The sequence below is a fragment of the Sturnira hondurensis genome, unplaced genomic scaffold (genome assembly GCF_014824575.4).
Source record: "Sturnira hondurensis isolate 20B ecotype Veracruz unplaced genomic scaffold, ASM1482457v3 Scaffold0009314, whole genome shotgun sequence".
Classification (NCBI taxonomy): Eukaryota; Metazoa; Chordata; class Mammalia; order Chiroptera; family Phyllostomidae; genus Sturnira; species Sturnira hondurensis.
The window spans coordinates 2445970-3322496 of NW_028081945.1; the positions used below are offsets into that span (position 1 = coordinate 2445970).

Genomic DNA, 876527 nt, shown 5'->3' on the forward strand with positions numbered 1-876527 from the left:
CATCTTATTAGCATGTTATATTAACTTATAATGATAATATAATTTACTAACTTATAATTATAATATAATGCCCAGTGGGTTGATAAGCTGTCATTTATAAAACTACTCAATAATCAAAAGCCTTCCTGGCATTATATTATGTATCATATGACTTCTATTTTTTACTTCTTGTCTGCCTTTCTTGTGAGAGAATATATGTTCCAGAAGGGCAAGGTATTGTCTCTTTTGCTGACCCCTATCCTAGAGCCTGGCACTGTGCATGGCATGTAGCACATCCAAACAAATTAGATAACCTCAATGAAATGGACACATTTCTAAAAAGACAAAAACTATTAGAACTGGCTTGAGAAGAAATAGAAAATCTGAAGAGACATATAAACAAGTAAAGAAATTGAATTAATCATTTTAAAACTTCCCATCTGGAAAATCACACACCCAGATGGCTTTGCTGACCAATTCTTTGAAATGTTTATAAAAGAATGAACACTAATTGTTCACAGCTTCCAACAAGTAGAAGAGGAAGCACACTTCCAGACTTATCCTATGAGTACAGTATTATCTTGATAGCTAAACCAGACAAACATCACAAGAAAGCTACAGACCAGCCTGTCTTATGAAAATAGAGATTTAAAAAATCCTCAACAAAATACTAGCAAACTGAATCTGTATGAAAAGATTACACATTAAATACAATTTTTAATGTGGAAAAAAGGGTTATACATGACCAAGTAGTATTTATCCCAGGAATGCAAACTGGTTCAACACACAAAACTCTATTAATATAATATACTATATTATAGAATGAAGGACAAAAACAACATAATCATTTCAGCAGATACAGTAAAATCATTTGAAAAAAATGTAACACTCTTTCACAGTACACACAACACATGAATAGAAAGGAACTTTCTCAACATGATAAAGGACATCTATGAAAAACCTACATCAGACTTAATGGTGCAAGATTGAAAGCTTTTCACAATCCACAGAGCGGGAGAAAATATTTGCAAATCGTATATTTGATTAGAGACTTGTACCCAGAATATATAAGACAAATAATCCAATTTAAAAATGGGCAAAGGATATAAGTAAACATCTCTCCTAAGAAAACATATAAATGTCCAACAAGTACATAAAATGATATTCAACATCATTAGACATGGTGTGCAGAGAAATGCACACCAAAACTACAATAAAATACCATGTAACACCTATTAGGATGTCTGTAGTCTAAATCAGGGGTGTCAAATTCATTCTCACCGGGGGCCACATCAGCCTCACCATTGCCTTCAAAGGGCCAAATGTAATTTCAACTCCTTAACAGTTAAGGAGTAGTTATATTTATGCAGTCCTAAAATTATTTTAGCCCTTTGAAGGCAATGTTGAGGCTGACGTGGCCCTCGGTAAAAATGAGTTTGACACCCCTGATTTGAATGATGTATCATAATAAGTTTTGGCAAAATGTGGTAAACTGGGGACCCTCACATATTGTTGATTAGAATGTAAAATAGTGTGAGAGTTTGGAAGTTTCTCAAAATATTAAACATAAAGTAAACATATGACCCAGAATATTTGCTCCTAGGTATAAGTCCAAGAGAATTAAAAACAGGTCATGTGCATGATGTTCATAGTAGTAGCATTCATATAGCTCAAATATAAAAACAAATGCCCATCACTGGATGAATGGATAAGCAAAAGGTGGTATATTAGTCAATGAATATTTATTCAGTCATAAAAAAGAATGAAGTATTGATCCATGCTATTTCATGGATGAACCTTGAAATTATTATGAGAAGGGGAAAAAGCCAGTAACAAAAAACTACTTATTATACAATGCCATTATATCAAATGTCAAGAATAGGCAAATCCATAAAAACAAAAAATATATTATGGTTGCAAGGGCTAGGAGAGGAAGAAATGGGTAGTATTAGTAGTTATAGGGTTTCTTTTGGGGTGATAAAGATATTTTAAAATTTAATAATAGCAAGGTTGCATGACTCTGAATATGCTCAGAGCCACTGAATTATACAATTTAAAATGGTGAAATGCATCACAAGTAAGTTATATTTCATAATGCTGTTTTTAAAATATTAATGATAGAGGGGGAGATGGCAGCCAAGTAGGTAAGAGCTGAGTCTGGTTGCTCTAGACCCCAACTTAGATTCTCAGCTGATCTTCTGAGAAATAACCTGAGAATCCATGGAATCTTAGATGATATGAAGTTTAGAGCCAAGAAGTATAGAAGATGCTTCACAATGGGTGGTAAGACAAGTTTATAAGTTGAAGGGGAAATACCTCATGTGTAGTGCCTGTAGATATGGAAAAATTAATCAGGAACTGCAGCTTTGTGGCTCCCTCCCCTCCCAGGGAAGGGGGCCCCAGTTCCAAGTGGGGAGCCCACAGACCCAGACCAGGAGTGACTTGGAAGAATGTGAAAGGTCAGGGAGATCCAGGCTACACACACAGCCAACAGCTCATCATCCATAGCTGCAGCACCAAACACCAACCAGGAGAGTGTAGAGAGAGGGGCTGGAGACTCTATGTGCATCTGGGTTGGGCAGAGGTAGGCTGAGGCCAGCCAGGCCCATGAGAGACTTCTGGCTTTTTGAAGAGGTGGTGTGGGCAGAAAGCTCAACAGTGATTTGGTGCTGTAGTGGGTGTGCCACAGAGAGACTTTTTCAAAGGGAGCTAAAGTGTGCTGGGCAGGGACCCCATGCACAGCTGCCTTGACAAAAAGGGACAATATTGAAAGTGTGGTTTTCTCCCACTGAATACAGCTAGGCAAAAAATCAGAAAATTGAACAGCAAAGTTATTTCTGTCCCCAGCCCAGTGTGGCTAACAAGCCTGGGGGCTATGCAAAATGGAGAGTCCAGACTGTGTCTACTACAAGGGCAGTGGGTTAGGAATTAGACAGGCAAGAGTTGAGTGCCTAGACTATTTACAGTCAGACAGAACCCCCTTCCCCAGCAGAAATCAAACCTATGCAAAGGGAAGAACTACCTAGCCCTCACTTCCTACAGGATCAGCAGAACAGGCAGGGCAGGTTCAAGAACCCCCCTGCAGAATGCATTTCCACAGGAGAAAGGCAGGAAGAGAATCTTTGAAAGCACCCATTTTGAACTTCTTTGAGGAAGGAAAAATACACTGGTTCCTAGGGCCTTATTTCACTAAGGTCAGCAGGACAGGGAGATCAGAAATCAGTGAGACAAGGGTAATCAAGACTTCACTCAGCCTGGGTTTTTACACAGAGCTGCCAACAGAACCAAGCAGGAAAGAGCTGACCCTCTTACACAGATTGGCCCCTCCCTTGAAACAGACATCTAGTTCACCAGAAACCATACATTATTGGAAACAAGCTGGGACAAACCAAGACTGATGGTATAGGAGCAGGAGAACTTGACCACAGTCTTCCCAGAAGACTGAACAGCACCTCCCAAAGTGGGCAGAGAATAGCCTGGAAGTTACAGGATATTTTTTGGTTGACTTGAGAAAGAAAATCTGTATATACTTCCACATAAACACTTCTAGTCATATGTGTTTGTATATGTAGAAATATGATATAACATCCATTTAATGTTGTAATAAGGTAAATTATTTTATAGTCAGTGATGCATGTTGTAGAGTTTTATAAAGTGATATAATATTGTGGGAAGGATTATCTCTTCATCCCATTCTCTCCCTGCATAGAATCCAGCTCTTCCCTGGAGAAGGAATAGAGGGTAACAGAAAGGAGCTTTTTCTAATGTCACTAAAAAGAAGGATCCATGCACTAATTTATCATGCTGAGATGCAGGGAACATCCTAAGGGAATTAATCTTTATAATGTGAAGCACCTGAACAGTTGCTAGGTTTTTTCATTCTCTATTGGCTCTTTTTGGTAGTGTCTGCCTTTTTATTCACTCATGCATGTGAAGCTCTCTTTTCCAGTGTATTAGAGGAACTGATGGTACATAGAGTGACCATAACCATCACTGAAACCAAGACACGAGATGAAGTCTACTACTTGAGTGTGGGTAGAGAAATTGTTATAGAGCCTGAGGTGCTTCGGAGGGAGACAAAAGAAGACACAGGAAGAGGGCCCTGTGTTGTTCTTTGGAAGAACAACAGGAAGACACAGGAAGGGGGCCCTGGGGAATGTTCTTTGATAATTGCAGTTACTGGGACTACCCAACTATCTATGAGTATGGCCTGTGACTAAAACTGGAAATCAGAGACAACCCAAATAAATGAAGAAAGTAGTTGCAAGTCATTGACACCTCAAGGCCCCTGGGTGGATTGGAAAACTATATCTCTTAACTCTGGTGTAATAACAGAAAACAGTCAATGGGGTTTTGTACGTGTATTTAATTGGTTGAAGAAGTGGATGAGTCACTCTTCCCATTACTCCCACAATACCAGGTAACTCTTTGATTTTTCATTTTGAGGGAGGGAGTTCAAGAGAGCCATGAGTAGGGCCAACCAGCCTCCCCTTCCTTGGTAAAAAATCTTCTTTCTTGTTTATAATAGTATAAATTCAATTAAGAGATAAAAGTTAAACATTTTTTTAAAAATGTATATGATCCATATCACAGTTACACACACACACACACACACACACACACACACACACACATTGTTTCCACAAATTTGGGGATCAGTTTTTCAGGCTTTTTTATGAGGTGGTCTTTGATTACATTACTAAACAAATATATTTTGATTTAACACATTGATTCTAGATTAGAAGAAATGAAAGGAATTGAATTAAGAGTTAATATTTTATCCAATAGAAAAATTAAAAATATTTAGGAATGTTATAAAATGACCAAATGCCAATTCTACTTGATAAATACCCCAGGGAGTCCTACAAAAGGTTGGGTCGGGGTCCATGAACTCAGCATGATCCACTCTTCCTAGTAGAATAAATCTCCAAAGATTCGCTGCAGCCATCTAGCGGGAATTGTTTGCTAGTAGGACCCACAATAGAAGAGATATAAATTCCTGTCCAGAGGATAGATGAATGGATGCATTAATAGACAAATAAAACCACTACTCTCACATCTTAGAATCTGCAAAACTTCTCATTCTCAAACTATTCAGGCATACCAATGACTTAAATGTATGTAAGAAACAAACAAACCTATTTTTATGAGGTAAAGCAAAATGACTCTTGTGCCAGAATAATTCAGCATTGGCAAGGGCTGGGTTTCTTTCATTGTTATTGTTTTAATGCCCTGAAAAATGCTTTGTTTGAAGAATATTCCAGGACAAATACATCTTTCAAGTGTCAGATTTCATATGCCTGCATCTTTTTTTAGTCCCTTACCTGTCATTATATGAAACTTTTATGACTACTGACAGACAAAGGCCAGAAAGACAAAGGCAAGGAAAAGAGAATAATTCAGTAAATAACAGATCAGCAATTTAAACTCATCTGAGGAATTCAGCTCCTAGGCACCAGACTGCTGAAGAGGCTAAATTCAGAGGTAGTTGATACTGGTAAGTCAGATATATGAGCCGTAAGTGCCGTCGGCTCCTAATATCAGCAGTACTAGCCCTGCTTCAACCATCAAACAGATCACAGAATCTTACATCAATTGCTTAATTTGCTTGCCTCTGTTTCTTCATTTGCAAAATGAATCTATAATATTGTATTCTCTTTTGATATGCAATATTGATAGAAAATATTGCTAATAAAAATAGAAAAGAAAATAACATCTATAAGTTAAATAAGTAAAAATGAAATAAATAAAAATAGTGCATTGCAGGCATAAAGACAACTTTGATTTCTCTGTAATAACAGCCTACATTTATGGAAGGCTTTACTATGTGCCAGGAGTTATTCTAAATACTTTACTTACTTACTCACTTATTTGATAATTTTAGAAACTCCATAAGTGCAATATTTCATGTATAACATGCAGATAATAATAATTCTGCATCACAAAATTGTTGGAACAATCTCAGACATAGAGGAAGAACTCAACAAATGTCAGCTGTTACTCAGTTTACAATCTACTCTTTTTCACTTCTTCAAAATTTAGGCATTTGATTTTCTCTGGTTTGGGGGCACTTTTTCTTCTCCATGACATCACAAAAGCCACAAACCAAATTATTTTCATGTTTTAGGGTAAAATTTTAAAATTTGATAGATTGAAGTCATTTAAAGTAACAAAGTTCACACTTATTTGCTATTTTCCCTCCTATTTCCTTTTTCTGAGGTTTAGGCTATGCTTGCTTGAAAATAGTCCTCATGTATGAATAGTGCATTTAAATTTACAAAGTAGCCTGGCTGGTGTGGCTTAGTGAATTGAGCGCTGGACTTCGAGGCAAAGGGTTGCCTGTTCAATTCTCAGTCTAGGGCACATGTTTGGGTTGCAGGCCAGGTCCCCAGTAATGGGTGCAAGAGGGACAACCAGACATTGATGTTTCTCTCTCTTTCTTTCTCTCTCCCTTCCTCTCTCTCTGAAAAATAAATTAAATATTTAAAAAATAAATATACAAAGTAATTTAAAATGTGTTCTCTCCATATAGCAAAGACGTTTTTAGAGGGATCTTTAGTCTTGTGTTTGGCTCAGCATCTACTGGGTGTGTAATTTGAAGTGATTCACCAACCTCAGTCTGTTTCCTCATATGTAACATGGAATTAATAAAAGTACATACCTTTTGAATTTATTTTAAATGATATAATATGTGTAAAGAGTTTAGCCGAGTCCCTAACACAATAGAAAGTACATATAGTAAGTGTTAGTGAAAATTATTATTTGTTGTGATGGTAGTGGTTGTCCTCCAAACATCTGTTGCAAAACATAGAGTTGATCTCAGCTGGTCATGGTCATACAATTACCCTTACTGTGACCAACTGTATCCTTACCAATAGAAAAAGGAAAATAGATTCAATAGCTTTATTAAAAGGCCTAAATGCCAGCTCTACTTGATAAACATTCTAGGGAAACCGAGAAAGCTAAAAAGTCCATGAATCTGGAAAGTTCCACTCCTCTTCAGGAGGAGACACCCTGGTCTTCCACTGCTTTCAAATGTTCTTATACACAGTTTTAGTTGTAGATTTTCAAATAACCAACACATTTTGAGGCAAAGAATCTGTATCTGTTCTGAGAACATTTTTTCAATGTGATCTGTGTTTGATCTTATGTTTAAGTTGATTTTTTATGATAACCCAATAGTCAACATTCCTTAGATTAGACAATCCTTTTACTCTTTGCAACCAGTGCTGAGAACTCAAACTTTAGGGTGAACAGAATCTCCAGCAAGGCTACTTAAAATAGATTACAACCAAACTTTAGGTCTGAAGTGGTGCCTGAGAAGGTGCATTTCTAGAGCTTTCTTGTCCAGAGACAACTGTTATAGCACCACCTTCTAATTTTTAACACATTGAATACTTAGAAGTGAATAATGCCTGCCACGGTAGGACATATTCTCAGATCTTTTTTCCTTTCAACTGATAAGTATGAAATTTATACTAATGTAGTGATTCATTGTTGGTTAGATGCCATTTTTAATCTACATCTAAGAAAAGACTACTTGGACTTTTAGTGTGGTTTTTCTTCAAGCTTCTTCTTTGGCCCTTTTCTTCTCTTACTTGATAATCTCAGCAATGTTCACTGTTTCAACAGTGGTTACTGCATAGTGGTCTCTGATATCCATATCTCCATCCTTGACTTTTCTCCCAAAATTTGGGCACTTTTCTCTATAAGCAAGCAAAGCAGGAAGTCTCAAACTTGGGATGTCAAAATACAATCTCTTCCTGTTAAGATGGAGGCATAGGTAAACATGGCTTACCTCATCACACAAATGTATCAAAATCACAATAAACAACCATCACTCTGATCTGTGAGAAATCAAGTTAAATGGAAGTCTGACAACTATGGAATTAAAGAAATCACATCAGTCCTGGCTGGTGTGGCTCAATAGATCGAGTGCTAGACTGTGAATGAAAGAGTTGCCAGTTCGATTCTTAGTCAGGGCACATGCCTGGGTTGCAGGCTGGGTCCCCAGTGGGGGGAAACTGAGAGGCAAATATACATTGATATTTCTTTCCCTTTCTTTCTCCCTCCCTCTCTCTAAAAATAAATAAATAAATAAATTTTTAAAGAAAGAAACCACATCCAACCACATCCATCCAGACTGGTAGGAGGGGTGGAGACACAGATGTGAGATGGTTCCACACCCACGTGTAGTGAATAAAAATTTGGAAGGGATATCTCAGAAATGAGGGGTCCCAGGCCCACACCAGGCCCCCCGTCCCAAGGTTCCAGTGCCAGAAAGATAAGTCCACACAATTTACAGCTGTAAAAACCAGTGGGGATTGTCAGTGGAAGAAACTGCTGGATTCCTAAGCATTCCTAATAAAGACCTGCACATGGACTTACTCAGACTCTCTCCCCCTGATCTCCATCACTAGCGTAGCAACTTGAAAGGCACCACTGGCATACAATGAGAAACTGAAATGTCTCGCATCAGGGTGAGAGCTGGAGGACAGTCAGTCAAAGGCCATTGTTCCTTTTCTGAACCCTCCCCCCACAGTGCCACAGAGCTGGCAGGCAAGAGCCATACCTGAGACTCCATCCACCTGGCTCTATTGTTTTCCCTGACCTGGCATTTCCATAAGGTTCTATTTCATCCAATTTACAGGTCCACCCAAGCTGTTAATAGTGGCTTTTCCATATGAACAGCTTGTCTTGGCTCATTCTTCACATCTTCCTAAATCATCTTAAACAAGAACAGCCAGCCTCAATGAGCCCCCAGCCCCCAAACCTCTTGCTAAGTGGCCCCAGGACTGGCTAGCAGCACCCAGCCTAGATTCACAGCTTGGCTTCACTTGGGAACTTCCAAGCCCAGTACAAGTAGCAGCCATCTCAGATTGCTTTGTAGATCATGCTGGGTGGCCTCAAACAAAACATGGGTGGTGGCTGACTTTGGTCAGCACCACATGGGGAGCCCCAGAGTCTGAACATCCAATGGGCAGCTACAAACCACAACAAAGCACCACCACTCTTCCTCTGCACAGTGTGTCCTCTATGGAGGGAGGATGTTGGTGGTCAGTGGACATAGCCTGTCTTTGCAACTCACTGGCCTAGGTAAATCCCTCTCATGATCTGCCAACAATAGTCAAGTGTCAGCCACAAGAGGAGGGCATACTCGGCACACATAAAGGACACACCTTGACTACCCAGCTTGGGTTCTGGGGGAGGTTGTACCATGTGACCATACAAGACACTTACAATGTTAGGTCACACTACGAAGATAGGGAGTCATGGCAGCTCTACCTAAAACATAGAACATAGAAACAAACACAGGGAGGCAAAATGAAAAGACAAAGAAATATGGCCCAAATGAAAGAACAGATCAAAACTCCAGAAAAAGAATTAAACAAAATGGAAAAAAGCAATCCATCAGATGCAGAGTTCAAAACACTGGTTATAAGGATGCTCAAGAAACTTAGAGAGAACCTCAACAGCATAAAAAGATCAAATCAGAAATGAAGAATACACTAATTGAAATAAAGAACAATTTACAGGGATCAACAGTAAAGTGGATAAAGCTGAGAATCAGATAAATGATTTGAAATATAAGGAAGCAAAACTCAATCAATCAGAACAATAAGAAAAAAATGATAACTAAAAAAAAGTGAGGATAGTGTAAGTATCCTCCAGGACAACATTAAGCATTCCAACTGTTGCAACATAGGGATGCCAGAGGAGAAGACAAAGAGCAAGTAACTGGAAATCTATTTGAAAAAAATAATGAAAGAAAAATTTCATAATTTGATGAAGAAAATAGACATTGAAGTGCAAAAAGCACAAAGAGTCTCAAACAAGATAGATGCAAAGAGGCCCACTCCAAGACACATCATAATTAAAATGCTAAAATAAAGAGAGAATCTCAAAAGCAGCAAGAGAAAAGCAGTTAGTTACTTACAGGGGAATTCCCATAAGACTGTCAGCTGATTTCTCAAAAGAAACTTTGCAGGCTAGAAGGGACTAGCAAGAAATATTAAAAGTCATGAAAAGTAGAGACCTATAGTCAAGCTCACTCTACCCAGAAGACATAATTTTTAGAGGCAGAGGGAAAATAAAGGGCTTCCCAGAGAGGAAAAAAACTAAAGGAGTTCATCATCACCAAACCATTATTATATAAAATATTAAAGGGACTTATTTAAGAAAAAAGATAAAAATATCAACAATAAAATGGCAATAAATACCTATCCACCAATAATTGAATCTATAAAACAAACTAAGCAAACAAGAAGAACACAAACATAATCACAGATATGGAGTGTTTTCATGGTTGCCAGATGCAAGGAGCATCTGGAGGAATGGAAGAAGAGATGAGGGCCTTAAGAAGTATATGTAGGTAGTTACAGAATAGCTGTGGGGATATAGAGTACAGTATAAGAAATGGAGTAACCAGATAACTTATATGCATGACCCATGGACATCGACAAAGGTGGAGATATTGCCTGAAGGAGTGTGGGGTGCTGGGTGAATGGGGATAAAAGGGGAAAATTAGGCAACTCTAATAGCATAATTAATAAAATATTTTGAAATATATAGTCTTTTTCTTTTTTAATGTATTTTATTGATTGTACCATTACAGTTGGTACAGTTGTTCTATTCCCTCTTCATTCCCCTCCACCCTGCACACCCCTCCCCCACCATTTCCCCATTTAGTTTATGACCATGTGTCTCAAGTTCTTTAGATTCTATATTTCCCCTACTATTCTTGCCCTCCCCCCATCTATTTTCTACCTACTGTCTATGCCATTTTCTGTACCTTCTCCCCCCTTCTCCTCCTCCCACTCCCCTGTTTCTAACCCTCCATGTGTTCTTCATTTCTATGGTTGCACTCCTGATCTAGCTGTCCATTTAGTTTGCTTTTGTTTTAGGTGTGGTTGTTAATAACTGTGAGTTTGCTGTCCTTTCACTGTTCATATTTTTAATCTTCCTTTTCTTAGATAAGTCCCTTTAACATTTCATATAATAACGGCTTGGTGATGATGAACTTCTTGAATTTGACCTTATCTGAGAAGCACTTTATCTGTCCTTCCATTCTAAATAAAGTCTTTGCTGGATAGAGCAATCTTGGATGTAGGTCTTTGGATTTCATGACTTGGAATACTTCTTTCCAACCCCTTCTTGCCTGTAAGGTCTCTTTTGAAAAATCAGCTGACAGTCTGATGGTAAGTCCTTTGTAGGTGACTGTCCCCTTATCTCTTGCTGCTTCTAGGATTCTCTCCTTCATTTTAATCTTGGCTAATGTAATTAAGATGTGCCTTGGTGTGTTCCTTCTTGGGTCCAACTTCTTTGGCACTCTCTGAGCTTCCTGGATTTCCTGGAAGTCTATTCCCTTTGCCAGACTGGGAAGTTCTCCTTTATTGTTTGTTCAAAGAAGTTTTCCAGTCATGGCTGTTTCTTTTCCCCTTCTGGTACCCCTATAATTCAGATGCTGGAACGTTTAAAGATGTCCTGGAGGTTCCTAAGCCTCTCCTCACTTTTTTGAATTCTTGTTTCTTCATTCTTTTCTGGTTGGAAGTTTCATTCTTCCTTCTGTTCCACTCCATTGATTTGAGTCCCAGTTTCCTTTCCATCACTATTGGTTTCCTGTGCATTTCTCTTCATTTCAATTAGTTTAATTTGTGACTATAATCAACCAGTTCTGTGAGCATCCTGATCACCAGTATTTTGAGCTGCGCATCTGAGAGACTCACTATTTCTTTTTCGCTTAGGATTATCAGCTCTGGGACTTTGAGTTCTTCTTGAGCCATATTTTGGAGTGTTTGTGCCTGTTATGTATGAGGAGCAGAGCCCTAGGTGTTCACCAGGGCGGGGCGACCCAGTTGCTGGATTGTGATGCTGTATGGGGGGGGGGCAGGGTCAAAGGGGAGCAATAGCAGTCCCCTCTGCTGCCTCCCACCACTGGGGCCCGCTTGGTTCATTCCACTATGCATGAAAGTGCGACGGTGGTCAGCCTGCCGCCTTGTGCACTCACTGGGTTTGCCTGCTGGGGCCTGCGCGGCCCATCTCACTGCTCACTCCTCTGCTGGTTTATCTGCATTCGAATGTGTGACCATGGTCAGCCTGACCCACACCCTCACTGGGTCTGCACTGCTACCCTGGCTGCCTGTGCCCCTGGGTCGGGTGATCTTCCTTGCCCCACCCTGCTTTGCTACTGGCTCTGCCCCTCTTACCAGTCCCTGTTGAACGGTTCATTGCTGTTGGACTTCCATATAGTTTAATTTTCTGTTCTTTGGCTTCGTCTTTGTTTAGTAAACCTTTGTTGTATTCAAACTTGGTTGTGGGAGAAGGCACTAAAAAATACAATCTTTTTCTATACGAATTGTTCTGGCCTGCTTTTTATTTCACAAATTCCTCTGCACCATCATAATTTTTGTCTTTCATTCAAATATACTCTGTCTGCTCTGTGAGCTCCTTGTCACAAGAGCTCACCTCACTTTGAGGGTCCAGATCAAGTGTCTCTTCCCAGAAACCTTTTCAATTCTCCTTGAAGGAAGGCATTTTTATCTTTAACCTTTCCTTTCTTTCTTAATGAGCTCACTGATGAGATCAGGGCACCTAGAGACTTTTGGCCAAGGTGGAGATATATGTATGTATATACACTTTTCCTCATTATACAACCAGAAGAAGAACAACAACAAATTTAAAAATGAAAAATAACCAGAACTGCCAGAAAACCAAACTGTATGGAAGTCAGACATCCAAGGAGTTAAAGACGAAACATTCATCCAGACTGGTAGGCAGGGTGGGAGATGGGCAGCCAGGGTGGAGAGGACTTGTCGCAAGGCAGTGTCTAGAAGACAGGAGCAGGTGAGGTAAGGCTGCTGGACTGGGCTAGGGGGTGGCTGGTGGAGCAGGTGGTCCCCCAATTGTGTGCAGATAAACCAGGAAGAACAACTGGGGATCAAGACACACAACACAGCCAAGGGTTCTAGCATGGGGAAAATAAAGCCACAAAACCTGACTGAAAAAAACTTGTGGGGATTGTGTCTGGGGGGAGAAACTTCCAGTAACCCAGGAGAGTTTGTTGGAAAGACCCACAGGGCCCTAGAATGTACACAAACCCGCCCACCTGGGAATCAGCACCAGAAGGGCCCAATTTGCTTGTGGGTAGTGCAGGAAGTGGTTGAAAGCTGGTGGAGAGCTGAGCAAGCAGCATTGTTCCCTCTCAGACCCCTCCCCCACATACAGTGCCACAATTCAGTAACATGGGTTGCCCTGCCCTGATGAATGCCTAAGACACTGCCCCTAACAGGCCCACCAAGACAAAAAATATATGGTCCAAATGAAAGAGCAGATCAAAACTCCAGGAAAAAAATACAATTAAACAATGAAGAGAGAGCCAACATATCACATGCAGGGTTCAAAACACTGGTAATCAACATGCTCACAGAAATGGTTGAGTATGATTGCCGAAGAAGAAAAAGTGAAAGCTATGAATACTGAAATGAAAAAAATGTACATGGAACCAACAGTGACAGGAAGGAAAATGGGACTCAAATCAATGGTTTGGACCAGAAGAAATAAATAAACATGCAACCAGAACAGAATGAAGAAACAGAATTCAAAAAAATGAGGAGAGGCTGAGGAACCTCTAGGACAACTTTGTACATTCCAACATCTGAATAATAGGGGTGCCAAAAGGAGAAGAGGAAGAGCAAGAGATTGAAGGCTTATTTGAAAAAATAATGAGGAACTTCCCCAATCTGGCAAAGGAGATAGACTTCCAGGAAGTCCAGGAAGCTCAGAGAGTCTCAAAGCAGTTGGTGCCAAGGAAGGACACACCAAGGCACATCACAATTACATTATCCAAGATGAAAGATAAGGAGAGAATTTTAAAACCAGAAAGAGAAAAGGAGAGACTTATCTATGAAGGATTTCCCATAAGACTCTCAGCTGATTTCTCAAAAGAAACCTTGCAAGCAAGAAGGGGCTGGAAAAAAATATTCAAAGTCTTGAAAGGCAAGGATCTATTATATTCAGCAAAGCTATCATTTAGAATAAAAGGGCAGATAAAGTGCTTCCCAGATAAGGTCAAGTTAAAGGAATTCATCATCACCAAGCCCTTATTATATGAAATGTTAAAGGGACTTATCTAAGAAAAGAAGATCAAAAATACAAACAGTGATATGACAACAAACTAAAACTATCAATAACTGAACCTAAAACAACAAACTAAGCAAACAACTAGAACAGGAACAGAATCACAGAAAGGGAGATCCGATGGAGGATTATCAGTGGGGAGGGGGAGGGAAGGATGGGGGAAAATGTACAGGGAAGCATAAATGCTTAAGAAGCATAAATGATAGGTATAAAATAGCATAAGAAGCATAAATGGTAGGCACAAAATAGACAGGGGGTAGTTAAGAATAGTTTAGGAAATGGAGAAGTCAAAGAACTTATGTGTATGACCCATGGACATGAACTAAGGGTGGGGGAATGCTGGAGAATAAAGGGGAGAGAAAATGGGACAACTGTAATAGCATAATCAATAAAATATATATTAAAAAAATAAAGACCAGGCCCACCTAAAGTAATATTACTTCTTATTAACTAAAAGTCAACTGATTAGGGACTTTAATAATATCTGTAAAATCCCTTTATTTTTGCCTTCTGACATAGCTTAATTACAAAAGTGAAATCCCATTATATACCAATCCCACCAATATTCATGGGGAGATCCTATAAGGTATGTACATAAGGGAGTGGGAATTCTCTGGAGCACCATAAAGATGTAGTGAATCTGAAACTGTGGCGATTCTGCAAGATGGCAGAGGAGTGAGTGGAAGCCACACTAACCTCCTTCCATGACCAATTAGGAATTCCAACTAAATTGTGGAGAAATTGCCTAGAACAAGTAACTGAACAATAATGAGACAGTAGCCTTATAACCTTGGACAGACAGAAGAATCACCGTCAGCACAACGTGTCTGCTAAGGAGTGTGATGGAGACTTGAAAGGGCTGGCTGGGCACCCACAGGTGGCAGTGCCAGAGGGATAATTAAGCAGCAGTGTGGATCCCCCTGAAAAGAATGGGGTCTAAACCCTAAGCTAGGATCCCCAGCCTAGAACACCAGGGCCCAAAAAGTACACAGATAACAGCTGGCAGTGAAATGTGGCAGGGCTGCTCTCTGCCAGACACAGATGGCTGGAGATGCAAAGAGCCACTTAAAGAATGAACAGACACGATTTTATTTGCAGTCACTTATGTGGGGTTCCAGCACAGGCAGGAGCAGAGTGGGATGGAGACAACTGAGGGGAGATTGGGGATGGAAGCTTTTGAGGGAGTGGGGAGAAAGTAGCCACAGGAATTCCATTGCTGAGTCTTCCCCTAACTGGCATCAGCCATCAGTGCTCAGGCAGACCACTCCCTCTGAGCAGCAGCAGCCGGTGGGGAGGTGGGGGTTGGGGGTTGGGAACAACAGCCCTTCCTCCAGGAGAAACTCTGCCTGGGCTCTGTGGTGCTTAAGCCTGACTGCTGAGTGCAGAGTGACCAGACTAACAAATGAAGGAGTCAGCCACAAACATAGATCCCTGGCAACTGGGGGCAGAGGGGATTAGTAGTACTTGAGGAGAGACTGAAGACAGAGGTTTGGGGTGGTAACTGAGAGAGTGGCTGCTGGGATCTGGTGCTGATTCATCACCTATACTGCAGCAGACATCCTGCTCAGACCACTACCCTCCAAGCATCAGCAGACTGAGTGGAAACAATAGCCCCAATTCCAGGAAGAATTCTGCCCCACCCTATGGGGCTTAAGCCTGACTGGTGAATGCAAAGTAACTACTACATTAACAACTGAAGGAGACAGCCATAAAAAGCAGATTTCTGGCAGTCTCAGAGCAGGCTGCCTAAGTTTAGAGCAGGTCAACATCTGATATCACCAGAGGAGAATCCAGAAAGAAAAAAACAGTAGTAAATACTGGAGGTTACTGAGATAAAATCCACTGTGGTTCTCTCCATGATTAGCGATATTTTCTTTCCTGTACAGCTTTTTAACATGCATTTCTTGTCCAGTAAGTTTGTGCATATTAAGTCACTAGAATGTATATTATAGTTTATTTTGTCTCTCCATTCTTTTTTTATTTAATTATTTTTCAAGTACAGTTTTCTGTCTATTACTCCCATCCCATCCCACCCCCCATGCTCCCCCCTCCCTCCCATTTGCACCCTTCTCAGTTGTTGTCCATGTATCCTTTATATAGGTTCCTCTAAATCCCTCCCTTATTTCCCCTGAAATTCCCTCCCCTCTCCCATCTGGTCACTGTCAGCCTGTTCTCTATTTCAGTGTCTTTGGTTATATTTTGCTTGCTTGTTTGTTTTGTTGTTTAGCTTCCTGTTAGAGGTGAGATCATATGGTATTTGTCCTTCAACACCTGGCTTATTTCACTCAGCATAATGCTTTCCAGTTCCATCCATGTTGTTGCAAAAGGTAGGAGCTCCTTCTTTCTTTCTGCAGCATAAAATTCCATTGTGTATATGTACCATAGTTTTTTGATCCATTCATTTACTGACGGGCACCTAGGTTGCTTCCAACTCTTGGCTATTGTAAATTGTGCTGCTATGAACATTGGGGTGCATAGGTTCTTTGGGATTGGTGTTTTAGGGTTCTTAGGATACAATCCCAGCAGTGGAATTGCTGGGTCAAAAGGCAAGTCCAATTTTAGTTTTCTGAGAAAATTCCATACTGTTTTCCATAATGGTTGTACCAGTCTGCAATCCCACCAACAGTGGACCAGAGTCCCCTTTTCCCCACACCCTCTCCAACATTTGTTGTTTATTGCTTTGTTTATGATAGCCATTCTCACCGGTGTAAAGTGGTATCTCATTGTAGTTTTAATTTGCATCTCTCTGATAGCTAGTGATATTGAGCATCTTTTCATGTGTCTCTGGATCCTCTGTATGTCCTCCTTGCAGAAGTGTCTGTTCAAGTCCTTTCCCCATTTTTTAATTGGGTTAGTTGTCTTCTTAGAGTGAAGTCGTGTGAGTTCTTTGTATATTTTGGAGATTAAACCTTTGTCTGAGGTATCATTGGCAAATATGTTTTCCCATACAGTTGGTTGTCTTTTTATTTTAATGCTGTTTTCTTTAGCTGCGCAGAAGCCTTTTATTTTGATGAGATCCCATTTGTTTATTCTTTCCTTTATAGTCCTTGCTCTAGGGGACATATCAGTAAAAATGTTGCTGAGTGAAATATCTGAGATTTTCCTGCCAATGTTCTCCTCTAGGACTTTAATGGTGCCATGGCTTATATTTAAGTCTTTTATCCACCTTGAATTTATAATAGTCTTAATGTTTCTAAACTCTTACTAATACTGTTCATTTGCTGTTGATACTGATTGTAGGGTGGGGGGAGATATTATTGTGGATATTGTTTGTTTCCTGGGCTTTCTGGTTTTCTTCTGGCAGCACCTGCACAACAGCATACAGGACATGGTGTGTGGAGTGACCCTCAGTCAACCAGTTGAAGAGAAGGATCCACCAAAGAATGACCCAACAATCAAAACCCAGTTACATCCAGAGAGCCAACATAAATGGCATCTCAAGAGCAGCAAGTTCAGGAGATCAAGAAGACTGCACCACTAAATCTCACAGGTCTCCTGTCATAGAATTTCACACCCCAAACTCAGGGAGTCAGGACAGATCAATTTAAGAAGCAGAGGCTAACAAGAACCTTCTCACAAACAATGGAACAACAAAGAAAGAAACCCCAAATGAAAGGAAAATAGAAATCCTCAGAAAGAATACTAAATGAAATAGAGGCAAGTCAATTATCAGATATTGAGTTCAAAAAATGGTTATAAGGAAGCTCAATGAGCTCACTATCAATTGCCAAAAAACTACAGGAAAACTATGAGGAGCTTATTGCAAACTATATCAACATGAAAACGGAAATAGAAACTATCAACAAGAGCCAAGAGGAAACGAAGAATACAATTTCTATATTGAAGAGCATGTAGAAGAAATCAAAATCAGGCTAGATGAAGGAGAAGATTCAATCAATGAGCAAGGTAGGAAACAACTCCCCAAAAGAGCAAGAAAAGGAAAAAAAGACTCAAAAAGAAAGGAGAGGTATTAAGGGACCTGCAGGACAATATGAAATGTAGTAATATCCATATAATAGAGATACCAGAAGGAGAAGAAGAGCAAGGGATAGAAAACCAGTTTGAATAAGTAATGATGGAAAACTTTCTTAATTTGATGAGAGAAGAAGTCACATAAATCCAGGAAGCACAGAGGGTCCCAATCAAGAGGAGCCCAAAGAGACCCATTCCAAGGCACATCATACTGAAAATGGCAAGATTACAAGACAAAGAGAGAATGTTAAAGGCAGCAATGGAGAAACAGGAAGTGACATACAAGGGAGTCCAGATAAGGCTAGTAGCTGATTTCTCAATGGAAACACTACAAGCTAGAAATTAATGGCAAGAAATATTCCAAGTAATGAAGATTGAAGGCCTGCAACTGAGACTACTCTATGCATCAGGCTCTCAATTAAAATAGAAGGTGGAATGTGGAGTTTCCAGACAGAAGAAGGCTGAAAAAAAATACACCTCCACCAAAACAGCACTGCAGAATATGCGAAAGGAACTGCTTTAAGAAAGGGAAGAAAAAGAGTGAGAGAGAGGAACACAGGTATTTTATTGAAGTAAAATAGCAATAAATAAGTACTTATAATTAATAATCATAAATGTGAGTGGACTAAATGCTCCAATCAGAAGACATAGAGTAGCTGAATGGGTAATGGGTCATCATCATGACCCACATATGTGATGCCTAAAAGAGACTCACCTAAGAACAAAAGACATACACAGACTAAAAGTGAAGGGTTGGAAAAAAATATCCCAAGCAAATGGGCAGGGGGAAAAAAGCTGGAGTAGTAATACTCACATCAGACAAAACAGACTTTGAAATAAGAGCCACAAAAAGAGACCCAGAAGGATACTTCATAATACTCAAGGGAAGAATCCATTAAGAAGACATAAACATTACAAACATATATGCACCCAATATAGGAGCACCCAGACATATAAGTAAATCTCGGATGACTTCAAGAAGGATATTGAAAGCAACACAATTATAGTAGAGGATTTTAGCACCCCACTATAAAAAATGAAGTCTTCCAAACAAAGTATCAACAAAGTTATTGCAGCATTGAACAATGTCCTAGATCAAATGTACTTAACTAATATATATAGAATCTTTCATCCCAAAGAAGCAAAATGCGCATGCTTTTCAAATGCAAGTGGAACATTTTCAAAGATAGACCACATGATAGGACACAAAATAAGCCTCAACAAACTCAAGAAAATTGAAATTACATTAAGCATTTTCTCAAACCACAAAAAATGAAACTAGAAACCAACCACAAAAAAGAAAAAACCCTCAGAAACACTCAAAGTCATGGAGATTGAATAGCAGGCTATTGAAAAATGAATGGGTTAAGAATGAGATCAAGGAAGACATCAAAAAGTTCCTGTAAACAAATGAAAGTGAACTCACTGCAACCCAAAACTTATGAGACACAACAAGGAAGTCCTGAGAAGGAAGTTCATAGCGATAGAGGCTTTCCTAAAAAAAATAGAAAGATTTCAAATAGATAACCTAACACTACATCTACAAGAACTGGAGGAAAAAACAACAAAAGAGCCCAGGACAATCAGAAGGAAGGAAATAACCAAGGTCAGAGCAGAATCAAACAACATAGGGATTAAAAGAAAAATTCTAAGGATCAATGAATCCAGGAGCTGGTTTGTTGAAAAGATAAACAAAATCGACAAGCCTTGAAGCAGACTCATCAAGATAAAAAGAGAGAGGACCTAAATAAGTACAATCAGAAATGAAAGAGCAGAGATTACAACCAATACCACAGAAATACAAAGGAGTGTAAGAAATTACTATGAAGAACTGTATGGCAAGAAATTTGAAAGCCTAGGTGAAATGGACAAATTTCTAGAAAAATATAATCTTCCAAAATAATGAAGAAGAAGCAGAGAGCCTGAACAGACCAATAACAGAAGATGAAATTGAAGAAGTAATCAAAAAACTCCTGTCACACAAAAGCCCTGGACCAGATGGTTTCACAGGAGAATTCTACAAAGCATTTAAGGAAGAGCTAACCCCTATTCTTCACAGACTATTTAAAAAAATCTAAGAAGATAGAAAGTTTCTTAGCTTTTTTTATGAGGCCAGTATCATCCTAATCCCCAAACAAAGATAAAGACACAACAAAGAAAGAAAACTTCAAGCCAATAGTATTGATGAACAGAGATGCTAAAATCCTCAGCAAAATATTGGCAAATCGCATCCAACAATACAATAAAAACATCATACAGCATGACCAAGTGGGATTCATCCCAGGGATGCAAGGATGTACAATATTCACAAATTAATAAATGTAATAAATCACATAAACAAAAGGAAAGACAAAAATTGTACAATCATATCAATAGATGTAGAAAGGGTATTTGATAAAGTACAGTAGCTATTTATGATAAAAACACTCAGCAAAGTGGGAATAGAGGGAGCACTCCACAATATAATAAAGGCCACATATAAGAGAGATACAGCCAACATCATATTAAATAGGCAAAAACTAAAAGCTTTTCCACTAAGATCAGGAACAAGACAAGGATGTCTGCTTTCACCACTTCTATCTAACATAGTACTGGAAGTCCTAGCCACATCAATCACACAAGAAAGAGAAATAAAAGGCATACAAATTGGAAAGGAAGCAAAACTGTCATTGTTTGCAGATGACATGATAGTCTACATAGAAAATTCTATATACTTCACCAAAAAACTACTCAACTCAATAAATGAATTTGGCAAAACAGCAGGATACAAAGTCAATATCCAGAAATCAGAGGCATTTTGGTTCACCAACAATAAAATATCAGAAACAAAAACCAGGAAAAATTGCATTTGACATAGCAACAAGAAAAATGAAGTATTTAAGAATAAATCTAACCAAGGAGGTAAAAGACCTATACTCAGAAAACTACACAATGCTGAAGAAAGAAGTTAAGAAAGACACAAACAAATGGAAGCATGCTCATGTATTGGAAGAATTAACCTCATCAAAATGTCCATACTACCTAAAGCAATTTATAGATTCAACACAATCCTTTTTAAAGTACCAATGGCATACTTCTCAGATCTAGGACAAACACTTAAAAATTTATATGGCACCATAAACAGTCCTGAATAGCTGCACCAATTTTGAGAAAGAAGAACAAAGTAGGAGGGATCACAATACCTGATATGAAACTGTATTACAATATAAAACAAAGAACTGTACTTGAATAAGAATTAAATTTAAAAACTGTATTACAAGGCCACACTAATCAAAACGGCCTGGTACTGGCATAAGAACAGACACATAGATTTATGGAACAGAATAGAGAGCCCAGAAATAAACCCAAACTTCCATGATGAATTTTTATTCTACAAAGGGGGCAGAAACATAAAATGGACTGAAAATAGCCTCTTCAGCAAATGGTGTTGGGAGATTTGGATACTTACATGCAAAAAAAAAAAGAGAGAGAGAAAGAAACTTGATCACCAACTTACACCATAAACAAATATAAACTCAAGGTGGATTAAAGACTTAAATACAAGTTGGGATGCCATAAAAGTCCTAGAAGAGAACCTAGGCAGGAAAATCTCAGACATTCCAGGTAGCAATATTTTCACTGATATGTCCCCTAGAGCAAGAGACATAAAAGAAAGAATAAACAAATGGACTGCAACCAAATAAAAAACTTTTTCACAGCTAAAGAAAACATCAGTAAAATGAAAGAGAACCAATCATATGGGAAAACATATTTGCCAATGATACCTCAGACAAGAGTTTTATCTCCAAAATATATAAACAACACACACAACTCTACAGCAGGAAGACAAACAACTCAATTAAGAAATAGGCAAAGGGCTTGAACAAACAATTCTCTGAGGAGGACATACAAAGGGACCAGAGACATATGAAAAGATGCTCAGCATCATTAGTCATAAGAGAGATGCAAGTTAAAATCATAACGAGATACATTTCACACCAGTGAGAATGGCCATTATAAGTAAATCAACAAACACCAAGTGTTGGATAGGATGTGGAGAAAAGGAAACGCTAGTGCACAGTTGGTGGGAATGCAGACTGGTGCAGCCACTGTGGAAAACAGTATGGAATTTCCTCAGAAATCTAAAAATGGAACTGCCTTTTGATCTGGCAATTTCACTGCTGGGATTATACACTGAGGACATTGAAACACCAATTCAAAAAAACTTATGCACCCCAGTGTGTATAGCAGCACAATTTACAATAGCCAAGTGCTGGAAGTAACCTAAGTACCCATTAGTAAATGAACAGATAAAAAAAAACGATGGTACATTTACACAATGGAATACTATGCAGCAGAAAGAAAGAAGAAGCTCCTACTCTTTGTGATAGCATGGATGGATATGGAGAACATTATGCTAAGTGAAATAAGGCAATCAATAAATGACAAATACTATATGATCTCAGCTATAAGTGGAACCTAGTCAACAAAATAAACAAGCAAGCAGAATACAATCAGAGACATTGAAGTTCAGAACAAACTGACAGTAACTAGAGGGGATAAGGGAGGGGTAATGGGGGGAAAAGGGGGAAGGGTTTTCAGGAACATGTATAAAGTACACATGGACAAAACCAAAGGGGGATAAAATAAAGGGTAGGAAGTGGGGACAGCCGTGGTGGGGGGCAGTGGTGTGGGGAAAATGGAGACAACTGTACTTAAAAAATAAAAAAATGTGGAAAAAAAGAAAACAACTGATAGCAAACATTCAGAATAAAGCTATATTCTGACCTTTGAGAATTATTCATGTGCTTTTTAAAAAATGAAACTCTGGAAATGGGGAGTAGTGACCTGTGGTTTAACGCATCCTTCAGGTGATTGTAATGGGAGTGAACATTTGAGAACTGCTGCTTTACACTATTAAGTGTAGTAGGAGTGTAAACACCACTGATCTAATCATCATACTGTGTAATCATGGGAAATCAAATAACCTCTTTCAGCTTCAGTGTATTAATCTGTACAGGGGAGCTGGGCTTCATGTCTTTGGTTTTACGGTTTGGCTATAACTGCAGCTGTGGGTGTACTGGTTGCGTGGAAGTCTGGCCCTGCTCCTAGTTTCTATTAACAATGGGAGTCAGGGAACTTCCAGGTTTTTGTCAACCTGCTTTTACTGGTTTGGAAGAGCTGAATACTAAATATCCAGGGCTTTTGCAAGCAGGTTATAAATCTTCGTAGCTTGAAATTGGCCATGGTGGGAGTATTTACCCTACAAATTTGGCAGATGCTACAAATTAGGGCTCTCCCCTACCCCTTCTCAGTATATTATTGCCCTTGTGCATTGAGGAATGCCCACCCTCTCCTTCAGCCATGCTAAGAAAATACTCTGTACTGATACAGAAAATACTTGCCTCCATATATTCTTTCAAAATGTTAAGAGGTACACCACAGTTTCTTACTCATGGGCTAAAGAAGAGTAATAATGGCTTGGAAGATGTATATGAGAATGTGAAACATGGACCTTAGCTTCCCAGGGTTTGTCTCTGAGTAGACTATTGGAGTAAATATATTCACTGTATGGAGGATGAATAGTGGTCAAAGTTATGCGATCTCTTGCTCTTTCTCTCTGAACCATATATCAACTGTCACCTTTTCCTTCCTCCCTCTCTTTCTTTCTTTTCTCTTTCTTTCTTTCTTTCTTTCTTTCTTTCTTTCTTTCTTTCTTTCTTTCTTTCTTTCTTTCTTTCTTTCTTTCTTTCTTTCTTTCTTTCTTTTCTTTCTGCCTTCCTGCCTTTTCTTGCCTTTTCCTTTCCTTTTCCCTTTCCTTTTCTTTTCTCTTTTTTCTCTTCTCTTCCCCTCCCCTCCCTCCCCTCCCCTCCCCTTCCCTTCCCTTCCCTTCCCTTCCCTTCCCTTCCCTTCCCTTCCCTTCCTTTCCCTTCCCTTCCTTTCCCTTCCCTTCCCTTCTCCTCTTCCTTTCCTGCTTTGAGATCTTACCTCTGAGAACCAAATTGCACTGGCTGTAGGGGCATTCATTTCCTCCCTGAACTGGGAGGGCACTGTGGCACCATGTGAGAGCATGGCCTCTGTTCAAGTACTGGTTTTACCTCTTTTTAACTGGCTAATCTTAAGCTATTTACTTACCTTTGTGCTCCTTTGATTTCTCATTCACAAGATGGAGATACAGTCAGTTCTGCTGTAAGGACTGTCAAGAACAGACCAATTTGTTCAAAGTAAGTAGTTAAGCACAACACCCTGGTTGGTATACAAGAAACACTAGATGCACACAGAAAACTACACCCAGCTTCAGTAGAATATACAAACTTGCACACACCTGGCTCAGACAAGAAGTCACGCCCATCCACATCTGGTGTTTGAGCTTTCCCTCCAATTTTTTATAGCTTTTCTCCCTCCAGTTCACTGAAAATGTTGTGGGACACACAATCAGACACTCTTCTCTCTCTTAATTTTCCACTTTCTTTTCAGCCTATTTTATAACTTTCTCTCCACTGTTTTCCCTCTCTTCTCTCTTGCTCTTTTCCTGTATTCCTTTTGTTATCTGCTTACCAGGTGGCAAATGGAGCAGGAGGGCAGGTCATGGCACTGCAGGTGCCTACCCCCACAATCAAGCTGCAAGTCTTTTTCAAGGTAAAGTACAGTATTTGTTGTCGTAGTTATGTATTAACTATTTTACATCTATAAAATGTGCTGAAAATTTTTAAAGTGTGAAAATTTCTTGAGTATTATACCCCAAACTCACTCTACTGTAAAACCTGTGTTTTATTGCGTGATTTTGCACAAAGTCGTGATTTTTAGGAACACAAAGATCATGGTTATGGTAGCACTGACTATAATACCTGCAACCATCTCCATCATAAGGTTAATTATTGAGTTAATATATACAGAACATTTAAAATTACTCTTGGCTATAGTAAGTGATAAATTAGCAATGGCTGTTTTCAATCCAAAAAAAGAGAGGATTGAAGTAGATAGTATTCTCCAAAGACCTTCCAACTCCAGGATTTTGTGCATTCTAGAGTCCAGGCTCTGTCATTATATGAACATATGAGATGGGAGACTTGAGGCTTGCACAAGGTCATACAACTAGTTAGTGAGGACATGAGAAAGCCCTGGCTCTTACCTTCTCTCCAAACCACTGACCCACAGGCTAAAGACAATTACTGAAAACTGACTATGAAATCATTAAACTTATTCTCAGTTTCTAAAATACACATTAAATGTTAGCAGTTGTAGTAAAATGTGTCAGATGGAAGGAACTCTAAAGTTGTTACCAGTTTTGGCTGTGTCAAAAATTATAGCTGTAACTGTATAGCTAGAAGGCAGATGTCTGGCCTATTTAAATTTCACTCTGAGTTGGAAGCACTTTTCCATATTTGTGCCTAAAGGGAAAAAGGCATACAAGGGTAACATCCAGTCATTGGCAGATAAATGCCTTAGGGGCAAAAAGAAATTTATTTTTATCTCTTCTTTCACACTATTATCTTTTCAATAGCAATTCCCTCAACCTCCAACATTCAGAACACTTATGGCCATGGATGAAGGTATTTTAGGTATTGCTTACAGTATACAATGCATGCCTAGCTAAGGAATATATTTTCTTTTGTGATGAAATAGTCTCAAGAGCCACTGTGATGTCACATATATATTAATTTCTTTATTTTTTATAATTTATTTTTCTTTATATTCTTTAATTTTTAAAATTATTGTTCAAGTACAGTTTTCTCCATTCCCTCCCACTCCCCTTGCCCCACCCACCTCCCACCATCAATCCTTCCCCTTTTTGACTTTGTCCAAGGGTCCTTTATACATGTTCCTTGATGACCCTTCCCCTTCTTTCTCTCCATATGTCCCTTCCCCTTCCACTCTGGTTGCTGTCATTTTTGTTTTATGTTTAGTTGTTGATAGGTGTGAGTTTGTTGTCATATTACTGTTCATAGTTTTGATCTTCTTATTTTTCTTAGGCAAGTCCCTTTAACATTTCATATAATAAGGGGTTGGTGATGATGAATTCCTTTAACTTGACCTTATCTGGGAAGCACTTTCAATGTCTCTGGTACATTTTGGAGATCAAACCCTTGCCTGACATATCATTGGCAAATATATTTTCCCATATGGTTGGTTCCTTTTTCATTTTACTAATATTTTCTTTAGCCATGCAGAAGCTTTTAATTTTGATGAAGTCCCGTTTGTTTATCCTTTTTTTAAATGTCCCTTGCTGTAGGTGAAAATGTAGCTGTGTGGAATATCTGAGATTTTCCTTTCCTTGTTTTCCTTTAGGACTTTATGGTGTCATGACTTACAGTTAAGTCTTTTATCCATCTTGAATTTTTGTGTATGGTGGAAGTTGGTGGTCAAAAATCTTTTTTTCTTTTGCATGTAGCTGTCTTGATCTCCCAACCATTACAGTATTACAGTCAGTATGCAATATTATATTACTTTCAGCTATACAACATAGTGATTAGACATTTATGTATCTTACAAAGTGATTATCCTGATGAATCTAGTACCTATATGACACCATACATAGTTATATTATTGACTATATTCCATATGCTGCACTTCACATTCTCTTTACTATTTTGTAACTGCAACTTTTTACTTCTTAGTTGGTTTCATCTTTTTCAACTATTTCTCCCAACTCCGCTCCCATCTAGTGACCATCAATGTCTTCTCTATATTTACTGTTCCTATTATGTTTTTTGATTTATTTTGTTTTAGATTCCACACATGAATAAAATCATATGCCATTTGTCTTCTATTTTTTGAGTTTTTTAAAGGATATTTTATTGATTATATTTTTACAGTTGTCCCATTCTTTCCTCTCCTTTATTCCTTCTTGCCCTGCACCTCCCCCGCTACCAGCATTCCACCCCCTTAGTTCATGTTCATGCATCATGTATATAGGTTCTTTGGCTTCTCCGTTTCCCATACTATTCTTAACCTCCTCCTGTCTATTTTGTATCTACCATTTATGTATCTTATTCCCTCTACCTTTTTCCTCATTTTCCCTGCTCCATCTCCCTGCTGATAACCCTCCATCTGATCTCCATTTCTGTCATTTTGTCCCCATTCTAGTTGTTTGCTTAGTTTGTTTTTGTTTTTGTTTTATGCTTAGTTGTTGATAGGTGTGAGTTTGTTGTCATATTACTGTTCATAGTTTTGATCTTCTTATTTTTCTTAGGCAAGTCCCTTTAACATTTCATATAATAAGGGGTTGGTGATGATGAATTCCTTTAACTTGACCTTATCTGGGAAGCACTTTATCTGCCCTTACATTCTAAATGGGTAGAATAGGTCCTTGCCTTTCATGACTTTGAATACTTCTTTCCAGCCCCTTCTTGTTTGCAAGGTTTCTTTTGAGAAATCAGCTGACAGTATTATGGGAACTCCTTCATAGATAAGTGTCTCCTTTACTCTTGCTGGTTTTAAGATTCTCTCCTTATCTTTTATCTTGGGTAATGTCATTGTGATGTGCCTTGGTGTGTGCTTCCTTGGGTCCAACTTTTTTGGGACTCTCTGCACTTCCTGGATTTCCTAGAAGACTATTTCTTTTGCCAGATTGTGGAACTTTTCCTTCATTAGTTTTTCAAATAAGTTTTCAATTTTGTTATCTTCCTCTTCTCCTTCTGGAACCCCTATGATTCAAATGTTGGAACGTATAAAGTTGTTCTAGAGGTTCCTCAACATCTCCTCATTTTTTTTGAGTTCTTGTTTCTTCATTCTGTTCTAGTTGAATGTTTAGTTCTCCTTCTCTCCAAATCCCAGTTTCCTTTGAGTCCCAGTTTCCTTCCCTTCACTGTTGGTTCTCTGTACATTCTTTTTAAAAAATTTCAGGTTGCACAGCCTTCACTTTTCATTCTATTTTGTGACCATAGTCAACCATTTCTGTTACACCTTGATTGCCAGTGTTTTGAACTGTGCATCTAGTAGGTTTGGCTATCTCCTCTTCACTTAGTCTTTTTTTCCTGGAGTTTTGATCTGTTCCTTCATTTGGGCCATATTTCTTTGTCTCAGCACACTTGTTATGTGGTAAAGAGTGGAGCCTTAGTTAGTCACCTGGGCAGGGCAACCAATGTTGCTGTGTTGTGGCACTTTATGTGGGGAAGAGTCTGCGAGGGGACAATGCTACTTGCTCATCTCTCAGCCAGCTTTTAGTCACTTCCCCTGCTACCCACAAGCAAATTGAGCCCTTCTGGTGCTGACTGTGTGGGTAAGTGGGTTTGTGTACATTGTAGGACCCTGTGGATCTCTCCAACAAACTCTGCTGTGAGGTTGGGAGTTTCTCCTGCCACAGTAGTCCTCACAGGTTTTTTTCAGTCAGAGGTTTTTGAGGCTCTCTTTTCCTATGCTGGAACCCTGGATTGTGTGGTCTGTTTCATCCCCGAGTTGCTTCTCCCATTTTATCCACACAAAAACGTGGACTGCCAGCTGCTGCCTTGCCCATGCGCATCTCCTGCTGCTTGTCCTCTGCCCTGGTTGCCTGTCTTTGCCTCTCCTACCAATCTGGATGAATGTTTCTTCTTTAAGTCCTTGGTTGTTGAACTTCCATACAGTTCTATTTTCTGGAAGTTCTGGTTGTTTTTTATTTTAAGTTTGTTGTTGTTCTTATTTTGATTGTGTGAGGAGGCAAAGTATACCTACCTACACCTCCATCTTTTATTTCTGACTTGTTTAACTTAGCATAATACCCTCTATGTTCATCCATGCTTTTAAAAGTGGCAAGATTTCATTATTTTTATGGCTGAAGATTCCATTGTTCATATATTCCACTTTTTTATCTGTCCATTGATCATGGACACTTAGGTTGTTTCATATCTTTACTATTGTGAATAATGCTACAATGAACATAGGGGTGCCTATTTACTTTTGAATTAGTGTTTTGGAAATACCCAGAGTGGCATTGGTAGGTCATATGGTAGGTTCTTTTTAAATTTTTGAGGACACCTCCATATAGTGGCTGTACCAAGTTGCAATCTCATTAAGAGTGCACGGGGGTTCCCTTTTCTCCACATTCTCTCCAATACTTTGTTAGTTGATTTATTGATGATGGTGATAGACAGGTGACAGGTGATAGATATCTCATTGTGATTTTAATTTGCATTTCTTTGATGATTGGTGATGTTGAGTGTCTTTTCATATACCTATTAGCAATCTTTATGCCCACTTTGGAGAAATGTCTGTTTAGGTCTTCTGCCCATTTTTTAATTGTGTGTTTGTACTTTTTGCCATTAAGTTGTATGAGTTCTCAATTTATTTTTGATATTAACCTATTCTCAAGTATATCTATGGCAAGTTCTTCTTCCATTTGCAAGTTGTCTTTTTAAAATTCTCATTGTATTAGAATTGTCTCAATTTTTTCTCCCTTTGCCCTCCTCCTCCCATCCCACCACCTGCTCCCACATTCAAACCCCACACTATTGTCCATGTCCATGGGTCACTCATACACATTCTTTGACTAATCACTTTCCTTCTTTCCACCATTATCCCCCACCCACTTCCCCTTTGGCTACCATCAGTCTGTTCCATGGTTTCATGCCTGTGGCTTTATTTTGTTCATTAGATTCCTTTTATTTATTTATTTACTTATTTATTTTTAAGATTTTATTTATTTATCTTTAGAGGGCAATCGAAGGAGAGAGGGAGAGAAACATCAATGTGTGGTTGCCTCTCATGTGTCCCCTGCTGGGAACTGGCCTGCAACCCAGGCATGTGCCCTGACTGGGAATTGAACCACTATCCTTTGGTTCACACGCCCACGCTCAATCCACTGAGCTACCCGGCCAGGGCTACATTCCTTTTGTAAGTGAGATTGTATAGTATTCATCTATTGCTGACTGTTTTTTTTATTTAGCAAAATATTCTCCAGTTCTATCCATGCTATTACAAAAGGTAGGAGTTCTCTCTTTCTGCTGCATAGTATTCCATTGTGTAAATGTACCACAGTTTTTAAATCCACTCATCTACTGATGGGTAGTTAGGCTCCTACCAGTACGTAGCTATTTTAAATAGTGCTGCTATGAATGTAGGGGAGCATAAATTCTCTTGAATTGGTGATTTGGAATTCTTAGGGCATATTCCCTGCAGTGAAATCACTGCGTCAAATGGCAGTTGTATTTTAGAATTTTTGAAATACTGTTTTCCACAGTGGCTGCACAAGTCTGCATTTCCACTGCAGGGCTCTCTTTCTCCCCTTCCTCACCAGCATTTGTTGTTTGTTGATTTCTTAGTGATTGCCATTCTGAAAGAGTGAAGTGATATCTCATTGTTGTTTTCATTTGCATTATCTCTAATGGCTACTGGTCTTTTCACATGTGTTTAGGCCATCTATACGTCCTCCTTAAAGAAGTGTCTAGTAAGATCCTTTGCCCAATTTTTAATTGAATTGTTTGTCTTCCCGGTGTTGAATCATATGAGTTCTTTATATATTTTGGAGATCAAACCCTTGTCTGATGTGTCATTGGCAAATATGTTCTCCCATACAGTTGGTTCCCTTTTCATTTTGATGATGGTTTCTTTAGCTGTCAGAGTTTTTAATTTAATGTAGTCCATCTGTTTATTTTTTCCTTTATTTCTCTTACCTTGGGTGATATATCATAAAAATATTACTATGTGGGATATATCAAATTTTATTTTCTGTGTTTTCTACTAGGACTTTTATGGTATCATGACTTACATTTAAGTATTTAATCCATTTTGAGTTTATTCTGGTGTATGGTGTAAGTTGGTGGTCTAGTCTTTTTTTTTCCAGTTCTCACAACAAAATTTATTTTTTATATTTATTTTTTATAATGTTGTTTCTTGAGCATGTTTTTGTAAAAGATTTTATTTATTTATTTTTAGAGAGAGGAGAAAGGAGGGAGAAAGAGAGGGAGAAGAGGATCGCAGTTCGATTCCCAGTCAGGGCACAAGCCTGGGTTGTAGTCCAGTTCCCTGCCGGCCAACTCCCAGCAGGGGACGCACAAAAGGCAACCATACATTGATGTTTCTCTCCCTCTCTCCTTCCCCTCTAAAGATAAATAAATAAATAAAATCTTAAAAAAAAAAAAAGAAAGAAAGAGAGGGAGAGAAACATCAATGTGTGGTTGCTTCTCACATGGCCCCCACTGGGGACTCGGCCTGCAACCCAGGCATGTGCCTTGACTAGGAATTGAACCAGCAAACCTTGGATTCCCAGCCCACATTCCAATCCACTGAGCTACCCCAGCCAGGGCCTTAGAACACAATTTATTAAAGAGACTATTTTTACTCCATTGTATGCTCATGCCCTTTAGTCAAATATTAATTGACTATAGAGACACAGGTTTATTTCTGGGCTGTATATTCTGTTCCATTGATTTATGTAACTGTCTTATGCCAGTACAAAGCTGTTTTGATTACAGTGGCCTTCAGTACAGTTTTATATCAGGTATTGTGATCTCTCCAACTTTATTTTGCTTTCTCAAGATTGGTGAGGCTATTCGGGTTTTTTCTTTTCAGTTCTATATCAATTTTTGAAGTATTTGTTCTAAATCAGTGAAATATGCCATTAGTATTTTAATAGGGATTATATTGAATCTATAGATTGCTTTGGGTTGTATGGACATTTTAATAGTGTTTATTCTTCCAATCCATGAACATGGTATATACTTCCATTTACTTGTATTTTTCTCAATTTCTTTCTTCAGTGTTTTATAGTTTTCTAAGTATAGGTCTTTTACCCCATTGGTTAAATTTATTCCTAGGTACTTTATTTTTCTTCTTACTATAATAAATTGATTTTTCCCCTAGTTTTCCTTTCTGATAGTTCATTGTTGGTATACAGAAATGCCAAATACTTCTGAATATTGACCTTGTATACTGCTACTTTGCCAAATTCTTGCATTCTTTTGTATGGTTCCTGACTTAAGGAAAAGATTTTATATTTTGCCCATTGAGTATGATGTTGGCATTTCTTGCATATGACTCATTTCTTGCATATGACCTTTTCTACCTCAATTCTCACTTTGATGAGTGTTGTTATTATAAATGGATGCTGGATTTTATCAAATACTTTTTCATCAGCTGTTGATATGATCTTATGTTTTTGTCCTTCATTTTGTTTATGTGGTGTATTACATTTATTGATTTGTGAATATTTTACTGTCCTTAGGTGACTGGGAAAATACCACTTGATGATGGTGTTTGCAATGTATTGCTGGATCTTATTTCCCAATGGTTTTTTTTTTTTTCAGGATTTTAGTATCTTTGTTCATTAGAGGTATTGGCCTGACATTTTCTTTTTTATGTTGTGTTTTTACCTGCTTTTGGAATTAGGCCTCACAAAAAAGGTTGGGAGTCTTGCATCTTCTTGAATCTTGGAACAGTTTGAGAAAAATAGGAGTTAGTTCTTCTTTGAATGTTTGGTAATATTCACCCGTGAAGCCATTTGGTTCAGGGCTTTTGTGTATTGGAAGTTTTTTATTACTGCTTCAATTTGATGGTTGTTATTGGTCTGCTCAGGATTTCTGCTTCTTCTTGACTCAATTTTGGAAGATTGTATGTGTCTAGAAATTGATCCATTTTGCACAAGTTGTCCAGTTTTTTTTGCATATTGTTGTTAATAGTAATTTCTTACAGTCTTTTGTATTTCTGTGGTATTGGTTGTATGTCTCCTCTTTTGTTTCCGATTTTAGTTATTTTGGTCCTCTCTCTTTTTATTTTGATAAGTCTGGTTAAAGGCTTGCCAACTTTGTTTACCTTTTCAAGGAATGAGCTCCTGGAATTATTGATCCTTTGAATTATTTTTTTAGTCTCTATGTCATTTAATTCAGCTTTACTTAATTATTTTCTTCCCTCTTCTCACTCTTGGCTTTGCTTGTTCTTGTTACTCTAGTTTTTTAGATGTAGGGTTGTTTATTTGAGATTTCTATATCCTTTAGGTCGGCCTGCATTGCTATGAACTTCCCTCTCAAGACTGTCTTCTCTTTGTTCCATAGGTTTAATGTTGTTTTGTTCATTTTCATTTGCTTCCAGGTATGTCTTGATTGTTTCCTTGATCTCACTTTTAACCCATTCATTATTTAATAATATGTTATTCAGTCTTGTATTTGAATGTTTTTAAGTTTCTTTGATGTTGGTTTCTAGTTTCAAGTCATTGTGATCCAAGAAGATGCTTGGTATGATTTCAATTTTCTTGAATTTGTTGAGGCTTGTTTTGTGTCCTCCCATGTGGTCTATCTTGGAAAATGTTCCTTGTGCATTTGAAAAAAATGTATTTTTTGCTTCTTTGCAGTGAAATATTCTGTATAGATTAGTTAAGTCCATTTGATCTAGTGTGTCATTCAGTGTCACAATATTCTTGTCGATTCTTTGGAAAAATCTATCCATTGTTGACTGTGGGCTGTTAAAATCCCCTATGATGACTGTATTGTTGTTGATCTCCTTCTTTAAGTCCTTCTTACATATTTAGGTGCTCTTATGATGGATGCACATATGTTTACAAGGGTTATATCCTATTGTTGGACAACTCCCTTAAATATTATGTTGTGACTATTTTTGTCTCTTGTTATGGCCTTTGTTTTGAAGTCTATTTTGTATAACAAGTATTGCTATGCCAGCTTTTTTTCATGCCTATGTGTGAAATATATTTTCCATTCATTCACTTTCAGTCTGTATAGATCTTTTGTTCTGAGGTGGAACTCTAGAGAGCTGCATACATGCAGATCATATGAAGATTATTTATCCATTCAGCTATCTAATGCCTTTTCATTGGAGCATTTAATTCACTTACATTTAAGGCCATTATTGATAGGTATTTATTCATTAATTTTTTCCCTTTGTGCCTGTGTTCCTCTTTCTCTCTCTCAGTTCATGTTTTTAAAGTATTGATCTCTTGCAATGATGGTTTGGTGGAGATGTACAATTTTAGACATTTTTTTTTTGGTCTGGGAAGCTCCTTATTTCACCTTCCATTCTAAATGAGCACCTTGCTGAGTAGAGTAACCTTGGTTGCAATCTGCGCTTTTCATTACTTGGAATATTTCATGCCATTTCCTTCTGGCTTGTAGTGTTTCTCTGGAAAAATCAGCTGATAGTTGTATCAGAGCTCCCTTGCATGTTACTAGATGTTTCTACCTTGTTACCTTTTAGATTATCTCATTGTCTTTAAATTTTGCCATTTTTAACTATGATGTGTCTTGGAGTGTGCTTCTTTGAGTTCATCTTGACTGAGGCCCTCTGTGCTTCTTGAATTTGCATGAGTTCTTCCCTCACCAAGTTAGGAAAGTTTTCTGTCATTATTTTTTCAAAAAGATTTTCTAACCCTCCCTCCTTTTCTTCTCCTTCTGGAATCCCTATGATGTGAATGTTGTTATGCTTCATGTTGTTCTTCAGTTTCCTTAAACTATGTTAATTAGCATTTTGTTGTTCTGACTGTGTGTTTTGCTCTACTTTGTGTGCCAACTCGCTGATTCAATCCTCTGCTTCATCTAGCCTGGTTTTAATTCCTTCATTTCATATATTGTATTCCTCATTTTCTCCTTGCTATCTTCATAGTTTCTATGTCCTTTTTCATGTGGATGTAGTTCCCACTAAGTTTCTTGTAGTTCTCACTCAGTTTCTTAGCATCCTTGTAACAACTACTTTGAACTGTATGTTTGATAAATTGCTTGCCTCAACTCCATTTAGCACTCTTTCTGAGGATTTCTCTTTTCATTTCAATTGGGAATCATTTCTTTACCTTGTCATTTTAGGTGTCTCATTTCTTTCTGTGTATTAAATTGATCTGCTTTGACCCCTTATCTTTATGTGTTGGCCTTCTGTGGTAGGAGTCTTTGGAACTCAGTGTGCAGTCTCCCTGCACTCCTGAGCTATTTAGCCTAATGATGCCCTTTAAAATTTTTATGTGGGCTCTCTCATAACTGGGTTCTATTGTTGTTGTCTTGTTCATTGGTGGGTTCTCCCCTCTGGCTGGCTGACTAAGATTCCTACCATGTCTTGTATTTGCTGTACAGAGCTTCCAGAACAAAACAAAACAACCCAGCAAACAACCTCACACCAGCAAATATACCCCCAACCACTACTGCAAATGAGCTACCATTTATAAAGGTGGAATGAGAACAAGACTATTATATGAAAGAAAAAAGAATGTGAAGTGATTAATGAAAAATGATTTTGAGAGGGTATGGGGAGAAGAAATAATAAGAGTAGGGAATTGAAACAAAGCAAAGAAAAGGAGAAGATAAAATTTACCATGTGAATCAAATAGGGAGGGAATAGAGCAAACTGTAGTAAGACAAGAGAAGAGTACAATATGAGGTTTTGGAGAAAAACATAGTGAAAAAACAGGAACCAAACTAAAGAAAAACAACCACCACCATGATATCCATGACAAAGGAGCAAAGATTGGTAAAGGTGGAAAGAGAATAGTAATATTAAAAGAAAGAAAAAAGAAAGAAAAGTAAAAAAGACTGTGAGGTGTCTAAAGGAAAGAAAACTGATTTTGAGAAGATAGAGTGTGGGACAATAATAAGTGGAAAGGCTAAAAACTAAGCTAAAATAAGGAGAAAATAATCTTTAAAATGAAAATAAGACACAGAAAGAGGAAGGAAAATGGAGTAAGATGGGAACAATAAAAGATGAGATTTAAAATAAAAAATAGTGAACACCTAGGAATAGAATTGAAGAAGTGCAAGAACCCCAATATTAGTGATACCCCAATATTAGTGATACCCATTAATAAAGGTGGGGTGCCATTATGGATATTATAAGGGAGAAAGAATGTGAGATGACTAATGGAAGGAAATATGATCTTGAGAAAATAGAAGAAGGAAAATAGTAAATATGAGGAACAGAAACAAGAAAGGGAAAAATAAGATTTAATACAAAAATAAGAAAGAGAAGGATGAAGGGGAAATGGAGTAAGAGAAGGGAAGAGTAAAATATGAGATTGGAATTAAAACTAAAATGACAATGTAAAGTGGTAAAAAAATAAGAAATATCTATAAAAGTGAAAGTAAAAATTAAATGGTGAAATAACAGGAACAAAATTGAAGACAAAGAAACAAATGTTAAAACACTTATGCAGGAGAAAAATCCAGATAATGAAAAATAATGAGATAATGAATTTCATCTCAGCAGAATCTAGTGTTTATTGGCCTACTGACTTCTTTGGGATCCATTCCTGACATGAGCTGGTACTCCAGTTTAGGCAGCCTGTTTGCCACTACAAATGATCCACAATTTGTGATTGTCTCCTTCACCCTTGGCTGTTCCCTGCTGTTCTCCCTGCTGTTTTTCTGTCAGTACAAGGGCCAGGACTGGTTCATCTAATGTCTTACAGCACTGCGTGTACCATCTCCACCTGCCTCTAGAGGGGGCCTCTGGTATGATCAGGGGTTGGGATCCCTGGATCACCCCCTAGGAGGTGCTGTTCAGCCTTCAGGGAAGATGGTGGGTAGGTTCCTTGCCCCTGCACCAAAAATCCTCACCTGCCCCGGATTGTTCACTAATGTATAGCTTCTGATGAATTAAGTGTCTATTTCATGTGAGGGACCAATCTGTGTAAAAGGGTCAGCTTTTTCCCTTTTGGTGCTGATGGCAGCTCTGTGTGAGAGATGAGGCTGGACAGGGTCACCTCTCCAGCCTTCTTAATACCTCTTGTTGAGCCCTCATTTCTAATCTCTCTACTCTGCTGTTCAGTGGAATAGGGTTGGAGGAGAAGCTAGCATAGCATCTGATAAAAGGTTCCTTTGGATATTCTCGTTCTTCCCCCTGTGTGCAGTTTGCAGTCCTGTAGGTGGGGGATGGGCATACCTTCCCCTTCCCAGAGGATTGTATTCCGTGGTTTCAGTGACCCTTTCTGGCTGCAGAGAATTGCAGGCACTCAGTTTTAGCCCATCCAGTTCCTGGCTAACTGCTGGCTCAGTTCCAAAACCTCTCTTCTGCATATAGCTCCTACATATGGCAGCCACATTGGGTGGGGCCCTGCAAACCATCCACCATGCAGCTTTATACACTTCCAGGCCAGCTGTGTTCAGTGGGCATGAACTGTACTTTGAATCTGGCCTCTTTGCTAGCAGGGCAGCTGCATGAGCACACAGGTTCCTTGCTCAGCCATGCCTTCACTCTCCTCTTTAAAAAGAACACTGTGTGGCACCCACACCGATGCTTTGAGCTACCGCCTGTCTCTCCATGCACTCCACTTTCCCAAAATACAAAAAGTTGTTCTCAGTAAGGACTGGCCACAGCCTGCGGGTAACTCCAACAGTCTTATGAGCCACAATTTCTTTCCTGGACTCTCCTCTCCCAGTTGGTATTGCAGCCATGGACATGCTGCTCTGTGAGTGTGTGCAGCCCAAGTCTCCCAGACTCCCAGTAGGTTGTCTTTTTATTTTGTGATAATTTTCTTTGCTGTGCAAAACCTTTTTTGCTTGATATGGTCCCATTTATTGATTTAATTCTTTTGTTTCCCTTGTCTGAGTAGACATATCCAAAATATTACTGCTAAAAAGAGATATCAAAGAGATACTTTTACATAATTATTTTAGATGGTTTAATGGGAAGGTGACACAGTTGTAATCATTGTGTCACTTCTTTGGGGGGAGATGAACCAATAAAAATAAAGACAGCTTTCTAAATTTCTGTTTTTATTTTTCAACCTGGATTATATTAAAATACTGGCAAACTGTTTTTTTATGGCATTGGTTCTCAAAGTGTAGTCCACAGAACCTGGGAGTCCTAGATACCTTCATCGAAGGTCTGCAAGGTCAAACTAGTTTCATAAAGACACTAAAATAGTATTTCCTTTTTTCTAGTGTTGATATTTGTCTTGTTATTGCAAAACCAGGCTGTAGCACCTTAGCCCAAACCAGTGCAATGATACTTTGGTAGGTATTGCACATTTGTAGTTCAACAAACAAACAAAATCTAACTTCAATTAATGTCCCTGAAGAAACAATAAAAATTATTAACTCAATCTTTGAGAACATTTCTTTTTAATCTAGTATGACCAAATGGGAAGTGCTCATAGTGCCCCCAAATCCAGTTATTGTCTCAAGGTAAAGTAATAGTACAATTGTTTAACTTATGAGCTGAGCTATCCACTTTTTTCATGAAAAACTATTTTAATGTGAATAAACAACTGACATAAAAAATACAGCATTGTGGGCTTTGTATAAATAGACCAAGTACTTCTTCATTCTAACTTTAGATATTTCTTGGCAGTGATGAAATTCAAGCTTTAAAGTGAATATTAGGATTTTGGAAAGTTCATGTTTGCCACCATAGGCTGGACAGCTTCTCAATACTTCTCTTTTATGACAATATTGGTGGTGATATTAATTAATGTGATTTTTAAATATTTCATAGTGAAATACATCAAAATGTGGAAGATATGTATAACTCAGTGAAATAATATTTTCCAAATGACTAACATGTGATTTTATAAAATCAGTAATGGGTAAAACAATATTCTAAATATAAGTGAAATCAATAAATTTTAACATGAAATGCGAAACCATGATATGGTTTCAGATTTCATATTGTAACCAACCTTTAAGAAGCATCTACCTGTTGGCTTCCAGGCAAGATGGCAGAGGAAGTAAATGGTACTTGCATCTTCCCACAACCACATCAAAATTACTATGAAAGTAAAGAACAAACATCATTGACATCTGCCTGTAGTCTAGTTGAACAGAAGTCTTATAACAAAAGATCTACAGAACAAGACAGGTGGAGACTAGTAGGAGGGGTGGAGATGAGAAATGGGCAGGTCTTACAGCCATGTGTAGTGCTTAAAAATCAGTAGGAATATTTTTGCTCCAGTAGTCCCCTCTGAAGACCAAGGGTGGTGGGTCCCAGCCCTACACCAGGCTCTCTTGTCCAGGTTTCCAGTGCCAGGAAGATAAGTCTCTATAACTTAGTCTGTGAAAACCAGTGGGGATAGTGACTGAATGAGACAGAGGGCCTCTAGAGTCCCAGGGTTTCTTTTTAAAGGGCCCATGTACACATCGACTCAGAGTCATTCACTCTAAGCTCCATTGCTGGGTTGGAAGCTTCAAAGTTGCCAGGTGTCATCTTTCAGTGTTCATCAACCTGGTTAACACCATTCTCCATGCCCTGTTGATTAAACTCAAAGAATAGAAAAGAAATTTCTACCTGTTGAGTTTTGCTGTAGTAGTAAAGAAGAATATCCACAATTACATAAAAAGATTACTAAAATAGTTCTTTTCCAATTATCTGTGTGAAGCTAGACTTTCTTCGTATACTTCAACCCAAAGCAACATGTTGCAACAGAGTGAATGTAGAAACAAATATGAGAATCCAGCTGTTTTCTAATTAAGCCAATCATTAAAGAGATTGCATAAATGTAAAACTATGCCACTCTTTTTGTTAAATATTTTTCATCTTGGAAAATATAGTAATTTTTATAACCAATGTTTGCTTATGTTAACATGTTAATAGATTTGTTATTTTTAAATAAATTTATATATAAATACTTTTAAATGTCTCCATTTAAATTTCTAGTATAATACATATTAATGGATATGACTTACAAAAACAAAAGCTTTTTGGGGTCCTTAATGTTTTTTAAAAGTTTAAACAAACCCTGAATACAAAAAGTTTGGATTCCGTTTAAATGGATTATGAATCCAAAAAGACTCTCACTGTCTTAGAGCCCTGAACTGGATTTAACGATATAGTTTTTGAAATGTGGTCCACAAATTACCAGCCCTCAGGATTATTGAAAATAATATATAGAAGGATATAATATATAATATATAAAATAATATATAGAACTATAAAAATGAATATTCCTGATCCTTCTTCCACATTCTTGAAATGGACTCTCAGCCCTGGCTGGTGTAGCTCAGTGGATTGAGCATGGTTCGATTCCCAGTCAGGGCACATGCATGTGTTGCAGGCCAGTTCCCAGCAGGGGACTCACGAGAGGCAACCATACATTGATGTTTCTCTCCTTCTCTCCTTCCCTTCCCCTCTAAAAATAAATAAATTAAAAAATATATAAAAACAAACAATTAAAAAAAAAAGAAACGGACTCTCCCAGCATGGGGAGGGGAAAGCCTTCATGTCAGAAAAGCTTGTTCTGTCATTCTAGTGAGCATGCAGGACCCACCCCTGGTCAAGGACCCTGGATAACATTTCCAGACCGACTACAATTTATTACACGGTCTTGAATAATACAATTTATTACACAGTCTTGAATAATTCTATTACCTTCTTGGAACCTCTGTTTTCAACATAATAAATTGAGCCCATGGACTTAATTCAATAAGAGCTTATTCAGAGGGCTTCAGATAAAAAGCTTTAAGAACACCCTACATGTTGCTATTTCTTAAATAAATATGTTAAAATAAATGACTAAAGTACATGTTGCAAATCTGTATCTTTAACTTTAAATTTTTTTCCATTTTATTGAATCTCTTGTTGTGACACTGATTAACAAAATTATACAGGTTTCAGGGGCACATTTCTACACTGTACATTGTATAGTGTGTTCATCGCCCCAAATCAGGCCTCTATCTATTGTCATTAATCCCTCTTATACCCTCCTTTACCTCCTCACTTGAATGAACACACTGTTGTCTGTGTCCATAGTTCTCTTTTTTAAAAAAACAGTTTTTAAAGTAGTGTTTAAAATTTTTTTTAAGTTGGCTGCTGATCTATTATGCATCAATTTAAAAAATTCACAGAAGTTGTTCTTGTCAATAGTGCATATTAGCTGGGTTCCAACCCAAAAAGCATTGCCAAAAAAACAATACCTGAAAAGAGAGAGCAAGAGGGAAGTATAAAAAAGATAAATGTGGACCTCTGCAAAACTAATAAATAACATCTATAAAACTTAAAAAAGATATAAAATGAATCTGTGGTGCCAAGGGGCCCTGAAAAATGAAAGCTTTTTAAAATGAGCAATGATCCTCTCTGCCTAGGGGCCCCATAAGGGAAGAAATGTATAATCCCTTCGATATCCTACTAGGTCCCAAAGTCCAGAGCTCGATCCCCTCAAACTTCCTGAAGGAAAGGCTGGTCAAAAGTTTGTAAAGCTTACATGAAGGCAGTCCTTCGAGAGCTTTAAAAATTAAAAGCAAAAACTTTAAACTTAATGTGCTGCTCACAGAAATGCACATTCAAGGAGGTGCAACTACGGGTGGAATGTGTCCTCTCTGCCTTTTTGGGGAATGGTGGACCTGTCACTTCCTAATTTCTTTTCCAGTGATTGATCCAACTGATCCAGTAATTCCTGATAGAGTCTCACCACATATCTTCCCTTTGTGCCCCACATGCTGGTGCACCATTTCAAGGAAAGACACGTTTTCCTAACTGAGCAGCCCCTTGATTTACTACTCTGTGAATAGGGAATATGTTTAATATTAAAGGGTCACATTTATTGAATCTTTTTCATGTCAGGTACTGAGTTCAGGAACACTCCCAACAATTCTGAGGCAGGTAGTATTTTATCTCTTTTTATATGAGGGAACTGAGGCATAGAGATGTTGAGTAACTGCCTAAACACTATCTTGTTATTAGGTAGTTGCATTGGATTTAGTCCTACAATTGTATAACTCTAGTACTTGAGCTCTGAACAGCTACCCTATTGTATTTTCTTACCCAAAGAACTGAGAGGCAGAATAACCACTCTCAGGATGATGGGAAGAGTGGGAATGGAGCCCCTCAGTAAAGCCTTTAAAGCCCAATAGTGTCTTTTTAAAAAGTCTCATTTGCATTAAACTTGATTATTTTAATGTCTAATTTAATTAGTTGCCCCCTTCATTTGTGAATGGTAGAAAACCTGCCAGTTTCAGCACCATGGCAGCCAAAGGTTTCTGACTCTTCCTCTTCCTTTTTTTGTTTTTTTGCCATGCCCATTGGTGCAGATTCAGGGCAAGGTAAGGAGTAAGGATTTTGTAGTATTGCTTAAACCTATATGCAAAAAATGTTGACCTTTGATCTAATTCTGTTTATTCTTTGTTTTCTAGCACCACAGTAGCTCCTATAGACAATGTCTAAACTATTTTCTTGCATTCTACCTGAGAACAATGGAGGTTTTAAGCAGCATTTGTATCTTACTGAATCACTTTTTAGAACTTATTGAAGGGACTATTACTGTACATTCTAGAATTATGGCCTTTTTAATTTTTTTTTCTGTTCCCCCTTACCCTCCAAACCTCCAAGTTGAGCCTGAAATCACAGATTTAGCTATCCCCATCATTATTTTTCTTTGTGACCTCTGGTTCTTCCCCCAGTAGAGTCCTTCTTTATATATTATACTCTTAACACTGACATTTGTTTTTAGTCCAAAACCTACTTCAGTCATTTGGGAGCTATATGATCACTGACTTGAGTTGTAGAGTGGATGCACTGCAAAAATCTAAAAAAATAGCTTCTTTGCTCAAGGGAATGTCAATAGACAAAGCAAAAAGCAGGAAAGGGAATCTCTAATATTCTAGAAGACATGTATCAGTTTTTCAGGTCTTTTTTTGTGTTTGTTTTTATATTATTTTTTCCCAATTTTTAAAATTTAATTATTTTTCAAGTACAGTTTTCTGTCTATTACTCCCATCCTATCCCACCCCCTGTGCTCCCCCTCCCTCCCATTTCCACCCTTCTCAGCTGTTGTCCATGTATCCTTTATACATGTTCCTCTAAATCCCTCCCCTATTCCCCCTGAAATTCCCTCCCCTCTCCCCTCTGGTCCCTGTCAGCCTGTTCTCTATTTCAGTGTCTGGTTATATTTTGCTTCCTTGTTTGTTTTGTTGTTTAGCTTCCTGTTAAAGGTGAGATCATATGGTATTTGTCCTTCAACACCTGGCTTATTTCACTCAGCATAATGCTTTCCAGTTCCATCCATGATGTTGCAAAAGGTAGGAGCTACTTCTTTCTTTCTGTTGCATAAAATTCCATTGTGTATATGTACCATAGTTTTTTGATCCATTCATTTACTGACGGGCACCTAGGTTGCTTCCAACTCTTGGCTATTGTAAATTGTGCTGCTATGGTCAAAATGTTTTTATATTATTATAAAACTTCATTTCAGTGGAGAGAAGGAATATTTTGACTGTTACCAGTCTGAATTTATAAGACAGATTATAGAACATGTTGGGAGAGAAAGCCTTGTACTTACTAACAGATCCTGAGAGTAAATTTATTTATTTCAAAAAACAAATAATATTTGTAAGGTGTTTTTGGGTATATTGCCATGTTTGTTTTCACAGCAGTGCAGTTCAGTAGGTATCATGGATAAAGCATAGCATGTTAAAGAACTTGTTTGAAGTCAAGCAGCAAAAAAGCAGAGGAGCCAGGAGCTCTTTCTTTTCCACCATTACTAAAACAAAATGTTAAATTTGTCCTAACCAAACATGGTATCATTCAACAAGCATTACCTCGTACTTCTTAAATTAAATCACTAAATAAGTTTTATTCAAAGGCGAGTAAAAATAGACTCTCTGCCCTAAAATTCCCTACTGAGAAAAACAGACCTGTAAACCAACCTCATCTGTAACATGAAATAAAAAAAAGATAGGACCTTCGCATGTGAGCTGAATATGAATTTAAAGTTGATCAGGAGAATGTTTTCATGGAGTGTTATCATAAATTATATTTTAATGTGAATATTCAGCCTCTAGTTAGTTTTGTCAATTAGCCTTGAACAATACACTGTTCTTTTAGATCCTAATCTTTACACAAAGATAATTTGGATTTTTAGATATTTTTCTTATATCATTAATCTGCAAAAGAGAAAGGGAAACTTAATTTAATCCTTTTCCAAATTACAACAAATTGCAAGTGTGCTGAGTACTAAGCTCACTTTAGGAAAATTTGAAATTTAACTCTGTTTCTACGCAAGTATTCCATGGAATACTGCCCAACAGGCTATATATAAAAACATCTTCCAAATGTTACTTGAGCCAATCAGTATTCTTGATAGCACTGACAATCAATACCTGACATTTTGTCTTTTGTATTTTGGTTGCAAACAGACTCATTAGACCAATTAACCAAGCATAGAACCTGGTGATACTTCAGAATCTTTTGCCTCATATATGTAACTGGTTGTGAGTAATCTAATCTAAATCTCTATAATCAGGCATTTCATATGAGCTCTGTCTGCTAACCACCTTGCCCCTTTTTAGATTATTGGGATACTCTTCCCAGGTCTATCTCCAATAGCCTGTGGTCAATTCTGAATGCTAAGATTATTGGTATATTATAATCCCCTCCAACAGGAGATGATATTACACAATGGGAGAAGCTTGGGATTAGGATTAAACAGGTTTGGATTAAAACTCTTACCAGCTGTGTGATCTTGGACAACTTACTTAACATCTTTGATCCCCAGTTTTCCTCACCCATGAAAAGACAGTAATCCTGATAAAACTTACCTTGCTAGGTTCTTGTGAATAATATACATCCAACACAGTGTCTGGTACATTTTAGACAAGCAACAAATGATGTTAGTTTTATTCCCATCCCTTTCATTAGGTTTCTTATTACCCAGTAATTCAGAATCCCACCCAAGTTATCAGTGAACTAGTCCCATAGTTCTTTCTTCCATCCCCACATCCTCTACTATCTTTTCAGATAGCATCCTGCTTAGCTTTTTTTTCTTTGTTCCCTGAAACCTGATTATCTTCTTTCTGTCTTGACCTTTTACTCATCTCCAGGTAAGAATCTAACTCATTCAAGGGGTCTTCCTGATTAAATCATATATTGGAAAGTTTATTAGCTTATATTTTTAACATTTTTAGCAGTTGAGTTTAATGTTAACCATGCTGCTGTGTATAGAATAAATACAGAGATGTATCTTTTGCCTGTTTAGCCATCTTATAGCATACAGCAAACAAATTGTTGGTAGGAAAAAAGATCAAAGGCATAAACTATTCTTGCTAACTCTAATCATTCTGTGAGTTAAGTCAAAGGTACAGAAACTAAGTCATTATTTCTATGAGTTCAACTCCAAGTAACTGTGATTTTAATTGGTGAAAATATCAGTTATGATTTGCTGAGAGCAAATGCTATATGACTCTTAAAGGAAAACACATCTCAAGAGGTGTCCTTCACTATAATGCAGAGCAAAATTCACTGAGTACTGAGCCACTTCTGCCTCTTATAATTCCTATAGTCCATACAGTGTATATATCAGGGAGCATACAAGTTATTTTGCCTCAACATTCTCAGGTTTTATTGCCATAAGGTCTGTTGATTATCTACCCAGCATTCTATCCCCACTGCCCCCTTCACAGTAAAATTCTGATCTTATGAAAGTATCCACAAAATGCAATCCATGTGGTTTAGGGAAAGGTGATCCCAGCACCTGGAGGGGCTTTAACTAACCTAAAGCAATCACGGTGTCTCTTAACTGGGTTGGTTTTAGCAACCTGGTTTAAGCAATCAGCACATGGCATTCTCTTAGTAATGGGACCTTTGTTGGGACAATCAGCCTGAAAGTAAGGAATCTTATTGCACAATTGGGTAGGAACTCTGCTTCCCTCTGCCAGACATAAATGAGGAATTATGTATCCTTTTACTTCTGGTTACCATTTCTCAATCAGTGGGGAAAACTCTTGTAGGAAGAAGTCCACAGTGTGGAAGGCAAATCACCCATATGAAAATAACATGGGGCCTGGACTTCTTTGAAATGTTAAATCAGCCAACCCTGACACGCTACCTACATTAGACTTCTTAGTATACAAGAAAACAGATTTTATAACTGTTTAAGTCAGTTTGAAAAAATCTGTTAATAGTACTGAAAATGGAAGCAAAGGAAGTTATAATGAATCTTTAAGGCCTCGTTGATTTCTAAGCTTATACAGGTATACCTTCTTGGATGGCACAGTTCCAAGGAATATTGCCTCAGCCCATTTGTGACTAGAAACAAAATGGATCTATTCAGGTTCAGTTTCTTTTTGGGCTTTTTAGCTTTCTAAACAAGAGCTTCTTGATGTTAAAGCCCATGGGGTCTGTCTGTATTCAAGCAACAACATGGGTCTGTCTGTATTCAAGCAGCTATAAAGTGATCTGCAGTCAGTAGTTGCCTGGACTGGGCTTGGAAATGCTTGGGAACTGTTGTGCTGTGAACCAAGGCTGGCTGCCACTACTGCGGGGCCACTTAGTAGAAGGTGCAGGTCATGCCAAAGTTAACTGCTGCTTGTTTGGGGTTGTGAGTTTAGGTATTTTGACATTGGGCTCATTGCCACAAACTTTTCCTGAAGCTTGGCTTACCTTTATTTAAAAATATATTTTCAAATCAGACCAGGTCATGATACTTATTTTTACTGAGTTGCCCATTTGTGTGATGTAATCACTGCATTTTCTTCTTTTTCATTTATCCAATGTTTGTTAAGTACCAGCTATAAGCCAGACATTATATAGAGCATAAATAAATGAAGAAAGCCTCTGCTCTTATTTTCTAGATTTTACAAGCAGTGTCATAAAGTTATTTGCAATATATAAAAACATTTTATCCATATGCTTGGTGTTTGCTTCTTTTTCCAAAGTGTGAAATAGTCATTGATTTACAAGTATAATAAATCCTTCTTTAAGCCAATATTTACCCATTTGCAAAGTGGATCTAATAACCTTGTTCTGTTTATCTTTTAAATTTTTTAAATTATACTTGACATTTGATATTATATTAATTTCAGGTATCATATTATTTACATCATAGTGGTTAGACATTTATGTAATTTATAAAGTGATCCCCCAATAAGTTTTGTACACACCTGACACTATATCTAACTATGACAATATCATTGATTATATTTCTTAAACTATACTTTACTGCCCCATGGCTATTTTGTAACTGCCAATTTATACTTCTTAATCTTTTCATACTTTTCACCAAGTCCACCCCCTCACCCAATGACAGACCCCTTCTGGCAACCACCAGTTTGTTCTGTCTCTATGAGTTTGTTTCTGTTTTGTTTGTTCATCTATTTATTTTGTTCTTTAGATTCCTCATATATGTGAAATTATATGCTATTTCCCTACATCTGACTTACTTCACCTAGCATAATACCCTCTAGGTCTATCCATGTTGTTGTAAATGGCAAGATTCCATGCTTTGTTTTATGTCTGAGTAACATTCCATTGTATATATGTATCACTTCTTTATCCATTTCTCTCCCGATTGGAGCATTTAATCAACTTACATTTAAAGTAATTATTGATACATATATACTTATTGCCATTTCATTAACTGTTTTGTGGTTGTTTTTGTAGTTTTTCTCTGTTCCTTTCTTATTCTCTTTCTTATCTTTTGATAAGAAATGACCAAACAGAAAAATGTGAAGTAACAAGAATTCAAAAAAATGAGGAGAGGCTTAGGAACCTCCAGGACATCTTTAAACGTTCCAACATCCAAATTATAGGGGTACCAGAAGGGGAAAAGAAACAGCCATGAGTGGAAAACTTCTTTGAACAAACAATAAAGGAGAACTTCCAAGTCTGGCAAAGGGAATAGACTTCCAGGAAATCCAGGAAGCTCAGAGAGTCCCGAAGAAGTTGGACCCAAGAAGGAACACACCAAGGCAAATCATAATTACATTAGCCAAGTTTAAAATGAAGGAGAGAATTCTAGAAGCAGCAAGAGATAAGGGGACAGTCGCCTACAAAAAGTTCCCATCAGACTGTCAGCAGATTTCTCAAAAGAGACCTTACAGGAAAGAAGGAGCTGGAAAGAAACATTCCAAGTCATGAAATTCAGAGACCTACAGCCAAGATTGCTCTATCCAGCAAAGCTTTCATTTAGAATGGAAGGGCAGATAAAGTGCTTCTCAGATAAGATTAAATTCAAGGAGTTCATCATCACCAAGCCCTTATTATGTGAAATGTGAAAGGGACTTATCTAAGAAAAAGAAGAGAAAAATATTAACAGTGAAAGGACAGCAAACTCACAGTTATTAACAACCACACCTAAAACAAAAGCAAACCTAGAGGACAGCTAGATCAGGAGTGGAACAATAGAAATGAAGAACACGTGGAGGGTTAGCAACAGGGGAGTGGGAGGAGGAGAAAGGGGGAGAAGTTACAGAAAATAAGTAGCATAGATGGTAGGTAGAAAATAGATAGGGGGAGGGCAAGAATAGTAGGGGAAATATAGAATCTAAAGAACTTGAGACACGTGGCCATAAACTAAAGAGGGGGGGAATTATGGGGGAGGGGGTGTGCAGGGTGGAGGGGAATGAAGGGGAGGGAATAGAACAACTGTAATGGTATAATCAATAAAATATATTAAAAAAGGAAATTGAAAACTTATTTGAAGAAATAATGAAGGCAAACTTCCCCAATCTGGCAAAGGAAATAGACTTCCAGGAAGGCCTGGAAGAGAGTCCCAAAGAAGTTAGACCCAAAGAGAAACACACCAAGGCACATCATTACGTTACCTAAGATTGATGACAAAGAGAATCTTAAAAGCAGCAAGAGGAAAGAAAAGAGTTACTTACAAAGGAGTGTCCATAAATCTATCAGCTGATTTCTCAAAAGAAACCTTATAGGCAAGAAGGGGCTAGAAAGAAGTATTTGAAGTCATGAAAGGCAAGGACCTACATCCAAGAATACTCTATCCAGCAAAGCTATCATTTAGAATGGAAGGGCAGATAAAGTGCTTCCCAGATACAGTCAAGTTAAAGGAATTCATCATCACCAAGCCCTTATTATCTGAAATGTTGAAAGGACTTATCTAAGAAAAGGAAGATCAAAACTCTAAACAGAAAAATGACAACAAACTCACAAATGAACCTAAAAAATAAAAGAAAGAAAAACAAAGAAAATAGAAATGAAGCAAATAACTAGAATAGGAACAGAATCAGAAAAATAGAGATCACATGGAGGGTTTTCAGTGAGGAGGGGGTTGGGAGGAATAGAAGAAAAAGGTACAGGGAAGAAGCATAATTGATAGGCATTAAACAGATGGGGAGAGGTAAAAAATGGTATAGAAAACAGAGAATTCAAAGAACTTATATGTATAGCCCAAGGACATGAATTAAGGAGCAGGGAATGTTGGAGGATTGAGGGTACAGGGTGGAGAGGGAATAAAGGGGGGAAATTGGGAAAACTGTAGCAGCATAACCAATAAAATATACTTAAAAATAAATTTATTACTATTTTTACTCTCCCTCTTCACATTTATGTTTTTGTGTTTATTGTTTTGTGTGTGTGTGTTTGTATGTAATTCTGTATTTACTGCTGAAATCACACATGATCTTTCTAATTTTGACCTTTGACCTTTGTACTAGCTTTAGTGTTGGTTGATTCACTGCTTTTATTATGTGTTTTGTCTTTGTCAGTGTGAATTCGTTTTCTTTGTAATATTTTCTGATTCATATTTTTAAATGTTTTTCTTATTCTTCTTAAATAAGTCCATTCAACATTTCTTGTAATACCGGTTTGGTGATGATGAACTCTTTTAGCTTTCTCTGGTTTTGGAAGCTCTTTATTTCTCCATCAACCTTAAATAATAGCCTTATTGGGTAAAGAAGTCTTGCTTGAAGGTCCTTACTTTTCATCATTTGGAATATATCATGTCTATCAATCCCCTGCCTGAAATGTTTCTGTTGAGAAATCAGCTAACACAGTGTTGTGGGACCTGCTTTATAGGTAATTAACTGTCTTTCTTTTGCTGCTTTTAAGATTTTCTCTTTGTCATTAATTATGCCATTTTAATTATGATGTGTCTTGGTGTGGGCTTCTTTGGGTTCATCTTATTTGAGACTATTTGTGCTTCCTGGACTTTTTGTCTTTTTCTTTAACCAGGTTGGGAAACTTTTCAATTATTATTTCTTCAAATATGTGTGTGATCCTTTGTTCTCTTTTCTCCTTCTAGTACCCTGTAATATGAATGTTGTTATGCTTTATGTTGTCCCAAAGGTCCCTTAAAGTATCCTCATTTTTTAAACTTTTTTTTCTGCTCTGAATGGGTGTTTTCTGTTGCCTGTGTCTGTCCTGGGCTACCCAGTAGGAGCTATAAAGTGATCTGCAGTCAGCAGTTGCCTGGACTGGGCTTGAAAATGCTTGGGAATTGTTGTGCTGTGAACCAAGGCTGGCTGCCAGTAGTGTGGGGCCACTTAGCAACAGGTACAGGGCATGTCAAAGTCAACTGCTGCTTGTTTTGGGTTGTGAGCCTTTGAGATATTTTAGGAATTTGGAAAGTGGGCCCAGGCCAGCCGTTCATGTGGATTAACCTCTGATTGAGATTCTGGCTGACCAGTGAATTGGGTGTGGCAGGGTCTCAGAGAATCTCTAGGGGGGGGATGAAAGTGTTATTAGCCAGGTTAATGGAAACTCAGATTAACACCCATTTGAGCCTGCCAGCTGTGTTCTGGGAGGGCTCAACAAAGGAACAATGGCAGCTGCCAGCACGTTAGTCCCAGAGAGAGCTGCCCCTCCAGCCCTTTTCCTGAAGCCACAAAATTCTGTTCCTCCCTGTATGTCCCTAACACTATTTTAGCTGCTGTTCTTTCTCTGGAGCTTATGATGAGTGTTTCTGAGTAGGTAAATCTATGCTCAGGCCCTTAAAGAGGACATGTGGGTCTACAGAAGCCTGTCTCACAGACACAATCCCTGCTGGTTTTCATAGCCAGATGTTGTGGGGACTCCTCGTCCTGACACTGGTGCTCTGGGCTGGAGAGACCAGTGTGGGACTTGGACCCTTTCTCCTCAGGGGTAATCTGAGCTAGATTTTTAACTGCCATTTAGAGGGTGTGGGACCAGCCTGTTCAGCATCTCCACCCCTCCTACCAGTCTCAACATATCTGCTTCTTCTATTTTAATTTATTGATTTTTGAAGAGAGAGAGAGGAAGGAAAAGAGAGAGAGAGAGAGAGATTTGCTGTTTCACTTATTTATGCATTCATTGGTTGACTCTTGTATGTGCCTTGACTGGGGATTAAACCTGCAACCTTGGAGTATCAGGACGATGCACTAACCAATTGAGCTATCTGGCAAAGGCATGGCTTCTTCTTTATGTCCTTATTCCGCCAGTATTCAGGTGTTTCTCAAGGATGGCTGTTCTATAATTGAGCTATAATTTTGATGTGGCTGTGGGAGGAAGTGAGCACAGTTTTTACTTACTTTGCCATCTTGACCAGAAGTGTTTATCAGCATATTTTCAAGGTCCTTATTTTTCTTGTAAAAGTGCCAAAATATTATTAATTTAATTTCATACTGTTTTCTCTTTATATTTCCCCTCCCATGAGAAATAACTGTCTTATAGTATGAAGATTAGTAATACATGAACAATTTATTTATTTTAAAATTAAAAACATTGTCAAGTATGTTTTTTTAAAAAAAGTGTTTCCCACAAAAGGGGCTTAAGAGTTAGTCATAAAAACACTTAAATTCATGTTTTTATTTAAATGAAATTCTAGTAAATTAATTTAACCATATTTTGCACCATTTGTATCTTATACTAAAAAACTGCTCAAAAGTTTCAGTATCTGAGTTCCTGTGTGTGCTTCCAATAGAGTTGATGCCAAGTGGTACTTCTTGAACTGTTGCCAACTAATGAGAAAAGAACATTGGTGTACTTGATACATTGAGGATGTCTTTTCACCAAAGGAAAGCTGGAGGGTATTACAACAAGCCATGTGAACTAGGTTTCTCAGTAGTCTAATTAGAGAAAAATGGAGGGAAATTGAGTCATCAAATTTTAGCATGCCAAACTTAAATGAACTTTCATCTGAGCACTCGATTCCATATTAATGATGCAAAGAGGACTTAGCTCAAACATCATTTATCATATAATATTACAGTTGGTAGTTGGCTTGTTGTTGCACAAGCCAAATTTGTTTCATAGTTAAATATATAGAAGTTGTAAGCACACAGAGTTTATACCTTGTTTATCTAAGTGCACATTTAGTAACATCTCAGCTTATCTCTCATTAGGTACATGATCTTGTATAAGATGCATGACCTCTTTGTTCCTGGGTTTCCTGGTCTATAGCCAGGAATAATAGTATTATTTAGTTCATTAGATTTTGTGAGGATTAAATGATTTAATATATGGAATATATTCAGAAGAGTACCTGAAATGATAGTAAACACTCTATGAGTTAGATCTACTTTTACTACCACTATATTTTTACTACTATTACAAATAAAATAATATAAGCCAAATTGAATGTTCATCGGGATTTTTTCCCTTTTATAAGAATATTCTAGGGTTTAATGTCCTCTCTTTCTCAGTCACTGCTGGAGAACTTGGCAACAAATCTGTGGCCTACAAATAAATAGAGTAAGGTTATTATAATATGTCTTCTTTGGCCTTATTTTTTGGCTCCATTAATGCTCCCATCCATATTTTCTTTCTTTTTGCTCATACTTTTAATTTATGAGGCCTTGTTGCACTTTATGTGTCTTTTAAAGCTACTTTAAGTGTACTTTGGGACAGGAGGTATGGTACATAAAAGTAAAATAAAATGCATATCCAATTCTAGAACGTGTGAAAGTAGCGCATTTAATAGACAATAAGGCTCAGTGGGATATATTACCACATATAGGGAGGATCTCAGAACTCATTTCCTGGCATGTAAGATATTTTCTCAGGAGTAGGAATATAATGTAATTGACCACAATTATCTTCTGTCCATTGTGTAAATATTGCAAGTCTTTATTCCATTTATGAAAAAAACCTTTAGTACATTTTTTTCATTTTCCTTTATATTTTTCACAATGAGTTCATTTAGGACATTCAGTGTTTGTGTGTATTTTATTTAAATTTCTAAATGTTGGTGATTTAAAACTTTTTTTTTTTTGTCTTGAGAAGAAAATATAAGCATTCACGGTGAAAATGCTATGACTCAGGTCCAGAAGAACAGAATATTATTTGTGATGACAGTTATATAGGTTCCCTTTCCTGATCTTTATGCTCCATTTTTCTGGGCCAAATTTCAATCTCAAACACTTTGTACTCAAATGAATGAATACCAGTAAGAGATTTTTAGCTGCCTACTAGAATTTGTCAAGGAAGATGAGAAATAACATGATTCAACAGGTGTTGAAATTTGCTACTTATAGTCCTTAGTAAAACAAAACTAAACAAAACAAAAACTATCAGTGTATTCAGAACTATTTTACTTTTAAAGCCATTATCACTCTGGGTTGGGGACTTAGATGGCAGAGAGAAAGGAAGCGATAACTTCACTTAGAAGTGTCACCCATTAAAGATCATAACTTTCCAAGTAAGTTTTCCTGTTCAACCTAACATTGAATTTTAATCTCATTTAATTTTTTCCTTCATTTGATGTGTGATTTAATTAGACAATGTAAAGAGGAAAAAATTGAACCAGAGGACTTTCAAGAAATAAATAAATTTTAAGTGTTTCTTTGTGCTTCCCCACATTTAACCAGTTCAATATTATGGCATGGTCTATGTGTGTTAATGATGTCTCATTTTATTAATTATTATAGTTTCTGCCTGCTGGACTTGCCTATAGAAATAACAGTAGAATATTTATTCTCAGTATTGAAAAATATTCTCAATGCTTAGAATATTTATTCTCAGTATTGCCATTTGTTCTTTTTATTATTTTTTAATTTAATTATTGTTCAAGAACAGTTTTCTCTCTTTTACTCTCATCCCAGCCCCTACCCCCACCCCTCAGTGCTCCTCACTTCCCTCCCATTTCCATCTCCCTTAGTTTTTGTCCATGTGTCCTTTATACTACTTCTTGTAAATTCCCTCCTCTCTCCCCTCTGGTCCCTGTCAGCCTGTTCTCTATTTCAGTGTCTTTGGTCATATTTTGCTTTGCTTGTTTGTTTTGTTATTTAGGTTCCTGTTAAAGGTGAGATCATATGGTATTTGTCTTTCACCGCCTGGCTTATTTCACTCAGCATAATGCTTTCCAGTTCCATCCATGCTGTTGCAAAGGGTAGTAGCTCCTTCTTTCTTTCTGCTGCATAGAATTCCATTGTGTAAATGTACAATAGTTTTTTGATCCATTTATTTACTGATGGGTACCTAGGTTGCTTCCAACTCTTGGCTATTGTAAATTGTGCTGCTATGAACATTGGTGTGCATAGGTTCTTTTGGATTGGTGTTTCAGGGTTCTTAGGATATACTCCTAACAGTGGAGTTGCTGGGTCAAAAGGCATGTTCATTTTTAGTTTTGTTAGAAAATTCCATACTGTTTTCCACAGTGGTTGTACTAGTCTGCAATCCCACCAACAATGGATTAGGGTCCCCTTTTCCCCATAACCTCTCCAACACTTGTTGTTTGTTGCTTTGCTTATGCCATTTGTTCTTTATGTGACCATCATCTACTTCTGTCGGTAACATAAAGCTAGAAAGCTGTAAATGGCTTTTCACAGTGTTCTTGTGAAATGCAATCATCAACTTCAGGTTTTCTTGAGACATGTACACAACAAATAATTTTGACACACAGAGGTTTCTGGTTCTTTCTGATCTGTGAATTATCCTACTACACACAAAACTGACATATGGTAGATTGATATGAATAGAATTAATAGATGTATATGATGTTTACCAATCTCTTCCCTCCAAAGTTCATGGATTATTATCCTAATACTAAATGTGTCTCTCCTACCTTCCTTGGGATCCTGACATCAAAGCTTTTAAGTTCAAAGAGTGATGGTCTACACAAAAGGAGGGAATAGTTGAAAAGAGTTGTGTATAGATATACCAAGTTAATGGGTCTATATGGTATGTTTTGGGGTTCTTCTCCTATTCACTTTGACAATCTCTTTGGAACAAAGTAGACTTATTCTTTTTATATAAAAAGTTCTGAGTTGTTCATTAAAATTTAAATACCCTTAAAGGGTGAAAGAAAGCTACTTTCAATCACTGAAATTATCAGATTTTTTAAAATGAACATAAGTTCCTTCTTGAAAAACAATTCAAAAAGTAGAAAAGGGTATAAAGAGAAAAAGTTTCTTTCCCTCATACATAGTCAAATTCTACCCTACTCTTAGGTGTCTTCCAGAAATTATCTTTGCATATGCAAGTATTAAGTCCAGATTTAATTTTTTCAAGTGGGCCAATNTTGTCAATCTGACTCCTGTTGATTTAATTGTTAGACCCAGCCTGGCTGGTGTGGCTCAGTGGATTGAGCATTGGCCTGCGAACCAGAGTTGCTGGTTCCTTTCCCAGTCAGGGCACATGCCTGGGTTGAGGGCCTGGTTCCCTGGTACGGGGCATGCAAGAAGCAGCCAGACATTCATGTTTTTCTCCCTCTCTTTTTCCCTCCCTTACCCTATCTCTAAAAATAAATTAATAAAATATTTAATTATTAGACTAGTGGAAAGAACCTAGGACAGTAGAGTTTCTTTCTCTACACTATTCATACATGGTTACTGATTCCATCTCTAGAAAGGGAGTTTTGGGCAACAAAAGTGCTTTATGGAAAGTAACCTCACAGGGTGACCTGATCATAAATTCTAAACTGAGCAGCTCATGACTGATAGTCACCTTCCACACATATTACTTCTCTAGTAAAAAGTTTATCTTTGCTTTAAGTAAGCCCTGTGCATTGTTTCTGTCTCTTTAGGTTAATAACACCTAGATATACAGGAACAGTAACACCTTTGCAATAAGATGTAACCACCCTCAGGAGAGCACAAGATCTTATTAACTACCTTGTAATCCAGTTCTCACCTTAGTTATTCTCTCACCTCCATGTAACCTTCCTTATTAATTTTAATGCAGAAAAGCTGCAAAAGTGTTCATCCTAGATGTATTTGAGATCTTGCTCCCTCACATGTAATCAGTTTGACTCAAAGGCTTTTTAAAAAAAATGTATTTTTCCATTACCACTTATCCCCCCCGATATCCTCTTTCACATCTACCTACCTCCCCACCCCACAATCACCACACTGTTGTCGGTGTCCATGACTCATTTTTGTTTTTTGCTCCACTCCTCCCCACTCACCCCCTCAGAACTGTCAGCCTACTCTCTGTGAGTCTGTCACTAGTTTGGTTTTTCAGTTCAGTTTGTGCATTAGTTTCCACATATAAATGAAATCATATGGTATTTGTCTTTCTCAGACTTGCTTAGTTCACTTGGAATAATGTTCTCCGGGTCCATCCATATTGTCGCAAAGGGTAAACTTTGCTCACCTTCTCTCTATTCTGAGTTAAAATCCCAGTGCCTGGTGTGCAGCTGTTCACCTGCAGTTAACAGATGCTCATCTGTTAGGACCGTTACCTTGGCCCACCACTTTAAGAAGATGAGGCAAACTCAGTATGGCACCTTGCAAGTAAACTACATTGATGTGGGAAATGAGTCTGGGATACTTACCCCAGATGCTTTCCTCATACTTACAGTCAGCCTTGCATGAAATCTCTATATTGCAGTTGTAATCTAAAAATCTTAATTTGTCTAGTTTTTTGTTAGTTACTTGAAATCTCCAAATTAAACTATGTATTAGAACTTGTACCATCTAAATCCAGTAAACCAATTTAATTCCATTATTCTAAAACTAGTTACATAATTTCTATTTATCCAGCTTGATTTATATTTTATTAAAAGTATATTCAAATGGATCAATTCTTTTCCATATAAATATTATACATGGTAAAAAGTAATTGACATATCAAATGTTGAACCTTACCTGTAAATGTTTTGATTTAGGAGGTTATCGTTTGTAGCCATTATTTCTGCAAAAGTGCAGTTTTCTCTGATTAACTTGTACAAATCTAAATGTTACTATATGCAGTTCTCTAAATATTTGGTTTTGATTTTACTGCCATTTATATTTATTTTAAAATTTAAATAAAGCAAGAAAAGTTTAGCTCATTGACCTTTGTCTTGGATTTGTTTGTTATATTGGTAACTTGGTTCTCCAACAAACTTTGAAAGCTGTATACTAACTGTGCAGGCTCTGAAAAGAGCATACAGAACAGGAGTAAATGTTCTCTGTTAATAAACTATCATGTCCCTTGTAAATAAAGATAGTTAAATTTCTAGGGTGAAGTTTTAATGTCTTATAGGACAAGAGCTCCAAACTGGGGAGCTGCTTAAATGTTCGTGATATTCAGAAAAAACCACCTGGTGAACAAGCAGAGGTGGACATGCCGTTCATTACTCACATTGCAGGGGAGTCCACCCATGGCAACATGTACGTGTGAGAGAGACTGCACCTCCTCCAGTCTGAGGCTCCTTATAAAAGATCCCAGACAAAGGCAGCACATGTCCAGGTTGTACAAACCTACGTGTGGTCTCGAGGTACATTATATCAATGTGCAAGTGCAGAAGGAAAAGGTCAAGAAGCAGTCAAAGGACAAGCCACTCCTAAAAGGAAATGAGAAGGGAGTTACATTCCCAAAACAATATTCATCCCCCTGGCCAGCCCTCGTTGTGGTGGTGGAAGGGGCCATATCTTGAGCTATCCCACATGGGTTTAACCTTTTTGTCATATTCTTAATTAATAAGATTGGGACCTTTACTACAGTGATGAATACAAACAGTGAGCATAGACATCCTTTCCTTCCTCCCAACCTTGCAAGAAAAGCAATGTCACCATTTAATTGGCATAAAGTTTTTTGTACTGGATCCATCTAATTTTTTTGATGATAGGATCTGTGATAATACATCTTCTTTTCTTAATCTATTAATTTTTTCTTTTTTGTGACCATTCTTGCAAAGTATCAATTTTATTGGTCTTTTCAAAACACAAACATCTGACTTTATTGATCTTCTGTATTTTCTGTTTCATCAATTTCTTCCTTATCTTTAGTACTATGTTGTATTTAAGTTAGGTTTACTTTGCACTTTTTGTTCCTTTTAAGGTGGAGGCTTAGATCTCTGAATTTAACATTCCCTTTTGATATTTGATGTAAACATTTGAACTCAGAGTTTTCTCTTTGCATCATTTTGAAATATCTGCCATAGTTTAATATGTGGCATTTTCATTATCATCGGATTCAAAATATTTTCTGATCTTTTGAGTCCGTCACTGTCCCAAGAGTTAATTTATTTAGAATTATGCTGTTTCTTTTTCAAATATTTGGATATTTTCTAGATGTCTTTTAATTAGTGATAACAAATGCAATTCTATTGTGATTAGAGGATATACTGAGTGATTCAAATCCTCTGATATTTATGGAGACATCTGTATGGCCCATCATATGATCTGTGATGATAAAAGTTTCATGTGTACTGGAAAAGAAACATACTCAAGATTTATAAGGTGTAATGTTCAATGAGTACATATTAGGTTATGTTGTTTATAGTGTTGTTGAAACATGTTATGTCCTTATTGATTTTTGTTAACTTATTCTATCAATTGATGAGAAAAGGTGTGTTAAAATCTCCAATCACGATTTTGATTTGTTTATTTCTCCCTTTGATTTTGCAGTATTTCCATTATGAATTTTGAAATTCTGTCACAGGTGTATTGAAAGGATTTTATGCCTTTTTTATTAACTGATCATTTTATCATTATGAAATATTCCTCTTATCTACCATTCCCAGATACCTTCAGTCCCTATTATATATCAGTTTTAGCTTGTATTATTTATCTTTATCCAAAACACATTGTGTAGCAATTCTTTTTTTTTAATTTTAATTATTGTTCAAGTACAGCTTTCTGTCTTATACCCCATCCCAGCCCACCCACCCACTGCTCCACACCCCCCTCCCATTTCCACCCCTCTTAGTTTTTGTCCATGTGTCCTTTATACTTGTTCCTGTAAACCTTTCTCCTTTTCCCCTGGAATTCCCTCCCACCTTCCCTCTGGTCCCTGTCAGCCTGTTCTCTTTTTCAGTGTCTTTGGTTATATTTTGACGCTTGTTTGTCTTGTTGTTTAGGTTCCTGTTAAAGGTGAGATCATATGATATTTGTCATTCAACGCGTGGCTTATTTCACTCAGCATAATGCTTCCCAGTTCCATCCATGCTGTTGCAAAGGGTAGGAGCTCCATCTTTCTTTCATCTGCATAGAATCCATTGTGTTAATGTACCATAGCTTTTGGATCCATTCATTTACTGAAGGGCACCTAGGTTGCTTCCAACATTTAGCTATTGTAAATTGTGCTGCCATGGACATTGGGGTGTATAGGTTCTTTTGGATTAGTGTTTCAAGGNTTTTGATCCATTTATTTACTGATGGGTACCTAGGTTGCTTCCAACTCTTGGCTATTGTAAATTGTGCTGCTATGAACATTGGTGTGCATAGGTTCTTTTGGATTGGTGTTTCAGGGTTCTTAGGATATACTCCTAACAGTGGAGTTGCTGGGTCAAAAGGCATGTTCATTTTTAGTTTTGTTAGAAAATTCCATACTGTTTTCCACAGTGGTTGTACTAGTCTGCAATCCCACCAACAATGGATTAGGGTCCCCTTTTCCCCATAACCTCTCCAACACTTGTTGTTTGTTGCTTTGCTTACGCCATTTGTTCTTTATGTGACCATCATCTACTTCTGTCGGTAACATAAAGCTAGAAAGCTGTAAATGGCTTTTCACAGTGTTCTTGTGAAATGCAATCATCAACTTCAGGTTTTCTTGAGACATGTACACAACAAATAATTTTGACACACAGAGGTTTCTGGTTCTTTCTGATCTGTGAATTATCCTACTACACACAAAACTGACATATGGTAGATTGATATGAATAGAATTAATAGATGTATATGATGTTTACCAATCTCTTCCCTCCAAAGTTCATGGATTATTATCCTAATACTAAATGTGTCTCTCCTACCTTCCTTGGGATCCTGACATCAAAGCTTTTAAGTTCAAAGAGTGATGGTCTACACAAAAGGAGGGAATAGTTGAAAAGAGTTGTGTATAGATATACCAAGTTAATGGGTCTATATGGTATGTTTTGGGGTTCTTCTCCTATTCACTTTGACAATCTCTTTGGAACAAAGTAGACTTATTCTTTTTATATAAAAAGTTCTGAGTTGTTCATTAAAATTTAAATACCCTTAAAGGGTGAAAGAAAGCTACTTTCAATCACTGAAATTATCAGATTTTTTAAAATGAACATAAGTTCCTTCTTGAAAAACAATTCAAAAAGTAGAAAAGGGTATAAAGAGAAAAAGTTTCTTTCCCTCATACATAGTCAAATTCTACCCTACTCTTAGGTGTCTTCCAGAAATTATCTTTGCATATGCAAGTATTAAGTCCAGATTTAATTTTTTCAAGTGGACAATCCATATATTTAAAGATAAGTCTTTTCCTTTATAACTGCTTCCTTTATTTACTTCAGAGAAACTAATATTAACAGCATTTGTTAATCCTCAGATAAAAGCAAATAATATAATGTCCGATTTTTTAATATGAGAAGATACTATACATATTATTTGCTAGTTGTTTTCTCACTCAATACATGGAAATCTATAGAGAGTAACAGATATAAATATTACTTTTTTTCTTTTTAATAGCTACACAATATTCCTTAAAATGAATATATCACAACCAATGACAACTACAACAATATGGTAACAAATATCCTCATAAGTGGTCTTACATTCTCACATTTTTTACTTAATAAGGTGGATTCTCAAAAGTGAAATTTGTAGGTAGAAGGATATGTATGTGTTACAGTTTCAGTGATAAGATTAGATTTCAAAAGTGTGGTAATTCATCCTCAAATCCCTACCAGCAACATCTGATTGTAACTTTATTTCCCCACCTCCTTGACATCCCTGAATGTTATCATTCTTCATAATTTGTTACTGCTTTTACTTATATTTGTCCACTTGGTTGAATGTTTTTTTATTATTAGACAATAAATTTAGTTTTTTGTGAATTAACCATTCATATCCTTTGTCAATTTTCTATTGAGTTGCTTGATTCTTCTTATTATTATTATTATTATTATACTAATTTTTAGAATTCATTATATATTGGTGGTATAATTGGTAGTAATATATATTGCACATATATATTCTTAATTGGTAATAGAAAAAGCAATTTAGTGTAGTGTCCAGTTTCTGGCCAGATTGAGTTCAAAATCTAGGTTTACTATTTATTGGCTATGTGATCTAGGACTATAGATTCATCATCTGAAATCTGAGGAAGTTAATAGTAACTAATTCATACAGTGGGATGAGGATTAAATTAGTTAAAAAATGTAAAATGTGGAATAGCATATAGTGCACAATAAGCTAGTATTTTTTGTTTGCTAACATTATTTTTATAATATATTTTACCCTAAAAGACTTTTAAATTTACAGGATCTATGTTTATTGATTTGCTTAATGGTTCACGAGTTTCCTGTCTTATAAAGATTTCCTCTGCCCCACAATTATGCAAACTAATAGCTTTATTTTTCATTTACACTTAAATTCATCTATAATTTATTTCTGTATATGCAATGAGGTAGGAAATAAATTTTGTTGTTTTCCTAGATAACTAGCATACTACATTTATACTACATACTAAATAAGTTCTACTGTCTCCTAGAAATACAATGCTACCTTTGAGCTAACCAATTGAGCTATTTGTCATTTATCTATACTTGGAAAATTTTCCTTTAGTCTTTATTTTATTGTTGATTTCTATTATTTTTATTGTAGTAAAATTATATTGCATTTAATATCTGACAAGGCGAGTCTCATCAAAATTCGCTCTTGTCAGAGGTTTCTCGGCTTTTCTCAGACGCTTTTTGTTGACATTTAAAAATGTTACTCACAACCCTGAAACACCAATCCAAAAGAACCTATGCACCCCAATGTTCATAGCAGCACAATTTACAATAGCCAAGTGCTGGAAGCAACCTTAGTGCCCATTAGTAAATTAATGAATCAAAAATCTGTGGTAAATTTATGCAATGGAATACTATTCAGCAGAAAGAAAGAAGGAACTCTTACCCTTTGCGACAGCATGGATGGATCTGAAGAGTATTATGCTAAGTGAAATAAGCCATGTGGTGAGGGACAAATACCATATGATCTCACCTTTAAGTGGAACCTAATCAATAAAACAAACAAGCAAGCAAAATATAACCAGAGACACCAAAATTAAGAACAAACCTAGTAACCAGAGGGGAGATGGGAAGGGATAATGGGGGGGAAAGAGTGAAGGGTTTTTAGGAACAACTATAAAGGACACATGGGCAAAACCAAGGGGCGTGGAATTAGGGGAGGGAGGTGGGGATGGCTGGGGTTGGGGGAGAGGAGGGAAAAGGCAGAAAACTGTATTTGAACAACAATAAAAATAAACAAAATTTTTTTAAAATGTTACTAAGCTCCAAAATATGTACATTGGAATTGAATTAAATTTGCATATTAATTTGAAAGGGTGACACTTTATGATGTTAAAGTTTTCCTTCAACATCAGGGTATATCTTTCAATATATTCAGGTCTTTATTCTCCTTAGTATAATTTTGTTTTTCTCCATGTATATTTTGTCATGAATGATGTATCTGTCTGTTATAAATATGCTATGCTATTCTGTTGGTTATGCTACAACAAAGAGAACAAAATATTTTTGCATATTACCTCAAATCTACTTTTAAAAATAGTATAAACTTATCAAACTAGTTTCTTGGAGTTTCTATGTCTATAATCTTGTATATATTTTTTAAATTTAGTAATTATGTGAAACAATATTTTGACCATAAAACCTTATGTTGACCTAATTTAACATACTCTGCTCTCACTTGACGTCTTAAAATAGTCTGCCTAGATTATTAGGAAAGTTATTCTGATTATAGAATATTTGAAATATGATATTTCCCTTCCCTAAATTCAGATTTCTGTGTCTGTATCTACTTTGACCAAAAAAAATCATTTTGACTTCGAACTCTGCAAAGAATACTAACAACTGAATGCCTAAAATAATTATAACAAAATAAATACCTCCAAGACAGGATCACACCAGTTTTACTAATAGTAAGTATTGGGAGGTGCAATTACTAAGCCAGGGACTTCAAAACCTTTATGGGTTTACCTATGATTTCCTGTCTAAAAGAATTACTCATAAGGCTGACTTTAAACTTCAGTGAACCAGGTGCTTTACATATAAGTCAGGACAATAGTTGTTCCAATCAGTTAGCTGTTTAAACTAATAATTAGCAAAACACAAAATGTGGTGGATAAAAGAAACTTAATCCTGCCCTGGCGGGGTAGCTCAGTTGGTTGGAATGTCATCCTGATATGCCAAGGTTGCGGGTTGAATCTCTGGTAAGGGCACTATTGGAACCAATCAATGAATGCATAAACAAGTAAAACAAATAGTAAATATTTCTCTTTCTCTTTCTTTCCCTCTGCCCTTTCCTCTCTTTCTCTCCCTTCCTCTTTCTCTCTAAATATCAATCAATAAAGAAAATTTAAAGCTTCATCCTCATTTTTTAGATATTAAATCTTTAGGCTCAGTTTATCCATAAGCAGGGAGCACTGTGGTAGTGAGGTCATTTTGAGGTCAACATTATTTTTCAACAATTAACACTTGTCATGGGGCCTCTCTTAGGTTGGCAGTTGTTGTCATTTTCCCCTCTTTTTACTTTTCCTTTGACCTGGAAATCCCAGGGCAAGTCATTGATGCTGGACCTTTATCAGGCTGTCTAGAGTTAAAGCCATGACTCATTCTCAAATTCAGAAAAAGAGAGTTCAATGATTAACAGAGGCAAGGAGAAGGGCTGTGGTGGAAGCCCATTACTGAGTTCCCAGAAAGTGCTGCTTATTGACATACGAAGTTTAGGTTTTTCATGTCAGCTAGCAAAGCTGCTTGAGCTTAATAACTCACCAGCCTCTGTCACACTGTGTATGGGTCAGCTTGACTGCTCAGGTCAGAGAGCATGGATACTTTAGAGAGGGGCAAGTCATCCTTACTATGGGGCATCTGGTCCCTGGGCCTTCTAACTGGGAAGAATGTCTGACTTCACCTAACGTGGAGCCTCTGAACTGCCCATTATTAGAGAAAATCCTCTCTCAGGCATGTTAAGTGACTTTTTGATGAACCATGGTTGGCTCACTGGAAGGGCTTCTGAAAAATAAAGCAGGGTGGCCAGATTGTTTTCTTGAAAGTAAAGGAGAATTAGGAAGTCAACCCTTTTATTACATGGGACACATTTGATGGCCTGTCTCAGACTTATAGATTTTTTAACTCTGGGAGCAGTTTGGTGCAATATCTGAGAGCTACACATTATAAAAGCATAAAATGTAGTTTTTTGCCAGCTTTCTCAGTCCATGATATCCCAAAGATATAAAACTAACCATATTTAACTGAGAAAACAATTAGAAAATGCTTAATACTTTTGACTTGAATTCTATCTTAACTGGAAAGGCAAGCAGCTAGTGGTTTTTATTGTTGTGTGTACATTAAATTTAGATTACCTGTTATAAAATAGAGGGAGATTTTTGTGATCATCAATATTTCAAAAACACTTTAAATGAAGGATACCTAGAGTAAACACTTGCAAGTAAATGTAAAAAGTTGTAAACCCACCTTGCAGGCCATACAATGAACTAAACTAGGAGTTTTACCAGAAAGAAGGAACAATGTCATAAATAATTCTGTGATTCTTATTAAAAAATTTAGTAAGAGAAAAGCCATTATCAATATTTATCTTATAGCTGAGAAATAAAACTTTGCTACAAAACTTATTGTTAAGACATGGTTGCACACATTTGCTGCTCATGCTTCACATACTAGTGCAAAATAATAATAGTTATAATTTTAAAGGCTCTGATTTGACCAAACTATCGCACACATATATTTTTCATATAGTACTCAAATAATATTTAAAAAATAAATACCATTTCTTAAAAATGAGTGTATAACTTACAGTTAGTAGACATTAAGTTGGGCCAGAACATTATTATTGGATTCTTATGTTTGCAGATTCTCATAAAACAAAACTCCCAAACTCTCTAGATAATCAGAACCACAGAGGGATAGGAGTGCGTGAAAAAGGAGGGGTTTTGTTAGAGATAGTTGGTTATAACCCCAAAATCTAATGCTATAGTGACATCATCCATACCACTTAATTATTTACAAAACCAACTGGATTTGAGCACTTTTGATCATGCGTTCAAATTCATTTACATGTATTAATACTGAAGCTACAGCATTTGTCTTGTTGTAAGTGTCTTGCCTCACATTTTAATGTAAAATGTGTGCTATTTAACACTTGCTGCTTGAATTATATAAATGATAGAGAATTTGGTTAAGACTTATAAAATAATTACTCTTTGCATTAGTACCTGCAGCTTTGGCAACAACTTTATGAAACCATGTGTTAACAGTGATCAGATTTATAACTATTAAAATGTTAGATGTTCAATTACAAGGCAAATTTTGTCAGTGACCTTTCTCTGATTAATTCTTGAATATTACTGAATAGTACAATGTCCATTAAACTATTAGGAAATAAGATACATTATACTGGATTGTGTAATGCTGAGAAGTTTATGTCTTCAAGAAAATTCTTAGACCTGTCCCTGACTTTGAGCAATATCCACATTGTAGTCATTAACTAAAGAATCAAGACAAAAATATACCATTGTGTCCACTATGTGAAAAATAAAATCTCGTAATATCATAGGCATGGAATTTGCTTATCATTTCACATTTAGTGCTTTGTTTAAACTGGCTCATGACCCATTTGAGATCAAAGTTCATGCCACTGGCAAGTACTGGTGGCATTATTTTATGTCTTTGACATGTGAAGTGCACAAAAAAGGAATTCATAGAGATAATTATTTGGCATGAATAACTCCCCTTTAAGCATCAAATATTTTCTCAAATTCAAATGAGCATAAAGAATGAGAGAAAGAAATTATTAAAGGTAGTCAGTTTTATTCTTATTTTCCCCTTTCAAAAGGCTTGGTATTCCTGGTTCTTATTTTTATGCCTTTCAGAGTGAGTTTCATGACCCAAGACTCACACATTTACTAAACATGACAGAACTTTTAGCAGTGAAATAATGCTATATTTTACCATGCAATGTGTTAAATAGGCTTTTTGAACTTTATTTTTATTGTTTACACTCTTGCATTCCCTCTTCATCTTCCTGTACCCACTCCCCCCCTGTTTCCCCCTCATGGCTCCCCACCATCACCACACTGTTGCCTGTCTACAGGTCATGCATACATGTTTTTTGTCCAATTCCTTAACCTTCTTTCATTCAGTCCCCCTTGCTCTCTGATAGCTGTCAGTCCTTATATCTATTCCTCTATTTCTGTTTCATTTGTCAGTTAATTTTGTTCATTATATTCCACATATAAGTGAGATCATATGGTATTTGTCTTTCAGCGACTGGGTGTGGGGGGAGAAAATAAATTCAAAATTGGACTACAACATTCTCTGTAACCTGCACACAGACAAAATTACTTCCATGTAATTACTTCCATTACACCTATGGTCATGCAGAGGCCAGACAGAAGAGGAGGAAAGGAAGTCTGATGCTTTACAATATAAACTTGAAATAAGAGAAGCCAATTAACTGTACAGGATTCCTATCTTCTGCCTCTCCCAGGCAGGGAATAAATCAAGAAAGAATGGATAGGGTTTCCTTTCTCTCTTCAGCATAATTTTTCAAATGAAAAAAACTTATACAACCTCTAAAGGAGTGGCTATTTAAGAGAAAAAATGAGGGGGTAAGGTTGCTTGTCCAGGAAGATACTCAAAGTCCAATGTTTGTTCTGAGGGTCAGTATGACTAAGAAGGAACACTACTTTTGGAATGCAAAGTCTATTTTTGGGAGAATCAAGGTCTCGCTTTTTTTTAAATCAAGTTCTTTTTGGGCACAGCTGAATCCACTTCCTCATGTATTGCCTGTGGCTGGTTTCATGACACAACTGCAGAGCTGAGTAGTTGCAACAGAAACTGGATGGCTTGAAAAGCCAAAAATATTTACCATTTGGCCCTTTATACAAAAGGTTTTCTGACCCTAGATCTAAACCAAACAGATTAAACTAATTGACAGTAAGATAAAAATGACTAATATTTCTCCTGTAACCATCCCTGAGAATATTAACTTATTAAAATGTTTATTAAAGAAAAAATTAATTGCAATTATATGAATAAAATTTCAGTGGACACTTGACAGATATTTTTTAGTAGGTACCCTTCTTCAGGTCTATCAGGAAATACCTACATTCTCAATTACATACATCCTTCACTTAAGCCTATTTTTAGTTAGGTGAACTCACTATGTTTACTAATTTCTCTGTTTACTTTGTTTTCCCATTCCCACCCTGTCCCTTGTATCTGGGTAATTCCTATTTGTCCTTAAGACTTAGCCCAAGCCTCTCCTAAGACATAGTCCCTACTGAAGCATTCCCAATACTTCTACCATCTTATTCCATCTATTTATTTATTTTTTGCCAATACTCAATTTTAAGTACCACAATGCATATTATTCATTTTATCAACGTATTTGTCACACTATGTTATAATTACTCATCTGTATGTTTTCTCCAATAAACTATAAATTCCTTAAGAGTTTAGACTGTCTCTCTTCACTCTTAAATCCTCAGGGCTTAGCATGGTACTTGGCATGTTGTAGGTGATTACTATTTAATGTATGAATATTTATTAATATATTTCAGTTTAATTCCTGATAAACAAAATCCTGGCTATCTATTTCAATGTGAGAAATGTTTATAAGTAGAGAACCTCCTCAGAAATTTCCTTGAATACTGTGAAAAGAAAGTGGGTAGATAACATCTACAGTTATATTCTTATCTTGTTTCAGAAAACATTTTTTGAGCACTACTAATAGTGCTATTGAATTCTGAGATAAATTTGTGTGTGTGTGTGTGTGATGAAATGTTGCCAACAAGGTCATGTACTCAGAAAGTATAGAGTACAGTTTTTTATAAGCCAAGTGTATCAAGACACTGATAATGTGAGCAGTATTTTCTTAAAAATGAAATGTTCCTGAATAATTTTCCCATCATGTCAGTACACAGCATTGAATCCAGTATTAAACAAATCCTTCTTTTTTATTTAACTTTGCTGGAAAGATTTACAGAATTATAAATTATTATTGTAGGTCTTTATCATGGAGGTAGGAAACTGAGCATTTGAATAGGAAGCACCATTAATGTTATTAAGTTTTATAGAACATAGGCTTTCAGACCTATATTTTACAATGGTCCAGACTTTTCTTGATTGAGTTAAAGTTTACCTTACTGTGAATACTTTTTCTGAAAACCATCCCTGACCAGCACTTATCATTAAACAAAAGAATCCATTTAGACATATTGTCAGAGCTGCAGTTATTGGAGAACTAAATGACATCAGAATGAACCTCCAGTGCTACACAATGGAAGAATATGTCATTCTTCACTTGTTGCAGTTTGTTCTGTTTACCATTCATTTTCTCTCGCTTTGGTACACTTTTTTTTGTGCATTCACCTCTATTTCCCTCACAGTCCCTTTGTTTTTGGTGGGCCTGATTACACTCACTCACTCTGGGCTGTAGGAGACATGCCCCACACTGGAACAATCTGCATTTCCATCACAGTGACTGGTTCAGGGATTGATACATGACTCTAAGCCAATCCAATGAGACTCAACTCTGTAATGATAAAGTATGCCTGGACTTGCTGAGGGCTGCCAGGTTGAGAGGGCCTGCCTGAGAGTGAGATCACTGTATGAAAGAGAAGAGCTATGAGATGAAGAGAGAATGAGTGAAGTCCAGGCAGAATTATTTAATCTATGCCTAAACCTAGAACTTCTTTTGGATATTTCAACCAATAAATAGCTTTTTAAAATTAAACTAAGTTGAGTAGGGTTTCCATTCCTCACAACCACAAGATTCTATCACCTCCAATGGTAATGTAATAAAACTAAAGCATTATCTGGAAGAGATGTCCAAAGAAAGTTCAGAGAGTTCAAATAATAGAAAAGTAAAAGAAAATATAAAGAGAATGAATGTCAAACATCTCTGAAATACCTTTAAAGTCCGTTAAAGACCTTTAAATTTTGGTTTCAAAACTAGACAAATTCTCAACTAGGAACAAAATGTGCAAAAGTATTATAATATTTTTACTTTTATTTTTTAGTTTCACAATTTTGAGTATAGCATACTATTTTGGTCCTATTTCAGGCATTGATACCTTGAATATTATAATTGATGTTTAAGTAGAGACTATTGTTTTTCTGGAATTATAACTAAAATATTTAGAAAGCAATCTGAATAACCAGCTGATGACCACCTGAAAAGAAGTCACATTGAAACTGGTAGGAAGGGTAGACACATGAAAAAGGCTGGCCCCACACCCATGGGCAGCAGCTGAGATTCCAGAGGGAAGTTTAAGCTGTGGGGGGTTCCCTGTGAGAAGTGTGGTATCTCAATTCCAAACTGGGCGAGGGCTCCAGAACTGGGAGGAGGCACTCACATAACATCTGGCCATGAAAATAAGCAGAGATTCTGCCCACCAAAAAGAGATAGGAATGCACTACAGACACAGACGCCCTCTTAAAGGGTCAACACACAAAATCTTGTTTGTAGTCACTCACCCTGGGCTACAGCAGAAAAGGGGTGGAGCAGACTAGAGTCTCATGAGGAAATAATGGGGTCTGAGGCACTGGGGAGAGAACTGAAGGGAATGCTGCCAGAATTCTTATGCTGAGTCACTCTCCCACACTGCAGATATCATAATTCTTTCGGTGGAGCACTCCCCTTCACATGGCATCGGCCTGGAAAAAAGCAATAGCCCTCAATCTCTGGAATCCCCATTCCCCCTCCTATGAAACTTGAGCACTGCTGAGGAGTCCCCTGCTTCATCCAGGATGTAGAGGTATGGGTAGATTCAGGAGGTTTTAGCGACTGACTTGTGTGGCTTTGGGGCAAGGATCCCTCCTTCTACTTTCTTGTAATCTGACTAGTGCCTCCCCTTCACAGGAGATCTGCTAGCCCTACTCTCTGTGCTCCCAGTGGCTCCACCTTATTGACATCTGGTAGCTTCACATTGCTGAGGTCTGGGAAGAATCTGGGACAGACTGAGTTGTTTGGCTCTGGGGTGAGGGCTACTCCTCCCGTATTCCCCCAAGCATGACAGACACCTCTCACCCATGGGTGATCCCCTCGCCCCACCCTGCCTAGGGTTCCCAGTCTAGGACACATGCCTGGGTTGTAGGTCAGGTCCCCGGTGGAAGGTGTGTGAGAGGCAACCACACATTGATGTTTCTCTGCCTCTCTTTCTTCCTCCCTTTCCCTCTCTAAAAATAAATAAATAAATATAGCAGAAAACAATCAGAGCTGCAAAAAGAAAAACTATTTTTTAAAAAATGAGGATAGTTTCAGAGGCTTTAAGATAACAGAGTTTAAAAACAACCACATCATAGGGATATCAAAAAGAGAAGAGAAAGAGCAAGTGATTGAGGACATATTTGAAGAAACGATTACCCAAAACTTCCTTAACCTGGTGAAAAAAAAGAACACACAAGTCTAAGAAGCACAGAGTTCCAAAATGCCCACACCAAGACACATCATAATTAAAATGGCATAGTTAAAGACAAAGAGAGAATGTTAAAAGCAGCAAAAGCAAGACAGTTCATTACCAATAGGAGAGCTTCTGTAAGATTAAATCAGCTGACTTCTCAACAGAAATATTTTAGGCCAGGAGGGATTGACATGAAGTATTCAAAATGATGAAAAGCAAGGACCTACAGCCAATACTACTTTACTCAGCAAGGCTATCATTTTAAATTGAAGCAGAAATAAAGAACTTCCCAGGTGAGAAAGCTAAAGGAGTTTGCTATGACCCAACGATCAGACTAGTATAACATGATATATTAAAGGGTCTTCTAGAGGAAGAGGAAGGAAAAAGGAGAAAGAGGAGGAGAAGAAGGAGGAGGAGGAGGAAGAAGAGGAAGAAGGAGAAGAAGAAACACAGTTGAAGTAAAATGTTAATAAATTCATACCTATCAATAATCACTTTAAGTGTAAATGGCTTAAATGCTTCAATAAAAGGCATAGGGTAGTTGAATGGATAAGGAAACAAGACCTATATATATGCTGTCTTCAAGAAACCTCAGAATGAAAGATACACACAGACTAAAAGTAAAAGGATGAAAAAAATATTTCACACAAAGGAAAAGAAAAAAGTTGGAGTAGCAATACTTATATGTAACAAAGTAGTCTTTAAAACAAAGCCTATAGTAAGAAGCAGAGGACACCACATACTGATAAAGGCAGCATTCCAACAACAGGATGCAAGCTTTGTAAATATTTATGTGCTCAATACAGGAACACCTGTATATAAAGCATCTCTTGATTAACATAAGAAGAGAGACTGACAGTAATATAGTCATAGTAAGGGAGTTTAACACCCCATTGAAATCAATGGACAGACCTTCCAGACAGAAAATCAGTAAGGAAACAGTGGCCTTAAATAACACATTAGATCACATGGATTTAATTGATGTCTTCAGAGCATTTCACCCCAAAGTAGAAGAACATATGTTCTGTTAAATGAACATGGAACATTTTCTGACCACATGTTAAGACACAAAATGGGTCTTAAGAAATTTAATAATATTGAAATCATATCAAGCATCTTCTCTAACCAAAATAGTACAAAATAAGAAATCAATCACAAGAGAATAAAATAAAAAACACATGACGACATGGAGATTAAATAACATGTTACTAAGAAATACATAGATTAACAATGAAATCTAGGGAGAAGTCAAAAGATGCCATGAAAATGAGAAAACAATATCCCCAAATCTATGGGAAACAATGAAAACAGTCCTAAGAGGGAAATTCATAGCATCACAGGCCTACCTCAAGAAGCAAGAAAATCTCAATTAAACGATCTAACCTTACATTTAAAGGAACTTGAAAAAGAACAATAAATAAAAATTAAAGTCAGCAGAAGGAAATAGTAAAGACTAGAGCAGAAATAAATGAAACTGAATCGTAAACAAAACACAAAGGAGTAATAAGACCAAAAGTTAGTTCTCTGAAAAGATAAACAAGATTGACAAACCTTTAACCAGACTCATCAAGAAATAAAGTCAGGGGACCCAAACAAATAAAATAAAAAAATAAAAGAGGAGATATAACGACTAACTCGACTGACTCCACAAGAAGAAAAAAGGTTGCAATAAAATATTACAAACAACTGTATACCCAAAAAACTGGACAACCTGGATGAAATGGATAAATTCCTAGAAACATACAAACTTCCAAAACTGAATCAGGAAGAAGCAGGTAATCTGAATAGACAGATTACCACTAGTGAAATTGAAACGATAATCCAAAAGCTCCCAACAAACAAAAGTTCTGGACCAGGTGGCTTTATAGATTAATTTTACCAAACATTCAATGGAAAATTAACACTTATCCTTCTCAAACTATTCCAGAATATAAGAGGAGGGAAGTCTCCTAAACTTCATTTGTGAGGCCAGAATTATCCTGCTTTCAAAACCAGTTAAAGATACAACAAAGAAAGAAAATTATAGGCCAACATCCATAATGACTGTAGACATTAAAATCCTCAACAAAATATCAGCAAACTGGATCCAACAATACATTAAAAAGATCATATACAATGATCAAGTGGGATTTACTCCAAGGATGCAAGGTTGGTATAATTTCACAAATCAATAAGTGTGATATACCACAGCAACAAAATGAAGGGTAAAAATCGAATTATATCAATAGATGTAGAAAAGCATTTGATAAAATCCAGCACACATTTATGATAAAAACTCTCAGCATAGTTGGAAGAGAGAAAACATACCTTAATGTAATAAAGCCATATATCACACATAATAAAGGCTTGCATACTTAGTAAATTGATTTCTGACAAGAGTGTCAAGACCATTAAATAGTGAAAGCTATGGAATGGAGCTGGGAAACTGGATATCCACATGTGAATGAATGTAGTTGGACCCTTACTTTACACCATATACTAAAATTAATTCAAAATGGATCAAACCTCTGCTACAAAGAGTGAATCTGTCTTTATCAGAGTGTATCAACATTTCTACAGAGTAAAAACCTATGCAAAATTTCTAAAACAAAGAATTTATTCATTTTAATTGATCTAAGAAATATGAAATTGCCACCCCCAAAACCCCTTATATTGTTATTCAATTGTTCAATTGTTTGCTTACTAACAGAGCTCAAGAGAACCTATATTTTTTCTCATCTTTGCCAGAGTTTTCTCTGCCTGACAGAGAAAACATGCCATCTGAAAAAAATTTATATCTCATTGTTGTTCTAACTTTTATTTTCTCTGATTCTCTCCGAGATAAAGCATTTTTCATTTTATTATCCACTTACATTTATTATTCTCTGAATGAATCATTGTCTAACATCTGACATCACACTCAATAGCAAAAACTAAAAGATTCCCTTAAGATTGGGAACAAGCCAGGGATATTCGTTTTTACCAGTATCATTCAACATAGTACTGGAAGTCCTAGCCAGTCAGAAAAGAAGAAAGAAAAGACATCCAAATTGGAAATAAAATAGTAAACCTATCATTATTCACAAATAACATGATACTGTAATGCAGAGAACCCTAAACATTTCAGAAAAAAAAACCTACTGGAACTGATTCATAAAATCAGTAAAATAGCAGGTTGCAATACAAATACTCAGAAATTAGTTGCATTTATACATGTATACACCAATAATGAACTATCAGAAAAGGAAAACAATCCCATTTACAATTGAAACAACAACAAAAAATACCTAGAAATAAATTTAGCCAGGGGTTTAAAAGACTTGCGTTTGAAGAATTATAAGACACTGAAGAACTTGAAGAAGATACAAATAAGTGGAAGCATATACCATGTTCATGAATATGAAAATGAGCATCATTGAAATGTCCATAGTACCCAAAGTAATTTATAGGTTCAATGTAATTCCTGTTTAAAAAGCCAATGGCATATCTTAGAGAAGTAGAACAAATATTCTACAAATTTATATGCAATTACAAAATACCTTGTATAGCCACAGCAATGATGAAAATATTAAGTTACTTGATATCAAACTATACTACAAACCCATAGTAATCAAAATAGCATGGTACTGGCATAAAAACAGACATAAAGACCAATGGAACAGAATAGAGAGCCCAGAAATAAACCCACACCTTTATGCTGTATGGTCAATTAATATTTGACAAAAGAAACAAGAACATAAAATTGGGTAAAGATGGTCTATCCAATAAATGGTGTTGGGAAAATTGTACAGATTCATGCAAAAAAAATGGTACTAAACCACTTTATTACACATACACAAGAACAAACTTAAAATGGATTAAATATTTAAGTGTTAAACTTGAAACCATAAAAATCCTAGAAGAAAACATAGGCTGTAAAATTTCAGACATTTCTTGTTGCAATATATTTCCTAATGTATCTCCTTAGACCATGGAAAAAAAAGAAAAAACAAACAAATGAGACTTCACTAAACTAAAAAGTTTTTGCACAGCAAATGAAACCATCAATAAAATGAAAAAAGTCCACTGGGTAAAAAACATATTTGTCATATTAACCTCTGATAAGAGGTTAATATCTAAATTTTATGAACTTATACAACTCAACACCAAAAAATTCCCCCAGAATAATTTGATTAATAAATGGGCAAGTGATCTGAATAAACACTTCTCCAAAGAGTACATACAAATGACCAATAGACATGTGCTCAATGTCACTAATCATAAAAGAGATGCAAATTAAAGCTATAATGAGATATCACCTCATACCTATCAGAATGGCTATCCTCAATAAATCAACAAACAATCAGTGCTGGCAAGGATGGGGAGAATAGGGAGTCCTCAGGCACTATTCGCGGAAATGCAGATTGGTGCAGTCACAATGAAAACAGTATGGAGTTGCCTCAAAAAATTGAAAGTGCAACTTTCTTATAATTCATCCATTCCACTTTTGGGAATATATTCAAAGAAACGCAAAACAATAATTGCAAAGAATAAATATACTCCTATGTTCATTGTAGGGTTATTTCCAATAGCCAAAATTTGGAAGCAGCCCCAGTGCCCATCAGTAGATGAGTGGATAAAAAAGCTGTTGTATATACATGATAGAATACTACTTGGCCATAGAAAAGAAGGAAATCTTGCCTTTCTTTTTTTTTTTAAATTTTTTAATTTAATCCTTCTTCAGGTACAGCTTTCTGTCTTATATTCCCAACCCTGCCTGCCCCCCACCCCATGCTCCCCACCTCCCTCCCCTTTCTGCCCCCAACCCTTAGTTATTGTCCATGTGTCCTTTATACTTGTTCATGTGAGTCCATCCCCTTTTCCCCTATGATCCTCTCCCCTCTCCCCTCTGGACCCTGTCAGCCTGTTCCATATTTGAGTGTCCTTGGTCATATTTTGCTTGCTTGTTTGTTTTGTTTAGATTCCTGTTAAAGGTGATATCATATGGTATTTGTCTTTTACCGCCTGGCTTATTTCGCTCGGCATAATGCTTTCCAGCTCCATCCATGATGTTGCAAAGGGTAATAGTTCCTTCTTCCTTTCTGCAGCATAGAATTCCATTGTACCATAGTTTTTTGATCCAGTCATTTACCGATGGGCATCTAGGTTGTTTCCAACTCTTGGCTATCGTGAATTGTGTTGTTATGAACATCGGGGTGCATAGGTTCTTTTGGATTCGTGTTTCAGGGTTCTTAGGATATACTCCTAATAGTGGAATTGCTGGGTCAAAGGGCACATTCATTTTTAGTTTTCTTAGAAAATTCCACACTGTTTTCCATAATGGTTGTACCAGTCTGCAATCCCACCAACAGTGAACTAGGGTCCCCTTTTCCCCACAACCTCTCCAGCACTCGTTGTTTGTTTCTTTGTTTATGATAGCCATTCTGACTAGTGTTAAGTGGTATCTAATTGTGGTTTTAATTTGCATCTCTCTGATAGCTAGCGATATCGAGCATCTTTTCAAGTGTCTCTGGATCCTCTGTATGTCCTCCTTGGAGAAATGTCTGTTCAAGTCCTTTGCTCGTTTTTTAATCGTGTTGCTTGTCTTCTTTGAGTGGAGTTGAGTGAGTTCTTTGTATATTTGCCTTTCTTGACAGCATGGATGAACCTGGAGAGTATTATGCTAAATGAAATGAGCCAGTCAGAAGAAGAAGTCAAGTACCATATGATCTCACTTACATCAGATTCTAATGAACAAAATAGAAACAGATTTATAGATACAGAGAACAGAGTGACAGTTCTCAGAAGGGGGGAGTTTTGGAGGGCTGGGTGAAAAAGTGAAAGGATTAAGCAAAAAATAAATAAATAAAATAAAACCTTTCTAGGCAACACCAGAGGGAGGAGGGTGGAGAAAGGAGGGAGAAGAGAGTGAAGGAGGATAAATGGTGATGAAAGGAGACATGACTTGGGGTGGTGAGCACACAGTATAATATACAAGTGTATTATAGAATTGCACACCTTAAACCTTAAACCTATATAATTGTATTAATCAATGCCACTCCAATAAACTCAATAAAAATTTATGAACAAAATATTATAAAATATTTCATACTAATGGAAATATATTGGAAACAAACTAAACATATAAAATAATATAACCAACACAACACCTGTACCTATCATTCTAAGAAATACATCATTACAAGTAAAGTTGAAGTCCTGAGACTCCCTCCTTGGAAAACTCTCTCTTCTTTCTTCCTACAGGTAATTACTAATCTGAATTTGTTGTTTTTCATTCCCATTTATTTCTTTATATTTTACCACAGAAGTATAAATTTCTAAATAACAGTGTTACTTAGCAGGTAACTAGGCTTTGCATAATAGTGTTTATTTTCCCCAGCAACTTGTTTTTTAAGTTAAACACTATATTTGTAAGATTTATTCATTTTGAAATGATTATGTCTCCTTCATTCATTTTCACTACAATATTTTATATTTTAGTTTCTTTATAGGTTGAGAACCCAGCAAAGGGTGGAAAATAATCTAGGAAATAGAATTTTCACTAAGCTAATGGAAATTTAACATTTCCTTCAAATACAAAGCAGACAACCTACCATAGTAATGTAACTTTATCACCAATAGAAATCAGAGATATTTCCATACCACATTATGGTTAATATATAATATTTTGAAATATAGACTAAGCTCACTAGTTACTTTGAAATTGTTAGCTGTTTATCTTGCTGCAATATCTAAATATTTACTGGGTTGACAAAAACACATGTGTTATCATAATTTTTTTAGTGTGCTGATGGCAATACTTTATCATAATTTATTAATTTGTTATCCTATACATTTTATTTAAAGGCATTATAGCTCTGGCTGGTGTAGCTCAGTGGATTGAGCACAGGCCTGTGAACAAAGTGTCGCTGGTTCAATTCCCAGTCAGAGCACATGCCTGGGTTTCAGACCAGGTTCCCAGTAGGAGGCACGCAAGAGGAAACCCCACATTGATGTTTCTCTTCCTTACTTTCTCCTCACCTTCCCCTCTCTCTAAAAATAAATAAATAAAATATGTTAAAGGCATTGTATTTTTTAAAATTATTATATTGAGAAGAGTTCCATAGGTTTCATCAGTCTGTCATAGAGGTCCTTGGCACAAATAAGATTAAGAATTTCTGCTCCCCCTGGGTGGCATAGCTCAGTGGATTGAGCATGGGCCTGCAAAACAAAGGGTCACAAGTTTGATTCCCATTCTAAAGCACATGCCTGGGTTGCAGGCCAAGTCCCTGGAGGAGGGCACGTGAGAGGCAACCACACATTGATGTCTCTCTCTCTTTCTCCTTCCTTCCCCCTCTCTCTAAAAATGTATAAATAAAATCTTTAAAAAAAGAACTTCTGCTCCCATGCAATGCCCCTCTATACATCCAAAGACTTTTATGTGAATGTTCATGACAGCATTATTCATAATAGCCAAAAAAGTGAATAATCTAGTCATGCATTAGAATGTTTCTTTAATAACAACAATGTAAAATGTTAACACCAATAAAAATTTCTGGTACATCCTATAACATGGGTGCACTTCAAAAACATTATACTAAGTAGAAGAAGTCAGATACAAAAGATCACAGGAGTTAAGATTTCATTTATATGAAACATTCAGAATAGAAAAATCTCTATGTACAGAAAGTAAATTAGTGGTTGCTTGGGGCCAGGTGTGAGGAAGATGGAATTAACTGCAAATGGGCAGGCAGGATCTATATCTGGATAATGAAAATCTTCAAAATTGTATTGTGATGAAGATACACAACTCTATCAATTGATTAAAAATCATTGAATTGTTCACTTAAAATGGATTAAAGTGATGGCATTTAAATTAAAACTCATTGAAGCTGTTTAAAAAGCAAGAGACTTTGTTCCACTGAATGGCTAGATGGTTTATTTATTCTTGAATTAATGGATATTTAGGTGCTTTGCATTTTTTTGCTTTTGCTAGTAATAGCAATATTACTATGAGCATTCTTGTATGTTTCTCCTTCTGTACCCACTTGGCATGTGTGCCTGATGAGTAGTTAAAGGCAAAATTACTTTATTGCTTCAACTTTTTATTTATTTATTTAATGCTTGTTCAAGTACAGCTTTCTGTCTTATATTCCCAACCCTGCCTGCCCCCCACCCCATGCTCCCCACCTCCCTCCCCTTTCTGCCCCCAACCCTTAGTTATTGTTCATGTGTCCTTTATACTTGTTCATGTGAGTCCATCCCCTTTTCCCCTATGATCCTCTCCCCTCTGGACCCTGTCAGCCTGTTCCATATTTGAGTGTCCTTGGTCATATTTTGCTTGCTTGTTTGTTTTGTTTAGATTCCTGTTAAAGGTGATATCATATGGTATTTGTCTTTCACTGCCTGGCTTATTTCGGTAGGCATAATGCTTTCCAGTTCCATCCATGATGTTGCAAAGGGTAGTAGTTCCTTCTTCCTTTCTGCAGCATAGAATTCCATTGTGTAAATGTACCATAGTTTTTTGATCCAGTCATTTACCGATGGGCATCTAGGTTGCTTCCAACTCTTGGCTATTGTGAATTGTGTTGTTATGAACATCGGGGTGCATAGGTTCTTTTGGATTCGTGTTTCAGGGTTCTTAGGATATACTCCTAATAGTGGAATTGCTGGGTCAAAGGGCACATTCATTTTTAGTTTTCTTAGAAAATTCCACACTGTTTTCCATAATGGTTGTACCAGTCTGCAATCCCACCAACAGTGAACTAGGGTCCTCTTTTCCCCACAACCTCTCCAGCACTTGTTGTTTGTTTCTTTGTTTATGATAGCCATTCTGACTAGTGTTAAGTGGTATCTCATTGTGGTTTTAATTTGCATCTCTCTGATAGCTAGCGATATCGAGCATCTTTTCAAGTGTCTCTGGATCCTCTGTATGTCCTCCTTGCAGAAGTGTCTGTTCAAGTCCTTTGCCCATTTTTTAATTGGGTTGCTCATCTTCTTTGAGTTGAGTCGAGTGAGTTCTTTCTATATTTTGGAGATTAAACCCTTATCTGAGGTATCATTGGCAAATATGTTTTCCCAAGCTGTTGCTTCTCTTTGTATCTTGATACTGTTTTCCTTAGCCATGCAGAAGCTTTTAATTTTGATGAGATCCCATTTGTTTATTCTTTCCTTTATGTTCCTTGCTCTAGGGGACGTATCAGTAAAAATATTGCTGCGTGGAATATCTGAGATTTTCTTGCCAAGGCTCTCCTCTAGGGTTTTAATGGTTTCACGGCTTATATTTAAGTCTTTTATCCACCTTGAATTTATTTTGGTGTATGGTGTAAGTTGGTGCTCAAGTTTCATTTTTTTGCATGTAGCTGTCCAGTTCTCCCAACACCATTTGTTGAAAAGGCTGTCTTTACTCCATTTTATGTTATTGCCCCCTTTGTCGAATATTAATTGACTGTAGAGAGTTGGGTTTATTTCTGGGCTCTCTGTTCTATTCCATTGGTCTATGTGCCTGTTTTTGTGCCAGTACCAGGCTGTTTTGATTACAGTGGCCTTGTAATACAGTTTGATATCAGGTATTGTGATCCCTCCTACTTTGTTCTTCTTTCTCAAAATTGCAGCAGCTATTCGGGGTCTTTTCTGGTTCCATATAAATTTTTGAAGTGTTTGTTCTATGTCTGTGAAATACGCCATTGGTACTTTAATAGGTATTGCATTGAATCTGTAAATTGCTTTGGGTAGTATGGACATTTTGATGATGTTAATTCTTCCAATCCATGAACACGGTATATGTTTCCATTTATTTGTGTCTTCCTTGATTTCTTTCTTCAGTGTTGTGTAGTTTTCTGCATACAGGTCTTTTACCTCCTTGGTTAGGTTTATTCCCAGATATTTTATTTTTCTTTTTGCTATATCGAATGGGATTTTTTTCCTGATTTCTGCTTCTGCTGCTTCATTGTTGGTATACAAAAATGCCTTTGATTTCTGGATATTAACTTTGTATCCCGCTGTTATGCCAAATTCATTTATTAGTTCCAGCAGTTTTTTGGTAGAGGCTATAGGGTTTTCCATGTACACTATCATGTCATCTGCAAACAATGCCAGTTTTGTTTCCTCCTTTCCGATTTGGATGCCTTTTATTTCCTTTTCTTGTCTGATCGCTGCAGCTAGAACTTCTAATACTATATTGAATAGAAGTGGTGAAAGTGGGCAACCTTGTCTTGTACCTGATCTTAGTGGAAAAGCTTTTAGTTTTTGCCCATTGAGTATGATGTTGGCTGTAGGTCTTTCATATATGGCCTTTATTATATTGAGGAATGTTCCCTCTATTCCCACCTTGCTGAGTACCTTTATCATAAATGGGTGTTGTACCTTATCAAAAGCTTTTTCCGCATCTATTGATATGACCATGTGGTTTTTGTCTTTGCTTTTGTTTATTTCGTGTATTACATTTATTGATTTGCGTATATTGAACCATCCTTGCATCCCCGGGATGAATCCCACTTGGTCATGGTGTATGATCTTTTTGATGTATTGTTGGATGCGATTTGCCAATATTTTGTTGAGGATTTTAGCATCTATGTTCATCAGTGATATTGGTCTGTAATTTTCTTTCTTTGTTGTGTCTCTATCTGGCTTTGGGATTAGGGTGATGCTGGCTTCATAGAAAGAGTTGGGGAGTTTTCCCTCCTTTTGGATTTTTTGGAATAGTCTGTGAAGAATAGGGGTTAGCTCTTCCTTAAAAGCTTTGTAGAATTCTCCTGTGAAACCATCTGGCCCAGGGCTTTTGTGTGATGGGAGTTTTTTGATTACTTCTTCAATTTCATTTGCTGTTATTGGCCTGTTCAGGTTTTCTGCTTCTTTTTCATTGAGTTTTGGAAGATTATATTTTTCTAGAAATTTGTCCATTTCACCCAGGTTTTCAAATTTCTTGGCATACAGTTCCGCATAGTAATTTCTTACAATCCTTTCTATTTCTGTGGTATCAGTTGTAATCTCTCCTCTTTCATTTCTGATTGTGTTTATTTGTGTCCTCTCTCTTCTTTTCTTAATGAGCCTACTTAAAGGTTTGTCTATTTTGTTTATCTTTTCAAAAAACCAACTCCTGGATTCATTGATCTTTAGAATTGTGCTTTTAGTCTCTATGTCATTTAATTCTGCTTTGATCTTGGTTATTTCCTTCCTTCTACTTGCTCTGGGCTGTCTTTGTTGTTGTTCCTCGAGTTCTTGCAGGCGTTGGGTTAGGTTGTTTGTTTGAAATGTTTCTATCCTCTTTAGGTGAGCCTGTATCGCTATGAACTTCCCTCTCAGGACTGCCTTCACTGTGTCCCATAAATTTTGGGTTGTGGTGAGTTCATTTTCATTTGTTTCAAGGAGTTTTTTGATTTCCTCCCTAATTTCAATCTTGACCCATTCATTGTTCAATAGCCTACCATTCAGTCTCCATGATTTTGGGTGTTTTGGGTTTTTTCCTGTGGGGTTGGTTTCCAATTTCAGTCCCTTGTGATCAGAGAAGATGCTTGGTATGATTTCTATTTTCCTGAAGTTGTTGAGACTGGTTTTGTGTCCTATCATGTGATCTATCTTTGAAAATGTTCCATGTGCGTTTGAAAAGAAAGTGTATTTAGTTTCTTTGGGATGGATGGCTCTATATATATCAATTAGGTCCATTTCTTCTAGAGTGTCGTTTAATGCTGCTATATCTTTGTTGATATTTTGTTTGGAAGATCTGTCCATTTTTGACAGTGGGGTGTTAAAATCCCCTACTATAATTGTGTTGCTGTCAATATCTTTCTTGAGGTCCTCTAGGATTTTCTTTATATATTTGGGTGCTCCTGTGTTGGGTGCATATATATTTATGATGTTAATGTCTTCTTGGTGGATTCTTCCCTTGAGTATTATGAAGTGACCTTCTGGGTCTCTCTTTATAGCCTTTTTTTTGAAGTCTATTTTGTCTGATATGAGGATTGCTACCCCGGCTTTTTTTTCATGTCCATTTGCTTGGAAAATTTGTTTCCATCCTTTCACTTTCAGTCTGTGGTGGTCTTTTGTCCTCAGGTGAGTCTCTTGTAGGCAGCATATGTGTGGGTCATGCTTTCTTATCCATTCAGCTATTCTATGTCTCTTAATTGGTGCATTTAATCCATTTACGTTTAAAGTTATTATCGAAAGGTACTTATTCATTGCCATTTATGTACCTGTGTTCCTCTCTGTCTCTCTCTTTTCCTTCCTTTCCTTAAAGCAGCCCTTTTAGTAATTCTTGTAGAGCTGGTTTTGTGGAGGCGTATTCTTTTAGACTTCTTTTGTCTTGGAAGCTCTTTATTTGGCCTTCTATCTTGATTGAGAGCCTTGCTGGATAAAGCAGCCTTGGTTGTAGGCCTCTGTTTCTCATTACTTGGAATATTTCCTGCCATTCTTTTCTTGCTTGGAATGCTTCCATTGAGAAGTCATCAGCCAGCCTTATTGGGACCCCCTTGTATGTCACTTCCTTTTTCTCCCTTGCTGCCTTTAGGATTCTCTCTTTGTCCTGGAGTTTTGCCATTTTAATGATGATGTGTCTTGCAGTAGGCCTCTTTGGGTTCCACCTGCCTGGGACTCTCTGCGATTCCTGGATTCGTGTGACTTTCTCTCTCTTCATCTGAGGAAAATTTTCTGTTATTACTCTTTCCAGTAGGTTTTCTATCCCTTGTTCTTCTTCTTCCCCTTCTGGTATTCCTATTATTCGGATATTCTTATGTTTCATATTGTCCTGCAGTTCTCTTAAGTTCTCCTCATTTTTTCTGATTCTCTTTTCCATTACCTCGTCCGTCTGGGAGATTCTTTCCACCCTGTCTTTGAGCTCGCTTATGCGGTCCTCCACCTCATCAATCCTACTCTTCATACCTTCTGCTGTGTTCTTCAGTTCAGAAGTTGTATTTTTCATTTCCTCTTGGCCTTTGCTGATGATTTCTATTTCCTTTTTCATGCTGGTATAGTTTGCAGAGAGTTCATTATAGCTCCCCTGTATTTTCTGGTAGCTCGTTGTAAGCTCTTTGAATTTCCTGATAACCAGTGCTTTGAATTCAATATCTGATAGTTGACTTGCCACTATTTCATCTAACATTCTTTCTGAGACTTCCTCCTTTTCTTTCATTTGGGGGTTGTTTCTTTGTCTTCCCATTGTTTGGGATGCTCTTCTTCTTGGCCTCAGCTTCTTAGATTGATCTGTTCTGGTACCCTGAGTTTATGGCATGAACTTCTGTGGTAAGATACCTGTGCAATTCAGTGGTGCCGTCTCCTGTAGGTATCTTAGTGTTCTCTGCTCCCACTACTCCTATTGCTGGTGTCCAGCGAGTCAAACGTTTTCTTCTGGTCGCACTAGCTGCAGGAGACTGAGGGGCTGTTATTGTGGCTCTTCTCGTGCCTCGGTACGCTCAACTCGTCTTGCCAGTACCCCCCAAGATCCAGACTGGTGCCGCTCTCCCGCGCCCTACTGAGAGCGGATTTTCTCCCAGGCTTCCCAGCCCTGGGCTGACATGAGGGCGCACGCTCCCAGCCAGGCTTTCCTGTTCTCTTAGGCTTGGGTTTGGACCTTTCCCTGTGCTGTGGCTGAACACACAGGACAACTCACAATTCTCCAAACCAACAGCAACAGCCTGACTCCTTGTGTTTCCCTGTCTGTGCCGGCTGAGTAGGGATATAGCTGGCAACTGGATCTCTTCCAGGGGCCCAGCCAGCAGCCCGAGACTCCCCGAGACTGTTCGCCAGCCAGTGCAGGTCCCGCGCCACAGGGATCACCCGGGTGACTCTCAATTCCCCAAGCCGAGGGTTGGCGAAGACCCCGCCCCGCCGGAAAAGCACGGGTGACTGGCGGTTCCCCAAGTAGAGGGCCTGCATGGGGTCCCTTGAGGGCCAGGCAGGCACGTGCCACCGGTGGTTGGCAGAGCTGGGGCCCGCGTGGGCCACTCGGGGGGCCGGGAAGGCGTGCGCAACCTGCAGCCAGTCAAGTCGAAAGCCAATGATTGACTCCCAGTGCCACCCAGTCTGCGCCAGCTGAGCAGGGATGGACTTGGTCTGCGCCGCTGGGCGAGCAGGGATGGAGCTGGTCTGTGCCAGCTGAGTAGGGATGGAGCTCACAACTGACCCACTTCTGGAGGCCCTGCCAGCAGCCCGAGACTCCCCGGGACTGCTCGCAGGCAGGCACGGGCCCCTCGAAGCAGGGAATGCTCTGGCAACTCTCAGTTCTCCCAAGCCAGCAACCTGACTCCACGGGTTATCCAAGCTTTCTGGTTTGCTTCCAAATGCTCACTCCTCTCTCTGCCACTACTGGCAGACCGATCTCTTATGGTGTCTTCCAATCTGCGCCCTGCCAGATGGGGGTGGTGCCAGTGACCAGTTCTCTCCCAGGGATGGTGTTGCCCACCCTTGGCTCTCAGAGACCGGGGCGGCTGGCCAGGACCCTGGCTCGGCGTGGCAGGGGGGCCCCTCCACTGCCTCTGCACTGCTCCCTGTACCTTGTTGATCTGTGGTCATCTCCTCTCCTCAACCTCTGGTCATTCAGTGTCCGCTACACTCTCTGGAGTCCTGCCTTCTTATATGCTGGGTCCCAGTTTGGCATCTGCCGTGCTCTTCCACAGATCAGCCAGGTCCTTCTCCGGTGCGTGGAGAGAAGCAAAATCCTTTGTCCTACTCAGCCGCCATCTTCCCAGGATCCTCTTTATTGCTTCAACTTTGCTATAGATCTTGAAATATTGCTTTCCAGATGGTTTCAAAAACTTATATTCCAACAGCAATGTGTAAGACTTTTTGTCAATTCATAGCAATATTTGCTATTGTTAGACTTTTAACTTTTGACAGTCTAGTAGGTATAAAATAGTGTCATGTTTTGATTTGCTATCCAACACTCTGTCATTTGATGTAAGACACTGGTATTTCCCCTCCTTTGACTCAAGGCAGAATAGTGTCATGGTTAGTGGCTATAGGACAGTCTATATCTGAATTATGGTCCTACTGTTATCTAGGAGTTAAATAACCTAGAAATTTTTTTATAATTTTATCCATATATTTGGGGTTGGCCAAAGGTTCATTTGGTTTTTAAGTAAAAATAAGAGACATTTTTCATTTTCATCAATAACTTTATTGAACAATGTATTCACTGTTTTGTTCTACTACATTTGCCATCTTTTAGGCAGCTTTATAATTCTGTCTTCCCAAAGCTTTTTAGCTTTTTTGAGCAAAGAGCTGTTCCAGGTGCCTTTTCCAGTCTTTCAGGGAATTAAAATTTTTTCCACAAAGAAAATTTTCTAAAGACCAAAATAAATGGAAATCCAAAGATGCAATGTCTGATGAATATGGGGGGATGAATCAGAACTCAGCCAAGCTGTAACAGTTTTGCCTGGTCATCAAAGAAACATGCAGTCTTAAGTTATCCTGATGGAAGATTATGCACTTTCTGTTGACTAATTCTGGATGTTTTTGTTCAGTGCTGCTTTCAGTTGGTCTAATCTAGAGCAGTTCTTGTTGGAATTAGTTGTTTGGTTTTCTTGAAGGAGCTCATAACAAAAGACTCCCTTCCAGTCCCACCATATGTATATACACATCACCGTCTTTGGATGAAGACCGGCCTGTGCTATAGATGGCGGTGGTTCATTTTGCTTGCCCCACAATCCGCTTTTCATGGCCTACTAAATTTGTTTTAAAAATGGAATATTTCATTATGTTTAAGTGGAAAATCACATGCCAAAATGTGGTCAAGAAGGTTTTTTTCCCCCTTAACTTATGTGGGACCCAAACATCAAAGCAATTAACATAACCAGCTGGTGCAAATGATTTTCAATGCTTGATTTGGATATTTTGAGTACGTTGGCTATCTCACATGTGGCATACGGTTGATTGTCCTCAATTAATGTCTTGATTTGATTGCTATCAACTTCAACTTGTCTACCTGACCATGGAGCATCATCTAGTGAGAAATCTCCAGCACAAAATTTCACAAAGCACTTTTGATACATTTGATCAGTCAGTCACAGCACCTTCTCCATATACTGCACAAATCCTTTTTTGCTTCAGTTATGTTTTTACCTTTCTTGAAACAAGGAAGCATAATATGCCAAAAATGTTGTTTCTTTTCTTCCATCTTCAGTATTACAATGGCTAGACAAAAATTCACCAATTTTACTGTTTTTTGTAAATGCATGCTGATATGACAACTGTCACAATAGAATCTAACAAAATTGTTTTGGATGAAGTTAAAGACAACTAAGCACTAATGAAGCCTTGTTATGAAGAAAACCAAATGAACCTTTTGGCCAACCCAATAATTTCACATTTTTGTTTTAACTTATTTTCAGAGGGCATGATTTGTTCTTGTGTTGTTGTGCTGCTCTGAGTAGTATTATTTTATATTTTTCCTGTTTTCCATGTAGGTAATCAAATCACTTGTGAAATATGAGTATACAAAGTAATATAATGATTATGTGAGTTACAAAGTTAGTTGGATTTTTGTGCAATAAATTGGTCAGATTAAATCTGTTTCAGACCTTCATATATGTTCTATTGATCATATAAATGATAATTTTCTTTATATTGTTTTCATCTTCTCATCTTTTTTCCATGTTTGGGAGGGCACAAATTTGCATAATAATCAAATAATTCTCATTCTCATTACCTCTTCTATTTTTATTTTTATCATTTCTATATCCTTGGCTATCTTAATTCGTTTCATTGCCTTAATGATATTGACTATCAGAGATTTTGGTTCTGTTGCTGTAAGATAGGTTTTGATATTGTAAAACTTTACACCATTTTTTAAAATTTTGTTTTATGTTCTTGACAGTCTTCAGAATAGTTCTTCCTCATCATATTTAAATTTGGTATGATCAATAATTTGAAAAACAAGACTAATTTTAAAGCATACCGAAAGCTGTCAAATGCAATTATAACCAAATTACTCATACTAAAACTACATACCTAATTATACTGATAAGCATGTTTAGATTTGTCACAGAACACTTAATTTTTCAGGCCACTTTACTGTACTGGTGATAAGTTTGTGTATTCCTTTTTCTGGAACCATGAGACTGTCAGAGCAAGGGTGTGAGTCACACTAAATATGTGATTTAATGGATTGGCAATTTTGAAACATGAGACTTCATTCATAGATGTATTTGCTGTTTGTAGTGGTACTATAGGTCTGTATCCTCCAGATGCAGAAATTCTAGTTAAGTTAAATTACATTTCAGATGGCCATATAAAAATATGTCATTATCATTATAAACACTGTATTATTTAGTATATTTCTGACAGAGGAGAACTTCTGAAACATCTTATGATTGGAAGAATTTTCCACAGACTAGCTTCTGGCTCCATACATTTCAGACCTTCTTACCCCTTCATTCTCCACATATTCTGATGCTGGAGGCCATAAGACACAGCCTATGATGTAACCTCTAACTGACACCTATGTACAGTGACTCCAGTTAGGCTCACATAGTGGATAGCAAAGCTATTTCTGGAAGTCACTCTTTACTGAAACAAAAGCTAGCAATAACTTAAGTGAATAAACACTGAATGTAAACCACATAAATACACCCGAGTAAACGCAAATGCAGTGAATCTCCAAATTCTCCTCCCTTTAGTCATAATCCCCACCTCCACCCCCAAAGGCTCACAGCTGCTGCAGTATCAGTTTACACACAGAGAAATGTGATGGAGAGGTAGTTAGAATATAAGGGGGCAGTGGACTTAACCAATGTGGTCAAAGTACCGTCTCCAATTTTACAAAAACATGACCTCTTGGACCCATTTCTACCCCAACCCCCACCCTGGGGCACTGAAGAGGCTCATACAAGTGAAAAACCCTATACTTAGCTTGTGGCTTTATTAGGAGATGGAGGTCCAATTTTACTATTTCCTGTATGGATAACCAATGGCCTCAACATACTTGTTGAAAAGTCCATTTTTTCCCTCTTTTTGGTCTGCAGTAGCACTTGCTGATACATTGATTTTTCTAATATTATTGGGAATCCACATTTACATGTGCTCACTGTACATGGTTCTGGTTTTCCCTCATGGCTGGTTCCTTTTTAAAATGTTTTGGTCTCTTAGCAATATCCTTTACTTCCACAAACCAAATAACGCAGGAAAAATATGTTTTACACTGGACCTAGTTGTTTTATAGGAGGAGGGCCTCCACGAATGTATACTACTCCATGCTATCAGAAACAAATGTCTCTGTACTCAAAGTTCTAGATTTTGGTTATTATGTATTTCACTTTAAGAGCGTTTGGCCATTCTTGATTGTCTTTTTCTTACTTACATTTTTGAAACATTATTTTATTTTTCTAAATTTATTAAATATATATATATATATCTTTTATTTTTTAGGTGGTAATTCCAATATGTGTCATCTCTGTGGGTCTGATCCTGGTTATCTGCTGTTTCTATTGACTCACTGGTCCCTGTTTTCTCACAGTACTAGTGATTTTTGATTACGAACATATGTTCAATGCATCTGTATCTGTCATAATTTTTGAAGCCTGATTCATAGGAGGGTTTTTTCCCCCTTCCTAGAGACAATCTGAATTTGTTTCTGCCAAGTGCCTGGGAGAAGTTTCAATCCAGGACCATTTTAAAATTAATTCTTGGCTGGAGGTTTTTCAAATCAAACAGAGGTATTATTTGGGCCACAAACTCTTAAGATTCAGATTTTGTTAAAAGAATTTCCCTGCCAATGGTCCCCTATGCCAATATTGAGACAATTAAGAAAATTCTTTTCTTGTTCACCATTACATTGGGAGTCTATCTTTTGAGGATGGGTCAATATTTACACATGACTTTCCTATCACAGTGCTTCAGTTTGTTTGTGAACTAGCATGGATAGATACATTTGTAAAATACAACTAAAATGAGTTACTAGAAAAGTGAAATACTGCTTGGATGTTACTGAACTAAAAAGTTATTATAAACATTTCTAAACACTCTCAATTTCTATTTAAATCTATGGACTGACAACAGATAATTTGTAGACAGACCTGCAAACCCCACTTAGAGTAGCACTATCCTACCATCCTTCCCACCTTGGGCAGGCCCTAAGTTTTATCACCTGTTTCCACACCCACATGGCCATTAAAATAGAAGTTCAAGGTCTATTGAAATGGGCAGATGTCACAGAGTCTTGGGTGGGTTGGGCACTCACCAACTTATCTCTGGATTTCTGTGCTGGTTTCATATTGACCTCTAAATATATCACTTATACCTCATAAGCTTGGTAATGCATTAAAAGACATTCTCCCGTGATCCAATGCTCACTCTCGTAACTGAAATGTATGCATATGTTCACCAAAAGGCATGCCTGAGAGTATTTTTACCATATATTTCATAGTTGCTTCAGACTGAAAATAGCTAGAATTTCCATCAACAATAAAAAGTTATCATCGTTCCATATATTGTATGATAATAAGAATGAAGAAACTATTGCTAATGGAATAACAGTGACGATTCTTACAAACATGATGTTGAGCCAAAGAAGCCAGAAATAAAATCATATATATTGTATAATTACATTTAAAGTTTAGAAACAGGCAAGATTAACCATCCTGAAGACATGTTTTTTCCTTGCTTAAAATCTTCTGCATGCCTTGGGAGGAGGGATGGCTCATAGGAATCACAAGCTTCTCTGCCTCATGTTCTCTAGATCAGGGGTCCCCCACCTCCAGGCCACAGATTGGTATTGATCCAGCACATCAGGAACTGGGTCACACAGCAGGAGGGGAGCTTGAATGTAATGGGCTTGAATCATCCTGAAACCACTCCCCCACTGAGGTCTGTGAAATAAGTGTCTTCCATGAAACTGGTCCCTGGTGCCAAAAAGGTTGGGGATTGCTGCTGCTGTAGATGCTGTTTGCATGGGGTGTTCGTTTGTGAACATGCATTGAGGTTGACATTTATGATATGTCTTTTTGTGCATGTTTATGCTTCATTAAAAAGTTCACTTAACAAAAAGTACTTTTCAAAAGCTTGTCCAAGAGCGATAGTCAACAAGCTACAAAAGCCTGAAAGTCATCTTCAATATGTCTCTATCCCCTTAGCCCTTGTCCAGTAAATGATCTGTTCTATCACACTGTCCTGTATAATTCTGTCTCTTAAATTTTCTCTGTTCCCTTCTCTTCTCTTCATCTCCTTTCCAGACCATCATCTCTCATCTGTGTTATTTGTATCAGATCCTAATCCTTTTCCTGACTCTACTTTCATTGCTCTCCAATCTGCTGTAATCAAGATGATCTTCTAAATGTACAAGTGTGACTGTGGTATATGTCCCTGCTTAAAATGCCTTCCACGCCTTACCATTGCTTTTAGGAAAAAGACCAAAATCCTTGTTGGGATGGCAGGGCCCTGCCCAGCCTGTCCACTGCCAATGCTAGGAGCTCATCAGGGCCAGTCTCATTGTTCTTCACTGTCAGCACTGACATTCTTTCAGGCCTCGAATCTGATACTTTCCTTTCCATGCAGGCACCTTCTTACACACAGGTGCTTTGGTTAGGATTGTTTTTCGTCCTTTCCTCAAAAATTTTTACCAAACTAACTACTCATAGATCTTAACCTCTTTCTCAGTTAAGCCTCCACTGTTCTTTTTTTCTTGTCATCCTTTATTTCCCTTTAGAGCACATATGGCTTTTATAACTCCATCATCAACTGTAGTAATCGATGGTGATATCTGTCTACCCCACTAAAATGTTAGCTTTATGGAGCAGGAGTTGTATCTATTTGGTTAACTACCATTTTCCCAGTGCTAAACGCAGTTTAATAGTTGTTCAATTAATATTTGCCAAGCAAATGAATGAATGGATATACTTTGCTATTCTGTAATAGAAACTGTGCTGGAGAAAATTACATTAAAATATTATACTGAACATTTATCTAAACCCTGCAGAAACTTACTAGAATTTTTTTTCCTCAGAAACTTTTGGGCACTCCTAGATATTCTATTCCTTAATTGGTTTCTTTGAATCATGTTATTCCCTGACCCAATCTCCCCATCATATTGATGTGATCTGCCCGCCTTGCCTCTCTGTCCTCCTCTCATACTGCTGTCCCTTCCTGTCCTGCCCTCCCTGAGCCTTGACCATCCCAAGCCTAGTACTGCTTTAGGGCCTTTATGCTGGCCATATGCTCTGGCAGGACTGCTGTTCCCCTACACGTTCGTGTGGTGGGCTACTCCTTGTTCATGAAGTTTCAGCTCCAATTTCACTCTTCCAGAGAAGTTCTTCCTGAATCCTTAGTCTAAAGAAACCTCCGTGCCCCAGACACGCTCTATCACATCATCCTGTTTTATTTCTTCATAACATTTACCAGTTGCAGAAATTATTTTGTTTATTGTAATGCTGCTTGTTCTATCCTCAGCACTGTAGATTGTAAAGCCCATAATGGCAGGCCCTGTATTAGCTTTATTCACTCCTGTGTCCAATGCATCTGGCAATTTAACTGGCACATAGAAGATGTTTGTAAATACTGATTAAGTATAGAACAATGGTTTCCAATAAAAATGTTTTGCAAAAATGGAAATAATCTATGTATTAACCAGCATTCTCTTGAGAAAAAGAACTAATGGAAATTTATTTGGTTTTTTGTTTATTTATTTGTTTTTTTGCTTATTTATTTGTTTATTTATTATAGGAACTGGCTCATGTGGTTATAGGGGCCAAGAAATCTTATGGCCTGCCATCTACAAGCTGGGGAACTTGGAAAGCCAGTGGTGTGATTCAGTTCGAGTTGAGGGCCTGATAGTATAAGTCCCAATCTGAGTCCAAAATCTTGAGAATCAAGGATGCAAATGTCTGAGGGCAGGCGAAGATAGATGTCTTCGCTCAGAGAGAGTGAATCCACCTTTCCTCAAGTTTTAAAAAATATTTTATTGATTATGCTATTACAGTTGTCCCACTTTTTCTCCTTTTGCTCCACTTTGCTCAGTGACCCCATTCCCTCCAGAAATCCCCTCCCTTAGTTCATGTCCAACGGTCATGCATATAAGTTATTTCGCTACTCCATTTCTTATATTGTTCTCAACAGCCCTCTGCCTATGCTGTACCTACCAATTTGTACTTCTTAATCCCTGTATCTTTTCCCCATTCTCTCCCTTACCCCTCCCAGGTGGGTGGGTGACCCCCCAGGGGGTGAACCTTCAAATGATCTCCATAACTATCACTTTGTTCTGGTTCTGCTTGTTTGCTTAGTTTGTTTTTTAGATTTAGTTGTTGATAGTTGTATATTTGTTGCCATTTTAATATTCATAGTTTTGATCTTCTTTTTCTTACATAGTTCCCTTTAACATTTCATATAAGAATAGCTTGGTGATGGTGAACTCCTTTAGTTTTACCTTGTCTGGGGAGCACTAACCCTACCCCTTCTTCAACCTTTTTGTTCTATTTTGGTTCTCAACAAATTGGATGATGGCCACCAACACTGGAGAGAGCCATCTTTTATTCAGTTCACCAACTGAAATGCTGACCTCTTCTATCAGACACACCCAGAAATGTTTTTCCGGTTATTTGAGCATCCCTTAGGTCAGACAAGCTGACACATAAAATTAACTATTAAGTCTAAAAGTGCTCTGACCAATACTTATCAAATATTTGAAATGTACCTAGTGTGACTAAGGAACTAAATTTTAAATATTATTCAATTTCAATTTGTAGGTTAGGGCCTACCAAAGTGGACCATGCAGCTCGAGAGAACCTAACTTAAGAAAGGGGTATTGCTGGTCAGGAAAGATCTCTCAGAGGTAAAAACATGTACATAGAGACTTGGAGGATGAGTCGATGGAATCCAAGTGAAGAGCAAGGCAGGGGAAGGAAAGAGTGAGGGTGTGCATTTAGCTCACAAGAAATGGGAAGGACATTCAGAGAGAGAAAACAGCATTTTCAAAACCCTGGAAACAGAGAGGCTTAAAAAAGTATCTTAGTGTTGAGGAATTGGGTTATTTTTCAGAAACTTTCTGATATAAATGACTTTTTATTGATCCAGGGTTTATCTCATCTCAATATTTTAATTTGGGATGCATTAAGTAATATGTCCTGGCAGGAGGTGCATATCAGAGCCAATTTTCAATATCCCAACTTTCCCAGTGAAGCTTCATTCCCTAAAGACTTAGCTAACATTTTTTAACTTAAAAGCTTCAATTTTTATATGCTTACTAACTGCTGTGTAAGTTAGACTTTCCTCTTATTTGGCCTTTTATTATCATTTTGGGGCCTAAAGAGTTGACTGATTTCAGTTTGTTCCCCCTCTCTATATTTACATTACATAATTTATGATGTAAAAGTAAAACAGAAAGTACATAAATTTTTTTAAAAGAGTAGAAATTCACTTTCCCATACATAACAAAATGTTTGGTTAAAAAAATCAATGAAAGGCAGACAGATAATATGTGAGTTCTTGCAACTTTTAAATGTAATTCAATATCTTTTTTTTGTATTTCATTTAGATTTATCATCTCCTAATGCTTTAAAAGTTGCAGATTTGATCTATATAGTCTGATATTACATATGATATTTAATTCCCATTGTGTTATGATTATTCACATTTAATATTGGGAGGCAATTTCATATCCTCAAGAAAAGATTTATAGTCTAAGAATGCGTAAGTGTAATTTTGGGGGGGTACATTAATTATCACTTCAAAGCTTTTAATTATAAAAAAATTTCATCCCGTTTCTCACCCTTGACATTATCTTTTAAAGATTTTTAAAAATATAAACTGACTTTTCTTGAAAAGCACTTCTCTCGTTTTCCACTTAGTTTGAAGGTTTGTAGACTTTTGTGGGCCAATTTCTTTTTTATGTAATAGGTAAAACCTGACTTCTCAAAAGCCCATGTTTTTCTTCATTAGACTATGTATATGTTTTATTTTGTTGTTATTGTTGTCAGGTAAATATTCTTGAAGATGTTTATTATGGTTCTCTAAATAGAAGTAAGATCTAAGGCTGAACACAAGAGCTGAGAAACTGAAAGTTTTGGATGTCATCTTATTGTGTGACAAAGTAACCTGCTCTAGTAGGGTGATGCTATTTCTAATGTTCAACGTTATTCTAATGCATTTTACACATTTTCCTGATTTACCTCTAAGATTATTAAAAAGTATTAATAATAACTAGTTGAATTAGATTCAACCAAGAAAGTCTCAGAGATGTGATACATAGTTCAGAGTAAAGAACTACTAAGTACATCTATCCTTTTCTTAAGTAGCTCAACACCACTAAAGTCATTATTTAAACAGTCTCTCTGCCTGTTAATGAACAACCACGGGGCTGTAGTCAGAGACTGAGTAGTTAAGAGTAGAAAAGTCACCTGAATGCACATAGCAAAGTCATGTAAAAGAGTTAAGAAAACACACAAAAAGGGGAAGACTGAAGAATAAACTTGGTCACATAAATTGAATGTTAAGAAAGTAATGGTAAGTGATGCCCAAGAGAGTACTTGTCACAGAGTGGAAACAGGGAGACCTCCTGGGGACTGGTGACCTTCGGGGAATTATGTGTTAGTCATGTCCTGCACCATGTATTAGTGCTTTATTAAAGATGATTTGAGCAGTGGTCTGGGATCAAGCATGACCAGAATTGATTCCAGACGTCTCTTCTGAGTGCCCTTGACAAATTACTCAATTTTTACAAATTTCAACTCTCTCTTCTAAAAACAATGAGGATAATTATACCTACTTCAGGCTAATGTAGGACTAAATGAGGTCATCTGACATTAGATAAAGAATGGTTCTCTCCCCATCCCTCTAATGACAACATGCATTCCTTAGAGGTATTTTCTGGGATCAAGTACTGCACTCGTATCAGACTGATCAAGGCATAGCTCTCTCTTTTGTGACCTTGGACAAATTACTTGACCTCTCTGTGCTTCTGTTTCATTTTATGTGAAATGAGGATATCTATAGTATAAGGACTGTTATGAGGATTAAGAATATAAAGTACTTAGGACAGTGCTTAGTACATAGTAAAAATTTTTAAAGTGTTAACTAAAAAACATTCACTAGAGGGGGAGGTTATAGAGGGTAAAATGGGGGTAAATTAAATGGTGGTGGAAGGAGATTTGAATATGGGTGGTGAATGCACAATGCAGTATACAGATGATGTTTTACAGAGTTGTACACTTGAAANTCTCTCTTCTAAAAACAATGAGGATAATTATACCTACTTCAGGCTAATGTAGGATTAAATGAGGTCATCTGACATTAGATAAAGAATGGTTCTCTCCCCATCCCTCTAATGACAACATGCATTCCTTAGAGGTATTTTCTGGGATCAAGTACTGCACTCGTATCAGACTGATCAAGGCATAGCTCTCTCTTTTGTGACCTTGGACAAATTACTTGACCTCTCTGTGCTTCTGTTTCATTTTATGTGAAATGAGGGTATCTATAGTATAAGGACTGTTATGAGGATTAAGAATATAAAGTACTTAGGACAGTGCTTAGTACATAGTAAAAATTTTTAAAGTGTTAACTAAAAACATTCACTAGAGGGGGGAGGTTATAGAGGGTAAAATGGGGGTAAATTAAATGGTGGTGGAAGGAGATTTGAATATGGGTGGTGAATGCACAATGCAATATACAGATGATGTTTTACAGAGTTGTACACTTGAAACTTGCGCAATTTAATTAACCAATGTCACCCCAATAAATAAAATAAAATTTTAAAAAGTAATAAAAATGTTCAATAGTTCTGGATTCTTCCTAGAAGTGATTTATTTTGTCTTAGGTTCTAGTCCCATAACTGGGCAGGAAGATGTGGTAATAGTCTTGCCAGCTGTGGCTGAGTTTCTTGTGATTCTGTCTGGGAGGACATTTCCTCCGGGGAACAAGCGGTGGTGGTAGCTTCCCTTCTACCCAGGGTTTGGTTGCAGGTGGTTGCAGCACAGTTCTGGGAGAGAGACCTTGGAGCCAGCAGCCAGGCTGCCTTGCATCCAGCCTTCCTTCCTGACATCGGGCGAATTAACATTTCTCACTGTCTTCTCCTTTGAGAAATGGGGATAATTTTTGCTTCTCTAGGTGGTTTGAGGATTAAATGAGATAATTTACTTACCGCTCAGGTAGCGTGCACCCATCACAGAGCTGCACTGGTGGTGATTATTTTTTATATATAAATAGATATTTATATATACTTACAATGAAATATATTTATAATAAAATAATCGTCACCATAGCAGTTGAGCCCTCTGGGGTTTTGAAGGCAGCTAGAAGTGGGCCCTTCCCACCTGCCTGACCTGAGGCTGGGTAAGAGGGAAAACCCAAGTCTCTTCCTTTCGTGACTACAGAGGTGCCCCTCCTGAACTCTGCCTTTCCTTCTCCCCACCCCTACGCCCGCCGCCTACAAAGGTAGGCAAAGACACCACTCCTTCCAATTTTATAATCTACTCATTTCTGTATGTGCGGGTTTATCCGGGCTTGGTGGCAAGCCAAGGGTGGGAGGGGAGAGGCATTAAATCCTGGCAACCCCACTCCCCATCTCCGAGTGCCGCAGGGCTCCCGCCAGCCGTCCTCAGTTAAAAACGTGCTTTTTATTTCACTTCCCCGCAGTCTCCTGTGCAGTAGCTCATTACCACCCGATTCAATCACCGCTGCCAGCATCTCCCCAGAACGTTTCCCCCTTCCCCCATTTCAGGGACACTGGCCGTAGCTGACATTTAAAGGAAATAAACACTGATTTAAAAAATTACAACCTTCTCGCCTGAAGAATCCAGTAGCAATGAATAACAGAACAGTCCAGCGAAGAGCGCCTGTCGGGGCTCAGCTCCACTGGCCCTTCCTGCCACACCATTCCCCACACGGAGCAGCACAAATCACCATTTCCAGGCGCTACTCTGGGCTGTCAATTCCACTTTCGCTTAATCTCATATTAAATCCGGCCACTGATGAGGCTCTGTCGATGCAGTGAGGAGCCGGGCGGGGGGTGGGCAGCTGGAAGGACTCGAGGCCTGGATAGGAAGGAAGCCCCTCGCGGTTGGGAGCCGCGGGAGATCCCCAGAACAAGTGCAGGGCGCCCCGGCTCCGGGGTGGGAGAACCCAGAGGGGCACGGAGGCAGCCGGCGCAGACAAAGAAGCCAGAGCCAGCTCCGGTCCCCATTGCCTTTCTCCTTCCCCTGCGCCTCCCCTCGGATAATGAAGGGAGTCTGAGGGCCAAAGGGGATGGTCGATGCTCTCCTGCACAGAGCTAGGCAGGAGGTTCTCTCCGAGTCGTTTCTGTCCCTCACTGTAGACTCGCAGGTCCAGTGACCCCCGACAGTGCCCGCCCCCCCAGCTCGCGCTCCTCAGCGGCCCTTCTGCGTGCAACCTGGGCTTAGGCGCCGGGGCCCCTGGAGGCTTCGTCCCGCACGAAGTGAGGCGCGGACAACCGAGCTCAGGAGGGCCGGGGCGGGACAGCGCACGGGGGGAGGAGGCGGTGCTCGGAGGCGGAGGAGAGGCCGGGACACGTGTGGCGGCGGCGTGGGGGTGGGGTGGGGAGGAACTCGGCGCCCGGGGCTTTAAGAAGGTGTGGAGGGGGGCGGGCGCTTTCCCAGGACTGGCCGAGGGGCGTCGCGCACGGGCGGCAGCGTCTGCGGCTCGCAGTGGCTCCAGCGACTCTCAGCGCCCGCAGCCGTGGCCCCGCTCTCGCGCGGACCAAAGAAACTTTGCGAGCCGCGGTCTCCCGCCGAACTTCCCCGCGGGGATCCGCTCCCAAGCCGCTCTGCTCCCGGTCGCCGCTTCTCGCCTTCCACCCGTGCGGCTCCTCGGTCCCTGGCGTCTCCAAAACTGAATGAGCGAGCAGCGCTCGGAGAGCGCGGCGGCATGGAGCGCAATTGCTGGGCCGCGCGGACTTTCCTCCTGGCGCTGTTGCTGGGGGCGACGCTGAGGGTGTGCGCAGCGGTGGGCTATTACCCCCGCTTCTCGCCCTTTTTTTTCCTGTGCACCCACCACGGGGAGCTGGAAGGGGATGGGGAGCAAGGCGAGGTGCTCATTTCCCTGCACATTTCGGGCAACCCTACCTACTACGTACCGGGACAAGAATATCATGGTAGGTACCACGGCATCTCCGCGCTCGCCGCTGTCCCGGTGCGCCCGCGGGCGCAGCGTTTTCTTCTTTTCCTTTTTCCCAGGGGCTATTTAAACAAGAACCATCCCATCCCTCAATACTGCGCCCTTTGGAGGGACACAGAACAAAGTTGGTGAGAATGGAATCGAGAGTTGGAATTTATTAATTACCCTTCACGAAAACCACACTCCCCCTCACGCATCTATCTCATCGTAATGAGCTGGTACTTGTAAGATATGCCTGAGAATTCTCGGGGGTCAGGTCTTTCCCCCTCCTCTGAGCAACTGACACTTTGAATGAACCCCCGCATCCTGTTTCCTTAACCCCAGTACTTGGATTCCAGACCTTTGTCTTGCTCCTAGTTACCCCCTGAAGGGTCCCCGGGTGACGTTGGAGCTGGCACCAGGCTTTTTGGATGGGTTGGTGACAGATTGACGCGCCCGGGTCCTTGGCCGCCCCGCGCGGTAGCTAGCCCGCTGCAAAGTTCCCACTGCTCACCAGCCAGGGGTCCCTCTCGTTTTATCCAGTGTTCAAAGCCTTCCTGAAAGATAGTGGCTGCTCCCAGCTCTCTGTTCTTTTAAGTGTTTAAATATCAGTTCTTGATACTTTCCTCGATTCCTCTGTTACATTTAACATGCTATTTAGATTTAGAATGATCTGTGTGATGTTTATTAATGACTGTCTTTTATTTACTCAGCTTTAATTTTCAGGTAGGGGCAGAAAGGCCCTTATAATTTAAAGGCACCTTTTTAAAAGAAGGATCATGTAGAGTCCTTTATTAAAATGAAATATTATTGAAGAAGTAAAATTTAGCTCCAAAAATACACTTTTATGTGGTGCATGTACTTTTAATATTTTAAACTAGTAAATCCAGTTTGTGGCAAAATAGAAAGCTATTCTCTGTCTTATGTGTTTCTGCTGGAACTTTTGAATATTTCACTTCCATGGAGCCTTTAAGCCATGACAGGTACTATTTAATAAGAATTTCAAAGCAAAAATACTATACCTAACTAGATTGAAACTGTTGTCTAATAATCTCATGTTATAGTTTCCATCTCTTGTAGGCTGAACATTATTTACATAATAGGAGATAATCCATGGAGCAGCTGGCATTTCAGATAACCATACATATAAAAATGATAAGCATCCTTAAGTTTTCATTTAAAAAAGAAAGCCTTTATACCTGTGTTAAAATGTTTAGCATAAATAAATCCTTTCTAAGTATTTAAATTAGTGTTTTTACAACTTTCTTGTGGCACGGTGGCAGCCTTGTCTGTAAAGCAGTTTAATTTGGTGAAATTTTAGACTTTGGAAAATTAATTTTCTGTAACTAGTCCCTCATGGTAAAAGGAACTTAACCACATTCTCCTCCCAAGAACAACAATTTGGTGTTTTTCTGGAGTCGTGGGAATCTTTTAAGTGGAAGGACCAGACAATGTAGCAACCCAGACCTAACCCCAAGACTGATTGGACCAGTCAGTGTAACCCCTAGCAAAGGTGCTTGTCTGCTTGTAGCTCCCAAGTGAGAGTGGTAGTTAAGTGAGCCTTAAGTGAGCCTTGGCTGGGCTAAAAGGCATGATTGTCAGGCTGTGATGGAAGATTATGTGATAATACAAATCCTTATTTATTTATTTATTTGGTTTTCCACATCCTTTATAAGATATCAGCATAGAAAACATAAAAATATCAAAATATGACATAGTATTGGCTGTTGCAATAAATCTCACAAATGTAAGTCACTGTAAGACTGGCCATAATCACATTCCTAAATCTGAAAAGGAATGAATGATATAGAGTAAGAATAAAGTGTAGTACTTCAAGTTGGACATTGGGAGGAATGTCTCAATTTATACTTCTTTTCCGCTGCCGGAAAAAAAGTAGAGAAATTTTATTATGTAAATTTAAGAAGATCAAATTATTATAAGGTTTAAAATAGTTAATGTCATATTTAAAATTCCTGTTACCTTTTTTATCATTATTTAGATTTTGAAACTGGCTGTAAGTACAGACCTTCAGTAAGAATTTTTCTCTGTAAAATATTCTACAGGTAGAAGAAATGTTTAAAAATGAATCGATGCTTACGTGTCTCTTTCTCTCTTCCACATTTAAAAGTGAATGTTAAAAATTAATTACATAGTATCTTTAAAGAGACTGCTGATAACTCCTGAAAATTTAACGTAATATGTTTTTGTGGTTGACTCCTTTTATACAAGAACAAAACAGATGGCCATTTGGTCCAAAAAATTTAAAGCTAAGAAATCTGTAAAATATTAGCTTGAGACTTTATTTCTAACCTTCTGCATCTTTAAAACAGCAATATGTCACCAAAAAATCCATCTCGCCTATGATTTACATTGAACTCAGCTTTTGAAGGAATGGAATTTGGATGCAGCTAATGGTTATCTTTTTTTTTTTTTACCTAAGACAATGCATTGAGGTAGAGATGGTATGTACAATGGCACCTAACACAGAACATTACTGTAAATGAGACCGTGCCAGCTGCCCTCTGAGATTTGAGCTATGTGACAGAGCTTGGCATGTGAAATGGAGAGGCAAATGTCAGTCTGATATGAAAGTGGTTCAAAATTATGGCTTGTGTATGTATCATATTTATTAGAAGCTTATATTGAAAATTTTTGAAAACGCTAAACTGAAAATATGCTAAAGAATTTGAAGCTTGTGTGTCTAATGGAATTGTTATATATTTCCAAATTTAAGTAGTATATCCATCTAGTTGCAGTTTTGGCAATTCTCTAAACAGTGCATGGTTTCTTGTGCTAGTTCTCATCTCTTAAGCAGGGAGTGTCATTCGGTACCCCTATTGTCATCTTCCTGCATTTTTTAAACTCTGTTTATGCCTCTCTTGAGATAGCATTATTAGTCTCAAAGAACTATGGTGCCTTTACATGCATCCACCACACCACCTCAATGCAGAAACTCAGCCAAAAGAAGCCTCATGTACATCCTGTTGAATTAAAAAGAAAGGTCTCAGGGTCAGAATTTTTTCTAGAATTTTCTTTGTTCACACAAATCTCAAAATACTGCTTGTTACCACAAAATGGTTTCCAAGACCTAACCTGAATTTTTTTTTTGGTAGAAAGTTGCAAATGATGGGAAAATAAGAAATGGAAATCTAGATGGTCCAGTCAGGTTGTTATTTCTCTTTTCCAGTGATGTCTGGATTCACTGATTCTTCTCCTAGGGGTTCAGGAACTATTCTGAGACAAGCAAAAGTTGAGTTGATGTCTACACCCTTTTTTCCGTGATAATTTCTCTCTCTCACCCCTGCACCTCAGGTTTTTGTTGTTTGCAACCCCCTTTCCCATTCAACGTATAGTGACTATGCCAATGGTTGTCAATGTTAAATTCTCCCACAGTCTCATTTACAACTCTGGAGAGAGATTTTGTCCTTTTTGTTTGAAATAATTTTGGCACCATCTTGGTGTAAAAAGACTAAATACCACTGAAATCATGTTAGTAAGGACCTGTTTACTCACAGGATTGGCTTTACTCAGTGACTATCAGAAGTAGAGGTCAGACATTAGAAAAAAATATATGAAAGCCAAGTGTAGGTATACAAGTCTGTCCAAAGTGCTTGAGCTGTAGTGAGACATTTTATCTGAAATTTTTTTTAAATTATTTTTTTAATTGCAGTAACCTTGGCCAAGACATATAAATTTCAGGTGATTAGAATCTCTGTTATTATGGTGCCATAATGTGGGGAAAATGTTTTGTTACAATGCAAAATATGCTTTAAAATATTGATTGAGAGAAAAACATTCTGCCTTAAGTAGAAATAAGTTGGTGATATGGCATGATGCTTTTAAAAGGGAATTTTTTCTTTTGTATTTTGTAAATCCCACCACTGGTAGTTCTTTCATGCTACATTTCCATTCCATTATTTAGTTAATCGTATTGTGGAGTGGGTGGGAAAATCAATTCCTACTGCTAAAACTGAACATTTACCTAAAAAAAATGAGACATATAATCAGGATTAAGTATCTAGGGCACTTTGTTGTAACAATTACTAGTATTACTATTATACATACACATGTTCTGGAATCAATTGGTTGTTATTTAAAAATCACTATTCAAAGGCAGTGCAGTGTAATGACCTTTCAGATACAGGAATGATATATATATGTCAGACATAATTTTTGGTCATATACTCCAGATTAAATTCTGTTCAAAGGACTGTTTTTAATATTGAGTTAAAGTAATCTGCAATGGCTAAGGTAACTCTTTATAAGATGTTTGGTTATTTACCCTTTATATGTTCAGATTCCAGAATCAGTGTATTTAAACTTTCAGAATCACTTGTCCAATGCAATTCATAAGTGAACTGCAGCTGTGTCCTTCTTGTATATGACTATGAAAATTAAACATTTTAAAGCATTTTTCTCTACTTGCCATGTATTTCATTTCACTTTCTACACTTTATTTCAATGCATTTTACTGATGTGATTTAGATTGTTTCTTAAATCATATACATGTTGCTTTAATTTATATTCCCTGAGTTCCGGGCTCAGCCATCAACTAAAAAAATATATATCAAGTCTTCAGAATTATTGAAAACAACTCATTTATGCAGATATTCTTACTTCATTCACCACACTTTATTACAATAAATAATTTATTAGAATATATCTCTCCGATTTTTATGAATCTTTTAAACTAATTCTATTTTTATTAAAATTGTTAAATACTAAAATAAGAAAGTTGTATCATTTAATCCTGTAAGTATATTTTTACAGAACTGCCAGTCAGATTTGTCTTTTCATCTTTAAAGAGTAGATGATAAGTATTTTAATAAGATTTTAAAGTCAATACTATTAACTTTCAATTTTTTTCTAAATTAGTTTTATTCAAAGGGAAATATCTAACATCTATCTGATTTATTTATTTTTCCTTTCCAGAACTGGTCAAGTTTATGAATGATCTAGGGACCTTACATTGTCAATCATATAGGATATATTGCATATTAAGCTGTAATTGTTCTTCTGATTATTTCAAATGGTGCTTTGACACTTATTTGTTGCCTTTAATGTTCACATATAGGTGCTGATGCATTGACTCCTTTATTTCAACTTATTTACATTTGAAAAAACATAAATGGAGTGACCAGTACTTTTTGAAAAATTGACATTTAAAATACGTGTATTTATTCTCACACAAAAATAAAAAGTCTTTTTTAATGTTAGATTCTTTATGTCTTACACAAAAAGAAAACATGTTTTGCTCTACACTCTGTCAGGAAAATAAGGAAGGCAGAGTGTGTTTGTTAGGAATGGGTGGGTTCACTACAGAAAGAAGCGGTTTAGGCTGTGTCTGAGTGATGCCATAACATCCATATCAAATGGGAAGTTCATTTACCTAAATATTTTGGCTTCAAGAAAGATTTGAGTGATTAGTCCATCCCCCAGTTTTAGAGTCATCTAGAAAAGAACCAAAGTGTATAATTTTAATCTCACCAACCTTAGGCAAAGAGGTATTAAAAACACATTTTCAGCAATTGGAATTGAATTTTCAAATGTGAAGATTGTATAATGACTGCTCAAACACAGGAAAGGTGTTTTTAAAAAAATTTTTTTTCTTCTCAGGAAATTCCCCACGACATGATCTCACTTTTGTGTCAGTTGTGCAGCTCAGAGAGTAATTTTCACCATGGTCACCTGCCATGCCCATCTCACTAAAGGCAGAACATCTGAAGGGTTGAATACTGTGCCTATGGGTTAACCAATTACTTCTAAAATGTGTGGTTCTCTAAAGCAATACATTTCTCTTCCTTCTTTATTTGATCCCCTGTAGGAACCAACTATAGCAACTGGATTTGGGGGTGGGCAGAAGGATCAGTACAAATTTTGATTTGTGGTTTAAGTTACCCTTAATCACACAAAAATCAAAACTAAAGTAATTAGATTGTTTTGAATGCCACAAAGATAGTTATGGGAACTCCAAAGTTCCACAGTAAATGTTGAAAACCCAGGTTATCTTTTAATGCTGAATTAGCTTTTCTGAGGTAAATAAAATGTTATTCTTAAAACAAAACAAATTTTATTGATTAGAAGATTCTTTGAAACTATAGGAGAGCTCATGAGTGTTTAAATAGGACTGGTTATTGGTGTACAGTGGTGCCTATGTACCAAGTGCTTTAGAGAAGGAGTGATGATAATTTACCAATAACTGCTACACTCATCTCAAAATCATTTCTCCCTGCCTTTCCTTCCATTTGTATCTCACCTGCTTTCTCCCTTGGTCCCTCTTTTCCTCCTCCTGATTTTTTTCATTGTCTTTCCTCTTTTGCTACCTTCCACCATGCACAGGTCCTTGCTTTTCCACTCCTTTTTTCTTTACACCTCTGTTTCTTTGCTTTCTGTTCTTTTTTTCCTTTAGATTTTCTATCACTACTTCTACTCATTTTCTCTCTTCTGAAAAAAAACCAGTACACTTATATCAATTATTGTACTAATTATATATTTAGAATAATAAATATGGATAAATAGGCTTTGTATTGCTCTTAATAATTAATGATATCTTTCTGTGACATGCACTTGCTCTTTTTGAAAATTATGGGTTAGTTATTACTAATAGAAAAGTGGGCCCTCCTTCCTACACTGTAAAATCTTGCAGAACTTTCAAGCATGTAGCTGTTTAATACTGAGTTAGCTACTTACCCCGCTGTCAGTTATGTGGTCAAACTGCAGAATCTGATGTTTGTGCACAGCAGCACATTTATACACCATGTGGGAGAGTTGTAGAAATTAGAATACTACACAATGAACTAGCTTGAATTTAAAGGCAGATCAACTTGAGATACCTTGAATGCATAAGTCTCTTCTAGTAAATTGATGACAGACTATCTCTATCAACACCTTAGTCACCTCGAGTCATCTCAGTTTCTTGCTGGTCTCATGGCCAAGGTTCATAATTGCAGTTGCATGGCTATAAAATAGTGATTGCTACCTTTTAAGTAGCAGGCACTTAACAGAGATCAAAAAAGGGCTGGAAGACCTTGGTATAAGGCAAACTCTGGATTGGGAGTCAGGAAGGGGGGTGTGTGGTTCTAGGGTAAGTCCTAGGGTCTTTCTTGAACAATATTGATTTTATTGTTTTGTACCATGTTAACTCTAATGTCTATTCCAGCTCAGAAATTCAAAGATTCCTTGGCTGAAAGCTTAGACTTACTATATGACAAAGAGAAATCCAGGGAGGCACAGTGAGGTAGAAGCGTTCAGACTTTGTCAGCGCAGAGACTGTTTCTCTTCCACTTTTAGTTGTGTGCCCTTTGCAGGTTACCTATTCTCTCCAAGCCTCAGCTTTCTCATTTCTAATCTGAAAATAATATTAGCTTTATTTCACGGTTACAATTATTATTAAATAAGGTAATAGGTATAAAGAACCTGGCATTTATCTAAAAAGTAGGTGCTTATTAGAAAGTTTTTATTAGCTGGTACAATCCCACAACATTAGATAAGGATATCTGAAGCAATGCATATGCCAGTAGAAGCTATTCAACCATGTCTGTTCACTTCATACCTCATTAATATGTGTCAGTTTTCAAGAAAAATTCCAAATTGAGTATATTGAGGAAAGTCACAAAAGTAAAAAGAAAAAATCAACCCACCACAACATACTTATGATCAGAAATTACTTCCAAGCCAAAATAAATAATACAGCTTGCCCAGAACTGAAAGAGTTGGTTATAGTTCTTGTCCCACCAAAACTTACATTAAACTAAGTCAAACAATTCCTAAGTCAAAGCTTCCTGTTCTAAATTGAGTATTCTTTCTAAGTTGATGGTCATGGTAACAACCAAATTTTGTATATTTAGGTGTTTGTCTAGGAAAAATGTCAAAATAAGTAAATGGCAACCTCAATTTAATATTTTGTCATGTCCTATAATTTATATGTCTACAACCCCATGTAAATAATTTAAAAGTACAAAACTATTCAGCCAAAGTAGAACTAAGGGAGGTTATTTTGATAGTGGATCCAGAGTTTACCATGTCCTCAGTAACTGAAGTGGAAGGCTACTTTGTTTAAAATAAATATATACTTGTTTGGATAAAGGCATTGGCTGGTCAGTGCATTCTGTCTGTCCACTGTCGCAAAGCTTCTGTGGGTGGGCAAATGATTATTAGGTTGCTTGGGAGCATGGATGACCTCAATGGCAGACTCCAGCATCGAGGAAAGCTTCTCTATCCAACTCATGTCAGCTGTTCTGGATGGCAATTTCTTTCCTAGAAGAGGAAGACTGTCCTGCTTCTCAACTCCATAGATGATGCCTTGTTATGTGGCATCGATTGCTTGTTGTCTATCCAGTCATTACCAAAATTCCCTTTCTCACTGATTTTGTTGAAAAGAACTATGAGTCCACTTTAAAATATTCACCTCCAAGGCTCCCTTGTGATGTAAGGTGGAAATCAACTGGGTGGCATCTTTAGAAAGATTATTGATAAAATTAATAAAGATGATTTTAAAAGACTCAGCAAATATTTGCTCTTTGCTCTCTCCTTCCCCATTCGTTCTAGCCAGGATGTGGTACAATTATCTTGTGACCTTGAGGATAGTGCTTACATGCTGAAGATGGTGGGCTAGGAGTTTGGAAGAAACCTGGGCCTCTGTTTATACCTTTGACCAGCTGTACCCTGAAATACCTCTCCTGGACTTCTCATATCACAAGAAAATGAGGCAGGTTCCTGTTACTGTATTTACGGCTGAATGCAATACTAATGATTTCTCAAAGGCTCACAGCAGCCCAGTTTACATTCTCTTTTAGGTCAGTCCCACTTCTTATATCAAGCTCTGAATTGCTCCAGTTCTCCCACAGAATTGCTTTTGGTCACCATGATAAAAGTAGAATGCTTCCTAAGACATTTTTAATAATATATTTTCAAACTATCTCTCAAGTTGTGCAACTACTATAGGTGGCAAGATGGTGCATTTTATGTTAAATTTTTAAGTAATGCTTTGATAAAGTAACCTGTGCCTGACCCCCAATTTCTGGAGTTTGTTATAACGGACAATTTATGCTAGTTAGTTTCCTTCACTGAACTTTGTTTCCTGACAGTCCTATCTTTCGAAAATGCAATGTCACCATATGTAAATCCTGTTGACATTTAAAATACTTAGATATGTGAGATAGTTGTAAATGTGAGCTCTGCCCCAACCTTAACCTTATTTGTAACGTGTGGCTCAGCCTCTAGGACCAAATCCAACATTGTCATTTCTCGTGCTTGCTACCTATCAACAGAGGAAACAGGCATCTCAGTGTTACTTTCAGGAACATGTAACCTTTTTATTTAGGCCACTTTTGTTATGAATGTTGAACTATCCTATGATCATAGTTCCAGTTCTTTTCTTACTTCCCTTTCTCTGTAAACACTTCCTGAATTCTCATCCTGCAGAAAGTTGTAATATGTGTAGTGTTTGTGATGAAGGACTGTAAGGAAATGAGTTGGTTTTAGGCTCTTTTAGAAAAAAATGTGTTCCCATTTCAAGCAGTGATACTATCAAACAATTTTTTAAAGGCAACTCAAAGGCTTAGAAATAAATTAGTAACAACTCTAATAACAGCAGATACTAAATAGCATATAGTATGTGCCAGGCGCTGATCTAAATGCTTTACATATATTAATAGATGTAATTCTCAGAACTATCTCATGAGGTAGGTACTATTATCTTCCTGTGATTAATGTAGAAACTGACTCATAGAGATGTAAATGTTTTGCGAAAGGTCACAAAGCTATGATGTAGTTCATGTTGCTCCAGAATCCATACTTTAAAAAAAAAATCTCCACCTGAGGATATTTTTTTCATTGCTGAGAGAGAGAGAAAGAGAGACAGAGAGAGGAAGGAATGAAGGAAGGAAGGGAGGGAAACATCAATATGCCCTTCTTGTACATGCTTCGACTGGGGATGGAACCCACACCTGTGTATGTTCCCCGATCAGAAATTGAACCTGCAGCCCTGGCTGGTATAGCTCAGTGGATTGAGCACAGGCCTGCGAACCAGAAGATCTCGGTTCGATTCCCAATCAGGGCACATGCCTGGGTTGCAGGCCAGTTCCTGGCAGGGGACACACAATACATTGTGTGCCCTTGGCAGAGGCAACCATACATTGATATTTCTCTCCCTCTCTCCTTCCCTTCCCCTCTAAAGATAAATAAATAAAATATTTAAAAAAAAAGAAATTGAACATGCAACCTTTTTGTCTATGAGGCGATGCTCCAACTGAACCATAGCAGCCAGGGCCAGAATCCATACTTATGCATTTATTAACTAGTAGGCATTTATTTTTAGAAATGACAATTTCAAGAAAAGGGATAATAAGAAATAGTAACATATTTTGTCTTTACTGTTTAAAAATTTTTAATTGAATTTATTGGGTGACATTGGTTAATAAAATTATATAGCTTTCAGGTGTATAGTTCTGTGATCTATCATCTGTATATTGTATTGTGTGCTCACCGCTGCAAGTCCAGTCTCCTTCCATCACAATTTATCCCTCCTTTACCATATCCCACCTCTCCCCACTCCCTATCCTTCCCCTAGTCACCATACTACTGTCTGTGTCTATTAGTTTGGGGAATATTTTGCTTAATCCCTTCACCCTTATCACCTAGCCCCTGACTCCACCCCTCTGACAGGTATCAGTCCGTTCTCTGCATCCATGAGTCTCTCTTCACTCTGTTAGTTCATTTTGTTCATTCAATTCCAAATATAAGTGAAATGACATGGCACTTGTCTTGCAGTAAGAGAAATTTTAAGGAAAAGACAAGGAAAAGTAAAATATAATTTTGTTACTTAAAATAGAGATTGAAAAATCAAAGCAGAAAGTTGATATCCATGCCTAACAAGGCCAAAATTTTGTAGTCTTAAATATGCCTTGACTAGACATTATATTCTAGATAAAACATAAAGCAAAAATATCACTTAGCATACTGTTGACTGCAAATGGCTAACATACCTTCAAAGGATGATGACAAATAAAAATATAGCAAAGTGATTTGGGAGTTTTATTCAACTTAATTTTTAACATTTGATGAATGTAGCTTATTAAAATTTTAAAGTAAATAGTAAATTTGTTCTTTGACTCACCAATGGAACTTAAGTAGGACTGAATATAAGAAGAGAATTATAAACTTACAGAAATGTTTTAACCAGCTCATTGATGTTCATCTATTTGTTATATATATATATATATATATATATATATATATATATGCAATTCCTTAAGTATGTTTTAAGTCTGGAGGTATAGCTTGCGAAATTGAGTGATGTGGTATGCAGTGAAAGTTCGGGTGACAACCCAGAGCTTTCTGTGGTGTCAGGCTTGCTCACCAGTCCGAGGCCTGCTCTCACAGTGATACGACAGCAATGGCGTAACGTTTGTTTTTGACTTGCTTTTATAGAGTTATTTTGTAATGGATCAGATCTTTAAAAATCACTTTATGTTGGACTTATTTGAATGAGAAAATAAGAGCAACGGCTAAGCACTCTTTCCTGCCTTTGCCTACATCACCTGGGGCAGAGGTCAGCCCTGGGCTTCGTGGCAACCAGGCGAGGGTGATACCGGAGAGAGTGCCAGGCTGTACATGTCCAGTGTTGAGAAACAGGGGTCTGCCCTTGTCTCATAGTTATATTAATAATGCCAATATTTACTCACTTAAGCTATGAACTACCATTATAGTTTATTCCAAAGTTTGCCATCAGATGTGAACTGAGGTCTACTGATGCCTAGTAGAAGCCAAATCAGAGGGCAGAGGACAAATTCATGGTGACAGCTTCCTGTTCGGAACCTACAGAGGTTCTCAGAGGGCCTGAGGAGAGACCCATGCTTTCAGTAGGAGAGAAAAATTTGCCTCATTAGACTCCATTAAACAAAACATAGTAGCCTTTATAAAGATACTACAAAAGACTGTAGAGGAGGTCCACCTATGCATGTTTCCTTTTCTCAGGTAGGACAAACCAGACCTTTTACATTTGCCAGTGAGCTGTGCCAAGGTGTAGCTCTAATGGGCAAATCTGTGAGCCTCAAGGGTGGCAGCAGGAAGCTATTGGACTGCTTACCTGGTAAGCTAACCTGATGCAGGTATTAAATCTTTTAGAATATTTCTCTCAAATACAAATAGTTTATGTCAGTCACTTAACAGAAACTGTGAGGCAAACAATTCAATTCCAAATAAATTATGAAATACGTTAAACATATGGAAAACTACAAGAAAGGAAAATTCAAAATTGGTATCACTAATGAGTACCCAAGGGATACCTGTCTATATTCATTGAAATAAAATGCAAATGCTCTAAGATCAAGCTCTTCACAGATGTTAAAATATTACTCATTGATTTGACCTGAATGATTTTTGCTATAAACAAGTTTGTCCTGTCCCACCTATACCAGTTGTTCCCAAGTGTTTTTACAACATAATGAAAAACATGAAAGTCCTGCAAAAATGGAAGAATAGGAATTCTTGGGTAAGGCACGTGCTTGGTTGCCATCCTGTAGAAGCAGCCATAGAAAAAGTCTATTACTTTAATTCATTACAAACCAATAAATATTTACAGTGAATACAAATAATTTTTCTTCTTAGAAATGTTTGTTAGTGAAAGAAATATTTACCATCAGAAATGAATGGTGGTTACTGGAATATTACTAAATAAAAGAATATCTTAAGCTTTTATTTTGCCAATATGATAACAGCTTCTAAACTTTTAATTTTTTTATGGTGGAAAACTAACATGACTTGAAGATTTATGAGTTTTATTAGCTATCACAGAACTGTGCAGTTTGGACACTAACTGTTATATCAGGGTACTCTGGCTGCCAGCCACAGAAACATACCTTCGCTAATTTGGGTGACAGGAATTGATTAATAGGAAGTAGGGTAACTTGCAGAATGTAAGGAAATTTCAAACATTAAACTTAGAAATGATGATAGTGTATCAAGGAGGAAGGAGTGATCAACTACTACTAAAGGAATAGTGGGGGTAGAAACCGTGTTTTTCCAGAATTCTAATTCCCGGCACCACAGGTCTCCTTGCCATCCCACTGGGATAGATGTTGGAGTGGGAAGGATATATCTTCAGTGGAAAAACTGAGGTGCTATTATGCCAAAAAAGTGGGAGTGAGTGTAGGGCAGGCAAAACCAACAGATGACTACCGCGGTATTCAGTATATATGTTTAAGAAATAAATGATGCAGAATGATCACTATCTGAGATGGCAAGGCACTGTTTACAACACAAGGCACATGGAGAAAGAAGCACTGGTCTCTGGGGTCCCATGGCATCCTTCATCAGATGTGAAAATTTTAGCAATTTTTTTGCGAGGAGGGACAGGGAACAAAACTGTCCTCTTATTACACATGAATATCTAGCCTAAAAGTGATTCATTGTGCTTCTGTAATTTTTGTGAATTGTCTAATTCTCTGAAATATGTACAGTGCAGTACAGACTACTTATCCTTGTACATAAAGCTCAGATTCTCTGGGATGTGAATGTCTGTCTTCACTTCAAATCCCAGGGAACTTACATTCAGTGACCTACAGGGAGACATCAAAGGTAAATTAGTGAATACAAGGCTCTGACTCCATGCATCACTAGAGATAAACCATCTGTACAGTTGCTGAGAAGATGTCAAAGTGCTTCTCTCAGTCTTCAGCTTACCAGGACCATAGCACCACTTGTTACACTTGACCACCCCTTCTTCTTAACTCACTTTTACCATTTGGCCTCTGGGATTTCACTCTTTCCTAGTTTCTTCCTACTTCCTTTCCCAACCTTCTTTGCTGTTTCTTCCTCTTCTCTCTGACCAGGGCTCTGATCTTGTTCCTTTTTCTCTTGTTCCTTTCTCTTATTTCCCTAGGTATGCCATCTACTCTGCTGCTTGAAGTGTCATCTACATGCTGATAACTCCCTGGACTCCTGTCTTACTCCCTACTCAATATCTCCACTTGGATGTCTACTGGCATCCCAAACTTAATATACCCACAAATAAGCTTCTTGTCTCCCCTTGACTTGAGGAGCACCTGCAAAGTTGCTCCTCAAGTCTCCTCAACTCCATTATTGCTGAGTTCTTACAGTAGTCCAGTCCCCAAACCTATTTTCTCTAATACCCCACACTGGATCCATCCGTAAGTCCTACTGGCTTTACATTTAAAAACATACCCAGAATCTGACATTGCCACCGCTGCCTTTCACCTGGGTTATTTCAACACTTGCTCACCTTCATTCTAGCCATAGAACAGCAGCCAGAGTGATCCTGTTAAAATGAAGATCATGCCACTCCTTTGCTCCTTACTTAGGGCAATTGTGCATTTCACCAAATTGCTCGGAACAGGCCCAGGAGACCTCTGTTTTCCCAGTGTCCCATCCAGTTTAGCATTTTTACTAGCAAAGATGCCTCAATTTGAATGACAAATTTTATTGTAATTCTATCCATCAAGTGGTAGTCCTTGACATGGCTTATAAGAAAGGCCCTGTATCGCCTGGCTCTTCTGTTGCTTTTCTGACCTCAAATGTTACTACTTTCCTCTTACTCTTCCACTGAAACCATGAGGGCCTCCTTTTTGTTCTTCAGTCACAGAAGGGGCTCAGTGTCATCTCAGGGCCTTTGTACTTGCTGTTCCCCAGCTAGTCCCATGCTTCCTCTCTTCCTGATTCAGGCTCATATTAAAATACCACCTTCTCAGTAAGGGTTTCCCTGACAACACTGTTTAAAACTGTGGTCCCTCTTCCTCCAACTACTCCATATGCCCATGGACTGCTTTATTTTTTTCATAGCTTTTAAAAATCATCTATATATTTTACTTTTTACCTTGTTTGCTTTCTATGTACCATCAGTATAATACCTTCATGCTCCACCAAAGTAGAGATTGTTGTCCGTATCGTTTGTCACTCACTCTACTGGCAGAGCCTAGAATAGTGTCTGGCACTTTCCAGGCACATTTGATTTAATGAATCAATGAGCAAAAATAGCACTAAAACCCTGCCAGATCTCAGTTACATTAAAATTGTGGTTGAAAGTGATAATTCCAAAATAAAGTAATTAAGAGAATAATGTATAAAGGGATTTGTAAGTATAATTTCTAAATTTTGGCTTTTTGATTCCGTGATAACAATGTTTTTTAAAAGAATCTGAAAATCATGTTTCTACTTTCCCACCCTCAAAACTTACAAAATTCTCATGACTTTTGTGAGACTGTGTAATGCTATTTATAGTAGTCTGTTGGTCTGGCTTTGCTTTAACTATATGTTAGCATATCCAGAAAAGTTCTCATAGCAATTAGTGACTATAATTATTAATAGAAACTATAATAGACTTTAAGCTTTTATTCCCAGAAGCTGCTCTATGCTGCACCATAAATAAACTTGAAGCAATTTTGATGAATGGGTAGCTAGTTTGTGTTTAAACTTTCATCTGAATGGGAATAAATAATGGGAAGAACAGAGATTTAAATAGCTTGGCTGCACACTCAAGAGGTATGTAATAACCTTATAGAAAACACACCAAAAAGCACACTCATAAAATTTCCTACAAGATTTAACCTTTTAAGAGAATTGTATCTGGTCAGAGATCAATCTACAAAGGGAACTACAGCTAAGAATTCTGAATCTTTATTGAATTTATTGATATTCTCTTAGTTGTGTGGATCCACGTTTCCAAACTTGTGAGTATGGGCGTGGATATTCCTAGGAGTTGTTTGCGAGAATTGTTCAAGTCTTATAGATAAGATTTAAACTTTTTCCCACTCTATGTCTAACATATTTGAATCCTTTAATTTATGAGCCTTTGGGATCAGAAGAGACTTAATTTTTAGAGGTCCATGGTGGTGTATAGCTCAGGGGACCGTCTGGGTTCATTGCCAACTTCGAGTGTTCAAGCGATGTAGCCTTGAGCAGGCGACCTCACCTCTCTGTGTCTGTTTTCTCTTCTGCCAAAGGGCACTGATGATTGTAGCTGTCTCATAGGTTTGTTATGGAATTTCAGCAGGATAGTGCATACCCAGGGCAACACAAGGCTTGCCACAGCACATAATGTTAAGTATTATCATTGTGGCATACTTTCTGATTTTCTTCCTGTGAGGATCTGTATTCACAATAATGGTGCTCATAATTTTTGTTCCCTTAACATTATGTGCCCATTGTATTGACATTTAAAAAACATAATTGCAGGGGTTACATAATATTCTGTTGTGTAGTTGTATGATTTATAAACATATACATTCGACATTTTTGGCATTTTCATTTTGTTTTCACTATAATGAATATCTTCATATATCTTTCAAGTTTTGGCAAAAAATTTCCCCTAAAGTTGAGGTCTTTTTTAATGCATTTGTATATGCACATAATGTTAATGTACGTGTGAGAACAGATGTATTTTTATTTCTTTTATTCTCTAATATTGCTTTGTCCTTGAAGAGTGTTTTCATACTCAGAGACTAGGTAAATATTCATATAAATATTTGCCTTAATTGCATGCACTATTAGTGCCTTGATCTCATTTGTTTACATTTCTTTTCTTGTGGAGCAAGTAGCTCCCCTAAAACTGTAGAGGCACACTCTGTTGTTACAGTCACCTTCTGCTGTTGCCTGCTTTGTCTTAGCTACTGTTAGCAATGTTCTTGAAAGAGCTGTCCCAGGCACCATGTGGACTGAATTATTGCTACTGACTGCGGTAGTTGAATGCCAACACCAAATACCATTACTTGGATCCTCAGGCATCTTTACTTCTTTTAACAGGGTATAGTTCACTCTCATGCACACAGTTCTTTTTGGGATTCTAATATTCTCATTTGTGAAACACCACTGGATAGAAAAACTGCTGGCATAAATGCAATTTTGCTGATGGTACTTTTTGAGGTGCCAATCATAAGAGCATTTCTTTTTTTAAAGATTTTATTTATTTATCTTTAGAGGGGAAGGGAAGGAGAGAGGAAGAGAAATATCAATGTATGGTTGCCTCTCATGCATCCTCTGCTGGGAACTGGCCTGCAACCCAGGCATGTGCCCTGACTGGGAATCAAACCACGATTCTTTGGCTCACAGGCTCACACTCAATCCACTGAGCTACACCAGCCAGGGCAAAAGCATTCTATCTAATCTTGTAGCACATATGTATGGTCTCATGCCTTATACATACATTAGCAGTGTGTGAATCATCTAGCTTTTTATCAAAGAAAACATTAATAAGCCAGAAACTAAACACATAGGAGATGCAAACTGTTCTTTCTAATTTAGCTTTCAAGTTATTCTTGCTCTCAACTCTCATCTTTTCTTGTAAGCCTTTCTGACAGTGATGAGCTGTATTCATCATGATCTTCTCTTTTCCTAAATCTAGTGATGTTGATCTTTAGGAATTCCCAAAGGATGACTGCCCCTTCTATTTCAAACAGAAGTAAAGTGACTGATGGCAGTAATTGTGATGTGGGATCTGCCTATACCACTTCTGCATTCCACCCTTCTCAGTGCTTCTCAGTGAGACAGTTTTACCTTTTTGTCCTCTAATTCTGTGGAATACTCAGTGGGAAAATTTAGAAAGTTTCATTACGAGAGCCAATGAAGTCCTCTTTGAAATTGTCTTCAGGACTGTGCCCTTCTAATGTGAGAGAGGAAGCTAATCTCTGAATTTAATGTCTTACTTGTAAGCAATTTGTGTTTTATACACACATACACATACAGACATGAATGAGATCAAGCTATACCCATCATAGTTGGCTTTTTCCCCACTCAGCTATGTCTTAAGTATCTTTCAACACCATTAAGTGAAGCATTTCATCTTTGTTTAGTGGCTAAGTATCAACAGTATTACATTGTATTGAAGTACACTGTATATTTAATCCCTCTACTCTTCAAGTAGGGAGGAGCATATGGGGGAATGGATGAAGAGATGAAGGGATTAAGAAGTACAAGTAGGTACTTACAGAATATCCATAGGGGTGTAAAGTACAGTATAAGAAATGGAATAGCCAAAGAACATATATGAGCAAGCCACGGACATGAACAATGGTGTGGGGGTTGCCTGAGGGAGTGAGGGGTGCTGGGTGGAGGGGGGAAAAGGGGGGAAACTGTGACCATTGTAATAGCATAATCGATCAATATAACTTGAGAAAGCTTTGTAAATTTTCAGATTATACAAATATTCTTATGTCATTTTTAAAAAATTTAAAATGTTTTTCCCATCACCATTTATCCTCCCTTACCTTCTTCCACCTCCCTCCCCACACATTTTCTTAGTACTTTTAAAATTTTTAGTGTTTGCATTCATCTCTCAAATTTATTTGTAAGTCATTTGTGTCTAAGTAAGATGGTACTGATTTAATTTTTTCCTATATGTTCTGCCAATTTTCCTATATGTTCCTTTACTTAATAGAAAAATTTTCCCACCAATTCTTAATTATTCTATTCTGTAGTACAAGTGATTTGTTAAATTATATATTTGTGTGTGTTTAGCACTTTATTTTGCCCTTTCAAAACCCACTCATCTAGAATAAGCCTGTTTTAAATGACTATCATCAGCCAAGTCTCACAAATTAGGAAGCAAGTCCACACCCTATAGAGGGCGACCCCTTGGAGCATCCTTATTTCAGCAAAGATTTTACAAGACAGCAAAAAGAAGTAAGTTCCCCGTCAAATGAATTGAAACACAGATGCTATTTTTAGGGTAGTCTGGCCCCAGATGAAGTTGGAGAAGGTCATGATTGAGGCAGCATGGTGTCCCAGAAAAGCACATGGAAGTAGAAGGCTGAAGTGGAGTCCCGGTTGTGCCACTGGAATCTGGGTGACATTGGACATTCATTTCCAGAGGCATAAGTCTCTGGAAGATGGAAGGATTGCTTAGATGAACTTTGAAACATTTCAGTTCTGTGACTTTCAGTTGTATGAATCTTAACTCCAAAATGACTGGTCAGTCACCCTGAATCCCCCTTGCCAACTCAGGATATCTTTTGGAAGAAATATCATCAGATGGGATTAATAGATGGCTTCTCTCCTCTGCAACATTTCTTCCTCTGGTTCTTGAGGGGTTGGTGGTGGCAATTATCACCTTTGCAGATGTATGCAGTTTTCTGTGGAAACCCACCCACCCTGATCCTAATGCACACTGGCCATTCTCAGGAGCTGGGTGTGGCACCAGGAGCCCACTGATACATCATCTTGTCTCAGACCTTGGCATTGACTCTTTTTTGGAAATGCCACATTCTCTTTTCTGGTAAAATTGAACCTGGGAGGAAGGAAGTAAAGCTCTTTATTTTACCACCTTCCAAAGTGAAGGCAGGATGTGAAAAGTAAAAACAAAAACAATAATAAAATAAAAATACCTTCTGTACTTAAACATTCCCTTTTCTAATCCTAGGGGACCTGGGTTTAAATTTGTCTATTTTGTTACAGATTCCAGGAGGCAAAACCATCTTTTCAGTGGTGCCCCTCCACTAGCCAGTGTCTGGCCCTTTGTTTATTATTTTATTTTTTAATTGCATTTATTGGGGTTACATTGGTTTGCAAAACCATGCAGTTTACAAGTACACTACTAGTAAACCATCACCTGCACACAGCATCATGCACCCATTGTCCCCAGCAGAGTCTCTCTCTGCACCCATTTTGTACTTCCTTTGCCCATCTCCACCAAGCCCCCAGCACCCCTTTCCCTCCAGCTGTCACCACACAATTGTTTGTGTCCATGTGTGATATATATATGGAAAATGGAAGGACTGCTTCCATATACATATGTTTTTTGTTTAATCCATTCATTTTCTTTCTTCTAGTCTCCCAACCCGCCTTCCCTCCCACAGGTGTCAGTCGGTTCCATGTGTCCATGACTCTGTGTCCGTTTTGTTCCTCAGTTTATTTTGTTCATTAGATTCCACATGTAAGTGAGATCATGTGGCATTTGTCTTTTCTCTGACTGGCTTATTTCACTTAGCATAATACTCTCCAGGTCCATCCATGCTGTCACAAAAAGTAAGATTTTCTCTATTTCTTTTTTTTTTTACAGCTCAGTAGTGTCCCATTGTGTATAATCAGCTATTTCCAGTATACAAGAATGTTATTGATTTTATATATTTTATATTAAGGTATCTTATTGAACCCTCTGAATTTTTTAAAAAACTTTTTTACAAAGTTTTTACAAATTTTCCTCCAGTTTTGGGAGGCATTTTTAAGGCACTAAAAATTGAACAGGGCAGGATGGAGGAAAAGGGAAGATTGTATACAAACCAGACAGAGAGTGCAACAACTTAATTTCATAAGTTGTTGAATGAAATTCATTTCCAAAAGGTGGGGGCAAAAATAGTACGCTGAAATTTTACCCTCAGAGTAAAACAGTGTACTCTGTTTTCCGTCTTAGTAAAATGTTCAGGTTGGAATTGGCCACATTAGGAATGAAAACATGAAGTGCAGAGACTTTATCTAAATCACTTTAGGGCAGTGATTCCATCTAATCTTGAAGGGACTGGGCAAATTGTACAAGGAAAGGGGTTTGGGGGGCCCTTCCACACTAGTTTTCCACTGGGACACCTGAGATTGGGGCCAACCACTCATTGCTGTCATACAATGGATCTCTCTATTCCTTCTTAGTTATTTCATATTGGACACCAACTAATACTCAGTAGCAACTACTGATGCCTGCAGACCAGGGTGTCAAACAGATTGATAAAAGAGCAGTCAGTGCTCTAGGCACCCTTTCTGGGATAATCCAATACACTCTTCTTCCACTCCTTTCATTTGTGGGTTCACAGTAAATAGAATTTCAGCCGTGTTTTACAGCCATTTGCTTGACAATTACATATAATCTGTCGTATAGTGATATTTAACCTCCCTTTTTGTTTGTTTGTTTGAGGGAAGAGATTTTATTTTCCTTTAAAAGCAATAGACATTTCTTGATGGCCTGCTTTGTAAAAGGCATTCTGGTTGGCCAATGAAAGAAATAAAAATGTTTGGGTTTTTTTGCCATTAAAGAGTTTGTAAACTAGCGCAAGAGGTAAATCCTCTAAAATAAAACCAGATGGCACATGCAAACATCAAACAACAAATGATGTGATAAGAATTCACACAGGCCACATGAGCTATCCAACTTCAGATATAGAAGTCCCTCTGACCCAGAGCAATCAGAGATGTTTTGGAATAGACCATGAAGCTTACAGAAGGGAAGGAAAGAGAAATTGTACCTTGGGCCTGGGGATAGGAATGAACAAATTAAGGCTATAGAGACTTCTAGGAAAGATTTAGTGAACAGTGAGTGAATAACCTGCTGGAGCTAAAAAATTCATTAAAAGGAAGGAAAGTGGTAGGGCTGATTTCAGCAGGTTTGGTTTGATGCTGCAGCCTTGCATCCCAGACTGAGGTATCCTTCTTCTATTCTGTGAGCAGTAGGGAACCACTGAAAGTTTATCAGCTGGGAAATTGCACCTTGAAAGCCTATTTGAGATTTCCTGGACTTGACTAGAGTAAAGGACTATTCCATCTTGAGGACAGCTGGTGGGTGCAGCTTTGGAATTCCCTGGGGAGGCATGAACAACTGCCTTAATCAGCTGGTGATCAGTGAGGGAAGGTAACAGGTTCCTCTTGTCCATAGGAAGTTTTTGATTACTTGTGGGACCGTGCAAAGTGAACTAGAGCTGTGGAAGGGAGGAAGGGAGACCAGGCACTAGTTAGCAGTAATAAGAGGAGAGGTCATGGATTCATTTGGCAGATTCCCCCAGTATGTGAGTTATTGTTGGACAACCAAATATTCTAAAACTGTCAATTCGTTTAGTTTGTTTGTTCAGTACTTACATTTGGAAAATAAAGGAGGTTGTGTAGCCTGACTTCTGGTACATTTAATTCTAATCTGAAATATTTATCTATACTTTGTAAAAAGAGTCATAATGGATGTTTTCATGTTTTATATTCTTATTGCTACATGCTATGTACAAAAATTAATTTAATTTTCTTAATAAATCCTAAATAAGATTTTGGCATGGTAAACATAGATATAGGTGACAATAATTCATATGTTAGGAATAGAAAAAGCACAAAGAATATTGGTTTAGATCAGGTAAATTCTTACTTTAGTTCATAAAATTAAGTAATTGTTTAAATAGTAGTAAATGGAAAAAATATGTAAAATAAAATCTTTTCCAAGTATTGAATGCTGTTCATATAAGTAACCTAGCTTTATATGAAAAGGACCCTGTTGTTCTAGAAAGAAAGAAAGAAAGAGAGAGAGAAAGAGAGGAAGAGAGAAAGAAAGAGAGAGAGAAAGAAAGAAAGAAAAAGAGAGGAAGAGAGAAAGAGAAAGAAAGAGAGAGAGAGAGAGAGAGAGAGAGAGAGAGAAAAGAAAAGAAAGAAAGCAAGAAAGAAAGCAAGAAAAAGAAAGAAAAGAAAAGAAAAGAAAAGAGGCCTAGGAATCACATTGATCCAGCCAGGTAAGTAGAGAAACATGTGAATAAAATATGTTCATTGCCATTAATGTCAAGATTAAGTTTTCTGTGTCCAAGTGGACTATTTAGAATAGACTCCTAGTCTCTACAATACTAAAAGACCAACAACCAAAATACAACATAGAGCTCTTAAATAATATAAAATGATGTGGTTTCATTATGTTGTTTCTATTCAAAGACATGATTTTAAGAGTACAATACTACAAAATTCAGTTTTATTTATTTAATTTGTCATTTAAAAAGGCTACCCTTTCATGTATTTTCCACCTTGTATGTTGAAGAAACTACTCAGGGAAATTATTTTTTCATGTAGACAAAGGTAATTTATTGATTTTGTTTATTTTAAATTCTGGTTTCTTTTAAGCATTTCTTGTGACATTAATTTTCTTGCATTTATTTAATGCACTTTGTGTTCAGTCACCTCTGAATATAGCTATAAGCACCATTGAAAAAAATCCTATCATTTTGATTGAAAAATAGATGTTATAAAACACCAAGTCTGAAAATCTTGACTCCAAGGTCTATAAAATAATTAAAGGTCCTCTGGTCATGAGTTTATAAAGTGCAGTGCATTGATATGAAAATATGTTTTAAATAACATTTATATATGTAAAACTTTACTTTTTTACAGTGCTTCGAAGTTTTTGATGTGTCTTAATATAAATTATTTTATCTGTTACTTATAATAAACCTTTGAGGTAGCATTATTATTCTTATGCTAGAGGTGACAAAATAGAAGTTCAGAAAGTGTGAGTGACTTATCAAGAGTCTCATGACTTGTAGCAGTGAAACTGGCGTACATGCCCAGGTCTCTAGCTTTAAATCCCTGGCTATGTCTTCTATCAGAGTGGCCCTATTCAACATGACTCTTCAAGTAGTCCCATTTTACAGAGGATCACAGGAACTAAAGTATTTGAGAATGTCTAGGTTACTGTAAAGTAGTGACTTTGCACAAATATGAAAAATGGCAGATGATAAGTGATTATGTCTGCAATTTTATTTTTTTAATTTTTATTTTTGGATAATACAAAGGAATAACTTGGAACTTTCTAATTCTTTACACAGCCCAAAATTAGGTATCAATGATTTAAATAATTTATTTTGTGGACTCACAGGAGTAACTATTGTGACAATTATGCATTTTTCTCTAAGTATTTTGAGTAGGTGAGATATTATTATTATTAATTTTTGACTTCAGAGAAAGAGGAAGGGCTGTGTGTGTATGTGTGTGTGTGAGAGAGAGAGAGAAAGAGAGAGAGAAATCAGTGTGAGACAAAAACATTGATTGGTTGCCTCCCATATGTGCCCTGACCAGGTATTGAACCTGCAGACTAGGTAAGTTCCCTGACCAGGAATCAAACTCACCTTTTGCTGTACGTAATGATGCTCCACTAGCTTAGCCACCCGGACAGGGTGAAGTAATATTTGGGGGGTAACATCAAGTGGTGATTGGTGCTAGATCCGTCTCTAACTCGCCTAAGAAAGCTGCACTTTTGTCAGCCTTACCCCACTGTCTTCATTAGTTTGTGGTACCATGTCCTTAGATAGTATAAGTGAAGTTTTATATTATTGCTGATTTTACCTTATTTTCATAGACACACTCAGAAGTTTTTTAAATCAGCTAAAGTAATTGTGATAGCTTCTTAATTCTAAAGATGAAGTAATAAACTTATACTTTAATTTACTTTATCCTTTCTGATTAGACTATCATTTCAAAATGTATTCTGTGACATTCAGACTAATTCTTAGTTGTCCTGCTATGTTTTGGTAATGGCAGATTGATGCCTTCATTAGTACACCTATCTAATATATATATATACAATATCTGCCCTTCCATTTATAAATATATAAAATGTACAATATATTATATATCACACAATATATTATATGTACAATATATGAATATATAGTATATGTGCAATGTGTGTTGTATATTTTATATATATAAACTATATAGTGTGTGTGTTATATACTATATATAGTGTATATATATATATACACACACACTCACACACAGGTGTATACACATGCATATGCACACTTACAATTACTTCTGAATGGAACATCCCAAGCTTTGATTGATCTTTTGAAAGGTGTCCTCCTTTGTCCTTTGTATTTTTTATTAAAATATATTTTAGGATTATGCTATTAGAGTAGTCCCAATTTTTCTCTCTTTGTCCCCCTCCACCCAGCACCACTATTCCTTCTGGCAGTCCTCTCCACCCTTAGGTTATGTCCATGGGTTATGCATATAAATTCTGTGGCTACTCCATTACCTATACTGCTGTTCTTAATATCCCCCTGCCTATTCTCTAACTACCAATTATGCTTTTTAATCCCTACATCTTTTCCCCCTTCCCCCTTCCGAGTGGTAACCATCCAAACTATCTTCATATCTATGATTTTATTTCTTTTTTAAAATATATTTTATTGATTATGCCATTACAATTGTCCTATTTTCCCCCTTCATTCCCTTCCACCCTCACACCCTTCCCCCACCATCCCCCCTTTAGTTTATGTCCATGTGTCACAAGTTCTTTAGATTCTATATTTCCCCTACTATTCTTGCCCTCCCCCCTGTCTATTTTCTACCTACCATCTATGCTACTTATTCTCTGTACCTTCTCCCCGCACTCTCCTCCTACCACTCCCCTATTGCTAACCTCCATATGTTATTCATTTCTATGGTTCTGCTCCTGATCTAGCTGTCCATTTAGTTTGATTTTGTTTTAGGTGTGTTTGTTAATAACTGTGAGTTTGCTGTCCTTTCACTGTTCATATTTTTTATCTTCTCTTTCTTAGATAAGTCTCTTTAACATTTTGTATAATAAGGGCTTGGTGATGATGAACTCCTTGAATTTGACTTTATCTGAGAAGCACTTTATCTGCCCTTTCATTCTAAATGAAAGCTTTGCTGGATAGAGCAATCTTGGATGTAGGTCTTTGGATTTCATGACTTGAAATACTTCTTTCCAGCCCCTTCTTGCCTGTAAGGTCTCTTTTGACAAATCCGCTGACAGTCTGATGGGAACTCCTTTGTAGGTAACTGTCCCCTTATCTCTTGCTGCTTCTAGGATTCTCTCCTTCATTTTAATCTTGGCTAATGTAATGATGTGCCTTGGTGTGTTCCTTGTTGGGTCCAATTTCTTTGGGACTCTCTGAGCTTCCTGGATTTCCTAGAAGTCTATTTCCTTTGCCATATTGGGGAAGTTTTGCTTCATTATTTGTTCAAATAAGTTTTCCACTTGTTCTTCCTCTTCCCTTTCTGGTACCCCTATAATTCAAATGTTGGAATGTTTAGAGATGTCCTGGAGGTTCCTAAGCCTCTCCTCATTTTTTTGAATTCTCATTTCTTCATTCTTTTCTGTTTGGTCATTTATTTTCTTCCTTCTGGTCCACTCAATTGATTTTAGTCCTAGTTTCCTTCCCATCACTATTTGTTTCCTGTGCATTTCCCTTCATTTCAATTAGTTTAGTCTTCATTTGTTCCTCTAATTTGTGACTAAAATCAACCAGTTCTGTGAGCATCCTGATCACCAGTGTTTTGAACTGTGCATCTGATAGGTTGGCTATTTCTTGGTCACTTAGAATTATTGGCTCTGGAGCTTTGAGCTGTTCTTGAGCCATATGTTTTGGTCTGTACCTGCCTGTTACGTATGAGGGGTAGAGCCTTAGGTGTTCACCAGGGTGGGGCAACCCAGTGGCTGGGTTGTGATGATGTATGTGGGGATGGCGTCAGAGAGGGGTAATGGCAGTCTCCTCTACTGCTTCCTGCAAACTGCTGGAGCCTGCGTGGTCTGTCTCACTGTTCGTTCCTTCACTTGGTTTATCTGAGTGTGAATGTGTGACCATGGTCAGCCAGCCACTCTGTGCCCTCACTGGGTCCTCCCATTGCCACCCCATGCCTGGGATCTGTCAACCGCCGCCTGCATGCCTGGGTTGGTCTGGCCAATTTTTTCTGCAAGACCCCACTCTGCCAGCCACTGGTTCTGGCTCCTCTTACCAGTCTGGCTGAACAGTTCACTGTTGTTGGACTTCCATACAGTTCAATTTTCTGTGCTTTGGTTGTGTCTTTGTTACTAAAACTTTTTTGTCTTTAAACTTGGTTGTGCAAGGAGGCACAGTGTTTCCACATACGCCTCCATCTTGGCTGGAAGTCCCCTGATTTTATTTCTTTCTGCTTATTTGCTTAGTTTGTTTTTTAGCTCCAGTTGTTGGTAGTTATGAATTTATTGCCATTTTAATGTTCATAGTTTTGTTCTTTTTCTTAAGTAAGTCCCTTTAACTTTTCATATTCATGTAGCTTAGTGATGAACTCCCTTCATTTTACCTTATTCGGGAAGCACTTTATCTGCCCTTCCATTCTAAATGATAGCTTTGCTGGATAGAGTAATCTAGGTTGTAAGTCCTTGCTTTTCATCATTTTAAATACTTCTTGTCAGTCATTTCTAGCCTGCAAAGTTTCTTTTGAGAAATCAGCTGACAATTTTATGGGAACTCCTCTGCAGGTAACTATCCTTTTTTCTCTTTCTGCTTTTAAGATTCTCTCTTTATGATAAACACACTCAGAAAAGTGGGAGTAGAGGGAACATATGTCAACATAATAAAGACCTTACATGAGAAACCTATAGCCAATATCACATTCAACAGGCAAAAACTAAAAGTTTTCCCACTAAGATCAGGAACAAGACATAGGTGTCTACTTTCACCACTTCTATTCAACATAGTATTGGAAGTCCTAGCCACAGTGATCAGACAAGACAAGCAAATAAAAGAAATCCAAATTAGAAAGGAGGAAAGAAAAAACTGTCATTGTTTGCAGATGACATGATAGTGTACATAGAAAGCCCTATAAACTCCACCAAAAATTTACTTGACCTAATAAGTGAATTTGCAAAAATGGTGGGATACAAAGTCAATATTCAGAAATCAAATGCATTTTGTACAACAATGTAATATCAGAAACAGAAATTAGTAAGAAATCCCATTTACCACAGCAACAAGAACAATGAGGTACCTAGGAATAAACTTAACTAAGGAAGTGAAAGACCTATACTCAGAAAACTACAGAATACTGAAGAAAGAAATTAAGGAAGACACAAATAAATGGAAGCATGTGCTGTGTTCATGAATTAGAAGAATTAACATCATGAAAATGCCCATACTACCCAAAGAAATTTATAGATTCAACACAATCCCTATTAAAATATTAATGACATATTTCACAGATATAAAACAAACATTTAAAAAATTATATGGAACCAAAAATACCCTGAATAGCCTCAGCAATTTTGAAAAAGAAAGAACAAAGTAGGAGGGATCACAATACCTCATATCAAACTATATTATAAGTCCACTGTAATCAAAACAGTCTGGTGTGGCATAAAAACAGACACATAGATCAGTGGAACATAATAGAGAACCCAGAAATAAACCCATGTCTTTATGATTAATTAATATTCAACAAGGGAGCAGGAGCATAAAATGGAGTAAAAATAGCCTCTTCTACAAATGGTGTTGGGAGATCTGGACAGGTACATGCAAAAAAAAATGAAACTTAAACACCAACTTATACCATACACAAAAATAAATTCAAGATAGATAAAAGACTTAAATGTAAGTCACAACACCATAAACATTTTAAAGTTGAACACAGGCAAAAAATGTCAGATATCCTACACAGCAATATTTTCACCATATGTCCCCTAGAGCAAGGGATATAAAAGAAAGAATAAACAAGTGGAACTACATCAAATTAAAAAGCTTCTGTATGGCTAAAGAAAATATCAGCAAAATGAAAAGGGAACGAACTGTATGGGAAAACATATTTCTCAATTATACATCAGACAATGGTTTGATTTCCAAAATATATAAAGAACACACATGACTCCACTCCAGGAAGACAAATAATCCAATTAAAAAATGGGCAAAGGACCTGAATACAGACTTCTCCAAGGAGGACATACAGAGGACCCATAGACATGTAAAAGGATGCTCAACATCACTAGCCATCACAGACATGCACATTAAAACCACAATGAGATACCACTTCACACCTGTCAGAATGGCCATCATAAATCAACAAACAAGTGCTGGTGAGGTTGTAGAGAAAAGGGAACCCTAGCACACTGTTGGTGGGAATGCCAACTGGTGCAGCCACTATGGAAAATGTAGGGGCAACTTTCCTCGCAAGTGCTCCCAGCCGCCATGGATGAGAGTAAATATGACCGAGATATGATGTGATCTGCTTGGGGAGGAGGGGTGGCCAGTTTCTCAGGGGAGACAAAGACCAGCAGTGGCCAGTTTCTCCAAGGAGAAAAAGGCCTCAAGCCCCCTCCTCCAGGGCCTTTTATTGGGTTTTAATGCACAGGAATACAGGGCAGCAAGGATCAAATAGTAGATAACAATTCAAAGAAATCTGAGGGCTTAGTATGAGTAACAGTCTGTCAGGAAAAGAGTTTTGGATTTCCTGCTTGAACCCTTAACATGTGAATGAAAGCACTCTTAGCAGAGCAGATTTCACAGTTTTATCAGGAGGTCTCTGTGGTACCAGATTTTTCCCCAGGACATGCTCTAGCAAGGCAAGGAGCTGCACCTCTCCCCATCAGGTATTCAGGCTTAAGGGGGCTAGAGCCAGGAAGCACTTCTCCCAGAGAACATGGGGACTCGGGCTATGTCAAAGCCAAGGGCGGGGGGGGGGGAACGAGAATCCATTGCTCTTTGTTGCAGCTCCCCAAGTTCTTCCATGAAGGCCTCCAAAGTGATTGAGTCTGGCTTAGGTTGCCCCCCATCTGTGAGGGGTCTTACCCATCATTGACTTCTGACCAAGCTTTGGGGGCAGGGAGAGGAAACTGAGGCAGCATTTGCTACCAGAGACAAGCTTTGTCTCCTGTGGCTCGCATTACAAATGTCGTCCCTCACCCTTAGCCACAAGGGGTAGAGATACAATTCCTAGAACCAGGCAGAGTGGTCTACAACAGGAAAACAGTATGGAATTTCCTCATAAAATATAAAAATGGAACTGCCTTTTAGCCTGGCAATTTCACTGCTAGGATTATATCCTAAGAACCCTGAAACACCAATCCAAAAGAACCTATGCACCTCAATGTTCATAGCAGTGTTATTTACAATAGCCAAGTGCTAGAAATAGCCTAATTGCCTGTCAGTAAATGAGTCAATCAAAAAATGGTGGTACATCTGCACAATGGAATACTATGCAGCAGAAAGAAAGAAGAAACTCCTATTCTTCACAACAGCATGGATAAAACTGGAAAGTATTATGCGAAATGAAATAACCCAGGCAGTGAAAGACAAATACCATATGATCTCACCTATTAGTGGAACCTAATCAAGAAAACAAGTGAGCAAAGTAGAACCAGAGACATGGAAATAAAGAACTGACAGTGACCAGAGAGGAGGGGATTATAACAAGGGGACAAAGGGGAAAGGTCAAGTCAAGGAACATGGACCCATGTTCCTAAAGGACCTATGGACTCATGTTCCTAAAGGACCCATGGACAAAGATGATGGGGGAGGGAAGATTGAATGTGGGAGAGGATGGGTGGGCAGGGCAGAGGAGAGTAATAGGGGAAAATTTGGACAACTAATTGAACAACAATGAAAATTTTTAAGTAATCTAAGAAAAAAGATTCTATTTTTATCTCTAACTTTTGGCATTTTAATTATGATGTGTTTATGTGGTCCTCTTTGCATTCATCTTGCTTAGGACTTTCTGTACTTCTTGGACTTATATGTCTATTTCCTTCACCAAATTAGGGAAGTTTTCTTTCATTATTGGTTCAAATAAGTTTTCAGTTTCTTGTTCTTTCTCTTTACCTTTCACCCCTATGATTGGAATGTTGGTATATTTGAACTTGTCCGAGAGGCTCCATACACTATCCTCATTTTTTTGGATTCTTTTTTCTTCTTGCTGTTCTGATTGAATGTTTTTTCTTCCTTATGTTCCAAATCATTGCTTTGATTCTTATCTTTATTTATTCCACTGTTGATTCCCTATAAATTTTTCTTTATTTCACTTAGTGTAACCTTTATTTCTGCCTGGGTCTTTTTTATGCTATTGACATATCCAATGAGTTCCTTAGGCATCTTTATAATCAGTGTTTTGAACTCTGCATCAGATAGATTGCTTATATCCATTTGTTAGTTCCTTTTATGGATTTTTGTTCTGTTTTTTCATTTGGGCCATATTTTTTTGTTTCCTGATTTTGGCAGGTTCCTGAGTTTGTTTGTATGTATTAGGTAGAGCTCCATTGATCCCCTGAGTGAGTAGCATGAGTTAGTTTTCTGCCTAATGCAGAAAAGTACATGGTAAGTTGGTTGGGCCTTATTTAATTTCAAGGGCGAGGCAACCCATGTGAACCTAGTTGATGGAATCTCAGATATAGTGCCACCTGCTGCTATAGTGTGGCTCTGGGATCAGGGATCCCAGGGATCAGGAAAGGAATGGTGGCTACTTCCTGGCCTCTGAAGTTTTGTATGGGAGGAAGCTGTCCCCCAGTACTCACCCTGATGCCAGACACTTCAGTTTCTCCCCATATGCCACTGATGCCATTCAAGCTGCTGCCTCAGTGTTGGAGCACAAAGGGAATGAGTCTACTAAGTAAGTCCTAAATCCATTGTGGGCCTTTTAAGAACAGATGCCTGGGAATTATGCAGTTTTTTCCACTGTACCAACCCCCACTGGTTTTTATAGCCAGAAGTTATGGAGACTTATCTTCCTGGCTCTGGAACCCTGGGCTGGGTGGTCTGGTGTGGGGTTGGGATCCCTTTCACATGAGATATCCCTCCCAATTTTTATTCATCACTCATGGATGTAGAACCAGACCATTTGGTGTCTCCATATCTCTTAGTGTCTCTCCCTTTGTGCTTTTTAATGTTTTATGTTTTCCACAGCTAAAATCTCCTATGGAGAGGTGCCTCAGGGCAATGGCTTTGTGGCAGACCACCTGCGTGTGGCAGAGAGCTATCAGTAGAGATGCTTCACACTTGGAGAACCAAATGAGCATAAGGAACAGAGAGAGGAACCAACAGGGAAAGATAAATGGTAATGTGACAAAAAGAAAGGCAGGAGGGAGAGAGTCTGGCAAGATGTAAAGGTGTGTGTGTGAGAGGTACATATGGGAAGGAGTTCCAGGGATAAGGCCAACTGTGAGGAGTGCAAGGAACAGTATATAGTTTAGTAGTGTAGGTGAAGGATAGTAGTGAGCAGCGAGGGAGATGAGAGTTTGGTAATGGGAGTAGGGAAGTATGTTTTGTTACGGGTGTCTTGTCTGTTATAGGATATTGCTTTTTATAAGTACCTGAGGTGTTAATTATAATAATGATAAAATAAAATAATTCAGAAGTGAAAAAGAAAGAAAGAAAAGAAGGAAGGAGGGAGGCAAAGAAGGATGAAGGGGAGGAAGGGAGGAAATAAGTTAGTTATTCAGAAAGAAGAATGAACTTTGGGAAGGTCTCCCCCTAAATGTGTTAAAATAAGAACTTTTATTTTCTGGTGGTAAAGAGAGGGATAAAAGGACTCCTTTCAACAGTGTTTGGGGAACTCAAAATTTAAATACTGTCATTACTAAAGAGTAGCTAATATTTACATAATGCTTCTTATTACAGATGCTTGTACTTTATATACATTATCTCATTTAATTTTCACAACTGTTTGAAATAACACTCCTTTTGCATATTTTACATGTGGAGAGACTGAGACATGAAGAGACTTAAGTATATTACCTAAGGTCATAGAACTAACAAGTGGCAGAGGAGAATTCAAACCCAGGAGAATGATTTCTAGAGCTTGGACTCACAATCCTGAATCACAATTGATGTGTTTCTCTCAAAGAAAAATAAACAAACAAAAACCACAGAAACTAGTTCAGCAGCACATTATATTTGCTTTGCTCGTGAGCTTACACCATTTCTCATTATGTGTGAGTGAATTAGCTGGCACCTGCCAAGTGCATTATCCAATCAGTTGTCTTCTCTTTATTTCTTTTTTGGCTTTATCTTGCCCATTTTATTGTTTATTAGTGATGACAAGAATATAAATAATTGAAAATGGGGATGGGGGTGGGGGAATCTAAATTCAGCAGTTTATGACTTCTAAGTCTCAGTTTAGTTGCTCTGTAGGTAAAGCAAAAGTAGATTGAATCTGTCTTGGATGGCAATTGCCAACCATAAATTTTAAAGATGAGTTTTGAATTCCTTAAAATTTAAAGATTACTAAAAAGGTACAGTCTGAGAAAAATTGGGTTGGTTTTTCATCAGGACTTGGAACAGTTGTAGAGTACCTTCTTAATTGTCTTCTCTCAAAATTGTCATCTGTTTACCTTAGGCAGGAGCACAGGAATCTATCACACATGTTTTCTATTTTCTATTTCTTGCGCAAGCAACATTTTAAATTCCCCTGTTCATTAGCACTTTGCTGACCAAACACATAGTCCATGTTTGTGTTTAAAGAAATTCATCTGCCCTAACAATTTACATATCCCTCTTGTGTATACCCACCTTCAAAACACCAGCTATCCATAAAGCTTGCCCAAGCTTGTTAGTGGTTTCTGGAGAATAAAATTAGCTTGTGTGTGAGGAAAGCACCTTAAAGCAGTCTTTAATAGTTTTATAGCTCTGCTATTTCTAATCTTTGGGAAAAGTTTTACAACACTGTTTCCTCCATATAAAGTAGGATTTTGAGGGGGCAGATTGCAATGTCAACTTTGCTTACTCATAGGAATCTTCACAGTAAACACATACACACAGGCATGGACATACACATACACAAATAGCAATAAAGATATATAGGCACATTTAATAGAAGCTTTAGGTTTTTCCTAATGGTTGGCCATGCTAATCCTGGTTTGGGAACCCATTTTATTTAGTGAGAATTCTACTATTTCATTTATTGATTTATTTATTCACTCATCAAATACAAAAGGAATTCTTTTCTTTGTAAATTTTTGTTATTATTGTTCAAGTACAGTTGCCTCCATTTCCCCCTCCCCACCACTCCCCCCACCACAGCCATCCCCACCTCCCTCCCCTGATTTTCTCCCCCACTTGGTTTTGTCCATGTGTCCTTTATAGTTGTTTCTGAAATCCCTTCCCCTCTTTCCCCCCATTATCTCTTCTCACCTCTCCTCTGGTTACTGTCAGTTTGTTCTTAATTTCAATGTCTCTGGTTATATTTTGCTTGCTTGTTTGTTTTGTTGATTTGGTTCCACTTAAAGGTGAGATCATAGACATATACATCAGGAAGTTTTGTTTTTATGGAGATTATAGCCAAGACGAGGGAGTCAGAAAATAATAAGAGAAGTAAATGAAAAATGCAGTATGTCAGATGAGAAAAATAAGGAGAAAAAAGACAGGGAAGGAGGTAGGAAATGTATAAGGGGAGGTGGTGAATATGTTTCCCTTGAGAAGATGACTTGAGTAAAGACAGAGGAGAAGAGGGAGTGAACTCTGCAACTGTATGGAGGAAGACTTTTCCATGTAGAAGCAGCAATAAATGCATAGAGGCCTCCCCCTGTATTTGAGTCACAGCAAGGGTGGATAGTGTGTCTGAATTTGGGGGGGGGGTACAATGGAGGGAGGTGAGGAGAATGCAGGGAAGACAGAACCAACAGAGTTTTCATTGGTCTCTGGAAGGGATTGAGTGAAAGGGAAACTTTTGAAGGGTTTTGAGCCAAGGAACAACTGCATCTAATTTCTTCCTTACAAAATGACCATCCTGTATTGCCGAATTGAGAATAAGCTCTAAGAGGGGCAAATATGGAAGCAGGGAGAAGTCAGGAGGCCATTGTAACTGATGAACTGGATGAGGGTGGTATCTGAGTTTAATTTTTTGAAGATAATGTGTGTGTGAGAGAGACATAAAGGGAGAGAGGAATAGACAGAGAGAAGGAAGATGAGGAAAACAGGCAGGGAAATGGGGAAGGGGAGAAGTCAGGAGGGCTTCAAGTGCCCTTCAAGCGCTCTTGAGGGACTTCAGGAATGTAGATGTCATTTATTGAGATGGGGAAGACTACAGGAAGAGTAGGTTTGGGCAGAATATCAGGAGCTCAGTTTAGGACATGTTAAGTGTGAGGGAACTGTTGGACACACGTGCACAATGCTAGTTGGGTGCAAATGTGGGATTCAGGGAAGAGTTTGGGGCTGGGAATATAAATAGGGCATCATCTGCATGTAAGTGGTATCATAAGGAGTAAGTGAGGTTAGAAGAGGAAGTTCATGGGAATTTACTCTAATGCAGGAAGGAAAGGAGCAACATACGACTATGAAAAATGTACTGGGTTGTATATTTTAAAGTTTGTGTGACCTTGAACAGAACTCTGGTTTTAGACACAATTTTCTTGTCTGTAAAATGGAAAAGTAAATAGCCTCAGACATCCCTTTTTTTGTACTACATCATCTGGTCATTTCTAAAAAAGTCTAATGTTTCTGAACTTTTTCAGTTTGGCAATGGATCAGTTCAGATACTTTAATTTTGGTTCAATAAGATTATTTCTGAGAGCCATTGAATAATGAGTCATCTCTGTTTGATTAATCACAGATATCACTTCTGACCCTAGTCTTTCATTTGTCCAAACATTAGCTCTAACACAAAGCATGTGCATACACAGGCATGTACACACATGCACACAGATGCAGATTCTGATTATCTCTTTCTACCAGTTTGGTCTCTCAGTCAGGTGGCTGAGAGAACAGTAAACGGTAGAAAACTTCCCATGAGGCTGCTTCGTGTTGGCCCAGAAGTACCTTGTGGTACACATGGATTTTCTTTAAACTTGCAGTCATAAATCAGACCTTCACTGTTATTTCAGGAATCTCAGCCCATGAATCTTACTATCTTTCCTTGAAATAGCATTCTGTATACCAAATCTGTAAAAGATTTAAGAAGTTTTGGGAACAGTGGTTGGCACTAGGTCTTGTTTTCTCCAGAAAAACTAATATACTCCATAAATTGCTAGTAAAAAGTGACTTATTCTTAGGGGATGAGAATGTTATTGAGTACTTAATAATCCCCGTGGACACTGCTGGATGCTTATTGTGCATTATCTTCATTTGCTTAATTTTTATATGGACATGGTAGGTAGATACTATTCTACCCATTATTTAGATGAGGACCTGAGGCACAAAAGGCTTAAATTCCTTGCCTTGAGTCGCATCAGTAGAGCTGTTGACTTTAGGCATTAGGAGTCAAACAGCGCTCTGGGGCCTCACAGCTCATGCTGTCCTATGACACACGTTGTATTTTTGAGGTGTGCAGGTCGGGAGAGCCAAATTTAGGAGAGATGGGTCTGCCTAGGGGAGTCTGAGCTGATACTTGACCAGTGTCTACTGTTCTACTGGTTCCAGTGCTCAGGTGACAACTGGGCCCCAAGTCACTATCCTTCAGACTATTACTGACCCTTTTTGAAACCCACATTAAGGTATGTATTCTACCTTCCAGCAGATTGTCTTCAGGTTTAGTGCATGTCCTCTCTGTCACACAAACACATATTACTCAGTTAACAATCCAGGAATGACTGAAATCTAAAAAGCCCCATCTGAAAATATTCAAATACATGTAAAACCAATACAGATGCATTTAGGAGAGGGGGCTACTGCAGGGGAGTACAGGGGCCTGGGATAAAAGACGGATGAATGGGCATCACACCAAGGCCCTGTTGTGTGTGTGTATATGTGTATGCACATGATACAAGGTCACTGTGGAGGTTAACGGAGATATATGGCAGTGTTCTGTGATGAGTTACACTACATGTAAAGGACTACTGTTATGGTTCAGTCAATTCTCTTAGAATTAGATAAGTTTTTATAGTTAAAAACTAGGGACTTATTATTCTATTTTCAATCCCTGATATAATTATTGTAACTTCATCCATTTTTATTCAGCAAACTACATGTAAAAATAATAATTTGTTTTCTTTTGTATATTAATTTTCTTTTTTCTTTTTTTAAAATTTATTTAATTATTTTTCAAGAACAGTTCTCTGTCTATTACTCCCATCCCATCCCACCCTCCATGCTCCTTCCTCCCTCCCATTTCCACCCTTGTATATTAGTTTTCTTCTGGAGTGATGAGAAAAGTTTGAAAAAACTCTTTTTCAGTTGAGACAGATTTCAGAGTTCTCTCTCTCTCTCTCTCTCTCTCTCTCTCTCTCTTTAAACTCAAGGGACAGAATTCCAGAGATATTTCCAATGAGAATGGCTTGAGAAAGCCAAGGCAAACAGCCCAGTGCCCCTCCAGTGATACCTCTGCAGTGTGAGTCATTTATCCTTTCCTCTACACTGCCAGGTTCCTTTCCTGCTTTATGGGAATTTTCTTAGTGTCCTGTTACCTGTGTTTATGCTCCCAGTTCTAAATTTGAAGTGTTGATCTTTCTGGCTTAGAGAATCCCAAGACACCAAAAACATTCACTCATTGCCCGCCCTCCTTTATTTCTTCTCACATTCCTCTTTGACTGTCATTTCTAAGCACGAGTTGTAGAGTTGCCAGTACATTTCTCTTTTACCACTCCAGTGATTCCATTCTTCTTTATTTTGGTCCAGGACAGCACTGCCTGCCATCTACAGCTTCATCCTTACCATCTTCCTCCTTTTTAAGTCTACACTGATATTTTAGTGCTTCTTAGCTTCTTAAATCCTTGCTAATAATCCATTTTGGGAAAAGATGTAAACATTTTTTTTTATTCTAACACAATTTATATCTCCTCCTTGGTAGGCAAACTTCTATTCAAAGATTACAATATATTAATATGATTTCTAATTTAAAAGTTTTGAAAACTACCCTAAAGGGGAGATTTTCACATAAGATTATTTTTATTATACCCCAAATTATTCTGTAAGGATATAGTTTAATCCCACACTGATTAAAATTCACTTTTTATCATGTTTCCTAAGTTACATTTGGCTTTGTCTTGGTCTTTTATTTAAAAGAGATTGATTCAGCAATATTGTTACTTTGTTTCCTTGTTGAACACTTCTAATGTTAAAATCAGTTTTTTGAGGCTCTCATGTCTTTCAGAGAATGTATTCATTTCAGATGGTGGCTCTTCTAGGACTCTGATGATTAACAGAAGTGTAGTAAGTAAAACTGATATTGCCCCTGAATTTTTCATGTACCTGAGAGACTCCCAGGGAGATAACACTTTATTGTCTATGTATAATTCAGATACAGCAGTAGGCGGAGGGTGAACTCACAAGGGAAAAACCCCGATGCCCTTCCAGACATGTTAAATACTGGATAAAATAATAGGACAGAAAAATGTTAAAGTATGTATTTGGGAATTCTAGTATTTCATGTGTATTTTGTTCTGTACCAGTTCGGACCTTACTTCAGGTAACCTACAGTTGGAACATGATTGTCAGTGGATTGCAGAAAGGATGTATGAAGAGCATCTTCTTTTCCCGGTCTTGGAAGCTGGGAGTAAATAACTCCTCCTACCCCCACTGCAACACACATGCACAGCATTATCTTCCAAAGTGTTTGGTTAGCTGCCTATCACCATAGTATACTTGGCCACTGTGCTTAGCAAGTAGAAGAGGTTAGAGTAGGATATGAATTAAATAAGGCTGGTGGGATTTTGATTTTCCTTTTACCAAAACAAATTCACTGTAGCTGCTACTTCAGATTACATTCCCATTTGATATGTAGATCAGTATATTTAATATTTTCATATAAAATTCTCTTCATATATATGTGTATTCCCCCCAACCAATGCCTTAAAAATACCAGTGTTATCAAAACATGATTTGTCAAGAGCACATTCAACTACTTTTAGACAACCAATGTGCTGCTGATAATTGAATTACATTGTCTAGGTTTCCCCGAGTCTTGATGTGTTATGGCAAACATTGCAGTAAGCTAAACATTATGTATTCCAAACCAAACAAAGAATGATAACCCTTTAAATCATTATTGCGAACTTTAGGTAGGGCAGTATTTTAACTGTTTGATTGAATAAACTGTTTGCAATAAATGTGAGTTTAGTACATTTTACGAGTTTGTCTTCATTTGGAAATGTTTTCTTTGCCCGATTTCTCCCCTGTTGTGCTGATCTTGGAGCAGATCTCCCTTGGGAGTCAGCAAGAATCTTGGAGCTTGGGTCAACACACAGGATGAGAAAGAGAAGGAGAGGAAGAAAGCCTTGGTAATTGGTCTCCACCAAAAACTCCGTTGGTTGTGACGACATAGAGGAGTGTGACCTCACATAATGAAGTGTTAGTAGAGGGAAACACCTTTTAATAAGGTCAGAGCTCATTTCCATGTTAAAATCCCATTTTCTTTAGTAAGATGAAATTTGATAGGGTTTTTTTAAAGCAAAACAGAATTTTATCAGAATATTTCTTTCATCTTTCTGGGACAGTGTCAGAGACACTATGGTGTTGCTTAGCACCTTACTGTTTAAACAGCATAATTTAAAAGTCTTTCCCTGAACTTTTGAATGTAAACAGCTACTGTGTGTGCTTTTTAGTGCACATTTCCCTAATGCTTCGTATAGAAAAGGCACTGGTTCTTCATGCCTCTTTCTAATTCATAGATTTATGCCTTTGGGGTTATTTCCAGTGACATATTTTTGGATCCCAGAGATTTTCTTGTAGTGTCAAATTTACATCAGAAGAGAGGGGGAAAGAGTACAGAAAATGTGTCTAAAGAAAGGTTTATGGAAATGGGAGGGAGGGGGGAGGATGGGGGGTGGGATGGGATGGGAGTAATAGACTGAAAACTGTACTTGAAAAATAATTAAATAAAAAAATTGAAAAAAAAAGAAAAAAAAGGAAAAAAAAAGAAAGGTTTATGTCAGGAGAAATATTCATTTCAGTTGAAACTTGGAAAGGACTGAGAGCAAGTTGTCAACTCATGATTGCTTAGGTACCAAAAATAAGATTTTAAGTAAATTTACTTAAACATTAGTATTATATAGTGTGTTAGCAAAGTCAAGAATTATAGGTGTACATAACTTAACATACTTAAAAATTATTATTTTATATTTTCTTACTTTGCAAATAAACTGTAGGATGGATCAGACCTAAGGTTCTCACTGATTCTTTTTTAATATATTTTATTGATTATGCTATTACAGTTGTCCCATTTCCCCCTCTTCACTTGCCTCCACCCTGCACTCCCCCTCCCACCCACATTCCCCACCTTTAGTTCATGTCCATGGGTCATACTTGTAAATTCTTTAGCTTCTACATTTCCCACACTCTTCTTGCCCTCCCCCTGTCTATTTTCTACCTACCATCTATGCTACTTATTCTCTGTACCTCTTCTCCCTCTCTCCTCCTCCCACTCCCCTGTTGCTAACCCTCCATGTGATCTCTATTTCTGTGATTCTGTTCCTGTTCTAGTTGTTAGGTTAGTTTGTTTCTGTTTTCATTTTAGGTGCAGTTGTTAATAATTGTGAGTTTGCTATCATTTAACTGTACACATCTTTCATCTTCTTTTTCTTAGATAAGTCCCTTTAACATTCCATGTAATAGGGGCTTGGTGATGTTGAACTTCTTGAACTTCACCTTATCTGAGAAGCATTTTATCTGTCCTTCGATTCTAAATGAAAGCTTTGCTGGATAGAGCAATCTTGGATGTAGGTCCTTGCATTTCATGACTTGGAATACTTCTTTTCAGTCCCTTTTTGCCTGTAAGGTCTCTTTTGAGAAATCATCTGACAGTCTTATGGGAACACCTTTGTAGGTAACTGTCTCCTTATCTCTTGCTGCTTCTAGGATTCTCTCCTTATCTTTAATCTTGGCTAAGGTAATTATGATGTGCCTAGGTGTGTTCCTCCTTGGGTCCAACTTTTTGGGGACTCTCTGAGCTTCCCAGATTTACTGAAAGTCTATTTCTTTTGCCAGATTGGAGAAGTTCTTTACTATTTGTTCAAATAAGTTTTCTGCCTTTTGCTCTTCCTCTTCTCCTTCTGGTACCCCTATAATTCGGATGTTGGAACATTTAAAGATGTCCTGGAGGTTCCTAAGCCTCTCCTCATTTTTTGAGTTCTTGTTTCTTCATTCTTTTCTGATTGGATGTTTCTTTCTTCCTTTTGGTCTTCTCCATTGATTTGAGTTCCAGTTTCCTTCCCATCACTATTGGTCCCTATACATTTTCCTTTATTTCACTTAGTGTAGCCTTCACTTTTTCATCTAATTTGGGACCAAATTAAACCAATTCTGTGAGCATCCTAATTACCAGTGTTTTGAACTGTGCATCTGATAGGTTGGCTGCCTCTTCATCACCTAGCTGTATTATTTCTGGGGCTTTGATCTGTTCTTTCATTTGGGCCATTTTTTCTTGTCTTGTGGCACCTGTTACATAGTGAAGGGTGGAGCCTTAGGTGTTCACCTGGGCAGGGAAACCCAGTGTCTGGGTTGTGATGCTATATGTGGGGGTGGGGTCTGAGAGGGAACAATGGCACTTGTTCCACTCTCTGCCAGAATTCAGTCACTTTCCCCTGCTTCCCCACAAGCAAATTGGGCTCTTCTGGTGCTGATTTCCATGTGGGTGGGTTGGTGTACATTCTAGGACACTGTTGGTCTCTCCAACAAACTCTCCTGTGAGGCTGGGAGTTTCTCACTGTACCTCAACCCCCACAGGTGTTTTCAATTGGTGTTTTGAGGCTTTATTTCCCAGTGCTGGGGCCCTGGGTTGCATGGTCTGTCTCGCTCCTCAGTTTCACCTGGTTTACCTGCACGCAAGTGTGAGACCAGATGTGTCTCACCCCTCTACCATCCACTGCCTCGCTGGGTCCGCAAGCTGCTGCTTTGTGTGCCCAGGGTACCTCGAGCCCTCTTGATCGGGCTGCCTGACTCCACCACTCCTACCTGTGTGGATGAATGTGTCTACTTTCACTCCTTGGTTGTTGGACTTCCATACTGTTCAATTTTCTGTCAGTACTGGTTGTTTTTGTTTCTAAATTGTCACTGTCCTTTTGGTTGTGCCAGGAGGCAAGTGTGTCTACCTATGCCTCCAACTTGGCCGGAATTGCCCTCACTGATTCTTATAGTCAACCCTCTACTACCTTGAAGTTCATCAAATAATTAACAAACAAAATAAAACACTGCAGCCACTGGTTTTAAATAAGCCTTAAAAAGTGATAAATAGTAATAGTACCAAATCTAAATGATTCACATTAGGATTAACTTGACAGTTAAAATGAAAAAAATGTTTGGCATCAAGTAGGAACTGGTGTTTGAATGTGAATATAAGTCCATTAGATTTTTTAATTTGGGGGCTCAAAAGTCTAAAAAGGCCTAGAACATAGATGCCTGTGAGACCTAAATCACATAAAAACACACAAAGATGTAAGTGAAAATGATTTCATGGTAAGGTGTGTTGGAAGATTTGGTAAAAGTTTAGGCTATGTACCATAGTAAAAAGAATGTCTCCTTAAAGCAGGTTGCTGTGGGAAAAAAAAATTGAGACAAGCATATAACTCCTAACCCCTTAAGTGTACCTTATTAGGACTGTGATTTAGAGATATGTTCAACATGCAAAGTAGTAATTATATAGTGATAAGGCAATTACAAGATTTAAATTTAAAAACATAGTATCTTATTCCCCTAAAAAGTACCATGTTCACTCTCTAGAATAATTATTTCTTCTTCTCTACTTCTTTTAAATATAATCCAAAGATAATATATTGAAATAGATGTTCTTTCCTTGCATTTAAAAGTACTTAACCCTTAACTGTTGGTAAACCGATAAGCAAGTTGGTGCAAGCTGTGTCAAATGGCCAATTGCTCTGATTGCTGGTAGATTGGAGAGATGACTGGGGAACACACTGGTTTAAAGAATCAGCCACAGTTATAATGACATAGCATTGGAGATTCTTTTTTGTGGAACTTTTCAATATTATTTATACAAATTACACCTTCAATAATGTTTTAGCAGTATAATATGGAAATGGGAATATATCGTTAGGTGGTATGCAATGTAGGAAGTTGTAACAATGATTGAAATAAACATAATAATCAGGAGGTAATTATAGAATAGGCTGCACTAACAAACTCACAGAAGATTCATATATTAAAAGTTTTCTTAGAAGCATTTTGTATACAACATAGAAAAGGAAATATTTTTATGACAACTGTTCTTTAAGTTGAAAAGCATTTATAAGGAATCCTTAAGTTAAAAAATATTAATTCAATTTTTTCCTCTTGTTAGTAAAAGACATTAGGAAATGCCTGTAAATTACTGAATAGGGCAGATGCTATAATCATTTAGTAATCTTTTATGTCAGAAGTGTTTGGTATTTATTTTTAAAATTTATATATTTTTCAAAAAATGAGCAAACTCTCAGTAGCTCCTTCAGAAAACATGTCTAGATTTAGCAATTTTTATGCCTTTTCTTGGATAACTAAATTCATGCTGCTAGTTCTTTTTCATGTCTTAGTTTATTGTGAATTCATTTGTTAATAGTTTTACTTTTCCATATACTTTCTGAAATTTTATTGTAGAATATGCTCTATTTTATAGAAGCTTAGTAGATTATTATGTTAATTATTTTAAATTTGGCCATGCCTGGAGAACATAATTTCCTTTAAAATATATATGTTGCCCTGACTGGTATTGCTCACTGGTTCGAGCAACAGACTGTGAAGCAGAGGGTCACTGGTTCAATTCCCAGTCAGGGCACATGCCTGGGTTGAAGGGTAGGTCCCCAGTAGGGGGTCACAGGTGAGAGGCAAGCATACACTGACATTTCTCTCCATCTCTTTCTCTGTCCCTGTTTCTCTAAAAATAAATAAATAAAGTCTGTATACATACATGCTGAAAACTTGCTGTAAGTTGCTTTATGTAGCATTTTGCTACAGAATTATAAATGCAGCTCACCAAACTTTGTGCATTAACCATACATCTTATAACTAAATGTTGGGTATAGAGCACATGAGAGGTGCGGAGTAGAAAACAAAATGTTCTTCTCAAATTTATATTCTCAGGATTCAATACTAGTTAATTTAATAGTGAAATAGTGAAAGAGTTGTGATGTAGAATATCATTGTCCCTCTTCCTTACATGTGAGCAGGCTAGTTCCAGATTTGGCATTTGAACTATAATCTTGGGGAAACTATTTTCCACTCAGTAGAAATTTCTGATGATAAATAATACTATCTTGTCTCAATTTTTCAAACAAAGGCATTTTTAGAATTAAATTTATTAAACTTATTTAAAAATGAATATACATTCCAATTTACACAAATTTGACATGAAATACTCAAATTATTTAAAAGAGGAATTACAGTAGGATGAAGAAAGTTGATAAAATATGCACACAGACACATACATATACTGATATGTGTATACTTACATAAAGAAGGAAGTATGTGTATGTGTGTATACCTTTATTCACCAAATGTGCCTTTACATAGAAAGATCCTTAGAGCATCCAGAATGTAATTTCAGTCACAAAATGTAGCTCTAGTGTAACACATCCAAGCAATATACATAGAGATATTAACTGTTTTAAAAAGTTTCACATGTATTATTTAATATTCTTAATACATTAATGATCATAATGATCCCGGCATTAGCAATGCTAGATATTAATATACATGTAGATAAACTTGCTTATGCAATTGTGTACCTGTTCTGAATTTGTTTTACTTGATAGAAAGTAGTGTTATTCTTCTGGTGAAAGTGATCATATTTTATAGTTAGTTTTATTATAGGTAGATATAGGTAGACATACAAAAATAAATACTTTATTTTGAAAAACAAAGAGGTGATGTCATGATAAAAATCTACATGAATTTGGAAAAAGTTAGAAATTTCAGAGGATCAAATGTCATAACAACTGTAATTGTCCTAAGTAACATCGACACTGCAAAAAAATAACATTTTATAGTATATAATGATTTCCCTTGTTACTATATTATGTGCATTAAAGTTAAATTTCAGCTTCACTGGGAAATTTAATTTCTGTATTTTCTGAATGGGATATTTGTGTTGTAATACATGATATTTTACTATGTAACCATATTTATTTTCTAGGACTGCTGTAAGAAAGTACCATAAACCAAGTGGCTCGAAACAGCAGAAATGTATTGTTGCACAGCTCTGGAGGCTAGAAGGCTGGCATCTTTGAGGCCGGGTTGGTTCCTTCTGAGGGCTGTGAAGGAGGATGTACCTATTCTAGACCTTTCTCCCTGTCCTTTTTCTCCATGTGTTATTTCACACAGTGCTTCCTCTATGCATGTCTGTCTCTGTGTCCAAATTTCCCCTTGTGTGAGGACACCAGTCGTATTTGATTAGGGCCCACATTAATGTCCTCACTTTAACCACACATTGATGTTTCTCTCCCTCCCTTTCTCCTTCCCTTCTCCTCTCTAAAAATAAATAAAATCGTTCAAAATAAATGTCCTCACTTTAACTTGATTACCTCTGTAAAGACCCTGTCTCCTATTAAGTTCACATTCTCAGGTACTGTAGGTTGGGATTTCAACATATGATTTGGAGGGGGCGGTTTGCACAATACGATGCATAACAGTAACCATTGTTTTGTATTTGATGCACTAAAGCACACCCCTTATAGGGTTAAAGGAACTGAATATTTTTAAAGCTATTATGAGTCAGTTAATTTCTGTGAGATTTCTAAGTGATAGAGTACATGTAAGAATAAAAGTTATGGCTATTATTGAATTTTTAAATGCAGCATTACTTTTAAGATGCCTGAGAAGACTTGAAATGAATGAATTCATTTTGGGGGGAGGTTATTATTCTATCTCCACAGCTAGTGTTCAGAAGATTTGCTAGACTAATATACAAGCATGAATACTTCGTATGCTCTAAAATGCCTTTAGCGTACTGTTTACATTTGTCTAGGGGAGTTCATTAAAGCCAGATTTTTAGTAAGCTTCTACAAATAATTCATCATTGATGAAAGGCAGTAGCATCCCACAAGCACTTACTTTTGCTTATTGTGAGTGTTTTTGTTATTATTATTATCTCTTTGCATCTGAGATAAATGTGTTGAGAATTTCATCAAAGCTTGATACACTGCAGTCACGTTTCCCTTTAATGTACACATCACTGTGGAACCAAAACTCTCAGATATTATGTATCAACTCAATTGTTATTCAATTGTAAGATAATAGTAAAATATAATAATTTCAAGATATTATAGAAGCACTAGCATTAAATATTAAACATTTAAATGAGGAAGCACTGATTAATTCATAATATTCTGAGCAGCTCATGAATGTTTAATATCCATATTTTGCCTTGACTGTATATTATTTAACTGGAATCATGGTCACTTTAGGACTACTGGTTACCATTTTTATTTGCAGGCCCAGTTTACAAAATGATTTATTTTACTTTAGATAAATATTGTTTTGAACTTCTTACCATTTTTTCACTGTTTCATAAGCTAGGACAGAATTAAAAATTAAGGATTTATAATATCTGTTAAATATTTTAAACCATAATTATCTTTATATTTTTCCTTTTATGAATTTATTAGGGTGACACTGGTTAACAAAATTATACAGGTTTCAGGTGCACAATTCTACAACACATCATCTGTATAGTATATTGTGTGTTTACCACCCCAAGTCAAATCTTCATCCATTGCCATTTATCCCCCATTTACCCTCTTCTAGCTCCCACTTCATCCCCTCTCCCTGGCAATCACCACGCTGTTGTCTAAGTTCATGAGTTTTTTTTCTCTTTTTTTCCTTTTTTGTTCAATCCTTCCGCCTCCCCACATCCAGTCCCACAGCCCCCACAGAACAACTGTCAGACTGTTGTCTATCTATTAGTCTGTCACTATTTTGCTTGTTAGTTCATTTTATTCATTCAGTTCCACATATGAGTGAAACCATGTGGTATTTTTCTTTCTCTGACTGGCTTATTTCACTTAGCATAATACCCTCCAGGTCCATCCATGCTGTCTCCAGGATGAGATTTCCTTCTGTTTTATGCCAAGTAGTATTCCATTGTATAAATGTACCCCAACTTTTTACCCACTCATCTACTTGTGGTCACTTGGGCTGCTTCCAAATTTTGGCTATTGAAAATAATGCTGCAATGAACGTAGGGGTGGGTGCACATATTCTTTCAAATTAGTGTCTCAGGTTTCTTTGAGTATATTCTCATAAGTGGAATTTCTGAGTCATAAGGCAGTTGCATTTCTAATTTTCTGAAGTAACTTCATACTACTTTACACAGTGGTTGCATAAGTCTGCATTCCCTCCAACTGTGCACCATGGTTTTCTTTTCTTCACATCCTTTCCAGCCACTTGTTTGTTGATTTATTCATGATAACAATTCCTACAGGTGTGAGGTGATCTCATTGTGGTGGTAATTTGCATTTCTCTGATGATTAGTGACATCAATATCTTTCTTTTTATATGCTATTGGCCATCTCAATGTCCTCTTCAGAAAACTAGTCAGGTCCTCTACCCATTTTGTAATTGGATTGGTTTTTTTGAGGGGAGTGTTGAGTTTTATAAGTTTCTCATAAATTTTGGATATTAACCACTTATCAGATGTATTATTGACAAATATATTCTCCCATTCAGTGGGCTGTCTTTTCATTTTGTTTATGGTTTCCTTTGCTGTGAAACACACTTTTTAATGTTTCCTTTTGTTGTTATTTCCCTTGTCTAAGGAGATACATCAGAAAAAATATTGCCACAAAATGAGATTTTATTGCCTATGTTTTCTTCTAGGATATTTATGGCTTTGAGTGTATCATGTAAATCCTTAATCCATTTTCAGTTTATACTTTCATTTGGTGTAAGAAGGTGGTATAGTTTCATTTCTTTGGACTTATATATCTGGTTTTTAAAACATCACCTATTGAATAGACTATCTTTGCCACACTGTATGTCTTTGCGTTCTTTGTCAAATATTAATTGATCATAAGGTCATGGGTTAGTTTCTGGGCCCTCTATTCTGTTCCAATTATCTTTATTTCTGCTTTTATGTCAACACCAAGCTGTTTTGATTACTATGGCTTTGTAGTATAGTTTGGTACCAGGTAGCATGATTCCTCCAAATTTGTTCTTCTTTCTTAAGATTGTTGTTGCTGTTCTGGTGTCTTTGGAAATGCATATAAATTTGTGGAATATTTGTTCTAGTTCTGTGAAATATACCATTGGTATCTTGATGGGAACTGTGTTGAATCAATAGATGGCTTTGGGTAGTATAGACATTTTAATGATTTAATTCTTCATATCCATGAACACTTATTTGTATCTTTCTTAATTTCTTTCTTTAGTGTCTTACAACTTTCTGAGTACAGGTGTTTACATCTTTGCTTAAATTTATTTCAAGGTATTTTATTTTTGAAGCAATTGTGAATAAGGTTGTTTTCTTAGTTTTCCTTTCTGATAGTTTATTATGTATGCATAACTTGCATTTGATTTTTAGATATTTATTTTTATCCTATTTTACTGAATTCATTTGTGGTTCTAGTAGTTTATGGTGGAATCTTTAGGGTTCTGTATACATGGTATCATTTCATCTGCAAATAATGACAGTTTTAATTCTTTCTTTTTAATTTGGATGTCTTTTATATCTTTTTCTGGTATGATTGCTATGTCTAAAATTTCCAGCAGTATGTTGAATAAGAGTAGTGAGTGAAAGCAGATAACCCTGTCTTGTTCCTAATGTTAAGGGTGATGATTTTAGTTTTTGCCCATTGAGTATGATGTTGGCTGTGGCTTTGACATATATGACCTTTATTATGTTTAGGTATGTTCCATCTATTCCCACTTTGCTGAGAGTTTTATCATAAATGGGTGCTGGATTTTATCAAATTATTTTTCTGCGTCTACTGATATGATCATGTGGTTTTTAATCTTCAGTTTTTATTGTGGTGTATCACATTATTGACTTGTGGATATTGGACCAATCTTGCACCCTAGGAGTACATCCCACTTGATGATGGTGTGTGATCTTTTTCATGTATTACTAGATCCAGTTTGCTGATATTTTGTTGAGGATTTTAGCATCTATGTTTATCAGGTATATGGGCCTATAATTTTCTTTGACTGTAGTATCTTTATCTGGTTTTGGAATTAGTATAACTCTGGCCTAGTAGAATCAGTGGGAATCTTCTCTCCTATGAAATTTTTGGAATAGTTTGAGAAGCAGAAGTGTTTTTCATTGACTGTTTGGTAAAATTCAGCTATGAAGCCATCTGGTCTGGACTTTTGTTTGTTGGGAGCTTTTGGTTTACCGCTTTAGTTTCATTAGTTGTAATCTGTTTATTCAGATTCCCTTATTCTTCCTGATTCAGTTTTGGAAGATGATATCTTGGTAGGAATTTATCCATTTCTTCTAGACAGTTTGTTTGCATATAGTTGTTCATAGTATTTTCATACAATCATTTGTATTTCTTTGGTGTTAGTTGTTTCCACTCTTGTTTCATTTTTTATTGTATTTATTTGGGTCCTTTCTCTTATTTTTGTGATGAAACTGGTTAAAGGTTTGCCAATCCTGTTTATCTTTTCAAAGAATAAACTCTTAGTTTCATTGACATTTTGGTGTTTTAGGCTCTGTTTCTTTTATTTCTTCTTTGACTTTTATTATTTCCTCCCTTCTACTCATTTTGGGCTTTTTTTTTCCAGTATTTTTTTAAGTCTAAGGTTAGATCATTTATTTGAGATTTTTCTTGTTTCTTGTGATAGACCCATAATGCTTTGAATTTTCCTCTTTGAACTGCTTTGGCTGTGTTCTATAGTTTTGGCTTATTTTGTTCTCATTTTCAGTTGTTTCGAGGTATCTTTTGATTTCTCCTTTGATCTTTTTGTTAACCCATTCGTTGTTTAGTAACATGTTATTGTAACCTCCACGTTTTTGTGTTTTTCACTTTTTTCTTGTGATGAATTTCTAGTTTCCTACCATTATGATTAGAGAAAATGTTTGATATGATTTCAGTCTTCTTTAATTTATTGAGACTTATTTTGTGTCATGATATGTTGTCTATCACAGAAAGTGTTAGATGTGCACTTGAAAAGAATGTATATTCTTCCACTTTGGAGTGAAATTCTCTGAAGGTATAAATTAGATCTACACAATCTAATGTGCTGTTTAAGGCCATCAGTCTCTTGTTTGTTTTTTGTCTGGAAGATCTACCCATTGATGTCAATGGGGTGTTAAAATCCTGTAAATGGAATCTAATGAACAAAACAAACAATCAAGCAAAATATAACCAGAGACATTGAAATTAAGAACAAACTGACAGTAACCAGAGGGGATGTGGGAGGGAATAATGGGGGGGGGAGGGTTTTCAGGAACATTTATAAAGGACACATGGCCAAAACTACAGGGGGGTAGGAGAAAAATGGAGATAACTGTATCTGAACAACAGTAAAAAATGTGGGGAAAAAGAGAAAAAAGAAAAAAATTCTCTACAATGACTGTATTACTGTTGATAACTCTCTTATGTTTTTGAAGATTTTCTTTATATATTTATGTTTTCCTGTACTGGGTGCATAAATATTCACAAAAGTTATATTATTTTGTTGTATTGTACTCTTTATCTGTATGCAGTGTCCTTCTTTGTTGCTTACTATAGCCCTTGTTTTAAAATTGATTTTGTCAGATCTAAGTATTGATACTTCAGCTTTTTTTCCTTTTCATTTGTGTGAAATATCTTTTAGTCTGTGTGTATCTTTTGTTCTGAGATGGGTCTCTTGTAGACAGCATATATATGAATCTTGTTTTATCCATTCAACTACTGTATTTCTTTTTATTGGACCATTTAAGCCACTTACATTTAAAGTTATTAGTGATCAGTATATATTTATTAAAAATTATGTTCTTCTGTTTTTTTTCTTTTCTTTTTCTTCTTCCTATTCTTCTGAAAGAATGCCTTTTAGCATTTCTTGTCATACTGGCTTGGTTTTGCCAACTCCTCTAGCTCTTTCTTCTCTGGGAATCTGTTTGCACTCCTTCAATTTTAAATGATAGCCACACTGAGTAATGTAAAGTAGCCTTTGTTGTATGCCCTTGCTTTTATCACCTTGAATATTTCATGCTAATCCTCTCTGGCCTGAGAAATTGACTAACAATCTAATGGGAACTCCTTTTTAGGTAACTGTCTTTCTCTTGTGGCTTTTAAGATTCTCTTTTTGTTTTAAATTTTGCCATTTTAATATGTCTTGGGGTGGGCCTCTTTGGGTCTGTCTTAATGGGATTTTCTGCACTTCCTGGACTTGTGTTTATTTTTCCTTCACCAAGTTAGGAAAGTTTTCAGTTATTATTTCTTCACATAGTTTTCTTGGTCCCTTGCTCTGTTCTGTCTTTTACCCCTATGATGCAAATGTTGATGTTGTTACACTTCATGTTGTCCCCAAAGCTCCCTTCAACTATCTTCATTTTTAAAAATTATTTTTTCTTCTTCACTGATTGAGTCTTTTTCCACCTTGTCTTTCAAATCACTGATTTGATCCTCTGCTTCATCCATCCTGCTGTATATTCCTTCATGAGTATTCTTTATTTCAAATGTTGTATTCTTTATTATTAAATGGTCCTTTTTATAGTTTTATGTCCTTTCTCATGGATCCTTATAACCACTGTAAGAATCCTTATAACCATTACTTTGAATTCCATATCTGATAAATTGCTTGCATCCATTTAATTTAGCTATTTTTCTGTGGATTTCTCCTGTTCTTTGGGGCCTGTTTTTTTGTCTCCCCATTTTGGCTGTCTCTTTGTGTTTGTCCTATGTATTAGATAGATCTACCAGGACTCCCAATCTTTGTGGAGTGGCTTTGTGTTGTAGGATCCATATGTGCAGTCTTCTTGACCACCTAAACTAGGTGTTCCTGGTAGGTCCATTGAGTGGGTTCTATGGGTCCACTTGTTAAAATTGAGTCTTGGTTGCTATGGTTCATCCATGTGCAAGATCAACCCTCAAGTTGGCTGAATGTGAAGCTCAACCCTGACTACAGCGTGTGAGTTGCTGTGTAGGTGCTGACTATATGGTGTGGATTTCACCTCAGTAGGTGTGCCTGCCAAGGTCTCCTTTTGGATTTCCTGCTTGTAAAACATATTGGATCCTGCCCTGATGTTATCTGGAGCTTGCCCTGGGTGTGTTGGATCTGGGTCTTTTGGGAGGCCAGTGTAAGATGTTGTGTGTGTCTGGTCCTGGGCAACCTAGAGCTACAAGCAATCAACTGTGTCTGCCTTTGCTGGACCTGGGTACATGCTGGAAGGACTAAGCTGCATACCTAGGCTGGCTTTTGCCAGCACCAAGTCTGGGGGCAGGTCATCAAAAGCCCCAAAGCACCGCACATTTGCCACTGCCACCCTTCACCTGCTAGCTGTCTGTTAGGCTCATTTACTGAAAGAGCCTCTGGCTGTACTCCTGAGCAGGTGTAAGCTTTACAGGGTGGACAAGTGGGTGACCATGGGTGTGGCTATTGCCTCCAGGCTGATGCCAGAAGGCAGTACTCCATTCCAGAAAGATGGCATCTGCAGTGTGGGAGAGGGACTCAGCAGAGGGATTCTGGTGTCTGTCCCTTCAGTTTCCTCTCCTGAGCCACAAACCCAAGCCTTTCCTCACACAACTCTAGTCCCACTCTGCCCTTTCTCTGCTAGAGCTGAGGATGAGTGAAATTTTGTGAGCTGGCCCATACAGGGGATGTTTGTGTCTATATTGGACTCTGTCTCTCCCTGGTGGACAGAAACCCCTCTGCTTTTCAAAGCAAGATGTTGTGTAGGCACCTATTCCTGGCTGTGGTGTTCCTGGCTGGGGACCCTGGCTTGTGATTTATACCCCATGCTCCTCAGAGGGAACTCCCTGCAGCTGAGGTATTCTTTTGGAACCTCAGCCACCACCAGTGGGAGTGGGCCAACCCTTTCTGCTCTGCCACTCTTCCTACCAGTCTTGATGTAGCTTCTTCTGTAAATCCTTGGTTATAGAACTTCCTTTCAGCTAGTATTCAGTTATTTATTCAGAATGATTTTTTTATACTTCAGTTATAGTTGCAGTTTGGTCCTTGGAGAAGGTGTTATAGTTCCACCTACTCTGACACCATCTTGGATCTTCCTATAATTATCTTTAACAATAGTAGTTTAGGTTAATTTTTCATGGTATTAATAAAGTCAAAGTACCTTAGTGGACCTTGATTTTAATTTTTAGTGTGTCCTTTTATTCTTTCAGTAGATATTCTTCAGCATCTCTTATGTGCTCAATGTGAGGGTAATAGTGAGCAATGAAAAAGACACTGTCATGCTTTCATGAAACTTATGATTTATTGAGGAATTTAGAGATTGAACAAGTAAGAACTCAAATAATGTTTACTTTTATTATTTACATTATGGTAAGTGATGAGCAGGAGTAGTATGAGATTTTGTGGGAATGTTTAATGGAGCTTGCAATCTGGTCAGAGGGTTATTAGGAAAGATTCCCTGAGGAAAAGCAATTATGATCTGACTTGCAGGCAGAGTAACATTTGGCCAGGGCAAGGGCTGGAAGTGGAGCATTCTGGGTGGGGAGACTGTACAAAAAATCTTTGAGGTCTGTGAGTTTTTTGGAAGAGGGATAAATGGAATCAGTTTTGAAGTCCAAAGTAATATTATAAGATGAGTACTCCTTTTTTCTAAGTAGAATCAGTCATGTAATTTCAGTTTTTATTAATGAATTATGAGTATTCATGATCAAGACTTAACCTAGGTGAAGGAATAACAGTACAAAATTTCTTTTGCAGGGTTGGAGATGGAAGAATAGCTCACATCAATTAGTTTTGTTCTGCTGTACTTTCCCTTGGTCAATGTTTTGAGGATATTCCCACCACCCTGGGAACTTCAATATTTGACAGTGTAGTTCAGAATTTTTTTCTATTTTCTGCTGTCTTCTCTTTCTGTGAGTGTCCCTAAGTGTTATATATCATAAATCTTATAATTCTGTTTTGGAGGTGAACTAGAGGCATTGCCAGCTAGAGCTATAAGCAGTTCATAGGTTTTTAAAAAGAAACATCTGGGGGCTGGAAACTTTGACTTCTGAATGCACAGCCACAGAGGTCTCTTCCTGCAATGGCTTTAGTAAAGAAGTTATAGGGACCCATTGTCCAAAATCACAACAAGCATAGGGTCATTTCCAATACTTAAAGCTCAGCCAGTGTTGGGGTCTTCAGTGTTTATTTGCTGACATTAGAGTCTTCAAACCCCATGGGTGAGCAGCTGAAGGTCCCCACTTAATGGAACTCCTTGCCACTTTGGAAGCCAACTCAGACCATTACCTGAGAACCTGCAAATCTACACACATCAGGGATTCATCTTCAAGAAATAGAGGCATAGTTATATCACATCTGGCTTCCTAAGTCCTCACTTGCAAGGTGGGCATGAAAGTGCCCTTCTTTTTCTTTTCATCCCTGTGTTACCGCAAGTGAGGATTCAGAGGCTCTTTAGTTGTCATGATATAATCAAGTAGTGTATCAAGTCTGGACTTAAACGACCCTAACTTGAACTAGCTTTGGCTGTTTCTGGGCCCCCAAGTCTTGTTCTGTCATGCCTTGGCAGGTGTGCAACTGCAGTATTTATCCCTGGGAAAACATGGTGTCAGAGCATGCATCCCCATCTGAGTTCAGTGAAGTTAGAGGAGTAGCCTAAGAATCCCAGTCACTGTCCACCCACTGCTGGCTACACTCTTGTAACTCTTAGTGAAAAATCAATGTTATTACTAAGTATTATTAACTATCATTAGTTAATTTACTAATAAGAATGACTCCCCCTATTAGTACTAAAACTGCAGGCTCACTGCTCTAACTTGCCACAGTATTATCTCCAATCTCTTACAGTAAAAGTTTCTCAAATTTCTGGAGGCAATTGGTCCATCCCAACTTCTAATGTCTACTTGATTGCGTGCTCCACAGCATCCATTGAATTCTCAGGGTCTGCTCTTGGTCAGTTTGCGGCACTGAAGCCTTAAACCAGCCTGACCAGCTCTAACATAATCTTGCCATCCAAAATAGTCTTCTAAATTTTAAGGAAAATGTTGTCTATGGAAATGGCAAGGAAATTAGCAATTGTGGTCAGGATAGAAGTGTGTATCTGGCTCAGGGCCTCTTTCACAATTTTAATCCAAGTTGTGCTTAGTGTCTCATCTTATCACCAGCTTGGGACCCACCCTTCTAACCACTATCATTACCAAGGTTAGACTTGCCTTCTCTCTAGTCAGAGAGAAGAAGCCTTACTCTTTTGAAAGGGGAAAATTAGGATTGCAATGGTATGATTCTTTTTAATTCATCACATATTATTTAATATATTCAATTTAGGAGAAAGTCATTATCATAAATAAATAATATTAAGTGTGCAGTTATCATTCGCCAAGTCTGTACAGTGATATTAAAAAATGTAAATGTGTTCCTTTGAGTTTCATTCTAAGAGCAACCATAGTTGCTGTTTCTATTAATTAAGAGACAAAGCAATGGTTTTCCTACTTTAGCACTTTTAAGAATTATTTGGAATGCCTATTAAACATGCAGATTTACCATGTCTTTTTCTCTGTCATTCTCACTTAGTGCCTAGAAATTCTATTTGCTTAGATCTTTGGTAAGTGTTAGAAATCTGCATTACTACCAAGTCCCATAGGTAATTCCTATATAAAATGTATTCTGTAGGCCACACTTTGAGAATCACTGGGTTAGGAAATGTGTTCCTTAATAAATCTAGTTTCTGCTTTTTAGAATAGAAATATTTGTAGACTTGTCAATGTTGGGGTGAGGGTCATCAACCTCAGTATACTTGAAAATTCACATACAACTTTTGACTTTCTCAAAAGTTAACTACACTTTCTCCTTGTTTTTTTGCAAGGGATTGATTCCAGGACCTCTGGATCCTGGAGGACACCAAAATCTTCAGATGCTCAAGTGCCTTATATAAAATGTCATAGAACAGTGCATACAGTTGGTTGTCCACATCTGAGGATTCCCAACCACAGATTGAAAATGTTTTTGATCTATGGTTGGCCAAAATTCTGGATGCAGAACCTGGGAATACAAAGGTATATCATCGAAAAAATTCCACATATAAGTAGGTCTATGCAGTTCAAACTCATGTTGTTCAAAGGTCAACTGTATTTTAAATTACAGTGTATACACATCAGCTCTACTTAAAGAGATACTCCTGCTGGGCAAGCCCTTTCTCTTTGCCCCAGTGGCCTAGTGTTCTCTATCTGTCCTCAAAACAATCTAGTAGCATCATCACTAGACTCATAGCTTCAGTTGTAACTTATTAGCTTATGAATAAAAACCTTACAAATTCTTTGTCCTGGTCAGTGTGGCTCCATTGGTTGGAACACCATCCCATAACCAAAAGGTTATTGGTTTGATTCCTTGTCAGAGCACATACCTAGGTTGCATGTTCGATCCCTGGTCCCAGTGCATGAAATCCCTGGTCCGGGCATGTACAGGAGGCAACCAGTCCATGCTTCTCTTTCTCGCATCAATGTTTTTCTCTCTCTCCCTTCCTTTTCCTTTTGTCCTTCTCTGAAAGCAGCAAAAAAGAATGTCCTTTGAAGAGGATAAAAAATTTTTTAAGAGTCATGAGCTCTTTGATTATCAGAGAAGTAGTGGACAATGGTCAATGGTCTTTGGTTAGATGCTGTAAATGTGTTGCCTGGAACAAAACATTGACAGTAGTGATTTCTGGATAATGGTATTTCAGGTGACTTTATCTTTTTCCAAAAACATTTTTTAAAAATTAAAAAATTTTAGAATGAGTAGGCATTTCATTTATAAATTTAAAAAGTGTAATTTAGTTTTAATAAGTGAAAAAAGGCTTTCATCTGGCTAGGTATGGTTGGAAATAGAAACTAAAAATAATCAATGGAATAAACTAAAAAAGAAATAGAAAGTGATTCAGATAAGAAAAAAAGATCCATTAGCTCTGGGTTTTGTTGTGAGTTTGACTGGAGGAGTAGAAAGCCAATCTCCTTTAAAAGGAAAGAAACAGCTTGAATTCTTCTATGCCCTTTGGACAATCTTGAAAACCTGTATATGTCTTAATAAGTTCCAGAGTGTCAAAAAGTGTTTTAAGCTACTTTAGAGGAAACACAGGAGGGCTTGGGATTTATGGTCTGAGTAAATTCAGTAGAAATTTCAGTACGTTTTACTCTTTTTCATCTGTATGAAAACTCTCCCAAGACGCCAGTTATGGGAGTCTGATCTCTTCTGAGGGGATAGTTTGGACTTGGTGGTACGGAGGCAGGAATGGAAAGGAAGGTGACCTAGGGAATAATGTCACCAGAGAGGAAGAACATGGGCCTTGAATGTTTATTGATTAGAAGCTCATTTTAATTTATTATTGACGTTTGGAAAAAGAGTTTGTTATTAATTTAGTAATGAAGTGTCCTGGCTAGGATTGAATCCAAGTGTCCATGAGGTGCTGATAATAAGCAAGAGATTCACAAAGGAAGGAAATGTTAGCCACAGCTGATATCCTGTAAGATTACTTCGTTATTAAAGTCCACTGCGGAAATTTTTGGTTTTAGATCTCTCTTTTCTGAATCCATTATCTAATCTATCACCTGGCTACCTACTACCAAATTAAATGATTTTATCAAATCGGGAGGCAAAGCAATTTGATTATTCTTTAGGTTTAAAATTTGTTTATTTTATCAGGGATCAGATGAGAGTTTATGCCTCAGGCTGCTTCCAGGTGGCCCCTAGAACTTTATGGGGTGCTGTACGGAGTGAGAGCTTGGGGCCACCAGGAGAAGAATGTGGAAATGATAGCAGCTCTGGTCACAGTGACAATTGTGGAGCAGCAGGTTGATAACAGCAGCCCAGTATTCTCTCCAAATTTGTGTTTTTAGTGATTTCTTTCCATATTCTTATCGGTAAGAGTTATTCAAGGCCTGTTCAAGTCCTATAGTTTTATAAATAAGATAGTGAATCTAACAGTTTTGAACACATACATGCACTAGAGAGTCTTCTAAAAAATTTATATATAGAATCTTATTTAGTTCCTATAGTTCTATTTCACTTTTTAGATTTTCCCTTTTTGCTTTCTAGATAGGCCTTCCTTCAACCCTAATAAGTTATCAAATCAAATACTTGGGGGAGATTGAATTCTCTTTTTTTTTGTATTTTCTTCCATTTTTTGTGGCCTGAGTATTTGTATAAAACACAATAAATCAAACTTTAACAGCTTTTTATTGATGTTTATTATGCCTACAGAAAAATAACAAATAGCATAAAAGTATAGCTGTTTGAACTACCACAAACTGAACTTAACCTGTGTTATCTTATCCAGAAAAACAAGCAGAGCCTTTGTAAGTATACTTTTAAGCAGAATTTGATCCTGCTGTTGTTATCTGGAGTTTGGCATCCTGCTTTTTCCACTTAACATTTTATTGGCAAATACTCCCCATGTTACTAATTATTTCTCAAAAAACAAGCTTTTTAATGACTGCATGACTGACCTTCAAGTGGGTGTACAATAATTTATATAACTATTCTTTGAATATTGGATATTTAGACTGTTTCAGTTTTTATAAATAGCATTATTATAAATAGCATTGTAGATTATGGTATTGAATATGAAGCTCTGACTGTATCTTATTTCCTTAAGATATGTTCCCAGAACTGTAATTGCTATATTAAAGAGCATGAATATTTTAAAGCTTTTGATGCATTTTGACAAATTACTCCACAGAATGGCTATGCCAATCTACCAGAATTCATGAGGGCCTACATTCCAATTCTGGGTGTTTTCTTCGTGTCTCTGTGTGTGTGTGTGTGTGTGTGTGTGTGTGTGTGTGTATCTTTGCCTACTGATAGAAATTGATGATCTGACCACTGTTTGAATGTTCTTTGATTATTAGTGAGGTTAATATGTTTTCACATGCTTATTGAACATGCTAATTTATTTTCTATTTCTTTTAAATAGAAATTAAAATAAAACTACAAAATTAGTCCTTAAATTTTCAACATTTCTTTAGGACATAAAAGCACATAAATCTTTTTTTAGTTCATAAAAATATGGGGAAGTAGGCAATAAGTTTTCCCTTTATGCTTGCTTTTTCAAAGCATCCATATAGTAACTATTTTTAGAAAAATCTGTGTCCATTTCTGAAATTTAAGGAGGATTGTAAATAAAATTGGGTTTAAAATGATACATATCAAAAGCTTACCTGACTTGGTTCTGGTAATGTTTTATTTCTTTCACTTTTTTACAAAAATGGAGATAATATTGGCTAATAACATTTTATAGGTTTCAGGTGTACAACATTGTACTTTGATATCTGTATACTCTATAGCATGCTAACCATCAAAGGTCTAGTTTTCACTCATCACCATATATTTGACCACATTTACCCATTTCACTCTCCTCTCTTTCCCTCTGGTAACCACCAACCTGTCTGTATCTGTGAGCTTGTTTTTTGTTCAAAGGCTTTATAGTTGGCTATTCAGTACATGAAAAAGTTATGATATAAAGGTTATCAGGCTTTAAAGATATATTTGATTTTTTATTATATCTGAGAGGCTTAAAGTATAGAAAGTTTTATGATTTCAGGAACTGGATATTTTCTAAAGTGGCTTTTACATGAAGAAAGTAAAATTTTAATAAAATAAGAATTCATTTACAAAAATGAGGATGAGGTGGGAGGTCAGTCTTTCCTTGTCAAATATATATTCTACTTGCCTCTGGCTCTGCCTTGAGCCTAGTTACTGAGCAGCATCTGTGAGGACTAGCAGATTCCATTGTGTTTTATGTAATATAACAAATAACTTGTAGTTCCAAGCCTATTAGGATGAGCCCTTTTTAACATGTGTGTATTAATCCCTACGTTAAAATTCTGATCTCCAGATGTTGCAAGCATTAAGCTATTCTTCCTCTTTTTGGAAATAAATAAATTTGCCAGAATAATCTCTATGAGTCAGAGTACCTCGATGTTAATTTTGAACTTTACATGTATATTTGCTGTACATTTTCATGTCAACCAAGTCCAATTGCGTCCTTGTTTCATAAATAACAATTTTATGTATAATAATGACATAGGTGATTTTTACAGTTGGAAGGGACCTTAGGAATCATGTAGTCTTTTGGATTTTCAAACCCATGGAAATAGTTCAAAAAGAAGAATATAGTTGTAAACCAAATGAACATATAGAAATTAGGAAGGTTTATCTGCTAAGTTGAAGAAGGAATAGATACTGTATTTACCAGGCAGAGGTGTGTGTATGTGTGTGTGTGTGTGTGCACATCTGTAAGTCTGTAAGAAGGCACCCAGTAAAGGAAACAGCAAGTACACAAGTTCTGTGTTGGGAAGAAGGGAAGTATGGGTAGAATAGACAGGGAGGGGTTATATTGTTCAAGATGAGACTGGACATTTTAAGCAAGGGTTTGTAGTCCATTGCTTGTCATTTTATCCCATATCCAAAGAATAAAGAGTTGTTTTAAATGGAGGTATGAGTGCAAAAGGAGGCTCCACAATCAGATTTGCCTTTGAGAAGACCATTCTGGCTACTGTGTGGAGAGGTGAACTAGAATTAATTATGAAGGACTAGTTATGAAGTAGTAGAGCCTTGGCCAGTGTGGCTCAGTTGTTTGTAGTGTCATCTATTACACCAAAAGTTTGCAGGTTCAATTCCCAGTCCGGGCACATACCTAGGTTGTGGGTTTGATCCCTGGTTAGGGCACGTATGGGAGGCAACCAGTCAATGTTTCTCTCTCTTTTTCCATAAAATCAGTAAAGATATATTTTTTAAAATTAAAAAATGAATCCTTTGTTGTTAAAAAAAGAAGTAACTGAAGCAATGCATGTATCAATAGAGGCTTGGAATAGGAAGATAATAGAAGAAATGATCAGACCTTAGATGTGGACAGACTTCAGATGTATTTAAGATAAAATTGGCAGTATTGGGAATGGGCATGTGGGGGGGCTGTAAGAGAGAAACATTAAACATGATTCCATCCCTGGCTAGAGTGGTTTGGTTGGTTGATGTGTTGTCCTGCAACCAAAAGGTTGCAGGTTCAATTCCTGGTCAGGGCTCATACCTAGGTTGCTGGTATAATCCTCAGTCGAGGCATTCATGGTAGGCAACTGATCAATGCTTCTCTCTTGCACCAATATTTCTCTCTCTCCTTTCCTCTTCCTCTCTCTAGAATCAAAGAAAAAAATGTCCTCAGATGAGGATAAAAAAACAAATAAGCAAACAAAACATTATTCCAGTCCTTGGATTTTGCACATGTTTGGATAGCTGTGCCATTCAGGGAAGTGGAGAACATTAAGAATGAATTAAATTGGAGATGGGGGAATGGAGAGTGTTTTTATACTTCATTAGATCAGAAGCATGGCCTCATTTATTCATGTCCCTTAGCTCCAGAACAGTTTCTGGTGCATAGTAGGTACTGACTAAATATTTGTTACATGAATGAATTATACATTCATTTTTGAACAGATTGAATTAAATATCTTTCAGACATTCAAGTAGTGATGTTAACCAGCTATCTAGACTTATGTAGATCTAAGCTAGAGCTCGAAGGAGGGAGACTTGGGATCCAGTGACACATAGATGATAGAATATGCTGAGGTTGCCTAGGCATAGGAAGTAGAATAAGAAGTGGAGAGGGCCTAGGAAAGAACCTTAAAGTATACTTCTTTGGCTATTAGGGTGAGACCAGCCAGAAAAGGATGAGAAAACATTTCTAGTTATGTAGGAAAAAAACAAAAAAAATAGGCTCAGAGCAGCTAAGGGAAGAGAGAGTTGAACAGTACAGAGGAATCGAGTAAGATGGGAACTCAAAATGGAGGTCACTTGTGACTAGTGAGGGCTGCTCCACTGGTGTGTTTGACTGGAATTGATGGGAGAGTGAATAGGAAGTCACAGAAGAGAAGCAGTAGTTTAGAGGCAAAGGATGAGGATATTTGATTACTTTTAAAATATGATTATAGACCAACACAGAAAAATGGGAATGAGGGAAACTGGAATGTACTTTAACATAAATACTTAGGATGCAAGAAATTTCACTTACTTATAACTAAACATTTACTGAGTACTTTTTTGTGCCACGTTCTTTGCTGGAGAAATAAATGAGTCACACTGAGGACTTTTGTCTCCTTGTGTAACCACTGTGATAGGAGATGTGTATAGCCTTGCATTTCAGCCACTAGCTATTGTATGTTAAAGGGTTAGTAAGTATATAGATTAAAATGCTGTTGTCTATGGAGCCCTTTTCAGGATGGTTGCTTCTTTGACGGGTTGTGGTTCTGTCCAGGAGCAGGTGAGGTGAATCAACTTCTCATTGACATCTTGAGATACATTTTATGTCTCTCTAGATTAATGGGAGTCTTGTCAGTGAAGTGCCCTCACTGGCTGCCACCAGCCATCCTCAACCCCAAGCCAGTGTATAAGTGCTGCCACCACTACTGGGTGTAATAACAGTACACCTGTGCCGCCAGTCAGCATGTTGCCTAGTAACAAGGGGAAAGGCTGATGTCTGTCAGCATGTGGGCACAATATATTCTAGCTCCAGGTGCTTAATGGAAAACAGTGATTACATGGCTCTTCCATGTCACCTTTGGAAGTTGTGGTTCTGAAGCTGGGAAGCTGGACTGTTTTGGGAAGCTAAATTTAGAAGAGGAAGGGGACTACAGGATATGATCACCTGGCTACATAGATAAGAATTGAAAAACGGAATTTGGTTTCTAGCAATGACCTAAGCTGTGAGACCAATGGGCTTCTGGCAAGGGGTAAAGTGGATCTCACGAAGACAAGGTGTGTAGAAGGCATATGATTCTCACTGAATTTGACAAAGTGTGAGACAAATGCCTACATAAATCTAAAACAAAGTTTAAGGAAGGTACCAGGTAAGAAGTAGGAAAAACCACAGTGGAAAAGATACAGAGTGAACATGAATTTTTTATTTTTCTTTTTTATTTATTTTATATTATTTTTATTCATTATGCTATTACAGTTGTCCTATTTCCCCTCTTTTATTCCCTTCCCTTGCCCCCTCTTTAGTTCATGTCCATGGATTGTACATATACTAAATTCTTTGAGTTCTCTGTTTTCTATACCATTTTTGAACTCTCCCAGTCTATTTAATGCCTACCAATTATGCTTCTTCTTCCCCCTACCTTTTCCCCCCATTCCTCCCTTCTCCATCTTTACCAACTCCCTCTATGTGATATCCATTTCTCTGATTCTGTTTCTCTTCTAGTTGTTTGCTTCATTTTGGTTTTCATTGTTTTTCTTTCTTATATTTTTTAGGTTAATTTGTTGATAGTTGTGAGTTTGCTATCATTTTACTGTTCATATTTTTATCTTTCTTTTCTTAGATACGTCTCTTTAACATTTCAGATAATAATGGTTTGGTGATGATGAACTCCTTCAGCTTGACCTTATATCCGAAGCACTTGATCTGCCCTTCCATTCTAAATGATAGCTTCGCTGGATAGAGTATTCTTGGATATAGATCCTTGTTTTTCATGACTTCAAATACTTTTTTCCAGCCCCTTCTTGCCTGTAAGCTTTCTTTTGAGAAATCAGCTGATAGCTTTATGGGCACTCCTTTGTAGGTAACTCTTTCATTTCTTCCTGGTACTTTTAAGATTCTCTCTTTATCTTCAGTCTTGGGTAACTTAATGATGATGTGCTTTGGTGTGTTCCTTTTTGGGTCCAACTTCTTTGGGACTCTCTGGGTTTCCTGGAATTCTATTTCCTTCACCAGATTGGGGAAGTTTTCTTTTATTAATTGTTCAAAAAAGTTTTCAATTTCTTGCTGCTGTTCTTCTCCTTCTGGCACCCCTATAATTCAGATATTGGAACATTACAGGTTGTCCCAGAGGTTTGTAAGCCTCTCTTCACTTTTTTGAATTTTTGTTTCTTCATTCTGTTATAGTTGGATGTTTGTTCCTTCCTTTTGTTTCAAAGCATTGCTTCAAGTCCTGGTTTCCTTCTTGTCACTGTTGGTTCCCTGAAAATTTTGCTTTATTTCATTTTGGGTATCTTTCACTTGTTCTTTCATTTTTTGACCAAGCTTAATCAGATCTGTGAGCATTTTGATTACCAGGGCTTTAAATTCTCCATCACATAGATTAGCTATATCCTCATTACTTAGCTCTCTTTCTGAGGTTATGCTCTGTTCTTTCATTTTGGCCCTGTTTCTTTTTGGGGGGCCCCTGTTCAGTTGCAAGAGGGCAGGACCTTAGGTATTCATCCAGGCAGGGCAACCCTCCTTGCTGCCAATGCGACACTGCCTGTGGGGGAAGGGCCAGAGAGGGAACAATGCAGCTCACTTGCTAGTCTCTAGTGCACTTTTCAGTGAACTCTTCTTGTGTGAGACTGGGAGTTTCTCCCACCATGGCAACCGCTGCAGTCCACAGCCTCCTCTGAGTCTCAGTTTTCCTTTAAGTCAGCCACTCCTACCTGCAGCCAGCCCTGTCCCCACTCTCCATTGCCTTACCGCTGTTTCTTTCCTGCCATCTAATGGGTCTGGTTGTTCTGTTTGACTATTTCTTTAATTCTATGGTTGTCGGAGTTCCATGAAGTTTGATTTTCTGGCAATTTTGGTTGTTTATTGATTTTAGATTTGTTGTTATCCTCCTTTTGGTTATGCGAGGAAGCGAAGGGTTTCTACCTACACCTCCATCTTGCTTCTCATGTGCCCATCACTGGGGACCTGGTCTACAACCCAGGCATGTGCCTTGACTGGAAATTGAACCAGCAACCTTTTCGTTCACAGGCCCATGCTCAATCCACTGAGCTACACGAGCCTTGGCTCAGATGTATTCTTTTGTTAAAAGCACAAATGACAACCCAGACTTGTGATTAGCATCTGAAATGGGAGGCAGTCTTGTGGGACAGAGCCCTTAACCTGTAGAATCTGATACTAACTCTGGGGAGATAGTGTTAGAATTGAATTTAGTTGTAGGACACCCAGTTGGTGTGGTTTTGGAGAATTGCTTAGTGGTGTCAGAAAATTATCCAACACACTGTAATTGATTATCACTGTCATAGGGAAAATCCTGAGGAGGTGACATTTAGATGAGGCCTTGAGCAATTGGAAGGTTTCAACAGGGAGATATGAAGAGGAATGGAATTCTGAGTGGAGGGAATGGTTAGAACAAAGGCCGCACATTGGTAAAACAACCTTTATAGTCATGTTCTTAGAAATAGAGGTGTACAAGAGCATGGAGTCATATAGAAAGACAGATAAAAGGCAGGTTGGGGAGGCCTGGATGGCATTCTGTGGAATCTTGGTATGTCTTCTAATATAACATAGTAGGTGCTCAAGAAGCAGAGAAACTATGTAAGTGGTCTGACCCTCTGGGAAGAGGCTCCAAAAGAGAATTTTATAAGACCCAAGAGGGACAGTCAGTTCTAATGATAATTTGTAACTTGTTATGAGGAATAAAGGAAAGAGAGCCCTATTCGGCTTGGATTTCAAATGGAATTTTTAAAAAGGCAAAAAGAGAGACACACATAACCAAGAAAGAAACCTCACCTAAAGAATGATTTGGGCAAGTTTAGGCCTGCAATGATCTGAGACTTGGAGAAAAGTGATGTGTGCTAGAAAAGCATTGATGGTGTTGTGGGCTGAATTGTGCACTCTTCCAAATTCATATGCCAAAACCCTAACTCTCAGTACCTCAGAATGAGATTGGATTTGGAGTTAAGCCCTTTAAAGGGGTAATTAACTTGAGCTACAAGGATGGGATCCCATTGTCCATGCTTTCCTTTCTCATTTGGATCTCTGAGACATGACCTTGGAAAAACTTTCCCAACACAAGGAAAAACAAAACTACAGCAGTCATAGACTTTGCACTCCTCCCTTTTTTACTGCATACAAATTATTTCTTAGGAGTGGACTAGTCCAAGCCTTAGGGTATTTTGCATTCTGGTGATGTCAGGTGCACCCTTTGTCCTCACAAAGGGAGGGTTGTCACAAGGCAAACAGCTAGGAAGCCTTGGTCCATGAGGACACATTCATACAAGAATTTTGTGATAGATAATCTTTCAGGGAATAATACTGTAGGGTTATTGTGAGTATTGAGTGTGGTAATGTGTGGGGCACTTTGTACAATCAAGCCCTGCATATGTGTGTATGCTTTATTACTGTCTGGACGCAAGGTGACTTCTAAAATCTTCCTTCCTCCTTTGAGATGAGTGTGGTCTATAACAAGAACACTTGGGGGTGTGGTGAGACGTCACATAATGAAAGATGATGGGCAGAGTTGGGGGGAGTGGAAGAGACCCGCCCTTCCTTTGGACATCATAGCTTCCCCTCACCAAACCCAGAGGAGAGAGTTGGTTTAGATGACAAGAATCTTGTTTTTATATCTCAAAATGCACCCCCCTTTCTGAGAACCCTGAGCAGGACAACTGCCGTAATGAGAAGGAACATCATCACAATGCAGTGTGAGTGGCCTCAGGTCCCGTCCCAGACTTGGATGAGTGCACAGCATGCAGGAAACCAGGCACATTCAGACACTTGCACCCACCGCACCACTGGTGCTGCATTGAGAATAATGCTAGAAACGACTTTCTAAACCACATGCCCTGTGCCGTTCTCTCTAACCTTTGGGTGCTCTCAACAACCCTAGGAGCTTACAGTCATCCCAAGGCAGACGGGGGTGGGAGATGGGGGAATGCCTTTCAGTGGAGCCAAATGAGAGTTTTTCATATTATAAGTATTCCAGATTAAGGTTTGGGAATCATATACTGACATAGCTCATCTTAAAATGTGCATGATAGAGTTACAAGGATGAAGGTTGTCTTTAAACAGAAATACACATATGGTTATGTCATAATGAGTTGATAAAAATGTGACCAGAGACTCAAAAGGGACCTAACCCAGTGTATCCCTTCAGAACAGGGTTTAGTATTAGCTAACTCAGTGTTCATGGTACTTTACGGAATATAACTCCACAAACAACAGGAATTGACAATATGATATTGGAGAGTGGTAGTCTATCCATCTAGATTCTGTTTTCACCTTCTCCGCCAAGAAGGTTTATTCCAAATGAAAAATGTAACACAAGTACCTTTGGAGAACAGCTGCAGCTCAAGGTAGATAAAGAGGTACTGACAGGGAAATTTGTTCAGTTTTCCAGCCATGATAATGAAAAATATATACATGGTTATTAAGTCACCATTTCTTTGTTTCGGGGATAACAGAAGTAGTACAACTATTTTTTTATATTTTATTTTTGAATTACAGTTGACATACAATATTTAGTCAGTTGCAGGTGTACAACATAGTGATTGGACATTTATATAACTTATGAAGTGATCGCTCCAATAAGTACAATTACTGATGATGAAGATTTTAGCAACCACAGACCATTTAACTTGATGTTGGCTCATTAGTAAATTCTAGAAATTCTAATGACCAACTAGCAATCAGAAAAGAGAGAGGTGCACCATAGCATTCAGAACATGCTAACTTAATCTTACCATCTCACTTCCACTTTTTTTTTTGAGGGAGAGAAAATGAATTCCTAACTGATATAATGTTGAGTGAACGTTCTTTAAAGATATATCTCCCAAATTCAGGAAACAGCTTCTTTTCTTTATTAATTAATAGTTGGGATATATAATGGCCTTCATTTGCCAAAAACGTGACCACAGGCTCTGATATTGCTCACTCCAAATCCACTGCAACCTTGGCTGCTCACCCTCGTTCTGGATTTATTTTAGTCTTCATCAATCACAGAAAATTCCCTGGCACATGTGAGGTCTCCTAAGAACAGGTATCCCATTATATCTTTGTCTTGTTAAACATCATTTGCACTAGGAGGAAACTGCAGTATAATAAAGTACAAAAGTCTCTTTTAACTGTAGTGGAATTCTTAATATGATTTTGATTCAATTCAATTATAATTTTTAGTCCCATGGATCACCTTCACTGGAAATTCTGTTTCCCATTAGATATCAATCTGAAGATTTTTATGATACCATAATTGGTGTATCCCAGGACCACCTACACAAATTTACCTGGGATGGACATTTATTAAACATGTTAATTCCTGGGCTTCCTCCAAGTTCCACAGCATCAGAATCCTGGAGGAAGTGGGCTTGGGGGAGGAGGAGTTCAGGAATATGAGTTTTAATCTTTGGAATGCTTAGTTTGGTTAATTGTTCTACCAAATAGTCATTATTTGACTAAAAAGTAATAATTTTATATACCAGGTTAGCATTTGTAACTGGTATTTTAAATTCTGTTTGACTTCTATCTTAGATAAGCATTTCTATGTACAAATACTTGCAAACAAGATGTGCAAGTTTATAAAAATCTATCAATGTGCAAATTTGCCTTTCATCTAGCTCTAGTTTTCTTATGGCAAGTCTTCAATTTAAAAATTTAGGTAAATATTCTCAAAAAAATTAACAAATTAAAAACAAGTATGTGCTAAGATTTGCTTAGAAATCCTGTACCAGAAAGTAAGGAATACCACAGCTGCAAAGCATGTTTAGTCCTTTACAAATTCCTTTCATTTAAGTGATTTTTACATAATTAGTTAACTTTTTCTGATATTCCTAAGCCTCAAGACAGTTCCTGATAATTATTCATACCTGGAGGGTTTTTTCTTTTTTATCTCTATCCTTGGAAAGATTGTCTTACAATTATATTGAAAATGCAAATTTTTACTAAACTACAAAAGATTTTGTTATTTTAAGAAGGATTTTAAGATTCCTACTAAATGTCATGTTGTAAAGCATAAAGTGTGACATTTTCCATTTTACACATAGGAGAAATAGCATGTGTAATTACAATTTGATGTTATTCAAATCAGCTGTGCATTTATTTCTTTTGTAACTTAATCAAATAACAGATGCTATTTATAGTGATATAAATGTCATTTAATTATATTCTTATATAGTGATTATTCTTATATAAAATTTTTAAAAAGCATTTACTTGTAGATTACTAGAAAAGCAGCTAGCTGTGCTCATACCTGAGAATTTCTCTGGTGCATTATTTGCTTGACATTATTTTGTGAATTTCAATGTTAGCACTTTTTAATTTTATGAATTGGATTTTAAAATATGAAATAAGGATTTTTCTGGAAAGACACAGGAACACTTATTCAAATGTTATTTTTATAAACATATAGATGGTTCAGATTATATTACCAGTATATCAAGTAGTAGCACTTTATAAATACTTGTTTATGAATGAATAAGTTGAGCATGATATACATGCACACAAACATTAGGTCTGATCATAAAGTAAATGAGAATTTTATATTTGTTCTATACAAGTTAGTGATAGAGTTTTATAGTTTAATCACATGTATGCCATATGCATAATTTTCTCAATGTGTATTTAAATGCATTCTTTGATTTTAGCACAGTAGCTTGTAATTAGTCAAGTGTATTAAAATGAACAGGCAGAAGTGCCAAACAAGAATACTGAGAAAAAATATTTTTAAAAAATAAAATACTTTTAAAGCTACATGCATTTTAACTGTGTCTGTTAGGAGCACTATCAATTATTAATGCTGATTTAGTCAGTTTACAAACATAATGGAGATATATCTCTATCACATAACATATAAAAATATGACATACACATAAATACCAGCAATGTCACACTTGGCCTGTTCTTGAACAAATACAATTTTTGCAAACATGAAAATATTTAATGGTCTATTATCAAACCAAACAACTACAAATAAAGGCAAATACTTATGTTTAAACAACTTGGGAGCACTATTTAGGAGTTTCCCTGTGATTGGTTGCATGGGTTCATATTGTCTTTAGTTACCCTCAGTCAGAACCACTTTTTGGAGGAATCAGGAGGCACTTCTTATTAGAAAGAAATAAATCCAAGAAAGTATAATAAAAACAAAATAACCACAGGTCTGTTTTATTTTATAATGGCTTTCAACACTTGATTATACTGGTAAAAAATTAAACAACTATTTTTTTCTCTAAGCATCTGTGCATTTCATTGTAACATATTTACCTGTACAAGTACTTAGGATAATTACTAGGCTTATTTTTCTCATCCTAGAAAAGCTTAATTAACATCCATCTGTTAAGAAAAAGAAAATTCTTCAAAATTCTTTGAGAAGGTTGGGGGTAATATATCTCCCCAGTTGTTTTTTTTAAGGCTAATCTTTGCTTAAATTTTAAAAAGTTATGATAAGTTATAGACAAGGTAGTTTTTTTTCTTTAAAAAGGCAGGAACAAAAAGATAAAAACTGCTGAAAACCTGAATACTGCATTCCTATTCACATCACTTTAATAATTTATTGAGTGCAGGGACAACAATATGAAATTTTCATGTATGAGTATCACCCAGCCTCATATAAAAGTAACACATGAAAAATAAGGTCAGAGATAAGTCACAAATGCCAGTGACTCTTGGCTACAGTTCTCTAAATTATAATCATAAAGTGTCATTCATCAAGAAAAGAAAATAAATATTTTTTATTCTAGAGACTAAAAAATTTATTATTTTAGAAATTTTTTCACAATTCAAAATTATATTATAAAAGCCAAAAAATAGATGAAAATTATTATTTTAAACTAAAAGTAGGGTACAGCATTGTATAATTGTATTTTCTTCTTTGTTTTCAAGATCACTTGCTAAGGGATTTGTGTTTTGCATAGACTGGACAATCAAAATAGTCTTCAGGATCTTATCTCAGGTGCTTATTCTTACACAGGTCTTCAAACTTCAGAAAGGGATTTAACTTGCATGAAATATGTGAGATTTTACCCCAAAGATTAGTGTATGCATAAGTGCTGAGTGTGTGTGCCTGTGTGTGAGAGAGAGAGCAAGAGAGAGAGAGACCTAGGGAATAAAGAAGAAAGGCAATGTCGAGAGATGAAGAAACAGGATGATTTGCTTTACACTCACCCTTGTCATTTAAACTTACTTCCAAAGGGCTTAATTTTAAAATAATAAATTCATGACCACATTTGACTGCACCTGTTTTATCTCCTAGGAAGACTTTAAGGGAGGAAAAAAATTCAGTGGCTTTCCTTTTATTATTGGTGTTGCCAGAAGATAAGACTGAGACTAGGTGTAGTTCATCTGAATCTCTGAATCTGTAATAAATATATCATAATAGTCTCCCACAGAGATGCTGGATCCCTATTCTAGCCAGCAAAGAGCATTTTTACAGACCCTAGAAAATGTTTTAATACATCATTAAATTTTGCATATATGAGTAGATTTTCTGTACTTGTCACAATTCCCAGATAATTCTGGGTCTTTCCTTTCAGGTGGAGACAAACTTAGGAGGATGTTTGCAGGTCGTGGTGCCCCCCTCCCTGCCCCACCCTGCTTTTAGAGGTGGACTGATCCAAGGCTCTTTTGACCTTATTATTTTGATCTTCAGCTTAGTGCTGCATCACATTGCATTTAGTCCTCCCTGGAGATCATTCTTTCTGCCTTCTTTGTCCTCTAAGCAACAGTACGAATCTGTATAAAATGAAAAAGAGGAGTAGTATTAACAATAATAAAGGGCTGTAATAATGATTCATGCAGCAGACACAAGGTTAGGTGCATTCTACAGAGCAGCCTGGTGGGTATACTGCCAGGAGCCTACACCCATGTACCTGGGACTTGGAAGTACCACTGTACCATTGCCTTCCAAGAGAAAAGCCAAGCCCCTGCTACTCTCTTAGGGCTTCCGGGAGATGGAGGCTGTTGTATTTAATTCAGTCTGTCTAGGATGAGGAGCTTGGCTTCCATTTCTTAGAGCCACCTTTTATGTGTGCTTTAAGGCAACGTACTTAAACCAACCCCCTTTGTTTCATCTTTCTCATGGGTAAAGGAGTATAATAATAGTACTTATTTCATAGGGATATTTGAAAGGCTTAAATAGATTAATTCTACAAAAGACACAACAGTATTGTTTAGTTATTACTATTACCATTATTATTATGAAGGTGTCTATTAAATCTGAGGGTAGAGAGCTCCTAGAGATGATCTGGGTCAGTAAAACTCAGGCCATCAGGAGAGGGCGAGTGTTGTTCATTTAGCAGTCCTCAGAGACCAAAGACTGGCAGGGGTCTATGCTAGAAGCAGCCCTCTCCTTCCTCATCATGCCCCTTTTGGATATTGTTAGAATAAATAGGTAAGGCATGGGTGATCTCTCTCTACTCCTCACAAAAGGCTACTGGAGTCCTTCTGTTCCTGGTCTAATTTTTAAAGATCTCTCTGATTCACTACTGTAGATTCATGCCCTCCCTCAGGGAATCTTGACATCCAGTCATTTCTTTTACATATTGACTTGTATTTTTTATGGGTTGTTGTTGGTTTGAGTATATTATTGAAATGCCTTGTTTAATATTTGAAAACTGCATAAAAGCCATGTGATAATGGAATAATGCATTTAATGAGATGCATAGTTCAGGAGTCAGGTTCTTATAGAGGTTTTGAATGTAAATAATAATGTATTTTAGATGGTCTATATTTGGTACACAGAACGAGTAGCACTTTAAAGAAGAATCAGTTGTTGAACACACCATGTTGATAAAATTTTGCAGCAAATAAACTAAGTTTATTTCATTTTCAGAGTAATAAGTTTGTTCCTCAGGCTATTTAATCTGTTTTGTATTCAAAAGGCAAATGAGTTTCTGTTCATAAGGCAAAATGTGGCATTTAAAAAATATTGATAATATTAGTTCTGCCGGTGTTTCTCATTTTCAAAATATATAAAACTAAGAAATGGAAGCTCTGCAATCGGTGCATCATTACTAATACTTAATTTCAACATTTTTGCAATTTGCTGTCCTCTGATGTTTGCCATCTTGCAAAAGATGGAAACATCATTTCATATTTTACATGTTTCTTTTCTGCACATATTAAAAGTCTTTTCTATAAAGTAGTAATGGAATATGCTTGAAGTGATCAAAATTTAATGGACCATAGAGCATTTGCAGGCCAGAAGCTTTAGGATGAAATGCAAACAGCTTTAAATGCCTAAATTTATTTTCTTTCATACTTTCATCTTACAGTGATTTTCTGCAAAAATGATATTAGGGTCTTATTGGGAACAGTTAATATAAGCTGTAATAGATAATAACTGACTCTGTAATTAGTCATTTCAGGACAGAGGTACTCTTTGAGCCACTGATAAGAATTGAATTGTGTCACTACATCATGTTTTCATTCTGCTGTCACAACCCAGCAATTCATATTCATAGACTCCTGGTGCTAAGCTCATTGCCAATTTAACACAGATGTGGGAGAGATATGTACAACCTCCTCAGCCTTTTGATCCCTTTTTATTTTTTATTTAAGGAAATGGCAGAGTAACTTCAGAATGAGGATAAGGGTATAAGTGTCTTAGTGACAAAATTATTGGAAGATTAATTTGGTATCTACATAAAATATGTATATATTCACCCACAGTATTCATATGCAAAAAACCACAATTATGATTCAATGTCAAATTTAACCAAATTTTTCTGATATTTCTGATTTTTTTAGTACTATCATTTTTATATTTTGAAATTATTATTATTCTTTTGTTTTGTTTTGTTTTAAGAGAAACCTCCATTTTCATATACCTCTGTGAATAATACTGGTCTTTTTTGTATATGTGGAAGAGATATTAAATTTGACAATCTCAGTTACATTTTGCTACACTGTATCCTCAGTTATTTTTTTTTACTTTATTTTAATGTTTTTTCATGTTGTAACAATGGAGCACCCCCTCTGAGACAGCTCTGAGGAAGGTGGGGTGTGATCAAATGTTTCAGGTTCCTGAAAGCTATGGATCACTGATGAAGCACCCCCCAGGAGGTCAGGAAAGACTACATTCAAGAGATTATTGAGCCTATAACTGAAGAGTGGGTAGGATTGTAACAAAGGAAAAAGAGGGTGCTTTTTAGAGAAAGGCAAGGAGAGAGGGAAGTAAAGAAGATGATGTAGTTTAACTGGATCAAAGAGTGTTTTCAGATGAATCGGGGAATGTTGACTGGAGGGATTAATCCTGGCCACAAGATGAAGATCTTTAAAACTGCATTGAAACAGGATTTTAATCTGTATGATAGGAAGCTAGAGATATTTGTTGAACAAGGGATTGTTGTAATCTGATGAGACATATTTGCTTTGTAATTACAGATAATAATGTAAATGTTTTATTTCTGTGTTGGTAAGTTCAAAATTCTACCTGCAATCCAAAAAGCAATTGATATTGCTTTTTTCTCTATAATTAGAGTAGCTAGGTTTTTTTGTATAACATTTTAATGTAACAAATATAAAAGATACAAAAAATTGACTCTATGACAAAAAAGTTCCCTGGGGAAGAATTTTATAAAGTTATCATGAAAATTTTTAAACCATGAAAAGAAGTAGATCACATGGCAGGCTGAATTGTTTAGGTGTTTACCTATTTAAAATCAGTAATCTATTACTTTATGATTTTACATAAACGTTTCAGGTCTAAATGGGTAACTAATTTTGTGGGTTCTGTCCCATGTGGTGATACATTTTAATTTGTATAAAATATCTAGAATTGCTAAAATGTCAGGTAGAGTTCATAAATATCTTACTAATAGGGAAGTAGTTCTGAATATCTTCTTTTAGCTTTCTAGTTAATAAAATCCAAATTACAGTGCTAATAGTTCTTGGTTCAGAGATGTTTTTATTTACAGCTTAGTTCTTAAAGTCTGAATATATTATGTACTTTCTAGAGCAGATCCTAAGTGTGCTTATAGTATGTGTTTATGGTAAACTTCTTTCTTTACCTCAACTGTTAACATGAAATTTTTCTGAAATGAAAGTTAAGAGTAGACAATGACTACCTGTATACCCACCACCTACATTCAGCAGTTATTCTTCTTTTATAGTAAATTTCTCTGAAGGGGAATTGGCACTTGTAAACATTATTTGTTCCCCAGCTGGATCTTAGTTAGAGCATTTGGCTGCTAATCTTGAAAAGAGAATGAAGTGTTTGCTTATTAACTGGGCTAGTTAGATATCAGACACAAATAGTCCTAACACCTGTTTATCTTAAAGGTAGTTCAAATATAAAAACTTTGTGCAATTTTTCCCTATCCTATTTTACCCAAATTTATATCTTTTAACTGCAACTTCTGTTCATACAAATGTACCTTCATAAAATATTTTTAAAGGAAGCATTTTTTAATCCTCACTTGAGGATATGTTTATTGATTTTAGAGAGAGAGAGAGAGAGGAAGGGAGACAGAGAGAAATATCAACATGAGAGAGGAACATCAATTAGTTGCCTGCTATAAGTGCCCCAGCTGGTGATCAAACCTGCAACTCAGTTATGTGACTTGATAGGAATTGAACCTGCATCCTTTTGGGACAATGCTCCAACCGACTGAGCCACCCAGCCAGGACTTAAAGGAAACATTTTAAAATGACATTAGCTTTGGCACATTTTAAATTCTCCAGTTTGGGACTATAACATTCTGAATCAGAATATCAAAAACTTACAAAAATAGCAGTAGTGGGAATTAGGACAGTGTATTTTTGCATTTGCAAGTGAGTATTCATATCTGTTCACACATACACACAAAATTCTGTGATTCATGTATAGTTTATTTAAAATACTAGATACAGATATCTGTGTCTTTATTTAGTTGGCTTCATTAATGGGCAAACAGTATGGTAACTATGAAAGTTGTAAGTTTTGTTTCTAGTTTGTGTACATATTTAAAATAATTGTACATTCAGAAATGTAAGCTTCAGGGTTTTTTTTTTTCTATCATGGACGATGTTAGTACTGTGTATAATAAACCACTTCTTTATCATAAGCCACTCTTCTGCTTTCAAGAAGATTATCCCAATTGCTTCGGTGGCACAAGTTTGGGGATGTAAGTGATGAGCTAAGACTAGAGACACTAAAATAGTGCTTGAAATGTGAGTCCCAGTGGAATTAGAGGGCAAAAAATCAAATCAGGGCACATAGGAACAGTAACAACCAGTGCATGTTAGGGGTCAGGCAGAGCCTGATAGAAAGGAATGATGAAGATGTGGTAGGGCAAGGGAAGAGGGTCCAAATGAAAACTGGAACTGGCAGGAGCTGATGATGCAGAATTACACAGTAAGGAGAGCTAGGAATCCTTGACTGAGCTCCTGACATCTGCCCCACCAGATGCCTGCACATATGCAATCACTGCACTGCCCCCATTTGAGTTCTGCTGCCGGCCGGGATTTTCCACCTACCGCCACCCCCCAACCCACAGAGGTTCATTCTGACCACAGTCTACATCCAAGCCTGAGCTGTGACCTCAACGGGCCCAAGACAAGTGGCAAAGTGGCATCCCCAGCTTGTTATTAATTTGTGCACCCATCTTCTTAGTGTCAATTTAAAACAGAGGCTAAAACACTCTTGGAGAAAAGGCTGAGAAAAAAGAGAAGCATGTGTGGCAGTTCTCAGTCTTTCCTGTTATTCAGTTCTTGTCTCAAACAGCTATTCTCCTCACAGAAAAACAAAACCCATGCCATTCTACCATAACAACTGGTAAATTCAAAATATTGATGGCTTACACATCTGGTGATATTTCACCTAGGAAGGGGTATGCACCTAGGAAGCTATCTGCATGGCCTGTAACTCACTTGGGTACTGAGAACATTTGGGTCTGCTGTGCCCCTGAATGTCCATCCAGGCTACTAATTCCTTGCCTGACCCCCCACCCCAACCCCATCTGCCACCATATACCTCCAGACTCAGAGGGTGAAGCAAACTCTGATCTTAACTCCTCCGCACTCTGCAATGCCTGCTTCAGATCAGTGCTCTTCTTTACGTAGGTGTTTGAGTGCTGAAGCACCAAGGTCTAGTGAAAATATCTCAGGAATAAAAAGATTGGATTTTGTTTCCAATATTATTATTTTCCAGGTCAATTTGGGTTTTTCTCTCTGCTTGGTTTTATTCCTAGCAGAAATAGTATTTGGTAACCTCATGACAAGTTGAACTTAAATATGTGAGAAATAATTTTTTAACATTGACTATCTTCAGAAAATGTAATTACTAAAAAAAAACCACATTAATTTTAGAGTCTCTTTGCTTTAAATACCATCCATAAACTGACTACTCCCAAATTTCAATCCCTGGTCCAGATCTCTTCATGTATCTCTTTACATATACTCCAGACATATGTCAAGCTGCTCTTCAGCATCTCCAGTTGGATATCTAAAAGGAGACATCTCAACCTCAGCATAACCAGAACTGAACACCCACCCCATTCCTCAAGGCTGCTTCTGCTGTGGCCTTCCCCAACTCAGTTGATGGTATCACCAGCTTTCCTGCTGCTCAGACTAAAAACCCGAGTCAACTTTGGAATCACCCTCTCCCATACCCTAAATCTAGTCCATCAGTAAATCCTGCTGGCTCTGCCTTTCAGTCATATCCAGAATCTTGCCACTTATACCATGTGCTGAGCTACCAATATCTCTCCATGGATTATTGCATTAGACATCAATTTGGTCTCCCTGGTTCTACCCTCCTCTCTCTACAGCCTCTTTTCAGTGTAAGTGTCAGAGAATGGGGGAAAAGGTACAGGGAATAAAAAGCATAAATGGTAGGTACAAAATAGGGGGAGGTTAAGAATAGTGTAGGAAATGAAGAAGCCAAAGAACTTATATGTGCAACCCATGGACATGAACTAAGGGTGTTGGGAGAGAACTTCGGAGGGCAGAGGAGTGCAGTATGGAGGGAAATAAAGGGGATGGGAAAAATGGGACAACGTAATAGTGTAACCAATAAAATTTATTTTAAAAAATAGTCAGAGGAATTCTTTTAAAATATGTGTCAGGTTATGTCACTCCTCTGCTTACAACTTTCTAATGTTCTAAGTCAAAGTCTTTACAATTGCCTACATGGTCCTATGTGATCAGTCTCCATTTCTCCTTTGTTCTCATCTCCTTTTGCCCTCCTCCTGGCACTCCACTCCAGCCACATTAGCCTCTGTGGTGTAGCTCAGATAAGCCAAGTCTTCACAGTAATCCTTTCCTCTGCCTTGGACTCTCATCCTTCACATACCTGAAGTGCTAATTCCCTCACCTCCTTCAAGTCTTAGCTTATTCCTTAACCACACTATTTAGAGTTACAAATAATGCCCTGTCTCCCTACCCCCACAATCCCCACATTCACAATATCCCATATTTAGTTCTACTTCACCCCTTTGTTTCTATAAGTAATTATTACCTTTAATACATTATACTGATTTACTTGCAGCAGTTTTTGTTTTTATCTTTACTGGCAGTCTCATTCTGCAAAATGGAAACACCACCAAGGCAGGTATCTTAAGTGTCTGGAACAATTCATGACAATTTTGGGTGTTCAAAAAATGTGTATTAAAATATTTATTAAGGAATAACTTATTCTTACAAAAGTGTACACGTTTGTCTCATATACAACTAATTTCTGGAGGAAAAATATGTTGTAAATCCTAGACTTCATATGTCACATGAATCCCACTTGGAAAAGCCACGTGGAAAGAAAAGAAGACAGAGAAATTGGTTATTTATATGTTTAAAATGTTTTCCAGAATGCAAGACAAATCAATGCAGAGACCTAGAGGCAGCCAAAGAAATCTGCCCAAACAGCAGAGCAACTTAAGTACTTGTGTACATATTCTCACGTGCTGTGTGTTTATACAAACCATCCAGAGAAAAGATTCCCTGTTAGAAACTGATTATAATCTATTTCTCGACCTGCTAGAGTTGAGAATTCAATGGATTTTGAAGGAAAAATTGTATTTGTATTTGGAAAATGGTTGCTCTCTTGACACTGTGCAACAGCATTCCTTTCTCCTCTTTATACAGAAGTGATGCATCATCTATATGTGAACTGCTAATGCGTATCTTTTTGTTAAGGAAGAGTAAGTGTTGCCCAGACTCATATAGGACACAAGACATTACTTTCTGACCACCATGTTTTCTTTTACTCAAAAAAGAGAATGAGTCCAGGAGGACCTGAGACACAGCATTGGAGTCCAGAGGTCTTGAACAGAAAGTGACTTGGTTCTAACACCCTTAGATGGGGCCCAGGAGCCGTTTAAACTCTTTTGACCTAAGTCAAGGTGAACTCACTGAACCAAAGGATGAAGGCATCAGTAGACCAGTTGTGCAAACTCTGGGGTAAACAAATCAGAGGACTGATGGTTAGGGTGTGATTCTGTAGATGAGATTTAGACTCTGAGAGATTCAGTGATTTTGCTCAAGAATGTGTAGCAGCAGATGAGTGCTCAGTGTGCAGATCCATCTCTTACCCAGCCCAGACCTTTGTGCACCATGACATGGGGTCACCTCCTGGCTATCCTTGGTCTTCTTTCTCTCTAATAACAGTGATATTAACTCCTATTGCTTTCACTTTCCTTTTCTTCAAATAATCCTCATGAATGTAAATTATCTGGGAAAGAGGTTATTAAATAAGGGTTTGGCCACAGCCACTTTGCCCCCTTGGGATATGGGGAACACAGAAAGGAAAGGGGAGAGAAGCCAGGTTAAACAGCATCAGAAATTTTTTAGATACCATTTTAGATGGTATCAGATGGCTCTGGACAGGTTCTGAACTGTTTTGTGCCATGAATTCCTTATTCATATCCTGGGGGTAACAATAGTATGCCCTTTATAAAGATGTTTCAATAATGAAATGAGATAATGCATGTTAACTACTCAGCTCCATGCCTAGCTGAGTGGTTTACTTGTAGTTTAATATGCCATTACTCAAAATATTAACTATTATTAAAGGACATGAAGGTGATTTACTCCAACACCCAATATCATTTTGGAGATAGCACGAGGTCGGGCTAGTCTAATGATATATGCATCTTGTTCTATTCTTCATAATATGGATGTTTCAGACCATTCAGCTGTACTCACTAGATATCTTGGAGTTTAATTTAAACATTCTCATCAAAGTTAATGTGACTTTTCTTATTGCCACCAAGCATTAATGATAGCCTTATACTATATACTACCAAAATAATATTACCTTCTTGCATCTGCTTCCTACAAATGACATCATCTTGATCTTAAAACCAATGCAGGAGAAAATATTATGTCAAGGAGGAAAATACAATCAATTTTTAGGATTGGTGAGCAAGATAAAATTGTAAAAAGCCAAACCTGAGTAGCATACAGATACATTTAATAAACCTTTTCTTCCCAGGAACACCCTGATTTTCTGGTTATGAATCCTCTTGTATTCATTTTGTAGACTTTGGCGTAAAACTTAAAAAACACAGGGGTCTTTCTCTCTTGTTTTGATAAGGAAAAGGGCTCACTGTCTTTATGCAAATTAGTCTGCTTTTGTCAAAAAGCTTCAGGAACTCATCTATGAAATGTAGACTCACAATAAGTGCAACTTACTGATCTTCTTTCAGCTGATGTAAGATTGTTTCCCACAGTATAGAATACTTAAAACAAAAAGTGTTTCATCACGATGCCAAAACTCCAGCAATGTCTCTGACTGCCTTCAGGGGTGTTCGTGGAGGTGGGGAAACTAGCTATTCAATACTTCATTATTTTTAGATGATTTTGCACATAGCTAGGGAAAGTGCAAATGAATGCGAATAAGACTGATGTACTAAATTTAGGACTAGCAATTATAGACATGGAGTTCTGAGCTTCATTTTGCTCTTCTGTAATTTGTAATATGTATAAAGAAAATACTAACTAGTGATAGCATAAAAATTAATATGAGTAAAAATTTTGACAATGTCTGACACTCAGAAATGTATCTCATTATCCTGACTGTATTAATTGAGGTTTCTTTTCTTTTCCCCCTGTATTTCAGTGACTATTTCAACAAGCACCTTTTTTGATGGCTTGCTGGTGACAGGACTCTACACATCTACAAGTGTGCAGGCTGCACAGAGCATTGGAGGTTCCAATGCTTTTGGATTTGGTAAGCTATCCTGGCATAAGAAATCAATAACTATCAATTTTTTACACAGACTTCTTATATTTTAAATAATCTCTTTTAAAATATTAAGCATTTATTATTTCAGAGAAAATAATCTGAAGTGATTTTTTTGTGTTTGCTTCTGAAGTTGGGTGACTTGAAATAAGCCACATAAATGTGCAGCCAACCATGCATGGTCTTGGTGTGACCATCTAGATCCCTCTCTCCATCCTCTGCCACTATTACATTTGGCCCTGTGGGTTCATGGAAGATTCTCTGTGCTGTCATTTAGGTTGCTAGAATTGGAATTCACTTTGGTGCCCATGCAGTTATTCAGTATCTGATTTTTATAAACAGTTACTAAAATCCTGGAGTAGGTGAAAACTGTCATGTTAAGTTTGGCAAATAAGCATTCAGTATTACACACAGAAGATAGTAACAATGTTTAAATGATTGGATTCCATGAGTATTCATAAAAGAATGTGATTTAATATTTAAGGCATTTATATGGAGTCATTGTCCTTAAATCAAAGGCACGTTATGTTACTTTTTAAAGTATTTTTATTGATTATGCTATTACAGTTTTCCCAATTTTCCCCCTTTATATCCCCCCTACACTCTGACCCCCTAACCATCCAGCATTCCCCCCACTTAGTTCATGTCCATGGGTTGTACATATAAGTTGTTTGAGTCCTCGGTTTTCTGTACCATTTTTATCTCTCCCCATCTATTTTGGGCCTACCAGTTATGCTTCTTCTTCCCTGTACCTTTCCCCCCAATTCCTCCCTTCCCACTCCCTATGAACTCCCTCTCTGTGATGTCCATTTCTCTGATCCTATTCCTATTCTGGTTGTTGGCTTTGTTTTGTTTTCATTGTTTTTCTTTTCTTTTAGGTTAATTTGTTGATAGTTGTGAGTTTGCTGTCATTTACTGTTCATATTTATATCTTCTTTTTCTTAGATAAGTCCTTTTATGTTTCATATAATAAGAGCTTGGTAATGATGAATTCCTTTAACTTGACCTTATCTGGGAAGCACTTTATCTGCCCTTCCATTCTAAATAAAAGCTTTGCTGGATAGAGTAATCTTGTATGTAGGTCCTTGCCTTTCATGACTTCAAATACTTCTTTCTAGCCCCTTCTTGCCTGTAAGGTGTCTTTGGAGAAATTAGCTGATAGACTTATGGGAACTCATTTGTAGGTAACTGTCTCCTTATCTCTTGCTGTGTTTAGGATTTTCTTTTTGTCTTTAATCTTGGGTAACTTAATGATGATGTGCTCGGTGTATTCCTCTTTGGGTCCAACTTCTTTGGGATTCTCTTGGCTTCCTGGACTTCCTGGAAGTCTATTTCCTTCATGAGATTGGGGAAGTTTTCCTTCATTATTTGTTCAAATAAGCTTCAATTTCTTGTTCTTCTTCTTCTGGCACCCCTGTAATTCATATACTGGAATGTTTCAGGTTGTCCCACAGATTCCTCAGCCTCTCTTCATTTTTTTGGATTCTTGTTTCTTCTTTCTGATCCAATTGGATGTTTATTTTTTTTCTTTTGTTCCAAAGCATTGCTTCAAGTCCTGGTTTCCTTCCTGTCACTGTTGATTCCCTAAATATTTTGCTTTATTTCATTTTTGGTCTTTCATTTGTTCTTTCATATTTTGACCAAGCTCAATCAGGTCTGTGAGCATTTTGATTACCAGAGCTTTAAATTCTCCATCAGATAGGTTTGGCAATCTCCTCATCACTTAGTTTTCTTTCTGAGGTTATGCTCTCTTCTTTCATTTGGGCCATATTTCTTTGTCTTGGGTACCTGTTAAGTTGTAAGGGGGTGGGGCCTTAGTATTCACCCAAGCAGGGCAACTCTCTTTGCTGCACTATAGTGCTGCCTGTGGGGGAGGGACCAGAGCCTGCTCATCTCTAGTGCACTTTTCAATGAACTCTCCAGTGAGACTGTGAGAAACTCCCACTGCAGCATCCCCAGCTATAACCCACAGTCAGCTGTGAGTCTCAGTTTTCCCCTTAAGTCAGCCCCTTCCATACAGCCCACTGAGCTCAGCAGCCAGCCTAAGGTATTTTGGAGTCTGCCCACTTAGTCTGGGCCCTACTGGTCTGGTTGTTCTGGTTGATTTTTTCTTTAATTCCTTGGTTGTGAGAGTTCCATGAAGTTTGATTTTCTTGCGCTTCTGGTTGTTTATTGATTTTAGATTGGTTGTTATCCTCCTTTTGGTTGTGTGAAGAAGCAAAGGGTTTCTACCTACACCTGCATCTTGGCTGGAACTTCCCCGGTAGGTTACTTAAGCGGAGAGACTGAAGGCTACACAATGGTCATTGATCCTTCAGTTTGGAAATCTCTACTTTACTCATAATCTGTAATATCTGTAAACTTGTCAAACTGAAATCAAGCAGACTCTATTAAGCACCAAAAATGCAAATTTGCTATATTACTCTATATAGGACATGAAATCCCTGGTCTTCCTCTAGTATTGGAAAGCTATAAAAGACTTCCTGTATTGATGTGAGAATTGCATTATCAAAGGCGGTCCTGAGTTCAAGATTTTATTTTTTCTGGGGAATTTATTAAATAAATAATTTATACTACTTTTGATATATGAAAGAGTACCTCTTCCGTGACAGCTCCAGTTATGCCCAAGTGACTTACTCATTGATGTCAGAATAATAATGTTGATGCTGCATTGTCAGACTGCTGGCCCAAGATGAGCTTCACAGCTTAGGGCTTAAAGGAATCTATAAGTCATTTATTCACTATGCTAAATCACTTGACATTGAGAATTTGCCTTATTTTTAAAAGATCCCAGCCCTGGCTGGTGTAGCTCAGTGGATTGAGCACAGGCCTGCAAACCACACAATCGAGGTTCCATTCCCAGTCAGGGCACATGCCTGGGTTGCAGGCCAGTTCCCGGTTCCCGGCAGGGGACGCATGAGAGGCAACCATACATTGATATTTCTCTCTCTCTCTCCTTCCCTTCCCCTCTAAGATAAAGAAATAAGATTTACAGTCTGTTGGTAACTACTTCTAAGGTCTAATCCTCAAGAAAAAAAGCTTCTCCAGCACACAGTTATGATAAAAACACTAAGCAAAGTGGGAATAGAGGAAGCATTACTCAACATAATGGAAACCATATATAAGAAACCTACAACCGCCCTGGCTGGTGTAGCTCAGTGGGTTGAGCACGGGCCTGTGAACCAGATGATCGCGGTTCCATTCCCAGTCAGGAAACATGCTTGGGCTGCAGGCCAGTTTCCGACAGGGGCCAGTTCCCTGCAGGGGATGCACGAGAGGCAACCATACATTGATGTTTCTTTCTTTCCCCTCTCCTTCCCTTCCCCTCTAAAAAGATAAATAAATAAAATATTTAAAAAAAGAATCATACAACCAATATTATACTCAATGGGCAAAAAATAAAAGCTTTCCCCCTAAGATCAGGAACAAGACAAGGGTGTTCACTTTCACCACTCCCATTCAACATAATATTGGAAATTTTAGCCACAGCAATGTGACAACAAAAAGAAATGGCGTCCAAATTGGAAAACAGGAAGTAAAAGTGTCATTATTTTTAGATGACATGATAGTGTACATACAAAACCCTATGGTCTGTACCAGAAAACTAGGCATAATAAGTGAATTTGGCAAAATAGTGGCATACAAAGTCAATATTCAGAAATTGATGGCATCTTTGTACAACAACAATGAAGTATCACAAAGAGAAACTAAGAAAAATATCCCATTTACTATAGCAACAAGGAAAATGAAGTAACTAGGAATAAATTTAACCAAGGAGGTAAAAGAGCTTTACTCAGGAAAATGGCAGAACATTGAAGAAAGAAGTGAAGGAAGACACAAATAAATGGAAGGATATACTGTTTTCATGGATTGGAAGAATTAACATCATTAAAATGTCCATATTACCCAAAGCAATCTATAAATTCAATGCAATTCCTGTAAAAATATCAATGGTGCATTTCACAGATCTAGAATAAATATTTCAAATTTGGTTCCAATTTATATGGAACCAAAAAAGACCCAAAATAGCCTCAGCAATCTTGAGAAAGAAGAACATGGTAGGAGGGATAACAATACCTGATATGAAACTGCACTATAAGACCACTGTAATCAAAACAGTCTGGTACTGGTGTAAGAGTGGACACAGATCAATGGAATGGAATAGAGAGCTCAGAAATAAAACCATGACTATATGGTCAATTAATATTTGATAAGTAGGGAAGGAACATACAATAGAGTAAAAATATCCTCTTTAATAAATAGTGTTGGGAGAACTAGACTGGTAGATGCAAAAATAAAACAAAGCAAAAAAATTATACCACCAACTTACACCATATACTAGAATAAACTCAAAATGGATAAAAATTAAATATAAATCATGACACTATAAAAGTCATAGAGGGGATGTGGGATGGTGGAGGAGAGCAAAGGGGAAAAATTTGGGACAATGCTGATAAAATGACAAAAAATAATTAAAAAATGAAAAATTCTTCTTAGGTTTAAAAATTCCATTTATTTAGCCCCACTCTTTTTGTGCTCTGCAGAGGTGAAAGGTCAGTTATAATTATATAGGTAAGTAATATACAAAGTGGGGAAATAGGTACATAATTTACAATTGTTTGTATGGAAAATAATATAGTAAATCATAAATAATAGACAGGAAATTTTCAGATGTTCCATGTAGCAATATATTTGCTGATATATCTCCTAGGGCAAGGGAGATAAAGGAAAAAATAAACAAATTGGACATCAAACTAAAAAGCTTCTGCATGGCTAAAGAAAGCATTATCAAAATAAAAAAGGAACTGACCATATGGAATAGCATACTTGTCAATGATACATTGGATAAAGGTTTAATGTCCAAAATATGTAAAGAACTCACATAACTCAATACCAGGGAGACAAACAACCCAATTCAAACATTGGCAAAGGACCTGAATACACACTTCTTCAAGAAGGCCATTCAAATGGTCCATAGACCTATGAAAAGATATTCAATATCACTAGACATCAGAGAGATGCAAATTAAAACCACAATGAGGAATCACCTCACACTGGTTAGAATGGCTATCATTAGCAAATCAAGAAACAACAAGAACTGGTGAGGGTGTGAAAAAAAGGGAACCCTAGAACACTGTTGGTCGGAATGCACACTTGTGTAGCCACTGTGGAAAACAGTATGGATTTCCTCAAAAAATTTGAAATGGAACTGCCATTTACCCCATGATTTTCCTGCTGGGAATATACCCTAAGAATCCCAAATCACTAGTTCAAAAGAACTTATGTATTCCTATATTCATAGCAGAATTATTTATAATATCCAAGTGCTGGAAATAGCCTAAGTGCCCATCAGTGAATGAATGGATCAAAAAACTGTGGTACATCTGCATAATGGAATATTACGGAGCAGAAAGAGAAAAGGAACTCCTACTTTTTGTGACAGCATGGATGGAAATGGAGAATATTATGCTAAGTGAAATAAGTCAGTTGGTGAAAGACAAATACCATATGATCTCACCTATAAGAGGAATCTAATCAACAAAATAAACTGATGAACAAAATAGAGCCACAGGCATGGAAATGTGGAACAGACTGACAGTGGCCAGAGGGGAGTGGGGAGGGGGATAATGGTGGAAAGAAGGGGAAGGGACGAGTCAAAGAACATGTATGAATGACCCACAGACATGAACAACAGTGTGGTGATTGACTGCAGGAGTAGGGATGTGGGATGGGTGGAGGAGAGAAAAGGGGGAAAAACTGGGACAACTGTAATAAAATAACAAAAAATAATTAAAAAATGGAAAATTCTTCTTAGGTTTAAAAATTCCATTTATTTAGCCCCACTCTTTTTGTGCTCTGCAGAGGTGAAAGGTCAGTTATAATTACATAGGTAATATACAAGGTGGGGAAATAGGTACATAATTTACAGTTGTTTGCATGGAAAATAATGTAGTAAATCATAAATAATAATACAAGAATAAACTTTGTTTCTTGTACTAACAACTGTAAACCTACTTTTGTCCCACCCTGTCTATAACATACTACTACCTCTTATGTTACAACAGTACCCACTAGTAGGATTGCCAGATTTAACAAAAATTTACTAGAGACCCAGTTAAATTTGAATGTGTGTATGTGATATATATATATGTGTGTGTGTGTGTGTGTGTGTATAGATATGTATATATATTAGTATAAGAATGCAATATTTGGGTTATGATATCCTGGCTTCTACCATAGCCCAGTTAAATCAAAACCTGTGGGACTGAGGCTTGGGCATTGGTAATTTTTAAAGTTCCCCAGGTGATTATAATGGTTTTCCAGGGCTAAGAACCACTGCACTGGATTAGCCCAGTATCCAGCAGCATCTGTATCAATGGCAACTTATAAGTAAAGAGTTCCGGGCCTTACTCTAGACTTAGTGATTTATATCCCATACAGGTGGGACTCAGTTATCAATTTTCAATAAGCACTCCAGGTGACTGGTACATACTAAAGTTTGAGAACCATTCATCTCAATTAATTAAATGAGAGAGACAGAGATTATTCCAATGACCATGTAAATATATAATAGGAAATCTTGCTAAAGGCTAGCTAGCTAGGAGAAGTACGCAGTGCTGGGAAAGCGTAGGAAAGAGAAACTGATCTAACCTGCGGTAAAATAGGATGTAGTTAGGAAAAGCTTCCCTGAGGAAATGGTATTGAGCTGAGATGTGGAGAATGAGTAGAAATTGGTTAGCTAAAGATCTGTGGAAGTTGGTGTACAGGTTACCTGAAGGAGGAAACAGTAGATCTGAAGGTCTCAGGGTGGGAAGAGACTAGCTATGTTCTTACTGGTTCAGGCATCAAGAGGGAAGTGATAAGGCTGCATAAGGAGGTCTGAGCCAGACCATTCAGAATCTTGAGAAGGGGAAGCTATTGAGGACTTTAGGCTGAGAAGTAACTTGAGCAGGTTTTCATCTTAAAAAGATCACTCTGCGGTCAGCATGGAGAACAAACTGTAGGGTCCAGGAGTGAATACAGAAAGACTGATATGCTGAAAGGTTCTGATGTGATAGGGCATGTGAGGAGTCCAAGTGGAGGCTGGCATTGTCAATGAGAAGGAATGGTATATGGAGGGGTAAAGTTTGGGCTGTGGAGTCACATAAACCTGCTTGCAGATTCAGTCCCCAATTATATTAGTCACGTACTTCAGCCAAATTGCTTAACTTTTCTAAGCTTAATTTCCTCATCTATGAAAAGGTGATGATAATGATACCTGCTCCATAAGATGTCCAGTAGTCATGAGGATTAAAGGAATTGGTTTACATAAAGCCCTAGCACATAGAAAATACTCAGTAAAACTCGGTATTCCAAAATTATAAATCTTGGTAACCAAAGCAGCTGATTTTCTCAGTCTGGAACTTTTATATACTTTCTTTGAGGAAAAAGAAATATTCTCAGGTGGAATTAATCTGGAGTTTACAGATCCATATGTTTTGAGAAGACTTTGCCAAATGAAGTAACTATCATTTGTCACAATGAACACTTTAAGTGAGGAAAATCATTAAATATCATTCATAAGTATGTTGTAACCACATTTGGAAGTACATATGAAATGAATGTATCATACTGCCTCAGACTTTAGCTAGTTAAGCTTGACAAAAACCTAAAAATGAAATTGTTAGAAATTATTTAGGACACCCAGGCTTTGAGATACTTTGTGTGTTTGTGACTCTAAAAGCTATAAACACAGTTTCACTTCAATTAGAATGTATTCTGATTAGCCCAAATTGTAAATAGTCTTCCCATCGTGGGTAATTGAGATGGTCTGAAGAGGGTTCTGAGCTTGAAGCTCTCTGATGGTGGTCTGATTTCCATAATAAAATGCTCAGGTGGCCATTTTCATATGGTCACTGGCCATTTTTATAGGACATGATTTTTATATGGATGGATAGATACATGAGACCTTTTTAAAGTTTCAGTAGTATCCAAAGAACTGTGTATTTATGTGATAGTGGTAAATTACCTTAATAATGAAATTAAACCACAATGAGATACCACTTTACACCGATCAGAATGGCCACCATAAACAAAGCAACAGACAACAAGTGTTGGAGAGGTTGTGGAGAAAAGGGGACCCTAGTGCACTGTTGGTGGGATTGCAGACTGATTCAGACACTGTGGAAAACAGTATGGAATTTCTTCAGGAAACTAAAAATGGAATTGCCTTTTGACCCAGCAATTTCACTGATGGGATTATACCCTAAGAACTCTGAAACGACAGTTCAAAAGAACCTATGCACCCCAATGTTCATAGCAGTACAATTTACAATAGCCAAGTGCTGGAAGCAACCTAAGTGCCTATCAGTACATGAATGCATCAAAAAACTATGGTGCATTTACACAATGGAGCAGAAAGAAAGAAGGAGTTCCTACCCTTTGCAACAGCATGGGTGGATCTGGAGAGGATTATGCTAAGTGAAATAAGTCAGGTGGTGAAAGACAAATACCGCATGATCTTACCTATAAATGCAACCTAATCAACAAGGCAAACAATCAAGCAACGTATAACCAGAAACATTGAAATTAAGAACAAATGGACAGTAACCAGAGGGGATGTGGGAGGGGATAATGGAGGGGAAAGATGGAAGGGTTTTCAGGAACATGTATAAAGGGCACATGGACAAAACCAAAATGGGGTAAAATCAAGGGTGGGAAATGGGGATGACTGGCATGAGGGGGAGTGGTGGGGGGGAAATGGAGACAATGGTACTTGAACAGCAATAAAAAAGTATGAAAATAATTTTTAAGAGATGAAAAGAAATAAAAAATAGAAAAATAAAAAATAAAGAAATTTAATAAATACCTGAATATTGTTAACAGAGTTAATCTTCATAAATAATGCTTTAAAATATATTTTATTGATTATGTTATTACAGTTGTCCCAATTTTTCCCCCTTTGCCCCCTACACCTGGTATTCCCCTTCCCTTCAGCAATTCACCCCCTTAGTTTATGTCCATGGATCACACATATAAATTATTTGGCTTCTCCATTTCCTATACTATTCTTAACTTCCACCTCCCTATTTTGTACCTACCAATTATATTTCTTAATCCCTGCTCCTTTTCCCCCATTCTCTCCCTTCCTCCTCCCATGATAACCCTCCAAGTGATCTCCATATCTATGATTCTGTTCCTATTCTCATTGTTTGCTTAGTTTGTTTGTTTTTTTTTAGAGTCAGTTGTTGATTGTTTTGAATTTGTTGCCCTTTTAATTTACATAGTTTTGATCTTCTTTTTCTTAAATAAGTTTCTTTAATATTTCATGTAAATGAAAGCCAATAATGGCTTGGTGATGATGAAGTCCTTTAGCTATACCCGGTCTGGGAAGTACTTTATGTGCCCTTCCATTCTAAATGATAGCTTTGCTGCATGGAGTAATCTAGGTGGTAGGTCCTTGCTTTTCATCACCTTGAATATTTCTTGCCAATCCCTTCTTGCCTACAAATTTTCTTTTGAGAAATCAATTGATAGTCTTTGTAGGTAACCCTCTTCTTTTCTCTTGCTGCTTTGAAGATTCTCTCTTTACCTTTTACTTTTGGTGTTTTAATTATGATGTGTCTTGTTGTGGTCCTCTTTGGGTCCAACTTGTTTGGGATTCTCTGTGCTTCCTGGACTTGTATGTCTATTTCCTTCACCAAATTAGGGAAGTTCTCCTTCATTATTTTTTCAGATATGTTTTCAATTTCTTGCTCTTCCTCTTCTCCTTCTGGTATCCTAATGATTCAGATGTTGGTATGTTTAAAGTCCCATAGGTTCCTAAGCCTATCCTCATTTTTTAAAAATTCTTTTCTTTTCCTGCTGTTCTGATTGAATGCTTTTTTCTTCCTTGTGTTCCTAAACTGTTAGTGTGATTCTATGGTACTATTAGTATCCTGTAGATTTTATTTCACTTAGGGTAACTTTCCTTTCTTCCCTATGTTTTTGCTGTACTCAATGAATTCTTTGAGCATCCTGATTACCAATGTTTTGAAATCTGCATCTGATAGGTTGGTTATCCCCATTTTATTTAGTTCTTTTTCTGGGATTTTGTTCTGTTCTTTCATTTGGGCCATATTTCTTTGTCTCCTCTACTCAGCAGCCTCCCTGTGTTTGTTTCAGTGTATTAGGTAGATCTGCTTTGACTCCATTGTAAAAGATACTTGCAAATTGAGGTGGTGCCTTAGGTAATTGCCATGGTGGAGTAACTCACTACCACTTTGTGGCTGTGTGTGGGGGAAGGGATCAAAAAGGGGACAATGCTGCCTCCTGGCTTCTGGAGATTTTTCCCAGAACTTGCTCCATTTCCGGTCACTTCACCCACTTCCCATATGTGAATCCCATATGTGAATCATGCCCTTCCAGATGTTGCCCTGGTGGTGAATCCCAGAGTGGATGGGTTTTCATACATTCTAACTCCATGTGGGCCCTTTAAAAGGACTCTCCTGAAAATCCAGCAGTTTCTTCCACCACTCCAATCCCCACTGATTTTTACAGCCAGAATGTATTGGGATTTATTTTCCTGGAACCCTGGACTCTGTGGTCTGGCCTAGGGCTGTGATTGCATTGCTCCCAAGGTGTCCCTCCTTATCCTTATCCACCACACATGAATGTGGGATTGCCCATTTTACCACTACTGTGGTTACCCCTCCACACCACACTGGGTCTCTGTGCCTTTCCATCTGTTTCTATGGACCCACCCCTTCTACCTGTGTGGATGAATGTGCCTTTTTAAATCCTGGTTGTCAGACTTTCATACAGCTCAATTTTCTGATGGTTCTGGCTGTTATTTGTTTCAAGGAATAGTTGCAACTCTCTCTGTGGTTGCATGAGGAGGTGAATTGTGTCTACCTATCCATAAATAATGTTTCTGATGAGTATATAGAACAACTATGCTACATTTACACAGTGAAATGCTATTCATCCATAAAAAAAAAACAAGAAAATTTTACCCTTTGCAATAGTATGGAAGGACCTGGAGAACATTATGCTAAGTGAAATAAGTGAGTCAGAGAAAGACAAGTACCATATGATTTCACTCATATGTGGAATCTAATGAACAAATTGAACTAACAAGCAACAGAAAAACAGACTGTGATAGAGAGACATAGATAGAGAGCAGGCTGACAGCTCTGGGTATGGGTTTGGGGGGGGGCCTGAGGTGTGGAGGGATTGTGCAAAAAAGAGAAAGGACTCATGGACATAAACAACAGTGTGGTGATTGAGGGAGAAAGAGGGTAGGCAGAGGTGGAAGAGGATATAAAGGGGTAGACGGTAATGGAAAAAATTATATTCCAAGATGAACTACATATTAAGTATTAAAGTAAAAATACAAGGCCTCAGTGCAAAAGTTCTCAAAAAATATACTCTTATGCATTCTTTCTTGAGGTTTCTGCACAAATGCATGTCAGCAAGCCTATTCTTGACCACCTTTTATAAAAGAAGAAAGAATACATCTCCCACCTAAAACATAGCAGGATGCAAAATGTCTTTTTAAATAAATGGTCACTTTTTGAAACAAGTGCACATTAATTTTTTGGTATTTGATTTAAGTTTAATATATTCTTTACACTTTAAGAACAAACTGAAAAGATATAATTTGGTTAGGTGCTGGTGAGAAAGTAGAGGAACCTCTTAAGAAGGTAAAATGTCAGAGTATGCTGTTCTTTGGTAGTTTTAATAGTTGTAGTAGGACCAGGCTGAAATAATGTGGCATTCTTTGATCTAGAACAAAAGAGTTATTGAGTACATAATCTATCATTAGGCTTTGACTTTAATGGAATGTAAAGCAAACATGATTTGTTTGGCATTTTCCCAACACATCATAGGATTAGTGTGTGATATCAATGTGTTTAAATAGCTGTGACAAATAAGACAAAGTAAAGCATAGAGATGAATCTTAAAAGGTACTTCTGAAAGTTTTTCCACTTAGAGTTAATTTTAATGTACTAGTTTCACTGAAGTTATAGCCACACTCCTTTCAATACAAAATATGTGTATGATGAGCCAAAATAAGACCAAAATTATTCTTAAGATACTGTTGTATAAATGTAATTCTACTAACATAACTACAACCTTTTATGAAAAATCAACAGTCTTTAAAATGCATGCCTCACTGACCAAATACAGACAAATGCCTAATAGCCAGAAATACATTAAAACAATAGTTATGCAAAAGATGACTATATGCCAGCAATGTGTGATTCGAAATACCTCATTTTGCTTGTCAATATAAGAAATCATGCTGCCCTAGGGAAGTGTGATGCTTAATTATGGATATCTCTTTGTGCATCCCAGAAAAAAAAAATGCTTCCCTCTTGTCTTTGGCATTGAATTCCAGTTCAATCATGTAAATCTTCAAGGCTCATTGTGGTTGCTCAATAAAGGGATATTTGAATATTCTTTCATACAAAATTGTTCATTTTTCAGAGGCTGAAATGCATTTTACTCAATATTTAGTATTCTGGCCCTAAAAGCATTTTACTACATTCTTGATATTCTGGCTCTAAAACCTGAGAATTGCATTTGCAGGTCTGATTAGTAGCAGTCACACTTCAAATTGTTAGAGCTTGCATAAATTAAACTTTTGTGCTTTGCAGTTCCTGGCTAATTTTGCTCAGCTAATATAGCAACCATTTTAGCAGTTTTTTGCTTAAACTTTTTGTAATTTCCTGTGTGTTTCATTTGTTTTTTTTCTATAATAATTAGGCATCCTCAATCCAATCATTTGTTAAATTATACAACTCTTAAGATGGTGAGATTTGATGAAATCCAGGTTTTAGGGGAAAGCATTATGAATAGATGTAAGTTTTTTTCTAGTCCTTTCTTTCTAATATCCAGTTAATCACATCATATTTTAAGTAGAGAATAAGTGACTAATGTAAAAATTTAATATTTTCAATATTACATTTAAAGCATATTATTATAATTTTTTAACTTAATGGTCAGCGTTTTTCTTCAGTGTGGTTTGATACTCTAACTTCAGATACAAAGAAATACATTTACTAAACAAATTATTTGAATGTTTTATAAAAGACCTCAAATCTTACTAAATCTTATATTAGTCACTAGTTAGTAGAAACATGTACTTTACTAGTAGATTTAGATAGCATGTTTATTATCTTTTATTGCCTGAATGCAAGATTTTTCTACTACTTTTTAAAATTGTCACTAAAAATAAAAAATATAGTGTGTATTTAAACTACTTTTGTAGAACCTTTTACAACTTTAAACTAAGTAGAACCTAAAACTAAGTAGAACCTTTTACATTAAAACTAAGTAGAACCTTTTACAACTTTACTAATTATCACCAAGACCCCTACATCCCTAAATATGAGCTGCAGTTCAATCTCAGGTGTCCTGTCTCTGTGACTAAGAGACATACACTGTGATAATAAATGCATGCACATATGTAAGGCTTAAGATTTGTAAAGAGGGGCCAGCCACTAACAATTTTATTGAAAGGTCCTGTATAGTAGTGGTATTTATTTACTAGCCTACATTAAGCTAAATTACTCAGAATGATCTTGTTGAATTATTTTGTCTGTCTCTTTACAAATAAATGCTTTGTAACATATTTGAGAAAACTTAAACATATTGAGAGATTCAAAGGCATGTCCTTTTATTGGGTGTGGTAAATGATCTATACTAAGAAGACTTTAGGTTAATTAAACAAATTATTCTAGTCAGTGGTACAAGGAACATAGCTGACAAGAGATGAAATTTACATTAATTTATCCTATTTACAAGGAATTAACCTGAATTTGGTGTTTATTCATTCCATTTGGATATACCAGAATTATCTTCATTAAGAAATAGTATTGTCTTGGTTGTGTCAGTCATTTGACAAAGACCTCAGGGATATTTTCCAATTCCTAAATAACCAGCTTGAAAAGAATAGTGGGCATGATGAATATAAAGCTGTTGAATTAATCAACAAATTGCTAAAGCAGATGTTGAGGGGCATGAGATTTGGGCCAAGTGGAAGAGTTTGTGGAGGAAGGCAGCTCAATGCAATGATTCATTACATGACCTCTGGAGTTAGCCAGCTCAGGTTTCATGTCTGGCTCTGTTGCTTGCTAACTTGGGCCACATATGTTCCTTCTCAGTGTCTGCTTTTGTAAGATGATGGTGTTAATAATGGTGCCTGGTTCACAAAGTTGTTGGTTAAAATAACATGATCTATTCAAGTGCCTAGTACATATGTTCCTAATAGGTATTATATATAGACTCAGAAATGAATTTTTCTTTGAAATATGAAACACAATGAGAAGATGGTCCAAGTGGCAGAGGTTTGAAAGAAGGAGGTTGACTCTAAATTGGAGGGGGGCAATGTGCCCATAGAATTTAGAGCTGAAATGGACCCTTGGTACAGCCTGGTTCAGTCCTGTCCCAGTGCATAGGTAAGGGAACAAGGCTTAGGATGAGCAGGTGGTGGCTCATCATAACACAAAGTAAACATGAGAACTAAAACAAGTTCTGATATCATATTCAGATACTTTAAAAACACATACAATTCACTACCACAAGGTTTATCATTTTAAAGTTTACATTTAGTGACTTTCAGTATATTTACAAGATTGTGCAACCAACAGTGCTAATTTCCAAAAGAAATTCTATATCCATTAGCAGTCACTCCCCAAACCCTCTTCTCACCCTCCCACCCCAGTCCCTGACAACCACCAATCTGCTCTCTATAGATTTGCCTATTTGAGACATTTCATGTAAATAGAATCAAGCAATATGTAGCCTTTTGTGGCTGGTTCCTTTTATTTACCATAATGTTTTCAAAGGTCATCCATCTTGTAGTATGTGTCAGTACTCTGTTCCTTTTTATAGCTAAATAATTTTTCATTATGGATATACGGGATTTTGTTTAGTGGAGGGATATTTGGCAGCTCCAAAATACTTAAAGAAGGTAGGCCTGAGCAAATTGGGGGAAAAGTTTAAGGGGGCTGTAAAGCAATGGGACCACTAAATTCCTGGAGTATTCATCAGTTACTCTAAAACCTCTGAAGATCCAAATTGCTTAGCCTATTCTATGGCTCAAACCTGAAAATGGTTAAACTTAGGAATCAAGATGAATTACCCCTCTGCCCTCCTTTTTGCCCTTTGAGGGGTGGGCCACTGTGGTATGTTTTTACTCCAACCTTTTGGCCTCAATTTAGACCATGAGATACACAAGCAAAGCTGAGTCAAGGTAATTTACTAGTACAGCAATTTGGAATCCAGACTTATCAGTCCCAGTCCAATATTCATGAGCTGGATAACAGCACATGTAAACATTTGGGAGCTCTGGGCAGCCATCCTCCACAATGGCTCCAGAGGAAGTCCTACATGAAGAAAAGGAGAGAGAGGCAGAATGGGGCCTGAGGTACTAGAGCTTACCCTACTGTTTAGGATTCATTTCCACCAGGCTCAGAGAGTCTTGAGTTCTAAGAAACAAAAATAAAAATAGCCAACATTTATCAAGCACTCTCTATGTGCTAAGTGTGTTGCAGGTATTCATTCTTTTGATCTTAATAAAAACCCTACTATAATTATCTTCATTTTGTAGATAAATAATCCGAGGCAGAGAGAGGCTAGGTAATTTATCCACAGTCACATGGAAGAAGTTGCAAAGCCATAATTCAATCCTGCCTCTGTAGCCTCTCATTAAGCTCCCCATTACAGCCCAAGACAGCTTGAGTCAGTTTCTATTACAACCAGAAGAACTTTGACGGAAAAAAAACCCTCTGTGTTTTCCCTGTCTGTCCTTCCCTTCATCTCTTCCAGCCTCCTTTTTTTTTTATTTATTATTTATTTATTTATTTATTTTTAATATAATTTTTATTTAATTCTTGTTCAAGTACAGATTTCTGTCTTATAATCCCAACCCTGCCCGCCCCCCACCCCATGCTCCCCGCCTCCCTCCCCTTTCCACCCCCCACCCTTAGTTATTGTCCATGTGTCTTTTATACTTGTTCATGTGAGTCCATTCCCTTTTCCCCTATGATTCTCTCCCCTCCTTATATTTTTTTTCAGTAACCTACTTGTACCACATACACACATCTATACCCATACACAAATCATAATAACTCATATTCAGTTCCAAAATCCTAGCTGCTTAAGACCTCTATGCTTTTGTATACAAGTGCTTGGAGTTCCTTCTGGCCCTGTCAATTAGGTAAACATCCAGCCATCTTTTAGTGGCTTGGTTCTGACTCACCTCCTCTACTAAGCCTTTATGACTTCTCCTCTTTGCTTCTCCCTGGCCTCCACCTCCATGGAACTCTCTACTCCCTTCTCCATGCTTCACTCTCTTCTCTGACCTCTACAAGTCATTTCTTTTTTTTTTCATTTCTAATAATCTATTGAATTTACTTGTTTAAAAACTTTTATACCTCTTTGAAGATAACAGGTGGTCTAGTTACCTTCACTCTCATGGCATATAACAAGTGCTCAATAAATATTTATTGAATAAAAAAATAATAAAAAATCTTTAAAGATTCATAGAGTGTTTACTACTAGAGTTGGCAGTAGTAAATTCATGTTTGTGCACAAGTGTGCAGGTATGGATAAGGGAGACAGTATTACTATCTAAGTTTGAGGATATTTATGAATCTATATGTATGCATATGTCTGCACATTGATACATACATTTAAAACTATACAAACATTTGTAAACTTTATCATCAGAGATCCTGGGGAAACTTATCTTGCCTACCATGTTGTCCCCTTTTCTCCTGGAGGTGGCAGGCACCAGTGCCTTCAGATAGGAGAGTGATTGGCTTAAGTGCCTTTCTTACAATCGAGAGTGTAGAAAGAACAAGCTTGTTCAGTACAGCCTCATATCTTAGGGCAGGCTGAGTTCTTAATGATACATGAGGTTAAGTTCTTGTTTTATTTCTTACATCTTTTAAAAAATGAGGATTGCCTAATTTCTTGGGAACATATTCTAAGATTACATCAAGTGAGGTCACTGAGGAAGATTTTTCTGGTACATATGTGTAATGCCTTGCTTTAACTACAACACTTTTCTCATATAATTTCTTACATAATTGAACATGGTAAAGGGTCATTAAAAAGTAATTACCACTATTTTTCTTTCCTTTATGCCTAAAATAAATCCAAAAATTAAAAAAACACTACATAAGATTCATCCATCTCATATCATCTTTTTTTATTGTTGTTCATGTATAGTTGTCTCCATTTTCCCGCCACCACTTTCCTTCTCATCCTAAGTCCTTCCCTATTTTGGTTTTGTCCATGGGTCTTATGTACATGTTCCTTGATGACCCTATCCCTTCTTTCTCCCATTATCCTTCTCTGCTCTCCCCTCTAGTTACGGTCAGTTTCTTCTTTATTTCAATGTCTCTAGTTACATTTTCCATGTTTGTTTGTTTTGTTGATTAGGTTCCCCTTACAGGTGGGATCATATGGTATTTGTCTTTCACATCCTGGCTCACTTCACTTAGCATACTGCTCTCCAGTTCCATCCATGCCATTGAGAGGGTAGAAGTTCTTTCTTTCTTTCTACATTTACACATATTCCATTGTGTAAATGTACCATAGGTTTTCAGTCCACTCATTTACTGATGGGCAGTAGGTTGCTTCCAACACTTGGCTATCATGCTGTTATGAACTTTAGGGTGCATAGGTTCTTTTTAATTAGTGTTCCAGGATTCTTAGGGTATAATCCCTGCAGTGGAATTGCCAGGTCAAAAGGCAGTTTCATTTTTAGTTTTCTGAGGAAATTCCATACTGTTTTCCACAGTGACTGCACCAGTCTGCATTCCCAAAACCAATGTACTAGAGTTCCCTTTTCTCTACAACCTCCCCAGCACTTGTTTGTTGATTTGTTTATGATGGCCATTCTGACTGGTGTGAAGTGGTATCTCATTGTGATTTTAATTGCACTGTGGCTAGTGATGGTGAGTATCCTTTCATATATCTCTGGGCCCTTTGTATGTCCTCCTTGGAGAAGTGTCTGTTCAGGTCTTTTGCCTATTTTTTTATTGGATTATTTGTCTTTTTGGAGTAGAGTCATATGAGTTCTGTATATATTTTGGAGATCAAACCCTTGTCTGAGGTATCATTGGCAAATATATTTTCCCATACAGTTGGTTCCCTCTTCATTGTACTCAGGTTTTCTTTAGTCATGCAGAAGCTTTTTAATTTGATGATGCCCCAATTCTTTATTCTTTCCTTTATGTTCCTTGCTCTAGGGGATATATCAGTGAAAATATTGCTGCATGGAATAGATAAGATTTTCCTGCCTATGTTCTCCTCAAGGATTTTTATTGTATCATGACTTATAGAATAGCATCTTAATAAATTACTTGTTAATGTTCCCTGGACTCTCTGTAGATTCTAGATAGAGGAATGTAGCCTTGATAAGATATGTGCTCAGAAACCACTGTCAGTACTTAAAAAATGTAAAAGAAACTAGACTTCTTCTAATTCTTTTATCTTCCTTATTCCTACTCAGTTCTATGTTCTCTGAATCACAGCACACTAGTTATTCATAAACAAGAACATCAGGAAATCCACATTTTTAGAGCAGATTCTAGTGGAGTTGCCATTATATTACCTAATTTATGGCTTTTGAAATTATTTTGTGAAAATTTTGCCTGTCCATGTTAAAAATTGTTTTTGAAGAATCTATTGTATCTTGGCAAATATAAATCTTACTTGTGTTATTTTAAAAAATATTTGCCCCCAAAACTGAGCTCTGAACAAACAAGGGTATAGCACTGGGTTATCTCATTTTGGGGTGCTTTTTCATATGCCAGAGATTTTAAGAATTCTGGAAACTACTTTTCTATAAATGAGGTCTTATCCCTCACTAGATAATAACAGAATTGAGAATACATTCTCTCTCTTTCTTAAATAATAATTTAAAAATCCAATTAGCACTTGTGGGCCTTTGCTGATAAGAAGTACTGTTTTGTAGAAGGCTGTCAGTTTTTAAGTATATTTAACTGATTATGCGATTACAGTTATCCCGATTGTCCCCCTCCACCCAGTACCCTGCTTAGTTCCAGAAATACCCCCTCTTAGTTCTTGTCCATGGGTCATGCATGGAAGTTCTTGGGCTTCTCCATTTCCTACAGTATTCTTTACACCCCCCAGTCTATTTTGTACCTACCAATTATGCTTCTCAATCCCTGTACCTTTTCCCCCTTACCTGTCCCTGATAACATGCCAAATTATCTCCATATCCATAATTCTGTTTCTGTTCTGGTTGATTGCTTAGTATCCAGCAAAGCTGTAATTTAGAGTGGAAGGGCAAGTAAAGTTCTCTCCAAACAATTAAAGCTAAAGGAGTTCATCACCACCAAGCCATTATTACATGAAATGTTAAAAGGACTTATTTAAGAAAAAGAAGATGAAAACCATGAACATTAAAATGACAACAAACTCACAACTATCAACATCTAAATCTAACAAAGAAGAAGTGTCACTTCATAGAGGATGCCAGACTATCCATTTTAACAGCAGACAGGATCGAAGTACGTGCTTAAAAGAATGAACTTCAAAGATTGACTCTGATCCAGCAGTCATTTTGCTTGTAATGTGGTGTACTTTTGAGTTTGCTAGTCCTCTTTATTGGATATCCAGATAATAATAAATGAGTTTATGTTCTATGTTCATAATAATTGATTTATAAATACTCTTGGATGAAGTTGACTTCTTTCCTGGCAGTTAAATCAGACAATAATTTAAAATAATTTTATAATGTCATTACTTTTTAAAAGTAATTCTGATAAATTTTCTTTGAAATATTCTTTAAAAAGAGTGAGAATAAATTATTTACATCTCCTAGAAAATAGCTCTGGATGCAACATAATGAATTTGAAAATGGATGTAGGAGTCAAAAAAAGGCACTTCACCACATGCCAGTTCTGTTTCCACTCTTGTCTTCTGTTCTTTTGTTTGTATTCAACCCTCTGATGCTGAGTTTTTTTGCATGTAGCCCAGTAGACGTGTAGGCTGCTCTCTGAGGCAAGCACACAACTAAATTACTGTTTTCAGAACTCTGAATGTCTGAATGGAAAGATACTTGATAGTGTGGGTGTTGCCATTTTAGAAAACAGAATAGCAAAAATTGTTAATATTTTGGTAAAAGTTCAGACTGAGCTCCCTCCTGCTTTTCCTCCTTTATGTTTTCATACATCAGAACCATGTGTTGTTATCACCTAATTAACTGTGTTGATTCTGGGTCTCTTTCACAAGTCATTTTGACTTGTGAAAGTCAAAGTCTCTTTCACAAGAGACCCAGAATGGGTCTTCCTTTCCACATGAACTCTGGCCAATAGCAAGTTAAATGTAAAGTAAATAGAGCTATAACAGATCATATTCTGGGGAGATGTTCAGTTTACCCTTAATTGTTTTCTTTTTAAAATAATTATTTGTATTATGAGACAATTTTTTAATCCTGACTTTAACCTATATGATCTGATAACATTTCTAACAATAAGAACAAAAAAGGAGAAAAGCTGTTATAAAATGAAGAACTCAGCAGGGGTTTGGCTTTCTGGTTCCAGAGAATAGGACAAGTGAGCAGCTCACTGAATAACTGTGAGGTTGATAAAGTTTATCTTTCAAGCCCCTAGCTCACCCCTTCTCTCTCTTCTTATCTCATCTTCAATAAGGAGCTGTTATTAGCCACATCTTAGAGTGACTTTTAAAATACTGTGTTAATAACAGCTTTTCCCACACTGCTTCTTGCAAACATTAGTGGCTCAAGAGTGTTAATAGGTCTTATATGGAAAAAGAGTATTACAGTAAGTAGTAAAAAGCTTGGAATATGCTAGTTAAACAAAGTTAAACAGTACTTCTTAGAGACTTTAATATGCTCTTTTGTTTTTCTTTTTGAGATGTAATTCCCACAACATGAAATTTAGGTTTTCTCTTTTATTGATTTTATTGGGGTGACATTGGTTAATAGAATGATATAGTTTTCAGGTGTACAATTCTATAATATACCATCTATATATTGTATTGCGTGTTCACCACCCCAAGTCAAGATGCTTTCCATGACCAATTATTCCCCTTTTAGTCTCTTCTACCTATCTCTAACCCCCTTTTCCCTTTGGTGATTACCATATTGTTGAGATTTTTTTGTGGGGGGCAAAGGTTGAGATTTTTTTTAATTTTTTGCTTAATCTCTTCACTCTTTCACCCAGCCTTGCAACCACCCTCCCAGCTAGCAGCTGTCTGTCTGTTCTCTGTATATAAGGGTCTGTTTCTATTTTGTTTTTTAGTTTATTTTGTTCACTAGATTCCACTGTGTGAAATCATATGGTACTTGTCTTTCTCTGACTGGCCTATTTAATTTAGCATAATGTGCTACAGGTCCATTTATGCTGACTCAAAGGATAAGATTTCCTTCTTTGGCCAAGTAATATTCCATTCTATATATGTACCACAACATTTTTATCCACTCATCTATTGATGGGCATGAGCTTCTTTCAAATCTTGGCTATTGAAAATAACGCTGCAGTGAACAGAGGGATATGTGTATTCTTTCAACTTAGTGTGTCTGGTTTCTGTAGATATATTACCAGAAGTGGAATTGCTGGGTCATAGGGAAGTTCCATTTTTAATTTTTTGAGGTAACTCCATACTGCTTTCCACAGTGACTGCACCCATCTACATTCTCACCAAAGTGAATAGCATTCACTTTTCTCTCCATTGTCACCAACACTTTTTCTTTTTCAAATTCTTTTTCTTTTTGGCTGTTGTTGGGTGTATTTTTTAACCTTGTTTTCCAATTTGCTGATTTGATCCCCTGCTTCCTTTAACCTACTGTTTATTCTTTCTAGTGTATTATTCATGCCAGCTACTGTATTCTTCATTTCTACTGGTCTTTCTTAATGGTTTCTATGTCCTTTTCATGCTGCTAAGGATCTTTATAACTTTGAATTCTGTGTTTGATAAATTGCTTGCATCCATTTTATTTAACTTTTTCTGGAGATTTCTTCTGTTCTTTCATTTGAGGCATGTTCATTTTGACTTCGTCTTTATTTTTGTTTCTGTGCATTAGATAGATCTGCTATGACTTCCAGTCTTTGTGAGGTTGCCTTATGTAGTAGATATCCCATGGGGTACAGTGGTGCAGTCTCCTTGAACACCTGGGCTGGGTGCTCCAGGAATGTTCCTTGTGTGGGTTGTATGGATCCTCCTGTTTTAATTGAGTCTTGACTGTTATCGGTTTGTCCTTGCATGGGATCAACCTTCAGCTGGCTGGTATTGAGGCTCAAACCCTGCCACAGCCTATGAGCTGCTGTGCAGGTGCTAACCAAACAAATTAGAATTTGCGGCATCAGGGTTTGGTGACTGTTGAGATCTCCCTCTGGATATGCCATTTGTGAAGCTTATTAGATCTTGCTCTGATGTTGCCTGAAGCTGGCTACAGTGTGTGCTGGACTGATTTCCTCTTGGGAAGGACTCTGGGGCAGACAAGTATCAGACACTGCCTGTGACTGACCCTGGGCAACCTCTTTGGAGCCACAAAGTGATCTACAGTTTGTGGCTGCCTCTGCTGGACCTGAGTACACACTGGAAGCTACACACCAATGACAGCTTTTACCAGTACTGGGCCCTTGGGCAGGTCAGAAAAAGTCTCAAGGCACCTTATCTGCCTCTTCCGGCCTCTACCTGACAGCTGCCTGTTAGACTCAGTACCTGAAAGAGCCTTTGGTGGTACTCAAGTTGCATGAGGTAGGTTCACAGTGAGTCACCAGGGAAATTCAAGTGGTATTCACCAGATTGGTACAAGTTTAATGTTGGTGCCAGTGCTGAGTCTGAAAGCCACTCAACAAAGGTCCCCACAATATGAAACCTGACTTCCACTTTCTGGGTGCTCTTATGCCTTTTTAGTGGGGTGGGGTCTTGGTGAGTCATCAGTTTGAGGTCAGCAGAGTTTATCAGGCCCAAGCAGACATAGATTTGGCCATGTGAAGGGCTCTTCCCTCTGGGCATGGGAGGAAAATATGGCCCCTGTTTGGAGCCATACAACTCAGTTTGTCCCAAATTCTCCTTCTGCCAAGAGGAGAGGGAGCTCAACATGGTGGAGCTGCTGAGAGTAAGTAGGTGGGGATAATGGATCTCCTGTGAGGGGAAGTTGTCATCCTGGCTTTAGGGAAGTTGTGGGGACAGCCCCTGTCCAAGAGCCACTCAACTCAGCCTGTCCCACATTTTGCTATGACCATGGCAGGATGAAGCCACTAGGACTCAGGTAGTTGGAGCTTCTGGATCCAGAGCTCAGAAGGTGTGTCTGCCAGAAGCCCGGAGGGTTGTTGTAGTGGATTTCCTGTGAAGGGGAAGCACCAAAAGGTTCATGGAAAAGTAGGGGAAATGACCCATACCCCAAAGCCACATAACTCGGTCACTGAGTTTCGCCAGACCTCTACACCCTGGCCCAGATAGCTTACTCCTCAGCAGGGCATAAGCTCCATAGGGTGGGGCAAGTGGGAGTCCACAGGGTGTCTCTATTCTATTCCTCCAGGATGATGCTGTGCAGAGGGGAGTGTACTACCCTACAAAGGTGATGTTTGTGGTATGGGACAGTGATTCAATATGGGGATCCTGGCAGCTATCTTTTCACCTCTTTCCTTTGAGAAACAAACCTCAAATTCTCCTCACATGACTCTAGTTCAGTCTGCTCTACCTTCACCAGAGCCCAAGGTAAGTGACTGAAAATAAGATTTTGTGTATTGGCCCTCTAAGAGAGTACCTGTGTCTGTAGTGGATTCCTGTCTCTCTGTTTTGAGCAGAATACCTGTTTGTTTTCCCAGCCAGAAGTTATATGGATGCCTCTTCCCAGCTCTGGTGCTCTGGCCTGAGAAGCCCAGCTTGGGGCTTAGACCCCACACTTCTCAGAGTGAACCTCTTACAGTTGAGATATCTCTCAAAAACTTGGCTGCTGCCCATGGGAGTCAAACCAGCCCTTTTTGCATCACTACCTTTCCTACCAGTCTCAATGTGGCTTCTTCTATAAATTATTGGTTATAAGATTTCTTTTCAGTTAGTATTCAGTTGGTAATTAAGGATGACTGTTCCATAATTTAGTTGCAATTTCAGTTTGTTTCTGGGAGAAGGTAGGTATAGTTTCCACCTATTCCACCACCATCTTGAAGCTTCTAAAATTTATTTTAAAGTGTAGAATTTAGTGATTCTTAGTATATTCACTGTGTTCTGCAGTTATCACCAGTAACTAATTTGAAAACATTCCCATCACCCAGAAAAAACCTCATGCCTCTTTGCAGTCAGTTTCAATTCTTCCTCCTTCCATCGGCTGAAAACCACTGGTCTAGTTTCTGTCTCTGAGGATTACCTATTCGGAACTGGATTTGTTTCATAAAAATGATCTCATATAATATGTGGCCTTTTGTGACTGGCTTCTTTTACTTAATGTGTTTTCAAGGTTCATCCACATTGAAGCATGTTGAAGAATGATGTGTGTCATTCTTATTTATGGCTTAATGATAGTCCATTCTATGGGTATTACATATTTTATTTATCCATTCATCTATTGATGGACATTTGGGTTGTTTCCATTTCTGGCTATTATGAATAACACTCCTATGAATATTCATGTACAAGTCTCTCATATGAACATGTATTTTGAATTCTTTAGGGTATATACATAGGAGTGGTATTGCTTGGTCACATGATAATTCTATGTTTGACTTTTTGAGGAACTGCCAAAGTTTTCTATAGCAGGTGCTCCATTTTTAGCCCCTGTAACAAATCCCCACATTTTTTAAATCCTTAGTTTATTAATCTTCTCATGAAAAATCTTCATAATCATCACAGATAAAGGAACTGAAGAATCTTTACTCCTTCTGTTCTCCAATCTCCAGGTCACTTTTTGCCTGTACCAACATTAGCCTTTGCAGTCCCCTTGACTTTCTTCATTCTGTTCTTGCCTTTCTTTCCCTGTTTTCTTGAGGTATTCTTCTTCTCATATTGGCCATATCTTGCGAGTCTGTGTTTGGGTTCATTTTTCTTTGCATAACCCAAGGAATCATAAATCAAGCCAAAGCCAGTTATCTCGCCACCACCAAAATGGGTTCTGAATTTAAACACAAAGATGACATCTGGTGCGGTCTTATACATTTTGACTAGTTTTTCCAGAACTTCTGTCTTGGGTACTGTTGCCTTGCCAGGGTGAAGGAAATCAATGGCCATTTGTTTCCACTGGAGTAGTCTGTTGCTCATGAACTTCCTGGTCCAGATAGTCACTGTGTCATTCATGATGGCTGCCAATCTTCAAGCAGCAAGGGAGGAAAAGGGCACAAGTCTCCACATTATTGATAGAACTTGTTAGTCTCTTCTTCTTTCCCCCTGCTCCTCTTCCTTCACCAGATAGGAAATGGTATCTCATTGTAGCTTGATTTTCATTTTCCTAATGATTAATGATTTTGAAAATTTTTTTATGTATTTATTGGTCACTTGTGTATCTTTGGAGAAATGTTTATTCAAGGCCTTTACCTATTTAAAAAATTGGATTATCAGTCTTTTAATTGTTGACTAGTAAGCCTAGTATACTTTTTTTATACCATGAATTTTTTTAAAACAGCCTTAATAAGCTTTTTCAAAAACTTATCTTAGTATGGAGTTTTATTTTTCCCCGAAGCACATTTGTTACATCTTTCAGAACTAGTTTTACATGGGGGAGTTTTAGAAGCAATATTTTAAGGGAAAGTGTATTATGACTGAGTGATTTAAAAAAAAATACCTGGAATGTAAGAATGGTCTAATCTTAGCACATCTAATATGTTTCTTCTTTGTTTTCCAATTTTCTGACGATGAAGAATTGCTTATGTAAGTTTTAAAAATGCTAATATTTAAAATTTTAAAAGATGAACAAACTTTTTGCCCTATGTATAAAATGACGTTTAGCCTTTATACAACCAAAAGAAAACAACCAATACTCTAAGAGAAAAGAAACAAAACCTCAGATCATTTGCAAAAGAAGAAAGACAAATGTCCAAATTTGAGCAAAATTTTCAACTTACTTTTAATAAAAATGCATAATTAAAACAATTATGAGATGCTGTATTTCAAATTTGGCCAAGATGTTTAAAATCATGAATAGTTAATTCTGACACCAGTGCTGAAAAATAAGCCTAGTTATCCAGAAAGCAATCTGACAATATGTAAACTGAGAGATTAAAATTTTCGTCTACTTTGATGTAATCTTTTACCTTTGAAAATCAATTATAAATTTAAAAAATTAAATGTAGACAAAGCTTGGTGTGTATAATTATTTACCAAAACACTAAAATCTGAAAATAATGTAAATGTCCAATAATAGGAGACTGATAAAATGTTAAAGTATTGATGGAAAGCAATATTATACTGCCATTCAAATTATATATTTTAAATATATTTTATTGATTATACAATTACAAGTGTCCCAATTTTTCTCCCCTTTCCCCCATACCCCAGATGCCACCTATTCCCTCTGGCAGTGCCCCACCCTTAGTTCATGTACATGGGTCATGCATATAAGTTCTTTGGCTACTTCACTTCCCTGGCTGTTCTTAATATTACATCTATTCTATATTTACTTGTAGTTCTTAGTCCCTGTACCTTTCCCCCCAATTCCTCCTTTACCCTTCAAACTGATTATCCTTCAAATGATCTCCATGTCTATGATTCTGTTTCTGTTCTGCTTGTTTGCTTAGTTTTTGTTTTTTAGATTCAATTGTTGATAGTTGTGAATTTATTGCCATTTTAATGTTCATAGTTTTGATCTTCTTTTTCTTAAATAAGTCCCTTTAGTATTCCATATAATATGGGCTTGGTGATGATGAACTCCTTTAACTTTATCTTGTCTGGGAAATACTTTATCTGCCCTTCAATTCTAAATGATAGCTTTGCTGGATAGAGCAAGCTAGGATGTAGGTCCTTGCTTTTCATCACTTTCAATACTTCTTGTCAATCCTTTCTAGCCTGCAAAGTTTCATTTGTGAAATCAGCTGACAGCCTTGTGGGAACTACTTTGTAGGTAACTGTCTCCTTTTCTCTTGCTGCTTTTAAGATTCTTTCTTTACCTTTAACCTTTTGCATTTTAATTATGATGTGTCTTGTTGGGACCTCTTTGTGTCTATTTTGTTGGGACTCTCTGTGTTTCCTGGATTTGTATGTCTATTTTCATCACCAACTTAGGGGAGTTCTTCTTCATTATTTTTTCAAATAAGTTTAAATTTCTTGCTCTTCTTCCAGCACCTATATAATTCAAATGTTGGTATATCTGAAATTGTCCCAGAGGCTCCTTACACTATCCTCATTTTTTGGATTCTTTTTCCTTCTTTCTGTTCTGATTGAATGTTTTTCTTCTTCATTGTGAAAAAGGGAAGAAAACCATTGATTTGATTCTCATCTTCATCCACTCCAGTGTTGATTCCCTATAAATTTTTTATTTTACTTAGTGTAACCTTCATTTTTGCCTGGGTCTTTTTTATGCTGTTGAAGTACCCAGTGCATTCCTTGAGCATCCTAATAACCAATATTTTAACCTCTGCATCTGACAGATTACTTATCTCTATTTTTTTTAGTTCTTTTTCTGGAGTTTTGGCAGCCTTCCTGTGTTGTTTCTGTTTATTAGGTGGAACTGCTTTGACTACCTGTCTTAGTAGTGTGGCCTATTGTAGGAAAGTGCACTGGGTAGTTGGATGGGACAGAGCCTTAGGTAATCACCTAGTGGGGCAATCTGTACAAACTAAGTTGAGGGAGTCTTAGATATGGTGTGGTTCTGTGGCTCTGTGTGAGGGGGAGCTCAGTAAAGGGACAAGAGTTCAGGAAATAGCCACTGTCTGGCTTCTGGAATTTTGTTCAGGAGGAAGCTGTGCCCTGGCACTTGCTCTAATGCCAGACACTTCAGTTTCTCCCTGTATGCCACTGGTGTCCTTCCAGCTGTTCCCTTGGTGCTAGAGCCCAGAGGGAGTGCGTCTGCATTAGTCCTAAGTATGCTCTGGGCCCTTTATGAAGAGACACCTGAGAGTCCTGCAGTTTCTTCCATTACCCCACACCCCACTGGTTTTCACAGCCATAAGTTATGGGGGTTTATCTCTTCAGTTCTAGAACCCTAGGCTGGGTGATCTGGTGTGGGGCTGGGGTCCCTCACTCCTGAGGTGTCTCTCCCGATCATTATCCACTACTCATGAGTAGGAAACTGCTTGTTCTGTGTCTTCACATCTTTGCATCTCTGCCCCTCCTACATGTCTGGATGAATGTGACATCTGTAATTCCCTTCTTGTTGGACTTCCATACAGCTTGACTTTCTAGTTATTGTGGGTAATAGTTGTTTTGTAGTGTACTTGTAATTTTTGCTGTGGTTATGTGAGAAGATGAGCTGTGTTTACATATGCCTCCATATTTACTGGGAGTCCTAAAATTGTATTTGTGAATAATATTTAACAGCATGTGAAAATGGTTACAGTATAACAGATATAACCATAGGAAAATATACACACACCTAGTTTAGAAATTCATCTTGCTTTCTCAAATACTTATACATTCATGCTCACCTAGTGAGAAAACTATAGAAACCCTAACATTTGAATTGGTTAGACATTTTTATTGTTTATTTTTTATGAATGACTAAATAACATAATTTGTTAAAAAAACAGTCAATCTAGGGAGAGGGTAACTGAGAGTACTTGTGTGAATTTCAATATTAAATGTAATGGTCAGGCAATAAATTTTTAAGTTTTTAGATGTCAGCCAAAGACTGTGTGTACATTTGGATCCACTGATTGAAGTTTTAGTTTTGGGGGTTTGTTTTATTATTTTTTTTAAAAAGCACATTTCCAGTTTACTTTCTTTAAAATGCAAAAAGAACATAACGAACTTGCGAATAAGTCTGAGTGCACGTTTGTAGATATTTATGATTTTGTTTTCTAATCTTTTACAGGTATCTTTTCTACTAATATCTAAAAACAGAATTGCTATAATACAGAAACCTGTACTTGAACAAGAATTAAATAAAAATTATATAAAAAAATAAAAACAGAATTGCTTTTACCTTTTAATCTCTTTTTATCAAGTCTGTATACAGAATTCAACTTAGTTTGTATATACATAACATATCTCTTTCTTAGGAGTATCCACTTCTCATTAGTTTATATAGCATTTAATGAAAGTCTGTTACGATAAGAACATATTCAAGTAGAATGAACAGATTTGGGGCACACACTGCATAAACACATGTATAAAGACACACCAAATAAGCATGCTTCGGAAGCACAATATCAAGCAGAAAAGCAGTGGCACCTCCTTCCCCATGTGTAAGGCAGATTTTATCAGATGAATTGGTGAAAGGCATGCAATCACAGTTACATTTACATGGTTTTATGTTATGTTACTCATCTAATGAATTGAAGTTATTATTTAAAGACTTTATTTATTTATTTTAGACAGAGGGGTAGGGAGGGAAAAAGAGGAGAGAAATGTCAATGTGTGGTTGCCTCTTGCACACCCTCTACTGGGGACCTGACCTGGCCCACAACCCAGGCTTGTGTCCTGACGAGGTATCAAACCAGTGACCGTTTGGTTTGCAAGTCAGTGTTCAATCCACTGACCCACAGCAGTCAGGCTTGAAGTTATTTTTTAAAGTAATTTAATAGGGAGTTGAAGTAATTTGATATGGATTGAATAATCTCAATCTACTTTTTAACATTTTGATATGAAAATTTTCAGTAGGGAGATATGCTTTGCCTCCTCACACAACAAAAAGAAGGACAACCAAAATAAGGACAAAATGACAAGGTTTAAATTTTGTTTTAAATGTTATCAAATTTAAAAACAAAACACACCCAGGATTGCCAGAAAATTGAACTGTATGGAAGTGCAACAATAAGGAGTTAAGGTAGAAACATTCCTCCAGTCCAGTAGGAGGGGCAGAGACAGGCAGCCAGGGTTCCTCCAGACCAGTAGGAAGGGCAGGAGATAGGCAGCCAGGGTGGAGAGGATGCACAGCAAGACAGTAGACAGGGCAGATGGGCTGGAGGACCAGGCAGGCAAAGTGGTAGCTGGAAGACCAACCAGGCCATCCCACATTTGCATGTGGATAAGCTGGGAGGAACAACTGGGGAACTTGACAGACTGCACAACCCTGGGTTCCAGCATAGGAAAAGAAAGCCTCAAAACCTGGCTGTAAAAAACTGGGGGGGGGGGGGAATGCAGTAGAAAGAGAAACTCCTAGCTTCACAGGAGAAATTGTTGGAGCTACCCATGGGGTTCTGGAACATACACAAACCCACCCACCCGAGAATCAGCACCAGAAGGGCCCAATTTGCTTGCGGGTAGCAGGAGAAGTGACTAAAAGTGGGATGTTAGCAGAGCAAGTAGCATTGTTCTGACCACTCCCCACAACAGCACCACAACACAGCCACCTGGGATCCCCTGCACTGGTACCTTAGGCTCTGCCCCTTACAACACAACAGGTGTGCCAAGACAAAGAAATATGGTACAAGTGAAAGAACAGATCAAAACTCCAGAAAAAGAACTAAGCAATGAAAAGATAGTGAACCTGTCAGATGCAGAGTTCAAAGCACTGGTAATCAGGATGCTCACAGAAATGAATGAGTATAGTCGCAAAACAGAGGAAGAAGTGAAAGCTATGCAAAGTGAAGTAAAGAAAAATATATGGGAAATCGACAATGAAAGAAAGGAAACCAGGTCTCAAATCGATGATTTGGATCAGAAGGAATAAATATTCAACCAGAACAGAATGAAGAAACAAGAATTCAAAAATAAAATAAAATAAAAAAAGAAAAGAAAAGAGGAGAGGCTTAGAAACCTTCAGGAAAACTTTAAACATTCCAGTATCTGAATTATAGAGATGCCAGAAGGAAAATAGGAAGAACAATAAATCGAAAAGTTATTTGAAAAAATAATGGAGAACTTCCCCAATGTGGTGAAGGAAATAGATTTCCAAGAAGTTCAGGAAGCCCAGAGAGTCCCAAAGAAATTGGACCCAAGAAGGAACACTCTGAGGCACATAATAATTAAATTATCCAAGATTAAAGATAAGGAGAGAATTAAAAGCATGAAGAGAAAAGGAGAGAGTTACCTAGAAAGGAGTTCCCATAAGACTACCAACTGATTGCTCAGAAGAAACTTTACAGGCCGGAAGAGGCTGAAAGGTATTCAAAGTCATGAAAGGCAAAGACCTACATTCAAGATTGCTTTGCCCAGAAAAGCTATCATGTAGAATGAAAAGGCAGATAAAGTGCTTCCCAGATAAAGTCAAACTAAAGAAGTTCATCATCACCAAGCCTTTATTATATAAAATGTTGAAGGGACTTACCTAAGAAATAGATCAAAACCAAGAACAGTAAAGTGACAACAAACCCACAACTCTCAACACCTGAACCTAGAAAACACAAACAAAACAAACTAAGCAAACAACTAGAACAGGAATGGAATCACAGAAATGGAGATCACATGGAGGGTTATTGATGGGGAGGGAGAGTGGAGATAATGGGGGAAAAGGTACAGGGAATAAGAAACATAACTGGTAGTTACAAAATAGACAGGGGGAGGTTAAGAATAGTATGGGAATACAGAACTTACATGTATAGCCCAGGGACATGAACTAAGTGGGGGGAGTGCTGGGGGGGCAGGGCAGAGGGGAATAAAGGGGAAGAAAAAATGGGACAACTCTAATAGCATAATCAATAAAACATACTTAGAATTTTGTAAAGAAAACTTTTAAGCATACATTAGAGTTGCAATAATTTTTGCTGGGGGGATCCACCATGTAGGTAAAATTTTTAATAATGAAATATACAAATCTTAAGGATATATAACATGATTTGATAAATGTACATATCTGTATAACCCAAACCCCTCTCAAAATATATCAAAATATAAAACCTTAATGCCAGAAATCTCCTTCATGCCCCTCCTCCACCAACTCTCACTTCCTCTTCTCAGAGGTGACCACCTTTTTTATTTTATTACACCATAGATCAGTTTTGCCTTCTCTAGAACTGTATAAATGCAGTCATTTATATGTACTCTTGTGCAAGATTTCTTCCACTCAGCATAATATATCTGAGAATTACCCATGTTATGTACATCAGTAGTTTGTTCTTTTTATTGCTTAGTAGCACTCCCTTGTTTTTCCTTTTTTTAAAATTGTTGTTCAGTTACAGTCGCCCCCCTTTTTCTTCCATTACTCTCCCTATCCTGTTCACCCTCCACCTTCCACAGTCAATCCTCCCTCGTGTTGTCTTTGTCCAAGGGTCCTTTATACAATTTCCTTGACTTGACATTTTCCCTTCTTCCCCCATTATTAGACACCTGTGTTATTTTTAGTTTTTATTTATTATGCATGAATAGCTGCTGTGAACATACTGTACAAGTCTTTTTTTGTGACTACAGTTGACCTTTGAGCAATGTGGGGCACTGACCCCTTGCACAGTTGAAAATCCTTGTGTAACTTTAACTCCTCCAAAACTTAATTGGTCTTTGGTATCTATAATGGATTGGTTCCAGGACCCCACAGATGCCAATCCACAGATACTCAATTTCCTGTTATAAATGGTACATAGATCAATGCATACTTCGACTCTTAGCCCTTTGCATCTTCGACTCTCAATCATGGATCAAAAACAGTATGGGTATTTATTGAAAAAAACCTGTGGATAAGTGGACCCATGCACTACAAACCCATGTTCTTCAAGGGTCAACTATATATGTTTTTATCTTTATTAGGTAATACTTAGTAGTGATTGCAGGGCATTGTTTTATATGAAGCTGCTGGACCTTTTCCCAAAACAGTTGTACTTTTATACCCTCTCAGCAACACTCTCTTGGAGTTGCAATTGCTCTGAATCCTCACCACAATTGGTGTTGTCAATGTTTTTAATTATTGTGGTTTTAATTTGCATTGTCTATATGACTAATGATGTTAGGCACCTTTTCATGTGCTTATTGGTCACTTTTGTCAAATATCTGTTCAAATGCTATGCCTATTTTAAAAAATTGAGTTGTCTTACTATTGAATCATAGGAGTTTTAGATACCACTACTTTGTCAGATACAGGCTTTATGAATCTATTTTCCTATTCATAGCTTGCCTCGTCTTTTTCTCAATGGATTCTTATAATGCATAGATGTTTTAAATTGTGGTGAACTCTAACTTACCATCTTTTTCTTTTTATGTTTATTGCTGTCTGAGTTCTATCTTGGAAGACATTGACTACTTTAATGCAAATATAATTTTTAAGTGTGTACAATAGGTGATGGAGCCTAGAAAGCAGCTATTTTCAATCTTCACAGCCATTGGATGAGGAGAAAGCAGATACTACATTCTAAACAATATTCTAAAAGTTTCCCATTAAGCATTGCCTACTTGTTTCTTTAAAAAGTCAGGGCATTTTCCATTATATGGCATCATTTTTGTGCTTAAAAGTTTTTTATTCCACATATGTAAGCTTCCGATTTTAATGTGCTACTTTATAAAGGACTGAAATTGCTTCAGACTCCTGGATTACACTGTGATAAGCCAAATGGGCTTCAGGACACTCCTTCCATACTAGAGACACATGCCAGAAGTCAAACAGATAGTGAACTAGGCAGAAAGGACCCTCGGCATTCTCATTAGAGCAGTTGAGGAAATTTTAATGGGCCTCCATTTGCCTCATTCTCTATCTAATACCCTTTGAACTGCCACTTTTTTCCCCTTGTTACAAGTCAACAACCACCATGTATATTTTAATAGGGATTATCAAATGCAATTTGCCCAGAAGATGTATAGTCCTCTAACGCTAATTAGCCAAGTTTAAATAATCACTGAGTTCTAGAATAATTGGAAAGAAACACTGTTTTTCTTGCCAGTGCATAATTACTAATTAACAACAAGATAAAATATCTGTATAGCAATCATAGCTAGAAGAATTTGTTAACAGTTAATTAACTGATGAGTCGGTGCCAAGTTAATGATGGTTTAAAAAGTTTACTGATGAAACTCTCTTGTAAAATAAATAAAGAAATATGTAAAATCACATCACTGAGCCAGAGCAGAGCATGGGTGGAGTAAATACTATGTGGCCTAGGCTTAGTATTACAGTGCTCAAAGCAGATGATCATTACAAGAAAGATTTAGTGTTTCTTTGGCTCTAAATAAATATCAACACTACCAATTGATGGTTGCTACTCTTCTGCTTACACCTAAGATTTTAGGCTTCATTAATTTGCTTTTCTCTTGATCCTAATAATTGCATGGGCTTTCTCAGCCTTAACATATACTCATGAAATTGGGCACATCCTCCTCTGTGTTTTTCTACTTATTAGAGTTAGACTTGAGTGCATGAAATGGGTAGCTGGAGTTCACAAAGAGAATAAAAACTTCACTTGACTGCCAATTTCCTTTGTTTTTGTTAATGTAGGAGTTACCAGTATATTATTCTTCAAAACTATTGGAAAACACATACACTAAACCATTTTTAATAAGTTAACATTTTCATTAAAAATAGCATGCTCTTAAATCTATTTTAATAGGTATTGATTGCATTGAATCTGTAAATACAATGTCCATCAGTAAATGAATGGATCAAAAAACTATGGTACATTTACACAATGGAATTCTATGCAGCAGAAAGAAAGAAGGAGCTACTACCCTTTGCAACAGCATGGATGGAACTGGAAAGCATTATGCTGAGTGAAATAAGCCAGGTGGTGAAAGACAAATACCATATGATATCACCTTTAACAGGAACCTAAACAACAAAACAAACAAGCAAGCAAAATATGACCAAAGACACTGAAATACAGAACAGGCTGACAGGGACCAGAGGAAAGAAGGGAGAGAATTTCAGGGGAAAAGGGGAAGGATTCACATGAACAAGTATAAAGGACACATGGACAAAAACTGAGGTGGGGGGTGGGGAAAGGGGAGGGAGGTGGGGAGCACTGGGGAAAGTGGGCTGAGATGGGAGTATAATACAGAAAACTGTACTTGAACAATAATTAAATAAATTTTTTTTAAATATTTTTCATTTTTTTTTATTTAGGCTAATGAGTGAGTGGTTAATGATAAGCACTTAATACACACTGTTCAAAGATTTAAATTATTTTAAAGTTTCATTTGATTGGGAGTCTTTTAATCACTGGGCCAAAAATAAAATTGAATTATTTCTTAATGAGTGTATACTTTTTATTACAACTTTTTGCAAAGTTCTTAATGCAATGAAGAATGAATTATAGGTTAAAAAACCTTGTAGAATTTTAAAGTTTTGTAAATAATAAAATATTGACTTATTCAAAAGATAAGAAGGTGACATAACACTTGATAGAACTATGGCTTCATGGATTATGGTGGAAATGAATATTTTTGTTAATTTGTTTCAAAATAAATGAACATGAGTACAGAAAACTTTGTGCTAGGAACATTTTAACCCTTGTACACACACTGCCACTTAACGTGTTGAAAGTTTGGGACTCATTATTGAAGTAGGAATTTTAATGTTATAATTTATTCCCATATGTTCAGACTTCAACCATACCCAAGAGTAGTCCATCTTTAAAAAATGTAGAAAGGAGAATCAGTACAGTGTGCTCATTTTACTTCATTTTCATTAGTCTGCTCTTTTAACTAATTTACTTTGTATTTATATACATCCCTATATTTCAATGATTCTCAGTATTGAGATATGTTATATTCTTTAGTTAATGTTTCAACATATCATGACAGAGATACATATTGATTCATTATTTTTTTATTTATGGGTGTTTGATTGTATATTTATGTGTCCTCAGTTATGAAGTTAAAAGTATATTCTCTGCTAGGTTGTGATATGACCAAACTTTTGAAAAGTTTGCTTTATGACCTCACTGCTTTATGAGGTCCCTCTAACACTGTGTGGTTTCTGAAGTGTGTGTGCATTAGATGTTTAGCACATAAAATTTAACATTTGTAGTGCCATTGACTAGTAATCCTCATCATAGAACAAGACCATGTAATAATCTGTTAAACTGAATGATACACATTTCAAGACTTGGTGAATAATCACTCAGTATCCATATTTCAATGCATTTTTAATGTTTCTCATTGTTCTTGTGCATATGGAAGTTATAATAACTTTTATTTCTTTGTACAAATTGACATAACTATTAGAGCTAGATATGAACATGAAGGGAAAGAGAAGAGTCTTGGCCCAATGCTCACATTCCTGGGGTTCTAACCTTATGGGCCCCAGTGGGTGTTTCTGCATCCTATAGGAATCTCTGGAGGTTTGTTCTTCTCTGGCTGAGTGCTAGCATCTCTGTATTCCATCCTCACATGGAGTCATCTGTGGACACAACTTTTGGGAGAAGAAGAGGGAAACCGTGATTTCTTTCCCCTCTGGCTCCTGTGTGGCATGTTTCCCTACTCTTCCCTTGCACTTGAGCTGTGCAGAGAGATTTTTCTGTCTTCCCTCCAAGGTCATTTCTACATGGCCAGGCAACAGAAATCAGTCCCAAATTCTATCTTCTCTTTGGAAACTCCAATGATGGGCTCAGAACCAAAGACCCCTATGGCTAAGCCATCAATTTTCCTGATATACATTTAACATATAAATTAATGATCGATTGCAGGTATGTTCTGAACTATGTCATTTTCTATGGACATATATGAATTTCCTAAAGCGATCCTACTTTCAGAATGATAATATGAAAAGTCATTATTATGCTGGCAAGACCTAGTGATTTTAGTTTTAAACTAGACACTAGCTTATATGCTAGGGCATAAAAAAATTAGCAAAGCGAATTACAGTCTTGAAGGCTGCAATGAATTGTTGAGCTGAACTCATTTTAAAAAAACTGAACATGTGCTTGAACTTAAATTTTTAAGAAATGGTTTGGTCCCAGAAATCTAAAAAATTTAAATTTTAAATTATCTTATGGATAATTGAAACACATAGTAAAACATTTTTTCCGTAGGGAAAAGTACTGTCTCAGAGCGATATATATTGGCATCCACCCCAGAGTTTCCATATGAGACAGATTCCTGGAGAAGAGACAGGGCACAGGGGCAGTGAGGAAGGACAGTGGAGGGAGAGGAGGATGTCTCACAACTGGTAAAAAGATTATGCCAGGCTTGTGAGAGGCATGATGACTTTACTGGTGCTCTTTATTCTTTTCTTCTCTTTCATTTCAAATTTCCGCCCTGATTACTGCTTTTGGTTTTTCTGTCTTCTTTTGTAAACTTCTTTTTATAGTCCCTCTCAGTGTTTTCACTTACTCTCTCTCCCTTTGCTTCTAGGTGGTTGCTCCTTTCTTTTTTCTTTTTTTCTTTAATTGAAATATTTTATTGAGGTATAACTGACATATGACATTTTGTTAATTTCAAGTCTATGACATGACAATTTGATATTTATATATGTTGTAAAATAATAACCACAATTAAGTCTAGTTAACAGTTTTCACCCAGTTTTTTTTCTTCTGATGAGGACTTTTAAGATGTACTGTGAGAAACTTTTAAATATACTTTTCAGTATTAGTAACTATAGTCAACATACTGTGCCATACATCCCTATGACATTTATTTTATAACTGGAAGCTTGTATCTTTTGACCCCCTTCACTCATTGTGTACCCTTCCAACCCCCACCTCTGGCAACCACCAGTGTATTTTCTGTATATATGATGTATTTTGGTTGTTTTTTAGGTTCTATATATAAGGGAGATTATACGGTATTTGTCTTTCTCTCTCTGGTTTATTTCACTTAGTATAATGCCCTCAAGGTCCATCCATGTTGTTGCAAATGACAAGATTTGATTTTTTTGTGACTAATATTTCATTGAATATACCTACCACATTTTCTTCATCCATTCATTCATTTAGGGATACTTAGGTTGTTTCCATATCTTAAGTATTGTAAATGATGTCACAGTGAAACAAAGGGGTACATATATTTTTTCAAGTAGTGTTTTCATTTCCTGGATAAATACCCAGAAGTTGAATTGCTGAATCATATTCTAGTTCTATTTTTAATTTTTCGAGGAGCCTCTATACTGGGGCTGTACCAATCTACATCCACAGTGGCTGTACCAATCTACATTCCTATCAACACTCCATGAGGGTCCATTTTTCCCCACATCCTTATGAAACTTGTGTTTCTTGATTTATTGATGATAGCCATTCTAACAGGCCTGAGGTGATATCTCATTGTGGATTGGATTTTCATTTCCCTGAAAATTAATGATATTAAGCATATTTCATGATGGTCATCTGTATGTCTTCTTTGCAAAAATGTCTATTCAGATTCTCTTCCAATTGCTTAAGTCAGATTGGGTTTTTTATTGTATGTGTGTTGGGTTGTGTGAGCTTTTTACATGTTTTGGATATAAAACCCTTAATCAGATAAATGATTTGCTGATATTTTCCTCCATTCAGTAGGTGGCCTTTTCATTTTGTTGATTTATATTTAGTCTTCCCTTCAGTGCTTTTACTTATATTCCCCCCCTCTCCTTCTAGGTGGTTACTCATTTATTTCAATTTCCTATTAGTTTTTTAAAGTATTTTTATTGATTATGCTATTACAATTTTCCCAATTTTCCCTGTTATCCCCCCTCCACCCTGACCCCTAACCATCCAGCATTCCCCCCACTTAGTTCATGTCCATGGATTGTACATACAAGTTCTTTGAGTCCTCTCTTTCCTATACCATTTTTATCTCTCCCCGTCTGTTTTATGCCTACTAATTATGCTTCTTCTTCCCTGTACCTTTTCCCCCTATTCCTACCTTCCCCTCCCCACTGAACTCCCTCTGTGTGATGTCCATTTCTCTGATTCTGTTCCTGTTCTGGTTGGTGGCTTAGTTCTGTTTTCATTGTTTTTCTTTTCTTTTATGTTAATTTGTTGATAGTTCTGTTTGTTGTCATTTTATTGTTCATATTTTTATCTTCTTTTTCTTAGATAAGTCCTTTTATGTTTCATATAATAAGGGCTTGGTGATGATGAACTTCTTTAACTTGACATTATCTGGGAAGCACTTTATCTGCCCTTCCATTCTAAATGATAGCTCTGCTGGATAGAGTAATCTTGGATGTAGGTCCTTGCCTTTCATGACTTCAAATACTTCTTTCTAGTCCCTTCTTGCCTGTAAGGTTTCTTTTGAGAAATCAGCTGATAGACTTATGGGAACTTCTTTGTAGGTAACTGTCTCCTTATTTCTTGCTGCTTTTAGGATTTTCTTTTTGTTTTTAATCTTGGGAAACTTAATGGTGATGTGCTTTGGTGTGTTCCTCTTTGGGTCCAACTTCTTTGGGACTCTCTGGGTTTCCTGGACTTCCTGGAAGTCTATTTCTTTTACTAGATTGGGGAATTTTCCCTTCATTATTTGTTTAAAAAGTTTTCAATTTCTTCCTGCTGTTATTCTCCTTCTGGCACCCTTATAAGTGGGATATTGGAACATTTCAGGTTGTCCCAGAGAATCCTCAGCCTCTCTTCATTTTTTTTGATTCTTGTGTATTTGTTCTGATCCAGTTGGATGTTTATTTCTTCCTTTTGTTCCAAAGCATTGCTTTGAATCTTGGTTTCCTTCTTGTCATTTTTGGTTCCCTGAATATTTTGCTTTATTACATTTTGGGTATCTTTCATTTGTTCTTTCATATTTTGACCAAGCTCAGTCAGTTCTGTGAGCATTTTGGTTATCAGAGCTTTAAATTCTTCATCAGATAGGTCAGCAATCTTATCACTTAGTTCTCTTTCTGCGGTTTTGCTGTGTTCCTTCATTTGGGCCATATTTCTTTGTCTTGGTGCAGCTGATAGGTTGTAAGGGGTCGGGCCTTAGGTATTCATCCAGGCAGGACAACCCTCTTTGCTGGGCTGCCTATGTGGCAGGAACCAGGGAGGGAACAGTGCAGCTTGCCTGTTTGTCTCTAGTGGACTTTCCAACAGACACTGATGTCAAACTGGAAGTATCTTTCACCACAGCATCCCCAGTCATAGCCAACAGTCAGCTCTGAGTCTCAGTTTTTCCCTTAAGTCAGTCCCTCTTGCGCAGCAATGCCAAGCTCCACAGTCAGCCCCACCCCTCAGTCTCCTCCCCTGGGTTTTTCTGAGTCCTGGGCATCACTGCCTTACTTGTTTGGTTGTTCTGGTTGATTTTTTTCTTTAATTCCTTGGTTGTCTGAGTTCAATGCAGTTTGATTTTCTGGCGATTTTTGGTTGTTTATTGATTTGACATTTGTTGTTATCCTCTTTTTGGTTGTGCGAGTAAGCAAAAGGTTTCTACCTGCTCCTCCATCTTGGCCAGAACACCAATTTCCTATTAGTTTTTATCTTTCCTTTTATTCTGTATTTCTCTTCTTAATTGTCCCTGCCCCCAATGTTACCCTCAGTGCACTTCTTCTGCTGGCCTAAGCTCACTTTCTACTCTGTCCCCTAATCTCTTTCCTCATTATGTAGCAGCATTTGCTCACTTGATGCAGAGTGATACTATTTAATTTCCTCTCATATTTTATATACTCAAGAAAGCATGGTCTGTATTTACATTATGCCAGGAGCAGAGCAGACTTATGAAAGTATACCAAGAAGTTTGCTGAGAAATGGTAGCCCTAGGTAAAAGGCTAAAATTGTGTGGCATTGCCGGGTGGAAAAAATGTTTATTTATATAAAACAAGTTTATAAATATACTTAGACTGAAATAACAAATATATTATAAAAGGTATGTTTTATTTATTAAATATTTTTAAAAGATTTTATTTATTTATTTTAGAGAGGAGAGGGAGATAAACATCATTGTGTGGTTGCCTCTAGCATGCCCCTCACCAAGGACCTGGCCTGCAACCCAGGCATGTGCCCTCACTGGGAATTGAAGTGGTGGCCCTGTGATTTACAGATCAGCACTCAATCCACAGAGCCACACCAGCTAGGGCTATAAAAGGTATATTTTAAAGTATTTTAAAGCATATTTAAAATTATTAAGGTTTTAGACTCCCTGTTCATAACTTTTATTTCAAACATTTGAGATATGTTATGAATTTCAAAGTACAAATATCACAAATATATTAGTCCTGTAAAATTCTTAAAGACTTCAAAACAAACTTGAGCAGGATTGTTTGTGATCTTATAAAAAGTTTCCCAAGTTTCCTAATACATGTCTGTAAAATAGACATAACTTTACATGGCTGTGGTGAGAATTGGATGTAATTATAGAGAAAAATTGCCTAGCATATAACATGTGCCCTCAGTTATTGTTTTCTTGTCTCTACTTTCACCCTTTAAATTTGCTAATGAATTGCTAGATGCTATTATACATACCTGCAAAATTTAAGTGGCTTAAAAATGTAGAATTTCTTTCTTCACTGTGTAACAGCCCCACTGTAGGTGTGTCTGGTTGGTATGGAGGCTTTGCTTAGTGCCATTCAGGAACTAAGTGACTGAAAGAGGCTCTGCTATAAGAGCAACAGTTCTGTTTTGTGTCAGGGATGGCATGGCATTTGGTGGACAGTGAGCTGCCTTTGATACATCCTTCCTCTCTCCCAGCATGCTATATTCTTCCCTTCTCTTGTTCATTCTATTTCCCTTGTCTGAAGCAAAGGAATCTAGGATGCTGGCAAAAGAGTGTCCAAGTGTATGTGACATTATGTACTCGCTGAACTCATTGAGAAAGGAACTAATGCCTGAAGAGTCCTAGAAACTAGAATTAATAAAAGAAGTAAAGGAATCAGAGGGCTTAGTGGGTTTCTAAAGGCAGTAGATACTAGTTGAATAAGTGAATAATGAATGAACAATGAGGTAGTAAGAACTGAAAGAATAGGAGCATTTGGTCAGAGTTGAGATGTAGGGAGCTAATACTTCACAAGCAGAATTATTCCAGGTGAGGAAAAGGTCCAGTGTGGCCTTTGAAGTGTTGCTGAAGTAGAGTGGAGAAGAAGGTAACTGACATTGAATTTGCCTTATAGCTGGAAAGAAAACCTGTAAGAGGAGCCATCTATGTAAGCATTAAACATACTCAATTATGTCAGGGGCCATGTTAGAGAGGAGACTACTGGTCTGATGCTGCTAAGTCATTGGGTCTCACCCTCAACATTAATTACCACATATAGGGCAATGAGATGAGAATCACCACCCTAATCAGGACATTTGTATGTTATGCTACAATTTACAAACCTTTGTTGTGCATATAACCCCACTAATGTAAGCCTGAAAGTGCCTCAACTGAAGACAGGATTGTTTTCAAGATGAAAAGGAATTTATTATTCTAGCTCAGGTAGAGTGGCTAAGGAAGACTTTTAGAGACAAATGAAGGATGACCAAGTTAGATTAGTTTCTAATTTCTTCACAAGAAGATAAAGACTTTGGTAGAATTCCACTTTCAATTGCTACTGCCCACTTCTTGATTCAGAGAATGAATGGAACTCAAATATCATACATTTTTGGTAGTGCTTTGTTTTTTATATAGGGAGCTTGATTGCTCAAATACCAAGAGGTTCTTCATCTCCCTTGTAATAAGAGTTTCATTCTGTGAATTTCAAAGACAGTCCTCTACAGTTTGATAAACACATTGCTCCAAAGCTGCAATGAGATAAAATGACAGTCTTGCTTAAGTAGAATAAAAACCTTTTTAAAAAAGTTTTGAGTGTTACCCATTATGTTTAAGCAGATATAAGGACATAGATACAGTTGCAATATGTAAAAGACACAGGAAGAGGGAAATTAGAGGCAGTGACCAACAGAGTACAAAAACTATTGCCAGAGGTGCCACGGGAAGAACTAGAGTGAAGTCAAGGAAACATAAGAGAATCAAGAAATGCATTAACAAAAAGGTCATTGAATTGAAAAAAAAAAAAAGAATTGAATTGGTGTTAACTAGTTGGCCACTGCTATGCAAAGTCCACACTACAAGTGCCAGCTAAATCAATGTTGGAAAGGTCACATTTTTAGCTGGCACAAGCTCTGTGTTGTGCTACCTACTTGGAGGAGGCTGGGAAAATATTTCTTGTGCCAGGCTGTTGACAAGGATTTTAGGTTGGTGCATCTATTAGTGCTGTATTCTTTTCTACCATGGAAGTATTTGAATCTTTGTAAATAACTGTAGAAAATTTACCCATTTGACAGAATCTTTACCAATATTTACAACGTCATCCCCATTTGTAATTTCAGTGTTTCTTCTGCCTGCCCTCTGTCTCTCTGCCTCTCTTTCTCAATCATTTTCTGTCATGTGGAAAGAATGAGGTAACCCTGGAAAGAAGTAGATCTTCTGGAGGAGATTCTGGCTCCACATCAGCCTGGTCCTATGGATAGTGACTGAAGAGTGGAAAAAGTGGAAGTTTCTCCTTCAAAAGCCTCCCTTCTGGCCTATGCTCATGAACCCTCTGACTCTAAGAAGAATGACATTTTATATGGCCTTTCACACTTTCTGTGAGTTGTGTACATTAGCTAACATGTTACACATTAAATTCTCAGTAGCATTCTCAAAAGAGAAATAAGGACAACAGACCCTCAGTCCTCTGAGGTTAGTGTTTTCAATGGGTAGAACTAGCTGCCTTCTTGCTACCAAAATGCCCATGTAGGCTCAGTAAAACTACCTCCTAAAGATGTGATATCAGAAAAGCAAGTGTGGTTTACTTACATTACATAAAGTATAGATTGTTTTCACCTTCTAAAGCAGCCTGGGGATTTTAGTTTTGGGGATAGTTAAAAGATGGTGTAAACTGTATTACTACACTCTTGACATTATTACCTACAGAATAGGCTGTTTCACTTCTTTATTTTCCTTTTTGTCATAATCAGGGTCAGGTGACAAGGGATTAGAACAAGGAGTTGCAACTCATAAGTTTTTGGCATATGGAGGTCATGGCTTGTGGGTCAATGGCCTACAGACAAAGTGAGACTGTCACAGTGTGTCTAGGATCTGAGAACCAGAAAACTAGAATAATAAGGGTGAGGCAGTAAGAGCCATCCAGAGATGCAGACAAGTGGCTGGAATCTGGGCAACAGAGCTGCTGTGAACAGCTGTTCAGTTTTTAGTTTACACAAAGTCCCTTGGCAAGAGGGGCTAAAACCTGGCTTATGTTATGCTCATTAAGTCTTGTACTTTGGTACAGCACCTTGTTTTCCAAAAGAAAGCACTCATGGATTACCAAGCTGTGGGACCACTAGGCTTCATCCACTCAGAGGATGTTTTCCACTTTCTGCAGAAGCCAAAGATAGGCTAGCAATGGCTCTGCCAGAGAATTTTCTTTCTTTAGAGTATAATTTGAAGCCATCTTTTTTACAGTAAATATCCATAATTAATTAGTTGATTTATGCATTTATTTTTTTAGCACAGTAAGGAATACTTTTTTCAGGGGGTAGAGGCATGTCCATAGATGTATGGGCCACTGCAATGGGATATTGCAATGGGATCTTGCAATGGGGGAGAGATATTAGCTTCAAAAATGAATTCAACAGCAAAAAGTGGGACTTTTATAGCCAAGGCTCAGGATGAAGGGTCAGTGGATGGAAAATTACTGAAAGGAAACATCAGGGTTAGGGGGGATTCTGGTCAAACCAACCTAATAGGATCCTTACTGAAGGCTGGCCAAGGCGATCAGACATCACCTGAGGGGATGGTGCACAATGAGAAACCTGATTAGATATCAAGGGTGATCAGATATAGAGGTGGGGCAGGGATTATGGCTTAACTGATTTAGGAAGATTCTTGTTAAAATTAGACATTCGAGAGAGAAACATGGAAATCCAAAAGTTGAGGTCTTGTTGAAAAGTTCAGGGGAGACTGGCTAGATTCTGCTCAAGGAGAGAATCTTTGTTATCATGTATCAAAGTTTACTTCAAATTTATCCCCAAAGAGTTTATATGAAAGACAGTTCAAGTATTTCTGTCTTGACAGGGTATATAAAAATTTATTAATAATCATTGTTAATTTGAATACCAAAAAGGTCCATATAAAGACAAGTAGATTTCTGTGAAAACAGATCAAAGTTATTTGGCTTCATCTAAAAATAATCAATTAGAGTTTCTAGAGAAAGCTCATTTTTTCTTTTTTATTGAATTTATTGGGGTGACACTGGTTAATACAATTATACAGGTTTAAGGTGTACAGATCTGCAACACATCTGTACACTGTATTGTATGTTTGCCACCCCAACTCAAGTCTCCCTCCATCATCATTTATACTTTTTATACCCTCCTCCACCCACCTCTACCTACTCCCCCAACCCCAGCAATCACTATGTTGTTGTTTGTATCCATGAGTTCTTTTTCTTTTATTTTCTTTTTTGTTCAATCCCCTCCCTCCCCAGGTCCCCTTCTTACCTCCCAGACAACTGTCAGCCTATTCTCTTTGTCTATGAATCTGTATTTTGCTTGTTAGTTCAGTTTGTTCATCAGATTCCACATGTGAGTGAAATCATGATACTTTTCTTTCTCCGAGTAGCTCATTTGACTTAGCATAATGCTCTATGGGTCCCTCCATACTGTTGCAAATGCTAAAATGTTCTTCTTTTTTACAACCAAGTTCCATAATTTATTTTGTAAAACTGAAACTTTGTACGCTGTGCCCACCACCTTATTTCCCTTCCCCCAGACTCTACTACCATTCTTTTCTCTGCTTCTGTGTGTATGATTATTTTAGATTCCACATATAGATGATATCGTAAAGTATTTGTCTCTGTGTCTTGCTTATTTCACTTAGCATAAGGTCTGCCCAGTTGCTCCCTATTGACACAAATGACATGATTTCCTTCTTTTTAGGGCTAAATAATATTACATTGTATGAAAAAGTTCTCAATATTACTAATCATCAGAGGACTGCTCATCACACCTATGATGAGATATCACTACATGCTTGTCAATATGCCTATTATTAAAAAAATAAAAGATAAGTGTTGGTGAAGATGTGGAGAAAAATGAACCCATGTAAAAATCCAACACAAATAATACTCTTTTTTATTATGAAATATCTTATTACAAAATCATAAGCATGTAATTCTGTAACAACAATATCACACTCAAGCATACCATATGACACTTTTAGATAGAATTTTCAAATGAAAACTCTAAATTACACCCATATTATTACCCTACCAACAATGCTTGAGTAGGTGATGCTTCTACCAGACCCTGTATATTGTTGATGGGAATGTAAATTTGTGCAGCCACAGTGGAAAACAATATGAGGTTTCTCAAAAAATTAAAATTATAATGATAATTTAATCCAACAATACTACTTCTGGGTAGATAGCCAAAGTAATTCAGGTCCAGATCTCAAAGAAATATCTATACTAGCATGTTCATTGCATTATTCACAATAGCCAAGACGTGGAAACAACCTAAGCTTCCATCAGCGAATGAATAGATAAAGAAAATGAGGCCATCTTTTTAGCATAATGTTAAATAACCGGTCATTAGAAAACTTAAATGTTTAGATAGGGTTAGGCAATGCCAAATATTATTAATGTACTAACATCAAGAAAATTTAAATCCTAAAGCAATTTTTGCTTCAGCTTTTGGGAGTCTCTATGTTTTTCCACAGCTGATCTCAGAGGTCCTGGTCCAAGTCTTATCTGGGCAGAAGCTATTAAGACAGATCCCTGGTGAGGTGGGGAGAGCAGCAGCAGTTCTATGTGATTCCTCTTTAGGTCTCTCTATACCTCCATGCCATAAATACTTATTTGATTCTACATTCTCAGGTTATTGTTTCTTTTTCTTAGATAAAGAAAGACAAGAGCTCAGATCCAGATGTCAGTTTGGCAGAGTAGGGTATTTTATTTAGGGGAAAGAAGATTTGTGTGAGATTTTTGGACAGACCAGAGGGTGAGCTTAGAACTCTCATGATGTCCTCAGATATCCAGAAGCAATAGAGGACACCAACGCAGCAGGATAAAGCATTGAAAATGCTGGAGATCTGAAACTAGTCACTGTTTTACTGCTAGCTTCTGGAACAAAAGGAGCACAGTTGATCCATGCCACTGAGAGTTTTCCCCAGAACCCTGTGAGCTAGTTCAACCCTAGTTATTTTGCCATTTTCTGTCTGTGTATGTGGTGAGAGATGACCATAGTCTTCCTAGAACTCTCTGAGAATGTGTAAGGCACAAGTAGGAAAATAATTTTTTTCTAATTCTGGTGCTTCTTCATTAAATACAACCATCTATCTCTTCCTACCCTGTACACACCCAAACACTTTAAATTAGAACAAAGACAGCACATCTTCTCCACATGACATTCCATGAGTGTCCATCTTGTCTAGATTGTGTTGATCTCATGTTTGGCCACAGAAACCTCTTAAGCATACAACATCCAACTCCATCCCTTCGTCCCATCCCGACCTCCACAGCCAGAGTAGACCACAAAGCTTGATCATGCTGTACCCTCCATTCATTTTTCTTTTGACTTATTTTTGCATAGGATACAGTCCTCTTTTAGCAATTTGGTTCTCCTTTACATAATTTTCCTTCTAGCTGTTAACATTTGAGTTAGTATCCTCCTGTCCACACAAGGTCACCTCTCTCCTGCAAGTGAGCTTTGGTTTGTTCTTGTTCACTGCATCAGGAGGAGATGCTTCTATTCTGCACATTTTGGGGTGTGATGGCTAAGCAACATTCTTCTTTTCACCTAGATCCACTTAAGACCCATCATAGGGTATTCTGCTAACTCTAACTTCTGTATAACTGTTAATCAGCCAATACCAGTATTGGTATTTAAACTGTAATGTTTTATAGGGTGCCAAATACTGTAGTAGGAAGAGGAAGCAGATTCTGAAGTCCCCCAACCTCCATTCAGCTCTCCAGCAGTTTACCTGTATCACAACTGACATGCTTTTTCTGTGACAATTAAATCATTGCCAGGATCCTGGGATGAGAACAAGCAGAGGTTTTGGAGGAAATGTTTATTAATTAATAAAGACCCCTCAGAAGTAATCTAGATATATACAACAATGGCGTGAAACATAGAAATCATCTTGTACTAGTCTTCATATTATTCTCTTCACTGTTTTGCCTTAATTTGTACATCGTTTTGTTACATATATTTATTTCTTCCTGTTCTTAATTCCTCATCCACTTCTACTAGACTATTAGCAAATGATTTCAAGGGTGGCAGCTGACTAGTATAAACTCCATAGTGCCTAATATGAAGATAGGTATGTTGTGGGTATAAATTATTATTGGTGACAAGATACATTCATTATGATGGTGGAAAAATATGACATTTCATTAGGTAGTGATAAGTTTAAGTGACCTTAATTGTTATCGCAATTGTTAGTTCATAAACAGTTATTCTTAGTACAGCTGTTTCTAGATAAGATTATAACATTATGGGATTTGCTTAATTAGAATTAATTTTTTTCATTCTGAATATCAAAATGACTTTCATGTTCCCTCAAAACAAATAATTCATCATAGCTTAAAATCAAGATGTGCATTAATTTGTACATGAAAGATAATCCCTTGATTGAAAAAGGCTAATTGGGGTTAGCTTCTGTTAGTACAGGCTCAGGAAATAGCTTTCATAGAGTTTAGCATATAGATAAATCCCTTCTTCAAACTTCCTATGATGAAAAATATCTTTCTGTTGGATATCTTTTAAAGCATTTGATGCATAAAGAAAAAAATCTTATCAGGCATAAAATGTTTGTCCATTTCCTCTTAATATGGATAATGAATTCCCTATCCTATTAACAGAGGTTGAACTCATGTATGCCAAACAAATGGAGTTCCAAGTTGTATTTTTTTCTTTTCTTTTGCCCATTTACTGCATTTTGGTTTTAAGATAAAAGCAAAAATAAATTGCTTTCTTGCTGCAAGCATCATCTATCATCTATTCTATGGCATTGCTCATGGATAAAATTCATTAAATAATAAGCTCTAATATTTAGTTACTTTACAGAAATTATATTTAAGATCTATTTACTTCCACCCTTAAAAATAACATAATTTCTTTTTGGAAGAGCATAATGGCTATTGAAATAATCACCGATTTTTCCTAAAAAAACAAAAGACCTAATTAGCTTGACATTAAATGTTCATTTTATTTTAAAAAAGCTTCAGGTTGGACACACCTATGACTTGGAAATGGAACTATAAGGTTCTCAATGCATTTTATTGTAAGACACTTAAAATTATAAACATTTAGAAAGCTATTGCAGTAATACAGGAGTAGGATGGTGAGCATCTGAAAAAGAATTTGAGGACAGAAGAATTTTAAAAGATGTGATGAATTAAAAAAAAAAAAGTAGCCAAACCAAATTAGTGGGAACTACAGACTAGATGTATTGATGGGGAGGTAAAGGGAGGAGTCAAAGATAACCGTGGGATTTAGATCACTAACAATATAGCCAGAATGATCAAATAAGGCCCTGGTTTGGAGGGTTTGTAAAAGTTCAGTTTGAGATGTTGACCATAAACAGACAGCTCAGCTCGGTATTTCCCATTTTCCCTAGCAAAATGGGTTTACTGGGGAGCAAGAATGAGTTGCAATTTGGGACATGCTATCTAATGATGAAGCACATCCAAAGAACAAAGGAAAGGAATGTTCTTTTATAGAGGAAAGGGGAAATTCAGAGGGCCTGTTGTAAACAAAGAGTCCATTGAAAGAATCTCGGAATTTGAAGTGTAGTGGCTTTTTATTGGCTGAGTGGTTGCTGGCAAGGAGAAAATCCTTTTCTCTGCTGGAGTAGTAGCATAGATAAATATCTTCCTGTTGGAGATGGAAAGTACACTCTTACTGTTTAGGGTAATTGATGATGAGTGGGAGGGCATGAGAGCTCCCCCTTTAGATCTTCCCAACTTCAATTTAAATGTGGTTTCTGTTTATTCATCTTCACAGAGGGAACAGAGTGCAACACACCTGATTGGACACATGCAGTAGGAACTAGAAGTGAGACTGCAGCTACAGAAGCAGATCAGAGCTTGAGCTTTAGATTGGAGGTCCCTCCAAGCGTGTGAATTTAACTAAGTAGCATTAGTTCTCTTCATCTGTCTTTCCCATTCCCCTATTTTGTTGGCTTTCATGGGCCAATAAAATTTTTTTTAATTAAACAAGGGAAAAATACTACATTTAGAGACCTTTTATTGATGGACTGGCTGATTGGCTTGTTGGTTGATTGATTCATTCATTCATTTATTCATTCATGGAAGCTTGGTGGACCAGGGAATATGTTGGTTTGAATATTGCATTCAATAAGACATGACTTTGCCTTTGAGGAACTTAAAATCTAGTGGGTTGTGAGTATTTTGCATATCTATTGTTGTCTAACAAACTACCCAAAACTTAGCTGCTTAAAACAAAAACAATCATTTATTTGTTCATGATTCTGTAATTTAGCTAGTTTCATAGGGGAAATTTATCTTTATTAACAAGGCACTACTGAGGAGAGAACATTCAAAATGACTTTTTCACTAAAAAATATGACATCTAAGCTGGGATGTCTGTAGAATAAGGTGATACTTGAGCTGAGTTTTAAAGGGGAAATATGCAGGACAAGAGGAGGAGAAGAAAGAACTTTTAAAAAAGGAAGAAATGATGTATGGAAGGCTGAGAAACATATTCAATATGATGCATTCAGAGAACTTTGAGTAGGCGAATGTGTAAAAAAGCTAGAAGAAGGGGATCAGAAAAAGGAATATGTAGTTAATTGTAGGAACTAAGGCTACAGGAATAAGCAGGGATTGATCACAAGGATCATACTTGTTGAACAAGAAAGAGCCTAAACAGAGAATGTTAATGATGCCAACAGTTAAGGGTCTACTGAGGAAGATGAGTTTACAGGAAATCGGAAGAATTTTGATAGTTATAAAGTTATAAAGGCAATACTGAGAATAGAATCTGGGTCAGTCTAACTGCAGAGGTAGAAAACAAAACCAAGAGAGAACATTATCACAGAAATCAAAATCAAAAAAGGAGAGAATGAAAAGAACATGATCAATAGATCAAATGCTATAGAGAGGTCAAGGAAGATGAGGACAAATGAGAAGTGTCTGTTAGATTTAGTAAAAAGAAATAGTGGTTGTTAGCCTCAGTAAAACCAGTTTCAGTAGAAGCAGAAGCCAAATTTCAATGAAATGAACACTTATTAGGAAGTAAGGAGATAGAAGGGCAGGTGATAGAGAACAGCAGCCAGAGGGAAATGGCAATAGAGAGAATTGTTTTGGTTGTTTAAGATGGGAAAGACCTTGGTATACTATGAAAAGTAACTGGCAAGTAACAAGAAATGCATTTATTGGTTGCTTTTTATGTCCCTGGATAAAGACATGCAAGCTCAGATCAATTAAGCAACTTGTTCTAGGTTGTATGGCTATGAAGGGGGTAAGGAACAGGGATTTGAACCTATTAGTCACTTTCCAGAACTCATATTCTTAACCATTGTGCTCTTAACCACTATATACAACCAATGATACATACAATGATAATGGTAATGACAATGATAATAATTACAGTAAAGGAGGGATATTTCCACTGACTTTTAACTAATGAAGTGGGCATTGTATATAGGTACTTATACAGCTATTGATGCCTTAATTTCCTTAAATCATTACCATCGTTTTCTTAAATCATGGTAATGATTCATAATCTACTTCACAGCTAAAAATAAGAGAATAGCTAAAAATAGCTTTAAAAGATTAAAGTACTTGTGTATATAAAATCTATTATGTGTTTTACTTTTTTAAAGTTCTAAATAAAAGTTACTTATAAATTACACCTACAAAAAATTACACCTAATCACAAGCAGACAGGTGCCACAGAGCATCTAAGAAGAAAATGTGTAAGATTTTCTTACACAATGTGTAAGATTTTCTTTTTAGATGTGCTGTGGCACCTGTCTGCTTGTGATTGTAGATGTTAAAATTGCCTGCTTCTTAAATCAGCCATCTGTTTGTAGTCTACAAGTAACATCAATGAAAAATGACTGGGCTTGGCCTTGGCTACTGTTGGGAAAAATAATTATATTTTTGTAGTTTTTCATTTCAGAAAAGGAGAAAAATTTTTAATTTAAATACACTAAAGTATTAAACTTCTGCTTGTGGAAAATGCTTACAAGCAGTTTTTGTGATATTTTGACAAACATTGCAATGATATATTGGTGAGTAAAGTGGCTCAAGGAAAGAAAATTAATGATGTTTGGGAAGGAGTCAGATATATGATTATATGTGTGGAAGATCAGTTTTTAGAAAACCATTTTTAGTTTTCGTATTGATGTCTTCAGTTGTCAATAAATACAAATTAGAAATATGCCCAGAACAAAATTGGCCAATGGAAAAGACAGCAGTAAAGGTTATCAAAACATTAGAAAACACTGAGTTGTATCACCCACTCCCAGCACCTGTGAGAAACTGCAAAATGATGAAAATGCCTATGTTGCCAACAGGGCCAGCTGTTCTATTAGTGTTGGCCTGATCAGTGTTTGGAATTGAGACAAGTATTAGAGAAATTTACGTGTTGCAGGAAGGATGGTTGTTGGCATTTTGGCAACTCATTCTCTTCCATCTGAATCAAAATGAAACAAAAGTTTTGGCATTAGAAGCCTGCATATGATACTCTATCCTTCCAATGGAATAAGGCACTATGGTTTGGTTCTGTCACTGGAGTGGGCAATCTTATAATAGTTAAAACAAACATTAGATCATGAAAAAACAAGGGATATTCTCCCTTTCCCCTTCCTTGCTAGCTCCCATGATCTCTGACTTGTAAAACAGAAGAGGAAGGAATGGCAGCAATATTATTAAAGATTGCTAATATTTATTTGTGTCAGACATTGTGTTAAGTTTTTTGCATGTATTACCTTAATTCTATTTAAAGTGCTTTGAAAAAGATGTAATCTGTGTGGAAATTAAAGGAGGAAAATTTCAGTGATTTGCTGAAAGTTATAAAGGCAATACTGAGAATAGAATCTGGGTCAGTCTAACTGCAGAACTCACCTCTTAACCATAAAATTATATTTCTCTTCACATCTTAAGAAGATGTGGCTAATGATATTTCACAGATGGCTTGAAATTCAAGATAGTTTAGACATGTCTATTATACCTTGACTTACTGAACATTAGGGTCTCAGCCTGAGGTACACTTTGAGTTGAGTTATGACTTGCCTCCAAGCCTCATGTTTGAAAATTTACCAAGAGTAGAGTTAAACCCCAATCATCTGCCCACTTGTGGGGAAAGACATAAATAATAAAAAAGCAATCTGGGTTTGGTGTGTAGTCAGAAGCATATATTCTATTGAGACAAACATTTGGACAGATACTTTAAAAAAGGGCTTTGTGAATCTATCCTACTTGAAGACAGGAATATAAATTCAGCATTATTTCTTTACTGACTTCTAGTATGTTAACATCCCACATTGATCCTGGACACAAATGTTTGTGCAGTTTTTATGATCACTTAGAGCTAAAACTTTCGAAGCAGGAAATTTTGTCATGCATTTCCATCATTGTGCCAGGCCCTGCAGTTGGGGGAGTCCCATTCACCACCTCTAGGCTTCCATTCAGGTTGAGTCTCTAGTGATCTCTGCCTACTCTTATTTTCAGAGTAGGCAGAGACATCTCTGTCACATTGGTGGAGGAGTTATTTCTCAGGAACAACCCTAAGATGTGTGTACCCAAAAGTTGGAAGAAGATGGGGGCAAACACCAATGACTGGATAAATATTTACTTAAGTAAACATTAGAGATGCAATATTGAATAAATCACAATCCTAGTCTGAGGGTAAACTGACTGTGCTGTAGGTACAAAGACTGGGCTAAGTACAACATTAAGGGAGCTTATAAGTGAAGCAAAATATCTTCTTCACTAAGGTATGATGATGCTTAATTATGTGTATGAAACTGAAGGATCCAGGATGAAGGGAGATATTCCAGAAAGGGGGCCCAGCATATGGTAAGGCCTGAAGGTAGGAGAGAATATGGCATTTTTGAATAACTGGAAGAAATTTAGTGTGACTAGAGAAATGAAAAATGAGAACATGGGAAGAAAGCTGGAGTCAGACCCCAAGGGTTGTATAGGCCATACTAGGGAGTCTGGAGTTGAGGATATTTCATCAGGGCAGTCGTATGACCAATTTACATTTTAGAAAGTCACTTTGGACACAGAATATGGAGAATCATTTCAAGAAGGTCAGGAATGGAGGAAGGACACACTTGACAATAATCTAGGGGTGAAATGATTCAAGCAAAGCAAAGGTGATGATGGAGAGAATGGAGAGCAGTGCATCTGTTTAGAAGATATTAGAGAAATAGAACTTACAGGTTTGGACGTTGGAATTGAAAGAGAGTGACGTCAATGATAACACAGGTTATTGACCTGGGTAGAAGGTAATGGGTCCCATTCTAACAGGGAACACATTGAAAATGATGAGCTAAGTCAGACATGTTGGGATATTCAAACAGAATTGTCCAATATGCAACAATAAGGAGCTAATGGGAAGTTTGGATTGAGACAAAAATTGTAAATTAGCTATTTTCTGTTTATGGTAGTTGAAGCTATAAGAGTAGTTGAGATCATTCTAGCAGAGGGAAGGGAAAAGGGAGGAACAGATTAAACTCTGAGGTATACTAATATTTATGAGAGGGGCAAAAAAGGAACATGCAAAACACCCTAAGGAGAGATGGGTAAGAGTTAGGAGATATCAGGTGGGTGAGTATCCCAGTGGTCAAAGGAAGAAAGCATTTCCAGAAGGGTTGAGCATGTAAGCAGGTCAAAGCTGTAGAGAAGTCAAGTGAAGTAAAACCTGAAAAGTGCCCATAAGGTTTATCGGTGCAGAAGTACTAATGATGTTGAGTTAGTCCTCCTATGTCTAGAAATTTCTCAAGTGCTAAAACAATAAGTAAACATAACTACTTTAAAACTGTTTTCTATTGGTTTTCAATCAAAAAGACTATTTTAATTGCTGAAATTTTAGCATGCAATTTTTAAAAATATTTTGAATCAGGAGTTTTTCAGATAACATTAAGTATCATATGGTATATTTTTGGAAAAAAGTATACATTGTTAAATTTTTTAGACAGATTAGTTTACACAGTGAAAACATAAGCATATGTCTGGCTATATTCTGTTAATACACAGTGTAATTATAAGATAAGGTATTACTAATGTCAATAGAGAGTACAAAAGCAATAACAACAATACTAATAAGTTATATTTGGTATAATTTTGTACATTAATATATTTACATATAAGCATGAAAAATCTTGTAATTTAATAAATACTTTTGGAAATATAGTAGATCATGGTGATTTAGGAAAACAGTACATTATTTGTAGTCAAAGCTTTCAACAATATAGTAAGTCCCAAATTTAATGCTCCACATCTTTATCTTGTGTTAGTTTACCCTTGCACACAACCTTTCACAGATATATGTATTCAGAGGATGAAGCAAACACATATTGGGGGGAATAAAAATATATATTCTGACATTTCATCTTAATTGAATCCCTAATGAAATGCTTTTCTTTCAGCCTTTCTATAACAAGTTAATCCTAAAAAGGTATCAATAACAGCAAATTGTTAAAGAAAGCAAGATACAGAAATCAAAATCAATAGTCCCTTAGGAGTACAAAATCAAAGAAATGGCTGTCCTGCAATAAGAACATCTCAGTTACTGTGGGAATTCATGTTGTTATGTTTTCTTTCGAATGCTTCTTCAGGAATGCTTGCTATAAAGTGGCTTTTATGTGCTGTTTCGTTGACTCTCAGGGGTTGCTTCTCATATGTACCTAAAATATGAATTATGCCTTAAGCCTTTTCAATCTCTTTAGAATCATCTACTGAAAGGAAATTTTATTTAGAAGGACCTGAGGTGATTTCCATCCACCAGTTACAAAGGAAATATTCAAGGTTTTGAATTAAAACTGGTTGTGATCTTTGACACTGCCATATTATGTTGGAAAAATTTCTAAGTCTTGTGTATTATTTTTTTCTTGTGGTCTTCAATAAGTAAGTCATAGGTTTATATTCACTTTATACTGTTTAAAAATTCTTTACCTGACGATGCATTTATTGATTTTAGAGAGAGAGAGAGAGTTGGGGGAGGGGGAGAGAGAGAGAGAAATGTTGATGTGAAAGAGCACCGATTGATTGCCTTCCATATGCAACCAATCAAACCTGCAACCTAGGTATCTGCCCTGACTGAGGATTGAACCTGCAACCTTTTGGTGTATGGGACAATGCTCCAACCAACTAAGCTGCCCTGCCAGGGCATATCTACTCTAAGTTTAACAAGACATTATAAGTTTGCTTAGTTAATACCTAGCATTTTTTTGGGGGGGAGGGCTGATTACACTTTAATTTCTATTAAATATTGTACCAACCTGTGTTTAATATTTTTACAATATTTCAAAATGTGGTCTTTTAAAACATTTAAATTTTTTATTCAAAAATATGTTTATATATTATTGGAAAATGTAAATAATAAATTATTGAGTTAACATTATATCATGTTGGCTTAATTTCTAATACTGGTATAAATGGATATAGTATGTCTGATATAGACTTTAACATTTAAAGCCTTTTGTCACTCCCCCCATCTTGCAGTATAGTAATGTTGAAATAAATGAGTAAGCCAGACTGTAAAGCTGGGATTGCCCTCTTGTCCACAGATGAGCTGATATTATCATAGTGACATAATGGTTGCTAAAATGTTTTGCTCTTCTTTCTCTCAATTCTAGTTTATCCTTACTTTATGCCTGATACCTAAAACAAAAATATTTCCTGCAAGATTTTTCTGTGCCCCATTGGTGTTGTCACCTTGAACAGCTCACTCACTGTTGCCCTCCTCTCCTTCACTGCATAGTCTATAGTAAGTAAATAAACAGAGCAAATAACTGAGACCATATAGCTAAAAATCTGACTGCTCTACATTAATATGGTATATATAGCCTTTCACTTTGGAAATAAGTTTCTGGTAGTTAGAGATTGTGTGGTGCATGTGTTCTGTATATTACTAAAAAGGAGTTGGTATGATAAGTAGTAAAAATATGTTTTGTTCTTTTTATTTATTTTTAATATACAACTCTGTGAAATAATTTTACATAACTTACAATATTAAAAGAAAAGGAATCTACAAAGTAAAAAATGATGAGAAACCACTTAGAATATAGATAACTCCCTGATTCTTGGGTTATTTACTTTAGTTGAGTACACGAGTTAACTCTAAGGCATTGCTACTTCAGCCATAATGGAAGTCTCACACTGGACTATCTGACCCACTACAGTTCATCTTAAAATTGGAAAAATGCTGTGCAGAGCCTGTTTTATTTAATGAACAATGAGAAGTGTAAGACAGAGATGAGCCTCATGATTGCCCCAGGTTTCTGCCTACAGTCAGTTTCCTAACTATGGGTTAGTAAACTGGAGTCCAAGCAGCAGGTGGTCTCAGGAGGTGGTCCTGTTGAGATGGGGAGGCAGAGATCAGAATTTCTGTCCAGTAAATGAGTATGTGTCTGTGGGCTAGGACACTGGGAGGGAACTATTCAGAGGGAGGGCCCTAAAGTCTTTTGAAGATTGCTCATGAGTTGGTGGCTAGGCTGCACAAGTACAGGATGAGCCCTTATGATGCTTACCTGACAGAGGTTCATACAGGAATGAGAATAAAACAGAAATAGTAGAGGGTGTGTAGTGCTGGAGGATTTTGAAGGTCCAGCTGAGCCAGAATGAAGAGGTCATGTTAACACCTTGAAAACACTCTTGGCATCCAGCTGAGATACCAAAAAATCCAGAGAGGCCGTTCCTTAGGAGTAAAGACAAGACCCAGAGCAAAAGGTTCTCTAGAATCCCCAGTCCTTGACAAAGATCCTCAAGGATAATAGAGTTAGGATGCTGAATCCTTTCAAGTTGCAGGGACTTGAGAAATTCATTTGGGCATTCTGTAGATCTGTCCTAACAAAGCTTTTTTAAAATTTGTATTTATTTATCTTTAGAGAGGGGGAGGGAGGGAGAAAGAGGATGAGAGAAACATCAGTCTGTTGTTGCCTCTCAGGTACCTCCATCTTGGGACCCTGGCCTGTAACCCAGGCATGTGCCTTTGGAAATCAAACCAGTGACCCTTTGGTTTGCAGGCTGGCACTCAATCCACTGAGCCACACCAGCCAGGGCATAATAAAGCTTTATAATATAAAACTTCCACAACTTAAGATGATCAGTCAGTAATGGGACTGCCTACAAGAACAATAATCAAAACTCTTCAGAGAAAAATAGCAGTTCAGAGCCTCTACATGGTTTCATCAACAATGAATATATATAAATAAATACATAGGAAAATGGGACTCACAGTTAAAAAAAATCAGTCAGTGGAAACCAATCCTGAGATGGCCCAGATATTGGATTCAACGTAGACTTTAAAGCAGCTATTGTGAAAATGTGCAAAGAACTAAAGGAGAATATATTCAAATCAAAGCATTAAATGAAAACACAGTCTTAGTGAGTTTAACATGGAGAGAACTTTAACAGAGAGAAGCTATAATAAAAGAGCCTATGAAAATTCTAGAACCAAAAAGTACAATTGAAATTTAAAGTTCATTGAATGAACTTAATAGCATATTAGAGAAGGCAGAAAAGTCAGTGAACATCAAGACAAATTAACAGAAATTGTTCAATTTGAAGATCAAATAGGACAAAGTTTGAAGGAAAACTTCAGGTGCCTATAGGCCAGTAGTCTAAAATAAGAATAACAGAATTTTAGAAGAAGAGAGGGTTGGGCATAAAAATATTTAAAGAAATAATGGCCTTCAATCTGATAAGTGAAAAACACATTAATTTACATATTCAGTAAACTCAACAAATTCAAAGCGGTATAAATAAAAAGAAAGTCATACCTAAGCACACTGTAGTCAAACAGCTAAAAACCAAAGGTAAAAAGAAAAACTTTAATGCAGCCAGAGAAAGAAAATGCCTATACATAAGTAAGTGACTTTTTGCTCCTTATTAAAAACTGTGGAAGCCGGGGCCTTGAAAAGCTGCACTGATGTGAAGAAAGAATAAAAAACACCACTTATCAGTCTAGTATTCTATATCAAGCATAGACAATCCTCCAAATAAATTTTAAAAGGATATTTTTGGTTAAGTGTCCGGTGAAATAATTCAATGTCATCAGATCTGCACTACAGGCAATTCTAAAAGACATTATTTCAGTTAAGGGGAAATAATGGCGGGTGGTAACTTGGGTCTACATACAGTAATGAAGGGGTAAAGAAGAGCACTGAAAATGGTATGAAAGTGAGTGAATATAAAACATGGTGGATTTTTTTAATCTTATAACCTCTTAAAAGCAATAAAAAACAATAATATTAAAATGTGCAGTTTAAAATGCCTATTTATTATACCACTTCACATATGACCCTTATATAGCCTTATTCACATTTTGAACTTATCTTGAAGCTTCACATTCCACACCTTACAAAATGTGTAAAGTTGTCACTTCCCTCTGAACCTTTGTGCACAGAAGGGACAGTTGAAAAAGTGATAGGCTTAAACCTAACAGTGTCACTAATCACATTGAATATAAATAAACACTTAATTACTGTATTTTGCTGTGTATAATGCACACCCACATTTTTGGCCTGAACTTTCAGGAAAAATATCTTTTGTTTTAATTTTTTAAATTCGATTATTTATTTATTTATATTTAGATTCTTGGTTTTTGTATTATAAATGGATTTTAGCATTTATTTTTAACATATTATTGTACAAGAAATTTTATATAACTAATTACAAAACACAAGAACAGATACGAGGTATTTCAGGTACTACCCATTTATAATGTGCACCCTTATTTTTCTCTCAAAAATTTTGGCAACAAAAATTGAACATCATACGGGGCAAAATATGGGGTAAAAGGCAGAGATTGTAACACTGGATGTTAAAATCAAGATCAACATATATTCTGTCACAACAGGGGCAGTTTAAATAGAAAAATATAAATGGATTAAAAGTAAATGAATGGAAAAAGATATAGCCATGCAAATAATACACATAAAAAGCTGGTGTGGCTATATTAATACGAGACAAAATAACAAGACAAAGATAAAAAGGGACATTTAATTAGGGTAAAAGGTGCAATTCATAAGAAGTCATAATAGTCTTAAGTGCATATAAAGTTGACCCTTGAACAAACCCTTGTTCAAGGATTAGGGACACTGCCTCCCTGTGTAGTCAAAAATCCACATACAAGTTTTCACTCCCCTAAAACTTAACTCATAATAGCCTACTGTTGGCCAGAAGACTTACTGTTAAAATAAATGGTTGATTAACGCAGTTTTTTATGTTACATGAATTATATACTTACAGTAAAGATAGAGAAAAGAAAATGTTATTAAAAGACATAGGGAAGAGAAAGTACATTTATAGTTGAACAAACCTGAATATAAGTGGACCTCATTGTTGAAACCCTTTGTTGTTCAAGGCTCGAGAGCCTCAAAATTCATTAGCAAACTAAAAAAACTAAGGAAGAAATAGACAAATTCAAAATCATAGAGATTTAAAATTTAACTCAGAGTTCTACAGCATGCCAATGAGAAAGGGAAACATAATTGTTATCTACTTCTGTCTGATTAGTGGAAAGTGATGTGGATGGATAGACTTTCTAGCACTAAGTTCTGGGGGATTTATGACATAGATATTAAACTAAGAATACCTTCTTAGTAGGTTAAAGTTCTGAAATAACATAAAGCAATATTCAAATGGAGTTTTTTGTTTTACATTTTCTATAAATGAAATTTAATAATAGATTTAATTGATTTCTCTGTGGAGATGTTATTGAATAGACCCAGTAGGGGTGGGGGTTAACAATATACTATTATTGAATGGACCCATCCTTGTTCTCTGGGAGGTCTCACACCGCCTACTAGGTTCACCTTGCCTGTTGCCAGGGAAAGACATCTCTCAATGCCAGAGATTGGTGAAAAGGAAAGGGATTATTTTATTTAAAGGGTTATACAAACTTAAGAGTAATAACTTAATGTCCTCATTGAGATCCCAAAGTACTTTAGAATACCCACAAAAAGCACAGTTCTTTCATCCCCCTCTACCCAGTCCAGGGTACCATATCTCAAAAAAAGAAATAGAAGTCCATGGTTCTTCTCTGCCCAGCCACTCGCCTGGGTTTAAATTCCAGCACCAATCTTTCTCTGCCACACCATTTCTGACTCCTCCCACAACTGACCACAGCTGCCAACATTCCCATGTTTTTCCAGCTTTACTGGGCTTCCATAGTGAGTCTGGGCAGGTGTGGCCCCATGGCATGGAGCCAATCATCCCCAAGCTCTTACAGGCTCTGTGACCAGGGGGAGTTGCCTCCAGTTACATCATGGGTTGAAGTCACTCCCATCCCCAGTGGCTCAAAGCATGCCCATGGCTGTTTAACATATCTATTAACCCAGGTAAAGATTATAGATATGTTAAATGACCATTCTAGAGATTATCTGCAAAACTGTTGCTATACAAAACAGCTCTCAAGGGCCCTGCTCCATACCTCCCATCCCCCAGCTCAGACTTGTGGGGCAAGGACATCCGATATATATTTTTCTAATATTTCCTGGATACGAAGTTCTGGACCCCATTACAAATTCCTCTTTGGGTTCCCTGCACCCCCCACTGCTTGGCTGCACCCTGTTACAGAGATAGGTTTTGATAACATTATTTTACCTTTTTAGGCTTATTTATTTCAATACAGAAATAGAATTTAGAAAAGCTAAAAATATTAACATGACCCTTAGAAACTTTCTTTGGATATCTGATGGTTTAACAAAGCATTTAGAGTCATTAGTCTGAGGCTGAGTTTCCAAACTAGTTACTGATATCCTATTTTACTCATTAAAAAGAGATCCATGGACCTTAGGTTATGGAGATGCTGGTGATATTTCATTGTGAAAATTCAGACGCTCTCTTTGTATTTGTGTCCATATGGAGCACCATCCCACTTATGCATGGAGGTGGCTTTAGGGGTACCTTTGGGTAGGGCCAATTTTAAAAAAATAGCACTTTGAATTTTGTCAAGCACTTGGACAGAGCAGGAGGGCACTTGGCGCCAGGAGGAGAAAAGGCATTGAAAAAGGAGGTGGGAAGACACAGTGGACGAATTTGGCTGACTTCACAGCATTGCCTGGGGTCTACTCTGGTTTGGAATATGAATTAGGCAGTTTGTGATTGGTACACACTGTTTTATCACACACAAAATATTGGTAAACCCTCCCCCACCAAGTTACTATTCTGTAAAATGAAATCAAGAGTATATCTGCTTGTATAGTTGCTAAACATTTGTAGCCTCCTGCAGTCAAGAGGAGAGTGAGTTTCAGGATGACAAAGAGGAAAAGATGCTAAATCAGGAGCAACACCAAAGATTTTTTTAAATAGCATGTTTAAAGGTAAGAATTCTGAGCAGAAAATTAACTTAGATATTTCAGTTCAAGAAATACTGATTTTTCTTCTAGGGAATGTTCTTGGATATTCTTAGTTTTTTTTTTATTTTCTTATTTAAATATAATAGTTGCATGGAACACTCAGCAACTTTGATCCAGCACATTTTAAGTGGTTTATAATATATATTCCAAAACAAAAAGTAGCGTGGAATTTTTAGTAACTTCATATTTTTGTGCCCAAAGGACAGATAACAAACCCTTCTGTGGGTATTTCTTTTTTCAGTAAGGCAATATAATGAACTAATCTTTCTTTTAATGGTTGACATTTTGGGGAACTATTATCAAACTGGGAAATATAAATGGTCTGGTTCACCGAGTTTCTCTTTTAAATGAAGGTACTGCCTCATGGTTTGAAGGCAGTATGCAACAATAAGAGTACAGAAATGATATATTTTAGAACAAGATGCACACAGAAATGTTTAAATTGCTTCAAGTAAATATTAACTGTCACTTATTTAGCTGTTGCAGAACTTATGTAAAGTCTATTCAGTTGTAGTTGTGTGTTTGAAGCAATCTAATTTCATGTTACCAGTTCTCATTTTTGGTTAGGATGTATTTAAACTATATGATTATATTTTATGTATCACCTGGTTTTGTTTAATAGGTGAAATATATTTACGTATTAAGGTGGTAATTAGGAATAGTAATAATTTCTTCTCTAATTAGTTAGTGAACAGAGAACCACCTAGTTTTATGTCTTTAAAGTGTGTGTCTGCCAAGGGATGAGGAGGTTATGCATATGTTGTGGAGGGTGGACAGGATGATCCGTTGGATGATGTGAAGAAAATATGAGAGCTTCTATTTTTATATTAGTTCTTTTATCTTTGTCCTGTCCTACAGTTTCTAATTTGGGGTATATTTTATATTGTGCATAATATAATAGTATAGTAAAAAGTGCATATGTTTTATAAAATAAAGATATACACACTGGGATACATGTTCCAAAAATATTTTGCTGATAGTGATGATTAATTTTTGATTCAATTACAACATCTTTCATTTTCATTTAAAATAAAGGACACATGGACAATAACTAAGGTGGGGGGTGGAAATGGGAGGGAGGTGGGGAGCACTGTAGGGGGCAGGGCTGGGAATATAAGACAGAAAACTGTACTTGAACAAGAATTAAATAAAAATAAAAATAAAATAAAATAAAGTATGAAAATAAGAGAAAAATAATGACTTTGTAAATGATCTATTTTGGTTACCTCAATGATTTACTGGGGTCTAAATGATTTTGGGAGTATAATCACAAATATGCAGTTTTTTAAAAATATAATCAAGTGTGCATTTAATAAGTTGGAGTTATCATTGCCACAGCCATCCCTATAAAGAAGCAAGCTCACATCTGCTGGCAAACATGTCCTAATGTGGATCTTTGAAATTCACCTTGACTCTATTTGGGAAAACCAGCGAGACAAAACAAATCTGTTTTGATTTCTTTCTCCCAACTTTAATCAGGGTTTTGGTTTTTGTTGTTTTTTTTTTTAAGCTATAGTGCTCTTTTATAGATGGTGAAATAGAACTCATTGCTTGGTTCTAGTAATAGATTGAGTTTATCACATTTCTAAGACCAATTCCAAAGATAGCAACTGATATTTTAAAATACCAATAATTCTTGCATTTGTTATGGCTTTCCAGTTTACAAAATATTTCTACTGGCATTGGTCTGTTTGATCTACATAGCATACTATAAAGAAAAGATTGGTAATATCAATCTCATGTTGCAAGTAAAGAAACTAAAATCAAGTGATTGGATAAATCGATCAAGATTCCATGGTTTTCAAACATCAGGTGTTGATGCTAGATCAGGTGCTTAACTCCAAGTTCAGGGATTTTCATGGTCTGCCTTTCAAAATAAACACATTTCATTAACTTTTCATGATACCATATATATAAGGGCCTGAAATGATAGCAACTAATCTTGTGACCTTGGCTAGTCACTTAGAGTTGTATCATATATGTCTTTAAGTTATGATAATTTGAGGGAGGCGGAAAGAATAAAAATAAATGGTGCGAGTGACTCTTTCTCTCTTCCCATCCCCAAAACACACACCTCTGAGGGAAGGTGAAATGCAGGATGTGAATCTGCTTTTGCTTCAGTTTGTTTGCATTCCTGTGTGACTCCAATAGTGTGAACTCTTCATCAAGAATAAAACTTCCTTGCCTGTGGAATGGGGCTAACAATGTCCATGTTATCAATGACAGAGGAAATGAAGACATGTACAGAAGAGCATCATGAAAAATCACTATACAGATATAGGACATAGAAGTATTGGATGTTTTATTTGGTCTAATCCTACAGGGCAAAGCCTGACACCCTTTGTATTCCATAATTCAACTTTGCTCCTAGAGATGCTCCCACTTTACGCCCCTTTCCATGGTGTTTTTTATAAAAATCTTCCTTGAAACTCTTCCAAGAGTTAAGTGTCCAATGAAGACGTGGTTAAGGAAAACACTAATGTGAAACCATTGAAAGGATTGCCCCCTCTACAGCAGGCAGCCTGCACCTCTGAGAGCTGTGTTCTCACCTCAACTCTCTCACTGATAACTTCTATTTTCTTGGACAAATCACTTTACCTGACCCCAGTTTCCTCATCTGTAAAAGGAGGAGATTAAGTCAGATGCTTCCAAGGGCCCTTTCGGCTCTGACATTCTATGATTATCTCATAGTGCACAGTGTCGCAGTTGTCTTTTGAGTAGAGACTATAATGATCATAATTATTTGTCTGCTTTTACACATTGTGTCTTTTCCTCTTAGATTCATAATTAACACTTTCATATAAAATGGCCCATCTCTTTCTTTATAGTTGCCAAGCTGCTCATTATTGGTTACCCACATTGCCACCTATTCTTCCAGTCTCTTTTGCTGGGCACTATTATTTGAGTAGTAGATGACTGAGTTCTGAAAGCTTTTCTTCCTTTTGCCCTCTTTGTGTTCAGGCTGTTTCAGGTTTCTAGCTGCTTAGCCTGTTGGACATTCTCACCCTCAGTAAGTATCGATATGAACTTGATTAGATATTTACTCTTGAATATGCAGCTCTCCCAAAGTAAATCCTTACATTCCTCAATTAAAGGGAAGACCCATGGCTGTTTTCTTATTTCCTACTTGTTTTGGATCAGATTAGAGGTTTTTACCATCCTTTAGACCTGCTCCTTGCCTCCTATCTGCTGGAAGATAGCATCATGGATTCCTGTGGCTGCTCAAGGCTTAGATTTCTGTTTCTTCTCAACTTTATATTTCAACTCCTGACCTTTCCATCTTTCAGACCTATCCCTTTATTTCAGGACCATTGTCTAGGAGTTATAACATGTTTGACTTTAGATAAAGAGTTCATAGAGTATAATTTAGTTCTTTATTTCAGCAGAAAGGTAGTGAGGACCCATCATGTATCATGCTTTAAAAATAGGAGCTGTAAGTTAGAAAGCCAGAAAGGTGGAAATGCTAAAAGAAAAAATGGGGAAAAATAGATAAAGAGGCATGGACGTGAAAGGGACAGAAAAACCAAGAGACAGGGTAGGAGTTGGCCATAGACAAGCTAGAGAGAAAGAGGTTAAGACATGACACAGATACACAGATAAATAGATGAATAGATAAAGGTATAAGCAGAGGAGACCAGTACCACAATAAGATGGCTAATACTATAATTAGAAATTAATTTTCAGTTAACATTGTCTTTTATCTTTCTGAACTATAATACTGCCTTTATCCTTCTGATCTATATATCAACCCAATCACATACAAATTCTCAGACAACACTGCGATATTTCAAATTCACTGACAGCCGAGCACTTTCAGATACTTATACCAAAGGATCAGCCATTCTGTACTGCCTGAAAAATCAGTGTTTCTTCTTTAGTGAGAAAATTTGTACTTGTTCTATTCCACTCTGCTTCCTGGATTCCATACATCTAGGCCTCGTCAAAGACAATTAAAATTGACCACAGTAAGCTGTACTTGATGGACAGCCACTGAATTAATTCATAAGTCTCTCACTGTCATCATATTTTATTTTTATATATGTGATATAGTGATATATAATAAGAGATATGTATTTGGTCTTTGACCTAGTTTTTGGCACAAAGCTCCTAAAATCATTGAGATTTCCTGTGGTAAGAACTATAAAGGTGTGTCTTGTTATATTAATGAATGACTTTAGAAAACTGTTAGGTAGTAAGGGTGGGGATTTGTTACCAGGGGAACCAACCGCATGATTAGAGGGATGGAACTGTGAGTATCCTCCTCCCCTACTAACCTTCTGGGAGGAAACAGGGGCTGGAGGTTGACTCAATCACCAAGTACAAATAATTCCATCGATTATGACTATGCAGTGAAGCTTCCATACAAACCCAAAAGTGTTCAGAGGGCTTTTGTGTTGGTGAACATGTCAGAGAGCATGGAAGCTGTGTGGCCTTCCCCCAAACCTTGCTCACTACATCTCTTCAATGTGGCTATTTCTGAGTATCATCCTTTTACAATGAATTGGTGATCTAGTAAGTAATATGTTTCTCTGAGTTCTGCGAGCTGCTCTACCAAATTAATCAAACCTGTGGAGTCGGTGATAGAAACCTCTGATTTATAATCAGTTGGTCAGAAGTACAGGTGACAACCTAGACTTGAAAGTAGTGTCTAGGAGTAAAGTCCAAGGATAGGGGCCCATTGTAACCTTCAATGTATAACTGGTCTCTCAGAAGCTTATAACCTGGTCTTGTGACTCATAGCTAAAGTGGGGGTAGGAGAGCAGTCTTATAGGAATGAACCCTTAATCTGTGGAAAATGAGTTAAATTACACTCATTTGGAGTTTGGGGAATTTCTTGGATGTTTGGGGAAATCCCTACTCACCCACCCACCCCCACCATTGGAATTAATACCACTGTTAGCATTGCCAACTAGGAATTAACAAAAGAGAAGGGAGCTAGACTGGCTGGCCCTGATTAATCTGGAAGTTACATTTAATCAGGCTTAAGTCTGGAATTTACAGCTTCGGACACCTCAGGAGAGGGCCAAATTCCTACCGAAGGGATTAACACCTCTCTGTCCCTCCTATGTAAGGAGAAAGGACCAACTTTCCAATCTCCCCAGTGTTCAACAGGTCCATTTGCCTGGACTACAGAGGGAGAATAAACAATAACGAGAAAATTCCTCTGCTGGGCACATTCACAGTAGAAGCCAAGATGGTGACCATAAAGGGGAGGTCTGTAGCCTGGGAAGAGCATCAGTTAGAAGAGGGAATAAAACCCAGAAGACCTAGGAAAGGGATTGGGTTGGGGGAGGACCAAACACAAGTCCTCGAAATGCCAGGAAAACAGATTGGTTAGTTTGGAAGAAAGGTTATCTCTTCCCAAGCCTGAGGTAACTTAATCAAGGATTGGCAAAGGCCCGTCTTAGTAGCACACATTCATTTGTCTGCATAATCTGTCTTTATTGCAGTTGTGAGGACCCAAGTTCAGGCAGGCTCCTAGTGCCGGTCTGGGTGCAACAGTGCAGCCCTGGCCTGGGCACAGCAGGGGACAGAGACTAAGCTAGCAGGACTGAGTGAGAGACTGGGCAGGACTAAGCTTTGGCATGCACTAAACTGAACCATGTTTCAGATTCCCTGTCAATGTCAGGTAATAGTACATCTTTAGACCTTAGCCCTTCTTCTGGGCTTGGTGAAGACAAGGTTGGACTTCTTCCATAGCAGTAGCTAAGCCATCAGGTTGTGGATGAGACACCGGGCACCTTTATTTTTGTTTCAATAAATCTTACCACTACACCTCATCTTCTCTTGTGTGGGTCCCCCAAATCCTTTTCTTGTGATTCTGTGTAAGAGCCCTAAGAGAATCTATTTAGCATAGTTCCATCTTTTTATTTTCAGTCTCTTTTTGCCTTTTTTTTACAGCTTACAAACATGCTCAAAAGACTAAAACCAAAACATAAACCCTGTATTTGATCTTAGTTCCCCCTCAAAATATTATCATACTTCCCAATTTTCCTTCCTTGCCAAACTTCATATAAAAGCACTATACTTACTAATTTCATTTCTTTTTTTTAAAGATTTTATTTATTTATTTTTAGAGGAGAAGGGAAGGAGAGAGGGAGAGAAATATCAATGTGTGGTTGCCTCTTGTGCGTCCCCTGCTGGGAACTGACCTGCAACCCAGGCATGTGCCCTGACTGGGAATGGAACCACAGTTGTTTGGTCCCCAGGCCCGTCCTCAGTCCACTGAGCTACACCAGCCAGGGCTAATTTCATTTCTTTNTCTTTTTTTTAAAGATTTTATTTATTTATTTTTAGAGGAGAAGGGAAGGAGAGAGGGAGAGAAATATCAATGTGTGGTTGCCTCTTGTGCGTCCCCTGCTGGGAACTGACCTGCAACCCAGGCATGTGCCCTGACTGGGAATGGAACCACAGTTGTTTGGTCCCCATACCTGTCCTCAGTCCACTGAGCTACACCAGCCAGGGCTAATTTCATTTCTTTACATCCTACTCACCACTTAATGCTTTCTTGTAGAGCTTTCTTTTGCCCATAATACTATTGATTTTACTTTCATAAAAGTCAACAGTGACATTCTCTTAGTCAAATCTAATGACCTATTTTTAATCTCATCTTCCCAGGTCTCTTGGCAGTATTTGACACTGTTGGTCACTCTCTATATCTAAAACTTTTTTTTTTTTTTGCTGTGGAGCATAAACAGGTTGTCTTATTAGTGAGCAGGAGTTTCTATAACTGTTTATGACCAATCTTACTACAGAAACCATATGTTATCTAAAATGCAATCAGGCAGAATGCCACTTACTAAAAAATATCTTTCACAAAGACAACTAAAATGTACCTATTTGCAAATATTGTAATTCATGGCCTGAGCTCTGCCAACCTCCAGGTTTAAGTCCCTTTCCTCTCCTGGGCTGGTAACAGTGTACTCATCTGTAATGCCCTGTATTCTCTCCTGAAATGAACCCCGAGTGTGTGCTAAGGATTTGGGACAATTGTTTTTTTTAACTTGGATAATATGTGTGGTTGCTTGCAATCAAGGAGTCTCCAGAAAACTGAAAGCATGTTCTAACACCAGTCTCCAGACATTTTAAAGCACCTTCAGTCAAAACTGTACATCAGGAAAAGGTATTTTTTAAGCAGTCCCTGCTTCCTTTATACCTCCTACTCTGACATCATTTGAGCATTTATAACTTAACCTTCTTCTTCTGTCTGGTGCTTTAATGTTTGTTCATCTCCTTGATTAAGGTATAAGATCTTTGTTATCCAGAGCTTTGCATTTTATCTCTATATTACCTGTCCACAATGCTAAACACGTGGTAGAATTAACCCGAGGGTGTTACAAAGTTTTCACATCAATGACATGCTTTTGGTTATTTTAAAGGTGTTGGTAAAGAGCCAGTAAATCATTTAGCATTTCAATAATAATTAAAATAATAACCACTACATTTTAGTGTTTTTACATGGGCATGTTATGATGTTTTTGTCTGTTTTAGAATTATGATTGGTGCATTTTCCAGGAAGTATTTAAGTATTCCCAAATTAAAATTTTTAGGAATTCCTAAGAATTTTAATTGCTATTGTGAGATACTGGGACTTATTTATAGCCCACAGTTCCTAAAATAGATCTTAACTATATTCTACAAATGAACCCATGGTTTGCTTTGAATAGAAAAATGTAGATATAAATAATAAAAGAAGGCCCAGTGTTGGTTCTTTCTGCATTTTCACCTTTGAAAGGAACTTGTATAGAAATCAGAAGAAAGATGAACATGAGAACTTTTGGGGTTGATGGATATGTTTTAAAATTGGGTTTTGGTGATGGTTGCACCACTCTATAAAATTATCAAGAATTACTGAATTTTGCATTTAACATAGGTGAATTTTATGGCATGTAAATTATATCTCAAAGTTCTTGAAAAAGAAGAAAAAAGAAATATGAGGAAGATTTTAGAATTCTTTGTATGCCTCCAATATAATTAGTGCTCTTAGGTTTTTCTTCCGTTTGCTGTGACTGCTAACTCAGAAACGTGTTAAATTTAACTCAGTACTTGTTCTTTAATGAATATAATAATATTTCTTTTTTCTTACATATCTTCATTAGTCCCATGCTGAAATACAGGTTTTTCTCTTTAAAAAATCTTTACTATAAAAAATATGGAGAATGCTCTGTGAACCACCATGTGCCCCTCTCTGTTCTGACCATGATCAAATTCTTGTCAACTCTTCTTTCATATACCTGCTCTCCCCCTTTGCCCTTGATTATCTTGAAGCAAATTCCAGACATCATAGCAAACCATTTGTAAATATTTCAGTGTGTATTTGTAATATTTTTGAAGCAGAATACAAATAAAATATATGCATTGTTAAAAATCAGTATCTCTTAAGTATCCCCTTTTTAGTATCTCATTGTTTTAATTTGAAAAACCCAAATGACAAATGATACTGAGTTGTCTGAATGCACTTATTTGTCCTCTATGTATCATTTTTGCAGCTATGTTTATTCAGCTCTCTTGTTTACTTTTTTATTGAATTTATTCAGGTGACATTGGTTAATAAAAATATATCAATTTCAGGTGTACAATTCTATAATAATCATCTGTATATTGAGTCAATAGGCATATGAAGAGATGTTCAGCACCACTAATCATCAGAGAAATGCAAAATAAAACTGCAATGAGATATTACCTCACACCTGTCAGAATGGTTATCATCAATAAATTAACAAACAAGTGTTGGTGAGGATGTGGACAAAAGGGAACACTTGTGCACCCTTGGTGGGAATGCAGACTGGTACAGCCACTGTGGAAAGTAGTATGGGGATACCTCAAAAAATTAGAACTGTAACTGCCTTACAAGACAGCAGTTCCACTTCTTGGAATGTATCTGAAGCAACCTGAAACACTAATTCAAAAGAATATATGCACCCCTGTGTTTCTAGCAGTATTACTTCCAATAGCCAAGATTTGGAAGCAGCCCATGTGTCCATCAGTAGATGAGTGGATAAAAAAACTATGGCACATTTACATAATGGACTACTACTCAGCCATAAAAAGGGGGAAATCTTACCCTTTGCACAGCACGGATGGACCTGGAGGGTATTATGCTAAGTGAAATCTTGGAGTTTGCTAACTATATCCTTGTGGTTTTCTTTCATTTGTTGTATTTCTCTAACCCCATGGAAGCTTGAATGGCATTGACGTTTGGCAAAGCATCTTCATAAGTGGTATTGGGAATTTCCATCAGAAAGTATGTAATATTTGCTTCTCTCTGTTTGTGATATTATCAGACATGATGATTATTGCCTAGATCCATTCATTCATTATGGGTTATAAATTGTTTTCTTTTTTCTTTTATTCCTTTATAATTTATTAATGAGAGTAATTTTCTAAACATTATTGACCCCTCATCAGCCATTTGGTTACTCTGAGGTAGAGCTGACAATATGAAAAGCAATATTATTTCCGGTTTTCAGGAATGAGTTAGTTTCCTGTAGTTTCCAGTAATGTCCAGTTTTTTGTATGTTTTTAACGTATTGTTTTAAACATGACTTAAATATACTTACTCTGTTTCAATCAACTGAGGTCATTATTTTAACTAGTGCTCATATTGTCTCAATTTTGGTGAGTGAAAGCCTATTCAAGTTGACCTGGGCATTTTTGTTAGTTTTTGTTAGCATTTTGGTAGTTTTTTTTTAGCATTTTGCTTGTTTTCTGGTATGACAGAATGTTCCAGGCTCATCTAGACCTTTGTTCTCTAGAAACTCTCTTTTCTTCTCATTGGAAATGCTGTTTGACAATACTGTTTGGGTGTTTCTTCAGGGCTGACTATTGTTTCTAGGCCTTTTTAGTAAACAGAGCTCAGGACTATATGCGTAGTACTTCTTCTTGGCCTTTTCGCTAAGATTAAGTGTAGGGGGTTGTGTGTGTGTGTGAGATAAAATATATCATAAGTTCTTACTGATACTTCCATTCCAATATTTAGGCTTACAACTTTTTTACTTATTTCAGTTCTGTGCTTTAATTCAGTATTTGTAGTAACTGTTCTCTGTAGTGGGAATGGGCAGGTATCCTGATTTGTAGTGTTTGCCAATTTTTGTGCTGTAAATGACTCCATTATTATTGATTTAAACCTTTTAAATCACTAAGGATGTAGAATCAAACTATCATATTTGGATTAATGTAGAAGAATTCTTCTTTGTAGTTGTAATACCACATAGACATACAATTGAGTTAACTTGTTTAATTTTACTTCCAATTATTAGGGAATGCTTTTCATTTAATTTTGTTTCAGAATTAGGTAAATAATTTAATGGTTGCAGAGTTTCTATAAAACTCACAAAACAATATTTATTCTAAGAGATCTGTTTTCTCTCCTTATATCTCTACCCTATTTCATACCACTCTCTCCACATAACAATTTTAAAATTTATGGTTTGGCCCTGGTAGGTGGCTCAGTTGGTTAAAGCATCATTCCTGTACACTAAAAGATTGCAGCTTCCATTCCCTGTCAGGGCATGTAGTACATAGTTGTGTGTTCAATCCCTGGTCGGAGTGCATATGGGAGGCAACCCATCGGTATTTCTTTCTCACATCAGCTTTACCCTTCTTGTCTCTCTAAAATTAATAAACATGTCATCAGGTGAAGATTTTTAAAAATATGTTTATTTTTCCATTGTTTTGTAATATAAGCAAATGTATTTATATTTGTATATATTTATATTTATACCTTTATATTTATATATCTTAATAATAAATATAAATAGCAGTAACCTTTTATGGAAGATATATAAGATGAATAGCACTAACCTGTATAGTTTATATATTTCTGTTGCTTTTTTGGAAAATTTTAACATTTCTAGGAAACCAATCAATAGCATGTAGACATATTTCTCATTATATTTTTACAGCTGCATAGTACTTTATTGTGTGTCCTATATTTATTTATCACTCTTTATTAATGACCACTTAGGTTGCTTTAGGGGTTTTTTTTTTGGTAGGTTTTTTTAACCTATAAAGAATAGTTGAATACAGCATTGGTTATCCTCTTTTACCATCAAAAAATTTTATTGATCTTTACATTTTCAACTCCTGATTCAGTGGGTCTTTATTATGTTGGAATGTCTTTTTTTATCCAAGTGTCAATGTTATGTGTGTGGGTACATATGTATGTGTGTTTAAGTCACTTATGGAATTTTAACCACATAAAATTAGACATGATAGCTCAATGAACTCCGTGCATCTATTACCCAGTTTCAACAATCCTCAACTCAGAGCCAATCTTTTTTTATCTGTATCCTTCTCCATTTTTCCTTTCTCCTTTGGATTGATTGAGACAAATCTCAGGCTTGTATTTTGTGACCTTGATGAAATCACTTATTCTTACTAAGTATCAATTGCCTCCTCCAATTATAGTGCCCAAATAATTGTACTTATTTTCAGTGGTATGCTGGTAAATGTTTAAGAAACAGCTCTCAGGTGGGGACAAACCCTGATTTGTAGTGTGTGCTAACTTATGTCATGCATGCCGTGGCCAATTTCAAGTTACTAATGCGATGTCACTGAATTGGGAAAAGTTAGGAAGAAATGTGTGCAATAAGCGTTCTCTAGCCAGTATAAGCTAGCCCTACCATACTACTTCTGCTATTTCATAGGTCTGTAGTATGGATTTATTGGGGAAAAAGAGTGCAGGTTATATAGTAAACATCAATAAATGGTAGCTCTTCCTGTTATTATGTCTAGGCTAATGAGACTTCATTCTCACTTGAGGGAGTCCTTCAACAAGTTCTTCCTCATTACATGTTTTTCTGAATGTTTTTCATCTAAACATTCAGTGCTCAGCACTACCAGAAGACCCATAAAGCAGTGTGATCCAATTCACTGACTTACTCCATGTAATTGGCTTGCTGTATATTATAATTAAAATAAAAACTTAAAATTTGATCCCTGAGGGAATATAGTCAAGAAGTGTTAATGTATTTGCCTCACAGATTTCATAATATGATGAATATTAAGTGTTTTGAGGGTTGATAATAAACTTATTCAGAGCTGGAGTTTTTAGCCTTTCATCATTAATTACTTTCTGCTATTGATAGAAACACCTGGGACAATATTAAAAATGTTGAATTATACTAATGATATAAGGAACAACATATGCCCCATTCCATTTATTGTGGTTTGGCTTGCATGTTCAAAGCCAATAAAACAAGTAATTGCACTAAAGTCTTTAAAGGATATAACTCACTAGTTTACTTACATTTCCTTGACATTTTGTTCTTGGGGATTTGAAGAATGTTAATCATTGCCATTGTGCACATTTGAAAAAAATTGGAAGTGGTTTCAGTGTCTTGCATTGGACATCCTCTCTTCCCTGTGTAATCCTGTCTCAGTGAGCTGAGGGCAAGTCAAACGAATTCTGAAACCCCTGTGCTCCATTTGTTCAGATTTTTGGAAACTTGCTAAGGATTTGTCACAAAAACAAAATCAAGCTTAGAACTCTAGGTTTTGTGAGAAAAAGTTCAAGAGCAATTGTTATTTCACCAGGGAATCACATGGATTACATACATTGTGTGTCATGTTGTTACTGGGTTGGCCAAGAAGTCTGTATGTTTTTTTCTGTAAAATAAAAGACACATTTTTTATTTTCACCAATAACTTTATTGATTTGAATATTTTGAGTATGTTGGCTATCTCCTGTGTGGTATAACATTGATTGTTCTCAATTGATGTCTCAATTTGATTGCTATCCATTTTCACTGGTCCACCTGACTTTGGAGTATCTTTTGGCAAGAAATCTCCAGCACGAAACTTCACAAACCACTTCTGACACATTTGATCATTCAGTCACAGCACCTTCTCCATACACTGCAGAAATACTTCTTTGTGTTTCAGTGGTGTGTTTATCTTTCTTGAAATAATAAAGTATAATATGCTGAAAACGTTGTGTATTTTCTTATACCTTCAGTATTAAAATGGTTACACAAAAATGCAGCAATTCAGTTAGGTTTTTAAAAAATTTACACTGATATGACAGCTGTCACAATACAGTCTAACAGTGTTGTTTTGAATGAAATTAAAAACAACTAAGCTCTCCTAGAGCCATCTTATGGAGAAAACTGAACAAACTTTTTGGCCAACTCAATAAAAATTCAATATTACACTTACTTTATATTTACTCTAGTACTTGTAAGATTAAATAAGGAATTTTTAAAGATAACAACTGTGCAGAGCACTATTATGGTGAAATTGAAGTGGGCATTTATTTTGAGTAGTATTAATGTCAGAGTTATCCACACATTCAAAAAATGCACAAAATAAACATTGGTTTTTTATTAAAGCCAATCTAATCATTTTTGTAATCTGCTTCTTTCAACCCATTCACCTGACCTTTTTTTCACCCCTCCAGTTTTAAAGCTAAAGGATCAAATAATTGCTACATTCCCCAGTGACTGGCCCTCAGTCATAAAGACTTGAAAATACAAATTAAGGTTTTTTTGTCACTGCTCTTGTTTTCTGTGTCCTCTAGGTGAGCCTCGGCTCACATCTTTATAATGGGTGACAAAATGCACAGGTACTCTTTTTCTGTAGAAGGCTACTATTTATTTCTTAGGACAGTTGGATCGATTAAGTAACAAGTAAAATTTGCATTACTTAATTAACATTTTGTATAACAAAGAATAAAAGCTGTTGGAGCACCATTGCTACATTGTTGGAGTACCTTTGTGTTTTGTTTATTTCATCCTGATGAAATAGGATGTATAGTAAGGGATACACTAATGACTGTATTGGTGCGGATCGGAAAAGAAAGTCTCTTGTAAATAAGCTAAGTGTAATCAAATACTTTTTTTCACGATGTTTAGGATTTGTAACTATATAGTTACAATGCAAAATTAAACCATCCCCCAAACAACCCTTTAACACCTCCCTGAAAAATATCGTATTTCTGAGTATTTCTAATTCCTAGCCCTCATTAAAAGCCATCAAAGTATTTGGTATGATTACTCAAATTTTAAAATGTTATATTTATTAAGATTGCAATTATGTGAAAGGTCAACGGAGAGTCTATTGAATTACAGTAGCTAACATTTCTTGAGCACTAACTATGAGCCAGGTACTAAGAGTTTTGCTTATATTAGCTCATTTAATTCTTCCAACAATTCAAAAAATTAGGTGGTGTTATAGTTCCATTTAAAAGGTGAGTAAATGGGGCCCTAGAGAATTTAAGTTGGCCGAGGTCACACAGCTATTTAACAGCAGCAGCGGGATTTGAATGTAGCTTGCCTACTACCGGCTCTGCTGTACGTAACTGCATCCTACAGAGAATATCTAAAAATAAAGTAGACATACTATATATATTTAAATGCTATAGTTAACTCAGAAGTTAGAAGGGAATTGAAGGTTTCAATTACTATGTTGTAAATTGAATAGGAATATTAGTGAAGTCATACAGGTAAACGTAGAGATTTAACCAAAAACCTCTGCAAAGCCTTAAAGATGCGGATTCTCCCGCCTCCTTCCCTGATGACTTGTTTTCCTGGAGTTAGAACAACTGATTAGCATATTTTATTTCTGTTGTTAGTGCCAAGTCTGTTAACCATGACTGGATTTGCGTGATTGGTGGTATTTAGTACAGTGCTTGGCGATTCTCTATGGAACTCTTAGACATCAGCTGTAAATCATCTGCTCAGCCTCCCTGACTGTGAGCTCCAGCACCTCCCACCTGGCTCACTGGGCGTAGGCTTCCAGGCACTCACCATATGTGGGCAGAATCCTCAGCATCTGGAGGCAACACTGCAAATTAGAAGGTGAATTCGTGGCAATTTGGGCAAGCTGTTACGTATGCAAATCCTGTTCCTTGTAATTGGAATTGTTTTTAGTTTCACCCAGGTGAGACTAAATTACAACCCTGCACATTGGGTGGAACAAAAAAAAAAACAATCTGCTAAAAATAGGCAAGATTGACTTCCTCTGAAAATTGGACATATGGGTGGGCTTTTTGCAATTATATATTCTTTCAGAAAATGCAATCAGTCTTTTATGGAATGCTCTTTATTTCTTAAAAAGAAATTGTACAATTTACATTTAATGATAGTTAATTAGCTGTATTTTCCAGCCACTCAATCTTTGGAAAGAGATCTTGATGCCACCTCTTGTGACATCTTTATAAGGAACATTATTGTAATGTAAGCCTAAACTCTGCCTGGCTCTTATTGATAACATATGTTGGACAGGGAGGGGGTGGTGAATTGACTTGGCAAATAAACTAGGATAGTTTTTACTAATAACTTTTGCTTGGTACATTGACTTTTTTCTATTTGAAGGTCTTTAATGAAAAATTTAATGACCATTACACTGTCACTGTTTATATCTTCTTTTAGAGTTTATATTAGCCAGTGACTTTCAATATTAAAAAAGTATGGGTAACAATGAGTTCCCTCTCTTTAAAGATTGATATTAATTTCAAAAAGTCATGTGAACTCCTGCATGCAATTTCCAGTTGAAAGCTAGGAATTTTTCTAGAGGTTTTTGTCAGTGTTTTTTTTTTTAATGTAAATTATCTCTCCCTCTCCTCCTGCTCACTCTTCTAACTACCCCATTATTTTATGTGGTGTTTTATTTTACTATATTTTGTATTTTAGGCAAGTTTGAATTGTAAAATCAACTGTAGAAAGTGCATTATTCTTATTGGATAGAATATTAACAAACCATAGCCTTTCTGCCTTTCCAAGTCACAGAACCCCATCCATGATTTCGTAATGGCCAATAGAAGGCTGCAGCTCCTCATGTTTCTCTTCATTCCCACCAGGCATATTATTGGTTGAATTGTGTCTCTCCAAAAGATATATTAAAGTTTTAACCCCCAATACTTGAGAAGGTGACCTTATTTGGAAATAAGGTCATTGCATATATAATTAATTAAGTTTAAGTGAGGTCATAGTAGAGTTTGCTCCTAATCCAGTATGACTGGTGGTCTTATAAGAAGACAGCCATATGAAGACAGACACAGGAGAGTGGCATATGAAGATGAAACATTGGAATGATGTACCTATAAGCTAAGGAATGCCTGGGGCCACCAGAACCTCAGAGAGAGGCAAGGAACTGATCTCCCTCCCTCACAGTCCTCAGTAGAAACCAACCTGCGGATGACACCTTGATTTTGGACTTCTAGTCTCCAGAACTTTGAGACAATAAATTGTTGTTTTAAGCCACCCAATTTATGATACATTGTTATCACAACCCTAGAAAACTAATATGAGTCATAAAGCAATGAATTCAAAGAAAAAAAAAAAACCCTGCTCCTAACACTAGAATTCCAACCCTTCTCATGTTTTGCCTGGTCTCTTGCAGCAATTTTCCAGCATCCTTGATGCTCTTTGGTCTGCACCCATTGATTTTGTAGACAACTACCACATTACTATTTCCTTCTATTTACACAAACTTCTAATAATCACTCACCATTGTGCCTGCAGCAGTACGAATTGAGTGAAGCATTCAAGGGCCTTCCATTCGAGCCTCAATTGCCTTTCCAGCCCTTTTCTCCCATGTGCCTGCTGTGTACACCATTATATTCTAGATGCTCACTTCTCGGTAATTCTCTTAGTGTGACAAGAACTTTTCCACTTAGAGCATGTTGTTCCTTATGCAACAACCCCTAAGAAAATTTTACTTCCCTTTTGAAACCAGTTTCAAATGCAGCTATAATTGTTTGGTTTTCTCTCCCAAGTAGATGCATTTGCCATCTCTATGGGCTCACAAAATAATGTATACTTCTTTTATGATACTTAGAGTAATTTGCTTTGCTTTATCAGTATCTGTGCAGGAATCTTCCAATGTCTTAAGCCCTTGAGACCTCTTTAGCCTTTGTCGGAATTCCTGCATCCTCTGGATAGATCATAATTCCATAGATGATCAACCTGAAACACATTTTAGTGACTTCGCGCTTCTGCTGTGCTCATCTTAGCATGCCCCCCTTCCTTCCCTTGAAGAATACAGTCATAGACTCCAATTAAAGCCTTTTCTGTTCTTATTCCCTTTGCTATAGGTACCTTCTTACTGACCATTGGAAGATAAGTTAAGAATTTGACAATTTTCTCATCTTAAAAAGTCACAAGGGAAATGATTTTTTATACCATATCTCTTGATCTGTAAATTTCCTCCTTGACCTAGTGAAAGTCTCTAAACCAAATGTAGCAAGATTTTTTTAATGGATTTCTCTATAATAAAAGTTTTTGTTTCTATGATATTAAGTATCAAAATAATATTGATGAATCTAAAGAATATAAAATTGAGCCCTGGCTGGTATAGCTCAGTAGATTGAGTGCAGGCCTGCAAACCAAAGGATCACAGTTCGATTCCCAGTCAGGGCACATGCCTGGGTTGCAGGCCAGTTCCCAGCAGGGGACACAGGAGAGGCAACCATACATTGATATTTCTCTCCCTCTTTTCTTCCCTTCCACGCTAAAGAAAAATGAATAAAATCTTTAAAATATATATAAAATTGAGTGAAAGGAGACTACTTATAGAATGACAATTTTTACATTAAATTCCATATCAAGTGAAATAATATATTCTAAACAATATATGTGTGTATATACATATGTGTATAGTAAAAGCATACATGCATAATTATATATTTATGGATTTTATTTTAATTTATAAATGTATACATACTCCTACACTTATGTACTTTGTTTTGCAATATATTGTAGAACATATAAATTTGACATTAAAGTATGAGAATTCTAATGTTTTCTTTCTAATGATAAATAGAGGTATATAAATGAGTTTTTAAAAAATGTTTTGGTGATTGCCTTTTCAGTTAGAAAGTGTAGGTAAACTTATTCTAAATCTAAAATTAAACTTGCTTTCCTGAAAGAATTTATACTGGAAATGATGTACATTTTACCAATAATATAAAAACTAGTATATACTTAGAAATGCACATTAAAGATAATGTATTATATATAAAGTCTAAGAAAGCTATAAAATAAGAATATACACATTCAAGTTTATGCTTGGAATGATAGAATTGAAAAAAGAATGAAAAAGAAGTATCAAAGGGTTCAAATAACCATGATTTATTATAAAGAAATTAAAACTACAGGGGAGAAACAAAATTAAGTTTGCCTTTAACAAATAACTTGCTTTATTAAGAACCTTTTTTGTGATCATTTAAGTGAGTGTGAATTCAAATAATTTCTGTATCACTTTTTAGTCAAATTAGTATGATCTGCTTAAAGTTAAAAGATTATAACAAGTTAAAAATAGCCATATTTTGTCTGTTTTTCTTGTCCTAATCTATTTTATTTAAGTCATTTTTTAATTTTTCAGTTAAAGTTGACATACAATATTATATTAGTTTCAAGTGTGCACCCCAGTGATTAAATATGTACAACTACTAAGTGATCATCTCAATAAATCTCATACCCATCTGACATGATACATAGTTATTAGGATATTATTGACTATATTTCCTATGCTGCACTTTACATGCTGGTGACTATAATGTAACTACCAACTTAATTCTTTGTGGGGGCGATTTTAATCACAAGTTCCCCTGGGTGCCATAGATGAGAGTAAATATGACCAAGACATGATGTGATCTGCTTGGGGAGGGGAAGTGAGCAATGGCCAGTTTCTCAGGGGAGACAAAGGCCAGCAGCAGCCAGTTTCTCCGAGGAGAAAAAGGCCTCGAGTCCCCTCCTCCAGAGCCTTGTATTAGGTTCTTATACACAGGAATACAGGGCAGCAAGGATCAAATAGTAGATAACATCTCAAAGAAATCTGAGGGCTTACTATGTGTCAGTCTGTCAGGAACAGAGTTTTAGGGTTTCCTGCTTGAACCCTTAACATATGAATGAAAGCACTCTTAGCAGAGCAGATTTCACAGGTTTATCAGGAAGTCTTTGTGATGCCACATTTTTCCCCAGGACACACTCTAGCAAGACAAGGAGCTTCACCTCTCCCAACTGGTATTCAGGCTTAAGGGGATTAGAGCCAGGAAGTGCTTCTCCCAGAGAACATGGGGACTCAGGTTTTGTCAAAGCCAGGGGGGCAAGAGTCCATTGCTCTTTATTGCAGCCCCCCCGAGTCCTTCCACGAAGGCCTCCTAGGTGATCAAGTCTGGCTTAGGTTGCCCCCCACTGTGAGGGGTCTTACCCGTTATTGACTTCCCACCAAGCTTTGGGGCCAGGAAGAGGAAACTGAGGCAGCGTTTGCTACCAGAGACAAGCTTTGTCTCCTACAGCTGGCACTCCAAAGGTTGTCCCTCGGCTTTAGCCACAAGGGGTTGAGATACAATTCCTAAAACTAGGCAGAGCAGTCTGCAACACTTCTTCATCGCTTCACCTATTTCACCCAACCCAACCTTCTTCCCACCTGACAATCATCAAAACATTCTCTGTATCTATAAGTCTGTTTCTGTTCTGCTTTATTTTTTTTGCATTTAGTTGTTGATAGATATGTATTTATTGCCATTCTCTTGTTCATGTTCTTGATTTTCTCCTTCTTCTTAAGACCATTTAACATTTCATGTTATGCTGGTTTGGTGGTGATGAACTCTTTAAAATTTTTCTTGTCTGGGAAGCACTTTATGTGTTCTTCAATTCTAAATGTTAGCTTCATTGGGCAAAGTAATCTTGGTTGTAGGTCCTTTTTTCCATCACTTTGAATATTTCTTGCCAGTTTCTTCTGGCCTGTAAAGTTTCTGTTAAGAAATCAGCTGACAGTCTTAAGGGAGCTCCCTTGTAAGTAACTAACTGCTTTTCTCTTGCTGCTTTTAAGGTTCTCTCTTTGTCTTTAACCTTTGGCGTTTTAAATATGATGTGTTCTAGTTTGGGCCTCTTTGAGTACATCTTGTTTGGAACTTTATGAACTTCTGGGCCGGTATGTCTAGTTCCTTTACCAGGTTATGTTTTCAAATTGGTTTTCAATTTGTTGTTCTCTCTCTTCTCCTTCCAGCATCCCCATGATGCAAATATTGGTACACTTGAAGTTGTCCCAGAGGGTCCTTAAGACTATCTTCATTTTTTTGGATTTTTTTCTTTCTGCTGTTCTGATTGAGTGTTTTTTCTTCCTTGTATTCCAAATTGCTGATTTGATTCTCAGCTTCATTTATTTCGCTGTTGATTCCCTGTAAATTATTCTTCATTTCATTTAGTGCATTTTGATACCTGCCTTGTTCTTTTTTATGGTTTCCATGTCCATTTTTATGCTTTTATAATTCTAAGTTCATCTACTCTTCCCTTAAGTTCATTGACCATTCTTATAGCCAGTGCTTTGAACTCTGCATCTAGTAGATTGCTTGTCTCCATTTTGTTTAGTTCTTTTTCTGGAATTTTGCTATGTTCTTTTATTTAGAACATGTTTCTTTGTATCTTCATTTTGGCAGCCTCCCTGTATTTTTTTCTACATATTGGGTAGAGCTGCTATATCTTTGGGGCCTGGTAGAGTGGCCTGATGTAGTAGATGTTCTGTGTGGTCCAGTGGCACAGCCTCCCTAATCACCCAAATGGAACACACCAAGTGCTCTCCAACATGTGGCTGTGTACATCCTCCTCTTGTAGTTGAGACTTGATTGCTGTTGGCACATCCATGGGAGGGATTTACACCCAGGCTGATAAGCTGTAAGAAATGGCTTCAACCACTGTGGAGTATCAGCTATGCAGAAGTGAACCTCACAGAGCAGGACTTAACTTCAGCTGGCCTCTGATGCCTGCCGAGTCTGCCCTTTGAGTGTGTTGCTAGTGAAGGTGGTTGGTGGTTCTTTGGTATGATCTGAAATAGTCCATTGGGTGCACTGGCTCTGGGGCCTCCCAGGAGTTATAGGCCAAGGTCAGCCACTACCTACGTTTCACCCAGGGCTGCCCAGTATGAGCTAAAAAGTGATATGCAAATGGATATTAGTTGTGTTGGCTTGGAGGAGCCCAGGAGAGGCCAAGCTGTCAACCAAGGCTGGCTGCTGGCTAGTGCCAGACCTGGGGCCACTTAGCAAGTGGTATAGATACACTGAGGCCAGATGCTGCTTATTTGACAAATTATAATAAAGTCTGAAGTGTGAGTCAAGATAGGCCATTCGTATGAAAAACCACTGCAAACAGCTTGAGTGGGCCTAAAAGCTGGGGAGGGTGTGGTCTCAGGGAATTTTCAGGATGAGGCAAACAGTGATAGCCATGTTGATGGAGACTGGAATGTGGTGCCTGCCTGCTGGCTCTGTGCGGGGAGACCTCATCAAAGGAACAATGGCCTCTGCAAGCACTTTTTTTCTGGGAAAAAGCTGACCCTTCAGCTCTTGCCCTGATGCCAGACAATTCAGTTGCTCCCATATGTCTCTGGTGCCTTACAAGCTGCTGCTCCAGTGCTGAAGCTCAACAGGAGTGAATCCAAGTAGATGAATTGCCTGGGACTATAGAAGCTGTCTGTCTCACTCAGCCACAATCTCCACTGATTTTTACAGCCAGGAAAAAGGGGGACTTCTGTTCCTGGCACTGGACTGAGTAGACTGGTATGGGACTGGGACCCTTCACTCCTCAGTGATAGGAGGGATCTCTGCAGCCAAAATAATTCTCCTGACTTTTATCAGCCACATGTGAGTGTGGGATTAGCTGGTTTCGCATCTCTGACCCTTTTACCAATCTTGATGAAGCTTCTTCATTTAGTTGTGGGGCTTCTGTTTAGCTGGAGATCAGGTGGGTCTGAACAATGGTTGTTCCAAAGCTTATTTGTAATTTTGATGTGGTTGTAGGATAGGCTTGCTGTGCTTACCTATACTGCCATCTTGACAGTATAGAATTCCTAACATGTTTTAAATATGAAAGGAATTTAAGAATTTCTAAGACTACTTTGAAATCATTTAGCCTCAAGGAAGCTATATGAAACATTCATTTTCTGATCTTATATTCAAATTTTTGCCTCAGTTAAGTGTGACTTTTAATAAAATTTAAATGAAAGTAGCATGCTTCATATTTGAAAACAATTTTCCCTGTGATTCGTCTTTAAAAATGTATTGGTATTTCTTTTTATCTGATTTGGAATCAGATAAACTGAAAACATGATGAAATCCATTTCATCATCAGAATTCATTCATTTCATTGGTTTCTTATAGTTTGTAAGCTGCTACCATTATGTAAATAGGTAAAGTACTTGAAATTATTGTCATATTATACATATTTAAACTATAATTTTTCCATACTAATTGTGATTAAATATTCTTTACTTTATTGATTATATAAGGAGACAAAGTCAGGAGTTATTGAATGAAGTACCTTTATCAGAAAACAATATTATTGATTTTGAAAGTCATTAGGAACATGGATAGAAATGTAGAATTCCTAAAAAGAAGTAGTGCTGTAGTAAGAGTCAACATTTATATAGTATTTATTATGTGCTAAGAATTGTTCTGAATACTCTATATGTAACCCAATGAAGAAGGTACTATTGTTTTCCACATTTCACATATAAGGAAACTGAGGCGCAGTGAGTTTATGTATAATTTGCCAAGGACATAGCTGGTATATGTATGTAAGAACTGGGATGTTCACCTAGACAAACAGTTTGACTCTTGAGTGTTTGCTATTAACTACTACTATACAGTCTATACTCATCACAATTTTTTGACTACTGTAAAATAAACACCATTGTTCCTTTTGAGAGTAGGAAACATAAAAAAGAGGAAAACAGACTTTGAAGTCTGTTCATTGGGTTGCAAAATTAACAAGATCAAATCACTTCTCTGCCTTTCAACCCAGCTATCCCACTTCTGGGAATATATCTGAAGGAACCCAAAACACTAATTTGAAAGAACATAAGCACCCCTATGTTCATTGCAGTGTTACTTACAATTGCCAAGATATGGAAGCAGCTCAAGTGTCCATAAATCCATGAGTGGATAAAACAACCATGGTTCACTTACACAACGGAATATGGCTCAGCTGTAAAAAAGAAGAAAACTTTATCCTTTGCAATAGTATGGGTGGACATGGAGAACATTATGCTAAATGAAATAAGCCGGTCAAAAAGAAAAATACCATATAATTTCATTCATATGTGAAATCTAATGAACAAACTGAGTTACCAAAGAAAATGGGGACAGACTCATAGATGGAGAGCAGGACGAGGGCTGGTGGGGAAAGTAGGGGGTGGAGGAACTGAGCATAAAAAGGAAAAGGACTAATGAACATGGAAAACAGTGTGTAAATGCTAGGGGTGAGGGTATCAGGACTAAATGGTAGTGGGAAAAATATATAATAAAGATTAAATCAAAAAATAAAAGTAAAAATACTATTTTTAAAAGAGACTAATAAAGAAAATAGAAGTAAACAAACTATGATAAAGTTTCTACTAAAAGGCCTTGGCTGATATAGCTCAGCGGATTGAGCTGGGGCTGTGAACCAAAAAGTCACTGGTTCAATTCCCAGGCAGGACATATGCCTGGGTTGTGGGCCAGATCCACAGTGGGGACCATGTGAGAGGCAGCCACATATTGATATTTCCCTCCCTCACTTCCTTCTTCCCTTCCCCTCTCTCTAAAAATAAATAAATAAATAAAGACATTTCCATATTATAGCTATGCTATCTTTGTGTGTGGCTTCCACTGCCATCAAGGCAAGGGCATAAAGAAACTTAAAGGATTCCTCTATTCTGTGCTCCAACTAGAATATAGTATACTTTATTTCTGCTCATATCCTCAAAATTATTCACATGGTCCCCTTGAACTGCAAAGAGGGTAGAAAGTGTGGGAGGCATATGTACAGTTAATTGAAGCATAACAGAGTTAAAAGAGTTAAGATTCTATGGGAAATTGACTACAAAGTGGCAGAAAAAGTCATGAAGTCATGTTAGAGGATGGTGAAGGTAAATGAGAAACAAAACATAAGGTACTGTGTATCCCATAAGAAGGAACAGTCTCTTTTAAGTACCAAGGAGAGCTCCTATAATTTAACTACTTTAATACCATTGTGTCAATTGTAATGCCTTAATTCAACAACGGTTTATTCCATAAACATTTATTATGTGCCTATCATCAGTTTTTATGGATGAAAAAATTCATTACACATAACTAACTGTTCAATGGGGAAGGCACATTAACTCTATAATGCAATGAGTAGGTTCAATATCAGAACTACTCTCCTAGTATAGAGAGCATGAAGATGTTCCTAACATAGCCTTGGACACAGGAAGGAGTTGGACAGAATATTTCATGAAGGGGATGATTTATAATCTTGTTTGTGTAGTAAGTAATGAGTAAGTGTTTAGCCAAGCCAGAGGAATAAAAGGATCAGCAAACTTTTTCTATAAATGGCCAGGTAAATATTTTAGGCTTTTCAGATTGTAAGAGTAAATTTCTATTGCATATTCTTTTTTTGTTTTATAACTTTTCAATGATTGTACAAAAACAGGCCATGGTCCAGATTTAATCCAAGGGCCATAGTTTGCTGACTCCTGGTCTAGGCAGAGAAGACATAAACCACAGATGTATACATGAAACTATATACAGTTTCGTCACAATGGAGTATAAATTTTGATTAAGGATCATGATAAATGAGCCCAGAGAGAGAGAGAGAGAGAGAGTGAGAGAAGAAATGCAGAATGTCATGTTGAATAACTCAGGACTACTTCTATAAGTATACATTGTCATCGAAAGATTTAAGTCAATAAAATGATAAAACCAGATTTACATTTTAGAAAGATAGAAATATTGAGAATTAATCTGAGAAGGCAAAACTTAACTCAAAGAGACCAATTAGGGAAGTGCTTGCACTGGTCAAAAAAGAGAAGATGAAAGCCTGAAATAAGGCCATAGTGGAAGGGGTAGGGAAGAGGGAGCACAGCTAAAAAATTTTAGGTAATATCAGAAGGACTTAATGATTGATTTGCCAGAATGGGGATAGTGGTCAATAATTACTACACGACTACATAGTGTTCTTTAATTGCAACAGTAAATATTATACTAACTCATTGATGTTTCTTCTTGAGCAGGAACACTGATTGTATAAAAGATCTCTGCCATTTGTTCCAGATTTATATCATCTGGAGTCAGAAAACAGAGGCCCATCTTCTACCCTGATGTAGCTTTTTGGGAAATCTGTTATGCTGTCCAGGAAGGGTGTGGGGAGCTTTTGCTGTTGTCCATCAAATAGACTGACTGCTATAAGCAAGAGCTTATCTGTGGCAGAATGCCCATTTAAGATACAGGGTAAGGAACTCAATATTAGGTTCATGAAAATAGTCCTAAAAGCCATGGCCTTTTAAGACTGTGGGTTATTTTAGCAATTCGTAGATCAAGAAATCCAAGACTTTGGATTTTGAATTTACCCCTCTATAATAGACATGTACCATCTATGATTGCCAAACATTTTTATATAGTTTCCCATATTGAGAGTGCCACCACCCCAAATAGAATTTTCATACTTCCTCTTTAGGGTGAGGGCGTGTAACTTAGTTTCCACCTATAAGACTCACCCTCATGAGAGACTTGGATAAAGGAGTGAAATATGAGGTGGGGACTGAGCATGGGGAAATCCATATTCAATCAAGTGAAGTAGTGGAAAGTATATTTATATTTATTTGGAATAGCTGAGGTGGAGTTTTTGTTATTTCACTCCAAAGGTGGTTGATGTCAAGGAGTGAGTGGGTAGTAGCAGCTGTTGTTTTTGTGTTGTACCAGTCAGTGGTATAGTGGACATCACTCCTTGTTGTGCAGTATGCAAGTTTATATCTCTGTATGCACCCTCTAGAGAAATTTTCTAATATCTCTAAAAATTATTTTGAGGAGCTGGATTGTATTCTATGGTTTGCAACTGAGAACATCAATAGACATACCCAGGGATTCAGTTATATAATATTACACTTTATATAAAATTTCAGGGGATGGGGAAAATGCCTAAAAAAGTTTCTTAGAGGAGTGATAAATTAAAAAGTTGAGAAATATTGTCATAGACTAAATGGGCAACAAGGTCAATTCACAGATATTACAGTGGCAGTGTGGGCTTTGATGGTCAAGATAAGAAGAAGTGGGGAGGATTCACTCTTACTTTAAGATGTTGGACATTTGAAGCTTGAAGACTGTGGGACTATTTATTTGAACATTGATAACATACTTGATAAATCAGTTTGACCTGGAACTATATATGTCAGCAGTCTCTAGTTACTCAGACATAGCTTTATTACAGATCAATTCTTTTAGGACAGCCAACCTGGGGGGTAGAGTTAATCACATCCTATTTTTATATGCAGACACTTTAATAGGGTTAGCCATGTATTACCATGCTCCTGTTGGTAGCTTCGGCCTGAGATTTATGCTAAGCCTTTGTGATATGCAGTTCACTTAATTATTTAAAGGGGAGTTTGTGTAGTGTAGTACAAACAGAAGGACTGTGATATATTCTTAAATATGTAAATAAAATTTCAATATTTACTGAACACTCTCATAGTCAGTTCACATGCAATTTAACATTTAATTCTCACAACATGAATTATTACTTAATCATTTCCATAGTCTATTAAGTATATCTTGTTATTACTTATATATTGCATAAGAATGATCATAACATTTTAAGTAACTTGTTCAAGATTGCACTACCACAAAGTGACAAGGCTGGATCTCAAGTGACTTGTGGTCTCTCCAGAGACTAATGACTTAGAAAACTTACTTAATTTTTTTAAGCTTCAGTTTTGTAATCTGTAAAATATGAATAAATATAATTCTTATTATTTTAATAAATGAGTTAAGCTTTGCAGGGCACTCAGAACTCTGCATCCTCAAATACTCAGAAAATATTAGCTGTTATTATTTTATCCAGGGTCTTCTCTTTTTCTTCTTTAGAAAAAAAACTAGGATAGGCAGAGGTCTGACCTAGGATACTGGATAGTAATTCTGACTAAACATCCTATGTAGGTCTACTGAGCAATTCTTTGTCAGTGAGGAAAGAAGATGAGAAATGGCCTGAAAAACACTGGAAGTGGCTTTTAGGTCCTGGAGTATTCCAACAAAGCAACGGTATTTAGTTTTTGTTTTTATTCATTTTTTAAATTCATTCACTTATTTATTATGTTAAGGATACTTAACATAGACCTACTCTCAACACATTTTTAAATGCACAATACAGTGTTAACTATAGCACATGGTTGTATAGCAGAACTCTTAGAACTTATTCATCTTGCACAACTGAAATTTTATATCTGTTGAATAACAACTCCTAAAATTCAATAGTATAGAAACAAATAACCTGATTAAAAATGGGCAAGGAGCTTGAATAGATAATTCTCCAAAGACAATGTATCAATGACCAAAAGGTATATTAAAAGATGCTGAATGTCATTAATCATCAAGAAAATGCAAATAAAAACCACAATGAAATACAATCTCATACCTGTTAGGGTGGGTATTATTATTTTTTAAGATAACTGGTGGCAAGAACATGGAGACATTGGAACCCTTATGCATTTGGGGTAGGAATGTGAAAAGGTGCAGCCACTATGGAAATTTAGAGTTTCCTCGAAGAATCAATAATAGAATGGGCATATCACCCAGCAAACCACACTTATGGCTATTTTTACAAAAAAAAATGAGATTAGAATTGCAAAAAGTTTATTGCAGCATTATTTACAATAGCCAAGACATAGAAACAACCTAAATATCCATCATTTGGACATTTAGGTTGCTTCTATGTCTTGGCTATTGTGGACGAGTGGATAAAAAAGGTGTGATATATACATACAATGGAATATTACTCAGCCTTTTTAAATAAGGTAACCCTGCCATATGTGACAATATGTGTGACCCTGAAAGACATTATGCCAAGTGCTATAAGCCAGTCACAGAAGGACATATGCTGCATGATTCTATCAGGTTGGCCAAAGAGTTTGTTTGTTTTTTTCCAAGAGAAGGCTCCCGTGGCACTTAGTTGTTTTTAACTTCATTAAAAAATTTTGTTAAATTGTATTGTGACAGTTGTTATATCAGCATGCATTTAAAAGACTTATCAAAATTGGTGAATTTTTGTGTAGCCATTATAATATTGAAGATGGAAGGAAATATGCAACATTTTTGGTATATTATGCTTTAGTATTTCAACAAAGGTAAAGCACAACTGAAATGCAAAAAACAAAAAGATTTGTGCAGTGTATGGAGAAGGTATGACTGATAAAATGTGTCAGAAGTGGTTTGTGAAGTTTCATGCCAGAGATTTCTCACTGGACAATGCTCCATGGTGGGTAGATCCATTGAAGTTGATAGCGATCAAATTGAGACATGAATTGAAAACAGTAAACATTATACCATGGAGAAGATAGCCAACATACTCAAAATATCCAAATCAGTAGTTATTGGTGAAAATGAAAAATGCATCTTTTATTTGTGGAAAACCCTGAATGAACTTTTTGCCAACCCAATATTTATATGAGGTGTCTAAAGAGTCAAACTCATGGAAGCAGAGAATAGAATGGTGATTGCCAGGACTGTAGGGGAGAGGGAAATGAAGAGTTGCTTTTAATGGATATAGTTTCATTTATGCAAGATATTCTATCTTATTTTTTACTACTGTTTAAGCTGTTACAGTTGTTCCCACTTTTCTCCCTTTTCCCTCCCTCACCTGTGACCATCCTCTCCCCATTTCAAGCCAATCCCCACAATGTTGTCCTTTTCCATAGATTATGCATGAATGTTCTTTGGTTAATCTCTTCACCATCTTTCATCCTTTCCCCCACCCCCTTTAATACAGCTGTCGGTCTGTTCTATGTGTCTGAGCTTCTGTTAATACCTTGTTCATTAGTTTAATGTGTTCATCAGATTCCACATATAAGTGAAATCATGTGATTTTTTTTCCACTGACTGGTTTAATTTTCTTAGCATAATTTTCTTTAGGTCCACCCATACCGTTGCAAAATGTAAGTTTCTTCTTTTTCCCTGCTGCATAGGATTTCATTAAATAAACGTAGCACAGGTTTTTTATCCATCCATCCACTGATGGCACTTAGGCTGTTTCCAAATCTTGGCTATTGTAAGTAGCACTGCTATAAACATAGGGGTGCATATTTTTTGAACTGATGTTTCAGGATCTTTGGGATATATTTCCAGAAGTGGAATTGCTTGGGCAGGGGAGAGCAACGGGCTGGGGGTAAGGAGCGGGGAATGAGGACAACTTTAACTGAACAACAATAAAAAAAGACAATTCCATCTTTAATTTTTAAATGAGACTCCATATTTTTTCCACAGTGGCTGCACCAATTTGTACTCCTACCAACCTCACCAATACTTGTTGTTTGTTGATTTATTGATGGTAGCAATTCTGACAGATATAAGGTAGTATCTCATTGAGGTTTTAATTCTCATTTCTCTGATGATTAATGATGTTGAGCATTTTTTCATATGTCTACAGACCCTCCAATATGTCCTCTTTAGAGAGGTGTCTATTTGGGTTTTTTGCCCATTTCTTAACTGTTTGTCTTCCTGGTGCTGAGTTGTATTAGTTCTTTGTATATTTTGGAGATTAAACTCTTGTCAGATATATCATTGGTGAAAATGTTCTCCCATACAGTAGCATAGTGAAAGCAGCAAACGATGTTTTATTTTTTAAATAAAGCTTTGCTGGAAATCTTTCCAGCCTCCTATGTTGGCTTGAGTTTATATCTCTAGAGCCTTCTCCTCTTCAGGTTTTTTTAGCCTATGTATGAGTAAAATCCAGCTTCTAAACAAGAAGTTGTGCTATGAATCTAACACACACCAGGACAAGTCAAAGCAGCAGGCACCTGGTACTGAGGCAGAATATAGTCCTGAACCTGGCATGGTGTGGCTAGTTTGGAAAGAATGGAGGCAGAGAATGTGTAGTGATTATCTACCATTAGGCAGCTATTAAGGGGGAGGGAGAGTGTTAAGAAGGAAAAAAAACAGTGTATCAGAGAGCTTCAGTTAAAGACAGTGCAGACTTAGCTCTGTGGAAAGGGTTCTGCTCTAAAACTCAGTGCCCACAAAGACCTAAGTGTAACTAGATGGCTTTGCCCCTTAGGGAAGCGTGTTTGACCTAAGGATATCTCACTAAATCTGTATCTTACACAAAGTTATGTGGACCAAGAGGACATAGTAATTGTATGATGAGAAATTAAGAAGTTTAGAGAGGAAGGGGGAAAGGAAGGAGAGGGAGAGGAAGAGAACCAGAGCTTGTGCCTAGAGGAAGGGTCCTCTTCCTGCCCACTCTCATCTACTCACTTTGTATTCTAAGACTGTATTTGGAGAGGATTTCTATTGTTTGTGACAATGATCTCTCTCATAATTGTGGTACTGTCCCTTAAGGACACAGGGAGGGAAGATGCCAGTAGATGGTCTAAGATGGAAGATGGACCTGTGTTTAAGTGCTATTCCCTAGGTCTGTTATCTTTGGCATGTCACTCAGACTCATTGGTTCCTGATAATTATGCTTTAACTCTATAATGGGAGTGACAATAATTACTAACACATATAGTGCTATATATGTCATATACTGGTTTATTCTTCACTCATTTATTTTATCCTATTATTATCATCTCTGTTTTGGGGGGAAGGAAATTGAGGAATAGAGTGTTTGAGTAGTTTGCCCAAGAGTTCACAACTTCTTGGCAGTCGCGCAAGGATGTGAACCCAGGCAGACTACCTCCAGGATCTGTTCTCAACCTTTTCCTTCTACTGCTTTTCCCACAATAGCAAGGTAGTAATATGGGAAAACACTTATCACAGAGAGCTATTTGGTGATTGGTAGTGCTGGTAGAGAAATGGAGAGGCAAGGGAACAGCAAGAATTCTCATCTTAGTAACTGTTTTGAGTGAGGAAAGAATCAGGTTGAATAAGCTTTTTTTAAAAAAACATGTCCAACAAAAGGTGAGGAAATAGTATGGATCCTTATACATTTTCTAACTTATGCCCATGTATGTACAATTCGAAATGATTTAAAAGGGGTTTTAATACTTTTTTGCTTCTAACTTAAATCTGAAACCAAATGCCTTCAAATAAGTGCTTTGAAATTTAAACATACCCAGTGAATACATGTGAATGTGTGCATATACAATTAATTATCTTGTAGCACTACTTGAGAGTCTTTTCATATCCATTTTCATCAGGCTTGTACTTCACAGATAAGCTGCAATAAGGATGTTTTCAGGAAGTTCTGCGATTACTTTTCAGCAAATAAAATCATGTCTAGCCTTGTTGAAACGTTTGAGTACACTGACCTTGCAAAGAAGGCAAATAATAGACAAATCAAATTCTGTAAGTAAACAGTTACTCATATTCGAATCAAATGAAAAGATTAAACATTGACAAAAAAAGGAATTCCGTAATTCATTTTCTCTCTTCACTTACAATATAACACTAACTTTCCAAACTAGCTTTTCAGAACAGTCCATTTTTAAACTAATAAAAGCCTTTAGATATCACTTTTAATGAAAGAGCAATTGATGAAAATAAAAGGAAATAGAAATTATTTTAAATATTTGTCTTATCTTACATTTCTTACATAGTTGTAAATGAATACATTTATTAAACTTCCTCACAAAACAGTCTATCAAACTTTCTGAAAGTGTTTGAAGTAATCAAATAGTATTGACTCTAAGGTGTCATCATTTTAAAATATGAAGGTTACATGTTTTACAAACAAAAATCTTCATGTACTTCCCCTTCGATGATGTCCATCCATAGATGTCTTAGTTATGGAAACCCATGAAAAATAAACCAGGACATCTTCTACCCACATTAACACTAACCGTGGCAAATTGCAAACTAAACAGATTTGAGGAATTCACATCTTTAATCTACAAAATATAGAATAAACCCAACATGAATGTGTAATTTTCCCACCATTTTGGTTATTTTCAGTAATAAAATCTTCACGGTGAGTCTTGGAAATGAATGATCTACGTTTTTATGAAGATATGTACATTTTATTTTAGAGATGGGAGATCAAAGAAATTCTAGTTACAGTTTGAAGACCCAAGGTGTGCACACTAAAAGCATAGAGAGTATTCCTGAGGGAAATTGGAGTTCATACAAGGTTTAATCACAAACCTAAAATAACTGAAGACTTGTCAAGGAAAATGACATCCCAGAAGGCACAGATACATGTATCACTGTCTTAAAAGGGATCATGGAAGCAACTATAGAACAATTAAAGACATTGTGAGCCTAATTTTGCAAAAGTATATGGTGGGTAAAAAAAACCTCTGGTATAGATCCCTGTTTTCTAACTACAACTTTAATTAAGAAAATAAATATTATGTATTTTTAACTATATATCCAGTGGATTGAATGACTTAATGAATCCCAAACACCCATAGTTTGCCAAAAGAATCATTGTTTTAAAGAGTTATATTGATTTTTTGATATAGAAATTATACAGAATATGAATGTTCTGATTCTCAAATGTGTGTACATAGTATTCAAAAGAAAATGCATTTGTAACATGGGTGCTTTAAAATCTTGCTAAAATCAAGACAGTTATCAGTCTTGTGAAACTTGAAAGTTTGGAGGGTTTACTTTATTTTCTCTGCCCGAAATTAGGTCAGAAGAGCTGTACTTCTTAAAGTGTTTACTTTCATAGTCAATTATGTTGGGAAAAGTATAGCTTCTTTCTCTGGAAATAAAATCCCACATGACAATTTTGTGTGGCAGTTTACACATAACCACAACAATGAGACTAAAATCTTTGGTTTTAAAAAAAATTAAGTTCATTGGGGTTACAATGGTAAGTAAGATTATAAAGGTTTTAAGTGTACAATTCTATGATACATTTTCTGTAAATTGCAATGCATGCCTACCACCCAAAATCAAATCTTCCTCTGTTCCTTTATTATACACACATATATTTTAAATGTTTCTCCATGAAATATGAAGTGTAATGCATTCTTTTATTATAGATCCTATTTTCCCTTTTTTAAAAGTTATATTAAAATTCAATATGTAGTATTATCCAGCATGCAGCAGGGAAAACACCATCATAAACTTAAATTCATTATCAAACTTAAATTTTAGTTATCTCAAAAAATAAGTTTCCGAATCATACATATTTATTGGATAGTATATATGTGTCTTTCCTGACACAAAAGCCACTAAGAAGATCACTGTGGCGGTGGTAGTAAATCGTTTTCATAGGACACTGGGAGCTGATTCTGCCTACTCTAATTTTCCTAGTTCCCATTTTATATGCGCACCTCTGCTCACTGTGTCTGCCTCTGTGTACTGTCCTCCCATCTTCCTCCTGTTCATTTACATTGTACTCAGCCATGAAGCTGAAGGGATCTCAGTGATTATGGACATGCAGCTTACAAATGTCAGAACTGAAGCTTGAAAGAGGGCACCCGGACAAAGTCATACAGCGGTCTGGGGTAGAGCAAGGGAACAGTCTCTGGGTTATGTCCTGCTTTCGTGTGTAAATAAAAAAAATACGGGGAATTTTAGCTTTTCTCTCAAGACTCAGTATCCGTCTCCTTTGTCAATAAAGCCATTTCTGACTTTGTAGCAAAGGCACTGGTTTGAAAGCAAGCTATATTGCCTACTTGCTCTGTGACCATGCACAAGTTCTTTTATCTCCATTATCTTGGTGTCCCATTTGGTAAAACAGAGAAAACAATAGTTCCTACCTTACAGGGTTGTTAAGAGCCTTCAAAATGTTAATATTCACAAGTCACTTAGAATAATGCAAGGTCATATAAGTAAGTGCTCAACAACCATTAGTTATTATAATTGTCCATATTAATCACTCTTTCCTATTTTGTAATTTCATGGATGCCACCAAGTTAGCATTATTTTCTAGCTGTTTTATTTAGAATGTTAGTTTACTCCAGTTTTCTCTTCCCAGCTCAAGTCCCAGGGTAGGGACTGTGTCTTGTATTTCTTCTATGTACCTGCATAGAGCCTAATACAATGTTGTTGCAAAATAAGGACTCTGTAGAATACTGGTTCTTTTTCCCCTGCTGGTTGATAAGATAAATAGATTTCTAATAATTGCAACTCTGGCAAGCTTTTAGAAGATCTAAAAAAATGCCAATTAAAATATGATAGCAGTATAATATGCCAGTGCTCTATTAAAAAAAAAGGAAAGAGCACTACACACTCAGAGTATTTGAGGGTACATAAAAAAAAATCCCCAGAACACATATTTAGGGTAGTTTTGGGAGTAGTGGATAAGGAGATAGGATATTTTGTGTTACTGTCAGAGTAATTATGTAAGACACTGCTAGATATTTTCAAATTGTATATTGATATCTTAGTGATATTATTCTAAGCCCTGAATTCTGGATAGCGTTTTAGTAAGACACTTTTCTAAAAAATAGAGTTTATTGATTACATTGTTGCAGTTGTCCTATTTTCCCCCCTTCACTCCCCTCCACCCTGCACACCCCCTTTCACCCATATTCCCCACCTTTAGTTCATGTCCATGTGTCATACTTATAAGTTCCTTGGCTTCTACATTTCCCATACTATTCTTACCCTCCCCCTGTCTATTTTCTACCTACCATCTATGCTACTTATTCTCTGTACCTTTTCCCCTTCTCTCCTCCTCCCGCTCTCCTGTTGCTAACCCTCCATGTGATCTCCATTTCTGTGGTTCTGTTCCTGTTCTAGTTGTGTGCTTTTGTTTTTGTTTTAGGTGTGGTTGTTAATAACTGAGTTTGCTGTCCTTTCACTGTTCATATTTTTTATCTTCTTTTTCTTAGATAAGTCCCTTTAACATTTCATATAATAAGGGCTTGGTGATGATGAACTCCTTTAACTTGACCTTGTCTGAGAAGCACTTTATCTGCCCTTCCATTCTAAATGAAAGCTTTGCTGGATAGAGCAATCTTGGATGTAGGTCCTCATCTTTCATGACTTTCATGACTTCTTTCCAGCCCCTTCTTGCCTATGAGGTCTCTTTTGAGAAATCAGCTGACAAACTCAGGGGAATTCCTTTGTAGGTAACTGTCTCCTTATCTCTTGCTGCTTCTAGGATTCTTTCCTTCTCTTTAATCTTGGGTAATGTAATTATGATGTGCCTTGGTGTGTTCTTCCTTGGATCCAACATCTTTGGGACTCTGAGTTTCCTGGACTTCCTGGAAGTCTATTTCCTTTGCCAGATTGGGGAAGTTCTCCTTTATTGTTTGTTCAAAGAACTTTTCCACTTGTCACTCTTCCTCTTCTCCTTCTGGTACCCCTACACTTCAGATGTTAAAATGTTTAAAGATGTCCTGGAGGTTCCTAAGCCTCTCCTCATTTTTTTAAATTCTTGTTTCTTTATTCTTTTGTTTGGTTGTTTTTTCTTCCTTCTGATCCACTCCATTGATTTGAGTCCCAGTTTCCTTCCCATCATTATTTTCCTTTATTTCACAGCATAGCCTTCATATTTTCATCTAATTTGTGACCAAATGCAACCAATTCTGTGAGCATCCTGATCACCAGTGCTTTGAACTGTGCATCTGATAGGCTGGCTGTCTCCTCATTGCTTAGTTATATTTGTTCTGGTGCTTTGATCTGTTCGTTTGGGCCATTTTTTTGTCTTGGTACACCTGTTAAGTGATAAGGGGCAGAGCCTTAGATATTCACCAGAGTTGGACAACCCACATCTCTGTGTTGTGTTGCTGTACGTAAGGGAGGGGTCCCAGAGGGAACAATGCTACTTGCTCAGCAGACTTTCAATCACTTTCTCTGCTACCCACAGGTAAATTGGGCCCTTCTGGTGCTGATTCCTGGGTGGGTGGGTTTGTGTACATTCTAGGACCCTGTGGGACTCTCCAACAAACTCTCCTGTGAAGCTGGGAGTCTCTCCGTGCACCGCAACCCCCACAGGTTTTTTCAATTGGTATTTTGAGGCTTTATTTCCCCATGCTAGAACCCTAGGTTGCATGGTCTGTCACTCCCCAGTTTCACCTGATTTATCTGCATGTGAGTGTGGGACCCCCCAGTCTGTCAGCCGCCTCTTGCACTGTGCCCTGCCACAGTTGCTGCCTCGCTGGGTCTGCCCACTGCCACCTTGCATGCCTCAGGTCTGCCAGCTGCTGCTTTCTGTGAGTCCTCTCCACCCTGCTGCCTGACTCTGCCCCTCCTACCAGTCTGGATGAATGTTTCTTCTTTAACTTCTTGGTTGTTGGACTTCCATACAGTTCCATTTTCTGTCAATGTGGTTGTTTTTTTTTGTTTCTAAATTTTTTGTTGTCCTTATTTTGGTTGTGTGAGGAGGCACAATATGTCTACCTATACCTCCATCTTGGCCGGAAGTCTCAGACACTTTTTTAATGCATGTTCTTGGCTACACATTAGAATCACTTGGTGTTTTGTTTTGTTTTAATTTTATATATTTATTTATTTTAAGCAGATGAAGAGAGGGAAAAAGAGAGGGAGAGAAACATCAGAGAGGGAGAAGCAAACATGTGCTTGCCTCTTGAGCACCCCGCACTAGGACCTGGCCGGCAACCCAGGCCTGTGCAATGACTGGGAATTGAATTGCAAGTGTTTGGTTCACAGGCTGGTGCTCAATCCACTGAGCCACACCAGCCAGGGTGCTTGATGAGCTTTTAAAAACAAAAACAAAGAACCCTCTTAATTCCCAGGCTTTACCCAAAACCAGTTAACTGAGAATCATTGGCACCATTATTTATTGTATACTCAGGTGTCTCTTCAGTATTTCCGTGTTGAAGAATCACTGTGCCAGCCTGTTAGGCTGCAAGACTGTTGTTTGGTGACACATTTATCCAGGGTAGGGCGTATAGTAATTATGACAATATAGCTGCTACCTTATAAAATTCTGTCATGTAATATGCAGCCTCAACATTGACTCATTTTCTAAGAGGAGTTTTAAGGAATGAAGAGATCCTCTTACCAAGGCTCTGAGACCCTGAAACCATATTTAGTTTGTTTCATTTCCCTTCCCACAGTGATTGTGGCTGGAACTTGTGTTTTTCTTTTCAGTCAGGCTGACTCCTGCAGATGTGTCATTTTCTACACACTAGTTCTCTGATTTACACCTGACCAGAGGGGAGTGGCAATTCCTGAGTCACCTTCATTACTCTGTAATTTCCCTGGAAATCTCTTATCCTTTCTAACCTTGCACTCTCTCTGGCTTGAAGAATTTTTTCTCAAGATGCAGCCTTAAAAAATAAATTCTTGAATGAGAAAAAGCATTTTTATGCTATATCAAAATAGAGCCTTAGTTTTCTTTTTTCCTTTTTTTTTGCCAATATGACCTACTATTCTGAATAACTTCCTATGGTAGAAGATCTGTTTCTCTAGTTACTGTAACATATGTGTTACAATTTCTATTGTCTTTTATTTTTATAGTTACATTATTCTTGTGGTTATTGAGAAAACATTTCTTGGCTATCTGTGATGTGTCAGGTATTGTGATAGTTGCTTGGAATATAAAGATAAAAGACCTAGTCCATCACAGACTTCTTGTGCGAAGATGGAAGAATGCATTGTATAAACTGCCATGATGACATGCAGGAAGGGCATCTGTCCAAACAGGGGGCTACTGAACTATAAACTGTCATATGCATTGAACCTTTTAATTTTCACTATAACTTTAGGATACAGGGGGCATGGTATTCCGTTTTACAGGTAAGAAAACAGTACCTCAGAGAGAATAAGTCATTTGCTCATTTCACAAAATAGTTAAATAAATGTTTTATTTAACTGCCCATTAATGGCAATGTTTTTGTTAATATTTTATTAATTAAATTTTATGTTTAGAGCAGTTTTGGTTCACAGCAAAATGGAGTGGAAAAAACAGAGATTTCCCATATACCCTCATCCCCACCCCCACATATGATCTCCCATACCATCACCATCCTATACCACAGCAACATACTCATCACAACAGATAACCTATACTGACACATTATTATCATGCAAAGTCCATAGTTTATATTAGGGTTCACTTGTACTGTGCATTCTGTAAGTTTTGAAAAATATGTAATGACATGTTTCACCAATTGTAGTATTATATAAATTCATTTAACTTCCCTAAAAATTCTCTGTGCTCCACTTGTTCATCTGTCTCTCACTCTTAACCCCTGGCAAACATGAATCTTTTATTGTCTCCATAGTTTTATCTTTTTTTCAGAATGTTATATAGTTGAAATTATACAGTATTCTGCCATTTTGGACTGGCTTCTTTCATTTAGTAATATCTATTTTTTTAGCCCTGTCTTTTCATGGCATGAGAGTTCATCCCCATTTAGCTCTGAGTCCATTTTTTGGTTCAACCACAGTTCACTTATCCATTAACTTACTGAAGGACATTTTGGGTGCTCCCAAGTTTTGATAATTATGAATAAAACTAGTATAGATATCCATAGGCAGGTTTGTTTTTTTTTTTTAAAGATTTTATTTATTTATTTACCTTTAAAGGGGAAGGAGAGAGAGAGAGAAACATCAATGTATGGTTGCCTTTTGTGTGTCCCCTGCTGGGAGTTGGCCTGCAGGAAACTGGCCTGCAACCGAGGCATGTGCCCTGACTGGGAATCGAACCGTGATCCGCTGGTTGGCAGGCCATAGGCAGGTTTTTATATGGACATAAATTTTCAATGTATTTGGACAAATAGTAAGGGGTGTGATTAGTGGATCATATGGTAAGAGTATATTTACCATAGTTTGCCATATTAATGTGCTGCCATGTATAATGCCCCCATTTTTGGCCCAACCTTTCAGGAAAAAAAGTCTTTCATTTTAATTTTTAATTCAATTTTTTTAATTTATATTTAGGAACAAAACTGATTATCATATTCCAGGGTATTATTTTGCATATAGATATCATTATTGCTTTCTAGAGTTATACTTTTAATGCATAAGCATAAATAAAAGAATTAAAAACATTTACATAGATGTATAATTAGTACTACATATAAGGATATGTATAATGCATATCCTTATTTTTCCTTCAAAAATTTGAACAAAAAAGTATACATTATACATGGCAAAATACAGTACTTTAGTAAGAGAATGTCAAACTGTCTTCCAAAGTGGTTATACCATTTTTCATTCTCACCAGCAACAGCTAAGTTTTCTTTGTGCTTCACATCCTAGCCAGCATTTGATGTTGTCAGTGTTTAGGCCTTTGGCCGTAGTAAGTGTGTAGTGGCATTTCATTGCTGTTTCAATTTGTAATTCTCTAACAATGTAAGATGTTGAACATCTATTTAAATGTTTATTTGCCATCTGTATCTCTTTTTTGCTGAGGTGTCTATTCAGATCTTCTGCCCATTTTAAGTGTTGAGTTATTTTCTTAGTATTGTCATTTATTAATATTTTATACCTGAGGTAAGCATAAGAGAATCACCTTACTGACAGGGGGGTAAAAGCAACTCTTGATAGCTTAGCTGGGAGCTGACCTGAACTCACAGCTAGACATCACGTTTTCAATGTTGGACACAGCAGTTTCACAGGGCATCAACACCAGACAAAACCACTCTAAAACTGTGATGATTTGATATAAAAATGAGACCACCTTGTAGTCATGCTTTAACATAGACAAAAGCAAGAACCTGGTGCAAACCACCAAAATGACCAACATTTTCCTCTTCATGCTAACATAACTGTTGCTGCTGTTTTTCAATCACAGCTTTAGCCCTACTTAATTCCTCATATGTCCTAGGTAAAAATTAAGGTACTTAGTGATAAAATTGCCCTCACTTTCTGATGGCACCACGACCAGAAGTGAAGCTATCTTTCCTTGTAACTTCCCCAGCAGGACTGAGCAAGAGATGGGTGGGGTGTTCCCAAGATTCAGGACTTTCAGGGCCAAAATTGGGAAATTCTGAGATCAACTTGGTCACCCTATTCTCTAAAATAACATAACACAAGCCCAGATATTTTAACTAGTCCCTCCTCACATTCTCTCTCTGAGCTACCTTCCAGTTTGCAATGAAATTTAGTCTCCCTTACTGTAAACACTTCCAGCAAATCCAACTGCAGGTGTGGTCCTTGGTGGTCTTTGGTGATGTCCAAAGGCCAATCAACAAAATCAAAGCAAAGCCAATACTGTAGCAGTGAATTTACTAGTTTATTTCTTAACAATAATGCTTTAAATGATTAATTTGCTTCTTACAGTAGGAAGTAGAAAGTAGAAAGTTGCACAACTTACAGAGAAGCCCAACAACATGATGAATCTTAATATAAAACAAAAATGTCCAGAAAATATTGTTATACCACAATAAGAAAGAATTCATTTTGTTGTTTTAATAACAAACTTCCCTTCCTTTCTGTCTCTCAGGGGTCATGTCTGACCACCAGTTTGGTAACCAGTTTATGTGCAGCGTGGTGGCCTCTCATGTGAGTCATCTTCCCACAACCAACCTCAGCTTCGTCTGGATTGCTCCACCTGCTGGCACAGGCTGTGTGAATTTCATGTAAGTACCCACAGTGTCTGTGACCAGCACAAAAGGCAAATATGCCTCTCATTGGGTTACATACTAGCTAACTATTTAAATGTATTATTTTAACAACCTTGACTCTAAAACAATTAATTTTGGTGTCAAAAAAGAGATGTAAACTTTTAAAAAGTAACTTTATTTTTTAATATTTATTAATACCTTAAGAGTTCTAAATTAAATTTTAGCTGACAAAAATACACAATAAGATAAAAATATGTGAAGAAAGAAATGCCATATAATTTTTTTCTTTAGAAAATAAGATGAAAACAGGTACAAAAAGGTGATGAAAACAAGTACAAAACAAGTACAAAGTCTCTATGCCATGAGACTCCATATACATTTTGGAAAAAGACCACAAAATTCGCTTTCTGTTTTCTGACAATTAGTGATAAGAGGGAAATGTGATCAGTTAAGAGACTTGTGGTGGTGAGAAGTCAGGGACTCTGTAGAAACTTAATAACCCTCTCATGTGCTTTCGTTGAGAGGAAATGGAAATGTAGTGAGTAATGCTTCAACAACATCCTTAGACAAACACTGCACTATGGCTCACAGGCTGTGACTTATGACCTGTCTCAACATAGACTCTACCCCTACCACTGCCTCAAAATCACCACTCCTTGTCTTCTTTATTCATCTTTTTTCATATCACTTTTTCACTTCTAACACATGAAATACTATATATTTAATTGTGCATATTCATTGTCTCTTTCTTCTGAAATGCAAGTTCCTTGAAGACAAGAAGTTTCTTTTCTGTTTTGTTCACAGATTTGTCCCAATTGTCTAAACAAGTCCCTGATACACATTAAGCATTTACTAAATATTACTGAATGAATAAGTAGGCTAATGGAACAAGGTCAAAGGCAATTCAGAAACAGTGTTCTGTGGGAAGTCAGGCAAAAGAGCTAGATGGCATATTGAAATGGTTGTCTATTCCAATCTTCTGTTAAGACAACAAAATCCCATAAAATATTCATACTCCAAAATTCACCACCAACTTTACTTCCCCTTTAAGAGCATACAGTTCAGAGTCAAGGGTTCCTATGGCTCCTACATCACTGATTATATACTCTCACTGCCTATCCTCTGGGCTTGGGAATACAAACATCAGATTCATCCCACCCAGCTGGTTGACATATAATCCCATTATTTTTTTCCTCAGAAAGTTTTGCATACTTGAACTCATTCCTTCCAGTACCTCTTGCTCAAATTGTTGATTGCAATAGCTTCCTAACTGGTCAGTTCACTTCTAGGCCATTCCTCCTCCAGTTCATCCTGAACATTGTTATCCAGTTAATCTTCATAAGGTAAAACCTTCACCACTCAAAACTTGTTTGCTCCCAAATTTCCATGTGAAGGCCATCCCTTGGATAGGCTCTTCCTAGTCTTGATGTTTATTGTTTTCTCTTATCTCCCATAGCATGTACCTCTTGATAGGGCACTAATTGATGAGATTTCCTAAAATTTTTAAAACATTTTGTGATATTTTTTCTTTTCCCATCCTTTTTCCTTAGCCCAGAATGCTTTTTTCTCTCTCAATTCCAATTGTTAAAATCCTACCCATTCTTTAAGAACTGTTTAAAATGCCAACTTTTCCATAATGATTTCCAAGACCTCAATAACAGAAGTGATGTGTATTGTCACATTTTCTTGTAACTCTACTATAATGCTGATTATATTTTACTGTATATTCATTTGAGTTAATTTCTTGCCTTTTCTGTTTGATTAGATTGGACAGGGACCACTGCTTATTTCTTCATGATTCCTCCACAGTTGGTACAAGACCTCAAACAGAGAAATCATGGAAAATGCACCTTGAATTATATGATGTTCAGTGCTGTCCTTTCCTTTAGTTTAATAGTAATCCCTGACTCTTTTCACATTCTTATTTTACTCATGTTGGCACTTGGAAGAATAATTTAAATTCTTCACATGTATAACTTTTTAATTCAAAACAAGAGTTATTTTTTGAAGAACACAGAGGAAATTTATGCCAACAATATAAAACTACCTACTTCCAAATAATATAGCTTTTCATTGACTCTGTTTAAAAATGGCATTTGATGGCATATGGCCTCACTCTTCCTGGGATATCAAACTCTATTTTCTGATGAGAAATAACTTAGGCATTTTAAGTTTTAACCTCAAGGAATATTTTCTTAGCAGTTGGTCAAAAAAGTGCAGTGTGGTCAGAGTAACTTTTAAAAACTGCAAAGAAGTTTATACACCCTCACTCACATTTTTCAATAAAATTTTGATGATGCAATTTGCATGTTTTAGCATTCTTAATAACATTAAGTCTCTGTTTAACATAAGCCATGACTATGTTGAACATTACTTAGAATGGCTGATTCTTATTTGGGCAAGATGCTTTGGCCAATTTCATTTGCTAATTAGTTTGTGACAAAAGAGAGAAAACTAAAGATTGAACACCAACCACTAAAGCAATTCATTTCAAATATTCAGAAATAAAGTATTGCAATTTCTTACTTTTGTTTCTTACTACACTATTTATTATGTGTTCAGTAGAGCTATATAGTTAGTATCTATAATTAATATGTGCTCAGCAATACTTGAAGAGTATTGCTAATGTTCAGCATTAATTTTATTTTTTAAATTTAATCCTTATTGTACTTTTCCCCACACCATTTAGTCCCCTCATACCCCTTTCTCCCAGCAATTACCACACTGTTGTCTTTGTCCATGAGTCCTTCTTCTATTTTGCTCAATCCTGCTCCCCATCTGAGTCCGTCCTCATTTTCCTTATTAGTTCAGTTTGTTCATTAAAATTCACATAAGAGTGAAACCATATGTGGACTTTCTCTGACTGGATTATTTTACTTAGCATAATGTTTTCCATGTTCATTCATACTGTTGCAAAGGGTAAATTTTTCTTCCTTTTTATGGCCAAGTAGTATTTTGCCATGTTAAGTGTCCCATAGTTGTTTTTTCTACTCATCCATTAATAGACACTTGGGCTGCTTCCATATCTTAGCAATTGTAAATAATGTTACAATGAACCTAGGGGTGCTTATGTTCTTTCAAATTAGTGTTTTGGATTCCTTTAGATATGTTCCCAGAAGTGCGAAGACTGGGTTGAAAGGTAGATCCATTTTTAATTTTTTGAGATATCTCCATTCTGCTTTCCACTATAGATATACCAATCTGCATTCCCACCAACAGTACAAAAGGGTTTCCATTGATCCACATCCTCATCAGCTCTTGTTGTTTGTTGATTTATTGATGATGACCATTTTGACAGGTATGAGATGATATCTCATTTTCATTTCACTGATGATTAGTGACATTGGACATCTTTTCATATGCATACTGGCCATCTGTATGTCCTGTTTGGAGAAGTGTCTATTCAGGTCTTTGCCCATTTTTTAATTGTGTTGTTTGTTTTCTTGGTTTTAAGTTTTGTGGTTGGAGAAGATGCTTAATATTATTGCATTCTTCTTAAATTTACTGAGACTTGTTTTGTGTCTTAACATGTGGTCTACCCTAGAAAACATTCCATGAGCACTTCAAAAGTATATATATTCTGCTGCTTTAGGCTGAAATGCTCTGGAGATATCAAATCCATTTGATCTACTGTGTTGTTTAAGGCTGCTGTCTCCTTGTTGATATTCTGCCTGGAAGAACTATCCACTGATGTTATTTCTGTTAATCTCTCCCTTTATATCCATCAAGATTTACTTCACATATTTAGATGCTCCATTTATGCTCCTTCATAAGTGTTTATTATGATTATATCCCCTTGTTGGATTGTTCCCCTTATCATTATGTAGTATCATTCTGTGTCTCTTACTCTAGTCTTGGTTTTAAAGTCTATTTTGTCAGATATAAGTAATCACCCCAGCTTTTGTTCTTTCCATTTGCGTGAACTATCTTTTTCCATCCCTTTACTTTTAGTCTGGTGTATCTTTCAATGTGAGATGGGTCCCTTGGAGGCAGCTAGAGATGTGTCCTGTTTTCTTATCTGTTCAGCTACCTGATGTCTTTTGGTTGGAGTATTTAAGACATTTATATTTAGGGTGATTATTGATAGATATGTAAATGGTGCCATTTTATTCACACTATTTTCCTCTGGCTTTTTCTGTTCTATTTTTTCTTCTTCTTAAAGCAAGTCCTTTAACATTTGTTGCAGTGCTGGTTTGGTGTTAACAAACTCCTTTGGCTTTTTCTTGTCTGGGAAGCACCTTATATTTCCCTTCAATTTTAAATAATAACCTTGTCAGTGAAATTAGCCTTGATTGTACAACCTTGCTTTTTATCACCTTGAATATTTCATGGCACCCCCTTCTGGACTGAAATGTTTCTGTTGAGAAATCAGATGACAGTCTAATTGATGCTCCCTTAGAGGTAACTACCTGCTTTTCTTTTGTGGCTTTTAGGATTCTCTCCTTGTCTTTAAGCCTTGTAATGTTAATTATGATGTGTCTCATCAAAATTAAAATAAGCTTCTTTGGTTCCAACTTTTGTGGGATTCTCTGAGCTTCCTGGACTTGTATGTCTTTTTCCATCACCATATTATGAAAGTTTTCAGTCATTATTGCTTCAATAGGTTCTCAATCCCTTGTTCACTCTCTTTTTCTTCTGGTATTCCCATGATGTAGATGTTATTTTGCTCCATGTTGTCCAATATGTTTCTTAATCTTGCCTCATTTTTCAGAATTCATTTTTCTTTTTGCTGCTCCACCTGAGTGTTTTTTCTACCCTCTCTTCCAAATCACTGATTCAGTCCCCTGTTTTGTCTAACCTGCTGTCTATTCCTTTCAATGTTATTATTTATTTCAGATATTATACCCTTTATTTCTGACTGGTCCTTTTTCATGGTTTTTATAGCTTTTTAAATGTTGTTGAGTATCCTTATAATCATGACTCTAATGTGTCTATCTGACAAATGGCTTGTCTCCATTTCATTGAATTCTTCTGGAGAATTCTCTTTTTCTTTCATCCCAGGTCTATTTCTTTGTCTTCCTATTTTGGCTGCTTCTTTGTATTTGTTTCTATGTATTAGGTAGATCTGCAGAGTCTGGTGTAGGCTTTTGTCAGACACTGCTTGTGACTGTCCTTGGGCAACCTATTTGGAGCTGTCAGCAACCCACAGCATATGTTTCCCTGTGCTGGGCCTGTTTGTGTGAAGAAAGAACCAGGCTGTGCACCAAGGCTGGCTTTTACCAACACAGGGCCTTGGAGAGAGTCAGCTGATGTCTCATAGAGCTTCCAGAGATCAGCCTTAGTTTTTAAACTAATCAATGATATAGCCCAACTCTGTAACCCCAACTTTATGGGCAATGATAGGTGACAGGTGATTTTCCCATAGGGTGATTTTCCCATATAGTGCTCAAGGCTTAGTGCTGCTCTTTGACTTCCCTCAGCTAAAGTACCTTTCCTACCCTTGGGTCACAGGCCCTGATCCCACCCTACTAATCCCCCTTCTACTCCCTGCCACAATGCTTTAAATTAAGGGCCTTTACAATTATGCTCTTGCCTCATGAAAATTTACCACCATGTGCCTAATATTTATAGTTAGCTGGCTAGAAAAGCTAATAATTATTACAAAAATTAGTGATAATAGAATTTGAAAAAACATTTGACAATGATGATGATAGTAGTAGTAAAACTTGCAAATCTTATTTATTGAGCACCTTAGTAGGTATATAAGCCACCTACTAATTCCTTTATGCTCCCAGAATCACTATTACTAAGGGAAGAGCTTAAAGAGCTCACAGAACTAGGTCTGGTTGGACCCAAAATGTGTCTTTTTAACTATCATCCTTATTACTATTTTATGTCACTTTTAAAATCATAATTGTGATGACAATATTACAACTTGGGAGATGTTTGCAATATTAAGTGAAAAAATTATAAACTCATTCCTGCAACTTCAAACACATCAAAATTAATTTTCTAGAGGACTTCTGGCATCATTGAAGACTGAGCTGGCATGGCAGAAATTCTTTCTAATAAAATCACATAGAACCTTTAACTAAAATGAGAAAAAAATATGTGTGTGTACATCTATGAAGTCTCACATATATGTGTGCATATATGCACACATATGTATATGTGTATATACATATATGTGCATGCGTGTGTGTGGTCTGTCCATAGAAGTCCAACCACTGTTAATATAATGAGAATGGTTTGTGCAATATTGATGTATGTAACGGGGAAGCCAAGGAAAGTGGACTGAAACTGCATCTTTGCTAGCTAAAAAAAGATAAATAAAATAAATTAGCACTGATATAGATCATAGTGAACCTTCAGAATATCAAAGACAGAAAATCTCAAACGCAACCAAAGAGAAAAGACAGATTGCCTGTAACTTAAATTTGGTGTGATCTTCTCATTAGGAACAAGATATGTCAGATGACAATTGAATAGATTTTCAAAATTGGAAAGGAATATAATTGTTATTTTAGAATCATATACATAGATAAGTTAACAGTTTAACAAAAAAAGACATTTTCAAAAAAATAGGGTTGCTTATTTTTATTATACATACATCCTTTTAAAGCAAGTTTTTAAAGAATGTACTTCAGTAAAAACCAAAACTCAGAAGAAATATGTAGGATAAATGAAATTATGGTGTGAAATTATGGTATAATAATTAATAATAATAATCAGTAAGCATATTAGAAACTGTAAGTAGGCACTGAACACACAAATAACTTATTTATAAACTATACACCAATATCTATTTTAGGATAGAATTTTGAGGCAAAGAACCACTATAATAATAAGAAACTTCAGTGGGTAAGTTGTAGGAAAATTGGTATTAAAGTTTTCTGTGGTCCTCCAATTGTTTTGGAAGAATATTGTTGGCTTAGTTAAAGATGATTGTTAAAAAGTTAAATGTATAGAACAGAAATAAAAGTATAACTTTCAAAAAAGAGGAGGGGATAGTAAAAAGATTAAACAAAAATTTATCAGGAGAAAAGGCAAATATAAAAGAAATAGGAATATAAAATGTCATGTAAGTACATACATATATTTACAATAAATGTAAACAGGTTACATTTACCAGTTAAAATACTGTGACTTTCATAATGCAAATGAAAAAAAACAGCAATATATTGCTTCCAAAAGACAAACTTAAACATAACAACATAAAAACATATAAAGTAAAGAGAGGAAAAAGACATACTGGGTAAATGCTAGCAGAAGAAAGTTTATATCACTATAATAATATCAGACAAAACAAAAATTAGTAATATTTGGAATAAAGTATAATTAGCTAAGAGCAAAATAATGTGGGTATAGACAGCTAAATGAAACAGGTAAAGTTCAAAACCACCTCTGTGGTGGCAGAATAATGAATATATATTTTCTAATATTTTAAATACATGTAGTATTTGGACAAAAATTCTCTATTGACTGAATGGATGAATATGTAAATGAAGACATGATTGAAAAAATGTGTGGATGCACAAATATGCCAGAAGACTGTGTGAGAGAGTTAGGGTTTGTACTGTGCTATTTAAACTTCCAGGCATATACTAGTGACACCTGACTTTATAATATTTTAGCTGCTCTATAAATACCAATATGGTCACTTTGCAAAATTTTATCAAAAATTTAAAACTTTGATTTGTTGATTGTTTTTATCTAATAATTAAAGTGATATTATGTAAATACCTCTTTTAACTAGTAATTCTGAGGGCTTACACAGCTGGAATACAAGCATTCCTAGTGTCAATTACATCAAGTAAGGTTTTTCTTATTTCGAATTTTATTTAGACTAATGTAAAATGTAAAGGTTAATATTACTAATGCTAATTTTTAAACAGAAATGCCCAAGTCTGTGTAAAACTTTGCCATTAAAATTCCAAAAAGAAAACATTTTGAGGAAATAAAATATTTAAATCACATACTTTCTGGAATTCCAAGATAGCCTCTCTAAAAATGAATCAGTTCATAGTCAGATCCTGTCCTATTTAGTCTGACAAATACATATTAAACAAAATCGTTTCCATCTCCGTTTTGGCAATTCACAAAATTGAGGTCAGGTAATGGTTATCACGTTGACAAATTCTAGGCTGCAAGCAGAAATGTGTTAGTAAATCTGCATTTGTTTCCACTACTAGCATTTATAGAAGGGATTATGAATAATATGGGCATATTAGTTATCTCAGCTGACATATTTCAAAGAGAAATGTTCTGAAATAGTATACAGAAGACAAACAGTAGAATTGCTTCAAATTAAAAGTGCACACTGAAGTTGCAAAGGAGCTAAGATGCTTGGTCCCTTAATCAACCCCTGGCTTTAACTTAAGCAAATATATTGAAAGTATGGCTCTAAGGCTAAGCTACATAAGCCTTTCTTCCAAATCTGCCTGCAGGCGTTAATGCTAAGATTTTAGATGGCATCCTTATTTGCTAAGTGCAAAAATGGTTACAAAAGAGCTTTTCTCACTTTGAGGATAAAAGCTAAAGTATTCTTTAATTTTGGTTACTGCCTAGCTCATCTCAGCACCATAATAGTTATTTGGCTCAAAACCAAAAAAGTGGCAATACAGTACTTACATGTCTATGGATCAAAATTAGATGAAAAATTGCTGTTTTTCATCTCCAAAGCTATTTGCTGCACATTTTATAACTCTCAAGATGCCTTTTGTAATATGTGATAACAGAGCCAACTGCAGCATCTGCCTGGAAAGAGATTACTTTAATTATGGACTCAATGTCCTATTTTCTGCAAGTGATCCCCAGAGACAGGCTTTATGCTGGAGGAGAGGTGCAAGGATGCACATTAAAGCCTCGATGTTAACCACGAAGAGATGGATAAAGTGACACAAGGACACCTATAACTGCCTTCATTTCCTAGTCTGTAATATGATGGAAGAATCTATAGTGATGGGTTTTTAATTATTCCAGCAACTGTTATGGACTTCTGATGGTAAGGGCAAAATGAGCTTACAAAAGAGCAAAACCTTTGACAAGTCTGTACAGGAAACAGACTATTAAATTTAAAAGGGTTGGTTTCCATTTCCTTTAAATCTTTTCTTCCAAATTGAAAAATACATGTGCTTCATCAGTTACTTGCTGTAATATTAGGCAGTGAAGCTGAGTGGTGTTCTTCTCAGCCCCAGTTCTGCATCAGGTGCCGAGTTGTTAAGAATTCATTTGCTTTTCCTATACTAGTGCTCATAATGAATTTCATCAGAAGCAACATGCATGTCTTGTGTATTTCCATGGAAGTTTTTAGAAATCTAACATTGATTTAACATTATGAATGGACACATAAAGAAACTGTTACCTTGTTCATATTAAATATAGAATTAGACTCCTTGATGAATAGCAGTTTTGAGAATGAATGTGGCTTTTATTTTTTTTATTTATTTTTCTGTTTTTATTTAATTCTTGTTCAAGTACAGTTTTCTGTCTTATATTCCCAGCCCTGCCCCGCCCCAGTGCTCCCCACCTCTCTCCCATTTCCGCCCCCCACCTTAGTTATTGTCCATGTGTCCTTTATACTTGTTCATGTGAGTCCTTCCCCTTTTCCCCTGTGATTCTCTCCCCTTGCCCCTCTGGTCCCTGTCAGCACATTCTGTATTTCAGTGTCTTTGGTCATATTTTGCTTGCTTGTTTGTTTTGTTGTTTAGAGTCCTGTTAAAGGTGATATCATATGGTATTTGTCTTTCACCACCTGGCTTATTTTTAAAAGCATAGCACATACTTATATAGAATATTTGGGGTTTCATCTGATTTCTCAAATAGTATAAGCATATTTTGCATATTTTAAAAGATGGAGGATTATAGAAGTGCCACTATGGGATTTAATTTTAAACTTCAAAGGAGGAATTTAAGGGATTTGGCACGGAATCATTTTGTCAGGGAGAGAAAGATGGAACAGAAAAATGTACCTACAACCATATTAGGTGAAAACATCATCTTTCAAATATTGTATCAACTATGACATTCATTATTTTCTAGTGTTGAAATGAAATACTGCTAGTATTTTTATACTTTGGTAAGAGAAATCTAAGTAAAAATACCTTAGGACATTTTGAATGGTTGCATTTGGCCCTAAAAAATTAAATAAAATATTTGATATCTCTTGGACTTTCTAATTTACAATAAATGCTACGCTGCAGATTTTTTAAAAAATAGGTTGAAATGGATAGTTTTGCAAAGATTATTGTGTTGTGTATATTGTAAATGAGCAATTGAATCTTTATTATCTATTTACCATCAGAACTTATAAATGAAAGAATTGGCTTGGTGTTTGTTTCTGTTTAAAGATCTTGGATATAAGAATTAAAGCAATATTTATGGACTTAAGGGAAAATGAAAACCTATTGGAAAAAACTGAGAGTATAAATAACTGTGCTAAGTCATCAGTGCAAGGAGAATAATTTCTGATTTTTCAATTTTATATTTTGCTACAAAAATATAGGCTTCTTTATTTCCTAAAATGGATCTTAATTATGTTGTACAGATATCCCATACAAATAAATAGCAAGGGGATATTTCTAAACAGCTCACTTGGAGAAAGACCATATGACCTCTTCTAAGTTCAAAGGAATCAGAGTTTTCTCTCAAGGAGTGTTTATTCTGTAATTCCATATTGCACTTAGGTAACTACAAGTAAGACTTTGAAAAAATACATGCTATATTTTTTAATTCAAAGTTTCTATTTGGAACATACACTTTTTTCCTGCTGTTTGTTTTAGACATTTTCTTTCTGGGTTTGTTTTTTGTAAAAATGTCATTATTTTTGGCTTTCTATGTTTCATGTTTGAGTAAGAATGTAAAATTCCTTAATTTGGATTTACAATTTAAAAGAATTATAGTAAACAAATATATGCCTCAAACAGGCATTGCTGTCTACATTTAAATTTAACAGTAAATACTACTTCTTTTTTAATGTTTTAAAATAATTTTATTTTATGATTGTGAAAGTATTCTCATTTATTAAAGAAAACAAGCATATACTCACACTTGCACCCTAATGCACCCTAACACACATGCATGTTCCTGCTATCCCAGAAATAAGAAACTAAGTATCTTGTGTCTACTTCTCTAGATGTGGGTATACAGGGTGGGACAAAAGTAGGTCGATAGTTCTTAGTATATAGAACACAAAGGTTTTTTCTGTATTATTATTTATTAAATATTGTATTTTTCATACAGACAATGGAATCCTACTTTGCACCACCCTATTTGTTCAGTTTTATTTTTTATAAAATTGGGGTTCTACCGTTCAGTCTGTTTTCTAATCTAGCATTTTTTAAACCTAACATTACATTCTCAATGTCATTATAATAAAATTCACCTACAATATCATCTGGATAGTAGTCTATTCTATGGTTGCACTATAATGCATTTAATCAGTCCCTTATTTATGGATATTTTGCTTGTTTCCAGTGTTCACTGTTGTAACAGCTTTATGATAAACAATCTGATAGCTAATGCTTTTTGCACACCCCTAATTATGAAAATATATTATTGTCATAGTAGAGTTAATTGTGAAGTCACCCTGATTGAAATGAAAAGCTAAGTTATGCAGTCAATCAAATTCAAATAAAATTACATTATAATTTTTGTGCTAAGGCCAGCATCAGAGAGACTAATAGCAGTTAACTTTTCAATAATAATAGTTCTGTAAAATAATGTTTGATAGTTATTCACAGGTTAAGATAAATGCCAGTTTCCTTGTCAGTGTTCTAATTATCCACTCACTGCTTTAAGAAAACATTATCTCTCACTTTATACAATTTTTTGTTCTGTTGTTAAATTGTTCTATTGTTAAATTTTAATAAATTTCTTTTAACTGTCAGTTTTACAAGGCAAACCAATTCAATGGAAAACAACATATTCTGTCCCGTTCCCAATGCTCCAGTAGTCGTCTTTCACCTGGGTAATTAGTAGTGAATAAGCCTCTTAATCTAATGTTTATGTTTTAAAAATAATAATTGCCATTTCAGATATAAAATTTGAATGTAACATTTTTATTCTATATTTTGTAAGGAAAAAAGAGAACGTAAATTTCACTAGTAAATGAAAGTTGGCTTTATTATATAAATATTCACTCTCTAAATTCATAATTATTTAAAGGTCATAGGTTTTGAAATTGTCAGAAGTGATAACATACATGTTTCAATTAATGCTGTTTTTTTATTATGGCATTGGCATTGTCTATCCATTCTTTCATATTCTAGTTAGTCTTTACTGGGAAAGTAAATTATTATATAAACATCCTTAAACTTTTTCCAAAGGGAATCCCACCAACTAATTCTTAGGTCACATGGTTTATTGTACAAACACAAGTGAATGTGGTTAATATTGACCACTTTAATCCTGTGGAGTCTTTAAGCTAATAAAGACTAATAAAGTCTAATAAATTAGACTTTAATTAATTAATCTAATTAATCTAATAAATTAGTCTTAATAAAGACTAATAAAGTCTTTAAGCTAAAAATACCCAGGTAAAAAGTATTTCTCACCTTTATCTCTATTTCTGCTACATTAAAAGAAGTGTATGACCTCAAATAGAGAGGGTTTGGCCACATATTTAGAACCTTGGCCTGCTGCTTTGAATATCTGTCTGGCCTTAGTCTCATATCATTGATTTATAGAACACCTAGAAGTGAGAATTCACAGTGAAATATTCAAGTTTATGAGTAACACTAGATTTTCTGGGAGGGAAATGCTAACTAGATGCAAATAGTAGTAGAATTATATTAGATACATGATTTAGAAGAAGAGTGGAAAAATGAGTATCAATATATAAATCAATTTAAAGAAATATAAGAAAAAATAACTTGAGCTGTCATTTTTTAGAAAATGATTATTAGAAAATAACAGTCTATGAGTTAGTTATCAGTTCTATATGAAGAGGGAGACTGAAAATGCAATTATAAATTATACCTTGAAGAAATCAGAAAGTGTTTTTGTGGCTTACATGATCCCCCCAAATTCTGAGAATGCTTTCAAGGGTCATTGGAAAGTGAAGAGACAATGATGGTCTCAAAGGCAAAAATCTCTAGAATAGTGGTAGCAACATTAGATAAAATTATTTTATTTTGGGAGTTATAAATGAGTATCAATATATAAATCAATTTAAAGAAATATAAGAAAAAATAACTTGAGCTGTCATTTTTTAGAAAATGATTATTAGAAAATAACAGTCTATGAGTTAGTTATCAGTTCTATATGAAGAGGGAGACTGAAAATGCAATTATAAATTATACCTTGAAGAAATCAGAAAGTGTTTTTGTGGCTTACATGATCCCCCCAAATTCTGAGAATGCTTTCAAGGGTCATTGGAAAGTGAAGAGACAATGATGGTCTCAAAGGCAAAAATCTCTAGAATAGCGGTAGCAACATTAGATAAAATTATTTTATTTTGGGAGTTCCAGCCAAGATGGAGGCATAGGTAGAAAAGCTTTGCTTCTTTTCACAACCAAAAGAAGGATAACAACCAATTTAAAAACAAAAAACAACCAAAACTGCCAGAAAATCAAACTGCATGGAACTCCAACAACTAAGGAGATTTAAAAAAAAAAAAACAACATTCATCCAGGCTGGTAGGAAATACCAAGATGGGCAGCTGGGTAGAGAGGACATGGGGCAGGGCAGTGGACCAAGCTTCCGAGATGGGGGCTGGTGGATCAGGCGCTCCCAAATTCATATGGATAAGCCTGGAGGAACAACAGGGGAGCAAGAGAGACTGCAAAACCCAGGAATTTAGTATGGGAAACTAAAGAATCTAAACCTCTGGCTGTAAAATGCTGTGGGAGTTGCAAAGGGGAGAGAAACTCCCAGTATCACAGAGTCCATTGGAGAGACCCACAGAGTCCTAGAACATATACAACTTAAAACCCACCCACCTGGAAATCACCACCTGAAACAGCACAATCCACTTGAAGGAAGAGAGGGAAGTGACAGAAAATAGGGCAAGAGCCAAAGCAGCATTGTTGTATCCCTGACCCCTCCCACACAGACAGCACCACAGCAGAACAAACAGGGTTGCCCACCCTGGTGATTACCTAAGGCTCTGCTTAAAATGTAACAGGCACACGAAGACAAAGAAGTATGGCCCAAATGAAAGAACAGATCAAAGCTCCAAAATACTACTAAGTGATAAAGAGATAGTCAGCTTATCAGAGGCACAGTTCAAAACACTGGTAATCAGAATGCTCACAGAAACGATTGAGTTCAGTCGCAAAATGAGGGAAGAAATGAACGCTATACAAAGTGAAATAAAGAAAAATACACAGGGAACCTACAGTGGAGAAAAGGAAACTGGGACTCCAATCAATGGTTTGGACCAGAAGGAAGAAATAAACATCCAACCGGAACAGAATGAAGAAATTATAATTCAAAAAAATGAGCAGAGGCCTAGGAACTTCTGGGACAACTTTAAATGCTCCAACATCTGAATCATAGGGGTGTCAGAAGGAGAACAGCAGCAATAAATTGAAAAGTTATTTGAACAAATAATAAAGGAGAACTTCCCCAGTCTGGCAAAGGAAATAGACTTCCAGGAAGCTCAGAATCGCAAAGAAATTGGATCGAAGAAGAAACACACCAAGGCACATCATCATTAAGTTAGCCAAGATTTTTTAAAAAATGGTAGCGGAGTAGGACAGAGCAACTCCAGTTCTCGTTCCCCTGGGAGAAAGTCCTGGCAGATTTACTGAAGAACAGCGCAATCAATTCCCCAACCAACAATTCCCCAGCATTTATGAAAATAAGAGACCAGAGATAGTGACGAACTAGACAGCTACAGGTCGTTGGGGTCTCAGGGACGCGAGTAAGGATGGAGGCGGCCAAGCTGGCGGCCACCATTGGCCAGCTCATAAAGACCTCGGAGCTGCGGATGCCACAGCGGTCAGAACCCAGAGGCTTCCTTCCGTCTGTGCCCAGTGACAGGGTCATCTGCCACGGAGAACTCATCAGGAGCCCGGCAACCCTGAGTAAAGTCAAGGGAAGTGGCGGCCGTGGCAGCGACAGCAGCGGCAGGGGGACAGCAGCCATTGGCCGATGCGTAAAGACCTTGGAGCCAAGGCTGCCACAGCGGTCGGGGCCCAGGGGCTTCTGCCTGTGCACAGCGACAGGGGTGTCTGCCACAGAGGATTCATCGGGACCCCCGCACCTTTGAGTAAAGACAAAAGCAGCAGTGGCAGAGCGGCAGCCCTCGGGAGCCAGGCACCCCAAAGTAAAGTCAAAAGCAACAGCAGCAGGACCAGCAGCCATTGGCTGGTGCATAAACACCTCGGAGCTGCTGCTGCCACAGCTTCCAGGGCCCAGAGGCTTCTATCTATGGCCAGTGTTGGGGCGTCTGCCACAGAGGACACATTGGGAGCCCAGCACCTGTGAGTAAAGACAAAAGCGGCAGCGGCAGGGCAGGCTGCCCTCGGGCAACCCAAAATGCCTTGGAGCCACTGCTGCAGCTACGTTATGGGTGTAGAGGCTTCTGTCTGTGGCCAGTGCCACGGAGGACTCGTAGGGAGCCCAGCACCCAGTGGAGCACTGGGCTGGCTGCGGGGTCCTTGGAAGGGCCGGCTCCCTCCCTCACCATCTAGGCGGGGCTGGGTAGCAGAGACCTGTCTGCCTAGGTGTGCAGGGAGGGTGGCAAGGACAGGGGGCCATGTTCAGTTTTGATCTCTGTGGTCGCCAGCCCACCAGCCAGCCAGCCCAGGAAATTTGAGAGGAACATTGTCCTAACCAGTAAGGTTGGGGATTGGGCAGGGCTGAGAGGCAGGCTTTCTGGAGAAGTTTTTACTGGAAAGTGGACTGAGGTGTTCTCCTGTGAAGGCAGCTTGACTTGCTTCTCACCGAGCCACAGGACTGGGAAGGACCAGTACCAGATCCCGAGGGACTCAGACAGCCTGTCGGGTGGGCGGGCGCCCGCACCCCAGTCTGGTAGCCTGGCTGGTGGGTGGGTGTGCGCCTGAGCCTACAACCCAGCCCACAGAGAGGTCCCACCGAAACCAGAAAAACTGGATTGGACAGTTTGAAACCAACAAGGAAGGAGGTTTTTTGGGTTTTTTTTTAAACTTTTTGTAAACTTTTAACTCTTTAAAAAAATTTTTTTTCAGTAATCGTATATTTCTCATATATTATTGTTGCTGTATCTCTCAGTACTCTCTTCCTCTCCTTTCTTTTTTCCTGTTTTAGTCCTTCTTCCTTTCACCCCAAACTTACTGCCTTTTCCTCACTTCTCTTGCTCTTTTTTTTGTGTGTGTGTTTGTTCATTGCTTTCTATACCACTGTAACTACTTCACAACACATCTCTCAGGTCTTAGCCCATTTTACAGGTTCCTGAATTCTATTACTGTAGTGATTAACTCTACTTGCTCACACGGTACGTCTATTTACTATTCTTTACTCTCACCTTACCTCAAAATCTGACCACCCGCAACCTCACTGCTTTCTAGATACAACTCACAGGCCTTCCCTCCCCAACAAGAGACTTATCTTTGGTCTATCCTTTCTTAAAAGTGGCAAATTGGGTTGAAGATTACAGTTAACATTGTATAGAGCCTAAAGATCTTCTATCTCTTCTCTACCGGCTGTGACTGTAAATATCATAAGTACTCTCCTGCTGTCATAAACCATTTTGCCTCCCCCTCCAACTGATCACACACACACAAAGAAAGGAGTAGGTGGAAGCGGAGAACATCAAGATACCTGCAGGAGACTGCACCACTGAATTTCACAGGTATTCTACCACAGAAGTTCACCCCATAAACCTAGGGAGTCAGAACAGATCAATTTAAGAAGCTGAAGCTAACAAGAAGAGTCTCATAAGCAATGGGAAGACAAAGAAACAATGCCCAAATGAAAGAAAAGGTGGAAGTCTCAGAAATAATGTTAGATGAAAGAGAGGCAAGTCAGCTATCAGATATTGAATTCAAAGCACTAGTTATCAGGAAATTCAAAGAGCTCACAATGAGCTACCAGAAACTAGAGGGGAGCTACCAGAAACTAGAGGGGAGCTACCATGAGCTCTCCGCAAACTATATCAACATGAAAAAGGAAATAGAAACTATCACCAAAGGACAAGAGGAAATGAAGAATACAATTTCGGAACTGAAGAACACAGTAGAAGGAATGAAAAGCAGGATCGATGAGGCAGAAGATCGGATCAGTGAGTTGGAGGACACAGTAGAAAGAATCTCCCAGAAAGAGCAAGAAAGGGAAAAGAGGCTCAAAAAGAATGAAGATGGACTAAGAGAAATGCAAGATAATATGAAACGTAATAATATCCGAATAATAGGAATACCAGAAGGAGAAGAAGAAGAACAAGGGATAGAAAACCTATTTGAAAGAGTAATGATGGAAAATTTTCCTAATTTGATGAGAGAAAAAGTTACACGAATCCAGGAATCACAGAGAGTCCCATTCAAGAGGAACCCAAAGAGGCCCACTTCAAGACACATCATCATTAAAATGGCAAAATTTCAAGACAAAGAGAGAATCCTAAAGGCAGCAAGGGAGAAAAAGGAAGTAACATACAAGGGAGCCCCAATAAGGTTAGCTACTGACTTCTCAATGGAAACACTCCAAGCAAGAAGAGAATGGCAAGAAATATTTCAAGTAATGAGAACCAGAGGCCTACAACCAAGGCTACTTTACCCAGCAAGGCTCTCAATCAAGATAGAAGGCCAAATAAAGAGCTTCCAAGACAAAAGAAGTCTAAAAGAATATGCCTCCACCAAACCAGCTCTACAAGAAATACTAAAAGGGCTGCTTTAAGGAAAGGAAGGAAAAGAGAGAGACAGAGAGGAACTGTGGTACAAAAATGGCAATGAATAAGTCCCTATCAATAATAACCTTGAATGTAAATGGATTAAATGCTCCAATCAAAAGACATAGAATAGCTGAATGGATAAGAAAGCATGACCCACACATATGCTGCCTACAGGAGACCCACCTCAGGACAAAAGACCATCACAGACTAAAAGTGAAAGGCTGGAAACAAATTTTCCAAGCAAATGGACAAGAAAAAAAAGCCGGGGTAGCAATTCTAATATCAGACAAAATAGACTTCAAAAAAAGGGCCATAAAGAGAGACCCAGAAGGTCACTTCATATTGCTCAAGGGAAGAATCCAGCACGAAGACATTAACATCATAAATATATATGCACCCAACATAGGAGCACCCAAATATATAAGAAAAATCCTAGAAGACTTCAAGAAAGATATTGACAGCAACACAATTATAGTAGGGGATTTTAACACCCCACTGTCAAAAATGGACAGATCTTCCAAACAAAATATCAACAAAGATATAGCAGCATTAAATGAAACTCTAGAAGAAATGGACTTGACTGATATATATAGAGCGCTTCATCCCAAAGAAGCTAAATACACATTCTTTTCAAATGCACATGGAACATTTTCAAAGATAGACCACATGGTAGGACACAAAATGAACCTCAACAAATTCAAGAAAATTGAAATCATACCAAGCATTTTCTCTGACCACAAGGGACTGAAATTAGAAACCAACCCCACAGGAAAAAACCCCAAACATCCAAAATCATGGAGACTGAATGGTATGCTATTAAACAACGAATGGGTCAAGATTGAAATTAGGGAAGAAATCAAAAAGTTTCTGGAAACAAATGAAAATGAACTCACAACAACCCAAAACTTATGGGACACGGCCAAGGCAGTCCTGAGAGGGAAGTTCATAGCAATACAGGCTTACCTAAAGAAAATAGAAACATTTCAAACAAACAACCTAACCCGACGCCTGCAAGAACTCGAAGAACAACAACAAAGACAGCCCAGAGCAAGTACAAGGAAGGAAATAACCAAGATCAGAGCAGAATTAAATGACATAGAGACCAAAAGCACAATTATAAGGATCAATGAATCCAAGAGTTGGTTTTTTGAAAAGATAAACAAAATAGACAAGCCTTTAAGTAGGCTCATTAAGAAAAGAAGAGAGAGGACACAAATAAACACAATCAGAAATGAAAGAGGAGAGATTACAACTGATACCACAGAAATAGAAGGGATTGTAAGGAATTACTATGAAGAACTGTATGCCAAGAAATTTGAAAACCTAGGTGAAATGGACAAATTTCTAGAAAAATATAATCTTCCAAAACTCAATGAAGAAGAAGTAGAAAGCCTGAACAGACCAATAACAGCAAATGAAATTGAAGCAGTAATCAAAAAACTCCCATCACACAAAAGCCCCGGACCAGATGGTTTCACAGGAGAATTCTACAAAGCGTTTAAGGAAGAGCTAACCCCTATTCTTCACAGACTATTCCAAAAAATCCAAAATGATGGGAAACTCCCAAACTCTTTTTATGAAGCGAGCATTATCCTAATTCCAAAACCAGATAGAGACACAACAAAGAAAGAAAATTTTAGGCCAATATCACTGATGAACATAGATGCTAAAATCCTCAACAAAATATTGGCAAATCGCATCCAACAATACATCAAAAAGATCATACACCATGACCAAGTGGGATTCATCCCAGGGATGCAAGGATGGTTCAATATCCGCAAATCAGTAAATGTAATACACCACATAAACAAAAGCAAGGACAAAAACCACATGGTCATATCAATAGATGCGGGAAAAGCTTTTGATAAGGTACAACACCCATTTATCATAAAGGTACTCAGCAAAGTGGGAATAGAGGGAGCATTCCTCAATATAATAAAGGCCACATACGAAAGACCTACAGCCAACATCATACTCTAGGGCAAAAACTACAAGCTTTTCCACTAAGATCAGGAACAAGACAAGGCTGTCAACACCCATTTATGATAAAGGTACTCAGCAAAGTGGGAATAGAGGGAGCATTCCTCAATATAATAAAGGCCATATACGAAAAACCTACAGCCAACATCATACTCTAGGGCAAAAACTAAAAGCTTTTCCACTAAGATCAGGAACAAGAGAAGGATGTCCACTTTTACCACTTCAATTTAATATAGTATTGGAAATTTTAGCCTCAGCGATTAGGCAAGAAAATGAAATAAAAGGCGTTCAAATTGGAAAGGAGGAAACAAAACTGGCATTGTTTGCAGATGACATGATAGTGTACATGGAAAATCCTATAGACTCTACCAAAAAACTGTTCAAACTAATAACTAAATTTGGCAAAACAGCGGGTTACAAATCAATATCCAGAAATCAAAAGCATTGTTGTATACTAACAATGAATCAGCAGAAACAGAAATAAAAAAAAATCCCATTTGATATAGCAAAAATGAAAGTAAAATACCCGGAAATAAATCTAACCAAGGTCGTAAAATACCTGTATGCAGAAAACTACACAACACTGAGGAAAGAAATCAAGGAAGACACAAACAAATAGAAACATATACCGTGTTCATGGATTGGAACAATTAACATCATCTAAATGTCCATACTACCAAAAGCAATTTACATATTCAATGCAATACCTATTAAAGTACCAATGGCATATTTCACAGACATAGAACAAACACTTCAAAAATTTATATGGAACCATAAAAGACCCTGAATAGCAGCTGCAATTTTGAGAAAGAAGAACAAAGTAGGAGAGATCACAATACCTGATATCAAAATGTATTACAAGGCCACTGTAATCAAAACAGCCTGGTATTGAAATAAAAACAGGCACATAAACCAATGGAACAGAATAGAGAACCCAGAAATAAACCCAATTCTCTTTAGTCAATTAATATTAGACAAAGTCGGCAGTAACATAAAATGGGGTAAAGATAGCCTCTTCAACAAATGGTGTTGGTAGAACTGGACAGCTACATGCAAAAAATGAAACTCGAACACCAACTTACATCATACAACAAAATAAATTCAAGGTGGATAAAAGACTTAAATATAAGCCATGACACCATTAAAGTCCTAGAGGAGAACATTGGCAGGAAAATATCAGATATTTCACGCAGCAACATTTTTACTGATACATCCCCTAGACCAAGGGACATAAAGGAAAGAATAAACAAATGGGATCTCATCAAAATAAAAAGCTTCTGCACAGCTAAAGAAAACAGCATTAAAATAAAAAGACAACCAACTGTATGGGAAAACACATTTGCCAATGATACCTCAGACAAAGGTTTAATCTCCAAAATATACAAAGAACTCACACGACTTCACTCTAAGAAGACACCTAACCCAATTAAAAAATGGGCAAAGGACTTGAACAGACACTTCTGTAAGGAGGACATACAGAGGATCCAGAGACACATGAAGAGATGCTCAATATTGCTTGCTATCAGAGAGATGCAAATTAAAACCACAATGAGATACCACTTTATACCAGTGAGAATGGCTATCATAGACAAAGCAATAAACAACAAATGTTGGAGAGGGTGTGGGGAAAAGGGGACTCTGGTCCACTCTTGGTGGGACTGCAGACTGGTACAACCATTATGGAAAACAGTACAGAATTTTCTCAGAAAACTGAAATTGGAGTTCCCTTTTGACCCAGCAATTCCACTGCTAGGATTGTATCCTAAGAACCCTAAAACACCAATCCCAAAGAACCTATGCACCCCAATGTTCATAGCAGCACAATTTACAATAGCCAAGAGTTGGAAGCAACCTAGGTGCCCCCCGTCAGTAAATGAATGGATCAAAAAACTATGGTACATATACACAATGGAATTCTATGCAACAGAGAGAAAGAAGGAGTTCCTGCCTTTTGCAACAGCATGGATGGAACTGGAAAGCATTATTCTGAGTGAAATAAGCCAGGTGTTGAAGGACAAATACCATATGATCTCACCTTTAACAGGAAGCTAAACAACAAAACAATGAAGCAAGCAAAATATAACCAAAGACACTGAAATAGAGAACAGGCTGACAGTGACCAGAGGGGAGAGGGGAGGGAATTTCAGGGGAAATAGGGGAGTGATTTAGAGGAACATATATAAAAAATGCATGGACAACAACTGAGAAGGGTGGAAATGGGAGAAAGGGGGGGAGCACTGCGGTGGGATGGGATTGAAGTAATAGACAGAAAAGTGTACTTGAAAAATAATTAAATAAAAAAATTGAAAAAAATACATTTTCCAAGATTAAGGATAAGGAAAGAATTTTAAAAGTAGCAAGAGGAAAAGAGACAGTTACCTACAAAGGAGTGCCCATAAGACTATCAGCTCATTTCTCAAAAGTAACCTTACAAGCAAGAAAGGGATGGAAAGAAATATTTCAAGTCATTAAAGGCAAGGACCTGCATCCAAGATTACTCTATCCAGCAAAGCTTTCATTTAGAATGGAAGGGCAGATAAAGTGCTTCCCAGATAAAATGAAGTTAAAAGAGTTCATCATCACCAAGCCCTTATTATATAAAATGTTAAGAAAAAGAACATAAAAATGTGAAGAATAAAATGAGAACAAAGTCACAACTATCAACAACTGAATCTAAAAAAAAACAAAACATACTGAGCAAACAACTATAATAGGAACACAATTACAGAAATGGAGATTACATGGGGTTTATCAGTGGTCAAGGGGAGGGGTAAAATGGGGGGATGAGATGTAGGAAATAAGAAACATAATTGGTAGGCATAAAATAGATAGGGGGAGCTTAAGAATAGTATAGGAAATGGAGAAGCAAAAGAACTTATGTGTACAACCCATGAACATGAACAAAGTGTAGGGGGAATACCAGAGCGTGGGGTGTGCAGAACAGAGGGGAATAAACAGGAGAAAAAATGGGAAACTGTAATAGCATAATCAATAAAATATACTTTAAAATTTTATTTTTGTGTTGACTCTATAGTGTATCAATGCTAAAGAAAGACCTGGAATGTGTGTGTGTCTGCATTTCCAGAGAAAGGAGTGCTGGGAAAGTACTGTAAATCATTTTGTTTTCTTTTGGAAATAACTTCCTGTATAGGATCTTTTTATACTTTTATGCAAATTAAAAGATTATTTATATTTTCTTGATTTTTTGTGTGATGATGCCTGTCTGAAAGCTATAGTTTCTTTTTGCTATTTCTACATTGAAAATATGAAGATGAAAATTTAGAGCACACAGAAGTGCCATTTTTTTCTTGTAAATATTTTATTCTTTATGTTGTCATAGTTGTCCCAATTTTTACCCCTTTGCCCCCATTCACCCATCCCACCCTCCATTCCTACAGTCATTCCCCCTAGCATTGTCCATGTCCATGGGCCATGCATATATTTTCTTCGACTAATCCCTTTACCTTCTTTCAACCAGTTCCCACCTTCCTCCTCCTCTCTTATAGCTGTCAGCCTCTTCCATGTTTCTATGTTTCTGATTCTACATTGGTCATTTTTTTAAGAGGACTTGACATATAACAGTTCAAGTTAAAGGACATTTACACATGGGAACTTAAAAACATAAATTTTGTGAAAGATTCAATGAGAATTTAAATAGAAAAATACCTTTGAAATATATTTTTAGTTGTTTCAAATCCATTTACATAGAGCTTTCCATCATAGCAACATCAGAGATGAGGACGGACATTAATAATTAGTAATCACACATTAGTAATCACACATTAGTAATCACACATTAGTATGTGTGAAAAGTGCTTTATTGTTGTGGAGATTTTCAAAGTAAGATACTTTGATGTGCCAATTTGAAAAAAAGTCTTTGGGTTTATACATTTGACTTACAAAGGAGCTACCAAAATTGTTATTATTATAGCACATTTGTTGCATTTCTGCCAGTTCATAGGTATGACTTCTTACAACCCATAATGCTAATCCAGAGTAGAAGTTTTATTTTTAAGTATAAAATTGTCACAATGTCCAATAACAGTATTTGATCAAGAAGTATGAATCACTGGCAAGTCAAATGTTTAAATTAATTAAATTATAGTTAATATAATAATCATATTCATAAGCTTAAACTTTCATAGATAACTTTTCAATTGATATCTCAAGTCAAACTCATGATTTTACTTTAAATCTGAAGAAAATTACATCTTAAGGGTGTCCACCCCCCTGCCAATTTTAGAAACTTTAACACATTCAGGAAAGATTTGCTTTGTTTCCCTGGAAAGAGTAAAAATTTTGTATGATATCATCAAATGTGTAAGGTTTACAGTGTGAAATACTTACCAAAATATGATTGTGTGGCTGAGAGTTAAATTTCTCAAATATATGAAAATGAGGAAAAATCCATAGGAAATGCAACTCATAAATAGTGCTAATATAATATTTGTGTTTCCACAAATTTAATTACTTTCATGAACAAATCTTTTCAGTATATTAAATTGTATAATGTATAACAACTAGACAACTGAAAACTGATCATGGAAAGATCCCAACATAAATTATGTATTTTATTGTAAATATTGCTTATGTTTTTTCTGTATTTCCATCCTTAAATGCCCTTTGCAATTAGCCATTCTTCTGGACAGTCAAAGACGTATAAATTAATTTGGTTAATGCTACCTTTTTGGAAACATTGTCACATAGGTGCATTAATAAAAGCAAAATTTTCTTAGCATCGTATAACTTTAAATTCTAAAGATAACTAGAAGGACCCAATATTTCTTTTTAAAGATGAGGAAACTGGGACCCAGAGATGTTAATTCAGGGGCACCGAGCTAAACGGTGAAAGCTAACAGCAGAATCCGAGTCTGCTATTTCCCTTTTCACCACACTAAGCAGACCCTTCAGCTCATTGGTTGTCTGAGGCCTCAGAGGGCATTGTCAGTTGAGTTCCACCCTTCTGCTTTCTATCTTTCCTTCACATGTTAATAACACAACAAAGACAGTTACACTTAAATACCGTAATACTGGCCCTCAATTGCTGATGAAAATGGGAATGTTTTATTTGCATTTATTGAGTTACGTAGACATATTCTGGATTTTCTGGAAAGGTAGTTCAGGTAACTGTATTCTTTCCAATAAGATCATTTGTTAAATGTGTAGAACTCACTAGTAAATATATAAAATTCAACCTTCATTTGTTTTAAGTCAATCAGGACAAACTTCCAAATCAGAAAAACAGCTTTTGCCCAATTATCTATTCTTACTTAAGAATATATGATTCCCCAAGAATTTTTCAGTGTTCCATCAACTATGCTAGATGCTTTACCTCATTCTTCTTATTTAATTTCAAGAAAGTGAAACTCTTATGAAGTAAGCAATTATCATCCCCATTTTACAGATAAAGATTCAGAGGCTGGAACACTTAAACAACTTGCTTATTACACAGCTACTTTATATTCCTAGTAGAGGCAGCACTGTAACTTAGGTTTAGCCTGGACCAATTTGGGTTTTTATTTATTTTATTTTGTAATTGTTGTTCTATTACAGTTGTCTCAATTTTCCCCCATTGCTCTCCCCTGCCCCACCCACCCCCACAACCAATTTGGGTTTTTAATCCATATTTTTCCAATAACCACACAAAGTTGATTACTACTATATGTAAAGGTAGAACAGGAACACAACAAAAGCAAGAAACTCTTATTTAAAAATAGTATATCCTGGAGTCTACTTATATAGAAATAGTGATTAATAAGCATTGTTTTGAGTGTTTAGAAAAACCAATATTGGGGAGAAAAGAGAAATTAAATATTTAAAAGAAAAGAGAAAAACTTGGTCTTCTGATCTGTCAAAGGAGTCAAAACTGGCCTGCTATAGTAGGAAAACAGACAAAGGAAAGATGAGAAAAATACAGAAAAGAGAGATCCTCAAGCCTTTTCTCTTTTCTTAAAGACCTTCTTCCTGATATACTACTTATATTCCAACTTTAGAATTTTCTTACTATGTTCATGGCCTAAGCTTCATGTTTTTGGACAAATCTGGAAAATTTGCTTATGTGGAAATCCAATTTCCCAACTATGTCCAAATTATGAAGCATTGTTGTGTCCGTATGTGTGTATACAGTGACTTTTTAAAAAATATATTTTATTGATTAGGCTATTACAGTTGTCCAATTTTCCCCCTTCACTCCCCTCCACCCTGTGTACCCTTTCCCTCCCACATTCCCCTCCCCCTTTAGTTCATGTCCATGGGTTGTACATGTAAGTTCCTTGGCTTCTACATTTCCTATACTATTCTTACCCTCCCCCTGTCTATTTTCCACCTACCATCTATGCTACTTATTCTCTGTACCTTTTCCCCCTCTCTCTTCCTCCCACTCCCCTGTTGCTAACCCTCCATATGATCTCTGTTTCTGTGGTTCTGTTCCTGTTCTAGTTGTATGCTTAGTTTTTGTTTTTGTTTTAGTTTTAGGTGTGGTTGTTAATAATTGTGAGTGTGTTGTCATTTTACTATATGTTTTTTCTGCCTTCTTTTTCTAAGTCCCTTTAATATTTCATATAATAAAGGCTTGGTGATGAAAACTCCTTTAACTTGACCTTATCTGAGAAGCTCTTTAACTGCCCTTCCATTCTAAATGAAAGCTCTGCTGGGTAGATTAATCTTGGGTGTAGGTCCTTGACTTTCATGACTTGGAATATTTCTTTCCAGCCCCTTCTTGCCTGTAAGGTCTCTTTTGAGAAATCAGCTGAGTCTGATGGGAACTCCTTTGTAGGTAACTGTTTCCTTATCTCTTGCTGCTTCTAGGATTCTGTCCTTCACTTTAATCTTGGGTAATATAATTATGATGTGCCTTGGTGTGTTCCTCCTTGGGTCCAACTTCCTTGGGACTCACTGAGCTTCCTGGACTTCCTGGAAGTCTATTTCCTTTGCCAGATTGGGGAAATTCTCCTTTATTATTTGTTTGAATAACTTTTCCAGTTGTTGCTTTTCCTTTTCCTCTTCCTCTTCTGATATTCCTATTATTCAGATGTTGGAGTGTTTAAAGATGTCCTGGAGGTTCCTAAGCCTCTCCTCATTTTTTCAAATTCTTGTTTCTTCAGTCTTATCTGTTTGGTTGTTTCTTTCTTCCTTCTGGTCCACTCCATTGATTTGAGTTCCAGTTTCTTTCCCATCACTATTGGTTCTCTGTGCATTTCCCTTTATTTCACTTAGTGTAGCCTTCATTTTTTCATCTAATTTGTGACCAAATTCAATCAATTCTGTGAGCATCCTGATCACCAGTGCTTTGAATTGTGCATCTGATAGCTTAGCTATCTCTTCATCACTTAGTTATATTTGTCCTGATGCTTTGGTCTGTTCTTTTGTTTGTGCCAGTATTTTTGGTCTTGACCCCCCAGTTAAGTAGTGAGGGGTGGAGTCTTAGGTGCTTGCCAGGGCAGGGCAACTCATGTCGCTGTGTTGTAATGCTGTTTGTGGGGAAGGGGTCATAGAGGGAACAATGGCACTAGCTCTGCTCTCTATTGGATTTCATTCCCTTCCTCCACTCCCCCCAAGTAAACTGGGCCCTTCTGGTGCTGATCTCCATTGGGTGGGCATATGTACATTGTAGTACCCCAGGGGACTCTCCAGTGAAGTTTCCTGTGAGACTGGGAGTTTCTCCTGGTGCCTCAACCCCACAGATGTTTTCAATTGGTGTTTTGAGGCTTTATTTCCCTGTGCTGCAGCCCTGGGTTGTGCAGTCTGTCTCACTTCCCAGTTTCACCTGGTTTATGTGCATGTGAATGTGGGACTGCCTGGTCCATCAGCCACCTTGTGCACCCTGCCCCTCTGCAATCTACCACCTTGCTGGGTTCACCCACTGCCAGCCGCCACCTGCATGTCCCAGGTCACCAGCTACCGTTGTTTTTGCCAAGATCCCTCTCCACCCAGCTGCCTGACTCTGCCCCTCCTACCAGTCTGGATGAATATATCTACTTTAACTTTTTGGCTGTCAGATTTCCATACAGTTCAATTTTCTGTCAGTACTAGTTGTTGTTTTTTGTTTGTTTGTTTCTAAATTTTTGCTCTCCTTATTTTGGTTGTGCAAGGAGGCACAGTATACCTACCTACACCTCCATCTTGGCCAGAAGTCCTGTATACAGTGAGTTTTTAAAATAATATATATCTTCCCCTTAAAAGAAAGGTTGGCTTTTTAAAGTTCTGGTGTTATTTTTTCTCTTCCTCAGTTTCCCATCTGACAATAAAGTTACTTTTGTGTAGAAGAAAATCATAAAGAATTGCCTCAGTGCCTGTGAGTCTTCTTGATATTCCTGGGTGTAACTGTAAAGAAACAAAGTATTGTTTCTTGTCTGTTATCTTTCTTAATCCCCATGCAGTTTTACTGAGAAACTTCAAATTGATAAGGATGTGGATGTTATCCATAAAAGGAAACAAAACAAAACAAAACAAAACAAAACACTAATCATATAGGATAACTGGCCAGGCATGTAGGGAGGGAAAAGGTTTCCAGTGACTTTCCAGGGAGATTAATGTCACATCTACTTTAACATGCTCATTATTGACCTTAAACAAGGGAAACCAGCTAATTAATTAAATTCTCAGATGATGTTTAAGGGAGAGGTGTTTGTTACTAAATACCAGTGACATGGTGAACAAGGCAAAATTCGGAAGGTCCCTAGAGAATGTTAGAGATAGGAAATAACAAAATTGAAGCTTAAAAATGCAAGTAAATTTATCTAGAGAGGAAGTAATTTCAAACACTGGTATTAGATAAGGTAGAATTAGAATTCAATAATGACAAAAGAAGCTTTGAGATGATATGAAGCAGAAAATGAGATATACGCTTGAAATATAATATAGTTAAAATACTACTGTATTTAGAACCCTTGTATGCAGACTCTACATAAAGAATCAGTTAAAGACTCTGCTAATGAGACCTCATTTTGAGGTCCTTGATTACAGATTACAAAGGAGTAAGAACGAGAAAAGATTCACCTTTGTCATAGGTATGCAATACTCTACACCCTGGGAAAATTCAGAGCTAGCCAGCTACAAGCGACAATAATAAAAAGCTCCCTTTTCTTAAAAATGTGTCCCTTACCATTGGAAGCACAGTGCATGAGGTTCTTTAGAATCACCACGTTCAGTTACATTGTATTCCAACTGTTCCCATTAAATTATCCACTGATTACCTATGAAGACTAAACATGGAAATGAATTTATCTGGAAGACTTTAGGAGCCCTGTGGCAGGGGCAGGACTGGGAGTGGAGGAGGCAGGACAGATGAATGCATGGCATGGGATCTACACAAGGGTCAGCAGGGCCAGGTGGGGCTGGACCATATCACCTTAGGCAGCTTGAGAGACTCATTTCTGAGAGCCTCTGGAGACAGGGTAGTTAGGGAACACCTAGTAGATGGTAGCTGCTTGGGAAGGAGGAGATTAGTGAAAGTCACTTTAACTCAAATGTTTTCTGATTAACATGAGAAAACAAAGTGGCTATGGCCACAACTACCTATTTTCCTACAGGTCTTATAGCTGCAACAAGAAAAAACCATTTGAATAACTAGCCTCATTCTCACCAGCTTCTTTGTAGGAATGCTGTTAGCTTATTTAAGGGCTTTTGGTAGGACCATTGTATCATTCACTAGATGGGTTCATAATTTGGACACTAAAAAAATTCCTTCTGATGAAGGAAGTTTTGGGGTCAATTTTCTAAAAAAAATTCTATGTTAATTTATGTCTGCCAAGGGAATTCCACAATGAATTAATTCTGCTCAATGAATTTTTGTTCTCATAAAATTGTTTTAATGCCAAACATTTCCTGTTCCAAATATTGTACCAGAGGTATTTATTTACAGTCTGGTACATATGTAGTTTGAGCTTCTTAGCATAACTTACTGTGAATTAATGACTTGTTATTTATTGCTGAACCACTCTGCAGAAGTGATTTATAGGTTCATGCTATGCACTGGCAGTTACTTTGCAGTCTCTGTGCTGGCTGTCTCATCAATATCATTAAATGAATTCACAGTGACACAGCTCGGCTACTGTAGTTTTTGATATGAGGGATAACCGAACATAAATCAGGACTTATGTTTAATTCATAAGATGTACCAATCTCTCATGTAGGCGTGAGTTAGGTTAGAGGATGTCACAGATGTGTTTTACAGTACCTCTTGTGATTAAACCCAGACCCTTCCATGCGACTCTGTGCACCAAGGAAAAATAATAGGTTGCTCTACACTATGCCATTTTTCAGATAAATGCAATTTATTTTTGTTTAAGTATGATTGGTTTTTTTGTTGCTCCACAAGCAGGATATATTTTAGAAAATAACACTGAAAGAGGTATAATGAAAAATCAGTTACTTTAAGTTCATAATTCTTGTATGTTCTTTAAGTAGTTAAATATTATTTAATAACTACATTTTTTGCATATGGTTTTAAAAATAGGGTAATTGAATTTTTATACTAAGTCAAAATAGTTTATTTATTTTCAGTAATAACTTTAAAAATAACTAACTTGGGAGAATGGGCCTGGTTATCTTTCCCTGTTAGTCCAGTCCAAGAAAAGTAAAATATGATAGTTTAATATATAGCAAGGAAAGTCAGTCCCTTGCCTGTTTGGAAATAAAAAATATACAGAAAACAGAAATAAAGATATTTATATGTCAGTTTCCTAAAAACAGGGGGAGGAAAAAAATTAACACTCAGTGTCATGAGAATTTCTCTAGCATTTTTGCTGCAATGCCCGATATTTATTCTCTGAACCAGACACTGTGAGTGCACTGTAATCCATGCAGAAGATGTGAGTTTGCTCCTGGAGAGAAGGGTCATCTGGCTCCAGCAGTGCGACCAGGGGCACTGGGATAATGGGGGGATTGCCAGGGTCTCGTGCTCATTCACTGGCTCCCTGTGTAGTCCTGTGATTGGCTCTGCTGACTGTCACAAAGAAAGAATGTGACATGTTTCTGCCAAAAAAAATAATTCCAACATATGCAAGGAACTGACAGAAATGTCTTCTCCTCCTTCCTCTGGTTCCAACTTATTAGACCTAGCTTGAGGTCATGATGATTTTAAGACCTAGTTATTTGTGCCTTGGTCTGAAAAGAAGATGGATGAGCTATTGCTTTCAAAGCCCAGGTGACAAAAGGATGAGAGGAAATGACATTACTTAGTAGTGTAATAAGTAATTGATTTCATAACACTTGGGGCAAAGGGCAGAGTAAAGGTACACATGAGAGCAGAAGCAGCCCCGGGCATGTCAGCAAAGGAGAAAGGAAGTAAGCACATGAGTGTTGGGGAACAGGGTGCCTCAGAGGGGAAAAATTACTAAAGAAGGGTGGTTGGTAATAGCAGGAAAAAGGAATAGTTCTTTCTGGTGTGAATTATGAGATTAAAAATTTATAAAAGTAGAGAATTTCTGTAAATAATATCAACGAGAAAATCTGCTTCCTGGAATTCATATCATTTAGGAATAGATTCTACTACACACAAGAGAAAACTTAAGTTTCAGTGGCTTAAAATATATAAATCTGTTTTTGCTTTCCTGAGAAGTCATTAATGTCACACATCACCCAGTCGTGTGGGTGTTTCTGCTGCTCATGGTCACAACAGGGATCTTGTTTTAGCTGATTTTTTCAGAGTGTTTCACGTCTTTACATAATATGCCAATTCTTGGCTTTCCTATTTTAGGCATTATATCTTGACTTTCCACAATGGAAAACTAAACTGCTCTTTTGTGATTTTGATTGGATCAGTATTAATGCTTTACAGTATTGATCATGTAAATACCATTCATAGCTGAGTCACATACTGTATGATAATTTCTCTTTTTTTCCAGACTAAGTTTTTCTTTTCCTTGGAATTAATAATTTCTTTGATTTTTCATTCGCTTTCTGTTCTAAGTTTGTATTTCTCCCCTAATCATCTAAACCTTCTTTCAACACATTCAGACCCATTAGGTTTTCCATCAGTTTAGACTTTATACAGAAATCTTTCCTGGAGCCTCTGGCCTGTTCTAATCTGGACTGGCTGCTCTGTAATCCCTGGGATCCCCCTTTTTCTGGTTCTTGCTTTGATTCCCAAGGCTTCTCTATTTTACATATTCTTCTTTCTTCATATCTCCCTGAAGCCCTCCTCAGCTTTTGTCATTGTTGTTGTTTGGAAGAAAGCATCCTTGAATGATTTCCTGAGTAGAAAAAAACCTTTGAGACTTTGTTAGTCTGAAAATGTCTTAATTCTACTTTCTTGATTGATAGGTTGATTGTATATAGAAACTTAAGTTCAATATAATTTTCCTCAGAATTAGAAGGCAATGTCCCAGTGCCCTCTAGCACTCAGCAGCATGGCAAGACTAAGGCCATTCTAATGCTTCACCCTTTCCAGGAAACTTTTGTTCTTTACAGATTTGTAGGATTTGTGGAATTTCATGATGATATACATTGTTTTGTGCTAGAACCTCATTGGGTTATTTCATTGGCAACTCGTATTCTTTTGGTTCAAGAAATTTTACTGAATAATGGCACTGAGGATACATTCCGTTTCCATGCCTATTTTCTCTAGCCTCTTTTGGGAATGCCTGTATCATGACATTAGACCTTCTGGACAGATCCTCTAGTTTGTTTCCTTCTCTTTTCCTTTCTTTCTTTCTTTCTTTCTTTCTTTCTTTCTTTCTCTCTTATTTTCTATCTCTTTGTCTTTGGTTCTACCTCCTGAGTGATTTCCTCAGCTTTATCTTCCAAATCTTTCACTGGTCTTTCAGCTTGCTATAATATTTCAGACTTCCAATACATTTTCCTTTTGAATATTTTTATAGAAATATTTTAACATCATCATTTTTCCTTTGTACCAATGTGTAAACTTGATTTCTGTCATATTTTTCTTTCCTGTTTGTTTTATTCTTTCTTTTATAATAGCCAGTTTCCTTAGACGTCTGGTGAACTTGGGCTATTGGATCCTATAAACTCACTCAGAAGTTCTGTGGATTTAGAGGGGGGTGGTGATGAGAGAGGTTGGTTGTGGTTGTCTTCACCTTAGGTTAATCTGGCTTGGCTAATTCCCTGAGGGTCTTAGATTTTGGTATCTTTAGATTTTTCCCTGAGGCAGATCAGAGTTTCCAAAAAGGATGTTCCAATCCCTTGAGAAAGGATATACACCTTGTTTCCAGCTGTATGCAAGCCAACAAAAGAAAGAAAGCTGGGGAGGAGTCTTACTAAGTGTGTAACTTTCATTTATCCCTGTTTTCAGCATAGTACCCTACCCACAAACGTGCCTGGTATCTTTGGAGAATAAAACCTTCAGTCTTTTGCTGGTCTGATAAGGGCCTGTGATGAGCTCCATAGAAGTAAAGGAAACTTCTTAAATACACTTCAATAAAGAATCTCTGTTTTCAGTCCCATCTCTATTCTAACTTCAGAAAGCGTCATGCACAACTAATTTCTGAGACTGTTCGGCTTACTCCACTCTGACTCAGGATTCAGTGTTTTGGTGTGTACTAGGTTAGTTGCAGTTCATCCCTCTGCTTTCCATTTTCCTAAATGTTGATGTTGTCGTATCTCTGTCTTCTTGGCTCTTTGGGTTTATGCCCTTTAAGAAGACCCTTTACTGTATTTTAGTGAGGTCTCAGGAAGGAGTAGAAATTGGTGCTTGTATTCAATCCACCATTTTTAAGTCCTGACAACTTCTCAGTTACCAATTTGAACTTGGCTTAGACACTACCTCTCAGTCTCCTCGTTCAGATTAGAAGTCCTTTATTTTTGCTCTCATTGCATTTATTTCATTCCATTTTCATTGTCATTTTATATGTCTCTTTTTGTGAGGTCATCCAATTGAAAGTTATGTATTATTTGTCCTAGTATCTCTAGCACTTGCAAGAAGTCCATAACATAGTAGGGATCAGAAAATAATGAATAAGCATTGATTTTAGGATACTGAGGAAGAGACACTTTTCTTGACTTAATCTATTCTAAAAAAAAGTTATACTGACTCTTAGTTGCAGTGCTACTTGATTTTTTTAAGCCAAGAAATTTGTTTTTGTTTTTTGTAAAGAGATATAATTCATTTTGCAGATTCTTTTGATGGTTATTCAATTCTTGGGGGTCTTTTTGTTCTTTTTTTAAACATGAAGGAGGTAAATTATATTTTGTGATTGTAAGAAAGCACTTACAGGGAACCCCATTCCCTCTTAATACTAAGGATTATTACTTTAATCATGGACTAAACTGAAGTTCTCTCTTTCTTCTCTCTTCTAATTACAGACACCCCAGTTTTCTAGCACTTATTTCAGATGTTAGTGAAATGTTTGGTTCTGTCTCTTGTAGTATTATGCCCTTCTCACCTGAAAAATTAAGCATGGTTTTATTTTTAAATGTTAAAAATAAAGGCACTTATTATCTTTATTTTTAGATACATACTCTATTTTCCTTAAAATAAAAGATACATACTTAGCAATAATGTATCTTTGTTAAAAGATACATACTATATTTTCCTTAGCAATAGGTACAGCATTTTTCTTCAATATGAATAAAAAACTCTTGAAGATGTAAACCCTGATTTCTCCTTACTTAGGATCTCAAAATACACATTTTGTCTTCCACATATTTTTTCTTTTGAGCTGAAAATTTTTTTTATAAAACATGGTGCATCAGTATTTATTCCCATAGACTAGCTCATGAGGAAGACCTTTGGGAAAGTATTCCAGTCTCTCTTCTGCCTCTCCTTACTGATCCAGCATTTTTCTAGATCCCACTGTGACCATATTTGCATTTCCCTTAAGTAAAAGCCAACTTATTCTTTGGCCTGTTCTTCATTTTAAAAGTGGCTACGGACCAATTAAAGTATACTTTGATAAATTGAAAGGGCACATGACCCAGGGAAATGTGAACAATGCTCACAACACGGAAGATTAAGCGATATCAATGGCTAATACAAGAATCCTTAGATTAAATTCCTATTAGCTAGAAGCTGACTGGAGTATTTAAGAGGACTTATAGTTGTACCCACTCCTTCCTCTAACACACACACTGGTACATTCTTTTAAATATTGAGACCCGAGGAAGAGAACATTGAAAATGAGTGCAGAGTTCAAATACTGATGAAAGACTTACAAATTTGAAAGCTGGAAACACATACAACTGCCTTTTGTGTGCTTTTACACATGTATATGCTTACACATATGTATTCACATGCCACGTACATTCATATATCTAAAATTTTTTTAGAAAACATTGATTCTTGGGAAATCAGATTTTCATTCTCTCCCTGTATTGAGCCTTCTATGGCTTACAAAACATAGACATAGTTTCATGTCTGTTGCCTTGTTTGATCCTCATGCCAATCTATGAGCTAGGCAGACCAGCATTGTTCCCATTTTACAGATTGAAAAATGTAGTTCTTAGGCAGGTTATAGTACTTGATCAGCTTCATTCACCCAGACTGTTAGTGGCAAAGCCAAGATTAGAGGCTAGTTGTCTTTCTTAGACTTTGAATGACTTATCGACTGGGAGAGGTTTGTGTTTTGTTTTTTCACTCAACCTGGAAGAAGATACATTAGATACATGGCTAGCACTTTTAAATTCTTTCATGAAAAGCAAGTTCCTGCCATGTTTGCTGACCAGCAACAGTTGCACACCATTCATCCAGGATCATTTATTTGTTCCCCAAATTAAAAATATGGTGGCTGGATGCCATATGTAGTAGAAAAAAGAGAGAACTACATTATGAAAAGACATCCTGCATTGAATAATTTGAGGAAGCTGTTTTCTAACTCATTTTTTTGCATCTAAGATTTAGGAGTTCCATTTGTTACCAAGAAATAACGTATTACTATGTTCTATGTTACTTCTTAGTGATATCATGTATTATTTCATTAACTCTATCTAAAAGATCTGTTTGTATTCCTTGTAAATAATTTGTAGATGCCCAGATATTGCAGAATCAAGCTTGGTATCACTACACATTATTTATAATCATATTCTTTAAACTTATTCTAACCTGGAAATCATGTGTAGAATTCACATTTACATAGCTAATATATGCATTGTCTCTGCCACACAGTAAGAAATGCTTACCTGACAGGCTGTGACCTGCATAGTGTAACAGGCATTATTCCTAATTTGTCAGAGATTCAGAGCATATATTATAGGTTTCTTTTCAGACTACTATTCAGTCCCATTCTATTTTATATAGAAAAGATGTCTAGCAGCTTGAGATAAAATTTGAGGTTTCTCCTTATTCATATTTTGGCTTTGTTGTCAATCAAGATGGTTTAGTTGGACATAATTTAGAAAAAGTCTTGTGTGTCCTTGAAATAATCTTTCTGTTAACCCCAACTGAATCAAATAATTTTTATGTCTTTGAAATAACCTTGTTCCAAGCCTCAAACTTTTGTAAAATTGTCAATAAACAAATACAAGCCTCAAAGATAAGATATGAACACTTTAAAACTAGACCAATGGTAGGAATTTTTTCCCCTACAAGAAGGGGAAATAAATGGATGTTATAGACTCCATCTCTGTCAGCAGGAGTGAAGGTGAAGCCAATTATGTGATGGAGGTCTCCTTTCTGATTACACATCATTTGAAGATCTTAAGCAGGGAACTCAGATTCTCAGTGGTTTTCATAGCCTTGAGATATTTTTGGGTACAATTTTCATCTTTTATAAAAATTTCCACCTTTTAAAAGAGCTAATGAACCCCAATTTCTAAAACATTTTCTGTAACTGCATCTGTTGCTAGGAGAGGAGCAGAGGAGAAAATGACAGCATCCTAGGATCTATAACCTTGACAGTTCCTGTTGTCCTGGAAATACAAGAGTCAAGGTTGTCATCAAGTCTCCTAATGATCTTCAGCCATTATAATTTGCAGAAGTGCCAGGAAAATTTTATGTGCCTCTAAGGTTCTTCTAGCCTTAGAAGCTAGATATCGAAGTGCAATCTCTAAGCAATTTGATAACAGGTTTAGGTATCTATCCCACACAGAACGTAGCACGAAGCTTTATACTTAGGGGGTGCTAAAGAGTTTCTCTTGAATCAATCATTGGAGTGCTAGTCAAAATTATGAAGTTAGTCATATAAAATTTCAATTATTATGACTTCATTCAAGTGTCTTTTATTATCTGATACTGTTAATTACCTGATCCCCAACCTCTCAGAGTTTATTACATAACGAAAGAACATTAAATATATTAAACACACCTAGCATATGAAGAAACATTAAGTGAAGATATAAATTAAATAAGAGTTAATATGTATTTGAAAGTGCTAGATATATTAAAGTGTTATTCTGAGTACACTAGTATGAACAAAAGATGAAATGCCTTTAGTGAAATGGCAGATATAAAACAACTCTTTGGGGTCTGTTCATGAAGTGTGAGTTTGAGTAAGAATAAGCATGGAGTATTTTAGTATTGCAACCATAAAGCAGGGAAGGGGGAAAGTAAGCTTATTCTTGACTCACTAAAGAGACTCAAAACGTTGGTTTTTCTTTACCTATGTGGGTAATTCCATTTTGACCCAAATTGAAATTTACTTAGAAATAAGGCCTGGGAATGTTCATCTTATGTAGTAATTGGAAATATGAAAGTAACACTTATAGGATGTATTACCTTTTGAGACAAATGCTGTTGGTTTACTTCACTTCAAAACAAACAAGCAAGCAAAATATGACCAAAGACACTGAAATAGGGAACAGGCTGACAGGGTCCAGAGGGAAGAGGGGAGAGAATCATAGGGGAAAAGGGGATGGACTCACATGAACAAGTATAAAGGCCACATGGACAATAACTAAGGGTGGGGGGTGGAAATTGGAGGGAGGTGGGGAGCATGGGGCGGGGGGGGGCGGGCAGGGTTGGGAATATAAGACAGAAAGCTGTACTTGAACAAGAATTAAATAAAAAAATTATTAAAAAAAAGAAAGTGCCAGCATTCTTAAAATAGTTTTATATTGTGACCATGATTACTTATCTTTGTTTTAGTCAGTAAAATAGGCATTGCAGGAATTCTTGTTTCTACACTTTATGTGAAAGGTACACTTTTTAAGTCCCTGCTTGGATATTTCAGATGTAGTTACATACTTTTTCCCTGGAGCCAATCCAAACCTTTAAATGGGGCTGGCACTCTGATTTCATAAGGAGACCGGCAATTATATTGGTACTTAGAAGCCTATTTCTTTTCCTAGGGATTTAATGCACGATGCTAATATTATCCTTTACTGCTAAACAAAATACTTCTCCAGATTTCACATTTGGATATTTTGAATTTATGTGACTTTCATAGCATGTCTATATTTAAATTAATTTAAATTCTGATGAACCTTGGTCTAACACTAAATCCAATATGTGAAGTTCCAAGTTTATAGAAAAAGACCAATTAGAGGTTTGTGGTTTCTTTCACAATAGTAGTTCTTTAACCAGCAACCTCCCTTTGTGCAGGTTAATATTTGAATGCCATCATATACCTTTTCCGGAATGTGTGAATAGCATACATTATAAGGCAATTATCAATTTTACTTTTCTTCTTTTGATCATGTCTTAATTATGTTTTGCTACTGGAAATGATTATTTCCAGTACATAGTTATTTTGGGGTTTTCCCCTATACAATGTTTTTCAAGAGTTAATGGCTAAAGTTTGAATTTGATAAGTTATTTATTTTTCCCCTCCTAAATTTGTGAAAGTTACTGATCCCTTATATTGCTCTTGCCTTTGAGTTTTTACTCAATGTCACATACAAACAAACTTTCCCTCTAAACTGTAAAATCTGATCAAAAGGAAACCTGATTTGTATTTACTTTGTTTCTTGCTCATTAAGTAATTCTGCACATATATTGACCATCTACTATGTGTGATGGCCAAGTCTTAGAAATATGCAATGGTGAAAAAATAGAAGTGGTCCCTGTCATAGAACTTATATCATTATTATTATTATTAATAATCATAATTATTGTGGCTGACATTTACTAAGAGATTACTGTATACCAGGCTTAGCATTTTATGTAGATAATTTCGTTAAATCCTCACCACAACTCTGTGATGTAGGTTCTATAATTGGTGAGGTACAGAGCAATTAAGCCATTTATTCATGTGATTTATCATAATAAGTAATGACATTTAAACTCAGGTATTCATATCCCAGAGCTCAGGATCTTGATGTCTCTACTATACTTTCCACAGATAAAATAATAATAGTTGTGACAAATGCCGTGAAGGAGAAGCAAAAGCTATAATGAACAAATATAACAAGGAATTTGATTTAGTCTAGAAGATAATGAAGGCCTCTCTGAGGAAGACATTTAAGAGGATGCCTCAGGGATTACTGGGAGTTGGTCTGTGGAAGAGAATCACCACAAAAGTAATTGCACAGCATATGCAGATGTCCTGAGGTAGGAAGTGGTTAGATTGTTAGAGGAATTGAAAGTAGGCCTTAGGCTGTAAGCATGATAGGCTGATGAAAGCAAAGTGATACAGCAGTGTGCACTATCGAGCACTGATCTCTCCCCACAGAGGCACAATTTGTTGAACAATAGAACTTTGCCATTGTTCTAAATGTAGTTGCTTCCTGTGTAACCAGATTTATTTATATAAAAATAAAAATTATTGATAGGCAATACATGATTTGAAACTAGGAATATCACTACCTGTGTGATTCCCTGTGTGTTTCCCACTCAAGCTTGAAGAGAGTCCTGGCCAAGTTGCTCAGTTGATTGAAGCATCTTCCCATACAGTGAAAGGTTGCTCATTCAATCCCCTACAGGAGGCAACCAATGAATGTTTCTCTCTCACATCCATGTTTCTCTCTCTTCTCTCTTTCCCTCCTTCTCCTTTTCTTTCCCCTCCTCTTCCTCCCTCTTTCCCTCCCTTGTCTCTCTCCAAATGCAGTAAATATATCCTCAGGTGAGGATTAAAAAAAAGACTAAAGAGACCTAGAAATACAAAGTATTTGAATCTGTAAACCAGTAACAGGTGGATAATTTTGACACAATTTCAGTTTATTACTACTATTAAGGCTGTAACTCATGGATGATTTTATTGCTCTTTTAAATTGCAACTGTTACTAGGTGTGGTGGTCATGGCAACCCATGATATGTGAAAGGCAAGTAGGGAGAGGAAATAGGTCTAACATTAATGCTCAGGAAACTGAAAATGGCAGAGAATGGCTAGAGGTTCTGGGCCTGACAGGGGACAGCATAGGCCAGAGGCACTGACATTGGAATTTTTCTTAATGGAGCCCAGTGACTAATCTGGGCAGCCAGCCAACACTGGAAACCAAAGAGGGGGTGGTTTGGTTTGGAACTCTAGTTGTGGATGACTATGGTATAAACTTCTTGAGGGTACAAAACATTTTGAATTTGCTGCTTTACCACAGTGCCTAGAGTAATGCCTGGCATTATAACCAGGAGTGCTGGGAGCAGGTACCTAAGTAGAAGTCTGAAATTCATCAAGATAATGTAGAAGGCAGAAAAAGGATGTCCATGTGGGGAAAAGGTCCCAGTCTGGCTAGCAGTAAAGGAGATAGAGAAAAACATAGGTTCTCAAAAATCATGGTTGGTCACTGAGATCCACAATTGACATAGCTATATTCTAAACTCCCTGGATGACAGGGATCACATAATGTCCTTTGTCCTTCCTGATTCTGGGATTGGTTTAATAACAGAGATAAAATTGACATTATGAGTGCCAGGGATGACTGTATGCCAAGCACATATTCATGAGAATCATCTCATTTTGTCCCCCCCCAAAAATAGCTAAGCCCTATTATTGCCTGTTTTACGGGTGAATAAGCTGAAGCTCAGAGTGGTTAATTTGCCCAAGGTCAAGACTATTAAGTGGCAGCTAAGATTCGAAGCCAGTTTTGCCTACAAAGCTCACACCCTTAATCACAATATGTTGTAGCTTCTTAAAATACACCTTTGCTTTCTTTTCTATTTTTTAATTTTTTGTGGTTCAAGTACAGGTGTCTCCACTTCCATCCCACCATTTCCCCCAACCCCAGCCATCCACAACTCCCACTCTCGATCCTACCCCTCCTTTGGTTTTGTGCCTGTGTCCTTTATACATATTCCTTGACATCCCTTCCCCCTTTCCCCTTCACTATCCCCTCCCACTTCCCCTCTGCTTATTGTCAGTTTGTTCTTAATTTCTATGTCTCTGGTTAAAAATGGAACTGCTTTTAAGTAGCTATCAGAACAAGACTATAAACAACTAAAGGCCCCACAAAGAGGTATATCTACTAGCAGAGCTGGTTCAGAACCGGTTCTGCAGAGGCAGTGAGTAGTGTTGCCCAGAACTGGGCCATCAGACATGTCTTCACACAAGACTCCCAGGAGTGAGGAGCTGGAAAGGCTGAGAAAGAAAAACGGTGGCTGACCAAGGGCACACATCGCAGTGCATGTAAAATCTACACACATAGATTTTAATCCATGTCTTATTAGCATAATTAATGATTTGCTGTTTTCTCTCAAATGAAAATTAGTTTGTCAGACTAGTAATTAAGGAAGCTAATTACACATAGCTGCACAGGGCCTGCTCCAGGCAAAATGGGATGTCTTGGCTTTGATTTGTTACCTCCTTTCTTGGCAGCATTTTCTTCCCTTCACAATTCTGTTATAGACCCTTCCATGCCCAGGCTTTTTCGGCTGCCCTTATCTTTTCCTCCCAGAAGAAAATTGATATAATAAATGAGTTCATAATAGGGTTGGTTGGTAATTTAATAAATTACACTGCCTGGAATTTTTTTGTATGTACAAAAGGGGTCTTGCTAAATGTGACATGGTATCCTGGTTGGATCTGATGGGTCAGGAGGCGAACAGTATCTGAAAAACTAGTAAAATCTGAATGTTCATTTCTTACTATTCACCAATGTCCCGTGATTATGTAAAGAGTAACCATTAAGGAAAGTTGAGTGGAGGATATATGAGAACTCTCTTGTACTGTCTTGGCAAATTTTTCATAAACCTAATAGCATCCCCAGGTAAAATGTTTAAAGTACCAAAAGAGTCTTAAAAACAGATCAGTTTCCGTTCAAAGGAATAAATCTCTAATTAAGAATTGTGGGCATGTGGGTCATATCATATAGGTATGTACGGATGACCCTCTGGCTATATACCCATTTACTTTCTACACACCCTTAGCATATTTAACCAGCAAATATTTCTTTTTGTAAATTTTGGATGGTGTGAATTGTACCCAGGGTAAAATGATTGTATCTATTCTTCTCATTGCAGTAAAGGAGGCTAAAAGGCAAAAAACAGGCTGAGAATTAAAGTTACAAATCAAGAAGCACACAGCCATTTTTCTTCCTCTTTAGGGAATGGTGGTTGTTTCCAGAAATCTGAATTAGGCATATATTAATTGATGTGCTGGGAGATGAGTAATTTAGAAAAAAAAATCACTAAATTGACATTTTAAAATATCAGAAGGAAAACAGATTCACTTACACTTTCAAATATTCAGTTTGTTGTTTAATGGTAACCTGGAAATCAGTAGTCTTTATATAAATAATTTAAAGGAATAAGTGCTTAAGTATATACACTCAGTTCAGTGTTCCAAAATAATTTACTGTGTATAACCCAGAAACATTAAAATTAGATAAAGAGTTTAAAAACATGATTTTCCTGTTGGAAAAGGTAGACCAACTAGTTGGCACTGTGTCAGATGAGAGACAATAGAAGCTTGTTCTATTATTTATACAAATTGACTGGTTTGGCAGTTGCTGCAGCAATGAGCCATAATGAACTACAGAAAAATGAAAATGTGATTTCTTTAGCCTTACACAAAATGGAATATTCGTGGGCAGAGAATGACATTTTGAAAGTCCAAGCTTGGTCAAATGGCATTCCTGTTCCTCATGTATCCAGAATGTAATTCAAACAGTGCGTTCTTACTGGGGCGAAATTGTAAAGACGGGCCATCATTCCGTGCTTTTAGTCATGGGGCTGTGCCTTGTCATTCCCAAGGAATTTTAAAATATTCATTTTCCATGACTGACTTTTTACTCTTTACTACACTGTCTCTCTGTCTTTGTTTGTGATAAAAGCTTCCTTTTAACTAAGTTCCTGAAATTGGATGATTTTTTTGTATCTTCCCAGCAAAAGGGATAAAAAAAATCATGAAGCATATAATTCAACTAAAATACTTAATTTTATGTAACAAAAAATTGTCCTTGGGTGAGGATTTTTTTAAAAATCTAATTTTATGATCAGTTGATGCAATCTTCTTTGCTCTGTTAGGGAATCCCTGATTTTTGTGGTAAATTCTTGACTTTGAACTTGGATGTTTATACCTTATACTTTCATCAACTGCCATTTATCCACAATGCCTTTTGTCTAATAATATTGTGTTGAATTCCAGGGAAGGCCTTTTAAATGAAAGCATTACATACTTCAAGTTCCCCAGCCCCAAGGGCTTGTTAGTCAAAGAGTAAACACATACAAAGAACATGTGAGTCAGACAAACAATTTTTCTAAAGCTGAGACTTAGCTTGAGTCAGCAGAGACTATTCATACAGATATCTACTGCAGAATGTGTGTGTTAGGATCTTTTCCCTTTTGCCCAAAGTGATGCAGGAAGCTGATTATGACCAATCCATAGAAATTTACTTCAATAGGAAATGTTGTTGGTATTGGAGGTATTATTTATAAACTTCTAGGTATGAACCAAATGTGAAGTATTTTTCATAGTATAAATGTGGTATTCAATGTGGGAAAAAGAAAGTTCAGTGCAAATATAATTTTGATATGCACTGAGTTCTTACAAAGCTATATACACCAGTAATTCTCAATAAGGGTCAATTTTGCCTATATTCCCAGGAGACATTTGACAATGTCTGGAGCCATTTTTTGTTGTCATACTTGACATCTACCGGTTAGAGACCAGGGATGCTGCTAAACATCCCATAATGCACAAGACAGCTCCCTACAGCAAAGAATTATCCAGCTCAAGTATCATTAGTGCTGAGGTTGAGAAATCCTGCCTACACACCAGCTTGTGAATGACTGTATCAGAGACAGCTCTGAAAATCCTTCTGTCATACAGCATCCCTTTAGGTTGAAAAATTACTGAAAAATTACCACCTCACTGAAAAATTACTTTTTCTGTTTTTTTATTGTAAGTTAAATATACATCTTGTTCTTATTTACTTAATACAGTGTCAAATCAAGGGCAAATGAGGGGTAATATTCTGCCAAGACAAATAGCATAAAGTTTTATTTTTACCAAAGACCCTTGATTGGAGAAAGAAGGAATAAAACAACTTGTGACCAGAATGGAAGGTGTCACCAAGAGGGAGGGTGGGACTTTCTGACTCATAGAGAAGTATAGTGTATCTGTTCAAACTAGTAGTTTTCAAGGCTGACTACAAATAGAATCTCATGTACCTGATCCCAGTGCCCAGAGATTCTGAATAAATTGACTGAGAATGTGGCCTGACACTCTGTATATTTTTAAAGCTTCCCATTTCTAGAATCACTAGTCTAGATGATTTAGAATCAGCATTTTAAACATGCTTAAAACAAAACGTATTATCTAACAACATATTTATTTGCCCTACCCTTGATGACCTTTGCCACTCTTCTTGCCTGTTTTCCTATCACGTTCTCGTCACTTTTTCTGAAAATGCACTTGCCTGAGTTTTATATTTCTCACTGGGACCACGTTCTGTTTTTTTTTTTTTTAGGCTAGTAAATGGTTCTTATTAGACTTATGCTGGAACTTGTGCTAATCCAAAATCAGACTCACTAGTGCCAGAATTAGTGATATCACCAGGAATCCTACCTGGAAACTTTACCTAGCAACACAGCAGCACTGGAAGCACTAAGGAGATCCAGTCCCTACAGTTCTGTGTTAACTTAAGGAGGTGTGTTTCTAGGTGAGGAGTGCACAGGAGAAAAAGATCAGCTTTCAATCTAGATAACATCCTAAGCATTCATCCTGGTCACTTCAACACTATAATTTATCAAAAACAAAGTGGCACACATGACTGCTTTTGAATGTACTTGTAATAGTTGAAGTTTTGCCTGCACAGGACCAAATGGTTATGCTGTAAGTATGCTAGATAATTTAAGGGGACTTTCAATTCATCATTACATCAATAATTTAATGTGTTTCCTTTCATCTAAATGTGCCCTTAGGCAGGTAAAAGAAGCATTACTTACACATCGCAGAAGAAAAATTACTCTCTCTCTGGGCTTCAACTTGCATGTAATATGAAGAAATTAAGCTTTGGTTTAATTGAAATTTGGTTGCAGTTTGAGGCTTTATAGTTTCCTTGGGCTACCTACTGCATTCTTTTTAATAAAGCATTGAAGGATGGCAGCATTAAAAAATACTAATTTAGTGCTGTTTTCTGGAGAGTACAAGTAACAGAACACTTCTTTTGTCTATTTCAACTTTAGCCTCAAGAAAAAAGATATACCCAAAACATACCTTAATAATGATTATGAGTCTATGTAATATTGGGTTATATATCATCTTCTAGAATATATTTCGATTTTATTTTTCACAGCTTCATTGAGATACTCACATACCACAAGTATACAATAAGTGATTTAGTATATTCACAGAATTGTATAATCATCACCAAAAATGTGAACATTTTCATCACCTTAAAAGGATACCCTGCACCCATTAGTAGTCACCTCCCATTTCCCTATCCCCTGGCAATGACTAAGCTACTTCTTGCCTCTATGGATTTGCCTATTCTGGAAATTTCATGTACATGGAATCACATAACATGTAGGCCTTTGTGGCTGTTTTTTTATACTTAGCATGTTTTTAAGGTTCATGTTATAGATTAACTTCACTTATAGTACTTCATTTAACTTTCAGATAAAGTTCAGGTTATAGTACTTCATTCCCATTTATGGTTGAATGATATTCCATTGTATGCACATGCCATATTTTATTTAGCCACCGGTTCATGATGGATATTTGGGATGTCTTCACTTTTGCCTGTTAGAAATAATGCTCCTAGAAACACAAGTATTTATATTTTGGGGGTGCATATATATTTTCAGTTCTCCACTTACAAGTGGAATTACTGGGTCACACAGTAAGTCAGTGTTTAACTTTGTGAGAAATTGCCAAACTGTTTCCAAAGCAGCCACAGCATATTCTTTCTTACCAGCAATATATGAGGTTTCAAAATCTCCACATCCTCACTAACACTTACTATTGTCTTTTTTTAATTTAGCATCCTACTGGGGACCTAGTGTTATCTCATTTTCATTTTTATTTGCATTTTCCTAGTATGATGTTGAACGTCTCTTTGAGCGCTCATTGGCCATTTGTTAGTCTTCTTCAGATAAATGTTTGTTCAAATCTCTTGCTCATTTTTAAACTGGGTTACTTACCAGTTATTGAGCTACATTAGTTTTTATATGTACACTGGATACAAGTGTCATTAGATATATGATTTGCAAATATTTTCACCCTTTTTCTGTGTTGTCTTTTTTCTTTATTGGTGATATCTTTTGCACATTTTTTTAATTTTGATGAAGTCTAGTTTATCTATATTTCTTCTTTTACTTATGATTTTTATATGTAAGAAAGTATTACTGAAGTCATAAAAATGTATCTCTATGTTTTTCTTTAAGAGTTTTACCTATTATGTTTAAGTATATTTTCATTTTGAGGTAATTTTTATATGTATGATATGAGGTAGTGGTCCAACTTTATTCTTTTACATAAGAATATACAGTTGACTGAACACCATTTATTGAAAAGGCCTCTTTCCTTATTGAATTGTGCTGGCTCCTTTGTCAAAAATGAATTGACCATAAGTTCATTTCTGAATAAAGTTTATTTCTGTGGGAGTTTATTTTTGAACTCTCAACTCTCTTCCATTGATCTATACTTCTGTTCTTATGGCAATATCACAGTGTCTTGATCATTGTAAGCCTACAGTAAGTTTTGAATTTGGGAAGTGCAAGTCCTTCAACTTTGTTCCTCATTATCAAGATTATTTTGACTCTCTGAGTCCCTTATATTTCCATTTGAATTTTAGGGTTAATTTAAAAGTTCCTGGAAAACATACAGTTAGGATTTTGATAGGTGTGGTATTGAGTATATAGATCTGTTTGGATATTATTGACATCTTAACAATATTAAGTCTTCTGATCCATGAGTATGGAAGCTTTCTCATGTATTCAGATCTTACTAAGTCATTTTCTACAATGTTTTCTAGTTTTTAATGTGTAAATTTTATATTTATTTTGCTAAATTTGTTCCTAAGTATATTATTCTTTTTTATTCTATTTGAATGCTGTTACTTTTAAAATTTGTATGGGTAGATTATTTATTAATTGTATATTGAAAAATAATTTATTGTTATATATGAGTCTTGTATTCTAGAATATTGCTGTACTTATCAGTTTCAATAACTTTTTCTGGATTCCTTAGTATTTTCTATGAATAAAATGTCATCTACTTCCAGCCAAGATGGAGGCATAGGTATATACTTTGCCTCCTCCCATAACCAAAAGAAAGACAACAACACATTTAAGAACAAAATACAACCAAAACTGCCAGAAAATCAAACTGTATGGAAGTCAGACAACCAAGGAGTTGAAGAACAAACATTTATCCAGACTGGTAGGAGGGGTGGAGATGGGCAGCTGGGGTAGACAGGATGTGCAGCAAGGTGGTAGCTGGAAGACCAGGCAGTCTCACATTTGCATGTGGATAAACAAGGAGGAACGACTGGGGAGTGAGATAGAGTGCACAACTCAGGCTTCCAGCATAGGGAAATAAAGCCTCAAAACCTCTGGCTGTAGGATGGCAAGATGGTGCAGGAATGAACAGAAGCCACACTAGCCTCCTCCTAGTACCAATCTAGAACTGCAACTAAATTGTGGAGAAATCACCCAAAACAAACAATTGAACAATAGCAAGAGAGAAGCCTTATAACCTTGGACAGACAGAAGAATCAGCTTCAGTACTAACTGACTGCACCCGAACAAAAGCATAGAAGATGTGGTGGGCATAGTGACCTTCAGTCAACCAGGTGGAGGGAAGGACCCACAAAAGAATGACATAACAACAATCAAAACCCAATTAAATCTAGACAGCCAATGTAAATAGCATCACAAGAGCATCAAGATCAGGAAATCAAGAAGACTACACCACTGAATATCACAGATAACCTACCATAGAAGTTCACACCACAAACTCAGGGAGTCAGAACAGATCAATTTAAAAAGCAGACACTAACAAGAAGAGTCTCACAAACAATAGGATGACAAAGAAACAAACTCAAATCAAAAGGGAAGGAGAAATCCTCAGAAAAAATGCTAAATGAAATAGAGGCAAGCCAGCTATCAGATATTGAGTTCAAAACAATGGTTATAAAGAAGTTCAATGAGCTCACTGGGAATTACCAAAAACTACAGGGAAACTATGAGGAACTTACTCTAAATTATATCAACATGAAAAAGGAAATAGAAACTGTCAAAAAGAGCCAAGGATATAAAGAATATAATTTCTGAATTGAAGAGCACAATAAAAGGAATTAAAAGCAGGCTAGATGAAGCAGAGAATCAAATCAGCAAGCTGGAGTACAATGTAGAAAAATAACTCAGAAAGAGCAAGAAAAGGAAAAAAGACTCAAAAAGAATGAACAGTAGTTAAGGGAACTGCAATACAACATGAAACATAATAACATCTGTATAATAGGGATACCAGAAGGAGAAGAAGAAGAGCAAGGGATAGAAAACCTGTTTGAAAAGTCATGATGACAAACTTCTCTAATATAATGAGAGAAAAAGTCACACAAATCCAGGAAGCACAGAGGGTCCCAATCAAGAGGAACCCAAAGAGGTCCACTTCAAGACACATCATAATTAAAATGGCAAAATTCCAAGGCAAATAAAGAATCTTAAAGGCAATAAGGGAGAAACAGGAAGTAACATACAAGGGAGCCCCAATAAGACTATAAGCTGACTTCTCAATGGAAACGCTCCAAACCAGAAGAGAATGGCAAGAAATATTCCAAGTAATGAAAGCCAGAGGCCTACAACCAAGATTGCTGTACCCAGCAAGGCTCTCAATTAAGATGGAAGACCAAATAAGGAGTTTCTCAGACAAAAGAAGCCTCAAAGAATACACCTTCTCCAAACCAGCTCTGCAATAGATGCTAAAGGGACTGCTTTAAGAAGAGGAAGAAAAAGAGTGAGAGAGAGAGGAACACAGGTACCAAGTGAGTAAAATGGCAATGAGTAAGTACCTATTAATAATAACCACAAACATAAATGGATTACATGCTCCAGTCAAAAATACAGAGTAGCTGAATTGATAATAAAACATGACCTACACATGTGCTGCCTAAAAGAGACCCACCTTAGGACAAAAGACCTACACAGTCTGAAAGTGAAGGGTTGGAAAAAATTATTCCAAGCAAATGAACAGGAAAAAAAGAAGCCGAGGTAGCAATACTTATATCAGACAAAATAGACTTCAAAACAAAGGCCATAAAAAGAGACTTAGAAGGACACTTCATAATACTCAAGGGAAGAATCCATCAAGAAGATATAAACAGACTTCTGCCAAGATGGAGGCATAGGTGGAAACACTGTGCCTTCTCCCACAACCAAGTTTGAATACAACAAAGGTTTGGAGAAACAAAGACACAACCAAAGGACAGAAAATTGAATTATACGGAAGTCCGACTACATCTAACCATTCAACTGGGACGGTAAGAGGGGCGGAGCCAGCAGCGAGCAGGGTCAGGCAGAACAGGTCCCCCGACCTAGGTGCCTAGGTGCGTAGGCAGCCCGGAACCAGTTGGGGTGCGGGGCAGACATTCGCGCACACTGAGACGGACCACGCAGGCCCCAGGGGGCAAGGGCTGACGGTGGTGGCACACTCGAGTGCAGTGGGACAAAACCCATGGGCCCAGTGATGGCAGCAGCTGCGGCACCGGTGAGGGCCATGGCGGCTGGCGGCAGACGGGACGCCATAGTCCCTCTTTGACCCCACCCCCACATACAATGTCACAACCCAGCAACTTAGTTGCCCTGCTCTAGTGAACACCTTAGGGCTCTGATCCTGCTATGGAACAGGCATGAACAGCCCAAAAGATGGCGCAAGAAGAACTCAAAGTCCCAGAACCAATAACTCTCAGCAACCGAGAAATTGCCAGCCTCTCAGAAGCATGATTCAAGACACTGTTTATCAGGATGCTAACAGAACTGGTTGATTATAGTCACAAATTAGAGGAACATATGAAGGATAAACTAATTGAAATGAAGGGAGATGTCCAGGAATCCAATAGCGATGGAAGGGAAACTGGGACTCAAATCAATGGAATGGACCAGAAGGAAGAACGAAACATCCAACCGGAAAGGAATGAAGAAATGAGAATTCAAAAAAATGAGGAGAGGCTTAGGAACCTTCAGGACATCTTTAAACGTTCCAACATCCGGATTATAGGGGTACCAGAAGGGGGAAAGAAACAGCCACGAGTGGAAAACGTATTTGAACAAATAATAAAGGAGAACTTCCCCAGTCTGGCAAAGGAAATAGACTTCCAGGAAATCCAGGAAGCTCAGAGAGTCCCAAAGAAGTTGGACCCAAGAAGGAACACACCAAGGCACATCATAATTACATTAGCCAAGACTAAAATGAAGGAGAGAATCCTAGAAGCAGCAAGGGATAAGGGGACAGTCACCTACAAAGGAGTACCCATCAGACTGTCAGCGGATTTCTCAAAAGAGACCTTACAGGCAAGAAGGGGCTGGAAAGAAGTATTCCAAGTCATGAAATCCAAAGACCTACAGCCAAGATTGCTTTATCCAGCAAAACTTTCATTTAGAATGGAAGGACAGATAAAGTGCTTCTCAGATAAGGTCAAGTTCAAGGAGTTCATCATCACCAAGCCCTTATTATATGAAATGCTAAGGGGACTTATATAAGAAAAAGAAGATGAAAAATATTAACAGTGAAAGGGCAGCAAACTCACAGTTATTAACCACACCTAAAACAAAAGCAAACCAAGAGGACAGCTAGATCAGGAGTGGAACCATAGAAATGAAGAACACATGGAGGGTTAGAAACAGGGGAGTGGGAGGAGGAGAAGGGGGAAGAAGGTACAGAAAATAGCATAGACAGTAGGTAGAAAATAGACAGGGGGGAGGGCAAGAATAGTGGGGGAAATATAGAATCTAAAGAACTTGAGACACGTGGTTATAAACTAAGGGGGGGAGAATGGTGGGGGAGGAAGTGTGGGGGTGGAGGGGAATGAAGGCAGGGAATAGAACTGTAATGGTATAATCAATAAAATATATTAAAAAAAGAAGATATAAACATTGTAAATATATATGTACCCAAATATATAAGAAAAATCTTGGAGGACTGCAAGATAGAGATAGCAACACACTTATACAAGGGGATTTTAACACCCTCCTGTCAAAAATGAATAGATATTCCAAACAAAATATCAACAAGGATATTGTGGCATTGGACATGCCCTAGATGAAGTGGACTTAACTGATGTATAAAGAGCCTTGCATCCCAAAGAAGCAAAATATGCATTCTTTTCAAACACACGTAGAACATTTTCAAACAGAGACCACATGGTAGGACACAAAACAAGCCTCAACAAATTCAAGAAAATTGAAATCATATCAAGCATTTTCTCTAACCAGAAGGGACTGAAATAGAAACCAATCTGAAGGAAAAAACTCAAAAGTACTCAAATTCATGGAGATTGAATAGCATGCTATCAAACAACAAATGGGTTAAGAATGAGATCAAGGAACAAATCAAAAAGTTTCTGGAAACAAATGAAAATGAACTCACAACAATCCAAAACTTATGGGATACTGTGAGGCAGTCCTGGGAGGGAAGTTCATAGCTATACAGGCCTACCTAAAAATATAGAAACATTTCAAATAAACAACCCAATCCTACATCTACAAGAATTGGAGTAAAAACAACAAACAAAGACCAGAGCAAGTAGAAGGAAGAAAATAACCAAGATCAGAGCAGAATTAAATGACATAGAGACTAAAAGAACAATTATGAGCATCAATAAATCCAGGAGCTGATTCTTTGAAAAAATAAACAAAATCAACAACCCTTAACATAGACTCATTAAGAAAAAAGAGAGAGGACCCAAATAAACACAGTCAGAAATGAAAGAGGAGAGAAACACAAAAGGTTGTAAGAAATTACTATGAAGAACTAACTATATGCCAAGAAATTTGAAAACCTAGATGAAATGGACAACTTTCTAGAAAAATATAATCTTCCAAAACTGAATGAAGAAAAAGCAAAAGCCTGAACAGACTAAGAGCAGCTGACAAAATAGCAGCAGTAATCAAAAAACTCCTGGCACACGAAAGCCCTTGACCAGAGGTTTCACAGGAGAATTTTATAAAATATTTAAGGAAGAGTTAACTCCTATTCTTTACAGCCTATTTCAAAAAATCCAAGATGATGGAAGATTCCCAACTCTTTTTATGAAGCAAGCATCATCCTAATTCTAAAATCAGATAAAAATGCAATGAAGAAAGAAAACTACAGGCCACTATCACTAATGAACATAGACAGTGAAATCCTCAACAAAATATTGACAAACTGCATGCAGCAATGCATTAAAAAGATCACACACCATGATCAAGTGGGTTTCATCCCAGGGATGCAGGGATGGTAAAATATTCACAAATCAATAAACATAATACATCACATAAACAAAAGGAAAAACAAAAATTGCATGATTATATCAGTAGATGCAGGAAAAGCATTTGGTAAGGTATAGCACCCATTTATGGTAAAAACACTCAGCAGAGTGGGAGTAAAGGGAGCACACTTAAACATAACAAAGGCCATATACGAGATACCTATAGCCAACATCATACTCAATGGGAAAAAACTAAAAGCTTTTCCACTGAGGAACAAGACAAGAATGTCTGCCTTCACCACTTCTATTCAACATAGTATAGAAAGTATTTAATCCAAATCCTCAGAATAAAAACTTCTGCATGGCTAAAGAAAATGTTAGTAAAATGAAAAGGGAACCAACCGTATACAAAAATATATTTGCAAATTATATCTTCAACAAGGATTTGACTCCAAAATACATAAAGAATTCGCACAACTCTACTGCAGCAAGACAAACAACCCAATTTAAAAAATGGGAAAAGGACTTGAACAGAAATGTCTCCAAGGAGGACCTACAGAGGGCCCAGAGACATACAAAAGCCTGCTCAGCATCACTAGCCATCAGAGAGATGCAAATTAAAACCACAATAAGATACTACTTTACAGCATTCAGAGTGGCCATGATAACCTAATCAATAAACAAGTGCTGGTGAGGTGTGGAGAAAAGGTAACCTTAGTACACTGTTGGTGGGTATGCAGACTGGTGCATCCACTGTGGAAAACAGTATGGAATTTTCTCAGAAAACTAAAAATGGAACTGCCTTATGACCTGGCAATTCTGCTACTGAGACTAATCTGTAAGAATCCTGGAACAGCAATTCAAAAGAACCTATGCACCCCAATGTTCATAGCAGTGTTATTTACAATAGCCAAGTTTTAGAAACAGCCTAAGTGCCCACCAGTAAATGAGTGGATCAAAAAAAATGTGGTTCATTTACACAAGGGAATACTATGCAGCAGAAAGAAAGAAGAAGCTCCTACCCTTTGCAACAGCATGAATGGAACTAGAGAGTATTATGCTAAGTGAAATAAGCCAGGTGGTAAAAGACAAATACCATATGGTCTCACATATATCAAGAAAACAAATAAGCAAGCAAAATATAACCGGAGACATTGAAATTAAGAACAAACTTACAGTAAGCAGAATGGTGCTGGGTGGGAATAATAGGTGGAAAAGAGGGAAGGGTTGTCAGGAATATGTTAAAGAATACATGGACAAAGCCAAGGCAGATAGAGTCAAGTGTGGGAGATGGGCATGGCTTGGGTGCAGGGGAGTAGTTAGAGGGAAATGGAAACAACTATATTTGAACAACAAATTTGAACAACATGGATAGCAACACCACCTCTGGCTGTAAAATTCTGTGGACATTGGGGATGTGGGAGAAACTTCTAGCTTCATGGGAGAATGTTGGAGTCGCCCACACAATCCTAGAATGTACCTAAATCCAGGAATCTGCACCAGAAGGGCCCAGTTTGCTTGGGGGAAATGGAGAAAATGACTGACTGGAGGAGAACCTAGGAAATGCCAATGTTCCCTTTTGGACCCCTCCTCCACATAAAGTGCCACAGAGTGGTGAGATAGGTTGCCCCACCCTGACAAATACCTAAAGCTCTGTCCCTTATAGTGTAGTAGGGACACTGAGACAACAACAACAAAAAAAGTGATCCAAATAAAAGCACAGATAAAAGCTCCAAAAATAGGACTTTTCCAAAGTGGAAGCGATAGCCATTCTATTTAGATGCACAGTTTAAAACACTGGTAATCAGGATGCTCACAGAAATGGCTGAGCATGGTGGCAAAATAGAGGAAAAAGTGAAGACTATGCAAAGTGAAAAAAGAAAAATATGCAGGGAACCTACAGTGAAGGGAAGGAAACCAGGACTGAAATCAATGATTTGACCAGAAGAAAGAAAGAAATATTCAACCAGAACAGAATGAAGAAAGAATAATTCAACAAAATGAGAAGAGGCTTAGGAACTTCTGGGTGAGCTTGAAACATTCCAACATCCAAATCATAGGGGTTCCAGAATGAGAACAAGAGCAAGAAATTGGAAACTTGCTTGAAAACTAATGAAAGAGAACTTCCCCAATCTAGCAAAGGAAATAGACTTCTAGGAAGTCCAGGAAGCTCAGACAATCCCAAAGAAGTTGGATTTAAGGAAGTTCACACCAGGGCACATCATAATTAAGTTACCCAAGATAAAAGATAAGGAGAGAACTTAAAAAGCAGCAAGAGAAAAGGAGACAGTTACCTACAAAGGAGTGCCCATAAGATTATCAGCTGATTTCTCAAAAGAAACCTTACAGGCAGAAATGGGCTGGAAATAAGTATCCCAAGTTGTGAAAGGTAAGGACCTACATCCAAAATTACTCTATCCAGCAAAGCTGTCATTTAGAATGAAAGGGCAGATAAAGTGTTTCCCAGATAAGGTCAAGCTAAAGGAGTTCATCATCACCAAGCCCTTATTATATGAAATGTTAAAGGAACTTATCTAAGAAAAAGAAGATGATCAAAACTATGAACAACAACATGGCAATCTCACAACTATCAACAACTGAACCTAAACAAAAGCAAACTGAGCAAACAACTAGAACAGGAACAGAATCACAGAAATGGAGATCACATGGAGAGTTATCAGCAGGGAGGGAAAGGGGGAGAATGTGGGGAAAGGTACAGGGAATAAGAACTACAAATGGGAGGCACAAAATAGGCAGGGGGAGTTTAAGAATAGTATAGGAAATGTAGAAACCAAAGAATTTATATATATGACCCATGGACATGAACTAAAAGGTGAGGGAAATGCTGGTGGGAGGGGGGTATGCAGGGTGGAGGGGTATAAAGGGAATAAAAAAATGGGACAACTGTAATACCATAATTAATAAAATATATTAAAAACATGTCATCTGTGAATAGAGACATTTTTATCTCATTTTTATTTTTATTTTTTAATTTTATTTTAAATTAATGTTTATATTCAATATTCCTTAGCATTATTTTTAGATGTACAGCATAGTAGTTAGACAGTTATATAATTTACAAAGTAACGCCTCAATAATTGAAGCATCCACCTAGAACATACATAGTTATTACAATATATTATTGGATATCACCTCACAATTTCATCTATATTCTGTCTGCTGTACTTCACATACCCATGGCTATTTTGTAAGTAGCAGTTTGTAATTCTTAACCCCTGCAACTTTTTCACCCAGCCCCACATGTCTCCTTCCCTGTGGCAACTATCAGTTTGTCCTCTGGCAACTATCAGTCTGTCCTCTGAAATTGCGAGTCTGTTTCTATTTTGCTTGTTTATTTATTTTATTATTTAGATTCTACATATGAGTGAAATCATATGGCATTTTTCTTTTTTAAATTAATTAATTAATTAATTATTCTTTTTTAAGTTTTGTTTTAGTTTATTTACTTTCCAAAATGAAGACTTGACTTCTGAGGTCAGGACAACGTAACTGTAGTTCTTTGAGTTACTTAAGTAAAAAAAAAAAACAGCAATTGTTTGGGGTGAAAGTTGAAGGATTTATTTTTTTTATTTTTTGTCTGATTTATTTTACTTAGCATAATATTTCCTAGGTCCATTTATGCTGTCAAAATGGTTAGATTTTATTGTTTTTATGGCTAGATAATATTCCATTGTATATATATGCCACATTTTCTTTATCTGGTTGTCTTTTGGTGGGCACTTGGGCTGCTTCCATATCTTGGCTATTGTAAATAACAATGCAGTGAACATAGTGAGGCATATATCCTACCAAATTAGGGTTTTGAGTTTCTTTAGATGTATACCCATAAGTGGAATCACTGGGTAATGAGGCAGTTCCATTTTTAATTTATTGAAGAAACTCCATATTGTTTTCCATAGTATAGCTACATCAACCTGCATTCCCACCACCAATTAACCAGAGTTCCCTTGTCTCCACATCCTCTCCAACAATTGTTGTTTGTTGATTTATTAGTGACAGCCATTCTGACAGTTGTGAGGTGATATCCCATTGTGTTTTTTAAAATTTATATTGAATTTATTTGGACAACATTGGTTAATAAAATTATATGTTTCAGGTGTACAATTCTATAGTACAACATCTTCTGTATATTGTATTATTTGTTCACAACACCAAGTCAAGTCTCCTTCTATCATGGTGGTTTTAATTTACATTTATCTGATTATTGACACTGAGCATCTCTTCATATGTTTATTGGCCACTTGTATGTCCTCTTTGGAGAATTATCTGTTCAGGGCTTTTAATTGGATTATTTGTTTTTGGGCATTGAGTTGTATGAATGATTTATACATTTTGGATATTAACTCCTAATCAGATGTATCATTAGTGAATATATTCTTTTATTCAGTAGGTTATTTTTTATTTTGTCTATGGTTCCTTTGCTGTACAGAACTTTATAGTTTCCTTTAGTCCCATGTGTTTATTTTTTATTTTATTTCTCTTTCCAGAGGAGATATATGAGAAAAAATACTGTTAAGAGAAATACCAGAGATTTTGCTGCCTATGTTTTCTTCTAGGGATATAATTTAAGTCTTTAATTTATTTTAGAAATTAAAAAGAAAGTGGTCTAGTTTAATTTTTTGTATGCATCTGCCAATTTTTTCAACACAAATTATTGAATAGATTGTCTTTACTCCATTGTATATTCCTGCCTCCTTTGTCATAAACAGGAAATAGTAAAAGTAGGTTTATAGTTGTTCTTATGGAAAGTGATACAATAATTAATTAAGAATAATACAAGAATAAATTGTTTTGTGTACCCACAGCTATAAATGCACTTTTGCCCCATCCTGTATTAATTGACTAAATTAATTAATCTAATTAATAGAGGCATGGGTTTATTTCTGGGCTCTCTCTTCTGTTCTGTTGATCTATGTGTCTGTTTCATGCTATTTTAGTTAGTATAGCCTTGTAGTATAGTTTGATATCAGGTAATGTTACACTTTCAACTTTGTTCTTCCTTCTCAAGATTGCTACTGCTTTTCAGGGGTTTTTTGGTTTCATATAAAATTTTGGAATATTTGTTCCTGTTCTGTGAATATGCCATTGAAATCTTGCAGGGATTGCATTGAGTCTATAGTTTGCTTTGGGTAGTATGCACATTTTAGTGATGTTAATCCTCCCTCTCTATGAACACAGTATTTGCTTCCACTTAATTTCTGTCTTCACTTTCTTCCTTCAGTGTCTTATAATTGTCCTACTATAGGTCTTTTACCCCCTTGGTTAAATTTAATCCTAGAGTCATTTTTTTAAGTCAATGTAAGTGGGATTGTTTTCTTAGTTTCTCTTGCTGATAGTTTATTATTGATGTATAAAATGCAACCAGTTTCCCAATATTTATTTTCTAGCCTGCACTTTACTGAATTCACTATTAGTTTAAGTAGTGTTTGGTAGAATCGCTAGGGTTTTTTTAATTTGTAGTATCTGAAAATAATGGCAGTTTTACTTCTTCCTCTCTAATTTGAATGCCTTTTATTTCTTCTTGTCCAATTCCTGAGGCTAGGACTACTAATACTATGTTGATTAAGAGTGGTGAAAATGGACGTCCCTGTCTTGTTCCTCCTAATCTTAAGAAAACTGCTTTTATTTTCCCCCTTTAAGTATGATATTAGCTGTGAATTTTTCTTATATGGACTGTACTATGTTGAGGTATGTTCCCTCTAGTCTCACTTTGCTGAGAGTTTTTATCATAAATGGGTACTGAATTTTGTTAAATGCCTCTTTGCAACTATTGATATGATTTTTATCCTTCATTTTGTTTATTTGATGTATCACATTAATTGATTGTTTATATTGAACCAACCTTGCATCCCAAGAATAATTCCCATTTGTTCATGATTTATGCCATTTTTAATGTATTTCTTCATTCAGTTTGTTAATATTTAGTTGAGAACTTTTGCATCTTGCAAGGATATTTTTAAATAAGTGGAAAAAATAAATATGAATCCCTATGAAATGATTTCACACTATATAAATTCCAGAGAAGCATAAAAACTTCTCCCCAAAATGCATGTAAGTATCTATTTAACTGAGTTTAGAATAGGAAAGAGTTTCTAAACATGAAAACCCCAGAAAATTTTAGAAGAAAATAAATGGAAAAATTTGATTACATAAAAATTTAAAACTTTTAAATAAAACTCTAACAACAGTAAATGACTAATTATAAATGGACTAAAAGTTGGCACTAAAATATGGAGTTAATAGTCTTAACATTTAAAGAGCTCTTGTAAATCAATTAGAAAAACAGTAAACCCACAGCAAAATTGGTGAGGACAAGTACAGATAATTACCAAAGCTGAAAAATGTAGCAAAAAAATCATGCAAAATATTCCCGCTAACAATGACATGGAAATTAAAAGTAACATGGCATCTTGGAATGTAAACTACTAAATCAATAATGCTTAATACTGCTAAAATTATTGTAAGATATATGCTCTCTAGGTCACTGGAAGGGAGATGTACCTTTTCTTATGAGCTATTTGGAATTATGGATCCAAGGTTTAAATGTTTGTATTTTTAATTTATTTATTCCAGCCCTAGAAATTTATCTTAAAACTCAAGGTATGCTAAAAATTTTGAACTCAGAAAAACAGAGAGTAGAATGGTAGTTATCAGGTTGGTTTGTTGTTGTTGTTGTTGTTGAGGAAATACTGGTCAAAGGGTAAGAATTCCCAGTTATAAGAGGAATAAATTCTGGGGATCTAATGTACAGCACAGTAATTATACCTAACAATACTGTGTCATGTTCTGTGGTGTTGCCAAGAGAATAAACTTCAAATGTCATCACCATAAAAAAGATATGGTAATTTTGTGACAGGATGGAGGTGTTAGTTAATTGTTATGGTGGTAAACATTTTGTAGTATATAAATGTATCAAACCAACATGTTGTCCACCTTAAACTCAGGCAATGTTATATGTCAATTATATCTCAATAAAGCTGAAGGAAAAAATTAAAGATATGGGGAAAGACTGAAATATTTCATTATTTAAGATACTAAAAATAGAAACAAATACAATTTCATCAGTTATATAATAAAGAAACTATGATGTACCTATATAGCAGAATATCATTTAGCCTCTAAAAATCTTGTTTTAAAAACCTAAAGATTTAATGCAACCCCTATTAAAATACTAATGACATCTTCTCAGAGTTAGAACAACAAATAAAATTTATGTGGAACCACAGAATGGAATGGAATGGAGAAAATGAAAAAATGGAACTACATCAAACTAAAAGGTATTTTGTATAGCAAGGGAAACCATCAAGAAACAAAAAGACAACTACTGAATGGGGGGAGATATTCCTAAATGATATCTCATAATGAATTAGTGTATAAAGAAACCTTTAAACTAAATACTTCCCCCAAATAAACAATATAATTTAAAAATGGGCAGAGGATCTAATAGACATTACTTCAGTGAGGAAATACAAATGGCCAACAGATATATGAAAAGGTGCTCACTAATCAACAGGGAGATGAAATTAAAATCATAATAAGATACCACTTCACACCTGTTGGAATTGCTACATCAATAAATGAACAAACAATAAGTATTGCTGAGAATGTACACTGTTGGTGAGATTGTAAATTAGTGTAGCAATTATGAAAGACAGTGTAAAGATTCCTCAAAAATTTAAAAATAAAATTACCATAGTGCCATAATTCTCAGCAATTCTACTTCTGGGTATTTATCTGAAGAAAACAAAAACATTAATTTACAATGATGTATGCACCCATATGTTCGTTGAAGAATTACTACCAAGAACCAAGATATGAAAACAACCTGGATGTTCATCAATAGATGAATGGATAAAGAAAATGGGAGAAGAAAATAGGTCTCTTCCAAAGAAAATGTCAAATTAAAATTCTATATTTCTGTTTGCTATACCACTATTAAAAGTGTATGTGAACTCAGAAGCTCTCAACATGCTTGAGACTTGAACAATTAACTGTGTTTGCATAAATCAAGTTAATATGTTCCCTGTGAACATAAAATCTATAATTGATTACTAAGTCTGTAAGCTGTGTTTGTGGCTTAGATGCCCCTATGTTTAGTCCTCCTCATTTTCAGCTTGCTAAGAGCAAAGGAAAACCTATAAACATATGTGAATGTAGACAGAGTGGTAGCATTTTTTTACCAGTAATTTTGATAATGATTAATATTTAAGAAGAAGGGCTCATTACCCCTATGTACTTCACATATGGTGTGGGTTGAATGTTGCTGCTGATTTCTCTCCAATTGTATCTCTCTTCCACCATTCAAAGTTCTCACTATTGTGTCACTGTGTGTATGTGCACTAAAGTATATTTTTTAGTTTCATTGCTGAAGTATGTTAGCTTGGAGCAACATCACCCATTAACTGTTTAACATGGCTTGGCTTACCAGATTACTTTCAAAGTTGGGTCCTGGGGGACTGATACTAGTGTCAGCAGTAACTCCATGGGGGATAGATATCAGAAAGGTCTTCAGCCTGAAGGAGGAAGGTACATCCACGTGGAGACCAGAGAGGGGACTGTTGGGGGCCACAAGCTCCTATTGGACCCCACAAAGGACAAGATATTGACCAATGGGTTTACATGTGGAGGAAAAATGCAGAGGCCAAGCTTTGCTTTCTTGTGACTAAGCACAGTGCATTACACATAATCCATCTTCAGTTAATGATGAATCAAATTACTTTTGTCTTAAGGTAGTTTTATCTAGGACTAAAGTTGAGATCTAATGTTAATATTTTTTAGTTATTAAAAAAGATTTTGTATAGCTTATTTCAAGAATAAGTTTGCTTAAAGAGACATAATTTTTTGTTTTGAATTTAATAATACATTTTGTGCCAGAAAAAAATCCTTTTTTAGGAAAAACTCTTCAAATATAAAGCACAAATAATTCTTTTGTTATTAAGACATTTTCTATTATAGACAAGGAATAACACACCTGCTGCGAGGATGTTATTTTTTTCATTATTCCATGTGCACAGCCCTGATTAGAGGAGGTAAAAGATACACATCTCCTCTAAATAGTGAATTAGACCCGGTGGGGAGGAAAGACATATTTTTATGACAGAATATATAATTATTAAAGCTTTCAATGGCCCTATTTTTAAAAAATAAATATTTTTAATGTAATTCTCTGTCTTACCCCTCTATGTGTAATGGTGAATATTGATTTCAGAAAAAAAGTATATGAGGAGCATCCTTCTCCAGTGCAAATTTCATTACTGCACCACAAAATATTTGTATCAAGACTTCCTGAAAGAAGAAATTTTTTAAAGCATCCTTTCCATGCTTTTTTCTTCTGTTCAGGATTTGCTCACATCTGCAGTTTTCAGAATAAGCCCACAAATATTAACAAATATTTTTTCAAAGTAAACCCAAAAGATAGTTCATAACCCAGGTGCCTTGGTTTAAGCCTTGGTGAATATTTTTCACTGTTCAGATGTACTCATGTTTAAAAGATTTTATTTATTTTGTTTTTTAGAGAAAGGGGAAGGGAAGGAGAGAGAGAGGGAGAGAAACATCAGTGTGTGATTGTCTCTCCCACACCCCCTACTGGGGACCTGGCCCACAACCCAGGCATGTGCCCTGATTGAGAGTTGAACTGGTTAGTTACCCTTTGGTTCACAGGCCAGCATTCAATCCACTGACCCACACCAGCCAGGGCCATTTTTTAAAAATCAAGTCCACACAATAATGTTTTATTTATTTATTTATCTTTAGAGGGGAAGGGAAGGAGAGAGAGAGAGAAATATCAATGTATGGTTGCCTCTCGTGTGTCCCTTACTGGGAACTGACCTGCAACCCAGGCATGTGCCCTGACTGGGAATCGAACCTTGATACTGTGGTTCGCAGGCCTGCGCTCAATCCACTGAGTTACACCAGCCAGGGCCTACACAATAATGTTTTAAAATGAAGTTTTTAAAAAGTTAAAAAATGTGTAAGTTATTATCACCCAACCTATTATAAGATTTGGATAACATTTTCCTATTCATTTCCAGGGCTACAGCAACACACAGGGGCCAGATTATTTTCAAAGATGCTTTAGCCCAGCAGTTGTGTGAACAAGGAGGTAAGAATTATCTTTGATTTCTGCATGTTGGTGTGTCAAAATTATGTATGGTAGGTCCTACATACTATGTGCTGAGTAAGCATTTCATCAATCTTACTTGACCATGATGCTTTAAAAATGGAGTTACTGTCCTGGCCAGGTGGTTCATTTGGTTGGAGTATCCCCCCAATACACCAACATTTGCCAATTTGGTTCTGAGTCAGGGCACATACCTAGGTTGCTAATTTTATCCCTGGTCATGGTGTGTCTGGGAGACAACCAACTGATATCTCTCTCTCTCTCTCTCTGTCTCTCTCTCTTTCTCATCAATAAACATATCCTCTGGTGTGGATTTTTTAAAAATTGAATTACTGACCCTTTCATATCCCTAATAATTACTTAGCAATTACTGATAAATATCTGTATACTTCTGAAAATACTAAGTATGAACAAAAAAATTATCTTCTTTTCACAATTTTTTCTCATAAATTACATTTAGTTGTACTGGAAATATACATATAGGTCTTGGTAATTTTAGAATTCTGCAAAAACACTTAATGCTGCAAAACCACATCTGCTTAATTTTCCACTTAAATTTCCTTATCAACTTGGTTTATTACTTTTAATGTTTGATCATTTTATATGTTATCTATATGCCTTTACAGCTGTATACACTATTAATTTTAGACTTGTGGTAGGTACTGTATTATTTTAGATAGATTAAGTGTACATTAAGTACTCCTGTTAAAGGACTTCGGCTTTGTGCTTGTCTCATGTATGTCCAAGCTCTCACCCACACCAAATTCTGACAAATGCACATACACATAGGGGTACACACACAAGTGTGCATACACACACATACACATTGAAAAAGTAAATACCAGGATCCATGTCTTCACACAAATCCAGTCCCTCTACCTCTTAAGCTTCCACCCAACTATGTGTTCATGCAGCATTTCCAACTTCACATAATTTTCTTCTGAAAAGTGATGGATGTCAGCTTTGAGAAACTGAGCTTCTCAAGAGCTCTTTGGTTTGCCAGAATCTGGCACAGTGCCTGGCATAGGACAGACACTCAAAAAAATGTTGATGGATTAAATATGAGTTTTGCTGAGCCATACAACTATTTCTTTTTTATTGAGTTTATTGTATTGACATTGGTCAATTAAATTATATAGGTTTCAGGTTTACAAGTCTATAATACATCATCTGTATATTGTATTGTGTTTTCACCACCCCAAGTCAAGCTTCTTTCCACCACCATTTATCCCCCTCTTTATCCTCTTCTACCTCCTCCATCCCCTTTTCCTCTGGTAATCACCATACTGTTGTCTGTCTAATACAGTTTTTCTGTTTGTTTGTTTTATTTTTCATAATCCTTTTACCTTTTCAACCCAGCCCTCCCATCCTCTTCCCTCTGACAGCTATCAGTCTGTCCTTTCTATCTATCTAGAAGTCTGTTTCTATTTTGTTTATTAGCTTATTTTGTCCATTAGATTTCACGTCTAAGAGAAATCATATGGTATTTGTCTTTCTCTGAGTGGCTTTTTAAGCATCTTGACAATGAACATATGTGATGCTAGTTTTTATAAATGTCATGCCCTTTACACCATCAGCATAGAATATTATCCTTTTTTGTTTACAGAGATAAGTTTTGGAGAGATTATTCATGTAGGAATTACAGTATTGAATTTAAAAGAAATTTATAAGTATCACACTGTCAAAGAGAATCTAATGGACTTGGGAGAAAATGAAGAAAAATTATGTTGGTTTTGAAAGGCCTAAGAAAATATCTTTTGTTATTTGTAGTAATATATACATCATCAATATGGCTTTATCTAAGTAATGTGATACTTGATGATTATTACTGGCAAACTGCTACTAGTTTATATGGATAACTCTTGAATGAGAAAACCCCATTCTAATTATAATTTCAACCTTATAATCATTCAGTGTTTGTACCTTAAGCAGATTTCATTCTGTGACTTCTGAGGACTAAAAAATGTCATTGCCTTTACAGCAAGCTCAAGAAATCTATCACAAGATAAATGAATTTTCAGATTATGAAAATGTTCATATTGCCCTGGCCGGTGTAGCTCAGTGGATTGAGCATGGGCCTGTGAACCACACAATTGTGGTTCGATTCCCAGTCAGAGCACATGCCTGGGTTGCAGGCCAGTTCCCGGCAGCGGACCCACGAGAGGCAACCATACATTGATATTTCTTTCTCTCTCTCCTTCCCTTTCCTTCTAAAGATAAATAAATAAAATCTTAAAAAAAAGAAAATGTTCATATTATTGAAAATATAGAACACCATATAGCAGTGAACATTAATATCCTGAAAACTACATCGTGTTAGAAACACATGTCTAATTTTAGTGACATCTGTTATTATCTAAAAGTTGATCTTTTAAGCTTGAGACTTTTTAATCATTTATATTATAAATGAATTGTTGAGATTGGTTTATTTAAAATGAAAAGAAAAAGCTCCCCCAAACTATGGTACATTTATGCAATGGACTACTATCCAGCAGAAAGCAAGATGTTCCTACCCTTTGCAACAGCATGGATGGAACTGAAGAGCATTAGGCTAAGTGAAATAAGCCAGGCAGTGAAAGACAAATACCATAGGATCTCACCTATAAGTGGAACCTAATCAACAGAACAAACAAGCAAGCAAAATGTAACCAGAGACACTGAAATAAAGAACAAACTGACAGTAACCAAAGTGGAGGAGGGAGACAGATAATGGGGGAAGATAGGGGAAGGTCCATCAAGGAACATGTATAAAGAACTCATGAACAGAGCCGAAGGGGGGTAGGAGCAAAGGTGGGAGGTGGGGATGGGTGGGGCGGGGGGTTGTGGTGGGGTGCAAATGAAGACAATTGTACTTGAACAACATTAAAACAAAATGTTTAAAAAATAAAAATAAAAGCCAAGAAAAATCACTGGGAAAAAGTTCTCAACCAGTGAGAAAAAAAAGTGTTGCATAAGAACATGACTTACATGATGATAGACACGGATGTTATTAAAAATGCTCTTCATCCCAGAATCAAAGGAAAACACTGAGCTTTTTAATAGGAACTACTCAGTTGAAATCATATCGATTGACCCAAGGTAGGATGGGGAAAGAATATTGACAAGAGTGATGGCTTCTTGCTGTCAGGAAAAACAAGGGAAGCAAATGGTGGTATAAACCATATATTTATTTTGGCCCTATCTACTTTTAATTAACACATTAATTATTACTTCAAAAAATAACATAAATTTAACATGTAATAATTTTTGCATTAGATGAGGATTATCCAATATACACATATATTAGAGAGAAAAACATGACCATCTCTATATACCACACACAATGCCTTTTAATTACAACATACTCAGTACATTTGTTGATTTTAATCAAATTAAGCAATATAAACAAAGCAAATTTTCCTTTGTGGAGCTGGAGGGCAGCTATTATTACAAGACTATGTTGTTAGCTAAGCATATTGGAAAAGTGAAAGGATCAGAACACATACTAGCAATGTCTTAGATAGTCTGTAATCTTGATCCCTTTCCTTAAGACATTCACTGAAGTATTTTATTCTGCAAACATGTACCATCACCCCAAAGACCCTGTCCTAACTCATAGTGCTAAATATTGATATAATAGTGACAAGTCCACTTCCTGTTCTTGAAGGCTAGGGTATAAATGCCAGGTTACTGGATCACAGAGATAGCTAAATTTGCCTGTGGTTCTAAGGAAAGGCATGTGTTGTCGAGGGGGCGGGGGAGGGGGGCGTGCAAGTCCTGAAGGGTCAGCAGCCATTTAAGGAGAAAGAATGGAAAATCCCATCTTCCTCCTCTTCACATTCCCACTGACCTGCCTTAGATCACGTGCCATCACTTCCTTTGGGAATTACTTACATGCATACTGCCTGTTTTCTTGCTCCTGCTTTCTCTACACCTCATAAAGCTCTGTGTAATGAGCTTTGTAAAATGGAAGTAGGATTCCATCATTTCCTGCTTAAAACCCTTCAGTGTCTCACTTGGAGGTAATAATTTATCTTCAGAGTAACCCCTATTGCTTATTACAGCATACAAGGGAAATTTTGTATCATCTGGCCTACTTTTCCTCCTCACCTCATTTCTGTCATCCTCTCATTCTCCTCAGATTTCCTGGAATGCACCTTACTTGATCACCCAAGTGTTATTTGCACTCCATACCCTCCCTGTTTTCTTTACCTGGATGGCCCTTTTAGGTCTTCTTCACTGGGCTAAGTCAGGCTTTCAGATACTGCTTGGGTATTAACTCCTTCTAAGAAAAATATCTCTGATCCCCCTCAAGCTGCTCAATCTGGTCTTGGCAACTCTCAAACATGGTGACATAACTCTCAAGTCACGGCAGTAACACAAATGGAAGCAATGTGAGCACTATTTTGTGCCAGACTCTAGTCTAAACACTACAAGCATGAACTCATTGAATCTTTGCAACATCCCTAGAAAGAAAGAACTATTATGATCTCCACTTTATAGATGAGGAAACAAAGGTACAGTGAGAATACTTTTTTAAGGTTACACAAATAGAAACTGGTAGAGGTGGGACTGGAGCCAAGGCAGTTTGTCCAGTGGCTCCAGGTATAGCCATCCAGTTACAACGCCTTTCAAAGTCTCTTATTTGATCATCTGTTTGTTTACTTGACAACTTTTAATGCATATTATAATAAGAATAGCATTCCATGTGCCTTATCTGCCATTAGATATCCATTTCTTAGGGTAGGTACTGTGCTTTTTATTACTGAATTTATAAAACCTCTTACAGTGTCTGTTGCATAGTATGCACTCAGTAAATGTGTACTGGATGAATGAAGGAAAATAGTTTGATAGATGTGGGAAAGAAAAAGCTACCAGCAATTTATTACAGCTAAGCCATGAGGCTGGGAGGATAAGTGGAGCCAGTATAAGGGCCCTGTGCTTGGGAGCTTGAACATTGTTCTGTAAGCAGTGAGAAGCAGGAGAGTGACATGAACAATTTGTGTTTTAGAAAGAAAACTGGGGATAGGGGTGGAACGGGTTACAGAGATTAGGAATCAGAGACAGCTAAACATAGTAGCAGGATAGTGTAGCCATCCTGATGAGAACTGAATTTTAAGGTAAATTAAAATTTGATCTTGGAGGCCAGAAAGAAGCAGGTATTTTAGAGAAACAAGAGAAATGTCATGTGAAGTGTGAGCTGGAGAGAGAATCCAGGGTGATTGTATGGTTTCTGGTCTCGATGACTGGATGGTTGAGGATGCCAAGAACTGAAAGAAGAAATGAAGAAAATGCTAGAGATGTTTGAAAGAAAAGATAATAAATTGGACTTTGACATGATTGGCTCTGGCAAAGCTGCTTTCAGTCTGAGAGCCCTCCAGCAGCCTTCTGAGAAGAGAGGCAGATTTGAGAGCCATCAGCATACTGATTCTGAAGAGAGAATGTGCTCATCCAGGGAGATCCCTGGAATGAGGGAGAAGGACTGAGTGTGGAATGCCAAACATTGTGCAGGAGCAGGAGGAAGAGGGGATTCTGGAGAAGGGGCAAGCTTCAGAGGTAGGGTGAACTCTGGGGAGACATTTCAGCATCAAAGAGTTGTTCAACAGAAACAAAGGCTTCTGAGAAAATGCAGAGGATGAAGTATGAAAACAGGCTTTAGGATTTTGTATTTGGAAGGTTATTGGCACTTTAACTATAAATTAGGATGGTTTTAGGTGAGGCCAACCATATGAGGCTGCCTTGTAGTATGGAAAATTCTTGCCCAGGCTTTGGAGTCAGTCAAAGAAAGGGAGATTATTGTAAGTTGAAAAGTAAAAAGTGAGGCAGTGTTTAAAGTTGAGGATTTGAAAAAAGTCTAGGGTTAAAGACAAGCACAGAGAGGGGCTGGCAACCAGAGGTGAAAGCAGCCTCAGAGGAAAATGAATGGGCGCTCTATCTCTCTAATTGCTTCTCTCCCTCCCTTCCGCCCTCCCTTTCTCAAAAATCAGAATGCCTTTATAGGCTTTCAATGCCTTGTAGCCAAAGACCACAAGGAGTACACCTGGAGTTGTCGGGTTAGGTTCAGAACTTGATCTAGTATGGGAGAGTGTACATCATGGAGAACCATGGAGCATCTCAATAAGTGGATATTACAAAAGGATTGTGAGATTTGGGCCTATACTTCATGATTTAAACTAGGGCTTGAGGAAGTGGGCCTTTGCTCTGCATTTGCTCTGCATGCTGTCAGAAAGTGGGAATGAAACTATGGTTAGGGATCTCAATAACTTATCTAGAAGGAAAGCAGACTAGAACTGTAATTGGTGATGGAGCAGCTACTCTTAGCAACCAGGAGAGGGGGACGCCTGGCCTTTTGTGGGCTGCGCAATGTTTGGGTTGTACCTATGTTCAGACATGATTACCAAGTGGTCCTCTCTTTATCCATGCCAAACACAGAGTGGCTTTGCCTGAAGTTGATGATCTGTGAAATCATTTATGTTCAGCAGAAGAACAAGAAAGCCCTGCTCTACATGCTAGGCCCGCTCATGAATTCCTCTCTTGAGGCTAAGGAAAGGATGCTAGTGCACAGTCATTGACTTTTGGATTTATGGGGACTTTGGAATCATAGAGAAAGTAGGTATCATGTTCCAGAGACAGTAGGTCTGGCTCAAGGCTCTGTGTGACATTATTCTCAAGCCACCAGCACAAAGTACAGGCTCAGTAAATGATAAAGGGAAGGGATCATTCTGGAGCAAAGTGTTAATAATCAAGGTCAAAGAGTGAAGTCAAAGGCCTAAGAAGATCAGAGTGGTGGTATTGTGGTTGTTTATTTTCTTTCAAATTTTCTGGGTTTTCTATTTTTTCCAGTGAACATCTATTCTTTTGGTTATTAAAATTCATGCAAGTTTCCCCTTGAAATAACAAATACAGGGTTATACTTGTGAAGAAGATGGGACAACTCTACTGAGGCAGGTGGAATAAATCACTTGTGAAAAATGAAAGAAAATTCTCGGTAATAGTTCCCTGCCTCCTCCTGTGAGGATTTCCCTGACTCTCTTAACATGATTGACCTTGGTTGCATCATAATTTTTTCAATTACTCATGTTCCCCAACTACAAGCTTCTTGAAGGCAGGAACTATGACTTAATGTTTTGTTCTTAACATCCACCAATGTTTGCCACAATGTAGACTCTTCATGTCACTCACACAACATTCTTATAAATGTTGTCTGAATATTTACCTTAAACATTTTACTATTGAAGAATCACTGCCCTTTCTAAAAAAATCTTCTTTAACCCTAAAATTTGCCATTCAACACTATCAGACAATGTGGCTATTACCAAACTAATGTTCTTAACATTGACCTCGTGTTGGAAATGTTTGAGCCATGATGCTAAGAAATCTGAAAATTGTTCATTATCTAAACACTAATGAATCCCCTCAGTGCTCCTAGAGTATAAACCAGGTTCAGGGATTTTAGCTCTTCACTTTGAATTCTGAGGTCCTAAGTAATTGTAAACACATCTCCAGCTGAGTCCTGCTGACATGTATGGAGGAGGAACCAAGGTATCCTCCTCTCAAGGCCGGGAAGTGGTGGGGAGGTGCTAGGTTGTATATACTCCTAGTTGTTTTGAAGTATGGAAGGTGCTAGGTTTATTCACCAGCAGTAGAAATAAAGAAGTTGATATATTTAACATTTGGTACTTTATAAGGATTATTGAATACCCAGCATGGGCCAGGCACTATTCTAGGCTCGATTTTGGGATACATGAACAGAGCAAAGATCCCTGCTCTACTGTAGCCTATATTCCAGTGGAAAGGAGACAATAAATGAGATACAACAAAAGATTAAATGTGATACCATGATGGAAGTTGGCAAATGCTGTAGGAAAAGATAAAAACTAAATAGGATGACTGTGTGGTTGGGTGGAGAGGGAAGACGCAGATTGCAATTTTAAATAAGGTAGCAGATAAAATAGACAGGCCAGGCCTCACTAAGCTGACACCAGAGCAAAGACTAAGAAAGACTAAGAGAGTTATTCACACCACTGTCTGTGGCACTGTCCAGAATGTCACGAAGTGATTTTAAAGGGAAATGTGGTAGTGTTTTTTGAACTACTGTTGGAGATGATCAAAGCACAGAATAGAGGAGATTTCAGAATAGAGTGAAAATCCAAATGGAACTAGAGGATATCAGTCTTTTTCAGGAATTATTATTGAACAATCTAAAGAAAACTATACACCCAATCTATATTCCTCAGAATCACATAAAAGGAGTTCTGTTGAAAATGTTAATATGAGTTTGTTATATATAAAGTAGGGCAAAAGTAGGTTTCAGTTTTATATGTTGAAAATAAAATAATTGTTAATAAATAATAATACAAGAAAAAACTTCAGGTTTTGTGTGACCTTTTGGAGCTCTTGTAAAACAAAAGTCACAAGTGTAAAGCTGATGTGAATATGAGCAAGCACCTCAAAAGAAAAAAAGAAATTATTTTCTGGAGTGTGGACCCCTTGTAGTACAGGCTTCCTCCTCTAGATGAGTGTTCTAGGAACCCATCAGTGTACCAGCTGGTATTGTTATGAGAGGCTGTGTTCAGCTTCAGTGAATTTTTCTGGAGACTCAAATTTGCCCATTTCATGATGGGTGATTTATGAGCCTACATCATGCTGAATGTTCAGCAGTTTTTGATCAAAACAGCATGACACCCATGCCCCACCCTCCCTATTTACCCAGTCTCTCCCTAAGTAACTGGTTTTTGTTACCCTGGATGAAAAAAAGCTTTAAGGGGAAACATTTTGCTGATGTAGAAGAACTGAAACAAAAAATAGCAAAAGGACTAAAAGGCATCAAAATTGATGAGTTCACAAACTTAGTAGTGGAAAAAAACACCTTGATAGGTGTATTGCATCAAATGGAGAGTACCTTGAAGGTGACTGAAGTTTAAACATGTAAAAATAAATACACAATATTTTATAAATAAATTCCAGGTCTCAGAGGGTCTCCCCTTGAACATCAGCATGGCTGCTGCTGGTCCACCAGTGTGCACACATCATGATGGAGGCTGGAGCAGGGAGAAAAATGGCTTGTATGTATATCTACTGGCCTCTGAGCTTCTTGGCATGTGCTCTTTGAACACACATTGATTATTTAGCACGGCCAGATGGCAGGCTTAGCAGTCAACAGCGGTCATGCCCTATAATTCCCCCAAAGAGGACATGCCATTTATAAACCATGCTGGAATTCTCTATTGTTGGGATGATGGAAGTGGGTATAACTAGAGATAAATGTTTTATGTCAGGAGGAAAGGGGTTAGGTTTATAGCTGGAGCAGGAAACCTTGGCTGCTTTCTGCCAGGCTTATTAGTTTTTCGGCTGGTCATCATCCTTGGAACAATGAGTGGTAGAAAGTGTGGCTATGCTCTCTAAGGGCCATTGAATCATAGTAGTAGGCAGTGTATTTCTGTCATTCAGTTCCCAAAGTCTGGAACATTTTAATCCTTTTATAATAAGAATTGGTGAACTTCTATTTAAACTGTGAGATGGAGGGAGATAAAAAATTCAGTAATAAACAAGTCCATAAAGTGAATGAGTTATTTAACCTACCTTGATATTTTTCAATACTTTAAGAATATCTTTTAATGTGAGATGATGGATGTGTTAATTAGCTTGGGAGTGGTGATTATTTCACAATGTAGACATATATCAAAACATCATCCTTCACGACAGTATGGATGGAACTAGAGAGCATTATGCTGAGTGAAGTCAGCCAGGCAGTGAAAGAGAAACACCATGTGATATCACCGATAGGTGGAACCTAATCAACAAAACAAACAAGCTAGCAAAATATAACCAGAAACATTGAAATAAAGAACAAACTGACAGTAACCCGAGGGGAGGAGGATAATGGGGGAAAGAAGGGAAAGAGTCATCAAGGAACATGTATAAAGGACCCATGGACAAAGACAAAGCAGGGAGGGATTGAGGGTAAGAGGTAGTGATGGGAGGGGCAGAGGAAAGTGGTGGTGGGAAAATGGAGACAACTGTATTTGAACAGTAATAAAAAAAAAAGACAAAGAAAAAAAACATCAAGTTGTATACCTTAACAATTTTTATTTTTCAGTTATACTTCAATAAAACTGGAGGGGGATAGCTTTTATACCCAAGTATTATATGAATTGTAGATTAGATCTCAGTAGCTTATCTAAGTGTCTTTCCAAATGAAATTTTTTACTAAAATGCATTTTTTAATTAATTCAGACTGAACATGTCAGAATTAACTAGTAAACCAGTCAGAATTGGGTTTTACTATTCTACTGTAATGGTTGAGTGAAAAATGATGAATGAAGCATTGCACTTAAATTTGCCCAATGTTCAAACTTTTGCTAGTCAAAGACATCTGTTTTCCCTATGGCTCTAGTTTGCAGTTTACATTCCAGTTTAGCAATTGCGTTACCCTTCCTGACATTCCTGCACTTTCTAATTCATAAACAAAGGGAGCTGAATTAGGAGGCTCAGGTAAAATCTTCCAGGAGCCCTCAATCTCGCTTCATGGTCTCACAAACTACTCTATAGGGGAAGGAACAGTAGCCCTCCTAGGGCAGTCGCTGGCAAAAAGTGTCCCTAAGTAATCCTTAGAACATACAAGATTAAGGGGAATGAAAAAGAGGTGACTCCCTGGAGCCACAGTAAAATGTCTTGCTACTGGTTCTAAGTGGGTCTGACTACTTTTTAAATTTTCTCAAGATCAGTGTTTTGGACTGGTGCTGTTTCCCCTGAGGTAATTGGACATAATAGATTTTAAAAACTTTTTTTTTCAGTTGTCAGGGCTATAGACATTTCTACTGGACAGTTTTATCTAGTTCAAAGTCAAAACATCAAGAATTATGCCTGCTTGAATTTGACATTTAGTTCTTTTGGGTGTCCATAGGAGTACACTCTCTACTCAAGCTGCTATGTAATCTGCTGGATTCTGCCATATTTTGAAGGACAAAGTCTAAAGTGGGATCTATATAATTACTTGGAGAAGGGCAACAAAGCTGTGGTTAAACACATTAAATTATTATTTTATTTTGGCTTGTAAAATATTATTTCATGCAACCTATGTTATGAATGATTCTCTAACTGTACAAGTATCCACACCATAGTCTTTTCTGTAAGCCAGCTTCCAGCCTTTGTCATGGACAGGAGGTGCTGGGCCACATATACAAACAACAGCCCTACAGACAACACTGGCACCAAAGAATGACAGTGAGTCAGCACAGGTGACTATGCTATTCATTCAGCTTTTATTAATGCAGGTTCAATCCAAATCTATAATAACCCAATAACAGTAATAATTACTCAGAAACAATCAGCAGTAATATCACACAAGAGAATTGGCGGATAATGAACCTGAGTCTCCAGAGTCCATATCACATCCAGTCTGGGAGGCAGCCAGTCAGCATCTTGCAAGGCAGAGTCTGTGGTGGCTTTAGAGTCAGGCTAGAGCAGGGGTTATTGGAGCAGTGGAACGTCTCTCAGCCATCTCAGCTCCTCTCAGTTGTCTCAGCTGTCTGTTTGAAGGCTTTTGCTTTCATATTCTAGTATGATGCAATGTCACATCAACCTTTGATTAACACATGTTGTTTTGTGCCACCTCAATAAGCACATATTGATTATATCACTCTACTGCCCATTCTCTGAGAGGGTGGAGTTACCCCTAAGGTAAGCACATGTTCCGTACCACAAGTACTGCTCATGCTCACAGGGTTGCATCATCCCTCTGGGTCATTGCTCTACTGCACATGCTCTAAACATGGCATCTTAGTTGACAGGATTGACACCATCTTAGTTCAGTCCTGCTCTCCACAAACCTATTAATACAACCTTATTTTTATACTTGAAGATTCAATTGCTTAATGTAATAATTAATACAGATTTTCACAATCATGTTTTTAAGAGTTGGAATTCATTAATATTAGTCAACACATAGTGTGCCATGTTCCCAGGAAAAATATATGGAGCACTGTACCAGACACACGATAGTTGTGTAGCAAATAAAGTTGTTTCACAACCTTTTCTTAAATAGCTTATAATATAGATATTCTAGTGCAGATCTCGAAGAGAAAGACCAAAAAACACATTTATAGAAAAATGTAAACTCATTGGACTGGCAGTCCTGCCATCTCCTCTGAGGACTTGCTCTACAGTCTCGTTCTCTCTTTTTTAAATCATTAGCTTCTTCCTCTTCACCATCCCCTGCTTTCAGAGAGTCAGGAATGCAAAGCAGTTAAGAACAAGGACTTTGGAGCCATCTACTTCTGGATTTGAACTTCTGTTCAGGAATTTTCTTTTTTTTTCCCTAGTAAAAAGTGGAAACTACATATATTTCCACTAAATTAAGGAAAATAATATTAGCTACCTTTTTGGTTGTCATGTACCATTTCCAAGAGCCAAGCACAATATTCTTTTTTTTTTATCATTGTTCAAGTACAGTCGTCTCCATTTTTACCCCACCCATCCTGCCTTTCACCCTCAAACCTATCCCCTTTGGCTTTGTCCATGCCAGCACAATATTCTGTGCCCAGAAGGAACATAGTAAAATTGTGAGAATTAAATGCAATATGACATTCTTGAGATATTGGCTTGTGCGTAACTACCCTATAAGTATTATCTATAATTATTATTATTGCACACTTACATTATGATATCATTTAGGTACCTTGAACACAATATATGCAAAACTGAATATAATTGACTTTTTCCCAAATCTGGACTCTTTTATTGCAATACTGATTAGTGACTTAATCAACCCAGTCACCAAATGGAAACAGATAAACATGACTTTCACCACATTTATACCCAATGTGTCTAAGACCAATTTATATTATCTTCTTAATATTTCTTAAACTATTACTGTTCTACACCTATAGCCATTTCTTTGTATCAGGCCTTCCACACATCTCAGTGTTCTTAAACACAAACCTCATTTTTTAACTGCCAGCCTCAAATGCCACAACTACAGTCATTTGCCCTGTTCAGCCTGGCTTTCAGTCCCCTCTGTGATCTAATGCTGCCTCTCTCTCCAACCTCCTTTCTGCACTTAGGCACTCTCTCACACTGTCCACCTTCACCTAATACCAGGCTCTCTACTTCAGCTGTAATAAGCACTGATTTCATCAAATATGTCATCCTGTCCCCTGTCTCTGTAGCTTATATATATTTCAATTTCATTCCCTGGAATACCTTTCTTATCACCCCCTCCTGTGTCTTACCCATGAAATTGTACTTATACTCAAGTCTCTCCTCCTCTATCATCTTTATTTTTTATATTGTTGTTCAAGTGTAGTTGTCTCCATTTTCCCCCACTGCTTTCCCCTGTCCCACTGACCCCCATCTCCCACCCTCAATCCTAACCCCCTTTGGTTTGTCCATGGGTTCTTTGTACATATTCCTTAATGACCCTTCCCGTTCTCATCTTTATTTTTATCATTATTCCACCTTATACTTACTAATTGAATTTAATTCACCATATTGCATTGTCATGTGTTAAATTCTACATGTATTTCCCACTGCAATTTGAACCCTCTGATCCAGTAGAGATTGGATCATCTTTATATTCCCAGTGCCAGACATAATGCCTGGCACTCAAATATTAGCTGAGGGAATGAATAAACCACATATAGCAGACATACCTTTCCAAAATTGTCTAATTACTATTGTTTCTTTAATGACCAGCTAATGTACACCTCCTGTACCCCAAGAACTGTTTTTATAATTGCATCTAATCATTATGTACTTTTTCTTCTGCATTGATGGACTTTATTAGGAATAGCCCTACAAAATTCACAGTTGGATAGATGTTATTTCAAATGATATTTATTGCATTGATCAGTGTCCCCTTTCTAAGAAATCACAGGAGAAACTTTTCTCAAGTCTCTGAATAAGAGCTGCCCTTCTCCTGAGCAGTGTGTGTTCTTTTGTCATGAACTCTTTGATTTCTGTAACTTTATAGCTTCAGACCAAACTTAAGATGTCATTGCATTCGTGTTGCATACTTATCTCAATGGGATACATTTTTTCTGTCCCTCATTTGTCATCGTCTTTGATTTTCTTCTTTATTGTCTTGTTCAATTGTTTGCCCTTTTTGTAAGCTTCCTTGTATCTATTTTAGAACAAGAGAACTTATACAATTTATTCTTAGGGATGTAAAGGAAAGTGAAAAAAATGAAAATAATAGCTTGTGTAGCAGTGGCTAAGAAAGGAGAGAATACAAGAGGACATAGGAACATTCAAATTTTGTAATTACAATGGTTTTAGCAATATGTCTTCCTGAAGTTATTGGACCCAATCATCTAACATTTTTGGAACAACTATGTGCTAGACATTGTCTTAGGCATAGGGATGCAGAACTATACATCTCCATTCACAGGGACTCACAGTCTAATCAGCTCTAATTTCCATTCTTGACTTTATGTTTGTTACTGAGATACATAGGGGATACCATTCCCCAATAGGAAACTCTTCCCCAGACAACAGGACATTAACTCTTTTATTTATTTTATTTTTAATTGAATTTATTGACGTGACACTTTTTAGCAAAATTATACAGGTTTGAAATGCACAATTCTACAATACATCATCTGTACATGCATTGTGTGTTCATCCTCTTTTAAAGTATAGACTGAGCTTTTGTAACCAATGGAAGTGTATTTCTCAGTCATAAACCAGTCTAGAGGTAGGTGGTCCAAGGCTTGTGGAATGACTCTACTATATACAACATGGCTTCCGTGTTCAGGGGCCAAGCTGGGTGCTCCAGCACTTACATGTTCTAGCAGCAGGAAGAGTAAAAGGCCAGAGCAGCATGCCCATTTTTTGCAGGGCACGACACAGTCCTGAAAGTTACTCAGGTCACTTCTCACTATTCTAAGAACAGGACTTAATTCCTTTGCCACACAGCAAGCTGCACAGGATACTGACAAATATTCTTCTAACTGGGAGCCCTAGCCCAGCTAAAATAAAGAAGGGGAGAATAGGTATCGATAGACCTCTAGCAAATTTCTGCTAACATTGGCAAAAAGGGTTTTTCTTGTTCTTCTTAGTAATAGTGGTATTAGTATTGTTTTTATTATTAATATTTAATGATAAGGATGATAATCCTGATTTTAATCCTGATGATAATCCTTCATACTTCTAAATGCTATTTAAAAGTTATGTATATATTCTCAGGCTATTGGTCAGTTTATAGTTGCACTTCCTCTCCTCTACTACGTCTATGAATTTCATCTCTTCAAGTTCTCAAAGGTCTAAGATTTTTTAAAAATTGCTCTACAGTCATATTTCAAAAAATAACAATTCATCAGCAATTCAGATAATATATCATTTTGTATTCTGATTTTTTACTTAAAACTTTTATTTATATCATAGGAAAAGTTTTGAAATATAGGTGGATATCACTCCAAAAAATGTGAGGGCATAAGCATGGCAAAAAAGCTAGTCATATGTTTTAGTGTTTAAGATATCATTATTTACAACTCATGGTAGAATAAATCTTACCTGAAAGAGTTCACTATTCCCAATTTGTAGATTATAAAAATATATTTTAGTTTTGTTCCTACTTCATTTATTTTATAATGTAAAAAATGGTAAGTTGTTATGAGGCACAAATCAAATTGGGATGGGAAATAGGGGAGGAAGGGAAGGGGAAAATACTTCCTAGTATTGCTGGTTTTGTGTATAATTTAGCTATCTTTAAATATTAAGTAATCTTTTATACTGACCATAAGTGTATTACTGAATGCAGGGAGAACTATTTTCTCTCTAAATTTATAACATTTTTAGAAGCTTAATTATCATACTTGAAGGTCAAATGGTGCTTTATTGCAATAAAATACAGAAAAGTAATAAAGAAATTATTCCTGGGGAGATGAAAATCTAGGTTCATAGCTCATTAAATGGTAACTTCACGGGCCATGTCTAATTTGTCATATTTAGCTTCAGAAGTTTTATACATTTGAATTTCAAATTAGGTGAAGGAATACCTGAGGCAAAACTACCTAGGGCTCTTGAATTTTAAAACAATTCAGGAACTATAGTTCCCATAACATAATACCTTTATTTGTAAGAAGTAGCTATCACTATATATATATATATATATATATATGGTGCTTGTCTGACTCAAAAAAAAATTTTTCATTTTAAGTAACTGATAATATTAACACAAAGTTCTTTAGCCACTCCCTCAATTTGTTTTTTAGGCATCCCCTTTTTTTCTGCCCAGCATAATGAAATTTCCATCATTTGGACTGACTAATTTGTTGAACAAGTTGGCTGAAATATATTTTAGAGTTACACGATTAAAGAAACTTGAAAGTTTCTTTCCAAAATAAGTCAGTTTAAACAAACATTTTTGTCAAAAAAACAACCTTTAGGGGAATGCAACATGACCTCATTCATTCTAATGTGTCCTTATGAGGTGCTGGTGAGCTCAACTTCTGAAAGAGCATAAACACAGAAGTGATTTTTAAAAAATGAAGCTTTTCTTTACTTTCAGCATGTAATTTGTATCTTGGACAAATTTGGTTGATGAATGAAGAATCTCTACTTCAATTTAACATTGAGAAACTATATAATGATCCATGTTTATGATATTTACTAAAAATCACACAAAGATTTATGCTATTAGAATGTAATTAAGAAAAGCATGATTGTGGACTTTAGGATCCAAATATCATAAAAGCTAATATGGAACTGGAGGTGTTTGCATCCTGTTTCAGTATACAGAAACTTTTTGACCTTTAATTTCTATCTGCAAAACTCAGTGTTCTGTTGCCAGTGTCATAAAAAGAAATTATTAATTAAATCCTGTGAGATGCTCTAGAAAATAGAGAAAATATAGTTAGTAAATGAAAAGTAATGTTCACAGAGTAACTCTGTCTAATATCAAATAGTAATAGGTATTTAACATTATTTGTGTACATGGAAATAAACCACAAATTGACAGTAACCAGAGGGGAGGAAGGAGGAAGGTAACAGGAGGGAAAGAAGGAGAAGGGTCAAGTCGAGGAACATGTATAAAGGACCCAAGTACAAGTATAAGAGATAGGGAGAAGGATTAAGTGTGGGAGGCAGGGTGGGTACTGTACGGGAGAGTAATGGGAGGAAAACAGGGACAACTGTAATTGAACAACAATAAAAAACATTAAAAAATGGAAAGAACATAAAAAGTAAAAGTTTGGAAAGGGGTTGGCAAGTAGTTATTTTCACATAATAGTGGTCAGATTAACTCACACTGAGTGGAAAATAGTAAGTTATTTAAAAAAATCTCACTCCCCAAAATAAGGGTATTCCTTAGAAAGGGACCTGCTACTCTGTGAATCCAGGCCCAGCACCAACACACATATGTTTACATATATGGGATAAATGTGTTTTTCACGTATTCAACAAAGTGTGAGTGCATGCTCTTCCTACTTTAATTTTTAAACAAATAAATACTAACTTTATTTAAAGAGACCAAGAAACATGTTTTTCTTAGAACACTTGCTACACAATTTACTTATTTTCACATACGCCTTAGTCTTTGTGATGTGAATTGCTTGTCTTGATATGAATTGGGTCTCTTTACAACTGTCAAATAATATTCATTCACCTTCAGTATTCCTGGCATAATTGTTTTTATCAAGTTTGCATTAGCATGGATTTCTTGTAGTCAATCAAGACAGTTGCAGATTTTTCCTTGTGGTAGCTAATGAAGATTAGTAAACCATTGCAAGAGTAGCACAGCTGGATAAAAAGGAAGCTCTACAAGGGGCATATTTTTTCAAACAAATTTCAAAATATCGTATAAAAGCAATGATTCCGGTTTCTTTTATTTTGAACTATATTAGCTTATTAACTTAAAAATTTTATTCCTCTACTCTTTACATATCAACGAAATATTAGTAAAATTATATACCTAATCTTCAGATCACTTAATTGTTCCATACTATCTAGCAAAATCTTTGGCTAAGCAAAGATCTAGAATATTACTGAAGCATTTCATTATTGAGCTGAAGCTTTGTATTTTGCCTCTGCTGCAGAATTTGGACAATAAATAACTTTGAAGTGGCACCATCAAAAGCATCAAGAGAAATCTGTAAAATAAACTAAAGGGCACATTTATGAGTGACTTTGACATTCCTTAAGAATAATTTATTACCTATCTAGTATGAAACAATTTTATTATGCTTAAAACTTTTAAAGTTTCCCATTTTTTTCTTGTTCACTTACTCTCAGGAAATATTTGACTAACAAAATTACTTAGATCTTCATTCATTAATACTTTTAAAAGTATTTAAAATTAAATATGTTTTAAAATGTTTTTAAAAACATTTTTAAATGGTTTTAAAAAAATGGTTTTAAAAAAACATGGAAGCTTTAGTGAGACTCTATCATGATTTTTACCTTCTGTTACCTTGCTTTTACCTTTTTAAGGTAGAATCTTGATTTTAACTTGCCTGTTTATCATTTCATATTTTATATGTGGTTTTGACTAAGTTGATTCCTATTGGTGATATTCAGCATACTGCTTAAATTATCAGGATATAATTAAGTTCAATTTCCAGTTCAGTAAAGTTACTTGAACCTGATCAAGCTTTACAAAGAACATAGTTTCTGTGGATCTCAGTGAATTACATTTGTGAGTGAAAATTACAGAATTGTGTGTTTATGCTGGGTGCAATCTAGAGTTCACTGAAATGCAAATTCATTTACCCTTCATGTTCTATTAACCGCCCCCCCACCCCCCCGAAAGCAGGGTTGTAATCTTGCCTAGGGCCAGTGACAAACTAATAGATCTTCAAAATTGTAAATTGGGTTTATTTATGTATTGCCAATGTTTATGGATCTCCTTGGAGTGATCCATAAAACTCAACTGCAGGATATAGTATATCATGATCACTATATTTTAATCGAAAAACACCACTGAAAGTTTGGCCTCTAACCATTGAACAGTTTATAAGAGTTTATAACTTATTGACAGAAACTTTATGTTAAGCTGAATCGCCTTTACGTTTACGGGAAAATAAATGATTTAATATAAAGTAAGCAAATGAATACTTTTCTATAAACCAAAGTAAATTCTTGGTATTCTCAGAATTAATTATTTCCATAGTATTGGATGTACATTTATCCATTTTTGTAATCTAGGAATATCCAAATTTGTTTACATTTCTATTTTAGGATACAAAGTGAGTTCCTCATAGTGTAAAGTTCTGTCCATCCCTTATGTGTAGTCTCATGGATCTCACCAATGAAGTTAAATAAAGACCATTTTATGCACCTTCTCCCACAGTAGTTTCTCTGGGTAGAGGTCACTCTAGGCTGTCTTACTGCCTCTCTCCAACCCAATCTGTGCTGACAGCTAGCAGGGCCACCACCCACAGTTTATCCTCCTGTGTGTACCCATAGTCAATGTCTGACCTGGTCTTTTTATTATGATGAAGAGACACTTGGAAGAGACACTTTACGTCTCTGTTAAAGATGTGTTCTATTCTGTTTTCTTCAAAGCCAAAGCCTACTTCTCTAGGAACATTTTTGTTTTCTCATTCTTAGAACCCAAACTTCCCAGTATAAGCCATTTAAGCAGTTTTATAGGGTAGCTAGAGTTGGTTTATGCAATTTCAGATTCAAAATACCTGGATCCACTTCAAAGGAAGTTACATCCAGGTGGGTGGGGCGGGGTGGAGAAGTCCTGAAAAGAGGCAGAAAATCAGCAACAGACCAACAAAAAGTTGAGATAAAAACATTAAAGTAATCTAGAAAGGTGAGTCACATCTAGTTTAATGGCAAAGGAGCAGGAAAGTTGTACTTGGAGGATGCCAGTATGTATTACATGACAAATGAGGACCTCTCTGAAGTATGCATTTTGTATTTAATAAAGGAAAAGAACTTTTTTCCAAATTTACATACTTCAGGAATTTAGTAATTCATCCATGTTAGTAGTATGAGGCAAAGCAGGCACTATCCAAGTGGGAGTGTAATAAATTATGTTGAACTATATTATACTTCTTCAGGCCATTTATTCTAACTTTTCTGTGGTATATTTACCCTGATAAATGTGAAAAAGATGCTGAACTTTGTATAAGCGTAGAAAATTTTGTTTTACTACATAAAACTAGATTGATGCAGCCACTTAGTGAGAAATGATAAAATAAGTTTCCTGGGGCCAATGCTTCACTAGATTTTTTGCTATCTTTACACTATACATGTGTAAATATTTTCAAGGAAATCTGCACTTTTCCTTTTATCAAATTTAAATGTATACAAAGTGCATTACCTTTTTTGAGGAAATAATGTTTAATTATCTCAGAAAATGGATATTTTTGTTAAAAATATTGAATTGAGTTCTCCTAACTAGTGATTTAAAATATGATTTAAATGTGTTAAGTTAAATCCAGGTAGACACTTACTAGTTGTTTACACTACCTAAACTATTTATTCTAAAGGACTTTTTGAGAAAGCTGTGAGTATATTTTGACATTTTTCGAGGGTTTGGATCTTCAGTTATTTCTTTTCCAAAATACCATAAAATATGTTACCACTAAGAATGAGCTTTCAATTCACTTCAGTATTTATTGAAAGTCTGTTACTAGCTTAGGCTAATGTTTTGTGTGGACATATTTTCTTCCTTTGAGGAACTTATTTTTTCTTCAGAGAAAAAACATATACTTAATACAGAGAACAGTTCTGAGTGTTACAGGGGTGTCCAACCTGTGGTCCACGGACTGCATGCATCCGAGGATGGCTGTGAATTCGGCCCAACACAAAACCACAAATTTACTTAAAATATTATGAAATTTTTTGTGATTATGTGTCACAATGTATTTAATGTGTGGCCCAAGACAATTCTTCTCTTCCAGTGTGTGCAGACACACCAAAAGTTTGGACATCCCTGCATAGGTTGGATTATATGACTAAGACTAGTACTTTTAAAATTGGGGTTTCTGTCAGGGGAGGTTGAGCCTCCCCTGGGGAGGCTAAAATTGCCTGGGGAGGTAATTACCTACGGAGGTTTTTGAAAATACAAATTCTGAGCCTGCATTCCCAGATATGTCAATTCCATGGGTCTTTTTTCAGTGGCCCTTCCCTGGTTATGTTGTAGGTGGTTTAGTGAAAGATGCTATGTGCCAAAATAATTTAGAAAAAGTAGATATCAATTTGGATAGACTCCTTCAAGTAGAGTAAAACATCTTATATCTTATTCTCTCTATTGGATCCAGGCCCTAATCAGAGTTATTTAAAATCAAGTAGGTAACCACTCTGTAAAGTACATGATTTTCTAACTACTTTGCTATATATCTGAAACTAATAAAGAATAATATTGAATATAAACTGTAATTTAAAAACAAAATACATAAATAAAATAGGTAATTTAATTGCTGTCTCTGCAGTTATTTTATTATACTTATCTAATCATTGTATTGACTAGTAAATATTTGTAATTGATATTTGCCATAAATTTTACATATAATTTAACTACCATTTTCCAGTTTTTTGAAATTATTATTCTATTTATTATATAAATATAAATATATATTACTTTCCTGCCTCTTAACAAATTTATGTCATAAATACTAAGAGCTACTTTTGTAAGGCAGCTAATGTTGGACATGGTAAACTATCATAATAGCTTAAGAACAAAGCAAACAAAAAAAAATCTCCTTGGTACTTTTTCTTTGTTAGGTGCTACAAAATCTCATATCTTGTCTTTGCAGTGAACTTTCTTGAAAGAGCAGTCTGCACAGTAGTTAAGACAGTGGCCTTGGAGGCCAAATTCCCTGGGTTCATTTACAGGGCCTGCTTAACACAGTGTCTTGTTAACAGATGTTCTCAATAGATACCAGCTGTATTAGGATTATTTTAATTTCTCCTTCAACCATCTTCTCTCTTAAAACTCTCTCCTTTCCTTATTTTCATAATGAAACACACTCTTTCTCAGTCTCCTTTGATAGCTCCTCTTCTTCTATCAGTTTCTCTAAGTGACTCAGTCTTCTTCCCTGACTCCACCACTTCCTGTGTGATAACGATTCCCTAACAGATATCCAGTACAGATCCCCCTCCTAGCTCTGGTTTAGCTCTGTCCAATAGAAGTATAACGAGACCCACAGGTACAATTTTAAATATTCTAGTACCCACATTTAAAAAGTAAAAATAAATAGATTAATTTAATAATGTATTTTACTTAACACAGAATGTATAAAACACCAAACATTTCAATATAGTGTAGTCAACATAAAATTATTGAGATATTTTACATTTTGTACTAAGTATCTGAAATTTGGTGTATATATTATACTTACAGCACATCTTAAGTATTGGAGTACTTAGTCTGTTTTAAGATTTCATAAAATTTACAGTTGAAAACTAGATCTATATATCCAAGTGTCTTATACCTATTTAATGGTCTTCCAATAATTGAATCAAATATCAAAAAATTTATTTTCCTTTAATATCTACGTGCACCTTGACAAAATCTGCTCCTCTCTTTTTTAGAAAAGCTGATTTCACTTAAGACAAAAGCTTATCAGTTTCAAAACTACAAATTTAACTCATTCATATTCAGTGTAATATTGAGAGAACATATTTTACATCATTGTGCCATGTTTTTATCCTTGATTATTGGATAATTGGCATTACTCTTTTTGTTTCCAGAAAATCTTAAATTAGAGGTAACAATTCAGTGAATCTTTGTAAAACAAAAGATTCCACAGCTTGACCAATAAGCTACTGGCACAAAGCACAAGATTATTACATTTTTCTTCTGTTTTCTTGAAGACTTCCATGAGCTGGAGATGCATTTGCACATATTTTCTAGATGTATACTAAAGTGTATTTATGACACTTTCCATAGAGTCTGTTTCAAACAACTGAGTACAGGCATTTTCAATGTGTATAATATGTCAGTATGAAGCAACACAAACATCAGTTCCTAGTCTTAAAATGCTGTTAAGTCTGGACTTGCCATCTAACATAGCTGAAACACTGACCATCGTGATAGAAACAAATGCTTTCATATCTAACTGGAATTCTTAACTTATATAAAAGATTTTAAAATTATGCCATGAGTTCTGATTTTTAGATAGTGAATTGAAAAAATGTTTTCATAAATTTGTTTTCAAAAAATGTTTTCATAAGTTTTTTGAGAAAAAATATAACCAATGTATTGATCAGGCAGTGTCCCTTATTTTCAAACTCTTGTAAGTGTCCTTTCTTGAAATATATATATTTGAACATTCATTGCATTGCTTATAAATGTTCAGATCATTAAGTTTTCATGGTAGAGTCCAAATTCAGTTTCATGATCTTTTCTTCTCAATCATCTCAACTTCCCTTTTCTATGCCCTCCTCTTAAACATTCGTCCAGTCATGCTGAACTTGGAATCTCCCAAATTGGCCATTTTCTCTTACTTCTTTGTGCCATTCCTTTTACTCCAGAAGAAGAGCATCTCTCCCCTTCCTCCCCAGACACCTTTTACTCCTGGTAGTCTTTCACACTCAGTGCAGAAATCATCTTCCCTGGAAGGCATCCGCTGGCACCCATTCTGCTGGTCAGCCTGGAATTAGTGTCACTCCTTTACCCCATATCTCAACCTAGCATCCTCTGAACACTCTACCATAGCATCTACTATACTGTATATTGTAGTTGTCTCCAGTAGATGAGAAACTGTTTGAGGGCAAGGATGGTGCTTTTTTCCTTTGTTTTCCTAACACCCAGAACAGCCCCTGGCAAGTAATAAGTGCTCAGAAGGGTTTTTGGCATATTCATGAACTACTATCATATCACATTTATATTGTGTCTTTTAAGAGATACCTGACTGAACTTGAATAATAAATGTGCCCTGTGTTCTACTCTTTACTTTAAGAGCAATGTGTTACTTTTAAATATAGCTAGAGAATTTGATGTCTAATTTTATGATGTTTATTGGCATTTTCTTCTTCTTTAAAAAGCCTCTCACCATTTTATTTTTGTATGACCTAAGTTTTGTAATTGCATTTGTGATAATTTATTACTGCTTTTTGCTTTTGTTGCTAATCATTCATCTGTCCCTTTTTCTCTTCCATTCAGCTCCCACTGAGGCCACTATGCGCCTACATCTAGGTAAGTGTTTTAAGACCCCAATGTCACTAACCTTAGCACTCAATCTATTAAATGCTCGTCTCACTCCTCTGACTATGTGGGCAGATGATACAGAGGTGAGGAAACTCTCTGCCTTCTCTGATTTTCTGATGATTCACTGTAATTAGAGTCAGGTCCAAATTATTCTTGAACAAAGCAACTCACGGAGGAGCTGATCATGCTACCCAGCCGAGGGCTAATGAGAGGACTTTCAAACCTGTTAGCATGTTCATCCTCAAGATCCTGTTGTGTGTGGCCATTTGACAGAGTATTCTTGTGCTGAGTTTTCCTAGTTCTCCTACCCATTGTAAACAGAACATAGAAGCAATGGTTAAGGGGCTATGAATATGGAGAAATTTATCTCATTTCAGATTTGAGATTTCTGCCCAGATTAGTCCTGCATTGTAAAAAGAGAAATAATTTGGTCATTTCTTCAAAAACTTGCACAAGACTGTTTAAATAATTATCTGCTTTGTTTAGTGTCACCATGTAACATTACCACCACTCATTTATCTCATGATCTTTCCCTTGTGCCAGGCACTTCATAGGCCACCGTTCTTGAGGCAGAATTATGTAGTGGTTAGGAGTACAGATTCCAGAGCCAAACTGCCTAGTCTCACATTTACCACTTTCTAGCCATGTGACATTGAGCAAGTTAACCTCTCTGTGCCTCAGTGTCCACATTTGTAAAATGGAAGTAATAATAGTACCTACCTCCTAGGGTTGTTAAGAGGATGAACTGAATTCATATTTGCACAGTATATAGTCAATGATATAGCGCTGTTGGAATAGAGACATGAGCACATAATGATTGAGGCTTACTCATGCCTTTGTAAAAAATTCTATATGAAAGAAAAAATCTTTAAGTTAAACTCTCATTCTTTTTCAGTGAAGGCTCTTTTCTGAAAGCAATTTCTTACCCTGCACTATTTAATAAGAATGAAAAGAAGTCATTCTAGCTGGCTCTATCCTTTTCAGATGTCTCTTACTGTAGTACTTGCAGATGGGTCAGTGGTTTGTCTCTTGGGCTTTTCCTTTCAACCTGTAAACCCAATTAATTTATTTTTCTCTTTGGAAAATCTGCCTTGAGAAACTCTACTTTTATGTAATGCTGCAGCTTGGGGCTGCTCTTCTTTGAAAGACAAACATAAGCACTTACAAGTGTGCCTTCTGGCAGCAGAGGCAGGCTGGTGACTCACAGTGGCCCAGCCGAGTCTTGAGTCTCAAGCACCTTGGGTATTTGAGAAAGCTGTACCCTGTAGGCATTTCAGGCACTGTGTCTAATTGCTCAGAGGAATCATTAAATCACTCCCATGCACAGAATACATCACAGTGTTCTCTCCAGTGTAAATCCATATTCTCCCTGTTATCTTCCTAAGGCTTTGAATCTAAAGCCATTCCTCTCAATACATGCTGATTCACTGGTTTCCCAGACTTTGTTATCTGCTTACCTGCTGACATATTTGATATGAAGAGGGTGAGGGTGGCTATAGGTGGTGATACCACCAAAGAGAATTTATAAGTATGCTTTCTGATATTGGGAGTTGAATTTACTTACTCAGTGAGTTTAGTGAGAACCCCCCCACCCAAAAAGGTAAAATATCATCTTTGGAAAAAAACTAGGGTGGTTATTTTTTGTTGATTAGATCAAATGATTTTAACTTTTCCAAAAGCATATGTAAATTAGTTCAGGCAAAATTGTATAAGCTTGGAGAATTTATATTAGCTGAGGCAAACTTTCCTAAGCAAATCACGGGAAGCATATGTGTGAGTTTATAAGCACAAAATTCATTGTTTATACCTTGAGTAGAAATAATTATTGTTTCTCACACAACCTTAAAAATCAGTCCACTTATATTTTACCTGGCCATGAAAATGTTTTTACTCACCTACCCTCTCTTCAGTGGAAATATCACATACTATATAGCTATGAAAATATTGTTTGCTCTTAGCCGGCCCAAAGTTCTAGAGCTTAAAAAATGTATGCTTGGTATAATCTCAAGTGTAATGATACTACAGTGAAAACTGTAGATGGTTCCCTGGTATTCCTTCTGACTTCTCACATGTCTTTATTTGGAAGTTTTACTTATTCAAGTTTTACTTATTCAATGATTTCTCCTATGCAGTTCTGAGTGAGGGGAGGGATGTTAATTTGAGACACATTAAATAAAAAATGAGCAAATATAGGGAATGAGAGAAAGAAAGCCAGGGTAACAGAGATAGCGTAGGAAAGAGAAAAATGGGTTAGTAAATACCAGTAATGCCAGCTGATAACAAATAGAATTTGTTCTATGCTCTGTCTATACTTTAAAGTCAGCTAGACACTGAATCTTTCGTGGGCATGTTGAGCTATGAAAGGCAAGTCTTGTATGACCTCTCCCTATAAGTTAGTGCTGACCTTGGCCCTCCTGCCTTTCCTGTCTGGTGACACTTTGGTTTCCCTTTGGGGGCTCTGGTTTCCAGATGTATCTGAAGAGCAGAGTCTTTACCTTTTCCTCTTAATAGTTTAGGGACAAAACAAACATAGTCAACTGCTCATTTAAAATTCAGTTTTAACCTAAAACACTATTATTCCTCATAAATGTAGCACACTGACCCTTTTTGTAGCTAAATTTATTGTTTAGTATAATTTTTTTCTAAATACTTTTTTTCTTTTAGCTGAAATACATAGCGACAGTATTATCCTACGAGATGACTTCGATTCCTACCACCAACTGGAATTGAATCCAAATATATGGTAAGTTACAGGAATATGTCCCACTTAGGTTTTTTTAATGCAAAAAAGAAATGGTGTTTATGCTCCCTTAAAGCAGTTATATAAAATTAAATTGTTCTTTAGCACTAAGGTATAAGTGAGAATTGTTTAACTGGGGACCTGGGCTTAATGTAGATTGTATATTGTCTATTTCATGCACTGAAACCTAGGTACTCCTCAAATTCATGGGTGTGGTTAGATGGGTTTTTTTCCCCCAGTTGTTTAAGTTTTTACACAGAAAACATTAATTTTTTAATGAGATAGAAAGAAACCTTAAATAATTATATGGAATCTTATACCTCTTTAGTCATATACAGGGTTGAAGTCCTCTGAAAATATCTGCATTATTGCAAAGAGAAAAACAAAGGAAACCAAGCTTACTAGTAACTGATCCCTTTTGTGTGTGAATGTCTAAACAACATTAAGTTTTAATATGTCTAATTATTGCACTTATGCCAAGTGAAAAAGGGAAATGATTTATCTGAAATGACAGATGATTTAAATCATACTTCCAAATAACTTCTAGGTCATTAGGTTACCTCATTATTATACTCCAATCACTTCTTAAAAGACTATATATGTGTGATTTCATGAGATTTTTGAGGGCAAAGAAATGATGTACCAAAACTCATTTGTTAAAAACTTGAATACATAAATGGATGTATGAATTTGTTGGCGATCGTATTTTTGCTGACTTTGGAGAAATAGGCCTGTTGACCCAGAGCTACAATCAGTCTGCACAATTTGAGAGAATATCTGAATGTGGATTTTCTATGATACTAAATGATTTTCTATACACAATTGACAGTTCACAATAAAATAGAAGAAACTCTAATGTAAACTTTCAAGTTGCAACCAAAATCACCCAATAGTCAAGACTAGAAAGAGAATAACCATTTTATACTCAAATGTCAGCATTTGATATCCATTTCTGTTTATTTTTACTGTTCAACAAATATCAAACAATACTTATTTTATTTACATAGTAAATTAAAAGCAGATATGGTTTCTTCTCACTAGTAGTTTGTAGTTTAGTAGAGGAAAACTAAAAACACTTTTTAAAACTTTATATTCCAGGATAGAAATCCTAGATTAGAGAGATATAAACATACGGTAGTTCCAAAAAAAGGAGCAATGACCCTTGTGAAAGTTCCTTGGAAAAAATGGCCATGTCATATAGAGAGCATTGGTGCTTAAATACTAGATGGGAACTTTTTATGTCTTTTCTAGAAAGAAGTGTAGATCTAGATATTACACGTGTAAATACACAAACAAAATCAGACTAGACAGAATCATAAAGTCTCATAATTTATGTCATTTAAAGAAGTACCTTATCAACGAAACCTCACTTTCCTATGAACATAAATATACATTTCTTAAAATAAATTGAAACTCTTTATTACAAACAGGCAAAACAAAACAAAACACCTTTCTAAGCATTGCTTTTACCCAGGAAAAATTCTCTACTTCTCCTGACACTTGGCATTTTTATATTCCATTAATGTAGGTGGTATTGTATGATTTGTTTCTTTCAAGGCAAGTTCATTTCTGTCAAGCTAATTCATTTTCTTTGGTGAGTTTTCTTGACATATACAAAATGTGACTTTTATGTGGTTCAAATTTTGTTGTTTTTAAAATCAATAAAATGTGATTGATTTTGCTTCACCTATTTTCATGACTGATCTATGCTTTCTTGACCAAAGTTATGGATTTTATGTCTCTTTTACTTAAGGTATGGTTTTTCCTGCTTAAAAAAAACCTTTAAACCCCATGTATTTCTGTCTTCTATCAAATATGCTTCAGAGTAAATTTATTTTATCCCTTATTACCAACCAGCTCTTTCATCTAGCCTCTTAAATATTTTTTTAAAGCCATGAAACTCTCAAAGTCATCTGACAGATGACTTTGCTGAACAAAAGATGACAGGGGTTCTAAGGTCCAGCCAGTCTGCTTTGACTCTTGAACTAGGCCCTTGCCAGCTGGGTACCTTGAAAACAGCAAAAAGTTTGCCTCACCTCTCTGAGCCCCATTATCTTGTCAGTAAAAGTGGGACTAATACTATCCTTACACATGTTTTAAAGTTTGGTAAGTCTGTCTTTCACTGCCTGGCTTATTTCGCTCAGCATAATGCTTTCTAGTTCCATCCATGATGTTGCAAAGGGTAGTAGTTCTGAAATAAGCCAGGCGGTGAAAGACAAATATCATATGACCTCACCGTTAACAGGAATCTAAACAAACCAAACAAGCAAGCAAAATACGACCAATGACACTCAAATATGGAGCAGGCTGTCAGGGTCCAGAGGGGAGAGGGGAGAGAATCATAGGGGAAAAGGGAATGGACTCACATGAACAAGTATAAAGGACACATGGACAATAACTAAGGGTGGGAGGTAGAAAGGGGAGGGAGGCGGGGATCATGGGGTGGGGGGCGGGCAGGGTTGGGAATATAAGACAGAAACCTGTACTTGAACAAGAATTAAATAAAAATTATATTTAAAAAAAAATAAAGTTTGGTAAGTCTGAAAAGATCTGGCATCATAGATGCTCAATACAAGTTAGTTCCCTCCCTCATTCTCTCACTGTCCTTTTTGATGTTTCTTTCTTTTCCTCCCTATCCCCCTTTCTCTTATTCTTTCTTTCCCTTTCTCTTTCCTGTTTCCTCCTTCCTCCTTCCTTTCCCTTCTTTTCTTTCTTTCTCCTCTGGTGTATTTGCACATTGGTCTTCTTACCTGTAAGCCCAGATATAAACAAAAATATTAAAATAATCTTCAGCCAGTTTATTTCAATGAGTCTCCAAATGTTCCATCATTGCATTTGGATGAAAAACAGACATCAAATAAAACGTATCTGTATTACATAACGTTTGGGATATAATGAAAATATATTATGGCAGAATCATAGAGAAGGGGGAAAACAGGATATTGGATGCCTACACCCCATGAAAAATAGACATAAACTTCCTAAAGTCGGAAACCAGAACCCAGTAAAATCAGGTATCTCAGGAAGTATTTTCAATAAGTAGCAAAGCCAACTATGTTTTTTTAACTTCATAGACAGTTTTCACTTCCTTGAAATCTCTGTTTTCTTGGCACACATATTGGCACATGAATTTTGTCCCTTATGATATTGACTTTGATTCCTTTTACCCCCACTGAGTTAGAAACCACTGGGCGACTTTGTGGCCATGTGGAAGGAGGATCCTTGCTGCCAGCACCACAACTGTGCTGCTGCCACACACCAGGTAGAAACAAAGCCCTTGGTGTGCTGCTTTTGGCCAAATTCCCATGACTAAGTGCATCACCAAATACTTTTCCTCAAAAGAAAAATGTGCTGTTTTTATGACCATGTTTCTTCCATAGGGTTCAAAAAAGCATCAGATACTTCATTTAATTTTTAATTTTTTAAGGACAAGCAAAAAGAGAAATTAAGAAAAGTTATGTTTATACAATGATGGAGAGGTAGATCAGTTTACAGTAATCACTTACAACATTTGCTTCCATTAACTTTATGCAATGAAATCGACTTTCACTCTATTTCATATAATTGTTAATATCCAAGTTTCTGATATCACGTACAAATGAGTATGAGTAGAAATAAGGAGCACAAAGTGATGTTAACTCTTATTATGAATGAGTGTAACAGCCAGGTTACTATTCCAAGTATGTGACAGCAGTTGTAGTAGAACCAAGAAACTTCTTTACATCAATTCAGTATTGAATGTATTGTCTATCTACTTAGTTTAAATATTAGATTTGATTAAAAAATTAGTAAATGTATATAGTGAAAAGTCAAAGATAATAATAATAAAAGTAAGCCTTACTCCCATACTAGACCTATGTACCCTTCCTCCAGAGGCAACACCGTGAATCATTTCTGCCAGCCCTTCTAAAATTGTTTATGCTTACACAAGTCTAACAGTTATGAATTCTGTTAAAAAAAACTTGGATATCAGAGAAATAAAATGTTCTTTATTCTTTCATGAACTAACTTAACTTATTTTTATTGTCCTCTTTATACCAGGAATAGAAACTTAATTTCAGTCAACTTTGGCTTGCCCTCTCCAATTTCTCTGGTGTATCTAAGTTTCAGATGACTTGGTGCGAAAGCAGGAGGCTGGGGAGGATGTTCCTTTGGTCCCGCCATCATCTGTTCCTCTAGCTACTCACTGAGTCCTCTCTAGCTCATCTAGTCTTCAGTGACTGGTCCACACAGATAGTCTTCATCCCTCTGCTAACCACTCCTTCAGGGCAGTGGCTCTGTTCTGAGCCCTGTTTAAGGGCATGGAAGCTGTTCTACTTACTGCTCCTGGACCTGGGCCTTGGGCATCTGTGTGATGCTGTGCTCTGGTGTGCTATCATGGAGCTGTGGTCCTTCTGCCCCCCTGGAATGTAGAGCATAGAGTTCTTCTGCTTTTGGTCCCCCACCCCAGTTTCTCTGGGTGCTACTAAGAAAGTGGCCCTTTATCTCCCTATTCTCCCAGGGAGTTCTGATTCTGTTTGAATGAGAGGTGAGAAGTTACAAGTAAAAAGAACAACAAAAACCCTTCAGCAAAATACAATGGTGGTTCAGGTTTGGTGAGAGTGAGGCTTCTTCACTCTGACTTTGTCCTGATGATGAACTGCACACAGTTATACCTGTGGACCAGGAGAGTAACTTCCTCATTTCAAATGTACCATTGAACACAAGAGGGTTAGAGAGAATATGGATGGAAAACACGAATTTATCAGTACTGCTGAAAAATCCCCATTATCAAGTGTGTTCAGTAAGATTGTACTATTGAGGATGTAGAGAATCAGTGGAGTCTTATTTATATGTAGACAACACTCTAACAAAAAAAGTGGGGAAAAAACCTCATGTAACTAAATTTAGATGGAATATAAGGACTTACAAGTATGGTTTATCTCATTAACATTTCACTTAAGTATCTACTACTTGTACACTAACCATACTTTCATAGTTTCTTTTTATGAATTAAACTATATTACTGTGATATAATCACTGACAGTATTTCATATGAATGGAGATAAATCATTTTTTATTGAAAATAAGTATACCTGGTAGTCAAAAACTGGCAATATCTCAGGAATCCATCAACAAGAAAATGGATAAACAGTGACACACCCATAAAAAAGAATTCTACTCAGCAATAAAGAGGAATAAATTATTGATAAATGAAACAACATGGCTGAATTTCAAAATTATTGTGTGGAATGACAGAAGCCAAGCCCAAAGTAGTTTTTACTGTGTAGTTTCATTGACATGAAAATCTAGATTAGGCAAACTTACCTGAGGTGATAGAAATTAGATCAGTGGTTATTTCAGGGATGGGGGATTGACTAGAAAGTGGTACTAGGAACTTTTGGGGGGGTAATGAACATATTATATATCTTCAGAGGGCATAGGTTACATAGATGTATGCATTTGTCTAAAGTTAAGATCTGTGTATTTCACTATGTGTAAATTTACTCAATAAAATTTTTCGACAATAAGCCCTGGCTGGATATTTCAGTTGGTTGGAGTATTCTCCCAATACAGCAAGGTTGCAAGTTCAGTTCTCAGTTAGGGCTCGTATAGGAATCAACCAATGAATGCATAAATAATTGGAAAAACAAATTACTGTTCTCTCTCTCTCTCCTTCCCTCCCTCTCTTTTTCCCTCTCTCACTTTCCCTTCCCCTCTCTCTCTAAAATCAATACATTAACAATTTTAACAATGAGAAAAATATGAAATAGGAGACACATATGGTTCATAACTTGAAGTTGAGAGAGAGAGAGTTAAAGGAACTAAAAAGTGAATAAATTCTTAAAAAACTATTTGTTTTCTTAAAAAGTGCCTTTATCCTCCGCAATTATAAAATCGAGAAGAAATCTTTGCTGTGCTTAGCAGATTAGCCCTTTAATGCTCGTTTTCTGAAGATCACAGAAGTTATCCAGAGTTATAACATCACTAGGCTCTGATGTTCTAGTGGGAAACTTGGGACTATTAGAAAAGGTGATGATAAATGGCAACTAGATGACAACAGATGTTTCCCCTCCAGCACAATAATAATAGCAGAGATGTCCTATTCAGCAGAGATCAGGGAAGAACAGGAATCACTTCTCAGAAGAAGCATCTTAGATAAGTAAGTTGTGATGCCAACAGGGATATGAGACATCAAGAAAAAAGATACAAGTGAAGTTGTTTCAGATCCTATGGGATATGAAGACCATTGTGAATTGTCAGTTGGCTTATCATTCAGAAAGCCCACAATTTACAGCTAAGGAAGCTAAAGCCATGGCTGGAATTGCATAGGCCTGCTTGAATCAAGAAAAGACTTGGGGGGTAAAAGAAAAGTCTGGAACATTTCTGTTTTTGCATGTAAAAGATAAAACTACAGGATTGGGGAAATAGAGATCACAGACTGCTGCATTTTGTATTTTCTTGAAAATACTAATTTATTGGAGCAATTATTCTGAAATGGAGCAAAAATATTGGTGATTTGGCTTGTTAAAGTTCATTTTCCTTGACAAAAAATAATTGTCTCAACAAAGGATATGAAGAGACTGAGATTTTAGGATGGGGGTTGCATTATTCTAGCTGGAGTTTTATTCAGTGACTGATAGCACAGCCCATAAGAGAAAAGAAGAAAAGAAGACAAGCAAGTAGTAAAACTATTTCATAGTTCTTTAGTGCCTTGGAGCACCCATAAATAACAAAAACAGAGGGGACTCAATTTACTAGCCAAATATGAGAATCACAATTAAGTGCAGTTTCCAAGTAATCAGAGAAAGTAAGAGTGATGGATAACACCCCTGAGGAGGAAACTAGATAAAAGTGCATGAACTTTGCTCAGTGTCCAACAGGGACATAGGCAGTAAACCTGGAAGACAGTGCTGGTTGAAGGGAAGTACTAGCCATGGACACCACAGTCTCCACGCCACCGCTGAGGGGTCTCCAAGGTTTCTTTTTTGTACTGATGATCACTTAGAAGACATATGACAATGAGCTGTCCAGATGGAACATGGGGCATAAACCTTACATTCTTTTCAAGAGCAGGTAACCAAGGGAGATTGTGAATAATGAGGAAAATCAGGAAAGCTAAAATATTTTCTCTGATGACATCTTTTCTAGAGCCTGTAATATATCTGCACATTTTGAGGTTGTGGAATTATAATTTGAAGTATTGGGTTTGATGATCTGACATTCTGATTGTATTTACATCTTTCTTTACTTCTCTCACTTCCTTGCTTTTGTTCCACCATATCTCATCCTTTCTGCTCTTTTGTTAATAATTATATTCTCTTATTACAAAACTCTCCTCTAACCTTCCTTTCTTGCTTCCTTTTCTTTCTTCTCTTACCATGATTTAATTTCTCTGGTGTAAAGCCTTATTTACAATAGAAAAGTTACCCAGGATGTGGCCCACTAATAAAATAAGGTGTGAATCTGGAGGCATATTATTTCCTTCTTTAATCTCTGTTTTAGATGACAGAAACAAGAATGCACTTGGTGGTATTAAATGTCAAATACATTTGAAACAAGTGAGAAAATATTTCTTCAAGCAGTATGTAGTAGCATTCACCATCATAGTAGGTCAGAATATTGTGTGCAGTACCAGCACATCAGAAGATTTATTTTAATTCAAATAATATTTGTCATTGTGCCTGTTAAAAAAGGAGAGATCAAATTGTAAAACTCCCTAGTGAAATAAGAAGAGTTTTCTTACCTTCCTCAGTGAGAAGTAATAAGACAGAATGAGCTATAAATGGAGCCTGTCATTTTCAAGTTTAGAACATATTTTAATTCCATAGAAATAAGATTGAAGGTGATATTTTTCTCAGTCTCATAGAGGGAACTTTTCTTGCTGTTTTTTACAAAAATATTCCACATTTACCCCTATGATACAGATGTTGGAACATTTAAAGTTGTCCCAGAGGTTTCTCAGCCTCTCCTCATTAAACATTCCAAAATAAAAAGAGGAAGAGCAAGAAAATGAAAACTTATTTGAAACAATATTGAAGGAAAACTTCCCCAGTCTGATGAAGGAACTAGACATGCAAGTCCAGGATGCTCAGAGAGCCCCAAAGAAGTTGGATCCAAGAAGAAACACACCAAGACACATCATAATTAAGTTATATAATATTAAAGATAAGGAAGGAGAGAATCTTAAAAGCAGCATGAAAAGGCAGTTACCTACAAAGGAGTTCCCATAGACTGTCAGCTGATTTCTCAAACAAAATCTTGCAGGCAACAAGGGGGTGGAAAAAATATTCAATATTATGAAAGGCAAGAACGTACAACCAAGATTACTCTATCCAGCAAAGCTGTAATTTAGAATGGAAGAACAGATAAAGTGCTTCCCAGATAAGGTCAAGTTAAAAGAGTTCATCATCATCAAGCCCTTATTACATGAAATGTTAAAGGGACTTATCTAATAAAAAGAAGAAAAAAACTATGAACATGGGGATGGGAGGGGTGGGGGCATTGTAGGGGAAAATGGAGACAACTGCACTTAAACAATAATAAAAAAACATGAACAGTAAAATGACAACAAATTCACAACTATGAACAACTGAACCTAAAAATAAAACAAAAACAAAACTAAGCAAACAACTAGAACAGGAACAGAATCACAGAAATGGAGAACACATGGAGGATTATCAGAAGTAAGAGGGATGGCAAGAATGGGGGAAAAAGGTACAGGGAATAAGAAGCATAATTGGTAGGTACAAAATAGGCAGGGGGAGGTTAAAAGTAGCATAGGAAATGGAGAAGCCAAAGAACTTATATGTACAACCCATGGACATGAACTAAGAGGGTGGGAGGAGGCAGATGCTGGAGATGCAGGGTCAAGGGGGAAAGGGGGAGAAAAAATGGAGCAACTGTAATAGCATAATAAATAAGCGTATTTAAAAATAAAAATATTCCATATTTACAAAAGGAACAGGATTTTTTTAGATTTTTAAAATAGCTTGATCTTTTACAAGTAAATAGTCATTCCTCTTTATCATACAACTATCTCTTTATAGGAAAAAGTTCAGTGTTCTGGTCATTGAGGTTTGAATGGAAAGTACAGTGAGCTCAGGTGTCTCCGGAAGTCAACTGAATGCCCTACTACCAAATGGCTGGCAGGGTCCCATTTCCTTTAGGGTTAGTTTCACTGTCCCTGGTCTATCCTGGCCTCACAAACTCACATATCAGATTTTGTCAACATATGCAGTGTCAGCATGTGTGGGAAGAAATGTGTTTTCCTTGGGTCAGGAAATTACAAGATATTTTTCTTTTCTATTTTTACATTTGAAAGTACTTTTTGTAATCAGAAAAAAATATTGAAGTTATTTCAATATCACTATTCAGAAATGCCGGTGAATAGACAATTCTGGCTCGTAGTATGCCAGATTAATTCTTCTGAGGCAATAAATTATGAACAGATAATACAATATCCTCAGTCTTGGGGACAAATGGCATGCATCTCAAATGAGAATTTGATGGTAAGTGATTGTCGGTGAGTTTCCAGGTGATTAACTTGTTTCAGTAGAGTGCCTGACTAAAGGCTGATTGATTTCCTAGTGATCTAATAAGAATGAGCCATGTAATTAGACAGCTCTTGAGAAAATAATATTTGTTATTTATTTATTGTTATCAGGATGATGTCACCACCAACCATTCATAAATCTCCAGTTATGAGAAAGTGCCCAATTTTCTCACTAATCCTTCTCCTCTTTCCTGTATCCTGAGAGTCCTGCACCAGTCACTGCAATATGTGAGGCCCCTGCACTCCAGGAACAGTTTACTTTATCTTCCTCTGTGCATTCTGAGTGGGTGCTTTTGCATGTTTTCCAGCTTAATAATTTAAAAGCCTGGATTAAAAACATAATTATACCTTCAGAAGTATAATCTCTATAGCATGAATGTAGATCACATATAATTTTTCATCCCATGTCAAAGAAAAAAGCAGCCACCTAAAAAATAAAAACAAAGATAGAAAATTGACCCCAAAATAACAATTTTCAAACTGCTAAGGAGCTTGTAATAGTGAAAAACAAAACTTTGGTTGAAAGCATTTCTTTTTCTTTTATGTTTAAAGTTCGATCCTAGTTTTCTTGGTCAACAAGTACCTGCCTTTATATTTACTGGTTCTTTTTTGTTTTTGCTAATGAAAAAATGGTAATGTTATAGTATATGTATAAAATAGTAGTGAGTTATCTAAGGTGGTACATAAGCAAAGAAATATTGGATTTGATTATGTCCTACAGTTCAATGAATTCATTCTTAACATTTTCTATAACATCCATAACATTTTTCTTTTTTATACATTTTTTCTAGCAAAGCAAGATTCTTCTATAAAAGAAAAATATTTTAAGAAAAGTCATTTTAGTTTTTCAAAATAAACTCTGACAGTAAAAATAATGACAAACACTCTCTGAAATGCACTTTGTTTTTATGGAATCATATTTCCTTTCCCTTACTGGCTGCTTTACAGTGGACTGGAAAGAATATTGTACAAAGAACCAATGAACTTGAATTTTAGTCTTGTTCTGTCATTTGTAAAATGAGGGGGTGATGAGACTCGGTAATAATTTAGGTGCCCTCTAACTCAAATGGGCAATGATCTGTGAACTCTAGTAATAGATAAGCTTCATGTGGAACCTAAGTGTGTGATAAATAGGTTCAGGAAGAGTTTAATAAATTCAGGCTTTGCATGGTCTTTGGGGATAGCAAGCATTTCACTTAAAATGTCTTTTAATCATACTGCTCATGGCAGAATATATTTTGAGGTGGGTGATTTGTATGATGAGCCATGGTATTTATCAGATTCATATGTTCTGGTTTTTCTATCAGTAAAAAGAAAAAGAAGGGGAAGGCATATATTTATTTGGCTTAAAGTAATATTCAGTACTACTTTTCCTATGAAGCAGACCTTAACCTGGGAGTTCTTATTCCTTTTTAAATTGAAAAACAAAAGTTTGTACAACTGGGAATACTTAAAATTTCCTTCTTTCCACCAATCTCTGAAGAATATATTACCTAACTTTACAAAGCTCATCGTTTTCCTGAGAAAATTCTATTGTGAGACCACAGCTGAAATGTTAGGGAAAATGAGCATTTTATTTCTCTGAGCCTGAAAATATTGGATTTCTCATCATTCAGCAAGTTGAATCCCAGTTCCTAGGAACTCATCGAACTTTTCCATAAGGAAAGAGTGGGATTTCATAATACTGCTATTCACGGAGAGCACCCATTGGAGTTAAGTACGTAACTCTACTCAACCAAGTTAAATTGTTAGGCCCAGACACAATTTGAGGAAGAGAGGAGCATAAAACTTCACTAGCACTTAAGTATCATTTTGAATTCTGGGAAATTACTTTTCTTGGAATATGGATGTTTATTTATATGTGTACGTTTTTAAAACTCACCTTGTCTTTCCGACATGGATCACCATTTTCTTCTGTAAAGTCATGATCACTAGTTGCCCATTTCATAATCTGGTCTCCATGAAGATAATTGTGTTCATTATAATATTATGATTTATCTTTTCCATCATGATAATGGTATTTGTGTGTATAGTTGTACAATAGTTAAATTTAATGATAGAAAAATACTAGGAAGGTCATGTTGTACAGTCACTATTAGGAAAGTCATCTTGATGGGAAGCACAGATTATGAGGAAAGTGAATAAAAATTAATCCACTACCAACAATCATGGGAAAGTAAATGGAAATAGGCTCAGATTGATATGCAGTGAAGGCTCATGATGGTTAGAGCTTTCTAGAAACCAGACTTTAACAATATGATCTTTTCCCAGTAATCCATTTTTAACTGCTTTTTTTCTCACTTTGTATATCTTTTCTTCTTCCCAAGCCCCAATAATGTGCACTCCTATGATTTAAACCATATCTTAAACTGTCAAGTCAGTTCTGTTCTTTCTCTGAAGTTCCGATACGTATAATCATTGTCAGCTGGTCATCTCTAGTTGTCAGCATACCATCGCCAGTTGTCAACATAACCAGAGAGCAGTCAGTTTCCAAGCCCTGTAATTCCATAGAGTCATGCTGTCCAATATGGTAGCCACTAGTCACATGGCTGTTGAGCACTTGAAATGTGGCTAGTCAGAACTGAGGTGTGCTTTTAGGGTAAAATACACCCCACAATTTGAAAAGACTTATTGTGAACAGAGAATATAAACTATGTCATTAATAATTTTATAGTAGTTAAATGTTAAAATATAATTTGAATGCATTAAATGAAATATTATTCAAATTAATTTCACCTGTTCTTTTACAATTGTTAATGTAAGCATTAGCAGGTTGAAAATTACATGTGGCTCATATTATATTTCTATTGAATAGCAACAATCTAGAATATGCCAAATTTTCTCCACCTCCACCTTATTTCAGGCACTATCATATCTTACTTGGGTTCCATCAGTAGTCCTGTCTTTTCTACTTCCAATCCATCATTTGCTAAAGTAATTTTCCTAAAAGTTGGATTTGTATCATGACTGATAATGGGAGTTTGAATCCCAGTTCTGTAGCTTCAAGCTGTGTAACCTTGGACAATCATTTAGTATCTCTAAATCTAAGTTTTAAGACCCTCTAAATGGGGATAAAAATAGAGGGAGGAGTTTTACACTAATTGAGGCATTAGTTGCAGAGTTTCTAGTACAGTACATATTACATAGTCAGTGGTACATGAAACCTTTAAACCTTTAATGTACTGGTTCCCACTTTCCAGCCCCATCCTCTGCCACCCTCTTCCATGTACCAGTAGGGTTCCAACCATACTAATTCACTGAAGTGGCATTTCTACTGGTGCTGTAATCTCTGCATCTTTTGCACCCTATCACAAGCACACCTTTCTTCCTTGCTTGAATATCTCGTTTCTCATTCAGGGCCAGTCTGGGACCTTCTCCTTTAGTTATTTTCTCTTCCTCAGTCTGACTTAGGTACCATCACAACCAGAGTACTCCTGGTATAAGGGATGGGGAGCTATGGAAAATGTGATAATGTTGGAATTAGTAAACCCTGGGTCCAAATTGCAACTGTCAACTTCACAGCTGTCTCACTTGAGTAAATGCTTAATTTCTCTGAAGCTCATTTCTTATTAGTAAGATGAGGATGCTGATAACTATCTTATAGAGTGGTTGAGATATTTTAATGGGGTTTAGAGTGTCTGGCATATAACTGAATACAACAAATAGCTATCATTGCTCTGGCACCCTATATTACAATTGTGTGCTTGTTTCTCTGCCTTTCCTTCTGGAGTATAAATTCCTGGAAGAAAATGATGCTGCTTTATTCATCCTTGTACCACTAAAGCTCACCACAATGCCTATGGATTCTCAATGCATGTTTGTTAATTTTAAAAACAAATTAATGAACGATGAATGAATAAATAACAGCATTGGCAGTGAAGAGTGGGTTTATTTGACCACCCAGATGGATGAGCATTCAGATTTAAATTATAATAAATTATGTTGACAAACCCAGTCAGACTGTGAGAAATTCAAGTAAAAGACAAAAAAGACCTTGGCAGGAAGCTGATAGATTTGTTCCATCAATCCTTGGTGAAGCCATTGTACCTCCAAGTAACAACAACCCAGTGAGTAATTCTAAATACTGATGACTCTAAATATCTAAGTTTCAAGAGGGTACTGATGCCTTTAGAAATTTTATTTTAAGTTTCTGGAGGAATGAAGAAGAGAAAGGTCTAGAGGGGTTATTGAGCTAAATGGAAAGCAAGACTGTATTTATTTGCTATTTTTACTAGTATTTTAACTCTTGTTGCTCCACAAAATAGAAGTGGTTCCCCAAACACATAAAACATCTGATATCTATTTGCTGGTTCCCTAATGCCAGGTTATTGGCCTCCTATGTTAGAGTCACCTTTAGACAATATACAGGTATCTAGGATTCACCTAAATCCTATTTAATCAAAACGGTGAGGGAAAGAGGACTGTAATTCATATATTTTATACAGATATTATTTTTCTGATATATAGTTGATTTTGGGACTGCTAATCAATATTTATAGATAGAATTATTGCTATGGGAATTTCAACATCAGGCATTGGACTACACATCAACAATGATGCTTTTAGTTTAGAGTTATTGGAGGGAAATGGGAGATAGCTATTGTGAGGTTCGAAAATTCTTTTAATATTTTTGTCAAAGTTGATGTTTTTCTCAAGCCATTTTATGACGACTTAGAGGCTAAGTAATTCTCATCAATCAGTAAGTGAGAATACCACTATAGTTTCTGTGCTCCTTCTCTGTGCTTTTATTACAATCACAAATCCTTGAAAAAAATAATTTGTAGTTTAAAGAATAGAAAAACAGTCGTGAGAGTTCATGTAACTCATCCCTTATAACAGGAGTACTCTGGTTGTGATGGTACCTAAGTCAGGTTCTTTGTAGAAGGGAAGAGCTAATATATGAATTCTGGATGAAAATGGTTGAAATCAATAATAATAACAATAACAACAACAAAAACAAAAACAACAACTCACACACTAACACATTGTTCTTGCTATGTGCCAGGCAAGTGCTTTTAAGTGCTTCTAAGCGCTTCTGTTGTAAGTGCTTCAGAACTCAGGCCTTAATAAAAGTTTTTTTTTTTAATGAAATTGTCTTATATCCATTCCTTCATTCAAAAAATTTTTACAGAATACAAATGCAAGGCATAAAATGGTGAACAAGAGACATGTTTATTGCCCTTAAGAAACTACTACTCTGTCTCTTCTAATGTTAAAAATGTTGCTTCACAGCAATCAAGAGATTTAAATCTCCTACTGATATTAGCGATGGTAGCAACACAAATTGTTCTGTTTATTCTACAAAAATCAAAGGTTCTTGACCCTTGTTATCTCCTGGTGTAGGAACACAGTTCAAAAGATTGGAAGGATAACAATCATTCATTCTATGCAATATACATGTAGAAAATGCAATTAGTTGCCACTTTTTACATATTGTACTTCTGCCTCTACGCTCTATAGGCTACCTGACATCTTTTGACACTTTAATTTTCCTATTTGAGTGGGTGTTCCCACTTCTGCTTTCTCTAAAAGTAGCAAACTCCTAAAAGGGCACAATGCAGTGATCTCCAAAACAATGGGCACTGTGCTCTTTCCACAGTGTTTGGCACCTGGAATGTGAAAGTCTTTGAAAACATTTTTTCTGCATGAAATACAGCTTTCATGTTGTTTGACATTCAGACAGAGGAAGCAGATCTATCTTTCTGCATGCTAGGTATGTAATGGTTGTAGGTTGAAATGTCATGATGCAGAGCATTGTAACTGTTGCTATAAATATGCAAAGTCAAATCCAGAATATATATAAATTCATTTTCTACTGAAAACATAGATAAGCTTATTTTTGAAATCCTGTCCTAATGATTTATTAACCACTTCATTTTACTGTAATAAAAAAGCAGCTAATTAAATTTTTTGCAAAGTTAATGTATTAACTCAGTATCCAAACTTTGCTTGAATTAGAATCTGTGTATATTTTATATTAATATGTGGATTAAATATAATTTTATTTCATTACTTTTAGCATGGTATATTTTGTAGATATGCAAAATTTTTTTGAGAACAACAATTTTAAACATTTATACTAATTATATCTCAAAAAAGATTTTATAAAACATTTTTTTATTTCAGAGATACAGGTTTTTAGTTCACTATATATTACTTTGCTTATTTTTAATGTTTGCTAACATTTTTGTATTGGATGTACACATTGTACATATTCATTAATAATAATTCTATCTGCCAACTATGAGATTGGTTCTGTACTCCTGGTTTTACATATATTCTCTCATTTAACCTGCACAATAACTATGTGAGTTTAAATCAATATTATATCCTCATTTTACTGGTGAGAAAACTGAAACTTTGGGAGGTTAAGTAACTTACCCACCACTGCAAGTAACTGAAAGAACTGGGATTTAAGTTTGTCTTTCTGATGACATGTTAAAGAACATATCACAATACAAAAATACCATTATTTTCCTTAAAATGTTGATTTGAACTGAACAACCATAACTATTACATCTTTCCTTACCTGAGCAATAAACCACTCTGTGCTGCTTAGCTTTTAGACTGGGGATGTATTCTGTGTTCCCACAGGGTTGAATGTACCAACTGTGAGACTGGAGACCAGTGTGGAGCAATCATGCATGGCAATGCCGTCACCTTCTGCGAGCCATATGGCCCAAGAGAATTGGTAAGTGTATGCTGTTTATATACATTATTCCAAATACATTGTCTTTACTGAGATTTATGCCAACAAAAGGTTCTCTTAGGCTTTTATAGTTCAGATGAAAATTTGCAGTATTATTTATATTATGAGTCTTGTTAGAAAATCTCAAAATTGGGAGCAATGATTTTATTATTTATTTTCAAATGTAAAAATTAAGAATTCAGTAATAAAATTGGAAACATTAGTGACCTCATTAAACATGGTATATCATTATAATTAGATGGCTTTTTAAAAATATGGATATAATATGCATTAGCCTGTGCAACATGACATGTCAGACATATTATACACATTCCTTAAACATATATTATTTAAATATATAGGTATATGTGTCACATGTGTCATGATAGCTTATAAGTTCTTGTATAAAACTTCAGTTCTAGACTTATTTTCTCCTTGTAAGCAAGAAATATTAGGTGAGCAATTTTGTCACATTAAAGTTGTTTCCTAACTTTAATGATTTTTTAAGTGAAAGAGCACACTGAATAAACCAGTTTTTAAAAGTTTTGTTGCCAAATTGTTCAGGAGCAGGTTACTTTCCTTTAATTTAGACTGATTAGAATTTGCTTGCCAAAGATACATTCTTGAATTATACTCATATGTAAAATAAAACTCAAGCATTTTAAATTGAAAACAGTGAAACCACTAGCCATCAGCATGGGGCTAATGTGCCTTTTGCTATTACTTGGTACTTCTTTCTAGCATAAAGAGCCCATTCATTTCACATTCTTGAAAATGGATATAGAGCAATTATTATTTGGGCCCAGTTTCTTTGCACCTAATACTCTTTTCACATTTATTATGCTTTGTTTTTCTGCTTTTGATTTGACCTGCAATGCTTCTCCTTTTCTCTCCCACATTTTCCTTATCTTGGGGCTTTGAGTGACAGGTTATAATTTTCACTCCTATGTCACATGTTATATTTCAAATTCATTAACTTTAAAAGTGGCCTAATGACTTGCTTGCATACTATAAAGAGGGGAACACTTAGCTAGGCAATTAAAAGAAGATATAGTTATCAAAATGTGAAAGTCAATTAATTTTTATAACGGTTCTTATTTTATGCTGCTTGAATACACCTTTTATGGCAATGGATACATTTAATCTATTAAAGATACAAGCTTCAGAACACTGATAAATTGAAGTTTTTGGTTGAAATTAGAACACAAACAGAATTAACTGGATGTAAATTAAAATAATAGGTGCTCATAATTCAAGTCTCACAAAGTGTTACAATATTCCTGCAAATATGATTCTAATAGTGTAGTTCTTATTGAAAAAGTAGATGTGCTAGTACATTTAAAACAATGTACCATGACTGAGTTAATTCTCTATAAGCCTTAAAACAAAATTAAATTTTTACAGTAGTTAATCAAGCTTAGAATAAATACATATTTTAGAATGTTCTCCCATTCAGTAATATTTCTGGAAATGCCTGGCAAATTCATTTTTGTTTCTACTTATTAATAGGAAATAAACATACCTAAGAATATAATGCAACATTCCTATTTCTATTGCATAAAAACTGAAATATCTACTCTATTTGATCCCATGTGTATTTAATCCTGACAGTTTCACTATATCCTAGTTTATTTAACATTAGAGTTTATACCTCCAATGAGCTAATCTTTTTTTTTAAGATTTTATTTATTTATCTTTAGGGGAGAAAGGAAGGAGAGAGGGAGAGAAATATCAATGTATGGTTGTCTCTTATGTGTCCCCTGTTGGGAACTGGCCTGCAACCCAGGTATGTGCTCTGACTGGGAATCGAACTACAATACTCTGGTTTGCAGGCCCACGCTCAATCTACTGAGCTACACCAGCCAGGGCTCCAATTTAGCTAATCTTGACTTGTATTACATAATTAATGTGAGATAATCCTTTCAACCAAAAAGGAAAATATTCAAGATAACTATCTTCATCTGAGAAAGAAAAAAGCATAAGCAGATTTACAATATATCACCATTATAAGTACTTCCCTAAGATAAATTGTGTTGCAGGCTCAAAGCAAATACAGTCAAGACGTATTAACAAAGATAGGGATGGCAGTAACATTTTACAAAGTAGCAATTTTAATTTTTAATAATTATTATACTGTATTGGTGTCCCAGGAGCAAAAATATATTTTTTAGCCAAGTTTTGTTAAAAAAAACAGATCAACCAAATAAAAAGTGAGGAATTCCTGTTAACATGCTACTATGTTTGCTAAAATTCAAATATTCGCATGGTACTCAGAACTGAATCTAGTCAAAACTTGTGCATGAGAACTGAGGAAAATTATTAGCACTTAAACTTCTTTAAAAAACAAATATGCCACCCTGGCTGGTATGGCTCAGTGGATTGAGCACTGGTCTGCAAACCAAAGGGTCATGGGTTCATTTCCCAGTCAGGGCACATGCCTGTGTGCAAGCCAGGTCCCCAATAGGGGGCACCCAAGAAGCAACCACACATTGATGTTTCTCTTCCTGTCTTTCTCCCTCTCTTCCCCTGTGTCTAAAAAATAAAATAAATAAAATATTTAAAAAATAAAAAACAAATATATCTTCTTTTTTTAATAAATCTAATTCTTACTGAAGTGGTGAAACAAAGAATCATGGCCAAGACCCTTACTAGGCTAACACTTTATTTTTTTAAATGAAAAAGAGCATCTCCATTTTGTGAAGTTACTCAAATGACCCATTTCATTATTTTCCAGTTGAAGTCAATGAGAGATGGCATCTGCTCTCAGAGAGGCACGCCATGCATTAATGTTACCACTGCTGCTGTGCTATGTGGCCCTCACACATTTTATTTAGCTTATGAAGTCTCCGCATTTCAGGTTGAGGCACTTAACTTTATTCATGTTGCAGTCTGAAATCAAGTTAATGAGGAATGCATTTGCCTACTCCTTGAAGAGAAAAATATGCTCTCTTAGAGCTTAAAACAAAATTTAAAAGTTATGTTACCTCCATTTTTTTAAAAAAGTACAAGGGAGGACCCCCAAAACCCCAGAATTTGTTTATTAAAAACGTGTATTTGTTCTTACATGTTTAAATTTTAGTCAACTTCAAAGTACTCTCCATTTGATGCGATATACCTATCAGGATGTTTTTCCACTGCTCAAAACAGTTTATGAACTCATTGATTTTTTATGGCTTAGTGCTTCTGCCATCTTTTGTTTCACCTCTTCTACATTGGCAAAATGTTTCCCTTTGAGAACTTTTTTCATCAAAGAAAACAAAACAAAAAGTCATTTGGGGAAAAATCAGGTGAATAGAGGGTGTAGCATGGGGGTCATTCTGTTTTTGGTCAAAAAACTGCTCAATAATTGAGCACGGGCCAGTGAACCACACAATCGTGGTTCGATTCCCAGTCAGGGCACATGCCTGAGTTGCAGGCCAGTTCCCATTTCCCAGCTCCCGGCAGGGGACAAATGAGAGGCAACCATACATTGATATTTCTCTCCCTCTCTCCCCCCATCCTTTCTCCTCTAAGATAAATAAATAAAATCTTAAAAAAAACTGCTCAATATTCAGCATACTGTAGACAGGTGCACTCATAAATCATCCATTATGAAATAGGCAAACATTGAAACAGTCTTCAAAAAGAATCACTTAAGCCAAATGCAGCTTCTCATAATAACACCAGTCGGTACCCTGAGACAGATGGGTTCCTAGAACACTGACCTAGTGGAGAAAGCCCATACTACAAGGGTCGCAGCCTTCAGAAGATAATTCTGGGTTTTGGGGGTCCCCCCTCATATTTATTGAATTATTCTTATATATTTTGAAATACATTTTAGCTACAAGGGTGACTTTGGGATAAAATTGGATTAAACTCAATAAAAATTTGCGAGAAAAAAGGGCAGAATTACCATGGTCAGCCTCTAGAGAATTATTCAGATTCATTTTAGGGATCATATTAATTTTCTGTGGTTAGGAGTTTATTTGATAATTTTAGAGATTATCAAATTTGGCACTGAGATTTGGTAGAAAAAAATTATCTGCCAGACATTCAAAGTTGCTGTATTATTTATCAAAAGATCTTTAAGGGGCCCTTTAATTTTCAGAATGTCAAATATAAAGGCTTAATAACTTTGTAGACTAAAATTACAAATTTGAACTGAAGAATAATAAATAATTTATAACACCCAAATGAAAATATAGATGCTTAGATTTTATAGGCAATGCTTCTTCTTATTTTTTTCTCTTAATTTTTCCTATTTTTTCTTATAGCCAACAATTTGACTAATAAACAAGTGGGTAAATGTACAGAAATGAGAGGCAACCAGTATACCAGTTCTCAACTTTCCTGGTGAAGGAAAAAAAAAAAGTAGAATCAATGACTAATCAAAGTCTAGGGTCACCCTCAGTTAGCACATGTAATTCTAAATTTGGCAGTATTTCAAGCAACCTGCTGTTTGCTAGCAGAGGCCACAGCTGTGGAACCTGATCACGCAGGTGACACAGGCTTCATTTATTACACCACCAGGATAGGACTCTCCCTATATTTAACGCACTAACAGTGGCAATAACCATTGTACTTTTAACTCGTATAATACCATTGTTTCAGAGAACTTATGTTCAAGAGTGTTTCATACTTCATCCAGGAATCTCCTCAGTTACATAAAATCGGAGGGGGAAAGAGTGTTCATTTGGATTATGTGAAAGAGTTTTAAATTTTCATGTGCTCTTTGGACTTTAACATCAAATTATCCAAGGGGAAACTCATGAAGACAAATAGTTGAACATATTCTAAAAGCTTTGAGGGAAAAACAGATTTATTTTAAAGGAATCTCAAAAAGGAGCTAGTTACTAAAAGAAAATTCTATTGGTGCCTTTTACTCTAATGACTCTGGTAAGGGGAGGGGAGCAGGAAAGGAGTTCTGGGCATGGTGGACCAGTTTTCTTTGAACAGATAATCTGTGACAATGAGAAATTTAGATTAGAGAATTTCCTCTTTTACCTGCCCAGCAGTGATTTTTGCAGTGGTTCGAGTCAGTTAGGAGCCCCTATCTATACTGATACCTGGACAACTTATAAAATGCCCCTCTTGCTTTCTCTTGTATTACTTTCTTGCTCTTCATTAATTTTAAATCCACGTATTTAAAGCACATGCTCAGTCATCTTGCCAAAACATGCTGTAGAAGCAAGGTTTTGATATTCGAATCTCAGCTGAATATGGCAGAACAAGAGACTTGCTCACTCATTTGTCCACTAATTCCTACCACAATTCATGCACTGTATATCTCTTCATGCCTCTGTTGTTGTGGATTTAACCACATGGGAACTAACAAAGTACAGGGATAAGGCTAATGATGTCATTGGGGTGTATAAGAAGTGAAAGCAAGACAGCCTACTGCTTCTGCCATGGTGAAAACACAGCTATATGCTTTCAATTGTACAGAGTGCAGGGATGGGAAGTATCCCATATTTGAGCTTACAGGGTCAGGAACCCAACGAGAGAGTCGTTGAAAATAAGAACCTTAATTCTCATCTTATTTGAGCTGGTGTGGATCAAAGTAAGTGCTCCAAAGGATATATAAGTAAAATTTTTTAAGTTAAATTGTTTTAAAATTAAGGTGTCATTTCTTGTGAGAAAGGGGATAATTATATAAGCATGTTTTTTTCATGAAACTAAGGAAAAAATAACAGAAATATGTGGGAAGGATATTTCTAGGCCCATAATTTGATTACTTTTTTTGAAGGGGAGTAACAGTTTTATTGAGAAATAATCCACATATTCTACAATTCATTCTTGTAAAGCATACAATTCATGGTTTTTAGTTTATTCACAAAAATATACAGCCATTGCCACAATCAATATTAGAATATTTCATTACCCCCAAAGAAATCCTGTACTGTTAGTTGCTATATAATTCTATTTACTTTTCAAAATAATCTTATTTTCACTATTTGCTTTTAATTTACCTCCCTGTCTTTGGTTGTTAACCTTTTTCTGACATTTGCTTTGGGTCCCGGATCTGCTGCTGTAGGATCGAGGGGAGGAGGTAGGGTGAGTGGAAGGACTGGGTCAGTGCCCTCACAAGATCAAGATTACCTGGTAGATTACCCTGCAAGCGGTTTTCAACATACAGTAAGAAACATAGTAAGAGTGCCTCAGTCAGGATCTCACAGCTTCGCTCCTCACAGAGAAACAAAATGTGTCTGTGTTCAGACATACCAATAAAAATAACCTAACCGCTGGATAAATACAACCTCTGCTTATGGCTCCTTCCTTTCCTGTTTTTTTCTTCCTCCCCCTCTGGAGGTCTTTTACCTCTTCCTCTTCCTCTCTATCTCGTCTTATTTTGGTATATTCCTTTTTCTAGATCACCACAAGCCTTAACACAACAACAGCCTCTGTACTCCAATTTTCCATTGGTAAGTGTTTTTAGCAATTACAGCAGTTCAACTTAGAAATGTTTGTTTTATTCATATGCACCGTAAGGACTATAGTGCCAAATGCTTTTTTTAAAAAAATGTTTTATTTGGTAATTTTCTTTTTTTAAAATATATATATTTTATTGATTATACCATTACAGTTGTTCTATTCCCCCCCTTCATTCCCCTCCACCCGGCACACCCCTCCCCCACCATCCCCCCCCCCAGTTTATGACCACATGTCTCAAATGCTTTTAAATTTAGAGAAGAGTAAGTCTCAACTTTCAGTAAATAATTTAAAACATTTTAAAACTGAAGTAAAAAATGTTTAAATGTTACATTCTGTTCCCATCTCTCTCCCACAGCAAGTGATATTTAAAAATGATACCAATAATCCAAAATATTTTGAAAGGATTTGCATGTGGATTGTAAATGTGTTGCATTATTTTGTTACAGCAAAATTACCTTACTGATTATGTTTTGCTCAGATTAAAATTGAAATCTATTAAATTTCCTGCACTCTTACTGACTAGTAATGAGAGAGTTAATTATTGGTGGCTGAGAGAAACCATTTAGGGCTTCATGTTTGACATAAACTGTGTTTAACTCAGATGTGGATAATTAAAAAATAACTGTATCTGGCCATATTTTAAAGTGTTTTTTCATTAAAACTAAAAATTCCTACCCAAAGCATTTAGTAAAGTATCTTTTGATCACGTGTGTATAGTTTTGCTATATATCATATTACTTCCCATTCTAATTTTCATAGGTGTATGCTAATAAATTACTTTGTCTATGTCTTTTAATTACTTTGTATATGTCTCCAAAGGGAATGTTTTAGGTAGAGAAAGATAATGCCTTTTAGATGGAGGCTAGCTTCATTGATTTTGGAGCCATAACATGAAAACCACTGCCTGGCGGGAGGATTGGGACAGCACCCTCAGATTTCAACCATTCGCACCTCCTCAATGGCCTTATAGTCCTGGTTATACACCAGTGTTCTCACAGCCAGAAACCCACTGTGGTTGATTGTGCCTAAGAGCAATTTTCTTCAAGGCATTTAGTTGTCACTTTTTTGTCAATGTGCCTCATTCCAGCTTCTGTTTCTATTATGAGAGACTTGCTTGGTTACAGTTCAGGTTATTTTCTTCTCACATTGGTGGCATCACCTACAACAATTCACAGACTATTCAAAAGTTCATACCTGATCAGGAGAAAAAGCATGAGTAAAAACAAAATAATTTGTTTCAGTGTTTTCTTTGATCTAATATTAGTAAGCTTTCTGTAATGAGTATATAATATATATAAATCATTTATAATCAGAAAAAATAAAGTTCATTTTTTAAAAGTTCTAGTGCTACAAAAACAAAATTTTAAAACTAGCTTGACAGGCAAGTAACTTAGAAGTTCTTAACCAGAATAAATACACTTCAATTCATTATACTATTAATATAAATAATAAGCTGAGTAATGTTTTCCTATTTATCAGTATTCTGAGTATTCTTCCTTTTTGCTAGAACAATGAATATTAATTTCAAATATTATCTTTTAGCAATTAAAGAACACAGGATAATTCACTTTAAAATGAATGCCCCATAATTTTAGTCATGGTTAGAGAAATTCAGCATCAATTAAATTATTCTTCCTTAAAGAAAAAAACGAAGGTCTGCTTTTGTAAATAGTAAAGAATATATTGTAGATTATTTATTTCCTCACTTTTCAGTAGCACCCTACCATGAACAATAGAATTAAATAAAAAAGGGCTAATAAAAGGAGTTACTGAGATAATGCAGTGTTTGGTATCTGAGAGCCAAAACTCACAATAAATACCATGCCCAAAGTCTTGGAACTAGACCCAAATACGGGACTAGCAAGAACCTCTGATTTCCACACAAGCCAGAGTGCTTGCTGCAGTCTACCAGAACAGAGAGTTGCTTGTGTTATTTAAAGCATGGGTTTCAATTTTAGGTGAGAAGACTGAAATAGAAAATAGAATCAGGGAAGTCAAACAGCAGAGTGGGTGGGTAATGCAGACACTGGCCCTCACTGTCCATGTCATTATGGATGAAATGAGACATTCACACGGACTACCGAGTCTGGTGGAGGAAAAGGGACAGCATGGCTTTTGTCTCAAGGGGAGCAAAAGCCAAGACCCATGCCATGACTGGCCTTTATTGGGTTTCTCGGCACATTACATGATGGTCTTCATTTACTATGCACAGGTTGGTTTAGGTGGTTACCTTTTACAGAAAACAAAGAAACCAATGCCACTAATCACATCACAGAAGAGGGATGTTTGCAAATGAAAAGGGCAAAAGTGGTTGTACCATTTACACTCATCCTTGGAAGGTTTAACGTGGATTTTAGGAAGTTATTTTGCAGTAAATATTTGTTGCCACAAATCCAGGTGAGGGAGTTTTTAGCAAAAGCAAGACTCAAAGCAGCCTAGGCACATTGCAGACCTGATTCCCCACAGGAAAACCTATCCATGGGCGTGGGTCCTGTGCATCTCCGAGCGGGAGCTGGGCCCACACCACACAGAATGGTCTCCTACAGGTGGGGGGGTTAGTGGGAGGGGTTGATAGGCCAAGTTTATAACTAAAAAAATAAACTTAGAAAAAAATTTTGAGTGTCAGTTTTAGAATCAAAAGTGAAATTCAGCAAGTCCTTGTTTAGGATGTAACAGAAAATATTTAGTAAAAATATATATATATAATTTATTGCTTAGAGACTTCATTAGGAAATTTGTTTACTGAATTTTGAGAATAAAAATTCTTGGGAACTAAACAGATTAGGATGACTAAGAAACAATGTGGTGGCAGCCCATCAGCTGTGTGTGTGTGGTGTTGAATGGTAAAGAGAGCATAGGAGGGAAAATGCTGCAGCAATAGTTTTGTGTATCTCATTAAGAGTGCTTGGAGTGACATCATTGTCTTTACATGGATGCTGTGAAGACCAGACTGAAGCATGGACATGACTTTTAGAGATGTAATGTCATGTGTGTTCATCCTGAGCTTTACAAGTCCCACAACAACCAAATACCAAAATAGCAACCACAGTCAAGTAGCCATTGTGCTTACAGTCAGCTCAAAAAATTATATTGAGTGCGTTATAAAAAACATTTCAACATTGTATGTTTATTTATGTATTGTGGAATTCTCCAAATCCGTAGTAGAAATGTGGTTAATTATGGTCAGTCAGATTTAGTATCACTCCTCACAAAGTCCTTTAGGATGTTCAATGCTCACTGGTGTGATAATTTAGATTTAACATGGGAATTTTCTATGGAATTCTATAATTATTTATGGCTTCAATGGTGAATTATGTTTATAATTATGCATATATAACCACAATTGAATAAACTATTGCTCTAATGTTTGTATATTACTCTTGTAAACATTTTCAACTATATAAGCATTACCCAAAAGCCCCAAGTACCTCAGAGATAAGTATACAGAAATTTTTGAATTACTAAGGAGTGACACAGTTACCACTATTGTCTCAATGCAGCAAAGCCCTCCCAACTCTTCTAGTATGTATGTGTATAAAATAATATATGGATGCACACATACATATGTAGATACATATAAATATACAGACTATCTGATCTAAATGAGTTTTAGAATTAAAGCATCCTAAAAATGCAGTTATCATGCTATCAACATCTAAATCATCTTAAAAACTGTTCTAAAATAATTTTAGAACTTTTCATTTTTCCATTCCAATGAAAGATCTCATATCTATTTCTGTGCTAAGGCATTGATCTCTTACAAGCCTCACTTGATTCATTAGATTCAACTTGCGGAATTTATGCTTGTAGCCTTGGGGCATCTACTCATTTCCTTTAGATTTCCTATGGGATAGGAAGAAAAATTGAGATGATGCCCTTGTAAACCATTATCTTACAGATGCCTCCAAATTCTCTTTCCCAGGCAGGGTACTGTGTCCCAGTGAAGTGCTGGTAGTGCTTTGTATCTGTCACTCACTTAACAAGAACTCACTGAGTATTTGCTATGTGTCCAGCATTGCCCTGAGCTAACTTGAACTGTGAAAAGACACAAAAGAAGAGGAAACGAAACACTTTTACAGTGCCTCACACTGTGGTAGAAGGTTCAGGATGTGTACAGAGCATGAATCCTCTAGAGAACTACCAGATTGTTATAAGCAAAGATGGGCCTGTGTACAGGTCACCGTGGTGAGAGGTCGCAGCTAGTTCTTGCAGAATTCAGCAATTCAGGGAGGCCTCTCTCTTCTTAAATTGTAGATGTTGTCTAAGGATAAATAGGAATTCTCAGGTAAGGGAGAATTTTCCATGCACTCAGATATGTAGGCTATTATCTTTAGCACCATGATGTAGACTATATATTTGTCAAGACTAACAGTTTCTTTCAATATAATTATCAGTGTTACAGCATTAAAAAAAGACCCTCTGACAGCCAATAACATGAGTCACGAGATGAGGGGACTGAGTGACATAAGCAAGGTACAGAACAGGGATGTGCATGCACTGCTAGAGCAGAAGGACTGGCCAGGGATCACTACAAGGAATGTCAGATAAAACTGTGTCAGTCCAAAGAGTTAATCTACACCAGCAGGGTTTCTGTACTTCTTTAATAAGCAAGAGAGGTCATGAAATGGCCACTTTCTCTCTTGAGCAATAGCTTATTCAATACAGCCCAACTGTTTGTCCAGATTAATAGAATTCATCAGCAAAATGGGGATTAAAGGTAAAGCATTTAAAAACATATGCCAGGAAGAACAGCTTGGTTTAGGAAGTAAATCTGTCTTGTCCATCATGGTGTTCTCAGCCCCTAGCCAAGGGACTCAAAACAACTAGTTGCTCATAAATATTTCCTGTCTGAGTGACAAATAGCTATTACAGAGACATTCATAATAGCGTGTAACCAAGTGCTGAATTGGTGTGATGCAGACATTTCATGGCAAGAGAGGATTTGGGGGAGGTGATCTGAGGACTTTAATCAAGGGAAAAGATGACTCAGGAGGAAATGGATAATCATTAAAAAAATGCCTTTGGTAAAGCCAGTAGACAAAAATATATATCCATGTGTTTAGTGGCTTGTTATTATAGAACTAGCTAGGATCTATTACTTGTTCATATTTATAGAATTAGTACTTTTTTCCTTGGTTTTATTTATGAATATCCTCAAGATTTGGGGTTCTGTGTGTATGTATATTTTTTACTGTTTGTTTTCAACCATCTTAAGACAGAAAAAAGTTATTAAATAATAAATGTTTTATATTTATAGATTAAGATGTAAAAATATTCTTAGGCCTGAATTCTCTTATGTACTGTACATGCTACAGAGTTTAAGATAAATGAGAGCTACTCATTTTGTGAATATATTTTGAAAAATAAAAACTGTGAATATACAAGTTAAAAATTAAATTGACAGGTTGACTTGTAAAAAAATCTGTTATTATTTTTTCTCAAAGAGATATAATGAATAAAATGCCACTTGTAACAGTAATTACATTGCATTCAGCAAAAAGGAAGCAGGTTTGCCCCTCATATACTAAGCCTAATTCATATACTTTTCAATTTTTCAGAATTGATTCAGTAAACTCTCCCTCACCTCTGTTAGGACAGCTCATTCAGCAGGAGGAGAGATTGATCCCTCCATATCTTCATGTGAATTATTGCTCATTTCCTCTGTGAACTTAAGAAATGTATCTCTAAGTCAGACTCTCATTGTTTTCAGGAGTCACTCTACTAGTAAGGCCTTGGGGAATTTGTTATGAAATAGTGAAAACTTCTTCTGGAAACATAAAAATCTCCAGTATGAGACTAGCAAAATCTCTGGTAACTTGAGCTCAAAACATATATAAAAAAAACAGAACTTCAAAACATTTTCATTGTAAAATAAATTCCATGCATATGTTTCATAAGGTTAAATATGTTTTATTTGAATGTTACATTCTTGCATATGAGAGATATTATAATAAGTTTTGCTTATGATGATTCTTAGATACTCAGAGATCTATATTAGCACAAAACTGAAATATTTGTATATAGAACATTTCTATATTATCTGAATGTAATAAATGAAGCTTGGGAAGTGATTATAATTCAGGCTTCCTGGTTCTTGATCTTAAAGTTGACCTATTCCTTTTTTAAGGAATATATGTTTTAAGAGATCAATTTAAATGAACTTAGGTATTTTCAAATCCATCTCACCCCCAAGTACTTAAGTCCTATTTTAAGTAATAAAGGGAATATTCTGGAATATTGTAAAATTCTAAGCATAAGCTTCTGTAAAAGATTACTGAGGTTTTGCTCATTAGATTCTACCTATGAGTGAAGTCATATGGTACTTGTCTTTCTCTGACTGGCTTATTTCTCTAAGCATAATTATTTCCAAGTTCATCTCTGCTATCACAAAGGGTAAAATTTCCTTCTTTTTTATGGCCAAGTCGTATTTCACTGTGTAAATGTGGAAATGTACCACCGGTTTTTTATCCACTCATCTATTGATGGACACATGGGCTGCTTCCAAATTTTAGCTACTGTAAATAATACGCAGAAAAGGAAAAAAGGAAGAGTGGGAAAACTCATGGACATGGACAACAGTGGGGTGATTTCTGGGCGGGGAGAAAGTGGGGAGAGGTGGGAGAGTGTATAAGGAGAATAAATGATGATGGACAGAGACTTGACTTGGGGTGGTGAATATACAGTATAGTGTACGAATGTATTGTAGAATTGTGAACCTGAACCCTAAATAATTTTGTTAAAATTGTTTCATAAATAAATTCAATAAAAGGAAAAAAGATTATTGAGATTAATTACAAGTTTCTTAAATTATTAAAACTGATAATAACTATATTTAGTGAATTAAAATAAAATTGAAAATAGATACTATGATCTTTCCCTTTTGAAATATTTAATTAATTATCACTCTTCTTGAGGAAGCTTAAAAAATTATCAGTAATTCATTCATAAATATGTTATGATATGTATATATGTTATATAGAACAGACATAGCAGAGAACCATACAATGAGAAGAAATTGATTATTGATGTAGACTAAATGGTTTCTCCTCCATAAAAACTCATCCCATTACCCCAGCCTGATATCTCTAAATTCCTACTCCTGTACTTATTTTATGGGACTCATTTCACTCTGCTTTTATTTATACAATGGTCATTTCTGCATATTCACTTTCAAGCTCAAATGTTTCCTTGGGGACTAAGGAGTATACATGTATTCCTTTCTATACATAGGGCAAAATTTTGCTTATAAATGCAACTAAATAAATATGAACTGAATTTAATGAAAGTCATAGGTTAAGAAAGAGATTTAGAGATGTTTCAAATTGGCTGTCAATACTATACCTATTGTTGACTCCTAAGGCAAGCAGTGTACTGAATTAGCTCAACAGGTAATATCAGAACTTGATCTGAGGCAGCAGTTTTCAATTACCAGTCAAGGACTCTTTATCAAGGATTCTCCTATCAGAGAGATCTTTACAATTTGCTATATACAGTTATCTGTGTTGATCTGTCTTCATTTCCTTAAGTTTTACATCCATGCTTTCATCTTCATGAATGTCCTTTTAAAATCAGAGGGTGATCCAAGATGGCAGTGCAGTAGGTGGAAGCTACACTAACCTCCTCCCACGACCAAACTGTAATTACAAATAAATTATAGTAAAATCATGCTGAATAACCAACTGAAGATTAGCTGTAAAGGAGCCTTATAACCAAAGACTTAGAGAATAAGCCACATCACCATATCAAGACTACTAGGAAGTGTGGAGGCACAGCAGGACTGGCTGGTCTCCCACATGCAGCAGCTGAAGTTCCAGAGGAATAGTTCAGCAGCCAGGGGAGGTTCCCCCTGAAGAATATGGGGTCTAAACCCCAACATGGGTTCCCCAACCTAGAGCACCAGAACTGGGAAAGGCACCTACATATATCTGGCTATGAAAAGCAGCGGGGTTTCTGTCTGCCAGGGTGAGATGGCTAGAGACATAGCCACTCTCTTAAAGGGCCAATGCACAAAATTTCATTTGCAGCCACTTTCCCTGGGCTCTGGCAGAGGGAGAGCAGAGCAGACTAGAGCCATATGAGAAAAGTCTGCGGTTCATTGCTCTGGGGAGAGAACTGAGGGTCCTCCGCCAGGATCCCTGTGTTCAGTAATTCCCCATACTGCAGAAGTCATCTTTCTCTGGCAGGGCACTCCCCTCCATGCAGCATCAGCCTGGGGGAAAGCAATAGCCGTACCTGCAGGAATCCCTCTCTCCCCAACCTGTGGAGCTTGAGCTGAGCTGCTGGGGAGCAGAGCTGGAGGATGGGGAGAGAGCTAAAGAGTCAGCAACCAGGATCCCTGTGTTCAGTCATTTGACTAGTCAGGCAGCATTTGACATAGGCTTGCTCCAGAGTCTTTGTAGATCTACCTAATACATAGAAACAAACACAAAGTGGCTGCCAAAATAGGAAGAAAAACCAGCCTCAAAAGAAAGAACAAGATAATTATCCAGAAGAAGAGCTAGATGAAATGGAGGCAAGCAATTTGTCAGATACAGAGTTGAAAGTAATGATAATAAGGATGTTCAACAGCAATAAAAAAGACACAGAAACCATAAAAAGGATCAGTCAGAAATAAAGAATGCAATAACTGAAGTAAATAATACACTGGAAGGAATAAACAGTAGGTTAGATAAAGCCCAGGATCAAATCAGTGATTTGGAAAACAAGGTAGGAATAAACACCAAATCAGAGCAGCAACAAGAAAAAAGAATTTAAAAAAATGAGGCTACTTTAAGACATCTTTGAGAAAACATGACAACAGCATAACAACATTCACATTATAGGGATACCAGAAGGGGAAGTGAGAGAATGAGGTATTGAGAACCTATTTGAAGAAATAATTATCAAAAACTTCCCTAACCTAGTGAAGGAAAAAGACACACAAGTCCAGGAAGCCCAGAGAGTCCCAAACAAGATGGACCCAAAGAGGCCCTCACCAAAATACATCTTTAAGCTTTACAATGATAAAGCTTAAAGACAAAAACAAAACCTTAAAGGCTGTGAGAGAAAAGCAGGTAGTTACCTTCAAAGGAGTTCCCATAAGACTCTCATATGATTTCTTTTTTTTTTTTATAATATAATTTTTATTTAATTCTTGTTCAAGTACAGGTTTCTGTCTTATAATCCCAACCCTGCCCGCCCCCCAATGATTTCTTAACAGAAACATTTCAGGCCAGAAAGGATTGGCATGACATATTCAAAATTATGAAAGGCAAAGACCCACAACAAAGGATATTTTACCAAGAAAGGCTATCATTTAAAATTGAAGGAGACATAAAGAACTTCCTAGACAGGAAAAAGCTAAAGGAGTTTATCACACCAAAACAGTACTGCAACAAATATGAAAGAGCTTGCTTTAAGAATAAGAGGAAAAGAAAAAAAATAGAGGAATATAGTTAAAGGACTAAAATGGCAATACATATGTATCTATCAATAATCTATTTAAATATAAATGCTTAAATGCTCCCATCAAAAGACTTAGGGTAGCTAAATGGATAAGAAAACAATACCCATATATATGCTGTCTACCAGGGACACACCTCAGAACAAAAGACACACACAGATTAAAGTAAAGGGATAGAAGAGATATTTCATGTGAATGGAAAGAAAAAAAGTTCAGGTAGCAATACTAATAACTGACAAAATAGACTTTAAAGCCAAGGCTATAATAAGGAACAAAGAGAATTCTACATAAGGATAAATGGAACAATCCAACAAGAAGATATAACCTAGTACATATCATGCACCCAACAAAGGAGCAGCTAAATATGTGAAGTAAATCTTGATGGACATAAAGGGAGAGATGGACAGAAATACCATCAAAGTAGAACAATTTAACATCTCATTGACTTCAGTGCATAGATCTTCGAGACAGAAAATCAATAAGGAGATGGTTGCTTTAAATGATACATCACATTTAATAGATTTAATTATCTTCAGAACATTTCAGCCCAAAACTGCAGAATATACATTGTTTTCAGTGCACATGGAACATTTCCTAGGATATACCACGTTAGGACACAAAACAAGTCACACTATATTTAAGACGATCAAAATCATGCCCTGGCTGTGTAGCTCAGTCAATTGAGTTCCAGCCTGAGAACTAAAGGGTTTCCAGGTTGATTCCCAGTCTAGGGCACATGCCTGGCTTGCATCTAGGTCCCCAGTAGGGGACACACAATAGACAACCACACATTGATGTTTCTCTCCCTCTCTTTCTCCCTCCCTTGACCTTTCTAGAAATACATATATAAAAATCTTTTTTAAAAAGATCAAAATTGTATCAAGCATCTTCTCTAATCATAATGCTATGTATGAATCTAGAAATCAATCACAAAAAGAAATCTGAAAAATACACAAGAACATGGAAGCTAAATAACATGTTAGTAAACAATGAATAGGTTAACAACAAGATCAAGGAAGAAATCAAAAGATACCTTGAAACAAATGAAATTGAGAACACAACAACCCAAAATCTATGGGACACAAGGAAAGCAATCCTAAGAGGGAAATTCATACCATTACAGTCCTTTCTCAAGAAATAAGAGAAAGCTCAAATAAACAATCTAGCCTTATTAAGTGTTGTTATTTCTTTTTAAGAACTCGAAAAAGAACTAACAAAGCTCAAAGTGAATAGAAAGAAATAATAAAGATTAGAGCAAAAGGAAATGAAATAAAGTCTAAAAAACAATACAAAAGATCAATGAATCTAAGAGCTGGTTCTTTGAAAAGATCAGATTGACAAACCTTTAACCAGACTCATCAAGATAAAAAGAGAGGACACACAAACAAAACTAGAAGTGAAAGAAAGGAAATAACTGCCACTAAAGAAATACAAATGATTGTAAGAAAATATTACATACAACCATATGTCAACAAATTGCACAAACTAGACAAAAAGAATAAATTCCTAGAAATATAATCTTCCAAAACTAAATCAGGAAGACTTAGAGAATCTGAATAAACAGATTACTAGTGTAATCGAAGCAGAATTCAAAAAATTTACAACAAACAAAAGTCCTGGACCAGATGGCTGAAGAGGAAAATTTGACCAGACATTCAGAGAACTGCCACCTCTCCTTCTCAAACTATTCTAAAAAAATTCAAAAGGAGGAAAGACTCCCAACTCATTTTACAAGACCTGCATTATCCTATTTCCAAAACCAAATAAAGACACACAAAAAGGAAAATTATATACAAATTACTGAATAACAGAACATATTTGCCAGTATACCTAATAAGAGATTAATTGATACCCAAAATTTATAGAAACTTATGCAACTTAACACCAAAAAACACAAACAATCTGACTTCCAGCCGAGGTGGAGTCATAGGTAGATACACCACACCTCCCTGCACAACCAAAAGAAGGACAACAGCAAATTTAAAAATAAAAAACAACCAGCACTGCCAGAAAGTCAAACTGTATGGAAGTCCCACAACCAAGGAGTTTAAGAAACATTCATCCAGACCAGTAGGAGAGGAGGAGACAGGTAGCCCAGTAAGGGGGTGTGCAGGGAAAGGGGCATGTGGCAAGGTGGCAGCTACTGGACCAGGCAAGGGAGTGGCTGGTGGAGCGGGCAGTTCCACATTTGAGTGCAGTCATACAGGGAAGAACAACTGGGGAGACAGGCAGACCAAGCAACTCAGAGTCCTAGTGCTGGAAAATAAAGCCTCAAAATCTCTGACTGAAAAAACCTGTGAGGGTTGCAGCAGCAGGAGAAACTCCCAGCCTCACAGGACCATTCATTGGAGATACCCAGAGTCCTAGGGTGTACCCAACCCGCCCACCCGGGAATCAGCACCAGAGGGGCCTATTTGCTTGTGAGTGGCAGAGTTAGTGACCAAAATCTGGCCCAGAGCCCAGCAAGTGGCATTGTATCAACTTGGTCCCCTCCCCTACATGCAGCTCCACAACCCAGCAATGAGGGTTGCCTGGCTTGGCAAATACCTAAGTCTCTGCCCTTTACATGTAACAGGTGTGCCCAGACCAAAAAAAAAAAAAAGCCCAAATGAAAGAACAGATAAAAGCTTCAGAAAAATACAACTAAGCAATGAAGAGATAGCCATCCTATCAGATGCACAGTTCAAAATTTTTGTAATCAAGACTGTCACAGAGATGGTTGAGTCTGGTTGCAAAATAAAGAAAAAAGTGAAGGCTATGCAAAGTGAAATAAAGGAAAATGTACAGGGAACCAACACTGAAGGGAAGGAAACTTGGACTCAAAGCAATGGTTTGGACCAGAAGGAAGAAATAACCATTCGACCAGAAGAGAATGAAGAAACAAGTATTCAAAAAAAAAATGAGGAGAGGCTCAGGAACCTCCGGGACAACTCTGAATGTTCCAACATCCCAATCATAGGGGTGCCAGAAGGAGAAGAGGAAGAGCAAGAAATTGAAAAGTTATTTGAACCAATAATGAAGGAGAACTTCCCCAGTTTTTCAAAGGAAATAGACTTCCAGGAAGTCTAGGAAGCTCAGAGAGCCCCAAAAAGTTTGGACTCAAGTAAGCACACACCAAGGCACATCATAATTACATTACCCATGATTAAAGATAAGGAGAGAATCTTAAAAGCAGCAAGAGACAAGAAGACAGTTACGTACAAAGGAGTTCCCATAAGGCTATCAGCTGTTTTCTCAAAGGAAACCTTGCAGGCAAGAAGGAGCTGGAAAAAAAGTATTTGAAGTCATGAAAGGCAAGGACCTACATCCAAGATTACTCTGTCCAGCAAAGCTTTCATTCAGAATGGGAGGGCAGATAAAGTGCTTCCCAGATAAGGTCAAGTTAAAGGAGTTCATCATCACCAAGCCCTTATTATATGAAATGTTAAAGGGATTTATTTAAGAGATAGAAGAAGATCAAAACTATGAATGTGGAAGTGACAACAAACTCACAACTATCAACAACTAACCCTAAAAAAAACCCCAACAAACCAACTAAGCAAACAACTAGAACAGGAACAGAATCACAGAAATGGAGATCACATGGAGGGTATCAGTGGGGAGAGGGAGGTGAGGGAATGGTAGAAAAGGTACAGGGAATAAGTAGCATAAATGGTACTTAATAGACTGTTTTGTACTATTTTGTACAAAATAGACAGGGGGTAGTTAAGAATAGTATAAGAAATGTAGAAGCCAAAGAACTTATATGAACAACCCATGAACTGAGGAGGGTAGGGAAATGTGAGTGAGGGGTGGTGCAGGGGAATAAGGGGACAAAAAAATGAGACAACTGTAATAGCATAATCAATAAAATGTATTTAAAAAACACACAAATAATCCAATTAAAAATGGGCAAAGGACCTGAATGATACTTCTCCAAAGAGGGCACACAGATAGCAAATAAGCATATGAAAAGATGCTCAGTGTCACTAATCATCAGAGAGATGCAAATTAAAGCCATGATGAGATATCACCTCACATCTTTGAATGGCTATGATCAATGAATCAATGAACAACAAATGTTGGTGAGGTGTGGAGAAAGGGGACCCCTTCGGCACTGTTGATGGGAATGCAGACTGGTGCAGCCACTGGGGAAAGCAGCATGGAGTTCACTCAAATAATTAAAAATGAAACCTGCTCTATGACCCAGCATTTCCACTTCTGGGAATATATCCAAAGAAACCTGAAACACTAGTTTGAAAGAATATACATGCCTTTACATTTACTGCAGTGTTATTTACAGTAGCCAAGATTTGGAAGCAGCCCAAGTGTCCATAGATGAACCTGGAGAACATTTTGCTAAGTGAAACAAGCCAGTCAGAGAAAGACAAATACCATATGATTTCACTCATGTGTGGAATCTGATGAACGAACTGAACTAACAAGCAAAATAGAGTCAGACTCATAGATAGAGAACATGCTGGCAGCTCTGAAGGAATTGGGAGGAGTGGAGAGATGGAGCAAAAAAGAAAAATAACTGATGGACAGAAACAACAGTGTGATGATTGCAGGGATATGGGTGTATATAGAGGTGGAGAGGGTATGGGGGGATAAATGTTAATGGATAAAAATACAAGAGAAGGCAATAATAATAAGTAGAACTTAAAAAAGAATATGGTATATATATATATCATGATGTCCCTGCATCCACTGTGGGAAAAAGCAAAACCTAAGACACTACCCCATCTTCAAGGAGTTTATTATCAATAGGTGAAGAAAAGGTTTCACAGGTGGGGAAAAAACGAGGAAGGCTAATTAAGGATGCAGATAACAAAGAGTGAGAGCACAGCCTGTTGGAATGTCCAGGAATAAAGGAGTTCCAATGACAGGACTTCATCATTTGGGAGAGAGACTGACAAAAGCAGGCATGCTACCACCCCAGAGGGTCAGCATCACAGCAAAGATTAGGCAGATGGCATGCTATAGGGAGACAAGGCAGGGGCCACTCCAGGCCTTGAGGCCAAGGTCAGAGCCAGAACAGCAATAAGAGTAGTAATGCTAAGTCTCCAAATTGCAGGGGAGGGGGAGGGGTGGTACTTAACACCTGCTGCCAAAGTTGGGAATTGGTCCTCCTAGAAAATTGGTCAAGCATGAACACTGAGATGGGGTTATATGGCTTTGGTCCTGGGTAAAGAAGGGCTGCTTGGCAGGGAACCTGGCAAAGCCTGCACATTTTGCATTTTTCCCTTGTGCTTCTCCCAACTTGGGTTCTAACGAAAGTTCTATGCTGTGGCTTGGAAGGAGAGGTGCAAAGTTTGGGCACCTGAAAGTGGCTGGAAATGCATGGCACTGCATAAATTGAAAGACAATTGGTCCCTTTCTTCTTATGATAGGAGTGGCAATGTAAAGGAAGGAATACAAATATTTTGAAAGTGAGGAAATAGGGATAGGACTGAAAGGGAGAAAGGTACAAAAGGGGAGAAGGACAGCTGTTCACTTTATATCCTGTGGTCATTGTCCATCTGCCATAAACTGGAAGGAGTCACCTAATGAGGTCTGGGAATTTCAGCCAAGGAAGTGACCAAAGGGACAAAATATTGACTACAACAAATCAGATACTGTCACATTTTTTTTTCAGAAAGCTTTGCAAATCCAATAGGGTATTTACTAATAAAATAAGTCAAAACAGAAATTATTACTAGTAGCCTCATTTTTAATAAGCAAATACAAAACAAAATGAAAAGGTATTGCTTTTAAAATCCACCTCTTTCTCTATTTCTATGAAAGAAGTCTTTCAAGTTGAACAGAATATGTTTTTAGTGTGAATATACAATACTTTTGAGTACTTTTAATGTTCTCTCCTGTTTGACCTCTCTTAATCCTTATTTATCAGTTTTTAGTAAATGCTTAACATGGAAATTTTACTTCCATATAGTGATTCTTCTTGCAACACTGTTTTTGAAATCTGTTTCTTCAGTTACAAATATGCCAAATTCTCCCAAGTGTTTTTTTATGGAGGACAAGACAGAGGTATAGACATAAGCTCTAGATTTCTATATTCAACTAATGGTTAGTGGGTCTCTTAGGACAAAGATCCTGGACATGTTGATGTCTCTAAGCCTATAGTTTTCATTGATAAAATATTGATGCATCTCAATTTTACTCATCATATTTTACCAAACTTGTATTCATTTGCCCTTGACAGATCCAAGAGCAATTTGAGGATTTCCTCTTTTGGGGAATGGAGCTGTTCTTAATTAAACTCATATCTGTGGGCTCCTTTCACTCACAATTCCCGTCCCTGTCTTTTGGGACTCAGAAGCCCCAGGATGCTTTCTGCTCAGGCTGCCACAAAGCATTATCTGATACAGTAGCCATTTATTTTTTCCCTGCCTCTTATGCATGAATCAGACTGCTGCCCTTTGGCTACAGCTCCTGAACTTCAACAAGGTATGAGCTGCTGTCTCTGTGCAGGCACAGGCCAGGTGACTTGAACCTGTATTTTATGAGACCCTGAAGCAGCTCATGACAGGATGTGTAGGCATGATCAGACATGGGGATAAGAGCTAAGAGACTGCCTACAAGGGGTTGGGGGAGACTGTGGGCTCAGCCCAGAGCAGCATCCCCTGTTCAGCCATTCCTCATGCCTTTATTTCAGCCATGCTCTGAGAATTGGTAAATAGCCCACATGGGGCCAAAGCCTCATCTTCCTAGGTAGATTTTTTCTCCATTTTCCTTGAACTCTACATTCCAAATTACTCCAGAGATAACTGATGTACAGGAGAGTAATAAGTAACAAAAACAGTTTGCATCAAAGTGTATCAGGCAAGAAGCTAGCTCACTATTAAGAAACAACTATACTTGAACAATAATAAAAAATACATACTTATTATATTTTTTTAATTCACAAACCAAAATTTATATAGATATGCCACATTATGTATGGATACATAAAATCTTACAAAGTTGAGGGTTTGAACTAGGAGAGGAATAAAATAAACATGAAAAGTAAGAAACACACCAAACCAGTTATCCTGTAAATTATAGCATTATATGGTTTAAACTTAGGTGTTGTTCATGAGGTGGTACTTCTACACTTGCCATATAATCAGAATGTTGTTCTTGTTAGAATAGATTACTTTGATGCCATGGGTTAATGCCTGTAGCATTTTTTCTGGCAAATTCAGTAACAAAGGAAATAAAAATCTAAGTATAATATAGTCATTGTTTGACACCATTGTTGTTACTAGAAAGTAAATATGCACAGCTGCTTCCAATGAAATATTGGAGCAGAAGTTTATAAAACTAGAAAAACATTGATCATCTGTATAACGATAGTCCATAACGCTGTGGCGGAATTATTTTGAAGAAAAAGAATTGCAAATAGCAAATAAACATTGTGTTTTTTGATGCTTTGGGGTTCAATGAAATTGTTTCTCCTTATTGAATAGTACTGTTTTACAAAATCACCTTTTTACTTTTTTTAAATACATTTTATTGATTATGCCATTACAGCTGTCCTATTTCCCCCTTCATTCCACTCCACCCTGCACACGCCCCCCCACCATTCCCCCCTTTAGTTTATGTCCATATGTCACAAGTTCTTTAGATTCTATATTTCCCCTACTATTCTTGCCCTCCCCCTATCTATTTTCTACCTACCATCTATGCTACTTATTCTCTGTACCTTCTCCACACTTCTCCTCCCACTCCCCTGTTGATAACCCTCCACGTGATCTCCATTTCTATGGTTGCACTCCTGATCTAGCTGTCCTCTTGGTTTGCTTTTGTTTTTGGTGTGGTTGTTAATAACTGAGAGTTTGTTGTCCTTTCACTGTTCATATTTTTATCTTCTTTTTCTTAGATAAGTCCCTCTAACATTTCATATAATAAGGGCTTGGTGATGATGAACTCCTTGAATTTGATCTTATCTGAGAAGCACTTTATCTGTTCTTCCGTTCTAAATGAAAACTTTGCTGGATAGAGCAATCTTGGTTGTAGGTCTTTGGATTTCATGACTTGGAATACTTCTTTCCAGCTCCTTCTTGCCTGTAAGGTCCCTTTTGAGAAATCCGCTAGCAGTCTGATGGGAACTCCTTTGTAGGTGACTTTCCTCTCATCTCTTGCTGCTTCTAGAATTCTCTCCTTCATTTTAATCTTGGCTAATGTAATTATGTTTTGCCTTGGTGTGTTCCTTCTTGTGTCCAACTTCTTTGGGACTCTCTGAGCTTCCTGGACTTCTTGGAAATCTATTTCCTTTGCCAGATTGGGGAAGTTCTCCTTTATTATTTGTTCAAATAAGTTTTCCACTCATGGCTGTTTCTTTCCCCCTTCTGGTACCCCTATAGTTCAGATGTTGGAGTGTTTAAGGATGTCCTGGATGTTCTAAGCCTCTCCTCATTTTTTGAATTCTTGTTTCTTCATACTTTTCTGTTTGGTCATTTCTTCGTTCCTTCTGGTCCACTCTCTTGATTTGAGTCCCAGTTTCCTTTCCATCACTATTGGTTTCCTGTGTATTTCCCTTCATTTCAATCAGTTTAGCCTTCATATGTTCCTCTAATTTGTGACTAAAATCAACCAATTCTGTGAGCATCCTGATCACCAGTGTTTTGAACTGTGCATCTGACAGGTTGGCTTTTCTTGATCACTTAGAGTTATTGGCTCTGGGGCTTTGAGTTCTTCTTGAGCCATATTTTGGTCTGTTTGCACCGATTATGTATGAGGAGCATAGTCCTAGGTGTTCACCAGGACAGGGCAACTCAGTTGCTTGGTTGTGACGCTGTATGTGCGGGTGGGGTCAGAGAGGGGCAATTGGTGGTCCCCTCTGCTGCTTCCCACCACTGGGGCCTGCGCAGTCTGTCTCACTGCTCGCTCCTTCGCTGGTTTATCTGTGCAAATGTGTGGCCGTTGTTAGCCTGCTGCCTTACACCCTCACTGGGTCCACCTGTTGCTACCCCACACCTGGAATCCGCCCACAGCTGCCTGCGTGCCTCGGTCGGGAGATCTTTCTTGCCCAACCCCACTCCACTGCTGGCTCCACCCCTCTTACTCATTTGGTTGAATGGTTCGTTATTGTTGGACTTCCGTACAGTTGGACTTCAAACACAGAAAATTGAACTATATGGAAGTCCAACAACAATGAACCGTTCAACCAAATGGGTAAGCTGTGTTTTGGCTGTGTTTTTGTTACTGAAACTTTGTTGACTTTAAACTTGGTTGTGAGAGGANCCCCTTTAGTTTATGTCCATATGTCACAAGTTCTTTAGATTCTATATTTCCCCTACTATTCTTGCCCTCCCCCTATCTATTTTCTACCTACCATCTATGCTACTTATTCTCTGTACCTTCTCCCCACTTCTCCTCCTCCTACTCCCCTGTTGCTAACCCTCCATGTCATCTCCATTTCTATGGTTGCACTCCTGATCTAGCTGTCCTCTTGGTTTGCTTTTGTTTTTGGTGTGGTTGTTAATAACTGTGAGTTTGTTGTCCTTTCACTGTTCATATTTTTATCTTCTTTTTCTTAGATAAGTCCCTCTAACATTTCATATAATAAGGGCTTGGTGATGATGAACTCCTTGAATTTGATCTTATCTAAGAAGCACTTTATCTGTCCTTCCATTCTAAATGAAAACTTTGCTGGATAGAGCAATCTTGGTTGTAGGCCTTTGGATTTCATGACTTGGAATACTTCTTTCCAGCTCCTTCTTGCCTGTAAGGTCTCTTTTGAGAAATCTGCTAGCAGTCTGATGGGAACTCCTTTGTAGGTGACTTTCCCCTCATCTCTTGCTGCTTCTAGAATTCTCTCTTTCATTTTAATCTTGGCTAATGTAATTATGTTGTGCCTTGGTGTGTTCCTTCTTGTGTCCAACTTCTTTGGGACTCTCTGAGCTTCCTGGACTTCTTGGAAATCTATTTCCTTTGCCAGATTGGGGAAGTTCTCCTTTATTATTTGTTCAAATAAGTTTTCCACTCATGGCTGTTTCTTTCCCCCTTCTGGTACCCCTATAGTTCAGATGTTGGAGTGTTTAAGGATGTCCTGGATGTTCTAAGCCTCTCCTCATTTTTTGAATTCTTGTTTCTTCATACTTTTCTGTTTGGTCATTTCTTCGTTCCTTCTGGTCCACTCTCTTGATTTGAGTCCCAGTTTCCTTTCCATCACTATTGGTTTCCTGTGTATTTCCCTTCATTTCAATCAGTTTAGCCTTCATACGTTCCTCTAATTTGTGACTAAAATCAACCAATTCTGTGAGCATCCTGATCACCAGTGTTTTGAACTGTGCATCTGATAGGTTGGCTTTTCTTGATCACTTAGAGTTATTGACTCTGGGGCTTTGAGTTCTTCTTGAGCCATATTTTGGTCTGTTTTCACCTATTATGTATGAGGAGCAGAGTCCTAGGTGTTCACCAGGACAGGGCAACTCAGTTGCTTGGTTGTGACACTGTATGTGCGGGTGGGGTCAGAGAGGGGCAATTGATGGTCCCCTCTGCTGCTTCCCACCACTGGGGCCTGCGCAGTCTGTCTCACTGCTCGCTCCTTCGCTGGTTTATCTGTGCAAATGTGTGGCCGTTGTTAGCCTGCTGCCTTACACCCTCACTGGGTCCACCTGTTGCTACCCCACACCTGGAATCCGCCCACAGCTGCCTGCGTGCCTCGGTCGGGAGATCTTTCTTGCCCAACCCCACTCCACTGCTGGCTCCACCCCTCTTACTCATTTGGTTGAATGGTTCGTTATTGTTGGACTTCCGTACAGTTGGACTTCAAACACAGAAAATTGAACTATATGGAAGTCCAACAACAACGAACCGTTCAACCAAATGCGTAAGCTGTGTTTTGGCTGTGTTTTTGTTACTGAAACTTTGTTGACTTTAAACTTGGTTGTGAGAGGAGGCACAGTGTTTCCACCTATGCCTCTATCTTGGCAAAAGTCCTCAAAATCAATTTTTTTTAAAAAGGATAAATAATTGCCAGCACTGCTTATTTTACCAATATCTTCATGTTGCTCATCATCTTCTTCACAATTTAGAATGAGATGAGTCTCTTTCTTGAGCGCATGAACCTAATATCTCCAGGGAGTGAAAGTGTCTAAATTTTTAGAAGCACCCATAAAAGTTCCCCATTTGGTTCTTTCTATTCACTGCAGTCTTGACTTAATGGTCCTATTCTCCATTTATCTGCCTTGAAAAGATAAAAGGATGTGTTGATCCTGCTAAAATTTGCACCAGTCATAGCAGGGAGCTCTAGATAGCCAGATTACATGCATTTCGTAACTTGATGATCTTTCTGTATCAAATACTGTTGTTTCCATGATCCTGGAACTTATCTTGTCCCTGAGGTCTGACTTTTGAGTAATGGTAGCAGCAGCCCTTGAGCTGCCAGAACCTTCAGCAGGGGTCTGTCCAGACACTCCTCGAGCCTTCAGTATTTATGGGCCCTGCTCTGCAATCTAGAGGCATGATTTCAGGCAGTGCTTTCCCGCATCTATAAATTCTGCACGATCAGTTCTCTCCTCCTCCATGGCCCTGTGGAACATTTAAAAAGGCAGCTTGTTTTTCAAGCAGGGCTTTAAGGAAAGAGGCTTCTATCAGCAACCACTGCTGAACCCCCAAGAGGACAGTAGCTCCTTCTATTGTTTCCATTCTGATTTACTTTGAAAAGTCCTGGGCTTGGTGGAGAAGGGCATAACCAAATAAACATAAAGCTACCCAGGCCTTGGGAGCCTGAAACCATATGATTTATCCTTCTACTATGAAAGTAAGAAGAAAGAGAGCAGACTGCTGGAGATACAGCAGGCTCACGATCTGTAATTCCATATCACAAAAAAACTCAGAAAACGACTAATCTTTTTTTTCATTTATGTTATGACAAAGCCTTACATGAATTGAATTCATTTGGCTGAAAGAAATGACTTGAAATTATTTATGGCTATTTATAATCTTTATTTGTACTACTTATATGAATCTTTAAGCATTTCACTGTGGAAACATTGTATATAATTAGAGTATTGTTGCATAATATGTGGTATCTGTGCCATATTACCTTTCTGAAGTTTTTAAATTAAGTCAATAATTTTGATCCTGTAATTTATTTTAACCAAAGGATTATAAACCTGTTTGGCCACTGTTCTGGGAAAGGGAGTAAGTCTTGAATTCCTAATAGAAAAAATTAGTGATATTTCTATTTTTTAAATGGCCTTGATATTACACCAAATCAAACTATTCTTTAAGTTGTTAGCTTTTATAGCAACTACCCAAAAGGGATGGGGATAAAGGAAGAAGTTTATTTATGAGTTTTTAGAAACTTCTGCCTAGCAGGTACTTGTAATCTCCATACACATATATTATAGTAATGGGCTATTGCTTATTACAGGCTTCATTGATTTGCACATAATCGCTACTTATTCAAGTGCTTGTATATTTTGGCATTATAAATTATAACAGCTCTTTAAGATTCTCCCAACCAGCACTGCGCAGAAGCACTCCAGCTAGCAAGTCTCAGAAATTACAGGTTCCCTCTGACTTTTGTTGAGTCTCTGATGTTCATGAGAGTCAATGTAGTTTTCATTCAGGCTCATCTCCAATGTAGTACAAAAACAAATGGCATGTTTCTAGTACAGGCAAACAATTACTTAAAAGCCATTTCATCATGTTAATTCAGTTGTAATGTGATCACTTTGTCTTAAGAATATTTTAATTGAGCCAAATCTGCTTTAAGTAATAGAGAAGGAAAATATAACTTTTTGTTCTCTTTATGTTATCCTGTGTTAAAATACATTTATCACTTGAATGTACAATGCTAAGCGCATTGGAAAATGAACTATATAATCCAAACTCCATGTTTCGGAACCTGTGATATAAGGCATGCAGTTTGACCCAGTGATCCCATTTTGTAGAATATATCCCAGGAATCCCAAACACCACGCAAAAAGAATATATGCACCCCTATATTCATAGCAGCAATAGTTGTAATAGCCAAGATCTGGAAGCAGCCCAAGTGCCCGTCAGTAGACGAGTGGATAAAAAAGATGTGGTACATTTACACAATGGAATACTATGAGACTGTAAAAAAGAAGGAACTCACCCTGGCCAGTGTGGCTCAGTTGGTTGGAGGATCATCATTAACCAAAAAGTTGAGGGTTCCATTCCTCATCGGGGCACATATGTGTGACAGGCAACTGATAGGTGTTTCTCTTACATCAGTGTTTCTCTCCCTCTCTTTCCCTTCCTTCCTCTCTCTCTAATCAGTGTTCCTGTCCTCAGGTGAGGATTAAAAAAAAAGGAGGAACTCTTACCCTTTGAGATAGCATGGATGGACCTGGAGAACATTATCTAAGTAAAATAATATGGTCAGAAAAAGACAAATACCCTATGATCTCATATGTAGACTTTAATGAACAAAACAAATTGATGAACAAAATAAAACCAGAGGCATGGATATATGGAACAGACTGATGGTACCCAGAGGGGAGGAGGTGGGAGGAGACTTGAAGAGATTAGCCAAAGGACATATATGCATACAAGGATGCATACAAGGATAGCCTATGGACGCAGACAACAATGTGGTGAAGGCCAGAGGGTGGTGGCTAGGTGGAGGGGGCAAAGAGATGGAAAATGGGGAGCATCTGTGAAATGCAAGAATATACACACAATATACGCTTTGAACAAGAGTGGCTCCAGGTTTTTTGGGTCCATATTTGGAGTTCATACAATTTGACCTGCAGCTATGGTCTCTTTAAGGAAAAAATACATAATCAAAATTAGGTAAAATGTGAATATTTAGAGTGAGAAAAAAATCACAACAAATTACAGATTTTTAAAAGCTGACAGTAGCACAAATATCTCAAAATCCAAAAATATAGTATAATATATTAATTAACTAAACCAAAATATTTTGTAATAAATTTTCTTTACAATTTTTGGCAGTATATTCTTAACTCACCTCTTCGTATGACAATGTTATAATATTTTCTATAGAAAAAATAAAAAGATAATTCTGCTTCTAGCTTGGTGGATCAGTGTTTTTTTTTAATTAACATATTACATTCACAAATCCTTATTGATAGTGTCATTTAAATGCTTAGGATCATCATCAAATTGAAAAATCTCTGTATCCTTCAGATATGAACTGTAAGATTTCAGGTTATTTTAACTTCTTGTGCAGTAACTAATCTTAACTGCTCTTTGAATTGGCATCACTCATTAAACAATTTATCACCATTGTCCTTGAGTCATGATGTCAGGTATGTCAGCACAGTGGCAGGTATAAGTGTTCTTGGAAGCTCTTTTTACACTGAGAATACTACACTATAAAATTAAAGTGACTTGCATAACACTAACCAAAAATAATGTATTTCCAACTCAACTTCCCCTTAGTTGGACCTCAAAAGCAGCATGGCCACTCCAACATCACCTACCAGAGGGGAATATGGTGAGGGAGTAGTCAGAAAGGAGACAGTGGTTTTAACCAGTTGCAAATGTTACATAAACACGGTCCATAAACACATTACTAGAGCTCTGAAAGGTCCTCATCCAAGGGAAAAGCCCTGAAGCTTATGTGTCATCTGCTTTAATCTGCTTCTGTCTACACTGTCTATAATAACATGTTAGAATTGAACATTACCTTTATGTTATATTGATGCACGTGTTTATATTTGATAAACTTATTGTCATTTCCAAACTTCTTTCATATTTTCCTACAAGTTCCTTCATTTTTCCCTTCCAAATACCAATTACTTTGACCACCTTCCCTTTATTAATACTCTATTGCTTTTGCCTGTCTCAGTAGGAAAACGTAGGGATCACAGGGACTCTGATATACTGCTGCAGCTAGTGTTCTACTCCCAGTAAGTTATAGTCATTAACAGAAAATGATGCCTTTTTCATTGTATATATTTTCCATCATGTATTTTTTTACATCAGAATATTTCTATGTCATTCTAATTCTTTTCTTTTTTAAATATTTTGTTTATTTATTTTTAGAAAGAGGGGAAGGGAAGGAGAAAGACAGGGAGAGAAACATCAATGTACGGTTGCTCCTCAGAGGCCCCCTACTGGGGACCAGGCCCCCAACCCAGGCATGTGTCCTGACTGGGAATCGAACAAGCATCCCTTTAGTTTGCAAACCTGTGCTCAATCCACTGAGCTACACCAGCTAGGGCTCTTTTTTTAAAACAAACTTTTGTTCTTAGTATAAACAGGGAAGGGGAAGGAGCACTGGATTGGGAGTCATGCCATATAGTTTTTTCTCGGCCAGTTTTCCTTGCCTCATAACCTTGGCTAAGTGGTGGAACCTGTCTGAACTTCTGACAACTCATTTGTAAAATGAGAGTGTTCATCTTCATTATCTCTTAGATGTCATCCTGCTGTGGTCTTAAATCCCAGAACTTGGGTGACAAGAATGAACTATGAGTTCACCAGGTATACATTTTATTTGAAAATATGGTTATGATGTTATCTGTTAAGTTAAGGCAGCACCTGCAAGAAATGTCAAAGTGCCATATTTTGATTCAACCAATTGTAATTAAATTTAAACTTAATAGCTTGTTCTGTTGCCAGGGAAAAATATTAAATAGAGAAATAGAAATACAGCATCAACTGAGCCATGTAATGTTGTTACCCAAACATTATTCAGGATGAGAGATTGAAAGCGCTCTCCTCTGGATCTTTCTAGCAGAGCATACATCTCTATGCTGGTGGATGGAGGCTCTAGGTGACACCATCTCCTTATCCTGCTGAAAAGCAGTGTACAAAAGAGATAGTAAGGACAACAACGACAATGGTATTATTGTATTTCCAAAATACCCACTTCTTAGACTTTAAGTCTTTTCTAGATTTATTTTATTAATTCATTCAGCACCTATTTACTGAGCTCCCCTTCTATGTGAAGCAGCTCTCAAGGCGCTGGGGAGACAGAATTTGTGAAACAAATCTTTGCCCTGGTGGAGCTAACATTCTGATGGGAGGAGGCAACCACCAAGCAAATGAGTATGTCAGAGAGTAACAAATGAAATGAAGAAAATAAATCAGGAGTCAGCAAGTGAGGGTAGCATTATATTGAAGGTAGTCAGGGAATGACCTCTGAAGATGTAGCCATTGAGCAGAGGCCTGCACTGTGTAAAAGAGTTGGCTTGGTAGAAGATGCAGTCAGCATAAGAACTATGCGGACTGGACTGACATTGTTTCACCACAGGAGCCATATGCAAATGTCGATACTAAATAATATTTTATTACTTAAGTGGGAAAAGCTATTCAAAGGGTATGCATTTCCTAGTTTTTCCTGGATGATAAGCCAAAGAGAAGTGGGACTGAATCACAAGAAGGTAATAGGCTTTCAAGTTCATATGTACTGCTGACATAAGTAATATTTTTAATAATTGGTTGTCTCATTGATTAATTGGCTGAATGATATATCAGTCATCTTGGTTTAACTCTCTATAACAAAAGTAAAAAGCTATTTACTTGTTTTTTTTCTAAATCATACTAGAGATAGTACTATTTAAATATAATCAGGGATAAATGTTTATACCAATTCCAATTGTAATTTTAAATTCAGTAAAGTAGTTCATAGGTCAGACCAATGTTACAATAAAATATTTATTAGAATTATAGTGATAATGCCCAGACATGAAAAGAAAGAAACCAGACAGAAATAAGCATTTTCATTCTTTTCATTCCTTTATTTTCAAATAAAAAGTAACAGGTATTGTGTTATACTTTTAAATATTATTGTTTCTCTAGAGTAAAATGAATGTTTCAGAAACATTTATAAGCTCTTATGAAATGTGTTATTTAAAATACAAATGTGGACTCCATTGGTATCTTAAATTTAACCCTGATTGCAATATTACATCAGGTTAAAACTCTCCACATAATTAAACTTGTCTGAGTTGGGAAATAGAATATTGCTTTTTTTTGGAATGCACCTAATTTTTAAATCTCTTTGAAAATGCCATTCTGTAGATTTTTTTAACAAATGACAAATAAATATTTTCAAAGCTTAACTTTTTGTATTTGTTCTGAGAGTTTTGTTAGGGATTATCGCATTGATCTGGATGACACATGGTCTAAGGAGGTGGTGGTGATGGTAAAGGAAAAGTACAGATTTAATGAATGTGCAGGAAGAGGGTCCATAGATATGGGTGGCTGGCTGCTGGGGCAAGCAAAGGAGAGGAGTGAGCGGGGAACCTGCAGAGGAGGTGATGCCTGAGTAGACATAATTATTGTGATCTTGTCCAACAGTAAAACCTGAGAGAGAGCTGAGATTATGACTAGCAAGGTATTCAGGCTAGAGGTGGTTCAGTCTTTTAGGTTTTTCTTTACTAAAACAGGGCTATTACAGCCTTTGTTACAAAGGCTGTAACAAAGGCTGTTAACATTATTGGTCTGACCTATGAACTACTTTACTGATTGCAAATCATGAGCCTGAGTAGAAGTGATAGCACAGAGCCCTGTCCCAACATATTCTGACCATGTGAAAATGTAGCACTATGTAGAAAAAAATAAATGCTCTTTGTGCCCAGGAAGCATAGTGAAGTGGTCAAAAGCATGATTTCTCTCTGATCTGTCCAGTTCTGAGTCCCATTTGTCCCTGAGTAAATTTTTTAACTTCTTTTGCCACTGTTTCTTTCCTTACGTGTAAAGTGGGCATGCACATAGACCTATTCATAGCAACCATAATTGTTCTCTTGAGTTGCTGGATTTCTTTTTTTATCAGTGCTATTAAAACAATAACTGATCAGATTTTGTGTTTTCTTTGGATGATAGGAACTGCAAAATCAAATTTTCAGCTCCACTCTAGCAATTGTATAGACCTTATGGGATGTATCTCTATACTACTTTGTCTTGTTATCCTGCCCTCAGAACACTGCCTTTTTCTTACCAAGGAAACCCTTCTCTTCTCCACTAACACAATTACCAACATTGTTAACAAACAGATGACTAGTTCGGGTTTCAGTTTTTATTTTGATGTTGAACTTACAGCATTTGCATTAAAGAGTCAAGAAATGGCCCAAAGTAAAAGAAACTATAGAGAAAAAACATACTATAGTTCTTTCATAAGCAGTGATAAAATTTAATATTTAGCTCATGAAGAAGTATAGTTAGAAATTTGCTTCTTTTTCTAGGGTAAATAAATTTATGAAATGAAACAAAAATATTGAATCATAGCTGAAATCTATTAAATATGGGCTATAAAATTTTCTAGGCATTTTTCATGTACTAACTTCTCAATCTTTACAACAGTTCTATAAAGAGATTGCTGTTATTATTCACTTTTTACAACTGTGTAAATTGGGCACAGAAAAAGTAAGTGACTTGCCCAAGGTCACACAGCTAAGACATGCCAAAGCCCAGATTGCAACCCTGGTGGACTGCCTTCACTGTTCATTCTCCTGACTCCTCAAATACTTTCTGTCTGGGAGATGGCTTACTTACATAAGAGGAAGTTTCAGTCTAAAAAGTGAAGGAAAAATTTTATATACAATTATCAGTAAGCTTTGATACAATTATCAACAAGCCTTGAATTTATTATTATGAAGAGTTCCCTCATATGATAAAAATTGAATAAGATCTGTCTGAGGACACATGATACATTATAAGATGCACCAACCGTCCATGAATTTTTATTAATCCATAATATTACAATTTAAAGGTATATTTTTCTAACATTACAATTTTATTGGGTTTCTTTCTAAACTTACAAGTGGGTATTTTTTTCCATAAGAGCAGTGTGTTAATCTAATAAAGTACTTAAACAAATAAAATAAGTCAACTTAAGGAGACAAGACAATATCTTAGGATCAAGAAGATATTACATTTGAGGAACTTTTTAATGCAGTAGAAAATGACTCCTGATGGAGAGGTCAGAATCTGTGCTTTGGGGATGATATTCTGTGTGGTTTACTTGAATTACTTTGAATTACTACTTTGAATTACTTTCCAGATTGCTTATTTTCAATTATGCTGGGCCATTCTAATAAGACTTTACTACTAAGTAAAATAATTCATCTCGATATCATTATTCTTCACATTTCTTTATTATGCTGATAAAAATGTACAGGAATTGCTCATGTAATTTGTCTCTGATATTTCTATTCCAAAGGCAGACTAGATTATGTAACTAGCTAAGGCATTTTTAATTAACTTGGAGGATTTATTGCCCTGTTGACTATACAATGGTACCAAAGTTAATGTGTGGTAAGGATACATGCAGTTCACATATTCTAAAGCTTGGCTGTCAGAGCTTTATGTTGCCTTGACTCCTCGGGCAAGTCAAAAGTCCTTAAGTTCTATCTACTGTTATAGTTCCCCTTTTAGTAGAAACATAACTCAGTAAAAGCAAAGAAATGGAGAATTTAAAATAAACAAACTGCAGCACATTTATTTATAATCCATCCAGAGTTTAATGAGTTTCTGCTGTGTACCAAGCACTGTTCTGGGTACTAAAGATACAATTAGTGAACAAAACTTTATAGTTTCTATTGTGATGGAGCTTGCATCCTAACAGGAGAGGGACAATGGGCAAGGACACAAGTAAATAAGATAAATTTAACTGCTAAATACTATGAATAACATAAAAATGAGTGATAAAATGGAAGATGATTGGAGATTTTGGATAGACTTCTTTAGACTGAGTGTTCAGGGAAGGCTTCTTTGAGGAGGTGATATTTGCACAGATACCTGAGGATCTCAGCTGCCAGCCTGTTGGGGGAATGGCACTAGCTCTTTTCGTTTCTATGCCCTTTTTACCAGTCTGAATGTGGCTTCTTCTGTAAATCCTTGGTTGTAAGACTTCTTTTGATCAGCTCATCTTCAATTGGTTATTCAGGTCAATTGTTGTTGTTGTTCAAGTACAGTTGTTTCCATTTTCCCACCACCACTTTTTCCTTCCCCACCCACCCTAACATCCCACCCTCGATCATACCCCTCTTTAGCTTTGTCCATGGGTCCTTTATACATGTTCCTTGACAACCCTACCTCTTCCTCTGCCCCGTTATTCCCTACTGGCCCCACTCTGGTTACTGTCAGTTTGTTCTTTATTTCAATGTCTCTGGTTCTATTTTGCTTGCTTTTTTGTTTTGTGGATTAGGTTCCACTTACAGGTGAGATCATATAGTATTTGTCTTTCACAGCCTGGCTTATTTCACTTAGCATAATGCTGTCCAGATCCATCCATGCTGTCAGGAAGGGTAGCAGCTCCTTCTTTCTTTCTGCTGTGTAGGTGTTCCATTGTGTAAATGTACCATCGTTTTTTGATCCACTCATTTACTGATGGGCACTTAGATTGCTTCCAGCACTTGGCTGGAAATTGTAAATTGTGCTGCTATGAACATTAGGTCAATTATGTTGTAGTTGTACTTCCAGTTTTGTCCTGGGAGGAGGGGAATATAACACCCACCTATTCCACCACCATCTTGGATCTCCTAATACTTATAATTTTGACTTAGTGACTTTGAGATGTTTATTAGAGATGGCAAATAACAGTTGGATATTACAAGTGTAAATCTCGTGGGAGATATAATCCTGGGTATTATATGTTATAGATGTTATTTAAAGTCTTGAAATTGAGTAAGATCCCCAAAGGAGGCAATGTAGATAAGAGAAGAGAAAAACACCAAAACAATTTGTTTCAGGGTAGTTTCAGGGCACTTTGTAGATATCTACTTTATCATACAAATAGAGACGACTTTTATTTATGTTATAATGCATTTATGTTACAAATATTGTTGTATTAGAAATGTCCATCATTATGTACTGTGGGGTTGACTAAATAACCAAAAATAATGTAAATGACAGTTACTGTAAATAACTATATTTATCTTTATCATTTATTAATTTATTCATCAATATAAAATCAACATTTGACAACAAAAACCAACTGGAAACAGTACTGAGGAGGTGCCTTTAACACAAAATACCATGTCCTCTCCCAAACTGTGGCTATTTCAGTAACCTTTGTATGTGTAGCTCTACATATGAGAGCCATATATATTTCATAGTCTGTTGGATTGGGGTCCTTAGTAAGTTTTAGAATTTTACTTATTTTGTTTATGGATATCAAACTTTAGGAACCCTTAATCACTTTGTAGATTACTTGTACTCTTGCTAGGGGTAAAAATGAAAATCCTCATATGTATGTAAGAACTAAAGAGAGTGTTTGAATTTTTAGGTCAATTTAAGTCTGTCAATGGCTCTCAGACCAGGCTTGTACACCCATGATTCTAAATTATCTTTTCTCCTTCAGCAATTCTTTAAATCTTTGCAAAATTGCTACTTTAGAGTGCAGGATTACATTGGAAGTGATATGAAGGGAGAAAATGGATCTGCAAAAATGGGGGGTATTTTGCATCTGACATTTGGGTTTCTCTTTCCTTTCTCATATTCAGTATCAGCTTTAGCAGTTAAAGATCCTTGATTTAAGAGGGGAAGGAAAGAGGTAGCTGTTGCCCGTGGCACCTGGCTATTGTCCCCTCACTGCATAAGAGGTGCTTTGAGGAATGTGAGGGCTCTACACCACAGCATCTGAGAGCAGGGAGTTGGTGTGGTATTAGTCACCTGGGCCTGTGACATCTCCTCATCTCAGAGTCAAGTAACCATTGTCAGTCTAGGCAAGGACAATCTTATTCTGCACACCGAAGTCTATGGGACAGTGTGGTTGCAATTCAGGAGGATTTATGTGAAGAAAAAAATTGCCTATTTTATGTAGAACAGGTACAATCGGAGTGTGGGGAATCATTTATTCACTGGACTGGTGCCATTTGGAATGGTAGTTTGGTGGGAGCTGCCTCAGAGTGAGGCAGATATCCACAGCTGACTGTTTCTGTTGAGTGGTGCTGCTTCCAGCTGGAACCTCCCAGTTCAGTTCACTAAGCGTGGGCAGTGCCTCTCCCCTGACTAGCCATTTATACCCTGTACCCCAGCCCTGGTCTTCCAGGTGTCTACCCCTGTGTCAGGGTCCCTTTGTCCTTTTGACCATCTCTTTACATGGGAATCCTTTAAGGTAACCCTGGGCTAGTTCTAGGGTACATATTTTCCAGGGTACATATTTGATCTCTAGGAACTGTGCACCTTTGTCCCACTGTGGGTAGAAATGCAGCTTTGTCCTGAGGGATGAAGCTTTATCCTGAGTAACTGTTGAAGGATAAATTATAAACAGGGAGGTAACATGATTCAGTTCACTTGTAGGAAGAGTACTAGCAACAGTGTGGCTGAATAAGGACAAGTGAGGCTGGAGACTGGGAGACCAACTAATCACTACTGCAAAGTCCTGGCAAGATCTAATGAAGTTCATTGACAATGGTGAGGAGGAGAGGGATGCAAAAGGTATTACTATTTTAGATATGAAAGACTTAAGGACTAAGTGACTAAGGAAAGGTAAGACACCTCCTAGGCTACTTTTTCTTTTATTGGTTCATGATCAATTTAATTTCACAACACTGAAATAGTAGCATAAGAAAATAGATAGGAGATGACCTTGGACACATTTTTACTTTGACATTTATCAGCTTTCCTTCTCTTTTCTTAATTTGTAAATAATTTACAAGGAATTGAATTCTGTAAGGGGTGTTTTTGATTATCATTTGTTTTATCCTTTCCTTTTTCAGGGATTCACCTTATGCATTTGCTTTTCAGTGCTTACAGTGTATGCAGCGTAAAGGAAGCACATACATGCCATTTGAATTCTTAGGCTAATTTGAATTTTCCTTCGAATTAAACAGATTGTCTGCCAGACCTTATTCTTGTTTGTGTTAAAGTTTGTCCCACATAATCCTGGCAGTTTCCATTTCGAGTCCCACAGTTTGATATTTATTTTAAGCAACTGTTTTTGAATGGTAGAATTTAGCAATGATCAAAATGGCATAAGGTGGGTTTCTGTTTGAGCTCAGGGTTGCTGGGCAGCTTTCTTTTGAATACTTTTCCTTTCATGCTTTTTCACCTATGTTTTGGCTGTGAGAATAAATCTAGAAAAAGTTCTGTTTGGCCTTTTAGCACATTGCCAGCTTTGGTGATTGCAGACTAACTGGTGTTGTACTAAACACCACTGAAATAAAATGAGTCTGATTAAAGCTTGAAACTCTTGAGTGCTACAAATGTAAAAATTCAACAGATGCCATTTGCTGAAACTGAGGCTCCTCTAGCAGATGGGTGAAGGCTAAACATAAATTGCACCATGTCTTTTTCTTTTGGTTCATTTGTTTTTAACATAGTATTTAAAATGCCACTGTATTCAATAACAGTAGACTTTGGGCATATGTTTCATGACTGTTTTGGGTATCCAAACATCTTTGAAATTACACTCATACTATGTCTTATTATATGAATTCATTAAACATGTAGAAATAAATTTTTAGCAGAGTTTTGAAACTTTCTTTGGTGTTAATATTTCTGATATTGAAAACAGAAATGGGAAATAATCACCAAATAGTCACAGTGGGTCATAATGTTTCTCTTTTAAATCTTTAGTGTTGGACTATAATACAATAATATGTCATATCTTCTATAGCTCTCATTCATCTGGTACTTGAATTTTCTTTACAATATTTTAGTTTCTTGCATATTATCTCATAAATAACACACACACAGAAGAGGATGTTTTTATTCCTCATTCAGTGTAACAATTTATGTACCATTTAATGCAATCACCGTTACCTGTATTTTTGCTGTGTATAATGGGCAGGCTCAAAACTTTCAGGAAAAAATCCTTCATTTTAAATTTTTAATTCAATTATTTATTTATTTATATTTAGATACTTGTTTTTTAACACCAATTATCATATTCCAGGCAATTATTTTGCATACAGATATGTTGATTGCTTTCTAGAGTTACACTTTTAACACATAAGCATAATTAAAAGAATTGAAAAGAATTTATATAGCTATAGAATTAGTACTATCCATGTATAATGTGCACCCTTATTTTTTCCTAAAAAATTTAGGCAAAAAAATGCACATTATATATGGCAAAATATGGTAATTAATATTAACTTGCAAGAACTATGACACACCATCAACTTTTCTATAATATTTAGATACTTCTTGGCATAGAGCTTAAGCACTTATGTATTTTATTTTTTATTGTTGTTCAAGTACAGTTGTCTGCATTTTCACTCCACCACACCCTGTCCCACCCATCCTCATCTCCCACTCTTGAACAAGCAGGCAAAATATAACCTGAGACATTGAAATAAAGAACAAACCGACAGTAACCAGAGGATGAGGGGACAGGTAATGGGGGAAAATAGAGGAAGGGCCATCAAGGAACATGTATAAAGGACACATGGATTAAATGCTTTTTTTGCAACTTAATTTAGAAGTTTGTGTGTTGCTGAATAAATCTGCAACTTACCTTGTTTTTCTTTCTGATTCCTAAAATTATTTATCAAATAATATTGATCAGAACTGTTTGATGTAGTCAGAAGGAATGAGGAGACAATTAGATAAATATCTAAATGGTTATAAAATCATCTAAATATTTACGGATAATATGTAATTACACTTTTTTTAACTTTGAAATGTATTGCTATTTACAGGTTCAGGTTCATGTCGCTTTAGTTATTCAGACCCCAACATCATCGTATCATACTCCAAGAATAATACTGCAGACTGGATTCAGCTTGAGACAATTAGGTTTGTTATCATTTAAAATATTTTCATAAATTCTGACATAGGTGGATTTCTCCTTCCCTGCTTGCCTTCATTCTACCACTGACTTCATTTCTCATGGTTAAATGTACTCGGATTGTTATGTCGAACTTCATGGATATACACATATCATGATGTACCCTATTTGAAGACATATTGTTAAAGTTGTCATTTTTCCATTTGGAACTTCCCACTGTTCAGTAGTAGCTCTAACAAGTTATTTGGTTTCTGGAAAAAACATATTTTGAATAATAACCTTTATGATGGAGTCCTCCACAAAATTACGTCACCCATCTCTCTAGGTGGCCTAACTGTGGCCTGTTTATAGGCCTAGGATTTTATGAGATCCTGCCTAACTTCCTTCTAGTCTACGGTGATAATGAGTTAGTAGCCACTGGACATTTGGCACCTAATACCCAGTTCTGTCATTTTCCTTCTAACTTCCCTAAGGCCAGTTTTAAAATTCTGTCATCATAATTATGATGCAACTTATAATCATTTATTATATTTTCTTTATTTAAAAAAAAAACCTCAGTAAGAAAGTGAGGTAGGATGCTTAAAGAAATTCATTCAAGTTGAAAAAATTTGGTTAAATTAGCAAGAATCAAATTATGTTTACTACTTCTGCATAGATTAAATCGTAAAACAAAATTCACAGTGGATGGTTTATTTCAAGTATGGTAAGATATTAAAAGGGAAAAGATACCTCGAACTTATATAAATCAGTTATTCTGATTGGTTTAGTTCTTAAATTAGTATAACACAAGTGGAACATTTTCTATAAATTTTGTAGTTTTCTTTTTTCACATGCTATTTTCCATACTATAGTTCCATGTTGAGAAAGTGATTTATGTAGGGGAAACAATAAATATTAGGTTCTTAGTCTTTAACACCAAATTGTCCTATCCAAAGTTTTCAGTTGTATTTAAAAGATAAAAATTTTTATAAATCTAAGTTGTAGTTTAACCCAAAACTGAGAAAGGTGATTCCAATTCATGGATTTTAATAGACTTTCTTCCTTTGTAGCAGAATAGCATAAAATTTATAGATACCTGGTGTAAACCAAGCTCTGATATGCTATGCCAATTTTATAACAGAACATTTTGCTATTCTTTCTATTTCTAGCAGTTATGATGAAACTACATCGATATTAAATCCTTATTTATATAAATGACTTTAGTAAGGCACCATAAATGTTGGAAATTTTACCCATACTTCCACTTTTTCTCTAATAGCTGTATATCATAATTTAGGTACATTGTAGTACCTAAAATTCTTGCTAGGAAAGAACTGCATACTTTGATATGAAAAATTGTGAATGTATACATACATTTAATTACAACATATGAAGATCACATTCAGCCAGTTTTATTTGTTTTTTTACTAAATGAGATTCTCAAGTTTAGGTCATGCAAACTACTATATGCAAATTTTCCTTACCATTTAGTGATCATATTTTCAATCCCTTCTGAAAACTGAAGTATATCATTTTCATCATTTTAAATTCCTTTGAAGCCAAAGACATATTCATTATGAAATATTTTAAAAGAAGAGGAAATTGGTTGGCCCTAAAGGTAAGGTGCACCATCTATAACCTCTACTGACAATTCTACAGATATATATGTGCTTCATTGGCAAATGAAAAATGTTTTTTCTGCACTCATTTCAAAACAGATTTATAATAAGCCAAGAGTACTCTTGGTTTGCATTTAGTACCATTTTTAATCCTGGCTAAAGCACTAATATTCACTATAACAGATTTCTATGTTGATAGAATAAAATGTTTAATAAAAATACATTATTATATAGCAGAAAGGCCTAGACTCTAACACACTTGATATAAAAATAATGTTAAATTATATCAAATTTTAAAACATGATCCTCATGAAATTGTAAATACTTATGGAGCACTTAATTCTCATGGCAAATTTCACATTTCATATAAACAAAAACAAAAAGGTATCAGGTTAGTAGAAATAACTATTATGAAAAAACCGATTATGAATCATAGCAAACAATTGTCTCTAATAGATCCAAATTTCAAAGTAAGAACCAAAATTAAGATAATGTTATAGTTTTTCTTCTTTTTTTCTTCTTAGTATCAAATAAAAAACTGTGCTGGATACACTGTGATTTTCTACAAGCACCATGAAAGTGTGTGATATTTTCTCTTCAACTATTCCTTTACTAGCTTATTCCTTTACTAGCCTGCCCTGTGTTGAAGGTAAACTTACTGAAGATATTTAATATTTAAATTCATCACTTAATCTGAGCATCTTAATAGTCAGCATATACTAAAAGATTTAAGGACCACGGAATTGTATTTAATCTGTAATGTATATAGTTTTTAAGTTAATAAAACCACAATCTTAATTAAGAAACAAAATTGATCTAAAGTTCTTTAACTGTGGCTGTAATTCTCATCTCACTATATGTTCCAGAGCCCCTTCCAATGTCAGCACAATTATCCATATCCTCTACCTTCCTGAAGACGCCAAGGGGGAGAACGTCCAGTTTCGGTGGAAGCAGGAAAATCTTCATGTAGGTGAAGTGTATGAAGCCTGCTGGGCCTTAGATAACATCCTGATCATCAACTCAGCTCACAGACAAGTCATTTTAGAAGACAGTCTTGATCCAGTGGACACAGGCAACTGGCTTTTCTTCCCAGGAGCTACAGTTAAGGTTTGATTTCTCTTTTGTCCCTTCTTCTCTCCTGTAATACCTAAAGCTCAATAAACCAATTCATATTGAGATAACTATTCTTACTAAACCTACTAATAAAGGAATAGGCAATGTTCTTTTTATGTTATCTTGTCTTTTAAGGATAGCAAATCATTGTTGTCAAAACATTTGTTCACCCATTTAACCAGTATTTTTGAGGAGCTACTGCGCCATGTACTGGACTGAACCTAGAGAACATAACTACAAAAAAAGCAGATATATTTCTCCCCTTATGTGAAAATTCCTTTAGTTTTTTTGTAAGATAGCTCTAGTAGTGCTTAGTTGTCTTTAACTTCAATTCAAAACAATTTTGCTAGATTGTATTGTGACAGTGTATGCTGTCATATCAGTATATATTTTTATTTGAAATTTTTTATTGTTGTTCAGTTATCTCCATTTTCACCCCACCACTCACCCCCACCCCACCTAACCTCACCTAACACCCTTGACCCAGCACCCCTTTGGCTTTTTTCATGGGTCCTTTATACATTTTCCTTGACAACCCTTCCCCTTATTTCCCCCGTTATTCCCTACCCGCTCTCCTCTAGTTACTGTCAGCTTGCTCTTTATTTCAATGTCTCTGGTTCTATTTTGCTTGCTTTTTTGTTTTGTTGATTAGGTTCCACTTACAGGTGAGCTCATATAGTATTTGTCTTTCATCACCTGGCTTATTTCACTTAGCATAATGCTCTCCAGTTCCATCCATGCTGTCAGGAAGGGTAGGAGCTCTTTTTTTCTGCTATGTAGTGTTCCATTGTGTAAATGTACCATAGTTTTTTGATCCACTCATCTACTGATGGACACTTAGGCTGTTCCCAGCACTTGGCTATTGTAAATAATGCTGCTATGAACATTAGGGTGCATAGGTTCTTTTGAGTTGCTGTTTCAGAATTCTTAGGATATAATCCCAGCAGTGGAAATGCTGGATCAAAAGGCAGTTCCATTTTTAGTTTTCTGAGGAAATTCCATACTGTTTTCCACAGTGGTTGTACCAGTCTGCATTCCTACCAACAGTATAATAAGGTTCCCTTTTCTCCACAACCTCGCCAGCACTTGTTTGTTGAATTATTTATGATGGCATATCAGCATGCATTTAAAAAAATCAAAATTGGTGAATTTTTGTACATCCATCTCAACATTTAAGTTCTCTTATGTAACATTTATGGCATATTATGCTTTATTATTTCAAGAAAGGTAAAAACTCAACTGAAATGGAAAAAATATTTGTGCAGTGTATCATATGGAGAAGGTGCTATGACTGATGGAAAATGTCAAAAGTGGTTAACAAAGCTTCTTGGTACTACTGACATTTTGGTCAAATAATTCTTTGCTATGGGGCTGTCTTACACACTGGAAGATGTTTAGCATCACCCTTGGTCTCTACCCACTAGAAGACAATAGTAGGAGATAGCCAACATACTCAAAATATCCAAATCAATAAAGTTATTGGTGAAAATGAAAAATGTGTCTTTTATTTTACAGAAAAAAACCTAAATGGACTTTTTAGCCCATCCAATATATACCATCTCATATAATTTGATCCTTATAACCTACAAGGAAGGTGCTATATTAAGTCCATTTTACAGGTGGTGAAAGTGGACATAAAAATGTTGAGTAACTTGTCCAAAATATACCTCTCACCAGTGGCAGAGCCAAGATTCAAATACAGGAAACTGACTTGGTCTTGATCTCAGTCACCACAGACTTTGCTCTTATAAGTAGTAAATATAAACTGATGTGCTTCTGTTTCTCCTATTTCTTCTCAACATCCATCCATTTGCTAATTATCTGCTCATTTTCTTTCCCATCATTCCCTGGCTATAAGTGAAGATTCTTTTTTTTCTCATATTTCTTGATCTGATTTTTATACATTAGAATTTAGTAAGTTCAGATCAAACGCTAGTCTCCTCCTTCTCTTCCACAGCTGATTTTGTTTTCACAATCCTAGCTACTGGTCCATCTCAAGTACTGACTTCTAACCTGAAGTGAACTTGAGATAGAACTATTAAAATATTCCCCTTATGGAGGCAGGAGGTATTTTCAGTAACCTGCCTGAGAGGTGAAATAGAGTGAGAATGGGGAGACACTAAAAAAAGAGAAATCAGCAATCTAATGGTAGCAGACTGCCTCTGGGCAGGATGTTAAAAGCCAAGGCTCATTCATACAAAGGGATGCCACCAACAAAACTCCAGCATCATTCCTTAGTAGAAATTACATTATGCTCCCTCCATACCCGAGATCTTTGATGGCTTCCTGTGTATGCCTAAAAGATACAAGACAAACTCCCAGGCATGGAATTTAAAGCCATTTTCAGTCTAAACCCAACCTAACTCTTCATCCTCATCTACCCCACTGGGATCCAGTGTCACAAATACATCACAGAATTTCACACTCCCCACCCCTTTATACGTTCTTTCCCACCTTTCTTTTTTCTCTGTCTGGCAATTCCACATCATCCTTTAGGGCCCAGTTTAAATGTCTGTCCATATGAAGTTTTCTATAGTTAATGTCTTCCTCCTCTCTGTGTGGGTGTAACCATTAAATTGAACAAACAGGACTTGGAGGAGGGGTCTGGCTGTAGAAAAGAGGTCCATTCTTTTTCCCAAGTGACTGTTCAAATTCATCTCTGCCTTCTTTGCATGAAAACTAAGGCCTGTCCTAAAATAACTGGTAGACCAAAAATGTCATCCAATCACTTCAGTCTTCTAAACCGTCTTGGTTTAATAACAAATATGACCAGTTCACTGTAGTAATCCCACTTAGGTCTGCTGCTGTGGGAATGGAGAGAGTGGTAATCTCCTCTTTTCTCACCAACCCCCATGAGTTTCAGCCTCAGAGCTTTCCAGGGAAGAGACAAGATGCAGATATTGTTGTAAGCCAAAAGTATTGATCTCTCATCCTGTCAAGTGGTCAAAGCTGGCTCTCTGTTGAACCTACCAATAGGCTCTTTGGAAATCTCCCTACTCCTCGCAAAGCCTGGATGCAGCCCTCCCATGCATCTCTCATGTCTACTTCTACTCTTAGCCACCAGGACCTCTGGCTGATGATTGCAACCTCTATCTGCTGAGGGCTCCTTACACCCTGAAGAAGTGCTTTGGGAACAGGGTCTTAGACAACTAGGTTGTCTCTTGTGTGCACAGTCCCAAGCCTAGTCTGTGGTGAATAGTCATCTTGGATCTATCATTGGGAGGAGAGTAGTTACTTATAAATGAAGCCCTCTTCCTAAGCAACCACCTGCCAGGAAGCTCCAGGCATTAGTCCAAGCCCATTCAGCATGAGCTCCAGGTGGGATTCTTGAGGTTCTATATGCCAGGCATGAGAAGTAGAAAAGGTACTCTCCTCCTCTAACATGGGCATGGATGGGACTCATAGCTCACCAACATTTTCTAAAGAAGTTACCTCTCTATTGTCCAGATGCCTATTCCCATCATCTGCAAGCTTGCATACCTTCAGTGTGAGTGATAGCTGAGCCCTTTACCACCTCTTTTGCTAAATCTTTATATTTAATCCATCACCTCACTTTGGAATGTGGGGAAGTTGCCACCTATTTTCTTAGAGCCTCAACCAAAACCAAAGCAAAATTACTTTCATTTCAACATTCTGTTACACTGTACATACACCTCTATGAGAGCATTTGTAACATTGCTTAATTTTTTATTTATGTTTCTCTCCTCCTGGTTAAAATGTTAGCTTCTTAAGCTCAGGAACTATTCCAATCCATTGTTGAATCCCAGTGTGTAGCACATGCTAGATTATTAGGTGTTAGTTGACTTGGATGAAAAGCTGGAAAAAAATAAGAGGACAATCTAGTTTATGGGGAAAGAAAATGAATTTCACATTCAGTGGTGACTTGAAGGCATCTAGAAATATTGTGAATAGGACTGGGCATAGCATAAGTGTTAAGAAAATTGACATAAGCCTGTGGGTGCATATCTCAGCTTCACCATGTACAAGTTTTAGTCATGCGGGCCTGCCTGGCAAGATATTTAAACTCTCAGTTCCTCAGTGTCCTCACCCATAGAAGGGCTAATAACAGTATGCAACTAATGTCATGATAATTAAATTAAAATACATATAAAACCCTTAGGATAGTATCTGGCATATAGAAAGGACTTAATAAATGCATGTCCTTTTAATTGAAAACTTTAGGAACAAGCAAGTTTCAAAAGGAAGTGAATACAGAGGAAATGAATAGAAGACAAAGAATTAAGCTGACAGCTCCAATCATGAGGAAGGGGAAATTAACAGGGTACAGAAAATACAGACTTCACAAATTATGTCACCCTTATATGTCATTAAAGTAATATCAAAATGAAATGCACTAAATTGATTACACTGGACACAAGTATTGTCCATATTTGTAATCTGTGGCAATAAAAATAAATAATTTTCATTGGAATTGTTTCAATGCCATGCTTATAATTTGAATTATTAATATTAGTAGTTTTTGTTATTAACAAGTTATTAAGTTGTACTATTTATAAAACAAGAGAATAGAGAGTTGTGAGTATGTAAACTGGTTAGCTGATGAGTTTGAAAATAATGTTTGAGAATGTCAAGTAAAATAAGAAAGATACAAGTGAGTCACTGGCATTTGGAGTTCATATTTCTCCTTGTCTTTTTTAGATTTATTTCTTCAGTTTTCTTGGGAATATTTAATCCATTTCACCTAAGCTTATCCTTGTTTATATCAAGTAGGGCAGAATGATATAATACCAATAGAATAATTAACTTACGGAGTTTATGTGATCTGGGAATCGCAATTATAGGTCACCAGTTTAAAGCTGCTCTGGATCAGTAGAAGGCCATTAACATCTGTTGGCTCTTTAGTAATTAATACGAAATAGATGTATAACAGCAACAGTTTCTAACACTGAGCCTGGCCTTATATTTGTTGTACTTTTTTATTTTGGAGGACTGTAAAGGTTACAGAAGTAATATGTTCTTCCTATACAGCCATCTGTGTTTCTCCTCCATTCTCCTCATGGCCACAAATTCATGGCTTTGCCTTACTCATCTTCCAATGTTTTTTCACAGAAATTGCCCATCTGAAAGAAAAGGCACACCACACTTTTATGCTTCTAATTACCATCATGATTTTTCATTTCCCACAAATCCCTAAGCAGCCCTTTGTTCATGACCAAGTAGGTGGGGCTCTAAATGCCAATGAGTAGAGTGCTGCAAGTCATAAAGCTCTCCAGAGCACCACCCTCATTAGAAATCTCCCAGAGTGAGCAGATCAAGGACTCTGCATGGCAGGGAGCCTGGAAGCCTTATGATATTGAATCAGCTCTATTAATTATTGGTTGTGATGATTTTGTCTTCTCTTAGAGAATATTTCTTCTTTTTTAACTTTTGGATATGGTTTCTGCCCATTCATTTGCAGTTGTGAGAATAGCTCTTGCTATGTTGGCTGCCATCCCTGGCAGTACCACTCTCTGTCAGGTGGCTGAGGATATTGGTGCCACATTTTAGAATAGGAGGCACTGTATAACTCAATAAGTTACCATTGTATAAATTTTGTATCCATCTGACACCATACATAGTTAGTGCAATATTATTGACTATATTCCTTATGCTGTATTTTATATCTCTATGACTGTTCTGTAACAACCAATCTGTACTTCTTAATCCCTTCACCTTTTTCACTCATGTCCCCAACCCTCTCTAATCTGGAAGCTGTGATAATACTCTATCAATCCATTTCAGTTCTGCTTGTTTGTTTTGTTTTTTAGATTCAGTTGTTTATAGATATGTATTCATTGCCATTTTATTGTTCATATTTTCCTCATTCTCCCCCTCTTCTCCCTGGTCCTTCTTCTTCTTAAAAAAAATTCCTTTAACATTTTATATAATAGTGATTTAGTGGTGATAAACTCCTTCGGATTTTTCTTGTCTTGGAAGCTCTTTATCTGTCCTTTGATTGTAAACGATTGCTTTGCTGGGTAGAGTAATCTTGTCACTGGGGCATACACCTGAAACTGACATAATATTTTATGTCAACTATAGTTTAAAAATAAAAAAATATTTAAATAAAAAAGAAAGGAAAACAAAGAAAGAAAAAAATTGATGAAGAGAGCTTCCAATTCAGTGTCCTAGGGGAAAAAAAGAATGGGAGGCACATTCTTCCTGCCTGAAGTGGGACAATGATTAGTCTCAGGGCACCTTTCGGTGCTCCAACTCGCTGACAGTGGTCTTGGTTTTGCCATCAGAGTTTAAAGGCAATGAACTGATATTTTGGCCACTTCCATTTAAGACATGTAAAATCAAGAATCAACATTTCACCATGGATAGGATTCTCATAGCCAGGAATGATACTTCCAGTAGCATGGATACTAGATAATAATAATAATAGTAATTATAGTGATAAATAATAATGATGTGAATAGTAGTAATGATGGCATTTTATGAGTGCTATCTAGATGCCAGAACAATGAGAAAGACCCTGTCATTCAAAGTTTATCTATAGTGGATATACATTGGGTATCTATAAAGTCCCTGGATGTTTAGTGCTTCATTTTCCTTAGTCACTCTTGAGATATCTGGACAAGTTCATCAAAGTCATATTTTTCCAATTCTTCAGACACATCCTGCAGTCTGATAATATCCTTAATTTCAAGTTCAAGGAAAACGCTAAATGTAGGTGTTTGAAGGGTCAGACTGGAGCTGCTGCAGCTGCCTACTTTCTGTGACTCACCATCAAAGAGAAGAGCTACAGAAATCAGTGAAGTACTCAGAAGAGAACCCAGAAATTTGTCCATTTCACCTAGGTGTTCAAATTTCTTCATAGTAATTTCTTACAATCCTTTGTATTTCTGTGGTATCAGTTGTAATCTCTCCTCTTTCATTTCAGATTGTGTTTATTTGGGTCTTTTCTCTCTTTTTTTCTTAATGAGTCTGCTTAAAGGCTTGTCGATTTTGTTTGTCTTTTCAAAAGAACCAGCTCCTGGAATTGTGGTTTTAGTCTCTATGTCATTTAATTCTGCTCTGATCTTGGTTATTTCCTTCATTCTACTTGCTCTGAGCTGTCTTTGTTGTTTTTGAAGTTCTTGTAGGTATAGGGATAGGTTGATTACTTTAATGTTTCTATGTTTTTTAGATAGGCCTGTATCACTACAAATTTTCCTCTCAGGACTGCCTTTGCTGTGTCCCATAAGTTTTAGGTTGTTGTGAATTCATTTTTATTTGTTTTCAGAAACTCTTAATTTTCTCCTAGATCTCATTCTTGATACATTTGTTGTTTAGTAGCGTGCTATTCAATCTCCGTGTTTTTTAATTTTTTCCTTGAGCTTGATTTCTACCTTCAGTCCCTTGTGGTCAGAGAAAACACTTGCTATGATTTCAGTTTTCTTGCATTTGTTGAGGTTTGTTTTGTGTCCTATCATGTGGTCTATCTTTGAAAATGTTCCATGTGCATTTAAAAAGAATGTGTATTTTGCCTCTTTGGGATGAAAGGCTCTATATATTTCAGTTAAGTTCATTTGATCTAGGACATCGTTCAATGAAATTTACATCATCAAAATCAAATGAATTAAGAACCTATAAGAGAAATGATCAATAATCAAGTATACCTTTAACCAGGACACTGATCAAAATTAATCTGCAGAGTACCCACCAACCACTGATGAAAACACACAAGGAAGGCATTCTGACTGAGGCAACTGTCAGTCCCATTGTGAGTTTCAGGGTGTAGAAGTCAGGATTTAGCACAACTGATTGCCTTGCCAGCTTGAGTGTAAGAAGCAAAAGACACTAATAAAGGCAAAAGCACTACTATCTAGGAAAGGAGACATGCATTTTGAAGTTTTCTCTTATCCAACAGGAAAGCTCTTTTCTCAGTAACAATGACTTACTTCCTAGAGTCAAAGCGCATGCATATATGCTTGGCTCCCTACCTAGAACTAGCTGACAGCAAGGGTTTGAAGGATCTTTGATAGGAGGAGGGTGAAGTACCTAGAAAAGTAGAAGGTTAAAGGGAAGGGATGGTTTCTGGTTTGCTTGAACTTGCCATGAGTTCATTGAATTTCAAGATGAAAATTTTAGGAGAAACCTAAAATTTTGCATAGTTATTGAAACTGAGGAATAATTCCCAGGAGGTCTAGTAAAACTCTGAGCACAAGCAAAGCTTCCATGCAGTTCCAAGCCAAAGACCTGCACAGGACAGGAACAGTGCTGCTCTCATTTTGCATGGGGCTCAAGAAGCTAGAGCAGCAGTGCAAAAGCATGAAGATGGCCCTTCACAGGCTGCTGGTGAGGAAACCCTAAACCTCGACTCGATACTTCCAAAGTAACTGACAAACATTTTGAGGGAGGCTAATTTTGTTCTTGGCAGGGTTTATAATTGGGCAGCTAATTTAAAAAAAAAAACTTTGAGCAGAAAGTGAAATTCTGGGGGTAACTTGGCTTAATGTCTAATCTCTTTCACTTCTACTTCTCTGTGAGACAAGATATTCTGGCTTTCCAATTAATTCCCTTATTTGTTTATGCTAGATCTCATTTATGTGCTACTTGCAGCCAAATAATTTTTACTTCAGACAAGAACTCTTTTTCATGTTCAATCAATGTATGATGAACTGAAGAAAACATTTACCATTCACTTATTGGTTCATATAAAAACATTATCCTTATTAAAATCAATATACTATTGTCTCCTATATAAAAACAAAGAAGAGAACCCACAGACAAATGATTAAGAAAGAGCTGTGAGCAGACTAGTTTGTGGGTTTTTTTCCCTTCATCCTTTAATAGTAGTACCCCATGAAGCAGTTTCCAAATGGATTGGTATGCCATGGAGGTGAATGTTGGCAAGCAGCTGCTTTGTTTTTGTTTGTTTGTTCATTCTCATCTTTAGTGGTAGCCAAAATCTGTATTTTGCAAGCATGAATGATCTATGACTCCTTGATATCTGTTTGTGTGTGTCTGTGTGTGTAAGGGAGAGAGAGAGTGCTTTTGCTCACTCACCATTACTAAATGTTTATATCTGCTCAGCTACCCTGGTTATTCTCAGCTTGTGAAGGCATAAATCACTGGCTCCTGTCAACTCTGGAATTGACCCACAGATTAAATGCAGATCACTTTGAGATAGGTGCTGTTACTCATATTTTTTTTTATTTTTAAGAAATCTTCCCACTCTGAATTCTGTACCTGTACATGCTAATCTTTTCCTTTGTACTATCCTAGTTCATTGTGTTAATAGCAAAGAATTCCAGATTATACCCTCTACATATGTATGTCAACTTGTGTGGAGAAGTGAATCAGTGCTAAATGTCACAGATTCTGTTATAAAGTTTAACCTTTACTATAGGCTACGATTTGATCACATGTATTTAAAAATAGTCACCTTAAAAAGTAATTTATTAAATTTTGCAAATTTATGCCAAGAATTGGGAGTAATTAAGTATACATAATTTAGAAGGATCATATCTTAACCTTTTCTATACAACTATACTTTCAGTTAAACAGGCTGCTTTCTCTTTCCTACATTTCTTGTTGATAAATATCTGATAATGATAAATCTCCTAGTTTAACAAACACTGAAGGCCCTAATTAGAACAACAGCTATTAGGTAAATCAACAACTCATTAAGGAGAAGCATTAAGTTAGAACAAGAGAATTTATTAATTTTCTTATAGCTCTTCTACATTATGTATTTGCCAAATTCATGGTCCCAGAGGACACTAAGTAGATCTCCAGTCCTAAATAAAAATCAAATCTTTCATTCTAGGTTTCCACTGCCACCTGTCTAATACTATTGCCACAAATTTAATCATTAATGGAAAATAAAGGTCAATACATCCAAATTACAAAAACATGTAAATAACCCGTCTAAAAATTTAAGGTCTTAATGCAAGTTGAGGCTAATAAAAAAAATAAGACAAATAGTGAAAGAGATAATCACACCCAAAGCAGAATTCATTTTTAAACATGCTGTTTTGGAATATAATCCCCTGGCAGAGTGATATTTACCCACATAATGCTCAGAAATTAATCACCCCAGAAAATGGTTTCAACAATTCATTTTATGATTTTTCCAGCGTATAAGGATAAGCAAGAGGAAATCAGATATGCTTTCCAGAAATGTTCTTTGCAAAATCATTGTAGTGGAAGCTATCTGGTCTGTAACTTGGGGGATTTGAGTCCTGTCTTTGTAATGAGGATAAACCTGAGCCCAGTAAGACTTGTAGCTAGTCCATGTTCCCATGTCTTTTTCCATTAAGAATCAGAATGTTAACTATGGCTTTCTGGCCAGATTCCAGCATGGCTAATTGCATGCTGTCTACCTAAATTCCCTTTACCTGGGATGTTCTTCACTTTGGATCGCATTGCTGTTACTGTCATGTTTTCCCCAAGAGCTGGGTACATGATATTGTAGAACGAGCCAGAATATAATTTGATAAACTAATAAGAGTACTTTGGGGATGAAGGGTTAAATGTAAGTAGTGTGTTTTTCACAAGTTCCACCAATGCAGCCTATTTGTGCAGTAATTAATGTCGAATAGCATTAGTGAAACATGGAATGGAGCCAAATCACCATGACATGAGTGGCAATAGTACAGAAACAAATACATCTCATAAATTCTGTTAAAAATAACTATTCAAACAAGTTCCAAGAGCCTCTCTACCTAATGTACCCATTTTTGTTTGTTTCTGATTTGAAGCTGACATAGTTAATCACTATTTAAGTTAATACAATAACCAGTAAGTGAAATTTATTTTATTCTATATGAACAGCAAAAACACAGTAATATTGTCCATCAGCTGTGCTCCTAGACAGCACACAGAACAATAACTTGCATAGTCACATTCATTAAAGTAAGGTTTGTTAAGTGAATGAATGAAGATGGAGCAAAACGGAGGAGGGAATTAACATTTACTAATGTCCTAAGATTTGCCAATCTTTAGTAGGCATGTTACCCACAATATCTCATCTAATTCTTACAATTACCTCCATTTCACAGATGGAAAAACAGGCTCAGAGAGATCAAGTAGCTTCCTCAAGATCTAATGGCTTTCATTTTTCATAGACAAATATATTTACTACGAAGCAGGTCCCTTTATTCCTCTGTATCTTGCAGCCTTCCATGTTGTGCTTGGCACGCTTGGCCTTAATTTGAGAAGGCAAGTCTGAAAACCTAGGACATTGTGAAAATCAAGTTGATCCCCATCGACAGGTTAACAACTGCCCTATGGAGTTTTACGTTGTTATTCTTTCTCTCATTACTCCAATTTAAATCTGTCACTATTGCTATTTTAGAGTTGTCAAAACTATTGCCAAGTAATTATACACTTGTCACAAAGTACATTATAAATTGAATATTTATAAATCTCAGTACAAAGTTGTTCAAATGTGAATGTTTAATGAATCCAGAGATAATAAAAATACTCTTTAAGCCCCCTGAATTTCATTCACCATGGTTGGTCTAGTGTGTTGACTAGAGAAAATGCATTTCAGTCCCTGCCCCTGCACTGTGTTCATAGCCAAGTTTTCAGTTTTTAAAGCAGCATTACATTTTCTAGAAATTAAACATGAAAAATGACAGAAATTCATTTTGCCTTTTGAAGAAAATCATTCTCCTCCTATTTTATTTTTTAATAGTATGAAAGTCTATTGAACAAGAAGAATATAGGAGATAGGTATTTCTATGTGGTAAATCTATATAGCATAGTGAAAGGCTATACACATGTGAAAGGGAAACACATGATATGTAGGCTATAAGTCAGTGAATTTCTAGTCACTCAATCTCACATCTCACTTTAATCCAGAAATTCATGTACCAATATACGAGTTTATTTCCAGTGAGATAGTGGCTAATTTATGGCTCTGCCAACAATGCTGTTTTAATTAATTTTATTTATCTTATTTCTCTTTTCTTTGCTCCTCATATCTCATCTGTTTGCATTGCCTAGATTTTAATTAAAAAAAAAAAACCTCTTCTCTCTAAGGAGCAATCTGAAGTGGCAAAAATAATCACTTAAAGTATTACAGTCATTAAAAAATTGGCTGTGGTGGAAGCCATGCATTTTCAATTTTCCTACAAATGATGTTTTAGCTTCCTTTTAAAGTGCACTTTGTATTTGAATTGTCTGCCACCAGCCAGCTTGGCTATCAGAAAACGGTCTTCCAGCTGGGTGGGCTGAGTGACAACTCCTTAATGGAGGAAATGGATGGCGCTCTGCTCATGTGGAGGGGAAAGCATACCAGGCAGATTTCATTCCATCTGCCACCAGCTCTCTGCAAGCTGGCATTGCCCAAATGCCCAATATACTCACTTCAACAAAAAAAGGATATTGTAAAAAAATAAATTGCAAGGCTACAGATGCTTGAAAGAATCATCAGGGCCATTAGACCCTAGGGAGATAATATTAAGAGGTGCCTTAGTGTTCATCTTTGATGAAAACCTAATTAAGCTATGGTGGAGGTGATTGCAAGTACTTTTACAAGTACAGAGGTGAAGTCATTAACATTTTCAGCAGAGTATAGGGAACAACCTTAGAAAAATGCTATCCTGAATTGCAGCCAAGGACTTGTTATATTGAGGAATTTGCACTGATGTTTCCTGTTGATGCTTTTCTGAATGGCGAATTCTTGTCACTTAGTTACACTGTGTTCTGTTTTCAAGTAAAGGAAACCCATAAACAACAAAGTAGGAAAATATTATTGATTGACAAATAGAAACAAATCAGGACTATATTTAAGGGATTTTTAATAACTGGGCAACTTCAGTACTTGTATGTCATTAATCAATGCTAGAATAATGCAACAAAGTAAAAATATTTATAATGAATGTACATTAGGAGGGCTAGAAATAGAAATATTTAGAGCCATCTATAGAATTTGTAGTTTCACCTTACCCAGAATAAATGCTAGTTACCTATTATATACTCACCATAAGTCGATCAAAAGCTATGACTCAGGAAGTCACGTGCTATTTATAAAAATTTTCTCAAGGAGACCAGATAATTTTTTTACTGTACTCAAAATAAAATAGTCCTAAATTTCAAAATGTTCTTATTTTTTATCAAAGCAAGAGCTCATTTAACTGTCTGTTGAAGTTGTTTAGATTTTAATTGTTATTGCATATAAATGATATGAGTATGCACAAATGCTGAACAAAAACATCTGGGTAGTAAAATTACTGAGAGCAATTTTCTAAAATTCTTTTCATACTTTCAATGCAGATTTTGTTTGGATTTTCAACATAGTGCATTGATGTTATACAATGCATCAGTAGGAGAAGTGGCAACAGACATGTAGCATTATTAAGTTTTCCTATCTTAGGAGAATGTTTGGTAATCTGCCATAATTTGAAGGGCTTTTAAATTTCTAATTGATGGTCTATCTGCACAGAAAATGAATGAGTGTATGCAGTATCTTTACCATATTGTATTGTGAAAAATATTTTTTATATTTCACTAAAGGTTTTAAGTTGATCTGAAGAATTTTAATCATTATTCTAATGAGAAACACAAATAAAAATAGATTTAAATAGCCTCCAATTTCTCTATCACCTACCGCTAAGAGTTTGGAATATAATAGCTTATTTTTGGAAAAAAATGCACACACTCAGAAATAAAATAACAATTATAACACTTAGAAGTTTTAAAAAAACAGTTCCACATATAATATTATTCATGCTTCTAACACCATCTCTAGGGAATAGATATTATTGGTCCCATTTACAGCCTGGGAACAGACCTAGAGGAGTTAAATGACTTGTACAAAATCATGTAGCCATTAAACAGAAAAAAATACTGGAACATGCCTTCTGATTCCAATCCCCAAACTCCTTGTAGATAGTAACTGAGTTTTCTTTCTTTGCTATCTTGATTGTTTTGGTTTTTCAGCATTTTGTCCTTTCCCAGCCTTTATCAGCTTGATACATATAAGTACTGAATTAATTGAGGTATACTCTAGGAGAAAGTTCAAAGAGCCCCTACCTAATCAAGCAGGCCATGATTCCCAGTCAGATGCAGAGATGCGATATCAAGCAAGCTGAGACCCAAGGACTCCATCTCAATCCAAATGCATTCAGATGTAAATTCTTAGTTTGGGGAGCATATGGAAGACCAGACTGTTTCCAAAACATTAAGCCCCCTGTGACCTACCCTAAAATAGACTTCACACAAAACTCTAATTTGCCTTGTAATGATCTTATGAACTCTTAGAATGAGAACCCTGAACTGTCCCCTACCCGTCACAAAATTCTTGAGTACAAGTGCTATACATAATGAGCTTCTCAGTTGGCCCATTCCTACTCAGATGTCTTAAGAATTTGCCAGTTTCACAGACTATCCTCTACTTTGTAGTCCTAACATTATCCTGCTGCTTAATATTAGCCTTATTTCAAACTTGGAAAACATTGGCTTCTACTCAGAATGGATGAGACAGAAATCCTACTTGATCTCCTCAGTGTGTTGGCGAGCAGAGCAAGCCACCTAGGTGTAGGTTCTGTTCATCTGCAGGTCCTGCTACTCAGATAATGATAGCCCTATCTTACCATGAGATAGAAAATGTTCAGCCCTGGCTGGTGTAGCTCGGTGGATTGAGCGCGGGCCTGTGAACCACATGATCGCAGTTTGATTCCCGGTCAGGGCACATGCCTGGGTTGCAGGCTAGTTCCCGGTTCCCGGCAGGGGACGCATGAGAGGCAAACATACATTGATATTTCTCTCTCTCTCTCTCCTTCCCTTCCCCTCTAAGATAAATAAATAAAATCTTTAAAAAAAAGATAAGAAAATGTTCAGCCACCTCCTCCTGAACTGTGGCTGTGTACTTTGGGTATGTCACAATCTTTGGTTGATAACGAGGCATTATGCAAAGACTGTGAAAGACAAGAATATTCAAAGAGCAATACTTCTCTTCTCTCCCTTGACACCCAAAGGACACTGGGACATTGGGTCTAGTTGGGGAGGAAGGATAAAGCTAACTGTGAGTCTGCCCTTAAACTTGACAGGTAGGATTAAGATGTTTTTGGTGCAAAATGAACACTGACTGGTATAAACCACTGCCCTGTTCATTGGAATTTAGATTTGGTATTGAGTATGGTTCTTTTACTACAGATTGGTAAAGAACAGTTTCTTCCCTATAAAAATAATAAAACTACAAAACAAAATAAAACTACGAAAGTAAACCATGTTATCCTTTATGGAAACTTGCCAAAGACAGATCCTACTAATTTTTAGGCCCTATTATTGTGAAAATTAGTTAATACTCAAAGTGAGTGTTAAATTTTTTTCAGCTTGCTTTCTTCATACTCAGTATGGTAAATATTCCTTGTGCTTCCCATGTTGGAACTATTGTAGTTATAGTGATAAAAAATGTATATTTAATAGATAATTTTCAATAGTACAATTAAAAATGCTTTATTCAACTACCAAATGTGTTTCGTAGACGCAAAATAACTAATATAAATATCATTTAAAATACAGTTTTAGTTTTCTGAATCAAGATGTTTTAATTTTGTGAAACAAGTTTAACAATATGCTAACCAGTTTTATAATGATTTGGTCTTTTACATAAAATTTCAATTCAACTAAATTAAAATATGTATCAGATATGTTAATAATATATCAATAACATAATTATGTTAATAATATAATTGGAGAGATGGTAAAACATAATTATGTATCACACAGTCTTAAAATATTAAACAATTCTGAGGTAAATGGAACCAAAATTGAAATAATTAAATTGATGTTTAGCCAGAAATGACCACGGTTTCATGTTAACGTAGTCATTATTTTTATTACACAAATATATTCTTTTAAATTATAATATAAATTATTCTATTTTCACATGTATAAATATTTTGTGTATGTCATTTCCTTGGATAATTATAGAGTATTGTTTTCATTGATATCAGATTTTTTATATTACTTCCAGACATAAACCACAGTTGTTCAGGATTCCAAAATGTGAAGATAATTGTGAAATTTACAGCTCAGTAGATTTATTATTAAGAAAGTTATCTGTATTATTCTACTTAGCATTTATTGTCTTTAAAGGATGCACAGTAGTAGAGGATACTTGCATTTTCATAACTTGCCAGTTTCTATTTACTGTTAAATAAAATTGAATCCTAGTTTTGATCAATGTGGATGGGTTAAAGAGTGCATATAATGAGCTCAGTTTCACATCCATAAATAACCTGTATTCATTGTGATGTGAAGAAGTTTCCCAGGCAGATGATATGTGCCACACACGACAGTATATCTAAGATGATACAGGCCCACTGGGTATGCCTTAACATCTTAATGCTGTAAAATGACTCCCCAAAGATCATATGCTTTGACTTGAAGGTACAGGAACTTCTGAAAGCTTTATTTACTCTTTCACTGTAGTAGTCCAGTTCCTCCCCAGTTGATTTTACCAGCTTAATTATCATAAAGCATTTTTTTCCATACATCTTTCCTCCCTTCTAGAACACCAATGCCAAGGATATTGTAGAGATCTCTTAGACTATCATTTAAGATCCGTTAGACTGTAGACCTGACAGTTTACAGTCAAAATCTGAAAATCATGCTTACTTATCACCTTTGTCATTTATTCATATTTGTCATCCAACTTGGATTTTTATTTTTTATTGTAAGGGCTGTTAAAGTCCTGCACATTTATGGAAACTGCTCACCTAGATTAGCCCTGGACACAGTGATTTCTAGTCTCTCTCACCCATCAGCACTTACCATATGTTGCCTAGGATGGAGATCTATCTTTGATATATCTCAGCTAGACTGGGATTTTTTTGAGAGCAAAGATTATAAATTATACTTCATTATAGACCCCTTCCTCCCAGTACCTTCCTTAATGCTTTCCACATAATGAGTTCTTCATAAAGACTGACTATTTGAAAAGGCATAACTGTATCATTCATTCATTAATTTATTGAATTATTCAAAGAATATATTAGAACTCCTACTCTATTCCAAGCACTGTGACAGGACTTGGACTACAATACAGAATAAAAGGGACATGGCCCATGCCCTACAGAACTTACAGTCACTGGGTCTAACTGATATTTTCTGCCCAACTATTTCTCTTCAAATCTATTTCGTTCTAAGAGTATATAACTTAACAGGATGTTTGATCTTTTATTTATTATATATGACTTATAACCAAAAAATGATTAATGAAAATGTATCATATTTTTAAAAAGTATTCAGTTTACTCAGCTCCACAGTTTGCTCTTGCCTTAGACTATCCACTTTAAGCTGAAAAAATATAGGTTAAAAATTATTACAAGAAATTTTTTAAAAATTATAAAACTACTTTTCTTTTTGAGAATAACAAAGTTTGTGATTCCTCAGCTCTTCACTGGGGATATCATGCACTTCTTAGATATGGTCAAAAACTTTTACTCAAAAGGTAGCTGAGAATATATGATCATATCAGGGATTGCTTTGACCTTTTCTGTATTCCATGTTTTGATTAGCTGGCTATTCTACTCACATCCCATTTACAGGCAAATTGTGAAAGGCTTGAATGACAAGCTAGAAATATATGGAATATTGAAAAGGTCAGTGCAATTTAGCCCATAACTGCAGTATTGAAAATATATGACAAGTCGTTATCTAATTCCCACAACAAGGACTATACTCAAGATGGGAAATTACTGTAATTAAAATATTCTTGTTTCATACTGAAGGCTGAGATGGCAAAGCTCAAATGGCCTCTTGACTTCCTTTTTATAATAACCTAATAAGTTAGAAATTGTAATTGAATTAAACAAGACTAAAAAAGAGGTAACAGGCTTTTTTGACTTGAGACTTCATCTTAGAAGGAATAATATAATGACTTTTCTAAAAACTATAATTATACATGAGTAAGACAGATACAGCTACAGAACTAATTCAACAGCCACCCCATGCTCTCTTTATATCTACAGCATAGCTGTCAGTCAGATGGGAACTCCATTTATTTCCATGGAAATGAAGGCAGTGAGTTTAATTTTGCCACCACCCGGGATGTAGATCTTTCTACGGAGGATATTCAAGAGCAATGGTCAGAAGAATTTGAGAGCCAGCCTACAGGGTAAGTAATTGTTATCTCCCATGCTGCGTATAGTACTTACATTTATTCCTGGACATATTTAAATGCATATTGTTAAATAGCAAAGCATAGTTAAATCAATACTTATGATTCTTAGAATAGAAAAGCCAAAAGTGTTACACTTAACCTAAACATTCTTTATTAGTAAACAACTATTTTATCCATATTAAACATTTGTGATTGTAAATATCTTTTATCTTCAGTTCAGTCACTTATATCTTATCTTTGTTTATTCAGCTTTTACTGGGAGAAAGCTTTTATTTTTAAACTGTATAGAATATGAAATCTTTTCACTACTATTACATTGAGATATTCAGTTGTCTCCTTGAAATCTGAGATTTAGTTATAGATTATCTGGTTTTCAATGGAATGTGGTTCTGATCTTTAAAAGTTGTTTGTGGGATAAAATTTATCTTTCAGATTTGTTTTAAGGAAAGGGATTTTTTTTTTATTTTAAGATTTATTTATTTATTTTAGAGAGGGGAAGGGAAGGAGAAAGAGAAGGAGAGAAACATCAATGTGTGGTTGCCTCTCAATGTGCCCCATACTGGGGACCTGGTTCAAACCCCAGGAATATGCCCTGACTGGGAACCAAACCTGTGACCCTTTAGTTTGCAGCCCAGCACTCAATCCACTTAGCCACACGAGCCAGTGCCTATCTTTGAAATATTTTTATAAGAGAAGTATGGGACCAAGATTACAGTATAAGAGATCCAAAGCAATGAGAATGGTTTGGTGGTAGTATATTCTGGCCATTCTGTGCTGTGTGCTTTCTTCTGGGTCCTATGTCCCTAAGATATGTTCTGTTAATCAAGTAGCACTTTCATAAATTCAAATTTAAAATATTAATAGGTTCATAAAAATCAAAATCCATAAGGTAGTATAAGTGGGGAATAAATTCTAGAAATTTCTTGGTTCTCATTTGGCTTTCTTTTTGCAATAAATACATGTACTCAGAACACCAGCTCCTATTGTTTAGTATATGGTTTCTAATACTACAATGAGGATGAATGAAATAACATAAAATATAATTTCATAATGAATATGAAGTAGCAGTAATTTTACTGTTAATTGTGAGAAACTTTTCCATAACACATTTGACATATAGTTATATCTCTCTGATCACAACAAATTAAATCAAAATGGGATGGAACTTCTCTGTGCCTAAGTGGCAAGAAGGTAAATATTGTTCTCTTGGGCTCCCCACTTCCTGGCATTGCCCAGGAAGTGCACTCATATTCAGTAAGAGGGCAATCTGACCTACAGCCTGAGCTGCCACTGCTGTTACCCCTTGCAGCCACATGGGAATCTTTCACTGCTAAAAGCTAGATTTTCACTGTGGCTGACAGCTCTGCTCCTCCTTGTCCCAGGGATGTCTCTCAAGTCCAACCAGTGGCAGTGGCCAGTGTGGACTCTGAAGGCAGGTGACATTTTGAGGGTTGCCACCCCTCAGGACCTACCACTGACCTCTCGGGGCCTAGCACTGATGCTCAGGCCCTTCAGTCCACAGTCCTTCTCTCAGGCTCCTGTCATCCCTGGAGTGCCCAGTATCTCTCCACATCTCCTTGGGGGACCAGCAATTGCTGTTTCTATTTTTAATCTCAGGATCAACATAGACATTAGGCTGCCTTTTTTGTAACCCTTACAATACACAAGGCTCATTCCACTCAACTCACAGACAAAAGGGCTTTGATAGGTAGGGTGCCAGAACTCTGGCAACATACACAAGGTTTCTTTACCTATATCTGGAGATAAAGGATCTATCACCAACAAATCAGTTCTTTGTTTCTGACCCCAATTCAAATACCCTTCTTGATTAGGTAGCTTGCCTATGAGAGTGTCCCACATTTTGAAATAGAAGAGATTTGTTGTCCCCCACCCGTTCATTTTTCCAAGCTCAGATCATCCATGCACTGGTGAAAAGTCATCCTCTTCAGTGAGACTTGCATTTTCTGGGGACTCAGATGATCCATCCTCATCCATCTGAAGCAGAGAGAGAAACACAGGTTTTTCACCTTCAGTAGTATCATTTCACATCAACCCATCTCTCTCTCTCTTGCCTCCTCTTCCTATTTCTCTCTCTCCAGGAAAACTTAGTCTTCAGTGCCATTTATTCTTTTTCTTTTGAGGACAGAGAAAATTTGTTTTCACCTATTTCCTCTCCCAGAATGCCCTCTTCCTCTTTTTTAAAAAGAGCAGAAGAAACCCTCTCTGCTAGTAACAGCAAAGACAAGCACATAAAACTCATTCCTGAATTAAGCTTAGAAAGCAGTTGAGTTGATAATAGAAGAAATTAAACATATTTCAGAAAATTAATGTGCTAGTCCAGAAACAGCTGCCTATACATATATTTCAATTAACAAAGTAGACATTTCATTTTCACAGAGTACTAATGGCATAAGAGAATTTGTGGTTAAACCAAATCATTCATCTTTCAAATCAAAACAAATAAACAAGAAAAGAATTGAAAGTATTTGTGCCTAAAAAGAAAGAGCTAAAATCAATATGGACAGAAAGGAACACCAGAGAAAATGCCAGCTGTGACTCAGGTGGTTTCAGTTAGGCTCTCTGGCCATTTCTCTGGACTAAAGATATATCAGGGTTCAGTCACAGCGAAGAGGCTGCTACTTTCAGGCTACGGCATTGTCAGTAGGTTTCTGTTCCAATAACATAAGATAATACGCTTGACAAAAACACCTGTGCCACTCTAATTGGTATACATTCATTATGCATTAATTAATTCATCTGAGTTATAGAGGTAGTTTATTCTAGCAACCACACCTTGGTTTATTTACAGCTCTTCCCCTAGGATATCAGGCCACACCCCCCCAGAATTACCCCATTTATGCTCCCATCTGTTAGCTAAGTTATTAAGCTGACATTATATTCTAAAGGTATAAAAGGATAATGATAGGACCTAGTATTTTTGGCAATTGGGGTGATGATAAAAATGCTCTTTAGTCTGTAGTGGTATGTGTGTATATGCATGTCCCCTCCCCACACCCACCTAGTCCCAAATGCTGCTTTATTGTTCTAGGAAAGAATGCTATATAATAATTTTTTATCATAGCTTCAGGAAGAAAATCCTGTCATAAAATCAAATCAATGTGAAGCACTTTTACCTAGGGTGAAAGCTGACAAAGAAAAACAGATTAGGAATCTCATACTGAAATTCTTGATGTGTTTTGTTTTTTCGACCAGGTTTACAAAATATCTGTCTCACTCTTCTCTTTGGCCATCACCACCCACATAGATAATGTGTCATTATAGGCTCACCTGCTAAAACAGAAAACAGATGATATTCATGACTGAGCAATTGAGTTGATTGAATTTATAGCTTTGAGGTCAGCTTTTAAAAAGAATTTAACCATGTTTTTCCCCATAAGAAGTATGAGAAAGAAAACAGAATATGAAGTCCTCTCTAATAATATTTTCAAAACATTTCATTTGAATAGCAAGCAAGAAAAAAAGCCAGTAAGACATTATGACTTTTTTAAAACCTGCTTTTTCAAATATCCCTGTTTTCCTACCATTGAATCAGAGTATTTTGCCTTTCATATCATTACACTGTCCCAAATAAAATGTTGATAGGTTTAGTCTTTTAAAGTGAGATTTTAAAGCCTTCCTTTTTCCTAAAGAAGACATGTCTATTACTTTTGCAAGAGAGAAACTTTAATAGATACACTGTTAATTTATGTGACTCTTTCTGAATTTTGGCTTAACCTTACAAACACATCATTTAATTAACAACTATCATATCTCACCTAACTGAAGTTGTGTTTAGGTGGAAGGGGGCTTTGTGGGAAAATGCACTGCAATTAGCTTCCAGCCAAGATGGTAGCATAGGTAGACAGGCAGTGGCTGGTAGAACAGGCAGGCCCACATTTGTGTGAGGATTAACTGGGAAGAACTCTTGTGTGCAGATATACTGGGAATGAGACAAACCACGCAATCCAGGGTTCTACCATGGGGAAATAAAGCCTCAAAACCTCTGACTGAAAAAAACCTGTGGGGGTTGAGGCAGCAGAAGAAACTCCTAGCCTCACAGGAGTATTCATTGGAGAGACACACAGGGTCCTAGAAGGTAGTACCCACCCACAAACCCACCCACGTGGGAATCAGCACCAGAAGGGCCCAAGTTGCTTATGGGTAGCAGGCAAAGTGACTGAAAGCCAGCTGAGAGCTGAGCAAGCAGCCTTGTTCCCTGTCTGACCCTTCCTCCACATATAGTGCCGCAACACAGCAACGTGGATTGCCCTACCTTGTCGAATACCTAAACCCGCCCCCCCCCCGCCTTACAACATACCAGGCACACCAAGACAAAGAAATATGGCCCAAATGAAAGAACAGATCAAAATTCGAAAAATTTAAAAAAGCTATGAAGAAACAGACAACCTATCAGATATAGAGTTCAAAACACCGGTAATCAGGATGCTCACAGAAATGGTTGAATATGCTTGCAAAATAGAGGGATAAAGGAAGGCTATGCAAACTGAAATAAAACAAAATACACAGGGAACCAACAGTGAAGTGAAGGAAACAGGGACTTAAATCAACAATTTGGAGCAAAAGAGAAAAATAAACATTCAAGCAGAACACAATGAGGAAACAAGAATTCTGAAAGATACGAAGCTCAGGAAGCTCTGAGACAACTTTAAGCATTTCAAAATCCAAATCATAGAGGTGCCAGAAGGAGAAGAAGAAGAGCAAGAAATTGAAAACTTATTTGAAAAAATAGTGAAGGAGAACTGCCTCAATCTGGCAAAGGAAAAAGACTTCCAGGAAGTCCAGAAAGCTCAGAGTCCCAGAGAAGTTGGACCCAAGGAGGAACATACCAAGGCACATCACGATGACATTACCCAAAATTAAAGATAAGGAGAGAATCTTAAAAGCAGCAAGAGAAAAAGAGACAGTTATGTACAAAAAACTTCCCATGAGACTATCAGCTTATTTCTCAAAAGAAACCTCTCAGGCAAGAAGGAGCAGGAAAGAAGTATTCCAAGTCAAGAAAGTCAAGCACCTACATCTAAGATTACTGTATCCAGCAAAGCTACCATTTACAATGGAAGGGCAGATAAAGTGCTTCCCAAATAAGGTCATGTTAAAGGAGTTCATCATCACCAAGCCTTTATCATATGAAATGTTAAAGGGACTTATGTAAGAAAACCAAGATCAAAACTATGAACAGTAAAATGACAACACACTCATGACTCTCAACAACCAAACCTAAAACAAAAACAAAAACAAAGACAAAAAACCTACGCAAACAACTAGAACAGGAACAGAACCACAGAAATGGAGATTACAAGGAGGGTTATCAGCAGGGAAGGAGAGGAGGGAAATGAGGGAAAAGGTACAGGGAATAAGTAGAATAAATGATAGGTAGAAAATACATAGGGGGAGGTTAAGAATAGTATAGGAAATGTATAAGCCAAAGAACTTATATCAACAACCCATGACAACCAACTGTATGGGAAAACATATTTGCCAATGATACCTCAGACAAAGGTTTAATCTCCAAAATATACAAAGAACTCACATGACTTCACTCTAAGAAGACAACTAACCCAATTAAAAAATGGGGAAAGGACTTGAACAGACACTTCTCCAAGGAGGACATACAGAGGATCCAGAGACACATCAAGAAATGCTCAATATCTCCTGCTATCAGAGAGATGCAAATTAAAACCACAATGAGATACCACTTTACACCAGTGAGAATGGCTATCATAAACAAAGCAATAAAAAACAAAAGTTGGAGAGGGTGTGGGGGAAAGGGGACTCTGGTCCACTGTTGGTGGGATTGCAGACTGGTAGAACCATTATGGAAAACACTATGGAATTTTCTCAGAAAACTAAAATTGGACTTGCCTTTTGACCCAGCAATTCCACTGCTAGGATTGTATCCTAATAACCCCAAAACACCAGTCCCAAAGAACATACGCACCCCAATGTTCATAGCAACACAATTTACAATAGCCAAGAGTTGGAAGCAACCTAGGTGCCCGTCAGTAAATGAATGGATCAAAAAACTATAGTACATATACACAATGGAATTCTATGCAGCAGAAAGAAAGAAGGAGCTCCTACCTTTTGCAACAACATGGATGGAACTGGAAAGCATTATGCTGAGTGAAATAAGCCATGTGTTGAAGGACAAATACCATATGATCTCACCTTTAACAGGAAGCTAAAGAATAAAACAAACAAGCAAGCAAAATATAACCAAAGACACTGAAATAGAGAACAGGCTGACAGTGACCAGAGGGAAGAGGGGAGGGAATTTCAGAGGAAATAGGGGAGGGATTTAGAGGAACATATATAAAGGATACATGGACAACAACTGAGAAGGGTGGAAATGGGAGGGAGGTGAGGAGCACTGTGGGGGTGGATGGGATGGGAGTAATACACAGAAAATTGTACTTGAAAAATAATTAAATAAATTTTAAAAAAACCTATGGACATGAACTAAGCGGGTAGAGGGGAATGCTGGTGCGAGATGGTATGCAGGACAGAGGGGAATAAAGAGGGAAAAATGGGACAACTATAACAGCATAATCAATAAAATATATTTAGAAAAATAAAATAAAGAAAAATACATTGCTGAAATATGGAATTTTTATACAGTCATTCAGCCCAAATGGAAACATTATATGTTTTTACTATTCAGGTTCCTTTTTAAAATATTTTCTTTATTGCTGTCACCAGAGTATTCATGTTAAAGAACAACTCCACAAATGCAATGGATATTAGATTATTTGAACAAACACAGCATGTTGCAGTCTTCCCCACCCGCCCCAATGCTTAGAAATTACAAAAAAATGAGCAAATGAATTTATAATAACTCTATAAAGCAAGAAAGTGTGACCCTATTGGATCAGAAATTAAAGATTAGACTTCTGGCCAAGATGGAGGCATAGGTGGAAACACTGTGCCTCCTCACACAACCAAATTTAAGGACAATAAAGATTTAGAAACCAAAACAGATTTAGAACAGACAGAAAATTGAACTGTACCAAAGTTCGACAACAAAGAACCATTCATCCAGGCCAGTAAGAGGGGCGGAGTCGCCAGCTGGTGGAGAGGGGTCAAAGCAGGAAAAATCAGTCCTTGGCAGACCCGGGTGAGGGAAGGAAATGAGCAGACCCAGTGATTCTCCCAAGGCAGTTGGCTGACCTGGGACACACATTCGCACGCAGATAAACCAGGCAAAAAATGGTCAGCGAGACAAACCATGCAACCCAGGGCTCCTGTGACAGAAAATAAAGCCTAAAAGAATCAATTGAAAAAACTTTGTGGGGGTTGAGGTGCCAGGAGAGACTCCCAGCCTCACAGGAGAGTTCGTTGGAGAGACCCACAGGGTCCTAGAATGTACACAAACCTACCGACCCAGGAACCAGCACCAGAAGGGCCCAGTTTGCTTGTGGGAAGTGGCAGAGGGGACTGAAATCTGAGAGAGTGGAGCAAGTGCCACTGTTCCCTCTCTGACCCTGCCCCCACATGCAGCATTGCAATCCAGCAAACTGGGTTGTCCTGCCCTGGTGAACACCTAAGGCTCTGCCCATCATATGTAACAGGTGTAACCAGACAAAAGAATTATGGCTCAAATGGAAGAAGCCCCAGAGCCAATACTTTTAAGCAACAAAGAGATGGCCAACCTATCAGATGCACAGTTCAAAATGCTGGTGATCAGGGTGCTCACAGAACTGGTTGATTTTGGTCACAAATTAGATGAGAAAATGAAGGCTATATTAAGTGAAATGAAGAAAAATGCACAGGGAACCAATAGTGATGGAAAGAAAACTGGGACTCAAATCAATGGAGTGGACCAGAAGGAAGAAAGAAACAACCAAACAGAAAAGAATGAAAAAACAAGAATTCAATAAAATGAAGAGAGGCTTAGGAACCTCGAGGACATTTTTAAACATTCCAACATCTGAATTATAGGAGTATCAGAAAGGGGAGAGGAAGAGCAAAAAGTAGAAAACTTTTTTGAACAAATAATAAAAGAGAACTTCCCCAATCTGGCAAAGGAAATAGACTTCCAGAAAGTTCAGGAAGTTCAGAGAGTCCCAAAGAAGGTGGACCCAAGGAGGAACACACCAAGACACATCATAATTACATTACCCAAGATTAAAATGAAGAAGAGAATTCTAGAATCAGAAAGAGATAAGAGGACAGTCACCTACAAAGGAGTTCCCATGAGACTGTCAGCTGATTTCTCAAAAGAGACCTTCCAGGCAAGAAGGGGCTGGAAAGAAGTATTCCAAGTCATGAAAGTCAAGGACCTACATCCAAGATTGCTCTATCCAGCAAAGCTTTCATTTAGGATGGAAGGGCAGATAAAGTGCTTCTCAGATAAGGTCAAGTTCAAGAAGTTCATCATCACCAAGCCCTTATTATATGAAATGTTAAAGGGACTTATCTAAGAAAAAGAAGATGAAAAATATGAACAGTGAAAGGACAGCAAACTCACAGTTATTAACAACCATACTTAAAAGCAAACTAAGAGGACAGCTAGATCAGGAGCTGAACCATAGAAATAAAGATCCCATGGAGGGTTAGCAGCAGGGGAGTGGGTGGAGGAGAAGGGGGAGAAGGTGCAGAGAATAAGTAGCATAGATGATGAGGAGAAAATAGAGAGGAGAAGGGCAAGAGTACTGTAGGAAATGTACAAGCTAAGGAACTTACAACACCTAGACATGAACTAAAGGGGGTAAATGGTGGGGGAGGGGTGTGCAGGGTGTAGGGGAATGAAGGGGTGGAATGGGACAACTATAATGGCATAATCAATAAAATCTATTTTAAAAAGAAATTAAAGATTACACACAAATAATAGAGAGTAGAAAGGAATTTGATGGAAGGAGGAAACTATAGCCCAAAATGCATGTCCAAAAAGACACTAGAAAAAGTGCCCCAGTGCTGCTCCAGATCAGTGATGCTAGATGGGACTCTGAGGTGCTGCTGTAGTGGATGGTCAAGTAGATGCCAAGTAGATGGTCCCTCCCTACACCCACTTATCACACAGGTCTGTCCCCAGGAACAAGCAGTGAATGTGGACATTTGGAAAAGAGAAGCAGGACAATGCCAGAAGACTGGAAACCTCAAAGAGATGAGGAGCCACCGTGGTTGTCCACAGCCAAGGCCTCATCTTACCCTCCCCATTGGTGGCCATTTATGTACCCAAACTAAGAGAGAATAGTAGAAAAAATTAAACAAATGATCTAGAATTATCAAATCTGAGTAAAATCAACTCCATAATAAACATCAAACTAAAGAACTGAGAGCCAAGGAAATGGAAGTAAAAAAACTAAACAAATGGAGACTTTATAAGGAGTATAATTACTGTCCTCAGAGGAATCAGAGAGCTACTGTGTTTGTGAAATTAAAACAGATTTTGCAAGGAAATAAGAAATATGTGAGAAAACAAACTTGAAGAATTTTCTCCCCATATCAGTATAGGCCTAAGTGAAGAACAAATTAGTGAGTTGGACATGTGAGTCTTGATACATTTCTAAAGCTAAGGTCATTAGATGTAAGAAAAACAGATGTAAGTGATGAGCAGGGTGCAATAAAAGTTAAAATAATAGGACTTCTAACATTAGAAATAATAGGACTTCCAGAAGGAAATATATTGAATGAAATACTCAACAAGTGTTTATCATTGATGAAAAGTTTCTGAAATTTACAAAAGAGGAAGAAAGAAAAAACCTCTGAATCAAAACATTCAGCGAAATGAGTGGAAAAATTCCCAGTCCTAGAGCATCTGGGGGAAACTAACAGAGGGAACCCTAAAAGCTTCTAGCTGAGATTCACTGTACTTTCCTTTGTAGCACCAAGCATAAGTTTTAAAAAATGAAACAGTTATTTTCGTGTCTGAGAGGAAAATATTTGGAACATAAAATTCTCTGGAGAAATATCATTCTTTCCAGGGAAAATAAAAGCCTTTTCAGAGGTGCAAGGTTCAGAAAGTTTACCCTGTGGAAGAATTGCTAGAACATGTATGTATGCCTGGAAGTTAACCCAAGAGGAAGATGAGAGAGTCAGAAAAAGAGTAATAACCAAGTAAAAAAATGAAGTTTGTAGTTCAGTCTAAATATACATTTGTGTGGGGGGGTTTGTTTGTTGTTGTGAGTTGAGTTTATTGGGGAGACACTGGTTCACAAAACCATACAGGCTTCAAGTGTATAACTCAACAAAACATCATCTACTCACTTCATTTGTGTGTCCATCGCCTCAAGCAAAGATTTTCTTTCCCCGCCTGCAGCTTCTCCCCCTTTGCCCACCTCCACCCGCCCGCCCCTAACCCCCTCACTCCAGCTGTCACCACACTACCTTCTGTGTCTTTGTGTTACGGATGTGTGGGTTTTTTGGTTAATCCTTTCACCTTCTTATTACTGAAACTTTTAATAAAAATTTGGAATTAAGCCCAGCTGAGAGGTACAAAGAGAGGGAGAATAAGGAAATAAAATACTGCCAAAGTTCTTAACTTGCCTGTATTGAGGATAGACATCTTGGTTAATTTGTAATGTTAATACAAAACTGTAAATGTAAATCTGTGTGTTGAAAAAATCAGAAAAGCCAACACAGGTTATAGAACTTCAAAACCATTAGGTTAACACAGAAGAGAGGATTTAGTCCAGCAAATTTCATGAAAGTGAAACAAAGTAAATAAATAACAGAGTGAATAGGAAGCAAAACAATTTGGCAGGAATCAGTATAAACATCAGTAACAATACATTTGTGTGAGTTGTATTCATTTACTAAATGAGATTCTCACAGTAAATTTTTTAAAATCAGCTATATATTCTCTACTTATGAGAGACCCAAACTAAAATAACACAAGAAGTTGAAAGTCAAAGAAGAGAAACTAGTATTCCAAGCAAATGCAACAACAGAAGCAAGGAGGCATATTAAAATCAGATATTTAAATCAGATTAAATAAAATTTATTCCATATAAAGGGGAATTTTATGCAACAATATGTTATCGCACTTTGCACAACACATGGCGCATAATAAGCTAGCAAAAAAACCCTTAAACATTAGTTGTTATTACAACTCTAATTACTATCAGTAATGGGACATGACCAGAAAAGTGCTCAAGAAAGTTTGCTCATATTCATTAATGAGATATAAAGGAAACACAAACAAAATTAAATGGGCCATTAAAACTCCTAAATAAACAAAAGAAATATGTCATTAAGAAAAAAGACAATAGATACCCACTTAAAATGATAAGTGGGCATCTATTAAAACCACGAAGGTTTACTCTGGATCAGAGTAAACTTGTTGCAAGCTGTTAAAAGACACATACTACTTCTAAATTGTTCTGCTTTGCTTTTGACTTGGGTTTTAACATTGCTTTATTTTTTACTTTTTTGATTATGCATCTTTTTATTCTTGTTTATTCTATTGCAGTTGTCTCAATTTCCCCCCTCTGTCTAGTCCCAACCCCCACCACTGCTCCCACAGTCTCTCCCCACACCATTGTCCATGTCCATGGGTCATTCATGCCTGTTCACTGACCAATCCCTTCATTTTCTTTCCACCATTCTCTCCCATCCTCTTTCCTCTGGCAATTGTCAGTCTGTCCCTGTTCCCATGTCTCTGGTTGTGTTTTACTCATTAGTGTATTGTGTTCATTAGATTGCTCATATAAGTGAGATCATATGGTATTTGTCTTTCACCAACTGGCTTATTTCACTTAGCATAACAGTCTTCAGTTCCATCCATGCTATGGCAAAGAATAGAAATTCCATCTCTTTTATTTGTGCTGGGTAGTATTCCACTGTATAAATGTACTACAGTTTTTTAATCTGTTCATCTGCTGATGGACATTTAGGCTGTTTCCAACACTTGGCTATTGTAAATTAAGGATTGTGACTGTTGTGCTGCTGTGACCATAGGGATGCATAAATTCTTTTGAATTGGTGTTTCAAGATTCTTAGTGTATATTCCCAGCAGTGGAATTGCTGGGTCAAAAGGTAATTCCATTTTTAATTTTTTGAGGAAATTCCATACTGTTTTCCATAGTGGCTGCACCAGTCTGCATTCCCATGAACAGTGCACTAAGGTTCCCTTTTCTCCACATCCACACCAGTACTTATTGTTTGTTGATTTATGAATGATAGCCATTCTGACAGGTGTGAGGTGATAATCTCATTGTGGTTTTAATTTGCATCTCTGATGGCTGGTGATGTTGAGCATTTTTTCATATGCCTATGGGCCCTCTGTATGCCCCCCTTCGAGAAGTGTCTATTCAGGTCCTTTTCCCATTTTTTAATTGGATTGTTTGTCTTCCTACTGTTGAGTCATATGAGTTCTTTGTATATTCTGGAGATTAAATTTTTGTCTGAGGTATCATTGGCAAATGTGTCCTCCTATACAGTTAGGAGGACTCCCTTTTCATTTTGCTTATAGTTTCTTTAGCCATGCAAAAGCTTTTAATTTGATGTAGTCCCATTTGTTTAGTTTTTTCCCCCTCTATTTCCCTTTCCCTAGGAGATACAGTGACAAAAATATTGCTACATGGGGTATCCTGAATTTCACTGCCTAAGTTCTTGTCTAGGACTTTTATGGTGTGACAACTCATGTTTAAGTCTTTTATCCATTTTGAGTTTATTCTGGTATATGGTGTAAGTTGGTGGTCTAGTTTCATTTATTTTCATGTGCTAGTTCAGTTCTTCCAACACCATTTATTGAAGAGGCTATATTTACTCTATTGTATGCCTGTGCCCCACTTGTCAAATATTAATTGACCATAAAGACATGGGTTTACTTTGGGGTTCTCTGCTTGGTTCCATTGATCTATGTACCTGTTCTTATGCCAGTACCAGAATTTTTTTGCTACAGTGGCCTTGTAGTATCATTTGATATCAGGTATTGTGATCCCTCCAACTTTGACCTTCTTTCTTTTGGTTGCTGTGGCTATTCAGGGTCTTTTTTGGTTCCATATAAATTTTTGAAGTATTTGTTCTAGATATGTGAAATATGCCATTGGTTAATGATTAACATAATTTTAATATGAATTGCACTGAATCTATAACTTGCTTTGAGTAGTATGGACACTTTAATGATGTTACTCTTCCAGTGCATGAACAGGGTATATGCTTCTATTTATTTATATCTTCCTCAATTTCTTTCTCCACCGTTCTTTGGTTATCTGAGCATACGTCTTTTACCTTGTTGGCTAAATTTATTGCTAGGTACTTTATTATTTTGCTGCAGTAGTAAATAAGATTTTTTTCTTAGTTTCTCTTTTTGATAATTCATTGTTAGTATACAAAAATGCCATTGATTTTTGAATAATTTACTTTGTATCCTGCTACTTAGTGGAATTCACTTATCAGGTCAAGTAGTTTTTTGGTGGAGTTAATAAGGTTTTCTATGTACACTATCATGTCATCTTCAATTAATGACAGTTTTACTTCCTCCTTTGAATCTGGATGCTTTTTATTTCTTCATCTTGTCTGATTGCTGAGGCTAGGACCTCCAGTACTATATTGAATAAGATTGGTGAAAGCAGGCATTCTTGTCGTGTTCCTGATCTTGAGAGAAATGCTTTTAGGTTTTGCCTATTGAGTATGATGTTGGCAGTAAGTTTTTCATATATGGCCTTTATTGTACTGAAGTAGGCTCTCTCTGTTCCCGCTTTGCTGATTCTTTTTATCATAAATGGGTGCTGGATTTTATCAGATGTTTTTTCTGCATCCATTGATAAAATCATGTGACTTTTGTCTTTCATTTTGTTTATGTGTTGTATCACATTTATTGATTTGCAAATACTGTACCATCTTTGCATCCATGGAATAAATCCCATTTGTTCATGGTGTATGATGTTTTTAATGTATTGTTGGATCCAGTTTGCAAGTATTTTGTTGAGGATTTTAGCATTTGTTCATCTGAGATATTGGCCTGTAATTTTCTTTCTTTAATGTATCACTCTGATGTGTTACTCTGCTGTAAGCCAGTGTCAGATGCTGTCTGTATCTGGCCCTTGGCTGTCTTTTTGAATTTGCAGGTGATCCACTGTTTGTGGCTGATTCCTCTGCATATGGCTGCTCCCAGGGTGGGCCAAGCTGCTCTGAAAAGCTAGCATTTATCAGCACTGAATCCAGAGATGTGTTAGCAAATGTCCCAAGTCAGCACAGGATCCACCTATGCCTGTCTCTGCCTGCTGGCCTGCTGTCAATCTTGGACTAGTCACAAACCTGACAATTTCTGAGAGAGCTTCTGGTGGAAACAGGGGGCTGTGGTTTCTGGATCTCCCATAGCAGGTGCCTTTCAGACTTAAGGGAAGATGGTATGTGTGTTCCCCTTCTTCTAAGCCACTAGCCTGAGTCTGTCTGGGCTATTTCCCTGTACTTGGCAAAGCAGGGCCCCTAGTTAGAACACAGATTTTGGGTCTGCCACGTGCCAGAAGGGTGTTTCTGTGGCTCTCCCAGGAGGGGAATACAGCAGTCTGTTTCCCAGGATAGTGTATGATTGGCTGCACCTACCACCAGTCTCTGATGACCCTGAGTCTGTGCTGTCTCCTCAGCAAGGGTTAGGATGTAGGGTAGGAGAAAAAAAGAAAGAAAAGGACAAATGAAATTTTTAAAAATACCAAACAAGAAGTTGCTGAGTGAGGCAAACAGGATTTCAGAGTTTGTGGCAAGGGGATTTCCAGGGAGTGTGGGGAGCGATTTCCCACAGGGTGAGGTAATTAATTTTCCCCTGGGAAGAGCTAGGTCTTCTCAAGAAATATGGCTGCTGTGGAGTTCAGGTACATCTGGGCCCCCCAAATCCCACAGCTGCTCCGCTGACTCCCCCCAGTGCCTCCCACTCCAGACTCACCTCACACAACTCCAGTCCACACCACCCTACCCTTGCTGGGGCCCAAGGTGGGTAGCTACAAACACAAAACCTATGCTCTGCTCCTTTAAGGAAAAGGAAAAACTGACTTAAAAAAAAAAGGTGGTGCATTTTTCCCCAGCAGTTTTCATCTCTCTGCAGAGCAGAGAGTAGCCACAGTGCAGAATCCTTGATCTTTTGATCTGGATGCCCTAGGAATGTCCCTTGTGTGGATTTTGTGGACCCCCCTTATTGCATTTGAGTCCTGATTTTTATTTACTCATTCATCGATGGGAACTCTCCCCTGTCTGGCTGACTAAGGGGCTCAACACCTACCAGGACTGCCTCTACATTGAATGGGCTTCTAGGTGTGGGTTGCATCCTGTCAGGACACATACAAGAGGCCACCTATTGATGCTTCTCTCTTTTTCAAATTTTTAATTGTTGTTCAATTACAGTTGTCCCCATTTTTCTTCCATTGCTCTCTCCTGCCCTGCTCAGCCCACTCTCGATGCTTCTATCTCACACCAATGCCTCTCCCCTGCTCTCCCAAATCCATAGATTATATCCTGTATACATCGTCTTCTTTCAAGTCTCATATCCTCCTGATAGGGTGGGTAAAGGAAGGGAAGTGTCCAGCAGCAATATTATAAGACTAGATGGTGGCAGGGTGCTCATGCCACTCCCTCCAATGAGTCTCAACCTTGGGCTCCCACTGCTGCACTCCCTCCATGGTCTTTGCAGCCAGTGCCACCCCAGCCACCTTTCTCTTCCCCCAGTGCTCCCAGCTCCTCAGCCAAACCACAGCCTCCTCATTCACAGTTCCATCAGCTCCCAGGGCCTGAGATGTAACAGCCCCTCTGGCTTGTGCCACAGCCCACAGACTCTGGCTTCCAGTGGCTGTCAAGGTGCATGGCCCTGCCTAGGTTAGAGGGCACAGAGACAAGTTTGGGCCCCAAGGTGTGGCCACTCAGGTGGCTTCTTCCCAAGAAGGATATTGCAATTTCCTCAAATTAACTCCTGCTCCAAATCTGCATAGCCAGATATACTGGGCTGGGAGGCAGTGGCAGAGGCTCCACCAGAAGAGCCCTAGCCACCTGCCCCTGAGTGCCCTTGCAGGTGGGCAGACATGTGCAGACACACGCACACACACTCCATGCTCACACTTGCTCACTCCTGCCCTCACTCACACTCAACTGGACTTTTGAGTTGATTGCTCTGTATTTGAGCTGCAAGACCAGTCCAGGGCTGGGAGCTAGTGGACAGAACTTCCAGCTACTCTGCAGCCATCTTGGAACCCCTCTTTAACATTGCTTTCTATTTAAGCAAATTATTTTTATCTTTAAAACACATAAACAGTGTTTGTTTTCAAATAAAAAAGCTCTATATGATTAGTTAGATGCATTCTAGACCCTTTTTGAATTTGCAGTTCATTTACACATGTTTGCCCTTGGCACTGCCGTTCTTGAATTGCTTAATGGCCCCTTTCCCCTCTATGAACCACCTGTCCATATGAGCATCCAAAATATAGCCACTGGCTCCCTATGTGAGAGGACCTTCTTTACTGAAGTCCTATGGAAAAAGAGGATGAAATCTGAATTCTTCTCAAGTGATTTGATGCCTGACATCCTGGGACAACATTAGCCAGTGATAAGATTTTCCTGTTGAAAATATCAGAGTAGGTTGCTGGCAGCAAAATGTCCATATGCCCACTTCTTCAATATGTCTTTGTTTTCCATATTCCTTCCTTGGTAATTCACCTGATCAACAAGACAATCCTGAATATCCAGGAATTTATGTGAAGAACAAAACTCTGATACCTTAGGAAGAACAGCTTGTCTGTACTCTAAAACATATACAGAAGCATCTAGGAAACTGAAAACTTTATTCATCAGGCCCACAAAGTAGGCCAAATAATATAATTATCTGTTTTGAAATTCAACAATAGAATAATGACTAACTATAGCTTGTCATGTACATAGTAAAATATTATATGGCCTTTTATAAGGTGTTAATAATAACCTGGAAAGCATGTACATTATTAATGGAAGTGAAAAAGGGCACAGTACAAAACATTTATACAGTATTCTTACAACTCCCTGGAAATATACATATAAAAATATAAGAAGCAAATATACTAAAATATTATTTGTTTTTGTCTCTGGAGTAGTATGATTATGGGTGATTTTTTTCCTCTAGTTTTTATACTTACCAATTTTTCAACAATGAGAATATTGTTATAATAATAAAAACAAATAGAATTTCTTTCTTTAAACTTCAAAAAGCCCTGGCTGGGTGTCTTAGTTGGTTGGAGTGTCATCCCATACACCAAAAGTTTGCAGGTTCAATTCCCAGTCAGGACACATATCTAGGTTGGGGGTTGGGAGGCAACAGATGGATGTGATGTTTCTGTCTCACATCAACATTTCTGTCTGTGTGTGTGTGTGTGTGTGTGTGTGTGTTTATCTCTTTCTCTCCCCCCACCCTCTGTCCATTCCCTTCCCCTCTCTCTCCAAATCAGTTTTTTAAAGACATGTCCTTGGGTAACAATTAAAAAATAATAATAATAAACAGAGGAGTGTTAAGAATAGCATGGGAAATGGAGAAACCAAATAACTTCTATGTATGACCCATGGACATGAACTAAGGGGGAATTAATGGAGGGAATGGGGGTATCTGGTGGAAGCAGACAAAGGGGGAAACAAGTGGGATAATTGTAATAGCATAATCAATAAAATAGACTTAATAAAATAATAATAATAAACTTCAAAAAATATTTCCAACTGTACTTTTTTAGAATGACTTATGCAAATGTCTTTTCTCAGGCCATAGCCATCACTTCTATGAAGTCTTTCCCTAAGTAAAGCATAAAAATAAAATGCCAACAGTGGCAAATACTTCTCATATGTGAAAGAATACCTAGAATTTTAACATACCAGCAAGACATAGAAAAGATGACAGAGGGAAAAACATGATTTATCCTAGGACCAAATTTCCTTTCTCATCTTTGGCCTTGCTGACTCTTTTTGAATGGTCAGAGAGAGTAATCTCTGAACTGCTAACTTATTTCCAATTCCCTCCAACTTCCAGTCTTATAGTCCCATCCTACTACCATCCATACTCTATTAAGACAGGCACTTTATAAATTTTCTCTGAAGAAGCTCTTTCAAGAAATATAACTGATCTAAAATTATGGAAAAAATTTTAGCACAGACCATGGTTCCCTCAGGTCTGCTGTAACTTTGTGTCTGATAGGTGATTTAATAAAGAGACCAAAATGCAAATATTAGTTATATATTTTAAAGACATTGCTTGCAAAGTGGGGCAAAATGTCTTTCTTAAAATTGAATGCTCTCTAATAAAATTAAGAAAAAAGTAATATAAAATGATTTTATATTGTATTCCTCGTTCTAGAGAGATAGTTCCAAAGAATCTTACATACAGCCCTGGCCGGTGTAGCTCAGTGGATTGAGCGCGGGCCTGCGAACCACACGATCGCGGTTCAATTCCCAGTCAGGGCACATGCCTGGGTTGCAGGCCAGTTCCCGGTTCCCGGCAAGGGACACATGAGAGGCAACCATACATTGATATTTCTCTCTCCTTCCCTTCCCCTCTAAGATAAGTAAATAAAACTTTAAAAAAAAAGAATCTTACATACAACCATTGAAAATTAAAACTGAGAGGGGAGAGAATCATAGGGGACAAGGGGATGGACTCACATGAACAAGTATAAAGGACACATGGACAATAACTAAGGTGGGGGTGGAAATGGGAGAGAGGTGGGGAGCACTGGGTGGGGCAGGGCTGGGAATATAAGACAGAAAACTGTACTTGAACAAGAATTAAGTAAAAATAAAAATTTTAAAAAAGAATTAATAACATGATTCTTTTACCCCCCCCAAAAAAAGAAAATTAAAACTGCATATAGACCAAGGAAAGCAGTCTCCATTATAGCCTTTTCAATGTAAGTTGATTATTTTATTAAAAATAGGCTTTAAATTTAGAACTCTTTAGAACAGTTTGAGCATTTTCTTATTATTTTCTATAAATTATTCCCCATTCTACCCAGAATTATGTTACCCCTGATTAGACTACTTTTTACAAAATACTTATAAAGCTAAAGAAGGATTTTTATTTAAGCTTATAATTCAGGGTAAGTGAATTGGAAATTTATTGCCAGTCTAAATTAACATTGTATTAAATGGGTCTTCTTTTTAATAGGCATGTTTATTTTTATTAAAGCAAAGCCCACTTTGACAGGCAGATAAATTTGCAATAAATATACGGGCCTAGGTAGATTGTGACCCAAATCTCAATACAGAAGACCCACAAATAGATAAAATGCAAACTTTCAACTAAGTATCTCCTTGCTTAAAGATATTTAAGCAAAAACACTTTACATACTGTACTGCAACTTTGTCCAGGATTATTTCTCTGCTTATTCTAGTATAAAAAACATACACTTATTATATCTTAGAAATTCATCTTAATTTCTGCTTTCACTTATAATATTATTTTTAAAATAGCACTACAGTTTACAGAGGGGAAGAAAAGAAAACTAACAGTGATTGATAGTATAACGTCCCAGGCAATACATTATTTTCTGTAAACATTCTCCAGAGTAGGTCATATTTCTGTCTTATTGGTAAAGAAGCTGAATGCTGCTTACCATTCTAAAGCCAATATTTTTATTAATGTTAATCTAGAGAAAGTGTAAGAAACATAAGGTGTGTAATAAAAACCCTAAAATAAAATTACCTTAAATGAAATACAGGAGAGCCAAAAGAAGACCATAACTTTTTGAAATGCAATCAGTGCATTCAGGGAAGCTTTCACATAGAGTTCATCCTTTACCTTCCTCTAAGCTGTCCTGATAGAGGGAAAACCTGTAAATGTAACGGATGTGGGGAAGCCTTCAGTCAATGTACTCACCCTGCTAGACATCACAAGACTCATATTGGTGATAAACCTCATGAATATAAATTAATGTGGAAGGGTTTTTACCTCTAGTACATCCCTTATTAAATATCAGAGAATTCATCCCAAATCCAGACCTTATGGATATAATGCATTTATTTAATCTCAGAGAATTCATAGTAGATTAAAGACTTACGAATTTGGCAAATGTGGTATCATATAGCCAGGCTTTATTCTATATTTTAGTTCAAACCTAAGGTTGCCAATTGGTTTAATATATTCTGGAATTTATAATAAAACCAGTTTTCATAAGTAATGTAAAATGTTCTACTACTTTTAGAACCTTTTATGCCAATAATAGTAGGAAATAATCTGAATAAATATAAAACCTTTATTGCCTATATTAACATTCTTAATATTTCCATCAAACTATAATGAGATCATTTAGGTTTTCATTCCGAGTCATGATACATATAAATTAAATGGCTTTTAAAATTCCTTTTATTTGAATATTATTTGACTATTTCAAAGCAAATGTTTAAACTAAAAACCAAAGTCCCTATGCAAATCTCATTTCCTACCATTAAAGTGTTCATGTATATATATCAATTTTGTATATATACCTACCCCTATTAATAGACAAAGAAAATTGTAATAAAAAATTTTGCATACTTGTTAAAGTATTTCTGAGAGACAAATTTCTAAAGGGAAATTGGAGAATCAGATATGTATGTGTCCATATACATACATATGTATACATGTTATCTTTATTTTGGTAGTCACGGCCAAGTTTCCCTGCAAAGACTATATATGATACCTATTTTAAGCTCATGAAGGAAATTTTTTGTTTAATTTTAGCTTTATTGATATAATTTAAATTGACATATGATTTACTTTTTATTTTTAAAGAATATTCTATTATGCTATTACAGTTGTCCAATTTTTCTCCCCTTTATATCCCTCCACCCTGTGCCCCCCTCCCACCAGCACTCTCTGCTTCCCCCTTAGTTCATTCCCATGGGTTTTACATACAAGTTCTTTGGCTTCTCCATTTCTTATACTATTTCTAACCTCCCACTGCCTATTTTGTACCTACCATTAATGCTTCTAATTCCCTGTACTTTTTCCCCCATTCTTCCCCTTCCCACTGCTACACTTCCATTTCTGTTCCTGTTTCTAGTTGTTTGCTTAGGTTTTTTGTTTGGTTGGGTTTTTTTTAGGTTCAGAGGTTGATAGTTGTGTTTGTTGTCATATTACTGTTCATAGTTTTGATTGTCTTTCTCTTAGATAAGTCCTTTTAACATTTCATATAATAAGGGCTTAGTGACGATGGACTCCTTTAACTTGGCCTTATCTGGGAAGCACTTTATCTGCCCTTCCATTTTAAATGATAGCTTTGCTGGATAAAGTAATCTTGGATATAGGTCCTGCCTTGACTTTCATGACTTGGAATACTTCTTTCCAGCCCTTTCTTGCCTGCAAGGTTTCTTTTGAGAATTCAACTGATAGTCTTATGAGAACCTCTTTGTAGATAACTGTCTCCTTTTCTCTTGCTGCTTTTAAGATTCTCTTCATATCTTTAGTCATGGGTAATGTAATTATGATGTACCTTGTTGTGTGCTTCCTTGAGTCCAACTTCTTTGGGACTCTCTGAGCTTCCTAGACTTTCTGGAAGTCTATTTCCTTTGCCAGATTGGGGAAGTTCTCCATTATTTTTTTCAAATACCTTTTCAATTCTTGCTCTTCCTCTTCTTCTGCTGGCACACCTATGATTCCGATGTTGGAATTTGTAAAGTTGTCCTGGGGGTTCCTAAGCCTCTCCTCATTTTTTGAATTGTTTTTTTTTTCTGTTCCAGTTGAATGTTTATTTCTTCCTTCTGCTCCAAATCATTGACCTAAGTCCCAGTTTCCTTTCCTTCACTTTTGATTTCCTGTGTAGTTTTTTAATTCACTCTGCATAGCCTTCACTTCTCCCTCTATTTTGTGACCACGCTCAACCATTTCCATGAGCATCCTGATTACCAGTCTTTTGAACTCTGCATCTGATAAGCTAGCTATTTCCTTATTGATTAGTTCTTTTTCTGGAGCTATGATCTGTTCTTTCATTTGGGCCATATTTCCTTGTCTCAGCACACTTGTTACATTGTAAAGGATGGAGCCTTAGGTGTTCACCAGGGCAGGGTGCCCACTTCACTGCGTTGTGGTGCTGTATGTGGGGGAGGGGTCAGAGAGGGAACAATGCCACTTGTTCCGTTCTCACCCTGCTTTCAGTCACTTTCCCTCACTACCCACAAGAAAATTGAGCCTTGCTGTTACTGAATCCTGGGTGGATAGTTTTTTGTACATTCTAGGAATCCATAGGTCTCTCCAAGAACTCTTCTTTAAGGTGGGGAGTTTCTCCTGCTGCTGCAGCCCCCACAGGTATTTTTCAGTTAGAGGTTTTGAGGCTTTATTTCCCCATGCTGGAACCCTGGATTTCACTGTCTGTCTCATTCCTCAGTTGTTCCTCCTGGGTTTATCTGCACATAAAGTGAGAGACTGCCAGCCACTGCCTAGCCCAACTCTGCCCCTCCTACGAGTGCGGATGAATGTTTCTTCTTTAATGACTTGATTGTCAGACTTCCATGCAGTTTGATTTTCTGGCATTGTGGCGGGCAGTGGGGTTTGCTTTTAAATTGGTAGTTGTCCATCCTTTGGTTGTGGGGGGAGGCAAAGTATATCTAGCTATGCCTACCTCTCAGCCAAAAGCCTCCCTTATTTGTTTTTATTGAGAAATTTAAAATTGTGGACTCTTTAAAGTATACATCATAGTGATTTGGTGTATGTATATATTGTGAAAGAATTTCCACCATTTATTGACACATCATTGCCTCACATGTTTATCTCTCTTTTTTTGTTAATAACATTTAAGTCCTATTCTCTAATATGACTCTTAAAAGGAGTAAAATTTGATCCAATTAAAACAATTTCATTCTCAAACCCTCCAGAACAGCTGGTAGAGACACCATCAATTTTCCATTGAAGAAATTTCTTTAAATTATTTTTGCTTGCAAAAAATATTTATTTTTCTTGAAATAAAAAGTAGAAAGTTGTATTTTAAAAAATATGAGTTAAATATTATTGTGATCTTGCTACCTCTAAGGGAAATAGTTGCCTTAAGGCGTTTTATTGATTATTAAACATTTTTCAGTGTTCCAACTTATTCCACTCTATAATAAATAATAGATACTACTGTATTTGTAATAAATAATTTGGGGGCTTTATTTTTAGAATTAGTCATCAAAGAATAAATATAAATTGCTATGTTGTACAGAACTCTCCCCCAGGCAGACATTTCTTCAAATGCAGTTCACAGAGAACCACATTTCCTTGGAGAAAACATAATTTAAACCATAGAGAACTAACATTCCTTTTCAGAGAAATTGTCATGCCATCCTAGATATTACTAGCATTTTAAAGCTCCTCCAGTACCACTGCTGGCCTCAAAGGTTTAATTATCATTTTACTTCATGTAATTGTTATATTAGGAGAGAGTCAAAGATCATATCATTTTATAACTGGAATTAACCACAATTTTGCAACCCTAGGGATCAGAACTGTAAAGTCCAGGAGTGAAAGGCCCTCCCCAAGCCCCTCAGTGGTTGATGGAGATCTGAGATCCCCTTTAGAATACTTTGCCTTCAGCTGAGCTCAAGCCAGTGCTTCTACAAATTTATAAACAAATGAGCTTGTGCTACAACAGGCTCCTACTGAATTTTTGATAAGTGCAAGATAATTTATTCAAGGTGGTGAGACTTATACAAAGTGATTTTCAGACTTCTCTCTGCTTCTTTCTCTTCAAAATGAACTAAACTTTTTATTTCACTTGATCATAAATATTTGGGTTTCTAAAGAAAATAACTTCACTTGGTAATCTTCCAATAAATAGCAGAAAAGTAAGGCCAATGTAGAGAAAATTAGAATATGTTGGACTTTAAAATAAAGATTGAAAAGAACTATACAGTCTGAATTATATCTGACACAATTCTGTGGTAGAGGTCACGAAAATAATTCATTTGATTAATCTAGGGAAGTTATTCACTTATAACTAATAATTAAGAGAAGAGGACTATATCATTTCTCACTTGAATAGAAGGTTCTTTTAGTCGGTGACAGTTCTTTTTAATTTAATGTTTAACTTTATAAATGGTGTAAAGTATGTAGATGACTAAAAGCAGTCATCATATGCATCATTTATGACCTTTACTTGTTCTGTGGATCAGTAGGCTGAGTGGTTTAATTGGGATAATGGAGCAAGTGAAAGATCAATGAACCAGTGAAATTTTCCTGTATGAGTCAAGAGAGCTTCCTGGTTGATTTACAATTGTCCAGTACTATTAAGAGCTTCCTCAAAAAGTTATTTGTTGTGCTCCTAAATGATTGATATAATCTATTAAAATATAAAATAATAGGCATTTTCTAAACGTTTTGGTCACAAATCTATTATAAACTGGAATACTTCAACATAATCATCCTGACACACTACCCTCTTTAGAAATGTAACTACTAAACTAACAGCTGTTTTGGGAGTGGTGAAGAGAAAATGGAAACAACTATACTTGCACAACAACAAAAAATGTGAAACAAAAATAAATAAATAAACTAACAGAAAACTGAGAATCAGATCTTAGTTTTAGAGTCAAATAGGTGGTTAGCCTTAGGCAAGTCGCTTACCTCTGTGCATCCCAGTTATCTCCTTCTGTAGGCAAGTTAGTTATGCAACTAACAATGGCCAAATTAGACATGAACATAAATGAATACTAAGGAGAAACAAGATATTTTAAATAGTAAATATTTTATACTCTTCTACATATACAAATACCTATTTGACAAGACCCAGTTTAAATTCCATAGCCTTTTTTTGCCAGCTTTTGTATCTTTTCATTCTGTAGTTATTTTTTAACATGCAAAACACCACCTGAGTACTTATGACATTATGAATACTGCTTTTTTATGATTTCCTGTTTTCTTTTTTTATTTCCCACCTCAATGGTAAGTACTTTGAGAATAAACACTCTTAGTGAACATTATACACAATCTATTGATTAAATTTATCTTTTTATGGAAAAGAACATAATTGTAAATAGAGTGTGTTTAAAAGTTTGTTGATTACCTAAAATCTGCAGTACCACATGTTTGTTTCAGAATTATTCAATACTCTGTTCTTCATTAAAATAAAAATTATACTTTTTAAAGATTTGTTGTAATATTCTAATTCTTAAGGATTCTCTCTCTTTTTTTTAAGATGGGACATCTTGGGAGCTGTCATTGGTACAGAATGTGGAACAATAGAATCGGGTTTATCAATGGTCTTCCTCAAAGACGGAGAGAGGAAATTATGCACTCCATACATGGATACTACTGGTTACGGGAACCTGAGGTTTTACTTTGTTATGGGTAGGTACATTTTGAACAAATTTCATTGACCTAGGGCAAATCCTAGGCCAGCACCTATTCCTGAGGAAGTAAGATTGTTTGTTTTCTACAATATAAAATGAAAATTCAGGAAATATGCGTTCTACTGGTTGAGCAAAAGTCTGTGGTGCTCACGCCTTCTTCAGATGAACCCTACTGGAACCTTCCTGTAAGAGAGCTAGTTTTGGCATGCCATGACTAGGCTTGAAGACAAAATGCCATAACCCCTTCCTCACCACTTCCTTTGTGGTCATAGCTGAAAAGACAATGGGAACGAACTGAGAACAAAGTAACTCCCTTGTCTAACGTCCTAGCTTCCAAAACCCAGTGCTCCAGGTGAGTCATTTGTTTTCATAGGGCATAATTCTTTTTTTAATGGGAAGCTAAGAAATAAAAAGGTTTATAATATTTTATAGTACTTTAATAATATTGTCTACTTTCTAATAAATTGGCAAACACATAAAGAAAAACAAGCGTTCATAAAGACATGTGTGTTTTTCTTCAAATTATGTAGAGCATATAAATAGTTAGAAGTTTGAAAAAAAGTATTCAAGGAGAATTTAAGGGGTTAAAATTTTTGACCTCTCAAATTTATCATTTTAGTCAACAAGAGCACAGTTACAAATTTTTTCACTGGATGTCATTCCAGAACTGTGAGTAGCTGTCACATGCCTTCTTTTGTTGAGTGACTAGAAAAGTACAGGCAACACCTGGAAGTTAAACAGGAAATAAACATTGTCAACCTTTGATCTTACTGGCATAGATGTCAGTTCATCAGGACAAACAGGACTCCTGAGTGCTAGCTTTAAGTGCTAGCTTCTCACATTCCTTACTTTCTACAGCTTAGAGCAGCACAGTGAACTCCAGAGTATATAGTGTTCTCAGACACATTACCTGTGCAATGCTTCCTCACATCCAGTAATGATCTCTTTGACAATAGGGAAGTTATACAAAGTATAAAATGTAATCTTCCTGCCATGAGGATATCCTTACCTTGACTCTGAAATTATTTGTATATTTAAAGACCTAGAGCTCATTTCCTTTAAATAATTAGAATTCAAACTGGCTCTCATTTTATTAAGAGTGATTCCTGGGAAACCTTAAGCCTTCCCCCCACCCCAAAATTTTAGTCAACACTTAATATGCCAGCCTAATTTAAGTATTTTTCCTTTTAAACATTTTGACATAATGTATTTGAATTCTTGATTTTTGTTTTTGTAATGAATCATAGTATATCAATTCAGTTCAGTGCTTTTACAATAAGATATTTTCATCTTTATATGAGATTAAGGCATCTTTAATCCATTCTGGTAAAAAAGCAGAGTATTAATGAATCAATGAAAATAATATTGACTGTAAGGTAAAAATTCATTTGAATGAGCCCAAGATACATTATCCCAAATAAAAGTATCTTCATTCAGTTTTAAAAATTAATGAATTTCTATTGAATTTATAGAGCCTATTCTCCATAGGATATATGGAGAATACAATTGGGGGAAATGGTACCTAAATCAGAGTTGCTGATCAGTGAGTCAATACATAAAAAGTCCTCAAGCAGTACCTAATAAATAGTTAAGACTCACTGTATCTTTGGTTTTATAAAAACTATAGACAGATTTCTTGCCCACAAATAACACCTGGACTATAAGGGAGAATTCAATGGGCTGTTATGGAATGAAAATGCTGTGAAAGTACAGAGGAAGCTCTGGGTAATTGCAGTAGGATTAGAGTAAAGCGTCATGGAGCTAACATTTGAACTTGGTCATGAAGGATGGACATGAGTTAAACTTAAAGAGAGAAATTAGAATCTAAACCAGCATTTTGAGAAAAAGCACATGTATAGAAGTGCATCATTTGTTTGGAGCTGGATGATTTTCCTAATATACATGAATGGAAAGATACATAATGGAGCTAGAGAAGTGAACTAGAGCCAGAGAAGTTATTTTCTTTAATGTCATACTAAGAAGTTTGGGTTCTCTTTTCCTGGGTCACATGGAGCCATCAGATGATCCCTGCCAGTTCTGTAATATATTTTCATCTGTGTTTTCAATAAATAATTCTGAAAGGAGTATGCAGTAAAAACTGAAACAATGAGAAATTAGAAGGTAAGAGACCAGTCAGGGTAAGGTTGCCAGATTTGGAGGACAGCCTATTTAAGTTTGAATTTCAGGTAAACAGTGAATAATTTTTGTATAAATACTGTTCATGCAATGCATTTTTCTGACATCCCTAAGTTAGGAGGCTACTGCACTAGTTCAAGAAACAAAGGAATTATAGAAGTGATGGTGGTAACAATGTGAAGAAGGGAATGAAGAATAAATAATTGAAACAAAGGAGCCAACTGAGGTTCACTCCCAATTAACTGTGGGATTATGGCATCAGTATTGGAGAAGACACAGATTTCTCTCCTGGATGACCAGAAGAATCAATCGGGTTATTCCCCAAATAGAAAATGTCAAAAATGTAAATAAATAAATAGCAAGTGTGGAGTAGAAGGTTTTTACTATATTAGATATGTTGAGGTAGAGGATTCTGAAAGGCTATATGAAGGTAGAGATTCTACTCAGGCTGTGCATCAGATCTGAAAGTCTGATACAGGTGATAAGTGGAGCCACTGGAGTCTCTGGGTTCTCCCAAATAGAAGGCAAAGTAAGCAAAGGACACAAAAAATTTTTAGGGAGGACACTCATCTAGGTGTACGTGGAAGGCAAAGAATAGACAAAGAACACAGAATGAACATGAAGAAATGCAGGAGGAAGGGGTCATTCTCCCCTAACAGAGAAAGGGAAGAAAGTGGTTCAGGGTAAGGTTACAGGGAGGTAGGTGTTCACCATAGCAATAGGTCAACCTGGAGGAGAGCTGGGAGCCCACCAGTGATGCCCCATGGTATGGTGCTGCAGAAGCCAAAGGCCACAGAGTTAAAAAGAAATAAAGACACATATCACTGAAAGAGGACTGTGCCTTCAAGAAGTTCATCAGTAAATGGAAGAGTAGGGTATGGATCTTGAGGAGAAAGCAGGACAGCAGGGTAAAATAAGACTGGACCTATAGAAAAGACTTTAAAACTTTAATAGCTGATGCAGAAGAAAGCAGTATGGGAAGAGATTTAAGGTATGCTAGACAATTTATAAGTGATCCTTCATTAACTATGGCTTCTTAGAAAATGAGTGGCTGATTGTGTATCTATATCACATTACAATCCTTTTTAGGCCCTGCCTATTTGTTCTTCCCAGTTTCTACTGTGGCTACCATTTCTGGAAAATTTGCTCAACTTTCAAAAATTGGTGCAAGGTCTATTTTCTTCACCTGTATATTCACTTATTCAACACAAATTCATTGAAGGCCAGTATCCAGCACTATTCTTAGTGCCAGAATGCAATGAAGACAAAAATAATCTAATACTCATCATTCTTTTATTATTTCTTCAACAATATTTATTGAGCATCTCCTGTATGCCCAGCTCTTTTAACCAACACTTATATCTCTTTTCTTTGAATTTTGACCTCACTTAAAACAGCACAACACAATTGACATTCTTTCATGTGTATCAGTCTTACAAACTTTTTGTGGTCAAGACTTATTCCCCCTTCTAACCCAATATCCTGCACATAGTAAATAACAAAATAACTTTCCTAGTATAAATACCTTAAAAGCTACTTAAAACATGGTTTTAAATATTTTAAAGTTGCCTGTCCATCTAGTTTTAATGAAATTTTCTGTACTTTAATTGCTGTATAAAATGCCCCTCGAGTCATATCTTTCTACAATACATCAAAACATATGAAGCTGAAGAATCCATATCTTTGTGTAGGAGCTGCTGTCACTGAAACTTCACAGAATTGATAAATTGCCCCCAGAGGGAATCTTTCAGATAAAGTCTGTCATCATTTTAAAGTCTTGGCTCCTTTTGGACTTTCTTATTCTGTCATTCTTGGCTGAATGAGCTCCTACTTGTGCTTCAATTCTCTCTGAAAGGCAGGTGCAGTACACAAACTGTTTGTTCTTAAGACAGCAGAAAAGATTTATAAGTAACCAATTAATGAAATTAGAGAGAACTGAGGGTTCACTTCCTACATCTTTGGGTGTGGTCCTTTAAACCTACAATCCCTGTAATCTCTCACGTTGTATTGTTATTTTTGGTAAATCTTTAATATGTGCCCCACATGGAAGTTACATTTTTAAAATGGAAATTTAGTTTTCATGTAGCTCTTTTTCCAACAGACTGCCATTGGAGAATTAACTAGCTATATTCTCTATAACATAAAAGTATGTAATGAAATGCTCAAAAATATTATATCAGATGTCAAAATCATATTTTCTTTGCAGGATGAGGTCTATGTTGTCACCATACATGGCTTCCTGTTCTCAGTTCAGATTACTTAAACCAGTAAATTTTTATTGTATGCCAAGTTATCCACGTCTAGCAGTTGTAATGTGCCAGATTTCAATGCTCCACAAAAACCACCATCCAAGTTACTTCTATTACTCTGATCTTTCTTGTACTGATTAGATTCAAGCTTTCTTTTCTTTTTATTTTAATTGTTGTTCAAGTACAGTTTCCTTTTACTCCCAACACAGCCACCCACCCAGCCCTTCCCCTCCCATTTCCACCCTCCCCGTGTAGTTTTTGTGCATGTGTCTTTTATACTTGTTCCTGTAAACCCTTCCCCTTTTCCTCTGAAATTCCCTCCCCTCTCACCTCTGCACACTGTCAGCCTGTTCTCTATTTCAGTGTCTTTGGTTATATTTCACTTGTTTGATTGTTTTGTTGTTTAGGTTCCTGTTAAAGGTGAGATCATGTGGTATTTGTCTCTTATCACCTGGCTTGTTTTGCTTAGCATAATGCTCTTCAGTTCCATCCATGCTGTTACAAAGGGTAGGAGCTCCTTCTTTCTGCTGCATAGAATTCCATTGTGTAAATGAACCAACCATTTGGGAAAACATATTTGCCAATGGTACCTCCCTCAGACAAAGGTTTAATCTCCAAAATATATAAAGAATTTATACGACTCCACTCTAAGAAGACAAGCAACCCAATTAAAAAATGGGCAAAGGACTTGAACAGACACTTCTCCAGTGAGGACATACAGAGGATCCAGAGACACATGAAAATATGCTCAATATCACTAGCTATCAGAGAGATGAAAATTAAAACCACAATGAGATACCACTTCACACCAGTCAGAATAGCCATCATAAACAAAGCAACAAACAACAAGTGTTAGAGAGGTTGTGGAGAAAAGGGGACCCTTATTCACTGTTGGTGGGATTGCAGACTGGTACAACCACCATGGAAAACAGTATGAAATTTTCTCAGTAAACTAAAAATGGATTTTCCTTTTGACCCAGCAATTCCACTGCTAGGATTATACCCTAAGAACCCTGAAACACCAATCCAAAAGAGCCTATGCACCCCAGTGTTCACAAAAGCAGAATTTACAATAGTCAAGTGCTGGAAGCAACCTAAGTGCGCATCAGTAAATGAATGGGTCAAAAAACTGTAGTAGATTCTAGCTTTCTTACTTAGCATCATATGTCAGTGATGTTTCCCTAAAATAGACCTCAATTACCCAGGTTGAGATTGATCCAGATATTTACAATAATTGACCATTTATTTACTTACTTATATGAATGGTAAATGTCAACCATTATTTGTTGATTTGACTAGATTAACTCTCAGATGGTAACCTTATTTTGGAGGTTTGAGGTAGCCTTACTGTTACTATAGATTGTTAGCAATAGAAATTGACTGTAGATAAGAATTAACATTGATGGTGATTGGAAGAGTTTTTTGAATGAAAATATAAAAATTAAAAAATTAATGTTATAAGTTTTGGACCTTAGGGATATAATATTTGCCAGGAAATCCATGTACATACCTATATTTCTGCTATTATGGTTGGTTCTGTAATGAAGGATAATAGTGGTAGTGAGAGACTTCTACTTAGACATACAATTCTTCCAAATACAGGTTATGCAGACAGTTGATAAAAGAAAAAAAAATAGTAATGATTATTGGCTGAATGCAGTAATGAGAAGATTAGAGGGTCAAGGACTAAATGACATAAGATTGAATTGTGGCTTTTCCACTACTTAATGATCTTTAGTTTCAGGAACCTGCTCTATTGTCAGTTTTATCATCAGGATGCTCTGAATTACCTCTCAGTTATGATGCTCAGTCATTTTTCATGACTCTAAAGTAGAGTGATAAGAAATAGACTACTCTGTGCACAACAATTACATGAGGTACCAAAAGTAAAAATAAAAATGTAAAAGAAGTACATTTAAAACACACACACTGAATATGTGTTAAAATATTAAAGATACTACATGCAACAATTGAAATAACACTACTTTAGAAATCTTTGAGCCCTGGCTGGTGTAGCTCAGTGGATTGAGTGCAGGCCTGTGAACTATACGATTGTGGTTCAATTCCCAGTCAGGGCACATGCCTGAGTTGCTGGCCAGTTCCCAGCAGGGGGCCCATGAGAGACAACCACACATTGATATTTCTCTCCTTCTCTCCTTCCCTTTCCCTCTAAAGATAAATGAATAAAAATCTTTAAAAAAATGAAATCTTTGATGTAGTGAGTCGCCATACTTTTTTTTAGACCATAGTCAATAGCTTCTGAACTCTGGCCATAAAGACCTTAAATATAAGGAAGTAATGGTTCAAATATGGACATGAGGTCATAGCTTGTAGCGGAATATTATTTGAGTAATGTCACAAGTAGATATTTACTTTGGCCTTCACAAATGTCTTTATCTTTAGCATGGCCTATCTGAACTCTCTTCATATTTTTCCTTGGGTCTGGTTATCTTTGTTTAGGCTTATTCTTAAGTGACATCTGGGTACTATACTTATACTCTGAAATTTAACACTATATTTGACATGTTTATGGGTATAAGTTGGTACTAACAATTTAAAATGTTTATTTTGTGCAGGAGGAATTTGTGACCCTGGAGATTCTCATGAAAATGATATCATCCTGTATGCAAAGACTGAAGGAAGAAAAGAACACATTATTCTGGATACCCTTTCTTATTCTTCATATAAGGTACACCTGCCAATGCATGCACCAAATGGCCCCACTCTAAAGGTCAAGTTCAAAATCACTAAGACCAAGCTAAATACAGAGGATCACTTTCTCTTCTAGCAGCTCAGGAAGTTATTAGATTATTTTAAAAGTGATATTTTAACATACATTTTTCATTATACAAATGAAAAATGAAGTTTAATGAGGATGAATGAATTATAGCCCATCAGAGACAATAATGTGGAGTCCAATACATAGATTGACAGTTACTCTTGTTCCCAAGGAAGCCCTAAAAGTGCCTCCAATCATTTAGTCTCTCGGTCTGGCTATCAGGCATAATGATTTTTTTACTCAGCATTTTGAAATTTCCTAGAAAGAAAACATTAAGAAGTAAATATTTTTATTGCCTCTGCTTTTTTCTTTGCTAATTAGAGCCACTGAGCTTGGCCTTTTTTCTTTGCCCTTTGGATTAGAACAGGTGTTGGCTCTGGTATTTACAAACATCTTCAGAATTATGTGTAATGCTTATCGTAAGGTATAGAATTAATTACTCTTTTTAAATAGTATATTTATGTGTGCTGAGACTACACTCACACATTCATTATTAGTTAGCCTCCTCTCCACATTGATGCCACCCTAGATGACTTAATGAGCTTGAACACAGCCAGCATCTAGCATCTCATGGTTTCAGTTAGGAAGACAGCAGATAAACATTGAGTCTAGAATAGGGAACTATCACACAGTAGGGTCACCCAAGTTTCACCACTCGGGATTTAATGGTGGACTACTTTTGTAGATGTGATTCTAGGGTTATACCTGCTGTGTACATCAGCATGACTCAGACCATATCAATTATGTAAGTTATCCTGGACTATCTCATTGACTCTGGCTGTTTCTGCTCACAGTCCTGTTTTCAGAATATCTACTTTGGCAAACCATTATTAGTACTATATAAATTCATTTTAAAAGAGGACTGATGATAATGTGAATGTCAAGTTGCCTTTGTCTAATGCTGAGGTATATAAAATGGACACATGTTTCAATAACTTTAAAGTCCTTATGCCAACTTATCTTCAGGAAGAGAGGTCATGCATGATCAGTCACACACAAAGAGTTCTGAGTGTCTGCAAAGGAGGAAGTCTGTGTGACTAAAGTGAATGACTCTCTGAGGACAGCATTTTCTACATGAAATAACAAATGGAACACACAGGACATTGCCTGGTGCTTAAAATGGCAGAATGTACACTGTAACTGCAAGACTGAATCTAGAAAAATCTATACAGACTCACATAGGGAGAATTATGAGTGATTTTGGTTTCCTTTGATTTGAAGGTTCCATCTTTGGTTTCTGTAGTCATCAGTCCTGAACTTCAGACTCCTGCTACCAAATTTTGTCTCAAGCAAAAGAATCATCAAGGACATAATACGAATGTCTGGGCTGTAGATTTTTTCCACGTCTTACCTGTTCTCCCTTCTACAATGTCACACATGATACAGTTTTCAATTAATCTGGGATGTGGAACACATCAACCTGGTAACAGGTAGGAAGCCCTATTTTTGCCTATGTGAACTAATTCAAAAAGAACACATTGACTTGGTTATTAAATCAGAGCAACATCTCAGTAGGTTTTAGCTGGGTTTTTAATAAAGGACCCATTAATAAAATACACACTTTCAGTTAACATGCAGAGCATGATTAAATAGATTTTAAGTAGAAATTACTGTATTGTAAGAGGTCAGTCTTAGGTATCAGAGGTGTTTGCATGTGCTGTGGCAGCCATCCATTCTGACAGATTGCTGAGAGAAAAGAAAAAACAACTGAAAAAAGCTTGAACTCATCTTGGCTAGTGACCCCCTAATAATAGGAACAGGAATCAATTAGCACTTCAACAGCTATGATTTCTCAGTTTCACTTAAAGTGTTGCTCATGTCCTTTCTAAAAACTTTGTCATTCACAGTCACAGGATGCAGTGGCAGTGTGAGACATGGTAATTGCCTTGCCATCTATCAAACACAGGAGCACAAACCCAAGTTGCCATTTACTGTCTTTAAAAGAGTTTGTTTCTGTCACTAATTTAACTGCTTGCCCTTTGAGGGCTTGTCAGATTTTAGTGGAGATGATAAACAGTCATTTCAGAAACAGCATCTTAAAATATTTTATTCTAGTTCTACAGGTGTTTAATGTACTTAGCAAGAAATGAGTAATTACATTTTATTTTTTGTATTTGCCTCTCTCATATTGTGCTTGTTTCTGTGTTATCAGTGTCAGCTTAGAGTTTTCTACCAACCATGGGCGTTCCTGGTCCCTCCTGCACACTGAGTGTTTACCTGAGATCTGTGCCGGACCACATCTCCCCCACAGCACAATCTACTCCTCTGAAAACTACAGTGGGTGAGTAAATTCTGAGATATGAAGACATTTTAATACATGTTTCAGACCCAAGATCAATGAGTTAGCCTGAAACTAGTATTTTTGGCTTAATAGGCAAGGAAGTTGCCCTCTCTTTTTCAAGTAATTTAGAAGTGATGTTGTTTTTAAAAAAGTTAGAAAGGAAGAAATGAAGGAAGGGAGGGAGGGAGGAAGGAAAAAAAGGAAAGAAAGAAAGAGAAAAAGAAAAAAAAATAACTCTGCTATTGGGTTGGCCAAAACATTCATTTGATTTTTTTCCATAAGATAGCTCTAGTAATGCTTAGTTGTCTTCACCTTCATTTGAAACAATTGTTTTAGATTGTATTGCAACAGCTGTCATATTAGTGTGCATTTACAAAAATATATCAAAACTGGTGAATTTTTGTGTAGCCATTTTAATATTGAAGATGGAAGGAAATATGAAACATTTTTGGCATATTATGCTTTATTATTTCAAGAAAGGTAAAAACATTACTGAAATGCAAAAAAAAGATTTATGCAGTATATGAAAAAGGTGCTGTGACTGATCAAATGTGTCAAAAGTGGTTTGTGAAGTTTTGTGCTGGAGATTTCTCTCTGGATAATGCTCCACAGTTGAAGATGACAGCGATCATTTGAGATATTAATTGAGAGCAATCAGTGTCATACCACACGAGAGTTAGCCAACATACTCAAAATATCCAAATCAATGAAGTTATTGGTGAAAATGAAAAATGTGTGTTTTATTTTATGGAAGAAATTAAATGGACTTTTTTGCCAACCTAACATATCTAAGATATGGAATAATAAAAAATAAAAAGTAATCAATGCTAATCAGTACCCATCTCTGCACAGATGCTTATCATAGATTACTATCTAACCTCTAAATGTTAGTGCAAAAAAATTCTAAAAAGAATGCCTTAAAGACAAAATAAATATCATTTGCTACTAAGAACAAACCCACTATTCTAGTGTGATATAGATGTTTTTAAGAGTGACATGTTTGTTTTAAAACTATAAACAAAGTCTACAAGTGAATTTAAAAAGTTTATTACCAAACTTTAGTGCCACCCCAAGCACAGAGAGACTAGAATATCAAAAGCATGTAAAATAAATCTAAAAGATGTGAATAGTGTTGTGGAGCTATTTTTTGCTAAATTTCTTGCAGGTGGAACCGAATAACGATTCCCCTTCCTAACGCAGCACTAACCCGGGACACCAGGATTCGCTGGAGACAAACAGGACCCATCCTTGGAAACATGTGGGCAATTGATAATGGTTAGTTTATGCCTGTCTTAATCACATGCCATTGATAGAGAGTCTTCCTGTGCTTTTGTTCATCAGCACAGACTTAATCACATTTCTAAGTCATGGTCTTGTGATTCATTAAACGCCCTTTCTTCCCTTTCTCCTTTGCATTTCATTAGAAGCCCAAGGATGCACAATCAGAAAAAATAAGGCAGTGCAGTCAGCAATATTAGATGCTGGAATGTTTCAACATACATAATTTTAAAATGCATAAAGCTCTGAAACTTAAATTCACATTGATGACAAGAGATATTCTAACATTTTCTTTGAATGTTTTATAGAAAATTAGCATAAATACTTACCATACTGCATGTATTAAAATAAGGCCCATTCTTCTCTTAGTAACTACGACAACATCTGGAATGATTATCTTTTAGATGCAGACAGCACATATAAGGAAACATCATCTCTAAAATGAAACTTATGAAGTAAAACTTCTACCTCTTTTTTCAAAAAAGAATATAAAATAAAAATATAGATACACATAAAATATTATTTTTTATTTTTAAGTGAATTATTAATTTTGTTTAATTGTATCACATAATAAATGCACATGGGAGAAGATATTTTGAGTATTGTGTTGCATGGCAATAAACTTCTTATATTTGTTTTTAATAGGCAACTCCCTGGTTTTTAATAATTCTAATTGCAGACAGATTTAGAGATTTCCTATTTTCAGAGATTATATAAATGTGTTATATAAAAGAGTCATACTATGATGAAGTAGATAGGGATGGAAGTAGGGAGGAACGAATGTCAATACTTAAGCAAATCTAGTAGAGCCACTGACTTATGGTGGATTTTATAGAGGAGGAAAAGCCTACACCATTGTTTAATGCTGATCTTCTATGTCTTCATCTTTTTGTTATTTTTTAATAATTTAGAAATTGACATACAATTAATTAAATAGATTCTTGGAACTCAGAAATAACTTCAGGGGAGATACTTTCCTGATGAGGCAATGTAGTCATTGAATAATCTGTATTCAAAGACCAATAAAGTTCCAGACTGCAAAGACCACCTGAATTACATGGACATAAACAGGGCAAAAACATCTGAAAATGAGCTTGTTAAAATGGAGTTTTTCTATTGCATAACCTTTTTCACAGCATTTTAATAACTACACCTGTTAATTAGCTCTAGGGAGTAAGTTTGTGCCTCTGCATAGTGGAATATGGATGATTTTTGCCTGCTATCATACTTTTCAAAGGTCCTATAATGAACTTATATTACTTTAATAATCATAAAACAATTGAAAAATCAATCAATAAATAAAGCATATAAAAAATTAAAAATGCAATGAAGCACATATAAGCCTGTAAAAAGAATATCTGAGTTTCCTAAAGAAGGCTATTACTACATGATTCTAAGTTGGAAAGTGTTTACTACAATCCTGAGTTCTCATCACCATGATTTGAATAGAATGAGAAGAGGTGAAGATGTATGAAATGAACATGGTTAGCAGTGTTTGCCAAACACAAAACTTGGGGCAGCATCTTTTCAATTCTGTTATCCTATATGTAAGATTTTCACAAAAGCAGAGGCTTCTTTATAAGGTAAGATGAGGACACACACTCACTCCTTCCCAGAGACAGGATGTGTGTGCCAGAGGAAATCTCTCCCATTTCACTATGGAATTCCAAAATTATGTGAAGAAAAACAGAAAAAAGCATGTCAATGTCCAGCTTCTGCTAGGTATTCTTTCTTCATGGCAAGTTAGCTTTTGCCAGTGAGTAAAGAAAGTATTTTGGAAATTATCCTGAAATTCTGAACAAAATGGAGAATTCTAGAGCATATCTTAGTTATCACTTTTTACTTTTTCACCTTGTTTACATTAATGATAATAGTGAGTAAAATGAATCTGTCCTTTGCACACTCATAAGAAAAAGGAGCTGTGAACGTACTATGCACTGATTCCTAATGACTCCATCTTTAGCAGGGAAGGATGATAACAAAATCCTTAATTGTAATATTTTTATTGACTTTGAAAGTCTTGTTTTGTTGTTGTTGTTGTTGTTGTTGTTTTGTTTGTTTGTTTTTATTTTTTTATGGTGGGAGCTTTTTGAACTACGACCTGGGAATTCTTATAGGACATCCTCAAGGGTGAACCTGCAGAATGCAGTGAACCACTTAACAGAACTTAAGAGCAAATCCTACTGCAGCCAAAAAATTGTGTGCTTGGAAAACAATGCATAAGCTTTTCCAGGCCAAAGAAGAATGAAGCCCTTTTCTGCTTCCTCAGCACTCTGTGTCTAGTGGAGCCCATGAGGCGGATGGTGCAGACCCCATGATGGTGATGATAATTATAACCATATGTTGCCAGGCAGCATACTAAGCATGAAGCATTTCATTTTGTCTTTCCTCCAAGGATAAAAAAATAGGGACACTGAGGCTTAAATAGAATAAATCACTTATCCAAAGTTTCCCAGGCGAAACTGAATTTGAATCCAGCGTTCTTTGACACCTAAACCCAACAGCTTTAACCACTCAACCTGCTATTGATCTCTTCGGCAACCATCAGTTTCCTCCAGCAGGTTTTTCCTGGCCCACTTTGCGTCACATTTGAATTATTGTACCTGTTCACTGGCTCCAGAGATCAAGTGTTTTTAGGAGCACAGGACAAGGGAAAGTTTATTTTAAATTAAAATCATGTAATTTTTTTTTCAATTTTTTTATTTAATTATTTTTCAAGTATAGTTTTCTGTCTATTACTCCCGTCCCATTTAATTTTGATGTGGTTGCATGGCAGAGAAGAAAATGATCATGGATGGCTAAGTTTGTTTATGCCTGAAATTGAAATCATTTTTTTCAAATAATGTATTTATTATTTTTTAATTTTAATTTATTTAATTGTTATTCAAGTACAGTTTTCTGTCTTTTACTCCCATTCCAGCCCACGCCCCCAGTGCTCCCCACTTCCCTCCCATTTCCACCCCCTTACTTGTTGTCCATGTGGCCTTTATACTAGTTCCTGTAAATCCTTCCCCTTTTCCCCTGAAATTCCCTCCCCTCTCTAATTCCTCATTGGTTTTGTTCCACTTTTACCCTATTTGGTGTGATTGATTGTACTAATTATCAAACGGCTTAATATCTTAAATGTATTTGAGCCTGAGTATCTCAGAACCTACCATTCAACAATCAGGAACCCCATTCCCCAGCATTCCAAAACTTAGAATTTAGGCTTATAATATCAGTATCAGTCAAGCCAATTATTAAGGGAAAGATCTGCATTATAGAGAAAATGTTATGCTCAACAAGAGATTTTTAACTCCCTATTAAAGAAAGGATAATTAATATTTAGAAGTATACATAGCAATCATTTTCAATTTTATTGATATTCCCAGATAAGAATGGAAATTATAGTTTTTATTTTTTATAGTTTTAAATTAAATTATAACCCTCTGTTTCCTGATACAGCAAATTGATCCTTTGTAAATTCTTTATTTCTACCTAAGGAAATTAAACTATATATAAAATTCAAGACAAAAGCATTAATATTCTTCCTGAAATCATTTTAAGTCGAGACTCCATTAAGGAACCCAAATCACATGTTTCTACTTTTGTTGCTATGCAACATTAAAATCTTGAAAGCATTAAGTTAAAACAGTAGACTTGTAACTAAGCACTACCTTGTCACACAGCATTCCATATGTCACACTGGACTCCAGTGCACAACATATATACAATGGACTAGATTTCATGGGCATTGCTACACAAAATTGTTTTATATGCTGGTGGTATTGTTGGTTTTTCCAGTTTTTATGCCACTTTTAACATGCTATTTTCTGCCCTGCAGTTTACATTGGCCCATCGTGTCTCAAATTCTGTTCTGGCAGAGGACAGTGCACTCGACATGGTTGCAAGTAAGCACTTCAAAATAATACTTACACTTCTCTCTTTTTTGGCATGCACTTTATATGTTGAAGCCACAAGTGATTTTAATTTGTTTTCATTTCCATTTTAGAGTTTTGAGGTCTTCTAAGACCAAAAGTAGGATACTCAAAATGGAATTTAAGTGTAATATAATATAAAGTGTATTTTGTAAGTTGAAATTGATGGATAAATTAATTTTCTGCTAACCTAAATTGTGAGTATATTGAGCATATCTCATATAAATTTGTGAACAAGCTTGAATTCCTCATAGCTTGATGACTTCCTTTTTTGTCTTTAGTTACATTCTATAATGTGACTTTTCTATAAACCTGTTCTAGTGTCCATGAGTCACATTTTTAATTCCTAGCATACTTTGTAAATGAATTATAAAAAGCCATACTGATCCATAGCCATGCTAAAGGAAACTGAGTGAGCCAAATTTGTCAAATTTCACAAGAAAATACTACTTTAAAATAACTTTTCGGAAAGTCCATGATGGTAGAAGAGTGGGTGGAAATTATACTAACCTCCCAGGACCAATCTGGAATCATAACTAAATTGTGGAGAAATCATCCAGAACAAACAACTGAATAATAGTAAGAAAGAAGCTTTATAACTACAGACAGACAGAAGACTTAGATTCAGCATAATGTGACTGGTAGGGAGTGCAGTGGAGTCGTGAGAGGGCTGGCTGGGCACCCACAGGCAGCAGCTGAAGCACCAGAGGACTAGTTAAGTGGCCCGTTGGATCCCCCTGAGAATTGTGGGGTCTAAACTCTAAGCTGGGGTTCCCAGCTTAGAGCACCAGAGCCCAAAAAGTACACGGATAACATCCAGCTGTAAAAACCGGCAGGATCTCTCTCCACTAGAGACAAATGGCTGGAAATGCAAAGAGCCATTTAAAGGGCCAACACATAAATTTTCATTTGCAGCCACTTACTCTGGGCTCTGGCAAAGCAGGGGGGCAGAGTGGACTGGAGACACTTGAGGACAGACTGGGGATGGAGGCTTTGGGGAGAGAACTGAGAGAGTAGAAGGGTCCTCTGTGCTGAGTCACTCCCATACTGCAGGAGCCGTCTTGGTCAGGCAGACCACTCCTCTCCAAGTGGCAACAGCCTGAGGGGAAGAAATAGCCCTGCTCCCTGGAGGGACTCTGTCCCACCCTGTGAAGTTTAAGCCCAGCCGCTCAGTGCAGAGTGTGACTAGATTAACAACTGAAAGAGTCAGCCACAGACAGTAGATCCCTGGAAGTATTGAACAGGCTGCCTAAGGCCAGATGGGGTTAGCATCTAACATCACCAGAGGCAGATCCAGAAAGAAAAAACAGTGGTAAATACTAAATGCTACAAGAAGAAATTCACTGTGGTCTTCTACATGTTTTGTGATGTTTTCTTTCCTGTATAGATTTTTAACATTAATTTCTTGTTCTTCAAGTTTCTGCATATTAAGTCACTAGATTTTATATTATATAAAATCTAGTGACTTAATTTAGTTCATATATTTAGCTCCTCTCTTCCTTATTCCATTTTATCTTCTTCTTTTCTCTTATTATTTTCATTTTAAATTTTGTTAACTCTCGCTACAATTTGTTTCTATTCTGCACTCAATATTTCTACCCCATCCAGCCTCTCAAAACCAATTTTCTTGTCAATGGTCATCTCACATTCTTTTTCCCATTCTTAAAATACCTGTGTTCTTTCTCCACCTTTAGCAATCTTTGCTCATTGGTTGTGGCTAGGGTAGTTATTGTTGTATTTTATCTCTAGGTCTTCACTATTTTTGTATTTCGAATCTCAAATTTTTCCATTCTCCTCTCCTACTTTTTTATCTCAAATTTTAATTTTTCCCTGTCTCAGCCTGGTTTTTATTCCTCCCTCTTCATATTCCCTATAGCTCTATCATCTCAAACTCACTCCCCTTTCTTCTAAATCTCACTTAAGCTTTTCTTTATTTCTTATTCCCATCCACCTGTGTTGATTTTAGCCCATGTGGTGTTGACAGTGCTATGATGGATCTTTTTCTTCAATTTGATTCCTAATTTTTTATTGTTTATTTACTATTTTTCCTTCTTCTTTCTTTCTCTCACTTTATTTTCTTTTTTAAATTTTTTGATTAAACTTAATACTATAAATACTTCTCTTACTCCATTCCACCTTCTTCATTCTGCTTTTTTATTTATGATGTAAATTTTATTTTCTCTCTTTGCATTACTCTGTCTACCTACTCTTATTAGTGCTCCTCCTTCTACCCTATCAAAATAATTTTTCTTTCAGTAGGTTGTCTAATATTTACTTCTTTCTTATAATATTCTTAATCTCTTTACACTCTTATTAATATTGGTTCATTTCCTGTTGATATTGAGATTGCAGGTGGGAGTGACTTTTGCAGGTGTGGGTTTGTTTCCTTGGCTTTGTGGTTTTGTTCCGACAGCACATGCATAACAGCATACAAGACATCTTGGAGTCAAGTGGAATGATGCTCAGTCAACAAGCTGCAGGGGAGGACCCACCAAAGAATCATCCAACAACAACCAAAATTCAATTACATCCAGAGAGCCAACATAAATACATACAGGGCATCCCAAGAACATCAAGTTCAGGAGATCAAGGAGAATGCACCACTGAATCTCACAGGTCTCCTATCATAAAAGTTCACACTTCTACAAAGACAAGGAGTCATAGCAGATCAATTTAAGAAGTTCCTGCTTCTTAAACAAAAGAGTCTCCCCTAAAATGGGGAGACAAAGAATCAACCCCCAATTAAAAGAAAAGGAGAAATCCTCAGAAAGAATGCTAAATGAAATAGAGGCAAGTAAACTATCAGCTACTGAGTTCAAGACAATGGTTGTAAGGAAGCTCAATGAGCTCAGTGAGAATTACCAAAAACTACAGGGAAGCTACAAGAAACTTACTGTGAATTACATCAGCATGAAAAGGGAAATACAAACTATCAATAAAAGCAAGGAGGAAATGAAGAATATAATATCTGAGTTGAAGAACATAGTAGAAGGAATCAAAAGCAGACCAGATGAAGCAGAGGTTTGATTCAGTGAGCTAGAGTACAAGGTAGAAAAAAATTCCCAGAAAGACCAAGAAAAGGGGAAAAGACTTAAACAAAATGAAGAGAGTTTAAGAGAACTGCAGGAAAACACAAAACATAACAAAATCCATATGATAGGGATACCAGAAGGAGAGGAGCAAGGGATAGAAAAACTGTTTGAAAAAGTAGTAATGGAAAACTTCCTTAGTTTGATGAAAGAAAACATCACACAAGTCCAAGAAGCACAAAGGGTCCCAATCAAGATGAACCTAAATAGGCCAACTCCAAGACACATCATAATTAAAATGGGAATATTCAAAGACAAAGAAAGAATCTTAAAGGCAGCAAGGGAGAAACAGGAAATAACATACAGGGGAGCTCAGATAAGGCAAGCAGCTGACTTCTCAACAGAAACACTACAGGCCAGGAGGGAATGGCAAGAAATATTCCAAGTGATGAGAAGCAAAGGCCTGCAACTAAGACTACTCTACCTACATAGGCTCTCATTTAAATGGAAGTTGAAATGAGAAGTTTCCCAGACAAAAGAAGGCTAAAAGAAAACGCCTCCAAAGACCCAACATTTCAACACATGCTAAAGGGACTGCTTTAAGAAGATGAAGAAAAAGAGTGAGAGAAAGAACACAGGTAAAAGGGGAAAAATAGCAATGAATAAGTACCTATCAATAATAACCTCAAATGTAAATGGATTAAATGTTCAATCAGAAGACATAGGGTAGCTGAATGGATAAGAAAATATGCCCCACACATATGTTGCCTACAAAAGAACTACATCAGAACAAAAGACCTACCCAGACTGAAAGTGAAAGGTTGGAAAAAATATTCCAAGCAAATGGACAGGAAAAAATCTGGGGTAGCAATACTTATGTCAGACAAAACAGGCTTAAAAACAAAGGCCTTAAAAAGAGATACAGAAGAACATTTCATAATACTCAAGGGAAGAATCCATCAAGACATAAACATTGTAAACATATATACACCAAACATAGGAGCACCCAAATATATAAGGAAAATTTTGGAGGACTTCAAGAAAGATGTTGACAGCAACACAATTATAGTAGGGGATTTTAACACCCCACTGTCAAAAGTGGACAGATCTTCCAAACAAAATATTAACAAAGATATTGTGGCATTGAACAATGCCCTAGATGAAATGGATTTAACTGATATATGCAGAACATTTCATCCCAAAGAAGCAAAATATACATTCTTTTCAAATGTACATGGAACATTTTCAAAGATAGGCCACATGATAGGACACAAAACAAGTTTCAACAAATTCAAAAAAATTGAAATAATATCAAGCATTTTCTCTAACCACAAGGAACTGAAAATAGGAAACAAACCTCATGGAAAAAACTCAAAAACATTCAAATTCATAGAGACTGAACAACATGCTATTAAACAATGTGTGGGTCAATAATGAAATCAAGGAAGAAATCAAAAAGTTTCTGGAAACAAATGGAAATGAACACACAACAGCCCAAAACTTATGGGACACAGTGAAGGCAGTCCCAAGAGGGAAGTTCATAGTGATACAAGCCTACCTTGAAAAAGATAGAAACATTTCAAATAAACAACCCAACCCTACATCTACAAGAACTGGAGGAACAATAGCAAACAAAGCCAAGAGCAAATAGAAGGATGGAAACAGTTAAGATCAGAACAGAATTAAATGACGTACACACTAAGAATAATTCAAAAGATCAATAAATCCAGAAGCTGGCTCTTTGAAAAGATAAATAAAATCAATAAGCCTTTACCCTGACTCATCAAGAAAAGGAGAAATTACAACTGATACCACAGAAATACAAAGGATTGTAAGGAATTACTACAAACAATTATATTCCAAGAAATTTAAAAACCTGCAGTAAGTGGACAAATTTATAGAAACATATATCTTCCAAAACTGAATCAAGAAGTAGCAATCCTGAACAGACTGATAGCAGCTAGTGAAATTGGAGCAGTAACCAGAAAATTCCCAGCACACAAAAGCCCTGGATTGGACAGTTTCACAGAAGAATTTTACAGAACATTGAAGGAAGAGCTAACCCTTAACCTTCTCAAACTATTACAAAAAAATCCAACAGGGAAGATTCCCAACCTCTTTTCTGAGTTTGGTGTCATCCTAATCACAAAACCAGGTAAAGACATAACAAAGAAAGAAAACTTCAGGCCAGTATGGCTGGTAAACATAGATGTTAAAATCCTCAACAAAATATTGGCTAACTGCATCCAACTATACATTAAAAAGATCATACACCATGACCAAGTGGGATTCATCCCAGGGATTCAAGGATGGTACAATATTCACAAAATAATAAAGGTAATACATCACATAAACAAAAGCAAATACAAAAATCACATGATCATATCAATAGATGTGGAAAAAGCATTTCATAAGGTATAGCACCAATTTATGATAAAAAAAAACACTGAACAAAGTGGGAGTAGAGGGAGCATACATGAACATAATAAAGGCCATGTATGAGAATCCTACAGCCAGTATCACACTCATTGAGCAAATACTTAAAGCTTTCCCAATAAGATCAGGAACAAAACAAAAATGTCCCCTTTCACCACTTCTATTCAACATAGCATTGGAAGTTTTAACCATAGCTGTCAGATAAGAAAAAGAAATAAAAGGCATCCAAATTAGAAAGGAGGAAGCAAAACTGTCATTGTTCACAGGTGACATGGAAAGTGAACATAGTGTACATAGAAAATCCTATAGACTCCACCGAAAAACTACTCAGCCTCTTAGATAAAATGAATTTGGCAAAACAGCAGGATACAAAGTCTATATTCAGAAATTGAATGCATTTTTTGTATAAAAACAATGGAACAGAAACAAATTAGGAAAAAATCCCATTTGCTATAGCTACAAAAAAAAAAACTACGTAGGAATAAACCTAACCAAGGAGGTATAAGACCTATACGCAGAAAACTATGGAACACTGAAGAAAGAAACTAAGAAAGACACAAATAGATGGAAAGCTTTTACTGTGTATGCATACCAAGTTTATAGATTGGAAAAATTAACATTATCAAAATGTTTTTACTACCCAAAGCAATTTATAGATTCAACACAATCCCTATTAAAGTACCAATGACATATTTATCAGATATAGAACAAACATTTCAAAAATTTATATGGAACTATAAATGACTCTAAATAACCTCAGCAACTTTGAGAAAGAAGAACAAAGTAAGAGGGATTACAATACCTGATATCAAACTATATTAAAGGCCACTGCCATCAAAACAGTCTGGTACTGGTACAAGAACAGACAGAATGGAACAGAATGGAAAGCTCAGAAATAAACTCATGTCTCTATGGTCAATTAATATTTGACAAAGCGAGAAGGGACATAAAAATGGAGTAAAATAGCCTCTTCAACAAATAGCCTGTGTTGGGAGATCTGGACAGCTACATGCAAAAAAAAAAAAAATGAAACTCAACCACCAACTTATACCATACACAAAAATAAACTAAAGGTGGATACAAGAATTAAATATAACTTGTCATACCATAAAAATCCCAGAGGAGAACATAGGCAGAAAAAATTCAGATATTCCACACAGCAATATTTTCACCAATATGTCCCCCAGAGCAAGGGATGTAAAGGAAAGAATAAACAAATGGGACTACATCAATTTAAAAAGCTTCTGCACAGCTAAAGAAAATATGAAAATTGAAAGGGAGCTAACCATATGGAAAAATGTTTACCAGTGATACCTTGGACAAGAGTTTGATCTCCAAAATGTATAAAGAACTCACATAACTCCATACCAGGAAGACAAATAATCCAATTTAAAAATGTGCAAAGGTCCAGAGGGTAGAGGGGAGAGAAGCACAGAGTAAAAGGGGATGGACTCACATGAATAAGTATGAAAGACACATGGACAATAACTAAGATGGGGGGCGGAGATGGGAGGGGGTGGGGAGCACTGGGGGGTGCAGGGCTGGGAATACAAGAAAGAAAACTGTACTTGAACAAAAGTTAAATCAATTTAAAAAAATGTGCAAAGGATCTGAACAGATACTTCTCTAAGGAGGACATACAGAGGGCCCATAGACATGTGAAAGCATGTTCAGCATCACTAGCCATCAGAGAGATACAAATTAAAACCACAATGAGATAGCACTTCACACCATTCAGAATGACCATTCTGATGATTAGTATCATCAGAATCACCAGAATCTGTCATCAGAATATGTATCATTTGTCATCAGAATGACAGATCAACAAACAATAGCTGGAGAGGTTGTGGAGAAAAGGGAACCTTAGTTCACTGTTGGTGGGAATGCAGACTGGTACAGCCACTATGTAAAACAGTATGGAATTTCCTCAAGAAATTAAAAACTGTGTAGGGGATCGGTTTGTGTAAGTCTGGCAAATATGACTCAACTCTGCATGGAAAACCTACAGGAGGAAAGTGGTGGGCAGGAGCCAGACCTTCAAACCGAGTTTTTCCATGGGAATCAGGCCTAGAAAATGTATACAGATTGCTATGGCTTGATCTTTCTAAAACTCCATCACCCTGGTCTAAAACAACAAATATGTATTGTCTATCTTCAAAGTTATTTCCAAAGCCTGTGTGAGCTCTTCCAAGGACAGAGCTAATCAGCTCATTGCCATCCCCCTCTGCATGTTATTTTTATTTCCTTGATTGTACTTAGAATGTAGACAATAATATTCTATGTGATAGATAATAAATCTTTCTTTGATGTAAGACCTCAGGAAAATAATGAAAGCCTGTCTAGGCAAGGGTCGAGGCTCTCCCCTCTCAAGGGAGTGGCCAAGGCATCCATAGACACTCTCCCCTTCAGAGAGCAGCTGTGCCTGTTCCCTTTTTCCACACTGAATTGTTGTCACCTGTGCATTGATTCCCCTCATAAGCCACAACAGGCGGACTCTGCTGGACAGAGTCTGCCACATCTGGTGCCCAGGAACAGGGATGCAAAGCCTATCAGCCACAGAACTGCATTTTTACCCACAACTCCACTGGGATTATACCCTAAGAATCCTGAAACACTAATTCAGAAGAACTTGTGCACCCCGATGTTCATAGCAGCATTATTTACAATAGCCAAGTGTTGGGAACAGCCTAAGTGCCCATCAGTAGATCGAAAAATGATGGTTCATCTACACAATGGAATACTACACAGCAGAAAGAAAGAAGGAATTCCTATCTTTTGGGACAGCTAAAAAGGGTTATGCTAAATGAAATAAGCCAGGCAGTAAAAGACATGTGATCTCACCTATAAGTGGAACCTAGTCAACAAAACAAACAAGTGAGCAAAACAGAACCAGAGACATGGAATAAAGAACAAACTAACAGTGATGAGGGGGCAATTGGATAACAGAGGAAAGAAGGAGAAGGGTCAAATCAAGGAAATGTATAAAGGACTCATGGACAAAGACAACAGGGGTGGGGGTGAGGATTGGGTGTAGGAGGTGGAAGTGAGCAGTGCAATGGAGAGTAATGGGAGGAAAATGGGAAAAACTTAATTGAACAACAATAATAAAAGAAAAGTAAATAAAATATCTTCGGATTGATATATAATTGATATCATTGATATTTATGACATAAAGTATTTTGCATAATAATGATATTGGATATTAATGTGTAATTATACATAAATTATGTAATATCTAGGTACCACTGGAGCTATGTTTATAGGTACCATTGTGCTATGTTTATACCAAGGACAGATATTCATATTTATGTCATTCTCATTTTAATATTTCATTATAAAATATCCTGGAAATTCCTGAAACCACAGACAATCTTTGTTATACAGATACGTTTCCAACAAAAGATTATATAGTCTGTTTTTGCCTTCAAACAGTTATTTTAATTAGCCAATTACTTCATTAATGGAGAACTCATAAAGACTTTTGAATTTATCATTTGTGAATTACAGTAAGACACAAGACACTTGGCAGTACTGAGATTAGTGTCAGGTTAACTTTCTCACTATATTTCAATTAATTTAATTAACAGATTACTCTCTCTGCACAATGGAAATATTAAATACATAAAGAATTGAAAAATCTCTACTCATATTTTAAAACTTAATATGCATTTCTGTACTTTTAATAAAACCACTAACTCCCACTCAGGACACTGACTGTAGATCTGTGAAACATTGTATTTTCTTCAAGTGGTTATCTTTATTCATTTTCCGTAACCAAACCATCCTCTTGTCTAATGCATTTCAAGCTATATTAACCCAAGGAGCCCACACAATTCTGCAATTCCTGAAGTTGTCCTAAAATGTTTTGAAAATAAGTTATCTAAAATGACAGCTGCTTTTATTGATAAAATAAAAAGTGCCATTTCTAAAAGACCTGTCTATAATTACGATAGTTATATTTCATTTACTGTGTACAATATCCCTCTTAGCATTCAATAGTTTTATTATGGCAGCATCTCTGTTACCCGTGATGGATGCAAACAGAAATCTGGATGGCAGTTTTGTGTTTTGGGGCATCATTCTCTTCTGGCATTATGTGTTATCCTGAATAAGCATAGCCTTCACCTCCTTCTGAAGTTTTACAGAATATTTTCATAAGTTGGAAATTTAGTTATTTTCTTATTACTGATAATATTTTATGTAATATTTATTGGCTTTGTTCATTTGTGGCTGAGCTAAATGTTTGGCCACCACATTCTTTTCCAGCAATATGTGCCTTCTGAAGTTTGAACAAAATTGCATGGAAAAGAATTTCATATTCAATAATGCTTATTTCCTTTAAACAATCCTCAAATTTGGGAGCTCTGCAGCTTTGTGTTTTTCTCCCCAGTTTGCTCCCCTCATCACTACCATTATTTGCTACCAAGACTCCACCTCTCTTGCTCCCTAACACTTTCTTGCCTGTGTATAATCCCCCAGGCCAGGGTGTCTAAACTGACAACTCACTATCTTGATAAGCTCCCTGTTAGAGATGTTAGAGATGCTAACGAGAAGGACAGAGAGCTTACAAACCTTTCTATGAAAGTTTCAGCCCTGTATCTTTAGAGGGGAAGAGTTGTTTGTTTGTTTGTTTGTTTATTTTTCTGCCTGGGAAATTTTGCAAATAAGGACAAGTATTTGAACTAGTAGGGGACATATCTGGAGTCAAGAGAGCCTCAGGTTACTCCGAAAGTCACCAGTAGGTGCCACGCTAATGTTCTGTAAAACAAAAGCTTCTTAATATATAAGTGGAAATCCTTTTCAACATTCTATCCCAATTGTGTGGCTTTGGATTAAAAGTACAATTTCAAAACCAGTAAATGGGAACTGATTCCAATGTGAGTCATCTCTAAATGGTCACCAAGTTCTCCCATTCACTAGCCCTGTGAAGACATATTTAAGATACACAAAGACTCATTTGCCCTGAAATACACTCTGACAATAGATAGTCTTGTGGGGGGTGGGGAGTGGACACTAGTTTTACTTGGTTGCCATATTCAGTTTCCCAATGTAAAAAAAAATGTGTCCTTTTTAGGTAATTTTTAAATCTTTTTTGCAAACTATTTGGTTAATCAGAGTCCGACTAAGTCAATGACATAACATGTAAAAGAAGCACACCATGAGGCTCACTTTACATGCTCCGTGAAATACTGTTTTTATTTCCCATTTCCATCTCTAATGCCAGACAATCCTCAAACTTCACTCTAAAGTAGTTCTTGGCAACTTAGAGTCCAACTTCTTTGATAATAAGATGATTACTGTGAGCTTTCTCCCTCAGAATATCCAGTACACATAACAGTTGGCATTTGATTTCAGTACATTCACACATTCCTTAAACCCTCTCTGATGCCAGCAATGATCCCAGTTTCAGCACTACTGGTAAAGAATAGCCTTCTGAATTATGGTATCATGATAAAGGGCTTGTTTCAGGTTCTAGAAAGTATTGAATGTTTTAATGAGAACCCCCATGCACCCAGAAAGATGTCAATTTAATTTAATTTTATAATGGGCAAGATAGTAAATATAGGGAGAAAGAAATAGTAGAATTAAACTAAGGAATTTGAAACTAACTCTTGATGAGTAAACTTCTTTAAATATAAGAGGGATCTGATCATTCAATTATTAAGTTTTCTGTCATGAGATTTTTTGACTGACAGAGACTGAAGGAGTCTTATGTATGTTCTAGTCAGCTAACATGAATACAGTGTGTTCTTACATGGCAGCAGGCAGGTTGTTATGTGTTGTTGTTGTTGTTTTTCCTGAGCCCTAGTAATTTCGGATTCCACTGAGAGGCAACACAGTTCTGCTAAGGACATCTATGTAAGCCAAGGGCATAAGCATTTCCTTTAAAATGCCAATCTAAGTTTGCAATAGTTAAGGATAAATTCATTTTCTAATCTTTTTCAAATATTTCAAATAACTCCAATCACAAATGCAACTTGTATTTTTACACTTCATAAAGGAAATGTATTCTAGTTATCTTATAGAAGCATTTTATGTTGTCTCTTTTACAAACTTAATGAACATAGTTATGAATAAAATTATATACCTTTTACAGTGATTTTAAGTTGGAAATGTATATGAACATAGATTATTTGTAGATAAATCACTGACATTGGTTGAAGGTGAGTGCTGAATTATTGTTTTAATCATAAGCTTTTTGCAGCAGACCTATGCAAAGATTGTATTCTTCTGGAATATTCACAATTAATTCTCCCTTAGCAAGTTTTCAGATTCAGAATTCTCCAAAGATTAATGAGTCTTGCTTACCATTCGGTCAGATCCCAGCCTCTGGACTCCCTCCTCCTCAGAGTAGATTCAGGAAACTCTAAAAGGACTAACAGTTTAAGATTTAATTTATGGGATGTCTTTCAGGTGTGACCCTGGATTTTCTGGCCCAGCTTGTGAGATGGCATCCCAGACATTCCCAATGTTTATTTCTGAAAGCTTTGGCAGTTCCAGGCTCTCCTCTTACCATAACTTTTACTCTATCCGTGGTGCTGAAGTCAGCTTTGGCTGTGGTGTGTTGGCCAGCGGTAAGGCCCTGGTTTTCAACAAAGATGGGAGGCGTCAGCTAATTACATCTTTCCTTGACAGCTCACAATCCAGGTGAGTGAGGCAGGGTGGAATATATACTGAAACCATATAATAATGATTGAATTTAGGTCTATTAATTTTCTCTTTTTTTTGCTGATATATACCTATTTCCATTTTTAACCAGGATGACAGGGAGCTTATAGTTTATATAGTGTTAATGTGTCCTAATTTTTAATAAATTAAAAAGCTCATTGATGACTTTAAGATACTAATGACTGACTGGAGTCTTAAAAATATGAAATATTAGCATCAAAACTGTGTTCTCAAGCCAAGGGCTAGTTAATTATTTATGTAGTTTTATTTATTTGACAGCTTGCAGAGGCTGATTAGATTTACCCTACCTACATCTTCCCTTCTCCCAGCACTTAATAAATAATGTAGTAAAGGAATGATTGGCATTTTAAGTGTACATACATAAGTCATAGTATACAAATATGTGTAAATATAGTTATATTTGTATGGATGTATCTGTATGTTAAACAGGTGCATTGACCTCATCTTCTACATATATTCATACATCTCACAGTGAAAATATTTACGTTTTATAAAAGAGGGATGTGTGGAAATCTACAGCTTTGGGGCAGTTCATTTAAACTTGTTTGAATTTCTTTAAAAACCAAAATGAACATTATGATTTAAAATGTTTGTGCACACACTAATTATAGACGACTCACGTCTAGGTTTCTCCAGTTCACATTGAGACTGGGCAGCAAGTCTGTTCTGAGCACATGCAGAGCCCCTGACCAGCCTGGAGAAGGAGTTTTATTGCATTATTCTTATGATAATGGGATAACTTGGAAACTCTTGGAGCACTATTCATATCTCAACTATCATGAGCCCAGGTATGTTGGAAATCATTTGGAAAATGGTTAGAATGATATCTCTTTCCTGAAGAAATTCGGATTGTGTAAGATTCCAGATATTTTTCCGTTGAAAGGTGATGAGGACAAAGATTGCTGTGTATTGCAATGAAAAATTAGCAAGCCATATTCTTCTAATCCATTTTTTGCTCTACTGACTTATGATAATTTGAAGAAATTTATTGTCATATTTTGAAATGTACATGTAAGGAAATATTTTCTCAAGATTTTATTTGTTTTTAGAGAGAGGAGTGTGGAGGGAGAAAGAGAGAGAAAGAAACATCAATCAGTTGCCTCTCACGCACCCCCAACTGGGGACCTGGCCCACAACCCAGGCATGTGCCCTGACTGGGAATCATCCAGTGACCTTTCAGTTCACAGGCTGGTGCTCAATCCACCGAGTCACACCAGCCAGGATAGGAAATATTTTGATGCTTAAGAAAGATAAAAATACTTATTACTATTTTTCTTATTTAACTATAGTATAAACTATTAGATGTGATTTTAATATAATAGTAAATTATAATCACTATTACTGAATTTTTTAGCAATATAGTAGTATAATATGTTATAATAAATTATATGAGATAGTAACTTATAAAATCTGATAATCAGTTAAGATTTCATGTAATAACTAAGTAATGAGTACAAATCAATTTTTTAGCATGTATAGAGTCCCTGGCAAAGGTGGAGTGTGAGGATATATTTAAAGTCTTTTATTCAGGCCCCTTCTATGTTTCTTTAGTTTACTTATTTTATAATCTATAGTCACAGTTGTGAAATTTAAGTTTCAGTTAAAGCAGGACTACCCTTCAATGTCATCAGAGTAGTAATCACAAACAATAAAATCATTTCAGAAGTGTCCAAAGCATCCTCACCCCTTTTAGAACATTATTGATCTGCTCACTGAAATTCCTTTAACACATCAGGAAAAGAGGAGACTGGGAAAGTGAAAATACCGTCAGAGGAGTTAACACTGTGGCTAACATTCCCAGTTTGATGTAAAAAACTAACACTACTTGCCTTCCTGGAAGTACCTGCTGATCATGGGGACATGTGGGGACTGAGGGCTTTGGGTGCTGAGGTTTCATTGGCACCATGGCAGACAGGCAGGGGCGCTGCTGGAAAACTTGACACAGTTGAGCATTTTTCCTAGGGCTGTCCCTGTATTTAAGTATTTACAAATTGATGAGAACTTTTGTTTTCACAGAAAATAGAGTAACATCTAACAGAGATTATAGTTAACAACTATTATGAGTTATAAACACTATACTTTATCAAATTTTAAGAACACACCCAGGTGTATTGAGTATTTTTCCTTAAAGGTAAATGTAAGGCTAAACTCAACTTTCCTACTCAGTAGAGACATATGAATCCCAAAGAAATGTTTCATAGGCTCTTGATAATGAACATTAAAGGAAAATGAAACAGCCCTAGCTGGTGTAGCTCAGTGGATTGAGCGCAGGCCTGCGAACCAGAGGATCGCAGTTCGATTCCCAGTCAGGGCACATGCCTGGATTGCAGGCTAGTTCCCAGCAGGGGACGCACGAGAGGCAACCATACATTACTATTTCTCTCCCTCTCCCCTTCCCTTCCCCTCTAAAAATAAATAAAATCTTTTTAAAAAAAAGAAAATGAAACAAAAATAAAGGTGATAATAGTATTGGATGGAAACATGAAGAAAATATCCCCATTAAGTTAACTGGGTCTAAAACACAATTTCTTTTAACAAAGATGGACAGCTCCAAAATTCACAAATCAGTCTATATCATGATAATTAATTTTTTTGATATGAAAAATAATTTAACATCATCATTTAACATGATGTTAGAAAAGTGTGTTTAATCTTGCCTGCCATCTGCAAATAACATTTTTCTTCTAAGCAGGACTAAAGTGGCTTCTCAGCTTTAGGTATGTGCATAGCTTGAAAGATTAAAATCAGACCATAGATTTTTTTTCTTTAAAGAAGTGGGAATAACACTTTCATTTTCTATATATGTACCTCTGTCCCTGATAATCTTATGTCCTCCCTATCTGTCTTACAGATATTAATAAAAAGTGATTGACAAAAGTGGGATTTGATATATTCTGGATATAATTCTAACTAAATTATATTTTATATGATAAATAATATAAACCATATAAATTCTTTATAGGAGAGTTAAATATATCTTAATGCCTTTAGCCATTTGCTGTATTTTCTTCAGCATAAAGGGTTGCTTGTGATTGCTATAAATTCCATATTGTTTCTTTCTGTCATGGCTGTTCAAAAATGAAGTATGATCCATAAATTAGATATGCTAATTGGCTAGCCATTATTTACTCCTAGCCAATTTCTAATAATTTGCTGCCTATGATTCAACCGCTAAATAAAAGAACTCTTATATACTTCTTATTTATAAACTTTGAAGCCTGTGAATACATTTAAGTTAATCTTTTAATTCAAATTGATAAAAATGTCATGAAATAATTAGTATTTTATTAATATAAAACTCTATCACTGATGAGACTAAAATTATCCTACATTTTTCTTAATTATAGGGGATTTTATTTTCTAAAATTATTATGAAGCCTAATCTTATTTTATTTTTGTTTTGATTATTGTGTTTGATTACAAGAAATATATGAGTTTAACACCTGCCTTAAAAAGGAAGATTGATACAAACAGTTGATCTAAGATCCTGGGTTCTCATCTAGGGATTTTCTTACCATTGGTTCCATAGCTATTCTAACCAGCCACTGTAACAGGCTTAGAGTGGTGAGAGAAAACTGCCACTCCACCTCAAGACATGGAGTAAAAGTCAGGAGCATGGGCTCTACAGCCGTGCTGCTAAGGTCTAGATCCTGGCACTGTCTCTTAAAAGCTGCCTTCATATTTTTAAAATCTCTGAAATGGAATACTGATAATAGTAGTTCATTCATGCAGCAAGAATTTGTTAAGTCCTTATTGTGTGCCAGGTACTGTTCTAGGTGCTAAGACACACAGTGAAAAACTGAAAAAAAGACTGGCTTTGCCATAAGGATATTATCCCGGTTTCACAAATGAAGATGCTAAAGCACACAAATGTTGAGTACCTTTCTTGCAGCTGCAAAGTTATTAACCATTAGGTGTCAGAGTGGGGACTCTACCCAAGAGTCTGGTTACAGGCCCAACTCTTAATACCTCTGCCAAGGAAAATATTGACATCTTCAATTACTGTTATCATACACATATATGTACTTTATTTTCCTATAAAGTCACCTAAGAAATTATGCTCTTCAATTGTTATTTTTAAAAAGTATATTTTTGTCACACAGAATAGGAACTGCTTTTATTTGTTAATATAAAGGAAAATTATAATTTTTAATGATAAGTTAAATTATTAAATTAATGTATGTTTTCATTGTTGAGCCAGTTTAAATATGGTTTGTTTTATTCTACATATTTGGTGTTAATAATATGCTTATTTAATATTTAATAAACAAGTCAATATTTAGAAAAATTGAGGTGAAAATTATTAAAATATTTAAATAAAATGTACTCTTTTCTTTTAACAAATTCACATTGGTAAAAAATGATTCAGCAGAAATGAAAAGTATTTAAAAGGCATAAACATATTATAGCTATGTATTTTTAGCTTGAGAACTGTTTTTTAATTTATATTTTTGTATTTGAATATTGATATTTTTATTATTTATAAAGTATGTTTTCTCATATTGCAAAAAGTTCTACTAGTTTATTACTAGTAGTTGGTATAATCAGTGGTGATGGTCATGTTATTATACCCATATTTTCATGTACAAATTATTTAAAGAGAAAATTAATATTTTAACAACTTTCAGTGTATAAAAATTATATTTCCAAATATGATTTAACATTTCTTTACACAATAACTAAAGATAATATAATACAAATATTAAAATTAATCTACTTTCTTAGATTAATTTACTACTTTCTTAGTAAATCATCCTTAGACATTACAATTTTTAAATAATTTATTTCTAAATTATCCAACTAGTCACCTGTTTTGAGAGTTTTCTCTTGCTCACTAGAAAAAGATTCAGCCCCTTCAGTGTGCATTTACTGCAAACACCTCTCCTGGTCTTTAATTGCACACTGATGGAGACAAATGTTACATTTGCTATCTGCTTCACATCTAACCTTGTGTATGGGTGTGAACAGCATGCTACTGTGATTTATGGAGCTTTCAAGCAGATGTCATTGCAGTGACAATTAATGTATGGTTTCTGCTGCTGTGTACAATAATTGCTCTGGGAAATTAGATAGTATTCTTAATTTTCTTCCCCATTTGTCAGATAAAGGTTTGTTGTCATAGCTGCATGACTCAGCAAGTGACCTTGCACACCATGCCAAACTCATGGGAATAAGGAAGGGCCATGATTCCAACTAGCCCCAAACTCTAATTTGTGTAACAAGCTGCCAAAAATCCTTTACCAGACTGAGAAGAATCCTACCACTTTGAGAACTTTGTTCCACTGAGTTAGCTTTTCTGAGACCTGATGAGGGAAAGCAAAGTCACATTTTTAGATGTGTTTAGAAGACTTTGTTGGAGTCAAACAGGAAATTGGAAATCTCAGAAGAATATAATAGTGGGAGAACTATTTCTCAAAGTATTATACAGCAGAAGAAAACCCTGCTATAGCTGTATTTTAACATGTCAAAGTAATCTAAATTTTTTTTTCTCCTTCAGAATAATCTCTGTAGAATTACCAGATGATGCAAGACAGTTTGGGATTCAGTTCAGATGGTGGCAACCATATCATTCTTCCCAGGGAGAAGATGTGTGGGCTATTGATGAGATCATCATGACATCTGTCCTTTTTAACAGCATTAGCCTTGACTTTACCAATCTTGTGGAGGTCACTCAGTCTCTGGGATTCTACCTGGGAAATGTACAGCCCTACTGTGGCCATGACTGGACTCTGTGGTAAGGATTTAATCTTTCTTCTTGTTGTTGTTACAGTTTGCATTGAGGATTAGAACACAAGTAATCCCTCTAGTGCATTGAGCACTTAGTTACTTGTTGACAAATATTTACTACACATGACCCATTTGAAAAGTGATTGTTATATCTACAAGTATGGTACCTTGGGAAGGAAGACTAAAAAAATACTAATAGAATTAAATAAATACAAAATTTCACCATATTTTAATGTAATTTCTATTTACTACTATTACATATAAAAACTCTACCCAAAAGGTGTTAATGACTACAGTGAATAACATATTCTCCCTTCATGGAGACCCTCCATGATCATAGTGAAATGTGAAATCACTCTAATGTTATTTTAGCGAAATAATAATTAGTTTTCTTTTCTAATAATTAATTCTGTTTTGATGCTGTTTTACATAAAGTCCAAGAAGTTCTTCCACCCTTAATTTGTTAATGAGGATCTCCTTTTTAATCTGTTTTTCAGCAGTTTTGGGTCAGTGACTCAGCTAGCTAATGTCAGTGGGGTTTCAAGATTTTGGGATATCTCAGTCAAGATACCTTCCATTATGAAATGTTTTCCCCACTATGGTCATATGCAAACTTAATTATACATTGAGTAAACTTAATTATATAATACATTAAGCAGTAAATAAATAATTTAAGACTATGATTAGTACTTCAAGAACAGCATTGGGATGACACAACAGTGATTGAGTCAGGGGTTGGCTACTTCAAGTAGAGAGGAAGAAGCTATGCTCAGACAGTTCAAATAGTGGATATGATACATTCCACTGACTGGAAAGTGAAAGAACAAGGAAGTCCTAGCCACATGAAGATCTGAAGGAACAGTAGTCCAACAACAGGAAATTCTGTGGTCAAAGACTCCCCAAAACAAGAGCCAGGCCGTGGAATGTTCAAGGGCCAGGAAAGAGACCAGTGTTGATGGAGCCGAGGTAGTGAATGTCAGGAAGAGAAGCCAAGAGATGTGCAGAGGCCAGATCATGTAGGGTCCTCTAGCCTCAGAAATCCTGGATTAAAACTCACATCTGCATACATTTAAAACTTATAGCCTTCACCACTATGCATACCACCCCCCTATCTTTGTATTTCTTTAGGACTTTAAATATGATCGAGGAATAATTTTCTAAGAGACATTTACTTTCTATTGAGTCATTGTCAAACCAATTTGATTTCTCTGATGAATCTTGCCGAAAGCTATTCTTGTCTCCAGAGAGCACATCATAAGTGACCCATCAGTGATCTTATCATAATTAGAGGTAAATTTTACACACCATTGCACAGGAAATTACCTTTGATGGGAATTGTGCACGACAGTCACATCTCACACACAGCAGGCTAAAAGTCTAGCATCAGGATGACAGCTAATGGAATGGAAGTAAAGCTGATCACTTTTGCTGCAAGCACTGTCAAACTAGATACAGTGAAATTTCCACACAACAAAGTATGTTTTCTCTACTTGATAGCCTCAGATGCTTCTTTTCATGGATACTCTTTCTTAATCCTGGAGCCTTCAAAGAAAATGAAGGGGTGAAGTAAGATATATGCAAATATATAAACCAAACTAAGATTTTTTTTGGAATTTTGTGATTGAAATTTTGAGCTGACCTGGATTAACAGTAATCAAATTGGCCATATACATAAACTACATCCCCCCAAACTATATAGTCATTTTTTCAGCACTTTTAGTACAACAAAGAGTCATGTCACAAATGCAAGTCCTCTGTCATGTTTGTTTTCAAAAATAGTTAACATCTGCCTGAATAAACTCCAAAGTTGCTGAGCATTTTAATTTAACACTTGGGCTGAATGCATGGTAACAGCAATTTAATTTCTGCGCTTTGATCAAAAACCCTATCCTTTCAGATAGTCTGATGAATATTCTTAACCCACCACTGCTTTAATTGGTGGAGATACATTTACTTTGTGAAAGTACAATCACAATAATTATAGAAAACCATCTGAAAATATAAATAACTGTACAATCCCCACGGGTACCTTGAACAGCACAATAGGAGTTTTATTAACAACCACATGTGAGCAATCAGATTTGACTTTCTGATCTTCTCTGAAATGAAAAGGAATTGTCCTGGTTATGAAACAACAGAGAGAGTACTCTGGCAGTGATAATGAGACTAGAGAAAGACACTAACTGCTTTAATAAGGACATGAAAAATGCTTGCTGCTTATTAAAATGAAACAACATGGAAGACCTCAAACTGTTCCCATTTTCTTAGCCAATGAATCAGAATAAAACTCCTTTTAATGACACCGTTTTCTCTCTGCTGCTCTTGAGGAATAGATTGTCCAAGTTCAGTGTGAGCTCACTTTAGGAATGTTTCTCATAAATACTTGCCACAATATTGAGATACAAATAATGGTAGTGACCAACTATTTATTATAACCTCCTACTCCTGAAACAAGTTATCTTTTAATGCAAAACCTTTAAAGCATATTATCTTATTTAGTAGAAATTTTTGAACATATTAAATAAGTGGTTTGTGACATTCAATGACCTTGTTTCTTCCAAGAGAAATTTTAGAATATATACATGTCTCTACAGATATTTGCTGTTAAATTCATTATAATTGGCTTTTCCAAGCTGTAAGTTCATTTGGTTCTCATTTGCTAACTCATGACTTTCCATGAGCATGGATTGTTGTTACTGAGAGTATTCTCCAGGGAAACTTGGACAATTACCTTTTCATTAGAAGAACTACAGTCAATATGCTATAAATCACTTTACAATGTATCATCTTAGAGCACATTTTTCTTTTTTTAGTATATTTTATTGATTATGCTATTATAGTTGACCCATTTTTCCCCTTTATTACCCTCCACCCTGAAGCCTCTACTACCAGCATTCCCCCTCCCCAGGTTCATGTCCATGGATCATACACATAAGTTCTTTGGCTTCTCCATTTCTATACTATTCTTAACCTCCCCCTGACTATTTTCTACCTACCATCTATGCTACTTATTCCCTGTACCTTTTCTTTCCCTCCTTTTCCCCACTGATAAACATCCATGTGATCTCCATTTCTGTGATTCAGTTCCTGTTCTAGTTGTTTGCTTAGTTTGTTTTTCTTTTTGTTGTTTTTTAGGTTCACTTTTTGATAGTTTTGAGTTTGTTGTCATTTTACTGTTCATAGTTTTGATCTTCTTCTTGTCCTTAGATAAGTCCCTTTAACATTTCATATGACAAGGGCTTGGTGATGATGAACTTCTTTAACTTTAACCTTGTCTGGGAAGCACTTTATCTATCCTTCCATTCTAAATGATAACTTTGCTAGCTAAAGTAATCTTAGGTGTAGGTCCTTGCCTTTCATGACTGTGAATACTTCTTTCTAGACCCTTCTTGACTGTATGGTTTTCTTTGAGAAATCAGCTGATAGTTTCATTTGTAGGTAACTATCTCCTTTTTCTTGCTGCTTTTAAGATTCTCTCCTTATCTTTACTCTTAGGTGATGTATTATGATGTGCCTTTTCTCCAAGGAAGTGGAGAAAAGGGATTTCTTGTGTACTGTTGGTGGGAACATAAATTGGTACAGCCCCTATAGAAAACTCTATGGAGGTTCCTGAAAAAAATTAAAATAGAACTACCATATGATCTAGCAATTCTACTTCTGGGAACATATTTGAAGGAAACAATCACTATCTCAAAAAAAGATATATGCATATCTATGTTCATGACAGCATTGTTTACAATAGCCAAGACATGGATATAACATAAGTATTTATTGATGGATGAATGGGTAAATAAACTGTATTATACTTACACAATAGAAAAAATTTAAGCTATAAAAGGGAAATCCTGCCATTTGTGACAAGATGGATGGACCTTGAAAAAACCCAAACTCATAGATACAGAGAATAGAATGGTGGTTGCCAGAGTTCAGGTGTGGGGTTGAAAAACTGGGTGAAGGTGGTCAAAGACACAAACTTCCAGTTATAAGTTTGGGGGATGTAATGTACAGCATGATGACTATAGTTAGTAGTAGTGTATTGTATATTTGAAAGTTCTAAGAGTAGCTCTTAGAAATTCTCATCACAAGAGAAAATATTTAGTAACTGTGTGAGGCAATGAATGTTAACTAAACTTATTGTGGTAATTATTTTACAATATATACATACATCAAATTATTATATAGTACACCTAAAAGTGATACAATGGGATATAGCAATTATATCTCAACAAAACTGGAAAAAATAATTAGAGTAAAAATAATGATATAAGAAAGCTATAGATTTTCTTTATCTTTAATGGTGCTTAAGGAAAAACAGATTTAATTAAAAGACAATTTAGAGATAAATGAAATGTCAAAGTATATAAAGGGCCTCCTAGGTACTTTCATTGGCATAAAAAATAGAAAGTACTCATTTTGAGTTATGTTGATTTTTTGAAATTGAATTTATCTTTTTTTCTTTTTATAAGCAAACCGCTAGTACTAGTCATGTTAGGGTCATTTTTTAACAACAGAAATTTGCTAAAGGAAGCTGTGAAGCAGAGGGAAAGAGTAACATGTAAAAAATGAAATTAGCTGTGAATGACAAAAGCCATGAGGAAAAAGGATGACATGTGCTGTGTACCGTTGTGATGGGAGGATTTCAGAAGTCTCTTTTTCTCACCAGCCCCACGTGGCATTTGTCAGCTCAGCCAACATAGGAAAGTAGAGGTGTAAGAGGAGCACAGCTGCAAGGTAGGTGGCCCAGGTCAGAGGAAGTGAACAAATGACTATGCGTTCAGGATATTCAAAAAGTATATGCTCACATTTCATGGGGCATGTATAAGCATGGACAAGGAAAAATAATTTGCATATTTTATGAAAAGCAAGAGTCACCCAGGCAAAATAAAAATCTTAAAGGCTGTTTATTTCATAATACAAATTAAATACAGTTCACTTTCAATAAGAGATAGGAAATAGTACTGTGACTCTATTAACAAATAAAGAAAACCAGTAATTTAGTGTTATATAATAGTTATATAATAACACCACAGAACTAATTAGTGAGTGGAAAAGTGTTTTAAGATAGACAAGAGGATCTATGACATAGGCACTTTTAGGTTATAAGAACCATTGGGGAGTCAATTATAATATGTAGTAATGGATAACACAAAAAGATTTTCTAGTTGCTCTGGAGAAAACCTTCAGGCTCATGCTTGCATAGACCTAACATGCATCAGTGGGAACTTGCAGGCCCACAAGAAGATCTAATGCATGTTTAGCAAGCAACCGGCCAAACATTTTTTCGTGAGGGTCTACCTTTCCTTCTGCTACTTTTTGGTTAATTTTTAAAATAGGAATATGTATTTGAAGGCATTAAGAGTCAGGAGTCTTTACAACATGCAAATCTTTGTTGCTGTGGACTGTTCTTATGAAACTAATCAAGGAATTTGCCTAATAATAATATAAGGGATGCATCATTGGTAAACAGGTTGGGTTAGTGCCCAGCTGAAATTTTAAACAATCTTGACCCCTCAGGTTCCAGAAAAACAAATTCCTGATTATCTGTTTATAAGATGAACCTACCTATAGAAAAAAATAATACTATCCAAGTAAATTTCTTTAAGATTTTTCATCTATAACTTACGTAGAAATTTTGTTGTTTTAAATAATTTGTAAGTAAGCTTAGACTATTCTTAGGATTTTATTTTTTCAAGGACTCTTAAAATGAACAGTAAGTCAACTTAAATTGTGCTGCTAAAGGAAGTCAGTTGGGGTGAGCTGGCTCCCAAGAGCCGCTTCAGCTGCTGTTTCTCAATAGGTGATCATTCTAGGAAGCTTAGCAGATGAATAATGTAGCTATATTGAGTGACAGACTGAAAAGTCACTTACTATTATTTTTGGCAACTATAAAAAGAGTATTTTCATTGTGTAAATGTACCATATGCAGCAGAAAGAAAGAAGGAGCTCCTACCCTTTGCAACAGCATGGGTATATCTGGAAAGCATTATGCTAAGTGAAATAAGCCAGGCAGTGAAAGACAAATACCATATGATCTCACTTATAAGTGGAACCTAATCAACAAAACAAGCAAGCAAGCAAACCAGAGACACTGAAATAAAGAACAAACTGACAGTGACCAGAGGGGAAATGGGAGGTAATAATGGGATGGGAGGGAAGGGTCATCAAGGAACATCTATAAAGGACACATGGACAAAGCCAGAGGGGTGTAGGATGGAGGTGGGAGGTGGGGATGGCTGGGATGGGTGGGAGTGGTGGGAGGGAAATGGAGACAATTGTACTTGAACAACAACAAAAAAAGAGAGATAAATAAAATTTTCAAAAAAGTTTGTTCAGTATCCAGGCCTCTATACAATTGGAAATACAATGGAATAACTCCAAATACACTGATAAATGACTTTTTAAAATACAGCCTATTTATTAGCTTTTTCATCATGAGGATTTTATTACCTAAAATTTTTTATTCATTTCTAAACTAATATATACATTAAACTGTTTATCGATTGCACTATCGGTACTATTTGTGCTGGAGGTGTAGCAGTTGGTGTTAGATGAAGATAGAAAAGTCTTTTGTGGAGGTTACATTCTAGAGCAGGATAACAACAGTAAAGAAGTAAGGAAATTGATAATAATATTTCAGGTTTGGGTAAGTGCTATGAAGATAAAGGAATGGAGTGTTGGGTAGCAGAAGTCCAGTGAGACTATTTTTTGGTAAGATGGTCAGAGAAGCCCTCCTGGGAGGCATAAGTGTAAAGACCAGAATGATGACAGATAACCATGTGAAACTGTGCAAGGGAAGTATTGCAGGCAGAGAGAACAGCAAGAACAAGGCCCTGAGGTAAGCAATGAACAAGATTGTGTTAGGGCCTTATAGAGCAACATAAAGAACAATTTGGAACAAAGGGATGATGTATTCATACTTATATTTTAAAAGTAATTGTAGCTGCTATGTAGAGAACAGATGGTAGAAGGTAATGGGAGATGCAGTAGAGGGAGCTCAGCTCAGAGGCTAATGGTGCCACCTGCATGTGCTGGTAGTGGTGCTAGGAAGAGCATGAAGGCAGTGGAGAAGTGGACTGCTTGAAGATATGTACTGGTAGACAAAGTCTTAGGATCTTCCATATGAATGGATAAAATGGCTATGTTCCAAGATGAATAGCCTGTTGAATATCCAGACAGTTGACTTTTGAGTCATTTATTTCTCCAAAGTTAAATTTCCATAAAACCTCCCTTTGGACTAAGTAGCTAAGTGATATTTCAGAGTAAGAGAACATACCATTAAATTAATGAGAGAAATCTACGTTTGACTATTTAGAGTCATGGTATGTGGTATGTGAGGCTAAGACAGTTACTTTCTATGGAGAGTGGTCCACAAAAATCTCCAAGGTAGGCCATGAGTCATCTGTTGGCCTCTCCTGCCTCCTGTCTTTTATGCAGTCTACTCCAACCACATTGGTCTTCCTTCTCGCTACTCCAACAAGGCAATTTTTTTCCTCTGTCGGTACCTTTGCATTAGCTATGCTTCTTCCTAGAAAGTTCTTTTATTAGTCATTTTGGGCAAAGTGCCAGTGCATATAAGCTTTCCAGGGGACTGGAAAAATCCAAGTACTAGAAAAATGAATACTGTCTGAAAAATGATGAGAAAATTGCAAAAATCAAATTAATAAATAATAATTTGATATTTATAAAACATAATCAGCTTCAATAATTGCTAAATCTAAATATTCACAAATTTTATATTATTGAAAATAATTTTTGGACTATGCTGAGGAATCATAGCCAAACATATAGTATATGCATTTCTATAAGCCAAGTAAAATTTAAAGGCAAAATTATAAGATCCACTTGAAAGTTTTTGCAACAAAAAGTACATATTTAATGTGGAATGTGAGTGCATTTCAATATGTTTGCTATGATGTATTGTTACAGAACAGACCCAGGGTGGAAGTGTGCAGAGGGGAATGATTTACTATTACTAAATGGACCCACCCTTGAACTCCAGGTGTCCCCACCCTGCACTAGGTTCACCTTGGCCACTACCAGGGAAAGACATCTCTCAATGCCAAAGACTGGTGAAAAGGAAAGAGATTATTTACTTAAAAAGTTATACAGACAGAGTAATGACTTAATGTCTTCATTAAAAAGACTAAAGTCCTTTGGAATACCCACAAATGCACAGTCCTTCCTTCTCCCCTTTGCCAAGTCTGGAATACCGTGTCTCAGGAAAAGAGGTAGAAGTCTGTGGTTCAGGCAGCCCCTGACGGTTCTAGCACCATCAGCTGTGTCACTGCCATGATCTCCAAGTAATCCAAAACTGAATGGCACCTTCTCATAGCCCACCAGCAAGAATTCTTTTACCCCTTTTGTTCCAGGCAAAGTCTCTCCTGCTTCCTAAGCCATGTGGCAAAATGGGAGCACCCCAAAGCTGCACAGTCCCAACTTTCACCAAAACTGCATGGTCCTAAAAAAAACCAGCGTGGCTGCTGCACCTGGGTTTAAATCCCACTGCCATCTTCCTCTGCAGCACTATTTCCGACTCCTCCCACAATCAGTTACACCTGCCAACATTCCCATATTTTTCCAGCTTTACTGGGCTGCCATAGTAAGTCCAGGCAGGCATGGCCCCATGGCATGGAGCCAATCATCTCCAAGCTCTCATGCAGGCACTGTAACCAGAGAGAGTTGCCTCCCATTTGCATCATGGGTCGAAGTCACTCCCATCCCCAGTGGCTCAAAGCACCGCCACAGCTATTTAACATGTCTATGAAACCAGTTAAAGATTATAGATATGTTAAATGACCATTCTAGAGGTTATCTGCAAAACTGTTTCTATTCAAAACAGCTCTCAATGACCCTGCTCCATATATCCCATCCCCCAGCTCAGACTTGTGGGGGAGAGGGCATCCTATATATTTTTTTTCTAATATTTCCTGGACACCCTGAGTTCTGCACCCCATTACAAATCCCAATTTGGGGGCACCCTGTTACAGTATGAATGGAATTCCTAAAATTAAAAGTATCAAGGTCCTATAAAATGACTTTAAATGGCCCCGCTTGAATACATGCCAAAAAAAAAAAAAAAAAACATGGCTACAAGTAGTTAGAACAATAAAGAAAAAGAGAATTTCAAAGATTTCTCAAGGTTTTTCTCTCACCTCACCTATTCCCTCCATGCTAAACATTTCAGTCAGAGTTATCAAGCCTAACTTCATGGCCCAGTGAGGAGCCAGACAACAGGAGTATGTTGAAAAGGCAAGTTCTAATTATAAATAGTGTAAATGTGGTTTGAGCAAGTTTATGTCAATCACAGTTGATTCTGGAGTTAATATGGGTGTAAAGTAAGAATAACAGGAGTAAGGAGGTTCTGGATAACCAAAAATCTGCTATGATCTGAAGTTTTTAACAAAAACAACTAAAGCTCTTCTGATTTTTCTCCTCCCAAGTGACAGGGAAGAATTGTTCATGAAAGGGCCCCCGACAACTTAACTACTCACACCCACAGGTTCCTGACAAGAGACTGGCAGGCACCACAAGAGTTGAAAGAAGTTATTTTCCCCTGGGTCCTTAGATTCTGCACTCTCTGACAGTAGGGCCCCTCTTTGCCCTTCAGACTTCCTTTTTCCCTTCGCCTGTCTTTGGGGGGTCACAGGCCTGACTGCTTTGTGCCAACTTCCCACTCAGACTTTTACCCAGCAGAGATTACCCTTAAATATATATAGTTTACTCCAGCTGCTGAACATTTCCTTAAAATGTTAAGTGGGCAAATGAAGATTCAACTGAAACTTGAGAGAAATCTTTGAAATAATCATGTCTTACCAACAAATTCTTATAAACTTAATAATTAGTTTTTTATGAAGTTATTGGAATTAGCTGCTGACATCTAGACTTCAGGAGAATTGCGTTATCTCCACAGAAGACAAAGGCTGGTGACAGCTGCAGATTCACGTATGGGCTTCTAATGAAGGAGGGAGGAGCCAGGAGTCTGGTCCACCCACCTGGCCTACAGTAGTACCCCTTTGGGGGCATATAACCACTTAAGAAAGAAGACAACACTCATTTTTGGATATGGCCATTGTGTACTAACAGCCTGAATCTGTAACTTAAGGGACCAGTTACACCAAATTCTGTCTCTCACATGTGAAGTTATCTGACCCATTAGAAAAAACTGCTAAGTGCCTGATTTTATGAGTTTTGTTTGCAAAGAGGCTGCATTCTGTCAAAGCTGAAACAGTAGCCAAGCAGCTCAACTTATGCTTTTTAATCACCTAAGAGTTTATCTAACTTAAAGTAAGATTCTATTCCTGACTTGAAGAACTATGGGTAAATTTCTAAACTGAGAAAATGGAAATGAGAATGAAGAACCCCAAAATACAAACTATGTACTTTAACTAGGAATGGTAAGAGTAAGCAAAATGAAGAAGGTACTGGGTGCAAACATATCAAAGGAACCTAAAATAAATGTCAACTTGGACGTGTATTCCAAAATCCCTTCAATTGCCAACTCAACAAAGACTAGTCTAGCCACGTAGAAATCCATAAGGACCTTTTAAATGAAGCATTCAATAAACACATGACAAAATGCAATATCTGCAGAAATTTCAATTTGTTTGAAGTTGAAGATTAAAGTGAGTAAAAATGGTTTTAATAAAACTAATTCAGTGTCTGGAAAGTTCTTATATAGAGAGAATTAGTTCAGTTGAGATACTGCTTCAGATAATACAGTAAAAAAAAACAAGGGGGAAATTAATAGATCAACTTTTCATAGAAGATGATATTTTAAAGATTATATGTTAAACCCATGTGTTTTGCTGAGGTGATCTAGGCGATATTACAGAGAAAATGCCACTTTTGGAAGTTGAAACTTGAATGAGCTTCTAAAAGAAGTGGCATTGGAGGAAAATGTGTGGATGAGATAGAGTGAGTGGCAGTGAAGTGTCTCCCTTACCCCTGGCCACACTAAACTCTTCTGGTCTGAAGCTAGGGCTAGAAACCAATAAGAGAGGAGAGGCCCTGGGGCTCAGAGGTCCATAGGAAGATGAACAGGTGTGGCCCTCAAGACTGAAATCCATAGAACTGGAAGCATAATGCAAAACCAGTTAGAATTACAGAAGGAAGATTACAACATCCACAATTCAGAGCATGACTTTAATATTTTGTTTAAGTTCCTAGTGAATCAAGCAAACCCAAAACAAGTGAGGAACTACACAAAAGTATGGGGGTAATTAACAAGGATGATTTAATATATTAAAAAAATTGTACCCCACAGGTAAAAAAATATATACATACACACATGCACACACATATACATATATATTCCTTTCGCTGTCCATTGGACGTTTGCCAAAAATGTTTATGAACTAGGCTCAGAGGCAATCTCAACAGATACCAATAAAACATAACACCAAAAGCAGAGACAATAAAGGCCACATATTCCACTACTTAGTTTTTTTCTTTTTTCTAATTTTTAAAAGATTTTATTTATATTTAGAGGAGGAGGGAGAGAGGGAGAAAGAGAGGGAAAGAAACATCTCTTTCTTACATCTCTCTCTTGTTGTGAGAGAGAAACATTGATTGGTTGCCTTGTATGTACCCTGACTGGGGACCAAACCTGCAAACCAGGAATGTGCCCTGACTGGGGAATCAAACTGGCAACCTTTCAGTTTGCTGGACAACACCCAGCCAACTAAGCCACAGTGGTCAGGGCCACCAGTTAATATATTTTAATGGTATTAGAGTGCAGGGGCTTCCTGAAAACAAAATATGACAACAAATTGGGAGCAGGGGGATATTTGCAACATATATGACAGACTATACCAATTTATGCCAATATGTGAAAAGCTCTTACAGATAAGTAAGAAAACGATAAACTTCAATTTAAAAAATGGGTTAAGTACATGAAAAGACTACACATACATAAAACACACACACTACAAATAACCAATAAACATGAGTAACATTTTAAATTCTTTAATAATCAAAGAAATGTATAGTAAAATACTATATGCATGGAATAGCTAAAATGGAAATATCAATGTTTAGCATTGACAAGTAGTAAGAATTGGCAGCTCAGTCATTAGTGATGTTCTTGGTAAATGGAAGTTGGTACCAGCTTTTTGGAGGGCAACTTGGCAGTGTGTTCATTTTTAAAATTTGCTTTGAGCAAGCAATTCTGCTTCTAGGAATTATCCTAGGGAAATAACTTCACAAACATACAAGATATACAAAGATGTATATTACAGAAGCATTGTTTATAACAATGCTTATAACAAAGATGGAAACAACCTCCAAAGATTTCCATAACTGGTGATTGGCCTTTTTTTAAAACTGACAGTGCCTTGCAGTATTTTTTTTCCATATGGGAAGATAGCAATAAAATAATTGTAAAGAGAAAAATAGAGCAGGTTGATTATGATTTTCTAATTATTTTTAAGTGAGTGTGTATGTGTGCATATTTGTATATGAGCATAAGAAAGTCTAAAAGTATTTATACCAAAATTTTAGCAGCAGTCATCTCTATGTAGTAGAATGCAGACTTTTTTACTTTAAGAAATGCTTCTATGTTGTCAGTTTCTTTTTTCCAATAAAAGTAAAATTTATATAATCTACTAAAATTATGTCTATATCTGTTTTGAGATATAATATTATGTAATTAACAAATGAGTTAAAATGCCACCTTTAATGCCACAATATCAGCAAGTTTTTCTAACAGCTCAGGAAAATACTTCTTTAATGATCACAAGGACAAAATCCCCCCCAAAATTATATTAGAGATGCTTAGATTTATTCACATGTCCTTCTGCAGATGAACTTTCTGAACAGCATCAAACCAAGAACAGCTTTGTGTTGCCCTCCTCTTTCTCTGGAAATGAGCTCTGCAGAGCTCATGCTCCCACTCACTTTGGTTATGTGTAGCTGCCTTTCATGTAAAAGAGCCTTTTTTCTAGAGATGGCAAAGAGACTCTGGGGAAATGCAGAAAGGGTGAGGATGACCTCAAAACCTGGTCTATGTTCATTACAGTGTAACTATTGTTTTGTAAAACTTGCCTTTTTCCCAATTGAGAAACAGATCTCCCTCATGTGCTCATTTTATTTAACATTCTTTAAGTGCCCTTCATAGGCTTGACATAGTGGAAACAATATCAAAGTAGAAATCAGAAGGCCTAGTTTCCAGGTTTTTAGTCTGTATGACCCTCGGCCAGGAACTCAGCCTCTCAGTTTTCCTTCTTCATAACACAGTGTTAAGGATCTCTGATATCTTCCAAATGGTCTTGACTCAAGGATCAAGTGAGGTAATCCAGCTGTTGGAACATCATAATGTCCTGCATCCACCATCACAAGGTTCTGAGTGCTTTAAGGGATGTGATCTCCGCATGTGAGAGGTTTCCAGCCTGGTCAGGAAAGTGGATCCTCAGCAATACGTGAAAAGAAGCAAGAGAGAGGGAGGTGCAGGAGCTGCACTGTGGGCTAAGTATCCATTGTACCAGGGTCATAACTGAGAGCCTGCTGGCCTTCTTGGAGGTGGAAGTGTGAAGACATAGGAAGGTGGAAATGAAAATGCCCTTGTCCTAGCAGAAGGAGTTATTCTCATTCTCTCATTAAATTTTGAAACTAGATGCAGGAGCTTTTTAACTGTTCCTTTATTTTTTTTATCTTGGAAATCAACATTACTAAAACTAAGCTGCATGATTCCCAAAGCATTCTGTCTCTAGAACTTTTTCTCAGAATATGGATGTGGACTATTCTTTTTTATTTATATGATTATAAAAGATAAGATGGTCAGCTTTATTTTTGCCTTTATAAATATATCGTTACTTAGACAAGCAACAAAGAGGAGCCGTTTTGTTAATTAAAAGATAACAGTCTGTGAGATTCTCTTCCCTAAAACTCCAACTGAGTTGAGCATCAGAGTTGTCAGAAAGAAAAAAAATAGCTCCAATATCACTGGCTTTCAGCCAGTGTTAAATAAATCATAAACAGCCAGGTGAACTTGTACTATGAATGGTCAAGATTTTAAGGCATAGACGTCTATGCTTTTCATGTGTCATTTCACTTCATATTAAGACATCAGGATAGGTATCATACAGTACCATGATGTATGGCAGGTGTAGCAGCTAGAAACGAAGTCAGCTCTAAGTTACAACAAAAACAACCAGAAAAGACTGACCATGGCATAAACCCAAGGAAAAAGGCTCATCTCTCATTTGTAACAAGCAGTTGTAGGATATGTGTTCCAGGGCTGGTAAGCAGATTAACAAGGCTCTCGGGGACCCAGGCTCTCTGCTGTGCCACCTCAGTTGAGAGACTTCATCTGAGTGTTGTACCACTATTGTCACAAGCTGCCTGTGGCCTAATAGGTAGGAAGGAAGACATTAAGGGCAACAGGCAAACAGCATGCCAGCCAAGTCCATCTGTGTCTTTTAAAAGGCTTATATTAAAGCTGAATGAGTGAATCCACATAGCTTCTTTCACTTACGTCCCATTCATGAGAACTCATTGTGGACATAGACCAATCCCTAGGTGGTAAATGAGGAGAAAAGAGACAATGAATGGCAGCTGGATCTGCCTACCCAACAATATATGCCACAAGTACCGGTGGAGACATTCATGCTAAGTAAAAAATTTGTCACTATTTCATTGTTCTCATTTCATCTCTTGTCCTTTTACGTGATTTTTATCTTGTTCCTTTTTTGGTGTCTTGGCACCTTTAAAAGCTCAGGATAGCTCATAGAGCACACACTTTTCCTCAGGTTTGAATACTTCTTCCCTTTGACCAAGTTGTTAATGTGTTACCATGCAAAAGTGAGGTGCAGGCAATCTTTATAAGATACAACATTTCTTTCAGTCTCTTTATAGAATTTAGAGGACACTAAACATCTCAGCAGGGAGGAATTTACAAGGGGCTAATTGAGAAAATAATTATTTTTTAAACAAATCAAATGTAGCCTAGCTGACTGACTCTAATTACTGTTCTGAACAAAGGGTATGAGAAACAGTATTTAACACTTGAAGCTTAAAAAAAAAAGCATTGATTTCTCACAGGGAGAAGCATTTGGGATTTTTTACCTATTTGAAAATATAGATAAGCTTGTGCTTCTACATCTTAAAAGAATTTTTGTTCTATGTTGATTTCTTTTATTTTGTAATATTGCTAAAAATTGCAAATGATGCATAACTACAGTGAAAATTTGTTCCACCACCGAACACAGCCACTGAAAATATTCTGAATTTACTTTATGCATAATTTTGTGGATTTTTTAAACTTAATTTATCATATGCATGTTAATTTGATTAATTACCTTCATAAATATTTGAAATACAGATAATCTGTCAAGTGGCTATACCCTTTACTTAAAGCATTCCATTTTCCCTATAGCTTGACATTGAAATGGTTACCAATTACTATTATCAGCAAACCAGCAATGTTCATCATATTTTATAAAATTGACTTCGAATTTAGGCCTATTTCCTAGGATAGATCCCAAGAAGCAAGATTAATAAGTCAAGGGTTTATATTCATGAACAATATATGAGTGAGTTGGGTACCCATTTTCAAGTACATTTGACAAATCTAGGTATTAACTATTTATATGTATAAATAGTTTTATATATATACAGTGTGTTTAACTGGTTGTTTTAAATTGAATTTATTAGATTAACTGAAATATATTCTAGAATTTACAAGGTTTAAATAAGTAAAATGAAACTATTTTGATATATGATATGCAGTAAAGAGCTTATTTTTTCCCTAATCTATTGCTGCTGTTAACTTTCTGACTTCTACCTCTGTCTTTCAGTTTTACAGGAGATTCTAAACTTGCCTCAAGTATGCGCTATGTGGAAACCCAATCAATGCAGATAGGAGCATCCTATATGATTCAGTTCAGCTTGGTGATGGGCTGTGGCCAGAAATACACTCCACATATGGACAACCAGGTGAAACTGGAGTATTCAACCAACCACGGCCTTACCTGGCACCTTGTCCAAGAGGTGAGTTTATCTTCTATAAAGCTGGTGATAGGTAGCCTCTTCCTACTTGCAAAGGAAGCAAAGAATTGCAATTCTAAAAATGTAGGTGTGGTTGAAAAGGAACAATGTTACTTGAAAGCATTATGCTGAGTGAAATAAGCCAGGTGTTGAAGGACAAATACCATATGATCTCACCTTTAACAGGAAGCTAAACAACAAAACAAACAAGCAAGCAAAATATAACCAAAGACACTGAAATAGAGAACAGGCTGACAGGGACCAGAGGGGAGAGGGGAGGGAATTTCAGGGGAAATAGGGGAAGGATTTAGAGGAACATATATAAAGGATACATGGACAACAACTGAGAAGGGTGCAAATGGGAGGAAGGGGGGAGCACCAGGGGTGGGATGGGATGGGAGTAATAGAAAACTGTACTTGAAAAATGATTAAATAAATTTTTTAAAAATATTTTATTTATTTTTATTTATCTTTAGAGGGGAAGGGAAGGAGAGAGGGAGAGAAATATCAATGTATGGTTGCCTCTCGTGTGTCCCCTGCCTGGAACCGGGAACAGGCCTGCAACCCAGGCCTGTGCCCTGACTGAGAATCGAACTGTGATGGTGTGGTTTGCAGGCCCGTGCTCAATCCACTGAGCTATACCAGCCAGGGCTGATTAAATAAATTTTTTTAAAAGATTAAAAAAAGGGAAAAAAAGTCAGCAGCAAATTATATGGATACCATATTCTGCACTATCAGATACTAAAGGATAATTGAAAATGAAAAAATGGGAATAACTTCAGGACTGGATACTCTACATGTTGTTTTGAATATTGTTTTCTCTAACCCTCTTCTTCTGTAAACATGTCTCTTTCTTCTTTCCCCATAGCATGTCTTCATCTGGTCTAAGTCTCTTTACCTGTATATAGACTTTATAAAGAACATGGTTTCTCTTGCCTTAAAAAAAAAAAACAACAAAAAAGAAATATATAGATTAACTTTCTTAGAATCAAATGTACTTCTGTACTTTACACTGATAACCTGACATTGAAAAATTGCACAAATACCGCAGTGAATAGAATAATTTTACAAAATGCCAGTGTTATAATAGCAGGTAAAAAATGGATCCTAATCCATTTCTGTTTTACTTGTGAGATTTCAAAGACATTTAATTCCATTGTGGCATCTCATTTTAATCATTTCCCAAATATTTTAGCTTCACAAAAGGAAAAATCATGGATTGCATCACATTGCAAATGGTTACTATGACATTAGATTTCCTTCAGGTCTTTTTCACTTATGGGGAGCAAGTAAACATCTTGCCCTGGAGGAAATAGAGGCTGTTTAATTTTTGCCTGATTCTCTTCTAGGAATGCCTTCCAAGCATGCCAAGTTGTCAGGAATTTACATCGCCAAGTATCTACCACGCCAGTGAGTTCACACAGTGGAGAAGAGTCATAGTGCTTCTTCCCCAGAAAACCTGGTGAGAGACAATATTCTTAGACGTGGCTGTCACATTAACTTTTATTCTCTGTTAGCATGACTTGAATATGAAGAAAAGTTAAGCACAATAGCGAGATGCATTCATATTTTTGTCATAGAAAGTCTCAGATCTTTCTTTTATCCTGAGGATATTTAAAAATAGAGCTAATGAAAAATTGATTTTCAAACCGCCATAGCTTTTCTGACCTCCCAGTTTATCCCAACTGTTTTCTTTTTATGGGAGAAGTCTATGAGCCTTTTCCTTTAGGTTTGACATATCCAAGGGGATGATAAAGGGATCTAAAAACTTCTATGTCAAGATAGTTTTGGTTGCAAAGCTGTTTTCTTGTTGTAAAGCCCTACTTTTTATTTCAAAAGCTAAAAATACATTTTTCTCTATTCATATTTCTTTCAGCAACAATAAAAATCATCTCCCAGGAAGTAGAAACTTAAGTAACTAGAAATAAAGTTAAACATTTGATAATATAAAAGAGAAAAGCACATTTTTACCCCAAATGTTTGATGGTTTCCTTTTAGATTTATTACTCTGGGTACCATATGAAGAGGAGATGGCAGGGGAAAAGTGAAGACAGGGAGAACTGTTAGGGTGTTTCAGGCATTTGATGTTTCGGTGCCTTGGGATATGATTGTAGCAGACATGGAAAGAGCTCTCATTCATGAAATATATATTAATTAAATAGGGCTTGCTGATGAACTTGATGGGGTCTATTTTAGAAAGGGAAGAATCAAAGACAATTCCAAAATTGTGGACCTGGGGAAATTATTGAATGGTAGTACCACTGACTGAAATGAGAAAGACTAAAGAAGGAATAGATTTGAAGTAGGAAACTAAGAGTACTGTTTTTGATGGATGAAAAAAAGGTGAAGGGGGTCTCCAGTCAAGATGGTGACATAGGTAAACTTGGCTCACCTCCTTGAACAACCACATCAAAACTGCAACTAAACTATAGAAGCATCAGAAATTGAGTTGAATGAAAGCCCTACAACTATGGAATTAAAAAATAAACCGAATTGAGACTGGTAGGAGAGGCAGAGGTGTGGAGTGGACTGGTCCCACATCCACAGGTGGCAGACGAAAATCAGAGGGCTATCTCAGGAGCAGGACACACCAGTCCCACACCAGGCCTCCCAGCCCAGGGTTCCAGTGCCAGGAAGATAAGTCTCCATAACTTCTGACTTTAAAAACCAGTGAGGATTGAGACTGTGGGAAACAGAAGCTGCTGGAATCCCGTGCAGTTCCTCTCAAGGGGTCCACACACAGACTTACTCAAACTCACTTCCTCTGTGCTCCAGCATTGGGGCAGCAGATGAGAAGATATCAGAGACATACAAGGATAAACTGAATTGTGTGATATCAAGGTGAGAGCTTGGGGGAGAGGGCAGCTTTCTACCAGGCAGAAGTGCTGGCAGAGACCATTGTTCCTTTTCTGAACCCTCCTTGCACAGAGCCACAGACCCAGCAGGCAGGCACCATTTCTGAGACTCTATCAACCCGGCTCACACTGTTTTCCCTCCTCTGGTGATTCTCTGAGGCCCTAGCCCACCCAAAATTCAGGCCCACCACAGCTGTTTCCAATGGCTTCTCCATACAAATGGCTTCTCTTGGCCCATGTTTCAGATTTTCCTAAATTCTCTCAAACAAGCAGCACTGGCTCCAGCAAGCCCTGTACCTCTTTCTAAGTTGCCCCAGGCCTGGAACTAGCAGCAGCTGGCCTTGGTTCACAGCTTGGCCTCTCCTGGTACCTCTAGCCCAGCACAAGTGTCAGCCATCTGCATATCACTTTGTAACTTATGCTGTGTCACCCAGGACAGAACACAGGTGGTGGCTAACCTTGGATATGCCAACAGCAATCAAGGCTCAACTACAAGAGGAAGGTATACACAGCTCACATGATAGATGCACCTTAAGTACCCAGGTTGGCTGACAGGGGAAACAGTGCCACTTGACCCTATGAACTCCTACTATCTTAGGCCATTCTATCAAGCCTACAAAATGTAGCTACTCTACCTAATACATAGAAGCAAGCACAGGGAGGCTGCCAAAATTAAGGGAAGAAGAAACATTGGCCAAAAGAAAGAACAGAATAAATAAAAAATAAATTAAAAAAGGAAGAACAGAACAAAATTCCAGAAAAATAATTAAACAAAATGGAGATAAGCAATCTGTTAGATGCAAATTAAAAGCACTGTTTATAAGGATGCTCAAGGACTTAGTGAGGACCTCAACAGCATAAAAAGATCCAGTCAGAAATGAAGGATATGTCATTGAAATAAAGAACAGTTTACAGGGAAACAGCAGTAGAGTGGATGCAGCTGAAAATAAAATCAATGATTTGAAACATAAGGAAGCAAAAAACAACCAATCAGAACAAGAAGAGAAAAGAATCCAAAAAAACGAGGATAGTGTAAGGAACCTCAGAGACAACTTCAAGCATTTCAACATTGACATAATGAGGGTGCCAAAAAGAGGAGAAAAGAGCAAGAAATGGGGAATTTATTTGAAAAATAATGAAAGAAACTTCCCTAATTTGCTGAAGGAAATAGACATGTAAGTGCAGGAAGCAAAGAGAGTCCCAAACAAGATGAACCCAAAGAGGCCCACACCAGGACATACCATAATTAAAATGACTAAGGTTAAAGACAAAGAAAGAATCTTAAAAGCAGCAAGAGGAAAGCACTTAGTTACCTACAAGGGAACTCTCATAAGATTTTCAGCTGATTTCTCAAAAGTACATTGCAGGCTAGAAGGGGCTGTAAAGAAGTATTCCAAGTCATGAAAAGTGAAGACCTACAATCAAGTGAGGATCCTACCCAGCAGAGCTATCAGTTAAAATCAAAGGACAGATAAGAGCTTCCCAAACAAGAAAAAGCTAAGGCAGTTTGTCACCACCAAACCAGTATATAAGAAATGTTAAAGAATCTTCTTTTTAAATATGTTTTATTGATTATTCTATTACCATTGTCCCATTTTTTCTGCCCTTTATTCCCTTTTCCCTGCACCCCCTTTCACCCATATTCCCCCATCTTAGTTCATGTCCATGGGTCATACAATAAGTTCTTTATCTTCTGCATTTTCTATACTATGCTTAACCTCCCCCTGTCTATTTTCTACCTATCATTTATGCTTCATATTCCCTAATTCTTTTCCCCCATTATTTCCACTCCCCCTCCTCGAAGATAACCATCCATGTGATCTCTATCTAGTGATTCTGTTCCTGTTCTGGTTGTTTGCTTAGTTTGTTTTTGTTTTTCTTTTTGTTTTTTATGTTCAGTTGTTTATAGTTGTGAATTTATTGTCATTTCACCATTCATAGCTTTTGATCTTCTTAGATAAGCCCCTTTAACATTTTGTATAATAAGGGCTTGGTGATGATGAACTCTTCTAACTTGACCTTATCTGGGAAGCACTTTATCTGCCCTTCTACTCTAAATAATAGCTTTGCTGGATAGCATAAACTTGGGTGTAGGTCCTTGCCTTTAACGATTTCAAATACTTCTTTCTAGCCCCTTCTTGCATGTAAAATTTCCTTTGAGAAATCAGCTGATCATCTTATGGATACTCCTTTGTAGGTAACTGTCTTCTTTTCTCTTTCTGCTTTTAAGATTCTCTCATTATCTTTAATCATGGGTAATGTGACTATGATGTGCCTTGGTGTGTGCTTACTTGGATCCAACCTTTTTGGGACTCTCTGAGCTTCCTGGCCTTCCTGGAAGTCTATTTCCTTTGCCAGATTGGGGGAGTCCTTCATTATTTTTTCAAATAACTTTTTCATTTCTTGCTCTTTCTCTTCTCCTTCTGGTACCCCTATGATTCAGATATTGGAACATTTAAAGTTGTCCTGGAGGTTCCTAAGCCTCTCCTCATTTACTTGAATTTTTGTTTCTTCATTCTGTTCCAGTTAAATGTTTATTTCTCCTTCTGGTCCAAATCATTGAATTGCATCCCAGTTTCCTTCCCCTCAGTGTTGGTCTCCTGTGCATTTTCCTGTATTTCATTTTTCATAGCTTTCATTTTTTACCCTATTTTGCAAACATACTCCACCATTTCTGTGAGAATCCTGGTTACCAGTGTTTTGAACTCTGCATCTGATAAGTTGTCTCTCTTCATTGCTTAGTTATGTATTTTTTGTAACTTTGATCTGTTCCTTCATTTGGGCCATTTTTTTCTATCCCAACACACATGTTAAGTAGTAAGGGGCAGAGCCTTAGGTAATTGCCAGGGCACAGCAATCTACATCGATGTGTTGTGGTGCTATATGTGGGGAAGGGATCAGAGAGGAAACAATCCTACTTGCTGAGCTCTTGGGTGGCTTTCTGTCACATCTCCCACTTCCTACAAGCAAATTGGGCCCTTCAGTACTTATTCCTGGGTGTGGGCTTGTATATGTTCTAGGACCCTGTGGGTCTCTTCAGTAAACTCTCCTGTGAGGCTGGGAGTTTCTTTCTCTACCACAATTCTCATAGTTTTTTATACCTAGAGGTTTTGAGGCTCTATTTCCCCATGCTGAAACCCTGGGTTATGTGGTCTGTCTCACTCCCCAGTTGTTCCTCTCAGTTTATCCACATGCAAATCTGCCAGCTACTGCCAGCTACCCTATCCTCCAGCTGCTGCCTTGCTGCATGTCCTCTCCCCCATGGCTGCCCATCTTCACTCCCCCACGGTCTGGGTGAATGTTTCTTCTTTAACTACTTAGTTGTCAGACTTCCATACAGTTAGATTTTCTGGCAGTTTGCTTGTTTTTTTGGTTTTAAATTTGTTGTTGTCCTTCTTGTGGTTGTTCATGGAGGCAGTGTTTCTACCTACGCTTCTATCTTGGCTAAAAGTCTAAAGGGTCTTCTTTAAGAAGAACAAGAACAAGAAGAATGGGATTATCAAAATGTGAACAATAAAATAGCAACAATACATATCTATTAATAATTTAATCTAAAAAACAAACAAACAAAGAAAACAAAAACAGAATCATATAAGCAGAGAAAATTTTGATGGTTTTCAGATGGAAGGCTGGGTTGGGGGTGGGTGGGTAAAAAGGAAAGGTTTTAAGAAGTACAAATTGGTCGTTACAGAATAGCCATGGGGATGTGGAGTACAGCATAGAAAATAGAGTACTAAAAAAACACATATGCATGACCCCTGGACATGGAGAACAGTGTGGGATTGCCTGAGGGAGTGGGGGTGCTGGAAGGAGGGGGCAAAGGGGGACAATTTGGGATAACTATAATAGCATAAACAATAAAATATAATTTTTAAAAAGATGAAGGGGTATATAGTCAATAGCATGATAACTTTGCGCAGTGACATGGTTACTAGATTCATTGTGGTGATCACATCAGATACATAAATATGGAATCACTATGTAGTTAATATATCATTATATGCCAACTATACTTTAATTTTTTAAAAAGGTGATGTGAAGTTTGAGATAATTATCTATCCAAGCAGAACTGTCAAGAAGCCAATTGTACTTATGAATATGGAGCTCAGTAAAGAGGTTTGGGCTGAAGAGTTAAACGCTCTGAATACTTTGAAAGTCCTGAGACAGGTTGAGCTTGCCTAGGAAAGAGCTTCAGGCTAGAAATTAGAAGGCCTGAATCCTTAGTATGTCTCTGTCAATGATCAATTAACCACATGATTTTAATCGTTCACAACCTTTTCAAGCCTGATTCCTTATCAGTATAATAAAGGTGTTTCATTGGTTGATCTTAAGGGTCCCTACAGTTCAGGAACTTTAAGATTTTGTGATCTGTGTAATAGAAAAAGCATGAAAGAGACAAGAATAATATTTTCTATGGTATCTGCCTTCCAAGTTCTTCTTAGAATATATCAAAGTTAGGCTCTACACTAAAAATGACTAATTAGTAACCTAGAATTATTATACTTCCTCTAGTTGAAGATTGAATTATTGCATTGTACAAGAATGCCTGCATGATGATTTTTAAGGATTCATTATTATGTCAGTTGTCTGCTTGAAATTTGATTTCCACAGATTTTTTTATATCCGACTGTGAGCCATTCTCTGGATACTCTGTTCATGCTTTGTATAACAAATAGCCACTTTCTCTAACATCCTCCTTTTTTATGCCTCCTGCTGGGAATATAATCAAGACATATTTAATTTCCATGATATTACAAGTACATCTATCAAGATACAAAACAACACATCAAATAGTTGAAATACTGGTCAAACTTGATACAAAGCTACTAAGATTTATTTTTTTCATCATTTCAATTAAGTATATTACCCTCATTATTTAAAATATGCTGATTTTTTTTGTAATTGACATGTGGGGTACTATTTCACAATTATGATAGTAAGATAATATGGATAGTATATTTTAGAGGTATCTTTTCATCCCCAGAAACAATACAAATTATTATTTTTAATTAAATTTATTGGAGTGATACTGATTAATAAAGTTATATAGGGTTCAAGTGAATGATTCTATAATATATCTTCTGTGTATTACACTGTGTGTTCACCACCCAAAATCAGCTCTCCTTTCCTTACCATATACTTGACCCCCTTTATCTTTTTCTTCTTCTCCCCAGCCCCCTAACCCTCTGGTAACCATACTATTGTCTGTGTCTATGACTTTTTGTTTGTTTGTTTGCCTTGTTTGTCCACCTGTTACTTTCAGTTTTTTATCCCACATATGAGTGAAATCTTATGATTCTTGTCTTTTTCTGACTGACTTATTTCACTTAACATGATATTCTCAAGATCTATCCTTGTTCTCACAAATGGCAGTATTTCATCTTTTCTTGTGGCTAAGTAGTATTATTACATTGTGTACATGTACCATATCTGTTTTATCTAATCCTCTATCACAGGACACAGGTTGTTTCTGTGTCTTGGCCACCATGAATAACACTGCAATGAACATAGAAGTACATATATCTCTAGCAATAAATGTTTGCAAATTTTTCAGATCGATACTGAAAATAACAGTTGCTGGGTCATGTGGTAACTCTATTCTTAATTGATTTTTTTACTCCTTTTTTAAATTTCATATTAAATTTATGGGAGTGACATTGGTTAATAAATTATATATGTTACAAGTGTACAATTTTACAATACATTATCTGTATATTGTATTATGTGTCCACCACCCAAATCAAGTCTCCTTCCATCACCGTTTTTCATGTTTTTACCCTCTTCTACCTTCCCCCACTGCCTTCTCCCTCTGAAACATGTGCATGTGTGTGTAACCTCTGTACTGTTTTCCATAGTGTCTCTACCAGTTTACATTCCCACCAGGAGTGAATGAGGGTTCCTTTTTCTCCACAACCTCTCCAACACTTACTTCTCTTGTTTATAATACACATTTTAACAGGTGGTATCTCACTGTAGTTTGATTTTCATTTCTCTAATAGCTAGTGAGGTTGAGCATCTTTCATATATCTCTTGGCCATTGGTATGTCTTCTTGGGAGAAGTGTCTATTCACGTCCTCTGCCCATTTTCTAAATGGAGTATTTGGTTTTTTGGTGTTGAGTTGTATGAGTTCTTTATAAATTTTGAATATTCACCCTTTGTCAGAGGTGTTGTTTTCAAATATCATCTCCCATTTGGTTGTTTGCCTTTTTGTTTTGTGGCAGTTTCTTCTACTGTGCAGAAGCTTTTTAGTTTTTTATACTCCCATTTATTTAATTTCACTTTTACTTCCCTTGCCTTTGAAGTCAAATTCATAAAATCCTCTTTATACCCAAGATCCCTGAGTTTAGGGCCTATGTTTTCTTGTAATTTATTGATTTGGATTTTATATTGAGGTCTTTGATCCATTTTGAATTAATTTTTGTACATGGGAACAAACTGTAGTCTAGTTTTATTCTTTTGTATGTGGCTTTCCAATTTTCCAAGCACCACTTATTGAAGAGGTTTTCTTTTCTCTATTGTGGGTTTTTGGCTTCTTTGTCAAAAATTATTTGCCCATAAATATGTGGGTTTATTTCTGAGTTCTCAGTTCTGTTCCATTAGTCTGCATGTGTATTTTTCTGCCAAAAAACATACTGTTTGGATTATTGTTGCTTTGTAGGATAATAATTTGAAATGAGAGGGTGTGATAGTTTTCACAAGATTACTTTGGCTATTCGGAGTCTTTTTTGATTCCATGCAAATCTGATGACTTTTTTCTTCTATTTCTTTTAAGAATGTCATTGGGATTTTCATGGGGATTGTTAGATCTGTGTATTGCCTTGGGTCATATGGCCATATTGACTGTTGATTCTTCAAATCCATGTACCCAGAATATCTTTTTTTCTTTTGTGTATTCTTCAATTTCTCTTAATAATATCTTGTGGTTTTCAGCATATATGTTCTTCACATGTTTGTTAACTTTATTGCTAAGTATTTTATTTTGTGTGTGTGTCAATTTTAAAAGGAGATTTTTAAATATCTTTTCTGAAATTTCATTATTAGAATATAGGAATTAAATTAATTTGGGTACATTGGTTTTGTATCCTGCAACTTTACTGTACTTGTTTATTGCTTCTAATAGTTTTTGGTAGAGTCTTAAAGGTTTTCTATATAAAGAATGATACAATCTCCAAAAAGTGACTATTTTACTATTTCCTTTCCAATTTGGATGGCTTTTATTGCTTTCTGTTGCCTGATTGCTCTAAGCAGGACTTTCGTGTTATGTTGAGTAAGAGTGGTGAGGATGGGCATCCATATCTTGTTTCTGACCTTAGAGGGAAAGCTTTCAGGTTTTCATTATTGAGTATATTAGCTGAAGGTTTGTCTCATATGGCCTTTATTATGTTGAAATATTTTATTTCTATACCATTTTATTGAGTGTTTTAATGACAAATTAATGTTGTATCTTGTCAAATCTTTTTTCTGTATATATTGATGTGATTGTGCGATTTTTTTCTTTCATTTTATTAGTGCGCTGTTTCACATTGAGCAATTTGCATGTGTTCAACCCTCTTTGTGCCCCCTGATGAGCCCTGCTTGACCCTGATGTATGATTTTTTAATGTATCATTGTATTTGATTTGCTAGTATTTTGTTTAGGATTTTTGCATCTGTATTCATCAGACATATTGGTATGTATTTTTCTTTTTTCATGTTATCCTTGCCAGGTTTTGGTACCATGGTAATGATGGCCTCATATAATGCGTTAGAAAGTATTGCCTCTTCTTCAATTTTGTGGAAGGTTTTTTTTTTTTCTTATCCTCACCCAAGGACTTTTTAAAAAAATTTCTTTTAGAGGGAGGAGAAGTGGAGGCAGGGGGGGGGAGAGAGAGAGAGAACATTGGTGTGAGAGAGAAACATCAATTGGTTGCCTTCTCTTACACACCCCAACCAGGGACCAAATCTACAACCTGGGCCTGTTCCCTGATCGAGAATCAAAACTGCGACCTTTCAGTCTATGGGATGACACTCCAACCAAATGAGCCACAATAGCCAGGACCAACTTTTGCCAGAAGGGTAGGAATTAAATCTCTGAATGTTTGGTAGAATTCACTAGGGAAGCCCTCTGGTCCTGGACTTTTACTTTTCGGGAAGGTTTTTGATAATCATTTTAGTTTTTACACTGTTGGTCAGTCTGTTTACATTTTCCAGTCTAGGAAGGTTGTATATTTCTAAGAACTTGTCCATTTCTCCTGTGTTATTAAATTTGGTGGCATATAATCTTTCATAGTATTCTTGTATGATCCTTTGCATCTCTGAAGTGTCTGTCGCAACTTCTCTTTTATTTCTTCTCTTTTTTATATGATTTTGTTTATATATGTCTTTTATCTTTTTTCCTTAGTGCAGCCAGGGGCTTAGCTCTTGTTGCATTATTTTTTGTATAGTCTTTCTGTTCTTTATTTCACTTAATTCTTCTCTAATTTTTGAAAAATTTTCTTCCTTCTGACTTTGGGCTGCATTTGTTCTTTTTCTAATATCTTAAGATGTAATGTTAGGTTCTTTATTGGGGATTTTTATTGTTTCTTGTAATGATGTAAACTTCCCTCTTATTGCTGCTTTTGCTGTATCCCAGGAGTTTTGATATGTCAGATTGCCATTCTCATTTCTCCCCATGTCTCTTTTGACCTCTCTTTTTGTTTCTTCTTTGATCCACTTGTTTTTTAGTAGCATGTTGTTTAATTTCTGCATATTTTTGGGTTTTCCTAGAAAAGTCTATATTTCTCCTTCATATCTAAGGGAAATCTTTGCTGGATATATTCTTCTTGGATGGTGATTTCTCTCTTTTAATAGTTTGAATATTTGATTCCACTCTCTATTAGCTTGTACAGTGACTGTTGAAAAATCCAGTGATAATCTAAAGGCATTTCTTTATAAATTACCATCTTCCTTTCACCAGCTGCCTTAAGAATTCTTTCTTTGTCATTAATTTTGAAAGTTTTAATATAATGTGCATCGAAGAAGGCCTTTGGGGATTGAGATAATTAGATGTTCTGTTTGCTTCTTGGAATCAAGGATCTATCTCTTGTTATAGATTTGAGAAGTTCTCATCAACTATTCATTTGAATAGGCTGTTTCCTTCACCTTCTCTTCTCCTTCAGGTACACCCATTATTCTTACATTGCTCTCTCATTTAGAGTCAGGAAGTTCTCTAGATAGTAGAGTTATTTCATTTTTTTTTACTCTCAAATCTCTCTTTCATTTACATTATTTTTAGATTTCTATCTTCAATATCACCAATTCTTCCCTCCATCTGGTCAGCTCTATTTCCTAAGCTCCCTAGTTTATTCTTCATCTCTTTAAATGAGTTGTTCATCTCCAGAAATTCTTTTTGTTTTTTTTAAGTTTCAACCTCTTTTATAAATTACTCCTTTTGTCCATATATTTTATTTCTGAGTTCATTAAACTGTCCCTCTGTGTTCATTGAGTTTTTTCAGAACTGTAATATTGAATTCTCTGTCATTTAAATTGCAGATTTCTGTGTCTTTAAGTTTATTTTCTGGAGATTTTTTTTTCTGATCTGCCTCATTACCTTGGTTATTCATGGTATTTGATGAATTCTTTGGGCATCTATGAGAATGAAACACGCCCCCCTCGCCCCGCCCCCACCCCGCCCCCTCTTTTTAAAAGTGTGGTACTTCCCTAGTGTGCTGATAAGAAGTCTTTCTTTTGTTAACCGGAAGGTGGCACTAAAGCGCAAGTTTTTTAGTTTCACTTGCACTGTTCAGGCTTTTGGAACCTTTGCCAGTGGTGGAAAACTCATACTGTTACTTTGGGAAGGTGGGTAACCAGATCGCTTCAGTCTCAGGGCACCAACCCCAAGGGGGAATATAGTAGATGATGCGGTTCCGATCTCAGTGCTGTCCCCTCCAACCAGACCCTGCTGGCAGTGCAGCCCTTTTGGGATGGGGTAAGTTGGGTTGTATAAGGCCAACAGGTGCATTTGTGGCTTTGTTCTGCTCCCAGTAATGATGACTGCCAGACCTCAGCTGCCTCATCTGTATCTCCACCCCTGTCGCTGGTGTTAGCTACAGCGTGTGCCTGCTGCTCAGAGAAAAATGCTTCTGCCTCTCCATTTCTCAGTGCTGCAGATGATGTGCCCTGTAGCCCAACGCTCACCACAACAGCTTCCTTTGGGGCCCTGCTGCTCACTCTGGGAGGGTGAGGAGAGGCAGCCACATTCTAGGCTTTTATTTTTCTGCCTGGTAGTGGAGGCCACCAGACAACCCCAAGGCACCTCCTCGTTCTCACGGGGCTCAGGCGCAGCGTGTACCCATCACTGGAGCTGGAACAGTCACTGTATCTCTCTGTTCTTGGAGCTGCAGAGAGTGCAGACTACACCTTATTCCTCCCCTCTCTCAGGCCCACTGCGAGCTCCCAGCTGCCTTCAAGGCCCTGGTGTCTGCTCTTCTCCCTTCCCTCCTCCCCTATCGCTATAATTCATCCACTTTGAGATGTTTACAGGCACGAGTTTCCAGCAGGGAATCTGTTATTGAATTGTAGCAGTTCAACTTGTTGCAACTTCAAAGGACGAGACCAGAGGAACCTCCATTCTTCTGATGTCTTTTCATAAACCATTATTCTTCATTTATGTAGCTTAAGCTATATCCAAAAATATTGTTATTTCTCAAAAAATCTTTGCAGATTATTTTGCACTTGGATTGTATATTACATTATTATTTCTTACTGAGTTGAAAGGTTTGGTGTAGTCAGAAAAGATCAATTCTCATCAGTGTTTATTGGACACTTGTAAAGGAAATATATTAATTGACTCTTAAGCTTTTTTGTTCCAACACATAGTTGGGGTGCTCATTAAATGTTGGAAAATTAAATAGAATTATGATTCATTATGTCTCAATGAACTAAAGAGTTGTTTCATTATGAGGTATCTCTTTTTGCAAACAGAAAATGAATCGACTAGATTATTCCTTCAACCATTTGCCTTAAAGTACATGTAGGTGAATAACTGAATCCTGTTTTCTAAATATATTTCCAATCCCTGTGTGAAGAATGTCAAAATATTTTTGAAAACAAAAAACCTTATAGGATATTTATTTTAACATTTCTACTGACTAGTACTTAAACTAAACATTATCACCTTATTTCAAAAAAAATAGTTTTCAACTGATTATTATCATTGTTTTGGACCTATGTTTAAAAGCTCTGCTATAAGGATAAAGCACATTTATTCTCCTTGGCTTTCTTGATAATTTTATTCATTATGTTCATTTCAAACTTCTGCAAATAGCATGTTTTCTCACAGGTTGGGGAAAGAGAGTATGATTTAGTTTGAAGCCCTGTTCTCTTTGGCAACTCTGTTCTACTGTGTTGCAAGCATATGCAACTATAAATTGAATGCATACAAGCAAATGTGGTCTCTGCATTATCCCAGATCCATTAACTTCAGAAAATATTCTAGATAGGGCAACTTAGAGTGGAAATGTCTAATATGTGTACACCTGCTCAAAGAAGTTTTATTGTATATGACTGAGCATTTGTTACCCAATGAAAATTAATTTTGTTTTCATGAGAGACATTTACATAAGAACAGGGTCTAATGAGACAGAAACAGCTGTCAGTTGCTGACTCTATAAACAGATCAACACTTAATGACTGAGTGAGTTTCAGAATAATTGGGTAAATGTAATCACAGTAACTCTGAAGGTGGAAAATACAATATCTTGTCAGTCTCACTCACTTTGATTCTTTAGGCTACCTAACTATCAAGAGATGACTCTGTGTTACTGTATTTTAGTCTAGAAGTTTATACCGGGCAGGCGGGAGATCAAATAAAGACTGTCGAGATTTGTTGCTTTTGGGAATTCAGAGAGTCTGGATTTTAAATGCAAGTCAACTTCATCTCATGATTCAGGACTCCCACTTTCAGACTCAATCCAAAGTGCAGTAAGCTGGTGACCATCCCCTCAAAGTGCCTTTTTCTCTATAATGCTCTATTTCCATAAGTATAGGCATTTGCATCTGCATCTTTAAAATAATCTTATAAAAACTTCAATTCTGTGCTGGTTGTGAAAATGTCTACACTGTCAGTGACTTTTATTGATCATTCCATGGAAGCTGACTTCATAAAAAGACTTCTGGTTTGAAGTTTAAGATCCTCCAAGGAAGAAGGATCTAAATATACCTAAAGGTATCTAAATATACCTTTATTACAAGGTATATATGGAAAAGATGTGAAAGAAGTTCTATGAGTTATTTCCACACATAGTACTTCATTTTTAGACAGTGGCTTTCCAGTTTATTTATTTATACAGTGACTAAGTATATTTCTGAAGGAGTGGAACTGAACTGCTTAGCACAAAAAGTGTGCATGAGAAGTGTCCTTAGATGGTTGTGAAGTCCAGTCAACCTGACTCCAGTAAAAAAATTTACCTACAACAGTTAAAACATTATCCATTTTTTAACTGTGTAAGATTTTTCTCTTAATAATATGAGCAAGAGAGAGAGGATTGGCAAATTAAATATTTGTACTGAGGGAAACNGGAACTGAACTGCTTAGCACAAAAAGTGTGCATGAGAAGTGTCCTTAGATGGTTGTGAAGTCCAGTCAACCTGACTCCAGTAAAAAAATTTACCTACAACAGTTAAAACATTATCCATTTTTTAACTGTGTAAGATTTTTCTCTTAATAATATGAGCAAGAGAGAAAGAGAGGATTGGCAAATTAAATATTTGTACTGAGGGAAACATTTATCAGTGATGCACCTACAAACAAGGGACATCACACCACGTATCCTCACGTGTGACCTGGAGATCGCTCACATGACTAATTTTTTCTCACTAAATATGAAGTCAGTATTCTCCCTCTTTTCGCTTTCTTTTCTGTAAATTAACATCAGCACATTCAACTGTAGATTGTAATTTTAAATGCAATAATCCACTTAAAGCTTTTTATTTTGAGGAAATATTATCTTTTTCAAGAGTTTATAAGACACATGTATGGATCAGTTTACTCAGAAAAAGAATTTAGAATGTGTCTATGTGTGACTGTTTAGAAGCATAACTAAACTGAGGCTAACAGGTTTCTAAAACCACCCAACCCCATTTTAATGTTGAAATATCAAAACTTCAAAATAATGCGTGCTATGGGTTTTATGTAGGCATGTGACCATAGAGGAAATAAACTGTCACCTTGGTCACCAAAGCAATCATTAAATTTGTGAGCTGGAAGGGGTCTTAGAAATCAGTTTGCCCAATCCCTTTATTTGAGAGGTGAGGAACGAGAAGCCCCTCAAGGCTTACATTTCTCACTAAAGGTCTCATACATGATAAATTGCAGAGCCAATGTCTGGGTCACGTCCCCTAACTCCTAGAACATTCTTCACTTCATTACCTAGCAGAAGTCAGAAATAGACTGCCCTTTCTTGGCCTGTCACTCTACTCACTGACTCATTTTTTAACAGAATTTTTTGTACACCAATTTTTTTTCTGTTCCTGTACAAACTATTCAGACAAAAGATATCTCTATCCCCAAAAGAGCTCACAGCCCAGTCAGTCACATGTGGCCCTAGACTTGACTCAGATTATAATGAGTGTTAAAAGAACACAGTCGTCTCTCCTTTTTGTGATACTGGTGCACGGGTATGGATTTACTTCTCCTCCGTAGGGCTCTATGCTCTAAGACAATGGATCTATTTTTATAGCAGGCTTTTCTAAAAACCGTTTCTTGATGGGACTGTGAAAATTGTGATGGCTCTTAGATTACAAGTATAAACTGTTTCCATAGAGGAATTGGATTTGAGGATAAGCTCTAAAATGCAGCAAACCTGTGTCTACTAGGTGAGCTTGGTGAATACAGAATCACCCTACTAGGAAAGAAAATGCAACCTATTAGCCACAGCTAATTGGTAAACAGTAAGGACTTAGACTGTATTTTAGCAGTCTGGTGTGTACTTAGGGAGTATTTAATATGTGGGTAATTGATGCAGTAGACTTTAATGGGTCATTCACATTTGTCAAGATCAAGTGTATTCATAGATGGTATGCTTCGGGAAGGTTTAATCAATGAAACCGAGCACTCACATTAATGCTGCAATTTTGGGGGTTTTCTTTGTTTTTCACTTTGACAAAAAAGAAGTAATCATGGATCCCTGAAAATGTCCATAGCTGGAAAATATGATATAATTTTAAAAGAATTTTTGTGTGATCATCAATGAAGGAAAACCTGGATAGTGCTCTCAAAATATTATTTTTCTTAGATTTTATATCTGGGCTAAATGAATTAAGGTCCCTAGTGTTTCTCTATGTGTAATGGATGTTCAGCTTACCTTTACTTAACATCAGCTTGTCCGTGAAACCTAAGCACATTAATGTGTCAGAAATAATAAGCAGAATTTAGCACCCAAATGTTCATACTTGCAATATTGTAGCATGTTCTCTCACCCCCAAACATAACTTTAGTTTTGTATTGAGAGGTAACTGGAGTCTTCCAATAACTACTGATGTGTTTATTATAAGAAATTGTGCTACTCTAAGTTAAATACTTCATATTGTCATTTATGAAAGAGAGGCTTTTAGTATATATCTGTATTTTGCTTAAATATTCTTTCTTATTTAGTTTGTTTTCCTAGCATCAAATCTCTGCAACTACAATAAAAATACAAAATTTTGTTTTTCTTTAAAATGTCTCAAATTAAACTAAAATGGAAATATATACAAAATAAGAAGATTTTTAACTTTCCTTAATGATAGAATTGTTGAATTGGATAGTAATTGAGTGGAAATTAAACTGCTGCAGAAAAGTGATTGGCAGCTAAATACAAGTTTCAGAAAGTTGGTTATCTGAACTCAGACATTCCTTGCCTATATTACCATGTGTCAGTTAAAATACTGTTTTTATTCCTGTACCCATTTCTAGGTCCAGTGCCACCCGCTTCCGATGGAGTCAGAGCTATTACACAGCCCAAGACGAGTGGGCTTTAGACGGCATCTACATTGGCCAGCAGTGCCCAAACATGTGCAATGGGCATGGCTCTTGTGACCATGGGACATGCAGGTACCTGCATCAGAAGTGAGACAGATCCTCTGCTTTTCACAAAACACAAGGATTTGTGTTCACAGGGCTACCCACAGCCGTGTCATCAGAGTTATGTGGATAGACTGGTAGATAGTGAAGTAGCCAAAAGAAAATGACCTCCCTTCTGTTCTTATTATGGATGTAAAAGACATTGTTACATTTAAATTAGTATAAAGCCATATATTCTAAACTTCAAAATCTAACTTCAAACAGGCCTCTTGGGTTTAAATTTCAGAGTTTATTAATTAACTCCAAAGTTCTCTTTGGTGTTAAAAGAGCCTTTCGATTGTTTCCCTTCTTTTCCCCTGACAGTCTTAGAGCACTAGTCAGACAGCTGCTACAGGCTGTCCTACCTACTCCACTTCACCAGAAGCTCAAGGTTGCGTACAAGGGGAGATGGTGGTCATAGCTAATGAGGGTGGAATAGGAACACACTTGAATACTTAAAGATTCTAACAGAGACATATATAATTTAATCAGAAGGAGGAACTGTAAATCATGGAGAGAGTTACATGTTGGTTGAGCAAACATTTATATGTGGCTTTTTAAGGCTACAGGAAAATCCATCCTCCCTGCCCAACACACACACATACACACACACACACACACACACACACACACATACCCAGACCCATATCCTTCTTCATTACTACTTGATGCCGAAGTTCTACTGTTACCGCACTATTTGTCTTAAGAAGGAATTCTATTGATTTTTTTGCAATGTGAATGATTGAAGGTTGTTACTATCACATATACAGACTTCCACTGTACAGAAAAATCTAGTGTGAATGCTGAGACCAAAGCAAAAGTGAGACATAGGAAATGTTCCATGTCACATGGCCATGACACTCACAGACGAAACTATGACTTGTTTGTGTGGCCCTCTCTCTCTAGGTGTGACCAGGGGTATCAAGGCACTGAATGCCACCCAGAAGCTGCTCTTCCCTCTACAATTATGTCAGATTTTGAGAATCAGAATGGTTGGGAGTCTGACTGGCAAGAAGTTATTGGGGGAGAAGTTGTAACACCAGAACAAGGGTGTGGCGTCGTGTCTTCTGGATCATCCCTGTATTTCAGCAAGGTACGACTTAGGCCTGAGAAGCAGTTATGGCTGAGTCATGACCAAAACATGGAAATAATGATCAGGGCAATGGCTGTTTCAGTATGTGGCTGATTTGTGGAGTAGTCTGAATTCAGAAGGTACAAATCTGAGAAGGTTTTCTTTTTCCCCACATTCCCTGATTTTTACTGGCCTTTGTCAAATTCTTATTTCTTAACTATATCTGGGAAACTTAAAGTTTTCTGATTATTTTTGGTTACTAAAAATCCAGGATAGGCCAGTTTAAAAATCCTGCCCCTCTTATACCTGACTTAAATCTCATTGCTTTCCTTTCCTCCAGAGTGAGCCAGCCTTGTGTCGTGGGGTCTTTGGGTGGGGCAGGGTCCTGGTCACTTCTCACCCCAGCCTTTGAAAGGTGTGTGAACATGTAGGCCTGTAGGTGAGAGTGTAAGGAGTCATGGGGGTGGTGGAGTTTAGGGGGTAAGAGCAGTGACTTTGGAACCAGACCGCCTGCTTCAATCTGATTTCACCCCTTCCTAGCTCTGTGACTTTGAGCAAATCCCTTAACCTCTCTCTGACTTGGCTTCCTTACCTGTAAAGTGGAGATAATAAGAATATCTGCCTCATTAGGGTTATTGTGCAGATTAATCCATTGGTATACTTGTAAGTCATGTGGGACCATGACTATACACTTACAGAAACCCTTATGCACTTTGATAAAGGTTTATTAAATTTGTCAATCTGTTAACCTCAAGAGTATGATCAGAAGAAGGAATAATGGTGAGTGTGCCAAGCTGTTCCTGTGGAACCAATCAGCTCTTCATAATGAACAAACATCTTGAGTCTGATTTTGGCTCAGTTTGGTGGCTGCTGCTGGTGTCTGCTGATTTGGGTCTGTCTTAGTGAACTCGAGCTACTCAAACAAAAATACAGCATACAACAATACCATAAAAAATACCATCAGGTGGCTTAAACAGCAGATAATTTGTCTCTCACATTTCTGAAAGCAGGGAAGAAGATAAAAACACAGCAGATTTGATATCCATTGAGGATCCACTTCCTAGTTCAGAGATGCCATTTTCTCCGTGTCCTCGCATGGTGGAGATGGCAGAGGAAGAGAAAGCAGCTCTCCCAGGTCTCGTCTCTTCTCACGAGGGCACTAATCCCATCATGAGGACTACACCCTTACAACCTAATTACTTGCCAAAGGCCCCATACCTCCTGATACCATCCTTTTGAGAGTTAGGCTTTCAAAATATGAATTTGGGGTGCACAAACATGAAGTATCTAGCAGAGACCTGCACAGAAGTTTTTCTTGGAGTGTTCAGCTTCCCCAGTGGCAGTACCAGGTTAGGCAGGCAGGTCAACATACACCAACTAGGGACTGAGGTGCCGGCCTGAATCTCTAAGATTAATTATCTAGGAACACCTCCAACCCATGTAGTTTGGTTAGGGATTAGGGCGGGGGAACCACCTCTCTTGCTATAGTCTAGGCATGACATTCTTTTCTTCCTTCCTCCTCCGATTCATCTCTTTATGTCATCTCCAAAAGGACTGGAGGGGAAGCAGTCCCCATTCTCCGACCTGAGCAATGTATCCAAGCCCAATTATTGGCAGCTCTCTTTAGAATGTGGGGTACTTACCACCACTTCTTTCCAGCAAGGACTACAACCACCAATTCTAGGACAATTGGAAATGTGTCACTCTTCATCATATAAGAAGCACACAGGTGTGAGTGATGTACCATAGGGCTGATATGTTGAGGAATTTGGGCAGAAATCCAAAACAAGTTAATTTATGCATAGGCAAAAATAGGTACAGGTTTTGTTTCGATGCAGGTGCAGAACAAAGAAGCAGCAAGTAAACAAGATAGGGAATTATAGAAAATCAGGAATGGATTCCATTTAGTGATATTTTCTATCCATTGGCATTGAAAATCTCAGGATCTTATTATGAGAGATAATAGTCAGTAAGTGACTTTATATATTGCATAGATCCAGATGTATTATATAATTGTGCAGAAATGGAAGATTGTGTCTCCCTTAAGTTTCCATTTTAAAGCAAGATTATGAATTCTTGACCAATATGTACCCAAACACTCCAATAAACATGTGTATGTGCACACACACAGATATTTTGAATATATAAAGTTATAATCACTCTTTCTTACACTTGGGTTTGTATCTGGGCTCTAAACCTCAATAATCACTTTACCTTAAAGAGCCATGATGTCTTTATGTATCTCAGTTTTCTCAACTATAAAGCAGGATGTTGGGAGGATTAAGTGAATTAATGCATGTAAAGAATAAATAGAAATAGCTCAATAAGTGTTAGCTATCATAATCACATTATGAGACTAAATTACAAATTGTTATCATTGAATATTTCCCTGTGCATGCCCTGCCACTAACTTAAAATCAGCATTTCAAAAGTAAAATTATTCCTGTCTCAGCTCAACCCAGCTCTTTCCCCAAATTTTTATCAAAATATCTGGGGATAACTTTTTTTTTACTTTTTTCTCTTGAATCAGTCAAATCTGTTTTGAATTCTAAGTGAGAGAAACTAGCTTAAACAAAGAAAGAGGAAAATTTTTTCATGTAATCAAAACACAGGGACAGACTTCCAGTCAGGATGGAGGCATAGGCAAACATGGTTCCCCTACTCACACATCCACAGCAAAGATGACACCTAAAATACAAAACAACCATCACCCAGAATCATCAGAAAATTGACCTGTATGCAAATCTGACAACCAAGAAATTAGAGATGTCACATTTATTCAGACAGGTAGAAGGAACAGAGACACAGAGATGTGGAAACATAGAGACGCTGATGGGACAGTTCCACACCCATGTGTGGTGGATAAAAATTGGGAGGGATGTCTCGAGGGAACAAGGGATCCCACCCCTACACCAGACCACCCAGCCCAGGGTTCCAGTGCCAAGGTGATAAGTCCCCATAACTTCTGGCTGTAAAATTCAGTGAGGGTTGAGGCAGCAGAATAAACTGTAGGATTCTCAGGCATCTCCTCTTAACGGGCCCACAACAGATTTAGGACTTATGCAGACTCACTCCCTCTGGGCTCCAACACTGGGGCAGCAGCTAGAAGAGCTCCAGTGGCATGTGGGAAAAACCAAAGTGTCTGGCATCATGGTGAGTGCCAGGGAACAGCTTCTTCCCAGACAAAACTCCAGGAGCCAGGCAGCACCCATTGTCCCTTTTGTGAAACCCTGCCCCCGACATGCACAAACAGCCACAGAGCTACTGCACTGTGTCTGAGACACCACCAACCTAGTTCACACAGGTTTCCCCACCCTAGCAAATACCCATGACTCTACCCCATCCAACTTATGGGTGTGTTTTTCTATATTAGACCATGCTACTAGGCCAAGGACTCAAAGCAGCTCTACCTAATACATAGAAACAGATACAGGGTGGCTGCCAAAATTAGTAGACAAAGAAATATGCCCCAAATGAAAGAACAGAGCAAAACTCTAGAAAAAGAACTAAAGAAAATGGAGATAAGCAAGGACCTACATCCAAGATTACTCTATCCAGCAAAGCTATCATTTAGAATGGAAGGGCAGATAAAGTCCTTCTCAGATAAGGTCAAGTTAAAGGAGTTCATCATCATCAAGCCCTTATTATACAAAATGTTAAAGGGACTTATCTAAGTAAAAGATAATCAAAAATATGAATAGTAAAATGACAACAAACTCACAACTATTAACAACTGAACCTAAAACAAAAACAAACTAAGCCAACAACTGGAACAGGAACAAAATCACAGAAATGAAGATCACATGGAGTGTTATCAGTGGAAAGGAGGAGGAGGAGGGAGAATGGGGGAAAAGGTACAGGGAATATAAAGCATAAATTGTAGGTAGGAAATAGACAGGAGGAGGATAAGAATAGTATAGGAAATGTAAAGCGAAAGAAGGTATATGCACGACCCATGGACATGAACTAAAGAGGAGGGAGGGGGTGTGCAGGGCAGAGGGGAATAAAGGGGGAGAAATGGGGTGACTTTAATAGTATAATCAATAAAATATATTAAACAAGAAAAATTTACAAGGAATCAACAGTGGAGTGGATGAAGCCTAGAATCAAGTCAATTTTTTGGAACACAAGGAAGAAAAAAAATTTCATCAGAACAGCAAGAAGAAGAAAAAATTTTAAAAAAGGGTAAGGAGCCTCTGGGACAACCTCAAATATACCAACATTTGAATCATAGGGGTGCTGGAAGAAGAAAAGAAAAAGCAAGAAATTGAAAACTTATTTGAAAAAATAATGAAAGAAAATTTTCCTAATTTGATGAAGGAAATAGACATACAAGTCCAGAGAGTTTCAAGTAAGATGGATGCAAAGAAGACCACACCAAGACACATTGAAATTAAAATGCCAAAGGTTAAAGAGAGAAACTTCAAAGCAGCAAGAGAAAAGCAGAGAGTTACCTACAAAGGAGTTCCCATAAGACTGTCAGCCGATTTATCCAAGGAAACTTTGCAGGCTAGAAGAGACCGGCAAGAAGTATTCAGAGTCATGAGAAGCAGGGACCTACAGCCATCCAGCAAACCTATCATTTAAAATGAAATGGAAAGCATTATGCTGAGTGAAATAAGCCAGGTGATGAAAGACGAATACCATATGATCTCACCTTTAACAGGAATCTAAACAACAAAACAAACAAGCAAGCAAAATATGACCAAAGACACTGAAATTCAGAACAGGCTGACAGGGACCAGAGGGGAGAGGGGAAAAAGGAGAGAATTTCAGGGGAAAAAGGGAAGGATTCACAGAAACTAGTATAAAGGACACATGGAGAACAACTAAGGGGGGTGGAAATGGGAGGGAGGTGGGGAGCACGGGAGGGTGGGCTGGGATGGGAGTGGGGGATGGAAAATTGTACTTGAACAATGGTTAAATAAAAAAGCATTAAAAATAATTTAAAAATAAAATGAAAGGGCAGATAAAGTACTCCCCAGACAAAGTAAATCTCAAGAAGTTCATCATCACCAAGATATTATAATATGAAATGTTTAAGGGACTTATTTAAGAAAAAGAAGATCAAAACTATGAAAATTAAAATGGCAATAAATTCACAACTATCAAAAAGTGAATCTAACAACCAAGCTAAGAAAACAAGCAGAACAGAAACAGAATTATAGATATGAAGATCATTTGAATGGTTACCAATTGGGAGGGGCAGTGGGGAGAATAGGAGAAAAAGTACAGAAATTAAGAAGTATATATTGATAGGTTCAAAATAGGCTGGGAGATATTAAGAACAGTATAGGAAATGGAGTAGCCAAAAAATGTATATGCATGACCCATGGACATATACTACTAAGGTAGGCCAGAGGGAATTACCAGAGGGAATAGGAGATACTGGGTGGAGGGGGCCAAAGAGGGGGAAATTGGGAAAACTAATATCATAATCAATAAAATACATTTTTTGAAAAGCACAGAAATGCCTTAGTCAGAACTGGCCTCAGAAATATCTGGAACCTGAAACTCAGATGCTCAGAGAGCTCTTCAGACTAGACTCTGTTTTCAATTCAGGTCAGCCATCATTATGAGATTGGAATTATGGCCACAGAGCTTTCTAAACAGCACCACAAAAAATTCTGGGGAAGGTTTCTGATTGGCCGATCTCAGTGTCCTGGGGAATAGCGGGCTGTGATTTGCATAACCAGAGTCATGTACTCACTGCTTTGGCAAAGGTGGGATACACAGTTTGGCAGTCCCCACCAGCCAGCGTGATTGGAATAGAGAAGGGGCAGTAACCCAAAGGTAACCACCCTAGATTAATTTATCTAGAAACATGCTTCTATCCTGTCCATTTTCCAGCACAGACATTCAGGATGGTCTCCAATACTGCTGCCCTAACTACATAACTTATTTTCTTTTTCCAAACATGACCCCTTTGACCCCACAAGAGAAACTATCCTCCTCATTCCAGGTTTTCCCAATTTCCCTGTCTTTGCTTAGTGTCCACTGCCTACCATTCTGCCTTCCATAATCTCTGCATCCATATAAACCTTGCAGCACCCTGCTCAAATCCTGCTGCTTCCATGGAGCTTTCTGGAACTATGGCAAACTGCACTAGTATCTTCTTTTTTTAAATTTCCTCATATCTGTGTTTTACACAAATAGAGATTATATTTTTATTCTCATAGTAGCCAGTAAGATGCAAGTCCTACTGCCTAAGCCAACTCTAGATAAGGTGCACAATTCAGAATACATGCCATGTGCTAGGCATTTACATAGCAATAAATATGCTTGAGACTGAATAGATTGGAGAATTGGTAAATGAGGTCAACAGGAGTAGAATTTGGTCTGCAGCCCAAAGTTGTCACTGCTGACACCACACACACGTATCTGTGAATTCTTGTTTTGACTTTGTTCTCCTCACACATGGTATCATGCCTGATAAAACTGGTGCCCAATAATATTTGTTAAAGAAAGGAATGAATGAATGAACAAACAAATGAATATTGAAAAACAGCAAAAGGGTCTAAAGAAATGTTTATTTTTAAATAAATATAGTAGATTTTTTCTGCTAGCATTTGATTTAAAAAGGCTTTAATTGGAGATAAAAGGTGAAGTTTTATGAAGTATTTTTAGTTTTGGGCATTCTCTTTAAAATTTGCTTTATGTAAATCCTTGAAACAGTAAGCCATTTTTCAACTAGAATGCTGGAGGGAAATTGGAAGAAATTTTCCACACTCCAGGAATGAAGAGATCCCTAACCTATTACTCCAACACACATGCACACACACATTGTATGTGTGTTTATGTCTGCATATGCACATGTAAATGCATCCATCATAGTATAATAAAAAAACTGCAAAGCCTGTGTCATATCAAATTCTATATTCTAACAAAAAGCTTGTCATGAGCCATTTCCTTTTTCCTTTTTTCTTCCTTTAAAATAATATTCAGTGTTTCAGGTCACTAAACAAAAGAAAATGACTTGTGTTATTCTCCAGGAAAATATATCTTCAGTGCCAAAGCAAACATTTGTATGATATTTTCCACCATTTACAAAAATCTCACAAAACAGCTTTCCAAAGCCTCTGATGACCAACATCATCATCTCCTGAAAAAACAACACTGTTCTCTGAATTTCCCAGTAAACCAATTATTCCAACCAGCTAATTGGGATAATTGGATTTTTGTAATTTTCCTCACCTTAGATCTTTATCCTTCTGGCTTAGTTCCACATGCCAAGTTTTTCATGCAGTTTGCTGGGTTGGAATTAAGCAGCTAGGTTCTATGGTTCTTTTCTCAGAATCATTCTTCCTGTAACGATCCTGGCCCAGATTATAATAATCTCTGAGGTATTTCACACTTGCACTATTTCAAATCAACAAGAAAAATCAAAAGAACATATAACACTGAAATGCATATTACTTTTAAGATTTCCTCAAATGCATGCTTAAAATTGAGAGTTCCAAAGAATAAATTCCTGTGTCAAGATTAATTTCAGTTCTCATTTCACTGGAACCCTGTTTTGAGGGGGAAGAAGGGTGGAAATCTCTTAATTGGCTTTAGATTTTTCAGTACCCTTTAAATTAGCCCCAAGTATTTCCCCTGTGACTTATAACGGAAACCCATTCTTAATTAACTTCGTGGATTTGCATAGGGCTTAAGTTATAAGTGTGAGGGGTGTTTTTCTCTAAACTGGTTATCTTATCATACTTTTTCCTCCCAACTTTTAATCGAAGCTCTTGGGAGCTCTCCAAGAGGGGGGCTCAGAGCAGATCATGCATCAGCTTGGGCAGAATCTGGCTGGAAGAATCTCATGCTCAAGCCTTTTTCCCATCTCATTAGCACGAAACTATTTACACAGAAAAGGAATCCTGACAAACCTTGTCAGTTTGTATCTAACACTGCACAACAGCACTGTGACATGCACAGGACACACTAAGTGAAGGAAGCAAGTTGCTGGGTTTGATGGAATTGTTAACATTTTAAGACAAAAAGAAGCCATGTAGTGGTAGTAAAAACTTATTTAAGTGATTTCTCCCAATCTTTCCATTTCCAAGAGAGAGACAGACGGATAGAGACAGACACACTGACTAGGAGCTAATACTCAAGCACTCTTTTTGTGTGTGTCAAGTTTCTATCTTAAACCTGTTTTACTTTCATTCCCATGGAGGAGGAGGTCCAAGGGTACTTCTCAGGAAGACATTCAGTGTGCTAGGCAGGTTTCATGCAAAATGTTATGTCATGTAATTATCACAGCACCCTGTAAGGAAGGCATTATTACCCATATTGTGCCTTTGAGGAAGATAAGATCTCAGAAAGGTCACACAGCTAAACAGCATGAATAATGGTCTGAGATTCAAACCAAGCTCCAGCTGATCTCCAAGTGCATGGTCTTTCAGATTCTCCCTTACTCTTCTTGGAGGAGATTCACAAAGCAAACATTGGAAGTGTTTTAATTTAAATTAATTTTATTTTATTTTTAAAGACCTTTGAATACTCTTTGTTGTAATTAACAGTTCCCAAGGATCTCATGACCAAGTCTGGCAGTCAGTAATGCAGACTAATCGAATGTGTCCAGGAACAGTTACCATAGCCAAAGAGAGACAATTAAATGGCATAGCTTGCTCCTCTCAACAAGAAATGGTAATGAAAAAAATACAATAAAGATTAAATTAAAAATTTTTAAAACAGCAAATGGACACAACCCTCTCCATATAGTGCTAGGATGCTCATATTAATTTGCAACTGGAGCAACAAAATGCCTAAGAGCCCCCAGATGATTGAATCTGTGGTGTTTCTTTCCTTTCGAAAGGCTGGGAAAAGACAGCTGGTGAGCTTGGATCTGGACACTTCTTGGGTGGACTTTGTCCAGTTCTACATCCAGATAGGCGGAGAGAGCGCTGCATGCAACAAGCCCGACAGCAGAGAAGAGGGCATCCTCCTTCAGTACAGCAACAACGGGGGCATCCAGTGGTACCTGCTGGCAGAGATGTACTTCTCAGACTTCAGCAAGCCCAGGTAACCCAACCCTCATGGCCTTCCAGTGGTTCCCAGGAATGGTAAAGATTACACTGATCTTGATGTGTTTCCAACATATTGTTAATTAACTATTGCAAAAAATAGGCAAACTCATAAATATCTGGCATGAATGATAGCCTAATATATAAACATTTCATTTCATTTAAGTTTTTTTTATTTTTTATTGTTTAGTACAGTTGTCTATCTTTCCTTTGCGTTACCCCCACCCCAGCCATTAGAAAGCACTTGTATTCATATTTGAATGTTTTAAGAATTTGAGAAAAAAATGTGACTACAGAAAAGTGAGACAACTGACCATTGTTTTCTCAAAGAAATTCAGGGACATAGGGATACTCCAAGCTTTCCTGGGATTTTTTTTTTGATGCATACATGAAATATGTTCATCTGTTATATTTANTCTTTCCTTTGCGTTACCCCCACCCCAGCCATTAGAAAGCACTTGTATTCATATTTGAATGTTTTAAGAATTTGAGAAAAAAATGTGACTACAGAAAAGTGAGACAACTGACCATTGTTTTCTCAAAGAAATTCAGGGACATAGGGATACTCCAAGCTTTCCTGGGATTTTTTTTTTTTATGCATACATGAAATATGTTCATCTGTTATATTTAATAGCAAGATGGATTTTGTCAAAAGTCTTCATATGGCTGCACCCAGTGCTAGTCCTAGACAACATATGAATGAATCTGTGGAGCTTGGATTTTCTAAAATTTTTCACTGGCCCATCCCTGTCTGTATTTTGATGGATGGGAAATACATTGAATGAAATATCTTAGGTAATGACTGTTAAGGAGTTTGAAAAAATGCTAATATTTGTACCAGGCAATCAGAATATTTACCTACATTTAAACTGGGTTGTTTTTTTTTTTTTGCAATTATGCAGTATTTTGAAATTCTGTGTTTGTACTTTTAGAGCATTCCTTTTTATAATCTCTGTATTTGTACTTTCACACAAAAATAAACATTTTTCTTTATATACATTGACCAATCATTATTGACTTATACTAAAATTGTCCCTGTTTTACATTTTACAACTGAGCTTTGTTTTATTGAAAAACCTATTATTGAAGAATAGATTTAATGTTTTATAAATTAAATGTATTTTAAATGCTACTTAAAACATAGCTATTTTGTAAACTGGAGGTTTATGTGTTTATTGTTTTAAAACATTGAGTAATTTAAAGATGACATAGCTTTCCATAATATAATGGAAATACATACAGGCCAACCAAAAATATTTCTTCTAAGGACACATGCGAGAGGGAGCAACCAGAGGAGAAGCAACTGGGTAAAACACGAAATACAACATTCAGGGAGAAAGTCGGGAATGGTGAGTGGGAGGTGGATCCTAATGAGATTCCCCCAGCATAGTAGAGAGAGAATCGCAATGGTGCCAAAGTGGTTTTAAAACAATTTAAAATAATTTAAATTATTTTTCCAAGTAACATCATCATCAATCTGGAAATTATTGAAAGTTCAGTCAAGTGACTAGATTACTATACAAACAAAAATTTAATAGCATTTTCAAATTCCAGAAATATTAAGCTTTATTTTTATGAGAATTTGTCTTTAGGGCCTGTGTATTTCACCAGATTTTCAAGGAGTTTATGACACTGAAATGGCTAAGAAACTCTGAGGTGGGAGGCAGCAGAAAAAGACCCCATTATGGTGGCTAATACATAAATAAATATAGAAAATAACTTTAACAACTCTAAGAATCCTGTAAAGAAAAGTTCAAAACTACCTTCAGAGATAAAAGAAAACAAATAAGTGGAAAAATTATACAGCATCCCTGGACAGGAAAACTTAATATTGTGATATGAATATCTTTTAATTTGTATTTAATGCTGTCCAATCAAAATCCTAGCGGCATATTTTCTTGGAACTATATATTTAGAAACACAAACTAGCAAAAATATCTCAAACTTTTGAGGAAAAAACAGAGGAATGCTTTCATGTTGTTGGAATATTTTATATAACTTAACTAATTAAAATAGAATGATAGTGATTCGTGGATAGAGCAAACAATGAAGCCAAACTGATGACCCAGAAATTGACTCCAATATATTAGAACTTATGTATGAAAAAGAGATGTCACAGCTCAAAAACAGATGTAACAAACTGAGATATTATTTGCAACTGTTATAAGGAACAGAGAGTCAATGTTGCTGTAAAAATCTTCTACAAATTAAAAAAAAAAAAAAAAACACTAAGGTCCCAACAGAAAAATGGGTAATAGAAATGAGTACATGTTACAAAAGAGGAAACATAGATGTTTAATAAGATGTGAATAATATCCAACCTCTTTTGCAATAAGAAATATATCATTTTCACCAATGAGATGGTCATTTTTAAAGATAATGGCCAAGTGCTTTCTTCAGGTGGGAGCAGCAAGGCAGGCACTCTCACATCATCCTGCACACTGTCACGACCTTTCCGGAAAGGAGTTCGGAAAAATCAACAGCCTTAAACATGGCCAGTTTTCTGACCTGGTAATTCTATTTCTAGGAATCTTACCTTAAGAAATAAACTGAAGTGTAGCCAAAGCTTTATGCATAAACATTTTCACCACAGAAATGATATACATCAAAATTTTAGCAGAGGCCAACCCCATACAGTACATTATGGGTGAGTTATGTTTCATTTTTAGTGCATATTTATGTTTTCCCACAATAAGTATGAATGACTTTGAAAATTTTTTCAATGCTATTTTAATGTAATAATACACAAAGGAACAGTTTTTTCCAGGTATTTCTTGAAAAATGTTATGACCATTACCATGGTAGTCAAAACATTCTTTAGTGGATCAAACACGGCTGAAATATCACGTCCAAAAAATACAGTGGCAAATGAGATAAACATGACCAGGACTAAACCAGCTTACAACTTTAAACCTCTTGTCTGATGTATTAAACTTAGAAATGTTTCAAAAATATCAAGAGATCAAATGAAACTAAACTTGCTCTTCTTGCTACTCTTGTGATTTTAGCAGCTGCTAAGAAAGACACAGCTTTCCTTTCCTAACCATAAGTGATCCGCTTCTATGCAGATTTGTCTATCTGGAGCTTCCAGCTGCTGCCAAGACCCCTTGCACCAGGTTCCGCTGGTGGCAGCCTGTGTTCTCCGGGGAGGACTATGACCAGTGGGCAGTCGATGACATCATCATTCTGTCAGAAAAGCAAAAGCAGATCATCCCAGTTGTCAACCCAACTTTACCCCAGGTATTTTTTCCATGTCTGAACTCCAAGAAGACAATTATGAAAGTGGATGGGATTAAAGAACTTCTTACTTCCCCGAGGATTTAATGCTTGAACACGTGATACAGATTTTTTGTGTTTGCACTTAATTTCTTTTTGTTTGCACTTCATTTTTGTTACCTCTTTATGCTACTAGTTCCCAGTAAGAAATAAACAGCCTATGAAGTCTGGCCAAGTCATCAACATGGTTATTAGTGTGATTATAAAATTAGATGCACAGTGGCAAAATATTTTCAGTTATTTTATCATCATCAGAAGAAATTTATGGCAATAAAGAAGTAGTTAAATTATTGATCTTGCTGTATTTTCTTAGAAATACAAATGGTACATGGTTCTGCATGTCATGAACTGAACATTTCTTTCTTGTTTTCAGAGCTATCAAATTGCCTTTCTGTGTTGTTTGTATTGTTTCTATTAGAACTTTTATGAGAAGCCAGTTTTTGATTACCCTATGAATCAGATGAGTGTGTGGTTGACGTTGGCTAATGAAGGAATGGTTAAAAATGAAACTTTCTGCTCTGCCACGCCATCAGCCATGGTATTTGGAAAATCAGATGGGGATCGATTTGCAGTGACTCGAGATTTGACTCTGAAACCTGGATATGTGCTACAGTTCAAGGTATTTATGGACAAACCTCTTCCTAGGGCAGGTCAAGGAGCAAAACAGCTTCCATATTTAAAAAAGTGAAATTGACAAAGGATGCCAATTTTTATATGCTATTAAAGAAGGGACTAACACAGAGGTTCAGTGTTCTTAAATGGACATTTTTTTTAGCTCTGCTCATAAGGAAACAGCTTATCACTTTTTAATGAGCCCTAGAAATTATAGCTATGTCATTGTATTTCTTTAAGTGCTTATGGAACTGCTCTAGAATTAAAAAGCATATTGACTTTTAAGATTTCAACCTGTAACTTAATGAATCCCATGTTTCTGAATGGTAATAGGTAAGTTCTCCTTCAGCTTACTAGTGCTTTTAGGACTTGTGAGCTATTTTGTGTTTGTACTATAGCATTATCAAACAATTTCTCTTCCTTTGATCTGCCAATTTTTCCTTTAATTATCATTGTTCTCTTAAAAGCTTATTGTTTTTCAGCACTGTGATAACATGTCAATATGTATAGCAAGTATTCAGTTTGACAAGCTCTTGTCAGAAGCCTAATCGAAATTTCACTGTGTTTATGATAAAATCCCATTGGTGAATTCTGTGGTTGAAAGTAATGCAGTTTTAATGAGCTAGCACAACTACATGTCCTTACATACAGCAGGATGCAGATGCTAAATAATTTACAAATGGAATTATTAAAGAGGTCAGATGTTTATAGGCAGCTCTTCAAATATAGTTTCCACAGGTTTGTAAACAAGGAAGTTGATTAGTGAACTGTTTTTTTCTGTTTAGATTGTGATGCTAAGCTACGATGGAAAAGCCACCAATAACAGTATATGACTCTACATTAAAATGCTGGTACTACCTAAAGTGTCAACAAAGTGACAGCAATAGCAAATACATTTCCAGAATATTCTGCTGTTTTTCATCTGACACCTTGTTTTGTTTAGTGAGTCATAAAATCAAGGTAGCATGGGTGTTAAAGTCTGTAAGATAGTATTCTAAAGTTTACAAAATCTAAATAAAGTAAACATTATTAAATGTTTCAAGTATTTAAACAACTGGTAAGAATGAATAATGCCTAAAAAAAATCTCAATTCTCAAATCACACCAGCAGACTGTTGATTTGTGGCAGTTAGTTAATAATAGATATGTAATATGGGTCATTCAGGGATTGGCAATTAATATATATTTGGCATCTGTAAGAAGAACTTGGTGTCATTTATACAAAAACATACAGTGCTGGTACATTTTATGTGCATGTTAAACCCTAGGTGCTAGAAAAATATGGCCTTAGCCCTCAAGGGTCTCAGAAACAAGTAAGTGAGCCAGAAAAGTGAGCAGTCACAACACAGTCACAGTAGTACTGGTATGTAGTAGAAAATGACTATGGATGCCACGAGAGTACCTAGCATAGTGCCTGGCATGTAGCAGGTGCTCCACAAATATGTTAGTTGAATAAATTGGTAGATGGAAGGGAAGACGGGAGGGAGGGAGGGAGGGAGGGAGGGAGGGAGGGAGGGAGGGAGGGAGGGAGGAAGGGAGGAAGGAAGGAAGGAAGGAAGGAAGGAAGGAAGGAAGGAAGGAAGGAAGGAAGGAAGGAATTGAAATTGGAAGTCTCTGGAAACACAGAGACTTGGCCAGCTAAACAATGGAGGGGGCAGAATTCCAGTTAGAGGGAAGAGATTGTGCAAATATATTAAAATACATGAAAGTGCAAATGAGAATGGAAAATTTGAACACTTAAAAGAGTTTGAAAAGTGTACCATGGAGGTGACAAAGTTGACTTTATACGGCACATTGACTTTATATGGCACATTCAGCCAGTGGGACATTAACCCAAGAGCAGTAGGTCATGGAATGCAAGATCAGACATGTGTTTCAGAAAGATCATTCTGGCAGGAGTATGGGGGTTAACAGAAGGGGAAACTGGAATCAACAAGTACATCGATTCATTTACTTATTCAGTAAATATTTATAAAGCCTCTACTATGTACCAGGGTCTGTTTTAGGCTATAGAAAGAATAGAGAATGTGAACTAGAGTGTAAGAGGATGGTTACCATTGTCAGGTTAGCCTCACTTATTAAATTACTTTCAGTTGAGGCTTATAAAAAGTAAAGGAGTGACTCATACAGCTATCTGGGAAATAGCATTCCAGACATGGGGAATGAAAAGCACAACGTCCTTGAAATAAGAGTGTGCTTGGAAAAGTTCAAGAAATCATAAAGACGCCTTTGTGACTACAGCAAAGACAGTGAGAGAAAGAAGACAGATTGGGCAAATAAGATCAGTCTTTGACTTCTGCTGTGAATAAAATGGCTAATGAAAGAGTGACCTACTCTGACTTAGGCTTTTAAAGAATGACTCTGGCAGACTGCACTAGGAGTACAATGGCAGAGGAAAGGGCAGAGACAGAAAGACCAGGTGGACTACTGTTGCAGTGATCCAAGTAAAAATGATGAAAACTTGGATGTGTGTGATAGCGGAAGAGGCAGAGAAAATTGCTCAGACTATTTACTTACTTTGAGTAATGTAAGAATGCAAGGGCAGCCATCCATGTAAGAAATAAGAACTCCAGGTGAAGGCATGGCATAAGGTTGTAAAGATAAGTAAGTGGATCTGAGAGATGTTAAAGGAGTCTAGTCAACAAGTGATTTATTGGTGATCTATTGGGCGAACACACCTGCCCTCACTGGGCTGAATGTTCAGCAGTTTTTGACCAAATTGGCATGACCCCCATGCCCCAACCTCCCTATTCACCCAACTCTCCCCAAGTGACTTTTTTTTGGTTTTTGCGGATGAAAAACACCCTCAAAGGGAAACATTTTGCTGATGTGAAAGAGGTGAAACAAAAAAAAAATGGCAAAAGCACTAACTGCCATCAAAATCGAAGAGTTCAAAAACTGTTTTCAACAGTACAAAAAATGTCTCAATACGTGTATTACATCACATGGAGAGTACTTTGAAGGTGACTGAAGTTTAAGCATGTAAGAATAAACACACAGTTTTTAATAAATAAATTCCTGTTGGGGGGGGCGGTTCTTCCTCATACTGGAAGAAGAGGATTTGGGTGGTGGATGCTGAGAACAGGTGTGGACTTGTAGAACTATGGTCGCCTGTGGACTGTTGAAATGGAAATGCACAGGAAGCAGTAATGGACATTGTCCAAGAGCTGGAGAGAGACTGTATCTGCAAGTCATCACTATTCATATGGAATTTGACATTATGATTGTGAATGAGATTATGAGTATGTATAGATTAAAAAAACAGGAAACCACCAACTGAATCCTACAAAACATCAACAGTTAAGAGGCAGGCTAAATGATCAATTTTAAAAAACACCAACTTGTTACAGAACTATAAGTTCCATTGACTTGCTTACGTTAGACACAATGGCATTTGTAATAAGTCTATGACAAAATGCTCTGTGTTGTGCCCAGTGTGACTACTCATACCACATGGTGACCAAAGGTTATGCTTACTAGTGGATAACATATTCAAAGGAATTTGTATTAGAAGTGTTGAAGCACACATCTGAAAGTGTCAAATCTTTACTGATATTCTTGACTTGTTAACTATATGAGGGGATACCCAAAATTTATTTATTAAAAATTGTGTATTTATTCTTATATGTTTAAACTTCAGTCATGTACAAAGTACTCTCCATTTGATGCAATACACCTATTGACACATTTTTTCCACTGCTCAAAACAGATTTTGAATTCGTTGATTTTTATACCTTTTAGATCTTCTGCCATTTTTTTTCTTTCACCTCTTCCACATCAGAAAAACATTTCCCTTTGAAGACACTTTTTATCCAGGGGAACAAAAATAAAGTCACTCAGGGTGAGATAGGGTAAATAGGGAGGGTGGGGCAGGGGGTCATGCCATTTTTGGTCAAAAACTGCTGAATGCTCAGTGCAGTGTGGGCAAGTACACTCATAAATCATAAATCACCCATCATGAAATGGGAAAATGCATTGAAAGAGTCTTCAAAAAATTCACTGAAGCTGAATGCAGTCTCTCACAATACCCCCGGCTGGTACACTGATACAGATGGGTTCCTAGAACACTCACCTAGCAGGGGAAGCCAGTACTACAAGGAGCCCACTCTCTGAAAGATAATTCCAGGGTTTTTTTAGGTCCCCCATCATATAAATTTGAATTTATGAATAATGACAAAATTTTTACTAGCCAAATTGTAAATCTTTCTGAGAGATGCTTTTAGGTCTGACACTGGAAATAAGGAAAGTATGGAATCTTCTTTTGAAAAAATGGATCTGCTACTGATAATCATAAGGAGGAACTGCTTGACCTTATGAGCTCCAGTGTAATATTATTTGCCTGTGGCCCTACCTTTCTTTCATCCTTTATTCTTTGGTAGTTATTGTATTGTTTTGAGTCCTTACATTAATTTTTTTAATAAAATTTGAGTTCTTTGTTTATAGTCTTATAAGGTAAAATTCTATGATAGCTCCCAGTAACAAATGAAATAAGATATGAATAGGCCATTTATATAAGATAGCATCTAATTAAATTAATATCATGAAAAAAGCTTAACATTTATAATTATCAAAAGACATAAAATAAGTTATACAGTTATTAAATTAGAAAAAACTGTCTTAAGTACAATAATACTCAGTGTTGCAGCAAAACTGACTCCTTTGAAACCAATTGATTAAGAATGAACACATATAAGTAGAAAATTTAAAGAATATCTACATTGACTTTGTAATACTGTACCTAGGAATTTATCTAGTGATAATAAATTAATTGAAGAAAAAGATATATTCTTTGCAATGCTGCATATAATAATAAAAAATATATTAAATAAAAAGTAGGAAGAAAGTCCTAGAAATGTGATAACTTTGACTATATGACCTAAATATGTACTTCTTTATAAAGATTGAACAATAAAGATAGAGAAATGAAATATAAATGCTAGGGCATTGGAATTTAGGTTGCATTTTTAATTTTTATGTCATTAATCTTATGACATTCCCCTACATAAGTGCACAGAGTGATAATAGTTTTATTTCTGAATTATTTTTCTTATTCGATGCTGTGACAAACACTAAGCTCTTTCATCTAAGTTGACAATGATTTCTCACTGAGCTTTGGCAGTAGAATTTTATAAAGATGTTTGTTCCACTAAAACAGGGAGGACAGCCCTCTCTTCAGGTGACCTTCATGTTCTGAAGGGGGAAGCTTTTCATCTTCAGCTTCCTTCTGTTTGTACCATCTGGGAAAGGAGGAGAAAACATTCCTTGGCTTCTTGGCTTTTGTCCAAGGTTCCAACATCACAGATACTGTGCTTCTCTCTTTCCTCCTATAACACCAAAAAAATTCGCAAAATGGGCAACTGGTCCAGCTTTCTATTAAAAAGCACCTATTGCTTTTTAGTCTAAACAAAGATTTCCAGAACCTATGGAAGGGTCTTGATTAAAACTGAGCGTCAGGTCTTATCATTGTCAGTTTAATGCAGAGTCAGTAGAAAGGGCCCTGATTGCCGCAGCACTTAATTTGTTAAATGATGTCTTGGATCTAAAATCTTGTATGCTTCTGGCTTTCCTTTTATAGATAAACATAGGGTGCGCCAGTCAGTTCAGCAGTGCTACCCCAGTTCTTCTTCAGTACTCTCATGATGCTGGTATGTCCTGGTTTCTGGTGAAAGAAGGCTGTTACCCAGCTTCTGCAGGCAAAGGATGTGAGGGAAACTCCCGAGAACTGAGTGACCCCACCATGTATCACACCGGAGACTTTGAAGAATGGACAAGAATCACCATTGTTATTCCAAGGTCCCTTGCAGCCAGGTACAGTGATCTTTCTTATTATGTGCCATAGCTGCTGTTCCTTGGAAGCATATATTTATCTCAATATCTTTATTCCATGCATATTAATAACCTAAAAGAATCTGTATGGTCTAGCTTTATCTATTTAATAACTTTTGAGGAAAAAACACTGGAACAAAATTCCCACAGTAGAGATATGTGTGTGTTTGTACACATTTATTCTTGTGAAACAAATCACTCACTCGTTTATTCATCTGTTCAACAAATATACGTTAAGCACTGTTCTGGGCACTGGAAGTACAGCTGTGAGCAGATGATGGTAAAAGCTAAAAGAGTTATGACATTTTATATTAGATTTTGCTTTACATAGATTTTTGATAAATGAGTGCCTCCCTGTATAGACAATTTGAAATATCTTCACAATATAAAAGGTCCCTTTAAATGACCCTTACAGTAAATATTAAAACAATAGAGAGAGACTTCCAGCCAATATGGAGGCATAGGTAGACACACTTTGCCTCCTCGCACAACCAAAATAAGGACAACAACAATTTAAAAACAAATAACAACCAAAACTGGTAGAAAATTGAACTGTATGGAAGTCGGACAACCAAGGAGATAAAATAGACACATTCATCCAGACTGGTAGGCAGGGTGGAGTTGGGCAGCCAGGCGGAGAGGGGTTGGACACAAAAAGCGGTGGCACTGGGCACATAAGGCACCTGGGGCATGCAAGATAACAGTGGGCGGACCCTGGGTGCACAAGTGGCAACTGGCAGACCCCAGGCACTAGATGTCAATAGGCAGACCCAGCAAGGTGGCAATTGTGAAGCGAGGCACTACGCACAAGGCAGCTGGCTGACCAGGTGGTCCCACGTTCACATCCAGATAAAGCAGGTGAAATTCAGGAGCAAGACAGACCACACAACCCAGGGTCCCAGCACCAGGAAATAAAGCCTCAAAACACCAATTGAAAATACCTGTGTGGTTGAGGTGCAGGGAGAGACTCCCAGCCTCACAGGAAAGTTCATTGGAGAGACCCACAGGGTCCTAGAACATATACAAGCCCACCCACATGAGAATCAGCACCAGAAAGGCCCAGTTTGCTTGGGGGAAGCTGCGGAAGGGACTGAAATCTGACAGAGAGTGGAGCACTCACCATTGTTCCCTCTCGGACCCCACCCGCACATACAGTGTCACAACCCAGCAACTAACTGGGTTGCCTCACCCTGGTGAACACCTAAGGCTCCACCCCTCTTATGTAAAAGGCATGACAAGACAAAAAAAATGGCCCAAACAGAAGAACAGATCAAAGCAAATACAACTAAGCGACAGAGATAGCCAGCCTATCAGATGCACAATTCAAAGCACTGGAGATCAGGATGCTCACACAATTGGTTGACTTTGGTCACAAATTACATGAAAAAATTAAGGCTTCACTAAGTGAAATGAAGTAAAATGCACAGGGAACCAATAGTGATAGGAAGAAAACTGGGACTCATATCAATGGAGTGGGCCAGAAGGAAGAAAGAAACAACCAAACAGAAAAGAATGAAGAAACAAGACTTTGAAAAAAATGAGGAGAGGCTTAGGAACCTCCAGGAAATCTTTAAACATTTCAACACCCTAACTATAGGGGTACCAGAGGGGGAAGAGGAAGAACAACAAGTGGAAAAGTTATTTGAACAAATAATAAAGGAGAACTTCCCCAATCTGGCAAAGGAAATAGACTTCCAGAAAGTCAAGGAAGTAAGAGAGTCCCAAAGAAGGCCGACCCAAGGAGGAACACACCAAGACACATCATAATTACATTAGCCAACATTAAAATGAAGGAGAGAAATGTAGAAGCAACAAGAGATAAGGGGACAGTTACCTACAAAGGAGTCCCCATCAGACTGTCAGCTGATTTCTCAAAAGAGACCTTGCAGGCAAGAAGGGGCTGGAAAGAAGTATTCCAAGTCATGAAGTGAAAAGACCTATATCCAAGACTGCTCTATCCAGCAAAGCTTTCATTTAGAATGGAAGGGCAGATAAAGTACTTCTCAGATAAGGTCAAGTTAAAGGACTTCATCATCACCAAGCCCTTATTATATGAAATATTAAAGGGACTTATCTAAGAAAAAGAAGATAAAAAACATATATAGTAAAATGACAGCAAACTCACAATTATTAACAACCACACCTAAAACAAAAACAGAAACTAAGCAAACTAGAACATGAACAGAATCACAGAAATTGAGATCACATGGAGGGTTATCAACAGGGGAGTGGGAGGGGGAGAAGGGGGGAGAAGGTACAGAGAATAAGTAGCATAGATGGTAGGTAGAAAATAGACAGGAGAAGGGCAAGAATAGTATGGGAAATGTAGAAGCTAAAGAACTTATGACACATGGACATGAACTAAAGTGGGGAATGTGGGTGGGAGAGGGTGTGCAGGGTGGAAGGGAATGAAGGGGGGGAAATGGGACAACTGTAATAGTATAATTAATAAAATATATTTAAAAATAAAAATATATTAAAAATAAAAAAACAGTAGAGAGAAAGATTAAAATTCACTTGACAGAGGAATGAAATAAATGGATCAAGAACTTAAGTGAATTAGTTTTATTAATGAGGCAATAAATTTAACTCTTAGTTTTCTGGCAGCTAGGACAAAGGAGGAAAATACATGATCATTTAGTTCTCATTGTTAGGTAAAAAGAAATAAAATGTATACATTCTGATTTTCTATATATGTTTTTATACATTTCACTTTTCACAAAGTGAAAAAGATATACTTTTTTCCATGCTTAGTATTGTAGAATAAATATATAGTATGTATATGTATCCTTATTCCAGGTAGAGTTGGTAACACAGAGATCAGTATTTTTAACTGTCATTTTATGAAAGAAAAAGGAACATTTTTCAAATGGATACTTTTTAATTGAATCATAGAATGTAATCATAGAATCATTAAATCATGATTCAATAAAGGCATTTCTGTGTAGAGCTAACATAATGCAGTAAGTGTATTTGTAAGGCCTTCTGTAGATTTTACTCACTGTGTGGTTGGAATACTTATTGATAAAATTTAGCAATATATTTAGTTTGCTTCCTTCCTAGAATATTGTTGGATTAGGCTATCCCAACTCCCTTCAAAGATCAACATGGCCTAAATGATGAGTGAAAATGAAGCATGTGACTTTAAGAGCCCATGTGCATTTTGTCATGTTCCCTGTTGTGTAAAAACATGTTTTATGATGAATCTTACATTAATCTAGGTGTCTGAGTGTTTACATGAAGCAGACTTCTACTTGCCAGCCTCCACTGGACATATAGCATGATCAAGAAATATGATTTTGTTGGGTTAAACCATTGAGATTGGGGACTGTTTGTTACCACAGCATAACTTATCTTATCCTGATTGATGTGATGATAAAAATTTAGCAATCCGTAGGAGTGTCTTATTCATAAAGTTCTTGGAGACCATTCTGTTTGTGACTCTTCTACCAAATTGATCATCAAATTTGCTATGCATCATCTAGCTAGACAAGTTGGTTGTGATCTCTGCCTCCCTTGTTACCTAGATATGCATCCCTCAAAAATTTACACCAAAGGTTTCAGCAGACAAACTTGCCATCACATCATCAGCACTAAGTTGCTGAACCCATGATCTGCATCAGGTCAGGTTGTGGACATGGTTCCCTGGATATGGCTCCTCTGGATCCATAGGCCTGTAAACTAAAAAGACAAGTAATCTGCCCTGGCTGGTGTAGCTCAGTGGATTGAGCACGGGCCTGCGAACCACAAAAAGACAAGTAATCTACCCCACCCATATCCAACATTAGCGAGACCATGACAGGATAATCACAACAGACATTCCCACAAAAAAAAAAATAAGTAAAGAATGGGAAGCATGTAACAGCCACTGGTTGTAGGAATTCTGAAAGCCAGCAAGATACTTGTTACTTGTGATCCCCTCTTCCACAAAATAATGTCCAGAACAGGAAAGTTTCCTTGAGTAAGATAATTCTGTTCCCCAATCTATTGTTCTTCCCAGCTGTTGGTTCTATTCTCTAGGCTTCACCCTCTGAAACACCTTTCATTTTCCATAAATTAATATCTGTATTTGCAACTAAATCACCATCTCATCCTGCTTTCTGTCCATCTCAAGCTGGACATGCAGCCTTGCATTCCTCACCTCCACCACTGCCTTCCTCTCCACTTGTTTTTCTGACACTGGCCCAACCACAGCTCTTCCAAATAGACAGTGTAGCACACCATGAAGTTGAGAGCATCAGGTGGTGCGCCTTTTCTAGAGGGACTAGAATCTCAGGGTGTGGAAGACATCACTGTGAAAAGGGTTCACAGAATTAAGAGCCAAAAACACAAGTCTTGTTTGAGTCCCAAAGCCAGATGTGAGAACCTGAAGCTGTGATTTGTTTGGTATTGGGTATAATAATCCAAATGATAAAGCCACATGTGAGAAATAAGAAGAACTTGTCCTTAATATCACAAAGTGAGCCAATATTGTGAGGCTACCAATGTATCAATATTTTCTTGGACCTCAGCTTTTGGTAGAAGAAATATTTTCCATTAGAATTGAGTTTCTTGGTTAATTTGAATAGCATCCAGCATATTGGTTAATGGCATTCCTGAAGAAGAGCAATCTGCTGAAAAATAGTAAATATGTTTCTATTTTAACCCAAGTAAATGAGCTGTTGTTGTTCCTTCTGCAGTGTGTTAAACTCGGATGTCTCTAAATTCAATGTTGGAAAGCTGAGAATTCTAAGTGTGAAAATTGTCAAAATTTTGAGCTATTTTGCCACAAAGCAACATACTTATAATAGTTGCCCAGAACATTGCTTTTTCACAGATAATTCTAAGTTGAATTCTCAAAGGGGCAGTGTCTGCTCATATTAATTTTTTTGGCTCCTGCCCACAGAAGAGAGACATCAATGGTGGTAAATATAAGCTGATACAACCCGCCTGACTTTCAGCAGCACCCCCAACCATACAATGTGCCATTCAGCCTGCTTTAGATTCTTTATGCAGAATGCAAAATGTTGGTATCTCTGGGTAGGGCTAGAAACACCTTTGCTTAGTAATCTGCAGAATGTACACCATACACCAAAATTAATTCAAGGTGGATAAAAGACTTAAATATATGCCATGAAACCATTAAAGTCCTAGAGGAGAACACTGACAGGAAAATCTCAGATATTCCACACAGCAAGATTTTTACTGATACGTCCCCTAGAGCAAGGGACATAAAGGAAAGAATAAACAAATGGAATCTCATCAAAATTAAAAGTTTCTGCATGGCTAAGGAAAACAATATCAAGATAAAAAGAGAAGCAACAGCATGGGAAAACACATTTGCCAATGATACCTCAGACAAAGGTTTAATCTCCAAAATATAGAAAGAACTCACTCGACTCCACTCAAAGAAGACGAGCAACCCAATTAAAAAATGAGCAAAGGACTTGAACAGACATTTCTCCAAGGAGGACATGCAGAGGATCCAGAGACACATGAAAAGATGCTCGATATCGCTAGCTATCAGAGAGATGCAAATTAAAACCACAATGAGATACAACTTTACACCAGTCAGAATGGCTATGATAAACAAAGAAACAAACAACAAGTGCTGGAGAGGTTGTGGGGAAAAGGGGACCCTAGTTCACTGTTGGTGGGATTGCAGACTGGTACAACCACTATGGAAAACAGTATGGAACTTTCTAAGGAAACTAAAAATGAACGTGCCTTTTGACCCAGCAATTCCACTATTAGGAGTATATCCTAAGAACCCTGAAACACCAATCCAAAAGAACCTATGCACCCCGATGTTCATAGCAGCACAATTCACGATAGCCAAGAGTTGGAGGCAACCTAGGTGCCCATCAGTAAATGAATGGATCAAAAAGCTATGGTACATTTACACAATGGAATTCTATGCTGCAAAAAGGAAGAAGGCGTTCCTACCTTTTGCAACATCATGGATGGAACTAGAGAACATTATGTTGAGTGAAATAAGCCAGGTGGTGAAAGACAAATACCACATGATCTCACCTTTAACAGGAATCTAAACAACGAAACAAACAAGCAAGGAAAATATGACCAATGACACTCAAATACGGAGCAGGCTGACCGGGTCCAGAGAGGAGAGGGGAGAGAATCATAGGGGAAAGGGGGAGGGACTCACATGAATAAGTATAAAGGACACATGGACAATAATTAAGGTGAGGGGAGGAAATGGGAGGGAGGTGGGAAGCACTGGGGGGGGGGGCAGGGCAGGGAATATAAAACAGAAAACTGTACTTGAATAAGAATTAAATTTTTAAAAAATTTAAAAAAATAATAATCCCAATGGGAGGAATTTTCCCAAGGTCCATGACTCTACAACTCTATTTCCTTTTTTCTTTTCTATTCTGCTTTTGTTTTTGTTTTCCTACTATTTAATTCCATTGTCTTTTGCCTTTAAAAATAAGGCCAATGTATTTTGAATTAGCGCCAAAAAAAAATAAAAGATGTGTTCACCTTCTTCTTAACGCACTGAGAATGTTTGTTAAGTCTTTGTGTTAATAGATAATGTCTGAACACTTTACTCCTAGTTAACAACACTATTGGTTACATTTTGCAAATTCGCAAAAGTGGGTAACTTAAAACAATAAAGAAAAAGCCATAGTTATAGCTCAGTGTTGCCAGATTGCCAAAGCCATTTGAAAAAGCAAAGAGAAATGTGCTCAAATACTGACATATAATTTTCACAATAAAAGAGAGGGAAGGAAACATCTTTGCCTATAGTTATCTTTGACAATTTTCATTAATCTTTAAGATTCTTTATTCTTGTTTAGTGATTTATTCCAAAGTCTATAAATATTGGCAGCAAGATTAATTGAAATGTAGATAGCATAATCCATCTTCCCTCTTTGATATGAGTAGAACTGAAGAAGACAATGTATTTTCCTGGTGTAAAATTATATATGTGTGCAGGATTCCACATATTGAAAAAAGAAATGGGATATATTGAAAGGGCTGAAAAGATTTGAAAGCAACTGGGACAAGTACTAGTTGAGTGGGGAGCTGTTGTAGGGGGAGAAGGACTGGGCAGCAGCCCAGCCCGCTGGTGTTCCAGGGTTTTGAAGCACTGGGACCAGGTCCCTTCTTTATTCCTTGGCAGTTGCCAGTGTTCACTGGCAGCCCAGCTGGTTGCCAAGTATTCATAGAATGAGCTTCTTGGAGATTGGAAGATGAAAAGTGAAGAGGAAGGCAACAGGTTGGAACAAAGCCATCAACACAAACTTCACTATTCCCTTCCAGAATCATGCCACCAGCAAATAGTCAGAGCACCCTTGTTTGTCCTAGCAAAGAACATTCTATCTGGTGGTTTCAAAAATGTCCAAATAGCCTCTATAGAAGTAAAAACCTATGATATGTTCCTGAACATCAAAAATCTTTTGTAGCTGATATCCGCATGGTATTGAAACATTCATGCTGAAGAAATCAAGAAGTTTTGAGAAAGATCTGAGAGAGACACCTTATTGAGACACCTTATAAAGGTTAAGTGTCCAATCAAGCAGATATGATTTTCAAGTAAATACTTAATCTCTCCTGAATTCTTTTAACTGTTGTATCGATTGCTTAGCTATGAGATGTTAGTACCAGAAACACGTGTTGTTTTTCCCAGCAGTAAGATCAGATTCCGATGGATCCAGGAAAGCAGCTCCCAGAAGAATGTCCCTCCCTTTGGTTTGGATGGAGTATACATATCTGAGCCTTGTCCCAGTTACTGCAGTGGCCATGGAGACTGTGTTTCAGGGGTGTGTTTCTGTGACCTGGGGTACACAGGTAAGGCCTCAGACGGGTGTCTGATTGTTTGTGAAATATGTGTCTTCAGTTACTACATCTCATGTCATTTCTTCCAAGGAAATAGATTCTAAGTTTATTCTTCTTTGAGTCCTAATTGTAGGAATTTGCAACCTAAGCACATGCAGTGCTAAAATATTTTGTAGTTTTAAGCTTCCTAAGGAAGAAAAACATAACACAAAATTTTATTAGTAATAATAAACATTGTTTGAGTTCATACTTCGTGCTACACACTATAGTAAGTGCCTTTCATTTCACCTCATTTAATTTTAACAATAACCCTGCACTAGCAATAATACTGTTATTGACCTTGTTTACATTTAAGGAAACTGAGGCACACAGAGAGTTAGTAGCTCTGACCAGGCCACACAGCTAGGACTTGCTGGAGCTAGACTTCAAACTCTTGTAGTCATTTTCTAAAACCCAAGCCCAAGCTTTTAACCACTTGACTGCAAGGACTCCCTGTGCTCTATACATTGCTTTTTACAAGAAATGTAATTTTATACCTTTAAAGTAAAAATCAACTTAGGAAATGATAAATTCAAGATGACCAAGGAGAACTTTAAAAGAAAAGTATTTTTTGACCACAGTCAACCTCTATGTTGGTATAAGCAAAAATAAAAAGGGAGCTGAGATTAAGGAGTAAAATTAAAGTATTATAAGCTTCAAAATCTTTTTTATATTTTTTCCTGGAGGCAACTTCAAAAGAATCCTTCCCAGCTTTTCAGTGCCTTCCCTGGTGGAGTGTGACCAAAGACAAGCAAATGTTCGGTCAGGCCTTCTGTGCAGAGTGCTGGCACCTGTGGTCCAGGCGGGTGCCAGCAAACCTAGGGTTAACCTAGGGTTAACCCTCCCTGTTGGTCCTCTAACAGAAGGACAGCACACACACAAACTTACTTTGGACAAAATCTATTTCTCAGTTTGTAGGAATATTTGTGTAGCAAGAGCCATGGAAATGCATGGTTCCCAATGTCTCCCTATTAGAAAATAAACAGTGTAGAAGCAGAATAGTGTTTTTGACGATCATAGTGGTGGCTGCATTTCAGCCAGACAATTGTGAGATACAGATTTTCATGTGGTTTCTTTCAAATGTGCATTATAACGTGTGAGGATTTTAACAAAGCCTCTTTCCTGTGTATTTCTTTTCTTGGAAGCCGCACAAGGAACCTGTGTGTCTAATGTGCCGAATCACAGTGAGATGTTTGATAGGTTTGAGGGGAAGCTCAGCCCTCTGTGGTATAAGATAACAGGGGGCCAGGTTGGAACTGGCTGTGGAATACTTAATGATGGCAGATCCCTGTACTTCAATGGCCCGGGGAAAAGGGAAGCCCGGACTGTCCCTCTGGACACCAGGAATATCAGGTAAATAGTTCATTGGTACACTTCTCCATGAGCATTGTATGTACTACACTGTATGGTCTAACCCAGCAATTTTCAACAAGCGTGCTGCAAGAATTTCTAAAATGTGCAATACTTGGCTGGCTATTTAGTCAGGGGCACTGAGCTCTTTTCCCTTACGTTGCCAAATTTTAAAAATTGAGCATAGCCAACACAATAGAACTTTAGTGTGAATGAATTAAAATTATATGTATTTTTCGTCAGGTCAGCAAAAAGTATGTATTTTTTTTGGCGTATCACAGAATTTTAGTAATTAGTTTATGTGTGCTGTGAGGTGAAAATGTTGAAAATCTCTCATGTAACCTAAAACACTCGGTTCTGTTATTGAGGATTTACATAATAATGTTTCTCTTTGTAGATTCTAATATGTAAAAATAAAGCATAACTTCAAGTCTGTAATAAAATAGGTAATTTCTACAAAAATTATACCACAATTCAGTAGTCAGTGTATATTCATCACGTAGGCTTGTGTCAGCTTGGTTTTCTAAAGTACTGCATTATTACAAAGACAATTTAATATTATTTTTAATACCAGGTAAGACAAATATGTTTTCAACTTTATATTTTTGTCCAAAAATGATACATCCTGTTTACCTCAGTTTATTTGCATTCACTTAACAAAAACGGCTCCAGAAATTTAAAATACCTACACTGACACCTACTGGTGAAGCAAATAACTGCTTAGGCCAAATGAAATAATAGTAGCTCACCTAAAATAAAACTGTGCTTCTTTTTAACCAATTACATTATTTGAGAATTAAAGAAATGAAAGTGAATAAATGTTGGACGCCTTTAGACCTTATTCTCACTAAAATCTAGGGTTCTGTCCTATTTTCCACTTTCCACCTCTGCCCTTCCCTCTGAGTCCTTCTCTCAGAAGGGTACCTGTCCTGTGAGCACTCTCCTTTGGTTTACCGGGGACTGAGGCATAATTTTATTCACACTGAGTCCATCTCAGCCTAAATCAGTAATATGGGTAAATACCTGGACCCAAATAAATGCAGCATTCAGCTTCTTCTAAGAAAATTTATTTAAAACTAACAGTTGTTTTGTGACTAATCATTGGAATTCTTAAGATGAACTGGATGCTGCCCTCTTGGGCTTAGGTGTTGTTCCTGCAGGGAATCTATGCCTGAATATGCATCTGCAGTATACGAGTTGGGGGTGCCTCATCAGCCCAGTCTCAGTGGAGTTTCCTCGTTTAACCATAGCACTCCGGTTGCACTTCCTCTTCCGCTCCGAGGGGCAGCTGCACTTGCAGCAGGTGGGGGGCCTTGGAGCCACGGCCGCAGCACAGCTTGTGCATGGTGCTGCAGCGCTACCACAGCCATGATGTTCCCTTCCTCATCTTGCTTCTTTGGCCCAGACCAAAGAGCTCATCTTCTTAATGTTAGATTTTTTCCCCATCTTCAGTTTCCAGGAATGATATTATCTTGACTTAAGGAATTCCCATTTCAGTGATTTCATCTCATTATATCAGACTGTTGAAATGAAGTGGGGTTAAACTGTTTCCTTTTGTTTAAATCATTATTACAAAATAAAATTAATATTTCATATGAATTATTTTTTAATGGTTACAGAATAACTTACTATATAATCTCTGTTGTTTCTGCAGGTCATATGACTTTTATGTTTAAATGTAATGCTTAAGAATTATAGGATTTTTATGTCCTAGAATTTTTATAAGGTTTTATATTTTGTGTGTCAAAATACAAAAGGTTAAATCTCTCATAAATTTACCTATTTGTAAGTAAACTAGATTTTTTTCCCTGCCAGACTCGTTCAGTTTTATATACAAATTGGAAGCAAAACTTCAGGCATTACTTGCATCAAACCAAGAGCTAGAAATGAAGGTAAGCTGCTATATGTAATAGAAATTACAGCCTCTAATGGCAAATTAGAGGTTGGGCCAGGATTTTGCAAACCGATCCACTTCCCTGAGTTATTCCTTCTCTTCTGTCCCCCATCATTGATTTGGTAGCTGCATAGAGCCATGATCTCCAAGATTCCTCATCCAGATTCTTAAGCCTGAAAAGCATCATGTCTGTTCTGGATCAAAGTATATTCATTTTAGGAAACATGGGTCATTTATAACTTTCTACAGAGAGAAAAGAGTAGCAGAGATTTTTACATTTGGTGTGGGGGGCTAGAAAATTGTTTATATAAGGCATTACTGAATGCAGATAAAACGCTACTTTCTTCCCTAAATGTTCTAGTGCTACTAGAATCCTTGGGCAGTAGGAGAAATTCTTGGTAATAATAAACATTAACTTTAACTGAGCACGTGTTATATGCAAAGCACTGTTCCAGGTGTTTTTTCTGTGCTAATTCATTTAATTACTATCATACCCTTTTGCGGTAAGTACTATTAGTAGTCCTGTTTTATAGATATATAAACTAAGGCACAGAGACATCAAGTAATTTACCCAAGATCATGCAGTTAGTAAATGGATGAACAGGGATTCAAACCACACACTGGCTCCATGACTTAACCACCATGTTATACTGCCTCTCTCTTTGCCCAGGCCTTTACTCTCTCTAGGCATCCATACCATCTTCTGCCTCAGTGATTCAGTTCTGAAAGAAATACAGAAGGCTGGAAGCATACAAGGTGGCCTTCAGGAGCTCTACAAATATGATGAGGTTTCTTAAAGGACTCTGAATGTGAATTGGCTCCTAGCACAAAATCCATGGGTTCTTCAAATGGGTCCTGCTCCAAACCTTGATCTCATACATGGCATGTGGAGAGTGTTGCAGCTCCCAAGTTTGTTATTCTTTCAGGCATGACTTTGTAAAACATATTGGCTTAAGCAGTACCCGTTATCCAGTAGAGCTACTGATAGCTCTGTTCATCAATTCTAGATATCCTTGGCCATATCGGCACTAACTGAAAGCTTTCATGACTTTTTCTGAGTATCTCAGTGCTTTTAGTCTAGTGCTGATCATCCAGATCGAATTATCCAGATCATTTGTTTACTGAGTAGCAGTCTAGAAACTTTTATAGACCATTTTGTGTTCCCTAATCTCTTCAACAATTATTTATTAAGATGCTGCCCTAAGCTACTGTTCTAGTGTGCTGCAGATACAGTGTCACTAAAAGATTCATGCATCAGTCACGACAAGCTAGGTTGTGCTGCAATAACAAACAGCCCTCTAAATAAATCTCAGTGGATTAAAACAAAAATGAAAAGATTTTTCCTTTTCATCTGAGGTCCTCATTCCAGCACCCAGAATAATGAAGCAGCTGCCAGGTAGATTCTGGATATTGTCAGCCATGTAGCAAGTGGAAAGAGAGAGTGCATTGACAGGGACAGGAAGTGCAAGTTGCCATTGCCAGATGGGGAAGAACCAGTGTGGCCCTATTGACCACAGCAGACAAAACCCCTGCCCTTAAGGAGGGGGATTTTTAGTGACAAGAATTAGAAATAAACAATAAAGAAAAGAAATAAGCAGATGTTAGATTGATGATCTAGATGAAAATAAATAAACTGATGAGACAGAAAGTAAACATATGCCAGGGAGATGTTGATTTAGATAGAATGGTCTGAGAGGGGGTAGAATGGTCTTTTTGAGGAGGTAACATTTAAATAGAAATCTAAAGAATGAGAAGGAGCCAGCACAGCTCAAGGAAAATTTTCCAGGCAGAAGAAACAGCAAAGGCCAGGAGGTAGAAAAGAACTGTGGTGTTGGAGAAACAGAAAGAAGGCCAGTGTGGCTTGCCACTCAAAGAGGTTGGTCTGTAACAGTGGTCTGTATAAGGGGCAGACAGGACCTGGGCCATGCAGGGTCGTGCTGGCCTTGGTAAGGAGATGAAGTCTGAATCCGTGTGTGTGGAAACCAGCTGAAAGTTTTAGGTCAGCCAACAGTGTACCATGGTGAGTTTTTACAAGATTGACCTACACAAAGTATATAAAGTTTGGAGAAATGACTATTTCTCTAGCACATACTTTGCCCATGCAGAGATAGGAGCTTTGAAGAGTGCAAAAAAGGACACAGTCCTGTCTTCAGGTTCTTGTTTCCTGATCAGTAAGGTATTTTGATCTTTTCTTTAACCCCTTTAATAAAATTACTATTTTAAAACAGTTTGTGGTTGGGATAGTGTGGCAATTGTGTGTATAACTCTTCTCAAAATTACAAATCCATATGTGCATTTGTATATGAGCTACAAACAAACAAGACCTCTGAGCAAAGTATTACAAGGAGCATCCACTCTTCATAGGTATGAGGCTCTCCACCCCACTTAATGTCTGATTACGTTGCTGTTACATGCCCTTTGAAGGAAATTCCCTCAGGATCCCTTTGGGAAGAAGAAAGGGTTTTTTTAAATTTTTATTTATTTATTTTTAGGAAGAGGAGAAAGGAGGTAGAAAGAAAGGAAGAGGAACATCAATATGTGGTTGCTTCTCAAGCAGCCCCTACTGGGGACCTGGTCCGCAGCCCAGGCATGTGCCCCGACTGGGAATTGAACCAGCAACCCTTTGGTTCTCAGGTCAGCACTCAATCCACTGAACCACACCAGCTAGGACAGGAAAAAGAAACTTTTGCCCAGTTACTCTTGAGTCATTTTCTTGAACTCACTGCTGGCCATATAATTCACATCCCATGGGCATTTTTTAGCCTTTTATTAAAAAACAGTTGTTAAGCCTTGGCTAGTATAGCTCAGCAGATTGAGCACAGGTCTGCAAACCAAGGGGTCACTGGTTCAATTCCCAGTCAGGGCACATGCCTGGGTTGTGGGCCAGGTCCCTAGTAGGGATCCTGTGAGAGGCAACCACATATTGATGTTTCCGTCTTTCTCCTTCCTGTGCCCTCTCTCTAAAAATAAATATATAAAATCTTTGATTTTTTAAAAATACTAGTTCTTAAAATGTAAATCTAAATCTTTCTAAATCTAAAGATTTTTTACTTACTCACGCTAAAGTCTCAGTTTACATATTTGGAATTAAAGTAAAAATCAGGCTATTTTCAGTAAGACTAGGGAGAATGCAGATGGAGTTGTAATTTTAAGAGAGAAACGTTTTACATGACTCTCAGTAGATGAGCTAAAACAGCTTGGTTTGGTCAGATGTGCAATGTGTTGGATGACACAGCTAATGAGGCTCAGCAATTGACATAAAATATGGAGATTGATTGCTGTTTCCCCTTATTTCATTTCTCCACTCTTGTACTTACCGGGGATGCACTTCTTTATTGTCCTTTGGAATTAGGGAGTTCTCATCACTGCGGACTGCATTACTGCTTGAAGGTGTTTGTGACTCTCCTAAAAAAAGTAATGAGGAGAAAAGCAACAAACCAAATGGAGTACAGACCTCATTAGCCACACCTCTCATATTTCAATGTACATCTGGATCCCTTCAGAGCCTTGTTCAAATGCAGATTCTGATTCAGTAGGCCTGGGCTGGTGCGCTACCTAAAAAATTACTTCAAAACTGAGCAGCTGAAAGCAACAAACATTTGTTATTGTCCAATTTCTGTAAGTCAGAGATTCAGGAGCAGCCTAGCAGAGTGGTTCTGGCTCAGGATTTCTCAGGAGGCTGCACACAGGATAAAAGCCAGACAGGGTGCAGCCATCTGCATACTCAGCTAGGGCAGGAGGATCTGCAATATTCCCGAGACAACTCACAGGGCTGTTGGCAAGAGGCCTCAGTATCTCACTGTGTGAACCTGTCCATAGGCTGCTTGAGTGTCCTTATTACCTGCTTGGCTTTCCTCAGAGTGAGAGATCACGAGAGAGATCCGGGAAGAAAGTGCAACCCCTCTTACTGCCTAGTCTCAAAAGTCACATGCTGTCATCCCTACCATAGTCTGTTTATTAAAAGCAAGTTACTATATCCAGCCTCACTCAAAAAGAGGAGAATTAAGCTCCACTTCTTGAAGTGAGGAATGTCAAAGAATTTAGGGACATGTTTTAAAACCATGGAAGGTAGAGCCTGTTCCCAGCTGATGAAGGGTCTGGTCCTTGGACAATACTTTCAAGTAGAAGATATTAGAAAGGGTTTTATTGTCATGTTGCTTAATTTCTGCTACTCTAGTCTACCTCCTGAATAGATCACCCAGATGACTAAATTACTCTCTCCCCTAACCCCACCACTCACCTTATTAAATAAAAACCATAGCTACACAAATTGATAGCCACAAGTAAAACCCAATTTTGAAGTGCCTGCTCTTTCTGCCTCCCAAAATCGTATTAAAAACACATAGGGCGTATTTTGAGCAAGCATCAAAGATTGGAGATTGGAGTTTTTCCAGACACTCCTCGACTTAATGAGAATAAACACTAAAAGCAGCCTAACTTCCATTTTCTTCAAGATTTTGATGTAGCTCTCTCTCTTCTCCAACACATGGGTGTTACCTCCACCCAGTGAAGCCCATCTCTACACCCGTATACAGCATACTATCTCCCCAAAGAGTTCCTATTCTTTGAGCTATTTTTATCCTCTCACTAAAAATGATGATTTCTTCTATGTTAAATATGGGAGAATCGATTCTCCTAAGATTTCTAATTTTTTGCATATTGGGCATTATTGTTCCTGCCTATATCTCTTGTCGGATACAGTGACAGTAATTCCATGTGCTATCAATTAGCCTTAAAGGGCTTTGTTTATATTTTATTATAATATTTCTTTAAGTTTAATTTTAGTAAACTCTTTGTTATCCAGCATGATAAAGGATTGAAATATTCTGGTCAGTTAATAATGAGGGGATTAAAAAGTTGTTGTATGCACAATGAATAATTAAACATTTTCCAAAAAGATTAGAATATAATAAAATTAACATAAATACAACTTTACTAGACACAGTTTCTGTGAATATTCAGAAATTACTTTAGTATCCCACCATAATTATTTATATGGAGGTCCATTTCAGGATCAGTTATGGAACAGGCAATCATATAGATGTCAAATATGTGTGTATGTGTGTATCGTATCTACTGTTGCTTTTCACTGTTTCATCATTAGCAATTTTCCTTTGCATTCAACATTACCCTTTCCATATGTCCTTTTTTAAAATAAAAATATTTCTAGGAGAAATAGCAGGGGTAGTACATGAGGTCCCACAAACTTTAATGTGCGGGTCCCTAAATCGTGTCACTCTAGTGATGGGCAGAGGGATGTTGAATGGAGGGGGAGTGAAAGTGGAAAGGGTGACACAAAGGAGTGTGGTCTTCTGTTTTGCCGTTTAATGATTTGGCTTTGTTTAGACTTCAGTGACCAGGGTCTGACAAAGTGTGGAATGCCGGTAAAGGAGCCTTCTGTATAATAGAATTTCAAATCTGGCCTTGCTTACTATCTGGGGCTTTGGCAGAAAACAGCACTGCTAGATTTTGTGCTGAGGAGATTGTGATATTTCTTCTGAGTATATAATAATGATATGAGACTGTAATAATCAGGACAGAATCTAAAATTCAAATACACAATCCAGAGTGGATTTTTATGTTCCCTTTACCAACCTACTCATTGCTCATACAAAGCTGAGTGGTCTTTAAAAGAGCTTATGTATTTTTTTCCCCATTTGCTCGGAGTTGGTGCCTTAGAAACTGTCAGGAAATTGATGAGCCTTCAGGTCTACTAATTCATTCCTTGGAACTTAGATGAATGTGCCCTCATTCTATGAGATGCAATTTGAAGTTTCTGCTGCAGTCTTGCCATTTAGAAAATACTGTTCGTTGCCTTTTTTGCCTCTAGGAAGGCTGTCCAAGTAACTGGATTTATGTCTTTTAACTCAGGGCTTATTGTTCAGTATTCAAACGACAATGGAATAGTCTGGCATTTGCTTCGAGAGTTGGACTTCATGTCCTTTCTGGAACCACAGATCATTTCCATTGACCTGCCACGGGAGGCGAAGACACCCGCGACGGCTTTTCGATGGTGGCAACCCCAACATGGCAAGTTACTGCTCACCTCTCACCCCAACTTTCCTGATAGCATTTAGATTATATAGTTAAAGCTACATTGTATTATGTGTTTCTTAATTTGCTATCAATTTCTACACAATTTGTTTTTAAAGCATGATCATAAAGATACATATATTGTATAATAATGAACTTTCTCTAACTGCCCTTCTTCATCTGATTTCAGGGAAACATTCAGCCCAGTGGGCCTTGGATGATGTCCTTGTAGGAATGAATGACAGCTCTCAAACTGGGTTTCAAGACAAATTTGATGGCTCTATAGATTTGCAAGCCAACTGGTATCGAATCCAAGGAGGTCAAGTTGGCATTGACTGTCTGTCTATGGATACTGCTCTGATATTCACTGAAAACATGGGTATATATTTTCACTTAAGGGAGAATATTTAATTAACTAAAGGACTGAATTAACTAAAACCCAAGAGGAGATTCTCTAATGCAAAACTGTGTGCGTAACTGCCTGTCATGAGGAGGAAAAAGTTGTATTGTCCTCTAATATAACTTGATTCACCCATTGACAGTTTTCACTGGAACTGTCTTTCACAGAGCATACATAATACAACTAAGTTTTCTTAAAAGAAGAGCAAAATATGTCTGTCTGGAAACATTCCTATGTTTCCTAATCTGCAGAATTACAGACTTAAGACTCAATGTTAGCTCTTCTCAATGTAGTGAAGTTTTTCCAATTAGCCGCCTTCTATACTTTCAAGTCTGTGATAACCAAATAAAAATATTTACCATAAGGCATAAAGTCAAAGTACACATGAAGCATTAATAGGACATGATTTTCATTAGCTACTGAAAGTGTCCATGGCAAGCATAAATGCTAAATAAGAAAAGAGAGCACAATTATACACTGCCCATTAAATTTTTCCTTTTTGTAGGAAAACCTCGTTATGCTGAGACCTGGGACTTTCACGTGTCAGCATCGACCTTCTTGCAGTTTGAAATGAGCATGGGCTGTAGCAAGCCCTTCAGCAACTCCCACAGCGTACAACTCCAGTATTCTCTGAACAATGGCAGGGACTGGCATCTTGTCACCCAAGAGTGTGTTCCTCCGACCATTGGCTGTCTGCACTACACAGAGAGTTCAATTTACACCTCGGAAAGGTTCCAGAATTGGAAGCGGATCACTGTCTACCTTCCACCCTTTACCATGTGAGAATTGTCATTTGGCTGCATGTCAGAACTTTAGATTTCTGTCACCTAATTTAAAAATAATTGTGATCCCACTTGGCAATTCCATTATTTCCTCAATGAAAATTATGCACAGAATGTGCCAGGGAAAAAAAGTGCAAGATGCTTTGGGTTGCAATTTTTAAATATGGTTAGGAGTTCTAAAAGTTTTTCAAGGCTGAACTTTGCTGTTCGTCAGCAACATGAAGGCTGCCTACCAGATTTCATTTTTAAACTGTTGTAAAAATAAGTATCTTCCCAATAACTAGACAGATATTTATGCACATTAAACAGTATGTGAAATCCTCACATATAGAAAAGTATCTTCAGTTTTTTGTCCATTTGTTTGTTTGAACTCTCATTGTCACACTAAGAATGAAAGGTTGGTTCCTTGGGAATGTTCATATCGTTTTACCTTTTTCTTCCCCTCACCTGCACTTCAGATCACATTCAAGAGTTGTATTAGGCATATAGCAGGTTCCTATTTTTGTGGTGTAGGCATTTGGATATTTTAGGATCTTTCTAGGCACTAAGGTGTACTATGGTGGCTGTTTGGACATTGTGCTATCCAGGGCTGCTCCCCCAGGCCCCTGCCGTTCCCCTCCACTGTTCTGTTCTGAATTGCCTCATTATAATGGCTGCATTTGCCTGCCTCCTGTATCTGCTGGCTTCCTGATAGATTTAGACAGTGGCAGACACTAGCAAGAGATTGGAGGGTGGAAGTAGAGGTAACCCAGAATATTCCTCCCTCTCCTTTTCTGTCTCAAGTGAATGTTGGCCAACTTCAGTGGCTACACAGATGGCCCTTCATGTGACCTTGACCCCTGGACAGTGGCAGCATCTCCTCCCTCTGTTCCTCCAACTTTGTACTTGTAGTAGCTACCTGATTTTGATTAACTCTGCTTTCCTCACTGCCCCTGTTGGCTTCTTGGCTTCTCAGTTTTGCCACTAACTGTGCATAAATTCTTTGCGTCAAATTCTCTCTGTATTAAAAAGTTACAGTGTTTCTTGTTTTCCTGGTTCAATTTTGATTCAGAAAAGCACAACCAGAGATCAGAAAACAATTCATGAAACCAAAACATTTAAAATTTAACCTAAAATAGTTTTCCATGGACTCCAGAGCTTTAAAGGATGCTTCCTTTTAGCTGATTTATTAACTTTATTTTTATTCAACAAACATTTATTAAATCTCTATTGTATTTTTGACTTCTGATATAACACAAATAAGCTGATGCCAGGACACAATATATTATTTAGGATAACAGACATCTAAGCAGTTATTTATGATATTAAATGATAACAGTGAATAGTCAGGGATATTATTAAAACAAAGGGGTGTTTTGGAGAGAGCTTCCTGGAGGAGCTGATGTCTCGGCTGAGCATGAATGAGTAGAGCTTGCCCAAGCAAAGAGGGCTCATAGGAGGGACCAGAAAAAAACATGAGTTCATGGGAAGTTCAATGATTCCTTGCTGTCAGAGTATAATTGTGAGGAAAGAAAGCAGATGAAGAAGGGACCATGTGTATCTTCTGAAGCAGTTTGGCCTTGACATTGCATGTGTTGAGCAACAATTTGAGGGGTGTTAAGCAGAGGGGTGACATGATTAGATTTCCATTTTAGAGCCACTGTGCTAGCAGCGCTGAAGAACTTTTATAGGGGAGGCAATAGCACTCAAAAAATTACTACTGAAATTCTACTCAAAGCAGACTGTGTTCCAAATTCCAAATAACTGACTAAGACTCTGCTGTATAATCTATTCCTAAACGAGAGGCTGCTGTGGCTGTTTGATTAGGCTATACGTATTTCTGGATAAAGTGATCTTCTGACAGTATATTCCGAATAACTGGTTGCAAGTATAATAGGAGATATAGGGATGCAACACATCATTCCAGGCCTCAACTTTAGGGAGCAAATCAGAGGCAGAAGTTCAATAGGACTTCCATTTACTCTCTCACAAACCATGTAGGGGCAGTACAACAGGGACCTCATGGCAAGAACTTTGTAAGGTCCCAACTTTTCCTCATGTTCATCATCCTGGGTCTCTTTCCCAATTCTGAATAGCAGTGAAAGCCTGAAAGCAAAAACTAAAATCTGCATGTAGTTCCAACACACAACAAATCGATAGTTCATAATAACTTCTCTATCTCACACATGTGTTTGGAGGCTCTTATATGAAAGAAGTGGTGAAATATTTTAAAAGTCTGCTTTCTATACTCTTGTTTATGGTGTAAGAGGAAACAGCACCCAATACTTGGTAGAAAAATCAAGTGTTTTAGCCTTGGCTGGTTTAGCTCAGTGGATTGAGCATAGGCCTGCAAAACAAACAACTGCGGTTCGATTCCCAGTCAGGGCACATGCCTGGGTTGCAGGCCAGTTCCCAGCAGGGGACACACAAGAGGCAACCATACATTTATATTTCTCTCGCGCGCTCCTTCCCTTCCCCTCTAAAGATAAATAAATAAAATCTTAAAAAAATAAAAAAATTTAAAAATCAAGTGTTTTAAATAAGAGGGAACTGGAACCTGGAACCTGGAAGAGGGCACTTGAAAGCAACAGGAGAAAATATAAATGTTCTCATGTTTTCAAGGCTTCTTGTCAAACTCAGTGTGTTTTCCTTGGTTAGATCTCCCAGGACCCGGTTCAGATGGATTCAGGCCAACTACACTGTGGGAGCCGACACCTGGGCTATTGATAATGTTGTGCTATCCTCAGGGTGCCCTTGGATGTGCTCAGGACGAGGGATTTGTGATGCTGGACGCTGTGTGTAAGTGAATAAAATTGGCAATTCCTTTTTTTATAATGCAAAATAGAAATGGCTTCTTGAACTCAGCACAAATAATGCCTTTTCTCCACTCACTTTTTTCTTAGGTGTGACCAGGGCTTTGCTGGAGCCTACTGTGTTCCTTTCATTCCTCTGCCCTCGATTCTTAAGGACGATTTCAATGGGAACTTGCATCCTGACCTTTGGCCCGAAGTATATGGTGCAGAGCGAGGAAATCTGAATGGTGAAACCATCAAATCTGGAACATCTCTCGTTTTTAAAGGGGTCAGACAATATTCTACTTCTCTAAACAACTACTGAAATTCCTTTCTCTAGTCTCTCCTCCACACAGATGCATTTCTGAATCTGTTCAGATGATATATTATTTTATACATAATTATTGTCTTCTAGCCCAAACCATTTTTCCTCTTTTATTCAGTGCATTATTTATGATTGCTTAGGCATAAAATTTTTCCTCTGCTTTGATGCTCAGACTTCTTTACTTTCTTCTTGAATTATAGATATAAAAATTATGCAGATGCAATTTCTAGAATTTTCACTTCTATAATGTAACACTTTATGTGTTATTGAATATTTAACTTGCAATATTTTAAGTGGTTTTATGAAAGGCCTTTGCTTTCTTTATAGAAAAATTTTGTGACCTTGAGAAAACCAAAGATTTAAATCAAGTTAGATAGTATTCTCAAGCGTTGTTAGTATTTTTGTTTTTCCATCCTAGATATCTGGTTAGAGAAATAACAATTAATTGGGTGACACTCTGTGCTAAGCTGGCACATCTTCAGATGTAAATACATGCTATATCAAGTCTCTCTCAGCATGAGAAAGTCAGCTAATCTAGGTGTGCAAATGAAATCTTTAACAAAAATCGGCACGGGCTTCTATGCAACCTTAATGATTAACACCTAACACTTGAAAATTAGACACCTTGGAACCTTTTCAATTATAGTTAATAGGTGATGCCTATCAGCCTTATTTAAATTCAGAGTTTTCTCAAGTTTGGGATGAGAAAGAAAAAATGCGTAGGGAGTCTAACAGATTTACAAGTCCTTAGGAGTTATGAGGGAACCAGGAAATTGAGATAGAACATTTTAGAGTGGGAAGAACTGGGTTTTTGTTGTTGTTGTTTTGTTGCGTGTGTTGTGTATGTGTGGTTTTTAGTCTTGTCTAAGGCTTTAGCTGTCATTACCACTAGCTCAATTCTGATATGCTTGAAGCAGTTGATAAGACCATAAAGGAGAAGCCCTGTGAATTTTCATAATTCAAATATCTTTCCCTGATAAAATTTTAAACAGTAGAATTAACCTAGATTCTATAAATGGAAGACACAGTTTTTTATATTCCCCTTTAGCCATCCAAATGCAAGGGCAATCAAGCATTATACATCTTAGACATATTATCCATCAGCTCTGCAAGATGTAGAGAGGGCTCAGTGTGTGCCATTCAGTAGGTTGTAGTTTGACCTAAAAAGGCACTCTCTCATGAAAAATGAAATGATAGTCCCTTTTTAATGTTTACAGATTTGGGAATAGTATCAGTTAAAATATTTTATTGGATACAAAAGAATTTGTCACAATTTTCCAACCAGTGACTGCATAAATAAGTGGAACAACAAATACCTCTCTCTCTCTCTCTCTCTCTCTTTTTCTCATTCTTTCCTTCCCTCCCTCCCTTCCTCTCTCTCTCAACCCAGTGAAAAAAACTTACTCATTTAAAAAAGAAAGAATTCCTTACATTAAGCACAAATGGATTACTCAACCTGGAAAAAGAATGAAAGAGGAAACATACCTACATGAACTAGAATATAGGTAGGAGCAGGCCCTGACAGATTCACCATGTAATTATCAATGTCAAGTACTGAAGTGTAAACACATACTGCAAATATAAAGGAAAGATACTTTCATATTGTAGATCACACTCACTTCCAACAAAATTGTTCCTACAAAATGCAGTGTAAAATAGGTCCTTTTATGGAACAACTTATACTTACACTCCATGATCAAAGGAGAAGGGCACTCATATTCCTTTATCTTGATATTAGCAAGGAGGGTTTATTAGCTGGATCTATCAATTAACCACCTCGAAGCTTTTTCATTAGAAGCTCAAGAAGCTACCTTTCTCCATAACCTCAACCTCCACATGGAAACAAGCTGTAAAAATATCGAAGGCTCAGTGTCTATAAGCACATGAGGAAGAGTTGATGACCCTGACAAGAAGAACAGGCATTGATTAGGTGTCGCAGACTGCAGACAGTGAGTTATTGGGATAAAAGAAAAACAAAGACTGGAAATCTAAGACTTGTTACATGACAACCTTCAATCCTGGAAGATTGAATTTATGCTTCATGAAGTTCAGGGGTGGGTTTAAAAGCAGTTGCTTTCTCATATAATATCAAATAATTATCAAAATCTAAATTTAATATTATGTGGATGTCTTCTTTTAAAACCAAGAGGTGATTTAATAAACAAACAGCTGATAAAAGAGGGAGGATAAGTTTCAGAATCTGACATGTCTAGGTTCAAATCCTTCCATTACACTTATAAACTGTTACTGTTTCTCTTAATGTCTGTTTTCTTACCTGCAACATAATGACAATATCTTTCCCTTAGGAGGGCTAGGTGCTTGTAGTGAGTGTCAATTTTAGAACACAGCATGTTGTGGACAATATATGGTTGCTATTGCAAAATTAGTTATATTTAAAATTTGTCAGCTCTTGAGGAATGTGCTCTATAGTAAATGTTATAAAGAAGAAGAATTTGCATTGCCTAGCTAAAATTACATTTAGTACTTGTTGATTGATCATTAAGAAATAAGTTGGCAGTGTCCACTCAGTATCACACAGCCCTCCACCACTGAGGAGTCACTTCATGCAAAAGTCACAGATGAGAAACTAAAAGGCCCGTTTGGACCATAGGACATTTGCATAGTGAAATTTTATTTTACTGGATGTCACAGCAATCCTGTGTATGCATGGATAAAACAAGCTATGAAGCTCTCAATCCCAGGCAACCAGAAATAGTTAATTAGCAGAAAAAATTACAAAAGCTAATGTGATCATTTTCCTCCTTCTTTGGCTTCTCTGCATGAACAGTTACCGCCAAGGCACATGGACTTGCTTAGTTATGCTTTATTTAACTTGACCAACTGGAGGGGATTGTGACAGCCTGAATGAGAGCTCCCGGGGCTGTCAGAGTGTGCACAGGGGTAATAAGTTCCTAAGATTTGTAGGAACCCTGAAAAAGTTACCTATTAGTTCCCAGCTTCCAGCAGCAGCAGTTGGCACATTTTTCATCTGTTTCCTTGTTAGTCCTTTCAGGGCATGCTGTGATCAGAGGCTATTTTTTATGAAAAAGAACTTATGGTCACAGACAACCATGTGGTGATTGCAGGGGGAAGAGGTGGTTGGAGGTGGAAGAGGGTAAAGGGAGGATAAATGGTCATGGAAAATAAATGAATAAACAGATAAATAAATAAATACCCACTCACTACAATAAAATAAAAAGGCCTATAGATATGTAATGCTATCATTTTTGCACTGCTTTTTATAGTCACAGCAAAGTCTGATTAAGAGTTGAGATAATGAAATTGTGTCATTCAGGCATAGGTAATGAAAGCCTTTAAGAAAGTGGAAACTATCCATTTTTTTTTACTTTATTTAATTGTTCAATTAACAGTTGTCCAACTTTCCTCCCATTTCTCTCCCCTGGCCTGCCCACATCACAGCTCCCACATTCAGTCCCCCCCTTGTCTTCTCCATGAGTCCTCATTACATGTTGCTTGACTTCACCCTTCCCCTTCTTTCTCCCGTTACCTGCCTTTCCCATCCCCTCTGGTCATTGTCAGTTTGTTCTTTATTTCCATGTCTCTGGTCCTATTTTGCTCTCCTGTTTGTTTTGTTGATTAGGTTCCACTTATAGGTGAGATTATATGGTATTTGTCTTTTACTACCTGGCTTATTTCACTTAGCATAATACTCTCCAGTTCCTTCTATTATATCACAAAGCGTAGGAGTTCCTTCTTTCTTTCTGCTGCATAATATTTCATTGTGTAAATGTAACACAGGGTTTTTTTTTGTTTTTTAAGTATATTTTATCAATTATGCTATTACAGTTGTCCCAATTTTTTTCTCCCCTTTCTCCCCCTCTGCACTGCAACTACCAACTTCCAGCATTCCCTCTGTCTCAGTTCATGTCCATGGGTTGTACATATAAGTTCCTTGGCTTCTCCATTTCCTATACTATTCTTAACTTCCCCCTGATTGTTTTGTGCCTTCTGGTTATGCCTCTTATTCCCTGTGCCTTTTTCTCCCATTCTCCCCCCTCCCCACTGGTAACCTTCCATGTGATCCTCACTTTTGTGATTCTGTTCCTATTTTAATTGTTTGCTTATTTTTTGTTTTTGTTCTTTAGGTTCAGTTGTTGATAGTTTTGAGTTTGTTATCATTTTACTGTTCATAGTTTTTATCTTATTCTATTTTTTAGATAAGTCCCTTTAAAATTTCATATATTAAGGGCTTGGTGATGATGAACTCTTTAACTTGACCTTATCTGGGAAGCACTTTATCTGCCCTTCCATTCTAAATGATTGCCTTGCTGGATGGAGTAATCTTGGATATCGGTCCTTGCCATTCATGACTTTGAATACTTTTTTCCAACTCCTTCTTGCCTATAAGGTTTCTTTTGAGAAATCAGCTGACAGTCTGATGGCCACTCCTTTGTATCTAACTCTCTCCTTTCCTCTTGTTGTTTTTCAGATTCTTTCCTTATCTTTAATCTTGGTCAACTTAATTATGATGTGTCTTGGTGTATTTCTTCTTGGATCCAATTTTTTTGGACCTCTCTGAGCTTCCTGGACCTTCTGGAATTCTATTTCCTTTGCCAGACTGGGGAATTTTTCCTTCATTGTTTTTCAAATAATTTTTCAATTTCTTGCTCTTCCTCTTCTCCTTCTGGCTCCCCTATGATTGAGATGATGGAAGGTCTCAAGTTATCCCAGAGGTTCCTAAGCCTCTTCTCATTTTTTTAAAATTCTTGTTTCTTCATTCTGTTCTGGTTAAATGTTTATTTCTTCCTTCTGTTCTAAATTATTGATCAGAGTCCCAGTTTCCATCCCTTCACTGTTGGTTCCCTGTATATTTTTTTTTATTTCATTTTTTCATTTCTTCCTCTATTTTGTAACCATACTCAGCCATTTTTATAAGCAGCCTGATTACCAATGTTTTGAATTCTGCATCTGATAGCTTGGCTACCTCCTCATCACTTAGTTCTTTTTCTTAGTTTTGATCTGTTCTTTTGTTTGGGCCATATTTGTTTGTCTTGGTGCTCCTGTTAAGTTTTGAGGGGCAGAACCTTAGGTAATCATCAGGGTAGGGCAACCCACATCAATGCATTATGGTGCTGTATGTGGAGGAGTGGTCAGAAAGGAAACAAAGCCACTTGCTCAGCTCTTGCCCCACTTTCAATTACTTCCACTGCTACCCACAAGCAAATTGGGCCCTTCTGGTGCTGATTGCTGGGTGGTTTGGTTTGTAAACATTCTAGGACTCCATGAGCCTCTCCACTGGACTCTCCTATGAGACTGGGAGTTTCTCCCACTGCCAAAACCCCCACAAGTTTTTGCAGACAGAGGTTTTGAGCCTCTAGTTTCTGTCGCTTAAACCCTGGGTTTCTCATCTGTCTCTCTCTCTAGTTGTTCCTCCTGGCTTACCCACATGCAAATGTGGGACCTCCTGGTCATTCAGCCCCTGCCTCACCCACTTGGTCCATTGCCTTGCCACTCAACCTCTCTGCCCTGGCTGCCCATCTCCATCACTCCTACCAGTCTGGATGAATTTTTCTTTAACTGCTTGGTTGTTGGACTTCCATGAATTTTGATTCTCTGGCATTTCTGGTTGATTTTTGTTTTAAATTGGTTATTATTCTTCTTTTGGTTGTGAAAGAAGGCAAAGTGTTTTTATCTATGCCTTCATCTTGGCCTGAACTCTAAATGTACCACAGTTTTTTCATCCATTCATTTACTGATAGGCACTTAGACTTTTTCCAGCACTTGGCTATTATAAATAACACTTCTATGAACATTGCGGTGCACAGGTTCTTTTGGATTGGTGTTTTAGGATTCTTACGGTGTAATCCCAGCAGTGGAGTTGTGGATGAAAAGGCAATTCAGTTTTTAGTTTTTTGAGAAAATTCCATACTGTTTTCCACAGTGGCTACACCAGTCTGCATTCCCACCAAAAGTGTACTAGGGTTCCCTTCTCTCCACAACTTCACCAGCACTTGTTGTTTATTGAATGTATGTATGTTGTTTGTATGTATGTATGTTGTTTGTTTGATAGCCATTCTGACCAGTGTGAAGTGATAGCTCATTGTGGTTTTAATTTGCATCTCTCTGATGGCTACTGATGCTGAGCATCTTTTCATATGTGTATGGGCCCTCTATGTGTCCTCCTTGGAGAAGTGTCTGTTAAGGTCCTTTGCCCATTTTTTAATTGGATTATTTGTCTTCCTGGAATGTAGTTGTGTGAATTCTTTATATATTTTGGAGATTAAACTCTTGTTCAAGGTATCATTGGCAAATATGTTTTCCCATATAGTTGGTTTTCTTTTCATTTTAATGCTGTGTTCTTTAGCCATGCAGAAGTATTTTAATTTAATGAGGTCCCATTTGTTTATTCTTTCCTTCATATCCTTTGCTCTAGGGGACATATCAGTGAAAATATTGCTGCATGGAATATCTGAAATTTTCCTATGTTCTTTTCTAGGGCTTTTATTGAGTTGTGACTTATATTTCTTTTATCCATCTGGAGTTTACTTTTGTGTTTTGTGTAAGTTGGTGGTCAAGTTTCATTTTTTTGCATGTAGCTGTCCACATCTCCCAATACATTTTTTTTAAACTGGACCAAATATGGCTTCTTGATCATTACATGTCAGTTATTTAGCTGATCCATGTTAGATGTGGAAAAATCAAAAGAATAATTTTCAAATGAAATAAGATTACTTAACATATGTTTTTGCTTTCAGGAAGGACTAAGGATGCTTATTTCAAGAGATCTAGACTGTACCAATACCATGTATGTCCAGTTTTCCCTTAGATTTATAGCAAAAGGTAAGTCATTTCTATGAGTATGATTTTATTATTTCCCTTCAAGAAAACCCCCCATGCATGCATGTGCAATTCATCATCCACAATAATGTATTTGAGGTCCATAAATTTTATTGCATGGAAAAGCTAACAAATTTGAGTACATAAATATTCACAAATGTTTTTCTATAATAAAATTCATCTTAATGTAAGGGCAGGATTAGTGATTTTATAATAATTTCATATAGCTATAGTAATCATCCTAGTTCTGTGCTGGGTAAATTTATCATCATGTCCCTGAATCTTTTTCTACCACTACTTTCTAGCTGTAAGAATTATTTAGTTAAAAATTATACAACTTACAATTTTTAACTTATAATTATAAAATAAAAATTAGCATAACTTTTTAACTTATAAAAAATTTTTGTTTTTCTTTATAGATGTGAATTCAAAAAAAGCCAACTCTGTCATTCTGACCTTCTATATTAACTAAATAACTTTCTTGACAAATAATGTCATTTGGATATAATAAATTTTCAAGTAGATTTTTTATTGTATCCCAATCTTTAAATGTTTGACCCTTCGTAAAGTTGCAGTGCCTGTAGAATCAAAAATCTTTTATGTCATATTTCCTAAGTAAAACACAGAAAGATGTGTGTGTATAGCTGGAAAGAGAGAGATGCTATTATGTGAAAATTCAAGATTTGTTGGTTTTTAAAATACATTCATACAGAAAATTCAACCTGTCATCCCTTTAAGTTGCCTCTTACACACTGAGACTATACAACCTCTAAGTGAATATATATCAGCTTATGTATTGATACCAAAAGAATAGTCTAAGAGCATACTGTTTTCCCATTTTTAGCACAATTTACTTTACACTTGTGTTATCTTATTCCTAGGTACTCCAGAGAGGTCACACTCCATTCTCTTACAATTCTCTGTCAATGGGGGCATCACTTGGCACCTGATGGATGAATTTTATTTTCCTCAAATGACCAACATACTTTTCATTAATGTTCCTTTGCCATCCACTGCCCAAACCAATGCTACAAGATTCAGACTCTGGCAACCTTACAATAATGGTAAAAATGCATATGTTCTCTTCTGATGAAAACTGTGGCATGTTAACATGTTTGTTTCTAAAGTGAGATGAAGTGTGTATCAACTGAGTGGTTTAGCTATTCATCACACACATTTTACATGCTTCACTTTGAGAAGTCCCAATGAGTATTTAACTTTCTGAGTATCTTTATCGTCTCTTCATATTTGACTCATAAATTCTCTTGATGATGTAACATATAGCTGAATCTTGTCACAGATCTAAGGTTTTTAAAAAATAATCCAGGATTACCATTAGGCACTCATCAACTGTAACTACATTTTTGCTGAAATTGCTTAGGAATACATAGCTCTTTGAGTGTGGCATTTTATTAGTGAGATAGAATATTACAACAAATTCCTATGATGAGTGAGAGGGATTTACACCAAGCAAATAATGCAGAAAAATGAAATGTTTTTATCACATATACTTGTTTCATTTGATAGGTTAATGGGAATGCATAATTTAATAAATTTTGAAATGATTAAAGAAAATGATTTTACATTTTTTAATGTTTACCACATCATATATTTTTATTTACTGCTGATTATAAAGGACCAAACTCTACCAAATTATGCACTTAATGGCCTGTATAAGCATGGAGGTATCACATTAAGTAGATTCTATGCAGAGGTAATGCAGAAATAAATAACAACAATGTGCTGCCATTTCTAAAATTTAACTTGAGTATTTCCTTTATAACTAATAAGTCAAAATACGTGTTTTTAACTTGTTGTGAACAGAAAGCATAATCTTTTATGTTTTGGACTTTTTATATTTATATTAAATATAATCTTTTATATTTAGACCAAATAAACATTCTAAAAAGAATATAACCTGTTTTACAACCTAGAGGATATTGTCTTTGTGTTATGTTTTAATATTTACCTAATTTTTCTTTATTGTTTTCACCAACTGCTTTCAAAACTATATATGAAGAGGCAGAGAGAGAGAAAAAAAGATAGAGAGAAAGAGAAATGACCATTTAAATCATCAGGTTCTTTCAACAGGCACCTGTTTACAGATGTTTTTTTATATTATGTAAGAATCATACTAAAAATAGGAATCATACTAAATCATAATAAGAATCATACTAAAAATAGGTGAAAAACCAATATTGGGAAATCTTGAGGTTTCTGCTTGGCATGGTCTCATCACCCTGTTTCCAGTTCAATGTGAACAGTGTTTGTTTGTTTGTTTTACAAAAGTGGCCTGGATTTGCCTTTCTTATCTATTTAGTAATATCTTCCTTAAATACCCAGCCTAAGTCATAGAATGGAACTCTAGTTTTCTGTATATTTCTACATATATTTAAATAAACATAAATGTTTTTAAAAGCATTAAGAAAAAATAAAGTATATAGCAGAGTATTTTATTCTGTGTCATTTTTAACAATCAAATAAAGTTATACATTAGGCAATGTTTTAATGACCATGGTCCTTAGTGTGACAAAAGTATGGTGTTGAACCATAGGTTAACTCTAAAAAGTCATAAGTTGCTCCTTGAACAGACTACGGAGTGTACCTCCTGTTCTAAGCCTGCAGGTTGACTACCCATGCTCACAGATCCAGATGTCTTATATATTCCCCAAAACCACAAAAACAAACTCAGAGCTCACTCTTGCCAGTGGGAGGGTCAGTAGCATCACTATGACAAAAAAGACAACACATTTTCACAAGCTGTTTGTCACATTTTTTTAAATTAATAAGTCTGCTCCATACTGCCCTGACTGGTGTGGCTCAGTTAATTGAGTGCCAGCCTGCAAACCAGCAGGTTGCAGGTTCGATTTCCAGTCAGGGCACATGCCTGGGTTACGGGCCAGGCCCCAACTTGGGGGTGCATGAGAGGCAACCACACATTGATGTTTTTCTCCCTGTATTTCTCCCTCCCTTCCCCTCTTTCTATAAATTAATAAATAAAATATTTTTTAAAAGGCTGTTCCATTTTATGTCAATTTAATATGACTGAAAGCTTAATTTGTTTTACACTGTTAGTATAATCACTGTAAATACACTGTTACATAGTTAGTATTGCTTTGTGCAGAGGCATATGGTTAACCTGTAGTTACTGAGTTCCTTCTGTTCTCTACCTTCTTCCAATGAGCAAAATGTCCATCTGATTTTCACCACTGAAATAACTTGCTTTATCCAAAAATGCTTTAGGTAAGAAAGAAGAAATCTGGATCATTGATGACTTCATTATTGATGGGAATAATTTAAACAACCCTGTAATGCTTCTGGATACATTTGACTTTGGGCCCAGAGAAGACAATTGGTTTTTCTACCCTGGTGGTAACATTGGTCTCTATTGCCCATATTCTTCAAAGGGAGCACCGTAAGTATTGAATTCAGAAACCGAAAAATGAAACGACTGCTCTATACAAATCACAATGAACTCTTGCCCAAATGGATTCCTTGTTGTTTTTTTTGTATAACAGCGAGGAAGATTCAGCCATGGTGTTTGTTTCAAATGAAGTGGGTGAGCACTCCATTACCACTCGGGACCTCAGTGTAAATGAGAACACCATCATACAGTTTGAGGTACGTGGCTTTGTTCCAACAGGAATACTTTAAATTTTATCTTGTACAAAACCTAGGAGAGAAGAGGGAAATCTCATATAATTTCATGCATCATGGCTTTCTGTTTCTATACAAGGACTAAAGAGGTTTTATATCATAATTCATTTTTATTAGTAGAACCAATTGTCATTCTAAGGTTTATTTTTTTATTTTTGTCCTTTATTTATGAAAGAATCTCCCCATGTACTACTATAATGGGAAGTTGATTAAATTATTTTAAACATTATAAATATAAAAAGGACTACACTATGTTAATATTATTATTTTCATAATTTTTGTGTGTCATTTAGGACCTAAGTCAATGTAACTATAGTCTCTATTATGCCAACACATTTATGTAATATTTACCATGGTGTCATGAATTTTACTGATAAAATAATGCTGTACTGTTTTTATAATTTCTCTGTTTATTTCATTAATATTTATGAACTATATTTTTCAAGAAAACAAATTATGTATTAAAAACCCTTTATGTATTTTAAAATCTTAGATAAAAGCAGCAAAACCCAAGGTGTATTACACCAATGTTCAGTAGTATTAACTTCCAAAGATACTTGTGTCATATCAGGTCCATACCAGCCATTTGGCAGACTTACTTAAAATAGTGCCTAATGGCATCAACACAGGTTTAAATACTTATTTTAGATTACTTTTCTGTATTCCCTAAATTAGAGTTGTCTCTTTCATCTTAAAAGTCAGGGACCAAATGATGCCTTAGCAAAGAAATTATTCTGTATGTATTCTAAATTTTCTGTTATATTTTCTGACTTTACTATGTTACCTGTATAACTTTCTGTTATATTTTCTAACAGTTATGCTTTGAATGTTAGTAACAAGTAGCACCTTTGGCCCTTAAGAGTTCTGTTATCCAAAGAATGCAGATAGAAACCAATGCCTATAGTTGAAAAGGTTATCAAATCTCAACAGTTTACTCACCAGAAAGTAAGAGTAGTAAATTCAACAACAATCAATGTTATATAAATATAGATATAAATATATCTGATCTGATTGCTATGATGAGCACAAAAGTGTTAAATCCAATGGGAAGAGGAAAACATAGACAAAATCACATGCATTTATGTAATTAAGTTTTACTTTCATTTACATGGGAAGTGGAATGGAATGATTATTTCCTCACTGGTGAAAAAGGTCTTTCTGAGACTGTTCTCCCCATGCCAGGGAAATGGCATTTTAATATTAAATACATGTTGAAGATTCTCCTTGTATAAAAGTGGGGTTATGTGTATTCTGAAGTTGTCACCAGAATGAAAATAGAAGATCTCCCTGTCTAGTAGACTTGACAAACCTCATGGTTAGAATTAGGGAAGTAGTCTGTCCATTACTATTTGCTTGGTTTGGCTATGAAAGCAGGCCAAAGGTAAGATTTGGAATTCTGTGCCTGCCTCTGCCTTACCCACTTTCTAGTTTTTAATAAAATGAGTGGAAATAAATTTTTCATGAGACCCGTTGAGGTTCTTTATGAAAAAAAATATTATTTAAAGGTAATATATGATATTATTCAAGCAAAACAGAATTTCATAGTATTAAATATTTCAGCAAGACAGTTTCCAGGAAAACAAACTCAAGAAGTAATGAAATGGTGGATCACTTCAAGGCTTGTTGCTTTGAGGTAATCTGAATCCTTTTTTTTTTTCTTTTTCCCCAAGATCAATGTTGGGTGCTCAACTGATAGCTCATCTGCTGACCCAGTAAGACTGGAATTTTCACGGGACTTCGGGGCGACCTGGCACCTGCTGCTCCCTCTCTGCTACCACAGCAGCAGCCACGTCAGCTCCTTGTGCTCCACTGAGCACCACCCAAGCAGCACCTACTATGCGGGAACCACCCAGGGCTGGAGGAGAGAGGTTGTGCACTTCGGGAAACTGCACCTTTGCGGGTAAGAACACGCTGCTTCATGCCACATTTAGTTTTCATTGACAGTTTTCCTCCGGACATCATCATTGACTTTATCAGGGGGAAATCTCCACCTTACAGTTCTTTTTCAGTTCTCCACTTAAGACAGACTGATACATGTTTAAAACGTAGGACACTGAGCTAGTATACTACTAATTTATGGTGTGGAGATAGATTTAAAAGAGTGCATGGGGATTGTACTCTGTTGGAGGATTCGTGTCCCCATGAGTCTTTATTAGATAAATTAGGAAGCAACAGAAAGATGGTTTTCCCCTAATGTTGTGACCCTTCCCCACTCCTTTCTTCTTCACAATATAAATGCAGTTAGAATTGTATGACTTTCAAATATCTACCTATGTATCTCACACCAGGAGAAGACACATGTGGAGCATGGAAGCCCACAGAATATTCTAGTGTCTCAGAAAAAATTGTTAGCACTCTTCCCCCAGGCATTTCTAGTTTTTCAACCTCTCTCAGCATTCTTGCTATATATACAGGGTGGGCAAACATAAGTTTACAGTTATGAGTACATGAAACAGAGTTTATTCTTGTATTGTTATTTATCAATTATCACAGTTGTTCTGTATGAACAACTATAAACCTACTTCTGCCTCACCCTGTATTTGACTCTCCTGTTGAAAATCTATTTGAAGACAAAAGATTTCAATTCTAACAGAAATGAAATGAAAAGTGTAGTTCAAAAAAATGAAACTAATAGTATAAGTGAATAAAGAGAGGAAGTCAATAAAGCAGCCTGCCTCAAATTTGTCTTTGCCCTCTGAATAAAGAATTTATAATTTCAAGGTGCATCAAAAAAAAGAAAGTATTAATATCATACTTGAAGATGGAAATAGATTTACATTCCTAACATGAAATATCATGATTAGAAGTCTTAGGTCTTCAAGCAAAATTACTAGTACTTTTCCAAAAAGGCAAAAGGGAATTTTCAAAAGTCTGAAGTTTTTTAACATAAATCTGTTTATATTTCATATAATCCACATAATTTTAATAATTTGATTGTTAAGGGCTTTAATATTTTACATTGTTGAATATATTATTTAGTGATTCTTGCTATTTATAGCAGGATATTATTCAAATGTTTTTGAAAAAGCATTACTAAGCAAAATGCTCTCAAGGATCTTTAAAAGTGAGAACTGAGGAGTCAAGGAGAGTCTCTGGAGACCATAGGAATAGGTAGAGCTGAGGACTCAGCCAGCACCACCAGGAAACTGCTGTAGGGATGTGGGGATAAGCTGATCTATAAAAAAAAACGGGGCATGGGTAGCTCAGGAAAAATGTTTTGTCCAAAATCAGTTGTATTATTCAATATGATATATTACAAGAAATATAGAGAGGCATGGTAAAAAGTGGAAGAATTTATTTGAAACATGCTGGGGGATAATAACATCAACTCCACTCAGGAAGTATGAAGCCATTAGCAGCAAAAGTTGTGATACTCATTTTTATCATGCTGATGTTAACATCATTCAGCACCCACAGCTCTCATTTTCTGAAACTCATGATTCCACACTTCTTGGAAAGAAAATCTGAACCTGTCAGCTATGGCCAGGAAGCTAAGTATTGCAACAGGAGAATGGCTGCCCCTAATCCCTGCTCACGGGCAGTGTAGGCAGGAGAAAGCCTGGAGAGCCAATCACTTAGGCACCCATGACCAATACTATGACCACTACGGTATAAGAAGCTCTAGGTTTTTAATTTAATGGACCTCTAATTTCCTTTCATTGCCCAACTAAGCATTACATTAAATAGGAAACAATTCTGCATGTGGGTTATAGGCCATGACTTTAGATTGTTTTAATAACTAAGACTTGCTTCAGTAAGTTCCCGCATGGAAATAATACTAGTTAAAAGGGCAGGAAATAACATCACAAAGATCTGCCAATCTGAGGTTCTGAGTGAAGAGACCCATTATTAGGACAGTGCTCTGGTGTCATGGAGCCTGCCTCACTTAGCATTTGGTTATGTCCACCAGGCTGTTTGCACATAAGGTATGGTGATGTGATTTGGCAATTTGAACAAGAAAAATGCAGAGGTCTGTATTTTCACTGACTGGTGCAGGGTGTCAGTTTAAAATATACCTCCCCCAATTTTAAAGGCACAGGACTTAGACCATCATATTATTTGTATTGCATGTTATATGTATTTCTATGAAAAGAAAGTAAATCTGTTAAAGAGGCATGCCCACTCTCCTGATGGTATAAAGCTATCTTTCAAACTGCCTTCAACCATTTCTGCAAAAAAGAACTTGCTTCCATAATATTGTCTAGCCCTTGTTTCAGGAAAAGAATTAAAAGTATTCTTAAAACCCACACAGGCATGAATTGCTGGAAGGCAAAAGTTAAGTTTTCTCCAACTCAGTGAACCATCTCTTGGTTTGTATTCAGCATGGTACATAATAATGGAACGAGTGCTAGATCCTAAAAAAGAAAATGTATAACCCATGTCTAAAGTGCCCCTCTCTGTGCATTTACTGGACAGTGGGCACCATAAAAAGTATTTTATCAAGTGCAGAAATGGCCATTTTTGCCTCCATATATAATCAATTCACATTTGAAGTGTAAGTATTGAGCTTCCATTGAATTTTATTCGCATCACCTTTGTGTTCTTTTTGTCTTAAGTCTTTTTTCTTTGAAACTCCTAATTGGTTTTGCTTTATACAGCTTCATAATGAGTCAACCAAAATCCCTATCTAATGAAAGCAGTGTTGTGTGCTTGAAACTTTAAGTTTACATTTAAAGAACAGATCCTTTTGAATATCATTGGCTTAGGAGAACAGATGCTGACATTCGCCAGGGAGGGTGGCAGTGAGAAATTTACAAAATAAGATTTCAGCGGAAGGCAACCACAGTGAGACCAGACCTTTCAGCCCGTTTATCATAACACTTGCAGTTTCTGTGTCAAGGCAGGTGAACAATAATAAATATCCGACCAAGGTGGCTCATTTGTATTCAGAACATTTGAATAAATAAGAAATTAAAAGTCCATGCAAGCTTTTGTTCAAAAGAAAACTCCAGCCATTTCCCTCAACTCAGCAGTCTGAAAGTTCAAAAGGTAGGAAGAGCTTCTTGCCAAGACTAAACTCAGATAAGTATTTGAAAGTAAAATTTTATTATAAACTGGCATTTTGGGGGCAGCTTAATATAGTTAGAGTCTTGCTATAAACAGTGAAATGAGGGGTCTTCTAATATTGACTTCTAATTTCTGTTTACAAAATTATTGTGTATTTGGTTTCTATGATAATTGGAAATTGGACAGATCCACAGGATACCAAAATGAATATATATGCCCTCTCTATATCTGTTCCCTCTAAAATAAATTCTTCTTCTCTGAGTTGAGTTTTGTACATGATAACATATGCTAAACTATTTCTGGACTTTGACCTAAGTATGTAGATTATTTCCAAAGGGCTAAGTTATCATTAACAATATAAGACAATTCACTTGCAAATAAAAACAAAAATTACCTTTGATACAATAAAAAAATTAAAAAATAAGAGATGCCTATCTAAAATAAATCTGATTTTGTCACTCCTCTCTTTTTTAATTTTAATTTTTATTTAATTCTTGTTCAAGTACAGTTTTCTGTCTTATATTCCCAGCCCTAGCTCCCCCAGTGCTCCTCACCTCCCTCCCATTTCCACCCCCCACCCTTAGTTATTGTCCATGTGGCCTTTATACTTGTTCATGTGAGTCCCTCCCCTTTTCCCCTATGATTCTCTCCCCTCTCCCCTCTGGACCCTGTCAGCCTGTTCCATATTTGAGTGTCATTGTTCATATTTTTCTTGCTTGTTTGTTTTGTTGTTTAGATTCCTGTTAACAGTGATACATACGGTATTTGTCTTTCACCGCCTGGCCTATTTCACTCAGCATAATGCTTTCCAGTTGAAACACCAATCCAAAAGAACCTATGCACCCTGATGTTCATGTCACTCCTCTCTTTAAAATAATCTTTTGGGACTCTCTCAACCACTAGAATAAAATCCAAAACACCTTAGTTTGGCTGTTAAGGCTTTTCATAACAAATCACACAACAAAGATTTCTTGAGCACCCAGTGTATCTACATACTGTATGGGGTACCATGGAAGGCGCAAAGAAGAAAAAGGCATGGAGATTGGCCCCTAGGAGTTCATAGCCAATAAGGAAAATAGATATGCTTTTAAATACATGCACCTGTGGTAACTATAATAATGGAAATTTCATCAAAATTATGGAAGAGAGAGAACAAGAGAAACTAATTAAGTGATTAGTTATTTGCTGTATGACCCAGTAATTTCACTACTTTACCCAAAAGAATTGAAAATAGGTATTTAAGCAAATACTCCCTCATGAATGTTCCCAGAAGCACTATTCACAATAGCCACAAGGTAGAAACAAACAAATACCCATCAGCTGGTGAATGGATAAATGAAGTTGATATACTGATGAGGACTTGAGCCAGCCGTGTCCAAGGTGTTGTGGATGCAATGAACAAATTAACACAGACTACAGAAGTCCTGTGGTGAAAACAGACAGCATGACCACTTTCTGAGTGAGAGAGCACCCTGACCCCTGCCTGGACAGGCTTTTATTGCTTTCTGGGAGGATTACATCAAGGAAGGTCCTCATTCATTATTGTCAGGCAGTAATAACAAAAGAATAGATAACATTCAAAGAACTATAAGGGCTTATTCTGAGTCAAGGTCAGATAGCTAAAAGACCATAAAACTTTGGGAAACAAACTCATTTTATGCTTGGACCCTTATCATAAAATTGAGTACATTTTTAGCAAAGCAGGTTTCACAGGATTTTATGCATTCTTTCTTAGGCCTGACTGCCCTGGGGAACCACCTGATTCTGCCCACTGCTGCACTACCTTTCAGCATTGTTTCGGGCTTAAGTCAGGCAAGGGGAATAAGGCAGCCAAGAGATTGGGAGATTTCTTACAGATGGAATGAAGACTCAGACTATGTCAAAGCCGAGGGGTGAGGGTCCATCACCCCCTTTTTTTATAGTCCCCTAAGTCCTTCCCTGGAGGCCCCTTCACAACCATGCCTGTTTTAGGTCATCCCTCTCTTGAGGAATCTTACCCATCATTGGCTAATCAGTCATCCACTCGAGGCCAAGTAGGATGAAGTAAAAGGGGGCAGAGGCAATGCCCCTGCCAGGAAGATAATCTTTGCCTCCTTAGTGGCTTATGTTCCTAAGGTCTTTTAGTAATGGGGGGTTACAGCTTCTGAAACCAGCCAGGGCATTTTTCAACAGTATACTCATACAATGGAATATTATTTAGTCAAAAAAAGGAGTGAAATTCTGATATTTGCTACAACATCAATAAACCTTGAAAACAATTTGCTAAATGAACAAGCCATACACTAAAGGTCATGTATTGTATGAGTTCATACCCAGAATAAATAAATCCATAGAGACAGAGAGTAGATTAGTAGTTGCCAGAGGCAGGGAGTAGGAGGACTTTTTAATGCTCACAGGGTTTCCTTTTAGGATGATGAAAATGTCTTAGGACTCTGTAGAGGTGATGGTTGGCCAGCACTGTGAATCTGCTAAATGCCTCCAAATTGTATATTTTAAATAGTTAATGGTTACTTTGTCTTATATGAATTTTACCTCAATTAAAATAAAAGTTTAGTTATACAGAGTGCAGATAGTAGGATGAAGAAAGCTTCACCCAGAAAGTCAATATTGAAAAAGTTGGAATTTTGGCATAGTGATAGCATTGGGAAGAGCTTACTGGAACCAAGAACCTTATTGGCAAACTCCCACTGAGGAATGGAGTTGGTGTCCCTGACGTGTTGAATTATGTTTTCTCTTTCTGAGTGTGGTGCCATGCTAGTAACTGCCCACTGCTCATTGATCAGATGTGCTTACTTTGAAGGTATGTTGTTCTGCGGATGAGATTTTGAAAGACTTGTACCTCTTTTCCAGATCTGTGCGTTTCAGATGGTACCAAGGATTTTACCCTGCTGGCTCTCAGCCAGTGACATGGGCCATTGATAATGTCTACATTGGTCCCCAATGTGAAGAGATGTGTAATGGACATGGGAGTTGTATCAATGGAACCAAGTGCATATGTGATCCTGGCTACTCAGGTCCAACCTGTAAAATAAGCACCAAAAATCCTGATTTTCTCAAGGATGATTTTGAAGGTTATCTTTTCTTATAAATTATATGTAGCTTTGTGAAAGAATTTACATACTAAACATAAGGTGTAATATAAAAGTAATCATTAAGGTCTACTCTAATATTTCATTATTTATCAGTACAATTGAAACCACCCAAGTCTTCATTTACTTCTAAATTTATAGGGTTCTGTTGTTGAAACAATGGCCATTGAGAGTGAACAAGAACATAATTAAGAAAAACTAAGGTTATTTTCATCACTCTCTTCTCACTAATGGTAATTTCTCACTAATGGTAATTTTATAAAATTTCTATGGAGGGCTAATTTTCTTGGGTGGAGGGTACAAGTTCCCAGAGTACAAATTCCTTTCATTGCTTCATCACTAACCCATTAATTAGCCAGTTATCATTTTCTGTATCTCAGTTATACCTAGAATCTAATGTTATTATATGTGACCATAAGGCTAAAACATGAAAAAATGTACATGATGTAATAATTGAAATTATTCTCAATTATATATTCTTTGGATATATATTATTCTATGCATATCCATAGTTTGGATAAAACTATGGGAAAATACCCTCATAAAACAAAGTCTTAAACAAATGTTATAACTCTCTATGCTAAGATAGTGGGATTAAAGATTTTTTCTTTTTTCCAAGTAGTGTATAAAATTGTTAAATTTATGGTTTTAAGGTACATTCTAACATTGTATTTAGGTATATCAATACATTATTTATTTAGCCATAAAAAGGAATAAAATGCTGGTACTTACTACAACGTGAATGAACCTTGAAAACTTCATGCAGATGAGGAAGTAACATACAAAAGGCCATATATCATATGATTCCATTTATATGAATCATTGAAGATAGACAAATCTATAGATACAAAAAGCAGATTAGTGGCTACCAGGGACTGGGTGAGAGAGAAATGTGGAGTGACTGCCTAATGGGGACAAGGTTTTCTTTACAGATGATGATAAATTTCTGGAACTAGGTAGCAGTGATGGTTACACAACATTGGGAATGTGGCAAATGCCACTGCATTGTTCATTTTGAAATGATGAAAATGGTATATTCTATGCTATGTGCATTTTACCATAGTCAAAAAACTGAAGTGGATCTAAGATGAATATCTGAGGAGATCTGAGAGCTAGTTTTGAACAATACTGTTTAAGAGAAAATATTAAATTATACTAAAATTTCTCCCATTAAAACTGTGGGGTTTTAAAAAATTTTTTATTGTTGTTCAGTTACAATTATCCCCATTTTCCCCCCATTTTCTCTCCTTCCCTGCCCAACCCCCCTCTCCCACATTCAATCTTCCTCACCGCTGTTCTCTTTGTCTATGGGTCCTTTATATACATGTTCCCTGACTTGACCCTTCCCTTCTTTCCCCTGTTATCCCCCCTCCACTGCCCCTCTGGTCACTGTCAGTTTGTTCATTATTTTATGTAACACTTGTCTGCCCTCACAGTAGCAAGGACACAGTGAAGCCTGTGGAAAGGCCACATTACACTCCCTCAGTCACTGATGAGCCAGTGTCTTTTTTTGAGGTGTAGAGATGCAGAAAGGAGGAGCCCATCTGGCTGGACCATAGAAACTCAGGAAAGGCCCCCCTCCTTTTCTCATGTGAACCCTTAAATTATATAGCCAAGGATAAACAATTCAGATATGCTAAAATGTTGAAGAGACCTCTTATCCCAAACTCTATGACTTTGATATTTATGACTTCATATTTTAAAATTACACAAAGCACTTATAATCCCTAAAAAATAATATGACTGTAATTGGAGTCATAGGTAAACCACATATTTCACCTTTTTTCAGGTCAGCTGGAATCTGATAGATTCTTATTAATGAGTGGTGGAAAGCCATCTCGGAAGTGTGGAATCCTTTCCAGTGGAAACAACCTCTTTTTCAATGAAGAGGGTTTGCGCATGTTGATGACACGAGATCTGGATTTATCACATGCTAGGTAATCACTTTTGAAATGCTGTTGGGAAAGTACATATAATGCACAGTGGCAGAAAATAATTGAATCAGAAAGAAGCAGAGATCTCAAAGACGAGGTCTTCCATTGGAAATGCTGTTTCTCTCTTATTAAAAACTCCATTAAGACACAATTTACATAATTTTTATTATAAAATTGGGAGAGCTTTGTGCAATAACTAGATCAGAAATGAAACACAGATAAACAGACAAAGTTAATATCTGGTGTTTTTCAAGATGGTGACTAGCAAATGACAATAATTTTACTGAAGTGAAAGTAAAATAAAGTTATGTCTTCAGTAAAATAAAGTTATGTCTTCTTTATCCATCTTCTATAGAATACTTCTCATTAGCACTTGGACTGTGTAGCAATTACTTATGCCATGCTTAGTAGAAAGCCTAATTGAAATATAATACATTCTCAAATAATTTTATATCCATTAGCAATTTAAGAACATTTGAAGTGTGCCCTTACTTTTTATGAACATTTCTTTCCAATTGTTCACTCATACGTATTAAGCACTCATTTTCTAAGCTGAGCACATTCACTCAGTAGCAAACATTTTAAACTCAGAGGATTATGTCCTGTCACAAAGTATATCCTTTGACCATTTGATGCGCCAAACATTTAGCTGGGAAGATAAAAAAGAGAATTTACATGTGCAAAATGGAACCCTGACCTATTTTTGCAAGTGAACAAAAAACTGATGTTTTTGGTTTTTGAAACATTTCAGAGTAAATTAAAATATATCATAACATATTATCCTTCTCTTCCTCCTAAATCTTTATTTATTGAATTTATAAATTTGATTATGCTTCATGGAAAATACAATTCTATCTGTGGGATAATAGTTTTACAGTTAGAAGAAGCAAGATTTTATTTGTCATCATCCTATTTTAGTGCATATGATTTAATTTGATGCTCTTTATTTCAGATTTATCTTTGGCAGCTGAGTTGTCTAATTTAAAAATTATTAGGTTTTTCTACATAATTTTACATGGTTTATCTATTACTAAATTAATATAAACACTTTCCCAATACAAGTAGAGAATTGGCTAAAAGTTTTTCTCTGTGAATAATTATTATTTTTATAGATATAAACATCACTAGGTACTAACCATGGCTTTTTTTATTAATCCAATGTTAAAAGCTCCATTATTTATCTCATCTCTGTAACATGCTGTGTGGGATTTGCATATATTAACCTCAAAATGCTCCATGTAAAATCCCAATTTTCTCAGGTTATGAGATACATGAATACCCAGTAAATGGAGATGGGGAGAGGAGGAACACATGAAGAATGCATGGTTTTATATATGCAACTATAACCTTTGTTATAAGCTCCAATATATTCATATGCATGACCTGCATGCCTAACTGGGTGTGTGTGTGTTGGGTAACACATGAAATTTATTCTGCATTACCAGGTAGCACAGCAGCCAGACCAGGCACCAGCCGCTTGCCTGCCAGTGATAACATGTGAGCTAGTTTTCATTGGCACCCCAGCTGCTTGCTGCCTCTCTGTCTACCCTCCCTGCCAGCTGGACAGGCTTCACTGGCTGGCTGCCACAGTTCTTGATGGCCAGTACCATGCATCGCAGACCCAGCAGTAGTCAGAAGTTGGCACAGCCCACTATCACCGCCACTCCACACTCATGCTTCCCTGCCCCTGGCAAAAAAAAAAAAAAAAAGGCAGAAAAGAGGCCCAGGTTTCACACACCTCTTACAAAATATGCCTGACCTTTTACAAAGAGGTGTTAACAACTGTGAATTTAAATGTGTCTCCCAAAACCAATAATATGCAATCTAAAAAAAACCTACTGGTATAACCTGAAAATGGACAATTTTGCCAATAAATGACATAAACTGCATTGATTACATTCTCCCAGTTTTAGATACTAGGGACAAGGATCCAAATTTATCTTAAATAGGTAACAATACATACTCCCAAACTTGGTGAACCCTTCCCATCTATTTATAGAATAGCCAAAGGGTACAGCGAATGCTCCTTTCTTCAGACTTACCTCTGTGGGAGGGTGCAAAATGTAAATACAGGTGAAGAATTGTCTTTTTTCAGATTTCACATTTTATTAACTGCCTTTCATGTTAAAAAGGAAAATTGGGCTTTGAAATTATTTCCTTGGACATTCATTAATTCATTATGTTCAGTAAGCCATGCATTCTCTGATTACCCTGTGTGCTAGTCTTTTGCTAATGGTGTGAACTTCTCACTGAAGTAGATATCTACAGTAAATTTACTCATGTCAGATTTGTGCAGTTCTTCATGAGACTGGGATGTGGTAAAGGTGTTCCAGACCCCAGGAGTCAACCTGTGCTTCTGCAATATTCTCTCAATGGCGGCCTCTCGTGGAGTCTCCTTCAAGAGTTCCTTTTCAGCAACTCCAGCAACGTGGGCAGGTACATCGCCCTGGAGATACCCATGAAAGCCCGTTCTGCTTCCACTCGCCTTCGCTGGTGGCAACCATCTGAAAATGGGCACTTCTACAGTCCCTGGGTTATCGACCAGGTCAGTCCCTTTAGGGTAATTGCTATAATGTTGTCACTGGAGCTGAACGTGTCCTTGGATAGCATTTACTCCAACCCCTTAGTTCAGTAGAGGAAGCCCGGGACAGACAGTTGAGTGACTAGCCCCATGGCACACAGCTAAATTAGATATGGCATTTAACTTTCTTTCATTCTCTTTTCCTTCAATTGCCTGAGCCTATAAAAATAAAGGACACAAAAGAAGGCCCAGTTCCTGCTCAGAGAGGATTCTGCCATATGGATAGAAGTACTTTATCAAGCATGAGACAAGGTTGTAATTCTCTGAAAAGGAAAATGTGCAAATTAGCATTGGTGCCACATGCAATAACTCCCAAATCCTCTTTCCTAGCCTTTGAAGAAAAAAATAAATAAATCTCCCTAATATCCTATGGACAACTCTAAAGGATCTTCATACATAATGAAATGCATATCAAACAGAACCTGTTAACAAACTGTAGAATCCATACAAAGAATTAAAATGAAATGCCTTAGGATACATTGTCCTTAAATAGAAATTTTACATGAAAAATAATGACAGTTTAGCCAAATTTTGCTTTCCCAGTTTAATTGGGCACATGTCATTTCCAAAGGCACAATTTGGCCCATGAAGGCTGTGAATGGTTTTGTCAATCCTTCGATTTGTTTTCTGTAGCTTCTTCCCAGATGGGCAAGCAGACCACATAAACAAGAGCATTCTGAAAGGGCCCTAATGTTGTGTTTGCTGTATAATGCCATTTCTGTTCTGACAGCTGAAAACAAACAAAAAAGACTGTACTTGCTTATATCTTAAAACTAAATTAAAAATCTGTGCATTTTAAAAAATATATTCCAGATTCTTATTGGAGGAAATATTTCTGGTAATACAGTCTTGGAGGATGATTTTACAACTCTGGAGAGTAGGAAATGGCTACTTCACCCCGGAGGCACCAAGATGCCTGTGTGTGGCTCTACCGGAGATGCCCTGGTCTTCATCGAAAAGGCCAGCACCCGTTATGTAGTCACTACAGACATTGCTGTGAATGAGGACTCATTTCTGCAGATAGATTTTGCTGCCTCATGCTCAGTCACAGACTCTTGTTATGGTAAGTATCGCGTATCCGGTTAGGGACAGAGGTGTGTAAATGGGAGTCTCTCATAAGTCTGTAAAAAACCACAGGTGCCTGCTAAACCAAACCATAACTGCAGTCTTGAAAAATGTGTGTAAATTGAGTTTTAGAACTTTATTTTTTAGTCATTTTTTTCAGTTATGGTTGACATACATATATATTACTTTCAGGTATATACACTATTAGGTTATGTAATTTACTATGTTACTACTATGTGATCATCTCAATAAATCTTGCACCCATTGGACAACATACATAATTATTAGTGCCTATTATTGCCTACATTCTCTATGCTGTACTTTACATTCCCATGACTACTTTGAAACAACCAATTTGTACTTCTTAATAACTTCACCTTTTCCATTCATGTTGAGAAATCAGCTGGCAGTCTTATGGGAGCTCCCTTGTAGTCACTGACTGCTTTTCTCTTGCTGCTTTTAAGATTGTATTTTTGTCTTTAACCTTTGGCATTTTTATTATCATGTGCCTTGGTAGGAGTATCTTTGGGTTCATCTTCTGTGGGACTCTGTGCTTCATTTGGGCTATTTCTTTGTCTTGGTGCACCTGTTACATTGTAAGGTATTCGCCAGGGTGGGATGACCCATGTCAATGCATTGTGACACTATATGTGGGGTAAAGGTATGAGAAGGAGCAATGCCACTTGCTCAGCTCTCAGCTGGTTTTCAATCACTCCCCCCACTACCCACAAGCAAATTGGACCTTTCTGGAGTTGACTCCTCGGTGGACAGATTTGTATACATTCTAGGACCCTTTGGGTCTCTCCTGTGAGGCTAGGAGTCTCATCCACCACTGTCACCTCCACAGGTTTTTACAGCCAGAGTTTTTGAGGCTTTATTTCCCTTCCCTGGATCCCTGGGTTTGGCAGTCTGTCTCTCCAGTTGTTCCTTCCAGTTTATCCACATGAATGTGAGACCACCTGGTCTGCCAGCCACTGACTTGCCTACCTCATTCTGCCAGCTGCTACCTCACCTACGTGGTCCTTCAGCCGCTGCCTTGCCAAGAGTCCTCTCTGCCTGGCTGCCTGTCTCTGCTCCTTTTACCAGTCTGGGTGGATGTTACTTCTTTAACTTCTTGGTTGTCAGACTTTCATACAGTTTGATTTTCTGGCAGTTCTGGTTGTTTTTTGTTTTTAAATTTGTCATTTTCTTTCTTTTGGTTGTATGAGTGTGCAAAGTGTATCTAGAAGTTTACTTTTTAAAGCATAAGAATTTTGAGCTTATTTTTAAGTGTTTATATATAAAGACTTCTTTTATATATAAATAGTAACCCCCAATTTGTAACTTTTTATAAATTTAGATTTTTTTGTATCAGATTTATGCAATAAAGGAATCTAAACACCTAGAGAATGCCAGAATAAGGAGTAGTATTTTCACATAAATTTGTATATACATGAGTTTCAATTCATGGGGCTTTAGATTAGTCCAGTCATTATTTCCTTTACATCTCCCCAGGAATCATAAAATTTGGTTCTCATTTAGCCAAAGACTCGTGATGGCAAGAGTCTCATTTACTCTTTGCCATCATAAGTTATATCATATTCTAAGCCACAGTTATTAATGGTGACCAGTTTCTGTCTTCTAAGTTGTGATGCACATGCACATACTTACACTCACCCATACCCTACACACACATTCATGGACTTATCTTAGGAGAAATAAAAACATTAGATACTTGGAGACCTATCAGAGCTTGCAGACCTATCAGGGTTCTGGGGGCCTCCTACTCATACACCACCCCATGTCACTCTGCTCCCAAGAGATTCACACTGGAACCTTCAAACTTAAGGTTCACAAAGACCTTGTTCTGTTTTAGATTCTTGGGGCACCAAAATCTGAGTAATTTGGTTACTTCCAAGCTCCTGCAAAATACAGATTTTTCATATTTTCATTAGTTTAAACTTAATGTGCATATATTAGGGGGAATCCCATAGTAGTAGTGGGACTTGGAAAAGTGTAAGGAACGCACCCTGTCTTCAATAGAGACAGTCTAGTCAAAGGGATACTTCAAAAAAGTGAAGAGTCCAATAAATGACTAAATCAAATGCTTCATGGAGGGGTACTGATGCAAAATGTGATGAGAGTTCTAAGGAGAAAGAGATGACCAATGAATGGTCAATCCAAGGAGTTTGGTGAGATTTCACACAAGAGCTAAGTCTCAGGTGACATTGATTGTTAAAGTAGATTTGAAGAGTGAATGGAGAGGAGAGAACACCCCATGCTGTCTGGCAGCATAAGCAAAGAAACAGAGGTGGGAGCTCTCCTGTTCCATGGGAAAAACTAAACAGACCTTCTTGAACAGGTAATATTTGCATCTAATGGAGGAGAGGGCAGAGTGCTGAATTTGAAAATAGGAAAGGACCTTAAGGTCTAAGAGACCTACTCCCTCATTAGCATAAGAGGTTAATGAGAACTCAAGGAAGTAAGGTATGACATGGTCAGCCCACAGCAGCACCAGGGCTGAACCTCAGCCCTGTAAGCTCAGCCATGTTACTTTCTACTGTAGTCTGGTGCAATCTTTTAACAGTGGTTGAACTGAATGATAAAGTGGAAGAGGAAAGTGGGCAAGCACAGTTAGCAACAGTGTCCTTAAAAAGGAGTCACAAGAATTTGTGCTTGACAAGGTCATGAATAAGAAGGCACAAGTGCTAAGGAGTGCCATGGTGTGTTTTAGAGATATTCACTCAGGAGCTGGTGAAGGTTGGTAAGGAATAATCCCAGCACTGAAGCCTCAGTGGTAATCTCCGTAGGAGGCAATGAAGACCTGCCCTGTGCAGCATGAAGAGAAATGGAATGAATAAAATTGATGCAAGACAATGCAGACAGAAATGAAAGTAGCAGCAGGTCTCAAAACTAGGTGACAGGTTGAACAGGGTAAAGGAAAGAGAAAAGTAAAATTTAAAAAATAATATCTAAATTTTGAGCCTAGAAAATTAGTACGAAAGTATTGTTATTGATAGAATTTAGTAGTTTATTTATGAGGGGAAATGATGCCTGTCTCTTTTATTGGGTAAAAATTATGTGGAGTGAAGATATTCTTTAGGGAGGAGGACTTTCAGTATGGAGAGTGGGGACTTTGTCTATACTCTGCATGACAATATGCCAGCATCCAGCACCATGCCAAGCTGAATGAACATTTGTTGAATAAATAAAATCAATTCTGGGACACAAAAGAAAGATGTAATTATGTAATATGTATGGAATAACTATTAGATTAAATCATAAATATATATAAATTATAACTATTATGACTGTTACTTTAATTGTATATGAAACAATAGCTTTGTTATGGTTGTTCTTCAAGTTGCTCAGTATAAGGAATGATGCAGTAAAATTTACTTACATTTCATTTTATTTTATTATATCCCTTTAAAAGAAATTATTTTAATGTGAAAAGTGAAAATAATAGCTGGTAATATACAGAGGAAAAAATCAAACCTGGAAACAAGGAAACATTGTATGGGGGGGAAGTCAAATTGACATTTGATTGAAATGGAAACATAAGTAAGTATGATTCCTGAGTCTATAGATATGTATTTCTGATCAGAATAACACTTCCTATTCCAGCTATTGAATTAGAATACTCAGTAGATCTTGGATTATCGTGGCACCCATTGGTAAGGGATTGTCTGCCTACCAATGTCGAATGCAGTCGTTATCACCTGCAGCGGGTCCTGGTGTCAGACACTTTCAACAAGTGGACCAGAATCACTCTGCCTCTCCCTCCTTACATCAGGTATGGATGCTTCTGCATGTAGCAAATCCAAATGTAATATAATTTAGGATGTCAGATTTCACCACAGCAAGTTTAAATGAGATACATGAGATTTTATTACCTGTTGATGATATTGCCACACATGAATCGTTAAGGCAATCTTAATAAATAAAATAGAAGCCAGTTTTTATAGTGATATGTTCTTTATTTTCCCCAAATGCAGGCTTTTACTGACTTTTAACTCTAACATTTTCAAAGAATGGCATATGCAAGAAACCAATGCCTGGATCAATGAGCTTCTCCAGCTTAATTCACTATGGCATGAACAAACCCTTTCTCTTTATCCTCACTCGAAGACATATTTTCATTGCTTTCTAGAGAGAGGAGAAGGGAGAAAGAGGGAGAGAAACATTGATGTGGGAAATAAACATCAATTGGTACCCATAGTGGAGTACATACCCCAAGCAGGGATCAAATCAGCAACCTGGGTACATGCCCTGACCGGGAATGGAACCCACGACCTTTAGGTCTATGAGTGGACACTCCAACTGAACCAGACCAGCCAGGGCAAGAACAAGCCTCAAATTTAAAACAGACACATTGGATACAAAATGGATTTAAATGGAATCTTTTTATATCAGTCAGACTACTGTAAATATATTAGTGAGTGGTGTCATATAAATGAGGTATTTACTATCATAAATGTGTATTAAAATTAGTGTCTGCTTTTGAAATATTACTTCAAACAGTATCTTGAAAATTATCACCTAGAGCATTTTTATATGAAAAACGATTGTAAGTACTTTATTTATTGTATCTATAAGAAGTGATGGTGGCTTTGCTTCAGAGGAATAGTAAAAAGATAAATGAAAAAGAAAAGATACGATGGCAGCTTAATAAAATTGCCTGGGAAATGCAGGTAAGAAGTCTAAACTACCTTTGTACTTGCAACTGTTTGAGTAAAGCAGAGAATTCCCCCTGCCTAGTAGGATAGTGTTACGTGACTCTCTTTTCATCACCAGCATAGGTGCTAAGCATGGGAAACTTGTAAAATCTTTATAAGAATTCCTGTTCCCTCCAAGAAAATGGTAATCAGCTGCTGCCCTCACAAAAGATGCAAAGCAACCAATTCAGAATGTCAAACAGAAGTTACAGTGTGGGCTCGTTATTGTTCTATCACCTTCCCGCATATGAATAATGAATAAATTTTCCTGGAAAATGACCATAAAATTCAACCATTCACCTAAGGACAGAACTGTTCCTGGGATTATCAAAAATGGGATGGTTTCCATTACTCACGGCTCAGGGCTGCTCTACCATTGCTGGCTCCGAGGTGCAAGACTATATTAACTGTCAGCACAGTTGCCAAGTTTAAATGAGATACGTGAGATTTTGTTCTCATTAGAGGTATTGCCATGAATGAATTATTGAGGTGATCTTAATAAGTAAAATAGAAAAATAAACCTCCATTAAGGCAGCAGTCTTTTAAGTCTTTATGCATTCTTTGAATTATTACCGAGCTACTTGGTAGCATTTTGCAAATAAGAAACATCCCAAGATTTACTCCAGTTAGTCGTATCCCCTTACATCTTTTACTCAAGAAGAGTAATTATTCCTCATCTTCTAATCTGTTTTTTAATTGTCTCTTGTAAATACCTCCAAGAATTTTGACTCTTTCAAGTGATATTTGAAAAATATGATGAACATTTATTTTCTCTTGCAATTGTATTGAAAATATGTGGTTCATTTATCATACTGCCCTCAAAGCTCATGTTGTACAATGATTTCAAAGTCAACACTGCCCTTTGTATAAGTCAACTAGATCCTTTGGGTAATTCAGACAGAAATGTGTATGGATGGAGCTCAAGCCAGGCCCACTTCTTATCATGCTCTTCCGCATGCTAAAGATTAGAACAATGCGCCAGCCTCAGAGTACTTTTTCTCCAATGCAGATTAGTATATCTATACTATATATGCTCTTATATTCACTTTTTAAATGTGGTGTTTCCATGTTTTGAGTTGAACTTACTCCCTCAACATCTGTGTTGAGACATCAATGTTTATGTTATCCACCAGGACAGAATTGAGAATTTTAGTTTTTTGCTCTTCCCTATGGACAAACATGATCTGACAACTTAAAACCATGTGCTAAATAGGGTGTGACAATGTGCCAGTTGTAGGTCTGATCACTCACTCACTTGCAGCCACAAGCTAGGATCCCAGTATTATTGGTACAAGAGTGACACGTCAACTGAATTTGGTGGTCCACAGATTAATATCAAACTATTAGCCAAACCAAAATGGCCAGTAGTCATCATAGTTATTATTCAACCATTTAGTAATTTATTAAGCAAATATTTTTTAAATACTACTACTATTACTACTACTACTTTTTTAAATTTTATTTATTTATTTATTTATTTATTTATTTATTTATTTATTTATAGAGAGAGGGAAAGGGAAGGAGAAAGAGGGAGAGAAACATCAATGTGTGGTTGCCTCTCATGTGCCCCCTACTGGACATCGGCCTGCAACCCAGGCATGTGCCCTGACTGGGAATCAAACCAGTGAACCTTTGCTTCACAGGCCTGTGCTCAATCCACTGAGCTACACCAGCCAGGGCTAAGCAAATATTTTTGAAATGTTTGATTATGTGCTGGTTTCATGTGAACTTATTCCTGCCTCAAGGAGCTTTTAGTGCAGTGGGAGAGGGAAATCCCCATTAATCACAAAGTAAATATAAAATTCAGCTGTGATGAAAGATGGAGGACAGTTGCATGATGCTAAGACATCATATGTCATAGGTAGGTTTACAGAAGTCAAGAAAGTCAAGGAATGCCTTCTTGAGAAAAGATCATTGAGATAAGATATGAAGGATGCATAGGAGTTAAGTAGATAAAAAAAAAAGGAGAAGAGTGTTGTACAAAAGGATAACAGCCTATAGTAGAAGGAAGCAGGTATTTGAGATACTGGAAGATGGATCAGAGAGACAAAGAGAGAGAGTGGAGTGAGGTGTGAGATGGTGAGACCATGAAGATCACTGTAAGTTGTACTGAAGATTTGGGGATTTGTTATATGAACAATGAAAAGCCTGCTAAAGTGCTTGGAAATGGGTAGCCATAATCAGATTTGNGCCTTCTTGAGAAAAGATCATTGAGATAAGATATGAAGGATGCATAGGAGTTAAGTAGGTAAAAAAAAAAAAAGGAGAAGAGTGTTGTACAAAAGGATAACAGCCTATAGTAGAAGGAAGCAGGTATTCGAGATACTGGAAGATGGATCAGAGAGACAAAGAGAGATAGTGGAGTGAGGTGTGAGATGGTGAGACCACGAAGATCACTGTAAGTTGTACTGAAGATTTGGGGATTTGTTATATGAACAATGAAAAGCCTGCTAAAGTGCTTGGAAATGGGTAGCCATAATCAGATTTGCACTCAGAAAAGCTTATTCTAACTGAAGAATAAATTGGGGAGGCTAAGGGTAGATATGAGGAGACTCTTAACTGGCAGTAAGTGCTAGGAGCTTTAAGGTACAGCAGACATGAACAGAGTGGAGACAATGAAGAATAATGGCAATAAAATTGACTGAGCTTAATGATGAAATGGACATGGAAAAGTGAGGGAAAGGGCATTGTTGAAGATGACTCCCTGGTTTCTGAACTGTGAAACTGAATGCATGCTACTCTTTTCACAGGAAAGGGAATACTAAGACTAAACACAAGATATATCATACTCTACTCCAAACACTGTTATATTAAAATTTAAATAAATTGGGGTAGGTGGAATCATGGTGTGTATTCCTCCCCATATACATTGGTTAAGTTAGATCTTCCTGGAAGGAAAAAAATGAACAGAAAGCATTGTACTTGAGTGGAGAGTTCCAACTTTTCAGTATGGTAAGCTTTTACACACGTCATCTCATGCCCCTAAGCTTTAGTTTCCCTACCTGAAAGATGGAGATACTTTTTCCATAAGATAATTGAGTAAATGTGCATGGTGGTGTTTGGGACATTGTAAACATTTACTAAAATCTAAATCATTTTAATTTTTATAAGTTAACTACACAATCAAGTTTACTATCAGACTTAAACTTTAGTCAGATTATGAAGTCTTACTAAATTAGCTTAATCAGAGTGAGCCCATGGTAATGGCAAGACACTATATTAAGTTTCTGCTCTGTATGAGGTTGTAATAGGATTGGGGAAAATTAGAAGTATACCAAAGAAACAACTTAAAAATAATACACAATGTATGTCATTTAGAGCTTCACTAAGGAATAGGCTAGAAATGCTGTAGGTATTAAGAAATGGAAGACAGTGTTAAATGCCAGAGTTGGAGAAGTTTTTGTGGGAGAAATGGGCCCTCAACGGATGGCTAAGAATTTGGTGAGTGGGGAGAAAAAAATTTCTAAATAAGAGGAACAGTGTGAACAGGGCACATGATTGTAGGTGGAGCACAGGAAATGCTGATAGAAGCAGAGGGCCCATATCTGGAACTGTGGGAAGTTGTTAGTGGAGTTGGGTTAACTTATAGCAAGTTTGAAGCAAGGCAAAGGAGTTTAGACTTGCAGGAAAAATGAACTATAGTGGATTTTTCAGCTGAGAATATTCTTCCAAGAAAAAAAATAGGGAGAACAGAGAGATGTGAATAAGAGGAAAGTGGTAAAGGCATTGTGATAACAACTAAACATGAAATAACAAGGGTTTGTGCTACAGCTACTATGGAGGAGATGAGGCAGATATTACAGGCTGTTTCAAAGAAAGAATTGATAAAATTCAGTAACAGTTTCTTCTCTGCTGCACACTGCAATAAATGACTCTATAGTTTTGAAACCTGAGAGAGTGGTGAGAAGTGAAAAGAGAGTTAAAGTTGATTCCAGGAGGAACAATATGGCAAATTTAATCAATTGATGCTGAGTTGAATAATATGCCTGGAATTACAAATGCAAAAATGCAAATATCCATTTGACAGAGATACAAAGGTTGGAAACAAGGAAGGATAAACTTTGGAGGCATGAGCATAGAGATGATATGCAATGCTATAAAATTGCATCAGCTCTCCATAGGAGAGCATTTAAAAAGAAAATAAAGGATCTCTAAATTTAATAGAATGAGTGACAATAGCTATTAAAGAAATGGAGAGGATATAGTCAGAGAGTTGGAAGAAGAACCAGAATAATATGGTATCCAAAAGGCAAGTGAAAAGAGGCTGCCAGACAGGAAGAGGTGGTCATCAGCAACAAATGCTACAGAGAATCACGAAGAAAAATGTTTCACAATAAATTTAATAGAAGTTCTTAAGGAAATAGTGACCTTCGAAAAAAAGTGTCAGTAAGATACTGAAAACAAATACAGCTTGTCTGGCCCCAGAGCCCATAGGCATAACCACTATATTAATACTATAAATATTTATTGCTTGCCTAGGAGACATAGGAAGGGAGAATGTTAGAAGCTCTTGGGAGAAGCTAAAAAGAAGATAAGAAGATGTCAAAATAAATTTCATAGCCCTTAATCTGAATCTGCTTACTCTTCTTTACTAACCCCAGACTAAAAATAACAGGTGGCTCAAGTGGCATGGGTTCTTGAAATGTCACCTGAGAACCAGGGTAAGTCAATGGAAGGGCACGTAACTCAAATCCACCCAGAAAGGTAGAGGGGGAGCTGTTACTGCAAGGCTCAGGTGTGACTTGGCTATTTTAAGTCACAGTTTGAACATGATCCATTCCCTTCTACTACACCTAATGACCTAGCTGATACCCCAGTCTTTAAAGATTAACTACAACACTTTGGAAGCCAGGTGGTTTTAACCACAGCATGGAACATACTTAATGTTTACAGGAAGTCTAAGGGAAAGGTGATAAGCCTATGAAAGGGCAAGAAGATTGTAGAGCAACTGGGGTGGTGAGATGGGAATAGAGGAAGCTACAGCTTTTTGTAGGTAAACAGATTTTGGGGGGAGGATATTTTTCAATGATATTTTTATCTGCTATAACTGCAAACAAAGAAAAAGTCTTATTTTTACAAGAAAACCAAATAACTAAGCACAATATTTTCTGAGCTCACATTAGAGAAATACTCACAGGAATTACAATTTTATTTTTTAGGACTTTTATTATTTTTTATTGTTATTCAAATACAGTTATTGTTATTCAAATAACTGTTATTCAAATAACAGTTATTGTTATTTTTATTGTTATTCAAATACAGTTATTGTTATTCAAATACTGCCTTTCCCCCTCACCCAGCCCAGCACCCCAGCCCTCCACAACTTCTTTCTGTTTCTACCTGCCCACATTATTGTCCATGTGTCCTCTATAATTGTTCCTGCAAACCCTTCACCCTTTCCCCCAAAATTCCCTCCCCTCTCCCTTCTGGTCACTGTCAGCCTATTCTCAATTTCAGTAGCTTTAGTTATATTTTCCTTGTTTGTTTGTTTTGTTGGTTAGGTTTCTGTTAAAGGTGAGATCATATGGTATTTGTCTTTCACCACCTGGCTTATTTCACTTAGCATAATGTTTTCCAGTTCCATCCATGCTGTTGCAAAGGGTAGGAGTTACTTCTTTCTTTCTGCTGAATAGAATTCTATTGTGTGAATGTACCATAGTTTTTTGATACATTTATTTACTGATGGGCACTTAGGTTGCTTCCAGTACTTAGCTATTGTAAATCATGTTGCTATGAACCTTGGAGTGCATAGGTTCTTTTCGATTGATGTTTCAGGGTTCTTAGGATATAATCCTAAGGGGGAGACTTTCCTCACAAGTCCCCCCCATGTGCCATGGATGAGAGTAAATATGACTGAGACATAATGTGATCTGCTTAGAGAGAAGTGGCCATTTTCCCAGAGGAAAAGGCCGTGAGCAGTGACCAGTTTCTCAGGGGAAAAAGGGCAGTAGCGGCCAGTTTCTCCGAGGAGGAAAAGGCCTCCACCCCCCTCCTCCAGGGTCTTTTATTGGGTTGTAATACACAGGAATACAGGGCAGCAAAGATCAAACAGTAGATAACATTTCAAAGCAATCTGAGGGCTTAGTCTGAGTCATAGTCTGTCAGGAACAGAGTTTTAGGGTTTCCTGCTCAAACCCGTAACATATGAATGAAAGCACTCTTAGCAGAGCAGATTTCACAGGTTTAATAGGAAGTCTTTGTGATGCCAGATTTTTCCCCAGGACACCCTCTAGCAAGGCAAGGAGCTGCACCTCTCCCCATCAGGTATTCAGGCTTAAGGGGATTAAAGATAGGAAGCATTTCTCCCAGAGAACATGGGGACTCAGGCTATGTCAAAGCTGGGGGGCGAGAGTCCATTGCTCCCTCTTTGTTGCAGCCCCCTGAGTCCTTCCATGATGGCCTCCCAAGTGACTGAGTCTGGCTTAGGTTGCCCCCCACTGTGAGGGGTCTTACCCATCATTGACTTCCGACCAAGCTTTGGGGGTAGGGAGAGGAAACTGAGGCAGCATTTGCTACCAGAGACAAGCTTTGTCTCCTGTGGCTCACATTCCAAAGGTCGTCCCTCACCCTTAACCACAAGGGGTTGAGATACAATTCCTAAAACCAGGCAGAGCAGTCTACAACATACTCCTAGTAGTGGAATTGCCAAGTCAAAAGGCAGGTCCATTTTTAGTTTTCTGAGAAAGTTCCATACTGTTTTCCACAGTGGCTACACCAGTCTGAATCCCACCAATGGTGCACTAGGGTTCCCTTTTCTCTACATCCTCTCCAACACTTGTTTGTTGATTTGTTTATGATGGCCATTCTGAACGGTGTGAGGTGTTATCTCATTGTGGTTTTAATTTGTATCTCTCTGATAGCTAGTGGTACTGAGCATATTTTCATGTCTCTGGACCCTCTGTATGCCCTCCTTGGAGAAGTGTCTGTTCAAGTCCTTTCCCCATTTTTTTAATTGGGTTCCTTGTCTTCTTAGAATGGAGTCATGTGAATTCTTGATATACTTTGGAGACTAAACCCTTGTCTGAGGTATCATTGGCAAATATGTTTTTCCATACAGTTTGTTCTCTTTTTATTTTAATACTGTTTTCTTTAGCTGTGCAGAAGCTTTTTATTTTGATGAGATCCCATTTGTTTATTCTTTCCTTTATGTCTCTTGCTCCATGGGACATATCAGTGAAAATACTGCTGCAAGGAATATCTGAGATTTTCCTGCCTATGTTCTCCTCTAGGGCTTTAATGGTGTCACATCTTATATTTAAGTCTTTTATTTGAATTTATTTTTGTGTATGGTGTAAGTTGGTGTTCAAGTTTCATTTTTTTTGCAGGTAGCTGTCCAAACCTCCCAACATCATTTGTTGAAGAGGCTATTTATACTCTATTTTATGTTGCTTCCCCCTTTGTCGAATATTAATTGACTGTAGAGATTTGGGTTTATTTCTGGGCTCTCTGTTCTGTTCCATTGGTCTATATGCCTCTTTTTATGCCACTATGAGGCTGTTTTGATTACAGTGGCCTTGTAATACAGTTTGGTATCAGGTATTGGGATTCCTCCTACTTTGTTCTTCTTTCTCAAAATTGCGTCTGCTATTCGGGGTCATTTATGGTTCCATATAAATTTTTGAAGTGTTTGTTCTATGTCTGGAAATATGCCATTGGTACTTTAATAGGTATAGCACTGAATCTGTAAATTGCTTTGGGTAGTATGGACATTTTGATGATGTTAATTCTTCCAATCCATGAACATGGTATATGTTTCCATTTGTTCGTGTCTTCCTTGATTTCTTTCTTCACGGTTGTGTAGTTTTCTGCATACAGGTCTTTTACCTCCTTGGTTAGGTTTGTTCCTAGGTATTTTATTTTTGTTTTTGCTATAGCAAATGGGATTTTCCCCTGATTTCTGCTTCTGATGTTTCATTGTTGGTATACAAAAATACCTTTGATTTCTGGATATTGACTTTGTATCCTGCTGTTTTGCCAAATTCATTTATTAGGTCGAGCAGTTTCTTGGTTGAGTCTATAAGATTTTCTATGTACACTATCATGTCATCTACAAACAATGACAGTTTTGTTTCCTCCTTTCCAGTTTGGATACTCTTTATTTCCTTTTCTTGTCTGATGGTTGTGGCTAGGACTTCCAATACTATGTTGAATAGAAGTAGTGAAAGTGGACAACCTTGTCTTGTTCCTGATCTTAGTGGGAAAGATTTTAGTTTTTGGCATTGAGTATGATGTTGGCTGTAGGTTTCTCCTACATGGCCTTTATTATATTGAGGAATGCTCCCTCTATTCCCACTTTGCTGAGTGTTTTTATCATAAATGGGTGTTGTGCCTTATCAAATACTTTGTCCACATCTATTGATATGATCATGTGATTTTTGCCTTTGCTTTTGTTTATGTGATGTATTATATTTATTGATTTGCAAATGTTGTATCATCCTTGCATCCCTGGGATGAATCCCACTTGGTCATGATGTATGATTTTTTTAATGTATAGCTGGATGCAGTTAGCCAATATTTTGTTGAGGATTTTAGCATCTGTGTTCATCAGCAATATTGGCCTGAAGTCTTCTTTCTTTGTTGTGTCTTTATCTGGTTTTGGGATTAGGATGATGCTGGCTTCATAAAAAGAGTTTGGGAGGCTTCCATCATTTTGGATTTTTTGCAGTAGTTTGTAAAGGATACAGGTTAGTGCTTCCTTTAATGCTTTGTAGAATTCTCCTGTGAAACCATCAGGTCCACGGCTTTCATGTGTCAGGAGTTTTTTGATTGCTGCTTCAATTTCATCTGCTGTTATTGGTCTATTCAGGCTTTCTGCTTCTTCTTCATTGAGTTTTGGAAGGTTATATTTTTCTAGAAATTTTTCCACTTCACCTAGCTTTCCAATTTCTTCGCATATCATTCTTTGTAGTAATTTCTTTGTATTTCTGTGGTATCAGTTGTAATCTCACCTCTTTCATTTCTAATTGTGTTTATTTAGGTCCTCTCCCTTTTTTCTTAATGAGTGTGCTTAAAGGCTTGTCAATTTTGTTTATCTTTTCAAAGAACCAGCTCCTGGATTCATTGATCCTTAGAATTGTGCTTTTAGTCTCTATGTCATTTAATTCTGCTCTGATCTTGGTTATTCCCTTCCTTCTACTTACTCTGGGCTGTCTTTGTTGTTGTTCCTCGAGTTCTGGTAGGCATAGGGTTCGGTTGTTCATTTGAAATGTCTCTATTTTTTTTTAGGTAGTCCTGTATAGCTATGAATTTTCCTCCCAGGACTGCCTTTCTGTGTCCCATAAGTTTTGGGTTGTTGTGAGTTCATTTTCATTTGTTTCTAGGAACTTTTTGATTTCCTCCTTGATCTCCTTGACCGATTCACTGTTTAATAGCATGCTATTCAATCTCCATGATTTTGAGTGTTTCAGGGTTTTTCCCTTGGGGTTGGTTTCTTGATTCAGTCCCTTGTGGTCAGAGAAAATGCTTGATATGATTTCAAGTTTCTTGAATTTTATGAGGCTTGTTTTGTGTCCTATCGTGTGGTCTATCTTTGAAAATGTTCCATGTGCATTTGAAAAGAATGTGTATTTTGCCTCTTCAGGATGAAAGGCCCTATATATATCAGTTAAGTTGATTTTATCTAGGGCATTCTTCAATATTACGATGTCTTTGTTGATATTTTGTTTGGAAGGTCTGTCCATTTCTGACAGTGGGGTGTTAAAACCCCTACTATAATTTTGTTGCTATCAATATCTTTCTTGAAGGCCTTCAAGATTTTCTTTATGTATTTGTTGGGTGCATATATATTTACAATGTTTATGTCTTCTTGGTGGATTCTTCTCTTGAGTATTATGAAGTGACCTTCTGAGTCTCTCTTTATGGCTCTTTTCTTGAAGTCTATTTTTTCTGATGTGAGTATTGCTATCCCAGCTTTTTTATCATGTCCATTTGCTTGGAAAAATTGTTTCCAGCCCTTCACTTTGAGTCTATGTAGGTCTTTTGTCCTGAGGTGGGTGTCTTGTAGACAGCATATGGGTGGGTCATGCTTTCTTATCCATTCAGCTATTCTATGTCTTTTGATTAAAGCATTTAATCCATTTATGTTTACGGTTATTATTGATAGGTACTTATTCATTGCCATTTTTGTACCACAGTTCCTCTCTGTCTCTCTCTTTTCCTTCCTTTCCTTAAAGCAGTCCTTTTAGTATTTCTTGTAGAGCTGGTTTGGCGGAGGCATATTCTTTTAGACTTCTTTTGTCTTGGAAGTTCTTTATTTGGCCTTCTATCTTGATTGAGAGCCTTGATGGGTAAAGTAGCCTTGGTTGTAGGCCTCTGGTTCTCATTACTTGAAATATTTCTTGCCATTCTCTTCTGGCTTGGAGTGTTTCCATTGAGAAGTCAGGTGCTAGCCTTATTGGGACTCCCTTGTATGTTACTTCCTGTTTCTCTTGTGCTGCCTCTAAGATTCTCTCTTTGTCTTGGAATTCTGTCATTTTATTATGATGTGTCTTGAAGTGAGCCTCTTTGGGTTTCTCTTGATTGAGGCTCTGTGTTTCCTGGATTTGTGTGACTTTTTCTCCATCAAATTAGGGAAGTTCTCATCATTACTTTTTCAAACAGGTTTTCTATCCCTTGCTCTTCTTCTTCGCCTTCTGGTATCCCTATTATATGGATATTATTATGGTTCATGTTGTCCTGCATTTCCCTTAATCTCTTTATTCTTTCTGAGCCTCATTTCCTTCTCTTGCTCTATCTGGGTATTTTTTTCTACCTTGTCCTCCAGCTTGCTGATCCAATCCTCTGCTTTATCTAGCCTGCTTTTCATTCCTTCTACTATGTTCTTTAGTTCAGAAATTGTATTCTTCATTTCCTCTTGGCCCTTGTTGATAGTTTCCATTTCCTTTTTCATGTTGATATAGTTTGCTGTGAGTTCATTGTAGTTTCCCTGTAGTTTGTGGTAGTTCTCTGTGAGCTCATCGAGCTTCCTGATATCCATTGCTTTGAACACAATATCTGATAGTTGACTTGACGCTATTTCATCTAACATTCTTTCTGAGGCTTCCTCCTTTTCTTTCATTTGGGGATTGTTTCTTTGTCTTCCCATTGTTTGTGACACTTCTTGTTAGCCTCTGCTTCTTAAAATTATCTGTTCTGACTCCCTGGGTTTATGGTGTGAACTTTTATGATAGAACACCTGTGACATTCAGTGGTGCAGTCTCCTTGATCTCCTGAGCTCACTGGTCTTGGGCTGTTATTTAAGTTGGCTCTGTGTATATCTTTGGGTTTTGGTTGTTGTTGGGTCTTTCTGTGGTGGGTCCTCCCCTCCAGCTGGCTAACTGAGGGTCACTCCATCCACCATGTCTTGTATTCTGTTGTCAGGTGTGGACAGGTTGTGTTGAAGCTGATTCTTTTGTGTGTACAAGGTTTTGAGGCTTCTCTCTTGCTGTTGTTCAGTTGTTTGTACTGTGTAGTTTCTCCACCACTTAGTTATATTTCCAGATCGGTCCTGGACTGAGATTAGTGTGGCTTCCACTCCCTCCTTCACCTTTTTCCATTGCTATCTGTTGGTGGTGCATTTCCTCTTCCAGTAGGTGTACTGGTGTTCACAGCTCCCACCTTCCAAATCCTCTGGAGTAGCAAAGTGAAATTTGTCTCACTGTCTCAGTTATTGGGATGACCCCTCTTTGGGTCTAACTCTGGACTTTTCACAGCTCCAGGTTTTATTGTCTCACCATCTAATTTTTCAATGTCCTCTACAATTTTTGGTCTCCAATCTTCATATGTGCTGGGATACCATTGGCTGTTCACTCTGTTCCTCAGAAGATCAGCTAGGTGTTTCACCCATGCGCAGGGGGAAGTGGACTCCAGTCCCACCTATCTTGCTGCCATCCTCTCTCTCCCACAAGTTTATTTTTTGAAGGAAAGATTCTTTAAACTTGTCCTGATATTTTTTTCTCTCCATTGTTACAATCAACTTAACAGTATCCTTTGACAGACTTTTGGCAGACATTACTGATTATCTTGTCAATTTTTCAGTCCAGTCAAGGAAGCCTTGGAATTCTCTTTTTTAAAAAAAAATATGTATTTTATTGATTATGCTATTATATTGTCCCATTTTCACCCTTTTATTCCCCTCTGCCCTGCACACCTCCTCCCACCTTTAGTTCATGTGCATGGGTCATACATGTAAGTTCTTTGGCTTCTACATTTTCTATACTATTCTTAACCTCCCCTTGTCTATTTACCCCTACCATTTATGCTACTTATTCTCTGTACCTTTTCTCTTTCCCACACCATCCCACTCCCCCACTGATAACACCTGCATGTGATCTCCATTTCTGTAATTCTGTTCCTGTATGGTTATTTGCTTAGTTCATTTTTGCTTTTGTTTTTATTTTAGGTTTGATTTTCAATAACTGTGAGTTTGTTGTTATTTTACTGTTCATATTTTTTACCTTTTTTTCCTTTAACATTTCATGTAATAAGAGCTTGGTGATGATGAACTCCTTCAACTTGACCTTATCTGGGAGGCACTTTATCTGCCCTTCTATTCTAAATGATTGCTTTGCTGGATAGAGTAATTTTGCATGTAGGTCCTTGCCTTTCATGACTTCAAATACTTCTCTCCAGCCCCTTCTTCCCTGCAAGGCTTCTTTTGAAAAATCAGCTGATAGACTAATGGGAACTGCTTTGTAGATAACTGTCTCCTTTTGTCTTGCTGCTTTTAATATTCTCTCCTTCTCTTTAATTTTGAGTAATTTAATGATGATGTACCTTGGTGTATTCCTCCTTGGGTTTAGCTTCTTTGAGATTCTCTGAGCTTCCTGGGCTTCCTGGAAGTCTATTTCCTTTGCCAGATTGGGGAAGTTCTCCTTCATTATTTGTTCAAATGAGTTTTCAATTTCTTACTCTTCCTCTTCTCCTTCTGGCACCCATATGATAGGATGTTGGAACATTTAAAGATGTCATGAAGGTTCCTAAGCCTCTCCTCATTTTTTTGAATTCTTGTTTCTTCATTCTGTTCTGGTTGAATGGTTCTTTCTTTCTTCTGATCCAAACCATTGATTTGAGTCCCAGTTTCCTTCCCTGTTGGTTCCCTGTAATTTTTCCTTTATTTCATTTGCATAGCCTTCATTTTTTCATCTAATTTGTGACCATATTCAATGAATTCTATGAACATCCTAATTACCAGTGTTTTGAACTGTGCATCTGATAGATTAGCTATCTCTTTGTCACTTAGTTGTATTTTTTCTGGAGCTTTGATCTGTTCTTTCATTTGGGCCATTTTTTTTTCTGGGCTCACCTGTTATACAGTAAGGGACAGAGCCTTAGGTGTTCACCAGGGTGGGGCAACCCAAGTGGCTATGCTGTTTGTGGGGGAGGGGTTTGAGAGGGACCAATGCTGCTTGCTCTGGTCTCTGCCAGTTTTCAGTCACTTCCCCCACTACCCACAATCAAATTGGGCCCTCTGGTGTGGGTTCCCAGGTGGGTGGGTTTGTGTATGTCCTAAGACATGTGTGGGGTCCTCGAACTCTCCTGTGAGGCTGGGAGTTTTTCCTACCACCTCAACCGCTAGAGGTGTTTTCAGTCACAGGTTTTGAGGCTTTATTTCCCTGTGCTAGAATCCTGGTGTGCTTGATCTATCTTGCTTCCCAGTTGTTTCTCCTGATTTATCTGCATGCAAATGTGGGACTGCTTAGTCCACAGTCTGCCACCTCACATGGTCCACCAGCCACTGCCTTGCTGTGAGTCCTGTCCTCCTGGCTGCCTATTTCCATCCCTCCTACCTGTCTGAATGAATGTTTCTTCTTTAACTCCTTGTTTGTCTGACTTCCATACAATTTGATTTTCTGTCAGTTCTTGTTGCTTTTTGTTTTTAAATTTGTTGCTGTCCTTCTTTTGGTTGTGTGAGGAGGCAGTGTGTCTAGCTACATTTCCATCTTGGCCAGATATCTCAGAATTCTTTTACATATCCATCTTTTCATGTATTATTTTGATACTTTGAGCGTTACTGCTATAACTTTACCAAATATCTGCTGTCATTTAGGATTACAGAACATAAAATAATTTTTTCTGGTATAAACCATGGTACCATTGATTTTCATTGATTACTGAATATATTAATATTATTTTGGAAATATATTAAAACAAATTAAACCTGTTTTCATTTCCACTATAGCAGAGACCAAAACTATTTCCAGAAATTCTGTATTCCCTTTAAGCTTTATCAGTTGTCAACCTTGTTGCCAAGGTTTTATCAGAAAATTTGAGGTTTTCTTTCTTGGTACATATTACTATATATGAATTGTTAAAAATTCTTAAGATTGTTTTAACAATTAAATAAAAGTAATTCTTCATTGAGAATGTATTTTGTAAGTTATAGAAAATTCCCTTTATTTAAAGAATGGGCCAATGTATTCAATGCCTTAGTGGACTTACTCAGAATACTAGTTTTTATTATCATTACTGACTATAATTATCAGTAAAAATAATAAAAACCTTATTTTACAGAAAAAGATAGCCATTCTCAAATCAAAATTTTACAGTATGAAGTGACCACAGATTATTTTTGGCTCACATATATCTGTTTTACATCCAAACATCCTGGTAGCCTGGGAGCCAGGACCCTCTCCAGCTAGACAGCTCTGCTCTGTTCCTCAGTGGTCTTCTTTCCGTGCTCCCAGGAAGCATCTTTGGTGTTTCAACTCAGCCAAGGAGGAAGATACAGTCTTCAGTGGAAAGGCAAAATGCAGTCCAGATGTTCATTTTTGATTTTTACTCCAATTTATCCTCTTAGTGAAAGTGTTTCCTTTTCTTCTATAACAGTATTGGGTAGCATATGTACTCATGTTTTATGAGTATACAATTACCAGGCATAGTTATTCCCAAGGATATAAAATCATCACATTTGAGATGAGGTCTTAAAAGTCACCTAATTTAGCCTTCTCATTATATATGTTAAGTTACTCACCATGAACACAGAATTACCAAGTTTCAGAGTATAGGTCGGAGCCCTTATTTGGGGACTTCTGGCTGATATGGAGACATAGGTAGATACACTTTGACTCCTTGCACAACCAAAATAAGGAAAACAAACAAATTTTGAAACAAAAAATAACCAGAACTGCCAGAGAATAGAACTGTATGGAAGCCTGACAACCAAGGAGTCAAAGAAGAAACATTCATTCAGACCAATAGGAGGGGAGGACATGAGCAGCCAGGGCAGAGAGGTCACATGACAAAGCAGCAGCTGGAGGACCAGGCAATCCCACATTTGTTAGAAGATAAACCCAGAGGAACAACTTGGGTGTGAGACAGTCCACAAAACCCAGGGTTCCAGCAAGGGAAAAGAAAGTCTCAAAGCCTCTGGCTGTAAAAACCTGTGGGGGTGGCAGCAGTGGGAGAAACTCTCAGCTTCATAGGAGAGTTCATTGGAGAGACCCACAGGGTCCTAGAATGTACACAAACCACCAACTCAGGAATTAGCAGAAGCACCCCATTTGTTTGTGGGTAGTGGAAGAAGTGACTGTAAGCTGGCCCAGAACTGAGCAAGTAGCATTGTTCTCTCTAGATCCCTCCCAAACATACAGTGCCACAATGCAGCAATGTGGGTTGTCCCACCCTGCCAAATACCTTACAATGTAACAGGCATGTTGAAACAAAAAAAATGTAGCCCAAAGGAAAGAATTGATCAAAATGCCACAGAAACAACTAAATGAAGAAGAGATAGCCAACCTATCAGATGCAGAGTTCAAATCACTGGTAAGCAAGATGCTCACAGACATGTTTGAGTATGGTCACAAAATAGAGGAAAAGGTGAAGGCTATGCAAAGTGAAATAAAAAAATACACAGGGAACCAATAGTGATAGGAAGGAAACCAGGACTCAAATCAACAGTTTGGAGCAGAAGGAAGAAATAAATATTCAATCAGAACAGAATCAAGAAACAAGAATTCAAAACAATGAGGAGAGGCTTAGGAACCTACAGGACAACTTGAAATGTTCCATCTGAATCATAGGGGTACCATCAGGAAAAGAGGAAGAGCAATAAATTGAAAACTCATTTGAACAAATAATGAAGGAGAACTTCCCCAATCTGGCAAAGGAAATAGATTTCTACGAAGTCCAGGAAGTTCAGAGAGTCCCAAAGAAGTTGGAGTCATGGAAGCACACACCAAAGCACATCATAGTCACATTACTCAAAATCAAAGAGAAAGAGGGAATCTTAAAAGCAGCAAGACAAAAGGAGGCAGTTATCTACAAAGGAGGTCCCATTAGATTATCAGCTGGTATCTCAAAAGAAACCTTACAGGCAAGAAGGAGTTGGAAAGAAGTATTCCAAGTCATGAAAGACAAGGACCTACATCCAAGATTGCTCTATCCAGCAAAGCTATCATTTAGAATGGAAGGGCAGATAAAGTGCTTCCAAGATAAAGTCAAGTTAAAGGAGTTCATCATCACCAAGCCATTATTATAATAAATGTTTAAGGGACTTATCTAAGAAAAAGAAGATCATCAAAAACATGAACAGTAAAATAAGAACAAACTCACAGCTATCAACAACCAAACCTAAAAAACAAACAAGCAAAAAACCTAAGCAAACATCTAGAACAGGAGCAGAATCACAGAAATGGAGATCACATAGAGGGTTATCAGCAGGGAGGTAGAGAGGGGAGAATGGGGGAAAAGGTACAGGGAATAAGAAGCATAAATGGTAGATACAAAATAGACGGGGGGGGGGGGTTAAGAATAGTATAGGAAATAAAGAAACCAAAGGACTTATATGTATGACTCATGGACATGAACTAAGGTGGGGGAATTCTGATGGGAGGAGGGGTGCAGGGCAGAGGGAATAAAGTGGAGAAAAATGGAACAACTTTAATAGAATAATCAATAAAATATATTTTTTGAAAAAGAAAATGTCATGGCTAGAAGTCTCCATAAAAGCCATAAAACCCAACAATGCATCTGGCTTTTAAATCTTCTGTACAGTCTCTCTGTTAAATGGCTGCCCAGCTGGGATTAAAACACAACCAGTGCTTTAAAAGCCACCACCTGCTTGGCCTCCCACGTCACCTCCCAATGGCAAAGAAGTCCTCCCTCCCCTTTAACATCAAGTCACTGTCCCCTCCACAGTGACCGCCAGCCCCTGCCCACCCATGTATAAGACATCACTTATTTTATTCTTCCTGGTCAACTTCATTGCTGTTAAATTTACATTCTTTCAGTAAGTGTTTATGAATCCCAATCTGTAGGTGTCACCAGCAATAAAATGATGAATAAGGAGAATAATCTCACAAAAGAAATTACACATAAATAGGTACTTTTCATTCAAGGTGATATATATGACTTTGATGGAGCATGTATAAAACATTAGGGGAACAAGGAAGTTTTATTATTTGCCCACTATCTATAAACACTGAAGATACAAAACTGTATTCCCTGAAGGAATACAGAGATATTCTCTCCACTTCAGAAGCTTATGGTCTAAAGAAACACAGAAGAAATATATAAATTTGATTCATTATAAAAATCCAAGTGATGATGTGCTATGGCAATGTGATAGTCTATTATATTATTCATAAGGCGTTGCTGAGCATAAGCAGCCATAGCTATTAATAACCTTAGTCACTAAACGTTAAGTGATCAGCAGAGCCACTGAATTGCACAACTCCAGGGGTCTTCCTCACATGATTTCCTGTGAGAATGGCGGCCTCTGGATACCAACTCCTGAACCTACTAAGTGCTGTGCACTGTGCACTGATGTGTAATGTTGAACAAGAGAGATTAACCCTGCTCCCTTAAAACTTAGCCTTCTGAGGACCAGACAGACATTTAAGAAGTACATATGCAAATACATATATGACTATAGTTGTGCTCAGTACTATGCAAGGAAAAGAATAGTTTGCTAGAAAGAGATTTTGAAAGGGATCAGAAAGAAAATGTCTCTATGAATATCTAGCATTTCCTCTCAGACCTAAAGGACACAAGGAATTAATCAGGCTGGGAAAGGAAAACTATACAGGCAGAAGGTTTGTGAGCTCTGGGGACAGAGAGAAGGGGCAGTGCTCCAGAGCGAGTAGCCAGGATGACGGACTAGAGCGAGGGGCCCACCACATGCAGAGCTTCATCCGCCAAGGAGGAGTCTGGGGTTGAAGTTATATGTAGTAGTGTGTGATGGGAGGAAATTGGGTGGACACATCTCTACTGGGAGTAACACAAAGGCTGGTGAGCAAGGGGGATTGTGGAGATATCTGTCAGTGCACAGTAACAGATACCTACCTGAACGATTTCTTTTTAGTGGGAAGATTTTAATTTTGATCTGTTTCTTTTCTGTTTTCTAAATTTAATAGAAATGTTTTCAATTAAAAAGTACGAAAACCTTGCTGTTGTGTGGTCTTTTGCCCTGCCTGAAACAGATCTATCTCGGTCAAGTATTTAACGACCTGTTAGTGACAAACATGTATGAGTCCACAAAACAAAACTGATTCTGGCTGATTATTTCCTCTATGGATCTTGACTATTCAAACTTACTTGAGCCTCAGGCATTTTTTGGATTTTACTGCCATCTAGTGTCTCTGAAAATGTAGGTTTATTTGTTTTTCTGAAAAAGACACTTCCTGAAACTATACAACTGAGCAAATACATGTCTACTTCTGAAATGCAGGAATGTCTGCTCTGGTTTTATTTATATCACACTTAAGTTGACATAAAATAAGTCTACTCTTATTTATTACCCTCTCTCTTATATCTGTCTAATTATCTAGGGTTTCACTGATTCCTCTGATTTGTACTCCTACTATCTTTTTAAGGCTTTCATTTTGAAAAGTCCTCACAAGGTAGACCAGCATATCCATTGCACAAAAGTGTCTGGCTGAGGGAGCAAGTAGGAGTTGAAATCCAACCTATGTCCTTCTTCCAAGTCAAATGCAGAGGGGCTGTGCCTGCTCCAGGACTAGTGTCTTCTCCTGATTTGCAAATACAAGTTAGCATCAGCCCCTTAGTCACTCTACAGTGGTTCCCATGCAAAATTTAGTGCTCACTGATTTCCTGAAGCTACTGGTTTTAGGATTAGTTTTAGTTTCTGTTTAAGTCTGGTTTTACAAAACTCAGAAAAATCATTGGCCCAAAATACATTCTCAAGCTACTTCCATTCAGTTAGGTTTGGTTTTGTTCATCAAAGTTTTGCAGATAATACTGCAATAATGAATGCTCTTTTCAGGATACAAGTGGGGACGTCCGTGCATTTGTGTTGTTAACACTCCTTGCCATGCACTTGCTCAAACATACCAGAACACCTCTTCTTTTTCACCACATCCTTTATTGTAATTCTCTTTTTCTTACAAGGTCCCAAGCCACTCGTTTCCGTTGGCATCAACCAGCTCCTTTTGACAAGCAGCAGACGTGGGCAATAGATAACGTCTATATCGGGGATGGCTGTGTAGACATGTGCAGTGGCCATGGAAGGTGCATGCAAGGGAACTGTGTGTGAGTAGACTTGTTTTCTTCCTTCTGCAGAAAGTTCCTGATTCACATTCCAGGCAGCAGATTTTTCTGAAACTGTTCTTTTAATCACTTCCAAGCTACCTTAGATTATACATTTTCCTAAAATCCCATATCGAGCTAGCTATGGAATTTATGGCAATTATATCTTCATCCTTGCTTGGAGATTAGGAACTGAACAATGGCCGTCTTGTCAGGAGAAGGCTGAAATATAATTGACTGTATTTTATTTCCTTCTGTGTTTCTACAATATACCAGAAGCCTAAAACAGACATTAAAAGAGAGAGGTTCAGGAGTGCAGTGTGTTCTGACAAAAAAAGAATACACTGTAAGTATTTTCCTCACATAGGTCTAAATATACTCGTATGTAATGATATACATTCTTGTGGTTTAATTGATATTCCCCTGTTGTTTGCATAAGAAAGTGTTTAACCAAAGGATACAATAAAACTTTTGCAACAAAAACAAGAGAGAAAGAAAGAAAGTATATAAATGCCTGATCAATTTACCAGGCATATTTGATGGAGAAGTCTAGTATTTTGCTTTTAGAGATCCTTGGCATCTTTGGAAGGATCTAAATAAGGTGTGTGTCAATGTGTGTGTGTTGTGTACTACAGATCTCTTGCTTTATTTTCAAAGATTATGCTGTTCAGTGAGGTGGTATAAATGAAGATGCTGGGAAACAATTCATAGCCCCTTCTTTACTAATCTTTACACACCTGGGAAGTCTTTCTTTTGTTCAATGACTCTAGCCTATATCCAGAATGATCTCTGAGACTCTAGTGCCTCCCAGTTCTGTGTTCGTGTATTTGCTCCCACATCCAACAGAAAAGTCAGTCCTTCGGTCGGAAATAGCAGATGCTATCCAAAGTACCTTGTGCTGTTTTGAATGTGGCTTCTTGGATTCCCAGTCGGCTCAAAGGCTCTATTAAAGAGACCAATTTTGTAACTTATTAGGGCCTACCAGTTTAGTTTGGCAGCTGCAATTGTTTATCACCCATCCAGAGCTGTGGGATATAGAGACAGGGCTTCAGGAAATTTCTTGAAGTTGCTTCCTTCTCTCCTTGTTATGCCCACAGCACTACTTTCAGAAAGTCCAGAGGCATTTAGCTCACAGTTTATTTTTAACCTAAAGCCCTCTTAAGGAAAGCAGGTGAATTCTCTGCGAAGATAGGTCACCTGTCATCATCATGGACTAGGAAAAATAATTGGCTTCACTGATTTAAGAACACATGTGTGGGGGCTTTGTCCGGTGTTCACTTTCCTTTCTCTTTCTCCATACCCAGCTGTGATGAGCAGTGGGGTGGCCTGTACTGTGATGAGCCCGAGACCTCCCTTCCAACTCAGCTCAAAGACAACTTCAATCGAGCCCCATCCAACCAAAATTGGCTTACTGTGAATGGAGGAAAATTGAGTACCGTGTGTGGAGCTGTGGCTTCAGGAATGGCTCTCCATTTCAGCGGGGTGAGTGTTTGGCTACTGATTATTCATTTCTGCATCCTCTGAGTTTTCCCCAAATGTCTGAGTCTCCTTGGAAGTTTAATTCACAGATCAAAATGCAGAGTTACACATTCTAAACACACAACCCAGATCTGAACTTGCAACTTTATATGTATCAGAAAACACTAATTATTTGCCTCATTTTCCTATCACAGATCAGTTGAATTATTTCCTATCACAATTTAATTATGCAGGGTAGTGCCTGCACGATGCATATTTAAGTACACATTTTTAGGACATGTATGACTTTTCATCCTGGGAGAGAGTGCTTTTGCACAATGTGTGAGCATCTTTCATCTTGATGGTTCTGTAATTGAAAACTCTTGAGCTTGCAACAGATTTTGGATTTACAAGACCAAGATCTGACAAATAAGCTTCACTGTTTCCTGAATTAATAATAATTAATTCTTTCCATAAATTATCCAAGAAAAAATAATTGTCAGTAATTACTAGACATTTATATATATAGCAAATTATTTTGTGAATGACAGCAGCAATATTAGAAATTTTTTAAGAAAATTGTACTCATTCTATATTGCTGCCAAAGATGACTTTGTATTTAAAAATAGTGTTTCTCCAATACCATAATTAAATACCCTTCATAAGCAATTTAATTGGAAAAAAATTACAAATTCACTGTCAGCTCTTTATTTCTCTATCATACCCCACCTCAGTGTTCACATGTGTGCCAATGAAGTGTGTTATTTATATCCAGTGTTTTAGGCCCAAGAGTAACAAGAGAACATACAGCATATAAGATTTTGTAATCAACAACACTGACTAGGAACATAGTGTTTGTTCGTAATACTCCACTTATCTTATGTGGAACTCTAAAGAGGCCTAATTTTCCTCCTGTGTTCAACCAAGAAATCTCTACCTACCTACATTAATGAATTAATACTAGCTACATTAAAATCAACTATAAAGTCTAAATAAAAAGCATTATAACTATTATCTCTAGTTATAATAAATGCCTGTGAGTAACTGGAAATAGTTTAGTAAAAACAGAAGTTACTTTAATTCCAGCTCTCATCTTGCTTATAGGAAGATGGAAGAGAATCTCCTTGAATAAAATACACTGCCCTTGTCAATAAGTAAGAATACTGAAATGTCAAAATTCAGCAAATATTGGCTGAGTACCTACTCTCTGCCAGAGGCCATGTTAGGAGTGAGTGTAACAGGAGAGATGATAAGAAAATGAGTATTGTAATACTGTGTGGCTTGTATTATGAAAGGAAAACAAAAACGATGGAAGCCAGAGAAAACCTAAAAGTTGCAATCACAATTCCTAACCACTGTCTGTTGCATTCTGTTGCTTTTCCTCAGGGTTGCAGTCGACTATTAGTCACCGTGGATCTAAACCTCACTAATGCTGAGTTTATCCAGTTTTACTTCATGTATGGATGCCTAATTACACCAAACAACCGTAACCAAGGTGTTCTCTTGGAATATTCTGTCAATGGAGGCATTACCTGGAACCTGCTCATGGAAATTTTTTATGACCAGTACAGTAAACCTGGGTTTGTATTCTATTTTATCTCATGTCTATTAACTAGTATGATTAGCAATGCTTCTTGGTCAGACCTGCCAGTAAATTATCACAGGGACCAAAGAGAACCTCGACCTTACTCATCAGTAATGGATGCCTCCAAGACTGACATGAAGATAAGGTTCTTGAGATGGTTTGGGTTTTTAAGACCAATTAGTTTCCAAATTCAGGGTAAGGTAACATACACTATCACAATGCCGGTAATGAGTAGGTCCAGTACAAAAACACATAAATTCATGAGACTGTGATAATTAAGTTCAACAACATTTTGGGAAAATGTAAACAAAAAATATTTATTTATATAGTATTCACTCCACTTTAAAGAACTGAGGGCTTGAAAATAAACACAATAAAATATAAATATCTGTAAGAAGCCTAGCGTCTAGTTTTAAATTCCTTATTTAAAAACCCTGAATAAACCCAGTGCATGGATCATTTCTAAAAATATATATTCTCGAAGGGCAGAAAGCAATCAATTTGACTAATTAGGAAAGTCAAAAAGTTTGTTAAAAAGGAAAAGAGCATATTTATTTATTAAAGTAGGAGAAGAAGGAAAAAGAGGATAAGATGAGAGAAAGAGAAAAGGAGAAGGTTGGAGAACTGGAGAGCAGAGAGGAAAGGAGGGAAAAGAGGAGAGGGGGAGTAAATTCAGCCCAATCAAGCATAAGGAAATGCACCAGAGGAAAAAAAAAAGAAGAGGAGAGAAAACATAGATAGGTAGACAATACCTCAGTGCATGGAAAACCAGGTACAGGCTACAAATTAGGTCAAATAAAAACTTAAAATATTGTAAATGATCATTTAAATGCAACATATTAGTTAAGAATAGGTTCAGCTGTGAATGACAGAAAGCTCAAAATGATGTAAACAAAAGGGTTTTTTTCCCCTCTTATGTAAATAGCCCAGGGCTGCTCCAGTGGTTCAACAAAAGCATAGAGACCCAGGTTCCTTCTACTTTGTACTACTGCCACGCTCAACACAGGACCTCCAAAAGGGAGACTCTAGCTTCTCCACATTCCAGCCAGAAGGAAGGAGGATGGGCAAAAAGGGTGTGCTGTCTCCCTTCAAGAACATTTCTTGTCAGTTGCCTATATTTCCATTCCCATTCCAGTAGCCAGAACTTTGCCACAGAGACACACTGAGATGCAAGGGAGTCTGGACACATTATCTCTATTCTGGGTGACTGCTTGCCTGCCAAAATAGATGAGTTCCTATTATAAAGGAAGAAGGGGAGAATGGCAGTTAAGGAAATGCCAGCAATCTCTGCCACAAGCAAGAGATTTAAATCCCTCAGTTACATTAAAGTTGGACACCAATAAAAGAATCCAATATAATCTAAGTGGTACACAATGTCACAGTGCAAAAAAAAAAGTGCTCGTCTATTAGTAGGAGATAATAGACATACCAAGTAAACTACTTTCTTGGTCTTTAAGAAGGAAGTAATAAAGACTCTCAAGTGTAAATTCTGAACACTTAAACAGCACTATATACAGGGAGCAGGAAGTTATGTTACTGTAAGACAAAAGCATAAATATCTAATCTACTTTATTTTTCTAAAGGAGAAACTAACTGACCAAGATAGGAACTGTGGTCATAATTTATTTACTTAAAATTTTAGCAGCCTTAGATAAATTTCCACTCCAAAGGTTTTTTAATTGTGGTCAAGAATTTATTAGAGAAAGGAAACTAATATAGAAATAGGAAAGAAAAATAAGCTTTCAAAGATGATTGCTCTGGGTAAAGAAATGTGGTTGTGTATCCCTCCAGGAATGGATAGATTTCCTGATATTATTTAATATATTTTAAAGTGTTAATTAAACATGCTAAATCAATGGAGATACATTATAGAAAGATCTTACAGGGTGAACATACAAAAAGGTGGTGGGAGGGGCACAGATGACCTTCAAAGTTAACATGCATGAGGGAATGAACTTTGGAAAATATGACTTGCCTAAAGACCAATGGTCTTTAAACTGCCGGTAACTACACAATAAGGTCTAGTACTCACAATCTATGCCTTCCTTCCCTAAAACCAAGATCCATTAAGCTGTCATGACCCAAAAGCTGCACAAAATGATGGACATAATCAAACAAAGTATTTATTTTTTTTTATATTTTATTTATTTATCTTTAGAGGGGAAGGGAAGTTGAGAGGAAGGAAACATCAATGTATGGTTGCTTCTGGTGCATCCCCTGCAGGGAACTGACCCCTGCCGGAAACTGGCCTGCAACCCAAGCATGTGCCCTGACTGGGAATCGAACCGTGATTGTCTGGTTCGCAGGCCCGCGCTCAATCCACTGAGCTACACCAGCCAGGGCTTCAAACAAAGTATTTAAAAGCCAGGTACTGTAAGGAAATTCAACTAAAAGCATCCTAGCTTTGAATACATCTTGCTTAATCCCCGAGAGGGTATTTTAGACTTTATTTTTAGTGGGTTAAGGTCCATGTTGGAGCTCGGAGCCATGTTTTTCCATGTCTGTCCTTGGTGACTCAGCCAGGGATGTCATGCTGGGCTTATTAGCCCATGGCTCTCGCAAAGCATTTCTTAGTATAATGTTTTCAATAAAACATATAGACAAAGTCAATATCAAACCACAGGCAACTGATAAAGTGATTACATACAGCCTGGTACTGTCAGGTTGAGAGTCCAAACATCCTGCCACAATCCAGTGTGCATATTTTGAGGAAATTGCTGGTACTCATTGTGAATAGAATGAAACCAAGGAGCCAGAAAAAAGAAGCAAATGAATTAACTCCAAGGTGCCAAAAAAAATGTCAGTTGGCTATCTCTACCCACATGCATATGCATTTACTCTAGGCCTACAGATTCCGAGGCATCCCAGGCAAGCAGAAAATTGTGGGGTCCCTCTGAGGCTACCCAGGGGCCATTGGGTGAGTTGGTAGCTCCTGGACACTTGAAGTGTTCACTTTGTATTTCCCCAGTTTAGTGACTTGAGAGAGATTATAAGATCAAGCTAGTTCATCATGGTTTTTCAAGATTATTTTAGTCAATGTCCTCTCATCACTCACCCCATGACATGGTTATAAATCGTTTACTTACACGAGACATTTGACAAGACTTCCCCTCACCCCCACCATCATTTTTTCACAGATTCGTGAATATCCTTCTCCCCCCTGATGCTAAAGAGATTGCTACTCGCTTCCGCTGGTGGCAGCCGAGACATGACGGCCCGGATCAGAACGACTGGGCCATCGACAATGTCCTCATCTCAGGCTCTGCTGACCAGAGGACTGTCATGCTGGACACGTTCAGCAGCGCCCCCGTTCCTCAGCATGAGCGCTCGCCTGCAGATGCCGGCCCTGTCGGGAGAATTGCTTTTGACATATTTATGGAGGATAAAACTGCAGGTAAATTTTTCATAACGCTAAATAAAAATCCAGTGGAGATGCAGTTTGGATTTGGCTTTTTACAAAAGAATGTGAAACCTTTTACACATTCTCAAATGATACAGGAGCAGTGAAAGTGGGGGGGTCACCCTTTTGTTTTTCTCATCCTTGCTAGTTTACATTAAAACTATTTTCTTTCTCTCAAGCCATCAACTATGTTTTTAATAGTTAACATTCTATAATTTTGTTAACAGGAGTATTTTATTTTGCTAGAAAATTTTCCATTTCTGTTTTCATTTTCTACTGTGGGTAGAAAACCAGCACTTTCTGGTCACTTGTTTTAGTATCAGAAGACAGGTGTTTTGTTAGCTATGGTGCCTGTGGGATGCATTTGTGATGGCATTTTCTGTTCCAGAGTGTCCAAGGTCTTACTGAGTACTCTTAATTCTCATGGTGCAGTGATCCTGGTGAACTAGCAAGGATCTCTTTATGCTATTCTTATCTTCAATGTATTGTTTTCTTTTCATTTCATAACAGTATTTTGGTCACCTTTTTTTAAAGTTTTGCTTTATATTAAGTATGTGGCTTTGTCATGCCATATCCATGGTTACACTCTATAGTATGTCTACTCCAGGTCAAGTAGACATGTTTAACTGTACATCTCACCAACCTTGCAAGTTTTACCCAAACAGTGAAAATAGAGAGAATATTTACCATACAGTCATCAGACAGTGAGACTGTCTCACATGCAACTTGATCCTAGACCCTTGCATAGAAAACTAGATGTATTTTACAATAGTAAGACTGATGAGAACCTTTCAGAGGAGTGAAACCTATGCCTAAAAATTTTTGAAATTTGAGGAATTTGAATTATTTAAAATACTTAATTATTAATGTTTTATTATAAAAGTAATACATATTCAGAGTGTGAAATTGAGAAAATACCAAAAATCATGAGAATGAAAATAAAAATCACCCAGAGGATAACCGTCATCAATATTTTGGTAATTTTCTTAGATTCTTTTTTCTATGCCTCTATATAAAGATATGTTTAACAAGATTATAATCATAAACTATACATGTTTTGTATCCCACTTTTCTTCATTTAGAATTAAATTCTGATCAATTTTCCAGGTCCTTAAATATCTTTGAAAATATCATTTTGACTACTGGTATCTCACACTTGAATCCTACTGGGGTCACCTAAACTCTGTCCACTTCAGCGGGGTGCTTATCAAAGCATGATTATCAGCAATTGTTATGAAAAAAGGCCTAGGATAAGTCTCATATATTCAAAAGACTTTCAGATATTTTTAAGTGAGTAAATTAATAAACAAAATTGAACTTCCAGCCAAGATGGAGGCCTAGGTAGATACACTGTGCCACCTTGCATGACCAAAAGAAGGACAACAACAAATGTAAAAGCAAAACACAACCAGAACTGCCAGGAAATGGAACTATATGGAACTCTGACAACCAAGGAGTTAAAGAAGAAACATTCATCCAGACTGGTAGGAGGGGCAAAGACAGACAGCCAGGTAGAGAGGACTAGGGGCAAGGCAGTGGCTGGAGGACTGGGATGGGCAAGATGGTGGCTGGCAGACCAGATGAGGCTGTGGCTTGCAGACTAGGCGGGTCCCACACTCACATGCAGATAAACCAGGAGGAACAACTAGGGAGCAAGACAGACCATGCAACCCAGGGTTCCAGTATGAGGAAATAAAGCCTCAAAACCTCTAACTAAAAATTCCTGTGGGGCTTCAGATGGCAGTGGGAGGAACTCCCAGCCTCACAGCAGCTGGCTGGAGAGACCCATGGGGTCCTAGAACATACACAAGCCCACCCACCAGGAATCAGCACCAGAAGGGCCCCATTTGACTGTTGGAAGTGACTGAAAACTGAGAGCAGAGCAAAGAGCACTGTTCGCTCTCAGACCCCTCCCCCACATACAGCATCACAATGCAGCAACAAGGGTTGCCCCACCGTCATGAACACCTAAGGCTCTGCCCTTTACTGTGTAACAGGTGCACTGAGACAAAAAAAAAAAAATTGGTCCAAATGAAAGAACAGTTCAAAGCTCCTGAAAAAATACAACAAAGTGATGAAGAGATAGCCAAACTATCAGATACACAGTTCAAAACACTGGTTATCAGCATGCTCCAGGAACTCACTGGGTACTTCCACAGCATAAAAAAGACCCATGCAGGAATGAAGGTTGCATTATGTGAAATGTAGGAAAATCTGCAGGGAACCAACAGCAATGGAAAGGAAACCAGGACTCAAATCAACAGTCTGGAGCAGAAGGAAGAAAGAAACATTCAATCAGAACAAAAAGAAGAAACAAAAATTCAAAAAAATGAGGAGAGGCTTAGGAACCTCCAGGACAACTTTAAATGTTCCAACATGGAAATCATAGAGGTGCCAGAAGAAAAAGAGGAAGAAGAAGAAATTGAAAAGGTATTTGAAAAAATAATGAAGGAGAACTTCTGCAATCTGGCAAAGGAAATAGACTTCCAGAAAATCCAGGAAGCTCAGAGAGTCCCAAAGAAGTTGAACTGGAGGAGGAACACACCAAGCCACATCATAATTACATTAGCCAAAATTAAAGATAAGCAGAGAATTTTAAAAGCAGCAAGAGGAAAGGAGACACCTACAAAGGAATTCCCATTAGACTATCATCTGATTTCTCACAGGCAAGAAGCCTCCCAGGCAAGAAGGGGCTGGAAAGAAGTATTCAAAGTCAAAAAGGCAAGGACCTACATCCAAGATTACTCTATCCAGCAAAGCTATCATTTAGAATGGAAGGGAAGATAAAGTGTTTCCCAGATAAGGTCAAGTGAAAGGAGTTTGTCATCACCAAGCCCTTATTATATGAAGTATTAAAGGGACTTACCTAAGAAAAAGAAGATCATCAGAAATATGAACAGTAAAATAATAACAAACTCAAAACTACCAACAACTGAACCTAAAAAAACAAGACAAAAATAAACAAACAAACAAGTAGAACAGGAACAGAATGACAGAAATGGAGTTCACATGGAGGATTATCAACGAGGAGGTGGAGTAGAGAGAAAGGGGAAAAGGTACAGGGAATAGGAAGCATAAATTATAGGTAGAAAATAGACAGAGGAAGGTTAAGAATAGTATAGGAAATGGAGAAGCCAAAGAACTTATATGTGTGACCCATGGACATGAACTAAAGGCAAGGGAATGCTGGTGGGAGGGGGTGTGCAGGGCAGAGGGGAATAAAGAGGGGAATAGGACAACTGTAATAGCATAATCAATAAAATATATTTTAAAAAAGAAAGTATTATTTTAAAGTCTGTAATATTTTATTATAAGTTGTTCACAATTTTGACATTGTTGGATACTCAGTTATTCTCACTAATCAATTTATTAGTATATTGTGTGGTATAGTAGTAGAGGTAGAAGTAAAAATTTCTTTCATAAAAATCACCTTTTAAGTAGGAAAAGCTTAAAATTTTCCTCACTACTACCAAGTAGTCTTACTCTCTTAAGGAGGTTATTAAGATTTACTTATATAGATCTGGTTCAAAACTTTGCTAAATTATGTGGGGGGGTTTTCCTGTGAAATGGTTATACATTACACTCCTGTGTAATGTATATATAGTGAGCTTATAGTCAGATAATAACTTAAGTACTGCTTCTATATGAATGAAAACAAATACAGATTATTTTTGAGTACCTGAAATACTGATTTTTACTCTAGGTTTAGTTGGTGATATACAATGGAAGGAACAAATTTTCTGCCACCTGCTTGTTTTGCAGAAATGGTATTCCTAGAAACTAATATCTACTTAGAGAAGCTGTTTGTGATACTGCAGAACAGATTGATTAGTTAATTGATTAATGTAAGCCTTTTTTCACTAGAATCGTGGAGGTCTAACATAAAATAAAATACGTACCTCAGAATAAGCTGTCTCAGGTATTCTTACTGGAATCAAGTGTCTGTGCACTTTGACTCTTGAGCCCTGTGTGGCAGGGGATTGAACGTGACTCCCAATCCCACAAGGTGAAACCTGACAGATAATGCTGCTGGAGTAGCTATTTGAATCCCAGATATATGCTGCTTAGTGGGATAAGCAGCATATATCTGGGATTCAAATAGCTACTTAGCATGCTTATTGCATGCTTAGGCAGAATTGAAAGGATACAACACAGGTAAAGGCTGAATTCCAATTTCATTGTCTGGTGTCTTCTCTGAAGCCTCTGAGACCATCCGAGCCTGCAGCTTGTGCAGCGGTCCTGAGCCTCTGGTTGTGCCCATTTGGTTTGGTGTGCCCATTTGTTCACCTCCACTGCAAATACTGAAGCTCACCAGGGAACTTTCACAGAAAAGTTGAACCTAAAAATCAAAGTATATCGTGAATTAGATGCAACTTGTAGATATGTTTAACTTTAAACCTTTCTGGAATAAAATATGATGTTATAAACACTTCTTTCAGAAGAAAAAAAGAAATTAGGAGTGTGTGTGTGTGTGTGTGTGTGTGTGAGAGAGAGAGAGAGAGAGAGAGAGAGAGAGAGAGAGAGAGAATAGGAGGTACTCTGCACTACCAAATCATAATCTTGCTAAGTTGTCCCTAGACTCTTAGAAGCTTTTCTATATCACTTTATTGAGGTATAATTGACATAGCTTGATGAGTTTGCAGGTAAGTATACACCCATGAAACAATTACTACAATCAAGCCCATAAATTTATCAATCACCTCTGAAAGCTTTCTTCTGTCCCCTTCCCTTTTTTAAATATCTATTTGTCTGTTATGGGAATAGCACTTAATACAACATTTATCTTAGTGAATTTTAAGCATATAATACAGTATTGTTAACTATAGGTCCTATGCTGTACAGTAGACCTCCAGAGATTATTACTGAAATTTTGTACCCTTTGATCGACACTTCTCCACTTCCCCCTCCCCCTAGCCCCTTGTAACCACAGGTGCTAGAGTTTGGCTGATAATAAGTTTTTTAATCACCCAGATGACACTATTAGAATTTGAGTAAAAGTAGCTAACTCACTTCCACTCATTTCCCTATTGTGTTAAGAAAAATTCATTCTGCTTCTTTAGATCCTGCCTAGAAGTTCAATATCTGTCAGAAAAAAATAGTTGTTTCCCTTTGATTTTAATTTACAACATATACATATACTCTTTTCCAAATGTAGCCTCACCAATATCAGGTAGTAGGTATATCTCAACCTCCCAGTGTCCATTTTCCTAAAATGATGTGCTTACATTTATGTTTTCTCTGTGGGTTGTATGTGATATATATCGTAGAGATTTGTACTTAATTCTAGATCTCCCTTAAAGTGAAAATTTGCCTCAAGTATTTTTGTCAGAAAACTTTTGTCTTTTATTTTATGAAGTGAACGAGCACTGGCTCTTCCATGATGATTGCACAGTGGAAAGATTCTGTGACTCCCCTGATGGTGTCATGCTCTGCGGCAGTCACGACGGGAGAGAAGTGTACGCTGTGACTCACGACTTGACTCCCACTGAGGGCTGGATCATGCAGTTCAAGGTGAAAGTGTTATGGTCTTCACTGCACAAATAACCACATATAGCATATAAAAATGAAAAATAATCATAGAGACAAAAATCCTCTAGTATTTTATTAACAATATATACTTTGGAAAGCAAAATTTAATATTAAAGGTAATATACAACTTGACACTATATAACTTAATGACTTAAAGTATTTTATTTCTGAACTATATCAAGGTTAACCTTTCATAGAATAATGTCTTTCTGCTCAGGGTTAAATACTGATAGAGCAAATATTGACAATAAGTATGTAGGATACTGATTCCAGTTCCCTGAGTTAAATAATTTAATAGCTTATACAGTCTTTTAAGAGAAGAATAAAGCTACTATGGTTATATCTACTTTTTATTTTACAAGAGCATTTTAATGCTTCTAAAGAAAGAAAATTATGGAAAACAAAGGCGTGAATAGCATTCATTAATGCTAACATCAATTTTGGCCAAGATTTTATGTCAACCAATTCATTCTATCTACTTTAGACCCACTGCATTAGCAACAAATATGGCATTATGGTTACCTCCATCAATGAAAGGTGCTGGGCCTTATTAAAATTACCTTCTGTTATTACTTTGTTGTGTCTTACATGTAGTCGAAAGTGATTTATTGAGAGTCATAAGCTGTAGGACAAAATAGTAAACTTGGGAAAGCTGTTAGCAATCCTTCTTGGTCAGCATTGTGCCAAATAGAAGTGCCAAACCATTAGCACAACAAACAACAATTTGTAAGCGAGGGCCCAGGCCTCCCAAGGCAATCAGCCAGCCATGGCAAAAGCACAGATTTCAGCTTCTTCCCAAACTCCCTGCAAAATACATTTGGCACGTTCTATAATTTGTCACCTTGAGCAACTTCCCCACGCATCAGCAGAACAAATAATGATCCTGAAAATACAGAATAGATGCAGCGCAGTGTCCATCAAGTGATCAGCAACTTTTCTTGTGCCAGGTGCTTAGAGTAGAAACATGTAATGGGGTTTAATATATTAACAATTTTGCTTTTCTGTTTATTAGATCTCTGTTGGATGTAAAGTGTCTGAAAAAGTTGCCCAGAATCAAATTCATGTACAGTATTCTACTGACTTTGGTGTGAGCTGGAATTATCTGGTCCCTCAATGCTTACCTGCAGACCCAAAATGCTCTGGAAGTGTTTCTCAGCCATCTGTATTCTTTCCAACTAAAGGATGGAAAAGGATCACTTACCCACTCCCTGAAAGTTTAGTAGGAAAGTAAGTAGAAAATTAAAATAAAGCCTGGTTCCAATTGTCCATGCCCTGGCTGGTGTGGCTCAATGGATTGAGTGGTGACCTGTGAACCACAGGGTCACCAGTTCAATTCCCAGTCAAAGCACGTGCCTAGGTTGGAATCCAGGTGCCTGGTAGGGGCGCAGAAGAGGCAACCACAAATTAATGTTTCTCTCCCTCTCTTTTTCCCCCCTTCCCCTTTGTCTAAAAATAAAATAAAATATTTAAAAATAAAATAAAGCCTGGCTTCAATCCAGAAGTAGATTAGGGACACTGTGGTTGAGCCTGAAATTCTGTGTAATTGTGGATAAAATGTTGTCTTCCTCCCTAACTCTAAAGGCTCTCTATTCATGACCTCCATGAGGAGCTAACTCAAGGAAACCTCAGGTTGTTCTTCTCAGACCTGTCAAGATGAACCTTGGCAGGCCCTTTTATGTTCTGCAAATGGGGACAGAGTGAGAGTGATGGCCATGGAGCCAGGTGGAAAGGTGTATGTTACCTTACAGGCCTTGTAGATTGTGGTCCACTATACACCATATAGTTTTCACATTAAGGCCTTGTTGATCCATGATAGATGGAGCCTGGAGCAAAATCCTAACTCATCCTGCCATTTGTACAAATCCTAATTCTTCATACTATTTGTACAAGTAGGTTTCGTAGGTTTTATTTTTCTCTTATCTAAGCCTTATGTTCTGCACCTGAAGTGATAAGTAATTAGTTTGGAGCAATAGTGAGCCAAAGTGATTAAACTGTGCTCTGAAAAGCCTGTGGATGAGTTAATTTAAAGCAATTCCAAAAGATTTCTCTTTGACTGTAAAATTAGGAAAAAAAGATACATTAAAGAAAATGATAGGTGAGCCTCCACCATATGAATCATAGAGTGTGGGTAAATGAAAAACCTTCTTGTAAAACAGAATTATAATACATGACCAGAACACACAGAGTCTTTGAATGAGGTGCTCCCACATGGCTTTCCAGTGTCCCATAGATTTCATTTGCCACATCAGCATTCACAGTTTTTTGTAACAAATCTGAAGGGGTTAGTCCATTAACCTGCTAGGAAGCTCTATCAAGATGCTTTCAGCTTCAGTAACAGAAAACCCAGCTCAGACCAGCTGTGTACAAAGGACTCAGGGACAAAGACAAAAGGGGGTAGGATTGAGTGTGGGAGGTGGGAAAGGGTAGGGCTGGGGAAAGTGATGGTGGTAAAATGAAGACAACTGTATTCAAACATCAATAAAAATGAAATTTGTTTGTATACCTATAATGAAAAAAATCCAAAGATAAATGGATTCTTCGGTTATTGATTTCATAAGCTCAACTGTGTCTTCAAGGACATTGGTAACTCATTTTTCCACTGTCCACACCTCAGACACACTCAGACTTCAGGCTGGGTCCCCTGAACATCGATGACTTTCAGAAACCTGGCACAGAATGCATTCTTACCTATGTTCAGGGGACAGAAAGAGTTGTTTTTCTTTCAAAGAGAGCCAGAGCAAGCACCTTCTTGTATCCCATTGGTACACATTAACTCAAGAATGCCCTTTCCTGACTCAGTCATTAGCTAAGAGAATTATATTATGATGATTACCTCATATGACTCATCTGGAGTAAAATGCATGCTGGGGAGCCACATTGTCCTTGCTTCGTTTTCCCCCTCCTGTTCTTTCATCCCTTTTTTATAGTGAAGTATAATTTACATTCAGTAAAATGCACATTTTTTAATCATTTATTGCAGTGATCTCTTACCATTGTATAACCCATGTAACCACCACATGAAACAAGATAGAGACTATTTTATCACCCCATTAAGTTCCCTCATAGACTTTAGACTCTTTATACCAACATGGTGTGGAATATTTTAATATACAGTTAATTATGAGGTTTGTATTTTCCCCAAAAGGCAGAGAAGAACAATGATGAAATTAAAATCTTGGAGAAATATCCTTTAATATAACACATTCAAATTTGTTTTCTAATTAGCATAGTTACTCTGAGAATATTGATTATCTTTGGAGAATTCAGAAGTTTCTGTTTCCCAACCACCTGAGGGCTAGATATATGCTGACAAGTCCCTTTCAAAGGATTCACTCCCCTTGTGTACAATTTCAGAAATTCAATTAATGAATCTAAATTGCAAAGCAATCACTGGATTCCAGTTCATAAGCAACATGATTTGTGATAATTTTGTGTTTTTAAATGTTCTCATTATTTGAAATAGAGATTTCACTGTGTTTTCATTGTGTTTTACAGCTTTGCTCACATATTATAAAGTTTAAATGAAACTAGCTCTAATGTTCCATGACTAGAAATAGAAAAATAATGGCAGTCAGAAAACATGTCTTATTAATCTATTTCATCCTCTCAGACTGTCTTAAATGTTTTTTCCCTTGCATGTGCTGAATGAACACACAGGAAAGTGAACCTAAACAGGAAAGTGAACCTAAACAAAGTTAACTTTTGTTTTTCATTCCTGCGCTTTTGTGTTGCTAATAGCCCAGTAAGATTTAGGTTCTATCAGAAGTACTCAGACATGCAATGGGCAATCGATAACTTCTACCTGGGCCCTGGATGCTTGGACAACTGCCGAGGCCATGGAGATTGCTTAAAGGAACAATGCATTTGCGATCCAGGGTACTTTGGGCCCAACTGCTACCTGACTCACACTCTGAAGGTAATGGTAAAGTCCCAACAGAAGGCATTTACTCGCATTCTAGGTCCTGCCTTAAGAACCAACTGAAGTGTGAGACTAATAATTGTTAACAATGCTCCTTGGATCCCCCAAATAAATAAATTCTTTGGGTGGAAACTAAAAAAAGGTTTCTTAGATATAAGAATATTTGGATCAAGGTCTAGCACAATTTACCTAATTCACAAATATACCCAACTATATAGATTAAAGAACATAAATACTGGGTTTTTTTTTAGCAGTCTTTATTTAAAGTCAGTTTTGAGCATTCTTTACATCACTTTTTCAGGAGTTACAAGGTTAAAGGAGAATACTGTTGTTGTTATGAAATAAAGCAAATAACATTATCACAAAAAAATTCAAAAAGGACTACACAATACCTAGATTTTTGTTCAGAAAGTTCAGAGTTCTGATTTGGTAACTGTTCAAATATGGTTGTGTATTAAGAATAGAGAGGTCATTCTTGGGGACTTTAGATATTAGTATTTAATATGCAAAGCACATATAGTTGCCGTATATGTGCATTCTATTGCCAATACATTTGCCATATGTGCATTCTATTTCTGTGAATAAATACAGTACACTTGTCATTCCAATAACAGAAAAATGTCTATGCTAAAAAAGCACAATGATTAAAATCAAACATATAAGGGCCAAACAATTTAAACAAAACCTGTTGTGTTGGTTTTTTGCATAACATTTCAACAACTTTGAAACTGCTAAATTAAAAAAATTAATGTCAGCCAATGCTCACTTGCATCTGAAGCTTTTAGTCTATTTGTTATTAAGTGAGATTGTAATGTAAGAAACATAGTCACAAATAATGAATAAACTAAAAAAAATCTTTTCACAATAGTCAAATCTCTTTCTAGTTTCTCGCACAACATTCAAATTTGATTAGCATTCCTCAGTTGGATTAGAAATTGTACAATCTAAATTAAGCACTTATTCAAATCATTCTAATGAAAGTTTACATGGTTAGTGATCCATGTCTTCTGACTCTAGTGTTCTTACATGTAAAACTTTTTTTAAATTGCACTTATTTTCTACCATCAGTGAGGTACGGTGAGACTCACACATGACTACATGTCTTTGGCCATAGAGGTGGTAATGTTCTGAGATTGAAGAGGGCCTGTTTAAAACATTTTAACCACATAGTAAGATAGCAACTAGATAACTCTCTTAGGTAAGTGAAAAAGTATATAGTTTTTCTGTACAATTACATCTCTTATAAATCATTTTCATGATATAGTTATACCATTAAAAAACACTGGGTGCCTCAACCCGATGCAAAACTGTATTGTGGACAAAATGAGTATACTGTGGGGAAAATGAGTAATCAGTATCTTGCTATGATGTGAGAGGAGGAAGTAATTTTACACAGAATGTAGCTGTAATGAGCCCTAATATTTAATCATCTACTCACTTTGGAAAATAGACTATTCCTGGTTCTTGGTTAGTCTTAGTTAAAAGGATAAACTGGAGACCCAGGGAAAACATCTTATTCTAGATTTTGAGTACTTCTCCCCATTGTCCTGAATCTTGGCCCTGATAAATATATGAAAAGTCTTTCAAATTGCCTCCCAAGGTTGATTTTTTTTTTTACTTCGTATGGAAAACTTCATAAGTAAGGGTTTTGAATACCCTTACTTAACCTCAGAGACATTCAGAGTTCACTCTGTATTACAAGCTAAAGATCATTGTAGCCTAAAGGTGTCTCTGACATGGAGTCCACACACTCCAGGCATGGAAAGTGCTAGCACATCTGTTATACTTTATCTTATTTCTTTGAATTTTCATTTTTTGTGCATTTCATAATATTGTAACAAATTACAACAGTACTTTTGTATACCATGTAAATAAACAAACTTAATTTGGGAGTATTCATGTGTCCAGAAAATATCCAGCCATGCAATTTCAAAAATAAAGACACTTATTGAAGAAGATACAAGATACAAGAAACATTGTACATAGGACAATGATGCTTCAGTCCCTTTCAAAATAGACACATTGGGACCTCACAGAGCTCTCCCAGTCACCATCAGCTGCTCCATCATATTTTTCTGAATTCCATCAACAGTCTGAAATTTCTTTCCTTTCAAAGGTGATTTTAATTTTACAAAAAGCCAAAAGATATGGGGCACCAAATCTGGGCTGTAGAGGGACTAAGTCACCTGGTGATTTGATGTTTGGCCAAAAAGCTCATGAGACATGATGCACGAGCAGGCACATTGTCTAATGAAGCTGCCAATCAGCAGTTGCTCATAGCTGAGGCCTTCTGAATCATCCAAATAGTTTCTGTGGAGGAATGTTCAAGCTTAATGCAAAATTTGATGCAGATTTGTTGCTCTACTCTCTCAGTCATTTTGAATGAATGCAATAGCCACATTGTACACATGCTCACTCAACGGGGTCTACCACCCCCACTGACTACAAGGAAGTCATCATTGTTCACACATGCCTATTCTAGTCCACTCTCTTTGGCTGCCAGGTTACATCGACATCGCACAAACCATTCTTGTTAAATTAACAATGGCTGGACTTTTTCTCAACAGACCTTGTATGTATGCTTAAGTAACTTTTTACTAATAGAAGTATTATCTACTCAACCTTCTGGAGGTAATACTTCTCTCTGGTTGTTAAATTCTAATTATTAAACATTATTTAAGTTTAAATTATCTTTACTCAGTAATGGAAAAGAACTTTGTGAAGCTATCCTTTTTTAAAATATCTTTGGAAAAGCATTTAAAACCAGATCTAATTTTTTAAAGTCCAAGACATAATTCGGTATTGTCTATACATATTTGTTATCTGAAATTGTTGTTTTTAATGATGTGTCACTTATTTTGTTTCCAGACTTTTCTGAAGGAACGCTTTGACAGTGAAGAGATCAAGCCTGATTTATGGATGTCCTTAGAAGGTGGGAGTACTTGTACCGAGTGTGGGATTCTTGCTGAGGACACTGCACTCTATTTTGGGGGATCCACTGTGAGACAAGCTATTACTCAAGATTTGGATCTCCGAGGGGCAAAGTAAGTCAATTCAGGGTTATTTTTATTACAATTTAGCAACCAGCCCCAAAGCAAGGAACACATGTGGAAAAAGTTTTTATCCAGGACTTAACTAGAAGGAGTGCTTGTTCTATACAACTATTCTGATGGATAATATGTGCTTGCATTCAGATTCCTGCAATACTGGGGGCGCATCGGCAGTGAGAACAACATGACCTCCTGCCATCGGCCCGTTTGCCGGAAGGAAGGTGTGCTGTTGGACTACTCTACTGATGGAGGCACGTTTCAGGGGTGAAAGCCATATGTTGCAGCAGGTTCCCAAATTCCATCCAGTGCCCCTCAGAAAAGTCTCTGCAAAGCTTTGCTGACATCGCAATGCTAATAGTGAAAGTTACAAAGAGAAAGTTGAAGATCTTAGTTGGGTTACACATTTCATACATGTAACGTCTATGTTAGCAAAATCTACCAAAAAAAAAAAAGACAAAAGAGAAATCACCTTTAAAAAATTGTATGGCATCAGGGGGTAGACTTATCTAGAGATTACTTCATAAGTTGTATAAATGGCTAACAACTGTGCTGTATACCTGAAACCAATATAATATTGAATGTCATTTGTAATTTTAATTTTTTTTAAATTAAAGAAAAATGAAATGTTAAAATAAATAAATAATCTCCAAAGTTTATGAACAAAGAAAATAATCTTTGTTCTTAACTGAAGCTAGATTATCAATGATGCAATTTTAAAATAATTTTAGTAATTTTTGGTATACTTTTCCAAGTAGAATATAAATTTAAAAACATTTAAAAAACATTTTAAAGTATTTTAAAAAGCTTTCTTGTGAACAAGCATGTAATAGGATGCTAAGAGAATCTTCAAGAAAACTTTATTAATTGTGAAAGAAAATAATCTAAATTTATGAGTGTCATGCACTATTTTCACCTAATTCTATCTTATTACTTTAAAGTACCTGAAATAATACCATAATATCATGAGGTCTTTAGAAAATCAGCTTTAGCAGATTGATATCCTTAAGAACTAGAAAATAGATGGCCCTAAACTATTTTACCATGTTTAAAAGGTATTTCTTAAGTAATTTAAACATACCACTTAACAATTTAATCAGTTGTTAAGAGGGAAACTTCTTTTTTTTTTAATAATTTTTTTTATTTAATTCTTGTTCAAGTACAGCTTTCTGTCTTATATTCCCAACCCTGCCCACCCCCCACCCCATGCTCCCCACCTCCCTCCCATTTCCACCCCCCACCCTTAGTTATTGTCCATGTGTCCTAAGAGGGAAACTTCTTATTGGTCCAATGAACCACAAATTGCATAGAATTATAACACTTGTGTTCTTGCTTTTTTCCCTTTTTATTGTTCAGTTACTGTTGTCCCCATTTTCCCCTCATTACTCTCCTCTGCCCCACCCACCCTGACCTCCCATATTCAATCCTCCTTCACTCCACCCCCATTGTCTTTATCTATGGGTCCCTTATGCATGTTCCTTGATGAGTCTTTCCCTTCTCTCCCCATTATCCCCCTTCCACCTCCCCTCTGGTCACTGTCAGTTTGTTTTTTATTTCCCGGTCTCTGGTTCCATTTTGCTCACTTGTTTGTTTTGTTGATTAGGTTCCACTTATAGGTGAGATCATATGGTATTTGTCTTTCACTGCCTAGCTTACATCACTAAGCATAATGCTCTCGAGTTCCATCTATAATAGCTATATTTTAAAATACAAGTTATTGTCTAGAAACAAAAGACATGGATTTTTCTCATTATTCATGAGAAATATTGCATATAGGATTATACAACAAAATTTCAACAGCAGAAAATATATAAACTTTATTGAAAGTTTTTATTTTTGGCCAAGTATTTCTTAATATCCTTCCCCTCGTAACACCAATCTCATTTTGCAATAATATAAGTGATGAGCATTTACATTAAAGCTAAGACATATCATAATCAAAATGTCAAAGGTTAAAGATAAAGAGAGAATCTTTAAAGCAGAAAGAGACAATCAGGGAGTTACCTACAAAGGAGTTCCCAGAAGACTATCAGCTGACTTCTCAAAAGAAATTTTGCAGGCAAGAAGGGACTGGAAGGAAGTATTCTGTGATGAAAAGTGAGGACCTAAAACCTAGATTACTCTATCCAGCAAAGCTGTCATGTAGAATGGAAGGATAAAGTGCTTCCCAAACATGGTAAAGCTAAAGGAGTTCACCATCACCAAACCATTATTACATGAAATGTTAAAGGGAGTTATTTAAGAAAAAGAAGATCAAAACTATGAATATTAAAAATGTAATAAATTCACAACTATCAACAACTGAATCTAAAAAAAAAACTAACTAAGCAAACAACCAGAATAGGAACAGAATCATAGGTATGGAGATCATTTGGAAGGTTATCAGCCAGGAGGGGGAAGGAGGTAATGGGGAAAAGGTACAGGGAATAAGAAGCATAAATGGTAGGTAAAAAATAGACAGGGGGGATGTTAAGAATAATATAGGAAATGGGGAAGCCAAAGAACTTGTATGCATGATCCACGGACATGACCTAAGGGGGCAATAGCTGGAGGGAAGGGGTTATATGGGGACGAGGGGGGCAAAAGGGGGAAAAATGGGACAGCCATAATAACATAATCAATAACATATACTTAAAAATAAAATAATAATGAAAATAATAAACTCAGTGAAATCAATTCTCATTGTCTGGTTGAAGATTTGGGGACAGCAGGGAGCTTGCAGTAGCTGTGGAAGATTTTCCCCAGATATGTTACTCTGTTGATTTGTTATTACAGGAATTACTTGGACTTTGCTCCATGAGATGGATTATCAGAAATACATTTCTGTTAGACACGACTACATACTTCTTCCCGAGGATGCTCTCACCAACACAACTCGACTTCGCTGGTGGCAGCCTTTTGTGATCAGCAATGGACTTGTGGTCTCTGGGGTGGAACGTGCTCAGTGGGCCCTAGACAACATTTTGATTGGTGGGGCAGAAATCAATCCCAGTCAACTGGTTGACACTTTTGATGATGGTAAGAAATAAGACATTGAACAGTCTTTCCTGTGAGCCATTTGTCTGTTTATGTCTTTGGATGAATTACTACATGAAAACCCTTTAGAAGAGTGCCCAGCATGTACTGAGTGCTCAACAAATGTTACCTATTGTTTTTCCCAGTGGTTTATAAATCTTCAAGGTTGGTGGCTTGTTGAAATGTCAACTGAGAATTTCATAAGCCCTGTTAGAGACAAAATGTCCAGCTCTAAATATAATTTACAGTTTCAGTACCCCAAAATAACTTTAGTTTCTTTAGGAATTTCTGTACTGCAAAGATATACATTGCATTGGTTTAAGAGCATACCAAGAATAATTTTGCAATGGTGAAAATTATACAGACTAGCAATAGTATTTTAAAAGTTGGTGAATAATTATAGTACTAGCACTTAATAATCTTTTCTATATTTGACTTTCTTATCCTGGATTCATATTTATACCAATTAAATAAAATAAAAATAAATCCTACAGGGCAAGCAAAAAGCTAGAGCATAGGCATTCAAGTAATTCAGCCACAAGCTAGTGAGTTCAACAGAATAGCATACCATATTACTTCCTATTTACCTTAACAGAAGGTGCTTCCCATGAGGAAAACTGGAGTTTTTACCCTAATGCAGTAAGGACAGCAGGATTCTGTGGCAATCCATCTTTCCACCTCTACTGGCCAAATAAAAAGAAAGACAAGACCCACAATGTGCTCTCCTCCAGAGAGCTCATTATACAGCCCGGGTATATGATGCAGTTCAAGGTAAGGGGCAGTGGCTCTTCCAAACAGAGGGTGGCATTGTTTGGGGGAGAAGGTGGGGGAGAATGTTTATTTGTTCAAGAGTAAGGAAATGACTGATTTCATTTATTAAAAAAGACTATCTTATGAGTAAAAGAAATAATCTTTCACAAAGGCCTTTATCACATACGACTATTTGAGCATAGTAAAATATAAGTATACTGAGACATAGCAAGAAATGTAACCATTTTTATGCCTCTGATATGTGATCTGCAGTTCACTTTCTCAAAGCTTAGAAATAAAAAACTCAAATAGGTGCCTCTGCATACCTTTGTCTCCCTGTGTGTCTGTCTATATACCCCCCTTCTCTTATTCTACTCCTATTTCACACAGCAAGCCACTTATCTTCTTTGTTTATTCATTTTAGTATGTCTTTCCATTTTTGTCTCTGACTTCCAAACACAAACCTGTATATTAGGCCAGTTGGCACTCCCAAATCCTCAAAGATTTTAAAAGTGCTCTCGAGTCTTCTAAGTGAATATTTATTCATATAGGTGGATGCAAAGGAAGACATAGTAGGTAATTAATAGTACGAGAGAGAGAAAGATAAGGCAATATCAATTGATGTCATAATTATTGCAAAACACACTAAAAAAGAGCATTACAGAAATGCACTTCATTACTAGATTATTTTAAAGACAAACATCAGCTGTTCTAATTCCCTTATTTAAAAAGATGTGCTACGGTGATGGCTCATAGAAAGAATCCTTATTAGAAGGAATAAAAATGTATTGACAGTTCGTAGGAGAAATGAGTTCTTATTGTTTGATGGGTACACGGTTCCAGTTTTTTAAGATGGAGAACCTCTTCAGATCTGTTGGAGAAACAGTATTCACTCTTTTAATCAGCTCTATGTCAAATTCTTCTTCAGAGACTGAAGCGTGAGCAAGCTCCCCAAATAATACCAGTCCTTTAGGTTAAAGTCCCTGTTTTTACCCTAGTGGCATAGGAGATGTTCAAGGTCATATGTCATACCCAGTGTTCTGCCATCCACCATTCTAAGTCACATCCTTTAAGAGTGAAGGCTCTCACTCACTGCATCCATGCCGTGGCCCATATCAAAAAAGTCATCATGTTAGATTAAGTTGATTGGGGCCTCCTCTTTTCTGCCTCTATCAACCTTAAACTAAAGAGACTGACATTTGCTTCTCTAAGCAAATCAATGTGTTTTTTAAAGTTTGTTCCCAGAAACTTAATTTAACATATCACTAAAACCATGTTTTTTAAAGTCACCATAGACTTTCTCAATTCTGTTATGTCGAACAACTTACATCCATTCCTCACCTTTCCTTTTCTCTCTGTACCATTTAATATCCTTGTCTTTGCCCTCTCCAGCCCATGACATTCTCTTTCCCTTTGGCTTCTGGGTTCTTGCCAGTTCTCCTCTTATCTTCTTTATATCTACTTCTACCTTCTTTTTAGCTCCTTCTCTCCCTTCAGTCTTATGCATGTCAGATTTCTCAGTACTTTTCCTCAACTTTCTTCTCCCACCATAAACATTCATCCCTGGCTTCAGGTATCATATCTTTAAGACCATCTCTGAAATTGTCATAGCCAACCTTGACTCAGTCATCACAATTAATTCAGTATTTTAACAGTCTATGTACACTTCCACTCCTTTGTCTTATTTACATCTCAACTCAACATGTCTAACAGTGAACTTTATATCTTCCCTCCCCATACCAACTCCTCTTTCTGATTTTTCCGTTTCCATTAATGGTACTACCTTTCACATTTTCACCAGTTTTAAATGTTAAGTGGTCTTTGGTTTTTCACTTTTCACTTTTCACATTTAATCATTCACTGCATCCTTTACATTTAATCATTCACTGTTACCAACTCCATTCTGGCCCTAAAAAATCAAGTTCATTAACTAGCCTTTCTGCCTCCTCTCCTTCTCTCCCACCTGTCTTCAACAGCACATCCATATCTGTCTTCAGAAAGCACAGCTCTAAGCACATCATTCCACTGCTCATAGTCTTTAATGACTCCTCATTGCCAAATGAAGTTGAACACCTTAGATTACACCTCATGGTTTACCAAACTCGGTCCTTCTTCTACTTAAATGTTTTTCCCCTACCTCTACCTTTCTCACTCTTCCCATGCTTCAGGAGCAACTCATATGTACCCTACTTGATGAATTTTTAAATTAAAATACATTTGACATATAACATGTAAATTAAAGTTACATTACATGATACATTGATAGATGTCTATACTTGATATATTTATATACTGTAATGATTGCCATTTTAGCAATAGTTGGCACCTCTATTGTCTCACATAATTATTGTTTCTTAAATACAATCACTCCTTCTCATGAAACAGCACAACATTTTATTTGTAATTTTTTAAATTTTATTTATTTATCTTTAGAGGGGAAGGGAAGGAGAGAAGGAGAGAAGTATCAATGTATGGTTGCCTCTCATGCATCCCCTGCTGGGAACTGGTCTGCAACCCAGGCATGTGCCCTGACTGGGAATTGAACCGCGATCGTGTGTTTTGCAGGACTGCGCTCAATCCACTGAGCTATGCCAGCCAGGGCTTATTTGTAATTTTTTATGATTTCTATTTCCATTATTAGAATACACTTCATATTCTCTCTCTGAAGCCAGAGTTGATATATTCATGAGTATGTGGCCTGGAATTTTTATCACTCACCTTCTCCAGTATCCACCCTGAAATAGGACTTGATTAAGTATATGATTAGGACTTAAATTTGATTTTTTTGCTTGTTTGTTTTTTAATGTATTTTATTGATTATGCCATTACAGTTGTCCCATTCCCCCCCTTCACTCCCCTCCACCCTGCACACTCCTCCCCCACCATTCCCCCCTTTCGTTCATGTCCATGTGTCACAAGTTCTTTAGATTCTGTATTTCCCATAGTATTCCTGCCCTCCCCCCGTCTATTTTCTACCTACTGTCTATGCTATTTTCTGTACCTTCTCCCCCCTTCTCCTGCTCCCACTCCCCTGTTGCTAACCTTCCATGTGATCTTCATTTCTATGGTTCCAATCCTAATCTAGCTGTCCTCTTGGTTTGCTTTTAGGTGTGGTTGTTAATAACTGTGGGTTTGCTGTCCTTTCACTGTTCATATTGTTTATCTTCTTTTTCTTAGATAAGTCCCTTTAACATTTCATATAATAAGGGCTTTGGTGATGATGAACTCCTTAAATTTGACCTTATCTGAGAAGTACTTTATCTGCCCTTCCATGCTAAATGAAAGCTTTGCTGGATAGAGCAGTCTTGGATGTAGGTCTTTGGATTTCATGACTTGGAGTACTTCATTCCAGCCCCTTCTTGCCTGTAAGGTCTCTTTTGAGAAATCAGCTGACAGTCTGATGGGTACTCCTTTGTAGGTGACTGTCCCCCTATCTCTTGCTGCTTCTAGGATTCTCTCCTTCACTGTAATCTTGGCTAATGTAATTATGATGTGCCTTGGTGTATTCCTTCTTGGGTTCAACTTCTTTGGGACTCTCTGAGCTTCCTGGATTTCCTGGAAGTCTATTTCTTTTGCCAGACTGGGGAAGTTCTCCTTTATTATTTGTTCAAATAAGTTTTCCACTCGTGGCTGTTCCTCTTCCCCTTCTGGTACCCCTATAATTCGGATGTTGGAACATTTAAAGATGTCCTAGAGGTTCCTAAGCCTCTCCTCGTTTTTTTGAATTCTTGTTTCCTCCTTCTTCTCTGTTTGATTGTTTCTTCCTTCTGGTCCACTCCCTTGATTTGAGTCCCAGTTTCCTTTCCATCACTATTGGTTTCCTGTGCAATTCCCTTCATTTCAATCAGTTTAGCCATCATATGTTCCTCTAATTTGTGGCTAAAATCAACCAATTCTGTGAGCATCCTGATCACCAGTATTTTGAACTGTGCATCTGAAAAGCTGGCTATTTCTTGGTCACTTAGAATTATAGGCTCTGGAGTTTTGAGCTGTTCCTGAGTCATAATGTTTGGTCTGTTTGCACCTGTCATGTTTGAGGGGGTGGAGCCTTAGGTGTCCACCAGGGCCAAGCGACACAGTCGCTGGGTTGTGACACCGTATGTGGGGGCGGAGTCAGAGAGGGAAGAAAAAATGGCGCTTTGCTCCGCTCTGCTCTCTCTCAGATTTCTGTCCCTTCTGCCACTTCCCACAACAAATTGGGCCCCTCCAGTGCTGGTTCCCGGGTGTGTGGGCCCATGTACTCTCCAGGACCCTGCGGGTCTCTCCAACAAACTCTCTGTGGGCGTGGTAGCCTCTCCCAGCCCCTTGACCCAGAGAAAGTCTTTTCAGTTGGTGCTTTAAAGCTCTAATTCCTGTCACTGGGGCCCTAGCCTGCAGGGTCTGTCTCACTGTTCGATCCTTCACTTGGTTTATCTGCCCGAAAATGTGTGACTGCAGTCAGCCAGCCGTCCTGCGCCCTCACTGGGTCTGCCCATCGCCACCCCATGCCTGGAATCCACCAACTGCCTCTGCCTCAGCTCCTGGGTTGGTTGGACCAAACGGCCTTTCCAGTCCAACCCTCTCTGCCACTGACTCCGCCCCTCTTACCAGTCTGGCTGAGTGGATCATTGTTGTCGGACTTATGTACAGTTCAATTTTCACTGTTTTAGCTGCATCTTTGTCTCTCAAACTTAGCTGTCTTTAAATTTAGTTGTGGGAGGGGGCACAGTTTTTCCACCTATGCCTCCATCTTGGCCAGAAGATCTGATTAGGACTTAAATTTGAATCACCAAATTTTTATAGTATTTGTGCATTATTGATTATTCTAATAATTAATCACATATAATATGGAAAGCTTTTATTCATTTAGAAATAAAAGAACCCAAATAATAAATATTAAGTCATTAAAAATTGCTATTTTTTGCCCTGGCTGGTGTAGCTCAGTGGATTGAGCGCGGGCCTGCGACCCAGAGGATCGCGGTTCGATTCCCAGCCAGGGCACATGCCTGGGTTGCAGGCTGGTTCTCTGCAGGCCAACTCCCAGCAGGGGGCACATGAAAGGCAACCATACATTGATATTTCTCTCCCTCTCTCCTTCCTCTCTGAAGATAAATAAATAAAATCTAAAAAAAAAAAAGAGGCAACCACACATTAATGCTTCTCTCCCTCTCTTTCTTAAAAAAAAAAATTGCTATTTTTAACTATAAATAAAAATAGTAGCATCAAGGATTAGGGTATCAGTGAAAATATTTTGAACCTGTAATACTTTGAGTTTCTTTCCATTAATCCATTAATTCTCCAAATGTTATTTTCCTTTTGGCTAATTTACATTCTCCAAATTCATGATTAATGTGTTATACTAATTAAGTAAATAGGAATAGTACTTTTTTAACCTTAATTCTCACCTTCATGCATGATTGCACATCTTTAGCTGAAATCAAAAGAATGGTGTCTGGGAGGCCTCTTTGCAAATGCTTCTATGAATATTTTTTGACTATTGATCAGAGTCATGATGAAGACAGATGGGATTTCTAATTAATGATAGACATTATTTAATCTGCCTGATACATACTGATTGTTTATGTTTGTTTTAGATTGTAGTGGGCTGTGAAGCCACGACTTGTGGTGACCCTCATTCTGTACTGCTGGAGTACACTAAGGATGCAAGGTTCGTGAAAAAAATTTTGCATTTCCTCCAAAATTGAATACACACTTCAAATGGTTGTCTACTTTTAAGGCAACTGTTTACAAAAGAACAATATTTTGTATTCAAAGTGTCAGTTCATCTCTGGCTGGGTGACTCAGTTGGGTGGAGGGCTGTCCTGTACACCAAAAGGTTCCAGGTTCAATTCCTGGACAGAGCACATACAGGAGGCAGCCAATCAGTGTTTCTCTCTCACATCAATGTTTCTCTCTCTCTTTACCCCTCTCTAAAATTAATAATAAAAAATATCCTCAGGTGAGGATTTTTAAAAAGTCAGTTCATGTGTATTTCACATGTGCAAATTTAATTCACATAAAATCTACATGTCTTATTTTTTACTTTTTCTTTAAACCAAGAAAAATCTATACTCATACAAATTTTGCATTTTAAAAAGTGAGACACTACCTTGTCATCAAAGTAGAACTCTCCTTTATTCATCTTACTCATTTTCAACCAACGTTAACAAATTTTTTTAAATATTTTATTTATTTATCTTTAGAGAGGAAGGGAAGGAGAGAGGGAGAGAAATATCAATGTGTGATTGCCTCTCATGTGTCCCCTGCTGGGAACTGGCCTGCAAACCAGGCATGTGCCCTGACTGGGAATCAAACCGCAATCATGTGGTTCACAGGCTCGTGCTCAATCCACTGAGCTATACCAGCCAGGGCTGTTAACAAAAATTTAAGTCAGTGAAAGATCTGAATATGCTTCCGCCAGGGTCACATCTCCAAAAGCATAATAGCTATGTCAAAGAAAGTCCAACACAGTGCAGTTACCTTCTTATGCTGTTAATGGGCCTGTCTACCACCACCACTTTTAGAAGTGAATTATAGTGAGTTAAGTTTGGTAAGAGAGAATTCTGTCAGTGGACCCCAGGTATGTTTTTGTTAACAGCATCTGTAGGAGGAAGCCATTAGGATACAGCACCATGGATGACTTCATTCTATTTCCTGTGAATATATTCATTTACTTGTAAAGAGTTAGAATATATCTGTGTGAAATTATTTTCAACTTTTCTTTTTATTATCTGTAATTATAACTGTATATAGGAAATAGGAAAATCACATTAAAATATCTTTATTTAACACAAACCCAAAGCATTATGTTCACATTAGACAGGTCATATATTTATCTTAAGAGTTGTCTAGTGCAACCTCTTTGGTTTCTGCAGGTCTGATTCCTGGCAGCTTGTTCAGAGCCAATGCCTCCCCTCCTCTTCAAACAGCATTGGCTGTTCCCCCTTCCAGTTCCATGAAGCCACTATCTACAATGCTGTCAATAGCTCGAGCTGGAAGAGAATCACCATTCAGCTGCCTGATCATGTCTCTTCCAGGTAGGCTGCACACTAAGGTAAACTTTGCAGAATTTTCTGGCAATCTCTACAGAGATCATATAGCGACCTGAGAACAATTGATAAAATGAGGCTGGAGTTTTAGTTGCAGCCCTAGTACCCTGTCCCCTCTTCTGTTCTTCCTCTCATCATGTCCCCAGAAGAAACTGGAAGAAATAGAGTCATGTTTGTAAATGACTCATAGATCTCAAATTTTCTTTTGACTAAATACCACAGCACATGCCAAACTCAATCACAGGCCCCAAATCACAGATCCCAAAGACCTGGAGCTGACACCATATCTGCCCCAGTGTTCTGTGATCCCAAGGGCTGTGCTCATGCCAGACACAAACGCCCTCTGGCGTGTGCAGTGTCAGTTGGGTTATGAAAAGATGCAAGGTAAACATAATGGAGTACAGTCTTCCTAGAACAGCATTCATTTTACTCAAAGATTTAGAAAATTATGTATCTCTGTAGGAAAAATGGGCACAGATTAATTACAGAACAGCATAGGAAATCACATACAATTTTCGGGGAAGGCAAAAGTTTCCAAAATAGCATTTTGGGGTGTACTCCCCAAGTCTGAGGAGTACACATCCATTCTCCTCTGCCAGTTAGTGCTTGAAGGAGAAGTTTGGGAAGCCCTTTTCCCAGAAATAGTCCCCATTCCCAGGGCTAGAGGCTGGACACAGCCATGGGAAATAACAACCTACTGAATCTCCCTTGCTCTCTGTGGGACTTTCAGTGCAACACAGTTCCGCTGGATCCAGAAGGGGGAAGAAACTGAGAAGCAAAGCTGGGCAATTGACCATGTGTACATTGGAGAGGCTTGCCCCAAGCTCTGCAGTGGACATGGATACTGTACCACTGGCGCCATCTGCATCTGTGATGAGAGTTTCCAAGGTCTGGATCCTAGACTGCCTTTTCTAATACAGGAAAGCATGAGGTTCTCCTTATCTCAGTGTGAATGCAAAGGCCACTAGGGATTTGGGATAGATGACATACTCTTTGATCACAAAGTTATTGGCTTTGGGATGGATTTTCAAGGACAGTTTAATGCCACATTCCTTGAGGTATTTTTAATGCAGATTTTATCTATTCAGGAATTCTGTAGTCCCTCACATTCCCCACCTTCCATATAACTGCCTACCCTCACCCCTGCTGCCCACACTTCCATTTCTGGGCCTCTCTCCTTCCTGACCTAGCTGCCAACGGCAGCTTCTCTCCCAGATACTCTCCCAACAGCAGCTGCCACTACCATCCCAAAATGTAGCTGACAACTCAAGATGTTCTGTTTCACTAGTCACTCTGTCACCAAAAAATCCTTTGTGACAAGAAAGAAAAGAGAGAGAGAGAGAGAGAGAGAAAGAAAGAAAGAACGGAAGGAAGGGAGGGAGGAAGGAAGGGAGGGAAGAAAGGAAGGGAGGAAGGAAGGAAGAAAAAAGTTTTCAGTGCTTGGGTTTCTAGGAGCTGTGTATACATAGGGTAGAGAATCTACTCAACTCCTGACATAGGAAATTGCTCTGTCAGCCTGTTAGGAGGCCTGCAGCCCTGCGTTCCTCCAAGGCGATGTTTGTAACAGGTCTCTGCCTCTATTGTTACAAAGCTCACTTTACATAATTACCATTGTATTCTCAGACTATCTTATTCTCAGAGCCTACCTCTTGGCATATAGCAATGCTCGACAAATCTCTTTTGAATGAATTCTTACATTGTCTCTTGCTTTACTATTTACACAGTATCTACCAATCATTCAGCAGAGTCATTTACTGTTTATGGTATTCCCCAAAAATAGCTAATATAATTATTCCCACTTTACAGGTAAAAAAATAAAACTGAGACAGGGAGGTTAAGTGGCTTGCCCAAGATCACAGAAAGTTAAGTGTCAGAATGAAGATTGGTGCTCAGGTGGTTCTTTCCAGTCAGCCTCACTGTCTCTCACAGTTCTGTGACTTACACAAAGGGACAGAATTATGCAATTTCCCAAGTATACAGTGAAAGAATCCTTAGATTTGTATTCTGGAGCAGAATCTGGTTAGATTTCTTAGTCGATGCTACTTCCTTTCCTGCAAATGAAATGAGTGTGATTAATGTAGACTGCTTCATATCTCTGATCTTAGAAATTACCTAATAGGCATCTTTTTCCCCTGGTCTCATTACTGCTGAGACTGGCTGGGTCTGTCTGTGTATCAGCTGGAGAATTTGATCTTTAGGCAAATGAACAAATCAGATGTCTCACAAGAAGTCCTAGATCTCTGGAGTTTTCCCTCTCCCTGATGCGGCAGATCTCTCTAACCTTTTGATTTTAAACTATTGTGGACATTCAGGAAAGTTGGCTGTTCAGGTAAATCAAAGGGAAACACAAGCATACACACACTTGCTAATGTAGCATCTTAGTTAAATGTCAGTGTTTCAGCTCAGTGGTCTCTGAGAGATGCTTCCAGTTCATTCATTATGCATTTATTTATCCCAGCTTCATTACTGAGTATCATATGTGCTGAGTATTATGCTAGATGCTAGAGTCCAATAAGAAACAAAGTACAGATTCTGCTCTCAAGAATCCTGGAGTATAGAGCTAGAAGGACAAGAACAGGATTTTTCTCATTTTCTGCTACAAAATCATGCTAGGGAAAAAGATATTAGGTTGGCTTCTCATGCCAAGGTGAGACCTCCCTACTGAGACCTATCATTGGTAAACATGCAGCCCCGGCCAGATGCTATAGTATTTAAGTAACAGATTTACATGAGCAAGAAGTATTTAGCAACTACATTTTTTAGTAAACACTGACTCAGAGATGATGGGATTTAATTCAACAATGTTAACCAGTAATTGCAAAATAAAGGAAAACATTTATTTCAAGGAGTTTATACCTGCTTGGTATTTTGTCATTCTTGCAGTTACAACAATGGATTAAATCTAAAATCCAATACTTGTCCTTAATGATTCTGCTGGATAATTCAGCTCTCTGCAGCTAATCTGTGCGGTTATTTCCTTCCCTCCAGGCGATGATTGCTCCATTTTTAGTCACGACCTTCCCAGTTATATTAAGGATAATTTTGAGTCAGCGAGAGTCACTGAGGCAAACTGGGAGACCATCCAAGGCGGAGTGATAGGAAGTGGCTGTGGGCAGCTGGCACCCTATGCTCATGGAGACTCGCTCTATTTCAATGGCTGTCAAATAAGGCAGGCTGCCACCAAACCTCTGGACCTCACTCGTGCAAGGTAACACAACTCCTGTGGCATCGTTCAGACATACGCTCTCTGTCAGACGCGACCATGAACTAATGCACAGGCATCACTGAGCAGTGGAAAGCTAAGCGTCATTTGAATTTGGTCTGAGGAAGCAGTATGCTTTCACAACCCAGAATTATGCTTTGCTTCCATTTATTACAGCATACCCTTATATTTCTTCACATATACAAAGTAATGGTGACATAGGAATAAGCTTAGAGAAATGACCAAATAAAAAAGTTGGTAAGTGTGTCAAATCAACCCATTTGTACACCTTAAACTTACACAATGATTTATATCAATTATATCTCAATAAAGTTGAAAAAAGTAAAATAATAAGTTGGTTGTGGATAACCTATATAGGTAATTTAATAGTGACCATTTGCAAGCATATAAATATAAATGTATGTGAGAGGTAGATTTGCAGTCACACAAACATGTTATCTATATCCAGCATATGTAGTTTAATGGATAGAAGTGGAACATGGATGATGGATGAGAACGTGAAAAATTTGCATGCTGTAGGAGCTACATATTAATGCAGAATACAGTGAACAGAGACTGTAAATTGACTAGGAAAGTGACAAAAAAGAGACTCCGGGAAGGTTGGCTTTCCTACCTGCCCCTCCCTGCCCTTCCCAGCTTGGCCGCTTAGCCAATGCAACACACAGCTTTTTGTCTGTAAAATTCAAGAAGAGATTCCAAGGTTCTTTGAAGACTGCAAAGTGCTGGGTTAGAATATTACCTGAATGCTGAAAAGTGTTCAGTAGCTATGAATATATTTGAGAATTAGGATATGGTTAATAAAAGTGTAGATGTTTTCAAATATTTGGAAAAGATTAGTAATATATTTTCAGAGGCAGAAAGGCAGGTTTGGAGGCCTTCAATATGATAAACAATTAAAATATAATAAAATGAATTTTTATATGGTAACCATGAAGATGCCAAAAGATGTGTCTCTCCATCCCATTTTTTCCTATGAAAAAGATGTGCTTAGAGACAACTGGACATTCTCATTGATTTCATATAGAGCTACACTATATGCTTAGTTAACACTATACATCATCTTGTATAAGCAACTTTGTTTTAAATTAATTTATGCACTTACAAATTTTAAGTCTAGTGCTTTATTTGACCACCTCCCCTACATGAGATTACTCTATTCATCACTGAAGCTAGGTCTCCTATGTTTAAAACTGTGTCTTCTACAGGCAAAAATACCTGTAAAAAGCAAAAGCACACATCAAAAAAGAGCAGGTGTGGTCCAGAGCCTATGTGTCTAACTCAGTGTTCCCTCTGCTCTGCTCTCCAGGCACCCTTTCCTAAAATAGGCATGATGACTTATCCATTGGTGCACCTGTGTAGATGCTATCCACCTTGGAGCTATCATATTTGTAAAAAACTATGTAGCATAAACATTGTGGTTTTACTCCTCATTCTCTCATGTCCTGTGCTGTCCTTTGGCCCGTGATACTTTTCAGAGAACAGAAGGTGTTTCAGGTGAAATACTCTAACAAGATTTCTAGCGTCATGAAAAAGAGGACAGACCTTTGAGAGTCAGAATTGTTTCTTTGTGTAGACAACCAGCCTTTGCACTCTGGCTGATGTGGCTCAGTTGGGTTGGTGTCACCATGCAAATCAAAAGGTCACCAGTGCAGTTCCTGGTTGGGACACATGCCTGGCAACTCATCAGTGTTCTCTCTCACATCAGTGTTTCTCTCCCTCGCTTTCCCCCTCTCTTCCCCTCTCTCTAAAAACAAAAATAAAAATAAAATTTTTAAAAAGCCAGCCTTTTGCAGGTTACTTTTCATATGTATACTGTAAAATAGAATATAAACATATTTTACTACTAATCAGATTTAGTCATAAGACTGATTGCTTCTGTTTTTACTATATTATGAACTAGGGAATTGTGGACTTTAGGAATAAGAATTATTTTTAAATTAGAAAGTATAACTCCTTTAACACTTCCTAACTCTTGTTTAAAGATGATTCTCCCTATGTTTTTCAGCAAAATCATGTTTGTGTTGCAAATTGGGAGCACTTCTCAGACAGACAGCTGCAACAGCGACCTGAGCGGCCCCCACGCAGTGGACAAGGCTGTGCTGCTGCAGTACAGTGTCAACAACGGGATCACCTGGCACGTCATTGCGCAGCACCAGCCCAAGGACTTCATGCAGGCTCAGAGAGTGTCTTACAACATCCCCCTGTAAGTGGCCCGAGTAGAGAGAGGCTGCCTCACACAAGATCCCTGAGAATCAGAGTTTGAGCTAGAAGTTTGGTGAAGTTACTGGATCTACACTACAAGCATAGGTAGTGACACAACCAAGACTAACCCTGATCTCCGAAGTCATGTTACTGTTTCCTATAAGAACAACAGGCAAAATACCCTAACCAGTATTTCTAGTCATTTAGAAACCAACATTTCTTATTTTATTTTTTGGGGGGAGTGAAAATAATTTTTTTATTTTTTATTGCTAACATTATTACAGGTGTCTCCTTTTGTGACCCCATGGAAGGACCAGGAGATTATTATGCTCAGTGAAATAAGCCAGTCAGAGAAAGACAAATACCATATGATTTCACTTATATGTGGAATCTAATGAACAAATAAACTGATGAACAGAATGAAAGCAGAGGCATGAACTTATGGAACAGATTGACAGCTGTCAGAGGGGAGGCAGGAGGGGGGACTGGATGAAACAAGGTGAAGGAATTAGCCAAAGAACATACATGCATGACCCAGAGACACAGACAACAGTGTGGTGATGTCAAAGGTGGTGGGGGGATTGAAAACATCATTTTAAACTTTCTGCTGGGTACACTTATGGAAAATTTTGTGAAGATAGGCAATTATGTTGTTTTTGGTTAGTTTTTTGTCACTTTTGTGCCCCTTGCTTATAATATAGCACAGTGCCCACACAGGAGGCACATCATGTTTGTTGACTGAAAGTGTGGCTCTTCTCTGTACTGGTGGAGCAAGGGGAATAAGGAAGCGAGATGTACAAGTATCCCAAGTCCTTGAGTAGCCAATAAAATTTAATGCTGGTGAGGAGAGTACTATGACCTAAGCAAATCTGAATTCCATACCCAAAGTTTTGTTGATTTAGATGGACCTATTATATTTGAAGTTTGGAAATCATGTACCAGAAAGTTCTCTGTTTTCCTCTGTTTACTCTGTCCTTCTATCTGTGACCTAGGGAGGCACGGATGAAAGGAGTTTTATTGCGCTGGTGGCAACCACGCCACAATGGAACAGGTCATGATCAATGGGCTTTGGACCATGTGGAGGTCGTCCTGTGAGTATCTGATTCATAGCACCCTATGTTCATTTTAGAAAGGTTTGAAGTTCCTTTGATACGGCATGCTCCTTAATTCAGTGAGAACTGTTCCTGAAGAGATGCCCTCGGGACTTTGGCTTATACTCTTTGGCAACTGCAATCTATAACTCAAGTCAATGTGAAGTAATAAAGCCCTGAATGTAATTTGATGTACCTTAGAAAACTCAGTTACCAAAAGATTGACTTAAGGATTTGACAATATTAGTTAAATTGGATCAAACATAAGTCTCCAGACAAATGGGAAACAATGCCTTTGCCAGAGCTGGCTGCCTTATAAAATGGAATGACATCCTGAAAAGGGAATGGGTCTGTATTGGTTAATCTGAAGAGTGTTACTAGTTAATGTACCCAATTACAAACACCTGTTTCAGCCACAGATGTCTGAGGCATTCTTCCATTAATGACATGTTTAGAACAAAGTATTTGCAGTTTCAAACTCCTCCTGACCAGTCCCAGCACCTAACAAGTAAAGGGCGCTCCCCTTTAATTTCTCCCGTACAATAAGATTGGCACCACCCTCACCTAGCCGGTTGACTGTTCCACAGAGAGATGACTTGCTTTTTCTCTGACAATCTAGTTCCTGTAGAACTGGAAAGCTTGTGTCTCGACGGGTTCGGACTGGTGGCTCCGAGTGGTTGGCAAGGAGAGGCGACTCTTCTCGGTAGATAGGTCCAATGTTCATTCTGCTTACCAAATCAGCCTCTTGGCTGATTTCAGTCATTTTGAAAGCAAATTTAAACAATTAATTGGTAGGAAAACTACCAGCTTTGTTTTCTTTCAATCATAGCCATGAGCTGAATTTTTCAGTCTTGAGTTGGCCCTTGTCTTAGTTTCACTGAGGCACCTGCTTGCATGGCATCCATATCAATCCCAAATCCAAGAGCAACCCGGTCCCTACACAAGCCCCCACTGCGCGCTCTGCTGCTTTGGACAACTTGCTGGGCTCTGCCTCCACAAGACAAAGTTGAAGTTTAAAATAAAAGTCCAGAATCACTTGAATCTATATATGAGGCTGATGTTTTACTTCAATATTGATTTCCTCAGGCTACATTAATCCAGGAGAATGGAATAACCTGGTTCCTAAAGTGAATAAATATATGGTAAGGCCAGAGAGAGAGAGATCCAAATAAACCAAAAACACTCCCTAGAGCCATTCTACCCTGGCTGCTTCTTCTTTAGAGCAGTACTTCCCAATCTGACTGAATCCCTCAGGAGCTTTGGAAGCGTCAGCTAATGTCCCAAGGACCAGGCCCACCCCTACGGATGACTTGATTTAAATTGATCTGAAATGGGCCCTGAGCATCAGTCTTTTTTAAAGCACTTCAGATGATACTAATAAACTGGTTGAGAATCAAATTTTAAGTCAATATTCACTTTATATCTTTCAAGTCTCTTGCCAAGACAGTTTACATTAGTGGGCTCCTGTGCCTGGCAAAGCATTACCACCTCCTATGGAAACTTCAAAACTTAACAGTCCTCAGACGAAGGCAGGATGCTAACACTGCCCTGCGGTAGACCTGACAGTGCTTAGTGTAGCACATGTTTGAGCAGATACTTCTGCCACCCAGCCGAGCAATTGCAGTTATCTGTTTAGAACTTCAGAGGTATGTCATCACTATAAGTCCCTCCCCTGGACTACAGTTAAAGAGTAGGTGGGGTCATAAGTGCAAATATGCTCCCCTGGTATGAAATAACTTCTTTACAACTAAGAAGCAGAACTCTGTTCTCTGCTCTGCTCCCTGTTGACCTGATGCCCTCGAGGCCCTCAGAACACCAGCTTCACCACACAACTCCCAAAGAAGCCTTCTGGAATACCTGGTGTTGGTATTAATTTTTATAAGCAGCTACCAGCATCATGATATTATTACATGAATCAAGTTCAGATTATATGAAATCTATCACACTGATTATACCTGTTGTTTCTGGTATTTTTCTGGGGCAATCTGTATTTGTAAAGACTTCACTTTCATTCCAGCTCCAGAATTTTAATCCTTGGAAGAATTTTTAACTTACCAGGCATCTCTCTGCTTTTATTCTACAATATCATCTCAAACTGTCAGGACATGAATACATTTCAAATGATGAAAGAGCACTGCCACGTGTCACTGCTGCATGATAGGAGTTGTAGTCAGTATCTTTTTTCAGTGAGCAATTTAAATATTGTAACTTCCTATATACTACCATATAAGTTTATTTATATATTACTCACATAGCTTTAAAAGCAGATGTTACCTCTTTAATGGCAATTCAAAAATTTGTTAAAATTAAAGGACTTTATTTTTTTCTCTTTTGGAGAGAAATACTTCATGAAGCTGAGTTCAATAAATGAGTTGTTTAAAAAGTTCAATACAAAGAATACATACTTTCAGAAATATGTTTTTGATGTTTTGCTCTTGCCTTAGGGGTTGACTTTTTTATGCCACTGTATCTTTCAAAGTATTTCTTTTCAGAAGAGTCACAAAGAGTTTTAAAGCACTCACTAATTAATGTGCCCTTGGTAGCTATACAAAATAATCACTCTAATTCATTGTTTTATGAGCTTCAAATTTAAAAAAAATGAAAATTCCAGAGAATTTAGAAAAATTAAAATGAAATTAAATAATAATGACTATTATCTGCTTTCATTATACTGATAATAAAATATAATAATTTACCAGAGTGTCTTTCAGCCAAATGAGGCACAGAGAAGCTAGCCAAGGTTCATGTCACAGTTCACAATATTACTAATCATAGCTTTGCTACTACAGGTGTGTATTTAGAAATAAAAAGGTGACTACTCCCAGAAATTCCTATTAATTCAAAATAGCATCTCCATTCACTATATTTTTATACGATAACATTTAATTGTATAAACTAGTAATGTTAACCTCTCAGGTGTGGAGGAGAGAGGAGGAGACTGAGGTCCATATCTAAAGAGATACAAGCCCTACTTAACTGAACATACTAATATGTTTTTGCAACTAATGGTTGGGGTATACATTTTTTAAATGTATTTCCTGTTCTGAGTGAAGACTGGCCCTAACCTAGCTTTATTGCCACAGTGTCACTTTTGTGCATGTGCACTCAGGACACATGCTAAAAATCCCTAGCAGGAAAAACTGGTCACGCATGGTATCTTGGATTTAACCTCAGCACTGCCCGTATTTAACTTAACCAAGAAGACACATGAATTTGGTGAGAACAAATTTAGTACTTTTGTAAGTATTTCAAGGTTTAGGAATTCACCCTAAATGAACAAGAGATATATGTTTTTAATTTAATGACTTAGTTTTAAAATACTCCCTGCAAAGGGATTTGAGTTTCATAAATGTGGATGTACAGAATGACAAGCCCCCACCAGAGAGATAAAAACCACCATTTAGCATTTAACAAGCAGAGTAACTTATGTTTCATGCTTGTTTGAGAGTATAATCTTCCCACTCTGATGTTTTTCAGTAAAACCTGTCCATGAAAAGCACTTTGTGTGATTAAGCCCTGCTAATCTGCCGTAGAACAGATGAACTAAACCGACAGATCACTCTTGTCCAGCCTCACTAGCTTACCAAAAAGTCTCGTTCTGCAAAGTCTGAATGATGTAGCATAACACAATCATTGACAATCAAGTGTCAGAAACCTAATTTCTCTGAATTCATTTGCTAGTATAGAACATATGTTTTTCAGTAAATGTTGTGAATACATTTGGGCAGATCCCTCACAAGATCCATGCTGGTGAGGTTCTTCTTAGGATAAAAGAGACTTCTTTGTCTTCATTTCTTTTGTTGGGCACTCATACTTCTATCCTAAGAATCTCCTTCACCAAACTATGCATTTCATTTCCACATCACATTTCCTGTGTATGTGTCTAAGTCACACACTGTCATGTGTATAATGGAGTGGGCCAATTTTTGCATGTATACCTTGAAAGCAAATTGCTCAGTAAACAGCCTGTGTGAATTGATTTACAAAAAATTAAATTATTACCACATTTACTGGAAATTGAAAACCAATATTTTACTAACTATGGCCTTAAATGCATTATCAGATTTTAATTATATGTGTTCCATCATGACCATCTCTTTATGCTATTCATTATCAAGATACTGTCACATTTTTGGCACAAATGATTTATGGAGATGAGATTACATTTGTTGCAAAGCATATTCGTCCTTTATTAAATTTGTTATCTAATATAGAGGACTTCTATATTCTTAAAATCCCATCCTTAATATATTCAGGAATAAGTATTCTCTAAAATGTAAATAATTTAAAAATCAGATGATAAAATTAATGGTAGTTATTAAGCCAGTAATTTTCTATTTATACTCTATATGCAACATTTATGCCAAATATAGTACTATAGCTACATGTACCTTGACCTATGGTTATGAGCAAATATTGCATGTTGCATTACATTGAAAAGTTAAATATCTGTATTATTAGGTATAGAGGAATAAGGAATAACATCTTTAATTTTTATTTTCAAAAGAGATGAAAAATCCTATATTGCGTCTAAACCTGATCAGACTTTTATGACTAATCACAGTGCTGCATGTATTGAAAGGCATTTTTTAACTTGTGTTATATTTCATTATTTGCTGTCATTGGTTTTCCACTAGAGTAAGGTAAGTCCTCTTACCAATTCTGAGGTATGTTTACTGATAGTTTCCTCACTGTACCTGCATTAACTAAGAAGTTTTGTTGAAGAGCTTTGCAGTTGAAAAAACTATGAAAACACAGTTATAGATGATATTGAGATATACAGGAGTGTTTGAGACCTATATCATGTAAATGCAGAGTCCAGCCAAATCGTGACAGTTCTCAATTGTACACAATATTGGGCACAGTGGCACAGACAGGAGTGCTACTCAGCACTCATTCAGGGGGAAGCAGCTGGACACCATGCCTGGGACGGACTGTATTAGGTGCTCTAGAAGTGGTCACAGTTCATACATTTGTTACGAAGGGAGAGTGAAAACAGGAATGTGTGCAAAAGAGCTAGGTGTCTGATTAAATGTGATGTCTTTTAAAAGATTGATCTGCTGCAGATGTTGAAGGGGGCCTTACTTCTCAATTCTATTCTAAGTTAATAAATGAATTGGCATAAGGGAGTGGATTTATCCATAATATTTGTAAATTCTAGATTTTATCCTTAAGTATGATTGGCCTTCTTTAACATATATATACATTTGTTCTCTAATGGAGATACTTAGGGAAAAAAGTAAAATGGTTATCATTTATTAAACATTTGCATATTATGCTGCATTTTCATTTAATCCTTGCAACTCCCTGCAATATGCATTATCATATATTCTTTTTTTTAAGATTTTATTTATTTATTTATCTTTAGAGGGGAAGGAGAGGGAGAGAAACATCAATGTATGGTTGCCTTTCGTGCGTCCCCTGCTGGGAGTTGGCCTGCAGGGAACCTGCCTGCAACCCAGGCAATGTGCCCTGACTGGGAATGGAACCGCGATCATCTGGTTCGCAGGCCCGTGCTCAATCCACTGAGCTACACCAGCCAGGGCCATTATCATATATTCTCATTTAGCAGAGGAAAGGGATATGAAATCTTTAAATTTATGAGCTGGAGGAGCCCACACCTATATTCCTGTCATCTTCCTGAAAATGCATGGCCCTGAAGGTAGAGTATGCAGCATCCTCTCTGCAGGCGAGTCACATGGATTAGCTCCGATAGCAGTGTTCCATCCTGCAGTCACCCATCTTTCTCTGAAAGACATAGCAGTCTTCTGGATTCTTATGCCTGCACTTATATGCAATGTTATTTATTGGATCATATGCTCTGATGATAAATAAATTAGTTACTAGTTAGTAAAAATGCCTAAATTTCTATGAGTTCAAATTATATCTCCCAAGACTCTCCCATTTCCTATAGAGTATGTTAAAAATCAATTGAATTTTATATAATAATAAGTGACCTAAGATAGTGGCTCCAGTGAAGAGTAACAGTTCAAAAGAGCAGAGTCACCAGTTCTTAAAAGATCTTGCAATATCCATATTTCCTATGCAGAAATAGACAAGCATTTTATAATCTCATATGCCAAGTCCTCAACCTCCCTACTTGGTCATGGAAATCTAAGTTAACATTTCCAAGAAGCCATTGGTGGTCATCCTCCCTTCTTTCAATGACTTACTCATAATGAGAGAATTTTTAAATGGGCCTAGTTCTATCCTTAGCCAAAGCAAATTCATGTCAAGTAGCATAATTGATATGCCTTGGTGACTATTATCTGCTTTCATTATACTGATAATAAAAATTACTTTCCCTATAATTGCAGTGAAGAAATAAATCTTTAAAATTCTATCAAACTTATTATTATTTTGGTTACAACATTATAACTATTGATCTATATCCATTTATATGTATCAAAACCAAAAATAGGCTCACATATCTGCTCCACACAGAAAGTAAACATGATATCTTCAAACTTATTTGTGCCGAGCCCTGTAAGTTGGACAGTTTAGAAGCCTCAATCATAACCATATCAGTTTGTTAAATGGCCCCACGGCCATTGTGGTACGCATTGTGGAACAGCATTGTGGTACAGCTTGCCATGGTGCTTCATTTTCAAAAGCTTATGGGCTGGAAAAGCTTGCTTCATTAGATTCCAACTTGACTCCAAAGATATTTATGTTTTACATGAGAAATCATTAGTCAGTTTTAAGGATGCTTCGAAAACATGGCCATTTTTAATGTGAGTACATAAACACCAGGCATCTACTGCAAACATCTACAACAAATGCTGTGCGCACACCAACACTCACAAAGTTCTAAAGATATGCTGCTGATATGTAAATCTATTTAAAATTAAAAGGTATCCAGTAAATCAAAATGCCCCTAAATTAGATATAAGCTTCCATACTGGGAGATAGTCAAGGTATCAATGATGTAAAACATGTTAATATGTGTTTTTCTCACATAAAAATGGAGAATTTAAATTAATTCATAATAAATAGTTATAGGGAGAAGTTGCCTTAAAGACATTAAATATGCACATCAACTTTAATTTAAATTAAATGTTCTTATGTTTCATTGATATAACTAAATATTTTGAGTGTTCTGAGTTTATCTTTTTTCATGTAAAATATTTTAATTGTTTTAAATTCTCTTCGAGTACCTTTTATCTTTAAACATGTTTGCAACAGAATAATTTTCATTGCTTTAACTTTGCAATTATTCCTTATAGTTAAAGAGTAATGATTTACAACAGGAATCCAATCAGTAAGTCATCAAAAGTTCAACAAACATGCCTTGACCACCCACCGGTGAGGCAGAAGGCTCAAGGTTGTGGTGTGGGGGTGGGGAGTTGGGGGACAGGCTGCTATAGAAGTTTAGTTGTGAGGAGCCAAGATGTGGACACAAGTGATCTCCATTCAAAGCAGAAAATAAGCACTATTGAGAGTTCAAGGTAGAGGGGAAATCAATTCTGGAGGATATGAGCAATAAATAAAGGTAATACTTGAAAAAATTGTATAAATTTAGAAAGTGACATTGGGGATTGGCAACCGAGGCAGATGAAGTTCAAGGTGAATATGGATAGAGCATTCTGTGTAGAGATGTAGTGGAAGAAAGACTGGAAAAAGAGAATAAGATTAAATGTGTAGAGGACTTGAAATATCTGGTTAAATTGACTTAGATGTTGCTTCACAGACAAAAGGATTATGAATGTTTTTTAACAAGGTAAAGCAATTTGAGGGAATGTTACTGAAACTTGTGTGCCAAAGCCCGCTGCATGGATTTGCAGTTACAAAATAGTCACAGGGATATATAGTACAGCATAGGGAATATAGTCAGTAATATTGGAATAATAACTATGAATGGTGCCAGGTGGGCACTAGGCTTATAAGGATGATTACCTCATAAGTTATATAAATGTCTAACCACTATTGTGTACACCTGAAACTAATATAACATTGGAGGTAAACTGTAATTGAAATTCTTTTAAAAGAAACAGGCATTTGGGAGGTCCTGCCAAGTAGCAGTTTAGAAAGAGACCAACGGGCACCTGCTCTCCAACTCCCTGGCACACTCTGCATTCCTACAAATGAGTAGAACATTAGCCAATTTTAAAAAATCCACTGCATGTGTATGTGGGAAGATACACACACACGAATACAAGTACACATCTTAGTATGTCGCTGTTTCTTTTCAGTGGTGTTTGATGAGGAAAGACAATAAGGAGGCTAGTTTAGGAGCCTCTGTAGGAGCTCAGGGAAAAGCAAATAGGTGGCCTACAGGGCTGGTGGGAGGTCAGTGCCAGTCTGAATATTTTGAGACTAAAGAGGTAACAGGATTCTTTCTCCTGATACTTGCTGGAGGGAGGCAGTGGAATCCAACAATCAGGAAAAAACTCATTTCTTCATTTGCCTTGAGCTGCATACAGTAGCAATATCAAGCTGATTCAGCTAACAAGTTTGTTTTTCCTTTGTTTGTTTTTGATTTTTAAGTTTTCAGTGAAAACGTTTGCTAAAGGAATCAAATTGTGTGTCTTACCTGTTAAAGATGTATTTAAATAAGGTCATGGGTAACAGCACACATTGTCTCTCGAGTGAAATTCAGCCAAGCAGGTGTTTTCAGAAAAAGTTCAAGAATAAAATTAAAGATCCCCAAACAGTTTCAGTCCACTTTTGCTATGAATAACGAGAATTTGCCACTTTTTCCTCGTTTGGAGCTCATGCATCAATCGAAGGGATTTTTTCAATGCCAAAAGCAGTGAATACAAGTGCCAGCCTTCTGTCCTGGGATAGTAATGTTCTTATGACCTGTTAACCTTGAAAATTTCCAAATAATATCAGGGTTACTTAGGACTTAGATTGTACTTTCAATGATTGGACTTACATGCTCTTTCTCCTTTCCCTCTCGGCCTCTGTCCTTTCTGATTTTGACAGCACCCGCAAACAAAATTACATGATGAATTTTTCACGGCAACATGGGCTCAGGCACTTCTACAACAGAAGACGAAGGTCACTTAGACGATACCCATGAAGCATCAAAATGTTATTTTTCCTCTCAACATGTGACATGTTGATTTTCATTCTTTTACATCTCTCACTGCATATGATATCAGGAAATTTCTGTGGAGGACTCAGCGATAACTGAAAGCCCTTCTCACAACCAAGTGTATACCACTTTCCCACACTGTGAACTAATGATAAGTGACTTATTTTCTCACTAGTAAATGTCTTCATGTTGATGTGTCTGTGAAAATTGTGATCTGTTGTAATATCAGTTGCAGTGGCAGTATTGAAAATAAATAGTTTAACAGAAAAAAGTTGAAGCACAAAAATTTAAGAGATTTTATGTTTAAAATGGCATTTAGCAGTATTTACCATTCGTGGTCACAAAGCTATTTAAGTGGACTGTATTTCAGCTGTCATGTTTTATATGATTAAATTATCAATGTCCTTTTGTGCATTCTCTTCTACAGTATAACACATAGATGCTGTATTTACTTGTTATGTTGCAATATTTGCTGCTGAATTTCAGGCTATTATATTCTACAGAAAATTCATTGAAATACCTACTCAAGAAGATAGTTGTAAAGATATTGTATCTCCTTTAATATACTCCTTAAAATGTGTGTTGGTTTAGCATTGTTTTGTGGATAAGAAAAATGCTCGACCTTGAAATATTTTCTACTTAAAAATTGTGGATGAAAACCCTGTCTCCCACCAGGGAGTTCCCATTTCCTGTCTGAAGATTTTTTTTCAAGTGTTCTGTGGCTGATTTACTAACAGTAACTGCCATCCTGTGTCTGTGATAACAGAGTGATTTGTAAAACAGTGGATGTTTTCATTGTGTTCTCTTTGTGGATTGTTTTTCCCTGCAGGTCATACTCATACTTTTTGATGATGTTGTACCAACACCAGCAACATTATAATGGACCTGTAGCCCTGAACTCTTTATTAACTTAACTAAAAGGTTGCACTCTAGGGTGGACCAAGCTAAAGCCCATGATTAAATAAAAAATTATATCCAAAAGCCATTTGAAGCTCATTTGTCTTTCTTCATTCTTCATTCAATTTTATATCGGGTTTGTAAGCCCGGTCAGGTTTGCGAAGAACATTGTCAAATATACTTACTGGTGTTTTGTTTTATCATTGAGAATAACAATTATAACTTTCAATTTAGCCATTTTTCCCTTATTCAAGTTTCCTATTAATCACTCAGTAATTACACTAAGAAAAGCCAATAGAGAGTTCTGAAAACCTTACTTAACTCCTGAGGACCTTTTTAGCTGCTAGCACAGTGCCTGGCTCTTAATAAGCACTCATGCACACTCATCAGCAAATGTCCACTGAGTGCTTGCTCTGTGCAAGGCACTGTGGTAAGTGTTGAGGGTAAAAATAGTGACTGAGACATTCTCTTTTTTTTAGCATCTACAAAATAAAAAGTATGTCAATACTGTTGAATTTGTTAACTTCCCAAAGGATTTTTTAAAAACCTAGGTAATAGAGCAGGAAATGGCAATAGGGTTTCTCATTGAAGAGAGAAACAATGAAAGATGATCTCTCTGAGAATTTAGTTAAACTTTATTTTGAGCCTAGGATCTAATCCATTGTGAATCATTGCCTTGGAGATACAAGGCCTTCCTTTTTTCTGCTGAATCAAACATATGATATATTTGATAATTTGGTGCAGTATTTGGCCCCAAAATGTTTATAACTATCATATCTCAATTGTTGAGTCTCCTTTATTGGTTCAAATTGACTGTTGTTAGTTCACCATTTGGTGGCATTTGGGGTTCATTTTTTCATTGGTACAGGGGTTGAATTTTTCCCAAAGCCTTATCTTCCCAAGTAACTTGTGTGTGCCATTGATCTTCCTGCTGCTGACTGGGGCTGAGATAATTCACAGTGCCCCCATTCACGTGTCCTCCCACCAGCAGAACAGAACTGAGCCCCCTGTCAGCACATCTGCTCAAAGTTGTAATAGTGGAAGTGTGGGAGTGAGGACTTATGTCTCATTGGCTTGTTTAATGTGAAAAAATAGCATAAGACTTCAAGTATTGTTGGTTTAACTGACTTAACTTGCTAAGGTAGACAGTTTAGTAGGAGCAGAAGTTTCTGTGGTTTTTAACACAGTTTTCTCTTATTTGCTATACACTTTAATGTAAACTGTACTCAATATCTAATGTTAAATATATGTACTATCACATGTATTCTATCTTTTACCTAAGATAGGACATATATATTACCTGGAAAATTCTCCCAACTGAGGTTGTCATTAGCACTCTGTTCCTTATGTGTCTTTTCTTTCTTTTTTTTATTTATTTAATTCTTATTCAAGTACAGTTTTCTGTTTTATACTCCCAGCCCCCCCCGAGTGCTCCCCACCTTATGTTTCAAGGTTAAAAAAAGAATCACAGGGAATCAGTTAAAACATGTACCCATTCATTTTAATGTTTGTCAATTGATATTTTTGACAGCAGTTTTTTTCTGTATTTAATCTTTAGTAACTGCCCTATTCATGGCAGTTGCCACTTTTAACACTAAATAATGTTTTTCTTGTTCATTTTCATGAAAAGATGTGCACAATTTACTTGAGATGCATTTTAAGTGAAATTTCTTCTTCAAATATATTTATTAGTTGGCATATGATATCTAGATATGCAGTGCATTCATGTGCATTTATTTCTATTTTTAACTTTTGTTATGCTTTAAAAGATGCTACATCTCACATTACATAAATTTTGTTCCATGTTTCTGCTTTAGTCCATTTATATTATAACAATTTATTCTGGAATTTACTTTGTTGTATGTTGTGACAAAAAATTATAGTTTTTTCCCAAATAGTTAATAGATTTATTATTCCAGTACTAAAAAAATCCAGGAAAATATTATAAGCTAGAGGTTTCAGCAATGCTAAATTATCAGAATACTTTTGATACTTCTAATGCTGAGCCTAAACACACCTACATCAATGAATTAGTAATCTGTTGAGGGAAAAATACAACCCTTGCAGGACAGTACCTTTTTAAACATTTAAATGTGACTAAGGTAACTTTTATTTCAGATAATTTTTTATACTAGAGCCTACTTCAGTCCACTTGTTTATGCATTCATTCATCACATATTGAACAAGGAACACTGTGTACCCTACCAAACACTGGGAAGAGCAGCAGGCATGCAATAAAAAACAAAAGGAAACACAGTATTCCCTAAGGAAGTTCACAGTTTCATAGAAGAGAACGATACTCAATAATCACACAAGTAAACTTATAACTGTGGAAATGTTTCATTTAGCAACAAACATTCTTTTGATAAGCATCTTTTTAATATCTACCACCATGCTAAGATATTGTTTTTAGAATACCACAATGAATGAAACATGGTTTTCTTCCTCAATTTGTAGTCTAGTCAGGAACTCAGAAATACCAACAAATACATACAATACAAGGAAAAAGATGCTGCAATAGAAGTGTATTCTGGTCTCATGTTTACAGAAAAGGGAATAATCTGCTCTGTCTAGACAGAGGAGTAAGAAGAGAAGGCCAAATGAAGGAAAGCTTCATGTATGAGACACAAGGCTAGAGTAATACTTAAGCAATATTGGAGGCTGTAGCCAATGCAATAAAACAAGAAAAAAATTAAAAGTTTAAGATTTGGAAATGAAGAGATAAAGCCATTGATAAGATTATCTGGACAATAAGCTCAAGGAACTCTAAAAATAAAAGCATAACACTATTAAGAGGGTTTGTTGAGGTTCATGGATATAAGATCAATATATAAAAATGAATAGCATTCTAAATATAACATAAAATCAAATAGAAAAAATCAACGGAGAAAAAAGAGGAAATAGACTAAAGACCAATACCAAATAAAATAATGATTAGAAAATTTAAAATGGTATAAAGCTAGAAGGACAAAGAAAACAGAGGATGGAAACAAGCAGATAAAAATAACTAATTTTTGGAAAATGAAAAGTAAATGGAGAAGTGGTAACTAAACCTACTGTAAAAAGCTTAAACCCAACTGTCTACAGAGAAGGGATTTGCCTCACACAACACAGAAGAGATTCACAGATGGGAGAGAAAAGTGTTTCTGGAAGCAAAGAATAGACAAGAAGATGAAAATAATGATATTGGTTGAAATTCTAAATAAAGAACAATGAGACTTCTTTCATCTTGCTCCCAACAGGAAACTGTCCTTCCCATAAGAGACAGGAGGTTTGTTTTCTAGACAATTTGAATCAGAGAGGTTGAAGAAGACACAGAGATTTCAGGCAGCAAATGACTGGGATGAGTCTAGCATATGTTTTAAAGGGCATTGAGCAAAAGACTGCTCCCAGAGGGATAGGCACCTCTCTCACCGCAGCATTTTCTGAACTTTCAACTAACAGAATGCTGGAATCAGGCTGATATCATCCAGACAGGACATTAAAGATTCCTCTTTTAAAAATGCCCATAAATATTAAAATTTGAGAAATTTTATAATGAATCAGCCAGGTCACCCAGCTTACACAAATTGCTTACAATCAACCTTATTTGTAATAAATGGAGAAAGAATGGACTAGCCAATAGATGTTATTAAGACAATTATTATGAGGTTGGAGGAAGAAAATGGCAGCAGAGTAGGACGGAGTGACTCCAGTTCTCGTACCCCTGGGAGAAAATCCTGGCAGATCTACTGAGGAACAGCGCAATTAATTCCCCAACCAACCATTCCCCAGCATTTATGAAAATAAGAGACCAGAGATAGTGACGGACCAGACAGCTACAGGTCGGTGGGGTCTCAGAGACGTGAGTAAGGACGGAGGCAGCCAGGCGGGCGGGCGGCAGCCCTCAGCCAGAGCATAACGGCCCTGAGCTGTGGCTGCTGCAGCAGTTGGGGCCAAGAGGCTTCAGTCTGTGCCCAGCGACAGGAGCGTCTGCCATGAAGGACTCTTCGGAAGCCCGGCACCCCAGAGTTAAGTCAAAAGCAGCAGTGGCGGGAGCAGCAGTGGTGGGACCAGCAGCCCTCCGCCAGTGCCTGACGGCCTTGGAGCTGCTGCTGCCACAGCTTTCAGGGCCCAGAGGCTTCCATCTATGGCCAGCTATGGGGCATCTGCCACAGAGGACTCATCGGGAGCCTGGCACCTGTGAGTAAAGACAAAAGCGGCAGCAGCAGGGCTGGCTGCCCTCGGCCAGCCCATAAAGCCTTGGAGCTGCAGCGTTAGGAGTGTAGAGGCTTCTGTCTGCAGCCAGTGCCACAGAGGACTCATTGGGAGCCCGGCACCCAGTGGAGCCTTGGGCCAGCTGTGGGGTCCTTGGAAGAGAGCTGACTCCCTCCCTCACCATCTAGGTGGGGCTGGGTGGCAGAGAACTGTCTGCCTAGGTTTGCAGGGAGGGTGGCAAGGACAGGGGGCCATGTTCAGTTGTGATCTCTATGGTCGCCAGCCCACCAGCCCGCCAGTCCAGGAAATTTGAGAGGAGCATTGTCCTAACCAGTGGGGCTGGGGATTGGGTTGGGCTGAGAGGCAGGCTTTCTGGACAAGTTTTTATTGGAAAGTGGACTGAGGTGTTCTCCAGTGAAGGCAACTCGACTTGCTTTTCACCCAGCCACAGGACTGGGAAGGACCAATACCAGATCCCATGGGACTCAGGCAGCCTGTCGGGTGGGCAGGTGCCCGCACCCGAGTCTGGTAGCCTGGCTGCCAGGCGGGTGTGTGCCTGGGCCTACACCCCAGCCCACAGAGGGGTCCTGCTGAAACCAGAAACACCGGATTGGACAGTTTGAAACCAACAAGGAAGGAGGGGTTTTTTTAACATTTTTTAAACTTTTTAAAAACTTTTTTCAGTAATCGTATATTTTTTTAAATTTCATTGTTGCTGTATCTTTCAGTATTCTGTTCCTCTCCTTTCTTTTTTTCTGTTTTAGTCCTTCTTCCTTTCACCCCAAACTTATTGCTTTTTCCTCACTTCTCTTGCCCTTTTTTGTGTGTTTGTTTGTTTGTTTGTTTGTTGCTTTCTATACCACTGTAAAGACTTCACAACACATCTCTCAGGTCTTAGCCCGCTTTACAGGTTCCTGAATTCTATTACTGTAGTGATTAACTCTACTTCCTCACATGCTACGTCTATTTACTATTCTTTATTCTCACCTTACCTCCAAATCTGACCACCCTCNTTTTTGTTTTTGTTTTTTACTTTTATTTTTAAACTTTTTTCAGTAATCGTATATATTTTTTAATTTTATTGTTGCTGTATCTTTCAGTACTCTGTTCCTCTCCTTTCTTTTTTCCTGTTTTAGTCCTTCTTCATTTCACCCCAAACTTATTGCTTTTTCCTCACTTCTCTTCCCCTTTTTTTGTGTGTTTGTTTGTTTGTTTGTTTGTTGCTTTCTATACCACTGTAAAGACTTCACAACACATCTCTCAGGTCTTAGCCCACTTTACAGGTCCCTGAATTCTATTACTGTAGTGATTAACTCTACTTCCTCACATGCTACGTCTATTTACTATTCTTTATTCTCATCTTACCTCCAAATCTGACCACCCTCAACCTCACTGCTTTCTAGATACAACTCACGAGCCTTCCCTCCCCAACAAGAGACTTATCTTTGGTCTAGCCTTTCTTAAAAGTTGGGTTGCAGATTGCAGTTAACACTATATATAGCCTAAAGATCTTCTATCTCTTCTCTACCGGCTGTGACTGTAAATATCATAAAGTACTCTCCTGCTGTCATAAACCATTTTGCCTCCCCCTCCAGCTGATCACACACACACAAAGAAAGGAGTAGGTGGAAGCAGAGAACATCAAGATACCTGCAGGAGACTGTACCACTGAATTTCACAGGAATTCTACCACAGAAGTTCACACCATAAACCTAGGGAGTCAGAACAGATCAATTTAAGAAGCTGAAGCTAACAAGAAGAGTCTCATAAGCAATGGGAAGACAAAGAAACAATGCCCAAATGAAAGAAAAGGTGGAAGTCTCAGAAATAATGTTAGATGAAAGAGAGGCAAGTCAGCTATCAGATATTGAATTCAAAGCACTAGTTATCAGGAAATTCAAAGAGCTCACAATGAGCTACCAGAAACTAGAGGGGAGCTACCGGAAACTAGAGGGGAGCTACAATGAGCTCTCCACAAACTATATCAACATGAAAAAGGAAATAGAAACTATCAGCAAAGGCCAAGAGGAAATGAAGAATATAATTTCGGAACTGAAGAACACAGTAGAAGGAATGAAAAGCAGGATGGATGAAGAAGAAGACCGGATCAGTGAGTTGGAGGAAACAGTAGAAAGAATCTCCCAGAAAGGGCAAGAAAAGGAAAAGAGGCTCACAAAGAATGAAGAGGGATTAAGAGAAATGCAAGACAATATGAAACGTAATAATATCTGAATAATAGGAATTCCAGAAGGAGAAGAAGAAGAAAAAGGGATGGAAAACCTATTTGAAAGAGTAATGATGGAAAATTTTCCTAATTTGATGAGAGAAAAAGTTACACGAATCCAGGAATCACAGAGTCCCATTCAAGAGGAACCTAAAGAGGCCCACTTCAAGACACATCATCATTAAAATGGCAAAATTCCAAGACAAAGAGGGACTGTTAAAGGAAGCAAGGGAGAAAAAGGAAGTAACATACAAGGGAGCCCCAATAAGGTTAGCTACTGACTTCTCAATGGAAACACTCCAAGCCAGAAGAGAATGGCAAGAAATATTTCAAGCAATGAGAACCAGAGGCCTAGAACCAAGGCTCCTTTACCAAGCAAAGCTCTCAATCAAGATAGAAGGCAAAATGAAGAGCTTCTAAGACAAAAGAAGTCTAAAAGAATATGCCCCCAACAAACCAGCTCTACAAAAAATACTAAAAGGACTGCTTTAAGGAAAGGAAGGAAAAGAGAGAGACAGAGAGGAACTCTGGTACAAAAATGGCAATGAGTAAGTACCTATCAATAATAACCTTAAATGTAAATGGATTAAATGCTCCAATCAAAAGACATAGAATAGCTGAATGGATAAGGAAGCATGACCCACACATATGCTGCCTACAGAAGACCCATCTCAGGACAAAAGACCATCACAGACTAAACCTGAAAGGCTGGAAACAAATTTACCAAGCAAATGGTCAAGAAAAAAAGCCAGGGTAGCAATTCTAACATCAGATAAAATAGATTTCAAAAAAGGGCCATAAAGAGAGACCCAGAAGGTCACTTCATAACACTCAAGGGAAGAATCCACCAAGAATACATTAACATCGTAAATATATATACACCCACCACAGGAGCACCCAAATATATAAGAAAAATCCTAGAGGACTTCAAGAAAGATATTGACAGCAACACAATTATAGTAGGGGATTTTAACACCCCACTGTCAAAAAAGGACAGATCTTCCAAACAAAATATCAACAAAGATATAGCTGCACTAAACAACACCCTAGATGAAATGGACTTGATTGATATATATAGAGCCCTCATCCCAAAGAGGCTAAATACACATTCTTTCCAATGCACATGAAACATTTTCCGAGATAGACCACATGATAGGACAAAACAAGCCTCAACAAATTTAAGAAAATTGAAATCATACCAAGCATTTTCTCTGACCACAAGGGACTGAAATTAGAAACCAACCCCACAGGAAAAAAACCCAAAACGCTCAAAATCATGGAGACTGAATGGTATGCTATTAAACAATGAATGGGTCAAGATTGAAATTAGGGAAGAAATCAAAAAGTTCCTGGAAACAAATGAAAATGAACTCACAACAACCCAAAACATATGGGACATGGCAAAGGCAGTCCTGAGAGGGAAGTTCATAGCAATACAGGCTCACCTGAAGAAGATAGAAACATTTCAAACAATCAACCTAACCCTACAGGTGCAAGAACTCAAAGAACAACAACAAAGACAGTCCAGAGCAAGTAGAAGGAAGGAAATAACCAAGATCAGAGCAGAATTAAATGACATAGAGACTAAAAGCACAATTCTAAGGATCAGTGAATCCAAGAGTTGGCTTTTTGAAAAGATAAACAAAATAGACAAGCCTTTAAGTAGGCTCATCATGAAAAGAAGACAGAGGACACAAATAAACACAATCAGAAATAAAAGAGGAGAAATTACAACTGATACCACAGAAATAGAAGGGATTGTAAGAAATTACTATGAAGAACTGTATGCCAAGAAATTTGAAAACCTAGGTGAAATGGACAAATTTCTAGAAAAATATAATCTTCCAAAACTCAATGAAGTAGAAAGCCTGAACAGACCAATAACAGCATAAGAAATTGAAGCAGTAATAAAAAAACTCCCATCACACAAAAGCCCTGAACCAGATGGTTTCACGGGAGAATTCTACAAAGCATTTAAGGAAGAGCTAACCCCTATTCTTCACAGACTATTCCAAAAAATCCAAAAAGAGGGGAAACTCCCAAACTCTTTTCATGAAGCCAGCATCATCCTAATTCCAAAATCAGATAGAGACACAACAATGAAAGAAAACTTCAGGCCAATATCGCTGATGAACATAGATGCTAAAATCCTCAACAAAATATTGGCAAATCGCATCCAACACTACATCAAAAAGATCATACACCACAACCAAGTGGGATTCATCCCAGGGATGCAAGGATGGTTCAATATACGCAAATCAATAAATGTAATACACCACATAAACAAAAGCAAGGACAAAAACCACATGGTCATATCAATAGATGCGGAAAAAGCTTTTGATAAGGTACAACACCCATTTGTGATAAAGGTACTCAGAAAAATGGGAATAGAGGGAGCATTCCTCAACATAATAAAGGCCATATATGAAAGACCTACAGCCAACATCATACTCAATGGGCAAAAACTAAAACCTTTTCCACTAAGATCAGGAACAAGACAAGGTTGTCCACTTTCACCACTTCTATTCAATATAGTATTGGAAGTTTTAGCCTCAGCAATCAGGCAAGAAAAGGAAATAAAAGGCATTCAAATTGGAAAGGAGGNAAAATGGGGAAAGGACTTGAACAGACACTTCTGCAAGGAGGACATACAGAGGATCCAGAGACACATGAAAAGATGCTCAATATCACTAGCTATCAGAGAGATGCAAATTAAAACTACAATGAGATACCACTTTACACTGGTGAGAATGGCTATCATAAACAAAGCAATAAACAACAAATGTTGGAGAGGGTGTGGGGAAAAGGGGACTCTGGTCCACTGTTGGTGGTATTGCAGACTGGTACAACCATTATGGAAAACAGTATGGAGTTTTCTCAGAAAACTAAAATTGGACTTGCCTTTTGACCCATCAATTCCACTGCTAGGATTGTATCCTAAGAACCCTAAAACACCAATCCCAAAGAACCTATGCACCCCAATGTTCATAGCAGCACAATTTACAATAGCCAAGAGTTGGAAGCAACCTAGGTGCCCGGCAGTAAATGAATGAATCAAAAAACTAAGGTACAGCCCTGGCTGGTGTAGCTCAGTGGATTGAGTGCGGGCCTGCGAACCAGAGGATCGCGGTTCAATTCCCAGTCAGTGCACATGCCTGGGTTGCAGGCCGGTTCCCTGCAGGCCAACTCCCAGCAGGGGATGCATGAAAGGCAACCATACATTGAAGTTTCTCTCCCTCTCTCCTTCCCCTCTAAAGTTAAATAAATAAATAAAATCTTTAAAAAAACAAACAAACAAACAAACAAAAGCTAAGGTACACATACACAATGGAATCCTATGCCGCAGAAAGAAAGAAGGAGCTCCCACCTTTTGCAACAACATGGATGGAACTGGAAAGCATTATGCTTAGTGAAATAAGCCAGGTGTTGAAGGAAAAATACCATATGATCTCACCTTTAACAGGAAGCTAAACAAAACAAACAAGCAAGCAAAATATAACCAAAGACACTGAAACAGAGAAGAGGCTGACAGTGACAGGAGGGAAGAGGGGAGGGAATTTCATGGGAAATAGCAGAGGGATTTAGAGGAACATATATAAAGAATACATAGACAACCACTGAGAAAGGTGGAAATGGGAGGGAGGGGGGAGCACAGGGGGTGGAATGAGATGGGAGTAATAAACAGAAAACTGTACTTGAAAAATAATTAAATAAAAAAGTGGATATTTTTTTTAAAAGACAATTATTATGAAGATAAAAAAACAAATTTGTGGGTTCCTAAACATATTATTACACAAAAATAAGTCCTATTGAGTTTATTTTAAATTTAAATAAATTTAAAAATAAAATAAAGACACAAATGGCAGAAGTAAACTTTACAACTTTAATTTTTTTAATTTGTTTAAAGATTTTAGTTATTTATCTTTAGAGGGAAAGGAAAGGAGAGAGGGAGATAAACATCAATGTATGGTTGCCTCTCATGCATCCCCCACTGGGATCTGGCCTGCAACCCAGGCATGTGCCCTGACTGGGAATCCAACTGCGATCGTGTGGTTCGCAGGCCCATGCTGAATCCACTGAGCTACACCAGCCAGGGCTCTTTTTTTTCATTTTAATTTTTATTTTTATCTAATTCTTGTTCAAGTACAGTTTTCTGTCTTATATTCCCAGCCCTGCCCCCCCCCAGTGCTCCTCACCTCCCTCCCATTTCCACCCCCTACCTTAGTTATTGTCCATGTGTCCTTTATACTTGTTCATGTGAGTCCATCCCCTTTCCCCCTGTGATTCTCTCCCCTCTCCTCTCTCCCCTCTGGATCCTTTACAATTTTTAGAAAAAATATTTTTATGGGATCATAGAAAAGAATAATTTCTTACACATGACACAAAACATATATTGTAAAAAAGATTGGTCTGTAGTTTCACTGGATTAATTTCTAAAACTTCAGCATAATGGAAGAGACCATAATTTTCTTTAAAGCCACAAAATAGAAGACTGTTGGGAACCATCCTACCTGGTTTCAGAAGCTGTAACCCACCATGGCTAAGGCTGAGTAAAAGACCTTGGTACTATAAACCACTAAGGAGACAGAGCTTATCTTCTCACAGGGGCACTGCCTCTGCCCCCTTTGCTTCACCCTGTTTAGCCCCAGGCAGATGACTAGTTAGCCAATGATGGGTAATATTCCTCAAGGGAGGGATTACCTAAGACAGGCATGGTCACAATGGGGCTCTCAGGGAAGGACTTGGGAGACTATAGAAAAAATGGTGATAGACTCTCACCCCTTTGCCCCGACGTAGCCTGAGTCCTCATTCTGTCTGTAAAAAGACTCCTAATCTCTTCACTGCCTTATTTCACCCCACCTGACTTAAGCCTGAAACAATGCTGGAGAGTGGTACAGCCCTGGGCAGGAACAGGCAATTCCCCAGAGTGGTCTGGCCTAGGAAAGAATGCATAAAATCCTGTGGAAATTGCTTTGCTAAGAATGCCCTCAATTTTCTGATAAGGGCCCAAGCATAAAATGAGTTTGTTTTCCAAAGTTATATGGCCCTTTAGCTATCTGAACCTGACTCAGAATAAGCCCTCACAGTTCTTTGAATGTTATCTATTGTTTGATCCTTACTGCCTGACAATGATTGGTGAGCTTCACTTGTATTCCTGTACAAATTGAACCCAATGAAAGCTCATTGAGGAACAGGTTCAAGGTCCTTCTCCTCTGAGAGATTGGCCACCTTTCCTCCCCAAGCACATCGTGTCTTGGTAGACTTATTCTCATCCATGGCAGCCAGAAGGAGTCTGCTGGGCAAAGCTCCCCAACAGAAGACAAACCCACAGGTATAGCTAATAAAGGACTGGACTCTAAAATGTATAAAGAACTCATACAAATAGGTAATAGAAGATAATGACATAATTTTAATGGGTGCAGAATAAGAATTGAAATCCACAGAAGGAAAAACTGGAATGACAAAAGATTTAAAGTTGTTGACCTAATTAATCATGGAAATGGCATTTAAAATGATGATGTCATAACTAGCTATGGTGGTATCTGATGTCATAACTAGCTATGGTAGTTCAGAATCTGAACATGTTGGTGTTGGAAAAAGGAACTCTTTTGTGTTGATAAAAACTCTCATAGACTTCTGGTTTATATTAGTGCAACCTTATTTTAAAATGTAGAATTTCTATAATCCAGGTCTGGTGAGACCAACAGGTCAAAAGATGATGGCCACCGAAGAGACCATTCATTACTAAGATAAGGGGTTATGCCATACTATGCAGGAGTCATATAGGGAGCACCAGGGCCTTCAAGAGGCAGAAAAAATGAGGGGAAACATGGGCTTGAGTCTTTACTGTGATCTCCAAAGGCAAGGCAAGGCAAGGCAGGGTAAGCAAGTTTAGGATTGGCTAGTCAAAATAATTTCTACCAACTCTGGAATTTGAGAACTCTTCCTCCTTGTCTGATACCTGGCCTTGGGGTGAGGTACAATAGAAGAGAGAACTATTGTTTTCTGGAGCATAAGAACCTGATGGATATGTGCTTTCTATTGGCTCATTTGCATATGAAAGGCAGAATCCTGGGAGAGTTGTCTGCTGTCTTAAAGAATTGACTACAAGTGTGGCCAAGGATGTGGAGAAAAGGGAACCCTTGTGCACTGTTGGTGGGATTACAGGTTGGTGGAGCCACTGAGGAAAACAATAATTTTAAAAAGTAAAAATACAACTGCCTATGACCCAGTGGGTCCACTTCTGGGTATACATCTAAAGAAACACAAAACACTAAATCTTAAAAATATATACACCCCTATGTTCATTGCAGCATTATTTACAATAGCCAAGATATGGAAGCAACCCAAGGAAGTGCCCATTAATAGATGAGTGGGTAAAAAAGTTGTGGGACATTTACACAATGTAATATTACAGGTCATTAAAAAAAAAGAAACTCTTACCATTTGCAAGAGCATAGGTGGAATTTCAGGGTGCTATGCTAAGGGAAATAACTCAGAGAAAGACAAATACCAATGATTTCACTTATATGTGAAATCTAAAAACCAAAATAAGCAAACAAAATGGAAACAGACGCATAGATAAAAAGTGAAGTCTGATGGTTGCCAGGAGGGAGGAGGCTTGGGGGACTGGGTGAAAAAGCTGAGGAAATTAAGAAATACACATTGGGCCCTGGCTGGTATAGGTCAGTGGATTGAGCATGGGCCTACAAAACAAAGAATCGCGGTTCGATTCCCAGTCAGGGCACAAGCCTGGGTTTCAGGCTAGTTCCCAGCAGGGAATGCAGAAGAGGCAACCATACATTGATATTTCTCTCCCTCTCTCCTTCCCTTCCCCGTCTAAAGATAAATAAATAAAATCTTTAAGAAATTTTTTTAAAAAGCTGTCTTTAAAAAAAATGAAATACACATTGGTAGATACAAAATAATTACAGGGACATGAAATACAGCATAAGGAATATAGTCAATAATATTGTAAAAATTATATATGGGGCCATGTAAATACTGGAAATATCAGTGGAACGCTTCGTAAAGTACATGATTATCTAACCACTATGCTGTACACCTGAAACTAATACTAAACAACATTGGATGTAAACTGCAATTGAAAAATAAAATTTAAATTAAAGAATTGGGCCTGGCCAGTGTGGCTCAGTTGGTTGGAGCATTGTCCTGTACACCAAAAATTTGTGGGTTCGATTCCAGGTCAGAGTATTTACCTAGGTTGCAGGTTTGATCCCCAGTGGGGGCACATGTGGGAGGCAACCAATTGATGTTTCTCTCTCACACCAATGTCTCCTTCTCTCTCTCTCTCTCTCTCTTTCTCACCCCTTTCTCTCTCTAAAATCAATAAACACTTTTATTTTTTTATTTTTATTTATTTATCTTTAGAGCAGAAGGAGAGAGGGAGAGAAACATCAATGTATGGTTGCCTTTTGTGCGTCCCCTGCTGGGAGTTGGCCTGCAGGGAACCAGCCTGCAACCCAGGCATGTGCCCTGACTGGGAATCGAACTGGTTCGCAGGCCCGCGCTAATAAACACTTTTTTTAAATTTTAAAAAGAAGAATTGAAATGAGCAGACAATTATGCCTATGTTCTAAATTAAAGAAAATTATGGGATATTTACAAGTTCTCAGGCCAGTACTTTATGTCTTTTTTTAAAGATTTTATTTGTTTATTAACAGAAGGAAAGGGAGGGAGAAAGAGAGGGAGAGAAACATCAGTGTGTGGTTGCCTCTCATGCACCCACTACTGGGGACCTGGCCTGCAACCCAGGCATGTGCCCTGACTGGGAATTGAACAGGCAATGCTTTGGTTCACAGTCCAGAACTCAATCCACTGAGCCACACCAGCCAGGGCCAGTACTTTGTGCCTTTAAGGTGACATAATAATTGTTTTTAAATGTTGCATCAGACATTAAACCATCTCTAGCTATTTTGCATTGCCATATCATTAGAGTATTATTCTGTCATTCACTTTTTTAAACTGTGAACTCTATGACTTCCCAGGTTTTCTCAGTTTAAGTGTAATTTTATTATATCTTGAAAATATTTCCTTAGGGGGGAAAAAAGCATTGGGTACACCTGGGAGGGGCAGTCCCTTCCTAGTCATTGAGGCCCTGGATGCCAGGGCGTTGAGAATACAGAAAATAAAATATAATAAATGCAAATCTCTGTAAAAAGCAGCGTAATATCAGAAACACTGAATGTTACAACATCAGTTGAATATGTATATGCAGCATGACCCAGCTGCTTCTACGTATTTACCACAGAGAAGCTCTTAACATGTATACTCAAAGAAGTATGTACATGAATATTCACAGCAATATTATTTGTATTTGCAAATAGTCAGAAATAGTCCAAGTGTGCATCAAAAGCATAGATACATTGTGGTTTACTTATATAATAGAATACTGTACAATGGTTGAAATTAATAAACAGAGTACACCTGTTAACAGTAAGAAGTTGCAAAATTATATAGCATGATACCATTTAGCTGATTTTAAAAGTTGCAAATACTATATGTTGCTCATGAATACATGTATATATTACAAAAATATGAAAGCATGTGTGGGAACAGTAAATACAAATGTATGACAGTGGTTACCTCATGCAGGAGAATAAGATCAGAGAGTAAGTTGATGTGTGGAAGACATCAACTCCACCTGAAGTATTTTCTTTCTTTTTTTTAAAGGTCAGAATAAATAAAGCAAAATGTTAAGGCTTCAGTGAGTTGTGTCCATACAAGAGTATTATATTATGCTCCATTCTCATGTGAATATCTAAATATTATAGCAAAAAAGAAAAGAATAATTAGGATTTGTCAGGCAGATTCAATTGGGAAATGTTGGCTTTGTGCAAAAATACAGAGGCAGAAACTAGCTTAGCTCCTTAGCGGACTCACAGATCATTTGAATTTGAGGAGGGCTACTGGGCAGCAGCCTGGGAAGCAACCTGGAGAGCTGCATCAGGGGAAGGCAGTGTTACTGTGGGCATCAGGAGGGAGTAATGGGGAGCAGTTCTCTTACTAACAAAACTCAGCTTTAACTAGGAGGTCCTGGGAAGCTGTTGCTGATCTTTAAGCAAATGACCTTTGGTTAAGTCGATTCTGGTCAATGTGTGGAGAGTGGTTTGAATAAGTTAAGGGAAAAAAGTGGGGAGACTAGAATTAATAGGTAAATCTGGGACAGCAGCTGAGGAATAATCTTAATTTTTTTGACAAGAATTCTACTAAGGATTCATACTTCTCCAAAGTAACTGCTTCACATACAAAATATGAAAGCAACTGTCCATCTATAAAAAGTAAATATAGCCCTGGCTCATGTGGCTCAGTGGATTAAGTGCTGGTCTGCAAACCAAAGGGTCACCAGTTCAATTCCCAGTTAGGGCATATGTCTGGGTTGTGGGCCAGGTCCCCAGTAGGGGATGTGCGAGAAGCAACCACACATTGATGTTTCTCTCCCTCTTTCTCCTTCCCTTCCCTTCTTTGTGAAAATAAATAAATAAAATCTTTTTTTAAGTAAATATAAAAAGCAGCTATACATTTTATTGTGCAGGGAAATATAGTACGCTGTTACTGAAAGAATTCCAGTTCAGAGGTGAGAGGATCATGTCATTATTGCTGCATCTTCCAGTTAGTCTTTTGGGTGCTTATTATAAATAAATTTTTATGGTTTTTAAAGAATCCAACATGAATGGAAATTGACACTATCTTTATAGATACGGAGACCAAGCAGTGACAATGAGAAAGGCTGGCACTCTCCAGTGGCCTAATTACCTTATTCCAGTGCCTGAACCCACAGTCCAAAAGTCACGCCAGTACAGCAGAGAAACAGAAGTCTGGAAAACATAACTTTTTATAAAGAGGGTACTGGTCCAATAATATATGGCTATACATGTGAATAATAAAAAAGCACAGAACTGTGTGAAAGAAACAGTGTCTCAGTACATCTGGAGACAGTAAACTAACTTACACCAAAGTTATTACAGGAATCCCTTAATGTAACATCTGGGATGCAAGCATACTGTAGTAAGTTAAGCACTCTTGAACAACTACGCAATCACTTTAACAGAAACTAAACTCCCCTAAAGGCTAATGAAGAAATCCAATCCCTCCTAATTGTAATGTAATTTCTTTCACGTTAATATTTTAGGCAATTTGAAGTTGATTCTCTGGTTTGCCTCTTAATTTCCTAACTGTAACAAAACATTTACATTCTAGTATCTTCCATATTTAGAGCTTAGTAAAAATAGCAAGGAGAGAGGTTGCTCTTGGGCCTCTCTCCCTAAGACACACCCCTACACAACCAGAACCCTGTCCAAACCCCCACACCACAGAAAACCAACTAGGAATCCAGTGCTAGAGATGATGACCAACTCCCATATGGGAGAGAGAAAGGGGAACCCAGTTTCACTGAGTAGCAGATGCATGGTAATTTAACATATTCATCTCACAAAAATTGTTACTATAGAATACAACTTTCCCCCAAGGGATTTATATTTTAATAATCAGTGCTAAATATCCAGAAATGCTTCAAGATTCAAAAGAATGAGTTTTTAATGGTGAGATTTCAGGTCTTAGTTCAGGAGATTAAGGTAGATATTTTGGCAAAAATGCCATGAAAGTCTTCTGCTTGGATGGATGGGACAAAAGAATGCTAGTCAGGAGGGTCGGGTCCCAGCTCACCATGCTACTTTGGACCTACATGTAAGTCCACTGGACCTGTGTCAACTCCTCAGGATACACAACACTCAGCATTTTCTATCTTACGTGTCTAGGAGGGCATAGCTTCCTGCCCTGCCTTGTGCTGCCCTAGCAGGTAAGCCTTTATAACCAGGAAAATGGACCTGATACTCAATTGAAAAGGATACTCGGGAACTGTCTAAGCCAGAGATAAACAATTATGTTTACACATTATACCTATTTTTTTGGATGACATTTTTGTCTCAAGTCATGATTAATGCCATGCTATTTGTGATTGGGGCAGACCCAGGTTTTGTTGGCTTGAAACTTGCACAATTTGGTGGACTCTCTTTAAAATAAAGAACTCAAAATTATAAATGCAAAATTAGGTACAAAAGTGAATATTTATTTTAAAGAGGAAAATAAATCAATATTTTTAAAATGTGCAAATTTTTTAAAGTTGTCAAATGTCACAAACATTATCTTAAATTGTCAGACTTCAAGAAAGATGGATCAAAAACAAAAAGATGTCATCCAATATATTGGGATACATAAAATAGGACACTTCACACACAGATGAACTTCCTATTTATTTATTTGAAGAACTAATAACTAACAATTTTCTAAATTTGATCAAATCTACAAATCCATAGATCCAAAAGGCTCAGCAAACTTCAAGCAGGATAAATAATTAAGTAAATAAAAATTGGTGATAAAGAGAAAAATTTAAAACAATCATTTTCCCATTCTCAATCTCCTAATATGATTTCTCACAATGCTCTGAATTCAATCCCCTCTTGGCTCTCAGCAAACACTGTCAGGAACCGTGAAGAGTCTGAGGTTTCACTCTGCAAACTCACGAGTTAGCCTGCCACTGCCTCCCAGATGCTGATAGAAGACACAGGACTCCTGCAGAGGCAATAATCTTCATAATTCTCATAAAATATAATAATGGCCTTACCTCTTACTTCGAGTTTTCCTCCTCCTGGTTTGTCTGTTCTATCTTCTTTGCAGACTCAGCCTCTTCTACTGGAGTTATTAGTGGCCAGCATATGATTCTCCTCTGCACTCACTATGGTCCTTCCCAATCCACCCTCCAAACAACAACCAGACTGCGAATATAATCATGACAACTCCTGATCAAATTCTTCAAAGACTTCACATTACTCTTAGAACAAAAATCAAAATTCCTGACACCATCCACCAGGGCTTATGTGATCTGGCTGTACCATCCTCTCCACCTGTACCACTCCACTCTGTGCTCTGTCCACAGTGTCCATCTTCATGCTCTTTCTGCTCCTCAGATGTGCTGTGCTACATCCACTTACAGGGCTTTATGCATGCTAGCTCCTCCTTGCCCCACATCCACCCCTTTCTGTTGATGCTCCACCTAGTCCTGCTCTGGATTAAGTTTTGTGTTTAAATGTATTCATATATCTAGATTTTAAGTGTATTTAATTGATTATTATACTACAGTTGTCCCATTATTTTTCCCTTCTCCTCAGCCCTGTACACCCCTCCCACTAGCATTCTCCCACTTACTTCATAGTCATGGGTCATACATATAAGTTCTTTGGCTTCTCCATTTCCTACACCATTCTTAACCTCACCCTGTCTATTTTGTACCTACCATTTATGCTTCTTATTTCCTGTACCTTTTCTCCCCATTCTATCCCCCTCCCTGCTGATAACCCTCCATGTGATCTCCACTTCTGTAATTCTGTTCCTTTTCTAGTTGTTTGCTTAGCTTTTTTTGCTTTTGATGTCCTTCTTTAGGTTCAGTTGTTGATAACTGTGAGTTTGTTACCTTACTGTTCATATTTTTATCTTCTTTTTCTTAAATAAGTCCCTTCAACATTTCATATAATAAGGGCTTAGTGATAATGAACCCCTTGACCTTACCTGAGAAGCTTTTTATCTGCCCTTCCATTCTAAATGAAAGCTTTGCTGGATAGAGCAATCTTGGATGTAGGCCCATTCTTTTCATGACTTGGAATACTTCTCTCCAGCACCTCCTTTCCTGTGAGGTCTCTTTTGAGAAATCAGCTAATAGTCTTATGAGAACTCCTTTGTAAATAACTGTCTCCTTTTCTCTTGCTGCTTTTAAGATTCTCTCCTTATCTTTAACCTTGAGTAATGTAATTACTCAATTACTCAAGGCACAGTGATGTGCCCTGGTGTATGCTTACTTGGGTCCAATTTCTTTAGGACTCTCTGAGCTTCCTGGACTTCCTGGAAGTCTAGTTCCTTTGCCAAATTGGGGAAGTTCTCCTTCAGTGTTTGTTCAAATGAGTTTTCAATTTCTTGCTCTTCCTCTTCTCCTGGCAGCCCTATGATTCAGATGTTGGAAAATTTAAAGTTGTCCCAGAGGTTCCTGAGCCTCTCCTCATTTTTTTAAAATTCTTGCTTCTTCATTCTGTTCTGGTTGAATGTTTGTTTCTTTCTTCTGCTCTAAATCATTGATTTGAGTCCCAGTTTCCTTCCCTTCACTGCTGGTTCTCTATATATTTTTCTTTATTTCACTTTGCATAGCCTTCACTTCTTCCTCTATTTTGCTACCATACTCAACCAAGTCTGTGAGTATCCTGATTACCAGTGTTTTGAACTGTGCTTCTAATCGGTTGGCTGTCTCTTCATCGCTTAGTTCTATATTCAGAATTGTGATTTGTTCTCTTCTTGGGCCATATTTCTTTGTCTCAGAGCACCTGTTACATTATAAGGTGGGGGGGCCTTAGGTATTCAACAGGATGAGACAACCCACTTTGCTACGTTGTGGCACTGTATGTGGAAGAGGGATCAGAGAGGGAACAATGCCATTTGCTCAGCTTTTGACCACTTTCAGTCACTCCCCCTGATACCCACAATCAAACTGGGCCCTTCTGGTGCTGATTCCCACGTGGGTAGTTTTGTATTTGTTCTAGGACCATGTGGGTCTCTCCAATGAACTCTCCTGTGAAGCTGTAAGTTTTCCCCATCACCAAAACCCCCACAGGTTTTTATAGCCAGAGGTTTTCAGCCTTTATTTACCTGAGCTAGAAACCTGGGTTGTGTGGTCTACCTCGCTCCCCAGTTGTTCCTTCTGGTTCCACATGCACACATTGGACCATCTGATCTACCAGTCACCGCCTTGCCCAGCCCATCCTCCAGCCACCACCTTGCTGGGAGCCCTCTCTGCCCTGGTTGCCCATCTCTGCCCCTCCTACCAGTCTGGATGAATGTTTCTTCTTTAACTCCTTGGTTGTCAGAGTTCCATATAGTTCCATTTCCTGGCAGTTCTGGTTGTGTTTTGTTTTTACATTTGTTGTTGTCCTTTTTTTGGTTGTGCAAGGAGGCAAAGTGTATCTACCTACACCTCCATCTTGGCCTCATTATGAAATATCATCTAGACTTCTTTTGTCTTTAGATCATTTACCCAAGTTTGTAGTTATACTTTTATTAAAGTAATTATCTAATCAAATTCTGTCATCTCCTCCCCTACACTACATGGTACATCCAAATGGTGAAGGACTGTTGTAAATTCCGTAAGGGCAGTTTACCTTTCTAACCTCAATGTCTGCCATGCAATATTTGAAACGTTGAAACCAGAAAATTCAGTATTTGTGCTACCTGTCACCACCAGAACCAGTAAGTAGAGAGAAGGATTGAATTTTTATGGGTGCTTTATTCAGACTTCGGGTGATCTGATAAGATGGTGTGTTATATACCCTAAAAAGACAGTCTTACATTTCATTTCTAGCCAGTATTTTTTTCAAAGAAGAAAAAAATGTATGTAAGAGGTTTGGAATTCATGAAAAGAAAGTGTAAGTAAAGAATTTAGAACTCAGGAAAAAAGCTTAATCAGATAAAAGCTGTAGTTCAGCAATTTCCCTAGCATTCTTTCATCTGTTGACTGGTGATCTGTGTCTTGTGTAGTGGGATGTCTCTCCCTGGAACACAATGGCTCAGATACCAACCTGATTTCTTGCAGTCCTTCCTGGGCTATAGAGGCTGAGCTGCTTGTGGTCCTACAATCAAGGCAGGTCATATTTTTGTTTCCTGAAACAATAGCTTTCTACATGCATTCATTACTAAGCTTATTAACTATTAACTAAAACTAAAATTTTCCAACTCTTGAATTCCCCCACCAACTTGGCAGTTGTTAAAATAATAACTGAATGCATAAGTACTTCCAAAAACTTTATATCATAGTTTATGATATAAACTATGGACTTGTATTCTTAGATGAGTCTGCTTATTCATCTGCAGTATGAGAGACATAATATCCATCATGGAAGTATTGTGAAAATTAAATACATAGATATAGATATAAATATAGATATAGATGTAGATGTATCTTTTAAAATGACCACAGGTCTTGCCCTGACAGGTGTGGTTCAGCGGGTTGGGCATTGTCGCACAAACTAAAAGTCTGTTGGTTTGATTCCTTGTCAGGGCACATGCCTGGGTTGCTGATTGGTCCCCAGTTGATCAGTGTTTCTCTCACACATTAATGTTTTTCTCCCTGTCTTTCTCCTCCCTCCCCCTCTCTCTAAAAGTACATAAATAAAATCTTTTTTAAACTTTAAAAAATAATCACACATCTTTCTATCAACATAAATAATGCTTTTGAGTCAAAATAAAATTGAGAACTTGAGAAACTATATTTGTTACATGTGTCATGGATAAAAACTAATATTCTCAGTCTACAGAGTTTTTCTTTAAATTGAAGGGGGCAGGGGAAAGGCCAAAAATCTATTTAGTAAATGAGCAAAAGATGTGAGTAGATAATTCAGGAAAATAGATATAAAAATGACCCTTAAACATATGAAAAGATCTTGACTTCATTATTACAATAAAAATGCTGGTCAAACCTCACTGAGATACCATTTCTCACCTATCAACTTGGCAAAACTTGAAAGCTTAACAATACACGCTGAAAAAGATTGTGGGACACAGTCCTCATGCATTGTGGATAGGAATGCAAAATGACAAACTTTAAGGAGAGGACAATAATAACAGTTAAGAAAACCACACATGCATTTACCTTTTCGCCCCAACAAACAGCAATTCCACTTCTAGGAATTTATCCTAAACTTATACCTCCAAAAGTATGAAAATACATATATACAATATTATCCATTACAAAATCATTTGTAACTGTAAAATATTGAGAACTACATAAATGTCCAAACATAGGCAAGTGTTTGAACCCACATGGTACATCCACACAATGGAGGACTACGTGACTGCAAAAAGAAAGAGGATGGTCTCCACGAGGTGATATGGAGTGATTTCTATCAGGTACCAGGAAGTGAGAAGATCTAAATAGAAAGTGCATATACAGCCATCACTGGTGTGAGGAAAAAGGGAGAAACAAGAACACAAGCATATATTTGCTTAGCATTACAAAGAAAAACATGAAAGGAACAAACCAGAAAATCATGAAGTTGATTACTCACAGGGGACTGGGTAGAATAGGTGAACAAAGGGGGAAAGACACTTCTCTGACTAAGCCATATATGTATGGCTTTCACTTTGGGGATCATGTTAATGTTCTACAAATTCAAAAATTAAATAAAGCCACCAATGATGTAAGAGGCAGAGAAGGTTAAAACTGGAAGTAAATTCATCTCTAAAATGGAAATAATAGTATCTAACTCACAAAGTTGTGATATGAGGCTACAGTTGTAAGGTGCTTAGAACAGTGCCTAGCACACGTGAACACTGAACAAGTGTTAATCAGCATTGCTATACAATTGTTGTTACATTAAATACCTGAGTGCTGCTTCCAAACCTTGTATATGGTTCACCTGTCTATGATGTTGCTGAAGTTGAGTCCTCCAACAGCCCACAGCACCATCTAGGGTTGTGTTATAAATGCATCTCCCAGACCTTATGAATCAGAATCTGCATTTTCAAGAAGATCCCCAGATGATTTGCATGTATTGAATGCATGGTATTATAAGTACTGGGCTGTGACACACATTTATGGCAAGATAATTTCATCAGATAGCTAAGGCCAAGTTTCAAAGGAACAATACTAGAAATGCATGTCACAGGAACCCGTCTTGCTTATTATCCCATTCTGTAAAAATTTATTCAGAGATGTTGAAAGCCTGAAGAAATGTAAAACTGGTTTTACACATATGCTCAAATATCAGTAATTCCTCAGCCCAGGACGCTCAGAATGGTGCGGTGCCCTTGAATTGAGTGCAGCCCTTTGGAGCAGAGAGAAATTTTCCAGCCCTTCTTCCAGTGCGGTAAAAGCGCCAGAGCAGTAGCGGTGATGCGTGACCTCTGCTCAGGGGGTGGGGTCTCACTGTCAGACGCCCCTGGTGTCTCCAGCCTAGCTTTTCAGCTTTGAGACAAGCTGTCAAATAGCTGGATCATCACAGGTTTCACTGCGGTGGGTACGCGCAGAAATGCACAAAGCAGAATAAAAGATGACCCTAAACCAACTGAAATCCTCGCTAAGTCATAGTAACAAAGGAGAGTTTATACGTTGAAATCATTTTTACCCCTCGCTTTATTGAATTGGGGCACTCTGATCTCTGAGTTTTCTTGCGTCCTAGTTGTTAGAAATGAAGCAGGCTCCTCCCTCCCTCTTCTTCCTTCCCTTTCTTCTTTACATTCTCCGTTTTTCCTCCATTTATAGTCCTCTCTCCTAAATAGCGTGTTCTGTCGCTCTACTTTTTTTTTTAAAGGTAGTTTTGTAAATTCTAACTCGCAAACCTGGAAAAGAATATGTCACTCATCGTTGTGTTGCACAATATTTCCAATTGTTAACGGAAGGCAGTTCGTCCAAGTTTCTTTGAGTTGCACATTGCCATTCGGCATTTTAATGTTCCTGTGCCAGTCTGAATCTCCATAATGACTATATTTGAAAATAAATGTTAGGGTGTTTTCATTTTTTAAGTAACAATAGGCAATGTTTTCTACTTGAATACTATCGCTTGTTTATTGTGTTTTCTTCAGCTTTGAACCTCTAAATTTGTCTCCTCCTTCCTACCTCGAAGCTAGAGGAATCGCACCTTGAGGTTCATGAGCAGTGACTGTCATTTTCGTAATTTGTGGGCGCTGAACCGGCCGGTATTCGTTTGCAAGCACACCTGAGAAGTTCTGCGAGCTGAGAAGAGCCCCCAGGGTTGCAGGNTATATTTGAAAATAAATGTTAGGGTGTTTTCATTTTTTAAGTAACAATAGGCAATGTTTTCTACTTGAATACTATCGCTTGTTTATTGTGTTTTCTTCAGCTTTGAACCTCTAAATTTGTCTCCTCCTTCCTACCTCGAAGCTAGAGGAATCGCACCTTGAGGTTCATGAGCAGTGACTGTCATTTTCGTAATTTGTGGGCGCTGGACGAGCCGGTATTCGTTTGCAAGCACACCTGAGAAGTTCTGCGAGCTGAGAAGAGCCCCCAGGATTGCAGGGGTCGCGGGGCGGAGCAGGGCGGGGCGGGGCGGTCTTGGGTTACGGGCTCCGCGGGGTGCGGCGCCTCCTCCGAGAGCCGCGCGGGGAGGCAGCGGCAGGGCGCGAGGCGAGGTGGCCGAGGGTCCGGAGCGCAGCGCGGCGGCGGCTCCGCCCAGGGCAGCCCCGGGCAGCGCGGGCCGGTGAGTGCGCGAGGGCGATCGCGGGGTCCGGTAGTGGACGGGTAGCCTAGGCTCCAGGCCGGGAGGAGCGGGGGCGTGAGGAGCTCTGACCGCCGGGACTGCAAACCAACCGCCGAGGGGTCTCTCGGGGACAGTTGTCGCCTGTCCTGGTGGCTCTGCTCGGCTCTGGCTCTCTCTCTGGTTCTCACTCCTTCCTAAAAATAATTTTCAACCAACTGAGCTTGCGCACACCTGAGCCGTCTCTACAGACAAGTCTGCAGAAGTGCTGTCCTTTGCAAAACTCCCCTATGCCCTTCCCTTCCGTGGCTGCAGCACAGAGGTTTTTACCCGGCGAAGTGTGGACCTCCGGTCTCCGGCACCTCGCTCGCTAACCGAGGGGTTGCTAAGAGCCTACCTACCCTAGAACCTGGTGGTGGCAGCTTCCCGCTCGACACCCTTCTCCCTCCTAACCCCTTACCGCACAGGCGGTTCTGACATTCTGGGCGTCGGAAGCTCCCAGCCTGTGTTTAGGAAAGAGGCGAGCAGGAAATCAGTTTACTGACCCCACTGAGTGCGCCCTCCCGGCTAGGCCCAGCCCAGCACGGCGTTCTCAGAAGTCAAGCCCAGGGTGGGAAACTTCAGGAGCCTAGAGCTGTGAAGAGGTGGATGGGCGGTGAGGAAGGCGAGAGTCTTCTGCCCACCTGTGGTACCTACCGTGTTATCAATCTGAGGTCTAGAATTTTAAGACATAAATGGGAATTTTATAATAACTAAAATGGCAATTTGGAGCAGGGGGACTGAAATTCAGCTTTTTCTTATCTGCAAACTGGGGACAATTTGCATTAGATAGAAATGTATAATCTAAGGTATACTTGGAAATGGAGGGGAATTTGAAGTGTGTGATAGGAAGTACAGTCAACCCTTGAACAACACCCGTTTGAATTGCACAGATCTACTTATATGGGGGGGGGTGCTTTTGTTTTTTAACAAACCCTGCAATAGTGCAAGTATATTTTCTCTTCTTTATGGTGTTCTTAATAAGGCTTTCTTTTCTCTGGGTTACTTTATTGTAAGAATACAGTATATAATACATATAACATAAAATGTCACTCCACTGTTTATGTTTCGTAAGGCTTCAGTCAGTACTGGGCTATTCGAAGTTAAGATTGGGGGAGTGGAGTCAAAAGTTATACTTGCACTTCTGGTTGCATGTGAGTTGCATGCTCCTCACCCCTGCATAGTTCAAGAGTCAACTATATAAGCCTCTTTGTCCTTTTCTTATTGCTGTTGAATTACATTTGCCCCCATTTCCCCCATTGCTCTCCCCTGCCCTGCCCTCCCTTCCCAACATTCAGTCCTCCCGGCCCCACCTCCTAGTCCTTGTCCGTGGGTCCTTTATTGACGTTCCTTGACTTGACCCTTCCCCTTCTTTCCTGAAATGGAGTTTGACATAAGTTTTTGCTAGATAATCGTAATTACTGTAGTATTTGTGGCAAGAGACTTTCAGGCAGGGGTCAGGAGGCTGGAAAGAGAAAGTCAACCTAATTTGCATTTGAAAGAAACTTAGGGTGAAGAATTCCTAGGTAAGGTTGCTATGGCTGATATCTTAATTGCACTGCTGGAAAGCATTCTAGTCTTAGGTAACACCTGAAGCCCCAATTCTGTTACGTAGGATTTCTTTTTTTTTCTCTCTTTAACTACTCTGAAACTATACAGAGTTACACGTTCCTCATTAATTTATGAGCGAAACCAAAAGAATTGACTCAATCTAACCAGTATTTGAGCACCTTCCCTGTATGAGGCACTTTGCTAAGAAATGCAGAAGAATGGCACATGGAGGAATTTTCCAATTAAAACAACAGCAGCAACAGTGGACTGATTTGCAAGGTTTGCACTGCCTGTTCACTTTAAAAGCAGACACAGTGGAGTTTTCATTTCATTCTAAATGTCCGGTCTGTATGTTAGTATCTTAATCATTTTGTAATTTTCTACTATCATGGGTAGTCTGCATTTTAGTAGTTCCAAAGTAAAAGGTTTTCCAGGAAATAACTAAATGAGAAGATATGTCCATTAACCCTACCATTTGCATTACCATTGAATTATAAGTCAAAATCAACAAGAAAAATGAGGTGATGGTTTTCCTTTCCTTTGGTTCCAAACTAGTGAAATTTTGCGCTGAAGAAGAAAATGTCAGCATGAATAAATTTAATCCTCTGGTGCTTTCCAAACTATGTTTTATCTAAGTCCATCCTTTTGGAGAATAAATGCAATTTCGTGAAATCTTCCAATCCTTCTTTTCAAGGATAGTNTAACTAAATGAGAAGATATGTCCATTAACCCTACCATTTGCATTACCATTGAATTATAAGTCAAAATCAACAAGAAAAATGAGGTGATGGTTTTCCTTTCCTTTGGTTCCAAACTAGTGAAATTTTGTGCTGAAGAAGAAAATGTCAGCATGAATAAATTTAATCCTCTGGTGCTTTCCAAACTATGTTTTACCTAAGTCCATCCTTTTGGAGAATAAATGCAATTTCGTGAAATCTTCCAATCCTTCTTTTCAAGGATAGTTCTAGAGGGCAATTTCATAAAATCTTTCATTGTGGATAGCACTACCGACATCATCTCTCGAACTTCACCCTTGAATTTTAGGGAGCTCTGGGGAGAGAACACGTCTTTGTTAAAATCTGTCCCAAACTAGGGACTTTATCACCAGGAAAAAAAAAACACAAACACTCATTCAAAATGTTCCATATCTTTCAGAAGATTCCTGGTCCCCAGGAATAAGATGTCACTTTAGAACTAGGGTCAGAGCGTTGGTAAATGGAGAAAAATGTAAATGAAGCAAGGGCAAACTGAGTGCATATAATTTAATTCACTTTCAAATGGTCTTTTGAGTGAGTATTCTGTGAATGGGAAGCAGTTAATATATTATTTGTAAAGGACTAAAAATAAATTAGTCCTATTTTTATTTGATGACGATCAACTTTTACCTTGAACATTATGAATATCATTTTTCAAGATGTTTTTGTTGTTGTTCTCCTCAAGGAAAGTGCCTTTGAGATGATTTCTGATATTGCTGATAGACGAATCAGCACAGTTTCTCACACGCCAACTATTGTAGCCATGAATTGCTAAGGATGGGGATGGTTGAGTCCAAATTTGAATCTCTCTCTCTCTCATAGTTCACCTTTAAGAAGGATATAGATATAGATATAGATTAGATATAGATAGACATATCTATAGATATATATATCTTTTATTATATAATTACCATTTTAATGTAGCCACTGTGATAACAGTAGTTGTGTCTTGGGAGAGAGTTTGTTGTTACTAGGAGTGAATGGATAGCATTAGCAAGTATTTGGGACATAACTTCTTTCAAAAAACAAAGCAGAAACTGTGGGTTAACTTGCCTTTCTTCTGTACCTAGGGCCTAGGAGCCGGCTCTCATCCCCACTTGACCAAGGTTTTACTGAACTGCACCAGACTTCCCAGCAGGGGACCGTGTCCCCTTCCACCTTGTGCTTCATATTAGTTCTGGGTGAGTAGAGGGGCCGCTGGAACTAGTAAAATGGGAGAGTGGGTCACAGATAGTGACAGATTATACCTGGACGAAAGGATTCCTTAACATTTCCAGAGACCACCTGAATCATACTGAGAGAGACAGAATGCCAGAACCACGAAGCTTACTGTCCCCTTTTAGCCTGGATCGGGACCAGCCTTACTGACCCTTAGATATGACCCAGCTTTGACTTATCTTATTCTTGAGTAATAACTAGGTGGCTGGTCACAACGCTAGAATGTCATTGAGAGACATTTACTAGGTGAGTAAATTAATGGAAGTTATGACTTCAACCCAAACTCTGCCATTAACTAGGCTTGTGATCTTGGGCAAGTTACAAGTTAAATTCTTTGGACCTTAATTTTATACGAACCTTAAATTTGGAACATATAAAATAAGGTTGCAATATAGGATTAATGGTTCTTAATGAAGGTGAATCACCTGGACAGTTTACTTTTAAAAAAATACAACTGTGTCAGAGATTCTGATTTAATTGGACTGGGGCAGGCCAAGACATCTCTATTTTTTAAAAGGCCCCTTCCCCTGCCCACAACACCCAGAAAACCCTAATGCCCAGCCAAGATTAAGACCTACCAGTGAAAATAATCATTACTGATTTCTAAGGTTGTGTCACTTAAAGATAGAAAGCCGGCCCACAAAATTCTTATTACACACACTTCATGGTAACCAAGCCTAAACATGCCTTTCTAAGAAGCAGTCCAAATTAAGCAATTTCCGTTTATTCAGGGAAAGTGCTGTGCCTCCTCACCAGTTCAGTACCCCACAAGGTTTTGCAAGTTTTCAGCAACTAGTACATTTTGATGGACTGAATCAGGTGTGACTTTGCCTATCCAAGATGATTAGTTGTTCCTAAAGGTCCCCAGAGACGATTGTGTGTCTTCTCTCTGTGTTGTTACCAGTGTTTAATAGCCTATTGAAATTTTCTCCTAGAGGTGATCTGTGACTTCTTGGGGTGGAGGAGAAAGGTGTAGGCAAGGGATAAGGATGATCACCTTGATCAGTGCTGAAATGTGAGCTTCTGTGTCCAAACTGAGATAAAAAAAATGATCCTCACACCTTCTCAAGTAGTTGTAGACTATTGAGTTACCAGAACTGGGATAGGAAAAAAGAGCACATTGTTTACTTTGATCATTTGTTGGGACCTAATTTTGTTGCCAGTACATTGTAAATTCTGTAGATATTCACACTTTGAAAATTATTCTTAGATTTAAAGGTATAACTTACTAAATTGTAATCCATGAAATTTATTTGTTTATCCTACTCTTTTTTTCTCATCCAAAACACCTAGAAGAAGAAAAAAATAACAGTGTGTGTGTGACTGATCTCTCAGATCAGTCAGAGACGGACATGAGTTCACAAAAGATGGCAAGGCATTAAGGAGGAAACATAGAACAAGGGTAAGAAGGCCTGTGCATTACAAGGAGCTGCATTTAATTTCTTTGTTTTCTCTCTGCTTAGTTTTTAAAATGCTGCAAATTTATTCTCAAGCTTTCTAAAATTTAAGCAAATCATTTCATCCCACGTTCTATGTGTTGGTAAATGTAGGCTTCTGGCTCATGATTCCTTTGTGTTTTCTGTGGTCTTCCATACATGGTGCATGGAATGATGTCTCCAGGGGGCAATTGGCAACCTGAATATAGGTAGTCTAATCCAGCATTAACCAACTCCAGAGTCTCACTTAATTCTAAATAATGTCTTACATTGGGGAATATTTCTTTCTAGCGTGGAAAGTTACTGGCACTGGAGTTCTTTAACTTTGGTGTCTCAGAGGAACTGCCCTTACCTTATGTCAAAAATCTCGTAAAGAATTACAGAACCAACTCAGCCCCCACCTCTCCATCGACCTAGAGCTGGTTATGCTCACTGCCATAAAAATTTTTTTTCTACTATTTGATTCATTTCAAGTGTTTATTGCTGATCATTGTTCCAAAGATTTAATAACATTGGCCACATACTATTTTGTTCTTTTGGAAGTTATTCTTTACCTATTTCTTAAAATGAATTAAGGTAGGAATAAATATACAGGAAAAGATGGTTTTCTCATCATAACTCTAAATCTAATGAAAAAATTATTATTAGCATCAAATGCCCAGTAATATGTTTACATATTGTATATGCATTTATCCTCTCATAAATCTAATATTTTGAAGATAATAAGTATAAGTCAGGATTGTTCTGGTCTTTAATATTAGTCCCTGAACTGTTTACTGTCCCAAAGCAATTAAATGCTGGAAAATAATAAGAAATGATAAAATTTTCTTAACTACTTTATTTTGTTGAACATTTTAACAACCATCTCCAAAGCTAGCAAGCTTTTCATTTCTTTCTTCTTTTGTTTTTATTCTGAACATTTTTAAGTATATTTTATTGATGATGCTATTATAGTTGTCCCATTCTTTTTTCTCTTTATACTCCCTCTACCCAGTACCCCCATTTCCTCTAGCATTCCCCACCCTTAGTTCATGTCCATGAATCATACATATAATTTGTTTGGCTTGTCCATTTTCTATACTATTCTTAATCTCCCCCTGTATGTTTTGTACCTACCAATTATGCTTCTTATTCCCTGTACCTTTCCCCCCATTCTACCCTCTCCACCTCCCCACCGATAACCCTCCATGTGATCTCCATTTCTGTGATTCTGTTCCTGTTCTAGTTGTTTGCTTAGTTTGTTTTTGTCTTTTTAGGTTCAGTTGTTGATAGTTGTGAGTTTGTTGTCATTTTACTGTTTATAGTTTTGGTGTTTTTTTTTCGATAAGTCCCTTTAACATTTCATGTAAAAAGGGCTTGGTGATGATGAACTCCTTTAACTTGACTTTATCTGGGAAGCACTTTATCTGCCCTTCCATTCTAAATGATAGCTCTGCTGGATAGAGTAATCTTGGATATAGGTCCTTGCCTTTCATGACTTTGAATATGTCTTTCCATCCCCTTCTTGCCTGCAAGGTTTCTTTTGAGAAATCAGCTGATAATCTTATGGGCACTCCTTTGTAGATAACTGTCTCCTTTTCTCTTGTTTTTTTTTAAGATTCTCTCCTTATCTTTAATCATTGGCAACTTGATTATGATGTGTCTTATGTATTCCTCTCTGGGTCCATCTTCTTCGGGACTCTGAGCTTCCTGGACTTGTATGTCTATTTCCTTCACCAGATTGGGGAAGTTTTCTTTCATTATTTTTTCAAATAAGGTTTTGATTTCTTGCTCTTCCTCTTCTTCTTCTGGCACCCCATATATATCAGATGTTGGAGCATTTAAAGTTGTCCCAAAGGTTCCTCTGCCTCTCCTCATTTTTTTGAATTGTTTCTTCATTCTGTTCCAGTTGAATGTTTATTTCTTGCTTTTGTTCCAAACCATTGATTTGAGTCCCAGTTTCCTTCCTTTCACTGTTGATTCCCTATATATTTTTCTTTATTTCACTTTGTATAGTCTTAACATCTTCCTTTATTTTGCAACCATACTCAACCAATTTTGTGAGCATCCTGATTACCATCCTGCTTTGAACTCTGCATCTGGTAGATCTGGTAGGTTGGCTATCTCCTCATCACATAGTTTTTTTTCTGGGATTTGATCCATTCTTTCATTTGGGATATATATATTGGCAAGGAGGGCACACCTGTTATGTTTTAAGGGGTGGAGCCTTAGGTATTTGCCAGGGCAGGGCAACCCACTTCACTGCTGTTGTGCTATATGTGGGGAAGGGATCAGAGAGGGAACAATGCCACTCATTTAGCTCCTGCCCTGTTTTCAGGAGACTGGCAGTTTCTCCTTCTGTACAACCCCCATAGGTTTTTATAGCCAGAGGTTATCAGACAAAGCATATCTACCCATACCTGTATTTTAGCCAGAATTCTTCTTTCTTCTTTTCTTGCTTCATCCACTCTTTTCTTGAACAAATGTCTAATAAATTCCTACTATGTACCTATGCTCAGGTAGCTTTAAGTCTCATGCAGGGAGGGAGGAATACAGAAAATAAGGAAGCAAAATACAGTGTGGGTTATATGGTGATGAGTGCTATGGAGAAATGAAAAGCTTGGAAGAAGATAGTGAGGGAGTTGACTGGGTAATATTTAAAATATAATGACCTGAAAAAATGATCTTGAGCATAGACTTAAAGGTGATTAAAAAAAAAAACCTCATGAGTCTATCTGGGAGTGGAGCTTCTAGCCAACACACATCCCTGAGGCAGATATATGCCTGGCATGTCCACAAAACAGCAAGAGGGTTTGGATGGCTGGAACAGAGTGACAAGGCAGGAGGCTGAAAAAAATGAAATCAACGTAGAAAGGCAAGGCTGTGGGGCAGGAGTTTGGGTGGGAGCTGAAGATCACATAGCATCTGGTAGGGCCTTTTCTGTGGGATTCTTGTAGGGTGATGTGAAGATCAGTTTTGTACAGTGTTGTCAAAGTAGCAGCAACCGCATGTTCTTTGTTTCTTCTTTATCATATCTTCTAAATGTTCCCCAAATATCCTTTTCTCACTACATCAGCCTCTACCCACTCTTTCCCTGGCATTTCTTTTACGCCAAGGCAGGTTATGAAGTGGGATTCAGTCTCCCATTGTCATTGCTTTCTTGATGCCCTGAAGGTTAGGCTTACCATTCTATTTTAAACAATGTGCTACTAGTTGCTAAAAAAATGGTCAGTCCCAAAACTATCAATTATGAAAGGAAATAGTAAATTTATACAAAATATTTTTGCTTTGTATTGTAGACCAGACACAAAGTGGTTGCCTTGCTGGTGGGCTGTTTTATAAAAATATATGTTGGTATCCAACAATTAAAAATTTTTCACTAGCCTGCAAACCAAAGCATCACCACTTTGATTCCAAGTCAGGGCACATGCCTGGGTTGCAGGCCAGGTACCCAGTATGGGGTGTGCTAGAGGCAATCACACATTGATGTTTTACTCCCTCTCTTTCTCCCTTCCCCATCTCTCTAAAATAAATAAATAAAACCTTTAAAATAATTTTTTCACTAAAATGTATTTTCAAATTCTCTTTAAAATTTGGATATTCTATTTATCAGATGTTCCAGAATAGACAAAGCTAATGTATGGTGATAAAAATCAGATCTGAGGTTGCCTGAGTTAGGGGTGTGGCAGTAATTGACTCTAGGAACACAGAAGACAGTTCTGAATGACAAAAAGGTGTTATTTATAGTAGCCTAAAATGCATGGCAAAACTCATTAAACTGTACACTTGTCTGTGCAGTTCACTATATGTAAATTGAACTTCTACATAAAGGACTTTTAAAAACAGAAGCCAACATTCAGTGAGAGCTGAATAGTAGCTGACCACTTTGGGCTTAGCACATGCTCTCTAGATTGGCACAGACTCATGTGGTTCACTTCAGTCATTACCCTTCTGGCCCTTTGTAGGTGGTATTGGTGTATGATTCCTACAGTAGACTTTTGGCAGTTTTATTTTGAACTGTCAATGGAGAGCAAATCTGAAAGGGCCTCATCTGCTTAATTGGCAGTGAAGAAAATAGTAGCTGACTCCTACGGTTGTATGTGAAATATATAACAAAAACAAACCTGATAGCTTGGATTAGTCAAGCAGCTCACATACAATGACCTCTCAATTAATGGTATTCTCAGTGAAAGCTGGGACTCTCACAGGTCTCTGAATGTAACTCTCACTTTTCCTCTCAAATGCCAAGGATCTCTTTCTGTTATTACTCTTTTTTAAGAGTAAAAGTAGCTTTTACTTTTATTATCAGCACTTAAAACTTACTTTCCATTATGAAAATAATAGTGTCTACTGTGGGAATTCTAAAAAGTATAGATTAAAATAAAATAAAATTACCCACAACTCCACCATCCAAACATAACCTCTTCTACCATTTTGTGGTGAATACTTGCACGTCTTTCTTAATACATCTATATATTTTATGTTAAAATATGTTTAATTGATAAAATTTAGCATACAACTTCCCAGATTGCAAAATGGAAAAATAATAAGTCAAAGATTAAAAAAGAAAGCCAAAGTATTTGCTTTCTCGCTATCCTATCACTGTTTTTAAATGACTGTAAATTTTTACAAAGACTAGGAAGAACTCTGAAGAGAATGGGATAAGAGAATGTTTAGAGAAAAGATACTGATGAAACAGAACCTAGAATTAGGGCAAGAAAGACCACCATGGGAAGGAAGGAGACCATCTAGAAAGTAGCTCTGAGCACAGAGTCAGCAAGGACAGAGAGCAGGTATGAGAAGCAGGAGCCTGCAAGCGGAGGAACTAATGGAAAATCCTTATGAATTAGTTAAGATGAAGCAGTGCTTCTAATGTGCATTTGGCATTTCAGTAAATATTTCTCTTTCTGACTTTTGTAATGTTGTGAGCTCTAGCCTGAAGGCCAGCTCTTGCCTCCTCACCCTAAAGTCAGTCCGGAAGCCAACAGAGCCCACTGGTACTCTCAATCATCATTTCAGGGAAATGACCCTATCTTGGAAGCAATTATATACCTAACAATGGAGGAAAACACCAATTAACCAAGAAAGTCAATGAAGTCTTTAATTTCAAAAAATATATAACCAAGAATTACTAGCATATGAAGAAGCATGGAAAAAATAAACAGTCACTAATATAGAGGGGATATCACTTAAAACAACTTTTAAAAAACTCTCAGTACCCTCAGAGTGATTAAAAAGCTATTGTTTCCATATACCAAAAACAGAATTCTATTAAGGAGCAGCAATCAGAAAACAGAGAAGAATATCTTGACATTTTTAAAAATGGATATTAAAATAAAAATAATTTGTTAGAAGGGCTAAAAAATAAAGTTTAGGAAGGCTCCTGGAATGTACAACCAGATGTCAAAGAGATGGAGAATATATATGCTAAGGGGAAAAAAGCATAGAAAAGAAGTCCAGTAAATCCAATACCTGTTGACTGGAGCTCTAGAAAGAGAAAACAAAAAAATAGAGGGGTAGAAGTTGACAAATACAAGGAAAAAAATTTCCTGCTCTTCAGGAAAAGTATGATATAAAAAGGAGCCATAAAATGAATGGGGGGAAGAATCCTTACAGAGTTACAATAATTACAAAACTTCAGAGTCAAAGATATAGAGAGGCCCCTAACACTTTCTGAAAGGGAAAATATAGTCACTTACTTCAAATTGGCATAAGGCTTCCCATCAGTGAACTTGAAACTAAACTACACTGGAGCAGTGACTTTAAAATAATGAGGGAAAATTATTTTGAACTTAAACTTATGTTGCCAGTAAAATTATCAATGAAGTGTGAAAGTGAAATGAAGACATCTTCAGACATTCAAAGACTCAGGCCATTTACTTCTAAGTATCCTTTCTGAAGCAATTACCTAAGGATGTGCTCCAGCAAAATAAGGGTTGAAAATAAGAAGGAGGAAGATGGGGAATAAGAAAGAGTCTAAACTCCCAAGTGCAATTAAATTAACTCCCAGGCTAACAGATGTGTACCACAATTAGAAAGAAATTTATGCAAATTAAGACAAGTAATGAGCTGCATGAAGAATGGCTTCAAGAAAAATTAAGTAAATTTCATTCAATGAGTAGAACCAGTGATGAACAATATTCACACAGTTCTAACAATGGGACTTTTAGCAATGTGGAGGAATAAGTTACCTTATACAGACTTCCTTGCAGTACAAACACACAAAAATAAAGGGTAAAACACAATGAAATGTTTAAATAAATAGTTACCTTTGAAATAAAGACTACTAGAAGAGAGCCCTGGCTGGGTAGCTCAGTTGGTTAGACTGCTGTCCTGATGTGCCAAGGTTTCAGATTTGATCCCCATCAGGGCACATACAAGAATCAATCAAGGGGTACATAGATAAGTGGTACAAGTTGATATTTGTCTGTCTCTCTCTCTTCCACCTCCCTCTCTGTCTCTAAAAAGAGAAATTAAAAATTTTTTGAAGAATACAGAAAACCATTTTAAAACAGCAATAAGTGCAAGTTCATGCTCTGCACAACTTACAGCAGTTTGTCTGTGAGATACAGATCCTGGGGTGTGAGGATGGGGTTGTACTATTCACACCTGGAAAGAAGACATGATCTCAGGGCTAAGAAGACAGTGAACCACTCCCCCACTATCCTACTTAATATGAACTCACATTTTTTAAAGTCTACAAATCACCATAAGGAAATATCAACAAACAAAACAAAAGAATTCAATTCTCCAGAATTTGAAATAATGGAAATATATGAACCAAATATTGTGTGTTAAAAATTACTAAAAGAATAAAAGAAATAGAAAATCAAAGGAAAAAATAATACACTATAAAAAAGAGCATATTTTTAAATAAAATATGGATATGAAAGATATACACATTGAATATTTTTATTTTTAAGTATATTTTATTGATTATGCTATTACAGTTGTCCCATTTTTTCTATTCTTTATTCCCCTCCACCTATACCACTCCTCCCATCATCATTCCCCTTTAATTCAAATCCATGGGTCATTCATGTAAGTTCTTTGGCTTCTCCATTTCCTAATTTACCCCTGTCTATTTGTACCTACCAATTATGCTTCTTATTCCCTGTACCTTTTCTCCCATTCCACCCTCTCCACCTCCCCAACTGATAACCTTTCATGTGATCTCCACTTTTGTGGTTCTGTTCCTGTTCTAGTTGTTTGTTTAGTTTGTTTTTGTTTTTGGTTTGTTTGGGGGTTTTTTTTCATTTCAGTTGTTGATAGTTGTGAATTTGTTGTTATTTTACCATTCATAGTTTTTATGATCTTCTTTTTCTTAGATTAACATTTTATATAAAGGGCTTGGTGATGATGAACTCCCTTAACTCGACCTTATCTGGGAAGCACTTTACCTGCCCTTCTATTCTAAATGATAGCTTTGCTGGATAGAGTAATCTTGGATGTAGGTCCTTGCCTTTCATGATTGTGAATACTACTTTCCAGCCCCTTCTTGCCTGCAAGGTTTCTTTTGAGAAATCAGCTGATAGTCTTATGGGAACTGGTTTGTAGGTAATTGTTTCCTTTTCTTTTGCTGCTTCTAAGATTCTCTCCTTATCCTTAATCTTGGATAATGAAAATTATGATGCGCCTTCATGTGTTCCTCCTTGGGTCCAACTTTTTTTGGGACTCTCTGAGCTTCCTGGACTTCCTGGAAGTCTATTTCCTTTGCCAGATTGGGGAAGTTCTTCATTATTTGTTCAAATGAGTTTTCAATTTATTGCTCTTCCTCTTTTCCTTCTGGCACCCCCATATTTAGGATATTGGAACATTTAAAGTTGTCCTGGAGGTTCCTAAGCCTCTCCTCATTTTTTTGAATTCTTGTTTCTTCATTCTGTTCTGGTTGAATATTTATTTCCTCCTTATGTTCCAAATTGATTTGGATCCTGGTTTCCTGCCCTTCACTGTTGGTTCCCCATACATTTTTGTTTATTTCACTTTGTCTGGCCTTCACTTTTTTCTCCATTTTGTACCCATACTCAGCCATTTCTGTGAGCATCCTAATTACCAGTGGTTTGAACTGTGTATCTGATAAGTTGGCTATCTCTTCATTACTTAGTTCTATTTTTGGACCTTTAATCTATTCTTTCATCTGGGCCATATTTCTTGTCTTGGCACACCTGTTACGTTTTAAGGGGCAGAGCCTTAGGTGTTCACCAGGGTGGGGCAATCCACCTTGCTGTATGTGAGGGAGGGGTCAGAGAAGAAACAATGTCACTTGCTAGGCTCTCTGCCAGCTTTCAGTCACTTCCCCCACTACCCACAAGCAAATTGGGCCATTCTGGTGCTGATTCCTGGGTGGATTGGTTTCCGTACATTCTCAGAACATGTGGGTTTCTCCCATGAATTCTCCTGTGAGGCTAGGAGTCTCTTCCACCACTACAACCCCCACAGACTTTTACAGTCAGAGTTTTTAAGGCTTTTTTTTTTCAGCACTGGAACCCTGGGTTGTGCAGGGTTCCTCCCCAGTTGTTCCTCTGGGTTTATTCACATGCAAAAGGTATTCCATGCAGTGGGCCAGCTGCTACTGCCTTGCCTGCCTGGTCTTCGGTGGCTGCCTTGCCGCAAGTCCTCTTCTCCCTGGCTGCCTGTCTCCACTTCTTCTTCCAGTCTGGATGAATGTTTCTTCTTTAACTCCTTGGTTTTCAGACTTCCAAACAGTTTGATTTTCTGTCAGTTCTGGTTGTTTTTTGTTTTTAAATTTGCTGTTGTCCTTCTTTTGATNCTTTTTTTTTTTCAGCACTGGGACCCTGGGTTGTGCAGGGTTCCTCCCCAGTTGTTCCTCTGGGTTTATTCACATGCAAAAGGTATTCCATGCGGTGGGCCAGCTGCTACTGCCTTGCCTGCCTGGTCTTCGGTGGCTGCCTTGCCGCAAGTCCTCTTCTCCCTGGCTGCCTGTCTCCACTTCTCCTTCCAGTCTGGATGAATGTTTCTTCTTTAACTCCTTGGTTTTCAGACTTCCAAACAGTTTGATTTTCTGTCAGTTCTGGTTGTTTTTTGTTTTTAAATTTGCTGTTGTCCTTCTTTTGATTGTGCAAGGAGGCAAGTGCATCTACCTACACCTCCATCTTGGCCAGAAGTCTCTGAAACTTTTTAAATTAATGTGCTGGCTAAACAACATATTCGAGGTAAATGTAGATTAGCAAACTTCAACCCAAATCTGAGAAAACTCCCTGAAATTAGCCCACTGAGATAAAAAGATTTAAAATGTCAGAGGTTAAAAAACATAATGATATAAAGACAAGCCCCAATATGTATCTAATAGAAATTCTAGGAGAGAATAGAGAAAATGAATTAGCCTGTATTGGATACATAACTAAACAAATTAAAATAGTAATATCTCACAAAAATGATAGGGAATAAGGAGACTTAAATATTCATTTTTCATGGTAAACATTCATAGGTAATGTATAAATTTGATGTTAGAAATAGCCATGTAATTGTGTTATTCAGAACTGTAGTGCTCAGTCCTCAAGGAGAGTTGACTAAATGATCAGCCCTTGGTGTCAGGTACAGAGATGCTAAATGCTCAGAACCGTTCCACACAAGTCCCACCCAAAATACTAATAGCTGATTTAGAGTTAAAAGTGAACTCACCAGAAGAACTGAAATCAAAAATTATTTTAAGAAAATGATTATTGCTTCAGGGAACAGAACTAGAATTGGGAAGAAATCAGAAGAATAAACAGGTCTTTATTTCTGATTAGCCCTTCCATAATACTTGCAATTTTATCATATCTATATTATTTTGACTAAGGGTATTACTTTAGAAAAAGAAATGACTGGTCAGATTGGCTATCATAAACAAAGAAACAAACAACAAGTGCTGGAGAGGTTGTGGGGAAAAGGGGACTCTAGTTCACTGTTGGTGGGATTGCAGACTGGTACAACCACTATGGAAAACAGTATGGAATTTTCTAAGAAAACTAAAAATGAACGTACCTTTTGACCCAGCAATTCCACTCTTGGGAGTATATCCTAAGAACCCTGAAACACCAATCCAAAAGAACCTATGCACCCCGATGTTCATAGCAGCACAATTTACGATAGCCAAGAGTTGGAAGCAGCCTAGATGCCCATCGGTAAATGACTGGATCAAAAAACTATGGTACATTTACACAATGGAATTCTATGCTGCAGAAAGGAAGAAGGAACTACTACCCTTTGCAACATCATGGATGGAACTGGAAAGCATTATGCTGAGCGAAATAAGCCAGGTGGTGAAAGACAAATATCATATGATCTCACCATTAACAGGAATCTAAACAAACCAAACAAGCAAAATACAACCAATGACACTCAAATATGGAACAGGCTGTCAGGGCCCAGAGGGGAGAGGGGAGAGAATCATAGGGGAAAAGGGAATGGACTCACATGAACAAGTATAAAAGACACATGGACAATAACTAAGGGTGGGGGGTGGAAAGGGGAGGGAGGCGGGGAGCATGGGGTGGGGGGCGGGCAGGGTTGGGATTATAAGACAGAAACCTGTACTTGAACAAGAATTAAATAAAAATTATATTAAAAAAAAGAAAAAAGAAATGACTGGTAAACCAGTAGATTCTTCTTTTATTTCCACTTAAAGCAGAGAAATTTTTCTTATTAAAATATCGATCATTCAGACTTAAGTGTCAATTTGAATTACTGAGCTTTTTACCCTAAAAAAGATTCTAGAGGCATACCTTGAGTGTATTAGTGATCTTTCAAGTGTTCCTAGTTGGAAAATAAATCTTGTAATTTATCAATTTATGGAGTCACAACAAATTAGTGCTAGAAGGGATTCAGCTTCTTTAGTGGAATTAAATCATGTTTGCATGGCATTGGGGTTTTGATCAGTAGTTCTACATAGGACAAAGGAGGAGGGAATATAGTCAGTCAAACGAGAGCATATGGCTTCCAATGGGAACCTGTACCCTTGGTCTGGTCTTATTCGACCTCTGCAGTTTCATGTCCTGTAACCACCCAAAACACAGTGCTTTGGGGTGTTTTGGGTATTCCATGCACATTTCCTATCAATTTTTTACCTTTCCTTTCTCTGTGTAGAATCGCATGCCTTCACTTTTGCCTTCTAGTCACTATTTGAGAGCTACTTCAAATCCACGATTGTTTCTGAAGCCTTCCTTGACCTGTAGTCTTGCTTCTAATTTTGTTAAGATCACCATGTTTCAAAAACAAGTCATGAAGAGTGGGAATACATGCCTATAATTAACAAAAATAGATAAATTCAATAAGTATTTTGACATAATTAATCTCATATACAGTTAATGAGGCAGCAGAGCCTTGGAGTACAGTTTCTGAAGTGAAAACACCTACATTACAGTCTCAGCTGTTATCACTCCATGGGAACCACAGATCCTTTGCCTGAAAATGCATATAATTTTTACCTTGCATAGATGCTATGCTTTTTAATTGCACAGTCTCAATAAATATTACTATAATATTTAAGCTATAATTATTAAGCTATAATTATGTTTACCTATTATTGTGCATAAATAAGAAACTTACATAAATGTCTACCATTCATATTATTTTAAGTGAATTTGTAGTTTTCACATACTCACTTTGTCTGTTACCCAGTGAAGTGAGCATTAACATTGTTTAAATATGAACTAGTTTTAATACCATTGCACATATAACTCACACAGATCAAAAAACAAAATCCCACTTATAATAACAAAAATAGTGATTGGGTTGGCTAAGTGTCTAATGATAAGGAAGATGGTTAACAAAATCATGATATATATATTATATATATACACATATGTACACACATGTACATATATATAATATAATGCAACTATATAATGTTAAGTAAAAAATTAATATAAAACTATTAAAACAGTATCTGAGCCATGTACAAATATATGTATTTATAAGTACACTTAATATGTCATTTATGCATGAGAAAAATGGAAAATTTCCAAATTTTTATAGTGTTCGTATATTACTTTTATAACAAGAAGGAAAAATGTAGTATGATTTATATAAAAAAGACCCTTGATCTCAGTTCTAAATGTTGATATTTCCTTGACAACAATTTCTGCCTCCTATCCCCCAAATTCTCCATGTTCATATCATTTCACATGCCTCCACCCCCTGGAAGAAACTCTCGAAAGGATGCAGATTTCTGCAGAGACATTAATGACAACTTTTCTGAGGACAGGTATCATAGCTCATTGGAACCTCACAGCCAAACGTGGAAAGTCAGTAGTTTAGTATTGAGCAAGTGAATAAATGGAGGCACAAGGCCTTGAGAAATGGGACAGGTAAAAGGAAGTAAGTGTGGGGTTGATTAAAAAGGTAATAGTAGATATTAAGTATCCTTTTCTAAGGGCTTTATAATTATTACAGTAATCCTCAGGGCAGCACTGTGAGGACTGGCTACACAAGTTAGGGATCAGTCATGCAGTGGCATGCTATGCAGCTGTTTAAACAGTAAAAGAATGAGGAAGCCCTTCTGACATGGAAAGATCAACAAGAAATATTAAGTGAAAAATGCAAGGTGCAGAGGAGTTATTTCATGCTGCCATTCATGGGAGAATGAGTCTATTCACATGTGCTCGTGTATAAAATATCCCTGGAAAGACACACTGGAAACTGACACCAATGGCTGCCTCCCAGCCGTGGGAAAGTGAGACTTCATTTTCATTCTTATCATGCATTTTTTGAGCCATGTTAGTGATTTAAAAAGACAAATAAAAATAAAGGAATATTATTATCCCCATTCACAAATAAGCAATCTGAGGTGGAAGGAAATTAGGTACCCTACCCACAGAAGTAATAGCAATAGATACATTTATTGAGGAGTTACTGTGTGCCAGGCCCCATCATAAGTACTTTAGCCACATTTTCCAATTCATTCCTTATAGATCTATAGGGAGGTTTCACTTTTGTCTCAGCATTAAAGCTAAAGAATTTGAAGGAAACCTGCAATTTATTTTCTAATCCAGCATACTTTTGGAAGCAATAGTTATTCTGAGGACCACAAATATAAACCAGGGTTTATGGTCCCCCTACTTAGAAAGGTCAAGTAACCTGCCAGGTGTCCTATCAAAATGGTGTCCTATCAGTTCCAGGACTGGAACTGAGGGGGCTGTGTGACTCCACAGGCTATATTCACAACTGCCATTTACAAATAAGCAAACAAAGGAACAGAATGCTTATGGACCTTGCCAAAAACACACAGCCATTAACACACAGCAGCCAAACACATTCCTTCTGAAACCAAAGCCTACCACATGATGTTGCTCCTCTGGATGCTAATCTAATAATCCTTTCTCAGAGGAATTTAAGGGGAAGAGGACAAATATAAGAGGTAAAGGATGGGCAGAGGCCCAGCCTAAATACTGTGACTACCTTGGTCCCTACCACTCAAAGATACTCAGAGAGCATTCAGTTAACGAGTGTCTGGAAGCCTCCTGCATACCGAGCTGTGTGCTGGGTGTTTGGAGACCATGGTGCTGCCCTCACAGAGCTTACAGTCTACATTTAGGACAGCTTACATAGATTGTAGGGCCTTTGGATCTTCCTACGTATTGGTTAACTGCAGTTAATCAATGATTGTTATAAGGAAAAGCAGATAATATATTCTAGTTATGCCAAGAATTCTAGAAGTATGGAGAAGAGGAAGCACCTTTTTCAAACTGCTTTTCAGGAAAAGGCTCATAAATTCATAAGTGATAAACTTATTTTTCTGGACTATAATTCATGAAGAATTTTCTATATGCTACATATATTATCAAAAAGTGTGTGTTCTGTTGCTCTGGGAAGTGCAGAAAAGTTTTATAATAAATAGCACTTATTTTTGTTAGGTGTTAATGCTGATGTCCATAGATAAATTATGTAAAAAATATGTAGTATGGGCATGTGCTGCATACTTGGATTACAAGGTTAACATATGCATCATTAGAGTTATAAAATATGCAACTTGATTACTTTGAATAGATGGATAAATACCTTAACTGAGACTCTCTCTCTTCTGATACCTCCAGTTCATCATGAAGAATACTCACCATCAAACTTCAAACAAAGAAAAACATTAGTGAACTGGTGTGTGTGTGTGTGTGTGTGTGTGTGTGTGTGTGTGTGTGTGTGTGTGGAGGGGGCAAGCTGGGGGAGTCATTCTTAGATTCAGACCACTGAGTCCATTCTAGCTATTTAAGCACAAACATTTAACTGGCCTTTTGAACAGACTTGCCAAATGCTATTCTCAGAATGTTATCAGGAAATATCATTTACAGGTAAGGAAACTAAGACCCAGAGAGGCAAGTTATTCTTCTATGCTCATTCAACAAGCATTTTTGATCCTTAAGTAGCAGTTACTGTACAGAAGTCAACAGTATTGGGTTTCTGTTCTCATGGAGCTCACGGTCTGGTTTCCCAACAGGTTTTTCATCAGTCTCACTCATCAGCTTTAAAAAACACCAATTCCAGAATTACTAAATCAGGATCTTGAAAGGCCCTGGAAACCTGGGGTTTCAAGCTCCTCAGGTGTTGCTGACACACTTCCAAGTATGGAAACTCCTGATCTAACTAATCCTGTCATCTCAACAGAATGGCTCAGGTGCTTAGGATGCAGAAGCAGGGGTAGACCTTGACCCTGACCTCCAATTTGGAGCATCTTCCATAAAATCGGTGTATCTTCATTATTGCCAAGAAACTAATTCTTCCTTTTAGTTTGAAGTTAAAATATTGCTGCTTTGTTATAATTTTTTTAGTTTTCCAGCTGCAGTTGACATGCAATATTATATTTATTTCAGGTGTGCAACCCATGATTAGACATTTGTATCCCATATGAAGTGATCTCCCCAAAAAGTCTAGTACCTGCCTGGCACCATATATAGTTATTACGATGTTGTTGACTATATTCTCTATGCTGTACTTTACATTTCCATCACTATTTTTATATATTGTTGTAATTTTTGCTTATAAATATCTATGCCTTTTAAATTTGATGACTTTTTAATGGCAAACAAATTTTGCATTTTGAGAATATTTTTGGATAAAGCACTTACCCCAGAGTGAGTGTAGTTTAGTTCATTTTCTCACCTACAAAGTGAGGGGGTTAAATTGGATGATTTCCAAGATTACTTTCAGATCTAGAAATCTGTGATAAAAGATGTTCTAAGCCATTTTTAAACCTCTTCTTTTATAGTTGTGGAAAATAGGGCTTGAACCTCTCAGTCTGTTTGCTTTTCTTTCATTAGTGTTTTTGCTGAAGGACCTGCCAGAAAGTTTGTCCCTTTAAGCCATCTCAGAGGTGACTTTTCTCATGTGAGGGTTTGCTTTACTTTACAACTTGGTGACTGATAATGCCAGTTAGCACTCTGGAAGCTCATCATCTGCCAGGTAATGGTCTGGTCATTTGATCTCCTTGTGTTGGTCCTTTGGTTGCATGGCCTCTCCTGTTTTGATAAGGTGGCTATTAATAGTCTTCAAAGCCTTAATTATTTAACTGCTGCTGATGAGTATTAAAAGTTCCCCAAAGGACAGCCTTTCATTATAATATGCCCTTTGCCTTTCCAGTCCTGCCTCCTCACAGCAATCCTTTCCTTTTACACTTAAGACATCTTTCAACTGTCAAATGGACTATAGCCAGGGTCCCAACACTTCAAAAATATTTGAGAATCCTCTCTCTTGCCTGATTTACAAAAAAAATACTAAGATACCCAGCTAAAGTTGAGATAAAGAATAAAATTCTAATATAAGCATGCCCCATGCAATATTTGGAATAGACTAAAAAATTATTTGCTGTTTACTGACATTCAAATTTAACTGGACATCCTATCTTTTAATTTACAGCCCTACAGAGGGTAGATACCTTAATGTTTTCCTAAGTCCATCTAATGCTTTTCAGTCTAAATTTCTTTGAGATTTGCTCCTAATTTAACCCCTGAATGATGTGTTTGTAACAACTAATACTGCTTTTGCATGAAGTGTAGTGGATGTTGCATGCCCACCTACACACAACTCCCTTTAGTTGTGAGAATATAAGAATAGAAATGACTTCGCCTGAAAAACCTAAGCTAGGTATTTTTCTCTTTTGCAATTTTTATTATATATTTCAAAGATACATATAAGCAAAGGCAGTGATATAATGCATTGCACACAATTTATTTACACACCAGTCAATTTTTTCTTGTTGTTTGGTTGGGCAGGTAGGTGGTTGATTGTGGGTTTTTATACCACCATCCTTATTTAAGTCAGTGGTTTTGAACCATGACTGCACATCACAATCCCCTGAAGAGCTTTGACGCTCTCCATCCCTGATTGCCTCCCTGACCAATTAAATCAGAATCTCTGGCTGTGGAGTAAGCATTAATAGTAGTTAAAGCTTCCTGGTGACACCAATGTGCATCCAGGGCTGAGAAGCACTTCGCTAAATGAAAATGGGAAATTCAAAAAAACATTTTTACTGCTAAATCATGCCCTTATATTTTAAACTGCTCTTCACAATTTATTATCACTAAGCATATTCCATTAAAATTTACTATAGTCATTATGTTATATTAAAGCATATCATATATTAGAACGATAACCTCTTTAAAGGGATTTTGTTTGGTTTTAATCATGTCACTGATTCATTAGTAATTTTCTAAAAGTGTGTATCTTTGGTTTTCAATTTTTTGTGTGTAATTTTCTCGTGTCTTTTTCATATGTATTTTTCTGTCTCAGGCTATAAATAAATGGTTCTTAACTCTCATTAGAATCATCTTCCCTTTTGTGGCTCAGTGGATTGAGTGCTGGCCTATGAACCAAAGGGTTACCAGTTTGATTCCTAGTCTAGGGCACATGCCTGGATTGCAGGACAGGTCCCCAGAAAGGGATGTGTGAGATGCAACCACACATTGATATTTCTCTCCCTCTCTCTTTCCCTCCTCCTCTCTGAAAGTAAATAAATAAAATCTTTTCAAAAAAAGAATTATCTTAGGATGCTTTTTTAAAAAAAGTCCTCAGCCAAGGATATATGTTTATTGATTTTAGAGAGAGAGGAAATGGGGGAGAGAGAGAGAGAGACATCCATGTGAGGGAGAAACATCAGTCTGTTGCCTCCTTAATTTCCCTGACTGGGGATAGAAACTGCAATCTTCTTGCTGTACAGGGTGATGCTCCAACCAGGGCTTAGGATGCTTTTAAAAATATTTTCTGACATCCCCTGCTAGAGGCTCTGCTCTAATTAGCCTGGTGTGCAGCCCAGACATGGTTGTTTTATAAAAGAGACTGAGTTCAGGCAGAGTTAAAAGCCAGTATTTTTATATACGTCAAATGCCCACCTGCCTGATCATCTGAGTTTTCTAGGGAACTTTCAAAACATATATCTGCCCTGGCTGGGTGGCACAGTTGGCTTGAGCCTCATTCTGTACACAAAAGGGTTGTTTCCATTCCCGGTAAGGGCACATACCTAGGTTGCAGGTTTGATCCCCTATTGAAGTGCATTTGGGAGGCAACAAAAGGATCTCTCTCTCTCTCACCCTCCCCGCACCCCAGGTCTCTCTTTACCCCTCTCTCCCTTCCTCTCTCTCTCAAATTAATGAATATATCCTCAGGTGAGAATTAAAACAAAGAGACAAACAACAACAACAAACCCATACATCTAATTGACTTGCCTAATGACATTAAAGGAATTCTGAGAGATTCTAGATGGAGGAGAAATGAGGGGTTAACAAATGGCCTTCAGACTAATGGGTATAAATGAGGAATTCCTGTTGAAGTTCCAAAGAACTTTGGGAACAAGGATAAGGATGTCTGCTATCTTAGAAATATTTTACTCCCTCTGCTATACTTCAATGTAAACTTATTTTGTTGTTGTGAAATCTTCAGAAAATGCTGCCACACCTGGGTACACTGATGCATGCCCACACTCACGTGGAGTGAATGCCCACTGCCCAGCCCCCACCCATGGAAATCCTAATTCAGGAGATGCAGAGTGAGGCCCCGACACCAGCACTTGAAACCTTTCCCCAGACCACTGTCGTGAGTGGCCAGCTTTGGTCATCACAATTCATCCCACTGACAACAGTCATGTGTGGTAGCAGTAAAATCATTGGTGCAACTGAGTTTTTGCAACTTGGGGGAAAAAAAAAACTAGAGTCTGATTCTTATTAGGCCTCCCTCAGATCTACCTGGTCTTTTTTCTCTTTGAGTGTCCATATAAAGGGAGAAATGACCTTTCTAAAATAGGACAGAAGAACATCAAGGAGGAAGTGTCTTGAAAAAAATAATACAGTAAAAGTGTTTACAATAGACTTAATCTTCTGCTCCGTGATATAACAGAGAGGAAACCTGGCATACGTTATCAACAATTACAAGGCACCAACCCAGACCTTTCATTCGTTCAACAATTCCTGAGTACCTACTAAGAGACAAGAACTGAGCTAGACCCTGAGAATTTAGGGTATGGTATTTCCTCAAAGAATTTACAATCTGAAAGAGGAGACCAATAATACAGTGGGAGAAAAATAGAAAATTATACCAAGTAGAAACTATAGACACAGTCTGTGGGGGAGTAGAGGTGAGGGGAGCCTTCAGAGAAGCAGAAGACGAAACCAGGCTTTTGAAAGATACACTGATAAGGGGTAAATGGAGGGAGAGTGAGGGTAAAGAAATGGCATTTGTTAGAGCGAATGGAACTCTGAGCGTGGCAGAGCTCCTGAATTACAAACAGTTCTACCACACTGTCACGTGATGATTTGGAGGACTTGGGGGCAAGCACAAGGCAGAGTGGCAGTGTTGCCACGGGTCAAACTCCACTCACACACATCAGCCCAGTTATTTCTGGATATTATGATGTTCCTGGAGTGGCCATAGTTAGATGAGAGAAAGCCAACCAGCTTTGCTAGCCTAAAACAAAAGACATACAATCTTCATTTGTCAGATTCTGCTGCAAAAATCCTCTTCCTCCAGACTAATCTTTTCATACCATTCTGATTGGTCCTTGGTTTCATTTGCTGCTAGAATTCTTTTTTATGTTAGATTTCTGAATTTTCTGCTTCCCTGGACATAAGCATTTATCTTTGCATAATGAATGTTCTCCAGTGTTCTGTGGTTGGTCACAAGAGCCTGATTTCATCATGAATGTAATTTCAGTTTGGTGAAAACCTAGCTTTTCACCGTAAGGAGTTGTATTAACCAACACTGGAAACCCCCACACTCTGGTGGTCACCACATAGGCATCCAACTGGCAGCTCACACTCACCCCCAACTCCTCTTCTGTTAATGTGCTTCTGTTGGGAACAATGACTTTAGATGTTGTTGTACACTTAATTTTTTACTATCAGGTATACTGTTCAAATACACGAAGGGTCATGTAACAAACACCAGTTTACTTACCACACAGTTTAACCACATCTTAACATTTCGCTCTCTTTGTGCCCGTTCATTTTTTTACAAACTGAAACTTTGAAGATGCAGTTTTTTAAAGCTCCCTGTTTCTTCTGAGCTTCACTCCCCTTCTCCCCAAAGGTAGCAGTATCCTCATCTTAGTGTCTAGCATTGTCATGCATCCTCTGAAACATTTCCTACTGGCATGTATGTCTATAAACAACATCTATTATTGATTTATAAGTTTTTATACTTTGAATAACTGTATCCTCCAAATATCCATCTGCGCTTTGCCTTTTTTGAAATTAAGCATTTGAGATTTATTGATGATGACAAAGATTTAGTTCATTTGTTTTAACTACTACATAACATTCCATTTATTACCACACCAAAATATATTTTTTTGCATACAGGTAGGTATTTGGGTGTTTTCCAATTTTTTATGATCATAAAGCTATAGTGAACATTCTTATACACATGTCCATACGTACAAACATATTGGGTTTTTATTCTCAGTCATTTATTTTGCTCATCTAAGTAGTATTTATCCTGTAACAAAAAATGATCAACCATTTTAACAGACTTACACATGTCAACATTTTCAACTTTAAAACACATTGTATGTCCCCCATGAAGACATATAAGCTGCAGCTCTGCACCATAACTTAATTTAAGGTGTAATCAAATGTGAATACAGAATTAGAAAGAAGGTTAATACCTTCAAAATCTTGGAGTCAACTTAAGAACTGACCTTGCCCCTTTTTCTGTTTTCTTGGTACGTAAGTGGTCAGAGTTGCAATTCCTCTGGAGCAGGATCCAACTGACTATAATATTTAGCTAGAATTTTAATATAAGTTTTGTTAAAAGTACCCATATTATTCACTGATTGTCCTGTGGGCAATTTGACTTTTATTGATTTGATTTCACTTATGAGTGCCTGCTATGTACAGATCACCATGTTGGGTGCTCTGGGGGGTCCAAAGATGGAGGCGTTTTCAGAAGGACTTAGAAGGCCACAAGGGAGAGATGCTCAAGAACAGTCACCAGTTGGATTTTGGCATCTGAAGTAGAGTTTTTATTTTCTCCCTAGTGACACTCGGGAAATGCTTGTCTCGTGCTGTTGGTGAATAATTTCCGAGTACTATGGATCATACTGAAGAGAATGAAATCCTTGCAGCAACCCAGAGGTTCTGTGTGGACAGGCCAGTCTTCAGTCATCTGGTCCTGCAGGAGAGGCTGCACAAGAAAGACAAGATTCCGGATTCCATTGGGGATAAGCTGAAACAAGCATTCACGTATGTTGTGTTTTAACCTGATACCTTTATTCCTGTCATTCACTTATGAACGAAGCAAGATAAATGTATAAGGAAAATCTGGTGAAATGCACAAAAAAATGAACGGTGAGCACTCGTGCTTTGCAGAACTATCCACAGGGTTCAGGCAGTGATAGATATTTGATTGAGCACAGGCTTTGTTATCTATTTCACTATATTTATTAACTTCTACTATGCCTTGGGGATATGTGTGTAAAAGTTTACATAAAAAACCTGCTTTCCAATTCTCTACCACTTTCAAAATATCTACCTCTTCCCTTTGTGTCTCAGAATGCTCCAACCACTCTCTTTTTTCTACCCTTGACTTCTACCCCATTCAGCAACAGCCTGAATCTAAGTCCCCAGACTGAGGTCCCTCAGTGTCCTGTGACTCTTAATTTTGGAGACACTTACACAGCCATGTTGCTGGCCAGGGAATGTTAATATATGTGTGCCTATTGATAGCTCCCAAACTTCAAAAACAAACCATTTGGTTACTGCCTCCTGAACCCTTGGGCTCACACCTTCTGTGTTCTGTGTTTATTTAAGCTTCATAGTGGCCCTGTGCTCAAGGTATAATCACCAGGAGAGGTGAAAAATGTATACACTGGAGTCAGAATGTATGAGCTTTAATCCTAGTCCCAACCACCTACCAGCTGTATGCTTGAGTTTCCTGCTCTGTAAAATGGGGGTGATAATACTTACATGATAGAGTTGCTAGGGGTTAGGCATATGGCAAGCACTTTATAAGTGTAGCTATTATTACTATCTCAGTTTTCTAAATGATGTATCAAATCTAGTTTCTTCCACTCAAATTCATTGCCACAGATGCCTCATGTTTTGTTTTCAAAATACTCCTTCATCCAATTACCAGCTACTCTTAACCACTAAAGACACTATGTAAAACACCACGATACTATCTATGCTGCAATAATGTATTATATTTTGAATGGAATGAATTACTTCCTTGTCACAAGGAGAACTTAAGGTTTTCAGAGTGGCAGTGAAACTCATCTATTTATACCCTTACTCGGTGATATCTTTGATTATTGGTATAATCTGGCCAAAGGACTGGTCAAGGCCCAGAACATGGTCTATAGATCAAAGTTAATTGAACCACATAGGGATTAAATGCAAGGCCTTGGTTTTATCAGCTTGGTGTTCCACCTAACCAAGAAAACCAGACATAATAGATTCAGCTACTACACTCTATTGACAAATGGTGTTTTGAGTTTACCTAATCAAAGACCCTAAAGCAATGGATACATATTAATAAAGCTCAGAATATGTGTATAAATCTCCTTTATTTTATAAGGAAGAAAAAAACTAAATGGGCAGATGCTGGTCAGTGGTTCCATATTCAAAAATTAACTCAATCAGTAAATAATAGCCCTACTTCTCTTTTATACCAACACAGAAACTACAGCAAAAATTGCATCTATTAAAATAAGAGCTTCTGTCCCTGACTGGGAGGCTAAGTTGGAGTGTCATACCATGGACCAAAAGGTTGCAGGTTCAATTCCCAGTTAGGGGTACATACCTAGCTTGCAAGTTCAATCTCCAGTTGGGGCACATATGGGAGGCAACTGATACATCTTTCTCTCTCACCTCCCTTCCTCCCCTGCTTTCCTTCCTCTTTCTCTAAAACCAATAAAAATATCTTCAGGTGAGAATTGAAAAACAGCTTCTGAGTCTACAGCCATACCACCCTGAATGCACCCAATCTCATCTGAAAAAAATAGCTTCTGGGTTATCTCAATTAATCTGAAGCTGAATTTTTCATGTTTTTCAAGGTCAGTTGCAGAGCATTATTATGGAGTCAGTTTAGATGTTCCCAACAACACAGAATTGCAAGAAGCAGTTCTCCTTGTCTCTGATCTCTGCAGAATGACAAGGTTATTCTCAGCACCAGTGGTGAATGTTTTCCTTATTGTTCCAGGATACAAGGAAGGGAAATCCCTTGATTTGAAGTCTACAGAAATGTTCCTCATTTTCTTCTCTTTCTTTGTCCTCCCAGATGTACACCTAAGAAAATAAGAAATATCATCTATATGTTTTTACCCATCACTAAGTGGCTGCCAGCATACAAGTTCAAAGAGTACGTGCTAGGTGACTTGGTCTCAGGCATAAGCACTGGGGTGCTGCAGCTCCCTCAAGGTCAGTAGGACATATTTATTCATCTCTGTTTGTTTCTCTTATTACCATCTCCTCAAACAATTGCTTGACTTTTTCTCTGTTTAATTTCATCGTGATTGTAAATTTATAGTTTTTGTACCATTCCAGGAAACGTTACCTGTCTAAAATAATTCTTCAGAAAATGTAACCCTTGAAAAGCCCCTGAGATAGTAGTAGCAGAATATGGTGATATTGTTTTGCATATCAGTCCAGGTGGGGACTGGCTGGGTTACTCAGTCACTCTGTGAAACGTTGGCATTGTTGTAATGAAGGCTCTTGACAACAAATTCATATTCTGATGACAACAGACCATGAAACACTGAATTCCTCTGCATTTGTGTGATCTTGATATGGGATATGAGAATTTAAGAACATCTCAGTAATTTATTCATGTAGTCACATTTGTTTATCAAGCATCTTCCCAGCCCTGCCTGTCATAGAACTAACTCTCTGATCAGGAAGAGAGACATGAAGCAAACAAAAGTACATATAAAATTTTAATTACAAATGATGTTAAACACTGGGAAGGAAAATACAGGGCACTATGAGATAATCACAGGGAGACCTAATTTAAGTAGGCAAATCACCAAAACAAAACAAAACAGAAAAACCTCTTTAGCCCTGGCTGGTGTGACTCAGTGGACTGAGCAACAGCCTATGAACCGAAGGGTCTCTGGTTTGATTCCCAGTCAGGACACATACTTGGGTTGCAGGCCAGGTCCCCAGTAGGGGCCATGGGAGAGACCGTTGATGTTTCTCTCCCTTTCTTTCTCCCTCCCTTCCTCTGTCTAAAAATAAATAAAATCTTTAAAAAAAAACTCTTTAAGGAAATGAGATTTGAGCTGTGACCTAAAGGACTGGGCAGGTAAAGAATGAGAGGAAATGCATTTTAGGCAGAATGAACAGCATGTGTGAAGGCATTTCGCAGGAAAAATATTGGGTGTTTGGAGACTTGGTTTTAAGAATTAACAGGAAGAAATTGTTCTTCGAGCAAAGTGAACAGGGGCAAGTCTACCCAGCCTTTGTAAGCCACTGTTGGATTCATTCTGACTACGGTGAAAGCTATCAGCATGCTTTTCACTGAGATCGCCCTTTTGAGAATGGATTTAGTTGGTGGGAGGGGTACCAGAATGAATGTGGAGAGATCAGTTTAGAGGTGATAATGACTCAGTATAAGCAAAGGTGATAATGGCTCCAACAGCCTCTAGGTCAGCTGGCCAACAATTTATTCCCTTCTCCAATTTCCCAAAATTTAATCATCAGATGGTCAATGGTCAAAAAATCACATCCCCTAATGATCATTTGGTTGAGTTGCAAATTTTCCAGGTGTCTGATTTACCAAATCTACTGAATCTATTAAATAAAAGCCTTAAGTCAGGTTTAGGACAGTTTTCCGTAGCCACCTGGGCACCAAAATCCCAATGATAGAGAAAGACAGATTCAGAGACAGAGGTGAGAGCAGAGAGAGGAGCAAAGGGGCCCAGCATCTGACATGGGAAACAGAAATTAACTGACCTTCAGCCCAGCTGGACTAACAAAACTGCAGGAAATGACTGCAGTTAACCCATGCAAAGTAATACTGTGAAGAAATCTTCAGGATTTAGCCTAGCTGGGTTTCCACTAGAATGCCATTTCAAATTTCTCTTTGACCTATTAGCCTTCTTCCATCATAAACTAGAGTGATGGTTGTAAAAATAGAGGGAATTGAAAAGATACATGCTATATTTTATGCCAAGATTAGCAAGACTGACTATTGCAATAATTTGGAGGAGAATAAGGAAAAAAGATGTGTCAAGAATTACTTTAAGGTTTCTGGACTTATAAGTTGGGTGTAGGGACAGCAAGGAAGAGAAATTGTCGAGAATAACTCTCAGATTTTTTATTTAAACACCTGGGGGATGGAGACATAATAATTGCAGACATAATAATGGAATGGAATTAAAGGAAAGTGTGATCATGTGAAAGTTGTGATGCTTGTGAGATAGACAAATGGCCATCTCATGTTTATGCTTATATAATGCATTCAAAATATATATGTGGGCTAGAGATACCAGTTTGGGAATATTTGACATATGGGTAACATTTAAACCATGGCAATAGACAAAGCCATCAAAGGAGACAATAAACATATCCTCGAGTGAAGACTCCTAAGTTCATTTTATGGGCCTGCATTATCCTACTTCCAAAACCAAATAAAGACATCACAAAAAAGAAAATTATACATTAATATCCCTGCTGAACATAGATGCAAATATCCTCAACAAAATATTAGCAAACCAAATCTAGCAATATATTAAAAAGATCATACACTATAATCAAGTGGGATTTATTCCTGGGATGTAAGGTTGATACGATATCTGCAAATCAATACATATGATACATCATATAAACAAAATGAAAGACAAAAATCACATTATCTTATCAATAGATGCAGAAAAGCATTTGCTAATAACTAGCACCATTTATGATATAAACTCTCAGCAAAGTGGGAATAAAGGGAATATACTTCAACATAATAAAGGCCATATACGAAAAACCTACAGCCAACATCTTACTCAATGGGCAAAAACTAAAAGCTTTAGTTATTCTTAAGCACAGGAGTAAGACCAGGATGTCTGCTTTCACCTCTCTTATTTAACATCGTACTGGGAGTCCTAGCCCCAGCAATGAGGCAAGAAGAAATAAAAGCCATCCAAGTCAGACAGGAAAAAGTAAAACTCTCATTATTTACAGATGATATGATACTGCATATGGAGAATCCTAAAGATTTCACCAAAAACTAATAGAACTGATAAATGAATTTAGTCAAGTAGCAGAATACAAAGGAAATATCCAGAAACCAGTTGCATTTTTATACACCAATAATAAACTATCAGAACAAGAAACTAAGAAAACAATCCATTTATAATTGCATCAAAAATAATAATGAAATAGCGAGGAATAAATTTAATCAAGGATATAAAAGACCTGTACTCTGAAAATTATGATACACTGAAGAAAGAAATTGAAAAAGATACAAATAAGTGGAAGCATATACCATGGTTATGGATAGGAAGAATTAACATCATTAAAATGCCCACACTACCCAAAACAATCTATAGATTCAACACAATTTCTATAAAAATACCAATGGTGTATTTTACAGAACCTAAAACAAATATTCCAGAAATCTATATGGAAAGACAAGAGACCTCCAAATAGTCACAGCGATCCTGAGAAAGAAGAATAATTTGGAAATTTCACACTACCCAATATCAAACTATATTACAAGGCCATAATAGTCAAAACAACATGGTACTGGCATAAAAACAGGCAGAGATAAATGGAACAGGATACAGAGCCCAGAAATTAATTCACATCTTCATGGTCAATTAATACTTGACAAAGGAGGCAAGAACACACAATGGAATAAAGATAGTTTATTCAATAAATACTGTTGTGAAAACTGGACCAATACATGCAAAAAAATGAAACTAGATTGCCAATTTATACCATACATAAGAATAAACTCAAAATGAATTAAAGACTTAAATGTTAGACTCAAAGCCATAAAAATCCTAGAAGTAAGTATAGGCAGTAAAATGTCAGATATTTCTTGTAGCAATATTTTTTCTCTGACATATCTCCTCAGGCAAGGGAAACAAAAGAAAAAATAAATAAGTGGGACTACATCAAAGTAAAACATTTTCACACAGCAAAGGAAATTATCAACAAACAAAAAGACAGCCCACTGAATGAGAGAACATATTCATCAATGATACATCTGATAAGAGGTTAATATCTAAAATTCACAAAGAACTTACACAACTCAACACCAAACAACCAAAATATTTAATTAAAAAATGGGCTGAGGACCTGAATAGACATTTTTCCAAACAGGATATACAGGTGGCCAATAGACATAAAAAGATGCTCAACATCACTAATCATCCGAGAAATGCAAATTAAAACCACAATTAGATATCACCTCACACCTGTCAGAATGGCTATCATCAATAAATCAATAAACAACAAATGTTGGCGAGGATGTGGAGGAAAGGAAACCCTCATGCAGTGTTGGTGGGATTGCAGAATGGTGCAGTCACTGTGGAAAACAGTATGGAGTTTCCTCAAAAAATTAAAAATTCAACTGCCTTATGACCCAGTGATTCCACTTCTGGGAATATACCTGAAGAAACCGGAACTACTAATTTGAAAGATATATACACCTCTGTGTTCATTGCAGTGTTATTTACAATAGCCAAGATTTAGAAGCAGCCCAAGTGCCCATCAGTACACGATGGATAAAAATGCTGTGACACATTTACACAACAGAATACCATTTAGCCATAAAAAAAGGAAATCTTATATTTTGCAACAGCAGGAATGGACCTAGAGAGTATTATGCTAAATGAAATAAAGCAGTCAGAGAAAAACAAGTACCATCTGATTATAGTGAAATCTAATGAAAAAAATAAATAAACTAACAAAATTGAAACAGACTCATGGATACAGAGAACAGACTGACAGCTGTCAGAGGGGAGGGGGCTTGGCTAGCTGGGTGAAAATGGTGAAGGGATTAAGCAAAAAAAAAGTCATAGACACAGACAACAGTCTGGTGATTAGTAGCAGGTAAAGGAGGTGGGGGAGTTAGAAGATGTTAAAGGGGAGATAAACAGTGCAGGAAAGACAAGAGGAGACTTGACTCTGGGTGGTGAACATATAATACGATTTACGAATGATGAATTGTAGAATATACTTGAGAACTATGTAATTTGCCCTGGCTGGTGTGGCTCAGTGGATTGAGCACTGGCCTGTGAACCAAAGGGTCACAGGTTCAATTCCCAGCCAGGGCACATGCCTGGGTTGCAGGCCAGGTCCCCAGTTGGGGGCACATGAGACACAATCACACATTGATGTTTCTTCCCCACTTTCTCTCTCCCTTGCCCTCTGTCTAAAAGTAAATAAATAAAATCTTTAAAAATAAATAAGTAAATAAAATGGCTCATAAAAAAGAAAACTATGTAAGTTTATTAACTCATGTCACCCCAATAAATACAATAAAAAATGAAACACAAAAAAGAAAGTAATTTTTAAAAGAAGAAGTACTTGTAAGGGTGTGTGTGTGTGGTATTACAGAAAGGAAGAAAGTATTTCAAAACAGAATTATCTGGTAGGTTGTGTACTGCTGAGCAGTCTAGGTCATCCCACAATTGAATTTCAATGGAAGAGGTATTTTTCTGCCAATCACTAGTCATTGAATAGGTAAGTATGAAAAACAAAATAACAGCAATTGATTGATGAATCATTTAAATTAGTAAAAAAAGTACTTTGTCAAAGATGGCAGATTACACACATGCTTCTATTTCTAATTTATTTAAAATACCCATAGAATCAGGGTATTCAAGGGCAAATGGTGTAACTAGGAAGGACAAAGGAAATGGGAAAGGAGACATTGTGAAGCAGGGGAAAAAGATGTCAACCTCTGAACAAGTGGCAACTCAATTATCAGAGTGGAGAAATTTGATATTTAGGTGTCTGCCCTCCAGAACGTTGAAAAATTGGAGGCTCCAAGTATTGTCAAAGGTGAGAAACAGGTGAGAGCTAGAAGCAGGGGATTCAGTGGAAAATCTGTGTAATAAGTCACACATAGACATTCAGCTCCCCACATCGATGCCTTGCAGTGGATGGTGGAATGAAAATATTGAAAGGTGCCCAAAGGATTAAGTAAAAGTCTACACATTGAACTGTGAGCTAACAAAGGCTCTTCCTGGCCTGTTCAGCTCTAAAGAGCCTGCAAGCACTGATAGCCCAAGACAGGCAGTGAACTGCTCCTTGAGACAAGAGCTGTGGTGATAACCTGGGAGTTCCCAGGGAAGATGCTGGCTGGTCACCCAGTTGCCCTACAATAAAGCCCATAGTAAACAACATGCGCCAATGCCCATGAACCTTCAAGAAGGATAGAAAACCATCCAAACAGAAGGAAGGAACTCTTTGGGAACATAAATAATGGAAAGGACAAAATGAAAAATATTTGCACTACAATATCCTTAGCAAGATATAAAAACATATTGAATCCATGAATCAAGAATAAGACACAATTTTTAAAAGAACATTCAGACAAAAAGAAGAGCTCATCGAAATTAAAAATATGATAACTGGAAGAAAATATTCAGTCCAAGGGTTAGAAGATAGAGCAGAGAGAATCTTCCAGAAGTAGAAGAAAAAGATAAATGAATGGATAATAAGGGATGAGTTTCGGAGGCTCGGTACTGTTGTCCTGTCATACCTCTACTGGGAGTTCCAGAAAGAGGAGGGTGAATAGAAGAGGAGAGATTATGAAAGGTAATTCTCAGAATTGAAATACATGAATTTTCAGGCTGAAGGCAACACCAAGAACCCAGCAAACTAAGTGAAAAATTACTTGAAACAAGGCACACCATAGTAAAACATAAGGATACCAGGGATAAATAGATCCAAAAACTTTCTAACGTGGAACAAAAAGTCACATAAGTATGATATAACTAAGGGGAAGCTGAAGAAACACACAAAATAGAAAGTCAGTAGTTTGTCTAAGACCTTTAAACTAAGAAATAATGATCCAAACATATTATTTAGAACAAGACTTCAACCCCACACCATGTATATTTATTACATTGTTTGGCATGGGGACTGCCCTGTGCCCAGTAAGATGTTCAGCAGCATCCCTGGCTTCTACCTATGAGATGCCAAATAGCAATCCTTGTCCCCAGTCATAATAATAAAATGTCTCTATACATTGTCACATGTCCCCAGGGGCAAAACATCTGCACTGAGTACAGCTGATTTAGAAACATGAAAATCAGTGATAGAAAGACAGCTAAGAGGGTTGGAGGTGAGTGCCTCTGCAGGTGGACCCTGGAGGTCAGGCAGAAGAGTGCCAGCTCCCCCTTGGAGTCTTGTAGTACTGCTTCACTTTTTTTTTTAACTACAGATATGAGTTTCTTTGTGAGAGATACAATTTGTCTTTTAAAGAAGGCAACATCCAAGCACCTATATTATTACATGTGAAACAGGAATGCTTTCCCAACTTTTTTTGCTAAAATTATTTTTTTTAGTAACATGACACTGAATTATGTGAATTTTCTCATTGTCTCAGATGGTTGGGTGAGGCCCCAATGCTGAGAACAAAAGGTATTGCCTCCACATTCTGAGGAGGAATTCCAGACCATCTATGCAAAATATGAGTGAGAGAAATGGGCTGCTCTTTAGAAGTACAATGAGGATTTTCTAGAGGCGAAAGCCCTATGCATTTCCTTTCCATCCAAAATCATGGAAGGAAGGAAGCATTGCAAGAGAACCACTCACTGCTGGACATGTGTCCCCTGGAGTTTGTGGGAACTGTTGCCTAATTCTTGCAAGGAAAAAAAATCTACAAGTAAAAGGGTGTGAACTGCCTATTACTGCAGAGTAAAGAGAGAGACTTCCAGTGGGTGTGGCCTGCACTTCCAAATTTTCTTGGGTTAAGGTGCCAAGCTTTGCCTTTGGATAACTAGGTGTCCCAAAGGTAACCAGGCTTGGCTCATTTGAAAGGTACCCACCCAAGAAGACAGCCTACAGGATGAGTCTGGATGCAATGTAAGAACCTGGGACCTGTGAAAACTGAAGTCAGGGGAGGGGCTTTACACTGGCCAAGGAACTGGTACAGGGGCAGTTCCTTATTGAAAGAACCCACAAAGAACCCACAAAATCATCGCACTAGAGAAACAGCCAGCATTTGGGCATCAACACCAGATTACAACTGTGCCAGTCAAGTAAGACTTCCTGCCCTTATCTAAAGTTGGGGAAGAATAAAGCAGAAAAAAATATGCCTCCTGGCATAGAGGAGATGACAAGGGAAACTCTCAGCCTGGACCCTCTAAGCACAAAAGTAGGATTATGTGTAGGTTAGGGGCAGAAGGGCGGGCCAGTTAGGAAGGTTAACACAGTGTTCACTTGTTGGTCAGAGGTAAAGAACCAGTACATGGATGGAACTGGAGAGCATTATGCTAAGCGAAATAAGCCAGGCAGTGAAAGACAAATACCACATGATCTCATCTTTAACAGGAACCTAATCAACAAAATAAACAAACAAGCAAAATATAACCAAAGCCACTGAAATTGAGAACAGGCTGACAGTGACCAGAGGGGAGAGGAGAGGGAATTTCAGGGGAAAGGGGTGTAGGGTTTGCAGGAACAAATCTAAAGGACACATGGACAATAACCGGGGGAGGGGGTGGAAACAGGAGGGAGGTGGGGAGGGCTGGGGGGCGGGCTGGGGGGTGAGGCAGAAAACTGTGAACAACAATTAAAATAAAAAAAATTAAAGATAAAGAGCCAATAGAAAAATACATATGAACCTGTTTTCTAATGACCTCCCTGCTTCTCTTTGGTATTTAATCCCACAGGTTTAGCCTTCGCAATGTTGGCGGCTGTGCCTCCGGTGTTTGGCCTGTACTCTTCATTTTACCCTGTTATCATGTATTGTTTTTTTGGAACCTCCAAACACATATCCATAGGTAAAAGCTGATACTTGATATTTTAGTACCTTTCCTTTTGGATTTCTAAGTTTTGCAATGTGCCAAAAAAATAGTGTTTCTTATTAGAACATCTGCTTAATAATAACTTGCTTAATAATATTAATGCTGCTTAATAATATTAATAATAATATTAAGCAATAACTTGATTAATAACTTACGGCATACCAATGGGTGCTTTTAAACATATACTCCCCCCGATATTTCTAGAACTAATAGCTTTCTCATAATCTTGGCATAATGAAAAAAAGACAATTTCATTATGTAAGAAGAGCAATTGCTAAAATCTGTGGAAATAAGTGCTTTAGTTCATAAATTTGCTTGCATCTGGTTTTTCTTTCTATTTATTTTATTAGTGGTACTTCAAGTTCCTAATTACTGTACATGTATTGCACTTTCGTCTAACTTTAGGCTCTGAATTGTACATGGATTCCCTTTAGTGTATTTAGTATCAGATTTATGTGGATTATGTAAGTGTTGGTGCTGCATGAGACTGCCACAGCAAACACAGGCACAATGTTTCAGCTGTCCATTCCTTGGTAAGAAATACCCCCCAAATTTAGCAGCTTAAAACAAGAATCATTTTATCATGGGTCACAGCTCCTGTGGGCATGATCTGGGAAAGGCTCATGCAGGCAGTTCTGGCTCAGGGTCTCATGCAGTTGAGAGTCAGAAGGGAGGTGGGACTGGAGTGGCTGCAGGAAGCCTGCATCTCTCTCTCTCTCTCTCTCTCTCTCTCTCTCTCTCTCTCTCTCTCTCTCCCTCTCTCTCTCTCTCTCTCTCTCTTTCACCCTCTCCTTTCCCCCTCGGTTCCCAGTTCCCCTCTCTCCCCTCTAGTCTCCCCTCTTCCTTCTCTCCCAGTGATCCTAACTGGAGCTTTCTCACACTCAGGGCTCCTGCACAAGCAAGTGTAACAGCTCTCTGATGAAAGCTGCATCACCTTTTGTTTCCGAGCCTCAGCAGCTGGCAGTATCACTTCTGCTGCATTCTTTCCATTACCAGTAGGTTTTAAGTCCTCCCAGATTCAAGGACTGAGGATTAAGGATCAGTCTACCTCTTATGGGGAAATGTCAACATTCCAGAAGTCTATAGGATGGAAGATACCATCATAGTAATTTTTGGAGAATACAGTCTGCACACACATTGTTTACATATGAACGACACGCAGTAGTTTAATGCTTACAGAGAGTAATGCAACTTTTATTTCAAAGATGAGTTATTGACTTCACCTGTGTTCTCTAGCGTACTGGCAACAGTCACATCAGAGACACTGAAAATGATTTCCTTGGTTAATGCTTCATTTTTTCAGGTCCGTTTGCTGTTATTAGCCTGATGATTGGTGGTGTGGCTGTTCGATTAGTACCAGATGATATAGTCATTCCGGGAGGAGCAAACGCAACCAACGGTACAGAAGCAAGAGATGCTTTAAGAGTGAAAGTCGCCATGTCTGTGACCTTACTTTCAGGAATCATTCAGGTAAGACACAGATGGGGAAATGGGTTCTCATGTGTTCATTTCAGAAATACCTACTGAGCACTCTTGGCTTGTCTACATATTGGGTAGAGGCAGTCTGCAAGAACCCAGAGCTCAGGGTTCATGGCACTCAGGAACACCAGCCCAACTAACCATTTGCCTAACTTGAATGTGCATTCATTAGGAGCTAGCAAGCTTTGGCTGGGTGCTTCAGAGATCCCCAAAGCAAGAAAAGCTTGAAGCAGGATTGGTTAGTGATAGGAATAGGGCTTCTCTTACCTACTTGGAAGGAACAGGAAATGACATTGACAAAACATGTCCCCAGTTCAGAGGGACAGGGAAAGTATGAGTGTGCCCAATGCTCTTTGGGACTCCAAGCCATTCCAAACCTTCCAGTGTTTTTGTACAACCGGTGGTTGATTTGTTAACCTCTGAACTGCTGCAGGAGCCAAGTCTGTAGTGTTAGAAAGTGTTCTGGAAAGAAACACTTTCACTTCCAGAAATATTTTGTAATATTTTCTGATGGCTTTAACTCCTCAATCTATCATGTGATTTATTTGTTTCTTTGTCATTTAAAAAAATAGTTTTGCCTAGGTGTCTGCAGGTTTGGATTTGTGGCCATATACCTCACAGAGCCCCTGGTGCGTGGCTTTACCACGGCAGCCGCTGTGCACGTCTTTACCTCCATGTTAAAATACCTATTTGGAGTCAAAACAAAGCGGTACAGTGGGATCTTTTCAGTGGTGTATGTAAGTAAGCAACTTGCTGATACTAGTTTTTCCTTCTTTATTTCCCTCCTTCTGTATCTCTTTTACCTTCAAGGCCCACTTTTCTTTTTTTCGAAAAATTGTAACAAAATGAAAAGGATTTAATTATTCTAAAGCTTTCCTGAAAAGAGCACTACAAAAGGAATTAAACCTTAATTTTTACTATTTTTTATTCATGTGTGATACTGCCTACCCCACAAGGAAATTTTCGTTAGGTCCTAATTTGGTGGCTACACCTTTACCCCAACTAACTAAAAAGACAGCTTTTTACTGAGACAGAATTACGTTCTCTTTGGGAACTAACAAATAATTTAAAGGCGTTATGGGAGAACCTAGCTCTCTCAAAAATGCTTACTCTTGCAGGCAAAATAAAAGTCTATAAAAGATTTAACTAACATAATTAGCTAGTTTAATCTAATAAAATATAGAGAGAGCGCCTTGCGCCCAACTCAGAGAAAATGTAAATTCTTTGTCATTACATAGAGAACAGTGGTAGTAACTTATATGTGAAACTGATCACAAATTCTAAAAATTTAGTATTTTTTTCATTGAGAGTATTATAATTAGCAATCAATAACTAAAAACCCCTATCATGTACAGCTTTAGAGCTACATGTACAGTAGCTCTAAAAACCCCTATCAATTTAGAAACCAAAATAGCTACTTCTAAGTAACCTATGGATAAGGGACATTTTTAAATAATTAGAACTAAATGACAGTTAAAGTACTACATATAAAACTTCAGAGATACTGCTAAAGCTATTCCTGGACAGGAAAATTTATAGCTTTTGTAAGTATTTATGTGCCAGACACTGCCAGGCACAGTGGTGTGTGAGCAGATGTGGCCCTTGCCCTCTTAGAACTTACAAGTCCATGGGAAAACAGATAACAAGTCATTAATTGCATAAATATGTAATTAATTATATATTACATTCAATGCTGTGAAAAAAAGGCACTGACTACCATGAAACTTGAGTAGGGAAACCTTTAGATTAGGGGTCTAGGAAAGTCACTTTGAGTCCATTTAAATCGAGTCCTTGATGGATTAGAATGGAATCAAACTGTAGGAACCTTCCCCAAATAACTAACTTCTTCATGTCCCATAATAGCAGGTAACATGTCTCTTTCTCTGAGATTTCTCTGAATGCCTTGTCACACAGGGACTAGAACAGACGAGCACCTGAGTCTGCTGTGAGTGTACACTGAGGAAGCAACTTGTGTGGCTTGGACTCAGGGGTGACCTACTTTCCCAGAGTCCAGATGAGTACTGACTATATTTAGGGTGCTGAGATTGCAACCCTAGGAATAATTAAATGGCTTTAACTCGCCTGGGCATCTTTTCAAACTTCAGCACCCTCTTGCCTTCAAAGCTCACCTGATTCCTCTTTCATCTGCTAACAGTGATTTCACTCTCTCTCAGCTCTTAGAGGCCTTTCTATGTATTAACTTTTGGGTTGTTTTGCTGGTGTCAGTCCCTAATCTTTCCTAATGCTTACTCTTCTGAATTTTATAATACTACATTGACACATTAGCATATCAAAGAATCCTATGAGATTGTTGGATAAGAATTACAACTTTAAAGTTGTATGAATAGGTAAGAGGGGCTCCTAACTGGAAGCTACAAAGAGTGAGATTTCAGCCTGAGAACTTCACTAGCACTGTCCAGTAGTGGGATGGCTGGTGTGAATGAGTGAGCGAGAGCATCTCTGTCTACTTAGAGACCACTGCTTGATATAAACTCCCAGTGTTCACTGTGTTGCAGAGTACAGTTGCTGTGTTGCAGAATGTTAAAAACCTCAACGTGTGTTCCCTAGGCGTCGGGCTGATGGTTTTTGGTTTGCTGTTGGGTGGCAAGGAGTTTAATGAGAGATTTAAAGAGAAATTGCCGGCACCCATTCCTTTAGAGTTCTTTGCGGTAAGTCAATTTTCAGCTATTTCTCTGAGAATGTAGAAGTGGACCGGAGGAACAGGGAGTTAGACCTTTTCCTCTCATTTCTGCCAAGAGAAGGTTAGAATTTGCGAGGGGAGCATTTGCAAATACAATGACAAGAAAGAAAAATCATAGAATGGATGATTCTTAAAATACGGGTAAAGACTATTCATAAATATTTTACTGTGAATTGTCTGTGAGTAATGAGATGAGAGAATTTTCTTCCTCAGTATTTTTATTGTCTAGTTATTTTACAATGAACACATATAACTTTAACAATCTGGAAAAAATTGAGCTGTTTCAATTCTGAAAAGAGCAAAAGACAAAAGTTCCCAGACTTTCTTGGTTCCTGGCACTCCTAGGCAAAAAGAAATATCTAACAGTTTCATTCAGTGAATAGTTAGGTTCAAACAACTTAATAAATATTTGTCTAACAACTTAGGAACTGTTTATTAATATAATGCAAATAAATTAAAATAAAATATACACTTATTACACTGCTAAAAAACCACAATATATTAATGGGCTGTGTGCAGCTGACAGACACTTCACAACTCCTCAAACTTTGGAATCTGATGGGCACCACTCCCCTCAGTTTCTGTTGACTTTGACTGCGTGGTACTTGCTTTTTACAGCAGCAGCCACTGATGCCCAGCTTTTCAAAGTAATAGTGTGATCAACAGGTATGTAGTAGGAACTGATGTGGAAACTATGAGCTGCTTCAAACCAAAGGTCTAACAGATGTCACTGTTTTCCTTGAAAGTTCTATTCTGCAGTATCCTGGTGAGTTCCCCACAGCATCCTGGAGCACCTTGGTGCATGATTTGGGAACCATAAGGATAAACAATAAAAAGCATAGGTGTCCAACCCAAATTTAGCCAAAAGTTTGAGCCACAAAACCTAGGGGCCAATATTACGACTCATAAGGAAGCCAGGCCCTTAGATCCTTCTCTGAGCTTCCGTCTGCCTACATCCCAACAGGACTGTTTCAAAACCTGGTCTCTCACTGGGGCTGGGCACAGAGCTCCTGCTTCCTCTGGGAGGAGAGCAAAAGGTTCTCAGCAAAGGAGACAGGCAAGCCCTAAGTGTGAAGTAAATGACAAAGATTGCCCTTCCTGGCTTGGTCCTGGCTTGGTCCTGGCTCTGGCCATTTTCCATTGTTCCTTTATGTTTCGCAGGGCAATGGTTCTTCAGAATTTTATCATTGTAATTACAGTGTTTTTACATTTCTTATCTAAGTTCTCCTCAGAGCAAAGGAAACAATAAAAAATTTTTTAAACATTTTGGAGTTTTGCATTCTATTTCATAATATATTTGCGTTCATAGGAAAGCAGGGTGTAAATTATTTACCACTGCATGAAGTTGATGCTCCAGAAACTTAAGCCATATTCATCCTGTGGATTTGAGTATTCTGGGCCCCACTGAATACGCCCCCATTTCAGAGGTACAATAAATACAATTGAGTGCAACACACATAATTTCCACCAACAAAAAAGGGGCCGGAAGCACCCGTGCGCTTGGTCTCCAGGCTGCAGTGTCCGATAAGCTTACCTTGAACAGGGCTCCCTGCAGCACCCACCCTGCAAGGGGCCTGCTTCCTTCCCTGCACAGCCCAAATTCCTTCTCTCCGCCACAACCCACTCAGGGTTCTACAGCTCTAGTTCTTAAGGAGGAAGAAAATTGCTACCCTTCCTCCTGTTATTCCTCTCTTCTTATAGCTCACTAAGGATTGTACTTTACACACTAACTAAATCTATGCCCTGACAATCCAGGAAGCCTTATGTCTGGTGGGATGGGCACTTTCACTCTGACCCTGATTGAAATGAGGGAAGGCAGCTACAGGATGCTCTAACCACACACGGTGCTGCTGTGTGGTGAACAGGGGCGGCAGGGGGATGGTGGACCCAGACATAGATTTTATAAGGATCCACTCTCATCGAACCATTCTCATAATACAGACTTCAGTGGCCTTTATTCATACCATGTTATCAGAGATGCATTTCGCCTGGCCCACATCAAAGCCAACTCCTGAAAGGTTTTATGGCCTCTTCTGCTTGCAGGCTAGTAGCCAAACGCCTCATCATGGAACAGACCAAGACAGAGAGAAACAAATTCCAGGCCACAAGGAAACTGTGGAGTCCATTTTAGTTTTGTGGGGAGACTCATTAGGAGAACTTAGAATTGCTGGAAGCTAGATACAACTCTTCCTTTCAAAACGGAAAGTTAAAGCAAGAGTAGATTTGGCTTGGCTAACAAATTATTTGAAGTTCATTTTTGTGACGTTTGGATTTTCATGTATAAAGGACACTTGGGTTTGTGTGTGTTTTAGGTGGTAATGGGAACTGGCATTTCAGCTGGGTTTAGCTTGCATGAGTCCTACAATGTGGACGTCGTTGGATCACTTCCTCTGGGGTAGGAAAACAGTTTTATGTCATAGTATGACTTGAATAACTGATCTGTTATGCCATCTAACTCCTGCTTTAGTATTCATGTAATGAACAAACCTCTTTTTTTCTACATATCACAAAGCTGAGGGTTTAGGAATGAGGTTTGGTGGTTTTTGTTGTGTATTTGTTTTTTTAGTGTGTGCATGGTTTTTTTCTTTTTTCTGATAAGAAACATTACATTTACCATTTAATCATTTTTTTTCAAATATTTTATTTATTTACCTTTAGAGGGGAAAGGAAGGAGAGAGGAAGGAAACATCAATGTATGGTTGCTTCTCGTGCATCCCCTGCAGGGAACTGGCCCCTGTCGGAAACTGGCCTGCAACCCAAGCATGTGCCCTGACTGGGAATCGAACCGCAATCGTCTGGTTTGCAGGCCCGCGCTCAATCCACTGAGCTACACCAGCCAGGGCCCCATTTAATCATTTTTAAGTGTGCAGCTCAGTAGTGTTATGTATATTCATAGCACTGAGAAACAGACCTCTGGAGCCTTTTCATCCTGCAAGTCTGATTCTCCAACCCACCCCCAGTAACTCTCCATCTCCCTGCCCCAGTCCCTGGTAACCTCCATTCTACTTGTTGTCTCTATGAATCTGACTACTATAAGGTACCTCATACAGGGGGAATCATATAGCATTTGTCTTTTTTGTGACTGCCTTATTTAGTTTAGCTTAATGTCCTCAAAGTTCATTCATGTGGTAACATGGAACAGGATTTTCTTCCTTTTTAAAACTGAATGAAAGTAAACAGTATGTATGTACCAATGTCTGTTTATTCATTCACCATCAGTAGGGAGATGTGTTGCCTCCACCTCTTACTGTTGTGAATGGTGTTACCGTGAACATACCACAGATATCTTTTCAAGACCCTGCTTTTGGATGTATAGCCAGGAATGAGATTGCTGGATCGTGTGATAGTCCTGTTTTTAACTTTGTGAGGAACCAACCTCCAGGCACTGTTTTCCATAGTGGTTGTACCATCATACAGTCCCACCAGTAATAGCATGTGGTGTTCTGTTCTGTTTTGTTTTGTTTTGTTTTGTTTTGTTTCCTATTGTTTACACATGTTGGTTTTTTAAACCTCTCCTTGGGTGACCAGGAATTAAGAGCAAAAAGACCTAAATCTAGCCTGCCACTTTCATCTAGCTGTGTTACCTTGGGCTAGTCACCTATCCCCTCAAAGCCTCAGCTTCCTCTCCTGCCAGGAAAGCATGGTACCTATCTCAAGGGCCATGGAGAGCACTTCAGGACTCACGTGCACCCAGCAGTGAGTGTAGCACCTGACTCACGCTGCAGTGTTCAAGACATAGTAATTGAAAGTTCTGTGGTTCATCTTTTCTAGTTTCAAATCGTATCTTGCTTCTTGCTTCATTTTTTTCTTTTCTCTAACTCTTTACATTTTGTACTATTCTCTTTATTTGAAGGACAAGAGTGACTGTGAGCCTCTCCTGGCCTCACTCTGTTCCTCTCACGCACTCTGCCTGTCTCTGTGTCTCTATCTCCTATAGTATCTCTTTCATCACTCTCTTCTCTTTCCAAAACAACCAAGTCATACATTTGCCCAGATGTTGTAGAATGACAGAACCTGGCATATTCTGTCAGAACTTGCCTCTACTCCCATCTTGTGGGAAGTACAGGGAGCAGGAGTCGCTCTTTAAGAAAAAGTTCACCCCCCAGAACAAGTGTTGATGGAGGAAGCATGCGTGCTGCTTCAAAACAATAAATTGCTCTCATGAACATGTTGCTTATGATTCAATTTAAAGGTATAACGTGGTATAGTAATGCTTGCTGTTCTATTTGGACTTGCAATTATTTCAGTTGCTGCTCACAATAACACTACTGACAAATATATACATTATCCCCATTTTACTGAGAAGAAAGTTTATTTATTCTCATTTATTCTGCTTGTGTTTATTGAGTGCCTATTAATGTGCCAGGGGCACAGCAGGTAAAAGCAAAAGCAAACATACAAGTTTGTTCTCAAGGAGTTTATTCTACTAGGGAAGAGAGACAGCAAATAGTAAGGAGAGCCATGAAGAAAAGGGAAGCCAAGTAAGGGATAGGAGGGGCTGGGGTTGCTGTTCTCAGTAGAGTATCAGAGAAGGTGACATTTGAGAGACATGAATGAGGTTTAGTGACTTTCAGTGAGTCCCAGCCTGGACGCAGAGCTCAGTCTTCCGATACTCAGTTGCGTGCACTTTCCATTACCTCACACCTGAGTCACTAACATAATCAGTCATGTGATAAACATTGGTCTGTGACTGGAACCAGGAGATAACCTTACTGAATAACCAACTACAAATAATTTGAATAAATTATTCAAATGTTTATGCTTAGACTTCTTTTAAAAATCTACGTGCCACCATAATTTCTACCTAATTCTTTCCCTATTACATTATATCCAAACATGCTTTTCCTTCTAAAAGAGCTAGGTTGTTTTTTTTTTTAAATAGTATTTTAGGTTTCTGTAACTTGGCTACTCGGAAAGCTTATCTTTCTGGAATTTTGCCCCAAACCAAGCAGGAAACAAATAATATCTTCCTACCTCTCTATATACAGGGTAGGCAAAAGTAGGTTTACAGTTGTTCATATGGGAAAATATATAATAATTAATAAATAATAATACAAGAATAAACTGTTTTGCCTGCTCACAACTGTAACCCTAAACCTACTTCTACCCCACCCTGTATAACCATACCGTTCCAGTTAGCTCTGAGTCTTATTGCTAAGTAACAAACAGCTCCAAAACAGTGGCTCCCAGCAACAATTTTTTGCTCACAATTCGTCTGTCTAGGCAGAGCTCAGCTGGTTCTTTTCCTGGTCTCATGCAGCTGCCAGTTTCTGAAGGTGTGACTGGAGGATCCCAGAGGGCTTTGCTCCATATGTGAACCCTCAGCCAGCAGGCTGGAACTGCTGAGAGCTGGCTGGCGTCTTCTCTCCACATGCTGTCTCCAGCAGGGTAGACAAACTCTTTCCATGGTGGCTCGGGGCAGGACAGAAAAGCAGAAGGCACCTGGCCTCTTAAAGCATTCACACAACTTCACTTTTTCCACATTATCTTGGTCAAAGCAAACTGCAAGTTTCAGCCAGAGGGGAAACAGATTCCGCCTCTACCTGGGAAAGCAGCACATACAAGGATGGCAGGAATTGTTGGTCATATTTGAGAGCAAACTACCACACTTATTAGCGACACACACATAAATATATACACAATAGGTTCCAGAAAGTGACAGTTGACTAGTAAAGATCACACTTGTGGCAATATATCCCATCTCTTGGTTTACTTTCCTTAACTCATTCCAAAATAAATCCTTTTCTCAAATTCTTATTCCTCAGACCCAAACCTGCTTCCAGGCCTTCCCTCTTGGTTCACTTATATAGCAAAGTACAAGGGAAATATATACATTTTATAGTTAGATAACCCCCTAGGTTTGACTCCATGTGCCATCTTGGGCAAACTACTTGACATCTGTAATCATTCATTTTTTCACCTATAAACTGGGATAATAATGGTACCTATCTAATAGGATCATTTTGAGGACAAATGAGATGACATTAGTCAAGCATATAACACATAATCCAGGTTGTATATATGTTATGTTTCTTTCCTCTTTCCCTCTCCCTTTCCTTTACCCCAGGACTTGAGACATCCCCTTTTGTCACTGTGATATGACATAGTAAGAGAAATAGGCACAGGAAGGTGGGTTCTTCATGGTTTTTGTTTATTCAGTCGATGAGCTGTTTGACCTTGGGCAAGTTGCTTTACCTTCCTAGGCCTCATTTTTCCCGTCTGTAAAATGGCCATTACGATGGTGCCTACCTTACAGGGCTACTGGAGATAAATAAACATAGAACTTGGCACAGAGGAAACACCCAATAAATGATTGCTATTGTAAGAATAATAATATTGTGTATTAATTAATTAATTGCTGTAATTGTTATTACTTAGCCCAATGCCTTGAATTGGAGCAGGTGGCTTTGAAACCTCTATTGCTGTCTCCCCTAGACCATTCTAGGGAATCCCTATTTTTTTCCTTTAGGACAAAGTTTTCAACCCGTAAGAATGGACTGCAAAAATCAGGTTGCCTGTTTTGGGGCTTCAGGAGTCACACTTTTGGCTCCTTTTGACTCCCAGGATTCCCAGATGAGACCCAAGGAGTAAAATTTGTTGCTGCTCCTTTCCCACGTTAGAAACTCACCTGGGATCCTGGGAGGAAGCAGAGTCCTTCCGTGAAATAACAAGGAAGGGCAGTGAGAGCCTGCTGTAGCATGCTCCAACAGTACTTCTGTGAGATAACCCTTGTCCGACACCCTCCCTGCCCTCAGACTTTGGTTCAAATGTCTTGTGGCAACAGACACTTCACTGACCCTCTCTTCTTCCTGTTCTGTGTCTTACTTACACCTACTGCACAGATGCCATGAGGTATAGGTTACTCTTTTTCTAAATAAACCAGCATCTGATCTCTGCTGATAACCCATTCACCTGGTACCTGGGGTTGGGGCCTGGAAAGAACCTCTGTGTGTCCAGGAGGGCCCTCCTTTTTGCCAAACTAAAGAAAACAAATATCCAAGCATTGATCATCTCCTTTGCAAATAGTCCCCCTCTAATATGCTCCCCTTTAATTGCATGTTTTTTCCCTAATGGCCACAGCACTTGTGATAAATTCCACTTGATCTTTCAGGCTTCTACCTCCAGCCAATCCAGACACCAGCCTCTTCCACCTCGTGTACGTGGATGCCATCGCCATAGCCATTGTTGGGTTTTCAGTGACCATCTCAATGGCCAAGACCCTGGCAAATAAACATGGCTACCAGGTTGATGGCAATCAGGTAAAAGCCATTCATTTCCTGCAGCTGTTTCATAGCAATACAATCATCATACTCTGTTAGGAAAGGCAGATGAACTTGATTTCTCTGTCTTGGTAGAAAATTTTCTAAGATGGACGATGGATAAATTTGAAGTATGAATTTATTCAACACTATAATTTTTCATAATTTATGTATATTTGATCATCAGAACACTGAGGTACAGAGCCCAACCTCACCTAATAGGCAGAGGTCAGCTACACAGGTGAAATATCCAGTCTGAGGTTTTCAGTTTATCATACTCCTATTGATGTTATCACTATTGTCTTTTTTTATTTTTTAGTTGCATGTTTCAATTATGGTTGCCATTCAGTAGATGTTATCACTTCTTAAAGCTCACAGATTAAGAATAAAATATTTCCCAGAACCACTTTTACTCCACAGGAAGGCTCCTCTTTGGTCATTAATCTTGGAGTATGTGATTCATAACTCACCCTCCACAGTAGATTCTTTGTCGCCATCTTTTATAACATAGCTCGAGGTGAGGTATTTAATCCGGATGCCACTAGCTATCGTTTGGGCATGACAATGTCTGTTTTAACAGGCGGTGTGTTTCTAAGAGGAGCCTAGATACTCCTCATTCATGTGACACACAGTGATCCAACCAGGACGACCAGAAGTGGCCCTCAGCGCAGGGCTCACTCACTGCCCCGGGAGGACACTGGCATGGACTCCTGGCACAGCACAGTCTGGCGTACTGTACCTTTCATTTAAACAATAAAAATATGTTGTCCCTTTTGTTGTGGTTCTTTTTTAAAGCATTATTTATTTGTATAGAGAGTGTTTGGGCAAGAGGGGCCTGAGTACAGCATTTATCTCCAACATTAAAAACTCCAAGTGCTTCCCTGCACTTTGAGTTATGTAATAATTCCTATTTTGAGCTCATACTAAACAAATTCTTATATTGGAAAAGAGAATGAAGGTACAACCTGTACTGCTGAGAATGTGTATTATGTGGGCCATCACACTTTTCTGTGTAAGAAATAACTGATTTCTTTTGTGCCTTGTTTCCACGTGGAAAGGAGCTCATTGCGCTGGGACTGTGCAATTCCATCGGTTCACTCTTCCAGACTTTCTCAATTTCATGCTCCTTGTCTCGGAGCCTTGTTCAGGAGGGAACTGGAGGGAAGACACAGGTATGTATGCCACTGGCCTGTCAGGATTTGGGTGGTAATTACATTTTAATGCCTTGGTTCTACTCTGACCCCCAAGCTACTCTTTCTGAAGAGCCATGCTCCAGTGAGCTGCATGGTGAATCAGAGGAAGGTATGATTGATTAAAGCAAATCATAAGGAGCTAAATCTATAGGAAAGATGTCTACTGCCCAGTTAAATAAAAAAATTATACTTGCTACTAGTAAACCTCCAAGTTGAGACCTAAGATGTTAGCATGAAAGCCTGGGAACTGTCTGTGTCAATGGAACACTCTGCATTGATGGAAATATTCAGTATTTGCCCTATCCAATATGGCAGCCACAATCCACATGTGGCTCTCAAACACTTAAAATATGGCTAGTTCAGTCAAGACCTGAATTTTCAGTGTATTTAATTTTAATTTTTTAAATGTAAATACTACATGTGGCTAGTGGCCACCACATTGGACAGCAAAGTCTTGTCTGTAGTCTTCAGGCCCTTGTGAGTCTCAGATCAGCACCAGACATCTCCTTTTCCCCATTCCTGGCAAGAACATTTCGGTCAGGGTGTTTAAGCATTTCAGCTTCTGTTTAAAAGCTGTAAGAGGAACTAGAATTTTGGAGAAGTACTAAGAACTTACAGGTTTATGTAATGGTTTGAGTGACTTGTTTGAATCCATATTTTCTTGATCGTCCCACATTGATTATCAAAAGACTCAGACCAACCTATGCCAGCCTCTTACTCATCTCGTAAAAGCTCCTTCCATGTCTTTTCTTACTCAGATTGCAGGTTGTTTGGCCTCGTTAATGATACTGATGGTCATATTAGCCACTGGATTCCTCTTTGAATCGTTACCCCAGGTGTGTAGCTTGGACTTGGTGTGAGATTGTCCATGTGTACAGATTTTGCTGTATCATTTGTTTATATTCTGGGGGGGGGGGGCGCTACTGTCTCATAGGTTTTTACTATAACCCTAGCAGGGTGGTTTGAAAAAGGTCCAAGACTAAGACCAGGATCCTGATCTAAAATCTACTGGTCCCTGGGACCTTGGGAAAGCCATCTCACCGTCTCTGGGTCGCAGATAAACTGTCAACTGGCTGACCTCCAAGGTCCCTTCTCTCTTTGATCTTCTCTGACCTTATACTTCCATTTAAAATCTGATATGGCCTACACCCATAAGACATTGTTTTACTGATATATTTAATCTAGAAGATATTAAAAATAATATAGAGAAAATCATAATGTAGAAAGACCATGGGTGAAATAATTCCTTGAATACCAAGTTTAATTATGAACCTCTTGACTACCATGCAGGTTTGCTGCTAGAATATAAGCCTGGTTTTCCAAGGCCTATTTTAGCTAATCAAGTCCTGAAAATCCAGGTGTTCATGGCTCCAAATGTACCATCACTGCCGCGTAGGAAGTGAGTGGGGAGAGGGCGTGGGAGGGCAGCAGGAGGACAGTGAGGAGCCAGCAAAGGGAGTTCTTGGACACAAGAGAAGAGGCAAGCATGGATGTGCTGTATTTCAGGCTGTGCTGTCTGCCATTGTGATCGTCAACCTGAAAGGAATGTTCATGCAATTCTCAGATCTCCCCTTTTTCTGGAGAACCAGCAAAATAGAGCTGGTAAGTAACAAAGGTCACTGTTAGGTGAATACGTCATAGCCAACACATGGATTAGTGCTGATAAAAATGCGAGAGGTAAGTTAGTGCAATCAGTTGTTATATGCAGTATCCGGTTAGGCAAAATTAGGTACCGTGTGTGTACATGTGTGTGAGTGTGTGTGACTCTAGGAAGTTTTTAGCAGGATTCTACATAAATCTTTCTGTCTTTTGTTCAGACCATCTGGCTTGCCACTTTTGTTTCCTCCTTGTTCCTGGGATTGGACTATGGTTTGATTACTGCCGTGATCATCGCGCTGATGACTGTGATTTACAGGACACAGAGGTGAGTGCACAGATTGGGATGGATGTGAGTGTCCTGCCTGAAATGGCAATGTTGACTTTAAACATATTTGTCGATAGACTGTGAATGTCTTAATTGTGGAGGCGTGCTCCTGGAGTCCAGGATCAGGCACATGGTGTGTTCTCTGAATGCTTATTGAGGGAACCCACCCAGAAAATCATCTAATATTTGTACTGTATATTCTAACTCACAAAGAAGCACTAGCATCTGCATGCTAAGAAGCACCAGGACGTAGTACAAGATCATGGAATGTTGGCTCAAAGACCTTAAGACATATTCTGGCTCTCAAAGCTCTCTGACCTTGGACAACTCACTGAATCTCACTGGGCCTCAATTTCTCAAACAAAACTTAAGAAAACTTCTTTGGTAACGAGATTTTTGTTTTCTCCCCACCCACATCAGAGATTCTTAGAAACCACAAAAAATAAAAATAAAAAACCCTCTTCTTCTACTTTAGAATTAGAGTAAGAAGACAATTTTACCTGCTGAGTGGAGTGAGAACTTGAGTTACATGTGGCATGACTTGAACTCTGCATGATTCATTTTGCCCTCAGGCTTAATGCCTGAGTATTTTGTCCTGACCAGGTTATTGGTGTGGTATGGTGTGTATGTGTACATTTGTATGGTATAAGTGTGCCTTTGCATTATGTATTGTGTGTATTTGGAGGGTGTGTGTCATATGTAGTGCATGTGTGGTTAGTGTGATATGAGATGTGTTTGCTGTATGGGTGAATCATGTATGTTGGGGTTGAAGTGAAGGGCATGTGTGGTGTGAGGTGTGTGGGAAGTATGAGGCTTGGAATGGCACTGGGAACGTGACATATGTGGAGCCCTTCTGCAAAGGCACTGTATAAGGATCAAATATTTCTGAGTTTACTAGCAAATCCATACATGAAATGTGCAAAGCCTCATGTTTCCATTACATACTGGGTCTCAGCACAATGCTATATTTTAACACACTCACTCTCTATCTTCAGTCCAAGCTACAAAGTCCTTGGACAGCTTCCTGACACAGATGTGTATATTGATATAGACACATATGAGGAGGTAAGACCTTTTCTATCATTTTAAATGGTTGTAAGCTGTGAGCATGTGATGTAACTGGCTAACTAATTTTATTTTCACCTAGGACAAAAAGTGGGAGTGAAAAGAAGGGAACTGTAGTGGTCAAAGTGAAAAACCTGAAAAACTTACTGCCTGGATTTGATTTTGTAGTTTGTACTATACCATACATTAATTACTCAATCTCCTAATATTTATTTTTCCTCTTTTTAAAATGAGGCTAAGTATTTATTGTTTGAATTAAAGTATATATTTACAAAATCCTAAAACTGAGAGGATAGTTTGTATGTGCATGATTTTTTTCTGATGCATTTAAACTGGTGGTAAAAATATTAATACTAACCATGTAAAATACAGGTTTGGGGGCTATAAAATTCTCCTACTTCATCTTTAATGGTTAAAATTAGGGCTTAAAATTTCCTTGATTTTTGAATGTTCTTTTCTCATGTGGAATCTCAAAGACTTTTGCAAAATCTTTTAAAACTAGTTTTGTCTGTTTGTTTTGTTTCTTGCTTGGGAAGAAATTCTCAGTCTCACTATAAGGTGTTAGGAAACGAGACTGGTGTTAGGATTACTCTCCTCTCCTTCTTCCAAAGAACTATATGCTGAATTACTTGTTTCCAGACTGCATCATGGAGTTTGAGGCTTCTTGATAAAATATTCACTGTATTTCACTTGGGTTCATTTCAATTCTTGCCTTCACTCCATGAATGAACCCATACAAACCTGTGCTCACTTTATTTGCCTGCTTCCCACAGTCTAAATATTTTTCAGTCCCTTTTCTTTCTGTTTTATGATAAAAGTGAAACATGGGAAAATTCTTGAATGGGAAGATGTGCATTTTTAAAGGATTTCTTCTTAGTACTCCTTCCTCCAGAGCATGAGTGGAGTGATATTATTTTATCCAAATAATATTAAGAGGGCCCTTAGCAACCTCTGCATGAATTTTCGAGTTGGAAGCTGGAGTCAACTGCAGTTTTGATTCTGAAATATTTCCATGTGTTAAATTCATTAACATTTTGTTTCTCAGGTAAAAGAAGTCCCTGGAATAAAAATATTCCAAATAAATGCCCCAATATATTATGCAAATAGTGACTTGTATAGCAGTGCATTAAAAAGAAAGGTGAGTCACAAGATATTGATTTTATACTATTTCTCTCTATATATACATGTATATGTAACCTTTTAAAAACATTTTTAAGAAAAAGAAGTGAAAAAATAATTTTAGATTTCTTCTCTTGAAATTGTATGGGTTCCTTTGGTCATGATTAGAACTCAGCCTCACACTGTGTAGCATATAGGAAAACCTCACAGTCAACCCATAGAGTCTCTTAAATATCTCTTAGAATCTGAGAAATTTAAGCTTGAAAAAAATGCTACTTTAAGTTCTCTTTAATACTTTAGCTTCAGGTTGTGTTGAATCAAGACCAGGAATAAGAAAGGGCACTAATGGTCTTTTAAAGAGGGAGTCACTCAGCTCAGGGCACCTGAGGGCAAAGTAGAGAAAGGGTTGGGGTGGGTAACCTGGGGTAGAAAACCATCAAATGGGGGAGATTTAAAGATTAATTGCATTTGTGTGAGTTCCCGGGAGCCAAGAAGTGTTTTTGCATGATTGCTTTTCTGTAAAGACTGGAGTGAACCCATCCCTTATCATGGGAGCAAGAAGAAAGGCCATGAAGAAGTACGCTAAGGAGTTCGGGAATGCAAACATTGCCAATGCAACCGTCGTCAAAGCGGTGAGTGGTCTCTTCAGTGTATGTTTCCTTCTCTCCCAATCCACAGTGGCCCCTGCCTTTACACAGCATGGAGTCCCTAAGATAAGAAAGTTTAGAAACAATATAACTGTTCTTTATGTATTAAAGATGCATGATAAGCTCAGTAATGAGAATGCTTCTGAAATAAGTAGTGATATGGGCCCAGGAAAACATTGTTCTAAAAAATTAAAACCACTTAGTACTTTAATAAATTTTATCATTAGTACCTTGTCATAGATTCACTCAGCTTATAGTAAAAGAACTCAAAGGCTGGTTTTTACTGTTCAGGCTTATGTAACTTATGGTCTGTCATGCTGAAGTTAATGGAATTATTTTAGAAGCTATGGGGAAATATATATGGTAACTAAGGAGAGTGGGTTTCATTGGACAAAAAAAGGAGGAGGAGAAACAGAGCTAAAATTGAATATTATATACACATCTTTTTGGGTCACATTACCGGGCTGAGATATGGCAAATATTTTAGAAAAGATCTGATATAATCAGTAGCTTAAGACTCTATGGACTAACTTTTTTGCATAACTCTCAGAACCAAAATGTGATTTGTTCATAGAATTCTGGTGTGATTTAATTTTTGGCATAGGATGCAGAAGTAGAAGGAGAAGATGGTACAAAGACAGAAGGAGAAGAAGATGAAATCAAGTACCCCCCAATAGTCATCAAGAGCACCTTCCCTGAAGAGCTGCAGAGGTTCATGCCCCCCTCGGAGAATGTCCACACCGTCATTCTGGACTTCACACAAGTCAATTTCATTGATTCTGTTGGTGTAAAAACTCTGGCAGGGGTAAGCATCAGCATGAACAAGTCATTTAAAATCTCTATATCCAGTTTTGCCATCAGTAAAATCAGAGTTGAACTAGGGACCCTTTTCAACTCTTAAAAATTATTTTGTTTTTTTTCAACTTTTGATGACAGAAAATTTCAAAACTATTCAAAAGTAAAAAATATAGTATAATGAACACCCCACATAATTATTACTCAGTTTCAACAATTATCAATTCATGATTAATATTATTTCACTCATGCCCCATGCCCATTTTCCCCTTCTCTTATTTTGAAACATATGCCAGTCAACATATCATCTGTAAATAATTCAGTATATATTTCTACAAGAAGATTTTTTGAAGTCATTTTATTATACATTTATTACACATAAATAAAATTTAACAAGAATTATTTGATATCTCTAATTATGACTGTCCATATAAAAACAAAAGAAATAAACAATCATTTTTAAATGATTCGCTAAAAAATGCAAAATTATTGAAGCAAAGTAGTTCAAGTGAATGTACTAGAGTGTCTTATGTCAGTGAAATACATATTGGTAAAAAAAGACTTGTATCTGGCACAGTCAAGAGAAACTAAACTTTATTTCAACATTATTACAGATTGTAAAAGAATATGGAGATGTCGGGATTTATGTGTATTTAGCAGGATGCAGTGGTAAGTACGCTTCTAGAATGAGGAGAAATAGTAATATTTTTTTCTGTCTCTCTTTTTAGGAAATATTTCCTCTTAATTTTGGTTTTTGGTGAAAATGAAATTTTTTCTTCTAAAAATAACTGTAAAGCTAGCCTTGAAATTAGCCACGTCCAGGCACTCCTATCACTGAGCGAGTAGTGGGAGGCCCTTTGAACTGGAGTTGGTGAACTCCAACTAACAAACCATTGTTCTGGGCTGGTATATTTTTCAGTAATTATTTAATGGCTGCCATAAACATAGTTATATAAGATCATTTAGGTTTTTACACACAATGTCTGCTGTTTTTTATATTAAATTTTGGTTAAAACAGTGTTTGAAAATGAATTGTTTGACAGCATGCTCTGTAGGCACTCTGACCTTGCTGGTGTGCCTAATGAAACAGCTCCTATAGAGACTTTCCACGTCTCAAATGCATTTGCCTTTTAACCTAGAGAATCCAGCAATGTGCTACACACATTCAAATGAAACACAAACCCAGGTAGTCATGACAGTACTGTCCATAAAAGCAAAAGACCAGCCCTGGCTGGTGTAGCTCAGTGGATTGAGCGTGGGCCTGCGAACCACACGATCATGGTTCGATTCCCAGTCAGGGCACATGCCTGGGTTGCAGGCCAGTTCCCAGAAGGGGACTCACAAGAGGCAACCATACATTGATATTTCTCTCCTTCTCTCCTTCCCTTCCTCTCTAAAGATAAATAAATAAAATCTTAAAAAAAAAAAAGACCGGAAACACTCAACTATCACACAAAAGGAACCAGTTAAATTAACTAGGCTACACCTACAAGCTCAAATACCATGTAGTCATAAAAAAAATTAAGTGAAAAAAATTAAATCTTTTAAAAATTCAGAATAATATAAATAGTGCGCTTTCTTTTGGGTAAGAAAAAAAGGACAAAAATAAGAATATTTGTTTATATATTTACTTATATTTACATAAATACGTACTGGAAGAATACACAAGGAAATAATAAAAGCAGCTTCCTGCAACTGGGGGTGTGATGTCATGGGTACAGGGATTGGGGTGAGACTTTTTATTATATCATTTTAATATTTAAACTGTATGAAAGTGTTACTTTTTTTAATGTTCAAGACTGATACCCAAAACGTAGACTAATTTTCTTTTCTTCGTTTTTAGCACAAGTTGTGAATGACCTCACACAAAACCTATTTTTTGAAAATCCTGCCTTGTGGGAGCTGCTGTTCCACAGCATTCATGACGCAGTTCTAGGGAGCCAACTTCGAGAGGCACTTGCAGAACAAGAAGCCCTAACTCCTCCGCCCCAGGAGGATACGGAGCCCAATGCCACTCCTGAGGCGTGAGGAACTCAGCCTGGGATGGGGTATGAGCCTCTCCTGAGATTACTCATTTACACATTTTAAATACCAGACAGTAGATTTTGTTCCAAAGGGTAAATACAAGTAGTCAAGGCTTGATCTGGAGGGTGAATGACACCTACCGAGATGTACCTTACTTGTGTGTGTGTTTTTTAATCGACTACTTCCAAGATACACTGGCCTCCACCTGCATTTACTGTGCAGTGACATTTCTGCTACTTTTTAGTATTATCTTTGTCAGCCAAGCACTTAAGAATTTTTTCCTTTTAAGTACCTTACCTACAAATCAGATACGCTGTCACCAGATGGGTAGTGGTTCCTTGCTTTTGTACTTACTGGTCTACAGATTTTCTGTAACTAGAGTTATCAAACAGTAGTGGCATACCCACAGTTTTCTGGAAGTTCTTCTTTCCAAATAACCATTTGTTTGTATAGAAGCAATGTAAGTGCATTACAGAAAATCCAGACTAGCAAAAGTAAGAAAATAAAAATATTATAGTGCTACCATTTGAGGATTATTGCTAATACCTTAATGTATCCTTTCAGATCTTTATGCATACATATTTGCATCTTTTAACCAAAATACAACCATACTCTACAGTGTCTGTAACCTATTTTTTTCTCATTCCAGAACATTTTTACCTCAGATTATATTCAAATTTCCCCCACTTGTCCCCAAATCTGTAGTTGATTTGTCCAAACTAGTATCCATTGTGTGACCTCACACCATAACTGGTCATGTCCCTTTAAGTCCCTAAGTATATCTTAATCTAGCACAGTCCCTTTGGGGATGACACAGGCTTGTTAACAAGCCTGGGGCAGTTGTCCTGGAGAATCCCGTACCCTAGTTGTCCTGGGGAGGTTGTGAATGCACGTGCTTCCTCAAGGTGTTATTTAGCTTGTCCTTCCATTTTCTGAACTACTTGTGATCTAGAAGTTACATCTACAGGCCTCATGGATTTGAATAAAACATTTTTTGCTAGAATATATCATAGACAAGACACAGGCTTCAAACTGAGTCACATCAGAAAAAAACACACTATGTAGTTGCCCCTACCATTAACAACACTAAGGTGAATACACTGGATTAACACAACAGCCTAATCCCCCAATTGTATTTTCACCTTTGCAGTTAGTGAGTTACCTGCATGGTGTTCCTTTGGCACGAAGTGAATTCCCAGTTCCCCATTAGCCATTCACCTGGGAGTTTTACCATCTAGTGGTAATCTTTGCCTAAATCAGTAAATATTAAGGTTTGTGAATTTTTTCTCTGATTTTCTTATTTATTCTGCATTTATTAGTTGGTGTTTCTGTGTAAATTATTATAGCTTTCCTTCTTCAACTTGAGCTATTTAGTCATCCTTAAATACAGTTCTTACTGGAAAGGCAGGTTTGTTTTTTCCATTTAATTATCAAATTCAAAGAAAGAAGTTGGTTTCATAAATAGATGGTGACAAATTAGGTTCTTTTCAATTTCTCTTTTGGTGTAATTATAGACTCGTGAATTTTTACATTTTAATGTGTTTCAGTCTGTTAGTTATTCTTTTTGGTGCTAAAATTGTCACAGCTGTGACCAGTAGGAGCCCCTAAAAATGTTGTTGCTAATACTGAAGTAGACTAAAGACCACGTATTTAAGAAAACTAACTCCAAAGTATAACATCTTCCTTAGAAGTCCATAAGAGTTATTTAGTTAACTCTCCATCAAACACAGTTTTAAGCCTATGAATGAGTAAAATGCTTATTTTCAAGTACTCTTTATAGTTGTTACAAAGGAGTGGGGGTGACCATTAAGACAATTTGTCATCGAAAGTTCTTATTCTTTCAATTTTAACAGATCACTCTAATTCAAAGCACAAGTATTAATTACCTAAACTGCCTAAAGCCTCCCCTGCTAAGATTTCCTGCTAATATTCAGTTTGTCTTTTTTATACTTTTTAAAAATGTTTTCTTATTGATTCCTTGTTTTAGTTTTCATGAAGAAAACACTGGCAGGAGAAAAGTGGTCCCATCCCAGGAAAGTACTACACTAGCATAGGTCTACTCAAAACCACACTCTGGTTTGTTTGCTTTAACTCCAATGAGGTTTCTCATTATTTTACTAATTTAATTCAAAGTAAACCCCGTCTTTCTAATCAATTCTTTACCTACATATACAGGGAAGTTAGATATACATTCAGTTATTTCCTTGGCAATCATCACACACAAGATCCAATACATCTGCATTCTGATACAGACTGCCTTCTGAAAGAGCATGTAGTTGTAGAGCCTCGGCTTACACCAGGAACTTTTGTAAAAAGGCCTGGATCATTTCAGCCATTCAGGGTTTTAAACAATGTTACAGAATTTTTCATTGTATATCCCTTAGCACCAGCCTTCAACAAATGCTTTACACATGGTGGAGACCCGAGGCCTAGTTTTGATAGGTTGAAAATAGTGTACAAAAAAAGTATTTGTCTGAATCTCACAAATTTGTATTTAACTTTTAATGTTTAGCCTAGTTTGAGTAGAATTCTACCATGTACATAAAAAGCACTGAAGTCTTACTGAAGGGAAATGTTTTTGTTTCAGCATGTTTCTAAGAATCTAGAACTGCACTTCAGAATGTATTTTATCTACATGTAAATATTTTGGAATGTTTTACTTAGAATTATTTCATATAGTAGAAAATTTCCTGGCCTCTTTTTACTTAGTTTTGTCTCAAGTTTTGTCTCTACCTTCTCTCTGGACTTTAAGAGCGCTAGGTATGCCTGTTTTTCAGCCCTGATTTCAATTCCGATTCTTACTGCTCTATCAGAATGGGCATAACATACATCAATCAGTAAACACAGGGACTAGCCCTACTTTACAGTAGTAGGGGACAACCCTGTTTTCAGGAAGGTCCCATATAGACAAATGCTTTGTCTTTCTCAAATCCCACATAATATGACAGCGGTTGATCTCTACCTCATGGAGGGGTGGAATGTTTGAAAACAATGTGAACCAGGGCTCAGGGAACTTTTATTCATGTCATAGATATTGACTCTGTATATACGGCAGCTGGTAGTGGGATCCCAATTGCCAATCTCATCTGCAGTGGGACTCAAAGAAACAGTTAAAGATCTGAATCCTCTACAAACCCTGGGAATAGCTCACTTTGTAGTTTTCAGGTAACATCTAACATACCCACTCCACGCGGTTTGACCCTGTATCCTTACCTGTTTAATAGAAAGGAGGTGCTGGCCTCCAAAGTTACAGTGAGAAAATGAGGATGCCCTCCTGTGTGCATGGAGAGGGCAGCAAACCCAGTGTGTTTTTCTGTGTTTTAGGGGGTGAGGGTTGGGGGGGGGGTGCCCTTGTGTGGGGATGAGGGAGGGAATGCTATGTGGTGGGGAAGGCTTTGTCTACTATGTCTGCCCCTTTAAAGATAGTAAATCAATTTAAATTCTAAGATCAAAGAAAATTTTAGTGTGAGACTGTATGCTTTAATGAGTGCAAAAAAACTGTTGGTCCTTTTTAGTATACCTTTCAGGAATGCTTTTGGGATTCAGTCTGTTTAGTTTGTTGATAATATGGTTTGAGTGCTGATAAGGGTTGATATGAGAACTGATAAAAGTACCATCTAATTCTCCAAACCAAAATGCATATAGCCAACCAAAATGCATTCAGTGGTTTTAAAACCCCTCAAATCCCAGTAAAATGTTCAAAACCTAGCTGCCTGCTTATTGACATGACTGTAATCAAGTTTGAACATCTCACAAATCCATTTTGCCTTTGAAAAAGACCCACCAGCTTTTTCACTGTACTGATAAAGTAAATACTATATATGTTAAGTGCAGGTGAACCTGACCATTGTGGAAATTAAATTTTTATAAATCTGATCACATTTTTAAATGTTATATTTTTTAAAGTATCACTGCAGTATTATTTTTCTATTCATAAATCCTTTGTACTATCTATTAGCACCCTGATGTGTATAAACATGCATATACACATTTTAGCTGGAGTCACTGGTTAATGTATATTTTATCTTCTTAAATACGGTATAGACATGCTGATCCACATAGTGTTTATGCTATCTGCATACACATGCCTGGGCAGGGACATCTGTTTCTCAACGTGTTGTACATCTGATGTGTGGTCAGTTAGCTTTCTGTCAGGTACCTAAGTGAGATATCAAGATTTAGAGCCTGTAACATGTCAACNAAAGTATCACTGCAGTATTATTTTTCTATTCATAAATCCTTTGTACTATCTATTAGCACCCTGATGTGTATAAACATGCATATACACATTTTAGCTGGAGTCACTGGTTAATGTATATTTTATCTTCTTAAATACGGTATAGACATGCTGATCCACAGTGTTTATGCTATCTGCATACACATGCCTGGGCAGGGACATCTGTTTCTCAACGTGTTGTACATCTGATGTGTGGTCAGTTAGCTTTCTGTCATGTACCCAAGTGAGATATCAAGATTTAGAGCCTGTAACATGTCCACCTGAGTGAGGTCCACATATCCAATGTAAGTTGTCTCAAACTGGTGCATCTGATGTATGTTGCTACATGAAAAACTGGTAAAGAGTGTGTTCTAACTGCTTACATTTATTAAAACATTACAAAAATATACATCATTAGTCATTCACTTAAGCATACTTTATTATAAGATGTTGATATGGTTTGGTCTATTTTATACCTCATGAAAGACTAGGGCAGACTTAAGAAAGAAAAATTTTATGACAAATTTCCCAAACATGAAAAACCAAGAGAATATTGGTTGGACTTTATGAATAAAGGGCTTTAACTTTTCAGCTTGAAACTTTCATGTTTTAAATATTTCAATATTATACTTACAGCATTTTCTGTTATCAACCATTTGTGAATTTAATGTATCCAGCTCTATTTTGCACTACTTACTTATGAATATTGAACTACAATAAAAATATTCTTTATTGTGCCTGGGTCTCTATATTTGAAGGGAGGGGACTGTGGTGGAAAAGGGGGGGAATTTAGTGGTGTTGCACAAGAAATTATTTTAAAGAGATCTGTTGAGAATTTTAATGCAACTTTCATTAGGAAATGCCTTACTGTAGACCTATAGTCTAACAGGAGCTTTACCAAAATGTAAAACATTAATTTATAAAATGAAAATAAGTATTTCTCTGTATGAAGCCAATTCCTGATTTTCTAAATTAGATTATTACGTGTATACACTTTTCTTTCTGCTTTATTACTTCACTGGTCATTAAAAATCAACAATTCTTTTTTAAGATTTTATTTATTTTTAGAAAGGAGAGGTGAGGGAGAAAGAGGGAGAAAAACATCAATGTGTGGATGTTCCCCCCTCCAGGGACCTGGCCCGAAACCCAGGCATGTGCCCTGACTGGGAATCAAACCAAGTGACCCTTTGGTTCACAGGTCAGCACCCAATCCACTGAGCCACACCAGCCTGAGCTCAACAATTCTTGATTAATTTGAAATCAAGTCAAATAGCAAAGCAAACATATAATATCAGATGCTTCTTCCCTTTAAAAAGCAAGTTTGGCAAAAGCTTTATTATTCAACACACTAGGGAAAAACTATGAAATGCATGTAGTCATATGTGCCTAGATGGGCTATTCTGATGAGGGCATAAGAGCACAGTGTTTACAAGCATAGCAGATGAAGCTGACAAAACTCAACTTGAACCCTAGCTCTGCTACAAGTCAGTTTGGTAGCAAAGATTTGCATTCATTTTTTCAAGACCTATCTGATCCACCTCTCTGGGCAGACACTGGGAGGATACAATGACATATGTACAGCACCCAACCAACACATGCCCAGAACATACATGCTCTCAGCAAGCACTTTACGATATGGAACACTTAAATGGTAGCAGGTCAAAAAACTGTCAATGTACACTGTAATAAGCCTTTCTGACCAATGATATTAGATATCACCTTCTATTGTACTACAGAGAAGACATATCTGAAACCATGTAATTTTGAAACCATTTATTTTCTGTGTGAAATGGTTATTAACAAGTCTATATAAGCTTAAGATTCCAATTAAAAGAAGGGTTTCATGAAAGCTTTCAGGGCTCAGTTGTATGTCATATAGCGTGGAGTAGCACTGAATTTGGCATAGGACTTAATGACCTTATTTACAGCCTCCAAGAAATCCTTTTCGGTAGCAATTTTTCTCCGTGCTCTGATGGCAAACATACCAGCTTCTGTGCAGACACTTCTGATCTCAGCACCTTAAAAAAAAAAAAAAGATAGGCTTAATTAAAGCAGACAAGATAGACAGACCAGCAAATACAGACAAATAACACCTTTGAACCTACCAGTGCTATTTGGACACAGTCGTGCTAACAACTCAAATCTGATATCTCTTTCAACACTCATTGAACGTGCATGAATCTTAAAAATGTGAGTCCGACCCTAAAAATAGAGGAATTGAAAAATATTACAATGGAAAACATCACAGGAAGAAAAAATTTCAAGAATCCAATTTCTTAAAAAAAGTAATCTTCTTACCTCAAGATCAGGTAAGCTAAATTCAATCTTCCTATCCAGTCTCCCTGGCCTCATCAGTGCAGGATCCAAAGTGTCAGGTCTGTTAGTGGCCATGAGCACTTTAATGTTGCCTCGAGGGTCAAAGCCATCCAGCTGATTGATCAATTCCAACATTGTTCTCTGTACTTCATTGTCACCTCCAGCACCATCATCAAAACGAGCCCCTAAGACACGAGGAAACATACATCCAGTCACAGCAGCATCCCACCAACTTGAAAGGACTACAAGTCTCGGCTCAAATCATGCCCTCCAGTGCGAGTGAATCCTGTGAACTGCCCGCTTCTCACAAAACTACTTAAAAAGGGAATCTTTCAAGACTCATAGATTTATTTATTATAAGCTCTTTTAAAGTACTTTTAATTCTCTTTAAGGAATTTTGTTTCTTAAATCACTCAAGAACACCTCCATTGTATACCTGAACCAGGCGGCAGAATACACGCAAACTTGAGCACTGTAACATCAGAAACTGCCATACTCTTCTAAATTTCTCAAAACTGTCCCTAAAATAAGGCTAAATCCGCAATACAGCAGAAATATAACTTACACTATCATACTACTTTGGATATATTAGAGTACTCATGGTTAATCTCAGTCTCTCATTTCAACCAAAATAGCACAAACAAAACAAAAAGCTTCCAGACACATACATTTATTTTTAAATTGTATACATACTGTTGTATTTATGCACTATATGCATTATAATAAAAAATTTAAAATTGAGATTAAAATTAAATGAGAAAAATTATATTACTTTTTCCTGTACCCTAATACTGTCTTATACAAACCCACTTAGGAAAGCACAGCTTCAGAGCATCCTGACAGCATAAGGCTTATGGCTTATTCCAATGATACTCTAAAAACGACTTCAGAGCCACCACACTGTATGAATACACTGTGCTCAAATTAACCACTTGAAGACAGTAACTACGGGCACCTAAGCCCAACACAGCCATCCAGTATAAAAGTAAGATTCCACATAACATAACCACATTCCCCAAACAGTGTTACAAAGTCCACTATATTTTCAAGTTATTTTTGTCACTATGTTCATTAAATAATAAATATCTGGACATACATTCTCTAGCTAGTAAGGATTATTACTCTTACAGACTGAAACAACAGTGAAGGCCTATAGAGCAGTTTAGTTTCAGTCTATCACATTTATTACTTACTTAAAGCTCTCAAAATACCATAAAATAAACAGGGTAAGAATCATCATGCCCTTCATAAAATGAGCAAACCGAGGTTCAGAGTTAGTTATAATAACCTGTCTAGATCACACAAGATAATATGTATTTCATGAGATCTATGAAGCTATCAGTAACATTATTTTTCGTCCACTTTATAAAATACCACCACCAATGGAATTGTTAAAAAGTGTCATATGAGTGACAGTAAAGTACAAAGGTAAAGACTTTGAGAAACAGCAATGTTATGTAACATTTCTTTTTTCCTTTATGGTATAGCCCTACTGTTTATTAGATCTGTGGCTCCAATGTGCCAGAGCTCACAGAAGAGTTGAATTAAAACTTGTACAAGTTGAACATATTAGGAGAACTCCACACACACTACTTCAGGGCTCTCAGGAAACCCAACCCCCCAGTAGCTCTCTAAAATACTGCCCATACCTCCAATAGCATCAATTTCATCAAAGAAGATAAGGCAGGCTTTTTTTGTTCTGGCCATTTCAAAGAGCTCTCGAACCATCCTCGCCCCCTAATGAGAAAAATAATTTAATTCACAGTTGGTTTCTAAGTTTTTTAAAAATAAAATAAGTTAAACTTCAAACTTTTCAATATTCCTAACAGTATTCTCAAACATTATTACCTAAGGCTTTAAAAAAAACCCTGAAGTTTATTACCTATTCCATTAAACTATACTTATTAGCCTTAAGTTAAATAGTTGTAACTGTAAGACCTGAAGAGGTTAAATTAACAGTTAAAACAAAGGCACCATTTCAATCAGTAACACCTGAGTAACTAAAAGCATTTCACTTATCACGTGGCATTCCTAATTGCCGAACTTGATGTGTGAGTGTTGCTCAGGGTAAAAGTACTCTGTCTCTCAATTCAGGCAACTCCTTCTCTAATTCTTAGTTTCACTAATCCTTAATGCTGCAAACACTATATATACAGCCCTAGACTTACTCTATATTTTAAAAAATCTGTGTGTGTGTGCACACTTGCACACGTGCAGATAGATACTCCATGTTCTCTCTTTCTCAGGAGACCATAAAAGGCTGGCCTTGAAGTGAAAGTACACTTTTGAATGCATTCACGGGCATTTCTGGGGTATTTCTCTTACAAACCGAATCCACAGGAAATGTCACCTATCTGAGTAGGGAGCATGGTGATTAAAAATGTTAAGCAGCTATTTATTTATAAATGTAAGGGAAGGCTGGTGGCTTCGACGCTACTTATTACAATACATCAACCAAGAAATTTCAGGTCTCAATCTTCCATGTGAAAGTGCCATTTTAATTTCATCCATACTTTATAAATCTTTCAGAGCTACATATCTTCATGATTAATTTACTTTACCTCACCAACGTATTTCTGCACAAGTTCAGATCCAATAACTCGAATGAAGCAAGCATCAGTCCTATTGGCAACTGCCCGAGCACAGAGTGTCTTGCCTGTACCTGGAGGACCAAAGAGCAGCACACCCTTGGGAGGCTCAATGCCAAGGTTAACAAATCTCTCTGGCTGTGATGGAGACATAATTTTTATAATTATAACTTCTGTATAATAAAAATAAGATTTTCATATCAATATATTTAATCAAACTTATTAAGTCCACAATCTATATATTTGATTTAAATAATAAATAAGATATAAATCTATAGATCTATCTATAAATAAGATCTAAACTAGACTCCTATCAATGGCAGAAGGCTGAATAGCTTTTTAAGGTATTTCTACTATCCAGACTTAATTTTTTCCCTAATTTAAAAAAATCATAGTGTTTAGCCCTCGCTGGTATAGCTCAGTAGATTGAGTGAGGGACTGTGAACCAAAGGGTCGCCAGTTCAATTCCCAGTCAGGGCACAAGCCAGGGTTGCAGGCTAGGTCCCTAGTAGGGGGGGTGCAGAAGAGGCAACCACACATTGATGTTTCTCTCCCTCTTTCTCCTTTCCTTCCCCTCTCTCTAAAAATAAATAAAATCTTTTAAAAAATTATAGTGTTTAAAGAACAAAAGCATTATCTGGTATTTAATATTCTAGTTTCCCATTATCATCCCAAGGTTACTTTGATTCCAGTTAAACCCACTTACTCTTGATATCATTAAAACACATGGTTTCCTCTACAATAACCTATAACATATTTAACATACTGTGAAAACTTATACCTCAACCTTCTGTGTTACTTAAATAGAAGATCTTTTTTCTTGAATAGGCTTAATCACTCAATCCTTTTGCTTTCTTTTTTGGAACTTACCAACTCTCCACACTTCTATCCTCTATCCCCTCACAAATTTTCATTGAGAAAAATATAAAATTTAAAAAGCTACCTCATATATAGGCAATTTTAGTGCACAGTACACAAAAGGCTATCAAATCTTTATGAAGTAATTTAATGCTTTATGAAGTAATCCACTTACATGAAGCAGAGGGGTTTCAACTACTTCTCGAAGTTTCTCAATCTGTTCCTTACAGCCCCCCACATCACTGTATGTGACATCAGGTTTTTCCTCTACCTAAGAGAGGGAAGAAAACATATGACATAGTCACAGGCTTTTGAACACTAGTCCAAATGTTCTATCTGGTAACATAGACCCAATATCCTAAAAAAAACCAGACTTACAGCAGTTAAGAATTTTTAAAAAATGGAATATATTGCCCAGTGTGCTAGAACCACTTGCTATATTACTTATGATACTAAGTGGGAGATAAGCTAGTAAAGACTAATAAAGATTTTCTCAACTGAAAAGTAGTTTAAACATTTTGGGCAAATTAACACATACCCACATATTAACAGTTTATGAGTTAAAAGTTTCAGAATTTTTTAAGATGGTGCAGTTGCATTCTAAGTCATGCCATCTCTTTTTCATCCAGTTTCTTACCTGCATCATGGTAACTGTTGGGTCAATCTTAGGAGGCAGTGGAATGTGAATTTGATACTTATTTCTGTCCACACTGGAAAGGCAAAAAAGATTCTCACTAACACATTCAAAAAAATTTATAAGTGAATTATTAGGTATTCTATATATAACTCAATCTCAACTACGCTAGAGCAAGTGCTTCCTCCACCTACAATATGTAATCCTAAATAGACTGGCAAACTCAACTCTCAACTTCTGCATCTACTTTGATTATGACATTTGAAGTCATTCATAAAAAGCCATAGTGGAGGTGGGGAAAAAGAGGAAAGCAAGAGTTTAGACAGGGGATGCAGAAAAAAGGATGTTCAATTGTAGAACTCAGCTAGATTATCCCATGGTATTTCACAGCAACAAGTAAACTCATTCAAAAGAAAGTCAAGGATGTGAATGTGACATGGTATCTTTAATGAAAGGTGAGTATTCACTGTAAGCAGAAATCTTACCCAACTCTCATCCCTTCTTCAATGTCAGTAGGTGCTACCTGATCACTGAGGTCCACCACAAACTTGGCAAACTGCTTCACGTTGATAATGTATTTTGGGTCCTCCGAATCAGCATTGATTATCTTTGTACATCTAACACAGCAAAAGACTTGGTTAGAGTAAGGAATTTAACCCGCTAATAATGAATTCAAGTAACCAGAGTCTCCCCTGGAGCAGGTGTAAACTGGAACTGCAGAAACTGGGCCACTGTTAAAGATCCTTTTCTACAAAAAATATTTGGGCCCAAGGGGGTCCACCCAACATAAGCCAAGTCATAAGATTTTCAAAAAATTCATACCTCTAGGAAATTAAACCCAAGTATTTCACTATTAAGAAGTTCTCTAATCTCTTTATTCCCTTATTAGTGATTCCTTTATTAGTGATACTCTCCTATGTCTTAAGTCAGCAATTTTCAATCAGTGTGCTGCAAGAATTTTCAAAACATGCAATATCTGACTATTTAGTCAGGGGCACTGACCTCTTTTGCCTTAGAATGTCAAATAATAAAATGACAATAGCCAGCACAATAGCCATCCAGTGTGAATGAATCAAAATTGTACCTTCTGAGGGTTAGATTAGCAAAAAATATGTTTTTTGGCGGTCTGCAAAATTTTAGTGATTAGTCTATGTAGGCCGTGAGATGAAAAAGATTGAAAGTCACTATCTTACATTACTTTCCTCTCTATTTTCCCTATGAGAAGACAGTCATCTTGTTTTACCCCAAGTAATAAATATAATTTTCCATTCTTTCCTGAGCTTATACCTCAAGTCCATTTTTACTGTGGTTGCTACTTTTAACTTAAATGTATTATTTTTCTGTGTGACATAATGAAGGCAAATTTGTAATAGTATGTAAATTATAGCAGAAAGTTTTCTATTGCCTTTCTCTTCAAAATTTTCTGTCCACTGAAGACAAACAAAAACAAAAAAGAGAACTCATGTTAGAAAGGACTCATGTCATAAGCTGTAGCAATAAATCACCGGGACGTGCAACACAATCTCTGGAGTACACACACAGGTGGCATGGAACGCAAGGTGCAGACACTTTGTCCTTGGAGCACAACTGTGTGGCAGAACTATCTCCTGTGACTAGCCAAGTTCTACCAGGGAGGTAGAAGTCTATATATAAAAGCTATCTGTCAGTACTTTGACAGACCAAGCTGACAGTGTATTGCACAGATAGGGATTTTTTTTAATCCACAGCTGAAAAAGTATTGACTATACAGGGACCTCGACTTTCAGAATACTGAAGTAAGGACCTTTGAAAGTATGTTCCTCCCTGAAAGCAAAGTGAACACTGGAAAAAAAGCAGTCAAAATAAACATTTTCCCAACTCTGCAGTCAGTGGGGGTGGAGGGTAGGGGATGCAGATTAAGTTGGGGGCTCCCGAAAGCCCAGCCCTCTCAGCACTATCACTGCGTAGCTTGTCTGGAAGCTCAGGACTTACTTGTCTTTAGTTGACAGGACTCAGAGCTCTCTGCATGAACACTCCTGCCCACAAGGCATTTGTTAGAAATAATAAGTGACAATTATTTAAATCACAACTGTCTGAGGCAGCAATGTACCAGCTGTGGCTAACAAGAGGCTGGCAACAGCACAAAGAGGCTGGCAACAAGAGGCTGGCAAAACATTTCAGAGGAAAAACAGCACAAAGCAGCAACAGTAACAAACCCTGAGGCATGGGAATATCTGATTTCCAGAACTGACATATTACGTTACTTAAAACGTCCAGTTCTCATCAAGAAAAGTGTGAGAGACAAAAAGAAATAAAAAAGTATGGCCCATTCACAGGAAAAAAGGAGTCCACAGAAACCGTCCCTGAAGAAGCTTATACATTGGTCTTACTATACAAAATCAGTATCATCAATTTTTTTAAAAAAACTCAAGGAAACTATGTTTAAACAATTAACAGGAAGTATGAGAATAATGTCTCACCAAATAAAGAATATCAATAAAGAGAGAAATTCGGCTGGAACATGTGGCTATAAAAAAATTACGTGCTGATACATGCTACAATACGGATGAATCTTCAAACACTATGCTAAGTAAAAGAAACAAGAAACAAGATCATACATTTATATGAAATGATTCCTTTTATATGAACTACCCAGGATAGGCAAATCCATGCAAAGTAGTTGCGTAGTTGCCAGGAGCTAAAGATAGGGGAACACAAACTGCTAATGGGTATGGGATTTCTTTTTGAGGTAATGAAGATATTCTGGAAAGGGTGAAACAGAAGTTATCAAGAAATGCTAGCGCAAGAAGCAGGGTGGGGTTAGTGGTGTTGATAACTTTCTGAAAATGAGGAGGGTGGGGAGGTGAAAGGGAAGAGTAAGCACAAGTGAACCTGTTGCTGAAATTCTCTAGTCCTCTCTCACCACTGTTCTTCCGAAATATTGGAGGCTGGAGACAACAGGAGATTGAAAACAAGTGCTCTGGGAAACATGATCATCCAAACGAAAAGATCTAAAGATACTGACACTGAAGGTTTCACAATTAAACATCCAACTATATTAGCTATTGTGAAACTTAGGGCTGACATGCTTCACTATGGATCGAGAGCTTCTATCAGGTTTTCAGTCTATCACTAAAACCAAACACCAAAGTAAGATTACCAGGCATCTAGCATAAAAGACAGATGCAGATCAAGCAAGAGAAAAAAACATCTTAGGGAAAGCAGAAACCTTCCAGTTATCATTAGTTTCCACAAAGATGAGAACATGCTACAACCAATATACGAGAACAGGACGTTCAAAGACAACAAAACACATACAATGAAAGAGAGAAGAGCTCTTGGATACTAAAAACTTGAGAAGAAAATAATCAATACAAGGATGCAAAAATAAAGTTAAGAAAATATCATAAAAGTAGGGCAAAATAAAAAGGAAGAGAGAAAGATTAGTATATTAGAGGAGCAATCCAGGAGGTCCAATATCTGAATCACAGAAGTCCAAAAGAGAGAAATTCTATTATTTAGATACTGAAAAATGAAAAGAAATCATTAACAAATAGTTTCAAGAAAATGTGCAACACTGAAGGACATAAGAGCCCAGTGCCATGTATGAAAACAGACCAACACCCAGACACATTGTCATGAAATTTCAGAATAAGTGAGAACCAGAGGAGAACCTACAACTTTCAGAGGAAAAATAGGTCACATGAGCTGGGAATCAGAATGGCTTCAGGCTAACAACACTGGAGATGGAGGACAATGCTTTCAAAATTCTGTAGCAGAAAGAACTTTATACTAGCCAAGACATTTTCAAACATGTGGTCTCAAAATATTACCTCCCAAATGACCCTCTTTCAGGAAGGTACCAGAGTATAGCCCATCTAATGAAGGTAAAAGTAAATCAAAAAGAGAGGTACACAAGGAATAGGAGAAGCAAAGGGAACCTCCAGAGTAAGAAGGCACAGGATGTTGTGATTCAACAGGCACAAAGGACAACTGATTAGCTCTGGCTGGTGTGGTTCAGTGGACTGAGTGCCAGCCTGTGAACCAAGGCATCACTGGTTTGATTCCCAGTCAGGGCACACGCCTGGGTTGAGGGACAGGTCCCCAGCTGGGGGCATGTGAGAGGTAACCACACATTGATGTTCCTCTCCCTGTCTTTCTCCCTCTCTTCCCTTCTCTCTAAATATAAATAAATACACATATTTTTGTTTCAAAAGGACAACTAGTCAAACTGAAGCAGGTCGCAAAGTGCTAGGGAAGACTTCTTCAGAAAGATGATCTTGAGAGAATACCTGATGCAGCTGGTGCACCTGAGATATACATGAGAAAAAAAACTGAGGGACCCAATGCATCTGAAGAGCAATTTAATCAATAAGGAAAAACAGCCCTGGCTGGTGTAGCTCAGTGGATTGAGTGCGGGCCTGCGAACTCGACGATCTCGGTTCAATTCCCAGTCAGGGCACATGCCTGGGTAGCAGGCCAGTTCCCAGCAGGGGACCCACGAGAGGCAACCACACATTGATATTTCTCTCCTTCTTTTCCCCTCTAAAGATAAATAAATAAAAATTTTTTAAAAAAACCAATAAGGTAAAACTGAGGGGTTTAGTAATACACATAGAAAACCAAGCAAATGAAAAAACAAGTATGACAAGAAAAACAAAAAGTGGTCAAGAAAGGAAAAGTAATCACTGTTTATGTCTTGGCTCTTTGTGAATAGGGTTCACGTAGCTGTAATTATAAAAACACTGAATACTAATCCAACCTAAATTTTAATATAATGACTTTGGGAGGATGTAGGTATAGAAGACACACCACAAGATTAAGAAGACCAAACTATTTTTAGCAGTTGGCATATCTGAGAAAGGGGTAGTGGGACAATGAAGAGGAAATGGAAATTTTTCACATTTGCTCTGCATCTTTCTGTATCATTTGAATCTTTTATATGATTTTGTCCTCACCTATTTCTTGAGTAATAGTTTAAGGCATAATTTTTTAACCCCAGACACTTTTGTAGAAAATTTTCTTCATTTGGAATTTGGAATAAAAATTCTTCAATGAATTATCACATTAAACCCAAGACTCAAGTAAATTTCCAGTGGACATACCTGGCAACCTGCAAAGGCTGTTCACTCTGGAGTGTCTGCTTATCTGCAGCCAAATCCCAGAGTGCTGGTGGGGCCAGGCCAGTGTCAGACTCTTTAATACCTACATAGAGAGATTTCAAAATTCACTGAAATGTACTACATCATCCCAAAAGCAAGCTTTCTCAACCTCTAACACTTTGGACTGAATAATCTGTTGTGGGGGGAGTCCTGTGCATTACAGGATGATTAGCAGCATTCCTGGACACAAGCCACTAGAAGCCACTAGCACCACCACCCCGTCAAGTCACGAGAATAAAGAATATCTCCAGCCCTGGCTGGCATAGCTCAGTGGATTGAGTGCAAGCCTATGAACCAAACAGTCACGGGTTCGATTCCCAGTCCAGGGCACATGCCTGGATTGCCGGCTAGGTCTCCAGTAAAGGGACATGTAAAAAGCAACAGCACTTTGATATTTCTCTCCATCTCTTTCTACTTCCCTTCCCCTTCTCTGAAAATAAATAAATAAAATCTTAAAAAAAAAAAAAGACTATCTCCAGAAATTGCCAAATGTCCTAGGGGCATGACCAAGGGGGAACAAAATTGCTGCAGCTGAAAACCACTGCCCAAAGGTAGTCATAAGCCAAAAATTTAATGCCATATTTGACATTTTTTGTGGTCAAGTACTATAAAACTTTAATACGCAAATTCTCAAGAAGAAAAATTTCCCATTACTAAGCAGCTAACTTCAAGCAATACTATGTAAAATCATATCTTATTCAATAAACAACTTTAACTTGTTTATTACAGTTTCCTAACTTGGCTGTTAGGAAACAGAAACATTACTTGCTTAAAGGATGATGTTGTTTCTTAATTGCTTTAGCATTAAACTTGCTTCTAAAAGATAGTAAAAGAGATTATTAAATGAGGCCCAATTTCTCTACCAGATGGATAGTAATTTTTTAAAATCTGTAATTCATGAAAAAGTAATACTTCTATTTAAAATCCTTTGATACAATTAACACATTATATTTAGAGAGAGAAAACAGGAATTAAAAATATATATACCAGTAAGCTCATTAATTTTCTTGAGAAGTTGTTGAATGTCATCCTCAACCTGCTTGATTTGCCTAGAGTAAGTGCTCTGACCCTAGAAAATAAAGATCAGTTTAATTGAGTATCAGGAAAGCAATAATCTATTAAGCTACAAAAACATTAACAACTTACACATTTCAAGTAAACACTTATGTAAATTATTTCAAATATCTTCTGATAAGAGGTCCACACTTTAATTACAAATAGTATAAAAATAATGTATAAACCTAGACATGCTGGATATTTACACTCTGATCAATTCTATAGAAACTGTAGGAAGGTAACCTTTTTCTGTTAAGATTACTATAAACTGCTAAATGTTATTTTCTAATTATTTTGTAAGAATAATACCAACAATAGTTCTTATTTCAACATAAAACATCTATTATTTTGTAGCCACTGAAAGGACTTACATAAGTTTTCAGCAAGGCAATATCACCCTCATCCAGAGCTGAAAGAAAAGAGATAACATAAAATTCAAACAAAACAAATTATATCTAGCGATTCTCTTCCATTCGATTGAAACCTTGTTAGTTGATGAGAAAAACTGTGCAAAGCTGTTGTATATAAACACAATCATCAAACAGTTTCCCGAATCATGAATATTTTATCTAATTTTGTGAAAGCAGATTTTTTTTAAAAGCCCTGTCTGTTGTGGCTCAGTGGATTGAGCAGCAGGCCTGAAGGTGGGGGCCTGGGTTGCTAGGTTGCAGGTCAGGTCCCCAGTTGGGAGTGTGTGAGAGGCAGGCAATTGCACATCTATGTTTCTCTCCCTCTCACTATCCCTCTCACTATCCCTCCCTTGCCTTCTCTCTAAAAGTGAATAAATAAAATCTTGGAAAAATAAAACAACACACAACATATCTACTCTGAAATCTAAAAGAGTTGTGACCCAACAAGAATAGGGAGCCCAAAAAACAGTTTGAGAATCAAAACAACCTGGCACCAGTCCCCCCAAAATCATGCATTTGCTAAGTAACCTTGGAAAAACTACTTAATCTCTGAGCATTAGTTTTCTCATCTGAAAAACAGATATATTAATAATTTACCCTCACAGTGTTGCTATAAAGACCAAATAAAATATGAAGAACATAAACTCTGTACACATTACCCATAATTGTATCCAAAAGATAAATTTATTAATACATTTAGAGAATAATATACTCAGAGAAATATACAGATAAAATGTTAAATCTCTGTAACTAAGTTTTGCATGAGGCAACTGAGTACCTCTGATATTTACAATGCCCTAAAATATTTTCAAGGGACTGAATAGAATAAGGAATGAAAGTAGAGAGGAAATGCTCTTTTTTTACAGGGAGGCTGGAAACAGAGAAGGGTGCTAGGAGAGGTTGGACTTGTTTAGGGAGGGAAAAGTAAGAAAAGAGGGGGGAAAACCACCCTAAGAATGCTTTAAAATAGTCTACAAGGAGCAAAAGAAGAAAAAACATAAAGATGAGACTACAAAAGGCGGCTGGGGAGAAACTGTGTATTAAAACAGTGTGCATACCTCATTCACTGTGGGTAAAAGTGACACAGTCTCTATGAGAGTAATTCTGTCCTATCAAAACTACAACTCCACTTCTAAAATTTACTCTACAGCTTGTATTTGTGCATGTGGTGGAAGTTATAGAAAAAAGGTTACTCATCATTGCTTTATAATGGTCAACAGATTGGAAGAAATCTAAATGTCCATCAATAATGATTAATTTCATACATCACACCCCCAAAACTGAAATACTATGCAGAGACACACAACACTGACTCTTTATATAAAATATGAACTTATCCCTAAGATAAAATTGGAAAGCAAGATGTACAGCATGCTGTATTTTTTTAAAAGAAAGGAGAAATGTATAAACAAAATTGCTTGTGTGTGCATAGAAAATGTCTAGAAAGGTAATGCAAAACAGCATCATTAGTTGCCTCCGTAGATAAGTGGGTGACCGGAGCCAAGTATGAGACACTTTTCGATATATCTTTTTTCTTCCTTCTGAGTTTTAGGCATGCAAACGTATTACCTAGTTAAATGATTACTTTTTAAAAAAGAAAATTATGTTTCGGGATCCTGGCTCCCAGCTGTCACACTAAGAGGGCAGAAGAACGACAGGAAAGACGGTCCAGGTGACCAAGCACCTTCAGGCAGGGTAACTTTTTAAGGCCTTCAAGGCCAAGCAAGGTGAGTGTCTTCTTCAAGACCTGAGAGATGAGCATGAATAAAAATGTCGAGCAGTGGGAGATGAATACAGAACTTGGAGCAGGGTGAGGGAGACAGAGACGGCTGGCAGGTTAACCCGCTACAGCGCCAGATCAAATCGCGAGGCACGAAAGGGAGCGAGCGCCGGAAAGGAATCCTGCTTTCCTTCCTGGGCAAGCCTGGTCCTAACCGCGGCCCGGAGCTTCTGCTTATGTCAACTGACCTCGAATAGGTTTGTCGTCCTTCTCCTCCTCTTTAGTTTTCCTCTGATCCACACCTAGGTAATCCGGCATTTTAGAAGTTTCCACGGCCTCAGCTTCGCAGTTATTACACAGCACCTTCCCCGCTTCCGGTGGTGCGCCCTCTTTTTCCCCTCCCCGGAAGTAGAGCCGGCTCCGCGGATCCCTTTATTGCGTGCACGGGCAGCGGAAGAGTCCTGGGAGATGCGCGCTGGTGTTAGGGTGCCATTTACGCGAAGTGGCATTTCACGTTAGAAGGGAACTGCGGTCTACCCCATACTGAGGTTCCCTGAGCAACAGATTTCAAAGCCAACCCTGATTCAGTCGCTGATTTTTTATGTGTACTGTGTACTCTTGAGCAACTTCTTTATATATATATTAATTATCCCTTTACTCCACAGTATTGTTAAGGCTTTGAATAAGTGTCTTAAGTTGGTGCATATTAGATATGCAATAATAGTGGTTATATCTACAAGTAGAGTGAAGGTAAATAGGCGTTGCACATTAATTTTGAGTTAATTTGGGCCTGCTACTGAAGCAAAGTGGTACCACCCTCAGGTACAAGGAAGTCAAGGACGAGAGCAGGTTTTGAGAAAAATGAGTCTGAGAGGCAAGGAACAGAAGAAAGCAGTTAGGAGACAATTGTAGGGTTTATATATTTTTCTAATCTTGCCCTTTTGAATATTAGAGGACACAGAGTGAAAGGGAATAAAATACTGCAAGTCATATGTTGTAATGGTTAGTATCCAGAATATGTAATGAACTACAACTCAACAAGAAAGCGAACAACTGGATTTTTTTTTAATGGGGAATGGATTTGAAAGCCCAGTAAGCACATGAAAAGATACTCAACATCACTACCAACTGGAGAAATACAAATCAAAACCATGAGGTACCACCTCATATCCATTAGAATGATGACTATAGAAAAGCAAAAGATAAATTAAAGCTTTCCCACTAATATCAGAAACAAGACAAGGATGCCCACTTGCACCACTCCTATTCCAAATAATACTGGAAATCCTAGCCACAGCAATCAGACAAAAAGAAATAAAAGGCATCCAAATTGGAAAGGAAGAAACAAAACACTGTTTGCAGATGACATGATACTGTACATAGAAAATCCTACAAACTCCACGAAAAAACTACTCAACCTAATAAATGGATTTGACAAAACAGCAGGTTACAAAGTCAATACTCAGAAATCAAAGGCATTTTTGTACACCAACAATGAAACATCAGAAACAGAAATCAGGAAAAAAAATCCCATTTGATATAGCAACAAGAAAATTAAATGGTGTAACTGCTATGGAAGACAGTATGGCAGTTCCTCCAAAAATTAAAAATAGAATTGCTATAAGCCAGGAGGTGAGGGACTAGGAATAAATCTAACCAAGGAGGTAAAAGACCTGTACTCAGAGAACTATACAACACTGAAGAAAGAAATTAAGGAAGACACAAACAAATGGAAGCATGTACCATGCTCATGGATTGGAAGAATTAACGTAATCAAAATGGCCATACTCGTGGGCCTGTGAACCAGAGGATCGCGGTTCGATTCCCAGTCAGGGCACATGCCTGGGTTGCAGGCTGGTTCCCTGCAGGCCAACTCCCAGCAGGGGACGCACAAAAGGCAACCATACATTGATGTTTCTCTCCCTCTCCTTCCCCTCTAAAGATAAATAAATAAAATCTTTTAAAAAAAATGGCCATACTATCCAAAGCAATTTATAGATTCAATGCAACCCCTATTAAAGTGACATATTTCACATATATAGAACAAAAGTTTCAGAAATTTATATGGAGCCATAAACAACCCCGAATAGCTGCAATGATTTTGAGAAGGAAGAACAAAGGAGGGATCACAATATCTGATATCAAATTGTACTTCAAGGCCACTGTAATCAAACAGCCTGGTACTGGCATAAAAGCAGGTACATAGACCAATGAAACAGAACGGAGAGCCCAGAAATAAACCTAAGTCTCTATAGTCAATTAATATTTGACAAAGGGGGGAGAAGCATAAAATGGAGCAAAAATAGCCTGTTCAACAAACAGTGTTGAGAGATCGGGATAACTACATGCAAAAAATGAAACTTGAACACCAACTTATACCATACACAAAAATAAATTCGAGGTGGATAAAAGATTTAAATATAAGTCATGATACCATAAAGGTCTTAGAGGAAAACATTGGCAGGAAAATCTCAGACATTCCACACAGCAACATCCTCACAGATGTGTCCCCTAAAACAAGGTACATAAAGGAAAGAATAAACAAATGGGACCTCATCAAATTAAAAAGCTTCTGAATGGCTAAAGAAGATAGCATTAAAATGAAAAAAGAGCCAACCATATGGGAAAACAAATTTGCCAATGACACCTAGGTCAAGGGCTTGATCTCCAAAATATATAAAGAACTCACACGACTCCACTCCAGGAAGACAAAAACCCAGTCATAAAATGGGCAAAACATTTGAACAGACATTTCTCCAAGGAGGACATAAAGAGGGCCCAGAGACACATGAAAAGATATTCAGCATCATTAGCCATCAGAAAGGTGCAAATTAAAACCACAATGAGATACCACCTCATACCAGTCAGAATGGCCAACATAGAGAAATCAACAAACAAGTATTGGAGAGGATGTGAAGAAAAGGGAACCCTCGTGCACTGTTGGTGGAAATGCAAACTGGTGCAGCCACTGTGGAAAACAGTATGGAATTTCCTCAGAAAACTAAAAATGGAACTGCCTTTTGATCCAGCAATTCTGCTGCTGGGATTATACCCTAAGAGCCCTGAAACACCAATCCAAAAGAACCTATGCACCCCAATGTTCATAGCAGAACAATTTACAATAGCCAAGTGCTAGAAGCAACCTAAGTGCACATCAGCAGATGAGTGGATCCAAAAACCATGGTACATTTACACAATGGAATTATATGCAGCAGAGAGAAAGGAGGCGCTTATACCCTTTGCGACAACATGGATGGAACTGGAGAGGATTATGCTAAGTGAAATAAGCCAGGCGGTGAGGGACAAATACCATATGATCTCACCTTTCACAGGAACATTATCAACAAAGGAAAAAAAGCAAACAAAATATAACCAGAGTCATTGACATTAAGAACAATCTAACAATAGCCAGAGGGGAGGGGGGAGGGGACACTGGGAAGAAGAATTTTCAGAAACTACTATAAAGGACACACAGACAAAACCAAGGGGGAGGGTGGAAGCAAGGGAGGGAAGTGGGTTTGGAGGGGGTGGGTGGGAGGGGTGGGGAGAAAATACAGACAACTGTAATTGAACAACAATAAAATAATTTAAATTAGAAATACAAAAAAGTGGAAGAAAGAAAAGTATTGGTGAGGATGTGAAAAAAAATGGAAAGCTTGTGCACTTCATGGGCCATGAAATGTGTAACTGCTATGGAAGACAGTATGGCAGTTCCTCCAAAAATTAAAAATAGAATTGCTATATGATTTGGCAATTCCAGCTCTGGGAATGTGGTACCAAAGGAATTGAAAGCAGGATCTCCAAGAGATATTTTAATTTCCTTGTTCATAGAAACATTATTCACAATAGCCAAAAAGTGAAATCAATCCAATCCACAGATGAATGGGTGAATAAAATATACATACAAAGGAATAGTATCTGCACACATACTGCAATTGTTAGGACCTTGTGCTAAGTGAATAAATCAGTCACAAATGATAAATATTGTATAGTTCCATTTGTATGAGGTACCCCGTGTAGCAAATTCATAGACAAAGGAAGTAGAACTGTGGTTGCAGGAAGTAGGAGGAAATAGAAGTGGAAAGTTGTTTTAATGGGTATAGAGATTCAGTTTTGCAAGGTGAGTTCTGGAGATTGAGTGTACAATACACTTAATGTATTTAACACTCCTAAATTTTACACTTGGTTAAGATATTTTTTTGTTTTGCATAGTTTGCCAAATTAAAAAAAAAAAAAGGACCCTTCATGACCTTAGAGGTGATGATAAGAATGAATGGGGGCAGTGGGAGAAAAGAGTATTAATATTAAGAAAGTGGAATCAGGTTACTTCGGTACTTAAAGCCTGTTTTAACAATGGTTGCACTAATAAATAAAGGGGTCAGGAAGAGGATTACGGGAAGATGATTAGCTAATGTTTAAAAATGACAATTTTGTCATGCAGTAAAATTTAATGTATTTAGCAGTAAAAAGGTAATTCATAGAGGATACTTTGCTTATTTCTGGTGCTCTCTTCCACAGGGTGGAACATCCCATCTCCTATTTTGCCCACTCTATTCGAGATTGAAAGAGCGGGGCAGGGGGGAGCAGTGGAAGGAACAGGGGAATATGGGGTGAATCTTCACCCACTGGTTTCCTTTAGTTAGTTCCTGCTTTCAACCTCAGTCCAAGAAGAAATCATATAGTAAGAGCAAAACTGATTTATTATACATGAAAATAGTAAGTTCTACATTCCCGTAATTGAGAAAACTTTACAGAAAACTGGAGTTAGAGTAGAATCTAATTCCAGAGTTTCTTCTCCAAATATTATATGAGTATTAAAGTAAATAATACAGGTAAATTACTTAGTAACAGCACAATAAATGTTAGCTTCTATTATTATTCAGGTAATCACAAATGCTTTACAAATATATGTACAGAATTTTCTATGGCTGTAAATAGATTACAGTCATTTTCAATGCTAACACAACTTTTCATGTTTCATTATGCAAGTAGAACTACTGGAAAAATCAGTGTTAGGTTCAGACTAATATAAGTAGGAGTAGCTTAAAATGAAAAGAATATAATAAGAGCTGCTTTAGAAAATTATGCTCTACGTACTGCAATCAGACGAGGAAAATTCGTAATCCTTTCTACCAGGGAACTGCTGAGTCTAGGAATCTTTCTTTCATCAGCCTTGGTTCCGAGCCGGATCTGAGTCAGTGAAAGAGCTAGGATGCTGCACACGTAGGCGGGGTCGGGGGTGGAATTGGCCCCCACAACCCGAGAGCTCCAACCCGGAAGTAGTTACTGATCGTCTCCAGGCGCCGGTTCCTGGGCGTCATAGAGCCAAGGCGCCAGGCTCGGACCTGGAGGTAAAGCTGTGAACACTGAACGCTCTCTGCCAGGGACGCGAACTTCTGCGCCTGCCAGGCTTGCCCTGGTGCCATCATGCTGCTCCTGCCAAGCGCTGCGGAGGGCCAGGGCACCGCCATCATCCACGCTCTGACCTCTGGTACGTGTCCACTCAACCCCGGCTCCGTCCCGCCTCTGCCGACCCCAGCCTCAGTCCTCTCCATCTGCGACTGCGAAATCTCTCAACTTTTGCCCCTGGCGATTAGCTGCCAGACACGTGGGGCCCTGAGGACTGTCTTTTTCTTCCTGCTATAGGGTAACCCTTCCCCAGACTAGGAGAGAGGGGGCGTCATTTTTCTGCCCCTACTGTTTCTTCCTCCTCTCGGGGCCGCAGACTCACAGGTTGGGCCGAGCAGTTCGGGACCGAACCCTCCAGTACTCTGATGCCCGCTGCAAGTTCCCCAGTGCCTGAGGGCGTACAAATGCCTGCTGTTGGTGCTCTGCATTTTCATCCTTCTCTCCGTTGCTCCGGCTTTGTTTTTTAAATGTCATAATGCAGACACCGCTCCTCACTCTGTATTAAAACACCATTGCCTGTGTGCTGGTAAGATCCGCATAGAAATACGTATAAAGACAGCCGTTAAGTGAAACTTGTCCTGCTCCTATATAGGTTCATAGATTTACAGCCTAGGACAGTCGTGGGTATGGTAAACTGAGAGTCTCCACTTTCAGTGATCTACATTAATTACCATAGCTGCTTATACAGACTGCTGCTTATACCACAGCTGCTTATAGCTGCTTGTTGAATGTGATTTTGAAAGTATCATTCATGGCACATGTTGCACTCTTGCTCATAAAAGTCTGTATAAACTCAAAACTGGAAGGAAAAAGCTTGAAAGGTAATTTTCTTAAAATTCACACACTATACGGGTAGTACTTGAGCATACTGTTTAACTTCTGTGTATGGTAAAGGAAATCTTAATTTCCCAACTAAATAAAACATGAAATGTCAAGTTATTTTTAGAAAATTGTGGCCGTTAGATACAAGGGATACTTATATCTGAGTAATTGATAACTGAACAAATTAAAGTTTTTTGCTTTCATATTGACTATGAAATTAAAATTAAGATCTTAGCTTTTTCCTGGCGTAAGTTAAATTTTTTGAAATGTTAATGTATAAACATACTGTGATTTACCCTCACTTTCTGGGGATAAGGATAAAGCTTTTTATACAGGTTTGTGACTTTTCAAAGTGCTTTTGTGGTTTGTCATTCAGTTTTCCAAGAAACCAGATAAGATATTATTGCTCCCATTTTGAATTGAAGACACCTCTGACCTAGTCACTAATGGTCAGACCTAGATTAAAATCCAGCACTGGATTTCAGATCCAGAGCTTGTTCCACTATAGCATGGTATTTTCAGATGGCTTTAGAAGGCTTTTTTGTTTTTGATGAGGCATTATTTTTTGCTTTATTATAATTATTGGTCTAAAAGTAAAACAGTTTGCAAAATTTCTCCCTATTCTTTTTTTTTTAAGATTTTATTTATTTACTTTTAGAGAGAGGGGAAGGGAGTGAGGAAGAAAAGAAGGAGAGAAACATCAATATGTGATTGCCTTTCACACAACCCGAACTGGGGACCTGGACCTCATTCTGGGCTAATCCTCATATGGATTATTGCAGTTATTTTCTTATTTGATGGTTTTAAAGTTATATCCTGGTACAATCACTGTTATGACCTTATTTATTGCTTTGAAACAGATTTATTCCATGCAATACATTGAAGCCTCTCTTAACGCTTTCAATCACAGCCTCAACACTCTGTCAAGTTGAACCTGTGGGAAGATGGTTTGAAGCTTTTGCTAAGAGGAGAAACAGAAATGCTTCTGCCTCTTTTCAGGAACTGGAGGATAAGAAAGAGTTATCAGAGGAATCAGAAGATGAAGAATTGCAGTTGGAAGAATTTCCCATGCTGAAAACTCTTGATCCCAAGGACTGGAAGGTATGTAATACATGAATCTTTCATTTAAGCTTTATGTTTTCTTAGATACATGAAATTTTCTCTGGAGTTTTCCATTAATAAAGCCTGTTCTAAGATGCGTCAACAAGTTAACTGTAATTGAGCACTCATTTATTGTCAAGTATTGAGTGGAATAGTACTGGCCCTAGGATACTCTCTCTGCTGGAGAAGTCTAGAAAGGTCTCACAGAAGAAATTTGGGGGAGTGAAAGATGTGTTTAAGCTGGTCTTAAAAGGATGAGAGGGAGTTTGCGAAGCAGAGGAGGGAGAAAAGGTGTTCTGGGCAGAAGGAATAGATATGCAAAGACACAGAGGAGAGAAAGAATATGCACCACCTGTGGGGGGGGGTAGTGAAGACTATATTTGGGTACTTGAGGAATGGCAGTGAGAAATTCTGCCTAAAACAGACTCTAGACCAAACTCTGTAATGTCCTTTCTATACCATGCTAAGGAATAGCATGGTAGGAATTTATATTTTATTTTCAAGGCAGTAGGAAGTCATTAAAAGTTTCAAAGCCAGTTTTAGAATTATAATTCTCTTGGCAGTACAGAAAATTTGCTTGAAAAGGGAGGACAGGCCTGGAAGTGAGTAGTTTACTAGTATAGGCCTAATGCAATAATCTATGCCTTCAAATGAATGCTTGATGCTTGAACTAAGTTTGTAGCTGGGTTTTGAGGAAGAGGGGACAAATTTTAAGAGGTAGACTTGAGAAGCTTTGCTGACCTTGGCTGTGTGTCAAGAGAAGGGAATATATTCAGAAGACCACTGTGCATTTGGGTTTGAATGACCTGCAGATGTATCCACACTGGGCCACACTGGAAGAAGAGTTGTCTTGGGCCACACATTAAATGCATTACAACACTTAATCACAAAAGAAATCTCATGATGTTTGAAGTAAATTTATGATTTTGTGTTGGGCCACATTCATAGCCATCCTGTATCACTGTGGCCCGTGGGCTGCAAATTGGACACCTCTGTTAAGTGTGCTGTCAGTCACCAGCCCTGGGATACAGGGAAAGGAAGTTTATGGAGAGAGGTGTTTGTGTTCAAGTTTGGTTATGTCAAAATTCAGATTCTAGCAACACACTGGTGAAGTTGTGTAGCAGATGGTTAGAAATTGGTCAGTGACTCTGAACAGAAGTTAGAGCCAGAAACATTGCAGGTCAGTGGCACATGGGTGGTAGTCAAGGCTATGGAAAATTGAACAACATCAGCCAAGGAGAAAGATATAGACAAATAGGTATTATATTACTTAAGTAGGCACTAGTATAGTACTTAAATGTATATGCTTTGGAATTAGAGTCCCTGAATTCAAATCTGGTTCTGCCGTTAGTGTGCTGGAACCTGGGAAAGTTACCTGATATCTCTGTACCTCATTTCCTTCATTGGTACAATGAGATTGCTAGCAACCCAAAGGAGTATGGTGAGAGTCCATGAAATGGTACATATAAAGCACTTAACCCAGTGCTGGGGCACATGAAAATTCAAAACCAGTTTTTGTGAGTACTAAATGAGGTAAGGCATGCGTATAAAGCACTTAGAAAAGTATATAAGCATTCGGAAAGTGTGAGTTGATTCTCCTACCATCATCAGCAGTTTTAAACTTATTTAAAAGGTTTTATTTATTTTAAAGCCTTTTATTTAAAAGGTTTTATTTAGAGAATCATTAATTGGCTGCCCCCCACATGCCCCCTTCTGGAGATGTGACCAGCAACTCAGGCATGTTCCCTGACAGGGAACTGAACCAGCAACTCCTCAATTCACAGGCTGGTGCTCCATCACTGAGCCACACCAGCCAGGGCATCATCAGTGTCAGTTTTAAAAGAACTGAGTAAATAGATATTGAAGGAGTAGTCAGAGGAGAAACAGCAAAGGTTACTAAGAATGAAAGAAGTAGAAAGAAAACAAACAAAAAAATTTTTTCAACAAAGGTTTATTAAACATCAGGCACTATACTCTTCAAGAAACTAAGGAAGGAGTAAGTCTTAAGAAGGAAAAAGTAACCATCGGTGTCACTGCTTTAGAGATAGGTCAATCACATAACATACATAATGATAAAAAGCCCCTGGTTTGGCAAACAAAGTTTAGAAGACCACATTGAAAACACTGAAATGGCTGTGGTGGTAAGAAATTGCAGTAGGTTAAGGAGTTATTAGGTGATGCCATAGAAACCTAAATGTAAAATACTCTTTTTCAAAGCTAGGTTATAAAGAAAATGGGAGAAAACAGTGACTTGAGGAAAGGAAAGGTCAGGAGGACATAGAATTGGGGAATGCTGAGATCTACAAGAGAGAAAGGGAAGAAAGAATGGAGAGGGTGTTAGAAGAGCTGACATCAGAGCTAGGTAGCAGGGCTTATACATTGATTTAATTTTTAATTCAGCGAATAGGTATCAAGCACCTGCTGTGTGTCAGACACTGTTCTGGATGTGAAGGATACCGTGCTGAACAAGACAGTATCACTGCTCCCACAAACATATTCCAGTGAGGAAACATAATAAGTAAGCAATCAAGAACATGGCCACTTTAAGTGCTGGGCAGAGAACAGAGTGATGTGATAGTGTCTACATGACCGCCTTAGATTGAGTAGGTAGGGAAGGCCTGTGGAGCTGATGTGTAACATAAAACCTGGATGATTTGCAAAGATCAGGGGGAGAGGCATTCCAGGATGAGAGCTTATGCAGGGGCAGAAAGAAGTTTGGAATGTGCCAGGAACTGGAAAAAGGCAAGTGGCTAGAACAGAGTGAACAAGGTCAGGCAGGGGCTGGTGAGGAGGTCAGGATCAGTGGCAGCAGCCCTCGGTGGAAAGCCATTCGGGGGTTTGACGCACTGACAATTTGTAAGTACTTTGAAGGAGGAGAAAAAGGAGCAGAGATAGGGAGAGAAAGTGTCTGTTTTAAATATGATGATGACATGTCAGCTGAGACTGAAGGATCAGAAGATGTCAGCCACATGAGAAGTGGAGGAAGAATGTGTCAGCCCTGAGGGAAAAGAGCTTGGCATCTTCAGTGAACTGAAAACACAGTCAGATGTTTGGAAATGGGTGACCAAGGTGGAGAGTGACAGGCCAGGAGGTTAGAGAGATGGGGGTGTTCTGTGCCTCTAGAGCTCTATGGAGAGGTCTGTGGTCTAGTGAATTGGGGAGTTGAAAGCATTAACATATTCCAGCCTTGGCATTCGATCAGATTGCCTAGGATCAAAGTATAGAGAGACCAAAAGAAACTTCAGGGCTGAGCTCTATAGGTCATTGAGAAACTAGAAAAATGGCTGAAAAACATACTGAAAGGTGGGAGGAAAACAGTGGATTCACGGAAACTAAAAACAGAAATTGTTTCAAGAAAAGAGTCAGCTGTGCTGCTGCTGGGAGATGAAGTGAAGTGAGGGCAGATGGGTGATCTTGGATTTGGTACCTGGGAATTGATCCTGACAACAGCAGCTTTGTAGCATCTGGGGTGGAAGTGGACAGAGCAGAACCGGATTGGAGTGGCTTGAAAATTAATGCTAGAGGGGACAGCTCCTTCAAGAAGTTTAACTTTGATAGGCAGCTGAGAAATGGGGTCGCTTGAGAGGGAGTCATGGAAGGATGTGTTGTTGTTTTAAGATGAGGGAAAATAGAGCACCTTTTTATATTGATGAAAATAATCCATTTGAGATTTAGGAGATAAATGAAACATGCTAGTGTTTTAGGAGACTTAGAGAAGGTGAGATTCATAGCCAAGATGAGGGATGGAGTAATTTGTCTTGATAACACAGGCTTTCTCAATTGCGAATGAAGGGAAGGGGAAAAAATTTGGATGCAGATAGGATGGTAGAAAGATGCTAGAATTTGAGTGGGGTAATTTAAATTTCTGTTAAGCAAGAGGCCATTGATAAGAGGGTGGAATAGGTTCCATGAGGACTGAAGACAGACTAGAAGCCAAAAGGTATGTAATAATCTTAGTGAGCGGAAAGGGGAATGAACTAGAAGAAAGTATGGTTGCCAGGTATAACAAAGGAGCCAATCCCTGTGAGGTTTGCAATCTTGAATGTAAAGGGAAACCAGTCAGCCCTATTTGATATTTTTTCTCCCGTGCTTTATGCTCTCAACTCCCCTTCCTCCCCACTCATTCTCTAGTACTAGACATACCTTTGACTTCTTAAGGAACCTTTACTCCAGTTGCTACCTCAAGTTCTAAATTTGCAAAGATGTTAACCAGAGCAGAAACTTCTATCAAGAAAAGCCTTATCCCTCCATTTCTCAAAATTTCCATTTAGCCTACCTTCTTTGTCCACCTGCCCTGACCCCACCTACTGGTGCTGCTGTAGTGCTCCCTTCAGTTCTGAAATCTTCCTGGCTATACTTTAAAGGATGGCCATATATATTAATAGGTTTTAAGAGAAAAAAGGTTCTATGGTGAAGTAAGTTTGGAAAATGCTGGATTTTACAGGTTTCTGTTTACTTGCTTGTTCTTAATTGCAGGACTTCTCAGAGATTTTATCAGGCTTATGTGTATACAGATTATCAAGAAGGCTGTACAATAGTCCATATTTTCAAAATGTAAATGATCACAGAACCCATTTTATATAGAATGTCTCACTGGACTCATATCATGGCAACATCACTTTGGGAAGCACCATTTTAGGGTGCCAAAACATAAGGCACAGGATACATCGCTGCATTTTAAACTTGACTCACTTTTGTGTCTTTATCAGAACCAAGATCATTATGCAGTACTTGGACTTGGCCATGTAAGATACAAAGCGACACCAAGACAGATCAAAGCAGCACGTAAGTATTTAATTATTTAGAAGTAAACATATCTGGGGTAGAAAAATATTATCCTTTTGAAAAGATATGCGGGATCATAGTCCATAGCCATAACTCTAGATTTAACAGCATGTGCCATGTGGTCATAACAATACATAACCACACTGTCCTTCACCTTCAGAACTGGGAAAAAGGAGTCAGTCTTATGTGTGGGCTTTCTTACTAGGAATAAGAAATTGGGGTGTTAGATATGTGTGTTTGTGAAAGGATAAAGAACATTCTTACAATGGCAAGCTTATAAAACAATTTTACCTTCAGAAGTATGGCCCCCTGTATTTATTAGAAGCTGCCTTGTTACTTAGGTTTTTTTATGTTGTTTTGTACATCACCCTTTTGTTGACACCACTTTTCTCTTCTGTCCAAGAAAGAGTTATCTGATGCTTCATTATTATTTTCATTGAGAAGGTTAAAAATTTGGTGGTTGGGACAAGGGGTATTGTTGGGAAGCCAGTCTTCACATGTCTTACGAAACATTATTTTATTCCCTTAGTCTCCTAAATGTCTGTCTTTCGCATTCGTATGGACATAATTCCCTGTACAGCATTCAATTCACCTAATCAGTAAAGTTTCATGAAAGGGGTGAAGATGATTTCTGTGTTTTATCTTAGAAAAATGTTCTGCCCTCCACTCTAGAGAATGGATGTTGAAGTAAGAGGAGGTAAGATTATGGCCATAGAGAAAAGAAACAGGGAGTCAAGGCCAGTCAAGAAGAAAAAGTATTGTACTGGCAATACTTGAGGGAGATGGCTGAAGGAAACTTATCTTGTGTTGAAAAATACTAGTTGGCACTAAGTATAGTTGATAAACTCAAAATTTTCTCTAGTAATGGAAATCACAACATTTAACAAAGTGAAAGATTATATCAAATTATTTTAGACCTATTATTGGATTTCTTTAAATGCTGGCATGATTTTAGACTAAGCATATGTTAGTGCATATGAATAGTCCTTGTAAAATACACAAATTTTCCTGGAATTTATGTTCCATGAAGAAGCAGTTGCAAAGTCGTGCTATATGAAGGAATGGCATACAAATACCAACCATGTCGAGATACATGTAGATTTGTGGAAGAATTAGGTGTGATTTAGAACTATGAAAATAGTTGATTTGTTAGGTAAAATAATTACTTCTTTCTATAAAGATTAAAAATGTGAAGGAAACATCCATTTGCTTCTGTTAAGTCTTTTTTTTTCTTGGCACAATGTACATTTTTTTATTCTGTAGAAAGTTTTACAGTCCCAGAGCACAGATTATTAACATTAAGTGGAATTAGAATTCACTCTCTTTGTTGAATATTCTTATTGTTTATTCACAAAGAAACTGTTCCTCTCTTACCTCTGTCACTGTAAAATAGTCAGTTGCTACTTACTGCTTTCTGAAATCTTGTCTAGATGTTAAAAATGCCAACTTAGTATTTTCAGATTTATAATTATTAGCACAAACCTAATAAAATGTAAGCCTGATGGGATTTGAGAGCCTTCGATTTCTTGGATTGTGTTACAAACATGAGTGTTATTTTTGTTTAATGTATTGCGAATTGCTATAATGAAAAAATTTAGGAAGTCAAGAGTAAATAAAGTTAGTGGTCTTTTTTCCCCTCTCTGCATTTCTGAAAAGAATAAATTACTGAAAAAGTTGAATAATAGGTTAAAAGAAAGTACTTGAATATTAAAGGTAGTATTTTAATTGCTTAAATGATTTTGTTCCTTTTTAAAACAATTTTTAAAAGATTTTATTTATTATTTTTAAGAGAGAGGGGGAAGGGAAGAGAAAGAGAGGAAGAGAAGCATTGATGTGCAAGAGATAATATGGATCGGTTGACTCTTGCACACCCCCAGGCAGGGACCTGGCCTGCGGCCCAAGCGTGTGCCCTGATTAGGAATCAAACCTGTGACCTTTCAGTTCACAGGAGGGCACTCAGTCCACAGAGCCACACCAACCCGGCTAGATAATTTTGTTCTTAAAGTAAAATTGCCACACTGGTAAATGATGCATGTAGGCTTGATATTCTTGGAATGGGAATAAAAGCCTTTAGTAATTTGAATTTTCTGAATTTAATAATTTTAATTTAAAATATTTTCTGATATTTAAACTGAAAACTTTCACATTAAGCTTCTTTAAAATTAAAAATCATGTTTAGAGGCTTTTTATTGTAATAGCATGATTGTAGCGTAAAAGCCCCTTTGCTGATATATTTTCAGAACATCCCAGAAACTGTTTTTGTTTGGGAGAAAGAAGGAAAAGAAGTCTTTGAGATGCCAGTAAATGTATAATAGCAGCTCACATATTATCTTTGTTTCTTTTTCAAACCAATAATTTTATTGGTCTCTTTTACCTTATTTCTAATACCAGGTAACATCTTTTGCCTACTCAGGGACAGAGGATAGGATAGTCTCAGGACCCTGTAATATACATGGACAACCAAAGATAATTAAGCAGGACAGTCAGTGAAGAAAAAAATAGTGCCACATAAGAGTAGACTATCCAACAAAAAACCGAGACATCTTTCTCAGACTTTATCATAAGGATCAGTAGGAAACTCAAGGATCTACTGCATATTGACAGCCTACATATTAAGACAGAGCACTGGGGTCCAGTGTAGGCATTACAGAAAGAGGTTAGGGAGAAATAAGTAGAATTGCCTGGAAACAAAACATGAAAGCAGAATTTAGAATTACAGAGGCTGACATACAATTAGAAACCAGGACAGTCTTGAGTAATGTTCCCAAGATTCAGAGAAAGAATAGATAGATGTCAGATATCCCTAAGAGAGAAAGCAGAATAAATGCATGGAAACAATAATTGCAAGTAAGTAGAAAACTTGACCTGATTTGTAAAAAGGTGTGTCTTGAGATTGAGAATATTTGTAGTCATGTGACTTAGGGTTCACTGCGCAGCACACACTTGCAATTCAAAAGCGAACAGAGTTTAGACTAGGCCAGACCTGCACAGAATCTGTTTTGCAGGTAAAGGTGAAAGAGTAGTACAGAGAGACGCTCATGGCTTTCCCTCTTGCCGTGGCTGTGGCAGTGGCATGTGGCCAGTTGTACAGTGCCCAGCCATGGCGAGACCGTCACACCTCTGAGCTGCCCAGTATGACTTAATTACTCTGACTCCATAGCCTTTAGGACTCATAGTCTGACTCTCACAGAGTTTTGTGAGATACATAATAATTTTTAATAACTTCTTTTTTGCTTAAACCAGTTAGAAGGTGAAAATGCCTCTTCTTGAGTGTTAGTGGAGGAAATAATGTACTTGACTGTGAGAAAATTCTTGGAGCTCAGAAAACCAAAAATGTACATGTCAGTTTCTTGCAGTATATGTAGAAATTACTAAGTTTAATATGCCCAAAACATATTTGTACAAAAATATTCATAGCAGCTTTATTCAGAGTATCCCCAAACAGGAAACCAACAGAATGTTCCCCAATAGGTAATAGGTAAGCAAACTGCATTCTAATGGCAGAAATAGTACTCAACAGTTTGAAAGAGCACAAATTACTGATGCACAAGAATGGTGGTGAATCTCAAAAAACTGCACAAAGATTTCAGATAAAATGACATAATATATGATTCCATTTACATGAAGAACGTGGAAAAGTTATCTATAGTGATGGGAACAGAAAGTGTTTGCTCCCGGTGGTGTGGTATAGGATTTGACTGGAAGAAGTTACCAGAGAACTCTATGGGGGTAGAAATGGTCTGTATTTTCTTTTGGGTGGTAATTACATGGGTGTATACAATTATCAAAACTAATTGAACCGAGTGCAGTCAACCCTCTGAATCTGCATGCTTCACGTTTGTGAATTGAACCTCAGGATAAAACAGTTCCTGGGGGAGCAGGAGGATTGCGTTGTTGCTGAAGTGTGCTATGTAGTTAAGCCTACAGTGGTTGCGTCTGTGCTGGACATGCACAGGCTTTTCTTGTTGTTACTCCCTCAACAGTGCGACATAACAACTATTTACATGGCATCTGCATTGTATTAAGTATTGTAAATAATCTAGAGATGATTTAAAGTATACAGGAGGATATGTGAGTACTACACCATTTTATATAGTGAACTTGAGCACCCTCGAACTAGGGTATTGGGGAGGTCCCAGAACCCAATTCCCTGCAGATAATAGAGGGACAGCTGTACTTAAAATCTGAGCATTTTATTCTATGTAAATTTTATCTCAATTCAGTAAAGTACATGTGATTGAACAAACCACAAAAACAATCACTTGGGAAATTGAATATATATTCTTTTGGACATAGACAATGTAAAAATTGTATTAGTAGTTTCTTCTTGAGAAAGTACAATCATTGCCTATCAAAATTTAAGGGATGGCAATAGAGCTGTACCATAAATAAGTTCATTGCCTTAAACTATTGTTACTTTTTTAAAAGTGGGAAAAATATCTCTAAGGAACATGGAGGAGAAAAATAAAGAGATAAACAGTATGCAGAGATGGATTTATCAGAACAAAAAACTAATAGTGAAAAACAGAAAATTATTATATATTTTAAATTGAGAACTTCAATGTAATGCATTTGAGAATTTTGATAAAGTTAACTTTTTTTAATTGAAGAAGAAATTTTATAGTTACAAAAGTGTTACCTCAACATTTTCAGGCTCTGGTGATAAGTGAATTATTTCAAATGTTTCAGGAATTGAAAATTCTCATGCTGAACATAAACTGTTTTGGAACAGTTGCTTTTGTGAAGTTAGTATACTCTTAGTATGAAAACTTGGCACAGAAAGAGAAAACTATAAAGGCAGTAAAAGGTCGTGATTGCTAGGAATACTGAGGAATAGGCAGATAACAGGATTTTTAGGACAGTGAAAATACTCTGTATAATAATATAATGATGGATAGATATAATTGTACGTATGTCCAAACCCGAAGAATCTACTCTATCAAAAGTGAACCATAATATTAGCTGTGCAGTTAGAGTGATTATGATGTCAATATAGGTTCATCAGTTGTAACCAACTGCTCAGGTGGGTAATGGTGATGGGGGCATGGGGAGAGGCCATGCATGTATAAGGACATAGGAAATCTGACTCTCAATTTTGCTGTAAACCTAAAATTACTATGAAAATTAAGTCTTTAAAAGATTAATTAATAAATTTTTAAAACCTGGTGAGGAGAGCTTGAAAAAACTACAAGCAGACCGGTTGGTATAACTCAGTGGCTTGAGCATGGGCCTGCAAACCAAAGGGTCACTGGTTCAATTCCCAGTCAGGGTACATGCCTGGGTTGTGGGCCAGGTCCCCAGGAGGAGGTGTGCGAGAGACAACCACGCATTGATGTTTCTCTCCCTCACTTTCTCCCTCCTTTCTCCTCTCTCTAAAAATGAATAAGTAAATCTTAAAAAAATAAGAACTACCAGCAAACCTCATTCGTGCATGTCATACAAAAAAAAAGAAAAAAAACAAATAATAGCAAATTGAATTTAGCAATACATTACTAAAAGAATTATGCCATGGACAAGTAGGATTTCTCTCAGGAATCCAATTTAGGAAATATATTAATATAGCTAAATCTATGTATGGCCTAGGTAATATTATGTGATTCCTAAGCAGATACATACTTCTTTTTGGTAAATATTATAGAACTTGGAAAAGAAATGCAGTTAATTCTCTACTTTGAAAAGTGTTTCAGACCCACAGCCAACAAACTTAAATGTGTGGCATTGGTGATATTACCGTTAAAATCTAGGGGGGAAGCTAACCTGCTCATTTTTTTTTATGATGTGTTGTGAGTGTGGGTCAGTGAATTAAATACTAAATAAAAGAGAACTATTGGAAAGGAGGGAAGAAATATCTTTGTAGGCAATATAGGACCTATCTAGAAAAACAAAGTTGTGTCAAGTGGTTAATTACAGGAAATATGTACAAAAATAATGTGCAGATTTTGAAATTTACCATCAAATATATTGGAAACTATAGTCGTTTTAAAGTAAATTCCGAAGCAAGGCTAAGTCATCATAAACCACCCCAGGTAAAATTTACTTTGAGACATCATAAATCAGTAGAGAAGGGAAGGGTTGTTAGATGGGATTAGGACTTTGAAAAATGACAACTTTACATACTTGCTTGACTTACACAAAAGTTCAGAAAGATTTAAAGAATTTTTTTAAATTTTCTATTCTAACAGTACAAACTCTTATCAAAGTTAGAAACATATAGCAAGCTTTAGGGGAATGAAGGGCCTTATAAGTTTATAAGTACTGGAAGATGTTATAAAGGAAATGATCACTAAGTATAAATAAAAATGACATTGTTTTTTAAAAATATAAGTTCATTTGTAGCAGCTGGGGAAAAAAGCATTAGTATCAACCATGAAGGACTGAGAGGCAGCACACAAGCACAGTCTGAGAAGTCAGGCTGCCAGGGTGGAGCTGGACTTGGTCAGGACTTTGGACAGCTTGCAGTGGTTGGTTACTTAACCCTGTGTGCCTCATGTTCCTTGGTTGTAAAACGGAGAAAATAATAGTACTTTCCTCCTGTGATGATTAAAAAGATTAACTGATAAATCATGCCTGGTACATAGTAAATGCTCACTGGGTGTTAACAGCTAGCCATTATTGTCAAGTGACTCACACAGACACAGAAGAAAAACTGACAACTTCTCCTTCCTCCACAGATAAAGGATAAAAGAAACAAAAAAGAATTGTTGAGCATGAGTAATGATCATATTCTTAAATAATTACATCTAGTGCTGGTGGGGCTATAGTGAAAAGGATGTCCAAATAGGAGTATGAAGTGGTTTAACTTCAGAACGGAAGTTGTTGCTGTTTTTCAGTCACTAATTTCATTCTCTAAGCACATCCTAAGAAAAAATCTGGAATATAGGAAATACTTCTCTACAAAATAATTAAGTTGGGTTTTTAATAATGAAAAATTTGAAGCAATCTGAAAACTCAGTGGTAGAGAAATAGTTAAATAAATTATGGTAAATCTACTTGAAATGCTGTACTAAGCACCTGCAATCTTTTTTTTTTAATTTTGAAGTTTGTAACAACATGGAAAATGCAAATGCTATAGTGTTAGGTTGAAAGAGCAGAATATAAATTGGGATATGTGTGTGTGTGTTTATGATTATATCTAGAGTTTTTGAAGCATATGCTTAAGGAAAAAAAAGTCTGGAAATACACTAAAATGTTAACAGTAATCGTCTTCAGGTGCTGGCACTTTGGCTACTTCTTTGTTTCTCTGTAATTTCCACACTTAATGTAAGCTTATATTTTACCATAGGAAAAATATTTTTAGATTAGCGCTATGATTTTAGAGATGGTCTGTTTAGCTCATCTTTACTTTTAGTTTTTATATATAAAGTAACAAATTATATAAATCTGGCTCCTTTTGTAGATAAAGCAATGGTTTTAAAGCATCACCCAGACAAACGGAAAGCAGCTGGTGAACCAATAAAAGAAGGCGATAATGACTACTTTACTTGCATAACTAAAGGTAAGAAAATATATTAGAGTCAGGAGCTTCTAATAATGATGATTATTAATTGCTGGGATTGGGTTTCCAATGTACAGTGCAGTTCATTTAAATATATCATGACATATTAAAAACATTTTTAGTTACATCTGGTTATTTCTGCTAATCTTCCTGGGAGCCTCACTACACAAAGTGAGGTTCTCCCAACCAGCAGCATCAGCAGCACCTTGCAGCTTGTCAGAAATGCAGAAGCTCAGAGTCCCCACACCAGACTTACTGAATTGGAATCTGTATTTTAACTAGATCACCAGATGACTTCTTTTTTTAAGTATACGTGTAGAGTACCATCCAGTGGATCTGAGCTAGGCCCTTGGTTTCTGCAGTTCTTTTATATTTTTTTTAATCTTTTATCCTCACCCCAGTACACTTTTTCATTTCTTTGAGAGAGAGGAAGGGAGAGAGAGAAACATTGGTGCAAGAGAGAAGCACAATTAGTTGCCTCCCACACCCGGACTGGGACTGAAACTGCATCCTAGGTATGTGTCCTGGCCAGGAATTAAACCTGCAACCCTTCTGTTACCGGGCAGTGCTCCAACCAGCTGAGCCGTACTGGCCAGGGCACCAGGTGATTTTATGAGAAACACATCCTAGGTTAATTTATATGTATTATATCCAATGATGAAAATACTGAGACCTTTCTCCATTTCAGATATAATACTTTATAGGACTAAACTGTTCCTCCGATGTTTGGCTAATTTATATCAAGATGTTGTTTCTATCCTAATATAGTACCAACAGCTGTTTATTGCTATTTACATAGCCATATTACATATTTACATATCCTCATTAAACAGATTAATATAGGTACAATCATTTCTAAATATTTCCTTAAATGTGATTTTACATTTTGATGCTAGTTGTTAAAAAAATGTGCCCTGGCCAGTGTAGCTCAGTGGATTGAGCGTGGGCCTGCGAACCAGACGATCGTGGTTCGATTCCCAGTTAGGCACATGCCTGGGTTGCAGGCCAGTTCCCAGCAGGGGACTCACTAGAGGCAACCATACATTGATATTTCTCTCCCTCTCTCCTTCCCTTCCCTTCTAAAGATAAATAAATAAAATCTCAAAAAAAAATTTTTTTTAAATTGTATACACACTTTTCAAACTCATTGTCCCACTCTTACACGCAATGTTCAAGATGCGTAAGATCCTTTGATCTTTCAAAACCTTGGGATCTAACAGTTAATTTTCTAACAATTTATTTTTCCTCAGGGGATGAGTATTTTTTAATAATGTTTTTATTTTTTAATTACCCTTAACATACAGTATTATATTAGTTTCTGTTGTACAACCAGAGGATAGACATTCATATAACTTATGAAGTGATTACACCAATAAATATAGTAGCCATCTGACGCCATACAGTTGTTACAGTATTGTCTGTATTCCCTATGCTGAACTTTACGTCCCTGTGACTTCTTTGTAACAGCCAATTTGTATTTTTTTTAATCCCTTCATCTTTTTCACCAGTCTCACTAACCCCCTCCTATCTGCCAGCCATCAGAATGTTATCTCCATCTCTGAATCTGTTTCTGCTCTGCTTCTTTGTTTATTTTGGATTTTAGTTTCCTCATATAAGTGAAATCACAGGGCATTTGTCTTTCTCTGACTTTTTTTCACTCAGCACAGTACCCTGTAGGATCATCCATGTTGTTGCAGCTGGCAGGATTTCATTTTTTCTTTTTTTATGGCTAAGTCATTCCATTGTACATATACACTATTTCTTCTTTATCCATTCATCTATTGATGGACACTTAGATTGCTCCCATGTCTTTTTTTTTTCTTTTAGAGGGAAGGGAAGGGAGGGAGAAAGAGGAGAAGAGGAACATCAATGTGTGGTTACCTCTCATGCATCCCATACTGGGTACCTGGCCCACAACCCAGGCATGTACCCTGACTGGGAATCAAAGCATCGACCCTTTGGTTCACAGGCCTGCACTCAATTCACTGAGCTACTAGCCAGGGTTCATATCTTGGCTATTGTAAATAATGTTGCAGCAAACATATGAGTGTATATGTCTTTTTGATTTACTACATTTTGCCGTGTATAATGCGCATGCATGTTTTTGGCCCAAATTTTCAGGAAAAAAGTCTTTGGTTTTAATTAATTAATTAATTAATTAATTAATATTTAGAAACAAAACTGATTATCGTATTCCAGGGAAGCTCTTTGTCTGTCCTTCCATTCTAAATAATAACTTTGCTGGGTAAAGTAATCTTGATCGTAGGTCCTTGCTTTTCATCCACTTTGAAAATTTTGTGCCAATCCCTCTGACCCACAGAGTTTGAGAAATCGACTGGCAATTGTATGGGAGTTCCCCTGTAGGTAACTAACTGCTATTCTCTTGCTGCTTTTGAGATTGTCTTTAACCTTTGGCACTGTAATCGTGGTATGTCTTGATGTGGGCTTCCTTGCCTTCATCTTGTTTGGTACTCTGCATTTCCTGGACTTTCGTATCATTTTCCTTCACTAGGGTGTAGGGGAGTTTCCTGTCATTTTTTTAAAATAGGTTTTCAGGTTTTGCTCTCTTTTCCTTCCAGCATCCCCATGATGTGAGTGTTGATATCCTTGAGGTTGTCCCAGAGGCTCCTTAAACTATCCTCAGATTTTACTTATTTTTAGAGAGGGGAAGGGAAGGAGAAAGACAGGGAAAGAAACATCAGTGTGAGAGAGAACCATCAATAGGTTGCATCTCATATACTCCTAGCCAGGGAACAAACCCACAAGCTTGTGCCCTAGTCAGGAATCAAATCAGCAGCCTTTCACTTTGCAAGACAACGCCCAACTGAGCCACACCCGTCAGGGCCATCTACTGTATTGTTGATTCCCTGTAATGTGTTCTTTATTTCAGTTAATGCATTCTCCATTTCTGACTGGTTCTTTTTTATGTGTTCCATGTCCATTTTTATGTTTCCTATCTCTTTGTTGTTGAAGTTCTCACTAAGTTCATTTACTCTTCCCCTGAGATCATTCAGCATCATATAACCAGTGTTTTGAATTCTGCATCTAGTCAATTGCTTGTCTTCATTTGTGCTTTTTCTGGAGTTTTGTTCTTTCACTTGGGACATGTTTCTTTGTCTCCTCATTTTGGCTGCCTCCCTATGTTTGTTTCTGTGTATTAGGTAGAGCTGCTACATGTCCTGGTCTTGGTAGAGTGGTTTTATGCAGTAGGTGTCCTGTAGAGCCTAAGGGCACACAGCCTATTAGGTCACCTGAGCTGGGCATTCCAGGTGTGTGCACCCTCCTGCTGTAGTTGAGCTTTGATTGCTCTTGGCACCTAAGTGGGAGGAATTTACCTCCATCTTGATTGGCTCCAGTGACTGGCCGTGGCCACCATGGAAATCTGCTGTTCAGGGCCTCACTCTACAGAGAAGGACTGGCTTCAGGAGGGCTCTGGTGCCCGATGAGTTTGCCCTTGAGTGTGTCATTCAGGGAGGTGGTTAGGTGGTGCTTCATCATGATCTAAAGCTTTCCACTAGGTTAATTGATTCTGGGGCCTCCTGGGAGGTTCAGTCCGAGATCCAGTTGCCACCTGTGCCTTGTCCAGAGCAACCTGTCATGAGCTACAAAGCGATCTGCAGATGGTTGCTGGGCTTGGAGGTGCTGGGAGAGGCCAAGTTGTGAGTGTACTAAAGCTGGCCTGGAACCACTTAGCAATATGTATGAGGTATGTAGAGGCTAGGTGCTGCTTGTTTAGGTTTGTGAAGTTTGAAAGATTTTAGGCAAGTCCAAAGCATGAGCCAAGACAAGCTGCTTGTATGGAAAAGCCACTGGAAACAACTTGAGTGGGCATGCAAGTTAGGTGGGGCAGGATCTCAGGGATCACCACAACAGAGAGAACAGTGTTGTCAGGTTGCTGAAGACTCAGATATGGTGCCCACCTGCGGACTCTGTGAAGAGAGGCCTCAGCAAAGGAATAATGGTCTCTGCTAGCACTTCTGTCAGGGAGAAAGCTGCCCCTTCAACCTTTGCCTTGATGCTGGACAATTCAGGTCCTCTATGTCCCTGGTGTCTTTTAAGCTGCTCAGAGCAAGTGAATCCATGTAAGACTGTGTGTGGGCCCTTTAAGAGGAACTGCCTAGAATCTAGAAGCCCAGAAGTTATGGGGACTTCTCTTCCTGGCACCGGAACCCTGGGCTAGGGTCCTCGGTTCCCCAGTGTAGGGCTGGGACACCTCGTTCCTCTAGGGGGGCCTCCACAGTGGAGATATTTCTTTCAGTTTTCATCCACCACACGTGGGTGTGGGACCAGCTCATTTGGGATCTCTATTCATTCTACCAGTCTCAGTGTGGCTTCTTTATATCCATAGTTATAGGACTCCTGTTCAGGTAGATTTCAAGCATTTCTGAATGATGGTTGTTTTGTAACTTAGTTGTAATTTTGATGTGATTTATGGGAGGATGTGAGACCCATTTACCTATATCCCCATCTTGACCATAAGCCAAGGAATGAGTATTTAACCATTGTTTTATCATTTGTCTTCCAGAAGAGCCATTTAAGGAAGTTCAATTATATGCAGTAATGCTAGAGTTTTCATTACCTAAATCAGTTCTACTCCCCAAGCACACAAAATTTTTAAATACAGAAAACAACATTATTTAAAGGAAGGGTTTATTTTCTCACAGAAAAAAAATGTCATAGTACTGTAACCTTATCATTTTTTCCTCAGCTTATGAAATGTTATCTGATCCAGTGAAAAGACGAGCATTTAACAGTGTGGATCCTACTTTTGATAACTCAGTTCCTTCTAAAAGTGAAGCCAAGGACAGTTTCTTTGAAGTGTTTTCCCCAGTGTTTGAAAGGAATTCCAGGTGAGTTAAGGCATCCCCTTGTGATCGTAATGATCTATTGCAGCGATTTTCAACTTTTTCCATCCCATGGCACCTATAAACTAATTACTAAAATTCTGCACCACACCAAAAATATTTTTTTGCATTTCTGACAGAAAAATAAGTATAATTTTGATTCATGTACACTGAATGGCTATCGTTGTGTTGGCTGTTGTCATTTTTTGATTTAACAACCTAAGGGAAAAGAGGTCAGTGCCACAGATTTAAATAATCAGGTATTGCATGTTTTAAAAATTCTTGTGGCATACCGGTTGAAAATCACTGCTCTGTTGGCCTGCCTGTTTTAGTCTCCAGGTTTCTGTTTGCTCTATAAACAAAGTTTATCCTTCCATAGTGAAATTCTTGTATAACTCACTGCATGTGTTTCTTTTATGTTTCCTTTGGGGAACAGAACTGACTTTATGCAGTGCGATACTGATACTTAGGTCTCACTAGTTCCTCCTTTTATTGCTTCTCCTTTATTGTTAATGGTTACATTACTTTATTGAAAAACAGTTTTTTTCTTTTAACATCTTATTATGAGGTTCTCTGACAAAGGATGACTTACATTTAAGATTAAAGCATATGTAGTTTATTTCATTTAAATCAGTTTTTACATAGGATATACCAGTATTCTAAATTTTTTGGTTCCATCGGCATTGAAAAGTTTTTACAGAGTACATCTTGACTGCACATTGGAATTACCTGGAGAATGTGAAAAAGTCCTGGTACCTGGGTGCCATCTAAAGAGATTGTGGTTTCAGTGAAATTGTTTTGGAATTCACGTAGGGGTGTTATGTTCCCAGGTGATTCTAATGCGCAGCCAAGTTTAAGAACCACTTTGATTAGCCATTTGGTATGGCCTGATATTTCCTCCAGGCTTTCTTCTCACATTTGTTTTTTAATAGTGCTGAAGGTGGTGAAAGAAAGAAAAAAAAAGTAGTGTATTATTTTTTTATGGAATGGTTCTATAGAGTGGAAAATGTGTCAGTAAGCAACCTTAGGATCCCTCACTTTGTGACGTATGTGCTAGGTAAAGTGCTGAACCTCAAAGTCGTGCCTCTTAGGGAGCAAATGGTAGTAATGAGGGGGTGGAATTCGGTCTCCTGTGCTAGTATTAACATTTTTTAAAAGCCTAGGCCTATGTAGGTTGCTTCTGTACTGCCTGTTTACAGGCAGGAGCCAAGTGAGCTTTGAAAAGGAGGCTTAGTGCTACTTTTCCTAGCCAGCCATTACAACCCTGTAATTTATAGAATTAAAGATAACCTGATGGTTAAAACACCAATTCATTATTTTCTCTCCCATCCCCATCCACCTTTGTCCTCTGTTGCACCTACATTGTTTCATAATCTTCTAGTTCCTAATCTTCCAGCTCTCTCTCTTAGTCCTAGAGGATCTAGGAGAGGGAGATTTGGGAATCAGTAAAAACTCTTGTTTTTAATAAATTCATTTGTCTGTTGAACTTTTGTACCAAATTTTTAATTGAATTTTTCTTTCTTTTAATATTTCAAGATGGTCGAATAAAAAAAATGTTCCCAAACTAGGTGACATGAATTCATCATTTGAAGATGTAGATGCATTTTATTCTTTCTGGTAAGTGAAATACACTGATTTTATGATGCTGTCATTTTTTACACTTGATCTTAGCCAAAAGGCCAAGAAGCGATAATGATGCTGTCATTTTTTAAGAAGGCGTATGTGTTCAGTAAGTACTTAATTGACTCTTCATAAATTAATTAAGGTATGGGAGAACCTTCACTGAGCAAAAGCACTTTTTCAGAAATTAGTACATATTTTCACATAACAATGTATTACCTCCTATGTGATATTTAGACTTCTAGGATTTTTTAATGTTTTCTATTAATCAAATTTCTAGATATCAAGCATGCTATAGTGGTAAAAAATGGAAATTGAGAAGTCATTTGAACTGAACAAAAATAAATACATATTCACTTAGCTATCCTGCTATTAAAAGTACTTGGGTACATGTGGAGGAAGCAGTACTATTTGTCTCTATAACGAATTTCTTAATTTTAATAAGCACAATATTCTGTGGTTATTTTGTATGTGCTGTATTTTCTCATTAAGAATCTGGTAAATTAAGACAAAATCATTGTAGAACAAAAACAATTAAATTTAGCTCTATCACTTGTATTTGCTTTTATCCTCAGAGGACGAAAACCAGAGATAAATAACCACTACTGTGGTTACTTTAAGGCTTGACAGACTAGCAAAGGTGGAGGCAGGGAAAACTTAACAAGTCCCCAGCAAGAGAGAAAAACCTGACAGAAGGGATAGCAGGGAGGTATGATTTTGACCAGGAGAAATGATAAGTATATTTTAGATTTTTATACCAAATACATTGTCATTTAAAGAAGAAGAAAGACTTGAGCATAGTGTTAATTCAGTACCAAAAGGAGTGGATGGATCTATTAAAATAAATTCATCCACTTGCCATTAATGTTTTTAAAATTATATACCTCTAAGTTAATTTTAAGGAGTTTATTCTTGTTTGATTTTACTTCTGCCTGTAGGTATAATTTTGATTCTTGGAGAGAATTTTCTTATTTAGATGAAGAAGAAAAAGAAAAAGCAGAGTGGTATGTATATAAATCATTAATAAAGGAAGATATTTAGTTGGTGTTTTGGTATTTGTGATGATGTAAAAATTTCTTTTTAAATGAGCCTTGATATTTTGAGACCCCTCTTCTCACAAGTTAAGCTAAATGAGGCCAGATCAGTAGTCAGTTAAGATATACTTCAGAAAATGTCAAGGAGTAGAATTGTCCAAAAAGCTCAGTTCAGCAAACTCTTTTTCTTCGAGTTGCTTAACCTACATTTTATTTTAATTTTCCCTGGAACATTTGGTTGGCATAAATATTCCAAAAATATTAACACAAATTAATTATAAATAGAATCACACTTTAATGTTAATAGTGACAGCATTATAACCTTTTCAGGCGTTATTTACATATAAATTTATATTACATTTTTAGTCTTACCTAGAGCAATATTTTGTTTCCAATATTTTCTATTTTATAGTCGTGATGAGAGGAGATGGATTGAAAAGCAGAACAGAGCAACAAGGGCACAAAGAAAAAAAGAAGAAATGAACAGAATAAGAACATTAGTTGGTAAGTATAATTGATTTTTTTAAGTTATTTAATCAAATGTTAGAAATTCAAAAGATTTAACTATTTTTCTGGTAGATAATGCATATAGCTGTGATCCAAGAATAAAAAAATTTAAGGAAGAAGAAAAGGCCAAGAAAGAAGCAGAAAAGAAAGCAAAAGCAGAAGCAAAACGGAAGGAACAAGAAGCTAAAGAAAAAGTAAGATGACTGATGAAGTTGGACTTGAAATGTTCATAAAATAATTTTCAGATCTCATTGGAAAACTATAATGTGAAAGCAGAGAATTAGGTGCTACTGTGAATGAATCATGATAATTTGTACAGTTGATAAAGGGATCTTCCGTACCAGTAAATTTTTGAGTGAAAACATGATGTCATAAGAATTTCTGTAATACCATGCTTATTTTTAATATGTATCTTTTATTTCTAATCAGTATTTGTAGAACTTTACCAGCTGCTTTTCCCCATTCAACCGTCAGTCTTCAATAAGTTTGACATATCATCTTTTTTCTAAATTAATTTATTAAAAGATTGAACTTTTTTCAGTAAGATTATAGAGCATTTGGGAATTCTAATTTGCTTATTTAAATGATTTTATTCCCCACTTTAAAGCAAAGACAAGCTGAATTAGAAGCTGCTCGATTAGCTAAAGAGAAAGAAGAAGAGGAAGTTAGACAACAAGCATTATTGGCAAAGAAGGAAAAAGATATCCAGAAAAAAGCCATAAAAAAGGAAAGGCAAAAACTTCGAAACTCATGCAAGGTGTGTCAGACTGACTGAACAAACTAGGTAACAAGTAAATGAAGTTGCTGATTAAACTTCAAAATAATTCTTTTTTTATACCATGCAAATATAATTAAACTGTTATACATATTTTATCTCAAAATGTAAATGTTTTTAAATTTACTTGTTAAAGATTTTACACATGCTTTTATTTCAGTATGCAACTCGGATTTTTTTAATCTAAACATGCCATTTTCAAAGCTAAGAAACTTATTTAATATTCTAATATTTGGTCTGTATTCTAGTGTCTTGATTATCTTAGTAATGTCTTTTTATCATTGGTTTATTAAGGTTAGGATGTAAATAAGATATTTGCAAAGGCTTCAGTTTCATGTCACCTAATTGTGTAACAGTTATCACCATCTTTCCTCCCTCCCTCTATTGCCATTCATTTGTTAGAGGAACCGTATCCTTGTTCTGTTAATGTGCCACAACTTGCTTTCGGCTGTCCGCTTCCTTAATTGTGCAAAATTAATTCTTACCTTAGAAAAAGTTATTTTAGAAGTTAATCCTCAGTGTTTTTAAGGATTTAAAAGCTTTTATTTTTACCTAAATAAAGAGATGGCTTAGGTGAGTACTGATAGTTTGCATTGAAATGTATTTTTCACTTAAAAATATTGATCAAAAAATCCCAGAAGGTTTCAAATGTGGTTTTGTTCAAGAGATGTTCTTAAATTTATAGTGGTAGTCAAAGACTAATACTGTTCCTTATCAGAAAATACGAAATATTTTCCTCAGATTTTACCTAGAAATTTGTTTTGAGAAGGATGCAGTATATCGTAGTGGTAAAGAGCATTGGCTTAGGTTCGAAGCAGCCTGGGTTCCAAGTCCTTCTCTACTTACTGTCTGTGGCCTTCAGGCTGTTGCCTCAAACCCCTTTGTTCCTCAATTTCCTCAGCTACAAAGTAGCTGAAACAATATCTAGTGATGGAGTTGTGAAGACTAAATGAGACCATTTACATATAGTGCTTGGCACATTGGGCATATAATGTGACATCAAAAAAATTAAAAGGCCAATTAGGAAATAAAGAGCTTAAATAGTTCTTAGAGATGATGCTTAAATGAGGTTAAAAGTTCTGGCATTTGGTAACTTTGTTTTATTGCCCCTTTCCAGCATGAGTTCAGTTATTCATTTATCAAATATCTGTGTGCCAGGCAGTTACAATTAATGTGGATATAATGATGACACAGTCCTTGGCATTAAAGGAATCTCCTAGTGAGTGATGGAGAATGAGAAACAGCTGTTTCTAACACTATAAGATGAGTAGTAGGATGAGAAGGTACCAAAAAAGTGGTCAGGGAGGGCTTTCTGGATCTGGTAGGATTTAGTCAGGTAAAGCAGAAGGTGTGAGATTAGCAGTGAGATATCACAGAGCATTGAGAATGCAGTATTCCAGAGGGATGGGGTTTAGTGAGCCAGAGACAGCTCAAGAGGTAAGGAGGAGCCCGGTCTTGAAGGACATTATATGTCTTGCTAATTTAAATCTGATACTGAGTTGGTTTTAGTCAGGATGCTTAGACTAGTGTTAGAGAAACTAATTAGGAGACTTTCACCATAATCCAAGTGAGAATATTATGGTATGAACCTTAGTTTGTGCCATAGAGATGATAGGAGTAGAAAAAGGTAGATGAAATGGACCAATATTTAGGAGGCAGAATAGGCTGCTACCTTTTGGGTATCAATTATATGTTGGAGGTATTAGAGAAGGAGGGAGGGTTAATATATGTCTTGGTTTCTTGTATGGGATAGTGGCTGGGTGACATTATAATTCAGTAAAATACAAAACAGAGGAAGAGGCAAAAACTGGGGGAGATGATGATTTCAGTTTCAGGCCTCTTAAGCACAGTGAGGCACTTAAATGAAGATAAGTGATGGGGTGTACAAGTCCAGAGTTCAAGAGTAGGATTAGAGTGCCACATCTCAGTGGCACTAGGAACCTTGTGAGTAAATGAAATCACCCAGGGAGACAATACAGTGAGGAGGGTGGAGGATGGAACCCTGGCAAACTGCAATACTAAAAGTACTAATAGAGAAAGAGGAGCCTGAAAAAAGTGACCCAGATAAATAGGAAGAAAATCAGTAGTGCTTTTGGAAGCCTAGGAAAGTGTGAACAGTAAAAGACAAATTGGAACCTTAGTGAGAGCCAAACTACACAGATTAAGGAAGCAAAGAAAAGTGAGGAATGGAAGGCATAATGGGAAATACTTTCCAATTCTTGTACATCCAGATACATCACTGTGTTCCATTCTAAGCATAATCTTTAGTTAATCGAATTTTTCTGATACTTCCTATTCTTTAACACATTACCTTTTTCTTTAGTTTCAGCAAAATTAAAATTTCCAGCCCTTGTCAGGTGGGTCAGTTAGTTGGAGTATCATCCTGTACATGAAAGGTTGCAGGTTTGTTCCCCAGTCAGGGCATGTACAGAGGGCAACTGATTGATGTTTCTTTCTCTCTCTTTCCCTCTTCCTCTTTCCCTCTCTCCCTCTCCTCCCCCCACCCCCTGACCCCTTCCTCTCTAAAATCAATAAAACACATCCTTGGGAGAGGATTAAAACAATAATAATAATAAAATAAAATTTCCAGGGAATTTTAATAGTTTTGGAAATTTTAGTAGTAGTTAAGCTGCCTATTCTAAGTAGTTCAACCCACACTACTTAGAATAGGCAGCTTAACAAAGGGATTTTAACTTGAGTCAATGTAAGATTTGATTCTTAAGTGGTTCTCAAAGGAATATTCTTTTATAATACCCAGAGTTCTTCTGCACCATCACCTTTGTTGTTTTGCTCTCCCACCCACTTGGTAATGCCTTTTTTTTTTATTGCTAGCAGGTCTGGAAGAGACCTGGGAAGTACCTTGGAAGTGTGGTTGTTGATGGTCAGAAGGCCATATGCTCCCCTCATGAACCTCTTGAGAATTTTGTGCTTTTTAATTGTGTCTGTGGATGTATTTTTGAATGTCAGTAGGTACAAGATGAAAATGTTTATGTTTGTGCTTTTAGACCTGGAACCACTTTTCTGACAATGAGGCAGAACGGGTTAAAATGATGGAAGAAGTGGAAAAACTTTGTGATCGCCTCGAATTAGCAAGGTATAACTATAGAATTAATACTGAAATCTTCTCCTGGGTTTAGAATAAAGTTTCATCCCTTTTTCCCCCTTAGTTTACAGTGCTTGAATGAAACACTCACATCATCTACAAAAGAAGTAGGAAAGGCCGCTCTGGAAAAACAGGTAATAGAACATATCACTCCTACTTTGTATTTAGCATATATTTCTGTTTGTCTTGCTTTCACCTCAGTATTTCCCCACCTAACATGTAAGTTACTACCAGGGCAAAGAGGGCATTTCTCTTGGGTCCCTCCTCTGCTTTGCTTGCAGTAAGTGGTATTGTTGATTTATTTAAATTGCACTTTGTGTATATAGTTACAATATATAATGTTTGATTTGTGTTATCCTAGCACATTATTCATAGGTTTTTTTAATCATTCTTAGAAAAAAATACTTGTTTTGACTATTCCTTGAGTATTTTTATAGGATAATAATATATAGAGCAAAAGATATATTTGCTCTGTCTAGTATAAACCTTTTATTTTACAGATGAGGAAACAGGCCCAGAAATTCAATTCAGTGCAACGAGTATTAGTACCTACTATACATAGCACTGTGCCTAGGTGATCTGTCAAAATGCCTAATACTGTGGCTGCCACAAGGAGTTCAAGAACAATTAGGCTGAAGAGAAAAGGCCTAAGGACCAAAATATGAGGGGCCCACAGTAAATGCTGTAGGTTAGACAGGAAGTGCCAACCCCAGGTCGGAGTGGTCAAGGAAGGCTCAGTGGAGGGTTTGAGCCAGCCTTGAGGATGGACGATGTGAAAATGAAGGTCAGGGCAACAGCATGAACTGTAAAATACAGGGAGCAGTAGGAAGTTAGAGGGGATGAAGTTGGTTAGGGAAAGTAGCACCAAGTTAAGCATGTTTTTAATACCATGAGGGCTAGTTTCCATTCCTAGAGATCTTTGAGTAGGAAAGGGTTACCACTGCACTATTATTAATCTCCATTGATAGGCAGGAAGTATTAGGTAAGTTACTAGTTATAAGACTGTTCTTGGAAGGCTTGGACTGGGAGAATAATGATGAGAATTATTGGAAACATTGGGATTTAGTGACTGGTTCTGTGGAATTGAAGTGAGGAAAGGAGTCCAGAATGACTCCAAGAGAGCATCCCACAGAAGCAACAAGGTCACGTAAAGGTTTTCTTTTTTCACTTGTGCATGTCTGACTATAGATTGTAAGTATCGTTGTAAAGGGTAGAACCTCAAGTTAAAACAGAGGCCACTTTACTGTGCTGTTACCTTTTAGATAAAAATAATTGAAATTACCTGCTGAAAGAGTGGGTATGAGCTTAAAGGTTTGAAATGGCCTTGTGTGTGAATAATCCAGTGACTAGAGGCTTGACAAGTAGTGTCCAAGGCAAGTAGAAGTCACATGATAGAAATACAAGGTGGGTCAGGCAGAGAGGGTGGTTCTTGGTTCCTTAAGCAGAGCCTTGGCAGCCCATAAGCCAGAGTGAAAAGCTGATGCCAGTCTTGGGATTCCCCTGGATCATTGTCAGGACAATACTGTGAGTTGAGAAGAATCACAGACCCCACCCAGAAAGGGAGTGTAGAGAAGCAAGATGCTTTAAGTCCCTGACTTACCTATTATATTTGTGTAGATAGAAGAAATAAATGAGCAAATTAGAAAAGAGAAAGAGGAAGCTGAGGCTCGAATGAGACAAGCATCTAAGAATGCAGAGAAATCAACTGGTGGAGGTGGAAATGGCAGTAAAAACTGGTCAGAAGATGATCTGCAATTACTAATAAAAGCTGTGAACCTCTTCCCTGCTGGAACGAATTCAAGGTGCTAATTTTAATCAAATTTCTCTTCATTGCATACTGGAGCCTGGGGTTAATGTAGACGAACATCCAACTAACAGCATTGGTTATAGCAGGAACTTCCAGAGATAAACTTCAGTCTGGACAGACTCTTCCACTAAATTCTGTGCCACAGTGGAAAGTATGAAAAGCAAGAATGTATTTTGAACCTACTAGTCTTAACAACTTACACCAACACAAACACATACACAGCAGGATAATTCATCAGTATCTCAGGAAGCTAAAAATTATGAGACAAACCTCAGCTGTTATGTTGGCTTATTCCTTCATGGCTTGTATTAGGGACTAGAGTTTGTGTCAGTCTTAATTCATCGTTGCTTCTCACCTCAAGCCTGAGCTTACTGCAAAGTTTTGACTTCGGAACTTAAAGAAGTCTTAGAAATCCAGACTCCCTCATTTATAAGATCAGGAAACTAAATCTGTTTTCGGAGTCATTTATCTCCTAAGTATGTATACAAATGGTGGGATACACAAATGTGAGGTTTTATTTCCATTGATTTGTACATAAAATCTGTAAGATTTTATAAACTTGAAACCAAGATTATATAGTTGGTTTACACATATGAAAAGCAAAAACCATAGGCAATGGTGATAATTACACCACCAATTTAGAGCTATAGATTTATACTTAACCCTCCTGCATTAAAAATGTAAGGGTCAGTGGCATGGTTCGGTGGATTGAACCAGTGTCGCTGGTTCAATTACCAGCTGCAAGCTAAGTCGTTCCCCCAGTAGGGGGCATGCAAGAGGCAACCACACACTGATGTTTCTCTCCCTCTCTCCTTCCTTTCCCCTCTCTCTAAAAATAAATAAAACATTTTAAATAAATAGAAATGGAAGGGTCAATCTGGTTTTTGTTTTGGAGGGTTCTTTCCTTTATTATCATATTGATTGCTCTAGATGGGAAGTTATTGCTAATTATATGAACATACATTCTTCTTCTGGAGTGAAGAGAACTGCCAAAGATGTTATCAGCAAAGCAAAGAGTCTGCAAAAACTTGGTGAGTTACAGTTTTGTTTCTTTGATACCTTGAAATACTTTAAAATAATCTATACAATGTAATGAAAGACTAAATGAGGTGATCTGTAATCTGTTTAAATTTTTTCATCCTTCAGACCCACATCAAAAAGATGACATAAACAAAAAGGCTTTTGATAAATTTAAAAAAGAACATGGAGTGGTGCCTCAGGCAGACAATGCAGCACCTTCTGAACGATTTGAAGGTAATTAAATTTTTTCTTTAAGTAGAAAATGCTAGCCATGTATCCACACTGTGTGAAGATACAAGACCTAAGGTCTGTGTTCAGAATGATTGAGAAGTAAAGTTTTTAGCAGATGAGGTGTAAAGCAAGCATTTCAGGACAGTCGTGAATTTAGTTAACAACTGAGAAGTGCAGTTCTTTCACAGTGTCCTTGGCAGGGGCCGAGCGGGGGAGGTGTTTTGTTCATGAGATTTTACAAATCACTGCTGGAGGATATTGGGACAATTGAAATTGGATAGGTCTGTAGACTACCCTGACTGAAAAATACACTGTAACTGTCTAAGAAAATGATCTTGTTTTTATGGAAGAATTAGAAATAAAGGGGCAGCATGTCTGCAATTTACATGAGTGTGTGTACAGTAAGTATGGTAAAGTGTTCACATGTTGGGAATCGGGGCAGAACAGAGATTCCTTATACTCTGAAATAATTTCAAACTGAAAATCATGACCCAGCCTCCCTAAGCCTCCTTCAGAAGTGGGTTATGAAAAATATTTAATGGGTCATGAATAGAAGGTGTCAGAGAACATTACACCCATTTTATGAGCATTTTCTGTGGAACTTTTGTCATGTATGTGTTGTGGGATGTGACATTTTTTTTCTGTTGAGTTTCTGAGCAAGTTTGAAAAAGTTGTTTCCCGTCATGCATTTCTGAGCCACCAGTCCTTTCTCCCCTAAATTAAGCTAATCTTGGGTATGTTTTCCAGATCACCATTCCAAATATGTATTTTGGGATTAGCTAATAGCCTTGACTTTTACATGTTAACCTGCCCCTATCCTCTAGTTTAATAGTCATACTTTTCCTGTGCTCCTAAGACTGGTTCATTATCCCAAAACTTTTTTTGAAAATATTGAGACAATGTTATAAAGGGGAAAAATACATCCTGCAGTTGCAAAAATCAAGGGTTTTTTAGGGGCTTGGGTTGGGCATCATTTGGGCTTTTAAGGGCAGCACCAAAGTGGAAGTTTAGTATAGCTGGAGGGGCAGTTTTTAGGGTTTTTTTCTCCTGCTCCCTTATGCCTTCCACAGAGTAGCAGACAACATTCAGATCTGAGCACACTGTTCTGAGCCCTTCCTTCTCAGGCTTGTTTCCATGTGGGAGGCAGACTGCAATGGTTGTGCAGACAGCCAGTCTTGTGAGGAGAGAGGTGACCCTGTGAGGGAAGGAGTGTGGGCATGACTCCTCTTCACCTCTGATGGGCCTAATGGACAGTCTCCTCTTTCTTTAATTGCACCAGTAAGCAGCAAGCTGGCACCAATTTTTTTTTAAGATTTATTTTTTAGAGAGAGGGGAAGAGAAACAGCAGTGTGTGGTTGCCTCTCATGCGCCCCCTACTGGGGACCCAGCCCACAACCCAGGNGGCAGCACCAAAGTGGAAGTTTAGTATAGCTGGAGGGGCAGTTTTTAGGGGTTTTTTCTCCTGCTCCCTTATGCCTTCCACAGAGTAGCAGACAACATTCAGATCTGAGCACACTGTTCTGAGCCCTTCCTTCTCAGGCTTGTTTCCATGTGGGAGGCAGACTGCAATGGTTGTGCAGACAGCCAGTCTTGTGAGGAGAGAGGTGACCCTGTGAGGGAAGGAGTGTGGGCATGACTCCTCTTCACCTCTGATGGGCCTAATGGACAGTCTCCTCTTTCTTTAATTGCACCAGTAAGCAGCAAGCTGGCACCAATTTTTTTTTAAGATTTATTTTTTAGAGGGGAAGAGAAACAGCAGTGTGTGGTTGCCTCTCATGCGCCCCCTACTGGGGACCCGGCCCACAACCCAGGCATATGCCCTGACTGGGAGTCAAATCTCTGACCCTTTGGTTCACAGTCCAGTGCTCAATCCACTGAGCTATACCAGCTAGGAACCATTTTTTTGAATAGTGTTTTCTCTTGGGAATTTTACAGCATTACATGTTCCATTTATTTTGGTGTTGTGAACTGGAGAACAGAAAATTATGTTACTTCCATCTTTTTTCTGAGAGAGGGAATGAATTAAGTCCATGGTGTTAAATGTGAGCAGCAAACCAGTAAAAGGAAATTCTGCTAATGGCTTATCATAACTTAAAAGCTGACTTCAAAAGTTCATTTGCCTTCAAATAGAAATTCTCTACCTTATGAGCTGGTGTGGTGGTGTTGTCTAACTTGTCACAGTATGTCTGTGTTTAGTAACTTCTGTTTCTAGGCTTCACTTTGTAGCGTATCTCACAGGAAGCAATTACCAGTAGTAGTCAGACTGCTGGTAGGATAAGTGTAACTGCATTTTCACTGCATAGTCTGAAGTAATTAAAGTGCAAGTATCTATTAACTTAGAATAACCAGTCATCTTTTTAACCATTTAACATTGTCTTACGGAAGTGGTGGAATGTGTAATACTTATATCCTTGAGAGAAATTTTTTTCCTGGTATGCGTATGATGTTTTCTCAAACAGTAAAAGGTTTAGTTTAGTAGAGGCACCTGGCATTTGCTCCACAAGTTTTTAGTTGTGTATGTGCCACACTGGAACACGGAATCTACAGCACGGAAACTTGGGGCACTTCGCTCACTTTCAGTAGTTGTTTCTTCCAGTGTAGACTGAGAATGGTTTCCAGGATCTCATCTAGCTAAAAGTTTTATAACTGTGAGGTAGCTCTTTCCACTATGCTGTAAGGAACTAGATTTATCAGAAATCATAAATGACACGTTCATTTTATGAACCCAATAGCCCAACTATTAATTTAAATCTGATTTAACAAAAAAATTTAGTATGTTAGGTTGTAAGAAACTAGCAATATAAGGCAGCTGTTTCCTACTGAGCTATCTAGTTTTTTTCTCCCTCTCCTAAACACTTAGATGTTTATATCTCACCTCTAAAAGTTTAAAGTTACACATCAGATTTGAATGGGCACTTACCAAGATACTTGTGCACCAAAAGACTCATTGGAAAGGTGTCCCAAGACATTTTTGTATAATTAGGGTTTAAATTCACTTTTTAATTATGATAAAATATGCATCACATAAAATTTAACATCTTAACCACCTTTAAGCATATGGTTCAGTAACATTAAGTATATTCGCACTGCTGTGAAACCACTCTCTAGAACCCTTCCCATCTTGGAAAACTAAAGTTCAGTGCCCATTAAACAACAGCTCCCCATTGTCCTCTCCCTGCACCCACCATTCTACTTTCTGTCTCTGGGAACTTGACTATTCTGAGTACCTCATACAAGTGGAATCACACACTACTTGTCTTTTTTGTATTTTACTCACTCAACATAATGTCCTCAAGGCTCACCCATACATAGTGTAGCATGTGTCAAATTTCCTTTCTTTAAGGCTGAATAATATTCCATTGTGTAAATAAAAAATTTTTTAAACAGGTCCATGCACAGATTTCACCCCTTGGACAACAGAAGAACAGAAGCTTTTGGAACAAGCCTTGAAAACATACCCAGTAAATACACCTGAAAGGTGGGAAAAAATAGCAGAAGCAGTGCCTGGCAGGACAAAGAAGGACTGCATGAAACGATATAAGGTTGTAGATTTTTTTGAATTTATAGACTTAGGCTTATTTCAATACTACACTAGTCATGGGGCCAAAATTACGAAGAAATGGTTTTAGAAACTTTCAGAGCTCTGGCAGTTCAAAAGCAACCTTTTCAGTAGTATCTTTATAGACTTACTCAATTTGAATGTTTTACATATTTATACCAAACACTAGAAATGTCTGCCAACTCTAAGTAACACCGTTCTCCCTTTCTAGGAACTTGTTGAGATGGTAAAAGCAAAGAAAGCTGCTCAAGAGCAAGTACTGAATGCAAGTAGAGCCAAGAAATGACAAGACAATCTTTGTTATGTGTGCATTTTTATAATAAAACTGAAAATACAAATTTTCATTCTTAAAATTATACTTGTGATGATTTGAGAGTATGCCATTCTTGGAGATCTGCCATGCACTGGGGTAGTCTTATCCTTTGAAACTTGGACACTGTCTCATTCAAGTTTTCAAGTATGTGTTCATTTTAATTTTTTTCTCTAGGGGTTAATAGCTTAAAACTTGCTAGTCTCTGTTTTAAACATGTATACATTCAAAATACTTTTATTAGGAGCATTTTAATCACGAAGCCAGCACATGTTACTGCGAATCTGGTTAAAATCTGGTAGTTGCTTAATGGGACCTACAGGGTAAAAGAAAGAAAAACAGTTAAAACTGACTCAAAGGAAAATACTTAGCCAACTTTCTGTATAGGAGAAAAGTGGCCAGGCTTACCAACAGCAGCGATAGCTGGACTCTTATCATAAATATATTTGGTACACACTTCTCGGATTGTCTCAGCATTCACAGCCTGAAATAGAAAAGATACTAGCATTCAGCTTTTTGTATTCTATACCTGCAATGATACATACTTGTAGCTTTGTTAACAAGAATACTTTTACACAAGACCCAATGGTGTGTAAGAAATGGTGCGTGAACAGTATTTACATCAACTCTTGCTTCAAGCTCAGGGATGGGAATTCTTCTGTTATAGCATAACATTTGCCTGCCGATATCCTCACAAATTGGAGTGGAACCTGTTTAAAAAGAAAGAGAAGTTAAGCATTGGAATATAGATCAACCTTTTGAAAATAGGCCTTACATTTTTATTCTTACCATCGAGTTGCAACAACATGTTTGTTTTCAGAAGGTTTTTGGCCCGTGCAACCTCACTTTCAGTGACACTTGTACAGAGTCGTATCCTAAAAAACAATTAGAAAAATCAAAATGTCAAGTAGATTGAATATGTGTTTTGTGTTGATGACCTAAAGACATGGTGCCGTATTCTATTTATTATAGCACAGCTTGATTTTAACTTATAAAAAGCTTGAAGTTACTAATGATCCCAAAAGCTAAGCAAAAGCTAACCTACACTGATTATTTTCTAATTTCTTTATAATCTCTAAATAAATGATACGACTAGCAGACAAGTTCAATACAATATAAAAATAGGCTAACCACATTTTGAGAAATGCTATAATTATTTTAAGACTTCATGAATCCCCATCTGCTAAGCTCTGATATGCTAGAGGATAGGTCAGTGGGTAACTGGTTTCTCAAAACCAGTTGAGTTTTACTTAAACCTGATAACAATTACACCTAGATAATTACAGCTAGACTTAGAGAGATGTAAAAAAGGTCATTTAAAAATGGTGGAGGAAACGAAATGGTGGAGGAACATATTCCAAGAAGCTGTGGGCCTTTATGCTTATCTCAAGGTATTAGTTTTGACTACAAAACACTACAATTTTCTTTTAGCAATGGCAACCTCAGATTCCGTTTTTAACATAGCCCTTCCAGATTTTCCAAACTTCTAGTTGGTGTTTAAACATTTTAAACTTTAAGGATCTCCTTCCTAAAGTAATCTCTTTTTAAAAAATCTTTAAAAATATTCTGTAGTATGAAATTAATTCAGCTTCACATGAGACTTACAAGAAACATCTGTGATCTTTAAAAACATAGCTGCTACTAGTGTTGTTCTTTTGATTAAGTGCTAATAAAAACACCAACAGTATAAAGAAGAAACTAATCTCAAATGGGAATTCTGGGCAAGATTTATTTCCTCACCATTCTTTCTGAACAACGTGTAGCATGTCTGCAATAGTGGCTGGTTCACAAACCATATAGATTCCCCATAATCCTGTATCCGTATAGGAAGTGTTGAAGGACTGGAAGCTATGACAGAGGTTGCCATGACAGGTGAGCTGGGCCAGCTTGCTAGATAAATTCTGTAAGGAAAAAAAATGTCCAGGAGAACTGTAGGTAAATGTGTCCAAATTATCAGAAAGAAAAATGAGATATGAGGCCAATAGTGACTGCCCTAAGAGGCTGAGTTTCTCGGTTTTATCCATCAACATCCATCTCAATAATAAATTTAAAATAAGACTAAGAATTATACTTAACTCATCAGCTCAGTGTGTCCCCAGAGAAATTCATAATGTAAAAAGCAACAAGTTCCTATAATTAACATAGCACTTGCACCCACTTCTAAAATAATACATTGTTGTTATCAACCCAATGAATCTGCAGAGGGCTCTTGGCTATGTATGCTTAAAGATTTGAAATGAAATATATTACATGTGAAACCTAACATAAAATGAATTTTATTGAAATCTTTTCAGTACAAATATACACTTTGTACTACAGAGAAATTAACAAAAACAGTAAAAATTCCCAAGTATTTGAGAGTATACTGCAGATGGGATGCATTTCACCCCTAAATACATTTTAGTGTGCACTTCTGAAAAACAAATCAACTTCACAGAAATTACTAAAATTAGGACATTAACAGTTGTGTAGTACTATTAACAAATCCTTCTATCCTTACTCAAATCTGGTGAATTATCCTGCTAATAAAGTTTATGCCAAAAGAAAAAAATGTTTTTCTGGCCAAGAATGCAATCAGGATCAATTTATATTTTAAAAGTCAAAATTTATAGTACAGAAGTTCTGTCTTGTCAGTTTAAAATTCTAAAATCACTTACCATTCCTCCTCCAAAAGAGCGATCCCAGTTGCCTATCAGTGTGTTTGCAACCATGAGACAGATAGTATCTGGATGTGCCCAACCAACAGCTTCAACAGCTACTGCAATGTGTGCCAAAGGCATCTTGTCATCTCTCACTCGAATCTAGTTAACATAAAAGACTAGTTAAAATTACCAGTACATAACATGCTTAACAAGAAAGAAATCAAATTCACCAGTCCCATTAAATGCAAAGTTAAAATGCTCTCCATGACTCTTACTTTGTTTTCTTAAACTATCAGGCCTAATTACATTGTACAGTCTAATCTAAAAGAATTTCACAAGTTAGGGAAAGATGACTTTCACCAAAAGGTCTCCAAGTGAAATACAGACAATACCCACAAAGTGTTTACCTGGTAAAGAGGAATGCATTATTTCACTGGTAGAAATCAATCATTTGTGTTTGTTGATCTGAATTTTTTAATCTAAATTTAAGCTAATAATGACGTAATTGGCTAATATTGTTCTGCCAGTGCTAACGCCAGGCCTCCTTCCAGGCCCTACTTCGAGCATCGTTCCTAATGTGGTGAACTAAGCCTCTAATGAACTGACAAGCAGCAGATTCTCTGCAAGTTCTGGCTCTGACGGGCAGAAGGAAGAACTTCACCAAGAATAAATCTAATGTGTGAAAGCCCAAATTTGGATGTTTTTAAAAATAAAAGATTACTTTTATACCTTACAATATATAAATGAGCATAGTACCAAAGAAAAGCACCAAAAACCATTATATTGCCCATAAAACATTGTTTCCTTAGGAACACTAGGTGGTTAAATAATATGGAATTTGAAGGAATATAAGCAAGTATGTCCATCCGCGTCCCTTTCTGTCAGTTTAAGCCTTTGGTTACTTCCATTTACTCATGTTAGAAACATGCACATTCTGTACACTCATTCATAAATGCAACACAAGAAACAAAGGGCTAACTGCTAGCTTAGGAGGCTTCCCCTACCTCACTTCCTGTGAATTTGCAGGGAGGTAGAGCTGGTATTTCTCCTTTGTGTGTGGACAGAGTGTCACCAAAATGAAACTTTGCTAACTCAAGCAGTTCATCATGGGAAACTCCTAAATTAAAGGAAAATATTTCACATATCTAGTAACAGTACAATCTAAAGCAGACAACTGCCAAGACTTACTTTACAATAGCTTAAGGTGATACAATGGGATGTAAGTTACACACATTAACTATCTGCACTCAAAAAAGCATTTGAGAGCTCATACAACACTTTCTTCCTTGGTGGTGTGTCATTCTGTAGAGCAGGGGTCCCCAAACTCCAGGGCACTGACCAGACCAGTTTCTGCCTGTTAGGAACCCAGCTGCACAGCAGGAGGTGAAATTGAATGTAATGCAAACTTGAATCATCTGGAAACCATCCACCCCCTACCCTGGCTGTGGAAGATTCGTCTTCCACAAAATTGACGCTTGATGCCAAAAATGTTGGGGACCGCTGCATGGAGCGATGGACAGTTTTCATCCACACACCAGTGGATTCACAGAAAAAGTTAAGACAGCTTAAAAACACCACATTCCATACAAAATCATGTCCTAGAATGCAAAGTCACTTCTCATTTTTTTAAAAGAAGAATAAAACTATGAGCTCTAACATTTAAAGAAGGCCAGATACACAGATATGTTTTTTGATACAGAGATATGTCTCTGAGCTCTATCAGAATTCAGAAATAATTTCATATAACGTCCAAATAAATCCATAGCTACCTACTTACTACTTGCTATCCAAAACTTAAGAATTACTTAGATTTTGAATCCCTTACTATTGAAACACAGTACCCAAACAGAGTCAATCAGTGAAGGTTTCTTAAATACAAATAGAAACTTACAAAACAAATTTAGGCACGTGCAACTGGTTTATATTGCCATGAGATTTCCTTAAAACATTCTACTAGAATATAAAAGCACAACTTACACTCTCATGTTCCAAACAACTCTGTGGTATAAAACAAGACAGTATATGCTGTATGTTTTCAGAATCCTTATATAGGAGAGCCACCTTGGATATCAATCCGGAGGGTGACAAAACAAGGAAAATCCCAGTGGTACAAGAACGACAAGCAGAGTGAAAAAAACCTGAGCATGCACACAGTTCTTAGTACCTGACGACAACTGCGTCCACTCTTTTATTACCTTTACCTACAGCCCTCCTTGGGTGTTTCACAGACTGCTGCTCCAACACCAACTCTTTCCCAAAAGACAGGAGTGCCAATAATGTTTAATGAAGCTAGGTCTGACCTATTTCATTGAATTCAAGATGCCATTGTTTATAAGACACATCATCATTTTTGTGTCAATAAGATAAAGTGCTAATTAATCTAGGACTGACCATTAACTATTAGATATCCTGGCTTCAGTAATATTGAAGTGAACTCAGGAACTACGGTAAAACCCACGGTGTCCATATGCTACCAACAATGACAGACATTCCACACAGCTTGGTTGTTGAAGCCCCACCTGACCAAGTCTTCCCATTTTCCAAGAGAATTTCCCAGTGCACTGCTCACCATACAAAGGTACTGTGATTTAGCTGAGAGCCACAATGAATAACATTTGAGGTATTTAAACCTCATTTCATCTTCTCTGTTATTTCCAAGTACATTAGCTCAGAAGTCTATCCAGAGCAACTAGAATTTTAATTTACTATCATTTCTAATGGGAGAAAAATTAACACAAAATATATACACTCCATCTATCTTCACTTTGTCTTAAAGAGGAAAAAAAAAACTAGAAACCAATAAGATGTACTGTTTGCCTAAATTCAAACTATCAGGAAATCTAACAGAATCTAATGTGAATGTTCTTATCATTTACTAGTTCAAAACATGTACTCAAAAAAGCCTTGTTCTGCCCTGGCTGGTGTAGCTCAGTGGATTGAGCGTAGGCCTGCGAACCACAGGATTGCGGTTCGATTCCCAGTCAGGGCACATGCCTGGGTTGCAGGCCAGTTCCCAGCAGGGGATGCATGAGAAGCAACCATACACTGATATTTCTCTCCTTCTCTCCTTCCCTTCCCCTCTAAAGATAAATAAATAAAATCTTTAAAAAAAACAAAAAGCCTTGTCCTAATGCCAGTCACTTGCATGTTTGGATTCCCATTAAACATTTTCATGGTTCCCTATGTGCTTCCCCTTCTCAGTAATTAGTAGATATACTGAATAAATGAACAAATGAAAGAATTAAAGAATGACATAACATACCATTCCATGCTTGACCAAGAGATAAATTTAAAATCTGGAATGATTCCCAAACTATAGAGCACTATCTTCCAAGTGTCATTGTCTCCCAGGTCACTCATGCCCTTCTCTTGCAAATAAATTCCATTACGTATGTATGTACACTCACGCACTCGAAGGTCCGTACATTTTTCCATTAAAAACCTCCGAAGAAGACAGAGGGAAAGTCCAGTTCCCCCTACACAACACAGTGCCATATTTTGCTTTGTATAATGCGCATCCACGTTTTTGTGTACATTATATGTGGTGGTGTTATATCCATATATAATGCACACCTTTATTTTTCCCTCAAAAATTTGGACAAAAGTGTGCGTTATACACAACAAAATACAGTAAACGGTTTGTTCTGTAAATACTCTCAGGACATCTCCCAACAGGATCCAAATTAAATAAGAATATCACTTTAACAAAACAGTTACAGGAATTTAAATCAACCAACCTCCAGCAGCAGCAAGCACAATCCTTGGCCCCTTATAATGTGTGGTTATATAATCTACTAAATCTTTACGATTTATAGATCTGTAAATGGAAAAAGAATAGCAATATTAAAAGGAAGTTAAAAAGCACAGATCTTCACATACTATACCTTAAATTAAATTAGACCTTAAAGGAAATCTAAATTAAATAAATAGAAAAAGGATACTGGCAACAAGTATCAAAGAATTTCAACTTTTTTATATCACGAAGAGAGATATGATACCATCACTTGTTTATTCCAGAATTAATTAGAAGCCCAGACACCTGGGAGTTAGGTAGGGTTAAAATATAGCTAAGAACAATTTTATTCAGATTATTGGGGAAGGGCGGGAGGGGGCAGGGAGGAATTATTTTTTGAAACACACTTGTTGAATGTTTATGAATGCTGATTTTCACAACTCATATATTTTTCTCAAAAATAAATGTGAGAATTATACCTACTTGATATTTTCAGTTGGTCCCAAAATTGTCCGGCCAAGTGCAGTATTTTGATAAGCTGTGGCATGAAGATAATCAAAAACAACTTCTTGTAAATTGGTTTCAACTTCCTGCATCTCTCTAAGGATTACTCCACGTTCACGTTCAATCTCTGCTTCTCCCAATGTGCTATTTTGTATTATATCAGCAAGAATTTCCACAGCTAATTGAAAATAAAACATAACACTAAGTATCTTAATTTTCACTATTCAAATCTAGTAAAATAGCATCAGAAACCACGATCCTGACCATCAGTCAATACCAATTAAACTGGGAAGAAACATTTTTCTATACATTTGATACACATAAAAAACAATATTAATATTTTAAAAACATAAAATAAAAACTCCTGTGGTATACGAGAGCTTGAAGAAAATTCCTAAATCTGCCAGAGGTCCCACAACACTTAACTCTACCTACAAGCACTTCAAAAATGCCATGGATATCTGCATATGTGTAAACTGTATGAAAATACAAAGTAGAAAATGAACCGTATTAGAATATCTAAGTGTTTACAGAGTTCCTATCACTCAAGTATTTACTATCCAAGCTCCCACAGCAATGAGGCTGCTACATAAACAAGCCAAGAATCATCATACTCTATGCTTCCAATGAACCACTTAAATTGGTGTCCTCGCGAATATCCTTCCTCACGAATATCCTTCCCCACGAAACTTAATCCCTGTGTCTATTCTCATTCTTGCCATTACCAAAGTCACTGATACAGTGATCATCTAACAGGGTTAGAGCAGCTAACATGCTCAATGAAGCATGCTAATATGAAAAAAAGGATAGGTACCCCAAGACATAAGGATAAGTAAAGGGTTAAAAGTGACCCTTGGGAAAAACTGATGAAATCCTCAAATATTTATACAAAAATGACCCTAATTTGCAAAAAGCTAAAAATAAACTGAGAGATACAGTATCATGCTATTAAGCAATTTTATCAGAAAAATTATATACCTCTTCAAAAAAGAAAACCTATTCTTGAAGAATTAGTATTATCTATAGCTACAATCACAATCTGAATTTTAATAAATATAAAACAAATTTATAATCCTTGACTTCATTTTCTTTACTATATACTTTTATTAAGTTCACTTTAAGAGACTCTGTCTCAGATGCAATTATGTTCAAATACTGAGCACCTCCTAGAATTATTCACCTCTGTAGACTGCCCTAAACGACAAAACATACTGCTAGAGTAAGGTAGGGCTGAGATGATGACCAAAGGGAAAAAATTACCTGTAAATCCAAATAAAACCCATCCGTCTGGACAGACAAGAAAACCAGAGGCCAAGATGGGTGGAGAAGAACCCAAAGTCAAATACGAGGACATCTTATGGCCCCTTTTTGCTTTCCCTCTTGTTGTTTGTGAAAAAAAGAAAAGAAAAAAGGAAAAAAAACCAAACCCCCTTTAAAGCAGCTTGATCTAAACCCTTTCTTCTTAGCCTCTAATCAATCAGTACTAAGGCAAAAACTGTTTCTAAAGAAATCACTAAAAACTTTACAGATGAGCTGTACAATTCACACCCACACACCACCGTCCAATTCTGTCAGTTTTATTCGTTTTGGTGTAGAAGTTAGGCTACCATGCAGGTATCTGCAGGTGGTAGGTTTTTTTGTTGGGTTCTTTTTGTTTTGACAAAGCAACCAGGTACAATGAATCTGAGTGAGAAGACATGCATTTGGGTCCACAGTAAACCACTTAGTAGCTGAATACTCCTGAGCAAGTTAGAGTCTTGGCCTCAGTTTCTATAACTGAGAGGTGGAGACACCTATTTCATCCATTGTTTTCAAACATGTGATTACTATGCAGATAAAATAAGACAGTATGTACACAAAATATAATATACACAAAATACTTGGCCCTGACCAGTTGGTTAGTCATCATCCCCCAAAGCAAAAGGTTACCAGTTCAATTCCCCATCAGGGCACATGCCTGGGCTGCAGGTTCAGTCCCTGTTTGGGGTGCATACAAGAGGCAACCCATCAATGTCTGTCTCTCACATCCATATTTCTCTCCCTCTTTTTCTCCCCCCCTTTCCCCTCTCTCTAAAAAGAAATAAATAAAATGTTTTAAAAAGTACTTATGTAAAGTTTCAGACATTATTAATAAAAGCCTACTAGAAACACAAAATCCCAAAGTAATGAAACTAACTATAACTATACAAGGGTCATGAAGAATATTAATTTCACCAGTTAGCATTAAAACTGCTAAATTTTATTATTAATTATACCACTGAGAAAATGTTTCGTGTAATAACTTTCCTTTAAGAAATGCAAAAACTCTAGCAACATGGTAACCACAACAAATTGGTATGCTATGCTGTCAGAATAATTCATTTCTACAAAATAAAAATAAATTTTGTTATAAAAATAATCTTATAAGTGAACAACTGCTTATTTTGCTCTTGATCAAGAGGTTTAGTAGCAAACAAGGAATAAAAAAAATGCTCCTACCCAGAACAAAAAATAAAAAGCATCCAAATTAGAAAGGAGTAGCAAAACTGTCACTATGCAGAGATGATTTGATATTTTTATATGGAAAACCTTAAAGACTCCATGAAAAAACTGTTAGATCTAATAAACTCAGTAAATTTAGTAAAATTCAGTAAAAGGATACAAAATCAATACTCAAGAATCTGGCACATTTAATAATAAACTATCAGAAAGAGAAATTAAGCAAATCCCATGTACAACTACATCAAAAAGTACTAAATACCTAGGAATAATTTTAAGGAAGTAAAAGTCATGTAAGCCTAAAAACTAAGAAACTGATGGAAGAAAACTGAAGACACAAATACATAAAAAGATATTCTGTAAACCTGAACCAGAAGGATTAATATTGTTAAAATGTCCCCACTACCCAAAGCAATATACACATTCAGTGCAATCCCTTTCAAAATTCCCATGGAATTTTTCAGAGAGAGAACAATCAATCTTAAAATCTATATTGAACCATAAAAGACCCCCCCCAAAGCCAAAGCAATCTTGAGAAAGAAAAAAAGAACCGAACGCACCATGCTTCTCAATTTCAAACTATATTACAAAGCTACAGTCATTAAAAGTTTGGTACTGGCATAAAAACAGACACACAGATCAATGGGACAAAACAAAGGACGCAGAAATAAACCCGCATTTATATGGTCAATTAATCTAAGATAAAGGAGCCAAGGGGAAAATGCCTTAGTTTCTTTGACATGGTGTTAGGAAAATTGGACATACATATACAAAAGAAAGAAACTAGACCACTCTTACACCAAACACAAAAATCAATTCAAAATGGATTAAAGACTTAAATATAAGACCTGAAACTGGTCCTGGCTGGATAGTTCAGTAGGTTAGATTGTCATCCCCATACACCAAGGTTGCAGGCTTAATCCCGGATAAGGGCACATACAAGAAACAAGCAACGAATGCATAAGTGGGAAAATGAATCAATGTTTTTTTCTCACTTGCCCTTCCTCTTTCTCTCTCAAATCAACTAAAAAAAAAAAAGACTTGAAACCATGAAACTCCTAGAGGAAAACACTGGTAGTAAACTAGGACCTTGACACAAGTCCTAGTGATGATTTTTTTAATCTGACACCACCAGCAACAAAACCAAACAGACAAGTTTTGGTGGAACTACGTCAAACTAAAAAGCATCTCCACAACAAAAGAAACAAACAAAAGGCAATCTATTAAATGAGAGAAAATATCTGTGAATGGTATATCTGGTAAAGGACTAACTTCCAAAAAAATATAAAGAACTCATACAACCACAGAAAAACGACCTAAATCAAAAACTGGACCAAAGATCTGACTATACATTTTTCCAAAGAAGACATACACATGGCCAATGGGTACATGAAAAGATGCTCAACATCACTAAACATCAGGGAAATGCAAATCAAAACCATAATGATACCACCTCACACCTGTTAGAATGTTTACCATCAAAAAGACTATTGATGGCCCTGGCTGTGTGGATAGTGGATTGAGTGTTGGCCTGTGAATCAAAGGGTCACCAGTTTGATTCACAGTCAGGGCACTTGCCTGGATTGCAGGCCAGGTCCCCAGTAGAGGGCACATGAGAGGCAATCACACACTGATGTTTCCCTCTCTTTCTCCCTTCCTTCCTGTCTCTCTAAAAATAAATAAATGTAAAATTAAAAAGACTATTGATGGTGAGAATATATATAGAGAAAAAAGAACCCTTGTGCACTGTTGGTGGGAATATAAATTGGTGCAGCCACTGTGGAAAACAGTATGACAATTCCTCAAAATATTAGAAATAGAACTATCACGTATCTAGCAATTCTACTTCTAGGTATTCATCAAAAAAAAATGAAAACACTAACTCATAAAGATATGTGCACCCTCCTGTGCACTGCCGCATTACTTACATTGTCAAGACATGGGAACAACCTAAGTGTCAAAGAATGAATTATTCAACTGTAAGAAAGAAGGAAATCTTGCCATTTGCAATGACATGGATGAACCTCAAGCACATTATTCTAAGTGAAATAAGTCAAACAGAGAAAGACAAATACCATATGATCTCACTTATATGCAGAATTCAAAAACAAGCAAACAAAAAACCCAAGCTCATAGAGAAAACAGGCTGGTGGTTGCCAGAGGTGGGGGTGGGAGATAAGGGTGAATTGTTCTGTTTTTCACTTAAATGAGTAAAGAAACAAATTAATGGAAAGGAAGGTATGAAAAAAGCATACTTCAGGATGAGGATCTAGAACAGGAGCGTCAAAGTCATTTCCACCAGGGGCCACAGCCTCACCGTTACCTTCAGCGGGCTGAATATAATTTTAGGAGTGTATAAATGTAACTACGCCTTAACAGTTAAGTGAGAGCTCAGAGCTGCTACCAGGTAGAAAAAAAGTTCTGGGCCGGATAAAACAAGGTGGAGGGCTGGATTCGGCCGACAGGCCTTGTGTTTGCCACCTGCGATCTAGAATGTACAAATGCAATAAGCAAGATTTGGTCAAAACACAAAGCCCAGCACTCCGCTGATATAAAACCTGTTGAGGTTTATACAAATAAAAATTCAGATACCAAGGTAAAATGGGGGAGGGAAACACAATAGGCCGTAATAAATAAATAAATAAATACAATTTTAAATGTTTTAGCCCTGGCCAGACAGCTCAGTTTGTTACTACATCATTCTTGCCAAGGTTGCAGGTTCAATCCCTGGCCAGCACACATACTGTACAAGAATCAACCAATGAATGTGTAAATAGATGCAACAACAAATCAATGTTTTTTTCCCCTCTCTCTCTCCTTTCCTCTCTCTCTCTAAAACCAATTTTTAAAAAATGCTAAATGTTTCACTGCACAGCTATGGCTCTGGACGAAGTATTTTTGTATCAAGCATTAGGGCCTGGCTGCCACAAGTCTTGCAGTCTCTAAATATTTCATATCATTTGTTCATCTAGGAGAAAAAAATTTTTTTTTCAGCCCTGGCTTGTGTGGTTCAGTGGACTGAGTGCTGACCTGCAAACCAAAGGGTTGGTGGATCAATTCCCAGTCAAGGCACATGCCTGGATTGCAGGCCAGGTCCCCAGTAGAGGGCATGCAAGAGGCAACCACACACTGATGTTTCCCTCTCTTTCTCCCTCCCTTCCCCACTCCCTAAAAAATAAATAAAATGTTTAAAATTCTTTTTCACATTTCTGGGGGCTACCCTTTCATAACAGACATAATAAAAACAGTACTAGATTATGTGTTAACTCTTCTGAAAGTTACACCTCTGCAATATAAATAACAATACCTCTTGGCAAATCTTTAGAAAATGCTTTGGCATAATACACAGTCTGCTCTCTGGAGGTATAGGCATTGAGATGAGCACCCATGTTTTCAATCTCAAGTTCCAAATCTAACTGAGATCTCTTTTTGGTGCCCTGAAAAAGAGAGGAAAAAAGATTATAATACCTACCATTATCCCTCATCTGTTTTAAACACTTCAGACAACAAATATGTGTACATAAGCCTATGCCTGCTTCACACAAGGACCAAATTTGGTTTCTACAATACATTAAGCTTCAGAAATCATGGTATACATGTATTTTTGGATGACCCTTATATCCCAAGAGAAAATCCTTATTTCAACTCTATAAAGCAATTATAAGTCATTATTTCAGATACTTATTCTGGGAGAAAAAAGACTTCAAAAATAATAAAGTTAACATGCTATCTTCAATAGATTGAAGTGGTTCTTCTTGCCTTAGAATGAGATTTGTGCTTACTATCTCTTAAAAAATGCATTTTTATAAAATAAGTCTGACAACCTGCCTTGAAAGCCATATGCTCCAGAAAGTGAGCTGTTCCATTATTCTTCTCATTTTCATATAGACTTCCAGCATCAATCCAGAGCCCAACCTTAATGCAATGATGGAACAATTAGTACAGCACCATTTTCTTTCTTTTGAGGAAATGACGGGAGCGGGGGGGGGGAGCTCCTTCTTCTTTCTGACAAATGCTTTCTAGTCTTGACACTAAAGTTTTCTTGACTTAAATGGATTCATAGTATATTCCTATGAACTCTGAGTTTTAAAACTGTTGATCATCCAGACTCTGTTACATGCTTACCTGAGGACCCAGATTCTTAGTCCAACTTGTACTACAGCCATTAACTACCGTATAAAGAACATCAGAGGTCCTCAAATATAGGTTCAAGTCCTGGCTCTGTCACATACTAGCTGAGTACCTAGGACAAAACCATTTAACTTCTCTGAACTTGTTCCTCAACCATAAAAAGGGTGTGATGATGGCTAATACAAATAACTGTTTTAAAGATCAAATAAGTATGTTAAACTTATTTGTTAAAACAAGTATGCCTAACAAATATAATTCTTTCATTACTGTCAACATTACTAACAATAAATAATACAGTAATAGGCTATAAGAACCAGATGCAGACACTTAAAACAGGGTACACGTGCATCCACTGTAGAAGTTCCACTGGAAGAAAGATTCACAAGCTAGTGTCACCTGTCAAGGCACAATAACTGCCACTATTTTTCAACTACCACCAACAAGAAAACTTAGATTAAAACCAACAATTTGCTCTCTCCTCATGAGAAGTCACTCAAACAGTGGTTGCCTGAATCACTTACTGTGCATGTTGAGAGCCCAGAATCTTCAGAGGCCACCCTGAGACCGTTCTCCAAACGTGTTACTCGTGTTTCAGGAACATTCAGAACAACTTGTGCAGCAGCCTGTGTACTTCTCAATCTGTTCCCTCCAAAATATAATGACTGGTTGGAGGTGGAGGGGTGGGAAGGAGGAACCAAAACACATCAGTATTCTGATTGTCAACGTCGATGAAAAAAACCACATCTATCTCAAAGAGACTCTCTCTACAAAGTACTCTTCCCTCCTTAACTGGGAACCTTCCTTCCTTTATCATTCCTCTTTTAAAGCCAGAGACATGCCTATAAATAAACTGCTTTTATTTCAACACCTCTCCTAGAAACGTTTAATATTCATTAAAGAAGGAATAAGAAGGAAAATATCAAGAAAGAGAGAGAAAATATAAAAATACCTATACGCAACGTAGAAATGAGATTTAGGCTTTCACTGTTAGAAAAAAGCAAAACGTTTTGGAAACGGTAGAAAGGGAGAAGACACAAAGGGCAGGTGCTCAAGATACACACTGGCTGACAGATTTGTTGACTATGGACTATTCGTCTGTCCGCAGTTTTTCTTTTTCTCTTTCTCTATACAGATGTTAAAGCCCCACATACCTTGGCGAAAGTTAAACGGCTCTCATAAGAAAAATGTATACACAGCCAAAATTTTCCTTTAGCAACCCCGGGGCTCGCAAAAAGCCCGCTGAGGACGAAGTTTAGTCTTAGGCAAAAACAGAACTTGGGGGACAAGAACGAACTCACTTACTAATTTCCCCCAATTGGCAACCACTGTGTTTTCAGTAATGGACATGCAGTCTTTATAATGACTCCTCAAAAAGTGGGGTGAAAAGACCGGTAGCCAGAGTCATCCCACAAGTCACTGGCAGGTCACGCGTAGGGGTAGCCCCGCAGAAGTAAAGGGCCCCGGGGCTCCCCTTGGAGGAGGCCGGGCACCACCCACCGCTGGGGGTGTGCGGTGCAGTCTCCGGCGGCCGGAAAGGGCGCCGGTGACTCGAGTCCACCGCGTAGGGTTCGGCGGTACAGGCCGGGCCCGGGGCAGGAGGGCACCCAGACAAGTGGAAGACAGCTCACCCGTCCAGCACCACCTCCGACTAGGAGTCTCTCGGTGAAACCCCACAGCCGCGACCGCGCCCTGGATAACAGCGGCGCCCTGGATAACAGGGTTACTCTGGCTGCCGCCGCCGCCGCCGCCATCTCTGCGGTGCACTGGTGGCGAATGTACTTCCGAGGTCGTGACCTGGGAGGTGGTTCTGGAGGAAAAAGAGGACACCACCTTGTGGCGATGATGAGAATGACACTCCTGCCGAGGAAGGTAGAGGCCGAGGAAGAACTCGACCTCGGCCTGCAGATGAGCCGTCTGTTCCAAATAATAAGAATCAGGAAGTCTGTAGAACACCCTGTATCATCAGTTACTTTGATAGACTACGGCGTACAAGTCCCAAATGTGGAGAAGATAAAGATAACCTGATGCAACCTATCATCCCACTGGTGGTTGAATTGGTTGGAGAAAGTGTGATAAGTTCCATAACTGTCCTTAAAGAAAGCATCTAATGAGAGAGTGCATAGTGAGCGAAGGGGAGGGGAGGGGGAGATCAAGTATCAGTGTCAGGCCCTAATTACTCTTCAATCTTTAATGTCTGGCTCATTTCATTCCATACAAATTGCTCTTGGTCAGGCCACTAATTGTTGAAAGATGGGCTCTTTATCTTGCCTTATCAGAAGGACCTTACCATAGTCCTTTTGGCAGAATGTGACATGATAGAGCTCTTTGAAATTTCTTTTCTCATTGTATCTGAGAGCTCCTCCTTCTACTTCTTTTTCACCTTCTTGGGCAGCTCTTTATTTATAGAACTCTTTTTTTAAAGACTCTATATATTTATTTATTTTTAATTTAAAGAAAGGGGGATGGAGAAAGAGAGGGAGCAAAACATCCATGTGTGGTTGCCTCTCAGGGGCCCTCTATTGGGTACCTGGCCCACAACCCAGGCACGTGTTCTGACTGGGAATTCAGTGTCTAACCCTTGGGTTCAATCCACTGAGCCATACCAGCCAGGGCTATTCTCAAAAAATTTCAAGAAAACTAAAAGTAGCAAGCACTGTTCTAACTATGCTATTGTTATGCTCATTTTACAGATGTGGAAAATAGGTAAAATAACTTGATAATGCAGACTATCTGGCTCTGAAGCCTGTGCTGTTAAACACCATGCTAATTTGCCCTCAAAGTTGGTATCCCCCAGGTTCTGGACCTGGGCCTCTTCTACTGAGGATTTCCATTTCCACCTGTGTACAGAACCAACCCTTTCTCTTGGGTTCCATGCCCACTCAACTATTCAATTGCTACACAACCCCATTTAAATATCCCATTGGCACCTCAGTATCAACTTGTCCAAAATACAATTCACTGCCTTGCCCCTAAGTCTCTTCCTGTAATACCCAATACGAAACAGTCAATGATACCTCCATTCACCCAAACATTCCAACCAGATTGGGGAAAATGGGAGGGTTAAAACTTGGCAGCTACTGGATATGGGGTTTCTTTTTTCAGATGATTTGAATGTTCTGAAATTAGTCATGATAGTGGCACAACTTTATGGATATAATGAAAGCTATCGAACAGTGTAAGTGGGTGAATTATATGGTATGTGAATTATATCTCGATAAAACTATTACCAAACATTGAATAAATGATTTTAATAAATATGCCTCTAAAAATATATTGAAATGGCCAATTAAAACATGAAAAGATTAGCCATCAGGCACATGCAATTCAAAGAAGCTACGGCTAAGGTACTATTCACACACTAAGATCATATAATGTAATGAGAAAGATAGATAATAACAAGTTTGATGAGAATATGGAGACCTTTCAACCCCCAACATTGCCAGTGGGAATATGAGTGGTGTAACTGCTGTGGGAAACAGTTTGGCAGGTCCTCACCATTTGACTCAGCAATTCCACTCCTGGCTATACACTGAGAAATTGAAACACATGTCCACACAAAAATTACATACACATGTTTATAATAGCATTATTTATAAAAGCCTAAAAGTGAAAACAACCCAAATGTCCATTAACTGATGACTCGATAAACAAAATGTGGCATATCTGTACAATGGACAGCAACAAAAAGGAATGAAGTATTGATACATGTTACGACATGGATGAAATTTGAAAATATAACACTATGAGAAAAGGCAATCACAAAAGGCCACATATTGTATGTTCCATTTATATGAAATGTCCAGAATAGGAAATCCGTAGAGACAGCAGATGAGTGATTGCTGGGGGCTGCAGGCAGGTACCAACAGGGAATGACTGCTGGTGGGCATGGGGTGTCTTTGAGGGTAATGAAAATTCCCTCAAGTTAAATAGTGCTGGTGGTTCTATAAACCACTAAATATTACATGTTAAAAGGGTAAAATCTACGATACATAAATTATATTTTAATTTTTGAAAATGCCCCAAATCCCACTATCCAAAAATTGTTATCGTTAACATGAGGGTGACATTCTATATATCGTTCTACGCATGTATGTGAATAGAAAGGTCAACTGGACGGTGAATAAATGGACGGATGGATGGCTAGCTAGATTAATTGAATACACAGTCAATATTCTTTAAAAAATGGGATAATACAGTCCTGGCTGGTGTAGCTCAGTGGACTGAGCACAGGCCTGCAAACCAAAGGGTTGCGGTTCGATTCCCAGTCAGGGCACATGCCTGGGTTGTAGGCCAGTTCCCAGCAGGGGATGCACAGGAGGCAACCATACATTGATATTTCTCTCCCTCTTTCCTTTCCCTCTAAAGATAAATAAATAAAATCTTTAAAAATGCTTTTAAAAAGGGATAATACAGCAGATGTTATGTTTATTAAAGAGTATCTGGATATTTTCCTTTTGTCCCCATGTTGCAGAATCACCTCCCAAAATTCAGGTTGGTGTACACGATGTGCTAGTAAGCCCAAAAACTAAGACAGCAGAGCTTGGAGACGAGGAAAGGCTTATTTGATTTGGCTGAGGTGAGAGGATGGGAGAGCCGGTATCTCAAAAAGCAGAAGTAGGGAGTTTATGCAGTTTATGCAGTTTATGCAGCTTTGAAATAGGAGGAGTTCCAAGGAAGTGAGAGAATAGTCTGTGTTTCTTTAGTCATAAATAACGCTTTTTATATCAGACTCCTGGGAGTCAACCACTGGTCGCAACAACCTTGGAGACAGTCTTTCTGTAAAACAAACTCATAAATTCTCCTTGTGACCCTGAAGTTCTCTTATCTTGCTTGACAAAGAGACACCACAGTAGCAACTTATGACTACATCCATAAGAACTAAAGGAACTCAGCAGGAAGCATGGTTAACAAGTGAGCGAAGTCTCAATTGAGAATAAAATCATTGCCTTGGCTGGTGTGGCTCACTTGGCTGGGTGTCAGTCCCACAAAGCAAAGGGTCACAGGTTCAGTTCCTGGTAAGGGCCTGGGCAGCAGACCTGGTCCCCACTTGGAGTGTATCCAAGAGGCAGCCCATCAGTGTTTCTCTCCCTCTTTTTCTCCCTCCCTTCCTCTCTCTCTAAAAATAAATAAAGGTTTTTTTAAAGATTTAAATCATTTAATTTTAGCTGACAAAAATACTAGTAGTATTAAATTCACAGGGGGCTCAGCCATACCCACTCCTCACCCTTTACCATTTTATTCTGTGCTGTAGGACACTGACCTGCATAGACTGCTTGATTCATTATATTTCTGGTTGGGTTTAGCCAGTAAGTCAATACAGGACACAGAAACCTGTAGCAGTGAGAGGGGTACATTTATCCCTCAGCTTTCTCCCTAGGGGCTGATGCATTTCTCTGTGACAGGCCCAGCCTTCTTCATACAGCTATCCCTTCTGAATTCCAGTGGACTTTCCTTTCTCTTCTACCTTTGAGACTAAGTGGATATAGGATTCTGCTATGGTTACTTCTGGAATACTGCAATCCCCTTCTTAGTTTTCCCAAACCCTTCCCCTGCATTTGTAAATAGTTCCTTTATTAAACCCTCTTCAAATTATTCCATTCTAATATGCCAGGAACTAGACTGCTACAAAGCTCTAAATTTGTGTTAAGCAGTATTAGTATAAGTCAGTAGTACATTTAATATTTATTAAACTGTATTAGGATTCAAAGTGATTCAATAGTATTATCAGTAACTATTATATATATATATATATTTTATTTAATCTTTATTGTATTTTTCATTACCACATAGATCCCTTATACCCCCCTCCCCACAGCATTCTCCACACTGTTGTCCACGTCCATGTGTTCTTTTTTCCCTTCAACTCAATCCCTCCACCCTCTAAACTGCCTCCACTGCACCCGTTAGCTGTCATCTGCTCTCCATCTATAAGTCTGTCTCTTTTTTGCTTGTTAAGTTTGTTCATTAGATTCCACATATGAGTAGTATCATATGCTATTTGTCTTTCTTTGACTGGCTTACTTCACTTAGCATAATGTTCTCCAGGTCCATCCACACTGTTGCAAAGGGTAAAATTTTCTTCTTTTTAACAGCTGAATAGAATTGCATTGAATAAATATCCCATAGTTGTTTTATCCACTAATCTATGGATGGATGCTTGGGCTGCTTCCATATCTTGGCAATTGTAAGTAGCGCTGCAACGATCATTGGGGTGCTTATGTTCTTTCCAATTAGTGCTTTGAGTTCCTTCGGATATATACCCAGAAGTGGGAACCCGGGTCAAAAGGCAGATCCATTTTTGATTTGTTGAGGTATCTCCATACTGATTTCCACAGTGGTTGCATCAGTCTGCATTCCCATCAATAGTGCAAAAGGGTTCCTCTTTCTCCACATCTTCACCAGCACTTGTTTGTTGATGTACTGATGATAGCCTTTCTGACAGGTGTGAGATGATACCTCACTGTGGTTTTCATTTGCATTTCTCATGATTAGTGATGTTCACCATCTTTTCATATGTTCATCAGCATGTCCTCTTGGGAGAAGCGTTTTTTCAGGTTATTTCCCCGTTTTTTAATTGGGTTGTTTGTGTTTTTGGTGTTGAGTTTTGTAAGTACTTTACAAATTTGTATATTAACCTTTTATCAGATATATCAGCAAATACATTCCCACATTCTATGGGCTGCCTTTTTGTTTTGATGATTCTTCCTTTGCTGAGCAAAAACTTTTTGGTTTGATACAGTCCCATTTGTTTCTTCTTTCTTAGAAGTGTATTTTATTGATTATGCTATTACAGTTGTCCCATTTTTCTCCCATTTATTCTACTCCTCCTTGCACCCCCATTCCAGCCAACATTCCCCTACCTTAGTTCATGTCCATGTGTTATACATATAAGTTCTTTGGTTTCTTCATTTCCTATACTATTCTTAATTCCCCCTGTCTATTTTGTATCTACCAATTATGCCTCTTATTCCTTCTACCTTTTTCTTCATTCCTCCCCTTACTCTTTCTCACTGCTACCCCTCCATGTGATCTCCTTTCCTGTGATTCTATTCCTCTTCTAGTTGTTTTCTTAGTTTGCTTTTGTTTTTGGTTCAATTGTTAATAGTTGGGAGGGGTATTTTTTGTCATTTTACTGTTACAGTTTTGATTTTCTTCTTTTTCTTAGATAAATCCCTTTAACACTTCATATAATAAGGTATTGGTGATGATGAACTCCTTTAACTTGAACTTATCGGGAAACTTATGCCCTTCCATTCTAAATTAGAGCTTTGCTGGATAGAATAATCTTGGATGTAGGTCCCTGTCTTTCATAACTTTGAATACATCTTTCCAGCCTCTTATTTCTTGTAAGATTTTTTTTTTTTGAGAAATCACCTGATAGTCTTATGAGCCTCCCTTATAGGTAACTCTTTTCTTTCTCTTGCTGTTTTTAAGATTCTCTCATCTTTCATCTTGGCTAATGTAATTATGATGTGCCTTGGTGTGTTCTTTCTTGGGTCCAACTTCTTTGGGACTCTGAGCTTCCTGGAGTTCCTGGAAGTCTATTTCTTTTGCCAGAATGGGGAAGTTCTCCTTCATTATTGGTTCAAATAAGTTTTCAATTTCTTGCTGTTGTTCTTCTCCTTCTGGCACCCCTATGATTTGGTTGTTGGAACATATAAAGTTGTCCTGGAGGTTCCTAAGACTCTCCTCATTTTTTTGAATTCCTGTTTCTTGATTCTGTACTGGTTGAGTGTTTACTTCTTCCTTTTGTTCCAAATTGTTGATTTGAGTCCCAGTTTCCTTCCCTTCATTGTTGGTTCCCTGTATATTTTTATTTATTTCACTTTGCATGACTTTCACTTCTTCCTCTATTTTGCTCAGTCATGTCTGTGAGCAACCTGATTACCAGTATTTTAAACACTGCATCTCACAGATTGTCTATGTTCTCGTCACTAAATTCTTTTTCTGGAGTTTTCACCTGTTCTATCATCTGGGCCATATTTCTTTGTCTTGCTGAACCTGTTATGTTGTTAGGGGTGGAGCCTGAGGTATTAGCCAGGGCGGACACCCCACTTCACTTTGTAGTGGCAGTATATGTGGGGGAGGGGTCAGAGAGGGAACAATGTTGCTTTCTCAGCTCTCGCCCCACTATCAGTCACTTCCCCTGCTACCCACAAGCAAGTTGGTCCTCCTGGTGCTGATTCCCCGGTGGGTGAGTTTTTGTTCATTCTAGGAGCCTGTGGGCCTCTTCAAGGAACTGTCCTGTGAGTTTGGGAATTTTTCCCACTGCTGCAACCCCCACGTTTTTACAGCCTGAGTTTCTGAAGCTTTATTTTCCTGTGCTGGAACCCTAAATTGCATAGTCTGTCTCGCTCCCTATTTGTCCCTTCTGGATTATCCACACACAAACATGGTACTGCCCAATCCACCAGCTGCCGCCTCGCTCACCTGCTCTGCCACCTTGCTACATATCCTCTCCATCCAGACTTCCCAGCTGCCCAACTCTGCCCCTCCTACTTGTCTGGGTGAATGGTTCTTCTTTAACTCCTTGGTTGTCAGACTCCCATACAGTTCTATTTTCTGGCAGTTCTGGTTATTTTTTGTTTTTAAATTGGTTGTTGTCCCTCATTTGGTTATGCCAGAAGCAAAATGTAGCTACCTATGCCTCCATCTTGGCTAGAAGAGACTCCATTTGTTTCTTCTTTTGTTTCCCTTGCCTGCAGAGATACATCCAATAAAATATTGCTGCCTATAAGATATTGCTGTCTAAGATATTGCTGCCTATATTTTCTTCTAGGATTTTTATGGTTTCAGGTCTAACATAAGTCTTTGACTCATTTTGAATTTGTTCTTGCATGTGGTATAAGAAGGTGGTCTAGTTTCATTTTTCTGCACATATCTGTCCAATTTTCCCAACACCATTTATTGAATAAACTATCTTTAGATGATTGTATATGCTTGCTTCCTCTGTCAAACATTGACTATAAAGGGATGGGTTTATTTTAGAGCTCTCTGTTCTGTTCCATTGATCTACGTGTCTGTTTTTATGTCAGTACCATGCTGTTTTGATTACTATGGCTTTGTATTATAGTTTGATATTACATAGGGTGATTCCTCTAAGTCTGTTCTTCTTTCTCAGAATCACTGTTGCTATGAGGGGCCTTCTGTGGTTCCATATAAATTTTTTAAATATTTTCTCTAGGTCTATGAAATATCTCATTATAATCTTCATAAGAATTGCATTAAATCTGTAGATTGTTTTGGGTAGTATGGACATTTTAATGATGTGAAGTCTTCCCATCCATGAATATGGTATGTGCTTCCACTTATTTGTATCTTCTTCAATTTCTTCAATGTCTATTAAATCCTTGGTTGGGTTTATTCCTGGTATATTATTTTTTGAAGCAATTGTGAATGGGATTTTCTTTTTTTTCACATTTTATTTATTTATTTTTAGAGAGAGGGGAAAGAAGGAAGAAAGAGAGGGAGAGAAACATCAATGTGTGAGAGATACATTGACTGGTTGCCTCTCTCACACTCCCAGCTGGGGAGCTGGCCTGCAACACAGGCATGTGCTCTGACCTGGAATCAAAACTGACCTTTTGGTTTTCAGACCAGCACTCAATCTACTGAACTTCATCAGCCAGGGCATGAGATTGTTTTCCTAATTTCCCATACTGTTAGTTCATTATTGGCATATAAAAATGTAACTGATTTCTGGATATCGATATCTTATTCTACTACTTTGCTGAATTCATTTATCATGTCCAGTAGTTTCTTGGTAGAATCTTTGGGCTTCTCTATGTATACTATCATGTCATCTGCAAAATAATGGTAGTTTTACTCTTTCCTTTCCAATGTGGATGCCTTTTGTTTCTTCTTCTTGTCTGATTCCTGTGGCTAGGACTTCCAGTTCTATGTTGAATAAGAGGTGAAAGCAGACCTTGTCTTGTTCCTGATCTTAAGGGGAATGCTTGTAGTTTTTGTCCATTGAGTATGATGTTAGTAATGGGTTTGTTATATATGGCCTTTATTATGTTTACATATGTTCCTTCTATTTCCACTTCACTGAGAGTTTTTATCATAAATGGGTGCTGGATTTCATCGAAAGCTTTTTCTACATCTGCTGATATGGCTGTTTGGTTTTTATCCTTCATTTTGTAAATGTGGTGAATCACATATATTGATCTGCAAATGTACTAATCTTGTATTATCTGAATAAATCCCACTTGATCATGGTGTATGATCTTTCTGATGCATTGCTGCATTTGGTTTGCTAATATTTGGTTGAGGATTTTAGCATCTATTGTTAATCAGGGATATTGACCTATAATTTTCCTTCTTTGTAGTGTCTTTATCTAGCTTTAAAATTAGGATAATGCTGGCCTCATAAAATGAGTTTGGGAGCCTTCCCTCCTCTTGAATTTTATGAAATGATTTGAGAAGAAAAAGTGTTCGTTCTTCTTAGAATATTTGGTAAAATTCACCTGTGAAGCCATCTGGTCCACGGCTTTTGTTTGGGGGGATTTTTAAAAATTATTGCTTCAGTTTTTTTAGGTGTAATGTGTGTATTTGGATTATCTGATTCTTCCTGATTTATTTTTAGAAAATTGCATGATTCTAGGGATTTATCCATTTTTTCCAGGTTGTCCAGTTTGTTGGCATAGAGTTGTTTGCAATATTTTCTTACAATCCTTTGTACTTTGTTGGTGTCAATTGTTATTTTTCCTCTTTCAGTTCTGATTTTATTTACTTGGGTCCTTTCTCTTTTTTTCTTGATGAGTCTAGTTAAACTGTTGTCAATCCTGTTTATCTTTTCAAAGAACTAGCTCTTCGATTCGTTCATCTTATTTATCATTTTTAGACTCTAATTCTTTTATTTCTGCTCTGATCTTTATCATTTTCTTCCCTCTACTTACTTTGGGCTTTGTTTGTTGATCTTTGTCCCCCTTTCCCTTCTTCTTCTCCCCCCCTCGTTCTCCTCCTCCTTCTTTCTTCTTCCTAAAGCAAGCCATGCAACATCGTTGCCTAATTATTTTGGTGTCAACAAACTCCTTCAGCTTTTTCTTGTCTGGAACACTCTTTATTTCTCCTTTGATTTTCTTGCTGGGTAAAGTAGCCACGGTTGTAGGTCCTTGCTTTTCATCACCTTAAATATTTCACACCACTCCCTTCTGGCCTGCAATGTTTCTGTTGAATAATCAGATGCAAGTCCAATTGGTGCTCCTTATAAATAATTACCTGCTTTTCTCTTGTTACTTTTAGAATTCTCTGCTTGTCTTTAAGCCTTGTCATTGTAATTATGGTGTGTCTCAGTGTAGGCCTTTTTGAGTCCAACTTATTTGGGACTTTCTGAGCTTCCTGGGCTTCTGTGACTTTTTCCTTCATCAGATTAAGGACGTTTTTGGTCATTATTTCTTCAAATAGGTTCTCAATCCCTTGCTTGCTCTTTTCTCCTTCTCGTATTCCCATAATGTGGATGTTGTTACACTTCATGTTCAAAATGTTTCTTATGTTATCCTCATTTTTTTAAATGCTTTTTTCTTTCTTCCGCTTTGCCTGGGTGTTATTCTGTCTTGGCTTCCAAATATCTGACTTGATCCTTTGCTTCATCTAACCTATTGTTTATTCCTTCCAGTATATTATTCATTTTAGTGATTGCATTCTTTTTTTCTGACTCGTTCTTTTTTATGATTGCTATGTCTTTTTGCATGCTGTTGAGTATCCTTATAATCATTACACTAAATTCTCTATCTGATAAATTGCTTGCCTCCATTTCATCTAGTTCTCCTAGAGAATTATCTTGTTCTTTGATTTGGAATCTGTTTCTTTATCTTTCCATTTTGGCTGCTACTTCCTATTTTCTGCCGTAGCTGCTACACCAACCAGTCATTAAATTGATGAGTTGTTAATTTAATCAAGCTGTAACTGCAGCCCAGTTTAAGCACCACAGGGTGGGGCAGAGTAATTCCTGCAGGTGGAGCTATTGCTTTCCCTTAGGCTGATGCCACTTGGAGAGAAGTGCTCTGCCTAAGAAAGATAGCTCCTGAAGTATGGGCAATGGCTCAGCCCAGGGATCCTGGAGGCTGTTCCTTCAATTCTGTTCCCAGAGCCACCAGCCCCAGACTCTCCTGAAGCATCTCTAGTCCACTCTGGCCTCCCTCTGGTGGAGCCCAAGTAAGTGGCTCAAATGAGATTTTGTGTGTTGACCCTTTAAGAGGCTCTCTAAATCTCCAGCCATCTCTCCCTGGCAGAGAGAAACCCTGCTGCTTTTCACAAGTGGATGTTATCTGGGTTCCTTTCCAGCTCTGGTGCCCTGTGCTGGGGAGCTCAGCTTGTGATTTAGACCCTATACTTCTCAGGTGGAGCCCACCTGGCCACTGAAATATCCTCAGGAACTTCAGCTGCCATCCCTGGGAGCCCAGTCAGCCCTCTTGCATCTCCTCCTCACTCCCTACCAGTCACATTGTAATGAAATGGTTTCTTCTGTTTCTCCTGGTTATAAGGCTTCTCTCCAGCTAGTGTTCAGTTGGTTATCCAGGATGATTTCTCTACAATTTAGTTGTAATTCTAGATCGATCCTGGGAGGAGGTTAGTGTAGCTTCCACTCACACCTCTGCCATCTAGCATCCTCCAGTAGTATTTAATTTTACTTTGATAGAAGAAAAAATGAAACTAAAGTGAAACTGAAGGGATTTTTGAACTTCAAATACTTTCTTACCACAAGAGATATTATTCCCCCAAAGCTACTTCATTAGAAGTCAAGAGCTATTGTTTAAATTGAAATGTGTGTTCTTTTAAAATCCTCTCTAAAGATTTTTAAATACATGTTCCAATCTAAACAGTAGCTCCTGACTCCTAGCTTTGGAAGATAAATGCATTTGAAATCTTACATTTCCTCTACTTCACTCTTTCATCTTCTGATTTTTGTTAGTTACATTGTTACTATTATTGCATTATTCAAATGTATCCCATTCATAACCTGTTTCATAACCATCATTCCCCTAATTGTTTGGTAAGGTCATAATATTTAAATGGGTCAATGTTTATTATCAGTCCTTTTATGTGACTTTCTATTACTGCATTCTTTATATTGATTAACCTTTAATTGACTGACTTTCATTGCCAGTTATTGCTATTTTTGTGGTTTTGATAGTTGCACATGGATGTTATACTCCTTTAAGTTTTTCATGTTTGACAAAGTATACTTTTTCCTTTTTTAGGTATAATATTATTTTACCTAAATAATATTTTATCTGGACTGAATAATCTCGGGTCACATTTTCATTTTCTCAGAATTTTATAAACATAGCTCCATTATTTTTTGTACATTTATTTTGAAGAATTTGAGGCTAACCACATTTTTATTACCTTTAAATATAGCAAGTTTGATGCCCTGACTGGTGAGCTCAGTGGACTGAGTGCAGGCTGAGAACCAAAGGGTCGCTAGTTCGATTCCCAGTCAGGGCACATGCTTGGGTTGCAGGCCAGGTTCCCTGTGAGGGCCACATGAGAGGCAACCACACATTGATATTTCTCTCCCTTTCTAAAAAAAAAAAAGGCAAGTTTGGGACTTCGGGTCAAATGGCAGCATATGTAAACATGATTGGCCTGTTTGTACAACCAAATCAAAATTACGTCTAAAATATACAACAACTATCATCAGAACCATCAGAAACACAATTGAATGTAATTGAAGTGTGACTACTAGGCAATTAAAAAACCATGCCCATACAGACTGGTATGAGGGGTGGGGATGTGGAAAGGGGCTTGTCCCACATCCACTTGTAGTGGATAAAAATTCAGGAGGGCTATCTCAGGAGTGAAGAGTTGCAGCCCCACCCAAGGCCCACCAGCCCAGGCTTCCAGTGCCAGGAAGTTACATTTTCATAACTTTGGGCTGCAAAAACAAGTGGGGAATGAGTTGGTGGACGAAACTGCTGGAGTACCAAAAGTTTTCCTTAAACTATACTCGGACTTACACAGACTCACTCCCTCTGAGCTCCAGCATTGGGGTAGAAGCTTAAAGGGCACTGGTGGCATAGAGCGGGGAACTGAAGTATCTGGCATTTGGGTGGGAGCTGGGGGACAGCAGCTTTCTCCCAGACAGAAAGGAGAGCAGAGACCATTGTCTGTCCCTGAACCCTCCCCTCAGAGAGCAGCAGAGCTGGCAGTCTGGTGCCATATTTGAGACTCTGTCAACCTGGCTAACATGTTGGCCCTGCCCTGAAGATCCCCTGAAACTTTATCCTGCCTAAATTACAGGCCCACCCAAACTGTCCATGTGAGAGACTTTTCCATATGAATGGCATGTCTTGGCTCATGCATCACAACTTTGTAAATGCTATGAAACAAACTGCAGCTGGCCCCCAGGTCCTGTACCTCTTGCTAAGTTGCCCCAGGCCCAGCACTAGCAGCAGCCAGCCTATATTCATAGCTTCACTTTCCCTGGGAATCTCCAAACCCAGCACAAGTAGCAGCAGAACACTGGTGGGGCTGACCATGATCTGCATCACCTGGGCAATCCCAGAGCCTGTGCACACAGTAGAAAGCTACAGACCACACTGGAGCATCACCACCCTGCCCCTGCATGGCTGCTCCTCCAAGGAGGACTGAGGTTGGTGGTCAGTGGTCAGAGCCAATTCATGCAGCTGACTGACCTAGGTAAATCCCTCCCATTGATCTGCCAAGAACAATCAAGGCTCAACTACAAGAGGAGGGTATACTTAGCCCACATGAGGGGCACACATCGAGTACCCAGCTTAGGTGATAGGGGAGGCTGTGCCACTGGACTTTACAGGACACCTACAACATTAGGCAACACTACCAAGACAGGGAGTCATAAAGCTCTACACATACATAGAAATGAACACAGGGAGGCCACCAAAATGAGGAGACAAAGAAATGTGGCCCAAATGAAAGATACATCAGAACTCCCGAAAAAGAACTAAACAAAATGGAGATAAGCAATCTACCAGATGCAGAGTTCAAAACACTGGTTATAAGGATGCTCAAGGAATTCAGTGAGGACCTCAACACCATAAAAGGGATCTAGTCAGAAATAAAGGATATACTAATAGAAATAAAGAACAATTTACATGGAAACAACAGTAGAATGAATGAATCCAAGCATCAAATCAGTAATTTGGAATATAAGGAAGCAAAAAAAACCAACCAATCAGAACAATAAAAAGAAAAAAAAAGAGTCAAAAAAAACCAAGTGGGGAGTGGTAAAAAGGGACTAAATGAGATTTTTTTTTAAAGCAAGGATAGTGTGATCAGCCTCTGGGACTACTTCAAGCAATACAACATTTGCATCATAGGGGTGCCAGAGGAGAAGAGAAAGAGCAAGAAATTGGAATTTATTTGAAAAAATAATGAAAGAAAACTTAACTAATTTGGTGAAGGAAATAGTCATGTAAGTCCAAGAAGCACAGAGAGTCCCAAACAAGATGAATGCAAAAAGGCTTGCTCCATCATAATTAAAGACACATCATCATTAAAATGCCAAAGGTTACAGATAAAGAGAGAATCTTAAAAGCAGCAAAAAAAAAGTTCATCATCTACAGAAGAGTTCCCATAAGACTGTCAGCTGATTTCTCAAAAGACTCTTTGGAGGCTAGAAGGGACTGGCAAGAAATGTTCAAGTGATGAAAAGCAAGGACCTACAGCCAAAATTGCTTTACCAGCAAAGCTATAATTTGGAATTGAAGGGCAGATAAAGAGCTTCCCAGACAAGAAAAAAACTAAAGGAGTTCATTATCACCGAACCATTAATATGAAGTGTTAAAGGGACTTATTAAGAAAAAGAAGAAGATCAAAACTGTGATCAACAAAATGGCAATAATTGCATATCTATCAACAACTGAATCTAGAAAACAAACTAAGTAAACAAGAAGAACAAAGGCAGAATTGTGGATATGTAGAGCAGCATTTTGATGGTTGCCAGATGAGAGGGGGTGTGGGGCAATGGGTGAAGACGGGAGGGGATTAAGAAGTATAGAATAGGCAGTTACAGAATAGCCATGGGGATGTAAGAACAGTATAGAAAATAGAGTAACCAGGGAACTTCTACGCATGACCTACGAACACGAATAATAGTGTTGGGATGGCCTGCGGGCATGGTGGTTTCTGGATGGAAGGGGCAAAGTTGGAAAAAATTGGAACAACTATAATAGCATAATTAATAAAATATACATTTTTAAAAAGAAAGAAGCTGTAGGGGTGATTTGCCAATTAACTAACTTAGATTTCCAAAGAGAGAAGATGGTCGAGTCAGTCTGATTATCCATAAACCTACCTGAGTCTCCTGTATGCCCATCTCCCTTGTTATTCCTGGCTGATTTCACCAAACTTGGGTAGAGAACTCTAATATTGAAGTAGAAGTTTATTGATAAAATAACTGTAAAGACTGTTTATTGATTTCAGAGAAAGAGAGAAAGTAAGAGAGAGAGACATCAGTTTGCTGTTCCACCCATCTGTGCATCCATGGGCTGATTTCTGCGTGTGCCATGGACGGGGATCAAACCTACAACCTTTGCATATCAGGGACAATGCTCCAACTGACTGAGCTACTCGGCACAATGATAAATATACTTTTAAAAAGTCTTACTAAATTCATAGCTAGTGTGAAACTTTCTTCTACTATTGACCTCTTCTTAGTTTCATGCTGAGGCTAGAATTCCCCTGAACCCTCAGGTCCTTTGCCCAACTTCTCCCCCTTCCCTATCCTGTTGACGTCTTTCCCTCACAGACTTCTGCTGAGAGCGCTCCCTCAGTCACTTGCACGAATGTCCCCACTTCATGCTCGGCTTCTAGACAACCAGCCCTAGGAAGCCCCCAGCAGAAGTGATGTTCCCTGCCATTGTCTCACATACACTTTGTTTTTCTCCATTGCACTTTTCAAAATTAGCAATTTTATATTTGTTTGTGGGTTCATTCATTTTTATCTCTTTCCATATTTAATTCTACTTTAATAGAAGAAAAAAGAAAAAAGGAAACTAAAGTGGAACTGAAGGAATTTTTGAATTCAAATACTTCCTTACCATAGGAGATGTCATTTCCCAAAGCTACTTCATTAGAGGTCAAGAGCTATTGTTTAAATTGAAACATGTATTTTCCACATTTCTGTGAACTCTGTGGGGCGGGGGCATGCCTGCTCAGCTACCTCTGTACCCTCGGCAGTGGCACCGTGCCCAGCCCTGCGGGAGGTGCAGAGGTTGCTGGAGAGATGAACGGATGTGTAGCTGTGGTCCTCCTTCAAGGTGACTATGTCTGGCGGTTGATATAATGCTCACATTGTCTCTTGGATCATGACACAGAAATTATGTGGACTCCTTTATGTGGCTCTAAGGGGAAGGGCTTAGAAAACTAGGCTTCATTAATTTACCTTTTCATGAGAAAAATAGGGAGGAGGATAAAAAGCAAAAGAAGAAAATAGTATGGCAAAGTGGTCGTGTCTCTTTATTCACCTTACAGGGATAAGAAAACAGGTTCTGGGACATTCGGCCACTTGCCCAAAGCACAGAATAAGTGCAAGTCTAAACTGCAAACAGAATCTAGGGCTTTCTGACTCAGAAACCCATTTCTTTAGTCCCATTGTGTTTTCTTTCACTCTGAAGCTACCAGTTTATTTAAGTAAATTATCTTGGACTAAATATAAGTAAAAGTTTTAATATACTGATTGCTTTGCTTCGGTTAGTGTCAGAACTAGATATAAACCTTAAAATCTGCCCTGGCTGGTGTAGCTCAGTGGATTGAGCACAGGCTGTGAACCAAAGGGTCGCCAGTTCAATTCCCAGTCAGGGCACATGCCTGGGTTGCAGGCCAGGTCCCCAATGGGGGCCATATAAGAGGCAACCACACATGGATGTTTCCCTCTCTTTCTCCCTTCCTTCCCCTCTCTCTAAAAGTAAATAAATAAATAAAATTTAAAAAGCCTTAAAATCCTATTTCGTCTTATGAGCCACCATTACTCAATCTACAGTATTTTATTGAACATCTATGATGTGTTAAACATTAATCAAAGCCATGACTAAAAGGGAAACTATTTGGAGATAAGTTTTTTTTATTCTTTTGGGTTGCTCCTTGAATACCTGATAAGTCAGGTTTATGAAATTAGTCTATTTTGTGTCTGGGACAGTCACCAGTATATATATATTTTAATAATGACAAATTTACTAAATACTTTCTTATTCTTAAAGCACATTCACATACACCATCTCAGTTTCTTCTTGCAATATACCTTTATTTTTAAGATTTTATTTATTTATTTATTTTTAGAGAGAAGAGAAGGGAGGGAAATAGGGAGAGAAACATCAATGTGAGGTTGCCCCTCATGTGCCTCCTACTGGGGACCTGGCCCACAACCCAGGCATGTGCCCTGACTGGGAATCAAACCAGCAACCCTTTGGTTCACAAGCCAGCACTCAATCCACTGAGCCACACCAGCCAAGGCTATACCTCTGTATTAGGGAGACAGGTAAGGCAGGTGTAAATATCCTCATTTTATAGCTATGGAAACTGGGATTCTGACTGATTAAGTACTTGCCCAAGTTCATATAGTTATTGAGGAAAAAATCTGAGACAAGAAAACAAAGTTACGGTGTTCCTTGGGGCACGCCTATGCCCTTCTTTCTGGCAAATACTTTTTTAAAAAAGCAACTCTAGGGCCCCCATGTAACTTGCAACCAGAGGAAGAGCAGGCAGCAAGACCCCTGAATGTGTCTCCAAGGCCCCTTTTCCTGACTTTTCAGTGAGCCAGTAACAGCCCTGCCTTACTCATTTCTTTTCAATGACATCTCTAGGGAGTCAAAACAGCCCTGCCTAGGCTCTTTCCTGTTGCCTCTTCTACCCTAGGCCCGTTCTTGTTTCACTGTCCCCAGCTTTAATCAATGTGCCAACAAAACAAAACAAAATGAAAAAGCTGAAGTTGTAACTCTAAGTTGGTAACAGTGGGAAATTGTAACAGTGGGGAACTGTAATCCACACATCATTGTTTTGACATATTCTGTGAACAATGAATTACTAATATGAAGCTTGTAGAGAAACAGCACATTTGCATAAGAATCCTAGGAACTAACTTCGAAAGATACAAACCCCAACCTTCAGGCACCCCAGTTTAGGAGACTTGCTGACATAGAGCCAGGGTGACGTGAAACGAAGGTAACTAAACCAGGACGATGCATATCAGACCTTCACGTACGGGACTGCATGTACTTTTCAACTCCCATCCCTGATCTCTTTGTTCTGTTCCCTTCTCCCTTCTTGTAAAACCCTCTGCCTGCACTGAGAGGTGGAGATAGACTTTGAGACAAGAGCCCCACAACTTCCAGGTTGCTGGCACCTGAAATAAAACCATTTTCCTTCACATCAGCAACTGTCTCTTAAGTACTGGCTTTCAAAGCAGCAGGTTGCTGGCTCTATGTTTGGTTATAAATCTAGTCACCCTTCACCACTGCAGGAACTGAGGGGAGGACAGCAAGTTTGCTCTGGGCTCAGATGGTCCCTCTTCCAGCAACTGCTGAGTCACTCAGGTTTGGTGGCACAGGAGGTGTGGGCTGGATGAGATCTGTGATTCTCACCCTGTGCCCCTCAGAAAAGTAGTGTGTTAAAATAAGGTGTTCTACCTCTGAAATCAAAAGAGGCATCTTCCCAATCCTGATACTAAGCTAATTGATAAAATGTTCTCCATTTCCAGTTTTCTCTAGGACCTCTCTTCTGAAACATATTAAAGTACATGAAACACTAGCAAGCAAAGAGGAGAAGTTTAACATTAAAACAGTAACAAGTGTTATTAGAAAACTGTCTTTTGTTTGTTGTCAATTTATGTCAAGTGATTGGATTTCCTGCTCAGTTTTGTTTCAAGTTCACGTGATGGAATTAAATGCACCTGTGTTTCAAGGACAATAGCCTCTCTATTTTCAGTCTCATCTTCCTCAAACCCACCCTTAAACCCAGAGTTTAGTGATTCTTTATCATCTTCCAGATGCAACCTGAACTTCGGAGCGGAGTCCACAAGCCTGCCACAGCCCGGCCCTTCCAGCTCTGCTGTCACTTTGCACTTCACTTTTCTGGCTCTAGTCACGCACAGCTTCTGTCACTCTGAGGTGCACCCCCCGGCCCACCACCACCCAGGCATCTGTGCCTTTGCTTTGACCACTTCTACTGCCTCAGAGCCCTTCCTGCCAAGCTCCGTGCTTCCTTCAAGGTTCAGTTCACACTGCACATTCCCTAGGAGGCTTGGCCTGGCCCCCAGGCCAGGATACAGACCCCTCCTGTGTGCTCCATACCCTGTGCGGTTACCATATTATGTTCACTTTTAAATTTTATTTTTCATGAGCTTATTTTTCTAATGTATTAGAGAATAAGGGTAAAAATGGGTAATAAAAATGGGTAATATATTTACAGAAAAGTAAATAAAAGAAAGTAAATAAAATGGCTCCTTTTAACCCTGCCCCCAGTCACCCAGTTCCCTTCCACAGAGACAACCAATGACCTTTCTTATGACTCCTTTGAGAGGCTGACCGGCATACACAAGCAAGTACACATGTATATGTATACTCTATATTGTCCTTTCTTCCTCCCTTCCTGCCTTTCTCTTTTACACAAATGTTAGCATTTTGTATAAAACATTCAGCTTCTGCTTTTAAAAATATTTTACTTAATTTTTGCATATGTTTATTTAACATTGCAGATTTTTTAAAAAATTCTTAAATGAGAGAGAGGGAAGGGAGAGAGAGAACCATCGATTGGTTGCCTCCTGTACGTGCCCCAACTGGGAATCAAACCTGCAACCTAGGCATGTGCCCTGATCAGGCATTGAACCGGTGGTGACCTTTTGGTGTATGGGACGATGCTCAACCCACTGAGCCACACTGGCCAGGGCTCAGCGTCTGCTTTTTAAAAACAATATATTTCAGTGATTACTCTAGAGCATGACATAGAGATCTTCATTTTAAGTATATAATTACATAGCATTCCGTTGAATTGCTGTTCCATTATTTATTTAACCAACACCCAACTAATGGATAATTAGCTTATTTCTAATTTCGTGCTGTCATAAACAAGGCCACAGTTGATGCCCGCACATGCGCCTCAGTCAGCACCTGCTGGAATGGTCTCTTTGCCCGTGGTCCTGGCTTAGGCTGCAGGTTCCTGTGAGACAGGGAATGATGCATTATGCATCCCTGAATTGGCCTGCTTTTAGCAGGGCCTAGCATGTTGTTGGTGTGTAGTTAAAGTTGGTTGGACTGAAAGTATTGTGCAAAGAATAGGCTGATTTTCATATGCTTTGCCACCTACCTGCACAGGTTTGAGAACCACCACATCCATCTTTCCGCCTCTATCTGATCTGTCTACTCAGAAGGGAGCTGGGCCTTACTGGCAGCATCATCCAGGCCCCCCCAACTCAGGCTTCTCTTGGGATTTATCCAACAGCAAGAACTGTCAGGAGACGGAGAGTGGGAGAAGGGGGCGATGGGGGTCCTTCTTTCTGTTTCTTGCCCACATAGGCGGTTCCATTCCAGCAGTGCTTGTCTGCTCTTCTGGGTAGGACTATAGTTCCCTCCGCTGCCCCAGCTCTCCCAGTGCTCACGACATTGTCTTCTGCCCTTGCCCTTCAGATCCAGGGTGGTAACAGCCCTACCAATAGTCTTGAATGCTTCCTCATACTTCATGGGTCCCTTGCCCTGCCCACATCCCTGTGGACTATCTTGCCTTTAAAACATCTCCAGTCAAACTCTTTGCATCGAATTCTGCTTTCTTCTAGGACCCTCACTGATATAAGATCCCTTTTGAACCTGAGATTCTATCACTCTAAGCCTTTATAGCAAGTTTCCTGGCCACCTTTTGACATACAAAGAAATATAACAAAAGTGGCTATCCCAGTGGCCAAACCATAACTGCTCCCCAAAGCTTCATAACAATAGTAATAAAGAAGTATTGAAGAGATGAAGCACCAAAAAATCCCCCCTCATTCTGCTGTGACTGCTTTGCCAACAACAGTATTGATTGGTTCAGCCTGGAATGTTTAATAAAAATACATGCAGCATGAGTATTTCAGTACTTCTGCCTAGAGGTTCTTTTTACTCATTGAAGTAGCACATAGGAACTAAAAAACTGAAGTAAGCAAGACCAGAAAGATTTCATGGGAATCAAGCAGTAGTCCGCTTTACACGTTCCTTATAATGTATACAAACCGTTCTCAGTGTACGCATTTCTTAAATAAACTATTCATTAGCTGGCTGTGCATTGAGTTTTTTAAATCTATAGGTTGCCCTCCAACCAATTAAGGTGAAAATAGGTTTTGTTCCCTACCCCACCTGCCCCTGAGCTGTGATTAATTGCTGAGCAATAATCTAAAGTCCTCAGGGCGTAGAGATTGAGTCTTTGTACATCTGATTGTAAGGGGATATGCTTTGAAGTAAAACACAATGGCTGCAGATTGCAGTGTTGCTCATTAGCAAAGCTCAAGCTTTTGAAATTAGTGATTAGGATTTTCCTTCAGTGAGGATCAGGCTGCAGTATCTACACACATAGTTTTTGCTTCTAGACAGTAGCTATCAAGGCTTTTAAAAGACACAAAAAGTAGGCCTGTCACTTTGTCTCAAATCAGACTGCTTCTAAGATAGCAGGAACTTTCTCAGGCATAAAGAGACAGTTTGAGTAACTCATGGGAAAGAAATCCTTTCCCTACCTTCAACATAAGGGGGTAAGGGGAAATGACAAACCAAATGATTCATTATTTGCAACAAACGAATTAAAGCCCCTTTGGGAAAATGTATGCTCTATATATGCATGTGTATATGCGCACATACAAACATACACAAGGAAGCCGATGCTCTCTCATCTACAACTCTAATTCAGTTTGTAGGTGAAAAATAAAACTTTAACTAGAATCTAATACTTATAACTGTGCATTGTAAATTTTATTGAATACAATTTCCCCCTTAAATTATCCCTATTTTTCATTAAAGAGACTGCATTAAGTCTAATTTCAATTTGGCCTGATTATTTGCATAAATGCAAAAAGAATAGTAATTGATTATATTGGCTTTTTTGAATTTTCTTTGCTGGAATTTCACACGGCATCTTCGGATTGAACTTTAATTTGCCCCTCTTGGCAAAAAAGCCAAGCTACACAGTAGTCAGGTGGCTTGCCAGCAATACCCATAGATTTGGGTGAGTTCCTCAAGTTCTGGAGGTCCCCAAAATGTCTTAAGATTCTTTCCTCAGCTTCTTTCAAGAAAGCAACCTTTGTTCCTTTCCTGGAAATGTTACCAAACAGCAAGTAGGGTCCTGCTGCCTGCTGCCATGCTCTAGGCAAAATTCTGGACGCAAAGGTTTGGTGATAAAGGAAAGAAGTATTTATTCAAAAGCTACACCATGTTGGAAGAATAGCCAGCTTCTGCCTCAGAGCTTGTCCCATCAGAACATCCAAAGTAGAATAACCCTGCCAGGTTAGCTCAATCCTAGGCTGTGCTCTGAGTTTCTTCTCCCATCTAAAATCCATCCAAAATCCTATCCTTTGGGAGATGCAGGCAACTGCAGCATGATTGCCCAGGCATCCTTGAGGAAGAGAGAACCAGAGAGAGAGTGCACTTCTTTTATTTCAAATCTTCTGGCCCATAATTTCATGCACTCTGGAGGCATTCAGCTTCTCAGCCAATCTTGTCTTAGCCTATTTACCATTGCCTCAGACAACCACCCCCTACTGCCCCTTCCTACTCTCCCTTGATCTGATTTGACCTTCCTGTGTCAGAAGGACTGCCATGAACCTTCTGAATAAGCCAGGTACCAAACCATTTCTCCAAGGGTGAATGGCTTTTGTTGGCTTCAAAGTCATTCTTTACTCCTTAAAGCTGTTTGCTGACACCCAGCGACTGGGCATGTTTCCTTTGGTCAGGACACTCTGAACAAAGACTTGCTTAATAAAACCACAACTGGAAACTGGCTTTATGTGTCCTGTTATGATGATAACAGATTCCTATTAGGTTTATGTAAATGAGTATATTGTCATGGAAATAATAATGCTCATTAAAAGTTTCCAAATTCCAAAGGGATCAGGTAGGGAAAAAATATAAATGCCTTAATATTGCTTATGAAAGTATAATTTACCAAACTCCTTTAAGAAAAAAGTTTTCTTATGTTTGAAAAGCAAAAGATTAAAAATTAGCAATATTTTTCAACAAAAAGTTATAAGAGCCACAGTTATCTTCAGTTTATCATGTCCCATAATTAATTTCCCTTATCCTGATTATTTCCAAGCATTTCTAGAAATCTAATTATTTCATAAAGCACTAGTAATTTTCAGTCAGTTCAAAGATATGATCCCAAAATTCATTCTCAGAATGAATTTAAAATATATAATTTAAAATAAGTCAGAGTCCTTTCCATGAACCTTTCCAAAGACATAACATATTTTTGAAAATGCATTTTGCAAAATATGGAGTAAGACAATGGCCCTGTCCAAATGACAAACAAACAAACAAACAAACCCCTTAAAATGACATTGTCACAGATTTTATTATAATGTAATTGACAAAGAAATTTGTTTTCCTAAAACAACATTTTAAGATAACAAAAATTGCAAATGAAAGTATATCAGAACTTTGTAGAATCTTAGAAACTTTTGTATAATCTCTAGAACATCTACTTTAATAATAAAATATATATGTATAAATAGAACATTTTAAAAAGATTTTATTTATTTATCTTTAGAGGGGAAGGGAAGAAAAGAGGGAGAGAAATATCAATGTATGGTTGCCTCTCATGTGTCCTGTGATGGGAAGTGGCCTTAATCCCAGGCACGTGACCTGACTGGGAATCGAACCAGCGACCCTTTGCTTCACAGGCCCGCGCTCAATCCGCTGAGCTACACCAGCCAGGGCATAACATACTGTTTTTTTTTTTTATTTGACAAAGTTTCCCATGTACTTTAAGCATATTAAATAGTCCTAATTAGTTCAAAATTTCTTCTTGATAAGGAGAAAGAACAAATACCCAAGGCACTGGGAGGCATTGGAAAGAACAAATTCCAGGAAAGACCCAATGCTAATTTTAGGTCAGGAAAAAGTCTCTTAAAATTTAAACCCTGAGGAAGTTGTCAAACATAGTTGGCCAAAAGACTATATATCATCATGAAACAATATTAAATTATTTATTTACCCAAAGGGACCATAAAGATAGCAAACATAAATACAGGCTAGCAAAACTTTAGTTCTCATGATAAAGAATATGGTTTTTTGAGTTATCAAGTACCTGATTGATACAATACAACACATAACTATTTAAAAAAAAGAAAATTTTTGCTTTCTATGCAGGAATAGGAAAAACCTTTTCCTTTTGAACAGGCCGAAAAAGAACCAAACAAATTCTGTATTAGCTTACTTTTGATACTTAGATTCATTTATCTAATTAAATTTTATTATTCAGCTTACCTGAATAATTTCCTCTCAAGATCTCTCTTTACAAACCTTCAACTTGCATAGACCCTCAGCTACTTACCTACTTTTTTAGTTTGCTTCTTCTTCACTCATTCAGAAATAACTAACTTTAGGACAAATTATTTTTTCCTTTTTCTTCAATAAGTGTTTTTATACATTATACCTTCTATTACTAAACCATATAATTTCTTTCCAACTTAACTAGAAATCTTAATTCTTAGAAGCCTTGATTTTCAGCGACAGCTCAAAGTAACATTCCTTAGATTGATACTTTTATGAACAATTACATAACTTCTAGAAACAGGTTCTTTCACTGGTAAACACAGTCACATTTTCAAGAGAATACTTCAAATAAAGTACAAGATAAATTCAATAACAGATCCGAATTCATTTTCTACCTTCTTTGTAGTAAGAAGCCAAAGTAGGCAAACTCAGATCAATGAATAATTCAGTACCCTGTAATTCCAAAATATCTAGATATTTAATAATTTTCATCATTTAACTCAGCAAAACTAGAGTTCCAAACCACCAAAGACTTTGGAATATTATGTTTATTCCGTTTACCAGATCTTTGTTAGAACAATTCTAATTAGCCATTGACTTACAGCTGTAAGTTACCTGTCAACTAAAATGTGACTAATGGACTTTCTTAGGACTGAGACCAAGCCGCTCCTTTTCAAAACAGAAACAGAAACAAAGTGTAAAGCAAAAAATTAAGTTCAAACGAACGAGTACTCCTCTAAAAGGAGGGACTGTGACTAGCCTTAGAATCTTGACTCACACACCTTTCACTTCAGACAGACAACAGAAACAGGAAGGGAGCTATACAACAAATACTGATTTCCTCCCACTGAGAAACAGAGAAACAAAAAGACAACAGAGACAATTGAAAAGCAGTATGCAACAACTGCAGCAGACAATACCCCAAATACATATCCCAAAGCCAGAAGAGCGCTCCAACCAAATCCTGCACTGGGGAACTGGGATTTCTCTCGTCTCTGAGCCTGGCCCACTGCTGAGCAACGCCTATTGATCCTACAGAATCCAAGAATCCAAGTGGCAAGTCAGGGACTCCTGGTCATGCACACCAGGGGCTAGCCCAGCTTGGGAGTCTGTCATCTCCTCAAAGAAACTGGTTACCAGATAGTTGTTACAGAAAGCCCAGTATGACATCGATTTACCCCAGATTTGCTCTGTAGACCACCAGATGGACAAAGGTCTTAAACCGGACAGGCTTTCTGAGCGCAAATCCAATCTCATACTGAAAGGTGAGGCGATGGGATTCCAGAACCAAAGATCTCCCTTGGCAAAATCACCAGGCAGTTGCCGGAGATCTCGGCTTGGGTTGGGGCTTCCCTGTCCAGGCAGCCTTTAGGACGTCCCCTGACCAGAGAACCCAAATCTTGCCGTCCCAGCGTCCATCCCAGCAGCAGTGTCACCAGAAATTGAAATGAGAGGGCAACTGAGTTGGGAATCATGCTGCCTGTCACCGCTCAGGCAAAAAGCAGAGACGAAATTGGATTATAACTGCACTTTTATTAACATCAGAGGCCAGCAATCTGAGAAGGTGGCAGGTAAAAACTCTAACATCTACCTTATCTTGAGCTTTCAGAAGCGAGTTTATACAGGGGAAATGTGGGAATTTGGGAGGGGGAAATACCCAGGGGGAAGCACAGACATGATGTTACTTTTGGGAGGGGGAGCTGAAAGGAAGTCAGGCAGCTTCTGCCCAAACTGGCTCCCTTTGTTCTGGAGTTGTGTCTCCAGTTGCATCACTGTTCCTCTCTTCCCAGACACCTGTGGTTTATGGCCAGGGAGGCTACCTATTCTCTGCTTCAGGAGGAGAGGATAAGCCATTTACTCTCAAGTGTCCTTGGTTAGGGGAGAAAATGATTGTGGTTCACCAACTGGCTGTTAATGGCTCAAACTGTTTGGCCTTGTTTAATTTTCTTGTCTCGGTTTTCCTATTCTACTTGCCCAGAAGTTTTCCTAGCTTCTTATTGTCCTGTCTCACATGCATTATACTAATGTACTCCTTTCTGGTTAGCTACAGATGCTATGTTATCTCAAAATACACCAATGTTATGGTTTTAAACCTCATAATGGGCATCTTTTACATTTGTGGTTTTGGTCCCATAATACTTAGTATGTTGAGCTTTATTAGGTGCCTATGACCAACTTTCTGCCAATAGGTATAGGTAATATGGTTGTGTTTCCATGGAGAACTAGGCCCATTTATTTTCATTATTGTATATACAACTATTGCTGTGTATACAACTAATAGTTACTCAGTTTATATTGGAGTTTATAGTTCCTAGAAAACCTTTCTTTTGTAGTCCTTACAATTACCTGACAATAGCTAATATGATCACTCCCACGTTACAGATGAGGACATTGCGACTCTGAGAAGTTAAGATCACATAGCTTGTAAGAAATCGAGGTGAGATGCTGAGAAGAACCGAGAGCTCTGACCAAATCCTATGCTTTATGGACTCCACTATTCCAAGGCTTTATTTTCACAAGATGTTTGTCAAAGAACTTTCCCAGAACTTTGGCCTTGAATTTTATGGTATTATAGGCATGCCTTCATTTAATGAAGAAAAACTTGTTTAAGGAGATATTGGTATTATAGGCATGCCTTCATTTAATGAAGAAAAACTTGTTTAAGGAGATATTGCTGTAAGATATCTTTCCTGTTCTGCTTTAGAGGATCAATGTAGAAATGTAAATAGTCTTTACTAGCACAGCACAACCTAATAGGGTCTGACATACTGGTCCACAAACAAACAATTTTATTGTTGGAATCAATGAAAGTATTTTCAATAATATCTAAGTGGCCTTTATTAAGTATACTATGTACTTACTATCTCCCTACCTTGAATTATCTTAGTAATCCACATAATAATCCTTTGAGGGAGATATCTTTGACTTCATTTTACAGATGAGTGCGACCAGGTAAGAATAAGAAAACAGTGTTTAGGGGTAAGTCCTCAAAGGAAGAGTCCTCAGAACTCTGAGCTTTGGAGGGCAAGAGAAATTTCAAAACAGCAAGGAGTCAGGACTCCAGAAGGAAGAATGGCAATTATTTTTTTCAAAATATGGGTTAAAACCAGCAGAAAACAAAACAAAACAAAAACCAGCAGAAAACACCTTGATGGTAAAATGGTCACTGCCTGCTGTGACTTCATTGTACCATTTAGGTTTAGCCAGTTGTGAGGCCAATTAAACTACAGATCATTTGTTGATTTGGACTAAAAAGCAGGTGTAGCTTCCATTCCTCAAGACCCCATCCAAGAGAGCTGAGCACCTCCCTGTCTGGGTTAATTTTCTGTACCCTGTTGGACAGTAGAATCAGCTGACTATCCAATCTGTCTCAGAGACTGCATTTCCTCAGTATCACTGCTATTAATGTTATCACATGGATTACATAGTAATTCAAATAGACAACTTATTTTAAAAATAGCATCTAGCCCTGGCTGGTGTAGCTCAGTGGATTGAGCACGAGCCTGCGAACCAGAGGATAGCGGTTTGATTCCCAGTCAGGGCACATGCCTGGGTTGCAGGCTGATTCCCTGCAGGCCAACTCCCAGCAGGGGGCACACAAAAGGCAACCATACATTGATGTTTCTCTCCCTATCTCCTTCCCCTCTAAAGATAAATAAATAAAAAATCTAAAAAATTAAAAAAATAGCATCTAGTAGACTTTCCAGTAGAGGTTCCTTCAGTCATTCATTTACTCTCTGGGTGCCCATTCTGGGCTAGGAGACGTATGAGACCTTGGGGATCCGATGGTGGCATGGAGCCTGTTCTCATGGGCCTCACACCCTCGTCAGGGAGATGGATGACAAAGAAATGGCCAAACATACAAATGTAAAACTACGATTGTGACCTGTGCTAATAAGGAGAGGTGTGCAGTACCTTACATTCCTACTGAATGGGAATTCGGCCCACTCAGGGCAGTTGGGAAATGTTCGCCCAGCCGAGAACAGAGAAGCAGCATCATAGACAGTGATGCAGGCAGAGGGCTCAGCAAAGGCTGTTGGGAAGGGAGGGCGTAGGAGGACAAGGCACCCACGGAAGCCAGGGCATGCAGCCCGAAGTGACTCGCGGGTTCTGGTTGGCCAGGTAAGGAGCTTGTCTTGACCTGAAGAGGTGACAGACCCCAATTTGTGTTTTACAAGGAGACTGGCTGCTTTACATACAATGTGGGTCATTGCATGCTACGGTGGGTGCTGGTAGACTAGTGAAATCACTGCTGTACTCCATGAAAGACTAGGGGGCTAATTTTAATCTGCAGCATCAAAAAGTTTGTCTCAGAGGTGCCTTCAATCCCAGCTTGTGTAGGCAGTGCTCTTTTCCTGTCTTTATTTCCCTCTTCATTTAGATTTTCTCCGTTAGTCACTGGCACTCAGTATAATAGATCAAATGCATTAAGGAATAAAGGAATGGACAAAAGGTTAGTCATGCCATCAATCTGCTTGTGAGTGATGATGTTAAACTTTGAAGAAGCACCCTATGCAAAGAACTAATGTTATTGACATTGATACATCATGTCTAATATCTTTCCTGCTCCTTGAAAGATAATAAACTTTCTGACGAATTTTAACATGTTACATTTTAAGAAATTAGTTTCTTAAAATGTAACATGTTAAAAGTGATTCTTTAAATCAAGGGATTGCGAGTAGCCTCTGTTTTCCTTATGTTGTGTGTTGGGTAAGAACCAACACTCTGGAAAGCCTGCCTGGTTGGAATCAGCTTGTTTACTAGGTTAATACATATTAAAGCACTCAATACAGAAGCTAGCACGTAGTAAGTGCTTACTAAGTGATGATCATCACTGTTATTGTTATTTTTCCTTCAAAACATTTTTCCTAGCAAACACATATTATTTAGTTATTTTTATGATCAGCATAAAAATGTCTGCAGTGCTGATCTCTAAATGGGGATGGATGGTGATTTTAGCTCTTTTTACTTCATTGTATTTTGCTAAGTTCTAAAGTAGACATGCATTATTTTATCATATAAAATTTTCTCTTAATTACCTTCTTTGAACTTATGTTATTGCCAACAGGTAGGTAGAAAAGTTTTAAAAAAGTAAAATAAAATAATTTTTCATGACAACACACGGTACTTGAAATTTCTCCATATGCCTAGTAGAAAGGGTGACCCAGCCCAGTGACTTGCTAGGTGTGAGTTGGGTGTACCTCAGGGAAATGTTGACAAAACAGTACTAGCTATGCCTGCTTCTTATTACTTTTTAGCCTTGAATGTAGTCAATAACCAACTGACAGCTGTGTTTAAGAGTTCAAAATATTAAACCACTAATCTACTGCCTAAACTGAACTTGTTTTCAGTGAAATATTATTGCTAAGAGCAGCTAAAAATATAAACTCTTTAGGTTAATTGAAAGTTCTACTGAAGGAAGGATTCTTCTGTACTCCCAGGGTACTTTAATCCTGATATTTACAGGCTTCATTATAACTTACGAGGTCAAAAGGTCAAGGGCTTAACCAGATTTTGCACATCTCAATGTGATCCTCAGTTAAAGCCTTCAGTGAGACAGTTGTACTATTCTGATACATTTTCCAAGACAAACAGGCAGGAGAATGAACAGCATTCAGGAATCAGACCTGATAACTGTATTGGAACAGGCATTTGGAGAACAGGTGCTCAGAGAAATGTATAGTCCAAAAGGCAGGACATACGTTCCTAGCCAGGTGAGGAAAGATCTAGCTCCAAGCACCTGGAACACCCCAACTGTCCAGAGAACAGATGATGCGTGGAAATCCAAGCAGCAGAACTAGGGAGGCTTGTTAGCTTGTGTTAAGATCACATTACTGGACTGGCTTCATGAGCAGGAGTGTTGTCCTTGATGCTCCTTATGGAGGAAGGACTGTAAGCATTGGGAGGTTTGACAAGAGGGTCCCAAAGAGAGACCTTGGTACTGGACTGAGCTCCTACACTCATGCCCATGGGGAGCAGGGCTGAGCTCCAGGTCTCAAAGCAGAAACAGGAGGGCAAGACAACCAGCAGCCGCAGGGATTGACACTGAGGCCAGGATTGGTCTAAACACCAGCCGAGAGCTGAGACATCCAGTGTGAGGGGAGGGGGAATTAAATAATTGGGAAATAGATAGCACCAAGTATTAATAAAAATAGCAACTTGCTGAGTACCTACTGTGTGTCATATCCTATGTTGGAGCTTTGCATCCATTATCACTAACTCAAACACCTTTGCAAGGTAGGTATAATTATTTCATACATGAGGGAATGGGGCTCAGAGGATAAGTGATAACCCAAAGTTACAGAGATAGGAAGCAGCAAGCTGAGGTCTGTGTGGCTCTACTACTTTCTACTACTCCATGAACACATTTATTTCTCACTGTATATGAGCACAGTTGATTCCAATTTTTCCTTGTCCTTAGGGGAAATATCATACAAGCAACTGTTGGCTTTAAACAAAAGCATCAGTCATTTTATCAACAAAAAAAAAATGAGTTTCTTTGGAAATAGCAGAGGAATTAAAATTTAGAACAAGCAAACTATGGTGGACCATAGGCAAGTCCAGAGAGTAGAGGAGATCTGCTTGCTGCTCTAGGGGAAAGCAGGAAGATGGGAGGGGATGTTTCAGAAGTTTAGAGTGGAGGTATTTGCTCATTGGCTGAGTGTGGAGGTTTCTCATTGGCTGTGCTGTTGCTGGGCAAGGAGAAATTCTTCCTTCCTCCCTGCTAGGTATGTAAGATTTTTCCTGTTGGGGAATGTGAGGTTTAGCAAATGGTAGTGCATGAGCGCTCTTTCTTCAGGGCTTCCTTACTCCATTTATCTTATTTATTTATTTATTTATTTATTTTTAAACATTGATCAGTTGCCCCTTATATGCACCCCAAATGGGGATCTGGCCCACAACTCAGGCATGTGCCCCAACAGGAATCGAACTGGTAACCTCTCAGTCTCAGGCCAGTGCTCAATCCATTGGGCCACACCAGCCAGTGAAAAAGTAAACTTAAGCATCAAGCTGGTAATATCAGTAATATATTTGTAATTCCATATTGTAGCAAGAGGGAACTCTGTCATTACTTTAAGAAAAACCCATTATTTCAGCCTTGGCTAGTATGGCTCAGTGGATTGAGTGCAGGCCCGCAAACCACAAGGTCCCTGGTTTGATTCCCGATCAGGGCACTATGCCTGGGTTATGGGCCAGACCCCCAGTTGGGGGCATGTGATCTCTCACACACTGATGTTTCTCTCCCTCTCTTTCTCCCTCCCTCGTTTTCTCCCTCCTTTCCCCACTCTCTAAAAATAAATAAAATCTTTAAAAAAAAGGAAAAAGAAAACCCATTATTTCATCATCACTAGTGGAAATGAAGCAGGGAGAAGACAGAGTGGAACTGATGGTATTAAGATCCCCAGGCATAAACCTGTGGTGACAAAATGAGATTTAACTGAACCCACACAGTGAGGGATAGTACCCCAACAAAATGGGGGAGAAAAGCAAAGTTTAGGTTCTCTCTGAAAGATTCTGAGAAGGCCGTTAAGGGAAATGGAGATTAGCTTTGTGTTGGATACTGTTTCTGTGCTGGGTTTATGAGAAGCAGAAGCAAAGCAAGGGGCATGTGCTGCTATGAAGGGAGGGTGGTTTAAGAATTAGGAACCCTCCATAAAAGGTGGGAATAATATCCCCAGCTGGCGTGGGTCAGTGGATTGGTGCTGGCCTGTGAACCAAAGTGTCGCTGATTCGATTCCCAGTTGGGGCACATGCCTGGGTTGCAAGCCAGGTCCCCAGTGGGGGTGCATTAGAGGCAACCACACATTGATGTTTCTCCCCTTCTGTCTAAAAGTAAATAAATAAAATCTTTAACATAAAAGATGAGAATAATAAAACGATGTTGAGGCATTATTGGAAAGAAGGCAGTAGGCCTTCCAAAAGGGGGGTCGTGGCACTTGACAGCTGCCTGAAGATTGTGGGAGAACAAGATTTTCTGATACTTTTGCAGCTGGCTTTATTGATCTATGTTTATCCGCCCACCCTGATGAAGAGTAGCGCTGCTTTTTTCTTTTCGTTTCAGCTGATTCTTTGTCTTTTAGTTTCAGACAGGTTTTTACTTTTTACTCTTCCAATGAGGTGAAGGCAGGGCATGAGGAGGGAAGTCAAGCAGTTGCCTTAGTCATCCAGCTGACCCTCCTTCATACTGTAATCTGGACCTTGGTTTTTGAATCTTAACAATTATCATTGGTAGCTGTGACCTTCAGCCAGTCTCTCTGAAGCAGAACATGGGAAGTGAGGGAGGATAGTAAGAAGCTGGGAAAATTCCAGGGAAAGTGGAATGGGGAAATTAAGACAGGATAAACAAGGCCAAACAATTTGAACAATTTACAGCTTTCTAGTGAATCGCAAAGACCTTCTTTTCCTAACCAAGTACTTGGTTAGGTATAAACCATTTGCTCTCTTTTCCTTGAGAGCAAATGGTTTATACCTCTCCTCTCTAACCACAGAATACATGTAGCTTAAATCATCCTGGTTGGGAAAATAGAGAATAGAGACTCAATTAATGTGCTCTCCAGCTAAAGCCAAGGCTGGATGAACGCTGGGGAACAAATAACAAAAACCCACTTAGAGGCAGACAGACCCAGGATAACAGTAAAGCAGAGCAAAGAATGGTATTCATCAGTGTATTAAAAAATGCACCTGGAAAGTGAATGAATAGTCTGTTGAGACCCTCCCCTAGGACTCTCACCACCAGTAGTAGAGAGAGAAAACTTTCAAGACAAAGGATACCAGCCAGGACTTGATATAGAGCACACCTATGCCCCTTCCCTGGCATGAAATATTTTCTTCCTCCTAAACTCTAAGGGTACCCATGAGACTTGCAACTGAAGCAGGAGATAGTCAGGAAGTAGGAAACTCTGGAGGCACCCCAGAACTAAGGTAAAAGACATCCATGCAGACAGAGACCCTGTGAGACTGGTTGTTCCAGCTTTCTGGAAAAGCACTGAATCATGGAAACCCATAAATGCACCTGCACAAAAGAGGCTACTCAACCCCTGACTCACTATAATAGCATTATAATAAATTAACATTGTAGACCCCCTTCTTCAGTGGCCAATCAAGGAAAATCATGGGAAACCACATGCACAGTAGCTTTAAAGTAATACAACTACTTGTATATGCACAACAAAGCCCACCAAAACTAGTCAGGAAGGATCTGCCCTATAAGAACAGAATCCCTCCAGTCCCTGAAGTCAATCTCTGGTCAGAGTTGGCCCCCCTTCCATGTTCTGTGGAGTGTACTATCACTTGATAAACGTATTCTTTCTCTTTATGCTATAAACTCTGTGTGTCTGCTTCAGTTCTTTGTCTGTGATCACCAAGAACCTGGTTACCTGTGCCCACCTGTAACACAACCAGTGGAGGAGTAAGAAGCAGCAGCTTGCCCTGGGCTTACCCCCTGATCCTGTCTGCACGGCCCCCTTTTTCTATGACTTTTCAGTGAGCTAATAGCAGTCCTTCCTTGGTTCACTTCTTTCCTGTGATGTTTCTTGGGGGACAAAAGAGCACTGCTTAGGCTCTCCTTTTGCTTCTTCTATTCCAAATCCTTTCTTTGTTTCACTGTCCCCAGCTGTAATAAATGTGCCCTCAAAATCAACTGGACTTGTGAAATCTTTGCCGCATGAAGTCAAGAACCCACATGCTACGGGCTGCCCTGAGGCAGAACTGCTGTGGGCTGGTCCCCATCTGGCAACAAAAGCATGCTTATTAAGTCATAAAGGACAGAGAGTTGGAGGGACAGAAATTTCTGGATGACTGTACTGAACAATTTATGAAATGCTAAGTGCTTGCTGGGCTCAAATACCTTGTAAAACCATCTCCAGGCAATCCTTTCTCTTGTTATTATAGTCTAATCTTTGTTAAAACCAGATCTTTATCCCCAGCCCTAACACACCTTCCATATTAAAAACTCTGGGGAAAAATACAATAAAAAATAAACTATTTTAAAAAACCCTCTCAAGTGGCTTTCTAGTGTCACTTTCTAAATGATTTTGCCCCTGCCTACCTCTCCAATTTTATCTTCTGATCTTCTCCTTCCTCCCAATAGTTTCACCACCCTGGCCTTTTTCTCTGTTGCATGACACCAACATTGTTCCTATACCCAGGCTTTGCTAGAATGCTCTGGAGTGTGCTGGAATGCTCTTGCAGAGATTTTGACAAAAGTAACTCTCAATCTCACGTTTCAATTTTAGTTTTAGCTTTTCAATATTATCTTTTCAACTCTATCTAATCCTTGCCTTGCCCCCAGCCCAGTACCTCCCTATCTCATTACATTGTTTTTGTATGTAATGGTACTTATTTCTATATTAATTTTCCTTATTTATCATCTTTCCCATTATAATGAGTGCTCCCTGTGAGCAGGGGCATAGAGTGTATCACCAGAAGCTATAATAATATCTGGAACATAATTGCTGACCAATTAGTATTTGTTGAATAAATGAACACATTTTGTCAAGTGACCCCATTGTGTTGACCAAATCTTAGTGGACTAGAAATTGTTACTCCAGCCAAAATCATCTGTTAGGCCAATCTCAGTAGAGCAGTGACCTGTGAGGAGTGGGCAGAAAAATCTGTCCAACAGTGTACTACAGATGGAATGGTGTCTCTCAGATCCCGTTGGATTCACATTAAGGGCATTTTGCTTCCCAGATTAAGCGGGAAGGCAGTAGAAATAAGCAGCAGCAAAAGGGGCAATAGAAGCAAAGTTAGTAGAAAAATAGATAGAGAAAGAAACAGGTAAATTTTAGGCCTCAAAACTGGTTGTGGCACTCACATTTGGATTGTTTCAGGAGACCTACTGCTACATCCTAAATGGCAAACATTCGTCCGGCTTTCCATGAGGACTTTCCTCCTGTACCTTTCAGTAAAAGCCTGTCACTTTAGTTATGTTTTTGCCACGTGGAAGAACATTTGATGGAGACCAAATCAGAACCTGAAATGCCCTCATTCCACTGGGGTGATGGGCCTACTGTAATATGTATGGGTTTCTTAGGTATAAACTTAAAAACTCTCCATTTATATTCAAAGAAGTAAGTTAAAAATATGAGATTAGTGGAAGATATGACCAAATGACAACCTAAAGACAATCTTTTTGCAAATTGCAAGTTCAATTTACATTAATAGTGGTGTGATGACTAAAAAACAGATTTATTTTAGGCAACTTTTATAAAACTATAGTGGTTTTCATTTTGTTTTGCTTTTTAGCATTTTTCCTGGCCTGCAACTCAGGCACATCTTCTGACTGGGAATCAAACTGGTGACCTTTTGGTTTGTGGGACAACACCCAATCCACTGAGCCACACCACTTACGGTGTACATCTATAGTGCTTTATGAGAGATTTTATAGGAGCCTCCAGGCTGAGTCTATTCAAGTTCATCATTGGAATTCAGGTGGCGTAGGAGTATCTGGTTGGTTGATAGACAAATAAACCTCTGGGGATAAAATAGAACCAAAAGAAAGGAGTGGTCTGGGCATAAGTTTTGTTTGTCACTTGAATTTTTCTGCTGATTCAGGTGATCCCTCCCCCCTCAAATTAATGTCTGATGTCAGTGAAGAGGAGAGGGGAGTAAAACAATCAAACAGTTATTGCACCAAAACTCTTCAAGACTTTGGGAGTTTTAGGGTCCCAGTAACACATCTTTGATTATGAAAGATAATCAAGCATATGGAAATAGGAGTGTTCTCCCCCACTGTTCCACAGAACTGCGACCTTTATTGGGCTCTGGTGCCCACGTGTGAGAGAGATGCCTGGCACAAGCAGCAAAGCCAGAGGCACCAGAGTTAGCTGCGGCAGGAAGGGCAGCGGGCCAGCCTGAGACCACAGTGAGATGCCCCTAAGGGGACTCAGAAAGAGCTGACTGATTCGAATCACATCCCAAGGGAGGCTAGAGTTGTGATCTGCGTGCGATGCATTTTGAAATATGCAAAAGGGTCTGGAAACAGTGACAAATGAGTAAAATTTAAAAAAAATCAGCTTGGGAAAGAGACATGGAGGAATACAAAAGATGTCTTTCATTGTTTGGGAGTCATTGGGAAATGGAAAGAAAAGGAACATTATTTGTAAAGTGCCTACTCCTCATTCATCTCTTTAAAACAATGACAAATTGTTCCACATTTCTTATCCCATTTGATTTCCACAGGTGCAATTCCTTCCATTTTCACAAATGAGAAAATTGAGGCTTGGATAATTTAAAGAATGCACCTGAGTTAATGTAGTATGATGCTGTATATAATGCACACCCATGTTTTTGGCCCAAACTTTTAGGAAAAACATCTTTTGTTTTAATTTTTAAATTTAAATATTTATGTATTTATATTTAGATACTTGTTTTTTGTATTATAAAGCAATTTTAGCATTTCCTTTTGAACATATTATGGTATAAGAAATTTTATGTAACAAATAATCACAAAACACAAGAAGAGATACAAATCATTTCAGGTACAACCCATGTATAATGTGCATCCTTATTTTTCCCTCAAAAATTTTGGCAAAAAACTGCATTACACATGGCAAAATATGGTAGCCAGTCATTGGTTTAACTGGGGATCACGTCATAAATCCAGTGGCATGCTGGTCAATGTTTAACCACCAGCTCTCTGGGGGAAAAGAAGCCCTGGTTTATAGAGTCTGCTGATTTCTGTGGTGTCAAATTCCCATCAAGGTGGGTTTTGAGCTACCAAAACATCATCAAACACAAACCTGGAAAGAGATGTACACACACAGCCCTCCCAAACCCAAGTTATGAGACAACCCAGTATACCACCTTACTTAACTCACAAGTCAATTTTCTTCCCAGGATCAGATTTAGTCTCCATGGAGCAGAGGATGCAATAGCTAATGACTAGAAATTTAAAAAAATAAAATAGGCTGTCCTGAAGTGGTGGGTTCCCAGCCATAATTCAGAGACAGCCAAATATGAGGTTATAAGAGAAGGAGATTCATACATCAGTTGACAGTGGTCAGGGTTTCCATCTCTTGGTGTATATCAGTCACTCGAAAAACTTGTTAACATACAAATTGAGGAAGTGTAGCATATAAGTTAAAAGTGCAGACTCTGAAGCCAGGCAGCTTATGTTCAATTCTGGCTCAGTTTCTGGCACAAGCAGCAAAGGTCACTGGCTGGGTGCCCTTGGGCAAATTCCCTAACCTCTAAGTACCTTAGTTTCATCATTGATGGCTGGTGGTGATAATAACAATATTTACCTCACAGAGGTCATTGAGCAGGTTAAATGAAAAAATGTAAAGTGCTTAAAACAGTGCCTGGAACATAGTAAACACTATATAAGTATTTGTTGTTACTATTACTGCAGACTTCTCCTGGGTGAAGCCCATTTGTCTGTATGTTAAGCATACTTTTCCAGTGGTTTCTTAAAATAGATTTTATTTATTCTTAGACAGAGGGGAAGGGAAAGAGAAAGAGAGGGAGAGAAACTTAAGTATGCGGTTGACTTTCATGCACCCCCTACTGGGGACCTGGCCCACAACCCCGGTATGTGCCCTGATTGGGAATTGAACCAGCAACCCGTTGGTTCACAGGCCAGTGTTCAGTACAATGAGCCACACCAGTCAGGGCTCCAGTGATTTTTATACAGTCATCTGGGCTTATCCACAGACATCTGGGGAAAGAACTGAAGTCTAATTCTTGGTCATTAGGAGTTGAGTATCTTCTTATGGGAACCAAGACTAACCCAAGAGTGAACCTCAGGCTGTCCTTACAAATCTGTGACATTCTGTAAACACTAATATCACTATGATTGTACTGGAAGTCACACAAATCCTTATCCTTCCATGGAAAACCTAGATTGCAGGATATTGTATAAATCTTGTGTTGTTTTTTAAATAAAGAAATAAATAAAATCTAATTTACAATTAACTGCCTGCCATCCACCTTAGTTAAGAGCTTCTAATCAGCAGATTGCTGTGTGAGGTAGCTCATGATGTTAATACCACTTAGAAACTGACTTTGAAGCAAGGTCAAGAGAGATGCTAAATTGCATGTACAGTAAGTTTCTAAGGATAGCCTTGAATTAAATTATCCCACAAATCTGCCTTGACTTTTTCTCCAGGGCTCTGGATGTCTTGCTGAACCAAAATTTCCTGTCCACTCGTATTTCACCTCCATCCCTCCTTATTCCCACCACCACAGAGCCTCAGATAGGTTCTCAGAATTCAGGAAATAACCAGTCATCTGTTTTAGTCCACAAACATATTACGAGTGTGTACTGTGTGCCAAGTACAGAAGTAGGTGCTAGTGGTGTAAATATGAATAGCCCACATTCTGATTTTGGGAAACAGAAATGAAAACAAATAGGCACTATAATTTGATAACTGCTTTAGTAGTTCTCTGAAAGCACCAAGGCAGAGATGACAACTTTGCTTTGGGAAGATGAGAGAGCTTCTCAAAGTTGGTGATTTTAGGTCAATGTGCTTCATTTTATTTTTATGCTTTTATTTATTTTTTTAAAAATATTTATTTACTTTTAGAGAGAGGGGAAGGGAGGGAGGAAGAGAGGAAGAGAAACATCAATGTGTTATTGCCTCTTGTGCGCCCCCTACTGGGTACCTGGCCTGCAACCCAGACATGTGCACTGACTGGGAATCAAACCAGCAGCCCTTTGGCCAGCATTCAATCCACTAAGCCATACCAGCTAGGGCTTTATTTATTTTTTATATTATATTTTATTGATTATGCTACTATAATTGTCCCACTTTTTTTACCTTTGCTTCATTCCATCCAAAACCCCTCCATTCCCTTAGGCAATCAATCCCCACTATTTTTCATATCCATGCGTCATGTGTATAAATTCTTTGTCTATTCCAGTTCCTAAACTCTATTTTATATCCCCATGTCTATTCTGTAACTACTTATTTGTACTTCTTTATCCCCTTACATCTTCACCCATTCTCCCACACCCCCATCCCATCTGGCAACAATCAAAATGCTCTCCATATGCATGATTCTGTCTCTTTTCTTCTTGTTTGCTTAGTTTTTTAGATTCAATTGTTGATAGATATGTACTTATTGCCATTTTTCATAGTTTTGATCTTCTTTTTCTTAATTTTTCAGTCCCTTTAACATTTGATATAATAATGGTTTGGTAATGATGAACTCCTTTAATTTTGTCTTGTCTGCAAAGCTCTTTATCTGCTCTCTAATTTTAAATCATAGCTTTGCTGGGTAAAGCAATCTTGCCTGTAGGTCCTTGCTTTTCATGACTTCAAATATTTTTTGCTGTCCCTTCTAGCCTGCAAAGAGTTTTTTGAGAAATCAGCTGACAGTCTTATGGTAACTCCCTAGTAGGTAACTAACTGCTTTTCTCTTTCTGCTTTTAAGATTCTCTTTGGCATTTTAATTATGATGTGTCTTGGAGTGGGCCTCTTTGCATCCATCTTGTTTGGGACTCTCTGTGCTTCCTGGACTTGCATGTCTACTTTTTTCACTAAATTAGGGAAGGCTTCTTTCACTATTTTTTCCCTAATATTTCCAGAGATTTCCAATTTCTTGCTCTTTCTCTTCTCCTTCTGGTATCCCTAAGATGCAAATGTTGGACTGCTTTATGTTGTTACAGAAGCTACTTACACTATTTTTGGGGGGAGGGAATTCTTTTTTCTTCATGTTGTTCTGATTGGTTGTTTTTTACTTCCTTATATACCAAATCACTGATTTGATTCTTGGCTTCATCCACTCTACTGTTGCTTCCCTATAAATTTTTCTTTATTTCAGTTAGTGTAAATAAAGTTTCTGATGGAATCTTTGTTAGTGTAAATAAAGTTTCTGATGGAATCTTTTTTATGGTGTTGAGGTCCTAAGTTCCTTGAGCATCCTTATAACCAGTGGTTTGAACTGTACATCTGATAGATTGCTTATGTCCATTTTGTGTAGCTCTTTTTCTGAAGTTTTAATGTGTTCTTTTATTTGGGTCATGTTTCTTTGTCTCCCCATTTTGGCAGCTGCCCTGGGTTTATTTTTATGTACTAGGTAGAGCTGCTATGATTCCCTGCCTTGGCAGTGTTGCCTAATGTTGTAGGTGTTCTACAGGGTCCACTGGCAGAACCTCTTCTATCACCCATGCTGGGTACTCAAGGTGCACCCTTTGTGTAGGCTGAGTACACCCTCCTTTTATAGTTGAGACTTGGTTGCTGTTGGCAGATCAATGGGAGGGATTTACCCAGGCAAGTCAGCTGCATGAATTGGCTGTGACCACTGATCACCAATTTCTGCTGTCCATGGAATATCAGCTATACAGGGGCAGGGTGGCAGTGCTCCAATGTGGTCACAGAAAAGGATCAATGGACTCTGCATGCCTTTCTGTCTTGTAGAAAGCTGTCTGCCAGCTCTTGCCTTGATGCTGGACAGTTTAGTTCCTCCTTGTATGCCACTAGTGCCTTTCAAGCTGCTACTCCGTTGCTGGAGCTCATAGAAAGTGAATCTGAGTAAGTCTGTGCATGTGTTCTTTAAGGAGAACTGCTCGGGACTCCAGAAGTTTCTCCCACTGACTGAATCTCTGCTGTTTTTTTGCAGCCTGAAGTTATGGGAGCTTATCTTCCTGGTACTGAAACTGTGGGCTGGGGGTTCTGCTGTGGGACCGGGACTCCTCGCTCCCAAGATATTGGTCCCAAAATTTTATCCACCACATGTGGATGTGGGACCAGCCCATTCTGCATCTCTGCCCCTCCTACCAGTTTGTATGGGTGTGTTTTCTTTAATTCTGTAGTTGTCAGACTTCCCTTTAACTCAATTTGTCATGGTTCTGAATGATGATTGCTCTGTATTTTTGTTGTAATATATTTTTTCCTTGTAATTTTGATGTGGTGTGTGAGGAGGTGAGTTGTGTTTACCTATGCCACCGTCTTGAACATAAGTCCAAAGTTGGTGATTCTTGATTGAGTGTTGAGGATGAGCCTGAGTGCTCAGGGGAGAATACAGGGAAGAAAGCTCCACGCAAGAAGAAACAACTTGTGCGCAAGCTTGATGTTCTGGTAGTTCATACGTAGACTTTGTGGTGGATAAGGAGGCTGGGTAGGTCAGCTAGAGAGAGATTGTAATAGCAGCAACATGTGAAATTGAAAGTAAAATACATTTTACAACATCTCAGCACTTTAGAATTGGAAGGGATCTTAGTGATCCTGTAGATTAACTTCAGAGAGGCATAGGGCAGTTAGTGACTTGTTCATGACAGTAGCAGAAGAAATCTCTCTCAACACTCGGTCTTCCGCTCCTTTCTCAGAAGTCCCTAATCACTATTGCTAGCACTAGCCAGGAAAATTGGTTCCATAAATTCTGAAAACTTGGTCTCTCAGAGCTCTACTTAGAAGTCACAATGTGCAGTCTAGATCTACAGCCCTGTGTCTGTTTACTAATGGTATGATAACTTGACAAATATTTACATATATTTTCACCAGACTCCAAAGAGTGCTTAAAGGAGAGTCTCTTTGTTTACTACTGTTGCTACTGTAACAAATTGCCATAAACTTGGTCCATTGAAACAACATATATTTGTTTTCTTATAGTTCTTGAGGCCTTAAGCCAAAATCAGTTTTACTGACTTTACTAAAGTCAAGGTGTTGGCAGAATCGGTTCCTTGCAGAGGCTCCAGAGGAGAATGCATTCCAGCTTGTTCCACCTTCTAGAGGCTATCCACATTCCTTGGCTGGGCTGTATCACTTCAATCTCTGCTGCTGCTATCATGTTGTGTTTTTTTTCTTTGACTTCCTTGCCTCCCTTTTTTAAGGACCCTTGTGATTACATTTAGAGCCTACTTGGATAATCCAGGCTAATCTTCCCACCTCAAGATCCTTGATTTAGTCACATCTGCAAAGTCTCTTTTGCCATGTAAGGAAACATTTAAAGATTCTGAGGATTAGCAGGTCAATATTTAGGGAGAAGGGAGGACTCTTCAGTTTACCACAAAAAGCAGCGTTCTTTGTTCCCAAATTCCCCAAATGTCCCCAAAGAAAGCATGCAGATGACACTCACTTGTTTGTGGCTGAGGGATGGGAATTCAAGGGTAGATGGGAAGGGCTAGGACAAGTAATCCTCCTTAGTCACTCTGTCTATCAATAAGATACTTGAGAATTTTCTAGGCGGAATAGATATTAACAATCACAGACTCATCTTAATTCCTCCATTTTTAAAGTTCTCCCTCATATATTTTGCAGCTATTACTCCACAGGGAAAACGCTATGTCCAAGAAGCTTGAATTCCTGTTTTTAAAATCATTTAAATAATCAGCATTACTTACTGAATGTAACTATGTGGGGCTTAGATTTTACCTTTTACCTGAATCTTCTAGATTAAAAAAAATAAAATAGAAAAGGAGAACACTAACTTGAAAATGTATCCCCGAGCCCCCGTGTTTATAGCAGTGTTATTTTAAATAGTCAAGATATGGAGACAACCTAAGTGTCAACTATGGTTGAATAGATAAAGAAGGTGTGGTATATATACACAATGGAATATTATTCAGCCATAGAAAATGAGGAAATTCTACCATTTTTGATAACATGGATAGAGTTTGAGGGCATTATGCTAAGTGAAATAAGTCAGACAGAAAAAAAGACAAATACTGCATGATCTCACTTATATATGGACTCTTAAAAATTCATGTAGGTGGTTAAAGGTATAAACTTTCAGAAAAACAAAACAAAACTGACTATAGTAAAAAATAAAATTACTTTTCAGATAACTGAAATACTATATCTGGTTAGTCTGTTTTTTGTAGTCTGTTAAATGGTAGAAAAATTCAAAGTATGTTCTTACAACCACTGTGTGTGAAAGTACTCTTAAGAAACAGAAGAGTTTAATTTTTACTTATGGCCTAGGATCAGTTGTCTAGTCCAGTTGCTAACACTATCCTTTAATTTGGAGATCTGTAGCGGTCTCCACATTTTTTTATTGTAAATGCTATAAAAATATCCTACCCATAAGTTTATTTACAAATTTTATAATGTGTAACTGTACTGATACATGTTCATCAAGAAACTCAAAGTCAGAAATTAGAAAAGATAAAATTTGAAAACATAAACACAAGTTGTACTATATTCTTTTACACCCACAGGCTTGGGGCAACTCACTTTAGAAATCATTGCTGTAAGGTGACATCATGTGACTCAGTAAAGAATTTCCCTTTCCTATTAATTCTGCTTTTGAAAAGTAGAGAAGGTTTGGAGAACTTCCCTTTCCTTCCTTTTTAAAAAGATTTTACTTATTTATTTTTAGAGAGAGGGGAAGAGAGGGAGAGAGGGGAAAAATCAATAGATGAGAGATACATTGATGTGTGAGGGCTACATTAGTCAGCTGCCTCTAGCTCACCCCTAAGTAGAGACCTGGCCCAGAACCTAAGCATGTGCCCTGACTGGGTATCGAACCACCGACTTCTCAGTTTGCAGGCCACACTCAGTCCACTGAGCCACACCAGCCAGGGTGATATCCCTTTCCTTCTGGTAGAACACAATCTTTGTTTTGAGGACTCAACTCTGTACCTTTTCTTTTCTGGCCCACCTCAGATACTAAGAGACTAGGGGAAAAAGTAGCCTAACACAAAAGTCAGCAAACTTTTTCTTTAAATAGTCAGAGAGTAAGTTTTTTAAGCTTTGTGAGTTACATGTCTCTGTCACAAATACTCAGTGTATTTGTGACAAAATACTCCTGAGTATTTTGACAAATACTCCTGTCCTTGCAGTGCAAAATCAGTCATAGACAACATGTAAATGAATGAATGTGGCTGTCTCACAAAATATTATTTTTCTTTTGTTATTTACCAACTGCATAAAACTGTACAGGTTATTCTCAGTTTGTGGGCCATACAAAAACAGGTGGCAACCTAAAACTATAAAACTCCTAGGAGAAAACAAGGAAAAGCTTCATGACATTGAACTAGACAATGATCTTGGATGTGACACCAAAAGCACAGACAACACAGCAAGGATAGACAAATGGGACTATATCAAACTTAAAAACTTTCCCCATTCAAAGGACGTAATCAACATAGTACAAAGGTAACCTACAGAATAGAAGAAAATATTTGTAAATCATATATTTGATAAGGTGTTAATGTCCAGAACATATAAAGAATCCTACAGCTGAACAACAACAATGACAACAAAAAGAATGGGTAAAGGACTTGACCAGACATTTCTCCAAAGATTATATGCAAATGTTCAACAAGTATAAGGAAAAATGTTCGACATCTCTAATCATCAAAGAAATGCAAATCAAAACCACAATGTGAGGTTATCACCTCACAACCATCAGGATGGCTACTGTTAGAAGTAGAAAAAAAAAAAAGAACCCCCCCCCCCTAGAAAATCACAACTGTTATCAAGAATGTTGAGAAATTTGAACACTTGTGCAGGATTGGTAGGATTGTAAAATGATGTGGCCACTATGGAAACTGTATGGGGGTTTCTCAAAAAATTAAAGTAGAATTCAGACATGATCCAGAAATCCCACTTCTGGGTATACATTCAAGAGAATTGAAAGCAGGTATTTGGACACCCATGTTCATAGCAGCACTATTCACAATAGCTAAGAGGTAGAAACAACCCACATGTGCTCACCAATGGATGAATGGATAAATAAATGTGGTATATACATATGATGAAATATTATTCAGCCTTAAAAAGGTAGGAAATCCTGTCACACGCTATCCAATCAACATGGATAAACCTTGAGGACATTATGTTAAGTAAAATAAGCCAATCACAAAAAGATGAATACTGGATGACCACCATTCCATGTATCTGAGGTATTTAAATAGTCAAATCCACATAAATGGAAAATAGAATGGTGGTTACCAGAGACTTAGGCATAGGAGGAGAACATGAGTGCTCTTAGGAAGAATAGATAGTAAACCAAAGCAGGGTTGGGGAGGGAGACAGGTCTCACCCATTAATTCAGCAGTTCTGAGCTAGGTCAGGTAAGACTGACAGGTGTTCCAAAAATCACGAGAAAAAACATGATAGCATAGGAGGAGGGAAGACTTTGAAATTCTGTGTGTATAATTTCCACTATCTAGGAGAGAAAGCCTGTAAAACTGTATAACTCAGGTTTCCCCGGCAACACAGAATTTCAGATTTCCAAAATGAAAAAGTCCTGGAGAGCTATCTGTTTCCCAACAATATTGATATACTTACCACTAGTGAACTGTACACTTAAAAATGGTTAAGATGCTAAATTTTATATTTGTTACCCTAATAAAAATATTGCTATAATATGAATATTGAGGACTTTGCATTATTCTAAAAGATAGTTTGAAATAACAAAACAAAAACACTAGGTAGTGGGCCAGATCTGGACCTCAGGCCAAATTTCGCTGACCCTTGGCCTAGCACAATCCAACTACCCTTGTAATCAGCACCCTATCTTTATATATTTTCCCCTGAAACCTTTTTTTTTGGTAAAATCTCCAAACGTTACAACTGTAAGTAGCCACAGCAACTTAAGAGTCATTTTGGAGAGTAGGAGTTGGGAATTGCGAGGTGAAAACAGTATTTTCCAAGGTCAAAGACTTCTGCAGTGGAAAATGCAGGGCACTGAATAAAATTTAGCTTCTTCAGATTCCTTCTATTGCTATTTGGACTTTTCTACAGATTCTTCATGATCAGAAAAATAATCTTTGATTAAATTAGAGGTGAATACAGTATTTAACCGAATTCCACAGATGCTGCTGTGAATAGAAATTGAATTAAAGTCATGTAGTAACAAGTCGTATAGTCCTTTAGTGCTCTGACCCCTTAGGCCTGGAACTAGGAAAACAATACTGATTGCAGAACTCACTTTATTTATTTATTTTTTAAAAAAGATTTTATTTATCTATTTATCTTTAGAGGGGAAGGAGAGGGAGAGAAACATCAATGTATGGTTGCCTTTCGTGCATCCCCTGCAGGGAGTTGGCCTGCAGGGAACCAGCCTGCAACCCAGGCAGGTGTCCTGACTGGGAATCGAACCACGATCCTCTGGTTCACAGGCCCCGCACTCAATCCACTGAGCTACACCAGCCAGGGCGCAGAACTCACTTTAAAGATGAGAGCTAGTTGGTTATCACTGTTTTAATTGTGGTTTTCCGGGAGGTTAAGTAGTATTTAATATTCTGTGAAGTATGAAAACAATTTTATTTAATTCTAGTCTCTAGAAAAAAAGTCACATTGGCCACCAGTCACTTTTAAGGAATTGTGTAAATATGCACCTCTTCTTTACAGGATTAGTTAACATTTAAAAATTAAGCAACAACTTAAAAGACAAATAGTTACCATTATCTGCTGAGTTCCTAACTTCCTAGGGTTCATAAAAGGGAAGGACAAATAAAACTCAGTTCGGCAGGTCAGGATCTAAAATTAAACCACAAGTAAAATGCAAAGCATGCAATGTTCATTTTGCTCTGTACTCTGAAGCAGGGCAATCTAGAGGTTTTGCCTGGGGTGATATAATTATACTGAAGAGCTTCTTTTCATTGTCAAGAAAAAAAACCCCAATCATTAAACTTTTAGAAGTCAGGTTGAGTAGAGATTCCAATATAATCCATCAAGTTTATGTATTTCAAGAGACGATAAAGCATAACCATTACCATTTAGTTCAACTTCAATTATAATCTCAATGTGGTGTTGAAAGGCTCCTCTTTCCTCCTAGACTTCCCTGGTGTACAGAAATGTGCTCATCTAAAGCACCTGCACTTAATATAAAACACCCTGTGAATTAGTCTATTCAGAATATCTGAGTATGACGTGTAAAGAAAATAGCAGTTACCTAGTGAACACTTCAAATTGTTACTTAAGCATAATAAGCAAATGTAATACAAAAAACAAAACAAAACCGTACAAGACAAAAACCTACCAAACAAAAAATCTCCTAGCTACTCCTAGTTATAAAAGATATTCTTGGGACAATCATAGACACTTGAATGTGTACTGAACATTGAATATCAGGAAACTGTTTTCCTAGGTGTGATAACAGTATTGTGATTCTGAAGCAAATGTCCTTATTCTTAGGAGAGGCAGTCTGAAGTATTTAGAGATGATGTATTTTGATGTCTGCAACATATTCAAATAGTATACAAAAAGGCATATCTATTTTCCATATTTTTGAAAATTTTTGTAATAAAAATTGGGATGAGGGGGACAAAGCTCATCTTTTTAAAAGTTTCATAGTCAAGTAACATCATACCCTTTGGGTTACAGCGCTTTTTTTCCCTCCTGTTGGCACCTCAGGTACTGTTCAGCAGTGCAGCCTCTGCCCCACCCAGGCGCTCCAGTTCTTAATCACGATTAGGTAAATGAGATTCAGCAACAACTACAAGCTAGCCTGAGGGCGAAAGGTTCACACCAAGCATAATCATTTTTACATTTCTACAGTATTACAGTTACGTTCATTTTCAAATTGCAAATTAGTTTGGTTTGCCTTTTCCAATAGCCATGCCTGCATTTGGTGACCTGTATTTCTTTTTGCCAATAGACAGACCTGAGCCCCAGATAAGGGGCATTTCTTTCTGGCTGGTAGTCACGCACCAGACGACTATAGAGGAAACTTTTTTGCCCATCCAGCCGTTGTTGAGTCTGTCTATAATTAAATTATTTCTTGAAATATCTAATCTCATCCTGCAGTTAAAAAAGAAATCCTAGAGGCCATGGGGGGATAAATGATGATGATAGGGGGAGGGGGGGGTTTAAAAAAGAAAAATAAAGAAAATCCCAGGAGAAGGCGAGAATCACAGTTTG

General features: G+C 37.3%; 6 protein-coding genes across 9 annotated transcripts; 3 read left to right on the top strand and 3 right to left on the bottom strand.

Annotated features, from left to right (window-relative positions):
- Positions 1–97849: 97849 nt before the first annotated feature.
- On the top strand, positions 97850–675312 carry RELN (reelin). 2 transcript variants are annotated; one of them, XM_037057079.1, is made up of 65 exons: positions 97850–98335; positions 178424–178534; positions 281086–281221; positions 343601–343671; positions 367730–367762; positions 370439–370517; positions 386644–386740; positions 393087–393138; positions 427094–427190; positions 429647–429887; positions 447809–447954; positions 473007–473158; positions 480122–480234; positions 481546–481754; positions 482477–482605; positions 483771–483880; positions 487707–487773; positions 499680–499913; positions 500582–500743; positions 505453–505689; positions 521474–521666; positions 523013–523125; positions 539430–539567; positions 540483–540669; positions 549455–549660; positions 552731–552902; positions 553357–553557; positions 559125–559357; positions 567009–567166; positions 568339–568546; positions 570359–570435; positions 576309–576467; positions 576661–576849; positions 577376–577649; positions 580290–580430; positions 580535–580712; positions 587465–587549; positions 588428–588610; positions 590790–590961; positions 591065–591167; positions 592874–593103; positions 599061–599281; positions 601089–601236; positions 603520–603778; positions 604628–604877; positions 608486–608654; positions 628903–629043; positions 630345–630522; positions 631885–632078; positions 635221–635477; positions 640840–640994; positions 642025–642239; positions 644751–644928; positions 647800–647975; positions 648126–648232; positions 650754–650996; positions 651589–651764; positions 657317–657390; positions 658598–658759; positions 659502–659659; positions 661760–661979; positions 664000–664197; positions 665189–665287; positions 669925–669930; positions 674216–675312. In XM_037057079.1, exons 1-65 carry the CDS (start codon positions 98110–98112, stop codon positions 674310–674312), a joined length of 10383 nt encoding a protein of 3460 aa, XP_036912974.1. In that variant the 5' UTR covers positions 97850–98109; the 3' UTR covers positions 674313–675312. The 2 variants fall into 2 exon arrangements, with proteins under 2 accessions (XP_036912974.1, XP_036912976.1); XM_037057081.1 differs by lacking the exon at positions 669925–669930.
- LOC118994437 (40S ribosomal protein S24-like) lies at positions 203390–203856 on the bottom strand. The gene has a single exon (XM_037057082.1). The coding sequence runs from the start codon at positions 203810–203812 to the stop codon at positions 203420–203422; it is 393 nt and encodes a 130-aa protein (XP_036912977.1). The 5' UTR covers positions 203813–203856; the 3' UTR covers positions 203390–203419.
- A 24516-nt stretch (positions 675313–699828) lies between the features above and the next one.
- SLC26A5 (solute carrier family 26 member 5) lies at positions 699829–759791 on the top strand. 2 transcript variants are annotated; one of them, XM_037057083.1, is made up of 20 exons: positions 699829–699917; positions 703330–703440; positions 725348–725552; positions 727588–727727; positions 736151–736261; positions 737589–737755; positions 738337–738501; positions 740281–740433; positions 742778–742860; positions 747577–747724; positions 748783–748896; positions 749676–749753; positions 750424–750519; positions 750735–750841; positions 751837–751906; positions 752952–753044; positions 753550–753657; positions 754277–754477; positions 755082–755136; positions 756311–759791. In XM_037057083.1, the coding sequence occupies exons 3-20, from the start codon at positions 725401–725403 to the stop codon at positions 756493–756495; spliced, it is 2226 nt and encodes a 741-aa protein (XP_036912978.1). In that variant the 5' UTR covers positions 699829–699917; positions 703330–703440; positions 725348–725400; the 3' UTR covers positions 756496–759791. The 2 variants fall into 2 exon arrangements, with proteins under 2 accessions (XP_036912978.1, XP_036912979.1); XM_037057084.1 differs by lacking the exons at positions 699829–699917; positions 703330–703440 and adding an exon at positions 704777–704879.
- A 2234-nt stretch (positions 759792–762025) lies between these two features.
- PSMC2 (proteasome 26S subunit, ATPase 2) lies at positions 762026–775838 on the bottom strand. The gene is made up of 12 exons (XM_037057085.1): positions 775680–775838; positions 773673–773710; positions 773233–773314; positions 772189–772288; positions 767590–767721; positions 767108–767180; positions 766646–766741; positions 765586–765750; positions 764674–764761; positions 763007–763209; positions 762814–762910; positions 762026–762726 (listed from the first exon to the last, which is right to left on the bottom strand). The coding sequence occupies exons 1-12, from the start codon at positions 775747–775749 to the stop codon at positions 762569–762571; spliced, it is 1302 nt and encodes a 433-aa protein (XP_036912980.1). The 5' UTR covers positions 775750–775838; the 3' UTR covers positions 762026–762568.
- A 4856-nt stretch (positions 775839–780694) lies between these two features.
- Positions 780695–813885, top strand: DNAJC2 (DnaJ heat shock protein family (Hsp40) member C2). 2 transcript variants are annotated; one of them, XM_037057086.1, is made up of 17 exons: positions 780695–780922; positions 782573–782763; positions 787473–787548; positions 794945–795043; positions 799752–799893; positions 801424–801504; positions 802446–802511; positions 802954–803045; positions 803121–803242; positions 803656–803805; positions 806829–806917; positions 806991–807060; positions 808544–808728; positions 809664–809764; positions 809880–809987; positions 813372–813526; positions 813755–813885. In XM_037057086.1, exons 1-17 carry the CDS (start codon positions 780859–780861, stop codon positions 813827–813829), a joined length of 1866 nt encoding a protein of 621 aa, XP_036912981.1. In that variant the 5' UTR covers positions 780695–780858; the 3' UTR covers positions 813830–813885. The 2 variants fall into 2 exon arrangements, with proteins under 2 accessions (XP_036912981.1, XP_036912982.1); XM_037057087.1 differs by having other exon boundaries at positions 782662–782763.
- Positions 813840–829103, bottom strand: PMPCB (peptidase, mitochondrial processing subunit beta). Its single transcript, XM_037057088.1, has 13 exons — positions 828970–829103; positions 827863–828003; positions 827039–827125; positions 826518–826647; positions 820712–820910; positions 820233–820312; positions 817500–817612; positions 816511–816654; positions 815594–815754; positions 814643–814728; positions 814475–814563; positions 814262–814337; positions 813840–814169 (listed from the first exon to the last, which is right to left on the bottom strand). Exons 1-13 carry the CDS (start codon positions 829090–829092, stop codon positions 814105–814107), a joined length of 1494 nt encoding a protein of 497 aa, XP_036912983.1. The 5' UTR covers positions 829093–829103; the 3' UTR covers positions 813840–814104.
- Between the last annotated feature and the right edge of the window lie 47424 nt (positions 829104–876527).

What these genes read in the sequence shown, in the direction of transcription:
- SLC26A5 (XM_037057083.1), top strand. Translation starts at nt 725,401, where the DNA reads ATGGATCATACTGAAGAGAATGAAATCCTTGCAGCAACCCAGAGGTTC. An exon ending in TACTTTCAGGAATCATTCAG is followed by an intron (nt 737,756 to 738,336) that starts GTAAGACACAGA and finishes TTAAAAAAATAG; the next exon opens with TTTTGCCTAGGTGTCTGCAG. An exon ending in ACCAGGTTGATGGCAATCAG is followed by an intron (nt 747,725 to 748,782) that starts GTAAAAGCCATT and finishes CCACGTGGAAAG; the next exon opens with GAGCTCATTGCGCTGGGACT.
- PMPCB (XM_037057088.1), bottom strand. Translation starts at nt 829,092, where the DNA reads ATGGCGGCGGCGGCGGCGGCAGCCAGAGTAACCCTGTTATCCAGGGCG. An exon ending in TGTGCTTGCTGCTGCTGGAG is followed by an intron (nt 817,613 to 820,232) that starts GTTGGTTGATTT and finishes CCTTTAATTTAG; the next exon opens with GAGTTTCCCATGATGAACTG. An exon ending in GCTCTTTTGGAGGAGGAATG is followed by an intron (nt 815,755 to 816,510) that starts GTAAGTGATTTT and finishes TTTTCCTTACAG; the next exon opens with AATTTATCTAGCAAGCTGGC.
- LOC118994437 (XM_037057082.1), bottom strand. Translation starts at nt 203,812, where the DNA reads ATGAATGACACAGTGACTATCTGGACCAGGAAGTTCATGAGCAACAGA.
- PSMC2 (XM_037057085.1), bottom strand. Translation starts at nt 775,749, where the DNA reads ATGCCGGATTACCTAGGTGTGGATCAGAGGAAAACTAAAGAGGAGGAG. An exon ending in GAAAATTAATGAGCTTACTG is followed by an intron (nt 772,289 to 773,232) that starts GTATATATATTT and finishes CTCTCTATGTAG; the next exon opens with GTATTAAAGAGTCTGACACT. An exon ending in TGAAATTGATGCTATTGGAG is followed by an intron (nt 763,210 to 764,673) that starts GTATGGGCAGTA and finishes CTCGTGTCTTAG; the next exon opens with GGGCTCGTTTTGATGATGGT.
- RELN (XM_037057079.1), top strand. Translation starts at nt 98,110, where the DNA reads ATGGAGCGCAATTGCTGGGCCGCGCGGACTTTCCTCCTGGCGCTGTTG. An exon ending in TTTGAGAGCCAGCCTACAGG is followed by an intron (nt 447,955 to 473,006) that starts GTAAGTAATTGT and finishes CTTTTTTTTAAG; the next exon opens with ATGGGACATCTTGGGAGCTG. An exon ending in TGCACTCGACATGGTTGCAA is followed by an intron (nt 487,774 to 499,679) that starts GTAAGCACTTCA and finishes GATGTCTTTCAG; the next exon opens with GTGTGACCCTGGATTTTCTG.
- DNAJC2 (XM_037057086.1), top strand. Translation starts at nt 780,859, where the DNA reads ATGCTGCTCCTGCCAAGCGCTGCGGAGGGCCAGGGCACCGCCATCATC. An exon ending in CCTGCTGGAACGAATTCAAG is followed by an intron (nt 808,729 to 809,663) that starts GTGCTAATTTTA and finishes TGATTGCTCTAG; the next exon opens with ATGGGAAGTTATTGCTAATT. An exon ending in ACTGCATGAAACGATATAAG is followed by an intron (nt 813,527 to 813,754) that starts GTTGTAGATTTT and finishes CTCCCTTTCTAG; the next exon opens with GAACTTGTTGAGATGGTAAA.